Source organism: Larus michahellis, chromosome 7 (assembly GCF_964199755.1).
Source record: "Larus michahellis chromosome 7, bLarMic1.1, whole genome shotgun sequence".
In the NCBI taxonomy this organism is placed as follows: Eukaryota; Metazoa; Chordata; class Aves; order Charadriiformes; family Laridae; genus Larus; species Larus michahellis.
In genome coordinates this window covers 48,827,408-49,965,123 of record NC_133902.1, presented here as the reverse complement: position 1 = coordinate 49,965,123, position 1,137,716 = coordinate 48,827,408, and the positions used below count along the sequence as shown (strand labels likewise).

The window sequence follows — 1,137,716 nt, the reverse complement described above, 5'->3', positions numbered from 1 at the left end:
GCAAGGCCGGGAAGATCAAATCTCCCCAACTCCTTTCGGTCTCTCGTTTCACTTTCTGTCCCAATGAGCCAGTTCAGCGATGTCAGACCCCAACCTGATGGTTCACCCGTTCCCATTTCACCTGGGGCAGGGTTTTACAGGATGAGTTTTGCAGCAGAGCCCTGTTGACTGTCACGGGCTCCCAAAAGCCCGTGGATAAAAGCTCCCAAGCCTTTATCCTATAACCAGCTGCACAGGCCTTTGCTTTCTAACCACAGCTGTACGGTTTAAGAATAAATCCACCTGATTTGCAGTCAAAAGTCAGGAATTTTGCCTGGGTTACAGCAAGGGAGGAGAGCACGCCCCTTCGCCAACAGCGCATTAGGAAAAATAAGATTAATCACCCCTGACAAAAAAAGGCACCCGCATGGGTCCGCTCGTGACACCTATATTTAGCTGAAATCCACCCCTGCCCATCATATTTAATGACATTTGGTTGTTATCCCTCTCCTCGGTGAACTTTCAGTGAAGTTATGCTGTCCCTAAATAAGAGTTCTTCACCCAGTGCGCAAGGACCAACCAACACACTGAGTCGAGATATTTGTCAATATGTATGTCGCTATTTGTGGAGATATTTCAATTCTGCAGAATCGGGTGCCAGGCTTTTGACAACCGCCAGTACGCCTCAGGTTTCTGGCAATATTTATAGTGATAAGATACAGCAGGTGGGTGAGCTGCAGTTCCTTTGCCATCCCTCACCGTACATACACATCCAAGTTAATGTTTTAAACATTTTGAGAGATCTCCTTAATTGGCATGCTCATTATTTGCAAGAGGGTGTGTGTTTTAGTATTATAGTCCCCTAAAGCTCCTCTTGGACACGCTCTTTATCTAAACTCCATTCCAAAGATTGTACGTCTTGTCATCCCATACTTAGATCAGAGGCGGGGAACGCAGTCCCTCCATGGGCCCTCACTAAGCTCTGGGTACGGTAACCCGTCAACAGCTCTGTTTCTTTGATCTGAGTTTCAGTCAATTGTTTCTACATCCAGTCCAGGCGGATGTGCAAGGGTATAATTAAGTTTATTTGTTTCTACATCTAGTCCAGGTGCAAAAGGCCCAATTAAGTTTTAATTTCAGGAGTTCAGCTAAAGTTCAATCAAAGTTCCATTACAATTTCATACAATTTTCAACCATATTCTTTTAGCAGCGGGTAGGGGAGGAAAAAATTTCATTTAGCTGCTATTTTAGTGTCTCATATTTGGGCACATTAGTAAAATACACAGCAAGAAACAGCCACAAATACCGAGGGGACGCCCTGAGCCCTCAGCTGAGGAATGTCTCCGCTGGCTGGCACGATGTCCGAGGAGAATCCTCCTCCCTTGCAACCCTGTGCAGTCGTAGAAGTATTTTCTGAGGGAGAATGATGGAAACGGGCGATTTTACTTCGTGTCACGACTCTTTCTGGAAGCGTGGCGCGGGAAGAGCGAGGTCCGTGACATTCGGTCCTAAGCCTTTGAAGCTCGGGGCATGGAAAAACAGCCGAATTTGTAGAAAAAGGCTTCTCCTACCGCTCTGCGGAAGCTGCGCCGCGGGCCGTGTCCCCTGGGCCGTGTCCCCTGGGCTGGCCCCCGCCGGCGCGACCGGGACCGGGACCGGGGGCGGTCGCGGGGCGGGGCGGGGCTCTCCCCGCCGGGGAAATGAAACCGAAAGCGGCGGGGGTTGACGAGGGCCGGGGCAGCGGCCATGGCGGGGCAGCGGCTGGGTGCCTTCCCGCTGCTGGTGCGGGGCGACTGGGGCGCCGCCGAGCCCTCGCCCGCCCTGAGGAAGAAGCTGCTCTGCTACTTCCAGAGCCAGCGGCGCTCGGGCGGCGGCGAGTGCGAGCTGCGGACGGGGACCGGGGGCCTCCTCGTCTGCTTTGTCCAGCCTGAGGGTGAGCGGCCGGGGCGGGGGAGGTTAATGGCCGGTTTGGGGGGGGTGGTGGCCGCCCCCCCCCCCTCACCGGTGCCTGTCGTGTTGGCAGTGAGGCGGCGGGTGCTGGAGCGGCGGGTCCATGAGGTCGACTGCGGGCCCGGCGGGCGGCTGTCGCTGCTGGTCACCGAGGTGCCCGCGGACGGCGACCCCCCGCAGGTAAGGCGAGAGGGGAGGGCAAGGGAAGGGACGGGGGGGGGGGGCGAGCGGGGCCGTGGGTGACCACTCTCCTCTCGTTCCGCTTCCAGGAGCCGGGACGGGCCGGCGGGGCCGAGGCGCCAGGTAGGGTCTGCGAGGGGCGGGGGGGAGCGCTCGCCACAAGCCCCCGGAGCTGGCCCACCCCGTGGCTCGGAGCCAGCCACCGAGCCCTCTCCTTGTGCCGGCTGGCCTTGAGCTGTCCTTTTTCGTTTTCCGTTCCCCGTGCTCTCTTGCGGTTTTTTTTTTTGTGTGTCTTTGTTTTGTTTTTCTAACGCACACAATTAATTTAATTCGTAAAGAACAGCCCGTAAGCGAGCTCCAAGGCGCGCAGAAAAACTGAACGAACTAACTTTCCATGCGGTTCTTGTTACGGTTCTAGCTGACCTGTTCTCCCCGCGGGCCAGCGTTTGCTAATCATACATAACCCGCTGGTCTCTACGTGCAAATTACTTATTTATGCTAATGAGGGTGGAGCACAGGTGAAGACTGAGGGCATGGGCTAGAAAAACGGTCTGATGTTACTGTTGCCTTTTGTTTTCTAACTTAACTGTGTTCCTTGCTGTGCTAAACTAGCAGGTAGCGATGTCGTGCGGAGTCAGGATACGTCATGACAGATGTGCTCGGTATCTAAAGGCGCTTCCCTCCAGCAGAGGGGTGTCCTCAACAGAGCTCTTGTTCTGGGGCATGGTATTTGTATGAGGGCAGTGCTGTAATGCAGGGGAGAACCTGCTCCCAGTAGCTCACGCAGCACCGCTATGTGCCAGTTTGATTTTTGACGTTATGCCTGAAGCTTTTTTTGAGTTTAAAGGGTGTTTCTGTAACCACATTCAACATACAGTTTGAAGAAAAAAAAAAAGTGAAGTCTGTGATGCTGGCAATGGCACATGAAACTAAATCCAAGCTGTGTTAGCTCCTCAGTCTACCACCTTCTTCTTGAAGTACGCAGTAACTGAGAAAGCATTGTCATTTATCTCTAGTTAATGAACCCCAGGTGTCTCCTCCTACCTATCAGAATAAGGAGGCTCCTGTGCACGCTCAGCAGGAGAAGTCAGGTAAGTGTGCCACTTACTAAGCAAAGACCAGTGTATTTTTGCTTCATTGGTCTTCGTTGACCTTTATGCTGCAATAGTGCCCTGGTCACCTTGTGGTGTTTGTCTAATGTAGTGTAGAAGTCACTATCTCTGCACTAAAATAAAGAAATTGATTTTTTTTTTTTCCCCGCCTTTGTATGAGTCCCTTTAGGAAACTGCCCGCTTCACTGACTGCCTCAGACAGGTCATCTCCTTAGGGAGAATATGCAGTGAATGCTGGCCTTCCTTCTGGGCGAGGCTGTCCCCAGCCAGACCTTCCCAACTGCCACCAGGGCGACCTGTGGTAGAACATCAGTAGGTGTGTACCCCAGGTACAGCTGAGCTCCTGTGGCAGCCAGCATGTGTAGACCCACATGACCCACACAACGGCTGCAGCTGTGAATGGAGAGGGTGCGCAGGCAGAAGAGCAATGGTGGGTGTGTAAAAGAGTTGTCATCACCTTGCCTGGTGATGAATGGAGGCCTTTTCTCCTCACTTGTTGATCCAGCTCACACTAGTGATACCCTCAGCTTGTTTGGGATTTAATGGCTGTTCTGGGGGGAAAAAAAACCCAACCCACTGCCCGAATTACTGTTTATTTGCCTGTTCTCTTCCCTGATCTTATCTGTGATCTGAACAAAAACCTGTGGTGTAAAAGCTTAGAAGATAACGTTCTTGGGTTTTTTTTTCTTAACTTTTGCCTGAGGCATTAGGGTGTGATCTTTCATTTCAGAATCAAGTGAGAAACTGGAAGTGGAAAAAGCAACTTCTAGGAGATCTGCCATACTAGTAACCACTGCCTCTGGGGAGGAAATAGAAGATGAGATTGTGGAAATGTACTTTGAAAATAAAAAGAAGTCTGGTGGGGGGGCCATCGAGTCCTACATCAAAAAGGATCAGCAAATGATCATCACCTTTCAGGACGAGGAAGGTATGGTCATATCTTGAGTCTTATATTACCAAAACTCCCTCTTAAGACTGGCCTTTGCTGGTGCTGGATCTCTTTGCGAGCGTTGCTCCACCAGAGATGCCGTTTTATTCCCAAAGAGTGACAGGATGTAAAAAGAGCAAATGTGCCTGTCTGCCCAGTGCAGGTGTGGGTTTCTGACAGCGTTTATGATAACCCCAGGGGAATAAGTGGTTCTCTAGACCTGTCCCAAATGCTTGGTCAAGGCTCGCAGAGAATTATGCAGGAGAAGTGATGTCAGGAGCACTGCAGAATAAGGAGGCTTTAATCAGAGTTCAGGAGACTGGATAACGCATAGGACAGTATTAACTGCAGATCGTGGGTAAATATTATTGTGTTGTATTTTCTTTCATACTCATTTCCATTGCCAGGGTTTTGGAGATCGGGAGGAAAAGAGGTAGTAAATCTTATTTATTTTTAAGACAGAGAAGTGAATGCTCACCTCGGTGGAGAAAATGACTTTAAAGTAGCCTCAATTTATCTGCATTTTTTTCCTCTAAGCTAAATTGCTGTTGGCTACTTGTTAGTGTGTGAAGGATGTATGCAAAAAGAGGAAACTGTTTATGCAGGAGAAATAGTGAAATATAGTTTAACATAATCAAATGTAGTTAAATATTTGTTAAATACACAAGGTAAGCAGGATGGAAAACCCTCTATTTGCTATTTATCAGATGTTACTAATCCGGAGAACACTTTCTTGTACTTGAGGGCAGTAGAAAGGAGGTAGCACATACCTCAAAAAGTAACTGACTTTTTTTTTTTTCCTTTGGTGGAGACTGGGGACATCTGGATCAGGGAGCAGCTTTTATCCTGACCCTAACTTTTGATGTGGTTTTGCTTTATTTCTCTTTCTTCTGTGGCATGAGAAAATTGACAAGCAGCTGAACATGAGCCAGCAGTGTGCCCAGGTGGCCAAGAAAGCCAGTGCCATCCTGGCTTGTATTAGAAATAGTGTGACCAGCAGAATGAGGGAGGTGATTGTCTCTGGTGAGGCCACCCCTTGAGTATTGTGTCCAGTTCTGGGCACCTCAATACAAGAGAGATATCGAGGTGCTGGAGAGAGTGCAGAGGAGGGCAATGAAGCTGGTGAAGGGCCTGGAGAATTGAAGGAGCTGGGACTGTTTAGTTTGAGGCAGAGGAGGCTGAGGGGAGACCTCATCACTCTCTCCAACTACTTGAAAGGACATTGTAGAGAGGTTGGTGCTGGTCTCTTCTCACAGGCAATTAGCAATAGAACAAGAGGGAATGGGTTCAAGCTGCAGCAGGGTAGGTTTAGGCTGGACATTAAGAAAAAATTCTTCACAGAAAGAGTGGTCAGACCCTGGAATAGGCTGCCCAGGGAGGTGGTGGAGTCACCATCCCTGGATGTGTTTAAGACCCGTTCAGATGTGGTGTTAGGGGATATGGTGTAAGGGAGAACTTTGTAGAGTGGAGATGATGGTTGGACTCGATGATCCCAAGGGTCTTGTCCAACCTAAATGATTCTATGATTCTATGTCTGGCCAGATTTTTAAAGCGGAGTGTAGCTTAACATGTCTCTCTGCTGTGGTGGGAAGGGAAGATCAGAGATCACATCTTTCTATGTTTTTCCTGTGGAACTAGATGCCCAAGAAGTTTTGCAGAGGAAGCACCACTCGGTGAAGAAAATCGATCTGTTTGTGAAGCCGTGGCAAGCAGACACCCCCGAGGAGCCATGCCAAGTGGAGGACTTGCAACGATCCCAGCCTTCTGCCGTAGTTGTGCTTGAAAACGTGCGGGAGACAGTAAAAGACTGCATGTTAATTATGCTGGTAGAGAACATCAGTGGCTTGTCAGAGGATGACGGTGACTTCAGTGTGGAAATGGTACCTGAAATACGTGCTGCTGTAGTTACTTTTACTGGAAATATTGGTAAGAAGGAGTTGGAGATCTTTTTTTTTTTTTTATTAACTACTTGCGTGTGTGCGAGGGAGACTAAGCAGGAAATGAATGTTTTCTGTCATAGGTTTAAAGTTTCATCTGATACTATGTCATTTTAAATGAGGATTTACTCTATTAAAGTTAATGACATACCTTTTATCTGTACGGTGTAGAGGCCAGTGTGAGTCAGAAGAGGGTTGGCTCTGATTTGGATGGTAAAGAGAACAGACGGGACTAAAACCAAACTAAGTTTATACAAACAACATAAAGATGTACTCGGTCTTGGAACAGATCGATGGTAAAGGCTCTCCTTGCCAAGAGGTGTTAGGCGTGTAGTTAAGTTTGTATGGATTTGAGGGAAAATTGAACGAATACATGGAACAGAGCTTTTTAAGGCTATTAAATAGACAAGCATTAGGTTTAGGAAATCTGCTGTACTAGATTGGAGGCTGGGAGAGGATTAGGGAAGCAGCATCTTCTTGCAGCTGTTCTGTAGATCCCTGGTGTGGCTGGAGACAGGATGCTGGGCTGGATGGAGCCTGGGATGCTGGGGCAAGTCTAGCTGTCCTTACGCAGAGCGTCAGCTGTCAGTTATGCGAAGCGTGGAATTAACACCCCATATTTTTCTTGATGCTGCAGGACCAACTAGTTGTTAAGCTACTACATGCCCACTGTGGGTTTTTTAGTGCTTTCTCTTCTGCCTTATTAGTGATTGATGACAAAGGCATCTTCCAGGTGGCGGAGAGGTGTCAGCTCCCGCTTCTCACCAGCGAGAGGTTGGGGGGGAATTCCTGTTTCCTGCCAAGATTTATGTTTCATATTATTAACAAATTCCATCCCCAGCCATGTGCAACAGTAAGTGGTGTGATAAGACCAGGTTCGGCATTGGTGTAAGCCAATGCCGTCGCTGATGCTGTAGAGATAACAGCACTGCAGCTCCAGGAGAACTGAATTAAACTGACAGCAGCAAACTGGTTCCAGGACTCTTTGAGTGCCGCTGTGATTGAGGCCTTTAAGGGACAAGGGGATTTTATGTATGCTTGATTCTGGGTGAGGAGGTGGGACGGGAAAGAAGAGAGAATTCTGCCTGCTGTGTGGAAAAATTGTAAATCTCTTTAGAAGGTAGAACGTGGTGAAAACCACATATATGCCAGTTTGAATCAACTTAGTGGGAATAGTTGTATTACTGGTAATATGTAAGAATAAAGCTGCTCAGAAATCTTAAAACTGTGAAGGGATTAGTCCGTGGTATAACTAAACAAAAGAAGCTTTTAGTCTCTGAGAGGGTGTAGGGTTTTCTGCTTTACAAGTCAGAAATTATTTGCCTCTTGTATCGTGGTCCACTCCCAAATCTTTGGAAATCTAGGAAATAAGTAGATCCTTTAAAAACTTAATCGTGTGTTTGGCTGACAGACGTAAAAGTGACTTGACTATCTTTTACTGTGATGATGGCAGGGGGGGAAAATAGCCAAAAATATCATAAGTATCATAAAACTGAAAGAATCCAAATTTGAACTGTTGACTTGTGCCTGATTAGCTGTGTATAAAGCCATAGCCCCAAAATGAACCTGATCTTGTTTTCTTTTGGAGTTAGAGACCCAATGCTACTCCATAGGAAAACTAGTGATAAATTCTGGCCATGGTAGTTGTAGTTGACAATTGTGATCAACCACGTGGTCAATACTAGGTGACAGATCCTGAATATGTGGAAAGAAGTAGCTTTGTGGGCACTCCTGAGTTGATGCGTGCTCTGTAGTTCAGTGCTTTGGTCAGTGCACACAGCAACAGTCTGCTAACATCATAGTAGAAAAGCAAGCTACTAGTTTGATCTTGAATTTTTTTTTTTTGTTCTCCCTTCTCTTCCTAGCTGCAGGGGAATTCGCTAAAAAGCTTAACCAAAACCACAGAGCAAAGCAACAAAATATTACTGCACGGTGCCTTGAGCTAACAAGAAGCGTTAGGGCTGAAAATATACCACCGAACACAGCCAGTGACTATATAACTGTCTACTTTGAAAACAAGAAGAATGGAGGCGCGCAAGTGGTGGATGTTCAGCAGCTGCCTGATGAAGATGCAGCTATCATTACATTCGGTGATCATAAAGGTAATGCAGAGATATGAAGCCTTTATTTCTCTGAGATCCTTTCCTTTACAGATCAAAAAGTGGATTTTCTAGAGAAATGCCTACTTTGCCCTCATCAAACAGCAGAGCTGGCACTTTGTCAGCAGATCTGTGCTAACTGGAGTGCAAGCTTCAGTTATGGACCAGGTGGGCATGAGGCATAGAATTTTTCCCTTTTTATGCACAGTCTTTCACCCACAGGATCACAAAATGGTAGGGGTTGGAAGGGACCTTCAGAAGTCGTCTAGTACAACGCCCCCTGCCAAAGCAGGTTCACCTGGAGCAGGTTGGACAGGATCCTTACAGAGTTGAGGTTACAGTTTGAGGTCTGTAGAGAAAGCACAGCCCCATGCATGTAGTGCAGGAAACATCTCCCCTCCGTCCACCTTTGCCACCAGCTGCCTTGTGGCAATGTGTGCCGTCTGGCTCCTCTGAGGACAATTTCTTGGATGGCTTTTTGGCCGGAGAGCAGGTGCTGTGTCTCATCCAGCCAGTGACAGAAACATGAACATCTGTGGAAGGCAGAGGACAAGGGGGAAGCTGGAGGCGTTGCAGTGGAGGGGAGAGCTGAAGGGAAGTTCAAGAAAATAAATGCTCTTTGGGGGGCAAATAGAGGAGCTGTGATTTGATAGTGCTGAGTAACAGCCCAGGCAACTGCTGAGTTGGGCACTTCAAATATAGCATATAACAGAAGTAGGGGCAGAGACAGTGCTATACGTACCTCCTCCTGGAGGTGGTCAGTGTTGGTTCTTAACTGTCTCTCTCTAACTTAGTTTTTGGCATTTAAAACCAGTAACTCTTCAATAATTTGGAATTATTTCTATCTGGGAAGGGGGGAAAATGAATGTAAAACTATTCTTAGACATAACAAACATAATGCAGTAGAAAATAAAGTTTAAAACAAAAACCGAAACAACCACCCAACCAAAAGATCTTTGGTTTTAAGTGCTAGCATTGATTGTTTGGGGTTTTGTTTGTTCGTTTCAGATGTAACCAAGATCTTGGCAAAGCAGCATTCGCTCAACAAAATGCCAATCTCTGTCTATCCTTACTACATCTCGCTGGGAATAGCTCTATATGGAAAGGAAGGGCCACAAGTAAAGCAGCCAGATCCAATTACGGTGCCTCTGGATCCGTATATCTGGTACTACTTGCAGAGAAATAATAGTTTAACTAAGGCAATAACTTGTGAAATGGCAAAGTGTAATTGTGTGCTAACATGGCCTGAACCCAAGTGTAAAAACCCAGAAGTTACTTTGCATCCTTCAGCTGCTTTGTCTGAGCAGAAGAGATTAGTATTTCGATTGATCAAGACATGGAATGGAAATGTTTCCGTGGCATTTGCAAATAGTATATCGAAGTACAAAACAATTAAATGTCAAGTAAGCGCAGAGGTGTGGGAAGCCATTAGAAACGGCTTTACCCACGATGAAGTTACGATTATCCCATATATTTCCAAGAATTTACTTGTTCTAGTAGGTGAAGAAGAAGTTGTGAAGAATGTTGAACAAGAACTGAAGCTTCTGATAGAAGAGGCCACCAGAAAAATTGAAAGAGAAAAGCAAAAAACTGAAGAAGTGGTGCTAATGGGCCCAGGGGAATATGCAATTTTACAGAGTACTGGTCTTGAAGAAAAAATTTGTACAGAGTTCCCAGCCCTGCAGATAACTTATGATCATTTTCAGAAGGTAATTAACCTATGTGGAATGCCTGAGGAAGTTTATAAAGTAAAAGGGGAAATATTAGATAATGTACGCAACATGGCAAAGAAAACAGTTAATGTCCACCCCTATATTTTCAAGTTTTTAGAGCAAATTGATAATGAAACTCTGTCACAGAGCCTGTTTATGTCAAAACAAATTAGTGCCTTTTATGAGCTTGGCACAGAAGCTGTCATCTTGAAAGGGAGCACTCCTCAAGATCTCCTAAAAGCAGAAGAAGAAATAAAGAAGGAACTGGACTACAAAAGCATTGCTTTGGAGGATGAGTCAGTCCTCCAGAAGAAGGAATGGAGTACGCTCACGAAGCGAAACTGCACTAATGAAGATGTAACAGTCATTCATGCAAAGTCTCAGGTCATCATTACTGGTTGTTCTCAAGCAGTAGCAAAAGCCTTTGAGGAACTTTCCAACTTTATAGATGAAAACACAGAAGTAGAAAAGGTCATTGGAGGAAAGCCCATGGCAGTCATCATGTTTTTTGAGAAAGAGAAGAACAATGTTTGGGGTGGCTTACAGAATAAAGGTGTGAAAGTTGACTTTAGCACACAGAAGAAATGTAGAGTTATATCCTTGAGTGGGCCAAGAAGAGAAGTGCTGAAGGGAGCCACCTTAGTTGAGCAAATTCTATCCGGCCTGCATTATAAGCGTGTGGTAATTAGAGAGCCAGGAGCCAAGTCATATTTCAAAGAGCGAGAACACTTTTTTGCCGCCACTGCGAAACAGGACTTTAAGTGTCTAGTCAGGCTGGAAGAGCAGTCAGAAGAAGAGCTAGAAGAACAGCAAGAACATAGTAATATAGGCAAGCCCTATGGGCAGGTGACCATAGGTGGAGTGGTAATAGCTGTTTATAGAGCTGACTTGTGCACTTATCCTGTTGATGTTGTGGTAAGCGCGTCTAATGAAGACTTAAAACACATCGGTGGCCTTGCGGAAGCACTGTTCAAAGCGGCTGGTCCAGAGCTGCAACAGGAGTGTGATGAGCTGGTGAGGAGGAACGGGCGTTTGCAGCCTGGGTGCGCAGTTATTCTCGGCGCTGGGAAACTCCCCTGCAAGAATGTCATTCACGCCGTTGGGCCCAGGTGGAGGAAGGATGACCCAGAAAAGTGCGTGTTCTTGTTAAGAAAGACAGTGAAGAAGAGTCTACAACTAGCTGAAACATACAATCATCGTTCCATAGCTCTGCCTGCTATAAGTGGAGGGATTTTTGGCTTTCCAGTGGAACTGTGTACGTATTCGATTGTATCCTCCATCAAGGAGACCTTGGAAGAATCCATGGGGGCCAGCAGCTTGAAGGAGGTTCACCTTGTGGATATTGCACAAAACAACGTTCAGGCTTTCTGCAAGGCACTGGCAGAAGTGTTTCCAGATTCCTACGGGTCACTGCATCAGACCAGTACAGTTCCTCAGCCTAGGAAAAGAAAAATTACTGAAAATAGCAAGAGCTTCCCATTGGTAACAACTGTGGAAGGCCTTGACATCATACTGAGAAAAGGAAGCATTGAAGATGCTACGGTAAGTGTTTTAAATTACTTGCTTTCAAAAATCAGTGTGTGTTTTTGTTAAAAAACAAACAAACAAAAAAAGCCAAAGGAGAAATGACCAGCCTTAGACCATCATCTTTAATTAGCAATGTAACGTGTTTGATATGTTACTGAAAATAGTGGCTGTCAAATCCTTTCAGGAGTGGATGCCTCCCATAGCTTGTGCATGCAGCTCCTCCAGTTGGCCAGGGCAGAACACACATTAAAACATGTATCAAGGTCCTTCCTGAGGAATTTAGTGCATGACACAATGTTCGCAGCCCTTTGTATTTCTCTCCCTTATAAGTTACTGCTTGTCTTGCTTCTTTCTCCTTAGCTTTCCTCCAGTCTTGTCTGTTTTCAGCATCTCCTTTTTCTCTAGACTAGCCACACGCAGGAGGTCCTGCTTACCTCAGCAAACACAGATTTTTCCAGTCTGTGAGGCTCTCTTGGAGAGTGAACTTGCATAAACACTTTTCAAATGGAGGCAGAACAAGTAGGACAAGGATGCAGAATTTTAACTTTCTCCCATTGAATTGAAATGAATTTCACTCTTAACACAGCTTTTGTGTTGCTTCGGGCAGGCTCATGGCATTAGAATTGAGCATAACTTCTGGTTTATTCCAAAACTTGTTCCGTCTCAGATTGCTGTCCCAAAAACTTACTTTGTTAAATCAGCAGGCAGGCTGTATTTGATGAATCGGTGCAAAATTTAAATTTGATACTTAAAATCTAGAGTTCTTGCTTGTGTGTTTTTCAGACAGATGTTGTTGTCATCAGTGTTACCAGAGATCTCCAGCTTGATAAAGGGCTGCTCTCGAAAGCTTTGCTGGACAAGGCAGGGCTAATGCTTCAGATGGGCTTGAAAGAAGAAGGCCAAGGAAAAATACCTGCGGAAGGATCTGTGTTGAAAACAAAAGGTTACAATCTGGGTTGCAGTGTTGTGCTTCATGCTGTCGTACCTGCATGGTCCGAGAAACAAGCATCTACAAAGGTATAAGGGTTTTTATTTGCCTGAACTCTAATTTGACTGGGCTTCATAGTGGCTTTAATGCAACTTCTCCTTTGAGATGAGGGATGGTTTCGTAGGTGACGAGAGGTGATGTGTGGCGAATCCCTTGTTGACGAATATAACTGCATGCATCACAAGGAATATTGTATTTTAATACCAAGAGATAGCTAAAAGGGAAAGTGCTACATTGCACATAGTGCAAAAAATTATTTTGAGTAATTGAAAAAATAATTTTGCTTTGCAGGTCTTGGGCTACATCATCACAAAATGCCTGCAGATTGCTGAGGAACTGTCTTTAAAGTCAATTACTTTCCCAGCGATTGGGACAGGGAATTTAGGATTCCCAAGGTCTGTTGTTGCTAAATTACTGTTTGACAAAGTGTTTGAATTCAGTAATAAAAACGGAGTAAGTTCTCTTGAGGAAGTTCACATTCTGTTGCACCCGAAAGACACAGCAAATATTCAGGTGAGTTACTATGTTTTTCTGTCTCTATTACATGCTGGTTTATTTGGGTCCCTCTCGTGATACTTGGCTATCTTGTGATCTCCAAAGAATCCACAGGGTGCTTGTTCTTATCCTAAAGAAGTTTGCCGACAGTCTCTGTTGTCTGTACTGAAAGTTCTCTTTTTGGTTCTACCCCTCATGGTCACCTGCCTGTCCTGTACAGCTCTGCGCCCTTCCTGTCCTTTTCTGTTCCCTCGCAATAATACAGACAAAAGTGTAATTACTCTTTATCTCACGATGTCACCTAATTCTTCAGAATGTAGGACTTGCCTACAGATAAATTTGCTGCAGCTCCTGCATAGATGTCTTCAGTCTTGGAAAAAGGAGTGCTTTCAACGGAATGCTAATGTGTGGGGTTTTTTTTTTATGAAGAATAATTATGCTAGAATTGCTGTGCTGGTAAAATTCTAAATTAGAAAACGTATCAGTATTCCACATTCCCCTTTCTTCAGTACCATATTAGCACAAATTTTCTATATCCACGCTCAAGTTGCTCATTTCACACATGAATCTCTCAAAAGAGGAGCAGTCACGCTGTGAATTAATGTTCAAAGAAGTGTTCCTGCATCTGTTGACTCTTGCTATTTTGTGCAGTAGCTAATATGTTTTGAAGGGCCAAAAATGAAGGCTACTGCACCAAAGCCTGAGCTGTTGTGCTTCAAGAGGGGTGGTGTTAGCTGCAAGACTTGAGTTGGAGCGTAAACTACCCCCTCAGTGTAAGGATGCCATCTGTTAATGTGTCCCTCTGGAATGTAACTGGGGCTTTGACTTGGTTATTCATCAGGTCTGTCTGTTGCCAGCTTTGCTTTCTGAGAACAACAGTGTGTCAGGACGTGCCATCACCATTATGGCAGATGGTATGACATAACTTGCGTTAAGCTCTTTCTAAATGTGTTTTAGCTTCGTTTTTCAAACCTTTATTTCTACTGTGTAATCTAAAGACTTCTACGGGGGTTGATTTGTAATTTCCTTCTCTAGGAATTTTCAGATGAACTCAAAAGCAGATGTGGAACTACTGTAGATGTTAAAGTGCAAAAGAGTTCTCCAAATAAGGCTAGCGAAGACACAGGTAAGCCTGTTTCACAGAAGTTGTGTGCCTAGTGGATTTTTTTATTATTATTCTTTTAAATATTCCAGGGAATGCATTCCTTATGGATGTTTAGATATTTGTTTGGTGAGCATGTCATTCCCAAAGTCCAACAGTCGGAGTGGCTGCTGTAAAGGCAGCACATGGTGTTTTCAGGCTGAGTGTCTATAACATCTGCAACAGAAAAATGATGTACCTGTGATTTATTATCTGCATAGCGCCCCTACAAATCAGGACAGCAGAAAGTATCATGTGCCGAGAGCACAACTAGGGCTTTTCCTTCTATTGCTGCAGTACTTGATTAGGTTGTGAACGGGTTGGTGTCTTCCTGTGTCCTGGGAAGGCAGGATATAAGTTCCTGGTTATATGTCTTAAAGTGGCCTCTTTGGAATAACTCTTAAACTTTTGACATGTTCAGATGAATAGCAAAACCAAGCTGAAATATCTTTGGTGTTATCCAGCCTAATGGAACTGCAGAGTGTAGAAAATAAGTTACATGTTGAAAACTTTAATCAAGTTTTTATAAATAGCGCATAGGTAAGAAGTTCCTGCTGGGCAGCAGAGAACCTGCCTGAAAACTCGGTGAGACAGAGAGGCAAGGGAATGAGACTTGAAAAGTTTGCTGCTCTCTTACTTTGGAGTTTCACAAATGCATATGTAATAAAATGTCAGAAAGTAGCGTCTGTATACCAGATGTGCGGCAAAACAGGTTTTTTTTCTGCTATCTTGGCATGAATAGCAATGGTGGGAATAGGGGAAGGTTGATTAGAGACTCCCGCGAGAAGGAATTATTTTCCTTGTGGAAGGTAGTCTCCTCATGGGCTGAGTCTGGAGGCAAACTGTGGTCTCCCTAGGTGTTGTACCCATGAACAAGTCCCTTATCTCCTACCTCATTGCTGCCTTCTGCTCAGGGTCTGTATTTCTCTCCTGCAGCTCTCCCTGGTGCCTCTGCAGCCTCAGCACAGGATGTATGTGAAATGACGATTGGCTCCATTGTGTTCTGGGTGGCAGAAGGCGATATTACCAAGGAAGAGGCAGATGTCATTGTAAACATAACAAACCAAACCTTCAGCCTTAAAGCAGGTATTTTAGTTGGTATTAGGTGTGAAAATAGTACATGTGGTTGGAAGGGCTGGATAAGGAGTGTAGAAGTATTCTTTTCAATGTTTCAAACCCTTTTTGTTTCACAGTGTAGTTTCCGTTTTGCTTCTTAGGGTACAAAGTTTTAATTAGGAAGTGTCTGAAACTTTCTTTTTCTTGTTAGTCTATGTTACAGGATAGCATGCTTAAGACTCTTCTTAAAAAAACTAATCATTTTTTAAGTTGTTTTTTTTTATAGAACATCTCTTGGACTAGAGAAGACAAACCTCAATGAGGTTTTGACCTTGGTGAAACTTGTTAGATACTTTAGACATCACTTCAAATTGACAAGCATAAGCCTAAAATTTAGGCAACAGCGCTTTTCAACCATAACCTTTGCTGTTAGCAGGATTGAAATATTTTAGATATTATGTGAGTTCTGCCTCCGGTGTGACTTTAATGGCATTAACAGTGGATTCGTATGCCTCCTCTCATTTAAGGTGTCTCCAAAGCCATTCTGAACGGTGCTGGAAAAGCAGTTGAAGATGAATGTGCTCAACGAGGTATGGTACGACGTTTCCGTCCCCCTTTCTGAAGCTGTTCATGCATGGCGCAGAATCTGCTGAAATACTTTCTCGATGCCTGCTGTAGATCTGTCTGCATTATGCACTGTGTTATATCAGCTAGTTTTTAATCAGTTAATGTGATATTTGTAAAACATCTAATGAGAGGAGGAAAAGAAATATCTTCAAGAAGAGAGGGCTTCTAAGCATATCTAAAGAACTAAATTATTCATTATTGCATCTTCTTATTCCAGTAAAGCTTTTGATGGTAAAATCAAATCAAACAGAGCCATGAGCAAGGGATGATGTTTGCAGAAATGTATGCTACTTTGTCATTACAGAGTGAGGAAAATACATGTTTGCTGTTGGCTGAACTAGCAACCCACTACGACATCCTCTATGGGACCAGGAGGGAAAACTAGTGAAGTTGTGTTCCTGCCTCGGAAGAGGCATTTATTTGTAGACCAAATTCAGCTAGTGAACAGCAAATACAAGGAATGGGGAGTAGGGATGGACAAGTATGTGGCTTAAAACCCCACCAAATAAGGGAAGTGGGAAAGAGGCTGGTGTGGAGGTCAGCTTGGAAGACCAACTAAAGGAAAAGGACTATGTGGAGGAGATAAGAGGTAAACCTCTGTTGCGCAGGCCAAGAGAGTAATTCAGGCTAGGCACCTGAGGGTGGATGGCATGCTTGTGTGTGCGTGAAGACAGAGCGTAGTACTAGTCTGCATGAAGTTCTTTGAGTCTGCAGAGCAAACTTGACAAATAAAGGCCCACAAAACTTATTTGCCAAATGAGGCAAATATTTTACAAACATAAAATGAACGCTTGTGCCTTGAAACTGAAAATAGAGAGAAGGGGGTTGCACAATTTGTGGAAGGAGACTTGAAGCTTATCCTGGGGTATATTTGTCACCATTTACCTCCTAATGAGGATTAGGACACATCTGTATTGTGGATCATTGTTGATTATGTTCTCCTACTTATTGTTTCAGCCTCACAGCAGAATAAGAGCTATATCATCACCCAAGCAGGAAAGCTGCCGTGCAAAAATATAATTCATTGTGTTGCCCAAGATGATATCAAGATGCTCGTCACCGAAGTGCTTAAGGAGTGTGCCTTCCAGCAGTACACCTCTGTCATCTTCCCAGCAATTGGAACAGGTCTGCATCTCCCTTTTGAAATGTGCATGTGATTCTGCTGATCTCGGGGCTCAAGCGATGAGTTTGATCTATCTGGAGGGTTTATTCTTTGGTGAAAACATATTCAGAAACTGCAGACCTTAAAACTGTTATTAGAAGCTTATGAAGACCTAGAAAGCTTCACTCCTTGCAGTCAGCTAGCGTGTAAAGAGTAGGAGCGCTCTAGACCTGATGCCGCCTTGCTAACAGGGATTTGAAGGTATGTCTGTACTTCCTGGACAGCCGTAAATATTTGTCACAACAGCCTGATACATGTGGGCAGCTCACTAGAGAATATCTAGGGAGCTGCTACTCCATTGCTGAAATGGGTAAATGATGCAACTCTGGCTAGCAGCTGCACAAGTAGGGTTGATACAGATGGAATGTCAACCTGTCAAACAGGCCAGGTTGTCCCTTTTTTCTTCTCTTGTTATTTTCAGTTTGATCAGTAGAAATCCCTAGAGCCCGGGAATCCAGAACTGGGTCCCACGCATGCAGGGACCTCTTGCACAAATAAAACTAGGCTTGTTTTTTCAGTAAAGAGTTGGCTATTGTGCCATTGAGTGCCAGGCCTGTGGCCTATTAGCTAACCAAGCCGTATAATATACTTCATAACCTGATCAGTCACCATGTCAACAAAAGTAAACGTCTGTTTTTCCCTTGCTGGAAAGGTGGTCTCAAACCGCCTTTTCCTGATAAATAAAAACCTTTCTTGATTGCCAGCCTGAAGTTATTGCCAACTTGTTTGTGATCTCAGTGCTTGTAGGTATGTTCATAACTCTTCTTTTAAAGATCTTTTAACCATTTATAACAGTTGTTAACACTTTGAAGGCAAAAACATTTATAAATTTTTTTTCAGGTCAGGCAGGCCGTGATCCAGCTGTAGTGGCTGACAACATGATAGATGCAGTAACTGACTTTGCAAGGAGTAACTCTGCTCCATCTGTGAAAACTGTTAAAGTTGTCATCTTTCAGCCACATCTGCTGAGTGTGTTCCATAAAAGCATGCAGAAAAGGGAAAACCCTGCTAAAACAGCATCCAAGTCATTGATTTCCAAGTTAACGTGTAAGTAGATGTCGCTTAAATACATACCCCATCCCTGGAGGTGTTCAAGGCCAGGCTGGATGGGACTTTGAGCAGCCTGGTCTAGTGGGAGGTGTCCCTGCCCAGGGCAGGGGGTTGGAACTAGATGAGCTTTAAGGTCCCTTCCAACCCAAACCATTCTATGAGATACATGTTATAGATCAATCTGTTTAGCACCAGCTGACAGTGGTTAATATTAACTACAACATTTGTGTATTTCAATGTAGCATTCTGGAGCTCTGAGAAACCTTCCCCAAAGGTAAAAACCAAAGCGACTTTGGAGAAGAAAATTGATCTGGCTGTTGTGCAGATTTGTGGTGAAAACAAAAAGAAAGTGGAAGAAGCTGAAAACTGGTTGAAAAGTGCAATTTTAAAGGAACAGTTTCAAAGAGAAATCACAGACGAGTTTATCTCTCATTTCGGTGAAGCGGAGAGCGAGGAACTGCGTGACCTACAAAAGAAATTAAAAATTGCTCTTCATTTGGGTAGTAACTGTGTTCGAATTTCAGGTGTTGAGAAAGATGTCTGGATTGCTTATTCAAATGTCCAGGAAATGATCCACAGGGTAAAAGCTGCTAAACAGGAAGAGATCAGGGCAGAACTCTTTCAAAACCTCATTGAGTGGAAATATCTTGGAAAGGACTCCTATGTGCCCTTCGACAGCCTCACAAATATGCGCTTGGAAAGTGCTTTCATGGGGAAGCAGAAAAGTGTTTCGGTCGTCATTGATAAGAAAAAATACAGTGTGAATATAAATGATAAATATGCTGTGGATGACCAAGGAAACCGTACACCCATTGTACGTGTTGATAAATCTGAAGGTAAGTAAAAGCATCCTGACAGACTGACGTTCCCATGTTAAAACCAGGTTCACCCAGCCTACTAAGAGTAAGAAATGGTAAAAATATGCAAAATATTGTTAGGTGGTTTGCGCAGGTCCATTTCTGGAGAATGTAGAAAGAAACTGAATTGGGAAATGAAAATAAAAGAATCCTGCAATTATTTAAAATATTTGGAAAAGTAGATAATGTGTTCTGAGGTTCTTTACAAGCTTACTAGCAGTAATGAGATGTTTGTAGCAGTTGTCATTCTAGATCTCAGCTAATTTCTGTTCTTGCGATGTACCCTCTTCTGGTCCCTTACAATAGAAAGAGCTCCCATTTTCTTACTTGTCCATTAGGACTTTTCCCAGTGTATTATTTTTCTTTGTCCTGCTGTGACTCAGTTTTGCAGGGGCACATTTTATATCTTAATGAGGACAACTTTTGTGTCCACTTAACGCTTGAAAGTGGAAGTGGACAGGTTTAAGTAACTGTGCAGCTCCCAGTATCTTAGTAATGCCTCCTGAACGTACTTCCAGATTTTTATCTTTCGTTCTCTTACCAAAAAATGCCACTTCTAGTTGAGGGAACCTATAATGCTGGATGTCTGTAGCATGTGGATCACCGTTACTGTTTGACAATACAGCCTAGATACTAGGCCTCATGTGAAATAAGGGAAGAAAGGGAATACTTGGGCATTTCAGATAGAGAGGATATTCTTGAACTCTTTAATTTAAAGCCTTCTTGTTCAAATGCTTTGCTCCTAGCCTCCTAGTTGATGAGAACTAGCTACTCGGTAAATTTGCATTTGCCCCATGTCCTTGAAAACTTGATTTGCAGGGAAGGCTACTGGTAACAGATGTTGCAAAGGATCCCTTTTCAGCTATGAAGAACAGATTTGCCTACCAATTCGGGCACATCAATTTCCAGTGCAGTGGCAAACTGGAAACTACAACGTCCTAATCCTCCGGTAAAAGACCCGTAGAATGCTCTTAGCTGACAAAGACCAGTAGGCACTAGTGATGAGCTAGGTGTATGGGCTTTTAGAAGGCTTTGTGGCAGGGCATGTTTCACTTTAAGCGGAGGATTTGGGTAAATATGATAGATTATGTTTCTTCTGCAGATCAAGAGTCAACAGTGCCCCCTGCAACGTGGGATGATATGCAAAACCAGCGACTCAAGATAGTGGAACTAAAGCCAGAAACAAGAGAATATAGAGATGTGCAGGAAAGGTTTATGAAGACCTGTCAGTCATTGAAAATTGAAAAGGTAAAAGCATGTCATTGTTTCTGAGCATAAATACTGTAATAATAAGTAATGAAGAATGCTAATAACAATGGAAAAATAAATTCCACTGGGATTTCTGAAGTTGGACTAGTCTTTATAGCTGTCCACAACTTTAATCATCAGTTTAATGTTGCTGTTGAGGTATTTGGAATGACTTTTAAGCAGTTGCTTCTTCGGCATCCAGGGAGACTGCTCACTCTTTAAATTGTTTTTGTTATAGTAGGGCACAGCATTTGCTCGCTTAAGCCATGTGTGCTTTGCAGGTTGGCATGTTATCTATGCCCCAGAAACCTGTGAAACTGTCTTATATTGTTTCCCATGGAGTGTTTCTGTTGTGTTTTGGGCTGGGTTCTGCTGTCTGTCATGCCAAAGTTTGGAGTGATTTGATGAACTTAGTTCATAACCTGCTGTACATCCATTGGAGCTAGGAGGAGAATCTTGGAAGCAGATTGAATGGTTGATACACTATTGTTTTCATAACACAAGCTAAAGAAAATTGATGTGTCTTATTTTCAAACTTTGCAGATTGAGAGAGTACAGAACCAATTTCTTTGGAAGACCTACCAAATAAAAAAGCATGAAATGGATAACAAAAATGGCAACACAAATAATGAGAGGCTTTTGTTTCATGGGACAAGTAAGGAGTCGATAACCCTAATTAACAACCATGGCTTTAACCGGAGCTATGCTGGAATGCACGGTAACGTGAATTTCAAAACAACTCTTGTTTTTCTGAATAGGGCTAGGACTGATTTGCCATGCCATCTCTATAGTCCTGCCTTGTATGCAAAATTTGTTGTGTTAAATCTCCCTATTACAAATAAAAAGCAAACTTGTCAAGAGAGTCACAGGTTTTGAAGGTGGCAGACAAGCAATTGCTGCTACTGAAACACTCACAAACGCTTGTTTTTCTGACTACAGCTGCAGCCTTTGGAAATGGAACGTACTTTGCTGTTAACGCCAGCTATTCTGCCAGCGACACCTACTCTCAACCAGATATGAATGGGAAGAAGTACATGTACTTGGCTCGAGTCCTTGTTGGAGAATATTCTCAGGGGACAAAAGGATCAATTACTCCAGCACCAAAAAATACTAGTAACTCTATAGATCTGTTTGATAGTTCAACTGATAATGTGAAGAATCCATCCATGTTCATCATATTTAATGATATTCAAGCTTACCCAGAATACCTTATCACTTTCACTAAATAAGCATTTTGATTGCAGCCAAGATTGCATGTCTTTCAGCCTTTGTGTAACAAAATACACAGAACAATAAATATTTTTATCTAATTAAAAGCCTCTTTATATTTAAGCAATCTCTGGCAATGCTTGCTTACACTTGGAGTAGGTGAGCAGGTTTAACAGTTGAACTCAATATTCTACTGAAAACCGACGTTGGATTACAGATCAAGTCTTTTATATACTGTATTGGCCTTTCCACCTAGCCTTATGGACATCCTGCTTGCCTAAGGATTGGAAGGGATCTTCTTGCAGCCACTGCCCTCTTGATGTTGCATTTCTGATGGCTTCTTACACTCTGTAAGTGATAGTCTGCATCAAGATTTACAATACGGTGGTTTTCAATAAACAAATTTTAGTTAATGGCTTGTGTTTGTCTAAACCTCCTCCAAGGTTTAACATTGGTTGAAAACCAATGACCTTCAAAGAACTTGACATCTCAAATATGGATTTGCTTGGTTTTAATAGAATAACTCTCCCTGGCATGTTAATAAGAGGGTCTACAGCAGGTCATAGACGTTGCATGAGTTACTTATATATTGCCTAAGAGAGCTAGGAAAGGTGTTTCTGTTGTCATATACCAGCTGCAGTAACCTTCTTGTGCTCCTAATGCAAAATGAATAAAGAAAAGCATAGAGGAGTTTGGGGGGGTTGCTGAGGCTTAAATAGGTTATCTCAAAGGGGTGATCATTAACAAGCTGAAGTTCAGAGCTCCATGTTGGAGGGGGGAAGTAAAACAACATCATCTTTTTTGTAGCATGTTGACAGAAGAAAAAAAACATGCCCCCCTCAGCTTTAGGTATCATAAGATCTTCTACTGAGAAAGCAGAGTGGTGCGACACCTCCAAATTCTAAAAACCCTTGACTTCTCCAAATGTATCAGGTTTGACTTCTTATTTGGAAAATAATTAAGATAAAATCTTCCACTACTTTCTTTACAGAGTTAGTTAGGTTGCTATTACTTTAAAGTTTTACCGTGGGTTGGTGTGTCTGTACGAGCAATGACCATTGCAAGGTAAACATTGCCGAGGGCCACGTTTTCTAGGGAAGGTGGTGTGAAGTAATGTAAACCTGCAACTATCTCAGTAGAGCCATAAGCATCAGGTTGTTCATTTGTACACCATGCCATCACCCGTGATGGAACCACTCGCTTTGGGCTTTCATGCTTTTGATTACATCAAACATACAATGATGACTGTTGTATTCCAATCGCTTGAAATCAAGATATAGGCATGGAGGCCAAAAGTCTTAAGTTTTGCCTTTAAAATGAATAAACTTAATTGATCCCTGTAATAAATTAAGTCACTGTTTCACCAATGTGACAGGAGGCAGAGGTGATGGCTCGGGGTGCTTCACTGCAGCTGATGGGTCACTTGTACTATTCCTCTGACCTTTCTCTCCAGGAGACACTAATGCATCTGTTCTCAGCTTCTCCATCACCACAAGAGGCTGTGGAGAACACCGAGGTGTTTTTTCACCAGGGCTTGCACTACAGGTGCCTAGGGCATCAAGCCCAGCTGTCCTGATTTGAGACAGAACAAAACCACTTTTCAGCAAGTTTACTTCTCAGTTAAGTCTCTCCTAACTGACTGCGCTCTCTGAAATTAACGGCATATTTTTCAGAGAGTGCTTCTAGCAGTGATAACAGCTGATGTTTATAGTTACTTAGCAAGGAATGGTATGCAGAGACGCTCCTGCTTAGACTTATTTCTATAACAACCAAGGTCAGCCAACTTTGTTATGTGCCAGGCTCGGGGGCTGGAAGAACATAGAGGGGTTGCACCTGTGGGGAGGAGCGGACAGGACAGGTGACCCAAAACTGGCCAACGGGGTGTTCCATCCCGCCTGCATCATTCGCAGTATAAAGTTGAGGAATCAAAAGGATCAAGTCTTTTCTTCTTCAATGGCTGGCGTCCGAGGAGGACTCTGGCTGTTCTGCCTTTGATCCTGATCCGTGCATTCTTGAGTCCAGTTCCATCTATTGCTGAGTCCAGTTCCAGTGCCGGCCGGTGGCGTGATCATCGTCCCGCGAGCTCGACATTGGTTTTGTATATATTTGACTATATTTCATTACTTCCTTATTATTACTATTATCTTTTCTTTTTACTATTAATATTTCATTATAGCTGGCTTAGGGTTGTTTTTTTTCTCAACCCCTAAGTCTCTCTCCCTTCCCCTTCTGGCAAAGAGAAGTTAATGGAAGTCGATAGCATCTGTGGTTCGTCAGTGGCCGGCCCAGCCCCAACCTTGGCCCGTAGCACTGGGCTTTGTGCAGGTGGCGAGTAAGAGCCACCGCTTCTCTGAACCAGTTTGTTACCACCTAGAGGCCGGCGGGGAGGCGGCGGAGCGCAAGGGGACCATGTTCCTCCTCCCAGCACTAGGAGGGAGGGAGGGGACATTTTCCAAGCGACTGAGGCAGCTCTGGGTGTTTTAGGAAGCCTTGGCAGGGCGAGGAGCGCAGGTGTGACAGGGGGTCCGGAGGGAAGCCGTCCCGGGACTCGCTTGTGGCGACCAGAGGGCGGCGCTGGGTGGCACCCGCCTCGCCTCCCGCTCCCGGCCGCGGCCCTGCCTGAGGGCGAAGGCGGAGGGGCCGACCCTCCCCGCTCCGCCCCCTCCCTGCCCCGTCCCGCCCCTCCGCCAAACGGAAGCGAAAGGCGGCGCTGAGAGGAGCTGCGGGCCACCATGGCGAGCTGGGGGTCGAGCGCCTTCCCGCTGCTGGTGCGGGGCGACTGGGGCGCCGCCGAGCCCTCGCCCGCCCTGAGGAAGAAGCTGCTCTGCTACTTCAAGAGCCAGCGGCGCTCGGGCGGCGGCGAGTGCGAGCTGAGGGACGCCGCCGCCGCCGGGGACCTCCTCGTCTGCTTTGCCCAGCCCGAGGGTGAGCGGCCGCGGCGGGGTGAGGGGACCGGCGGGGACAGGCGGGTCCGGGGGCCGCCGTGGCCCAGGGCTGGACGCCTCCCCCCGGGCGGGGCGGCCGGGGAAGGGGGTCGGTGCCTCGGCCGCCTGTGGGGCTGAGCGCGGCCGGGTCGGTAACTCGCCAGCGGCAGCTTTCTGCCAGTTAAAATGTATATGTTGACTTGATTATCACATGTGATGCGATATATACGGTCTATCATGTAACGTACACATCTGTAGTATATAATACGTCGTGTACATCCCATAATAGGCAATATACGTATTGTGTAGTCGCTTATACATATGATTAAGTTCGGTGCTTAATACTAGCCTCTACATTGCATTTTGAACAACTCTGTAAGTTAACAAATACGCCCTACCAGGTATGTATGCATATATATTAATTTTGATGCACAGCAGTATTCTCTAGATTGCACTCAGAATAGAATCATAGAATGGTTCAGGTTGGAAGGGACCTTAAAGATCATCCAGTTCCACCCCCCTGCCCTGGGCAGGGACACCTCCCACTAGACCAGGCTGCTCAAAGCCCCATCCAGCCTGGCCTTGAACACCTCCAGGGATGGGGCAGCCACAGCTTCTCTGGGCAACCTGTGCCAGTGCCTCACCACCCTCATAGTGAAGAATTTCTTCCTGATATTTAATCTAAATCTACCCTCTTTCAGTTTAAAACCGTTACCCCTCGTCCTATCACTACTGTCCCTGATAAAGAGTCCCTCTCCATCTTTCTTGTAGGCCCCCTTTAATAATAAATAATAATAATGATAAAGCATATGTTAATGTAACTTAAATATATATTGTAGTTACAAACATATATATTAAAAACATGACATATATAATGTGCACATATTTATATAAAGTTGCAGCAAGGTGGACAGCATTCAGCTGCAGTTGGGTTAAATGTATACATATGCATGCATGTACATGTATGTGCGTAAAAGCATATATATGTACACTTTTTTTTTCTCTGCCTTGCCATGCTTCCCAGTTGCTGACTCGGCCAGCTGGTAAGTTCAGGACATGCAGCCCCGAGCTATTATTTTTTGACACTGGCTGTAAGCGGGTGTGCAAGGTGTGGGGCTGGTACTGGGACCCTCATGCTGCAGCCTCGGTGCAGGGCTGCCCGCCGGACACCGGCCACGAAATGTGTGGTGGAGCTGAGCTTTGCACCTCTGGTGGTGTTTTTTGCAGAAATAATATCTTCTGCTGTTCTTACGTTTCTTTTCGGGAGGAAAGCCTTGCGCACGCTGTGTTAACATTACGGGTTTAAAGCTCTTACATTTTGTGGGACAGTATATGTGTCCTAATGTAATGGTGGAAAAGCACTATGTAATTTGAAGCTGTATTTCTAATCGGATTGTCACTGGGTTTTTTTGGTTTTATTTAGTGAAGCAACAAGTTCTTGAGAGACAGTCTCATCAGCTGTATTTGGGAGAAAAAGGAGTATTGAAGTTTATTGTCACAGAGCCTGAAACAGCACTGGCTGCTGAAGGGGAGGCATTTGAAGAGGAATTAGTTCCCACAAAGGTGAATAAAAATTGTAATCCTAACCATAGATTTGAAATAGTGGTGGGAGTGTCAAATCAGTCACTGATATTTTGCTTTCATTTTATTTTAGACTCTGGATTCCATGGGCAACCTTCAAACAAAAGGTAAAATGTTATCCATCACGTTGTGTGCTGATTCTTCATAAAACGAAAATGGTGGTGCCTCTCTCCACATGTGGCTCCAGTTCTGTGGTGATTTGTGCTGACAGTTTCTGAGTTTGGCCGCCTGACTTGGGTGAGACAGGGAAAGGTGTCTGACCAGGGACACTGCAGACTTTGTCACCAAGGGTGGAGTTCACCTTGCCAGACTTAGACCACGCGCCTGGTTTTAGCTTCTAAAATAGCCTTTTTAATCAGAGGAGCATCTCCAGAGAAGGATTTAGTTCCCTTTTCATGCATAACTGCTCTAAGATAAGATCTACGTAGAAACACCTAGATTGAAGGTCTTGAGCCCAGGCCTGGTGCCTTTGTGCTCCTTGCAGTTAGGAGAGCCTGTAAAGGCAAGCGGTGCATCTCCCCAGCACCTCAGTGACTTCGGTTAGGTCCTCTTTCTGCAACATTCTGCTAAGCTTTATGATTTGGAAAGCAATCTAGAAAACAGTGCTGCACGCACAAATATCCCTGCATCTGTGAAGATTAAGGACTCTGCCCCAGGACAGACCAGTTAATCAGGAAGTTGTTCAGTAATTACCCCCTTATCTTTTCCTTTCTGTATGAAGTTTTGTTCGGTGCCGTTTTGGGTGGTTTTCCTTCTTTCAAAATTAGGTACTTATTAGTACCTAATTTTGAAGATGACTTAGTTATCATCTACTATTTTTTGGTTATACTAGAGAGGACCGTGAAAATCTCCAGATGCTGCTCTTAATTGCTTTGTTGGGTCAGCCTAGCTTTCGGTTTTGGCTTTCTTGTACTTTCTTCATTGGACATAGTGGAGCAGATGATTCGTGTCGGTGATGTAGAAATTATTAACGAGCGTCTGTAGAGCTGTTGCTTCTGCAGTTACTTCTTTTTTTTTCCTCTTGTCAGGCTTATGCTGGTGAGCCTCCAAAGGCAGCTGTCTTCTGAAAATGTTATGGGATTGGTATCAGTTGTTGTTGTTCCTCTGGAGACCTAAACCTGGTGAGCGGGCAGAGCCTCCCTGTTTGTGATTCCACCTGCTCAAGTCTTCCCACCTCACATCTGCCTCTTCTTGGGGCTGTCCCCCATGGCCAGCCTGTTGGGTGCTACCCCAGGATTTAGGGATTTTTGGGTGTTCTTGAGCGAAAACAAGCAGAAACATTATCCTGCCCCTTGCTACGCCCCTGGTCAGGTGTTCAACTGCTCCACCGAGCTCCTCTCCCCTCAGTCGTATGTGGCCTCTGCCACAGCCACCGATGGTGGCCCTGGAGGTTTACACTGAGGGTGGCGAGTGCCAGGGTTTCATTTGATGCTTGTCTCCTTGCCATGGTGCAGGGATGTGCTGATTTACCAAACTGAGAGGGGCTTACACTCCTGCTTGTGTGTGTTTGAGGCAACGAGTGGAGACCTGCCTTCGATAGCAAGTAATGACCATCTTGAGCACCCTGGTGTGCCCTTTGGCCTGTGCCAGTCCCCCACCATCGTGCAGTGCTCTCTGACCACTGTTTTTCATGACTTGGAGGACAATAGTGTCACCACACACCTGGGTGACACTCTGAGTTTACTCAGGCATGTGGAGGAGCACTTCATTCCCATTTGGAGGTTCTCTCTCGCCTCTGCCCTCGTCTGTCCATAAAGCTGGAGACATGCCTTCCTCCGGCAGCCGCTGGACTTCTGGGATACTCGGTCGGCAACCCCTGTTATATTTTCTATCTGTGAAATTTTGTGGCATCCCTGCCAGCTTTCTGTGCACATGGGTCCTTCAGTGCTGTCAGGCCACGGTGATGGTACAGCACAGTGGTCATCAGGAGGCTTTGCATTGGGTCATGCAGAGCTACTGGTGGCCTATGGTGCGTGTGGATATGCTGAGCCCATGTTAGGGCTTGTTATGCCTGCACCTGGGCCAAGAAACCAGTGCAGAGGCTGCAGGGTCTCTCACAACCCTTACAAGCGCCTGGGCAGCCGTGGCAAATTATCTCAATGGATTTTATTTTATTTTATTCATGTCTCCAACACAGAGGCATAACAGTGACCTTGGACCTGTTTACTCATGGCTATTTTTGTGCCATCAAAGGAGCTGCCTGCAGCCCTGCAGAATGTTTCATCTGAGGTGTTTTGGATCCCAAAACGTCCCAGGCTACCCTGCAGTATTTGATTGGTTAGATGATCTCTTTTCTTGGGAAAGGAAAGGAGAGAAAAAGGAAGTAAAATCTGCTTATTCCAGGAAATGTGTAGCAATATGTCAAGTGGCTTATTTCTCTTTCAGTTGAAGATGATGCAGAAGCCTTGCAGAAAGCAGAGAGTTCTGTTCCGAACAACGAACTCCAGGAGGAACCTGGCTCTGCGAAGAGCATTGCAGAAAAGTCCGCAGAGACCTCACCTTCGGTGGTGTTTGAAAACATACAAGGATGCAGTCTAAAACGCTTAAGTATGCTGTTGGAAAGCATCAGCGGCCTGGCAGTAGATGATGACTTCACTGTGGAAGTGATACCTGATATAAATGTTGCTGTAGCTACCTTTATAAAAAGTATCGGTAAGACAGGATGAACACAATCATTCATTTCCGTGTATATTGTCGTGGTTTTGGCTGGATTGGCCAATCAGAATGACAGATGCCCTCCCTCCCTGCCAAGAGAGGAGAGGAAGAGATAGAGAGATTTACAAGTTTAGAAAAAGAACTAAACAACATTAATGAAAATACTAATAAGTAATGAAAAAATAAATAATAATAATAACTGAAAAAGTATACAATATATACAAAACCATATCCAGCTCCCAGGATGACAATTGCGTCACCAGCAGGCACAGGGAAAGTCCCAGACTGGAGTCAGTGTCGGGGCAGGAGCAGGATTCCGGATCTGGAGACAGGAGTGCTCAGATCAGAATCAAAAGCAGGCAAATAGACACGGTTGTCCTCGGACATCAGCCATTGAAGAAAGAGTTGACCTTTTGACCCTGTAGCTTTTATACTGAGCATGATGCAGATGGGATGGAATACCCTGTTGGTCAGTTTTGGGTCACCTCTCCTGTCCACTCCTCCCTACAGGTGTGACCCCTCTATGCTTTTCTGCTTCTGACCCTTTAACGGGGCAAATAATGAAGTTAGCTGACTGTGTTTGTTATAGCAATAAGTATAAGCAGGAGCCTCTGTGCATACCATTCCTTGGTATAATCAGGTCTTATCACTCTAAGAGTGAACAGTTTCTGAACAATATGCAATTAATTTCAGAGTTTAGTCAGTTAGAAGAGGCCCAGCTAAAAAGTAAAATTACAAACCAGAAAATTGGTTCTGTTTTACCTCAAACCAGGCCATATATGTGTGAGTAATAGCTTTCAGAGCTTCATTCTTCTCCTGTTGGAGATTTAGACAGTTTTTAAAAAGTACCTGGACTGTAGTCTCTCAAGAAAGATTTAAATCTTAAATACAGCTCCATGAAAATATCCGTGATCCAAATCTTACACTAAAAAAAGAAAATTGTGGCATCTTCATTAATTGAAGTTGGATGAGAGTGTTTCATTGTCTCTGTCTTATTTTGGGTTAGGTGGAAAAGAATTAGAAGTGGACCGAGTGGAGATGAGTTCTGCAAGTTATTGAAGTATCAAGATGTGAATAAGGGGAACAGAGACATAGTGGTAGTGAATAGCAGAAAGTGACATGGCGCTGTGCATTTCCTTTTTTGTAACAACACAGAGTTATTTGGCACCAAGGACAGTTTTGCTCCAAGTACAGGGAGAAGTAGACTGATCTCATTTCTCTGCCAGGGCTGATGGTGACCCAGGAAAATATGGTCAGTTCATACTGTTCTTCTGTTTACAGACGCTGAAGAATTTGTCAAGAAGTGCTCACAAAACAAGAAAGTTAACGAATTGAAAATAACTGCCAGGCTTCTTGAATTGACCCGGAGCATCAAGGCTGAAAATGTACCGGCTAGCGTTTCCGCAGAGTGCATCTCAGTTTACTTTCAGAGTCCACAGAATGGAGGGGGGCCCGTGTCAGACGTCCAGCTCTTCCCTGAGAAGAATGCGGCCATCATTACTTTCTGTGATCACAAAGGTAACACTGTCCTTCGCCTGACCAGAGTGCTCCCGGGTGGTGGGCTTGAAAGAAAATTACTGCCAATTTGGGCATTAGGAGAAGCTTACTGTCACTAAAGCCAGTGTACGCTGTTCTGTTCTTGGGAAGTGCTCTGGATTTAGAAATACTGCTGCACGTCTAGGGTTTCAGAATTTTTTTTTTTCAATGCTACTGAAGATTCATTTTGACACCTGCTTTCTGCATGGGTTGTTCCTACTGATGTTTTCTCACCATTTACAGAGGTTTTAATTTGCAATATGACATTAAGTTGTACGTACAGGTAGGGGAAGCAGGATCTGCCAATGACTTCAGTTATCACAGTGAGCTTTCAGAAACTGGTTAAGGTCAGATATCTTGATTATCAAGGAAGAATAGAGCTAAAGAACAATCTTGTTGCTATTCCTTGTGTTGAATCACTGTCCTGTTCTTGTGCCAGCGCAACCTCTAGTAAGTATCTCTGTGTTAGGAGACTCCTGACTTAGTAAATTCCTTTAGTTTTAATTAAAGATATCTGCCAGGTGATTGTTTTTCTTCTGACTCTCAGAATTTGCTTAAGAATATTTTGTACATTAAGTTAATATGTAATTTGGATCATTGTAATGTGGTTTTAAGTCTGTGCCAATATTATAATTCCTTTTCTTTGTCCATTCCAACTGAAATGGAAAAAAAAAAAGTGAAAATGCACTGGCACAAAGGGTTTTGTTTTTAAGTTGGCAGTAAGGAGCATTTCATAGTAGTACGTTGATATGGCCCTGGTCTGTGGTGGGGTTTCCTTAGGAAATGAGGGCGAGGTGTAGCTGTACAGGTAAATACAGGCACAAGCATATTTACCAAAGTAGTTGGAGACGAGCCTTTTATCTTGTCCCCTCAGAGTGGTTTGGAAATAAGAAAGATGTAAAAACAGCTCTTTCAAATGGAAAAAAAAAATAATTATTTTATTCAATGTTAATAGTTCTAAGAACAGACTCATTTGCTTGATTTAAAGTTAATGGTATATGTGTGTTTGTATGTGTGTGTCCTAACTTTTAGATCTAAACACTGTCTTGGAAAAGCAGCATTTACTGGAACAGAAACCGATTTCTGTGCATCCATATTACCACTCCCTGGGAACAGCTCTCTATGGAGAAGGAAGACCAACTGTCAAGATGCCAGACCCCATTGGGGTGCCACTCGATCCGTATGTCTGGCAGTTTTTACAAAAGCAGGCTAAACTGATCCAAGACATAAACCAGGAAATGGCAATTTGCCATTGTGAGCTAAAATGGCCCCGGATAGTCTGTGCTAACCCAGAAATTATGTTGTGCCCATCATCATCTCTCTCCAAGCAGAAAAAAACAAAGATTAAGTTGGTCAAGACATGGAAGCAAGATGCTTTGGCTGAGTTCTCGCGTATCATGGCATCTTACATAGCTATCAAATGTAAAGTAAATTCAGTGGGTTGGAAAGATGTGAAAAACAGATTGGTGAAAGATGTTGCTTTGATCATAACTGATATTTCTGAGGAGATGGTGGTGATTGCAGGCAGCAAAGCAGCAGTGGACAGTGCAGAGAAGGAAGTGAGGAAATGCATGGAAAAACCCATGAATCAAAGCGAGAAGGATAAAGAAAGCATAGAAATTTATGTGTCTGTGAATCCAGGGAAGTATGCTGTTATGAAGAATGCTGGGCTAGAAAAGAATATTCACAAAGAATGTCCGTGCTTAAAGATTGTTTACGATGACACAAAAAAAACTGTTCAGTTGTGTGGATTACCTGTGGAAGTATATAAAGTCAAAGCTGACTTATTAGAAAAGGTATTAAATATGCCACACGCATCAGTCACCGTTGATCCTTATGTTTTCTGCTATCTACAGCATGTAGATAATAAACCAGTGTCGGAGATATTATTCACTAGGAAAAAAATTAATGCTTTTTATGAGCTTGAGGGTGATACTGTGTTGCTATTTGGAAATGCTGCCAAAGATCTTTTAGAAGCAGAAAAGCAACTAAAGACAGGCTTACAGCAAAAGTGCATCAACGTGGAGGATGGTGAGGTCATTAAAAAGCAGCAGTGGGGTAGTCTTCTTGCCTTCTTGCGTAAGAAGTACAGTTCTCCACAGGAAAATGTAGTCATTGATGAACCTGTTGGAAAAGAAAACAAAGTGATTATTGCTGGCTTTTCTAAGCCTGTAACAGAAGTTTATCAGAAACTTAATGATTTTATAGATAGAAACACACACATGGAAAAAGTAATCCTGGCTAAGTCACTGGCGGAAGTGCAGTTTGTAGAGAAGGAAAAATCCAGTGTTTATCTTGAATTGAAGAAGAAAGGTGTGACAGTATGTTTTGACACCAAGACACTGTGTATTTCCCTGAGTGGATCAAGAGCAGAAGTGCCAAAAGCAGTCGCCACATTTGAAAAAATTCTCTCATCCCTTTACTTAAAAAGCGTGCCAATTAATACACCAGGAGCCAGAGAGTTCTTCACTGAGAGGGAAGATTCGTGTGTATTTGAGGCAAAGCAGAAATTTAACTGTTTGATTAGGCTGGAAGAAGAACAAGAACAACAACAACAGATGGGTGAAAAAGTTGTCAACAATGAGCAAAGAAAGCTCTACTACAAGAAAGTGCTGCCAGATGGAGTTGTAGTAGCAGTGTATAAGGCTGACTTGTGCACTTATCCTGTTGATGTTGTGGTAAACGCATCTAATGAAGACTTAAAACACATCGGTGGCCTTGCAGAAGCACTGTTCAAAGCGGCTGGTCCAGAGCTGCAACAGGAGTGTGATGAGCTGGTGAGGAGGAACGGGCGTTTGCAGCCTGGGTGTGCAGTTATTCTCGGCGCTGGGAAACTCCCCTGCAAGAATGTCATTCACGCCGTTGGGCCCAGGTGGAGGAAGGATGACCCAGAAAAGTGCGTGTTCTTGTTAAGAAAGGCAGTGAAGAAGAGTCTACAACTAGCTGAAACATACAATCATCGTTCCATAGCTCTGCCTGCTATAAGTGGAGGGATTTTTGGCTTTCCAGTGGAACTGTGTACGTATTCGATTGTATCCTCCATCAAGGAGACCTTGGAAGAATCCATGGGGGCCAGCAGCTTGAAGGAGGTTCACCTTGTGGATGGTGCGGAAGAAACGGTTCAGGCTCTGAGTGAAACAGTAAAAACAGTGTTCACATCCTCAGTACTGCCAACACCGCATCTGGGAAACGGTAAGCTGAGAGAAAGCCAGGAGAAGAGAAAAGAGGATCTGCAGATGGTTATGACAAATGAAGGACTGCTCATCCGAGTGGAGAAGAAAAACATTCAGGAGGCCACGGTAGGTCTTTCATTTTCTGGTTCCTTTCTAACTTGATGTCATCTTTAAATTCAAATCAAAAAGGAATGACAGTAGGTTATATTGTTTTACAAGAAGATTGCTACGTAAGTAAACAGCAGCTATGTGCTACCTAAACATGGATGCAGGCTTGCAAAACTGCTGTATTTCAGGTTGGCATCTGTCACTCTGCAGCGGTTTCTAGCGGCCAGCTTTGAATTTTGGGGTGTTTTATTCCCAGCTAGGTTTTATTCATTCTCCAGATCTAAGGTCAACATGTAAAACAAGTTTGCTTTTTTTCTAAATGGGAAATATTAAAATATTTTCTAAAAGTATTTACGTGATCTGTGGCTGTCCTGGTTGGATATTACAGGAAATCATCACCTGTCTGGGCCGCTGTTGTGAGTCTTGCTAACAGGGAGGATGTACCTTGTGTTTCTCAGTTCCCTTCTCTTTGGACGGGTTAAAGACACAGTCTGTGAATAAGCTACTGGCCTCTAGAAAAGCAACACTGTAGAATGGTGCACGCTTAGATTGTTCTGCCAAAGTATAGACCTGATTCTACTTATTTTCCCCCCGTTTTTTTTCGTTCTTTTTGCTGACAAAGAGCTTAATTACTACTCATCTAGACCATCAAAACTCAATTTACACCTCTGTCTAGTTTCTTTCCCGTATGTTTTTTTCTTCAGTGACGCAAAGTGCATCTTGGTGAATTTGTCTCTCTCAACTGCCCCTGATTTTTCTGCTTTGGGAGTTTAAAATCTCCCTAAATTATTATTATTATTGTCCTCTTTTTTCAATATTGGTTGGTTCCGTTGCCATTTTGGTGTCTGTAAAAGCCTGTTCCAACAAAAGAGCAATAGTAGATGTGAAAAAGCTCAATGTGATGCATATTTAAAATATTTTGTAATTAAAAGACCTTCAGTGGAACTGCAAAGCAAACAGGCTTTGGGGCTTTGCCTGTTTTACTTCACGAAAGCACGACCATCTCCCTTCACTTCATTTTGCTGCAGGAGGTGCTGCTTTTCTGGTAAGGTGTAGACAGTCCCACTTCAGTGAAAAGAAGGAAAGGGGACATTAAACTTTGTACATTGGGTTTATTTCACCTGTGGGGTCTGCTCGGGATGAGGTGAGTCACAGCTTTGCCTCCCCTGAGGGCTTGGATGGATGATCTGCTCGCACGTAGATAACCGTGGGGCTGGTACTCAGACTGGGTCTGATGCTGCCTACTATAGGTTTCCCACAAGTCCAGGAATACTCAGTATGCAGAAGCTGTGCTGAAAACTAGGTAATTTCTCTGTTGGCATCTTGTTTTTTCTGCTGTGCATTGCTTTGGTAGTGCCATTAGTGTCGATGTGTATATTTACTTGAAGTCTGGCTATAGATATTTTCGTTGTAATTTTGTTGCAGACGGACGTTATTGTCAACAGCGTTGGCGTAGATCTGAATTTTGGCACGGGGCCTCTTTGCAAAGCCTTGCTGGCAAAGGCTGGACCAGCACTTGAAGAAGAGTTTGACAAAGAAATAGATAGAGTGTTTGCTGATGAAGGGAGTGTGCTCTGCACCAGTGGATGTGCTCTGGCCTGCAAGTACGTGTTTCATGCCATAGTTCCCTCATGGGATGGATTAACAGGAGAGACCCTGAAGGTACATTTTAATTATTTTAAAAAAAATAAAATTGATTTTGAAAACAGATTTATTTGGAATCCTATCATGAAGTTTCAGGATTTGAAATAATTAGTTTAGGTGACTCAACTCCATTTGCTTCTGTTTAAGTGACCTTAAAGATGCCTTGATATGCTGAGTGCTTTTTCTCATACCAACATAGTCTCAATGGAACTAATAATAGATGATGTCTTTTTTTTTTTTTTTAAAATAGAAATCTTTGCTGTGTTTTACAGATTCTAGAAGGTATAATCTACTCCTGCTTAAAGAAAACTGAAGAACTTGGACTGAATTCAATCACTTTCCCAGCTATTGGAACTGGAGGATTTGGATATCCTAAAACCCTTGTTTCTGAGTTAATGTTTGATAAGGTGTTCGAGTTCAGTAGTAGTCATGCTCGGAAGACTCTCCAGGAAGTTCATTTTCTCCTGAGTCCAAAAGATCTGGATAACATTCAGGTAGTTCTTCTCAGGACAAAGCTGCCTATCTTACATACTGTTCTAGTTATGCCCTAACAATATATTTCAGTTATATTGCTTTCTTAAGGGAATAATTTAGCACTTTCTTCCCGCTGTGGGCCAGTGAGAGTGTGATGTCTCTCCAGTGTTATCATTCGGTGTCTCTGAAATATAAACTGTCAGCAAGCATAAGCTGCAGACAAAATTGGTCTTGCTGCTGGCACTGTAAACACCTGTAGGTGCTCACTCATCTTCTGACAGAGGAGTTCTGGCAATGCAAAGGCAGTGTCTGTTATTACACTGTCCACACTGAGGCTTCTGCTGTTGTTAATGATACCTAAACATGTCTGTAAAACGTGTCAGATGGCTCAGCAAGAGCTACCTGACTCTTAATTATAGAAATATTCAGTATATGAACTCTGAAATACTATTTTTGGTACCTTTTTTCTCTTCTTAGGTGTTTACCACAGAACTGGAACGTAGGGTAGCTGAAAGTTGCAATGCTGCAGCCCCATGGGCAAGTAAGTTGTGTAGGGGCAGGAGGTGGGACACAAGGGAGAACGTAAAAACTGTAAAGTGGTTTTATACTTCTCGGGGAAACAGACGAAATGTCATCAAGACACAGAGTGCGGGTTTTTTCCTCTTAATGGACTGGCATTCTTAAACTCCATTTGTAGAAGCTTTAAAGGGGAATTTCTTTTGTTGAGAGCTTGCTTGTCTCCTTGTGAGGCCAGTCGTATCACGTGGGAGAGGATATCCTGGTAGGAGAACCATTAGTTTGCCCTACTCAAAGGGTGTAAGAACTTGGTATCACGTTGCCAAACAAGCCATAAATAACATGTATTTCTGTACTTTTAATCTCCTATATAGAGATAACACAGAATGGATAATTACCTTTACGTTTATTAACAGACTGTAGTGTGACACAGTAGCAAAAGCGTTTGAGTGAACTGCATCAACGGCAGAGGCTTGTTCATAAGAGCATATAGCTCTCTCTTCTCTGTTGCTGTCAGTATCAGTGAGGTGAAGTTAAGAGTGTGCAGATAAAATACGAATTAGATAAGTTTAGACTAGAAGTAAGGAACAGTTTTATATCTGTGAGGGTAAAGATGAAATAACTTAAGAAAGTAGTGTGATGGGATCTGTATTACTGGCAGTGCTTAAGCTGGATACTCCATTTCCTGTAAAAGCTGATTCGGGAAACTCTGAAACAGAGCTGGTCAGATCAGATAACCCCAGGAGTCCTTTCTGAATTTATATTGTGTGAATTTACAGAAATAGAAATGGTTTCACTTTCACTTTCACTATTTAAATGGAAAAAATACTGCACCTTCCTGCTTTCAGAAATGGAGTAAAGAGGAAGGCAGAGTCTCTGTAGGTCCATCAAACTGATCTAGAGCTTATTCCTTAAAAAGATAAGTTGAAGCTTCCATCAGTGGAACACAATAATACCCTAGACTAGAGGAGGAGTGTTTTGAGGTATTTTTCTTTTACTTGCAGGTTTTGTTAGGCCTGTTTCAACTGAAGTATTGGGAGTTCATGAAATGCAGGTCGGTTCCGTTACGCTGCAAGTGATTACTGGAGATATTACCAAGGAGGATACGGAGGTTATTGTAAATGTAACAAATTCAACATTTGATGCCACAACAGGTATTTTATTCAATATGTAGTTCTTTAGTGGTAAGTTTGGGCTAGTTTTTAGAAGGGGGAAAGGGAAAGATTTGTCCATATGTGAAACTTCTACGAAGTATTTTTCAGATGAGAGAGACTGAGGGTTGTGATTAGTCAGGAAATAGATCTTAAACGGGTTTTTTTATGTGTCCTGAATATTCCATTTAGTTTCCAAACTACTCAAACAGAAGGCATCTGACCAGATTTTTCTTGTTTAAAAACAAAAATGCTTGAATAAAAGGGATTTTTTTAGATAGAATGTAATTCTGAAAAACTGCTCTTGTTCTAACATGTTTCACTGTAAACTAAAGCCCTGGTTAAGTAAATTGACCTGTGACAAGCAGAGGATTCTTTGGTGACATTGTGCATTGCAAGCATGAAACATCAAATGATACAATGCAAAGCAATCGGAGAGTTTGGTGAGGGGCATACTACTGGCTGGTGAAACAATGAAATAGGAGTTATTCTTAATGATTTCTAATCAATAACAAAGGCGGCGTTCTCTTTACAGCCAGTACATGTGTCATGGAGGGTACTTAGGGGAACTGACAAGGTTTTGCACTTTGTGGGATCTTGCCATATGAGAATTTGGGGTATTTGTAGAGTACAGAAGTTGAGTAGAGTTTTGAGTTGAAATAGCTATCTTGACTTAATTGAATGTATATGATTTTCTTGTATAATTTAAGGGGTCTTCAGAGCAATTATGGATGCTGCTGGTTCCCAGGTAGAAAAAGAATGTGCTCAATATGGTACGTTAAAGCATACTATTTTGTTTGATTAAGGTTGGGGGGTTTTTTCCTCTCTTAAAATTTAAAGTTGTTTTATAATTCCTTACTCTGATGGTATAATTATTTTATCTGAAAAAATAGCTTTTACTTTTAGAAATTTTGAAAAGTTTTCACAACTACTTTGAGAATTTTTCGTTTCACAACTGAAGATGGATACAGTTTTCTGATGCTAATAAGTGCTGGGAAATTAGTGTAATTTAAGTTCTTTGCCCCTGAAATTACTCAAGCGTGTTCTTGACTTAAGAACAGAAACAGCCTCATTGACTTGAGCATAGTTTTTAAGATTATCTATTGTCAGCTACAGAAGTAGCTGAGGTTTTGAAACTGAACAAAGTGGTGGAAGACTGTCTTTCGGTGTAAGCATGCGCAGGGCTGGCTTTTAAAAGCTAATATTCACAAATGCATAATTACTCTGTATTGAAATAATGTAACTCTGCTCATCACCCTGATCGTGAGTTCTGTAGTCTGCATTCTGCCACTCTGGTAGAGCAGCAAAATCCCAACTCAGTGTGGTTGGCCTCCACGACTGCAGAAAGGAACACGTTCTGGTTGCATAAACAAAATGTTCCTGCTCTGAGTCCAGAAGTTAACTTTCAAGATGCAGTTTCCTGGATATTTTTCCCAGCCTTTAGCTCTGCAAGCTCTCCCTGTTTATCAGCCTGATCCCAGCACATGCAGAGCATCTTACAATCAGTCATTGCCTTTGTGCCCAGCAAAGTGGTATGTAACTCTGTCTTCATCAGTCCATTCATCCTCACAATATGACTCTATTTTGAGGTGTTTGTGATCAAACATGAGTGAGTGCTCTGAAAAAACATGAATGTCTTTTTAAAGATTCCTCACTACAGTTCTGAGATCAGTTGGTCGTTATCTTAATGGTATTATTTTAACCATTCAGCTCTTCTGCAGAATAAGAGTTTGAGCTTTCGAGGAATAAGTGGCATTAAGAAAGGATTTCTCATATAAATTAATTGTGCACATTCTATTTGCATGCTTTTAAATAAAAATGCACTATGTTTAATTTCAACATAAATTCTTAAGTTGTACTTAATAGGAAACTACTTTGTAGCAGAGATCTTGGGAAATTAGAAAACACACAATTACTTGAATTACTTTCTCAAAGCAATTCTGCAAAACCAGGATAATATAGCTCACAGTGGTTTGTTTTTTTTAACTTTTTCCACTTCTCTTGTAGCGTCAATATAACCAGCTGTCTTATCAGAAAGAGATAGCCACTTTGAAAATGTTATGTCTCCTCCTTTATCTTCTCCCTTCCAGCTGGGTTGTCTGAAAAAGGCATGGTTATTACACAAGGTGGAAAACTGTTGTGCAAGAAAATCATGCACTTGATTAATGCTAAGAACGTGAAGATTGAGGTCTCCATTGTGCTTGAAGAGTGTGAGCAAAGGAAGTACAAATCTGTCTCCTTCCCAGCAATTGGAACAGGTTTGTGTTTTCTTGGGAAACTGATGAAGGCTGTGATGGAGATAGTTCAAAAAGTGGGACAAAGCTAGTACCTCTGGTATGGCTAACAGTAGACTTGTACAAGAAACTCTGTAAACTTCATTGTAGTCGGTTCAAACACCACCTGCACACTCAAAAATGCTGCTTTTATAAAAGTATAAATACTGCAGTCAATACTGATTGACCAAGAGCACGTAAAGAAAAGGTATTGCTCCATAAAAGATTCTGCCCCAAAACAGACTCAGCTGGCCACCCTCCACCTTTCTTCAAACCTTAGACCTTCCCATAGACCTAGCTTTGGGATTTCAGTGCCACAGAAAGGTTGGCGTTGGGCTTTGTAGGCAAAGAAAGATGAAGTTGTCCTGAGATCAAAACCTTGCCTGTCCAACTATGGAAACTGTGGGCTGAGTACAAAATACCTGCACTTCACACCTTTTATAGGTCTTGTTTCAGCCTACCTGCTCCGGCAGAGGGCTAGAAGCAGGCCAGCTTATTTGGCTTAAGCTTCTGGTCAGCTAGGGAAGCAGGAGGAAAGCAGGGTATCCTTCTCAGACCAAGGCTCCCCTTGACTGGAAAAAGAAATTGTGAGCTGGTCCTTGCTCAGTGTGGCAGGTTTAGGGTCAGAGCTGGTGTGTGGGTCAGTGTTTGGAATCCACAGTGGTAGCTACAGCAGGTCCCCTGGATTGACAACATCGTCTGCCTGCTGCTGTCACGATGGCTGTCCAAGGGATGCTGTGGCTCAAATTGGCAGGGGTCCCACCAATGTTTTAGGATAAGCTTTAGGTTGCACTTCAGCCTTGTTGTAGGGGAATGAGAGCAGTTGTTTTGAGCTTGGTGTTCCTGTTTGTATCTCGAAATACGCTGCAGGCTTGTGCCAAAATTCTCCGCTGCTTTTGGTTTGGTTTTACTTTGGTACCCAGTTGAAAGATGGGGATAGAGTAGTGATGCCAAGGCTGAAGTGCTTGTTGGAGCCTCAAAGTAAATGGGGACGAATCCCAGAAGGGCTTCCCAGGTCTGTGTAGTGTGTCAGCTCCTGGAGCTCACAGGCTTAGCTGTAAAGCTGAGGTTAAGCCTGGGGCTTTATTAGAAAGCATAATGGGGGGAGGAGAGAGGGACACCAGTCTGTACGAGCTGGGGACACGGTCTCTGTTTTCTGGGTGCTGCCTTGATTTAAGTACTCCTCACTGATACGTGCCTTTTGTTTTTGTTTAGGTCAAGCAGGACAGAGTCCAGCAAAGGTCGCTGATGAGATGTTGGATGCTATAGTGGAATTTGCAAGCAAAACATCAGTACAGCATTTGAAAAAAATCAAAATTATCATCTTCCAGACAAATATGCTCAGATACTTTTATGAAAGCATGAAGAAAAAGGAAAGTTCAAATTCATCCATAACAGGTTCGTGGGCGTCTACGTTTAAATATAAGTAGGTGGGTTTTCCACGTGCATGGGCACATAAAACTAAAGATCTTTTATTTAAAACTAATAACTAACATGTATTTCTTCATAGTATTTTCAGGGAAAACTGACAAGAAAAAGCCCACAGTTTTGGAGAAGAAAGTTGATTTAGCCACATTTCAAATTTGTGGAGAAAGTAAAAAAAATGTGGATGCAACTGAATTGTGGATCAAGAACTTAATTTTAAAGGAACAGTTTGAAAACATTATTTCAGATGAGCTAATTGAAAATTTTGATGAGAGGCAAATTGACACTTTGGCAGATCTCCAGAGAAGAAAGCATGTTACCATTCATCTTGAGAATAAACATTCCCCCCATCACATTAAAATTTCTGGCATTAGCAGGGATGTCTGCTTTGTGTCTGTGGAAGTTCAAAAAATGATTCAAAAAATTAAGGATACTGAAGAAGAACGATCCAAGGCAGAGCTTGTTTATAATCTGGTAGAATGGAGGTATCCAGGAAGTAATGGTAACTTTGTTGCTTTTGATAAACTGACAAATATGCAGCTGGAGGATGCCCAAATAGCTAAAAAACCACATCTTACTGTCAAAATTAACAAGAAGAACTACAATGTGGATCTGAATACTCTACAGGCTAATGATGACCAAGGAAAAACTATAAACATTCAACGTGTGCCAAAGAATGAAGGTAAATTACAGCTTTGTTAATAAAAAAAACCTTTAATAGTGATTATAGAATGATAATTCTGATAAATGCAAACTCAGGCATTCCAAAGAAGTAATAATAGCTTTTTTATCCGTCCCCTCTCCCCAGCAGTTTTTGTTTCATAATTAGTGACAGGTATGACTGAAATCACATCTGTTTTAAATACAAATATTATCCGTGTGCACGTGACCAGTGAGCATAGATTTCATGCTTAAGTCTGACAAAGGAAGTGGTGTATGAAGAATGCGTAAAATTCTTCTGTGGTTTTCAAACTTGTTTTAGTTAGATATTGGAATGGGGATAATTTGACTAGAGAAATTATAAAGTCTTAGCAGTGAATTACAGAGCCAGTGATGTACTGAAGAGAGGGAGTATTCTTGGAATAAAGTATTGTGTAAGGTACCATCCTCTCAACCCTCTATATGCAGTTGGTTTGTAAGACGTGCCTACAAAACTGAGCTAGATATCTTGTGATAATAATGCAATCTCTGTTTTGCAGATAAGCAGTCAATAATGCTCCCTGCGCAGTGGGAAGACATGAAAGAGGAACGGGTCAAACTGGTGAATCTCGAGCCATCATGTCAGGAATACCTGAAAGTTCAGAACAAATTTAGGAAAACCTGTCCCAACTTTGTCATAGAGAAGGTGAAATCCTATGGGGGAAAATAAAGTGAATTCGTGGGCTGAAAACATTCAAATACTTTCTAAGTATTTGTTTGTAAGGTGTCTGCAACCTAATATGCCTTTCATATGTCAGTGTCTCCAGCGCTCTACAGGGTGGATATAAATCAAATCAAATTTCCTAAGAGTTGCCTTGCATTTCTGCCTTCTGATAATGCAAAACCAGTGGCCATCCGTCTTCAGGCTGGCTCTGTGTTCAGCTAATGTGGTTCTCACTAGTTAAGGTGGCATTTCCAGTTAGGAAATTCTATGTTGAAATGGAAGCGTGAGCAAACGCGTTCAGAATACAAAGAAAAATACGAAGTCCTTGCAGACTGGCCGTGAAGCTTTTTATGCTTTTACTACTCTTCCCTGTCAGTCCCAGAGCCTTTTAGGCTAGAGCGTTGGTTTTAACTAAAGTGTCGGGATTTGATTCTGCTTATTGAAAAGTCTGCAACGCAGTGCCCAGAGATTTGATTGCCAGGGAGAATACAGAATTATTCAGAATCAGGAGGAGCGATAAATAGGAGAAGATATAATGAAATTAAGAGTGAGAATATGTGTTTGAAAAATTTTCTTCCATTGTGAGATTTAATGACCGTGGTCAGTAAGACACAAATAAAACAAAATATTAGTGTACAATGGGAAAAAATAAGGTAATGACATGAAGTCTTTTTCCATTGCAAATGGAAAGCTGTTACAGCAATGCCTTTAAGGTTGTACTTTGATGCAGATAAGCTGTATTCACATTGTTGGCATAGGGAGCCAACAACATCTATCCTCCCACCAATTTATTTTTGTATAGGAGTTTCTCACGGGTTGCTAAGCTACACAGTAGAGGAAGTAATTTTGACTTCCAAGCTGAGATCTGGAAGAGAAACTTAAATTCAACAAAATGCTATTGCTACAGTCTACCTTTTAGTGAGAAAATAATAAGTAAAAATCATTAGGGTGTACAGAAGGCATCTTGTATCATTGCCTCTAGCAAATGTATGGCAAAAATTATCAACTTTGAAAATCTCCTGTAAGCTACTCTGGTTTCTGAATTTTCACAAGGCTCAGGTATTTGGTTCCCCAGCCCAAACCACACGCTAACGGGGCATGGTGAAAGTTCCTGTCATTCTTGCAGCTTGGTTTGGTTTTAATGCCATGATAAATATTGGTCCCTACCAGTATAAATATAGTTCTATTTTGTGACTTTGCAGATTGAAAGAATACAAAATCCCTTCCTCTGGCAGACATATCAAATAAAAAAAAAATCTCTCTGTAAAAAGAACAAGTATCAAAGTAATGAGAAGTGGCTATTCCACGGGACAGCTGCGTCCTCGTTGAGCACGATCAACTACAATGGATTTAATCGTGGGTTTGCTGGAAAGAATGGTGAGTCATTATCCAAAGCAGTTCATTTCCTAGACATGTATGAGGTGCTAGGCAATGTCAATGTTATAGTGCTGTTAGCACCACATGAAGATTGAATAAAGTTGGAGAATAAAATGATAAACAACTCCGGAGCATAATCTATACGAACAGAGAGGAATTAACCTGTTCAGTTAATCGCTTCTTGATGAATGCCACCATCTAAAGGGTACTAGAAAAAGCTCACCTACGCTGAAATCAAGCCTGGGCAGCTTTTGAGAAATGTTTTGTACGATCTGCCTACAGAAAGGAACAAGGACTGCTGTTCAGCATCCTCAGCTGAGATACCAAACACGAGCTGCCGCTATCTCCTCTCTTCTTATACAAAGGCTTGTAGCAAAGTAGAGGTGCCGGATACTTCTCCTGTTGCCTCCAAAGATCAGGACAGCACAATCAATCACAAGCATAACTAGAAAACTGTAATTATAATTATATAGTAATTTTAAGTTGAAAAGGCTCTGAAGGTTTGCAATTTGATGGATTGCAAGCTAAACAACAAGGCTAAACGGAGAGAGGAACCCTTTTCCCCATAGGAAAGAGCAATCAAAACCTGGGTGTTGATACTTACCTGACATCTAAGTGGCTTCATATTTGATTCTGGTGCAAAGGATTATTACTAGAATTTGCTGTGTAAACTCTAACCAAATTTATAACTTCTGCAGAGTTTAAAAAAAAAAAAAAAAAAAAAGTGGGGAGCTTTAGAGATTCTTGTGGGAGTAAGAACACTATTTGAAAATGTTGTCTTTCCAAACAGCTGCAGTCATTGGAAATGGAACGTACTTTGCCGTTGATGCAAGTTATTCTGCTCAGAATACTTATTCCAGACCGGATATGAATGGCAGAAGATACATGTACTTGGCTCGGGTCCTCACCGGGCAGTACTGTGCTGGGTGCAAAGGCCTCATCACCCCACCACCGAAAGACCCAGCAGATCCTACTGACCTGTATGACAGCGTGGTTGATGACGTGGATTCTCCAAAAATGTTTGTTATATTTAATGATATTCAGGCCTATCCTGAATACCTTATTACCTTCAGAAAATAGAATGTTCTTAGTAGTCTGGAAAAATTAAGTGCCTTTTACATGTGGGAGTTAACAGGGGAACTCTTGATTCTTGTTTACATCTAGGTTTCTTAAACTAAGTGATTTTTTTAATCTATCTGTGTGTTTAAGTATGCCTTCAAGTTATCAATGTAATGAGGCCGGGATAAGCAAATATTTTACAACGTGCTATTTCAATACTTGTGTTTTAAATTCAGTTATGTGGAGGTGTAGGCAAGAACTGTGAGAACACCCCTGACCTCTTCCTATGCGAGGCAGAGGGGACTGGTAGGAGAGGGAGCTGCTCTGCCTGACCTGTGGCCTGAAGTAAGAGGTGTTAGGGTGGGCCAGTGCATCCGTCCATGTTCCTGTTTCCAGTTACCACCATAAGGCACCAACTGTCTGCCTCCCCGTGGAGGATTTATTTAAAAACGCTCCATGTTGGAGGGATAACCTCTCTTGCCAGCAGAGTTTTCAGTCATTCTCAGGCATCCATTCGCCCTTGTTGGTGCTAAGAGTCCTGAAGAAAAATATCCAATATTGAACATACACTCTACCTTCATTGTTTCACCCCTCCTTATGCTGTTAGGGGATATTTTGTTACTTTCTAGGTATAAATTTCCTGTATTCATACACATTTCTTGGAGGGTTTTCTATGGTCCCCTGCATTGTGTACATCCAACTTTCACATACAAAGTCATTGCTTCTGGGATTTTAAGGGCAGTAAAGGGGGAGTTTTAATTTCTTCTGGAGATTACCAAAACGCTAACCCTTCTGTAGAATTACCAATTTGCAGAGAGTCAGCTATAGGGGCATAACTCAGTTACCATGTTTAAACCATTTGGAAAATTCTAAAAGTTCTGTAAAAGAAGCAAATAATGGCATTTGTACATCTTTGCAAGCTGTACACTTAATTTCAGTGATAATCTTATAACTGCCAGTCAAAAGCCATATACATGTGGTTTTAATAAAAGTAGTTTCAAACAGCCGTGTTGTGTTACTGACTCAGTTTTTACACAAAGGGACACACTTCAAGCACAAGTGTCACTTTACGTTTGAATATCTTTATGTTAGAGTGATGCTATAAATAGTGAGAAGCTGAATAGACTCAGAAGACAGAATTGTGTTCTTGTATTGCCTGTGTGACAGATGTGCGCGGGCAGGCTCCAAAGGACCCCGTGCTGCAAATAGCTGCCAGGGTCTCTGAAACCCTGCTGGGATGTTCCTGTTGCCTGCAAAGGGGAAAAGTGCTTATGGTATTTGTAGGTGGGCATATGAAAAAAATTTCTGCTCTTCACACAGATGCCGATGCAACGCTCCAGATGCACAGCCTGCATAAATTCCCAGTTAAAGCAAACTGCAGCTTAATAATAGATTTTTTTGTACAGAAGTTATATTTTTTTGCTATCTTATTTCTAAGTCAGCAGCTGCAAAAGAAGACGTAAGACATGCTGTTTTGCTTTGTTTCACATCCTGTTCGAGGTGAGGTACCTTCTGTGATGTCTCAGCAATGTCCCAGCTGAAGCTTCCTGAGAAGCCCGGAGAAGAGAAGGCTCCAGGGAGACCTTAGGATCATAGAATCATTTAGGTTGGAAAAGACCCTTGGGATCATCGAGTCCAACCATCAGCTCCACTCTACAAAGTTCTCCCCTACACCATATCCCCTAACACCACATCTAAAGCCCCTTAGAGCCCCTTCCAGTGCCTGAAGGGCTACAGGAAAGATGGGGAGGGACTCTTTATCAGGGAATGGAGTGGTAGGACGAGGGGTAGTGGTTTTAAACTGAAAGAGGGTAGATTTAGATTAGATATCATGAAGAAATTCTTTACTGTGAGGGTGGTGAGGCACTGGCACAGGTTGCCCAGGGAAGCTGTGGCTGCCCCATCCCTGGAGGTGCTCAGGGCCAGGCTGGATGGGGCTTTGAGCAGCCTGGTCTAGTGGGAAGTGTCCCTGCCCAGGGCCGGGGGGGTGGAACTACATGACCTTTAAGGTCCATGTCGCCGTATGTCGCCGCGCTCCCCTGCCCGTCGCCGCATTGCACTGCGGCGCTCCCGCCCGGCCCCGCTCCGCCGCGAGCCGCGCCCAATCAAGAGTTCCCGCCGCCTCCGCCCCACCCTTCCCCGCTCGCCCATTGGCTGGGGCCGCTGCCGAGGGCGCTGCCTCCATGGCGACGCGGCGGAAAGGCAGTCGAAGATGGCCGCCGAGCCGGGCGGCGGGCGTCCCTGGCCCTACTGCCGTTACCGGCCACTGCTCGCTGCTTTTGCCGCCGCGCTGCTGCTTCTTTCTCCCTCCTCTTCTTCCTCTTGTCACCACCGCGTGCCCAGCGGCGAGGAGGTGGGGCCGCCACGGGAGCCCCTTAGGCGGCGGGGGCTGAGGGGCGAGGGGTCCCCCGTTTCCCGCTCGCGTTGTGAGGGGAGCCCCGGTCTGTCCCCTCACGGCTGCCCCGGGCCGAGGCGTGCGGGGTGTCCCCCTCCCTCCTCAGCGGGTGTTTAGTGGCTGACCGGCGCGGCAGGGCGCGAGGAGAAGGGCGGGAAGGGTTTTTGCTTGAAAAACAGACAAAAAGCGGCTCCTCGAAACGAAAAGCAGCGAAGGGCCTGGGAGCGCTGGTTGTCGCGGCTGTCCGGGTGAGCTGCCTCATCCAGCATCTTGTTCGTCTCCCTGCCAGGTTGTCTATCGAGTTCCTCTTAAGGAAAATCATGTCTTGAAGAGAAATGTGGATCAACAGCTAAGAATCAAGATTATATACGACAGAAGTGTTGAGGAGTGAGTATGATGTTGTGCGTTTTTTTTTCTCTTCGTATCTGAGAATGAATTTCCTATTAACTACAGCTTGTTCAAACGTTTTCTTTTGTTTTAAATACAGTTTGCTACCTGAGAAAAGGCACCTTATAAAGGTATGTCATATTTGCTTCTCTCTTTTATTTGTACATATCTTATTATGTGGATGAAGTTAAGGCTTTGCCAGTCCAAAGCCTTTAATTAAAGGCTTTGAATACCAGCCAATTCGTATCCTCTAGCCAGGGAAACCAAGGCTTTGTGTACAGATTATGCCTCCGTACCAAATACTTCCAGTGTTCTGATTAACATTGTTTGGTAGGTGCTTGCTGTATCCCAATGTGCAGAGGTTTCAGTGAGCAATATGTATATAGTTTTTAAAGGTCTTTTGGCACCAGAAAGAATACTTCAAATATCTCTCATGGCTTCTTTTGAGATACTGTGCAAGTAAGGAGTAAAAGAGTGCAGCAATCAGGGTTGAGGATTGCAGAGAGAGAGGAGCTCCTAGAAATTTCTGATGGACTGTTCCCAGTGACCAGTAAGTTCAGGGCTGAAATGAATTCAGCCTCTTTGAAGCTGTACATTCAAATTAGTACTTCTCGTTTTGTTATTCCGATAACAAAATATGGGAATATTGAAACAAAATCTTTCTAAGATATATTGATAACAATTAAACTTCATAGGAAGACTATATTTCAGCTATTCTGCTATACTACAGCATCTGGCAAGTTTCATGTAACTTGGTAGTTAATGCTTGTGAGGTGAGTTATGTCTGCGCTGCTACTGGGTGACTTTTATTTTTGTTCTATTTAGAACAAGCTTTTTCCACAAGCTATATCTTATTTGGAGAAGACATTTCAAGTGCGCAAATCCTCGGGTACTATATTACTAAGCAGGTATGTGAAAGTTTGTTGAAAATCGCTTGTTATATTTGATGTTTAACATTGTGTTATATAGACTCTAAGATGTAAGAAATGCTCTCCTGAATCGGACCAGTGAGCCATCTGTCCCAGTGCTGGTAGCAGATCTTATTTAGGGAGAATATACAAATCTGCTGACCTTCCATGATCAACACATGTTAAAGGGTACACGTGCCCTTTATTTAGGCATCCTAAGGTTTAGGATGTATATTAGGAAACCTTTAGGCTTAGGATGGATATTAGGAAAAATTTCTTCACAGAAAGGGATATCAAAGATTGGAACAGGCTGCCCAGGGAAGTGGTGGAATCGCCATCCCTGGAGGTATTTAAAAGATGTGTAGACGTGGTGCTGAGGGACATGGTTTGGTGGTTAATGGTTGGACTTAATGATCTTAAAGGTCCCGTCCAACCTAGACAACTCTATGATTCTATGCTGCCTGTTTTCTTTTACATGTACCCCTATCTATGAACCTGTTTGTAATCTCTCTTTGAACCTGTGGATACTCCATTAACAACTGAAAGCATTAGATCTTCCAGAGCAGGGTAACTAACAATTCTCACTGTGGAAGTTACATTAAATACCTCTATTATAGTGTTGTTGGGTGCTGTAAGACTATTCTACAGTTTCTTTTTGATTATAAACCAGTGCTGACTGTCTTTCATGTTTGATTGAAGGCAGTGTGCGACAAACCAATATTTGAGGAGGAAAGCTGACCCTCACAGATACTGCCTAGGAGCCTGCGCACAGCATACGAGATGTGGGCCAGTTATAGTTCCTGAGAAACACCTCCAGGTAAGCTAAGCCATCCAGGTGCTTCTTAACCTTTGAAGTATTATTGTATGTAGAAATTACTAAAAAAGTTAATATTGCTAACAGTGACCTGTTTGCAGGAGATCGCTAAGTTTGAGTGACAGAATAGAGCAACTTTAGCGGTTGAACCAAAAGTTAAATAAAACTGGACCATTTACTGTTCTCTGAGCCTGTGTTATAATGAACTGTACAAAGAGGATGAGATTTAAAGCTTGTTAAATTGCAACTAATCAATTCATTATTTTCCATGGTCAATGAATCAGATTTTCACAGAATTAATGATACATGTTGATATTTTTTGAAGAGGTTATTCACTGAACCAGGAACACGGCGCTGGAAATGCTTCTGACTTGTTTTCTTGCATGAATGTTTGATTAAACTGTAGTATGTGATCAGCAGATTTCTTTCTTTCTCTTAGCTTCAAGTTTCAACTACAGTATTCAAAACATACAAGATCACATGTGAAATGCATTTGCTACTTATATATACTATTTCTGTGAGCCAATTTTTTTTTATGTTGTAGGAAATAAAGGGTGCTAATTTTGGGATATCTAGCTTGGCAGGCGCTTTTTTTTCAAAAGCTGCCACATTCCTAGTGTCTGATAAATCAAAAGAGCTAGTCGTTTGAAAGTTATTCCTTGGGCCTGACCTTGTTTACTGTCTTCATAGGGAGTTTTCCCGTCTTCTGCTGTCTTGCAGTGGGATTTATTGTTGGCTTCAGGCTAGTTGAATTTTGTCATGCAAAATTTCTGTCATAGCTAATGTATTTCAATTGTTCCATTTGAACATTGTCAAAGCAATGCAGGGTGTGCAATGGGAGTGAATGGCACTGCAGACCCACGGGTACACCTGACCAAGAAGGGGTTCGAGATGCTGACTTTGTACTTTACGTTAGTGCTCTCACTACTGAAAGATGTGGCCATGAAAATATCATCGCATATGCAGCCTACTGCCAACTGGAAGCTGAAATGGACAGGCAAGTATTTGCTCTGGTACAAACTCTTTTTTTAATTAAACTTTCAGGTTTTTAAATTGTTCGTATGTGGAGTATAATTGTTTGCCTGTGTTGTATAGTATAGCAAAGTAGAAGTCATTATTGAAATAAAGACAAGCACTACCTTCGTGTAAAACCACATAACAATCAAATAGTGCTTAACTTGCAAAGCTGAGGCATTTAAGTCAAAGCTAATCCTCCACTGTTATTGCCTAAACTTTCTCTCAAGATCCTGCTTCTGTTGAAGTAAATGTGATACTTTCACAAATTTAAAGAAGATTGCAAATAGGCCCTACTTAAGCGGCTTTTGTTTCTCTTTGGTTGTAGTCATTGTAACAGGCACTTTGTACCTCTGTAATATCTTACCTAAAATTCAGATCTCCTATACTGTTGTCACTAACACTTGTGCAGAATACTGAATATAGAGACTGATCCCATTCCATCCCTCCTTATTTCAACAGTAAACTAGTAACTGTATTATTAACAGACTATTCAGTAGTGACTGGGGAAGTTGTTTGGAAAAACTTTTTTTTACATTAGTATCTGTTTTCTTTTAAATATTCTGCCTCTTCAAGCGAATATGATTTGAATTTGCTAGTGTTTTACTGAAAACAACTTAATTTTAAAACTCTCTTCCAGGCCAATAGCAGGATATGCGAACTTGTGTCCAAATATGATTTCAACGCAAGCTCAGGAATTCGTTGGCATGTTGTCTACAGTGAAACATGAGATTATCCATGCACTGGTAAGGGTTGATGTTATAAAATGCTTTTCCCTGAAATTTGTGCCTGCTTCCTCACATACCTCCAGCTCGTTGCTAGAGAAGGATGTTTGGTGGATGTAATCTCTTGCTTTGTCTTCTTCAATTTGTGTGCTAATTGCCTTGAAGTGCGGTACTTCCAGAGTGTTTGCTGCAGGAGTGGTAACTCTTTCGTGGCACTTGACTTTGTATGTGAATGTCTCAGCAAAGGTTTCAGTGTGCTTGGTTTTTAACTTGAAGGGTTTCTCTGCTGGACTGTTTGCATTTTACCGTGATGATGACGGAAAACCTTTGACAACAAGATATGCAGATGGACTCCCTCCTTTTAATGAAAGGTATTTTATTCTTTTGTCCCTCTCAGTACTTCCATTGAAGGATGTTTTCACTTTGCCTTTTTAGGATGTATTCTTGCCTGTTGAAAATCCACCTTGATTCCATTATTAGAATGCTTTGCCTTTATTATGTTGAAACATTGGTGTGTGGCGTTTTTTTAGTCTTTCTTTACATTGGCATTAAGCACCTATATTATCCACGTATATTACAAACTAAGACAGGATTTCATTTATCAGGAGGCTTGAAGTTAAGCATTAAAATTGCCCATGCTTAAATTTCAATTTTTGCTGAACATCTGACTAAATCGGGACTGGTATTTTCTGTAGTCAGTGCAGTTCGTTTTTAAGATATATAATTCAAGGTTTATGGTTATGCAGAACTGGAAAAGTGTGTAGTCTGCTGCGTGATTTTTCTGACTTGTTATTGAAACAGTTTGCTTTGGGTTTTTTTTCTTCATTTAGTTGATATTGTAAAAATGTTCTTCAAGGGCTTTTTTGGAGGTGGAAGGGTAGAGAGCTTTTGGGTTTGTTCACCATTCTTTTTATAATAGCAATTCTGAGGATTTTTATTTCATTCCTTACACTTTTGGTAACTGTAGAAAATATGTCTTGAGCCTATAGGCATCTTTTTAATACTCTTACTTTGGCTTATTAAATTGGAGTTGTGTATATAATAAACACATATCTTACAAAGGAGAAATGTTGCCTAATAAATTTAAACCTCAGAAAGCAAGAGTAAGTATAGAGATTATTCATGATTCTGTTTCTTACAGAGGTAAATCCTTGCACAGTAGCGTGTATTTGTGGGAAAGATTTGTAACCAAAACGTTCTTCTTACAGTCTAGGTTTATATCAGTGGAGCAATAAAGTCGTTCATAAAGCAGTGAGGTTATGGGACATACGTGGTGGCAAAATGCTGCGCCATGCTGTGTATCTTCTGGTAACACCTCGTGTAGTTGTAAGTGTGGATTAACTTAAACTTTTACATTTTGTATGCCAAGGTTGCCGTCACATTCTCGGGTCATAAATATTTGTTATTCTTCTTTAAGAAGTAATAACCTAACATTGAGTACCTTTTTCCTGAAAGCGTGACCCAAAGACTATGCAATTAGGATGGTGTGATTAGTTGAGAGGGTGTATCCAAAGTAAAGTGGAAAATGGTTGATATCGTGTGAAATAAATAAATTGACATAGTAAGAGACAATGAAGGGACTGGGAAGTAAATTATAAAAAGGTTAAGCAAAAATGGTATGAATAGGTACCTTAATCCTACTCTTTAGATGTTTTCCTACAGACTTAGCCACTGAGTACTCCTGTTGCCTTAAGAGATAGTGTTGTCACTGCTTTTCTAATTTATAAGTTCATCCTATTTTCTACTTTTTTTCTTTAAAAACATCGTTTTTATCTTTTTTTCTAATTCTGTCAATTACAAAATAATGCAGTTAACATTTTGTCATGTTTAAAAATAAATTCCTCAAGTATTCTTGGAAATCTTTATCGCTTCCTACGCCTCTGACTCTCCTCCCTGCCCCAGACAGAACATATGCTTAAGTGTAATAAACAGGGATTGGAAATAAGTTACAGTGTTAATCCTATTTGGCCACAAATAATCTTTTTGTTTGATTTAAATCTGTAACACAGTATATAGAGTAAACTTGGTTTAATTACCCTTGTTTTGAAAATTGGCTGTGCTGGTCAAACCGTTCAGAGCGTTAAAGGTGCTCCTAGGTAGTGCTGCATGGCAAAGGCCGGGCTTCTGACTGTGAGACCACACCATTGTTGTGATGCCTCTTAAGATTTTCAGATATTTTGCAGAAAACATTTTCCTATGCAAAACCAGTTGATACTTTCAGCTTCTTAATAGAAAAGTGTTTTTTCTCTGAAACGTTTGACAGAAACAGGATTGTGGTGTTCCTACATTGTTTGGGTTTCTTGTTGCCTTTTTACATGGTCTTCAGTGTATACATGCTGTTCTCAGCTAATTCTGTTGCTGTTTTATTCTTGTAAACTTCCATGTTTTTATTTCCAGGAGATAAGTAGACAGATTGTTAGGGTTTGTGTGGGGGTACTTGCAGGCTTAGTCAGCCTCTGAGTAGGAGAAGTGTTTTGCATTCAGAAGAAAACAAGATTGTAGAAAAATAAATGCTGAATTACTTAAAAAAGATAATTCTAGAAGATTAGGACTGCATATGGGTATCCATCTCAATATTTTGAGAGTTGTATTGAAATGTTTTCTTTCTAGGAAGAAGCTCGAAAACATTTTAGTTGTCCAATTCTGGAGGGAATGGAGCTTGAAAATCAAGGAGGCATGGGTACTGAGCTCAATCACTGGGAGAAAAGATTGTTGGAGGTTAGTCCTGATATTAGGAATGCAGGGGGATGTGGGAATGTCTGCTCCCCTGCCTTTGTTTTTAGTGGTTTCTACTGGAGCCTTGAAAATGCAGGTGTATCAAACCTCAGCGAAATAAATCACAAACAGTACTACAAGTACTTAAATGTCCAATTTCTAGATAGATGTATCTTTTTTTCCTTATTGCTAAGTCTCAGAGTGTGAGTGTGAGAGAAGCTGATTACTGAAAAACTAAATGTCTCTTACTTTTGTCTGCCATTTACCCTTTTGAGAAGGTATATTCCTTTTTTAGGGGAAAGGGTGTATTCCTTTGAGTCAATTCAACTTTGTCACCCTCTGCCTCTTATACATCAGATATTTGATGGTTCTGTCTATTCATTATCTTGACCTCATCTTTATTCATTTGCCCTGGGGTTAGCTTTTGCCATCTTGACTCCAGAACCTCATCTGACCAAAGAAACACTTACTTTCCTCCTGACATTTAATCCAATTTTTATTTATAACTTTGTGTTGTGTAATATTTTTGGCAGAGATACACTTTGTACAGGGATACATTGTTATCTGCAGTGAGGTAAACAAGAAGGGAAATGCTTTGAGACCTTTTTGTGGAAATAATCTTGAAAAATGCATCTTTCTTGAGACTGAAATTGTTAGCTTTTCCTGCTTTTTAGCAACCTTTGATGTGGAACAGTAGTTTAAAGCCAACTGGAAAGACTGCCATTAGAATGAGGATACTTCTATGGATTGAATAGGATTAGCAAAAAGGAGACAATTACTTTTCTCCTTTACACCTTTCCAGGGAAAGTTTCTATCTGGAAAATAACCCACATGGTCTGATTTTGGTCTTGGTCCAACTCTCATTGAGTATTGTAGTGATAGCAAATTTGGCGCTAATAAGTCTTCTGGTGCTAACTCCACCTAAGTACACTAGTGGAGAGAGAAGGCTTGAAAACTATAAGTTTTGAAGAAATTCTAGAAATGAGATGAGGTTCAGTAATAGAAATCCTAGAGTTGTGTAATTAAGGGTGAGTGACTTTTGCTGTAAGCCTGAAGTTTCTCAGACAAAAATGAGTAGAAAAAAGACATGGGTCTTAAAATTGCTAGTTATAAGATGATTAGGAAACTCCAACGTGACTGGAGTCACTCTTTGAGGATGGTGTGAATTTATTTTTAAATGAGATGGAAAATTCCACTTCCACGCTAATAAAGGTTCCTTTGGAGTGCTGTGCTCCTTTAGACGTGTGTCCTGTGGACCTCGCTCCTGAAAAGAACTACTAGAAATTCCAGGTAAATTAAAAATCAGTCTTCCACAAGACAAGTAAATGAGCTTGGCTTTCAGCTTACCAAAAGGAGACAGAAGAAGGGGTGTGATAAATATGCTGGAAGAAGGAAGAGTTTTATTTTACCTAACGGAAAATGAGTACACGTTGGTGATAAGGTTTCACTGGAATTTGGAATGAGATTTCTGACTTCTAGAATTCTGAAGTTTGTATGGTGGAGCAGGGAAGGGGGCCGCACCTTTGATTCCTTCTGTGAGAGAGGTTGGGATTTGATTGTCAAGAGTAAGAAGGGACTGGAAATAAAATGCTTTTTCATAGGAAGCATTTTCGTACAACGACGATTTTCATGGCTTGCTAATAGTAACTGGTAACTTTCAGAATGAAGCGATGACTGGATCCCATACACAAAATCGAGTCTTTTCCAGGATCACCTTAGCATTAATGGAAGACACAGGGTAAGAATTCATAAGAATGGGGTTTTTTTTGGTTCATTGATGTTTGGTTTTCATTGTACTTGATTTTATTTGGAATTGATGCACTTGTGCTTATCTGTCTGCAACACAGTAGATAATTGGTATAATTAGCATTACATCAGACAAGGAGTTATACCTAGTATGTTAATTTTTCTTTTCATATTTCAAAATCCATACATTCTTAATCTAGCCTTAAAAAACCACGCTTTTCAATGCATAGTATTATTTGTAATGTCTGTTTACTTTTTTTTCTTACTGTAAGTCTTCTCTCAGTTGCATGCAGTAAACATCGATTATTTTTTCAGCTCTTCTTGCCTATAGAAAGCATACATAGAGGAAAAGCAAAATGGTCTAAAATTTCATCTTTCTGTATGCATCGTTCCTTTGCGGATCACGACACATTGCTGTTGAACAAACAAGCAATAAAATTTTCTTTTAGTTCATTGTGACTTGAAAAATAGTGGAATTGTAATATATTTTGTTGTAGGCAGAAAGGGATGCAGTTTCCCTTTTTCTTCATTTGAAGACCTTAAGGCATAGTATGAAGTTCTTTGAACTGCTGTCTTGTTAATCAGAACACGAATGTTTGAAGTAACTATATTCTCATTTCAAAATACCTTTACAGCTGGTATAAAGCAAATTACAGCATGGCAGAGAAATTAGATTGGGGACGCAATAAAGGCTGTGATTTCGTAATGAAGAGCTGTAAATTCTGGATTGACCAAAAGAGACAAAAGTAAGAATACAGTCTTTTTAAAAAATTAAGAGGAAACCCTGATGCTTTTTGATTTTTACATTTGTCCTTCAAATGCAACTCAGTAAAAAGAAATAGAGGTAGATACAGATTAACAAGTACCTTTGGAATGCACCTAAGAAGGAGCACACCAAATATATTAAGAACAGAAGAATCCCACTCAGTAAATACAGAGACAAACATCTTAGGGTGTAGAATGCATTTATGCTGTAAGAGGGCTATGTTTTGGGGGGTGGGGGGAATACTTAATCTAAAAGTGTTTGCTTTCTTATTTTGTCCCTTTTAATTGGAAATGCAACCGGTATCATTTTGCATTACTCAATTGTACTTAAAGCAACAGAAGGAGATGATAGCTATCTTCAAAACAAAGCCTGCCTTGTTTGTCTGTTACAATACTCATAAATTTCTAGGACACAGCTGCATAGTGGGTCTGTTTTGCTTGTATGTTTTTTCTTTAAAGTTTACAAAGCAATGTCATTAAAACTAAATACATGAGTGCATTGTAACTTTGTTTGCTGGCTTGATATTCTTTAAATTAGAAAGGTCATAACCAGACAAATAAGAATAATTAGCCTCCAGAGAAGAAGTTGGTGCTTCTTTGCGTGATTGACCGAGTGTGGGGGAGAGTGGGAACAGCCAGTCTTGACAGACTGCTTAGTTAAATTATGAAAAACAGTTAAAGTGATCTAATGTGACTCTTTTTTTTTTTTTTGAGGAGGCAATTAATCAGTCCATACTGCGACACTTTGAGGAGTAATCCTTTGCAGTTAACCTGCAGACAGGACCAAAGAGCAGTAGCAGTGTGCAACTTGCAGAAGTTTCCAAAGCAGTTACCTCAGGAATATCAGGTATAATGGATTTTGCTTTACCTAGTAACTAAGTGTTTTCGTTCTTGTGCTTTGCAGCCAGGTGACTATATGTGGTTGCATTTTATTTTTTTTCTTCTGAACTAGTAGACGAGAGTAGATATTGTGAAAAATTGTCTGCTTAATTTATTATAAGGAGTCTGGAGGCTGAAAAAACGCCTTGTGATCTTAGTAAAACAATAAAGATGTCACTTGGCCATTGGAAACACTGCTGTATAATACAAGTCCCCCAGAATGTTTTGTTTGATGTATTTCTTCACCCAGTCTGCCTCGTGTCATTGCACGCAGAGAAATTTGTTCTTTTTCATCCCAGAGAATGCTGATTGCAAAGCTGGGGGCGGGGGGTGGGGTGGGGTGGGGTGGGGGAGCGGTACATGTAAATGTGAATCTCTGTATTATTTAAGTATTCCTTCTGGCTCACCTCGTTCATGGATTGCCATTAATAGCATTCCTCAGTAGTAATAGCTGATATTCTTAGAGCTGTAGTGATTGGTTCTATTTAAAAACCAGTTGTGCACTTGGCTTTGCGCAAACTGCTTCACTGCTTGTTTTTGTTTTGCAGTATTTTGACAATCTTAGTGGAGTACCAGCAGAAGAATTGCCTTATTATGGTGGCTCAGTAGAAATTGCTGATTATTGTCCCTTTAGTCAAGAATTTAGTTGGCATTTAAGTGGTGAATTTCAACGCAGCTCAGACTGTAGAATAATTGAAAACCAACCAGGTCAGTTTTCAAGACTTCAGTATGGTATTTAAGAGACTACATTTACTAATCTGGAATGGGCTTGCTATGTATCCAAACTAACTGGATGTGAAATTAGTTTTATAGTACTAGCTGTGTAAAAGCTGTGCTGGGGTGAGAAGCACAGCACAACTACCTTGTACACCTAAGAAGCAAATGCTCACATCTAATACAAGAATTGCATAAGAGCTGAACAGAAATTAACCCTAAGTAATGCAAATGTAAGAGAAAGGGCAGGGAAGGGTGTTGGTTCATTGGTTGTTTTTTGAATCTCTGAAAAATAATTCCACTTCCCAGCTTTGTAGATTTTTGTTCAAGGCAAGGAGCTTTGCGAATTACTAGAAAAAGGGCTTGTCTCCTAGGGTAGTACATGAACTTTCAATATTGCGGAGCTCCAGAATGCTGTGCTGTAGGATATTACCTGTCTGTGCAGTTGTCTCAAAACAAACGAATAAACACCCTCTGCGCTCAAGTCAGCAATCACATCCTGGGGACAAACATATCCCCATAGTTGTAATGAAATGTGCGGCTTTTTTTTTTTTTTTTTTTTAAATCTTGGATTTCTTCCCACTTTATATTCAAGACAGTATAATTCCTAAATTGATAATGATTAACGGTCTGAAAGATTTCAGAAATAAACCTTGAATTGAGTGTGGAGACATTGACTAATTATAGCATATTAAGTTTCTGTTCCCCTAGGAAGTTGCAATTCAGTATATTCTTTCTACCTTAGATCCTACCAAAAACTACGGTGCAGAGAAATACGGACCAAACTCTGTATGTCTTATTCAGAAGTCTGCTTTTGTCATGGAACAGTGCAGGAGGAAACTCAGTTACCCTGACTGGGGTAGTGGATGTTACCAGGTAAGTATGTGTTGGGTTTTTATCTTTATTTTTTTAAATAACACCAAAGGAAAAAGTCAGCCATAAAATGTAGGCTGCTTGTTAGAGCTGTTAGAACTTTACATTGGACACTGCGCATGATCTTCTCTGCCTTAAATCATTAGATTATATGATATGCTTTGACAATAAATGTCTTCCGACCATAAGCCTGTAGTTTAGATCGCGCATCAAGTTAAGCGTGTGGCTACTGGGATGGCTGGTGTGTTACTTCCAGGCTTGCTAAGGACTTCATCTGTATTATTCCTGTGACAGTTTATCCACAGCCAAGTAGGAAAACTTATATAAGAATCTTCTGTTGTTGAAGCTTAATGTTAATTAGTCACTCTGATGTTTCAAAGGTGGAAAGCACAGTGCACATGTCACTTATTTTTTCATTATCCTCCGTCTCCTCAGGACTATCTCACTAAAGTCTTCACTTTCAACAACAGCACAACTCTAAAAAAAAAAGTAGTCATTAGCAGAAGCCAAATTTTACTTGTTCTCAATTGATGATCTGCATAATTGCACAAAAAGAGTATAGTCAATGCTTTAAAGCATTCCTGGACCAAATAGTTGCTCTGAGTGCGTTAAAATATTTGCAGTTAATGTGTGCTGCTATACTGGCTGCTTACTGCATGTAGGATTTACTTACTGTAAGAACCTCTAAACCCGAAAACATATTTCTGATAAATCATAATACAGACTTGTCTTTATTTTATTTTAAGGTTTCTTGTTCTCCACAAGGGCTGCACGTTTGGGTGAAGGACACAGCATACTTGTGCAGCCGCTCAGGTCAGGTATTAACTGTGAGCATTCAGATGAATGGCTGGATACACGTTGGGAATCTGATTTGCCCAGCCTGTTCGGACTTCTGTGACTCCTGTCCCCCAGAGCGGGATCCTCCAGCTTCTAACTTAACAAGAGCTGCACCAATCGGTAGGTTGCCTGATTTGCTGAAGTGAAACTTAATATTAAACATCTGAAAACTAAAGGTTTGTGTCAGCTCTGACTGTCGGGGAACAGGAAAGGAGTTAACTAGGTGTAGGAGTTAACGGAAGATGGCAAAGGTGCCCAGCTTTTTACTGTGCAGTCGTGCAGGATAGTGGCTGACATAGGAGAAATATGTCTGAAATGTAACTACTTCGTGTCATGTCTCCTGGTAATCATCCCAGAAATCTAGCTTTAGCCTAGCAGTTTACCAGAAAATCTGGTCTGTGTTTTGGAGGCCGTATCATTATAACCTTCAAAATTATCGCTTCGGCGGTGAGTTCTCACTTGTGTAACTTCCCGTTGACAATGTTAATGCTGTAATCCAGAACACGAAAGATAGGTGTCAGTTTGCTTTTTGAGGGACGAAAACTCAATTCACTGACTACCAGTTAATGTTTTGGTAAGAAGAGAATGGCATTCTAAAAAGCCACTTGAGGAAAGAGAACAGTCTTTACAGTATTTTGCACTAGTGGCTTATTTTTAAGCCCTTATCCAGTTCTTTAATTGCTGGACCTGCTCTGTCTACTGCAATTTTCAAGGAAAAAATAAACCTGTTCAGTTTACCTGCACACTCAACTTTTTTTTTTTTTTCTTTCAAAGAGGTGCACTTGGGTTTGTGTGTGCCATTTCAAATAGTTTCATTTTGTCTCAGAGATGGCAACATTTCAATGGTTGGTGGAATGAGTCCTATAGGTTAGATTTTTAGAATGAGAAAGCTGTAACCCAGGAGGTTCACATCTTCTAGCATCCATCTGAATTCGTGCTTGGGGTTTCTCTCACACATATATATGTGTGAGAGAATATATATATTCTCTATCTAGAGAGAGAGAGAGATATATATATCTATACACACACACAACTGTTTTTATTTGTGCAAGTTTACATTAGTGTCCATGGTTTTCTTAAGCCTCATGGCTGTGTGATTACCTACCATATGGACAAACTCCCTGATTCATGTATTTGGGGTGTGTGTGAAAAGTATTCATAAAACAATCTTTTGAGAGTCTATAGCTTCTCCACAGACATGACGTAGGGAACTTCTGCTCTTTTTGTGCAATACCAATAAATATTTCTTATTTGTTCTTCTAATTGCTATTAGCGAAGGAATGCAGAAATTTATTTAACTGTAAAGGGAATAATCACGTTATTTGGTTGGTTTGAATTCCTAGCCTTGAAAGCTAGAATAAATCGGTGCAGATTACTGCAAGTGTGTTTTGGGTCTTTGGTGTTTTCTAGTGTTCTCTTTGTTATTTTATCTTCTCTTTAAATATAAAATTTATAAGCTTTATGGTGTTTTGTTTTTTATTTTAGACTTATGCTCCTGCTCGTCTAGCCTGGTTGTAACCCTTTGGCTATTGATGGCTAATTTAATTCCCCTGCTAACAGGGTTATTTCTCTGCGCGTAGAGTTAAGCATGGGTCCAGAAGATGTTCCAAGGTGATACACCATCATGTTGCACTCCTTATTGTGGAGCACTGAGTTTTTGCCACTGCAGGCAGCTGTCTTCTGCTGAACCTCATCTCTCCTGGCAAGTATCGGTGCAGACAGTAGTCAGGGAGGTACTGACAAAAGCAGCCAGGGTTTGAGAGGAGGAAAATTTACCTTGTCATCTCAGTAAGTGCCAGTATTTTCCTGAATTGCAACCTTTTGATTTTTTTTGACACGTTAACAACATCTCATATGCCAACTGCATTAGACTACCTGGCAACTTGGTTGAGATTTGAAACAAGAACTCTTCTGTAATAGAACTGAGGGTTGTTTTTTTTATGTCATCGGTGTGACTGGTAGCAAAGCATCCTCAAACTGGAAATATACCTCAGTGGTTTAGTCAAAAGCCATGTAAAAATCAGTTACTATCACTACTAATAACCAGGCCTAAACAGGTGTGGGAATTGTTTGTTTGTTTTGTCAATTCTTACAACTTATGGAGGGAAGAAATAATTCAGTGGGATAGACCAGTGGTTGGCAGTTGTCTCCACAACTGGATTCTGCAGCTTTGAGGCTTCTCAGAATTCATACAAGTTTGTGGGATAGTGGCTAATTCTTGGGGTTCACTTAAACCTTCCTACATGCACAAAGTGGAATTTCAGACTGGTAACCAAGACAACTGTCTAGAAATCCCATTCTCGTTTAGCATGTGCCAGTTCTACTGTGAAATTCAATACGTGAAACGTTTGAATATTCTCGGAGTCATTTGCTAGGCAGATGCATTTCAGTACTGACACCCAGTCTGTAAAATTGGGATAGTTTTTCTCATTACTTTTAATTTTGTTGGCTTGTTTCTTAAATAATGGCATTATTATTTTTTTAAATAGTATGAACACAAACACAGCTGTTCTCACTTTGAAGGGCAAACCAGTAGCGATGGCAGCTATAATCTTACAGGACCACATTGACTTCTCTAGACCAAAAACTATACTGAATGTGTGAAGAAGTCTGAACTGTCTTTTTTCTTTTATTTTTTTTCTCCCTCCATTTTTTCTTGGATATATAGTTGATAATCCAAATACTATGGATTATTTGAGTATTTGTAATAAGTTAGAGAATCAGACAGTTTGAACCACACGAGGGCGCACTTTGGTGCAAGATTAATCACTTGAATGACAATATGTAAGAGGAAGGAAATGGGCAAAATCTGTCTTGCTAAGGACAGCTGTTCTATAGGACACTTTTAAGGATGTTTTTATTTGTTTCTGACTCTATATAATGTGTTACAAATAACCCTGTTCAGAGTAAAAGAAACTCTTATGTGGTGCAATCCATTGTCTGTCCTGTTAGGATAGTTTTCATTCTTGGAAAAGTGTTAAACTTGAGGGAGCAGATGTGCCCAGTGCACTAAAAAACTCAAATATAGGGAGAAAGGTGACGTTACTCTGCTTCTTAAATGTGCTGTGATGTTAGAATTGTCAGTGACTAGATCCCTTTCTAAAATGAAGGGTAGGGGGATGGAAGGGATAGGGAGTAAAATTGCTTTAGCTACAACTAAATTTGTTTAATAATAGGACTTCCATTGTAATTGTAAGAAAATCTTTGTGCCTACTGGACTTGGGGTTTTTTATTTATTTATTTATTTAAAGAAATTCTTACAACACTGCTGAGGCAAGGAAGCTGCAACCTACAACTGTCTGAAGGCATCGCAGTTGAGAGAGTACCTCGCACTGGGCTAGTTCCCCTTCTTAACTGCAGGTTAATTTTGCTTTGAATTATCCAAGGCCTAGGCTAGCCTTAAGTAGGTGTTTCTGAGAAGCAATATAAATTAGGAATCAAATGCTTTAAATGTGTAGAAATTCAAATTAAGAAACACTCAGATTAATAAGCAAATTATCTTAATATATGCACAATCAACAGTTGGTGTAAATTGATTCCTTGAGAAACACAAAGGTTTGAGAAGACATCTTAGGTCCCAGAGGTTGATATTGTATTTTTTGTCTGTTGTGCAATAATACAGTTTAAATGGTATCATTCAACAACAATGCTTTTGATACTTGAAAAGAAATTATTGGTTATTTTTTCTTACTGTGAAATATTTGCACTGTCTGAACTTTCTGGTTAACTTTATAACTGTTAAACTTTTTTACTGGTGTTAATTTATTGTGTGTGGTATTTGATATGCTAGTCTCCTGTCTGTGTAAGTGTGAACTTTGTCATATTTAATTGAGTACTTTTATTCTCTACACAGTTGTTTGTCTTGAGGGCTTTTCTTCTTTTATTCTCTCGACCAGAGAATTAACTGAAAGATGGCTTAAAAAGTCGATGCTTACCTACTTCTGAATTGTATGCATTAAATAAAGAAAGAGGCTGTAGTGCATTGTACCTACAGGGAAAAATGTATCTGCCTGTCGGAGCTCTTGTGCTCAGATTCACCAGTACCTGCATCAGTGAACCCAGTGAAGTAAAACCATTACTGCCTTAATAATCTGAGATTTCAGTCATAATTTCTTTGACATGCAGCCCTGCAGCTGGCTGTGCACTGCAGAACTGGCCGTGGCTTTGGGAAGTTGAGGGGAGGAAGGTACTTTAGCCAGCAAAATCCAACACGTTCTGACCCGTCAGTGCAGTAGCAGCTGTAGCCGTATTGGAACTGCCCAGAAATGTGTCGAGTTCAACTTAAAGTGAGAATGAATTGGTGGCTGTCAAAAAGAGTATTTGAGTAAAACTGACTACCTCAGTTCTGTTTGAGTCTTCTAACCTGCTGTGAACTTCCACATCTTAAGAGGAATTAAGTAAAAACATGTCTCAGGTTTTTAAGAGCATAACAAACACAGTAGGAAGCATAAGCCATTTTTGAGTGTAGAACACAGTAAAACTGTAGCTCAAACCAATCAGTTATGTAGCCTTAAGTGTAGTTTCCCCCGTAAAAGTCAGTATTGGTTTTAAATAAATAGAAAGTTTGCAGGTGCCTACTTTAGGTGTCCTGACTATATTGTGGCAAGTCCATCCTGCTGCATCTCTTGCGTGTGAAAACTTTGAAATATAGCCCAAATAAGCCTTTGTGTTTTCACCAGAGTAGACAGGGCAGCGGGAGCCCTGGAAATAGTGCTAAGAGGTAAACAAGTTAGCTTGTCTGTAGCAGAAACGTTTTCAGTATGTGATGTCGCAGTTTTAATCTTTTTAAAACATTCCATGTTTGATTATGGAAGTAAATTTATCTTGCGGTTTCTTTTTACCCTGGCGGTTCAAATCTCTAGCATTTCAGTTAGAAGTTGAGGCAAGTCATACTTTAGGAACACGTTTTTCTAGCGTTTCAAACAATTCCAAGGAGGAAGGATAGCTTTTGGCTGGAGGATGCAGCAAGTGAAATTCCACTGAAAAGCAGGCAATTCGTTCCTCTTGAAATGAGTTGAAGTCTTGGGGGGCTGTCACGGCCTTGGATGTAGGTTAATTACTGAAAGATAATTTTTGACCCCCATTAATTGACTGTCAGTGCAATGCAGCCCATTCTTTCTGCTACACAGTAGTAAATTAGGAAGACTGATGTCACTTAAGAGCAGACATACCCACACTCCCTTGCGAGGGACAGTTTTTAAATCTTCCTGTCCTGCAAATCTTTCTGCTTGAATATCTTTCATCCTGTTGTCCCCACATTTCCTACGCGTGACTTTCAGCCTGCTGAGCAGGTCACGGTCTTTCCCCTGCAAGCTTGAACAACCAGCTTTCGCTTGGCTGAATGTATCGCTCCTCGGGATTTGCGCCTATTTGTATATTAAATAATGGGATCTTACACTACCAGACTTCCAAAGTGCAAATATTGCCTTTTTTAATGTGAAGCTTACCTTGGAGATAAAACAACTGTTGTGAGGGAACTGGCTGACCTTGAACATGTGTTTCCTATTTTGGTACAGAATGTAAATATAGAACAAACTATTTTACATAGATTTTGACTGGATTGAGATATAAGGGCTAATTTTTGTTATTTATGGAGTAAAAATTTCCTTATTTTACCGTGTTAAAAAAAAAGTATGTCATACAAAAGAAGAAAAAATTGTTCATCAATAAAATGTCTGTAGAAAATTGAGTCGTCTTGTCCTTTTCTTGAGAGCTGACAATTATTAACTGCAAGTATAAGCATGATAAAGGACCACCATTACAACAGTCATTTATTTTGTGACAATTTTGAAAAATGAAATTACATCGAGTCTGCATATTGATCACTTTATTAAACTGTTATTGATACACTTTGAATGTAAAACATTTTATATTATTATTAGCTCATACCTGACTTATCAGAAGTTCAGCCTGACAGTGAGGTAAGGAGGTTCCTGAATTCTCTATCCTATCCTCATGTATGCAATACTTAAAAATTATGCCATATTTAAGTCTTTTTTTTTTTTTTTCCACATGAAATGGAAGATGATATTTCCCTGTTTTGTGTAAAGGATTTGGCCAGGCAATTCCCGTTTCAGCGGAAGGAATGTTGGCGTTGCCCTGCAGAGCCCTGGGCTGCTGGCTGGGACCGGACTCGGAGCTGGAGGAGCTGAGCCACCTTCGCTGCTCTTCGGCAGGGATCAGTGATGCTGCAGCTGCCCTTTCTGGTACCCAAGCCAGCTTTGCTACCTGTGAGACTGAGATTCTTACAATATATTTATAATTAAAAGTAATACTTTTTTTTAATATATATATATATAACTCTGATAAATGTGAAAGACATAAAAACGTTTCTCCAAAATGCAGATTGGAGACAATTTTATAATCTAGATTTTTTATTTTATTATTTTATCCCTAAGCAATTATGTCAGCAAATACATGGAGAGATTAAAAAACCCACTTGCCTTCCTTGCTGCTATTTTGGAAAATCAGACAAAGCAAAAGTAGGTTACTCTTCCTTTTCATTTGCCTTGTCTCAAAATAGGAGTGTTTCAAAAGGGTATTAAAGCTTATAAAATGTGCCACTGTTCGTTTCATAGATGGCTTTAACTCTGAAAAACATCAGGTATGTAAAGTTACCCAAGTACAGCTATAAGGTTTAAAAACTTTCATGTTTCCAAAATTAACGCCATTGGTAGCTAAAAAAAAAAACGAAAACAAACCCCAAAAACAACTGGTTTATGAACCAGTTTGTGTTTAAAATTTAGAAGTAGGTAGAGAGATCTCCCTTCTGGAGTGTAAGATGCGTTGCTTAAGCTACAGCAGGATCAGGGCATTGGTCTGCAGTCTGGAGAGATGGGGAAGTTGCATGGGCGTCAGTCCCGTGGAGTTAAAATGCAGCCCGGTTTCAAATGCAATTTTACAGAATTTCTGTGCGTCTACAGCGGTCGTTTCCATGCATGTATAAAAAGTCAAGTATTACAGAGGGTTTTTCACTGTTACGTCCTCAAAATAACAGCATTGCACAAGCTGGAGTTGTGCATATTCCCTCCTTGTCAACCTCCAGCTCTCCCCTCTCGGCTAGTACCAATTAATGACTTGCTGAGAAATCCTGACGCTAACATAAATGTATTTGGTTATTCCACATTTTTTTTTGTGTATTTCAACAGAATACAGTAAGTGTAATGAAGGTCAGATAGCTACTGAGGATTCCTAGTGTCCTAAATTTCAAACAAAAAAAAATAAATCCCCAATCCCCACCCCCTAAACTGTTTTATTTATACATCTACCGAATATTCATGTGTCTGAGCAGAGTAACGATACCTATTTTTCCAAAGAGCCTTATGCTGGGAAATGAAATCAAGGAAGGGCTAAATGTCACAAAATACAAAACGTTATTTGTGTTTGAGGGGAATTATGGAAACCCAACATTTGCCCACGTGATTGGATCTTGTTGCTGTCAACTTAGGTTTTTTTACTAGAATTTTTCTGTTTGAATGAGTTCTTCAATTTTTCAGCATCTCGTGCTGTTCTGTAAGTAATATTAGTAGGCAAAATGTTGAGGTTCACGTGAGCTGGATTGAGCTCTTGTTATGGAAATTACAAAGGGAACTGTTTCCAATCAACAAGAAAGTAGCTCTAGGCAAATGCCCACATTCAAATACTGTTAAATTGTACATTCATTTCCTGTTCCTTGGGTATAATATTGAAATTAAAGGCAGATTTTTACCCCCAGAATGAGGATACTGAAATACATTCTCTCTTGCCTTTACAGCAAGGGTTGTCACACCACCTGTTGCTCTACTTTATTTGCTGTGGAGGGGACAGGCGTCCTGGAAAGAGGAGAAGGTGACCAGGTGAGGAGAGCGGATCTCTACATGTGCTCCGGATGGTTCTGCAGGCACATGATGAAATCCTGGATCGATTCACCCTCGTAGCAGATCTTGTAGATGGTTGTAAATAACGGAAACCTAAAAGAAGCGCGTAGCAATGAAAATATAAACATTTCCATTCCATTTATAATGGAAAAAAACAAAATCTTTTTTTTTAATGTTATATTAGAAGAAAAGCGGAAAACTTTTCTTTCTCTTTACAATAGAATTTTAACTTGGAGGTACCTTTACTGTGGAAGACTATATAGTCGTCCAGTATAAAAAAAGAAAAACAGTATAAAAACAAAGCAGTAAGAATGAAATTAGGGCAATTAAGAAGAACGAGGGACAATTTTGGGGGGTGACAGCAGAGACGAGCTGTTTTGGGGCTAAAATTCCTATCCAATGTTTTCATTTACTGACAAAATCTTGAATTGAATATCCCTTTTTCCTCCTGTATGCAAAATGCATATATTATTTGTATTCATTACTGATATCTAAAAGACTAAAAAGAATTAAAATGTCTAATGATTTTTTTTTCTTCATGGCTTAAAGGGTTCTTTTCCTTTTGCAAGCTTTTTTAGTCATTATGTGGTAAAAAATGAGTCCACTGAATGATTTGGAGCTGAGTGTGTAACTAAGTGCAATTATAGCGATAGTTATTAGATCAAGTTTTGATTTAAAGTTCATGTCCTCTCAAAATGAGCTTTTCTCTCTCTCTCATTCTTTGAAAGATAATGCTACTTGAATCTTCTACATCTGTTACAATTCTAACAGGATTATTTTTAAAGTATTCATTTAGCAATGTTTGACCTCTAAGTCCTGCTAATGTATAAGAGGGAATGGGGTGGAGGGAAGTTCATCTCTTCTATTGTGTAAGCTGAGACAGAGGTTTCAAATTATAAATAACCTTATATTCCCCAAACAACTAGAAGTACTTTTTATCTCAGCATTATTTGTCGCGCTAAAGCATTGATATCAGCACGTATGACCTATTCAATATGTATAAAACTTTTTGATTAGGAGCATATTCCTGCATTTTATACTGAGATAACCTAGTTAAGGTTTGCGCTGAGAGCAGTATTGCTGCAAGCTGTAATGGTGACGTGCTGAGAACAAGAAACTCTTTGACCCATAGATCATGTTTGCAAGCTGACTGTGTGCGTGGCCTTCAGTCTTGTCTGGGGGCACAGGGATGTCTGGGTAGCTCCTTTGGATTATTTTGGTTTCCTATATGTCTGTGGTTTGTTTTTTCTGACACTGTTTAACCTTCATCCTATTCCACCGACCATGGCAATGAGGGGTCAGGCTAAGCTGAGCTCTAACTGTGACCCAAGATGTAGAAAGCAGTTGTTACGGAAACGAACGAGTACCATTAAGGAGGTTATGAATCACTCATCCTTTGTTGTCGATTCCCTTTTTTAAAATAAAAGCACTTACTTATCGAGCATATTTTTCTGTTTCAGAATCTTGTAGACTTCAGCTGAGGTCTGAGGACCTTGCAGCTTTTGTCCGTTCAGCATCTCATTTTCCAGTTCTTCGATGGACTAGAAGAGAGGAGACTGATTACTTGGGTCAGAGGGGATACTGCTGCCGTACCAGCAGTTATCACGAAGGTAAACAGCTAATGATGCCTTTGTAAAACACAGAAGGATTTCTTCACGTGTTAGTGTGAAATATTTCAAAATCCTTACTTTTCCTGTGCGAGCAAAGGCTTCTGCTACTTTTCTGTTCCGTCCTCCATAGCAGGTAGTGATAAGGTCAGCAACGCCGCAGCTTTCCAGGAAAGTGGCTATTGATACCGGTCCCCTGCAGAACATCTTGGCAAAGGCCACCATTTCCATAAGGCCCAAACGTATAACTGCTGCCTTCGTATTATCGCCAAAATCCAGTCCGTCGCAGAAACCAGCTCCCACTGCTACGATGTTCTACAAACAGTTTAGTGTGAAATATAGAGGAGGAAAGGAAACGGTCAGGCAAAACGTGAGGTTCATGAGCGTGCACTGAGCTTTACGAAAATCCCACAAATCTGTCTTCATCAGAACAAGGTTCAATTTCCAATAGCCGTGCTTATCTTATGAAGAAGGTGGACAGCTAGTTAGTGTTGAACAAAAGTAGCTGGACTTCTAGAAGATTTTTATTAAGTATGCACTGTTATTCCCATGAGGAAAAAATCAAAGCAGCTTGTTTTATACAGTAATATTGCAATCACGTAGCGTGTATGCAGTTAATGGTCTGGTTTTCTGCTAGTTCTAAGGTGAGACTCACTGACCTTTCTGTTTTAACTATTTAAAATACCTCACACCAAGTCATGCCTTCCTAGGTTTTCTCTGTGTGTCTCTAATTTAAACAGGCACGGGTTCTACATACAGGTGCTGCAGTCGATCAAATTTTGCTTTCTCCTGCAAAAACGGTCAGTAAAATAGCCCTTTTCTACAGCTCTAAACAAACCTCTCAGGATCTTAAACATCTTTACAACTCTTCACCATTGTCCTGCACACCTCCCTTCCCACCTCACAATTCCCAGCCCCTAAATAAATCCCTAAATGAGTGTAGTTCACTGTATTTGAGTAATATGTACTAGTACTTCCGTTGAAGTGTTTGCTCCAGGCATGCATGTGCCCCACTGCAGATATTTATTTTTTATTTTTTTTTAGCAAAGGCAATGCCAAAGCAATGATTTCAAGAAGACCAAAGATTTCCCACAGAGCAGAAAAAACCTCACTCCCCTCTGTGCCTTCCCCGAGTTCCAGTCTGTGGCCAAAAGTAAAATCTGGGTTTTTTTTTTTAAAAGAAACTTTTGGTGTTTTGGGGTTTTTTTTGTTTTTTTTTTTTTGTTTTTATGTAAAGAAACTTTTCTTTTTGTATGTTAGGTTGAACAGGACCAATTCTTTCCTAGCCAGTAATTCCCCACTCCTCCAAGAAAAGGTGAATTATTGAAGTACAAATGATTGAATGTATAAAAAAGTACAACGGATCACAGGCTGGAGTCTCTTTCAGTACGCTTAAAAGCAAACTCTGAATCTCACCCATTGGAAACTTGGTGATTTTGGTATTGTTTCTGCTCCAGCCTGGGATCTCGATCTGAATGCTGGATAGATGCGCTGCCAACACACAGCATCGCTTCTGATGCAAACTTTCTAGCAGGTTACTACTTGACCCATGGAAATAAGTTTTTAGTGGGAGCTACAATATGTAGTAAGAGTCTTTGTTCCATGTGCTTACAACATGCAGGCGAGAAAATACAGTGGACTAAATTCTGCCCTCGGAAGCAGAGGTGCCTCTGGCAAAATAAAGATAAAAATACAACTATTTTGAAATGCTGTGCCAACAGTTGTATTTTTAAGTAAATTTTCCCTTTTTTACAGGTTGGAAAACTGGCACATGAATTCATATCTTGTCCATGCTCACTCAATCACAAAGTGGCAGGACTCGTATTAGACCCTGTGGCTTACAGAAGACTCAGGTGACGGGAGAATTTGGCCCTAATAAAAACATTTTGGTTTGAAATTACTCACTTTTAAGGCTCCACAAATCTCCACTGTATCAGAGTCAAGCACCACGGTAATCCTGAAATTGGGGGTCTGCATTAATTCTTTAAAGATTTTCCCTTGTTTTTCATTTTTGCACCCTGTGGGAAGGAAGGAAGGATGAAAGAGAGTTTTTGCAACGTTTCAGAGTACACACAATTAACTGAAACCTGAAATAAGGGCCCAGGGAGCACTTTAGGTTTTGTGGTCCCAGTAACTGGGTGTTGCTAAACAAGAGATTTGTGTGAGCTCAGTCACGGCACCTGCTGGAAGCCAGTGTTAAATGTCTGCAAGTCCCAGGGCACTGACCAAGCATCGCTTAATAACACTTTAAAGAGCTTAAAAGTAGGTAGCGCCTAACGCAGCTTTCTGCCTGAGAAAGCTTGTATAACCACAAACCTTGCAAAAGATAACATTTACAAATCGCTTCGTACAGCACAATGGTATAATTGCTGCTTCGAAAATGTAAACTGGTATAATTGCTAAATGTTATTATGGGGTGCAAATGATTAATGCCCCATTAATTCCCAATTACAGGAAGATCCACAGATGATGAAGCTGAACAGTGGCACTGCTCGAACACTTTTGTTACCAATTTTATGGAGGTCATGTATCATGTCATTACAGTGCTCGCCCTACGTAATGAGAGGAAGGGCAGTGAGCTGGGCAAAGACTTTTCAATGGAGTGTCAATTCATTTTTATACGAGGCAACTTGGTTTCCTTCAGGGAGAGCTGGGCCAAGAGGACCTGTAGCGTTTTCTACCTGTTGCTCCTGGAGGGGTTCTGGGTACTCTGTTTTTGAGTATTAAAGAGCCTGGGTAATAGCACTCTGGTAGCTGTGGGGTTTCTACCCCATCTCACAAGAAACTTTGGGTTTGCTTCTCATCCTTCACGATAATTGATGTTGGGGAATACCCAGTCTCTTCAAGGTGGCGGTTTCTGGACTATAGGGCTTTCCACAAGGACAAAAGCGAGGGAGAAAGCTCTTTGCACAGCGTGGCTTCAAACTGGGCCAGCAGTAGTTAAATTACCGCCAAGAAAATGAATATTGCTCAACTCTCCTAGTCATGTCTAGTCCTATTTGTGCTTAGTTGCTCTGCCAGCAACAAATGCCCCACTGATATGGTTTTCACTATTACTGTAACACTTGCAAGGCAAAGGAACGGTATTGCAACAATTTTCTTTTTTTGCCTTCCCTAGCTATGGAAGGATGTAACTTTAATTTCGACTGACTTTAAAAATCAATGGATTTTAAAAACTACTGGATGAACTTTCCAAATGAGGTCAGACCCAGTTCTGGGAGGATCAGATGCTATGTTTTGGCAAGCAGTCTGAACGGGAGGGAAGAACGGAACGTTACTGGGTTGATTGTTTTGTTTTGTTTTGTTTTTGGGCTTTTTGTCAAACAAAGAAATTTGAAGATGGAGAAATACACCTTGGGGAGTATGAGCTCATATGAGCTTCTGATTACACTTCTCTATCGAGACTGTATAGCGTACCAACTGCCGACGTACTCAGCGTTGAGCTGTACAGACACAAAAGGTGGCCCTTGCCAACTCCTAGAGAAACATTAAACTGTAATTTTTTAATGGACTAAATTAGCTCCCAGCACTGAAACCGCTGTCGGTTTGGAACTGATCCTGCCAGCACTGAACTCCCTGGAAATCACGCTGGTTTCCTGAACGAGCTCAGTGGGCACCGCAGTACTTGGGAACCACATAGAACCCATCGCATCCCCCGGCTTCCTCCAGAGGTTCTCCTGTTGCCCAGCCACAGGTGAGGATAAACCACAGCTAGCGACTCTAGTTTGCTCTTTGCAATAGTTACCGATGGTGGTTTCACAGAACTTCTCATCAGCCACTTCTTTGGCGATGTTGGCCCCCATAAGCACACTGATTTCTATTTTCAGTTTCTCTTGAATGAGGTCAGATATGAGCTTCAGGCCTTCAGGACCCTCATCGATCCCCTGAATAAGAGACGATAGTCAAAGCCAAGCTAATAGAATAGGTAAGCGACAGCAGTAGAGCACTAGTAAAGCAGAAGGTGTCCTATTGCCTGCAGCACTCCAGTTTTAATTGGAAGGATTTGGGTCTTACATTCGCTAGCGTTAGCCATTAATACAAATGCTCTGGGTTTGTACTTTGATAACTGCAAATTCAAGGCAAGTTCGGGGAGAAGGTAGCGGCACTCCAGGTAACCCTACAAGAGGCCTCGTATCCAGAGCTGCTGTCCTGAGGCTTGCTTTAATGCTGTTTTTTGCCTTTGTGTTAAATTCCTGTAGTACAGAACCAGACTTTTAAATTAAGCCTCCAAGCAGTGACTTTTTTGCAAGAACTAAGTACTAATCTGAGTGCTTCATTGCTATTAAGGAGTATACTGAACTGTCTTGGTGGTTTTTTAAGCTAAAGAAAGAAGTAAATTTGCAGGAATTTCCTTCCTCTCACACCTTCCTCTCCTTGATGCACTGCTGCTTGTGAAATAATTTCGGGGGCAGGTGGGGAAGGGGGAAGAGCTGGTCTTGCAGTCTGAAAACTTGAATTACATTTCTTTCATTACAATTTTAAATTGGATATTTCCTGTAATGCAATCAAAAGAAGAAGCAGTAGACTATATTCCTATGCTTTGCCTCTGGCTTTTAGGCTGAGATTCTCTTAAAATGTTAATTCCTTCTAAGATTCTGATAATCTGGTATCTCTAACCTTAAAAAGAGATTCCTCAGTTCATGCCAGATTGAAATTGCTTCAGTTCTGCAAAATCATTAGTGTTATTGTGCTGTTTTGATGCTGCCAAGAACATCTTTAGCATGTACTTGGAAGAGGCACTTTGACCCAGCGCTCTTCCCAGCGCAGAGTTAATTGAGGCTGTAGTCTGATGAGTATTTTTTCTGGCAGCAGCACCAGCTTACGTAGCCCTCTCTCTGCCCATTTTCACCTCCCTGCTGGTCCAAGTAGGAACCGATCCAGGCTAAAGATGGCTGGCAAAGGCGGTCACTCTTAGCCCAGATGGGTTGCCCCATCCTTTGCTCTCCATGGTCACAGGAGCAGCAGTAGGGCTGGCAGAGGCTGGGTAAGTTTTAACTCTTGCAGGAAGAAAAGCTCGTGTTTATGCAGAGCCTACAGCTGAGGACTGGAGCTCCCACCCTCAAGTTGAAGGTAGTTATTTATTTACCCTGTACAGATCAACCTCAACTTACCTTGATCAGGGAAATCCCAAATGTCCCGGGTTTTATCTGGCATGCGATCTGCTCGCAGATTCGGCCAATGAATTGATGCGGCAGAACAAACACCAAAATGTCTGCCCCGTTTGCTGCTTCGACCACGTCCGGTACAGCCACCTGGGACAAGAGTGACAGCTGAAATGACCCCTAGGTAGGAATCCTCGCACCTTGCAAGATACCAATGGGCCAAAGCCATTGCAGATGCGTTGCAAATGTCCTTAATTTTAACGTGCGCTGTTGCAGAGCTGCTAGCTCTTCATGCGAGCAACTGCAGCTCTCTTCTGAAATATCTAAAGCAGCCTAGCTTTTATTAGGTTTGGGGTTTTTTTTTTATTATTTTAACTTGCCTCCCATCCCATCCCTTTGTGGACAATCTGGGGAAGATGATGATATACTTCCTCAACTTGCACTGGCCTGGGAAGCCCCTTCGCTGATTCTGCTTCTTCAGGTGGTTCCCGAAGATACTGAGCAACCCTGTGTGGTTCTGCTAGAATGAATGGGGAGCACGGGAATGAAGCAGGGTGGCGAGACAGAGCCTCTTCTGACAGTCTTTAGTTTCCATAGGTCACTAGCTGAGAGCTACTCAGGAATAAATTATATCAAAAGGCAGAGATTATTATCGTGTTTGGGGTGGGATGGGTAACGTGGCCAATAGTTAGAAAAATGTACCTAACACATTTAATAACTAACAAGCTCTATCTTCCTCCAAATGCTAGCATTACTCAGAACAACGACTCAGTCCAGGCTACAGAGGCAACGGCAGGTGAATTTGAGCCTGCTATCACAAGCAGTTTACAGTCAGAGCAAACGTTGCCCTTGGATGCAGCCTTGGAGCACACAGCCTTAGAGCAAGTGGGATTCCCACCGGGAGAACCAGAACTGCTGCCAGCAAGGCTGCTTCTCCGGGAAAAAGGCAAAGCGGGAGGAGGGCAGAAGCTGGCAGCACTGAACAGGGCTCCTGTCTCTCCAAAATATTGCAGGTTAGGGTGTTGGGGTTTTTTTTCTCAGTCGGAGATGAGGATGTGAGGGTGCCTCCAGGCTTTACTGCAACCAGCTGATTTCTGCCAGTAGAGCCTCGGACTTTGCTATAGAGAGGATGAGGCTGATCTCAGGTGCTGAGGACAAGCCTGTTGATCTGCTAGAGGGCTGTGAAAATAACGGGCGAGTAACCCAGGAGAACTGTGTGCCAAGTTCAAACCACGGGAGTGCAAATATGCAATCGCAGCACTAAACGGAGTACTAAATATAACCACTCTCCAAGCAAGGAGACCCACCACGTGCAACTTCTTAACTTCCTTTTACAACTGCAACTGTTCAAGAAACGCGGCGCTACTTACTTTAACTCACAAAACAGTGGCATTTGGGAAAACCTTGAACAGCCAAAAGCCCTCACCTTGCGTGCTTCGGTAGCGATAAATTATCTAAGCTAATTAATTTAAGTAGAGATGCATAACTTGGTGTTTTAAATGTACATGAAAATTAAACAGCTTATATCTTTGGTGGAATTTACAGCATTTATAGCAGTGTCTTGCTATCCTGAAATCACCCGTGAGCCGATAACTCATTGTTCATCTCCTTGTAAGCCACAGCTGTTAGCTGTGCCGTTGATTTCTTTTTTAGGAGAAGGGAGAGCAGCAGCTTTCCCTCTTTTTCCAGAAGATGTTGTGGGTTTGAAACAACCTCAGCTCTGTGTAGACAGATCTCTGCCTGCCATTTCTGGAGTTATGCTGATTCCTGCCGGAGAGGAGGATGGTGCGTTACCAGCACCTGACACAACTGGGTGTTTGAAGTTGTGTGTGACATGTGAGACAAGCAAGCGTCACAGAAATGAGTTCTGTTTCAGCACACTTAAAATATTTCAGTTAGGTGGCAAATCAGAATGAAGCAGTGAATTACTTCCTAATTTTAATTTTGCCAGATGTTGCCTCCCTTATAAAAAATAATAATATTTCAGTGATTTTTTTTTTTTTCCAACTTACCACATTTTTGGGTATTTTGTATCCAGGCAGATATTTAACATTTTCATGTTCCTGGTTGATTATTTCTGAGAGTTTTCTTCCATTGATGATCTCTTCAAATACCCACATCTTGACAATAGGATCAAATCTGTTGGATTTCTGGACATTTTTGCCAATGATTCTTGCTATGGCTGATCCCCTTTAAAAAAAAAAGAAAGAAATAACTAATAGGGAAAAAGGAGTTTTATTGCGAATTGGAAACACAAATTACTTTAAACATAATAATTCATAAAAGGCCTGCGCTATAAAGCTGTTCAGGTGCTTGCTACGTTTATCAGAAAGCTTTATTCCTCCTGTTCTCCATCCAAACCCCCTCAGTTTAAAAACAGAAAGTAGAGCCAGAGAAAACATAACTGTAATAAGGGATCTACGGTCCCATCAAAGACTACAGAGTGGCAATGTGGTGTACCATCAATTGCACTAAAAATACAGGAACTGGGATTAAAATCTCTCTTGCTCCTCGGATAATTCTTTTTTTCTGAAGACCAACAAATGTAAAATAATCCGGGTGGCAAAGCAGCGCTGAACGATCTTGCTGTGACAGCCTTTGTGCATCTCATCTAAAATAGATGCATCCCACTTTCCTACCAATAACCAAGCAGTTGCAATAAGGATTTTATGTAAGAGCTGAAATCCTCAGAAATTGTTCTTTTCTTGAAAAAAAATAAATAAATCTTCAACCTGATGGTTTCTCTTTATATATTGCTGTAATTATCACTGTAACAGGATCTGCAATAGTTGCAGCCTGAGGGTATTTTAACCATCCAGTTTACTCTTCTTCAGTTGTGCTGAGCATTTTTTACCCTCAGTTTAGACAATAATTTGATTTCCCCATCACCACTGCAGCCTTGCAAACGTTCGCTTATTGGCAAGAGAGAATTAAAAAACCCTGCAGAAAATATTGCAAGTGTTGCTTAAAGCTCTTTAAATTCTATGGGGAGGCGGGGCGATTATTTTTACTCCTCTGTTCCTCCTTTTCATTTTAATACTACTTTAATCTTTTGCGTACTGGCCGTTTTACTAACACAACTGAAAGGGGAGCTGCAGTTGCAACACTCCTGTCCTCTGACCCGCTTGTAAGACGCCTGCAGGAGCAGGGTTTAGCTGCGGTGTGTTTTCTGGAACTGACAAAGGTCTCAACTATACCCAAGTCGAAGTCCAGGTAGGTCTGTGCTGGCAGTGGTTCATCGGGAAACCGCGTTGTAGCTGGCTCTCCTTGGCTCGACTGTATTTTTGATGTAACAGGTTTGCACAAGGCTGAATTGCTCAATAAGTAATAAAAGGGCTTCATCTTAATCTTGAACGATAAGGAAATCCTACCGAGGTCAGGTTTCACTCTGCTTAGTGTTGACATATGCGTGTTGACTATATGCTGTATCCTGAGCTGCCGTAATGCTTTTTTTCTAAAAAGGGGTGATTGGGTTTTGTCCTTTAAAATACGTAGAGAAATATTTCAGGGGTGAACCTTTACTGTCAGAGAAGTATTATCTCTAAAATTACTTATAGTCTGGGTCTTTTGCCCTACTTATCAACAGGGAGGACAATCAAGGCCTGAGCTGAGGATGAATTGTGGCTCAGCACAAGAAACATGTTTTAAGAAGAAAAGTTGTTTTTATGGATGAATCTGAGATCTAAATGCAGAACTTAGACCTCAAGCCTATCCATAAAAATAACTTTTCTAGCTACGTACCAAGTTCATATGATTTTTCTGTTGAAAGATGCAGACTCCAGCTCTAACCTCTGAAATCCTGAATGGGACTCGCAACTCTCATCCGATAAATCTGATCTTACAGCAGAGCTGTCATTACCACCGCGCTTGGATGCTGCCACCCAAGTATTTTCCTATGGGCAAGGTACCTTCACCATCTCTGAAGGTTTCTCAGCCATAAGTGTAGCTCCATAAAAGACAGTATTTTTGTTTGGCTTCTCTTCAGATGAACGAGAAATTGGAGGAGAAAGGGTTTAATGTTTCAAAGACATTGAACAGACATCAGGGAAAACACCTCGCCACAAAACAAACAGTCCATAAACCTGATGTTTTACTAAGTTCATTTAAAATTCAGTCACCACTGATCAGCCGTGGGAAGAATTGCTTTGTCTGTGAAGGCGGTGGTCGGTAGGCTACACGGGCTTGGCGGAAAAGTCAAAAAACAAGAACGTTCACATATAAAGACTTTGCCACAGTTTTTTTCTCCAAAACCCAATTTAGTGAAAATTAATAGAAGACTGAGAACTCTGCTTAGATAATTTTTAAAAGTAAGTGGAAGCTACCAATCAGGTTTTTTTTTTTTCCACAGTTATGTTAATTCACGTTGGAACTGATTTACATATCGCTAAGAAAAAGAAAGCTTTTATCTGGAGATTTCCTATCAGTATAACGGGAAAGCTTTGATGTAGAATAACTCAAATAAGATCCATTATTTACATATATGAATACGAAAGCGTCTGTGGCATACATCAGATCTGGTGGAAATGAGAGCTGAAAGGACGCCATGAAGCAGCTCATCCCTTCCCTATACAAAAGGCAGTCAAATATACTTATGGTATTCCTAACAGTTTTTCCGAGGAGGTCTCAAAGACCTCAGCGATTGCAGGTCTCTTCCCTTTCCCAACCAGCCCATCCCACGATTTTGCAACCCTTAGCATTAGAAAGGTCATCCTCACATTTAACCTAAGTCTTTCTTACTGCAGTTCAAGCCCATTTCTATTCTAGAAGGATGGAATATTCTTGTTCTCCTTCAGACACTTGAAGATGATCATGTCTTCCTCCTGTCTCTTTCTTAGCAAACCACCCTAAATTTTTTAAATTCTAGTATCACTCATGTTGGAAGGGACTGTGAGAGGTCTCCAAAGTGGGAACAACATTGAGTCCAGATGGGTTGGTTACTCAGGGCTTTGTTCGGTTGAGTCTTGAAAGCTCTCCAAGGACCACCTCCTCTCTGGGCAACCTGCCCCAATGCTTTAGTATTCCTATAGGGTTTGGGGGTTTTTTTTCCCCCCCTGTCTTTATATATTGAGTCAGAACCTCCTTTGGTTCAATTTATGACCACTTCTATCATTTTCCTTCCATGCACCTCAGTAAAAAGCCTGGCCATCTGGCCATCTTGAAGACAAGACCCTAGTTCAAGCTGGATCTTTGCCGAGGACCCTGCAGTCCAAATGAATCTAAGAAGACTGGGAGAGCTTTTGGGTTCTGATGGGCCAGGCAGTGAATTAAACCTCTATTTTTAAAAACAGGTAACTGAGCCACGATTAACGTGAACACAAACCCTCCTGCACCTGACTGGCAACCGCAAAATGCTGTGCAGCACTTACTTCGCTTAACCACATCACTCGGGAGTCTGCTGGCGCTGTTGACTTACTAAGTCCCTGTGACCTGCTGAACTTCTGCAGCTGACACGAGCTATTGCGACACGCTGCGTCACGCGTCAGCCACGTTTCTGAGCCGCAGGAAAGACTGAAGAGCAGTGAGCTGAACTGTCACCCAAATATTCAGGAGGAACATAAGAAAAAAATGTTTGCCAAAGACAAACATTATATTCCTATGTTGTGCTAAGACAACCTGTTCTACCACAGAGGCTATGAATAGATGCGATTTAAACATCAGAGCGCAATGTTTATCTCCTCCCCAAAGATTTTAGAGTCTCTGTATCTGGTGGGAAGCAAGAGATGGGCCCAGGTGGACAGGCAGTACGAGTAAGTAGATAGTATTGAATGAGCTGGGGCCTCTGTATCTCTGCGGCATAACTCTTTCCGAGTTTGCAGGTATACGTGAAAGGAAGAGAACCTTCTCGAGCACAGATCTGAAGGAAGACAACTAAGCGGCTTTGGAGAATGTCTTATGGCAAGGGGACTGCTTGGGAAAGGCAGGAGGTGCTTGCCTGAGGATGCAGCCAGAGAATGATGAAGGCTGTGGGCCGACCAAAGGCAAAAGCTGACTCTCGGATGTGCAGCCGTGGCTGTTGAGGGGCTTGGAAGTGACACCGAGCTGCCTGCGCAGGCTTGGATGCCTGTGGTGAGGGAGAAGAGGGCAGCAGGGGAGGGACAGAAGCGAGGGATGACGTGGTGAAACTGGCAGTGGGTGAAATGCTGGTGAGAAATGATGGGGCAGAACTGCATCTGTCGGGACCAGAGAAAGCCAGGTGAGTTCCTGAAGAAAACGTAGCTTTGCAGTTACATGTGAAGGGCTGTGTCTGAGCGATGTCGTGCACAAAGAGCCTGTGATCTGGAAAAAGCATGCATGTGGGGGCTCAGAAAGCACTGGACTGGTTTTGCAAGGCAGGAAGGCAGAGAGTCGTGCTTTAACTGTGTCATGTTCTCAGCAGCTCACGAGCAACCACTCCCTCATCCATTGATTTTTTTTGGGCATTTGCTTCCACTTAGCTGTCAGATATTTTTAAAATCTTAAAGCATTTGCTTTCCTTGTACAAAAAGACTCCACTGAGCTACCTGGAGGCTGGGTTTGTTAATCCTAAGTGCATGTACATACGTGTTGTTCTGTTTGTGCTAAGCTTACATAAACCATAAGAAAAGTAAGATATGAAATCTAGTGAGACAGGGTTTACCAACTTCAGTGGGGTCTGTCAGACCCAAGGAGCACTGGAGAGCCGTGCTTTTGACCAGGCTAGAAAGGACTGAGCAGTAGCTGACGTATTCTTACGAGTGTGGGAAATCATAGAATGGTTTGGGTTGGAAGATCATCTAGTTCCAAACCCCCTGCAATGGGCAGGGACACCTCCCACTAGACCAGGTTGCCCAAAGCCCCATCCAGCCTGGCCTTGAACACCTCCAGGGATGGGGCAGCCACAGCTTCTCGGCCACCTGTGCCAGTGTCCCACCACCCTCATAGCGAAAAATTTCTTCTTGATATCTCATCGAAATCTCCCCTCTTCCAGCTTGAAGCCATTACCCCTCGTCCTATCACTACGTACCCTTGTAAAAAGTCCCTCTCCAGCTTTCTTGTAGCCCCCCTTCAGACACTGAAAGGTTGCTATTAAGGTCTTCCTGGAGCCTTCTCTTCTCCAGGCTGAACAACCCCAACTCTCCCAGCCTGTCCTCACAGCAGAGGTGCTCCAGCCCTCTCATCATGTTTGTAGACCCCCTCCAACAGCTCCATGTCCTTCTTGTCCTGAGGACTCCAAAGCTGGATGCAGTTCTCTAGGTGGGACCTCACCAGAGCGGAGTAGAGGGGCAGAAATCGCCTCCCTCGCCCTGCTGGCCACGCTTCTTTTGATGCAGCCCAGGATGCGGTTGGCTTTCTGTTTGAGCTGCCTGGGCCCTGCCACGGGCACACACAGCCGCAGGGGCGCAGCTCCCTCTGGGCTGTCGCCGTCCTGTCACCAGCCTTTAAACGCCTCACGCACCTCAGCGATGCAGGACCCTCATCTCTTCCCGGCCCCGCTGCCTCTCCCCTGGCCCCCGCCCGCCCAGCCCGCTCGGCCGAGGCAGGGGGCGATCGGGGCGGCGGGTTCGGGACCGCGGAGACGCTCCGCCGCCCGGCCCGGCGCCCCCCGGCCCCCGCTGCTCCCCGCACCGGACCTGTTGCGAAGCGCCCCCCGGGCGTGCCACCCGCTGCGGGGGGGCGGGCGGGGGAGAAAAACGAGGAAGGAAGGGGAAACGGGGAGCAAGAAGGAAAGAAACGGGGGGAAAGGGAGGAGTGGGGCAGGGGAGAGGCGGGGGGGGGACGGACGGGACAGGTGCCCCCCCCCGCGCTGCGGCACTCACCAGTTCCCCGAGCCGATGATGCAGACGCGGAGCGGCGACATGCTGCGGGCTGCCCTCGGCCCGGCGCTGCTGCCGGCGGAGTGGCTCGGCTCTCCCCGGCCCGGCTCGGCCCGCCTGCCAGCACCGCCCCCGCCGGCCCGGCCCCCGGCGCCTGCGGGAGGGACGGGCGTGAGCCCCGCTGGCAGTGCCGCCCCCCCCCCCCGCCCCGGGCTCCGCCCGCAGCCCCGGAGGGGTCCCTGCCCTGCCAGCGCCGGGGGAGAGCGGGGAGGGGGGACGCGCACTCAGTGCCCTGCAGGGGGAACGGGGAATACGGTGCCTTCTCCGGGAATTCGCGGGGATGAGGACCTGCGTGGGGACCTTCCTGCCCATCGGCGGCCCCGAGGATTTCTGCGGGGTGGGGTAAGGGATGGGAGGGGTGTAAACTTGGCCCTTAGGGGCAGTGGGAAACATCCCGAGGTCCCACCTGCCCTGCCAGCCAGACGCATCGTGGCTTAAATTCTCCCGACAGTTGAGGAGTGCACCCAGGGAAGGGTTATGAGTGCATTCGCAGGGCCAAATTCAGCTGATTAATCATGGAATATATCACAGTTCTTAATATGGGACATCAAATAAAAGTTATCTGCAAGGAAGGACGAAACGGAGCGTCGTTCCTTTTGCCCTACACGGTCTAATCATCCATAACGCCCTACAAATTACCACATTTTACCTCTCAGCCCTCCACTACACCCTGTCTCCTCTCCAAAGCAGCTTTCTCTCTCGTTTTTGAGGCAGAGAGCTGCGTTTTCTTCCTTCCCTGCTCTTGCTTGTCCTGCTTCCCCTCGTCCTGCTGTGCCCGGTCTCCCATCCCTGCTGGCGGCTGTAGGCTCAGTGGTGACCACCGTCTGCTACCCCTGTGCCAGGGGCCTGGCTCGGTGGGTTTCTGGCTCCGTGTGATGAGGACGCCTGACCCCGTGACTCACAGAGGGAAGGTGGTTGCCAGCGTTTCGGAAACCCGTGGGTGTTTCTGGAGGTGCACATATGCTCAGGTCACCTGCTGCCGGCTTCATCGGCTCAGCTATTTGGTGCGTCCTGATGGCAAGAGTGTTTGGGGACACAATAAATGAACTAGGGCAAAATCCTGCCATATAATACCTTGAGAAAATGTCCAGGACAGGTTGCTGAAAAGGAAGGTGTACCTGGGACCCTGGGCGCGTGTGGAGCCTGATGGGCAGCTCTGAGAGAAGACACATTACCCACATGCACAGTTTGAGCACAGCCAAAGCACAAGAGCCTTTCTCTGGTTCCAGGTGCATTTCCTCCAGTCTCCTGCTTGTTCACCACGATTTACTCTTTCCCTGGCTGTAGAGCTCCTCTGTGCCTCTTACCCCTCTTCTCCCTTTAACTCCTTCAACCACTGTGAAGGTATATCTACTGTGGAGGTGAGGAGAAGAGGAGGAGAGGAGGAGCCGTCATCCTCCTTGCCCTGTTCAGCCCTCAAGACTTCTCTGCTTGTTGGAAGCTCTTCTGCCCTGCTGAGTCCCCAGGCCCCAAGGGCAGGAGGACACTCTCACTGAAGCACTGGCTTCTGCAACAAATGCCTGCCACAGAAGATGTCCCTAGTCTAAGTAGTGCATAAGTATTGCAGACTGTAACGGTTTCATCTAAATGAATGTGGAAGCTTTTAATTACAAAGGGGAGCTGTATCAGTTTGGTGGCCTCTGGACTGATGGATTTATGTGCCCTCCACATTCTGGCTGCTCTGACCATTTGGTTGGTGCGCAGAAGCTGGCAGGGGATGAGCAGGCAGATGGATACGGCAGATCTTGTGAAGAGCAGAGGACGCAGCCTGGGACATTAGCTTATACATCTGTGACACTAATTGGCCGTGGAAGTAGATGACTTGTGCTGCTGCTGAACTGTCCTCTGGATTTGTGCTGTCACTGCTCTGTGGAGATGGATAGGAGAGCGTTCACGCACAAAGGACTGTTCCAGGCGGTCTGCGGGCAGTTTTACAGGGCAGGTTCGGATGCCAAGGCTGTCTCAGTGGCAGTGTGGTGTGGGGACACAGAATGGCCCTAGGAAATGGGTCCTTCTCAGATTCCAGAGCCCTGAAGCCATATAGCACACAGCAGCGGATGCTGACAACTGTTGTTTTATCAGACAAGGAGAAAGACCTGTTCTTTCCCACAAAGGCACAATGTTTGTTTTTCACATAAGCCTACGAGCTCTACCTCTCAAGTGTGAGTCATTAGTACATAACAGACATAAAAGCTCAGTCCACTTAATAGGGAGGGCAAAGACACCCCTCTCAAGGCCACCGCCACCCAAGCTCACCTGATCTGCACCTAATGGGTCATGCACATGTCAGCAGCTGGCGTTTACGCAACCGAACAGTTTTCCTCTACTTGGCAGGTGCTGCAAACAGAAAAACCTCTCTGTCAGTGCGGCAAAGCCAGGGCGGCCGGCGGGCATTTTTTTCTAAGCCGGGTGTGGCTCTTCCTATGGGGGCAAAGCCAAAAAATGTGACTGAGAAATATCAAACTTGTCAGGCAGAGCATGGGCAAGGAGGAGAGGTGGGGACGGGTGCTCTGTAGGGAGGGAGTTGAGGGGAAGGTAAAGGGCAGTATGCTCTGCCCTGTCATATAGATACAGCCGTTGCGTGCTTTGCTTCCTCGGCCACACGTTGGTGATGTTTGGGTGAACTGGGTGAGTATGGGATAGGGCCAGTCCTCTGTTCTCCTTCCCCAGGTGAGCTGGAGCTGGGCCTGGAAGGACACTCGCTGCCCAGTTCTTGCTGCCAGCTCACAGCTTTATCATGCTTCCTCTTAAAGCTACTTAGTATTTTTTTGCCCCCTCTTTCCTACGGAGAAGCTGTTTGAGACCGTTACTCCTCTCACAGCAAGAGCCTTTCTCCTCCTCCCCTATCCGATTTATGCCCATATCCACCTTATGGCTATCTGCTCTAGCACAAGCGCCGTCTATAAATGTGAATGATTCTTCTCCCCTGGTGCTTGTTCTCCCACTCTGCCCGCCTTAAACCCCAAATGTATTTACAGAGAAGAATTGGACCCCCCCCCTCGCCGTTCATTTTGCCAAGCTCAGCAAGACACGCTCTCTTATCTCCCTCTGATTACCCAGATGGAACTTCTCTGCACCTGTTCCAGCATGAATTCAGGTTTGCTGGACACTGATAACCTGAATGATGATGCCCTAAAATCTCAGCAGAATTTTACCTGGTGCCTTGTACATATTCACTTATTGTTCCCAGAAATATGTGGCTGGCTACATACAAGATTGTATTTATCTTTTTAATAACTACATCAGGCATGCTGCTCTTCCTCTTCCGTTGTTCATAGCAGATAAATTTTAATTTACACCAGAAATTTCATCAATCTCCCAGTGCACGGCCCTGCATTTTAAGCTGTTACATTTCATCCCATGTCTATAATGAGGGCGCAGCAATCATATAATTCTTCCTGTAGGATTTCCTCTCTACTGAAAAAGTCTCCCAACTTTGTCGTTAGCAAATTTCATTACCCCACTAGTCATTTCTTGCACCGAGCTATCTAATGAAATTATTCAGTAAGCCCCGTTCCTACAGTCCTATAATTTTGCTGTCGGTCCCATCAGCAGTTTTCACCCCCAATACTATTCCTTTGGCATTTTGTAGTGTTTATGTTAACCCTCATCTTCCTGAGTTTAACTAATAATTATCTAGATAATATCAAATCAAATGCCTTACCAAAGTCCAGGTTGATAGGAGTTATTAGTTTTCCTTTGTCTGCAAATGCAATTATCTTATCAAAGAAATATATTGGGTTAGTCTACATATAACACACCTAGCTTGCACTTTAACCTGGTTTCTGCATCTCTCCATGTCTGTTGTTACTCATGGCTAACATTTGCTCTAAAAGGCCTACAGATTTTGGGCTAAAATGCCTGCAGATTTCAGTGATGGAGGTTATTTGCTCTTCAGAAGTGAAGGGTAAAGAGCTCTTGAGTTTTGTGGTGATGTTGCACGTGGTAATTTCCATATCCCTGCCCTTTAGCCCATTAGACTCTGCTGCCTCTGCTCCCTGGGGTTACACGAGCTTCCTCGTGGAAATTGAAGCAACATATTCTTACAGCTCTTAGCTGTCTTCCCTGCTGTTATTGTTGGTGATCCTCTCCTTTGTTTTCTTTGTAGTCATGCAGCTAAAACCCTTCTGTTCTTGTTTTCCTTCCCTCTGCAGGTCTGATTTGTTTTGATTTTGAGCTGTAGCTTTAATTTTGTGTGTTTGAATGATAGTTTTCTCTGCAAATCACTTCCTTCTCCTTTTTTCACTAGGCTTTCTGCGTATTCCTAAGATGTCCTGTACTGTCTGCATCACAGTTTGCATCCTGTGTGGGCATATGGAGCAACGGGTAATAGTCTGCCTTAGTCTGATCTCTTTGGAGAGAAATAATGTTCAGGGAGCCTCTTCTGTCTTGTGACTTCTTGAAAGCAAAGCAGGATATGAATTTCTCCCTCCCTGGAGTGGTGACCAGACAGCATGGCTCCTCGGCATCTCTAGGAATGCAGGCTTCAGAGTTGAGGGAAAGAGGAGCTGAAAATTGCTCTTTTTTGTTGCTGAACTTCATGGGCCGCTGTCAGCAGGACTCAAGAGCAAACCTTGAGCTTTCTCACCTGCGGAGCCATGGGTCGCACTAAGGCTGGGGTAGGTCTGGAGTTTAGAACAAGGGTTTCCACGCTCAGCCTGGGTGTGCGAGAGGAGCCTGTCTGCAGTGAGCATCCTCAGAAGCCTCCCCTGGCTGAGGTCTGCAAACCATTCATAACCTACCGCTTCAGCTCTGCCCACACTGACCCTCTGCACCACCCCGGACCCTCACCTTACCCTGGGCAGCCTGGTGGACGCCATTAGCATCAAAATTACTCCTATATCACGGGCGTCTCTCTTTGCCACTGGAAAATTTTTGTGCATAAGCTTTCCCTGAATTACATTCTAAATGGAAGATTTGCATGCTTTTAAATGCGTATATATAAACACTAAATTATTGTATGCTTAATTGCTTTTAATTATAGGTAGTAAATAATAACCATTTATCCAGAGGCAGCATGTAATATCTCAAAGCAGTTCTTCCAGGTACAAATAAATAATGTCCGTTTATGTCCCTAAGAGCTGACAGTCCAAATTACTCACAGCTTTACAGCTTCCACACGGACTTCTTGCAGTCTGCTTTTACCGACTCGTGGGATCTAGAAAACAAATCAACAGTGAAGTTTTTACTCCACTTGTTTTATTTGCTTGGGTTCTCTGCTGCAACTTCTGATGGGATTATATAGGAAGAACAACTTTTTTTTCACATTTCCATTAGTTTTCCAAAATGGTACTTAGCAGAAAATGAGACTGGATTTTATCCTTATAGAAATCTACATAATTCCCAGTAATTTAAGGAATTCAAGCAGAACAGACTAAGAGGCCAATTGTAAATCATCTGTACTCTTTAGGGCTTTCTGTAATCCAATGGAGAAGGTTTTCAGGAGAAGCAACAGGACCATAGCAGAACTGAAAAATGCATTTGCCAGAAGAAAAACAGTTCTGATAACTTAGAGTTAATTTTTTATAAAATAGATGTCAAACCCCAGGCAACAGACCTACAGAGACTTTCCAGAATCCAAATATACCGACTCTGTAGGCAGCACAGGCTGCAACGAGAAGGAAGGGTGTCATTTGGAAATTATGAAGTGGATGCAGAACTGCTTGGAGTGTGCAGAAACAAGTAGGAGATCTGGTAATGGGAGTAACTCAGTATCAGTATCCCACAAGCAGAGCTTAGATAGAAACACAGCAGTCAAATTATGAAGGACAGGTTTGCCTACAAAAATTACCAAGTGCTTTGGCTTGGTTTCCAAACTGATCTTGTTGTCATGATACACCTGGAAATGGCATTTGACTGAGATAACAAGCAGCTAAACATGATAATGGGGATCTACAGCAGATGGAGAGATACTCAGGTTGCCATAGAAACTGTGCAGGAAAAGTGTGTAGGAGTAAAGCACGGCACAGAAAAGCTTCTAGGAGAAGGGGCCAGTGACTGAAGAACTAAATTCACTCAGCAGCTGTTAAGGTTAGTTGAGGCATTAAGAAAAACATATTAACTTTTCAGGAAATTGAGACTCATGGAGGAAAGGAGTTCTAATGGTGAGCTGCAGAACAGTTGAAGGCAGCAATGCCATCTTGTGCCATAGGGTAGGGCAGAAAAAATCTTTAGAGAAAGGCTGGAGATGGCCATGAGTTGGATGAAAAAGCTGGGAAGCTCCTCAACCACAACCACAACCACAGCGCATGCTCCCTTTGTGTCTGCCTAGCACACAGCGGACCCAGGCTGGTGGTAAGGGGATGACCTCTCCTTGGCCTCCTCTTCCCTCCCTGCAGCAGGTCCATACGTGCTCGGGAGGTGACCCAGCCCTGCTCGTTCCGTACCTGCTCAATTTCCCCATGCGGACAACCACTGTGGGGCGGTCCCACAGTGCTACAGGGCTGAGTCCTCTGACTGATGGACTCATATGTGGCTACACTTATTGAAGAAGTCAGGCCTTAAGCACACAAATGTGTGTTTTTGAATTCCCCACACAAAGGGCTTGAGTAGGGGGCTATCTATCTGGGGGAAATTTGTTTCACTCTCTGTTGGGAAGAGTAACACAGTGCAAAAGAACCCCTTGAGCTCAGGGAGTGGAGTCACCCGGGGGCTGTTGAGGCAAGGCAGAAGGTAAGCCTTCCCATGGTGCAGAAGGACCAGACGGAGGTGATGGGCTCCAGCCATCGCCCTTTGTGCTAGAGCAGCTTGTGCTCTGCCACAGTAGGTGGTGAGGCAGTACCCTGAGCTCTCTGCCTGTGTTGGAGAGCTGGAGAGAGAAGGACATCCCTGTGTGACTTGAGCAAGCAGAAGGTTGGCACTTGGAGAAGACCCAGGACACACATCCAGCTGTCAGCAGCAGCAGCTCCAGCAGGCTCCCAGATTAAAACCACGCGTGCTGGGCAGCTGTGCAAGGGCAGGCAAAGGGATTTAGATGAAGTGCTCATTGGTGCTGTGGCTACGGAAATGTCTCAAACATTGGTCACAGCACGGTTATCTCCTGCTGCTGCTGGTGAGCTGCCTCTCTAGGACAAGCTGTAGTCTGTGCAGGGAGTTGGAAGTCCTTGCCAAGGGTAAGTCCTTTAACTGTTCCCAGGTGAGCACACGTTCCCAACATGAGCGTGCGGATCACAATGTGCTGGTGTGGAGAGGGATGGGGCTGCTGTGGTCTTTGTTCTCATGGGATGACTGCAGAGCATTATCGCTTCTGCTACTTTTGCAGTCCCATGGCTGCATGATGAGGACAACAGCTCCAGGCTGTGGCAAGCCTCTCTCCACGCAGAAGCATTAAAGAAAAATGGCTGTACACAGGCAGCAACTCCAAAGAAGCTGCTCTGGAGGCAGATGTAAGGTCATAGAATCATAGACTCCTAGAATGGTTTAGGTTGGAAGGGACCTTAAAATCATCTAGCTCCAACTCCTGCCCTGGGCAGGGACACCTCCCACTAGACCAGGTTGCTCAAAGCCCCATCCAGCCTGGCCTTGAACATTTCCAGGGATGGGACAGTCACAGCTTCTCTGGGCAACCTGTGCCAGTGCCTCACCACCCTCATAGTGAAGAATTTCTTCCTGATATCTCATCGAAATCTCCCCTCTTCCAGTTCGCAGCCATTACTCCTCAGTCACGTTCTTCACTGAACTCCCAGGGCATGGTCCTTTCCTCAGAGGGTGCCTCACAGTGGGGAAGATACTGGGATTACACTCCCGGCTTCCAGCCAGACCAAACCTTTGCTCCTGCCCCGATTTACATTTCCACGTCTGCATCATGTTGGGATGATGTAATGCTGGAGCCCGGAGCATGACTGGATGCGAAGTCATACTGAGTGCAACTGGAAATGGTGCCAAATGTGAGTGTGAGGGACACAAATGGGTTGTGGACGGGGAGGGAAACTTTGTAGGCAATGTGAGCTGCTGCCACCTGTGAGTCTGGTGCTTTCAGCTGGACCTGCATTACAGCAGAATATGACACACAGGGATTAACAAAGAAGAACAAGGAAATTAGGAGATGACTGACAGTGGCTGAAAAGACCAAATGAAAAAAGGTTTTTGACTCATTAAGACTACAGAAGGAATGATGAATAACCACAAAAGCAAGCACCAGAGATCCTGCCTGTCAAACAGAGCAGTGTTTCATACTTATGTTAAGTTACATCAAAGCCACAGACTCAGTGACTCAGTGATACCTGTAAAGCTCCAAAATCAAGATGTTCTGTCAAATGATCACTACAGTGATCTGGAGGCTGAAATAACTTGTATTACATTTACCTGACCTTTCTAGCCATTTTTGCCTATGGTCAGGAGAATATAGTCGTGCGCTCAGTATGTTGCAGGAAAAAGGCTGTTCTTTTAATCGAATTTCCTTTCTTGCTCTTGTGTCACAGCGTTTAGAGTTTTAGCAGGCAGGTATCTTTTATTCTTAGTAAGAATTGGAAGTTCTTTCGTGTCATTATGTAAAAGAGCCCAGAAAACACTATATGTTTCCCAGACTATTAATAAACTCCAAGTATCCGTTGCCTTGAGAAATAATCTAACCCTAAGAACCATTGATTGTACAATTAAAAAATGCAGATGCGAAGCACTATTAGCAACGTTATTTTTCTGGCCATTTTCTCATTACCCAGCGGCTTTCCCAGTTCAGCAATGATTATGAAAAATGGCACTCCTCGTGCGATAAAGGCAGGCTGCAATTCTCTCTCTCCTTTCCCAGGTTTGATGTCGTTCCTCCACATGCCTGTAGAGGATGCAGTTCCCTCAGCAGACAGGAGCACTAAATGCTTATCTTCTGTGGACCAGCTGCCAGAGGAGGGCACAGGTTTAAAACTATGTTAAACTTGGGTCTCAAACAAAGATGCTTTTTAGGTCAGGAAAAAAAACCAACCAAACAACCCTGACTCAACTGACGAGTGGTAGAAAACTTGTATCATCATTTCTATTTCTAAATGTTTTTTTTTTTTTTTTTTTTTTAAGCTCCTAGGTGATGAAAAATATGCTGGATTTTAGAGATTTACTCTTTGAACAGCAATAGATCTCACTGCTCTGAAGAAATTATATTGCTCTGAAGAGATGCTAAGCGTGTATAGCCAGATTATAAGCTTTGGAAGAAATCAGCAAGAGTAGTACATGATTTTGATCAGATCTTGGACAGTTTCCTAAAATTAACAGAATGATAAATAATGGCAAATTTGGCAAATTTGCTTTAACGTGAGTTATAATAAAATACAATCCACTTCAGCTTGTAGCCATAATTGGGCCTACAAGGATTTGATCTGACAAATGTCGATAAATGTATGTCATCCTTTTCACACTTTCCTCCTCCAGATCTGTGGCTGTCCAGATCTGTTCCTGAGTTCTTCCTCCAGACCTAGAAATCACAGCCCGTGGCAAGGCTCGGGCAGGGCACTCCTGTGGGACCTCAATGCTCTCCCTCTGCCGCACTTGCAAGGGTGGGATTTTGGTCATTTTGAGACACTTAATTATAACCGTGAGACTGAGAGGAGTGAACCTGAACATAAGTGATAATTAGTAGCAATGGTAAACTAAAGAGAAAAGGCAGCTTGAACTGTAAATCCTTAGCAAATGTGGTTAAGCTATTAGCCTTTCTTTCCTATTAAGCACTTTGTCAATGCCATCTTACGACAGCCTCTGGTACTGCGAGTGCAACACCTCTTTGTAAGAGAAAAAAGCAAATGCATGGGGGAAGCAAATCTGAATTTACCGCCCTGTGCTCAGGGACCAGATGCTGAGGGGCTGCAGAACCATGCACAAAGGATCGCTGCCCTGTCTTCGGTATTGGAGAAGTTTGAGGTAGAGAAACATCCTACCGACCACCTGTGATCTCCTTGAGAGGTCTAGCACTGGTGAAGCTATGTCTCTGTTAGGACCGGTTGTCTTCAAGCAGGGGGTAAATAAAACACAAAAGTGGAATTCTTGCCTGAGTTGCTTTTGCTTCAAATTTTCCCAGGAAAATTTCAGTGGAAAATTTCAGTGGTGTTGGCTTGCATCACGATACCATGCAATTATATTATGTTTTCAATTAAAATGTCAAGTGATCAGTGGAGGATGAACTAATATGTTTGGAGGGCAAGAGGAGTGCAGTCCTGGCCAAAATTTTCTTCGATGGACGATGTGACTCTGCTGATCTCTTTGCCTGTGGTTCCACAGGAAAAAAATGCAGCTGAAAAAGCCCTTTTTTTCCCCTGCGGTGACAAGCGTGCTTCTAAAAAGGCAGAAGTGGGGAATTTTATGCCTGTGCAGTGGCAATATATTATGTCTCTGTCAGAGAGATTATAGGTGTAGGTGTAGGCAGTCCTTGCCTGGGGTCTGTTAGCTGAGATTACGTGTGTATGCACTTGGCAGGGAGGGATGGATACGGGCTAATTTAGAGCCAGATTAAAGCTTATAAATATATTTTAAAGACATGATGCTATCTTCATCTGATGGCCAAAGGCAAAGATATTTTGAATGCCACTGGAAAGTGGAAACATGCTGGTAAGAGATGGGAAAGCCAGGGCAGCCTTCATGGGGTTCGCAGCTGCTACCTGGGGGGATGCTGTGGGTAAATAAACTGTTTATCTGAAATATGTTCTCCTTTATGTTTTTGCTATGTAGATTCTTACATAGGGCATTTTTAGCATCTTTTGTATAATGGTTGTTCACAATATTGTAGGTGTATAATAAAAGAGCTGGAGAGAGGAGGAGAGAGTTTGGTTAAGACGGGATGTGGAGTAGAACCCTGACCTCGCTAATGATGCCCGTCTATGATTCTACCCTACTCTTCTACAGGTGCTGACTGATTAAGGCCAGAACTAGGATCCTCTGCCCCTCATTTTAAGAAATAAGGCAGCTGCAGTCAATTAAGTTGTCCAACTTTGGTTGTCCAAAAGCCAGGCCTGGCCTGAAAGATGACACACAACTGACCCCACCTCCCCTGGTCAGCTCTGCTGCTGTTCTCTGAAGGAAAAAAAACCTGCTTAGCTGTTGCTCATATGCAGTAATCGGAGGAAAAATTGGAAGAAAAATGTATTTCCTCTTGAGGCCTGGTGAATTTGCTCCTGTTTTATGGGTTTCTATGAACACTCAAGACCCCAAGCAAGGGCTTTCATGCCCCTGCTCGCAACAACACAGCTTGGATCCCTCGCTCTTCTTATTCCTCTCTTTTTTTTTTTTTTTTTTTTTGCGGGGGGAGAACGCTTGTAGCCAGGAGTTTAAAATGATTTTAAAGGGTCGCTGTGGCCTTAAGCACGGCAGTAGCGGGGAGCGGCCTAGCCCGGGCACTGCTGCCCGCACTAAAGATGGCGGCAGCGCTGACCCGGAAGGGGAGGCCGGGCCGGGCGGGGTGAGGGAGCGGGAGGGCGGGTTTCCCCAGCCCGCCGCGGCCGTGTGGGGAGCCCAGCCCAGCTCAGCGGGGCACGGGGGGTTGCCGGCAGCCGCCGCCATCGCAACCCGCATGGGGCGGGCGCGGACGGGCCCCGGCGCGGCCTGAGTGGGGGGGCGGCGGCGGCGGGGCCCCCTCCCCTGGGCCGGGGGCGCCCCTGAGGGGGGCGGGCAGGCGCGGCGCCATGCAGTGCGCCGACCCCGCGGCGGCCATGAAGGGGCCGGAGGGCGAGGGCAAGCCGGAGCAGCAGCCACCGCCACCGGCGACGGGACACAGCGGCGGCAAGAGCGGCGTCGGCCGCGGCACCAAGGGCTGGCAGTACAGGTGGGCGCGGCGGGCCGGGCCGGCAGGCTGAGGGGAGGGGGGGGCTGCGGGCCCGGGGCTGCTTAATGCCGGCCGTTGGCTTTCCCCTGGCAGTGCCCTTTCGGCGGGGCGGGCCGTCAGCCGGCTCCCCTGATGTTTTTGTGCCCGTGTACCGGCACAGAGCCCGGCGCCGCCTCGCCGGGGCGGGGTGTGTGTGTGTGTGTGCGTTGTGTGTCTTCCCTCCCTCCTTTCGGGTCTTCGTGTTTCCCTTGCAGACCGTGGAGACCGGCTTAAAGTTGCTGCTGGAGGCGCTGCCGTCGCTTTCCAGCCTTTCCGAAAAGCCAAACTTTGTGGCGAGTTTTAGCTCGGTGCGTCTTCTTTGTGAACTTAATGGCAGCCTGCTTATTTTGTTGATGCTGATAGCAAAACTCTGAGTGTGCCCGGAGTTTCTGTCTTATCTGGCTTATTTTAAGAATGGCTGCGCTTAACATAAATCGGGGTGATTACTCAGGTACAGCAAATACAGCAGAAGAGAGCGGAGAAAGTGGGAGAAGCTGCGCACACGGCACTAGTTTGAAATGGATTCAAACTAAAATGCTTCCTTAGAATGCCCTGCCTGTGTGTTTGAGGGGATTTGGGGGCTTTCATGTGCTTTTTTTTTTTTTTTTTTTTTTGTCTGATGTGCTTTCTGGTTGAAAGAATTTCCACTCGCGCGCTGGCAGTGGGCATCGCTTGAGAGGTTCCTGAATCTCTGCTTTTAGGTCTCTCATCCTTGACTGGAGTTCTGCCATGTTGCTGTTGAAAATACCGCTGTTATGTGGCGTTTGCACGCGTCTCCCTCAAATGGGTTTGGAGGTTTTCATGTACTTTTTTGTGATGTGCTTTCTGGTTGAAAGAGTTTCCACTCTCACACTGACAGTGGGCTCTCCAAGGCATCGCTCGAGAGATTTCCGGATCTCTGCTTTTAGGTCTCTCATCCTTGACTGGAGTTCTGCCATGTTGCTGTTGAAGATACCACTGTTATGTGAAGTTTGCACACTTCTCCCCCAAATGGAGAATCTCCAAAGCTGTCATCTGCTAGCCCAGATGGACTGGCTTTCTGTTTCCCTGCGTGCGGAGACAGGAAAAATGGAGTGTGGTACATGTGTGTGTGCTGTGCGGGACGGAGGGCCGTTGGATGGCAGAGGCAGAGGAGCACCCAGGCCCAGGCAGTGCCCGCACTGAGCGCCTGAGGATTTTAATAGCTCAGTCATCGCTGAGAATCTGGGTCACGAGTCATTTACCTTTCTGGTGACTAGTACCAGAAAGAAAAGTGGTGATTTTAGGGCTAATATTTCAGGCTGTTAAATAGGCAAGCTTCTTGTCTGACTTGGCTATTGGCTGTCTTGTCCATTGTTTCCAGTTACTTCTAAATTTTAAAAAAAACTCTGGATTCAGATATAAGTGTGAATTTTCTTATGAAAAGTCTTATTACTGTGACCAAGCATTTACTGTCCATGTATTTCACACATGAAACGCAAAAGTTGGTTTATGCGATCAAAATGGAAGTATTTTCTATTTTTATGTGGAATTGGAGGCAGCAGAAGGGATGAAATATTTGATTTGCCTGAACCCTTTTTTGGCATAGTGTGTTTGAGATGGTGGTCACAGGTCAGTGCTATCCAGTGAAATTCCAGTTTCTAAAATTATCCATCCAAGTGTTTTGTTTCTTCTTTCAGTGCTGTGGCTTGTCCCTGAGCGATAGGCAGTTTGGTGGCTCGGCAGCTGTGAGCACGAACTGTCCGCGTTATTCCTTGCAGCTGTCAATATCTGGTTTGATTTGCTCCAATAATCTAGTACAAATTGTTCTTTTTTTATTATTATTATTTTGTCTTTCTAGGTCATTGGGACAAGTTTAATGTACTAATTACATTATTGTGGACACTTAAGGTACCTCACTGTTAATCTCTGCTCTGTTGGGAATCAATTATTTGCCCCTGCGTTTGTCTCTATATCTAATTACCCACAAAATATCACCTTTTCCCCCCCACCTCCCTAGGAAGTTCTGGATGGGATGCTGTATCTTAGTTTTCACTTTGTGGAAAGTTTTTGCTTTCACTTCTGTTCTAAAATATACTTGACAAAAGAAAGACCCCTCTAATAATAAATCAGTGTCTAAAATATGGGGTTCAGAAACAGATTTGCTGGGAGCTTCTGGTGGAAGTTTGATCTTTAACTTTTACAGCATGGAGTGTGAGCAGTGTGTGGTGATGAAACTTGGCAGAAGTAAGGTCCTGAAGTACTCTCTCAGCATAGACTGCATCTGGTGCAGAAGTATAGCGCTCTATTTGGTGAAGCATCTTGTCAAAACAGCTGTAGCGTAGCTGTCAGACAAATAGGACAACAGGTACTTGATGCTTTAATGCTCCAAGTGTGGAATTATGACTATGGAAAAAAACAACCAACCTCCAGCACTGCTGGAACCTGAAATAATGAAATCTGAATCTCTCAAAGAGGTGGCAAGTCACACATTCTTGGGGTAGAGTGCATGTCTAGAAAATGGAAAATTAAGCAGAAAGTCTAACTTTATGTTTTTGTAGGGGAATAATAGGGAGATTTTTAAATAGCTGTGATAGAGTTAGACCAAATGTTTATCATAGTGGAGAAGAAGAGACAACTGGAGGCTGCCAGACACTTCAGATGTGGAGATACGTCTGAACCTCTCTGCAGACTTTCTGCCTGTAGCCCGTGTAGTGTGAGTTTAGGCAGGCAGTACAGCAGTGCCTCCTTTGAAACTTGTAATGGTTCAGTTTCTTCAGAGAGCAGGAAGAGACTTTTTTTTTTTTACTTAATAAAAATTAAGAGTTATGGAGAAACTGCTGTTTTAGACATCTGACAGGAAATGATCTTGTTTGCTTGTGAATACATGATCAGGGTCAGAGTGCATCTGAGCAACCAACCCTCAGCTGCATTTTGCAGGCTGGGGTCAGGAATTGTGTGAATGTTAACTTGCAATTAAGTAGATAAAGAGAGCCTGAGAGGCTGTGCTGCACGCTAAACTCTTTATCCCTATTTTAATTTAGAGAAATAATTACCATAGGGTGAGATTTCTGAATAACTTCAAGTTTTTAAAAGATTACTTGGTAAAGTAATTTAAGATTATAATGTTTTCTAAACAACTTCTTTACTTTCAGCAGTAACCAAGCTAGGAAGTAAGTGCAGTCTTGCCTATATAAAGAGTTATTTGCATTCAGCAATTCTGCTTTTACTCTTAACTGTCTTCATTTGGTTTTTGCCTTGCTCTAGGTTAAATGAGCAGAGTAGTTTCAAAGCAGTGAAAGGAGACAGCCTTGGCAGGTACTTCTGTGACATGTGAGTAGTAGTCATTCAAATAACATAAAAAATTTCATAACCAGAAAGCAGAGTCAGTGTCTATGAGCTTAATAGAGAGCTGGTCAGAATATGTGCCAGATAAGTCTAACAAGTCCTTTCAGCCTGGCTTGAGTGGCTTTCAGATAACTTTGGGCAAAATTACTTGCAATAACTGGTTCTCATTTATCTAGAAAATTGAAAGTTCAAAGTGCTGTGGTTGACTAGAGAAACAAGATTGTCTTTCCCAGTTGGAGGCGTGCTAATGTGCCATCCTCTTATGTTTTTCTTAGTGGTTCTGCTCTCAAATACATAAATCAATTCAGCTGCTATTAAAAGGATTCCCAGCATTTCTTCCCTTGCCGGTAGAAGTAAATGTAAAATGTTAATGAATTTCCCAAATGATTGCTGATTTTTAAGCTTATAAGTTATATTTCAAAACCTATGTCCTTTTTGGTTCTGTGTGTATTTTGGTAGGTATTTGCCTTTGTCCCTTATTTCTGAAATAGTTTTAGCATCAGCTCACAATGGCTTTAGCCATGTATATTTTTAAAATGGTACAGATTATGTCTTTTGCTCCTTTTTTTAAGGAAGCAAGTTAACTGTTAGCTGTTCGTTAAAGTTTACTTAAGTGCTGCAGGGTTATTCACAGTTGTGAGTTAGTATAGAAAGACATTTGGATGAAAGTAGCTTCTAAGGAAAGGAGTCAACTTGCTAGACTAAAATTACTTTTTAAATTTTTTTTTTTCTTGCTAGGGGGTGACAATGGCAGGTAAGGGGGTTTATGCTGGATGGCTTGTGCTTGTCATCAGTTATCAATTTAAGGCAGATTCTCTTGCAGAATTACTCTATGTGGCTTTGGGCTAGAGTGAGAGGCTTTTAGCAAAGAGAGTAACATTGTAATTTTTTTGGTATGGAAGACAAAAGGATAACAAGTTTAAAGCAACTGAAATGGTTGCCAGTCTTCTTTTAAGGGCTTTTTTCATTTTGCAGTTGACATTGTGTAAGCATTCTTCATAAATAGTAAAAAAAGGGAGTGAACAATTACTGACCTTAATTCAGTCTTCTGTGTTTGAGCAAGTCAGTGTGCAACAACATAACCGAAGAACTCATAGGTGAAACACATGAATATATTTTAATTCTGCATTTGGACATGATCATGAACTCTTCTTCATAAAGTGATCCCATAGCAAATGTGTTTTAAAGGAAATGCTTATTTCTGAGTTTGATCCCAGTTAACTTGGAGGGTGACCAACAACTCATTGCACTTCAAACACGTGGAAGCAACACGTGTGGGACTGAGCTAGGCTGGGGGAGTGTTTATGATTTTTATTCATGCTATCTTGCAAAAAGGATCTAATTAGTAGTAACAAAGGGAAGTGTCTGGAAACTGATACAATCTTCCTGAGTAGATGTTTATAAGAATCTTTTCTTTTGAGGTCATTGATGTCAGTCTTGGTTGCAAGAAAATGTATAGAGTCTTTCTAGTTTCTATGCATTTCTAGTGACATTCCAAAAATGTTTGATCTTGGGATGATAAATTTCATTTGTTTGGCCTTTAAAGCTGAAACCAGCTTGGTAGAAACAGATACAGGAGTTGTGGCGTAACAACACTTCATGTTGCAAACCTCTCCCTTGCCGGTCCTCCTTTCTTGTCTCTGAACTTAACATTTCTCATCGTAGTATTAATGTAAGCATCAAATTCTTGCTTAGGCTGCAGCAGAGCGTGTTAGCTGACCTAATTAACTCTGGACTCCTGAGAGCTGGCCAGAATTTAAGTTAAAGTCCCTAGCACTTGATAAGTAGAAGAAACTTCCCAAACCTTCACGTAACTGTTAGTGTCATCCTAGGACAGTTCTCTCCAACGCTGGTACTCCTTGTACTTCCTTTTTATTACCCATTTCCCTTGTCCTGGGTTTTCTCTCTGCACTGCTTAAAAGAAAATTCTTTGGGATCCTACGTGGAATTTTTCTGTGTTCCAAGTAATGGATGCCCCTTCTTTACGTGGAACCTCAAAGACAGAGAGAGGCTGTAATTTTGTGGTCTTACCTGAGAGGTCTGGCAAGGGCTGCTCCTGCTTCGACTTTCCCCTGCTCTTACAGGCCACCCCACTTCCTCAGTTTCCTGGTGGCATGAGAACCCGGTGGCATTGTGACATCAAGCTGCTGACCACCTGTGGGGATGGGGTTTCTGCTGCTCCTGCTGATACACTTCTGCTGACAGCTTTTGGGTTGGCTGATGGCGCTGATATCAAGCTTGTCTCAAAGGGAGAGCTGATCATCCTTACTTCTGGTGATCTGTGGAGATACCTCACCACTGCATGGCCTCCAGAAAGCCATCGCTGCTTGCTTTCTGACTTGATGCTGGCCTTTTGAGATGAGATGCTGGAAAAAAGAGTTTCTCAAGTGGTTGCTGTGACATTCAGAATTTATTTTTGCGATTTTGTGTGTTGTATTCTTATTCATTGCTAAAAATCAGATTAGGACAGCTGTCACATTTGTTTGGTATGCTGGAGGGAAAAGACAGAAAAACCTGGTGCCTGAATTTCTTTATCCTCATTTGAGTCTTTGCTTAAAAAGTATACCATATTCATAACACTTAATTTAGAAATGTTCCACTTCACATAATTTGCTCATTAGAATAGACAAGAAGCCCATATTTAAAATGGTCAGCTGGTTGTATCCACCTCAGGATCCATTCTGTGTTATTAAAATGTTAAGGTCATCTTTTATCAAGCTGATTTTACCACTTGCTGAAGCCCTGAGCAGTTCTGAAAAGGCAGGTGAGCCATTCATGTTCACACATGTTTTTAGGACCTGGGAGAATGGGGTTGGAGCAGATGGAAGCTCAGATGTGTTGTAAATCAAGAGAAGTAAATCAGTGTGTGAGGGTAACAAGTGGGTAGAGTTGGGGAAAGAAGTTTGGGCAGTTTAAACAGGAGCTTCATGATGGTTCATGTTCTAGTAGGGAACCTGAACCCAATTCCTGAACCAGGTCAGCAAGGTCTGGGTTCCCTTCTGCAGCCCTGTGTCCCTCTCTCCATTCCTGGAGCATCCCCATGTTGAATGGGCAGGCTGTAAAACTTGCTGGGGCAGGAGCGACAAATGTGGGAGTTGGTTCTGGCATACTTGTGTTAATACTGAGATATTAATTTGGAGTTCAAATTAAGCTAAACTGAAGAACCACAAACTTTTGAATAGCTTCTAAGTATCAAATAATTTGTGCTTTCCATGGAATAGATTTCTGCAGGAGTTAATGGCCATTATAAATCTCTATCCTTCTCTTAAGTGCAAAGGGTGTTTTTCAACTTCACCTTTTCTAATGTAATTATGTAGCAGCAAGTTAATTAAAATTGCCTACAACATTAACATCCTGCTCTGCCACACACGCTCTCCCCCCAGAGAGAAGAAAAACAAACTGCATGTGGCTCACCTAATCGTGTTGCTTAACACAGAAGCAGAAACTGCCAGCTGCTGCTGTTAGGTTATCCTAGGTGCGTTCTTGCACTGTATTCATCGTACCATGAAAATTAAGCCACGTGTGCAAGGACCCCTGTTTAATTAAGGACGTTGCCTTGACATGCACTGTGATCACCTGCCAGTGCTGATGAATTCTTCTTGCAGGGGATCACTGCCTGCTTGTAATGCTGCCAGACAACTTTCTTTTTAGGGTGCTTGCAAAGCTTGTACCATTTCAGATGTTCTGTATTCTGTGTCTGATGCTGAAATGAGAGGGGAGGGCAGGGTGGAGTGTGGTAGGAGAAATGCTGTTTCTTCGTGTGTTCAGCTGACAATCTTAGATTTAACAACCTGCTTTGGAGCAGGAATGTCAGTGTTAGAGGGAAGGCTTTTTGCTACAGGTATGCTTTTTTCTTTTTCTTCTAGGTGTAAATTCCTGAGTTTTTGATGAAGCTGGAAATCTTGAAAATCTTGATTAATGTTTAAGCATTGTTAAATAAGTTTCCTGAAGAGGCCAGTTTGCGTTGGGAAGCTGATTTCATTCATTGCAGTGGCGATGTAACAGAAAGCATGAGGTCTGCTGCGCAGAACTGCGGGATGCTATATTAAGGAGCTGGCTTCTGACCCTGGCTCTGACTTCCTCTGTGGCAATAGTCATATTGTTTAAACTAGTTTTCCCCTGTAATCACTAACTGTATGTTCCTCTTTCTTTCTCTCAGTTGGCTCTGATCTTTTGCAGGGTCACAGCTGCAGCTGAAATTAGCAGAAGCTGTGATTTGAATCTCTAAGTAAAATGGGGCCACAACTATCTCAAAGTTAGAGAGGCTGCAAATTCATTGTGCCTCAGTTCTCTGTAAGTCAAATGGAATGATAATGTGGCATCCTTGTATTGTTTGGTACATGGCTCCATAAATGTCAATAACAAGCACAAGAGATGAAAAACATAAAGAAACTCTTTATTAGCACATGGGTGCCACATGAATAATACCTGATGCTCATTGCATGATGAAGAGGAGCACTTTTGAATAATTCCTTATCTGGGAATCACTGTCCACTTAAAGCACTGAACAAGAAACTAGTCCTACTCTTCTTACGTATTGGCATAATCATAGCTGGTTAAGTTAATACATGTGCTTTCTTAATTAAAGTTTAAACCTTCTGGTACCTTCAATGCCTCAATTTTAATGTAAGAATATTTTTGTTCAATTTCTCTATATCCAGGAATTATAGAGTAATTTGGGACCTCTGGGAAATCTCTAGTCTAGCCTCTTGCTCAAAGCAGGGCCAGCTTTGAAGTTAGAAGAGGTCGTTCAGGGTTGCTGCTTGAGTTCTGGGTGTCTCCAAGGATGAAGATGCCACAGCCTATCTGGGTTCCTGGCCCAGAGTTTACCCCACCCTCATTTTGAAGAATTTTTCCTGGTGTCAAACAAGGAAATTTTTTTTTGCTACAACTTGAGACCATTGCTCTGCTGCTCTACATCTCTGAAAGGAGTCTGACTCCATCTTCCCCGTATGTATGGGGGACAGTGGTGAGATTCCCATTAAGCCTTCCCTGCTTCTGAAGGAGGCTGAATAGACCCAGGTCACTCAGCCTTTTCTTGTCTGGCACAACGTACCTTGCTTGCACTGATCCATGGGTTAGTCCAACCCAGGCACAAGGCATTGCATTGCTTTTGTCAAAGTTCAGGTGGTCTTGCTCAGCCCATTCCTCTGGACAGTTGGGATCCCCTGGAAAGGCTAGGATCTGCTGCTTTCTGAGGTGTTGAAGGTAGCGGATAGTCCAAAATTGCAAGGATGCTCACCCATAAGTGTGTTTGTCTTGCTTACTTGCCAGTACCGTTTGCTGAGCAGAGTAGCTTTAATTTGACTGCTTGAGCTTTCTGAAACTAGACTTCAGGGGAAAGTTTTGGGTTTTGATAACAATATGTGAAACTGCATTACGGTGTGCCAGTGTAAGCTGATAATGTAAATGGTAGCAAAGCTGCAGGCAGCAATCATTCTCCAGAGGTATCCAGTGTAGAGTTCAGATCTTTTGAGGTGCCTGTTTTTTGTGTGCTCCATCTCTAAAATGTTGTTGGCTAAATCTACAGCTATTTTTCCAGTGATAGCTTGAGTTGTAGTTATCATTGCAGAAAAACCTGCAGGATTGGCTACTGACTCTTGGGTCAAGCTTCAGTTGTGTTATGCTGATGCAAATCCACAAATAAATTGTATGTCAGTGGAGTTCTTGCTGACTTGAGGCGTTCATGTATGTGCAAGAGAAATTGCTTAGCTGAAACTCGCTGCAGTGTTTTTCCAGATGTACTTTGAGAGCGAAAGAGCTCTCTAAATGATAAAGTAGTTAAATAACCAGCTTTACAGTGGTCCAGTGAGAGCAGTGTTTTGCTACTTATTAATTAAATATTATGTCTTTCCTTTTTTTTCCTGTTGCTACCCTGCAAAAGCACTAAAATAGTTTCATTTGTGTATAACTGACCTCTGTCATTAATGCATAAAAGAGGAGAATCGGATGCAAGTTTAATTAGGATGGTTTTAAAACAAACAAACTGTAAGCCTGATTTATCGTTTCCCTGGAGCACTAGTATTGACAGAAACTTCTGGTGCAAACGGAACCGCAGTTTTGGTAGCAGGGGCTGGGAGAGCTGGGCAATGGGAGAGCCCCACACCCCTGGTGGGGAAGCCTGGGGTGCGTCACGCTGGGCTCAGGGACAGCCGACAGCTAATTTTGGCTCTGCCGCACCCTTCCTTCATGGCAACCCTCTCTTCCAACGCATGTCTGCTCTCTCAAGGGTTTACAAGAGTGCGTAATAAGAGATGTTTTTATATCTAATGAGAATGTGTGTGTTGCTAGCATGCTTGTGGCCAAGCAGTAGGTATTCTGAAGCATCCCCAGGGTCTGCTGTCAATGTTCTTGTCATGGCGTGGATCTTTTTTTTTTTTTTTTTTTTCTTGCACTTGTTGTTGGTTTCTAATCTTATAATTGAATAGTCAAAAGCACATGAGCTGAAGAGCAGGAACTTTGCTGCCACTTTACAGTTGACTGTAGGGCACTGCTGGTGAATTCCACAGCAAGGTTAGTTTGTTCTTTCTTCCCAAAGCTGTTTGGAAATGCAGAGCTAACTTACTGATGTAGATGCTCTGTAAGTAACACGGAGGCTTCTGCCTTACCTTGCTGGGTGTACTGGGGAACCCATGCTTATCAACAAGCCGTGGGACTGGAGTGTGCTTAACATGGTGGTGATTTCTTGGGAGCAAGTGATCTTTGCAGTTGCAGAAGATATGCCCAAAGTTTTTGTTGCTGACATTGGCTGGTTTTGGTTTTTTTTCCTTCTCCCTCACCCTTTCCCTCCATGTAGCAAAAAGGGGAATCAGTGTGTTGTAGATAAGCACTTTGCAGTATTCAATGAGGAAAAAGTAAGCTATTACAGACAGTGAGCCTATAGGCAGATAGAGATGAAGAAGTGAAAATGGTTACTGCATTTTTCAAACTACGTAGTCAAAACCACTCATTGGTTTGCAGTGTTACAATCCTGATTTGTTTCTTTCCTTTTCTTTGTGCCTTGCTAGCTTTTAATCTGAAGACGGTCTCTTTTACTGGGTTTTCGCATCTTGCTGTGAGCTCAGTAGAAAGGAGCCTCTTCCCTTGGTCAGGGCCTGAAGGCACTGTCATAACGGTGGTGAAGGCAGCTATGGAGGCTACCCTGCCTCCCCCCCCGCCCCCCGCTTCAGGAGTCTTCCGCAACATCTGCATGGGCTCCAGCTCCTGATCATCCTTCCTGCTGGAAGAAAATCCATGCATACTCAGTACTCAGCTGCTGCTTGAAGCCAGGCCTTATGCAAGTCTGTGGGGAAGCCTTTGGCTGCTGTGGTTGCTCTTCAAACAGCTGTTGGGTCTTCAGAGACCTGGCTGCTCTAAGTATCTCGTGCGGTGCAAAATTAAAATCATCAGAAGGGCAGTCTTGGAAGTTTTCTGTACTTGCTTTCAACATGGGTGTTATTTTTGTACCACTGCTAGCAATGGTTTGTTTAGGTGGGGCTTTTGGGGAGACCTGCACTGTGAGGGGTTGGAAAAAAGGGTGGAGATGCCTTCTGCAGCGGTGCTTCTTCTTGGAGAAAATGTTGGCCCAGCACTTGTCAGGTGTGAGCCTGGGTGTCTTGGCTGAAGCTCCTGAAGGACGTCATTCTGAGACTGCTGTTCCTCAGCATCTGCGTTCAAGACTCAGATGCTGCATGTAAACAGGATACAAGGGGAATTTTGGCCTGACTATCACTGTCTTATTCCTCCTCCAGGACACAAGACCAGCCTGTAAGACAGCTGCTGCAACTTAAGAGACAAACTAGAAAAGGACAAATAAAACTAAAAAAGGATAAATAAACTAACAGTAATCCTTTGTGAATGTTTTATTCCTATAGTATTTTATGTAGATATCTGGCTTGTGGTTAACATCTTTGAAGATGGTGAGGGATAGTTTTCTGGAAAGAACATGAACTGATTTCTGATTTTTTGTAGACTTCAGTCATTTGCTTACAGGGAAAGTTTCAGTCCATCTCACAATATTTATAAACTAAAAGAGTGTATATAATGGGCAGCCAAGTTCAGTGGTGTTCAGCCTTTTGGGGAAAAACCAAACCAAACCAACCCAGATTTTGAGGGTTGGTAAATGTGCTGGGCTGGAGTTAGGTTTTGTACCAAAAGTTCCTGAATTAATTTTTCATGGATTGTGATTTGCGCAGTATCCTCACTTAAAATAGCAAAAGTGAAAATTAAGGGTTTTTTTTACATCTTTAAGGCTGTGACAGGTCTGTTGCAACACTTAAACATGGGGTTTTTGTCATTCTTTGACAGAAGGGCTTGAGAATTCCTACAGAAATATGGACTTTAGAGGTTGTTGACTCGTTGTTATGGAGCTGTTGCTGTTTCTTTGACAATGGGAGACTGCTGTGAGCATTTTGAATAGCAACAGCAGCATCTTGGCTATCAAAAGGTACGTGTACCCATAGGTACGTGTACATGCACGTAGGCAGCAGTGTGAATGCAAAGGTATTCTTAAAATTGTGAAGGATCCCGGTGCAGCCAGGTCTCACTGTCAGTGCTGAGATAAGTTGTTGTTTTGTGTCAAATTCACTTCTGAAATCTGTTTTCTAGAAGTCAAAAGCCCCAATATGGGGGATTGAGGAGGCTTCCGAGGCACACAGGTGACTTTGAAACAGGTTTTGCTGTTGTTTCATTAGAAACATGCTGGTAAGGGCTTTAAGAAAGATCTTACTTATATTTTACAAACTGTGGTTTTCTGTGAGCAGAGCCAGTGCCTGAACCTCAACCTCTTGTTCTCAAAGACTGTCATCTTAAAAGCTTTCTGTAGTGCTCTGAAACGCTTTGCTGTTAATTCCATACTAGTGAAATATTACTGGGGTTTTGTGTTTGTTTTTCTTTCTACCATGTCAACTGCCTTGCAACACTGCTTTAGCAACAACAAATATTGTAGTTTAACTCTTGCTGTGGAGGCACTAATCTTAAAATCATTGAAGAAATGCTCTAGTTATGATTCCGTGGCCTTGTTGTTCATAAATGACACTAAGAATGTTTTTCTGTATTCATAGAAAAGTACTAGTGCTTACCGAGAAGAGTAGGAGGTTAACTGTAGTTCTGTAACGGGTTTGTGTACAGTTATAGGATCTGCCTTTTGTGAAGTACAATTTGCAGACTGGATTTAAATATCTTTTTAGTGTATAAAATTGTTACTTATTTAAAAATAAGCCTTAGTTCAAACACTGAGAATTCCCTGGCCCACGTGGTGTGGGAAGTTATGCTAGGGATAATATGATCAGTGCATGTAAGGTCTATGTTTTTACTCTTCTATTTGCTTATTTTTTTTTTGCCTCTAGGCCCTTATATTGTCAAGGGAAATGTTTTAAATATTAATCAAGTTTTTCATGCCCTTCAGGCAGGGACATGGTTTAATGATGGTTTTTGTAAGTGTTAGATTGATAGTTGGACTCGGTGATCTGAAAGGTCTCTTCCAACCTAGACAATTCTATGATTCTGTCTGTTACTCACATGGGTGCTAAAGGTTTGCGCCGCCTTTGACAGGGTGAAAACTAAATACAGTCTTTTGGGTTTGTGCAGTTCTATTGCAGATGCATGAACACAATTAAGAAGGAAAATAACTTAATTAATATTGTCCAAGAAGCGGCTCGTTTAGCAGGGTCCTCTGTTCATGCTTCATCTGTTTGGACTTTGGCTCTTCTAACATTCTCCGGCCTCTCAAAAAGCAAGCCACAGCTCAGTCTCTCATCCCTGGCAGTCAGCATGTTATATTCCGTATTCCTGCCCTGCTGCAGAGGTTAGTCTGTAAGGAATCTGTCCCCGCAGCTGACTGTCGTGTGTCCTAGGATCCACACCAGCCACCGCCGCTGCTTGTTGGGCTCTTCTGTATTGAGGTTTGGCCATCAGTGCTTAGCATGTTTCCATGATCTTGTGCAGGCGAATGAGGTCTTTTTGCATGTGAGTGGGAGATACCTGCTGAAGGTACTTCTCGGCTTTCCCTTGTACATTGAGTTATAGCTCTTTTGTGTGAGATATGGGGTTTGAGGACCACCTCTGTGCAAAGGTAGGGATTCTGAAAAACAGCTGATCAGTGTGTTTAACATCATGCACTTGTGCTTGCTGCAACATGCTCCTTCCAGATTGGCAGCGTCTACAATGCTGGAGGTGACTGGCTTGCTTGTTCTCAGGCACTTTCTCAAGACTTCCGGGGGGGGGCTGTTTTCGAAGTTTTTCGGATAAACCATCAACTTTTGGGACTGCTGAGGCTAGAGATAGGAATTTTTGAAGAGGAGGCATTTGGAGAAGTTTGGGTCTAGTCAAATTGAAAATCCAAGTGGAGAGGAACATGCTGGTGAAGGTAAAATGTAGTCAAGTGCTCATTCCATGTGGAAGTATGTCACCGAAAGGGCTGCATTACCTTCTATGGTGACTTTTTCTAAAGGCTGACAAAATCAGCTATCTTATCTGTTGCACTCAAAAAAGAAAAAAAAAAAAAGTTGTCAAATTATTTTAATCAAAGACTGTTTAATTTACCCATGTCAGATGAATGGAGTTCCAAGGCCATACATATAGTCCTGTTGTATTCACTGCAGTCTGAAGTTACTTTTCTGATTTTTCTTGGGTTCTGCTAAACATACCTCTGATTTAGGCACGTTAGTTAAGGGGAGAGTACAGCAGCTCTAGCCTGAGTGTGTGGGGCTATGTACGATGCCAAACTGAAAAGCAAGGCTGACACTTGCATGCACTAAAACTGAAAAACAATTAGCTGTGACTGGGGACAATTTTCAGGCAATTAAAAACCAAGCTCATACATTTTTATGGCTATGCAATCTCATAATTTTCAGCTAAATTAAGACAGCGAGCAAGTCTAAACGGTACTTCCCTTGTATGCCAATAATAACAAATGAGAGGCGTCTGCAGAGGATGAGTTTGGCTATGTCTCATGTAGCATTTTTGTACATTTAAAGTATATGATAGCCTGAATACCCTCTGCGCTCCTCGGTTTTATTTTTATCTGTAGTACCACTTAATGAGCTATTAGAAATTAAATTCCTAGACAGTCCCACTGGCTGCTCTCCATTGCAGGATATTACTGCAATACTGATTGCTGCAGAAATAGCTAGAACGCATATTTTTGGTTTTAAATGTTACATTTAAAAGATCAGGAACTTGGTTTTTCTTCAAAAACGTACATTCTTGCATCTCTTCTTTGAATAGTACTACTGAATGGCAGTGATACAGCGTTGATTCATATGGCAGTGTTTGCGGTTGTCTGCGTTAGTGGCATTCTAAATAGCATCCTTTAGGATGAAACTTACTGTGTTATATTTATTGAATTGTTAGGTATCTGACTAATCTGATGATACTGACACTGTTTAGAAATGAAGTGTAGAGAGCAGCTTCAGCCATTATATGAAACTTACACCAGTTACTTGGTCTGATTGTGTTTGCAAGCAAAATCCACCAGGGAAGGTGATCCCTTGGCTCTAGCAGTCCTATTTTTCCTCCCCTTTCCGCTTTTGCTGACATGGGGGTACTTCAGCTTCTTAACGACCAAGACAGGCTGCTGCTCCAATGGACTGAATAATTTTCATTTAATCCTCAACATACTATAAGCTACAGAAGTATTATGTTGAAATCTAAACAAGATGGGTTAAATACAAGCCTCTTTAAAAAGCAGGTAGTCAGTATGTGATATTTGGGGCATTGTTTCCATTATTCATTGGAATAATAGGAATTTTTCTTATGCTGGACCTGAATTGTCTGATAAGAGTGTGTTCTTCAATGTAAGGTTGTGCCCTGCTGTAAGAGACGAGGGCATTAAGGTAGCATTTCTAGAATTTTGGGAATGTACAGTATAAAATAGGTCTTTAAATTGTTATTTTAAGATGATTAGCTTGTAGCCATAGGACTTACAAATCTTATTTGGGACAACTGATTTTCAGAAGTGGCAATGTATTTTGCCTGTAGTGGTATTAAGCCTCCATGCTGAATGCTCTCGATGGGTTTTTGGTTTTGGTGGATGTTGCAAGTTGAAGCTTCAAAAAAGAAAGTACCTGATTTTCCTGCCAGGCCAGAGGAGGAGATGTTTTGGCTCTTGTTTTATGTTTCAGAGTATCTTGATGTGACCTGCACCCGCATGTTGTGTTCTGTAGAACATCTGTTCAAGAGCTTGATTGTTTGTGTAGTTGGGAAGGCTTCTCGATATTAAAAATAAATAAAACCACACTGGTGTAGGAGTACCTGGGGAGTGTTTTTAGTTAGTCTCCATGATCAAGTTTCTGTTAATAAACTAGTGAAAGTTAATTTTGTCCAGGGGTCCAAAAATATGAACCTTGCTTAGAAGAGGAAGCAGGAAAGAGAAGAAGCATGGATACTACATCTTTAATTACTCAAAACTAGTACAGATGTGTCCAGAAGTGCCTGCTGAATAAAACTCAAGTATTGGTGAAACTAATTATGCTTTGAAATTATTTGGAGTCCAGTAAATCTGGTTAAATTGTCTTATGAAATAATTTTAGACATGAATCCGAAAGATCTGTTAAGTGTTGATAGTTTTATTAAATCAGTAGTGCAATTCTAAAAATGACAGTGAAAATTCATTTTCTGAGAATAGATAATGATGATCAAAAGCTGGTAAGATCTAGAATTTGTTTGGTCTGATTGCTTTTCTCTTTTTTTTTTTTTTAATAATAGTGATCACATGGAAAATATTTGTGGCTACTTAATGAAATATACCAATCTCGTCACTGGTTGGCAATATCGGTAAGTCTTTTATGATGCTTTTTGGTAATGTTGGTCTTTGCAGTGTTTAAGTGAACATGTTTCAGATTTTTTTTTAAGAATACTTGTATTTCTCTTTTTCTATTAAGCAAACTTTATGGAAGATTCTTATGCTTTTTTTTAATATAGGTTAAACCAATGTGTAGATAAATTGTATTAAGGTGTGAATAAGAAAAAAATGGATAGGTAGCATGTAGCAGTTAACTCATTTGATGGTTTATAACTATGCTTGTATGTGTAAAAAGCATGTACAGCATTATTTTTTTCCTTTTCCATTAAAAATGTTATCTGTGTTTTTCCTCCTGAGTGTTCAGCTTTATGCTAAATCATGCCATCATTTAAAAAAAAAAAATAAATTAAGACTTCTTTACTGAAAATTCAGACTGAAGCAAGATTTTTCCCTTTAGTTCTCCAGGATGTCTGTTCCCCCTTGAATAATTTGCTTTTCTTTGACAGATAAACTCTCTGGTCAGGCTTCCTGATTGATGCTGTTCCTAGAGCAGTACAGTGCAACCAAATTACTATTGGAGAAACAAGTCCTTAGCATACCACAGTGGCCAAATTCCTGTGCTACTACTGGCATGTAGTGACTTGTGTCAATACACTTATCATTAAACTTGGCTGAATAGATGAAACATAATGTCTACTTAATTTTTTTTTAAATCTGGAATTGCTTCAGTTTCGCAGTTTTATATCTTGACTGTTTTGTATCTGGGGCTATCTTACCCTTAATTTATATAGTTTAAGGATGTAGTAAGCCTTAGAGGTTCAGGATATTCTTTTAATTCCCCAAATTTTGCAATAGCACTCTTCTGTGGGCACAGCTATTCTGTTGTGAAATAGCATCCCTGGTCTCTGAGGAAAAAATTGGTAAGAACTTAATTTTTGTGCAGTCTTGTTGGGGACATAATTCGTATGTTTTGGGGTTGTACTGACTCAAGTCTTAATGTGCCAACTTGAAATGAAAGTTCTTGACTTCTCCCTATGCTTGCCCTCCTCCCCACCAAAAAAACACCTGGAAAAGAATGAGGTGTTCTTATTTAATGTATTTGCTTTGTTATCATTGCAGATTTTTTGTTTTAAACAATGATGCTGGCCTGCTCGAGTACTTTGTGAATGAGCAGTCTAGACATCTAAAGCCCAGAGGTACCCTGCAGCTCGCTGGAGCTGTAATTTCACCCAGTGATGAAGACTCTCACACCTTTACAGTCAACGCTGCCAGTGGGGAGCAGTATAAACTAAGAGGTAGGACCTAGATTATTGGGCAGGGGATTCTTCCACTAGAGGACACTCCTGGCTCTCACCTGTGGCTGCTCTGCAGGGTTTGGCAGCAGGTCCAAAGCAAGAGAAATTGTTTGGCAGACTGCTGCACTGAGAGTTATACGTGAAACCTTCATCCCACTCTTCACTGAGGAACCGTCCTTCTTTATGAAGGGTTCCCTACTTTGGATTTGATGACTTTCAGAAAACCATTGAACTTAAGATGTCTAGAATGGAGTTTAACCTTCATGTATAGTGTCCTTAAACTGTATTGATTCAGTGCTTTCTGAATCATTGTATGTAACAGTACAGCGTTGATGCTTGCACAGAGCTACATTATTCCTGATGTTCAATATGTTAGCCTTCTTGTGATGGTTATAGAAGCCCATTGTCTGATTTTGCAGGCGATGGAAATCTGGGCTAATATCTCACAGTATTTCTTCCCTTGAAGACTTGCTGTCATTATCTAATTCAGGACATTAGTCAAATGTCCTCATGACTCATGTCATTAATTTGAGGAAAATGTGTCATGTTGTTAGATTAAAATGTGTGTAAGGGGAGTTATTGTTTGTTGAAGTTATTTCTGTGTTACAAAATAAAAAAAAAAAGTAGTACATGCCGTTTCTGTTGAACTTTATTTAAGGTTATAGCTAATTGCTGGTCAGCTGAGCAAATTTTAGGTAAAAAATACTTTGTACTGTTAAAGTCTTCTGTCTGTTTTAAAGAATTAAGCAGACTTTTGCCAATGCTTCAGAATGTCATAATCATTTTTGTTTGTTTTTATTAGCTACTGATGCTAAAGAACGGCAACACTGGGTTAGCAGGCTACAGATATGCACACAGCATCACACGGAAGCTATTGGAAAGGTATCGTATGACTGATACTTTCATGGGCAAAAGTAATTTAGGCCGATGGTAGAGGTAGTTCCAAATACAGCTATCCTGTTATCTAAGAGAGAGACTACAAAAGGGCCTGTGGTTGAGCTTGACAATTACATTAAGAAAGATTTTTGAATAATAGCTGACTTGTAATAGAAATATGCTTTAGGAATGACACAAAGTGAAGTCAGTTTGCTGCTGAACAGCTGAATGGTCTTCCTTTCCAGTGGTTTTGCATTATTTTTTTTTTTTTTAAATGGGCAAGGGTACAGGTCTTCAGTGTTAATTGAAGCCCTTCCATTTGTGAGCTTTCCAGGGTTTTTTGGCCTTTTTTAAAAAACCACTCAACATCCCACAAATACATTTAGGATGAATTCCTGTGTCTGAGAAGCAGCTCCTCAACACTATATCTTAGGGTTGTTGCTTCCATTTGCTAACCATGCGTTGGTTGCAAATATACTGTATTTTATAGAACCTCCTGATTACCATAACACCTGTTCTGATACCTGAATAAAACCTTGCTTTTAAGATAGGATCAACATTTTGTAGCTGGCTTTGTTGTAAGAGATAAGTTCAATTAATAGTTCTAAATGACATCCCATTCTCTTAAACGTGAGCTTGATCCTTGCAGGATCTGTTAGCAGTCAGCTTATAGTACTGTTGCAGATCAAGGACTAATTTTCAAATCGGAAGTGGTACATATTGATCAATCTCATTTCACAGATTGTTTGTAATTAGACTATAAAACAGGTCAACTGCTAGCAGATAGTGCAAAATATTTAGCAGTTGCTACTAATACGTTATTAAGGCTTTGTCATCTGTCCTTGCTCTATAAAAAAATCAAGGATTAAACTGTTCTGCTGTATCTTTCAAATTAGAATATTTGCTGGTTATTAGGAATTAATTGTAAATGTTTCTCAATATGCTTATTTATTCACTAGAACAACCCTCCTCTGAAATCTCGCAGCTTCTCTCTTGCATCCCAAGGAAGTGCCAGCTCTCCTGGTGTGCAAAGAAGACCCAGTCAAAATGCAGTTTCCTTTTTCAATGTTGGACATCACAGGTTATCAACTGGAAAAAGAGTTCCTATTATGCAGCCAGATCACCTTGTAGATGTTAGAGAGGTTTGTATGCCTTAAACTATCTAATAATCTTTTGAAAAAGCTGTCCTGTTGTTTGTAGGATTGTAGAGAAACCTGGTATTCTTGGTTGAACATATTGTCAATAATATGTCCGAAGCTATTATTGCTTAGTTGTGTGAGGATAAATTACTTGCCTTGGCTAATTGTGGAAGTACGTGATTTATATTCTAGACTTTTGTACTCCGCGATAATATTCTGATGCTCAAGGTAGAATTTTGCATGTTCTCACCCTTGCAAGTCCTAGCACTACACATGACAAGGGAATATCCTTAAGGCATTATAATACTACACATACTGTGATGCTATTATATCATACACTGTTTTATTCCTGTGTTAAGCTATAGAAGAATCAACTAAGCTGTACGTCTATCTCCTATGACTAAGGAGAAATTGGTCATGATTGATGCTTAAGTATCCTAATACCACTTTATAGCATGCTAATTTGTGTGGCCAAATTGTGTAGGGATGAATGTGATTTAAAAGAGAGCAAAATAAAATGAGCAATTTGGAACTATGCTTTTTTCACTATACATGCAGGTGTAGTATATATTGGATAAACCAGAAATAATTACCGTTTCATCTTGACTGCCAGAATGGACTGCCTGCTGGTTGATTTAACATGTGAATATTTACACTGTAGATCATGCAAATCGGAAGCTAATACTAAAGCAAAATTAACTGCTGAATTACGAACCTGTGTTACTTAGTAGTAATATTCATATTAATGAGTATTGTAATGTTAGTGTAATTCGTGCTGTGTAATACATTTCTTGGCAAAAATAAGTTTCTAATGGAGGGCTTTTAATCTAGGAAGCGTGACTAGTTGGAAATTGAACTTAGACAAACTGGGACAGAAGCGTGCTCTGTATTGTGGGTGTCATTAACCTTAAAATATGCAGCTGAGTACTATGGTAAATTCATCAGTGGGCAGCTGTAAATGGGTGTTGAAAATACTTTCCCTGGTATGGTATGCTGCCATTGTCATTGTTCTTTGATTTAAATCAAGTCCTATGGCATAATTATTCAGTAGGCTAGATGAGGTGACTTGCTTCTTTATACCTTAGAATCTGTGAGTCTCTGTCTGCAGCAGACCGTTCCTGCAGATGGCTTGCAAAAGGGTAGCTGCTGCCATCCTGTTTATATTCTCTAACAACAATAAAGTCTCCTATAGTGCTAATGCAAGGACATGTGAATTCCTGTCAGGTACCCAGGAAAACTTCATCCTGTGGCTTCTGTTTTTTATGAGCTGGTTCATCTGCTTTATCCTCCGAGAGAGGTTTTTCTTCCAAATTCACTTTAAAACTGAAGCTATACAGTCTTTTGGTTTGATTCGTCAAGTTATGTCTTACTTGTACCACACTAGTAAGAAGTTTATGACAACAATTACAACATATGGTAAACTTAAATATTATTGGCACTTCCCTACCTATTGCACGAAAATAGCAACAATACAGAATATGGCGTTAACATTTACAGAAGTCATGCTTGTAGCTCTCTTAGCAGTTTTTCTTTCTTTTATCTGTTATTGTATTTTGGTGTTTGAGAAGCTATCCTCTTTAAGTGAGGTAATGCTTCAGAAATGGTTTTTTAACTTTTTGACTTTTCAAATGGCAATGTGGCATTCAAAACTTGAGGGAGGAAAGCGGGGAGTGTGTGAGCTGGAGCACTGAAGCAGTGGCTTGCATCTTCTAATTGGGATTCTCACTGGGTGGGAAGTAAAGTGGAATGATTTTTCTTAGCATTGCAAAGAGCACAGAAAACTATTCAGGTTCTCTTTTGACTGTTGAGTTTGGTGACACAGCGTGATTATTTATCAACTTAAAATTTTTTTGGCCTGTACAGATGAAGGATCCTCGGTAATAGTAGCTTTTCTGAATGTCAAAGTCAGTTTGCTTACCTTTTTGAAGCTAAAGTGCTTGTTAGAGACAATGCCTACTTTTTATTTTTTATTTCTTTAGATATAGTTAAAAAAGGGCAGGTGCATGCCTGTTACACTTGAGCATGACACAGCTTCAGTACTTACAAATTCCATTTGAGAAGCTGAAGGTAGAACAGCTTTTCTTTCAAAGCACCTGCTGCACGGTGATCTTTTTTAATTTTCCCGTGAATTGCACTGTAGCTGCTGCTTCTGTCAGCCCCTTTCCCTTCTTCCCCTTGTTCTTGGCCGAATACATGTCATGCTGCTGACTCGGATGCGTTGTTAAACAGGAGATCTAAGAGGATCTTTATGTGACTTGCACTAAATGCAGGTGTGTGTGTTTGCAAAGTGAGAACTATGGCCTGTGTATTTCTGATAGATTTTGAGGTTTTAATCGCAGTGCTTTTTCCTCCCCAAGCACTATTTCCTTTTTTTTTTTCCTTTACAAATCCAAGTGTATAAGCAGGAAAAACTTAGGACTGTTCAAAGTATGTTATTTGAAAGGGGAGATGTGCCTATTTGATGTTCAATGCTCAGTGCAACGTGGCTTGTCCTGTTGTCTGGCCTGGTCCTGGAATGAGGTGCTTGGGTGCTACCACATAGTAAATTACTAAGAGTGAAGATCACCAGAAGTGTTGCAGTGATTTGTCGCCTAATTATCTGTGTCTTCTTTATAGTTTGGCTTTTTTTTTTTTTGTTCAAATCTAGCAGAGTTTTTCAAAGTATTGAAAAAAAACTTGCACTCAAAGACTCATATCACGTTCATGACTGAAAATAGGACACATGTTCTGCTAACAATTGATGTGTTTGCATAGGCAAGGCTATATAACCAAGTGTTTTACTGTCTTTCTGCCCTGTCACTCTTGGGACGTACTAAGGCTGAGTGTGCGTAGTTAATTCCGCTTCCAAAGAGCCAGTGCTCTGTAAATTCACACCATAGCATGCTATGTAGCCAAGCCCTAAAATGTTCCAAATACCACATACTGTGAACTTGATGAGTACATATTGCCTAAGTATTTATTGCATAAAACCTTAAAAGCGGTTCCTGGAAGGGATTGCAGGCAAAGGTACTTAAAAAAAAAAAAAAAAAAAAAAAAAAATCAGTAGGGTACTGCTAGGATTGGTGAATTAAAAAACTAAGTATTTAAACGTATGAATGCATTTTAGGTTCTTTAAAGAAATTCCTCTTCTGCTCTGCTGAATCAATCTGTTCTTACATTTAACTTAACTGCCAGAACATGTAATGATGGCAGAGTAGTGCTATCCAGTTACATTAACGCTGTTGTTGTACCTCCCCAGAAAAGGGACACTAGCATGTATAGAAGGTTTGCCTTATCCCCATGATTCAAAATCAGACAATATTTTGCTTTTGTGAGTGCAAGGAAGGAAGTATGTGGGTTTTTGAAGACCACAGTGTGCTGCTTGATGGCTGGTGTGCTTCAGCACTATATCTCTTGCAGGCAAATGTGCTGTTGCAAGTTCTGTGATGTAGGGGTGCTCTGTGCCAGTAGGAAGGAGGAAAGAAGCTTGGGGGAGAAGGAGAACAATGAAAAATCCTGCTGCTTTTTCTTCCCCTCCCGCAGAGTGAACAGTGAGATAGTGATCCTAAACGTGGTGGCAGTGCAGACAATAAATGAGAATCCTGTATGGTTTGAGCCAAACTGAGTGATACAGGTATTTTCCTTTCCTTCTTGTAGGGAGTGAAAAGCTCTTGATACCAGTGGATAGTACCTCATAGATCCTCTTCCAGGCTGTGCGGAGCACAGCTTAATTACTCCTCACACAGCGTGTGGGATGTTCCCCCCCCCCCCCCCCCCGCCCCGTCCCTATCAACCAAGCATGAAAGTGTTTGATATTTACTGTAGCAACTATCACATTCAAATTCCTCTTTGCTTCTTTTTTGAAGTCACTTTGATATTCTTTTGCTTGTTAATAAGGTGCCATGTATTGCTGTGGGAACTTCGTCATGCATTCAATGACTCTTCAGTAGCTGCATCAAGTTAAAAAAGAGTACAGTTAACTGTATACAATCTATTACCTTTTAGTTTTATTATTGTCATAAAATCATTTGGGATCCTCTGTGTGCACAGCTAAACATGTACCACACAACACGCTTTCATGACCTGATAAATGACTGTGTTGTTTGACAGATGATGTCTCAGGCTGAGGGCCAGCAGAGAGACTTGATCAGGAGCATAGAATGCCTTCCTGTCTCCGGTCACCTTACATCCTTGGATCAAGACCTATTAATGCTGAAAGCAACTTCCATGGCAACCATGAACTGCTTAAATGACTGTTTCCATATTCTCCAGTTACAACATGCTTCTCAACAAAAGGGATCCTTACCAGCAGGTGGGTATAGATGCTCACAAAGAGCAGAACCTTGTAACAAATGCGAATCCTTTCCTTCTTGCAAAAATACTAGTTGCAGTAAATGCAGTTTCACATGGGTAGAGAAAACTGCTGGCTGCCTGGTTTCTTGCTAGTTTTTCTGGAGTCTGACTTGCTGGCATTGGGTAGAACTCCCATGCGTATCGTATTATTTATTTATTTACTATTGTTTTCTCTTTTCTGTCAAGAAGTCTTGGCCAGCAGCTGTATAAATGTAACATGTACTTGTTGGGAGCCTCTCACAACAGAATAAAGTACAACAGGTACCCCAGCCAGAAGGCTGCCTTTGGGATGTAACTGGCGGCTCAGGAACAGTAATAGCGGAAGGTGACTCTTACGGCGTTGCAGATTCTAGGATACATAGCGTCCAGTACAGCTCTGTCAAATGTCATGGTTTTTTTTTTTACACACTAAATACCTATTATAAGCATTTACATGTGTGTAGCTTTCATTTCTAGTTGAGTGTTAAAATACAAAGCTTTACATATGCACAGGTTATTATTAAAACATAGGCTGATATATCAACAGTATTGGTATCCTTATTTTGAGTTAACCTCCTAGTCTAAGTATTGCATTCCATTCTGAGGCCAGAACGGACTTGTAGGCAAATGCAAATTGGTTAAAGGTCAAAAAAAAAAAAGATTTTTAAAAAAATCTCTTTTGATAAACAACCAACTGCTCCAACAAACACAAAAAACCAACCACAAACCCCACTGCTAATGGGCGTGGAACAACATGCATTCACAGACAGCAGATAAATATGTTGCTATGTCTGCAAAATTGATCCCTCCCTGGGAAGTAGGTGCTTACCGGTATCATTCCACCTAGTTTCTGTGCAGTGTATGGAACGCCATGTGTGCTTTCCTGTTTGTAAATTCTTTTGCATCTTATTGTGACTTTGTTTTTCATATATTTACTTTGCGGCTTTTTGTGAGCAAAAAGCTTCTGAGTGTTCTCTTATACAACAGATATGGTAAATATGGTAAGTATGTAACAAAGTACACTCATAAGTTTTCTCTTACCTTATCTTTCCCGTATTCCTATAGTATTTGTGGTACTTGCTTTGCCAGTGCATATTATTTCAGAACTGTAATTAGTTTAGCTTTTAAGATGAAAAAAGGTGTTGTATAGAAGTATTAAAACTATATAAAAATATTTAGTGATTTTTAAATCACTACAGGCATTAAAAGAAAATATGTGAATAGGATGAATTAATTCTTTTGCTGTATTTCAGTTCAAAATTTCATTTTAAAAATGAAAAACTGCATGGCACCTCTCCAAGTCTTTGAACTCCGAAGTTATTCACACTGAAAGAAATTTTCCTATTCCCTGTGGATGTTTTCAACTATTGACGTGTAACTTTGTGAGGCGCACATCAGAAGTCCTCTTGGCATTTCTGCGTGTGTGCTACTAAGGAGGATTTTTTGACCCATTACTGTATCTGGGGAGATAAGTAAGGCCTAATGAGCACCACTGTAATAATTTATGAAGATGATAGGGTTTTTTTAATGAGTGCTTTTGGTGTTTTTTAAATTTTTAAACTACACAGGGAAAAGCTCAATTCATCTGACTGCTATTCAGTTGATGTATCTGCCTGTTAATGGCCAAATCTAAACACGTGCTTGAAGATGTCCAAATCTTGAATATTTCTGGTGATATCGTAGAGAGAAGGATGGAGAGGGGAGGAGCAGCAGATGGGATGATGCGTTACTGGGACCAGAGTTAAAAACAGAGCATGAAAAGAAAGCGTAGGCCTTTCTGCAGCTTCCCACTGGCGTGGTTTTTCTAGAGATGCCATAATATGCTTGTTCCTTTCAAGGATTGTGAAGAATTATTTTCTTTTTTTTTTTAAGTCTGTTTAGCTTAGATTTCCCCCCGCCCCACTCAGGAGGGATACTTATCCTTCTGGTTCAACTGGTGGAGTCTTTTTGGTAGGCTTCAGAAGTTGATATAGGAGGGAAAAGGGTTGTGGCTTAATTCGAATGCTGCAGGAGACACTTTTATATTTATGTGTAGGAAAATGTAACATGATTCAGGCAAAAAATCTTGAACACAGATTGTTCTATCTAATAAAATATATACAAGCACTATTTAATATTCCTAGGATCACAACGGCAGGTCAGCATACTTCAGCTAGATGCGAGTGAGATGCAGCAAGGAGCGATGATGAAGATAAGACTTGTCTAACAGAACATGAATTTAAACGTGAAGTGGAAGAAAGTATTTTCAGGTCTGACAAAGTGGTACTTGACTGCTAAAAATGCATTGGGCAACTGCTTGTCAGACTTAAAAAAACAAGGATTAGAAACTATGTGAGAGTGACAGTTTGCTATAAATTTTTCAAAGAAAAAAAACACAGAAGAGAAAATACTGCCCAACTGCATCAAGATATACAATAAATCACAAACTTAAAGATGAACAGGAAAGTTGCAGCTATTGACTTGAATTTAGGAAAAGTGGTGAAATAATGTACTGAAATAAAAAAAAAGTATTTCGTTATCAAAAAGGTCAATTGCAGCAGTTAGCTCTTGAAGAAAAATGTTGAAAGTGAAGGCTATAGACTGAGAGGTCTGTGTTGAAGGAGAAGGAAAGTGCTGACAACTGTTTAAAAAACAAAAAGTGAAGACTTCTAGGGGAGGAGGAGATCACAAATAAAGAGAATAGTTTGTGCTACCTGAAATAGTTGAGAACAGTTTTGAATATGATCTTCTAGTTGAAGAGAAGTATTAGTGTGGTATCCTGTCCACTCATAAAGATTAAAACACAACTGGTAGCTCAAAACACTTTAAAAAAAACTCCTAGAATATAGCGGCAAAAATTAAAGAGAACTTAATAATAAATAAGGTTATTTTAGAAGTAGCTGATAGGGAGTATGAAAGGGAGGCTACTTGTCAAATTCAAGCTAATATAGAGGCAGTGAGTGTGGATTAAATACAGCCTAGAACATACAATTACAGATTACTGGGTTGAAATTACAGCTCGGAAAGCAGGTACTGTTCATGAAGAGGTTTTAAAGATGAGTAAAACCTTTTCAAAAAGGCGTGACACGACATTCTGAGCATCTTATTTTTTTACTTATTTGAAACTTCTGTTTAAATAGCTTAAATTTAAACTGCTGAGGCATTCTCATTTCTCACTATATGGATTAACGAGTAATAGACTTGATGACAATAAACTGCCTTGCTGGGGAAAAAGTTGTCTGGTCCCATTAGTAAAGCTGGAATTTGTTCCTGCCGCAGTATTTTCCTGGTGGAAATGCTGCTGTTTACCTGAATTAAGTTTACTCTGCCTGTTGTGGCTGAGGATGTGACCTAGTTCCAGGTAACAGATGTCTGGAAATAAAGGATTGTGTATTCTATAGGAAAAGGCAAGAGCCCCCTCGGTGTAGGTTCCTAAGCACAGGAAGCTGCTGTGTGGTGGGAGAAATTCAGACTGCCTAATAATTTCTGTGTTTGCAACCCAGCCAAGGTGGTTTGTCAGTTTGTGTATTCTTCAGTAAAAACTGATTGGAGTCACCTGAACCTTTATTAGCCTTTGAAAAAGAATGGAACATTTGTATTATTAATGAGGAACCCGATCTGTCCTGATAAATTAGCTGGGAGTAACTAGAGATGCTGGAATCGTTGAGTGGGTAATAGCTTTCCAAGCCCTGCAGCGTTTTGTTTTTTTTTTTCTTTTGAGCAATTATTTATTCAGCGGTGTGTGCTTGCCTTCTTTGCAGCAGAGAAAAGATGAGTACCCTCTCCAGAGAAAACAATGGCAACAAAACTTTTTCTGCTTTAGCTCTTTTTAGTCTAGAACTGAGCTGAGCTAGAAAAGCTGAGAAGTGGTGGGCTTTTTTTTTTTTACCGGTTAAAAAAAATTGTAAGGGTTACTTAACATTCTTGTGATACTGGGTTCTTCCTATAGTGTCTGGTTACACCTTTCATGACACCAACTAGTTTCTCCAGTCCAAGTTGCATGTATTACAGTTCGCCAATCGCAGTGTTTGTGCTAATGATCACTGAAGGTGGTGTCTCATTGCACCACCTTTGTTTAGTGGCTGCTGAAGGGATTGGCTGCAGGAGGAATTGGCTGCTTTCAGCTTATTCCTTAAAAAAACAAAAAAACAAAAAACAAACCTCTTGTGAAAATTGCTATTTACTGACCTTCCAGAGGATGAGCAAGTTTCAGCGCAAACTTTCTTTTGCTTCAGGAACGACGATCAATTGGTTGGAACCGAAGATATCTCTGGCAAACCACTTCAAAAATGGAGCAGCTCAGAATTTCCCAGCAGAGATAAACAAGCCAGCATCTGTCAGAGAAGAGCAGTCTGTTGCAGAGCCCTGCCAGCTAACAAGGGTAAGGTAATGTGAACATCCCATTTCTGTCAGGAATTATTTTGAGGAATATCTGTAAATGATTCAATCATAATATATGAAAATGATTTAATGACAGTTCTCACACTTTTTGATTAGCTGTGTTGGAGGAAGAGTGAGTGCAGTTGCAGTAAATGAAACTTCCTATCTTTTTCAATAATTTTTTTGCTATTTTCTGTAACTGGCTGTCAAGTGGAGAGAACTAATTGGGATGGCAATACAAGGTGGTGTCGCAGTAGTCCCTTGTATTTTGATCTAAAACAACTGGAAAATGGGGTGCAAAAAACCTAACTGGAATTCATGATGCTCTCAAAATGGGCCCAAGAAGTGCTGCCTAAGTAGATGAGAGAGAAGATTGCTTGTCTCCAGCTATTAAATCTGTCTGTCTTTTCTAGCTCCTGCTGTGTCTGTTTTTCTTAATCTGAGCAACTCTCATCACTTGACTTCAGGATGGCTTAATGTATTTGAAATATAGCTACAGTCTGTATCATTATAACTGTCAAAATTGATTTGAAGCACAAAATACTAAAGTAAAAAAACAGCAGGGATTATGAGAAAGAGCATGTTTTCCTAAGTAAGCTAGAAAATCATAATTACATTCTTTTTATACTAGTTGGTTTCACATGGTTGTTTGGATGAGACTTTATCACTGTGAAAAGATAATGTGCTGTTGTGTGTCTTCACAACAGCTCTGTGCTATCTTATAGCAAAATCAAAACAAAAGATTTTTTTAGTTGCTATAGCTTATAGATTTTTTTTTTTAAATGGATCTGAGTAGTTGCCACTAAGCTAGAAAAAGAAAAAATGAAACAAACCAGGAGCTTTCAAATGAATTACTTAATTCCTTCCTTCTAATAATTGAGTTACAGTTGAAGTGCTCAATGTATGTCACTTTATTTGGTACATAACTAGTCTTATCCTTTAGATATTTTCAGCTCCCTTATTTATGCTAGCAGAACAGCGTAGCATCCTTGGGAAGGAGTCACCTGTGTGATACTGCAGTTTTCATCAGGGTTTGAGCTCTGTGCGAGGGCTTGGCCCCTTGTGTTCGGTGGTTGAGTGTTCACAAATTTGCCTTGAGCTGGGGCAGCTGGTCCAGGATAAAGACCCCGACCCATGTGAGAGATGGTGAGAAATCTTAGCCTATATCCTCTAGATGAAGTCTGCACTGAGTTACCTCAAAATCCCTTTAAATTCTTCAACTGGTGTCTCTCTTGGGAGTAGATTCCATTGTATAGCTCTCTGCAGGGGTTTGTTTAGTTTTTTTTCGTACATGGACAGTTAAATATAATATGAAGTCCTCTTTTTGGATGTTGTCTGGCCAGTCACATCTTTGAGCTGATATTTATGGCTTTTATCTTAGGAACCTGAAGAAATAAATCCAGATGAGGAGCTGGAGGATATCTGTGATGATAAGGAAGATGATCTAGGAGCAGTGGAAGAACAGCGCAGTGTTATCTTGCATCTCTTGTCTCAGCTGAAACTTGGCATGGACTTAACAAGAGTAAGTAACTGAAGTGTGAAGACTGGCTGCAGTAAAAGTGAAGTGCTGTTTTAAACTCAACTCCTGTATTGAACTGTATTGAGCTTAATATGAAATTGTGGCCTGTAGTAATTTCAGGTCCCAAGTTCTGATGTCCCAGGTCACTGCAGGTTTTAAGTGGAATGTGCTGAGGGAGCGGATTTTCTTTAATGGAACTGACCATACCGTTTCTGTTAGAATCTCTTTTTGTTTTCTACTGTGTTATTGTTGGTTTCCTATAATGGCCTGTTTTCTTTCCTGTGTTTGCAGCTTACTCTTTCCATGCTGTTTTCTACAGCCTTCTCTTATTTTTGTCTTTCTGCTTTCCTTCCATGATCTTTTTTCTCACTTGATAATGCTTTTACACGCAACTTGCGTAACCCTACATCTGTATTCATGCTACTTCTGAAAAGTTTTCTTTTGGTTTCCATTATCTGTCGTCAGGTGTCTGTTTATGCCTTTCTTGTCCTATTCTTATTTCCGTGTTTGCTCACAGCTATAGCATGCAGGAAAAAAGTTATACTGGAGAGAAGTGGGTTTGTCACTTCAGTGCAGATCTTAAAAGCAAGCAGCCTTGAAAAATGAATGCTCAATTGCTACTGGACAATTTGGGTGTCAACTCTGGGAAAATGGGCCTGTTCCCAGCTTATGTTCGATTAACTCCTGTAAAGACGACTTACCACAAGCACTAGACAGTCTTAAAGCAAAAACGTATTTTACAGTGGCATGGAATGAGGAGAGCACTCTCTTGGAATTATGGATTATAATTTTTTTTCAAGCTGTGTTTTTTGAGCACTAGCTACTTGGCCACTAGGAACACTTGCACTTGCATTGTGGAGCTTACATTTCACAATTTGGAGAAAAAAAAAAAAGTAGTATAAACAGGTCCTGCTGCCTGTGAGCCAAACTTAAACCGCTGCTGCTTAATCAGGATTCGTTAACTCATTATTTCACTTATACTGAAGATTGGATTTGGTCTCTCTTTTTCCTCTTAGTTGGAATAAATTGTCAAGTCAGTCTCCCAGTTGTGACTTTTGGCTGTGTGTATAGAATTGTCTTTAGTTCAGAGCAGGGAAAGCACTGAAATGTGACAAGCCTGACTTCAAAACAGGTAATGAAGTTGTTAGAATCGCATTTAACATAAATATCAGGATACTGAAATGAAAAGCCACCTTAATATTCCAGGTTGGTGTTGCAACAACGTGGCAAGTGTATTCAGCCTAACTTTTGTGTATCTATTAAGAGTCTTTCATCTGTGCTCTACCTCTTTGAATGCAGCTGATTTAAATGGACTGTCTTAATCTCATTGTTGAGAAGCCCTGTGTTGCTCTTTACAACAGTTAGTAACATGGGGTTTGTTGCCACTACAGGGAAGGAAAAGACATGATACCCACAGCCTCTTACTCTACAGTATTGCTCTTGGCCCAGCAAAGGACAGGACTGCTGTTTTTCATAGTGGTAAACATAACTGGGAAGGTATAAGGTCCTCTGCTCAGAGGTACAGGATCAGCCCATACTATGTTATTTCTCATAGATGCTTGTCCTAGTTGCTGTGGTGAGAGAGGCTCTGCAGGCTCACAGGAGCATTGGCATAGCTTGCCTGCTTTTCTCTCCATTAGACAAAACCTTTCCTGACCTTCCTTGCTATACTTTGAGTTCCTTCCTGCTTGTTTTCTCCTCCACAGACATGTGGAACACATTATCTCTTTGCAGGTCTTTTTTGTTTTTTGAGGGATGCTTGGTCCCTTACAATCTCTTTAGTCCTAGTGGTACTTACTGGGCTTCTCTCCTCCTTATAAATTGCTTTTCTGGGACCTCTGATCACTGTATTTTGCTCACATCTTAGAAGAGGGACAGGAAGGTTCAGTCTCAAAGTGTGGTGTCCAAAACGAGACAGAAGCCTCCACCAGAGAACTTCTCTTATAAAAATGCTTGTTTCTTTGTTTTACTTACTAGAGCTTTCCGGGTTTTCTTTTATTTCAGGTGGTTCTTCCCACTTTTATTTTAGAGAAGCGATCGCTGTTGGAGATGTACGCGGACTTCATGTCCCACCCAGATCTCTTCATTGCAATCACAAATGGCACTACCCCTGAGGAGAGGATGATCCGCTTTGTTGAGTATTATCTCACTTCATTTCACGAAGGTCGCAAAGGAGCTATTGCAAAGAAACCGTACAATCCAATCATTGGGGAAACGTTTCACTGCTCCTGGAGGATGCCAAAGAGTGACGTAGCCACTGATGCTGGCAGTAACTCCTCTGCTCACTCTGCCTCAGAGTCAGTAACTCTTCCTAAAGATCTGGAAGGCCAAAAAGAGCTGGACTACTATACAGTAAAATTCGTAGCCGAGCAAGTGTCCCACCATCCTCCTGTCTCAGGGTTTTACGCTGAATGTGCAGAGAGAAAGATGTGCGTCAACGCCCATGTCTGGACAAAAAGTAAATTCTTAGGAATGTCAATAGGAGTGACAATGGTTGGTGAGGGTAAGTGTAACTTCGGTCCTTTATTAATTTTATAAAGCTATTCAAATACTTGTTTGAGAGGAAATTTGATGTTTTATGCCTCTGGCAGAAATACGAATGATTTCTGGTCACTAGTTTTCTTTCAAAGATTTTTCAAAAACATTTCCTTGCAGAGATGTCAGCCGCTGTTGTTCTTGTTTTCCCTCTAATCCTTGTGATCTGCAAGCCTTTATGTACACTCATTCAGTGATTTCTTACTTATTTTTACTGTTTATAAACTAGAAGATACTACAAGTCCTCATTATAAACAGCAAGTTTTCATGTGTGGAAAAATCTAGATAGATTTATGCTTTGCCAAAAATTGGGATTATATTTGGAAATAAAATTTTTACTTTTAAACCAAAGGGCAGTTACTGTAATGTAAGCTGTTCAGCAAATAGGCATTCCAGGTACTTACATGTAAACTGCGTATCTGACAGGGGAATGAACATGGCAGGGGATGTGGAAGGCACATCATGATGCTTTGTCTGTACCAGGTAATTTCTGAAGTCAGTATCTCCCTTAGGGCATTTCTTGAATCGTGTCGTGAGTGTGAAAGCCATAAGAATTTCTGAAAAGTGACACCAGATGCACGGAGATAATATGCTACAGAGGCATGGGTTGATGCAGGCACCAGTTAATTGTCATGCTATTCTCTTGTAATGGCAAGAGGTAGATCTTGTGTTTGGGGTTTTTAATAGGAATCAAACAAACCCACAGATCTTAAAACCCAAAGAAAAATTCTAGTTTTTATGAGATTCTTGACTTTAATTGCAAAAGCTACTGTCGGGAGGGAGTTGGGTTTATCTTGGCAGAAAGGTGGGGTAAGGAGCATTGTCTCTGCTGCCTGCCTCCAGGTGTATCACAGAGAGGGAAACCAGAACAGGAATATTGGCCTTCCTCAGGATCTGCGGTTCAGGGTATTCGTTCATTGTTTGCCTTTGGCAGCATAAGTCTTGTGTTGTCGTGCTCCAGAACCATCAATAAGAGAGTGACCAGCCCTTTTACATGTTACTGAAAAGTATGTCACCCAGCACAATATTGTACTTTATGGAGCAATATTATTAGGATGAACGTCTTTTCCCAAAAGAAACATAAATGCATGGTACTCAGGTTAGTATTTTCATGAAAATATTTATATCTAGAATCTGTAATGAATGTCACTTTTGTTGAGTGTAGTTTTTTTTTTTTAATTTTCCTTTTTGATGTGAGGGCCTGTGAGGAAAAGTAGTCAGATGTAGCATTGGATATCTGTTTCAATAATGTGTTTGGTCTTTTCTAAAATGGTCCTGATGTAGGGATTCTTGTTTTTCTTCACACAGGTCTCTTAAGTCTCTTGGAACATGGGGAAGAATACACCTTCTCTCTGCCCTGTGCATACGCTCGGTCAATTTTAACTGTTCCCTGGGTAGAACTAGGAGGCAAAGTCAACATTAACTGTGCAAAGACTGGGTATTCTGCAAGTATTAACTTTCACACCAAGCCCTTCTACGGTGGCAAATTACATCGGTGAGAACACTTTTTTTGTATTTTTCCATGTAATCCACACTCTAGAACTGCAGTAGCTGCGTAACTCCCCTCTTCTTTGTGCTAAATACTCACACTCACTTGACAGTCTGAGGAAAGGTAGCTTTTCCTGTTCATAAACACTTGAAGGTATTACTGTGCTCTTAAACAATATCATAGCTAAACAACTGCATCTTATGTGATCCTCAAGGAAAAATCAGGCTGCCTTTAAAGACAGTAAGGAAATTCCATGTTTGACTGTTTTCAAACCACTGGGAAGACAGAGCTTCTGGCTTTTATTCCTGGCTGCCGCAGATTCTCTTAGTTCTGTTAGAAGTTGGTTAGCATTTCTTATTTTTTGATTTTCTGTTTGAAATGAGGTTGAACTTGCTGTCTTAAAGGGTTGCATGTTGTTTGCAACATTCATTGTAGTTGCACTGCAAGGAACATGAGGAAATAAGTCTTCTGTTACTTATTTGTCTTAGGATTTCTGTATAATAAATATAAGATTATCAAGTTTAAGTAACTAGAAAATCTCTAAGTAAAACCACCTTTTTTTTTAAAGACAAAAATGGTAATTGTAGTGGTAATTTTTCATGTGTATGTGTGGTTAAAAACTAAGAGGTGAAAGAAAGAAGAGCCAGGAAAAGTTTGCTTGGGGTTACTTCTACCAGATTCTAAGAAGTGTCTGCACACTTGACGCAAAAGCTTTTAGAACTCATTAGCACTGATGTTTTTAGAGATTGTATAGTAAAACTGCTGCAGACTAGCTAATATATAGACTGCAGACTAGCTAATATATAGACAATTAATTAAGGTAGGAGAAAATTTAGTAGTCACACAAAGAATATCTAGTTCCAAAGCATTTTGCTGGACAGTGTTTAAACCTTTCTTAGATTAAATGTGTAACAGATGATAATGAAATGCGTAGCAGCCTAGAACATCAAAACTTAAACATGCATTGCTCTCACAGGTCACAAAAAATCATCAGTCTTCTATAAATCCCTTTTTTCTGAAACAGTAGGGTAAGGCTGTATTTATCGTTTCAAGGAAAACAAAAAAAAAAAAGCCCCACCACCAAAGCTTCTGTCTTGAAGCACTTTGCCCCGCAAATTCCCATGCATGCTTTGAATTTAACTTGGAACCATCGCTCCCCTGTCCCAATGGCGTCTGGAGAACTGAAGCTTACACGTAGCTCTCTTTCACTGGCAGCAATTTTACAGTGATGCATGGTTTGGGATTTTTGTTTCCAGTGCTTACAACGTATCTTCCACCTTGCAATAGCTCCTGTTGTGCCATAAAAAATAAGCGACAGGATGCAATTTTACTTCAATGATTCAATTTTGGAAATTGTTTTGTTATTTGTCTCTCTGAAATTAGTCACAGATGTAGAGGCATTTTAAAGACAGATCTGCTGAAGGTACTGTAGCTATTGAAAATTTGACATGGTGATGATTGGACATTGCCAAAAGACTCTCTTGATGGGGAAGCAGCAGTGTTGTCATGGTTACACAGAGCGCAAGTGAGTTACTATGGCAATGTTATAGATTTTTTTCCTTTTTGTAGAGTGACCCTTGCTGTTAGACCTCAGCTGGATGTTGGCTCCTTGGTCCTGTACCTCTTCAGTTTGATGAAACAGAGGATGTTGATAATGAACAGCTAGACATATATTAATCATGCCAACCTTACAAATAAGTGCTAGCAGATTTTTGTCACTAATACTAGTTTAAACAAATATTATGATCTGCAATGCTAGGAACGGTTGTGTGTCACTGAGCAATGCAACTTGAAGAAATATAGGCTGCAACGAGAGTTTAATGTAGCAGCTTGAAGCTGCACCCTAATAGTGAGTGATATAACTTCATTTACTTTAGGCTGAACGGAGGCAGTAATTTTGTGATTGATATCAAATACTGGATGTCAGTATTGTGTTGTAACCACACAGCACTTGGAAAAATTAAGCTCTTAAGGTTGTGCAAATGTAACTGTGAAGCCTGAACGGGCTGGTCTCTGGCATCCTGCGGAGTCAGTCTGTTCAGCGATCACTTTGGAGAAGGGCAGGGACTCCACCACGTGTGTAATAGCTTTTGTGAGGTGTGGAAGTCACAGGATGAAAAAGCAGGACAAAATGAAGGCTGCTTGCGTGTCAGCTACTCTTTTGGAAACTGTTAGTGCTTGTTAACTTTCACAAAAAAAAAAAAGCTTAATAGTTTAATGTAAACATGCTTTTGTTGCTCATGTTGATCCAACTCTGGCCTGTATTCTTCAATGAATCTTAAAAAACTTTTGTAATGAACTGTGCCTGGGCAACACATACTTACCAGTCTGGCTTTTGGGGGAGATCTTTCTGATGAAGTTAAATTAGGTTTGAGCTGCTGGAGGGTGATGTGGCTCAGCTGCCTCCCGCACGTCCAGGATGCGGCAGAAGCCCTGGCTGCTGCCTCCTGCTCTAAGGCAGCTGTGAGCTTTCTCCGCTTGCCCTGGCAATTCCCCACAGGTCTGATTGCACTGGCATCCAGTATCTCTGGGCTGGAAGGTCTGGCCTGTGATAGTTGTTTCATTAATTTCTCTGTTTTGATGCTGGGCTTGGGGGACAGGTGGGTGCAGACACAGCTGGAAGTTGCCGGTGCACGTGGAAGAGGGAACATGGCATCTACGCGTGCTGCGCTCCCTTCTGAGCATGGCAGCATGCAGCCAGCATGGGCAAGGTGGGAGCACAGAAGAGCTGCTTTCTGCTCCTCTGTGTGAAGCTGTTCAAAGGAAATAACAGCAAACCAGTGGTGTGCAAGTTACATTATGCGCAGCTAATAACAGCAAAGTGTGAAGGATGTAACATGTGCTTTGTGTGAACGCTGATGAAATCTGGGAAGGGGAGCTGGAGAGTGGTGTGTTGGAGAGAGCTTGTGTACAGGTAATTGCAGTTTAATTGAAGCTGGAGATAGTGAGTCCTTTGTGAATCCTGCAACACCTTTCAAGTGAGAATGTCTCCAGTCTTGTTTGCATAGTATGCAGACCCTTTTGTTCCTCTTGGGAGAAAAGTTCTGTTTGAGGGTGGTAATTTGCTTGCCTAGCAATGCTCAGTAAGCTCCTACTCCTTGGTTCAGGATGAAGTGAGTGCCCAAAGGTCTTTGGACAGGTCTTGACGTTGACAAGAAAAATACGCATCAGTGTGTGTAATTATGGTGAGACTTGAGAGTCTGTGTGACACTTGGAATGAAATACTACATATTAGAAAGACATTTTTAATATCTTGTTATTGGCAGAGGTTTCTGTGGAAGAGACAGGAAAGAAAAGCAGTTCTCCTGATTCCTAGTTTCCTACCTTGCTTTCTGCCTTTATGTATCTACTGCTTGTGAGCAACATAAAATGAGATCACGTACATATGGAGAGCACTGAGATGTAAAGATGTGAGAGAATGCACCAGCAGGTAGTGAGATACGTTCTTGCTAGAAAGTTGAATTTTTATTTTTTAAGTCTGAAGTATGTATCTGATGTGGTGTTTCAAGTGGAAATGATCAACTGCTTGTTATACATGAACCAGCCTGTGGTAGTTTCTTTTTCATTTTCTATTCCATTAAAAGGTTTGAAACCAGCTTAAGCTGAAGCCAAAAATGGAGTTTCCTGGGTAACACGAAGAGAACTAGAGCAACAAGAGAAAGTCACTTTGCTCTTTGAGCTTCTTCATGCAAATACAATTTAAGTAACTAACATTTTTCAAGACAGTGTGACAAGCTTGCAAACTCGTTCAGAATTAAGTTGAGTGATTATGCAAGGAATAGTCCTCAGGTGTCTTCAGCCATGGCCTTTAAAAAATAAATTGCTTTCCTAGAGTCACGGGTGAAGTGAAGCAGAACATGACGAACACAGTAGTGTGCAGAGTGCAAGGGGAATGGAACAGTGTGCTGGAGTTCACCTACAGCAATGGGGAGACTAAATACGTGGACTTGACAAAGCTGTCTGTGACAAGAAAACGAGTCCGGCCCCTTGAGAAACAAGGACCTTTTGAATCCAGGTAGAGTATATGTTCGCTATTGTCTGACCCTTTTTGTCCTAAGCAGTCAGGTGAATGCCTTAGGAAAACCTGCAAATGTACATGCTATTTGTGGATAGTGCTTAGCAGCAGTGATCTTTGTTTCAAAAAAATTTTAAAAAATAAAAACAAGTGCATAATGAGAAGTGCAAAAAAACCCAAGTGCAGGCACATGGTTGTTTATCTTGTCTCTTTTATTCATGGATAGAGTCATCTTATGCGTTAATAAAGTGCCTGCTAGAACAGAGCCTCCTTATTTGTTTTGGTTTTAACCATCAGCTACACAGCAGGGCAGCTCCTGACAAGGGAGGTCCTCACAAGAAACTGCCTGTTGAGTAACACTTCCATAGCCCTTCTGAAGGGTATACAAACAGGCATTTAGACTGGCACCGCAGAGCCGTTCCTATCAGCTCCTAATTACTAGCGTAGCTATAAGACTCGGCTGTGAGTCCTTCCACCTGTGCTGCACCATTGTGCTCTGACCTGGGTTTTGTCATACCTAAGTAGAGGGAGTGCTCCTGTTCTGAAATAACCGCATGCAGTGATCCTGTAAGTTCCAGGTGTCAGGCTGAGACAACTTTTGAAAACTGAAGCTAACAATTTGTTTTGTAGGAGGCTGTGGCAGCATGTAACAGAGTCTCTGCGGGATGGAGACATCGATAAGGCTACGGAGCACAAGCGAGCCCTTGAAGAACGACAGAGGAATGAAGAGAGGCTTCGTGCTGAAACAGAAACACCTTGGTGTACTAAATACTTCCTTAAAGAAGTAAGTTCCAAGCAGTTAGCTGTTGATGAGGCAGAGCTACAATGAAAGCAGGTGCACATAAGGGTCCATGTCCTGTCAGAATAGAGTATTTGGCATTGGATCATATAGTTTATCCCCATGGGATCCATAGGAGTAAGGTGACATAAGCACTCTCAAGCATTTAAAGGTGTGACTTTAGCCTTCACTTCCCAAACACTTTGGTTTGGCGATTTCCTTGCAAAATGTTGCCTGTTTTGTGGTTTGGTTGCTTTTACCAAACACTTCCTTGTGGTACATGGAAAACAGCTTTACATGTACACGTGTAAGTAGACTGTAACAGTAAATACCCAAAGAAAATAATCAGTAGTACTGATTTTCCTTATCTTGTGCACATATGAACCCGAGATATTACTGTTAGCAAGAAGGAACACGAGTTAATTCTCAACTTAGAACTTGTGTTTGTCTACGTTATGTTTTGGATGGACCTTATTTGTTCAGTGGCTTAACCTGTATTTCAATAATGGTAGTAACAATAATAATACAGTCAGACTCTTAATAAGGTGAACTGCAGCCTGCTTAGGAACCCTGGGGGCTGCTGGTGTGATAACTTTGAGACAGGCTTTCCTTGTCGTCCAGATGATGAGACCTTGCTTGCGCAGAGAGCTTTGCTGAGCCCCGTGCAAGAGGGGAGGACTCAACTAGAATTTACACTGTAGTAGTTTAGATTCTTCTTGTAGCGAAGGCGTTATCTGTGAAACTGAAGTAATATAATGCCCCCTTCTTCTTTTTCCTGTGTCTGTGGCTGCAAGGGTTTAAAACAACCTAAATTTTTTTTGTATGTTACTTTTCTGGTTTTATTTTTTAAAGTTCAGGACTATCTGTCAGCTCCAATAAAGCTTTTTGTTCTCTAAAGCTATGTTAGTATGACTAGCTGAGATTTAGATATTTGTATTATTAGTATCTAGATGTAGAAGAGGTGAAATTCCGTTGCTAATCTGAGACACAGATCTACTCAGAAAACATCTACATGTAATCCTGAGCTCCTTCATTTCCGGGTGAGCAGTTGGGCTGTGTTAGTTGTGCTGATAATCTTGGACAGCTGTGCCTCTGCTGGCTTCTTGTTTGGCTTTTTAAAGTAATCTGGATCAGGGAGTTGAGGAGAGTGGCTTTCCATCTGGGTTAATTACAAGTGCAGTCGATTCCCAGAGAGCGCTGTGGCTCGGCAAGAGTCCGACCGTGTTCTGAAGCAGTCTCAGAGCCTGCAGCATTGATCGCTGTGTCTTAATCTGTGGGAGTTAAAGGTGTAAACTGTGTCCCTCTGGTTTTCACAGCTATCGGTCTAATAGCTGTGTGAAGGGAGTCCTCCCGGGGCAACGTCTTTATAGTAACAGTATTTTCTCTTACAATTGCAGGGAGATGGCTGGGTGTACCATAAACCCCTCTGGAAAACAGTCTCTGCTGTGCAAACTCAGCAAACGGACACTAACTAGAAAAGCTGCTTTAAGATGAGTTTTCTGATTTTCCTCTCCTTTTCCCCTGTCTCTCAAAACACAGTAATCACACTGAGTGTCCCCTTTTTATGTTATCGTGAAAGTTTAAATGAGCATAAAGAAATAAGTATACTAGGGCACTTTAAAGCTACTTAAAAAAAAAAAGTTGTAGAGACAAACTTGCCAGGTACATCCAACCAACTTGTTTTTTGTACGATCCAAGAGATTTTATCTGAATTGTGTAAGATTCTTCTTAGTAGATCTGATTGCAAAAGCTGCCTAAGAGAAGAAGGAACCGTTGGATTTTGGAGTGACATGGGAACTTTTTTCAGAATCTGCGTCAAGCTCTTTAATAACTGAAACCTGCTCAGTACCCATGTAGACAACAGCAACAGAAAATTGCTGCTTTTATGCCCAGTGATTAACCTTTCTGGCGAAAACTGGAGGGATGTTTGGAAGATGTGCCTGAAATCAGTGTTAAGAAACAACTGGATCATGATGACTTTTTTTTCTTCAGAGAGGAGACGTGCATGCATCGGAGGAATATGGGATATATGTAGAGACTACCTTTCTTTTTTATGGATTTATAAAAGCAATTAAAGTTGTAACCATGGAGAAATTTTTCCTCTGAAATGTTTTAATATACTTGAAATAATTGACTTGAATTGGAAAAGTAATTTGAACACTTTTCAACTCCTAATTTTATTAAATCTCTTTGAGTGACTCTGATTTTTCTCATGTTATAATGTAATGAGACTTGGCCTTTTTTTTTTTTTTCCTCCTCCACCTTCCCTTCCCAAGGACTAAGGCGTTCAAAATGAACAGAAAGCGTACAGTTTTGTATTTAAATTTCTCTGCCCATCTAATCATCTAAGAGGGGAAGTATCAGTGTTAGAAACTGTCCTTTGGATTGTTTTGATTTTTCTCCTGTGGTGTTATTCAGAACAATGCAGTGAAATGTGACCTGTGAATACATGGACTCTAGGTCCTGTTTTTTCATCTTACCACAGAAAAAAAAGCTGATTATGCTGAGGACTGGGTATTGATTTGAAACACAATCAGATATCAGGAAACTGTATTCAGGTACAAACATCCTTTGGGTTTTTTTATAACTATTTTATTGAAGTCTAAGAATTGCTGGCAATTAAGAATAGTACTTATTATGGCTTTCGTTATTGTTGTAACTACAAGCTACCTTAATTTTTCCAACAGTGGTGCCTTACTCTGTTTTTTCTTCTGATGTAGTCTTCCAATCAGTGTATATAACATTATCTGCCACTTCCCAGCCATGGCAATGGCTGCACCTGATCCAGCATTATGAGAGCTCACAACTGTGTGATCCGGTAAGATGTTTTCCATGGAGAAGATACAAGTGTAAGAATGCATCAGAAGGTTTAAATAACCATGTTAACTTTCAACACAAACTGTAAATTGTGCAAAAAAAAAAAAAAAAAGAGTTGGGTTTATGCACAACTGTTTTGATCCTCTTGTACACTTTTTTTTTTTGCTGTGAAATGCACTGAGATCTCAATGCGAGTCATAGTCCGTTTGTGAGAAGTGGGGGTGGGGATAATAAAACTACAAAATGATTCATTTGTTCTGTGTGCTTTCCTAGAGATCAGGTGACCAGGAAGACTAGGCTGTTGTTATCTTTTATGCTGGAGATCCGTCTGTCTGGGCTTCCCTTGGCCCTTAAAGCGGGATATTTTGGCACTGTGCACTTGAGTAGTAACTATGTTCTCCAGCAGAAGAATATTTTAGGCCCTGCTGTCTTGTTTGTGCTATTCTGTACAACCATCCTGTTGTGTTAGTTTTAGATATCCATTGGGCATTTTCATGTTTAACCAGGAATAAAAATAAAAAAGAAAACAGTGGGATTAGTTCCTCCTTGTTTCTGGGTCTGCGGCACATTTGGGGTGTGCTCTTTGGCCGATTCCAGGATTTGGGGTAGGAATTATGGTGGCAATGCGTGAACTTCCATAGTTCATCGGTACCTGCACCAAACTGGGGGCGGTAGAAGGACAGAAAATAAATTGACAACATTGTGTGTGTTTCATAGTTGTTTCATTTGTGTCATGTGGCAGATTTGCTTTAAACAAACAGCAGGGGCTGTGGCGCGAGGTCCAGTTTTTAATATTGCTGTGATCAGAGCAGAAAGGGAGCCTTTACCAGCTGAGCATACTCCAGGGATCAACCTGTGCTTATTAAAATATAGACCCATGACTCAGTCGCTGAGCTCTGCTTAAAATTTTGATTTGGGAATTTGTCAAGGTGATAGCTGTAAAACCGATTGAAAAGCTCCCATGTTGACCATAAACCCATTTGTGTTCCTTGTATAATATTATTAGTCAAGTTATTTCTCTTCCACCCTCATCTGGTATGCTTGTGGTTTCACACCGAGAAAGCTGTTACTAATTTTGTTGTATAAAAATAGACCCAACGCTGAAGAAGTAGTCTTTTAAAATACATGAAACGATTTCTTTTAACATAGGGGTGCTGCTAGAAAAAAAGAAGGTAAAGCCTTCCTTTGCTCAGATGATCACAAGGACTGGAGCGGCTTTGTGATGTGGATTTAGTTATGATGTGAATTTCTAGTTACTTCTAGAAATAAAGGACGTAGTTGAAAACAGTTTAAAAAAAAAAAAATAATTCTAGCCACTGAATATCCAGCTTAAATTGTAAGACATTTATGTGATTCTTCTGAGAGTTGCAAGCACCCTACCGACTAATGTATGTATTTTTAACTCTGGCCAGATTTGATTCTCTTGCGTAACTGCTGTTGTTTCCATCTTATACCTTCTGGAGTGAAGGGAAGGGCTTGCTGCTGCTTCCTGTGTAGATATTTGCTGGAAACGCAATGTGTTCAATGGGGAGCATGGCAAAACGTAGGATTTCATCTCGCATTCCCTTCTGTCTTTTTGGCTCCATTGGGCTCCACTGAAGTTCAGAGCAAAATTTTTACTGATCTCAGTGGTTTTGGGCTCCCTGGGTTATAAACAGATCTTGGAGGTTAAATAAGCGGCTCTTTTCAGAGGTGCTGTGTACCCTGCTGCTCCTGGAAAACAGAGACTCCTATTTAAAACAAAGTCACTCCTAGTTAATGCAATCGCTCCTATTTAACACGGGCATTCAAGCGTATAATCCTGAAAGCTCTAGTCTGGACTTGGTTTTCATGGAGGTGAAAAATAGCAATATGTAAATTGGAGTGCTCAAGGCTTTAGGCGTGGGGAGGGGAATAGCTTTAGAAGTTTTTCAGCATATTTACAGTATAAGCTGTCAACTTTAGGATTAAGTCTCTCTCCCCAGGAGAATTTGGATTTCAGCCATCAGGATCAGAGATGCAGCCTTCAGTGTCTAGTTTGCATGGGCTGACCCCTCTCTGTCCCGGTCACCTGTGGAAGAACGGGTCAGCGTGTCTTTTAAGGCCTCTTGAACTGGACTTGGAAGAACAAGTAAACATATTCATCTGTGGTATATCCAAACAACTTGGTGCAAAACTTGGTAGGGGAAATTCTGCACTGAACATTATGAGAAGGAAAGATTGGAGAGCCTGGGGGGGGTTTGGCGTGTTCCTGTAACTTCTTATCTCCATGTCAGAAAAGCTGCCCCATGCTCGCTGTTCATCTCGAATATATGTACAGTAGAGCAGTGCTTAATCTATTAAAGAACTGAGGCTGAAGTCAGGTGGGTGGAAAGGTGTGTTTCTGGTGAACTGGGGAGGATACGCTTCAAGAGAAGGGGGATTAGCTTAAAAAAATCGTAAGGTGACAGGAGGTAGCAGCCAGGTGGGGGATTGGTGGCAATGAAAGGTATGGTCACAGTTGCAGGTGGAGACTTATACTTGGTAGCTGAAGTTAGTTTTTATTATTTAGATTTTCTGTGACCTAATTAATTTCCCTTCTGTCCTTCTTCAAAGGAATTAGAGACAATTTTGTTCTAGGGTTTTAATTTAGGAGCTGTGGAAACAGCCCGAAGAGGGTGGAAACAGACAGAGAGCATAGAAAAGGTTTGTGTATGGGCTGGTGCTGTCATAGCTGTGTGTTTTAGAAAACTGAAACAGCCCTGCAGATCCGCTTCCCTGCTCCAACACTGGGGAGCCTCGGCTGCAGAAAGCTCGTGGCTGTTGTATGGTTTTCTCCCTTTCTCTCGCAGGGGCTGATCCGTGCAGCCGCGTGCTGGCAAGCAAAGTATTCCTCTCCGATGCTATCCTGAAAGATACACCTCTGTGTAGGTGAGCGTCAGGTATGGGCTTGCAGGGCTTCTCGGCAGCAGCTAAGGTTTTTATTACCTTTTGCTCCCAAGGGTGGAGGGATTAAGATTTGCACAGCGCCAGGATTCGGAGCGAGGTATGACTTACCTTTCCTGAATTGCCTTCCCACTCCCCTGCCAGCCTGGCTTGGTCTGCTGGTTATGGGAATAAAGGTCCTGGTTCTGTCTGATCATGTTTCTTCAGGTTGAGTAACAGCAAAGGGTGCGAAAGAGTTGCCAGAAGAATTAGCCAACACGTTGGTGTTGATGGTATTCCTGTGGCACACACCTGTTGGCTAGAGGTGGCTGGAAACCGGACTGATATGGGAAAGAGTTGGCTGGGTATCCTGTATGGAGGCTTCTGAGAGTGAAACGGCGGTGTCTACGCTGGTGACTATTTTTTCTACTGAAGAAACTTCACGTGCCCACCTGCGCTATCAAGTACACCCAGGAGTTCCCCAGTGGAAAAAAAGGTGTGTTGGAGTTACGGTAAATCAGGCTTTTGCAAACTGGATTATCAGGTATCTTTACTAAGGACTGTCTGATTGATGAACAATTTTCTTGGGTGCCAGCATTTCTTCTACTGAGAGTGTGTCACATCTCAAGAGGTTTTTGTTTCTTTTTCCTGCTGCTACAACAGAATTTTTTTTTTTTTGGGGAGGGATGTGTATATGCGGAGGCCATTAAGAAAGGAAAATCGACAGTTGTCTTGATCTCTGCAGAATAAGCAGAAGAGAAACTCGTGATGGCAATGTGGAAGGACTTCAAAAGATAGACATGGAATTCAGGTGCTTATTAATAAAAGATTAAACATTATTATTTTAAAAAATAATAAAAGGAATGCTTTGCATCATTATACATTTAAAGTAAGTACAAAATCAGTTCATATATAATGTTGCACTTTAACCAAAGTATTGATTCCACAGTTCACCCTATCTGTGGGAGGAAACAGATCTCATAAATAAGTTATGTACTAGATCTTAGTTCCATTTTGAAAAACGAAGCTGGGTTTTTCCCCCATGAGCTAAACGCTTCTCGCTTATCTTCTCATCTCTCGCGATAAGGCTTTTTGCCAGCTGTGTCACTGCGTATTTCTGCTCCCATCACTGTCCTGCTGCTCCCCGCCTGGAGAAGCCGTTTTGCTGGCCTCGTTGTCCGTGTTGTTGTTGAGGATGTCGTCGCAATCCATCTGCGCCATCAGGTTGAAGCGCTCGGCCACGCAGTGGGCGGTGAGTCGAGCCTCGGGGTCGTGGTCCCAGCACTCCGTGATGGTGTCGCACAGAAAACGCATTCCCTGCAAGTCAGAAGGGCTGAAATTAAGATCTGAAGGCAGGAGGAAGAGGAGCTGGAAGCTGATCTAAAGCAACCACAATGTTTTACCATACTTGTGACAGCTTCCTGCAGAAATGCTTTTTTTTTTTTTTTTTTTGGCCAAGCTTAAGCCCAGGAGGAGCCTTGGAAGTTGTGGCAAGTGCCAACGCTCGCACTGTTACGGCACTGCTTGTGTTAGAGCAGCAGCCGCGGCTCACCTGGGATCCGGTCCCATTTTCCACACTCCCTGGAAATTGGTTTGTATCAACTGTGGGACTTGAATAGGGACCCAAGGGAATTAGGCCCTCCATCTCCTGTCTCAGCCCTGCCCATTCAGATCGGAACATCCTAAAACCGGGAAGGGCAGGAGAGGTGCAGATGGTGACCTGCAGGCTGGCAGCCAAGCCCAGGTCCCTGGGTTCCAAGCCTGTGCCCTGGCTGTTGCACCTGGATGGTGGGGAGGTTTCAAAGGCAAGTTTGGAATTAAACTTCTTAAATATGACTTCATGTTCTAGCAGCTTTCTGGAAGGGTGCGCCGTGTCAAACGGTCACTGCAGGGTGCAGCTCAGCTTTGCGTTCTCGCCACAAAATAGTGTCTTGCTTTGGGTGGGATTGGGAACTTCTCAGCGTGCTCAGTTCCTCTCGGTTGCAATGGTTATGCCTCCTAGTAATATAATCTTTTTCCCAACTGTTTAGTGCTCTGAAGAGAGTCCCAAAATTTTGGGTTTAGCAACGAAATGGCAGTTTTCAGCTGGTATTTTTCCCCCTCTTAAGCTAGCAACACTGCTAGCACCAGAAGCTATGTTGAACCTTCCTTTGCTTGTATAATTCCTGTCATGTGCTATTGCTTTCTGCATCATTGTCAACCCAGGTTGCAACACAGTGGAAAAATCATTATTCTAAATAAAGCTTTACGTTTTTCAGGGGTTTTTGTGTATTTCTTAATTTGCAATTAAGAGAACCCAAGCGTCTCGTATAGACCCAACACCAGAGGAAAATGCAGGTGCTACAGAGATGTACCGTCAGTGTCATCTGTCCTTCTGCACCTTCCTCTGAACTCGCCGCTCACCGATAAGGTTCCTCCTGCTAAATCTTCCGTACTGGACCCAGATTAGAGAGAACAGGACTGTGCAGTGTAAGGGACAGATGGTGCATTTCAGCACCTCTTACATCACTCATTTATTAGCTTAGTTGAAAGGATTTGAGGATAATTGATTAACATGCAAAAATGAGCTAGCTTAGCCGAAGCTTTTAAAATAAGCCTTTTCTCAAACAGAACACAGCGCTGCCGTATGGTTTAGTCACTAGATTTTCTGTGCTTAATTTTGCCCTGAAATCATGACATTTATTTGCAGCTTGCCTTGTAAGTAGCGATGATGCTCTTTTGAGCGGTACAACCGGAACATCTTGTTACGCTCCCAAAAGGGACTTAGTTTGGGTTTTATATTTGATATCTCAGGTTTCCAAAGGATGCTGAGTTTTACAAGTATATTTTTAGTGGCAATATTGAGACTTAAGCTCCCACTGCTCCTTCCTGTTCCACACCAGCCCTTTGGTTGTGCCAGTACAACAGTCTGTTCAGCTGCCTCGTGAACCACATCCAGGAATTTACCTGGTAAAATAAACACTTATTTTTTTGTATGTGATATATTTTTTAAATAAGCGAGGTGGAAGCTTGGGCTTAAGGTGTGTGTAAGTTATTTGGGAAACTTTGGGGATAAATTTCTTCAACGGGCTTTATTGTGCAGCCTTGAAAACAGTTGCCTTGGAGCTGCTGGTGGGCAGCCCGCTGGGCGAGTCAGCTCCGTCAGGGAAATCAGTGCTTATGTCTGCTGAAAATCTTAAACCGTGGCCAACAATGTAAGCCCCTGCTTGACTGAGAGGGATCCTGACGGTTGAAACGTGGAAGTATTGTTTGGAGCTCTGTATCAAACTTGTTTTCGTTGATGGGAACATCTGTGAGGGCTTCCTGTTCAGGTGAGCAATTTGTCACCCTTTTTTGGTGTCACCCAATGCTTCCTCCCGCAGGAAGCCCTTGATTCTTCTGCGGAAAGGCTGGGAGACCTGGGTCTGTTTGGCCTGGAGAAGAGAAGACTGAGAGGGGACCTCATCAATGCTTAGAAATATCTAAAGGGCAGGTGACTAGAGGATGGGGCCAGACTCTTCTCAGTGGTGCCCGGCGACAGGACAAGGGGCAACGGGCACAAGCTGGAACTCAGGAAATTCCATCTCAACATGAGGAAAAACTTCTTTACTTTGAGGGAGACAGGGCACTGGTACAGGCTGCCCAAAGAGGTGGTGGACTCTCCTTCTATGGAGACATTCAAAACCCGCCTGGATGTGTTCCAGTCCAACCTGCTTTGGTGACCCTGCTTTGGCAGGGGGTTGGACCAGATGATCTCCGAAGGCCCCTTCCGACCCCTACCGTTCTGTGACTCCTAAGGAAGCCCTTGGCACAAAGGGTGGCTTTCTGCTGCTTCCCAGCAGATGGTGCTGCCCTATGCCGCATCCCAGGGACTGGTTGCAAAATGCCCGGAAAATCCCGTGAAGCCGGGCTTGCCAGGAGACGTTTGTTAGATCAGCCGAAGTTAGTTGGAGGCAAACTTCCAGGAACACAACGTGGCTTTTCTGTTCCTCTTCCCCAGTGAATATCAGGTGGTCTAATCAAAGTTACTACCTTATAAACCTCGCTCTGTTTACGTGCTCGACCAACCCAACTACGGCAACGTTATTTCTCGGAGGCGATTGCAGTCAGCCCTCCTTCAGCTCAGCAAACAGCGCAGCCGTGGTCAGCCCCTATCAGAGGGTGATTTTTTCACAAGCTAAGCCTCAGTATATTTTCCCTGTGGTTTCCAAGTTTATCAGGGACCCTGGGAGGTTGAACGTCTGTGATGTATGTAGCAGCGCTGATTGAAGTTCCCGTATTTGCCTTCATCAAGGAAGAAGGCTGGGGGAACTTCAGAAAGGGACTTGCCGACTGATAAACTCACTGATGGCCCAGCAGAAGCCACGGACTCATTTGATGCTCTTTGCAGCTTTGGCGGGTCAGGTCGGTTGCGAGTCTTTGGACAAACACGGTTTAGAGAGGAGATATTGTAGGGAACACGTGGCCTCCTAAGATCATGAAGTTGTCTCTCTCCTTTTGAAAAGCCTGGCTTCATGTGCCACCCAGGCAGAGCGGAAGCGGGAGCGATGTGTTGTATGGGGGGAGCCAGCGGGCTCAGTGTTCCAGCTTGTTTTTCAGATGAACTGAATTGTTGATCAGCGGATGGTGTTTTTCCACAAGACGTGTGAAATTTAAGAAGTACGGGAAGTCAGGCAAGATTGAAAAATCACGGTCAGCGTGCCCGATACCCCTTGTGCCCTCAATGCATGGAAGAAAGTACTGGACCTGGGGGAGGGAGGACCACGTCAGGGCCAGGAGGTAGCTATGTTTCTGGAGCTGGTTGGTCTGGGCGTGCTTGGGACTGGTTTCAACAGAGCAGAGCTCGTCGTTGCTGCAGTACTTCTATTCTAGAGCGCTGGGTTATGCTTTCTGGGCTGAAACGCTGCGCTTTCAGACCCTCTGAGTGGAAGGCTGGTGAAAGACTTGCCCTTGACAAGACCTGAGCCTCGCAGGTTCCCGGCTCTCGGCTTCAGGCGTGGTTCCCGATTGTTTCGCTCCAGGAAGATGCTTTCCTCGCAGAAGTCCTCCTTCTCCCGTGCCAAGTCCTGACCTCTGGTGTTAAAGGTAATTTTGAGCTTGAAACATCCACAACCGTGCGGGCAGGAGGCTGGATGCACCTTTCTCTCCTGTCCCCGCTGTGAGATGGCTGCGTGCGAGGGACAGCGTGTTTCCTGAGCTAGAGGTTTCTCGATATGGGGGTTATGGGAGAAAGGGGGTAGACTCATAATTTACTGTTTCATGAGGATATCTTGGACTAAAATGCTCCATTTTGCTGTTTCCTGCAAGATAACTGAATACCATCGCTTGGCATTCCTAACGTTTCCTGATCAGGGCAATTTATTAATCATTAAATTTTGCTGTACGCCTGGCTGATGGTTTTTAAACACCAGGGAATTGTGTCTTGTGGGGCTTAGGTGGGCTCAGCCAGCCAAGGAGGAAGGAGCTGTGTGTCCAGGGATCTGCCCACTTTTGCTTTGATAACAGCTTTAATAATTTCTCAGGTGGATTACTGGGGTGGGACAATATGGGTTACTCTTTTCTGATCCAGCTACTCCCAGCTTACCTGATGCACCAGCCAGCTGCTCGGGATCTCAGGGCGTCCTCTGCCATGCAGCACGATGTCCCTCATGGTATCCACGCAGGGCTGCTCCTGGACTTTTGACCCAAAAGGCAGCTCATAATTCTTTACCTCTGCAAGGAAGCAACAGCAGTGTTTACGGGATGTTTTTCATGCGTTCGCTGCTTTGCTTTGGTATGGTCCACTGGATGAGAATAAACTTGTTTTTATCAGTCTGCAAAAATAGACGGATCTGGAAACAATTTAACACAGAAACATAGTGCTGGGTTTTCATATAGAGGTTGTCTTCAGAGACAAGACTGAGGAACCATCTGGCCACCTTCCTGAACCCAAGAGATGCACCACAAAGGACTTAGTCTTTGGGTGAGACATATTTTGAGCAGGTAAACTGTGTTGTGCTGGTGAAAGATGGGAGAAGCAACTACGGTACCAGCATCCAGATTCCTGCTGTGTGCATGGATCGGCTTAGAGGAGAAATGGCCCTTCCAGAAGGGCAACCCCATGTCGTGAGAGGCCAAGGAGAAACTCCCTGTTGCAGAGGTGAGAGGCCACCCTGGTTTCTGCCAGATCCTGCTCAGGTGCGAATGCAGGTGAGATGCGAGTCGGGAGGGATGGCTCGGGATGCTGGCTCGGGGGCAAAGGATGCACGGGGCATCTGAGCCAGCAAGGCTCTCCCACCGCCGAGCAGGGGGCACACGGGGGCAGCTGGGGCAGCTTTCTTGACGAGGATTGGAGCTTCTTGCATCTCCATGGGCTTGTATTGCAAGTAGGTGAGATAGGGAAGGAACCAGAGAGCGCTAAAAAGGGAAGAGAGGGGAGCAGGCAGAAGGTCAGGCAGGGGCTAACAGCTGGGCAGATAATGAAATGTTTTGTTACACGCAATTACAGATGCCAGGATGTGGCTCTGGGAACCGAGGGGGGACGTGGCTCTGTTGGAGGCTGGAGTTTGTGAGTCCCCGTTGCAAAATAAACCCTCTGCTGTTGTCTGAAAAAAAATAAAAGTGCTTGTGGCCAGGGAGGAGGAGGCAGCTTCGGCTCCTCATGCTCGGTTTGCTTTGCAGCGCCAGCGCTGACTCGGATGTGACTTGGCGGCTGGCCGGCTGTGAGCGGGGGCTGGACCAGGTCACCCCCTGGGGTCCCGTCCTGCTCCTCGGCCACTGAGCCAGCCCCCTCGAGCCGTGACACACAGGGCAGGATCTACCGCCACCTCTTAGCAGCCCTGCAGCCTCTTACCACCCCAAATCAGGTCCCGTGCCACCGCCAGGGACGTGAGGGTGAGCCACGTCCCCGTACGGGGAGGAAGGGAGCAAAAAGGCATGTGGCAACCCTGGTGCGATGCTCCTACCTCCTACCACTTCACATCTGGAGGCCATTTCCCACAAAACAAGGGCCATGGAGTAGACATCCATCTGCTTGAAAGACTCCAGGTCTTCCAGGTTCACCCTGGACTCCAGGACCTCTGGGGCCATGTATCTGGCGGTGCCCACCTGCCCACAAAGAGGAGAGAGGGGTTAGCAGAGGTGGGCGAGGGCTTCGGCCACGGGGCCACCAGGGGTGGTTTGCAAAGGGTTCCCTCTGAGGAGAGCTGGTTGGTCATACTTGCCTGCCCGCTGTTGGCAAAGTCATCCACCGTCAGGGAAGGGTCGAGACGTATGGCGATGCCGAAGTCGCAGAGCACACACTCCTGCTCGTTCTTCACCAGGACGTTGGTGCTTTTGATGTCCCGGTGGGCGATGGGGATTTTCGGCCTGCCGCAGGCGGTGTAGTCGCTATGGAGATGGGCCACCCCGCTCACCAGGGAGCCCGCCATCTTCTGCAGGTCCATCCAGCTCAGGACGTGGCGGGAGAGGTAGTCCTTGAGGTTGCCCCGGCTGTGGTAGGCAGTGATGAGCCAGTACTCCCGGCGGGGCCCCGCGCCCCGGTCCTCGGCGGTGAGGAACCGCAGGACGCTGTCGTGCTTCAGGCTGGCGTCGGTGAAGATCTGGCTCTCGTTCTTCCAGGAGGAGTACTCCTCGCAGGGGAAGATCTTCACGGCCACCGTCTCGTACTGCCCCGAGCGGCTGTGGCTCAGCTTGGCCCTCCACACCTCTGCAAACTGCCCTTTGCCCACCATCTCGTCCAGCTCGATGGGGAGCAGCTCAGCGGGGCGGCTGGTGGGGCTGGCGCCGGCCGGGCTCTCGTCCATCAGCACTGACAACTTCTCCTCCCGCTCGGCCGACTTCCCCGGTTCCGGCAGCGCCGGGGGCTGCCCCGTTTTCCCACCCCACGCCTTGGCTCTCTTGCGCCGCTTCTGCGTGCGGCAGAGGTAAAATATCACCGTGATCATCACCGCCACCAGCAGCGGGGGCAGGAGGCTGATGGCGGCCACCGGGATCACCTCTTTGCTCTGCAGCATGGAGTAGCCTGCGGGGAGGAAAGCAAAGGCGAGGGCGCTGCCGCCGCGGGCCTGCAACAGCTCGTTCTCGTCACGCGGAGGAGGAAAATATGCGAAGCCGTTAACGACGCGCAGCCCTTTGCGGGGCTGCAACGCAGGCAGCGCACAAACCCCGTCCCGGCAGAGAACCCAGATGCAGGCAGTTACTAAGGGATCTGCTCGGTTTAGGTCTCAAATTTAGCTCCATTTATCAAGCGAGGGCTCAGGGCCGGGCAGTGCAGCGTGTGAGATCCAGCCGCTGCCACCAAAATGGCTCGGCCGCCTTGTTGGTGGCTCCCAAGCACCACTTGTGCTCACGGCGAGGGGAGCCAGGGTGGAAATAAAGGAGATAAAAGCTGAGGCAAGGCTCGAACGGAGCAAATCTGGGGACACCCATGGCGCAGGGAGGGCCGGCAGGGATGCTGGATGGGGGGTGGGCTGGGTGCAGGACCGGTGTCCCCCCAGGATGCTGTGCACAATAATTAGCGTAAAGGAGCATCATTTCAGTGCTGTCTGCCAGCGTTGGCATCTCCTTCCTCGCCACATTACAACACCGACACCCGTCAACCGAGCAGGCATGGCTGCTTTTGTTTTATTTCTTTTAAACCCCTGTCAGCCTTCAGATCATCGCGGGGGGGTGGGGGGGGAGCACACAAAAAGCCCTAACCCTCGCACAACATATAATTGTCTGATCCTTTGATGTTCGCGATTCCTGGAATAAACATGCTGACTTCAGTAGAGATATTCAAGTAAAATCTTACTCAGAGGTTTTTCTGCCAAGTATAATAACCCAGGGGAAGAGGGATAAGAATCATTCCATAAGCAAAACTCTCGCTGCTTGACCTCAGTGTGTGCAGATCATAATTCAGGTTCTGGAAAAACAGAGCGTTTAGCTATTTTCCTTGGCAAATTTCAAAAAAATGTGCTGCAGCTAATTTTTGCAAGGCTGTGAAAGCGTTTCTAAAATAGGCATCAGGTTCAAACCACAAGATCAACCTAAACTGATATAAATCAATAACTAACTCGGGAATATGTTTATTTTGGAAAGCGCTAGGCCTGGATATCACCTACTGCTTTAATGGATTTACCCGATGCTTTAGATCCCATCTTTGAAACTCTGAAGAAAGAGAAGATATTTTTAAAGGAGTTGCACGCACGAGTCCTGAAAAGGGGAAGTTAACACAACTTCAGCAAATTCCTTCGCGAGGATGCCCCTTCCCGATGGAAGCCCGTGGATACCCCACGGCCATGGTGACCAAATGTGGCTGCGCTGGTGGTAACTGTGGGTCTGTAAACCCGCACCTTGTTGAGCATCGCTGCGTGGGGCTTTCCATCCCTGCCAGGGGGAGGTGGACCTCCAGGGCTGGGCTCCGATGGCGCAGGGCTGGAGAGGACTCTGCGTGCTCAACCCCACCCAGTGTCTTCCCAAGGTGTCTGCTGGGCTCCTGCTTGCGTGGCTTTAGGAAACGATGCTGCTGTGTGCTTTTAGGGTCATCTCTGAGCTCTGATGGGGTTTCCTGCTAGGGCAGTGCCACCCAGCAGCCCAGACCTGTGCTTTCAGGGCTTAAGAAATCAAGAAATGGGAAAAAAAAAATCTGCCTCCTTCAGCTGGTGAAGAAACACTCATCTCTGTTAGGTATTTCTGTGCTCAGTGTTTTGTCTATACCGCTGAAGATGATCATAAGTTAACGTTTAAAATGCAAAGGATCCTTTAAAGCAGAAGAAAAGGATGTAAACAATGGGGTCTCTGAGTCTGGGGCTTCCCAAGCTGGTCCCACAAACCAAACCAAACCAAAGAGGAGATAACTGCTTAAGGCCCGCGCTGCTCTTGCTCCGAGTTTCCGTGCCTTCGGTGCCGGCTGGCAGGAGGAGGCTGTTTGTGGAAGCCTTCGGTGGGGGTGGCATTTCCAATGAGCCAGTTGTCATTTTTGTGTGAAATTACATATCCCAGCATTGGCTTTGGGATTTGACTATCTCTCCCTAGAAGTCCGCGTACCTGTTATGTTTGGCTCGGGAAGCAGCAAAGAACTGCCAAATTTAGCATCGTTTGCCTTCATTAAAAGTGGCTTGTTTGTTCTGAGAATTTGCATTTTACGTTATTTCCTTTTTTTTCATTTTTCTTTGCGTTGCGGGAGAAGCCATGCCTCCCACTTGCAGGTTGTGCTTAGGCTCATTTTCAGCATCTCATTGCTCTGTAATTACAGAAAATCAGAGGGGTTTCGCTTTGCTTTTGTTATGGGTCAGACTCTCGATGGGCACTTGGATAAACCTGGTCCATCTGGAGTCAGGGAGGTTTGGACAAGCCCCCAAAGGCTCGGGATCTAGCTGGAAGCACGTCCAAAATACACGGCCCTCCCGAGGTTCAGAAATGAGCTGCCTCTTAGTTTTCCCTCCTGTGGCTTTACAGCTCCTGTTGGACCTCCAGCCATCTGCAGAAGCATCTACAGGGGTGCCAAGCTGTGCTCACATCTGTGTGCAGCACTGGGGTGGCTCTGGCCATCCCTGCCCAAGGAAAACGCTGCTGCAGAGACCCCCAGGAGAGTGGCAGGGGAGGCACGGCCGAGCGCCGAGCCCTGGCATCACCATCTTTTTGGGTTGGAGCCGTGGTGGATGCCAGCGGTTCCTGTGGGTGTGTCGGGGCGGGATTTGCTCCAGTGAGGTTTATTTAAAGCTTCCAGAGTATTGACTCACGCTGGGTTACATCAGCTTCTGGGTTCCCCGGTTGATTCGCCCTGCGCTGAAGGGCACAGCCTACCGAGAGATACGGTGGATTTTCCATCGCCTGATGTTTCCAGAGCAATGTCGGAGGCATCACTGGGCGGGATGGTTTAGCCACAGACAAAATACTGGACTCAGTAATGGGGTACAAATTTTACCTAGCTTTTACATAGCGAGATCAAACAAGATGCTGAAAGAGCTCCTTCTGGCATTGCATCTTCTACTCTACAAGTGGTGTTCCCCAGGGCTCAGTACTGGGGCCTGTTCTCTTTAATATCTTTATCAACGAGGGGATTGAGTGCACCCTCAGTAAGTTTGCAGATGACGCCAAATTATGTGGGAGTATTGATCTGCTTGAGGGCAGGATGGCTCTACAGAGGGATCTGGACAGGCTGGATCGATGGGCCGAGGCCAATGGTATGAGGTTCAACAAGGCCAAGTGCCGGGTCCTGCACTTGGGTCACAACAACCCCATACAGCGCTACAGGCTTGGGGAAGAGCTGGCTGGAGAGCTGCCCGGCAGAAAAGGCCCTGGGGATGTTGGTTGAATGCTGGCTGAATATGAGCCAGCAGTGTGCCCAAGTGGCCAAGAAGGCCAACAGCATATTGGCCTGTATCAGGAACAGTGTGGCCAGCAGGGCTAGGGAAGTGATTGTCCCCCTGTACTCGGCACTGGTGAGGCCCCACCTCCAATGCTGTGTCCAGTTTTGGGCCCCTCACTACAAGAAAGACATTGAGGTGCTGGAGCGGGTCCAGAGAAGGGCAACGGAGCTGGTGAGGGATCTGGAGAACAAGTCTTATGAGGAGCGGCTGAGGGAGCTGGGGTTGTTCAGCCTGGAGAAAAGGAGGCTGAGGGGAGACCTTCTCGCTCTCTACAACCCCCTGAAAGGAAGGGGTAGCCAGCTGGGGGTCGGTCTCTTCTCCCAAGTAACAAGTGATGGGACAAGAGGAAATGGCCCCAAGTTGTGCCGAGGGAGGTTTAGGATGGATATTAGGAAAAATTTCTTCACCAAAAGTGTTAGCAAACATTGGCACATGCTGCTCAGGGAAGTGGTTGAATCACCATCCCTGGAGATATTTAAAAGACATGTAGACGTCGTGCTTAGGGACATGGCTTAGTGGTGGACTTGGCCGTATTAGGTTAATGGTTGGATGTGATGACTTTAAAAGTCCCTTCCAACCTAGACAATTCTATGATTCTATTGGAAATACAAGTTATTTGTCATTGGCATTGTGTGCTTCTTCCCCCATAAATAACACCAACAAAAGTACTCACCATTGGTGTGGTTTTCAAAGATAAGTTTATCATTGCACTCCTGCTCGTCCACGCAGCCGCAGATGTAGATGATCCCCTCCTCGCTGGGCTGATGGGTCATGATGCAGCGCGAGGTGTTGTAGTTGGGGACCATGAGGTTTTCGATGGGGCGGTGGGGGTTGTGGCAGAGCGTGCTGATCCTGATGCTCTCGTTGTCCTGTCTCCTGCACATGCCAAATGAACCGACAAAATGTTAGTCTTGTGGCTCAGCCTTCACGTCACCTGCATGTTGTCTTAAACTTGGTTTTAAGATCATTCCATTTAAGCCATGTAGGAAATTACTTGTATGCAGCGGCTCTGGTATAATTATAAATATACATGCTTTGGAGGGGCTTTGTTAAAGCCCTTTATCTCTTCCAAATGGTGAAAAGACAAATGTTTAGCACATGCCAATAGTAGGATGTGAGCCAAGGACTCCGTTTTTTTCCAGTAGATAATTCACCAGTTCATAACAACACCTTGGATCAGGTAGTGCCAACCCTAAGGTTGAGTACCCCACACAGTGTTTGGGGAAAAATCCCTCCTTTACCAGTACCAGCTGCTAGGCCAGCAGGTTTTGGGGCTATATGGACCTAAGGAACCCCTCCAAAATGAGGGTCCCACCCCTTGTGTCACCTCTGCTGCAATACAAGTCGTAACATCTCTATCTCAGGAGGGGCTGGTGTCTCTGCTGCCCAAATTTCACCTGTGCAGGGTAAAAAGGTGAGAGGTGGGGACATGGTGGCCACTTGCCAGCGACCACTTAGCTCATGCTTCCCTCCTGCTCCTCTCAACCCCTGTGTGCAGGTGGGGCCCATAAGCACCATCTCAATCCCTGGGGTCTCTCTGGGCTAATTGCTGGTTGTCGTGCCCTGTCTTTGCAGGACCATTTGCTCTGGCCACCTGCAGGAGCAGAGCCCTTCAGTTGCTGGGTGGGGCTATTTCTAGAAATGGCTTGACCTTTGGAGATGCCAAATTATAACGTGAAGGCGATATGACTCCCGGACCGTGGGGCTGTGTCTGTGTTTATACCACGGCTTCAGACACCGAGCAACTACGAATTAAACCTGCTGTGTCACCTCGTGATGTCCCGGTCCTCACTGGGTCTGGGGCAGAGGAGCGCTGGGGCTCAGCACAGCCAGGGATGCGATGGCAAATAAGCCCTAGCTCTTCCTTATTTCCATTTAGATAATTAAGAGGCGGGTAAAAGTGAAATTTCTGGGCATTTCTAGAGAATTTGCTCTTTGTTTCAAAAAGAAAGGACAGTTCTGCTTTTTTTTTCTTTTCTTTTTTTTTTTTTCAATTGCTGTGTGTTTCTTCAGCTCCATGTAATAACCCATGTCAGAGTTGGTCCCAACATCATCCAGGGGAGACTGAGACTTCCCTCCCACCAGCTGAGAGACAGGAGCTGGGGGCGTGAAGGCTTCCCAAGAGATTTTTCCCTTTCTGGAGTGGAGATGCAAAATATCCCAGTGCCTGTGTTGCATTTAAGTGCACACAAGTGTTCAGCAAGTGCAGTGAGAACAGGTGAAATATTTCAAGGCCTGTTACCAAAAGGTGTCATTCATGAAAGTCCAGTTACTCGCTGAAATGTGGCTCATAGCACCAGATCCAGCTCCATAGTGATCTAGCACCATAGTGCTGACATCCTTACAGCTTTTCTAACCACCGATGCTCAGCAGCCAGGTTAGGTCCTTCTCATGTGCCACATTTTTTGTTCAGCCACACCTAGATTAGGCTCTTGTTAAAGCCGTGGAGATGTGTCACAGGTAGAGCAAAAGGATGGGTTTGGCTCTGGTTGTTATCCAAGAGCACAGGGCACTTGTTTTGCTGGAAAACTCCAGCTCTCCCAACAGATCTGAGCAGTGTTGGTTCAACATGAGGGAGCTCGGCAAGAGGGTCCAGCACAGCTGCAACCCGGCACGTGGGAGCTCCTTTTGGTGCATGGTGGAGTCATCCTTGTTGGACCCATGGCTTCATCTCCACCTGCCGTTTACCAAGTTGGGTGAGGGAAAAGCTTTGGGGAGCAAACTGTGGAGATGCTCAAAAACCAGGGTGCCCAGGTGGACGTAGGAGTGGTCAAGCAAGAATGAGGTTATGTCCCTCTGTGGGGTGGATAATGGCAGCTGAAAGGAGCTGGAGCTTGGAGATGGGATTAGGAGGCAGGTGTTGGTGTCACGATGGAGCCTCTTGCACTTGGAGAGCCGGAGCAGAGCTAACACCGGCTGATGGCAGGGCACATGAGACATGCCGAGCAGCTCGGGGCTGGATGGCTGGGGAAACACAACCTGGGATGCAGCCCTCTATGGGGAGGATCAGCACCTGCCTTGTAGAGCCGGTGGGTAATTAAGAGCTAATTAAGAGCTAAGAGCAGACCATCAGGGTTTGACCCTTGTTTCTGGAGCCTTCCCCAGAGCAGGCAGGGTAACCCAGCATGGGCTGGGTTTGCAGGGCAGCCCTCGGGTGAGTCCGAGCAGTGGGAGGTGACCAGCCCCACATGGGCTATGGGTGGCTGGCAAGCGTTGCAGCTACTCCTGGGGGCGTTCAAAGGAAGTTACAACCATTAACAACTTTTCCAGGGACAGGGTCTGCTTTCCAAATGAGCGGTGCAAAGTGGGAGGGTGAAGGTATGGAGAGGTTTCACAATGCCTTTGAGGTCAGCAGGGAAGTCAGGCATAAAAGCGTGGGAAAGAACCCAAATTTGTCATCCTCTCCCTGGTGAAGTCCCCTGGTTTCAGTGCTCCCCACATTTTCTTGGGGTTCCCAGGTAATTTGTTAGAGGAGCTTCCAGCTGAAGAGTCCCAAGAGGGTGCGATCCCTCCTCCATGGGCTGCCCAGGCTGGGCACGCTGGAGGACGTGAGCGTGTTGCTCATGAGCATGGGGCCAAAGCTGCTGCTGTGACTGTGATACCCACGTGGGACAAGTTCAGATGATCCAAATATGCCTCTGCAAGTGAGCAACGGGCAGCGAGGCTGGCTTGGAGGTGAGCCCTGCCTGCAGGGATCTCAATCTCGGGATGGGTCTTAGGATGGGGTGGGAGATGCTGGGAGGAGGCTGCGGGGCTGGCAGGTTATTTGTGACCCCGCAGCTATTTCACTCCATCTGATACATGGTGCGAGGTGCAGCCCTATCCCATGCTGTGGGATTGCTTTCCTGGCACGGGGATTTATGCTGTGGGGGTCTTGCTTTTTCCTGTATACGTAGGCGGTCAATGGGAAAACCCAGCAAGATGCTGGATTGCCTACCCAGGATTTAAGGTGGCTTCTCCATCTGCGTGTAGGGGAATTTGGGGCAGGGGGTGGATGTTGTTTGTTTGTTTGTTTGGGTTTCCTATTGGTTTTGTGTTTTGCTTTGTTTTTAAGTCCATAATGCGACAATTATGTTGAGGCAAACTCCTACTGAAAGCGGGGCATACTACGGCATTCACGCTAATTAGCAGGTTGAGATAAAGCCTAGTGATAAGTGCTTGGCTGGCTTTCACTTTGGCAGCCAAATTAAAAGGGAAAGAAGAGAAAATCACTCTGGGCAGACGCAAAATGGATGTTTTTTTAGTTTTGCTCGTGGGGGCCAAAAAGCTGGGGGAGGCACTCTTCCGGGCAAATGATGCAGCGTACGCTTGGCCTGAAGTGCAAGATTGCGTTTCCCTTCCAGGCATCTCCAAGAGAAGCAGAAAAGGGCTTTTCCTTGGGGATGGGAAGGAGGTGGGTTAAACCCATCAGGTTAAACCCCAGTTCGGCACCAGGTCAGACGTCCATGCGCCGGATGGGGACAGACGTCAGCTGTGCCCCTGCATGTGAACCGGGGTTTCACCAGCCTGATGCAGGAGGAGATCATGGGTTTGGGGGTCAAGGCTGCTGGTGTTGCCCAGTGGGTTCAGCCTGTAGAGCTAAATTCAGGGAGTTATGAGGGTTTAGAGGTCCCACAGCAAACTTGCCATACTTTTTGTTGGGCGCTTAAATGCTTAATTCATTTAGAAAATAAACTAATCATAGGGCAGGCCAAATAATTTTTTACTGCAAATTGCAATTTTGATTATAATGGAGTCAAAGAGGGAGGAAGAGAAAGTCCTGAATTATTTTAACAATTCAAGGGCAATAATTCAAGGGCAGGGCTAGATACGTGTGCGTTCCCGTGAGCTGCCGCCCCGCAAACGCCTTTTTCCCCTGTGCGCCCCCCTCGCCGAGGGGATTCCCGCTTACCATATGGCCACGCAGATCTCGTAGGGGTCCTCGCAGTAGGAGTTGAGGTTGCAGTTGCTGTAGCACACCTTCTCCTCGCAGGCCGGCGGCGTGGAGTCGCACCACTTGCACAGGTTGGTCTTCAGGCTGCGGCGGGCACCGGCACAGCAGGCTGCGGGGATGGGGAAAAATAACCAGCATTTTCATCGATTCACACAACCAGTGGAGAACCAGCCCGAATTGATCCTCTTTCTCCATGCATTTGTTTATAGCTTTCGTTTTGCTCCACAGCTTGGTGAAATGTGCTTTCGATTATGCCAAAGCCTAGAGGAGATGGAGGGATGCTTTGCAGAGCCTGGGAAGCTGCGAAGAATTGGTTTTTTTTCCCTCCATGTTTCCCGTACTGGATATCATCAAGGGGAAGTTTACTTCTTCCTCTACAACCTAGGCTCAAATCAGCGTCTCTCCTCATCCTGAGTGCGTGCAGTATCCGAAAAGGGACATCTCCGGGTCTCTGTGTGCCTGAAGATTTTATTTATTCCCCTCCCTGTGGGGGGAGAGGTGCTGGGGAGGGATGCTCGGTCTGGCCGGGGCAGCTCCCTCCTCTCCTGCTGCCTCCTCATCCTCCCTCTGCCTGTTCAAGGAGCCCAAGCCAGGGAATGTGTTTGCCACCCACGCCCCGAGCATCTGTGTTTTCGGCAATAAACGATGGGCTGAGACTTCCCGAGCTCTGGACTGCTCCTGCCCCAGCCCGGCACCAGCCGCTCTCCCGCCCTGGAGTGCCAGAGCCGGCCCCAATGGCAGGAACAACTGCCCCCCATGTGGAGCTGCTCTCTGTGTATCTCACGGGCATAAAATTATGTCTGTTTTTATACAAACGGTGAAGGAACTATGCTCAGTTAAGGGATAAATCCCAGCTAAATTTAAACTTCCTGTTTTAAGGCTGCTAAATGTCACTTTTAAAAAAAAAAAAAAAAAGCCACTTAAGTGGCTTATGTAGAAATACATATTTATAAATTTTTACCTAAATAAATACAGTCAGGAGCATTCAAGGTAGGAACCTGAACTACAGCAGCCAAGTTTTTGAAGGTTTGGGTCACCTGCGCTTCTCCGGCTGCCGTCTCCACGAGCGCAGGATGCTCCCAGCCCCTATGAAAAGGGCAGCGGTGGCTCGCTGTGCTGCCACTGCCACCACAGGGGTTTTCCATCACCGGCCCTTAGTTCGAACAAGAAACAAACTGCAAAATCCCTGACCATGGCTCGGAAAGCCTCAGCCCCTGCAAGCAAGGCCCTGCTGATAGAGGAGCATACCCACGGCCATACCCTGTGGGCAACCTGCAGAACCTCTTGCATTCTTGGTTGGTCACATCTGCGACCCGTCCATGGCAAACAGACGAACTTACGGTCCCCATCCTTTTTAATGCATGTATTGATTGTCCCAACAGCAAAAAGGGATTTTTAACTTCTCTGCTTCCTAAATCCGGGGCGCGCAGCCTGCTCCCACAGCATCTCCGCTTCCCTTGGCAGCTCAGACCCCCCTCCAAGAGACGGCCGTGAAAGAGCTGCTGGAAGGCTCCCACACAGAAATAAACCATTTACAAGCTCCCATGGCCTCGTACGTAGGGCCAAGGTTAACGGTGGAGGGGAAACCTGGCTGCAGAAGAAACGCCTATTGCATCTGAAGGCTGGAAGGAGGAAATTTTGGTTTCAATGACCCATGCGAGGCTTAAAACGTAACCCAGCAGGGATGGTGTCGTGCAAGGCGGTGGGGGAGCCGGGAGCAGAGCGGGTGAGGATGCTGCCCACAGCCTCTCGCTCAGCATCCTCCTCGTCCATGAGGATGCTCTGGCCTTGCCGAGGCACCCAGGGATTTTGTAGGTGACTTCAACAGACCCAATGCCCCACATCCATCCTAGGGTAAGCTAACAAAATCGTGATTCCAGATGGGATTTGAAGCACCTGCAGCCAGCACAAGCCACCCTCGTCTCCCCGCCTCACTCTGCCGGGGCAGGACGTGCAGGATCCTGGACAAAACTCTTTTTGAGGATGAGAGTTTTGGAGGTGGATCACTAATTAGGCCCAGCCTTTGCGTGGGGCTCCTGATCTACAGCAACAACCACAAACTTTCTACAACACTCTACAAACTCCATGGGTGTTGTTATGTGGCAACAGAGAATTGAAGGGACATTGGTTCCTGCCCCCCCCCCCCCCTCAAAACCCAGGCCTACCACACCCAGGGCTGTGCTCTGGTGGCGTTGCTGCCCTATTTCTTCTTCCAGACCTTCAGCTCAGCTCATCCATGCCCTGGCTTGTGCTGGGCTCGCAGCATGCTCCCGCAGGACCGCAGGCTCAGCACCCTCGTCCCAGGGATATTTGGGGGCACTGCGGAGGAGGAGCAAATGAACCAATCCAGGTTGTAGATGGCGCTGATGCAGAAGAGCGATGGAGTTTGTTATTTATGTATTTATACCTGCCGGGTATGTTATTTACTTATTTATATCAAGGGTTTGCTTGAGGTCTCAGAGCAAAACGCTGTCCCCGGCAGTTTTGTACTGGCGCGCGTGGTGGGGATCTTGACTTGGCAGTTGTTTGCGCTGTGGAGCGGAGAAGCCCAGGCAAATGAAAGAGTTAAATATGGAAACAAGATCCAGAAATATAGCGGTAACCGGACAAAATTCTTTGGAGACAAATTGTTCTAAACTAGCTCAGGCTGTGATTCTGTTATCTGCTCTGCAAGAAAGGTCAGAACAGGAATATCTCTTCCCCCCCCCCCCGCCCCTCTTTTCCTAGGAAGCTAAAAAGAAGAGCACAAAGCCCACTGCAAGTTTCTTTGGGACTTTGTGTCCTTGAACCATTAGCTCGTAGGTACAATTTAACTGCCACATCACTCATCTTGGCCCTGATTAGACCCAGATGAACACTTTCAATATTAATACTCGGATGATTTAATAAAGCTGCACGAGCAGTAAAAGTAACAATACACTTCCATAAAGGGGTTCCAGATGTTGCCAAGGCAAATGCTAAACATCAAAATACAAACTTCAAAAAAATAAAAAAAAAGACCAAAAAAAGCTGGATAAGCAAAACTTGGAACAAACTATAAACTAATTAAATGTGGGTTGAGTTTTCCAAAAATAAATTGAAGCCATAAGGATGTGATGTGAGCCAATAAATAGTACAGTTAGTCAAAGTTATTGTGGAACGACAGTTGGAAAGATGGTTTGAAGTCACCGATAGGTGGGCTCACAGTGAGCTTGGCTTCCTATCAATAGGAAGGCTTGTTCTCTTGTGCACGAGAACGGGATCAAGTCTTCTGGTATCTATAATCAAGACCCCAGAGAGGTTACTGAGAGAATATGAGCCGATTTTCAAGTAGAGGAATAAAGCAAAAAAATATGCCAAAAGTGCCTGGGTCTCTCCTGCAAGAGCAGCAGGGGTGATACCACCACCCCAGGACATCGGGATATTTTTCAATGTGGCTTAGGGCAGACCTCCAGCCTGCCGTTGCCCACAGGGCATCCATGATCTCCGCTTGGCCACCTGAAGGCCCATTGAAGCACCATCGCCGTAGTCAATAGCCCATCCTCTCTCCCCCATAAAAGAGTCATCTAAAACAGTTCTCCAAGAGAATTTCATACCAGTCCCATCACTGCAGCCACGGAAGCAGTCAGCTCCCAACAGATGAGCTTTTTGCTCGTGTGCCAGGTGCTCAGCTGCCAACAGTGACTGCAGCTGTAAGTACCCAGCGGGATCAACAGGGCTCTAATTAGCTTGTCCCTACCAATGCAGCCCCAGATAGCAGATAGGTCACCCACCACCTAACTTTGGCTCCGGTTCTCTGCACACTGTGGTCCCCAGGGAGGATGAATAAGGAGCAAACCTGGGCTGTGTGGAGCTGGAGGGATGGTGCAGGGAAGGAGAAGGCATTTTGTAGCCAAAGCAATGGCACATGCTTGCAACGCGTTTTCGCTGCAGGGCAGAATGAGTGGTTTTAGTTCTCAAATATTCTCCCTGGTGTACTGTTTTGTGACAACTAAACACCAGATGGGCTCAAGGAAAAGTAGTGCTTGTTGTGAGATGTTAAGGCGCTTACACCCCTCCAGCTCTCCCCCTCCCAAGGTGGAAGGGCACCTTCCACCATTTAAGGGCAATTTACCCTTGAATTGCTTTTATTTTTCAAGGACAAAGAAAAATGGATAATTTTTAGGTCAGAAATGCTTTACCGTGAGGTCTGTTCCCTTTTTTCTGTGTATGTCTAAGCACCTTGGGATGGGGCTGATAGCTAACTTAGCAATTGCAGAGGGTTTCCCAGCTTGCCGTCACTGCAGCAGCTCCAGGACCTCTCTGCATCATCTTTTCCACGCAGGTCAGTCAACCTGTAATCCCCAGGCTTTGCACTGGGAGGGACTAAAGCCTGGGAGATTAGCTGCTGTGCTGTGTGGCTTTCTCTGACCAGCAGCAGGCTTACATGCAGGACCGGGGAGCACCTGTATCTCAACCCTGCAGCCACGTTGCTCCTGGAAACCCCCAGGTAGGTGCCCTGATGGAAACCCAACCTGCACTGAGACCCGCTTTCCTACCTGGATGAGCCCAGGCTCAGTGGTGAGTCCTTTGTCTGCTGCCAAGTTCAGGATTAGGCTTTGCCTTGGGCTTTCATCCATGGCTAGTGACATGACTACACCATAACAGAGCCTCTCATAAAATTATTACGAGAACAAACAAATTCCTTCCCTATTATATACAGTACTTGTTTTTAAGATTAAAACAACAGCCGCGCTGATGGGCTCCGCTCTCTCACTGACCCACAGGAGAACACCAGACCTCGGTGTTCTTCATTGGCAGGCTACTCCTGAGCTGTCTCCTCCATGGAGCAACCACCAGTGCCATGGATGGGCTACATCAGGGTAATTACTATGTCCCTGATTTCCAAGAGATCCTATGTATGTTCAGAACTCCCCACTGCAATTGTCCAGTGTCACCTGTGTAACAGAGATCCCATATTTCCTGCAGTCAGCTCCAGCTTGAGCTAGATCTGATCTGTTGGGAAGCCTCTGGTCTCACTGCAGCATCTCCCCAGATGTTGCAGGATCTCCCAAGTTCTGCAGGATCTCCCTAGAGCTAGACCTCAAGCTGTTGTGCTTTTATTTTGGATGGAGCTCAGCTTCCTCCATCTCAGTTCTGTTCTCCGGTGGTGGAATCTGGTGCTACTTTCAGCTGCTGAATCAAAGAGTTTTTTAGTATCAGGCCACTCTTCTCCATCCATGTGTTTCACGAACACTGTATCTTCATCTGTGTAGGAGAGGAAGGGCAGACCAAATGGAGCTGAAAAAACTTATTATCCCATTTTTTCTCCCCTGCAAGGCACAAGCCGCTGGCTACCCCAGGAAACCCGGCAGCGCTCATGCTGCATTCCGTTCAGAGGACCAGGCTCTACCCTCAGGTATGTGGTCCCACATCGTCCTGCATAATAAATACTGTACTTGGCAGAGTACAGTATGGAGCAAGGAGTGAGCCAGTAATGTTTCCTGGTGAATAAAAAAAGGACTGATTTTGATTGTGTTAGACACCAGCACTTCTCGGTGCCAGAAAGACTTGCAGTATACATTTCTGGTTTGGTTGGACCTTCTTCAAACAGGCTGGTAACTGACTTATTCCACCACTTATTTTTCCTTTGTGAAAATATCCCTTTAAATTAAGTGTTTAGCAAATACTGCTTAGTCCCATTACAAAGTAAATTGGGTATGGATCGTACCAGCAGACTTCTCCAATCTCTTTCAGATGCTTAAATTACATCATGATCTAACTTGACCCCCGGGATAGACGAGCTCTGCACAATATTGTCCGTCCTTCTGCTTTGGTAATCTCCGGTATTTCTCAGGTACCTTTCTCAAGTCGTCTACGTGTCGACTCCGCTGTTGGGGTGTTGGGATGTTTCACACAGAGGTACCCCAGGGTCATGTCCCAGCAAAGCTGGCACCAGCTGGGTGAGCCGGAGTGCCAGGGCCAGCGAGGCGATGCCCGGTGGGGAGGATTTGGCCAGAGCGGTTTCTCTTTCATTTCGGTCAGTTGATGTCTGTGCCTGTGGGTGAGGACTGACCCCCACGGTCCTCCACCCGCCCTGGGAGCCGCTCGTCTCCTCCATCCACCACAACAGCCCATCTTGCCCAAAGCACTGAAATCAGGCAGCGCATGGGACCCCTTTCTTCCACCCGCGGCAAGACGCTTCCCCTCCGGGAGATCTCAAGTTTCCTGCCCCCAGATTTCACTTTCTGTGCCCCGAAAGCTGCTCCTGCTGGGATAACCCACTCTCCATTCCTCTGGGCCCTGGTTTGTCCCTAGATGTGGGTGCCGTGTGGAGTCCAGCCAGTGCCCACCGCTGGCGCAGGTAGCAGGGAGCCGGCGTGCTGCGACGGGAGGGCTGCACGGGCAATTATCTGCCATATTGTGCTCTCGCTTGTGTTTAAAAACAACAACAGCGCAACTGACTCATAGATCCTACGGCCTCTGAGTCATTTTTTATTTCTGGATTTCACTGCTCTGCCCTTTGCAATGAAGGGAGCTGCATGTGCGCGCACACACACACATACACATCAAGTTCACATTTGTTTTTCCCCTATAAAAACAAAACGATTTCCATACCATTAATGAAACAGAAATGATTTGACTTTGCGTACCCTGGCTTTTATTTTCCGTTGTATAAACTCTGCAGATGAAATAATGATGGTTGTAAAGTAAACCTCTCTTTTTTTTTCTTTTTTTTTTTTCCTTTCCCTTTCCAGGCAGCCTCTTTTCGAAATAGCAATAGGGAGTCACTTACAGACTTGGCTTGTGCTGAGCCTGTAGTAATTAACCCCTTCGTCCCCAGCTTTTCCTCTGTTGTTTTTAACCACAGCATGGCAGAGGTAGGGCCAACCGGGGCATCTCTCTGTGCGATGCCCACGGGATGAAGGAGGCAGCAGGTCCCCCCTGGGACTAGAAGCAAAGTAGGCAGGAGAATGTGGGAAAGGAGGAGAAAAGCTGATCCTCTGTGCAATGGAGCGGTGGAGGGTGCCCAGGTCAAGGTACCCCTGGGTCGGACAGCTTTCCTAGGAGAACCAGGGCGCTGGCACTGCAGAGCTGGAGCTACCCGCACTCTTCCTGCACACCCCATTTTTTGGGTGCAATTCAGCATCACTGGTTTCCATTTAGCTTGGCAGCCCCCTCCAGGGTCATCTCCCTTCCCTCTCAGTCCCTGGGGACCACCAGCCCTGGCATCTCAGCGAAATGTCCTCTCTCCTTCCCACCGCCACTGCGGAAATAATCTGTGGTAAATAACTTAACCAGCAAATCTTGCTCTTTCTGTTGACAGCGCCGTTACGATTCTACGAAGTACTCGAAGGAAGATTAATAGGGTGAAGTAATACCTTACACGAGCAGCAGATACAGCTGGAGCTGGGGGTGCGAGCACGTGCCTGCCTTGCCCTGTGGGACGGGGCGAGCTCCTCTCAAAGGAGCGTGAGCTCTGCTTTTCGATATACGCGTACCATTACACGCCGTCTGCCCAGGCAATCTGTCCGTCTTCAAGGCTTGTAAACATGTCACAAGCATTTTTCCTAATCGCATCTATCATGCAGCGGCGCAGCCCTGCATCCCCCCAGCATCGGATCAGATGCTTCGCTGATGCCAGGCCTGGGCGGGTTAGTGACACCGGCTGAGATACTGTTACTCTTCCCAGACTGGGCGATGTGTTTTATATTATTTCTCTTGGATTTATTAAGCATTATGTAACCGGCTAACCAATCCCGCATGCGACGCAATCGCAGCTGATTTCATGTCCGTGGAAAGTAAACAAAAAAAAAATAAATAATGGTCTGAAGTGGCTGAACTGAAATTCATTTCCACATGCAAAGCAATTCCTGGAGGATCCTCCCCCTCTCCACACAGCTACTTTGCATCCAGGCTCTCATGAAACCCATTAGAAAAGAACTATGGAAAAAGTGCATGTCATACATGACAGGGCGTTACAAGCAAATCCTCTCTGTTTACTCCCTGCATGAAACAATTAAGATAAAGTTTACTTAATTATTTTTAAGCATCTTTGTGGATTTCTGCTGCTCCTTGAAATGTGTTACACTGGCATATTCTTTGACTTTTAGCAGGAGAACTCCTTCAAATGTGAAAATTACTCGCCAATGAAGTTTGGGATTAAAATTTGAAAAGCAAAGCAAGCCAGCCCTGCAGCCCTGAGGTCCCGAAGCCCAGCAGGACCCGACCCAACGTGACGGGGAGAATGCTCTGCCTTTGCTCAGCTTTGGAAGGACTCTAAGTACCAGGTGAGGCAAAAACTATACCCTCATTAGACTCTGAACTCAAGCTCTTTCAGGAGCACTCTTCTTTCTGGTGTTACAGGCAGCGTACTTCCCATTAACACCAGTTTGCACCCTGAGAGGTTAAGCTGAGCACGGAGGTACACGGAATGGATAAAACACAGACCCTGTACCATTTTGTTCGTTTTCCTCAGTTGTCTTTGAAACATTCAGCAACGTCTGAAAATGTTGTGTGTGTTTCTGAATCCATACTGAAACACCAGTAAAGTCGGTGGCTGGGGGACAGCCCGTTGCATGTTATTTGTATTATTTGTCAGTAAGCCCCTAAGGCACCCAAGCATCTGCTTCACCCAATTACCTAGGTCCAAGTTAAGCTGAGCTGCTGAGTTAGGCCTGGCTGGGCTGATGGATCATGTAACAGCGTTTGCCACTTGCCAGGCTGCAGTTTGCACATAAAGGTGTCACCAAGCCGTGATCCCAGGGGCAGACGATGGGTGGTGAAGGGGCAGGACGGGACATCCCTGAAGACGATGCTGGTGAGCAAGTTCGCAGCTCCACGTGGGTGCCACCACCACCCCTAGCCTTGCGCCAACTCACTAGATGAGCAAAGTTGTCCTAAAAGCAGGAGGGAACCCACAAGTTAGGAGTTTGTCATCCATTTTGGAGGCTCACTTATGCCCTTAGGAGACGAGCAGGGATGGGTTCTGCAGGAACTTGCAGTGCTCAAAGCCCCACAGCCTTCTTCAAAAAGATGGCCCAAGGGAAGGTTGAAGATTAGCACAAGAGTCCCTCAAGTCACACAGAACAGCAGCTTAAAACAGGGTTTTTTCACTCCCTAAGTGCCCCGTGCATGCTGGCTGTCGCGGGTTGCTGTGTAATTACAGCCGGTACCTCCAAAGCCATTACCGCGCTGGGCAAAAACTGCCCTGGCAGGAAAAAGCAGCTGTGAGTTTGCCTGGTAATAACTGTACTTGTCCCATTAGGCATTTGGCAGCTGCTGGGTATGTACCGGGCTATGAAAGGCAAACGTGTGGAACTATGATGCAAACCAAGACTCAGGGCCATCCTGTGTCTAAAGGTGCAATAATTCCCTTTCGTTGCACCTATTGCCCCTATTCTTTTCTCTGTCTTATCTTTTGCTGTCATTCCCACCCATGTGTGACATTGGAAAAGCCCTGAGAGAGCAAGCCATGCTGGCAGCACAGCCTGAACAAAAGATGTGGGGTCTGGGAGGGGAAAAAACCCCCAGAGTTGGGGGTCATCCCAAGGAAAAACCATATATACACCCAGTCCCGTGCGGTTACCTCCACCAGCACCACACCATGGCCCCACCACCACAGCAACTCCTACCAGCCCAGATGGTGCACAAGGGGAAGGGCCTGAGGAGGGGGAAAACTGCTGAGGACAACGTTCATAAGTAATTTTAGCAGCTCTGCCAGCGCCTCTGCTTATCTGGGGCTTTGCAGGGTAAAGTAACGCATTAGCAAACGCCACGGCGTGGTGTGCGTAGGCTGCTGGTGGGGTTTGCAAAGGGCTAAGCTGACACGTCCTCCATGGAAAGTGCTTTCTCATGACTGGGGATTCACACGCCACGTTTTCAGAGGGCTCTGGCATTTCAGCCCTTTGAAGAGCGCTTTGCAGCGATCCGGTTTTGACTAAATCCCGGTCTTAAAAATGAGTCCCTTCTTTCCACCTCCCACGCTGGTTGAGAGAAGGAGCCACAGCCTGGCCACGCACGGGTGGTTTGAGCTCATCTTGTTGCAAGTCGTTGCAGAAATTGCTGAGGATTTACCAGCCCTTGCAGGTCTGGGAGCTGAAAGGCAGAAGGTAAGAGCCAACTGACTCCACAATGCTGGTGCCATCATTTCTGTTGATCTTGTTTCTCCAGAGCCACCAACAGTCTATCCTGTATCTGGTTTATTTAACTGCAGCTTCTGCATCTCCTTCTCAGGGAGATGCAGCGGAGATGAGTCCCTCTCTCAACACAGAAAAAGCAGCAGCAATGAACCTAGCAGCGCAGGAAAGCGAGCTGCAAGTCGGTTACAGATGTCGTTCTGTCTTGACTACTGCGATTCAAGCAAAACTACTGCTCAGCAGTTTTGTTTTGTTTTGGTTTTTTTTACTATTATCATCATATTATGCTCTGGAATTCAGATTTATGTATATTTTTCAGGCTCTGCAGGAATCCTGGATCTCTGTGAATATACAGAAGTGGAAATTTAAAGATATCGTCCAAATAGGTAAACACATCAGAAACATTATCTGGGTCACATTTGGGCAACAGGGTTTGCTCTGTTTTAAGTGCAAATGGTTTACTGATGATTTAGATGAACTTCCTGAGGAGTGTTTGAAATTCCTGGCACACGTTCGGTTTACCATCTGCTAGAAGGACTTTGATGAGCCCACAAAGAGACATCAGATTGGCGCTGCTCTTCATATCTGGGGTTGACTTTTTGTGATTGACTAGTTTGTATTTTTTTTTGTGTTTGTATTATTTTGATTCCTCGAGGAGAAGCGGGGCTTGCAAGGGACTGTGCGATGAGCTGCTGAGGCAGAGATGCTCTGTTAATTCTCCATCAATGTGCTGTCATCAAGTTGTTCCAGCACTGCCTGTTTTTTATGTCTGCTAAAATTATTACGTAGAGTTGAGTTTTGTCCTCATTTAGACCAGATCTAACTGTAATTAAGTAATTTGTGCTGTCAGAGGGAACTTGAACTTGAGGCTAGCCTGGATTACAGACGCTAAAAACTTTCTTGCTTTTCCTAAAGCGTCCCACATTTAGCGCATAAATAGATGGTATGTTCTTCTCTTTCATTTCTTTCTCAATCTCTTAAAAAAAAAAAATCTTTTAAGGAGCTTGTGTTGTAACCTACCAAAAAGCGCTGCCCAATAAGGTTGAATTCTTCTTGAATTTTTGGCATTTTTCTAAAGCAGGAGAGCGCTATGGCAGGAGGGCAGAGGTGGCAGGTCTTTGGAAGGGAATTTTTGCAGGGATGGGACAAAGAGTCCTGTTGACAGGGCCTGAAGTGCTTTTTCTCCGCACACAAAAGTACTGAGAGTTTGTGTGTCTGCATGATGCCTCTCCAGAGACCCCTCTTGCAGGAGAAGGTTCCCACAGGTCCCAGCCCCTGGGCAGAGCTGCAGCACAGCTCCAGGGAGCCTCGACGGATGGAGGGGACAAGGTGCATGGGGCAAAGCATGGAGGAACGGGCAAAGTGGGCAATGTTCTCCGTTCGCCATCTCCCACTCTGAGATCTCATAATTTCACAGTAGCACAGTGCCTTTGCAACCTAGCGCCCTGCCCCAGGGCACCTCCCGAAGCGTGCCGTGGTCTACATATCGTTGAGCAATACTTCTGCCCAAGAGCTGCCTGCCAAGCCACTGCCTGTCGCAGAGGAAATAGCCCCAGCGAGGGGGAGAGAAAAGCATGTGCCGCGCTTTTACAAACAGGTGAGCACAGGGCAAATACACAAAATGAGAGTAAACATGTGCTGGGGAGATCTCGCCCCCAAGCAAATACCCTGTGCCTCTGGTGGGAACGTCTGCGACCATTTTCTACCACCACCAAGTGCCTTTTGACATATAAAAGGCATGGCAGGAACTGAGCTCCCAAGGGATCCATTGGTCTTATTTCTGTGGACGCTTGTACCCTGGGTCTATTTGAAGAAGGATGATTCATTCAACTGCTCCTTGCTTATGGCTCTGTGTGTCACTTCCCATTGTAAGAAGAAGGGTCTTATTTGCTATCGTTGACTGGTTGGGGCTAATTTTGGGATAGATCTAGCATGGAAAAAATGCTTTACGCAGCAAGACAGCGGCTGATTCAGTTTCTTCCATGCTGGATGCTGGTGTTTAGAGTCTCCCAGGCAGGCAGTTTCATCAAGCAACATCAGACAGATGTTCTTCATCGTGTCTCAGCTGTGTTGACTGGCAACCTGCTCTGTCAAACACTTGTCAGGGCACAGGTAGCATTTTATTAACCGATCCACCTGAAAACACCAATGGATCTTTTAAAAGAAATGTCTTTAACAGTATTAATTGTAAAGACCCTAGCAGCGCTTGTACTCGTGTACTACCAAGAACCATTCCTGGGAAGGGGGCCAAGTTCCTGATTTTGCAGGAAAAGAGAAGAAAGTCTTCTCTGGATTTCCAGTGTCAGGCACAGTGTGAACTCATATTGGCTGTATCGTCTTTCTGATGGGGTGCACGGTGCCCCAAGGCAATGCTGGACACAGGCAAGCCTTCTGGTTTGAAGTGGATGAAGTGCGGAGGGATCAGTATCAAAATCTCAGGATATTGCATTGTTGATCTAAGGAAAGGGCCCCTCTTAGTGGTGTAACAACCAGAAGGGCAGGAACTTCCCAGGGGGGGAAATGTATTTTTCCCAGAGGGAACATCTTCACAGGGATGTTGGGGGAACTGAAAAGATTAGGAGATGCTCAGATATTGGGGCAAGGAGATGCCTTATCAATGATCAGATCACATCAGCTGGTGTCACCTCAGGTGACAGCTTCAGGGCTCAGCCCCACCTGGACACCAGACCAGGGCAACCAGCCAGCCCTCTTTGCTGACTGCCATGGTTGCCCTGGTTCCAGTTTCTGGCACAAGCTGGTTTGCATGCAGAGGATGTATTAGGGTGTGATGGTCCTGGAGGCACATGGTCACGTGTCATGTGACGCGCATGGTCAGAGGACTTGCCATCACATGCTGCAATGGGAGGAACCACAGCTCTTTGCAGGCTGAGTGAAGGTGGACAGGAGTTTCCTTCAGATACCTTTGGGCCTCATCACCACTGACTCTGGAGCTGGGGTGGAAGCTGCTGGGGATGGCTTTCTTTGGACCTCCACTTACCCAGAAGAGTTGGAGTTTCGGATCCAGCACAGAGTAAAGGACATGGAGCTAAAGGGAACATCTCCATCCATAGCCTGGCAAGGTGAGAGGTTTTGCCACAGGCAGAGTATGCCCAGTACCATGCTGCTTCAACCACTTCCAGAATCATGGCCAAGGCGTGGGTTGAACTGGAGCGTGAGACTCTGCAAAGTGACACCCAGCAGCTGCCACCACTGGAGCCGCACGTCAGCTCCCCATTACAGCTTGCTCCTGCTGATAGCTGCAAATTGCACAGCGGAAATGTTGAAAATGACTTTTTTAAAAAAAAAATTATTATTTTAATCTTGAGTCCAGCTGTAAATTATCCTGTCTAGTCAAGGGTAACGCTTAGGTTGGGTATATCCTCAGAGATGCTGGAATCCACGTGGGCGATAGCCCTCCATCCAGTGCAGCGCGGCAGGCTGCGGTGGACAGCTGGACACATTAATTGCCCCAATGCCGAGATGCATTTGCTGTGGTATAAATCAGCTGTCATTTGTCAGGCGTGTTCCTGGCTTATCAATGGGAAGCAAAACACTGCAGTGGAACGGCTCCATGAAAGGGTATGTCCTGGAGCAGCGTAATTGGTGGGAGCACGGGCTGCAGAGGGGACTGCACGATAAGCAGGCTCTCCCACTTCTCCTAAAAGCTTGACAGCTACCAGCAGCTGGCAGGAGAGCTTCAGCCCTGCATGGGCTGTAACAAAAAGATGAACCAACTGACGAACAAGAAATATGACTCTGATGGACCTTACAGATCCTTTCCGGAGGCAGGATCACAACCATCATCTCTGAATTCAGGGATATGCATGCGAGTGGGGCCAAGACAGCCTTCAGCCACCCCTTCATTTCCCCCTGAAGATCCCTAAGGAAATGTTATCCCACAGTTGGGGTCCTGCATGGAGATAATATAGCTGTAATCCACAGGTTTGATAAGGCCGGCAGCCATCTGTGGTGTTATCTCCCCTCTAGATGGAGGCCCCTTCCAGCGCGAGGCTTTCACTTGGCACACAGCGCTGAACGCTGGATGTGAGAAGAGCAAAGTGTGTGGGAGCTGCTGATTTTGTCTCCTTGGTGGGACTGGTTTTTTTGGTTTTTTTTTTTTGTTTTTTTTTTTTTTTTAATAAAAAGATCAGATGTTGCGCTTCCTTGAAAACACGACAATCTATGGGAGAGTTCATTAGTTTATGGCAAGTTGCAACACTATGGAGCCTGGCTGAAAGCAAATGTTATTGCAAAGAGTTATCACTAAGGGGAGAGGAAAATAACGTCCTGAGGAAATAAACTCGGCAGAGCAAAACATGGAACAATATAAGGCTGTGGAGGACAGGCAGTAGAGTTGAATACTTTCTCAGAATAAAAGCCCCCAGTCACCTGTTTTCAATGCCAATGTTTGCTTTCTGCGTATTCAGTGAATATGTGGGATACATCTGTTCAGGACTCCATCTCTAATGGGAGTTAACAAGTATCATGATTGCAGCTGGCTGAACTTTTTTACTACTAGTACACAAAAATGTCTTTGTGACCATTGTTAAATAGTGATAACACCAGTAAAAATCAGCTTTGGTTGTGGGTTTTTTTGAGAAAATGGTGTGTTTTAATTTCAAGTCCCATGGAATCATATTTCAGAAAGGACTTTCCTCCACAAAGCCCCCCACTAAAATACAGATTTGAGCAGCTTTAATGATGACCAGCCCGTCTCAAGTCTGAGCAAAGCTGGAGACGCAAGGGGAGAGGAAATGCCCGCTTTCATAAATCTGGCATAGCTGTACTGCCAGCTTCCTTAGCATGCAGTTAGTCTAATTTACACCAAGGGCTGAAACTGTAGTATCAGGTTTGGAGAAGTGTAAAGGTGAATTCAAAATAATCTATCACTTTGCTTCCTGAGTCTCATGCCACTTGCAACACTGCAAAGGACCCCAGTTTTGCATTGTCAAGGTTTTTCTTGTGCTTTTATTTCCTAACTGGGGAATTTGTTGCAACTTTGTTCTTATTTAGTCTCATGGTAGGATGCAGAAGCTTCTTCAGGCCATGGGATGCTGTGCCTGCTCCCAACACAGCTAATTGCACCCAGCCAACATGAGGCCCTTGCAGCCTCTTGCTTTGTTTTGAGGGTGATAATTTCTTCCTTGGTGTTTTGGCTGTCTTAAAACAACACCAAAGCATAATATGATGCTACCTGAGAAGGACTGTCATAACCAGCCCTGCGGCCATGTGTCCTGGAGCGGGCAGCACCCACCTCTGTGTGCAGCGTAGCCTGGGAGAAGAGGTCTGCTCCCTGCTCCGGCTCAGCCCTGGGCCTGCAAAGCCCCTTTCTGCAAATGGATGTATTTGCCTGTGAAACAGAGGGTGACTCTTCCTTCATCCCCTTCTTTCCCTCGTCCTCTCGCCAGCTCAGGTTTCACCTTGTGTTCCTGAACAGTGTGTGGGTTGGTGTTGGGGTGCAATCCCAATAGCTCCTCTGCCCGAGGAGTCACTACAGCCCCTGGATTTAGCTCTGGTGACCTTAGAAATAAGAGGCCAACTTCTTGAACGAGCTGCCTGAGGAGCCTGGGATAGGTCAGAGATTTCTTGAGCAGATCAAAAGCCGGAGATGTTTTTCTGACAGCCCCGGAGCTCCCTGTCATGATTTATGAATTATATACGCTCTATATGTTTAGCTGAAGAGGCTCAGTGGAGGAACAGGGGCTGGTTTGTGCAAGCAGGAAAGAGCATGTGGCTTCAGAGAGCCACCACCTACCAAGAGATACCCCCTCGAATGCGCTCTCTGCGGAGCCATCAAAGGGCCTTGAGGGACCATGGCAAAGGGACCCCAGGAGACTCACAGAAAAAAATGTCAGGATATTTTAGTGGGACAGTATTTTAATGGGGAAATGAGTTACGGGGAATTGGACCCAGGGCAGGATCTGGGAGCTCTGGACTTGGGGCAGCAGACCCACAGCCTTTTCTTGTTTCACAAATCCTCTTTCTCTTTCTTTGGAGCTTCAGCAGGTCCCATGGGGTACAGCTCTCCCTTGGTAAGTGCTACGTGCCCTGGCAGATTTTGAGTTTCATGTCCTCTTTTGGAGATTGGATGCCCAAAGGCACTCTGCCGGGCTCCTGGGGCTCTTCGTGCCCCAAGAGCTGTTGTCTCACCAGTGACACTTAGCTCACGTTTTCTGAGGTTGTCTCAACAGCTCAGAGAATTGTGGTGCTTTTCTCTCCTCTCCATGAGACGAGATTTTGCTCAGCCCCATGCGTGCGTGGCCTGACCTGAGCCCTATTCCTGACATGAGGGAGACTCCTGATTCTGATGCAAAACAGGGCAGGAAAACTAATTATTAACTTTAAGGCCAGAGTGTTTCCATGTGCACAATATAGTAATCCCTATAACACGTCTGTAGCTTCCAGGTTATAGTCCACCGAGCAGGTAGTCTTGTAGTCATTGAAGGCTTTGAGCAACAAAAATCCACCACATCCTGAGCCTGAGTAATTACCTGCTGGAACAACTTTACTGTGTTGTGCTCTAACACAAAAGTGCTCGGTTTCAGCTTCCAGCGTGTAAATCTTGTTTTTCCTCTGCCCCACAGAAGAGGAAGCCCTCTGCCAGAAAGCATCTCTCTGGGACTTGGTTACAGATGATGACTAGCACACCTCCCAACTCTCTCCTGGCCAAAATAAAGACACTGAAAGCCTTCATCCCCGCAGTGCAAGACAGGTTTTCTAATCCTGAATGATCCCTGTATTTTTTTGTCCTGCGCTAGGTAGATCCAGAACCGCTTCCCTGCGTGAGGGTTTGGGTTAGCAGTGGTCCAGCTACAGCTCCTGTCTGCACCTTCTGCTGAGAAAGACATGCAAAAATGCTGCCCTCAGCAGACAAAGCCACTGGGGAGAAATTTAAGGGTAGGTATTTTGAAGCCTTGCTAGAGGTGGCCAGGAAGAATTAGGGAAATCCAGTAGCTGAAATTTTAGTGGTCTGTCAGACTACAGTCCTTTTTTCCACCACCTTTTTCCATCCACGTACGGACAAAAGTGGTCAGATGTGCTGTCTGATGACCTCTTGACCATGTTGGTGATTAAAGGGATAGAGACAGGCAGCGTGGAGCACAAACTGGGGTCTCTGCTGCCCTGGTGTAAACTCTCAGGGAGAGCAGCAAAGTCCCTGAAGATGCTTGGCTGGCCTCAAGGGAGTTACTCTGGGACACCTAAGATGCGATCTACGCCATGTTCTCTATGGTAAGTCTTAAATCTCTCTGCTAAGAAGAGCAACTTTGCTGCTGTCCCCAGGCCAGCGCTGTCACTCTTTAAAGAGGGGCTGGACGAGCGGTGGGATTTTTTGCTTGAAGACCAGCTGAACGTGTACTTTCTGTCATTTTCGGGCACTTGCTGTTCCCTCCTCTCTTAATGTCAATGCAAAGTGGGCTCCCAGAATACTTTAACTGTCTCAGAATGACCGCAGGGTCGATCATAACACGATACGCAAGGGAAGTGGATGTAGCCCCAGAAAACCTATACCATTGTTGAGCTGAATCAGAGGGAGCAAGCCTTGGCTTATTTTTTTTTTCCCCATACGGAGGCAAATTTTGTCATCATATCACTCACATAACCTTTCAGATGAACTTAGTAATCATGATATGTTTTGGTTTGGCTTCTTTCAGATTAAAACCTTGCCTTTCAGAAAAAGGAAACCATAAGTTAAATAACTCCAAAATTAGGTATTTCTGAAGGATAATTAGTGGTCTTCTTTCTTACCAAAAACAACCAAAGACTGTGCATTAAATAATACCTTGTAGTAGTTCCTTCAGTACTGCTCCAAATGTGATTAATTTAGCAGGATGTTATCGGTATAGCATCCTACATTTCAAACCACACTTTAGGGTATTATCTACAATAATGAATACTACATACCTCTGCAACTTTTTGAAAAATCAACCAGACTTTATGTCCCAAATCCCCCATCTGGGTCTTCTATGCTTCACCAGTTGCACCAAGGCTTGTATTTGCCTACACCCAAATTACCGACCGATCATGTTCTTTCATTCCCTGTTGCTGTAGATAGGGGGACCCATGTAAAGTGAACGCAGATACAGATCCCTGCCCCCAGTTATTTCATTTGGTTGCAAAAATACTGGAATTATAAACATCCTATTTCATCGCTTTGAGCAAAAAGCAATTTTAGTTGCACTGAAATTTCTATAGCAAAGGGAACGGGTCTGTGTTTGTAAAAGAGTTCACTGCAAAAAGTGCCATTGTCCGTGCAAATACATAAATATATACTATATAGGGATATATGTATGTATACATACACATAGGCACTGTATATACAGAAAGATACACACACATACTTAGGAGATGTGTATATAACACTCACTTATATACAAATCTATTCCCTGTTATGAAACAATCGTCAAGATATAAACAAGAGAAGTTAAACCATGGATGGGCACATTTTCAAGTGCTGCTGGAGGGTTTTATCTACAGTATTGAAGAAGTGCTATCAAAACCTAAACAGGGCACTTATTACAAAGAAACCTTTACGTAAGTGCTGGAAAGGTTTGCCGAATAACCAGATGTTGTTGCAAAGACACTTCTCCTCCCCCTCTCCCCACTTCTTTCCTTCTTTAATAGTTCGATTAATTCTGTGCATAAACCGGGGCTGATAAAAGTTCTAAGCTGCAAACTTCACCACATCTGGACACTGTCGAAGCCAGATCGTTCAGCGGTGCACTTCAGTTGCTTTTAATCTCCCTCAATAAAATAAAAACTTCCAACAAGTAATGCTGACCTATATATATTTTTGCGCTGTAAACACTGACATCTGCGAGCTGCTCCAAGCGAGCACGCAGCGCTTTCCACCAAGGCAATCGCTCGCCCTTCGCCGAAAGAGAAATACACAGCTGATGCAGTCGTAGCAGCGTATTCTACTCAACTCTCTGCTATTTCCAATCCTCCAGCTAATTGCTGTCAGGGGAGAAATCAAAGATTAGCTATTTTGCTGGAGGAAGGAAAAATAAACAGCCTCTCTCGGAGTATGTTGCTTAACGTTGTCTAACCAGAAACATTTTTTTTCTACTTACAGAAGGAGAGCAGCAGTAAGGAAAGCAGACCCGGTCTCCTCCAGTAACCCATTTTCTGCATCCCGCCAGCGACCAGAAGCCCGGCTTCACGGCATTGACCAATTCATCCTCCCTCGGTGCAGCCAGTCTCCTGCCTTTCTGCTGTCAAGCCCAGAGCCCCGAGTTTGCGAGGCTCCCGGCCAGGCTTGCCGGGAAGGCGGATCCAGCCGCTAAAGCCCAGCTGTGTGTGGGGTCCGCCCAGGAACTGCAGTTTATGAACAAACTAAGCCTGACTCTCCTCTCGAAATATATACAAATATGGGAGGGGGGAGCCAGGGGAAGAAGCCTGGCTCCGAGAAAAAGAGTTTGATTTTTATTTTTTTTTTCCCCAATGACAACCCGGAGCTGCTCCCAGCTCCGTAACGACCCAAGGATCTTTGAAGGGGACCTAATGTCTACTGCATGTATCTAATCAAAAAGGCATGGGTAGTCCTGCACGCCTCTCTCCTCTGAATAAAACACAGAAGGTAATGCTTCAATATGCTGAGCTGCCATTAATTCACTACTTTCCCCCCTGCCCCTTTTAGAAATTAACTCTATCTTTTAAGTAAGCTTCAACGGGCTATATTTTTAATAGGGATAATTAGAAGTTTTAGGGCAGCTTTTTCAGAAAGACCACATCAATATGAGCTTAGCCTAAAGTGGGTGCTTTCGACCCATTAAAGCAGCAGGATTTAAACATATACTTATATGTTTTCCTGAATCAGGGCCTAAAATAATAACATAGAGCATTTAAATAGCTGCTTTCTCCCCAAGATCTCAAACTGCTTTACAAAAACTTGTAAGAAATATTATCCCACTTACAAAAGGGAAACTGTGAAACGTAACAGAAATCTGACTTGCCTTGGTTGTTAACGCTATCAATCAGTGGCAAAAGGAGGAGTAAAATCCTCAAACTCTTGCCCTATGATCTACCCCAACCCTTCCGATTGCATTAAAATAATGATCAATGTAATCCAGTGTGTCAGAGAAAGAGATGTTGTAATTGAGGCCTTTTGCAGTCAAAATGCCTGCCCTAAGGTGAGGCTAATTTTTTATAGTTATTGATATTGATATCGATTAATTTTTAATGCATACACAGCACTCTGATTCGGTGAATCTCCAGCTTTTTATTTACTCCTTTTACAATTCATCTTTTAGTTCATTAATGAGTATGTGGTGGATATGTAGTGTATCTGTATCTGCTTGTGTCTATATGTGAGCATTTTGCTCTGTTGAACTTGAAGATCCTTTCTTTGTATGAGTCTTTCCGATAAACCGCACCCACTTGCTTTGTAAATTATTTATATAGATTATTCTGTTAGGGAGCTAAATAATGGTATCTCTTTCCCCTTCTTTTGTATTTAAAAAGGAAAAAGGGGAGGTGTTAGACAAGGTTCAGACAGTTGATAAATACAAAGCATCTCTCCCATGCCATGGCTACACCAGCGTGACTCTGCAGAGACTTGCTTGGTCTGCTCCGACTTGCCTGTCCTCCGCAGAGAAACGGCCATGTGTCCCTGGGATAACAGAGCAGAAAGCTAGGTGAGTGTGCTAAGGGAAGGTACCACCTGGGGTACACAGAGGACATCTATCTCGAAGAAGGAGTCTAGAAAGGTCTCCCTGACAGGGAGAGCTGCCCCTTGCGCACAGCCCTGGAGGACATCGGCTCGAGTCCTAGGCAAGGTGCGACATTGCTCTCCCTTGCTTGGCCGTCTCTACATCAAACTGGGCATCTTTCTACGTGCTCTGTAGTATTAATCAAGAAGAGGTGTGTTGGCCTGAGTTACAACAGCTGAGGTATGGCATTTGAGGGCTAAGGACAAGCAAATGTTTAGCAAACTTTCAGAAAGACATTATTTTCCAACTGCCATGTGCACAGTGGTTTTTTTGGGTGACCTGCCAACTCTCCTCTTTCTGATCCAGCACATTTCAAAATGCCCGCAGATCGCTCAGGCTGTGGGTTGGATTTTCAGACGTGAGCCCTTCTGTTACAAGGCAGCTGGATAAGACTTGTGTTAGGAACATCGCAGATTACTCATGATCTATGGGAGCCCTCTTTAAAATCAGGAAGAATCCCCCGCTGCCTATGAAACTCGGAGAGAAATAATGTCCCCAGCAGGAGCCTGAAGGGGCTTTAAACAATGGTGGACATTGACAAAACACACTGTATTTGTTGGAAGTGCAAGGGAAGCAAGGAATATTATTTTTTTAGCAGCAGAACCTGGGAAGGCAGCAGGAAGCCTGCACAACATCCCTGCAGCCAGGCACCCTGAGCTGCGGGAGCTGCGTTTTCCAAAAACCTGGACAATCCCAAACAACTTCTGGGCCAAACTGAACCCTGTAAAATGCTTTGTCCTGTCTGCAGAATAATCATAGGGAGAGATTTGGGGCCAGAGCTCACTGAAATGAAAGGCAGTAGCTGTCCCATGCGATGGCATCTTTACAAGGCAGTTGGGTTTCTACAGGAAGTTCTGCAAGGGGAAGCTTTTAGGAAGTGCTCTTCTTAAACAGCTGTACTTACTTCTAGACGATGTTAGACCTGCTGCTTGGTAAAACATGGTGTTGTGGGCTCTGCAGGCTGCTTTCTGCCCAGAGGGAACCTGTCCCTTCAGCCATTGCTGCTGATGTACCCTCCCGTAACCTGCATTTTCGGTCCGCTGAGCACTATTGTAAGCAAACCTCATCTGCAAAATAGGAATAACATGAGGCTGGGAGTTTGTTTCTTTCCTAATGTTATGGTGTGAGTCACGCTGGGTCGAGTGGGGAGCCATGCCGCATGTGCCCCACTGACCTGGGCTTTCCTCTGACCAACAGTTCTGTTCTGGAGCCCCTGCTTATTTCTCAGACTTTATCCAAGTTAAAAATGCAAACTAAAAATCCACCAAAGATACTCAGGGAAAAGTGAGTAAGAACTCTGGGATTTAGCCTGAAGTGTCTAAATTCACATTATAAAGCTTTTCTTCCACGAGAGAGCACAGTGACCTTTGGAGTAAGACACTGGGGAGGAAGAAGAGATAAATGGTTATTTTTATTGTTGGCTTGTTTATTCCTTTTGGTGTAAATTCCCCTGCTCCTCTATTAGTGGTCTGGACAACCTCATAACTCAAGACACACTGAAGGCTGGATTTAGGCTGAGGAACGTAAGGTCTCTGCAGGGTGATTTTTAAGTTGCATTGTGGGAGCAGTTTTCCCAAAGTTCTCGTTCAGGAGCTGGAAGATATTTACTAGAGAAGTAAAATAAAACTTTGGACACCTGAAACAATATAGCCTATATTTAAATGAAGGTTTCAAACAGCCTGGGTTTCCACTGTGGGAGGCAAAGCTCTGCAATCAATCAATAGATATGAAGCTCCCAACGTAGGCACTAAACACCTTTGTGCAGGGTAACGTCACAATGGACGTGTGCCAGACCCAGGTGAGCCAAACCTCTCATTCTTCCCGGGGGCAACGATCACCTTCATGTGACAGAGGACGTGAGGGGAGAGAAGGGGGAGAAGGGAACCATGTAGCCGTGCCCTGGACAGTGCTAATGCAAGGGCAACGCTCCTCAGCTTCCCTGGACCTCCTCCATGCCCGCTAGACCTCAGAGATCATAACAGGGGCACTGGGCTTAAAATGACTGACTACAACAAAAGGTGTTTAGTTTACTTCTGCAATCAGAAGATGATTCCTTGGCCTTCTTGATTGCTTGCATGTTACATGTCTGAACGAATACCTATTGCTTTTTTAATCTGTTGATATCAGTAGTGATGTTGGGCTTCAGATAAGGTCCACGAGTCTTTCTGTTGTGAAGAGGATTTGTTTTCTACTTCGAAGTTTTAAAAGGCAGGTCTAAGGAAAATGGCTACCTGATAGAATCAGGATTTAGCCTCTATTAGTGAGCACAAATCCATACTCTTAATTTATGTGCATATATTGTGTGGTTGTATTGAATTACTCCCAAGTTGTCCTGGCAGTTAATTAAACACCAGGAATTTCAGTGTCATCACTTCTGCATCCTTTGAGCATGGCCTTGGTTTCCCCACGCCATCAGCGACTGTTGCCTGAGAAGGATGTGCACCCTGCGCTGCAGACCTGATCCAGCCGCCTCCGTCCTGCACTCACAAGGACACTGGCTCCAGTCCTGGGAGGGTCGAATAAATTCAAATGCCATTGCCTGGGGGGTGCTGAGCGTGCCGATAGCTCTCTTGGAAAAGTTCTCATTACCTTCCCGCTGTCACAGCTTCATAGTGTTTTAGCGTTTGTTTGAGCTTATGTATGTCGTACTATGGTTTGTGCTCCCTGCTGTCATCTAGGGGAAAATGCCATGACTTGACCTTCAGCATTTTCCATTCTCTTGCTGCAGCTTGTCCCATCGGTGGTGTGTAACCTTTGATAATCAGATAGCACGAGGAGCACAATCAAAGCCAGCAATGTGTCCTGAGGGACACGGCTATACCTCCTTCGGGCACAGGTGGCCCTGTCTGCATTGCCACAACCACTTCTCCTTAACCCTGCCAACTTTCCCATGCTCCAGTCTCTCAGCTAATGCTTGTTTTGGTATCCATGCAGAATAAATGCATTTTTAAGTGATGCCTGACTTCAACTGGAGTCTTTCCGTAGCCCAGAAACACTGGCCTAGCTCCTAACTTCTCTCAGACTGCATGCAACAGGCTTCTTGACTAAAGGTGCACCAAGATTAAGTAAAGGTCTAAGTTGCCCATTTCTACTATTTACAATGTTATTCAGTTTGTGGGGTTTTTTTTATTTTGTTTTGGTTTTTTTTCTGTTCAGTTCTGTGCTTAATCTTCTTGCTTTCTTCCGATTGAGTTTTTCCCATGGCTTGCTTTGATGCTGCTTGAAGCCACTTTCAGTAAATTTTCCTTCATGCTATTGATGTGCTCCTACAGATTCTTGTAAAAATGTGGATTAGTTGTGGCTTCCTTGTTTGCATTCTGTCCCGCTTTGGGGTGGGAGAGGCCCTTGCGCACACCCGTTGCCGTGGCAACCGGGGTCAGCTGACCTGGGTGTGTACCCTGTGGAGGGGTCACACCTGTGGGCAGGTCAGGTGACCCCAACGGACCAATGGGGTGTTCCATCCCATCCACCATGCTCAATATAAACCCTGAGGGACCAAAAGGGTCAGGGTGGGTTTTTTCTAAGGATTCTTTGTTGAGGCCTTTGTCTCTAGTGGGCTCTCCTTCAGTGGCTCTCTTTCTTCAATTGGGTTAGGAGGGACCTTAAAAATCACCCAGTTCCACGCCCCTGCCCTGGGCAGGGACACCTCCCACTAGACCAGGCTGCTCAAAGCCCCATCCAGCCTGGCCTTGAACACTTCCAGGGATGGGGCAGCCACAGCTTCTCTGGGCAACCTGTGCCAGTGCCTCACCACCCTCACAGTAAAGAATTTCTTCCTAATATTTAATCTAAATCTACCCTCTTTCAGTTTAAAACCGTTGCCCCTTGTCCTATTGCTCCACTCCCTGATAAAGAGTCCCTCCCCATCCTTCCTGTAGCCCCCTTTATGTACTGGAAGGCTGCTATAAGGTCTCGCCGGAGCATTCTCTTCTCCAGGCTGAACGACCCCAACTTTCCCAGCCTGTCTTCATAGCAGAGGTGTTCCAGCGTCTGATCATCTTTGTGGTCCTCAGCTGGACCCATTCCAACAGGCCTGTGTCCTTCTTGTGCTGAGGACTCCAGAGCTGCATGCAGTACTGCAGGTAGGGTCTCACCAGAGCAGAGGTGTAGAATCACCTCCCTCGCCCTGCTGGCCATGCTTCTTTTGATGCAGCCCAGGCTGCGGTTGGCTTCAATGACTTCAATGACTGACGTCTGAGGAGGACCCCATCAGCTTATCTGCGTTTCGATCCCGGTCAGTCTGTTCCAGTTCCCATTTGTCACTGAGTCCAGTCTGGAACTTTCCCAGTGCCTGCCAGTGACACCTTCCTAGGAACTTGATCTGGTTTTGTATATATTTATATTGTATCTATTTCTTTGTATCCTTTTATATTTTATTATTAATTTTTCATTAAAGTAGTTTAGTTTTTTCCTAAACTCGTAAGTCTCTTTATCTCTCCTTTTCCTCTCCTTGGAGTGAGAGGTGGGGGAGTGCATCTGTCATCTTGTCATTGGCCAACCCAGCCCAAACCACGACAAATTCATTGATCCAGATCTGCCATTGCTGAAATGGATGGGATGGAAACCACTGCTACCAATTTCAGACTGGGATCAGGTGATTTCCCCCAGCCCAGAAGACATCCATATCTCTTTTCCACTCTCCACTTATCTTTCCTTGAGTTTTTCTTTCTCTGAATAATTATCAAAATGTTGGTTTTTCTATTGTTTAGTGGCCATTTCACACAGCCATTTAGATGATAGAAATAGGTCTACGAGGAGCCTGAACTCATGTGTGGAGAGGATTTCCCACTTATTCTTTTTGCACCTACTTTTCCTCCTGCACTCTCCCATGCTGAAGCAGCTACTCATGCATTTTACGGATTGTTCCTTGACATTCATTCCTCCACTGTGTTTTCTTAGGGAACTTCAGCAAGCACTGTTTTCTGCTCCATCCATCATACCAATGACATCAGATGCAGACAGATGCCAGGGTCTTCAATGAGGATCAGCCTTTGAAGACCAAAAGCACAAGCTGGCATCGCTTCGGCTGCCGGATGCCTCTGGTTAGCAAGCACCTTTGGGTCTGAAGCAATTAGCCTGTAGAGGGAGGCATGAGCAGTTTGACAGCCTGACCCATGATCTTTGTCGTATTATTACTGATAGTGAAATTATGATAGGACCCAGGAGCCTGAACCATGGATCAGGAATGTGCTTTTGAAGGGAAACTCCCAGCCATCCCACTTTGGCTTGCACTACAAGGCAGTCTTAGGGTACACAAATGCTGGATTTTTTTTCACTAGCAACTAAACTGGAAGGTGTGAAGGAGCATCTGTGTTTGGCAAACTTGGGGTATTGCTTCCTCTCCTGTAAGATGTGTAACTCTCTGGTGAAGAAGTCAATAGTGTTTTGATGTGAAAAGGTTGTTTTTGAGAAAAATCTACCTCTCGTATGACAGCTTCAGAGACTGAAAGGACTTGTAGGTAGGAAGTTGAGTTGAGCTTGCCTTCTTATGGTTGAAGAAGAAGGGACGTGCTGCCTAGTGAAGATGCTGAAGAGCAGGAGAGTGTCCTGGTTTGAGGAACCTGCAGGAAATCAGACGGATGTTGTGACAAGAGAGCGTTCAAAGGGAGTGTGACTGCACTGGTGGTTGTGCCTAGCGAGGGGGGGAATCAAAGCTTATTTTGACTGAAGTAACACAAGTCCTGTAAGTACGGCTGAAAGCAGGACTCTGCTGGGACCATTCTTCTGTAAGAAAAGTACTGTTAGCCCACTTTGCAGGCTGAGGTGGGGAAATGGGGCTCAGGAAGAGCATTTTGTTGGAGACTTTGGTGCCTACTGAAGACCCCTTCATTGCACTAGTAGTTTGTCAGGACATTTCACGCTCTCCTCTAAAGCTGCCCAGGCTATGATGTCCGTGAGGGCTACCCAGGCTGTTGGTCATTTTGATCTGGGCACTTCTATCATTATCCTCCTCCTCCATAAGTAATGTTTTAACTCTTCTCCACATCTCTTAGTAGTATTAAGAAAATTCAAAGCTGAAAATAGTTTTTGAACTGACTGAATGGAAGACCTGCAAAATATTGCTGTACTTTATTGATAATTTTTTTCCACAATAAAAATATTTAATACAAAGTACGATATCCTGCATGAGCTTCACATAAATATTTCTATTATATCACTGATACAGATCAGAAAAATTTCAGTATGCACATCCTGCAAATGCAAGTGTAATTGATACAAGGTATGTATCTTAATGTACATCTTGAGTAAACATAAGAAAACCATACCCTAATGGAAAACAGACTTTGTCTTACAATGTGCAATCATGCTTTTACATCTAAACTGGACTTTGGGTTTAGAAAACAAATCTTAAATCAGTCCTATTCAGAGGACAAATCACAGTTCACATACTTGTAAAAAACTTTTGTTCTAGGAAAGCCTTTTGTGGAAAAGCTTGGGAAACTCCATCCAGCTACAGTGGTGGAGGGGTGGGAAAGGAGGGGTTGAGGTATCAGTTCAAACAATCTGAGGAAAAAGTTGAATAAACATTGAAGACAACAGAATAGAAACCAGACGCCAAATATTAATTCATGGGGTCTTCAAAGGGGATTTTGAGATTTATTTTAATTGTTGTTGAAAGAAAAAGATTAATTTTTTGGATGAAAAATGTATGCAAATTCAGCTGTGGTCAACACTAAAAAAAAATGTTTCCTACTCAAAGCAGAAAAAAGCAAAGAAACCTGTAATATCAACTTTTTAATCCCCTGAGGTGGCCTTTGACCAGGGTTTGAAAAGGGCAGGAAAACAAAAAAAAGCTATATGAGAATAATAAAAAAATTTAGTGCCTGAATCAAAGGACATGAATCTGGTGCAAAAATGGGAAATCTCAAGGGAGCGATGTGATATGTAAACCAGGGAATAATGGGGCTGCTCCCGACTGTCTGAAATGGTGGAATTGCCACCCCTGGAGGTATTTAAAGGACGTGTAAACATGATGCTGAGGGACATGGTTTAGTGGTGATTTTGGCAGTGTTAGGCTAATGGTTGGACTTGATGATCTTAAAGGTCCCTTCCAACCTAGACGATTCTATGATGTTTGGAGCACGAGGAATAAGTTGGAAGAACCCCTCTGTCCAGTTGGCCAACCCCACAAGGACTGCGTGGGCGCCATGGGGTCATGAGGGAATAAACCCAAGGGCTGCAATAATGAAGGTGTGTATATACATATATATATATCTATAGTGTGTGTAATATATTAACTGACTGATGTTCAGTAGAAGCTGCAGGGCAGACTTGCTGAACGTCTCTCCGAAAAGACAGAACAGGAATCACAGGAAAGCACAGTAAGGGTTTGTTCCTGCTCAATGAGAAGAATAGAGACAGCTGGGGCTTTTATTAAACAAACAACAGGGACTTCCCCAGAGCTGAACTCAGGGGATTTTAACTACTCAGGCAGCTCCTGGGGAAGCGTGGCAGGCTGGGACGCGCTGTGGTGTTGGCCAGCACAGATGGTGGGCAGGAGAAGACCGTTCTGGATGTCCTACCACCACTGGGAGGGAGTGGGTGGAGAAAGCAGGGTGGACAGGAGGGTAAGTAAAAGCAAACACAGCACAACCCAGTCCGTTGCTGCCTGCGAAGGAGTGAGATTGAAGAAATAATGGGCTGGTGGGCTTTAAAAAACAATAACCCGAGCTGCCTAACATTAACGAACATCCTGTGGGACAGTTAATAGCTGCTGAAAGAGAGTCTATAAAGCAAAATGACAAATTGTCCTGCCACGGAGGGCAGACAAGACGCAGCATGGCTGGATCAGAAACTCTTCAGTGACCTGAGAACTGAGAGGAACAACAGCAACAAAAATAAATCTTAGAAATAAACATTTACAACTGTATGGGCGAGGCTGAGCGCCCAGGGGAAGGTGGAAGGTCTGTCCCTCCCCTGGACAGGGAGCTCACGCTGCGGAGCTTGGGGCGAGGGGGGCTTTAGTGCAAGCAGGGGGTGCCTTCACCCCCCGCGTCCGCCAAGGGGTGCCCACCGCCGGGACAGCTTTTGGCCGAAAAGGCGGGCAGGAGGCTAGCAGCCGAGACAGGGCTTCCATCAAGTCCATCGAGCCGAGGCGGGCGGCGGCGGCGGCGGAAGGGCCGGGGAAGGAAGGCCGAGGGCCAGCGAGGCCCGCCTTGCCTCGCCCAGCGCCGCTCCCGGACGGGCACACACCCCCGCCCGGGCCCAGCCGCTCTCTCTAGGACCTGCGATGAGTTTGCCCGCCGGAGCCGTCCTCAGCGCCTGCGCGGAGGGAGGCGGCCGAGCCCCTTATAGCCATGGAGAGCGCCGAGGCCGAGCCGAGCGATAGCCGCCCGGAGGAAGACGGCGCCGTGCCCCGCAGCGGCTTCCCGCCTCCGGAGCAGCCCGTAGCCGCGGCGGCCACGGTGAGGGTGCGGGGGGTTGGCGGGGGTGGGGCGGCGTCCCTTCGGCGGGCCGCCGGCCTTGGCCCGGCCTACTCCGCCGGGGCCGAGCACCGGGCTTTCCTGAGCGCGTTGCCCGACCGCCGCGCCTCCGGCCCGGGGCGGGCGGGAAGGGACGCGGGGCTCGGCCGGCGAGGGAAGGCCGGGGCCGGGCTGTAGCGGGAAAAGGGGCTACAGGTGGGACGAGCCTTCCCTCTGCCTGCCCGGGGCCGGGCCCCCTGCCCAGGGGAGCCCGGGGCTGAGCTGTGGAGCTCGTCCCTCCGAGCAGTGGAGTTCTCTTCCTTCCAGCACCTCTCTGGCCGTTGTTGGAGGGTTTTGTGTGCCGTTTGCCCTCATCCTTTGTGCCAGTTTATTAGTAGTATGATTATTATATTTCTCCCCCATCCCCCATTTGATGTTCCCCCCCCTCCCCTCCGAGTTTCACAAGTAAATCCCTCTTCCTGCTGGATTTCAGCTGGAGGTTCCCAGAGCTCTGCGTTTCTGGGGAGGGCGTGTGGTCCTGACTGACTTCTGCCCGACAATGTGTAAAAGATGACGATCCTCCTCTGAGAGATTAAAAGAAAAACATCTCGGTCTGCATGTATTCTGTTTCCTGTGAAAGGGGAGAGGCGGTTATGCGTGTCCCAGGTGTCCTGAGGAGGAATTCACCACTAGTTGGGAAGTGTTTGGGTAGAAAGTGCAGGGCTTTGGGTGTTTGTTGTTTTTTTTTTAATAATAAAAGTTACTTTGTTACCTGTAAGGAAAAACATTTCTCCTTTCTGTATCTTCCATGATGGCTTTTGGTATCCAAAGTTGTCTGTTTGTGGACTTTGGGGTTTTTTTTTCCCCCAAAGCAGGTTTTCTGTTGTCATTTGCAAATGTGATATGGAACATGGGTATAAAATGAAGCCCTGCCAAAGCCTTTATCCTACAGAGACCTGTCTTATTTGAATAAATGTGATGTGAGAGAAGGGGAGGCAGGGTTAGTAGCCTTTGCCTTGCTTGGCTAATGTTACATGAATCTTTATTTTCCTCCTCTAAAAAGATGGAAGACTGTTTGGCAAAAAAAATGGAAATCACTGTTTCGGAAGCCGAAAAACGGACTGGGAGGAATGCCATGAACATGCAAGAAACATACACTGCTTACCTCATTGAGACAAGGTAGGTGATGAGAGCTTACTCTCAAAAGTATGTGGATATGCCATTCTAAACAGCTTTTCTCTCCTTCCCCCCAGAAATATTCAGGTACAGTTGATAAGAGGATTTAGTTTGTTTATGATTTGTTATGTGACTGTCAGCCTACTCTGGAGAATCTTTTCCTGTGGAAACTTGGCATCTGATCTCCAGTTCAGCATTAATGCTGGTGTTGTGTAACTGTGTGTCTATGTACTGTAATTCTTCATTTGGAGCTAGGTGGAAAAATGCATGCTTGAAAGATGTTGCTTTAATGTGGTGTCAACAACTGCTTGGTTATCCAACCCATATCTGAGAAATAAGCTTATATACTTATATATGAGCTTCTGTGTGAGAGGGGTGGTGCATTGTGGTCTACAGTAATGGTTAGGCTTGTTTGGGATCACAAGAAAATAAAGAAGTCTCATGACTTATGTCATGTGGTCAAAATTTACTGCTCTACTAATATGCGAACTGTTTTGCTTGATCTGATTGCCACATAGTCATTGTAGATGCTCTAAGGGTTAGGGTTAATTAACTATTTCCGTCCTTCATACTGGCTTGAACTTTCACTGGAGAACTTGCTCTTTCAGTCATTTTGTGTTAGCAAGATTAATAATACAAGTATCGTAAACACGCTTGGTACCACAAAGACAACTTGCAATTTTATGTATTGAGTAGTGAACAAAGCTTTAAAATCTCTTCTGACTTATATAGTCACTTCCCAAACAGTCACAGATGACTCCTATTATGCAGGATCATGTTACTCAGCTGAAGCAAGAATTTCAAAATTAGACTTTATTAGGAGTTTTGTCTCTCTCTATATTAACAGTTTTAACCTTTGGGCCTTGCCTTGGGAATGATCTGCTGTACAGATAAAACCTTCTGAAACAAAACAGTTGCATTTTTGCAAAAGCACTGAAAAGTTCAAATCGTAATACTATCACTTAAGTCTTCTAGATGCTAGTCAGAAGGCTTCTTAAGTTGCCTCACTGTTGAAGGGGCACACCAGTCACACTAACTGCAGACCTACTGGGATAAGTTTACTATATTTTGCCAAACTTTAAGAATAAAATCCAAAATAGATGTACATCATGCTTTTCAAATATTGTAGCTCTTTGGCAGTTGCTCAGATGTTTAAAAGAATACTTTTGCAGTGTATTGATATTAAAGATCACATCTTCTCACATAAGTAATGTTATTTTTCTTTTAATGGTATTTCTGAGGGAAAAGAGAAGAAAATTGGAATCATTGGTGTCTAACTGTGATGTGAAGTGTACTTTAGGGGCATCTTTATGCAGCCTCAGAACATGCTGACTGTGTTGCCTTTCCCAGTCTTCCTTATGTTACTTTAGACTCGCTCCTGCTGGTCTTTCCCAGTGGTTCCTTCGTACTGGTAAAAATGTATTTTGCTGCCTGAATTGCTTTCTCTTGTTAAGACTTACTTTATTCTGTGGTCAGCAAATACGAAGACCAATTACATGTTTGTCACAGAATTATTGAAAATGTGGGTTTGTCACATCTCTAATAAAATAGGTTCTCTATTTCTTTTGCTGAGAAAGCAAAATTTCTTGCATAAATATAATTGCTGGCTATTAAATGTGCTTCCTGCTGAGCCTGTAGCTGTAGGTGGGCTTCACAGCAATTTGTCTGTGGGTAATAGGATATTTTGTAGCTGAAGAATAGAACTCAGTTTATAGTAATATAAAAGGAAGACCACTTAATAATAGTTGCATTACAAATATGTGAATTGGGGTTCTGCCATTACTGCCATCTAGGATTTAATTTCAATTTGAATTGAGGAGTTGCACGCATCTGGGTGAATACGAGACAAGATGGATGCAATTACAACCACTGTATACTTGCTACAGAACAGGAGCTGGGTACCTAAACTTTTAACACCTTAGTTTCGCTGGTGCCGGATGAAACTGTTTTCAAAATGCAAGTGGCGGTGCTGCTTCCTTTTTCTTTTCAAAATGAAAAGATTTATTACTATTATCACACTTTCATGTGACTTCTATTTTTTTTTAAAAGTGATGTTATACCTCCACACAGATTTCTTTCTTTGAGACAAAATGAACTCTCCTGATGTAGGCTGCAGAGACTCGGCAAATTCCAAGGGTTGTGCTTCCTGAAAGCATCTCCTTTATTCTTGGTTTACACCTTTCTGCATTAGCTAAGTAGATTTTTTGTGGTGAACTATTTCCGTTCAATTAGTCTTGGAGTCAGTTTGTTTCACAGCTTCCATTAAGCTATACAGTTATTTAAAAATAACTTAGTTTTTATACTCTCCCTGTGAGAACAGATGAACACTTCCACCTCTTTGTGGGAAATGGCATTAAGGCAAATACAAAGTCTTATAATTAAGATGTGTAACTAAATATTCCTCCTTGAGATGGAGCTGCTCAGCATATCGCTTGCTTTCTATAAGGGAAATTGGAAATGTACAGGACCTCACTTAGATTCAGATTTGCGTGCTTTTTAGAAATTTAGACAGCTGTGTTTTGTACCAGAATCTGCATGAAACTACAAGAACTGAGACAGTATAAAACCCAGAATTTGACTCCTGGTCTTGTACGCTTTGTTTTCCATGGCAGAGCTGAAATTTAATCAGAATGCAGAGCACTTCTAAGTGCTCTGTGTTGATGGACTTTTAATTATAGTACGCGGAGGGATGTCTGTCTGCCTGTTCTCCTTCAAGGTAAACAATTTCTTCTGTAGTAGTGGGACAGTTCCATTTAGTTAACTTTTGCTTCTGTCCCTGCAGGCTTTGAGATCTCTATCCTGGTTCTCCTGGTCACACAGTATGATGACTAGATTGTGGGATTTTTTTGTTTAAACGTGGCTTTAGGAAAAAGTGACTTAACTTTGTGCAGCCTGGTAGCTGACTACTTAATAGCGGGATACCTGGTTTCCAGCCTTACTAGTCTTTACTTCATTTTGAAGTAATTTGACAGGGTGGCTCACTGCCTGTTCCCACAGCACGGCTGGGGAAGTTACTAATCTTATTTCTGCTTTCAGTATTTGGAAAGTTTTCTGTTAGTTAAATTGGGGACATGAGTGATACCTGCTTCTCCTTTAAGACCTTGGATTGCCCATCCGAAGTGTGAGGACTTCTAAACAAAGTTTCTGTGAGAGAAATGAACTTGGAAATCAGTAGCCAGCCAGGTCACAGTTCAGCAGTGGCAGTGCTGCACTATGGGACTTCAGGAGTTTTTCCTTTGTTATGTTTTGTTTGAATGCCTTTTCCAAAGTCTTCCGTTTCATGTTGGGCTAGGTGAGGAACCCAGGCATGCATTTACCGGGGAGAGGCACAGAACGAATGCCTGCAGAGGTATGCTGTCTTCCGATGAAACAACAAAATGCAGATTTTGGTCACTGAGGGTCAGGGAGACTTGTCTGCTCCTTCCAAAGGAGGTACTGGGGGAAAAAAGGAAAAGTCTGAATCCAGCGTGAGCTTTAAACAGCAGAATCAGGAGATGAAAGATGGAGGAGATGCTTTACTGCTGATTTGTACTTAATTGATACTCTGAGGGCTGGAGCACCTCTCCTATGAAGACAGTTGTTCAGCCTGGAGAAGAGAAGGCTTCCTAGATATTAGGAAGAAATTCTTTACTGTGAGGATGGTGAGGCACTGGCACAGGTTGCCCAGAGAAGCTGTGGCTGCCCCATCCCTGGAGGTGTTCAAGGCCAGGCTGGATGGGGCTTTGAGCAGCCTGGTCTAGTGGGAGGTGTCCCTGCCCAGGGCAGGGGAAGTAAAACTAGATCATCTTTAAGGCCTGTTCTCACCCAAACCATTCTATGATTCACCTGCCTAGTGGTTGTATGTTTTAGTTAAATACAGCGAACTGTTTAGGTGACAGCATTTAAAAATTAAAAAAAAAATTAAATCACCTGGCTCTGAAAATCTTCTGACAAAAGAACTGCCTCTTTGTCATAAGCTTGCCAGGTAACTTTTGGTGGTTTACAAAGTACGTAGTTGATCTGTAATGATTGCTCTCTATCTGTTGAGGCCTAAATACAGAGACTGTTTCTAAATAACTAATGGAAAAAGTTGCCCAGCCCCTCAAAACACTCCTCCTCTCCACAGAGAGTGAACCTTGTCCGCTGTAGGGGAGTGGAAGTGTCACTTCTCCTATAGTGGAAGGTCAAAGGCTGAAAGCAAAGTTACTGCTTATGTGATTGAAGAGGTGATTGCTTTTACAAGGAAATAAACCAATGTATTTCCTTCTCGTCTGATTTAATATTTTGCAGCCATCCATCTTATTATTGCATTCAGAATTGTTTAATGGCTCATTTAAGATAATTAGTTTTAAATGGGAAACGGGAAGAGGTTAATTAGATGGACTAAAGTTTTCACATTGGTACTTTGAATCAAGGCAAATGAACGTGACTTTTGGAGTAATGTAATCTTCTAATCACTTATGATAACATCAGTTATGAACGTAAAAGCTGAAGGTTTCAATTTTGTCTTTTAATTTTTTTTCAGGCAGGTTGGTTCACTCAATGAATAAAGTGCATTGTTAAAACTGTACTTAGAGGGGAAACATATGGTTTTGCTGCCTGAAGACTGTACAAGTATTATATTGTGTTTCTAAAACCAAAACAAATTGAGAAGTTTGACTGAATGTCAACAAGTGATTATAATCTTAATTGAAACTGGTCTGCAGTACTTGCATTTAATGCTGGAGTTCATAATGTGGTCTAAAAAATTAGATGGTAATGAAGGTATTAAATGTAATGAGTACCTTTGTGGATTTCTACTTCCTTTCTGGAACAGGGTTCCTGGGGAGAAATGCTCTTGTAATTGGTGATATTTTATGGTCTCATGTGTAACCAGGTGGAGACATTTTTGGTGTGATAAAAAAAATTATTTCTCTCATCTTACTTGCCTGTCCCAAATCCATCCATGCAGTTTCAGACACTTACTACCCCATTGAAAAGGCAGAGGTGTGGATGCAGGCTCATAATTGAGGGCTGTACAGTACTTTCCCACCACAGCTTTGCTCTCTCTGGAGGGCAGAATCTGGCTGCTTTTACTTTATCAAAGCCTGGGTGGAAGGGAGAATCTTAAGTTAGCATTAATAATTTCAAAATGTTTCTTAAATTTATTCAAATGGGTTAACTTGAAAAGCATTGCTTCTTTGTTAGGCCCTACTCAGCTGCCCTCCTCAAGTGTCGTCTTCCCCTTCCAGTCATAAAAGTCACTAAACAGATGCTTTGGAGCCTCTTGGGGGGAAAAAAAAAAAAAAAAAAAAAACGAAAAAACAAAAAAACAAAACCAACCAAAAACCCAACTGGAGCGGGTGCTGCTAGAGGCAGAGGCAGCAGGCATGTCCATCCTGCAGAGAAGAGGCGGTGTGGTGGCAGACTCTTGCTGAGGTGCAACTCTTACACTGCAGCTTTTTGCAGTGGCATGTTGGGCGAAGAACAACATCCAGATATTTCTCTGGACAAGTGTCTTTCTGCCTGTTTTCCTCCCACACTTGCTTGCTTTGCCTATTGTCTCTTACCAGCTTTTCACCCAAACCAAGAACTGTGTTATATAAAGATAAAAGCAACAACTGCAACTATAAAAGGCACCATTCACACTTCTAAGACAGTGAGAATAAATGCATGTTAGAATAAAGGAAGTAAGTATGATTTGAGAAGAGAAATAACATCAGGTTGCTTAACACAGAATGCGTTGAGGAAGCTACATCAGATGCTGTCTATTTAAAGAACAACAAACTACGCAGGCAGGTTTGACCTTCAGGGTTCTCTAGGAGTAATTTAACTTTTTTCTTCAGGGTATAATGTGAGGCTTGCACATCTCATAATCAAGCTTTACAATCCTTAACTTAGATTTAGGGAAGCCTTGTGTGCTGTCCACAGATCTGCTTTGTCAGAATAAATTGGCAGTAGGCTTTAGATCTAGTAAACTTCCTTAGTTTTTTCAGTGTGGGCAGGGAAGATGTGGTGAGTGGCATGATCTGGTCTGGCAGTCTTCTTCCTTCCTCCTTGAGTTGTTGAGGCCCCTTGTGGACAGAAAACTTCAAGTAACAGGGTTCCTGCACCTCCCTTTTGGGGTAGTAGTGGTTTGTTCTGAGGTAGGACTAGGCTTCTCTATAAAGCTGTGGTCCTTCCCGCTGAAGTACTACGCTCCTAGATGACCTTTTACAAATTTTGGTTCCTGTTTAATTTTCTGCTTGATATTTGTATGTGTGCATGGGCTGAGATGTAACTACTCTGATTGTGTTTTTTTTTTTTAAAATGTAATTATATATTTAAATATAATAATTCTGACAAATACAAAGCTGATACAGCAGGCATGTTGAGAAATTTTTAGTACAGTTAAGGCTCCATGTGGTCTTTGTTGCTTCTAGCTTATAAGAAACTGCAAAATAGTTGTGAAGTATTAAGAGCATAATTTACACTCGAACCTTCTCTTGTCAGAAGGCTGTGATCTCTTACAATGACAGCTTACTGATGGTGTGTTGACCTCAACCCTTTCAAATGATAAATGGACTGCTACACTACGAGAATATGTGATGATCCTATTGGTGTATTTGCTTCCTTCAATATTTGTAGGATAGGAATGTGAACTGGAAGTGCATTCTTTTCTAACCCATAATCTGTACTACAGGAGTAGAGTATATGTAGTTCCCCAAACAAACTTGAAGTTATGAAGTCACTCTTGATTTAATTTCTTTTTTTCTCTTGTTAGCTTGTAGCAGAGCACTATCCTTTAGTTCTTTTCTTACACTTGTTGTGTTACAACTATTGAAACTTATTAAATGATAATGTGACTCTTGAATGCAAGAATTGGGAGTTCTAAGAAAAATACAGATCGACTTCTACACGATGAAGCTGACTTGGGTGTGTGGAGGAATGGCAAAGCAGAGCAGGATGAGTTAAAGGCAGATCAACTATGGAGGACAAGCTACCTAACTTTATACTACTAATGTATATTACTGTAATTGCATTTGATATGAAAGTGCTATATTGAGGCCACTTACAAATGCATACTACCAAAATTTGGCGTAGTTCTTTTCTTACAGCTTGTGAAGTTTGTAGTTCTACAGAAGTGCACTTGAAAATGCAGTAGGAATGTCTGGACCAGAAAGTTCCTTGAAAGAATGAACTCCCGTTCATTCTTCTCTGTGCTGACCTCATTGATGTTATAGGTTATTCAGAAAGAGATAAATACAAGATCAGACTTGCACTGCATTGGGAATTGATTGAGTTAGGGGCAGAAGATAACACTAAGTACGCGCTGTGTTGAAATGAAACAGCCGAGTGAACTTTCCAAGTACTTTGTATTCAGGAGGTGGAAAACTTTATATTTGAAGTTGGCCATGGCAGTGTAAGCCCATAGAACAAGTTAAGTGGAGATGAAAAATAACTGTGGCTAGCAGTACTTTTTCCTTAGGGGCTCATATTGACAAGAAAAATAAGAATGATATTTAAAAAATAAAGTGAACTGTTCTTCTTGCAGTTTACCTTTGGTGGTAACTTTTTAAGCCTCTGTAACTCTACTGTATGTCTGAAATGTGTTAGGCTGCCATAAACTGTCAGTGGGGTGTGCACACCTAGCCTACCTCTAGTTACGAGGTGATGCAGTCAGTCTTAAACTTCAGTTAAATTTTAAAAAAAGATGAATAACGAAACTCCTATTACAGAAAAATCAGAATGAGAAAGAAGAGCTAGTTAAGCCAACTCCCGTGCCAGTCTCAGGGGCTGCCTTTGCTGCAGCCAGGAAATGGTTATGCATAGGAGTGACAGAGGCATTTAATAACAGTGGATCAAATGCATCCTGCAGGGTTGGTTTGTTGCTTTTTTTTTTTCCTCTTTCTTGTCTGATAGAACATTCATTATATTATGGAGAAGTTCTTGTTCCAGATCTGGGTCTGTAATGTTCCTGCCTTTAGAGTGAGGGTGGCCGCAGCCTGCTTCATTCTCTGCAATGTGTCTGCCTAGCTCTAGGTGAGTCTCTGATGCTTTACTGCTGACACAGCAGCTCTGTATCTGCAGCACAGATGGGTCCTCCTGGAATGTGGCCGGGTTCTCAGGGCAGTGCTGGCGTGTGCTTTTTCCCACCTCCCTATTCATGTTTGCTTGTGCAGTAAGTTCTGAGAGTCCACGTAATCCTGTGATGTATTGATGGTGTCAGTCTTGCTTAAGAGTTGAAAACAACCCATGCAGAAGTAGTGCTCTTGAAACCCGGGGTGTAAGTCAGTGCAACTGGTTGATAGCTGCTGAAGCTAGAGGTTAAAGGGATCCCTGGTTCTAAAATACTTTCATGTGAATGGCCAGATTGTTTACCAAACCCTGATGGAAGCTTCTCCTCTAGGAAAGTGAGGTTTGTGCCTTCAGCTTTCAACTAAACAAATAATTTTCCAGGGCATAATAGCTTAATTCTTTATCTGTTTAAGTTTACCTCCGACTCAGCAATGGTATAATCACTAGATACCTGCTTTTAGCTGAAGTGTTCTCGAAATGTTGAAGTTGTGCAATGTAGTGTAGGGAGGAATGCTGTGCAGCTTGTCAGCCTGGCACTAAGCTGAGCTTACTCTCTTCAAAACTCTGTGGTTGCAGTTGTAACTTTGTTGAATTGAAATACTCTAACAGGGAAGAATTCTGTGGGATGTTGGCCGTGCAATTTAGTGGCTGTCAGTGCTGTGCTCACCTTTTTTTCTGAAGTCAGCCTCAAACAGTTTTAATCTTCAGCAGTTTGCATTGAATGCTTATGAATGCATCCTTTTTTATTCCTCCTTGTGATTCCCACCCCCCCACCCAAATTTAATCACCTGGAATAAAAATCCTTTCCACAAAGCAATGATAGATATAAAGAAAATGTTCTGCCTTACTGATTTTAAAAAAAATCCTTTTGCATAATTCTGTATTACATTACTTCAACCTCAAGGTGTGACCATGCTTTTTTTTTTTTTAAAAACAAGAGGATCTAGCAAGGTTATTTCCCTTTAATGAGAGTTCAGAAGTGGATGACAAAGGCTTCTTGTATTTTGTTTAAGTGTATTAAACAATGAGGTTGCTCTTGAGAAGGATCGTTTGGTTTTCAGTAAGGTCATTAGAAATCCAACCTTGTAGCTTAAGAATAGCTTAAAAAAATAAATAAATTATGTGCTATTTAGGTGTGTTTAAAATTTTACTCCAGAAAGTTCTTATGAATTCAAGAACTGCATAGCCTGAATTCTGCTGGAAGAAACAAAGTAGTACCCTATTCTATTGAGTACCGTATGAGTAAGTACTTGTAGTTCACAATGTACTGTGCCCAGTTCTGGGCTCCCCAGTACAAGAAGGATGGGGTGATACTGAAGCCTTTCCTGACCCTGTGAGGGGCCACGAAGATGGTTACGGCCTTGGAGCATCTGGCGTGCAGGGAGAAACTGAGAGGTGGGGTTGTTCAGCCTCTGAAAGAGACAGCTTGAGGGATCTTGGCAACGTGTATCGATACCTGGTGGGGGAGGTAAAGAAAATGGAGTCACAGTCTTTCTGTGAGGCACCGAGAGAGGACAAGAGGCAGCAGCCACAAATTCAAATATAGGAAATGCCATTTAAGTGTAAGAAAACCTCTTTACTGTGGGAGTGGATCTCCCAGTATGGTGGTAGTCTCTGTCCTTGGAGATACACAAAATCCACCTGGATGTGGCTCTGAGCAACCTGCTTTGAGCAAGGGAGTTGGATTACAGACTTGCAGAGTTCCTTCCAACCTCAACTATTCTTTGACAATCTCTTAACATACTTAATATTGGTTCATGTAGGTTTTTGTCAGTACTTTGTATGCTAATTAGTCACTTTATGTAAGAACTAAGGTAGACATAGACATCACTGGTTTCTGTTAAGTGCCTTGTCTGAAGTCTCTATGTGTTTATTCTGGCCTGTGCTGACTGCCAAGAAGTGTTACTGACCTGATGCTTATTTTATGGTATTGCAAAGTATTTCTGTTGCTCTAAATGTCTTGTATGAAGGATGATTTTTTTAAGTTATGTTACTTTTCAATCCTATAATAGTCCATGATTTCTCCTTTTATAGTAACATAAGATCCTTTAAGCCCTTGCTAGATGATGTAGGCTTCAAGTTTTCAACAAATTTTTCAGATGATCAGTTTTGTACCTGCTTTACCCTATCTTTAGCTAGTTCGTTAGACTACATATCCTTAGTCCTTAAATATAAAAAGATACTATTTTGAACAACAAAAAAAAGTGCTTTGAAATTAGCTGAATTTTTCTAAAAATATCCTTTAAAAATTCTTAAAACTTTTATATTTTTAACTATTCTAGATGTTGCAGGCAAGACAATATTTATCCTCTGAAGTGAAGACTTTCCCATTGAATAGTAAATTCCTTCTTGTAATACTCTATCCTTCAGCTGCTCATGAAATCATGCTGGCTTGGAGCCTAACACTGTTCCAAGAGAAATATGTCTAATTCTGTAGTGATGTGAACTAAGTCACTTGTGTGACTGTTTACTTGACTGTGACCTACCTGTTTGTTTGTGGCGTGATGAAAAAGCATTGACTTTTCTTGTGTTCCTGGCATGCGCAGAAAATTTGCGTGCTGTCAGGCAGAAACTTATATTATTTTTAAATGAAGGATGTGGACATGAAATTAATTAGGGTTAGTTCAGATTCTGGGCGAGTTATGCAGTAATCATTACTGAGTAACTATTTTTAGGGCCTTTGCTATAATTGTGCTGATGGTATGAGAAGGTGATAGCTCAAATTTGCTATTTTATCTTTCAGAGCTGTTGAGTCCCAGAGTGAGGGACAGTGTGCCCCAGTGGACTCCCTGTGGCGACGTTACAGTGAATTTGAGTTGTTGAGGAATTACTTGTCAGTTACCTATCCACATATTGTTGTTCCACCTTTGCCAGAAAAAAGGGTAAGGAAGCTGAGGCTGTAGCTTGCTTTGTATTGTTTGTTATTTATTTACCATTAACACTCTTCTGTTTAAATAGGCTGACTTTGTTTGGCATAAACTGTCAGCAGATAATATGGATCCAGATTTTGTGGAAAGAAGAAGAATCGGTTTGGAAAACTTCTTGTTACGTGTGGCTTCACATCCTGTCCTTTGCCAAGACAAAATCTTCTATTCATTTTTAACACAGGTATAGTGAAATGATGTGCTTTCTAAATACATTCTTTAGTAATTATTTTTTAAGATGGTGTCCTTTGTTCTTTTTCCCTCCCATTGACTCCATGTCTAGGAGAAGGATAGACAACATGAATAAACTTAAGGTGGAAAAGACTTGTCCATGTAAAACCTTCTTAACAGCCCACTGCAGTTGTACAGTTGGCCTTTTAATGTACCTTATGACTTTTTTCCAGTCTAGTTTTAAGGCTCTTAAGAGAGAATTTCCACCTCTTTGGAACAGCATATTGGGAACTTAATGTGTGCTGGTTGGGAAAGCTTCCCTAGGACTAAACCTGAAATAGCTAGCATGCTATGCTGCTGGCTGCGGAGACAGTGCTGGCTTCCAATTTGCTTTTTGGATGGCCACAGTTTCTTTAGCGTTGTGGTTTGAATCATGATCCATTCACATGTTAACACAAAAGCTGTGATCCGATTGTCAGCTAAAGTGTCGCATTCTGCAGTTTTCAACTTCAGGAGATATTAGGCATTTCTCTGTTCTGTGCTTCGATCAGAGAATCCCAAGGAGTGGACTGAGCTGATATGTTTATTGCAGCACAGTACAGTATGTAGATGAACCGGCGTATGGGAATTGAAAGCAGTGGACAACCAGCCACTACACGTGAGCAAGGTGACTGTGTGCACTGTAAACTGATCCCATCAGTTGTCACCTGTACGTTCTCTGTGTGCACCCTGCCTCAAGCTGCACAGGTCCTTGGAGCTGCTGATGATCTAACAGGCAATAGATAGCTACCCTTCTTTCTAAAGAGCTGGGATACTTCCTTAAACAAAGCTGTGTGGCTCCTGCTGCCAGTTGATAGATAGAGGTAATTGAGCACACTGACACATAGTGAAGAGGAGAGAGTTTCCTGGGTAGGTTAGTTTGTAAACACAACATAATGACTTGTTATTCTTAATCCACATTCTTGAAATGAAATAGGGAGGGTAGCTGACGCAGAACCTAGCTTTACTGGAGAAGCTCTTCTCCTTTCAGCTCTAATGTGATTTGGATATAGGGACCTGCAAAAACTGTGACACTCTTAAGTCTCTCTAACAGAAGCTTCTTTTCTTGTATCTTTAGGAAGGTGGATGGAAAGAAATGGTGAATGAGACTGGATTTCAGTTAAAGGTAATTACTGTAATTGTTTGTCTCGTGACTGCTGTGACACAAAAATACTCCAACAAATGTGTTTTAGGCCATTTATGAAAGGCTGTTTGCTGTTAAAATGAACTAAAGGCTTTGATTTATGTATACTTGTAACTACAAAATACTGTGGCATTCTTAGCATGTAATAGGTAGGACTTAAGTTCTCTAGCAGGCTTGTTAGTATGTGCCTACGTTTGACGCTCAGCCTTGTAATTCTGCTAGTAGTATAAAATTATGATCCTTATAAGCTTTAAAACTAATGAACTTGAGTTCATAGCAGTGCTTTTGTATGTCATCAATTTAGTTTAGTATTGTTTTAAAGATGGGTGTCAGATTTAGCCTGGTAAGAGGTGTGAGATGTCAAAAAAAAAAAAGCAAGGGTTGCATGTCTGTACAGGAGGAGAATCTGTGAGAAGCTGATACAGATTGTTGGGCTGTGCCTGGAAAAGTTGCTATATGGGGACGAACACTGAGCTTCTGTTTCATTGTAACATGATCAACTCTTGTGAAATCACAGCTGAAAACTAGGTGGATTATGAAGAATTACTCTGAATAGTGAGAGCTGAAGGAAACCACTGGTGCTCTTATCCTCAATGTCCAAGGGGCTTTGATACTGACATTTAAGTTGGTAACTGAAGTTGACAATAATTATCCTCCATCATGGTAGGGCTTGTCTTTTGCTAGTATTCATAATGCAAAAAATGTAAAGCTTTCAAGCTGTGCTCTCCTAGTCAGTGCATCTTCATTTCAGTTTACGCTCGTAGGAGTTCAGAAAGTTTGTACTGGAAGAGTATGTTCAGGAGTGCACACAGTGGTGTGTGTATGAAAGAAAACTCATAGCAGAATGCTGAGAATATTTGCCTACCTGAAACCATATTGTCGATTAAATGAGAGATGAACAAGTCCTGTTTCCCTTCTGGATTTGATTGTGTGTATAGTTTCACTTTTACAGTTCCTGTTTCCTTAGGAAAGAAAAAGAACTTTTGGCAAAAGCCTGGGGAGAAGCATCCTTCCTTTGTTCAACATCTAAAGTATAAACCCCTCAAGATTGGAGGTTATTTAGCACTGCTCTGGAGAACAAATCTCTAGTCACTACATGTCTTAGACTAGAATCAGACCACTGGTTTACATGCTGCTGCTGTCTCTGCTGCTGATGCATTAAAGCAGGATGTGTCGTTTGTCCCGAAGGGTTTGAACCAGGCTAACTAAACTTTAAATTAGGCTTTAATGCAGCATAGCATGTTATAGTTGAATGATGATGTTGTAGACTTTGTTTACTCTGCCAACTGTATCATTAAATCATGCCTTTCCTCCCTTCCACCCCAAGCACTTAATTTTGTTCTTGAAGGGATTTGTTGTTTGGGATTTTAACCCTTCCTTTAGGAAGAAGAAAATTCCCCTCTCCCTTTAGTTTACTTAAATGATTATAGGATCATAGTAGGAATTAACTGTCTGAAAACTCCTCGACTATACCCCAACTGATGGGGAGTTCATCTCTGAAATGCTTGTACATATCAATCTTAAATTAAGACTGGACAGGCATTTTTCTAACAGCATAACTCTGTGTGGTGCAAATGCTCGAAAGTGGTGTGTGGGAGTTACTGTGCTGTTAATGGCAAGAAGGAAATAACCCTGCTTAGAGGGTTGAGCATTGGCAGGATCTTGGTTCCTGCCTGACAGTGCTTGTGTACTTACTGAACTCGTCCTTCAGAGCACTACATGTGTCTGTAGCAATAGGCAAAAACTTGCCCCGTAACTGTAAAATAGGAAGTGATCCTTTTCAAGTATAAGCCTGTTGATTGTACATGCTGTCCCAACAAACTTGAATGGCTTTGGTCCCTGCCGTTTGAACAGAAATGCAGTATTTTGTGAAATAGCTACTTAGAGGGAAGGATTCTGATTTAAGGTCAGTATATCTGGGTGGTGGTTGTGCTGTGAGAGAACGTGTGAGGGATACGTGTAGGTGCGTCTGAATGACCTGAAATCTAACTGACTTGTGTGATGACTTGTTGGGATAGAGCAGTGGAGGTCCAATGCTGTAGAAGCCCGTGGAGCACTCTGAATAAACATAAAGCCTGGGCTGGGAGTTGGACTTACTGCAGTGTTTTGTGTTCCTTGTGCTATCTTAGATGTGCTTCCCCATGCTGCTTTTGTCTTCCCTTCGCAAGATATTCTTAGAGGCGCATTGCGTGTAGTGGTGACAATGAACCTGTTTTCTTCCAATATCAGTCAGTCTTGGCCTTGCAGGTTTCCTTCACTTACCTGTTGGTTTGTGGACTATGTTTTGTATTGGTTGGTCAGTGGTTGGAAGAAGGACAGCTAAAGTTACCAAGATTTCCATCAGTACCTCTCATCCTAGTTTGAAGAAAGAAACTGATTTTTCCTCTACTTGGGTGCTGTCCTAAGTGTCCTCCTGATGTGGAGGTGGTTCTCGGTGAAAGGGCCTTGCAGTGACATTCAAATACAGATGTCTTCTCCTCCGCCCCAATATAGTGGGAGGTGGAACAATCTCAAACTGCACCTGTCTCGTTTGTAGAAGTTACTGAAGGGGCCCTAAAGGAATGACTCCGTTCTCAGTTTGGGAAAACACTGTTTTCCTTTTACTGTCAAATTCAGTATTGCTCTTCAAGCTCTGAGTTGAGCGTAACAGTGCACAAAATATTCCTGTGTCTCGTATACCAGCACTAACAAGTACTGCTGAAGTAACTTAACTGCTAGCAGTTGTGGCACAATCCGTTAGCTAAGGGTGCACTAAAGGAAACGTATACACCTCACAAATTGTGTTATTTATTGTTCTTTCAATGAGAAGAGGGATGTTTAGATGAAAAGTAAACTCCAGCCATTTTACCTGAGTTGGAGTTTTCATACAGCATAAATGAGCCCTGAGTGAGCTGTATGTAAAATGCCATATAGAAATGAAAAGCTGTGGTGATGTGGGACCTCTTTGGTTGAAGCTGGGATATCTCATCTGTATTGGTGTCTTATTGGGAGTAAATACCCATTGCATAGTTTAATGTTCAATTAAACTGGAAAACACTCCTTAGAGAGATTCCATATTGCTGTTGCACTCATTGGTAACCAACATCTCAAAGTAAAGTAGCCAATTACCTTTTTAGTTAGGTATTGAACTTTCTTATGTAGACTTTTATATATGCTCTATTTGGGAAAAGAACACTGCATTAAAAATGGCCCTATTCTGATATACAAATTACGTATTTTCTGTGAAGCTAGTCATAAGAGAACACTATATATAAGATTTTGATTTCACTGGGGAACTGTTCCTAGTAATAAAGAGCATATAGAGGTCACTCTACCACTGGTTTTATTTGGTTTGAAAAATATAAAATAGTTTGTCCATATGGTCTTATGTTACCTAATTGCTTCATCTAAAAAGAATGTAGGGTTGTGTATCTTAACTCCATGATTTGTGTAACATTTTAAGAAGGCACTATTTTTGTGGGATTTGGATTATAGCACCTTAATTTCAGTGGATACTGTGTGCATCCTAGTTGACAAAAATAGCTTAGTTTTTTGACTTTTTATTAAAAAAAATCTGACATATAGAGCAGCTAGTGTCAACTTATTCAATGTTTGAAGGTTTAAATATGCCAGAAGGCAGGCTTTTTTTCTAATGGTGCTGCCAGAAGGCTGAGACTTTTTTTTTGTCACTGGAATTTAATTGCATTAAATTAACAAAGCTTTCTTTCCCCTTTTTTCAGGCAGATTCCAGATTAAAAGCTCTTAATGCAACATTCAGAGTGAAAAACCCAGACAAGTAAGATTCCACATCCTTCCTCCCTCTCTTTCTTTTTCAGTTACAACTGTAACTTCAGAAGACAGAATATTCTGTCTCCTTAGAATAAATTCAGAAAAGAAAAATTATCTTTCTGTGCTTGAAATCTTAACAGAAGCCCAGTAAGGAGGTAGTGTGAAAAGGTTTGATAAATACAGTTTCTAGGAGCGGGAAACATTCAGAAAAACGCCATCATTTTATGCAAAATGAGTCTTTCCTTTTAGCTAGATTAAAAGGAAGGGACAAAAAAAGACTCAGAAAAAGAACCTCTTGATATTTGTTTGCAAAGAAATCTTTCCAAGCGTGAACAGAATACAGATTGATAGTAGGTCTTTCCAAAAATCTGCTGGTGTGCAATCCTGGATACATGCACCCTGGTGTTGCAGTTCATAGTTCTCTTCAAGCTGCCAATTTTCACAGATGCCTTTGGAAATCCGGAGGTCAGTTCAGCTCTGCAGTCCAGGAAGCTCTGGGACATGCAGTAGAGCAATCTGCTGGATCCAAAACTGGTCAGAATTGTCAGGGTATGTAGTGGGAGATTCATCACACCCTAGGTGATGTGAGAAGGGTAAAATGAGAGTTCCTACATCTGCAGTAGTTAGGAACGTTACTGTGCAGCAGTAGGGTCGAGATGTTGCTGTTTGCCATCAATAAACAATAGAGACCTGTACAAAGTGCCCTTCTGGGTTCATTTGCTGTCCAGTAGTGGACATGCTGTTTAGGGACGGACCATATGCCTGACTGCTTTCTGTTTGCTCCCTTAGTACTTCCCTGACATCTGTGGGTATTGTATTAAGGACGTTAGAGGGTTCATACTTTTCTGAACCTCTTTATAGACTTATCTATTGGATTGGTGCAGTCCCTCCTTTTTTTTTTTACCGTGTTTGCTTTTGCCGCCTTCTGTGCAGCAAGGAAGCTTTTAGCTAGGGTTTAGTATAAAAGATAACATTCATGCATGAGATTGAAAGACAGCAGTTCTCTCAGTAGCTACAGGTGAAATTGGCCCCTTGTTTGCATGCTTCATCCTCCATCATCTTTGTGTCTAGCAGGAGGTCGCTTTTCCTGCTTTCGTGGCAGGGAATCTTTGCCAGTGTCTCGCTATAGGCATAGGTGGGTAAGACTGGTTAAGGCTGAAATGAGGAATATACTGTTACCTTTTGGGGTAACTCAGTGTTTCAGAAAGCAAAGCTGTTGTGAGAAGTAGCTTGGTAAAAAGCAGGAAAAGAGTTAATGCAAGGAGAATGTGAGGAGGCGCTTGTAACAAAAACAGTCCCTGAGTATTTAACTCAATAGAGACTTCACAGCACTTAAGAGATATGGCATGTGCTTTCGGTTGTATGCTGCCAGCTACATAGCTTCCAAATTCAGCTCTTGTATCCAAGTTGTTTAATAAATAACTGATGAGCGTAACTTGTTTTTTTGTTCTTTTTAATTCAGGGAGAGCCTTTTAGTATAGTATGTGTGGCGCTATCGGGAAAAATAGTGCCTTGCTCAGCCTAGAACACTTAAACTTGAGCTGAATGGAATCTGACACCTTACCACTCTACCCTTACCTGTGGTGCTTGTGTGACTGGGTGGTAAAGTGGGTTCAGCAAGCTCACCATGCTGAAACAGAAGATCTGACTGCTGTGTGGAGTGTAGGCTTTCAGGTGCCTGGATCAGGAAGGATTTGGGTGAAGAATAGCTGCAACTCCCAGTCCAGATTGCTTTGTGGTGCTATGGAGCTGTAGCCTTCGGCTTAAAGACATGAGGAGCTTTAAACAGCTGAAATGATACTGCTTGAGGAGTTCAAATATAGACTGGAAACTAAACCTCGTCCTGTGGGAAGCAATTCATATCTTTAATGATGGAATTTTATGGTGATAAAAACATTCTGATATGCAGAGGTGAATTTGTATCTACTGCAGACCTCTCTAATTTGGCCTCATGGCACTCATCCTCTTGTTCTTTTTCTGTCCTTTAATCAAAACAATACCTTTCTTGGTGAAAGTTTTCTTTAGAATACACTAAATCCTTTCCTAAGGTGGATTATTTTTTTTTTTTTAAAGTAACTCCTTTTCTTGTCTGGGTAGTTGGACAATTGGCTGCTGCTTTTGTGAACAGTTCTGTTCTTGTAATGTCTTCCTTCACAAAGCAGGAAAATGGCACTGCCCTCCCTGATGTAGGGAGGAGCACTGCTGAGCAAAACGCACACAATAAATAACTTACATTGAAATGCTGTCTACTGCAAATGAAATTTTCTTCTTTGCCATTCCCATAAAAGATATTTCTGAGAAGAAACCTGGTGGTGTTCCTGCAGAAACGTGGCCTGATCTGTTCGTCATTTCTGTCTGAAGTTCTACTTGATAGCTCAATTAAATATCTAGACTGTTGGTAATGTTGCAGAACCAGTAAAACCAAGTGAAAGGCACTAGTTAAAAAAGCCTCAGTTACCGAGTGCCAAAACTGTGTCTTGTTTCACACTTCTACTGTTATGATGCAGTGGAAAGTAAACATCCCTTTGTGTACCTCACCACAGTCAGTTTGGAAATGACTTTATTATGTAATTTTTTTTACATGAGCAATGAGTAGAACTTAAGCAAATACTTGAGAAATAAACCTTTGATCTGCAACACCACCAGTCCCTTGAAAATAGGGTTTTTTTCCTGAAAAATCATATTTGTAAAATTTTCAACCTTTACAGACGATCGGGCAAAAAATAACATCACTTTGGTTTATGCTATTCTGAGACAATAAAAAGAAGACAACTTGGTTATGAAGTTGTAATTTTTTAATTAGTATCTTATTTTTTAATGGAGGAGGAGTTGGCATGGGAGAAGACGTATTACTGCTGGAGTCCGGGATACTGGAACTCCTTTTAGGTTCCTGACTTTTTGCCTTTAGGGAGTACGGCATTCCTAAAAGCTTTCTTGCCACAAAACTGGATAAATAAAACTTTTCATTATAAATTTCTGGAGTGGAAAGGGGAGTCTTCCTGAGCTGAAGGCATGCTTTTTAATCTTTTGTTTTTAGTTCAATTATTTCAAATATCTTCACCGTACGTGTCTGCAGCTGTCTGACATGCAGCCCTGGTGCATATTTTATAAAGTGTAAACTGAAAAGATTGCTCTCTAAACCCCACTGTGCAGATCAATGACTATATTTATTTTTCCCATATAGTTTCTCTACTGGGTTTTAAATCTTTTTATGTATTTTAACCCTCTGTGTGTCATAATCTTGTAAAAGATGCTCCTTGGAGATCAAAAAATATTAAAAATTGTAACAAAGCTCCTGCTTCCTGAATGTGAGGAGGAGAATATTTTAGGGGAGGACTTCCTGGCAGGGAAAGAAGAGGTGTTAAATGAAAAACCCTGGAATTTCATACTTGGTCACCCAAAAGGAGTGACCCGACTCATTTCAGGAAGATCTCTTGGGTATAAACTATTCTGAAATAAAGCCTGACTGTGTGCCTATGGTGGGAGGAGGGGTGAAGGTTTTAATGCTTGAACATCAACCTGCAAGGCTAATCTTAGTCTCCTGTTCCTTAATTCCGGTTGTGTTCTTCTGCGCTTGTTTATTTTCAGGTCGTTGTTTAGTAATTTACGTAAAGCTGTTTCTGTCTTCCCATCTGGATGAAATACATTCTTGTGTACCAAAGTAGGTCATGAGTTAGACTTGTGTGTAGTAGGGAGGGTTTATATGTACAGAAGTGGCTCTTGCTGTGGCTTAATTTGTTACCTGTCACTAGCAAAGCTGTGGCAACTGGTTCATCTCATTAGCGTAAGCTAAGTGAATCAATTTAAACTACCACCAAGGCTTAACTGGGGCAGCGGATGAAATGCCTGTGTCCTTCAGTGGTGGCAGGCCAGCACATGGTCACCTGCAATGGGTTACCTGACTGGTACCTCGCTAAGCTGTAATGACTTGATTGCTTTTAGCCTTGTGTGACTCCTGTGCGGGTGCAGGTCTCAGTAGGGTTTCATTTGTAACTAGTTATAGTTACCGTGTGGCTTAGCTTGGAGGAATTATGGTAACTGTGAATGCTTCCTTGAACTTCCGAAAGGCTATACTCAAAACTGGCTAGATGGCAGCTTGAAAGTAAAGTATCTTTGTCGGGTCAGGATTGTGAACACATTTTTATTAAGTAGTATGTATACTTTGGCAGATTTTGGCTTTGTGCTTACTTGGAGCTTTTCTATTCACTCATGCTTGCCTTGAAAAATCCCATTTTCAAACAAAAAACACAACACAATGATGTAGTAATTTCAGTTAACTACTTATATTTAATAGAAAACGATCTCTTACATTGTTCTGAACCTTCATCATTTACATCAATAAAAAAATAACAGTTATGCAAGCGTCAGGTTGTTCACTTTAGAGAAATTAAACTCTGCAGTCACTTCTTTAGGAGTCTTCAGCTAATTCCACCTCAACATAATCCAGGCTCCGTCCCACTGGCTGTAGCTTTGTGGCTCTATCTTGCATTCTGTGAAAGCTTGCTTTCATGATGGCTAATGATGTACTATCTGTTTCCTGCTCCCAGGAGATTTACTGAGCTAAAACACTATAGCGATGAACTGCAGTCTGTCATATCACACCTTCTGCGAGTCAGAGCTGTAAGTATTTCCCATGTGTGTCGTGACAAATAGTATAATTTATTTATAAGGCAGTATTTCTTCTTTAGTCAAGAGAACTGGTGCATGTGCTCTAGAATAAGGGCAATTTTGCCTGAGAGACTCTGGCTGTGGAGCATGGGGCGGGAGATGGCAAGGAGGGAGGCACTGACTTGGTACAGACTTGCGTGGGGAAGAGTTCTAAATGTGGTGGCTGAGTTTAGTGATCATTGGAGGAGCAAGCACATGCATGTTGCTGATCTGCTCTTTCCCCGATGGTCACGTATCAGGGGGAGGTGTTTTAAAGAGGATCGAGATGTCTGCTTCTCTCTACTCAGCAGACGAGTTGCTTTTGCTGAATGTCTGGGCTGGGAAGGGCCCCAAAACACTGTTTTCTGGTCAGACATAGAATACTTTGTTTTCCAGAGCTTGTACTATGAATCGTTTATGTTTCCCAGCACACTTTCTTTTTTTTTTTTTTGGCTTGTTCTTCCATCTGTAATGAATAATGTTCTTTCTAATTATGTCATGCATCAAGATACCCTATGGGTTGAGAATGGAAGATTTTTTTTTCCTAAAAAGTCAAAAAAAGGAAATAGGAAATTACAATTTCCATAATGAGGAGCATGATACTGCTTTTTAGTATGTTCAACAGGGATTTACTTTTTGATGGAAACTGTGCTGCAGAGAGGACAGTAATTGATTGCTCTGTTGAGTTGAGGTTCTTGAGAGGATTAATCACTGGTGTTCCACTGACAGTGCCTGTTTCTCTGGGCAAACACACATGAGATCTGTTGGGCAATTTGCTTGCATTTCCTTTTTACTGCTTGGGCAGACCGGTAACGGTAATTCTTACTGAACTTCAATCTCAGTCATTGGTACATCACAACTACAAGGCATTATGTGATCTTCTGAGGTTGTTGCCAGCACTGTAGTGCTGGCTGCAGCAGGTACTGACTCTCCAAGCAGCTGAGATGACATATCTGGCTTGAGCAATAAGTTCTGCCAGAGATAGCTCATTTCCTTCCCTTTGTTTCACTGAGCTGGATGGAAAAAACAAAAAAAATCAAGTCACTCGTTCAAATTTTGCTAAAGCTTTCCCTACAGTCTTGATGACAGGATGGACTTCTGTCTTGCCATCTTTATGTTAAATAAGCAAGTGTGTATATAAACTTGGCATTATTCAGGTAAAGGAGGCTATGCCTTATACCTGGTTATGAAAAAATAAAGGTCCTTGATTATTTGTGGCCTCCGTAGGCATATCCTATACACAGGCACTTCCAAAGAAATAATTGAAATGTTACTTTTCAATACAGCTTTGACTGTGACTTCAGCCTTCAAAGACTTAATGGTGTTGATTTTTCCTTTCGTAGTGGCTTAGATTAGATTTAGGCCTAATCTTGTTTACCTGTATAAAAACATTAAGGCTTTATCTTGAAGTTTGTGTAGGGGTTTTCACAAAGCAATTGCACTTGATGACCAAAAATTGACTCTAAATAATATTTTAGAGGGTAGCAGACCGGCTATATGGTGTCTATAAAGTCCATGGCAACTACGGAAGAGTATTCAGGTAAGAGCTCATTCATTTTTTAAATATGCACATAGAAAGAGAGGTGTGTGTGTGTATATATCTGGAGAGAATAGGGAATTTGTTGGTTGTGTTCTTATGTTTTTAACAAGTGTATCCTGAATGTATAAATGTCTGCTTTGAAAAACTTCATATTGCAGTTCTAATGAGGTTTCTGTGTTGGATATAGTGATCCCTGGATCTGCTGAGCTTAGTCTCAAGTGGAGGACTTTAGCTTCTTGTTTTGTGTTCCACACCTTTTGTTGTTGCGTTGGCATTCTCTTTCTTCAGAAACTAACTTACTACCTATTTTCATGCAGTTGTCCCTGAAAAGCTTCTTGGCCCTCGTAAGGGTTAAAAATCAACAACTATATCTATCCAATTTTAGTACCTCTAAGTGAATTTGCCAATCGGTTTTTGATTTATATGAGTGAATTGCATGCTCAAGTTCTCCATCTCACTGGAGAATTAAAGAATCTAAACTTCTGGTTAAGGGAAACCTCCTGCTTCTACACACTGTTCAAGTGCTAAATTTAATTCTCTGGGTTAATGGATTGCAGATGTCTTTCTCATTGGGGGTTTTAAAGTGAAATTAGGTGTAGTTCTGTAATAACACAAGACAAACAAATGTCAACATCAGCAGAGTGGAATGTTTATGAAAAAGTGAAGGACAGAATAGATGCATTAGACATAAATTAAGTGAAATATAAGGGGACCCCCTCCTTTTTTCTTGTAAAAAGAGTTGTGGATGTAGTTCTTGTAACTAAGAAATCTCATAAGGTTTTGCAAAGCTGAGAATACAATTAAAATCGCAGTGTACATACTTGGATGTCCAGAACAAGTCTCTTGCTATCTTTATTGATGGTCTGTTTCCTTCTTTATCTAAATGAACTCCCTAATGTGAGTAGGTAGTTGCAGTAATGAGGTGGTTGTAAGTTGATATTTTTTTTTAATGAATAGAACTAAACAGCAGTCTGTTATGAAAACAGAAAACAACATACAGCAAACACTTTCAGGAGCAGTAAAATGCTTGCAAATGTCGTATCCCACCTTCTGGGTTTTGGAATCAGAGGCTTCTATCTGATGTGTTGCAAGTCTGCAAAGCTTAGCTTCCTCTTGATGAGCATGTTAGACCAAATTCTCTTTTAGAAAATTGCCTCCCTTCCTCCCCCCGCCCCCCCCGGCCATTTCTTTTAATATTATCTTCTTTTTTTTTTTAATTGAGTTTTTAGCTATTTAAACAAGACTTTCTGTTCAAAACCAATCTCAAACTAAGCGTATTTGTGAGGATGAGTTTAGGTGGCAGGGACAATTGTTTAACAGAGTGCCATAAATCGCCTTGCCACATTGTCAGTGTCACTGCTTAGAGGAAGAAAAGTTTGGCCAAGTCTAACTTTGAGGCAGTTTCTATTCAGGTGTCACCTGGAAAGAAACTATACAGGATGCAGCTTATTAACTTCCCTTACCCTTCATGTGTGATGTTGTTTCTCGTTTGTTTTTCCTACAGTGAGTGGAGTGCAATAGAAAAGGAGATGGGGGATGGGTTGCAGAGTGCTGGCCACCACATGGATGTGTAAGTACTGACTGAATATCTGATAGTTTGATGTAAGCCAGATGTAGAACTCTCCCTCTTTCCTCTCTTTTCCCTCAACCCCAAAGTACGTACGAGTAGAGTACCGAGGCAGTTGGGGGTGCATTGTTTTTAGGTATACAGTGTTTCTGTGACTTGGATGCAGGCACAATTTTAGCATCCATGTACTGTATTAAGTAGCTCAAAAGGTCTCAGGAGAACCAGAGGGGTTTCTTTTTTTATTATTATTTTGAAATTGTAGAAGTGTTTGGAATTCTTCCAGTTTTTCTTTTAAGCTACTATGCCAGAAACTGGTGGAGTACAACTTTAATGTACTGCAGACCTGATGAGATCCATTTGGTTTTGATAGCAGCATTTTGTACCATGCAGTAGATGGTACACAGATTTGGACTTAATTACAGAAAGCTAAGAAATTTAATTAATCAGCACCAAAACTCTAATGGATTCTTGAAACAAATACTGACTGGATGTAATAAAGTAGAGAATCCTCCCTCTTCGCATCTTTGGAGTCAGTTGGCAGAGTATACAAAACGCAGTCTTCAAAATAAGAGCCTAGCACTTCAGAGTGCTCGCAAAAGTGGTATTCTAGGTTCATGCTTTCTGCTTTTCAGGTCGTCATATATAGTAGGTGAAACAGTATAATTTCTCATTGCTCTGATTCTTCTTCTGTAATCGCACAGTACAGAAAAGTAACAACTCCAGCAAGAGGTGGAAGCTGTTCAATACTTCTTCATACAGTAGTTTTACTGATAAAGTGTAATTTGTGCAGAAGTAATCAGTTTTAGTTTACAGTGCAGATTTGCATGTATACCACTGCCTGGTTGTAAGTGGTGTTATGCCTTGTCAAGCGGAAGGGTTTGAAGAGCTGTGCCACGCTCTGCCTTTGGCTTTTTCAGAATAATTCTGGTTTTATCAGTTCTTTAAGAATTTGAACGCCTCTGAATAATCTACTCATGCTTCTCTCTTTTGGCTAACATGGTGGCTTGCACCCGAAAACGCTGTAATATTTTTTTAGGCAGAGGGCTCTGGTGAGAATAAAGGAATGGAGAATGCATTCTGCTTTCAGAAGAAAATAATTGAAGTAGAGGTGGAATGCAATGTTAAGCACCTACTACAGTATGCAGAAATTGAAGAGATTAGAAAATATGGTATAATACAGAGGAGTTAAGGATGCACAAGTAGGTTTTCTTTAGTTCAGATACACCGTGCTAAGATGTCAAACACCTAGAAATATGTAACCAACTAAAAGAAATGGGTCTCATTTCTCAGTTGGGAGGCTTGAGCACTCTCCACACATCTGAGATGTTTAACCCTGACTGCGTCACAGACAGAAACATTAAAGATCTGGAGTAATGGCAGTGAGTTTCTGGGTAAATTTAATCACCGCTTGAAGTCTGAGGTAGCTTTCATTGTCTGTCATCTCTTCTGCTCTGCCACTCTGGTACAACAATCATCTCTTAGTGACAATCAAGCAAGAAGCAGCAGCTGTGAAATTCAGGAACTCATTCAGTGACCCATGTGGTCTCCTACCAGTAAGGATCATATCTATGATCTCTTGGAAGTATAATTTACCAGTCCAGTTACCATTCCCATAACATTAGACAAGAGTTTATTGCAACAGAAAGCAACTTCAAGAAGGTTGCCTGATATAGATGTTAAACTTCAAAGGTAATTTAATTATTCTCTATCTACCCCATATGCTGTTGTCTTTACTAGAAGTTTATTTAAACTTTTGAGCTGTTATTGTTTAGTAAGATCTAAAACTGCTTAATATTTGGAGAAGACATCCCAAAGCACCTCTGGGTGTGTGTTGTATAACCGGATGGGGCTTGCTAAAGTGATAGAAAACAAGAGAGTATGCTGAGAAAGCTTGAGTGAATGGCTGTAATTCTGCCATTTAAAAGATGAAAGGAAAAAAAAAATGCCAGACCTTTGACTTCTGTCCTTCATGCTATAAATGAGTGATCCTTTATCTCTGTATCAACTAGACTGTCATTACAGGTGGAAGCAGTCTAAATTAAAACAGGGGTTTAGTTGATGATTCCCATGAAAAGTGGGAACACAGTAGATACCTTTACTGGAGTGTTTCTCTTTAAGATTTTTCCCTGTTCTGCCTACCTGTTTAGGACTAACTAGTATTTAAACTTCAGCTTAAGCAGTCAGAAGTCAGCTTGTCTTACTACTTTTTCTTTTTTTTTCAAATCAAAGTTAAGTGTCATTATAAAAACCCTGTTTATGTAAGATGGGTTTTTGTTTGGTTTTTTGGAGAGTTGTTCTGCCACAGATGAGCTCGAGCAGCGCTCTAAACTTAGAACTTACTTGAAACTGAAATGTAGTCCATCTGCTGCCCTGAGAAATCTAACCACTATACTAAAATTAATGCACTTCAGAACTTAAAAATAGAGAGGGTAAGCCACTTATGACCTGTGTGGCTGCAGGATTTTTTCAGAACAAGTATAGTTTTCAACAGTTTGGACTTCTTCCTTACTTTGATTCATAATGTGAATTCTTGTTCTGCCTGTTCTTTTATCCCTTCTACTTAAACTGATCTGCTCTTGCTGGTCCCTTCATATGTTATGCTTATTTATCACCAATAGCCTTGGTAGGGCTTTTCCTGGGTGTGCCATGTCTTTGATTTTGCAGAGCATCAAAACAACTCCTCTTGCTTGCAAACTTACAAAATCCATACTTGAACAGATGGGCATGTCTACAGCTTTTCCTCAGGCTCCACATTCTTCCAGTTATTCTGCAAGTAGCTGCTCCCTCTTTGAAGAGCCTTAGTTTGCATGCCCTACTGCGCAGCCCTGAGGATGATGATAATTTTTCAGAAGGAGCGTCTCCATTATATTCCCAGGGTTGTTGTTTCTTTTAGAGCTTGCAGGAGGGATTTCTTGTTCCTTCCCAAGTCAACATTACCAGGTCCCTTTCAGCTTGATACTCTGCCTCTTCTTCCATAGAGCCAGTTACTGGAGAGGCACAGGAAGAAAGGAAAAAAAACCTCAGACTTTGCAAAAACTTTAAAGCCAAGAGGTGCTGTCGTTAACATTTGGGTTGCATTGTGCTGGTCACTAGACAAGCATGGACATATGCTTGCTTCAGAGAGCCCGCAGCTGTTCAAGGGATTGCCACATATGTGAGAATCCAGACTGAGATGGCAGAATAGATTTGTGATCATTCGAGAGCGTTTGTGATGGGATCTCATTCATTCTGTTTATCTCTGGTGGCACACACCCTGTATTGCTGGCCGAAGTGGCTTCCTATTTCTGTCACTGTGCCAAGCAAGATGTGCAGTTACCTCTTTGCTCTAGGCCTGTCCTTGCAAGTGTGTCCATAGGTTAGTGAGAACCTATTAAATACTGTGAGATTTAAGCGGTATAAACTAGAAAAAGAAAGTGCTTTTTTGACATTTTTAGGAGTTATCAGACTAAATGACAAAAATCTTGCTGAATGCAAGAGCTGCAGAGTTGGTCCAAGCTGTTGTACTTCACATTTCTCCCTAAAAGGCAGGTTTAAACTTCTTGTTGCTCTGCATTGATATGCCTGACTTCCAGAGCGGACAAAGCAACACGCTTTCAAGGAGCTGAAGGACTTGATGTCATGGTGTTCAGAGCACCACTGCGAGTTCTGTTGTACTCGGGCTGAATAACGAACAATAAAAGCAGCCTTTTAAATAGGGCCTCTTTGCTTTCAGAGGGTATGATATTCACATTCCTATGCTTTAATGCTTTAAGCCTTGCAGGATTTCTTCTGTGCCATGTCTCTGTGGTTTTTTTTTTGTCCTTTCCTGTAATAAAAACTGCCTCATCTTCAGCAGGAAACTTATGTTAGATCTTGTACATGTCAAAAGATTAATTGTAGTAGCAACCAAAGAAACAGGCCTGTAGGAGCGTTTATATTAGCTGATGCAGAGTTTAATTAAAAACAAAGGAAAAACCCCTTCTGGAAGTGCCTTTCACTGTTTTACTTTGTGATTGGTGTTTCTGTCAAACAGGTGTCCTCCTTCGTTACTGTATGTGTAGTCCTTAAAGGTTAAATGAAGGAACTTTATATTTAAGCATGGCTGTTTTCCACCAGATATGCTGCTTCTATTGATGACATACTGGAAGAGGAGGAACATTATGCAGATCAGCTGAAAGAATATCTCTTCTATGCAGAAGCACTACGGTATGTACAGAAGAGTATAGCTCAAATGGAAGCTATAGTCCGTTTGTCTAGCATTGTGTTGATGCTGAATTTAGTTTGGTATCCTCTTCCGTCCTCCGAGAAGTGGAAATTTCAATGTTGTGGGATTTCCATGTTATTACCTCTTACTTTGCTTATTCATTTTTGATTGCCATGTGGATGGCAATAAAAATTAGAGCTGAGCTGATCAATATGAAATGACAGAAACGTTAAACTGCATACTGTGGAAGGTTAATGCTTTTTATTCCTCTGGTTACTGTGTTTCCTTGGCTTTTGGTATAATAGTGTCCCAATGTGCTGAAAGCTTCAGCTTTCAAATGAGATAAGCCAACAGAGCTGCTACAGCCATTACAGATTCCAGGAAGTTTCAAAGTGCCCTATATAACTTTCATCTGATGTACAGTGTTGTGCATCTAAATACTGATTATTTTTTTTTTTGTGTGTGGTTGTTTGTTACGCTAGCCTTCATAGGGCAGTCCTCCCTTACAAGCGTGGATACAGAAGCAAATTGCTTTATGCTTAAGATTGTGCCTAAAGCTATTTTGCTCTCCATGGGCTGGCTCTGAACCTCTTGGAGAGGTTTGGTAGTGCTGTAGAGAATTGGGTTGGCGAGTGTGAGGGCGGCTGTGTGGGAACCCAGAGCACTAGTAGCCTCTCCTGGGAGATGATTGTGTATCCGGCAGTGGAGTACGGATGTAGCATCATCAGCCCACACAGGACTGGGACTTACTGCAGGTGGTCAGAGGAAACTTGCCTCTTTTCCAGATGAAAGGCTCTATATGAATCTAGGAACACAGTTTCTTGTTTCATTGCTTAAAAAATAAAATGAAGAATTTTGACTGATACGTTGCTGCTGTGACAGATACCATCTCCAGGTACCTTTTGTCATAGTTGTGATTTTTTTTTTTAAATAAAACTATTTCACAGTGGTGTCCTTAAGTAGGTGGTAGGGCTCGTGTTGCTGAGTGTCTCAGAATGAGTCTGAAAAAGAGGAGCAGAATGCTGCTTGTAATAAGAATTTTCTTTATTCTTTGATCCAAGCTTGCTTAACTACACCATTTGCAGAGTTATGCATTCTGTGATAAGGCGGCTGAATTCAAGCTAGATAAATAACTGAATGTGCTGCCTGTCAAAAAAAAAAGCATGGTGCCATTTGTAAAGTTTAAATGGAGGTGAACATAGCAAAACAAAGTATTACGTGACGGATCTTTCATTGCTTGCTTTTCAGGGCAGTTTGTAGGAAACACGAACTAATGCAATATGACTTGGAAATGGCTGCACAGGACCTAACATCTAAGAAACAGCAGTGTGAGGAGCTGGCAACAGGAGTGAGTCTTTCCACTTTCTTTTCCAAGATGCCTCTTATTTATTTATTTATTGAGCCAAGTTACTTAAAATGACATTTAAATGGCACTAACATGCTGGCTGCTGCTTATGAGAAGTGATATCATATGAGCTGTAGGTATCTGAGGCTTAAAGTAACTTGATTCTTGGTGATATAAATTGTTTGTACCAAACTTCTTTTATTGAATATTGAGCAAGTAAAGGGTTGCAGGAAATACAACGTGAGCAGAATAACACAAACAACTTTGTCCTAAAGATCAAAATTCTGAAAGGCTTCCTCTGCCTTTTGAAAGGTGGACGTTACTGATGTGTGGCTAGTCCCTTTTATATGGAAGATAATGTTACTTAAAACATTATCTTAAAGTGGTGACTTTGAAAAAAGTGTTTAGATTTCTTAATATTCCTGTTGGATCTATTGATGCTCTATATGCAATTACTTTATGGCTTTTCTTTCTCATGGAGGACAAAAGACCTAGGTTCTTTCCTACTTCAGTAAGAAAATTGCTCTGAAAGGTTACCCGTGTCAGTGGAATGACTGGCGTATGGTCCAATCCACAGACCAGCCTTAAGAGCTTGAACATGAAATTACTTCCCCTCCGCTTTGCTCAGTCTAACATGAGCCACCATACCTTCTATAGCTACTTATCAATGGGACATTAATAAAATGGAAGTTAAAGCCAAAAATAACTGAAGAATAATAATAATCCCAAATGCTGGTAAAAATCACATAATGACTTGTGGCTGTGCTCAAGAATCCCAAACCTAGAGTGTCTTTGTTTTTTGTAGACTGTGAGAACATTCTCCCTGAAAGGGATGACCAGCAAGCTCTTTGGGCAGGAAACTCCTGAGCAGAGGGAAGCCAAGATAAAAGTTCTAGAAGAGCAGATACAGGAAGGAGAAGAACAACTTAAGTCTAAAAATCTGGAGGGCAGGTAAATGGGCTTGACTTTTTCAAAGAAAACACAGGGCTTGTCTTAGCAAAAGTCCTTGACTGGATGCTCTTGAAGGTGTTTGCATTTTATAAGTGTTTTTAATATATTCTTGGTGTTTATGAGCTGTCTATAAAAGCTCCTGTCAGCTGCAAGTTGTGAAATAAAGTACAGTACATGCAGTTAGCTTCTGGTCTGAGTGTATGGCTTATGTAAAACCTGATGACTTTCCCAGTTACTGAGCCCACTCTAATGGCAGGCTTGCATGCTTTTATGTTCAGCTAGTAATATGTTTAGCAGGTGGGCTTTTAGGTCTGCAGCTGAATAGCCTAAGACTCAAAAGCTGATTTGCTTCAAATATAGTATGTAGTTTGGTTTATGTGTATGGGTCCTGAGCTCATATTCTGCAACTTCTCATATGGGGGACAACTGACTCCTGTTTGAAATAGATTAGAGGTTCTGGTGAGTTGTGTTTGAGTAACTGCTTCTTGGTGCTCTAATGAAATTTTCTTCAGGAGTGCAAACATGAAAAATAGGAACTAACATTCCTAAAGCAATGCAATTGTGTCAGAACACGTTCATCATATAACAAAAGGGGCAAACGTGGTATCTCCTGATAGGTTAGGATTAGAGCTGGAAAGATAAGACTAGTTCATGAATAGTTCAAAACAACAAGACGCTCAGCAAATGCAATTTCTTAATCATTTTGACAGAAGTACTGGAGATCTGCTTTTGTAGCTCTGGAAGGAATTTCCAAATGAATACTTGCCTTGTATGTATAGTCCAGCACAAATGAAAGCTATGAATTACAGAAATCTACCTCCATTTTAGTTAAGGAGACCTGAAGACACATCACCATACCAGCAAAATGAGTTCCTGAAGTTAATTGTCTAAGTCAAGCTTGCATTGTATATGTTTGAGGCACTTGTGTGTCTCAAATCCCGATGGCAAGTGAGTTTTCACATTGGAAACACCAAGATTTTGACTTGACAATTGATGAAGAAATGTGCGATGTTGTGTGCTGAATGTTAGCATAAAGATACTTAGTTACCCCAACAGAATCTGAGGAGAAAAGTATATTCTGAATTATGCTGGTTCTATGGCAATGATGCTTACTGGGAAAAAATACCCCAAAGCAAACAACCCAATACATCCTGTGAAACTGATCCTCTAGGTTAAAACCTCAAGAAGATGGAGAACTAGGTAGTAGTGCCAATTATAAAATGAGGACACGGTGAGATGCATAATAGCTACAGAACTTGGTTTACTGACTGAAAGATGGAACGCTTTGTCATACGTAGCTTCTCTGCTGAGGCTTCAGAGGGAGGAAGATCAGCTGAGGATGGAACATGTGAAACACTTACTAACAGAAATACTGCTTTTAATTCCAGAGACTTTGTGAAAAGTGCCTGGGCTGACATTGAACGGTTTAAAGAACAAAAGAATCACGATTTGAAGGAGGCACTTATAAGCTACGCTGTTATGCAGATTAGCATGTGCAAAAAGGTAAGTTTGTGGAAAGCCAGGCTAGTGTATACATCGTATCAGCAGGGGATCAGATGCAAACTTGCAGTAACGAGGAACGTTGCGGTCACAGAAGGTTGGAAGTCACTAGCGTAAAACCTCCCACATACTCTGTCCCACTCTGTCACGTGTTAATGTTGGTATATAATAGGCAGTGTGGTCCAGTTCCAGTGTGGTCTCTGCCTCATTCTCATGTGAAGTTCTGGGGGACTCTTTCGTAGAGTCTTCCGTGGAAGAAAGTCTGCTGATGGGGTTTGCAAACAAAGTATGCTTCCACCTATTGACTTAACTTTTTTTTTTAAAGGGAATTCAAGTTTGGACAAATGCAAAGGAATGCTTCAGCAAGATGTGATTATCTGGAAATGAATTCCTATCCAAGTGCCAGAGAACGGAAGCACAAATGTATAACACCAATGTTAAGTTGCTACATGACTTACATATAAATCATGAAATAAATGAGTTGAGTGAATAGTTTTTCTTTCTGCTGATTGTAATTGTTAATAAAGGACAAAAAGGACATGTTATTAAATGTTTAGCCCTGACTGCCACTTCTGTGGCGTGTTTTATATGTGGTAGCAAATAATTCAGGGGTAAAAGAGTTACTGAAAACTACAGCTCCGTATTGGGGCAAAGGTATAGGGAAAGTTATCCCAGAAAGTATGAACTGAACTGTTCTGAGACTTGTGAAACACCGTGCTCTGTAATGTGTAGATTACTTCCAGATGCCCTTCTTTTCAGCCCTTGCTGTTTAGAATTTGTAATGCTCAAGGGTGCTTTGGTTTTATAATGGGACACGCAGTTGTGTTCTTGAGGTCTACACCATAAGAGGACAAAAAAATGAAATATTGTAATGCCTAGGGTTCATGTTTAAATGCCTTTGCATGTCCATAGAGAACTGTGCTTTTCCAGGGTTCAGGTTAAGCGGTCTCAAGCTCCTGAGATGTTTGAAACTCTCTACAGTAGAGGTGGTGTACAATGGCTTGATCCGATATTCTGCATTTACTGGTTCCCACTTAAGTTTTGATATGGGCATTGATTTCTTATCAAACTTCTTCCTGCAAGTAAAGGAGACTGGTGATCCAGCTGAGCAGCAAAACCAAAGTCAAAGCTGGTAAGAAGTGGATGCAACTTCTGTTTGGTTGTTTGGAACCTGTTTACACTAGGTGTGAATCTGGCCTGTGGTATCTCTTCTTGTAACTGAAGTGGTTTGCTTCTTAAAAAGAATAGTTCTTAATGAAGACGCTGAAATAAAAAACCTGGTGCAACTTCTGTAGTACTTTAAGAGCAGTGATGTGCAGAATCCACAACGAACCAAGGTGTCTGTTTGGCTCTTGTAATGATGTTTCGGTGTGTGTATGTGTCTCTTTCAGCGTGTGTATATATATGTGTGTGTATATATATACACACCAGTATGACATGATTTGCAGTTACAGGTACTTGCATTAAATGTTTCCAATTATGAAAAACACTTACCACTGTCTAATATTGGGATTTTTCTACATACTTAAAGTTCCTGAAGTCTTGTGGAATTTGTCAGACTTGATTGCTAGTCCTGAAGGAAGCTTTGTAATATTCTGTTGAAAAGTGTATTTAATTGTTATGGATTATAACACTACTCAGATCTTGATTTTTTTTTTTTGTTGTTTTTAAGAGATACTCCAGGAAGTCCTTAAAATTTCCTTTGATAAATTATCAATAACGTAGTTACAGATATGTCCCATGTTACTTTTGTCTCTGCAGCATTTCTTTTCTATAAAACCATTGTAAAGAATTTGTAGGCCTGGTGTACGCTACAGTTTGAAACTCTGAAGTGAAATGCTGGTCACTCTGATAACCTTTGTTGGCTTTTTCGAAGCATGTGACAGTGACGCTCCTGGCTGAGAGATGATGTTGGGCAGAAAGAGGTCTCTCCATATAACATTTACAAGGAGAAGTGTTGTTCCGTTCAGAGGTTGCGGTATCCAGTTCCCATACAGGCTGAAGGACTCTTACATTCCAAACCGAGAAGTTGCACACTTGATGTATTCAGTAAACCTTCTAAAGGAGTGGTGCCTTAATACAATCCCGTGAGGCGCTCAGAGTAGGTATTTTTCATGCACTTTGATTTTTGGTAGATCTTTCTGGTGCCTCTTTCCACATTTCACTTGCTGTACAGCTTATTAAATGTATTAGTATGCCTTTTTTTCCTTGCTAGTTGTACTAACTTTAAGAAGGGAACAAAACGGTTCTTGTAAGTTTTGTGCCAAATAAGGTAAATAAAATTGCTCTTTGATATTTTTGTTATGTGGTTATTTTTTTTTGTAAAAAATGGTGTCTTCCCCATTCTGGCAACTGGTGTTTAATTTCTTGAAATAATTTCTTGTCCATCTTAGCTCTCAAATGGCCTCCAAACTTGGGTTTAAAATTTCAGTAAATTGCCCACAACTGGCTTATTTGCCTTTTGGGTGAAGAACATAGTGTTAAGGCCAAACTTAGATGCTTCTTACAAGCCAGCTTCGATCCCTGCTCTGTTTTTGCCCAAACAGAACTTGCTGTCTGAATTTCATACGTGTCTTCATCGAGGTAAGGGATGGATGCGTTTGAAAAGGGTTTGTGTTTTTGACAGGCACGGGGTGAAAGGTGGCTTAAGGATAATCTGCGATAACTTTCTCTTGTGTCTGTTTGCAAAAAAAGTATTGCGTGCGGTCTGTGTACTTGTGGATCTTAACAAACAGTGAAGGTTTCTCCCCCTTTTTAGCTAACTTTTCAAGGGGAAATCATCTAGTTAATGGCTGTTTCCGTGTGGTTAATAGAGTCCACATGACAAACGCATACTTGTGAAGCCTGTGTTTTTCCAGTTACAGTGCAGATTTAACTTCGGTAACTCAATCCACTTTGCCTCAACAAGCTTCCTTCCAATTATGCAGTAAACACCAAAAATGAGTGGAAGGCCTTGAGAATAATAGCAGGTAGGTAGACAATTTTAACTTAATCTCAAAAAAAAATTGCTTGTATATGAAAGAGTTTACCTACATGCATCACCTGAGTTGCTGATGGAGCTGTCGCTTCTGTCCCAGGCAGCTTTGCTGGGTGGATTATTGCTGTTCATGCTGTCCCTGACCACCGCCACTACTGCCAGGACCTTGACTTGTCAGTACATTTTAGTTGCTACTGTTGTCTGCACCTGAAATGGAGCTAGGGGAAGGGAGCCAGCTGAAATGGAAAGATAAAGTCTTTTTATTAATTCTCTTTATTTTTTTAAAATGTCTTATTATTTCAGTACCTGGCATGTCAGCCAGAGTTAACCTAGCGGCTGTGTGCAGGGGACTACCTTGGCAAGTGCAGAGTAGATCTTGGAGCTCAGGTCCACAGCGAGGAGCTCTCCTCATGCAGGTGAGCCCAGAGGAAAGCGGTGGCTGTGGCCAAAGACAGGGCAGAGCCAGCGGAGCGAGGCTGAGGTCCCAGAGCGGCTGGCTGGGCTGTGCACGCTGCATCCTGGGATAGGCCTGGTGTTCCTGCAGGATGGTGAGGCACTGGCACAGGCTGCCCAGAGAAGCTGTGGCTGCCCCATCCCTGGAGGTGTTCAAGGCCAGGCTGGATGGGGCTTTGAGCAGCCTGGTCTGGTGGGAGGTGTCCCTGCCCAGGGCAGGGGGGTGGAACTGGATGATCTCTAAGGTCCCTTCCAACCCAAACCATGCTATGACTCTCCCTACCACCAGAATTGTTTTGTCGACTTTAGTTGAAGAAATGAGAAACACTTTCTAATGCCCTCTGAAGGATTACAGGGAAGGAGGAACTTGTCTGAATTCCACACACCCCCATGCTTGCCGTGCAATGGCATGGCAGGGCTCTAATTCCTGTTCCCTTGCGTCCACCTGTTTGGTGCATCCCTGGTGCCAGCGTCTTGTATTTGCTCCTAGAGCTCCGTGGGGCAGTGCGATCTGTGTAATGACAATCCCCACAGAAATAATGCAAGCAAAGGAAGCGGGCGGAATGAGAGCTAGTAAGGTGGGAGCACAGGCTTCAGTGCCAAATCCAAGCAGAGCACACTTGTGTACCGCCAGCAAATGCAGTCACCTTCCGAAGCCATCACTTTTCTGCCGCTGCGGAGTTAAGCTCTGCTCCTTAAGCCCTGCAGTTGGAGTGCTCCTGCCTGGCGGGTCCTGGGGTTTCTCGGGGCAGGGGGTACCTCGCAGGGGATGCGCCTTCTTGATCCAGCTCCTGTGGAGACCTTGGCACTGCAGGAGAACAACTTGCGTGAGCCGCTTCCCTCTAGCGGGTGGCCACTGGGGAGGCTAGGACGCTCTCTGCCGCGGTGGGAGCCAGAGAAATATCTCTCTTTAAATAGCAGAGGTTTCGGCATCCCCCCCAGCTGAAACCGGGAGATTTTACATACATCCCTTTTACATGTACCCCCTCTGCGGGGTGGCTGTGGTGAGTATCTCCTCCTGCCTGGAGCAGTCTGGAGAGCCTGGAGTTCCTGCGTAAGCAAAGGGCTGTGACTTTGGCTGCCGTTTTCCAATGCTTCTTAGTACGATATGGTGTTATCAAAAGGATTTTGCAGTTATGACTTCTGTAAGGCCAGATGCAGAGGAGAAACCTTTTTTAAATTTTATTTTATTGTTTTATTGCTGTCTTTTAGTTGCTTTTGAATGACTGGCATAGAGTTGCCTTCCCCAATGTTGTATTTTTCCTTCCAAAAAAATAATTTTCCTTTGACTAGTTGTAGAAGGTGTCGAAACCACAGAACAAAGCCAAATTGGAAAGGATCTTGGGTGGATTTGGAGGAAAACATCTCCAGACAATGAAAGTTCAGAGCATTTGGAGGTAAGGGGAGATGGCACCATGCTGGGAGAGGCAAGGGGGGGGTTAAGCTGTATGCACGTGAGGGAAGATAGGGCTTTGAGGAGAGGTGCACAAGAGGGTGAGGAGGTAAGGAGGAGAGAAGAGAGATGGGATGAGCAGAGATGGGATGGGTGGAGGAACTGGAGAGGAGAATGGATGGAAAGCTTCCATACCTGTGGGCTGTGCTGTGCAGGAGAAGGGGAAAGCGGCACTGAGTGGCCCTTGTTTTGGAGGGGGAGGGACGAAGTGATGGAGGTGGAAACAGGAGATAGTGAAATTTCAAGAGCTGTCAAAGACGCAAGTATATAATATTAATGATGGTATCTAAGCCTGAATGAAACTCGTGGTGGTGACCATGGTTTTAAAGCAGAGTTCAACACTGATAATGGTGTAATGTTTCTCTTGAGCTCAGAAGGAGAGATTTGATTTTTTTGTCTAATATTTTATATCTATCTTCAATATGATCGCTTTGAATTTTCTGGATAAATAAAGCAGGAGAAGAAGCTGCAGTCTTCAAAAGCCCAGCATAAATGTTGCGGACACCCTGATCCTACGCACTCCAGGATGATCAGCCCTGGGATCTGGGGGCCTGCTGGCTGGTGCAGCTCTAAACCGGGCTGCCCCCGCATACCACGAGCGTCCCAGGGACCACGATTAATAAACAGCTGCTTCATCTGTAGTAAATGTTTTCTGTTACTTGTATATATCGTGGCATATGATAACACCAATTACGTTCTCTTCAGAAAGTAGCGGCAGGTGGCCGCAGGAGATGATGAGTGACTTTGTGGAGAGCCTCCCCAGGACGCTGAGGTGGAAAATGATGTAGTGGAAGGGAAAACGCAGCCCCGACCGCCCTCTTGTGGGTCCCCAGCTCGGGCTCGCAGGGGCCGGAATAAAACTCTGCGGCAGGAGGGGAGGCAAATGCCACCTACCCCCCTCCTGCCGCTCAGAGGTGTGAGGGCCATGGCGGTAGCCATAGCCTAACGGGTGGCTATACTGGAACAGGGTTTAGTGGTGTGTTCACCTGTATTAATAATACCGTGTATTTGCGCTGTGATTTGCAGCTTGTGTGCAGGTTCCTCAGGCACCATTCACACCGGAGCAACGCTGCTGTGAGTTGGACTTAAAACACAGGTTTCTGAGCTAGCAGGGGTTTTATTTATTTATTAATAACAGCTTGGAAGCAGTGCTGGTTGCATGGGCAGGAGCGACCTGTGACTCTGCAAGCTGCACTTCCATGTAGGAGATGGGAAAGTGACCCTTGCCCAGTGCTGCTTTGAATGAGGTTTTTCTGAAGCGTGTGCTCTCTGATCCCAGCTTTGAACCTCTCTGGTGGCAGAGAGGCCGAATCTCATGATGGTTGTTCCAGGGGCTAAAAGCATAGAGTTTATTTCCAGTCTCGTTTGTCTGCTTTATCTTCCAAGGGCAGTGTTGGTAGGCTCCTGCCTGCTCACCCCTGATGGCCCTGCAGACACTGGATGCTCAGAGGGCAGCGAGGAAGAGCCACAGGCTCCCTCCTTGTGCAGCAGCATGGTCCCTTCTGGGGCAGGTGGCAGAGCCACACGTCCCTCATCCTGTGTTTCATAGAATCACAGGATGGTTTGGGTTGGAAGGGATCTTAAAGATCATCTAGTTCCACCCCCTCTGCCATGGGCAGGGACACCTCCCACTAGACCAGGCTGCTCAAAGCCCCATCCAGCCTGGCCTTGAGCGCTTCCATTTCCCAAACTGGAGTGGGCGTTGCAATAGCCACAGCAGCGTTCCCGCTCCTGTGTGATGTTCCCTGCTCTCCTCCATGGATCATGTCAGCCCTCGAGGCTGTCACTGCTTTTTTCAAGCCACGTCTGGAGCTCCTGCTGTCTTTCAGAGCAGCTCTTCCCCCAGCCTGACCGCACTGGGGCTGCACCGAGCTGCTGCTTGTTTGCTTCCATCAGGTGACCCTCATCACCGCCCTCAGCAGCGCAGCCTCCTCTTCCTCTAGTGGCACCTTCATCTTTTCCTCTCCATCACCCATGGTCTCAGCAACGCTCTTACTGCCCGGACTGTTAGTAAAGACAGTAACGAGCACGGAGCCAACGCGAGACCCCAGTGGGACCCCAAAGAGTTCCCGTTTCCAGTGACAGCCTGCAGCTTTTCCCCAGATTTGAGTTTATTTTAAGGTGTGCTAGGCTGGCTCTCTGCTTTCTTATTCAGAGCAGGACTGGCCCAACCTGCGTGAGGAAAGCTGCGGCACGGTGGATTGCTGCGTTCATACTATCGCTCTATCAAGGAAACCACAATCTATTAAAACGAGAATTAATTTCACAAGATCTGTTTACCATGAACATGTTGTTTGGCATTAATTTCTTTTAACTCTGTATCAACTATTATTTTCCCAGGGGTTACTTTCAGATTGACAGGCCTATAATAATCTACTGTGTCTAATCATGTATATTTATAAATAGGCAAAATATTAGCCTTCTCCCACCCTTGTGGAATTTCTTCTGAAATTCAAGACTTGTTGAAAATCAGCATCGAGGGTTCAGAGATCTCTTACGGCGGGACTTCTATAAGCTTGAGAAGAGGCTCTATGGATCCGCAGATACAGGCATTAGTTTACGAAGCTGATGTCTAGTGCTGCACCCTGGGTGGGACTCGGGAGAAATCTCCTCGTGATGGAGCTAACGCACAGCTATGGCTGATGGAGAGAGTCCAAAGAGTATGATCCAGTTTTAGCATCCTCCTAAACCAAGTGAAAAGAATATCTTCACGCAGTTTACACGTTATTACGTTATAAATCTATGCTGTTGCTGAAGTTTGACCAAGTTCTCTGAGGACTCAGAACTGAAGTGCTTAATTAACCTTTGAACCGTGTAAAGCGTCAGGAATAGCCACTGGCGGAGGGGGTTTATTTGTGGACCAGGAGACCCCATTTGGTCTGGGAAAGAGATGAGGAAACCTCCCTTCAAAATCTAAAAATCCTTATCAGCGTTAAATGTTCCCCAAGTACATTTGCTTCCTTATAAATAATTAATCTTTCCTAACCTCTAAGTTCTCTTTATGGTTGACTTTACCCTTCCTCTCCCCTCCACGACTCTTTACCTGTTTCTATTTCCCTTCTAAGCTGGGATAGGGATTTTAACGTGTGCTGCCTTTTCCAATTCCAGGGCACTTAAAATATTCGGAAATAATTGCTGGTGGTCGTTCACTTTCTGTTCAAACTCCTTCTCCCTGCTGATGTAGTCACTGCTATTTTTAGCTTTAAAATGCTAAATACGTGGTGCTTAGCTGAGTCTTTTTCTGTTTCCTTCCAACAAATATAATGATTGCGATTACAAGGCAATTTAGTGGTTGCTCAGTTTCATGTTACTTTTAAATTTGAAAACGTTTCCTTTTCTCTCCCATGTCGATGTCCAACATGGAGCTTCCTGCGCTGAAGCTAAATGAAAGAGATGGTAAACCAGGGAGCGGGGCCGTATTGCCAGCAAACCTGTGAGCGGTGGGAGAGACACCTCAGTGGTGGTCCTCGGCAGATGGTCCTGGAGAATTTTTGACTTGATTCAGGTGAAGTTTCTCCTACCTCCCTATGTCCCCTAGCATGGGATGGTACCAGATATACCCATCAAACATGCAGGAATCAGGGAGCCGGGGCAAATGGAGATGTTCCCAGAGGGTTACGGAGCAGCAGGTTCCTGGTTGAGGGGTATTGGCAGGATTTGTCCAGTCTCACGTGAGTGGAGGGTGATGAGCTGCCGTAGGAGCCACCTTCGGGAGCTGATAACCTCTGCACTGCAAGATCCAACTTGGAAAAGGCAGATAAGGATATAGAGGGGAAATTAGCTGTTAATGGGAGCAGGGTTGGAGATAAGCACGGGGAAAGAAACCACAGAGCTCTGCAAGCCCAGCTGGAGGCATGGGTAAGGTCAGGTTCGGCAAACACAGGCTCAGCTGGTGGAAGAGTTTGTTTATAAATTTGGCTTCCGGGACTGCCTTTCACATGAACCTGCCATGGCTGGGAGAAGGCCCTGCTCGGGGGGCTGCGTTGGGGTTACCTTTTCCATCTGAGGAGAAACACGTGGGATGCAAGAGCCCTGGCCCTGAGGGACGGAGCTGAGAGTTGGCACCTCAGGTTGGAGGAGTCTATGTGGGGTGAGAAGGAACATTTTGATCATAGAATCATAGAATCTTCATGGTTGGAAAGGACCTTTGAGATCATCGAGTCCAACCATACACAGACACACACAAGAAAAAAAACAACAACCCAACTACCTATAATCTCTGCCCTTCAGAGCACGCCCTGAAGTGCCAAATCTAGACGTTACTTAAACACCTCTAGGGATGGTGACTCAATCACCTCCCTGGGCAGGCTGTTCCAGGGCCTGACCACTCTTTCAGTAAAGTAATTCTTCCCAATATCTAATCTAAACCTCCCCTGCTGCAACTTCAGACCATTTCCTCTGGTCCTGTCATTATTCACTTGGGAGAAGAGGCCAACACCCACCTCTCTACAACATCCTTTCAGGTAGTTGTAGAGGGCAATGAGGTCTCCCCTCAGCCTCCTCTTCTCCAAGCTAAACATGCCCAGCTCCCTCAGCCTCTCCTCATACGACCTGGTCTCCAGACCCCTCACCAGCCTGGTAGCTCTCCTCTGGACACGCTCCAGCACTTCAATGTCCCTCTTGTACAGAGGGGCCCAGAACTGAACACAGCACTCGAGGTGAGGCCTCACCAGTGCCGAGTATAGAGGCATGGTCACTTCCCTGCTCCTGCTGGCCACCCTATTCCTGATACAAGCCAGAATGTCCTGGGCAGATTGAGCTGCCTGGGTAGACACAGTTGTTGGCTCAAAAGGGGTTCCTACCATCTTTGCCAGAGGGTGCCCCTTCCCTTCCTCTCTTGCCACCTACCTTTCTGTTGTCCATTTGGTGTTTAATGCTTTGGCATGTGAACCTTTCCACCAGGTGTTGGTAATGCCCCTGTGCCAAGTTTGTGCCTGCAAATGCGTTGCAGCAGTTGATTTTGTGCGTTACCCACGCTGTGGGACTGCTGTGCGGGCAACCGACCCGTTCCCTTCATCACTTTTGTTCTGAACATCCTGGCTCAATGGCTGCTCCGTTTCATCCTCCCTTCATGCTAGTTCAGTGCCTTTCGAGTTGTTTAGTCTGCCAGAGCCTGCTGCTCAAAAAACTGGGGTGGCTTCTACTGATACGCTGGCCATCCACGGTAGACAGCCTCCCCTCACTCCACAAAACCTTCATCTCTCACTTTACAGTGCAGCTTCATTGGTTAAGGATGGGAAGGGTCAGCAAGAAAAGTGGCTGAGATGATGCACGCTTCTTCATGTTGTGCAGGGGCCTCTAAAGACCTCCTCAACACGCCCAGTCTCCTGGGATGTCCATTGGCATGGATGGCACTGCTTCTTTACAGGTGGCTCCATAACCAACTGTCCCTGGAAGTTTAAACTTAATTACATTTTACCTATCAGCTCTAGAGAAGCAGGAACTGTGTCCTTTGAAGGATGTTCTTCTGTTATTCAGAAAGAAGTGGGGTTTTGCAGTGACTGAAGATTAGTAGCATGGATTGCCTGTCAGGTTGGGTTGAGTAGCCACGTTCAGTAGTGCTTTTCCTCTCACCATTTGTCTTTCTGCTCTTTCCTCTTACATCTCCAGCCAATGGTGCTGTGTCCTTTTGTCTCATGTCTAAAAACCATGGAGACACCTGCTTAGCTGTGATATGAACTGTGTCCCTTGCAGACACTTTTTTCCCCACCTTTCTTGCAGAGTGGGTGGCAAGTCCTCTCCAGCTTGGTTGTCCAAGAATTCTCCAACTGCTGAGTCAACATTTGCCTTCCAAACCACTGATTTTCTTGTAGCATGGCGACAGGCGTACACTCCTCACGGAGGAAACCTCCTCTGCTGCAGGTCGGAGCCGTGGCACGCCGCAGCAGGCAAGAGGTGCACTTCCCCGTCCGGCCATTGAGAGCGTGTCGTATTCTCTTTATGTCTCAGCAGTTGTCCCTGAACAAGGGACACTCCTGGATCCAGCGAATGGAAAAACAAACTGCTGCGCGGCTGTATGGGAACACTAAATCCAGCTGTTAGATTGTAATAATCTGGGGGAAGAAGGAGAAAAACAAAGCGCAAACCGTGAAATTGCTTCCTCTCGCTGACTGATCTCACCATTGCTGCCAGTCCCTTGGGTCAACGCACGCCAAAGATATTTCTTCATCTCCAAGTGTTTGAAGTGGCTAATGTTTGGAAGGACAAGCTGCTCTGCAATGTGTGGAGGGACAGTCTGACCCACGCATCGCAGAAGATGGGATCTGGAGTTATTTCCGTGTAGCATCCCTGGGCGCTGGGTGCGAGAGAGAGTCAGTCACGTCCCAAGGTAGGTGTTTAAGGTACGTGGAAGGAATTGCTCCCTGGAGATCCCTCTCTGTCTGCCTCGACTGCACTGGGAGCTGGAGAGAGATAATTAGATTTCAGATGTAGTCTGCCCTAACTAAGAAACAGAAGCTGCAGTGGTTTGCTGTGGGTTTGCTTTTGAAGATTTTGACCTCTTTTTTTCACTGTAAAAATTAGAAACTGGGAATTTTACTGATCCGTCTTGGATTTGGTCCAGAAACACCAGCTTTGCCGTTCTCTAGGAAAGGGAAACCCTGTCTTAGAGATGTTTCTCTCTCTCTCTCTCCCCCTCAAAAATTGAAAAGAAGAAAAAAATTTAAAAATTGCAGGCCAGTGTGCCTCTGGCACCTGGGTTTATGTGCTTGATGCATAGGGCACCGATCCCCGAGGAACCAGACGCCGGCTGGTGAGCTGGGTGCCGTTGCCGTGTCGGTGTTTTGCCCAGCGGGACGGCCGCAGGCTGGCAGAGGAGAGTGAACCGGCGGTATCAGAACCGGTGTGCGCAGAGCAGCCGCTAATCTGCAGACGAATGTGTTCCAACAGGAAAAATAACTCTTGTCCGTACCTGCGCGCGTTTGCTCCCGCCCGAGCCAAGTTGAAGCTCTGCCCGTCAGCCTGGCCCCGGGGCCGGCTCCTGGGCACTGGCGTTGCCGGCCGCTTTTCTCACCTGGCCCCAAGTCAATGTTGCTCCTTGGGTCGGAGGATCTTGTGCAAGCGGGGTGCAGCCGGGGGGGTCAGCGAAGGCACCAGGGTAAAGCGGTTTTACAACGTGATCCCTCTCCACTCGCGCATTCGTTGGCACTCGCTTGCTTGCCCCATCACCTCTGCTAATCGCTGCTCTCCAGCTCTTCTCGCAGACACTTCGTTTGCACCCACGTCCTCGTTGGTTTGTCTTCCCGGGGTGTTTGCGAACGTATTTGTGAATGCTCTCAAATCTCAGCATTTCAGCACAAACGCTTACCCATGCCACCGCCGCGCTCCCGTCCCGCACCCAGGGTGGGCAAATCCCCAGCAGGGTTTCGGTGATGGTGCCCACGGCCCGGCGAGGGAGCGTGCGATGAAACCCATACCGCATACCTTGTTCAAACAAGTGCGTCTTTTGCGCCAGCAGGCTTCAGCGGAGAAACCCAAAACTAGACTAAACAAAGCCAAAAAAAAAAAAAAAAAGGAGAAAGATTTGAGGCATGCTTTTTACAAGGCGAATGGTTGTTTCTGGGTTTCTTCTTCTTTCTGGCTTTCTTAGTTTTTCTCTGAAAAGCAGACTATTCGTTATGAATCTCGGGAATTGAAATAAATCTGGAGACCTTCGCCCGCTGCGCAGCGGTCACCGTTACGGGATAAGCATTTGCAAATGGCAGCTGTTCCATTGCGATCGGTGCGGCAGGGCGGGCAGGGGAGGAGAAGCCACCTCTGCCACTCGCCAGCACTCACGGGGAAGCGATGTTTGCTGGACAGACTGGTTTATGACAGAAATGCAAAACAACAAGAAAAAAAAAACCCAAAAAATAATCTGAAAAAATGAAAAGTCATCTAAACCTCAACAAAAGCCATCTAATACACAGTCACTGTTGGCCTTGTCTTGCAAAGTGATATATTGTCTTTGCTATACTCATGAAAACAAACTCCTTCAGCTCAAGTTTTTCCTACTGGACAGTGTCTTTGAGAGACACCATTTCCATTTCTGGGCCTGGAGAGTTAAAATGAGAGAAATATCTTCTTTGCTTATGGCTAACCTGTCAGAGGAGAGGCAGATCTTGGCCATCACACTTCCACCCCCATCCAAACTTCTTCAACGCTTGGAGCAGACACATTCGAGCTTTTCTGTCGTACGTGGCTCCAGATGCAAAGCTTTGTTCCAGCTGCTCTGAGAGGTGTTTTGGATCTCCCACTTGGCTGGCGACCATCTCCAACAGGAACTTTGGGAGCAGAGCCTGGACTTGCACCTTCTGTTTAGTAAAAACAAACAAAACTCCTCAAGGCGGAGAGTGTGCAGTCAAGGTGCTCCTCTCTCCTGCAGCCCTCCTCTGTGCTGGCTTCTTCCAGCCTGGTTGGAGATGCTTCTTCCTCTCTCCTTCTTGCTTGAAGTCAGCAACAATCAGGTCCTTGTTTTCTTTAGTTTTGGGTTTGTTTTTTTTTCCCTCCAATTATTTGATAATTTATCTTTTTGTGACATGCTCCTTGCCTCATCCTTACTATTTCTGCCATTTTTCAGCACAGCTAAAGGAGCCAAGCTGCGGGTGAGCCCCTGACATCCTGGCCATGGCACTGGTGGCACGGTTGTGTCCGTAAATCCTGAGATTCAGAAGGAGCTCGTCCAGTGACACCCATGTACTCGCGGGGCTGCTCGATGCAAACTGTGCTGTATCACTAGGTTGGGCTGCCAAGATGCAGGTGAAGGGCAGATGAATCAGAAATCCTTGCAGAAAGACAAGGACCGCGCTAGTTAGCCACCTCCGTCCTCCACTTTGGGTGTCTGTAGCACAAAGGGGGAAAAGGAGAGAGATGGGCACGAGTGGTGCCGATGGTGGCTGTGCTGCCCATTGCTCCCATGTGCACCCAGGGCTGCCTCTGCTCTGCCCAACACTTGGGCAGGACACCGGAAGCCTCCGTGGGCTTTTGATTGCGTCCAGGTATTTTATGGCTGCAAGTTGGTGCCAGTACGAGATACACTAGGACTTGTCAGTGTCCTTCAACGCGCTGCCAACAAAATTGACTTACGCAAACTTTCCACCCCTTGGGGACAGTCTTTGTCCACAGGGTAAGGACTGTACCCAAAGGCTGGGGTGGCTGGTCTGTGGGCATCTTTCAGTGGGGGATGCGCTGGAGCATCCCTCGGAGCCGGGGAGGTGCAGACCTGCCGGTCCCTGCTGGGTGGTTGAATTTACGGGAGGAGGAAGGGGAAATGGAAAGATGAACTGCCTGGCACTGTGGCCGCCGCAGCCTCCCTGCTTTAGGAAATAAGCTGAAAGTAAGTTCCCTCTTCATCCCCTAAACTTGCATTTCATACCAGCTTAGTGCCTGGCGCCCGACGCTGTGAATCTGGAGGGAAAAACCTGCCGTGGGGTGCTACTTTAGGTTGTGCGACGAAGCATGTGACTAACTAGCAATTCATGAGATGGCAGGTAAGGCTCTTTTGGGCTGAGACTGCCTGTATTTTGCTCTCCGTGTGGATCGCCCTGCTCTGTGACTGCTGCCGGGCTGCGGATGGCAACTACTCATAACTACTCATAACCTCTAATAACCATTCCCAGAGCCCTCCAGCAGTTTAACCAGTGCTCTCCGGTAGCAGATATGGTAATTCCCAGGGTAAGTGTGCGAGGGATTGGAAAACAGACCAGCTGCCATGGGAGCCTCCTTTCCTGTGAGCGTGGTCCAGTGCAGCCATGGCCTCCCCCATCCCCCCATCTGGTGGCTCTCCTGCGCTGCTGGGGAGTGGGGACTGTCCCCAGCTGGGACAACGCTGTGCCCGGCTGGGGCTGGAGGGCAGCTGCTTGATGGAGGGAAGGCATCTCCAAAGAGGTCCCTGCTAGCTGGCCCCCCGCTTTGCTCTCCCTCGGTTCCTCTGCTTTTCTTACTGCCTCTTCTTGTTCCCTGCAAAACCACGCGTGCTTCGCTTCTCCGGGTGCAGCTCCTGGCTTGCAGCCTCCTCCTCTTCATGCTCAGCTGCAGAAATCCTTTATTTCTCACCACAAGGAGGGTGCTGCAGCCAGCGTGGCCCCATGTCCCTCGTGCTGTGTTTGCCGTACCCTGGCTCTTTGTATTCTTTGCTAATTGCAAAGCTAGGGAATCTTATAAGGGATCTAGAACAAAACCCAGCTGCAAGTTAGTGCGCTTTGTGCTGGAGGCGTTTAAAAGACGGGTAGACAGAGTGCTTAGAAATATGGTTCAGTGATGGGTTTTGTCAGAGTTAGGTTGATGGTTGGACTAGATGATCCGAAAGGTCCCTTCCTACAATTCTATGATTCCACCTTTCCCAGGTTGGAAGAAGTCCCCGGGGAATAAATCTGGGTCGCTGGTAGCTGCTGGTGGGCCGTGATGTGACCTGAAATGTCCCTGTGAGAGGAAGCAGTTTAAAGAGTGATTTAAGGGCTTTAAGGAGCGGAGGAGGAGGCTGGGGACATCTGCACAGGGCAGTGCCCGTCTGCGTGCACCTGTGGGGAAGTGCAGCATCGCAGGAGGCCAGTTCCTGTCTGCCGGGACCGCCGGTGAACTGGTGACCTGCGGGTGCGGGGCCAGCAGCGTACGGGGGGTAACGGTCACTGCGGGGTTTTGAAGCCGGCTCCAGGGGTGCATGGCTCCTCAAACTGGGCTTGAGAGCACGTTTGAAGGCTCGGCTGCTGCGTCCGTGGCTCTGGGATCAAACGGGGTCATGTTGTGTAGTTGGAGTATTTTGCAAACAATTAAACTGCAATTTGTGCCAGCACGACTGCTCTTACTCACAACGGGATGACGATTAAATGAAGTGCAGTGTTTAATGACCAGTATCTCATTTTCTAGGGGGCGACTGAGATTTATTTTTTTTTTTTCCTTCACACTCTGGTGAAAATTTGTTTAAACTTAAAGACCTACTAAGAGGAAAAAGGAAACGACTCATCTAAGACGAATCACAAAAACTTGCTCATTCATTCAGGTGTGTGCTCTGTTTTGCTGCTACAGGCTTTGCTATAGGTCTGAGAAAGTGTCCACCAGGCAAAGAAGTTTTGGGTTTTTTTTTCCCAGACACAGAAGCCATGACCCACACTAGAAACTATGCAAACACAAAGGGACGGCCTGACCGTGCAAGGTACTGCTTTTACCAGCAGCTGCTGGTCGGGGTCAGGCACATCAAGGGGAGGAACGCAGCAGCTCCCCGCTCTGCTTCTCTCCTCCCTGGATTCCCGAGCTGCAGTAGGTGATTTGAGGTTAATGTTCCTCCATTCCTTAATTTAGTTGTAGCTCTAAAAAAATAGACATCTTCCAGGGAATGTGCAAATTCAGCAACAAGAGGCTGAGGACATTGTATTCCTGGTGGTGGTGGTGTCTTTACGGGTTACAGCAGACCTGAGGATGGACAGACATCACTTTCTTTTGATGCTTGTGTCCAGCACAAGCAGGTCTTCAGTTCCAGCAGGACCTCTCGGGTGGCATGACGATACCAATTAGTTAGGAATGATTTCATGTATTAAAATATTTGATTTGGCTTATTTACCACTTCCAACAGTGTGCAGCATCCGTGGCTTCTCTGCTCTGTGTTGTTTTAAAGGGCTGTACCACCTCGAGCTGCTACCTGTAGGAATTTGGGTCTGGTGTGACTGTGAGCAGCTGGTGTTCCTCATCGGCCTCGGGGTACCGCTCCTGCGAGGACAAGTGAAATTATTATACCTTTGCCTTTTTCTGTTTTTAGCTTCAAAGGATACTTTCTTATAGCTCCAAAGTATTATGCAAACCATCTTTCGCTAGACTAAACTTTGAAGCTGCAATATTAACCATTTTGTATGCCTGTGATCAGCGTTTCTATGGTGAAGACCCAGCAACGTCCCCTTTCTGTTTTAACCCAGCCCATTTGCTATTTTCCCATTCAATATTTTAACGCTGTATCGCCCTGTGCTACCCCCTGCTCTTGTAGTTCTTTCATTTGTGATCTAGGTAACTTCTGTACTACCAACATAATCTACTTTGATAACACATTCTATTTAAAAGAAAAACAAGGTGTTTGAACTTGCTGTGTGTTTTTTCACCATCCTCCCCCCAGATGATTTTATTTCTCCGCTTCGGCACTAAATAAGACCTGGTTTTCTTCCTTTTTAAGGACATTGACTTACTAATTTCTACATGAAAAATTCACCAGCATTAAGACTACTCGTTAGTATGCACAGCTATAGCACAGGATGTTTTATTTTTTGACAGCTCCAGCTTTGTAAACTTCTCTGTAAACTGTGGGGGAAAAGCAGCCATTTTAGTACACAAGTGGGCTGTACTACAAACAGACACATTTCCCAGGCAGAAACCAATCTGCAAAATATTGCCACTTTGCATGCAATTAGGAATGAGATTGACTACTGTATCTTTAATTAAATACGTTAAGTGAGTGGATCAAAAATGGCCAAGCTGACGAAATGAAAGTATCCTTGATCGACATCTAAATATACATTTTTCAAAGGAAGACCTAGCTTTTTATCATGCTTTCATATTCCGATAGCTGGCATTGATTTCAGCCTGTCAGCTTGCATCTACTGGTGTTGATAAGGAGTCTTTGAGAATACGTTGACTATTTCTTTTTAAATAAAGCTATTTTCCCCCAAAGATGTATGGATTTTGGGTCACCTTGTTGAGTTTGCCCTTTTTGTATTCAAGGAGTGACACAGAATCTCTTGCCCCTATTTATTTATTTATTTTTGCCATTTTGGCAAGGTTATCAGCTAGATGGTTCATCGAGGTCTATTCTTCTCTGTGCCCCTGGCTTCTCTAAGTGGCGAGTTAACTTTTGCCTGGCAGTTAGGACCAACTGCACAACCGCCAGCAGCTCCGCAACGCTTGTCAGCCCACCGGAGGGGCTGCGGGAAAGGGAAACGCTGCCTCTTGTCTCGGGACAAGGCTTTGCCCAACAGCTTTGACCCAGGAAAAAAAAAATAAAATCCAGTGCATTACCTGACAGCCTAGTGCCACCATTTGTCCTCTCCAGTTAATGTACTTTCACCCCCAACCAGCTCCTCTTCCACCTGCCTTTTGAGGCACTGATGGGATATTTTCTTCCACCATTTACTGCAGCTCCGCTCGGGCTGGGCAAGGGTCCCTCCTTCCACCCAGGGACTGGCTGTTCTTCATCTGCTGGTCTGGTTTGGTGCGCACGCACCCAGCCAGCAAACAAGGCCGGTTCACTTTCCAAAGAAACATGGTTGTATTTATTACAAGCTATTTCAAATCATTCATTTGACTTTTAAATTATTCTCAGCACTGAACCCTCATCTGCTTTGCAGATGGAAAAGCAGCACTTACCAAACAGCTTTTATTGTCTGGGATATCCCCAGCCCACAGTCAAACTGTTTTGATGTTCTTCTGACCTCTTTCATTTTACGTTGTCCCTAAGGCTCAGCCAGGCTCTCTGGATTTCCCAAGCAGGCGGTAGCTGGTATTCCGGAGGCTTTCTGAGCTGGTGTTATATGGGACAGCCTCCTGACCGACACCCGAAGCTCTCTGAATCTGCCTGGGCAGGACATGTGAGGGTGTGCTGTCCTCCTTCAGGGTCTCGCCTGCAGGATGCAGTTGGTCCTCCTTATTCCTCAGCAAAGGTCCTCCAATTCCTCAACTGGCATATGTCAGTGTGAAAGGGACTTCACAAGCGCTGTGCCAGGTGTGATGCTCTAGAGCCTGTAAGCTCTAGGCCACCGGGAGAGGTGGTGCTCTTCCATCAAGCTAGTTGGAAGTCTTGTACAGTTTGAAAACCGCATCGGTGCTGTTAGCTGAAAATAGTCTGGTGTTGCTACATCACTAGCGCTAACGTTAAAAAACAACTGCTGCCACTAATGAGCTCATCTATGGAGAGATCATTTCATGTGCAGCATCCCTTCTTTACCAAAGTGGACCCAGGGAGAGAAGCTGAGGAGGGACCCCCTCCCAGCGTGAAATACTGCGATGTATCAGCATTACAAAGATCACGTTTTTCTTAATGCCCTCACACGGCACCACACCTCTTCCCAGAAATTGGTCTCTTCATGTTTGTTTTGTTTTAAACAAATTTCTGGCAAAATTTCTGCTACGTCTCTGAGATGTGTCCTTAAACTGATCCCCCTTCAAGTTCAGTTCTTCATAGGCACTAACTGAAATGGATAAATAATTGAAATTTTAATGGTTGGAGTTAGTAATAAATAGGTTTGTTAAGTTAACTTTGAGTTAGACTTTGCAAAGACGACCTTTGCCCTTCTATTTACAGGTACTGTCAACGCCGCCAGCCGGATTGGAGACCGTTGGTCGCTGTTTGTTCGTTATTGGATAAACTAGACACACAGAAACAGCCGGATACACCTCCTTGATACACACTCTCAGTTTTCTTTGGATGATAAGAAGGCCACAGCTTTGCAAAGTCTGTTCAAATTACTGCTTTTGGGGCAAAGCAGTCTCTTTGGCTCAAGACACATCACGTATCTCAGACAGAAAGTGCTTGGATCAGACCTGTCCTCCATTCCTTCAGCGATGCGCAAGGTACGGCCAGCCAGTCCTTGGCCTACTGGGATGAACAGTGTCCTCTTAAAAACAGGCAGTCCTTCTTTTTGGCCTTTTTGCTGTCTTTTAAAAGTGTAATATCTGAAATTTAGGCTTTTGGGCTGCTTTCCCCCATTGCACGCCTGTTCTGTGGCTGCCAGCAGCTGGCTGGGTTTTGGTGTGACTTCCCTGTGCTTTAGAGGGCTGTGGGCCATGGTGGGTTTGGTGGCTCTCGCCTCGGTCCTTGGGCTGGCGGTAGCACCGTGGCTGGTGGCAGAAGTCCGTACGTCCTTCCTTCAGTGACTTGTCTTGTTTCGCTAAGGAACAGCTCTGGAGGGATGGAGTGCAGCCGTAAAGGGTCCATGGGGGACAGCGGAGAGCGGTGCAAAGGGCTGATGTCAGGCAAGCTGAAGTAGACTTTTTTTCATAAAGTGTCTCATATACCTATGTTGGCGAGCCGTTTTCTTTCTGAATCATTTTGGTTTTAGCACCAATGCTTTGGATATGCTGTAGCCAAGAAGTTCCCCATTTTAATGTCTTGTTGTGTACTTCCTTTGTTTCTTTTTTGGTTTTTGTTTGTTTTGGGTTTTTTTTTTCAGTTTTGAATATCCCACATTTAGTTCGACAGTTCGGAGAAGGTCTATGAGACAGGAAGAACAGAAGTTCCTGATCAGTCCATACCAGACATTACTTCATGTAATTTTATTCTGTCTCCCTTGTTTTTCTCTGAAGATAATAATCCAAATCTTTTCAATCTTCCGTGAATTGCCATGCCCTTGATCCTACTTGTTGCTCTTCTTTGAATCCTCTGAAGTTCCCAGTCTCTTTGAGATGGCTGGACCAGAGTAGTCTGCTTGAGGTTCTACCACAGATCTGTGTCAAGATATTCTACCTTTTTATTGTTCTTCATCCTGTTTTATCTGCTTGCTTATTTTATCCGCACACTGAAAGGATGGAGTTGTTGAGCTTTCTGTTGCACAACAGAAAAGGCTGGGTGGCACTTCCGGCCAAGGCAACGATCCAGGTTACTTCCTGAAGCATTCCTTGTGTATATGTTCAATCTGTTCCTAAAGACCTCTGGTGACTCCACAGCCCTATAGGCCATCACAGTGTTTTGTGACCTTTGTTATTAGAAGATCAGAAAAATACCTAAACTAAAGCTTCTTTGCTGCAGTTTACATCTTGTATTCCTCCCGTGGGCAGGGAAAACAGCTTTTTCCGCTTGTCTGTGCAATGGCTTCTTACATATTTGAAGATTCTCATCATGTTTCCCCGTCACCATTCACCTCAGGAACAAGTGCGGTTCATTTAGGCCTTTTTGGTCACATTTTCTAGACCTCTTATCATTCTCACTGTCCTCTCTGACTGGGCCATGTCTTTCCCAAGCCAGACACAATACTTCTAGCCAAAATCTTAACAATGCTGTAGACTGAACAGAAACGGTTCCTTTGTGTCTTATAAGGCATAAGCCAGTTCATACATAGCAGCATGAGGTACACTTTTTTTTTTTGTAACTGCATGATATCAGTTCATGCCCAGCTTTTGTGCAACCGTACTGCCCTACTAAACCATCTCCTGAAACATTACTGTCCCGTAGCTCAGCCGTAGAGTCAGCACGTGTCCTTTTCTCTGTCCTTACCGAGCTGAGCTCCATCTCCAGCTCACTCGGAGATTATCAGGGGGAGGCTGAACCCGAACCCGGACCCCAGCCACTCTTGCAGCCATCTCCAGCTTGGTGCAATCTGAAAATTTAGCAGTCTTCATCCTCCAGCTGAAGCAGTGACTAGTCTGGTACTAGTCCTGAGCGGTTCCTTTCAATGCATCCTTATACTTTGAAAGAAAATCAGTTACAGCTGCTTTCAAGAAAGGTTTGCTAATTAGCTTTGCATTGGCCTTAGAGAAATTTCATCTAGTCCACTTCGCATTTTGTGAGAGAGCTGAGGCATGTGAGAAAATTACTTACCAACAGCTTTACCTTCTTGCCTTTCCCTGACAAGAAGAACCCCCCACCTGGAGCTGTACCTTAGCCATTTTTCATTTGTTAAAGTATTTTAGCAGTTTGCCTTTTCTCCTAAATGCATAACTTCATGCAGATACAATGATGTTCCTTGGCCATTATGCTGTCCATTCATCTACCTTTTTTGAAGGTCTCTGAAGTTGCCTTTAATCCTCTGTGTGGCCTGGTTAGCTTAAAAAATTCATACTTATTTTTTCTATTTATATCTGTCATATATCATATATTGAGTATTCATCTTTTCCTAATCTGCACTGTAAAAAAACAACACGAAATGGATTTAGGGTGGAAGGCCTTTGTTGTTAACCTGATGCCCTGATGAAAAGCAACCACCAAACCCTCCTCTCTGCTTTCTGTCTCCTGGGCAAATCCGGGTATCAGAAATCGTCAAATGTATTTTGGAAAAGAAAGTAAACCAATGTTTTTCCTTATTCCTTACTGATACAGTCAATAATTCTAAGAGATTAGTGAGATCTGATTTTCATTTACAAAACGTTACTTGCTGTAACACGGTCTTTCCGATGTTTTGAAAGACCATTCTGACGGGTTTGCAGCTAAAGCTGTGTGGCCGCACAGTTCTGCTGGCAGCCCGGTTCTTTCAGTTCCTGACAGTCATGGAGGCCCTCTATGTGATTTGGAGAAGGGTTAACAGCCTGTCTTGTTCCAAAATTTCCTTATTTTTCTGATGCAATTTTTGAGAGTACTACTAGAGGAGTACTGGGGGGGGCGGGGGGGGGCAACTCTATGATGTTTTTTATTATGAGACTGCAAAACCCTAAACAATTCCTTTTTTGCTGTGTTGAGCAATTAACTTCTAGAGTTCTAATTCCAGCCTTTTAAGTTTTTTTTTACATTTTCACCTCAAGAATGTCTCCCTGTTTGGTCTTCAAGGTCTGTTTGTGCACTTCTCGTTTTCCCTTTCTTCTCTGCCAACTGAAATTTGAGATTTTCCTTTTTACTGGCTTTCATAGATTCAGTTTTCTATACTCTGTTGGCTTTCCTATTGTCTCAAATAACATACGGAAATGTCCCATTTAGTGTAATGGCTTGATCCTCGTCACCCTGGGAATGTACATCCTCTTGGGCTTCGTTGTTCTCAGCAGTATCCATGTCCTCTCCAAAATGCTTCATTTTTTTTAATTTTTTTTTTTTTTAGTTTTCTTGTTTTAACTTTGAACTTCTGGTTAATAAGTGTCAATCTCCCATCATTGTCATGGCATCACAGTTTGGTATCCTACCTGCTCTTTGAAAGTTTAAGTCTCGCTTTTAATCCGGTAAACGTTACACCGGATTGAGGTCTAAAATGAAGAGGTATGAATCTGAATTTAAAATACGGTAGTTGCTTTGCACAAACTCTCAGTGCATGTTCGGTGGTGTGATGCAGCCTACAGCACTGTGATGGAAACTAGGAGTATTGACACAAAGTAGGTATGAATTAGCTCGTTACTCTGCACCGAGTAACCTCGCGGTACGGACAAGCCCATCATAGTCAAATCATAGCTAATGGTTCAGCTAATGTTATCTTTCAAATTAGATCCACTGTAATACTTCACGCTAAAGAACTCAGCTGCAGTGGGACACTTGGGAAAGATTAAGATGAATTAAGTAAAGGTGTGACATTAAAGTGCATTAGTTAAAGCCCACCAAATCCCTCTGTGGATGCTCTCTCTTTTACGGAGAAAATATCCCTAGTTTCCTTTACACGTAATTCTGAAAGGCTTAATTCTAAAATGTTCATGCTAGGGTTTAAAGCCCTCTTACATTCTCATCTGCAGTTAATTCAACTTAAATGTCTTAGGTAGACAGCCAATCTCAGTTAAGAGTGGATGGTTTTCTGCTCTGCTTATAACTTGTGGTTTAAGGTAGAGAATTGGTTCTCTAAATTCTGCCTCATTGTGTCATTTGACAATTTGTGTTAGACAGAGTACTACATTATCATCATTTTTGTTGCTTTTTCTGCCTATTAGGCATCTCAGCATGGGACATTAAACATCCTCCTCTCTTTTAATCTGGAGATTTATAATGCTAATTTTATAGGAATGCTGTGTGGGATCGAGTCAAACGTATTACAGATATCTGGATGTCTTGTGTCTACACAAAACCATCTTGACTGACACTGACTTGCTATCTTTTTTTTTTTTCCAGACAGGTGTATCTCTCATCAAGCCATTACTTTTCATTTTCTGTGGGATTTTTGTGATGTCTTCAGCTCAAGTTTTAAAGCACTTCAAGCTGCTGTGTTATTGTAAAATAAATGAATGAGTCAAGTCAGGCGTGTTTGTGGCATTAGAAACCAATCTGATATGAAGACTCCTTCAGGGCTCAGGTGGAAGCTGAACAGTGCTCTCCTCTAAATAGATTTGGGAGCAGAAAAGATTTTGGAATAGAGCCGGGTGACTCTCGCGCCACCATCTCCTTCTGGCCAATATTTTCCATAATTGATTATTTTGTATACAAGCATCAGATGGACGGGTATTTTGACACATACCATAACATCACATTTCCCTACACTAGTTAATGTCAGGACAAGCGTACCGTACAACAATGCGACTGATAGCTTTATGATTGATTCCTCATCTGCTGGTACTTCAGGGCAATGCAGACTCAACTGAGTAGGGCTTACGTGGGATCATGAATTGAAAGCCTGCTATAAAAAAAAAAAATTAATTAAAACACAAATTCAATCAGGGATGCTGAAATGAAGAGGAGCAATTTACAGACAATGTGAGTGGCTGCTCAGACAATGGACTCATTTAATTTTCTGCATTGAACATTTGTGCTTGTAAAAGCCCTGGTGAAATATTTGAATTGGGGAAAAAAAATGGATGAAAGGAGATTTTCTAACTTTCAATAGCAATCATTCCCCAATTACATCCACTGTTGAAATGTCAGACATTCATCTAGGCGTTTCTGAAGCATCATTTGTTGTATCACTGGCACACGTTAGTGTTAGCCAGGGCCACCATGATCTTAGTGGTCCAAGGAAGGAGCGGAGGAGAGAAATTGAAGGCAGCATTTAGGTTTTTTTCTGATTCAGCATGATAGTTCCATGTAATTCAATGGGATATTTGCATTTTTGAAGCTACAAATGTGTTTGGCTCTGTTGCTGAACAGGGAACGAGACATAAATCTGTGATGAGGACTAAGTGGTGTTTATCTCCACTTCTGTGGTGCCAAGCCTTTTACAATAAACCAGTTTATATTTACTTCTTGCTCTCCATCCTGGATTTAGTCCCAATGATGATTACCGTTCATTTATGCAGTTGTGATTTGGTACTCATTTTTGTCGAAGGGTTTCCAGGCAAAATTGCAGGTGATGCCCAGCATGTAGACTGGTGAGACACACACTGAAACTTAAACTAACTTTCACGTTAGAATAACTCAAGTGGCTGGGGGAGAACATATCTGTTATCTCTGAAAATCAAGTTAATCTCATCCTGCACCAAAGTTACTAACTTCAATTGTTTGATGATTCCGCAGGCACAGAAAAGGCTGGTTTAGCATTGTTTGGGGAGATGAATTGTGTATTTCCACACCGTAACGCCCCATGCTTTCTCTTGGATTTACCTTGGTTTTGAACTTTTTGTTTGCAAACACCTTTGTTGGAGAACATAAAGATTTTTCAGGCAGTGTTCTCTCTCTATAAATTACTGACAGGAATTTTTCACTGATAACCTTTATTTTTTTCGAGATGTAGCGTGGTTATAAAATACTCAGTAAAAATATTGATACTTGATGTGTTGATTGCTTTTCACGTTTCCTTTGGCCTGATCCTGTAACTGCATACAGACATGAACAGTTCAACACATTTATTTTTTTTTTTTTTAACTCTAGAAAAGCCAATTGTGCGTGTTTGAAGAAATAAGAGTATTGAGCTGAGGCTAGACAAATTCAGACAAATACAAAGGTGTAACTTTAAGAGTTAGGCTAAGTGGCCATCTCAAAAACCTACCTAACTCGTGCAATTCTTTCTCAAATTCCAAGACTGGATCTTTCCAGATGAAGCTGCTGCTTTGGTAGAGGTTACTGGCCTGATGCAGAAATCCTTCATGGTTTAGTGATGGTTTTTTTCAGCGTTAGGTTGATGGTTGGACTTGTTGATCTGAAAGGTCTTTTCCAACCCAGGCGATTCTATGATGGTTGTGCTACAGTTATTTCTGAAGCCACTTCCTGTTTAAGAACTTCTAAAACACACATATATTCTCCAACAATTCCCAAAAGCCACTCTTTTTAATATATATCTTACTTCTGCTTCCTATTTTTCTTGTTTCTGGATTTACACAGAAAAGGGAGGACGGAAAAAAAAAAAGGTGCCTTTTATTTTACATTATTTAGCCCTCCTGAAACAAGGAACCTGAAACGTACTCGGCTCCGTGCAGTGTACACACTGCCTTTTACAGGGTTTCTCATGGGTGGGCAACTTCTGGAATTCAGAAGGGAGACAGAAGACTATTAAATTTTTTCCCTAGGGAAAAGCAGAGTTTGTCTGCTATTTACAGAGCAGCATAAGAAAAAAAAAAATAGGTCAAAATGCAAGTGTTCTTTTAAGCTTCTCAAGCAACTGGCTTTAGATATTCCTTTTATATTTTGCTACGTCAAAGCACTAATATAAATAAATAAACACTGCAGTATTAAACGTGTGTCAAAACACTAATACAAACAACGATAGTGCTGTAGCTCTGTCACTTGGTGAGGAATTACCATGATTTGAAAATATAGGTGACAAAGAGGTAAAGGTCCAGGGTCTGACGTGTTCCTTTACGACTCCTGCCTCCGTGGGGGGAGACTTCCAGACGAACGAAGCACTGTTAAGATTCTCACGGAACTCGACAACTTGTAGGTGCTGAGTTCCTCTCGAAACAGCAACAGAAACCTCCACCCTAACCCAAACTGACATTTGAAAACTGGAGCATGTCTTGATTAAGGTCATAAAAGAATGGTAGGAGAGTAATGAACAAACCCCAAATATGCTGAGTCTTACTTCTTTGCTTTAAATACAAGACAATCTTTCTTCATATTACACTGTTAATTGCCAAACAAAAATTTTTTGAAAAGCAGGTTCCAATTGATGTGTCCTTGGAGAAAGACTTGTGCTCACCCTGCAGAAAGCTTTAATTCCTCAGTGTATTTTAAAATAAGGTTTTAGTGCTGAGCTTCCTGACTCAGACTTAATGAAATCCAAAAGATTTTTTTTTGACAGGTAAAAATGAATACAGTCACCAAATTAATTGTCTTTGAAGGGAAGAAAAAAAAATCAAAGCTGCATAAATGTACGCTTTCCTTCAGTTTCTAAAACTCTATTTTTGGAAAATAAAAGTTTCCCATTTTATTCAGCAAGCAGGTTAATGACACTTCTTGTATTTATGTAAAACTGTAGATGACTGTGTGAAACGTACCCACATTTTATTAACTCCTTCCTCTGTTCATACAGATCGAGTACTCAATGCAATTATTTTGAAATACATTGCACAATGCCAGGGCAGACCTTGAAACTGGGTCTTAATGTCATTAATATTTTCTTCTTAATGCAATTTATTACACTGTAACTGGATGGCACAATCTATGACCCGCGTAAGGATGCAGAACCTTATTATTGCATCTCATTAAAGGAACTAGAAACCCTACAAAAAGCTGACTCACCAGGCAGATGCATCTTACTTCTAACAGGACCCAAATGAAGGGCATAAGCCTCGTCGCAGAGACAGGGTGATCCTGTAGGACAACCTGGGAATAACCAAGCTTGTAGCAAAACGCTTTGGGCTGCTGCTGATTGACTGACTCACAAAGCTAAGCCTGGTGAAGCTGGTAAATTTTACCCAATAGACCTTATGCAGATTTTGGCTTCAATCCAACAGAGCACTTAAGCACATGCTTAATTATAAGCAAGTGACATAAAGCAATTTGGTTAAGCACGTGTTTTAAGCACGCTGCCGGGCGTAAGACTTTATTTAGAGAAATGTGGAGATGTTGGTAACCCCTCAAAGAAATGAAGTTGAGAGATGGAAGAGAGACCAAGGTGCAGCCAAAGCTGTAAAGGCGCAGTCTGGGCGGCGAGCTACTCCAAGGAACAACATCTGGCCTCGAGCAATTCTTCAAATCATGGGGTCATGGAGGACATCACGATCGTGGTAATCACAGGGCAGAAAACTCGTCTCGGGACTTCTGGATGGTTTTGGAGGCCCCAGGAGTCCCACAGCCACCATCTCCGTGGGCACACGGGTGGCCTGGGGCCTCCTGCGCCGGGCCCGCAGCCCTCTGCCCCAAGAGGCCCCGGCCTCACCCGGGACAGGCGAACCGGGCCCAGTGGGGGCTATCGAGGTTTCTTTCAGCCTCCTCCCTGGCACCCAGCGCTCAAGCTGGCGATAAAGCCGTCGGAACGACACCGAGGGGGGGCAGCGGCAACCTCTCACCCGAGGCCCGGCCGCCCCTCTCCAAGAGCCCTTCCCGCCCCACCTCCCCTCAACGCCGGCACGGGGCTGCGCTCGGCCGGGCCTCCCAGGGCCGCGCCGGCCTCCTGACCCCCGCGTAACCCGGCCCCGGCCCGGTTTCCATCTCCCCTTCTCCTGGCTTCGCCCGGCCTCGCCCGGCCGCGCCGCCGACCCGCCGCGCCCGGGCGCCCGCCGGTCCTCCGGGCGTGTTTCCCATGCTGCACCGCGGCGCGGCGGCGCTCTGGCCGGGCTGTCGCTGTCACCGCCAGCAGGAGGCTGAGGGAAGGCGCCGCTCGCCCCGCCGGAGCAGGAAGAAGCCGCCGCCGCCAACTTCCCCTCGGCCTCCCCTCCCCTCCCCCGCCGACCGCCGCCGCCTCCCCTCCCCCGCGCCCCGCCGCCGCCCCGCCATGCCCGGGGCCGCGGCACGGGCACTCTGAGCCGCCGCCGCCGCGCCCCGGCCCGGCCCGCCTTCTCTTCGCAGCTTTGCGGCCGGTAAGTGCCGGCGGGCGGGAGCGGGAGCTGGCCGGGTCCGGCCGGGCCCGCCCGCCCGCCGCCGCGGCGGGAGGTGCAGGGAGGGAGGAGGAGAGGGAAGGGAAAGGGAAAAGGGGGGGGCCGCGGCCCGGCGCGGCGCGTCCCGCCCGCATGGGCCGCGCTTGGCCCCGCCGGCGGAGATCTCGGCCGGCGAGCGGCGGATGAGGGGAGAGGCGGCGGGCGCCCTCCTCCCCTGCTCCCCGCCGAGCTGGGGGGGGACGCTGGGAGCTCCCTTCCGCTCCCCCTCGGCCGGCGGCGGGGCTTCCCCGGCGGAGCCGGTCCCCGGCGCGGCGGGCCGGCAGCCGCGGGGCCGCGGTGGGGCCGCGCAGGCCTCGGCGGGGAGGTGGGGAGGGGGCCGGCGCTGCCGGCGGGGCCGTCTGACAGACGGACAGACAAAGGGCCGGGGCAGCTGCGGACGGACGGACGGACCGGCGGACAGGCAGCCTGTACCCCCCCTCCTCGGCCCCGTCCTGCCGGGCGGCCGTATCCTGCCGCTGCCCGCCTTTCCATTGTTCGTGGTGTAAGAGAGGTGAAGTGTGCCGGCTTGTGAACGTTTGCTTCATTTAATTTTATTTTTTTTTGAATCGCCTTTGCCGGGTCTCCTCTCAGCTGCTCGGAGGAAGCTTTTGCAAGGGACCTCTCTCCAGCTGCTAACAAGTGCCAGGCTGGAGGTGGCTGGGAGGGCAGGGGGGACCAGTAGGAGTTGAGGAGAAATGAGTTGGGCTTTAAACACTTTCACTCTTCGTCGTCTTTCCTCCCCTAGTCCCTGCCAGACCTCTGCTGGGATGAGTGCAGCAATGTCTGTGTTAAGCTGGCTCATAAAAAGGGAAGACGTTTATGTTGCAAACGTAAATCATTCCTCTGATCACTTTGTTTTTGTAAATTGTTCAGAGCAGCTGTGAGGGCTTTTGCACAATGGTAAAACAAGTAGCGATGTAGAATCCAGTGATCACGGCTTTAGTCTTGCTTTGCAAGTCTGCCTGGAGCGTGACCTGTCTCTCTCTGCATACATGTGACAGTCTGGTCCAAGAAGTTGTAGATGGGAGAGTAGGTGTCTTATTTCTGATGAGCAGCATCTTCGCTGTTGGTACAAGACATAGGACGGAGGACTGTGACTTCTCTTGAATAGGATCTCAGCTGCTTTGTTTATTTGCTCTACTTATTCACAGATTTCAGTAGTACTTTACAAGCTTGCTAAGAATATGTACCTGGGCCTGTCAAGCTTAAACATTTTGGAGTCTCCATATCAGATTTCGTCCTTGTAAGTGATAGAACTTTTGCAGTCATTCTTCATGAGTTTGGTGATGCATGCCTCGTGAAGGAAAGGTGTAAAAATAGTGCTAATCCCTGGCAATTTTTGAAGGTGTTCTTATGGTGTACTGAAAACCAGACTAGATTAACCAATGATCCGATCTAGACGTAAAATCTATCCCGCCATGTAAAAAGTTTGCATACCTATGGTCAGTGTTAGTTTTTCAAGTGTTCCATTTCCAGTGTTTGGATTCCTGTGTGTGTCCAGTGACAGCTGTCATCTGCAGAAGCTTTGGCTGTGCTGGGAAGCTTCAGAGCTCAGGAGGGCTCCTTTCCTGTGGATCTCATGGGATCTGCAGGCTCTTGGTACAGGGCACAGTCAGATTTCATAGCAGATGCAGGAACACCCCTCTCTGGTTGCGGTGATTAAGGAAACCTCTACAAAATTAATTTTTCAATTGCATGATTTCCTGAAAACAGTTGTTATGGCCTTTCTTGATGAATACTCAGCTGAATGTACACATGTATTCAGTTTCCAAAAGTATTTTCTTCGGAGTTGTTTCTGTATGTCTCCATGCCCCTCTTCCCCAAATATCCATGTAGTTAGTCAGTGAGCTCATATAGCTGAATAAAGCTAAAAGACATGAGGCTGACCTCTCGTATTTAGCTGCCACGTGCACATGTACTTTTTCTGTCTTCGCTCCTCAGGCTAAGGCCTGAGAGGACATATGTATATGTAATCTATGTTTCCGTTACTGTCCTTCTTGTCCATATGTGTTTAATTTCTACTGTATTGCAAACATATTCTGTTTATGGAAAACCCCTAATATGATGGATTATGAAATCAAATCATAAGTAGGTAAGTAGCTACTTGAAGAACCACAATGGTTAAAAAAAATCAGAAGAAAAATTACTCAGAATGTGAAAAGTTATATTGCAGGCTGAATTCTTCACCTGAAGGAGCACGTGCTTCTGTAATATTACTATGGAGCTTCTCAAAATATGATTTTCCCTCTCAGTTTAGTGTATACGAGTTTATTGGTATTAGGATTTAAAGCCCTGTGGAGCATGCATATATTCGAGAGAGAGTTGGTGGTGTAAAACCGCTGAGATTGGAAGTTCTTACTTCCAGCTGAGAAATTCTGAGTACCGGTCATGTTAGGGTTGAACTACAAGAACACTAAGAATATATTACTCCAGTGAAATATGGTGACAGTACATCTAAAAGAATTTAGCTCACTTCTAGGTGGGTTCTTTGCACCACAGGTTTGATAATGTGAATTTGCAAATAGTGAAGTTCAGGGCATCGGTTGTTAGTGTATGGATTTAGGTAAAACACTTTCAAATTTACTAATGGGGAGGAAGGGTTTGTTCTATTCTAGTATTTTGGAGGAATGAAGAGTGGGATTGTCTTCTATATCTGTTGCTAGAAACTTGTGAAGTTTTTTGTGACTTGGATCTTTGTAGAGTCTTCCTCTGGTGTGGATCACTGTGTGGGCTGTTGTCCCGTTGTAAATATTACAAATGGAGAGCTGTCTGTATGGAGCAGTTTGGAGTGGGTGTTAATCTATGAAAACCACTTTAATTATTGAGCGTAATTTGGGATTAAGTTTGGGTCTAATATAAAATACATTTTTCCGTGTGAAGTAACAAAAGTTAAATGAGAAGTAGTAATGTTGGTATTACATCTTTGATAAATAAACATACTGCTATTGTTCTGGAGACCCTAAACACAAAACCGAGGGCCAACTTTCTTGCCCAAACTTAACAATGTTTTTTATATTAAATGAATGGGAGAAGAAGTGTAAAGTGAATGCCATTGGAAATATTTTTTACTTTGAAGACTCTTAAGTGGATCTAACAGAAAAATAGATAGATTTTATTTAAAATAGGTACTTTTTATGCCTTTGCCTGGCATTTTAATGATAGCTGCCTTTCAAACCAGCATCGTTTGTGATGAAATAGATTCAAGCCTTCAGCTTGCAGTCTGATCTGCATAACTGAACGTTTAAAACAAATCAAGTCCCACAAAGTCTCCATGGATGTAAGTAGACCTGCGTGTCTGCTTCTATTGGTTTGCAGGGCTTATGTGAAGAATCAGTACTGTAATTAACTTGCATTTTAATTTGTTTGGGTTTTTTGACAGAAATACATTTGGGAAAGTAGTATTTCCTGGAGTACTGAGATTTGTGAAGTTTTTTTTTTTCTTTTCACTCTGTGTGTTGAACTCTGTGCAGAAACTCTTGAACTAGTACTGGGTTTATACATATAACTTACTGTTTTTTAAGAGCGGAGACATAGCTATTGACAGGACACGTCATCAAAACACAGTCTTTGGCTATAATATATAGCTATATGCCAAGCACAAACTTCTGTGTAACGAAAGAAAATCCATTCAGATTTTCATGAGGTTTATTTTCATTTACACAAATGCTGTTAGTTACTTTATTTCAGTACTTCCCAGTGAACTTAAAAACACCACTCCATCTGTTTAGCTCATTAGTACTCTATATACATTTTAAATATGCAATTTTGTTCATCATCTACATAGAATATTTTATACGTCAGCAATAATGCCGTAAACTACGCAAGTGACATAGCTTTAACCTATTTAAATTACAAATTATCATACAAATTAAAATACAATAACATATGTGAGTATTTCAGTATTATAAGTGATTAAATCATCTTCCCTTGACCGCGTATAGAGATATTTTTCATATATCGTTCAGTTATTCAGCACGTTGGATAAAATATCTGGAAAAATCCATAACAGGTTCTTAAAGAAGTTGATTATAAGCATGTCCTAAGGGGAAATTCAGTGTCTTTTTAGAAAGACTGTGGAAAGCGCAACAAGCAGAAGATTTAGAATCTCCTGATAATTTCTTTCATACTGTCAGAATTTTATTTTGGGAGATAAAGTAGACACTGATACTGCTTTTCCTCTGAAATAATTTTTAGTGTGCTCTTACGATATTATCAGTGTGTTAAATGTAGTCAAGGCTATGATATCAAGAGGGAACAGTGTGAATACTGTAATATAGTTAATGTATTACTAATTTATATTACTTCATGATTTCATTTCACTTTCGAAAACAGCAAGACGTAGCTCTTTAACAGGTGGTGTATATATATATATTGGCCTGATCCTGCCACTGGTATACTCTTTTGGCATATTAGTATTACAGTACCTGCATCTTGTCACACTTAGTGCAGAAAACTTTAAGACAGTATGGTCTAATTCTTCCCTTATGACTAGGATGACATTTTTATAAGCACAGAATTAAACAGTCTGATGATAAAATGAAATCTGTGTGGGATGAAGTTCCAACCTGCAAACAGCAGTAGGGTATAGTTTATGAACAGCCTATCAAATGTAAACTTCTAGATCTCTTGTACTGGGGAAAAAAAAAACCACACACAAAAAAAATCACCAAAAATCAAGGTGCCTGTAAAATGTCTGTAAAATAATTTCTTGATATAACAAGTGGTATTACTAATGCGTAAAGCTGTTGTGATACCTGTAGAAGTGAACTCAGGCATGAGGCTGCTAAGTCTTCTGCTCTAAAATTGTTTCAAATGGCGGCTACATTCATAAAGTTAAAAAATGTCCATTCATAAAATTTTCAACAAGTATCTTAATGTTTTTGTAATAATTTCCCATAAAGTCTGTATTAACTTTTACTACTTACACACCCGAAAATGGATATAGAAGACATCATTAAAAGGGTTTACAATGCCAGTAACATCATGACCAGGTCATGTCACCTTAGTGCAAGAGGTGAAGTGAGAAATATTGATGCTGGGCAGATTTGACATAGTCCTATGTTCTCTAGCAGTGTTTAAGAAAGGGGAAACAAACGTCTTTTTACACTCTCTGAATTTTAACTTCCACATGATTACCCTGAAAATTTGTCAGAATTCTTTTTTTCTTTTGTTGGGATTAGATTAGAAACAAGAAAATGGTGGTATGCTCCTAAAAAGTATGCGTGTGTATGTATGTGTAAAACACTTGTAGCAGGGATTTGTGGTAATGTCTGGCCTAAAGCTCTAGTCATCGAGTATGGGAAATGTGAAGTTTGTGAAGTATGAGAAATGTGAAGTTTGCATAAAGTGAAGTTTGTTTTGCCAAACAGTGATCAGCATGTTATGTGAGTTAGCTGCCTGGGATGTAGCTGTGTTTTGTAGTTCACTGGGAAGGGGCAAAACAAGTTAGGAGCTTCTAAATTCACCGGCTTTCTGCAGGCTTCCTTTGGTAGCCAATGCTATTTAGTTTTGCTTTCCACAAGTGAATCTGTAATACTGCGTTGCAAACATTCTTCAGTTTTGTAGAAGGAGGGGAGAGCAAGCAAAATGAACATTAAAGCCAAGAAATGAGTACATTTCACGGGATCCATGGGTGATTATTTTAGTCTGTAAGCATTGTAACAGTATTTCCAGACACAGTGCATGATTTCAGAGTTTTTCAAGTAAGAGTACTCTAAAGTGAATTATCATCTCTGTTGCTAACCTCCTGAAGAATGATTCTCATGTTTTTGACCATGTATACAGTGATTCCTAACCTAGGTCACTGTTAAATGTGAGTCTCTGTCACACAAAGTCCACGTGAGATGGATGACAATTGTCAGGCCTTTAAGTTGGGTCATTTATAGCGCTGAGCATTTCTAGGTACAACAGTAACTGTATAAATAAAACTAAGAAATCTGGTCAGTTTGTGCCCTTAAAGTTCCTTTTAACAAAGGGGTTCCTCATGAAAGATTAGTAAACTCAACCAACTCCCTTTTTACTAAAGTAATCTTACACTTCTTACCTTGAAGAAAACTTTTATAATGACCATGGTAAGTCAAGTGTGGAGGGAGGTGGTCGGTCCTCAGGGTACCAAGATGCGATATGATTACTTTAGACCACAGTCACTTGCAGGTTTTCTAGAAGTGTCCATGGAATATTGGTTTTCAACTTATGTTTTGACTTTATAACCATTTTTTGGGGGGGTAAAATCTAGCGTGAAGGTGCCCTGCATGAATATTTCTTTAACAATATCAAGAAAAATGAATCATTCCTATGGGAGAAAGACTGCCGTCATCCCTCAAGGAGGAAAGCTTTACTAGGCTGCTGTTCTCAGGAGCTTCCTCTGTCACTGGTGAACCTGGCAGTTACACTCTGTGATGAATTTTCGTCAGAGTCAGCAACAAGATGTGAAAGTTTTCTGATTGTCCTCTGGGGATTGGGAAAGCTTGTACTGTTACGAGATGTAAGGAAGTAAGGGAAAGCTACTGGCTTTTATGTTGTTTTTTCCTTGTAGAAATCACGAAGTTTTCTTTTTCTTTGTAGGGAAAAATATTTATGTATTTAAAATGTATTTTTTATCATCACAAATTATTTATACCCAAGATGAAATTAAGGGATTGGGAGGGGTAATAAAAGAGAGTTGATAGGAGAGGAGCATGCAGAGGATGATCATCCAGTTGTCATGGTATATTGCTGGAATATGTAGAATAGGTGGCAATTTGTCGAAAAAAAACAGTGGGCTTGTTGTCTTAATGTGACAGTTAAAAGTAGATCATACAAACCAGGCGTGTTCGGGCTTTTCTGGTGCCATGTTATATACGCTGTCTTGGATCAAATATAAGGCAGTTTTAAGTGTGAGTTTACTGTCACTTTTCAAGGAACAGCAATGTAAAAGGACAAACCAACAGAAAACCTAATCTCTCCATTTTTTGCATGACCTTGCTGCAGTTTACTGTCTAGTGAGCCTTTGTGTCATCCCCGGCTTATGTTCATATAGGTAGGTCACAGGACAGGCGTGGGGCTTTCCATAGCTGTGGTCGTGATGGCTGCATATCCCGAAAGCATGACATCTGTTGTAATTATGTGTTACGTGCCTAAAATTTCCTGTAACACTGGGCAATGCTTCATTTCCCGTCTTTGGCGGAGCACAAGTTCAAGCAAAGCGGTCTCGGCTCAGGTGCTTGCATCTTGGGTGCCCAAAATTGTTGCCCTGTTACCTATAGATGGGACATATCTGTGCATTGAGGGAACCTGGGTGAGTGCAGCTGCGTCAGCGTGTTGAAGGCTTGAGGAGTTGAGACTCTTCACGTGGTTGGATGAGAAAATAGTATCTGGAAAGCAGTCCATAAACAGAGGACATGCTGGGTTTTTCTTTTACCAAAATCCTGTAAGAATATTTTCTTACTTTATAAATTGGTTTCCTGCTTGCTTAGTAGTATGGATTGTATTGAGCATATATCACTAAGACTTGGCTTCAACATGAAGTTACTTGGCTGTGGGTTCTCAGAAATTTCAGACCTGTTTGGGATGGTAGCTCTTAATTGTTGGCCTGTGAGTTAATGGCATTGAGAACCTTCAAGATTTTTTGTTCCTAATAATTATAGGAGTTGTTATAAACATGAATCATATCTTTTGATCAATCTGAATTTCTGTTTTAGTGTATTCTAGCACTTAATTAGCGAGAATTAGCTCCAGGGTATCAAAGTCATTGAGGTAGAATCCAATTTCCACAATCTTTTTATTCAAGAGGGCACAGTCCTGAGAAGTCTTGAGTTTTATTTTTTGGATTATTTTCAATGTTAGTTAATGGGCCAGGATATCTATGTTATTATTCTCTTATAAAATGGCTTCTAGACATCTCATGTTTCGGCTTGCCTTGATCTGAAAATGGGCTTAAGTGCTTTAAAATTGTTTGAGAAACATAAAACTGTAATGAGGAGTAATCACCTTGGGGTATGAGATAGAAGTCAGCGGGATTCCTTGTTCATACCGTTCTCAGAGTATCAAGGTGAAGAGTTACCTGGAAGTTCTTGTGGGGTTTGTGGATAGTCTTTTGAAGAGGATACACTGCAGAAGCACACTGGATGTAGTAGTTACTTAGTTTGACCTTTTTTTTTTTTTTTTTCTGCCTTTGGGGTGAGGCTCAGCTAGATTAAAAGAGGTTGATTTACAATTGTGGAATTTTATGTAAGTGGGATAGGAATAGTTCTTAATTGATTTAATCTGACCACAAATGTTGGTTATCAGTAGGGAGGTGGTGGATTTGTTGCAACAATGTGGAAAAAAAAAATAATCCTAACTGTACAGAAGTGTACTCTTAAAATAAAACTTCTTTGTTGTCTTGGCAAGTTCACATGTTCTGTAACATGTGTTTGTTCCAAGAGGGGGTTTTGAGAAAGTGACCTAGTTGCTCACTTCCATGAATTTAGAGTTTATTTCTACTCCTTCACTCTGGCTGATTTCATACTGTCTTTAAATACTAACATGTGTCCATTTATGTGCTGACTCTTCTGCTTATTCGTGATGAAGATGCTTGATACTGTTCTGATGCTGTTGTAACAGAGTGCTGGTTAGGCCACAATAATCCCCGATTCCACTGATGAAAATTGCTCCTTGGTGCCCAGTGCATAACTGGTTGAATACTTGGAAGAACAGTTATAGATTTTTTTTTTTTTTTTATTATTATTTTTTTTTTCACTGTTGGTCACTGGTCTCCGTAATGGAGCATTGCAAGATCCTCTGCTCCTTGTTTTTCATAGAATCATAGAATGGTTTGGGTCAGAAGGGACCTTAAAGATCATCCAGTTCCCACCCCCCTGCCCTGGGCAGGGACACCTCCCACTAGACCAGGCTGCTCAAAGCCCCATCCAGCCTGGCCTTGAACACCTCCAGGGATGGGGCAGCCACAGCTTCTCTGGGCAGCCTCATGCATTAAAGGGAAGAAAGGGCTACCATCAGAACACACTGTCCAACATGGTGCTTCTAATGATACCTAAATCCTTGTCACTTCACTGTTTTTATGTTCTTATGCAGCTGCCATCTCTGAAGGGTCCAAGCACCTTATGGAAATGTCTTGTGCATTATGATTGGTAACTGTCACCTGTGATTCTTTTTCTTTCCTCAGGGGAATATTATATAGGCTTATTTTTTCCATCGACTGTTATGTGTATGTGTGATCTTGTGGTTATGTTAGCAAGGTGAAGTAGATATTTATGTGCTTGAAGTAGTTTATTTTCTATGTTTCATGTTTAGTTTCCTAATTTTTAGTTGCAACGTGTATTAGTCTTGTGGGATAGGTTCCTGAAAGGCCTTTATTTTTATTGTAGGTAGGGTAGAGCTATGGCGTTTGAGGAGTGGAGTGAAGCAGTCAACAGAGCTCTATGTCTTTGAGCTTTAGGAAGGGCCCTTTCAGATCTTCTGGATCAGTGGTGGCTTTGAAAGATGGCCACTGAAGGTAACACTGTGGTGGTTGAAAAACAGCTTAGAAAGCATAGGATTTGCTTGGTCTGCCTGCAGTGAATCTTTTACTAAAGAGGTATTCAATCATGTTTCAGACTAATTGGATTTTTTGAGATTAGTGTTCCATGTGTAGGTGAAGGGTATGTTTAAAACACAGCTGACATGCAATAAATATACATTAAAAATAAAGTTACGCTGGGATGTGCCACTGCCTCCTCAGCAGGTTTAAATGGGAAAATGTTCTTTGCTAGTACTACCATGTGAAAACTTAGTCTACAGAGAGCCAAGGATATTTCTCAGAACTTGTTTCTAGATGTTACACAGAATGTAATCTTACCCTGAATAAGTTTACCGTAATGCAATTAGGGAAAAAAATGCTTACCTAGTTCATGCTGATGTCCTAAAATTGAAATTGCAATTTAGGAGAATGGTTCCTGTATTCTAAAATGCTTGCATTGCCCTCACAGCCTGAGAGTCTGTGTTGAAATATGCTTTCAAATACTGAAGTAAGATCTAGAAATATTGCCTGTGCTCTGTAAGATCTGTTTTGTATCCGTTATCCATGTCCGTCTCACCTATGGTTTAGATTACTGTTGGTATTTTCCTGAAAGTTTTCCTTATGCTGTCATTTGTGTAAATGAGGGATGTGTTCCAGAATCTCTGAGACCGGTTTTGCTGCTCATTTCAAATCTTTTGGAATGAAACCTTCTTGATTATACTTCTGTTAGCTTATTGTACAATGTTATTTAGTCTACGTGGACATATTAAGTAATTGTCTTCAATTTTTTTTTAATTACTATTTTTCTTTAATGCATGTACACGATGTTTTAGAAAACAATGAAGCTGAAGTAAAGACATTACAGGCAAGAAAAGCATGCTGTAAAAAGAACAGTTTTAGGTATAAGTCAAGCACGCAATCGTTAAAAGTGCTGCATTGAGCTTTACCTGTGCCACCTTAATTTTGCCATCCTGAGTGTGTACATCACTATATTACTAATATATTGTACCTTAATATTATATTGTAGTCTTCTGTGATACATGAACACAATATTCTCCCCACCACCACTTTTTTTGAACGTACAGGATACATGCTGCTCATTGAGTAAGCAGCTGCTCTGTAACTTGCTTTCTTCTCGTTGCATAACATGTTCTCTTACTGTGCTCTGCTTAATCCTCCTCTGAAGGCGGAATGGATGTATTTCTTTGTGAAATTTCTGTACCAGTTATGAGTAGGTTTGTGAGGCCCTCATAGATAGTTCTTACTGCTCTCTTCGCACCTAGGTGGGTCATTGCCGCTGTTTCGGAGACAGGGAAGTGGAAATACGGGGTGGGGAAGGATTTGCCAAGATAACAATGTGCCCAGCAGCAGTGGCAGAGCTGAGAAAAGAAGCCAAATCTCTTACAGTCCTGTTACAACATCATGGTGGTAACCAGTGGTTCTCTCTTCAGTCTTACCATTGTGCTTACCTTTTCTTGATGACAGTCGTCCATCTGTGTGCCCCCATTCCTCTAACGATTATCCACCAAAGTGGCTACTCTGTGTTAGTTGGAAACGTAGTGGTTGTGCTTTCCAATCAGTGATTACATCCCAGAAGAGACCAGACCCTTCTCACTCACCTTCTCCAAGTAGTTACCCAAGTTATCTATTGTGGGCTTACCTTTCCATCTTCTGCGTGCCACCTCCTGCCCTCAGGAGCTGTGCTGGCCGCAGGAACAAGAGTGCTGTAAACTGATGAGGTTACCCTTGTGGCCTGTATAGAATGTTGCTTATTCTTACAACTATTTCACTATGCCTCAGGGAAGGGCAATGGACGCTTCTTATTTTATGGTTGGAGAATTGATGCCTGGGGAGTAAGATGAAAATTTGTGTTCCGTGTGGATGTCCATTGAACTCTTTAAGAGTTTGTGTTGTTTTTTGGGTTTTGTTTTTTTAAAAAGAATATATAGCATTGCATCCATCTTTGTATTTTCAAAGTATTGCTGTCACTGATTTAATTCAGCCTTGAATACTCAACATTTAGGGTAAATCTGACCCAAATGTATCAGGGTAAGCACCCAGAAAATGAGGAAAGTGTAATTATTGATCTCCTATTTTTTTAAAAAAAAAAAAAGCTTGGTAGAAATGGCTTGTTTAGACTTGTGTAAGATCTCTGGCAGGACCAAGGATAGGATCCTGGTTTGCAAGATAGCATTCAGTTGCCCAAACGGTCACGACTTTCTTTTCGTGCTGTCTGTGTCTCGTTTACACACGTTTCAGCCCTTGCGACAAATGAAGCAAGGATATTATAAATTATCTCACTAGTTTCACCTATTTCTGTGGAGCAGTTCCACCCAGTGTGCTGAAGGAAATGATACTTTGTATAAAAAGATATGTATACACACACATATATAGATATGATCTTATAATTAAAAAAAAAATAAATAGTGGCAATAGGCCAGAGAGGTGAATTGCGATGAACCAAGGTACCTTAGTCGTGATAGTCCCTGAAACTTCTGTATGTTTGCTTGCAGCTTCTTGTATTCTCCCAGGGCTTTTAGTGTATAATGTTTCAAGGACTTTTAAAAAGCAGTCTGGAAAGAAACACCAGAAATTCTGTTGTACATACATATGTACAGACCTTTGCCATTTGGGCCAGCAGGGTAACTGATAGCAACAGCAGGCTATCATCTTCTGTAAGACAACGCTAACATAGTGCTAGTGATGAGAAGAGATGCTTCACAGATACTTACAGATAGTTGAGGAGTGTCGAGACCCAGGAATTTCTCCAAGAAATTTATGGGCCTGTCAAAAAAACCCAACTCACAGTTTTTAAAAAGCAACATATTTTTCTTTTCTGTTTATTTTCAAGGTGAAATTATCTGACGTGAGCTGAGACAGTTAGGCTGTGAATGTTGAACAGGGAAGAGCCCGCTCCTGCATCCTGTTTTGAGATGCTTCTGAGATGCTTTCTTTTTGGTGAATTGAGTCAGTGAGTTAACCTAGCAGAAAATTAATAACTGAAAAAATTTCCTTTTTTTTTTTTTGACAGGCTGGTGTACTCCATAAACCACTATGTCTTTATGTGAGTAGGCACAAAAGATAGGATGGACTTACAGTTAGAAGGAGGGAGCAGGATTGCGCCTTTCAATGACAGTTCACTGTTAATTGGTTCAGCTATGTCATGTAACTGCCCTCTTATCAAAATGAAATGAAAAAAACATTTGATACATGATCTGAAATATTTTTACAACGATTCAGCTTGAGGCATGCATGTGATACATGAAATGTCACAAAATTTTAAGTAGTTGGAGTGAAGTTATAAACTACTCAAAGTACTTAGAAGATGCTGGCTAGCCTTACTTATGTGTAGTGCTTCCTTTCCTGCATATAAATTTCATCTGAAGTCTCCAGAGTGAGCACTTTTGAGTGCCTGAGTTGCATAGTTTAAGGCCAGAAATTCTGCATTGTTCTTTTAGGGATAACAGTACAGTGGTGGAAATTCCTATGCAAAATTCTCAAAATTAACTGTTTTCTAGTAGTTTATAATTTAGTGCCACAAAATCAGTGGGCTTTTTTTCCACATAAAAAGTAACATTGCCTGTGATTTTTGGAATATTTAAAGTATGTTTGCTATGCTGGTGACACCCCTGTGGATTTTGACATGTAACTGTGGCTTGGTTAGTGTAGTATCGAAAGCTTTGCGATGCGCACGTTTGGTATTAGGTTATGGTTATGCTGGTGATGATCTAGTACTGATTTTAGGATAAGCAGAGTAGCAAAGATTTTCACGCATGGATAATTTTATGCACGATAAGTAGATTTTCTGTGAGTAATCCTGTTGATTGTAATAGGACTATTCACAGCTCAGTATGAGTGTAAATCTTTGTGGGATCAGGCCCTGTTACTGGCATGTGTTCAGCAACATGGGGCATTTAGAAATAACTGTGCAACAAGTCTTAAGAGTGTTTGTAACGTATGTTACATTTTAGAATGTGTTAATTTTATGATCTGTGAACCTTTTCACAATGATTTATGTTTGATTACTTTCTTTTTGCAAGTCAACACATTTCAATTAATTCCTACAATCATTAGTGTGTTAATTTGAAAATCATTCTTTTAGCTGTGAGTTATGACTTATTTTTTGAGCAGGGAGAAGAGATGATTTTATTTAATGTTCTTTATCTAGAACCATTAAGTAGGGTATTATTTTTTACTTTCCAGGCTGCTGCAGTATGTTAAAAATTGAACTTTTGGTATTGTGAAAGCTAGCTGTGTTTCCTTTTATTTTGGACTATATCCATATTTTAATAGTGCAAATAAATATATTTTCTGATGTTAAAAAACTCAACATGTTTCATGGTCTGATAGGGTTTTTAAGTGGACATTATGAACCTGTCAAGTTCCAATTTTTTCTTTCTTTTGGAGAAGATTGCATTGACAGTTTTATGCATGGCAATGCTTAAACATAAGCAGTTTTAAATATGCTGTTAGGCCTATTGCTATCTCTTTCTTCATTAGGGTTAGGAATTGCAGAATTATCTGTGACCGTTATACTTCCATTTAGGAAGAAAGCTTTGAGAATGTAGATATACGTTTTTCCTCTGGTCTAAATTTGGCATCGCTGTTAGGTGTGTCTGCGTGGCAGCTGTGACTTGTTCATTCATGTGTGTACATTGCATTTGTGGAGAAGTTTCACAATACGCTTTAATCTAATCTAACCACTGATGGCTGCTGAAGGAAGCGGTCCTTTTCCCTCCTCCCCGCTTCTTCCCTTTGTCCATCTGCTCTGCACCCTACCTGCACCGTCCCACTGATCCTAAGAAAAGCTAAAGGCTTTTCTGGGGGGTACGTTTTTGTCCAATGCTGTGCTCAACCCAGTGAGGGCAACAAGGTGGTCCAGCTGGGGCAGAGATGCAGGGCAGTACCCCTGTGGGCAGGTAGCCCATCTGTCAGATTGTTTCCTGCAGCTGTATTATTGGGAGTTGGGTTGACTTTTTCTAAATAAGAAAGTCCACCGTTTCATTGAAATAGTTTTTTGGTTGTTTGTTTCCCCGCTCTGAATTTCATAATGGATTTATTTTAATCTTCACTTTCTGATAGAAGAATGTGAACCTCTCTTGGCACGGTAGCAATCTAGCGAGGTCTCAGTTGTAGTTGCTTTTTATTGAAGTTTGTCTACTTAGAAAATATTTATCAGCAGCGCCAGTAAAACTGCTCTGATTACATAATGATGGGCGTTTTTTATTTAGCTTAAACCTTTCCAAAGTGAATTACGCTAAATAGGGAAGGAAAAATCCCAATCAATTCTGTACTAGAATAAGAATGTTCACTTAGAGAGTTTTGTGTATTTATATATGTTCTATTCATTGAAGTTTACAGTTTAGCAAAAAATCATTGTGTGACTGTAGAAAGAGATGAGCCCTAAGAAGCAAAATATGCTAAGGGGTTTCTATAGATTGCCATTTTTAAAATTTATTGTATGTGGATTTTGCACTAGTAGGCTTTATATAGTTTGTTGTTTGGGCCCAGCATGCGCTTGTTCTTCCAAAGGCTGTTGTGGAAGAATGGCCGTGGTAGGAAAGTGCTCAGATACATACGCTGTAGCTTCAGCTATTTCTTCCTTAGGAAGTTTGCCTTGTCTTACCTTAAACAAAAACACACTTCCAAAAATGTGGAACTAAAATAATGTCATCGGGCTGCCTCCAGTGGTAGGTTACCTTGAATTGAGCTCAGTCTCAGCTTTTGTGAGGGGAATCTCGGAGGTAGATGTTTTTATCAGAATGGTATTGAGTTGCTAAAGATGTGTTAAAATTGCTGTTGTGCATCCTGGCTGTTGTGTTTGGGTTGTTGAATCTTAAAAGATATGGTCAAAGGGAGTTTATGGCTATATATGGAAGTAATATTTCTATCTCAAGTCTTTGTTAGAATCCTTTAGAAAGACCTGAGGTTTTACCCAGACAAAGAATTGAATTTTAACAAACTTTATTTTCCTGTCTCCCTCAACCTTCCTTTATTCTATTTTGCCTTGGAAAAACAGGGAGAAGTTAATATGGGAAAGAAGTGGAGTGGGATATGGATATAGAAGTAGCAAATCCTGCTTTTAAATGCTTAAAAAAAAAAAAAGTAGAAGCCTTAAACCGACAAATGCTTTTGCAGGAAATTGTTTACAAATAGAAAAAGTCCATCTTTAAAAAACAGAGCAAAGGCATTAATTAGTTCTTTTCTACAAATAGATATTTTGTCTGTTATTAATCCTTAAGCATATTTTATTGTTCATCTCATGTAAATAATCTTTTAAACCCTAACTACAGAAACTCAACTCAGTGCTGTACGTATGAGTTTTATTTTTAAAGTGAAGCCAATTAGTATCTCTGCGTACTTGCTCTTTAAATTAAATAATGCTTTACTACTTGCTTAAGAAAAGAAGGGAGAAGACAGAAAAACCCTTACCCACCATCAGTCGAAGTGGAGAAGAGCTGGCCCGTGTGTTGTACTCTGGTTGCTAACAAGTTTTGCCACTTTCCTTCAGGCTCGCTGTTCAGCTTTACTTCATAGCAGTGCAGACTTTTAAAAATCCATTAATGTTTTCTTTTGATTGTATTTTAATTTTTGATTCTGAATTGGAAAGGTCGTCACGGTTTTCCTTTAGTGTGTTTTTGTTCAAACGGCTGTTTCTGTAATTAGGAATACTGTCTTTACCGCTTAGCTCTCCAACTTACTGCAGCAGTAATCTTTGGAAAAACTGATGTCAGGGTGACTGAAATGAATAGTTCTGAAGCACTGCCCCAGGGTTTGGCGGAGCAGCAGTTTTTGAAATGAAGCAATGCGGTTCGGTGGCTGTGGATGTTCTGCAAGCGGCTGCGGAGCACTGTGTGACCAGAGAAGGTGCTGGGATGATCCGGGAGACCTTTCCTGTGCGGTCCCTCCTCTTCCTCTTTCTCCTCCCCCAAAATGTGTGCACATCCAGGAAGCTTCACAAGATGTTTCTTGTGAAACTTTGCCTAAAGGTTTGCCTAGAGTAAAGGTTTGGAGAACTTCTACCACCTGATACTTTAAAGATTTTGTGGACAGTTTTCTTCCCCTCTCAGTATATATAGAAGCTATATATTCAAAGAAAAATCATGTGGTTATTTGGTGAAGCTTAACAAAAGTTCTGAAATTCCATGGAAAACATCTCTACAATGAGGATAACAACGTTCTATGCCAAGAAATGTGCTTGTGTGTGTTAGTACGTGGTTTGTATTATTGTAGCTTCCCTCAGGATAATCTCAAAGCAAGTTGATCTTTATTTCACAGATGCATCTTGCACTTAAATATTTATTTAATCTTTGCAGGCTTGATAAAGTGAGCTTGTTTGAATGCTTTTACCTTACGTTTTCTTTATCACACTGTCATTCTTCCATGAACGCTTTTCCTCATCTTCAGTTTAAATGATAGGATTCCTGTTATGTGAGTCAAAAGGTGTAAGTTGACAGATCACTCGTGTTTTGATTGCAATTGGGATACTTGTTGTTTGGATTAATAGCTTTTTTTTTTTTTGTGGTTCTTCATTTTAAAACAGTACCTGCGTGTCATATAACTTACGTTGCATTTCATCACTTAGAATATGCAGCCTAACACTATGAATTCTCTATTTTTCTATGAAAAAACAGATGTTTGGAAGCCTGGTTTAATAAGCAGTACACTCACTGTACCAGCTTCTGATATGACTCAAGATGATGACTGGAAAACAACTCGAGCGCTTTCGGTTGCATGACTCTACTAAGCCTACTAGTCAGGGTGAGAAAGAAAAAGTTTCCATATCCTTGACAATTGAGAGAACTAACAAGGCCATTAAGCATCAGTACACTGACAGCTTCTCTTCTGGGCAGCTGTTGTATCTTGCCAGCTGTCCTAGGATTCTGCATGTCACGAGTCTTCCTGCCTCTGCTGGTGAGAGGAGCAGGCTCTTCTGCACTCTTAAACACTCAGTCTCTCTGTTTGCATTTGCTTGCCTACCTTCCTGCCAGGAAATAGCTTTAAATCCAGGATTTCCGCAATTTCTACCTAATTTCAGAGTGATATGACAGTATCCTCCATGTGGAACAACCTTCTGTGTGGTTTTTGTCAGTGGCTTGAGCCGACAGATCAGGGCCACCGTGTTCTCACCCTCGATGCTTTTTGTTCTCCCTTGAACGTATTTCAGCATCTTGAGTTCTTGCATTCTGGTACCTGTCCACGTCATTCCTCTAAGGAATCTGCAGTGAGCTTATGCTGTCACATTTCTTAGTGTGGAACAAAAGCATAGTGAATGACGGTCTGTGTAAGATGTACCCTGAGTATGGATTGACATGGGATAAAGGCTGAAATGAATAACTCTATCTGTTTTTCTTGGAGCCTGTCTTTTGTGCTACATATTTAAAATGCCCTACCTAAGAAACTAGTCTCAAACTTAGATCTTTTGCACCATCTCTTATCAAGTCATGGCTCCATGGGAGACTGATTCTGAAGAACTTCAGTTCCTTCTCACATTTCTGACTTGGCACAGGATAATCCACGCTGATAAAATGATGGAAGAAAATGAGGATGAATTTTCTAGGAGCACTAAGGTCTGTTGTTGCGAGATCTCTCTGGGAGATCTGCGCTGCTGGAAAAAATACAGCCTTAGTGCTGTGCCAGGCTTGCTTTTTGTTTGTTTGTTTTTGTTATTGTTATCAGTATGGTTTCCCAGGTACCTCCAAAAAATACTTCATGGATTATATAAAGTCTGCAGGTGGCTGTGTCGGAAACCGGATGGGCATTTTCCCTTGGAGACATGTGAAATCTCATTCCCTTACTATAAAGTGGATTAACTTGGGAGTAAACTTGTCACCTAACACTACCTGAGCTCACTTAAGGCATTAAGGAATTGTTGTCTGTATTTGAAGACAGATGCTGTGAAAACCCAGAGTAAGATTTCAGACTTCTTTATGTTAGAATTGCAGAACAAAAAAGGACAAATTGCAAGCGTAAATGTTCTGAATAGAAATTTTCCCTGTGTGCTCCTCCTGTCAAAGGCTTTTTTGGTCCCTGGAACGTGCTTTTTACGTAGGAAGGAAGAACATTAAAAATTTTGATGACATTGTCATATATAAACAGATTTAGCTTGGTGACTGTGTCTTTCTGACTTCCAGCAGGGGAAGGCTTACTAAAAAAAAATCTAATTGACTGAAAAGCTTCTTTCTTTGGCGTGTGTCTTAAGCGTTTGAAACTCAGGGAAGTCAGACCCGTCCTGTCTGTCGGCCTTTCTGTGATATATTCAGAAGCTTAGAACCTCTCACAGTAGAGATTAGGGACAAATGTTCTTTCGCTTTCAAGTTACAAGATGTGAGTTGCTACCAGGAGGTGTTAACGGGCTTTTTTTTTAATTTATTGGGGTGGGTGGTGGGTTGGTTTGTTTCTTTGGGGTTTTTTTTGAGAAATTAACTGAATTTTACTTTCAGAAGGTTAAGAACTAATAGTAGTATTTGAAACAAAGTATAATGTAGCAGAACAGTGAGATCTTTTCAGTTGTTTCTGCTTTGGCTTGCATTCCTACCAAGTACTTTAGGATCTCAACTGAAGAAAGACCACTGTTTGTTTATAAACTCAGTGGTGTTTGGTATAAACAAACTTTCACAAATGTTTAAGATACATTGAAAATTTTCAAAAGATCGTCCGAGTAAAGAAAATGATTTGGAAAGTGATCAAATAGATCAAACTGAAAATTGGAATTTAAACATTTCATGCGCATTTGTTTGATCCAGTCTTTTTGCATGTTGGCAGGCTGTTAAACTGCCCTGGGAGTTATACTGGTGCCCGTCTGCAGGGTGATGCCCTGACAATTCGAGGCATGGAGATGTGATTTCTTTGGTTATGAGCTGTCGTCAAGAGCTGCAGGGAAAGAAGCGTAGCTTCCGACTTAAAACCTGAATGGAGATGGAGCCTTAAACCATGCTGCGCTCTTAGGGGGGGCAGAATTTGAAGCTGATGACTAGCAATATACCAACATCACGTTTATATCATAATTCTGAATGCATCAAAATCAAAGGTGCTGATGCCATTGTAATAGTCCCCAAGGTACCTGTCTTGTGCTTTGACTGGGCCTGCTGTGTGTTGTACAGCTCCACTGTCCCTCTGCTCCCGTCCCTGTGTCTGCTGTGGCCTTTGTATAGCCTTTGCCCTCCAGCTGTGGGAAGAGGGAGGGATGGAGGAAGGATCTCTGTCTGTCTGTCTGAAGGAGCAGACCAGAGCACTGTGGAACGGGTAGGAGTTATGGGCTTGGGGAATAGGGTGAAGGAGGCTGCTGCTGGGACTGGACATCCAGTGCGCCAAGGAGAAGAGGAGGCTTAGGACTGTCTTGAATATATAATAATAAGTACTATATGAAGATGTTGCTACTTCCAGCTTCACAAAAGCCTGCTGTCCTATGTTAAAAAACAACTAATAATGTCATGACACTTGTTGGAATATTATGATTTTATATCTATCTGTGTACCATAAGTCAATGTAATGATATTGCTATTCATGACTGGATTTAATATTTCCTGACTAATGCTCCTGCTGGTGTGAAAGTGAATGCCTTTTTTATAAACAGGTTTGACCTCTATATAGTCTTTATTTGACTTGTACCTTTAGCCGGAAAGTTGTGTTTTCATAGAATCATAGAATAGTTTGGGTTGGAAGGGACCTTTAAAGGTCATTTAGTCCAACCCCCCTGCAATGAGGAGGGACATCTTCAACGAGATCAGGTTTCTCAGAGCCCGGTCCAACCTGACCTTCAGTGTTTCCAGGGATGGGGCATCTACCACCCCTCTGGGCAACCTGTGCCAGTGTTTCACCACCCTCATTGTAAAAAATTTCTTCCTTCTATCTAGTATGAATCGTCTCTATTTTTGTTTAAAGCCATTACCCCTTATTCTATTGCAACAGGCTCGGCTAAAATGTTTGTTCCCCTCTTTCCTGTAGGCCCCCTTTAAGTATTGAAAGGTCGCAATAAGGTCTCCCTGGAGCCTTCTGTTCTCCAGGCTGAACAACCCCAACTCTCTCAGCCTGTCCGCATAGGAGAGGTGCTCCAGCCCTCTGATCGTTTTTGTGTCCCTCCTCTGGACGCCCTCCAACAGCTCCATGTCTTTCCTGTGCCGAGGGCTTCAGAGTTGGAGGCAGTACCCCAGGTGGGGTCTCACCAGAGCAGAGTAGAGGGGGAGAATCACCTCGACCTGCTGGCCACGCTTCTTTTGATGCAGCCCAGTCGTCTCTCACTTGTGAATATTACGATGTTCCAGCAGCTACAGAATGCCCTGGGGTAGCAGCAGTGAATGGGCACTTAAAGAACAAGGAATTAGGGAGAACAGGACCAATATGAAAGAGGCATTTGTAAAAGACAGTCAAAACAGAAAAGGAAACAGAATAAAAAGGGCACACGAAAAACCCCCCAGTATTCTAAGGAACGAGCAGGAAGAATTAGCTGTCATTTAACTACCAGGATTTTGCCAGTAATCAGAAGGCACTTCGATTTGAAACTTTTTGTTTGAAAGTGTTCAATTGTATACATGTGCACGTGTGTGAAAGGAGTATGTTGAACCAAGATATCCAAGTTTTTGTTTTTATTTGGATATCAGCTTTAGGAGTGAGTGCGTGTTGAGTACTGACTGAGTTCTTATAAAATGTTTATAAATAAAGAATTTTAAGCAAGAGATTGTAGATAATTGTAGATGTTTACTATTAAAACTTTCTTTGTAGGTTATTGCACTTAAGAATGAACATTGAAGACAAGCTGGGAGGATTATTTCTTAAATGTGGTGGCATAGACCAAATGCAGTCATCCAGGGCTATGGTAGGGATGGGTGCAGTATCTGACCAGTCTGGAGTATCGGGAGAACGGCAAGAGGCAGTGCTTCAAGATCGGACTATGGCACACCAAGAAATTCTCGCAACAGACGAAGTGTTACAGGAAAGTGAACTTCGACAGCAAGAGATGATTTCACATGATGAACTCATGGTCCATGAGGAGACGGTAAAAAATGATGATGACATGGATACGCAAGATAGACTTCCTCAAGGGCTGCAGTACGCTGTTAATGTCCCTGTAAGCAATTTCTTTGTGAAATATTGGAGAAATTACTAGGAAGCTTGATCTGGTAGTCTAATCCTACTCTGGCAAGAATCAATTAATTGCTTGTTTGGATTTTGATTATCAAAATATTTATGAATGGATGCTATTTATGAAAATGTCATTTGCCTCTGGCTGTGGATAAATTTTGCCAATTAAGTATAATCTTTAAGTATCTGTTTTATAAGTATCTTATAAGCAGGCTGTTACCATAGAATTAATGCCTTAAACTGTGCTCTTTTAAATATATTTAATGTTCAAGAGTAACTGCAAACCAGAATAAATAGCGTTATTAAAAGGTGCATACTGTTTATGCTGTTCATAGTGCTATTTAGTTTCTTTTGCTATAGGAAGCATCTTGTATGTTTTCAAAGTATGTGGACGCTTAGCAATTGCATTCACACTGCAGGTTGGACTGTGACACTTCATACATGACCATAAATATGCCCCTCCTCAATATCTCATAGAAGGTGTACCTCAGCTTTCCCAGAGAGAATATAGATGACTTCCTTTTTGCAAACAGAGCATCTATCTGTAACGCAGCACATCATCACTGTTACCCTTCAAACATAAAGGATAATTACCAGGACTTTAAAAGGAGGTAGCCTTACATACAAAGAATAATCTTTAGAAAGGTAGCATTGTTAAAACACTACTCTGCTAGCTGTAGATCAGGTGTTTCAGGCGTTAGAAAGATGTGAGAGTATCATGCTCTTTATTACATTAGATGATTTTTTGGAAAAGCTTCATTAGCACTATTTTTGTTTTCTTAAAAAAATACTTCTGTCTTAAATATATGATAAACTATTCCGTTTAAATCTTGCATTGACAACACATGGACTAAAGTAAAATAGGTATGAAAAACTGAATGGTTTTACAGATGGAAGTGATTTTAATATACGAACTGATCTCAAAATCACCACAGGTCAGAAGGAAAAAAGACTTTGGGAGATGAATGAAAGGATACATCAAAATGTCACTGTAGAAATTAACTATGCCCTTTTTATTTAAGAGACTTATTATTCCTTTCACTTAAATTTCTGAAAGAATGAAGCCACAAGATAATTCCCTTAGAAAAAGGTTTTCTGTTTCAGCAGTTTGTCATCTTCTAAAATTGAAAAATTGCTTTTCTGTAGTGAGAACCTTACCTGAAACTGGCACTTGGTATCTTAACAGATCAGTGTAAAGCAAGAAATTACCTTTACTGATGCATCTGAACAACAGAAACGAGACAAAAAACAAATACGAGAGCCAGTAGATTTGCAGAAAAAGAAGAAAAGAAAACAGCGTTCACCAGCAAAAGTAAGACATTGATTTGGCAAAACCAAGATTAAAAGAACCTGAAGATTTGGTTGACTATGACTAATTTCATTAGCACTTGAAGTAGTTAGGCTGGAAATTGTTTGTTTGCTCAGTAAAGATGGAGTTCTGAAGTTCACCAGAGACCCAAAACAAAACCTGATATAACAGTGTTTTTCTTTGAACTCTTTTTAGCAACATGAACCCTTGACATATTTTAACATCTGTCTCTCCAGGCAGTTCTTTCTCCAAATATTTTTTTTTTTTAAATTATGAGTCAGTAGCTTTGTAGACAATTTATAAATCATTACTCTGTATCTATCTAATAATAGTTGTGCTTTTCTGTGAGCCTGATAATTTTATATGCTTCATGCATAGTAGTGAAAAGTTTTTTAAAAAGAAATCTAAAATGGTAGCTTTGACAATTCTAAAAAGTTTACTAATATATAGAAAATAATTTACCGGTAGGGAATATTCCTGTGGTCATAATCATCTTCATATATGTATTTATTTATATCAAAAGATTCTTACCATAGCTGCTGGTTTGTTACTTCAAAATTTGTTTTGTAGATCCATTCATGAAGAGTATGTATCCCTGTATGTCTGAAAACAATTTTCTTCTATTGAGACGCACTTCAGATAAAACCAGACTCATTTCACCTCATGAGGTAGAAGTGTTATATCTTCTAGTAATTCCCCAAATTAGTATTAATCTTCAGACTTAAAATAGAACATGTACAGGCTGCTCTGATAGGCAAAAATCAGTTATATACGATCACGCAGCAGCATTAAAATCAGCCTACTCTGAAATCAGCCCAGACTGTGTATACGTTGAAGGAAAACTCACCCTATCACCAGGAAAAACTCCAAGATCTCCTTTTCATTGGCCTTTGAGTGGGACCCCTCAGTCCTCCCCAAAGCACTGTCAAATTAGGCTGCATCTGTAGTATTCTTGGAAAGTTGAGAAATTGTTTCAGATTGGGTGTGGAAGCAAGTTCCAAATCCTGTGCATCAAGATGCTTCTCTCTTGGATAGAAAAAGGAGATGTAGGTTGAGTACCTCCACAGATCACTTCCATGGAAACATGGCAAGGTAGGAGAGGCATGTGTCCCTCTTCCTGCAGACCTGTACTTGCATGCTTCCTTTTTATCTCCCAATCTGTCAGCATTAGTCTTTGGAGATGACAAAAGATTGAAAAAGGATCAGGAGGATCGTTAAACAGGTTCTTTTTCAGTCTTTCTTCCCCTTTTTTCAAGGTTGTCAGAGTAGAAAGGCAGAAAGAAGCTGAAGGACTGACATAGGTGAGAGCCTACTGCAGTTTAATTTAGTATTCCCAGACTAATGGGATTGATTTTCCATCCAAACGGTAGCTGGGACTTTTACAAATGGAAGTCAGTTAACATACTGAAACATTTTAAACTTTATTTTATATTAATATAGTCATCATATATCTAAAAAGTCAATAGCTTCTATGAATCCTGTCTACTTTTCCCTCTTCCATGCACACAAACACGTGCACACATACACACACTCGCACGCATACACACACATGTGCACGCATACGCTCAAGCTTTTTTTTTTTTGCTTTTATTAGGAAAAATGCACTGACAAAGTTAACTTTCTTTCTTTAAGAAGTGGTACAATGGATGGATGCAGTAGAAGAGCCCAGGCTTAGGATAACTGTGAAATTAAGTGTAATTTCTGCACAATTATTTTAAAATTTCAATATACTATGTGAAAAACATTTCATAACATGTATTTAAATTCATTTTAAATAACCAGTCAGTGTTTCATTAGCTGTATGTTGTTACAGAACAGAGTTTTTATAATTGTCTGTATCTGTGACTTACCGGAGCTGTAACATACCAATCTGACATACGTATGAATGTGCTTGTCCTTCAGAGTGAATGCACAAGAATTTGTTAGCTTGAGACTTTCACTCTTGCTGAGTTTTAATGGAGCAGAATTAAAAATCGTTTAAGTAGATCCCACAGAATTTGCTACTATTGCAGAGATGCTATTTCAGTTATTGACTCTCTTTCTCATCACTGTCATCACCATAAAACCTAAATCAACGTAGTTAATCAAATTGCAGATGTGTTTCCCCAGCAGACTTTTATTTTTTGTTAATAACAAGGGACTAAACTGTTTTATTAAGGTTACTTAAGCTCCTCTTTATAGTTCTGTTTCCAGTTAAGTAAGACTTTTAGAAATGTAATTTGTTTACTGGTTTTCTTATTCTCTTGCCAGAGATAGTAAAGAGCTTGGGGTTGTTACTTTTTTTTTCTTTTTGACAAATTAGAGAAAACCTGTGATGAGGTTTATTGAATAAGGTAGATATGGTGCTATTTTTTTTCATTTAAGTTTTTCAACTTTATATGAAAATAGCGGCTTTGTTTGACATCAAAGCAATCGAGTGCGGCAAGTTGAATTTGTCAAGGAGATGCTCTAATATGTATATTGAGTGAGCAGTATTTTATTGAGTGAAAAACTTGAAAGGGGAGAAGAATGATACTATTTTCTTGGTTGTTTGGCTTTGGGGTTTTGGTTCTTAAAATAGAATTTTGCTTCTGAGACTGTTGGTATTATGTAGGTGTAGATAATTTGTATGACTATCCTGGATAAGTTTTAATGCCTTTTAGCAAACATTTACAGTCGTGATTTGAAAAAAGAATATAACTTTTCGCTTTTGCTTTAAAATGTGATTATCCGTGGTTCAGCGCCCAGAGGTGGTTTGGTTACTTTGCATCCTTTCCAACAGGTGGACAGAGTAAACAGTAGCATATAAAGTGACTCAGCTGTGAATAGGGAAGCTCTAAGCTGATTTTCCATGAGCTGCTTTTGTCTCCGTCCTGTTGAAATATCTCTTAATACACAAGGAGACACAAGTTGGATTGGACTGCAATTGGAAATGTATACTAAAAGCCTAACACGTAGCTTTGTAGAAATTAGCATTGTTTTACCTGAAATATTTACATTTTCTGCATCGAAAAAAATTAATGTTTTTTTTTTTTTGTAGTTAATAAGACATCTTTAGAGGGTAGTGTGAGAACAAATTTTACTCTTTTTAAAATAGATCCTTACAATAAATGAGGATGGATCACTTGGTCTGAAAACCCACAAATCTCATGTTTGTGAGCATTGCAATGCTGCCTTTAGAACCAACTACCATTTACAGAGACATGTCTTCATTCATACAGGTACTGCTTGACTTCAAATTTGTCTTTTCTACTATATAAAGAGTTGTTTACTGATGTTAAAAATGTTTTCAGCTCTATGCGAATTTCAGTTTTAAGACTATAGCTAACTTGGCATCTAAGCTTAGAGATTCCATGCACCAAAGTGTCAAAAGAATACCAGAAAAAAAAAAAGCAAATCAACATATGTTTAATAAACTGAAGACCTAACTGTTTACAAGGTTTCTTTTCTTTCTTTATCAGAAAGTAATGGGTTGACTTGTAGCCTAAGTGCCAAAATTGACCCCTTTGTAAAATGTGCTCCGGCTGCTTATTTGCCTGATGAGGTATCTCTCTGGTTCGGAGAAGTGAAAAAGGTACTTACTATTATCATAGCTTGCCAGTATCCTGAATGCAGTCTTATGCCAGCATCATGATTGATCTTGTTCATGAGGAAATTACAGCCATTTCAGATCACTCTTCCGTTCTAGTCTTAATGTGACTCTTAGGATCATGGAAAGAATTCTGCAGTTCATATACTTAGTAAGGCTAATGTTTTTTTTGGTATTAGAGTATTTTTGGAATTCGCTCAGATGCTGGTTTTTTAATAGACATTTTAATATTCCTCAAAAAGTAGTTATCAAAACCAACAGTGTGTAGTTATTAACTTATGGATGTGGAATTATATTGTTCAAGGTGAAAAACCATTTCAGTGCAGTCAGTGCGACATGCGTTTCATACAGAAGTACCTGCTACAGAGGCATGAGAAGATTCATACTGGTGAGTATAGTGCCTTGAGTATCTTTACTGGCGTGCTTAAAAACTGTTTCCCCACTCAGGCAAGGTTTTTGGTAATAAGTATGCAGCCTAAAGCCCTGTTGTAGTTTGTTTTAACTTAACAGATGTTATAAAACTTTTAATAAGAAATTAGTTTTGTGCTTTCAACTTGCTCCACGTTTTTTTGGCTGTAAAGTGAGTGTAAAGTCTAGTAAGCAAATCGGAAAGTAGTATTCTATAAATAACCCCAGAGTAGCAAATCCTGAAGTTCGTGCATTCATAAAAGCCAAGGTTTGTTAAGCAGTTCTATCTTTTGTTGTACCAAGTTAATTCAGACAACAGGGACTTCCAAATTACATTTCAGTAGATTTATTTATTTATTTATTTATTTTGGAATTTGATGGAAAAGTGCCAGGACTAAAATGGCCAAAATGCCTAACCCCAAAGGTATTAGTATCGGCTTTACTTTTCACTTTTTTTTTTGTTTTTTCTTTTTTGGAAAGGTTTAATTCAGAACTGTTCTAAAAATAAGAGCCTTAGTTTAAAAATATGCCATATAGGTCAAATAAGGCCTGAAGTTTTAAGCCAAAGAGAGTTAAAATTTATATGTGTTTATTTTTTTTCATCTTCTTGCACCGCACAAAACCACATTCTTGAACAGGTTTGGCTTCGTTGGGTTTTTGGCATTTTGGTGCATGGCCTTTCAATCCCTCTTTAAATATTTTGTAATATGGTCCCTTTGGACGAGATGCCAGTTTCTCAGCCTCTTTTTCAGAAAAGCAGAGCTGGTGAATGTGCACAGTGTTTCTTGGCTGGAGCATTTAAATGGATATGAAAGCTACTAACACGCAGTGCAGTGTGTGCATGTGTCAGAGTTGAGAGGGAGAAAAAAAAACCTCCGCAAAATGAATTTTCAGAGCAGTGTACAGGGAGTTACATGCACAAATGCCCTGTTGTTTATGGGATTTTTGTATCCTAGGTTGCCATGAGTCCAGACTAAGTAGGTTTCCTTCAGCCAGTCAGCCACAGAAGAGTCCTCCATTCTTCTGTCCAGTGTCTTTGTTCTGTTCCTTGTCTTTCCTCTGGCTCTGAATTGGTGAACCATGCTGCCTTCACTTTGTGTAGATATTATTCTTGAAAAGAATGCTCATTCACTCTCTTCCATCTATCTGCCCACTCTTCCCCCCACCCCCCAAAAAAAAGGCAAAAATTTAAGTGCAGTCTCCACGTTTTTCAAAATTTTTCTTTTTAAACGAGGATTATTCCCTGTACGTGGCTTTGAAAATGAGAGTCTGGGCAATACAGTTAATTAACACTTGACTGCAAATATTTTATAAATGGATGTAATTATCTTTTTAAATTGAACTTGTAGCTTTAATGAGAATTCTGTGTTGATTCTCATTAATGGCTTTGGAGGGAGGGTGTGGTGGTGGTGGGGTTACAGGGTTTTTTGCCAGCTCTTACATATACTAGTCTTTGTTTAGCAGAGAATAAGCTGCCATTTAACAAATTAACATTATTGATACCTGACTTTTTAGATAACAGTGTTTTCCTCCTTTCCTGAGCATCCTGAGGTATAGTTTGGTTGTTTCTCAGAAAATTGAAGATGGTGATTGTGTTTAAATTGTTGAATTATGGGTGTTTTCCTAGGGGACAGCTGGTAGCTGGTTAGGAGAAAACATCTAAGACCCAGCTTCCAGGAGTGGAAAAAGCTTTCTTAAAGTCCATTTAGTTAGCGAGTATTTGACTACTGCTTAATTTTTCACTTGGCCCAGTTACAGTGTAGCTAATTGGCATTCTACATACCTGTGTGTGCTTTCACTTCTAGATGACGGTAGTCGCTACTGGCCCTTAGCTCTTCGTGTAGCGTTACTCCGTAGTTCAGGACTGCATAATTGAACCCATCCAGAAATGCTGAATTTTCAGCTTGCTTCGCTTACCAGAAGGGGAGCAGTGGGTCTGTATTTCACTTTCATAGAAGTAAAGGAAAGCTGTCCTTGTGTTATTCATATTCTTTTAAGAAATATTCCTTAAAAAGTCAATATTGGTGTTTTTTTTCTTCTTATTTTGCTTTTTTATCTCTCTGAATGACTGCTTTTAGCAGCAGCTTTTGTACAGTCTTCAAAACACTGATGAAGAACAGGATGTTTCTTACTCTTTTAAAGGTGTTTACCAAATTTTCCAGTTTATTTTATGCCAATTGAAGACAGTGGTAACACTTAGAAGCCCTATTTTATGCCTGTTACAAGCCCTGAACTTACGAGTGCTCCATGTAGTTCCAGCGTGATTTGAATTTGGTTCTCTGAACCACTCCTTCAAATGAAATGTTATGAGGGAGTTAGGAAGCAATCAATGAACAGCCTTATTTTCTGTAAATAATTAAATAGTTGCATCTAAAAGCAGACATTGCATTAATAGAAAATTCGCTTACTAGAAATAGTTGTATGTAGAGGAGGGCAGCGGTGCTAGAACCCTGCTGCTAAATTTGTCACTAATGGTCCAGATAATCACCATTTCGGTTGTAAGAGAAGGAAGACTCACTGGTACACGAATATTTTCATATTTTGAGTTTACTAGGCTCACAAAGATGCTGAATGTTTTTGGTTTTTTTCCCAAATACTTCTGCTTTCTTTTTTCTTAGAGATGTGTCTATACACCTTACCCACTCATGCATTCGTGTGTCCTAATTCCGTAACCCATCCTACTTACCATGCTAAACACAAAAAATGAGATTACATTTAAAAAAAAATAAATGCAACATTGGGGCTAACAATTCAAGTGCCTTATTATTCAGTCATGCTGCTTTTTTATTGCCTTCTTTGATATTTTAGAATTTGTATTTTGTCTGTTTAGATTTTAAAATGCCTGGGGGTTTATAATTCTTACAGCCTTCATACACATAGTATTTGTACTACACTTTGTAAATAATTCTGTTGTTCAGCTTTAATAGATTTCCAATACAAAACATAGGCTATTTTCATAAATAATGCAGATAATTATTGTATTGTATTTTTAAATTTTGACTTCTTTTTTTTTTTTTTCTCAACTGATTCTTGCCCACTCACCAAGATATTTCAGAAAAATATGTCCTGGATTCTCCCTACATTAGCAAAAGGTTATTAATGATCTCCTCCATTTGTGATAGATCCTGTTTGAAAAGTACAATAAGACTTCAGAAGGCATCTGAAGTTTCAGGCTTCTGCTAGAAAGAAATTATTGTAGGAAGCATATTTTCATATTAATTTTTAATCTTTTTCTAATATTATCTTCCTTATGAAGATTAAAGCAAGAAGTAAGTATAGTATCAGTTTCACAAAGGGTTTCTTATCTTACTTCCAGAGTGTTCTGGATTTCTACTGGAAAATATTATTTTCTGTGCTGGACTGAGTAATTCCAGGGCAGTGTCCCCAAGCTTTCCTTCCTGTTGAGGCATGGCCAGCAGTGCCTCCGTGTGTGCTCTCAAAGTCTCCAAAATTGCTGGTGGTGGTAGTAATCTACAACGAAAAACCTCGGAAGCCCTGTCTGGCCCTACGTAAGCTTTGAAAAGGGAATAGATAGCTGGGAGAGTCTGCTGCCAGTAAATAGCCAGCTCCAGTAGACAAACGTTAAGGAACTCTGTGACCATTGACTTGCAGGAGTGGGTGTAAGGCCGAAGGTAAGTGTCTCATGAAGTGTTCTGCATTCGAGCCTCCTTGGGATAGCGGGGTAGCTCCTCAGAGGGCTCTTCAAAGCTAGAAGAGGACTGAGCTCTCTTGCTTCTCTGACTTGGTTTGGCTTCTGTAAGGCTCAGGATAATTTTCATCCCAAACAGCAGCTCCTTTCTCTAAAAAAGTTTAAGATGTGAAAGCAAACTTCCAGACAACGTAAGGAGAGTAGTTCAAAGGGGAGACTTAAAAAGAACAGAGAGTAGTGGAGCAAAGGGAAAGAAAACAGTAAGTAACAAGGAATAAGCAGTTGTCTTTGGGAACAGAAGGGTTCCTGTGTATTAAACTAGGACAACCAGATGTAAACCTCTTGCCTCATCTTCTTTAAAAGCGAAGACAGGGATTGGAATTTGATTCAGAAAGTCTTAACAGGCTTGGTGCAGGTCAAACACCAGAGTAGTAAGGCTGCCTGATGAATAAAGAGAATATGAAGAATGGAACTGTAGTTTGAAAGTTAAGAAATAGGCCAGAGAGGAGAATTTGCTTATAGACAGTACTAGAGAGGATGATACGATAGGCGTTATACTTCATAAAGGGTGCCGAAAAAAGCAAAATGCTATGGTCATTATTAATAAGCAAGAAATGGTAAAAGTTAGTCTCTGTCTAAATGTGAACAAAGAGTTAGGATGCTGAGGTTGTGAGCTTGTAGAAGAACTGATGGAAGCTGAGAGATCTTAGGAGATAATTTGGTTTAGGAGAGAATAAATTGGAATAATTTCATCCAAGAAAGGGATTGGCTGAGAAGCCACGTGGAGAGGTAAGAATTAATAGTTGGAAATAGGGCATAGGCTTACAAAGAGAGAGATTTAGAAATTGCTTGGAATTAAGAAGGTTGAAACTCTGGGCATTAATAATCTGACTGGGAGCAAATTTGTGGATGATACAGATATTTTCCATTCTATAGATAGTGGCATCTTATTTTAAGGTACTGTATTTCCATTTGTAGAAGGATGTGGCTAAATATCTCGATTCTAAATGGAAAATATGCACCCTAACAACATTTTAAATAATAAAATGTATTAAAATTTTATTAATTAACTGTTAATAATAATTCAATAAAGTTAGTTAATAAAATAATTTTAAAGACTAAATCTACCTCAGGAAAATATAAATGGTCTGCATATTTCTGGAAACAAAAGATAGATGGTTTATATCCCAAAATCAGTGCAGAAGAGTATCCAGAACAAAGAGGATGTTGAGAGACAATCCCTGATCTCTATGTCAGTTCAAAAGATTTCATAGTAAATACTAAGGGGAAAAGTCACGTTGTTCAGGGCAAGTTCTATTAAATAATAGTGAACTTCCGTAAATGCAAACCTAACTTTCCAATGGACTTGGAATTTTTAGGTTTTGTCAGAGAAACCTAGAAAGTAAAACCTGCGGGAAGATGTAAGGCAAAAGTTAAAAGAAATATAGAGTTGCTACGTGTTCTGAAAGGATCATTGCGGGGCTTCTTTGTGAGGAAAAGTAAGGGGAGAACTGCAGATGAATTCAGGGCAGTGAATATTGTCTGAGCAAATCTTCCATGAAAGTAAAAACCAAACCAAACAAACAGCCAAACAGAAAAACTTGTGAGTTTGCCAGCATCAGTTCAGCTACAGAGGTTTCTTGTTTTCAGCTTATTTTTTTAAAGAAAATATTTTTAATTAATTATTTAATTTTTAAAAACTAAAATAAAATAAATAAATGTGGGTTCCAACCAAAATTTCAGGATTTTTTTCAGATTTATTTCAATTCTAAATACAGATAAGAGGCGGGGAAATATGGAAAATACAGAATAGCCCACAAAAATTTTAAATTAAAAGCTTGGAAAGGCATAATTCTCTTCTAGAAGGGATGGGTTTGAGTTAATGAGTTGGTGAGAGAGTTGAGGTATTTTTATACCATCTTCTGCCCTAAAAAAAATTATGTAGCAGCAGTTTAGGAAGGCTATCTTTGTAGTTCTTCATTTGCTAGGTTTAAGACAGATATCTGCACCTACATCAGAAGGAGGGGGAGTGAATCTAGTTTTAATGGTTTTTAGTGTAAAAGCTTAGAATAATTTTGAAGCATCAGGTACTGAGTCCTGGGAAAATAGTGATGTGAGCAAGCCCTGTGTTATTTTTCAATAGCAACAGACTTAAGTCCTCTTCTTTATTACTTCTCATAAAGAATGTAGTATTTGACCTGGTAATTGTATGGAAGAACATTGTTTTATTTTTTTTAGATTAATATTGCTACGTGTTTTTCATCAGGTGAGAAGCCATTTCGTTGTGATGAATGTGGTATGAGGTTTATTCAGAAATATCACATGGAAAGGCACAAAAGAACTCACAGTGGAGAGAAGCCTTACCAGTGTGAATATTGTTTGCAGGTAAGATGACTTAGTGAAATCTTTCTCAAATAAAAAACAAAACACCAGTCAATTCCCAAGTAGTACAGATAGGATTTTCTCCAGGTGCTGTAGTCACATGCATACACATAAACGTATAAAGGATGTTTTTTTCTGTTAAGGTGGGTGGTCTTGGTGCACAGGTAGAGCAGTCACAACTCTCTGCGCTTGATTTTATTGATTATATACTGCTGTTTGACACTTCTGACTTAGAAGTCATTAAAGCGGATGAATTGTTAAGTAAATTTGTTAGAATTAAAGGTTTCTTTTCTTTCTGCTAATATATTTATTATTTCTATAATAATAATAATAAAAATCTTTTGCAGTATTTCTCCAGGACTGATCGTGTGCTGAAACATAAACGTATGTGCCATGAGAACCGCGACAAGAAACCGAACAGAAGTGCCACCAAAGTTGGCTTTTTGCCATCGGAGGAAGATTCTGGTTTCTCTACGCCTATGAAAGACAGCTCCTTGCCAAAGAAGAAAAGGCAGAAAACAGAGAAGGCAAAGTCTGGGGATAAGGATAGTACGGATAAATCAGAACAGAAGAAGGACAAAAATGACTATTTGCCTTTGTACTCTTCTAGTACTAAAGTAAAAGATGAGTATATGGTAGCGGAATATGCTGTTGAGATGCCGCATTCTTCGGTCAGTGGGACGCACTTAGAAGAAGCAAATTCTGGAGAAATACACCCACCTAAGCTCGTTCTCAAAAAAGTTAACAGCAAGAGGAGTCTGAAACAGCCACTTGAGCAAAGTCAAACCATTTCACCTTTATCCACATATGAAGACAACAAGGTTTCCAAGTATGCCTTTGATCTTGTGGATAAGCAAAGTTTACTGGACTCTGAAGGTAATGCTGACATTGATCAAGTTGACACATTACAGGAGGGGCCCAGTAAACCTGTACACAGCAGCACTAATTATGATGATGCAATGCAGTTTTTAAAGAAAAAGAGGTATCTACAAGCAGCTAGTAATAACAGTAGAGAATATGCCTTGAATGTAAGTACCATAGCATCTCAACCTTCAGTAACACAGGCAGCTGTGGCCAGCGTCATTGATGAAACTGCTACAGCCTCAATATTGGACACACAGGCACTGAATGTTGAAATTAAGGGTAACCATGACAAAAATGTCATTCCAGATGAGGTACTGCAAACTCTGTTAGATCATTATTCGCACAAGGCTAATGGACAACATGAGATATCTTTCAGCGTGGCTGACACTGAGGTGACCTCCAGTATATCAATCAATTCTTCTGAAGTATCTGAGGTCACCCAGTCTGAGACAGTTGGCACAAGCTCTCAAGCTTCCTCATCAGATAAAGCTAGTATGTTACAAGAATATTCAAAGTTTTTACAACAAGCTTTGGACAGAACTAGCCAAAATGATGCCTATTTGAACAACCCGAGCCTTAATTTTGTGACTGATAACCAGACTCTTACAACCCAGCCAGCATTTCCTTCCATGGAGAAGGTCTACACGTCTATACCCGTCAATAGCTTTCGATCGGGAATGAACTCTCCATTAAGAACAACTCCAGACAAGTCTCATTTTGGACTAATGGTTACTGATGCGCAGCACCCTTTTCCCTTTTCAGGTGATGAGGCAAATCATTCTTCTTCCTCCTCTACACAGGACTTCTTGGATCAAGTAACTTCTCAGAAGAAAGCAGAGGCACAGCCGGTTCATCAAGCATATCAAATTAGCTCCTTTGAGCAGCCCTTTAGAGCTCAGTACCATGGGGCAAGAGCTGGAATGTCATCTCAGTTTAGCACTGCCAATGGACAGGTGAACCTTCGGGGACCAGGGACAAGTGCTGACTTCCCAGAATTTCCCTTGGTGAATGTAAATGATAGCAGAGCTGGGATGACTTCTTCACCTGATGCCACAACGGGCCAGACTTTTGGCTAAGAAATCTTTGTAAATAATACCGGCACTTTAGAACACATTTGTCAAAAGGGGGTTGCTCTGTATAAGATGGAGTTCTGTACAGCTTTTAAGAGCGCTATGTTAAAACAAAAGTAAGCTGATATTAGCAAGACCAATAACTGCTTTTCTTTTTTTTTTTTTTTTTGGGTTAGTCACCAGTCATTGCATTGAACTGCCTGATGTTGGTGCCCCTGTCAGAGGCAGTTTATTATTCACTTGTTTGAATCCAGAAAATATTTTACCTTCTATGAAATTTAAAATAAACAAAATCCCCAGGTAAGACTTTCCCCCATGATTGTTTCCTTACTGGTTTCCTTGTATGCTTCGGGAGGACAGTTTATTGTCTGATACTATTCATATTGTCATTTCTAAGCTTGTCAGCATAGTCATTGCTCTTCAGCAGGGAATCAACATGGAATAAACACATAGAATAAACAAGAAGTTTCAAGGTCAAGCAAATATGGCTTTAAAATACGGCATTTTCTAGGAAAATAATATTTCTTCCATCTCTCAAAAGTAATTTTAGACCATGTGCCCTTTGTTTCTGCTTTGCATCACCTTGAGTTGTGTTTGGAGGAAAAAATGAATTCTGATAGACTAACTCTACTATTTAAAAGTCCGATTAATTTAAAATACTTTAAACACTTTTTTAAGCAAAATGCCTAACTGCTAAAGCCTTTACTTCATTTCTGAAGTAATGTGTATTTCTTTGTACAGCTGAATCTAGATGTAACTTTTTAATGAATTTTTCATACGCAGATAACAAGATTTTGAAGTTTTAGTTAAAATACTCCGTAGATGACATTCCCAGTTGCATAATGCTTACACAAAATGTGTATTCCAAGATTTAAAAGCTTAATTGTACCTTACCCTCCATACTCATAATGATTAACGTAGAGCACTTAGTCAACTTGATAGTTTTTGATTTCTCAAAAAATAAAACCATTTTTAGGTTTGCTACGGTTGCATCATTTTCATCTCATCCAGCTCCAGTTAGTCTTTTTTTTTTGAGTATACATTGAGACTGGGTATTCTGAGCTTCTGTAAAAACTGTTTTAATTCTCTGTCTAGAATTTTGACAATTCGGATCATTAAATTTATTGAAGTATCCCCGAAAGCTGAAGAAGTGGGCATTCAGATTCCCGATCTTTTTAGTGTTTGCTTAATGAAAGTCATTACAATTTTACCAACCAAAACCGCTGAATAATGTTAGTGAACAGGATTTCTTTTTCCAGCCTAGGCAAGTGATCAGAAGTTTTCGTTGCATTTCACAGTATAAATAAACTACAAAGTTTATCCCTGTACCATGAATATGTTTTTTTGAATAGTACTTTGTCTTGAAGTATGCAGTATGGTACGATAAGTAGTTCTGTGTGCATTTTTAAGGTGGTAAGATTTGAGTAGCATAACTATTGTGTAGTTTAAGTTAACAAGTTACAGATTTTTGAACTGTATGTTCATTCTATTGCACCTTCCCCTAAAGGGACACTGTCTGGTAGTTTAAGGCAGTTTAAGCCTAATGTAGGCTGATTAACCAGGGAAAAACACACACACATACACACACACACACGCGTGCGTGTGTGTGTGTATATATGATGGATGTATGTATATGTTTTGTGTTGTTGGTTTTTTAAATAGGATTACATACATCTTCTACAGCGCTATTGCTAGCTCGTATCTCTCAGATGAAGCCATCAGCTAGGAGAAAAGACTGCATCTCGAGGAGCTAAAATAGATGCTGTCTTTTAACATAGGACTTGTGCAGGACGTAGAAAAGTTCCCGCCTCTTCCCAAAGCAGTAGCAATATTTTTTTTTTAATTTTCATTACTAGGAAGCCGATCCCACTCTGTATCTTTTTCCCTTACGCTATCACTATTACAGCACTAACTTTACTCGGTACAGTTGAGGGAGAAAGTGCATTTGTTATCCGTAGCTTGCTGCTTGCGTTGACAAGAAATAAAATTTATGTAAATTTCTTTCTTACTACTTTTGTATAAGGAAACAGGTTCTGTTCTGATTCATTGACCCTGTGTATAATACAGAAAGATGTTTCAGCGTGGTATGACTTACCAGTAATATTGTCCGAATACTTGGCCTTGAGTTAAGAAGAATGAACATCAAGGGAGAATAGTAAATTCTCCATGGATTATTAATAATTCATGTAAACAGATTTCTTTGAAAGAATGTTTCTAAACTGATTAATGTCTCTCTGTTTTTCTTCCTTTATAGCTGGTTTGGTTTGTTGACTTGGCATTCTAGTTTGCAGAGACATAATACTTAGGGCCCCTATATCCCAGGAAGCCGCCACCTCTTGTAGTGCATGGTTTGTTTTCAGTGTTTCATTTCCATGACATGCTGCCTTGTGCTGCCCAAATAATACTGTGTTGGCATCTTTGGTCTGACGTCCTGTTGTTGCAGGTAGATGGCCATTAATAGTACTATTTGTTAAACACAACAAGCAGCAAACTAAAATAAAAGGGCTAGATTCTTACTGCACTTCTCTGGCCCCATAGGGAGGTAAGAGGAATAAAGCCGCCCTCTCCCAGACGAGATTGACTCGGCTTTATTTTAAAAAGTTGTTGCATTGATACTCTGCGGTGAGAAAGTGATTGAGGAGTGGAAGGGAGTAGCTCTCGGTCCGTGCCATCTTCACACTCGGGAATCGCTGCTTGGGTGTGTGAGCGAGCAAGGTATTGCACAGAGGGAAGAAACTTTGCTCTTCCCCGAGGCAAAGTGGGAATCAGATAAGGAACTTTTATTCCTTATGTCTCAGCTTATTCCCTAGCCTCCTGCTGAGGCATCACAGCTGTTCTCTGTGCTTTAGGACAGGTTGTCAAGTCCACGGGGACTATCTTGTAGGGTTCTTCCACATGTACAATTAAAGCGGTGGTGGGAGTAATTCATCCACTGATGCTTAAAGCTTTCTGCACTGGAGGAGTTAATCAAATATACTACTATGATTTCCTGAGTACGTGCCCTTTTATTCTGGAATAAGTGCATATGTAGTTTTGAGAGGCTTCAGTATGTAAAAAGGTCCTGCTTTTTAATAATTACATTATTTAATAACATTTTCCACTGCTCATGTTTTGCCGCTTTTAATCTGCTGCAGATGCTTGCTCTTCGTTTTGGTCTGGTCATTGTTCGTTTTTGTTAGTTTTCCCTGTGTGTTTGGAAAAAGGCGACTTTGGGGTTCTGTTCTGTTCTTGTACGGATACAGTTCAGTCGGTCAGCATGAGGCTGGGGTGAGCATTTCTATTCCACAGAGCTGACAACAGACGTTCTCACTTAAAGGTCACGCAAGCACTGAATGGGGGGTCGGGGGGGGGGGAGCGGGGTGTGTAAGATGGAATTTTTGGGGATATCTCCTAGTGATAGAGCAATGATGTTTTTAAAACAGAGGAAATTGATAACATTTTATTACCAAACTATATATATATACACAATATGTGTATATATGTATATAAGCACATATTAATAGGCCATATTTTTGGTCCTAAATTACTTGACAGTGTCCCTTTTAGCATGAATCCTTTGATATGTTTTACCATTAATATAACAGACAATGAAGGAATCAGCTTGTAATGGTATACTAATAGGCATTTACATTTTCTTCATTTGATTTGAGAATGAATTAATCATAAATTACAAGGTTTGGGGAGAAGGATTAACCGTGTGTATCGCTGTATGTTGGTTTACGAATAACAAGATAAACAATTGAAATTGGATGATAAAAGAGCTATGTTTATGATCTCGTGTCTCCTAGTGTTGTCTTTAGGAAAATGGTGTTTCAAGAAGAAAATAGGACAAGAAAGTATTCATGTGAAATAACAGTTGTATTATTTTTATATTGTACTTGTCAATTTTTTCGGATGACGGGAGCTTGTTAATTGAGAAGTACAGTAAAATCTTGCTAATTCGCTGACGGCTAATCAGAGCATCCGATAGGTTTTTACCTCCCCGATGGTCTCTTCCCCACCTCTCTGCAATGGTCTAAAACGTACTGTAGCGAGGTCTCATATTAGCGATACTGTACTGCTTCGCCCAAGTATACTGCAGAATCTCTATCAGTATACTGGGAGGGAGAAGAAGTATTGAGAACTAAATTACAGTTGTCAAAATAAATGAACAAAGTACATTTTGTGATGTGACATCCTTGCTTTTATTGCCTGCTTCACTATTTTCGAAATTGTCATTTGTAAAGGGTTTCTAAGGCATTGCTGCGAATTATTGGGGTTCTACTGTAACTTTTGGAGTTTATTCTAAAGTATTCATGTTCTCCTATGGAAGCTTTCCACCTGGACAGATACCTTATATTCCATGCTTGTTCAGAATATTTTTATAGTATTTGTATCATATGTAGTAACTATTTGAAATGAACCAGAATATTTGGATGACACTCTGAATTTTGCAGCATTGGATTACTTTCTGTATGTATATTTGCTAACTAAATTTTCTTGGCTTTGAGAGCTTTGATTTTTATTCTTCTTTGCTCGCTTGTTTTAATACCATTACAAATCGCTGGGAAAATCCTAATACTCCTGGGAATCCGTTTGGAAATTTTAACAGGCAGAAATATGCTTATGCAGTCGGTACCAGTACACATGTGAACTTTCAAATTACGTGGTTGGTACTGAAGCAAATGAATAATGTTAGAGTTTCCTTGGGTTAAACGTTTTGCTAAAATGAAGCCTTGTAACTTTGAAAGTTCATTCAACTTTGGGAAATGCATGTTTATGTTAGGCATGTAATGCATTTAGCTGAAACTCACTTTGCAAAGGGCAAGTACTAGGAAAGTATTACTGCTAATGGAAAAACATGTCTTTAAGTTAAAATCTAAACTTTCGTTCAGTTTTAATTTGCTTTGTGTCAGGGAAATAAATTTATAGTCGCTTTTGCTCTACTCGGCATATGAAACCTTACGTTTCCTTTTTAAAATGACATCTTTTGGTAGGAAACACAAACTGAGGCAAGCAAACATTTCTAAGAGTTGTTTCTTGCTTTCCTTAATCCAATGGATGGAAAGGTAATATTGTGTAAACAACATTATTTTATTTTTTTATGCAATATCATGCTGTAAATATGATTTATCAAATAAGGATGTACCTATGATTGAATCTTTGATTCTGCACAGCTAGAGTTTATATATAAATATAAATGTGTCTTGACAATCAAGGACTTATGTCAGTCTTCCTTTATGACGTTTCTTATTGTTATGCATTCCATTTGTTTGACTTGAGTATTTGTATTGTCTGTAAAGTATGTAATGTTTTTATAGCTTGTTTAAAAAACAAAACAAAAAAAGCCTGTAAATACATACGGACTGATGACAGTACCGCTCTGTTGGGAGGCATATGATGATGTACTGTTTGTAAGCAATAATACACAACAGCCCTAACTTTACAAGTAGCATAAGGATAAGTTCCAAAAATACCTTTGGGAGTTAATAGCCTTGTTTGAGTTAATGAATATTCTCAATATTTTTTTTTTTATAAATAAATTCAAACGTCCTCCTGCTGGAGTATATAACGTTGTTTACACAGCACAATTTCAGTCACAGAGGGGACAGTCTTTAGACGTATGGCTTCATCCATACACACTTTGAGTAGGAACTGAATGGCTTGGCTGCACTTCTGCGAGACGAGGAAGCCTGCGAAAGTCGAATAGCTCTGTCTCTAAAGGATGAGAGATACTATTCTGCTCCTGTGCTGATTCCTGACAATTCCTCTACTTAAATTTGGAGTCTTTAAGTCTTGATGCTGGACTGCTGAGACTTGGGCCTCCAGTAGAAAGGAGTAGTTCTTATTTCATATGCAGATAAACAGGGAACTTACAAGTCACGTCTTCATTCGAGTTGCGTATTTTTTCAAATTATGAGCTATGAGGTGATGAGATGGGTTTATTCCGATAAACTAAACGTCAAACTTATAGTTTGAATTGAAAAGGTATTAGACTGTACAGAGCAGCATAACTATTTGAACAGTCATCACTGCTTTAGAAGCCCCCACCCCCAATTTATAAATGTATATGACCTACATTTTATAGGAAAAAAAATGTTTTTAAATGCTAGTCATTTATATAATACGTGCTTTGAAGGATTTGCTAGTCCACTTCTGTCACTTTTAGTACACTGGTATCTTTTATATGTAATGTATGCTTTTTATTATTATTATTATTATTATTACTATTATTATTATTATTGTAGTAAAGCATTTCAGTAGGAGGATTTTTGCAACAGTCTGAGGGGTTGAAATTTTCATTGTCAGAAATGAATTATACTGGACTTTGTCTGTCTGGTCTTGTCTTTCTTTTAATGCTGTCTGGAAGGGAACTTGGTATTCAATAAAGCAAGTGACCTCCTTTTATTTTGAAGGCATACTATGTAGTGCTGAATTGGATCTGGAGATACGATGAATTTGAAGACAGAGAAATTAGTACAAAATCTAGTGTACAGAAGAAATTGTGTTATGAAAAGCCTGATGATATATATATATATATAGTGGAACACTGTTACGGTGCGTTTTCTGATATAGTGTTATTTTCCTGAAGTCCATATGCCTTCTTTGTATTTCAATTAATAATAATAATAAAAAAAATTAATCCTTATAGATAAATTTAGGAGAATAGGTTTATTTCAATGATTATACAGTATTTCTTTATCCTACAACATCTATTCCGTCCCTTTATTACCAGACAAAAGACCATAACCTGAATTTCATGAGTAAAAGTATGTATATAGGTGAGAGATGGTTTTGTAGGAACCTGAAAAGTACGGATTTGTATATTCCTTACGTTTCTGACAGAAATCAGTACGTCAGTCTTTCTTTATTCCTGTGAAATGAGGAATTTCCTGATACCAAGAGTGTGTGGGTTTGTGTGTGTGTGAGTGGCTGGGGGGGGGGGGGCACGTGTAGGTACATGAAAGACGCTTAGGTCTCATGGCAAAAATGACGCAAGTATAAAAAGATTTAACGTAGTTCAACACATCACTTAACATTTAATGTGTAAAAGAAACATTTAAATTTCATAATTCAAAAAAAGACAAAAATAGTTTTGCAGGAAACAAAACTATTTGGATAGCAGGCTTGACCAAATGAAATTTTTCTTTTTGGTTAAACTTGATATATTTTAAATGATTCTATTTCTGCCTTTATTTCTGCCCTAAAAGCAACTTAAAATATTTTGGGAGTTACTCTTCCTGTTCATTTGACTGTGAGTGTAATTTATATCATGGTTTACAAAATGTGGCATGAAGGATTGGATTGTTTTATCTGTATAATACAATGAAAGATTGCTTTTTTTTTTTTTTTTTACATAATCATGGTGAATGGTATTGTATTCTTAGGATTGATTTATTCATTAAGTGACTTAATGAGTTTCATCACTTTTGACATTATTGTTTTCTTAATGGTTAACTTAGTCTTTTGGGGTTTATAACACCCTTCTATGTATTGTGATACTAAGGGAAGTTATGTTTCTGCTTTATTTTTAATTAAACTAATAGTTTGATAATTTATATTTGCAAATGATGCATTTTAAATGTGGTCACTTGCTGTTTGAAAAATAAAAATATAGAATACTGTTTTATGAATAGACTTAGCAGTATTTTTCATGTTAGATAATTTCAAACAAAATCTTTTTTTTAATGAGACAGATGAAGGCACGTAGAGATACGTATCGTTCTGCAAGAACTCAAGTGGATACCTCCGACAATTAAATGAAATATTTAAATATTTGATTTGAGACATATAAAACTTACTTGGGTTTTCTTCCCCTTTGGATATCCTTCTTGCCTCTGTTGATTATAGGAAAACAGAATCTCTGACCTTAATTTTAATCCTGGACTTCTTAGAAGATTGCACTGGAATCACTTTAATAGAAGCACCTAGCGTTAGACCAGCTTTCGTGATCTTGTTTACACTAGAGGGAATTTATTCAGTGCCAGCAACTCTTCGTGCAAATGAGAATCAGGACTTTGCTTTAATCTCAGTTGCAAGAAAAGTGAACTTTACTACTCAAATTTTCAGTCTATTGGCTAACAATGTGCCGTGTGTGCGCTATGGCGTTTCGTAGCCTGGGTAGTATGGAGTATTTAATATGTAACACAGATTTTTTTTTTTTTTAATCGTTGAAGCAAATATGTAAAAAACATTGAAGATCAAAGCATTTATGCACTTAACAAACCCAGAAATGTGCCCTGTAGCATTAATTACTGATAATTTAGTTTTCTCGCCTTTATTTATTCGTGTGTTAAACACGTTGTTTTCCCTGAATCTTTTGGTAGCATCGCTCCTGATAAAGGCTTGATTTTTGTGAAATGCGTGGCTCTCTTGATTTCACTTCGTGTAAGAACAAGCTTTGTGTAAGAAAATGTTGAAAGTCGCACGATGCCTTTTGAAGAGAAAAAAAATAGTCTGGTGAAATTCTGCGCTAAAACTCGAGCCGTGATGAGCTGAGCGCTGCAGCAAGCGCGGGCTGGGTCTGGGATGCCGGTGGCTCCTGCCTGGTGGGTGCAGCCCCCGTCCTGGAGCCCGCAGTGTCACTACTTGGGTGTTCTCCACCTCGGGGAGCCCCCTCTGGGCAACGGTGGCTGCAGGAGAGGAGCTTCTCGGCTGGCTTCAGCCTAAGCCCCTTCTGAAGATGCTGAAGGCAAGTTGAGTGATGCTGCGTGGTGGCAGAGAAAGGGCTCTCATGAGGTTTGCTCTAGCGTCCTCCCCAGGGGACGGCAGCCCCGCGGGGATGGCCAGGCGCAGCCGCAGGGCAGTGACATGGAAACGGCGCAGACGGTTCTGCAGGGACTCTCTGAAACTGTCCTTAGGAGGGCTGCCCGTCCTCGGTGCCTCTCAGCTGTGCGAGGCCACCGTCCCTGCTGTCCCTGGCGTACCGCTGACCTGTGGAGTGGATGCAGCTACATCACTTGATGTGACTTGGTTTCGCTGTTGCTCTCGTGTGTGTGTTTTGGTGTTGTTTTTCAAAATAGCCTATCAAGAACTTAACGTGGCGTGTTAACGTCCAGCCAGTATAGTAACTACCTTTAATGGTTTCATGTTTAATAGTTTTTAGAATGTGGGTGCGCTTTGCAGTATGCCTGAGTAAGCATTGTCTGCGTACTCGGCTGCTCTGCTTGTCTTTAGTTTTGTTATGTTTGCTTACATTAGTTATACTGATTTTTATTTGTTTTAATTATGGGGTGGAAATAAGAAATCAAAGCTGATAGTTTCTGCTTATTGACTTCACTATTTGACAATTTTAATCATGAAACTGATGCTGAAAATAAGACATTTTCCAATGTTATGATGTTAAAGCAATTGCCAGAACCTACATTTTGTGTTGAGTGAGAAAAATAATCCATTGAATTAGCCTTTGCTTTTTTTTTTTTTCCCCCCCTAGGAGAAGGAAATAGTTTTCTGTTAAATGATTGGTTATTTGTTTGTTTAGAGGGTTGGGAAAAAAATCTCTCTCTCTGAAATTAATATCTTTCTTGCGCTGCACAGGAGAAACTGTTTTGTAGCTCCAGAATGGGCAGCAGTTTATGAAAGCAGAGAGATTTGGAGGTGGGTTGGCTCAGGGAGGTGGTCTGGAGAAGTGTCGTGGTTCGGGCTTCTGCCTTGCGCTTGCCGAATCAACAGAAGATAGTTTCCTATAGAAAATTGTTTGCTCTTTTGTCTGCTTTAGTTGCCAAGATACGGAGTTTAAAGAAGAGAGCTTTCCACTGGAAGGGGGTTAGAAGGGAGCCGGCGTGTGCTGTCCTTTCAGGAGCCAGCAGCCCTGCCCTGGTGGCTCAGGTAAGTCGCCTCCTCCGTGGTGAAGTCGCCTCCTCCGTGGTGTCCTTCCCTTTCACGTCAGGGCTGGTCTCCGGGTTCCTAACAGCCCTGCTGCAGCAACTACTCTCCCTTCTCAATTTCAAAGGCATACACATACGAGTCACTGGCAGAAATGAAATACGATGATTTGGTGAGGTTCCATCTTAAAAAGTGCGTGCGTATCTTTTGCGGTCCAGCCAGCTACATCGCTTTTGCCGGTGTCTGCAGCCACGCGCGTCATGCAAAAAGCATGGGATCCTGTTCCTCCCCCCGTTATTTGTACTTACCTCTGGATGTTTGCGGGGTGCACAAGTCACTGCTGGTTTCTCCGCTTGGAGTCCATCTCCCTGGGCACCTTTTCCACTTGGAGTCCATCTCCTGTCTGACGCAGGAGAGGAAAGGCACGTTGCTGCCTGCTAAGTGTACGCTCCTGCCTGCTGGTAGCAAAGCGGCTTGGCTCATTTTTGGCCAGTGGCTGCACCTGTCAAGCCTCTCAGCTGGAAATGTGGGTGCTTAGTCCCAAACCGAGCTTTGTGCTGGTACCTTTGGCATAGGACGGTGCGTTGGCAGTAGCTGCCTTCGTTTAGAGGAGGTGATGCCTTCTCAGCTGCGCAGCCCGAGAGAGGTAAGCTGGCCCAGCTGTGCCACTGAATACAGGTTATTTTCACTCTTATTTGCGTATATGTGTTTTTTCTCATGGTCAGGTCTTATCGTTGGTGCCATTGCAGAGAGGCCGAAGTAACAGAGCTTTTGTAACTGCTGTTGGATTGAAAGCACTAGCCGGGCCTTAGTGAAACCAAGAGGATTCCGTTATTTTAGCAGTGTAACTCATAAAAACAAATACTTCTGTGTTGTAAGATGAGTAACGACTGTTGAAGATGTAGAATTTTTCCACTCTGAAAGCTCTTCAGGAGCTTTCTGTCTTGTCACAAGATAGACTGAGTCACGAGAGGTGATAAAGTGACGACTACAAGTGCTGGGAATATGTTCAGGGTAATCGCAAGGTAATCTTGACCCTGCAGTAATGCCCGAGAACACGGCAGAGGATCTCGTCGGAAGCTCAAAGGATGACTTGTTTGTTTTCTCTCAAGTCCTGTGTTTTCTTCCATTCGTCTTGCCAGTTCCTGAAATCGTCTTTGTTATAAAGCTAATTAGAGACAGAACAGCCTAAGAAAGTGACAGCTCGGAAAGACGGATAAGCGAGTGCAAGGGTACCACTGCACCAAAGCGATGTTTTCCTCCAAAACAGGAATTGGAAAGGAGGGGTTTCTTGAGGGCGGTATTTGTTAACTTAAAGGAAAGCGTCAGATCAAGGTAAGGAGGATGATCAGGCCCCTGGTCAAACGCGTAGCGAGAGTGGGGGATGTTGCAGCTGCTTGAAAATGAGCCCTGAGGACAGCGTGAGCCCCCCCGTCGGGTGCAGAAACGCGCTTTGGCAGCGCTGGCTCTCACGGAGCCCCTCTTCTTGCCTGAAACTCCATTTTCAGGGATTGAAACAAGGATGTTGTTTGTGGTGATGCTCAGATATCACACTGATAACTGCTGTTACCACGCACTGAACAAAATCGGGTAAAATGCACTTTAGAAGCAAAGTGTTTTGCAGTGTACAACTATGAGTGAACTTGAATAGAAAAAGGCTGGCTCTTCGTTTCGTCTGGGAACATACTCTTTACGTGTAATGGCCCGTCTTGCTGTTGATCTAGGGTTTGTCTGTAGGCCATTAAGCGATGTGAATAGCTAAATCGTGCAGCTTATTCACAGTTTGTGCTGTGCGCGTACACAGAAATCGGCTTGTGTATTGCTGTGTTAGGAAAGACGGGTATGTTTGGCAACTGAAGATGATCACGATGAGGTCTGTGTGATAATTAACATCCATTGTACTGAGAACCAGTCCTTCCCTTGCTCAGACCTGTGGATGTTCCAAATTCACATCTTCTCTTGCCGACCCACCTCTGTGCTGCTACTTTCCCTGTTTCTGGGGGCCACGTTTGTATCTTTGACACCCCTGTATTTTTCCCTTTACCTGTTTTTATCCCACGTAACCTTTTGTCACCTCCCTCACTCTCTTAAATCCATCTCCTGGAGCTGTTTCCTGGATCTCCAGACTCCATCCCCTGGAGAAGTTTCCACCGAGCGACACCATATGGATTATCGGAAGTCTTCTCAAATCACAGTTCAGGATGTCTGATATTCAGGTCTGTCAGGTTTCGGATGCTCCGACAGTCCTGAGGACCTACGTAGCTTGAGGGGAAGGATTCCTGCTGGTCTCTGGAACTCGCAGCATCCATTGCTAGCCCTAAAAGCCCTCAAGAATTGGACTTTGATACAAGAATTTTAGCTTTTAGTTGTATTTTCCCCCCCCTTTTCCTCCCAGCAGAGATAAGGTACTCAGCATAAAGAGAGAGAATTTTTAATTAGACCTTTTAAAAGACTTTCTCAAATGGTTTGCGATGGTTTTCCTTGAGGGTGGTGCAGACCTCGGAGCGGTGCGGAGGAAGGCTCATGTGAACACAGCGGTGGCTGAGCCAGCTGTGAGTCACGCAGCCCTCCCGAGCGCGCGCTGGGGGAATTTGTACCATTCCACATCATCGCATATTTGGTGTGAGTAATCTCAGTGAGAGCCGCTTCTCTTGCGTTCCGGGTACCTCTTTATTTCCAAAGCCTGTTCTTTACGGAAAGCGAGCCGCTTTGCACGTGACGGCCGCTTGCTGATTGCCCTTGGAGAAGCGACAGTGTGTGTCAGTCTACAGTTTCGCTCGCATGCTGAGTATGGAAAAGCCACGTGCTCCTCGGGAACACAGGCAGCCCCGCTGCCGGAGCGCTGCCGGCTGGATTCGTTTGCCAAGAAGGAAAATGTTCAAAATTGGCCATGACTTAAGTAGGAGCAGACGGAGGCCAACACCGAGCGCTCCTGAAAGGGCTTTTTAACAGCAGCGCTTGGTGATTTTAATGTGTCGGTGTGGTCCTTGAAAATACCTTTTGCTGGATTTCTGCGGTCCTTATTTCCAGCGGGGAGGCAGGATTTTTCCCACAGTCAGTGGGAAAATGGTCAGTGGGGGGGGGTGGTGGTGGCACCTGCCCTAGGGGACTCCTTCAGCGCTTGCTTAGCGTGCACACGCACGTGTAGGGGTGGACGTGGCCGCAGGCAAGGCACAGGGCTCGCTCCTCGGGCAATTAGTGACTCCTCACCAGTTCTGCAACAAATCAAAGCTATTATTTCAGATTTTGCCCCGGCCCTCAAGCTGAGAGAATCTGGCTCAACCTGTTCCCTGGTAGTCGTAAAGAGCGTCCTCTTCCAAGGGAGCCGGAGGAGAGCTGCTGAAATAGTCCAGGAATGGGATATCTCGGGGAGAAATTTCCTCAAGTTAGGCTTCATCCTCCTTGGAGAAGTCGCCTGTCTTCTCTGCGCTCTTGCTTTCCTTTTCTGCTGCTCGCCTGTCTTTGCTGTTTTAAGAGTAAAGGCTCATTTACACTTTGCCTCTGGAAAATCAAAGCGGGTTCTCTGGATTACATGGATGTCTTGTATGGATACTTTACTGAAAATTTAAAAGGCCCGAACTCATTCTGCCTTACTGGCAGTAATTTTGGAAGTTACAGAAGTCATGGAATGGTATTCAAGCTCCAAGGAAGGGTGTCTGGCTTTAGATTGAATCCTGTTTACATTGAGACTATCCAAAATTTCCTGCCTTTAATTCAGGTGGAGCTCTGCCTGGGCAGGGTCACGGGATGCCATGGCAGCCCTGTACAGGGAAGTTCCGCCGAAGTGAGTTCCTACTGAAACCAGGTTGTAACCGCTCCCGTCCGGAATTGACATCCTGTTTCCCTGTTGTTGGCAGCCTTCCCTCCAGTTATGAATTCTATTATTTAATAGTTTATTTTTTGTCAGGCTCCTGAGATTTTCAGACTCGGTGGAAGCCTGCTCCTAACCCCTCATTAGCTGGGTTTCCTCCGTTTAGCGCCGCGCGTGCCGCTGCCAATCCCTTTGGCACTGCCGCCTCGCAGAAAAGATGGAAGAAATCACCGTGGAAAAGTGGAAACTGGAAAAAAAAAAACAAAACCAAATACCCAAAACACCGAGTGGCTAGAAGGCGGCAGGTGGGCCGGGGGCTCCACTCGGGGGGGGGCCGGAACACCCTGTGGATGCCCGCCCGGGCGGGGGGGCGGCGGTGCCCGGGCAGACGTGGCAGCGCCGGGGCCGTCCCGCCGCGGGAGGCGGCGCCGCGGGGGAGCGGGACGGGGGCGGCGGGGACGGAGGGAGGGAGGGACCGGGAGCCGCAGGTGAGTCGGGACGGGGCGGAGGGGGTACCCGCAGCCCCCCGCCCCACACGACGGGGCCGGGCTGGGGAAGGGGGGGACGAGTCCGGGGGCAGCGCAGGTGGCACCTTGCTTTGCTTTGCTTTGCCCCCGGCTCCCTCCGCTGCGGTGGCTCGCTCGGCGGGGGGGGGGGGGGGGGGGGGGGAAAGGGGGGGAGAGGAACGAGGGAAAGTAAAGGTAGAACATTAAAACGGGGGAGGAAGAACAAAAAGAGGGGAAGAAAAAAAAAGAGGGGAAGAAAAAAAAAGAAGGTAAAAGAAAAAAGAAAGGCAAATAAAGGGCAGGGGGGCAAAAAAAAAAAAGGGCAGGGAAAAAGGCAAAAAGAAAAAAAAAAGGAAAAAGTAGCAAAAAAATGGGAAGCAAAAAAAGCAGGAAAAAAGAGACAAAAGTAAAGCAAAAAAGGCAAAAATAAGAATAGCAAAAAAAAAAAAAAGCAAGCAAAACAAGCAGGAAAAAAAAGACAAAGCAAAAAAGGGCAAAAATAAGAGTAGCAAAAAAGGGAAAGCAAAAAAAGCAGAAAAAAGGGCAAAAGTAAAGTTAAAAAAAGGGGGTGGGGGAAAATAGCAAAAGAAGGACAAAAAAAGTAAAAAAAATTTCAAAAAAAGAAGGAAAGCAAAAACAAAAAAAGAAAAAAGTCAAAAGAAAAGCCAAAATGGCATTTAAAAAAAAAGAAACAAAAAAAGGACAAAAGCACCAAAAAAAAAAAAAAAAAGGAGAAAGTGAAAAAAAGAGAGAGGAAGAAAATAAAAGGCAGAGGGAGCAGCTCTCAGGCTCTCGCAGCGCTTTCCGGGAAGGGGGGGGCGCAGCCCCGCGGTGGCGATGGGCCGGGCCGGGCCGGGAGCCCCCAGCGGGGCCGGTGCCCGATCCCGATGCCGGTGCCGGTGCCGGTCCCGCCGCCGCGGGCCCAGGCACGGAGGCGTCGGCAGCGCCGCGGCCTCTGCCAAACCGGAGCCGCCTGAGCGCACCGGGAAATGGAAGGTGCCGGGTGAGCCCGGGCTCGTTTGCGCCTCTCGCGTTCCGCGGCGGTGCTTTGGCTGCAGAGACACGTAAAAGCAAGAGGCGGGCGATCGTCCGGGCTGTGGCGGTAAAGGAATGCCTGGGAATAGCCGGGCGCGGCGTTACCGTCCTTGCGCGGATGGCTGCTTTATTTCCCTTTAACTCCCGCCTTCCTCGGGGTCCCCTAAATTAGGTGTTTTTAAGAACTTGACCTGGAGAGGAGTTGAGGGGATTTATTAAAACTAAAGCGCTGTTGGCTGCTGGATCCCTTGAGGGAGGGAGGCTTGGAAGTGCCTCCTCTGGCAGGGACCGAGGCTTCGGAGGTGGTGGGACCACACGCAGTTGCGCTGGGGAAGGCGTCCACCTCTCCTCTTTAAAGTCAGCCAGCTGTTGAGTAGCTCAGAGCAGCGGCGCTTAGCTCAGAAACGGCTTTAATGTGACGATTAATAAAATATTATTGCCTTGAAAGGATGCGGAGGGGGCGCGGAAATTTCATCTCTAGGAGCCTGGTTTTGTAATTAAATAAAGAAGTGTCGCAGGAAAAGGAGACGAGCCTTTGTAACGTTTCTGCGCGGAGGTGCGCTAATGCTGCTCTTCTGCTCTCTCGAGCGCTAAATGGTATGGGAAGATTAAAGCAACCATTCTTTAATTTATAGGCTGGTTAGTGTCTTTGGCAGAAACTTTAGGAAAAGTAATATCAATTAACTTTTGAGTTAGAGGCTCGCTTATATTAGAGGAAAACTGTGCTTGTTTGGTTTCTTTTGGTAGACTGGCGTGTATAGCAGAAAAAGCTTCTGCTGGGTTGGTGACCCAGATAGATAATACGTCCGCAAAATATCTCCGTGTTATGCAGCCACTTGGAAACCACGCTGCGCCGCTAACCTGCTGCCTGGGATGAGGGGAAGGCTCCCGCCCCCAGGAATTCCCATTTACGCACCCTAAATTGCAAAAAGACATGGGTCGGGAGGTGGCTGGGCGGGCAGCGTCCCTCCTGGCATGTGTTTGTTCAGCTCTGGCCTCGGCGCTGTGCACCCCTTGCGGTGTTTGCTTCGGTCACCTCGTAGGGCCCAATGCGTCCATACGTTGAGGAAGGATGTAAACAGTTGCAGGGTTGAGTAATGAGGTATGAGGCGGTTGGAGATGCCGCAGAGGAGCGATAGCGGAGAGGCAATTTCCTGCGATTGCGGAGGAGAAAGCTCTTACGCCGAGGCGAGCAGGAGCAGGGCTACGCGGGAAGAGGACAGGCCAGGAGAGGGGTTTTAACGCCGAGAAAAAGGAAGAAAAAATGTGAGATGAGGGGGTTGAAATGTCCAGGAGGGTAATGTTTCCTGCAAGGTGAGCTCCGGGTGTGAAATCCGTGCGTGGAGCCCTTCTCTCTGCGTTTCACAAGTTTCGGATTGATGATACGGGTGCGTCAAACCTGCCCGTGGTCACCGACCGGGCGGCTGTGGCCACCCTGAGCTGCGGCAGGGGGTCGGGGCCATCTCCTTCTGGGGTCCCTCGGTGGAGCCGTTTGGGTGAGCCGGGGGCTGCAGCCTCTTCCCACATCCAGCTGGAACCGCTGGTAAAGACAGGAGTTTGGATGGCAACAGCGAATCCTTTACTGAGTGAAATCTCTGGCAAGGGAGGAATCTTAGGAGAATATGGCTATTCAATTGCAATCTCGTTTCATGTCGTGTATTTTCTTCCCCCTTTTTTTTTATTATTACTATGGCTATTTCCATAAAAACATGAGCTTTGTTTCTTTAGAGTTCGTCTACTCCTGCTGCTTTTGCCCTGCTTGAAGCCCCAGTCTCCCCATTTGTGGTATTGCGGGGGGTTATTTGCTGCAAAAAGAGGGGAGGGAAGCAGCAGGGAATCAATGAACTCGTACGGCTTTGGTGCTGCTTAACCAGCCACGTGGAGGGGGCGAAGAAAAACCTCCCGTGCTGGGCATTGTACCCCAGCTGCAGGAGACCTGAAACACGGTGGTGGAGCCGCGGCAGCACTGGTTAGTTATTATTGGGTATTTAAAAGCAGAATAATGGAGGCAGAATGGTGAAAGGGCTGATCTGGGAGCTGGGGTTCAGGCCCTGATGGAGAAATTCTGAGTCACCCAAAGTGGTTTCTCTATGTCCCTGTGAAATAGGAAAAGCACACTTCTGATGGTTATCATGTCTTCGTAGCTTGCAAGCTTGAGGAGTCAAGAGATTCCTACACTGTGCCCATGGTAAATTTAGTCTGTGGTCTCAACTAAGGTTTCCAGCCACTGGTACAAGCCATGGGTGACCATGGTTGGTTCTTATAAGCATGTGAGGTTGCCTGGCTAGGAAACTATTAGACCCAGGAGAGCCAACGATGCAGCCAAACTGCCCTCTCCCCAGCTGTGGAGCACGTCTTGCTCCTCTCTGGCTGCAGCCCTCTTTGTCTTACCTGGGTATGATGTAGCTGTGCTGAGGAATGGCCAGAAAGGCTCTGTTGGCAGTTGGCGTAGGAGACTGTGGGCAACTGGTTGATGGCCATCACAAATGGCCACCAATGTGGCCACAATGTGGCTAAGAGCATCAGGAATGCAGAGTGTAGGTCTGTGGTGGTGGACACCTTCAACTGTTTCAGTTCCATCTCTGGGTTGTGATGGAAGAGGGACAGAGTGGGGTAACAGGTTGCTTGTTATGGAAAGTCTTACATTGTCAGGACTCCGGTCTGCAAAAGGTACATCTGAAGGGGGTATGGTCAAGGCTGTGATGTGATTAGTGGTGCTGGGAGCTAAATACTCCATACGTCCCATGTCACCGGAGCACGGAATGAAATTAACAGGTGCCAGATTTAAAACCAGCGAGAGGAAATACTTTCCCCAGAGAGCACACCATAAAGCTGTGGAGCTAGCACTGCAGGATGCTGGGGACAACAGGGGTGTGGATACCAGGTTTAGAAAAGGCCAAGAAGGGCCCTTAAATGTTGGGCTGTGTATTGGGTTTGCGTGTCAAGGTTTTGGTAGCAGGGAACTACAGGGGTGGCTTCTATGAGAAGCTGCTAGAAGCTTTCCCCATGTCCGATAGAGCCAGTGCCAGCCGGCTCCAAGATGGACCCACTGATGGCCAAGGCTGAGCCCGTCAGCGACAGTGGTAGTGCCTCTGGGATAACATAGTTAAGAAGGGAAAAAACCACCCTGCGTGACAGCAATTGCAGCTGGAGAGAGGAGTGAGAATATGTGAGAGCAACAACTCTGCAGACACCAAGGTCAGTGGAGAAGGAGGGGGAGGAGGTGCTCCAGGCACCAGAGCAGAGATTCCTCTGCAGCCCATGGTGAAGACTGTGCTGAAGACCATGGTGAGGCAGACTGTCCCCCTGCAGCCCAGGGAGGTTACAGGTGGAGCAGATATCCACTGTCAGCCTGTGGAGGACCCCACACCAGAGCAGGTGGATGCCCAAAGGAGGCTGGGACCCCATGGGAAGCCCACACTGGAGCAGGTTTACTGGCAGGACTTGTGACCCTGTGGGGCACCCACCCTGGAGCAGTCTTTCCTGAAGGACTGCACTCCATGGAAGGACTCGTGTTGGAGAAGTTCATGGAGAACTGTCTCCTGTGGGTGGGATCCCACCCTGGAGCAGGGAAGAATGTGAGGAATGCCCCCCCTCCGAGGAGAAGAAGCATCAGATGAACCCCCATTCCCCATCCCCCTGCGCCGCGCGGGGGGAGGAGGTAGAGAATTTGGGAGTGAAGTTGAGCCCGGGAAGAAGGAGGGGGTGGGGGGAAGGTGTTTTTAAGGTTTAGTTTTTATTTCTCATTACCCTACTCTGATTGGATTGGTAATTAATTACATTAATTTCACCAAGTCACGTCTGTTTTGCCCATGATGGTAATTGCTGAGGAATCTTCCTGTCCTTATCTCAACCCACGAGCCTTTCGTTACGTTTTCTCTCCCCGTCCAGCTGAGGAGAGGGGTGATAGAGTAGCTTTGGTGGGCACCTGGTGTCCAGCCAGGGTCACCCCACCACAGGCCGATGACAGAGCCTGTGCCGCGGGCAGGCTGGGGGCGGGCGCGGGGGGAGCATTGCTCTCTGCTTGCTCTGCTGTCGCTCTGTGGTTCAGCATCTGCTAAGAGCCGCTCTCGGCTCCGTCTAGGTAATAGCCTTCTGCTTCTGCAGACTATGAAAGCAACAGCAGTGTCTTCTGTCTTTCCTGCTTTCACAGTAAGCGCATTAAAATCATGAATCTTCTACAACGGAGGATCCAGCACCGCAGGAATTTGACCGAGGAGAACAGCTGACCTTCTGCTGGGATCAGCCTCGCCTGTTGCGGTGTTAGAGCGGTGCGTTGGGCAGGTGGAGGCAAGGCGAAGGATACGATGTTCAGCCTGAATGGTGCCAGAAGTGAGGGATATGTCCAAGAGCTGTTCCACGAGGAAGCACAGCAGGTATGTTGGAGAGCCATTTCCCTTCATAGCCAAAGTTTCCATCGCCAGTGGTCTCTGCACCTCCTCCTGGTCACCTCTGTGGCAGGTAAACAGGACTGGAGTAACAAGACCACCCTTCTTTCTGCTACTTAAACCTGAGGGACTTTATTTAGAAAGGGAAAGAGGGGACTTGGTTTCCAGAGTTGCAATGGGAAAGCTGCAGTTTCCCTGGAGTTTCAGCTCTCGGTTCCAGAAGCTCTGAAATTCACTGGAGCCCTGAGTACCAGAGTCCCGTGTCTCCTCTAGAAACATGCTGTCCTGATCCCCAGATCTGTGGAAGGTGACTGTGTGGGATGAGTAGGCCATCTTAACCTACTCTGTCAGTCCCAGCTGGTCCAGCCTGGTTTGTCATCCCATCTAAGAGACTTCTCCAGTGCACTGAGGATCCTGCTTGTCTCGGTGGGGTGCTTGGCAGGGACAGAAGGAGAAGCACAATGTATAGGTGCAGGCTCCGGAAAGGACCCCTTGAATGGTGTTTTTGGTTCATGTTACAACAACAACAATGGGGTTAATTTGCTGACCCTGAGTAGGATTCTGTTGTGCTTATCCTACAAGAATATAAACAGGGTATTACAGGGAACCCGCTCTTCCAGGGCTCAGGGATCCCAGCAGCTCTGCTGCCCCTTCATCTTAGAGACAACTTGCAGCAAAGTGATGTCAGCAGCTGTTGGTGGCCATCCCACTGTTGGTGGCGGGCTGCTGCACCACTTCTGCAGCCTGTTTGTGAAGCACAAGAGGTAAAACCAAAAGCTTTGCTTTCCTCTAGGTATCTCAAACGCAGACCAAGCCCTGGTGGAAGATCCAGCTGTTTGTGTGGGAGCCGGTGCTTTTTGGAACGTGGGATGGTGTCTTCACCTCCTGCATGATCAACATTTTTGGAGTGGTTCTTTTCCTGAGGACGGGATGGCTCGTGGTGAGTGAGCGCTGACTTGGTTGAATGTGTGAATAGGCATTTTTCTCCTCATCTCCTTACCTTGTGTCTCCCAGGTGGTTTTGGATTCTTTGCTGCTCATAGTAGGCAGTGAGCTGGTTATGTCCTCTGGTATTTTGTAGCATTTCAAAAAGTTTCACTAAAATGGAAAGCTGAAGTGGTCTTTGTAAGTGGTTTCCTATTTTAGCTTTAGGAAAGAAAAAGGAAAACACAACAACGGACCTTGACAATGACCAGGGACACCCGTGTGTGGTATTGTTGGGATGAAATAACTGTTTTTCAGGTAAAGCATATTGCCACAGTTACAGCTACTCAGCCATCTTCCCAACCCCACTGAAGAAGCAGGTCTCTTCCAAAATGTCAATATTGGAATCCCCGACGTCTTGAATGGCGATCCTTGGTCAGGCGAAAATGTCATTGCTATCAAAGGGACTTCCACTTGTGGATCCAGAATAGTATCTCACCCAGGGTCAGAGCCTGGAAGAGCGTCTCTGCTCCCCTCCCGATGCAAAATGTTGTATCGTCCCATAACATTTCCCCTTAGAAGAAGGAAAGCTCCAGCAGGGATGGGTGGGAATTTGAGCTTTGGGCAGAGTTCGTGTCACAGGCACGGTGGACGTCTTCCAAAAGGAGCAGGAAGCCACTTGCACTCTCTATTGAAAATGGCTTTGCTGGAGCCTTTGAGGGGAGCTGCAGTCGTGGTGGAGAAGTCGGGATGATTTTCCTAGCTCCCTTTTCCTCATGATCTTATTTCTTCCACGTCTCTTTTGAAAGCAAGTTACTGCTGGAGTGAACACAAATACAAATAAAGCCAGTAAATAAAAGAAAAACTGAAGCAGATGGGAGCGAGCATAAAAGGGAAGGGAGGAGAAGTCGGGGTTGGCAGAGAGCTCCCCTGGCAGAGGAGAGTCAAGTTGAGCCGTTCGCAGAGTCAGGCTTTAGCTATAGATTTCCAGAGCAGGGGCTGGTGGAGCTTTGCAATTCCAGGGGACCCTAATGTTGCTGAAAGGTTCAGGGCTGTGGTAAGGCTGCACTAACCCCCTCCAGCAGGAGCGCGTAGATAGGCATCAGTGTCTAATGGGGGCTTTTTCTTCCCACTTTCTCTCCTTCCTATTGCTGCTGTGAGTCCAGCCTTCCTCCCTGGTCTTCGTGTTAACCCTTTCTCCTGCGGGAACCACTGGATTGTGCATTAACTAGCTGCTGCCATAGCCTGGTGCCACCAGCAGATTCTGGGAAAGCCCAAAGCTGATGTGTATGTTTGTGTGTGTGTGTGCGCTTTTTTTCTTTTTTTTTTCCTTTTTTTTTTTTTTTTTAACTGAAGCGTGTCGTATTTATTAACCCTTTTAACCTGAGTGTAAGCTGCTGAAGAAAAAAACCAATTGTCCTTTTAAAGAAGGAGTGTGGGGTTGTAGCGGTCTGTGGTGCTGACCCAGCCAGCAGCTGCGTTCGTAGCAAACCTTGGCTCCGTTCCCTACTGACCAGATAAAGCCCCTGTCAAAGGCAGCGGGATGCTGAACCAAAATAGGATTTTATGATGATAGCAACATCCTGCGTATGTTTCTGTTGTTTCACAAAAAAAAGAGAGAAGGAAAAAAAATAAAAAATCTGGGATTTCAACCAACCCCAAAGCTGAGAAGCAGCCTTTTAGGGCTGGGGATAAACAAAGCCCATGAAGGCTAGCGCGACCTCAGCAATGAGCATTGCAGGAGCAAGGTTGGAGAGGAGGGATGTGGACATGGCCTGTAATCTGAGTCAGGGCAGGGGAAGGGAAGCCAGACGTTAACGAAGCGCTGGGCACCGGAGGAGATTTCTGGCCGTGCAGTCGGAATCGCTGCGTGCTGGGCTGAGCCAGTCGTCAGCAGGGGAAGGCGGACTGGAGCACGAGGGAAAACTTTTGACCCTGGAAAATAAATCACAGCCGCGCGCGAGAGGGTTGGAAGGTCCCGAGCTCAGAAGAGGTGCTTGAATGCTTTTGGAGGTACTGAGCGCCTTCGCTTTCTGAAAATCCGACCTAAATGGCAAACGGAACCCTCAAAAATAGGGGTGATGCTGGTCATTAAAGCTGCCAACAGGGACCTGCAGCTGGGTCTGTTCAAAGGGTTTTGCTCCTCATCCCCAGTGGGACCATGGCTGGTGCAGCAGCTCCTCCCAGGGCCCCCCCTCCTCCCTGAGCAGAAATGAGTTCTCTTCTCCTCGGGGCTGAATCCTCTGCACAAAACTCCCCCGAGTACAGGGAGGGCGAGAGCCGCCTGCCACGGGGCGTACGTGCCGCCGGTAAGGCCCAGCGTGTGCTGGCTTTTGAGAGCGTTATTTATCTTCCGCGCCGCGTTGCCTTTGGGGTTTTGTTCTTTGGCATCTCATTGTCTGGGAGGATCAGAGCTTTTAGAGGTAAATGTTCTGAAAAATTAAAATGTGAGCTTGATGCTGTTAATAAATCAGCTGTCGCAAATCCCAGAGGTTCAATTTTGAACCTACTTTTTGTTATGAAAGGTTTTTGTTTGTTTAGTTTGTTTGTTTTGTTTTTTTTTTTTAAAGCATTTCATTCTAAAACGTGCAGATAGGCAGTGATCCCCTGCCCACGGTGGCTGAATCATTGTTTGACATCATTCTTTTCAAACCAGAGGACAAAAAACAGTGATTCATGCAGGAGCCCAGTGACGGCGCAGAACCTGCTCATGCAAAGGTCTGTCCAGCCCCAGGACAAGGCAGGTCTTCAAAGAGGTGCTAACAGGAACTATAAATTAGGCAATCAGTTACATTAATTAGATAAGTAGGGATGTGCGTGTGTTTTAATCTGTAATGACTCCAGATTCTTTGATCACTAGTGACCAGAAAGTGGATACGTCCTTTTTCTGTCTCAATGGAGTTGGCATGATTTGATCTTTATTTGATTTATATTTTTTTTTTTCATTGCAGGGAAACACTGGCATTGTAGTGGGCATGTTTCTGGTGTCTTTTGTCATCCTGGTTGCCCTGGTGACAGTCTTATCTGGAATTGGGGTGTGTGAGAAGTGCAGCTTCGGAAGTGGAGGCGTTTACTTCATGATTTCTACTGTCCTTGGAGGTCGAGTAGGGGGGACCATTGGCCTCCTTTATATTTTTGGCCAGGTAATTAAAAAAAAAAAGAAGTTATTTAAAGAAAATTTAGAAAGTTTGCAATGCAGATATTAATCTTGTGCTTTCGTGCGGCCGGAGGTAATTCTCCAAGTAAAATCTGAGTGGTGCTCCGGTGTGCTGGGCAGCATGGGAGAGCATCATGGGCAGCATTCAGCCCCGCTCTGCTGCCCAAGAGCAAGCCTGTGCATGGCCATACGCCTCCTGGCATGGGTTACAACGGGGTGTCTCAACAAGTGAACCGTGCAGGACATGCCCTCCCATCCCAAATTATCCCCATTGCCAGGACATGCCCTTGCTGGTGAGAGATTTGACTTAAACCGGAGTGGGAGAGGCCGTGGTGGCCACCTGAAGCACAGCGAGTGGCTGTGGGCTGGCCGGTTGGCCTTGGCGTGCTCCCTGTGCCCTCGGGGACTGGGCAAGCCTTGGCTGCTTCTCCGGGGGAGCCAGCAGAAGTGGAGCTGGTATGGGAAGAGAGCTGGGCAGCGGTAAGGCCAACAGCTAATTGACTTCTTGAGATCCCAGAGTCTCAGTTCTGGGTTTTCTGAAAGGCCCCAAGGAGCTGTCGTGGTGGTGGAGCACCGAAATACGCAAGTAGTAAACATAAGGAACGGAAACTAATCTCTTAAACCTGCAGTAACTTAACCCCCTCCCCCCCATAAAGATGTTATGAACAGTATAAAATGTGGTGAGCAGAGAAACATTTTTATTGAGGTTTGTTTTTAACTGACTGGCTTGCAGCAATCTCCGAAAACCCTTAAAAACCCCCAAACCAAAAATAATCCCCTCTTCTCCTTTCACTCCAGATTAAAAGCAAGTGTCCATAAAATGCAAACTGAACACTGTTACAAGCCAAGATATGGAAATGGGCCACACATGAGAATCCTTCCTGTCATATTTTCCACTCTGGCTCTCCGAGCGGACCCCGTCTGGGAAAGCAATCAGGTTGCAGCCTGTCCTGAGGGTCGTAAAAGTCAGGCTGTGGCCCCCCCCCCGGCCCCTGCCTCGGCATCCTGTGGGGGCTGCGGGGTGGGAGCTGGCAGCTCGCTCAGGAACGCTTTGCCCGCTCCCGAAAGCTGATGCCTTTCCCTTCTCGTTGTCCGTGCTTTCTGCCCGACGTGCTTTGCGCCAGCTGCGGGCTGCTCCCCCGCTACGAGATGCTCGTGTAACCTCCGTCACGAGGCGAGTCCAGCCAGAAGTGGGGGTATTCCCCGTTCCCTGGTCTGACTGGGGCAAGTGGGGAATGACCGGCAACATGCTGCTGATGCCCTCAGAGATGAGAGGTGGCTCAGTGCCCTGGGGCTGCTGCAGAGATGGGCTCCTCCTGCATCAGCCAAGGTGAGCTGAGACCTGGTTGGGTTTTGGTGTCCTCCTGGGATGCTCCTGAGGAGAGGCTTAATCAAATTGCCCTAAATAATGCAGCACATGTCTGCTAGGTCCTACGGAGACCAACGGGTGTTTGGTCACCACAGCTCTAACCATGAGGCCAAGGTTTGGTGCTTTTCTCTGCAGTCTCCTTTCCTGGAGTGGTTTGCAGTAGGACCTGTCTGTGCAAGCAGAGGTTTTCCCGGGTCCAGCCCTAAAATCCCAAAAGCAAAGATAGTGGCAGCGCTTGTCTGGGTGTTGAGAATCAATTATGTTCCTTGCCCAGCAAAGTGTGTGGTTTACAAAGGCTCGTAAGGGACTGGTTTCTGCAAATTTCAGCCTAGAACTCAGTGCAGCTGTGTGCCCCGACCTGGTTTGCCAGGGATCACAGAGTCACAGAATGGTTGGGGCTGGAAGGGACCTCTGGAGATCAACTAGTCCAACCCCCCTGCCAGAGCAGGGTCACCCAGAGCAGGTTGCCCAGGAACGTGTCCAGGCGGGTTTTGAATGTCTCCATAGTTGGAGACGCCACCATCTCTCTGGGCAGCCTGTGCCAGTGCTCTGCCACCCTCAAAGTAAAGAAGTTCCTCCTCATGTTTAGGTAGAACTTCCTATGCTGAAGTTTGTGCCCGTTACCCCTTGTCCTGTTGCTGGGCATCACTGAAAAGAGCCTGGCCCCATCCTCCTGACACCCACCCTTTAAGTATTTATAAGTGTTGATAAGATCCCCCCTCAGTCGTCTTTTTTCCAGACTAAAAAGACCCAAATCCCTCAGCCTTTCTTCATAAGAGAGGTGTTCCAGTCCCCTCATCATCTTTGGAGCCCTAATGCCAGGCGCTGGAAAGGCTTGTTGCTGAAATGGCAGCTAGTGGGACCCTCTGGAGGGAAACGTGCTGGTATTTAGGCTTGCTGCCCGGCAGTGGGCTCGGGGGCTGCAGATGTCCCATCCTGTAGACTCCAGGCCACCCCAGGCAGAGTGTGTCCTGCCCTGCAGCGAGAGAAACCAGCGGCTTTCCCAGGAGCTCCGGGGCCACGGCTTGCACACTGCGCTCTCCTCAAAAGTGCAGGCTCCCTTTCAGCAACGGGATGGGGAGCCGGTGAGACACCAGACTTTATATCCAAACTAAACACCGAGTTAAAAATAACCCCTGGGAGGCAACAAAGGGGGAAGCAATCTGCTGTTCTTCAGGCAGGTGTTGAACGGGGACCCTTTCCTTCAGGGAAACAGAAGAAGGGAAGAAACTTAAGTGGTTGACTCATCCTTTTCTCCCGCAACGAAGCCAGTGTGGTTTCTCCTGGAGCGTTAATGGAGGGTAAATTTTAAAGCCAGTGAAGTGTTGCTGGGCTGCTGGCCCTCGTGCCCAGCCTTCTCTCTTTCCCCGGGCAGTAGGTATGCTGCCCTGGCAGCGTGCTGTCTTACAGCAGTAAGGCTCAGTCCCTCTAGGCCAGAGTAACATTAAAGATTGTAATGTGACAGCGAATGTCTGTCTGTCTGAACAGAAACACCCACCCCAGCCGGGCGTGGGGGGGCTGCAGATGGGCATCCCTTCTTCTCCTGCGGGGCTCTCACAGAGCTCTCTCCTTCAGTGCGTTGCAGGGGCCATGTACATCACTGGCTTTGCGGAGTCCATCGCGGATGTCCTGAGCCTCAGCAACATCTGGGTGGTGCGCGGGATCTCCCTGGCTGTCCTGCTGGGCCTGCTGGGCATCAACCTGGCGGGGGTGAAGTGGATCATCAGGCTTCAGCTCCTGCTGCTCTTCCTGCTGGCCGTCTCGACGCTGGACTTCGTCATCGGGTCCTTTACACACCTTGATCCCGGTAAAACTGGGGGTTCATCACGGTGGGGTCAGGAGGCGTTAATTCCTTGGGGTTTTCTCCTTAGGTGTACTTGTGAAGTTACACGTCTGGGCAGAGGTAGACTTCAGCGCTTCCAGACATGTCCTTGTCCTTTGCCTTTTAGAGGCAACCCGTAATTTTGCAAGGAGTAAGTGCTTCTGGAGCATGACTGAAGATGGCTCACTAATTTGGGTGTTTAACCTCAGGAATCGAGCTCTCGGTGTGTGCGCTTGTTATACTTGTCTTGCACTCGGAGGTTTTCTAACGAGAGCGGCTGCGTTTGTGGTTGCTATTTGTGGCCTTCTGCTGTCCAACTCTGCATTGAGCATTGCGCCCACGAAAACAGAGGATTGTGACTTGGCATTAAGGAGATCTTCTCCCCAGAGACCCCTGAGGTCACGCAGAGCCTGGCTGTGGTGAGAAGTGCCGCCAGCGCTGGCCCTGGGCTGCACACCCCTGGATTTGCTGCCCAGGGCCGTGTTGGGGAGCTGAGGAGGGAGGTGGGTGGGCTGGGGCAGGTGACTGCTGGGGTTTCAAGGAGCCGTGGGTGCAAGTCTGCCCCGTTAACCTTCCCCAGCCTTGACTTCAGCCTGCAGCAGCGGCTCCAGCTTGGGCAAAGCCAAGGTTCGGGGCTCCCACCTGCAGCCCTGTTTGCACCCCGAGTCCCCTTCCCGTCCCTCTGTCCTCATCCCAAGAGCGTTGGCAGGGAGACACATCTCAAGACACGTGGAGTTGCAGTGGAAGGGGTCCATGAGTGCTGCAGCCGCCGCTCCAGCAATAACGAAGTGTAATTAGCTGAGTAAACAGAAGGTGTCACCTTCTTCTTGGCTTCCCCTGTGTCCAGCAGCACCTTAGGGGGTTGCACGGGACCTGCTAAAGTTGATTTAAAGGAAAGATCTTCGGTTTTGATTTAGTCAGGATTCAGCTGCCAAGTCGGGCAGCAGGAGGTAAGTCGTGTAGGTGTTCGTAGTGCCGATGGCGCGCTGTCTTTTCACACTGCTGCTGCTTTGTGCTGCTGGTACGGTGTAGAAGGACGGTGGGGTCGGGGCAGAAGCTGCTCCTCTCTCGGAGAGAGCCTTGGGGAAAAGCGTTTGCATTTTCTGTTTAGCGTGTACAAAATGCCCCAAATGGAAACCAGCAAAAGTCTCAGCAGACACTTGGAAATGAGAACGAAGCGAGGACGGTTGTGCTCGGTGTGGCGTGTTTTGCGGAGAAAGCAACTGACCTGCTCCAAACAGCTGCGTTTCATAGGAAGTTGTTTTCTAAAGGAAATGGAGGGGGGGGGAGAGTTTGAATTTTGGTTGTGCTCTGAGGACACCTTTAACGTCGACCTAGAGACCTTTCTAGTAGTAGACAGAAAATGAATGCTTGGAGTGAGAGCTGGTGGTAGGAAAGTGAACATGGGACTGGGAGGAGAGAGTAAGAGGAATACGAACATCAGCAGAGGACATGCCCAAGTGGAGGTCAACATAGTCATCTTTGATTTCCTCCATTGCCAAGCACTATCTCATTTTCTTCTGACAGAAAATAGAGAAAGGAAGGGAAACAAGGCGACTGAGCACTGCAGATGCTGCAGGTTAGCTGTGCCTGGCTGAAGAGAGAAGGGTTTCCAATGGGTTGGGCTGATGGTGGCCAGATTGAAGCCCCAAACGCCAGTACCCCAGAGCAGCATTGCCCGTACTGTGGGACCTACGGTGGGGACCATACCCCGACCCTAAGGCTGGCTGGGGAGAGCTGTGGGTTTCTCTGCTTTTACAGACTGCTCTGTGTGAGAGAACTGTTTCAAGCCCAGGCTGAACGGTTGGTTCCTCCCAAGTCCTGCATTTCCCCAGAAGGCCTCTGAGTGGTGTGTCAGCACCAACGCTGAGCGCCGGGCTTCAAGAAGCCTCCTCGCTCTGTCTTGCACTGCTTTCTGCAGGGCATGGATCATGGATGGATGCCTGTCTCTTGGGTGGGATTGCATCCGTCAGCAAAGCATCCCTCCGGCAAGGCAAGCGCAGGAGGGTGCGGGTGGGACTTGCAGGTGTCGGTGACGCCCCATCCTTTGAGAGTCGGCTGGTGGCAGTGGTGGGGTGCTGTGAATCAGAGCCCAGCACCCGGGGAAGCATTTGAGACCGCTTTGAGATGGGCAGTCGACTGAGATATTAATTATCCTCAGCCTTGGGCAAAATACTGCATCTTCCATTCCGTTCTTCTGTTCTTGCCCGCTGTGCTTTAGCTGCATCCTTTCCCGCCCCGAGCACGGGTGATCCGCTCTCTGCAGCCATCGGAGCAGGCAGTTGCTTTGGGTCTGGTTCAGCGACTGAGATGCGAAGGGCAGTGTGCAGGGAGAAGTGATTTTTGGGGACAGACCTGTGAGCTGGGAAGATTTCGGTTGACATCTTGCCTGGGTTGCTGCCTTGTTTTATGAGAGGTTTATGGGGTTTCAGTTCACAGCCTTGGGTCTCCGTCTCCAAACCTGTAAAATGGCTTTGTGCGAACATCCTGCCTTTCCTGTTCCTACCATGGCAGCCTTTTCCCTCACTTAACATTTCCAAGTGCTGCGCACATACCAAAGGACTGTGCATCTGCCAAGCAGCAGTTATTTGGATTTAAATAATCTCCAGGAATGCCTGTCCATCTTGAAGGTCTTAAACGGCTGCCTTTGTGTGGTTGCGCTGGGTGGAGTCCCCTGCTCTTCTCCCCATTCCCTCAGCTCACACCCAGGCACACACCAAATCGGATATTGTCCAAGCACTCACTCCCTTCCTGTGGTTTGCCTTTATTTTTAGTTTGAGGACGGAGCGTGTTTACACAAAAGGGGGCTTCTCGGCAGGGCTTCCCGCTGCTTTTTCTCCTTTTCTCTCCATTGCGGTGGCTCGCTCCCGCTCCGAGAGCCGGCCGGGCTCCTGCAGCCCGGAGCTGGGGCTGGAGGATCTGAGCGGCTCCAGCGGACAGGGAATGCACTGGGTCCCTTGTCCAGATGCCGGTGACCCCGCTGAGAGTGCAGGCAGGGCTGCCTGCTGCTCCCTGCCAGGCTGCGGCGTCCCTCTGCCTGGCCCCGAGGGCTTTTGCTCCTTTCCGCAGGGTGTGTGTGGGGGATTTTTTTTGGAGTTAATCCCAAATCCTCCCCTTGGCTCTGGCTGGCGCTTCCCCCAGGGACGGGTCACGGTCCCAGGCTGGGATCTTGGCCAGGGGTGGGCAGCGAGGAGAAGGGCTCCCCGTGCTGCCTGAAAACCAGCCTCCTTGAGCTGTCTCTGGCCACTCACCTTAAAATTCAGTCCCACCTCCAGAAATGGAAACCCCCATGCTCCTTCCTTGGGATGGGAAACGTCCGTATTCTCTTTCTCCCCAGGCATAGCTTAGTGTTTTTACCAAACCTAACGCAGGTGAATTGAAATCAGGCAGCGCTTGACTTCTCAACCCATAACTAAGCCAGACCCGTGGTAGCAATACGGGGTTTTTCTGGCTTGTGTATGTTTGCATTTTAACTCTGGAGGTCCATGCCTCAAAATCAGCCTGAATTATCTTGGGGGGGTGGGGGCGGCGAATGTAAAGGAGAGGATGCTCCTTTCCGTGACCAGCTCCTCAGAACAGTATGTGAAACTTTTTGGCCTCTTCACGTCCCGAACGTTAGAGTCATGGAAAAAGAAGATAAGCCCGCCGTTAATGCCCACGTTTTTATTTTCCTAGCATATCTCTGCTAATTTTTGTGTAGGGTGACTCCCAAATACTCCCTTTCAATTAGGCGCCTGCTTTCCTGTTTTGGCAGCGGCTCTCAGGTGCCCTGTTGAAACAGAGCGGCTGCGGGAGCGCATCGGGGGGGGTGGTGGTGGTTGTTGGGAAGAGAGCTGGTGTTAATTTGGTCGCACTTTGTTGGGGAGATGAAAGGAATCGCCATGTGAGCGAAAGAGGCCTGACAACAGCATCTTAAGTGCCTGGGGGAAAAAAAAATAAAATTCTTTTGTTGGGAATGCAATAATTAGGTCCTCTTGGGCTGGGAACCCCCCCTTGCCCCATCCTGCAGCAGATGGTACCGTGGGGTTGGGGCGAGCGTGGAGCCCAGCTGGGAAACCCGGGTAGTTCATTTCCCAGGGACACGGGGAGGCTTGAAAGGCGCGTTGCTGTCAGGGTGCCCCTGCTTGGGATTATTTTCCATGCAAACCACATCCTTCATCGCACCCACTTGGGTTTTAGCTTCCCGAAGCTGCTCACACAGAGCGCAGAAAACATTTATTATTCTCGCTTCTCCCTCCGAGGATGAGTCCTTTGGACCATTCATCCCCCGCAGGCGTCCCGTGGCCGAGCCAGGGGAGCTGATGCTCTGCCGTGGGTACCACTGGTGAGGAGCTGCAGGAGAGGAGCTTCGCCTGGGGCCGCTCCAGCAGACGGGGAACCTGCAATTGTTAAGGTGATTTATGTATATAAACACTCCAGTGTTGTAAAGACCCCTCAAACGGTGCCTCGGGGGCTTTGATAGATTGAATTAATTAGGTATATTCTCACATATTTAATGTGAAAGTGATCAAAGCGTCCTAATCAGGGGCTTTTGCTTGGCTCTGGGTTGTTTTATTGTATTTTTGGGTACGAGGGGTGTGCCCCATTTTCATAAGAGAGGGTGCAGGAAGGATGTGTGTGTCAGAAGATGATCTGCAACGAATCCCAGAGGCTTTATCCAGGCTGATTGCTGACTTCCTGGCCTGAGACACATCTGGAAACTGGCATCAAGTTCCAAGTAGAAATCACCGAGCGAGCGTCAGCAGAAAAAAAAAAAAATAATCCCACTTTGCTACCGAACAAGGTAGACACCGTAGTGAATAAAAGCAGGAGGCTGCTAATACGCTCTTTATTTATTAAAAAACATGGGATTGCTTTCCCCAGGTTTTTCCAATTATAGCGCATTGAATGGCCCTGACATCACTCTTGAGCGGGGGCCAGCCTATTCAACAGTCTGGCGAAGACATTTATTAACTGGTTACCTGCCAATTGTCTGGGCTAGGAGCTGCGGGACAGATGTGTTTTGAAAAGTGATAACATTGTTAGGGGCCTTATTTAGATAGTGAGAGGAAAGCTACACCACTCTGTCCGGGCTCTCTGAAGTAGGTATTTAAAGCAGTTTATTTTTAAAAAAAAAAAAAAAGAAAAGAAAAAGTAGAAAAAATGAGGTTGGGATGTAACTTTCCGGCATGGTTCCACTCTGCTGCCCTGTTTGTAGGTAGGTTTTCACGGTGTTTCCTCGCTGGAGGACACCTGGCAGTAGGATGCTGTTGAGGAGCAGTGGTCTCGCCTGCCGATGGATGCTCGGAGTGTCGGAACAGCTGCTGCTCCTCGCCAGTGGCCGGGGCTGGCATCCCAGAGCCAGGCGGGATTTCTGAGCCCACCACCCTGAGCATCTCCGAGGAGGTGGGTAAGGAGGAGGGGAGGAGGTCTCAGAGCCTGCGGGTCCCTGCCCTCCTACGCCCGCCGGGCTGTGCTGGGGGTGCCATATGCATCTAACCTGCTCTTAAGTATTTCCGGCAATGGATCCTCCGCTGCATCCCTGGGGACCCGTCTCCAGTCGCAGCTATCCTGAGCTAAGCCCCGCTTCCTGCAGCCCAAACCCACCGCTTTGGGTCTCTCGAGGACTTGGGGACCAGCTGGGTGTCCTTCCTTTCTGCGTTAAACCACCTTGCTTGGAAGACTTCTTGTGCTCTGCTTTGGTCTTCTCTTCTCCAGGCTGAGCCGTCTGAGGGGGCACGTGGGGCCTGGGAGCGAGCAGCCCTCTGCCGCCTGTGCTGAGGAGGAGGAAGGTCCTGGCCTCCCTCGGCACCCCAAAATGTGCTGCGGCACAGTGCCATCCGGGCAGGGCTGGCCCAGGTCCATCCCTGGAGTGGGAGGGGGTTTGCTGAGGCTGTCACGGGTTTAAACTTGTTTAATGGGTAATACTGCTCCTGATTTATCCAGGAGATTTTGTAGGCGGTTGGTTTAACCTTTAATTTCTTTGCTGTTCCCCTGCGAGGCGACGCTAAGCTCGTCTTCCTAGAGCTTGTAAAGAAATCCTGAAATGCCTCGTCTGGCTTTGTCCCCCACTGGGCGCTGCCTTCACGTGGGCTTTCCCCACCCGCTCCCCCCATAAAACCTCCCATGCAGGCTCTCTGTTTAGCAGTGACTTGTTTAATGCTAGAGACCTAATAAATCTGACTGGCTCGAGGAAGATATATATCATCCCATAATCTCTCCATCTCTCCCCGTTGCTTTGTTTAAACAGGACAGCTTTATTTAATTGCATTGATTTTTTTTCTTTTTTTTTTTTTTTTTTTGGTGACACTACATAATTGTTTTCAAATGATGGAGGTATTTTACCTCCTCTTTTTTCATTCCCCTGGTGCTTAATTCCAGTCACAGTTCAGTTGTGCCCTGAATCAGCTTTCCTTATTTAAGGATTTAATTTATGAAGATAATTTCTAGATACTAGATTCTTTCTCCAGCCGCTTCACTTCTAGTTCGCATTCTTCCCCTAAGCTAAAGAGAAGACTTTGCGTGGGACACAGGTCCTTATCTACTGCTCATCATCTTCTCTGCTGGCTTGTGTTAACAATTTTTGGCCTTTTTTGCCTGCAGGTAAGAGATTTTAGCCTGGTTGTGCCTTTGCTGGCCTGGATGACGGCCTGGTGGTTCTTGCTGGTTTTCTTTTCTACTCAAAGGGGAAATGCATTTGTTGAAAAACGTGATTTTGGTAGGGAAAATGTATTCTCCGATTTAAACTGAATTCAATTAATAGTTTCAAACAAACAAAAAAAAAATCCTTTTAAGGGACAACATCTTGCTCAACCTTTCCACAATCAAACACTGTTTGATTTCCTGTTTGATTTGCAGTTTGAAACTAGCCTTGAAGCTGTAGCTGTGTGTGTGGTATAGAGGATAACGAGAACCTCCCCAAAATAAAATCAAAGTATTGTTTTGGACAGAGAATCAAAACATCAACAGACGGAGTAGTTTTCTTTTGAAAATACCATTGTCATCTGCATAATATATCCCTAACTTGGAAGTACGGGATGACCTCATCATGAGTATGGCAGAAGGCTCTGTAGACCATGGCAGAAGGCTCTGTAGACCATGGCAGAAGGCTCTGTAGACCGTGGCAGGGTCCGGTGGATTATGTTACACTTTGGTCAACTGCTTTCTTTTGAAAGATGGGGATTTGATTGACAGGGATTGGGCTTTGTCCCAAGCAATACACAGAGCGGCTCCGAGTTAGAAAGGAGGTCACTCCAACGAGCCCAAAGGATGTGTGTCATCGCTGCTGCTGCTCAAATACCCTCCATTTTCCTCCCATTGTTGCGCCTTGACTCAGCCTAAATTCTGATTTCTCAAGGCTGGGCTTTTTCATCGGAGAAGTTCTGCAGAGCCTCCCTCAACCAGGGACTCTGGGCCTGACTTCCAAGGAATACCACTCTATAATTAATAATAATATCCCATTGATGCAAACTATTTTCCTAGAAAAAGGGTGAAGCAAGGAACATTTTACTTCTCGTCCTCTTTGTAGTGAATAAAACCCATTTCCTCTGGCTGGTTGGAATACCGCTGAACAAGCCAGGTGGCGGATACCACATCAAAAAATAAAATAGCAGTGGAAGGATTTTATATATTACGGCAAGTCTGGTGCTTCGCATTAAATAATATAAAGCACAAGTGGACTTTATATAAAGTTGAAATACCCATGTTAAAGTCTCTTCCTTTTTTCTCCTAACCAAAATTTCAGATATTCCACCTACAGAAATTATACATTTTTTGGCTTTTTAAAAAAAAATAATTAAAACCCAACAACCTGTACAGACAGAATAAGTGTCAAAGGACTCTGCTAGCTACTGCCATGGGCACATTCCTGAGTTTTCCTTTATTTAAGCAGTGCTGAGGCACCGGAGTTCCGTGATGAGGAGCTGCCTGTGTGGGCGCTTTTGGGCTCTGTGTGTCCTCTTTTGTACACTGGTGGTTTTTCACTTCTCTGTCCTCTTGAGAAGCCGAGGTGGAGATAAAGCAGGCGCATGGGAGCTGGGCAGAAATTAGTGTTTCCCCCCACCCAGCCCAGTCCCACAGGAGCCACGACGTGGCTGGGGAGAGCTCAGGGGAAGTGTCAGCTGCTTCACGATTTGAGAGAGGTGACAGCATCCTGCAGATGAAAATTGCCCTGTTAGCTAAATATGAACATTGGAGACTGATTTAAGCAGCTCCCTTTGTTTATTTTGCCTTCTGTGCTATTTATAGCTGTTGGCCAGGACCCCTTATTGCAGGCCTGTTGGCTTTAGGGAGAGGAGGATGCTCGTGACCTGGTGGCTCTGATGGTCGGGATGCTCTGAGGTCCCCAGACCAGGAGAAGATTGGGGTGGCGTGCGAGTGCATTTACTGGGGGTCAGCCACCCCTAGGGCTTGAGTCCCCTTCTCGGGGTCTACAGAATCACAGAACAGTAGGGGTTGGAAGGGGACTTCTGAGATCATCCAGTCCAACCCCCTGCCAGGGCAGGGTCACGTAGAACAGTTGCACAGGAACACGTCCAGGTGGGTTTTGAATGTCTCCAGAGACAGAGACTCCACCACCTCTCTGGGCAGCCTGTGCCAGTGCCCTGTCTCCCTCAAAGTAAAGAAGTTTTTCCTCACGTTGAGATGGAATTTCCTGTGTTCCAGCTTGTGCCCGTTGCCCCTTGCCCTGTCGCCGGGCACCACTGAAAAGAGCCTGGCCCCATACTCTAGTCACCCGCCCTTGAGATCCTTATAAGCATCGATGAGATCCACTCTCAGTCTTCTCTCCTCCAGGCTAAACAGTCTCCAAGCCTGATGAGCTGGGCAGAGGGGGAGGATGCGAATACTTGGGTTCGCCAAGTATGCAAAGGACTGGTGGTCCCTGAGTGAGTTCTTTTGCAGGTTTCCTCAAACAGATCGCCCTCCAGCGCTTCTGCTCTAGGATTTCTTGCTCGCTCGAGGGTTTTCAGTGCACAAGTGCTTCTCCCTGCGTCCTGTAAGACAGCAGAACATTGCACCGGCTGGTGTTAAACCTCTCTCCAAGAGCATCCTGCGGCAGGCCATGCTGCTGAAACCCCAAGCAACCTGAGAAGAGGTCGCCCTTCTGCGTCCGGAGACTTCGGAGAGGAGCAAGACAGGAAAATAGACAGTGAGTGCTTCCCCTCGACAGCGCTGTCAGTCCCCACGCTTGCTAATTTGTCTGTTCAACCGAGAAATATTTATGCAGGGGGGTGATTCATCGCCCTGCAGCAAGGTTGCTGGCAGCCACCGGTGTGATGCCTGTCTCCATGCTGGTGATGGAAGCGTGACCAAAATACCCCATTTTTGTCCCTGTTTGCAGTGGCCGGGCCGGGCAGGTGCAGTGGAGGGTGGTTTTCGGGAGAGGGTTAATGGTGGGATCCCTCGGAGCCTGCGGCAGCAGGAAGCCGTTATTGTGTGTTGACTTTAAACAGGAGGTTTGGGAGATCAGCTCTGGAGCAGAAAACAGGGGCTCGGGAGGAACAAACACTCGCTGCTTCAGAAGGGCGGCGATTTCCTTTCGGGTAAACACGTCATTAATCTCAGGGAGCACATTCTTTTCCATCAAAAGATAAGGGATTTGAGTTGCCTTTCTCAGGGCTTGGCCTTTTTAGATTGTTTTAACTGTGGCTTTCACTCCTTCAATTACAGACTTTACATAATCTCTCATTTTGGGTTTGCCGGGCTTATTATGGGTGCAGAGAAAGTCTTGGGCAAGGGAACTCCTTTCCTTCTCTTTTTAAAATTGCTCTGATCCTTCTCCCCTCCACAATCGTCCTGCCAATTTTTTTTTTTTTCACTAAAACCTGTCTGGTTTTTGCTACTTGCAGCTCTGACGAATTTGAAACGTAAGTGTGCTGTTTGTCCTGATTTATGAAGCCATCTACCCTAGTGCTAGCGATAAAATAGGAGCTTATTTGTGCACCGCGAGTGGAAAAATAGCCATGGGCTCCTCTCCCCACCCTGGGCTGCCTCTTGCTGCTCAACTTGACTTTGGCATTTTTGAGGACACTGCTTGCCGTGGCCGGCGAGACACGGGGAGATGCTGGCTATGGCACCCAATGCTTAATTTTCAGCTGGCACCCTCCTGCTGGCATGGGGAGACAGCAGGCATTCCCGCTGCCTGTGGCAATCTGCAGTCGCTCTGAGCTCTTTTGATAGTCAATGTGTTTAACTGGGATTTAGGGAGGAAATTACAGAGGGAATTTAGTCCCTTCCCGTTCCTACCTCCTCTTCTTCCCAGCACTTTGTGCTGAGGGCTGCCAGCAGCTCCCGCATCCCCCGTCTCTTGGTGCCCTGGCAGCTCCAGCAGATGCTCTGCCGTCTTTCTGCGCTGATCTGGCAGTGTGGCCACGTGCCGTTGTGTTAATTGCGTAGTAGCTGCGTTTTTATCACTGCGTAATCACTGACCTGCCTGTATTCCAAAATTCCTCTCTATTTTTAAGACCACCTAGTTTAAGACTCCCAAAGCAGAAATGCTGAGGCTGTGGGAGCTGTCAGCAGGTAGGAGGTGGCCCTGAGGACTGAGGCGAACCCAAGGCATGACGTCATTTGTGACACGTGGAGGGCTAATCTGCAGGGACAGGTTTCAGAAGTCTTGTGTTTGCTCTTCTCTGTCTGGGCTGAGCTGCAGGTGCAGCATCTCCGGCTGCAGAGCTGTGCTGCTGCCCACAAGTCCTGCATGGAGCAGACGTGCTCCTGGCTCATCGGAAGCCTGTGCTGGTCCACGCTGACTCTCGTGGCACACTTGTTGCTCCAGAAAAGGGCAGCCTGGCTTTGATGAGTGTGGTCCCCTGGGTAGATGAGTCCACCGGTAGCTGTCAGGAGACAGCGGATTGATCTCTTCGGTCCATCCCATCCTCCTCCAGCTCACTCCCCTGCAGCTCTTCTCTTTTCCTTCTCTTTCTTCCCAGTCTTCCAGCCAGAACTTGTATATCCAAAGGTGAGGCAGGAGATGTCCTGGAAGATGTTAAAACATTTCTGTACCTCTGCACAAGTTCAGCAAAGGTTATGTTTATTCTCAGTACCTGCCAGCACGGCTCTGGCTCTTAATGCACTTTGCTTCCATGAGTCACCAGTTCTCCATCTTTTAGAGGACTGGGGATGTTCTGGTGAAAATCTGTTCATGCATCTCGCAGGCTGAGTGTCAGCCCACAGCAAGTTGGGCAGTGGAAGGGTGGCATGGAAAAACCACCGTACTGTCCTCTCTTCACCTCCAGCGCTGTTTCCCTCTCACCCTTTTGCTTCCCAACCTTTATACATGTTTCTTGTACATCTCCGCCTCTGTCTGCCCTGTACCGGGCTGGCAGCAGTAGGACAACACCTGGGAGCAGAGATGGTGGTGTAGGACTTGTCTGGGAAAAAAAAGATGGTGTGGTTTCTGCTGACTTGGCATTTTGTGTGCCACCCGCACGAGCGGGAGGTGGGAGGACCTAAGGAGCTGGAGCTGGGCGGTTGCGAAGGCACGGAAAGGCCTTGGAAGAGCATTGGAAATGTGATCGTTAATGCCGGTGCTAAACAAGCCCAAACACAGGAAGCCGAGCGTGTGCAGGGAGGGATGCGGAGAGGTGGGGCTTGCCACTGCACCGCTTTGATATGTTCATTTTTTATTCTGTTGGAAAAGGTGATTAAAGTGTTATTTATGACCCAGGTGACCTCTTCGTGCCTCTTTGATGATGCCGGTCTGCTGGGGAGGTGCACCGTGACCTTCCTTGGGTTGCGCTGCGTGGCGTTGCTGAGCTGGTTGCGGTCAGCCGAATCCGTGTCATTCTCCGGCGTGTGCGAGTAGCCCCTTCGCTGGGAAGGCGAGCTGTCGAGAGCAGGGTTGTGTCATTCAGAGCTGTTGTGACAGAGGATCCTGTGCTGCTTGTTGCCTCAAATTAAATTTAAGTATTTACACAGTGTTGGGAGAAGGCAAAGATAAAAAGGCTGTGGGGTTGGGATGGCATTCATGGCTTTGCATCCATCTCTGCACATCCACAGTTTCTATGAGGACGGCCAGTCCTGTGTATCTGCAAGTGCACTCTGAGGTGCTCTAAAAACTATTGCTGGTGGTGTTTTGGCATCAAAATACTGCTTCACTAAAGCCAGGCATACCTGATTTTCCCTTGGCGAGTGAAGATGCTGGTCTTGTGTGATAGGCTGTGCCTAGTAAGTACACTTCGATGAGTTTGGTGACCATCAGACCACCCGTGGATGACCTTCTTCTGCAGGCAGGGGCAGATTTAGTATTGCAAGGGCTTTTTGAGGGAAAAATGCAGTCCTCCCTCGCTGAAGCAGAAGGCCACCCAAGAGTCATCTGATAGACCACGTCTTCTGAGAGTTACCAACCTGACAGGGTTTGACTCACCCACCAGGGAGTTAATGGCTCAGAAGTACCCGGCTTGTACCTTGCCCTCGGCTAAGAGTTTGGAGGAAGAAAATGCAGGCATGTGGCTGGCGAGAAGGAGTGAAACTTCATCTTGCTGTGAAGGTATGTGTACAGGTGAGGATGGCAGCTGTGGTGGGACCAGGCTGTGGGGACCATTCCTGTTCCCTCCACGCTGGTGTGCCCAGGTACCTCCAGCACCTTCACTGGGACCTCACTCTGGGCATGCGCTTGGACTGGTGTCCAAGGGGAACGGCCGGATTTCAGAGCTTAAGCCAGAAGGGTTTTGAGGGTGGAGGAAGAAGAGGGGAAAGAGAGAGAAAGCAGATAATTATGCTAAGGATATGTAATTACTTTTTGGCTCTCCACCTCTTACATCACACAGGATCCTGAAAGTGCTGGGGTCAGACCTGGGAAATGTGCTGCAAGACAAACATTTCCAGCTGTTTCTCTGAAAGCAAATCTCAGCAAGTACCTTCCAGGCGCGAACGTGTGGGCTTACTTATTTAGGAAAAGAAAAAAATCTCACCACTTCAAGCCTTCAGCATCCACCTTCATAATTAAAATCTCTAATCACGAGCAGAGTGCTCTACATGACCGTCTTCTGGGAGTTGTTTCTTAAGGTGGTTTTCCATTTTTGCATTATTTAGCCCCTGCCTCGGTGCCAGGGTTTACTTAACCTTAAGCTTGTGAACAGGCTTATTGAATTTGGCCAAGACTTGACTAATCTGTAATGAGCTCCAGGTTGCCTGGAACTTGGCAGCACCCTCGTCCTCTGTGCCGTTGCATAATGGCCTGACCCCGCGTAACCATGGCTTCGCCTCGTGCCCCTTCTCCAGCCTCCTCGAGTGCCGCTCCAAAACCCCAGGCTTTGTGGAGGGGCTAAGGTGGGTCCCAAGTGCCGAAAACTGCCTCGGCTGCTTTCATCCTCTTCCACGGGGCGAGAGGTGGGGGAAAGTGGCAAGAAAAGCTTAAATGTGGAAACTAGCTGGGGCGGAGGGAGGGATGCAGTGATGGCAACCAGGTGAAGGTAGCCCCTCCCAGGCATCTGCGGTGGCCAGGGGGGTGTGAAAATCCCGGCCACCTTCCTCCTCCTCCTCCTCCACCTGCATCAGGCTGATGTGCAGCTCCCTGCGGTCCCCCTGCACTTGTGGATGGAGGATGCTCAGCCTGGAAGCTCTTCCATTTGAAGCTTGCTCAGTTGTTTCTATTGTTTATTACATAATTTTAATAAGGGCAACTCGAAGGACTTAATTTGTCAAAAATCACAGGAATAATTCAGATGTTGCTCTATGTCAATTTTCCCCCCCGTTGTTTATTTACTTCAACTCAACCACTTGAGAAATCCATTATTTGCCTGCTTCTTATTGAGTATCTAATGATGAAAATAAATTGTTACCACTCTTTATTGTGCATTTCCCATAAGGCTGACACGCACAGAGAAGGAACCAGATTCCTCTCCTTCTAGCGTGACACTGGGAAGTTTGTTTATAGCAGTTCAGCTCCAGCCCTCTGCAAGCCAACCGAGAGCGGGATCATTAAAGGCAGGATTTAGAGGCTGTGGGGTTGCATAAATGAATTGAGAGCAAAATTTGTCAGACAAACGTTTTGCAATGAGCGTGGAGGGAGGAATCTGGCTTGGGTTTCACGTACCCAGCAGTTAGCTGGAGGAAAAGATCCTCTTATAGAAAAAAAAAAATTAAAAAATGATCTTGCCTTGTTTGGAGATCAGAGAGCCAAATATAGACCCTATCGCGTTTCCTTCCCTCCTCCTTCCGAAGCTCGTCCTTTTGAAGTGCACTTTCAATGGGATGTGGATAATTGACTCTGAGAACAACCGACCGACTGCTCTGTTGGTTTAACCGATTGGTCTCAGTTGCTGATTCCTGTTTTGTTTTGGATGATTTTCAGCCCAATTGCCCCGTCAGCTACAATTAGTCCCATTAATATGACAGCTGAAAGGTCACAGATGACTCGCTCTGGTCGCAGGCACAAGGGCAGCCAGGAGATGCTCACAGGGAGTCGTTCTCAGCTCCGCGGTCGCGTGGCAATAGCTTGCTTAAATTCATGGCGACTGCAAATCCTGGCGTAAAACCCATCGAAAGGGACGTGAGATTGGCTTCATGGGAGGGTGATTGACTGAGAAATGAGGTTGCAATAACAAGTGACATTTGGATGAACTTTTCTTTAATTAGACAAGAAAGCTCCTGGTTCTGTTTAAAGGGGAAATGTGGAATGGCTGGGCTTCCTCTTGCCTGCCAGAGCGGCGAGGAAAGGAAGCAGAAGTGGGATGGAGATGTAGGCGCATCCTGTGGCTCTTTCAACAAATCCATGGCTGTCATTTTCTGTGGCTCTGGTGACATCTGCCATGGTTTCAGGCTTTGTCTCTTACACCCAGGATTTACACTTAGGGGAGTCAAGTGGGAAAGGGAACAGCAGACGGATGGATGGTGCATGAGAGATCGTTTGGCTTCTTAAGATTGGTAGAGGTCAGAGACACACAGGTGCAGGTCAGACGTTGGACTCATGGGTCTCACGGTCTCTATTTGGCCATGGTATGGCCAAAACGCTATCACAGAAAATGTTGTCTGGTTGTATACTTGGCCTTTTGTGTGACAAAGGAGACACAGGGCACTCAAAGTGCCTGGATCAGCCCATCGTTGAATTATATAGCCCCAAAACCTGGTTGGAAGACCATGGTGGGAGATGGTTCACTCGCAAAGCAGGCGGCTGCGTCTGGTGAGGTTCTGCCATGGTTTTGGTTGGGTGTTATTTGGTATTTTCCTTAACTGTTTGGGTGATGGAAAAGAGAATACGCAGATTCAATTTGCAGATGATGCCCAGCTGGGAAGGGCTTGCAGCAGCCTGGCTGAGAGGGTCAGACCTCAAGATGACCTTGCACAAGCTGGGGAAGTGGTTTGAAAAGGACGATTTGTGGTTTCATGAAGACAAGCACAAAGTTTTACAGCCTGGCAGAAACCGTCGATGGTGGCAGTGCAGGATGGGGACTGTTTACAGCAGGTGAAAGGACGGCATTAGAAAATGCAAATAACTTATGGGTCAGGCAAGAAATAGCATCATGAACTTCAAACAAGGTGATTTTGTTTAGACAGTAGGGTAAACCTGAATGATAAAGACAGGAAAATATGAGAGTAAACTGTCAAGAGATGCTAGAGTCTGCTTCACGGGAGATGTTTGAGAATCACTGGGGCAAACTTTTGTCAAGAGTGACATAGATACGTTTGGTGCCGCTGCTGTGAAGCACAGGCTGGAGAAGGTCTGCAGATCTCCTTGGGGCAAGATGAATATTTTGCCCACCCCTTTTGTTTTACTAATGAGACATGAACATTTCTATGAGGAGCACGTACTTTGTGAAAAATCCCTTGGCCAGGGACTGAAATTTTCCTCGAGCAGCTTGGTGGGAGTTTTGCAGCCAGCCCACGTGCCCTGCCGTCATGGGCATGAATTCCAGTTGAAGGAGCTCAGGTCTGGTCTTGCAGGAGCGTACAGCCTACACAAATCCCCCCTTTATTTCTCCAGAAGCTGTACTTTTCTGCAGACATCCATGGGGTTGAGAGGTCAGTGTGCTGTGCCGAGCTTATTCCCTTTAAATCTTGTCTGGGACTTGTTCCTAGGGAAGATAGCTGCTGGTTCTAAAAAGCCCAGCAGCAGGACACCTTTTCTATCAGTGTGTTTCCATCCATGTTTGGGCAACACAATGAACGCAGATGTAGTAGGAAACTTCTGATTATCTATAGGATTTTTCTGTGGCAACTTCAAAGCTCTGTGGTTAGTTATATTCAGGGACTTTAAATGGATATGTCTTGCGTTCAGAGCTCTGATTTAATTTTCCGGTTTAATCTATTGTCCAAATGTCATTAATGTTGTCTTTGAGGCATGAAACAGCTTTGATGGAGACTTTTTTTAATTTCTGGCCATCACCCTCTGCAGCCATAAACAACATCCTGCCTGCTAATGAGAAAATTCAAGTTATTACAGTCACATGTCTTCTGGAGATAGATTGTAGTGGCAGGAGGAAAAAAGGGAACGACTTTGCTCACCTCCCACCCCAGCTGGCATGAGCATTTGGATTACTGACAGGGAGGAGAAGTTTCCACAAATTAAGATACTCCATTAAAAAGCAGTCTTGCCTGTTGAAAATGAAATTATTAATTTCATAGACACATCATTAATTCCTTAACCTGTTCTTCATGAGTTACCTTTTCTATCTTTAAGCATCTTAAAACCTTTCCTAAGAAGTGCCCTGCCGACACATCAGCTGCTGGGCTCAACTATTCCTAACAAATCCAGGTTTGTGGAAGAGTTTGACCTGTCCTTCCGGCGTGAAGTGAGGGAGCAGGATCCTTCATTACATACCCAGTAAACCAGTTGCGTGACGTTGATATCCTACCCATTGCTTTCCCCTCTCTCCCACCTTCTGTAAAACTTTTTCTTTGGAAAGTAAAGCCCGTGTGTGTATGACCTTGGAAAAACTTGGCAGAAGTTGGTATGGGGAGCGGGGCACAGCCCATTTGTCTCCTTGTTGCACCGTGATAAACATCTGCAGAAGATTTGGGAGGGGGGTGGCTGGTCGTGATGTACAGCCCCGTGTTTAGCCTTGGTTTGGAGATGATAACACAGCAACCGGAGAGCGATGGCATCAGGAGGGTAAGTGCACAACACGCCATCAGAGCACTGGGAAATTTTAGAGCGCCTTATTCCTTCTCCACTCATCTTCTAGGGCAGAGCCCAGCCTGCAACAAACTGACTTGTTGGCTCCGGCCTCGTCGGCAACCAGCGTATAAGCTGGCTGTGTTGGTAGCAGCTTCAGAGCATGGGCACGTCTCAGGTCTTGTCCGTGCAGGAGCTCGACTGGCGGAAACACAGAATTGGGGTATGGCGTGAGGGCTTGCTCAGGGATGCAGTTGTCTTACGGCGGCATAATTTTGCTCTATTTGGAAAGAGGATTAAGTTGGCATGGATAAATAAGTATAAATATTGGCTGATCTCTGCAGCCGGTTTTCCTCCATGGACTGGTTTTACAGGAAGGTGTCCTGCTTTCTTGCAGACAGGACTCAATGTGATCCGTGTTCTGGCTTGGCAGGAGCTCCCCAGCCTGGTGGTGTCTCTCGACGTGCTGGCCTGCACCACTGCATCTTGTAACCACACTGACCTTTTCCCCCCACCAAATAAGTTCACGTTCACCCCTTCAAACTACCCCTGGAAACAGCTGCTGCTGTTACACGTGTTTAGAGGACGGTTGGTGGCTGAGAGCAGGCTGGAAGGTCTCCTGCAGTCCTTCTGGTTTCTGAGGTTCTCCTCTCCCTTTCTGTGTCTTCACAGAGCATGGCTTTGTCGGCTACTCCGAAGAGCTTATGTTCAACAACACGCTGCCAAACTACAGCCAGGGGGAGTCCTTCTTCACTGTTTTTGGAGTGTTTTTCCCAGCTGCCACAGGTACCGTAAGTTTTATCCTCCCCCTCTTTCCCTCCACAGTCACATCTCGGAGATGAGCAGAAGCAAGGGGAGTTCCTCTGGGCTGCTCGGCAAGGCGAGTGGGACTGTACTTGGCCATAACAGACTCATGTAGTCTATTCAAAATGTTCAGGCTTTTCTCCAGCATCTCAAATTTTGCATGCTCCTGTCCTGTTCACTTCAATGTGCTCTTCTGTCTCTTTGTGGTCAGAAATTGCTGGTCAACTCTATGGGTTGATGTGGTGGTGTAAATCCCTCCCTGCCAAAGACAAGGCTCAGGCACCAATCTTGGCCGACGCTGCTGGGCCACAAGATATCAAGCCTTTTTAAAAGGGCTGATCGTGATTTATCTCATTAGATAAGCCGTATGACTTGATGGCACTGGGAGGGCGGGAGGAGCACAGGAGGGCTTTCCCTCCAGCCTCACTGCAGGCAGGTGGCCGAGCTGGGTTGATGCCATCGCTCATGATGCTGACCCACCACGCTCTGCATGGCATCACGGATGCATCTTTGCACGTCAGCAGAGCTCACGCTTATGAGCTTAGCTGGGTGCTTTCATATCATTCATTCCCTTAAATTACCAGGAAGATCCATGTCCCCTTTCCAAAGCTGGCAATCTCCAGTGGGAATGAAATAACGATCAATTGGAGTTACAATACCTTTTGTTGACACTGGGTTTTTTAAGCTATAAAAAGTACCGATTATAAGCAGTTTCCATAGCGATGAATCCTTGGATTACAGAGTGAATTTTCAGAGGATTAGCTCTAAGCAACTTGCTGGAAGTTGTTCGCAGAATTGCTGCGGTACAGGGAGACAAACTAAATGGTTTTGTGAAACAGAGGGGACTGGAGGAATGGCCTGGTAGCAGAAGACGGTGCTTTGTCAAGTGCATCTAGTGCAGGACTTCGAATTTTCCTTTGAAATCCTCTCTCCCAGCTTATCAGGCTGTGTACGCTTCTGTGTACACTTCCTCCAGGAAAACTCACCTGCCTGAACTACCGGCACCATGGAGGAGTTGGCTTCTACCCTCTTTTTTGTCATTTCTGCCTGGCCCAAGCCAATTCCCCAGCCAAAGAAAGAGACCTTCCCCATGAGCCCTGCCTCTGACGCAGGAAAGCAGTTTTTTCCAGCTCCCTGGTTACAGAAGAGGGAATGGTTATGATAAAACTGTGCAGAAAATTACCATGATTAACCATATTAAATGGTTCTTCATCACTGCTAATGCTTGGCTGCTAGGAAGAATGCCAAAGCTAATAGATATAATTTATTTAAAGCCCTGGCAGCCTGTTGCTTTGTTAGTTAGCAGTAGTAATACCAGTAGTAATGTTAAACATTCTCTGAAAATGCAGTTTGGGCTGATGTGTAATTACTTTGGTTGCTGCACAGCTTTTTCATGCGTTCTTTTTAATTGCTTGGTTATTTACAGGATTTAAATTATTCCTTCGGAGTAGCAGTGCCAGTGGTACCATAAAACATCGCTATTGCTGCTGTTATTGCTGTTTGTAGTGCTGCGGAATTTGGGAGCCTCATAAAACGTAGGGTTGTGCTCGGTGCTCTTGGAAGAACTTGACATCTGATTAAGAAATTGTTAGGGCAGGAGTCAAGAATTCTCTGCTGCGGATCGCAAATGGGGAGCCCAGGGCACCTTCAGAACCGCTGGGAATAAAGCTCACATCTCTCGGAGCTGGGGCAAGGACTGAGGGCTGGTTGCTCCCCATCTCACCTGGCCCAGGCTGGCTTAGCTCGCCTCCTTCCCCGCGATGGGGGTGCCGTGCCAGGGCTGCAGAGGGGAACCCGGGTTTCTTGGGGTCGCAGTTGCCGGAGCAGAGCTGCTTCCCACCGCATTGCGGGCGCTGCCTGGACGCAGCCCGAGCCTGCCAGCAGGACAGGCGGTCGGCGAGATCGGAGATGACATTTCGGGGGTGGGTTTGGCAGCGGCATTAATAGGAGGCTGGAGAGATGGGATAGGATTGCCAGCGCCTCTGACGCAGGGCAGGCAGCGTGATGCAGATGGCGAGCGGGCGGCAGCGTCGGTCCCCAGCACCTCCGTGTGAAAAGGAATGGCAGGGGCACGTGAACATCACTCCCAGGCTGTCACCTCCAGCATGTCCTCCTGCTCCTGCCCAGCACCATCAAGGGGTGCCCATCTCTGCTGCGACCCCCTGTGCGACCCAGCCAAGCCACTGGAAGCAAAATCCTTTGTGTTAAGATGCAACAGAAATTTGCAGAGAGTTTCAGTGGAACAATAAGTTGTTTAGTTTTGAGGGGTTACTTCGAGCCAGTTTGAAACATTTCTTTGACCCAAAGCAATGTTCTGTTTATCTTTAATTTATTAAATGTTATGTTTACTCTTTCTAATTTTTAGCATATGCTAGTTCACAACCTAAGATGCTGTTCTGATAACAAATTTTTTTTTTTAAAAAAACATTTAGGAAATTGTGAAACAAGATGTTTGGGCCTTTCTGAGATGAAATGTTCCTCTTTGAAGTGAAACTATTTTGATCTCTTCAGGATAAGCTCTTTCCTCTCCCTCTGAAATGGTTGTCTGAATTCAACTGGTTTAAGGTTGGTCTCTGGGATGTACTGAAAAGCGGTTTGTAAGTTGCCTGTTTCCACCAGAAATAGCAGTGGAACGGGAACTTCAGAAATACAGGCTGGTAACTGTAAAAGTAGAGGTGCAGCCACTTCGGGAAAGGGGAGCAGGACCTTTTGGGAGACCCTTGCTTGGACCGTACAGGCAGGAGGAGGGCCGGGTTCATGCTTCAGCTGGAAGGGGTGGGATGGTCGTCCCAGCCTTCCGTAGACTGGTAGCGACATGCTGCCTCCTACAAGCATCCTGCTTGGTTCGTCTTACTCCAGGTCGGGTTGTTTTCTCTGTTTCTCTGTATTTTATTGGTAAGTCTCCAGCAATGTGAATGAAGTTATCCCGGTTTTACGGTCGAGCGGTGGTAAGCAGGGGCTGGTCCGTTTGCTTCCTGGGTAATAGCTGTTTAAACCATTTCAGCTGGAAGTGCAGTGCAGCTGGCTTTATTCCCCCAAGTTTGTCATTTAAGAATAGAGAAGTAGCAGAGCGATCCAAAACATACATCTAGAGCTGGCCTAAATGGGAGTGCATGGGCATGGAAGACAGATTTGCTGGCTTCAATCAAAAAGACTAACCTACTCGCTGTGGAAGATGTGAACATATCCCTATAGAGATTCTGTGCATTAACCAGATATTTTTCTGCGTGTTTGTAAATACCTTCTTCATGCACATGTTTTGCTGCCCTGCTGTGATACGCAAATGCCCAGAAACCCATCTAACCAGGGCTTTCCACGGGGAAGGAGTCTCGGGAGCTGCCTGCCCGCGTTCAGCTCCAGCAGCAGCTGCGCAACCGTCAATGTGTTTTAAAAATGAAGTTAAACATCAGTTCCATTGTGCAGAAAATGTTTTTCTTTTCCTACTAAATCCCCGAGGTTTTCTATCTAATGAAAGAAGTGTGTTGTCATGTGATACAAGAAAGTAAGATGACATTTGAAGCGGCGTTAGTGGAAAATATCATCGTACTGAAACCAGTTCTGAAATAAACCATATTTGGCACTTGCAAAATGACAGCAAATAGATTTAGAAGTTTTGGGCTAAGTTATCAGATGATGTAAACTGGCACAACTCCATTGAAGTCTATGGAGAGGTGCCAGCTTACATCAGTGGAGAATTTGGCCCTTTTAAAAAATTAGCTACAATTCTTATCTAAGATTTTCCATTCTTCATCTCCTGGGCGAAGGAAAAAAAAAAACCCAACCCTTTTATATTTTCTAGTAAATTCACTGGGAAATGCAATGGGTGTTTGCAAGCAGTCATATCTACAGCTACAAACCGTAGCTGGTGGAGTTAGGCGCCAGAGCTGGTGGAGCTGATGGTTGTGTCTAACGTACAATGTAGGTGGTCCCCTTGTGCACGTATCCACCGCCTGGATGATGCCCAGGACAGGATTACACTGGGAATAGCAGCAATGTACAGACTGTCTCAGCCATAATTTCCTGGCTGGGTTGACCGTGTTTTCATGCTTCCTTGTCCAGAAGCTTTGTCATTATCTTCTGCTCTCTGAGATAATAGCCAGTGTGGAAAATCCAGCCTGCTATCTCGCTGAAACAGAGAGGTGGATAATTTTCTCCATGGACAATCTGCAGATATGATTGCTTGAGTTCAGAAGGGATTGGCCATCTCCCTAGGGGACAGGTCTGTGTAAGGAGGAAGGAACGTCCCAACTTCTCTACATCGTTGAATTTTATACGCAAGTGTAGGGTTTTTCTTCTGTTGAGTAGCTAGAGTCTCTGGAAAGGCTACTAGCAAGTCAGAACAGTTTTCTGGCAGGGGGTGACCAAGGCTATGGGTGGTGGAGATTATTTAGGGTTTTTTTAAAATTAATCAGGTTTTCCTTTCATTGAAAAGTGGTGTGGTTAGTCTGCTGCTCGCAAAAGACCTTCTTAGTACTGCCTTTTGGTAGCTGACATCCTGTCTGGAAAATCACTTATTGGGTGGTGGTGGAGAGGTAGCTTTGGCTTCGTCCATACATCTGTACTCTACGAGATTGTCCATACCTTTTACTAGTCAGGTCAAAGGCATGGTTGCAGCATGGAGGAGATAGCTGTGGCCTGAGTGGCTGAGAATATCTGTGTTGGTTCCCTCTGTGGTGGCCTTGGCCTTTGGCAGTGGAAGCCATGAGACTCTGGTGACCTCCTCCTCCTGGGGATCCTGACAGAAGCTAATGGTGTGCACTGGCCTGGGTCTGACCCCTAGTTGCTGCTGGGCAGGAGGTCAATCATCAATCTCAAGATCCCATTTATGTGGGCTCTGGCAGGTCATCTCCTGGCTGCTCCTAAATACGCGTGGGTCTTGTCGCAGGGAGGCAGTGAGGCAGCCTGGGCTGTGCAGTCATCGCTGTGCCGATGACTCACATGTCTTCAGCTTTTTTCATATTCAGTCCAGAAAACGCCATTTTGGTGTTTCCCCAGTGCTTTGCTGAGGCAGGAGTTTGGATGAGGAAGAGGTGAGTCAAGCTCAAGCTGGAAGGTTTAGAGGTGGTGCCAGATGTTTGGGAAACTTGGCCAAGAGGCACATGAGATTAACAGCTGTCCTTCTGACAATGGTTTGCTCCCTTTGGAAGAAAAATTCAGAGTATTCTCAGCTTTCTGCTTTGCCCCTGAAGTGCAAAGTAGCATGTCACCAAAGACTACTTCATAGTGGCTTTATTTAGCACGATGTTTGTGACCATTTCCATGGACTTCTGCCTTCCTGACTTTTCTCACCTCCAGCTAAGCCTGTTGTGTAGATCTTTAAAAGCAGCAGTGCTTGGAAGCTTTATACGGGGAAAAGTGCACCAGTTGATGGGCTTTTAGCAGTGCTGTTCAGAAGTATGTCCATGAAACAGCCTTCCAGGAGAAAATTAAGAACTTATTTTGATTTGTAATGGCTTCGGTATGGTGTCAAGGATTCAAATCTGGTCTGAATCTGGAAGACAGCTCTTCCAGGAGCTGAGGAATACCAGGAGTCCATGGGGACAGAGGAGAGGCTATTGGGGCTCTGAATCTCTGGTGGAGAGGGTGGCAGAAAAAGATGGCTGCTGGGTGGGATGATCAAGGGGTAAGAAAAAGGCAATTGAGGAAAAAATATTAATAATAAATAAATAAAGCCCTGAATGCTTAGCTGATGTGTTTGGCAACGTGTGAGTGCCTTCTGCTCATTAACATGCTATCCTCATGGCAGCACGGCGAGGAGAGGAAGTGTTATGATTCCCATCTAGCAGATGGGGAGATGGAGCTATGAAGATGCACAGCAAAGCCTGGGACGCAGCTGGAGATCAGCCTCTGTCCCCCAATTAGCAACCCAACCGTTGCTCCCTGTTGGCAGTCTGCTGGTGGCCACAGGAGGTCTGTAGGGAAGGCACCCATCAGCTGCACTGGGTTTGTCCCCTTTATCGTGGGATTTGTCCCAGGGCTGCTGTCTATCCTTCATCTTGGGAGAAAACCCTCCCAAGTGGCAATCGGTGTTTGAGCTTTAAGATGCAATGAGTTGTTGCTGATTTAGAGCTGTAGTCAACTCAGATTTGCAGCCTCAGAGACTGGTTTGTCACTCTTGTGCCCTCTGAAAATGAGGAATGACTGCTGGACTTGGCAGCCGAGTGGCAGACCGACGCGCGGTCGGTTCCCCGCTGCCAGGGCTGGCAGATGCTGCAAGCACCGTGGCGTTGGCCTCCTCCTCCTCCTTGTTGTTCTGTGGTGATCTCACCCCAGCTCCCAGGGACCGTCCCATGAGCACTGCTGGCTGGCACCTGGCCCACGCGTCCTTATGAAGACATTAATCTCACATCTGAGGGTTGGGACAGTGATGGGCAGAAATTAGTGTCTTAAAGAGGTTCTTCTGTCCTGCCTTCAAATTGGCCAAATACTCATCAGGATTCTAAATCACAGATTATTTAATATTTTTTTTTTTTTTACAGTGGATATCTGAAGTCTTCTAGGAAAAGTTTTGGGATAATTTGACACGAAAAGTTGTGTTTGCTTGCCAAGTCTGGTGTGATTCCTTCTTCAATGATGGGCAAAGTCTCTTAACCCATTTCAATCTTGGGTTCCTAGCCTCAGCATGGAGACTGTGATCTTTTGCGTCGTCCTGTTTCCCTTTCTTGCGTCTTTAGATGGTAATTTTTTAGGCTAAGGACTGTCCCTAATTGTACAATACCCTGTAATCTGCCCTAAAATAACAGTTCAGTGCTTTATTCTTAGTCCTGCCACGTGTTTTCTCTGTGACGCTGGGACAATCACTTACTCTCTCAGAGCTTCTGTTTTCCTATCTGCAAAGCAGCGATAATGCCTACGGCCAAAGCAGATCGCTTGGCTGCAAGGTGCCACCTACGTGCTGAGCGCTGTTATTCCCTCTGCTCGATGTGCATGTGATCGTCATTAAACACGGACAGGACAGGCCGTTCTGTAGTGGCGGTTGTCCCCTATGGATGCAGGGACCTGTAATGGATCTGGTCTGGCGGGGTAGAACGCCCCGCTGAATGCGCTGCCCTGATGAACGGCAGCATTTTTCTTCTCAACAATTAGACAGTGCTGTCTTCTGTGAGGTTTGCATTAAGATAAGAAGGGTTTGTTCAGATTTCTGCTTTTTTTTTTTTTCCCTTTTTTCTTTTTCCCCAGCATTGTTCATACTGGACAAACGATTCTTTGTAGACGTGTTAGTGTTGGCTTGTTGCTGTTAAAGACATGAACAGTTTCTTACCAAGCAATCAGTGGGAGCCAATATTCATGTGTGTATGTTAATTACAATGAAATGATATAGTTAGTGTTCTGAAGCAATCGATTAACTGATTGATTAAATTATATTACGTATTATAATATGTATTATATACGCTATAACTTAGATTAACTCTAAATTACATTTATGTCTACACAATACAGGCGTGATGGCTGGGTTCAATATGAGCGGAGACCTCCAGAAGCCTGCTACCAACATCCCCCTGGGGTCTCTGGCTGCTATCGGCACCTCGTAAGTCATAAATTGGGGAAAATTTACTCTTTGGAGACTGACCTGGACGTGACCAATCCATTTCATATTCCCATCAACCTCTTATTACTCAGCCATCTGGAAAATTAAAGTCTGGCTCTCATTCAAATTATCATCCATTACCACCACCTACTCCGGGTGGGTGGGAGAAGAGGTTCATTAACGCGGATATAATCAGTCCTTCCTCTGCCGGGTGGGATGTGTGTTGGTGCGAGAGCAGTTGTGTTGCCGCAGCCCGGCTGTCCCAAGGCAGGGTGCAAAGCTCTCGAAGGCTGGGGGTGCACGATTTTGTCACTTGTTGCTGTTGATTTCAAAGTGCTCTCTTTTCCTATATAAATAGAAAATATAAAAAAAATTACAATTTGTATTATTGGGAAAATAGGGCCAAGACAGGTGATATGACCTACCCACCTGCAAGGCTAGGGGGAGGCAGGAGCCCTGCATCCCCAGGCAATGCTGTCCCCTGGGAAATGCTGCTTACCAGGGATAAAATACCCTTACATACTAAAAAAAACCCAAACCTCGGTAGATTTTCCTGTCTGTTTTCATTGCTGCCTAAGCTGTTTTTGAAATCATTATGTTTAACTGCGTACCAAGGTTCAGGCAGGAAGGATCTTCTGAATTTAGAGGGATTCCTGCTGAAAGCGGTGCTTGTTTTAAGTGAGGGATTCCACGGGACACAGAAATATCTCAGATGGATGGGCTGTGGCCATTCACGTCTCTGCTGTCTGCACTTTGCGGACGGATTTGCTTGTCCCTCCACCTGAGTCATGGAAACACCAGAGATACCAAAGGCTGACTGAGGTTGTAGAGCAAGCTGGCTGTGGTGTCTGTAATGTTACTGCCAGCTGAGGGGACCTGTGTACCTGCAGAATAATAGAATAGTTTGGGTTGGAAGAGACCTTTAAAGGCCATCTAGTCCAACCCCCCTCCAACAAGCAGGGACATCTTCAACTAGATCGGGTTGCTCAGAGCCCCGTCCAACCTGACCTTCAGTGTTTCCAGGGAAGGGGCATCTACCACCTCTCCGGGCAACCTGTGCCAGTGTTTCGCCACCCTCATGGTAGAAAATTTCTTCCTTATATCTATTTCATATCTACCCCCTTTTAATGTAAAACCGCTACCCCTTGACCTATCGCAACAGGCCCTGTTAAGAAGCCTGTCCTCAGGCCTGGGTTATGCCCCCCATGCACAGATCAAGAGTACAGGTGCCTTCCCCTCAGGGTACCATACGGTCACTCTGCGGCTGTCCCCAGTGCACTGGAGCAGGTGAGTAACATGGAATCAGTGTTAAATTTAGCCCTGAGGCTAAATCATGCAGGAACAGCCCATGCAGAGTGATTGAAGACACAACTTGCAGGTTGTTTTTTTGTTTTTTGGGTTTTTTTTGTGTGTGTGTGTATGGTTGGACTCGATGATCTCAAAGGTCCTTACCAACCATGAAGATTCTATACTTGACCTTCTCCTGGCTCGGCTAATGGGCAGAATTCTCAATGGTCTTCTCTTGCTGGAAAAAATTAGTTTATTTTTATTGTTTGCAGGTGGTTTCTGTACATGGTCTTTGTTTTTTTGCTGGGAGCCATTTGTACGCGTCAGTCACTCCGCTATGACTTCATGATGGCAGAGAAGGTAACTTGTTCGAATAACCCAGCGTGGTTTTATATAACGGTGCTTTCGGGTTGCCATCTGCCGTATCGAAGAATGCTTGAACTTTTTCAAAAGCCTAAGGAATTTGGGTGCCCATCCCTCATTGAAATTCGGGGGGATTTCCCCACTGCAAATGGCGGTGTACAATTGATTTGAATGGCTTTGCATTCACCGGCATATCCAGTAATGCTGAATCTTGGCATAATCACCCGGCAATAGCTTTAAGAGCTAAAATATGCTAATGTGGTCTAATGATAAATGCTGTATTTTATTCAATGTATCCTTTCTCGTTGGTGGAAGCTTAGACCAAATTGAAATCTCTAAAGAACCCCCCTGCTTATCTTTCCTAAGTCAAGCGAAGCTCACATTTCCATATCTAGCGGGCTGTAATTGCAGGGCGAGCAATAGGATTATTAAACTCGAGACGTTCCACATGGGGTGTATGTACGTGAGGGAGGTTTGTAGTGTTACAGGCAAGGAACCTGATCATTGCAGGCCTTGAAAAAGAGAGCAAAAGATTTTGGCCTGCGTCGCTGTCTTACTTTAAATGGGATATGGGACGTAATTTTCTATTATTCAGCATTCTCCAAAATCATGGGTTCGTCATACTTGACAGTATTTTTTGTGACTAATTTCAAATTGAGATGTTTGCCATTTCTTTGATTTGTAACATGGTTTTAATCTAAAATATCAATTTGCAACTCTGGCTTCGTTTTCTCCCTAAATAATTGTAGCTCTAGACTTCCTCCAGCCCCCCAGATAAATTCCAGGTTATCGGTGGGGCTCCTGTCACTTCCCGCCAAGGTAAAAAATCATCTCTGTTTCAGGGCAAAAAAAGAATTATCCTGCCTTCTTTAAGGCAACATCTTTCTGTGTCAGTGTGACAGACTTAGTGGGCGAAAAACACAGTAACTAGAAGAATCAGCTTTAAATGAATCAGCTGAAGAGAAAGAGATTGTTAAAGCTGTGTTTTAACTTCAAAACCCTCTGGGGTGGGGAGGGGAATGAAAAATCTCACTGTAAAGAATGTGAAGATATTTAATAATGTTAGATATAAAACCAAAACAAACCCAAACAAAAAAGCAAATTCAATTTTCTTTTCCTTGGTGTGGAACAACAAAAAAAAAAATGGTGCAATCCCCAGTATTCATGTTGTTTCTTTGAGTTATAACAAGCTGCTGTAGATTTTAATGACTTTGTTTGAGGGGCGGCGGAGGAGAGATCGTTACACATCCAACGTGCAAACTCTCCCTTTCTGTCGCTCACAGGTGAGCGAGCACTTGGCTGCTGTTCTCCCTTACAATACTTGTTTGGCTTTTCAAACACAAAAATGAGATTCAGTAATTTCACTTCTAATGAGCTCGAAGTGCCAATTTCTTCCAAAGTATTCACGCTCTCTGTGCTCAAAACCCGCAGCAAACCCTTTCATCAGCCTCGGTGAAAAGGACTCTTCCCCTCTAACCCTGATTTGAATGTCAAGTAGTGCGTTAAAATGCAAGCATTTTTGGCAGCTAAAATAATATACGATGTCTGGCACAAGTGATTGTTCCTTCCAAGGATTTCTCAGAGCAGGGCAGGATTAGAGGAGAGGGAAGGGAAGATTCCCCATCGAGTGTCTGCCCATTGGTCTAATGGAAGCTGGTATCTGCTTATCTTTCTCTCAAGTTTCTCTGTCCCACAAGATAAAATTCTCAAGGCCCAAGTGGATTTTCACAGGGAAAAGGAATGCTCTGGTAGGAATTTTGTATGGTTCTGGACCACAACATCAATTTTACATGCCTTCCCCAAAGGGCAGACATTTATGGCTTTTTACCCAATCTCCTCTTGGCTGTGTGTGGATTTCATAGATGAGGAAAAGGCAGATGTAGCTTAAATCATCTTTAGACAGGTAAATTTTTGTTATTCCTTCTAATAAAGCATGAGCCACCTGACTTGAACAGGGGCAGAAGCTGGGAGGACCCATGTTCATTTATACTTTGTTTTCCACGAGAGGAGGGGTGGGAGGGAAGGAGAGGTGGGACACGAGGGACCTGCATTTAGTGCTGTCCCCTGCCATGGATGCCTATGGGCACCTCCAGTGGCCTGCTTCAGTATGGGCAGGACAGATCTGGACCAAAATTTGGGGGGTTTCTCACTTCCTGGCCTTTGTGCTGGTGTTACCCGCTGTGATTTGCCTTTTTCTGTGGCCGGCTGCTGGCTGTCAGACTCGTGTGGTCTTGGAGGACTCGGGGATGATGACCCTAGACCTTAGTCTCCTCGCCGTGTCTGCCCATGTCCACGTGCCGTGGTACCAGAAGCACTCCCATTTCAAAGCTTTCTTGAGGTTTTGTGTATTTGGGTAGGTTTTTTTCTAGAGATGTTGCCTGTGCTGGCAGCGCTTCACAGTGGGGACTCGCGCAGGGGCACCTCAGTCCTTGCTTCTGTGTGATAAACCATGGTCTGCCCTCCTGTCCCTCCACACCTGCAGGAGATGCTCCGCATTTGAAAGGGTGCTCACTAGAAACCGGTAATAAACCCAGCCTTGTTAGCACTGTGGCTTTAAAGATTTATTTTTATTTTTTTTTAAAGTTTCATGTTGGCCAAAGGAAATTCTTTTCTCATTGAGGACAGGAAAATAAGGTCATTGTATTATATCCTTCGGAGCGTATTTTTTGAGATGCCATTTGTTTAAGTGGCAATTTTGATTTGGTTTTACTGTGGGTTTTCTCTCAGGATTGGTTTTCCCCTCTGGGACGCAGAGGTTTGTCTTCCTGTTTTGGATGGTTGGAAGCCTGGGCAGCTTTTCCTGTATGATGTGCTCTGTATATAAGTGATCTCTCCTGAAATAAACTCACTTCCAGTTACTTAAGGGGAATCTAATAGCTGCTGCTTTGCTGCAATTGCTCCAAGTGACAAAGAATTTCTTGGATATGAGCTTGTCAAATGGCTCTGTCGGTACAGGATGTTCAGTATTAAATTACTTTTATGGGATAATTTTCCTGTATTAATTGCTTGCACTTTATACCATAGACCAGTTAAATTGCTACTTTCCCAGGGCTCGCTCTGTTCATTTAGCCACGTTACAAAATATATGTGATCTCTTAAAATGCTTGTATTTGAGACTGCTCGGGGGTTTTTAAAGAACAATATAATCAACTTTACGTTCTCTCCGCTTCCTCCAGGTATCCTTGGTGGGTTTCTTGTTTTTGCTAGGGCTGTACATCTCGTCCCTGGCCTCCTGCATGGGAGGGCTCTACGGAGCACCCAGGATCCTGCAGCGCATCGCCCAGGAGAACGTCATCCCCACGCTCGCCTTCCTTGGACGTGGGGTTAGTCATCCTTCCTCCGAGATTGCTCTCAAACCTTTGCCTGAAGGAAAACTGGCGACTTAAGAAGCCAGGGCTTCTGTGTGTCTGTAGGGTGAGGTGGGGGATGTATGAAAATCAAGGAGGGGCAGGCTTGGGATCTGGTACCCTAGAGTAGGTGGAAAAGCTGAGAAGTGGGTGGTTTTATTAAAAACCCAAGAGCCCAGCTGCTTGCAGTCCTTTCCCTGCCTGTCCCCTGTGCTGCACCACCTCTGTCCCAAGCCCCAAACACCTTATCTTCATTGGTGCTTATCTTAACCGTGGCCAAGGGAGGTACCTAGCTCTTCTCTGCCCTCCCAGCAAGGGCAGAGACGTGAAGCTTTTGTCCAGGCACTTTGGTGAAATGAATGGTAATTGCTTCTTTATCTTTTTTCTTTTTCTTTTCTTTTTTTTCTTTTTAATTTTCTGCACTTTTTCTCTGAGCTCTTCCTATCCTCTCTGGTAACCTCATAGCTGAGTACGTGACTAGTCACGGTGCAGTGGACTCAGTCCGCATGCACCGGAGGAGAGCACACTTCTTTGTACGATAAGGTGCCTTTTGGACTCTGTAAAATAAAAAAACAAAGAATAGATTTGAAGGGTTAAGTTAGGGGGCTGCTAAGCTTTAGATGTGCTTTGAAACAAAGCCTTGCTTTGAATATGACAAGAGGCTTTTTCCTTGTCCTCACAAATAATCCGCATTCACGTGAGTCGTTCCGCTGAGATCAGTTGAAGTACCAGTCACTCAGGACTCTGTAGTCTTGGGCTATACGTTCACAGCAGACTATTTTTTATGGCTTTCTCTTCTTCTAAACAGGGAGAAAATAATTCCCTCGGTCTCGATAACCTGCAGCACCTAACTGTCTGTACCGAGGGCTGGAAAAGTCTTACAATGTTTTGCTCCTTCAGAGCAGCTTGTAAACATGGAAAGATATTTTACAATATTGGTATTTATGAATGTTTTAAAATATTCGACTGTTTTGTAGGTATAATAATTTGGTAGACTTTGTTTTATGTTTCTCAAAGTAATTTTCTAAAATTAAAGTCATAATAATAGCAATAATAATAATAGATAGTAATAATTATAAGTGAAGCAGGAACAATAATGACAGCAAAAACTTCCAACTCCTGGAGTCAGTTGTCAGGCAATCCCGGAGCAGGCTGTTCTCCACTTGGCAATCCTTTGCAAATTCTCAGTGATTTAGCAAATTTGCTTGCAAAGCTGATTCCCTCTCTTCTCTGGTAGTTTTCTGTCTTTCTGTCAAAATTTCTGCTCTGAACGCGGTCCAGGCAGAGAGCCACAATGGGAAGGGCTCAAAAAGAGGTGAGAAATCAAAGGCAGATCACTTTCCCCCCATCCTTCTCTCTGCCACCTTGAAAATTGTCTAGATTTGGTTTATGGAGAGTTACTGGATTTAGTTTGCCCTTACTAATCTGTTCCACATCAGTTCTTCTTTTCCATGGCTGAAAAAAGTGTTGTAGTCACCATAACCCCAGCTGATGGGAAGGACACAACTGTTTTCTGTAGCATTAAACCCAAGCCAGAGGCATCCTGAGATCATCCCATCTGTTCCCCATCTCAGTATGTTCTTCTGATACCAAAGATGCTTTCTGAGAACCGTGTTCCTTTATCCCCGAGATGTATTTCTATTTCATTGTGAAAAGGCGTAAGGTCCAGAATGGGTCCCCTTTTCTGTTAATGAATAAGGATGAAGGAACTAGAAATAGTTTCAGTTTGAGCTGTGTGTTTCTTAAAGAAGCACATGCAGTACGGAAAACCTAAGATATTTTGTAATATATCTTGTAAGATATTTTCCAGAGAGATCTTTACACAGCCTGCACGGGCTTTTTGGGTACTGAAATGGCGAGACAGTGCCTGGTCCAAGGAAGGACATGTTAGACCTGGGATTAAAGTTCATGAGCTGATGGTTCAAGTCTCTCCTGATGCCCTTTGCTTTAGAATCATAGAATGGTTTGGGTTGGAAGGGACCTTAAAGATCATTTAGGTCCAACCCCCCTGCCCTGGGCAGGGACACCTCCCACTAGACCAGGCTGCTCAAAGCCCCATCCAGCCTGGCCTTGAACACCTCCAGGGATGGGGCAGCCACAGCTTCTCTGGGCAACCTGTGCCAGTGTCTCACCACCCTCATAGTGAAAAATTTCTTCCTGATATCGAATCTAAATCTCCCCTCTTTCAGTTTAGAACTGTTACCCCTCAACCTATTGCTCCGCTCCCTGATAAAGAGTCCCTCCCCATCTTTGCTGTAACCTCCTTTATGTACTGGAAGGGGCTATAAGGTCTCCCTGGAGCCTTCTCTTCTCCAGGCTGAACAACCCCAGCTCTCTCAGCCTGTCTTCTAGGCTCTCTCTTTCACCTCCTCTCCCTGCCTTCACCGCACCCCAGGGGAGAGGAGCAGGCAGTGTTTCTCCTGGCTGCCTGCCTTCCCAGTGCTCACCCGGCATCGCTGGGGCTGCCTCCCGCCCTCCAGCATCCTCGGCTGCCCAACCTCTCTGCTGCTTCCCTCCCGCCGCTGGGCAGATGTGGCTTGGGTGGAAGAAAGGAGGGAAACCCCGAGTGCGGAGGCTCAGCCGGCCATGGATTAAGCTCAGCCTCGTGTCAGGGCAGGGCCACAAGCTGCTGCTGTGAAGATGGTACTGCTCCATGCAGGCATCGACTCTATCTGGCAGCCAATGCCTTTCCAATGGCAGTGTGTGGGAGCCTTTGTGGTAGTCAGCGATGCAGAGTCCTGTAGAGAAATTGGAGATGAACAGTTAACTCTAATTAACGCATTTTATTGCCAGACTTTCCATAAGCCCCACAAATCTCTCTGAAAGTTTATTGCTGCTTTAATGACCTTGTTTTACGGCAGAGATACGGAGTGAGAGTGGATGAGCTTTCCAAAGACAGAGCTTGAGTAAGGCTCAGAGGTGAGGTGGGAGATTGGCAGCTTCTGGCTTCCGTCCTGTTCTTTAATTTATTAAGCTGCTGAGCCTCTGGTTGTGCACACGTGAGTGTGTTTCATGACTAAGGGGGCACTGCAGACCGCCCAGGTAACTGCTCGTGGCAGCTGAGCACATGGCGAATCCTCACGGCGAGGCTCATGGTTATTAATTTAAATGTAAGTTTGTTTTATTTACAAAATAGAAAGGACCCAACAAGACTCCAGTGGCTGCAATTTGCTTAACAAGTCTCATCACCATGGCTTTCGTCTTCATTGGGCAAGTGAACGTTCTTGCTTCCATAGTCACCATCAACTTCATGTTAACGTATATTGCTGTAGACTATTCCTATTTCTCGATCTCCTTGAGCTACAACGTTCAGCAGAAACCTGATGAGACCCAGATGGAAAACGCTAGGCCCGCTCACTCTTCCCAGCCTTTAATTTTCAACAAGCCCTCCAGCCGTGTAGCAGATGGAGTAATTCAAAGCAGATCAAACGGCACCTTGCTGGAATTCACAAAAGACATGGACCAGCTTTTTAAACCATTTCGCAGTGAGCCCGGTACTTGCGAAAAAGGGGGAGCTAAGAATTTAACCCAAAAGGTAAAACAAAAGAAGGCGAAGAAGCCAGCCAAGCAGACACTACAAGACAGCTTTCTTCTGGATCTCCATCACGATGGTCCCCCGGCTCAGTACAGCTGGGATGAGACCACGGAGCCCCACAAGGAGAGCCGGCAGGACCTGGCTGAGCGGGGCTGTCGGCGTGACACGGGTCTGTGCTCATCACCCGCTGCGGATGCCCAGCGGACACCCGGGCTGCTGGCACCCGGGGAGCAGCTCTGCAGCGAGGCCCCCGCGCCCCCTGGCCAGAGGGGAGAAGGTAAGGGCTGTAGGAGATGGACATCTCCGTACTCACGGTGCTTTCCTGGAGGAAGGTGTGAGACTAGCGTTATACAGGGCTATCGCTCAATGATTCATAGCAATAGTAGCATTTATTGCAGGTGAGAGTAGGGTTCATTGCAGCGCATCACAGGAGCAGTTCAGTGCAATTTCCTATGGAAGATTAATGACAGGAAAGCAGGCAGACTATGTTTAGTGTGGGGTTGTTTACTATATACTCATTATTCTACACATGCACACTTAATGCTGTACATGAAAAAGGTTTTGATTGTTTCTTGGGGTTTCCTTTGCCCTGGGTGCAGGGGATGGAGGGATGGAGCCGTGCGAGTCTAAAACTCGGGCTGTCAAAATGCAGCGGTCCCCCTGCCACAGGTGGAGCCTGAAATTCAACATCAACTGCTCAGATGTTGATGGGTTGGTTTTTTTGTTTTGTTGGCGATGTGGGTATTTGATACCATGTGTTTGCTTGGAGTTGGTCATCTCAGTGCCGTAGTGTTTTATCAGCGTTATTCAATTAACCTTTGTAAACCCTTCCAAGGGAGAAAGGCCTTATTTCTCTTCTTTCACAAATAGGGAAACTGAAGCAGAGCTAGGCAGATGTGGTCTTCAAATGGACTCAGGACGAGAACTGGCAACTTTGGTTTTTCCTTGCACTTCTTTTTGCTTTCCTTTTAGAGGTTTTGGTTAAGTTCTGCCACACCCAGCTGTGGGCTAGAATTTCTGCTTTAGTTTTCTGCGATCTGGTAACGTAAAGTAGGCGGAAAAAACCCGACACTTTAGCCCCTTTCTAATGTCTCTTCTTTTTTTTTTTTCCCGTCTCTTTTTTTCATTAGAATCGTCTCTAAAGCAACAAAATCCAGATCTGGGAATTCAACAAATACCAAAATCCTTCTACTCCAAATTCTGCAACCACTGGGTTTCCTTTGCTGGTGTAAGTAATTTTCATTTATTTTGAGCACTGGTTTCTGATTGCAGGAAACGAATGGAAATTCATCACTTACTGCAGTGTAAATACACTTCAGTACTATAAAATGGCTTTTGTTTCTACTGTTTGAGGTCACCTGAATTTAAGTACTCAAGGTACCATGCATCCAGCAATTCAGATTTGCAGAAATCCAGGTGACATATTATTTCAGACAACAACAGCCCAAAAAGTTACAAATTCAAAGCCTGGCATCTTAGGGCTTTAGAGATGCATGACTGGCTGGGAAAAAAACAGTGTCCCTCTTTTCACAGTGCGCCAGCCTGCTTTTTCGTGCTGTGAGGTGGAGTGAGACATCAGCTTCAACGCTGCATTGCTTTTATTTATGAAACGGTTTCTGCATGCTCAGGGTGGGGTTTCATTGGTGTTGACCTGCTGATACCAGCAGACCAGTTGTAAAATTCAGCCTTTTGAGGGAGGAAAGTGGAGCATTCCTCCAGCGCGTTACTTTAAAGAATAAATAACTTTTAAACAGCTTCCGTCTGAAGCAGCTGAGGAGCTTAAGACATTTAAATTCATCTTGGGAAGATGGATTAATGGGCAGATGACAGGGAAAGGGTCAGATATGCATAATGAATGAACCATATGGCTTTGCTGCGTGGACGGGGATTTCATAGTTGTGTGTAAAATGTAACAAACCCACTCAAACAACGCACTGAACCCTTTTAGTTTAATCCTCAGGTGGAGTTTGACACTGCTGCAGCAGCCCACTCCTGGTGAGGGACCCTGCCTGGTTGCAATGCTAGGGGTGGGGTGGATGCTGGGGGCTCCTCTCTAGTGATGACATCTGTAGGAGGTGTCATCGCAGAGCGGTCAGTTCTCTGCCTTAGCGGGGGAATTTGCTTACAGAGGTGACTGACGTGTTCACTAAAGCAGGTTTGGTTTCCTGTCGATGGTCAGACTCGGGAGGAGGTTGCAGCAGAGCTGGGAAGGGATCAACAATGCAAAATAAAATCACAGAAGCAAAAATCAGACGCATTATTCATGCTGACTCCTTTCCCCTCTGCCCTCTCCCAGCTTCACCCATCGTGTCAGTCTGGACTCATGTAGCTCTTTCTTTGCATGCTGCCCCTTGCTGTTCCTGACCCGATCCATGAAGATGCTACCCCTGCCCCTGTTCCTATGCACCCTGAGCCAAATCTGCCTCCTGAGCTGGTGAGCCTCTGGATGCTCCTCTTGGAGTAGCCCAAGCAGAGACCTGAGGCCCATGCTGCCTCTAGGACTCAAGGTATCTCACTGAAAGCTACCTCCATGCTGCTGAAGATGACACTATAAACCTGTGCTGTCCCTCCTTTTAATGGCGAGACCAAATGAGGCTCCCTATAACATGGGAACCTCATTACTGAGAAACCTCAGCCATGCCATACCCAAATCTTTTCAGATAACACTGGATGGACGTGCTCTACGTGTGGCCAAAAGCCATGCAGCATGGAGTGTTCTGCAGGCAGGAGATGATGTGGCTCCCCAGGGGTCCTGCCATACCACCAGCCTCAGCCACTGATGCCCAGGAGCATCCATCCACCCATGTGGTTGCAGCTGGCACCATTCCTCCTATGGGCAGGACCCGGGCTGTGGCAGCAGGTCTTGTGCAAGAAGAGCCTCTCTTGATTCCCCATCCTGGGACATCGTTATGAGGGAGACACCTAAAAGGAAATGTTCTTCAGGTTAAAGCCGAGTGGCTGCATCCTGGGTCCTGACTGTGTGTGTCTTACGCAACGCTCCCAAGAAAACCCAGAGAAAGACCGAGGTGCAGAGATGCCATCAAAGCACTGGTTTTGCATGCATTTTAAACATTTTTAAGATGCAGAATTTCTGGCAAAAAAAGAAGAGCATTTACTGATGCTCTCGTAACAGCTTGAAAGCCTCAGCGCTGCCTCATTTATTGAAGAGTTTCCATTAGAGTTGCAATGCGTGATCATCTTGCGAGGCTGAGGAGCAAACGTCTGACCCAGTGTCAGGCTGTGTCAGAAGGTGAGCTGTCCTCCCCGGGCTCCGTGCTGCCGGCTCTCCCACAGGGCCAGAGCAGGAGGCCAATGGAGCTGCTGGGCTTTGCAGGGAAAGGACTGTCAGGTTGTCATCAACACGTTGTCTTACAGGCTCTGGGGTAACCCCCAACCATGTCTTCCCAACAGGCGATCGTGTCCCTCATCATAATGTTTGTCATTCAGTGGATCTACACCCTCGTCAGCCTGGGTGCAGCCGTTATTCTGTATTTCTACATCGGCCAAGTGAGCCCAGGACTCCCCCTTGGTGAGTATTTTTTTTCTGTATTATTAAGTCTGCTTAAAAAATTCATTAAGCTTTAATTTAACTTCATTAGGAATCGAGACTCGTGTGTTTAATATGCAGGTGACACAGTGAATGATGAGGTTTTATTTCATTGCTAGTTCTAATACATTTTCTCTCTGGCTCTTTGATTTTATATTGGATTCCAACTGCAACTAGCGTGAGTCTCAGAGTTTGAACATTGTGCTTACTGCTTTAATATATTGTACTTTAAATGGCAAAACCAGATACTAATACTAAGACTTAACAGGGATGGCAGATTGTAAATGTATCACAGCAATGAGAAAAATCTGCCATAAATACGTTTTAATGAACTTAATTAATCAACCTAAACCCACCTGAGAAAACTTTAATGAAAATGGGAATTATGACGAGTATCTCATTAAATCTCAGCATTCATAACTGCAGAACAAGAGGGCCTTTTGACTCCAGAACGAAACAGGTTGAATATGTTGGGAACGTAATCTGGGAAAATACTCTTAGGCGGAGGGCATTAGAAAGGTCTGCGCATGTGATCGGCTTAAACAAGTTCAAAATTGAACAGTGCAGCACATTCCGGAGGCAGCTCGCGAGAGCCTACGGCTCCTTGGCACGGCTGCGGGAGGGGTTTGCGTTGGTCCGTGGCTCTGAAGGGAGAAGGTGGTACACACACACAGTGTGCATGTACTCACGTACTTATGCGTACATACATGGGTAGGGTCATATGGACATACATAGGTGCCTGCATACATAAGTACCTGCACACCTAGACGTGCAATTTTTTTGTCCCAGATGAGAACAGTCAAAAGCACCTGAGTTCATATGTCTTCTAAGCAATGCAGGAATAGCTCCCTGGGTTTATTTAGATGGGGGTGCTGGTGGACGAGAAGCTCAGCATGAGCCGGCAATGCGCACTTGCAGCCCAGAAAGCCAACCGCATCCTGGGCTGCATCAAAAGAAGCATGGCCAGCAGGGCAAGGGAGGTGATTCTGCCCTTCTGCTCTGCTCTGGTGAGACCCCACCTGCAGTACTCTGTCCAGCTCTGGAGTCCTCAGCACAAGGAGGACATGGACCTGTTGGAGCGGGTCCAGCGGAGGGCCACGAAGGTGATCAGAGGGCTGGAGCACCTCTGCTATGAGGACAGGCTGAGGGAGTTGGGGTTGTTCAGCCTGGAGAAGAGAAGGCTCTGGGGAGACCTTATAGCGGCCTTCCAGTACCTAGAGGGGGCTACAGGAAGGATGGGGAGGGACTCTTTATCAGGGAGTGTAGTGATAGGACAAGGGGTAACAGTTTTAAACTGAAAGAGGGGAGATTTAGACTGGATATTAGGAAGAAATTTTTACTGTGAGGGTGGTGAGGCACTGGCACAGGTTGCCCAGAGAAGCTGTGGCTGCCCCATCCCTGGAGGTGTTCAAGGCCAGGCTGGATGGGGCTTTGAGCAGCCTGGTCTAGTGGGAGGTGTCCCTGCCCAGGGCAAGGGGGTGGAACTGGATGATCTTTAAGGTCCCTTCCAACCCAAACCATTCTATGACTCTATGAAACACTGTTAGACAGTAGGTAAGCAGTTACTAAGTTTCAGAAACCCAAACGATGAGAAACCAAAAAATAGTTGTCACTTGGTATCCATCACAACATCGCTCACCAGTGCTCCTCTTTCCACTCTGACTTCTTTTCTATTTATCTGCAGGGGACAGTAGAAAAGAGCTGAGATTGTGGACAGTACTTGCTAATTGGCATCTTTTGAAATATATCTAAGTTTTAACAAAGTTTTTTACAGCCCATATATATTAAAGAAAACACAATGTTTTCAGGCTTTGGAGTTTTCTTTGCCTTTGTGTATTCATTATGTTATATCTCTGTTATCTGCTTTTGAAATATTTACCAAAAATGACTTTAAAAAGAATTTCTCAGTCAGTGTGTAGAAGACTTTGGAAGATGTTCTAAGAAATAGCAGCATGATTAGACATCTTTTTCATGGTTTCTTTTGCACGAGCATTCCCATGCATGCAGTAAAACAACACACAGCAAAGAAAAAGTTAGAAATGAGCACTCAAAGTTCAGCCCAATTTTCATTTGGCTGTGAGGGAACGTTATTTTGTGGTCACATGGCATCCAATGAGCCGTGAGTTTGTTCTCCAAAAGGCTGAATGACCCTTCTGTCTAGGGGGACTGGGAGACGCTGGCTTGAGAGATGCTCTGGATTAAGGACTAGATGAAGAACTTGGGAGCAGTTGGTTCTGCTCCCAAAAACCCCAAAATGCTCTGGGATTTTGACATGTCCCTCTCCTCTCTCTTCCTCCCCAACAGGCTATGACAAACCCAGCAGGAGCTGCTGGGTCTCTGTTCTCTTCCCTGTTCCTCACCACAACCTTCTCCTGCTGCTTTTGCTGCCTGCTCCGGCACCTCCCTGCCCCTGCAATGAACCAGTGCAGGAAACTGTCTCTACAGAGAAATCACAAAAAATCAGTATTGGTGTAGTAAGCTAAGCCAGCTCTCCATGGGGTGAGAGAGGAGGGAATGAACAGCGAGACCACAGCCACCCTGGTTGAGGTCGGTTGAATGGCCCCTCCCGTCTCCCCATCCCTGCAGTGGGAATGAGCTTTGCAGTCCAGGGAGGAAAAGGTACGGCTGTGGGTGCCTGGTGCTTTGCTCACGGCTTTACTGGGGTTTTCACAAGCTGTCAGTCTAGGAAAGGAGAGCTGTTCTCTGTGGGAAATTTGAGTTAAGTTTCTTGACAATCGTTTAAAAGCTGCAGTGTGTGGGAAGACTGCAGGAGCGTTCTTACCGTGGCGGAATCTTTGTGTACTGCAGGCTAATAAGAAGCAGGCTGGTTTGAGATTTTATGCGAAAGTTCAATGGTGTAATGCTATTATGAGAGAATTAGCAGCGTACTGACTTCTCGTGCCTTTTCTCCGTAGGAGCAGCAGCAAATTTCAGTTTCTTCAGCTGGATTAAGTCGGTTTTGATCACCTCGTGCAGGTTGGTACCAGTGACTGAGGCGATGCTCGTTGTTCCTGGGAGCCAGTAATGTGCACAGCGAGGGGTGGCAGAGTTGACTTGCTTATTACCTTCAGTAGTCCCTTCTTGCATATTCAAAGTTATTCTTCATGGTAAAAGTAACTGCTTGCTCCTGTTAGCCTGGTATATGGTTGGCCATGTAAGTGGGAGAGCTGGAGTCTCCTCTGCCTTGTATGTGGACGTGTCAGCTGATAACCGTATCTCGGTGCCTGAAGCTTTATCTTACCCCAAAGGTCTGTGCTCGACCTCGGTGCCTCAGGTTGAACTGGAAAATCTGGTAGGAAATGAGGAACAGGAGACTCTGTCTCTTTCACCCAGCGTCCATTGAAAGCGAATTACTATGGTAGTGGTGGAACAGGCACACGTGGCAGCTGTGCTCGAGTTTCAGAGAGGAAATTTGGGGGCAAGCCGCAATAGCTACAGGGCAAATACAATAAACAAGGTCTGCAGTGAAGGAACCATTCAATATTGAATTTGCATGGGACTGCAGTCGCAATGTCTTGGGGTTTTCCTTCCCAGAAGACCTTAAGGGTTTTTCTTGGTTGGTTATTAACTGGTTTTGTTAATCTGTTTTGATCCTATTAATTATTAATTCCATCACTTTTGAGTTTCCCACAGAGGGTAGTGACCATCTCTGCCGCTGTATGATGCAGTGGGATTTTGAGGTTCTCAATCTGTTGGGTTGCTTTTTTGTTGCAGTGGGTGAACGTGCACAACATGAGCTGCCATGCATTACGTGGGCAAATCTGGTGGCTCCTTTAAAATAAATGAAAGTCCAGGCATTTAAGCACATTGGCACACATGCATGCCTGTCTTGCCAGCTCCTGCTTCTACCTGTAGTCCCTATAACGTGGCCACATTGTCCTTTGGCGCATCTCAGCCCTGTCTCCTGCCCATGGTCAGAGGTTCCCTGTGGGAGGCTGGTTGAGATGTGAGGCTTCATGGAGAGTTACCGTGTGCGGAAAGGAGAAGCTATTCCTCCCGGAGAGGCAGCACCTCTTCTCGTGGGTAGAGGTGCCGTTGTCTCTGGGGGATTTTCTCCTGCGGGTTACCAGACCGGCCCCGTCCTCAGTGCTTTGATCAGCGCAATCGATGAGCAGAGACCCTGCCGAGGAGGGATGAGTGGGGAGCTGGCGACTGCCCAAGGCAGAGACGGATCCTGTTTCTCTCTCCTCAAAAAGTGCAATCTCTGGGTCAGCCAGCCAGCTTGGTCACCTTATGCTGGTACCAGGGCTCCTGCTCGTGCTGTCACAAAGACAATTTTGGTCTGCTAGGGGGTCAGGGCATCATTTTGAAGCCCACCTTTGCCACACTGTGAGAAATTGCATTAAAGTCATTTGCTGTTTTTTCCTAAGCTTTGTTTTCTTGAAATCCAGGCAAGACATTTTAATGACTTGGAGGGGATAAAGAAATCCCATTAGAGTGCAAGAGAGCTGGAGGCAACCAAGGATCCTTGACACCTAAGGCTCTTGGGTGCTGAATGAGGTCCGGGTCGGTGCTATAAGCTCTTGCTGTTTTGATTTGCAGATGTGCAATAAGATTTTCTTAAAATCAGCCTCCGGGAATAAAGAGATTGCAGGAGTATCTTCACTTTCATTTAAAAGAGTTACAAAAATAATTGAAATGTACACTAAAGCTTAGGAAACTATAAGAAGGATATTTTTCATTAGAAATGGTTCAAGCTCCTTCTTTTCCTGCACGGTGTGGAAAGTGTTTGCCATAGCCAACGTCCAAAGAGGAAACTGATTTGTTAAGAAAATGTATGTTTTCCAGTGTTTGCTGGAGGAAGGGAGTATACTTTTTGTCTGCCTTCTAGGAAAAGTACTTTCAGATTAGCTCTGTGCCTCCCAAAGGCGATGAGAAGGGTTCAGCCTCTTCACAGCCGCAGTTCGGCTGATTTTCTTTGCGCAGCCGCTAATGGATGGCAAACAAGGGGTGATGCAGGTGCCTCTGCTGCTCTGTTTGCAGGAGGAGGCCATCTCCCAAGGAGCAGATCGTGGTGACACCGTCCTTTGCAACAGTTGGCATGGAGACCACGCAGCTCACCGAGGAGAACGCAGACTTCGCCTCGCGGGACCGCTATCACCAGTCCTCGCTTATCAGCAGAGAGGAGTTTGGGAATCAATTCCAGTAAAGGACACACAAAAAAAAATACCAAGCCGTGACTTCAAAAAGCATTTAGAAATGCTAATGGCTGCCATGGTGCCTTGTGAAATACTTGAATATATATGAAAAGGATGTGAATAGTTATTTATAGATTAGAGACTTGTTTGTTTATGCAAACTACAATATTGCTGAGTTTCAAATCTTACCCAAAATGGGGGAATAAATGCAAATGAAAGAGCTAGTCCAGGGAAGCGATGAGTTACTGAGGACAGTATAATCCTTTTAAAGAATTCAGTTATAAGCGCTGTTGAGCTCTAAAGACTGTCACTGCTGTAAAAGCTTACAACAACCCATTTCAAACGTCCTCTGGGTGACTAGGGACGCGTTGTGCCTGGGAGCGGTGACCTCGGCAGCGGGAGCCAGCGCCCGGCTCCCAGCTGTGCCACGGTGGGATGCGACCTTCCAGGTCAATTCACTTCTCCTGGCATGAATTTGCCTGCTTGTAATACAGTAATTTTCTACCTCAGCATTTCAATTTCCAAGGTCTTAGAAAGTACTTTAAGGCATTAGACAATAGGCCAGAATCAGTGGCAAGTGCAAGAAGATTATGAAATATATTCACAACTGGAATCGCGCATTTAAGTGCAGGAATGTGGTATAATGACCTCTGCTGTAAAACTGTGAAATGATGTCTTAAAAGCTGTTCATAGTGATTTCCCACATCCTTTCTGACATAACATCTGGGACCTGGCAACATAGCTGGGTCCCAATAGAGCATCTCCTGGCTGAAGGAAGATGATTGAGAAGTGCCTTAAACTATATGTTTAGCCTCATCTTTGCTAATTTTGCTTAAAGCCCATCCCATGGTGAGCTCCCACAAGGAGCCGTTTCTCCTGCTGCCATGATTTGGGATGTGGGAGGTTCAGCGGGGGATGCTGCAGGATTTCCTGCGCAGGCCTTAGGGTCGGTGGGCAGTGGCTGTGGGGTGGGGTGAGGTTTTGCACAGATGCCCCTGTCACCATCACTTCTGCTCCCCAGGGAAAAAGCCCTCCATTGAGCACTGTCCTGCCCGAGGCAGCGGTCCTGGCAGAGACCTGGGGAGGTGCGAGGGAGGGCTCTGGGTTGGGGCAAGCCCCAGCAGCACAAGCTGTTCTGATGCTAAAAGGAGGGGGAAATCGCTGCCTTTCACTTCCTTCATCTCCAAGTGTTTCAGCCTGCAGATTATTTATTTCTCCTTCTGTGCAATAAAATCTTGAGGCACCAGGAACTCCTCTCCATGCTTGTGTGGGCACGCTCAATGCCTTTAAGCACCATTTCACTTGCCAGCGCCCAGTGCCCTGGCGTTACCAACCGTGGGGGGCTCCTCATCCCATCTCATGGTCTGACCAGCTGCAGCTTTGGCTCTTCCAGTTTTCTTACAGAGGGAAGCAAAGGAGGCTTTCTACTAAGACGAAGAAGAGAGCAGTCCTGGCACACTGCAGAAAGCATATTAATTTTCCAAGATTGCAGGTCTCTTAGTAAGCGTTTTTAACCTTAATTATCTCAATAGAGGCAAGAGGGAAGTTATGCTTGTGTTGCTAACTCTGAGCCACCTCAAGTTGGTCGTTCTGTGTTGGAAACACTCCTTCCAGGGTTCTTTCCTTCCATTGCCTTTGGTTTCCAAAGAGTCTGGATCTGTTGTGGGGATGTGGCTCCATGCTGAAGCTTCCCCTGGGTTCCCTGGGACCAGCGGCTCCAGAGAGCCCTTCCTCTGCTCATAGCATCCTTGACGTTGGCAGCTACTGCTGCTGTGCAAACTTCAAACGCTCCTTGGTGCTGGTCTGGTGCTGGTCCACCGCTGGCAAGCTGCGTGGGGCTGTGTTATCCCTCATTACAGTTTGATACACAACCATAATGCCATTACTGTAAAATCTTGTATTTCATCAAGATATTACAGGGTGCCTTCCCTCCCCAGAGAGGCGTTGCCCAGCCCCATGTTGCTCTGTAGCTTGAACAAAAGAAAACCTTGGAGTGCGGCATGAAGTGAATGATGGACAGAAATTCTTGGGTTAACTTCTTTGTTAGCTCCTAAACAATTTAGTTCCCTTCTTAAAATAAGGCAGCAATCAGGAGATCCAGAGAGGGAGGATGGGGAAGGTCCCTTGGCCGTGTACCTCACTGGGCAGCTGCGCTGGGGGAAGCCAGATGACTTGGTAGTGGGGAGTGTTTCCCTCTCCGACACTGCAGTCCCCGCTCGTCCCCAAAACTGGGACATGATGGGCCAGAAATACAAGCAGCTTCTTCTCCCTTGGGCTAGCAGTGTTGGGAAGGTGCCTCACAGTTTACTTTTAGCTAAGTCCGCAGCATCTGTCCCCTTCCCCTGCCACCACCATCCTGCCCCTTTAGCTCCAGCAGCCCTTTGCGTCCCAATGTCCCTTGGAACAATTTCGGTTGTGTTTGTGGGCTGGTAAAGCCTCGTCCGGCTGCCAGAGGAAGGCACCGCGCTGGGCCAGGGACCCATTGAGAGGCTGTCCGGAGGGCTCGGGGTGCAGGGATGGTGCCTCCGTATTCCTGGGAAAAGGCGGCAGCAGGGCTGGCATCAGCGCTGGATGGCAATAGCTGCGATGGGGACCTGGCAGCAGAGGAGATGGTCTGCGGAGCACATCGTGATGGGGTATTTTGTTTTTTGGGCTCCATGTGCTGCTGGTGGAGGAACTTTTCCACCTCCTCCACTGGCACCACCAGCCCAGCAGGAACCAGCTCCCTCCATCACCTGGTGAGTACGGGCACCTGGTCCTTTCCTCCCCTCCTACCTGCAAGGGAGGGAGGCATCGCATAGGGCTGGTTTCCTTCCTGCTGTTACAGGTTATAAGTAGAGCAACTTTCACGTTTAATGCTTGAAAAGGGACGTGCTGACCTTTCCTGCAGCGTTAGCTTTGGCGTAGTTAACGGTAAGAGTGGAGGGAAGCCTTGTTTTAGCACCAATAACACCACAGATTGTGTGTCGGTGGAGACGCGATGAGTTCAGGCCATACGGGTACGCAGGACTTTGCACATCAAAGCTTTTCCAGCAAGAAAGAGCGAGCAGTTGCATTGCCAAAGATTGGGGTGTTGTGTCAAAAGTGTCTGTAGCTTCGGTAGCACTCTAAAAAAATGCGTGAAATGAGGGGTAGGGATTTATCAGCTTCACATTTAGTGGTTAATGGGAAGAAATGGGGGTGGGGATCGATGCCGTGAGTGGGAACGTGCTGCTTTCACCCCTCCCAGGAGCCAGGCTGTGACTCCAGGTGCTCTGGTTTTCATGAAGCTTCAGGTTCCCTGAAGGTGGGTTTGGGTCCCAGCTCTGAGCATCACAGAGGTTGCAGCTTGGTTAATGTCATTACGAAAAGGCCCTTGTATCTTCTGAACCACAGAAGCTTTGTTATAATCTGCAATTACTTTCAGTTGGAAATTTAATTTTTTTAATGATTATTATGTAAGAAATTAGAAGGTTTTGCAATGGGTCAGGGTGTAAAAACACTTGCTTTTGATAGAGATGTGGATGTAAAAGCTCTGGGTTTGTTTCTTTTTGAAGACTCCAGCTGCAAATTGGTGGCTCTAGTTTTGATGGCTTCCTTTGCAGAGCATACAAGCACAGAAGACAGTGGAGGATAAATATTTTATTACTTGCCTTGCAGTATTGCCTGGAAGCTCGTGCTGCTTTTGTGATCCTGCAGCACTAAAAAGGTCCGGGAATCAGGATCTTTTGCTTCAAAAAAAACTTGCATCGCAAACAGCCAAGACTAAGAATGGGCAGGAGAAAAAGTGAAGTTTTATTGTGATATTGGCATTAAGAGACAGCTCCTCGGTATAAATCATCGTAATCCCCCTGGATCTGCCTGTGCATCCCGTCAGGAGTCTGCACAGGGAAAACCAAGCCCCTTAAACCCATAGTTCAGTTCAAATCCATCCTTTTATTCCTGCACTCTTGGCTCTTTCTTGATTAGCTTTGAGTTTCCTTGGATGCACTTTGTTGTGCATGGTGGCCAAAAAAATCACGCACCTGCCACGGTCACTTATTCATTACAGGTAGTGGTGACCACAGTGTCGAAGTAGCAAAGAATGATGACAAAATATGAAATAATGCTTTTGTGCGTGGCTGAATTTAGGCACGAGGGGCCCTCTGTGCCCCAGGACCTGGAATGCTCTGGCCCACGCGCCTCTGGTTCAGACAGGCAGAGGTTCTTAAGCAGCGTCATACTCATACCTGCAAGGTTGGCAGAGATTTCCTGAATCCCAGGAGCCAGCCTAGGATGAACACTTAAGGCTAGTGGGAAACCGGGTTTATTTGAATTATTGCCCTTGCCTGGTGAATTTTAGAAAAGAAAATTGCTGCGATCAAAGAGAGAAAATTTTTTAGACAGCCTATAAAATCGGTAACCTTGTATAAATGAGGTATATAATGGACTTGCTTATATTCCTGACTTCACAGTGGTGTGTTGCCGAGACCCGGATTTGGCATAGCATCACTTAAACCTGAGACGAGGTGAGACCTCAGTGGTAACAGCCTTAAAAGCTACGGACGAGAGGCTCTAGCAGCAAACTGCAGGCTAGAAATAAATAGCTTTAAAGCCCGCATGGCACAAGAGAGGCTCCTTCCCTTCCTGCCTTCTGCTCCTCGTGGCTTTTTTCACATGGTTTTCATGCACATACCCCCCCAATACCTGGGATTTGCCCCCCTCGTGCGAGAGCGAATGGAAGCATGGGCACGCTCTTAGAAACGCAGCGGGCAAGGAGCGCACCTGTAACTTTATCGGATCCAAATGTTGCTCATAAACTTTGTCAGGGGCTTGGTTTTGGATTTTAAGGGCGCTGCTGTGCACTGTTTTTCTCAACTCTGAAATATCCAGGGTTTTCTTGACGCGCTCCAAACCAGAGCTTGGCTGAAAAGGGGCCTAAAAGAAATAAATCAGAAATTTAGAATTGGTTCTTTCCAGCACGATTTAAATGACAGGGTGGGGTTTTTTTGTTTCTCCCCCCCCAAGAAAATACGGGTTTTATTTCCAGGTCAGGATTCAAAATGCAACGTCATTTTAATTTGTTGTGCATTTTTCTGTGAGGGATGAGAAGAGATCACAAGACCCGTATCCATCCTGACCTCCAAATGTCAAGTATCTGGAACCAGCCGCTTCCAAGGGAGGTACAAGGCAAGCAGTTCTTGTGAAAATAAATCAATAAAATACCACCAACCCCAAAATTTCAAGAAAAATGGTCAGGTACTAAGTGCCTTTTGGATGATTGGGATCCATTAATGGATGGCTTTACGGCATGGAGAGGAGATGAGGAAGGTAATTAATTACTCAGTTAGGAACTATCTGTCCACTTTGGAAACTCAGGACTTTTAATAACAAATTCCAGGAGTAAAAAATACTCACTTTGTACCTTAATTCATCATCGGCTTAAAACTGGTCTGAGGTTTATGAGCCTGATCCAAGTTTTGGACAGATCTGGGCTGAGTTTCAAGGGAGCTGCAGGAGTTTCATGACATTGGCCGGGGCTGCGGAAGGCTCCTATAGAACCGGAGAGAAGGGACCAGTCACTAATCCTGACGAAGTGCTACAGAGATGCCTCTTCTGTAGAGGCCTTTGCGGGGGGGGTGGTCGGTGATTTCAGACTGAAAAAATGCAGAACTGGGCAAATTCGGTCATCTCTCTCCAGCCCCTGGATCTGGAAAGTGCAAATCAAGGTAAAATAAAAACAAACTATATTTTTCCTGCCCCAAAACACGGTGATGGGTGGGATTCAGTCGATCAATGTACGATATCAATCATGTTTTACACAGTTACGTTTTAAGGCTTCCTGGGTTGCTGTCATTTTGTTTGTTTTTAAGCTCCTTCGTGTATCGAACACGCTGGTTGGTCTCAGACGGAAGCATTAAATGCACTTTATATATAATTTGGGGAGAGTCTTGAGGTCACAGCCTCTTTCAGGGGGATGTGGTGGCATCGCTTTACGTCAGGGTTTGCCTGGTCCCTCCGACTCCTCAGGCACGATTTCATGCATTTAAATCCCCTATTAGTTTTGTGCTCTGAAGGAGGGAGGGGAGCAGCCCGCAGCCCGGAGCTGCCCGGAAACCATTATTAGCGGGATGCGGCAGCGGAGCGTGCAGTCGTGCCACGGTGATAAACAACTCCAGGACCACGTGAGGAAAAGCCAAGCGCCGGTGGCCTTCGCTGAGCTCTCCTGCTCCATGCAGCCACCTTCATCCCGCTGCAGCGCATCCTCCTCCTCCTCCTGCTGCCGATGCTTCCTCCCCAGCCTTGCAGGAGGGTGTTTAACATGGTATGCGGGTGGCAGGGGGGGTATCCCCAACACACTACCCTCTGCAGCCCCAGTGGATAAAAAAAAAGAATCCACTTTAAAAAAAAAAAAAGGGGAGATTTTTGATCTTTTCCATGTTTTCGTGTGGCTGTTGGAGCTGGAGCTCAAAAATATCAGTCATAAACTGCCTTCTTCAGTGCAGGGATATTCCTTACGAAGCAGCGAAGGTAGGAGTAAAACAACATGGCAGGAAAACACAGTCGCTTTAAATTTACAGCCACTAAACCTTGGCAAATTAAGCACTTGGGGGGCGGGGGGAGGCAGGGAGAGGGATGCATTTGGGAAGTCTGAAACTGCCTGAATATCGGTGTTTCCTTCCAGGTGCTTGTGAATAATGTGCTGCTCGTGACTGGAACCGTGGCGGAGAGAGGAGAGAGATTATTTTCTCATGGTAAACACTGGTTTAAACGCACGCGTTCACACTGCAGGGCTTTTGCCCCAGCAGGGGACGGTGAAGGCAGCAGCCTCCGCGCTGCCATCTGTGTCGGGCGCTGCAACGGGCCACCCCGGGTACCACCGGATAGATGGGCGGTCGGTTTTCCCACCTATGTGAAGCTGTGTTGGGAAGCGGACGGTTCACGGGCAGCGCAGGGCTCTTTGGTCGGCATTTCTTGGTGCTGGTGGTGTGTACGGGTGTACGGTCCTCATGGTCACCCTCCTGATGGTCACAAATGCCCCGTTTGGTTCAGAGATCCAGCGTTACAGCAGCTCGGGGGGGTTTAATGGCAATTTAGGAGAGGGTGCTATCTGCCCCCCCCCCCGGAGGGGGTTAATCCAGGTCTTCGCTGCTCACAGCTCCGTGGGTCATGCTATGGATGCACGGGGAGACAGAGCCATTCGGTACAGACACCGGTGTTTCTTTCGCCAACGTTTGTTTTGCGTTTTCCTGCTTCTGCTATTGCTCGCGATGCGCCCGTTGAGTAAAACAGTAGGAAGAATTTATTGACACTTTTTTTTTTTTTTTTTGGAAAAGCATTCGATACTGTGCTTCCTGCTGCTTGGATTTATAGCTTGGGAGGATGCAGTAGGAGCAGGGAGCTGCTATGTGGCTTAGAGGTTGGGGAATTCTCTTGGGAAAGGTGGGCGGAGAGGGATGAGAGCTCCAGGCTCGGTGTTACGGCCCTCAAGCTTGAGAATGAGCGGATGCAGGAGCATCCCTTTCACGTCAGGGCTGGGTTTAGCTTTGATTTACCCCACACAGCCCTGATGGCGTATTGCTGACCTCGGGGAGGTTTCTCTGCCCCCCTGCTGCCTCACCTGTATCATGAAGTTAAAGGATGTAGGAAAGTGGCAGACTTGTTTCTTGGCAAGACTTTTCGTTCCAGAGTCTAACAAAAGTTTCTGAAGAATTATAATTATTACTGATATTATCTTAGGAATTGATAACATGGAGTTCTGCATTTCATGTATAAAGGTATCCACAAGTATTTGAGCTGCTGCTCTATGCTCCCTGCTCCATCTCCCAAAGTATCAAAATTCTTCACCGATCTTCACCTGAGCTTTAACTCAACTCGGTCCCATGGTGGCACGTTACTTAGTTGTGTACTGGTCTCCCCATCTTAGCGATTAGGAAGCTTTTCTCACACAACTTATCCCACACAGAATGGATAAGTACATTGACATAGGCTGAAGGAGCCTAAAGATGTCCCTCTGTGGATCATGCATCTTGGCGGTAACTACCGGTGGCTTCTGGGTCACTCGGGTGTTCTCAGTTGCCAGGACTTGGATGTATAATTAGAAGTATCGTTGTGATTTGTTTGTGCTTCATTTCCTAACACATAGTACTTCCCCAACTGACACTAGCTCAGCTGGTTCCTTGAGTTTAAACAAATATGAAGCAAGATGATGCCAAAATTTGTAAGGAGTAGAATAGAGAACGGGTTGATAGAGGGGTGCCTCAAAGGGCTGCCTTTTCCAGGGCTTTCATCTATGATTCCACAAGCACCAGGGCGAAGGTTTGCAATGTGCTTCATTGCAAAGCTGGGTGGGAAGGTGCAGAAAGCACCAGGGGAGGCCAAGTCCCGTCGCTGGGTAAAGCCAAGGTCATTGACATGCCGGTGTGGGCTCATCAGTGCCACCTTTTGGCTGGAAAGAGGCTTTCAGGAGAGTGTGTTAGTCAGTCACTGACTTCGGCTTTTGCTGAGGGGAGAAATGAGGAGTGGGGGCCTGTGGACCAGATCTGGGGTTTGCCCGCGGCTGCAGCTATCTGGATGTGGTGGGTTGTCACTTGTCACCCCCCTCTGAAAGGTTGGATTCTGCTTGGCTTGTGGAAATTAAGCCTGATTCTGAAATAGCCCGAGGGAAAAGCAAAGGGCCCAGGAGGATCTCAGAGGGGAGAGGCTGCCCAGGATGAGTTTCTGTTCCCTGAGGAGGGACATTTTGGTCGTGATGCTAAACCCTGCGCGTGGGCATGCCAGCAGCCTCGGCAGGGCCCGACCTGCTGCTCCGGTGGCGTGCTGCTCTCTCGCAGAACCAGGAGCATGAAGTTATGAAGGGGAATTTCAGAACAATGAAGGGAAATCCTTTGCCTCCCGTACAGCCCAGCCTGGGAAATTCACCACCGCAAGAAGCTGCAGCCTCAAACGCTGCTGCTGCCATTTAAAAGTGAGAGGGTTAGCTTCATAACCAATACAAGTGTTGAAATTATTTGGCAAGGATTTGATTTTGATGGGAATTAAGTTTGGGGCTATCTAAAGCTCACCATACTCATCTGGAGAGAAACTTTTCAATCGAGCAGAGCGCCGCACAACGGCCAGGTTTTCATCTGGTTCAGAAGGTGTGTTGGTCACAGCCAGAGACATGATACTGGACTCGATCGATCGATCGATGGCTTTGTTTCCCCGTAGCTCAAACATGAGCACGGGAGTGTAACGGAGCAGACTTCCCCGGAGCCCTACGCGGGACCCCGGCAGCCGGGTTGTTTTGGCTCGCTCCTACGGCCTTCCATGTCACATAGGGCCTGGAAAACAAAGCAGGGTGGGGTGCCGGGAGCGGGACGGTGGCCATGCCCGGAATGGGACGGTGGCCATGCCCGGAGCTCTAGGGGGTGGCTGTGCCCGGAGCTGGGGGGTGGCGGCAGTCCCGGGAGCAGGATGGTGGCCGTGCCCGGAGCTGGGGGGGTGGTGGCCGTGGCCGTGTCCGGAGCCGGGGGGTGGTGGCAGTCCCGGGAGCGGGATGGTGGCCGTGCCCGGTGCCGGGGGGTGGCCATGCCGGGAGCGGGGCCGCCGCACCGCGGGTCGCGGGATTTACGCGCTCTCCGCATTTAAGCGCGGTAGAGATAACGCTGCGGCACCTCCTGGGCGGCTTGGGGAGAGGGGGGTGAACAAGGACGCGGGGGGACAAGGGGGTTTCCCGCTTGCCCCGGCGCGGCTGGGAGATGCATCAGGGCAAAGAAAGTAAAAATAAAATTAATTTAAAAAAATGACAATTAGTAATAATAATAATAACAACAACAATAGTGATGACGGTGATGCTGCCCGCAGCCGGGCGAGGGAGCGGGCGGCCCGACGGCTGCGCGGGGCGGGAGGGGGCGGCCGCTCGGGGCCGGGCCGGGGCGGGGTGGTGGTGGCGGGGGGGGGGGGGGGGCGTACGGAGCCGGGCCGTGCCGTGCCGAGCCGAGCCGCGGCTGGGTGATGTCAGGCCCGAGGAGGAGCCTCCGCCGCCTGCCCTTTTACTTTCGGGCGCCGGCACTTGGCCGCAGGCTGCTGCCGCTGCCGGCCGGGCCCCCCCCCCCCCGCCCCCGCCACCCTCCGCCGCCCCCTCTCACCCCCTCCGCTATGGGCACCCCGCACTTTTAAGGCCCGGGGCGGCCGCCCTCTGCGCCGCCCCGGGGGTGGGGGGGGTACCGTGAATTAATTAAAAAAAAAAAAAAAAAAAAATCGCTATTTACGTGGTTATTCATCGCCCCGCTCCGGGCATGTGAACAACCACCTCCTTCCCCTTACAATCTTCCCCCCACCCCCACCCCCCCGCCCCCTTCCCCCCTAATCCATCCACCCCTAGCGCCATGCCGGCAGCCTGCACCCTGCTGCTGCTGCTGGGGCTGGTCCCGCCGGCCGGGTCGTTGCCCCTCGCTTCCCAACGGCGTCTTCCTCCTCTTCCTCCACCTCCTCCTCCTCCTTCTTCTTCTTCTCCTCCGTCCCGAAGCCGTCTCGGCCGCCCTTGCTCGCCTCCCGCCGCGGGACACGCCGGCAGCCCGGGTGAGTGCCCCCCCCTCGGCCATAGGGATGGGGATGGGGATGAGGATGGGATTTGGTCCCCAAAGCGGTCGCGGTGCGGCGGAGAGCGTGCGGGGTCCCACCGCCGCACCGCGACCGAGCATCCCGGCGAAGTGCAACCCCGCTCCCCAACCCCCCCCCAAAAATAAAATAAAAAAAAAAAATCCCTCTCCCTTTTTAATCTTGCCCCAGCCCATCGTGGTATGGTTGGGTGAAGGTTTAGGCATGGTGGGGTGGGTGGGAAACCGTAAACACGTCCGTAGCTGGGTTGGACTGACTCGAAGGTGAGCGGTGGGAACTTCACGGAGGAATTTAAGTCAGGCTCTGGTGGGTACCAAGGGCATGCCCGACACGCGTCCAACCCGTCAAAATGTTCCCGGGTGGGAAACTGGTGGCTCTCGTAAGTGGTCTTCAGGGTTTGAGTTGCCTATTGCTCATCTCCAGACATGCCCTCACCTCACCTTAGGTGCTGACCCACATCCAGGTGTGGGGACAGATGCCATCAGCTCTATAAATACCCTCTCTCTCTCTGCATCGCCCACAGACTGTCAGATTAGTCATATATAAAGTCACATTTTTTTCTGGCATGTCACATCTACAGTGTCGTTATGAGGAGCAATGACTAGTTTGGTGCTTTACAAATGATGCTGGATTTGGTTTCAGCACAGGATGAACCATATTTTTCCCAGAAACAGCAGGGTTAATTTCAAGTGTCGCCCGGTAAACTGGTTCACTTACTTGCTGAAGAAGACACATAGCTCTAAGGATGACTAATTCTCAATGACTTTGGAAAGCGCTGGGTATCTGCAGGTGGTATAAGGAAATCCAGTATGTCAAATTAGTCCTGTGTAGGCTTTAAGTAGGTTTTAGGATTGATCGCCTGCCTGAGCGGGGCTGTGAGATTTCATCTTTTAATTTCTGACGTGGAGAGAATATCATGCTTTGGTACTTGAGGTTAAGTTTACTTTCATGGAGCTATACAATTTCAGGAAATGTGAGAAAACTACATTTATAACTTCTTAGTTTTCTGCACAATCCTAAGGCGTGCCTTTGTAAGATGTATCCACACTAGACCAAATGTACAGCTGGGGGTATCGACCGGAATGTACCCTGCAGTGGATTAGAAAGCTCCTAACTAACAGTGTTTGTGTGAGAGCAGCCTGGTGACTAGGATACTGCACTGAAATGAAGGCGATTTGGGTCTGTTCCCAGCTCAGCCACTCGCTTTGTGCCACTCCAAGTGTCAGTTTGTCCTCCAAACCAGGAGAGAATAACTCTGTCTTACCTGCTATCAACCTCACAGAGATAAAATCTGCAACTTGCCAGCAAAGTGCTCGCCTATTATTTGATGAGAGCTGCGCAAATTCCACAGTGGACAGAAAAAACTATTTAATTTCATCTCAGCTTTCAATCTGGCATCTTTTCCTGTGACCTTGATGACTCCTGAGAGTCAGCAGAGGAATGCGTTTCCTTTGTTAAGAGTCTGAAAAGCTCAAACTATCTGTCCGTGTGCTGGAAAAGCCATTTGTCTGGCTACCAGCATCTGGCCGCCCAGCTCAGCGGTGGAGGCTTTGCTCCGAGCTGCCCGGGCTCGGCAGCTACAGGTGCTCGTGAATCACGTCAGCCCCATCCAGAAGGAACGGGGGGGATGCATCGTGAAGGAGTGATAAATAACCCGGCAGTAGCTCGCTCCCTAGCAAACGGCATCATGAATTACGCTGGGTCCTGACAGCCGCGATTCACTCGCTGTTAGCTACAGCTCTACGCTTGTCAGTCAAGGGAATTGTTTGGTGTTATGGGAGCGGGCTGATGGGAGCTCCTAAATCACTCTCAGGTTGAGCTGTCGACGCTTTGAGAAATCCCTGTTGTCCGTCTCACCGCCGCTCCTGCCCCTCTGAGATCTGAGATGTTTTTCATATTTGAAAACTCTTGCTTGAAGCTGCTAGGGAGGGGGAGCATTTCTTGTGAACCCGTCACCCTGGCACTACGTGGAAATGAAGATTACATCTCCGTTTAAAAACTGAGTCTGAGGTTAGGCGGCAAAAGCCCTTTCTCAGGCAGGGCTTAGCGAGCAGATGGTGAGGCAGTGGGAGTAGAAATGGGGCTTTTGAGCCTCTCACAAAGTGTGGGGCGAGGGAGCGGGGAGGGAGCCGGGCTGCCCTGCGCAGCCTTCGCTGCCTTCCCTGGCCGGCCTGCGCCTCGGACCGCATCTGCCACCCCCCCGCCAGCCCCGCCGGGGGCTCCTCCGGTGAAGAAGTGAGGACAGATGGCTTTCGCGTGTTGTTTAAGGTACAGGCTGAATCCTGCGGGAGAGGAAGAGAGGAAAAAATAGGTGAAGTGGGAAGTGAGAAAGCTGGTGAGAGTGGAGTTAAAGCAGCGTCAAACCCCTCTGTGAAATTCCTCCTGGCAGCTGTTTTACACGGGTGCCAGGCGAGCCGAAAGGCACCGTCTGCTGGGGTCTGGTTCTGAGCTCTGTCCTCCTGCAGGTCTCCTTGTTTCAGGTTTCCCATCTGTAAAATGGGAATAATTCCAGTGGTGCCATGGGGACAGCAGAGATGGCATCGAGCCCTCGATAAAGTCACTGTGGCTGGGGTCTCCCCCTGCGGCTGCAATATCCCTTTTCCCTTTACTTCTGACCCACACCGGTGCCCTGCCATGCTGCCCGGCACAGCGCGGGGCCGCCAGCAATGGGCTCGCCCTGAGAAGTTGATCTGCTTTTCTGCCATCTGTGTCCGGCCTTCCGTCCTTTCTCCCTCTCTCCGGTGCCAGCTGCCACCTTTCTTTGCCGCTTCCCCAGTGGGAGCCCTGGAAATAAGGTGTGAAATCACCCGAGAAGGAATCGGCTTAGCTTGCAGCGGAGATTTTGGCTGGCTGCTAGGAGAAATGTCCCAACCCTCTGAGAAGGACAGAACAGTCTGCATTTATTTATGTATGTTTTCAGCTTTCTATCTCTGAAACTTTCTGTGTGCGGAAAAAACAAATTTAGGAGCGAGAGGAGAAGATGAGGAAGATGCCCGTTTGCACAAAGGTATGGTGTTACTTTCCAAATCTGCCTCAGTTTTCACAGTATGTATTTTTGCGGCTCCTGGGGGCAGAAGCCCGGCTCCCCATGCAGAGAGGTGTAAGAGGCTGCTGTGTGGCTTTGGGAGGATTTCAGGTGACCGCGGGTGGTGCAGGAAGGATGCTTCCTCCTCCTCCGGCGTGAGGACAGGGAAGGATCGCCTCCCACGCCTCCGCATTGCTATCAGAAGACCCGCAGGCTGAAGGGTTTTCTTTTCTTGGGCATCTTCGCTGCTCCTCTGTGTGAGCTGTAAGTGGATTTGGTTGGTGAAGTCCCTGGAGTTGTATAGATTTAGCTCTGCTCCTTTGGGGTGCATAATTAAAAGCTAAAAAGCAAAGACAAGGGGAAAAAAAAAAGTGTTTCAGAAGAGGAGGGAGATAAGAGATCAGCTTCTCTCTCCTTCCCCGTCCCGAGCCCCTGATGGTGCCGAGGGTTGTGTGCTGACCGGCTGGGTTCACATCTGTTTGTGAAAGCACTTTGCGTGATATTTGAGTGGTAAATGAATACAGCCCGAGAGATAATCGCGTAACCCGACTGGCAGGGGGCACGTAGTGATGCGTTTTGATTTACACCTCCAGACGTAGTGAACGCGAGTGCTAAGCTGTGACCGGGGACAGCAGGTGAGGGGACAACTGCTGCAGCTGAGGCCCGTTATTGGGCTCGCCACAAAGTTCCATTTCCCAGTAGCAAACCGGCAGAGCCAGCCCGCGCCCCTTCAGCAGGCGTTCACAGCGCGCTCTGCTCCAGCAGCCATCGCCACTTCAGAGGGATAATTTAATTAGCTTTAATTTTCGCTTGTGGCTGGGAAGACGAGGGAGACACACACTCGTTGCCATGTCTGCGGGGGCTGATGCCAGCCTTGCTGGTGCAGGGGTGCCTTCCTCAGGGAGTATTATTTTCAGTATCAAAAGTTGCAGATACTGATGAGTTCAGAGGAGTGTGGGATTTCTGGGACAACTTGCTTCCTCCACCTGCTTTTAGAGATCCTAATTTTTGGGCTGGCAGTCAGAAACCCTCCGTGACTGAGCTCCCAAGCTCTCTGCGTGCTGCCTCCATCCTCCCCATCCTGGTCATCTACTGGGGACATGTCACAGCAGCTGAGCGCCGTGAGGGTGCTGATGGCTCCATCACCATCATGTCTCTAGGAGGTGGCAGAGGATGATGCTCATTTAGCGGAGGCGGTGTGGTACCAGGTGAGAAAGGCAGTTGGTCTTGGTATGGTTGTAGTGCAGAGCTTGAGGGGATGCTGCCACGGCTGGGACTGAGCCTGTGCATCCGCAATGCAAAGCCGCTTCTTCAAACCCGCAGCGGTTCAGCCCATCCTGCAAATGGGATTTCGGGAGGTGTCTGGGCAACAGGAGCAGGGGATTGCTCTGTCCTGTGAGCTACAAAACCTGGGGCTGGGCTGTCCCTTGGGTGGAAGCGGAGACCAAAGCCCAGAGGGGAGACCAAAGACTGTAGGTCCGTGTTGGGGGCCAACAGCCAGCCCAAGCCCCAGGGCCGTGCACGGCTGCTGCAGGAGATGCTGCTGGTCCTGCTCACCGCTCTTACGGCTGTACAGAAGGGGACTGAGGCCTTAGTAGCATCAATCTGGTCATGATGGTTTTATTTATGAAGCATTCATCCACGCTAATAACTCCCCCCGCCCCCAAGAATAAAGAACTATTTCAATTAACAAGTTAATCAAGCCAATAACACCTGTCGGTGTAGCAATAGTGTTTCAGTGCTGTGGCGTTAGAGATTAAGGCACCCCCGAAATCTCCGGCTCTTCTGGAGTCACTGCTGGAAGGACCCACTGTCTGGCGCTGTGGCTTCCTCATCCATGGTAGCTGTGTACCAAACTAAGGACAGGTACGGAGCAGTAGGGCTCAGCTATGGGGTGCTCAGGGCAGGGCTGCAGCCTCCTAAATACCTCGGGGAAATGATCCGGAGCTGGATGGATCATGGATAGCCAGCATCAACCCTCTGGATTCTGGCTTTGCTCCCCCATGTAGATTCAAGAGAGTTTCTGGGGTATGGGGTGGGTGAGGAGGCTCTGGGTGGATTCGGGTGTCTCTGCGCAGACGAACAGTATCATTCATGCTTGGGCTGATCCACTCGGACGCGCACAGAGCTCCTCTGGAAAGAGGCATGGCCGGATCCTGGCACCTGTTGTGGTGTCTTTCTGCTGTTGCAATGGTGCAAAGAAGCTTTCAGGGCCGCTGGACCAGCCAGAGGGTCAGAAGTTGCTCCAAGCGAATGAAAGGTTGGTTGTTCGTAATATTCGCCTGATATGTCTGATACCAAATCCATAGTCTGTACCTCGTGAGCAAGCTCGTCGCGAGGCCTTATTAACCCAACCACAGGCCCTGTTATTTACATTCGATTGAAGATGTAGGTCATACGATACGGATTTTCTCTTTTCCTGATTGGCTGAGCATAAAAGGCAGAATCCAATTTTCAGCAGCAGTAGACCTAATTACAAATTCAGATTTTTATTTCTCTGAGCAGTTTTGTGACATTTGCATTGTAATTTGCTGTTTCCATAAATATTAGAGCTTCATTTGCTGGGATATTCATCCGGAGCAGATGCAAGAGGGCTACGAGCGCAGGCTCAGTGAAAGAATGGAGCCTGTGGATGCCTATCTAGGAGAAAATGGTTTTGTCGCATCTGGCCACCCTTCCCTCTCACCCTTTTCTGCCTACATACAGCTGATGTGTGTACACCCATCGCTATATATTTTTAACGCCCAGGTGTTGTACCGTAACATCCCGCTGCTTCAGCAAGGGGCACGGTTCACTTACGCCTCTTCGATTATGCAGAGAGTTCGTATTCATCCTTTCAGGCTGAAATCATTCGCGTCCGAGGACGAGGAGAGAACTTTCCCACCCAAAAGGGAAATGATGTTGCATTACTGAGCGACCAGCCCAAGTAATAATATAATCTTAGAAAAATGCAGTTCCCTCGAGTAAAGGAAGCTCTGTAAACTTCAGCTCCTCCAAGCTGTTAGCGTGGCTGTTGCCTGTGTTATAGTAATGCTGCTGTCAGACTCAGTCTACTGAAGTGCTCGGCAGAGCACTGGGGAAAACGGGAATAAGATCCAGTTCCTGCTTAAAATGAGGACCTCTTGTAGGATCTGAATACTGTGAGGTTTACAGTGCAGATTTTAGCACCTTGGGCCACATCCCTTCTTTGCTGTTAATTTGGGTTTTTTTATCTCAGCTGGGTGCTGGCTGTGGTGGGAGTCACCCCTGGTCCTGAGGAGCTTGGAGGAGGGGCAGGCAGAGCCAGGGTGAGCAGAGGGATCAGCTGGAGGAAGGTAAAACACCTGCAAGGTTTCCACTAACTGGGCTCAAAAGTCTGGTTGTGTAAAACTGGGGGAGAAAGAGGCTGATGTTTAGAGCTGCCAGCGTTTGGGCAAACCCATGCAAGGGTGATGAAGTTACTCTGTGAGCGGTGGTTTGCTCTCTTCTGCTCGCCATGGGGTGGGAGGCGTTAGTGTGTGCCATGGTTTATTTTGGGCTCTGTGGGTGCCGAGTGTGTTCGGGTCCCACGGCCAGGGCGTGAACCAAACCACAGGGACCTTCCTTGGTCTGGGTGCAGCAGCTCCCCAAGCTGGACACAGGAGTCTTCGCGAGCAAAGTGTCCCATCTTCATGAAACCTGTAGGAACTTGCTGTCCTGGAGGTCTCTGCCTTATCTCTGCCTCTTCCAGGCTTATTTTTTTCAGTGTACCACAGGACATAGATAGGAGGATAAGATTATGCAGTCTCAGGAGCTTCATCTCTTCAGAAACCGGTATAAAATGCACGAGATAGATAGATAAAAAAAATATCTTTTCAGAAGTGCCTGAAGTGCAATAAAAAACCCCAACCTATTTCCAATAAGCTGGGTGCTTATAGGAAATATCCTATAGTCTGTTGCTGCTCCCATCCTGATACCCCAGTCCCTCCCGTGGCTTTGGATAAAGGTATTCCCTGTTGCTTGTCCTCGGCACAGGCAGGGCTGTTGACGAGGGTTCTATCTGCTTCTGCATCTGCCGTGCCCTTGACTTTGAATCATTTGATAAATAGTTTTGCAGTTGGTTACTTAAGCATCTCCCGAGCTGCAGTCAGCATCTCAGCTGTGGGCGAGGGAGCGCTGCTGCCAGAAGTCAGGATCTGTGTCGAGAGCCTCCTAGGATTTGGCTGGCTTTCCTTAAAACCCCAACCCCTGGAGTTGTCATTACAGGAGGATCGCTTAGAGGGGGAGAAAAAGAGCTTCTGGATGGTGGGGTGGCAGATAAAAACCCCCTGAAAAGGTGAGCTGCAAATGCAGGAGACACACAAGAAGTCCAGGTTGGCTGTATTTAAAAATGCCGCCAGTTCAAAGCTGCTTTCCAGAGTTTTTTAGTCCCGATGGAGTGGCCGTTTCAGACACTCCAGCTTGGCAGGGCTCTGCCCGGGTGTCTGCAGAAGTGCAGCCCTCTTAAGCATCTTGCTCAGCTAGGAAAAGAGAGGGTGCACAAAGAAGTGCTGGGCAGTGCAGCAGGAAACCTGGGTGCGAACCCCGTTGTTTTCTGCCCAGCTGTCGGAATACCTTGTCTGAGTGCCTTGACCTTGGCAGATTGACTCTCCGCTGGGAGAAGCGAGCTCCATCTGCCTTTTCAATCTTGGCAAGGACGTGAAGCTAGGAGGACTTTTAAAACTGCCTTCTCAGCATCCCGACGGTGGTGTGGCCAGTTTAAGCTGTCTGAGGGTGACCGTGTCAATCGCGATGCGACCAGATGCTGCAGGTCCTTCCCTTGGCCCTTCTGCGTGAGCAGCCCATCTCGGGCTCCCCACTCAGCGCTGGCAGAAAGTCCTCTGGAAACGCCGTGACCTTTGCGGTTCCTTCACCAAGGCAAACACGGCGATGTCGGAGGGACCTTTTGCACAGTGGTTGGATGGCAACGAGGATCTTGCAGCTGAAGTTTGGGACAGAAAATATCCTTTTCTTTTTAACCCTGAGCTAATTTAGCTCTGGGATGAAACTGGCTGGGGAAGGACTGAGGAGGTATCTTAAATGGTCTGATAGATGAAGGGTTAACTGGGCAGAGTTAATGGTTGTCCCCGGGGTGTAGCCCAGGCTGCATCTCCCAGAGGACATTGTGTTGCACACACGCATTCAGGGCGTTTTTCTCAGCATTTTTCAGCATGGTGTTTAAAGAGGTTTTGAAGGCCATTACAGGAATAGGTCTGACCTCTTGCCTCTTTAACAAGGCGGACATCGTTGTCATTTCTGCTACCAGAACCACCCTCAGATTCCCTCAGGGATCTCCAGGCCATGGAAGAAACTCTGTGCAGGAGTTTTTGACTGATGGACAGGCTCCTTTGGGTTGACAGTAGCAAAGGAGGGCTCTTTCTTTTCCTGAAGAGCATACTAAAAGGCACTTCTGCATCTGGAGTGACAAGAGGAATTTGGATCTATAGAGCACAATTATCCACGTCACCGCTTGTTAGGATGCTGGCGTTAACACCCTTCCTCTTGTGGAAAATCTCTTAAGCCCCGAGGACTGCCGTGAAATGTCATGCTCTGTTGAATTTCACTGAAGCGGGGATGAATCACACTAAGTTGAAGATTTGGCTTCAATATATAATTGGAAAGATACCTTCTGTGATAGCCTAGCAGCAGGGTACTGCAGCCCACCCAGGGTGGCAGGACCTGTCTTGGGGGGAGGAGTGGGCATAAGTTGAGGGATGGAGGTTGGATATTTGAGGGGTTTTTGGTTTTGTTTGTTTTTTGACCACTCTATAAAAGCAAAAGGCATGTCTGGAAGGGATCTCAAGATAGCTCCCAAGGGATCTCGAGACATCTCCCCTTGCAGGATCACCTCAGAAGATGTTTATCTTACGGGTTTTCAAAAATTTACTCCAGAGAAAGGCTTCACAGCTTCTCTGAATAGCTGTCCCGCTGCACCCATGCCATTATAGGTAAGAAAACACTTTCTTATCAGAGAAACTGTAGCAGCTGGTAGTTAAACCTTCTGCAAAGAAAGATATCCCATACAAGTGGTGGCCAGGTTTGACCCTGCATAAGTTGGAAGATCTCATGAACTGACAAGCTAAGGTAATTTAGCAATCTGGGGAGGTAACGCAAGAGGTAACCCTGTGTATTGAACTAATAATTTCTACCCCTGTGATGGGAATGAATTTCCAGGAGTGGCAACATCAGCAAGCCAACTGCGCATGATTTGCTTTCCTTGTCAATTGGAATCAAGGACCCTGATTGTGGAGCATAATACTGCTCTTGTAATTCAGCCTTTATCTTTGTGCCGGAGCTGGGCATAATTGTATCTGTGTCTGGCGGGACAAGGAGAAGGGTTTCAGTAGCTGGTGCTCACAAAGGCATCTTTAGAAAGCTCCTCACCCCTGGTACAAGCTTGGAAGAGCTCAAAGCAAAATACCCCTGGGTAGCTTTAGGCATTTGAACAGTCATCATTGTTTGATTCAGATTCAGTTACCGGACTAACATCTAAATGTTAATTCTTTTTAGGATATTATCAGCTCTTTCAGCAAATACAGAATGGGGCTGCAGTATTAGACTGGCAGCCAACCCTGCAGATAAAAGCCCTTTGAAAGGATGTTTCTTAGGAGGGAAACTTGATCAGAGAGTGCAGAATAATTGCGAAGATGGTCTTTTCTGAGGGACGTGGAGCAAATCTGATGCATGAAGAAAGCCGGATGAGGACCAGGTGGCTTCTAACCTGGGGAATGGGAGCGCGAGCAATTTCGTGGCCCCTGAGAATGGTCCATACTGTGCAGACAGGGATCCTCATAATCCTGTTCTGCAAATTGCTGGCACGCCTGGAGATCGTACGGTGCTGGGTAAGCCGTGTCACATGCTGGGTTAACACCGAAGTTGACGGTCACTTGATGGCAAGAGCGTGCCAAGGCAGTTGGTGTGAGGTGGCTCTATGCTGGGTAACATGGGTCAGCCTGTGGGCAGATGGGGTTTGGGCACAGATTTCTGGCCTCTTGATGCTCTGCGCTGCCTGGCTCAGCACACAGCACCCAGCCACCTGACCCTGACTCCATTGACAGCTCGGAGGGTGACAGCCTGATCCTGCCCTTCTCCATCACCCATTTCCACCGCTGGCTGCAGGGCTCGGCCGCGGGGCTGCCGGCTGCAGAGCAGAGACCCACACGCAGCCAGACGAAAGCGTCTTGTTTTCAGCTTCCCCGAAACATGTGCAGAACGGGACTGGAAATGGTAAATCCCTTCCCCCACGGTTCTCAGAAAGGAAACGTGTGACTGCAGAGGCAGTGGGAGAGTGGTGGGGGACAGTGGGAGGGACACGTGCTCCAGCCAGCCCGGGGCACGCTGCTCCGCTGCGGTGGCAGTGGTGACCAGTCAGTGGGTGTCAGCAGGGAAGAACCTGGCTCATCCCCTGGAAGAAAGAGGTTCGGCGCCATCCTGAGCCCTGCCACCGCTGCTTCCGGCAGCAGATCGGTGCGGTGTCATCTAGGAAATGCGATTTAGATCATCATCCCTTCGCAGCAGATGGGGGAAGGGAAGTGGGGGCCCTTATCTCTTCTGGGGATTAATTTCTCTTTAAGCTGCTTTATATTTTTGCCTGCTTGCTTTTTTCTCCATCCCCTCCCGAGTCTCACCATCCCTTGGTGGAAGAGTAGGAGCCACGAGAGCATCCATGGTTCCCACTGCCACGACACCATGCCCTGCAACCCACCTTGAGCTGGGTGTAAGGCTTGGGCTGCCATCAGTTTTCCCCTGGGATGGGGTTGGATTTTGCTTGTCTACGTGGAGGGAAGAACCCCGTGAGCCTTGTATCTGTGGGTCACCAAAATGCATCCACCCCGTGGTGGCCTTGTGATCCTCCTGCATCCGACAGGGCCCTGCATCCTTCTTGTCCCCACCATGTCCTTGAGAAGTTGCTCGGTTCCCAGGTTGGTCATCATCCCTGGTGTGGCCACTGGCCAGCAAAGCTCTTTGGCGCGTGCTTAGCGTTAAGCACAGAGAATAGTTCCCTGGGGAGCTCTTCTTAAGTGCATTGCTGGAGCGAGGCTCCGGTCAGGACACCTGGACCAAAGCCCACCCTGCAGTGGTGGGCAGCATCACCCGGCTGCTGGAAGTCCGTGGCAGCTCCCGACGTGGTCTCTTGGCATGGCAGCATCCCTTTTCCTACTTCCTCCTCCATCTTCCCGGTATTTATTGTCCCTTCCTGGCTGTGGGAAGCAGCTCCTAGGCTCAGACCACTTTGGAGCAGGGACCTGCGGTTTTGTTTCGAGGGTCTGACATGAAAATATGGCCTTGTTTTCTCCTGGGATCGGCAAAGGGACGGAGTCCTCGGCTTCTGGGGTGGGTGGCTCCTGCTGCGCATACGCTTCACACCGCCGGGCATCGCTTTTTGATCGCGTTGAGGTTTTGTGCAGAAAAACCCGTGCTTCAGCCCATAGTTCTCGTGGTTTTAAGCACAATCCCAAATAATCACAAATACCGATAGTTTGGAGGTCTTTTTTTCCCTGCAAGATCCCTTTAAGTCAAACGCAAGTCACTGAGCTTATAGCGGGAGTAAATAAGCTACACGGAATGACTTTGGTTATACATGAGGTCAGACAGAATGAGCTAATGCTCCCTTCTGGCCTTGAAACTGAACTTTTCAGAAAGCAAAATTTCATCCTGCAGCTTGTAGGCTGCTAGCGCCTTTCCTTACGCAGGAGCCCGAGCCCCGGCGCTGCGCAGAGCTCTGCACCTTGTGTGGCTGCTCAGCCCCTTATTGCTGAAATAGGTCCCCGCTTGGAGGCAGTTTTCTTATCTTACCCAGTTTCAATGAACGCAGGCAGCTGCTGGGGGGGGTGTGATGGTGCGAGAAGGTCATACGCTGGGTTGTGATGCCCTGGTTAATAGGCGAAGGGTAATTAATCTCTGCGTAGCAGCAGCGGGCTAGCTTGCCTGGAAATATTGCCCCATGTGAGACTTTTACTAGTTGTAAACCTTGCAGACAAATTCCAGGTTTCTGGAATTATTCATGTGAGAGCTCTGGAGAAAGGTCCGTGTTAGAAATTAAGTCACGTGCTTACAAAAGCCAGCAGCGGCATCGTCCTGCTCCCTCCAGCCCCGTTTCTTTCCACTTAACCAGCACTGTACACACTGCCGTGGCTTTTTTTTTCCCTTTTTTTTTTTTTTCCCCTTTCTTTTTTGCAGCCAGGATGTTTTTTCTTGCCTTTTTATTGTTCCAGTGACCTAGCAACTCCACTTTGGTGGAGCCCTGCCAGGAGACTTCCTCCCCGAGCCGTCTGACAGTCTCCAGCAGCGCTGCCCTCGGATGGGAGCACAAGTTGAAATGACACAGGGCTGAGTCCCTGCACGGCTTTTGCTCTGCCCTGGCGAGTGCCGGCGAGGGTACCGCTGCCTTCCCGCTGAGCCAGGCTTCCAGGGGACTTCAAAAACCCTGGAAAGAGGAAGGAGAAACGCTGCGTGGGTGATATTTTTCTGTAACGTTTCTGCAGGACGTCGCAGAAAAGCCTGGAGGGTTTTAGAAGCGAATTAGGTGGTGCTGGGATTTAGCATTTGGGATCTGCGGTGCAGGCAGGGTGGCTGGAGACATTGCAGCATCGCAGGGCGGCGGGAGAGGGGACAGGAGAGGAGATGCAAGTCCACAGAGAGCTGTGCCATTCGAGAGATTTCTTTTGGTTTATTTTTATTAATGTTCAATGAAAACGCCGAGAAAGAAATCCCTTTGGTAAGTGCTCCTGGGCCCATCAGCTGGTGCTGGGGCAAAGCTGCCTTCGCACCCCCTGGGGCTGCAGGGGCTTTTCCTGCGTTAATGCCAGAAGGGACACTTCTGAGGTAGAAAATAAACGAGCCGGCAAGCAAAAGCACAGAGCTATTTTGGGCTTTCTGCTCAGGAAAGGCAGCAGGGACAGGGGTCCCGGGGCCTCTCTGGGGCTGGAGGCTTAGTCCCCCCTTCACTGGCTGTATGGACGGATGGATTGGGATTTTACTGGAGCCTTGGCATGGTTATGGGTTTTTTGGGAGTATGGGTAGTCGTGGGACCTCTTATCCCTGTTGGATAGTGGACTTGTATTTGAAAGTGTTTTCCAAAGACTCGACAATAAAACAGGACTTTTTTTTTTTTATTATTCAGTTGCCAAAAGCTATTCAAAAACAAAAGCTCATGAAAAGAGGTTTAAGGCGCTGCTCTGAGCCCTGGGCTGGTGGCTTTCAGGCAGCATGGGTCCGTGCGGTCCCAGGCATCTGCAGATAGAACCCAAAGATGAGTAAGAAGCTCAGGGTTTCATAGGCTTGAGCCGGTGATCCAGGGGCCTGCACCTCCCCAGGGAAATATTTAGGACACCAAAATTAAGAAGGTGGAAACCACTGGATAAGCAGGACAATATCCTGTCCCTGCATTGTGCAGGTTTTATCCCAGGTTGCAGGCGGGCTGTATGCATGCATCCCACGCATTTGGAAACGACCACAGGTTTCTGTGTGCTCTTTATTTTGGAGTACGTGTTTCTCTGCTTTAGGGTACTGCTCTTAAAAGCAATAATTGCATCCCTCTTTTCCTTATGGCATCTCAGAGCATCAGGCTCTGGGATCATTAAAAAAAGGGTCGGAAGCAAAAATGGCCTTTAGCATCCTTCATAGTTTTACATGTCCCAGAGGGGAGGTGGTGTGGAAGTGCGGTGTGTTTTTGTCTCACAAAGCGGCACTGCAAGCAAAGCGCCGTGGCCTGGCATAGGAGGGGCTGAGGACGATGCTGATGTCCCCAGCCCCATGGGTACCTGTCACACGGAGCAGCCAGGTAGGCATTAACCACCTGGACCTGGGCACTGGGAGCTTGCAGGGGCGGCTGCTGGCATTAAGCCCCCCATCACCTTTCTTGAGCTGATATATTAAAACTCCAGTCACCTTTGGTGGCTGGATAAATCCTTCGTGTTATGGTTAAAGTGATTTAAAGTCCTGCAAATTACTGTCCTGCTCTGCCTGGGACCTGGTGGGGAGAGGACGAGGAGCACAAGGACCGGAGCACGGCGCTACCAGGGGATGCGTCCGTAGGGTACCCCATCCAAACGGAGCCCCACAGCAGGGCAGGAGGTGCTGGTGGGGCTCCTGCACCTCTTCTCTTTCCCACCCACCCTCTCTCGCCACCTTTCTTCATCCGGCCTGAACAATTCCTTTCATTAATATCGAAAGAATTAGCAAAAAAAAAAGGGTTTGACCGCATGTGGTTAAAAACCTCTCACGTTCTTCCCGTGCTTAGTGCACACGAGGGACCTTCCCCAAGCAATATTATCAGCGTGTTTACGCTCAACTGACCCGTCTCCAGAATGAAATTTTTTTTTTTAAGCTCCATTTCAGCCCTCCTGTCCACCTCTTCCCGCCCCCCCCCCCCCCGCCTCGAACTGCTTCTTTCAGGGCAAGAACAAGGAAGGAAATTGAAAATCCCAGGGCGCCCTGGACGGTCCAGATTTAGGGCTGTAGCTTTTGTTCACACAAACTCGCTTGGCTCCCAACCGGCCTCCACCCATGATCCCGACATCCGCAGCAGCCGTTCAAAACACAGCCCAGAGCCCGGCCCCGCCGGGGACCGGCAGCCACCCGTGCCACCCGCTGTGGGGACGGCTCTGCACCCCACTTCTCCTCCCTCACAGCCTGCCTTTCTTCCTAACCTTTTCCTACAGCCGGCAAGGAGTTTTCTAAGTTGAGATGAAGGTTGTTTTTTTTTTTAGTGTTTTTTTTTTTTTTTTTCCCCGCCGCGAGCCTGGGATGATGTTCAGATTATGCAACGTTAACAGATGTGGGCTTTATAATTATAGCTGCCTGTCCTCGGGAGGAGCCTGCTTTAGCTTCACGTGCGCTCAGCTCAGCATGGGATGCTCCCGGGGTGGCCCGTAGCCCTGGCAAAACAGCCGCTGCATGGGCGGCCGTACCGGGAACGGTCCCTGGGGAATTGCCAGCCTCCCGAGGAGGGACTGCTTTGGGGTGAAGGGCTGCTCTGGGCAGCCGAGCAACTGCTCTTGGCTTTCCTTGTGTGCAAACACAGATTAACTTTGCGTTCCCCGATCAAGGGAATATTTTTCTGGCCTATGAGGAGAAAAATCCCTTCTGCAGGGCAGCGGCGGGGCTGGGATAGCTCATGGTGCGCCTCGGCTGGCTGCGGTTCTCCTGCCAAATGCTGGTTGCTGGGATCCCGCTCCCCTGGCATTAGCAAACACATCCCTCCGCACTCCCTGCCCTAAAATGTCACTGCAAGATCGCAGCCACTACTGAAAACTCACAGTATTGTGCTTTTCAATGGCGTGTTGTCCCATGGTTGAGCATTGAGCGTCACCATGACACTGCCCCAGCAGCAGCCACCTCCTGGCCAGGGCGATGCCCGTGCTGCACCCGGGGATGGAGGCAGAAAATTGCTGGTCCCAAAGGGATTTTTCAGGAGTCTCACAAGGTAGACATCCAGCCAGGCTGCCGGGGGCAAACCCAAAGCCTCCAGAAATCAGCTGGAACTCGATCTGTTTTTCCTGGCGGCTTTATAACTCGACTCCCAGCAAGCCCCAGACTTGTTATGCTTGTGAAGAAAAAGTAACTCCGAGCCTCGACCTGTCTGGTGAGCATCACTGCTAGTTTTAACTGGGAAGGAAAACACCGGTCCGGTGGGTGGCAGGAGGGTTTTGCGCTGGAAGTCAAATGTTTCTCTTGACAGCTACGGTTGCATGGAGTTAAACTGCGGAAAGCAGTTGGCAGCTTAGGATGTGACGAAATTGTTAGTGACAAATCGGTACCTGAGCTAAAGGGCCGCTCTGCGTTAAGCCCTTAGTCCATCGGGGAGGCCAGATGGTCCCGTGTGTATTTTTGTGGAAGAAGTTTGCATCTGGCCCATCCGCCGCAGCGGGGGTTCATCTTTGAAGGCTAACTTCTGCAGGCAAGTCAAAGAGGTGGTTGCGGTTGTCTCGCACTTCTGGCAGGCTTGGTGGCTCTGTGATGAGCAGAGATTTCACGTCTATTTTGTTGGACGGCCTGATTTTTTCTGGGTTTCCTCACTACATGCTGTGGGTTGGATTTTCCGGCGCGCTTCATGTCCTGCACCCACCAAACCGGGGAGCTGAGCCCCTGCTGGCACGAGGTTTTCCTCCCTGCACCAGGACCTGGCGTACTTTGCAGGGCAGAGTTAAAAATGCCAGTTGCGCCTAAAAAGCCTGTGTAAATAATACCTTCTTATTCAGCCCGCCTGCTCCCGGGCTGCACTCAAAGCCAGGTTTGCTGGCGCCCATGATAAGGGGAAGGGTTTTGCTTCGGTTTATTCCCAGCAGCTCTTCGGAGCTGAAAGAGGATAGACAAAACTCCGGGGTGGATTTGCAGGGCAAACAACAACCAGACAAGCAACCAGCAGCATTTTACTTTCAAAAAGGTTCGTAGCTGAAGGTACTGCTTGCTGGCTTTTCCGGGGATATTTTTAAGAAGTGGCAATTCAATGCCTGCTGCAGTGCCCCGCTATATATTTTAGCGTGCCTGGCTGGAGTCCTTGTTGACAAATGACTTGGCAACCTGAGAAAGCAAATTTCCCTCTGTCTATACTCATCCCCTAAGGGTTTCTTTAAGCATCTGCTGCTTTGCCTTTCTTCTGTGCAGCAAAGCACCGTAAGCATGGGTTGCACAGCTGAAAGCTTTTAGCGAGAGGGGAACGGAGGGAAATTCCGCGTGCCGCCCTCCAGCACACCCAAATTTTTCAGCGTCGGGGCAGCTATAAATGGACTTGCGGGCTACAATTACAGGCTGGGTATTGGCTTGCAAAGGAGCGTAGCGAGCATCCCCTGTGACTTTGCGTCCCCTTGTCCAAATGGTGACAAGCAGCTGGTTTATGGGACAGGAGGTGGCTCGCAGCCGGCTCCAGGCGGCAGCGGCTGGTGGGTGTGCTCGGCAAGGTGGGCATCACAGACATGTCTCGGGCTGTCAGTAGAGGCACACAAGGGGCTTTCTTCCACCCCAGCTCTTGTCTCCTTGGGCCTCGTGGTGCTCAGACGCCCAGGATGAAATGCAGACTGTCCTGTCTGCTTATCTCTGTTTTCTTGGCGAGTTCCCACTGAAGCTACTGCAGATGGGTAGAGGGGACGACTCCTGAAGTTGCCACTGCTGGTGTGGCAGGTTTGGCAACCCCAAAGGAGACATGCAAGGCAAGGAGGAGTAGGTGTCCCATGGGGGTTTCTCTGAGGCACAGCTTTTTTACAGAAAGTACTTGGAAGCCAAGGACAGATGTGCAAAGCTTAACCTTCAGCATCAGAGCTTTTGGGCAGAGACTGAGTGGTGCCTTTAGCTGCTGCCTGGGTGTCATCCGCAGCTCTATTTTGAGATGCCATGTGTGTGACAGGCAGGATATGTCCCATAGCCTGGCAGATCTCTGAAGTGCAAAGTGGGGAGAGTTCCCCTCCCAAAATACAGGACTTTTCTTGGTTTCTTGAGAGGCTTCAGACTCTTGTCACCCTACATTGCAGTTTCCCTAGCCGGGCTCCCATTCTGCCCACTCAGCAAGTGCAGAGTGCATTGGGCTATTCCAACCCGGAGATTGCATTTTGGCTATGAGGAAAATGGGCAAAACTGGGATCTTGCTGTTTCAGATGACACAGCTGTGATTTGGACTCACTTTGACTTCTTGTGGGCTTTGAAGAGCATCTGAGGCTGCAGTGCCAGCCAGCCCTCGGGGCTGCAACGTAGGGCAGCGATGGCTGCTGCTGGTTTTCACGTGAGCGATGTGCAGGGAAATCCTCACGCAGCCCTGGCTGGTACCACAGGCTGGAAATGCCGATTCCCCCAGCAAATCTCACTGGAATGGCTCATGGCAGCTGCCAGTAGATGCTTTGCTCCAGGAAATATCAGGCTGGATGGCAGACCCAAGGCTGAAGCTACAGCTGCCGCACCGAGTCCTGCTGCTGCTGCCGGCGGCGGTCAGCGTTAACGATTGAGCCGAGAAGTTGGCTACTGAGTAACATCCTTGCTTAGAGCCCCATTGGGGAACACGTTTATATTCTAGAGATGCACACAGCCATCTGTGTGCTTTTGGAGATCCCGTAAAGCCTGTTGACGTCCCTGGGAGAAGTCATGTTTAGGTCCATGAGATACACCAAATGGTAGAAATGCAGAAGAAACTTGTGCAAAGAGGGGATGAGACTGCTGCTGTTACACATCGGCACAGTGGGGAGGAAGGGGAAGAGGTAGCTAAGCTAAAGGGTAATGCTGGCTTGGGAACCAACATTTGTTCCATAAATGTGTTTACTCATTTTCTAACAAAATGAGAAAATAATTCTGGATGATGGGAGAGGTGGGAGTTTGGAGCGGCCTTCCAGCAGGAGCAAGAAAGCAGATCCCAACACTTTTAGGATGGAGTGTTGGGGCTGTCTTTTCTCACAGCAAATGGACCTGCAGATGCACAAACTTCTTCTTCATCTTGTTTCTCCTGTTCTGGTAGATGTGAAGGTCAGATCCGCCAAAATGTCTGTCACCCTGGGGTGCTTCAGCTCCTGGATGATCAGTGTAATCCACACCATATGTTGATATCTTCTGTCCCAGGACCTCGTGGTGGCTGGATGGGTTATGCCGACCCGCCGGTTTGTCCTGCAGCTCTCAGCCAGCTTCATGCCAGCTCTCTGAAAGTGGTGGGATTTGTGGTCAGGCAGCTGAGCAGAGAGAGGGGAAGAGCTGCGAGACCCCCCCAGCTCCCATCATGCCCTCGGGATGGGGCACATGGGCTGTGCTGGGCTCCAGCTGGAGCTCTGGAGACCTATACACTCTTCCCATGGACTCCACACTGCGCGTACCTCCATCGGTTATTTGTTTAAGACTTTCTTTTTGCTCCTTTAGAGATTTATTTCTCCTAAGACACAAAAAAAGCACAAGGGTGCTGAACTGAATTGAACTTGTGCACAAAGGTGGGTTTTGGCATTTGGCCCCACAGACCACTGTAATTTCCACTGGTGTGAATCCAAAAATAAATGTCATGTCTGTGTTTTGATTATGCAAAATTTTCTCTAGTCTAAATCAGATCAGAGCTTGGCCTTGGTGTTACTGCAACGAGCCGAGCCAGCGCTGATGGGATTTTAATTTTTTTCTTGTTTTTCCTTTCAGTCATTGAGAGCAGCCATCAGGCGAGAAGAAGTTTGGACACGGAGATAAGGACTTCTGGTGCTCTCATGGATAGCGTGGAGCTGGTGCCGATGCTGGCCGGGAGTGAGGAGCGGACATCGCTGCCTGCCAGGCATAGTGCGGTGCCGGCGGCGAGTGGGGTCACGGGGCACATTGGTCTCCCCGCCGGTGGTGGGGATGTCACCCTGCCAGGAGAAGGACCCCCGGACAGCCCTTCTGCTGGGACGGCGACCCACCTGCCCGCCCACAGCCGTCCTCCTGGTGAGTTTTATCGATGCAAAACTCCCTGTTTGCCTTTACCAACCCACGGACCGAGCATGGGTGGTGGGTTAGGAAGTATTCCCGCCCTGCTGCTAGAAATTCAGGTTTTTGGAAGAAATCCAATGCCAAGAAAGCTGATTTATTTTTTTTTTTTAACACTGCAATGAAGGTGATTCTTGGGACCTTCCGCTGTCGTTATTCACCACCCAGCAGCACCCCAGAGACTCCTGCCCCATCCACGGGGCTTGAAGGCTGCGTACAGAGCGGAGACCCCTGGCATCCCCACGCCTCCTCCGGGAGGAGGGGAACCCCATCGCAAACCCAACCTAGATTATAAGTGCCCGAGTTAAAAACATCTGACCAGCTGCATCGTGATTTGTAGCTGCGGTCCTCACGTGGAGGTTGTACAAGTGAACACTTACCTTTGGGCTTGTTCATAACCTTCACCGCATTTGGTGGGACTGTGGTCAAGAGTAAACCAATGTGCTTTTTTTAAGCATGCACTAAATCAAAGCCTGTTTCCCACACCAGCAGGACAAGGCTGTGCTGATTGCCCTGTCCCCACTTCAATTTTTTTCTTAATATCCCCAAATGTAATAAGTGTCTTGCTGAGATATGAGCATAGACGTTTTCTTTAGTTTTTTTAATTCCTCAATCTTTTTCCTGCTTAGGGACTAGAGTATGGATCTGGCATGCCCAGGCTGCCAGCCGCTCGCTGTCCTAGCATAAGCTATTTACTACCCTGTGCATTTTTAAAGTTTAAAAAAACCAAACTGTGTTTTTCTTGCCACGCACAAAAGAAGACAAATTTTGAAATACTGATATTTTTTGGTTACAGAAACCCTCTGATCCCAGCAGTCCCTCTTGCAGCATGCTCTGTGTGAAATAGAGAAAACACAGGGGATGCAGCTGTGACCCTGTCACAGTGTGTGAGACAGCTGGGTACCACTGCGGGTGATGCTGCTGCCATCCCAGCCGAGTCACGTTAACTTGTCCGAGGGGAACGTGACCCTTTCTATGTTGCTTTCCAGCTGATGGAAGCCATCACCGTGCTGCGGGCAGCCGGGAGAGAGGCGAGAGGTCTCTGGCTTCTGCCAACACCCCTGCAGCTGGCGAGAGGACGCCCCCGGTTTCGGCAGCCATCAGCACCGACTCGGCTGAGAGGACGCTGGGCGGGCACCGCGGGGCCTGGGACATGGCGGGGTTTGACAATGCGACGAGGATGGTGCTGCTGCCTTCATCTGCGGACACTCGTCGCCCAGGTGAGCCGTCCCAGTTCAGCCTGGGAACAAGGGAGATGCTGTTGCCCAGAGAAACTGGGCATCGGTTGCATTGCTAGAGCTTTGTGCGCTAGATCTTCCATCCTCACCATGTGCTCAGGGTAGTTTTCTGGCTTGCTTCATGCATGAGGGTGGAGAGAAGGATCCATGCAGCTTCTGCTGGCCTTGAAAATGATGAATTACTCGGTGCAGCTCCCAAACACGAAGTTGCTGTAGGCAGAGTAGAGGCAAGGGGACCGTGGGCTCATGGCGGGAGGTGGAAGGTGATGGTGGAGGATGCTGGGTGGGCAGCTCAGCCCGTCTCTGTGCTCTAATTTGCTTTCCCCCATTGCCTTGCAGGCACAGGTGGCCACTCTCAACCGGCGAGCGGCTGGGTGGGCACGGAGCTGCCTGGTAGCCCTCCTGCGGGCACTGCAACCACTTCACTTGGCCCCTCAGGGAGCAGCAGGGGGACGCTGTGGCCTCTCCCCAGCACCCCGCTCCCTGGCTCTCCAGGACAGCCCCAGTCCTCCCCCCGAGCCTCCAGTACCCAGACCAGTGCAAACCACATCATGCTACATCCCAGGGATGTCACGGGGGACTCCACAAGCCCTCCGCTCACAGCATCGCCTGCCATGGACAGTACTTTTGGAGGTGAGCTTTGCTGGCCCATGGATTTGTTTTATAGCTTTAATAAGCCTTTATATAGCTTTTGCTTTCTTGAAACAGAAAAGGTGCTGTGTTTTGCATGCACTCTTTTTGCTATTATTTGGGTGGTTAGCTGAAATTCCCTGCTGAAAGCAGGAAAAAGCAATGGAAAAAATGATTTGGTCCAAACCCCCCCAATATTTTCCACTTAAAAACCAAAATAATAAAAAGTCTTTGGACCTTATCGCTGTGTTTTCTGCAGGGTGGGCATCATATCTCAGCTGGTTCAGTGCCAGCTGCAGAGCGAAGGCCAGGTCCCAGCCCCAGCTGAGCTGTGTGTCCTACCCGAGTGATGCTGTAGTGGGGTGTGAGGTTGGTAGCCCACACTCATGGCCACGCCGGGTGGGGGTTGCTCGGGGCTAGACAGGGTGAGATGCCTGTGCTCTAACAGCCTGTACAGGACAACAAACCTGAGATCCCTGGGCTCGCTTCCCCTTGCTTGCTTTGCAAGCGGCTAGTTTCTGGAACTCTCCAAAACGGAGACTTTGCCCTACTCCACGTGAAGTTATTGAAAACCTTGGTGTTGCTGAGTCCTGTGCCCGGGATTGCCAGGAGCAAACACATCCCCAGGGTTCTCACGCGGACATGTCCCTTCCCTCTGTCACAGCTGCTGGGAACAGCATCAGGGATGCAGAAAACTCGAGATCTGGGTTTTCCTCCTTGGTAGCCCTGGCACAGGGACGTTTCCCCGGGCTCTCCACGGAGCACTGGCTTGCCTCTTCTCACCCGGCGTCAGAACGCCCTGCCACGGGTGAGCTCGGTTTGTAGTCTATGATTTGTCATTTTACCCTATTTTGTGCTTCCTTAAGCGGTTTTCCCTGTGTCCCGTTAAGCCCTGGGGTGTGTAGTGAGCTGCAGGCTCCTATGGGAATGAGGGTGTGCTCAGCTTTCCCCCCTTTGCTGTTTGATGCCGTGTTCAAGCTACGAAAAAATACTGAGCGAGCCTGGGCTGATTTCCACCAGTCTTAGAGCAAAGGTGGGATTTAAAAGACAAGTCTCCGCAGTCCTTGTCCCGGGGGGTTTCCTGCTGGCTGAGCCGTCCCGGCTCTTGTGAAGCCGTGCTGTCCTGGCGCGAGCCCCGGGTTTTGTTGCAAGGTCTTCCTGCGGCGAGGGGATTCATGCCTTTCCAAAAGAGCACTTTGTCCAGATTGAAAACTTCCTATGCTTAATGTCCGTATGTGTGCTGTAAGCATCTGGGAAGAAAATGGATCCATCTGTTTATAATTTCATACGTATAAATCCAGGGTTTTTTTATTGTGCCGTAGCCATTGGAAGCAGCTACCAGCCATCCAACGTCTCAGCCGTGGAGAGGAGAGTTTCGGATTTCCCCACCACCGGCACCTCCATTTCCACAACAGCCACCAAGGGTGGAGGGAGGACGTTAAGGTCTCTGCCAGCCAGCACCTGGCTGGCCCAAAGAACAGATAGTTCCACCTCTGGTACCAAAATCACCAGTTCCTCAGAGCAGACCCGGTCCCCTGGGATGTCTTTGGGAGCCCAGGGTGGTGGTGGCAGAGATGCCACGGATCCCTTGCTCACGAGCTCGCCCTCTGCTTCGGAAAGCCCTTCCACGGGTGAGTTTTGATAGCTAGCTGTGTAACCCACAGCATTATTTAAAGACTCTTTATAAACAAAATACATCCTTTTTATTTTAAAGAAAGGAGGAATAATATTGTATTTGGCACATTCTGTACGTTTAAAAACATTTCACAGAAAGGAAAGTATGGATAAATATTATTCTTGTTGGAAGAGGAGGATAGATTTTCCTTGAAAACTTTCAGTTGAATTTTGCAAGCAATAATTTCATGAGTTCCTATATAGAGACCATTTCTTCCCCCGTCTTAATGATTTCCCAGTATTAAATATTTCCGTATTGAATATTCACACATATGTTGTCTACATCAACTGATAGCGGGATGAAATCTACCCAGCTGTTTTCATTTACGTGTAGGCAGTTTTATATTTTTTTTTTCTCCTTTTTTTAGCCTTTACCAGCACTTACGAACCCAAGAGCATCCCAGCTGCAGAAGAGGCGACGCTGCACTCGGACGCCCGTGGTTCTGACATGCCCAGCGTGGCAGCGGGGGCAGCGGAGTCCCCCGCAAACGGCCGCACAGCCAGGGTGACAACGGGCTCCGCCACCAGCACTGACCCCACCAGCTCTTTAGCGGGGACCTTCTCCTCCTCGGGGGTGGGGACACACCGTCCTAACGGCTCTCGGGAAGCCACCGATCTCCCAGTGCCTCCTGGGGAGCCTTTGCTCACAAGCTCCCTCTCTGCCTCCCAAAGTACTTTCAGAGGTAAATTTGTTAGTCTGAAAGTTGGCTGTTTTGGGGCTGGATGAGATTTCGCATCCCCACGCTGTTTTTCTTTAGATATGGCCACCAGTCGCTATTGGATACGTGGATATTTTTATTACTGGCTGCATTGGGCTGTCAGCGAGGCTGGTGGGAAGGATGGGAGTGGATCTTGGCTTTTGGGTGAAAAAGTGAAAAACATCAGTGTCCTCACTGCTAATGAAACTCTGGTGCTGGGGAAAGCAGCCATCGGTTAGAAATACGTGCATGCGCTTTTTCCCTGCCGGAGACACTTTTGCTGGGGATTTGCAGCCGTCACCCAGCGCTGTGTCTGCCGTGCAGGATGGTCTGTAAGAGGCAGCGTTTTGGGAGGCCCCCACCACCACGACAGTGCTGACTCACCCCCTGCCCTTGGCGTGGTCCCAAGTGAGCTCTGCCCCACCGTTCACCGTTAATTCACAATTAAGCCCATCGCCCTGCGAGTCGTAGCGCAGCTCCTGCTCCTGGTGAGCTGGTGAGATAGCGGCATCCCCAGCGCCGCGGTTTGGGAGAGCCCTGGGGCAGCAACGCCTGCTAAATGTGGGGTAAGTCAGGCTGGGTCGAATGCCAGGCTGGGACGCTGAGGTGTTTCTGAGCATCTTCTGGGTGAGGCTGTGTCCAGCCCTGTGTAGCCCTCAGTAACTTGTGCTTTCGGGGGCTCAGCCCCACGGCTATGCCGACACCCAGGCACTGAGACCAGCTTGGCTCTCTGGACCGTGACTAGAAAAGCTAAAACAGGCCTTTTCTAGCTCATCCTCTAGATTTGCTTTGAAGTTAAAGGCCTGATTGAAACAGGCTCAAAGGCACCTTGAATGCATAAATCGAGTGTTGTGCAGAGCCTGCAGTTAAAGCCATGGTTTTAAGTTGAGTTTTTCCTGGCTTTCTGTAAGCCACATGTGCTTGAATGTAAGGGATTCACCTCTTCCCAGAGCAGCGCCTTTTCCAGGTTGAGAACTTGGTCTATTCAATATCTCAACAAACGGTGTACAAACATAGACTGTACAATCACAGAATCATAGAATGGTTGGGGTTGGAAGGCACCTTAAAGATCATCTCGTTCCAACTTCCCTGCCCTGAGCAGGGACACCTCCCACTAGACCAGTCCCTCAAACGTATAGCTATAATGCATAAATCAAACCTGGTTTTATTGTATCGTAGGTGTCAGAAGCAGCCACCGACCAGTTAACAGCTCAACGACAGAGAAAAAACCCCTTGCTTCCTCTCCCACCAACGCTTTCATTTCAGCCATGGCCACCAGCAGCGGCGGGAGGCCCCCGAGGTCTGCCACAAGCAGCCGATGGGCAGCAGAAGACTCCACATCCAGTAGTGGCATGTACAGGACTTTGGGCACGATCCGATCCTTGTCTGTGTCTTCTGTGAGAGACACCTACGGAGTTCGTGGGTCCAGAGAAATCACAGATTTCACCGAGCGGGTGGCAGACCCTTCGCTAACAGGCTCTCACTCTCCTTCGGAAGGTCATTCCCCAGGTGAGCTCAAGTTAGAAGTGAAATACTATTTTTCTTGTAAGTAAAAGGAGGACTGTTACCGTATCTTACACTTGCCTGACTCTTTTCTGCTATGTAGAATATATTGTTTGGAAGATGCAGTGTGATTTTGTGTCTGAAATATTTCAGCTCTTGCTTGACCAAAAAATGTGGTTTGGGTTTTTGACAGAAAGGGCACATGTATGGCAAGTTTCATCACGCCAAGAAAAATAGTTGACTTTCAAAACATGATTCTTTTTGTACTATCTCCAGTTGCTATCTCTATTTTATAGGCAAGAGAACTAAGCAAGCGAGGATTAGGTCATGTCCCTGCAGTCTCAAGGACTGGACTTCAGTTCCTGCCCTCTCTCCTACCCCTTGGACCATGCTGCTTCCCAGCAATTGAACCAGTTCAACAAATTTAAGGCAACTTTGAATGTGGTCTCTGAGGTCCTTCATGCTGCTGTTTGGTCCTAGACCACCCGTTGCGGTGCTGAAGGGGTCTGATCCCCCTGATCCCATTTCTTCAGACTTCTTCTCTAAGACCTTCACACTGCTCAGCGCTGTCTGAACTGATTTCCAGGCTTTTCTGGGTTGTTACGGTATTTGTGTGTTCTAGCAGCGTGGAATGCACTCAGGCACATAATGGTGAAATCAAGTGCACAGCATAGCAGTTCAACAGTTTTTATATAAGAGCTCTTTTCTTAGCATCAAACCACATTTTTTAGAAGACAAATCTCTGTAGGGAAGTTTCACGTCTTTGGAAATTTCCTGTTTTCTCTGGATTGACATCTCACACTTTCTACTTGTGCGTGTACTTGCCCTCTGGGTGTTACTGGAAGAACACCTGTTTATTTATAGTTTCACGTTTGTAAAAATGTAAATTGTTTCTTTCTTACATCTTAGCTACTGGAGACAGCCATGTGTCATTCAGCATCCTCTCAACAGAGAGAAGAACCGATTTCCCCACCACCAGCACCTCCGTTTCCACAACAGCCACCAAGGGTGGAGGGAGGACATTAAGGTCTCTGTCAGCCAGCACCAGACTGGCCCAAACAACAGAGATTTCCACCACTGGTACCGAAACCATCAGCTCTCCAGACCAGACCCGTTCCTCTTTGGGAGCCCAGGGCGGTGGTGGCAGAGGTGCCACCGTGTCATCCACAGACCCCTTCCTCGTGAGCTTGCCGTCTGCTTCGGAAAGCGCTTCCCCAGGTGAGCTGTGACTGTCCCTGTGGGGCTTCTTCCTGTAGACCTCAGACACCTGCACTGTGTGGAGGAGTGAGGGCATGCTGAAGGTGCTGGACGATGGCATTGGGCATTAGGGAGGAAAATTTCAACTTCCAGAGAAAAGTGCATTAGCTGTTTTTTGTATTTAGTCACCAGAAAAAAACCCAGCCTTACTGCAATAGCAGCCTGGCCCCGAGATTTGGTGTGTTTTCTGAGACAGCGCAATTTGAAGACCACCCCGTTGTCTGTGTTTATACAAGCAGGAGGCAACACCACTCATTCCTGACTCCCGCCCTGGGATGCAAATGCAGTATTTACTGATCCCATACAAGCCTGCCGTGCTTTGTTTCGAGTACCAGGGAGCTGGGTGCCGCTGTAACCCCACCTCGCTCACTGCAGGTGCTGCGGTAGTGGTGCGGGTGAGTGGTGCCCATGGCTGGACTGTGAGCGGTGCCCATGGCTGGACTGTGGCACCGGGAGCAGTGCCGAAGGGAAGTAAACCCAACGGTGCTCCCAGGACTTGTTCCTAGTGCCCTCTTCAGGGTGTCCTCCTGCGAGCAGCACTTTCTAGCACAGGAAAGGGTTGTGTCTTCACAGTGTTCTCTAGGTTTAGATCTTCTGCCCATGACGTATCTGTGCCATCCGCCTAAGGGTCGTGATGGAAGGGAGCGCGCCCACCTGTTTATAGCTTAGTGTCTATAAATCCGTTTTGCTTTGCCCTTTCTCAGCAGAAGGGACCTCAGCTATGGGAGGACGCCTACCCAGTGCTCCTCTCACCAGTACGCCCAGCTCAGTGACAGCCGCCAGTGGTGGGGAGAGGAGCACAGAGCCCGTGTCAGACACCCACACAGCATCCAGTGTGGCAGGGAGCTCCGCTCCCGCTCCGCCCCGCACCAGCTCCTTGGATGTGGTCCTTCTGCCATCCTCATCAGCAACAGAGCCTGGGAGGCAGGGTGATGTTTGGCAGAGCGATGCTGGACTCAGTGAGCTTCCAACGAAGGCTCTGCCTGCATTTCCTCCCGGCGTTTCAGTGCCTTCGCCTTCAGCAAGTGCTTCAGGTGGGTTTTGTGGTTTCCCGGTTTGCCATGGAGGCCATCCCTCCTACTCTCCCCCTCCTGAGGTCCCATCCTCCCTTTTCTAGCTTTAAACCAGATTCACCTTTTTAGCAACCTGGGTTTATAGCGAAGGGGTCTGAGCACTGCACGGCTGGCGAGTTATCCGTCTCACTGCCTCGGGGCAGTGCTTCTCATGTCAGGAACTAGATGGCCTGGCAGCTCTTCTGGGACGCATGTGCCCTTGTGCCATGGAGCCTTGACCTCAGCCCTCAAACCGAGGGAGTCTGGCACAAGATGTGGTGAGGGATCGGTAGAACTTGAACCCTTCCTTGTATCCCACCTATCGTGTGTTTCAGCCTCGACTCTGCTTCCAGGGTCCCACCAGAGCTGGTTTGAAACTCACTGGTCCTCCCAAGGGAACTTTCTGCAGGATGTCCAAGACCAGGTCTTACCTCCCTGCCACTGTTCTCCTTCAGAAATGCTATGCAACCCAATCTGTTTTATTTTTCTGGTGTAAAGAGGAAAAGTACAGATTGCCTGGGAACCACACTTAGTAAATAAGTGATGGTGGTAACTGAGCACCACCTCCACTATGGGAATTGAAATGTTCTGATTTTAGTCCCTGTAGAGGCCTCAAAGGTATTATTAATATACAAAATATATATTTTTATATATATCTATGTATATATCTGCTTTGCAATTCCAGAGAGAGGAAGAAGAGATTCTGGTGCTCCTACTGAGACGACATACATCTCAACCCCACTCTCCAGCCGTGGGGACAGGACATCTCAGCCTGCAGCTAACCATGGCACATGGAGCACAGCAGCAGCAAGGCCCACGTCTCACCCGGACTCAGCCGGGGAGCCCCACACCAGCCCCCTCCCGTCCTCCACGGAATGGCCTGGAGTGGGACACGTCTCATCTGTCCAAGCAGGGTACACAGAGCCCAAGGTCACCCTTTCATCCAGGGTCTCCACCTACTTCTCAGCCGCCGGAGAACCTTCCAGTGAGTTTTTCTGAACTCCAGGATGGCATTTGAATTAGGAAAAAACCCACGGCCTCTCCCTCCTCCTCTTGCATGGGGTTGATGTGGCCACCAACACATGTCAGAGCTGTTGCAGGTGTTGTGGGCAGGATTTACATGCAGTGGTGATTCTGCTCCTTGTTATTGTATATCTGCAGCTGTTGATCCTTAACAAAAAGTGTCTCAGGAGTGAGACGTGTAGCTTCTTGCTGTAGGACATATCTATTCCCTACCTGGGTTGGGGCGATAATTATAAATAACATAAATATGCCATTATGACTCTAACAGTACTGATCGTCCCTCTGTAATTGGGCAGTCCTGTTTCTTTGGAGTACACTTTGTTTGTTAGATCCACATTTAGGGTGATAGATAGGTGGGATCTACTTAATCTGTATTTAATCTGTGTTCATCTGTGCAATTTTATTAAACAGAATTATTGTAGAAACCACAGGTACTGTCTGCTCTCAGATAGTAAAATCAGATGCCTGCTTTTCGATCCTATTCCAGCTGTGGGCAGCAGCCATCGCTCACTAAGCAGCTCAAGTGCTGAGGAAAGGCTGTCCAGCCCCATCACAGATCCTGCACACAGTTCATCCATGTCTGCTGGTGGTGGAGATAGGACACTGCACTCGGTGACAGACGGGGTGCTGGCTGGTGGCACGGAGAGCTCTGTTTCTTACGCCGAAACCGCCAGCTCTCCAGGGCCGGCTCAGCCAACGTTGGTGGAACAGAGTGGGATGGCCAACGCCTCGGCCGGCAGCATGGCCTTCACAGACTTTGCAACGGAGACGCTCTTCCCACATTCTTCCAAGATGCCCACTTACTCTTTCCAAAATGACCTCACAAGTAAGTTAGTGTCTCCTGGTGGGGAAGTTCACACTGTGCCTTTGCCTACGTTGTATACAGGTTTTGTTCATTGGTACATGCAGTGCCACCTGTGAGTACACCTGGGGGGATGTTTTCATCCAGGGACTCAAAGCCAGATGCCGCCAGGCTGGAGAATCATTCCAGAAGTGAAACCATGAGCCTGAGCAGGGAAACTCTCCTGTTTTGATGGCTGCGTTATTTTTTTGTACCCTAACTGGTTTCTTGTGGGTGTTGCTTTCAGAACTGTTTCATGCTGACCTAAGTCATCTGTAGAATTAAACCAAATGTTCAGTACCCTTTTTTTTATTTGTAGAGATTGCTGAATTTATCTGTATATCCTGAAATTCGTATTATAAGATTGACTGCACCTTTTATGCTAAATAATCTGAATTTTTTGCAGACTGATGTGCTACTCATTTAGGGTTTCCTGACTGCAAAGTTTTCTATCAATGAGTTCATGATAAGCTGCAAATTAACATATTGTAATAATTTCATCCTGCAGAGGCATGAAGTTCACTGTGTCTAAAAACAAACTGACTGAAGAAGATGGATATTCTTTAGTTGGGAATGGAGGATAAGAGGGAGAGGATATGAGTTTTATAAATTATGGGTGATAAAGAGAACAGATAGGTTTTCCTGTTTAGCTTGCCACAAAATAGCATGGAACGATAAGCACTCTATCACATTAGAAAAGCAAAACTGGAAGAGTGTTTTAGAAACCTACACCTTTCACAGGAGCCTTGTGTCTGTCTGAGTTCACCATTTTGGAATGAATTAAGGAGCGCAGAAGACTCCCAATTTGATGCCCACGCTTGGGTGGTGTTGTAAATTTTTAGAAGAGCATGGGCCAGTTCACAGACAAAACCATTTTATATATTTAGCGAGTGATTTTAATATGACATCAAAATACTTTAATATTACTCGGTCTTTCTAATATATTTCATTCTTTTACTCCAGGCTTTTCAAGTAGCCATCAGCCAGTCAGTAGCATTGATGCTGAGAAACGGGCCTCAGTTTCTCATACAGATGGCACATACATTTCAACAACATATACCAGAGGAGGAGAAAGGACACTCCTGTCTATCTCGAATAGCAGCACCTCTGCTGACTCCTCAGAAAGTTCCACCTTTTTTTCTGAGATTTCCAACCCTTCTGATTCATCGAGGTCTTCTGTGGCACAGGACAGGAGGAACAACGTATCCAGCGATGGCAGTTTTGTCGAACCATCTACAGAACCATTGCTGGTACACTCGTCCAAACTGTTGACTTCTGCTTCTGCAGGCAGCGTACAAAATACAACTCTCTTCAACACTGACTCTCGGTTGTTGACCACTGGCAGATCATCTGTGTCTTCATCAGCATTTCCAGCCTCTTCCTCAGTGTCACCGCTGCATCACTCCCTGTCATCAACACCACCGCCAACTTATTTGTTTACCTCATCAGAGTCATCTGAACCACTTTCATCCTCTGTGATGACATCTTCACCCCCTCTGCAGGCTTTGTCGTCCTCATTGCCCACTTCCTCATTGCTTTCCCCATCTTATTCGTTAGCTTCTTTATTGCCTCTGTTTTCGTCACCATCATCCATCTCGCAGTCCAACGATAGTGGTCAAGCAAGCACCTCTGTAGCTACAACTGTGGCCAGGCGGGTGCCCTCCACAGCCGCCGTGGCTGAGACCTCACCCAGAGGGACCAACAAACACAATGTCACGCACCAACCCCAAAACAGCACCACCTTCACCCCCACCGGCTCTTCTCCTCTTCCCACGGCACCCATGGAGCAGCTTGGTGGACGCATCATGTCTGTGTCCATTCCTGTGACGGTAATGGAGACCACCTCGCCGAGAGCCACCACTGCCCAGGGAGGCAGCTTCGGGAAGGCAACATTGCTGCCCACCATGACTCATGATGCCCCACGGGCTGGGCCAACGGATGCACCCCTTAGTCCCTCACCAAGTGCAACAAACCACAGCGCCATCATCCCTGCGGTGGCACTGACAACGGTGAAACCTCCTGTGCTGACAACACCAGCCAGTCGCCAGCCAACCCCAGGTGATGCTCGCACCACGAAAGCCCACAGAGCTCAAACGCCTGCTGCCACTAAGCTTGTGTATACCACTGGTGAAAGCACAGAAGCTGTGGATCCCACCACTGCCAGGCCTGGTAAAGTCACCAAAGAAAACATCCCTGTTACAAGTCCTTCTGAAGCCCCTCCAACCAGCAAGACCACTGTGAGCATTGCAACTACTTTGGCTGCTACCAAACCAACCACTGTTCCCCTATCAAGTAGCACGACTGGGCTGAGGACATCGTCTCCGGCAACAGGTAATATGTCTAATGGTGCTCGCCAGTGGTGGGGCTAGGGACGAGGGGGCCAGCAATGCCTGGGTCCCCTTTTAAGGGTCTTCGAAAGTTTATACATGTATGTATGACAGTCGGTTATCAGAAGGGTTTGAGGATAAAAACTCGGTGTCCATGTTGGTATTTTTAAGCTGAAGGTTTAGCAATCAAGCTGAACTGCTGGAAAAGGGTGAGCATTTTGGTGAATGTTTCTGATAGAAGCATTAAGCTGAAAATGGAGAATTTCAAGAAAATAAAGCTGACTGGCCTTCCAGCTAAGCGTAGGATGCACTTTATATTTGTCGATGGATCAGCAATATTGATCGATACTGATCAAAGTCTATCTTATTAATGACAAAAGGCGATTGGCCAGCACTTGGTATTTGTGTTGGAACTTGTATTATTACAACCTATGGTCGTTTTCTCCCCAACTCACTAAAATAATCTCCTCCTCAAGGGCCTGTTGCTTCTCCTGCTAGGCTACGTACCGTAGTGTTGCTCGGTGCATTGTTGCAGTCATTTATTATCGCTGCCAGGCTCCTTATCTTCTCAAGTAAATACATTCAGCGAAGTTTCATATGAATGGAAATTGATTCCGTGTTTAAAGTTCAGGAGCCTGGCCCTTATGCCACTGTAGGATATTGTGTGTGCTAATTGCATTAATCACAATGAAATACTGGCAATAGTATATATTCCATACAATAATTAAGTATTTAAAGGTTATTTTTCAGGCTGATTGGTTTTAATTATAGCTGTGGCTTCATGCAAAAAAATTCACTGTAAGGGAATGGATTTTTTTTTATCCCAAACTAATGTAATGTATCCTTTTTACCAACTGATTCACACTTTAGCCAATGTACTCTTTCCTTTAAATACCGAGTTTTGCCATTTACCAGAATGAAAAGATCCTTCTGCTGCCTGAGACGTGGTGCTTTGTTTGTATGTTGGCACTCACTGCTGTGAGAGAAGAAACTGCCCTGGTCCATGCTCCACAAAGTGCAAACTGAAGGATGGCAAAGTGAAAGCCAACGTTTTAAAATGCACCCACTCATTTCTGGCTGCTTAGATCAAAGACACCAAATCTCCGTCTCGCTGATGCTGAGGTGGTCGTGCCAAGCTAGTTGAGACTCAGAGATCGTGTCAAATGGTGTGTCCCAGGTCAACTTGGGACTGTCTGGTCTGCAGAGCCAGCGTGAGGCCATGGAGCATTGCGGTGCTGTCAGAAATACACACACGGGTTTGACTCTCACACTTTGTGCTTTAACCACAAAGCCCATCCTTCCTGCCTCTGCTGCAGGGCTCGGCAGCAGCTGCAAAATAGGTACAAGGGGTGCGTAAGCTGTCTTGCTGATCTTGTAGCACCTTGTCACCAACAAGTCCACAGTCCTGCCTACAGTCTGCCTTTTCATGCGTGTGTGACGTGCATTTGTGCTCATGTGAGTGATACACATGCAAGAGGGGCATTTTTGACCAGGAGGTGGCTTTTTTCAAAGGGAGGTATTGGGTATCTTCTCCAGAACTTGCAGTTTGAGTTGTCGAATCTGTGAAGCACCTGAGACTAGCATCATTAATGCCCCGAAACACTGTATTTCACAGTTGGTGTCTGCTCCCCAAGCCCTTGCTCACCCAGTGGGACGTGCATTATGAGTGGTGGCACAGGCAGATATTACTGCTGTGAGCAACCCCAACCTGGCACGGAGGAGCCTGCAGCCCCGGTAAAGGAGGTGTCGGCAGCTGAGAATGCCTCCACCATTGCTGGGTAACCTACAGACTGCATCAGTGTTCAAGCAGTAGCTTTTGTTCATGGAAACAGGGCTTGGATGAAAAGGGCAGGACTTTGGTGAAGGAGCCCGTGCTCCTGTGTCTAGCTCTGGCTGCCAAGGTCCCTTCTTTGGTCTCTCCATCCATAACTGTAGGGTTGTTTGTCTTTGGAAAGCACCCAGAGATCTGCAGATGAGCAGTGCTGTAGACAAGCTGGGTGTTAATATTAACATGGATCAACACTGGATCCCAAGAGCTTCTGAATGAATATTCAAGAGCAAGTGGTTTGTATTTATTCTTTCAGCTCCGACAGAATAATTAAGAACCAGATAAATAGTAAGTGCAAATGATGCAATGAAGCATCTGGTAACGCTCAGGGAGTCACAGAAGAGGAGCCAAGTTGATCTTTTTTAGCCCAACAGTTGATGATTTTTGTGATTCTGTAACTATAGCCTGTTTTTTTTTCTGCTTTTGTAGATGTGGATAAATGTCTCTCCAACCCTTGTCCTGCGCTGGCCACCTGCAACAACACCCGTGGCTCCTATATCTGTCAGTGTCCTCTTGGATATGAGCTAGAAAAAGGAAAGTGCAATTTAGGTAAGAAAACAAAAGTGAAAAACCAGGGGAGAAAAAGATGGAAATAATTATCTGTAATCGTCTAAAACAAATTAACCTAGGCTCAGACTAGTTCAGGAACTTAATGTTCCTTCCAACCATCACTTTTGACAAGGGCCTTTTAGTGTTTGTACAAGTGCAGTGTCTAAAGCCTGTCGTGTTGGGGTGCCCTGGGGAGCAGGCACAGCGATAGCTGAGGGTTTCTTAAAAACACAGCAACAGAGCGGTGGGCTCGGGCTTGTTAGTGAGGACAGATGTGCCCCTTGTGTCCCTCATGCCTTTTACAACCCCCCAAAAAGCGTTCAGCAGCTTATCGTAGCTCCCAGCCCGGCAAACCCAGGCGGCAGCGCTTGGCTTGGGAGAAGTGAGTGGGGCTATTGTGTAACCTGGCTTCAGTGGGACCAGCCATGTGCGGAAAATTAAGCAGCCGTGAAAGTCTTTGCAGGCTCAAGGTCTTGTTTCATACCTTTAGCATTTTTCATGCAGCACAGTTATTAGTTCGAACTCAGGTCCTGACCCCCTCCTTTCTATTAGAGGGACTCTCAATCTCAAGGATTTACAATGTCCCATTGTAACGGGGAATTTGTTTTGCTAGAGTTTCTTCTGACCCTTAATCATCAAGGATTAGAGGCATGGAAATTTTGCTAAGGGAACATGGGTGAGGTGTCCCTGAAGGGTGTTTTGAAACATTTCTTCGAGTTGGAATGTGTCAGCTTCTAATTTAGAGAGTTGTTTTGATTATGCTTTGAACTGGGATATGGGCAGATTATGTAAATACTGAGAAGGTGATTATTTTTACCTGGAGTTGTTATATTAGAGCTGTCTGGTATAATATTTGTGATTAAGATAGGCTCTGCGGATGGGAAAAAACGGGAAAGAATTGGAGGCTTTATAATGTTATCTGCAACCGTATTTGCTTTTCTGGTGGAACATAAAACTGAAGCTCTGAGTTCTCATTTCCACCGAGTATCTCATGACACTTAATACAAGATTTAGGGATATTATCTCTCTGAGTCTGGACAACTCAGATTATTGCATTCTGCTGCCATGAATCAAATATTAATCTAAGCATGGAAAAATGCATCTTTTGGACCTCTTTTCAAATGTCATTGCTCATTCTGTCCAACAATTTGAAAAATGAAAATGTCCTTTCTACAGTGCTTTATTTTGACTTGCTGATTTGCTTTCCTTCCATGAGAGGGAGGGGTAAGAGATTTGAGAGGTTTAACCCAAGTTATTATAAATAGCTTTGGTACCTGAAACTATCTTGTTAATAAACTTAGCCAGCTCTTTTTGTGGTTTAGGGGTCTTTTTAAATTAGTCTGTGTTTCTGTAGGAAATGTATGAACTCTGCGGTGAAATGCTGGCTGTTCAGCAGCATTGAGCTGTGGAATTTGACTGGGGCTGTGGGAACATTGCAGCAACCCTCGGGAAAACTCCCAAGGCTAGGACTTTGCTTTTCGGGGGCAGTGACTGTCAGATTTGAGTTTTCTATCTGTTGCGTGAAGGGATTTTCCATGCAGACAGTCTCTGATGTAAGGCGGATGAAACCGCAGCTACACATGGCATGGAGACGTGTGTTCTGACTAACTTGTCTTATTCTCCTTTTTAGTAAGAATATTTATTGGCCAGGTCCCCCTGAAGCTTAATATTACCCATGGGAAGTATGCAGAGCTCCTACATGTTGAGGATGAAATCCTGTCGATGGTGAGTGTCGTTGCCAGGACTTTGGCAATGCTGACGGGACAGGTCCCCTTTGCTCCTTTTATGGTTGTCGTGGAAACCCATAAGAGTCTGTAGAGTGGATTTAGCCTTTTTAATCATTGAACAATCCTGGTCTGATGTAAAGGACTGGTGAGATGTACGTTTTTAAATCCCAGCACGCTTTTCTCCCCTGCCGTGCCCAGGCTCTCAAGACAGCAGCAGAGATAGGGCTCCTCACAGTAAATCTCACAGGCGCTGGGGCAGGTTGGACTGCAGCTGGTGACACCTTGCTCTTAGCCAGACCCCATGGGATGAAGCATAGCAGCAGCACTCACCCATACATACCTTCCTTTTGGTGGAGTTTCCCAGTCACGCTATTGCAACCATGTGTCCCCTGATCTGTTCAGAGCAAGCCCTGGGTGAGCCGGTGGCTTCCCAATATGCTGTGCTATCTGTTGCTCCAAAAAGACTTCTGGGCTGGGGATAGGTACATCTCTGCGCGTTATTTAGCCAGATCATAGCATGCATGAGTTTGTCCTGTTGGCAGTTCCTGGGCTGGCTATCCCAACTCTTTTTGGAGTAGGTGATTTGGAGATGCTGCCAAAGGAAGGGGGAGCTGGGGTGAGTCTCGTTGATGCTGCCTGCATGGCTTGTGCTGGGGAGTCAGCACAACCAACTGCATGGATCCAGGGAGAGGGAGGCTTTGAGCTCACCCTCTCTCCCAGGGATCTCTCCTCTCTGGCTTCTGGGTCGTCCTCTACCTTGGTGGTACAGTGGGACCCCAGGCAGGTGCTCAGGACAAAACCCCCAGGTCTTCATTCTTCTCCAAGGCTGTGCAACGGTGACTCCAGCTGTCCCATGCTGGCAACAGTACGGCGCATCTTTCTTATTGAGCAGATGAACTGCTGGGATCCTCAGAGCCCCCTTGAGCAGGCAGCTCTGGTGAACACGGGGGATGGTGTCGGTGACCGAGGAGGGCCATCCCGTGCTGCATCCCACTGGGCTGCTTCTCTCCATCATCCCCTGGGGCACTAACAGCTGCTTTCTCCTTCCTTGCAGCTTGATGCATCGCTGTCGGGCTTACCAGGGTACCACCACTCCACAGTTAAGGCGACCAGGTAAGGCTAAGGCTACCAGGGGAAGAGTGAGAAACTCAAGCGTTCGGCATGTTGAACTTGAGATCTGTGTTCTCCATTTTGAGTCGGTGCTGGGCTTGATGCAGTCTGGCTCAGCAGTAGTGCAGGGCATGGAGAACGCCTGGCCACCTTGCCTGGCTCTCCCGGTAGCATCCCCCTGGCCTGAGCAGCTTGGGGATGGGCTCGTGAGCTGCCCAGGAGGGATTTATGGCTGGTTTCAGTGAGCTACCAGCACCCCTTCCAGCCCCAAATTTATCTTTCTGTGTGTAAGTTTGTCCTGTTTTTGAGGTCTGTTACAATGCATGGCTGTTTCAGTACGTATGCAATATTGTGTCTGCAGTGCAAGCATTGCTTGCATTAATGAGTCCTATGTATAATGTGCATTAATAAGAGTCCTATGTATAAGGTGCTAACAATGATATCAGACTGACCCATGGTACTCAGGGCTGTTTTGTTTTGTTTTCTGTTAGGGAGGCAAATTTTGTGCATGTTTCAGTGCAATCCACGTTCTCTTTAGCATCCAACGTGACTTTCTACGATGTTGTCAGCAGCGTGAAAAGCTACATTCGAGCTTGCAAATCCCCCACCGAAGCCTGCCAGTTCATCTCCAGCCTGAAACCGCTCCACAGAGGTAAATAGCATCTGTAGGAACTGTGATGGGAAGGGAAAGGGATGTTTTATTTGGCTCCTTTTATAACAGGGGGAGAAAGATTTTGGTGTTTGGTAAAATCCCTCTGAATCTTTTTTTATCTTATATAAATGGGAGTCATCTTAAGAGCTCCGCAGTACAAAAGGGATGCAGATATCGAGCCTTATCTTTGCCACATGTGTGAGAAATCTGCCTCTCTGTGAAAATATTGTGCAGCACAGGATTAGAGGCATTGTAGGGCAGCCTTTCATCTCCGGGATGTGACACCGGGCCCCGGCCAGATCAAAAAACCATAAGTCTTAATTCCACCCGCCCAGCCAGGAGCCGGGAAATGGTGTGAAAACCGAGACAAATCCCCCCAGTGAAGTGGATTAGAGCCACTGGAGGCTACACGGGTGTCGTGGTTTAGCCCCATCCGGCAACTAGGACCATGCAGTGGTGGGACGTAGAAGAGAATCAGAAGAGTAAAAGCAAGAAAAGTCGTGGGTTGAGATAAAGATGGTTTAATAGGTAGAGCAAAAGCTGTGCATGCAAGCAAAGCAAAACAAGGAATTAATCCACCACTTCCCATCGGCAGGCAGGTGCTCAGCCATCTCCAGGGTAGCAGGGCTCCATTACGCATAATGGTTACTTGGGAAGACAAAACACCATAGCTCTGAATGACATCCCCTGCCCTTTCTTCTGCTTCCTCCAACTTTCTATACTGAGCATGATGACAAATGGTATGGAATATCCATTTGGGCAGTTGGGGTCATGTGTCCTGGCTGTGTCTCCTCCCAACTTTTTGTGCACCCCTGGCCTGCTCACTGGTGGGGCGGTGTGAGGAGCAAAAAAGGCCTGGTGTGCTCAGCAACAACGAAAACCACCAGTGCACTACCAACACTATTTCCCATCCCAAATCCAAAACATTGCACTACACCAGCTGCTAGTAAGAAAGTCACCTTCATCCCAACCAAAACCACAACAGCAGGGAGCTGCGCTCTCCGGCCTGCGCAATTTCAGTGTTGCAGGGTGTAAAAATGGTTCACAATTAAGAGCTTTCTATTTCTGTACCAAATCCTCTACCTGCCAAAGGGGAATGTGGGTCTGGCACAGAGAGACCTGGAGAAGCACGTCAGTGTTGTGCAGGACCTTCTCCAGGTGGACCCCAGGTGGTGGCCCTCTGCCCTGCACCTCCAGCTCCTTGCTTTATGAGTGTGCGATAGAGGAGATTTAGCCGTGAGACAGAGGAGATTTAGCCGTGAGACAGAGGAGATTTAGCCGTGAGAGGTACCAGCAGGATGCAGTGAGGGAATACCCTTGAAAATGGACTCCTGCAAGGAGCTCTACGACTTCAGAGTTTGAGGCTTTGAGGTTTGGCTTTGAGGATGAAGGGCGTCAGCACTTAGCCTGGGTCTAGCAGGAAACCCCTCGGATCGTTTTGGCAAAGTAAACACAAAGATGAGATATTTATTGTGTGCTTTTATTTTACGTGCCGTATTTTAAAGCCACACTCCACCATGGATTAAATTAAATTGTTTTGGTAGACCTGCTCAGATTATATCTAGCCGTTACCTCTGAAACAATGCTTCTTGTAAAGTCTATTTCTAACTTAAAATAAGCAGAATGAGAACCAAGTGATGTTCTTGTGTAAGTGCTTAAAAGAAAAGATGTCAGATCAAAAAAAAAATAATGATGATGGATCTAGCAGGGACAGGTTTATAAAAGGTGAGTGACAAATGAGTGACACGTTTTCCATAACATCCTATTTCTCATGAATATTTTTTCATTTGTTCATACCATTTAGTCTGACCTCTCAGTAAACAATGTAAATTCAGTGACACAGTTTCTGTCATTTACCCACAGTTTTCCTCAATGCTCATTGTAAAAAATCTGACTTTCTAAATTAAAACACTGCTTCAAAGTAATGTAAATGAAAGGACAAATTCTTCCTTTGAAAAATGAAAAAATCCAGTGCTTAATATTGAAATGGAAAAAAATTTTTTGGGCTGAGCAAAATGTTTTGCTTGATATAAACTTAAAAATTGATTTGTTGAACTGTCTCAGGGGGTGAATGTGTTTCAGCTCGAGCCAAACCAAATTTTTATTTTTCATTTCCCCTTCTGCCTCCGAGCTGAAACATTTATTATTCGCTCCCTCTATTTGCCTGTACAAACAATGGTAGATACGCAAGAAATGGTGACAGTGTAATGTTGACTGTCTCCTAATGGAACAAATGTTATTTAACAAAAAAAGAAAAGAGATTAAAGCAGGACATGAGCTGAATGTGATGCCTGGGGAAAGCAAATGTGCGTGACGGTGGGTTCAGAGAGAACCGCGCTGATGTTGGCCGCCTCTTCCCAACAGTCGGCAGCTTGTGCAAGCAGAAAGACCCCGAATGCGACAAGGAAACTTCTGAATGCACCGACTTCGATGGGGTCGCGCTCTGCCAATGCAAAAGCGGGTACTTCAAATACAACAAGATGGACCACTCCTGCAGAGGTATTGCTCTTTGTGTGGCATATTTTGCCTGAATTTTGCTTTAACTTTTTGTTCCAGTGGAAATGAGTGTGTGTCTGTATCACCGTGCATGCAAGAAGCTCAATATTATGAATAAATATTAGCAGCTCAAATTTCTTTTATATAGTTAGGGGACTTTTCAGCAGACGCTGAAGATACTGTCTCTCTCTAGGAATAATATTATCTCTTTCTGGAGCATGCTGTGAGTCACGGTGATCGAGAAGAGGGAGAAAGGGGCCCGGCTGCTTTGGGCTCCAGTTCAGTGGCACAGAGCAGAGATGACGTGCGGCTCTGCCTGTTTTGATTTTGTCTGAACTCTCAGCGAACTTAGGAGAAGTGCTTTAAACTCACAAGCTTATATTAATACCTCATCAATATTTTAAAAATAAGTATCTGAAAATAATTATGAATTTATGTGCTCCTAATAGAAATTTAAAACTTAAGAGTTATATTATTTTTTAGCTACTCGTCAGATCATGAAATCTGGTTGTGCTACATTTTAAATAAGGTCTTTGTCCCTGTGCCAGTGGTCAAAATTACTTCTGTAGGATCAGGGTGTACATTCCCTCGTTCCAGTGGTTGTTGTAGGGCTTCTGAAGAAATGGAGTTTTCTGATGACATATCAGTAAGAATTGCAATAGTGGTTATATATTGTTTCTGGCAGTGTCTGCTCAGGTGCTGTTGAAATAGGAGGAGATGCTTTGTCAATTCCAGATCTGATCAGAGAGTGATAAAAACGTGTCTGGAAATAACTCATGTGCTGCAGACTCTGGGACGGACATCTCAGAGATGGGCATCTCTGGGTCCCAGATCATGGTCCTGCCTCTCCTCTGCTCTGTGGCTCCAAGCGAAACCTTTTTCCTTTGTGTTTTCCTTCCCTCCCTTCATCTTGGGGGAAGGATTTTTATTAGGACATACTGTCTGTCTCCACCTACCCTTGAGAGAGAGAAGGGCTCATGGAGTGAGCAGGGAGTTGAGCTGAAACCTGGTAGGCTTTTGCCCAACTTCTGCTCCATCACCGATGGTGGGGACCCAGGATGAGTTACTCCATTTTTCTTGTCCATGTCCTTTGCCAAGCAGTGTTGTCAAGATAAATACCTGAAAGGCACTGGGGTGTGATGATAACAGAGGGCTAGGAGATCTAACGTCTTGTACATGTGGTTACTCCCTACTTATGGCTCTTGTTCGCTGTGCAAAATATAAAAAAAACCCTGCCTGCACACAGTGGGGCCTCAATTCCCTCTTCAGCTCTCTGCTGTCAGTAGGAAACATCTTATTGATGAGCTCGAGAGTGTCTGAGGAACAGGGTTGATGCAGGACTTAGGCTGCAGTGCAGTGGCATGACGATAGCACTGACTGCATGGTGCCACGTCCCAGCAAGATGCCAGATTTTCAGCATCACTTTGTTCCCATCTGGGTAATCCAGGTGGTTGGGATTTTTAAAGGCTTTTTCAAAAGAAAAGCTATGGCCTTCATTTGATATTTAGGGCTATTTTCTGATAAATATAGCATACAATATACCAGCCTCTTTGAAATCCTCTGCCCTTTCAGCGACTAAACAGGAACTGAGGTCTCCTGAGCATCTGACCCTCATTGTGGGTCATGAAAATGTGGTGCGGTAACTCCAATTATAGTATTTGCAAAGAGGGAAATGGCTATTGTGCTGCCCTGTCCGGTCTCCCCCGTGGGAAGGCGGGTACGGCTGGGAGAGCTGCCGGGGTGTGGGGGATCAGCCTCCCCAACCCTCAGGGATTGTTCTGTCCTGCCTTGTGGTGTCTGTCCCCTAGGGCATGCGCAAAAAAGCATCCCTTGGACCAAGGAAGGGTTGGGTCTCCGAGCCACGGGAGTTTGGACATGTTGGCCATGGTAGAGCTCGGCATGCAGTTGTGTCATCTCTGGGTTGTTGCTGGTTTTCAATCTTCCCAGTATCTTCAGGGCTGTTTTAGAAAGGGTGACAAACCCAATGTGCCAACTTTTCCAGGGCATGCTATTTTTAACAGTACAGAGGGTTTCTAGAGCTAAGCAAGGAGCAGCAAAGCATGTTTCCAAAGAGACCCCTGAGTCTCTTTCAGGAAGGTGAAAGCAAAGGAATCCCAAGTAGAAAAGCACGACTCAACAGCTTTGCTTGGCCCCTGACACTTAAGCCTTTCCTCTGTTCCCTGCTCATGTTCGAAAGCTTGCCGAGTGAGTGTGACAGCCTGAGCTCTCGTGGGAGCGTCTTCAAAGGAGCAGGAAAGATGCCAGAGGAGAAAGCAAAGTGGCAGGAAAAGGCTGGGTGAGGAGAGGAAAAGACATAAGCACCGAGCATTTAAATAAGACAGAGAGATGGATGTTTTCAGGATCTTGCTTTTCCTCTTTACCACCCCTAGAGCCTCCTGGCCCGACAGCTCTGTGCCAGCGGGGTCCCAGGGCTGCTCCTGCCCAAGACACGGCTCCAGCTTTGCGACCGCTCAAGGTGTACGTGTCCTGCACATGTTACGTGGCTAGGGCGGAGGGGGTGAGATTACGCTGGGCTCCATCATCTGCCTGCAGGCTCCTCTGGGCCTTCCCAACACGCACGCAGTGGGCTGGGGCTGGGGCTGACACTGGGGTACATGGGGCTGCTGCGCTCATTAGAGAAGGCAACTCCAACGAGCTGTTGAGGTGATGCCTCCCTCCGCTTTACTGAGGATTTCATTATTGCCTGATCTTGTGGTTCGCTTTGGTAGAGCGTTTACTCCATAATGTTTTCAGTCTGCTTTTGTTAGCAAGTGAAAGGAGCAACCCATCCAGTCCCATTTTGCTAATGCCTCGGTGTTATGGATGAGCCAGGCAAGGATCCTTTGGGATTTACTACTCTTGCCCAGGCTGTTTCATGATTGAGGCTCTTAACTCTTGTCCAGTGACATCTGGTCTCTTCCTTGACTTCAAAGAAACCATCTTAGAGAGAGAAAAATAAATCCAGTGCATCATGATGAGATGCAGCAGGGGGGGTATTTAAAGAGCCTCATCCTCCCCATCCACAGCTCAGGGGGGAGTAAAAGGAGTAAAAGAGGTGGTGGAGGAGTAGTGAGGGTATATAGGGCAGAGAAAGAGACGCAAGACCAGCTGTAATGGACATCAGCTTCCCCATCATCATTGGTGCCAGTTGCTACGCCCCACAGGGTAAATGACATACTTAGTGACACGAGATGCTTAGTAAATGGGATATAGGCCAATGGCATTTTGATATGACCACAAGCAAGGCCAGGCAGCCAAGAGCAGAGTGCCAGGCACATGGCAGAACACGTCTCCTGGAAAGCAGAGACTTGGGTAGAGCTGCGAAGAGGGCTTGGTGGGTAAAGAAGAGGTCCCCAGCTCTGGTTTCTAAGTCTAGTATGGTCCCTGGGTGCATTTAGGGGACATGGGCAGGCAGAAGAGGGGAACTTTGTGATATCTATTTCTGGGAACCAGAAATCAAAAGTGGCGAAGAGAACCTGTAAGCATCCAGAGCAAAGCTGCAATAACCATAGAGACTCAAAGATCTCAGTGCACTTGGCTTTGTTAAAGGCAAAGGAGTGATTTGGTGGTGAGGAGGAGAAATGTGATCATATAACCTTTCTCAGCCTAGCAAGAAAACATCCGAAGGCTGGAATTTGACACTGGGATAATTCAGACCAGAAAGAAGGTGAATGTTTTTAATGGCTGGGGAAATTAACTTTATGAGCATCTGACCCAGGGTTGTGGTTGATTGTCCGCCACTGAGAATATTAAAATCAATCTTGGATGGTTCTCTAAACTGTAGCTCCAGTTCAGCTATTTGATTTGAAACTGGAATTAAATTTAGGGAAGCTCTGTGACCTGTATTATGAGGGGGAGGTCACAGTCACATTGCTCCCTGCTGGCATCAATATCACTTGTTGGTGCTGGAAGAGCCATAAACTTCTGAATCCAGCCAGAAAACTAGTGCTCTCTGTTGGTTTACTATGATATTGCCAGCCCATCCTAATGGACAAAGTTGCACGTTTGTCTTTCTTTTCTTCCTTCCTCTCCTCCTTTGCTAAGCGCATCCAAAAATACAGTTGTTGGCTGTGCCAGATGTGTGAGGGGGAAAAAAATCCATGGGCATGTTTTATTTCTCTTAACAATCTAGTTTTATTCCCTGTGGAGTACGTTGCAGGGATTTCCCAGACCTCTGGGTGATGTTTTGCATGCAGACTCTGGAGGGTTGCTTCACGTGCTGCTCTGGCTTGTCCCTCTGCCCAAAGTGACTCCATCCATGTCACTCCTCCCCAGGTCTCTGTCTGAACTGTCTCAGGTGACCACCTTCACTGCCTCCGCAAAAGGCAGCGTGATTTTATCAGTAATCTGAAGTTTATAATTGTATGTCCAAAGTATCATCCGCTTTGCTGTTCATCAAAAGGGTAGTGTAATTTTCTCAGACAATGCAGGTGATGAGATAGCTGTCCATAAGCACAGAAATTATTTTATTTTGAAGCGATGGTTTCAGTATTTCACCAACATTTTGTACATAGCAGTTTTCTGGGTTATTTTGACCTAGTAAATTTAATTTCTATCATACGGCAAAAATATGATATTTCAAAATTTGATTTAGCTCCAAATTTGACAGAGAACAAAAAAAGGTGACATGAGGCAAAACATAACATACCGCTTTGCGTTACCCCGACTGCGTTTGCGTAACATTTTGTTGCAGTATTAACATTTAAAAGTAATGGATAATGTGCGTCAATGCTCAAGTAGCACCGTTCAAATGAGGTTTCAGAACAAAAAGTGCAGGCACTCGCAGACTTTTTTACACTGCTATTTTGTGGGAAGCAGTAAAAGTGTGCAGCGAGGTTCCATTTGGAGAAGATGATGTTCTGCTGGGAATTACATTACCATCTGCCCAGCCTGTGCCAGGCTCTGGGCTGGCTCTGCCGGGAAGCCCTGAAATGGTCCTGTCAAAGCCAGCGGGAGGTGAATTTACGTGCTCGGTATTTTGCCTAAACCAGAGAAGATATTGCATCACATGAGAGCCCATCGCGGTCCTGCTGTGCCAGCAGCGCAGACCGGCTTGTTGGTCCCCAAGGTTGTTTGGGGTGAGGCTGCCGTGGGAAGCGGGGATGGGAAATGCCTCCCCTGCACCACTACGCGGTGCTCACGGCCCTTCTCTCCTCTGTGTTTTTAGCCTGTGAAGATGGATATAAGCTGGAAAATGATACCTGTGTGAGGTATGGTGACTGTTCTGCCCTCCTCCTACCCCACCATCCTTCTTAATATTGCTTTCGTGACCTGTTGGCACAACTAAGCCGCTGAAACTCCCTGTTGTTTTCTGTTACCAGCTGCCCGTTTGGCTTAGGTGGATTCAACTGTGGAAACCGTAAGTACCGAGTTTTGCTTCTTTTAATATCCGCAGTGTCAGAAACGGGAAATTTGAAACAAGTAATTGCAAATGACTATCTCTAAAATGCAGTGGGTTCACACTACTCTTGTTTTTTGTTTCTTCATTTTCTGTTAAAAATTATTTTGTTGACCTTTGAGAAACTTGACTTAATGTTATGTCCTAAGGAAAGGAAATCTCCTTTCTCTGGATACTCTCATGACAGCACATATAATGGGCACCCTTGAAGCAAGATATTCAGAGGTGAATCCATGAAATGTTGTTTGAATGATTCTGATCTATCAGTGAAGGGAATCCATCCCACAGAGAAGCAAGAGCTTGTTCTTCCTTCAGCAGGAGATCCCAAACTCCATCCATTTCACTTGAAAATTTAAGGCGATATTGCTTAGAGAGGGAGGGAAGATGGGAAATAAACAGTTAATCCCTTTGCATGAGGACTGTGGATATGTTTAAATTAGTATTTGCAACTACATCGCTGTTTCTAAGTGAATCTCTGTCTTCCCTGTCTGCAGCGTATCAGCTCATCACTGTGGTGATCGCGGCTGCAGGAGGGGGACTTCTGCTTATCATGGGCATAGCACTGATTGTCACCTGCTGCCGGTAGGTACCACCGCCAGCCCCGGGTCATCTCTGGCATCCTCTCAGTGGGTTACACCACACTTAGTGCTTCACATGTGAACCCCGAAGGACCAAAACATAGGTGAAAACATAGGGTAGCTAATCAAGTGGATTAATCAGAGATACTGACGTATTACATTGTGCTTTCATTTGGGACGTATCTTTTTTTTTTCAAGAAACCAGGCTAAAAAATTCAACTCAGTGTCTCTTAAGGATGCACATGGCAATTGTGTCCTCTAAAGATGGGGAGGCAAAAGAGTCCTTCTGACTCAGAGCTGTAAGGCAGCCAGGGAGCAGTCTCCAAACAGCAAGCTAAGTAGAAAGGAGAAGTTTAGGCAACAGCAAAGGTTGCTGGCCATTGCTCAAGTGGTGTTTGAGTGTATTTGAGTCTGTTTTCATTTTTCTTTATGGACAAGTCTTGCACGTGCTCTCACTTTATGAGTCTCTCCCTGTCAGGTGCACACACACGTGTACACACATCGTTCCCATACCAGCAAGTAGCTTTCGGACTAGATGCGAGACATGCTGCCAAGGAAGGTCTGCTTCATGATTTTTATATCATGAAAAGGGCTGCCTTGCAGTAACACCCTCTCCCCTCCATTCCAGCCCCTAAATCCATGATTTCAAAGCCCTCTGGTTAAAGTGGCCAGATGGATTTATCAGTAACATAGATGTGGCAGTGGTTTGGTTGGCACAGTGGTGTGCGCTTGTTCCCACGTGTTTTGATCCAGGGGGATGCCCGCAAGCCCCAGCCAGGAGGGGTGATGGCCAGTACACCTCTAGGGCCCAGAGTGCAGATCTCCACAGGGATGGGCTGATCTTCTCATGAGTCCTGACTTTTGGCAGGTTATGTGACTTCCTGGAGGGTGCTCTGCCAAAGTCCACTCATACAACATGGTACTCATGTAGGGGCATTTGGTGCCATTCAGACTTGCAGCTTGCAGGCCTTCCCTCTCATGAGTTAACATTGTGCCTAGAGGTGCTATAGTTAAGCACTTGGAGACTTGAATAGCATAGGGGCTCCCATAGGTTTTTCTTTCGTCCTAGATTTCTGTGACTTTTTCATTGACTCAGGGGAGCACACACATTTTTAAGAGACGATGGGCATAAGTTGGAACAGGAGAGGTTCAAACTGAACGTAGGGAAAAACTCTTTCACCAAGAGGACAGTAAGGCAGTGGAACAGGTGGCTCAGAGAGGTTATGCCATCTTCATCCTTGGAGATTTCAAATCCCACCAGATAATGCCCTGAGTAGCATGAGCTGACCTCATATCTGATTTTGCCTTGGAGCAGAAGATTGGACTACAGCCCTTCTGAGGTCATCTTTGTTCCTAGCCAAGGTTCATAACATGAAGTAAATCTCCTGAGATCACATCAGAAATGCATACAAGATAGTAGGATAAGTTCTGTGTTTTCACTTTCCTTAATTGTTTTATAAACAGGAAGAATAAAAATGACATAAGTAAACTAATTTTCAAGAGTGGAGATTTCCAGATGTCACCATATGCTGAATATCCGAAGAACCCCCGGGGACAGGAGTGGGGCAGAGAGACCATCGAGATGCAAGAGAACGGAAGCACCAAGAACCTGTTGCAGATGACAGATGTGTATTATTCGGTATGTATCTATCCCTTTGTGCCTAATATAGCAAAGATATATTCCTTTGGTTTTGGAAGGTCAGATCCCTTTCCTGCAAAATAAAAAAGCAGATAAATAGCTTCCGTAGGCAGCAAGGTAGTCCTATGGACTCCAGCTGTTACACATGTGGTGTAGGAAGAGTGCTAGGGAAATGTCTAGGAACATTTTGGTAGATGCCTAAAAAGCCCAATCCTAGAGTAGAGAAGGAGAGTTAAAGATTTTGGACAGGCTGCTAGGAATTCCTGTGGGTAGTCTTCTCCCTTCCACGCTCACTGATGATGATGGAAGGTTGAGACCTCTGCCTGGGGAACTCTGTCTGTATCCAGAGCTGTGATGCTGTTGTATCATCTGTCACTAATCTACAGCAACATACTGGATGTACTTGAGGTGTGTGGAGGTTACTCATGATTGAAAGTTGCAGGATTTCACCCAAATCACACATTCTGGACTCGTACTTTCCAGAGCAGAGAGCAATAAGCAGTACTTTTTTTCTGGCTTGTATTTTAAGTTTTCCAGTAAGCAAGTTTATTGGGTTGCACAACATGAAGGGAAATAATCCTCCTTCCTGCTTCCAGTAAGAATGAGAGATTAGGAATTGAAAATGCATTTCCTAAACATTTTTTAAGACTTTTATTATGCTGGCGACTAGAAAGGGGAGCTTTTTAGCAGGGAGTAGGTGACGAGGGCTTTGCATGGATCTGCTCTGTAACAGATCAAACCAGGTGGCTTGATGTTATTTACTGGGTGAACGAATTGTACAGTCTTGGTCTTAGACGTTAAAGTTCATCAACCAAGTGTCCCCAGGAGATTTACTTAAGTAAGAGAAGGGAAAAGAAAGCAAGGTCATATCACTTTGTATTTGACATATAATTCAAGTGCCTGTGTTGGGAGAATAGGTACCTATGGTTAATGGGGAGAAAAGTGCTCCAAGGTAATACTCAAAGCAGGAGACTAACTTTGATTTTCCAGAAGCGTTTCCTTTCGGGATGGTTCTGAGACAATATCCTTTTCATGAGGGTTGTTTCAGTGCCTGAGCTCATCAGCACAATTCTCTTGGATTAAAAATTAACTGTGCGCTTAGACTGCACTTGGTGGAGTCAGGTAAACTTCAAGTGTCCTAATTGGCAAGATGTTGAAATTAGATTGCATCAGAATAATCCCTTCAGGCACTGCATAACTCCCACAGTAAAAATCATTCTAGGCTGTAGAGATCATTAGCGATCACATTGTTCCTTCTAGCTACTGAAATAACTGCTGGGAAAGGTGGTAAGGCTGTGCCTGAAGGAGGATTGAGTGTGAGAATAAGACCCTTTTTATTTAATTTTTTTGCTAATACAGCCAACTGGACTGAGAAATCCTGAACTGGAAAGAAACGGACTTTATCCTCCCTACACTGGTTTGCCTGGATCTCGACATTCATGCATCTACCCTGGACAGTACAATCCATCCTTCATTAGTGACGAAACCAGAAGAAGAGACTATTTTTAGCAGGGAGTGGAGAGGGAGTGGAAGATTGACACAGTTTTGTGGCCTTTGATCCCCAGGTACAGTCTGTCTCCTGGGCAGTTCAGCCCACATCAATCTTACTCTTCCCATTTAACAGGAAGGACTTTGAACTCCATGCCGAGCGTTGCTGCCCTGAGGAACGGTTACACTTGCTGAGCAGCAGAGAGAAGAAGGACGAGGATGGAATGGCTCCAGGTGCACATCACTAAAAGACCCAGATGGAAGCTAACACATATACTCTGAATTTGTTCTGTGCTGCTTCTTCACTCTTTACGCTAGATGGCAAGCATGGATCAGTACAGGCAGATGAACTATGCCCACCACTCTGCATTGAATACCACTAGGGAGTGTTTTGTTTACAGATCTTGTTCACTGTTGACTATGCTTGTCTTCTTAGACAACCTTCATGCAAAGATTCACTGTGCAACTCCTATTGGTAGGGCAAGTTTGTCCACTCCCTTTTCCATCGCTGCATTGCTTTCTGCTTCATCCATGACAGGGAAGCTGGCTGATCCTCTAGACCTCACCTTCTTAGTGGTAGAAGTTCTGCTGATGGCTGGGTCTTCGCTGAAGTCTGGTGCCTGGAAATGTTGGCTGAATTCATGGGTAGATTGTGTCTCCAAGGAGTACAGGAAAGTTAGTCTTACCACTGCAATTCTAACTGAAAAAAAGACACAGTTGGTCCTGCACACTGCTTTGAAAACTTCCTCTATATAGGGAAGAGTCTGAGCATCTTGGTGTTTTGTCAACCAGCATTGTTCAGAAGTGATGCCACTACACATCATCATAGTGTTTCCGTATAGGATCTTATGGGGCTCTGCTTCCCTGCAGGGATTTCAATGCCTGCAGAAACAGCAATATAATGTTAAATACTTGCTCATGGGGAAGAAAAACATAAGCTGGGAATTCAGCACGCTCCTTACAAGGAATCTGGGAAGATGCAATAATGCTATACCCCTCGTCGGGCAGGTGGAAGGTGAATTCTGGGCACTGCAGATGAGACACAGTTTTCAGGCCTCCACAGCCCACCTTGACTTCAGTAGGAGCTGTGGAGGCTTTCAGTACATTGGAAAATAAGGCTTACTGCAGTCAGTTGCATTTAAGGCAGAGAAAAACATGATGCTTTGAATTCCAGCAGAACAAAGATCACTGATGTTGAAGTGTTTTGCTTTCTTCCGTCCTAGTTTCAAGTGATTCAGATGAGGCAGGCTTCCTCACCTAGGTGTGTTAATTAATATTAATCACCTTTGCAAAAACTGGAGAATGTAAGTTATTACATTTCTCACCAAAGATCAGGTTGAAAACCATATTCTGACTTGAGAAGGGTGTTGAAAGAGATCTTATTAATGAAGTATATTTACCACTTAACTTTACTGCAGTGTTAACCTGAGTCATCCAAACCTTGACCGGATACAGGATACAGATGCGGATCCTTCCCCTGAATGTGACTTTGCTGTTAATTCAAGGTGATTGCTTGTATGAAGCCATCAAATAGCACAATTCTTCAGCCATTAACCCACCATCTCCCTGGTGCATACAGAAGCTAGTTTCACTGAAGTTCACATACCCTCTGACACTTCCCTCTACCCCCGCAGTGTTCAACTACAAGTAAGTTCATAAGGTAGCTCAGCTCACTGAAGCTGTAAGGACCATGGGATGTGTCCCCCAGAGTGCCTAACCCCAAGTGAGAATGGCAGTTCAGATGCTGATGTGTTGTGTAGTTGCTCACCAGGGGCAAACCTGGGGTGATGAGGAGCCCTCTGTCACGGAGCAGGTACTAGTACCTGCGTCCTATAGATGCTGTGAGCCCCCAGACCCTTTCCCAGCACTTTGAAGGCTGGTTGTATTCCCTATCAGAAGTGAGCAACAGCAACCCAGAGGAAGGGCAGCTAGTACTAGACAGTCATCAGGTGCATGGGCTTAGCAAATTGCGAATTGCAAAGGATTTGAGTGAAAATGAGCTAAGACCATTCCTAATTGAAATCACTAATTGCTAATTGAAATTTGCAAAAGTTTGCAAATAATTAATGATGTTCAAATTCTTCTTAATGCTGCATCTGGAGTGAAAGGGTCTCAGTAAACCCAGCAGGATTTTCTGACCGAGGACTTCAAAACTTGGCTTTTTCCAAAAGAGACAACTTTATTGCACTGAAATTTTCCCTCTGCCAGAGCAGGTAGATATTGGGAAATTTCGTATGGGAATGTATCTATTGTAGCCTGACCTTCCTTTTAGCTTTGGTAAGAAATGAGTCACAGAGCCAACACATAGTCCACAGGAGGAGGAAAAGGGTCTCTCCTGACCTGCAGCACCTTCTCTGGGTGTCCCAGGAGGCCCGGCACAGCGGCCAGGGGAGGATTTAGGAAGACGTCAGCACTGGGTGCGTGCAGGTGCTTTCCTGTGCGGTGCTCCAGGAAGTCTTTGCGGAGCTGGCAGATACAGCCCCAGGTGATTCAGTCCCCAGGTCTCCACCAGCCCGGCCGCTCCCTGTGCTGCGATGCTTCCATCTTCACCCGCGCCAGCCAGCTCCCAGCTCCACAAGGGCAGAAGGCGTGGGTGCCAGACAGTGTGTTTTGACAGTTTATGACAGTTATTTTACTGCAGCTTTTTACAACCACATCCCAGCAGCAATGGGCAACAAGCATGTGACCTGTTTCAGCGCAGCTTGCTTCCGTTAAAGCTGCCACCGGCATCATCTTTGGCTTTTCCATCTCTGCCATAAACCAAGCACCCCTGCCAGTGGAGTGGGGTTTGTTGCTCCTGTCAGATGGGAGAAGGGTCTTCACATGCCCTCACACCCACTTTCAAATACGAATTCCTCCCTGCTCAGCACCTAACTCCCTGTAGGACGTCTAAATAAAAGCAGCTGATTTCTCAGACTAAGATTACTTTTAGCTACTCCAAATTGCAAATTTTTGAGCACACTGGATGTTTTTGCCAAGGGAATTGCTCCCCGCTATCCAAGAAGATAAGATAGAAGTGGCATGTTTCTTGTAAGGAGGATGCAAGTGATTCAGCCAGATGTGGGGAAAGGAAGAAAAACTACGCCAACACTGCACAGAAATCTGTTCTTGCTCCTGGCTGCTGTGGAAAGCTAAGGCAGCAGTCAGCAAGGGCCCATGGGCAGTTGTGTGGGTGTGGTTTTGATTAAGTTTGGAAAAAACGCTAATTATGTTGCTTGACAGGAAAAGATGTGAGAGACACGCATTTGCTGCTGTGGTGCTCTGCCAGTTGCGCTGACAAAAGCCTCTCACCCACAGAAATACCCCCAGCACTCAGCCTAGGAAAGGCAGCCCCAGTGAACAGAGCAGCAATGCCCGGATTTGAGGGATCATTCAAAAGGGAGGCTTGTATGCTTAGCCTTCCTGTGTCCCTGCCATGCACCGCTGCCCGCCCTGGCCAGCCCTCCCAGCTGCCCTGGAAGAATCAGGGGCCTTTTGCATGCTATTGAAACCTCACAGCACTGAATTGGGCTATATGAGGAAAAAGCACGACAGGAGCATTTTGTGGCACTTTGCCCTCCACATTTAAAGCATTAGGTAATACAGCAACAATGAATCTTGTTGCTGTTGTGGCATTTCCTGCAAGTCCCACTGTCACGGTCATGTCCTGAGTCACCCCTTGTGACCGGCCTTTTAAGAGGTATTTGCCTCCACACTGAGCAGTAGTAAAAGGCTTTAAAAATAGCAATGAATTGCAGTCACAGAGAGGTGTTTGTCATCTTGTGGAATTGTTTATGCCAATACACATAAACATTGCTTGCCGGGACCTGAGTGAGCAGCAGAGCGGGTTTGGACATTGCTGCAGACATGCCAAGTGCTTCCCCAGGGCTTGTCTCTGATGCTGGTCAATGGCCATATCCGTTCCAAATCCAGCTGGACGTCTCATTTTCTCATAGCGATGTTTAATCTTTAGTTTTCTTCCTTAAATTAACAAGAACGGATGCATTTTACTTAAATGCTCTTCCTATGCTGACTAATGTTTTTTCCTCTTTACACACAAAGGATCTAACCGAGCATCCATTATAATGACTGGGGTAACTCTCCCATGGACTGTAATAAAGTTTTTTTTAGGCCTGAAGTATTCCACCACCAGGGTCACCTGTATGTAGTACATGCTTTCCTGTGGCTCTGTGTTCTGCCTATCTCTGTGATACTGTTGCTGCCTTTCCAGTTGTATTTATTTTTTTAAAGTATACTTACTACTGTAGCAGAACCTGTATTATGTGAGATTGAACAAAACAGGTTCAAGATCTGAAACACCTTCCTGAGAAGAGAGTGAACGTGAATTTAGTGTAGTTGTATTACTGATCAGCCAGCCTGTGTCCTATCGTGTAAGATCTTCTAGGGACATAGAGGTGCTTCCTGCAGTCACAGATAAGAACTCTTCCGTTCACTCTTACTTGTCCCTTCAGAAATGAAGGAAGATCTCCCAGTTTCCAAAGGAGCATGAGCTGTGTGTTTTGAAGATTTTGGGAGCCTTGCAATGTGTATTTAATTCTTTGTTCCCTTGAACTGCTGAAATTGAAAAGCAGGACAGAAATCCATGAAGGGGTAAGAAATAACATAACGAACAAAAAAAGAAAGGAATATGCTTACATGTTTTGGAGAAGTAAATGTCTAAAGCGAATGTGGCTTCTGTACTGTAGGGTCATATGTGGGATGACACCTTTCCTGTGTCTAGTTTGTGTTGCATGTGCATAATATCCTTCTTGAGGGAAAACCTAGAGAGGGTGCCTGGTGGTCCTCAGAAGTAGCATGTAAATGCTAAGTTCCCTGTTCTTTGTTTTGGCAAAATGCTAGAAGGGATGGGAGTCTTGCTTGAGTTAATGACTGCAGCAGGCATCCCCCACATCTGCAAAATCCTATGTGTAAAAGCCCTGTGGAATACAGTAAAAACTGATCACTTCTCTTGAACAATGCCATAGAATTCGCCTGACATAAAAGGTCTCCAATGAAATCTGCTAGGATAGGTTTACTTTAAAGAAGAAAACCTTAACTAATATTTAATAGTTTCCTTCTTTAAAGGAAATTGTGTTAAACTCAGTCATTTGTTTTAAGCCGTGTTAAATTCTACAAGACTTTCTCTCAACGGAAGGTCGAACTTGGCGTGTAAAATCATAATGGTTTATTTGAGCAGCTTTCAGAATTGCAGTAATAAAGCTTACCTTTCGTGAGCTCTGTTTCAACAGGTAAATTTTCAGCATTTGTTTGTGCTTCTTTTATCAACCTGAATGTAAACCTGCTTTATGTTCTTGACCTTGCCCTCTTTCCTTCCCTGTATCTCTGAATGTTTGCTTCCACGTTGCTGGGGTTCTAAGGACATTTTCGAAACCAGTATTATTTAAAGTTGTATCATATTTTCAGCCTCCACTAATTATACAGTACTGTAGTAGCAAAATATAATTTTTAAGGATTGGATTATTTTTATACCTGCATCCAATATTATTAAATCTGGCGTTCTAGTCAGTATTATAAAAGGATACAATAAAACTATGAATATTAGTATGTCTCAGCTTTTTTATTGTCTTTAGCTTTCCCTGTAGAGAGATGCATATGCAATTTTAGATGGTTTTAATTATAATTAGAAATCTAATCTACAAAATAAGAAATGTTATAGTTCTTTTGTTCCTCTGGTGGTGCTTGGTGGTTGAATAACTAAAATGAAAGCAAAGAGGAAAAGGGCACGTTCTGTTGGTTGTGCTAAATGAACTTCTGCTCAGCTAAAATACTGAGGAGGGGAGGAAAACCTCAGGAGAGGTTGATGCAGAAGAGCTGTTTGCAAGGGCAAGGGACTGGACCTGACCACAGTGAAATCAGCCCTACCTCACTGAGTGCCACTGAGGACCGTGAAGAATACACAGCTGAACGTCTCTCAGAGGAAGGAGGAGGGTACCTCGAATCCAGATGAACACAATGTCCAGCCCAGGCTGCTGGAAGAGGTGTGATGTGGAAGAGAATCTGGAATAAAGGCAGGTATGTTCATTTGGGACAATCTTTTCCTATATGGCTCCAGATGAGTACAACACTCAACCGCGATAGCAAGTGGATGGGACTAAGGTGGGATTCATCTGTTCTACCAAAAGTTAGGTGGCCAGTTTGAACCCACCATCTGGCACCTCCAGTAGCCATGAAAAGAGACAAGTGTCCGCAGAGGGTAGCTCACCCCATGGTAAGATATCCCTCACCCTTGGCAGCCGTGTCACAAGACCCCACACTAGACAGCTGCCCTAGATGAAGTGGGAGCCACTCGCAGAGAAATTCTGAGTCTAGAACATACTTCTTGCTACATCCTGAAACTACAGCCTACTTTCTACGGTGATATAGTACAGAACTGTACTATATGCGTGTTCCTTGTCTAGTGAGACGCCAGTGGGAAAATAAAGGAGGAAGTAACCCGATTAAATCCTGACATTCTGTTCACTTGCAAGAGAAGGACTGTTAACAGTGCCTCAGTTTTGTTACCAATGCTATTGCAAGTTGTTCTATTTTCTGTGTGACCTTGGTGTCTTTTAAGGAAATTGGCAGTGCAAAACGACTGGTAACAACATTACCGTGAGACTAGGTAAAAGACCTTTGCAGTTATGGACAAGCACATGATTTAACAGTCCTGCCCACTTCAGATTTTCATACCAGTGCCTCTGACACCATCAAATGCATCTACATTTTGTGCCCTCAACCATCTTGGGAACCATCTGAAAAGAAGTCAAAATGCATCTGCTTCCCCTGATTATGGGTGATTCTGTATGTATATAGCACTTTGATTTAGACTTCATGGACGGTTTTTTTGAACTTCTAGCTAATTACGATGTGTATTTCTACTTGTGTATGCAATATACAGTGGATGAACCAAATTTACAGGAGATACCAAAATGTACAGGAATCTAGTAAGGAAGAGGATTGAAAAAATGCACAGGAGGAAAGTACCTAGCTGAAGCACATGTAAGAGCTATAAAAGACACTTGCTCCTACTTTAATGTACGTCTTATGGCAGCGTGATTGCCCCTTGATTGCACGCAACTTAACAGGTAAATAATGAGGCTGCACAGGACTATGCAACTTCTAATAAACAAGGCCCTTTACCTTTCATACTTCTTTCTCTTGTCACAAACAAAGATCAAGACAAGAGAACAACTATTGTGTTTGTTACTAAATATAGAACACTTTTTATTCCATAATAATCATGTGTCAGTGTTCTTCATTGCTGTTTCCAAGCTTTACGCACAACAGTTTGGTTTTACAGCTTCTGGAAAGTTAAGTTAACTTTCTGTAAAGAAAGTTTTCTCTGTAATTCCTTAAAAGACATCACAACTGCTGTGTCTGTGTGAATCTGTCTGGAGTAACAGTCAACTATCGTCTAAATATGTGCTTAATAACTGTATCATCAGAGATGCCGATCTTTCCCTGACGTCACTTCTCCTGTTTTGGTAATTCTGTCTGTCTGTTCTCCTAAACCATTCAGTCTCTATTATAATTCCCCCAGGAACTGGCAAGCAAATAGGGCATATGCCACCCTTTCTCTGGGGGCGAACTGGTTGTGGCCACTGGTGTGTCACAAAGTGGACAGGGGAGGGCAAGCAGAGATGAAAAGATCTGGTAAGTGAAGGCGTATGTCTGTTCAGCACATTATTTCCTGGCGGAACTGATGCCTTTTGCATTGCGAATGATTCACACTTCCCAAACTCTGATGGTGATAAACAGGAACTACCAGGTAACAATTTTAATGTGCAGGACGACACACTGAACCAGTAGATACCAGTGTAGCCAGCAAAGCTGCACCATTTACACCTGCTGAAGACCTGACCCGTATTTTCAACAGTGCTCTGGGAAGTTCTCTTGGCCCAACACGCTCACTTCACAGCCAACACAGAGATTTTAAGATTAGTCTAGTTGCATCTTGAGGCATCCCTGGAAAATCGGGATGTGTTGTGATGACTGGAGAGTCTAGATATGCGGGATGGACATTGCCAGAGGTGTCCAACTTGCAGCTGAAACACATGCTGCAGTTCCCTGTCTTGGTTTCACTTGGGATAGAGTTAATTTTCCTCCTAGCAACTGCTGTGTTTTGGATTTAGTATGAGAATAATGTTGATAATACACACTGTTTTAATTGTTGCTAAGTAATGTTTATACTAAGTCAAGGACTTTTTCAGCTTCCCATAGAAGCTGAGAGGGAGCACAGACAGGACATGCTGGCCAAAGGAATATTCCATACCATAGACATCATCCTTGATATATAAATACCATAGACATCATGCTCAGTATATAAATGGGAGTTGGCTGGGGGGCAGGAATCCATGATCACTGCTCAGGATGGGCTGGGCAACTGATCATCAGGTCGTGAGAGCAATTGTATTGCATTACTTTATTTTGTATAGTCTTTTACCATTATTATTATTATTTTCCTCTTCCACTACTATTCTATTAAACTGGTTTTATCTCAACCCATGAGGTTTTTTCTCCCTCTTCTTCCTGCCCTACCAGGGATGGGAATGAGTAAGTGACTGTGTGGTCCTAGTTGCTTGCTGGGGTTAAACCACAACATTCCCCAGATGGCCGATGTCCCTGGGGGCTCACAGCAGCCTCTCCTCAGGAATGTTTCTAATGGGACTTCGGGGTAAGTTTTTGGGTGCCCCCTGAGGTGAAGCCGGGAGGGCGGTGGTGACCTGGAGTGGAGGTTGGGCGCTGCCTGAGCAGGGAGGCACAACGCTCTGGTGCCAGACACTTCCCAGGCATTTCCTTCCCTTTTTCTGTCAGCTCTGTGGCACAGGGGATTTTTACGGATAGGCCTGGAGGAACCAGATGGGATGGGATGGGATGGGATGGGATGGGATGGGATGGGATGGGATGGGATGGGATGGGATGGGATGGGATGGGATGGGATGGGTGGCTGGCATGGGAGCGAGCAGCAGCAAGGGCAGGAGCTGGATCCAGCATGGCCCAGAGTGAGATGGGAGCTGACTCTCACCCTGGCCACCCTCTCAGGCCAGCCTTCCTCGCTGGCTGGGGGTGGCGGGACAGGCCCTGGCTGCTCCTGCTCCCCCACTGCTCGCAGCCCCGCAGCTCCATAACAGCGAGCATGGGCCGCCTCGAGCTCAGGGCCCCCTCCAGCACCATCTCCTGAGGGATCCCCAGCCTGGCCTGGTCCCCCATGGGGCAGGCCCCCACCGCCCTGGGGAAGGCCGGGGCAGTCCCCATGACCAGGGCCAGGGCCTGGCACTGAACCCCCTGGGGGGAAGGGCATATTGAGACCCCAGTACCGGCCTCCTCTCTGAGCTTGGAATTTCCCCCACCCCACAAAACCACCCTGGGTGACCATGCAGGGCGTCTACCGTGGTGATCCCTCAGGAGCTGCCAGCCAGTCCCAGGCTGACATGGGGCAGCACAGGTGCTGCCAGGGGGTCACTGTGGGGACAGGTTGTAGGTGCGAGGAGCAGGCTGCACTGGAGGGGCTTCGGGGCCAGAGGGGTAAAGGAAGATGCAGGCAAAACACCCCACGGTTCGGGCTCAGCACCCTGAGGAGATCTGAGTGGCAGAGCACAGTGGCCAGGCCACTCGTTCCTCATGCCAGCAGGGAGGCATCCAGCCATTTTTGCTGTCCATAAGCCACCAATATTTCCTGTTTCAGTTCAAGATAAAAGTTTAGAATCATAGAGTCATAGGATAGTTAGGGTTGGAAGGTACCTTTAAAGGCCATCTAGTCCAACCCCCTTGCAATGAGCAGGGACATCTTCAACTAGACCAGGTTGCTCAGAGCTGCATCCATCCTGACCTTCAATGTTTCCAGGGATGGGGCATCTACCACCCCTCTGGGCAACCTGTGCCGGTGTTTCACCACCCTCATTGTAAAAAATTTCTTCCTTATATCTATCTAATCTAACCCTATCCTCTTTCACTTTAAAGCCATTACCCCTTGTCCTATCGCAAAAGGCCCTGCTAAAAAGTTTATCCCCATCTTTCTCATAAGCCCCACTTTAAGTACTGACAGGCTGCAATAAGGTCTCCCCGGAGCCTGCTCTTCTCCAGGCTGAACAACCACAACTCTCTCAGCCTGTCCCCACAGGAGAGGTGCTCCACCCCTCTGATCATTTTTGTGGCCCTCCTCTGGGCCCGCTCCAGTTTAGGAAAACCCTAAGCTTAGGAACGACTTCAGTAATACTTCTGTTTGCTCCCACCCTCCTACATACAAAAAGAGTCACTCTCTGAATATATGAGATCAGTACACGAGACTGCATGTCTTGTTCTTAAAACAGCAGACAAAACAAAGGTAGGTGAAGGAAGAGGAGAGGCATTTAACACACAGAGCTGTTACTTCTCTTTCAGAAACGTGTTCATAACCTGCCAGTGTTTCTGGCAGTGGAGTTTGCCAGAGGAGACCAGCTCCACAGCCTTTAGAGGTGGCTTTGCAGGGGATACACCACTGGGTTGCTCATCCTTCTTGTCTATGTCTGATAATAACAGGATAACCTGCGTTTATTTCACTAAAAGACTTCACTGGCAGTTGTGGCAGGATCCAGGGTCACCCAGATCTTTGAAGTGAGAGAAAAGACACCTTTGCCTGAAAAACAGGAAGTGGAAACTACTGTGGGCCATGTGATTTCTAATGGTTTCAAGCAGTGTAGTTTACTGGAGCACAAAGCGGAACAAACACACTGTTGAGCTAAAGAACTTGGGCAGGTGAGGTAGGTAAAAATAAGAGGGTTGACAAAAACCAGATCCTGCCCGCAGAGACCTTTTTTCCCATCTTGGTCTCTATCTAGCAATTTTCAGAGGCTTCCTGGGATGCAATGTCAAAAAGTCTCTGTCTCCCACCTATTTTCCGTGTGTCATAGCTATGTTGGCCTTCTGGGCTATTTCTCATTTCTAGATCTGCTGCAAACTCCAGCCTGACCATCCCTGCTTCCAAGTGTCTCCCTGGCACAAACACACTTCATCTCAAGAAAGGAGGGCTGCCACCCCTTGTCAAACACCTGCTGGTTGTCCCTGCCTGCTCCCCCTTCTCTTGCCACATTGCTGTAGTGAGCCCATAACACACGTAAGATGGCAGCAAACAAAAGACACATAATCACCGCCAGAAAGGCCAAGGTCAGTCCTATTTCTTTGATGTCAAAGATGCAAGTGTTTCCTGTTGCTTTTTAACATGCTGAGCAGTAGGAAGTGCTTTGGCATAAAATTTTGCTTACAAGGAAAGAACACTTGGGGTCTGAGGCATCTGGTCCGTACTGGTCTGTACTGGTAATTTATTGCAAAGGAAGTGAGCATGTGGATCCCAGGTACTCTGCTCCAAGTGTATCATGCCTTGGGATGGGATAGCTTCTTGCACTTTAAGAACAGATTATACGGCACCCTCTGTTTCATTTGGACTGAAGGTGTCAGTGTGGGTAGCTGATATGCTGTCAGGTCCCACAACAGTTTATTTAGCAGTAACTTCCTTGTGTCAACAGGTCTCAAGCATTTATGACTTAAAGAAAGAGCACTGCAGGTCCAGAAATCTCCCCCTAGCCTGAGGAGGAAGGAAAATACATCTTGGATCTATCATTTGCCGCTTGCCACCATGACGTCAGCTCGGGGCTGAACTCTCTACCTGTGGCTGGGACCTTAAATGAGCTAACGAGAGAATAGAAAAGCACTTTCTCTTAGGTTTAGCAGCAAGTGGCAGCAGCAACAGAAGCAGCAATGAGACGCCATGTATTCCTCGCTGTGTTGCTCAGCCTGGTGGTGAGCCTTTCAAAAGGTAAGAAACACTATCTTCTGTTTTGGTATTTATCAGGGCAGCTATTCTGTGGCAGTGAATGGATTGCTTAGTACTTTCAGCAGCTGCTGAGATGCTGGAGGTCAGTGATGCTACACAATTCAGCATGTCTAGATTTTGATTAAGTAACAATGAAAAATGTCACTGAAAGCCAACAGTTTTCCTTATTCGCAGAACAATGCAAAATCACTGGTGCTTGTGATTAACCTAATTTAGCCTATTCCAAGACCAGTTTTCAGGACCTGCACGCTAAACCCAGGTAATTCAAGCTCTATTACAGTCATAACAAAAGGTATGACTGTTCCACTCCAGTACCCGGGGAAAGGAGTGCTGCTGCTGGCCTTCTGGCCGGAGGCTGCTTAAACAATCAGTCTGGAAAGCAGCGCTGCCTGAGCTGGCTCACAGAGCATTCATTCCCTCCTGTTGAAATTAACTAACGGGAACTTCACCAACGACTCGGGTGGCGGACAGTTGCACTGTGGTCTGTTCAAACTGAAGGGCAGGTGTCATTCCTTAAGCCACTTACTACTTTTTCGGGCATCGTGGCAAACTTGGTAGTTGTGGGCCAGAGCCTCCACCCAAACTTGCCTGTCCCTGATATTCAGTGACAGATAGGAGGAAGAGAAGGGATTAGCAGAAGCAGAGTTCATGCAACTATATGGAGAGTTTTGTGGCGACTTGAAGCTGTGAGAGGACAGAAACTCCCAGCTAATATGGCGATAAAGTTACAGAGATATGAGACAAATTAAGACCTTCACTGATGCTGATAAGCTTGCAAGTGGTGAGAGATGGTTGTGGATCTCTGTTGTCTAGTGTGAGTGAACACATGTGTTTCCAGCAACATCTACAACACGCCATGGACCAATTTTTAGCTATAAATGACAAGCATAGAAATCTTCGAGACTGGTTTTCTGTTTGGAGGCTTGTGGGTAACAACAAAACGTGAAAAACCTTGACCCAAGAGATTACTTTTGCTTACTTGAACAGACTTTGTGTCAGGATGGGCCTGCCCAGAAACCTTTTTCGTTTTAAGCAGACAGTGTAAAAGCTTTGCAGGATGTGTCCGTTTGAATAGTACTGGCAAAGGCCCTGCCCTGCTCAGCAGCCAGATGTCTGTTATTCCGCTAAATGCCTAAGTCTATTAACACATCCTGTTTCCTTACACAGAAGGTGGGGTCTAGGCAGGCAGAGCCATAAAATAACCACCTTTGCTTAGGTTACCTTTGACAAGCCCATCAGCAAGGTTTAATTGCAGCTCATGTACTCTGCTGTTGCCACAGAAGTGATTCTTCTGGGATCCAAAGAGTAGTAGTCCTGGACAACTGTTAGCCAGAGCCTCTACAAGGCTAACAGTTGTTGTAGACTAAGGACTAGTGCTGTAAGAGGTTACTGCCCCAACATCCATTCTGAGAAGGCAATCTAAACAATGCTCCAAAACCAAGGCCTGTGGCCAGCATAGATTTATATTACCATGGTTATTGGAAAAATGTACATTTCTTAACATTGACCAGGGAACAAATAATGCTGCCTATAAGACGCAGTGACCAGTGGACGCAGATTCAGCAGAGAACTGGCACAATTGCTCTTGCTTCCCCTTCACCTAGAGAAGACTAATGAATTACTTCAGGCATTGACTTTTTGGTGTGCCTTTTCTACATGACCTTTATTGATCAGAAGAAAAAAGTTTATAAAGTTCGCCTCACTTTGGATTTTAAAAGACCTACAGAGCTCTTGAAAAGTGGGGTCTATTTTTCAAATGTCTGTTGAGTTTTGCAATATTTTTTTTAATATATCGGCTATAAGAGAGCATTACTGCCAAGGGTTTTAGGCAGAAATACATGTCTTCCAGCTGCATGCTGTTAATGACTAAGATTGCAGCAGCATTAACTGAGAGTAAATACCTTTATTCCTCACTGATATATTAACTAATTCATATTAAAGTTAGATCATATGATCCAGACTGGTCATTGTCAGTATCACACATTTATCAGCAAGGCTGTTTTATTTGTTCTCCTTATTTCTAGACAAAAAAAAAACCCCAAACATTCCTTATATCAAGAGATAAGAATGACTCAGTTTAAATATGAAATAAACATCCTAAAAATAAATAGATAAAATACTTCAGAAGAGTAAACACAGTAACAGGTAATGCTAAAACCAAATGCGAGGAAAATTTTCTTCAACCATTGTCTGGTATCAGCCAGGTTTCTCTTTATTTGGAAAGAATTACAACAAGAAAGGAGAAGAATGACAAAAAATTATAATGTCATAACTGCATGGAAGCGTAGTCCTGGAAATAGGGTCTTGATTACCACTGATGATAATTTAGCAGAATATGCATACTTTGAATAAAAGTGCTCTGCTTTCAATGTCCACTTGAATTTGTTACAGCATAGAAGGTGTTAGAAAAGGCAGTCATTATTTCACTGTTGCTCTGAAAGAGTCCATATAGTGTTTTTAATGATGCTTGTCTTGAGACCACCTTCCATAGTTGCAAAATATCCGTATATCTTGCAGCGAATGTATTTTTTGTGGATTTAGCTGAAGTCTAGAGCAGAATCTAGAGAGTCACTACAAACATGTTAACTGCAGAGTGCAATGTCATATAAATCTAATTAAAAACTGCAACTACTGAAGATGCATGATGGTAAAAATCACTGCTTGTTTCAGGAATGAGAAAAGCAAATTGGCATAGCAATAGAATGGGATGCCCCTAACCCTGCTCTAGCAGCCAGCATTGGTCGCGTGGTGCTGCCTTGGGAAGGCGGAGGGAGCTTTCCTGCAAGGAAACATGCGTGTGCCGGCAAATCAGCATGCCACAGTCACTTAGAGGAGAAAGGCAGGAAGGGTATAAAACTCCTAGTGCTGGGAAGGAGCCATATGCCAGGATGTGGGAGAAGGATAACAAGGGAAAGCATGACACCAATGAGGCATGGGGACAGCCCAAAGGCAGGGCAAGGCTGCCCAGGGCTGTGGCTGCTCAGCCCCATGCAGGTCCCCCACTTACCTACTCCGAGGTTGTCCTGCACACACAGAGCCGGGTGTGGTGGCCATGCTGGTAGTCCCAGTACGTTGCGAGGCTGAGCCCACCGGATCGCTGGTGCCCTGGGTTTTGGGCTACAGTCTGCCACGCTAAGCGCGCTTCCATGCTACGGACGGCATCACAGTGGCCAGGGCACCCTCGGTGGAGAGGGAGAGCTGCGGAGGTGCTAAGGGGAGGCCAGGCTGACCCCCGATCCGGAGCGGCTGGAGATTTGAGTTCCCCAAGATGCTTCCTCCACACAACACTAAGCACTGCTGACATCTCTCTTCTTTTTCCCTTCATCAGAAGACAACACTGGAACAGCTACTGCCACACCTGAGCCGACAACCCAAATAACTACAGGTAAGGACCAAAAATACCTCAGGTGGCCCATTATAAGGACAGGTTGGAGTAATTCATTCCCAGGGAGCTCTGCAGCCTGCACAGGCAAGCATGTATTCCCCTGCCTGGGTTTCCCTGTTTCTTTCTTGGCGGAGTTGCAGAGCCCAGATCAAGTCTGCATCTCCCTTCCTGCCTTCCTACCCTGACCCTCCTGCTCTTTGCTGCAAGAGGAAAGTGTTGATGATGATTTCAGGAACCCTGTCCCCTCCTGCATGGTGCCTCCTTGAACAGACCTCAGGACTCACATCAGTTTCTCACATCCTTGCCATGCAGGAACAGTTGCTCTTCACCGTATTCCCAAAATGGTGTGGCCAAGCAGGCCATCATGGGTAGCCTGTTCACGGGCTGGTGGGTGCCCTCAGCCTTCTCTGGCAGCTGGTGCTGTCTGTGTGGTGCTGCCTTGGGTGGGTGGAGGCAGCTTTGCCTCAAGGAGACGTGTGTGCTGGTGGCTGAGACAGCTGTGGCCAGAGAGTGCAGCCGAGCTGGGAGCAACACGCTGCCCCTGCGAGGCACACGCTGAAGCCCAGGGATTTGGAGGAGAGAGGCCACGGACATGTAAGACTGCACAGGCATCGCAGCCAGGGAGAGCCTAAAGACAGGGCAAGGCTGCCCTGGCTGTGGCTGCTCAGCTCCATGCAGGTCCCCTACTTCCTACTCAGAGGTTGTCCTCCATACACAGAGTTCCCCAAATCTTTTCCTCCACACAACACTAAGCACTGCTGACATCTCTCTTCTTTTTCCCTTCATCAGAAGACAACACTGGAACAGCTACTGCCACACCTGAGCCGACAACCCAAATAACTACAGGTAAGGACCAAAAATCCCCCAGGAAGCCTGTTATAAGGACAGGTTGGAATAACTCATTCCCAGGAAGCTCTGCAGCCTGCACAGGCAAGCATGTGTTCCCCTGCCCGGGTTTCCCCCAGTTTCTTTCCTGGCGGAGTTGCAGAGCCCAGATCAAGTCTGCATCTCCTTTCCTGCCTTCCTACCCTGACCCTCCTGCCTAAAGGCAGCGCAAGGCTGCCCAGGGCTGTGGCTGCTCAGCCCCATGCAGGTCCCCCACTTACCTACTCCGAGGTTGTCCTGCACACACAGAGCCGGGTGTGGTGGCCATGCTGGTAGTCCCAGTACGTTGCGAGGCTGAGCCCACCGGATCGCTGGTGCCCTGGGTTTTGGGCTACAGTCTGCCACGCTAAGCGCGCTTCCATGCTACGGACGGCATCACAGTGGCCAGGGCACCCTCGGTGGAGAGGGAGAGCTGCGGAGGTGCTAAGGGGAGGCCAGGCTGACCCCCGATCCGGAGCGGCTGGAGATTTGAGTTCCCCAAGATGCTTCCTCCACACAACACTAAGCACTGCTGACATCTCTCTTCTTTTTCCCTTCATCAGAAGACAACACTGGAACAGCTACTGCCACACCTGAGCCGACAACCCAAATAACTACAGGTAAGGACCAAAAATACCTCAGGTGGCCCATTATAAGGACAGGTTGGAGTAATTCATTCCCAGGGAGCTCTGCAGCCTGCACAGGCAAGCATGTATTCCCCTGCCTGGGTTTCCCTGTTTCTTTCTTGGCGGAGTTGCAGAGCCCAGATCAAGTCTGCATCTCCCTTCCTGCCTTCCTACCCTGACCCTCCTGCTCTTTGCTGCAAGAGGAAAGTGTTGATGATGATTTCAGGAACCCTGTCCCCTCCTGCATGGTGCCTCCTTGAACAGACCTCAGGACTCACATCAGTTTCTCACATCCTTGCCATGCAGGAACAGTTGCTCTTCACCGTATTCCCAAAATGGTGTGGCCAAGCAGGCCATCATGGGTAGCCTGTTCACGGGCTGGTGGGTGCCCTCAGCCTTCTCTGGCAGCTGGTGCTGTCTGTGTGGTGCTGCCTTGGGTGGGTGGAGGCAGCTTTGCCTCAAGGAGACGTGTGTGCTGGTGGCTGAGACAGCTGTGGCCAGAGAGTGCAGCCGAGCTGGGAGCAACACGCTGCCCCTGCGAGGCACACGCTGAAGCCCAGGGATTTGGAGGAGAGAGGCCACGGACATGTAAGACTGCACAGGCATCGCAGCCAGGGAGAGCCTAAAGACAGGGCAAGGCTGCCCTGGCTGTGGCTGCTCAGCTCCATGCAGGTCCCCTACTTCCTACTCAGAGGTTGTCCTCCATACACAGAGTTCCCCAAATCTTTTCCTCCACACAACACTAAGCACTGCTGACATCTCTCTTCTTTTTCCCTTCATCAGAAGACAACACTGGAACAGCTACTGCCACACCTGAGCCGACAACCCAAATAACTACAGGTAAGGACCAAAAATCCCCCAGGAAGCCTGTTATAAGGACAGGTTGGAGTAACTCATTCCCAGGAAGCTCTGCAGCCTGCACAGGCAAGCATGTGTTCCCCTGCCCGGGTTTCCCCCAGTTTCTTTCCTGGCAGAGTTGCAGAGCCCAAATCAAGTCTGCATCTCCTTTCCTGCCTTCCTACCCTGACCCTCCTGCCTAAAGGCAGCGCAAGGCTGCCCAGGGCTGTGGCTGCTCAGCCCCATGCAGGTCCCCCACTTACCTACTCCGAGGTTGTCCTGCACACACAGAGCCGGGTGTGGTGGCCATGCTGGTAGTCCCAGTACGTTGCGAGGCTGAGCCCACCGGATCGCTGGTGCCCTGGGTTTTGGGCTACAGTCTGCCACGCTAAGCGCGCTTCCATGCTACGGACGGCATCACAGTGGCCAGGGCACCCTCGGTGGAGAGGGAGAGCTGCGGAGGTGCTAAGGGGAGGCCAGGCTGACCCCCGATCCGGAGCGGCTGGAGATTTGAGTTCCCCAAGATGCTTCCTCCACACAACACTAAGCACTGCTGACATCTCTCTTCTTTTTCCCTTCATCAGAAGACAACACTGGAACAGCTACTGCCACACCTGAGCCGACAACCCAAATAACTACAGGTAAGGACCAAAAATCCCCCAGGAAGCCTGTTATAAGGACAGGTTGGAATAACTCATTCCCAGGAAGCTCTGCAGCCTGCACAGGCAAGGATGTGTTCCCCTGCCCGGGTTTCCCCCAGTTTCTTTCCTGGCGGAGTTGCAGAGCCGAGATCAAGTCTGCATCTCCTTTCCTGCCTTCCTACCCTGACCCTCCTGCTCTTTGCTGCAAGAGGAAAGTGTTGATGATGATTTCAGCAACCCTGTCCCCTCCTGCTTGGTGCCTCCTTGAACAGTCCCCAGGATCCACATCAGTTTCTCACATCCTTGCCATGCAGCAACAGTTGTTGTTTCACAGGTTTCTCCTCTCCACTCTTCCATCTTTTCCTGCTGGCCTTTGGTGCAAGAGGGAAAGTGTTGAGGGAAGATTTGAAGAGGCAGCTCTTTTCCTGCTTGGTTCCTTTGTCTCCCGCATCAGTCGTGGGTGCAAGAGGAGCTCTGGAGACAAGATGTCCAGGGCAACCCCGTTACCAGGCCCTGCAGTGAATTTTTCCTGTGCCTGCCTGGAGCACGGGCAGGGTGGGAGCCAGAGCATGCACCAGAGCATGGGGCTGAGTGTCTGGTTCTGTGACTGGTGGCCACAGAGTGGTCCCTCCCAGTAATAGCTCTGTGCCCCGCCAAGTCCCCATCCTAGTGAGACGTTCCGGGGGAGACAAAGAGCTCCCAGCCAATGCTGTGTCTCCCCTCCATTCTTTCCTGCTGGCCTTTGCTGTAGAGGAGAAAGTGTTGGGGATGATTTCACAAGTGTTGCATTCTGCTTGGGGTCTCTGCCTCCAGAAAAAGAATTTGGCTTCAGTAGGAGCTCTGGAAACACAATATCTGGAGATAAGCCCTCTAGACAGTGAAACATCATTAAGTGCTTTCCTTTCCGCTTTTTGGGGATGAAAGAAATGTACTTTATTTTCCCCAATTTGCACAGAAAGTGTCTCATCTCGTAGAACGTACCTGTGGAGTTAAGTGAAAGAAACCAGGCAGGGTGAAAACCAGAATTTGATGACTTGGAAGAGAACTGTAATTGCTATCCTACATATAACATATTGAAATATAACTTTTAATTACTTATATATGTATAGATTTGAAACATACTTTAAAATCCTTAGAGAATACATAATTACTTAGGAAAAATACAGCTGTGACCATTGTAGGCAAAAAGCGTACCCTATGAAAACTTAAATTTAAAATACATTTGAGATTATTCTAATGTCCTACTGCTCCCCAGATTTCTAACTTCTGGTGGACCTGCTATCACATCGTTCTAAGAACTTTCTCCTTTTTATTGCTGTGCGTATTTCCAGGCTAGCCTCTCACAGGATGATTTTCAAGGAAGGATTAGCTGGAAGTTTTCCTATAGCGCTATTAGTCTTCCAAGTGTTTACATGTGTTGGAGTTGAAGAGGATGTGGGTTGGCTCAGAACAGAGGCATAAGCCACAGGATGGTCTGGATACACTGAAAATGCTGTGAGGGTGAAAATAAGAACCTTGCCCGTGTCTTGGGGTGGCAATGACAAGCTTGGCGTTGGGGGAGAGGGAGAGATGTGTGGAGCCTGCAGAGCTTTTGGACAGAGAAAAATTGCAAGGATAGGGCAAATCAAGTGGAAAGAGAGGTTGCTAGAGAAGAGCTATCACAGGCGGGCGTGCAGAGTAAGTCACACTGAGCAACAGGTTGCAGGAAATAAGGGCAAGGCACTGGCTAGAGTACACAGCAAGGTAGAAGCAGGTTTGGGAAAGGTTTTGAGGCATCATACCATGCTGCCATCGGTGGCCTCAGTGTAACCAAGACACTGACAGGGCTGCCATATTAAGTTATTTTCCCTTTTCTGGGAACGAACACAACATCATCTTCAGCAGCAACTCCAGCAAGTAAGTAGAAGGCGGCAGTCAGCACAAATCCACAAAGTTTTGCTGCTGTAGAAGTACGGTATAGTGGCCAGTTAACATAGTTTGTCATATTATGACGACAGCTGTAAGCCCTGCAACAAATTCCTTAGCAGCATACTCTGATATCTGTTGAGGTATGTATACTATGATGATTAACTTGGGAGCCTTCATTTTATTAATGTGTCTGCAGTAAAGGACCCAATCATAACACTATATTATAATAAGGCAAGTACGTATCAGTGCAGTATTAAAGATGCACAGGCTATTGTAGTCTGCCTTTTTCTAACTTAGACACTGATTTTGGCAGCCCTCAATATACTTTTTTCTTTGTTTTGGTTTTAGTTGTGTTAAGTAGAGCTACATTGTGAATGCTCAATATGACAGACTATGAATTTCAGCCTTACTCTTTGTCCTTACTGCAATATCCTGCTGAACTGTGTAGGGAAAACATTTACTATATAGACATTAAACAAGCAAGACATAGCCATGTGCTCTTTAATTCCATCTATACTCTATAAAACATAGCTGGTAGTTTCTTTTAGTAGAAGCATATATGAATTATTTAATACATGAACTACTTTATATATGGACTAGCTATTGCAATTTCATAGTAATCCTGACGTTAATGTCTTTCATCTTTTTATCAGGGGGCTTGTGCAACTCAAACCCTTGTGGAACAGATTTGGCTAAATGTATTGCTTTATACAGCAATTTTACCTGCCAGTGCCAATATGGATTCTACTACAGAGAGAACAATTGTCACCCAGGTGAGTTGCAGAAAGGCAATCTATATTTTCTGTTATTTCACAGGTAACTGCTTAGGTGAATTTTTTCCCCCATATCCCTTGTTCTCCTGTTATAACTGAAAACAATCAGTCTGGGAAAGTGACTGCTGAATAATACCTTGCTTTGCAGACAGCCACAGCTACAATGACCTAGATTGTTATCTCACAAAACAGTAACAGCCAAAGAGGTCAACGTGCTAGGAGAAGAAGATGAGCTCTGTCAGGGGTGCTGGAGATTAAAATAAGTGAAAAGCAGGAAAAAATACAAGTGTAAACCTGACATCAATATTAATGGCCAGGATTTAAAAAGGCCCAAACCTATGAACACCTCTGAACAACCGGCTTGATTTTCCCTATTGCTAGACACTTCATCACAGTCCTGTTGAAATGCCTCTCTGAGATGCTGCTGAAGGCCAAGCGTGTGAGCAAATGGGGCTAATTAAGTGCCGGCAAGCACGATTCTCAAATTTACTTGTAAGCCTAAAGAAGCAGGTAGACACTGAATCACTTTCCCACTATGGTGAACCATGTTAGATACTTAATGGCTGCAAATTTGGAGTCCTTAATATAGGTATTTTCTCACTAAATGCTGTAATACCTTAGATGGAGTCTTTTGTTAGCTTCAGGCCACGCTTACAGTTTAATGCTATTCAGTTTCATAGTCTGGACAGCTTGATTGAGCCCAGGATCCTGCATGCTTCCCAGGTAGACAGAACACGTCCCCCATTATGGCTGAATTGATTAAGCAAACATTTGTCCCCTACTGATTCATCCAGTATATGAAAAATAGCACCGATTGATTTCTGCATTGAATTTCCCCATCTCTGGAGGCTGGAGAACTCTAAGGTGAAACCTGACTTACTTGAATGCTTTCTGATTAATTAATATTCTCTGTTCTCATTCCAGGGCAAATATTCCCATGGGTCATTACGCTGAATGAATCTTACAGTGATAGTTTTCCAAATGTAAATTCCAAGGAGTATGAAGAGATGTTCCAAAATATAACAATGTTTGTGAGTGTGACGATGGTTTTGTTTTGTTTTGTTTTTTCCCCCTGTATATTTAATGCTATCTTGAATGTCATGCAGACAGAGGGGATACACGCTGCCTAGAATAGGCTAGAATGTGTAGCCTAGAATAGTTTCACTCAAGAAACCTACTTCTTTCAAAGACTGATTCGCACTAGTTTAGACCTATTCATAAAAGACTTGAATTTTGCCCTCAGATGAGTACATGTGTGGCTCTTGTTGAAGTGAGGGGATGTACCTGAAATAAGTAATATCTTAATTTTCAGTGCCAATTCTACTTTGGGAAGTTCTCACATAAATTGCTCTGTATCTTTCACCATTCCCTCTCCAGAAACCATGGGGCTGAGCGAGGTTTTGCAACCCATTTAGTTTCTGATTAAATGTAAAAATGAACAATTTTTAATTATTTTTTTTTTAAAGAAAGCTATTGTTTCCACACTGCACAAACTTTTCAGAATGGCTGTCTAGCTGCATCTAAATACCTAAATAATAAGCCTCTTCCATAAGCATACCAGTATTAGTATTTTAATGCTATTAGAGAAATGGATATTACACATTTTGAACATTCTATGACTATAGATAAAATATGGTAATGGATTTCCTGGAGAAATAAGATGAACAGTTTGATTTATACTGCCATGTTGAAACAAGTGGATTTGCTTATGTTGTTTTCTGGAAGCAAGGAAGAAGTAGTATGCAATTCTACCAGACAGCTGATAAAAAAAAAATAAAATCACCAAATACTAATCAGAATTCATCAAAAAAGGTTATCACATTCTTCATGCTATTATGTCGCTTCCTATGAATGTTTTATTGGAAAGTAACAAAAAATTGTCCCTCCACAACGTTAAAAAATATTTTCCCCAATTTTTTTGTCCAATATTTTTTCATGACATGGCTACAGAATTGCACACTATGCAGCACTGGAATACATATGTAATAGTATGCAAAAGTGAAAATAGCATAGAAAATAATTTTTATTTTATTACAAAGAAGGATAGTTTATCTTTCATTGCAGCTGACCTAGACATCTTATCCTTTTCTCATGGTGCCTTCTGCTTGTGTGGCTGTTGGAGGCAGCTGCCTCCAGCAGTTGTTCCCTGCTTCACAGGGGATGAGGGAGGACGGTGACTTTCCAACTGACCCCATTCAACCTCCAGTGCTTTCATCAGCACTGTGCTTCTCCCCACAAGATCAACCCCTGATGATCCCACTTCACTGCATCTTAGGGACACATGGCATCTGTAAGGATGCCTACTTCTCCCTCTTCCCTCTACCTGTACATAGGTTGGTACTACAGAGACACCTTTCTAAGCGATGAGTCTGCAAGGGATTATCAGTAGGTATCCAGGCAACCAAACCTAATGCCCTGCCTGATGTTCATTGAGCTCATGTCTCTCCATCCCTCCACTGTTTTCCTATATTCCCTGTTCTACAGCACCACCCCACCGCTCCTCTTCTGCAATCCCTTGCATGATGGATATGACTGATCAGCTTGCTTTATTTGTACCTACTGTAGTGTGTTCTGGATTAAAACCACAGCTGACGCCTCAGCGCTTCCTCTGATTTTGGTCTATGTTTCTGCTTGCCTTTAACTCCAATTCATTTATCTTTTGCAGTTTAACGAAGCCTTCAGCAATTACAATTTAACAGGCTTTGAACAGACTGTCATCGTGAAAATTGAGTAAGTTTGACAGTTTGGATTTTGCACAGTGCGTGCTTCCCACACACCCCATTTTAAAGTGTTTTCCATGGAGTACTCAGTTCAAGACAGTATACGGGATGAGTTCAGTTCAGTACCCCTCCTGCTAAATGAGGCCATTCTTTTTGTATTTTTAAAGTTTCTGGGGTGCTGGCCCCATTTTTACCCCATGGATTTCCAATAAGTCTATGAAGTGGGCTGGCTGAGACAGCTCCACAGTGGATCTCCCACTTTTAGCACCATGTAGGATATAGCATTGTGCTACAACTAGCAATCCCTGATATCTGACATGCCTCTGAAATTGTAAGTTAACTCTGAGGTTCCTATGAACAGGTCCAACTTGGAGTCACAGTTTAAGAAACACCCTCATTGCAGCTCACTGCATCTCATCGTGCATTTGCTGGTCTCTCCTGACAGCAGGCTGGGCAAAGATGTTATTGAATGGGCTGTGGTAACTGTAGCTGTGGGCATAAGCCCTTTACTGATCTAGACGGACACTGTAAGATGTCCCCCTCTTCCCATTCCCATCTGTTACAAGTTACTGTCCCCAGACCTCTGCCAGCTTTTCTGTGAGTGCTAACCCACATCCAGCAGAACTTGACATGTTAGCACACACAGCAGTGTAAACCCTTCCTGTGACCCCCATGGATTAAGCAGTTAAGCAGACTGTTGCTCTAGCAGGGTTGTGAGGGCAGTAACTTCCAGTAGGGTGGTTGTGACAAACATGTGGGGCGCAGTAACATCTTAAGGAGCTTCAGCAATCTACCACTTAAATGTGTTTGTGTGCATATCCCAGCAGCACAAAGTTCAGCTGAAGAACAAGGTTCTCCACCTCACACCCCAGGCAGATTGCTGTCCAGCTGAACCCAACCCAACTAGCATGCAGTTAGCGTAGGTACCTCGACATTTCAAACAGACCCTTCTGAATTCATTGCGGTCATACCCTGAATTATTCTCACCGTGCTTCAGGATGGGTTTTCCACATCATGCCTGGATGACACCACAGGCTGATGCGAGCCTGTAAAGGTTAGGGTCTAACAGGTGAGTTCCTCCAGACTGCAGCTGGTTTGAGATTAGCCCAGTAAAAAAAGATCAGTTGTGTGCCAACAGCACACAAAGGAGTGTTGTTGTTAGTATTAAATCCAACAGCCTTTACTTACCAGCTACCTATTTACATCTGGATCTACTGGAAAGATGGATTCCTAAGCAAGACATGAACTCATTTTCAGGTGTCTTAGCAGCTACCTACATTGTGGGATGAAAGAAGCTGGGGGAGAGAGGGAGGTTTGGCAGAAATATTCTTTTGTCTTTGCATCTAGCTTGCTATCCATATGGATTACGTGAGAATTTAAAATGACTCTATCTGTACTTTTCAGATCTCCAAAAAAAGTCAGATCTTCTCTTTCAACGAATATAACAGTGATAAACCTGTTTATGGAGGATGCATCTGTAAGCAATGAGACAGTTAGTTTGGCAATAAAAAATGCAACAGAAAAATCAGCCTTTGTCTCTTACTCCAGAGGTATGTAATTCCTTACTGTGGAACCAAATAATCAGCAGAAACAGAGGTTCCTATCTTCAAAGCTGGTTAGAACATTTCTGTGTTCAGCAAAGCCCATCAGAGCATAAACCTTGTTGATTTTAAGGAGCTGAATGTTCAGTCTTGGGTAATTTTGAAGACTCAACCATTCAGTGCTGAGCCTTTTTGCCTTATTAAGGCTTTCTACTTCCTGTGTAAAGGAGAGAAGGAAAATACTTATTTCCAAGTAAGCAATGGCATGTTGACTTTAACTTGCTGAGTGTTAAGTGGCTGGAAAATCAGGACAAAATATATACAGACATATATTGTGCTTCTGAGAATAAGCAGGTATTTTACTGGCAAAACAGGATGAAACTCTCTTTAGACTTCTTCCATAATTAACCTTCGTAATTGAAATGAGGCCTCACTGATTAGTTACTGAGCTAAGTGATTCATTGGTCTAAATGAGTAAAGCCTTGTGTAACTAAAAGGGTGCTATTTGGAGAATGATTTTGTGAATAAAATATGGGGGTTTTCTCTTTCTTTTTTTTTCTTTTTTTTTTTTTTCTTTGTAATATGCTCCTATTTTGAAATCAACTTTCACAAAAAGTGTAGCTAATAATTAAGGGAGTGCATTTAATGGCTTATGGCCTGAGTTCGGTCTCTGAAGGTGACTGGTATCCACCTCAACCAGGGCATTTTCTGTGTGCTAGTCCTAAACATGAGGCGGAAATAGAAAAAAACCTGAGAGCTCACAAAGCACCAGTGCAATCACATCCCTCCACTGCATGCCACCCATTGAGCTTTGTAATGCGTCGCTGCCACTGGGTTGTGGATCTAAAGAGCAACATGCTGGGCAAACAGCATACTAATACTGCTCATTAAATGAGCTGCATGCTCATAAACCTTTATATCTATGTAGAACTGTATGGGATCTGGGCCTCACAGTTCAGCTGTAGAAAAAACCAAGGGAATAGTGCTGGGTTTTTCCTATAGTTTTTTTAAGGTGAGTCAGAAAGTCAGTGTTCTGTATACAAACTTATGGGTAGAATTTCTCCCTTCACGGACTTTGGGGCTGGAAGGTTTGCAGGCAGTGTAGGAGGTTGAGAAACAGAAGGTCAGAAGATGGAATGGGAACAGAACCTTAACTGGTAAAGAGCAAGGGAAAAGAAAGGGCTGGTCCATATGCCTGCAGTATAGATGACCCCCCAAAAAAGACTGGTTTTTTTCAGAATTGCTAAATAATTGGTTTATGATGTATGGAGCAAATGCACTGCTTTCTATGAAATTATATTATTAGAACTCAGTTTTCTTCCTGACTATTTCTCTTTTAAAGGTGCAAGCTATTGTGAGGGCTTTAACTGTGATACCAGAACCACAGAGTGCAAAGAAAAAATGTTTCCTACATGCGAATGCAAAAGTAATTTCTCACGTACAGAATGGGATGTTTTTTCTTGTTCAGGTAAGAACCTTGCTACTTTATCTATCCCTGATCTGATTATTCCCTGTCTCAGTTCCTTTTTGAAAAGGACGCTTTGCAAATGTGCCGACCTCTAAAAATCAGGGAATGTGTGTCTTATTAAGAAAGCCATAGAAACACATTCTCACGTTTCACTTAAAACACATCCATAACTCTATTCCAGTAGAATAAACTACTAAAGCCTGAGAAAATTATCACTGAAACCAGTGAGTAAGGAACTCTCTAAATGCATTGTTAAACTCTTGGTAAGAATTGAAACCTAAATAGGTAAAGGATGGAACAAATTGAATCCTATATTCACAGCCTTTTCTGCTAGGGCATATATTGGGAATAAATTCTACATGCTACCTGGAGGCAGCTATGGGGACACTGACACAACTGGAAATCTCACGATGCACTACAAGGATCTGTTAAGACTCCGTTCCTTGCTGGTAGTTCTAGGATTGCATTACCTGTGTCTAGAAAAGTTTTTGTGGGAAGAATGATTTATGTGATTTTTAGGAGCTGTTAGGTGTTGGGGTTTATTTACATGTTGGTTTTGAATCTTTTAATGAGTACTCTATTTATATTTTTAGTTATCCTCTCCAGCACTGAGATGTGCCTTATTTTCTTATGAAAACTAAAATTTTTATGCTACAGAAAAAAAAGTCTAAGATATGAGATTTTAAGAAAAACAACAAATATTACAAACACTCATGATAAAATCATGAAAGATGACTACAATAAAGGTCAGTGAGATGTGATCCAGTGTAGGCTTTTGTGGCCCTTAACCTGTCTAAATCTGACCCAGTTTTAGATCAGTTGCAATACAAATCATCTGCTGTGAAACCAAACTGCAGCGTAGACACATTTCCATTCTGATGAAGCTGGGTGGTTTAAACAAAGATCTTTTACTTTAAATTTTGTGCTTTTGTATTTCAGTTTCTGTTCTACATAGGTATAGACCTAAAGAAGCCATTCTGGTGCTTCGAAGCACTACAAAGTAGTGTGTTTTTACAGTGAAAAAAAAAAACAAAACCAAAACAAAACAAAAAAAGGAGACGGAATTTTCTCCAGTGTTGATTTTTTTGAGGTTATCTTCAATTCACTCTGTATTTTTTCCCTCTGAAAATACAGATTGCAGTAAAGACTGTTCTGGTGAAGAAAATAAGTACTGTGCAAAAGAAGAAGGGGTTCCAACATGCAAATGCATGCCTAACTTTGAAAAAAAGAATGAAAAATGTGTATTGTGAGTACTCAGATTTTTCTTGTGTTCCTATGTTCTAGGCAAAGAGAGGGGAGAAGAACATCTAACAGAGGGTCGCCCTCAATCTAGAACAGCCTGCAGCTATGTGAATCAGAGAGGTGCCTCAGGTGGTTAGCACAAGTTATAGCATTTTAACTGCTTGGTGTTAGCCATTGGTGTGCACTCATAACACCTCCGAGGAAAGTCAGGGAGATCCAAGATGATCTGTGAGTCAGTGAAGAGGGTAAACTAATTCACATTTATTTTGTGGATTGCCCACATAAACAGAAACTATTCCCTCAAAGTAACTGAGTCAGGAGAACTAGTATGTTTAAGCATTTAGTAAGCAACAAGCATTAGAGCAAGACTTGCCTTAAATCCCTGGAAAGTTGCCACTGAAATCAGTGGGGACTCTGTCTCCTGATAACTTTCAGACCTATGATATTTTGTCTTGGTTTTCTCTCTGCGGGTATTTCTGTCAATTCAGGATCAGAACAGAGCAGTGGTGTTAGCTGCTGAAGCTGAGTGAGTGACTGGTTGTGCTCTGCTCCCGTGGATAGGCAGAGGGACCTTACTACCCATATCCATGAATTCAGCTCTTTTTGTAGTTATTGCTGATACACACTGAACACTTCTTACCATAAAGTTGATGTATTTTAAATATAAGAAGATAATATGGGAGGGAGATAAAGAGCTGCCAGTCCTTTATAGACCTTATATTGAGGCTTTTGATAAAGACAATGGGTAGCAATTCCAAGGGGCTCAGAGGTGTAGGGCTTAGTTCTTTGGAGAAATTAGGCCGTTTTAACATTTTTCAGGCTGAGAACCTGAAACTTTGAGTGCCCACCTCACCAATCGTTCTGAAAATCTCAGATTGTTTTACTCAAAAACAATGAAACTAAAGAATTCAATATTAAGATAGCATTAAAGAAGAAACCTGTGATGAACACACCTTGTGGAGAAATTGCTGATAAAAAGTGGAAATATACTATTGTTTTGTGATCATCTGCTTTATCTTTCTTTTCTTTCTTTCCCCTTTTTTCTTTTTTCTGTCGTGTAGTTGTCCAGTGGGCTACTCTGGGGAGAACTGCAGTAACAGTAAGTACAAGAATTTCTGATTTTTAATTATAGCATGGAAAAATACCTGGTAATGTTTAATCTGCCTGAGATCAAAAAAATAACAAGTAGAAGCCTTTAGGGGTGCCACCATCCTGTATTGGTACTAGGAAAATGTTAGAAAAAACTAAGTGAAATTCCACTGTTGCGGGCAGGGAAAAATTCTTGTTGAAACTCATGCTCAGAGAGACAGTGTATTTCCTCTAATGACCTCTGCATTAAGCCCAGTAGTTTTTAGTCAAACACAGGTTATTTGACAAAAAAGCATATAGTCCTCATCTAAAGACATGCAATGCAGCACCATTAATGGATATTTTCTCCTGCAATTCATGACTCCCTCTATTAAATGTCAGTGGATTTACTCTCATTTGAAATGTTTCTGCTTTAATATCCAAACACTGGTTCTTGTTTGTGCTTTACCTTGCAAGCACTGCATAGTATCTAGTACTCTATACTCGTGAAGAGGTGATGGCCCCGATTGTGTTATCCCAGAATTGTAATCATGTGGACTAGCTAACCAGATGGGTCTTCCAAAGATTTTTCCTTTTTCCGAGTCAGTTTTGTGGCTGTTTGCTGCACCTTCTCCAGTTTCCTCCTTCATATAGATTAGGAGAGGATATTCTTCATACTTTCTAGTGTTTGCATGTGCCTAAATTCAGAACATCTAATACGGCCAAAAGCAAGTTGAAAACCAAATGTTTATGGTTCTTCACTTCTCATAACTCCTTTGGCTTTATTTGAGCAAAAGATATATCCTCCGCTGGTCCTTTGGAGTCTCACACTACTGCATTCTTAAACTTATACATGTTTAACATACCCATGTCTGCAGCTATGAGATCTTCAAGGGTTTTCTTCTGGTTTTGCCTAAAAGTTTTTGAAACTGGCTAATGGTTGTTGTAGTGCAGCATCCTGAATCTTGCCAGGTGTAAATGTTTTGCAGAAAGGATATTTTTCTTCACATGGGACATATTTTGCTAGAGAAAGTTTTGGGAATTTTAAGGCCTTTTATATAAAGCAAATGAAAACGCTAAATTGGCACAAAATCAACACATTGTGAATTTAAACATGAATTTGGGACCTGCTAATGATAAACTCCATTAATAGCCTTATCTTCATATGGCATTTGGTTGGTTCTGATGTAAAAAGTTTGTCACGCAATCACCAAGGGTAGTTTACACATGTGTTTGGTATAACAATCTTTCAAGAAATCATTTTCCCTGTTGTCTCGATGTATTCTCCTATGATTAAACGTGAGGCATCGTCTGCTGGTAATGGCACAGTTGGTGGTTTCATGTTGTGTATCTCCAGTATAGGCATTCAGTGTATTAAATGGCAAACTCATAAATCCAGACTGGAATCTTCAAGTAGGTTGGGTAGCTCACAAACTCCTCACACCCTTTTCTTGAAATTATGCCCCGCAGGACACAATTATTATTTTTTTTTCCCCTTACCATGGCTATGCAGAGATAAGACTAGGTTTTAATAGTAATTCCATTCACAGTTGAAGGAAGATATACAGAATACATGTCTTCCTCCCTTGGTCATGCTGGTTTTGCAGCAAGATCAGTGAAAATGAATTTTCCTTGCCAAACATTTATTCAGATAAGGGATATTTATACAGTGTTCATAGTGCCACATAAAAGACACCTCAAATCAGTGTGCTTTATGTGCCTACGCCATGGGAAGAGCCTATTTGACACCTAACTGCATATTTTAGCAGCAATACCAGCTTAAGCAACCCATGCACCCTCCCAGTTGTTCCTGTTCCTCAGCTGTATCTATGCGTGAAGCCATTCAATGCATGGGAATAGGAACTTGAGCTGGGATCAAAATAGACATGCAGAAGAGACAGTCTTTAATGCAGATCAGTTCCTTAATTTACACCTTTCTGTGTCCATAGACAGTTGTACTGAGACAGCACCAGGAGCTTGGGAAACTTCCATGTTTCTTTTCTCTCTTTCTCGCTCTCTCTCTTCTCTCTTCCTTTCTTTCTTTTTCTCTCTCTCTCTCTTCCTCCCTTCCTCCCTTTTTTTGCCTTTTCTCTTCTTCCTTCTCTTTTTCTTTCTCTTTTTCTTTTTTTCTTTCTCTTTTTCTTTTTTTCTGTCTTTAATAGTAAGAGGACAGGGACAGGACTTGGTTTTCAGTATTTACCGTGAGTTTTCAATTGACGTTTCTTGTTTGTTTTGTTTTGTTTTTTTTTCAGATCGTGAACTCATCCTTATAATAGTGGGTACAGTGTTTGGAGCCATTATCCTGAGTTTAGTGGTAGCACTGTCTATTGTTTCACTAAGGTAAGAGTATTTCTTACAGTTGAATAGAAGCTGCATTGCTGCATGTTTGTAGAGAACTAAGCAGAAATTTAGAGAGGGGCAGGGCTGTGAACGTGGTTGCATGCCTAGTTGGGCAGACAAGTTAATTTAAGTCATGTAGCCATTAGAATGTGGTTTTGCCTGTGTGCTCTTCCCAGAAGTATTTATTCTCTTGCTGTGAATTTGACTATGAAAGCTTCAGCCAAGTCTTGAAAATACATACCTGACCTAGAATCCAATCCAATCCTAATCCTGCCCTAGCCAGTACTCATATGGCATCTGGATGAGACTGAAGAAGAATGCTGATATCAGAAGACTGTGTGATCCAAATTCAGGCCCTCTGCAGTTTTCCCTGCTAGCACTTTGTCTCAAGGCCTGGCATGCCACTTTCAGCTCAATACAGGTGGCATTTCCAACCAAACACCTCTTTAAAGCTTGCTATTCCTGGTGTACTGGCAAATTCCCAATTGCAGTTGCACCTCTTCACTTCTCTCCACACAATAAATATAAAGCACTCAAGCAGCTCCTCTACCTTTGCTCTCAGTGCTGTCCTGGTAAAGATGCCTACAAGACCGCCCGCAGCAGGCGTAGCTCAGCAGTGGGTGCACAAGCTGGTGCTGAGTGTGTGTGCGATGTATGGACTTGTGGTCACAGACAATTCAAATGCATCATTTGAGTGTCCAGCTTTGGCTGCAGGCAGGAGGGCAACTTTTCTGAACTGGACGTAATGAATGCCTCGTTTCTTCCTCTGAATAGTCAGTTAGAGCTAGTGGTGGTTAAGGAAACCCCTTCACTGTAGGAACTAGTTGAAAGAAGTCCCCCTCTGTCTCTCCTAGCAGTTTAGCCCCATCTGTGATAAGAAACTCCAAACTTTGTAATATGTCATTGGTAACAAGGGTTTTGGAATAGGTATGCTAGAAAAATCCATTGCATGTTTCAGAACAGGAAATTCAAAACAAGCATTCAAAATAAGGTGGGAGTGGACAACTCAATAAATTTGACTTACTCAATAAGTGAGGCACACTCAAATTTCTTCTAAAACCCCTTTTGTTCTTTCATTTCTTCTGAAGAGCCAAACACAAACAAGGTCCAGAGAAGAGGAGCCTGATAAAGCAAGGATATTCCAACCCAAATGCCTCTGGTGATAGGCAGACCACAACGTTCCCCAGAGTCCAAACCACTTCTGGCCATGCGAACCCAGGATATCAGCCAAACAACCCTTATGAGAAGCATTCTGCAAATAGAGGTCATTTTCTGGAGAGGGATTATGATGATATGGTAAGTGTTTCACACAGGCCTACAGGAATTGTGTTCCTGAACTGTAGCGTTGTGGGCTACAGACATTGTTGGAACCTAAACTCCGCTCTGTCCATCCTCCCCTGATCTAGAAGGCCGAAGTAGTACAATGGCAACCAACCAACCAAGCCTCTGCATTGCAAAGGGGTGAAGTATATAGTGCCACGAAAAAGCTAGCACAGCTTTTGCATTGATATAGCCCAGGGGAGCCTGTTCAGCAGGGGAGTGTCATTAGCTGGAAGGTGTGTTCTGAAAAAAATGCCTGTTTTATCCCTGAGCTCTGCAAGGGAGCTGCAGAAGGAGCAGGGGCTTGATATGATTCATTTGCAGGGTTCTGCATGCATCAAGTAAATAGGAAGCACATTGTCCATTCAAATCTCATTTAAATGACATTTTAGTTCCACCTCTGTGGTGCAAGAAACTACCCCTGTTTAGCGAAGAAAAATCTGTTTAACTGTAATACATTTATGTGTTTTGCAGAACTGAGGCCTAAACTGTGATAGAAGCAACACAGAAACCTGACGTTTAAAAAAACCACCCACTTTTAAAAAGCTGACAATTAAGAGAAGAAAACCATCTATTTTGTTAGTTGATTGATCAGATTCACATGGATTTTGGCCTTTCTAACTTTCCAAAGAACTCAACTTTTCACTGATGAAAGTCTGCTTGTTTGGTTTTCCTTGGGGGCTGGTGAAGGGGCTATCACGTGCAGTGTGCTACATGCTGAGCAATTCTGAGATAGGAGCTTTCTGACCCAGAGCTGCTCTTTATTTCTTTTCTTCTCTTCTCTTTCCTCATCCAAATTCTCTGTAGTACGAAGCATCACGGGAGCCTGAGGGCTTTAGGATGCAGAGTAGATACTAAGAGACCAAAGCCGTAGAAGGATGGATGACCATTGCAACAACGGGTCAGACCAAGCACTTTCACAGCCTCTCACCAATACAATTACTTCAGCAGAAGAGACAACAAAGTCCATATCCCCATATTCTTTGAAGATTTTCTAAAGGAAGATGCCTGCTTGAAAGAGATCATGGACAATTCTCTAAAATAAGGGAAAAATGAAGCAGAAGGTAGGGAGAAGAAGAGGACTTTTAAAAGAACAGACAAAGAGGACATTTCAAAGAACTAACGGGCTCCAATAAACATTAGACTTCTTTCAGGAGGCCAGTAAATTGACAAGGAGTAAATGTAGACAAGGTACCAGGATTTTAACCCGGCTGATTTTCAGTTTTTCTGGAAGATGGTCCAGGCAATATGTGTGATGCTGAAAAATGTCAGCACCTAGAGCTTTGCCTGTATTTGTGCTCTCTCCATTTCAGCTACGGGCAGCCTGCGTGGCTTTGGGCAGATCAAAGCTGTTCTTCGTGAGAACCTAACCTGTTTCTCTTTACTACATCTGATACAGTCTTTTTTCCCTCCTCAACCCCCGCAATGTTTCCTATCTGAAAGCATTCGGTTCAGATCCATGCTGACATGCGTTGTATGAGACAATGGTGCTTATCTGACCTTTTACACAGCCTTCTTTCCCAGTACAATGACACAAAACATATCTTCAAACAAACACTATTCTCCATCTTGCACTACTACATTAATTATACATTTTCAGTTCCTGTGGCAAATGTTAGCATTTTTTTTTTGTCTTGCAGTGTTTATGTTGATTGAATGATCTTAAGGTTGGGGTTTTTTTTCATTTCTTACATACATTCAATAAATCTGTCTGTAAAAGAATCCATAATTTACTGTCCTTTAATAAGTATGCATTATCTATTGACTAGCATTAACATTTCATTATATGTGTGTAAAATATATATATATGCACAAATATGTTAATATATTTATAGGTTAAGCTCATCTAAAGCATCATTCAACTCTATGTTACATTTTGTGTTTTGTTTTTATATGTGCAGATTAACTTTTCCTATTAAACATTATTGTTTCTCAGTACCAAGGCTTTCTTATGTTGCTGCCCCATAGTGTAAGCGGTTTTTTTTACAACTCCAGAGACTATTTTATGTTAAAATATGTGCAGAGTTTAGACGCAAGTGTGCACAGACTGATTGCATCAGCACCCAGCTTTCACTCGGAGGTTCCAATCAGAAATACTTTTAAACCTAATGAAGCTCAAATATTTATTGTTCTAAGGCCGACACGAAGTTTCTGTGATGGCTTTCAGTGGGAACTGGGTAGTTAGTGCTGCTGGGTCTCCTTTGAAAATGCTGGACAAACTTCTCTCTGTGATGGCAGTTTTGTGCATATGGGTCTGTCAAAGTCACACAGCTGAAAAAAGGAAGTGTTTTTCAGCTTAAATGACAAGTTAGGGGGGCAGTGGTAGAGAAGACTGTATGTGGCTGTAGAGGTTACCAGCATGTGCATGCAGACGGGTTGTTCCAATGCTCTCAGTGATCAAAACCAGCTCCCACTTGCCAGTTATGTGGTTGAAATCGGGCAACTAAACTGTCCTGATCTTTCTCATGTGGCTTCTCTAGCAAAAGAAGATAGACCCTGCTTTCTCTGAGCTGCCTGCAACGAGCGGTAGTTCAGAAGTAGCCTGGTGAGAAAAGGTGCAATTTTCTCTTTTTCCTGGGTTTTCACTGTTTCTTTCTTCTAGTTGACTCCTGTCCCCTTTGCTGCACAGCGCCCGCCGTGGGCAGGTGTCTGTAGGAGGCCAGGTTCTGGTGGCCGTAGTCACCCTCCACTGGCTATGTGCATCTCAACAAGAGCAAGGTGACCTTTACTCCATGCGAGGAGGGCTAGCTGCATTTAGCTATTCACGATACCATATTCAAAGGATGGCAGAGATTTGGTTTTATCTTCTTGGCTTTTCCTCTGAGAGTACTCACCTGCGAAGAGCAAAGAAAGGCACAGTGGCTGCCCTTAGCACAAGGGGCAGAGAGGCCCTGTCCTTCCTCCGGCTAGAAAAGCCGTAAAAGGGGGACCAGCTCCCTTCCCCAGCAGTTTCATTAATGGATGGCCGCCCATGCCTGCTTCCCCCTTCTTTGTCTTTGAGCCCTGTGTGTCCCCACCATTCCCCAGGTGAAGGAGATGCTCCCTGCTTCTAATCCCTCTGCTAAGTCCTGTCCTTTCCCTCTTTTTCCTGATTTTTCAGCAGCAGGAAAAGGTTCTGCTGCCAGCAAAACAATCCAAGGAGTTTGCACAGGCTGAGACACTGAAAAATGGGTGGGATACGGGCAGAACAAATGGCAAACTGTCAGGAAGCTCAGCGTAGACTTCTTCGTTCAGCTTGCTGCTTCTGCTTGGATACCCCCTACTCCCCTTCTTTTTATGTCAGACTGAAATGTGGAGTCTAATAAAAAGATTTCTCTATATCAAGAGTAACAGCCCACGTATCATGGTCTTTCACTGAGAGGTAAATTGCCTGGTTCCATCAGCTTAGTGCAGAGGATCCTCAAAATACATGTAACAGGAGCCTGCCACAGAGGCACATGAAAAGGCTTTTAAGTGTTATCTCTTATTCTCTCTCAAAGCGATAGGGGCTGGAAATACAGCTGAAAGCTTAATGATAAACGAAACTTTAATGCAGTAAAACTTTATTGAGGGTGAGATATCTAGACATTGATAATGAAAGAAGCAAAAATAGTCAGGTGTTTGCATCATTTAACTACAGAGGAATTTTCATTGCTCTAGTTCAAAGCTAATTTCTGCAACTGCAACCAGTTCTCATTTAGCCTGTGCTGGGGAGGGGCTATCAGATACTACTGTAAGCCTGCTACTCTTTAGCATTTCAAAGGCTGCCGCAGCTTTTTTATCTGGACTGGAATTCTGCACCTAAAGGGCTAACTCTCAGATATTTCACTTCTCTTTGGCTATTAGCAATGTGTGAGACTTTTGGGAATTACTACCATGGAAAACAACTTTTTGGGGTGTTTTATGACTGCTGCCACCGCTTGGCTCACGCTTTGTTTCAGCTGCCCATCCTTCAAAATCCAACCGGGCAAGGGAAAGGGAGCTGAGTGCGACCATTCAGTGTGAGAGAGGACACGCCTGCAGGCAGGGTGAGAGGCTTCAGGGAACTGCCACAACTCGTTTCACACCCTGGGATCTCCTATCCGTCTGCTCCCCAGAGATACAGGCTGTCCTTGCTGGCACGATACCCGCAGAGGACCTGGGAGGATGGTGCCACTCGAGCCTGCCACATACGTTTGTCCTAGATCAAAAATAAAGCTGGAAACCGTAATTGCTTGGCACATCTGCACAGGGTGTGCTAAATAGTGCTAAAGGAGTTGGGACAGAGGTTTGCATGGTTATAACACATACTCGTATGGAGGTATTGGGATTGCTTAAGTCACGCACCTTTCTTCATTTATTTGGATACATCTGGGCATATTCAAGCGGTGCGGGGTGGCAGGAGAGGGGTACGGTGCTGTGGGTGGCTGTAGGGTAAGAGCCTGGGTCTGGGCAGCTGCTGTGAGGAGCTGTGCCACAGTAACATGACGGGACAGTGGGGTCAGGACAGGCTTAACCAGGCCTGAGGGATCTTGTGCTGTTTGCACTGCTCATGCCCGAAACTAACCTCAAAAATCAGTCATAAAACCCTGCATCCAAACACTCTCCAGCAAAGTCCAGCATCCAAAGGCACATGTGAAAGGCAGCGCCTTTCAGGCCTGAAAGCGGGAAGCGTTTTGCATTGTTCTGGTGACCTGCTGGTGAAACACACTCCGTGTTTCCTTTATGAGACTGTTTTTACATAGATCCTGCATGTGACGAGCCAGGCTGGAGGCATAAAAAGTAAGAGCAAGCAATGAAGGTAAGACACCACTGCAGACCCAAGGGCTTGACTTTTCACTTCCTTTGACTTTGATGGTTTGTTTTCCAGGTGAACGACAGCACTCCTTCCAACAGGAGGAACAGGGGTGAGGGAAAAGGAGCCTCCCCTCCAGCCAGAAGAGCTCCCCTCCTCGCTAGGAACGGCTTCCCCAGCAGAAACCCTGGTATGAAGAGATTTTAGGGAAACTCAGGGGAGGGCTGAAGGGATCCAGGCAGATGACCCAGTGAACATCACTGTTCCTAGCCGGTTTTGGTGACACCACCTCAGCTTCATCCCAGGCTCAGGAGGGTGACTGGACCCTGGGACAACCCAGGGATGGAGGATCCTGCTTGAAATTTGGGGTTTATGAGCCCAGGGCCACAAACCACAGAAAGGCAAGCAAGGAAAGCCTAGCGCTGCCTCATTCATCGGCCACCCCTGTGAGAGGAGGACCATCATTTGTCAAGCCTGGCAACTGCCAAGTCATCAATTGCTAATTTTTTCCCAGTTTCCCATCCTTCACCTTTTTTTTTTTTAGCCCAGTAATGTTCCCTGTTTCAAAGCCTTGTGTCTGGTGTTTGCGGATAGAGCAGCTTTGGTTATTAAGGGTTCCCAGGGGGATTAAACTGACTTCTCGCAGGTTTTGGGGGTGTGGGCTGAAGATACTGATTTTCAGAGCAACTGGTCAAAAAAACACCCAACCCAAAAATCCAAAGTGGTCTAAGAACAGGGAAACCTATAAAACTTGTTAGCTCACGATTAAGCAGGAAATAAATGGGGCTAAAAATAAGAATCCATAAATTGCCTTGCAAAGAATGCTCCAACCGCTGATAAAAGGCTCTTCAGATACATCAAAGCCACAAAGGCAGGTAGGAAATCAGCGGAAATGCTGATGACAAGGGTATAAAAGGGACAGATGGGGATGGCGAAGATGTAGCAGAGGAACTCAGGGATTTCTTTGTGGCTTTTTTTACAGATGAAACTGTTGGGGAGCTTCCCACACCCATCGCACTCTGCAATGGATCAGCTGGAGGAGCCAGGGCAGTCGCAAGTAAAAAAGGTAACACGGAGTAAAGAAATAAGTATGTGCGGTAACTGGGTAACAGCAGGTATAAGGTCAAATAGATAAGATGATTGTTAATAATTGACCAGGACCAGGTGGCTGACCCAAAGGACCCAAAAGAGCGATGCAGCCCAGGGAGGTCACGGTGCCCAGATGTGTTCCCGGGCACAGCCACCCCATTGCACCCCATAGACACACTGGGAAGCACTGAGCCATCGTTGATGGGTGTCTGAAGCCATTGACTCAGGGTGGCAGCCAAACACCCACCAGGATTAGGGGTTACGCAAAGATAAAGGAGGTCAGCATAAAGCAGACAGAAAAAAAAAACTTTTATAGGAGCAAGCGGAACTTGCTGCCACAGGGGGTTGTGGATGCTGTATCTGCAGGTTCAAGAAGAGATTTGGCAAATTCAAGGACGCAAATGCATGACAGAGATGTACCCTCTAAAAACAGGATAAGAAAGTGGGGGTGCTGGAGGAAGGGGCTGTAAAAGGATCCAGTCCCCCAGGTTAACGCCTCCTGTTGCAGCCCCCGGAGCAGAGCCTGGGGCTGGGTGGACAATCTGGACCAGGGGGACATTTCTCGCATTCTGCACTGATTGACCTGCTTTATTCAAAGGCAGCACGGGGCTGAAAGGTGTTGCCTGGGGTGTGTGTAGCTAGTGTGTCTTGTACGCCCGAATTGTGCCCAGGTTGGTCATAAACCGTGGAGAGGCATGGGAAGGTGCTGTACACCAGGCTCTTTACTGTTTATATAAACAGCCTCATAAAAGAAATAAGGGAAAATTTTTGCAAGCAGATTCCTCAAAAAATGCCAAATGCTTCCTGTTTCGAGCTGGAAAGGTGCTGCCTTTCACACGCAAGCTCTAAACAGAAGCCTCTGGAGAGCAAAGTCTATTCCTCTCCAGGAAAAGCAAACCAAGACCAAGAGCTCCCACCCTCCCTCTCCTGGTGGAAGCAAAACAGCTTACCAAGGACCCGTGCCTCACTTGCTTCTCTATGTCCCCAAACCCCGGGCAGTGTCCCCCATGGCACCCACCAAGGTGGGCAACGTGAAGGGAAGTGGAGAGAAAATACCTGCCCAGCTGCTGGCCCAAATAATGACTGGGATTTCCCCAGGGCACATGGGAGACTTGCAGGGCCAGATAAGGTGGAAAAGGGAAAAGAGGGAACTGAGAGGAATAAGAATTTTTGCACAGAACTCCAGAGGGGGCCGTGGAGGGACTAACATTGCTTTTGGCAGGCATCTATGGCAACCGAGCCTTTTCTTCCTTTTTTGCCTGTTCTGAAACACTAGCACCTTTGGTAGCACCCTGAGGGACATTTGTCCCAGCCTAATTTCCCAGTTTGGTCATTGCTTTGATAGTCAGTTTTCTGAAGGGACATTAACAGCTTCCCAGAGTAATGTCTGTCACATCTTGGTGGGGTGGGGAGGGCGAGGAAAGCTCTCAGCCCTCCTGAGATGGTTCCCCTAGACCCGCGCCCATGTCGTTGCTGCCTGCCCTGTGCCTGCTGACACGAGCCTGGTTAAACATTAGGGAATCTCTGCCTCTCCTTTAGTCCTGCACATCCAGCTGTTGCTGGGGAAAGAAAGTCTGCCGCGTAAATGAAACTTTGGAAAAAAGTCTTCTCTGAAGTAGTCTTTCTGCGTAGAGATTCTTTTATGTGGTAAATCAGCCGAAAGTGTTTAAAAAATGTTTCGTATCTGGGACAGTCAACAAATTCAAGAGGTTATTGTAGTGCTAAGGTACCTAATTCCCTCTCAAGTAGAGGAATGTTTAAATTGGTGGGAATCAGGGGTCAAGTCCAGGCAGGTATTTCAGCGCTTAACTTGTACTGACGTTAATGGGAATAACGGTCCCTGAGGAGGAATTGTGGACCGGGGCCTATATATCATTCCTATAAATGAAACAGGGCTTGTGTGCACATGTGTAACAGTACATTACTATTCTTCCCGAAGCAAGATCTTTCCTTGTAGACTTTTCATCATTTCTCCACTGTTTTGTCCTTCCAAGGTCAATGTGAACAGATTCTGCAGCAAGCTCACGCTGGGCAGAAACTGTTTGCCAGAAAAATAAGGAAAAAAAACAGAGTCCAATGATTTATTTCTGATAGTGATTAAATAGCCAAGTGTCAACTGAGATTTGAAAAAGCTGCATGAGGCATGAGGAGGCCCAAACCACACGGATCCAGGGTGAATTTCTTGGAAAGCCATTTGCACCTCTGGAGCACTCTGCTCACCCGGGTGCTTGGGACCTGGGCTTTTACTCCATTCAGTAGGAATTTTGCCAGAGATTCGAGTGGAGCCCAGCCTAGCTGGCTCTACCTGCCGACACATTAAATCATACTAAATGATGCTTCCCCCACATGAACGCATACAAAGGGAATCTCTTTGGGCTTTCTGTTCCACTTGGGTTTTATGAGAAACCCTCTGCTAGATGCACCCAGTAAACACTCCTGGCTTTTGTGGCTCTCCATCAGTCCTGATCAGAATGGGTCCAGTCTATTTGAGGCAAGATGTGCAGGAAGAGGGAATATTTCGTACTACACCATGCAAGGCAGCAGGGACAGAGGTTCAGGCTACCAAACCCTCCTCCTGCTCCCTCCTCTCTGCCACTTGGCAGAGTCCCTGGCCACAAGATGGAGCTGGCTCTTTGCAGTTGCAGGACAAGCCACACAAAAGGCAAAACCTTTTAACCAGCACATTTTAATTGGGGCTAACCATTAATAGAGACCACAGCCAGGTTTCCAGTCAGCTGCTAATTTTTAACGCTTTCCTGTGTTACAGCCTTGTGCATCCCTATGCCCATCCCTTCGATGGCACACTCCTTAGCTCTGGGGATCAGGGTGTATTTTTTGGGGTGGCCCATGGCTGGAGACATCCATCAGCCATTTCAGTTCAGCCCGTCAGTGAGTCCCTCCTGAAAACAGCCGCTCAGGCAGCCAAGTGTCCCCCACCTGCTCCGGGAGCTGTAGGAACACCAAAACCTGCAGGTTTGGTCTTGCTCCATCGCCGCTGTTTGAAGGACTCGTGTTCATGCACCTTAGGGATGCCAGGAAAATCTCCCCCATGTACCTCCCTTGCTTTCCAGCCCAGCAGCTCCAGGCATGGACTTCCACAGAGATTTACTGTGGACCCTGCCTTTTTTCATGCAGGAGAGGTACAAAACTCAGCAAGAGATCTTGAGAGATATCTTGAGAGATATCGAGGTGCTGGATCGAGTGCAGAGGAGGGCAACGAAGCTGGTGAAGGGCCTGGAGAATAAATCTTACAAGGAGCGATTGAAGGAGCTGGGACTGTTTAGTTTGAGGAAGAGGAGGCTGAGGGCAGACCTCATCACTCTCTACAACTACTTGAAAGGACATTGTAGAGAGGTTGGTGCTGGTCTCTTCTCACAGGCAATTAGTGGTAGAACAAGAGGGAAGCTAGTTCAGGCTGCAGCAGGGTAGGTTTAGGCTGGACATTAGGAAAAAATTCTTCACAGAAAGAGTGGTCAGACCCTGGAATAGGCCGCCCAGGGAGGTGGTGGAGTCACCATCCCTGAATGTGTTTAAGACCCGTTCAGATGTGATGTTAGGGGATATGGTGTAGGGGAGAACTTTGTAGAGTGGAGTTGATGGTTGGACTCAATGATCCCAAGGGTCTTTTCCAACCTAAGTGATTTTATGATTCTATGATTCTAAGACAACTTTAAGTGCAGTTCTCTGCAATGCTTCCCTTCAGCATGTCATCGGGAGTGGTAGCATCGCTCTTGAGTAGCTGTGAAGAGAGGCTGGTCCTCAGACGGTAAAACCAGATATTTTTATAACTATTTTTATAGCACACAGCAGCAACATGAGCAGCATCTTTAGCCAGGATAGCATGTACTGTTTAAGAAAGGATGAAATTATGATTGTCATTTTTTGGCATGCTATTATTGCCTTTTACTGACATGGGTTTTGTGTGAAATGGAATTTTTTTGTAGCTTTCATGGAAAAAGCAGGAGACAAACTTGTTGTGGAAACAACAAGTCCAACTGTTGTGGAAACTCCAGCAGCTGGGCTGTGGGCTGGCTCGTGGGGTGAGGCAGTGTGGGGACGGCAAAGCTGCACGGTGCCCATAGTGTGTGCCTTGGCGCCCCACTTCCCACTGCGATGCAGCCAGGAGCACCCGGCAAACGGCACGGTGAGGAACTGGAAAAGAAGAGAAAGTGTTTTCCTAATGCAAGAGCTGTTTGCTACGTGGTGGAGGTCCCCAAGGTTCAAATGAGTTTGTCTTTTATTTCATATCTCCGATCCTACCCCCAGCTCGATCCCAGCTGCCCCCAGAACTCCTTTTTATTAAAACCATAAATCAGCCCAGTTTGTTGATCACCTAGGTTCTCATTTTGCCCACCTATCATTGTATGAAGAGCTGCTTGGACCAAAGGACTGAGGGATGTTCAGGACCTGCTGCGCACCAGCGGTGCCCAAGACCAGGCTGCATCTGGGTTCCCCTTCCAGCCATCACTGGCTTCACTGGGACTTCTGGAAACAGGTAATCTCAGATCTCTTAGCTGATCTTCCCGACGCACTAGAGAGCTGTGCGTGAGATCCTATGGCTTCTGAACTTACCGCAGATATGGTAGTTGAATGAGTTACATCCAATAATGAGGTTATAGTTATATCCAGTCGGAAGATGTCTCTTCCGTCTAGTAAGTTGCAACCCTAAACTTATGCCACAGAGTCAAGAAATGGGGAAAAAGTCAGAGGTGACCCGAGGTTTTCCTGCAGGATGAAGGCAATAGTTTGTGAAATACTAATGCGGAAGTGGAGTGTCACCCTGGAACAGGCTGTGGCTGTGGGCTGAGGCTCTGGTACAGCATTGTGCTCAGACTGGTGCAGAAAGAGGAGTCATCACTGAAAATCTAGAACCTCTTCAGTGCCACGGCAGACATCTAGACATGACTCAGATGCTTTTATCCACCCTTCCTGCCACGAGGAAGATATGACAATGGAAACCTATCTTTAAAACACTCAAAGTATCTCTGATAGAGCATTCTATTTGTTTTGACTGATAATAAAAGAGCCAAAGAACTAACTTACAAATGCACCGCTTGCAAATGCCTGCCTTGGTCAGATACATTGGGTTTATGTCCTACTTTAACCATAGCTTTAAAATGCAAGCGATAAGAAAGCAAGAACAAAGATCAGGTCTTTCCAGCCCGGGGGTTTTCCTCTCTCTGTTCCAGCAGAACTGTGCAATGATACTCATAATCGAAGTTCAAAGGTCTCTGTGGCACCAAAATACTTGAAGGAACCCGAAGGATTTCAGTCCCATGGACTAAGTGATCCTTAAGAATGGCATTTTGTAGGCAGGAGACATGTTGGTCAAGATGGAAAATACACAGGCAGCAGCGATGGCTTATCCTGGAGATCAAGAGCAACTTGCTGCCCCAAACTCATCTTCTACCGGTTTGTATGATCCCATTGTCCTCAATAATCTTGTTAACACATGGGCACTAAAAGCTTTTTTTCTCCGTCCAGGGACTGAATCCCGGGAGGGTCTCATCTGGTTTCGTACATAGAGGCAATCTTTTCAGGCATCTACTGCCACCCTGTCCCTGACTCCAGAAAAGCAGCCAGGACACATTGGTCCAGCGGCCTTACCATGGGTGAACAGGAAAAATTACTACAAACACCTTCTCTGGGCACTTCACTTCAGGCCACACTTTGATGCTGATGCTTCTTTTCTTGGTCTGCAGCCGACCTCAGGGATGCAAGGCTGCCTGCTCGCTCCAGAGCTGAGCTGTCCGCCCCATGGTGGGTGCCTTCCTTGCGTTCAACCATGTTCAACCACTGCAAGTCCCCCTCTTGAGTTTACAGCTGCTCGCTGTAACTGCAATCGCATCCCCTTTTTTGCTGTGCGTGGGGGCAGGAGCACAGTGCTGGCTTTGGAGAAGGGTATTAATGTCATTCTCGTCAGGGAAGCTGCAGCACTTCCTCCCCTGCAGCACTGCAGGGTCTTTCCCTGTAGAGCTCTGGGCGCACGCTGTGGTCTATGGGTTGTTGGCGGTCTACTGGGAAGAGATATATGGCCTGTGAAACCGTGGGACTTTCACAGGGGTTTGGCTTGAAAAATATGGTGATAAGGGTACCTGACTGATAGATAGCGGATGCTGAGTGCTGACAACAGCCCCCGGCTCAAAAGATGTGTAGTAGCAGCTCCTGACCTTCCTTCTCTCTGGGGTTTCTTGTGGGGGCTGTGGGGCGAGATCAGCCCAGGCACAGCGGGCACTGGGTGCTCGTGGCAACACCGCAGGACCCACGGAAAGCGAGGGCAGGCGCTCGACCTCGGCTGAGCCCAGCTAAATATAACCGGTGACTGGTGAGCTCCTACGCTTCCCCTGGCTCTGGTCCTGCAGCAATACATTCCTTCCGAAAGTCATCCCCCTCTTCCTCAAATCCTCTTCTCTGCTACTTGAGATGCCACAGTCGAGTCTCACAAGGTGGATGGCTTCCCTCTGAGTAATTTCCTCCTCCCATGACCCTGCTTTTGCTTTCTCTTGCTTATTCACAACTTGCCCTTTTGCACCTGCTCCTTCTCTCCAGCAGCCCCCTGGGTGGCAAGGCAGAACACCGGGATGAGGGATGAGGGTCTTCCTGCTCCTACGACCAGGGTGATTAAAGCTCTGATACACAAGTCTGTCAAGGTATGTTTGTACATGAAGTTGTGTCTCAGGGTACTTGGGCATGGCCGAAAGGTCTGAGAAGGGACTTGTAGGTCTACACAAGGCTCCTCTGGGCACTAAGGCGCACATCAGTTATCTCATGCAAACGTAAGGTCTGCATCTCATTTTTCTTCACAGAAATACAAAAAACACGCCGCAGAGGAACGACCCCCTTTGACGTCCCTGCAAACCATGCCTTGCATTTCCAGATCAGTCACAACATGGCCGGTATTATTTTTATTATTAATAAAGGGTGGTGGGATCCACCTTATTGGGCTGTCGGGGTAGGAGGGAAAGCTGATGCTGCACCTTGCCCACGCAGAGCCGATGGCTGGAGGGCAGCCCGTAGGTCAGAGCCTGGCCCACGTGCCACCTTCCTACCACAGCAGGTGTTGTGGTGAGGCATTCGGTGATGGTTTTGCAGTGCTTACCAGTAATAACCCTTGTGATGCTCTAACCACCACACCAGGAGTTAGTCTGATTTAGCAGCACCAGGACAGTTAAAATGTTACAGCTTTTGTAGGCAGGTATTTCCTAAGACAACAAACCATTACTTTAAACCCAAGCCTGGTGTCTCCCAGGTTATGGAGAGGCTGCAGAAATCAGCGAGGTTTATGAAAGCAGAGCTGGAAATCAGTGCAAATAAGGGGAAATTTTGGCAGGCGGCGTTACAGTTAATCACTCCTTTCTGAGAACAGCAATGCGACGTATTGAATTGAGGGTGTGTGTTTTGAGTAAAACCTAATGGTGAGATCTAGTAGATAGTATGCTGAAGTGTCATGAAGGTCTGCAGGCCACAGGTAGTTAACTGTTACTATAAATTGCCTTTAAAATTAATGATCAGCCTTACGGTTGATTTATGATTTCTTTTAAAAACAGAAGAAAACAGAGAGCTCCCCAGCAACCCAAACACAATCATAAATCCACTGTTTCTTTTAGATCTGAAGTGTTGGATGTCCCATCATGCCAGGGACAGGCGGTGGGTGCGTGGGCAGCGCCAAAAAGCTGGCAGGCAGTGCAGCGCTGCCTGGGTGCCCTTGCCTAGGGAGCCCTTTAACCGTCGGATGCAGTTTGTTTGCACAGAGGAAAATCCCTGAAGCAGGAAAATGTCACATAAGGGCAGCCACTGACCCGTGGGGACATCAGCGCTGTGAGCCAGGAGAGGAGAGAGCGCGTTGTTTTTGTGCCTGTGGGTACATGAGTGGGTGTGTGTCTGCGCTCTGCACGTCTGCCTGTATGTACACGGACGTGTCTGGGGGTGCCTGTCTGTATCAGAGAATCGTAGGATTGTCTAGTTGGAAGGGACCTTTTAGGTCATGGAGTCCGACATGCGCCTCCGTGCGTGTCTGTGACAGCTGTGTGTGCCTGCATGCGTGCATCCCTGCGCAGGTATGTGCGTGTGTGTACGTGTGTGCGGGTGGGTGTACGCCTGTGCCTGTATGAAGCGTGCACGCGTGTACACATGCGATGTGGCCGTGCATGTACGCGCGTGTCTGTGTGTGTACGGACGTGGGCAGATGCAGAGTCTGTGTGTGGTGTGTGTGTGTGTGTGTGTGTGGTGTGGGGGGTGTGTGCGGGGTGTGTTGAGGGTGTGTGTGGGTCTGTGTGCGTACACACACATCCACGCGTGTCGTGGACCAGCCCGTGCCCGCTCCGCGCCCGCGGGGGGACGGGGGTTCCGCCTCCCTGGGCGGCGGGGCGGGGAGGTGGCAGCGCACCCTGGGGAGCGGGACAGACCGACCGACAGACACACCGACGCACCGGGGACACGCTCGCCCGTCCCGGCCCGTCCCGTCCCGGCCCGTCCCGCCCCATCCCGGCGGGGAGCGCGGCTCCCGCCGCCCCCGGGGCAGCTCCGCGGCGCCGCCCCCGCCTCCTCCTCCGCCGCCGCCGCCGCCGCCGCCGCGGCTGCACAAAAGGCGGCGGGGAGGGCCCGGCCGGGAAGGGCTGCCCGGCCGCCCCGCACCATGCCCCGCCGAGGGGGGCTGCCGGCCCCCGCCGCCGCCCGCCGGCCCCCCCCGCTCCTCCTCCTGCGCCTCCTCCTCCTGGCCGCCCCGCTGCAGCCCGGCAGAGGTAAGGGCCGCTCCGCTCCCCGCCGCCCCGGGCCCTGCAAACGCCGCCACGGAAGGCGGATTATCCCCCAAACCCGCTTCGGTCCACTTTTGTTACCATTTATATTTTTTTCCTCCTCTCTTCCCCCCCGCCCCCCCCCCCGCCCCCTACTTTCCGGCCGCCTCCCATCTCCCTGCGCTCTGTTTTGTGTCTGCGCCCGTTCCCCCTCCAGCCCCGCTGCCGGCGGGACGCGGCTCCCTGCCCCCGCTGCTCCTCACCCCCCCACCCCCGGTATGGGGCTCTCTGCCCTTCCCCCTCCGGCCCCGGGGGGGTCCCCGAGCCCCGCCGGGGTCCGCAGCCCGCGTCCCCCCCGCCCGCTGTGTCCCCGGTTGCGGGGCGGTGGGACCCGCGCTCCAGCAGCGCTGTTGGGCAGGGACCGCATCCCTGGGCTTGGCGGGGCGGGATCTTACACCTTCTCCTTAAAAAGCGTGGAGCCGCTATATATACACCTCTCTCTCTGTATATATACTTTAACGGAACCAGCTATAACCACTGCTATTCAGGGAGAAGCACTTCCCTGGGACGTTTGCCTGAGCAGCGTGTATTAATTGATCGGATGAAGAACAAGCAGGATGAACCCACAAGCGTTCGCTCTGCCGGTGACCGATCTCCACGCTCTCACCTTGTATCGTCCCCCCCATCTCAGCTTTGTGCACGGGGAGCGGTCCTTGTCCCCGGCGGGGATGCTCTCGGAGAGGGCAGCACAGTTTGTGGCTTTGCTCCAGTAGTGTTGGAAATGGGTTTTCTCTCCTCTCTGAGCGCTCTGGGAAACTTTTTTTTTTTACAGAAAAGGAGCCCACAGAATGCCTGAGTCCACCATTCCGGTACTTGCTCTCAGTCCTTAATGTTTTAATGAGTTATCTTAACAAGAGTCTCATCTTACAGAGTGCTGTGGCACGCGACTGCAAAAAAGCTGAAGAGGTTTTCTTAGCTTTATTTATTTATTTATTTTGAGCATCTGATCCTTAGAATTGATGATTCAATAGTGCAGCAGACTGTCGCAGGGACAAGGCTGTTAGAATGCTTATTGCAAGTGTGAATAAAATGATCTTTTTTCACCCGTAGCTGGAAAAAGAATAAAGTACATCATTTTTTTTTTATTTTTTTTTTTTTACTTTTTTTTTCCCCCAAGCAAGCCAGTACATTCGTCTCAGTCTGAGGAGCTCCCCAAACTAGGATTTCTTGCAGAACAGGTTTAAAATGAGGTCAGATTGCCTGGAGCATCTTTATGAGTAAATTTGTTGAGTACCTTTCATGAGAGTTTCCTATCTTGCTCTTGCATCGGTAGTTTGATGTACTAAAATCTCAGCTGTCTGGTGGGATGCCTTGTCTTCCTCTGCTTTTTTGGGCTCTCCTGTGGCTCAGCCCAAGGCAAGGATGCCTTTTGGAGATGCTCTTCATGCCTGCTGGACACTGCTTTGCAAAATGAAATAAGGTACAGGGTTTGGGAATCAGCGTGAAGGACCGTGTGTGGGGTGTGGAGCTCAGCGGTCCGGGGGGGTGGATTATTTTCCTCCAGAGTAATCCCAACTAAATCCTGCATGGAATTTTCCCCATTATAAGAAGTTTAGTTGAAGTTTACAAGTGGTTTCATTAAACATATCAGAATTAAGGAGCAGACCGAGTTCCTTCCAGTCTTACCTGGTGGCTCGCCTCAGCATCTGGAAGGATCTGGACTAGCGTGAGCATCTTCAGGTCCTTCCTTTGCCCGATTCAGGAAAGACTCTGTTGAATCAAGCGCAGCAAAGACTTGCATCTGGAAAATCCTGCGTGTTTTCACTCCAACTCAAAAAGCTCGGGTTTCGGTCCAAAATCAGAGGGCTTAACAAAGCTCCGTTTTCACAACAATGCTGGAAACGGTTTGGTTTTGCTCCAAAGTGGAAAGAAAAGCATACTTGGAAACTTCAAAAGCTGCCACTGGGAGGAATGTCACCCCATGGCCGGCCACAGGAGCGTGGGCTGCTTTGGTCATGGCAGCCGGTGGAAGGAGGAGACCTTGGTTTTCATTAAGATCTTACCATTACTAAGTAAACTCTCAAAAATGCAGTGGTCAGGAATGGAGGTAAATATTATCCTATTTCCATGCAGACAGGCAAGTGAAGCCATGGGGGAGCCAGGGCTGTGTAGCCCGTGTACGAACACAAGTGTTTGCTTTATAAAGCCTATTATTTTTGCTTGTTACCCAGCGCACCCAGAGCAGTGGCTCTTGAGGAAAAACTTTCAGCTGCGTTGTAGGGTTTGGAAACGCAAGCGTTAATCTCCGTGCAAACTGTAACTCAGTTGAACAAGTTACATTTCACTGTATTTTACATATGTTTTGAGCTCTTGCAAGGTCCAGGAGCTGGAATATAACTTGTGAACGTGAAGGAGGAATGAAACGCCTGGGTATGTGGTAACAGCCAGCAAAAAAAAAAACAAAACACCAACCCTAAGAAGGCTCTTGTTTGGTATGAATGAGCCCAAGCAGCCTGTCTGAATGAGAGCCATAGAGAAAGCCCAGGGCTTTGCGCCCCCGGGTTGGAGTTAACCACCTTGCGGGCAGAAGAGACCCGTCAGTGCAGGGCTCTGACACGGTCATGCCTCGGCGGTGGCCGAGAATTACTGACAGGACCTACTTATCCCCTTTGTGCTTTTAGCCTTGGGCACGCTAAGTTTTCCTCCAGCTGTCCGGCTTGATTCACTCCTTCCTGCGCTCACAGACCCGCCCTGTACGGGAGCAACCCGGGCAGCCGCTGCTTTTCATTTTTTTGGTGAAATGTTCACGTGGGGTGCAGCAAAAATGCCTTTTCCCAAGCTCCTAGGGCAGAAAGTTCTTGGGACAAGAGAAGACTCCGTGTGGCTCTTCAGCAGCCGTCGGCAAGTCTGTGCAATCTGCAGCTTATACCCAGCAGCGGCATGGTGCAATGGTATCTGCGGATGCAACTGGCTGAAAATAGAGGCCTGACAATGCTTTTATTGATGTTTGGGATAGAAAAAATCGCAGACTCAGAGTTTGAGCCCGCGGCATTTCATTTGGAGCGTGCAGCCTCTGTGCTGAACCCTCCGTTGAAGATTTGTTTAATCAGCTATTGACAGTAGAAGTTAATAGCTGTGCCCGGGGGAGCTGGGGCATCGGTGGTATCGAAGGGCGCATTCATAGCCACAGGCATGCTTAAACAAGCTGCTGCATTCACAGCCGATACCATTGATGTTTGCTTCGGCTTAACTTGTGTGGTTCCACTTTGTTTTTAAAGCCCAAAGCCCAGATGGTAGATTTTGCAAGCGAAACTGGCTTGGTACGCCAGCCATCCAGGAGGAAAGACCATCGCTGCTGCCCTGGTTGCTGCTGCCTCGGAGGGCGCAGAGCCCTTGCCGGTGTCACGGGCAGGGAGAGCCCTGGCTCACGGCGTGGGGTGGCATCTTCCACCCTGGCCAGCCTTGGATACATCCCAGTGCAAACATGCTGCCCAGCTTAACCTGGATATCCTGTGGAAATGACTCCCATAACAAATTAAAAGTAATTTACTGTAACATGAGTCCACTGTGAAAATCACCTGCGTGGAAGGGGGAGATGAGTATCTTCCAAGGCTGCTTTAAGATGAAAATTCTGGCGAGGGGACCTCCATATATTCAGCTGAAAAAATTCACAAGACGTGCCTAAAAGTCAGCATCTTGGGGGATTTGGACAGCCACTTCGGTATTTCAGGCTGGTCAAACAGCTGGTGCGTTCTGTCTACAGTGATGAAAGGATTTCATTAGGGAGATGGGTAGATGAACTCTTTGCTTAACCAGAAGCCACCAAAAAAAAGGGAAGAAAAATCACCAGAGTTGTAGTTTGGTGGTTCTCAGGCCCCCAAAACCAGTTTGTGCCCTTTTCATTTTTCTTGGGGAAGGAAAAGAAAATGAGAGCTCCTTACAGGTGAAGAGAGGTTTACTACTTCTCCAGCCTTTTAAGCTCCTGGGAGATTCTTTGCTCTTGCCCCTGTTTGAACTTACAGTATGTTTAACACTAAGAATACCTCAAAACTCCCCTGAGCGCTGTTTTGGAGTGAAGTAAGTGTTCAGCCCACCCCTCTCTCTCTTGTTCTCTCTTGCTGAAGGCCTCAATCTGTGCACCAGCGGAAGCGCCACATCCTGCGAAGAGTGTCTCCTCATCCATCCCAAGTGTGCCTGGTGCTCCAAGGAGGTAGGTGGACAGACCTCGTTTGTCTTCCATTCTTTTTGTAACGCAGGAAGGGAGCTATTCCCCACCCTGCCTGTTCCTGACACCGTCCCATGCCAGAAGGGTGGGCGAGGGCAGTGGGGACTCCCAGGCTGAGCATATTTTGTGTCTCTGTGTCTCACCAGCTCTTTGACACTGTAGGAAATAAGTCTCCGACCCCGCTGGCCCCTGTGCATCCTTGACAGAGCAGCACTGTTCCTTCCGTCCCTCTCTCCCTTCAATTACCTTCTTGTTTTCGGTGGGTACAGGGTCCCCGCATGGGCTCTGTGTTGCAGGGAGCCTTGCTCGAAAGCTCTCTCCCTTAGAAGCCCCAAGCCCCCAGCTGGTGTCCTGCTACGTGTCCCACGCTGCGTGGCCTGCTGTGGCACGGGCTCTTTGTAACAAAGATAATTCTCCTTTCTGAATCGATGGTGTCATTTTGGGAGCTGACCCATGCTTCTGGCATCTGCATTGTGCTGTGGCGATGAGTTACACGGCTTAGCTGCGCGGTTCGGGGTGGAAATGCATCCGTATGTCGGTGCTGAAGCTGCTCACCCAGAGTTTAATAGGGCCTGCTTGGTTTGTGAGAAATTGCAACTATCTTTCCCTGCTACCTAAGGACAGCTCTTGAGTTTAGTGGGAGATATATATATATAGAGAGAGAGAGAGAGAGAGATATTTTATCAAATATACATCTTGTCATGTAGACTTAACAATTTTTAGAGAACAAGCTGTGTGAAAGAGCTGATAACATCTGATGCATAGATAGCTGTTGTCTGCTTAGTGCCTGCATCTGTCCTAAATATTTAAAGAGAGAAATTGGGATGCTTACAGATGGAAAGACCCTGCCTACTTGCAGGCACAGCTGCTATGCCAGGAACCAGCTTTGGGCTGTGAGAAACCCCAGGGCGGTGGATGATCTTGAACCTCTCGATGGGCATGGCCAGGAGTGATGTTCTCGCGCTCCTGTTCCCTGCTGACCCTTTTTCCTCTGGTGTGGCCGTCCTGGTCCCGTTTTAGGGGAGGCAGGCTGTGGGGTTGAGATTGCACTTCACCTGCCAGCTGTAGCTGGTGATGCTGAGCTGAAGATGCAGGTGCTGCCTGTGTGCTCCTCTGCTGCTCCTGTCCGTCCTCCTGCCAGCCCCGTCTGGGGTGGCTCCAGCCCCTCGGGGCAGAGGATGGGGATGGAGATGGGATGAAGGATGCTCCGGAGCACCCCGGTTCGTCTGCGTCTCTGGAGGTACCTGGCCACTGGCTCTCCAGGTCTCTTTCCCTGGGTTTTCACTTACTTGTAGGCACAGCCACAGCTCTCCAAGGAACACCTCCTAACACTGCTAACACCATGCTACCTGGCAGCGTAATAGCTTTCATGGGATTTTTTTCCAGCAGGGCAAATGATGTGCAGAAGGGAAAGGGTAAAGCAGTAGATCCTGCGTTTGAGACATCTTGTAAACAGCTGTAAGAGCTCCTCTTCCAGCCAGCTGATCTGCGGTGGTGAGACTGGATCCAGGAACGCTGGCTACTAAGCTATGGGTACCCAATAGCTTGCGCTTTTTTAGTTGGTTTTTTATTTATTTTTAATTCTTGGACTCATAATACAGCTTTTTGCAAAACGCTGCCAGCGGCAATGTTTATCTGGTGGTCAGTGTGGCCACTAATTGTATGGCAGCCCATGGGACTGGCAGCCTGACTCTTATCTTGCAAACAGGAGAGTTACCAAAAAAAAATATTCCTAAATGGAACGGAGGGGCCAAGAAGGAAGACGCGTGTTTACAGGGAAGTGCTGTAATACTTCCTGACCTTTAGCCTGCAGCGGCTATTTAAAAATACATTTCAAGGTGTTTCGTGCCAAGAGCTACGCGTTTAAAAGCTGCTGTCCCCATTACATGCTGCATGCTAAAACATAGCGAGTTCTTATTCTAATTCTGTATTTATTTATTTTTTTTAGAATTTACTGCTTGAAACTCTAATTATTTCTCTTTAAGTGAGATCATCAGGTGAGGTAATGGGATTGTGAAAGATATCAAGAGATTTTTGACTTCAGAAGTTTTAAAGTAATGCTATAAACTCTTAATATCCGCTTTCTCTGCATAGTCCTTTCACCACCTTATTTCCCCTCCCCTCTGCCACAGCCTAGTCAGGTATGCTTATTAAATTCCTTTTAGTCTGTTTTCCTTCTCTATTTAATTTGCAGCAGTATGTTGCCCACGAGCATTTATGCTAGTCAAATTCTCCAGCCCTGCTGCTGTTTAAGTGTCAGGGCTAAGGTATTGGAGGGGTTTCCGCAGACACTAGTGCTGTGGTGGTGAGAACACGATCAGCTGATGAGTGTGTATTTTCTGCTCCCTTTGCATTTACTTAAGAGGTTTGGGAGGAAATTGGACCAGCTGTCGTCATCTTTGTAGGCAGCAATTAATAATTTTGTCAGGAAGTATATATAATAGAAGTCTGAAGTACATATAATTCTGTAAATAAGTATATGTATCATATATACAGGAAGTGTAGAGGTGTATATAATATATATACACACAAATTATTATACCTTCTTATATACTTTCTGTACCTTCTTCTGTACTTTCTTATATATAATATTCATTCCTATGGGGAATAACATCACCTGGCGGTGCCATCCTACCTGTTTGCTCTTTGTCCCCCTGGGTGGCCGGCATTGCCGGTGCTGTGAGGGACACCCCGGCTACGGCAGAGGAGCGTTACGAGCAGGAAAGCTGTGCCGTTTCCCAGAGATGACCATGTTTCGCGCAACCTCCTGCGGCGTTGCATCCTCCTCCATCACCCTCTGCGCGCCCAGATCCAGGCTCTGCGTGACCGCAGAGGAGCAGAGAGACTCGAGCGCTCACGGACTGTGAATAGGGGTTAAGAGTGCGCAAAAGCAATTCTGTGGACACAAGGAGCCCTGTCCCAATGGCTTTCCAGGTGGGATAAGGTTCCTTGTATTTACATTGCCTTGAATTGTGAGGGTAAGAGCATGTGTATAGATAGGTGCTTACAGCACAGTAATCAACGTGCTATGAATTTATAACTACGACCTCCTAACCTGTTTGTAGAGGGTGTGTCACGTCCCCTCGGCTTGAATCAGCCTGTCTTCACTTCTGCTTGCGTTCAGCATCTCTGCTCCCATCAAAGAGGGTGATGATGGATGAGTTGATGATAGCAGCTTCTGGTATCCGGCAGCCCCGGAGGCCACAGGGGCTGTTGGGCTAACCACAAGCCTTTGGGCTGTTGGAAATTTGGAAGCCGACATCAATTCTGTTGGCTCGTGCACGAATACCTGGAAAGGCAGGACTGAAATGGGATGATCTGTTTAAATGGCACTTAAAAGAGGAGGTGTGGATGCGTGACCTTTAATGTCGCCTGAGCATGCCTTGAAACAGGACTGTCTGGGGGAAATATGTGACTCTTGGGTGATGGAGGCTGCTTTGGCCTTTCTGTCCGTGCTGGAATCTGAGGAGATTCCTCAACTTCTGCTGCAAGCTCCAGAAGAAGCTGGCAACGACCAGAAATCGCTGACAAGCTGCTGGTGAAAGGCTCTGGCTGGAAACTGCCACGCTGGCCCGTGGGGGGGTTGTGATCCCTGCAGCAGCCTGGGGTTTGTGGGTGGGAGAGGAGGACGCTGGTTGATTTTCTGCGGTGCTGTCAGGCTGCCCAGGCTCACGGGGGCTGGTGGGGCTTGCTGGGGGGAGCAGGGAGCTCTGGAGGTGGCTTCAGCTCTGTCCTCTGAGCGGCCAGGTGGGGTTTGTGTTCATGATAAAGCTACCTGGAGTGGTTGCAGGGGAGATGCTCTCCAAAAGAGCATTCGAGAGTAGCGGTATGGGGGGGCGAGGAGGGGGAAATTATGTCATTACGGAGCTGTTATCTTCTGTTTGCTGCTTTGGGGAGCAGCGTACCAACAGGCAGAGGCCCCTCTTGTTCGTTAGGTGTGTGTACACCGTGTGTTCATCCATGCATTACCTGTGTGGATGCCTTTAGATGTCTACATGCAAGATAGAGACGATGCTCATTAATTGCACTAATTAAACCGAAGTTTCCTTTTTGATTAATTGAACTGAAATTTCCCCAACGGCACCCTCTGTTTTCCAGCAGATGGCTTGCACCCCATCCTCTCCCATCTCAGGAACGCGTGCCTGGAGAATGAGGAAGGAAAATCAAGGCGGGAACATGTCAATTTTTTTAAATGGAGAAAGAAAGCACGGTTCAGACTGAATTAATGCAGAACTGGATTGATTAAAGCGAAAAATGGTGGGGACATGTGTAGTCAGGAGTTAGATATAGTCAGTTAGATACAGTCAGTGCCATTCTCGGTTTTATGGCATGAACCAAGCAATTTGTCTTAAAGCTGTCAAAGTGATGAGCATGTAATTGTCACACTGTTGTCTCCATTCAGTCTGTCCACTTGCTTTTGTGCGTTTGCTTTTGTGAGCTTGCTAAGGCAGAGGCCGGCCCGCAAAGCGCCCACCGGGCTGCGGGCGGCCGGCGTTACTAACGAGGACGAGGTGGGATCTCCCTGAGCCGATGCTTCTCTGTGGCACGAAGCGATGCTTGGGGCAGTTCCTGCTTGCCGCGGGGCACCTGCTGCATTTCTCGCTGGAGCAGGGAGACGGTCGGCAGGTATTTGGGCACCCCGAATTGCTTAACTCACTGTGAGGTGTCCTCTGCTCAGGGGGAATCGGGGTTTGGACCAACGTGCCACGTCTGAGCTGGTGTGGGGCTGCCGTTCAGCTTAGTCGCTCCTGAATTATTTGGACCTGCACAATTCCCTTTACTCCTCAAAACTTCTCATCCTTTTTTGCCTTTTCTTTAACCTCCGGCGGCCTCGATTTTTCTGTGTTGCAGAAAACTTTGTGCTTGTGATGGTACCTGGTAGCCGCAGTTTTGCCTTTGGGTTTTGACCTGCGGGTGCTCACGAGGGGGATTTGCAGGGTGCTGTGGCCATTGCTGGGGCTTTCCCGAGGCCACCCTCACTCCCCTGCTTGGTGTCACCCTGCCTGGGTTGGAAACCGACGCAGGGGCTGGTCCTGCAGCCGCTGGGTGCTGAGCTGCACCCCCTGCCTGGTGGCGTTTGCACCCCTGAGGGGGGGTTATTTTCTTCCACCCCGGGTAATGCAGCATTTCACCGAAAAAGCAAGGGCCTGGCTTTGATATGAGCTGCAGCTTGTCCTGTGGCATGTCCTCTGGGCCCATTTTAGAAGGAAGTTTAAGAGAAAATAGCCGAGTCAAGCAAGGGGGACCCGTGCAGAGGTGCTGCTGCTTTGTGCAGCTCCCGGCAGGAGGGGCTGCGTGGGGGCTTTCCCCCGACCTCCTGGGCTTCCTTTGGAGAACTTCTGTCACGGAGGCTGCAGAAGAACACATTTGCAGCGGTAACCGTTTCTCAAACAGACAGGCTTGCACATGCACGGGCGCCCTGCCCCGAAAAACCTCCCGGCAGGTCCCACGCGGGTGTGCTCCTCGCCCCATCTGCCGGCGCCGATGCTGCTTTCCTGTACGCCCCTCGCTGGGATGATGAACATCGATATAAACAGTACCATACCCAGAGCCGTCTCTCGTGGCGTTCCGAGCTCGACTGCTAAGGAGTAGCAGCTGGGGGGAAGAAGCCGCCATCCTCCTCTCCCCAGGCTGCTGCCCCCTCCCCACCCCCCTCCTGGCTCTCGTTCTGCTCCCCCAGCCCCAGCCAGAAAATTGAGCCCTCATTCAAAGCCCTTTGAAGTCAAGTCTTTCCGTTCACATCAAGAGGCTTTGGAGCAGACCCCGGGGAGGGTTGGAAATGCCTGATGAAGGCTGCAGTTGCACGAGCAGCCCTAAATATCATAGAATCATAGAATTGCTGAGGTTGGAAGGGACCTTTAAGATCATCAAGACCAACCTTTAACCTACCCTGACAAAAGCCACTTCTAAACCATGTCCCTAAGTGCCCCATCTACCCTTTTTTTAAACACCTCCAGGGATGGTGAATCCACCACCTCCCTGGGCAGCCTATTCCAATGTTTAATAACCCTTGCAGTGAAAAAATGTCTCCTAATATCCAATCTAAACCTCCCCTGACATAACTTGAACCCGTTTCCCCTCGTCCTATCACTTGTCACCAGGGAGAAGAGGTCAGCCCCCATCTCTCTACAACCTCCTTTCAGGTAGTTGTAGAGGGTGATAAGGTCTCCCCTCAGCCTCCTCTTCTCCAGGCTAAACAACTCCAGCTCCCTCAGTCGTTCTTCATAAGGTTTGTCCTCCAGACCCCTCACCAGCTTTGTAGCCCTTCTCTGGACACGCTCCAACACCTCAATGTCCCTCTTGTAGCGAGGGGCACAAAACTGAACGCAGTACTCGAGGTGGGGCCTCACCAGTGCCGAGTACAGGGGGATGATCACTTCCCTAGTCCGGCTCACCACACTATTCCTGATACAGGCCAGGATGCTGTTGGCCTTCTTGGCCACCTGGGCACACTGCTGGCTCATATTCAGCCGGCAGTCAACCAACACCCCCAGGTCCTTTTCTGTCAAGCTGCTTTCGAGCCACTCCGCCCCAATCCTGTAGCACTGCGTGGGGTTGTTGTGACCCAAGTGCAGGACCCGGCACTTGGCCTTGTTGAACCTCATACCATTGGCCTCAGCCCATCGGTCCAGCCTGTCCAGGTCCCTCTGCAGAGCCAACCTACCCTCAAGCAGATCAACACGCCCGCCCAGTTTAGTGTCATCTGCGAACTTACTGAGGGTGCATTCGATCCCTTCATCCAGATCGTCCTATGTAGATACTTCTCTCCAGTGTTAATTCCTGGGGAATAACTAAAGGTTCCTGGCTGCACTCCTGGTGCTATTGGTGTTGCTTTTTGCACAACCAGAGTGTCCTTTCTAATAGGTGGCCAGCAGAAATGAGCTGGCGGAGGTGTTCACCTGGAGCAGTGGTCCAGGCACCGGGAGAGCAGGAGAGCATCTCCCCAGGGGTGCCCTGCTGCTGGATGGACCAGCCCAGGAGAACGCCTGGACCCCACTGGCTTTTCACTGACTTTGGGTCAAACCACATCCGAGATAAACTTTTCTCCAAGGCTGCCCTAAACGTGCTGCTCTGAAAGGCTGGGCATTGTTTTCGGTTTTGTGAGGGATTCTGATTTTTATTTTGTCATGCTGGAGATGATTTAAATAGTCCCAGTCCTCCTTTTTGGAAGAGCATCTGTTTACACGACGCATTCCAAGAAATTCGTGTTTGCATCCATCTGATATGCCGTCTCCTTGGCTGGGTCCCGCCGCTGGATGCTGGAATGCAAATCTCACATTTTTCAAATAGCGTTGGGACCTTGTAGTGAGAAAACGCTGCAGAGCCTCTGTCTGTGTCCTCGGGCCCCGTGGCCAAGGCTGTCCTCGGAGAACCCCCGGGGCACCCTGCAGGGTGTGAAGGCGAGGTGTGCTGGAAGACCTCTCCCTCCTCCATGTCTCCCCTGTCCTCTGCCATGCTGAAGCATCAGCAAAAAAGGGGGGTTTGTTCAGCCCCACACTGGTTTTTGGCTGTGCAGCTGAAGGAGGGGCTGGCATGGCTGCAGACATCTTCTCTGCATTATTTCATGTCATTTCAGTCCATCAGCCCCGGAGCAGAAGACGGTTGTCTCTATTGTTATGGTGCAGAAATAAGTAAGAATCGACTGCTGAAAATCCAATAAGTTTTGGGCATGAGGCTTGCTCCGTTTGGCCCTTTGGGGGACAAAAAAAAAAAAAAAAAAAAAAAAGGCATTCTAACAAATGGTCTCTTTGCAAAAGGCTGCATTGTGTGTCTGGCTGTTCCTCAGCGCTGCCGGCACAAGGCTGCATTGTGCGCCAGGCGCGGGGCTCACGGCGAGGGCTGGAGCGGTGGGGACGGGTGCTGGGATGCTCCCTGCCATGGCAGCCCCTCCTCCGGCAGCGAGCATGGGCTGCCTTCCGACCACCTCCCAGGCGGCATCTCCCACCTCCCCCATTCTCCAGCAGAGCTGCCCAGGACAGCCTGTCCACGTCAGACCGCCCCGGCTCTGCTCCGCTTCAGGAACGGCTGGATGTGGTCACTTTTCTTTATTTTCCATGTGATGGTGTGGTGCCAACGCCTGCAGTGCAGAGGTGGGAGGGAGTGGGGACACGCCGTGCTCACATGGGGACATGTGGCATCTCGCCCAGGGAAGAGGGCGCGGGTCCCCGGAGCCACCCAGCCTCCATCTCCAGCTTCACATCTTGACGTGGCTCTCGGGGTTGGTGGGTTTGTCCTGCTTCCCGCGATGCAACCTCCTTGTCCTCCGTTCTCTCTTTTGCAAAGTTCCTTCAAGGTGATGCGCGTGTGAAAAGTAACAACTTCTCACCTTTTCCCCTCAAAGAGATTTCCAGGTGGCAAAGCAAACACTTTGCCATGCTTTCAGAGGGCTGGGAGCAAGTGCTGCTGCTGTGGCTGGGGAGAAAACCCAGGCTTAGCTTTCTGCTGCGGTGGTCTGAGAGCAAATTCAAAGCCTCACAGGATTTCTTTTCCTGGTAGATCCCTTTGAGAGGCTCAGTGCAGGCTGCTTTTGAGTACAGCCACCACAAATGCCACCAGCTTCTCCTTGTCATCTCCTGTTTCCTACAGATACCAGTGTGTCCAAACAAAGCCCCTGCTGTGGGATTGATGTTTCTTCCTCCCCTTTCCTTTTGTCCCTTCTTCACCCCCCAGGAGTTCGGCAGCACAAAGTCCATCACGTCGCGGTGCGACTTCCTGCAGAACCTGATTGCAAACGGTTGTGACGGAGCCATCGAAAACCCCAGCAGCAGCATCAACGTGGTGAAGAACGTCCCTCTGAGCAGCAAGGGCTCCGGCCAGACCCACCTGGACGTCACGCAGATCATGCCTCAGAAGGTCGCCTTGAGTCTTCGTCCTGGTGAGTCCCCAAGGGCTGTGAGCGACGTGCTGGGCTGTGTTTGTGGGGGTGAGAAAGGGTGGCCAGGACATGCCAAGAGCGTTTTGTAGCCCCTGACCTTGTAGCCTGTGAACTTAGTGGTACATCACAAACAAGTTTGGGGCTGAGGCGTATGATCTCTATGAGATGGCACCACTGTCAGGCAATGTCAGTCAAACCCCACCCAAAACTTAACCTTTGCATGTGTTTAAAAGGAACCTGCTTGACTTACAGAACGTAATCACTGGGTGGAAGGAGTTAAAATAACTTTGGATCCTCCACCAAGCTGACAGTGCTTGACTCTAAACTGAGGCAGCTCCTTCTATAAATTGGAAACAAAAATGCGTATCTGTTTTCTGTCGGTATGCAAAAGAGCCGTGGGATCAAGGCTGAAGATGGAGATTTGAACTTGTGACTCAGGCCTTGGACTGTGGCCAGACCCCTGTTTCATTCCCCTGAGCCATCACTTTTCTTCAATCTCTTCCTTTTAATTAAAAATTAGAAGGGACCGGCTGGACTGAGCCATGCGAGCATGCTTGTTATCAAAAGTTTTTGCGTAGTGGGGGGAAGCTTTAATGTGGGTTCAGAATTCTTGCAAAAATTTGGCAGCCGATATTTCTGAAGGGGGGGTGGAAAAAAAAAGGTCTTTATTGCAAAGTTAAGAAGCAAATATAAAAGCTCAATTCATTATAAGCAATTGGTGTGGGTTTCTAAGGCTTACAGTTTTGTGACAGCTCTTATGAGCATACAGAAAAATGAAATACGATGTTTTGCCCAAGAAAAACAGGAGTTTGAGCTGGTGCTCACGCTACCAGTGCTCTCCCGGAGCCTATCAGTTGCTGCAGGATTTTTTGCTTTAATTCTAAGGGTTGGATAGTCCTCATGTCTCTTAATTAACTCTTCCTCAGCAGTGTGACTGCTGTCATCAGTCAGACCCTCAAACGTAAAGACATTTTGCTTCAAAGGCTTAAAAGCAGGTACCCGAGGGTGGCCACCACTGGATGTATGGCTAGATGCGTGGCTTCTGCAACGGAATGTTGCTGATGAAACAGGTTTGCTCCCATAAAAAAAAAAGGGAGTTGTTATTCCTCCTGTTTCTTGAGGTGGTTCCTGGCAGAAAGGGCTGTCTCAGCTTCCCCATCTCGCCTCCCGCAGACCCTCCTTCACTCCCAGTGCCCAGCAAATTCCCCTTTCCCAGTCCCCGGCAGTTTTGCCCAGCCAGAGGAGCGGATCCGCTCTGGTCTGGGGCAGGGCATGGGGGTCCCTGTGGCTTTCCGGGGGCTGCGCTGTCGGATGCTTCAGGCTGTACAGGGCTGGTGTGCCGTTCCTGCCAGCCCTCCCAGGGGACCACACTCGTGGCCACCTTCGGTTCTCCATGGGCAGCAGAGGAGCCCTCCAGGTCTGGGCTGAGCTGCAGGAATCACCCCCGGGCCCCCGCTGCTGAGCCGGGGACCTCCCCTCCCTGCACTCCTCTTGCCGAGCATCAGGGTCATCGCAGGAGCAGGGACATACCTGGATGTTTGTAATAGTATCTCCCGTATTTGCTCTCTTTTTGATGTTGGGCAGCACTCCCTCTTGGGGCTGATGACTTCCTAAACCCGTGTATTAGCATCCCCAGTTTAAATTATCCATTAATCCTTGAGCTTCAGAATGGGTTTCACCCTGTGAACCCAAGACAAAAAGGAGACAATGTTGATTTAATTTTGGGCATGAAGAGTGTCCTATTTCAAAGATGAATACACACGGCGGTCTGTGGCGATGGTGATCTTTTATTCTTAGACCACTAAGCAGAAGCAGAAGGGAGCGAATTGTCAATTGTTTGCCGTTCCCACCCAGGCAGTTTGATCTAATCGTCCCGTGGCAGAAGTCATATCCCCAAATCTCCATGCCCACAGCTGATTTCCAAAGGCTTTAAATTGACTTCCTTCACAGCGTAGCTTTCAAATCGAGCATTTAGTTTTTATAACACTGCTTTTTAATCCTATGTCCAGCTGTAAAGCAGTGTGTCCCGGTTAGATGAAAAATATGACGAGTGTAAAAGGAATTAAAAAAAATGAATAGATGCGAGCTGTGTTGTTCATCAAGCCTTAAGCCTCGCCAAGCAGAAAGAACAGCTTTTCATGGGTAAGTTTGCTTGTCGAGTTTGTGTTTGTAAATTGGCCAAGAGCAGTTTTTCCGGTTTCTGCGCTGCCTCTCTGTGACAGCATCCAAGAAACATTTCTGAATTCAGTTTTGCGTTTAAAACTTTTCAGTAAAAGCCCTAAGGAGAGGATGGTGGTGACAGTATGTGGGGAAACAGGGGACTGGATTATTCCTAGGAGTGTGAGAGTAATGCTGTGCACAGAGAGTAATAAATTCTTTTGACTTACATCTACATGTATTAGTGATATTTTCTCTGAGATAATCAATTTTTGCAGTTAGGAATGACAGAAGAACCCAGACCAGGATCCTGGTCCTCTCAGGAACTAATAAACTCATAACTATTAAAAGAAGATTGGATTAGAACAATCCAAATATGCTCTCTGGCACAGGAATTCCCACCTTAAGACCTGCTCAGGAAGAAGAGAGTTTTGGAAACTGAAATGTTGGGGACATCACATGCAGAAGGAAACATCCTCTTTTTCTGAAAGGGTTGGGTATTCCAGTGGGAAAAATATGTAGGAATGAAAAAGATAGTAATGGGAATTAATTTTCCTGGAGTTACGCACGTTCTTGCAGCACCGAATTGAAGCCAAGCTTGCCGTCATGGTTTCTTACCCTGCGGTCGGTGCTCACAGGTTTTGCACTATATAAATGATGTGCTCCTTTGTCCCCCCACAAAATACATGCCAGGTACAGCGTCAGGCCAGCTGATTTGGTTGAGCTGCCTCGGTCGCTTTGCTTACTGTAGATCTTGTGCTGAGTTGCATCCTGCGGCATGCCATGTCTCAGGCTGTGCCGGGAGAGTCCCGCTCCTGCAGGAAATGAAAGTTGGGGAGAATAAGGAGGAATATTTATGGCAAGAGTTTCCTGCATCCTACAGCTGGTGTCTGGGCAATACCTACGTGTGCAAGTTTGCGGACGGTGCCTCTTGCAAGCCCTGCCGGGTTGGAGGAGACTGCAGGGGGGAGCAATTAGCTGTGAGAAAGAAGCTTGGAAGCCACCCTTGATCTAAATGCACAGGGAAATCACTAAATAGAGGGAAGGTCTTGATTTAGGAGCTGCAGCTGACTCCCCTGGTACCCCAGCACCGAGCTGGTGAGATGCACAGAGAACTGGTGGAGCAAAGGACACGGACCCAGATCTAAACCCTTCACAGCTTTGTTTGCGAAAGAGGCAGGCTCTGGTCTTTGTGCACGTCCTCCTGGGTGCTGGGATCCCGGATCCTTTGCCAAGGGGGTGGATGCTGCTGGGTCGAAGCAGCTGCCGCCGAGGGCTGGGAGAAGGCATCCACTCGCTCCCCGCACGCGGGGACGGCTGTGGGAGTCACTACGAAGCAGATCCTGGAGGCAGGGAGGGTGTCTGGCCCTGCGTGTGGCTCGTCACACAGAGCGTGACCCCAGGAGCCACGCAGGGCTCCTGCCTGCCGGGCTGCAAAGCCCCTGGTGCCGTGTCTTGCCAGCACGGCAGTTCTGGGATGCTGCTGCTGCGTGTTGTTGGGCTGGAAGTAAGTGGGAGCAGCTGTGCTGCTGCGAACAATGAGGAGAACAATAAAACAGTTAGGGAAATGTTTTCACAATACTAAAAAATGTTTCGTTTCTGGGGAAGAGGAGGGGAAGCCATGAGTGTTTTGCAGAACCTGCCAGTGCCTGAAGTTCAGCCTCGACCGTGAAGAGCTGGGAGAGGTGGGCAGGAGAGGGAGCTTGGTCTTGAGAGGATCTGAGTCCCTGGGTCTGAGACCCCACTGAGCCGGAAAAGGGGCCGAGGTGGCAGCTGGGGACGTGGGATCTCCAAAGCAGCCTGGGGCTTGAGGGCACTGGAGTCTGGGGTTTCCATTTAGACCCCTCTCTCAGCAAAGCATAAATCAAACATTTGCTGCCTCCTCTTTGGCTCCACCGAGGTCCGCGTGGTTCACCAACTGGTGAAGTTGAGTTCACTTGGAAGCCACTTCACCTTTTTTGAGGTGTGGGCAGTGCCGGCGGTGGCCTCCCCTCCTGGGCCCCCCTTCTGGAGAGCATCTCTGGTGAAAGTGGTTTGGCAAAGGGGAAGGTCAGGGGAAAGGTTTTCCTCCGCTCTTCTTCGCATTTGCGCAGCCTGTGACTCAGCCCTGCCACCTCCTTCCCTTGTCTTCAGCACTTCGGGAAGCTTCATCTCTGCCTCAGTGCTTCCCTGGCTGACCCTAACAACCTTCTTTTTCCAGTTCACTTCCCTTTCGCTCCGCTTTCTCCAGCGTGATGGTGGCACGGCTCTGTTTTGGGGGAGGTATCCTTTTAAAAGATGTTTCTTCTGTGTCTGCTTTGACTTGACCTCCCTGCACAGCTCAGAGGACCTCTTGCATTCATCTCACACTGGCTGTTTTCTCCTGACCTCCTTCCTTCTCCTGCTCCCACTCCTCTCTTTTGTGCAGGACTCCTTGGACTGCTCCTGGTTTGCTTTGAGGACATGCCCAAGCAAGCGTGTGCAGGGTCCCTCTTTCAGTAGTCCATGAAACATCCATTTGAGGTTTACTCTGCTTGCTTTTCTTTACAGTTTTCTAGGAAAACACCTCTGGACTGTACACAGTCCAGGGCAGCAGCACTTTTCATGTGTCCCCCCTTAGACATGCTCTCAGCTGAGAGACGGAAAGACCCTTTCCCATATCTCCAAAGTAAAACAGAGACATGCAGTCTATAGATGTGTCTTTTTCTTGCAAGCCAGTGCTCTCCGTAGCTTAAAAGGACCCAAAGTCATTACCTGCTTTTCTGTTAGTCTCCTAAGGGAGGGATTTGGAAAAGCTTATTCCCCTCGCCCTCTTCTTTGGAAGTGATCTGTCTGCTCTGCAGGGGTCGGAGGGGAAGAAGCCCGCAGTCTGGATTTTATGTGTGCTAGGAGTTTCCTTTTCACCCCTCTCAACTCTTGTGTGTGTGCAGGTGACCGGACCTCCTTCCGAGTTCAGGTTCGGCAAGTGGAGGACTATCCCGTGGACCTCTACTACCTGATGGATCTCTCCCTGTCCATGAACGATGACCTAGATAATATTCGCAATCTGGGGACCAAGCTGGCTGAAGAGATGCGAAAGCTCACTAGCAATTTCCGGCTGGGATTTGGATCCTTTGTGGACAAAAACATTTCTCCTTTTTCCTACACGGCACCAAGATACCAAAACAATCCCTGCATTGGGTAAGTGGTGGGTGTACCTCGAAGGGACAAGCCCTGTGTTTGCACAGAGCCTGGCTGCAGTCTTCTCTTCTCATTCTTGCTTTAAATAATGAAGCAGACTTAAGCCCTGGCTTTTGGTAATGCTGATTAGCCACGGCTGTCGCTGTGATGCTCTAGAGCGATTCACAATAGGACAGCTTCCAATTTGCAGTGGCTGTTGGGAGATCTCTGCATCAAGAGATGGGAAACTGTTGTATCGGGAGCCTGAAGCTATTTTTAAGTACCTGACGAGGATGCAGACATAGCAGGCTTTTTTACAGGCGTTAAGAAATAGGAGCAAGAGCCAGAAATTCCTGATTTCTGATCCTAGTTCTGAGTCATAGTTTGGCCTTGAGTAAATCAATTAAGCTCTTTGTCTCCATTTCACAGATAAGGAGACCAAGGCAATGTAAGTCCTTCCAACAGAAGTGTTTGGGGGAAGTGAGATTTGTGAGGGCCTGTAGGACTGATTAATGAGTTTTTCCAGTGTTTTGAAGATGGCAGGCAGGTTTTTTCATCTTTATTGCTGTGTAAGGAAAGCAAACTGGCACTTGCAAAAGACAAATGATGTGGTTTGCTTTGTGGTGATATCGGAGCTTTCCTCCTTTTCTTTCTGTTTGCCTTTAACTGGTCGAGTTGGGATCAAGTCCATAGAATCAGGGATTATGCGAGAGTGAAAAGGGGTGCAGTGGAGGGTGCCCAGGCTCAGATGGGTTTGGATGTTGGTATAAAAGGATGGATACAGCAGCAAGTGCTCTCCTGGGAGAATGTCACCATTGACACTTACCTTGGGGTCTTCACCTTGGGGTGCTTCCTAGTCATGTAAGGGCAGTAAGGTTAGCACTTTTATTTGAGCCATTCGTGGACACTTACGTTGTAAGACCACAGCACAGATGGATGCCAAGCTCTGCATGCATGCATCCTTTAAGTTTTCCGTGTGAGAGGCAGATTAAAGGGAGCTTGCATCAGCTATGAGTTTCTAGGCACATTTTGGCATTGGCCAAGCATTTGGCATCTCATTGCACATTGACCATTGACCATACAAAATTATCCGTATTCTCTTTTCACCAGTTCCGTCCAGAGAGGAAAGTCAAATAGATTTTAACACTGAAAACTCGTGCTTTGTCCATGAAGCATAGCCACCTTTCACCTCTCTCTTTGTAGCTCTTCCCTCTGAAAATCTGGCACGGCCTCAGAGGGTTGTGCTCAGTCATCTCTATTGTTCTCAGTCTCCATCACCTGCTCACGTTGCTTGTGGGCTAGGGACTGGGTTTTGCTCCAGTGAAAACTTTGTTTGCCTGGTGTGTGATTTAATTGATGTGGCATGGCTTTTGCTGAGTGAAATAGGGTGAAAAGTGCGGGAGGGAAAGGGTGGGAGAAGAGGAGAGGGTGGAGCTGGACAACTCTGCAGCGAGGCATGCCTGAAACTGCTAATGCCCTTTTATTGAGGTCATCCAGAGATGTGGACTCATCCTCTCCCACCATGATCAGGCTGTCTGCACGTCCTTTTGGTTTTACCCAGGTGGTCGCTTTTCTGTTTATGGGTTACATTAAGCCAGCCTGGTCTTGGGAAACCATTTAGGAAGGATTGTCCAAGGCAGCTCGCCTGGTGGGCACTCCCTTCCAGTCGCCATCTGTCTCCTCTTCATCCAAGCCAGGGGTGCTGGCTCCTCGTTTTTCTCCAGCAGTGTCGCCCTCCCCTGCCTGCCCTGCAAACGGGCAGTCGCTGCTGCTAGGGGGCTCCCTGATGCAGCAGCGAGGTGGGTTGTCAGGTGGGGTTTTGTTTGCAGCTATTTCTAAGTGTCAAAGCAGACTTTGTCCGGTGGCCTGCTTGCATCTCCAAAAAGCTGCAAAGAAACATGAGCTGCGGTGGGTGTTTTTGCCCCCAGTCCAGGTTCTCTCCTCCTCACGGTGATGGCTGACCTGCAGGTTTGGGTGGGGTGCAGCCCTGTTTTCATGTGGGGTCTGGCCGGGATCCTTTGTGCCTCCTCCGTCTCACCCCATCTTGCTGCTCGCCCCTGCTCCTGGCCCAGCATCCTGGCTGGGACCTCCTGGGGAGCCAGGACGTGGCCTCAGGCAGCCATGGTGTCATTCAAGAAGAGGTAATACACAGGAAACAAACACTAAATTTAAAAAGCTAGATAAGGAAGGCAGAGGGTTTGACTGAACACCAAATTGCCCATCTATCTGTGATATGACCTGGGGAGGTTTCAGCCTGAGATAACCCACCCGCACTGCTGCGTAGTCGCTCAGCTATCCATCATCTGTCCTGCTGCTGCCTGCAGCTTCTGCCAGCAAACCTGGAGCGTAAAACAAAAAAGGATTAAATGATACATCTTCATGGGATGTGGGAGCCTATAGCGTGTCTGTGTTTTCTTCCTGGACCAGGACTCTGGCAAACTGAGCACCCAGAGGTATCGTATGGGTTCAGGTCTGCTTACTGAGTCCCTGCAGCACAGGGGTTTCACACATCACACGCTCCTCACCTTGGCCCTAGGTACGAGCAGGATGCAAGTCTGAACACGGGGCTGATCACGAGGGATGGCTCTAATTGCCAGCCGGGCCCAGGGCAGTGGGACCTGCCCCACGGTTAGGTATGTGCGAGACTGTGCGGGTGGAAATCCCTGCTCTGGGGTCCCTTGTGAGTGATTGGAGTTCCCAGAGGTGGTAAATCTTAAATACTCCTTTGTGTAAAAAGCCTCTTGCAACTTACCCATAGTGGGTCATGTGTCAGCAGAGGCCTTTAATTGTTCTCCTTGTTTTATCTTTGAAGATAAGAGTGAATTAGTGCCAGCCCAACTCCTTTTTAAACACATTTTCTTCTTAACCCTTCTCGTCCCTCTCCCCTGCACACACTCACTGATTTCCCACGCTGAGCTCTCCCGGACATGGGGTGAGCACCAAAGCTGCCTCCTGGTTTATATGGAAAAAAGTTTTGCTGGTAGCCTGCCGAGGCATTTCTCTGCCTTAGGGTGCCACTCCTACCTTTCTGCTCCAGCGGCGCCCTGGAAAGTGGAGATGGTGTTTGCTCACCGGCTTGCAGGGAGAGTGGGAGGATGCATGAGTTGGTTACTAATGCACCTTGTGGTGTGCAGTGGTGCAGGGTGGCATGTATTGACAAGAAAACTGGATGACAAAGTGAAAATGCATATTGAAAAATAGGGGGAAAGTAGCTGAATGGCAGTGATGTTCCTGCATGGTGCACTTTGACACCAGCACACCTTCCTGGGCTCCTGCGGAGGGCGGCTCTGGCCCTCTTGCCCCGACATGCCCTCTGCGTCACTGCTGGTCGCATCCTGCACTGCAGACTTCCAGTGTGAAAACCACTTTCTGGGTGCTGAAACACCAGAGCCTTGTGTCTCCACTCAGACCTTATGGGGAGAGAGACATTTGGCCCTGGTGAGATCTCTGGAAACTTCAGATGCTCAAAGCCACCAGAGGGAAACCAAAAAGATGGTCTCTACTGTGGAGTTTTGTAGATAAATAGCCAGAAATCGAAGTGTTCAAAACATGAAGCCTTGTGGAAGTGTTTCATCCCTCTGAACAGAGGTTTGGAGACCAGCCTGGGAGCTTCTGCAGCTCTTGGCTGCTGGTGATGTTCCTCCCAGCTGACTGTTCCTCTGTTCCTCCTACAGTTACAAGCTGTTCCCCAGCTGTGTCCCGTCCTTTGGCTTCCGCCACCTCTTGTCCCTAACGGATAAAGTCGACCGTTTCAATGAAGAAGTTCAGAAACAGAAGGTTTCCCGCAACCGAGATGCTCCAGAGGGTGGTTTCGATGCAATTTTGCAGGCTGCTGTGTGCAAGGTGAGTCGCTCTCATTTCTGGGGTTTTAAAGCAAAGGAAATTAGGAGGTTTCTTCTGCTGTGTTCTTGGACCGGGGTAAGGCTTCGGTATGCCATTTCTTGGAAGGAACTACTAAATTTTTCTTCAAGAATGCATGAAAGATGCCTTGAAAAGTAGAGGCTATTGTTTTTGTGTGCTTTTGTACGTGAACAGGCAAAGAAAAAGATGTTAATATCTTTTCTAGTTTAAAGGGGTAAAAATGGAGATTTGCAAATGCAAGTTTAGGGCTGAGATTTCATTGCATGATTAGACTTGTAGGTGCTGATCCCTAAGCAGCTGGGATGAAATCCTTTAAGATTCACGTCCATTTGTGTGCAACAGCACAGTGCGTTGGTTTAATGCGTTTCTTAAGTGTGTGTCAAACACATCTTGCAGCGGTTGACCCGTGTTGAGAGTTGGAGCTGGTTCCTACTGCTCGTACCTGCCCCCTTTGGTGTATGGGGCTGGATGGTCCCACCTCCAAGTGCTGATAGCCTGCTCTCCCTCTTTGTCAGCAGAACTGGAGCTGTGAGCAGTAATTAAAGACAGAGTTCATTAGCTTGGTGCCATGTTAGCCGTGTCCTTAGGGTTTTTGGAGATTTGCTTGAAGACCTTTCTGGAACAAGCAGTTGGGTTGCTCCGTATCCCTTTGTGCATCAGGGATGGAAGCATCTGTTCCATCTGCCACATGGCTGAGCTGCCCCACTCGCCAGGGACAGCTCTGCTTGCTTTTTTTCCCTCTTGACATACAGTTTGGGGTTTTTTTTTTGCTCCAGTCTTGCATAGTCCTTTTGGATGGGTGTGTTTTCTTCTGGGTCTGAATTTTGGGAGCCGGGAGATAGGCATCGTCTGTGGGAGTGATGTGACGTGGGCTCGTGGGAAACCACATCTTCCCTCGCCTGGCTTGGCTTCATTTACACTTCATGCTCATGACAGGATTGAACCTGCCCTGTTGGATCTGCTGCCACCCAACAGTCATCTTCCCTCTCCCAACCCATCACAGATAAAGTTGTTCGCACGTCTACAGTGCTGCTCCCGATACTCCTCTGAGCGTAAAGTGCTTCTCAGTTTTGGAGAAGTGGCTGTCATGGTTAGAGCAGAGACATCTCGGGGTGGTGACATCTCAGTTGTGCCACCCACAATGTGGTTTTCTGCAGTCCCTTCCACCATGTTATTGCAAAACTGGGACAACATTTCCCTACACTGCAGAAATACTGCGGTGTGTATCACAAGGGCTCATTTTGGAGGTGTTGCTGGAAGGCAGGAGACCTGCAAGATATTTCCTAGATGTTTGTGCCAGTCTCAAACTGTTGGTACGGACCAAAATCTTTGACTTGGTTCTTGAGTGCACAGCCTGGTCCCTTCTAAATCCAGAAGGTGACTTTAGATGCTGGTGCTGCCTAAATTCAGGACTGAGCAACCTCTAGGAAGGGTGAGCAGAGGTGAGCCTGTGCGCTTGCATGGCTCATGGCATGATATGGCAGGTCATGACGGAGGAGTTTCTGCAGCCGCAGTGGTTAATTAATTACTGGAGCTCGGGGGCGGGAAAGAAAGTCCATGGGACTGGTGTATGAGGCAGGAGAACCAGCTGCGTCATAACTCGTGCTGCCTTGGCAGCCCTTTGCTGTGGGTGGAGCAGCTGCCTGCTGATCACAGGCAGGAGCAGCAAAGGCTGTCTCTGTCCGCAGTTGGAATAGACAAAATTCCGGGCTAGCTGATTGACCTCCTAAGCCCCGTAGCCAAAACGGGAGCTTAGTGATTAATTTCCCTCACGGCGGCGGCCGAGTGATGGCCCATATTGGTCAGTGGCCGTGGGCTGTGGTGGGGCTCAGCACCGTTGAGGTGGGTGAAGGTGGCAGACATCTGGAGTGGCAGTGAGTGCCACTTGCTGGTGAGGATGCTCTTTGCTGCACTGAATGGTGCTTTGCATCCAGCGATGATTAATGAAGTATCATGGGGAATAAAACGTGCATGGACAGTAGCTTGTAGTAACTCAGGAGATATTTTCCCCCAGTACAGGGAGAGCGGCATACAGATACCTTGGTGGCTCCTGGGGTGGGTTTCCTCATCACTGCTGTGGTGCCCCATTGCATCTCTCTGGCCAGAGCTTTCAGCCTCTCTACCATATTCAAAACCCAAGATTTAAGGCAGTTATGACCTTAGAAAGTCCCCCACCTTCAGGGCGATGCAGCCTGTTGACCATGAAGTACTTTGTGCTCAGCAGCAGAGTCAAGGGGGATGTCCCGGGGAGAGCTGGTCACAGCATGGCAGAGCCTCACTGTTCCCAAGCTGCGGTGTCCCAAGCGTGGTCTTCTCTTCCCCTTTCAATCACTGAGGGGTCGGAAAGAATACCTACTCTGTTGACTAGGTATTTTTATAATGTAATTCATATCAAGCATTTCTTCTGCATGAGCTGTCTAAGAGCTCTGTAACGCTCAAGTCATTTTTTGGCCTGGTTTTCAACCCAAGGAGGGGGGAAAGTTTGCCCAGCTAATACAGACTAACGAGCGAGCCCAGGGTTTGGCTCCTTTCTGAAAGATGAAGATACGGTAAATGTTATTCTGGAGGCAGTGAAAGAGCCAGAGACAATAAGCCTTTATCCTGACGCTAAAATTGCTGGCCAGGAATATTAATCAACCTTCTGTAATTACATTTTCCATTTGCAGTGTTTTGGTTTTCTGCCATTCTTTAAGTGCAAGCACCGCATGGCTTGGTGGTATGTATAAGTTTCAGATCTTATATACAAAGATGCAGCACGGAGATAATGCTGGATTAGAAAATAAAGTGTCTTTTGAAATAGTTTCAATTGGTGCTTGCTAGCCACACTGGTACATGGAGATGGCCAAAACATCTGGGACACGCCAAGGTGCTTTTCAGAGGTAATGCAAAATGAAGCAGGTTTTGTTTTTTTAATCTCTAAGGCATACTTGTCTTGCACCTGTGTCTGTTTTTTTCTTCCCAAAGGATCTGCGCCTGGGAAAGTGGTGGGTTTTTAGACACATTGACAAACCTAGGGGTTCTCCTGGCAGTTTGTGTGCCCGGAGCATAAATTTAGGTATTTATTTCAGGCTTGGAAATACTGATGCTGAGTTTTTCAGCCTTTTCAATAGGATTTGGAGGGCTGTGCTGTGCTGGGACAGCTGTGGCAGTTTTGCCAGTCGCTGTTGGCTGTAGGGAGTGAGAAGCTGGTCTTTCGGGGGACGGGAGGCAACTGCAGCTGGTCACAGGAGCAGGGGCAGGATCCGTAGCATGCCCAGCCCTGCGGAGACACGTCTTCCCACTTCACTCTGCTTTGGGTCAGGTCCCACCCCTGCTTTCAAAATCCTCCCTATCCCATAGGGATCAAAAACCAGATGAGGGGGCAGATGTCAGTGCAGGTTTTTTTGTTCAACAATCCCAGTCCAGTAAAAATAAATGAAAGTCTCTTTGGTTATTTGTTTTAAGCAGAGCAGAGTGCTGCTCTGGGTTTCGCGGTGGAAACTCCGTGTCGAAGAGCTGTATTTTCCAGCGCCGGGAAGCTGTTGGCGGAGGCAGTGTGAGATGCGGCAGCTCCTCGGCGTGCCGACCTCTCCGGGTGCTTTTTCCATAGGTCTCCAGCTCTTTTGGCGTAGCATTGGCAACGGCTTGGCCACCCCATCTGAGGCACCCTGGTCCAATGCTCCAAGGCATCAAATGTTCTCAGTGCCTGGATATTGGCACTGACACTGTGGGTGCTCGTTGTTTTTTGGAAGCGAGTTGCTGAACTGAGCAACCAGAGTGTTTCTGGTGTTGTTTATGTGGGAAGGTGTGTGTCAGAGACACAGCGCTTGTCTGTAAAGGGGTGCTCAGCCCGTGATTTAAAGGATCACTTGAGGAGGCAGGTGAATGGAAGCATCATCCCTGAAGTGGCTTCATAACTGCTGCTTGAATGCAGCTCGTTTTCTTTGTGCGTACCACATTTCTAAGGAAATGAAACTCAAACTAATCCTTTTAATATCTTTTGGAGTTTCTTGGCCTCAATTGTTTAAAAAGAAAAGAAATCAGCTTTGGATACACAAAGGAAAGTGAACTGGATGGGCTTCTGTCTGGTGACTGAGTAGACCAACAACTGCTTCTTGCGTTGTTAGACGTAATCACTTTTGTGTTGAGTTCTTAAGAAATTACATTTTGGCATGAATGTTTTGCCTTTTGTCCAGTTGGGGTCACAGTGGGATGACTCCTGCTTCCCAGAGCAGAAAAGTCATCATTACATCCTGAGCTGGACTGTAACATGCTGGTGCACGGCAAAGGATGTGTGTTGCCGAAGATTTCTTCCTATGGCCTTATTTGTGGTGTGTGGGGGTCTTTAAAATACTGTTAAAGAAAAAATAATTTCTGCAATAGGGAGGAAAAAGCAATCTACTCTGGAATAGCGTCCCTGAAGCAAGAGTTATATTTATCGGAAAGATCAGCAGGCTTTAGGCTATGACTCACATTTGCAGGCGAAAATTGCGCTGGCAGCCGTGATTCCGCATCCTTCTGCCTGCTCTGCCCTCCTGCCCTGCCCACACCAGCTCTTTCCATAGCGAGCGTCTTTGCAGCCGGGCTGCAGCCGTTTGTGGGCTAGCGTGTTAATGTGAAACAAGGTAGATGTCAGATTTTGCTAAATAAGCTGAGCAGTAAGCTCTGGAGGAGTCGGGTGTATTCATCTGCACTGCCTTCCCATCAGAAAGCTTTTACCACCTTTTCCCTCATCCCTTCCCACGTTCTCAAGTGCTGTGTTGCTCTGAGCCGGGGGCTTGGGGAGGGGGATGCTGGATGCGTGTGGGGAGGGAAGGTGTGTGGCTGCATCTTTCCTGGCAGACGGGTAGGGTGGCCAGCCCAGGGGGAAGCTCTGGGAGATGGAGCTTTCTGGCTCCGGTCTCTGCCGCGGCAGGATCTCCCCACCGTGGTTGGCAGGCGGGACCTCAGCCTGCCCGGCTTGGCACGAGCTGGCAGTGGGAGCAGCCAGCCAGCGCAGGGGAGTGTGCCGCAGCTCCATGGTTTCCAAAAATTTCCTTTGGGCTTCTCTGTTTCCCTCCTCTTCCATTGCAACAAACAGCTTCAGTGTGCTGCTGTAGGCACGGATCTGCTGCTCAGGCTGATGAAAAGCCAGAAACCTGGGGAAGCTCCGTGGAAAGAGAAAGTTTATCAACTAAATGTTATCCCTTTATTTGAAAAAATAAAAAATAAATATCTATCCCTGCATCTCCCTCCAGGCAAAGATGGTGATAACGTCTGGTCCTTGCACAGAGCGCCTGTGCACGCATGTGGGTGCACCAAAGCCAAGCCCTTGTGCGGGGACATCACCGTGCTCAGAAACAGCCTTTAGGAGCGGGCAGTAATGAAACTGCTGAGCGGGGATATTGCAGCTCTTGCTGTTGCCTTGGCCTCTCCGCAGAGCTGAGGAAACAAGGTCAGATTAAATGTGTGTGGAGGAATTTGGCAGGTCTCCTTTGACTATAAAAGCAGCTGAAATTCTTATTCTTGGATCTGGGTAGAGATGGTCTGGTGGACAGTCCACATACCTCCTCATGCTTTTTTAAGTAAATGTGTTGGAAGGAGATGCTGGGAAATACTAGGTGGGCTCCTCACATTTTGTTTTCTTGCTAGAGATGGGTGGAAAGGAGCATGGTACTCTTCTAATTAGTGCTAACAGATCTAATTAGTGCTTTTGGTTGGATGCGTGGCTGGGACCACGTGCAGGGTGAGAGTGAAGCATGGGCTTGGCAGGGGCAGACCGGCTGTCTCACGGGGGTTTGTCTTCCCTCAGGAGAAGATCGGCTGGCGTAAGGAGGCATCTCACCTGCTGGTCTTCACAACGGATGACGTGCCCCACATAGCCCTGGATGGGAAGCTGGGGGGACTGGTGCAGCCCCACGACGGCCAGTGCCACCTGAATGAAGCCAACGAGTACAGCGCATCCAGCCAGCTGGTGAGGGGGGACACGGAGGGCCAGCACTTGGAGACCTTGGGGTGTTGGTGGACGTCTCTGGAGACCAGCCACTCCAAACTGCCTCAGTTTTTGGCACATGCAGCCCCTGACCAGCGTGGTTTCACCCCATCCTGCAGTTTGCAAATAAAATTTGGTGTTTCCCTTGGGCATCCCCCTGTAGTGAATGCTTCTGCGATGCACAAAAATGGGTTAGGAACTTAGCGAGTTCCTTCAGGGCTTATTGCAAGGGAGGGAAAAGTAACTTGGTGTCCTGAAGTGCGTTAGATTTGCCTGAAAAGTGTAGAGGAAACATCAAAGATGTCATCCATTTCCTAAAATGTCCAGTGGACTGTCAGCTTCTCCCTGAGTCTACCTTGATGTGGCTACACTAGCAAGCACGTCGGGACGCTCCTCTTATTCACAGCCTTTGAGCACAACACTAACAGAGGTCTTAGTAATAAATAGACAAACTGGCCCTTTTTTTTTTAATTTAAACTCAGTGGGGGAAACTTCTGGGGTGAACGAGCACTTGCCTGCTGTCTCATTATCACCTCCTTCTGCAGAAGGGTGCTCTCTTCAGCGCATCACCACCACTACTTATGATTTTTATTCCTGCATGGATGTCACCTCGTAACAGGTGTTTCTGCATGGAAGCTAGGATCTCTGGCCACCTGTGCAATCCTAGGAAGCATATGTGTACTGGCTACAACCCCGGAACTGATGTGGAGTTATGCCGGGGAGCTGACGTGGGAATGCTGCCTCGGTATTTCCATGTTTGGGTCTTGGAGGCTCTCAATCATCCGTCCAGTCTGCAAGTCAATGAGGTGTTTTTTTTCTGAGGACAGCACTTCAGAAGCAGCCAGGGGCTCTAAACTCAAGCTGGTCTCTTGCAAGTGAGCCCTGGTTCATTATTTTGTTGCGTGTGGGTAGCTAGAGCACTGTCGTCCTGCCGTCCTCTCTGTCTGGGAAGTCTGCAGAATGAAGGAGCTTCTAGTAATCACTTTATGGTTCCAGTATGTGAAAAGAGCAGGCAGTGGATGTCTCTGCTTTGGGAGAAAAATCATACATTTCCACTTAGTGCAGCTCTAGATCTCCCTGCCTTGCATCCCTGGGGATGGCAGCCAGCTTGTTACACACGTGTCTGCTGTTGGCAAAGCAGAAAGGGGAAGGAAAGAAATCCAGTGTTTAAGGTGTTGCTGTAACTAATGGTGTTGTCAGTCATATATTCTAGTGAAGGGTGTAGCAGAAATATTTAAGGGATGACAGAGTTTCTACTATTTGAGCTGGGATTGTGCTGGTACATCAGAGACTTCATCCCACAGCAAAACATGCCACGTTTCTGGAACGAATTTTGCTGTTGGGAAGAGAAGAGCAATGAAATTAGTCTTTGTTTCTGTGTTACCCAGCAGTCTTTCTGCCCTTTTTGCACCCCTAGGATTATCCTTCCCTGGCGCTTCTTGGGGAGAAACTTGCTGAAAACAACATCCACCTGATCTTCGCTGTTACGAAAAGTCATTACGTCCTGTACAAGGTAAGTGCTGCCGAGCCGCCCGGGCTGGGGGTGGGGGGTGGGCATTTAAATGTCTTGTGAAAGCATCTTCCTGGTGGCACCATGGGCAGCCACGAGCGTGTGTGTGCAGCTGCGGGCATGCATGCAGGCAGCCCCCCGCTGCCCGCGGGGCTGGCAGGGGCAGGCAGATGCAGGCAGGCGAGGCTCAGCCCGCCGTCCTTCCCTGCTTAGTCCTTTCAGCGAAAAGCACTAAAGCTCCTTAGAGCAAACATATATATGTTAGCGAGCATGTGAAGACCTAAAATAGACTCCAGCTTAATCTCGATGTTCGGAGGGCTGCCAGCCGTGCAGCATGCGAGAGCGCAGAAACCTGTTCAACCCATTCCGCAGTGACTTAATCCCATTACCTAATCGCACGCAGTGTTTCTGCCCAGCTGTGTTTTTCCATCCCGTAGTCCAGGGCCCCGATGTGGCACATACAATTCGAATTCCCTTGCCATCCCCGCTCTCCCCTCCCAAAGGAAAAGGTGACCTGAGCCACAAGGGCCGGCCTGGGTCTGGAGCTGCCCCGTGAGGTTTCGCTCCTCTGCGGATGCGGGGAGGTGTTTCAGGCGGGATCGCTTTCGGAGATCTCTGCTCCGGCTCTCGAGGCTGGAGCGAAACCAACAAGCAGCTGCGTTGCTACGGTGGAGAAGCTGCTGCTCGCCCACAGGGAGGGCTGAGCTCATTCTCCACCCCCTCTCCAGGGATGCTCGCCCGTCCTGCGGCGAGTCGGGGCAGCCGCACCTCCCGCCCCACCATGCCGGTGCCGGCTCTCCGAGTGCACGGCGGCTGGGTCTGGCCCCCTCCAGCAGCAGAGCCGCGTCCTTTAGTCCCCATCCCTTGGCCGCAAGCTTTGTTTAGTGTTCAATGTGCCGCATTAGCAATGCTTTGCTTCCAAAAGCTCCTCATCAGCGTGAGCCAAGCCATACCGTGTACACCACCAGAGGATGGGGCAGGGTGTGTGGCTGGTGTCCCTGGCACGGGGTCTGTTCCTCTTCACCCTCTGCTTTCCTCTCTGCATCTCAGCATTTTCTTTCATTTTCTTTTTTTTTTCCCCAAGAACTTTACGGCCTTGATCCCTGGGACAACGGTGGAGATTTTGCACAAAGACTCCAAGAACATCATCGAGCTGATCGTCAAGGCCTACAACGTAAGTGCATTTTAATCCACCAGCTGCTGTCGTGTGAAGCGCCAAGAGCTTGGCCGGCTCATCTCTCCCTGCCGTGCTCCACCCAGCTCATCCGCCTCCTTCCCGGTCCTCCGTGTACCGCCGAGGCTGGGGCATCCACCCCGGGGAGGGAAACAAGGTGTGTGAGGTGGAGAAGGAGCACAGGGATGCCCAAGGAAGCCTGCAGTGGAGCAAGGATTTCACCCCATGCCTCCCATGTGCAGAATTATCCTCTAAATACAGCCCTGATTTGTGGCAGGTGGCCTTCACATCAGACATCCCTGGAGCCACTGATGGTTCAGGATTTCCTTGTTTTTACAAAGAAACGATTCATCCTTTGAATTTTCCCTGGGCTACAGAAGACAGCTTTATTTCAGGGAGGGACGTTGCTCCACCTCAGGGCCAGGTTCTTCCTCTAGGTCTCTCCAGCAATCTCCACTCATCCCTGAAGGTGCAGCAGGCTTGGGGGCCACCAAACAACACAGCAGCAAAATCCCGCAGCAGCAAAATCCTGCAGTCGCCCTTAGTGGTGGCTGTGGTGATGTGAGGAGGTATCTCTGTGTAACAGCGCAAAATAATAGCTGTTAAATAATAACAGCTGTTAAATGATAATAGCTGTTAAATAATAAATGCTAATAATAATAGCATTACAATTAGGCTAATAGCATTACTATACAGGGCTAATAAGAAGTCTTGGCATCTGTATAGGAACATAGGAAGAGCCCAGACAAGGTTATACCTAGGTCTGGCCCAGTGTCCTGTCTTCTGCCATGCCCCAGGTGAGATGCTCTGGGCAGGAAGACACAGGAGAGCGTATCGGTATGACGGTGAACTTCTACACGATAATTTTGGGCAGAGCAGCGTGTTCAGCTTTACCGGCCTGTGTGGCATTCAGCCTGCAGGTGATGGATGCTCCGTACGGTCCCAACTGCCACCCCATGAATGTTACAGCAGAGAGATGGGAAATTATTTCTTCTTTCCCTCAAGGGCTGTTTAGATGCACCCGGCCAAAACTCAGTTATTTCCTGCCCATTTCCAAAAGCATTAGTTCTTTGCCAGCATGCGAACCCTGGTTTTGTTATCCCATGGACTGGCAAGGGGTCTGAATTAGCACTTTTCCTTAATCTGGCCACTTCGGTGAGTGCTGGGGACAAGGAGGGGAGGGATGGAGTTGCAAGCTGGCTTTGGAAAATAAATGTATTTGTATAAAAAGCTCCATTTCGGAAACCTTTGTCTTTTTTGGACACCACTAGTAAAAAAAAATCAGTTCCAGCCATTGGAAGAATGAAACAAAACAACCTCATTCCAAATTAATACTTAGAAACTTCATTTTCTTTTGACTTAAAAAGTCTGTGTGTGCAGCAGGGAGGAGGGATGAGGAGCAGAAGAAAGGGGGTAGGAGCATACCAAAACCTTGCTGATGGAAAATGTTTTTCACTTTGAAAAGTTTCGCAAAGAAAGAGATTTTTTTCATTTTTTTCCCCCCATGGTGGTGTTTCCAGCTGACACATCTGAAAGGGTACCCTCAGCAAGTTCGCTCATGACATAAAGCTGGGGGGGGTGGCTGACACACCGGAAGGCTGTGCCGCCATACAGAGAGACCTGGACAGGCTGGAGAGTTGGGCAAAGAAGAACCTTATGAAATTCAATAAGGGCAAGTGTAGGGTGCTGCACCTGGGGAGGAATAACCCTATGCACCAGGACAGGTTGGGGGCTGACCTGCTGGAGAGCAGCTCAGTGGAAAGAGACCTGGGAGTCCTGGTGGACAACAGGACGACCACGAGCCAGCAATGGGCCCTCGTGGCCAAAAAGGCCAATGGCATCCTGGGGTGCATCAAGAAGAGTGTGGCCAGCAGGTCGAGGGAGGTCATCCTCCCCCTCTGCTCTGCCTTGGTGAGGCTGCACCTGGAGTCCTGTGTCCAGTTCTGGGCTCCCCGGTTCAAGAAGGACAGGGAACTGCTGGAGAGGGTGCAGCAGAGAGCTACCGAGATGATTAGGGGACTCGAACACCTCTCTTGTGAAGAAAGACTGAGGGATTTGGGTCTCTTCAGTCTGGAAAAAAGACGACTAAGGGGGGATCTTATCAACACTTATAAATACTTGAAGGGTGGGTGTCAGGAGGATGGGGCCAGGCTCTTTTCAGTGGTGCCCGGGGACAGGACAAGAGGTAATGGGCACAAACTTGAGCATAGGAAGTTCCACCTAAACGTGAGGAGGAACTTCTTTACTTTGGGGGTGGCAGAGCACTGGCACAGGCTGCCCAGAGAGGTGGTGGAGTCTCCTTCTATGGAGACATTCAAAACCCTGGATGCGTTCCTGTGTAACCTGCTCTGGGTGACCCTGCTCTGGCAGGGGGGTTGGACCAGATGATCTCCAGAGGTCCCTTCCAACCCCATGATTCTATGAGTCTATTTGTCGTTTTCTCTAAAGAGGGTAAATACGTTTTTCTGACCAGTTGGGGGAAATCAAGAAAATAGGATGGAGATCGTGCAGTTTTACACCTTCTCTATGCTGTACAATGGATGTCACAGGATGACTGCCAGTGGAGAATCAAGCTTTGCGCTTCTCTAAGGGGCTGGTTTATGGGGAGCAGGAGGTGCAGGTACACACATGAAGCTCAGAGATGCTCTGTTCGTGGTCAAGAATGTTTTCTTCTTTCTTTTTCTTGTGCATCCGTATCTTATCAATGCTGGCTACAGTGGTCATCGCAGCTGTCCTAAAGGGCATAAGCCACCCGCAGGGGTTGTAGGCAGCTCCCCATGACTTTAGTTGTGTTCATCAGAAGTCTCCTGAGCTGGTTAAGTCAAGCACAAATGTCAATGTGTGTGCACGGGTGATTCTTTTTTTTCATATAGGTGCAGAGATGGCCTAGCTGCCCTCTGGGAACATCAGGAGAAGAGGCTAATGCAGAAGAAACCCACCTGCCTTTGGGAACCTGATGGTTTGCTTTCCCATTGTGTTTCTAGAGTATTCGGTCCAAGGTGGAGCTCACAGTCTGGGACAGCCCTGAGGACATTGGCTTGACCTTCACTGCCACATGCCAGGACGGGTTGTCCTATCCTGGGCTCAGGAAGTGCGGGGATCTCAAAATAGGAGATACGGTGAGTCTGCCTTTTGGTCCGTCCCCTGGAGAGGCTGTTTCACCCCCTGTGCAGCCTCTTACCTCTCTCGATGAGAGAGTCCCGGGCAATAAGATACAGGTTTGCTCATATTCCTCTGCTCGGCTCATGCTGTGGCGTGTTAATATGGAAACTCACAGAGAGCCGCTCTCCTGGAAGTGGCTCTGGGCGGTATAGATTAGCCCAAGTTCAGCTGTGAGGAAAGAAGGAATACAGGCGTCTTGTCTACAGCACCCTGAGCTCAAAGGTCTTGATCAGGCAGCAGGATGCAATAGTCAAGAATGGGCTTTTTTTGTGTAATCCCAGATATTCACGTCCCGCTCTCACCTGTGAAGTTTTTATTGCTGTGGTCTGATGGTCTCTTCTTGGTCTGTTAAGCATGCAAGGTTTTCCTGTTATTGTTTGAGAATCTAAACCCGTCTTTCCTGGATTTAAGAGGTCACGGTTAACCTTGGAGATTGCAAAAAACAATAGGATGCTCAGAAAGGCAGCAGCTCTCCTCTCCCGTGTTCCTAGAGTTATTGAAAGGCAGCACAGCATGAAAATATAGTTTGCCCCTTAATGTTAAAAGTATACATAGCGTAATCCATTCTGTGCTTTTTTATAAAAAGAATCAGGAAAGTTAAGTTTTGCTTGTTTAAATTGAGTATTGATACAGATAAATGAGTTGCTGGGCTGCAGGGCTGGGGCGGAAGGGCTCAGGCTGGCGGGGAGCTCCTTCCCTTTCTCCAGGCTTTTGCTGTCTGCGAGGACGCGGGCGCAGGTTCGTTAGCAGCCTGATTGCCTTATTTGAGAAGAGCGGCTCTGCAAACATACCAGAGCTCTAAGCGCCGAGGCGCATAAAAATAGTTTGAAAGAGTGGGCAGCAGCTGGATTTTTAGCCCGCCAAATAAGGATCATGCAAAGTGCTGAAAAGGGAGGTGGCCCCAGCTTTTTTAGCTGACTTTACTGGATCTCCGATGGGCGGGCGAAAGCAATCCCTGGAGCGTTGCCAACGCTAGGCACGTGCCCTCCTTGTTCCCACGGCAAAGCCAGAGCCCCGAGGTAGCAGAGTTAATCTGGTGGTTGATCCTGGCCTCCCGGCTTTGGCAGGAGCAGGGAGATTGCTCCAGCCGCTGCAGCTTGTGCTGTAAAGGGGTTTGGCAGCAGGTACGTGCGTGCCCGTATCCACAGAGGCTGATGACGTGAGCGGGAATGACTGGTTCTCCCAATCCGGATGAACTAGGGATACCTTCTGCCCCAGGCAGCAGAAGATTTGGGGTGCAGCAGGGAGCCAGCACTGGTGTGTCTCCCATTTTTGGTGCACTGGAGTGTTGAGGTGCCTGTACTGGCAGACAAGCCACGGGATCATGGGGGTCTCATCCCTCCATCCCCTCCCGTTCAGTGGCTCTCGGCCCCATTGCTTCCACATGGATCAAGATCCACTAAGGATTCCCCAAAGATAATAATGCTGGCACTGGGTCCTAATCCGCTGGGGTTTAGCCCCAGGGGCGTGGGTGTCAGCGGGTGAAAGGGAGCAGGATTACCCTGATCCCCTTAGCTTGCTTTCTGATCTCCTTCTCCTCTGTAATTTGAGCTTGTTTCCTAATTGCTTCAGGCCTTGGGAATGGGAGGGGGGGTCAAGGGAGGCTTCCTGGGGGTGCAGCTCTACCGGCTGGAGGCGGCTGCTGTGCCGCTGTCTGCACGTCACCCCTTGGCATGTGGGATGGAGCAGGCAGTGAGAGCGTGAGGTGACCCCAAATGTCTCCAGAGAAAAATCATTCCCTCCTGATGCTTAGGAGAGGGGCTTGTTTCCTTGGAATTAGGTTAATCCTCTTCGCAGCGCCAGGCAGCACCAGCCAGCCTGAGACCCCCACCAAACAGCAGGATTAATTCGGGGGCCAAGCAAGCGGCCATAGGATGGTCTTGGTTTTCTCAAGGAGAAAATCCCTGACACTGGATTGTAGCAACAGAAAATGAGTAGGGGGGTGATGTATAACCATATAATGATGTATAACCTTCTGAAGCCAGTCTTAGCAGAAGCATCCATCAAAAATGGCCCGTTAGCAGAGTGCTGGAAGCTTGGGACTGTGTGACTGGTGCACACCTCTCTGTACAGATCAGGATTCCCATAAAATCTTCTAAATCCGTGATCCTGTAGGCACCTCAGGTCCTTGAGCTGCATCGGTTAGATCCTTGCTAGTGCTTGGTTTCAACAAAGTTTCTTATTTATGCTTATTATGCTATATAGCATAAAAACTGGGGTTTTATGGGCTAGAGTTTTTCCCTATTTATTTCGTGGGAATAGGCTTCACAGAAGCCAACAACCCCCGATGGGGAAAATTGCTGCTGACGGCTGACGGTGAAGAGTTTTGAAATGTTAAGGATGCCAAACTCCTCGTGGGACGGGCAGATGAGCGTGCACTGAGCTGCAGATGCTCTCGCTAGACGTACAGTTGTTTTGGGTTTTTTTTTTTGCACACCTGAGAGTAAAGCTCAATGCACTGAGCACGGCCCCGCTCCAGAGAATGGCTTTTCCTCGGGACACTTGCCCTTCCCTCCTGCCTTCCTTCCCAGGATACCCTTGACAGCCGTTCTGGGGCCGTGTGTCTTAACTTACACCTAAACCTTTGTCCCCGCTCAGGTTTCCTTCGAGGTAGCCGTGGAGGCACGGAGCTGCCCGGCCGAGGACACCTCCCACACCTTCACCATCAAACCCGCCGGCTTTCGGGACACGCTGGAGGTGGCGGTGACCTACAACTGCCTCTGCGGCTGCACCGGCCGCGCCGCGCCGGCCAGCGGCAAGTGCAGCGGCAACGGGACCTACACCTGCGGGCTGTGCGAGTGCGACGCGGGCTACCTGGGGGCCAGGTGCGAGTGCGAGGAGGGTGCCAGCGGGGACATGCACCAGGCCATGTGCCGGGAGGCGGAGGGCAAACCCCTCTGCAGCGGGAGAGGGGAGTGCAGCTGCAACCAGTGCCTCTGCTACGAGAGCGAGTTCGGGAACATCTACGGGCCCTTCTGCGAGTGCGACGACTTCTCCTGCGCCAGGTACAAGGGAGTCCTCTGCTCAGGTAGGAGCTTGTCCTCCCTCGTGCCCTCCGCTTTGCAGGGATGCAGGGGGTGCAGGGGAAACCGCCCCAAAATGGGGAGGGTTGCTGGGCTGGGGTGTGCAGGGAGTGCGAGGGGCTGCGCCTGCCCAAATCTGCCCTGTTTCTGGAGGGATCTGCACTCCCTTTCTTTTCCTTCTGGAAAAAGGGAGGCAGAAGGTTCAGTGCATCCACGCTGATGAGCAAAAAGCGCATTATCCCCATCAGAATTGGGTTTCCAGCATTAGGGCGAAAGGCTCTCTCCTGGCAGGCTTGTCCTCTGCCCGGGTCCCTCGGAGGTGAGCAGAGTCTGGGCTTCGGTGTTGTTATTTTGACATAACATCCCCAGGAAAGAGTAAACCAGCACCGCCTTGAATCCTCTGAAGCTTTTTGGTGTCTTCATAGGCTGGATTTCTTCTGCTTGTGCCATCCTTCCCTGTGTAGGCAGAAACAATCTTTTTTCAAAGGTGAAGCATTTGAAGTGTTCCGCTGGTGCAGCGCAGGTGAAAGGAGAGGTTGTGTTTCAGTCTGTTATTTATTAGAGAAAATCTGTGTTGAAGATTCCTAAAGGTATTTTATGTATAGATTTTTCTGCCCACTGGGAAGACAAGCCATTCACTGGGAAAGATGGAGCCTGTCAGCTTTACTTAAGCAAAGGTAGAGGAATTATTTAGCTGTGTTTGCTAAAATGGCTTTAATTCCTTGTCAGTCCAAAGTCACATAATTTACCTTGCACGTAATTGCCTGGATTAACCCTCAAACATAATTCCCTCAGCTGGAGCTGGGCAAAAGGTTATTCTTTAAAACTTGCCTGCTTTCAAGCAAGTAAAATATTTCCTTAACTGAAAATCTTGGTCAAAATTTCCAAAACAAGCGTAAGCTTGGAAAAATAGGTTTTTTTCATGTTTCCTCCAGGGAAGTGGTGGGTTTTTTCCCTGCTGTTTATCTTGCCCTGAGCTGGGCCGTAAGTGATGGGGCACCTTTTGGTTGCAAGTTCCTGGCTTTTTGAGACGATCGTGTTGTTGGGCCGCTAGAGGATGTTCGTGCTTATTTTCCTGTAGCCTGGCTAGTGACATTTGGGCGCTGTTGAAGGTGAGGACGGCGATACCCCATTTTTTGGCATTGCCCTGAGGCTCCCTATTGCAGGGCAGGGAGAAGGCAGGTACCACCTCCCGCAGCGACTCTCCTGGGACCAGGAGGGTTGAGGCTCTCCCTGCTGATGCTGGACGGGAAACAGGGATGAGCAAGCAGGAAAAAGGTATATTTGAAAGTAGATGGGTGAAAAAATCAACTCAACTCTGAAGTAATTGAGAACAATACTGCCTGGGGGTTCTCCAAATGACCATGTTGCTGTGGTAGCATCATCCCTCCCAAAAGGAGTGTGTTTAATAGCAAGCAGGGCAGCGATGCTAAAGAGAGCTTGGAAGTTACCGGTGTAGCGGTTGGTACTGGAAGAGGAGGACATCCCTTTACTTGAATTTCCATTTCATCAGGAGAGGCAGAGCTCTGCCGCTCCGCAGGAGAACAAACTGTGTGTCTTCTGTTGCACTTGCTTTCTTCTGTCCCTGTGGAGGGCTTCTCGTGCTGGGAAGAGCAGCATAGCTGGTTTGGGATTTGCCAAAGTTTTCTAAAGTCATTTAAAAGTCCTTTTTATAGCTGTGAAAGAAAACAAAGGGTAGGCTGAGGCCAACTGGCCTCTTTGCTCCAGGGGTGGGATGGAGTCCGGCACAGCTGCGTGGGGTGGGTCTCCCTGTGCCTCCTGGTATTTCTATTGCCATTGGTTTGTTGACTCTTTTTAAAAAATTCCAGCAGTTGCGATGCTAAATCTGAGCTGTAGCAAGCGCCGTGCCAATGACATAACATTTTGAGGTGGTTTTGTCAGCCCAAGAGGCGTGGGGCTTCGCCAGCTCACGAAAAGTGTCTGGGCTTGCACAGAGGGCTGTGCCCAAAGCTGGCCCTAACGGACAGCCCTCTGCTACACAAGCATCTCTGGTGGCTTCCAGCAGATGCATGCTCTCTGCTCACTGCAAATGGGGCTTTCCTGGAAAAGACGGTGTATTTAACTCAGAACTGAATATCTCGGTCCACCAGCATGTGTGGACTTGGCAGCCAGAGGAGTTTGGGTCATGCCTTGGGTGCAGGAAGTGCTCCAGGGCAGTCATGCGGGGTCTGGTCACCGCTTTTGTTCCTGCAAGGGGGGGAAATAACATCCTGCCCCGCTCTGTCTTCCCCTGGGCACAACTTCTGTCCCTGAAAGGCCCTGCCATCCTGGTGCCCGCTGCTCCTGCAGGCTGAATCCCACCACGAGGGGAGACCACCCTCATTTTAACAAATGCAGAAACCAAAAAAGCAGCCTGGAGGGAACTGCTGCAGATTGTTGTTCTCCGTCCTCGCTCAGGAGTTGCTTGGCTTGGACCTGGGAGGGAAACTCATCGCTGTGGTCATTTGTACTGTACGAATCTGCTTCTAGCATAAAAGGTGCTTTATGCCTTGCAGTGAATTTCTGGTTACTGTATTTCGAACAGTGTTTTCACCCAAAGGAACCCAAGTTTTAGCACATGGGCTGCAGCGTCCCCTGTTAAATGCATTTACGCCTGCCTAATCTGTTGAACAAGATGGTATCATGAACCTCTGAGTGCCCATCCCGGCCGGAGCAGGTGGGAGAGCAGCCAGTCCAACCTGACCCAAGGAGGAAAGCACAGTTTTCCAAGCTAAGAAGTAAAAATCCATACATCCAAACTGCTTTGCATGTGTGTGGCCATGCTTTTTTGCATGCCTTGGCCTAGAGGCACCGTCAGCCCATCACCAACCAGCCTGGGCATTTCTTCCTTTTGCAATCTGGAGCAAAGCTGTCCCCATCAAGTCACTGCCATGACTAAGGTCTGGGTGGCAGATCGTGCTCAGGCATCCCGTATTCCCAGCAAAAGCCACAGCAGGTTTGAAATAACTCTGAAATGAACTTTGAGCTTGTCTCATGCTACTCAGTCCGTTGGCCAGCAAAAGCATTTTCATTCCTGGGTCCATTTATAAATATTGGCACCTCATTTTGTCAGTGTTTGAGAGCAGAGATGGCTACACCGAATGGCTCCTGTCCTTTCATAGCCCCCCATCAAGTGGAGAAGCAGATTTTGGCTGGGAGGTAATCTAAAGGAGAAGCAAGAATTTGATTCCTGTTAGTGGGAGGTTTAACGTCCTTCCTGCATCTGTGAGGCAGGCAGGAAAAAAAGAGTCATTTATTACACATCATGAATGTTCATTCAAGTTGCATCCAACTCTTGGGGCAATGCCACTCAGTCACTAATAAGTGGCGTTCGTTCTGCTGCTCCCCAAGTCCAGTTAACAGCTCCAGAGTAGCTGTTTGAAACCATTAACCCAGCTTCTGGAAGGGCCATCAGGGGTGGCTCAGTTCCTCCAAAAGAGATGCAACCAGGTTATCCACAGCATCACACTCCAGCAAAGCAGGCAGTCGCTTCCCGAAGCCCTGAACGCTTTGCTCCCAGTTTTTCTCTGGACAGTAGAGTTGCCCTCTTGCCCCTCTTCGGCACATCAGTCTGGGCTCTGCTCTGAAGTGTGGGTGGCTGCGGGAGAGGGGAAGAGAGCCCTCCCTCCCGCCTGCAGCCGGGCTCGGGAAGGGCAGCTGCCTGCGCGGCCCTTTGGCTTTTGAACCCCTTGGCTGCCTGCCAGGCAGTCTGACAAAGGAGGAAACATCTTGGCGCGCTAATTGCATTCCTGAAGGTCCCATAAAACTAGGTGGCGAGAGGGAGGAGAGGCCCCTGATGAAGGCATCACGCATTTGCCCCTAATGAAGAGCGACTGGCTCGCCGCCGGAGGCCAAGCTTCATTAGCGTTTCAGTGCTGCAGATGTGTTTTGGAGGGAGGGAGATGCAGGGCTGTATGGCATCGTCTTTGCTTTGGTGTCTCAAGAGAAATCTCCCCTTAACCATCACCACTGTTCCCCGGCTCCCCACGTGGGTGTCATTTGCGCGCCCTTCAGCCTGGGACTGTTTTTGTGCCCAGGAACATTGCTACCGAGGTGTAAGTAACGAGCACTCGCCATGCTGCAAGCTGATTCTCCCCCTAAAACACAAAGGATCTCATCCCGAAAATCCATACTGCCTGAGCAACACACAGACTGCTGATGTTCGCGGAATCAGGTCTTTTGTGGTTTTCTTCTCCATTTTTTTAAAACTAGACAATAAATCAGGTTTATAAACACTTTGCAATTGTTAATCAAGCTCTGCAACTTCTCTCTAGCTCTTAAGCAGCTGAGAGCATCTGAACTGGTTAAGATGGCTAAAGATCGTGGCTGGCAAAAGCAGGGTGAGAAGGCGATGCCTTGGAGCGCAGGAGCCGGGAGTCTGGCCTGGCTTGCCAGTACAGTGACACGAAAAGCTCGGGTCAGCAATAGAGCATCAGGTGTCGGATTTGCAAATACAGGCAAGTGCCAGAATCGCTTCTGAAATGGGATTTAGGAAGTGACAGCTCATTGAAAATCCGTGGGTTATTTCGCAGAGAATAGGCAAGCTGACGTGCACTGCAACTCCAGCTGCCCTGCAGAAACCACTTCAAAAACTGCTGAGGAGGTACAAGTCCTCATATTTATTTTTGAGTGCTTCCCTTTCTTGGTTTTATTAAATAAGGAAGCACTGTGAGGTTTTAGCCTGTGCTAAGGCACAGTGAGATAAGACTTTTTTGTTTCTTTTACCACAACCTCAAATTAGAAATCTCCCTCCTGCTTCTGCAATATTTTTTTTGGTGTTCCCCATCCCGGGCGCCGTAACGGCGTTTTAACAGCGCTGTGTCTGCGGGAGGTCTGGTGGGACGATGGCTCCGGTGCCAGCGCGACGGTTTCTGGTTGTGCAATGGAGCCCCGCGCTTTGAGAGCGGCGCTCAGGTTTGATGGCACGCTGGGGTTTCTGGTGGGGTCTGTCACCATGCAAATCACTGTGCCTGTGGACACATCTTATGGAAATAGACCTTTTTCCACGCTGTCTTTTGTAGCTATTATTCACCTGCCCCGTTGTAGGGCCTGGAGGGAGGGTGCTGGTGTGCATCTGAAGGCTCGGATGTGAAAATCACTGTGATCCAGCTTTGACCTCTTTTCTTATCTTAATTCTCTTCATTCCTAGTGTGTAAGCTTTTACCAGAAGCTGCTACTAAGAAAGAAATGGGTAGTATTCAATTTATTAACCTCTGAGGTGCAGGTGGTGGGTTGAGGGTGGTTTGGGGAGGAAGGGGAGCTTGCCTGTGCCCAGCGTCTGCGGCGGTGCCAAGGGCGGGGGGGGGCATTAAGCAAATGTAGCCCCTGACGGAGGGGAAGAGGGTGACCTGTGGCAGAAAGAGGACAGGGAACCGAGCCTAAACCACATCTGCAATTTTTTCTTTTAAGTCATGTCAAGTCTTGTTGTCTTTAGGTTTTTGATTTGGGGAACTCGGGGGTCTTTTTATTTAGTTTGTGTAAAAAGGTGGAATCTGAGCACCGCCTAGTAAAAAAGGACCTGAAGGGCAGAGACAAAAGGACCATATAAGATGTGGAAGTTAAAAATAATCCTTTGGTTGTTGCTAAGTGCTTGTGCAGCTGCGGAGGAGATGCGGCTCCGTCTCTGGGACGGCTGCCCTGCAGGTCCACGGCTCCTGCTCCGCTCCCCGGGCCAGAGGATGAGGAGCACACGTCTGCCAGCATTTTGGAGGCTTATTTTGGTGACAGAGGGTGCAGTGTCAGCTTGGGTCACCACGGTGCAACCTCACGATGCCGGTTGCTTCGTTAGTGGTCCCAGTCATTAGCAGCAGGTGGGGGGCTCGCGGAGGGACAGGCTGCGTGTGCTGTCGGGGCTGCGGGGCAGGGGAGGGTGGTTTGGGGTGAGTTGAACCTACTAAATTCTTCTGAGCTGAAAACCTTTTCCGTTAGGGTAGGTTATAGGATTGTTACCTGAAATAAAAGCTCTCGAAACCAAAAGTAGTTTAGCGAGGAGGTATTGCTTTATTTGACGTCGGGTGCTAGGGGGAAAACCCCACAAATCTAGCACACCTTACTGGGGATATTCACCCGTTATTTATACACAGAATAGTCTCATAATTCCACCTGCCTAATACATAACTCCACCTAGGCTTACGTATTCATTAGGATGACCGAATAGTCTTTTTGCACATGCGTATCAAATTTTGCTGCGTCAGCAGAACACTTCTGCGCAAGCGTGAGTGTCTCGGTGGTCGTTTGGGTAAGGAGACCCTTCCTCACGTTATCCTTTTAAGGTATTGAGTCATCTCAGGACAGGAAAAGTTTACTGTAAGTTTGCCAGCTTTTTGAGGATGATAACGATGTTCCTTGAAGTAGCCACAGCTCTGTCCTAATTGGTAAAAGAACCTTGAAGTGATTAACTACTTCTTGTTATCCCGTCCTTGGTGATTAGCTACTTCTGGCTGTCTCCTCATTATCACTGGCTGTAACATCAGCTCAGTGACTAACCATTTTCTCACACAGTAAGAAGGTCAGTAATTAGCTATTTTCTCACACAGTAAGAAGGTTAGTAGGAAACAAACAACATTTTAGTTAGCGTATGGTTATAAACAAAGCAGAAGTCTGTCTTTGGTAACAGGACTGCGAGGGTCTCTGTTCCCCACCGAAGAGCAGGGTAGAGGACAGGGAGCTGAAAGCCAGCTGAGGTTGGACTTAGAAAATAGAGAGATATGTAAGTGTCATCGCACTGTGTGGGGCACAAGGTGCCCATCGCTCCTTCTTAGCAGCCAACAAACCTGGTTTCAGGCATCTTGAGGTCTCCTACCTACAGAGCTGCTGCATAGCCCAGAGGGACCTTATGGCTGGAATAAGTAGTGAGGAGATGGCACTGTGGTAGCATCTCTCTTTTAAGATGTGGTCAAGACTCACTCAGGCTGCACGTTTATCCTAGAGCTTCCTAAAAGCCTTTTGCCTTGCCGCGTTCCCGTCCGGCCTTGGCTTTTATCACCTGCAGAAGCTGCTCAGCAGAAGCCCTTGCCCCGAGATGCCTGCATGCCTGAGAAGAAACGCATGAAACGAAAAAATCCTCCTGAATAAGAGGGAAAAATAAATCTCTGACTTGCTGTGTCCTGTAGCAGTGATGAACTGAGGGCAGAGTGCCCGTGCCTGGTGCCGCTGCTGGGTGAGCATCTCCTCTCCAGCTTACATCCACCCTCCACTTGTGAAAGGTTCTGGCTCGAACAAGAATTTATATAGACTGCAAATAATAATTAATTAATTTAATTAGAAATTAATAAGAAACAAATCAAATGGGGGACCTCCGCTGTCCTCTCCCTTTTTTGGGGTTCAGCTGCAAAGCTGGGCACGTTCCACTTACTCTCATCACGTGGATTAGTGTAAAGAAATGTAAGGCTTGGGTCAGCTCCCTTCACTCCCATCCTGTGGGTCAGCCAAAAACAATGTAAGCTCCAGGTCAGCTGGGGCAGGCAGGGCTGCGGGCTGTGATGGGGATTAACTGGAAGAGCAGTCAGCTGAATTCACCTTCATCCCGCTTGGACCGACGCCGCTCTCGCCCTGCGTACAGGCTCCCTGCAGATGCTGTGTGTCCGATGTCATTTGTCTGCACGACATCTGAGCCCCAAATCAGGAAAAACTTTTTTTTTTTTTCCCCCGGAGGCGTGTTAGTATAAACCGGATTTTTTCTGATGTCAGTTGTTGACATCCCTGCATTCCTGCCTGACCTCCTGCAGAGTGAGGGGGCTGCCGTGCCACTGCAGTATTTTGGGGAGGCAGAGCGTGATTGCTCAAGCAGTGATTTGGAAAACGTTTCCACAGGCAGGGAAGAAATTGTGGAGGAGCCCGCTGCTGCCATCACATGTGGGATGGGATGTTGACTTTTAGGTCTTGCTCTGGTGATGGGAGCTGGTGGCCAAGCCCTGGGGTCATCCCAGGCTGCTTCCCACAGTGCCTTCCCAAAGGGTCAGGTCTGTGCGTGCTTGGCCTGGGGGCAGGGAGCTCTGAGAGCAACACTCGAAACCTCTCAGCCTTTAATGGGGAATGTCATTGAGAAACTCTCTGCTCTTTACACAGTGTGAAGAGGATGAGAAGCCACAGGGGCACCTATGGGATGTGCTCACCTGCTGCGGGCAGCCCACCATGCCCCATGCTGGGGTGGCACCTTCTGCGATGGAAAGCAGGGCCAGATAATTTGAAAGGGTGGAGAGGAGCTCCCCAGGAGCTGTGCAAGCAGTTGGCTGGCATTAGCATCCCTCTTTAGCAGCGGTTGATTTTTTCCTTACAAGCAAGCGGTTCCTGAGCATCAATCACTATTATGTTGGAGGGCTGTGGTGAGGCAGGGAAATGGGGGCACTCACACCTCTTCAGTGTGTTACTGCTGACCATGGATATCTGTCACTGGGTGTTAGTGGACTGGCAGGGAGGATTTTTATTGAAAACACACCCTCTACCAGTGCAGGCTCTCTGGGTCGCGTGGATGGGCTTTGGCTCAGGCCCTGGCAGCCCTAAGTCGAGAGAGGTGGACACCCCATAAACCACTGCCTTGGACGGGACCCATCCTTAACACTGCCTTGCTGGTACAGCCAACCTCCCACTCCCGACAACTCCTTTGGTCTTCGCAGGTCTCTCTGCCTTAAGGTGCCAAATTCATGTCCCGTGTCGTTCCGGGTGTGCTCACCCCCAGAAGCCGTGGCTCGGAGCCCCGGTGCAGAGAGGGGCTGAGAGCCGGCTGGGAGGTGTTTGCATCCCACATTTCATCTTCATGAAGTCTCTGTTTCCCTGGCATGCAAATCTTCGGTGGCCTTTTGGAGGAGCATAGGGGTGACTCAGTGATTGTATTTCTTCACATTTCCAGTCTTGGGAGGCTTCTGGAACCTCCCAGCTGTTTGCCCCCAGGGCATCATTTCCACCCTTCCCCAATTTCTCTCTTCTGCTTCCTCTCTGAATTTATTTTTTTCCCCTTTAACCTGGTTTCTCTTCTCTTTCCAATTTAATCCTGAGACATGTGCTGCTCTCCCCCGAGACTGTGCGCCTCCCCATCCTGCTCTGTGCCCGTTCATAAGGCTGAACATCCCAAGAGGTTGAAATGGCCGCTGGGCTGGGACAAGCAGCATGGGGTGACTCTTGCCCAGCAGCTGTGACCTGCGAAAGCATGGCCAGTGCTTGTAGCTGTAGTGTGTTAAAAAAAAAAAAAAAAAAAAAAAAAAGCCTGGTTTCCCCTCTGATTGCGCTGCTAATGACCTCCCGTGTCGCCCGGTGCAGCTGCTGTGGTTCAGGTCAGAGGTGGCTGCGTTTCAGTGCAGGTAGGTGGTTCTTTGCTAGAGTACTCTGTGCTTCATGTACGTGCCCCTCTGGATTTCTTTCATAATAAATAAATGCAATATTAAGTATTACACTACCAGTCATTACCATTACATTGTCGCCTATTAAATATTATTGATTATTTTTGAGTTGGACTCAATGATCCTCATGGGTCCCTTCCAACTGAAGATATTTTAGGATCTTCGCATGGATTTCTCCCGGGAAAACAGATGATATTTCCATTTGTGTTTCTGCTTGGTGCTGTGCGTGTTCTTCATCTCACTTTATGTTTCTGGCAGCAGGTACACCCTGCCTGCCCTGCCTTGGTGATGCCAAGGGTTTGTGTTGGTTGTTCACACTGAAACAGCAATGGAGTTGGGCGCATTTTCCCCAGCGGATGGAGTACTGCTTCGCCAGAATTTCCTTTCCTGGCACGAAAGGGCAAGGCTGTCTTTTCTTACCCCTCCTTTCCCCCTGCCCGAGCCCTTGTTGCTGTCAAAGTCTTGCAGCTCTCCCCAAATCTGGCAGCAGCTCCTTGGAGGACCAAACCTCACAGAGCGCTGCTGTTCCCGCCTCTTTTCACTGGGGTTTCTCCTTGTCCTTGAGCGGACCTTTTGCAAGCATTAATGCATGCTAATGAGGCATTAAATGCCAGGGCAGAATTAAAAGAATAAAGAAGTGACGTCTTTGACATCTTTACAGGAGCCAGAGCTCTGTCTGTGGGTCTCTGCTCTTAAAGCGGCACAGGGTGCCGGTCGCAGCCGGAGGTGTCATCTGATGGTGCGTGCATGTACCCGGACCCCCCTGACCTGCCGCAGCCCCCCCCTTGCCCACTGCTGTGAACCTTCTATCTCAGAAAGTAGAAAGCTCCAAAAGAAAAACAAAATGAACTTTGGAAACACAGCACGTTGCCTATTTGCTCCCCAAAGAGAGAAGATGGTCTTAGAACAAACGCTCTTAAATGCTCTGCCCTTACAGGCAGCATCCCGACGGGTTTGGCGTTTGGTCCTTCTGATTATAGCAATTAACAGAAATAAGCATTTGGAAATGAATGCTGTGTTTGGGGTTTAGAGGCAGATGAAAGTCTCAGACTAGCAGGTGAGTGAAATCCTGTGTCTCTGCCTTTCTTGTTGACAGGCACTGACAACCCATGAATTTTGCTCAGTTTGGTTAAAAAAATTAAATTTAAACAGTTGACCTAAAAGGGAAGCACAGCACGGGTTGCAGATTCCTTCTTTCTCTTTTTTTTGGGCCTTATTTTGAATGCTATTCTGACTTCTTCCAGCTTCATTGGGAAGGGAGAAATGTGTTCCAAAACCATGGACCTTTGGTGAACTTGCACCAGATTATGTGTTTGCATCCAAGCACAGAACTGGGCAAGGCTCCCACGGCACTGGATTTTGTAGAGAAAGAATCTCTCTCTGCTCCAGAGCCCACTCCTCTTAACAAGGTCCAGCTGAAAGGACATTCAGCCCATTTGGGCTTTGGCAGGGTAGGAATTATCCTGCTTTTCATGTGAGGGATGGGCCTGAACCATAGAATTTGTCACTGGAGCTCAGGCATTTGGGATCGTGCAGCTTTGTTTTGGAGCCAAGTTTTATTTTAAGAATGAATCTGGAGTTTTTGGGTGGTAGGAGGTAGTAGGAGCCTGCTTGGGCAGCAGAGCAGGGAGACGCAGCTCAACCTTCCTGGAGGCACCATGCGTCGGTGGGAGGGTTGCACTATAGCTTTTCTCAACCCCTTTGTCTGTATTTCATCTAATGCATGGTCACTATATGTCCCCCTATATGACAAAAGCTGAAGGCTAAATGTAGAGTTGTATAAGAAGACATGGGCTAAGACATGGGCCAAGAACTATGTAAGTGTGGGAGAAGCTCCTGGTTCTGTACCCATCGATGTTGGTGGTATCTGGGCAAGGTTGGGAGAGCCATGTGGAAACGTCTCTTTGTCAAGCAATTTTCTTTGTGAGGCTTTTTGGGGAGTAAGGAAACAAATGGGGGGACCTGCATTGAGGGGGTTTTGTGGCGGGTCTTGTCTGTGAAAGGGCCAGAGAGTCGGCTGGAGAGAGGAGCACTGTGTTGGGAGAGGCATTGGTGAGTCCCAAGGGAGACCCAATAAACACCTGCATGAGAATGGATGGATGTCAGTGGAAAAGGCCAGTGGCACAGAGCCTACTGAGCCTACGGAGTTAGAGGATTGAGGGACAAAAAGACCCAGAGAATTCACACACACACATACGTTCCTATTTGTCTTAAGGAATAATTGGAATTACTAGCAGTTTCTGCAGTGCCTTCCATGTCGGGTGCTTAAGGGGTGATGAAGCCAAGGATGAGCATGTGCCCAGTTTGGTGGGACGGTATTTGGACCCATGGCTCGAAGGGAACCGTCACACTCATCCCAGTTGCCCCCGTTCAGAATGAAGGGCTGTGTCTCTGGGAGGGTCTGGCAGCTGCCCTCGCCCCGTATCGCTCCCTGCATCAGTAGCAGAGTCGGCAGCAGGACCTAAAAGCTCCAATTCCCAGATCTGGGTCTCCGTCCAAAAGGCCACGTGTGGCAGGCTCGGCTGAGGAGCTAACATAAGCAAAAGTCAAGAGATTTGTGGAGTGCTGAGCTTACTTTAAAAAAAAAAAAAAGGAAGGCTTTATTTTAAGAAATGCAGCTTTAGATCTCCTTCAGGAAATGACTCCTCGCTGCCCGTTTTGGCTTTCTGGTGGCTCATCAGCCGTATCTCGTGATTGCGTTTCGGCTCCCCTTCTGTAGCGGAGAGAAAGAAAATGAGGAAAGGCTGGCCAGGGCTGCCGCAGGAAATCCGCCTGCCCCGGATTGCTTTCAGCTGCCTTCATGAGACAGCAGTTTCCAAAGCCCTGTTTTCCCTGCCCAGTTCTCATTTAACCCAGAAGTTCCCAAGTGAATGAGAAATTGAGGAGCTGGGGGGTTGGTTTTTTTGTAATTGCAACGCTGCAACGTGGGGGGATGCTGGCAGTAATGTGGAGCTAGTGGTGGGACTTGTGGTACCCAGGACTGAATTAGCAGCTGAAACGTGTATTTATTCCTCTGGTTTGGTTTCATTAGTCTGTATCTCTGTGTTTGGTTTCATTAGTCTGTATCTCTGATGCTATTTTTGATGACTGGTGAGCTCAACCAGCACCAGGATTGAAATAAAGGCTTATTTAAAGCCATGTCGATTCTTGGCCAAATCCGTATGCTTTGGAATATAAATATCCATTGAAATTAATGCAATGGGAAGATGCACAGATCTGTGGTGTCTGGTATAAGTAACGTACAAAAAAGCACTGTTTACTTATTACTGGCCTCTTAGTGTTTTGTTATTTCAGTATTGCTTTGTGGATAAATGCGCGTGGGCGAGCTGTCTTCTGGTGTGAATGAAGGCAGTCGGTGGACGCGTTTCAGCTTATACAGAAACCTTGGACCCTTGACGTTTGTCTGTCTGTGTTTATGTAGTAACCTCCTCTGCGCAAGGAGGTGGTTGTTCTCCGTGGGCTCTAGCACTTGGGGGTGCTCCTGCCAACCTGCCACTCTTCCCTGCCATACTGGTGGGACCTGGGGAATGGATCCTAAGCCCATCCCCAGTATTTAAAATGCCCTGAGGCTCTCCCTGACTTCCTACTGGTGCCGACCATCTGGCAGCAGGACGATGCTGCGAAGCCGAGCCGTGCCGCGGGCAGGCTGCCTCGCCTTGCCTGGCCTCTGCGTGTGCAGCGCCGGCTCCTGTGAGTCATGGAAAGAGATTAGTGGGGAAGTCGATGATTTATTTGCCTAAGCAGGCACTGTGTCTTACCATAGCCCTTTCCCAAACGGAAAGGTCTACATTTTCCAAGCGCTCAAAACCTCTTCCGCTTCTTCCCACTCAAAATGTGCTCTTCCCAGAGCCTCTCCTGCAGACGTCGGGCGCTTTTGCCGGGAGATTGGCTGGTCTGGTACAAAAATGATGCTCAAGCGGTGCCCTGTGTCGGTAGGGTTTGACTTCCTCTGTCTCCCAGAAGCAGATGGCTTTGGTGCATCCACCCCCAGGGAATACAAACAACATGTGGCTTCTGCGTGGGGGCTCTCCGGAGTGATGGGGACAGTGGCCAGGGATCCTTAAAGGGGTGGCACCAGGGAATCTGGAAATTGCTTGCTGTGCCTTATTTCTCGTAATTGGTTTTCCTGTGGGGTTTTTCTGGGGTTTTTTTCAAACTGGTGGTTCAAGTAACCAAAAATGACAAAAGCACAGCATTTTGAAGGTCCCGACCCAAAGCCTAGATGTGAGCACAGAGACACAAAAATAAGTGGCTTGATTCAGTGGGAACAAAATGCAGTATGACCTTCCCCTCCAGAGTGCTCAGAAACCAAGAAACTGGCTTAAAAATCCTGAAGATTATTTTTTTCTTGTATAGTAGGCACATCAATTTAATTTTCTAGAAGGTAGGGAAAAAAATTAGTGTTGGAGGGGCTTGTTTTCAAACCCTTTCTCCCCCTCCAAAAAAGCTGGGATCATTTCTCACTTCTTTCAAAAGAGAGCTGGTATTTTTGCATAATTTTGCGGTCCCCAAAAGTAAGAGGCTTTAGGAAAACCACTTTCTGTGGAAAGACCTAGCGACAGAGCTTTTAGTGCCTCGAGTTTCAGACCTCTTGGTGCAGCAGCGGTCGGTGCAATTCCTCAAAGGCAAACCGGGTTATCGCGGAGGGCAGACGGGCTGTCTCGCCGAGCACTTGGCCACTGTGTGATTCCACTTTCCAGCCTGCTATCAAGAAGCCCGGGATGAAATCAGGGTCAGAGGCTGGAAGTTTCTGCCAGAAGCTGCTATCCTGATTCCTGCTCGGCGACGACGGCCCAGCTCGGGGACCAGAGCCCGCAGCGTTGGTGTCGGGCTGCCAAGCCAGGTTTGCGCGGTGCCGGCGTGAGGACAGATGGGATTTGGTCTGTGGCTGTCATCCCGGCGGGCAGCTGACGGGGGGAGGCAGAGGCGGCTGGGGTGAAACGAGGACGGCTGGACCTCCTGCCAAAAGCTGCCTGAGCGACAGCGAGATGTGCAGCCCAGCCGGGGCACAGCAGTGGGATGGGGATGTATTTCGGGATGGGAAGAGAGATGGAGGGACCAGCTGGGCTTGGTCCGCCTTGGTGGCCTCCTTGGCAAGAGGGTCCCTCCGAACAGCAGTGCGCCTCGCAACTCCCACCTCAACGGAGACCAGACTAGTCCAAACCTAGTCTGGGGACTGCTCTCCCCCCCCAGAAGCATTGCTTTCCTCTGCTGCACCCTCCCAGAGTGTTTCTGCAGCCTCCCTGACATGTGTTTCATGTTAGCGCCCCCCCGCCCCCCCAGAATCAAGAGCTGGCTGGAAAGTATGTTATCAAATTCAGAGGGAGCATTCAATTTCCCGACTAGATCTGGATCTTTTAAACATCTAAGTTCGTCTCATTTCAAGGATGGGAACAGAAGAAAACATCTCTTGTTATGTTTGGAGAACATAATTAATGTCTTTTGGCTTCATAAACCAGCTTTAATAGAGAACATACAAACTCAAAGGGCGCAGGGGGGTTAAAATCCAGGGTAATGTCCTGCACCATGAGACTTCTGCTGGTGCAGAGAGATGTCTTGAAACACCCCCTCCTCGAGGACGCATTTTCATCTTGGAAATGAAACTGGGAAGTGAAACTAGGTTCATCATCGGCATAGTGGTGGAAGGCTTCCTGCAGGCATGATCTCACATGCCACAGCAACTGCTTAGCCCCATCAGCACTGCATGTGACCATAGGATAGCTGAGACTGGAAACATGCAGCACATTTTTCTGTGAAATATGAGTACCAGGTAGCACTCTGCGTGCTGCAAACCTCAGCTCTGGGTCACCCTCACCAAAAGACTCACTGTAACCAGCATGCCATGTTGCCTTAGGGCTCCTCTTGTGTCCTGAGCAAGAGGACGGAGTGGATTCCCATCTCTGGTGCTCCAGGTGGATGTTGAGAAGTGGGACGACCCTTGTCACACCCATATGAGAAATAAATGTATCCCACTCACCCACGTTTCTCTGGTCTTCAGGCTGTGTGGGAGACGGATGGAGAGCGCTAGAAGGGGAGCTCATGGTGGCTGCAGGAGTGGCCACTCTTTCGAGCTCATGCAGGCAGTGAAGATTGTAACATCTTTGCCGTTAAAGGTCAACATGGAAATTCCCACTCTTGGCACATTCCCCATGATGAGCCTCAGGCAGTGACTTACTGCATGTTGAGCCAGTGTGGCCGAGGCAGAAAAAACATTTCAGCTTGTTTTTAAATTTCAAGCTCACACCCCACACTTAGTCACCCTCATATAGAAGGGCTCTTTCTTCATCCCCTTCAGTAAATGAAATGTTTGCTTTAAGATGCTATTTCTTAAATTTTCTGATGGCAGTGTTTTTGATAGGATGCGTTTCTCTTCCCCAGGGCAGTCCTTTCAGGCTCCATCCCCAGCCTGCCAGGGTCTGGAAGGGACGTGCAGGCTTCCTAGCCTCCTGTACTGGCCTGGCGCTGATGGCTTTAAAAAGTGAACTAAAACTGGAGCTTTGTAAGGAAGGGGCAAAACAAACCTGTATGGATGTGTCTGGGGAAAGGGTAAGGCTGTCGTTGCGAAGGCAAACAGAACGAGGGATTTTTAATCTCCATCAGATGTAGGCGGGGAAGGAGGTCACCTCTAGAGATCTTGTAAACATAACCTCCTCTGTCTAGTAATGTTTGAGTTTGCGGGCTGGATCCAAAGCAAACGGTGGGAGTGCAAAAGAGGCTGTAGGAGGGCATCTTGTGATGTGCTGGGACATATGAGATGCCTTGTAAAACAGAAGGTGTTCCCATGGCTGTTGGCAAGGGATATAGCCTGACAATCCACAGCCTCTCTGGTAATCTTGGAGCGATGGGAGAGGCAGGGAGATCAGCGGTTTTGTGCCGATGAAAGGAGCATGTATATAATTTATCTTGTCTGAGGCGCTTGAGGCTGTTACCAGTGGGAAAGCTGAGCTGTAATTAGGCTGCTGATGAGCGTCGTACGCAAACCCTTCAGCTATAAACTATGCCTTCAAAGGCATCCCTTCTCCTAGGGACCGACCAAGGAGGAATTTGAGCAGTATTTCCAGCAGGCTGATGGATGCCTTTCTGAAACCAGATGCTCGGCAGCCAGCCACTCCGCTTTCTGTCGCCGAACGCCTTGCAGCCTCTTGACTTTCTCAGTCCATCGCTAAACCCCATAGCTGCAAGGGGATGCTTCGGTAGAGGAGTGCCCTTACTGGGTCAGTTTCTTCATCCATCTCTGCTGTGAGCTGCCCCAAGCTGCTCCCTGGGGGAGGTTCAGGTGGTCCCAACAACCTTCATGGTACTGGCTGGGACGTAGAGGTCTCATTTGGACACAGGACACGGTGCTTGTTGATGTAGTATTTTTTTTAAGGAGTTTTAAGGTTTTCTTGAGAGTACTTCTTAAGCAAAACCGTTAGGAAAGCAGACCTTATGAAGTGGTCACCCTGCTAGGCTTTTTGCTGCTAAACCCTGGGTTCAAAACCAGCAAGGAAGCACTGCTCCATTCCTGTCTTCGCTTCTCTTGATGTAGACAAAGAAACAAGAGATTCACTCACGCAAAACACCAGCCAGCCCAGGAGACATGGAAGCCCTTGCAGGAGCCCCCTCTTTTACACCATTTTGAGGGCCCAGCAGTCACACTGATCTCTGGAGCTCAAGGCCCACAGTGGGCAGGGAAGCGTGGAGCAGGAGAAAACTTCTTGCTGAGTGGTGGGGCCTGGAGAAGACCAGGCTGGAAGCATGGCTTGGGCCTCCCATTTACCGCCACAGCGTCTCTGCTAGCAAAATTCGATGCTGTAGCAAGACCAAGCAGAAAACTGCCTGCAGTCTGGCTGTGCTGCCTCCTGTGCAGCTCATGCGCTGAGCAGCCACATCACATCGACTCTGCCGCAAACTCTGGTGCCCCAAAGTATTAGTCTGCCCAGTGCCGTGCCTCTGAGACGGACACATCTGGTTTGAGAAGCAGTACCTTGAAAGCTGCTGCCAGAGACCAGTAACAGTGGAAATCATGGTACTAAATTGCACATAACTCTCAAAGCTTAGCTGGGACCTTCAGGTGGGCACATGAGTGAAGTCGAGTGATGCTTAGGAAGCGTTGGGGACTGAGTGACAGAGACGCTGCTCACCTTCTGCCGAGATGGGAGGTGTACTGCTCTGCAAAGCCCAGTTACGTAGTGCTGGGCGCTGGGAGGCAGAGGTGGGGAATATTCCATCTGCGGGAAGAAAGGCTCATGACAACACATAGCTGAAACGTGCGGTCAGGAGTCAATGTTTGCTTGGTGGTGTCAAGCACCAAATGGGGACGAACCAGGAAGCTGCAAAAGGAAACCCTGAAAAGAGAGGGACACTTGGGAGCCCTCATCCAGAGAGCGAAGAATAAGAGAGTAACGCGTTTGACACCTGGCTGGGGCACACAGTCTCTGCCAGCTAATGGTGTTTGGGCTCTGCAATAGTAGGTGGTGGTTCCTCGTGTGTATCGGCTCATTTTGCTGCCCTCCACCCACAGAGGGATGACAGTGCTACCCTTACAGGGGTCCCAGGGGGACTTGGGGTGGAAGCCACCTCCCCCAGCTGCAGGCTGGTGTCTCAAGGTGTCTCCTTGAAGGGAGCTGCCTTGTTCTCTCCCCCTGGTCACCATCACTGCTGGTACCTCCCAAGGGCAGTTTGTTCCCCTGTCCTGGCCACCTGGTCCCACCTAGGAAGGGAGAGGTGCCCGTTTGTCTTGAGCGACTACAGAGGGAAGGTGGAAGAGCTGTGAGTGGGTATTTTTTGCTGCTAAATGTAGATAATAATTTGATATCTAGGTGTTGCCCATCGCCATCTGTTTGATGCTCTGCCGAGTAAGGTCTCTCTGGCAGCTTTTCCTGCTGGGCTGCTGGTCCCTCCTGCCCAAGGAATGCTGCTGATGCTTTCCCCCTGCTCTCGCCTTCAGGCCACGGAGAGTGTCACTGCGGGGAGTGTAAGTGCCACGCCGGTTACATCGGGGACAACTGCAACTGCTCCACCGAGACGGACAGCTGTGTTTCCAGTGACGGGCAGATGTGCAGCGGCAGGGGCACCTGCGTCTGCGGGAAGTGTCAGTGCACTGAGCCAGGGGCTTTTGGAGAGACGTGTGAGAAGTGTCCCACCTGCCCGGGCGTCTGTAGCACTAAAAGGTACCCACAGGGACGGGGGATGTTCAGGAGGGATGTCTCGCTGGTGAGAAGGGCGGCTCTTTGGTTCCTGGGAGACTTTTCAGCTAAGGAATTACTCCTGCTTCATTAAACAGGAGTGATTAGCCCCAGGCAAGCTTACCACTGCTCAGAGCCCACGCGAAGCAACCTGAGAGTATCCCAGGCAGAGAAGCACCAAGTGTTGCTGCCCAAGTCCTCATGGAGGTTCACGTCCCTGTTCGTTTCCAGTGCTGTCCCACTCTGCCAGAGAGGCTGGCAGCCCCACTTTTGCTGCCCCCTGAGCTGCAAACGTCTGGGCCCGGGGAGCTGCGAGATGCAGAGGAGGGGAGGATGGGGACGAGTGCCTGCCTCGCAGTGATGGAGGTGCCCTGGGCATCATCCCCAGGCTGGCGCCGAACAGCAATGCTGTCTGCCTTGATCTCAGGATGGATTTTGCAGTAGCTGATGTGCAGCTTGTGGCACCCAAAGGACAAACCATCCCCAAACCTACCAGCTGTTTTGCACCTTCATTGAACCCACTCCTAGAATAAATCCATCCTTGAGATGGAGATGCCTAGCCCTGAAGTTGCTCTTCCCTTGTGGTGCAGATGTGCAGCCTCCAGACCAGCACCCAGCGAGTCCCTTTCCGAGGGGTGAATCTCTGTGTTCATGAGGTTTCTGATGGGTGCTTGATCTTCCCCTCCATGTGTCTTTCTGCAGGGACTGCATTGAATGCAAGCTGTTTAACTCAGGAAGACTGGCTGATAACCAAACCTGCCAAAAGCACTGCAAGGATGAGATCATCACCACTGTGGATGTTCTCGGTGAGTCGGCAGCAGGAGGACTGCAGATGGTGGGAGCCAGTGACTGTGGTGTTGAACTCCTCTTAGTTCAGACCAAGACATATCTGTAAAGAAAGCCTCAGGGAAAACCTGGCATTTAGAAATCTATGTGTGTATGTAGTGTGTATAAGTGTACATGTGATATGTGTGACCCTCTCTCCAGGCTGTAATCTATATTGAAGTAAAAAAACCCTTTGAATTTAAATAACATTTTAAAATCAAGATGTGTAAGGACAGCTACTGACAATGCAAGGAGCATAGAGAGTAGGATGAGATCAGATGAGACAGAAGATTAGGCGAGCCGTGAGAGAGCACAAAAGGACAAAGTATCAACCAAAAAAAGGCATTCTCTAATGTTCTGAGAATCCGTTTTGGAAGAAGTGAGCTTGCAACAGAAAGCAAAGATGTTTTGGAGATGATGAGTTCTGCTTTGGTGGAACTGACTGCTAAAAGTTCCCCCAGTAAGCTCCTCTCCTGCCCTTTGTGTCCTCTTTTAGATGTCACCCCACACCTGCGTCCCTCAGCAGATGACTTTCTTGCCCTTCTTTTCAGCTCCATTCTGGGAGTCCCTGGTTGCTATTTGTGGGGGTAGAGGGAACCCAAACTGTGACAGATTTAATCACAATCCTGACCCTTGGGGGGAGGGACAGACATCAAGCAGGGATAAACTGCATTCCACATCTCTGACATTTCCTCCTTCTCTTCCCATAGTTTATAGAGGTAGGAGTGCTCTACTTCGCTCGCCCTTTCTCTCCCTTCCTCCTAAGGCAGTGTTTTTCCCATTGACTCCTCTCATATCCAGTGTCTAGCTTTTAAATTATGACCAGTGAGGTTTCCTGCCTTTCTCTTTGGGAGACTTGCTCTCATTCTCTGCACCTTCCCTGCAGTTTACTGGAGAGTGCACCTACACCAGCACACTGAGAGAGGTTCAAGGCACTTCCAAACCACATGAACCTCCTTCCTGATCCCTGGCTGGCCTGTGTTTCTTAGGAGCCAGCAAATACTGGGCATTAAAGCTCAACTCTCCTGCTTCAGTCACACCATGCCAAAGCCAGCTTTTGTGCTGACTGTGCCCTGGGAGGTGAGGCTGGGCTCTGGTTTGCCAGTCTCCCACATGGCTTTCAGAGAAAAACACAGCCAATTTTCTGTTTTAAGACATTTTGGGGAGTTACGCTTATTCTTCTGTTGATTGTGGGTGGCGCTGAGCTCTTGGTAGCTCAAGGCACTCTGCGGCTTGGAGATCTGGGCTACGAGAGAAAGATGTAAAGCGAAGTGTTCCTAGGGGAAGTGCCTGGGGACTGTGGACTTCTTTACAGGCAGACTCAGCCAAATCCTGGTGTACAAGTGCTTTCGTGTTATGTAGCACACGTTAAAAGTCCCTGCTGAAAGGCCAAATGCTGGTATTTGTCACAGAAGACATAGGTCTGCATTGTCCTGACAGTGGAGGATGGGACCTTCTTAAATACCGAGTTGCAATGAACACACCCGGGAAGATCCCATTTCTCTGCCTTTTCTCTGGGTACGAAGCAGCCAGTGCTTCAAAACTTCGTAGAGCGGAAGCATCTATAATTGGACTGACGAGCCAGACCTATGCCTTTTGGGAGGCTTTTATGACTTGCATTGTATTCTGCAGGATCACCTTTGCTTCTGCAAAATTTCCATTCCTGATGGTTCCAGAGAGGAGCTTTCAACATGAGGAGCACGACAGGTCCAGTGGTGAGATGAAGCTGCCAACGGCATACATCAGTGGACCTGAAAGCTCGACGGGGCCATCAAGCCTCTCTCAGTGGATGTGTGATCTCTGAAACCTAGTGAAGACCAGCAGAGATCATGACTACCAAGACTTTAATCAGTCTCTCTTGGCAGAATAATGGTGCAAGGATGAGATTGAAAGCAGCTGGGCCTGGAGGAACTAAGATTTGCTGCTCTAAATCAGAAGAGCGCTAGTCAAGAAACACAGAGGTTTTATCAATATAAATCTAATTAGAGTGCTGGTCTAACAATTAGCACTTCTCCAGACCTGCCTTAGATACCATTGTGTAGGTAGAGCACATTCTCCTGTCCTGGGCTAGGAACAGCTGAGGTTTGTCCACACCAGGAACCCTGTCAGGACTCACCAGGGGGCAGTTGCATCTGGGCTTAGAGCTGTTGAAACAGAGGGTATTAATCTTCTGACTGAAAGCGGGTCAAAGGCATTGAAAGGAAAGAAAAACAGACAGGAGAGAGATAAGGAGCTGGAGTAGCCATGGTCATGAATGCAATCATTTTTCAGCGTGACAGACGGGCAGGGATATGAGTGAGGAGGGGAGCCGTGGGAAGCATTTTCCAGGTGCCTAAGCCAAGGTCACTTCTTTGCCAGCCAGTAGCACTGGGTGCCCAGATCCCTTCCTCTCACTGGAAACTCTCAGCCCATGCAGAGAGATGTGCTCCTGCAGAGCTACCTGGCGTGGCCGGAGTTGTTCCCCCATCTCCCTCGGGACACTGTCCCTGCAGCGGGGTCACCCCGTGAGCTGTGGCTGGGCAGGCTGGTGGCTCTGCTGAAATCACCCCTGAGGCTAGAGCTGCAAACCTCAGACGATGGCTTTGCTGAAACTTTGTGATGGCTTTTGTGAAGCGGCCTTCCTCAGGAAGCATCTTATAGTGCCCAGAGCAGTGACAGGCTCTGCCTGGTGCGATGGTGTGTTAAACAGGCAAACAAAGAGCATCCGTATGGCCATGGGAATCAAGTAGTCTCATTTCTTGCAACTCCCCCATCTCTGCATCCTCCCCTCCAACCACCTCCTTCCTCTCTTCCCCCTCCCTCCCTCATTCCCTCCCCATTTTCCTCTTCTATCTCACCCTTTAAAAACAAACTTCTCAACTGTTTCCGGAGCTGGAGCCGTTCAGCACAGCTGGAGCTCGAGCCAGCCATGGGCTGCTGCTGCTGCTGGCCCCGTCCGTGTCCTCGCAGGCTCAGTCTGTGCCCCTTGCTTTCTCTTCAGCCTCCACTCTTCAAAAAATTCAGCAACTTAAGAAGAAAATGTCATTTTTTGCCAAAGCAGAGTTGTGCAAAGGAAGAGTGTGTGTATCTGTGAGGTTGCATCTGTTTGCCATGCAGTGTTTGCCGAGTGCCACGTTTTCTCGAGCAGTTAAGTCTGGATGCTGCTCAGTTACGATTTGCACAAATCATGATCAAATCGTGCTGCTTTGCAGGCTCAATCCCCATTCCTTTGCTCCCTGGCACCTGTGGAAAGCCCTGCTCAGCTTGCAGAGGAGAATTGTACTAATTCCTAATATTAAACCTGCCAGCTAAGTCAACCAAGTGCCATATTGCAGCTTTAGACATATCCCGTTAGAAAGGGGACTGGGTCAAAATCAGGGGAGCCTATGCCAGTGGAAGTTGTTGGGGACACTTAGCTTAAAAAAAGAGGGTGTTGTGAGCGTTTGTGTAAGAAATTAGGATACAAGAGTTCTGCAGTCTCTATGATTTTTTTTTAATATTAAAAAAAAATAAAAATCCTGCATCTCATTCCAGAAACGGATGACCCGAACGCGATCCTCTGTGCCTACCCAGTGAACAACTGCGTCATGAAGTTCACCTACTTGGAGCTTCCCAGTGGGAAATCCAACCTCACCGTCCTCAAAGAGCCAGGTTGGCCCTGCCTTGGGTTTCCTTTTAATAGTACAGGCTGTGTCAGGAGGGGTGATGGGCTGCTGGGGAGCCTGGCGGGTTGTGAAAGGCTGGTTTCACTGGCCGCACAAAGGCATGCGTGAGTGGACGAACCAGGATGATTTAAAATAAAGTGTTTTACAGCGCTGAAACGCAGCTCCAAATGCTCCCAACTTAGTAAAAAAGGACTCTGGGAGTGAAACATGCACCCGAGCTGCCAGCATTGCTAGCAAGCGGCTGAAGCGTTTTCTGCCAGCTTGGGATGCTGAAATTAAACACAGCCTATTTATGTAGCAAAAAGCATGCCATGTACCGATTTGGAGATACAGCCACTGGGAGCAAAAAATCAGGAGGGGACACCTGGTGCTTCTGCTGGTTACATCGGGATGTTAGCAAAACCCCACGCCACCTATGGATTTCTGCATTTCCAAAGAGCTAGCTCTGGTCCAGGCAGCACAGGGGCTGTGTGTCCCTGCTCCCCTCCCCAGGCTGCTGCGGACAGCTGTGCTTCCCAGCATTATCTTAATCACGTGCAAAGAAAACCCCATGTGGTGTTGCAGGACGAGCTGGCGAGCATCCAGCAGTAGCTTCTCGCAATCTGCTCTGGTCCTCTGAGGCACAGGCCAGTATGGAAAAGACTGAGATACCGCACGTTTTATTTTATTTGTGCTGTGGCTTGCGCGTAATTGAAAGACCAGTTGATTAGCTGACAGTTAATGTATTTATTTAAAGTGCCTAGTGATCACCTGCCTCCATGTGGGCCAGAAGCTGATCTGGCTTTTGCCAGAGGCACCTTAACCCTCCGTGTCCCACATGGGTCACCCGGCATTAAAACCAGGCGTCACCGTTGGGCAGTGGCACTGCAGCACTGCTCTTCCCCCGAAGCGCTATGTGACATCCCATCCCCAGTGACGTCCATGAGAGCTGTGCCTTTGACCTGCCTCTAGCCAGGAATTTATCTAATAAAAAAAAAAGAAAATCCCTTTGGTTTCAGAGAGGACTGTTGCTTTTTTTAATTTAGCCACCGCTGCTAGTGCTGCCCTGAGGTCACTTGCTCAGTGGCTGCGGTCCAGGTCGTTACATCCCGCTATCCCGATCGGGGATACGCTCACACCAGAGCTAATTACCTTCTGCCCCTCATTACCAGCGTGCAGCTCAGCCCCCAGTGCTGTGACGATCGTGCTGGCAGTGATCGGCACCGTGGTCCTGATCGGCATCATCCTGCTGGCGCTCTGGAAGCTGCTCGTCACCATTCACGACAGACGGGAGTTCGACCGGTTCCAGAGCGAACGCTCCCGGGCCAGATATGAAATGGTGAGCCCTGGGGCAGGGGTGCTGCTGGGGTACACGGGGGGCAGGGGGTCTGTCAGGATGCACCAGCAGCAGACAGCTCTGCAGCGATGGAGAAGGGTGGCAGGCATGAGGAATGCCTATGCCTTGTGGTGCCACGTAGCTGGGCTTCAGGATCCTGCACATTGTACCGGCCTTCCCCTTGGCAAATTACAAATATTCTGCGAAATTATGGCCAGCCTTTGGTTTCATCCTGCATTTTCCAGCAGTGCTGGAGGGCTGAAGGAGTCAGGGGAGCAGAGACCAAGCTCCGACTGTGGCAGCAGCCAGGTTGGTCAGGTCTGTGAGGAAGCCCTTCTGGGCAGCTTCCTGGTCAGGTGGGGTTGCCCAGCATTTGAGGGCATCGCCTGTGCCTGCAGACAGGACGGAAGGTGGGTCTGATGGACAAACAACATTGCTTTTGGATCTGAAAGCACATTTCAGTCAAAGCTACGTGCAGCGCTATGTCCAAATTAATTGGCACAGGAAGGGGGGATTGTACACATTTTTACCATGTCATGGATTTTGTTTCTCACCTTTGTTCTTTTTTTGTCCGCTCATTTCTCCAAAGGCATCCAATCCTCTCTACCGAAAGCCTATTTCCACACATAATGTAGAGTTCACGTTCAACAAGCTCAACAGGTCTTACAACGGTACAGTTGACTGATGGGGTCTCGGCACCTGGGACTGCTGTGGACAATTGCTTGACTGTATGTGCTGCTTCCCCACGTGAAGATGGGATCCTCTTCAGGGGCGAGAATCCCTTACGACAGGACTGGTCGATGACCAAAGCCTGTTATTTGCACAGTAAGGAGAAAAGTCTGGTTCATTCTGAAGGCACGGACGCGAAGGCAGGCTCCCCGCCTGTGCTGATGGACTCCGAGCCGTGTGCGACTCCATACCCCAGCTTTCTGGATATATTAAACCTGCCAACTACGTCAACCAAGTGCCATATTGCAGCTTTAGACATATCCCGTTAGAAAGGGTGACTAGGTCACAATCAGGGGAACCCACGCCATTGCAAGATGTTAGGGGGGAATTAGCTTAAAAAGAAGAGGGTGTTGGGAGCATTTGTGTAAGAAATTAGGATACAAGAGTTCTGCAGTCTTTAGGAATTTTTTTTTATATAAAAAAAACAAAATAAAAGTATTGTGCATATATGATGCTGTGAGTAGAGTTCATTGTTGCCTTGCAGAGCCCCCCACTGACAGACCGAACTGGGACCTGCTTCTGCAAGCACAAGTGGTGCTGCGTGATTGATTTATTAATAGAGCCTTATCGGTCAAAGCCTGGCTATAAAAATAGGAGCTGGAGCCGCAGTGACTGCCGCAGAAGGTATGTTGATTTAATACCCTGGTGTTGACCCAAGGCGGGAAGTGCCACAAGGAGCTCCTGCTCCATGCCGGCAGAGTTAAACAGACGGGAAACTGGTGGGAGCCCAGGGGAAATGGGAGTTCAATCTGAGGAAACTAAATTAAACACCCATTCCTTGAGGTGTGCAAGTAGGCATCCAGCCTGGGTGCCTGCCAGAGGACAGCTGGGAGCACACAGCAGCTCCCCCAGACCTCTGACTTTTTACCAGAAGACGAGAGCTGTGGGGTGCAGCAGAGCCCGGCTGGAAAAGCAGGGGAGCCCGGAGGCTTGTGGCTGGAAAGGCAGATGGATAGAACCCAGTGCTGTTGCTTCACAACACACATTTTGCTTTGGGTTTGTTTCCCCCGCCCCGAACTGCTCCCCCAGCCCCATCTGTTTTCCTCTGGAGCTGGGGTTTGGGTTACCCCTCCGGCAGCTGCAGCTTTAAACCCACACGGGCTGCAGCTGCCGGCAGGACGGAGAAGACGGAGCAATTGCTACTGCCTGCTTTTTTTTTTTCTTTTCTTTTTTTTTTTCTTTTTTCTTTCTTTTCTTGTCTCCTCAGCCTGAACAGACCATGCAATAGTCAGCTGAAGGAAGCTTGCCAGGGAAAAGCAAAAACAAATGGTGTTCATTGTTTTGACTTGCTCTTCTCATTGGAAAAGGGCCATGGGCCCATCCTTCCGGATTTTTTTTTTTTTTATTATTATTATTTGGTTTTGCCTCTATAAACAGAAGCTCTTACTTGTGCAGTATAAACAGCTCTCCTTCAAGAACTTTATGGTCCCTGCTCCTCCTACCAGCAGCACTGAAGAAATGCAGCAGACCACGCTAAAAATGGCTCGAAATGGGGATTTTTTTCAGAGTGCAGCAAGTGGCACATTGGCAGCGTTGGCACTGATCAGGGTGGGCGGAGGACCAAAACTCCAAATAAATGAAATCCATGCCCTGTCTTCCTGCTCGATTCCACCAAATCTGCCCTACCAGGGGAGGAGGGTGCATCCCTCCTGAAAACAAGTGCAAGGGCAGAGTCTGGCTAAATGCCGGTTCTGCCTTCGTGTAACCCACCCCTGTGTGGGCTGGGGGCTGCGCTTCCGCCTCCCCACAGCCCCACAAGCGACAGGGACAGGCCTGAGCACTGCAGAGGGGCAGCTCTTCAGAGTTCCACATTTCCTACACAATCTTGAAGCCCCGGCTGAAATTTGCAGGCTTGAGATGTTGCGTATTGAATACCTGGGACTAATGCTGCCGCCTGGGATGGAGCATCCGTGGGCAAAATTCAGTTTTCATGACCCTCCCCACTGCCTGGTGCCAGGCTGGCAAGACATCACTATCACAAAAGGAAAAATAGAAAACAGTCAAAAAGTAATCATCGCAAGTAGACAGAGCTAGTTTTGGCTTGGTTCATGTGACTCTCTCACGCAAGCCGTGCTGCCCCAGGCACGGAAAGGGGGAGCAGGAAGGAAAGTGGAGGGAAAGGAAGGGCAGGAATGTTTTAAACCAGCTTTGCCACCCAAAGCAGCAAACACTGGGAATACAGCTCTGCTGTGGTCCATTTGCAAGGGACCAAAGGGTTTTAAAAACAAACCCAACCCCTTTGCTTTCTTCCTTTCTTCCTTCTTCCCTGCTCCGAAAGGGAAGGCACAGGCAGTGCCCCGCTGCCACCCTTTCCCTTGCAGATTACCTTTACACCATGGCATTTCCCAGCAGGCTGGGTTAGAGCTGAGAGACCGGAAAATTTAGGGAGCTGAAGTTTGACTCACCGCGAAGGGACGGTTGGGGTTGGGAGAGTGCAGAGGGATGCAAGCAAGAGGCTGGGGACAGGACTGCAAAGTGCCCTCCCCCCCGGCAAGGGGAGACCCAGTTGTAAAGCAAACTGGTCTGTGGAGTAGCTAGGGAGCAACGCGGGGAGCGAGTGGGTGAGGGAAGGGTGCCACAGGCCAGCCTCCCAAGGCAGCATAGCAAAAAGAAGGAAAAAAATAGGGTTGATTGATTGCTGTCAGCAAAGAGCATCCTGCTGCTTACAGTGCTGGGCCAGGTAGTGCAGAGCAAACCCACCCCCCCCCACCTTACTTAGCTTCTCCACAAGGTTGCATCAAAAAAAAAAAAAAAAAAAAGGAGGAAGTGATGCTAAGAGCAAGAAGCTTTGCCTTACTGTGTAAGCAGATCTGCCTTTACCCGGGCAACCTTAGTGCCAAGCACAGTCATGGGAATGGTGTATTTCAGTCAGCAGCAGTTTATTTGTGTCTGTAAATACAGGCAGCCTGACCACAGCTAGCATTCCTGAATGAAAACTACAGCAGAAGGCACCAACGGGTCACATGTGATGGAAAAATATCAGCGCTTGTCTGGCCAAGCTGGAATCCGGATGCCATTGCAACATCAGCCCCTCCTGTTTTTCCCCCCCAGCCACAGCTGGAGGCTGCTGCTGCACGGCCACTGGGCCTGGGGCTCACCAGCACCTTTTCCTTCTGCTGCCGGGGAAAAGAGGATTGCATCATGCCTTGGGAAAAGTCAAGGCCGATGACAGCATTATGTGCTTTGTTAATTGTGGAGATGCACCGTAACCCTTTGCTCCAACACAAGCCCGAGTGAGGCATGCCCGCTGTGCATCCTCTTTGCCCTTTATGGCGGAGTGAGGAGGTGCTCAAGTAGCTGGAAGCTAAGCCCAAGCTCTGGAAGATGAATGCCCCACACTCTTGAACCTGTTTAACTGTGTGTTTCTCCAGCCACATGGAAAGCGAAGGAGCTAATGTATCGAGGAGAGAGTCACTAAGATGCTGGGCGGGAAATACCAAGGGGAGATAATGGATGACACCTGCAGCCCGGCAGCATCTCCGGGCCCTTATATCCCAGCATCATCTCCACTTCTGAACACATATTGCACTGGAATGAACTGTTGTTCCTCTGCCTCCTCTTCGCTATCAGCCTGCAAAAAGTCAAACCAATACAATACGACAGAGACACAGGGGTTTATTTCATCCTATCCCTTTCTCCGTGCCCACTAGTTAGTGCTGGTGTCCACTGGAGGCAGCCCAACAGAGACGTCTCCATTTGGCTCTCATGACCCAGAAGGGTTACCTGGCCTGCGGGTGAGCAAAGGTTGCAACTGTGGGTTCTCAGAACTTTGTCATGCACAAGAACATAGAGGATTAATTTCCTAAATTACTTTATTGCATTTTACTACAGGTCACCACTATCAAGGCAAGTACACTTAGGATTAGTATATCTATACTACAGATTATTACCAGAAAGCAAATATAAGTTCGAACAGGAGCACAATCAATATTAGGGGCAAGTCTATATTTCAATACTGTAAGCTACTGCAGAATTATGACTCATAAAGCAGCAAATACATTTATCAATAATTACTTATAAGCGTGCCTATATATATATACACACACACGTATATTTAATGTTACCAGTGCCAAGTGTTCATCAAACCCATCCCAGAAGTGGGGCAAATCAGACAAAGTCTCACTTGGATGATAATCCGCGTCACGGAGCCTGGAGTCAGCCAGGTGTCCCCAGCAAGGGTCCACTCTGCCAAGGAAATGTTGCGGGGAAAAGGTGTCCCTGCACAGGCACTTCTCAGAGAAAGAGGCTTCATTTTGGGTAAAAAGTACGTCCTTTTTATATCACAGAGACATAACAGGTTGAAGGATACCACCACCCGGAGCTGCCAATAGGTGCTGTGAATGTCTGTTTTTCAGCTGGCACAGCCAATAATAGATGACGTTTTCTGTTCTCTCAGACCAAGTTTTGTATTTCCAGACTGTTTTTCTGTTCCATCAGTTAGAATAGCCAATGGCAGTTACCACCACTTACTTTCTCAGGATGTTTTCCACCTTTTCCAGACTTTTTTTCACTTTTCCAGACGATAACGTGCTGCTACAGTTTCTTGTTTTTGCAGTTTTCATCGAAGGTACCTCTGGAGGTCTCTGGCTTTTCAGTACCCATCTGCACTTCAGAGGTGCCAGCTGCACTCCCCAGGGATGCTTCTGCTTCACAGTCTGGCCAGCATTTTCTCTGTCAGTATTTGAGCAGACATCTTCTGCGCAATATTTTCCCCCGTACAACCAGGCTGCTTTTATGGCCGCTCCGTCACTCCACCCCTTGGCGTACAACCACCGATGGGTCACTAGGAGTGAGACTACACCCCGCCTGGTGCGTCTCTCTTGCCTCCTAATGCGTGAGGCGGAGGAGACTCGTGGCCATGTCGGGCCCAATGTTGTTGCAACTTCTGAGAGGGTTTGTTGGTTGAGGCATGAGTGTATGGTACCGGTTTGGATAAAAGTGATACAGACAGTGCTTTGATATGAGACACACCACAGGAAATCACAAATCCTACAGCTAGGACGAGAGCTAATGTCACTGAGATGCCCCATGCCCATGCTCTGGGGTTCGGCAGTCAAGACGATGGCCATGGCCGGCCCTGGGCCGGGGCCGGGGCTGCTCTTGGGCTATTCGGTTGATGTGTTGCTGAATAACATTCCCTTCATATTCGATTTGTTTGACTTTGTTAGTGTAGAAGCAACAGGTACTATTCATTAAAACACAAATACGCCTTCAGGAGCCTAACAGATAATCCAAGGCCCAGCGAATGTGGACTAAGGAGTCTAGGCCACGTTCTATCTGGACTAACAGTACCAGCCTGAGCTGGGACTAGGCAAAACTAAAACTGCTACAGCTTCACACCTGCACATACACCAAGGCGGGGGGTGACGATGAGTCGGTCACTTTATGCTATAGGTATCTGTAGCCCCCAACGGCATTGAGCTCCCCTGCACAGCAGCAGCCTGCAGGGAGGGGATCTCCCCTGGAGCACAGACACCTCTCAAAGTTATTCCTCCAGGCTGAGAGACCCCTCGCCTGGCATCCGATGTCTATAACGAGGTAAGTGACATTTTACATTAGGCCTAAGGGTATATTGTATGCTAGTGACGTTTATATATCCAGCTATAACTTAATTATTAGAAGTATAGGAAGTACTAGAGTGTTTGACCGCTGTCTAAATCATAATCTAATCACCATCTTAATTATCATTTAAATCACCTATTAAATCATTGTCAGATCATTGTTAAATCACTGCTTAATTAACATTCCATTATGGCTTAATCACCATTTGATTACTATTTGATTTTCATTCAGTCATCGATTAATTACCAAGTGGTTGTCATTTGATTGTTAATAAAACTCTTTTAGTTAACCCCACAATGATGATTTCTCTCAATATTTCACCTGCAACAGTAGCCAACTGAGAGAGAGAGTTAATCTCTGTCTGTAGGTTCTTTAGAGCACCCATAGTAGCATTTTGAGTAATTTCACTTGTAGCAGAACATTAACAACAGCTTGTTCTAATTCAGTGACACCACAGTTTGGAAACAGCGCATGTACAAACTTAGGAAGCTTAGATGGTTTTGTTACAGTGGACTTAGACACTCTCTCCTGATTACCTACAGGTAATGGTTGTGTTGAAAGTTAAACATCAAATCGTAAGGCTGAAATGCCTAAGGAGCAAGACGTGCTGTGGTACAAGTGCCTGTCTGCTGCAGTGGTAGACTCTTAGAGGCGTTAGTGCCGCAAAGCCAGAACCATCCAGGTGTTAAAATGGAGGCCACCAGCTTCACCCGGAATCATTGCCATGTTTACAGAATGAATTAGAAAAACAATTCCATTTCATTAAGCACATCGATTGGAGTGTCCAAAAGGGGTTACAATCTATACAGCCAGCTATGTTGCTTGGGCCACATATGTCCCAATTATCGTTAGTACTAAGCCAACCATTACTCTGTAGACAACAGCATGTAGAATTAGGACCGGTGAGATTACGGTATCTTTGACAATTCGTGCTATTAATGTTCCATGTAAAATGCCAGAGTCCATTAAAAACCCCTTTGGTTTTAATTGCTGTTCCATTATTTCAGGTCCATGAGGTTTCCAGGGTCAGTACAAGCTTGTGTTCTGTCACACTGACATTGAAATCATGCTTGGGTGTGACTGTAGTAAAAAGTGTAATTACAATTGCTTGTCTTCCCCACCCAAATTGAATTTGTGTCCTGGAGCATCGTAATGCACCATGGAGCCTTATCATATAAATGTGTTTTGAAAGGCTATTGCTGATAATTTGGTGTATCGGGGAGTAAGCATGCCAAATTTGATTGGTGATAAGGTGCTTCAGAGACAGGTTCTGCTAACAACAAAAAAATATGGCATGTAATAATGGAGGGTGGTGTAAGCAATACCAATAATATAATTTGTTGACTGCTTGAGAAATTGTATTCATAAATTGAATGATGTGATTGCTATTCCACCCTTGAGATAAGGGGACAAGCAATAGCGTAATTACTAGATATGATCCAATCATTGTGTATATAATATAACAATTATAAGAAAGAAAAGTGCTCATGACATCATTTCATTTCATGCCACCTTGCCAAATCAGTACGATGACCAAAATCCAGGAAGAATAATCTGAGTTTCCAGTTGCTGATGTTGCAGTTAGGGTGACCTGAAAAAAAACCAAAATTGCTTCATTCCTTTTGGATATTAGGTAATTTGGGTCTCCATCACTTAGAAATGAGGTGCTCGTCACCCTGGTGATCAAGCACCTTCCTTTAATTTTCCAGCTTTTATTTTTCCAATCATTATATATATATATTGCATCAGCACTGAGCTCAGCAGCCCCTTGCCTTTGCATATTGTACTGTCAGTTCCCCCCCATCAGCCCAGGTGTCCCCTCGATCCCCTCCATGTGCTCTGTGCATCATCATCTCCTGGATTGCACTGAGCGTGCAACAGATGGCAGAGCAGTGTGAGGAGCACCAGCAGCAGAGCAGTCAGCAGAGGTGAGGGACATACGAGGACAAGGCGAGACTATGGCTGAACAGGGGCTGTTCCCCCAGCGACTGAGGGGAACTGGTTAAACAAGCTAAAATAATATTCCTGGAGATGGAGGGTGACAGCAAGCAAGCCTGTGGGAGGTGTGACCAGGTAGATGACCTGCTCTGCATGGTGGCCAAGCTACAGGAGGAGGTGAGCAGACTGAGGAACATCCAAGAGTCCGACAAGTAGAACCAATGGAGCTGTACTCTGCCATGTCTGATGCACGGAAGCCAGCTCAGTGTGGCCACTATGGAAGTAGGCCCGGGATTTGTTTTGTACCAGGAGAAAGGCAGCATTAAGAGTGTATTGGGTTTGCTTGGCAAGGTTTTGGTAGCGGGGGGGCTATAGCGGTGGCTTCTGTGAGAAGCTCATCACAGTGAGAGATTCTCATGCAGCTCATAGTGAAGACCATGGTGAGGCAGCCTGTTCCCCTGCAGCCCATGGAGGTTATGGGTGGAGCAGGTGGATGCCCAAAGTAGGTTGGGACCCCATGGAAAGCACGTGCTGAAGCAGCTTGTTCCTGAAGGACTGCACCCCATGGAAGGGACCCACGATGGAGTAGTTTGTGGAGAACTGTCTCCCGTGTGTGATGAGTCCTTCCCCTGAGGAAAAGCAACAGAAACGCGTGATGAACTGACTGCAATCCCCATTCCCAGTCCCTCTGTGGGGAGGAGGTAGAAAATTCAGGAGTAAATTTAAGCCGAGGAAGAAGGGAAGGATATGGGAAAGGTGTTTTTAAGATTTGGTTTTACTTCTCATTATTCTATTCTGATTTGGTTGGTAACAAATTAAATATTAATTTTTTTCACCCACATCAAATCTGTTTTGCCTGTGATGTAATTGGTGGATGTTGTTGTATTTTTTCTCTCCCCTGTCCCACAGAGGAAGGGGAGTGACAGAGCAGATTTGGTGGGCACCTGGCATCCAGCCAGGGTCAACCCACAACAACAAGGGATAGGGAGGGGTGGAAGAAGGTTACTGCATGGAGCTGTTAAGAGAAACCCCTCCTTACCCTCTCAGATACCCGTACAGAATAGGTACGAGGCCCTGGGTATGGTAGACAAAGCACACAATGAGACAGAAACAAGCACTCTCGCCAAGGTCAATTGACTAACCCCTCACAACAAGACCTGCATCAAGACCAGCATCAAGAAGATAACAGCAAGATGTGGTCATCAGTGACTCCCTCCTGCGCTGAGCTGATGAGGCCCTCTTTTCAGGGAAGTTTGCTGCCTCCCTGGGGCCAGAATCAGGGATGCCACCAGACAACTGAAGAGTTTAGTACAGCCTCCAGACCATCATCCGCTCCTGCTCTTTCATTTGGGTACCAATGATACTGCAACAAAAAGTCTAAGGTGAATCAAAACAGATTTCAGGGCCCTAGGAAGAATGCTTAAAAATCTCAGGAGCATGGGAAGTGGTTTCCTTGATCCTCCCAGTAATGGGAGAGACTTTGGAAGAAACAGGCAAGCCCAAGATATCAATACCTGGCCCCAGGACTGGTGCCTCCAACAAAACTTTGGGGTTTATAATCATAGAAGAGTATTCAAGGCACAAGGTATGCTGGGGCCTGATGGGATCCACCTGTCCCCATGGGGAAAATGCATCTTTGGTCATAAGCTGTCAGGATTGATTGAGAGGCCTTTAAACTAGAATCGACGGGGGAAGGGGATACCAACAGGAGAGCTGAAGGTAAGCCAAGGGTTGGCACAGCATCACCTGAGGGTGATGATGCCAGTGGGAACATTTATGCTGCTCCAGGGATCACAGAGGGCTCAGGAGCACATCTGAAATGCTTGCACACCAACGCACACAGTATGAGAAACAAACACGATGAACTGGAAGTGTTGGTCAGTCCCCAGAACTACAATATCGTTGGTGTTAGTCAGACTTGGTGGAATGAGTCCCGCGATTGGAATGCTGGGATGGAGGGCTACGGGCTGTTCAGGGAGAGCAGGCAAGGTGGCGGAGTTGCACTGTAGTAAGGGAGAGGGTTGATTGTAGAGCCTGTGAGGGTGTGCTCCCCCCGCCCCAACCTCACCTTTATCTCCCATAATCCTGCTCAAGTGATAACCACCCGTGGTGGCCGTAATGGGTACATCTAGTCATGGTCTGGCTCAAAGGGGATTTGGGGGTAACAGGTAAAAACACGATAGCCAAGGGGTAACTTGATCGATACGCATACCTAACCGCACCATTAGTACTGTAGGTGATATGCAAATATGACTACAAGTCAATCATCTTACCTCTATAAATAGCAGCCCGAAAGCCCTTTGAACTCTCCTGAATGACAGCGGGCTGCACGCCAGCATCGCCCCTTGGGTAAGGATGCCTCTCAAGGTTACTCCTCGAGGTTGAGAGATTCCTTGCCACACTGGGTCCGTGGTAAGTGACTAATAGGATGCTAAACTTCAAAGCTTCGCTAAAATTATACTTCAGAGTGATTGCGCACATATAATCCTTTAGACATAAACTGTTGACCAAATCTGGGACTAGGATTGGATCCAGCCGCACCTAGACTCCTCTCTGAGAAGGAGTTTAGGAATCAAGGGGGTCCCCTCTGAACCTCGTGACTCTCCCTGACAGTTCTGTCTGATGCTGTCCTCTATGCAGTAAAAAACCAGGTGTGCCTTGCCACAGAATCTTGCTAAACCTCTGTCGCATTTACTATCAACCTTTGGTAAATAGCTGTTTTATATCAATAAATATATTGCTGCTTCTCTCTTACAAGTGAAGCGCATCACTCCATCTGTGACAACGTGCTATATGCGGGCTCTTGGTATTGTGGGGCCCACAGCCTGAAATTCTGAAACACCGTACATTAATAAATGAAATGCTGTTTCATGAGTAACTGCCCATGCCCAGGTAGCACGGCTCTTTAACAGACCATGTAAGGGTCAAACCATTATACCTAACTCTGGAAAATGTGCTTGCCAGAGTCCTACAGTTCCCAGAGCAATCACACATCATTTGGACCATACTGGGGGAATCACCCCTGCGAATCACCTCCATTTAAGATGTCATCTCTGTATTGGTATACTGTCACCCCATGATCCTGTGGGACTGGTTCTGATTCTCCAGCTAAAGCCTGGTGTGGCAACGTAGGGCTATTTTTGAACCCTTGGGGTAATGGGGTAAAAGCAAGCCATATTCTGCCCCAGGTAAAAGCGAATCTCCTCAATCCTCAGACTGCAAAGGGACTGCTGAAAACATATTTTTTTATATCCACGGCAGCCATCCAAGGCTGGGCTGCTTGCTCTATAGAAAAAAATAACATTTGTAATAGAGGGGAGAGCAGCATGTAAGGGTCCAGTATTTTCACTTAATTTACAACAGTCTATCATCAAACACCAGGTGCTGTTAGACGTATGGACAGGCCATACGGGGGAGTTATATGGTGAATATATGGCTATATTCTCTGAATAATACCCCATTGTCCTAAATCCTGGATGAGAGCAGTTATGCCTCATGAGGCTCCCGGGCTAATACAGTACTGGCATACGTGGGTGAAGGGACTTTTAGGTAACTTGAGTGCTGTCCCTAACAGAAAAGCAATAGCCTCCCCAGCAGCTATTTAAATAGAAATTACAGAGTTCTGGGTCTGAAGGTTTGAGAGCCTAATGAAGTATTAATAGTCTGGGATTTTAATACATGCATTCTCAAAATACTTAAAAGTACTACTGCCACCGTGGGTCTCAGTGTCCTTCCACCAGGCAAAGCCAATTTTATCCTGACCATGGGGAGCTCTCATCTTTTCCTGGTAATCACTACTATAGAAATCCTTTCTTGAGATTTCTGAATTAACCTAAGGGCATCCTCAGCTTTAATCGTTGATATTGAGACTCTTGTACCCAAAAGAAAAGAGACGGAGTATTTGCCATTCACTATTAATGGTATACAAGGGTGTTAATATTCGTTCCAAACATTCTGGCCACCTGGGAGGGGTTGTGTCTCCCTGGGCCAACATTGGGAGCTCTTCTAGTTGCTTTCAGGGAGCGGGCTTGGGGGAGAGGACAGGAGGGGGCTGTTGCGGACGGGGGAGGCAGAGGGACTAACGCCCCCTGGCCCCTTCCCTGCCCCTGGGCTGCTGGTGCTGCCCCCATCGCGGTTGTCCCACAGTCTCTGCAAGACGAACATGGGCATCCCCTCTACCTGGCCTGCTGTGAACCCTATTCCTCGCAGGAGATCACATAAGCGCCTGTGTTCCAGATCACGCTCCTGTTTGTCACGGGGTCGTTTTGTGGGGGATTGATTAATTTCAGCATTTTGTCCCTTATTCTTATTCCTCTGACCTCCCTTTGGCGTCTGGATGACCCTGACCTGACCTTCCCTCTTAGGCCCTACCTTTTCAGGGACGCTTCCCCATCCTCTTTGCCTCCCCAGAAGGGCTGTCCAATTTTGCAGCCCTTGGGCCATTATGGTATTCCAGTCCCAGGTTTCATGGTGTAACATTAAGGCCAGGTTCTTTGGCCCTCCGGGTGCTGCATTTTGCAAGAGTTTTAGTTTCCCTGCTGCTGTTGCTGGCATAGCCATCATGTCCTGCGGTATCGCCCCTTGTCCCTTAAGGACATCCCGAGCAGCCAGTCTCATCGTCCAGCGAGAAAACCCAACAGGAGTGCTCCAGGGAGGGGGAGGGAGATATCCCCACGGTCCCGGCATCTTTCTAACAGCATGTATTATCGAAGCTAACAGGGAGAAGGTATTCACTCCGGCCTCTGCATCAGGGTTTAGGAGAAATATTCTTCCTCCCAGGAATATTCGTCCCGCCTCAGTCTGAGTAAGGATCACGGTTCCGGCTCCCAGCTGGTAGCACCGCGCCACCCAGCCCATCCAGTCCTCCTGGGGCTTTTTGCTGTACTGCAAGGACAGCTGCCTTAGCTGTTCTGCGTTAAAATTTGTAGCGGTCACCATGACCCCGGGCAGCGGGGGAGTACCCTCCTCTCCGGCAGGAGCCGGGAGTTGTACCGGGAAAGTTTTAATGCCAGGGTACAAGGAGACTGTGTTATCTGGGCGATGCTTGGGTAACAAGGTGGGGGTGGAAGACCCACTGCCAGAATCAAAGCCCTCCTCCTCGTTACCTATTTTCAGTACGTCTATCTTTTCAATGATCTCACTCTCTGACACCAGGCACGGAGGCTCCTGCTCTAGCTGTCCTACAGCCAGAGGACTGAGGTTTGTTTCTAATTGTCGAAGTAATTGGTTTGTAACAAAACTGTGGGATTCAAAGCCAACTGCCCCTGCCTCTGCGTCCTTAGCTCGCTGCAAAGCTTCCAGTTCCTGCCCAGCAGCGTTAAACAAAGCGCCCGCGGCCGCCAGCGCCTCCGTGAGAAGCCCGATGAAGGCCCCCTTTCCGTCCTCTGCTTTGCATTTGTGACTGTCCTGCCACTTATGAAACTCTGCTCGCAGCATTTCCCAGTTCAACCAGTTCTCAGACACCCAATCCCTGTCCCACCGAGGGGTTTTCCACCCCTTAGCCTCTTGCCATTTTCTCTGCTCCTCTACTGCTTTCTCCCAAGCATCCATGACCTGCGTCTATCACAGAACTCTGCTTCTGACACCAACTAATGCCACGACCCGGAGGGGTTACCCAGCCTGCAGGTGTGCAAAGATCACAGCCGCGGGTTTGCAGGACGCGGAGGATGTATTACCTTCTTCTCACTTACTTACTTCTTACTTACTTATCATTTTACTACTATCAAGGCAAGTATAGTTAAAATCAGCAAATATCTATAGTAGTATAGATATAAAACAAGTTACTACAAATTACTACCAGAAGACAAACCTATATTTCCACAGCAGCACAATCAATATGAGTAGCAAGTCTACGTTTCAATATTACAAGTTACTATAGAATTACCACTAGTAAAGCAGCAGATATACTTACCAGTAATTACTTATATGCCTGCCTATATATATATATACACAAAAATATTACCGGTAGCGAGTGCTCATCAAACCAATCCCAGCAGTGGGGCCACTCGACAGCAGACGAGGTCTCACTTGGGCGACGATCTACCTCACGGAGCCTGGGGTCAGCCCGGCGTCCCCAGCGATGGTCTTCTCTGCCCAGGAAATTTTGCAGGGAAAAGGGGGTTGTGTGCAGGAAAGAAGGTCCATTTTAAGTAAAAAGTAAGTCCTTTTTATATCGTAGGGACATAAAGGGGTGTAGGACACCACCACCCGAAGCAGCCAATAGATGCTGCTAGTTTCTGTTTTTCACCTGGCACAGCCAATAAAAGATGATGTTTTCTGTTCTCTCAGACTGATTTTTGTATTTCCAGACTGTTTTTCTGTTCTGTCAGTGAGAACTGCCGGTAGCAGTTATCACTGCTTACTTTCTCAGGATGTTTTCCCCCTTTTCCAGACTTTTCTTTCCACCTTTCCAGATGATAACATGCTGTTACAGTTCCTTGGTTTTGCACTTATCAATGTTATCTAGGGCTGTGTCTGGTTTCTCGGCACCCAGCTGCACTTCAAAGATGCCAGCTGCGCTCCTCAAGGATGCTTGTGGTTCCCAGGCCTGGTTCCCAGGCTGGCAGGCAGTTTCTCTGTCAGTGTTTGAGCAGAGGCCGCCTTCTATGCAATATTTTCCCCCCTTACAACCTGGTCGCCTTTATGGCTGCTCCCTCTCAGCAAAGCAGAAATGATCAGTCACAAGGGAACGCTGCAGAATTTCCCCGTCTAAATAGTCCTGTTTGTGAAAGTATCTTTTGTACAGCTACTGTTAGTTGTTCAGGAACAGACCAAAAGTGACTCTGCTAGCTTAGCGCTTGCAGCGCCTATTTGGCCTAGACACAACCTATGACGTACCATCACACTTCTGCTCAGGAGACCATGCTGCAAGCAAGAACTTCGCAGTGACAGCCTTGCTTGGGCTTCCTCCTCTTCTCCGTACTGGCCAGCCTCTACCTACGGCCCTGCATTTTCCCAGCCTGACTGTGGACAGCATCAACTTAAGAGAAAAAGTTCAGAGGAGGACAGAAGTCATGCAGAAACAGAGAACCAAGACGAACGACAAAGTCAACCCAGACACGCAGGCAGGGTCACCGCTCCCAGCCTGCACACGCCTGCCAAAAGGGCTTGAGGAAAGCCCGAAGCGGGAGCAGGCACCAGGCTGAGTTTTCACGTGCTGTAGCGTTCCGACATGGAGCTCTCCTTGTCACTGTGGCACACACCGGCCAAGAACCAACCGGGTGATTACAAACAAACAAAACATCCAGCCCGTCTAGCCCGCAGTCCAGTTACAAGTCTCCCAAAACAGACTATTTCCCCGAGTCAGTGACCTCCAAAACTCAGATCTGGAAACAAACTTCCTCTGGGTGTTTTGCATTCCTTTGGTCCCGTTCCCTACACACAATGTTTGTGTCACTTGCTAAAAAAATCCACAGCAACAGGCCTTCCAAATAAACTCACAGGGAAGCGATTCAGTTATTTTTCTGGGATTACATCTTAAATAAATTTTCATGAAATAGGCTTTGGAAACTATATTATGACCTGTCAATTAATAAAGCAATGCTGATACTGTGACAAACAAATAATTTTTTTTTATGGACGAAAATGTTAACTTGGCTGCTTTTAATTCAGTACTGGGTTTATCAAGGTTTTGCAAGAATTTTAAGTCCGAGTAAAGCACTGTACTTATGTACAGATTATACCGATTAAAGTGCCCAGGCTGAGTTCTCTTGACGCAGCACTCCTTGTGCTAAGCAGAGGTTGCCACAGCCTCAGTGAGACAGAGTGAACTTTATATACAAATATCAAAAGCTACGTAACAATTCCTTAATGGTTCTGGCTGGTGCTGGTGTCTCACGCAGTCCCCACTACGACTTGCTCAGAAACAGCAGCAAGTCAGCCCTCTTTCTGCTTGCAAGCACTGACAATGCTTGATCACACTCTTATTTCACGATGAAAAAGCGTGATATCCTTTCATTCCGTTATAAACCATACTCCAGAGTGGATTAAGGATCACAATTCCATATAAATGCCTACTTGCCAGATAATATAAATCATGCGATAACTCAGAAATTTAAGCATAGCCTTATGCCTCTACCCCAGACTCAATTAGATCAGAGAGTGAACTGCAAGACTTCCAGATTCATGTATTATGATGCAAATGAGTTTTGTAAATTGTGACCTAGTTCCCATGTTCGGAACAGTTGGGACCAACAGCAGAACTATGCGATGAATGTGAGCAGTGGGGGCAAGCAGGGAAATTAACATTTGTTCTTAATTTGAAATGGATTTTTAATCACTTCCAGGTGCCTCAAAGAAACTGCACACGCTTGTTTACTATAATCATTCTGACAGAAGAATGCATATAGGAGGGAACATGTTTTTGTTTTACTAATTGGAATGTTTAGGACATTGCTGTCAAATGAAGCGCCAAAATACAGCTCTTTCTGGATGATTTACCCAGTGCACAATCAAGAACTGTGAAATGAAGTTTTCCCATTGATCTGTTCCTCAGAACTTGTTTTATAAAGAAAATGAATTGCAAATATCCTCTAAAAGCGACTGAGTATTAGATCACATCAATCTCTCCAAATCCAGTTGCTATTTTTTCAGCTAGGGGCCTGCTAAACTGGCTCCGGGCTTTAGCTGCATAGATGTCAGCCACCCGCTTAATGCAGTTCGGCGTAGGTAGTGGAAAACACTAAACTCACAAAATCCTGCTTGCGCTCTAACAGTGAGCCTACAACAACATACAATGCTGAACTCCAGCCTGAGGCAGCTCTCTGGTAAACTCCACCGTTCTAAACAAGGGCATCAGCAAGGGTGTGACTTCTTGAAATCCAGACAGATTTTCATCCTCAGTATATCTAGAGTCGATATCATCATTGGAAACTATCAGCTGTAGAAGAGTTAGGGCGTCGACTATCCTGAAAAATAGACTCTCGGCTCCCTCTGGTGGAAAAAGTAATTTTCTGCAGAACAGTTTAAGTGAGAAAGCCTTGCTTCTGCTACAGGCCTCAAGGCCATGAGATAATTGAGACAGTGAACAAATCCCAAAACCCCCACTCACTTCGGACTGGAAGTTCTTAGAACCTGATGTGAAATTTTATGACTCACAGGGCAGCTGCACAAGACAGTGCACTCATCGAGTTCCAGCTGTGGAAGGTGGCCAGGGGAGCCCTTCATCTTTCCTGGATGGAGCTCTCCAGATATAAATTATGGTACATGAGAACACTCACGAACCATACGATAGCCCCAAGGACTAAAGAAAAAAAACAAACAAAAAACCCACAACACAAAAACCACACACCCCAAGTGAATTCGAATATTCTCCCCATAGTAACCAACTTCTAAGCCCCATAAGAAGACCCTTCACCAATGGGAGTGGAAGCACACTTCCAGGGCACGTGGAATGTGAAAGGGCAAGGTCATCACCCCCAACATGCCCAGACAGTGAGGAAGTCTTTCAGTCGTACTTTTCTGAATTCTTACTGCCAACAGAGCACAATGTCACAAACAGAAGCAGAGCACAAAGCCCTCAAATCCAAGCCTGCATATCTTGGTCTTAGACACTGCATAGATTAATCCAACCAACAGTAACGCTCTTTCTGAACTTCAGCATAACTCAAACCTCCTATTTTGAAAGCCCTAGTGAAGAGTCTAGTACTAACGCCAAAAAACTCTTCTCACTAGATATAGTTGTTCCCAGTCTACAGGTAAGTGTATTAACAAAGGGACCCAGCTTCCTCTGCGTGCTCTGCACCAGCACAGCAAGAGGTCTAGAACTGCGTCACCATTTGTCTTCACCTTCTTGACAGCAATGAAAATTCAAGCCAGTTTCCACCACACATACACTAGATATATTTAAGGTTATTCTATCCTTTCCAATCAAAAGAAGTGTATGACTCTAATCAATCATACAAGACATTTCTGCTTCTTCTCCTTCATCACAAAGAGTGGAAAGTAATTCCTGGAAGTATGCCAGCTACTGTCACAAAAAGTCAGTAGACAGAAAGTACATTTTTGTTTCTCAATAGAGAAATCAACAGCTTCACTGTAATTAAGCACACAACAACTAGTTGTTCTGACAAATTCTTTGTAGCTCTTGTAAACAGAAACATGAGTAATGATCGCTGCAATCACAAACACACTTTTTTATAAAAAGTCAGTATTTCACACTGCCACAGAAGGAAGACTTATAGATCCAATGAAAGACAGACAGTAGAAAAAAAGTATTTATTATAAAACACATTATTCAATTTCACAGCATGGGATTAAGACCCATACTTGCTCCTAGGAAATAGCAGAGCTGAGTAATCCTGTGAGAGCAGGGTAGCAGGCCAGGTCTGCAGGTGAAGTCTACTGAGAACAGTAAAACACTCCACAGCCAGAAGGAATTTGAAGGTGGGGAAACAAAACAAAAACAACAACCAATCAAACACCCTTGGAGTGTTTCGTGCAACATTTTTCAGCAGAGAAAAGCTATAAAGGCTAAAAACTGGGCATGAAGCTTTGGGGCCATGTATTCAAACATTAGAAAGACCAACTTGTACATGTACGACTTTATCTATGTGTGTACAATTAAAAATAACTTAATTACTAAAGATTTTTCTCCAAAAGGGCATTTTTCTACTGGCTGAAGTGTCTCACAATGACTGCAACTCCACCAGCTTGGCTTGTTGACTTGGAAATTGGCCTGCTTTCAATCTTCTGCAAGAACATCAAGTCTGCTTATGTAGCTCTCCCAAGCTGCCTTCCTGTACTTCTCTGCTTCTTGAAGACGGTCTGAAGCTGCCAAGATGCCACGTCCCACAATAATGATATCTGAACCTTTTTTGATAATAACTTCCTTGGGGCTTAGGTACTTCTGTCCAAGGTTATCACCTGAAATAGAGACACCATTTATTTGTTTTAGTTTGTACAAAACCGTATCTACTAAAAACCTTCAATGAGGTGCTGGAACAGAGAACAGGTACGCTGTTCCAGCTCTCACCCTAACAATCCACAGACATAACTAGAAACTGTGTCGCCAACTAATGAACAATGAAATTACACCCATCAAATTTGACAGGGAGCGTCCTCCTTTTTCATGATTTGTCAGTCACAATACATGGAACGGTTACACAAAGAAATACCTATCAGGATTATAGAACTAAGCCTCAGCCTTCTTAAAACAAGACAAATCCCCAAACATTCGTATAAAAACTTGTGATATCACTTCAGGTTTCATAAGAGAAACACATCTCCCCTACGTGGTTCAGTGATAACCTGTTTAGTCAGTGTAAGACTTCCAACTCATTTGATACTGCATCTGTATCAGTATCAACAGTTACAATTAGACTTATGTATTTATTTAAAATCTTTTTTTCTACTCCTCTGAGTAGTTGTACATCTAACCTAACGCCTATCTGAAGGCATTTCGTATGTACTAAGGACTGTGCTTTATGATATGCACAGACCTCAGCACAAAGCTGCACAGCCTGCTGGTTGCCTTTCAGAGCTCCCAGGGAAGGGATCAGCGTACCCAGAAATACAGAAGGCAGCCCGTAATGGCAAATACAGACTCCTCCCACCAGAGAAACAGCAACCAAACCCTTTCCAGAAGTCACATTTTCACTGAAGGCTAGATCACTTACTGTAGTTACAAACAGACTATAAGTAATTCAGAAAAAGTTACCTCCAGCTTGCAGCTGCACCCCTGGAGTTAAGTGAAGAAATTCCGGTTTATTACTAACTCTAGATCCAGATATGAATCCAAAAACAAAATCCGAGTTGTCTTCAGCCATCTGTACCTGAAAATCAGTAAACAGTTACAAATGATATACCTAAAGTTAAGCTTGACTAGCAGTCTGTTTCTCTTCCACCCTTTGACACATTAAGCTGTGCAGGGAAAGGGTATGAAACGCCTGTTCTTGCTTTACCAATGTAAAGTCACCCAGAGCTGACTCACCCCGCACTGGCCATGCTGCACTTGCAGCCAGGAACGTGAGTGTTATGTTTCTTTCTACATTACAAATAATACAATGAATGAACTTAAACTAATTGGAAATTCATTGCTTCAGAAAAAAGAAAAAAAAAAAAAGGAGGGGGGACAACTGGCATGTTTACTAGCATTCACAGTGTGAACTCTGACCACTTCACACCACCAGCCTACAGCTGCAACCTTTAAAGGCCACACTGTCAGATTCCTGAGTCTCCACAGGAAAAGAACCGCGCTGTAATACTTAGACCTGGAGAGACTTTTGGAAGTGCAAATATTGGAAGCACACAAAACCTTTGTGCCTTTAGCCTTAAACAAGTCTGCCTACTTACTGCAGCTTTTGTGTATTCACCCGTTGCAAGTGAGCCTTGGGAACTCATCTCGGCAATCAGGAGACAGCCGCGCTGGAGAGGAAGACCTACTTCCTTCAGACCTTTCACAACTCCAGAGCCTGGAACCACATGGGCATTAATGATATCTGACCAAGATGCAATTTTGAACACACCACCTGAGAACATGGATAGCACGACACAGAAAAAGTGTTATTAGAAACGTATTAAACAGGAAACACAAGTTAAACAGAACAAGCTGCAGGCTAAACCATTCCCATTTTAAAAGACAGTTTTACTATCGAAGCTTGACAGTTACAAGTTCAGTCTCATCAGACAGTCTAACCACAAAGCATGATCTCTCAGTTTTACTTTTCACAAACACTTTTTAGTATCTCACCTTTAACATTCATTGAGGCATTCATGGCAACCTAAAAATTTACCGTCACAGGTGTTACCTTTCAATACAGTATGCAGATCATATGGGATATATGGATCAGAAAAAAAACAGTTCTACAGTTGCAGATGCAATATCAAATGAAAGCCGCAGTGAGCACACAGCAGCAGGCTGCCTTAAGAGGCCACGCTGCATTCTTCTCATGGCAAACAATGACTCAGAAGTACTTGCTGAGCACAACCATAGATTCCTAAAAAGGTTTAGGTCGTAAGGGACCTCTAGAGGCCATACCCTCTCAGCAGGGTTAGCTTCAAAGCTACATCAGGTTGCTCAGGGCCTTGTCCCCTTGAATCTTCTCCAAGGCTGGAGATTCCACAATGTCTCCTGGCAACCTGTGTCAGTGCTGCAGTTACACACACCAGCAGCACAGTTACAGTAAATCGAGGTTGATGATAATCACCTTCATATTGATGTTTCACTGTGTTTCCAATGTCCGCGAATTTCCTGTCTTCAAAAATCAAGAATTCATGTTGATCTGCAAGCGTTCTCAACTCCTTTACTACCTCCTGGGTAAAATCATTCAGGATGTCTATATGAGTCTTCAGGACACAAATGCTGGGGCCCAGGGTGGCAGCTAACTGCAGCAGCTCTTTGGAGCTGGTGACATCAGCAGAAAGGCACAAGTTAGTTTGCTTCTTTTCCATGAGCGTGAGAAGCCTGGCTGCAACAGGGTGTACCCCCGGCAGCTCGGCACGAGCGCTGAAGCTCAGCTCTTTACACAGTCTCTTCACAGGAGCGGGGCCGTTCTGAGCCACTGGCTCAAACACATTTCCCTGAATGAACTTCTTCACCTTTTCAACCATCTCCACAGCCACTTCTCCCCGCTGCTGGAGAATTTCCAACACCCCAGACAATGTGCACACAGAGTGCAGGCGAATTCCACATTCCTCTAACCTGGCCTTCCCACCCTGCTCCCTGTCCAACAGCACTACGGCATCCGTGACTTTTAATCCTTCTTTCTGAAGGACTTCTGCAGTTTCCAGTACACTAGATCCACTTGTTACCACATCTTCAATGATCAAGCATGTTTCTCCTGGATTAACGGTGCCTTCCACCAGCCGTTTAGTACCTTAAAAATAAAAGGCAAACACTCCACTAAATTAAGAAAGTTTATAAGACCCCCCTTCAAAAACATTAAAATATCAAAAATTTAACTTGCTATGCTAATATAAAGGTCATATTTGTTCTACATACAAGCATAAGCTGCAGCATATCCTGAAGTCCAATGGAAATGGACTTCAAGAGAATAGGAATTTCACATTCACTGGCAGTACGGAGAGGTAATTTCTTTAGTTATTATCCGGTACCAGTTATCATAGTTCTTACCACAGCTCAGTCACTGTCTTGTAATTAAATTCATAAAGATTGTTACTTCTCCAAGTGAACAAAATACTCCTCTACATTTCCAGAAGTTGTTCCATTAACAAAACTGACATATTGTCAACTGCAAAAATTTTAATCTTTAGGTAAGATGACTACAGAAGTTTATTATTGCCATGAATTGAATGCTCAGAATTACAGTTTTCTCCACTTATTTAAAACACCTTTAAAGCAGCCAAGTTATTGGTACTCCTCAGCATACTTCCTGTTTTCCACAGGCATTATTCAGAGTTTAATATGCCTGTTAGAACAATTAGAAGGAGTAAAGCCCCAAATGCCTTTGCCCTAACCAACAGGCACACGTCCATGAAAGGCCTCCTGGGGAGCAACAACAAAGGGTGCCGAGCTTTCCCAGGAAGCAGCGAGCAGCAGGAGAACATTATGCAGCAAGTGCATCGTTTAGACCATGACAGCCTAGAGAAGGAGCATATGTACAGCTTTGCAATCCATGTGACACCGGAAACCTTGTGCCAGGCAGTTAATTGCCATCACAATTGACTTGTCCTTCACAAGAAGGAACAGCAAACATTTTCATTTCTGGCACACTGACTAACATAGGAGTAACATTCAGTTGTGACAAACATCCTTTCTAATTGAATACTGTTGGAAGAGGATAACTTTTATCATATGCTGAAATCCAGTCGCTACTATAGGTTACTATTTCAGCCTTCTCTCCTCCTTGCCTCCGCCAAAATCCAACTACTGGTTCAATGGGTAGAGAGCTGACTGCTTCTCACCTGGTCCACCTTGCCCACTGATTATAGGGCTACAGGATTAAGAAAGAAAAAGTGGTTTGAGAGGTAAATGAAGATGAGACTAGAAAGGTTCCTCTTCGAAGCGATATGCAAAAAGTCCTGTTTGGGGGTGAAATGTCACACAGGTCTCAGCATATCAGAGAAACGAAGTTATAAAGCTCAGTTTCTGAAAGAGGCCAATAACCATGAACCACAGTAATGGTGCCAAGGAAAAGAAACACTGCTGAATTCAAAAAATAAACAGAACTCTTCCCCCACCCCCCCACAACTCCAAACCTGCTACAGCAGGATTCAAGCTGCCCCTTAATCAGCAAGCAGCTGGGAGAGCCTGACCAGGCTGGGATGCTGTGAGACGTACATGTTTTAGGGGGAAAGGGTGCTGCTTTTCGATTGGGAATAGTAGCCTTAAACTGTAAAGGAGACACCACACATTACAGAACCACAAAATACAGTCATTTCAAAAATAAGACAACAAGTAGACATAAATTCTTGATTTGAAGTTTTTACCATAGTCTTTCGCTTCCTTCCTCCGTATAAGCATTGGAATCTGATTTTCAACGCAGATAATTGTGGCCAATGGCAGTGCTGTGTAAGGAACGCCGCACACGCAGTCATACTGGAGACCAGCACCTTTGGCTGCTTGGAAGAGAAGATCTGCAACCTGAAAAGGACAACCAGGTGTTTCTTAGGAGTCAGACCCGAGCGATCACGACTAAACACGCCTATTACCAAAGGAAGCAATACAAGCGCTTGAAAACCTCTCTCCTTTACACCATTCGCCAGTCGCTGTCCCTACAGCGAGCAGACGGCCCACCTCCACCCGGCGGGCTGCTGGCCAGACGGCCGCGGCCCCGGCCCCGGGACGGCCCCTCCCGAGAGGCGCTCCCGTACCTCCCCCTCCCCTCCTTCAGCTAAAAGGAGCTCAGAGAGACCCGAGACCTCCCGGATGTCGCATGGGCCCTGAGGCACGGATAAGCGCGGCCTGGCACCCTGAGCCCTCTCCGCCGGGCAGGACCCGGCCCGACCCCTCTCCCCCCACACTGCCGCCGCCCGGCCCCAGGTGTGTGGGGGAACCCCCCAGCCCCGCACCTGGCGGAGGAGGCGCGGGTGCGAGACGAGGCGGCGCAGGTCGATGTAGACGGGGGAGGCGCGGCCGCTCTTCAGCACGAAGTCGCCGAATCGCAGGGCGCCCGCCTCGCGCAGCGCCAGCGCCACGCTCCCCGCCGCCGCCATCCCGCCCCGGCGCCGGGAGATGACGCAGCAGCGCGGGAAGGGCTCGGCGCGCGCCGTGCGCGTGGGCGGGAGGAGGGCGGGGCGGGATGCGCTGAGGGGAGCGCGGTGGCGGGGGAGGCACAGGCCCCCGGCGGGACTTATCCCCGCTGTCCCCGGCCTCAGGTCCCCTCTTCCCGGGATATGGTGCCCAGCCCCGAACGGTAGAGAGCCCGGCTCCCCGCGGCCCGGCCCCACGCCGCAGGGGGAGGCGTTCAGGGTCTGCCCCGGCCTCCCCCCCGGCAGCATCCCTTTCTACAGGGAAGCAGAAACCGCTGCTGCAGGGGGGGATGTTGGTGTTGATAGTTATCATCGAAATTAAAGCTAACCATGGCTCTGTAGTTAAGTTTTATGTACTGGGTCCATAGTTAAAGATGATTGTAGATAGTTGCTAAGTAGTTGCTAAGGAGAGGATCAAAGGGAATTGTTTGAAGGAACACCAATAGTCTAATTATTCGGTCTGCCTGGGACACTTAATACCTTAAATGAACATCTAATCAAAGTGCTTCTACAAACAATGCCAATTTGGCAGTGAAAACCAGAGTCCAGGTGTCATTAACTGGACTGTCTTCATTATAACACTAAAACACACGCCCACAGGTCAAGAAGACCTTCGCCCAGGTGAAGACCCTTCCTCCCTGCAGATGCTATGATTGAAGAGAATGACACAGCAGATATTATAATTATATGTAAATGACTAACCAATTATTGTAACTGTGAGAGTACTGCCTTGTAGCTTTTCTGTGTAAATATAACAAGGAAACTGGCATGGGCTGTGTTTGATTTGTGGAAATCCACCGAGCACCCAGGCCTGAATAAAATGCGTTATCTCCCCTGTGTGCGAGAACTAGTTTATGGCACACTGGGCAACGACTCCACTTTTCGGACAACACTGTGACCAGAGACTTTGTGTTTTGGGGTGACTCCCGAGAGGCTGCTTTGTTTCTGGGTTGACCTGTGCAAGGCTCAGAGTTGGCCGATGCGGTGGTCCCTTGTGCTGGTTTCCTCTGAACATCCCTCCAGTAAATGTGAATAAAGTGATGAGCAAGCTCTGAGTCTTCAAGGCCTCGGGAAGAATGCCATACGAGTGAAATAAGACTGACCCGCTCTTCTCTGAACAATTGTATTTAATCGAAAAAGCCCAGAAACTGCATCATTAGTATACTCTATTTATAGGAATGCAAGGACAGAAGATGTACAGTTTGAAGATACATCCGTAGATGATCGTATATACTGCAGTATAGTAATAACAACATGGGACAGCAAGTAATCACCTCACAACAGTACACATGAGTGATTAGACTTACAAAGGAAATATTTACAAACTTACCTTTACAAAACAACATTGTGGGCATACAAAATGAAATCTGCAATAAAACTGAAGATACATTTAAGGCAGACCAGCAATACACTGAAATAATTAAGGCTGTGGAATTACTTTGCACCTTGAAAATGCTGAGCTGTTAGCAATACTGTTTCTTTTTTCCTCCTTCAGTTGATTGTTGCAAAGATTGAAAAGCTTCCAACTGTTTGCTCTCATCTCAGTGAATAAATCTGAGATTTTTATTTATTTTATTTTTTGCACTTTCTTTTGCATTTGCCTTCCAAAAGTGACCATCAAATTGACCTCAGTGGCAGAGCAACGCTGAACAGTTTAGTAGAAAGAGAGGTAAAAGCACCAGCATCAGAAGTTGGACATGAAGGTGAGATATGGCTTGAGTAGAGATGTTGGTTTTTCACTAGCTCCATAAGAAAGACTACAGTTACAGCGAATATTCAGCATCCTGACGCTATGGTAACACTCACCGCTATACAGATCCCAGAATGAGAATTCATCACTTGATGGCAGTGTGCAGTCAGCCTAGTAAAAATGGGATTTTATTTTGTTTCCTTGGGAAAGCACCATTTTCTGATGGGACATGAATGAATGAGCTGGAAATTAAATCCAAGCCCTGTGTTAGAGGAGAATCTACCTCTGCAGTGAAAGGAACTGAAACAAAACCAGGTGGTTAGCACCTGTGCGCGTTAATTATCTGTTAGACGTTTGTATATACAGACTAGCCTTTACATCTGTCTCAGAAGTTTATATTATCTCAGGTCACTTGATGCAGTCCCCTCATTGCAAGGGTATTAAAATATGGTTATATATAGTCAGGTCTTAATGTGCGGTTCTACATTTAGCCTTTATTCACGGTATCCATAACAAAGGCCTAATAGCATCATCAGAAATGCTAAGGAACTTCACCAAAGCCACAGAGCTTGTACAGGTCAGTTGAGGGCACAGACTTTGTCTCAGCATTAACTTAGTTTAAAAGCAAAATACTTTTAAAGATAAATGTTACTGAAAAAAATAGGGTCATCTAAAGTAAAAGGGCAGTAAGACTAAACAAGACGTGTTGGTACAAGTAGGAAGAGGGAAATTTTGTAAATTTTAAAGCCTGGGTTGCTTTAAGAAATTAAAGTCTGAAACCCTGGACTGGCTGCGTGTCATCCCCATAGTAACATGCATTAGGTGCTCGGCAGCTGGGTGGAAAGATGGGGATCACCCGCAGGGCAGCAAGTGCTTGGGGCACCCAATGGGAGATGACAATGTTACATGGGCAATCAGATTTCCTAGTCAATGACTAAGAGTGAAACTACCTGTCCTGGCTGCTCCAAGTGGAGTGGAGAGAGAGAGAGGCGAATTAGTTTCTCATTTCCATGTGCATTCTTTAATTGTGGCTGTCTTAAATAATGAGTGCCACATGTCACCATGCTCTCCGGGCTGTGTTTCGCTGGCCTTCTTGCTGCGGCCTGTCACCTACCCCAGTGCTGGGGTGATGCTGTGAGCAAGCGTACTTTGATGTCAGCCCAGGGCAAGACCACCATGAAGATGTCTGAAGGTGGTGGCTGTGTGCGTAGTGCCAGTCTGCACCAAGCTTGTGATGCTCCATGGCTAGTATTACTGTTGGTCATTCTAGCTGGTCTGAAGCTGCCACAGAAGCTAGGGGGTGCAGCTACCATCACACCTTCACTCTTGGGAGTGAAGTCTTGGGAATACCCTGAGTGGTAAAGCTGCAGGTGGAAACCTTCAGCTGCTCTCTGGGGAGCTTTGTAAGGGCCTAATGGAGATTTATGAGAAACTGTGTTTCCCCATGTTTGTTACAGGCAATATTTCATGCACCAGACAATCCAGTAGTTGGAGAATGCTGCAAAAGGGGTTGGCTGTGGTGCTTCTCGCCCAGTGGGCTCACTCCAGGCCTCCTTACTGAGCTTCTGTAATCTCTTTACAACAGAATTACAGTTGCACCTCCAGCCCTCCCTTGACAAGGAATCTCTTCTTTGAATCTGAGCACCAATTCCTAAACATGTATCCTCTTCCAGCCTTTTGGGTTTCGCTTTGGTTCCGCCCCCGCCCCCGGCCCCGTTATTTAGTAGCAATGAGAGGCTTAAATATCTCCTTAAACAATCCAGCTTTTCCCCCCTGTGCATCCAAAGTGTCTGCTGTTGCAGTTTGAGATGCGAATGCAGGAGGTAGGAAAATAAAATGATAAATAACTCCAGATTTCATGTGATACATGAGAATTTGTTTGTATTAATGCCAAGCAGAAAGACTGTGGCTTAAACTGTACCCACAGGCCTAATAAAAGCTGTGGGTTTTATAAACCACACTTCCATAAATATTTTTTTAAGGGCAGCGCTATCACAGCACAAAGAGCCAGCTTTGACAAACAGGAAGGAGTACAAACAGTCCTGTAGTGAGAAAGTACCTGAGGCTGGTGCTAATTAAAGACACCCCTTGATGACTGCTGTCTGAAGAAGTTTTGGTTGCTAAGAAATCACATACTTCACACTCTCGCTTAGGATGAGAGTCTGGTCTTTGTCTAAGAGGTGCTGCTGGATTGCTTAGAAAATGAGCTGCTGCACTACAGAGGGGAACTGAGATAGGTTTTAGCTGATCCAGAAGGCTTAGCCTTCTGTGAACACTGTCTCTTTCACACCTTTCCACAACTTCCCCTGTATTAGACCTCTCCACCAGCCACACAGCCTCGTACACCTCTTCTGGCTCTGCTGAGACACCCAGGCTCGCCCTCCTAACTGTGGCTCCCCGACCTCAAGGCCTGTTCTTGTATTGCACGTACGCGGTGCTGAATGTTGGGGTTTTTTTGCTGTGTCTCCTTTCTTCTCCACTATCAAAATACCGACCACTCCAGCGTACTGATAGAGAAGGGCCGGGTCTCCTGCCTACCCTGAAACTGAGCTTGGAGGTGGATCAAAGGGCTAGCAGAGCCCTGAGAGTTTAACAGTACTTGCAGAGCATCTCCACCACCTGCTGGCAGAGACAGCTTTTGCTCCTGCAGATGTATTGCAGGCTCACAGTGCAGCTATTTGGGTCTTACATTAAATGTGACTCTTGCCCTTACAAGAGACTCTATACTGAGCACACATGGTCAGATCAAGCCCTTTTCCTTAGGAAAACCTTTGGCAACAACTGACATTTCCCATTATAGGCACAGCAATGGCACTCAGCACGGAGACAAAGTCCTCGCATGCCAGGGGGAAAAAAAATATCTTTTTCATCGTCACCCTACAAGGCTGTAGAGTTTTGTGGTGCAGCAGCAGGATGGGGAAGCCCCAGCCGGGGAGGTGTTTCCCTTCCCAGTCCCACTGCTAGAGAGGAAGATTTGGCCAGTCTACAAACTGCTGATTTGTCGCTGCAGACTCCCTGCGTTGGTTATATTTAAGGCTGGCTCCATCACTGTAACATCAATATGGTGATGTTGCAACTTGGCTTGCAAGAGAGAAATGTTTTAATTGTGAATATTTTTTATTTTATTACAAATTAGGCTTCGGGCATAAAAATTTCCTCACGAATGCTTTAGTGATGAGGTGCTAACGGTGGCTGAGAGACGTTTACAAGTTTGGAAATGAAACAAATGACATACTTTAGACACTGAAAACGATTTTCAAGCTGTAAGCACACGGATGAACTCACCACTCCTACTGCACTCCAAAGGCTTAGATGGACTTTGGGCCAAGCAATTCTGAAGCTAGAAATGGAACAGGATCCTTTAAATATATATATATATATTTATATGTATGATACAATATATGTATACTGAAAACCTGTGATAGAAAAAATTGTCTTCATCATCATCTAGTTTACAGATACTGCAAAAATTGGACACAGCCTTTTCTCAATGCACAGGTTTTGCAAAAGATTTCTGTACAGTGTTTATAAAATGCTTTTAAAAAAACCCATCGTAGTCCCATTGTGCTTAGTCAAAATCAGCTGTATGCTCCAATGAATTCATTGCCTTAATCGTAGCTCTGAAAGGTACTGCATGTTGACTTGACACCGCAGAAAACCCAAGGATTAACATGGGATTTTGGTCTGAGCACTAACACAGCGAGAGTGTATCTAAGCCACGCCACCACAGAAGCCAACCCAGCAGTGACTAGGGCCTGATCTTGCATGTCCTACGCAGGCAAAGTCCCCACCGAAATCATGGCAGACCCAGGCATATGGGGCTTGGAAAATCCATCTGTTAACCTGGAGCAGGCTTCCAATGATATCAGCAAAAACTGACTTCAGTGCAGTTCTGCAGTACACGCTAAGGTCAGCCTAGTCTCACTCCCCCGACTATCCTACTCCTAATCTCTCGTACATTTTGAAATCAGTTCAGCAAGATCAAGAGGATTTCTTATAAGGCTGCCTCACAAAGATTAAGGCAACTACAATTTTGGCTCTCATTTCCAGTTGGTGTTTGCTTCCCATGGTCCTGTTTCGCGGTGGATGCGACAAGAGCACGTGTCCCAGGAGGAGCCCGCCAAGGGGAGGGAGCGGGTACCCCTTTGCTTTGGTCCCGAGGAACTGGGCAGGTACTGCCACGTCTGCAATGATTTGTACTCTGCAGTTAGGGAAGCCACGTGAAATGTAAACGCCGAGTACGGGACTATGTACAGACAGTTCTGCTTCGTGCCTGCTTGCTCCCTGCACCTTGCCTCAGCACCAGCCATGTAGGACCCCAGGGAGGGAGGCATTATGTGCCTGGGTTCAGCCTGCTCATCAGGAAACTCTTGACGCTGGGGACCGGGTGCACGTCGTACTGGTGCCTGCGGCGCTCAATGAAGGAAGCCAAGCGGGAGGTATCCAGTGGGATCTTGGAATAGCTGCTGTTGTGCGGTTGCAGCCACGGATGCTGTAAACAAGTGGCTGCCGTTGGCCGTCTCCTGAAGTCTTCCTGGAGAATTACATTGATGAAATCCCTGGCGGCATGACTCACATCGGAGAAGTACTCGGGTGGGAAGCTGAAATCTACTCTGCACACATTGATACAAGTCTCCTCTTTGCTTTCATCCAGGAATGGAGAGACACCACTTAACATGACGTAGGTGAGGACCCCAATGCTCCAGATATCTGTGCTCAGGGAGACAGGAAGGCCTTGGATAACTTCAGGAGCAGTGAACTCCGGGTTTCCAAGCAGGTGGTGGATGTGGTAATGACCTGTGATCTGAACCGCATCTTCCAAATCAATGATCTTGACACGAGGTACCGGGATTCTTAAATCAATGAGCAGATTTTCTGGCTGTTGAAAAGATAATAACAAAAACTTAATTATATTATATTTTTGCAAATAAAATGTGTAGATTTCATTTAGGTTTAATAGCCAATCAAAACTCGCATTTAATCAGATATGTGAGGTACAGATCAGGAGAATGAATGACAAGGAACCAGCTCAGCTGCTGTTTACACGGCTGTAAAGTCAGATCAATGCTGAAGATGAAATGACAACATCCTCTTTTGCACTAGGGCAACGCACTGGGATTTTGCACTTTGTCCCAAATAAACACAGTTTATTTTCCCAAACTAATCTGTACAGATTAAGAGCACTGACAGATTTTTAAATTTTGATAAGATTTGTGTGTGCCTGATACAAGTTTATTTAGATTCCATTTGCTCACATGACAACTGGCTACATAAATGTGCATAACTTGTAGCAGAAATGTTCTTCATGAAATAAATGTTCAACTTTGCTTCCGCTACCACGCACCCCGGGAGGACCTCTGGTGAGTGCCATTACTGTCGCTGACAGTTGACGTGGATGGAGCTTCCAGTGTTCCCATATGAACACCAGCACCAGTCACGACTTCCAAGCCAGTGTGCAATTATATTTCATCCCAGTTGTTTTCCCCTCTGTTTTACCAACTCTTTTGGGTATTTAAGATCTTTCTCAGTGGGAGATACTGAGCATTGCCTATACACTCCGCTCTGGGGACGTAACGTGGATTTTGCTTCCTTTATTTGCTCTGAGATGATTTTTTAATTTACTTCTTTCACCCTCTCTAGACTTACTTTTCTGTCCTATAGCCCCTCATCCTCATGCATATTTTACTGGTGCCTCATGGCTATATATATAAAGCAAAGTTCACTACTCTGCTGTTCCATTCTCTCTGCTTGCTCTTCTCTCGTGCAGTCTGCATTGACAAAATCAACATGTTCTTGAGCAGGATCCTGGGAGAAGACAGTTCATGGCGAGGTCTCCTGTCACTACCAGTGCATCTCCTGTTTCCCACTTAGCAACAGAAGGTGCTTTATTTAGCATCCCTCATTCAGGAGAACTGTAAATAGGTCACAGAAAATTGGCTTCCCACCTTGTTTCTGGGAAGTATCTTATGATCAAATAGAGAATTCAGTGCAGTTTCTTACCTCCAAGAGATACCTACTTTTTGACAGGTCCTATAAATACAGCAGAAAATACAAACAATCTTACTGAAAGAAGCCAGGTTGATTTAGCCTTTTGGGACTAATGCTCACATGAGGTACTGTACAAAAGGAATCTTTCTTTTTTTTTGTAGTGGTAGTAGGCAGCAGAAGAATGAAAGCGTCACTTCATCTGACATGCCTGGGGGTTGGAGAGTTGAGAAGAGACCTCCTTGGAGCCAGACTGTCCACTACACAAGAAAGTTAAACTCATCTCTCATTCTTCATTTTTAATTGGCATTTAAGTCTGAAAAAAATCATAGATTATCTGATGTCCCTGGCAACCAGAATCAATGCTGCAGATCACAAAACTCAAAATACTTGATCATAACTTCAATCGCTAATTCTTTGTCATCCAAGATAACTGGGATGTTGGTGAAGACAGCAGCACAATGCTGAATCCAGGACAGTACGGTGCCTCCTGCCATGTGCACTAACAAAAGGAGGTTCAAGCTGTGCTAATCTAACTGAGTGTGACATCAGGGAATGCCTGAATTTCTTGTCCACAATGCAGCTTGTTCTTCCTCTCTCTCAGTTCCCCTCTCAGGCTCTGCAGCACAACACAGCGTGCTGCTTTCCTTTGCCTCTGCAAGCCCTCCCCACCTCCTGCTCCCCTCCACACTCCTTTTCCCCTTGCTTTGGGCTCTCCAGGGAGAGAAGGAGACACGTGCTCCTTCTGGCCTGCCCTGAGCTGCCTGGGCACAAGCCAGCTCTGCTCAGGAAGCTTGGTAGCTAAGTCAGTACAGGTGTGAGCCTAAACCGTGACCTGTGGATTTATCTTATAATTCCTCTTCAGTCAGATGCTAGTGACATCTCGCTCGTGTCTCAGACATCCTCCTCCTCCATCATTAAATCCAGAAAGCTCTTGAGAACAAACCAGTGAATCAAGAAAATAGGTGCATCTCTTGTCTGAAGAAAGCAAAAAGACTTTGCGCTGCAGGCCAGCAAGTCCTTTCTCTGCTCAATAAGTCTGAAAGATAGTCCTTGTCCCTTTAGTGATCATCTCTTTGGGGTACAGACTGCACCTCCTCCCTGTCTGTGCAGCTGGGAACTCTGTGCCAGGGCACTGAATAATAGCATCACTCTCTTTTCTTCTTACCTTTATGTCTAAGTGAGCCACTCTGCAATTGTGAAGATACTGCAAGGCTTCCATTGTGTCTCTTATATAGAAAGCGACTTTTTCCTCCATAAGTTCATCGTGGTTCATTAGATAATCTAAGAGACGACCGTCATCCATCCTACAAACAAATCAAACCCTGCACATGAAAGATCACATGATATCTCTAGGAACAGTTAATATTTGAAAACAAAATTGCAATGGAAACTTTGTGACCTAAAAATGGAGGAAACTAAAATGCAAGACCTGATGAGTATTTAATGATATCTCAAGATACTGCAGGCCACGGAAGTGGTAGAATGATTAATCCTCAATTGTTATCTCCGGTCCTTGAAATATTTAGCAACAGTCTCAAAGTAAACTCATTTGCTTAAGGATGGATTCAATAGACGGAGGCAATTCCTTTGAAAACAGATCCTCTTAATTGTTTGGATTCATCTATTTATTTATAGAGCTAGTTGCATAATGCAGAAAAAAAATCACTGACATTTTCAGCTGGTAATATGTTCTGTGGGAAAACTAACCCAATAAAAGTTTTCCACCTAGTTTTATTTATCCATCTAAATAAACAAGCAAATAGCCCAAATATACTTTGTTGGATATACTGTAACAAAGAAGCATTTTGGATCTCAGTTGCTATTTCTCCTTATAGGGGCAAGCATAGTTGCTACACAGCTCTTTTCACCAAGAAGCATTAGAACAATGTAGGCTTCAATCTAGCTAAAACACATTTACTTGAATTTAAAAACTGGACAAAACTGCCCAAATTCATCTGATGCTATTCAGTGCGACAAACTAACTGGTGATGCAATTACGCAAGCTTCACCAGAGGAGAAAGCAGTTTTATTTGTCCCTCTGAATCTTATCTATCGTAAAGAAAAGGCAGTGGAAGCTCTGCAGAAAATGGGTATTGCATTTGACATCACAATCAATAAAAAACAGATGACAAAATTTTTGCCCCACTGAAGTCAGGGTGAATTTTGTCCTTGGCTTTAACAGGGCTGTGATTCCTACCCAGACACTTGAATTCAAGCTCCACGTACTTACAGTTCCAAAACTAGGATGTAGGAAGTAGGAGACTCGTAGGTATCATGGATAGTGATGTACTGAGGATGCTGTAGGTGCTGTAACAAAGCTGCTTCGTGTGCCGCCTGCTCTTTCTTTTTCATTTTTTTACTAATGAATTTTACAGCAACGTCTTTCCGGGTGGCTTTGTGAACGCATTTCTTTACTATGGAGAATCGTCCCCTGAAAAAAACCCAAAACCACAGAATAATGAAGGAGCCTCATGAATTAATCATGCTTGGTTTTCAATGCAATAACAGACTGATTTTCAAAGTGTTATTTGATTCGGCACATTAATATTTCACAAGGAATCAGACTTATTAGTTGTTCATAACCTTTTCCAACAAAAAGCCTCCACCTCTTACCCTGGGTGTAGAGATTCTTTGGGGATTAGCAAATACTGAGAGCAAACGGTGATGCTTTGCTTTGAACAGCCAAACTGATGTCCTCTAATAATCTCCCCTGGGTTCAATTTGCTGCCACTTTTACAGGTTCTATCTCTTTTTTTAGCTGTGGGTCTCCCTTCTCCAGTTGTTTTAATAGAGAGCCCAAACTTTCTCAGACAACTAAAAGAAAAGCTTTGTTAACTAATCCCTAACCTATCATTTTGTCTCACTGTTTCAGGCACACAGTAATAAATTAAGAAAAAAGCTGGTGCAAAAGTATTTAGGAAATTCATACAGACTAGTGCCTAGTACCCTTCCCAAAAGTAAAACTACTCAGTGAAATCATGTTCTGAACTTGACCTCTTATCAATACATCACTTTTCTTTCTATAGAACCAGAGAGATTCCTATCCTTTCAGCCCCAGAATTACTTGCCTCTGATCTCTGAGATGAAGAACTAACTGCATTAACCTGAATTGTTTGCGTGCCCCTTATCTGTTGTCTGCTCGGAGCACTGAGGGCTGACACCGTACGCAGCTCCTGCTTAGGCTCCTGTTCAATTGACCGTCCCAATCAGCAAAGCACTTCAGTGTGTGACTGAAGTCAGTCACATGCCTAAGTGCGCCGGCAAACTCAGCCTTTGGGGTTAAGCATATCCAGAACAAGCAAATTGCCGTGACTTCAAAAGCTCACAGCAAATCAAAGATGTCAGAGGAGATACCAGCGAGAGCTAGCAGTGGCTGTCAGAGTTTTGGCTGCCTAATTGTTCATGAGTTTGCCAAGTTGCAATCTTCAGATCGCAACTGATCTTGAAAGACAGGATTTAGTTCATATTTTACTCAGTCTGTATTTTAGTCAGTACTTAATGTGCAATGGTCTTTAAAGGAGCAGCAGTTTTCAAGTTAACTACAAAAAGCAACCTAAACTTTCTTCCAAGGAAAAAAGCTCCAAGCCATTGTTCCGGTGTTTTAGTGCAGCAATAAGCATGGTTAATATTACCTCCCAATCTCATGCAGCTCTGCATAAGCGAGGTCAAAGTTTTCCTTCCATGAAATAGTGGCACCATCAGCAGCAGAGTCTTTGGGAGAACAAAGCACATTCAAGAAAGCGTAAAGGTAATGACAGTTTCATGTAGACTATAAACTGCATATTTTAAAATTATATGAGACTATATTTCTCAAACAAGCAAACATTACAGCCAGGAGTCCAGTTTCATACTGCTGAGGCACAGCTCCAATGTGTTGCACCACTACAAGCCAGAGCTCCCCAGAGGAAGGTATGGATAAGGTGGATTCAAATCTGTCCTCACAATTTAGGGCTGATAAGGGCCACACGGACAGTCTAAGGCATGTCTGTGTGTAACTGGGAGGTAGAGCTATGCCGTGTGAGCTCTTGTTTCATCCAGCACAGGTTATCCAAGCCAGTCACAGTCCTAGTTACGTACTGAAGCTACAAAAACATGGGGAACATGGGCTCTGCTTACAGCACTACCGGGGGTGAGCTGTACCCCAAATTCCTGCAGCACCATGCGCTGGGGGCTCGCCTCCATCACAGCCTTCCTACGCAGGCTGCATTGCTTTGGGGGGTACATTTTCCAAGGTGACCTGCAGACCCCAGCTGGGCTGGCCAGCAGAAGCCCTTGGTGGTACCAGCAATGTGGAAAGGCAGGGGACACACTGGGCAGGATGTGGAGCCTGTTGCCCAGAGATGAAGAGAAGAAATGGTCTTGGGATAGAAAGAGGGACATGCTAGGAAACTGCAGTAGCTTCTGTGATGGAGGGAGGCTGTGAGCCCTGCTGGAGGAGCAGACATGAAAAGTCTTTCTAGTGGCAGGAGCTGGCTCTGAGCATCTCCCAGGCTATTTCTTGTATTCCTACCAGGTCCAGGATCAACGTTTTTATCAGGACCCATCAAAGCACACCATACAGGTGGACACCTGCAGACACCAGCCCCTCCTCGCTGTGTCCTACTCACCGTACTCCGGAAGCCTTACAAATTCGGATGGGTCACTGGGCAAGCTGATCCCCCAGGGATTGCTGGCACTCACTCGAAACTGATACTGGCAGCCTGGGGCCAGATCCTCAATGACGAGGTACGTGTCCAAAGTTGAGGCTACCGACTGCTGCCAGACTTGCGAGCCTGCATTTTACGGAGAAAGAAAAGGAGAGCTGAAGGAAACAGTCTCAATACGTGAACTCAGAGCAGAAGCTTTCTCTACCCAACTCATGCAGTACTCTGGGAGGTTAAAACCCCCTGGGTTTTCAAAAGGCAACATTACATCATACTGATGTAGTTCTGTTAAACCAGAACTGGACCATAGGAAGCTATTTTGTGTTGCAGACACTTTCCAGTCTGGCTACATGAGGGAAGAAGGAAATGTCCCTGACTTGACTGATAAACATGGAAAAATCACAGCCCAGGGACAAGTTGATCTCTCCAGCAGTGTAGCTGTGGCTGGGTACTACAAGTGATGTCTCAGGGCAGCGTGATAAGACAGGAATGGAAAGCTGATTTGATGACAGCTCTGCTGTGAGAGAATTGGTAGCAGAAATACTGAAAAAAAAAAATGGACAAGGGAGTCCTAGGTGAAGTTGAGACAGGGTGTCAGAGCAATCAAAATGCTTTTGCAGATGAAGTCTTTCAGCAGATGTGGTGGCTGCACCCGGAGGTGCAGGAGGAGAACCAGCTTTCTGAGGCTTAGTATGGGCTTTTTGCAGCTGAGCAGGATTGCAGCAAAGAAATGTGTGAGACTCATGTGTTTCTGCTCCTAACAGAAACCAAACCATTGCCTAACATTCGGCATCCAAAGGAGCAATACTTTATTCATCTGCACAGTGTCACAGAACAGAAAAGGTCTCCTAGGACACTGATCCCTGTCACAGCCTATGGTTTCTTTCAAGAATATATAAATTTTTATCTTATTTTAGTAAGTTCATTATTTACCATGGCCCATATATTTTGTGTGCGCTGTGGGCAAATTCTGATTGCCAGGTCTTGCAAGGTCAAGGCTGGTTTTACAGGGAAGAGACAGTGATTCCTTTGGAGTGGGAGGAATGCTGAAAACTGAAAACACTGCTGCTTTTTTTGCTGCTTGTTTTGGTGTCTGTTGTTAATAGAAGAGCTTTTATTCTTTCACAGAAATGCCAGTCACACTGAGGGCACTGTGAGGGTCAAGGCAGAGTATTTGCTAAGGGAAGGTATTAACATGATGGAGTGGTTAAGTTTGCACGTTTACTAACATGAGGTAGGATTTTTTGAAGGATGAAGGGGAAAAAAACAGAGACCACATACCTAAGGCAAGGTTTACTACCCAGGGACCCTCACACTTTTGCAGGAAGAATGCAAAAAGGGATGTGAATAATTTCAAATGCCCTTTTCAAGAGCACATGCCTGTGCTTATTGGGAAAACAGTGCATTTAATGCCTATTTAATTCTTCAGGGGAAAAGGATGGTTGGATTTAAGAACAAATGGATTTCAGAGGTGAGCTTGAAAAGTATGCAGGCACCTGCAACTCTACCCAGATCAAAAAAATAATGAGGCTGCTTTGTTTGTGCATTCCCAGGAAACATCCACCAGAAAGGATGGATACCATAGTGGCAGAATGCAAATGACGAAAGGATGCCTTAGTGTTGTTTTAGCTTTACTTTACTTGCCATAAGTGACTGGAGGGAACAGAAAGGTCTGTAATATATGAGAACTTGGACTGGATGATAGAAAGGCTTCTTGTGGCCTTAGACTCTGGGATCTGTGAGCAACAGCTAGTGGCACTCCAGTGTTGGCAAGGATGCTTTTGGGACCTGGTGTGCCATAAAGGAGACAGTTTGTTCTCATTCTCCCAGCCAGCGAGCACAGCTCAAACCTCTTACCTTCTTCTCTGTACTCCACAGTGTAGCCTGAAATGGTGCAATTGCCTGTACTGGATGGGGGTAGCCAGCGCAGGATCACAGAGGTGCAGCTTCTCTCCTGAGCAATGGGGCGATTTGGGGCAGCTGGGACGCCTTGGGAAGAGAAAACAAGCACCAAGTCTGGCATCACGTCAACGAGCGCTAATGCTTTATTCTGAAGATCAGGTGCATCAGGTACATGGTCTCACAGTACTACAGGGCAAGGGTAATATCTTCTTGCTCACGGCTGGTGGTCAACTGGACTGCAATGCCCCAGGGAGCTCCCTGTAAGACCGGCCAGGAGAATTGCCCTGCAGAGGATCTGTCTGGTGGTCAACTGGACTGCAATGCCCCAGGGAGCTCCCTGTAAGACCGGCCAGGAGAATTGCCCTGCAGAGGATCTGTCTGGTGGTCAACTGGACTGCAATGCCCCGGGGAGCTCCCTGTGAGACCGGCCAGGAGAATTGCCCCTTGGGTGCAGAGGATCTGTCTGAGCTCAGCTGCTGTAAAGGCAGAGGCTCTTTACCTCCCACCTTCTGCTGCTAATTTTTGCTTCAGTTCAAGACCTGATGCAAAGCCTGTGGAACTGAGGAAAACAAATATTCTTGTGGACTTCCCCAAGTAGTGAGTGAGGTGGGGAGTCACCTTAAAGTGTCCGAAAATGACACAAGAAAGCCACTCAGAGTGCTTCTGGGTGTATGGCGCTTAGTACGTTTGACAGATTAACAAATGACCAGTAATTCTTCACTGTTTTGCTCAGGGCTCCCTTCAGCACAGGAGTAGTTAGTAGTTAGTGCAGCCACTAACTTGCTTGGATAAATTCGGGAAATTATATCTCTAGGGAAGTTTGTGAGACCAAACAAATTGACTTCTAAATGCTTGTGACACTCCTACATCTGTAAGTCACCAGTTAGACATTTGTCTCTGTGCCATCCCCTTCAACGCAGCAGGCACCCCTCATCTCTCATGCTAACGGATCCCTTTCTGGAGCTGGAGGTCATGAGCGTCAACTCATCGTTTCATATTCATTACAATTAGATGGATCACTAATTACAGTGCTGAGAATTCAGACTCGGAGACATGTCTCTGAGTTGAGTGCCTGCAGAACAGTTCAACCAGGCCAAACCTTACTTGCCTCCTCCATACCCCACAGAGACAGGAAGGCTGAAAATCGGTGCCAGTGGATCCCAGGTCCCCCGGCTCCAGGCATAAACTAAAGCCCAGAGCTCCCTGTGGGCGGCCGGGACATTATCCCCCCTGGGGCCTGGCAGCCCGAGGGAGCTCAGCTTCCCCCAGCTGATCTTACCGAGCCCCTGGGTAGCAGTGCTGTGAGCAGGATGCAGGAGCTTAACCGGTGCCAAAGCATTTTCATTTCCCAGATGTGATGCTTATGATCAGACGACTTAATCAAGCGCAAAGAGTCTGTGATGCCTTCAGCCATCAGTGGGAGACTTGGCTGAGGAACAGTTGTATGATTGTAACGTCTCAATTCACCTGGCACAGCTCCATGTCTGGCTGCCTTTGCGCCAGCAATTCCTGTGTGCTCCCAGCCCCCACCAAGGGACCCCGCGCAGTGTTAAGGTCAGATGTGCTACCTTGAACTTTGACGGTTGCAGAGGTTGATGCGGTTCCGTGTTCATTGGTTGCCACGCAGGTGTAAATGCCGCTGTCCTGAGGCATCAGGTTGCAGATCTTCAAGGTGAGCTCCCCAGAGTCACTGTGGATGCAGGAAGCACCGATTATAAAACACTGCTTCACTCGCTAATGCTTTTTATCCTTGTTCCTGTCCTGCCTCATTACAAACACACATGCACACAAAACTGTTAACTCATTTGACGGAACATCCCCCCAGCAAGCTGGTATCCAAGTACAACCCCTCCATGTGTCAGGATTAGGCTGTTAATGAAACCTTCCAGCACAATGGTCCAAACTGGCTGCCAGGCAAATCTACTTGTCCTTCTCAGAGGAGGAGAGGATCACTCAAGTAGCAAGCAAAGTCCAAAAGCTGAACATTTACTGTGCCTGTCCAGAGCTGGATGCTTAGACCCCATATATCTGGAAAGATTTCCCCGGGCACGTAATTTCTGTCTCAGAAGATGCTGAGCTGCTGTGCCTCTGCAGTTAAGTCCAACACGTGCTGGACAGCTTGGGTTTCCCACAGATGCACAAGGCAGTCACACAGCGCAGGATGCCTGACATTTCTGGGAAGCTTCAGACCCCTGGAGCGTGTGCCATTGATCGAATGAGGCTGCCAGGTCCCTGGTCAGAAGGCTGGACATCTCACAACAGCTAAAGAACGCCGGTGCTGAGTTCATGAAGACTCTCAATCTTTGGGCCAATCTGAGCAGACAAACAGCTCTCTGGAGTCTAGTGAATTTATAGCAGGTCTGTACATAGTCACTTTGGTTTGCACATTGCAGTCTTCAATATGCAATTTAAGGGAGTTGGCCTGAATTAAAGCATTTTGCTTGTGTAACTGCTTTAGCTGGGAGACCCAGCTAGGAGCCAACAATAAATTCCCTTGATGGCAAAAGTAGACTAGTTCTTGAATGCATAATCTATCGGAAACTGCAGAAGGACATGGTTGCCGGTATAACTGCCTCGACGCTGCGGCTTTTGCTGGTCTGACTATGCTGATTTAAAACAAGACAGAAATATACCCTTCCCCCGCAAACTGGACACTATGCCAGCAAGATTTGTAAGACAGCCACTGATCTGCTGGGCCTCTCCTTGGCAGGCAGTGTCTTCACTGAAAAACAAATACGAGTAACAAGACAATACAAGTGCTGATAGTGCACAGACAGCCAATGCACAGGCGAAAGACTGTGATGGAAAACAGAACCCTGTACGGAAATATCCCCCCATCCCAGCCCTAGCCAGAAGGCTGAAGATAAGGGACTAGCGATCTACTGAGTAATGGCCAAAAAGACATTTTTGGGTGCTCTGGGGCAGCTGCACAAGCCAATGGTCTCTGAAGGAAGCTCTTGATCAGATGTAATTTTTATTATGGAACATATAACATCCCTTCTCTCCTAGTGTTCATTTTTCGCTTTCAGTGACTTTGTACTCCCTGGATTCATCTCAGCCTGCAGCAGAAGCGCTGAAAAGCTCGCATGAAAGATTGCCTCCCGGAGATTTCCACTGCAGTTTGGCCCAAATCGCTTATATAAGCTGCAGATGAGCATCCAGCAGCAGGCAGTTACCTGACCTGAATTCAACTCCAGATCTTTTCGGATTTTCCCAGTGCTTGTTGTAAAGATGGTTTTTCCCCCAACCTAGCCAGGCTGGAAACATCACAACAAGCATCTTTCTGTCCAAGCACAGCCAGATGTAGCCTTCCCAGAAGCACGTGTAGGTTTTTTAGGAACAGCTGAGGAAAGGCTCAGGAAAACTGCAGGAGTTACCACCTCTGCCCATGAAATAAGAAAACACCCAATGAGATATGGGTGTTGCAAGCTGGGGAGGGTTTGCTCTGCTCGGCTCCTGTTCCTACCAAAGATGAGCACGGCATCAAACTCAAGCAGAGAAGCCCCAGCAACGCAGAGGCAATATTAGCCAAACTAATATGTCGGAAACATGAGTTGCTTCTGGCTTGCAGCTGGCTCAGGAGGTCAATCAGAGCAAACTCATGTCTGCCAGTGACACGCTCTGTGGATATACCCTACATCAACTTGGGAAACTGTAGAGCTACCTGAGCCCCAAAATCTGACCCTTTCTAGCTGATGTGGGGTGCAGTGATGTGCCAATACACCATGCCAGCCTCGATTAACTGCATTTCTGAGGAGCCTTGTAGCCTGGCTGGTTCCGTATTTGAGGGCAACATGACCATCATGACCACCTATGCTGGGATCCAAAGGCAGGACCTTACCAGGATGACACGGTGTAAGTGGCTGTGCTGTTGTCATTGTCAAGAATGTTTTGATCCGGTCCTTTCCAGGTTATAGTTGGTTTGGGCCGTCCACAGACTTTGCACTGCAGCATCACTGTGTCACCGAGCAGGCAGGTGATGTCCACTAACGGCACAAGAAACTCTGGAGCCACTGGAAGAAAACATGGGGACAGACACATGACACCTTCTTTTAATCTACAGGTGAGGATGTTTCCCCACAGAAGTCTAGAGAATACATTATAGGACCAACTATGGGATCTGGGTCCCAAACAGCTGAGGGTCCTGGGATTATGTTACCAAAATTCCCCCATTACTAAAAGCCAGCTGTTGACAGCTCAGCAAAGGAGGTAGTGGGGACTGTCCACCCCCCAGGCCTGTGCTCTGGCAGGAGGGTGAGACTTCATGAAGGCAGGTTCGGGGGGTTCAGCCTCGCCTGCGGTCCTCAGGCTGTCTGAGCCGAGCAGCCAGCAGGAAGACCGCTTTCCCTGGGGACTGAGTAGTGGAGATCTGCCTTTGCTGTAACGCTGGTGGGTGCAGAGCTGTTGCACCGGAGTAAGTCACAGCTGCTGGCCTCCCCCTCTGTGCCACTCACTGCACAGCTGTCCTTAACTCACCTTCTTGAATGAAATTGGGGTTGATTATCTGAAAGATACAAAGAAATAAAAGCATTTATTTTTATGGGCAGTGACAGAGAGACATCTGGTTTCACAAGGTACTGTGGTGAACCTGACCAGAACCGCAGAAGCACCGACCAGTGACTACAAGCAACCAAACAACTGGCAGATGCAGCAAGCTCTAGTGACAACTGATCAAGCCTGTGCACAGCTGGGAAAGTAAATGAAAGCTATGGCTTCTTGAACTCCAATAAAGCATCACAGGTACCAGGCGCAACACTGAGGCTGAGATGGGTGGACTCTTTGCTTGGTGTGACAATGCTCAAGCCATTAACTCTTCTTCCCGGAGGTGGTTTGTGTCCCCCTGTGCACGGCTCCAGACCCACATCACACAGCACCTGCAGTCACCGCACACCTGGGGCATCTCACCAGCACTCTGGCCACTAACCAGCTTTGGGGGGGATGTCTTTTAACTTCTGCTTAGCTTCAGGGAAAAAAGGTAAAGCGCTAAAACAAAAAAAACTGCGTTCTTTTCACCTATCGACAAGTATCAGTCCTGCAACAACTCTTGGTCTATCACAATGAGTAAAATTTCACTCATTTCATTGGACTGCTGGAACCTTTCCAACTTGAAACTAGGTTTGGATAACTGAGAGTTATTTTATCTAACTAGTTTATTGATCAAGTTAGCAAAGACTTGAAAAACTACTGTCTCTCCCTGGCCTATATATGCCAATTACCTCACGTAACCCTGGAAGCAAAGTTGGGAATAGCAAAGACGCCAATAACTTCTCACATGTGGTATCAACCCTAACTACACACTGGTGTACGATAGTATAGAGGTTTTAGCCTCATTAACCGTTTCAATATTCTCATAAGGCCTTGTTATCCAAGTTCAAGCTAATAGTTTGATATCAAGCACCATAAACACCAGTGTGGTTTATCTTGCCTTAAATATCTTTGTTACTATCTATTTCGGAGCTATTTTGGAAGATGCCAGTGGAGAAGTGACCTAATTCGTGGTCTGCCAAAGCTGATTGGAGTTTCTGCAGTGGCTCAGAAACCAGGCCATGAAGTAGAAGCAATAACCCTTCAAAATAACATAGCTACATCTTCAAGATTTATATTTATATTTTGGCTTTATAAATAGTTTTCCAAGGTGAACGGCTCAGGGTGCCATTCAAGGAGGCACTGGAGCATATTCAAGTTCAGTTTGGTTTTATAACCCTTCTTCATAGGCCCAGGCAAACCTCTGGTACCCGCACTGAGACCTCGGGATCTGCTTTCTCCTGTCACCACCAGAAAGCCCAAATGGACCAGGCATAATGTGGACTCGCAACTCACAAAGGTTCATTTTTTCCCCATAGAAACACATCTTACATCAACAAATCCCTCACTACCTGAGACTGAGACTAGCCTTTGTCCTAGCAACAGGCAAAATTTGATCCTTTGGAACACATGTACAGAGAACACAACATCCACGGTACAGCTGAAACAACCGGTCAATGCCAGTGCTTTACACTCTGTGCTCCAGAAACGAGTAGGGGCTGCTGCTTGTGGGCAAAGCAGGTTTCAGCTCCTACCACACAGTCAGTCCTAAAAGTCTGTACCTGGTGGGCAAAAGTGTGATGGTTTGGACTCTCAGATGCTCCCAAGTGCTGAAATTTCAAACGTTTCACTCCCAGCATCCTGAAAGGAGCCAATCTCTGCCTACATCCTGGAGAGGACACTTCGAGGACTATTAGTATATTTAGGGCTGCTTTTTTTTTTTAAAGCCATGTTGGGAGGCACCTCTGTGGTGAGGAGGGGGCAGGAGATCGTGCCACCCCTGCAATGGGATCACAGAATGGTAGGGTTGTAAGAGACCTCTGGAGATCATCTAGTCCAACCCCCCTGCCAGAGCAGGGTCACCCAGAGCAGGTTGCACCCGAACGTGTGCGTCCAGGTGGGTTTTGAATGTCTCCATAGAAGGAGACTCCACCACCTCTCTGGGCAGCCTGTTCCAGCGCTCTGCCACCCCCAAAGTAAAGAAGTTCCTCCTCATGTTGAGATGGAACTTCCTATGCTCAAGTTTGTGCCCATTACCTCTTGTCCTGTCCCTGGGCACCGCTGAAAAGAGCCTGGCCCCATCCTCCTGACACCCACCCTTTAAGTATTTATAAGCATTGATAAGATCCCCCCTCAGCCATCTTTTTTCCAGACTGAAGTGACCCAAATCCTTCAGCCTTTCTTCATAAGAGAGGTGTTCCAGTCCCCTCATCATCTGGCTTGGCTCGGCAGCCAAGAGCCTGAGTGGGTGAGGGAGCCAGCAGGGCTCTTTGGGTCCTGTGTCAGGTCTTCCTCCTCCGGCTGCACCTCCTGGCCCTGGTTTCACTTGGGAAGCAGAAAGCCCCATCTGAAGTGTGCAGCTGGGCACTGACACCAGGATGTGGACCTCTGGCCAGCCACCCCACGAGCCTCCGAGAAGGTGAGGTGCTCAGAGGCAGCAATGACTGCTCCACAGGGTCCAGGACCCACATAGGGGCCCCCTGGACCCACGGGCAAGAAGAAATCAGGGCACAAGAGGGCACCGGATGAAGAAGAACATCTTCTCTCCCACCTGTGCATGTGGAAAATGAGAGATGCATCTTCGTGATTGAGTTGTATCGCTCACACAACACAGCAAGGGAAGAACAAGCTGTTCTGTGGATAATCGTTGCTTGCCACTTTTCCCTCAGAGAGACCATCTACTTATCAGCTGAGTAACCCCAGGCATCAGCTCATTTGCACATACATCTTCATTTTTGAAGCTTTTGGTGTAAGTGGAATACACATCTATCCTCTGAAGCTCTCCCCTTCCTTCCCTGCAGCATGCACTAAATTCCCTTATTATTCACTGATTTCCATCCTTGCAGGATTAGAGATCAGAAGATAGAGATGCTCTTAACACTTTATATTAATTTTATAACTCTAAAGGATTCATTAGAAGATGCAGCTACGATGATGAATGTAATGGATCTATCTATAAATAAATAATACTACATTTCTAATGACTTGCACGGCACAATCACTTATAATGATTGCCTTACCGATGTTTTTTCTCCCTTGCCTCACCATGGGAATATCAGAAAGAAAATTACTGCTGCTAGGTAATATTGGAAGAGTCTACAGGTAAAATTTACATTTCCTCTGCTAAAACTTCATCTGTTACTTAATAAAATGTTACCTAACACCACCCCCACAGCCACATCGCAGCTTTTGCCTGCTGTAAGCTTAGACAAAAATAAAAGCCTGTTTGCAAGAGAATACTTAAGTGCTAACAAAGTGATTTAATACATCACTTAATTAGGGAACAGGATTTGGTCTGCTTTGAAGAAGGGGGGTCTAATGATGGGATGAGAAGGGCAGAAATAGGAAAGCAAAGGTTCACAGTCAGATCCGTGGCCAGAAGCCAGCTCTGCTGGCTCACGCGTCCGCTCCCAGGCCCCGGGGTTCGCTGTCTCCCTCGGCAGGCCAGCCGGGTTTCAGGGCTATGGGTGGACGGCAGGAGATGACAGACTCCACAGAGTCCTTCTAGATTAAGTGCAAGACCTTTGGAGATGATTTCTTCATTTGCCACACAGGTTTTTAATCCCCGTGGGGGGAGAGGAGGGCTCCAGAGCATGGTCCCACTGCCCTAGGAGGACAGGAGCTCATGTTCCGCTTGTCCGCACAGTCTCCTGCTGGGGCCGGGGCTGGATTCCCTTATGGATGGGCTTGCCAAGCACCTCCCAGAGCCTTTTAAAAATGATGGTGTGTGCAAAAAGCTGGAAAAGCGTCAAGATCCATGCAAGTAACTGTTCCCGCTTCTCTTCCTCCTTCTCGGGGCTTTTACAGAGAGATGAAAGCCAGGCTGCCTTGCTCCAAAGGGCAGAAATCCCTGCCAGCGAGGGGCCTGGGGCGGGCTGCTGGTGAGCAGGGTGAGGTGCTGGGCGCTGAAATGGGGATTATGGGCAGGTGGGTGCAGCTCCCCCACGGTTGATGAGGAGGAGGAGGTGAAAGACCACCCTTTCCAGCTTGTTTTCCCCCTTTTTAAAGCCCCTGCTCACCCTAGGGATCTCCCACACAAGCCGAAGAGCAGCGGTGGAGTTTGCAGGGGTGATGCAGGAGCCCCAGCTTCAGTGCATCACTCCCTCAGGGAACGCTCTGCACTGCTTTGGGATTACCAGGTGGAAAAAAGCCCTGCTGGTTACATGGCTTTTGCGGGGTTTTACTGAAAAGCAACGTGAGGATCAGCCCTGAAACCCCGCTCAGTCGTTGCGGTTTGAAGGAGGGTCTCTCAGCCCAGCCCTCAGCCAAGCATCCCTTGCCGCGGCGGCCATGAGCCAGGGAAGGCGACCCAGGGCCTCGCGCTGACAAGGGCTCCCTGAAGAAATCCCCGCAAACACCTCCTGCACCAGGATGGCCGCCAGCCTGGCCTGCGAGCCAACAAACTCATGGAGGGGGGAGCTACCCAATGCCAAAACCTCACACCATCTTCAGTGTCGATCCACGCAAACCCTAAGGGAAGAAACCGAAACTCAGCTGGCAATGCTCTCACTCCTCAGGTGAGACACACAGGGGGCTCTTTCTTCTAGGAACATAAATATAGTTGAATTGAGATAGATTTTTTTTTTTTCTTTTTCCTATTGGATGAAATACCTGTAGTGTGGTCCAGGGTGGGCGAAAACTTGTAACACTCCCTCCGTGGCCAGGAGAGTGTCTGTTGCTGATACGATGACGGCTAAAAATGGGAACCCCGCACAAGGTGACAAAGGCAGCCCATGAAACGGCCTCTGCTCGAGTGATGTGGGGTCTGGCGCTGACAGGGAACCGGAGGGAGGGGGATGAGATAAAGAAATGAGAGGACAGGTCAGGGTTATTCAATAAAAAAGCCAGAAATAGACCTTGTTTCTCTCTTCTCCAGCCTCCATTATTTCAGGGATCATGCCAAGAAAGGCACATGAGGCAGGTACTGGAATGCCTTTGGGGACCTGCAGGGATCTAAGTGATTTAGATCTGAGTGATTTAACTTAGTGTAACAGTCAGGCTTTAGAAAAGCAGCACAGATGCTGCATCCAACAGCTCATTATTTTGCAGTACTGGGCCACGTTTCTCCTGGTTTGTCACTCTTGTGTTACAAAGATAGAAAGGCATCTGCTGCAGCAGCAGCAACGTCCACTTGCAAAGTGACTCCAACTGCCCTAATTCTTAGCGAGACCTTATCTTTCATTTGTACACACTCGCTGTGTCTGCTGGGGAGCGGGAAACCGTTCTGCAGTGCCAACGGCCAGCCCTGAGACGCTCTGCACGCGCAGCCCCGCTGCCTGCCAGGGCTCCTCGCTCTCGCCTGGGCCAGGGTTTGCTTCTCCATCGCCGTGCCCAACTCGCTTCCCTGCAGGAGGCGTGAGCCCAGCCCAGACACACATGGTGCACAGAAGGGCCCAGTGGATGCCCAGCGATTTCCAATGCCACATTTTCAGTCCCGTTTTAAGGGAGTGCATCAAAAACAGTAGGGAGAATATTCTTCTCCCCCTAGGCTGCAAACCCAGCCCTCTGTAATAAAATCCGTGCTTTATTTAGACAGTAGAGGGCATGTTTACTCCAAGACAAACAGCTCAGCACTTTGTAAACACTTCATGGCACTTGTTGTTCACCCAGTTAAAATAAAATATTGACGCATTTGCACATGCTGGTAGCAGAGTCAGCAGCATGCTCTTTGCTCCCTCACTCAAAAAAAAAAAAAAAAGAAAAATACCGATTCTCAGAAAAAAAATGAAATGACTTACAGAGGAATTAAGCCAACTGATTTGTAGGAAAAGATCTATCAATCCATCTCTAAGTCAACTTCTACTTTGAGACTTTTGGGGGGACAAGCTCTCAGTGTCACCAGCCTTCCCTCTCCAGAAAAAGAAACATATTAACATGAAAAATTTCGTGATAAAAGAAGCAAATAAGGATCCTAGATGGATGCTACCAAAGGGAAAATATAATTTAAAACGGGAGAACGGTATCTGATGAAATGTTCCCCGGCATCAGCCTTTTGGTGGGGATGGGGGATGATACCTTCCGGCGCCCCGCATGGATGGCCTCAGTTGCCTTTGAGACGGATGGAGAAGCCACAAGGGATGCTGACTGTCGTGCATGAATCCGTGCAAAGCAGAAGTCCTCTTCCGCTTGTCACGCTCTTGCTGCGAGGCCCTAATGGGGTGCTTCAATGGCTGTAGCTGCGGGATGTCTCCAGGCGCTGTGTTGCAGGACTCTACCTGCTTCCTGCAGACGAAGTAGGTCACTTCTCCTTCCCAAAGCTAAACCACTGCTCCTGCGCTGCCAGCTCAGGCAACGTCACACCTGATGAGCCACCTTCATGGTTGGTCTCAGCAACCCCTGCCCACTGCGGGCAGCAGGACAGCGGTGTCACCCATGGAGGCCACCCCAGGGAAACATGGGAGGTTCTCAGGATTGTACTCGTTCATACTGTGGTAACAGGCCAGGAAAGGCTTTCTTACCAGTATTGTACGAGATCTCGCCAAAAGAGTGTGTTAGATCTGCTCTGGAGAAGGACAATTCAAGGCAGGGGGTGAAGGAATTTGCTTAAAGCACTTGGGAATTCTTGGCCTGAGCTGAGTGTTGACTTAGAGCCAGTGCTGTATCCACCAAACCATTACTTACTCAACCACTTGGACTGTGGGGGTGCTAACACAATATTCTTCCCTGCAGGATATTTCCTAGTGCTTATCTTGCTCTAAGTGTCTCTGAGTAGTTCTTAACATGCTAAAATGTCATAACTGAACAAAACAGATTATGAAGCCCAATTTAAGTACCTCGGCAACAGCCCAGCTCACTAATCTAATGATGGCACTTCCGCTGACTTGGGGTGGGCCTGGACTTCATCTCTCCTTCGCACGGCTAAGAAAGTGGAACAAACGCTAGACACGTGGTGACAATTGTGTGTTGGTCAGGAGTACTTGTAACACACTGCAGTTGGAGTCACGCTGTGCCAAACAAGATGTCTGGAGCCATCTCAGATCCCTACATGTGAGGTCCACCCCAAAGCCTGAAGAGCTGCTGCTGAATTTAGTGAGGTTTAGATCAGTGAGGTCTTCTGACTGCTGGAAGGACATTCACTCAGACAAGAGCGGTAGCCCGACGGGATCTGCGCAGTTGACTTATGACCCCTTCAGCAATATCGAAACCCCCACAAGATGTTACGACAGAGACTTGTAGGACAATTAGTTGTGTCATTGTCCAGGACCCCAGACTTGGGTGTGGATGATATTTACTGATTCACACGGGCATACACCTTCTTCCCAGAAGTGGAGTTGCCCGTCCCTGTGCAATTAGCTACAGACATGTGGAAAGGGAGTCATCGATCTTCCTTAAATATAGGTTACTCCTATCCCTCACGTGGCTACACATGCTCTCTAAGTGCCTGCTTCTACCCTCACGTGCCAAACGAACAGGTGACTTTGCACCTTCTGTTTTGTGAAACAACAGCACAAAGCAGAAAACCAGGGGGAAAAAAAATATCAAATTTCATTTCCATCCTTATGCACTTTCATTACATATTAATAAACAAAGAGAAAAGAAACATCCAGCAAAAGGTATTATTTCTAGTCAAAGTTACAATGAATGGAAAGTTCTCCAGGGCCAGCACGTCCCTGTGTGGGCAAAACCACAGTAATGGCATTTTAGCTCTTTTAAACAGTCACCCAGAATTTCAGTTTCCTGCTCTCACTATATATGTTTTCCACATCTCTTCCTGTCTATGTTTCCCCTTGAAACAAAGGCAAAGTGCTTCGGAAATCTGGATTCTCCTGAACAGATATGTGGTAATTGATAAACAGCAAGCAAAGCTAGATCTGAAAGACCACACGGGATTTCATGGATGCAACAACCAGCTTACCGATGACTTGTGCGGTGAGTAGGCTGGAGGTAAATTGTCCCGACATTTCCAAGTAATTAATACTGCTGCTTTGCATTTCGAGACTGCTCTCTCTATTCCAGCACCAGATGCATGTTCTCATGCACGATGGGAGGAAGAGGGACGTCAGGAGTGACAGTCCTATAAGAGAAGCCAGGTGACTTCCCTGTTATTACCTGGCTGTAATTATAGCTACAGACGACTCCGCCTTAACAACACAGGTGAGGCATCATCACCTCTAAATGTTGATGGCCAGGTCACAGCTCTCCTACCAGCACTCCCAGGGCCTATAAAATCCATCATGAGCTGAGTTATGGGTGAGGGCAAGGTTTTCCTCCTCCTCGGGTGGCTAGTTGTCCTGCCCCCAGCTCACTTGGGAGCTCACCAGTGGCTCCGATGGGATGTGCCGTGTGGAGTAGGGAAAGGAAAACCAGGTGAGATGCTGATTTTCACCGCACAGACAGGCTGGGGCGGAGGGGTAGCGCAGCTGTTTAGCAATTATTTAAGCCTAGGGCACAATGCCTGAAGACCTGAGAAAGCCCTCAGCTAGGCTCTGGCGGTGGAAGTACCTTGCCTTGCCTCCGTTTTAATGAGAAAAGACTTTAGCTCTCAAGGCCTTAATACAGTTAATTTCTCATAACACGTTTGAAAAGGAGCACTAAAACACTCATAATGAAGGGAAAGAGAGAACAACTGTGGCTTCCAGTAGTGAATACCCCAGACCTCCTTTACAGACTAGTCTTCCTCATGGCTGCTTCTAGAGCTTCGTGAGCATTTGATGAGCCTGCCCTTGCTCTGCTCCCTCTGGATGATTTTGTTTAGTTTATACTGGGGATCAGCAATCCCTCCCCCCAGTACTTCTTAGCCAGACCAACAAGACTCACTCACTCCGGGCTGCAGATGTACTAAAACCAGCAGAAATGAAGGGCCATGCTGCTCCTTGCAGGGCAGGGTGACCTTAGTAAATCACATGCACAACTGTACTCTTATTTTCTGCCCCTTTGCCATTGCAAACATTTGCTCAGCCCCAAAGAGTTTTGCTCAGAAGCAGACTTGAGCTTCCCAAGCCATGAGGAACACTGTGACTCCTGGGGACTGCAGGGTGGTGCAGTGGCACTGTCACCTCCCGCCAGTAAGTGACTTGGGAGATGCAGGACAGGGTTTCTGAGTGTAAATCAAGTCTCATACCGGGCACATTGTTATTCCTCTAACAGGACATCCACACCATAGCTAAGACTTCAAATTTGTGTCTTTTGGTTTAAATAGGAAGGTTCTTACCTCCTGAACTGAGGAGCAGGCAAGAACAGTAGACTGTACCATGGTAAAAGACCCAAATCAAACAAAAAGGCCCATGTGGAGCATGCCAGAGATGACTAGAAATGCCGACAGGGTACGGACTCAGATACCTTCCACTGACAATTTTAAAACATCAGGTTTTCCTCCTATTGAGCAAAGTCAAAACCCAGAAATCCTGCGCAAAAAGGACGGCGATTCTCACCCAGCTCCGTACATTACACCTGTATCTCAGCGACGTTTTACTCCCCAGGGCAATTCCCAGTGATCTAAAGCTTGCACAGACTTATGTGCAACAACTTTCTAATTTGCCTTGTAACAAATACATCTCGTTGTCGCCTGTGATTGGCAAAATGCTCTTGGAAAATGCAAACGCGCTCCTGAGAATAACGCAGCTTCAGTGGTAAGCGCCACTCAATCTCCAGGATGTCGGCTGGGTCAAAAGCTTTCCTTTAGTACACATCCCCTTCTCAAAGATGGATTTATTTGTGCCAACACAATTAAAATAAAAGAGAGCCTTCAGGTTAATATATGAGGTGGTGCATTTCAATACACTTCTGCCTCTTTTTTTTTCCCTCCAGGAGGAAGATCATCTTTCTTTCAAGGGGTGTTTATAGTGCAGCCTGGCTAACAGCATCCCGGAGATCGAGGACACACAGATGTCCTCCAGTGACCCGCCTTGTCACCTCTGCAAAACAGCTTAGGTCTCTCTGAACCTTGTCCTTGCCTGTTTCAGCAGGAAACTCTTTCAGCCTTGGTACAATGTATACAAATGGTTGGTGTGGTCGCTATACACAGGAAAAAAATGGATCCTGCAAGATATTAATTGAGGAGAACTCGGTATATAACTCGGGATTTTAAGCTCCTTCGGGCTTTCTCAACAAGGCACATCCCAGTCACTCGCCTAGGATTGGTGGCTTCACGCTGCAAAAAGCGTAGTGTAAGGTATCACAATTTGGGTCCACCTATCTGCATCAGCCTTGCCTGTGATACGGGTACCTTCACGCAACCAGTTTTACCATTCTCCTTCAGTACCTTTATAGAAATGCAATTTCCCACTCTGCTAGGTAAAAAAAAAAAAGAAATATTGTCTTTTCTGATCTCCTGGATAATTTAAAGCACTAGTTGTGGCGCAACAGCATTTGCTCCAGCGATTTATAGCACAAGCCTGACGAGCAGCTCAGCACGTGTTGCCAGGGCACAAGGTGTTTTTAATACAGAAAGCTGCTATGTTTATGGGCAGCTGACACGCATGCGTTATCGGTTCACTGAATGAGGTCCCGGGTGGGAAACAGCGACTGAGGGTGGCTACGTCAGCCTGCGGCTCAGCAGGAGCTTGTTCCTCAGCTTCCTCCGCTGCTCCCATCACAAAGGCAGCCCAAACTCTGGTTCACCGCTTGGCAAAACCAGAATTGGCGCTTTGTGTGACGCACGCTTAATTGAAACTTATGTCCGTGAGCGATACAGACCCACCAGCTCCTGTTTCACCAAAGGCATTTCAAAACGGGCACATGTTATTGGAAAAAAAAATTAAAAAAATCACAAGGATGATTGTCTCTACCTCCATGCTAGTATTGGGGTCAAGGTCATCACACTCTGATTCCTCTGAGCTGTTTGTCTCCTTGTTTGGCAGCATGAAGAGGAAGAAAGAGAAAAAGAGATTAGAAGAGAGATTGGTTAGACAGGGCAGAGCAGCACAGGAGTTGTGAACAGCATGGAAATGGGTAACAGTACAGAAAACGCTCTAAAAAACCAAACAAAAACCAAACCAACAACAAAACAGGGGAAGCAAAGGCAAAGACATGCTTTTGCCAAAGAGGCAGTGATTCCGCAAGTCGTTCAGGTAATAAAAACAGCGAGGAAGCAACAGGAGGAAGAACTGAGGCCACCATGCTGGAGCAACTGCTTCCCCCGGGCCCCGTCCTTCCCCGGCTGGGTGCAGGGCGGCCGCGCAGTGGGTGCAGTGCCAGGGTTCCTCCCTTTGCACATGCCATGGCCGTTTCACTAGGCTTACAAGACGGAAAGCCTCTGCAAAGGAAAACACTTAATCGTGGGCTCTCCTGGAGAGGGGTGGATCCGAAGGACATGCTCAAGTGCTTTCCTGAATCAAGGCTGGGCTTTGGTTGTGTCAAAATCACAACAAGTGTTTGCTTGCCTCTGTCGGGAGGGAAAGCCCCAGGTTAGTCCTGAGCAGGCCTCATGGTCGGTTTATAGGGGTGGATCCTCCGAATTGGAGCAGAGCAGTCAGGCACCCAGAGCAGAAGATGGAGCTTAACCCCACTGTTCTCAACCTTTTCCATAGTGGGAGATCTCAGAGAGAGAGAGACAGACACAGACGCACAGACACACACACACACAGACACACACGAGACCCTCTCCTGGCAAGACAGACTCAGCATCTCCGCCCTGTCTGATAATAAGGAAAGAAAAAGGTCATTGAGACCATCTCCTCAGACCAAAAAACCTTAAGCGTCTCAAGGTTGAGAACCCCTGATCTTCAGATGTGAAATATTGGCCTAAAGAAAACTCCTTAGCTTCAGTAAGGCCATTGGTTCACCCAGTGGCTTTCTCACCGCTGCACCTGCTCTGAGGGAGCTGCAGGTTGGGTTAGGTCAGAGGTCAGGAAATCACTGTTGTCCCAATTTTAAGAACAATTACTTAACCATCTACAGAGTTGTTTTTTTTAATGAAGATTACTTACTTGCATGTGGGATGCCAGGAAAAAGAAAACGAAAAACAAAGGCTGCATGTTATCTTGCATGCAAAAATCCTGCTAAAATGGATACTACAAAAAAAAGAAAAAAAAAGATAACTAAAGTGGAAAAAAAGAAAACTGAACCAAAACAAAAACCAAACCCAAAGTCGCCGCCCCCTCCCTCTCTCAGGAGAGGATGCCATAGGGGGTGAAAAGGATGGGAAGCAGGAGAGCAGCACACAGCTTTCAGATGGCCTTACTCACTTTAACAGAGACTTTGTTCCCCAGAATATCCTTGGATTTACGTGGCCCATTGGCTTCATTTTTGCCACTGCTCTCCTTTTCCGCCCGCTTTCTCATGCGCAGGGTATGCCATGAACATGACTTCCTGTTGTACCAAAAAACGCAGCAATCAAACAGCAAATCATAGCAGGAAGGAAGGATTTGGAAAGGGGAACCAGCATCCACATTTGCGATTACTGCAATTCCCTACAAGGTGAAAGCCACTGGCGATATGCCTGTCTCCATCTGAGCAATGAGAGTTGAAGTTAAAACCCAAACCAAACAGTTCTGCGAAGCAGATGTTGCGCCACACTTGCTGTTTAAATGCATGGAGCAGGAAAAAAAATGCCCATGATGGAAGCAGGCAACTAGTCCTTGGTCACCTAGTTTCAGGGACTTTGTCTTGCATTGCCACAAATAGAAATTTATTTTATTTTTGTTACAGTTAAAAGGTCAATTCGGTCCTCAGTCTTGTTGGTTAAAAGCAGTGAAACAAATGTAAATACAGGAGAATGGCCTTAATAGATTACTCAGTAGAGCAAATAAAAAGAAAATAATTAAGAAATTCAAGGTGTTGCTCCCTACATGTTGCTCAGAATATGAACAGCTCAACAAATAGGAGCCACATCATTAACTTTCCAAGAGATAAGTCATTTTCTAGAATTCTGTGCCTCTCAAGACCAAGAATTTTCCATTTGATTTTGCCAATCCAGTTAGAGAGGACATCAGTCAGTCCGCGGGTTTTGGCTGGCATCACAGCAGCCACCATTTCCAGTACACTTTCCACCCCTCATTACTGCTCCTATGACCTTACTCTTGGAAAAAACCAATAACAGATCACGTCACCCTTTGTAAGAGCAATGCCACGTTGACAACAGAAATCGCATATCAAAGCAGACATAAAAAATTAAGAAAAAACCAAAACAGTTCTTAATATGGATTTCATTTGGTTTAAATAGTGGACAGGTTGGGGGGGAATCTGGGAAGGGGCATGTTGTCCAAAGCAGAAAGCTCTCAAAACAGCAGTGTGATGAGCTGGGATCCAGGTTCAAAGCATCTGCCCACCTTTAAGTCATGCAAATTTGATTTGCATGTTTAAGCCCAACGTTTGGCACATGTCATGTCTACAGTACCTTGACACATTTTACAAAGCAAGTTGCCTGTAATCCAACGATCACCTGCGATGCCAATAAAACGCAGTATGTTAGCGAGGTAGGACTCAAAGGACGCCCCACACAGCCGACGCTCCCCCATGAACACTACGTCTGATTCCTAAGCGTTTTTTAGTTCTACTTCAGCACCTGATGGGAGCTGTACAATAGCTCAAATTAAAAAAAAAAAAAGGCAAACTAACGGTCTCCCAACAGCTGGCTGCCACTGACACAAGAGTGAACTGGGTCATATCGACTGTTTTTGCAACCAGGATTAGTGTCTCCACGGCAAACAGCTGGCACGGGACTCATCTTTGAGCACAAGGAGCACCAGAGCACCTCGCACGTCTTGGCCAGGCCATAAGTGCTGTCTGATATTTGGGTGTTTCTGGAGGAGGTCCAGATTAGACGTGCAGAGCGGGGGAAGTTATCCAGCATTTCAGGACTGTTACGTTTTTCTTTAAGATATGGTAAGAGTCAAGGACGCAGCTGATGGACTCCCTGACCTGTCGGTGAACAATACACGGTGCCAACACTACTGGATTGACCACATATTTTTGTGTACAGTACTTGTCAACGGAAGAAACAGTTTTATTAATTATACTAATTAGTCAATATGATCTAGACTAGACAGGGCTGAAGATAACACCAGCTCCAGGTCATTTTTTACCCACAGGACTTCTATTATTCAAACATCTTTTTGTTTCGGGGTCGGGTTAGCTGTTTGAGTCTGAAAACATGATTTAAGACAGTAAATCTCACTGCAGTGACAAAGAGAGAAGTGCAATGCACGCGTCTTTCAGTTTTGTTACACCTTCCTGGCCACAATTCATCCGACTACATCATTTGATGCAGAATTTGACTGTACAGCTGCCGTGAAATCAGAGTCTTCACCAGGAGCCCGGTGCCGTGGATGCATGTAAGGGCAAGTGGTTGCGTATCGTGGTCGGAGAGGAACCCGGGAACAGCTGTGGTGGATGTGCAAGAGACATGCTAAGCAATTCCTTTGGCTTAACATGCAATTCATAGTAGCAGTCGGTACTGACTGACAGGTAAAGCCATCATTTCTCTTAACTGAAACCGCGGCAGAGATCAAATTATTATTTTTAGTGAATCTGTCACAAAATCTTTCCTCGTGTTCCATTCTGCGCCTCGAGGTACGCATGTAAGATAACACAATTTGTAGCATACATCATGCATTACCATCTAGTCATTTTAGATGTTAAAAGAAATCAACAGGTATTACTGAAAAGAGGGTTGTACCTTCTGTATTTAATACCAAAAAACCACTTTCTTGCATTAGTCATTTCAGACTGACAAATTTCTAAAAATCAGAAAAGAAAAATATATATCCACACATTTGTTAAATAAGCAACAAAATGTTATAAACAAAAAAACAAAACCAAACCAAACCAAACCAAAAAAGGGTCAAACTAGTTCTTTTACCTCTTTAAAACATGCTCATGGTGAAAATTTATTTTACATATTTAAAATAGTACATTTAAAATTAGTTACATTACAGGTACAATGATGAACATTGCGACTATCCATTATATTGCACAACCTGACTTCATCAATATGAGTTTGTTTCTTTTCTTTTTTTTTTTAAATAGTGCAAAATACTTTATACAGGAATGTACTTGGATGGGGGTCTTGCAAACCAAAAAAATATATTACAAAAGTTACTGCAAACAGAAAAAAAAACCCCAAAACAAAACAAAACAAAACAAAATAATAAAAAAAAAGATACAAGCTGTACAAGGAAATTGCCACAGACAACAAAATCTCTCCTCCTTGAGAAGCGAACCTCAGTCCAACACGGGGCCTGGATTTTTTTGTGGGGTTTTTTTTTGCTAGATGCTGTTATAACCAATATATAGATTAGTAACTTAATACAACATAAATATAAGTCCAGTCCAAGCAGGTCCATGTTGGTGTAAAATGGTGTAAAGTAAAACATATCTTTAACCGTCTATGGTTTTATTTCTCTCCAAAATATAAACAAAACCCCACAAAATTAAAATAAGCAAAACCCGAGCTATCCACCATGGCTGCCCGACGCTGTGGATTGACAACTCATCTTGTTCCAATGGCACTGTAGATAAAAATCAGCAGGAATTCCCTACCATTTGGGTTTGTTTATTTATTTTTTATTTATTTTTTCCTCAAAAAATCCACATAGTGCTCCCAGCGAAGCCAACATGGCACTTACTTGATGCTTCCGTCGCTATTATCTGTAGTGGATTTAGTGAGGGGAGCCAAGATATTGCCGGGGATCCATCCTTCAGCGGCCGGAGAGTGGTCGTTTGCAGGCTGGTACACCAGGAACATGTTCTGCTGGTTGATAGCAAGGATCTGAACCACCTCTCCTTGATTCACACAGATCTCATCCTCCTTCAGTGCATAGTAATCTTTAATCACCACCATGGAAGAGGTCCCATTGCACCCTCCCAAATCAGCCTGTGAAAACAGACACGACAGAAACTGGTGAGCAGGTGGCACTGAGGAACCTGCCTTTTCCAGCAGCAATCCCACCACTTCATTTCCAGCCTAACCGTACCAGGGGAAAAAGACACAAAACACGTCAAGTTCACATTGTTAGAAAAGGATTTAAAGGATCTGAAAGGTGGCAGTTATCTGATACAAACCAGCCTCCTATTTCCTATTAGATTTCACAGCTGCTAGCAACGGTGCCCCAGCCATGTTCTCATTTGTATGGTGTCACAGATGAACGATCTGCGCTGAGCCACGTGGGGGCAAAGACCAACAAAGGCTCAGCGTTAGAAGATGAATGAATACTCACACATCTCGTGATCTTAAATATAGGTCATATTGGAAAGTGGCTTTGGTCAACCACCACCAGCAGCAGGGTCCAAACACCGCTGATGGTTACTGACTCTTTGGTGGTTTGTGTGCAGTGCACAGGCACCCAAATTACAACCTGCAACTGGCACCCTGCGAGCTGTTATGTGGGAAAAGGTCTAAACTTTTCTATACCATCAGAGCGGACCTCTTCAGGAACGGGTGGTTAATGCATATTAGAGAAGCCTGACTATTGCTGCTGGCAGTGCAGCGAGTGGATATTCAGTTCACCAGGTCTGCAAACACAGTGCCCTGAAAAACACAGACCAGCGCTCCAGGGTCAGGCTCTGTCTCCATTTCCCAGCTGAAGCGCCACCCGCCTGGATGCCAGAGCTTTCGCAGTCTCTGTTTAATCCCAAATCACGTTTTACACCATTGCTTCAGTATGTTGACCTGCTTAGCTGATAATTAAAGGTAACTTCGCAGATCATCTCTGGTATAAGAAATGGGCTATGAGATCATGTTTTGTCAGATGAGCTCAGTACCTTGCTTTGTTCATACTTGTCTCCGGGCTGTGAGTGTTCATACCCTGTGCTGCCGTTGGAGGTAGATATCTTCAAGGGTGGGAGAGATGGGTTACGGCTTGTAGCCTTCAAAGGCTTCTCAGACCCTACTGGAACAGAAGAATAGGGTCTGCTGTTGGGCTGAGGGACCCTACCGGTCTGGGGCCTCAGCACGGCTGAGCTACTTTCTTTGCGTTGGTACTCTATGGGAGACTGTAGCGCTGCAAAAGAGGACAAGAATTAGCTATATGCTTTCAATGACATTGCAAAGGGCTGCAGAGGGTGTGCGGGGTGATTCAATCGGAACAGACACCTAAGTTGCAAACCAAACAGGAGCAGGAGATGCCACCCATGGAAGCACACAGCGTATTCACGGCTAAACAGGACACAAGCATTTTATGTTGTACTGCGCATGAACCAAACACAGCACTCCACGCTACTGCGAAGAACAGCTTCTCTAGCCACCACAGCGGGCTAAAATATTTGCCATTCAAAGCATACATAATTGCATTCATTTTCTTTGAAATCAGACAAATTAATCACCTCCCGTAGTCATAATAAATGAAAGCCTGAATAAGCAATGCACAGCTCGCTCACAGTGAATTTTGCTATCATCAGAAAACATAGGTCAAGACCCGTAAGTCTCATTTGTGTATTCCCAAGAGAGTGTGACTTCTAAATACTCTTCAGACACGATGCACTGCAACTTGGCTCTCTGTGTGCTTTCTACATTAACTACTTTGGTTCAAGGAAACTGCTGGAAATGACCAGCGAGTGAGGAGGTATAGATGGCATGAAGACATTAATCCCAGCAGTCCAGACCTCTCCAGAAAATACCCACAAGCAACATTAAACAGCTTCATAAGCCTTAAAAAAAGTCTGCTTGCGAGAGTGCACATTTCATAGTCACGGAGAGAGCTTACACTGGGAAAAGGAAGGTTAAAAATGCCAGATGGTAAAGAAATAAAGACTTTGTTATGTTTGGAGAAGGGATCAGGGCTAGGACTCACAGTGAGTGGGAAAGGAACAGATTTGCTAGGCTCAGACTACCATCCCCAGACCTATGGGTTTGGTTTTTGCATGTCATGTGGCTTTAATGGTTGATTTATAGTCAGTTAATACTGTGTACATGCACCAGACTAAACCTACTGGAATGCAGAGAGACTAGTCTAGCAAGAGGCAGACGGAGGACGTAAAGTCACAGCATCAGCCCAAACAGAGAACCACAACAGAAGGAATGTCTTTCCCAACAAGAGGAAAAGGAAAGACAAGCAGCACCGCACAGCATACTCTCCAGCATTCCCCTTCCTGAGAAAGGCAGGACTACTCCAACAAGAAATCACTTAATACTGAAGAATAAGACACTAATAAAAAAAGCAAGGAGGACGCCAGATCACCATTTTCTTCAAAAGGACACAAACATAGACCTGTAGCGATCTGGAAGATTACTTGGCTCCAAAACCTACGCAGTGACCCTTGTGACAGAAGTGATTCGTATTTATGCCACAGTAACTACCAGTTTCACTCGCTTACCTCAACTGCAGCTGAAAATGGTTTAGTCCTGCTGCAGATCGGCCACTGAGGAGAAGGAAGGTTGGGGAGAACTTTGACAGTGATTTTTGACAGTGACATTTTTCTAGTATAGACACTAGATTAAGCTGCAAGGTCTTTAGCAGTAAGACCTGAATGAATACTTATCTATCTTGAAACAATCTATCCCACTCCATGCTTTTAAAGGGTATTTAGTTGAGTGTCCACTTGTGACTACTAATTCCACCGTTAACTATCACAGCGATGCCTGGCTTCCAGCCTCCTGTTAAACACCTGTTAGTATTTGTATGGGCTTCTGCCAAAAATCAGTGTCCATGTATTTGTGTGCTCTCTCTTTCTCTCTCAAAAACCCCCACAAAACATGATTAAAAAAAAAAAAAGGTACAGATCAATGGCATTCTTCTTATGAAATATATCCATCAGTGACGTATTTTCTTTACAGCTCGCTTCTTAAAGCCAAACGAAAGAACAGTCACTATAGCCAATCATTTGGTGCACAGTCTGCTTCTCAAGCTTAGCAGCTTTTGCTTTTCCAAGGAAAAATATAAAAAGCTTGAATATTTCAATGTAACTGCACCTAGTTTTACATTTATGAACTGTGGATGCAAATACTATGCTTTGTACGTAGCCCTGTACACTTCAGGGCTTCTCGGCTGAAGAGAGAAAATCAGAGCAGCTTGGGCAAGAACTCACAGGGAATATTTTGTTATTAAGTTTACGCAGCATTGGCTCAGTGTGGATTTAATATGATTTTAAAGACAGAAAACATCCGCTTTAATGAAATGCAAAGCTAAAGAACGTATTTAAAGATTAGTCAGTCTCAATAAGATTACATCCTAAAAGCCACTTAAATTGTTCTGGACTGGACAGGCTCTACTGGATACAATATCATTTTCTTGGATCTTATTTATAGGTTTAAAGTAAATCCTTAAGCCTCTGTTTTAATATAAATCTATTTTTACTTCTAGCTTTAGAGATATGGACGATTATGTTCCTAACCCACCAAATTCCTTGCTGGCCTCACAGAAGACAGGATAAATAGGGGATCTGAAGATGCTTCAGTAGAAAAAGGGGCTCATGGGGCAGTAAGTCCTGGCAGGACAGGAGGGAATATATCAAAAATAAAACAAGAAAGAAAGATGTGGAAGGGACAGAAAACCCCTGCTGTAGTGTCTGCGGAGTTCTCACAAGGTTTAAAACAATTTCTGTAGCTAACCATTACTGAAGTTATTTTTATTCCAATAAGCCCTCATTCAAAGCCAACTGCACTGACACAAAACCGGCAAGCTTTGGTACCAACTGGTCAAACTGGAGAACTCAGACTGCTCATCCCACCAATCTCTTTAAGGAATCATTTTTACAGTGGTTGTATGAAGCCCTTTCAATTCCAAGTCATGAAAATCCAGTATCAAGTTTTGGAATCATGGGTTGAACACAATTTCCCTTCTCAGCTCAGCCATAGTTTTTGAATTGCCACAAATAGCTTTTGCTTGTAACCCTTTCCCAGTTAACTTTTCAAAAGTAAAACTAAACTAAATTAAAATTAATCTTGGTGTTGAAGAAAAGGAAACTTTTGTTTTGATGTGAACTGAAAGAGCCTCTTCAGATTTTGCAACAAAAAATCCACAAAACAGAACACCAAAACCCGAACTCAAACAAGCGAACAGGTTGTGCCAAGCCAAAGCATTTTGATTCAAGCAAATAAGATTCCTTATTGAACATGAATTAAGTTTTTAAATATAGACTTCTTTTCTAATATAAGCTTGATTAAAAATAAAAAAGCTGAAATTAATAGAACAAAACAATTGTGGAAGCTTCCAAAGTAATTATTCCCACTTTCTTGCTTACAAACAAAGAAACAAAAAGATACTATTTTAAAATTTTTCCTCCAGTCCTGGTTCCCCCTCTTGCCCTCACCCAATCACGAGCAAGAACAAGCTAAAATTGTTAACTGAATTTGATTCCTCTCTATTTTCAAAATCCACACTTCTGCTGATTACGTGTGACTTTTGGTTCTTTTTTTAGAAACACAGCTTTAATTTGAAATATTATTTCTAACCATCCCGAATCTGTTCCTAAAGCGAAGCCAACAGTTTGGAAAGGCCCCTGTTCATGCACAGCTCCCACGGTTCCTAAGAGAAACAAGCCCAGATATTTCCTTGCCCTCTCTTTACTTTTTTGTTGAAGGTAGCAGCTGCCCCACAGAGTTTGGACATGTAAGGGGGTGGATGGTGAGGCAGCCTTTGTCCCACCTCACGTCCTCAGCTTGTAGCGCATGGTGACGTTGAACAGGAGGTTCCTGGGGATATGTCTTGTTCTGGCTAAGTGACAGATACTGTGCGGATACAACGGCAACCTGGCTTCAACGTGGTTTTGGGAAGGGATTAGATTTAAAATCTCCCAGTAGAATGGAAAGCACCAGGTGATACCGCGCTGGAGACCCCAGCAACTTTAAAGGATCTTGCACAAAAGTACCACCAGAGACACGTCATTGACAAGAGGGACTTTAGACCTGAACATAAACCTGACTGATATATGCAGGGCAACTCCTCAGGGACCCACCACCTATTTAAGCAAGGAGCCGGGAGGCTGCCAAAACAATCCAGGAGATGCTGCTAATGGAGCCAGGCCAGAATGACTGGCAGTCTTTAATGCAAGACAGGGCTCCAGCAGCTTCTCAGGGTGGGCTCCAAGGCCACATAGCAGTTCAGATCAGGCTTGCCCAGCCCTTCTCCTATTCTTCACCTTCCCACCAGGCAGATCTGGCATGCAGGGCAGAGACCTCTGTACAGTGTCACTGAGGTGGTCTCTTTTCAAAGACCAGCTGTAAATTATGAGGACTCTTTCCCGTGTACTCTGTGGATATCAGTTGACCCAGTGCTTAATGACAGGCAGACTTGTTTTCTCCTTGGGATGTTCCTTATGAAAAGAAGTTGCTGAATGTTTTTCTTGTAGAGGGAGCAAAGACACAAAGATTCTAAATCCCATTTAGTGTCACAGTTTGGGAAACAGAGCAAAGACCACGTACATACCATTTAGGAAATCTCTTTGTGTGTCCAGGACCTGGTTGATGTCCTGTACCCAAGCTTGTTGAATTTCTGGATTAGCTGCCTGTAAAATGACTCTCTCTGATGTTTCCCGGCTCATTAGAGCAAACTTGCAGGGATCATTGTCCACATTTTCTTCAATGATAAGGTAGTTCATCTGAAACAAGCCAAGGTAAGCATGTGTTACATGGAGCATGAGTTAACATTACTCAAGAATCAGAATAAAATTGTTGTGAAAAGTTCCTGAAAATAATTGAGTCTGTCAGATCATAATCACAAGAATTTGCCTCATCTAGATTTAGGGAGATAAATCTTAGGCTTAAACATGATGCTTAATAAAGCTCTGACAGATGTACCAGACATCCGCCTGCCTTGTCTTGAATTACAACTTCTATTTTAAGGTAACAGAGACCTGACTGATGTGCTAAAAATTTACCATAACCTGTAAATAGAGTTAAGATGTTCCTATTAAGATGTTAATAAAGTCTATCATTCCTCCAGTTTAAATAAGTGTTTACATTTCTTATCCTCCATGGGAAAGAAAGTCTCAGTCAATTAGAGTATTTTAAAAATGGAATGAACTGTGCACAAGGATATACCAAAAAAAAGAGCAATTCTCTCCTGATGCTCCAACAAATCTTATTTCTAGCAGATTACACTGTGAGCGGTGTGCAATCACTTCACCTGACTGTAGTCACAGATATTTTTTCTGGAAATCTCATGGTTGTCAATTTTGGCTGCTGTGAGCCCTTGTGAGGCTTCTGTTTAGGTGTACCCATACCTTTAACTTTTCCTGAGCTACTTATATCTATGATAGTCAGCTAGAACTGGTTGGCATAGCCTTTCTGAAAAAGAGAGAGCATCTTCACATCGAAAGTAGACAGACCTGAACACTAAGGTAATGATGTCCCTCTAGAAGTCTATCTCAAATTGCTCTGAATATCTGTCAAGGTATGGAGAGATCCACTCCACATCTGAATACTGTCCAGCATTTAAACTTCAAGATGGTAGGAGCCTCTTCCTTCTCTTCTGGGGGTCCCTGTGAAGTTGGAGGGACAGGCAGGATCTCCTCTGACATGGGGACAAGGAAAGGGACAGACAGTGAGCCTGGACAGTGCTCTTCCTCTTGTTCTGAGCTCGTGCTCCTCTGGTTGATAGTCAAAGCAAGCAAGTCAATCCTTGTATGACTCCATGAAAAAGACTTGTAGGTCAGAGTCCCTAACCTGCTATTGGTGTCTCAGGGAGATGCATTTGCCAAGGCTACCCACTTACATATTTTGAGAGTCTGAAAGGTATCCAGCTGAGAAGTATTCAAGAAGGGATGTGCTATTTCTGAATGGTAACTACCTCACTGCATAAAGAAGGGTTCTTTGCTAATGAAGGTCATCAGGATGAAGCTTCTATCATAGTGCAAGTGTGACAGACCTTGGAGAACAATATTTGGGAGCCTCATCTCCTTGACAAACCAGAACAGCTGCATTTGAAGTCATACACTCTTCTTACTCTAACAGAGAGATGTCAGTGCTCAGCAGTGGCTGTGACACAGAGCAAAGAAATAGGATCTCCAGTGCTGGCTAGGTCCTTCTGCTGTGTGGGAGGATGTGACCAGCGGGGAAACTCCCTGTGTCTCCCAGAGAACTTCTCTCAGAGAACTGGACAACCATGACCGCAGATGGTATCAAAGCTAGCCAAAGATGGCTAGTCAGTCCTGATAACTGCTCTGAAGATGGGTTCAACCTGCTCAGCAGGACCTTGCCAGCACTTGAACCAAGGTCAAAGAAACTTGGTCCTAGCTGACGGTGTAAAGCCTCCTCAAACTCTGGCTCATGAGCTCAGACCAGATGCAATTTCTAGATGCCCGCTTTTAGGGCAGAGTTATGAAAGACATGTGATGAGGCAGCCTGTTTGTGTGACACCTTTGGACAAAGTGCCTCTCTCCAGGGAATGACCCAGCTCAGGTTGAGCTCCACTGCAAGGTGAGGACACAGAGAGGCGGGGAATGGTCCTGCTCTAGGGAACAGTCCTGCTCCATTGCAGGCCGCAAGCTCATCTCTGTGGGAAAGCACGAGAGAAATGCAAAAGCAGCCAGAAGCTGCAGCAGGGGCTGGGAGGCAGGGTGTGAGAGCTGCCGGCACACAGACTCCACGCTGCGGTGGGGGAGATGCACATGGAGCCACAGGGGATCCCACACTCGCTGCAGGCACTCAACAGAAGAACAAGCTGTTTGCCAAGTGGAAGAAAAGAGGGACTGGAAAATTATCACACAAATATTTTAAACTCAGGCAGTGGGAACAGCGTTACTTTCATAGGCTGTTTAACTAGAAAAGCAACTCATACCCTTGAGGCAAGCTAATTTTATTGACATTAGGAGAGATTTATTTTTCTCTCTTTATCTACAATATACAATTCAGGAATTGTTTCCTGCAGATAAAAGCCTCATTGTTATACATACAATAAACTGAAGTAAAAATGATTCATGTTATTTCCATCTCCAACTTTAATAATGATTTAAATCAGCAATAAGAAAAAAATCAAAACTGATCATTTAAATCAGGATGATTGTTTATTTGTATGCTTTAGGTTTTTCCTTATAGCTTATTATTTGGTCGGAAACTATGAAATACACTGACTGCAAATGGATATGGGCTTTTCAGTAAATGCTGCAGTTTCTGTCAGCCAAGAAGACACCTTCATTTCAGTAAAGAATCTATTTATCATAGATTAGTTTAGTTATATATGGTTAATATGCATCATTTCACCTGATATGGTTCTCTTCTATTTCATATTAATGTACTATTTAAAATTTAGAGCAAACACAATGCATTCTCCTGCATCTCTTTTTAACCTGTCTCTCTGAAAAGGAAATCAATCCCAGACTGGTTTCTCAGCTTTGAATGATCAAGAAATCAAAACGTGACAAAGCCAGTGACTTTGCTCTTTCTGCAGGCACAGCAAAGGCTGTTCTAGCAGGAGAGGTGTAGCATTCATTTACCTTCACTTACCATTTCAGAGGTTAACTTTGCATTTGTTAAACAAACATAAAACCCCTTAAACAAAAAAATAAATATTGTCCCTGGTTACTTTCAGTTTTTACTTTTAGTTCCAACCCCATAATCTGTAAAGAGGATTTAAATTCAAAATTATTTTCTTAAAACTTTCATTATAGTTTAGCTGGTTTTATAATTCCTCACAGCTGCATTTTTAGAACTGTGTGTGTTTTCGTTTGTTTTCAAAATAGTTCTGTCTTCTTGCAACGTTCACATTTGTACTACGAGCCTTCCCCCCCATAAAGGAGAGTATTTCCAGTAATGTCATATAGTGGCTTAATACTGACTTACAGTTTGGCCTAAGATGACTGGTCGTATACTACAACTTCCCCCACCTTTTATGATCGTGCTTAAAAGCAACTATTGTAGACTTGCTCTGCCTACTGCAGGCTTTGCAGCAATATTTGCTAACTCAGAGCTATGAATGACAGAGGACCTGCCCTGGCTCTGCTCCTTGTAAAAATTACCCAGTAAATTTAGACACCAGTGGTTTATTTAGAGATGGTCTTAAATGGCTTCTGATCCACTGAAAGGTAAATACAAATGTTTTCTGCAACTTACTGGCCACCTACGACAGGATGGACCAGTCTCACAGTATAGAAAATTGGTAACATTTCCTTACGCGACCATCAAACCGAGTATGTCTCTCCCTCTCTATTTCTTACCTTTATGCTCTTCTTGAACATGTAGCCTGGCGTTAAAGATCCTTTTCTAAGGAGTTCGCTAAAGATAACTATTTGCTCAAAGAGAAACACCCTACGCTCCTTCGGTCGAGACTGAACTCCAGAATCCTGCTCTGTCACGTAGAAGGTGTCCTGCTGCAGCAGCTTGCCTTGAGCTGTCAGCTTGCCCTGAGAAGCAGACAAGGCACCAACATTACAACATGACCCCATGAGACAATCTGCTATGTTTCATGCAGTCTAAGTTTTCCAAGCAGCACTGAATTCATATGAGACATACCCCCTCTAATTTATCAAAGCAGCAATCTCATAAATCAAGAGCTCAGTTTAAGGAAAATAACATAGGTTTTCTTTGTTCTCATTGCCACTGATTGTGCATATAAAACCAAAAGCAAGAGGTCTTAAGTAGACTGTTTTGTACTTAATTTCCAACACTGTTCCCATTATGTAGTTTGTTATTGTAGTGCCTTGGAGTCCCTCTAGTCATGAGCTCTCCATCACCCCGTAAGCCAGTAGGCAGTGACACGACACCTCTGAAGGTGCAAAAAACCCAGGACCTACCCGTTTGCAGGAACTCTACGATGCTTAAGATGGTAAGACAAACTTGACTTGATTTTGGAGATAAGACATCTCACCAGGACTGCCAAAGCCTACATTGGCTTAGTTACAAACCACAAGCTGTAACCTGTGGGGTTATAACTCACAAGTCCCCTCCTGGATGTTGCCAAACTCAGAGCTGCTAACATATTAATGCCAGGTGACCTTATTAACAGACAGAGCAGTGTGGTTCACCACTTATTTTGCTCTGGCAATAGATATAAGCGTAATTCAAGCTTGCAGAAACTGTTATAGACCTTGCATTTTGAAGAAACAATAGATAGACTGTCACAAGATTAGAGTGAGAGGTTACCAACCCCACCTTCGAAACCTCACCAAAGCATGCAGCTCAGCACTGGAGAAGAACAAGCCCTGGATAAACAGCCTGGAGTAGGGCAGATTGTAGAGACAGTCATAGAAAGAGAAAATACTTTTCCTTGTCTAGTTGTTATTACAAGCAGAATGCAAATGCATACCTCAAAGCCTTGGAGGCGACCCAGGTTCATCATATCATTGCAACGTTTTGGTACAAGGCACATTAATTCAACTGCTTTCTGTTAAGGAAAAAGGATGTTGTATTATTACAAGGGAATCAGAGGGCTCCTCAAAGCAAAGTGTCAAATAATGGACTTCAATAGCACGACCACTGCTAGCAGTTATTCATGGCGAGGCCCTCATGCACTGAAAACGTATGGTAATGTCTAAGAGGATGGTGCACCTACAATGCAGGACTGTGCCTTCAGCTTTTACTTCTGACTTAAGAGAAACGCCACGTTTAGAATACCAGCGGGATCTTCAGCTGTTGTCAAAGGCATACTGGGGTATTCATTCCTCCATATAAAGTGCCATTAGATAACGTAGCACTATTGTCCAGGACATGAAAACGTACCTCTATATCAGAGCACTCCAGACCAGCTTTTTCACTGTACCTCAGGAAGTCCTGGAGAGAGCAGAAAGGTTTGCATTAAGGCACTTCAGAAAGAGAAAACAAAAGATGCCAGTTTGAAAAAGAAAAAAAACATATTCAGCATGTGATTTTCTGAGAAGGAACTTGCTAATATTAGTAAATTCACCTTCAGAGGTTGCTGAACATTATAGATATGGGAAAGGGGTGTGGATGGTTGCTGAAAACATCACAGAAAAAAGACAAAGCTGGGATTAGCTCTTGGGAAGGCTTACTTGGTCCCTGTCTTAAGCCACAAGACCACACACACTTGAAGATTTCTTCTTTTCCTTTTTGGCAGTTCAGGGAACATGCCACTGTCTCTTTGCAAGTGTGCAATTATCAAACTGTGGGCCGATGGCAGCCTCCTTGAGGCTAGTTCAAAACAGAGAGGAAACCAGCTCAGAGCCCCGGTACCGCTGGAGATTACAGGGTATGGTTCAGACATGCCTAATTTTAGGTATTAGCTTGAGACCCCTAGGGATGAATTTTCAGAAATGCTGAGTAATTGGCATTGTGGATAAAGTCAGCAAAAGCCAGACTGGTCAGACTCCTCAGGAAAAAAATTATGGTGGGCCCCCCAAATTTGCAGACATCAGAATATTCTGGAAATATGTTTCTCAAGCGAATTTGAAGAGAGATATTCAGAAATGGAGGCTACAGTTTGTGTTAGAAACATACCATTCAGCACCAACGACAGGCTTTATTAACACCTCTCTGCATCTCTATTGCAATTTTAAAAAATTGAACGGAAGTTTGGTCTGTTACTTCAAAGGAAGAAAATTCCTATTTGAAGTTTACTCTTCTATAAAAAAATTCCAAGAGTAAGTTAAAAAAAAACAACCCTTTTGATTATCATTGAGTGCAAACTACTCCTACAGGTGTGGTCCTCCTGCTCTCTGGAAATTTTCCATGGGACTCTGTCATTGTATGCCCATGAAGAAGCAGACTCCTCCTTCCTCTTAATTTGGTGAAGTTATTCCTCAGTTAAAACTAAGGCTGATTTAAAATAACAGCATCTAATGCAAGATGCAGACCATAGTTTAGTCCTAACCGCATCTTTCCACTTACCTTGAGAAGAAGCTGATATTTAGTTATTCTTTGAATGGGTTTGATCAGAAAGTCACTGATGGTTAGCCGTTGGCTTATTTCTTGTTGAACCTCCTAAAAATCGAGGATTAAAAACAATTGCAAACAATCACAGAGTAAGACAGAGAACATGATAAAATGCCTCAGCAGAGGCTTATTTCCACAGAAAGTTGGTCTGTTCTTAATCTTTTGTTTGCAAGAGGGAATTTTAGAGGATTTAAAAATCTGGCATATCCTATTTAGGCAAGGACTGGGTAAAAGTCATGACCGAGCTGGAAGGCACTGGAAAGCACAGGATCCCTTCCCCCTTTGAGCTGACCGAGCAGGACTGCGAGGTCTGGAGATTGCTCTTTCCACTGCAGCAGGGATTAGCTCACAAACAAGTCCTGCAGAACATGCCTCATGCCCTTGGGTGAAATGAAACATCTTTCCCTTGTTAAACGAGCTTTTTTCGCATTAATATCTAAATGTGTCTAGTCCCAAAGATTTCTTGAAACAGACAAAGTTATCGGGAATTTATGAGAGGCACCACCCAGCTCCAACGACTTTTGCCCCCTCCCCTGTTTGTAGACTACAGATTAAAAAGTCTTATTTTATTTTGGACAGAAATCAATGCAGTGGGGGCACTCTGAGGGCCACAGACAGTTAGTACTGGATTAAATATTTATTAGAAATTAACAACATGAGAATTTGAAGTAAATGAAATAACTTTTTTTCCCTGTAGTGGAGACTTTAGCAGCACATATAGTACCAAAATCTTCTCGAATTTGTTTTAGACAAACCCCGAAGGTCACAGACCCCACAGGTCTACTTGAGTAGGACTCACAGCCGTATGTAGCAGTAATGTACAATGAGCCATGCTTACCTCAAAGTATGCCTCATACTCAGCTACTATATATTCAGATCGTGGCTTGTTTTGGCAATACACCACATACATGTGTAACCGCCGCTCCTGTGAAAGCAAGATGCACAGCAGCCTGGTGAGATATTGGCCACCACTCCATCCTGCTATTAAAAGCTGGAAGAAAGCTGCTAAGATGTTCTGCTTGGTCTTCCTTATTTTTGGTTTAATCAAAGACTTAGTTTGCTGAAGTAGGAAAGTAAATCGGTAACTGGTTCTGTGCTCCACTCCTGCACCTTAGGCAAGAGGAGGTTTCCATGGGGGTAACCAGTTAGAAATGTTGTCCCCAAACTGGTGGGTCTTAAATTTGCTATAGTGTTCTGCTCTAGCTAATATCACACGAACATGTCAATTGTAGTAGTTGGCAAGTACCTGCCATAATTATATTTTGGCAGATGTCCTTGGCCACACCAATTTTGCCCCCAAAATAAGAAGTCTGAAGAAGGCAATGATTAGTGCTTTAGTTCAATCCAGCTGCTCGCTGAAGATGCATAACTATAAGGCTACTTCACATTTAAATTAAGTTTAGACATCTAAAAGTATCAAGCTGACACAAACAGATGTTTTCGGAAAGGAGTCATCACACCCTAAGTGACAATTATACGAGAGATAGGTAACAAAATAAAACTTACATGCTTAATAAAGAGCTGTGCTAAACGATCAGGTTCTTGAAGACATTTCTCCAGTTCAGCCAGGAAAAAGCTGAAAGAAAGTGTATCAACATTTCAGAATATTTCTTTAGGTCATCCCAGCAGCAAACTAGTCATTCTGCAGATATATCGGTGCAATTTTAGCTATAGTATTCGATAATAAATGAAAAGCTAAGCTTGGCTTCAATCCTTAATGGTGGCATTTCTGAAACATTAGATGAGAGCTGTGAAATACGGAGGTCGTGTCTTGCAAACTATCTGCTCTTCTTTACTATTAATAGTGGTTTCAATTTTTTAAAAGCGAAAATTACAATCTAATTGCAAGAGTTGCTTTCCTTCACTGAGAACTCCCACAGTAGAACTTCTCCATATAACAAAACACTTGTGAAAACTCAACTGAAGCTTTACCAGGAGTTCTCAGTTGCATGTGCAGATTTGGAGTACTGGTCAACGTGAAAGAGATGCAGAAGTTTCCACTTGAATAAAGAAATCAACATGTTTTTGCTGGTGGAGTTTTGGTATGTTCTGTTTTTCACTGTTTTTCAGCATATATATGGTTAGTAATATACCATCATTCACAATAGTAATAGTAATTCATAAACACCGTCTCTATCTTGACCTGCAGCTTTCAGGAGGTCATTCTAGCTTGAATGCCCTTACCAAGAATATACTGGGATGCCTAAAAGTGAGGTAAAAGCAGCTAAACTAAGCTTCAGAAATACTGGTAGGCAAATCCTGACAACCTCCCTTTCCATGATCTTACTCTTTTTCACTGCAGGATTTCTGTCTCAAATGCCTCCGTGGATTTGCTACAGTAGCCGGATTTGGTGAGAGGACATGCCTGCAATGGTCTGGTCCCAAGAAATCACAGAACCTCAAAAAAAGATGCACGCTGGACCGCTGTCCCAACTAAACATCCCTATCGCTACCAGCAGATACAGCTGCTTCCGTAACTCGATCCTCTATAAATGTTAAATTGATCTGCATTTAAATAGACTTCTTGACCCAGATACACAGAACTAAAAATAGGGAATCCCTCCCTATGTGTTACAGAAAACTCCTATCGTCACACTTAAATGATGGCAGTGGTAAAAACATTCCATTGTTGGTATCAACTTAATATATGGTGAAGCTTTTTCTGACATTTTTTGTTTTGTGCTCACAAGGGCATCTGTCAGAACATAAGGACAGGCCCAAGCCATGAGATAAGCACCTGTAGGACACATGATGGGAAGGACAGCTTGTTTCCTGGGTGAGGGAAACGCCCAGAGCTGAAGGAAGATCCAGCCTGGTGGCCATTGCTCAAGACTACATGTGCACGCTCAAGTTCTAATTAGCCAGAGCTGTAGAGTATTTTTGAGTGGCAGAGTTGAAATGATGACCATATTGTCCATAAGCAAGACATTGCTGTTCATAAAGTTACAGGGGAAATGGCCCAGGGTTTGAAATAAGCCTCATGTTTCCAGCAGCTTTTCAAAAGCTACTTGTATGAGGACAGAGTAAGATTTTCACAGAACAGAGCTCCTAAATCAGAGTTAAAAGCATCAACCAGGCCAAAGCCTGTCACAGCTTTTACATGAGAAGTATCTTGAAAGTATTTGCATTTTATCACCCTACTAGCCAAATCCTGCTGGTTTGGTCAGCCTTCATGATCCTGTCAGCTGTGTGTGAAGACGTTCGTGCTGCTGAGAACCACAAGACATAGGAAGGAAACCATGACTTTCCAGCATTGCTATTGCTCACCATTGGGACGGATTGAGCCTACAGCTGTGACCCAAGAGACACAATTATGGCAGCCTCAATAGCTTTCCTCCAAGTACCCCACACGCAGCACCTCTCTGGGAGCCATGTTGGGACTGCTTATGAGCAGTAGCTCAGGAACTGTGGAGGGACCACAACGTTATCTCCCATGGAGCCTCTTGTTGTGACTCCCCAGCGAGGAACGGCAGAGCCGTTGGCAGCGCAGCACTGACACAGAGCAGACTCTCTTGCGTGCACCAACATTTCTGTCACACTGACCAGCGCTCCTGGCACGGTGTTTGACCCAGCATAAAGCTGGAGCTGTGAGAGATGGCACGACAAACACGCTCCCGTGAAGCCAGGCAGTGCAAAGCTATAGCCCATCAAAATTTTTTCACTGGGAAAAAGGAGTTTACGTAGGACCGCTGCTTTGTGTCATGCAGTTGTGCCATTTTTGATTAGGTAGACAAAGCCCTGTATCAGCACCGTGCATATCGTGAAACTGTGGCTAAAAGCACATGAATGAGAACACGTGCTTGGGATTCAGGGTAGCGATGATTTGTGAAGTTACTAAGCAGCACTTACAAACCAACAGAGACCATTTAAAGTGAGGCAATGTCCTTTGGAAGTTCAGCCCTGAATGACCTGCTGATGTTCAATTAAAAGCAGCTTAGGCATACAGACACCATATATCCCAACCCTTTACGGACAAGCCGTTAGAAAGGTGCTTAAAAAGGAACCAAAGCAAAAACTTACTCTTTGTGCCAGTCATAGATCTGGTGAATATTGCCAAATACTATCTTGTCTTTCCCTTTCATATCTTCAGAAACACCTTTTTCTTCTATCCTCTTCATGAAGCCCTTTAAGATTAATGATCGGCAATTAGCAAAGGGTTCATTTAAAAGGAAAGAATAATTACACTCTTTTTTTTTCAAAGAAGCAAAGTTTAGTGTCAGGATTTTTTACACTGAAAACACTTAAAATACCTTTTTTACAATTTAAAACCAGAAACCCATCTAGATACTTTAAATTACACAGTTTGCTTAAAAGAAAGCTTTAAAGGATTTATCTGGAGTATCTACCATAGTTACACAAACCGTTATTAGATGTCATTGAAGTGACAAGTGCAATTAGAAGATAAAAGTTAAACCAAAGTAGTTTATCAAGCTCTTTGCTTCTCTGGTAAGAGGAAGAAGGCAGATTGCACAGAGTTCTTCCATTCATCACCGTGACTATTTTGTGGGAGCACAAAGCCAAGCAGTAAGTTTAAAGAGTCACATGAATGGGATTTCTCACACCTCCTGAGTTTCTTTATAAAGCTGTGGAGCACTGCAACCCTGTCAGGTTTGCCAGTGGTGCATGATGTAAACAGAAGATAACACAAAGTTCATCAAGTTTGGAAGCTGTTGAAAATCACTGTTAGAATGGCTGATAATTCTCCTTGGACTAGCGAATGCCAAAAGCATTGCCGAAAACCCAGTTCAAACACGTGCCTCCAGTTCTGAGTCCTTGCTGGGAAAAAACCTGCACCCTGCATGTGAGATGGCTCTGCAGGTGATCCCCGAGGGATCCGCCAGGTCTTTTCAAGTTGAAGTTTAAAAAACAATGACTGTTTTTTAACAGAAAAAATCCAAAACACTATTTTATCTCAAGTGGTTTTTTGCAAAACAATAATCCACAGGCCACACACACACCTCAGCACAGATCCAAACCCAGCTTCTGGAAAGGTGCTCAGACACAGGACTTTAGTCCAGGTGCAAACTCAAGTAAAGTATGTGTTACCATTACTCAATATGACAACAAGAAAAGCATGAAAATAAGTGGAAGGAGCATAAGTTATCCTCCATCACTGCCCTCAAGGCTGCATTACAGCAGAAAGTGTTTGTCACAAGCAGGGTAGCCAAGAAAAACCTTTGTACACTGGATTTGAAACCTAAAATACAACAGTTGTTAGATGGAAATAAAAATAGTTTCCAAAGGCATTTCTTCTTGTTTCTGTCAACATGAGAAGGGGACCATGGAAGCAGAGTGCAAAATAAGGCAGTTTGTTTCTCATGATGTATTTTTTTGTTGTCACTTGTCAGCATGGTGCTTTTACAGGGAAAACATTTTGCATAGCAGGGTTTGCTTCAGCTCACCTCCACAACAGTTCCCAAGTCTTTGACGTAGTCTTTTTCAGTCTGTACCAGCTCGTTTAAGACAAACCTAAATTAAAACAGAACACACGCGTATTTGACCATATCCGTTGATGTTACGGCTTGCTCCTCTTACCGTATATTACTTCTCCGTAAAACCCCACCATTATCCAGGTCACGTAAAGCGACTCACTCTGCGCTCACTTATAGCTCAGTGGAATGTAAATGATAAAAATGTCACATTTCAGGTCAGGGTAGTTTGAATTGCCTCAACTACTCTTTCCTCCTATTCCTCTTCCCCCGACATCCCAGGATGGTGCAAGAGCAGCAGCACAACCAGCTGCCTGTACTTTGAATCACCCCTCCCTGCTCTCCTCTCCTCTCCTCCATCCCCCATGCAGCCCCCGACAGCTATGGAGACGTGTCCTGACCCACTTTGCAGCAAGCAGGAGAGGATTTCTTGCCCCAGTCCCTCTGGCTTTGCCCAAGATTCAGCAATTAAGTTTTAATTTGGAAGTTTGAAACACTTGGAAAACAAATCCCCACTCCTGTCATAACCAAGAGCTTAATCTTTCAGACTAAGTAATCTATGTGTGGGTGTCAACTGGTTTACACTGATTTCAGAGCTAATAATCCTGGGTAGGACAGTCATCTAATCAAGGCCTGATGCATGCAAACAACAGCAAGCTAAAAAAAGCCCCTCCTTTGTAAGTCAAACTGACTAATCACATAATGTTCTTTCGAGGACAATTTCAAAAAGTTACAGCTTGCTGCAGACAGTTTGCCTCTCAATTACGCCAATACATAGATTTGGCACATGACAAATAAACTCCATCTGCGCTACAGTTCGCTCCGGCAGTAACAAGGCTAACAAGATAGAGCAGTGCTTTCATGCCTAATATCACTCCGTTCACATCAATTGGCAGACTGACCCACTTGAAATGATAGGGCTGAGGGCAAACAGCGCTAAGATAAAAGCCTGGCGGAAAATATCTAGAGGAAAAAAAGAAGTAGAGCGGCATTGCAAGGGAAGACTCAGTTATGAGAGGTTACTGAGAAAATAAATCCTGCTCCTGCTGCACTCCCAACGTGTCCCTTGCTCAGGCAGAGCAGAGAAGATACTTAAGACACGTGGCAGGAAGAGGTCAAACAGCTTCTTGTTCATTTGAGAGTGGAATCCAGCCCCCTTGGCAGAAGGCTGTGCTGGCAGCGGCGATGCCAGATGCTTGTGCTCTCCGAAGCGCCCTGCCAAGTTGTGTGCCTGGGTAGTAAACACGCACGGGGCAAAAGGCAGCTCTTTTACAAAGCAGCAGCATGTGGCCTGAACAAGCGTATGTTGTACAGTCCCCTCTTGCTGGCTGACCTACCGTGCCCTTGCGAAAGGCTTGCCACATCTCCTCCACCCGGGGAGGCGTGCTGGGAGGTTACTTTTCAGCTCGCACCACCTCCGTCTGCATTGCTGCCCAGGAACACAGAGAGCTGCTGAGGGAATGGGGAGAACCTCTCCCTCCTGCCCACTGCCCCTCCTTCGGTTTGAGTTACTGCAAGGGTCCATCTGGCCAAATCCTGCTCTAGAAATGAAGCAGCGGGTACTTGTAGTATGTAATGCTGCAGCACATGCAGGCAGGTGGGTGTGAATTAAACACCAGTGCGGCGACCGGGTGTCTATCAGGTGAACAGACTAACCCTGCAAATTTACACCTCTATTAGGAACCAGGATCTGCACCTCCACTGCACCTCCACAACTCCGCACCAGCGTTCCCCCAGCTCCCCTCTTCCTAGGAAGCAGAAAAATCAGCCTTGGCCTGTCAGCCTACCTGACCCAGGAACTTACAGGTACTCCTGAATTTAAGGTTTCTAAGATGCATGCTGTCAAAAATTCAAGTTCACTCATCTCCTCACCTGGTAACATGTAGCAAGGGCAGGCAGTTGCCTGCAAAGTGCCTGCCCTGGTCACCAGCAGGTATTGACTACACAGCTGTATTTAAAATGGCATGAACTGGAACAAGGATAGAGCCTCCTCACTTCTGAATACATCTGAATATGCGGACATCTTCTTAAGTCTGTATTAAATCTATACTGAACAACGCTACCCAATGAGACTATAGAAATGCAGCAATCAGGCCTGGTAGAATAGAGGCTTCCTAACACCAGGGCCAACTGCCGGCATGCACATGCTGCCAGAGACACAGGAGATTACTGCCCGTGCCTGTGCAAGGATTCAGCTGTGGTTTTGTGGGGAACGGGAGGGTCACAGCTCAAGTTGGGAGCTCAGCTGCCTCATATGGTGATGGAATTAAACACAGAGAGCTGTAGAGATACAGAACACAGACACAACGGAGCTGGAGAGGAGACAGATGTCTTGTGCTGAAAGCCACCAGCAGGTGCTCCTAAACATCCTGGCGTTTAGGAAATCTGGACGGAGGCAGCCACTAATTACGTGGAACACGCTGCCAGTCCCCCTGCCAGAAGCGTCACACGCTAGAAAGCGTTACTGTACCTATGCCTACAATGGCAAAGGTCTCCGCACTAAAACTGCAACCTGCAGTTAGTTGCCAGTTATCTAATTAGCAAATTGCTACCAGAGAAACCCAAGAACTTGCAATAGCAAGGAGCTTTTAGGAGAGAGGCGTGGTCAGAGATGTTCCCTGCAGGAAGGCTGATGTCTGTCTAGGAGAAAACTTCTCCCATTCAGAAATGCATCCGGGAGTGTCACGTCCCTGCCTGCTGCTGGGAGTTGATCCAGTCCCTCACTGTATCGCTTCTCTGGCTTCCTACAACAAACTGCAGGAGCAAATGATGGCTTTCACAGACCTGTGACACTTTGCTCCTACTTCCGCTTCTACTTGTAAGTACCCCTTGTCCTCCCCTGACTCGGTTTCCTTCCCTCCTTGGCATCTTTCACAAATGGGCTGCTCTTCTCCCACCTCTCACCTTAGCACACTCCAATGAGACCTGTTATTTTTCCCCTCAGTCTACCATTTGATTAGATCATTGCGGTTACTGTTGTTAGTGCAAGAGGCAGTATAAAGAAAACAGCTCTCAGCTGTTTTCATCTAATTTTAATTCTGTTTCTCCAGTTCTCTGTGTCCTTCAGCTGAACCATGCATTTAAGAAACACTTTAATCATGAGAAGCTTTAAAGGCACAAGTGTTATTGTTGTTCCATTTAAGGGACTGTACAGATAATTTTAAAAAACAGCTTTCATGAGCTGTCACCATTTTTTTCCTCTCCCATTACTGTGAAGATGAGGGTTTCCCAAATGAAATTTTCTCTTCAGTGGCCTGTTTCCACCACAAATGCATCTGAATTCTGCCCCTTCCTTTGCTAATAACTAAGGCAAAAAAAATATTCTCACATTCAAAAAATCCCAGTGGGATTCTCTGTTCTTTTCCTTGAAGGTAACTAACAAGGTCAACCATATATGCCTCTTCGAGAGCTGATTTCACCTCTGGCGATGCAGGAATTACCGAGGCAAACAGTTCAGTAATACTTGTCTAGCTGTACAGAGGCTTTTACAGCAACAGATATTTGCTATGTGGGGTAAAAGCTGTACATTTTAAAGAATGATGATGAACTTCCTGGGTGTGCAACTGCTCTTATAAAGTCTTTTTACAGATTAAGAAAAAAAAGAAGGAAGCAGAACAGAGTTTTACTCCCAGTTCTGTGCTCATTCACTACTACAAAGTGTTCTTTCAGTGCAGCTATATGTCCTCCTTGGGTGCGTATTTCAGAAAGAAAAACCAGCAAGACAACTTACATCCTGCCTCTCATTGCTTTGGCTTTTTGTTCCTCTTCAAGGTTTCGTGGAGGAGTCGAAGGCGTCATTCCTTCATTTAGGCAGCCAGTGGCATCTTTTAAGCTTCCTCGGTAAGATCCTCCTTCAAGGGTCTAAAAAAGCCCCAAAGAATGATAGAATAAATGTTATCCTTGAACTTCAGCATCAGCGTTATCTCCTGTTTCAAGTCAGTTTTGCAATCAACACTGCAGTCTAAAACCAAGCAGAGTATTCAGCAATATTTTCCTGCAGGACTTAGTGAAACACGATCAAACTTGTTTTAAGTTGATATAAGACACCCCCCCCCCCCCAAAAAAAAAAAAGAAAGCACTAAACCAGAAGATGTCCTTTTGCTAGAAGGTGGAAAAAGATGTTCCAGTAGCCCCAGGATGAGAAAACTCTTCCAAATTATTTGAAAACAACCTGAAAATATCCTGGTGTCTCAATCAGAACCAGTGTTAGGCTACACCTGGTGAGTGTTTCTCTGCCAAAGACTGAATGGGGATTCTTGGTAGTAAAGTAAAACACAAAAATGAAACAGAAACAGATGGATACATGGTAACATTCCACAATAATTAAGTTTCCCCCAAATCCCTAGAAAGTAACTGCAATTGACCTAACAGCCTGCATGCGGGAAAGAGAAAATAAAATATCCTCTGAAAATACATCTAACTGGATTAATGAAATACTTCTCAATTTGTTAGTCCCTCGATGGAATAAAACTATTTTGAGTAAACTTTCTGGGAATGTCCTTCTCGGTTTCCCATGTCACAAAGAGCTCCTTCATCACTTTCTCCTTATCAAGCACTCTATGAACGCAGACTATCTTCACGTACCAACATCTCAAGTGGAGAAAATACCAAACCCCTCTGAAAAGATTGGCTAGATAAAGCTGCTTGCACAGAGTTACAGTAATTTGATGATCACTGTGGGGTTTTTTATTTTATTTACTCTCTTCAGCCTTCAAATATATACATAAGGAAATGAACCTTGGTAGGCTCATCATAACCCTGCTTTACTCCTAACTTGTTAATTAAGTTAAACTTGCTCAGAGAAAGCATTTACCTAATTTTAGAGGTCCTGGGACATGTAGAGAAAGGTTTATCTTTTATATTAACATTCTGAACTGTTCCATGGAAAACTTAAGCCAAGATTCGAAACAGGATTTACTCCTTGTCCAGCAGACGTGGGACCAGACAGGCAGAGCGCAGGATATCGAAATTTTAGAACAAATTAAACCCAGAGCATTTTTATTGCTTATTCCAGGCTCTGTCAGAAAGAGTTGACAAGGCAGATTAAGAGTGACACGTGAACCTTTGTAAAATTAAAGCACAGCTGTGACACTTCAAGCAGTTCTACTCTTTAGAGGGTCTTTTCAGGGAAGCCAGAATACCAAAAAAACTCACATGTTACGTAGTAAAACTCCTGTGCCTCAGAACAAGCTTTAAAACAAAACAAACAAAACATCCCACTGTGTAAAATATTTGAATGCCAACAAGACCCCAGAAAGAGTACAGCAGAGTAGCTCATGCTCTGCAAAGCCCCCTCCAAAAGGGCCATTTGACTATGCAGAGCAGAGCCTACACGGCAAGGTGAGATGTAGGCTTTGTCTCACACAGGGAGCAAAAATATCAGACACTCTACTGAAAAGTAGAGCACACAGCGTTAATAAAAGCAGAGCAGATGAAGGTGAAAAGCAAGGAAACCAGAAACAAGAGGAAGACTTTAAAGCCCTTCCCTAGAGTCACATTAGGCCTGTTGTGTACACAGTTTTCACAACACTAAACTTACCAGCTTACTTTTGACCAACTTTTCTATTGCACTGACAAGATCCGCAGCAGTTGGGACATCGGAGGAGCTCTGTCGAGCAGCTAGCAAAGAAGAGGACTGCAAGACACCAGGTTGCAAAGGAAAAGCAAGTTAGCAGGATGAGAAGGGAGTAGGAAACCAGCGGTCAGTGAAGCAGCTTCTGAGACAGAAGAAAAAAAGTGGAAGGGCAGCAGGAGGGTTAGAGGACCACATGCATGCTCAGGTGAGTGAGTGTCGCCGTATCAGACAAGCACAAAATTGCCATCCACTCCTGGCTGCACTTCTCCCTGCAGCAGTTGCAAGGCTGGGAACCAGGGAATAGCATCAAAGCACTGAAGTTCATTTGCAACCAGGCTGGGTTACTCTTAATGTCTGTAGGTTCCTCCTTCAAAGGACATCTATGGTCTTACAGACTCCAGAAAATTGATCTTCTTACTGCAGATGTAAGAAATTACCCCCTCCCCCATACATACATATTTAATAAATGCAGTTAAGTACAAAGTACACATGGAGTTACAGGCCGTAGGAGAGGGAGGCAAGGGGGAACTAATCATTCCCCCTCCCTTCCCCACAGATCAGTTGCAATTCCAAATGGAGCCAGATGACACCTCCCGATCATGCAACTTTAGCCACTTAAATGTGTATCTTTTCTGTCTCCTCTCTGCAATCAGTGGAGAAAAAATACCCCTACATATCTCATCTCTCCTAGGCACCTGGCACAGGAGGGCAGAAACACTCTTTGGAGATGCCCACCTTTCCCTATTGACATCGGTTAGAATGCATTCAGTCTTGCTTCTCTATGCCTGTCTGTTGGTCGCAGGTATTCAATTTTAGGTGCCTGACACCACGTAATGTCTTTTGACGTCTCCACATTCAGGTAGCCACAGCTAATAGCTGCTGGCTGTTACAAATCTCCAGAAACACTGAGATCTCTTCTATGTGCTACCCAAGCATCCCCCATGGTGCTGTGAAGACTGGCCTCTGCGTGAAATATTCAGTTTTAGTTTAAGGTTTTTGCTCTATACGGGCCTCTTCACCCCTTGGCCTTTGTCCTAGGAAACCTCACTTTGAAAACTCAAACTCATGCGATAGCTATGGGAATTGGTATTTATTAGCTCACCTGTATGCACATTTCTACTGAATAAAATACAAGCACTGACTGAAACTATAAGCCCTTTGATAACCTGCTTTTGGCAGGCTGACAGGGACTAAAGCATGGGTACATTTTAATAAATTCTGCATTAAAATTATTAAAAAGCTTATTCATCTCTCAGCTGCTTAATAAAGGTCTTCTGGAGAGCAGCTACTTCAGGGAAGTCACCGTGCAGGTGCCAACGAACACGCGTCTGAGATTAAATAGTGCTGGAGAGTGAGCCATGGAAATGTGATGGCAGGAATTAGGCAGCTGGCCACCTCTTTAAGTGGCCCTTTGGGGAGGTTGCTCATGTTGAGTGACACAGCCCCAGGGGGAGAAAAAAAAAAGGCAAAGGAGATCAATCCCAACCAGAAGCCTTGTGACAGAGCAGAAGCCTCAACAGCCTGCCACTTGTCATCTCATCTTTCACAAATAATACATCTAATCAACAGTTCTAATTAGAACAACAACAGAAACTACAGGTAATCAGGCTGGTAATTGAGGAATTACGCTGGTAATGCAGGAATCTCATACAAATGTAAAAGTTCAGACAGCCTGTTTCACCTGCAATGCGGACAGACGTGTCTAGGAACAAAAAAGACTGAAAATAGGGACTTTGAAGAGATACTGGACGAATACAGAGACGATAACCGTCAAACATAACCATTCTAGCAGGAGGAGTCCAATTTTTGGAGGCACTAAACAGCTGTTGCTCTCACTTCTTTTAACTGAAATTGCTCAATATCTCTGAAAAGTAAATAACTGCAGGATTTTGAAGGGAGCACGGAAACATTTGCTGCCTACAAGTCTTTCAGGGTAAAATAAAACTTTTCTGTGATTGAGGAGAGACTCTGGTTTGTATGGGGGGAATCGGAAAATGGCATTTCTGTGTTCCCGAAAGTAAATTCTGGATTTCTAATATGAAGATATCTTGCAATTTGTCTTTATAAGAGCCTCCAGGAGCAGCAAGGCACGATTATGGCTGCTCTGTAGATGGGTTCAAGGAAAGGTGCCACCTCCCACACTGTGCAGACATCTCCCACCTCCCACTGCTGCTTCCCCACGCTGCCGCTGGTCCAGCCTGAGCCCGTGCCTGTAAGCAGTAGTAGGACATGAGCAGGGAGCTGTGCCCAAATTAACACCGTTAAAGAGCTTTTGGCTCCAGCATGGCTCAAACATTGCTAAGGCAGTGCTCCTGTGCCAGAGAATTCAGGAGCCACGTTTGTGAGCTTGAGTTTTTTTCCCCTGTGATGCAAAGTGAGTAGGGGAAGAAAAAGGGAGAGAAAAAGGGTTTCAGATGCATCTTGCTCTATTTAATCTTCTCTTTTAGGAGCGGGTGAAGAAACAGCATGCCAAAACGCTCTATAAAGCTTAGACATCTGGAGCGGAAAACAGTTTAGTTCCACAACATCAGCGCTGTCAGAAATGTATTTACGAAACACTGAAATCACATGGCATGTTAAAAATCAAAAATAGTGACCTGAGCTAAAGCAGTTTTGTTTTTCTTTAAAAAAAAAACCAAAACACCCCCCCAAAAAAACCAAAAAGCAAACTAACCCCAAAACATTTAGCTAAACACCACGAAGAACAAGCCAGGAGCAACTGCTATTGTGCTGGGCATGGATCCACCACGGCTCTGCTTCGCCGACCTTTCGCCTCTGCCCCTCGCCAGGCAGCCAGCAGCACACGCAGCACTCAAAGGGCAAGAGTCCACGACTCCAGCTGTGTCCTTCTGGTCTTGCTGCCACCACAATGTCATAACATTTCCTGACAGATTAGCAGCAAGCCCCCGAATCCCTTCCTCCATCATTCTGCTCCTTGAGTCCCAAAAATATTTGCGCCCTTCTCGCTCTCTGTTTCCAAACTCCTGCCTGAAACTTCCCCAAGAACATTCTGGGTTGTTTTTCTTTCTGACAATTTATTAATCTCCCCTATCCTTGCTTCTTTGCATGCAGTAATTACAATCAGAGGATAGAGATACAGAAGTGGCAGTGCTAAAAACAGATGCCAGCAGGAAAGCAGGAAACAGCTAAACAGGAGGATGGATTTCTACAAGGGAGACGACAGCACCAGGAAAGGGTGGGGGAGGACACGTGCAGACAGGACCTGCAGTGACTGTGAATGCAAACCACTGTCATAGCCGTATGCCCAGATTCTCACCACAAGTCCAAGAGAGCAACTGAAGGACTCTGCAAGCCACTGCACCATCTGCCACAGCAAATTCTGATTCAACATCCAAGAGATCCTAGCTAGCAGCAGAGAACTACCATCACCAGCATCGTGGACAAAGATGGGCAGATCAAAGCCTTTTCCACCGTCCTGAGAGGGACTTCAGGTACCTTGTGGAATTCTGAACTAACTGAAGGCAATGGACCATTCAGTGATGATCAGCCACATAGGCCAAAAATGCCAAACGATAGCACTAGGTAGGCTTTTCCATCTGTGAGTTTTAAAGCACTTCATAATGGAGGATGGATGGTGAGGCACAGACTGACAATGTTCCCGGACCCCAACCACACACAATGCCCGAGTGGAGAGCCCAAGCTCTCCAACTCTTGGTGAAGGTGTTATTTCTGGATTCAAGCAGACTCCAGCATTACTGGCCTACTCCTCGGGCCCAGGCTGCCACCAAATACCATTTCTGCTGCTACTGCCAGACGCCAATGGCACTTTTAAAACAGACGTGGAGAATACGCGTTATCAGCCTGAGTGGAATTTCTGACCACACACAACACAAGCACACGACCTGTCATGAAATGTAACGACAGGGCTAAATTGCTTACCCAGCATTATTTGTAAATTCAGTTGGTGAAAGGTATTAGATTATGGTTTGCACACAGGTGTCTTATAACCACAAGCCTAGGCCCTGGATACTAGAAGACCACTATGAAACCACTGTGAGATGGCTATGTGAGAAACACAAACAGCAAACGGATACAGCAGGGGAGGCCTTACCATCTCATCTTGGGTAGGATCATTGTCAAAAATCTTCATAGGAGGAGGAAGAGGTGTGTGAGACTCTTCATCTGGCTCATCTTCTCCCCAACCCTTCTTGCTCTTCTGAAGAAAAGTTAAACATAATTAGAAGAAGGGACGGGTTTCTTTTATCTTTTCAGATATCTGAGCTCTACCACCAGGCTTTGAGTCTGTTAATACTAATACTGGCTCAATGTTGCATTGGGTGGAGAGAACTGTAGGTAATGCTAAGCATCATGGAAGAGAAGCAATAAAGATGTAAGGTTTTGCTGGTTAATCCTGATGCATTCTAAGAGCTACAGAAATACAGTTTATAGGTCACCCAAGCAGCTAAGGCAGTTACATTTGTGTGCTGATGGAAAAGAATTTTTTTAATTTAAATGAGAACAGCTCAATGCACAGTTTTTAAAATGTGTTCTTCTATTTGCGTTCAGTTAGTATCTTCTCCATTTTGGTTTGTAATTCCGTATTCACCTTCTTAGGAAACAGCCATTCTGTCAAAGAACGTGCCTGCAGAGAAACAGCGGCTGCAAATACGTAGCAGATTCAACAGAAACATGCCCGTTTCTCTGAGTGATTTAGTTCAACAAGGAATTACACTGCCACGGTAGGATAAAGGTGATATGAACGTCAGCAAAAAGTGATAACAGCTGCTCAAGAATAACTTCATTTCTATCCTTGGCAGCTTTCTAATAGGCTATTAAAAATCTCTAGTCAAAGGACAATAACATGCAGGCTCTGAAATGCCGTTCCCTATATATTCTATTGCTCTTTGGATGACAATGCTGCTGAAACACAACTTTAATCAATTCAGTTTTACACATGATTCGCTGCTCCCTCTAGACCCTAAGTTTTTACTCAAGCGTGAACCACGCACCACAGAAGAGACTATCAGAGCTGTGGTCTTTCCTGGAACAAACACTAACACACACCTCATCGGCGCTGTCTCCTTGAGGAGTGGTTTCATCTCCGGTCTTCGGTGAGCCGAGGTCAAAGCTCTTCCTGCCATCTCGCACCTTCTTTTGTTTCTTGATGTTGCTCTCGGTCTTCCCACTGTTCAGCCGGCGCACAGGACTAGTCAACCATTTCTTCAGTGTGTTGGTCGAGCGCTTGGGGCCAGGAGAGCTCTGGATGGAGTTGAGGGATGGCTGAGGTTGCAAGTTGGCCACTGAATCAGACTTGCCCCCATTGTCATTGGAAGAGACCGAATATGCATCTGGAAGAAAACAATGAGGTGAGAGATCATACCAGCACCTCCTCTATTTGCCAGCACCTATCAAGCGCTTGACAGTCCTAAGCATGAAATTACAAGCTGCCTCGATGAAAGGTTTTGTGACCTATGGACATTGTGTAAACTTTATTGCACCACCAGAGAGAGGAATATGCCCTGCAATGGGCATTTTTCACAATCTTGCACACCTCTCTCATTTCCTACCACACTATCTGTCCTTATGAAAGATCGCAGACAGCAAAGCTATCTAGTTTTCGATGAAAGCCTGAATTTCATGCTAAGTGCTGAATTTCTCAGCTTCTTCCCACAGATTTCATTGTGAATTGCCAGGAAGAAAATAAGCACAAAAAGCAGATTACTACAGGAAACTTGACAGTAACCAACACTTTGTCAGGTTCCAATTCCATAAATGTTGCTCAGCCATTTCCAGACCCCGATGACATTACTGTTAGTTCGACTACTTATTAACTTTTGAAGGTTATTTGAGGCACCTTAAAATTACCTCCTTTGCCCCTGAAAGCAATTTTTCAGAAGACTTCACACCTTCCCTAGAACTAAGAAATTGGAATGAACAATTACAAAAGGATGACAAATTGTTCAAACCAAAGGAAATTCCCAAGAAGGAGATACAAGGCAAGCTTAAAATTAAAAAAGATTTCCATTACATCCAAGCAGGAGATTCTGCTGGACTGTATCCAACCACAATTATGGATACGCATGTTTCAACTACCACTTTAGAAATGGGTGCAACCTCCCTTACTCCCCACAAAAGCAACAGACCAAAGATGTGCCAATGTCAATACGTCACCAAAGCAAACAAGTTGCTCGAAGATTTCTCAATTGCCCTTTAGGAACAAGTGCCCTGCTTTCACCTTTCTGAAGCCATGGCAAGGCAACTCCTTCCCCAGGGGCAACCAAGGACCGAGATGTTTAATCCCACACAGTTTCAGAGGAAATTTTTTTTTACAGAATTCAGAAACTGTCACGCTCCTGTAAGATACATCTCAGACCGTACATCAGAAAGCAGTTAGCTGATGTTATTAAACATTTTTAGATGGTTATCTATGAATCTTTTATCCGCCCCAGCAGGAAACAAAAATGTAAGTTACAACACGTGAAAATAGCCTGGTGCATCCAGATATTCTCAGTTCAGCAATAAATATCATTAGAGATACTGGTTAGTACACATGCTGAGGGAGAGCTACTCTCCCAGAGAATCGTTACCTATATTGTTTTAGAACCTGGTTCCTGCTACTTGCACGCAGAGCTCCTACCCCGCTGGGCAGCAGAGCTCGGCTACACACTGAGCAGAGATTGCAGCCTGCCTTCTCTGCCAGCTTGTAAAATGCAGACCGGGAGAGTTATAATATTTTAATAGTATTTTACAACCATAGACAGCCTGAGTCAGAAGTTGAACCAATAATTCATTTTACATACCTGAGGTTAAAAGTTAGGTTTTTAGAACATACGGAAATAATTGCAACAAGCTAGAGGAAGTCAAAGTTCATTTCCCAGACAGGAAGAACATCCAAATCATCTGTCTTCTGATGACAGGAGTGAGTGTGAGAGGGGCTGGGAGGAGGACAGATCCCAGGTGGAGCTGCTGGGGTTTTTCTGACATTCCTCCATAAGGGCAAAGTAGCAGCCTTATCTCAAAAAGGCCTGGGTTTAGCCAGCTCCCATTGATGTTACTTCATGCACACGAAGTGGTGTTAAATCAACTAGCGCAAGATAATATTTGTCAGTGGCCAGCTTATCTTCCACTCAGCAGGCTTTAGACAGTCTCCTCTCGCAGGCTCCACGTGATGCTCTGGGAGTTTATCAGCGCACCTTGCGTCAGCAACATTCAGGGTTTTGCGATGGTGATTTTGATTTTGCAAGCGCCCTGGCCCCTCCGTCCCCCCTGCAGCACCGAAATCCCCTGTGTCAAGCGAGGTGCCCTCCAGTGCCCGTCTTCCCACTGCCACTGCAGGAGGATTAACTTTGGGAATTACTGGCGGAAAGAGAGCTGGGCTGCAGTCACGGATGGGGAAATGCTGGAAGCAATCGCTCTGTGGAGGCTGCCACTGCCAGGGATGATTTGGGGCAAGCAGCCGTACCATGGACTCGCTGCCTTTGCTGGGGACTGGGCTTGTGGGGCGGATGAGGAGAAATGAGGACAAGCCGATCTTCCCACAGCTCAGTTGATTAACGTACAGAGAGGTTTTTACTACAGCTTGGAAGCAACACAATCAAACCCCTACCTTGCCAATTTAACTTTTAGTAAGGGAAGGGAGCTGATAGGAGGCTAAATGGAGCCTGGGACAACCCCATCCGCCCCAAGGATTTGTTACTGAGACACACAATCTCACCTCAGCCCAGCGGGCCTGAGGCAGGGCCAAACCCAGGAGCTCTGAAGTCCATGATGGAAGGGGCAGGGACGTCCCTTTCCACCAGGAAACACCCCTGGTTTTACGAGCAGGGCCAGGCCCCGGCCTTGCTGCCTCCCCCCACTTTCCCAGGCAGCACAGCCATGGCAGGGCACGGACAGACACACAGCACCTCTCACACCACAACACTCCTCACTTGTGGCCATCCTGGGAAAGCGACGGTCAGTCATTGTCCCCTGTCATCCCAGGGAAGGCAGCAGGCGGGGAGAAACAGGCCAAGTCCCGAGCTAGCCCACAGCCCACCCTGCCCGCTTGCAGGCATTTTGTCCAAAGTCTAACCTAGGAAACAAGAAAACCTCTGCAGACCAAACACCAGGCCTCCAGAGCCACAAGCCATGATGAAAGCCAACCCAAAGGTTTCCAGAGGGAGGCGTATTACACCGTGCAATGATTCTGCTTGAAGGAGGCTCTGGATTTCCCTGCTCAAGGTCATGCCCTTGGTGATGAAAAAGGCTATTTACCAAGGGGTTACTAAATCTCAGTCTTGCCATGCTGTACACAGCCTGGGCAGATACGAAGTCTCCTTCTTTCTCCTTGTCCACTGAAGTGCCCTGGCTGACCACTGTAACACAGCTGGGACAGAGCCCGGGCTTCACTTGGCCCATGCAGCCCAAAACTGGAAACATGGCCTTATCTCGCCTTTACATGGTCACTGGCTGGAGGATAGGCAGGGAGGTGGAAGAGAAAGGCTGGTATAAATCTCCCTGCTCCCCAGCCACCACGAGAGCCCCTCGAGGTGGGGTTTTTGCTCTACCCAGCACCCTACACATGGACAAAGCACTCCCGTCGCATCGTTCCACTTCCCACTGTTGCCAAACATGCACTATCCAAAACCCACACCGAGAGTCCACACGCAACATACACAACCTTTTTTCCTTTTCTTTATTAAAGGAATTGCAAATATAGACACATTCGTGAGCAAGTCACACTTGCTGTTTGCCAACCCTGCTGAGAATGGTTTCCTTTGCACATAAAGCAGGTCACCTCGACATGGTTGCAGAGGCAGGACTGGAGCTCAAGAAGAGCAGAGCTCGCGAAATGAGAGACAGAAACATGCAACATAAAAAATCTGCCAGAAAAGACTTTGGAGACAACCTCCTAAGCCGTGCTTGTGTGAGCTCCACTGCTTCCGCGGCACATACAGCTACAAACACATTAATCATGACACTTGATACTAGCCTGAGATCCAGACACCAGGTGGATGAAGCGGAAGAGGAGGACACGTTACTGTGCTCTTCTTGCAAAGCACTAGCACATATGTGTTTTGCGAACTGTATTGGCAGAGCTGTTCGGAAACACAGTTTGCTTAAGAAAAGCCAGAGAGCCCTTTGGAGAAGACGCAGCGGCACATTGCGTGGTAATCCAGGCAGCCCGCAAGGACCAGCAAAGCGGGGCCTGCCCTCGCACTGCAGCGGGTCTGCAGGAACGCCGCGGCCCGGCAGAGAGCTACAGAGAGCGGCTGTCCTGCCACCGATGTCCTGGGACACAGGCATCTAAAAAAGGTATTTGGTGAAGCGAAATGGGTGTAGGGAGGTCAGCAGACTAGTGTGGCTAGATTGATTTCCTGGCCAAACCATTCATTCAGACAGAAGAAATGACGGTTTCCAAAACACCCCTAAGCAAACCTCCAAGAAACTTCTGGCAATAGGACTGTGACAGATACTCAGCCAGACCAAAGTGCTTTAACATTCAGGGCTTTTGCACGGCCAGAGGCAGGAAATCTTTGTTGCTGTTGCTCAAATGAACAGACGTCTATAAAAGCACAGCTCTTTTACTTGAAAAATGGAAGGCTCCAGTTCTGTGCAACCTTGGGTGAAAGGAAAAATGAAAATCTCACAGACCCGTTTTAGAGGCACAGTTGCATTCCCATTTGAGTCAGTAGGAATTACTGCTGGAACATAAATACAAGGCATTTTATTTTTACCTCCCTGTTCCCCAGAGCACGCATGGGAGGGGAGGTCTGTCTGATCAGGCTCATGCAGCACTGGAATGATCTGCAGGAACTCAGATCTCTACTGGGAAAAAGGAAATATTTCTCAGAGCAACTCGGAAGAAAATAACAGGCTTCTCTTTTTGATCCATACTAACCGCAGATCAATTACGATAGGAAGGAAATACGCTTCCATAACCAGAAATTACTACAGAATATAGCTATGAAGACAGGTGACTATGGCAGGACACAATCTTGCTTTAGGTGAGAAGAGGTGAATCATCTTCTGATTTAGGTATGGCTCCATTTCTCACCCCAGAAAAACAGCCTGAGTGAAGAGGATTTTTCCACAGAAGTCAAAGAAGATGAGCCAGAATAGGAACTCTGTAATCCTATTAGCATGTGCATTTAAATCAATATTTTTTTGCAGAAATAATTCCACTCATGAATGAAAGCCAATAATGACAATCTGACCGATGAGCACATAAATTAGCTCTGCTGTGCTCAACAGAACCCATTTTCCATATTTAGTGATTCCCGTAAAATAACATTTCTGACAAAGACGGAATTGAATCAGATATGGATGGAAGACTAACTCGGTCTTCACTCAAGCTATTATTTCCTGGAGAACGGGAATCTCTGCCCCAGAAAATCTTGGAAAGCAGGAGTCATCTAGACCCGTCCTATGAACAAACAAAGCCTCTATGTTAGTATTTCACACTAAACAAACAAGAAATGTCTAAACCATCAAAATGCACCCTCTTCTGCCCTTTCCAAGAGCATCTCCTCCACCATACAGGCTGTACGCTCCGGTTCACAGCTCTCAGCCCCCTGAGGCTTTATACTCTCCCTCAGGAAATGCTGCTGTGAGAGCCACCTCGGATCTGCTCGAGGGCTTCAGGGCTAAAGCCCTACTCAATGGACAGAAAGATGGCAGAAGGAGGTATGAAAACTGCTTCTTTGGTCTCTTCTGTGCTTTTGTATTATATGTCCAAAACACGCTCAGTGAAACATTTTTATTGGCACGAGTCAGGGTTACAAAACTTTGTGGCTTAGGCGGATGACAGGACCAATCCCAGTTTTAGTGTCAGAGCCTATTCTGCCTGTAAAACCTGGCATGGATTTGCAAAAATTTGGGAGGTAACAACATTTGGATAACACAAAGTCACTTTACAGCTATTCCTCAAGTGAAAACACTAGTTCATAACAATGTAAATAATGAATCTGACAACTTTTAATGTCAATAGATAAACTGTCTCCTCGGGCATGCCTCCGAAAAAGGCTCCAGAGAGGAACGTAAGTGAACACAAGGAAATTTTCAGTGCCCATGTCAGACAAAGATAGAGGACAACTGGCTTGAAAAGCCCTTTAGATTAGAAGTACGTTAAACTTTAGCAATGCAATTGCGAAACTTGCCCTGGAGTCCTCCACAGCTCCCCATCCACCCCCAGCCCCGCTCAGCTGCTCTACACGTGTCCAACCACAGACCTGCCCCGTGCTTCGGCTCGACGGAAAAATGAGATGAGACCACATAGGACCTGGTTTCACACCAGAGTGTAAAGACATGTTCAAACTACGCCTTTGAAATCTAAATGCAAATTTTGGTCTGAGGTTCCAATGTTCTCCCTAACTTGATAATCTCCTGGAAATTATCAGAATTGAGAAGGTTCAACTGGATTTTCTGTTTGCGTCTTGGAGTATCATTTGATTGTTTGAGGCTTCAAGCTGGAAGTAACATCAAAAGGCACAAATCAATCTGGCAGGATTCTCACAATTCCACTTACATGGATGAAATGACTTCTGTCCAGAGTCAAGAAGAGTGGTATGGAGTTAAATATTTTATGCAAAAGTTTCTAGTCCAATAGAGAAAGTAGCCTACACTGCTAAAAGCAGACATACTTGACAAACTTTCCAATCACCGTAACGCGAAAACTCAAAATTTGACTTTTTGTTTCACTGCCACACATGCAAACAAGACTAACTTCCAAAACGAGTTGGGGAAAAAAAAATGACTGAGTACTGAATTAATCACACAACATTCAGAATGCACTGTTTCTTTATTGAATAGTTGATATTTCTTGGAAATGGGAAAGAAGAGCTGCTTTGAGATAGAGGACGATCTGCAGAGTTCCCTTTAGCTATACTGCAAAGCAGGGGATGCTCCTGGGGGATTTTGCATATGGGTTTTGCCTTTGGGAAATGGTCACCTATCTGTTGGTTTTCATATTCAACTTCCTGATCATTACTTCCAGGTAGAAACCTAAGCTGAGGAAAACAGGCACTCACCTAGCTGGGCTGGGCAAACACCGTCTCTCGGAGAAGCTCATTTTTGTGGCAGGCAGCAGCTCACCTCATGCTCTCGGCAGTCAAGAAGCTGCGGATGCTTCTGCCCAAGGGTGATGCAGAGCAGGAATCGCACCCTGTAGGAGCCTCTCTCTTTCCATTAACTACAGAGGGAGTCCGAGGAAATTACACCCTCAGCTAAATTTAGTTATTGCGAATCCCCTTCCCACATTTGAGTATGTTTCATACCAGGCTGATCTCGCAGCAGGAAATGATTAGCTGAAGTTAAGCATCTGACAATTCACTTTAATGAGCAATAACTCATGGCAACCCGCCATTAGCTCCAGTTGAATAGCTTTTATTTTTAGCTGGTGTTGCTCAGATGCAGCTTTCATCCAGCATGTGCTGGGAAAGCTGACATCCCAAAGTAGTCTCCAGGTCTTGGTTGTGCCAGTCGGAGTGTCAGGGCTCAAGAGCTCCAGTTCCTGGAGGTCAGAGAAAAGTCACTGCAGTTCTGGGAAAGTTTCAAAGACCGAGATAAAACCAAAAGCCTGGAGAAACAGCAGAGAGGCGCGCGGTCTCAAGAGACCTCGCAAGAAAAGTTACTGAAATCCTGAGGGCATGCTGAATGAGTGAGCTGGGTCTCCAGGGAGAGAAACAGCACAAGGGGAAGGCACAGAGAGAGCCTGCCGAAATGACTTTGTTACTGTCCAAGAGAGCCTAGTGAGAGAACCAGCTACAGAAGTCCTCTCTATTTCATCTGCTGCTTCGTGTGGACCTAGAGCTATTGTCAGAGGTGACTCTAGGGAGGACACGGGGAAGAGAGGAAGATGAGTCCTCAGATGAATACTGGGCAGGGTCTCGTTTCCTACAGACGAGCATTTAGCCGAGGAGCTGCTGAACATGAAGGCAGAGCATGCCCTTGTGCCTCTGAAGAGGCTCTCGGGAAAGTGTGCAACTCAACTCCACAGCACCAAGCACTTGCACAGCAGCCAGAACATCTGCGGTCCTCCTCTCTGGGTGCCCACTCAGAAACGTGTTCCCATATGACGGCTTACAACTGCGATGGGGATCTACGACTTCTCCAGCGTGAGGTTTGAGCCTTTTTCTCTCCATTTATTAGCCTGGCATATTTATCCTGCTTCAGCGTCCCATCTGACCACTCACATAAGCCACTGAGCTCATGACAGGAATAATAAAAGAACAAACATCCACAGAGTGAATCCACCAACTCGTTGGTAAGTGAGATACTCCTAACCAGCTCCTGTCCCAAAATACTATGAGCTAGGTACATTATTGACCTGCCTTGAGTCCCTCAAGGGAACCTTGCTTATCTCCCCAGCAAAGCAACAGTTTTTTAGAATAGGTTTTTACTGAATAAAAGGGTGTGGAAGAGCTCAGGAAAAGAGCAGTTGCTCCACACAGCAGAGTTTGAGGCCAGAGTTTGACGCGGTACTTCTATGCACTCCATTTCATTCACCCATTCTCTTGCGTCGGGTTTGTGCCCAGCACACATGGCCCAGACCAGCCCAGAGCACCGCGAGCGCAAGTCCAACACATCTGCTGGGAGCACACGTCGGAGCAGCCTTCCCATAATGCCTCACAGCTGGGACAGCAGATTTCTGAAGTCAAGAGGCACGCATTTTGCTTTAGCAAAGAAAGGAAATAAAAAGTCAAGACTAACAAGATCCAGAAAGGGCATGCTTTTTTTTTTTTTTTGAACAAATCAACATTTATTTCAATTTAGTCAAACAACTCGTTGAAGCACTTCTCTAAGTTCTACTTTACATTTTGTATTTACACTGTCCTCGTTCTGTGACAAAAAAAATCCCCAACCCTGAAGTTCCCAGAATAAGTGCCGCTAGCAGCAAAAAGAACAAAGCCCCAAACACAAAGCAAAAATCCCCATAGATATATTCTGATAGGAGACTTATGCGTGTTCCATAAAAAACTTTTAACCCTGAACCTTTATAGAAACCTATACAGGATGAAGAGGGGGAAAATGTCGTGTTTGAAGCTGAACAAGAAGAGCAGCATTTGCTGGCCTTTGCAAGTACACTGTTACTTTTAGCATAAGGAACTGTGAAATGCTTAGACACCCACATAGAAGCAGACTTTTAAACTTTGATCTAAGCAGTTTTGCTCTGCTGGGAGCGTAAGGGTACCAGAGTCGACGAATACAATCTTTTATCCTGGTGGTGGGCACAAAAACAAACTTTATTACACATGGTTTCCAAGCAGCTGTTAGTACAATACAAGCCTTATTCTTTTGCAAAGTGTCAAGGGTCGGCTTCGTTCAGCAGCTTCCAAATTGAACTACTGTAAGAATTTTGAAGTAATTTCTCAGTTAAATGCTAAGGTCAACTCTGCCTTATGCTTGAAGCCAGCATCCTCTACAACAAGGTGGACCGCTCTGCTGAATGGGGCGAGAGAAGGGAGGAGGACAACATTTCAATACTGTATTTATGTCTCCCTACCTCAAAGGAAACTGTGGCTATGTACCCAAACAATTCCTCATGGAAACAAGAGTATCGGTGACAAAATAAATTGGAATTGGGAAAAAAAAGCAAGAACAGAACCCAAAGCTGTTTGGGATAGGAAGAAAAACTGCATGTTGAGAAAGAAGGGACTGGTCATTAAACTTTCCAGGCACACACAGGGCTCAGAAAGCACAGAAAACAAGCAGAACAAACAAACACAACTGTGTGCATCTTAGCGTCAGCTTCTTTTGCCAAATGCAGTAGCTTCCAACATTCAGCAGCTGTCTCTTGCTTTCTAGTGCTGTGAAGTTCTCTTTGGTACTTGGAGGCTGTCAGGAGCTCCGGGCAAAGAGAAAGTCTTTGTCCATTTACCAACCAATTCCAAAGGCGCTGATCTTGAATAACTTTACTAAGCAAGAGTGACACAGATGTCTAGGAAAGGGGGCTTTTCTCTTAGTAAAGTTGTGGTAGGTGCAGTGGAAACCCAAGGCAATCTACATGCTTGTCAAATTGTGCCTAGGTAAGAACAGAGTCCTCCATGAACGTCTCTCATTTGTTCACTCTTAAATTATTCAGGCTCTGACAGCCCCTGAAAAGAAAAGAACGGAATAAGAATAAGTTGCAAGTGGTGCAGGGCGAGAGCGGACACCACGTAACCACCAAGAACAACGAGGTTGGGGTGTTTGACGACAGACACACTGCAGCCGGAGCCTCCAGAGCTGGTGCCCAAAGCAGCTTCCTCCACGCCCTTGTCTTCCAGAAATACTAGCGGAAAATACAAGCTCACAGCAAAGGTACTGGTTGGGATGAATTAAAAGAAGTAATGAATGAAGTAAATGCAAACAGCGGTTTGGAAATAAAACACACAAATAAGAACTGCTGGTGCTTGCGATGTTTTGCTTTTTGAACACGGCACAGGGAAATGGCTAAGCAACTCAGAGACTTTTAACTGCACACTCAAGACTATCAGTTAGACTTGCGAGAAGCTTTCATTCACTCAGTAGGAAAATGAGAACATCACTTGCCGCCCCATATAACAGGCTCACGCAATCTACGTCTGGTTTTTTGTTTGACAGCTCTCCAGGGCAGGGAGCAGTTCTGTGAGGAACCTTCACCGTTGCGCCGGTCAACAAGTTTATCAAATTTCAGGTGACGAAATCACTACTACACTCTATCTGCGTCAGCAAGAAAGATGGGATGGGAACTTGAAGTCTCAGAGAGCATCTGCTGCATGGGAACAGGAGCGCTCTCTGCAGCACCCTGCCGAGGTCTCAGCTCTCTGAAGCTGCGCAAGTGCCTTGACCCAGCCACCAGCCTTTACAATAAGGCTAGCTCCGAGAAACTCATTGATTTTGACTTCTGGAGGGCCACACGGAGCCTCCCATGGCTTTCATGGTGCCTACACCATCATTCCATACCAGCAGCCTCCTCATGGAAAAAGTTCTACGTCCAGCTTAGCACAGATGGGGAGAAGTGCACTACATAAACTGTACCACTTAGTTCCCAGCTGCGTCACTGCATCTAATCGCAAGTAGCTGTAAAAATGCTCTACTAAGCAACATGTCTAATAAGAGATTATCATTACAAAAGCTATCTTCACTACTGCTGAGTAATTGCTTTATTTGGGACATACCTTTCAAAGCAGCTAAGAAAAAGAAATGCTTATTTGAACACAACAGCAAGGGCTGGATCGACCTAGCAGCAGAGTCTCTTTGATTCTAGAAAGACTTTGTTGAATACGGGTAATCTCATGCCACAATGTACGATGTCTGGTCACAGACATCCACGTGCCTGATAGTTTAGTATCCCCAGGACAAGTGACTGCAGTGAATATTCAGTAAGCATTAGCCTTTAAAACGTTTTTCTGGAGCTTGCCTTGCTTGAGGCTTTTCTTAGACACGCTGCCAGGTCAAATTTTATGGCAGCACACCTCTGAGCAGCTACAGCCCACCCTGAGCAGCCCGGGATGTTCAAGCCTGAGTAATTTCTCTGCTACTAAGACAAAGTCAACTGAGATGCTGCTGTCTGCTCAGCACCTGTGCCCGGGCAGGACCTGTGCTCTGCTATTGTGGAGCTGAACTTACTACTGTAACATTCAAAGTGTTTGCTTCCTTCTTGCCTAAAGCTATGATTTTTCTTCTGCTGCCCTAGAAAGGATCCCTGTTGATAAATACTTATTCCATTTCCTAAAGAAGTCTATTCAGCCTCCACATGCTTCAGCTGAGAGCGATGTTTAAATATCGTGTTGATCCTCAGGGTTCAAACTACAGAAGGTACAAAGAACACCAGACTTGAGGCACTTCAATGGCATTAGCAGTGAATCATCTTTTTACATTGTACTGCTCAGATACATTTGGACCTAAAATACATTTGCATTTCTAATTAAAACAGATTACCATTAGTAACTAAAGAATGTCTTAAATCAGAATCCTTAGGCCATAAAAGCTAATTGCATGATGCTAAAACTGGATTTCAAAAATATACATATTATACCCCCTGCAGGATTAATTAGGCAACATCTCTTCAAAAGAGTTCTCAAAAGTGTATTTATTCAGCATGTGGTTAAATTATACTGGGTTGTGCAACACTTTTCATAGCCTGCCTGCCTTGGCGCACGCTTCTGCAGCAGCCGACAGCTGGGGCCTTGTTCGTCAGGGGTGCTCAACGTGGGCAAATCTAATTCGGGACCACAGCGAACCCCAGCCGACGAGAAGGAACACACATGCTGGTTCGTGCTCTCTGCCTCGCCACCATCTAGATACTGCCTTCCCCCCTAATGCCATCCTGCTGCTTCCCGCTGCGCAGCGGGCATTGCTTTGGCCACAGTTGACTGGTGCCGCTGAGCAAGATGATCTCGGGTACGTGTATGATGTGCTTTGTAGGACAGGCCTATAAAAAGGCTGAAATCAAGTGGTAGATATAAATCTGGAAGCTGTAAGTGCTGATTATTTGATGCTTACTTTGTCACCAATTTCCTACATGACCTCACGAGAGTTTCAGAGCGCTCACGGAACTGCAACGTCTTTTCAAATAGGTTGAGACTGTACTGCGTGTGCCGGGGATATAAGAAACCTCTGTTCACTAAAGCTGCATGTGCATTATGAAGGGAGGAGAAAAGAAAAAAACAACACGGCATAACAGGGCACATCCTCGGCTGCTACACTCTGTAGCTGTAATTGTCAGCAAGCCTAAACTGCATGAAAAAGTGTCCTCAGTGGATTTAGCTGTAGCTGGGGATGTGCCACTTCCAGCTCCCCTTGTGCGCTCAGAGCTGCTTGCTCCATGTGAAATCTGAACATTGAAAAATGCCTGGAAAACATAACAGTGGAGACACCTCCAGGGTCACTAAATCCAGTCCCTTCTTATCAGAGGTAAGAGTCCATCTCTTTCCTAAATGTTTAATTCAGTGCTAGTGAACAAGGGATCTTTGCTCAAAACTGACGTACAGACTGTACTTGTGCTTCCCTGTACACAGCAACATTAAATTTTCATGTTAATTTACAACTTTCCAACACAAAAGATAACAATCTCCACCAGAAACCACCTACTGGTTCCTCACGATCACATTTGCTAACGGGTTCCCAGCAGGTCTGGCTCCCGGGCTTTACCCCTTTATGCAACCTCATAGCCTTGCACAGCCTGGAAGATAATTTTGCAGGGATCCAAGATTTCAAAGTTGTTGAGCTGTAGCAGGACTAGCAATGGCTGTAACACAACCAAGTGCATCGGGCTGCACTAAGGGCAACAGAATAGCAAGTACTAACTTAACTCCTCCTACGAAAACACACAAAACAGGAGATGTATTTTTTCTGTTTTCCAAAAGTACTGAGCAACCACATTTCCCGTGCAGCAGAGGAGTGCCCATAAGCATTGGGAAGTGCTGAGAGGTGAGAGAGCAAGAAACCAGCCAGAGTTATAGTGGGCTTTCTGCAACGTGATGTTACACATGCTACATCAGAGAAAAGCAAACAACAAGTACGTAAACTGAAGCGTATATAACAGCTCTCTCCCCATCAAATTGAAGAAACCCCCTTGGCTCTTCTATTATTAACTGTTGTAATTCAGGTTTCAGATTCTATTTCTCCTCTCATTGGTACTTCACTGCTGAAATTTTCATGTTTTGTCCTAATTATCTGCAAGGAGCTCAGGCGACATGTGTGATTTCCATGTTCTCAGCCTGCTGGGGAGAGGACTGCGGGGCTGGTCCAGGACAGAGGCTGACAGATTGAGAGTCACGTCAAACACCACAGGAGACCCGATGGGACGCACTAACTACCTTTAATCCAAGGAGCGGTTTGTGTTTCAGCATAATCAGCCACATCAAACATTATGAACTAAAAGCAAACAGGTTAATTTTTGGTTTGTGGTTTTCTAATGGCAAAGAACATTAGCCAAGGGAGACATTTTCGAGCATATCTTGTTAGGTATTATTTTCTAATAATTCTTTACACGTGCTAAAGTCCTAATTATGATCGACAGATCTTTTTTAAGAAAACATCCAGATGTGCTTCTGCAGTTGTTTTAAAAAGTATCTTTACATGACATTGAATTGCGTGATGCAATATTAGCAATTGAACCATTCTGCAATAGCAACTGATACGCAGTGGCTAAACTGTCAGAGAACTGGATTTCCTTACTAAATTGAAAACCGCCTCTGGAGATCCCTCCTGTAATCACTATCCGCCCAACCACTTCTTCTCTTTTGAAAAGAAATTGCAACTTTTGCCCAAGATGAAAGTGTTTTCATAAAGCCTGTTAACAGACAAGAATTACATTGAAATCTAACAGTGTTCTAGTGTGTTTGAGACATTATCTTGATGCTATTTTTAGACTGAAACATTTTGAGGTTTGGGGGTTTTTTTAACTTTAAAACAATACATTAGTTTTCCTAATACATACATAAGTTTTAGCAAGGTGTATGCTGAAACATAACGGTTTGGAAATAAACCAAAATCCTTCTGGGGTCATGTGAAATAACTGCCCTTTTTGTTTCACTTCAAAATGGATAGATTTTACTTCAGCATCCACGCATTGAATTCCTAAACAATACATCTATCTGGCACTTATTTTATAGGAAAGCAGCATGTTTAGTTACCCTGTGTTCTTTGCAGTCAACAGAGAGTTACCCAAGCCATATTTTTCACAATTATCTGTTCTCTTTCCCTTAGAATAAAATCTCCCTTCTTCAGGCTTCTGACAAGATGAATAAAGCCTTGTGAATTCTTACATGCTTCTTAGAGCGAATAGGAAGTTTAGGAGCTTTGCCTGCACAAAAGCAAACCCCATGTTTCTTGAAAGCTGGATGAATTCGTGGAAGTTGAAAACAATGCAGCAATCTGGATAACAAGGATCCCCACCACGCATTCACCCCCAGACTAGTAACTGAAAGCTGATCTTTATAGAAGCTCTTGCTATCAATTTAACACATACGAATTAAGATTTGAAAGTCTATTTTCTGTAAAACTTTTGTCACATCCACATCTCAAAAGATAAGGCTGCAAGGTCAGTTGCGAGAGAGACACACGAAACCGGAGAATGAGGGGCTAGCTTGTGTAGAGAGAGTTAGAGTTGCCCAGCAGCGCGTGTAACTTTCAAAAAATGAAAAAAATTAAACTAGTATTACTTGGATCTTGGAAACTGAGAGAAAGTTGTTAAAGCATCCTGAACACTGGCACTGATATGATAAACATCAGATTTACAGAAAGTGGCTGGCGGAAGATGAGAGCGGTGAGCTGAGAGTCACGTGCAGCAACCAGCACTTCGAAAATCTCAAACCTCCTGTGCTCTTGGACATTTTATATTTTGTAGTAACACAGACCCACAGAAAACATGACCTGCTGTATCCAGGAACAAGGTTTCTACCCTCAAAAAACCCTCCTGCATACAGGTAAGACTTAACAACACTTAAAACTAAATGATCCTAAAAGAGCTGACCGTTCCCCCAGCCTGCAAACAGAGCAGTGGCCATGCTTCTCCTTCAGCTGTCTACACTCAGAGGCTGCTTATCAACCTCAGGACTTCTCCTGCTGAAATCCTCCCACGTCTCATTGCCACGTTCAAGGGAGGACATGCCCATGCACACAAATACTAACACGTTCAGACCAGAGAGTCTTTTTTTACCCCAAAAGACTGGCATGGGGACTGTCAGGCATGCTTTTGGGACACACTTAACTCAGGACCATCTGTCAGGAGGGTGTAGCGCAGGTGTGGGAAAGCACTTTTCCACACTAATAAAAGGAGTGATTTTTTTGCTAACAGTATTCACCTTGTCATGTTAAACCTGCTTGCTCAACTGAGCAGTGTTTTCATCAACTCTTTTGTCCCTTCCAATAAGTATCTGCCATGACCTACTCCGACTCCTGACTCAGCCTTCAGAGGTGAGAAAACACAGGACTTGGAAGAGACGCGCATGTCACGGGCTTACCAGTTTGCTCTTAATAGAACTGGAAGAAAATAACAGCTCTCCCAAACCTCACCACAGCCATTTGCTTGTGAATCTGCCAGGAGAAAGATCCGAGCACAACTCTGGCAGGAGAGAGGGACTGCCCACCCACAGAAGACCAGTACACTTGATCCTCTGGACTTTACTGAGATGCAACTAATGAGCAACAGATGGACTTCACCCAAGGAGTGTATTTGGGGAAGGTAACCGTTTCCTCATATTTCTCTTTCAGGAAGGACCAGGAAACTAAGCAAGCTTTGGTTGACACCCTTCATTTTACTATTGTTTTCTCCTCTGCCTCAATTTTGACGGAACTGCTTTGGCCATGCATTCCATTATGCTTTACACAGTGTAACCATGGCTCAGCCTGAAACACTAAATAAAATATGTTCAAATTAGGAAATGTTATGGGCTTGAATATATTACTGCAGATCACTCTCTTGCTACCACTCAGCACAAAGGTACCAGTTTCCTTAGCAAAGCTCTGCAGATCGCAGTAACACAGTGTCAGCACCTTCTATAAAAAGCACCATCAGATCTCACTTTTTACCTAATGAAGAAATAACTTTTATTAACATGCTGTTGACAGCCCTTGTAATGATGCTGGTGTGCCCAACTTCCAGTTAAGGCTCTGTTTCTGACCAGCTAGCAAAGATGTACAAGGTGGCTGGCTGAACTCCCTTCACTGCACATTAGTCACCGTCACTCTGCCAAGAGAAGCTTACTTTGTTAATCTTACAGCAAAGAGGTTCACCAGACTGAGCCAGTAACAAATCAAAGACTCAGGGAAGGCTAGCAAGAAGAGAAAAATGAAAGAAAGAAAGAAAGAAAAAGAGGACAGTAAAACAAAAAAATGCAGAAGGAAGAGCAAAACCGTAGAAGATAGGAAAGAGGAGAAGCCAGAGGGATAGGAAATTTAAATAAGAGCTTACCAGGAGCTTAGCACAAACCCACTCAGTCTCTCATTTTTAACACGCTGAGATTAAAGGTTTGACATTCAGATTAAGTTTCTTTTGTTCTGAAATAGAAAGTTTGGATACGACCAGCAGCCTTCTCAGAAGAGCAACTGTTCGAGGAGGCAGAGGGACATGTTCTTTACTGACGCCGATATGGCACATCCATTTAAATCCATCTTCCCTGTTTCTGTCTACCCTCAAGTAAAAAATGCTTTATATTCTCACCTGAAGCCATTCTGCAGCCACATAACATTATCTAGAACGGGGTGTAACATGTTGCACTGTAAAGTTATGCCGACAATAGGCTACTTTTAACCACAGACCCCTTTCTTTGGGCTGTACCTGATGCACTAATAGCTACCTTCTCAAGTTCAGTAGATCAGAACACCTCTCTCCTTGTGCTCAAAAAAGAGCATTTCCTACACCTTGTTAGTGCTTTCCACCCTTCTGGTGCTCTTTAGGGCAACGAGACCCCAGCGTGCTCCAGGCTGGGCTAGAACGGAATGAGTTCAACAACTGGAAAGAAATGTGCTCTAAATAAGGCCCTGGCTATAACACAGCACGCAGAATTTAACTTTGAGGTTAAATCTGAGTCACTGACTAGTCTTTACAGCCCCCAGCGCATCAGAGCCTGGAGTTCAGTCTCCACCTGAGCCAAGCTCCACGCACCCACTGCTGAGCTTCAGAGCTCTGCGCTGAAGGTAGCGCGGAGCGATGGCACTCACCCGCTAGACTTTGCTCTGTGTTTAAAGGCAATGAAGTTTTGACCTTGTCACATTTCAGGCACACAGCTGACCTTTTTTGCTTTAGAAAAGACGTTTCACAAAGCCTGAATCCCTCCAATTTCTTCGCTTTCCTTCATCACGACCCTTTTAACGAAGCCTCTAATCTGAACCACACAGATAACTGAGAAAATGGACTTCAAGTTGAAAGAAAATAAGCTATATTCAATTGCAAATCCTGGACTGATTTCTAACGAGAGTTCAATGACTTTCTAGTTATCAGAAGACCATCAGAATTTGAACCCTCTTATCAGTCTGCTTTCAGAGCCAGTTTTGCAGCACTAAGAAGCATCCCATTACACCAGGTCACTTTGCATTTGTGCATTTAGGAGATACCGCAAAGCAAAATGCCTCGCAAAGCAAAAAGCCTCGCTTGCCCACTCTTGGCTGATTAAGGCCATTGGCCTGAGGGCTGTGCAAGTATCATGCTCCTAACTACCCCTTTTTATGGGGACAGACTCTTGCTCTGAGGCACTCCTATATTAGGATTTGTATCTCTCCATACTTCAGAACAGACAACTAGTCCTTATTTAGTTCATGCAGGGAAATATCAGGGTCAGAGCAAAACTGCAAATGGTGCTCAGTGTCAGTTGCTTTCTCTGGATGGATCCCAATAGCTTTGTATATGGGCAAAGCTGACAAGATCAGAAACTCACCAAGAGAAACAAGCGAAAAAGCAGTATCAAGGTCTTTACCACTGCAAAAGATGGGTTAAGAGTGATGCGGAAGAGTAGTTTAAGTTATTAGTCAAAATCCTTCAGAGAAATGCCCGGTTACACAGAATTTACCTATTGCATGATACACCGGGGACCCAGGGTTTGTTTTTTTTCAGCTCTGCATTATTGTTGCTATTTAGGAGATCAAGCACCCATATCACTTCCAAGCTTCACCACGCAAAAAGCACTGACACAGCTTGTACCAACATAACCTCTGTCTGAGCATAGAACGCACGCTCATCTTCTCAAGTTCTCTCACCAGACAATTCTTATTGGCACCACAAAACCTACTCAGTTGTTGCAAAAGACCAAGATGCATCGAGCATCTGACACCAGGAAAAAGCAGAGCTGCATTTCCAAAGGCAAAGGGAAGGTCATTTATGGGGCAGCAATGAGAACAGCTCCAAAGTGCTTCATATCCATCTTAAAACCAAACTACTGTCACCTATTTGTACTGCAAGTCTGAGATCAGTGAGTCACGAAGAGTGTCCCCTGCCCCAGAAGCAAAGATGATCACTGAGAATGCACAATACATGAAGTTAGAGCTTCAAAGGTCTGGTGGCCACATTAAAGCATCTCCAAGCTTAATGGCGGAAGCTGCCAACAGCAGCACTGACGCTGTAGTCTGGGGCACCCAAATCCCTCATGGAACGTCAGGTTTGGTACCTGCTTATATTCAGGGAGTATTTCCACCATCTGACTAGATCTGGTTTTCTTTCATAAACACAGCATAACAGACAACCTTTTTAAACTTTTTGTCCAGAGTTTATTACCAAGGACAAGAAAGAAGTAAAGCAATCGGTCTCACAAAACACCTTTTGTTACTAACCCAGTAAACTAGAACTGCAAACACAGTTAACATTTCAAAAGGAGAGAGAGGAGACAGCTGTTTCCCCGACCCCCTTCTAGAGACAGTTTGCAGGCAGGACAGGCAGCAGGGAGATTTTAATCTGTTAGAATCAACATTTTAAAGACCAGAACCATCTCAGAGAGCTTGAATGCTGCTCCAACCTGCTGCATGGGCCAACACATTAAAGCATTGGCTGTCTGAGAGACTTGGCTTTGACAGTAATTTAGTACCACAACCTTTCTGTTAGCAGCCCTATCCCTACAACCAGGTTACATGTTCCTTCTTAAAGGCTGCAAAACAGTGGGGTTTTGTGCATTGACCTCAAGAGTCACTTCTTTGGCATGAAGCAGTGTGCCCTCCCGAGGCTGAAAAAGATCAACGTCTTATGAAATCACGGCAAACTCCATCACCAACTAGTTCTGCTTTGCTGCTGTCACCACACAAGCGTGACTCCAGTTCAATAACCGGGGAAACAGGGCGCCTGCATTGCGAATGTGTGCCTCATGAAATTAGTAAACCCACCCATCCTCAAATCATCTTTATCTGGGGATGTGCAAATGGGTTCCACAATTACCAAAAAAATGCATAAAAAAAGCTTTGGTCTTTAAAAAAAAGGACCCAAAACAAAAGAAAAGGCAAGCTTTGTTTGGGACATTTTTGCTTGGCCATTCAGAGAACAGGAAACACTGAAATGCCACACACATCTTCAAAAACCTCACATTATCCAGAACAAGTTCAAGGAGCCATATCACAGCATAAAGGCTGCGGGCTGGGAAATCTTCAGTCAATGCAGCTGAGCTGCACTGTTCCTTGTAAAAGCCAGCTTTTTATTTTATTTTTACAAGGCGCTCTAGCTGCCGCAGCTTTCCCACATCCCTCATAGCGTTTCAACTCAGCCAGCTTCCCCAGACCTTCCCACATCACCATTCAGAGATTTGTGAACTGTGAGAAACAGATGTTCTCAAAGCTTTTTGCTCCTATCCAAGCCCAAGAAAGAGTAGAAAGAGGGAGGGGAAAAAAAAAAAAAAAAAAAAAAAAAGAAGACATCTCATTTAAGCAAATATTTCTCCCCGCCCTATTGACCTTAGAGTCCCAGGGTGTTTCCTACCAGCAACGATAAAATGCATCCTGTCAACTTTAGCCCTCTCCCTCCCGATGCCCGGGGCCGGTTCGCCCGCCCACCCCCGGGGGAAAGGGCCCTGCGGCTCCCTGCGGAGGGGGCTGCGGGGCGCCGACCCCGGCTGCTCCCCGCCTTCACCTGCCCCTTCCCTCCGCTCGTCCCGGGGCAGAACGGGCGGGCGGCGGAGGGGGAAAGGGGGGATGCTGCGCCCGCGGAGCCCCCGGCCCACCGGCGCCTGACCCAGCCCCCGCGGGGGGACCCGTTCCCTGCACCCCGGACCCCACCGACCTTTGCAGGAGCAGCAGCAGCAGCACTTCGCCAAGAGCCATCCTACACCGGAGCGGGCGGGATAGGCGCGCCTGCCCGCTTTCATGCTGCCTTCGGGCTGCTCATGGCAAGGAGCCACCGGCCCGCTTGGGAAAAACAACAAATCACAATTAAAAAAAAAAAAAAAGCCCTAAAGCCAAAAAAATATGTAAAAATAGCCGTGATAAGCGGCCGAGCCGCTGGCGGCCGCGGCGCCCAGCAGCCGCTGTCCCCGCCGTGCGCGGCGCGCACCTCCGGGGGCGGAGCGGGGCGGAGCGCGGACCGCGGCCACCGCGCCGCCTCCTGCAACCGGGCGGAGCGCCCTGCGCGCCCGCGGCCCGGCGGGGAGGGGGGGGCTGCGCGGAGACGGGGCTCCCGCCTCTGTCTGGAAGGAAAAGGAGTTTTCGGGGGGAGGAAAATGGTGTGACCGCGCTCGGGCCGGCGGCCGCGAAGTCGGTAGCGAGACAAAAACTGCCTGGGAGGAAGTTTGCTGAAGCTGTGACATGTTGTGGAGGAGGGTTCCTCCAAAGTCTTTAAAAGGCAAAACCTGTGTTGCTGTGTTTTTTTTAAAGTTCACTACTCTTTTTTTTTTTTCCCCAGCACCATTCCTTGGCATATGCATCTGACAGCTAAAACTTTTCACAACTAGTTGAAAATATTAAATCCAGCCTGCTGTGATCCCAACTGCTCTGCCCGGCTGCTTTCTGCTGTAGGAAACCTGCCTGAAGCACTGTAGGGTAAATGACACATGGACCAACCCGCCTGAGATCCAGATGCACAGCTTGCTTTGGAAGGTGCCAACCTGTTGTGTTAGGATTTCCCACCTAAAGCATGGAAAACTGGAGGTGCCAAAAACATCCTGAACCTTGCTGGAGGCAGCTGGTAGGGGAGGTCAGGCAGGATTCCAGAGTGGCAGCATCATCGTTTTGCGCTCTGGTATCGAAAGCTGAACAAACCCAACAAGCTGCTTCTCCCAGGCATAAGCGTGTATGGAGAGGGAAGAGCAGAGTGTTGTGCTTTGTGTCCCTGTGCCAGGACTTCAGCCTGAGCGGGCATGGCTGTACCGGTGCCACAGACTGGGGAGCTGGACTAAGGCTTTTGGTTTGCTGCCTAATGGCTTTGAGTAAGCGACGCTCCTGTGGGGCCAAGGGCCGTTTCTAGACAGAAGGTGACAGCTGCAGCTTCAGCACAGAGTTCACAAACCCACCTCGGTTTGCACCTATGTAGTGGGTGCTGTTGGCCGGGGGAGGCCTGTGCTGGGTGACTTCATGTAGCTGCCAGGTGGGATCCTGCAGACCCTAGAGCCACCCTGGCAGAAGGACCCCAGTACCCGGTGCCAGGAGAGTCCCAGAGATCTTCTCTGAGAGACTCCCTCCACCACAACGGCAAATATGAAACCTTCCTGCTTCACTTCTGGCTGCGGGGTAGGAACTGTTCTTTGACTACAGCCTCACGGGAAGGACTGACAACCTCTTAAGAAGCCTGGAGTGTGCAAAATTTTCCTGTAAATTTCCCTTGAGCACCAAGGTGCTTTTCAATACATAAGAACATGTGTTGTGTCTTTCTTTGACTTGGGTCCTTGCCTATCTGGGAGATGCAAAAGAATGTCTCGGGGGTACACTCAGGGCTCTTGTGCCTGTAGGAGGGAGATAATAGGTCTCACTGGAAAAAGAAACCGCAGCTGCACCCAGAGAAGGAAGAGGTGGACTAGGAACCAGCTAGGACCCCCCCACCCATCTTGCCTCTCCCTTTCCCTATAGACTGTTTGTCTCTGCCATGGCACAACAGGCAGCAGCTCTCCAGGCAGCTGTTTTGGCTACCTAAAGCGCAAGGCAGTAAGAAGGCACCAGCTTTGGGCCTCTGAGTGATTCAGGAAACTTAGAGCGGGGCTCTTTCGGGAAGGCAGCTCTTCACTTCTCCTCTGCTTTCTGCTTCATACCATGTCTCTCTCTTTTCTAATCCACTCTGTCATACCACATCCACCTTCTGCCCTATGGGCTGGCTGCCTCCCACCTAAACTCAGCCTGCTTCATGCAAACAGAAAAAAGCGGTAAGGTGAACATTCTCGTCACTGGCATTTCTCTGTTCACGTAGTGTCTGCCCGGACTGGCGATATGGGCTCCGAGGCAGGAGCAGTCCCTATATAGTGCCTCGTATGCCGCAGCCCTGCTCTTGGTAGGTTTTAAAAGTCATCATAGGAAAATCTTATTAAATCTTATCAAATCCTCATTTAAGAAACTAGGAAACATCCTAAAAGTAGCGTTTCACCCCTAAATTCCCGAGATTCCCGGAAGAGCTGGCCGCTACGAGGTCCCGCCTCGGCGGCTGCAGCCCGGGCTGCGGGGCGTGCGGGGGCCCCCCCGCGCCGTCCCCCGGCGCCGGGCGGTGGCGGGGCTGGCGGGGACACCTAGCGGCAAAGCCCGGCATGGCCGAGGGCTGGGAGCGCGGGGGGCTCGGTTGGCCTCACTCGGGGGGCGTCTGAGCCACCGGGCCGAGGAAAGGCGCCCGAGAAACGCAGTGAAGCGGTGCTGGGGCTGGAGTTTCAGTAAAACAGCGCTAAGGCGGTGGAGTCCGAGACTCTCCGGAGGGTTTTGAGACAACTTTGTAGCTCTTGCAATTGCAGCTAAACTTAAAAACGTACTTAAGATGCAATCTCAGCTCTGAAAAACTGTTTGCTTAATTAAATCAGAATTGAAGTCATTATTGTGGGGGGAAGTAGGCTTCCTCCTCCCCTCCTCTTCCCCCCTTTACAGTTCTAGCGATATTGTGAAGGTTATATCTAAAAAGTTACTCTTTAAAAATACATCTATCTATGCATACTCACTGATGAATTATACACGCAATAAATATTTCACGAAATAAGACTGAAAGACATACTCTTAATAATCACATCATATCAATTAGCTCCTCTAAAGCAGAAGAGGACACATGCTGTTGGCACAGTCTAGCTCAGCTTCAGCCCTGGATGAGGAAGGCTTCTGCCATCAGCATCAGTGGGAACTACGAGGTCAGCAGCATTGAGCCTTTAGTGTCAAGTAGGGAGTTCGGCCTTTGGGAATTACAAGTGTTGCAGAGATCACGCAGGGGGAAAGAAAACCTGCACAGGCCACTTGCCCTACATGAGGGGTGAGGAGGCGTTTGCTTGGAACTAGAAAGGGTCCTTAACCTCACTTCCTACGTTCACATTATATTTTTCATGTCATTATTGGACGGGTGCGTTAATGTGTGACTCTCTAGTCCCTGAATAACCTGTATGTCCCCTGGCATAGAAAACATTCCTGCCCTTTCTCTAACCTATGTCTGAGTTACAGGGAATTCTTCAAGGAAAGATTTCCTGGCACGAAGACAATTGCTGTTATCTGCAGCAGAGTGGCCGAGGAAATTTTAGGGTCCTGACGTGCTGCACCTGAAGCTAAGGCTAATAGTGGTGTGCCTGCACCACAGGCCGAGCATGCTGCCCTATGCAACACAGACGATGGAAGAGAAGGCATCTCAGTCTAATGTCAGGATGACAAGGAAATTAGTTCTGCCTGCTCTTAAACACACCTTTAGAAAGTCCCCTGGCATATGAGTTGCTTTCATGTGAGATCTGAGAGAGTCTGTAGAAATGACTTATGCTGTAAAGGGGAAGTAAGTTCCAATACTTTTACCCAGTCCTCTTGTGCAAATTTTAGGGTGAAAGATGGAACATATACATTTTTACACTGTCTCCAGTGCTCCCTCATACCTGCAGCAGCCATTTCATTTCCTTAGGTTATAAACCGAGGGACCTAGCTGAGGGAAACACAGGACGAAACAACTAGAGAATGTAAACTGCCCTGGCTTCATCTGGGTCAACAGAAATGCAGTGAAATAAGCCTGGCCCAGATTGCCCTGGAGGTCTGTAATGCAGAACAGCAGCGACAACATTTCTCCCATAGTAACAGGTGCTGTTTCCGTCCCCCCATCACATACAGAGAGAGATGAATAATGTAATAGCCGTCAGGAGCACCTGTTCATTACTTATGCAAGTCAATCCTACAGTGTGCTTTAGGGTGTAAAGTGATCTCTGCAGAAAATCCATCCCTACGGGTACCACTATGACGAAGTAAGATGTATTATGACCAATTTATTTTTTTAATCCAATGAAGCTTAAGTATTAGCTACTCCTTTCTTATGAAGGAATAGGGAAACAGCTATCTATCAGAAATAACTCATAGATGGCAAAAAGAATACGGATTCATAAAGTTTTAAATACATCAGTTAACTATGTGATGTGACTTGCAGAGACATATTCACATAGTACAAGGACATGCATGAAATTTAAGCTTCATCAATAGGGAGAGTCATGTACCCCTGCAGAGCAATTCAGATGGTGCAGGCAGGACAGTAAACACGGACGTGTCGAGAACCAGCCAGGGAGAAACCCCAGGAGCAGAATTTGTTTTCTGACTATGGTCTAGTTTCAGCTCATGGAGAAGCCAAGAGTTACACAGCAGCTTAAGAAGCCCGGTAGATGCTAGCTGACTACTTTCTTTACTGATTCTCCCACTTGCTTTCTGGGTGACTTTAGGGGAAAAAAATGATCATTTCATGCCTCAATTTTCCTGCGTGCAATAAAAGGATATCAGCAGTTCACGTTCCCTTTAAAGTGGTCTGAAACAGAGATTAGACATCCTATACTGAACAACAAGAAGAGTCGTTATGTTCAATGTCTCTTGAAACGAGCGGGGCAAAATATGGCTCTGACATTACCAGTCTTTAGATTTGGTATTAAAAAGCACCTCGATCAATATGTCTTGCCTGCAAATGCTACTCGCAAAACCAGGTAAATGTGAACAATTGGAGGGAAAGCAGATTGGCAGAGCGAAGCAGTCCTTGCTCAACCAGCACATTTCAGTACATTATTCTTGGCTCTGGCTCCAGCTATTTTCAACAGCACTAAACATTCATTAGATTAAATCAAATGAACCATGTTCTTTAAAAATAGCCAGAGCCTTGTCATGCCAGTTGGAAAAAACAACAACTTTATTGGGTATTAAAACAGATCAAATAAATTAAAAATAAATAAATAAATAGAGTCATATTCCCTCCTGGCTCAAGGGAGCACAACTCCAAGGAGAGGTTTTTGGCTCCTCAGTTCAGCACAGTGGTAGGTTAAAAAAGAACATTCTCAACTAGCTAAAACAAACAAATTAAGATGAAATATAGACAGTCCAGCACAAACTCCACGCCGAAGTGCAATGTAGGCATATGTTCAGCAAATGTTAGAATATATCATTCCTGATCCCTCTGCTGTAAACATCAGCATGGGATGGGTTTACAGCAACTGAGAAGAGTTGCCATGACCAAAGAACATCCTGTTTGGTCCACCAACTCTACCGTAAAGCCTTAAAGGCCACAGCCAGATCGGTCTGCTCTGCTGAGATGGACCTCACCTTCATGTACTGCACAACCCACCTCTCCCAAACATCAGAAGTCCCCTACTGACGCTAGCCTAACTTTCTTTCCTAATTTACAACCCATCTTTTTTCTTTCTCTGCATCCTCTAAAGAAGAAAGAGCCTATGAAAAAAAGAGAAGTTGTTCGGAGACTTAACCCAAAAGTGTCTGAAAAAGATCACCTAATGAACAGCACAAGGTGGATGGCTGTAGAGCAGACTGCAGAATAAGATACACACACTTGCTTTCATGTGATTCCGTTTGTTTCAAGGGAACTTACAGTTGCCCCCAACTTATTAATGTAGGTATAGTCTAGGAGTTTCATCCACTCCCAGGAGCAGAACAGACCTGCAGAATGCATGTGCCCCTTCAACCTTTCAGGTATATCAGAACAGATTCCTACATTCTCCAGTTCCTCTGGTTTCCTGGGCACAGAACTGACTCCACTATATATGCAGCTACTTCCTGAGCAGAGTAGCCATTTTCTGATGGTGAGTTGCGTCAGAAAACAGTTAGAAAACTGGCGTACAGTCCTGCCCTGCTGCCTTCCTCCAAGACCTCAGCGCAGATTCACCTGCCCCTGGGCTGGCTCTACTGCTTCGGCAAGGTCTTGTGTGAGCAGAGAGGACTTGTCTGACTCACCAGCAGTACCACCAGATGAGTTACAGTCAGATGTGGCTGCAGCAAAGAGTCTCACCTCACAAACCAGTTTAACATATGAAGCTCAGTATGTGGAGCCACATACATTATGTTAGTACGGTATTAATTGGTTTCTGGGGAGCTACGATGGATGGTGGACACATCCTGAACAAGCTACTGATCAGAATAAAAAAAAAAGACATAACCAATTCTTCAGCAAAAAAGAGTGAAATAAAAATTTAAAGCAGGTTTTGTGTTCATTTCCTGAAGCACTTATCTCCATTAGAGCAGAGACTTATCTTTGGGAGTTACTGCAATACCCAATGATGGAAGACACGAAGCATTAAAGCGCTGCCTTTTGGACATGTTTTGGCTCCTGTCTCAGTGTGTTGGGTCTCAGTGGGGAAATCAGGAGCCTATCTCAGCCCATCATGGTCTGCTCTCCAAGACAAACTGGAGCCTCACCCGCTTGTGCCTGACAAAGGTGAGTTGTTTTAGCAACTACAGACTAACAGTGTCACAGAAGTATTCCTGACCTGCCTGTCTCAACTTGCCTGAGGTTCTTCTATTCGGATGGTAGAAACCACAGCTAATTTTCTCTTTAAATGGCATTTCTCCTTCCTTAGAGTAAGTTGTTACCTTTTTTGTTTGTTTGTTTTATTTTGGGTTTTTTTTTTGTTTTTTTGTTTGTTTTTGTTTCATTTTGCTTTGTTTTTTTGTTTGCTTCTTTGGGGCTTTTTTTTGTTGGTTTTTTTTTTGATGGAAGAGTATTCAGACTACTTTCCTGAGATGTTTTGCAGAAAACTGCAAGTTCTGTTCATCGACTATCCCCCCACCAACACAATTATGGTTCAAGGCAAGCTAAAAGAAAAATTAAAAAACTGGCACACACTGCTTGCCAGTTAGAAAATATTCTCTGTTTGGCCAGTCTGGAAGAATTGGACTGGAATTAAAATAAAATTCAATGTCAATATTGTAAAAGCCTTTATTTATTTGGGCCAAATTATTGCATTAATTGTATTTTCCACTTCCCTTTTTGTCTAGGGTAAAAAGAGAACGCAGAGGAATTATTACCAGGCAATGTTTAGGATGGCAAAGCTTTCTGATTCACAACACCACATCTAAGACACGCATAAAAGAATCTGTAAAGCTGTTACTGAAACTTATGGTGGGTATAAATAACAAGGGCACACGTTAACAGGCAGCCTGCTGTGTGGAGAGTTAAAAAAAAACAGTTTTTAAGCTATTTTGATCGGCTGGTGGAATGAGTGGCTAGAAAACAACCCCTCTGCTTCGATCAGTGTGGAGCACCTCTGCGCACCACTTTCATTCTTAAGTGTCCACAGATGAGCAATAATGGCATTTCTAGGATGGAGGCAGGCAGGCAAGATTTCTGCTCATGTCCTGTACAGAAATGCTGCTCCTGGAAACATCAGTGAGCGATTGCTAGTCCAGCACCAAATACTCTAGAAATCCCCCTTCTGCTGGGTAGCATCAGACATTGCCAAAAGCTGGACTTGTACACGTTGGCATTTCCAGTCACCTCAAGCAGAAAACCCTGTTGTCTTTCTGTGAAAGGGAAAAGTACATGATGTCATGGAGTATTTTTTAATTCCTATGTTCAGCTGATCTCTCGGTACGTAACAGCTCCACATTACACAATAGTTCCATGAGCACTTTGAGTTGTCAAGAGCCAACAGCCCTGCCAAAACCCTTTGTTGCCTTTTCTGTCTCTCCCAGGTGCCTGCTCCTTCCTGCGGCTTCCCCTGTGCCAACAGAAATGTTTGTGCAGCCTCACAGTGAATCTGATCCGCAAACGGATCCAGGTTAAAATTAACCGAGGGTGGAAAAAAAATGTTCATTTTAGCCTAGATTGGTTCCTTGATCTGCCCTGGTTCTCCTGTCATTATTGTTGAGATTTTACTGCAAAGCCTCGAGGTATATGAATGTTGCGTCACCTGTACTGTTGTACTATCTCCTGGTCTCAGTGATCCCACTCACTATGGTAGATCCTGCCTGCTCGGGTCGGCACAGGACACCTATTGGATGCTCAGAGAGGCTCAGCCTCCCTGTGCAGGTCAAAATGGGTTCTTCCATCTGGCTGACTACCTTTTACTCAGCAGAGAAAATCACCAGCCCCCAGGGCTGCTGAGATCAGGCCCGTCTTCGTTGTGCCTGCATGTCCTGTAGCAAGTTTTATGATGGCAATGACCAAGCTGATGGGGAGTGGAATGTGCATTTTCGCATCTTTACATGCAGAAAGTCACATCTTCGACATAAGGAAAGGCTGTAGCAGATTGAACATTGCAGAAGGTGTATAGCTCCCAGGTGAAAGCTACGTACAAAGCCGCCGTCCTGTGGAGCAGCACTGTGTATGCATAGCACAGCTACAGAAGATTTGTCTGAACAGATGTGCAATGGCCACGAAGACTACTGGGGTGTAAAGCCTGAACTACCTTCCCCTGCCATCCATGCAAAAAACTCTTTTTTTACTGAGCTTTTTCATGGGTTAGAACGGCCTTCCTTTGCAGCAAGAGCACCCTGATTTCTTCACGCTGCAGGAAACTTAATTTGACTTTTGCAGTCAGTAGAAGGAAAAATGTGCTTATCTCACTGAGTAAGAGTCCTGCGGAGTTAATAAATTCTTCAGTGCTTTTCTGAAGAACGTCATTTGGTTCTTAAGGCCAGAATCTGTTCTCTGATACCTAAATGCAATTCCCATAGATTTCCAGGGAAACTGGGTATATATTGCTTGGCAAAATGCAGCTGTTAAAATTCTGACAATACATGAAATTGCAGAGGAAATAAAGATCTGGGTACAGTCTGGAAAAAGTAAAACTGAAATGTATGAAGACCTAAAAATACTTTTTTAAAGTGTATCTTGAGTTGAAAGATTTCAATCTTCTTCCTTAGTCTAGAAAATAGAAAAATGCCCTTGAAATATGAACATTGGGTGCTACTACTAACTTGTAATGTCTTTGGCTTGCAAAAGCAAAGGGCAATAAAAAATTGTAGCTTGGCATCAGGCAGTTTAATGTTGTTGGTGAGAAACATGGAACCTTAGGTTCACTCCATGCAAACAGGACTCACCAACACGCGTGAGCTGCAAATTGTCTTGCTTAAGAGAAGTCAGGGCTGCTTTATTACGCGAAGTGTTGGATAGTTCATTACTATTGTTTCTGTTGGAAGGCACACCTTTAGAGAGACTGGAGGCCATCTCAACATTTACTGCAATATGCAAGCAATTATCTCTATTTTTACACTGCGTAAAATTTAATTTGTATTTTGCAACCTCTATGAAGAAAAAAATTACTTATTTCACTGCGTTACAGTTCTGCAAAATCAATAATTATTAAGTGCATTTATGAAGAATACATAGAATCATAGACTCATAGAATGGTTTGGGTTGGACGGGACCTTAAAGATCATCCAGTTCCACCCCCCTGCCCTGGGCAGGGACACCTCCCACTAGACCAGGCTGCTCAAAGCCCCATCCAGCCTGGCCTTGAACACCTCCAGGGATGGGGCAGCCACAGCTTCTCTGGGCAACCTGTGCCAGTGCCTCACCACCCCCACAGTAAAGAATTTCTTCCTAATATCTAATCTAAATCTACCTTTTCCAAGTTTAAAACCATTACCCCTCGTCCTATCTCTACGCTCCCTGATAAAGAGTCCTTCCCCATCTTTCCTGTAGGCCCTCTTTAGGTACTGGAAGGCTGCTATAAGGTCTCCCCAGAGCCTTCTCTTCTCCAGGCTGAACAACCCCAACTCTCTCAGCCTGACCTCATAGCAGAGGTGCTCCAGCCCTCTGATCACCTTCGTGGCCCTCCGCTGGACCCATTCCATTTACATGATAGTATGTAAAATAGCGCCTTTTAATAAATGCTTAGGACATCTAAAGACAAGAATGGTTTGACCTCATAATAAAAAAGGGAACAGTTCTTTAGCTGTTCTGAACTGTGAGAAACTTATTTAAACATATTGAAGGAAAATACAGTCAAATATGGACTCTTTCTTAAAGAAAAAAACCTCACCATTCTGGAGCTAAAAGCAGCATTTGTAAGAAGAGATAATATCTTTTGTGAGACCAGTTAATATGAATGGAAAAAAATACACTGACATTTATGTAAATAACCTCCTGCCCTAGATTTTTAGACCATCATAGTGACAATACCATTAACTCTGCTTTCTAGAATTTGGGATTAATTTGAACTAAGCAAAGTTGACACTGGTTCAGGCTCTTCTGCAAAGTGTGTAACCTGGGAATAACTGCTCTGACAAAGTGCTTGCATAAATGACAGGAAAATCAGGTGCCTTGTGTCAGGATCAATACATCAAATCTGTGCAGTGTGCTGAAGCAGATATACAGAAACATAATTTCAATTACTTGAAATATATTATTTAATACACATGTGCTTTGCATTGCAGTTTGCCTATCTCCAGCTCAGACTGGTCAGGGAAATGGGATTTTTAGCAGAGCTAGTTCATTTCAAAACATACTCATAAAATATTTGTTTAAGATTAGCAAGGGAAGGACCAGCCCAGCAGTGTACAGGCCTCGCAGGGTGCAAATACTGCATTTAGGATTAGTCCCTTTAACTGCTTGGAAGCTGAAAGAGTGAGGAAGCAACATTTTGGGGAAGCCAAAATCGTCAGTCATTAGTATTTGTGTTACTGCAATTCTTGCAAGTACCAGACATAGGTTCAACCTTTGTGATGATGCTATTAAAAGGGACATCCACGGTTTGATATTAAGTTAGTAGGGATGTCAGGCAGGAACCCAGAACCGGCGGTTTATTTTTCCTTCATGGTTAAACTTTCAACATTTCAGGGAAAAGGCAGTAAGGATCAGGCAGTAAGTTACAGCATATTGGGCAAGGCAGAGAACCATGAGGAACATAATAATGAATGGTAGCTCATTGAAGCTGGCTATAGAGCAAAAAGCCTAGGCAAACAACCCAGATCCCACTCTTTCCCCCGCAGTCCCAGATGGATTACGGTCCAATGTCCATCTGTGAATGTGCTAAATTTAGTCTGGCCTCAGAGGAAACACAAGACACAAGCCATCCACATGCTCCTGTTGCTCTTTCAGGATGACCTTCCCGTTAGCTTGACGGGCCAAACGCTACAGAACAACTCCCCCCTTCCCACCACACTACATGTATTTCAAGACACACGACTAAATACAGAGGAAATAGATTTTACTCAAGGAGCTATTTTTATACCCTTCCTCCTGGCTGCTTGTTTTTCACTAGTGGGGCAGAGGCGTGGAGATGTTATGGCTGCTGGCTTCGGGTCAGAGCGAATATAAAACCTCATGCTACAAACTGAACTCTCTACTCCACCTACTTGCCCTGGCGCCTGCAATCCACTGAGGTACCACAGCTCAAAGGAGGAGAAGAAACAGAAGGCATCTACAGGGTCCCTTAGCAGTTCATAAAAAGAAACAGGCATCATATTCAGACCATTTTCAGTAGGTGCCTCCCTTGGATAACTGTGCAGAGAGCCTTGGATAATACCTGGCCTGGCCTGGTCTCTTGAACCTCAGTGCCCCAGCAGGAGCCCGAGTCCTTTCTCAGAGGAATGACCGTTGCTCTGGCTCAATCAGCACTTTTCATGGAGTCCCTTCAGAGCCTCCCTCTCTGCTCTGACCCTGCTAACGCAAGGGCAGACTGTGAAAGGACATGTGCTGGGATCACTAGGAGAGCTGGGGACTGGGCAGGACAGGCCTTTCCTGGCTTAGCATCCTTTCGATGGGAGATGCCTCTGGTCTTCCCCAGGCAACATGGGATGCTGCACAGCCTGGATTATTCCAGGAAACAATCTCACTGAATGAATTAAAAGTATAGTATTTACTTAGTAAAACGGTCTTCAGCCTTTCTGATGTTGTGATGTCCCATTAGTTGGGACATCAATATGTGAGCAATAAAAATAAAAGACTCCTTTTCCAGCATGTCTTTGAAGAAACACGGGGAAAATAGGACCAGTGCAGTTTTGTTTGTTGAGGTATGCACAGCTGAGGTCCTCCCAGACTGCCCCCTCTCGAATGGCTCACAGGGCCAGGAGAAGGCTGTGTCCACCCACCCAGCCCTCACCTAAGCAGCTAGGTCCTGGCAGCAGGGACCAGCTGGGACCTTCCCTTTGTCTGTGAGCGAGCTGCAGCCAAGGAGGGAGGTTCCTGCTTCTCTGCAGAAATACGATAGGGAAAGGGGTGCTCTGGGGCTTATCAACACCTGTGCTGAGGAGCACAACCCCATGCCAAGCCCCAAATATCTGGGTTGGCTTAACCTGCCCCTGAAAAGCATACGTTGGCCCTAGGAAAGGGAGCTGGAAAGGCAGGCAGGAGAGCCAGCAAGGCATGGAGAATTTATAACCCTGGTCTTCCACAGAGGCTGTCGAGGAAATGCTGTCCTGAGCCTAATGCAGAGGGGAACTCTGAGTTACTTTTTTTTTTTTTTTCCTGTGGGGAAGCATGAAAATGCCTTCTAACAATGTCTTTACAAGCAAACTTCAGCAGGACGTGAGAGTCTTGGAGAAACATCAAGAGTTGGGAGGATGCATGGCTATGTCTTTGCAACTCCATGCTCCTTCTCTGCCTCATCTTAAAATGCTTAGCCATATCTCCCCGAGTGTTGCTCTCACCATCTCAGACAGACAGACAGCAAGCAAGTGAAGAGAGGAAACATGTCCAGGGCGGCCATAAGAGAAAGCCTCTTTAGAGCTGTGTTCCCTCTCTGCCTTCCCCTCACTCCTTACCGCTCCAGTCCCTGACAGGGAGACCCAGTCCACCCAGCCAGCTGTACGCTGAGCTCCACCACCCAACCCCGGACCCGCCAAACCACCATCTCTCCACAAAACAGAAACGCTGCAATAAGTAATCGTACCCGCTTCCAAAAACTGCCTCTCCAACAAAGCCACAAGCATATCTAGAGGAAACAAATGACTCTTTATCTCAAGAGAGAAGATTTTTCATTTTGGAAATAGACATCTCATGAGCAACACTCAGCGCAGTGTTGACAGGAGCCTGCATAGCAGCGATATACCATGGTCATTGCTTCCTTCCGCAGAGAGCAGCATTTAACCCTTCTGAAATGTGAATGTTTCTGCCCTCTTACAGATCCACACAGAGTTTGGAAACATCCTGCACTACATTTTTGCTGATGCCTTCCCATTTGACCACTATTGGGGTTTCTCTGCCAGTTTTCCTCTTTTTTTTACGTCCCCTTGACTAATCTGATGCTAAAACCAGAATGATTTATTATCTCAATAGGCAGCAATTCTACCCCATACTCAGTCAAAGCCTGGGATGGTGGTGCCAGTATGTTAATGACAAGATACAGGTGATCAATATGATATCTGCTACCAGGAAACCCTTTTCTCTGAAAGCCTCCCTGCCAAATTAAGCAAAGGTCCCAAAGGTGCTGTGAGCCATGCATTAGAAAACTGAGCATGAGTTGCAAAACAGTAAAGTTGTCAGAGACTGTAATGCCAGAAGGGACCTTTAGCTGAGGTGCCCTGACCTTTATGCAATATCAGCCACTGAATTCTGCCCAGTTTTATCCTGTGCTTTCCCTACTCGCTGTACTCCCCAAGTTGCTCCTGGTACACGTGTAGCAAGGGTGACCTATGACAAGGATGGAAGAAGCAGCGGGAAAAGCAGGTAGACGGGTCCAACACCGGGGAATCAGGTCCAACAAATGGTGATGTATCCATACATTACCGCATCAATGGCCTAACCCTGAGCGGACCATTTGTGATCGCGGCAGGGGTGGATTACAGCACCGTGTGTATCACTGCTGCGTTTCCCCCTAGCTTCCCTGCTGGATCAGGTGCTGAAACCTTTGGCATTCTTGATGAGCTCAGTTGGCCACAGCATTTTTAACTCCCTCCTTTTTTTTTTTTGTTTGCGTTGACAAAACCAGAATGGACATCGTACAGTGAAATTTGGGGTTAAGCTGACAGGGGACTAGGTGGATAAAGTTTTACCCCCTGTCAGAAGGGGAAGCAAAGGCAAAGTAAACAAGAAAATTTGCAGGCCTTCTCTCTTTTAAACAAAGACTCCTGTGTTTAAAATAATAAAAATCCACTGTACAAAAGCAAAGCAACTTCCCCCAAAATAGCCTTTCCTGTTTTATCAAAGCATTCATCAAAATTGTACTTCTCCACAAAAATAAAGTTCCAGGTAGAGCTCTGGAGGCCTTTTGCTTTGATTAGATAACAAAGCAGCTGAAGCAATAAATATAATTGACTTTACTGGTACCTGATATGTCCTGAACAAGCCCACATGGCTGAATCTAGCTTTAAATATCTATTGATGCCATACTGAAAATAAGAAAAAATAATGAAATAGAAATACCATGTCAGAGAAATTTGGGTATTCGCAAGCCATCCGAACATGGCTCCAACAGCCTGCACGCAACCTGTGACCACAACTTGTAGCTGCTGCGACTTACCATGGAGGACAAGCATTTATCATGCTTGGTCAGGCCGTGCCTAGCTTATCTAGTTACTCAGGACTGATGCTGCCTCTACGGCTTGACTATGCAAAGATTTATCAGTATATTTTTGTCTTCTTGATGTATTGATGTACCCAATAGGTAAAATCCCTGGTAAAGCTACATTCATAGTGATATGAATACCCCTAAAGAGGGATGGCTCATCCTCTCAGGCTTGACTTGGCCTACCTCTTAGAATCAATGAAAATCAGATCTCATCACCCATATTACCAACTGTTGCTAACTATTTGTTCATTTTGTATTATTTTGGAGAGAAAGGAGTCCACAAGAAGATGTAAGCATGGACAACACCAAGGATGGATGCTTTATCTGAGTTCTTCCACAGGGTGACTACGAAGTAGGAGAAAGCACAGAGGTCTGGGATCAAAAGATACTAGTAGGTGGGGAGTGAGGCATGACCAGCTCTCCAGCACCAGGGCTGACATTACGCACTGAGGTAGAAAGGAGCGATATGGTGGGGAGAAGCTGTGAAGGGCTGTGAAAGTGAAGACCAACAGCCATTGTTTGGCAAGAGAGGGGAGGGAGACACAGCAGAGAAAAAAACAAGGGAAAGAGTGACCGGATTGAAATAGCAAAGTGGTTTTGAGCTCTTTCATCTTTCTATTCCCATTCTTTTCATGCCTGCCTGGAGCCACACTTGTGTACTGGGGTAGAGCAGTAGTCCCAAGCTGGGCCCTGGCAGCCCTTGGTGCCAACCCACAGAGAGCTGCTGTGTTACACCATGCTGGTTACCGACTGGTTTCCAGCTGCTCTACCATAATTGAAAAGCAGTGAAAATGCAGAAAAAACTTTCCTGATGTGATTTTTCTACATAAACCATGTCCTGAACTTTTAACAAGGATGCCATGAGGCACTAAATGCCGGCAGGAGGAGTCCACATGTCCTCTCTTGAAAGACAGTCTATACTATGAAATTTTGACTCCGAACACCCTTGTTGGAATGGTATTAGGGACAGAGGTGAGGGTTTGTTTTTTTATTTAAATACTGCATATTTATATTGACAATAGGAGCCTGAACATTGTTTGCTTAATAGAAACCCCATGACCTGTTTATGTGCCAGTTAAATCAACTGTGTTACCTAATGAAATGTTTCCCTTAGTTCAGAGCCTTACAAACATTTTAATTGACTGCTCTTAATTAAGACTTTCAAAAACAAAAACAATTTCTCAGCCTCTACAAGGGCAACTGAAGGCTTAATGCAGTGCGCTAAAACTTCTGAATCGTCCTCACACAGCTCCCCCGGGACATCAGGAATCATTACCATCGAATATGTTTCACAACAGAGATTGTTTAAAACACAACAGAGAAAGTGCGTGAGCCAATGCAGATTGCAATTTAATACTCAACAGGAACAGGGACACAATAAAAGCCGCCTAGACTCTTTTCCCCCACTAAAATCCAAGATGTTCTTAACAACAGAGACGTGGGAAGAAACAATTATGCTTTTCCCTACATAGATAACTCTTCTGAGACCAGGAACTGGAGGAAAGAGACTTCCAACCCCAACAAGAGCCGGATTAGCCTCACTGGCTTTGCACACTAGTCCATTAAATGATGTGCTCTTTCCCACAAGGAGTGGTCACAAAAACACAGGTCTCAGAGTGACTTCTTCATTGATACCACTCTTCTTCTCACCAGCCTCCTTAAATCCTTATTCCGCTTCCTTCTTTCACAGCCCAGACTGACATCGCACCTACCAGCCACAGGCTCTCTGGCTGTAGGATCAGGTAGGCAACCCTCTAAATGTAGAAGCTGTCACTTAATCAGCACCGAAACTCCTGTCCCTCCTGTCCAAAGTCTGGTGCTCTCCCAACTGATGCACCAGGGCCAATGTGACCCATCTGGGAAGTGCAGGCGAGATGCTCACCCTGCTAACATACACCTTGCAAGACCCTTGTTCCCTCTTCAGTTGGAAGAGACCCACCTGTTTCTCAGTTTGCTCTGTTACAAGGACACGCCACTGCCACCAAAGCACTGCTGTTAAGTGGCCATCTGCCTGCACAGCAAGATGTTTGCATAGCATCTTAAAAAAATATATTCCTCATCTCCTCCAGAGATATGTACCAGACACAAGTACCCTGCAGGCAGGATCTGGTTTGGGGCCCTGAATGGGATCCTTTTACACATCATCAATCCAAAACAAGTGCCATAAAACCTTTTTTTTTTTTTTTTATTGCTTTCTTTTTCCTTTGCTTAAAATTACTGCAAAAACTAGCCTTTGTTACTCTTTGAATTACACTATGACTTTGATGCTACAAGAAAAATACTGGGTGAGGGGTCATAAAATAAGAGTTCTGAGATCATGATTTCATCTAAATGTTTCATGGGCCAAATTCAAATTTGGAATCACTCAGTCAAAGCTAACAGGCTGACACCAGGAATATGCTTGTCACAGTGTGCTTAATGAATATTGGCTAGGTCATTAAGTTGCTTTCTATCCATGTGGATTTCTCGCTTAATTTGAAATTTATAGCTCAATACCTTAGAGCTCAATTATCGGGTAAAAGAGACAGAAATAAAAGTCACAGCTTTCCTGTAATTAGCCACGTGGGATAGTTCAAACAGAGCTTCATTCCTAATGTCACAGGTCTTTCTTTTTCCTTCCTACGAATGCTAGTCAGAAAAAAACCCAAACATCCCACAAATTCTCAAGTACAGTAACAGAGACTGCAGACGAGTTTGTTTTACTCAGTCATGTGTAAATGACTTGCAAAAGGTGAATCCCAGAAACCTGTTTGCCTTTTTGTAGAGGGTAACTGCAAACACCGTCACATCATCGGAAAGGAAGGACAGGCAGGACTATACTTGGGCTCTGAGCTGTAGTCAAGTCATGAAAAAATCAAATGTGTATCCTCCAAAGGAACCCAGCCAGCAGTCAGACGGAAGCCTGGGAGACCAGTCCTTAAAGTCTCTGCACTTTTACTGATCAACACAACAAGAGAAACCTGTAAAGATATTTCATTACAAAAGGCAGGAAGTGTTTCTTTCAGGTTTGTTCTCTTATATTCTCACCACGTTTTCCCTTTTGCAATATTTTATGTTGATTCACTACCTATTTTCAAAGGAATAGTGTAAAAAAGTGAAGAACACCCAGAGCACATGTTCAGTTGTGAAGTTTGGTTTTACGCTTCCAGTGGCTTTCAGTAAGGCTGTTTAAAAACGGCTTATTTTTTTGTTTCATCAGGACTTGCATTGATGGTCTACAAAATGTTCTGGTGATCCCATCAAATCTTTCAAGCCTTCATCTGTTCAGGTGTTGGCTGACATATTACTTTCTTTACTCTTTCATTTGAAGGATGGTAGGAAGCTTCTTGAGCCACATGATTTACATTTATAGCCCACCATAAGTTATAATAGGGACAAACACAGTAATTAGGCGTTTCCCACTAAGCAGATGTAACCATGTTTTAATACTTGTCAAAACTCTGAATGTTTCTATCAGAGATGGCAAATTCTATTATTAGAAATGTTAAGTTTTGAGTACAGATGCTTTCTGTTCTTCGAATTACAGTGCTTGTAAAAGCAAAGAATTATGTGTCTTGGTAACTGCAAGCAAAATTCAGCTTTTAACCTGCTCTTTGCAACTGTGTATGTTTACATACTTGAAACAGACAGGGGACACCATTTGATGTTGATATAAAATGTGCCAACCTCTGTTCTGGGTTGCAGAGAAAGACCAGAACTTATGGAAGCCTGGACCAAGGGATTCTGAGTCCAACCCATGCCTAAAGTTACTGGAAGTAGAGAAGGGCAAGAATCTGAATAGTCAGAAACATTTATCATGCTGATCCTTCCAGCATCTCATGAGACCAGCAGGCTCTTCCAGTGGCTACTGCATTTTCCCCTTTAAACTTATTCCTCTTTCTTTATTCCCAGCATCTGTTCATTCAGTTTAAACAATTTCCTGTTTTCCTAATAGAGGGAGAACTGATTAGACACAGAACCTATTTGCTGTACTCTGGCCAAAATTGTGGGTTGGGTGGTTATTATTATTATTTCTAGCAGTGCTTCTGGAGATCCCATTAATACTGAGGCTCCCTGATACAGCTTTGGTATGTGCAGGAAAAAAACTGAGGTCGAGGGGGAAAGAGATGTAAGGAAATGAAGGCCATGAATATATGGCTGGAGCCAGCCGGACCCAGACTGACTCTGCACCTGCTTGGAGATGATGGGACAAGAGCCAGCTCCAACCTGGAAGCGGTCACAGCGTGTTACGTGAGATAGCCTGCCCCACAGGCAGGCAAAGCGTGCTAGCACAGGCTCGGTGCTGTGCTGACACAGCCTGGTGGCTTCCAGGCATCAGTCGGCTCTGGTCCATCAGCCGAAGCCTGGCACTATGTCCATCGCACTGTACCTGCGGTCCAATTGTGCCCTGAAGCTCACGCAATTGTGCCAGAAGTGGAGTCCCCCACCAGCCCTCAGCCCCTGCACCTCCCTGTCTCCATCCTCCTAGGGACTTCCTGCCTCCCTTTCCATGGCCTACTCCTGCAATTTTTGTTTTGTTTTGTTTTTTTTCATTTGAGGAAAGGCTCTACAACCTAGTGCACTTAAATGAAGTTTGAGTGGTGTCTCACAGCATCCTTCAGCAGAGGACCCAAGCCTGACTTCTGGACCATGCACCCAGCAGACACTTCTCCGGCTTCCTGTGAGTCATGCCAGTGACTGCTCTTACGCAGACCAAGCTGACTGTCAGCTTTACTTTTCTGCTTATTCACAGATTCAATTTGCACGTAAGCAACTGCAGTGCTTCTCAGGGCAGAGCTGGGGCCCAGGACAGCCTCCTGTGGTGACAGAAGCAGGGCAGGGCCCCGGGCGCGTGGCAGGGAGGAGACGTGGCAGCGGGTCTAAGAAACGCGTGAGGAGTTTGGAGTTTGCACCGCAGACAGAGCTGACAGCACTGACTTCACCTCCTCCCTTTTGCAAAGCAGGGCAAGGGGAAGCACCTAACCAAAAGAGACCTGCTGAGGGGATCAAATCTGGAAGGAAAAGCCACGCTCTCCTCCCCCAGGTGTGGATCAGACAGCTCTTTAAGGGAAACTCTGACTGCGGACCGCAGCCCTGCCACCCTGCTCTGTCCTGGGGGTGTGCCCCGCTCCCAGCCTCCGCAGTGGGAGGACAGGCAGGGAGCAAGGAGGGGCTACAGCTCGGTTTCAGTGCTTTTTCTCAAAACAAACAAAACCTCCAAGCTTAACTTGCTTAAACAAGAACGGATCAGATTCTATTTCCAGTAATGCAGAAGGAAAAAAACATTTTTAAAAAGCCAGTTCGGATTGCAGGCCTGAAGTCGGGAGTGGGATGACGAGTCTTTCCTCCCTGGACCTCACTTGCATTGCGCGTGGCCAAAAACAGGGGCACAGCCGAAAGGGGACCTTCTGTGGCCACGCTGAACTGAACCGGTTCTGGTCTTACCAGTCTGGAGCATCTCCTATGCCTGGTTGCGTGGATGCTGTACGCAGGACACACATTGCTCAGAACAGAACATCCACCAAATAGGCCACAGACACCACACAGACAAACGATATTTCACCATTCATTGCAGGTGAAGCCCAAGCTCTCAGGACAATACCAGGTATGTGTTTTGTTGCACGCTAATTGTAAAGGATTCATTCCCCACTGTACAGTGCCATTACACACAATGTCTCCAGTTCACGAGTCAATAGAGCATACCAGTCCTCACTGGTGGCTTGTTTGCAATAATAGACAGGCAGCAGGGATATACTAAAAGACCATGCACTAGTGTGCACCGTGGCACTCATAAAATAACATATCCACCATTTGGGGCATCCTGAGTGTATATACAACATGACTTTCCCTCCCTCTAGGCTTTCAGGCACTAAAACTAGTTCCTTTTTTTGTTAAAAGGTCTTATTTTTACCCAGAATCTCGAGACAATAATGATTGCCACACAGCAAAAGACGCACACGTACAAACATTGATTCATGGAAATGGAGTAAGGCTAGCGCTGTGCCGATTCACAGAGATCTGGTAACAAAACCCACTAACGACTAAACAGCCTTTTACCCACGCTGACTGCAAGAGCAGCCCAAGCAGCTTTGCACTTACATGATACAAAAGGGGAAATCCAAAACAGTCTTTAACCTGCCGGACTGTGTCCTACCTTTTCCTGAAGGGAAGAAGCAATCCATCTCCACGCTGCTGCGGGAATGGGAAATGCAGAGAGCGCTGCTGGGGACCAGACCCTCCTGAGGTGGGCTCCGCTCCGTCGTCCGGACCAAACACCAGCCTGGCCTTTCACTCGGCCTCTCCAGCAGCTCCACCGTCTGCCCCACCTGAATGCTCAGCTCGCTGCTGTGGCCCGCTGTGAAGTCCTGGAGCACCACGGTTAGTTCACACCCTCCAGACAACTGCCCAGGTTCAACAGGAAAAAAAAAAGAACAGGAATAGAAGTTAGAGAGGGCAGGATGAAGGCAATCATCTTTGCACCATATTTACACTGGCAAAGACAGGATTTGTACTCCTTACAAGCCAAGTTAATAATTTCTTTTGTCAAAGTTCAACATGTTGTGGCCCTGGTTTCCTTTACTTCTTATTGATTCTACCGCGCTGAAGTGAGAAGTCAAAGCTACCCACCCAGTAACCTTTTGAAAGCTAGCTGTGGGTGAATTTTCTAGCTGTGGGTGTCCATCAGAAACCTTGCTTTTTTTCTTGCTTGAGTTCCGGGGTGTCTCTCTAGACCGGCAATAGCCCAGGCTGCCTTGGCACTGTGCCCTTGTGGCAGGACAAATTCCAGCTCATCCCTTTACAGCATGAGCTAGACACAGTCTCACATGCCCCCAGTGCAGTGAGGAAACAGCTACAATTTTTTTGCAAGACAAGAAACATCCCCTCATCTTCCCAAACTTGCTCCAGGGACCTCTTGGGAGACTAGGGAATCCTGACTGGGCAGATGAGAAAAGCTCCTCCCATGCTCTCTGATAGAAAACAGAGGTGTAAATATATAAACGTAGAGTGACTGATTATATGCTGACTTCCAGGATTTGTATCTAAGAATAAATGTATCATCTTACTTCCGTACTGAGCACTGGTAACCTGCTGCTTTCCTTCAGCCTCACACCCTGCGGCTCTTGATGAACAATTCTGGTCTCTGTTTAATCATAAGCTCCATATAACCAGAGACTGGGTATATAAGCGCTTGTGTATACAGCAGAACAAAACAGAAGACGTGATTGCACCAGCAGCAGAGCTAATGAAGCTTGTTTTCTTACAGATTTGGATCTCAGAGATTGATTCTTGGTGTCTAAAAAAGTGTGAGCAAAAATCTAAGTTTTTCCAGTGTGAGGAATCTTTCTCAGTGCTCCTCTGCAGTGTGGATTTCTCGCTGTCTGCCTGTCATTAGGGGCCCTCTTTTGGGTCTTTCTCCTCTGCATGCTGCCTGCTCCCCCAGAGCATGCAGGAATCTTTGAGGTCCTTATTCCAGTGTCAAATTTGATAGAAATTAGCTAGTTCACGGATTCAAAAGTTATGAAGATGAGGATAGTAAACAAGCTGACTCAAAACAGTGTAATACTACAAACCTCCCAATTTCTCAGGATATAAAGCTAAACTCAAGCATATTATAGAATGTTTTCAAAAGAACAACTTCTAAATCAAACTGAATCGGGAGAAATCTTGTAACATGCTGAGTATCTCTGTGAAATGAATGAAAACTGGGATCTGCTTATCAGCTTGAATGGGGCGCCCTTGAGGAGAGCATGCTCATCTCTACAGACTTAACTCTTCAGCTGGTACAATCTCAAAATTCTTTATCTTAGCCCACGCAGCCCTGAATGCACATTCCCATGGGAACAGCCTGTCTCCCCACTGTGGCATAGTGGTTTGTGTGTCTAATGCAGATGTGAAAGAAATCCCATTCACAGAGGTGACATTTACAATTACAAAAAGGGGTCAGTGGACAAGGACTGGTTCTCACCTGTCCTGTGTCTCTGCCGTAGACGAAATGCTAGATTTGGGGAAGAAGAAGGAAATATTTTTCTGAAAGATTATTTGTAAATAAATAGAAAAAACAAACAAACCAAACCATGGCAGCTGTTTGAGGCCATTCAGACAGAGTGCTTGCATTAATCCTGGCAGAAAGAGCTCAGTGGTTGATGAAAGCGCACAAGAGATCAGTTTAGCACCCAGCTATGCAGTTCACCAGCAAACCCATCGTTCTTCACGCTGATATAATCTCCCCATAACTGGAGTACAAACACTCACAGGTGTGGTAAGAATGATATTGCTATACTATTTGCTGAGGTTTCTTTGCTATGGACTAATTTAGGGGCAGAAAATCTTTCTGGTCCAATATGGTATCTGATCTGGTATGGTCTGAGATATTTAAGACACATGAAAAAAACTGATTACTTCTTGGTAAATAGACTGACGAATCTTACCGAATGCCATGATTTTCCCCTAACTATTTCAATACTCCTTGCTAAATAAATTTTCTTTCCCCCATATTATGCTATCTATGATACTTTCTCTGAAAATAATCAAAACTCTCCTTCTTTTAGGGGAAAACATGTGAACAAACACTCTGCTGTATCTACTTCTCTTCCAGAGATAAATTTAAAGCATCTACATGCCCTGCACTTGAGTACCACTAGGTGTCCGTGTTTGCCGTCACACAGCCAGCTAATTTGCTATAAAGAATTAACTCTCGCTTGTCTTCAAAGCGCTTATCTAAATATGATGTGCGGTGTCTGGGCATGAAGGAGCTGGTTCAGACAGGATTCCAAGACCCACCGTTTCTAATGATATGGGCAGAGGATGCTCCAGAATATTAAAAAAAAGTCTTCATATGGTTCAGGTTGATTTTTGAAAAATAAGTCACTTTTGTTGCTTAAGCAGGGAAGGTGAAACAGCCCTGAAATATTCCAGGGAAAAAGGCCTGGTGAAGAGAGAACTTGGGAAAGTTTGGGACTAACAAGGCACTTCCCAGGGAGCATCAGCCTGGGGAATGCTACCCTGAGCAGGTCCCTGCTCCCTGCCTGCGATGCTGAGGGGCAGCTAGCCTAAACTCAGGCTATTGCAGGCCTTTGCCATTCCCTCCTCAAGTAACTATACATCTGTGATACAAACAGATGCTTCAATCAGGGCAACACCTGTAGACATTATCCCGTGGGAGGCAGGTGTGCTCCGTGACCCTCAGGTACCATCATCCCTGAGCTCCTGTTTTCTCTGATTCATTAAAAATAGCAATTTAATATAATGAGAACTGGAATAATCATCCCCTCCAGGAGCTGCTCAGCACCTGGTGTGATCAAGCTCCTCCTCAGCAGGGGAGATATTCACCCCCCTGGCTTTAGAAGCCTACCTTTGATGTGTGAGGGAGGCAGCCAGCCTCCCTCGGCTCCCTGGAAGCCGCATGAATTCATATCACCTGCCCCTCCAACATACTCTGGGTGGAAACACGGACCAGGGCTTCCCCGTGCTCCCACTCACCGGTCGGAGCCAGTGCTAAAATAATGCATTTTCAGGGAAAGATCCCCTCTTTGGCAGGAGGAATTAAGCAGGTTCCCTTTTACAGGTGCAGGTGTAGGTGCAAGCCCTTAGCTCAGGTAGGGGCCCACACATCATTTTTAGGTGCTGGCAACAAAGAATAGAAAAGGAGCTCCTCCCTTTTGCCAAGGACTTCCAGGTGCTTGCCATGCCTCTTCTGTGTCTTACATACCACCACACCACAAAGAACATTTACTTACCAAATTAACCCACAGCAAAGTAATGTCTCTAGAAAGCTTATATTATACAAATAAGTATACAAATTGTAAGCCACTGAGGAATAATGCAAATACATCTGGTTCCCAATGACAGAAATCCTTTCACCTATGAAGTGATCCCTCAAGCTATTGGTTACTTAATTTGTTTTTGGAGAGTAATTTTCCAATCTCAGAGAAGTACATCATGCTTCTCTCTACCTCAGAGCACACAAATTGGAATACGGATGGGCTGCTGGTTTCTCACACATATTGCATTTGGTTTGGAAAGAGAAGGAAAACAGAGAATACCCTTAAGGTTGAACTTCACAGGTAAATGGCTTCATATTTTAACATGTAATGTTCACTTTTATTATTTCTGTGATAAAAACCACCATTAAAACCACTGACTGAATATATTTAAAACCCAGACAGCAGTCTAATCTGTGTGTATGGTACAACAAGATCGGTGAGAGACATTAAAATAAAAATAACAATGCAACATGTCTTTGCAGAGCACAAGGCATAACTGAAAGATCTGACACACAGACAAATCTAATGAATTACACAGAAAGCAATAGCCTTAGGAAGAAAAGGAAATGGCAGAAGCAAGTAGCAAAATGAGGAAGCAAGAGGGCCCCAAGCAGTCCCGAGCGAACATGCCGTATGTCCTGAAAGCAGCCAGCAGGAGCCCCAGCCTGTCTCCACACTGCCTGCCACCAGCAAACCATCTCCCATCCTCTGCGATCACTTGTGCCTGGGCTAGAAAGCATCATGGTGCATTAAGAGTGTAAGTGTTTTCATCACGATGTTCTAAAACAGATCAAACTTGAGCTAGAATAGAGCCTTGCCCTGTGTCACCACTGCAGGCAGGGACCCAACCACACAGCGATTGAAAACTCCCCTCTCTACCACAGGCCATTGCTCACCAACCTCTGAGCGTCGATGCAAGGAGTTTATGTCAGACACTGACTCTGGTGAATGAGTTTTGTCACAACTTACGCGAGCCTTTTTGCTTCTGGGAATACCCAACTGAGTGCCCGTCAGCTATGGGAGGGCGAAGTGCAAGCCACCAAAATGATCCCAGGCATGGGGACATCCTGCTGTAGGGGCACGCAGGCTGCTCCAAGGGCAGGAGCCAGCTTGGCTCCAGGGACCGGCAGGTACCGGTTAGTGCAGGATTACCACGAGATGGTCTTTCCTGAATCACAGTGTGTGTGCATGGTCACTGCTGCATCTGTTTAGTTTCCAGCCACAAAGCAGCAGCCAGAGGAAGCCAGACTGAACTCCAGAGGCATATCTATCATTAGACTGCAGATGGAAAAGACCTACCAGGGCACAGGCTGTCCTTCCTTCCCTCTAAAATAGACCTTAACTAGTACTAAATCCACTTAAGTTGAAAGAAAATTGGGAATGAATAACTCTGTAACAGGGTGAGAAGGGATTTGGGAGATGGGTGTCTGGAGAAGGATTCCTCAGGGACTTCTTAAATGGTAACTAAATGGTTTATCCTGCAGACCACAATGGATCTCATGCTGGTTCTAAAAGACGGACGAAATCTCTGAGAGGCAGAGAACTGTGATTGTGATACTGTGATGGTTGTATCAGCGTAAGTGAATAAATACCAGCTGCCCCAGCAAATGTAGCAACATTTCAGCTGTCTGTTTCTACAAGCGTGCAAAGTATTGGTGTGCTTGGTCTTCCCTCCTGTGGCACGGTGCCGTAATTAAGGTTTTAGTCCTTTTGTAATTAAGGTCTTAAGTTTGCTGGAGGCTCATGAACCACACTGTGGTCTGTGAAATGTGAGAGCACATAACAGAGACGATCTGGCTACCTGTTCTCTCAGGGAACTACATTTGACACTTAGGGGAGACCACGTGAGCTGGACCACAGCCAGGGGTTTGATGCTGCTGCCTCCCGTCAGCCAGCCCCGGGCAGATGCTGCATGTACCCGAGCGGTTCCTTTGGCTCAGTGCTGCATTTGAATCCCTGGGCTGGGAGCTGAGGAATGACTACAGCTCAGGCCACCTCACTGCCAGTCAGCGCCGCTCACGGCCAAGTGAATTACAGGGATCAGTTATCCTGGAATTCCCCATTTCCAAATATGCCTATAGTTTGGTCAGACCCTTCTCACAACTGAGTAGTAACAGAGAACAGGAGAATAAATGTCAGTGCATTATGCCTATCTCTTACCTTTGCATCAACTCCTTTTGAATATCACGCTGCCTGAAAACACAGTAAGCTCAAGATGCCATACCTTTGCCAAAGCCTATATAGACTGTCATTTGTTTGGCCCAAGGGCTCGTGACTGTCAAAGATGCTCTGTCAGTACATAACACACAAGTATCCTCTCATGCAATATTAAGCTATTTAAAAATAGATTATCATGTAAAGAACCATGCCCAGCCCAACTCACTATACTAAATTATCCAGCATACTCTGTTATTAAAATTGCTGTATCACTTGTTCATATTTATCTCCTTTTCCTTTTTCTGCTCCTAAAATGCTTCAATTTCCCCTTCAGTATATTTTTCAATCATAAAATCATATTCAGAGGCAGAATCAGCAGTGCACAGCATCTGCAGATGTAGGTATGACCCAATATATTTCAGGTAGGTAAGAAGTTGTTTACTCTGCAGTACAAATCTTAAGCCAACATCTGATTTTCCATCAAAGAATCCGCAATGGAGAATGAATCTATCAGGGCCAGAAGAGCTGCTGAGAGTATGTAAGTATTTTGAAATATGCCAGCATTGTTGTAGAAATCCACACGAGCTGGTTATTGACATATATTCAATAGGATGCAGAGCTCTTGTTAGTTAAAACAAAGCATTCTGTGTGGTGCTGCACTGTGTCCTAATATAAATTATTAGTGTTCTGTTGCTCTTAGGCTTTCTGCCCATGTGGTTTTGGACGACAGCCAGTTTTGGATAGAAGCATTTAGTCACCATAAACAGCCTATTTCAAGAGGGTGAGAGAGGCAGTGGGAGCAAGAATGGCATTTGCATTCTTATCAAGAGATTAAAAAAAGTAAGACTGCTTAGACGTTGATTCTGTCTGCACTGAAATAGATCCAGGAGTTGTCGCTCTAGCTGGGGGACAGGCTTGAGAAATCTTATCCTCCTGTGGAGTTCTTTGTGAAAATTTCTGTAATTTTGTAGACATTTTCTTTTTATTGGGAGGTTAGAGAGAGAGAACAAATTCAGAAGAAGCCTTTGAGGAATTTCAGTACTAGAGAATTACTTTAGTTTTCTTACTTTGTAACAGGCTCTGTTTGGAGTGCAAACACTGAGTCACCCACGTTCCTCCCTCTAAAGCCTCTACAGCTCCAAAGGACGCTGAGCTGAGAGCTCTGGCAATTCCGGTGAACGCTTCGTTGCGTCGGTATGAAGGTGTTTCTATGGGGACAGGCTATATTTCAGGAGCTATGAGATGAACCAGAGATAACCTATTACGGTCAGCAGAATTGCTCCGGACTGAGTTCAGAATTGGAAATTCGGTGGAGAATACCTGGCTTTCTACGTCTTTCTTGGTCCTCAGGCCCTTCTACCCATCTTCCATTAAGATGGAATCGGTGCTTCCCACCCTTTCTGTTTTGTCTGTCCAAACAAAGAGGACCACTGCCTGAGCTTCACCAGGAGGTCTCTTTATATTTAAGCAATTAGTGAAACACATGGCTGGGATCGTGTTGACAGCCCTGTAGCCCAAATGTACCAGCTTTGCTCCTCTCAGAGAGGAGATAACAGAGGCATCTGGATGTGCAGCATTCTATAAATCAAGACACAGTAAGTTATTCCACAGCGGGAAGAAGAGTCAGGGACGGCACGTGGGACACATAAATATGCTAACAGAAAGGAAATCTGGTGTAACGGTCTGAAATAGCACATACCTTTGCCATCCAGCATCTCTTGCTGGAGTCCCTACTAGACGACCACATCCTGATTGTGCTGGATTTTTGGACATATGCTGACATCTGCAGAACAGCTTGAATGGAGCTGTCTGAAATATTTCTGGAGCCTTTTTTTCCAGAAAGTAAGGCTAAAGTTGGCCCAAATTGAACAGTGCATCCAACTATAAAAAATGCTTTTGAAGATAAAGATGACCAGACTCACTTTGTTTCACCCAACAAATTGAACCAGAGCATCAGTCTGTGTTTGATCCTATAAGATTGAAGGTTTTCTCATGGCATTTGGCTCAGAGAGATGGTACCCAAATTCCATTCCTTTCCCTTCCCTGGAGAAGCACAAAATGGAGCAGATACAATCCGTGTTTCCTCAGTGACACAGAGACAGCAAAACTGCCTCCAAACCCCTTTAATACCAGTGTTGCAGAAGGTGAGCAAGGCAGATGACTGAAGCCCTCCACGGTAATCCCCCACCTGCCACATTTCACAGCCATAAGATGTTTTAAACTCACCCAGGGTTAATAAAAGCACAAGGATAAACTGAAATCAGGGAGTACTGACTAGTTGCTTTCTTTTGTATGTCCAGCACAGTCTGAGCAAACCAGACAATCCTGTCCCGGGAGGTAAAGGGTTTCAGTCAACAGATGATTCATCGAACATCAATTCCCAAGACACTGGAACACAAAATCTGGTCATACTGGTACATACTGGTACTGGCAGGTACACAAAATCTGATCATGTATTCTGGCCAGGAACTTTGTGAAACAGCACAGGCAAAGTGTGCACAGTAAAAGGTCTACACAGCTGACGAGTTTAAAACAGAAACCCAGTTGCCTGCATCACATACCTGGTACCATTGGAGAAGGAGAACTCAAGTCCAACAGAAGCTTTAGAAAGACAAAGGATAATCGCGCTTTGCAAGGGCAAAGGGCGGGCATGGTGCACATCTGTCTTTATCAACCGAGGTGTTCTGCCTTGGCCAGAGTTTTGAGAAGGAAGGAATCAAATAATGTTCCAGCAGCCCTGTTCCCACCTCAGACAGTGTTCGCAGCTGATTATGACGCCCACTATTTGTTTATCAGCAGAAAACCTATGGTTTCCCTGATGTCAACATCAGGGAATGATTAGGACCTACAGGTACCCTCATTAGCCACCTCTGCTTTTAAATTACATACAGAAATAAAAATAGTTACCTGAAGAACTAGGAACAATGGCTCACAACAACCTGAGGAAACATCTCAAACTGATGTCCTCTTGAGAAGGAAGCAAATGATAGTCAGAGGAAAAGCACAATAAGATCACCCTTGGGATGCTTTAGAACAAAGCAAATCTCAGTTTGTGCACTGGATGAAATTTGCTCGATACACATATCCCCAGATTGTATTTCCTTTGTAATCTAGTTAATTACTTTAGACAGGTATGTTGCTATCTGCACAATTACACTTTTAATGTAGTTACGAAAAGAGATATAATTTCAAATAATACTTGCAACAGACCTCCCTCCCCTTGTCAAATGCAAACCAGACACTTCCAAAACAAGCAGTTGTGGATTGCTTCAAAGCTACATTTTCCTGTTATGGTCCTGCTGTGAGTGTGTGAAGGCAGAAAAGGGATAATCTTGTCGTGTCTTCGTGCAGGGATCAGGATTTAGTGGCTTCGTGTCTTCGTGCAGGGATCAGGATTTAGTGGCTAAGTACCACTGTGTTTTAGATACATACAAGCCCAATTACATCAGATGGATTCCCTCCCCAGTGGACAGCCATGCCCAGCTCCCAGCACTGTAACGAGACCAGCACACAGGGCTGATGGGGAGATTTGCCTTCCTGCGTCTCACCCCAGCCCAGCTCCAGCGCTGCCCGTTCACTGCAAACCCTCTGCTGATCTTTGCTGACCTGCCTCAGCTGCTCTGGGCTCTCCTAAAACACACCCACCTTTGCAATGAAGGCTGGAGAGCTGAAGGCAGCGTGGATGCCCAGCGTACAGAAATGCAAAAGCCCACACTGATGCTTGGTAGCATCATAGGAAACCACAACACTCCTCCTTCAGGGATATTAACTCCTCAAAATGGGTAAGGATCTGAACAGAGAAACCGAAAACATGATGAAGGACTTGAAGTATCCCCTGATGATTTTTTTGCCCAAATTGTTGAATTCATGGAACAGATGTTTTATATAAAACTGGCTTTATTTTTAATTGGAGGAGATTATTCAAACTATGTCTAAGCCATATGGTCCTGTAAGTCTGACTCCCTTCTGCCACTGCTGGAGAGGCTAGCTTGGCATCCCTCTCCTTTTCCAAGTCGTTTCCTTTTTACTGATTTAATAGCTACTATTTTTCTTTTTTATTGTTGGTCCCTAGGTCCCGTTACTATAAATCAGGGCCTTAGGCCCAAAATTAACTCAAAGGTGGATTTGGATAAGTTGCTTTTAATGATTTTCAGTAGTAGGCTGGTCTAATAGAACATAAAGGGAAATGCAGATTTGAGATGACAGAAAACACATCGGGAGGAATGACGACAGTGAGTGGCGTTCATCTCCAAGCTGCTGAAGGAAGACCTGGTCCTGGCTGGCACATTTTCCTGCCCCTTTTCCCCTTGCAGGTGTCACACTGCAGAGCGGGAATTTTCAAAGGGATTTATTACATACTGGAAAAACCGGGGCACATTACCGACATGACTGTTAGATGGCGCTGGGTGCCAGGCAGGCCTCAGGGCACGTGAACGTGTGATGGCCCAGGGCATCACCCTGCCCTGGCACCACACTGGGCACACGGCTGGGCTCGGCATAGCCTGGCCATCTAGTGCCTACTTCTATCATGCCCAATACAGCCCATGAATTCTCATCAGCTGAGAGCAATAATCCTTACGGTAAATTTTAATCACACTTTAGGAGACTGAGTTTGCAATACAAGCTCTGGACCTTGTTTGGGTGAGGTGGGTGCAGTTAGTCTGGTAGCAGTTGGAGGCAGCCATGCAATCCCACAGACCCTTCTCCCTCTGTCCCAAGCTGTTTTCTCTAATGCCTGTAGTGTGCTGCTTGTTATATATTAAAGTCTCAGCTTAACAATATGCTCCAGCTTAGTGAACCCCCCTGTGAATTAATCACCATGTGAAAATGCACTATTGCTGCTACAAATAGGCTGCATGGATGAACTCCATGTGAAGCAATGCCGACTCTGGGCAGGAGAGTTTGCACAATGGTCGCGTGCCCATGCCCTCAGTCAGTGTTTGGCACTGTGAAAAAGGATCTTGAGGGGCACAATTACTTGTGTTCGAGTCCTCCCTATTGCTTGCCTCATCCACTGCAGCCACTGAGCCTTTTCAGCATTGCTGCATCATTTTCAGCCATCACAATGGGTTGCAGCTCGAGTCCTAACAGTTAAATCGTGGGGCTTTCATTCTCCTCTCCATAATACTGCTATTTACTTGAGGTGACCTCATTTGCCAAGTGATGTAACAGGGTGCACAATCGAGCCTGGCACGTCTAAGCAGATGTTTTCAGTGGACACAGAAACAGCATTATGAAACGAAAATATCGCTTAAAACCTGAGCAGCACAAGAGATTACAATGGTCTTTATGCAGATCAGCTTACCTAAAATCGTGCTGACAGGCCTTTGGCTGCAGTCGTATGCTTCCCTTTTTTAGACGAAAGACTGTTGCTTGTACTACTGTAATGTGACTCCCAAAGGAACCACCAGCTGCAGGTTTTGAATTTTATCATTCTTGGCCTCTCTGTTTGATAGAGTTGACTGGAGCATGCCCAGAGGACACTCCTCCCATAAAATTGTTCTCCTTTAACTACAATAACAAAAAATGGTTGCACACTTTTTATTGTGTTTTGTTTTAGTTTCTAACAAGGTAATAGATTCTATTTCAAACAGGAATATAAATCCAAAGAGTTTGATAGTCAATCTGACTGGCTTTGTTTCAGCTGAAAGGAAATGCTCATTGACTTGGCCATTTACATGTGCTGTCATGTCACATTATCAGGGAGGGCTAAATATGGATCAATGAAGTCCAGCACCAACAAGTAGAAGATTGAGGGGAGCCTGAAGGAACTTGCTATGTTCATCTATCAAAGGATGAGCAGAATAAGGTCTATTGATAAGCACGTTCCCAGCTCCTGCTTAATTTCTTTCACTGAAGACACTTCAGATAAAATACTCTGCCCTGTGCAATCACCGTTAACATGCGAACGGTTCCCGGGCGAATATGTTCATCTCTGTTCTTGCTAGACTCAGTTTGATCAACACAGAGGCTTCAATTTTCAGAGAGAGATGTCTGTGTTTACCCATAATGCTCACGCATGTGTTCTTTTATTCCCCAAAACCACATTTCTCTTTTGCACACAACACATGGAGAGGAAGGTGATATTATTGAGCTTAAAACATCCTCAGGGTAATTGACAACGTGAAATGCAACAGTGTCCAGGATAAACAAAAGATTTTGATAGCCGAGTGTAAAATTTTCAGCATGAGATCCAAGTACACTTAAAGTTTGACATTACCATATTCAGTGAGTCTCTAAAGCCGTGTGGAGGATGTGTTCAGGACAGCTCAATTAGAGAGCTACTGCTGGGGATTTCAGAGGTACAGAGGAGGGATAGAGCCTGAAGTCAGTGAAGTTCAGTGTGAACTGAAAATTTACTTCCTTTGGGTTTCTTTTGAAAATCCTAGGCTAAATCTCTATCTTATCCTTAATTGGCAGATATAAAGATATGTGCTCAGGGGAACTACATTTGGTTTTTTGCTAGTAACTGGGAGATAAACTGTGTATGAAATTCTGTTGCAGAAAGACAGTGAATCCATACAGTTTGACAGTGCCTTTGGCTTGCTTTGTTTCATCTGGAATAGCAAGGGATTTTGTGGCTGCAGATGACAGGGACGAGCAGAGCCCATGCACGGAGTGGAGGCATGGGAGAAGCACGGGGCTGTGGCAGAACTGGGGAACTGGCGCCGCAGAGATGGAGGAGGCAGACGACCAAACGAGGGCCTGGGGGTGGGCAAAGGAAGATGGTGAATACCAGCAGTGGCGAATAACAGGTCAACGAACAGCCCTCAGTGCTGATCAGCACTTGTAATGAAACCAAGCAATTCCCACACAAAACCTGGATTCACTTTGAGATTAAGTTTCTCAAACTGCATATTGGGGAACCCTAGAACAAAGAAAGAAAGGATTAACCTTTTAACCTTTTCTCAAACTCCACTTACTATTACTCTTAACATCCATAGCCTATCCTCCATATATGTGATTGTACAGTATTAACATTTTATTAATTGTACTTACTTAACCTAAATAGTCAACAGGACACTTCCTTGGCTGAATATCTCCTTTTCCAGTCACAGAATTGAGCACCCTAAACAAACTTAATTTCACTAATTCATTATATCTTCATATACACTGTAAGATTTTTGGCATAAGCATCTGTTTCCTTTCATAAAATGTGAGTACAGTTTGGGCAAGATTGATAATGATAAATAGACAAACAATAAGTAAGCAATTTCCTCTATCCCAGCAGTACGGTAGCAGAACCGCCTGTCCAAACCTCATTAACCCCTACACAATCTCAGGAAAAAACTGCTGAAATGCTCTGGTTGCCAGAATGAGTCCTATGTGGAAGGAAAATGTGCTTGAACTAACAGAGAATGAGCTTAGCCTTTACTGCATGAAAAGGGATTTTACTGTTGCATCAGCACACATAACACTAGAATTATGAGCTAGTGGCTCCTTCAATGATAAATTTCTGCAAGAAAATGATGAAAACAGAATGGAAAACATCTTGCTTTCCTTCTCAGGGTTCACACACACAGCCTGAGCATGTAGTGACCCTATTAAGAGCATGTACATAATTTACCACAGCCTGCACTGCTTCCTTCGCTTCTTTCTGATTCCTCTTTCTGTCCCTCCAGCAAAAAAGGGAGTCTTTATCACACTGCTCCGTATTGTACCATAACTAATATCTGGATTGATCCAAGGTGCAGATAAATGAATTCACCTCTTTTCTATATCAAAGGTATTTTCGTTTGTAATATGCCCCATTGAGGCATGGGAAAAACGCAAAGAGAGTCTGAAAAGTCACAGCAGAAAACAGAGGAACTCGGGGAAAAGAATATTCAGAGGCAGGCCTGTTCTTGGCAGGCAGACAGAGGTTTTTGGCCACCACCATACCACTGCCCAGCTGCAGCAGCAAGCCATCTCCTCCCCTCCTGGGCTGAGAAGCTCCTGGGCTCCCCAGGGATGGCTGCCCCACTGCCCTGCTCCTGCCGGAGAAGCCGGGCTGCTCCCTAGGGAGCACAGGGGCAGCAGGGGACAGTTGTGGTTCCCATGCCCTGATGGCTGGGCTACGGCTACTGGGGACGGGCAGCAGGAGACATGGTGGTCCTCTTAGACAGGTCCCTTCCCTGGCATTGCAGGAAACCTAATGTCGGATCGGGTAAATATCAATCAAATGGCTAAATCCTGAAAGCTTTGAAAAACTCCTGGTCTCAAAAAGTGAAGAGTGCTCTGTCACCTGGAGCAGTACAGCCTTTCCATCCACTTTCCAGCCAAATGGGCTTTAAAGAAAAGGAGATGACTGAGAAAAAAAAAGAAATCAGGATACTGTTTTTTGCCAAAATTTTTCTGTTTTTAAAAAAGCCTAAATTGCAGGATTTGAAGAGATGGTTTGGCACAGAAAGCTTAAAAGAAAAGTGGAGGGGCAAATGAAAAGTAGAGGGGCAAATGGACATTTCAGTACCCTAACTAATGTCTCTTTCATGCTCCACCCGGAATTTACAGAATTTGATGCAAGAGGCACCCACTGTAGGTCTAATTCTGGAGAGCACCCACACGTATGCATAAGCTCAATAAAAATCAATAGGACTTAAATTGTGTTCTTTTGTGAGTCAGGACTGATGTGAGTACTTGCAATCAGGGCAAACCAAGAAGCAGTCCATAAAAATGGAGAAGGATTTAAGTATGTGGTGAGACCATTTGATCATACAATTCTGCAGTATTTGTATGGGGTGGGATATTATTTTATGTCTGGAGAGAGGGATGTGGGTCACTGAGAAAGAAGAGACTTCCCCAGTCTCTATTTATTCTCTCTGTGTTACACTGAGCACATGACAACTTCATCATAGTGACCACAGTCACGTCTCTTAGACACGGATGATGAAGGCAAAAGGAGCACCTTCAGGACTAGACCATACATTTTGCCATGTCTTGCTTTCCCTGTCAGTGGCAGTAAGAACTCTGAGTCTTGTTTCAAGAATGTCTATAAAGCCTTTTTCTTGTTTTCCAGCCACAAAGTCCCCAAATAAAAGTAAATGATGCTACAGAGACTTTAGATGACACAAAACATCTTTCTGTCAGGCTGAAATTACCAGTAAGGAGTTTAAAAGAAAAAAGTAGAGGAGTGTAGAATGTTTTCCAAACTGAAGCCAAAGACAATTATAGTTCTTCATAGATATTTCCAGAGTATTTACGCATACTCACCACAACAGCAATAGTACTAATGTAGATAAACCTTATTTCTTTCATATGAAGAAACAAAATGTTTATCGCTCAGATTTATTTTTTTTTACCTCCTTGAAACCTGACAGCCATTTGACATCATCCGTCTCTATTAGGATGCCACGGGTTATCAATTGAACACTTATCTTAATTCATGGGCTATTTGGAAAATTACAATCCCAGATGGTTCTCTCTTGCAAAGATTTCTACAACTCGCTGGCTCTGCTTCATACATGTGGTTTCTATTTGTATAGTAAATGTCATTTACATTGGCTGACTCCATTTTCCTTTTCTGATCACTGTATGTCATTCTATGCCATTCTTTTTCTCAGCCTTAATTCCACTTTGCAAACCAATATAATTTAAATCATCATCCCCATCATAGGCTTTTCTTCTCCTCTTACAAACTATGTGATAGGAAATATTTGGTTTCATGCATATTGTTTAGCAATGACAAGGGCACATTTTAATTTATTAGAATTATCCTGTGTTACCATAGACAAGAAATGCAACTAATGTAAATTCATGTTTTAGCCATGGCAACAGAAACGGCATCAACTGCAATTCTCTAACTGATTCAAAGTCCTCTGCAAACACATAATCTATCATTTTGCTAGTAAACATGGAGAATCCAGCAAAAATGAACTGCCTTCCCCGCTAACACGTTTTTCTTGTGAAAAGAAGTAAGTTTGTTTTTAATTACTAAAAACAGGAAGGTAGTCACAAAAGCAACACTGAATGAAGTGAAAAAGTGATCTAATCTCACTTTACAACAAGAACACGTAGCCAGTCAACAACATCAAACATGAAACTATTACAGTAAAAAATTGTCAGGAAAACAGTCCTTCCAAAAGTGGGCTACAGCTTATTGCTGTACGTCTACAGCTATAGATGTGGCGTAATAAATATAGGTTCGTTTTTCCCTTTTTAGAGAAGTGTTTCTAAAAAGCTCCTTTGGTAAACACTAGCAAAACACTTCACTCCCAAGCAAAGCAAACACACTGAAGGAATCGGGTGCTCTTCTTTTGAGATACAAGTCTGCTCTCACCACCCTCCGAAAGGATACCCCAAATACGAGGGTTTGTAGAATGGCATGGCTTGAGCAAATGCCTCTTAGCCGCATTTCTTCATGAGCGAAAGCTCCAGCACCACCTGCTCGCAGCATGAATCTGCTACAACCTGCCCTGGAACTTGAATAACACTTTCTCAACCTTCACCCAAAGTTGTTTAGAATTAGGGATGGAAAATGTAAAAGCCGACATACCTTCCCCTCTGGCAGTTCAACAGGTGTGTGCTATATTAACTAACCCTGTCTCCGTGGCACTGCCACCCTGACGTCATTGTTACTGGGTTGACAAAAGGTTTCCATGACAAACAAGAAAGCTGATCTGTTATCTCCCCTTTGGAGGAAACTGAAATGCCCTCTCTCCCATATTCTGCTAGAACCACCCATCTTGTTTTTGGCACGTAGCACGGAGGGTGCGTTTTTGTGATTGATTTCAATTTTTCTCTGCTCTGGAAAAGAGAAGCCAAGTTGTTTGTTGTTTTTCCCCTATCTTAAAATAGAGGGTGTCACCCTCATCCCACTGTGATCCCACCCACCTCACCCACAGCACAATGTTCTTTGCAGGCATGTTGACTACCATGCTAAAAAAGAGAACAGATAACACTGAAAGAGGACAAACTTTGAAGCAACGAACAAAAACACTATTAAGACACTCGATTCTCTTCTTGGCTATAATTTATTACCTCTGCTAGCAGGCATGGCCCCTAATAGTTAGCAGATGTTTGAAACATCTCGTTTTGAACTTTGCCTAAGATTAAAAAGAGATCTCGTTGTGTTTAAACAGCAGCTGCAGAATGAAATAAGGTTTCCTTCCTAATGTGACAGAAACGTTCATCCTAGCCTTAAACAAGGAGGACTCTTTTATATTCTGTAAATACTGAGGAAGCTAAATTTCTGTGCTCAGGCACCTACACATTATAAATTTTATATGTGTCTAATTTGCAGTAATTGACATGAAATAACCCCAACGGAAAAGGCTGGCCCAGGTGCCTGAATGCTTCTTAGGTTTTTGCTACGACTTACCCCAGGCCTACAGCTCACCACAGGCAGGAGAAGGCCGTAGTAATTCGGCCATGAACACCAGGTTGGCAAATGCGCAGGCCCAAATGTATTTATTATTATCATTGCTATTCTCACTGCATCAAGGGAACACTTAGCAGTCCTCAAAGAGGATCACATCCTGGATATGGAAACAAAACCAAAGAATCTTCCAGGAGCAATAAAATACGTTTCACTACAGCTGTGCATCCCCACCAGCCTTACTGCCATGCTGGCCCTGGCAGAGATTTCCCCGGTGCAGCAACGCAAATTCGCCCTTTATTTAAACGCTGGGGCCTGATGCTAAATTCAATCTCATGGGCATGGTCCCTGTGAACCCTCTAGGACTACTGATTCCCCCACCTCTTGTTCCAACAATGATTAAACCTCAGCCAAAGGCTAACTAATTAACTGAAACAGATGGCTAAGCTTCTGATTTGAGGAAGTTAACCTACAAGCAGCTAATTTAAAAACAAGTTTAGATCTCAAAATGAATTACAGTTCCCTTTCAGACTGCATGTATTTCTTCTTTGCTAGGCAGGGTGGACGCTTTCTGAGTTTTTCATTAATTCCTTGTACTTGCAGGTTTCTCGATGGCACAGAGATCTTATGTGGCAGAGAGCCCCGATGCAAAACAGATTTTGAAAGATCTGCTGTAGTGAACAAAAATGGCCCTAGCCCTTATGCATCTGGTTTGAGTTAATATTTTTATCCCCTTAGAATACACAAGATTTTTTCCTAAGCTAGGCTTTTCCTAGTACACGTTTCTTCTGATTTTAGTAACATAAGGTTGTAATATACTGCTCTCGAACAGATGTGATTTTGGAGCCTGTCCCGAGGAGTACAGCTCACCTTCAGAGGGAGGCAAACTCTAACCCAACTGTGTACCACTGTCTTTGGGGAAAGCAAAATGCCTGCCTTTGACTGCCGTTAAGATCATTTTAAACCCTGCTGCATGACAGCTGGTTACAACTAATGTGGCATGTAATACTAAAGATGTTATGACTGAATATGAAAATAGCTAACACTTTTGCAAATATAATCAACATATTTAATTCATTGTCCCAGAGAGGTTCACAACTCTTAAGACCTTCAAACCAGCACAGGACTTAAAAACATACACTTAACCTCAAGCCAGTGCTAACTCTATTCCACTTGAGCAGAGCACAACATATGCTTAACATTAGGGGCATATGCTTAATGGGCTCATGAAACAAGTCCTAGTTTATGATTCAGCGCAAGCAATTTGCAGCTCTGTATTCATCTTCCTTACAACCAGGAACATGCCCCTGAAATTACAACAGGCCGGTGGCAGAAAACGGAGCACCGGTCTCATCAAGGGGGCCATTAGGCTGGACCAGCACGACACACGGCACCAGCCCAGGACAAACCGACGCGCTCCAGCCCCCGGGGCAAGCCCTGGTCACTATGTTCAATTCACAGCCACAGAACAGGCGAAGGAAAAGCGCCACAGCTAATTAAACACCGTAGCTATTTAGCATAAGGAAACTATATGCAGGAATAATACCCACAGAGGTTTTTACTACAGATTTACAGTAACTCCACCACTCCCAGCAGGTATCAACACTCTTGACTTGGAGAACACATCGCCTGCTTATATTTTTTATTTAATTACCATGATTTTCAGAAATTTGCTTCGCGGCGCTCAGAGCAGAGTCATTAATCTTCAGTAATCTCTTTGAGCAACATTTTCAACTTTTATGAGCCTGGAGCCCCTCGCTAAAGCAGCGGCTGTATTGTCTGAGCACTGGATTTTATGCAAGGCAGTTGTCATGGCAACATGACGGGGAGGGGAGAACCCAAACAATAATTGAGCATCAAAGAATTATAAGTGCACGGAAAATTCAGAACTAGGTTCCATATTAGAGCTATGGGCTGTCCAAACTGCAGATTTTAAAGCTTAGGAAGACTGGATATTATTATAAGCTCTCTTGGGGATGGCTGTATTCCACTAATGCATTATCACTGATCTGTTCCCATTATAATCCATCCATTTCACTGAAAATGACATGTTTGTGGGGCAGTGGAAAAGCAATCTGAGAAGGAACAATTGCACATCTCTGCTTTTGGTAGAGAAAAGAGAAAGAGGGAGGCGGAAAAAAGGTTATAATCAAAACTATATTTCAATAGCAAGCCTGGCTGTTGTAAAAATAATAATGGTTTTGGCTAGCCGCTTGTTGTGAAATAATGAACCTTCTGCACCTTTATAATATTATTGCAGGCATTCTATAGAGCGCCCTAATAAAAATGGATGGCTAACTAAATGAGAAAAGGCTGCTGCGTTGTTTTATGAGGCAATAATCCAGTTCCAGAACACATAAATCGTAAACCCCAAACCAAAGAGTTTATACGAAGAACACAACACAACTTTATTGTTATTGTTACCCTGTTGCTCTTGTATATGCTGTTACAGATGTGTTTTCAAAATAATTAAAATCATAAAGAGTTAGCAACAGAGCAGAGCATAATCATGCCTCAAGAGTGCTGAGTGCCCCAAGCTGTTACAAACTTTCACATAAGGAAGGTGCTTTTTTATGTTCACATGGATTGGTTTGCTGCGTAAGATGGGAACATACAGATATGAAAGCTAAAATAGCCTAGCAGAAGGCCACTGCCTGGGACACAGAAGATCTTGGTTTTAACTCCAACTCTGCCTCTTGTCCAGTGTTTAACCCGGACCGCTTCACTCTCCTATATCCCTTCCATGTCTTGGAAACTGAGACAGCGATAGTCACATTTTCATGAGACTGGGTACAAGCTTGCATTTCAACTAATGGGCATTTTATTTTATTTAATTTTTTTTGCAAAAAACCATTCAGTTTGGATTAGCACACTTCTAGCAAGGCAAAAGCCATGACAACTTTGGTGAGATCACCAGTCTCCTCCACACCGTTGCTGACCCCTGCGCCCGCAAGCGTGGCTGATATTCTTCCCTCCATGACGATGAGACCTGTCTGTACTAGGGCTTGTCCAGTTTACCTACGCCAAGCTTACCAAGCTATTTGGATCAGCAGGCTGTTCTTTTTGCTCCTGACTGCTCAGCCAGCTGCATGCATTAGTGAAATACCTTTATTTTTTTAGCTTTGCACAGATGGCTAGTAGTCCCTGTGGAGCAGAACCAGTGCCGCCCAGCTCCCCACAGATCAGGGCTGTGGGGTCAGTCCCCAGCTACAGTGGAAGCTTTTTCCGAGGTTCAAGTATCTATGAGGTCTCTCAGCCATGTGGATTCTCTAGTAATGTGTCTGTCCATAAATATACGTGTTCATACTACTGCATTTCTCCTAATTAAGCAGCTTCTGTGTCTCTCTGCCTATCCTTATGCTGAGCTCCACAGAAATTATTTTTGAGATCAGAAGTTTCTGTCAATTTTCTTGAAATTTGTCCGATGGGTACAAAAGTTATTAGAGGGCAGAGCACAAACAGTTGTGGAAAACATAAAAGAAAACCTTGTTTCCTTAGAAAATGAAGTTAAAAACCTTCTCCTATCACAAGGGTAGGGACAAATCTCTTCAGGATTTCTCTACAAACTTGCCTGCCCTATAATAATTCTATTTATATCTATAGCTGTCAACTAGCCAGGTTTCAATCCATTTAATACATGCCATGTTTATTTTCTATTGTTCTGCTTTGTTAATAAAAATATCATGCAGCCCAAATCAAATGCCCACAGAAGTCTATCACTGAGACGTTATTTCCTCTATTCGCTGAATTATAGCCTCATAAAAAAATACCAAGCTAGTTTAATTTTATTTTCTATAAACAGGTGCTAACTGGCATTACTTACACGAACCTGATTTAATCCATTGTTAACTCACGTTCTTTATTTGTCATTTCATTGTTATTCCTGGAGTCAATATACCAGGTTTGCAATTCAGTTGTATTAACTAAAAATGAGACGTAGCAGATTTTGAAAACTGCAATGTCTTCATCAAGTCCCAGGTGAAGTGGAATGATCTGACACTTATGAATCCTCTTACTGTTTTCATTTTTAGGTCAAATACAATTTCTGAAGGTTTCTCAGGGCCTTTGTATTATTTATATCTCAAGCAGGTACACAGATGCCCATTACTATGTCCTTAGAAACCACATCAGTTTTGACTACTGTAAGTTAGACAATTCTCCTAGCAAAACAGACTCTGCTACGGGAACTTGAACAGAAACTGGAAAGCAACTCCCAAACGGAGGTGGTAATGCAGCCTATTTGTGACACAGATCCCTTGCCCCATTCCTTCTGGACAGGACCAAATGCTCCCATTACATTAACACCTTTAAAAGCTGTCTTGCCACAGAGGTCAGGCATCACCTGTGCCTGACAGCTGAACTGTACTTTAATGTTAGCCTTGAACCCTAGAGACGGAAAATGACTCACAACAGGTATAATCTGAAGTTGCTCAATACAAATACAGAAGTGCAAGCAGAGGTGCACGTTTGTTTGCTTGCACACTGAAGTCATGTTTTACTAATGCTTCCTTTTTCTGAGACATGCTAGAAGCAACCTGCACAGCTTACGGGATGGAACAGTACTATCAGTGATTGCTCAGTGCAAACCATTTAGGGCTCTTTTTATAGCTTCAGGATAAGCACCTTCCACTTAAACACTACTACAGCTCTCCCACTGCCTGTGAGGCAAGACAGTCTATAGTATGATGGCTTGTTTTTATTATACCAATTTCTGCTTCAGTATTCTTTGGCTTTACTGTAACCGATTGCATGTGCATTTAGACATTCAAGGATGCTTCTGTCCCAATCTACTCATAGCTGCCTCTGCAGTAATAACAAAGCATGATCTTGGACAGTTTGGCATGTGATTAATAGCTGTTCAGATTGCTTTGGCAGTTTTAGTGTATGCTAATTGGGTTAACAAGGTACTAAGTGCTCAAGGTGTTATGAATGTGTTGTAAAATCAAAAGCTCTGCTGTCAAATACATTCATGACTCATGGTCTGTAATTTGATTGCAACGAGCCTACTCCAAAAGACAGTATTCTGCCGTTTCTCCTACTCTTCTGCGAAAGACATTAGCACAACAGCACAAAATGCATCTTTAAGTGACACCGTCTCCTTTCTAGAGACAGAATCTCAGCCAACAGGCTCCCTGGTATCTTTGGACGGTGTCAGATTCCTCTTCAGCTGCAGCTGCACCATCAAGTCAGTGGGTCCTTTGCCATGGGTTGCTCTCACCAGGCTGCTCTCAGGCAAGCAACGCACATTTGGACACCTGGGCACAGCCAGCCTCCTGGAGGGCTGTGGACCTGGTGGGGCTTTGCCCATCTCTCTGCTCTGCAAGGGACTCAATCTACTGCTTGGGGCTGCTCCACATGCCCTCAATCCCTGCCCTTCTCCTTGTCTCAGCCTTTAGGCTTTATCACTGTTCCCATTCTCCTGCTCCCCACCTTTTGCTCTTTCCCACCTCTTGCTACGAAGTCACACCACCTGACAGTGTTTCTGATCTTTGCAAAACACCAACCACAACGGTCAGGCCAAAGAGCTGTCACAAGTACCCTGTGCTCTCCATTTTACAGGTAATGTCAGGCAAAACAGTCACGTTACTGTTCAAGTCTACAGAACAGACCAGAAAGTCACGGTATCACTTGTACCTTGTTTCCCATTTTGTTGAAACATGCCCAATTTATTCACCAATATAAGAGACAGGTTCACCTTATACTTTCTCCTCCTTCTGCTAGTTCTCTCATTAAAATTCACATCTCTTGTTGTAATTTTTGTGAACTGAGCAGCTCGTTCTTTACTGTCCTCCCTCTTCCTGTTCTTTTTCCTTTCCCATTAATGCAAAAGTCTTACTCAACAATCACACTTAAATTGACATTGATTTCTGCTGTATTTGAAGTCAATAAAATGAGATAAACCACATATATTTGCCTGATTACACTTCGTGACAAAAAAATCCCTGCCTGTAGGTACAACCAAGCCATACCAACCTGAGTAACCGTGCCAGTTATTTCATCCAGACAAAACACTGGATGAAATTAAAACTAGACGGTGGGACTAAAGCACTTCACTAACTGGCACCAATAAACAAAGTTCCTGGCAACAAAGAGGTTGAATCTTACATCCTAGATATATGAAGAAATGAAGTACAGGAAATGTCATTTGTTTCTTAAAAAAAAAAGATGGAGTGAACCACTCTACACTGTGCAGCAGATAGGAGAATAACACATGAATATGAGAGATCAGGTAAGGAAATGATCACCCAGTCATGAGTTTGTTTGCATAAGACTTAATCACCCCAGAATACACTTTAGCGGAAGCTGGAGAGGAGTATAAAGAGGATGACTTGTTCCAAGGAACAGCTTACTGTAAATGGTAGCAACTCTTTATGCAATTACACTCTTCAATGAAAACAGGTGTGACGGCAGGAAGGAAATGTTTAATCTTTGGTTCTAAAAACACGACTCTTCCTTGCTTGACTGAAAGATTACTGTTGGCTCAAAGGCAGTACGAGGTTCATAAAACTCACCCGTTTCAAGCGTAAAGGTCCAAAGCAATAACTGGCTTGAGAGGTGAGACAAATTCAGTCCCACTAAAATCAGTCCCCACATGCTTAAAAGTGACAGTGTTTGGTCTGGACTCATAACTGGTTTTCAAAAGTGGAGGTAGGATCACACAGGTGTGATGGGCAGCTGAATCCAAGACAAGTCATATGTGCACTTTTACACAACACTTTTACATCAGTATTTACTGTATTGCAATTGATGAAAAGAGAAAACATCTATTTTTCTAAACCAAAAAGATAACTGTGACCAGTCACACATGCTGCCCCTCCAACAGCTCCTGGAATAATCACTTGCGTTAGCCCGTGACACCAGCTCATAATGCTGGCTCTAACCTGGCGATGCAAAATTGAACGTCACACCCATCACAACTTAGCAAACAAAGCACGTAAGGTTCAAATCTCACCGACTTCAAAGGACAATAAATACATGCCCAGAACTGAGCTTACATTGTTCTGAATCAAGGCTACCATTCCCTCTCTCTGCCTGCTGCTCGTCAAACAGTTAGGCCACCTACCCTATGTGGCGAGGAGAGGATGTGCAATTCAAGCTCCACCTCCAATTGCTGCTTCCAGCGGCTTCTTCCCTCCTGCTCAGCCGCCGCTGCCCCTGTAACAGCCACCGGGCTATGCAGGGGGAACGGCTGCAGCTGGATAATCTAACACTCCTAACCCTTTTGGCTCCGGCAATTTAAAAGGAATGCACACAATTTATTTAATCCTAAAATCCATCTTGTTGTTAGAGTTAATAGATAATGCTCTGTGTAACATTCCGAGCATGGCGCCATAAATAAGAAAGCATTTAAATAGAAGAATTTACAGCAAACGTTCAAATCCAGTTCCAAGATTCACTTCATTAAAAAACAAACCAATGTATTAATCTCCACTGCTGTATATTTTAAAGACATGAAAAACACATTCTCAGCGCTTCTGAGTACCGCAAGCTGCTTCCGCATTTTGAAAAGAAAGAAGAAATAACATTAAATCGGCTTTTTAAAGGCTTCTCCTTCCTTTGCATGTTCTCATTCTTACAGTACATTTCATTTCTAACCTGGCATTCAGCCCTGGAGAGGTTTGTTTTTTTCCAACTCAGAAATGCTTCCAGGAACAAAACAAGATTGTTCCTACACTTATAGACTTCTGGTTAAATATACAAAGTGTCAAACCAAGTCTTGCCCTTGCTTAAGAACACAAAGTACCTGGAAAAAAAGGTAGGACATGGCAAGTGATTCTCTCTTAGCCCCTGTGGTGGAGCGATGGTGGTTGGCAGCCTCTACAAACCTGACGGCTAAAGTGATTTGCTCTTCACACAGGTAAATACAGGTAAGAGCAAGACTTCAGCTCTGTCTCAAGCAGTAAGGCAAGAAATTTCATCTGAAATTCTATCTTGATGAAAAACTTCAACACGGATTTGAAAAAAACCCCCTCACAGTTCATTGACCATCATTGGCTATATTAAACACAGTCTGATTCATTGTTCATTGCCCTTCCTCCAACAAAGCAAAATAGAAAATCTCTTTCTATATTTTGTTGTATGGATGGCATGTTGTGCTGCTGGCATGGGATGCCAAGCCTCGCATCAGTTGCTCAACATTCAGCAGGAACGCTCTCTTCTGCTGGCTTGTTAACCTTGCTGCTGGTTGCTTCCGTAGCTGCTCAGGCCCAGTTACAGAAAGCTGAATCACTCCTTAATAAAGTCAGCCTTTAAACTAAATTAATCTTATTTGCCACTAAAATAAGATGTTTACCAAAATTGCTGAATTGAAATTCCAGACTGGAATGACTGCGATCTTGGGAAAATAAGCATTTTGATCCAGAAATAATTTCATGGCTCACCTTTAGCTTTTAACAGATCCTCAATATGCAGACACTAACATTCCTTGAGCAGATAATTTGTTTCCAGATGGGGTGGCTATCTAATCTTTCCTGAAATAGGTCAGATTTCTCTCTCAAAACAGAAATGCAAACCCTGTCTGTGAAGGTTTAGCCTAACTAGAGTTTGAATAATGAAAACAGATAAATTTGGCTCACTAATTCAGATCAAGCTGAAGGCAGGGAAGACAAGATGCACACAAATGACATTTTGAATTGCACCACCATAGAGATGTCAGGAAAATCTCTGAACAAGTACTGTCCATTGATCTCCCATAAGAAAGGGTGCAAATTTGGTAGGAAGTGGGACTGAAACAGAACTTCTCTTCATGCTGGGGCAGCAGTGTGAGCTCTGGCAAACCGTATCACTGCTCTGTGACCTGGTTTCCTCAGCCATGAAATGACTCTGACTGGTTTGCAGTGGACTTTGAGATCTATGAATATAGAATTTAAGATAGACAATCCGTGCAATTGAAGTCAGTTGCTCTTTCACAGCTTCTTTGCAGGATTTACCATCAAAATAGAATGAAAAGCAAGTGAGACCTCTCCTGTTAGTGATGACAATGTGAAAAAGTTGAAAACTTCCTAATTCTGCCATCGTTCAGGACTCATTTAATACTCACTAAACTGCTAATAGCTGCCATGTTTTTATTTCATTTTCCTCAGTCATACAGATGCTGCCTTGGGACACTCAGAATCGCTCCTTTATTGTCCCTCATCCAGAGTTTATCTCAAGGTTTTAAAATCACTTCTCTTTGCTAGATTTATTTTCTCCTCTACAGCACAATGAAATTTAGCAAGAGAGACCCAATCTGTTGTGATTGAAAAGAAAAACTAGAAAAGTGTTCTAGCTTTTGCAATGGTATTTTATATTGTTTCCCATGAGAGGAATTATCTCCATTAATGGTGATTGCAAATCCCTGTGTACTGGGACATTAGCTTCCCTTATGCTTGTTAATGAAATGAAAGACAACTAAAATATTACAGATCTGCTTTATAAAGCACTTATCCTACTAAGTCACTTAGCCTTAGTCTTTACATAGGGATGGGATGCCCAGAAGAATTCTTTGCGGGAATTTAACAGATATAACATTAAGAAATGCAAAGGAAAGCCTGCATTCATTAGCATCAATTTTAGCTGTCACTATATTACTCCTATCAACAAAAATGCCAGGTTCATGGATGCAAGTGGCCACCTTTCAGGTCTGCACCCTGGGAGGCACGTCCTGCTTCTCCTGAAACACAGCATTGCTGCTCTTTCTCTCTCACAGCAACCAAGGGCTGGGAACCAGCAGACGGAAAATAAGTTGTATATTTGTTTAAAAGACATCCACTTTAGCCCAGCTCTTACTGAACTATTTTTATTCATTTATCCCACTCCCCCTTCCCCAAAGGGAAAGTGTTTTGTTCAAAGGCTGGAGACAAACCCTGCTACTACAGAAACAAGACCCTGAGCAGCCAATGGACTCCTGAAGGGCTGGATGTGCTGGCATGGAGCTATGAGACGCTCAGAGCCAGGTATTCACCTGGTCCACAGTGAGGTGGTTTCCTTGACCCGGTGAAGCAAAACTGACTTACATTTCATTCTGTTTTCTTTCCATTTTTTTAAAATGACTTATCTTTTCTGCCTCACATCTCTGACCCTAGCAGCTGCCTGAGTGCAACAGCTCTCATTGTCCCCTTTCACCCTCTTTGCAGTACCACATAGCTGATTGCATTTCAGCTTCAACAATGTTATCTTTTTTGTGTAAATGAGCAGCCAAGCGCTCATAAATAACACACAGGCATCACACAATGAGAGGGTCATAAAGGAGCAACTCCAAGAGCTTCAGAAAGGGTTGATTTTTGAATTCTGTTCTCAGTCCTCAAATTTCTCTCCTAGAAAGCTTTAAGGGCAGAGGTTTCATGAAGGGAAAAGGTACCAACGGTTCAGTTGCTGGGGGGCAGCACAACTTCAGGGTTGGAAAAGACCTTCTGCTAAATAACTGCATGTAGCATTGAGACCAGGACCTCTGGGAGAAGATGAAACCTCAGAGATTTCAAAAGACAACCCACAAAACCGACCCCTGAAGGCCTGGTTCACACCTCTGTTATACTCCAGCCGCAGAGGGAGGGGGGATGCAGCCACAGTCTGCTCAGCCGCTGCAACAAAAGCCAGAAGGTGATTCACGAATCACACAGCCCTCATCTCCTAACCTGTATCCTCCAGCCAGCAGCTGTTTAAGCCAGTACAAAGCTGGGGGAAGGTGCTCCCTGGCTGGGTCTGCTGCTGCTGGGGAGATGCGGGGTAGCTGAGATTGGGTGCTTCCAGCCTTCAAATTGCCCCAGTGTGCACTGGCAGCCTGCCGTGTGGAGCGGAGCATCCTCCGTGATGTGCAGTGCCCAGCTGCGAAGGCAAAGGCCAGCCAGCTGAACGCCACTTTTCCCATTTTATATGTAGCAACAGATACAGAACGTGTCCCTTTATCTGTCTAAAGAGAATCAGTTAAATTCATATGAAAATCAGCTCTCACTGCAGTATCTGGAGCAAGCCAGAAAGCTGAACTTTCTCTGTGTATGTCTCAATTTACTTCTCTCTCTATAAATGCCATGCTTCTAAGTGATGGTTTAACAACTTCAACTCCAGTTTTAAAGGAACATCACATGGTTTGGTAAAGGAAAGTGTTCCTTCCCTCGGGTGGACCCCCTGCTGTCCTTTTCTATTGACTCCTCAAGATCACGCAGTAAACATCAACACTGGAAAACTTTCAGAAGTAATAATGCCAAGTGAGGCCCGAGACCTGTGGGGCACAGCTGGTTCCCACCCTCAATTCTTCCCGCAGCCCCTGCAAGTTGAGAAGGCTCAGCACCTCGAGAGATGGTGCCCTAAAGACACAACGACAAACCCAATGGCCTCTTGTGCAAATAAATAACCAGCAGCCGACACGCAGCTTCCCTCCACAAGAGTGGAAAATAGGCATGTGTGGTCCAGTCATGTTCTTTCAATAATTGTTTATTTGCAAGTACGGTCAGGAAGTGATGCTGTGGTGTCAGGAAAAATGAACCAAGGAGAAAAGGGGCTATGGAGTTGCGCCATACGTTTCACACCCCTCTGTTTCTCGCCCACACACATTTGAGGAGGGTGAGTTTGATTTTGATTGTTGGTGGGTTTTAAATTAATCCAAGATCCAAACAGAAAAATAAAGCTGGTCTGGGGAGCAGCAGCCCTGTGATACTGGAAACCGAGGCTTGGGGGAAGCTTTGGATGTCTCTCAGCTGTAGGTTGCCAGTAGCAAGGCATGCATGCGGTTTACAAGGTGGGGAGAATGCTGACTCCAAGGCAGGGAAGTGCCTCCTGGGGCATCCTGCAGCAAAAATACTTGGCTCCAGAATAAATACTGCCTCAGATCACTGAAAAGACCGTGAGTTTGTGGAAAGCTCTCATCTCCCTCAGCTGCCTGCCCAGATCTGTGCTTCCCTGTGGTTTGCCCTCCATGTTCCTCTGCCTCCTTCTGTTGCCTCCCAGTCCAGTATCTATGTTCTTGTGATACTTCATGGTCCTCCATGCTCACAGCTGTACTCGACCACGCAGTGCACAAAGACTGAGGTAGATGTGGCCTTGCTCAAAGAGTTAAAATCAATTAACTCACTATTTGCTCCCTTTTTGCCCATAATCAGGCATTGCACCTTTTATGAGGCCATAGCATAAAGGCCTCTTCCACATGAGAATGTGTGAATGAATTTTATATAGCTTTTGTATTCAGGTTTGGATGGAGGAACAGTTACTAGCAGGCAGCAACCTGAAGAGAGGAAAAGTATGAGCTGAGAGGGTAGGTTGTGAAATTTTCCCAAGAACTGATCAGCTCTGGAGACAAGTTTCCCCAGGAACTGATAAATTCAGTGCACCAAGGGTCAGCCAAATCTGGACAAGGCCAGCAGCACACCCTAGCATCAACAACTGCTTGTATAACTCAGACTATAACCAAGAAGGCAGTGACTGCTGTTCACAAATATACACATACACTGGATGAAAGAAAGGACTCTCCAAGACTTTCTGAACACATAAGAGCTACTGCACACCAGTACAACCCTCCACTCCTGTGGAATTAAAGGTGTTAGGATAAATATTGTCTGTGATCTGTGTTTTTCTTACTCAATCCCCTATATGAAGAAAAAGGGAATTTGCAACTCTTTCCCCTTATCCCCCTCTTTCACACACACTTCTGTTTCCAATATCAAACCCCTTGCTAATATTAACTTTGAACTTGGGTGATCTCCAATGTCCTCTAACGTCCTTGATCAATAAACTCTAACAGTGTTGTTCAAAGACCTGTTTTTAACACTAATTTCTGATCACACTTAAACTTTTCTTCCTTTCTAGGCAGTTATTCTGTGTTATCCCTATATGCCCTTTATAGCTGGAACCATGCTGTTCCAAGGTTTTCTTAAGTTTCTTGAACAAACCTGGCACTTTACAGCTAATAAGCATTAACCACACAAAAATGATGAATTCTAAAAGGAAAAAAAAATCTTTGCCAACAAGAAAACATATTGTTCCTCCAGAGGGATATATTTAATATTGTACAGCCAAATCAAACAAACATGCTGTAATCACCAGAATGAAACCTCAGGAACAACTCAAAACAACAGCACAGGATAAATAAATATGAACTCAAGTTCTTTGAAGAACAGGAGGAGAAGAATCATCAGGTTTAGATGAGGAACAGCTTCTTGCTGAATAACAACTTGGAAGGTAGAACTTAAGATGAATTAAAAAAAATATAAAATACTTTTCTTTAAAACAAGTTCTGAATCCTGCTTGCTCCTTTCTTTCTAAGTCTAGCACTTCAGATGACCTAGTGCCTGGCCCAAGAACAGCTACAGGGACAACCCCGGAATACTGGCGGCCACTTCCTATTCCATTTATGTCCTCACTCTGGGGGGACTTTGGATATAATCTATCCACTTTTAATTAACCCTTTCATCCTTCTATCAACAGACAAATTTGCAAAACCAGCATGATGCTGCCCCGGGAGCATCTATTTCATGTCTTGAGCAGGCTTGTTTACAAAGTGGTGCTCGGACCTTGCGGACCGTAGGTCTCAGCAAGTGCCAGCGTACTCTCATTAGATGTGACAAGGCAAGCAAGTCTGAGGGCAGCCCCTGGAATCGCTTCACCAGTGTCATAGCTCAATACTGGCATTCTACGCTGTGCAAGAAGTGCAAGAACAGAAGCGAAAACGAATTGTTCATGAGGAGGAAGGGAAGGAATTAGTGAATAATTTACAGGTCACTGGATGTTAATTTTGATAAGCAATAATGAGGAAATGGCCTTTAATGACTTACGGTTCAGCTTGCACTCTCATTAGCACATATTTAGAGGAAAAAGGAACTCAGTCACTTGATCTCTTAATATATGTATTGTTGTCTAACCATTACAGATGGAATCTTGCTGGGAAAAAAAATACTATTTTTGATAACATGAATCAATTTAACTGTTTCCCATTCAGTCAAAGATCAATTTAGATCTAGAAGCTCCTCTGCCATTTGAAGTCCCACTCAGTTTCTAACTTAACATAAATGGCAACAAACCTTTGACATCTGATTCTTTGGAAATCACAGCACATTTATAAAAGTCAAACAACAGCTGGTCTCTCTTTAGAGCTGAAAACCAGAGTACCCTTTAATTCTTCTGTGCAAATCAATACTTTATTTGAATCCTTCTATTTTAAAATGTACTAAACTTGGGTTGGTGATATCTTTGAAAGACAGGGATTTTCCTGCACTTCCTTCCTTCCTACTCTGTTTTGATTGCATTAAACTGATTCACTTAACCATCCCCATAAATTAAACATCCTCTTTCTTCACAGCAGGCATCAAAACATTGTTTTTTGTTTGGTAATATAGATTTACTGATATGGAGCATGATTTATTTCCTGTCATTTAACACCATAGCGTAGTCCACAGCTGAGTTTCAACCATTTTTACATTCTGCACCTTATTCCTGTACACTTTAAAATTACAGCCATCCCATCTAAGTAGGATCACACGCTCTTCAGAAACGTCTTGTGATTGAGAGATACCACATTCGCTGGGAATTTAGGATACTGGTTATATCAACTAAGACAACCTTTAGCTGCATGCCTTGCGCCTGTAAGGGGAAGATGTTCATCAGCACATCAGTATAGAACTGGATTTTCACACTTCTTGCAGGAACAGAAAGGAGATATCAAGTGGGCTGCCACAGAAGTAAGTACCTACACAGAAGTAAGTACCCTGCATGTATGTGTTGACCCTTGGTATTCACAGCTACAATGTTCGCAGGAGAACTTCAGCCTGAAGGAGTTCCATGAACTTCACTTTACTGATATTTTCAAATGTTACCGATTTACTTATTTTCCACCAAAAGATGCATTAGATTGAAATAATCTGATGATATGACTGAAAGCAGACTGAATGATGACTCTTATTTCCTAAATGAAAAAGATAATCTATGAAAATCGGTAACAAATGATCTCTATGAAATGGATAGCAACAAAACCGAAACCTTACAAAAGAATGCACTTTATAAAAGAAGTGGAGTGGACATTATCTGCCCAGGGTGTAACTTCCAGTTATGCATGGAGCAAAATGCTGAAAAAGAAATCTTTGAAGAAACTTTTTCCCTGGGACTGCACTTTTCAGGGACGTTCAGTTGGATCTCTTCTCAGCATCTGAACACCCAGCTGAATCTAGATTCATATCTGCAGTTATTTATAGCTGCAAATAAAAAAGTGAGAGAGGTGTTAAGAAAATATCTGTGGCTTCTGCACTGGTCTGGAAATAAACCTGTGAGTGCTGACCAGTTACCCTTCCCCAGACCACCAGAGGAATGGATATCCTTTGGGGACAGAATTGTGTCCAAGCATTTTGAGAGCAGAGGTCCTACTAAAGTTCAATAGCGCTTTCACAAATCCCAGCTGAGATATTTAAGGTGTATGGCAAATTTCATGCATGCCTTTCATGAATTTATTTCCTAGAAATATTACCCAATGAACAATATGATTTCTACTCCCATGGCCACTACAGATGTTCCACATTTCCAGATATTCATTCATTTTTGTTCATGAAATGAAACCCCTGGCTGCTCCAGAGTCAGCAAACTCTCCATAGGTAGGAGCTCTCCATAGGCAACTCGTTATTTTTTTTTTGTTTGAGAGTGCATTAGGCACATTAGAAACAATTACACTGGGATTAATTTTTTTTATATCTTATAATTAAAAATCTGACACTAATCCTGTTATTTTAAATGCCCTTTGAGGTGAGAAAGAAAGAACCCCTTGTAAAGGTTGTGCCGCCTTTTTTCCTGTTTTGGCTTTGCTGTACTTTCACAGTGATGAGGCCAGGGTTGTGTGAAACACTCAGACCTCTGGGAAATTTCTTCCTAAAATTCAACTCTCGAATAAAAAAAGGGGGTCTTTGATGAAATTCATCCACTGTCATCTTCTGTCAGGTAGATGCGGGGGGAATTGTCCAGGCATGCAGTACAGTAAGAGATGGATCAGGCTCCACTACGTAGTTAGGACTTTAGACAAAGTTCCTGAGGAATTACTAGGAAGTTTGCAAGCGCTCGCAACAAGTGTGATATTTTAAAAGCAGCTGCTCATGTTTTACTTTGTTGTTCTAAAGAACATATACACCTTTTCTGAGAAAGCTCTTTGAAACAAGACAGCCTGCCTTTAGTGCTGCCTCCACCCACTGCTGCAACAAATACTTGCTGCCAACAACAGAAAACCAATGTCCCTACTCTCAGCAGCACTTGCACCCTTGACAGATCGCTTCTCGGAGGTAAACCTGCTGATCATCTCCTTGTTAGATTTAGAAATGGGCGACGGAAAAGACAGGTAACACGTAATTCAAGCCAGGATTAAACCTGGCTGAAAACCAAGGTTAGTAAGAATTACATTTTCCTTTGTTTTGAAACCTGGTTCCAATCCAGGGAAGACCAAAGTCCATTTTTTCAAAGTTCTCAGAGGAAAAAAGGGCCAAAGGTCCCAGAATTGTCCTGGGAGATTTGTGTTGTAGGCAGTGCTGGTATTAATACCTGTTCTGAGGAGCTGGAGATCCTGCACTACCTGCATTATAAATCCAAAAAAAGAGCCGTCGACTGACTCCATGCAGATGACAGGTGGATAAATTCCTGTAAAGCTGCCAGTCATAGTGACAAGTGTACAAAAAAAAGAAATGGCAATGTGAGACCTATCATCCAAGTCTCCAAAACAGAGCCTAAGTTACACCTAGGCAGAGCATAGGCCCGGCACTGACTCTCTGAGCGAGGGGCAGTTTTAACTATTTGGATCACATCTGGGGTTCAGAGTTTCCTGTGAGTGCCCATGCACCTTTGCATGACGAGTCAAATAAGGTGTGCGTAGCACTTCAGTCCTGGCATTGGAAATTTAAAGATGTCATTTAAATCTTGCCTGTTTGAGTCTGTTATATTTCACTCCAAGAGCCTCAGTTTTTTTTACCAAAAGACTGAAAAATCTCGAATGGAGACAGGCAAGTACAAGCCTGCAATTCAAACGCCGGAACATTTCATGATGCTGGCAGTGCTGCATTCCTGATAAGAAATGCAAGAAAGGGGAAGTCCTTATTTATACTTAGGAAAGAGAGGAAAAAAAAAAAAAAGTGCCACAGTAATATTACTGAACATGAATGACTAGAAAGGCAAGTTCACCTCAAAGAAGGTATTGCCAGCAGAGATAAAACAGTCTTATTTTATCAGCTCCAAGTGTCACTTCAATAACCTCAGTTTCAGGGTACTATTCAGAGTAAAAAAAAAAAAAAAAGATACATATATTTGTATATTTTTCCCAGGGAAGAGTTGAATTTGCAGGGGTCCTATCCAAGATTCAGAGCAAGAATTGAGAGGCAGTCTCCCAAAGCCCAAGGAAATGTGAAGACAGTACCATTAGAGAGAGAGAGAGGGAGAGATGTCGGCTCCTGGCTGAACAGTTTATTTCCTTGATAAAATAAACATTTTGCTGCTGCATGACAGTATCTAGAAAAGAGTTAACAACCTATAGCTAAAAAGCACTCAAGAAGGCTAATTAAAGTGCCAAAAATGTTTTATGTCAGGCTTTCCTTTGCCAGCTATCATGTTCTCGCTTTTCCACAGGTGAGGGCAGTAAGATCGCAGTGTGACAACTGCACTAATGCTAGGCAGCGTCCAAGCAATAGAAATATATCCTCTGGAGTCGTAATTCACTCCTCTCTTCTTTATCTTATCTTCACAGGAAAAATTCACTTAACAGTCAGAAGTCATTTTTATTACATAAATTTAATTTTTCTCATGGTATCATAATTCATCAGTCACTATAAGGGAGCAGCACTCCAGACACTACATTACTCAGTTCTGGCGCATCACTTGCCCGGACAGGATCGGTGCAGACTAACCACAACAATACTTACATAAATGAGACCAAATCAATCCCTTCCTTTGCCCTTTAGAAACTCATAGTTGCTAAACTGAATCTAATTTACTTAAAATATATAGGCTGGAGGAAGAAATCTCTTCAAGTCATTGCCCAGCCTCACCTGTCAGACAACTCCATATGCATCATGTTTCACAGGGCTCCAGAAAACATAAAGATTTCTAAAGGAATACTCCAGATTCCATATTTGAGTGACTACCTGCTTTATGACCCGCTCCATATTCCCATGATCATGCTCTCCCTTAGCTCTGCCATAGCCAGTTTACATCATACCTTCCACCTTCCTTCACATCAGCTACAACCTATAGCAGCCATTAACCACCAGCAGAGTGACTTTCTGCTGACGGGGGGTTTCTATTCAGTTCAGTCCCCCTGCTCAAGTACTGCCTCCAGTCCGCAGTGGTACACGTTTTGACCATGCACAAGCACTGCTGGGGGTCAACAGCTCTTGTGCCTTGAAATTCCTCCGGTGCTGCAGCAGAATGTGTCTCTTGCACACCACTCAATACAGAACTCTCTGGCAGAGGTGGAAAAGGCTGAAACTCAGATCATGGGATGCACACGTTGTGCCGTAATAATGCCAGAGGGATAGAGGGCTTGGGTCACTAGCTGTGTAAATACTTTGTAAAAGACTAGAGATGATTTAAAAAACCCTAGTACCAGGGGTTTTTCAAAGGAAAAAAATGCTTCAGGAAAGTAAAGTATATAACGGAGAGCTACAGAACACTTTAACAGCATTGAAGAGAGACAGAGATCTGCTATGTAGTTTTTAATTCTGTTTGGTACATCAGTTCCCTTGCTGAGAAACTAAGTAGAAATTAAATTGTCAGCTCAGTGTGAGAAAGAGCGCTCTCATTAGCAAAATTAATGTATGCGTTTGCCTTATGGCATTGTTTTTAATTTTTCTGTGCCTTTAATTCCCTCTCTGAAAATGGGGATATCTCTCATTTTTATCCAAGGTCTGCATTTTCTCTACTTGACAAAGTAATGTTTCATATCGACATCTGTTTTTTAAAACGTTTTTTCCTTATGTTGATGTTCTTATTTCAAGGGGATTTTCATTGGAAGATTATTATTATTTCATTGTTTTGTAGTAAATGCTTTCATTTCTTTAATTGAGTTTTCTAAGTCGTTGCACCTTTGAGAGGAGCCTTAGGCTGGCTGCTGATTCCAAGTCAGTCTGAGAGCACAGAAGAGAAGAATGTTCTTAGTCCCTGCCATGGTTTAACCCCAGCCAGCAGCTACGACCACACGGATGCTCACGCAGTTCTCCCTCTTCCCTCAGAAGGGCAGGGAGAAGAGGGAGAAAAGGAGGGGAAAGGGAAAGGAAAAGACTTCATGGGTTGAGATAAAGACAGTTTAATAGAACAATAACAGAAAAGGAAAATAACAGTGACACAAGTCACTCACCACCTGGCAAACTGGTACCTTCCAGAGCACTGATTGCGAGTTCCCACCCCCTGGCTAACCTTCCTTCATATACCGAGCATGACATCTATGGTACGGAATATTCCATTTGCCATTCTGTTGTTCTTCCTATGCTCCTTCTCAGCTTCTATGGGATGCTGAAAAGAGTCCTTGAAAAGTATAAACATCGCCTAGCAACAACTAAAACAATATGCATTATTGACATTTCTTTCAAAGCAATCACTAGAAAGAAAATGAACTCTTTCTCAGCTGGAACCAGGACGGTATCAAAACCAGAGAAATCTCTGGTGGAATCAGCTTTATAATCCAGGCAGAGCTGATGTGCAATGCTGGCAGCAGCAGCGATTCTGGTCCCAGTGCTAGCATGCTCCAAGGGGCTAGTTCCACTTTCAGCTAGAGAGCTGGACACATCTGCAAATACAAATTTGCAACTAGACCCTATGCCTTCACGCCAACGCAAACCACCTGGAAACCCACCCTCTATTCGCAGGATCCACATCCTGAGATGGGGAGAGCAGGGCACACACTGTGCTGGGCTGTTATGTCAGTTTTACACCAGTGTGAGGGAGAAGAGTTTTGCCTCAGTGACATTTAGGGGATGATGCCAGCTATCAGCAACCAGGAGCTCCCTACTTGCTGTAGTCAGGTTTGCAACTCCCACTGCTGGAAGCAAGTGGCTGAACTCCAGCTGATGGAATCAACAGTTTCAGAGAAGGGAGTATTTGTAAAATTCCTCCTCACCTTACATATTTCATTTCTTTACAAGCTGCCCGGTCAGAGTGGGATCTTTGGCTTTTCAAGTTTGGTTTTAGGCACTTTTATGTCAATAGTTAATTTGCAGATTGATTTATGCTGGGAAACAATGACTGACCACTTTGTATTGTACATGTTGATGGTGGCATCTAATAAACATACTGATTTTCCTTATATCCTCATTGTGAGGTATGTAACAGAACAAGTTTCCCTTACTATTGAGTGAGTGGGCGTTTCCATTTGGTAATTTTGTTGGGTTTTTTTTTTAATCAGCACAAATTAACACCAGGCAATAGTTCGAGGAAATACTACCTATTTAGAAAAACATGCAGCATGCTGGTGCACAACTTCATGGAGTTCAAGCCCCAAATGATTAGTAGCCTCCAGGAAGAAAGTGGGGGATCAAGGCACTTCTCATATCTGTGTTACTTGGAAAGGAAACTTCCAAGGAAATGAGAATTTTTCCTAACGAAGAATCTGAAGCAGTACTTCCTGCATCAGATCCTGACTTCTGCTTTAGTAGCAGCATCACAGGGAGAAAGCTATTTTGCCTTGATAAGACGCCTTTCAAGAAAAGAGAATCTGCCACTAGGTGACTTGTTCCAACAAGCCTTAATTCTAAAATCTCCCCTCTTACGCCAATTACCTTCAATTAGAAAAATTATTATTCCCAGATTTTATATAATACCACCAATGTGGAAGAGGTCAAGATCTCAGTCTCATGACTGCTGAAAGATGAGCTGAGTCCAGTATCTAACGGAAAAGATAAAAGTATATCATGTATATTTGTTTTTAGAGAGTAAAAACTTTTTGGTTCACATTTCAGAGCTTTTTTCGATATCCAAAAACAACAGGAGGAAATGAGAACTGCTCTCCTCAGCAGTCTGCAAAAGCCACACAAAAAAAAGCCATTAGAAGATGGACCAGTATCGCCAGAAACAGCTGTTTTACAAGCCAATAGATCAATGGGCTTAACAAATGAGAATGCCCTGCATTCTAGCATTTTCTTTAGGTAATTCCCCACTGCTTTGAATCCAAATACAAAAGCTGAAATCCTGTCCGCTGTGAATTGAATAGGGCAAGGATTTCTCCCTCAGGAGAGGGTTTTAGATAGCATGCTGAAGAGGGCTTACTGTATAGAACAAAAGCCGTCTAGTTTGCCTTTTGGAAAAGGATGAAGAAATTTTGCATAGTAGGTTACCTAGGACCTGACTTGGATGCTCAAAGGGAATTACACTTACCGTAGCAGTATTCATTATCTATTGATTCTTTAGCACTGAGCCCAGTGCATGAACCCTATTTTTCCCTCTATGTAATACTTTCCCCAATGACAATCCGAGTAATTATTTTTCAGTGTATGAAATATTTTAGATTACAGATTGCATACAGAAAAAGTTGTAGATTGCAAATGGAAAAATAAACAGTTTATACGTTCTCACTTTCTTTCCTTTTACGAAGGTGCAAACTTACAGACCTTACTTGAAGTCTGCATTTCTACTGTATAGTATTTAATGAAAATGAAATGTTTGAGCCCAGGGATAATGGCTTTATATGTTTTTTGAGAGAGAAAAATGCAAGAAAATTAAAGGACTAAGATAAAGATTTAAGAAGCTACTTAAACGGGTATTTGATTTAAAAGACAGGAGTGATCTCTTTTTCTTTTTTTAAATTTCTTTAACAGACTTGGAAATTTTATTTGTTTTTAATCTGAAGTGTCTCATATAACAACCTGACCACTTCCTGCAGCCAAGAAAGCCTGAATATTTAAAGACTTAGTAACACTTTTGGAGTCAGGCATATAATTAAGAATATTTTAAAAGGAGAGTCTGCTACCATAAAGATTGCTGTCAATGCTATGACTAATGTACAAATGTAACGTTTGCAAGAATTCCTGTCATCCCCTGTCCTCTGCCCCCACTCCCCCTGTGCATATTCCTAATACAAACAAGAAAAAGAAAGAGACAAGTGCAATGTGCCATCAGATGTCATTTGTGACGGCATCCAACGTGTGAGCGACAGAGCAGAACCAGGACTCAGCGCTTCTGGCCCCCAGCCAAGTGCTCTGTCCTCTGCCCCAAATGATCCCCCTGGTAAATGTTATGAGTAGGTTCAGCTGTTTTGAGAGAAAGCAAAATCCTTGCTGAATTTACAGTAATGTTATCACATTCCCACTTAACAACCTTCTGCCTTTTTACAAGTTTGAAATGCAAAGGTAAAGCTTTGCTCTGGGGCTGCGCCGTGATGAGAGAGGAGACAGCGATCGCTACTTGCAACCCAGAAGGAGTTGGCTCACAAATAGGCTGAAAGACAGACATATGACTTGGGGCATAGTAGGAGTGTTATTAAGCAGAAGTGCTACTTGAAATTGGGAATCTTTGAGAGGCTGTGTTTTTCTTAGTCTAAAATGTTGTTTGGCATTCTTGTCTGAACTTTTAACTAATGCATTAGGTAATCCTTGGGTGCAATAGCAAGGTTTAGGGAAAGGACAAAGTGTGTCAGCTAAATCTTTGAATTCTTTTGCCTTCAGAGAGCAGTATCAACTCTAAAATGTTACTTGAGAATTGTTTCTGGCACTGAGTTAATACATAGATGGTCCCAGTGCAGGATTAATTAGCTGCCACCCTGGCACACTGCTAGCACTGCAAAGCTCTTCACATGCGTTTGTAAACAGGGCTGCTGTGAACAGCCAGAGTTTTTAAAGGTTCCTCTGGATGGAGATCTCATTGGGGCACACAGGGAGGTCACCCATGGAGGCTACAGCTGCAAAATATCTCAGAGCCTTAATCTGAACTCCTGGGAAAAACTCTGCTGACTACGCTGAAGTCAAATACGCAGGGAAACCACTATTTGCTGAACACTTTCCCTATCGGTGCTGTTATCAGTACCACGCGAGTTAATTATAACACATATGTTACAGTGTTTACCAAGGAGTAGCAACTGTGCCAAGAAACCTCAGCCAGAGAGCACGATATGCTACAGTCTTCCAGTGCTGATAACTCAATACCAGTCTATGTGAGAAGATAAATCTTCCCAGTCCAGCGAGATTCACTCAGACCATCCTAGAAGATAAGCACAACTTTACAGTGAAGAAAAAAATCCCATTTCAAAGTTGGAGGGTAAAATAACTTGTAATGACAGTGAATTATTCCCACGTGGTGAAATGTCACCACTGGGAGTCTTGTGTCGTGTTAGGTCCTTGCACAGCTTTGGGATCTGGTAACACAGAGTCCCCTCACAGCAGGTACTAACACGTGCCAAGGGCTCCGTGCAAGCAGCATAAGAACCGATGTCTGAACTGAGACTGAACACAGGAGTGCCTCCATGCAGCTTCAACGGTAAGAAAGACAACTCAGCTCCATCTGTCATTAACTTGGGTAACATTGTGTAGAAAAACTGAGAAAGAACTATAAAGTGATACAGGGAGATCATTCTCCTTGGAGCAAAGACACTGTAATGCAGCACTCTGGGAGCTAAATTCTCCACAGTATTCTGGCATTAACATCAGTGACAGCAGGGAAACCGTTCAGCAGGAACTGCCTCTCTAAGGATGATAGACTAGTTGCTGAGATTCAACAAAGCACATACAAGTGTATTTAAGCTTTAGCTGTACGCTGGAATTTGTTTCTATTCATTAAATGTATATAAGGACACACAAACACACAGGTAGCCTTAAGTTAGCAAGTGACCCTACCCACCTTAAAAAGGTAAGAAACATGACACAACCCTAGAACTGATTTAGTCTTTCCCCAGTGGTAACAAATTTTTCTCTGTACGTTTTGGCGCTCAATTTACCTCACCATTCAGTTCAAACAAGGTTTTGGATAGAAATTCCTACAACCCTTTCCAGTCTTGCGTCCTTAAACCAACTGTTGCCATGATGGGCTGTCTTTCAGGGTACCGCCTGATCGTCTCCTGTGCTGTTGGCATTATAGATCTTCTCTGCAGCTACGGCATGCAATATGGAACACCTTACCCAGACCCTGCCTGTCTACCTAATTCATGCAACTGAGGCAATGCGCTTGAGGCAAATGAGCAAAGCTTATGCGAATACTTAAAATTAAGCATGAGCCCAAGTATTCTACTAAGTCAGTGCCTTTCTCAGGAATGATAAATGTGAAAAACATGGAAAAACAGGGTGAGTCCACATGGATTGAAGAAGACATAAGAAAGTACATCTTTGGCATCGGGCAAAGTATTTGCATACATTACAGTGGCCTTTGGATTGTGAGGACTGAGTTCATCTTTCAAGATAATCCCTGTACTGAACCTTACTTGTGAACTTTACAATGATAAACTTGAATTCTGGTTTTGTGAAGACACCCTTCTACCTTGTGTAAGTAGCAGAATAATTAAAGCCATGATAAACAGATAAATCCATAATGGTTCTGGAGAATTCATCCTTTCACAAGTTACACCTGATTTCAAAACAACACATGAAGAGAATATGCAGATTCTCTCGGTGGATATGACAAACTCCAACAGCGCAGCTAGGGTAAATTGTTACTAACAGCCCATTTACTCCTACCACCAACTGCTAATTCAGCTGAAGACCACAGTTGGAGGTATCAGGGTGACAAATTCAACTCAGCCATCCTAGTGGAGCTGGGAATCTGGACTCAGATCGTCTGATAAGTAAAACGATGAGTACATACGTGCCGACAGCATGCAGCATTCCAACAGAATCTAGTGCATCTCAGGGCCATCCATATGCTCCACCATATGTCCACGAGGAGAGGGGTCCAGAATCATAGTCACTGGAAAGGGTAGGTCTCCCAGGCTCTCAAGATACCAGCCAGGATCCCAGTTTTGCTGTATTAATTGGAGTGTAAGCACCTGTATTTCCTCCAACAAACTACTGATTTTAGCGCGGAGGGCAAATATGGAACATAGCCAACTGTCTGCTGATTCAGAAGCTGGCTCCCACAGGGCAAGTTCTACTAGGGAAGAAAAGGTTGCTCTGGGCTGTGTTTCTTCAGAGCCAATACAACCTGTGTGTATTAACCAAAAAGAAGCTGCAGCAACAGAGATGTTACCATGTAAAACAGCAGTACTGACAAGCACCTAGAAACAGACTGGATTTGAATAGCCTAGCATAGGGGAATACAAGTTTTGACTCACTCAGTGGAAGACAGGCTGCTTTATTTTTGCCTTCTATCCTGCTCTTCACTTACATTTTTCTGGGGGCGATTAGCTGCAGCGTATTTCCACATTTCAGTCCTACCTTATCGCTGTCCACTGTGTTCTGTGATGTCCTGGATGCAATGGAAATGGTGTCAGGTTGACTGCTGCCATCTCCTTGGCTGTCTGCGTCATCTACTCCGTCTCTGCAAAAGACATAATGGGGAAACAATGATGCTTACTTAACACACCACCTTGGAATGTGCACAACTTTATAGGTGGATTTGAGAAGTGCCGAGTCAGCATGCCAGAGCTGGCTTTGTGCTAAAATTACCTCACCGATGCAGCCCATGTTGCACCCTCAGCCATAGGGTTGGGATTAGCACATAATCACAACGTTTGTTGCTGGAAACAGGATGGCCGTTGCCTGCATATTTACAGCAGAGAAGACTCTGGCGTTCAGAAATAGCTCTGTAATGAGGGTGTCAGGCAGAAATTTTCCTACAATTAAATTTCTGCCTTAACCAAAACCATTCAGCCCAGGCCACATGTGACACTGAAGGAAGGGGTATTTCTCTTGTCTCACAGAAACCACATCTTCAGGAATTTAATACTAACCCATAAAAATTATATTCAAACAAACAGAAATAAAGACAATGTAGTGATCTACAAATTTACCTCTATGAGTCTGCTAACAGAGGGCATTTTCTTCTCTTTTGCTGTATAGATATAGTTCTCCTACATCTTAACTGGTCTTTCAAAATAAACATTTAAATAATACAAAATACATATTTAAGGACAAAGAAAAAAAAAATAAGATCCCTGTTCTGTACTAGAAAACTCTCGTATTGGTGCATGTCCCCAGGAAGAAATGTCTGGATCTCTGCTTTGCTACAGATCTCCTGGGTGACCATCTTTACTCGTTGATTTGGATGCCTCTATAATACAGCCTGAAGTAAGAGAGCAATAAAACTTGATGAGGAAATGGAGATGCTCAAATTACAGGTGGCTTTTGGGAATGCCAGCATGACAACAAAAGAACAATTCATTTTCTATAATTTGTATTTAATCCAGGATTCAAAGAAGTTGACAAAAAGAATTAATATAACTTCACAGGCTGAAATGAGTTTGTATTTGATGATGAAACACAGATTCTCTGCTGTAGTAATATATTATCATGACCAGATGTGATTTTCATCATCAAGCAATTCAGAATGCCAAATGTAAAAAAAAAACACAATCTTTTAATAGTCAAATGTGAAGAAGTAAATTCTACTTTGGGAAAGAAACATGATCTTGGACTCCGAAGAACTTTTACTGTTCATTTCTCTCCAATACTCTGGAGTACTAAAATAAAAGACCTTTGTATGTATATCATAGAAGTGCTTTCTTGCTACTTTTGCCAAGACAACATATAAAAATCAAAGATGATGAAAACTGCTTTTGACTATAGTAAGAAAAAGTAAGTGAATCCAGTCAAGAGCCCACAGACACTACACTGCTGTTGGTCGAGAAAACGTTAGTGATTTCATGTTGTATGGAATGACTGAGGTTACCTTCTACTGTTGTTTCGCTGCTTTGCTGGTGTCTTGGGGAGCTGAATTGGCTCTTTCAGAGCTCCTTTCAGATGGATAATCCTTTCTTGAATGACTTCCCGGATATTTTTGATCCATTCCTGTTTTGTTTCAATACTGGATGCCTAAAGTTCCACAAGGCAGAAAGACAGGCACTTTATCATATTCCCAGCATGTCACCTCCTATGTAGAAGAATTGTGGTTGGCTGATGAAAATGCATGATTAACTGTTTCTCCTCTCTGCTGTATTGTTTTAGCTGCTGGAGTACCCGGTAGCCTCAGGAGAACTGAGGTACTTTTACCAGACCTGCTTGGCAAGCAACAGTAAAGCAGCTAAGCTCTGGATAAATATATTTAATGCCAGCAATACAGCACGCTCTGTGGAGGGGAAATAGGTTATCAGTGCACAGCTGGGATTTCCTCAGACAAAATAACTATAACATGAATTCTTCATTAGAAACTCACTTGGCAGAAATGGCTGTCAGCTCTGGAGGTTTGAGGAACAGGTTGCCTGTCAATAAGCCCAGCGGCCAAGGACTAAGAGAATTACACCTCCCAGCCAAACACCCCGAGACCTGCCCTGAGTCAGTGTGCAGCTGCTCAACCCAGGTTGCAAGAGGAGATGCAATTTCAGCAAGGCTGCACAACTTCACTGTCTTGGTTCGTACTGAGGCCTTAGAGCTGAATTGCTCCCGATGCAGGCATGACCCTGCTGACAGACATGGAAGCCATGCGAATATGAGGAGGGAAAAAACTGACCTTTCATTCAGTGCTCCCAAGGCCTCAACTAGCAGCTCTAAAGGCAAAGGAAACAAGCAGAAAAGACTTACTTTCAGCACTGTTTTATTGTCTGAGGATGGTGTTCGTCCAGACCACAAAGCAAATTTACAGGGATCTCCTTCAACATGTTCAGTCACTCCCAGTTCTGAGGTCTAGTGTGGAGGAGAGATGATGAGAGATTTCATATATATGAAGACTCATGAGTCCAGAAAAGTTTACATTTGCAGGGAGAAGTGGGGAGGCAAGGATGGACAAGGGAGCGAGGTCTTGTCTCTGCTTTGCTACACACAGATAATCACGGGGATATGGCAAGGAAGTGAATGGCTTGAGTGATCCTCCTTGCATTTCCCACCCACCCTCCATATCTCACTCTCTTAAACCTCTCCAGACTCACTGCAAGCTTGGCTTCCAGGTGAGCCCTGCAGGGCCCAGAGCGAGCCCTTCCAGGTGGCATGAGTATCCCCAACACAGCATGGCGACATGTGAGCCAGCCCCCAAACGCCACCTCTACCTACAAGAAACACAACACACGGAATATTTTCTTTACAGCCACACCTACCAGTAACTTGTTCTTGTAAACATATTTTGTGTGTCCTGAAGAATCTTTGATCTCTTTGCTAAACACCAAAGAGATTTCAAAGAGAAACAAATGCCTCTCACGGCCTTTCCGAATTAGAGACTTGGGATCCCACACTTGGAAGGAATCCTGAAGAATCAGCTCTCCCTGGACGTCCAGGTTCTCATCAAACCCTAAAACCACAAAATACATTGGCTTGTATTTGTTCTTGGGACCACTAATGCCAAGAAACACCAGAGCAGTAAGGACTTGAAATAAAAGGGTCTTTCTCTTTTTTATGCATATTCTGAAAGGACATCTATGGGCATCCACTGCCCCCGTGAAAATGTTTTTCTTTTTTTTTTTTCCCCCTACTGCAATGATATAATTATTTCACCAGAGGCAAATACGTCATATGTGCTAAATGAGACTGCTGCTGAAGTGCAGTAGTAATTACTTCAAGATAAATATTATAAAGGTTTCAGTGGTGGTTACCATACACAGAACTGCAATGCAAAGAATCTTATGCATGTCAACACAAATTCAGGGAAATGTGACATGTGGTAGCTGGAAGTGCCCCATCATGCCATGATACCTTCAAGCACGCTAAGCCAGCCTTCAAGGGCCTGTGAGTCCACAGCAGTGGCACGGGGGAGCTACATCTATGAGAGCCAATTGGTATGGTGTCTGAAACAAGGTTTCCAGGAGGAGTTTCTCGTCTTCCAAGCTGCACGTCAAAATCCTTCACATGGCTGAGAATCACAGGACTCCCTCCACACAACTGGCAGGCCTGAGGGAAAAGGGAGTCCCTAGTGCAAGGTGCCCTCCAAGTTGCTGTCTCAGCAGCTTGTGAGTGACACTTCTCTCCAGAGCTGGGGACTGCTCCTCCATCAGCACAGCCTGCTGTTGCTCATGCCGGATAGCCCTAGGAGAGCTGCAAGCAGCCCTGGCCCCTGCTCTAAATATGCAGGAATAATGTTTTATTCAGAAGACAACTGTCCAAGTGCTTGTCTACCCTAACAAAGTCATCCCTGGCTCCTTTATTATTGTGTGTCGCTGGTAGTCTCATGGGGACAGATTATCCAGGCGTTATTTTGGGAAACCTTGCTTTTCACCAGACACCACAGTTAAACCACCTTTACAGTGTTTCTACCCATTCTGGGTCAGTTTTCCCCCTGCAATTTTAATCGCTTGGTCTTAATATGCTGCTTAGCTACTGATAGCATTTCCTTTTTCTTGCCTGTTTTAGTACTCTTCTCGTTTCCTGGTTCTAACTCAAGCCAGGCTAGAAATTATTTTCCCAGGCCAAGAAACTGTTTGAGAGACAATAAAGCACCTCCATCCAGAATAAAATTTTTAAATTTTAGAAATACTCCACACATCAAAAAGCCAATAAAATAATTAACTTTGGGGCAATCATAACATTTTTTCTGTATTTTTGAAATACTTTTTAATAATACTTTTTTCTTTTTTTTTTTTTTTTAATCTTTGGGATAATTATACTAACATTTTGAAACACAAGCTGTTTTGACTCAGAAAACCAGAACTTTTCCTTTTGAAATGTTGAGACAGTATTTAGAAGTGTTTTCATTCAATAAGCCTTACGGCTGCCAGCAGCTAAACTGATACTGTTTCAGGAGGGGTTTTTTTTTGTTTCATTAAGTAAGAATGTTTTAACCAAATATATATATACATTGTATATGTGTACACACACGTCTGTACATATATACATATATCTACATACACATATACATACATATATATACACACACATAAGATATAAATAAATAAAACCCCACGACTTCCTAGCCAGCTTTACTCAGATTCCAAGACTTTTAGAGAAATATCAGAAAGGAGTCAGGAATTACCTGAAAATTACAATCAATCAACAACATTGCTACAATCAGCCTGTACTAATTTTCTACACAAGTTACAAGAAGGCTTAATTTATCAGCAGGTCCCTCCCCTGCCCCTGCCACCTGCCCATCTGCTACCTTCCAGCATGCTGACGTGCATTGCATCGTTGGCCTTTTTTGGGACGCTGAGCATCACTTCCAGACCGTCTTTGAGTTCCCCTTTGCCCTCCTCACAGCAGGTTAGCAGTTCCTAAGAAGGAATACAGAGTATCTATAAACAAACTCTGATCAACATGCTGGCTTTATATCCGATTGTGTTACCTGGTACATGCAACTGCTTCACTGACAGCGACAGGAGAACGCTGAACTGCATCAAAACCCACCGTGGATGCTCACAGATAGTGGGGATCAAATGGGAATGACTGTGAAGCAACACAAAACAAGGTGCTCTTGAGTGAGACTGCACACTCAGAAGATTTCTGGGGACTTATGACTAACCAACAGACATCAGTCAGTCCAGCTGTGCCAGCTGGGTTGCAGGAACCCCTGCCCGATCCAGCAGTGCTGGTGAGCAGTGCAGCGCGGGCAGGGCTGGCACAGTGCTGGGCCCAGGGCAGGGAGGGCCCTTCAGGCAAGATTCACCTGAGGAGGAGACCAAAGGGGTGATGCCTGAAGGGGTGTTTTAGCCTTCCCATGAGCAGCTGGTTTGGGCAGTGTAGGCTCCTTGTCCCACAGCACTCACAAGACTATGGCAAACCTGTGCGTTGTTTCCGTAAACTGGTACAAAGCACAGATTTGTCAACACACTGAATGCACTCAGTAAGTACTTTCCTGGTACAGCATATCACTCATTTTATACATACACAGGAAGCTTTAAAGAGATGCAAGTATTATTATCAGGTCCCAGCTTTTCAAAGTCAGAATCTGTCTCTTTCCTTATCCCCCAGATATTTTTTCTTCTCTGGTTTACTAGCTTTGAAGTGAACAGTAGCTGGTTAAGTTAGATCTAAAATTCACCTCCTCACGAGATATTGCAAAAACCTGTAACCAATTTACAACAAACCAACAAGGATTTTTTTGTTATTTTGGGTTTTTTTGTTTGTTTGTTTGGGTTTTTTTGCTTTTTTAATGGGAAATGTTAATGTTTCACTTGGAAGTCCTTTGCTTTGTATATGAAGCTTTTCCTTGTTTTTCAAATACAAAAGTTTCAGCTCACAAACAGAATGTAACACTAGTGAAGGAGTCTTAGTCAAGAGTCAGTGAAGTTTACCAAAGTTTACTACTGCTATCACTGAAGCCTTTCACTAAATTATTCCATGTCACAAACTTAGCAAGAAGGAAAGTAAACAGCTCTGTCATCCCTTCAATTTCCCTTTCCCAGTTCTTGCTTTTTAGGGTTAAGTCCACTTGGGTACAAAAAACCCCAGTTAAAACAGGTGATCAGGTTTTCTTTTTTTTTTTTTTTGTCTTTCTGTGAGTCTTTTCCTTTAAAACACCCAACCCAACCTGATTTCACACCTTGTTGCCATGCTCAGGCCTGGGAATTAGGAGTAGCAGGTCAGCAGTAGCTGCTTACAGGTCACAAACAGGTGATGAAGCAGCTCCCTTAAGAATAAGTTAACTCATTACACCTGTGAACTGCTCTGCATGAGCTGATTTGGGCAGCTCACTAAGGTACCTTCAGTAAGAGTTGGTATTTTGTGATCCTCTGGACAGGCTTGATTAAATAAGAAGAGATGGAGTTGGCCAGACCGTGTCTTTGCTGAATTTCCTAGAAGAGATAAAAACAGCAGTCATTCATGGAAACTATTTACCCCCCTGCCAGACAGAACCACCCATAACTAATTATATCTCTGGATCTCTGTGTTTCTTTATTTTTTTAACTCTCTCTAAGCTCACATGCAAATAACCGTGGTTTCAGAGAGGCTGGCAATAAACTTCAGAGTCCCTCTAAGGCCATTTAAACTGCAGGGGCCCTGTGTAAGTCAAGCTAAGGCTATGTTGAGTAAACTACATGGGCTTCCATTTAAATATGACTTATCTGTCATGTTAACTGGCTTCTCCTAGCTATGAAAGCCGAAAGCAGTCTTAACATTCAATTAAAATGGAGTGACATTAAATTAAATTGCATGCGTAGGGTGTAATTTAGCTGTCTAAACATAAGTGCCATTTGAGAGTGCTGGGGTAGCTGAAATATCCACATGGGAGTAACAGGGCTGACACAGTGGTGACAGACCTATGCTATTCTGAGGTGGCACCTGGGGGCCAGGAGAGATATCCTTATGATACCTTTTACAGCACTGAATACTTCTGGTTTGTCATCTGAATCTCAACCCAAAACTTCTGTGCTGATCAGTGTGATGTGTTCATGAACCTCTGGAGACATTGCAGATAAGCACCTGGTGAGGTCTGCAGAGGGCCAGCTGCCTCACTCCAACTGGTTCCAGTGGGAGTTAGAAGTTCCTGAAAATCCTACAGGACCCTAATGCACATATTTAGCCATCTAAAAGACTTCAAACTCATGCCCTACAGGGGCAGATTCTCTGCTGAAATAAAGCAGGTTGGAATTCTTCTGGTGTCCACCAGGCCCTAGGCATGCCTCCCCTTACTCCCGGCCATCAGGAAATCCTCAGTTCCTAAAGAAGCAGATGGGGAGGGGGAATGGGACTTATCTCAAGCTACTGGAAGGTAAGTTTGAGGCTGTAAAGGGAAGAAGTTACAGAAGATGAAGGGGGAAGAGCTGCCAAGAAGAGAGATATTCTTTCTGTATACAGTCTGATTTTATGCTGACTACTAGGGAGGTTACTGGGATTTTTAGCTCCATCTTTATGCTGGGATGCAAAAATAGCCATTTTTCACACAATGTGCCAACAGAGGTTTTTTTTTTTTGGTTGTTTTGTACTAGGCAAGTTTGTTTTAGAAAAAAATATCTTGGGTGCCATGAGCAAGACCCAAAAGGGAAGGGGCTCTTTGTGGGGGTTAATGGAGTTTGCATGAAGCTGAGTCATGGCTGGCTCCAAACAGGGACAGTCCCTGCAGAGCACATGGCTGGGACTCTATTAGTAACTGCGGGAGCCAGCAAGACCTCAGCCACGTATGTGAACTTCCTGGAACTGGCTAAGTACGCTTGTTTTTGTAGGATCTAAGTAATGAATTTAGCGCTATTCCTTCCTCCCAGCTCTCTGAAGAGCAGGGCAAGCTCCCAGCAAGATGCCTCCCATTCAGGCATTCCTCGCTCTGCCAGGATGCTCCCGGGTCAGACTGTGTGGAGACAGAGTGGGCTGGTGGAGTGACAGCTGTCCCTGCTGCACAGGAACCTGTGGCAGGGAAGCAATAGCACTGCTACATGGCCATCAGACAAATACGCTGCTGGAAAGGAACCTTCTCCCTGCAGCTCCTACCTCTGGTCCCTGAAGTGTTGGAGTAAGACAGCAGCCTGCTGCAGCGTGTCTTGGGTTGGCTTTGTAACAACTGGAGAGGTCTGAACTTACTGTGGAGGGTGGAGGTGGAAATGGGAGAGGTCTGTGCAGGGTAGAGTACAGTAATACAGACATTTCTCGCACACCTTTAAGTAACACGAAGCAGAGAGGTATCTGAGCTATCTCAGAAGCAGCTGGCAGGTTTCAGAAGCAAGCCGGCCACAGGGCTCTGTGCTCTCTACTTTGCCCTGATTCTTATTTAAAGCGAGCTCGGTTCACGTTGTAGCGTGCCACGGCTCACCATTAGACACAACTTTAGTTCTTTCTTGGGAGGAAAAGTGTCCCAAGGGTCTGGAAGAAATTAAGGTGTCTGACAGGCACCACGTGCTAGCAATTGCGTGTTGCAAAGCAGATGAGCTGCACAACAGCATCAACGTGTAGTCTTACATGCAATGACAGAATCCCAGAAAAACACCAAAAATATCCTCTGTGTAGGGCAGTACAGGACCCTCAGAGGCCCTTGGATGGACAAAATGGAGACAGGAATACTTGAATACAATTTCATACTATAAGGATTGCTGAATTTACCATGAAGCAGTGATGAAGTGCCCAGATTTTGTTTCAAATGTCTAAAGAGATTCAAAAATTAAGATAAGTTATCCATTTGTGTACAGTTGTTTAGTAGGAAGACAAACTGCATCCTGAACTGGGTGTACAGACCAATGGCTATCTGAGTAGACTGATTCAACACTAAAAACCTCATGAAACATTTAGGTTTTGTAATGCATGACACAAATCCTTGGTGAGCAATTTAAAAAAAAATATTACTAAGAAGAAACTGAGACCCTGCTTGCACCTCTGCCTATTTCTTAAGGGACACTCTAGCTCAGCAGAGAAACTGTCCAAGAACCATCCTCCATGCAGAAACACAATGCTCCGCAATGCTACCAAAGTCAATGGGCTTTACCATATTCCATTCTAAATGCTGGTCACGCAAACTAAAGGTGCCCTGTGGCTCCTTGAATATAACAATTGATCTTTTCTGAGATTTAAAGGAAAAAAATATTCAAAATACCAGAAGCATACAGATGACTGAACCAAACTCTGTCTTTGTCCTGAGGGCCAAATAACAGACACTAAAATCAACACTACCACCTCAATAACATGCTGGTTTCCACCAGATGAAGCCCTTGCAATGAGCTCTGAAGCTGCAAATTTTCCCTGGACTTGAAGGGTTCGACAGATTACTGGGACTACTTTTTCTCATTTCAAAGGTGGCTTTCTATGATAGTTTATGCAATTTAAGGGATTGTACACTTGTGATCCTCAAGCAGGATTCTTACTAAGAAGTGTTATTCTAGATAACTCATCATTAGGGTGTTTTGGGAAATTGCAGATTCTTCCTGGAAGAAAAGAACCAGACATTTCCTTCATATTCCTTGAGCCAGACGGTCCTCTGTCCTGCCACTTAACCACTGCCAATCCAAGATCAAGACAAGAAGGATCTACAGGTACTTTGCACTACCTTAGTCAGATTGAGTAAATCCTAAAGGATTTTTCTGGGGGGCTAGCCATCTTTCTCTTTTTGCACATGCATCACTGGGTAGCCCAGCACAATTCCTACCAATGGAAGGAAAACGTCCCCTTCCAAAACAGCAGATGCTGACACATGAATATTCTCTATTAAACAACATCAGGCAGGTTTCCAGCTCATATACAGAGCTGAAGTGGAAAAGCTTAGGAGAGTAAATGCTTTTAACCTGTGCGAACAACACTGATAGACACCTAGGGCGGGTTAAACCCTCCACGAGTCGCCAACAAACCATTCAACAGGCTCAAGCGCCACCTCCTGGAAAATCCCCTTCAGTTCAATTCTACTTTTACACCATCCCGTAACAAGGCAAAAGAAAAAGGTGTTCATCACTTTTCTTCTGGCTGATGTGAGATCTTTCAGTGTTGAGTTTAATTGAAATGCTATACCCATTGGCACATATGAAACCCAGAGAAGCTGATTCACGTCAGGCAGGTTGGATCCTGCTGATCGGTTACGTTTGTAAAAAGATTGTCAATGCTTTCAAAAAGAGGTCTTAGCATTTATTTTTTTTTTTTAGAAAGGCAATTAATTAAAGCTATAGGCTAAGCAGAAAACCATGGCAAAATGGATGAGGTTCCAAAAATTGGAGGGAAAGCTTAGTTTAAAAGTGCTCTACAAAACTGGGTTTGGAGCCTGCAAATGGTTATCACCAGGTGTAGTACTTGTAAGGGAAATGGTCTAATTGCAGTCAATGGAGTCCCTTACTAGCATGATGAAGCAAACGCTTAGAATCATAGAAGAGACTGGAAGAGACCTTTACGATCAAGTCCAACCTAGTACTGCCAAGTACCACTAAACCATGTCCCTCAGCCCTACATCTACACATTTTATAAATACCTGCAGGGATGGCAACTCAAACACTTCCCTGGGCAGCCTGTTCCAATGCTTGATAACCCTTTCAATGAAGAAATTTTTCCTAATACCCAATCTAAATCTCCCCTGGCGCAACTTGAGGCCATCTCCTCTTGTCCTATTGCCTGTTACTTGAGAGAAGAGACTGACCGCCCACCTCGCTGCAATCTCCTTTCAGGTAGTTGTAGAGAGCGATTTAATAGGGTGGGTAAAATTTGCATACCAGGAGAACAGGATCTTGTTTTGGACTTCGGGATTTCACATCATAAAATATAATGGGATCTGCTTTTCATTTTACCACTAAACCCAGCAGTAGAGAGTACATCTAAACCAGATCTTTAGAAAGGACTGGGTCTGAAAAATGCACAAAGGTTCCCATAAGAATGTGTGTCTCCGTTAAAAACAACTTGCCACATTGATGAAGATCACACATCACACCACAGCCTATCAGTTTTCACAGCAGGTGATATCTGCGGTGGAATGAAAAACCCAAATGCCAAAGCACAAAAGGAACCTGTTACTCAGAGGTAAAGAGGAGGTGTTTTAGCTGCACTATGCGTGCAGAAGGAAAATGGCAATGGCTGCTCACATCAAAGAAAGTCCCTGCATGTTCCAGGATGAGCTGGCTGGAGTCAGGCTTGTTTTTGCAGTAGGTGACATACATCTGAAATTTATCTGCCTGTGAAAACAAACATCAAGGGAAAAGCAAGATAAGCTATTTCTCTGCTTGCACATTCTTTCATTAAGGCTTACCAGAATAAATACAGGTGATAAACCCCCACCATCTCAAAGTAACGTAAGAAATGCAAATTAAGAACAGAAGACTTATGGACAGTTCATACTTTACCTGAGCAATTCTGAGGGGAATGAGGTGCATCATGTAACAGCTATGGGAGGCTTTCTTTAACAAGTGTCACAGAGGGAAGGGCTAAAACCTTAATCCAGCTATAAAATAATTTCTAAGAGCTCTAATGTTGTTACACAGATTTTATCCAAAAGTCTGCAGGTCTCAAAATCCACTCATGAAATGTCGACTCTCTCACCTACTTGCAAATGAAGCCAGTGTGGAAACTCTGGGCAAAAGACTCGCCTGACTTAAACTGGCTCGAGTCAGCATTTTTGACTTGAGACTGGCTCAGATTTGTGATGCCTGGCCCAAACTTGCCTTTCCTACCTTGGTTCAGACTTTAATGGCTCAAACTTTATGTTGTGCTAGGAGTGTTTTGCATTTCATTTCACAATTTATTTATTTTTTAGAGGAAATTAAAAGCATCTGTGCGCTCCTGCCTTAGAGTAATTGCGTATTACTGAACTCTGGTCTCAGGGAGAGGCAGGCAAACAGAAGACGAGGATGGCCTCCTTTTATTACTATTGCGGTTTTTTATACCAGGTGTCTAAATAACAGGACACTGCAATTGGGCAGGCGGCTTTGTTTGTATGTCTGTAACCACACACACAGCTCTGGACACGTACCGTTGTTGAGATGATGGGGTAGTATCTTAAAAGTACCATGAAGATTTTGCACAGAATGATATATAAACGTGTCCAGGTTTCATAAATATGTAACCTCTTCTTTGGAAACAATATTTCTGAATCCATTTCATCAATATTTGTGTCATATTTTCAAATTAAAGCCCATTTGAAATCATCCAAACATGCTCATTATTTCGGTAAGTGAAAAGATTCCATAATGTCTTTAAAAATACTAATTCCCAGCTTTGAAATATGAATAAAACCATCAGAGAAAACATGAAGATGTCTGACTTGTGTGGTAAATATTTTGAAAAAAGAACAGCTTTCATACAGATAAATTGCTGTAGTCAATTCCTGGAGCCTCCTGTGCCCATGAAGACTCTTAGCATCAAGACTTCAAAGTCCTGTTGGAAATTATCCTGGCACTGGGTAATGGAATGAGAAAGTACAGTGGCTCAGCAATTTGACACAAATTTCTGAAGAAAAATGTTGATAAAATATGTTGTTCATGCCTTTATAGAGGTCTCATGGCATGACATAAATTCTCTAAGGAGAGCATATTAAGGTTTTAAATGTCCTTCCTCCCAGGGCCCTTCACAAAGAAATGAATGTCACCCCTAAATACAGGTTTGGGTTGACAAAGTCCTGTTAAACAGGAACCAGCAGAGGTAAAAGCTGTGCAGGTCAGTGCAGGACAAGGAGAGAGGCTCTGGAAAGCCTTCACACCACTGCTCAGGAGAAGAGTTACAGGAGGGAACCCTTCACCCTGCGAGAGGTGAAGAACAAAGCAGTCGTAGTTCCAGATTAGCTCCCTTATCACTAAGGACGTAACCCTTGCACCAATTCCCAGCTTGTTTCTGTCTGTGCTGGAGGAATTAAATTGAATAAATAATGAAAAGAAGAAGCCTCATTACCCAGGTGACGAAGCAGTGGCCCACATCCTCAGGCAGTTGTTCGTATTTCTCTAGTTCTTTCAGGAAAATGCTGAAAAAAGAAGACCCGGATCTAATTAGTTACAGTCAAATACCCAGGAGAAGCAGAATAACCAATGAGTTAATCAGTGCTAATGATCAATACTTGTATCTTGATTACAAGGCTAATCAAGTGTCTTGCCAGTGGAAGAAGTGTGTCCTTGCCAAGGTATGCTTTGGTTTTTGAGCACAGTCATGCCTGACTCAACTAGAAAGGAAAAGGTAGCAATCCCTTGTAGGGGTCAGTGTATTCAGGACTGCAAAGTGATATTCAAGAACCAGATTGTGAATCTGCAAAAAGATCTTGTGCAGTGCTTCAGACGAAGAGCAAAAAGAGAAGCCCAAAACTTCCAGCTTTCCATTACCAAACTCAGCACAGTGGGCAAAAGACAACAATTTAAAGAAGCTTGATACTTCATAGGTAAGTAGTAAGCTCACGAAATGCAGATTTTGTAATCAACTCTCTCTCAATACCTTGTATTATGAGTGACATCTCTGTTTGCAGACAGAGCCCTCTACAATGCCTGGGTGGAAAGAGCAATGTGAAACAGAAATTGCAGAAGCAACTGAATGTGCTGTTTTCCCCATCCCTGAATCAGGCTGGGGGATGCCTTAACATCACCAGCCAAAGGAGAGGATTTTGGAGGATGCTGGTAGAGGCAAGAGGGGGGACAATTTATTTTAGCGTTGCTAGAAGTTTTATCAGGAAATGCATTATGCAGAAGCAGCAGGCTGGAGGAGAATGGGTCAGAGAAAGGACAAATGACAGCAGCAGGGAGCTGAGGGGCACGACTGAGGGTTGAAGGGGTGTTAGCAGGGAGTAAGGGAAAGTCAAAAAGACGAGTAATCAGATGGCATCAGTCAGGGTGATATAGCACCACAAAGAGAGGGGGAGTGGGAAGGCAATTGAGTGATCCCAGCATGGTTTTAAATGGGAGAAGAATACTTACCCACATGACAGGGCAATTCTTGTGGGCTGGAAGTCAATTAATCTATTACTTAAAGGACTTTTTAATGAAATACGTTGTTTGAATCTACTATCCTGACATGCTTTGAAACTGCTTGCACAAAAGCACGCATATGGCAGCATCTGCTTGGCCATATTTATGTGTATGTGATGGTGCATTTATCTGTCTGAACCACTGAAAGTCTCCCAGAACTTCAACAGGGAAGGGTTTTATGGTTTGTTTTTCAAACTGCTTTGGTTTTGATGTGCAACTTAAAGGCAGACTTTGAAATTCAGACTGAACTTGTACGATTCAGCACCCCTAAATATTAAGTTTATAACTGCTATTGCATTCACATTATAGCAGGGAAACAATACCCTCTAAGCTGATCTGATACACAGTCTTGAAAAAAAAGGAGTACTGTTAGTTACAGGTTAAATACAGAGAATCTCCAAGAAGCGGCATGAAAGCTACTGGTTAACCCAACCATTCCTTTTTTTCCCCTTGTGTTTTCCGAGAGATCGCACTTTTGACAGGCAAGCTTCCAGACCAGATCTAGTGCTGTGAGACAGAAAGCATGCGCAAGACTACAAAGCATCAGTATAATATGACTTCAACATTGTTAATCAGCTGAAGGCAAAGTTTAAACTAAGATGAAATTAATTGTTGTAAAAGAAACAAAACAAGAAATCAAACATTATTTTGCAAACCTGGATCAATTACTTTACACTCCTGTGTGCATTCTACTGTAGGTGTTACACCACATAGATGTACAGGTCTACACATGCCGTTTGTTTCTTTAGTCAGTAAACATTAACAGAACAGTTAGGAAAACCTACTTGTTATGAAAGTCATATATCTCCTGAATATTGCCAAAGATGATGTGTTCTTTATTAAGGATCCCAGTGGGTATTTCTTCCACTCCACTCGTCATTTCCCAAAGGTAAGTCTGGAAGACACCAGCAATTCTTAGCTTTGTGAATAAATGCAGTGAAAAAGAATAGATCTCCCTGGTTTATTGCCAAAGGCACAGGCTGACAAGGGAACTATGTACTTTGAGATTAAACAAACAAGCTAAAAAAAAAAAAATGTTCCAGTGTCACAGTAAGCTCCCCAGAGAAATTCAAAGTGCTGACACTCAGAAGTTGTCTGAGGAAAAAGCAGAAACATGCCAACAACACCCGTCTTTGCTGTCTAACTGATGGCGTCCAAAAACTGCAGGCAGAAACAGTTGAAGACAAACTGGATTTGCCACTTCAGTAGCATTAGATACATAAAAATCTCTTTCAAACTGCAGGAATGTGAAAGCTGACAGATTTCACTGAAATACACTCTGCTTTTTGCCCTGAATATCACAGTGTGCTTCAGGAACACCCTGCTGTAGAGCTAGGCAAGGTATTTGACAGTGCAAATACAGCTCTTTCTCTAGCAGGAGGTGATCCAAAGGAACAGATTTGAATTCTTAAGAAAACGTTCCATGATTCAAAAAAGAGTAGAAACTAACAAATTTCAGGCCAACATGCAAATATAATGTTCTTTTCTGAGTCCCAGGACGTTGTTCTCACTCTGCAGGGGTCAGTGCAGCTTTGTAAATAAAGGCACACTCAGGTGTCCCTGGGGGTGCAGACATTTACAGCTACTGGTGGGGAGCACCGGGCGCGGCTCTGCCAGTGGGAGACAAGCTCCCTCTGCTGCCCACCCAGCTCCCCACCACCAGCAGGACATAGCTCTGCGGCTAGCCACAACGGTGGTACCCTCACACCGACTCTTGTCGAGGTCAGCCTTTGCAGTACAGTGAACATCACCACCACAAAGGATACCATGTCCTTCCTGAAAGTACTGGAGACTTCCCGGGCCTTAACTTACCTCTAAACATTCATGTAAGTCCCTGACATAAGCTTTTTCTGTCTGAAGCAGCTCAGCCATAATGAATCTGAAAGAAAGAAAGTCTTTCAGGTGTTTTGGACATGACTGGCATTTGTACAATGAACAGAAAACAAAACAGCCTTCTGTTGTCTTCATGAATCAGCGTACTTCCACTCTAAGCCTTCAGCTGCTACATTTTGCACCTTTCAGCTCCAGGAATGAAATATCTCTTCATTGTCTAGTCCTCTGTAGGGTTATTTTCTAAGTATCTTTTCTGTGACAAATTCTAGTTATGTTGTATTTCTGCAACCCTGAGGTATGATTTACTATCTACATGCCCATCCTTAACAGTCAACTGATTCTTAGAAAAGTTTTTTCCCCAGGAGCAAGGATTTGAGATTCACTGACAACACTCACAACTTCACTAACAGTCAACAGTAAGTCACCCTGAAACTTGACCTTCAGTGGCAATACAGGTGGATTTGGGAGACAGCAGGACTTTGAAGAGGCTTCAACAGCTTGGTATCCAACTGGAGAAAATCCAGACTGGTGGGAAGCCCAGAAACCGCATCTGTAGTGCCTGAGGCTGGGCATCTCAAAGTTGAAATGCCCAATGTTTTGAAAATGTGCCACAGGCAGACCAAGTGTAACCACTGTTTCCTAAAGTAGAAACGGTTTCTTATCAAGGTTATGCACCGTAGTGACAATTTTAGAGGGCTGAGAAGGATCCTGCATACAAATGCTTTCCAGAATATTCTCAACAAAAATTAAGAGAAAATACTGTGAAATTAGACTGTTTCTAGATTTAAGTACAACAAGAACTCTCCAAATATTTCCTCTAGTATAAAATATATCCAGTTCTCTCAGTTCTACACCCACTGAAATTTGAACGTACGCTTGAAGTGAACTCTTGTTAACCCAGTTAACTCCTCTGGATGTCACTGGAGTTTAAATGATACCAAGACATATAAAGATGGTTTTCATTTTTTTTTTTTGTTCATTTTACTTTTCACATACAGCTGGAAAGAAATCGTGGCAATGAATACCTCCATGACATCAGGGTCTAATCAAAATGCTTGACTCAGTCCTTTCCCTTTCCAAAAGTAACTTCTGATTAAAACCAAAAGAAATTCAACCTGTATTTCCTAAAATTCTCTAGCCTACAAGTCACAACTTCTGCCCTACGCCTGTAGACTTAGCTCAATAGCTCCACAGCTGGAAGGAGTTACAGGACTGTCAGTCAGTTCTGGTCATGCAAATATCATAGAATCATTCTTTGATAATGTGTCACGGCAGACTGTAAGCATTTGGGGACATACTCTTTCTTTCTGGCTGACTTTCTTTTTTCTTCATTGACTTCATGATTTGCATCTCGCAGCTTTACCTCCCGGTCTGAAAGACTTGCTGGAATAATATCTAGTTCTAGGTCCTTGTTATCCTAGAAAAAGTGACAGTACAGATTTTAAATTCATTGTAACCCAACTGCTGTGCAAAATGCAGCATGTTCATGAATAAGAAGGGACAAAAGTAAGATAAAGATACAATGTCAGAAAGCAGGAAATTCAAAGAGATTTAGAAAAAGTACAGTGAGAAGGGAGAAGGTGAGAGAAATCTTAAAAAAATACCAACTATAAGATTTATTATAGTCTTCACTGTTAGGCTTATCTAGAAACAGGTATTGACAACAAAAGTCTAAATTTTACTTTGCTCCTTCACATCTAAATGAGTTGCCTAGTATGGGACTTCATAAATAGCCTGATACAGTAGGGCCCTATACAGAGACAATCCCCACTTCCAATGGCCTTCTGCCATGGAAATACTTCCAGACTGTGGTTAGTAACTTTGTGTAAACTAGAGACCCTTACAAGGAACAGTAGATTTAAGGTAACTTGAAGGTGTGAGGGAATTTATTCCTCTTTGTTTGATACTCAGTTTTGAAGGACGGTTGACTGAAATGTTTTTAAGTATTTCTGTTTCTGGCACTCCCCCTTAATACTGCGGCCAGGCAATAGCAGAAGGTTCTAATTTTTGTTTCTCTTGTGTTGCTCTACTTCACCTAAAAGAGCTCAGAGATGAGGTTGGGGATCAATTTTTTGGTTAGTTAAAGGATGAGAGAATGGAAACTTACAGTCAAAGCCTGCGTTTGATTCAAAATAATGGTGTGGGAGCAGGATTTATGGCTTATGCTAAAATTAACACAGACTTTTATTCAAATAATGTGTTTCTCCTTCCCAGTAGCTGTATGGTCTCCTGGAGAATGATGCAAACATTTGTTTAGAAAGTCTCTCTGATATTCCTCCGCCTCCTCCTCATATCACCGATCTGCCATAAAAAAAACCTTTTTCTCTTCAGAAACAGTTCCGAGCTTGGCTAGGTGAGTTGGCTAGGTTTTAAAGTGCTTCTAATGGACACACAGTAACCTGGAGCATTCATACCATAACCTTCACTTCTCTTTGTGACTTTCAGCTTTGGTATAAAACCCCAGCAGGACACGGACTTACAGTACCTCTGTATTGATTCCAAGGGCTTTTTCCAGGGAGTAGCGGTATTTCCCCATCCTGAGAGAGAAGTCACGGTAGCGTTTGTCAACGGTGGTGACCCACTTTCTAATTTCAGTGGCGTGTATATGTCCTTTTTCTACAAAGCTGTCAGCCAGCTGGATGAGGAGCTTCACTTTCTCCTTTGTTTGCTGCCCAAAATACGGTCCTTGGTTACGTTGCATCATTATTGTTTCCATTGCTTTTAATTCACACAGCAGTCAGAAGCAGCTCACAATTTTTTATGCATCATTAAAGAGTGCCTGTACTTCATCTTATACAGAATCAGATGCTTTAAACTTTGACCAGTAAAATATGAAAGGAATGAAATTTTTACAAGGACACTTATGAAGCTGCAGGAGATAGAAAAAGTCAGGTTTTTGAAACCACACACACACACAAACACATAAGGAAAACATGCTGGAAGTTAGACATGCCTCCTTCCCATAACCAAAAACTTATTTTTTATGAGCCTTGGAGTAGAAGACAGGATTTAAAAAAAAAATCACACCTCATAAAATACACCAAGTTACTCTGAATCTATACCTAGGTGGTTCTGCAGACCGGTGTAGGCAGGTCATTAATGCACCACATATCAGCCCAGGAAGTGAGCTTGAGTCACTACTACTCTGTTTCAGAAGCAAACAGAATTTAAATCCAAATTTCTGGTCGTCTATAAAATCTCCCCTCAGTAGTTTAGTTCTAGTTAGAGCATTACAGACTAAAAGTTGCCTGAACTCCTGAAACATACCCTGAGACCCCAAACCTTCCAGAAATCTTTTCTATTCTACCTGGGCTCTGACTGCCCCGTAGTCACTATGGTTTTCCATGCTGAGGAAGTCTGTGCAAATCTGGCACAAAAGAGTTAGTTATAAATTTTAGCTTAGAGTCCAAATCTATCCTAGGAACTGAAGGCGCCTGGGCCCTATGTTTGACTCAAGTACAAAGTGCTTATAAAAACTGAGATATCAACTGTACAGGCTGCACTCCAGCTGTAACATACACGTTAATTCTCAAAAGCAAAAAGAGAATCAGTTGTATCCCCAGAAGTACTGGCAAGTTGCTTTTCAGAGATGAGGAGAAACTTCCACTCTGCCTGAAGCGAGACATACTTTCAGGTACTTGACGTTATTTGGCCACAAGCGGACAAATGCAAGTCAGACCAGAAAACATCTAGAAGATTTCAAACACCAAACTAAATTCAAGAAATTTCACCTGCAAAATAAATTAACAGCTGAATCAGAGGCCATCTTAACAAATTAATTGAGTACTTTAGCAACGCTTGGTACGGAGAAATAAAAATCCGACTTCCTGTTATATTTAAAGGGTGTTTCATTCCAAAAAGCTACTGGTGTTTTTGCTTTCCAAACGATTGGTTTGGCCAGAAAGTTATTTGGATCAGAAAGGCTTTTAGTTACAGTTTAATTCCAGAATAACATCAGTCTGGGAGTGACATACGTTTACCAGATTGCATGTGGCAGTGAAAATATTCTAGGTCAGCAGTAGGGAAGTGATTTACTAGAGCCCTAGGGAGCAAGATGCGTCAGTGTAAGAAATGGCCAGTAATGGTCAATAAGGAACAAAAACTCAATCCTAGGCTAAGTCAAGAGCAGAAATAGTTCAGAAACTTCAGGATGAATCAAGATTATTCTGATCAAAATTAAATTATAACCTGGAATACGATTTCAGGTGGATCGATTATGGATGGTTAGAGGCCAGGAGTACTATTAAAGGAATGTTCTACTGGTCCTGTCTCATTACATTAACTTCCACCCACTGCTAGTTATCTCCCGTTTTCATAAACATGCAAGCTAAGGAAAAAGGAAGGGGACAAGAACACCACAAAGCCTTTGAATCAAACCCATGCAAGTATGGACAGCCTAACGAGGAATTTGAGGATTACAGAAGACCAATTTCAGGACACAGTGAAACGAAGCTACGTAATACCAAAGCCATGGTCTTGCTGCAGTTCGACTTTGCAATTTAGATCTTTATCAGTGACTGTTAATACCCCTGTGGATTCAGTGTCTGTGAATTACCTATGGTTTGAATTAATTTGTCTGAAGCAGATCCAATCACCATTCCTCTGTAAACCCCACCAGATTTCTCAGAATTGCTCCAGATAAATTAATAGATTCTTGGTAATGCAGCTTTGCATTAAAAAACGTTCACCCCAGAGTTTACAAACCCATTTATTTAAAGTATTTTGTTGGGATCAGCAGATTTATTTCTAATGAGATAAATGATCAACTGTGATCAAACCAGCTGGAATTAACGAAAGAAATTGTGGTTGTAATGACAGAAGAAAGAGGCAGGGAATCCAAGATGACCTTGGATACGTTCAGATCAATTAGTTACTCTATACCATTATTGTAAGATTGTTCGAGAATTGAATTAGTGTCTCATTAGGTTGCTGTGAACTCTGTATGCAAATGGACTTTCTCTTCCTTCTGATCAGAATAAAAATGCTTCATATTCAGTACAGACCAAGGGGGACAAAACCTCCTTTTTGTGCCTATGCCTTGCTAAATGAAAGATCACAGTTCTCAAAAGACATTTATTGTCTGGGCTAGGAATGTCGGGAGGAAAACACAAAATCAAGAGAATATTATTACAGAGATTTAAGGCACTAAAACAGGATCATAAACACAGACTAAGGCAGATGCCGTAATTAGATTAAAGCCACTGTTTACCTTGGCAGGTACTCTGAATTCCCCGTATTCCTTCAGGAGTTCCTGAGTTTCTTCTGCTGATTCCCCTGTGGAGTTGTGAGTAGAGAGGTAATATTCGCCTGTTTCTTGGATCCAGTCTAAGGCCTGTGAATGTCAAAAAAAACAAAAGGAAAAACAAAACAGTCTTTGTATTTCAAGAACTAATCCTCTGACAAAAAAATCTGCCAAATAAAGGATATCAAATCCATTGGGACTTAATACAGTGTATACTAAAACACTTTCTAGGAACACAGAAAAAGAATACAGTAATCAAAGCAGGTAGAAGAGGATACAAAAGGTGCTGCGTGCTTCTGAGGAGAAAAAGGAATGTAGGGAATTCTACCTATATACAGATAAATCTGCATGCAGGGAAAGCAGTTTTCTCACTCAGTAATAGCTCAATAAAACAATTTTGCTCTTATACAATTTTCAAATGAATTAACAAAACCGGAAATTAATCTGACCTGTCAAAAATACTGAGTTTTGTTGTTGGGATTTTAAACTCTATTAAATTGTTTTAAAAATCTGCATTGTTTTCAAAAATCACAGTTTTTAAATACAACTTGAGATTGCAACAGGAACCCCACACAGAGGCATTACACGAATACAAGAAATATTTACGCTCTGCCAGGACAGAAAGACAAAGCGGGTTTTTTTACACTACCTGCTTGGCACTGCGCTCAAAGACAACATATTGTTGGCACTGATCTAATCTTCGTTTTTTCAGGGTCCAGAAGTGAAGGACCCGGTTCTCCCTCTGCAGCAGCTCACTCAGAATGGCTGTAGGGCAAAGGAAAACATCTGCATGATTAGTGATTCTGAGTGCATACAGAAATAAGCCATAAAAAGCTGAATTTACTCACTCTGCCTGGACTGCGACTGTACTTCTTAAAAACAAGCATTGATTCAAAGGGGCTGCTTTAAAAAACGAAACAAAACAAAACCAACAAAAAAGCGCAGTTGCAAAGTTATCTGGTAAAGGAGGAGATGCTAGAACAGAGTTTGGAATTTACCGCAGTAAATACACTGGGGTACCTGATTTACAGTTCTTTCATTCTCTTCTGTTGCATATTTCGGGGGTCTAGTACTGGCTGATGTAGGAGAAGTTGCCCTTTTACTGCCCCGTCTGTTGCTCTGGCCACAGGCTACGCAGCACTTGGCACTGAAGCCTACTGTCACGCATGAGCTCTGGTCATGATTGAATTTAATTCAGACCTGAGCCCCTAGTTGGAAATACCTGCTAAGGTTTCTCGTGCTGCTGTACTGCCTGATGACACTTGGTGTGCTGCTCCCTGTGCAGTTATTGCTGGGCTACAGTTTTGGGTTGAGCCCTGGTATTGGTCCTCTCAACTGTTTTCTGTGTGAGGGGGGTGTGACAGACACCCAGATTCAGGAAGAAACTGGCAGGAGACCTGCTACTCCTTGGAGCCTAGGACATACGCATTCTTCAAAACCCAAGTGCTCAGCCAGGCTGTATCAACTCGATAAAAGGGTGTGATTTAACCCTTTAAAAAGTATCATGAGTTTAACTGAAAAGACTACACGCAGAGACAGTGCAAGAGATCTACACTGTGTAAGTGACATAAGCCTTAGTTAAACCTGAGCTTTTCTAACTGAACCGAGCTAAGTCATGTGTAGCCGGCAGCAGCGTGGCTCACGCCAGCCATGGCTGGGTAGGGAGCGCTGGGAGCTACCTCGGCAGGTGAGGCACGGCAGCCCTCCCGCATCATCCTCAAAGCCGAGCATCCACTAGAGGGGGCTTAGGCACACGCAGCCCGGGCAGCAGCCACGCTCTTTTATATTAAAACACCGAGTGTAGCTTCTCAACCGCTTACGGTGACTTACGGTCATTTACAGTATCCATTAATAACCTTTTTCACCCCAAGCCCTTTCCGAATGTACCGATGTTTGTTGCTTATGTATCAAAACCGGTGGCAGCAAACAGATTTGGATGTATCCCTCCCCAGTGACAAGCGTGACACTGCTTATAGTCAAAAAATTTGTAATATTAAGTTAATTGCAAAACCTAGCCCAGTCCCTGCTGAGGGAACTTTGAATGACAAAATGAACTTGAAGCTCGACTTGGTGCCCCAGATCAGGTCTCTGCATAAACAGTTTATGCCAAATAAAACTTTGTTCTGTATCAATGACTTTGATTTGGAAGCACAATCAGTATCCTACTAAATAGTGCTTTTATTCTGAACTAAAGTGTCCACTTCAAAGATTTTCTGTAGGTAGACTCACCAAGTTTAAGAATTACATATTTGGCTTAGAAAAAGACTAATGTACAAGCTGATTTTTATACAAGTGAGTAATTTCAAACAAGCTCAGGGAGGAACACTCACAAATTTATATCAGGTGCATATTTAAAGGCTTGCTGAGTCAGGGTTTAATTAATTTTCCCGTGATTTTCAACTGTAGGGAACAAAAGTCCACAGCAACAACAAGCATTTGACACAGTAGCAGGGAAAAGTTGAACAAAGTCATGTTAACATTGAAGAAATAGTTTTGAAAGAAAGGAAGGAAAATAATCTTTTCAGTAGCACCATTTTCATCTTCTGTGCCTAACCAAAGTTCCCATCCCTCCCACATATGTAATAACTGCACTGCTTTTAAACCTGTATCTTTCTGCAGCTCGTAAGAAAGCCAATAATAATAATAATTAAAAAAATGATTTGTTTCTGCAGAATCACTTTGCTCATTCTTATCAGTACCTTGCAGCATTGCTAGGCACAGGTTAACGACTGTTTAATTAAGGAGAGGAGTGGAAATATTTCAAACATCTCAGATGTATCAGCTCATTGTAAATGGTGCTCTTTGACTAAAGGAAAGTAACTACAAATACTTTTTGTTTGATGTGGTAGGACATCAAATAGGATTCCAGGGACAAAAAGAAATAGCAGATCCATCCTAGGCACAAACAAGTTTGGGGTTAATTTTTTTCTAGTGCTCAGTAGCAACAGGATGCATCTAGACCTTGTATTTGATATATGCTTATTTGTTTATGCATTTTTAGATATTAAGGCAAAATAGTGCCTGATCATTTTGGCTGACAACCTACATGATGGGGGATGGCACAGTGTCACTCCCATGGACTCTCCTGCCAAGAGAAGCCAGGCAGAATGCGTGTTTCAAACCCCTTTCCTTTCCCCCCCCATCACCACTTGCAACAGCAGAGTTCTGTATAAGAACTCATGCCCAGCAGAGGAGGGATCACTTTCAGAGAGTGCTCACCGCCATTGCTAAAAGCGTCGGGCTTGTGTATCATTTTAGTAACAGCAGATGGCAAAACTTAAGGTGTCTTCTCAGCATGTTCACAAACATAAAGATAACCACACAGTAGAGGGGGAAGAAACCAAAACCTTCAATGCTGTCATTGCACCAGTGCACCAACCTTTCACTTGCTGCTCAGGCCCCCTTGTATGGCTTGCTACTCCGGGCATGCTGACATTGTTGCGGTGAATGTACTTGAGGAATACCTCAGCGTTCCTTCGTGCCAGTGTACAGGCCTAAGAAAAACAGCCCCCACCAAAATGAATCAGTGAAGATGAGCAAAGAGAGCAAAGGAGACCCAAGGGAGTTCTCCGCTTCTTTTGCAGGGAGGAGTTCTCTTTCATATGGGAACATGAGAGCTTCAGCTAAGAGGCAATAAACTCAAGTAATAAACTAGCAGCCTCATAAATGTATTAAAACACATAAGTCATTTTGAATATAGCGGCTGATACTTACATATTAAGGTAAATTAATGACAATAAGAAAGCAACTGGTTGTAAAGAGCTAGTACATCACACGTTTTCAATCTAACCAAAGCTAACCCATCTCTCAAGAAAAGTACTCATTGTTTCAAAAAACGTACAATCTAGCGGCATAATTTCTTAAGCCTTGCCTGCAAGCGTAGTTTCATGTTGTAATCAGTTTTAGTGGAAGGTGGGAGGCTGGCTGTCAGTTGACTTGTCAGCCTGTCAGCTCCACGGTTCTTACAAAGCAGCACCTGGAAGGCAGGAGGAAATCTCCGTCTCCATCCTGGTGCTGCCCTCCACAGACACAATTGCTTCAGTTTTTGTAGTTCTTCAGTTATTGGCTTGGAGGACAGAATTTGAAATGCTGGATGGCTTGTATAAGCCAGCCAACACCAAAATGCTGTATAATACCTGTCCTTTATAATGCTCATCATATGTAATCATGAGAATTTGAACTTTGAACCAGCACAACTAACATCCTTCAAGTGCAATGCAAATACCACCTAATTAGTCCTGATGACATCTGTCTGAGATATGCATTGATGATAATGCTTATTACCCCTACTATCACGGTGTGAAACTAGCCTAGGGCTTATACAGCCAGCCAGGAATTACACCTCAAACCCTCCTCTCAAACTCACCAACGTTGCTTTAAACTGACTACTTAATGGGGAGTTTTCCCGATTTATTAGAGAAATAAAATGAAACCTTGAGAAAAGCCTCTTTCTGCTCCAGGTGTTTGCTGATCAGAGGGATGACATGGTCTATCTCAGCTGCCGGTCCAAGTTTATCTCGACCCCCACACCAGTCTTCATCCCGTCTGTATTCTTGCTCCAAGCTCTCTAATACGCTGCACACCTGAAACATCCCATAAACAACAATTCAGTTATCTACAATCATAATCAGGAGAAACATATTCAGTAAAAGTCTACGACCAATGACATTTCAAATCTAAATGCTTTAGACTATGGGCCCTGGCACGGAGGATAAGCGGGTATGAAACAGGCCCTGGACAGAATGATCTAGCAGTTCTCTGACCCATAGGGATCTCTACTGTTTGGGATGCAATTCATCTGGTTTAAGGGTGATAAATCTTTCTTCTCTTCCAATGGATCATCAGGGGGAAGCTCAAAAGGTTGAATCAAGGCAGGGGTCGGTGTTGGTCCCAGTGGATCAGTCAGGAAACAATCCCTATTCCGGAAGGGTGCTTTAGATGTGTTTAAATCCCACTGAAGTCAAGGGACTTAGCACATACTTAAAGAAAAACACATGCTTAAATACTTTCCCGAAACAAAGTCTGAAGCTGGAACTAATTCTCTTCAGCTGCATGTTAGTTGCTCCCTACACGGCTTTTGTAAAGACTGATGGAAATCAATAGACATTAAATCAGTGTCGCAACACAGGTGGATGCAGGTGTTCCACTGTACAGGGCTTACACAAGTATCTTGAATCTTGGTACAATAATGGGAATGAGGTAAATAAATCAAAACAGTCTGGAAACTGTGTGTGCCATGGCCTCAGACAAGGCTGAGTCTTCTGTGTTGCAGATCCTGAGAATGACTCTTAGTGGCCTGTGCAGACATCAAAAAAAGTGCAAAAGTTTTCAGGACCATTTGGAACTTTCCTCTTCTCTCCCAGATGGCTCTTCCTACACCCTCCACTGCTGAGATTACTCAAGATCCAGTCAGTTACTGCTGGAGGTCCAGCAACCATGTCCACCCTTTCCTCGCTCACTCCTGCAACCTTTATATGAACACAGCTGTAATTCAGAGGACCCTACATGCTCAAGAGCATAGTCTGGAAGAGACTCCAGCGTCACCCACCAATCCTCCCCCCACCAATGCAGGCCATTTTCATGTAACTCCATTCATGAACACGCCAAACTCAGTTTTAAAACTGGTGAACTGACCAACTTACCCTGCTGCCAGGCTGCTCAAGGAGGTAATGCATTTGACAATCTGAAATCATCTTCTTGCTTGGTTGCAAACCAGCATTCACCCTCAAACATTTATCTGAGAGCAAGTGCCCCATGTGTTATTCAGGCACAGAAAAACATTTCCATTTTACTTCTTAGTTCTTGAAAACTTTTGTGACTTAAAAAATTAAAGCAGATGGACTGCCTGGGGTTCACATCTTTTCAGAAAAGATGGGTCCTGCACATGCAAATATCATCTCTCTTTTAAGACGATGACAGAAATTTATATAAAGTGGGCTGTCAATGAATGCAGAGAGAAACTGGGCTATTTGAAAACCAGGGCTCCACCAGTTATAGCAAGAACATAGTATACTTGGGAAAGAGAGGCATGAAAAAGTTCGGCTGGTTGTGACAGCCTCTACACCCTTTTATCTGCTTTTTCTAGATACTCAGAGAATTCAGGATCCAGTAAATTACTCAACCTACTGTTATCCAGTCAGGAAGCTGACCATTAAGGACCGTAGATCAGTCGTGCAGCCCAAGAGGAGACGACAGACTACCTGCAGCAGTGAGTTTATGAGGCATTCAAAGACTGAATGATCTTGGTCCTAAACATTTGCTGAATAGACACAACTAATGAATGAACTGGTGGGCACTGCAGTATGCTTGTCTATGACTTGGAAACAGGAAGAGAGACTGAAATGATAAATTACTGGCTATGCGTATTTTGGCCATTGTATTTGACTGTCTAAAGCACTAATGAATTCCTTAATGGTTTTCATTTCTCACTATCCTTTACCAGCAGTAATTCATTTCAATCTTGAATGCATCAGGAGCTGTAAATCTGTTTGAAACTCTTCACAGTGAAAGACATTCATTATACGGAATGAATTAATCTTAAATAATCTTAAAAATGCATTAAATAAATGACACCAAGAAGTGGCCCAAGGATCATCGACAGCGTCGATGTTAAGGATAAAATAATCACTTTCCATAATGATATGTTTAGTTGTGCTAAAAAAACCTTCCCATGTCTGGTTCTCTAATTGAGGAACTTACTGTGTGATAATAACAATAAAAAATTTAATGGAAATCACTGCTGCCTTTTGTATAAAACCACAGGTTCCTGCAATGTCCGTGCTAAGACGAACTGCCTGGCTGCAGTAAATTACATCAGGCAAGGCTACTCCAGTATCCACACTATGACATTAATTCTCACTGACTGCAGTATAAATGGCCCCTGTTTGTGCAAGGGATGAATAATCCCACCGTACCAGCACCAAGATGGAATGTGTTTTGCAATTCACGGACATCTGGAATTAAGTAAAGTTTTCTTAACGTATAATGGTTACTGCTGTAATTATCTGGGTTGCAGACAGATTTAGGAGAAATCCCTTCATATCTTGACATCTTTTTCACCATGGTGGTGTTTAACTACCAGCGAAAACACTGGCTAGTACTGCTCACAAAGTAACAGGTAATTAATTGCAAGCAGTTCTCAAGGAAAAGCAGATACTCTGGTATCATGAGAACTTGAAATAAAAATGGTGGGATTTCAGAAATTATTCCCCTTGGAAAGGGGACAACTAAAAAAAAATCAACTTCAAGAATTACACTGCTTCACTGAAAACTTTAAGGTGAAAGTTATTGCAAAGTGCTGCCTTTGTTTGGTTGGTTTTGTTACAATACTTGTCAAAGAAACGCTTTTGACTAGTTCAAACTTCGGTTTCCACTTGTGGCTTAGCATTTCTATACCAATGGAGCTAATGTCCTTTCAGTTAATTTTGCCAATGCTGTGAGATCCCTTGCTGGCAAAAGACCCTCTGCACTCAGGGTCAGAGTAGAAAATCCACACCTACCAGCGCTGCGACATCCTGGAGTGCACTCATATTGGTGTTTACCAGCTGAGAGTCACCAGAGGGCTCAACACTGGCCCTATTCAGGTGACAGAAAGGTTTGTACGCACCTAATGTGTGGATGTAGACATGCAAACATATGTAAAAAGACAAAGGGTGGCTTTTAAGGGCAAGCAGGGCTGACTGAAGCCACACTCTTCCTACTTTTGGGATTACTCAAGGAAAAGGGAGAAGAATGAGCACTGCTCCCTAGTGGTATTGGCAGAGCAGGTATTCGGAACAGTTCAAGATTTTGGAAATGTGGCAAGACTGCACCGCAGATCTTGGTGAGAGGCAAGACCTCCGAACTGTAGCCTGGGAGCTAAATCCCAGGCTGTAGCAATATGCAATGGCACAGATATGACACTGTTCAGCTCACCTGCTCAGAGGTTTTATAGAAGGCCACCGACGCATTGACAAGTTTGAGCCTGTCCTCCATCTTCAGCATAAGCTGCTGCCAGTGCAGGGCCACCTTTTCAGCACACTCTCTGATAGCATCGGCATCATAATGTCCAGCCTGTAGCAACACTTCGGCTTTCTGCTGGACCTGCAGGGCACTCTGGTGTGTCTTCTGTAAGGAAGTGGCATGAAAGAGGGACTGTGTATGAGGTGAGGAAAGAGAGGTTGTATAGATGTGCCAGATGTATGGTAGAAAGGTGAAGCGAGGTGTGAGCATGGAGATGCGAGAGAGTGAAACATTTTCAGAGAGTTATCTTCAGTTAACAGTTACTTTCTGCAAAGCATTTTAGTTTCAATTATTCACACACATTTGCAACATGTTATTAAAGCTTGGGACAAGCAAGCACTGGCTAAGATGGGTTAGCTCCACCGATCTGCTACTGCCCCTTGGGTAACAACCCGGGGTGGGGTTCCCAGTGGATCCATTTTGACAACCCCGATGCAGGCAGCTGCTGTGCTGAGCTCCCACCCAGCCCGTACTCAGTGCTGACTGCATCCCACACAATCTGCAGATACAAAAGCAAACACCAAAGAGTTGGCCAACTATGGGCCTAATCACCCTGACTTGACTCTTGCCAGGCAGTTTGCTGGCATCAACAGCTTTATTCATGTGTCTAATTGTCCTCTCCTGCCCCAGAAGACATGAAGATGTCTTATTAAATGTCATGAACTATATGAGAAATATCAGCCCCTACAAGACACATTTATGAAAGTCAGTTCACTCATATTAGAACTACAGTGTGCTACCTTTAAGGGCAGAGCTGGGGGAAGTCAAGCCATTTTCTCCAATGTTCCCCAATTTACTCAGTAGCCACTTCATAGGCAGGACCGAATTATCTTGTCCCATTCCCCAGCCTACACCAGCTCCTCTAGAGTAGCCAAGTGGCGGTTACACCTTCCTCTGTGGGTTGCTGAGAGGAAAATAGCCCCCGGCCCTTCACAGCCTCCTGGTAACTGTGTTCAGGCATGGTTTAGTCCAGTATTTGATTTTAATCTTCTGAACAGAAGCCCTGAAATCTCCCAAAGACTCCCCCTGTTCTGCATCCCATTTGTAACTGCTGCTGACAAATTCTCATGTGATACTTTTATGATCTAATCCTTGAACCTGGAAAGAAGCTTGAAATCATCTGGTAATACACTGATGAATAATGCAATGTAGAGAAAGCTATTAGCAAAAAAAAGGATTAATACTTGGCAGAAACATTTAGGAAGATGTTCAAGAACAACTGGTTAAATTTAATATCCAGCTGCTTTACTGATGTTAGAGTTGTAATACTTGTTTTAAATAGACTTTAAAGGATTTCAACTGAAAATCAATTCCACATCTAGAATGCCTTTAGAGAACAGTGTGCCCTGTGTGCCTTGCTGATCTCTTCCCCATATTGAGCTTTAAACACTTTAAATATTTAATCTAGTGTTTTCTCCCTTTGAAAACTTGCTTTCCCCTTACTGTGGCGTAACCCTCTTCTCCCTCTGTGATTTGCATTTACCACCAAATCCAAGCACTTCCCCAATGGCAGCAAGCTGGGATAACACAGCCAGTGGGTGTCTTGTTCCCCACCGCTGTCTGGTGACGGCTGCCAAGATGTGGTCAGCACAGCTTGGTACCAGCCAGCTCATACAGAATTGATGGAAAACTTCTTCCTTTTCCTTTAGGAGCTGCAACAGCTGCTCCTTCCTTAGTGTGAGTGGAGCTGAATCAAAATAGGTCATTAGCTGAGATTTAAACTCTATACTTACTAGCAACACTATAATGTATATTGACTTATTTAAAGTTTACCACAAGGCATAAAGACACTTCCCCCCCTGCCGCAAATCAGGCATCTCTTCAAATCTCCATTATGGAAATATTATTTTCATAGTTTAAAGTTTGGTTTGGTTTTGGTTATTTTCAATTAGTTTTCAAGGCCCAGGTCAAAGATGTGCTACTCCAGGGCAAGCAGGGGCAAAAGCTCAGTTTTGCAGGTAATTCTTAAAAATCGCCCCTCTTGCCTCTTCTTCAAAGTAAAGTTATTTGAGAATGTGGGTTTGAATGAACGTCTCTTCTGCTGTCAACAAAAGGAGAGCTGAATGAAACAAAGATTTCATGCGAAAGCACTACCCAATAACAAAGATATTCATAAATGAATGCTATGAAATGATCTGCAAATTCTGGATGTGGGGAGAAACCAACTTCACAGACTTTTCCCATTTTCAGATCACTTTGCGAATTTTAATCTTATTTTTTTACCAAAGAAATTATCAAGAGATGCGTGAGTGTCATTTTCATGAACGGGAAGGCTGATATCTGACAGCCAAAGAATTACCTGCAGATGATAAATAGTTTATTTCACTATTAACCTCTGGTTGCGTTACAAGTTTAATGATTAAGTTGATTTTTTAGTTTTTATTCCTTCCCTTCCTTCAAGCAAGCAGCAATTAATACCACAGAGATAACCTTTCGTATGATGTTCACCTGGGAAGGAGAAACAAAATTAACTTATTCATGTTACCTCTATGGCCAGCTGAAACTGCTCATGCTCTCGCTGGAGCTGCTCGGCTTCAGAGAGGGAGCTTGCATTGACAAGGCTTGCGTTCAGCATTGATTCACCATTCCTGATCCAGCCAAGCACCTGTAAAGAAAGGATGTACTTATGGAAAAGGTGCTTCAGTACGAAGGTTTGCGTAGTCACCGATCAGAAAATCTTTCAGCCTGGCTTAACAAAAACGTACTTTACCCAGTGTGGTCTCAAGCTGAATCAGTGAGCAGAAAGAAATCTAGGATAAGGTCTTAATGACATAAATTCTTAGAGGGCAAAGATCTTACTGAAGAAGTTATTCCTTGAAGAATTAAACTTCCAAAGTATTTATACTGATATTTGGATAGCAAAGAGCTTTCATTTCCCAAGTTTGATCACAAAAAAGAATGTTCCCCTACGCAAATACCCCAGGGCAAAACCACAAAGCGTAATGAGGGAGATTTGAAATCAAACATAAAGGTCTCTCTCTTTTTCAAAATTCCAACTGGAATCACGGACCCTGCAACTCCTTTCTGCTCCCCTTGCCTGTGTTTCTTTCACACAAAGGTCAGAGCTTAGGGGTGAGGAGGGAATAGACACAGTTTCTGTGGTTTCGTGGTTTCGTCTGACATGGGGTCAAGATGGAGTTTCCACCTGCACGCAGAGGTAGGAAGAAATCCCAGTCCTTGCATTTTATAGTTAGTCAAGAGGCTTTATTCAGGGATATTCAAATTATTTGTAGACATGCAATGCATGCTGTAACGACTGCAGAATCAAATCCTAAATATACATAATTAATCTATCAAGCTTATATTTATTCATTTAAGCAGCAACATTTTCTGCTATTTTAAGACATGTGTTTGGAAAATTAGCACCCAGAACACACGTGCTATTTCTTCGCTGTGTTGTCTCAAAGCCTATTTTCTACCTGTGTGGGTGTCAAGTTATTCCCATAAAGACAGAAAGTTGCCGAATTCAATTCACAGATGCACAGGAAATTCTGACTGCCCAATCACTGCCCTAAATTTAGCTTGTGATTTACAAAGCTCCAAAACTGATTTTGCTGCAACAGTCTATACGGTAATTTCCCTTTTGTGCCATCATTTTCACCAAGTGATCCATTAAATTGCCTGAAAGAAATTGGGATTTTCTGTTGTTTTGGTTTTTATCCCTACATCATGTATCACCCTAGTTATAGCCATTCAGTTCCCTGTAGGGTAGGAAAATGAGTTTTCCCTAGGAGAAAGAAAGGGGAACCATCTACACATGTAGCTGACCCTAATTTGTGGAAAATTACATTCTACTCAATACAACAGCGTGGAAGATTTCATTTGTCAGCTTTCTCTCTTTCATCAGCAGGTGTTATTGTTCCTGTGGGAAATGCAACAAAGATTTAAAGGAAAAGAAATCAGGTTATCATATGGCAATCTTTTTGGCTGGCATTTTCTATAATCCATCAGACAAGAAAGCTACATTATTACCGACTACGTGGTACCAAAAGCTGAAGTTAACCAAAGGATCACCGTGTCTGGGAAAGGCTGGAAGTGAGGACATCATAAAGCAAGACACGCTTTCACATTTTACATACTGTGATATATCCTGGCTTGGGCCATTTAGAGTGTAGAAAATACTGAGTATGTATGATAAAAATGCAGTAGCTTTTTTTTTTAAAAAAAAAAAAACCAACAAAAAACAATACAATCAGGGCATGACAGGGTCCTCTTGGGTACAGCTTTCATTTGAGCTGAAATTTTCAAAACCTGCCACAGAGGTTTTGATGGAGATTTCACATAAATAGCTGAGTCTCTAAATAGTAATAAAATCACTGGAAACCTCAGTCTTAAAACAAAGCAACTCGATTAGTGAAAAGCTAATAGGTTGAGTAAGGAGGATGGGGAACCATACAACCGAAAGCAGCCAGGTTTCTTCTAGTGTTAATGATACATGTGCATTCTTGTGTACAACTGTCTTGTTGACTAAAAAATATTCAGGGTAAAGCAGTTCAGGTCAGGCTCCGATGGACAACATCTTGTCAGCAATGCTGACAGCACTCTTCTTGACCAAGGCTGCTGCCACCCCTGAGCTGTGCTCCCCCCGCCTCCCCCCAGAGCGTGGGTTCAGGCGCTCGCTGTGGGGCTCCTGCACTCCCCCTTCCAGGCCCATGGAGCACCCAAGCACTAGCAAATTTGCTTGAAAGAATTTAAATAATGATTCCATTTTACTTCCAAAACTCTAACACTTAAACGTCAGGGCCTCATTTAGGATTGCATCATCTTTTTCCATAGTAATGTTTTTCTCTTAATTTTTTTTTTTCCCCCTCTTCTTTTGTGTGTGGATTGTTTACATACAGTAAGAAAAATTTCAGTTGCATACCCAACTCTTAAGAGTAAGTGCAAAACCCAGTCACCTGCAGAGCCTTTCATTGTGTCACTGGTTTGTAAGTAGACTGTGAAATGTCTGGAAGAGAGCATTTACGCATTCGTATCTGGTTTACAAGACCTGCTCACAAATTGACTCCTACTTATATAGCACCTAATACCTTTTCATTACAATATATATAGAAGCTGCTAATATAGCACCAAGACACTTCTCTGATCATTTCCTGTATTAATAGATTCACCATTATCTGCCAACGTGCAGACAGGCCAACAGCAAAAGAGTTTTAAACAGACATTTCCAACAAATTACAGATTTTATCAACTTTGTAGAAGGAGTGATTAAGTAATTCTGGAATTAAATACATCTCCAAAGACTCTTTTTAAAAGCCTGGCTTTTTTTTTTTTTTTAACAATCAAGAAGGAAAAGCGCATTGACAGCAACTTAGATTAAAGCCACTTGCCACCGGAGGGCAATTTCACTGCAAGGCATGGGTTGTCTAACACGGCAACCACCACAGTTCTGAAACAACTCCCACCTTTGACTCCAATTTGCTTAAAACAGGGTACTTCTGCATATGGCTCCTCTGAAATTAAATAATAGTACCAAGTTTTTCTACAATTCATACCCCAAAACTCTGCCACCTTCACTGAGCACCAAATCAGACCTTACAAGAAAAACAGAGCGCGAGGCACTTCTTGCGCAGACTTCCTTAAGAAATGAGAGCTCTGCGTCACACTGTTTCTGTCTGCTGGGTTAGTGTCGTCCAAACACCTGCCTTGATGTTTCTAAAAAAAAGACTTAAGGCATTGCTAATGATACCTGTCAAGTTACAGTGGAAAAGATTTTTAAGTTTAAAAAGCAAAATACTGTAAGTGAATCTTTTACAACTCTAGACCTTTTGCACCTTCTTTGAGAGGCTCTTACTACCCCAGACACAACCACCAGCAAGGACATCTTCTGCTAATTTTAGCCATGTTCAAAACTGCATCAGGTTTCCGGGAGCTCTGTGACATTACATTGGGAAAATACTCAAATATATTCAGTGTGTCTCGAATGACTACTTTGCATCATCCTTTGGGCATATTCATCTGGAAGCGAATCTAATGCCAAACAGCAAAAGTGGATGGGTAACAAGCACATGAAAAGGAATAAATACATTTCAAAACAACCTGGAAAATAAGTGTAGTGGGACACTGTGAGGATATCTGGGAGTAAATTAGGTCAAGTTCAACACTTATCAAAAAAAGAAATAAAACACACAAACACAAAATAAGGTGACAGGGAAGCCAAACAGCTGCAAGCGCAGCATTAGAGAGTTTGTTTTTTAAAGTGATCTCCACAACTCTATTCTGCTATTACTTTTATGTAAGCAATCCAAGCTCTGTAGTTTCTGTCGGAAATGAGTGGGATTCAAATGAGGGGAAATCAGTCTTGAGCAGGATCCTTCCTAATAACAAAGAGTTTGTGAATCACTGATCTATACTATTTCCCCTCTAAAGCAGTTCGCAGAACATCTCATTTGGAATTGTTCCGCTTTAATGGCCTCAAACTTTGATTCATTGTCTTGGCATTCGAACCCTTGGTGCATATGATATAAAGCAGAAATCCCTGGTAAATGAGACTTAAATAGATAGAGACAGTTAAAAGACTTTGTATTTCCATAAGCCATTATATCAAAATGCAAACACATGTACATGTAGCAGCCTTGACCAATTTTACTATGTCAGCAGAACTTAACCACGGCTACAGAAGGTGTCTTGCGGCAACCACATCTCAACTGATTCGCAAGAGTGAGAGCACTTCGGTAATGAGATCATCCATCGTCTCAGATGCACTGAAAAGAAAGTGAAGGAAATCTGGACCAGACTGGAGATGAACTACAAGCCAAAATCAATATATTTCCCAATTTCACTGAACGGTTGGGAATATGACTCATCAACAGGAAACCAAAGAGATAGGGCACAGATATATTAACTTGTCTCTTTCTAAGGGAAACTGTAGCTGTGGTAATTTATAGGTTAATAAGCAAAGAAGTCCTTAGTATTCAGCTGAAAAAATAAAATGACTCTTCACTATTGGTTTGCTGAAAGGTCCCACAGTAATGAAGGCTCTGATGGTCCTAAGCTCTGTTAAGGAAATACTAATTCAAGGCAGCTGTTTTCCTCTCACAAGCAAGTATTAGATAGTTCAGTCCTAAAACCATTTCCTTTGGTTAGATTTTGGGTTGTAAAATTGTTAAGGCCCAGCAGATAATTGATAATGAGACAAGTAACATCAGGTACCTGCAGAGAGTGCTAGACTGCCACTGTATGGCTCCAGGAGCAGCCACAGGGCTGACCTACTGGCACTTCATCCTGGTCAAGTGGGCTAGTGACACTTGGTCAGATAGCGATAACCTGCTACTCATATCACTCCTCTCTATTTTCCATCATAAGTTAAAATATCTCTACTTCATCATAAATCTACTGCACAAAACTCCAAGCTCAGCTACGTTGTGTGTAAAAAAACTTTGGGAACCTATGGAAAAAAGGGATACACTTCATAATCGTATTAAGGTGGAAAAAAGGGATATACTTCATAATCATATTAAGGTGGTGATTATGAATATCACAGAGTCTCCTTTTTTTTTTTCCCTTCCCAGAAGAAAGGTCAAAACACTTTATAGAGCTCTGGAGCTTCATGAGGAGTTGGCCTTCAATTATCACAAATGCAAAATGACTACATTTTCAAAAAAATTTAGTAGAGTTCTGTGCTACTTTCATTTAGGGTTGGCAAAATATTCACACCAAAGCGGACTTTGAAAGAAAATGTATGCACTGGTGTTGGTGCTGCCAGCTTCTAGCTTGAGAATCATCTGAGAATGAAGGGTTTTTTGCTAGCTATGTTAAAACAATTCAGACAAAGCGTCACTCAAATATTCACTTTTGAAGAAAGAATAACTACGATCATGGGTACTGAGCACTCAGTATTTGCCTATTTTTTATTTTTTTTAATAAACAACAAAGAAGCAAATCTTTTTCATGAACACCTTACAGTATTTGGAAAAAGACACCACAAAACCTCCTGCATTTGTACTGGTAAAATGGAAACCCGAATATTCCAGGTGTCTGGAAAAGGCTCCTGGTTTTCCTAACGAAACCAAGACCATTCTGTTGAAATCCAGACATACACTGAAGTGTGAAGCCACCTATGGATTAGGAAGCAGGAAGTATAACATTATCCTGTGTAGCAAAGGAAAACAAAGAAACGTGAGTCATCCAAATTAAACATCAGGGAAACCTAGGGAGGCAGAACACAACTGCCTACACTTGAATGAAATCCGGAAGAAAGGCAATGTAACAATACTAAAATGGCTAAAGAAGTCCAAGGATCTAGAAACCACAGACAGAATACTTTATCCCACCCAGATGATGTTAAAGATTCCTGCAGCTCAACAGATGTATAGCAATAAATGAAAAGGTGAAACTATTGTAATGTCATACTTCGATCTCACAACTCAGTTATCCTTTGCTTTGGGCCATTTCTCAACAACAGCTTAAGTCTGGATCCCAAATCATATCATTATATTCCCAGAACACATGGGAGTTTGAGGCAGCTTCTCCAGCTGAGAAGTTACGGGGTCAGTTTTGCGCAGACTTCCCATAACTATTCATGAAGCCAAATACATGCACACCAGAGGGAACAGAGCCCTTCGTTATTTGTAAAGGGTCATGCTGCAATCTGTCAGCAAATCAAGTACTGTTGAGGAAAGGGGGATTAAGATTGTTCACCTAAAGGTTTGTGACTCAGCAGAAGCTGGTTTAGCAGTTTGCATATATGTAATGGCTGAAAACCCATTTAAGGCCCTTAAGTGTGGTTAAAACCTCTCACCTGCTTGACTTCAGCCTGTAGGTGCCGGAGCTGTAGGCACTGCTCTAACCTCTTGTGAGTTTGGTCAGCATTAAGCTCCAGCTCATGCTGCTTCTCATGAAGGAATTCCAGCAGTTCTTGAACCTGTGTCGCAAGATCAATGTCTTTTTCACAGATCAGCTCAATGCCTGCAACATGCAGAGAGACAGGTCATTGCAATTATTTGAAATTTCAGTTGTTATAAATGCAACCTTCAAAATTTTTTGCCACCTAACATATTGATTTGCAACTCTCTGAATAATTCTTTCTCACTAAATTCTAACATGTAGTATTTGGCTTTCCCAGTTTCCTGTTCTGCATCACTACAAAGTAGTGGGTTTTTCTACAAAGTAGCGTTTCTCTGGTGATCATTGCCCACCTCACCCATCAGCATCTGGCTAGTAGGACATGATTTAACCACAGCCTTGCTTAAGAACTTGCATGAACATCAAATAAAAAAAGGAAGAAAACCTCTCCCTTTCTTACAGTAATTCATTAACTTATACTTTAGAAATGCATGTTGAAAAGAACTTAGAAGAGAAAAAAGATGAGGAAGAAAATAGAAAAGTGAAATAAAGGAAGCAAACTGTAGTCGCCAGATCTGCAGTAGTTCTACAAGTCCATGGAACTCCACAGTGCAAACTCTTTTTCCATCTGTGCACATTAGAGAATCATTAACAATTTGGTATAAACCAGCCTATAGTTCATTCAGAATTATTCCACAGCCTGACTTTCATCCAATCCTCACATACCAGAGAGAAAAAGTGGCTTAGTACCACATTCCCCATCCCCTGCATCCTGCATGAAATTGATAAACCCAGGAATGACCTGCTCTGATTTCATAGCTGACTCTGACTTGATCAGGAGGTTGAAATAGAGACCTCCCAAGTCCCTTCCTACCTCCTGAATTTTCTTATGACCCTACGAGCCTTGTGTGTAGTGGTTACATGAAATACAATGCAGAGCTTCACATCTTCCTTCTTTATTACACTGGTGCGATAGCATTACTGGGTACGTTATCAGCGTGATTGTGAAAGTTTGGCCTGGAGGAAATATGAGGTCATTCCACGTTACTGTAATCCCTGTGATTATAAACTAATAAAGACTCAACTCTTCCCTTATTGAAGTCTACTGGAATTTTGCCATTGGCCTCAATACAGGGAGGATCAGGAACCTAATATAAAAATAATGAGATTGTAGTAAAGTTGAGAAAACACTACACTTTTCTCCAAAGCCATTTGATTTCATGGAATAATAGGACATTTAAAAAGAAATGTGTTAATTAGAAGCTGTTGTACAAAAGCTTTGGACGCTATTTTAAAAACCCATTTAGAAAGATGCCTTTTCTTTCCCCTTTATCCTCCTCGGAGACTCATGATTTCCATTCTCTCACAGCGATATCTACGGAGGACAGCACACAAAATAAATATGACTTTATGATTGACCCTATCCCTTTTTTCCTGGTTTTATCAGAAAAAGCACATTGGTTTATTCCCTTTCCCAGCCAAAACAAAACCATTTCTTCATTACCAAACAAAGTGGAATGGCCCCTGGCTTCCCATTTAGAACTGGAAATTTAATATATGTTTCTATTCTTGGGAGTGAAGTTCCTTTCAATTGCCAGACACCAGGCATTGTTGCTACAATTAGCCTGCATATGGTTCCGTATCCTCAGGACATGATGGCTTTTTGTATGCTTGACTTCACCACACCTATTCAATATTAAATGCACAGTTTTCCTTCGTGCACACTCAGCTGGTATGGTTTGGATTGTGCTAACTCATCAGCAGCAACCAGTGAACTGCCTGGGATGCTATCCAAGGGCAGCCTGCGCTCCCCATGATGAATGATCTGCCCTTTCCTGCTTGTCATATGTCACGCAGATTTATTCTACGGTGCCAGCACACGCGGCGAGAGCACTTATTCTTCTCCAAGATTGGTTTGCAAAATAGAAAGCATCGTTTTCTGAACAATTTCAGACATTTCATACACATTATCTTTACATTGTGTTTTGAAAAGCACAGCTGATTTTCTGATAAACCAAACTTAGTTGCCATTTTCTTCTAACATCTCAACCTGTGCAGCAGATGCCAGGTGAAGGATAACAAATTGAAAATGTTCTAAAAAAATATTATGGAAAAGAGTACTGGGCCACACGAACTTCCATCCTACAAAGCCTGAACTATTTGCAATGTGAGATACTATTCAGTGTGAGGAAGGGGTATTGCTTTTTGACCTGCACAAAGCCGTTTTGAAACTGCTTTGAACATGTTCTTAGGCTGAACTATTAAAAGCCTGTGACAGGAAAATTTAGTATCCTCTTCCTTGCAATATAAACTATAGTTATAACTAACTATAAATGACATCACAAACAAAATAGATTTGCATTTCCCTTTTACACAATGCAATGGTGGGAAAAGACGTGAATGATGTTAGCTCGATAGCCAGGAAACAAAAGGACTTTGAATTTTCCCCATAACAAGTAGGGACTGCGTACATTTCCCCAGCATCAGCTTTGCAGTGTATTTCAGGCTTGACTTCGACAAATTGCTTCTAAGACACCAAAAGGTAGCTCTGTAAACCATGAGCAACTCCTAACTGTGGTGCTCATTATGACAATGATACTGGCAATGCAAATGGACTTTATAACCAAATAAATCTGTGCAATCAATTAATCAGCTATTAGAGTGTAACTACTTTTAGAATCTCGAAGCAGAATGACGAAGGTGCGTATGCTAATGAATGACATGAACGCATCATCACCGCAGCTCAGGTCGAGGCGTTAAATCGCTGCTGAATTATGATCCTAAAGTTTCCATAGGAAATGGATTTCTCAGAAATGTCCGAGCTGCCACTTTTGGAAACACCAGGCACTTTCAACATATCAAGTTAGACACTCAAAAAATTAATATTCATTTTTGTGAATGTTCGCCCACGTATTTAACTTTGTGATCAGCAGCAGAGCTACAATCCAACTGGAAAAATAGAAGATAGGTTCATTGAAATAAAAAGGCCTGGCTTATTAAAAAGTCCAGTCCTCTTGAGAACACTGTAATAATAGTCTCTAAATGGAAATGTTTCCTGAAGGACACGGATTTTAGTAAGACATGAAGACAATTTGAAAGTACTGCAAAATTTCAGAAAATACAACCTGACTTCCAGATTTACATATCCCCCAATAGAAACAAACATTTCATTGAACAATAATTATTCCGATGCTGAAAACAGGCTGATCCAAACCAGGCTCACCCACATGTGGTGGAGTAATGGAAGGAATTATGGGAACAGAACTCTAAGCTGTATGGAGCTTTGGAAATACTGGACTTGCATAGATGCCTCGCATGTAGGGATGCCCTGAATATCTGCACAGAGTCTGATCTGGTGCATCACGGGACCTCTGCATTGTACCAACACGACAACGTTCACAGGGATTTCCAGACACTCCATAGCCTGGTAAGAATCACCGTTCCAAATCTTCATCAGACACGCAAAAATCAGGGGCAAATGTTTAAAAAACTTCTCCTACCTCCACGAGATTTCCAAGTGAAAAAGGTATCATGCATGGAAAAACCTGGATGTAATTTTATCTGACAGACTTACTAGCTTAAAGACCTCCAAGCCAAATGCCAGAGTAATCAAAACTGAATCCGTTTCCTGTGTGACATGATAAAAAGAATAAAGCTCAGAGAGAATTATAGGAAAGGGGGGAAACTTGGTCAATTTAGAGTGCCTGGTTAGGTAGAATGTGCCTGAAAAATCACATTCTTTCTGGCTTTATCTTCCATGGCTTCAGTTGAGTTTTGATTGTAGCAGTGGTGACACTGTACAATAGGAAGCAGCAATAGCAGCTGATTTCCCAGAACCCCTGCAAGTTCGCAGCTCTGCCAGTAAGAACAATCATCACTTAACTTATGCACTGAACGACTATGATATAGGATTCAGGAAGAGGGAGTAAAACTAAATGAATTTTTTATGGAGTATAACTGTCCTTTATTGAAATAAGAAACAGTAGGCTCCCAAGAGCAATCTCTCTCCCTTATTTCGCCATTCTCCCAGCATTTAGCATTCCATGCACGGCAGACATGACCATTACCTTTGATTAACTACACTTACTCTACATCCCCATGAGGCTTCTGCTTCCTTGCCTTTGGGAGCAATGGATTTTTATTGGGTAGGTTTCATAGAAAGTGATCTTAGATAATCTTATAAAAACATTTTAAAAGTCACTTCATTTCGTTGCTAATCTTTTGTCTGCAATCCAAAAGAAGTTGTTTCTAACTTCTTGACAAATACAGAATATTTATTTTTTTCCCCAAAATCAGTCACTGCCACTCCCGACTCTGCTCTGTTATGGATCATATTCTTTACCCCCCATGGATTCCAACTCATATTAAGATTCTTTCAGGATTAAAAAAACCCCAAAACAACAACAACAAAAATAAAACACCAAAAAAATGCACAACCCCCCCATCTTAACTGATGTATTAGGACAAGTTTTCTACCCCAGAAAGCAAGGGAGCCGAAGCACAGGACCAGGCGTAGTGTGGGCAGATCTCACAGAAGATCACGCACATGGTTCATGCAATGCACGGATTGTCTAGTTCACAATATACTCTTGTGGCAATCCTTAAGCCTCTGCTGAGTGCAGCTTGTCAAATCAGGCTGAATACTGCCAGATTTTTTTAAAGGTGGGTGCCTAGAGGTAAAATGTTTGCTAAAGAATAAACCCATAAAAATCCTTTTTATTTTGAAAGTGCAAATTGGGAGGGAAAGAACAGGACTTGCTCTTGCTTTGCACTCTTTCCAGACGTTTAAGAAGGTTAAAGCACTTTACAAGTAACATTCACTTCTGGACTTTATGCAGTGATTAATCTGAATTATGATATTCCTTCTCCACACGCAAAATGCGAGGATGCAAAAATCCTGATTCATAGGATGTCTTAGAAATAGGATCCTACTGCTGAGAAGCAGCGTATAAGTATCAGACAGAGTCCCCATCAACATGAATCAATTCTGTCATTTAAGAGCACATGCCAAAGGGGTTTTTTTTACATCCAAGTTGCTACCTTTAACTTTCAAGTGCACACTGGAAAGGAAAATTCCTGTATGGTTCATCATATTCTCTTTCTATACAAAATAATTCCAATTAGAGCTGGCTGGAAACAAGATTTTCACTTCATGACTGCTTTCAGAGCTCTCATATTTGGATTCTTTCCCAGAGGGTTCTTGGATAACTAGCTTCTTTCTCCCCTCACTCCTCTCTCTCCCCTTCAGGCATGTCTGCACCTTGAAATGTGGCACAAGGAAAAGGTACTCAAGTCTGCGCAGAACGAAGCCAGAACAACTGGTCAGTTTGCCTCTCAATGAAGTCTGACTGCAGAAAGGTTGACAAGTTCTGGAGTCTAGAATGATTAGACTTCATCCAGACCTGAGGTCTGACCAGCCAGCTAAAGTATCTGTAACTCATGATTCCCTGCAGCTCCTGTTTCTGAGCTGGTGCAAGGACAAGCAGCTACCAGTGTAACTTGTCTTGCCCTCCCCTCTCCATCCGCTTTGGAATTGATCACAAATTCCACCCTGCAGTTTCTGAATGAACTTTGCAAGTCAGTTTTATTTCCTCAATGAGTTTCAGTCTCAAAGAAACAGCAATTTTTGACATGTAGTCCTGAATCAAAGAATTCCCAAAACTTGTGGGACAGTTCTGGGAGTGGACAGACAGGTATTGCCCATACTTACTTATGCTAAAAGCTGATGTATTTGGTATTTATTGGGGTATTTTTGCTTAATATACATTATTTTTTTGGTTTGATTTGGTTTTTTGTCTTTTTCTCATATGAAATAGAGATCAAATTGTTCTGCTCACCTGAAGCCTGGACTTCCATGATGTATTGGTGTAAATCTTGTCCTTGCTGGATGACTTCAAAGGTCATGTTGTTCATGGCCAACTTCCGCTCGGTGTGACGCTGCAAACGCTGCTCAGCAAGAGTGAGGTCTTCAGTGTTGAAATCATTCATTTGTCTCAGCAGATCTTCATTCCAGGCATCCAACTCTGCTGTAACCTTCATAGGCAGAAGACAGACAGTGTATTCACCCAAGACCAATGAAAAATCTTATTCTCAAACTGTGTTTGGATCACCAAAGTACTCCACATTTTGACTCTGATCCAGAAACCCCCAAACCACAGCCTCAGCGCACTCTGGATCCTGCCTACTTAATGGTCACGCTAAACATTTTGCTTAGGTGAGGATCCATGAAAAAATTATTGGTCCAACAAGAAATCCAACACCTTCCTTTTCCCTTACACACTCCGAAGAGCACTGTAAGAAGACCTGCTATATTCAATGGATGGTAGAGATAATGCTTCTGAATAAAGTCAAATTTAAATGAAGAAGTAATGCTTACAGAATTGCAAAACAATTTGTAACACCTGTGACCATATAATCCCCAAATGGCCTGAATGTTTCTAAAAACATTTTGCAACACGCTGTATGTTACATATTACAGATGGAAATATTATTTATTCTATCTTCATAGAATTGATATTATAAGCTGCTTCCATTAAGCCCTAAAACGGGGATAACTAACACATTTTCAGAATTATTATTATTGATAGAACTGATTGTAAACAGTATCTACCATTGTTCACAGAAAATACATCATGAGACTAAATATTTTGTTATAAATTTTGCGTTAATCCCCACAGCATTGATTGCAGTTGTACAATGAGTCTGATGTTGTGCTTTCACAATCTTTTATAAGGATCTTTCTATTGTTTTCAGTGGACTTGGGAGCGGGCCGTGTATAACTTTTTTCCCCCATGGATCTGAAAGCTTTTACATTGGGGAATGAATATAAATAATTCACTTTTACAGATGGGGAAAGTACAGCACAGAAACACCATACTCAAGGGCTAGGTGAATCACCAGTAGAATCATGAATGGTACCTGGCTCTAACCAAAGACCTGTATAACCTGCCAATAAGTCATGGGAACACGCAAAATCTTCTGTTGCTTTCTTTGCTTCCTAATTGAAACACACAATCTGATGATTTTAGTAGTCAATTTAGTATATCTTCTCTATTTTATATTTTAGGTCACAAGTAGTCAACTGGTATCAAAGTTCTTCTCTGCTTTTGCCTGTTCAGTTAAAGCAAAATCTATTGTCCACCCAAACAGCACAGTCTCACCTCAACCCAGATTCTGCTAGTAGAGACAAAAAAGAGGGAACGTGCTCGTCAAAATGAATGAGGGAGGGGGAAAAGGGGGAATGGGATGTATATAGGCTAGTACTGTGCAGAATACAATTTTTTAAAGTATTAAATAAATGCCTTAATTATGATTCATAGGTCAATTCCTCATAGCTAGATTCAGGAGAGCTAAAACTAGGTATCTAACCTCCCACTTGTGCATGTTATGATGTAGTGAAAACTTCTCTGTCTCCCACTAAAGGCGCTTTTCAGTGCCTGTGTGCAGTGAGATGCTTAACTTCCTAAGTAGCCAAGATTCAAAATTATCTATTCAGGTTTCCTTTCCATCAAGCATACACTGTATCCAACGCAGGCACAGGAAGGCAACCCAAACTGACCATCTCTCAGCCCTTCTCACGTTAGAGTAAACGGGAGCACACAGCTTTGCATTAGAAGGGAAAAAATAAGCAGTTTTTAGGCTCTTTTTTGAGAAAAGCAGAAAAGCAGATTTACTCAAGCAAGAACCTAGGCCCTCAGCTGCAGGGCGAAAGGCAGAGCGTGGACATCCTGAGGGGCTTCTATTTTTCTTCAGCTTGTTCCATTGCCCATTCCACTCAATTACCTTTAAATAATAGCTATCTCTACAGCCTCTCTGGCCCCATTCCTGGTTCTCGCAGCCTCCGATTCATTCACACGTCGCAGCTGGAGTTCCTGGACTGTGGAGGCTTATTGGCAGGTTTAACAGTTATGGAGAAATGGTCAAAGTAGAAGCTGGAGAAGGGTTTTATGAAATACATTTACATTTAGAGACAGATCCCCAGCTAACACTAATCAGAACTGAGGTGGTCTTGACCTTGTTTCAAACTACAAATAACGGAATGAATTTAGAGTGAGCACAGGTTCCTACAGTCATGACAATAACACCTAAAGTTCAATGCAATGCCCTTTCTGCTCTTTCTAACATAAGCGAATCAGAAGAATTTTATTTTCTATGAGCTATTAAAAATAACATCTGTTTGAATTCATTGCATTGATCTTCAGGTTGCTAAAACATAATTATTTGAAATTTGCAAGGATTCACAAAATACTTCCCAATTTCTGGTGAACGTTCCCAAGCATGTGCACTCAGGACGATGTCTAACAGCATTCATAAGTGACAGTAATAGAAAAGATTAAACCAATCAAAGAATATGGTACATTAGTTTGCTCTGACAGCCACGATGCTACAATTGTGGGATTTTGATCAAAACAAAATCCCTCCATCCTGTTTACATCAACGGATGTCATCCCCGGGACAGGAAAATGCAAATCTTTCAGAGGGCTGAACCATCAGGGGAGTTGACAATGGACATATGGAAGAATCAACAACTGTTTCCATAAGTGGGCTGAGATTCAGCACTTCTACAAAACTGCCCAAGTAAATCTCTCTGCTGGAGTGCTGTTTCTCTTAGCAACTTTTCCACTTGGCTGTGGAAGGGACACACTGAGCAGCATCGCTTTTATCATTAAATCTACAATAATTTCCACTCGAGCACAGGAAAATAGCTGTTCCTGACTGTACTGCCTTTTGCCCATTAAGCATGAGTGCCTCCCAGGCAACCAGTGCTCCTCATGCTCATATCGGCAGCCAGCTTTCACCAAACTCCCCACCTAAATATTTACCAGTCGTATTAGCCATTGCAAGGCACTGAAGGGTTTATGCTCCCTTATCTGCACCCCCCAGTTCAAATCAGTGGTTCCAATTAAAGAGGAAAGGATAGTACAAGCAGTCAGGACTTAAGCTGATAAACTCTTTGGGATGCAAAGCCAGTCCAGGTGGCTCCATCTCACATTGCCAGGACCAGGACCAGGGGCTAAGACTGCACCTGAGTGGCTCTGGACAGTCAGACAGGTTTAATGGGGCTTGTTAGCGCAGTGCCAGCTGTGCAGGGCCAGCAGCACAGCCACCAATGGAGGGGAGAAGGAAGGAGGGAAGTTGCCTCCAAGTGGGGGCTGATGAAGGAGTAACAATCATCCCATGTGCTGGGTTAGGGGAAGAGAGGAAGGACAGTGAGAGGTGGAACATCACCAAATTTGTCAGGCGAAGTGTGTACAGGAAGGCTGGGTACATTCCTCTGATTAACTGAGACAAACAGATGGCAAGAAGGGAATCTAAAGCACACGGAGGCAAAGAAGCAATAGCAGAGCTGTGATAACAACCTAGGTTTCCTAAATCCCAATCTGGTGCCCTATCCCAGAGACCATGCTGCTTTGCTCATTAAGACATTTCCTTTTCTGTCTGTACAGCCAATGCCACAAAATCCCAGTGTTTTCTGTACTTCCAACCTGACCATTTGGAAATGGTCCCAGAGTTTGAATTTGAGTCCCTAACTGGTTTGACTTGGGTATAGGGAAAATTATTTATTTTTCTTCAGGAAGAAGCTGTAATTAGGCAGCTCTGTTATCTACAGATGTATATTTTTCAAGTCTAAAAAAAGACTTCGGATGCTTTCACAGATTGGTCAGGCATTGACATCTATGGTGAAACTTGGACTGTATCAGATCAAAGTGATTGCACTGAGCCAATTGTGCTGGGCCTGTGTCAGGAATTGTCTCATAAATGAGGCTCACTTGGCCATGAACTTGTTTAATTCCATTTTGACCCAGAACCAGAAGAATGGCTGATTATAATTTACTTTGCTGATCTGCTAGATTTTTGGTGGGAAGAACCAACAGCACTTCTTTTGTTTATTCACTTTACATCCTACATCCTAGTGTTTGTGATTCTAAATAGACCTTAGCATCCCTCACATGCCCTGAGAAAAGAGAGGCCCCGCCACAAGAGCGGCCCTGAGCTCTGCTCTGTTCTGCTGTGGCATGAGAGAGAAATCATACCAAAGCAGAAGGGGCATGAGAGCAGCAGCAGCGGCAGCGCACAGCTCTGCATTAGCAAAAGCAGCAGACTTATCCCCAGGTGCCCACACTGTCCCAAGGAAAGCTGCACACATGCCTCATTGTCAGACACACTCTGGCTGAGTCCTTGGAAAAAGCCATGCACCTTCCTTGCAGGTCATATAAGATTGGTGGCCAATAAACAGCTCTCTGTTGCTACAGGAAGGTCAAGTGACCCCAGAGTACTAATGAGAGAGAAAGACACGACAAAGCTATTGATTGACAGTGAGCTAGAAAGCAAAATTCTTCACTCTGCCTGAAATAGATGCTCCTGCTGCCATGATAACGGGAGGGGAACTAACGCTGGTAGTGAACACAATCTAGTATTAAATGAGATACCTGGGACATCCTTATCAGAGCAGTGAAGGCAGCGCAAGAGTTAACTTCAGCACACGAGCAAATACTGCGTTTGTGCTGAGCTCCGTGCTGCTATCACAAGGCTATAACAGATACACAGATTGTCAGCCAGGTCTGTTTTTCATACAGACACAGCGGCCGCAGTCTAGACCACGTACTCTTTAGGCAGGAATCCTCCTAAAGCAGCAACTTTATATACCCAAATTCCCACTGCTGCAACACTGCTGCATTTGCTGCTTCCTGGTTTTATTGTGTTGCAATACCAGCAGATAGCATGACTGAAGGGAGAGAGACGTGTTCATCTTCAGTCCTGGAGAAAGAGGAGAGCTATAGAGAAGAGGCACACAGGTGAAAAGTAATAGCAGTAATAACAACAGTAGCAGTCTGGCCCTGCCCACATTGCAGCCTGCTTGTGATTTAGGCCAAAGAGCCTACCCAAGCTACGGCAGCTGCTGTACATCTGCAATAATTTCATATCTAAATCCTAGGTATCTTTTCTTTTGAGGCTGCTGCTGAGATTTTCTACAAAATGGTGCTGCTGAGCCTTGAATGCTGCTTGCTTGGCCTTAATTCAGTGTTTGACACCTAAAGTCATCTTGTTTAATGCCAACCAGAAAATTTTGTTTGCCAATTAAAGGAGGTGGAGAGGGGAAATGAGGAATCAAGCAAAGAAATTAAATGGTATATGGCAAATGAATCACACAGGAGCTGATATTTTAGAGTACGGGATGAGGAAGGGCATATGATGAGGAGGGAAAGAAAGTTCTATCCTGGGAGTAGAAGCTATCAACACAAAGAGAGTGGGCTCGCGAGAGGGATGTGAAAAAGAGTAAAGTCGCTTGGGAAGAACAAACAAATGTAGGAGGCAGGTTGCAAGAGAAACGATGGTGCAAGTAGGAGGAGGAGCAAGGGTGAGAAGAGTGGGTAGAGCATGGGGATGAGGTAGGAGAGGAAGAACAGTCGCTCAGGCGCAGGGCAGATCTGTACAGAGCTCAGAGTCAAGAAAAAGGAACATCTACCTCATCTCAAGAGAAAAAAAGGTGGCAGCTATACAGCTGGGATGAACAGAGAGTGGGGATGGATGAGACCAGAGGTCAGATATGACCCAGGAAGGAATCACAAAGAGGTAACTCTGACTCCTGGATGCTGAGGGAGTGTCTGTGAATGCAGAAAGAAAGGGGTTATAATGGAGTAGGGGAGACCAGATTTGTAAGGCACATCCTAGAGACTGGGCACCAGGGATCCTGGGGGCAACAGCACTTGACTCTGCTTCAGCATTCAGAGCAGGCTGGAAGAGCAGAGGACTGGATGTGACACTATAGGTGGATCTACGAGCAGACTAATATGAAGGTGTATGGTGGAGGAGATGTAGGCAGGAAAGGGTGAGTGAAACTGTCACTTCTACAGATCACGTAAGGAGAAAGTTTGCTGTTCCTTCTTCTCAGGCCTCAGTTTCAGCTGACGCTGTGCAGTGTGACAATACTGTCACCCATTTTTTTGACAACAGACAGAGAAGCCACACTGGCTTAGTGGGGACCTGAGCCATTGAAGCGTGAAAAGCCTGTCACAGTGATGATTCTGCTCTGGTGCTTTTGGCTCCTGAATCCCAAAAACCTCAAGAGAAACAATGGAATTCATCTCCAAAAGACGTGGTGCCCAGGACAGCTTGGGGCTTGCCTTTCCTTAAAATGAAGTGACATGCAGTTTGAAAACTAGGTATATATGGAAATGAAAAAACAAAAGCTCACTAAGCATGAGAAATTATATGATTCCAGTTTATGAACAGAAGAGGCTGATTTTTTTCTTACGGTTCCCTTTCTTTCAAATGTATCTCAAGATCGATGTAACTCTTATTTCTAATAAAGAAGCTCACATTTGAGTGTCAGCTATAAGTCAGTGAGGAGCTATAAAACATCTTGTACCTTCACACAGGCAGCTTATTCACTTGAAAGATTCTGATAGCATTATAAACCTGGAATGGGAACCTCAAGTGAGTTGTAAATAACAGCGAAGTAAACCACTGTGAAAGCTGACTCCTGTTCCCTTCTAAACTCATGCACAGGGATGGATGCAAACAGTCAGAAGAGCCAGCAAGTAAAATCAAGGCTGAAAAATTTAATTAGCAGGTGAAATGGAGCCAAAGAGATCGAATAGTGGAAAATTAGATGTCCAGGGGGTGAAGATTTTAGTGATCACAGGGCTTTTTGAAAGATAACAAACAGCATACAAGATCAAATTTATATTGTATAGTGGGAACCCCCACAAGCCCTTCCAGAAGTATGTGTTGGCCTAGGAACCACGCTGCTCTAAGACTACAGTACATAGGCTCTGTCTAGCATTGCACAGATCATATGCATTGCAGGAAACAAAACAACACACAAGGGAAGGAGCTGGGCAACTCTAGGAAAGGGAGAGGGAAGTTTCTTTGGAGGTAAGCAACAACTGTTAACAGACAGGTATCGTCTGAGATCATTCCTGTTCTCAGTCACAGAGTTTTATTAAAGCCTACAGGTGACTTTGATCATCTCTCTATAAAAGACAAAGAAAAAATATGCAGAAAGACTCTGGACGGCAGTAGTTTTGTTAGGGGTTGCAATTCAGTGCATACCATCATTTGCCTTTTGTGCATTTACTCAGCGTTTTACTGTATATTAGCATTCATTCAAATAATGGTTAATAAGCCTTTAAATGACTATTTCTGAAGCAAGGGAAAAAGCACACTTGCCAGATTTTACCAAGGACATAACTGTGGAATAAGACTGTGCTTCATACGTATAATGTACTCAGTGTGATACCAGCACTGCTGCTGATGTCTGCCAGCTATCGGCCCTCAAGTCTCACACCCTATTTCCTCGTAGTGGACCAGCTACCACATTCACACGGCATGAAATCTCCTGAGTTACTTGGTTGGCTGCACAAACTCAACTGAAGTCTGTATCATACAGAAAGACCAACCATATAATCCTAGTGATCCCATGTTGTCTTGGAATGCACAGTGACTTGGTAAAGGAATAAAACATACCAGGCAACAAAGTTAGACACATTTCCTAAATAAAGAATGGGTTGTCATTTTAGGGTTTTAAAACCTAAGGCAGAGTAGCCTCCCACAGGGATAGCCAGGCTCTCTCATGTTTCTGTTATGTCTGTTGCCAGGTGTTGTCATAGTTTGGATTTCATAATTTACCCCAAGAGCCCAGAGTGTAAACATCAGTCAATATAACGAGATTAAGGCAAGAAAGAACAGGCAGCACATCCTATGTGCCTGTGGATTCGTACCCAAATTCGTATCTGCCAAACCTGCTTTGACTCAAGTATAACACAAAACCTGCTTGTGAGGCTTAAAAGTCCTTAGAAGTCCTAAATGAAGGCAGCTGGTCTGCCCTGCCAAAGAAATAAGCAGGTGGCTTCTCTTTACATAAAATACTTTTCCTGAAGACAAAACGCAATAATAGTCGGCAGATTTCACTGAAGTACAAGAAAAGGTCCACTGATGCCTAAATAGACGGAACTAAGTGTTGCTCGTACAGTAATCATTAATTCTGACGTTTGTCTGGACTCCGAACCTTTGTCAAGAAGAGAAGATTACAGAAAAGCTCAAAAACCAGGAGGGCTCCAAAGCAGATGGGTACAGTGCAAGTTTAGGAAAGAGCGCCAAAGGAGAGGGTTATGTGATCTATGGCACAGGTTTTAATATCTGGGGAGAACAGTAAAAGCAGGAAAGTTTCCAAAGAAGAAATGACAGTCAGACACTTTCTAAATAAAACTAAAAGGTGAATCGCTCAATCACCATTTGTATGAAAAATTCCTAATACTTTCAGTTTACATTATTAATTAGAAAGGGGACAGAGAGAGAGAGGGTAGTAGGAAAAGCTAACAGAATCAAAAATGCTTGATGCCAAAACTGGATGGAAAGAGATGCGACTATTCTCTGAGACTGAGCTCTAACGTGGAGCATTCCCTAAAGCTGTTGGAAGCAGTTGGGCTCCCACAGCTGCATCCCTCTGGCTTTAACTAGAGAGATGCAAGCTTTTCCTCTCATCAGAGTTCCCAGGGAAGGGTCCTCATCCTAAGGGATTCCCTGGAGAACAAGAACCAAGGGTGAAACCACAGACCTGAGGGGCAAAAATGGGAATCTCAATGCTTGACAAGCCAGAAGCAGCAAAGAGGACAAAGGTGTTCAAGTCTGCGAGGTGGAGGGCTCACTTTTTGGAGACAGTTTGTGTGACTGCAGGAAGGAGAGAACGTGGTGGCAGCAGGTAAAGGGGTTTCATAAGGGCCGTGTTCAACATGGCACTGCTCTTTGGACAGATGGAAGGGGGCTTATCTAGGCTAGAAAAGAAGAAATTCATTTGACAATCATACTGGTACACATTATTTCGCTATTCTTAATCTACGCAGGATCTAGGCTATTATGGAAAATTAAAACCTAAATACATTTCCAGTCATAGCTCAAGCTTCTTTAGTAAAAAAAAATACTGAATTTCCTGTTTTAAATTTCATCATCTTCTTCCCTTAAAAGCTTGGAATACTCAACAATTAGAAGTACTACATGTTTTTTAATTATGGTGATGAAAAAATCTTTTTGCTTCTCAACAATGGCATGAGATAATTTTGTTAATTTTGATAACAGTTTCCTAGTGACTGGGAATCTTTATTATATGGCTGAGGCAACTGACTGCAATCTACTTTCTAAGGATCATTATTGTGTCAATTTGAGCCAATTCAGCTGTTGTTTGAAATGCATAGCATACGCGTGTCATTTAATGTTTTATTTCAAATTGCCTTTCTTTTTATTATCTATCAAACTGTTTTTCTTGTTTAAGCACTAAATGTACTTATAAAATTTAAGATACTGACCTAGATATATTTTTCATTGTGTGTTCAGTTATAAATTAAATGTCATAATTATTCTAAAATAAAAACTATTTTTCAGAAAGAGGGAGCTTTCTAAATAAAATCATCTGCCCATAGACTCCCTATGAAACACATTCTCAGATTTCCTTGTAATATAAATTTTGCCAAGGGAATTCAGATGTTCGTATGATAAAAAATAGCAAATGTACAGTGACAACTAAGTGGTGATTTTCTTTAAAATCCTTTCTAGCTAATCTGATTTTAGAAGACTCTGAAGCACATTTCCAGTTTTAAATATATTAACGTATCACAGCCACTCCAAATGTGTCTGTGAATACACAGACGTAGGATTCCTGCAGAAACAAAACAGAGGGATCCACATAGTATTCGCATTTCTACCCCCACATATGGAGGGGACTAGGGTAAGTCACATCATCTCATGGATGCCTCGCTTGCCCCATCAGTAAAGCAATCCATGGTGCTAATGGCCTTTGAGATCTTTGACTGAAAGACTATGTACAAAGAAAAAGAATTTGAAAACAGTGATTTATTTTAATTTTTTTTTTAGATCTTTACCTAAATCAGCATAATTTGCAGGTTCAGACCTAAAATTTGCAGGGAAACAGGCTGAGATCTTAATGAATGACTCCCATGGGTTCACCGCATACTGCCTACAGACACATTTGTGTGTTACAGAAACACATACTGTTTTTCATTTTTTTTGCTTCGTTTTTGAAAACACAGGTGCCACTTATAGGTATGTACAAGTATATGCATTAACACCCCATTTATATCTTTTAGATTAAGTCTAAATTATTCAACATTTGCCACACCATCGTATCAAAACATCTTGTATTTAAATATAGGAGATCCTACAGTTACTGCAGACTCCTGAATTTTGAATGTAGCATTCTTAAGGCAAAGTATGTTATCTGATGTGAAATACATACGTTTATACTTACACACACATACTCACAAAGACAACTGTCTCTCAATATCAAGGAGGCTGTCTATAACTGGTAAGTAAAATGAAACTACCCTAATTTACATCAATACCAAGCACCGTGGAACAGACTTCAGTACAATACCTAACTATGCAGTCACAACAGGAAAGCTCAGATACTCCTCACTGACTTCTATCTCTGGCATCCAATTATAGATCGAGACACCTAAAACCTTCTATTTCCAGCCTTTTATTCCACTATAATTCATCGTCCCATGTCTTAAAATAAACACTTACAAAGCATAACACAGCATTCTAAGGCTCCCATTAACTACTAGTACCTACCTTGAGATTACCTGCAGATTTACAAACAATACCTTCAGGAATATATCATCATAAAACACTTAAAGGTGCTTCATGAACTGAACAAGCACCAGTGGGATACATTCAGAGGAACACACCCTAGAAGGGACATAAGTGCTGACACATGACTTTCATGGATTTTGTGTACAAGTTAACTTATATGTTGTTCCGTTTGCATCATTTCCTATCAGCAAGTAATTAATGAGATTGAGGTATTCTTGGATAGAGAAACTTTGAAGAGACTCCAGCCAATCATTAATGTTTTGATGAGTTTTCCATCCAGTGCTTTTGATTTCAAAACAGAAGTACAAAAAACAAAACTGAAAGACCTTTTTTGCATAAGAACATAAAAAAATATATTTTAACTTCCCCCCACCCTTTTTTTTTTTTCTTTTTAAAAAAATCCAATGCGATGCTTAAAAAGCCCATCTTTTAAATACCCTTTCCTTTCATGCATAACAAGTTTTTTTCCCTCGGTGGTTTAAAGCCAAGCACATATCTGTTTGCATGCATCTATGTTTGTATCTGAAGAGACAAACCTCACTAATAAGTGACAGAGAACTTCCAAATCCCTGAATGACTAGCGTCAATAAAGAGTTATAACACGGGCATCTTCTAAAGCTCCCCTGCAAAGCAGGCAGATCCTCAGCACAGTCAGTTTAGCAGCCACGAATCTATTTCAGTGCATTCTAGCAGTATATCCTAAAGCATATTTTTAGCTTCAACGTGCCGAATTTAAAACCTGGTTGTAACTCTCTCTCCTGCTCACTGGACGGCTGAGCACAACCAAACAGCTCCAGGTGTATCCTAACAGAGTATGTTTACATACACTCCCTCTCCCACAGCTCTACCTTTCTCAGGTCACGCAGCCAGCTCTTACCTCAATGGTGTACTGTTCAAAAATCCGGAGCTGAAGGAAAATGTCTAGCTTAATCTTCCTCTCATGGAAGAGCTCTTCCATCTGTACCTGGGCCTCGTCGAGCTGCTGAAGGACAGATTCAATGTGGCTGATGGAACTATTGTGTGGAGTCTTATTGTTGGAAACGGCAGAGTCCCTGTAGCAAGGCAGAGAGCATGGTTAAAGCTGAGCTTTAAGGCAGGCAAAAGAGCAAGAACTACACGTTTGTGATTCTGTGTGCTGCTGAGACGCAAACCCAAGCACAAAGGGCTGAGGGAAGGTGTATGCAACACTCATCTATTCTACTTACTGAAATCCTGCAAAAATCCACAAAGTTTGAGCAAGGGGATCATCCTTTCTTCTGTCGTGACACTGCGACCTTACACACTTGGCAGGGAGGAGAATGACACATCAGTCTCCATGGCTCTCTTGAGGATACTGGCTGGCAGCCCCCTTTAATCCTACAGAGTGACCTACTCCAGCTGACACACCAAGCTCAGAGGTGCTATTTAGCCCCCTGGACCTTTACAAGTTAATTTTGTGCATTTGCTTTATTACTTACAGACTAATTGAATCAGAATTGCCAGCATTTTAGACCAAGGGGTAGGGATGCTTTGATTTCCTCTGGATTACGTAGTACACCAATAGAATACAGTGCAAAAAACTCCACTGAAGGAAGACACTTTTCAGACACTGTAAGATGGACTCTGACTTGTCTTTTCACTAGGGTAAGTGAAATGAGACATGCCTCTGACAGGTCAGATACTGGTGCATCTACACCTTTCATATACAGACAGCAGAAGGGGGCTAGGACCAAGGGGCAGCCCACTGTACCCGAAGAAGTCTTAGCATGGACACTGGATGGTCCTGACAGTTTCTCTTCTATTTATGCTCTGAGATATCTATTAACAGGCTCACCTACAGTCTGTTACGTCTTCAGTATTGTTTTTTTCAGTGAGTGCTTTATGGATAAAGAGCCTTTGCAGACATAAGAGCTGAAATTTATCCTCGAGTGTGGCACAAAACATCCCCAGTTTTAACAAGAATCAGAAAGGAAATTCTGAAGCCATAATTTAATCTTGGCTTTGGTACTTCAGCTACACCAAGATTTAGATGCAACCGTTTTCTCTGTCCATCTTGCTCAAAGGCATGTGACAGCAGCTGCATTATCTGGCATACTTAAACCAAGCCAGCTGAAAACCCTATCAAATACACTGTTGGAAAGACCTGTGCACTGGCAGGATAATATGATGGAGTGGGTAAGCCAGCAGGTTTTACCATCAGTATTTCCTGTCAATCACCAGTTCTGCCTTGGAGAAGATGGGAGGCACAATTACAAATCCAACAGCATATACTGGGCTATTTGTGCATCAATGAACTCTCTCATGTGCAGCAAACTGGCTGACAATACTGCAAGATAAACAAAACGTCAGGTAATGCTGCCAAGTCACTGCATTGTCCCACAAGGACCAAACACACCTGGGAGCCATTCTTCTGGCCAGCTAGCCTGTGCTGCTGAGTAGAGGTGCCCATGGAGTCTCCCCACTGGAAAAGAGTGTGAGGGTGTTCACGATTTTTAGGTTTTTATTGTTTTAATTTTCCTTTTCTGGGTTGAGTTTTCCCTCTATAAACACCTAGCAAAGCAGTCGTAATTTTCTACAGAACTTGACTGAAATGTTCACACTTTGCTTTTTGCAAATTATCATCACGTCAGATGATAGGGGTCAGATCAAAACAACTTACAACTCAACTGTCAGTGAGCATAATTGAGAAAAAAAAAAAGTACAACCTTTTACAGATGCCTTAAACTGAAACTAGGTGCTGACACACAGAGTCATTTTAGGTAAGTTTAAAACACACCTTTGAGGTTCTAAGGCAACAAAACACACGTGTTATTCTGTTTTCATTATGTGTCTTGAAGGAACAGAAAAAGCATTTGCCTGAATATCTGAAGCCTAAGAATAAAATTAAAAATACAGAATACTATTAACTGCATAGTAGTTTTCTCTTTGGATATATTTCACTTCTTTTTCCTCAAATACGTTATGTTTGATACACTGAACTTCAGATGCTCCAGCATCATTCCGCAGAAAGTACTACCAATTTATAAGGGAATATTGCACCAATATTACTCTCTCCAGGTGATAGGGTTTCTGCCCCACTCTGTCATCTTGTGTTTTCACCTTCTTGGTGACCACAAGGTCTCCCTCTGCCTCCACATTCGAGCTGTACAAAGGATGAATGAAGACAACAAGGTGAGATTCTGAAACTACAGCTTAATCTGAGCCCACATCCAATCAAGTTCTGTTTCCTTCAGTCAGAACCTGTCGTCTATAAAAGGACATGAAATATGTCTTCATTCAAATGCAGGATTATTACTATTCATATATTATCTAAATGATTCAATGAATTATTCAAGACTGGTGTTGAATAATCTCTCACAGGATCTAAAGGCGCACTTGGTTTTAGAAATTCTTTTCCATTAAACATTTCACTCTTCCAATCAAGCCACACTTGCATTTCAGTGGCTGATGCAATACAAAAAATTAAATGTTATAATCTGGTACTTTTTCACAGTCTCCTCGGAAAAGGCCTTGACAATCCCTCTGTAGTCTGGTTGGAGAAAGATCTCCTTCCAGAAAAAGAAATTTTTGAGACTGGATGCTTCCACCACAAGATTTCTTGCTCAGTCCGGCAATGAGAAATTCTGGGAAAGAATTCATAAAAGATCCTTAGTATTCTCTGAAAGGTTATGCATTAGAGCTATAAAATGCAGGGAAAATATTGAAAAAAAAAATTAGATAAACTTTGGGGAACATAAAACTGGGCTTAGTGCATTGCTGTTGAGTTTGTTCAGAACGAATGCCGTGCTCCTGAAACCATTTCCAGTGCCTTAACTGGGAGAGACCTTAGTGAAACGTACACATCATCAAAAGCTCATATGCTGAACTACTGTAAAGAAAGCAAGCAAGATCCATAACTCTTCACTGTCTTTCTTTTGCCCCTAACATTCCTGTTCTTTCACATCTCCCTGGAGCAAGTCATTGTTTTGCCTTTAACAGATGTGCAGAAATATTGTGCCCGGCAGCACTCCTGGAAACGCAGTTCAAAAGACTTGCTTCGTGTTGATTGCTGAGAACGATGATCACCTCACTAAAATATTGATAAGGAAGAGTGAAAAAAGTGTTTCCAATGCTAACCATGTACAGTGTTGCTAGCCAGGCCTGTTTTATTCCTGACAGGTATGGTCTCCTGATGCAGTCACTGAAGCCCCTGAAGACCTTCTGTGAAGTGCAGTCCCAGGCATCATATTTAACTAGTGCAGGCAGCTGAGCTTTTCCTAAGCAATCTGGAGGAGACAGAGCGCTATTACACAAATCATCTTCTCTAAAGCAATATCTGTTCTCTCAGAGGTAAGGAAAAGAAATGTAAAATTTTTCAAAGCCCCATTAATTATATTGGTTTTAAGCTGTGCTATGACATGCTTGATAAGAGCAGTGTATTTTATTCTCTTCATTGTTGTAGTGTTTGCAATCTTCAGCTATTCTTCACGGCAGGTACAAGGTGATCCACACTGTGAAATGCAATGCTTTGTTTAAGGAAGATTGCAGCAATTCTAATTTTTCCTCCTTTTCTTTATCTGTGTGTTCTTTACTTTTGCCAGCAGCCCCAAAAGCTGTCAGAGTGGGCACACACAGAAGTGGTTTCATGGTTTTTTTACACAGTTCTGCTTCACTTTTTGAAAGAGTCCAGGATCACATTACAGGCTTTGCAGTTCGTCAGAGTGCTCAAAACCAACACTTGAATCAGAGATTGTCTTGACAGGTCAGCTCTGCAAATCTTTGCGTGCATTCAGGGCTTCTGTCCTTCAGACAACTGTTCTCTGTGTTTGGTCTGAACTTTATCAAAAGCAGGGGATCACTTTGCACAAATATGTTCACCCTGTTCCACCTTGCTCACTGCCCAGAACACAAGCCAGACCCCCAAAACATTTCTTCGTTAAATACAGCTACCACAAACCCTGTCTTGGCATTTCACAAATGTTTAGGCATGACACCAACTCCAAAAAAAGTCTCAAACCCAAGGCCACCCTTACTTTCCAAAGACTGAAACTAAGAATTGACTAAGTTTACATTAAAGAAAACTTAAGTCCCACATGACATCTCCCAATTCACCTCTTCTCCTGCATGACCTTGCAGCCGCTACACCAGCCTTTCTCCAAAAGCTGCTATTCATACTGATGCTCCACTGACTTCTCAGCTCCAAATATTGCCCTGGCCAATCTCCAACCCCACATGCAGCTTTTGTACTGACTCAGGTGCAGGCAAAAAGCCTTCAGGCCAATACCTCCGCTTGCATGAGGACTCCTTCAACACAACACTTTCTGCAACCCCACAAATCACCCCACGGTCCACCTGATGGACTTACACAGGGTCCCTTTCAGGCTCTTCTCTGTGGGTGTTCACGCCAAGACGATGTTAGGCCAATAGGTGAGATGAGCAACAAAAAAATCTTTAGTCCAGAATTTCACTGCCATTTGTGTGATTTCATAGAAATGCCCTAAATTTTTCAAAAAGTTTATTTGCATAAAGGGAAATTGCCATGCAGACTGTTGACTGACCCATTATGGCTGGCCATACATACATTCTTATCTAAAACCCCCTTCTTCTGGCAGCTCACTTAGAGCTGCCAGAAACAGCATGTTTCCTTCCTACTTATCTCATCAGCAAAGATGAATGGATGGATGGAGCCTAGCTTCGTCTACTCCTGATCCCTCCTTTCCAACTCTGGTCTCAACAAGTGATACCACAGCTCAGGTCCTTCGCTCTCCCCCTGTTACACAAGCAAGCCACATACAGCAAGACTAGGCATTTACGCAGGCTCACCTGTGTGAAGGAGACTCCACACCCAGGGTGATAGGAATAAATATATAGGAAAGCCCAGCACATGGCTGCAGTAGAAGACTCAGGGACTCCAGGAGGGCTCTTAAGGGCAGAGCTCCACCAGGGACCTTCATTATCCACTCTGCTCCAGAGCACCTTAGGCTTTTCTTATCATGGCTCACAATTTCCTGCACTTCTCGTGTGAGAACTGAAGGCATCCGATTAGGAAAGCTCAGGGTAGGGAGGATGGCATAACTCTCTGGGACAGCCTCTGGTGAAATGCGTGAGACCTGTCAGGTTTGCATATTATATATGTATACAGAACATACACACTATGTATATGTAGATAAGGGCAATGTGTAACAATAAAAAGATCTAAAGGATAAGCGATGTATTGGTCTTGCTTTTGACTTCAGTAACATCACTAAAAGGCAAGAAAACTCCACTGCTGTCAACAAAGTTAAAGCCACAGAAAACCACTGTAAATAAGAACAAGTGAGAGGGATCTCAGAACTCCAAGTTTTGTGCAGGCTCACTGTACTCTGTGCAAACATTTGTTCTACTACGCTTACAAAGAAAGCAAAAAAAAAACCCCAACTTCTTGAAGGCAGCCTCTTCATGTATTTTAAATCAGGTAAAATGAGCTGGTTTAATTCATAATGCAAGCAGAACTGGCAGTGTAAGACCCTCTTTGACAGCATGAATAAACCCCACACAGACAAAGATAAATAGAAGGGTGCTGCATGCAAAATGAAAGTGAAGATTGTTAGACACATGTGTATTTTAAGAGGAATACACTTCTACGACAGGAATAACCATATAAATCACGAGGCCTCAGCTCACAACCATTTCACAATCTTCTATAAATACCAACTGAAAATATTCACCTGAAACGTATTTGTTTCAATTCACTTCACTGTGCCTATAAATAATCTCTCTGTCAAACAGGAACCCATGCTGACCCACAGACTACTCCAATCAGTCCACACAAATCACTCCTTGCAATTTCAATAAAATACTCAGAGAGTTTGAAGAATCATAAACAAGCAAAGAATTAATAAACTCCACCAATTAATCCTAACTTACAGCTCCCTATTTATGCACACCTAAACTGCAGCATACATCAGATTTCTCAACACCTGTCCTCCAGGTGGATGCTTACCTGAGCTGTTGGATTAGATCTTCCCCTTCTTTAATAACATTGAGGGTAGCATCCAAGGTGGCTGTTTGTTGCTGCTGAAACTGCTTGATAAGCTCCTGAACCGCATCCACAGAGTCAGCACAGACATCCTCTAAGAGCTCCTTCTGCAGATCTTCCATCCATGTCCACAGCTGGGAAGGAGGGGAGGGAAATATAAATCAGAGAGGGACTGAGATTTAACCCTTTTGCTTTCTAATTCCAGATCAGTAAGCATTAACTGCGGCTGCACGATTCACATGAAAACTGACCTGAAGTTTCTCAAAACAAAAAGATTCCATTTTAAGCAACAAAATAAAATAAATATAATTTCGGGTATTTTTTTTCCAAATTTAATTTACATTTCAGTTTATTATATGACAATAACTAATTATATTATTCTGATTAACTCTTTACACAAGTAACAAATTACAATACCCTACAGCTGTGATAACCTAGCCCTTTCAGGAGCTGCGTGCTATTAATCTCATATGCAGCTGAAGCCTGTTGCAGAACTGAGATCTAAAATCTTTGGTACGCGTGTACGGTACTGACTGTAGCCTAACTGTACCTGCTCAGCTATGCCTTCCCAAGCAGAAGCTTTTGTGGAGGTTTTTGGTTTTATGGATTTTTTGTTTATTTTCCAAAATGCACTTCAGACTCTGCTTTTTGACTTTTGGAAAATCCAAACATAGGAGACAGCAATATCACCAATCAAACCCATGCAGACCCATTAATTTTAAATAGTCTTGACTACCAATCTCAAAACAACAACAAATCATTTGAGTAAGCGCTTAGATGAGAATTTCCAGCCAGCTGTTCATCAGAGATCTGGACGGTGGCAGGCAAACCCCAGCAGCCTCTCGTGGGCTGTGAAGGCTTAAAGCGAATGGAGGTTTCCCCTTTAAGCTTGCTCTGAAGAGTGAGTGTAAAATTGCAACAACCGAGCTGGCAATCTGCCAGCAAATCCTAATGACTCCACCAGAGAGACGGATTTTCTATGCCATGCCTGCCCCATTAACCCACATTCTGCTGGTATATTCTGCAAGGTAGCAGAGAAGTACAGGAGCGGGGAACAACACGTTGCTGTGCTGCACTGGGAGATGTCAAAGGAGGCGGTGGTGGCGGCAGCGGGGCTGCGCTTCTGCCTGCTGTCCCAGGGAGCTGCAAAGCAGTTTGTCTCAAAGGGAGCTGGAGGTACACACAAAGCAGACGACAGACGTCGTGTGGGGGTGGCAAAAGAGCCGGTAAAACTGTTTCTGTTGAGAACGAGGCGCACCGGATCCCCATCCTGCAGTATTGCTTCTGAGGGCGCGAATTCTGCATGTCCACGGAAAATGAGAGGAGGAGAGGGACGTCTTAAGCACCAGCTGGCAAGGCTTCTCACCACCAGGGTCCAAACCTAAAGGCCGGTCATCGACTGTTACACTATACGCACACTACTGACTTCAAGGATATCACCCTGATCTAAACCAAAATAACCCAAATCACAAGCTGTGCCAGTACTGCTCATGATAGCAGAAAAGGGAGAGTGCAGCTGCCTGTGCTCTGTCCCCACCTCTGCTACTGCCTCCTTGCATGACAGACTTAGAAAAACAAACTTTAAAACATATGCTTAATTTGAAGGCTTTTCAGTTAGGCTTTCAGAGTCAGCTTTGGATATTTTGGGTAAACGCCTCTGTTTATTCATAAATAGCATAATCATAATGGCCTACCCGACTACTGGCTTAAAATGGAATGTCTTTGCTCAGGTTATTTACATACTTTCACGTTCTTGGGAGAAAGGCACAATATAAAAAGGTAACCATTAATAAAAGAAACAAATATAATTAAGTAGTTAGGCTTGTGAAATAAACGAAAGAATGAAACCATATTTAAAGAACCAAACAGAAAGCTTTTTCATTTGAGGCCTGAGGTCCTGGTGCTGAACTCTGCAAAGCCACCGTAAAGGAAAATGCATTGATGCCTTTATATATGAATTACATTCAGAATCTTCCTGGTTTTGATCTGATCCCTGCACCCACTCACACAGTAGGGACAGCTGGACTATAACAGGAAAGGACCGGGTTGTTCGGGAATATTACTTTCTTTGCTTATCAGATCTTCAAGTAATAGAGCACTTTGTAAATATAGAAGAGAAAAATGGCGATGCGTATAAATCATCCTGCTGTTTCGAGCTGGGAAAGCCAGTGGTTTTTAATTTCTTGCTGTTCTTTGTCATATTTCGTTTTCTCACTTAAGATAACAAAAAAAAGCTCAGGGAATTTCCTTTAGAAAATGAAAGTGAAATCAAGAACTTGCTTTGCTGTTAGGAATCTGCTGTTTTCTTGAAATTATCACGTAAAACAGGGCAGAGGAGAATGTTTCTAATGCCCCACTGCAACTTCAGAGGAAAACTGTTTTCAAAAGTGTCTCCAGAACCCAACTTTTCAGCAGCAGCCAAAAGGATTTAGACATTTGAGATCCTAAGTCACTTTTTGAGGAAGTTTCTAAAAACAAAGTAGTTTTGAAAAACTTAAACATTAACTGTACTGTACTCACCTGGAACTGAAATGCTCATTAATTTCAGAGAGCACTCAAATATATTAACTCATATTAGCTTCAGATGTTTCCATTAATGACCTCTGATTGTAAGGATTTGCATAATAAAATCTATCAGAATCTAGGTCATCCTTGACTCAGAGGCCTTTAATCCTTTAGATTCCACCAATCCCTGGGAAATCCTAATACAAAGAATCAGTCAATATTAATAAGATTAGGAAGATCTTTCAGGAACAATTTACAAGTGGAATCTGATTCAAAAACCTCCTAGGTTATGTGCTACTAACTAACAGCACCTGAAATAAATCACTACCAAGCTCCACTCGTGAATGCCACAGCAATGAAAAGATGAACTGCAGGTCACTGCAACACCAGAGTCAGAAGAGCTGTTAATCATAAAATAGAAATCATATGTCCAATTCCAATGCACCTATTCAACTGATTAAAAAAACCCTGAATACTAAAACCCCAAATTAACAGACACCTTGTGCATTTCCTAATTCATGCTGTGACCTACTCCTAAAGAGCTACCTAGCTTAGACTCAGTGAACCATTTCCATTTGTCATGGAAATCTGACATATTACACAGGACAACTTTTACCTCATATTTGTAGAAACTGACTTTTCTTCTTTTATTCCTAGCATGAGCAAAATTTGTGAGCACCTATCCCATTCACATAAAGACTCCAAACTACTGCTAATGTATCACCTGATCCTGTACAGGGGGTGTTATATAGATGCATGCAGACATTTCAAATACTAACACAGTATTTCCACACCCAGCTGTGGTGACTTTTACTAAGCTTGCCAGCAATGCACATGTCCAGAAAACGAGATAGTCTCTGCAGTGTGTTACTTAACATGTACTAAACCAAAGCTACAGAATCCTGGAAAACAATAAAGAAATAATAACAGAAAAATAATTTTTGTGCTTCCTTCAAATTGATCTATGCTTTGGTATGATTAATAGGATATAGAAATACTAATGGTATTAATGGTAAAACCCAAATGCAAACTACATCTAAAAATGTTATAGTTGTCAGCTACACAGAAGTCTAGGCAAAACCTAGCCCTAAACCATCCATGCTGAAGGTCCATAGAGGCTCCAGAATGGAGGCTTTGTTTAGCAAGGTAACCATGGCTTTAAACAAGAGAAACAAATCTCTTCTGATCATTAGACCAGGGGAAAAGAAGAATGACACTACCACCACCCCCCTTCTTTTTGGGGGGCATCTGGCACCTCTCATGCATTGTAACAACTTCTGTGTCTTTCTTGGATATAAAACACAGGCAGTTTCCCCTCCATCCAAGAGACAATACAGCTCTTTATTCCCAGCTATTTCATCTGATGCAATACCCTTCTTTTTACTCAAGCACTTAATGAGACCACTTACTGGAGGTCTGAAGGACATCTGTGCCTGTTACCTAGAAATTAATGCTTCTGATTTAGAGCAAGGGACCACTTTAAACAAAATCTAAAACCTAAGGAGATTGCTAAGAAAATCTTGCCTGCATGTTCAGAATAACTATTAAACACCCAGTGCTTATACACTGCTATTTGCAAATGCCAGAGATGAGTTTTAATCCCCTCAAAACCAGTTTAAAAACACTGAGTAATGAGACCAGAGAAAAGCAAAGAACCAGTCAGTTCAATCCATGAGAATTAGCGTTGCACAACATTTTTGCTAGTCAAAACAAAGATATTAATGGAAACAAGCAACTTTCCAGGGTATTTGTTCTACCCCTTTAACTATGGCAGAGAAACATCATGTTTTGTAGACCTGTCCCCAAAAGGATCCTCAAGCCAACTCTGTAATGTGAACATCCATCATGGCAATGAAGGCTACAGCAGAATGCATTGAAATATGGGGACCCTCTTTTCCCACCTGATCTGCACTGCTTCCACGCCATGAAGCGTAGCGTAAGTGGGCAGACAACTAAGTGCAGGTTGAGAAAAAGAACCAAACACAAACAGAATTGCTCCAGAGAGGGATGTCCATCAACCCGATTTTCCTCTGTTACCATGCTAGGCTTATACAAACCTGTTCTGAGCCATAACATCTAGCTTTTTCATAATATTCAGAAGGGAGTCACACAGACCCCAAGTTCAGGTTAAGTTATGGCAGGTCTTCAGCCTGTGCTTATGTTTAAGCACTTGTTAAGTGCTGTTGTGAATCTGGCTTCACTGCGCAGCCTTTAGGAAATTGCCTTTTCTGCCTTGATTTCCCTGCACCAACATGGTGGAGACAAGAAGACTTTTAAGCACAATTACCTTCATCAGCTAGTGTTACACTCAGAATTCACACTTAGAATGCATCCAGTACTGTTTCAGTTGAAAGAACTGACGGTTGTTATAAATAGCATATTTCAACAACATTTTCCAAAGTCACGTTCAAGGTCTCATGGAAACATCAACGGAAACATAGAAAACAATGTATGTAATGATGAGCTGTAATGTGACCATATGCCACCAGCGAAGTGTCATGCAGTGACAGCGTACCTAATAAAATGTGACAAGATGGGATACGACCAGACACTACATATGAAATGCCACGATATGCGACTTCCACAGTAAGATACAGCTGATGAGACACCCTGCTGCAAGAAGTAATGTTGTCAGATTCCACCAAACTGGTTGGGAAGGAACGACGAGTGGAAAGAAAGGGAACATTCTGTGAAAAAAACCCCATCTGATCTCTTCCTAACCTCTTTCTTGCTTTTTCCTTTTTCCTCGCCAATTTCTTGACATTCATCCTTGGTTGGGCTGCATCTGGTGCTTCTGTACGCTGTTGCTTTTTAATTAGTAACCTTGCCTATGGCAAAAGGATTTGCAATGCCTAAACATCTGATGCTTTTTCCAAGTCCTGCATGGACCAGATTGATATAGCACAAAATAATCTCCTCTCAAGGGAAACATGATTTGGGTAGCTGTGCTGACATCAGGGAGTGTGTAAATCCCCAGCCCAAGGTCATGTAAATTTAATTCAGGGACTATTCACTCTAGGAGGGAAAGTTGGCTTCTAACTGAAGAATCAGATGTACGTGTTCTGTGCTTCTTCTGCTACCATAATGAATTGCAAAAACATGTTTCTCTTCTGGTATAATTTTAATATAAGATACTTGTAGTTATGAATCTGGATGTAATTAACTGCCGTAATTGTACTAAGCAAATCAAATTCTGCGCTTGATCATACTGATAATAAGCTTGGAGAAGTTCTTCCTACATCAAAAGATTTACTCAGATTTACACCAGTGTAATACAGTACAATTTGGTGCAGGAAGAGCTTTCCATATCTGTAAACTATACACTAAAATTCAGTAATTTACTTAAATAAATGCAGGTACCATTAAATTTTCCTCTAAATTGTTCACTGATTCTAAACATTTCATTATTTCTCAAACAGGAGTTGCAGTACCCCTTCCTTCTATACTTTTTCCAATGACTTGCCATATTGCTTGCAGTCTCACCCTGATCTCCTGCTTTGAGCCTTTTGTGCGACTTTGTGCACTACGCCCCAGGAATCTCAGAAATAAATCACTTGTGGCAATTCTGAATTATTCTGAAACTTGCTAAGTGAGACCTTCCTCTAAGGAGTCTTACTAGGTCTTTTTAGATCCTTCAACTTGAACCGCTACGCTGACACTAACTGTTTAAAACTAGTTGTGTAGGCTCCATTGTGTACATGTACTTAAGGCGCAACAGAATGCGTCTTTTGAGTGATGAGTGAATTACAGGAGTATCCCTGTATGCTTTTACTTGGTACACGTGGATTTACTCAGCACGCAAACAGGCACAGCAATGTATCACAGGCACTGGCTGCCCACTCTGTTGCCTTTGTACACAGCAGTAAAAGCTGCAAGCCCAAATGCTGGAACTGGGAGAAGCTCATCTTCCTCAGCTTCAGGAAATCAGAAAAATGGGCTGTAATATGACTAACAAAAAGGGTACTTTATGAGAGTCGGCACATCCTATTTAAAGGTGCCCATAAAACACCCTTCTTGCTGCAGCATGAACCACTGTTCTTTGGAGAGCAAGGCATAGGGGCTGGAGACCCACCTCCGTAACACACAAAACACATGCAAGGGCCTTCAAAAGCCAGTGACAATATTTGAGTGAAGCCAGGCAGTCAGTAAAAATGCTGGTGAATGGCCTGACAAAGGCAGACAGCAAAGTGTGAACTTAAATGCAGTCTATAGGAGCCCTTTGGCTAGCACGTGGCAGAATGATGGAAAGAACTTCTCTTCCTTGCGCCTGCCCTTGCTCTGCTGCAGGTTTGACTTCCTGATATTTGGTTTATGTGGCTGCATTTACAAGCATTTAATTCTTATTACCTTGATTCTGTTTCACAATTTTTTTTCCATCACAGATGGCAGAATTTTATTCACTAGTGGTCTGGCTGTGCTTCAAGAGCGGGATGTGCTGCCAGGATTCCACAGCTCTCTCCATTCCCAGCTTCTTAATCCTTCATGAAAAAAAACTTGCTTCTAGACAACAAATGGACAGGAAAGAGGAGTACCTCGCACCACCCCAGCTGTCCTGGTTCCTTTGGTAGCTTTATAGACAAGATTTAACTCTGCAAAGAAACCACCAATGGGAATGACCGGTGAATGCATTTTGGTCACAGCCACAGCCTATGCTCTGGAATTGGAGAGGGATTTGCTCTTATTTTGCTGCTTCATGGTAATTGATTGCTGATAACCCAGAGTGAACTTTTACATAGCTCACACAAAAATAACACTTGTTAGACCAGCAGAGCCCTGTCTACAGCCCCAATTATCAGAATGATAACAGTAAGCTGGCAACTTATCTGTCTTCTCCAAGGAATCTGCCATCCAGGCAGAGGACTGCACACTCGTTACCTGTATGTACAGCTCTGGCACTTCACTCTCCCGTGTCCTCTGCTTTCTGCCTGCAAGTCCACCTCTCATGGGAATATCAGAATGTTTAGGAACTAAGCACTTCACTTATTTTAAAAAAAATAAATCAGCATTTACTTAATCCCTTATAAAAGCATTTGCTTTTTTCACCCCCTTGACCTGTGATTTCTCTGTTTATAATACTCCCCCCACCAAACCACACTGATTCAGCTCCCAGCAAAAACAACGTTCATACTTTTGAGCTCCATAAACGTAAGGTTTGATGTTTCACAGTCCTTCAGTGAAAGGAGGGGCAGGTATTTTCAAAGTCTGATTCTGTATGCTGCTTTGTATGTATCTCAGCTGTTAATTTTATCATATTGAAGGAACAAAATTTATAGCTTTTGAACAAGGCATGTGGTGCTTCATTCTAACCCTGAAAAGTGCTGGGATGTGAAATGGACAGTCAGCGAATATTTTATGTGCAGCAAGATAGTCTGAGTCATTTTGGTGTTTTATGGTTTCATTGTTTTTTAAATCTGACCATAATATGAGAAAAGGAATAAAGGCACTGCCCAGAACAGGACTAGCGTGTAAGACAAATACTTTGTGGCAGACATGTTCAGAGAACAAGACCTTTTCAGGACTTCTAGAAGTTGCCAGCAAGTGGAATTGCTAAACTGATTATCCCCTTCATCACAACTCTCAATAATCTAATAGTGATTGCTCTGAAATGTCAATATTAACAGTTAAAGTCAAACAACAAATTACTAAGTTCAGTAACATTAACTTTGAATCCTGGGTCAATTTACAGTGAATGACAGGATTATACAATATATCGCAGAACCACTGTCATGTTTGCTCCATGATTAACTTTGATACACACTGTCTACTTTTCTGACGAGAGTCAACAGCAGCCGACCTTAGCCCCATCAGCTTTCTGCTCCCTGCTTCCCAGCAACTTGCGAGGGCCAAGCCCTGTCAAAATCAGTGACCTGCACTGAAATAATCTCCTAATCACAATATTCAACCGAAGCAGAGAGAATTTAATTTCACATGTCTTGGTTATCAAGTAAAATTAAGTTAGCAGTGCCTGCAATAAAACACTGTTACTGTTCCTAACTGACAGGGTAAACCCACTCCCATTACTCACTTGAGTAACCCCACTGATATCTATGGGGTGACCAAGGTGACCGGCTGATCACAAATAATTTAGGCCTATGTAGGAAGTTGCCTGACACTTAATGGTCGAGGACTTTGCTCTCGGTTTCTCATGGCCTTATCGGACAAGCTGTTCAGAGTGAAACTTTCCATACCAGGTATCTGCCAAAGGCTGAACTTGATGAATTTTGAAGTAAAAGGTCCACAATGAGAGGAAGGGGAAAAAGGAGTTACTTCGCCTGTGTTAGAAAAGGAATCTTATTTCTGCTTACATGAGATGCTCCAGACCCTCCATGCTTTTAAGCAAGGGTTTGAAATTTTGCAGGGTTTAGCCTTGATGTCAAGAATATACATTATGTCATCCCTGTGAAAATTTGCCCAAATTTGGTTACTCAGAAGACTTCTGCCAAGTTCCAGTTTGCACATATTCAGTAAGGACATGTTAAGAGTTTGGCAGTTCATTTTTCTCAACATTAAATATTTCCTAAGCAGACTCATCCCCGCGTTCTGTGGGCCAGGTGGACCTGTCAGGCTCCACATGGAATTGCAAGAACTGAGCACCTCGTTCTATTGCTCTTCTGACCTACCAAGGGTCAAGAAAGCACAGGGCACATGGCCTGAAACCACACTACTGCCTCTCCTGCTTTTTGCGGCTGTCTTGCTGGACACAATGCAACATAAAAGCGGTAATATGAAACACACTGAGAAATGAGAAACCTAGAGCTGGTAAAACATGCTTTTCATGCCCCAAAGACCTATGAAGCAACTGCAGAACTGCTTTGTAGTTCAGGTAAGACCCATTTACTGTAAATGGATCTAAATTCAGTGAAGTTCACTGAATCACATCACATCTGGAACCTCTTCCTCAAGAGGCTCAAAAACTACTCTCTTTTAAACAAAATGAAATGACAGCCAAGAATCCTGTATCATCCTTTGATCCTTGCAGCTGAGAGCTCACAGAAAAACACCAACTATCATGAAATTTGTGATAAAACTGCAAGACCTGACAATCCTGCCAATAAGTGATTCAGATCTGAAGTAAGAACCTGAATTCAATCACACTTAATCCTGAGAAAAATGATTCGGGTACAAGTCCGTTGAATGCATTTATCCCACTGATAACAATTTATAACTTTACCCTGCTGTATCCTACCAGAGAATTAGATTTGATTCCCAAGATACCAGGTTTCTGCTCACACCATCAAGAATATCTTGGCCTAAAAGGGTAGGAAATATTGACGATAAAGTAAGAGAGCATTATGAATACTGTAGGACAGTGGGACACACAACATCTCTCTTATAGGCATGGGAATAGGACAACTACCTTACTCATGAGTTATGACACTATCAATCATTTAGGTGACTGCTCTAAATTTATGCCTCTAAAATCTTTTTACCATATCAGAAAGTCATCATTTCAGCCTATTGCATGTATTGTTAAGAAAAGCCATTTAAAGAAATTTCAAAATTATTGTTATGCTTAATTGACAGTCTTTTTCATATTCCTTCAACTGTATAAGTCAGCGTTCAGCAGAAAGAATCCTCTTATTATGCTTTCACGTGAAATGAGCAGTGATTCAAGTCTACTGTAGTATAAAAAAGCCACTCTTAACTTTCATTGCTCATGGGATATCTGGACTTAAGTGACTCCTTAATTCAACACTATATATTGTCCTGAAGAAATTCTGGCAAGGGAGATGACAAAAGGAAACATTTCTTTGACAAGATCACTTTTTAAAAATGGGAGCTGTTAAAAGCTTCTCAGGTGCTGGGAATCTGAGTAGTCACACGTGGAGATGAAGAGGTACGCAGAGTGCAGGTGAAGCAGTGGGAAGTTCACAGTCAATGTACTCATCCATGCCTGGGAATTATCACATCAGAAATGCAGTCCATCTCTGCTAGAAAGACTGTCAGAAGCTACAAGTTCATTGCAGGAAGGTATTCAGAATATTTCCAGAAAAACCATGTCAGTAAGACCGATTCTTTCTACTTAATTCTCCCTTTCACCAGTTCTGTCTCTGTAGATTAATATATCAAGAATAATGAGAATTTGGAAAACTTGGATGAAAAATACATCTCACCCATAGTTTCCTGCCTTCTTGCCAAGAAAACATGAAGGGAACTGTTTATTCATTTCCAAGGACATAAGAGAAACAGTTGTTAATAGTTTAAGAAACAGTTTTAAGAACTACAAAGGATGAAATGAATAATGATGCTTATTACTCAGTAACTAATAATGCCTTCCAGGATAATGCAAAATATGTCAGGTATCAAACACATTAACATGCCAGGCAAACTGCTTTCTCCTCGCCCCAAAACACTGCCAGGTGATGAGTTTGGATGGGCATAGTACAGGCCAGCACAGCATGGCCGGTAGGAGGGGCAAGGTTAATCAGGGAGGCATGTTTCGGCACTGTAACTGGAACGCGTCCTGCTAAAACAGCAGCAATGGATCTCAGATCTCCCTGTATTTAACTGCTGCAGCAAAAGAATTTTTTGCCTTGACATCTGCTATAATTTACATCTGACTCCAAACTCCTCAACTCAACTAAAACTGCTACCGACTCAAAGCGAATTTTGCTGACTTTAATCCTGACTTTAAAATTGGAGTCTAAGGTTATCGTTGTTGTTTGGGGCTGAAATCCCAGAAAATAGACTGAATGTATTTTTAAGTAGTTTCATAAAATGGTGCAGATCTGACCTGGACAAGTGGGCAAGTGGCTAGAGCAAGAAACTGCATTCGGTTTACCCCAGCTCTGTAGGACGGGAGGTCTCACCGGGGCTGGGCGCATTTCCTAGTCCGAGCCCAGGGAGGAACCAACTGAGAGCAGTTGGTATGAAACAGGGAAAGGACATAATACTATCATACACATGGTGACAAAGGAAGGACATCTGTGTTTCTTCATTTTTGAGGAATCCGCCTATCTGTTTTATATTCATATTGCAGAATGACAATTACATTGGTTAACTCGTCATTTTACAATATACGTGACGGGCCAAGCAAGGCAAAGCAATGAGTCATTTCTACTTGAGCCAATCTATTTATAACATTAAAAGGCAAATACAGATCCAAACATGTGCTAAGGCTCTCCTGCTGTAATGCATTGCCCTTTGCACCAGTTCCCCCCTGGCAGTCTTTGGCTACTTCACTGTGTCTGCGGGGATCCCCACAGCTGGCAGACAAATACTATAACCACAGCGATTTCCTCACTTATTATTTTTGGCAAAAAAATGAGGTATTGGGCTGTGTGACTCCCACCAGTGCAGAACCGTGTCACTGAAGGAGTCAGGTAGTGGCACACAATGAAACTTGGTGAACCTGCAGAAAATGAGAGTGTTTAGCCCCTACAGAAGTGAATTAGCAGAGGGGTAAGTGAAAAATTCCTTTCTTTTGCAGAGCTACTGTTCATCCTCCAACACTGGGGAACTGCTGAAGACTGCAATAACTTTAGCAGCCTCTTTGCACCCAACCCAACGTCTGCTGTCATTCATTCTGATGAATGTGGATTCCTGGGTCCACCCGGACTTTGCCAATGTCCCAGCTTTATGCTACAGCTCCCTTGACTGTCCCTCTGGAGAGAGAGGCACCCGGAGTCTGTACATTCTGGATCTCCCTAAAACTGATAGCAAGTACTTACTGAGCTTTCCAAAAAGCCATCGCAGCATTAATCTGTCCCGTGGCTAAACGTCAATGAGGCAGAGATTCAGTGTTTATTTGCAGTATCTGGTAAACAGCATTTTGCTGTCACAAAAGACACAAATGTGCATTTTTATACATCTGCATTTCTATACACCAAAGCAGGGCTCATGAAAACCAGGTGAGTGGAGCAGGCAAATTCCCTTCTTGTTGAAGAAGGGTAGAAGTGAGTATACTGAGTATATAGCACTGCAATCCAAAACCCTTCACACAGGGAAGCTCTAGTTCCCAACCCCAAATTAGGCTGCACAGTACCAGTAATCATCAGAAGAAATTTGGATGATAGAAAACATATTATACTGATAACTTCCTGGAGTCATGCCTATCTTTGTGTTACTAGTCACCACCTGCATAGGTGAAGTGAGGTTAATCACAGTAGGAAACTGTTATGAAATAATTTTGACTGAGGAAATAACTAATTAAGTTTCCCCTGCAGCAAACCAGCATAGCTGCAAGCGTTTCAGCTACTCTGGAAACAATAGTACTATTCACAACCTTAAAGTAACTAGATTTTAGTATATGCAGGATCCAAAAGGAAAACCTTCATGTATCAACAGCTGTAACAGACACATTGTAACTCCATCTTCCATATATATATATATATATATATGTACACACACACATATGAAGGTGTGCATACACCTTCTATTTAAGGAGGCTCCCCAACACACTGATGTCTGTGATACATAACTTGTTTGCAACGTGTAAATCAGCAAACACAGGCAAAGCTTTCACCTTCTAAGAACACCTTTCTGATCAAGTGTGCTTTTGCAAACAGATGCTGCAGAGCATGAAAACAACCCTTCTGACTAATTCCATCTCTCAGCAGAAACCCTATCTTTAAAAGTCACTCATCACTGAATGGCCTTTGGTTTGCAGAAAAATGTGAAGTATGCTTTAATTACATCCCCAGTGGCCTCTCATTTGATGTCGTGTCCACTGTATCTCTGGCAAGACAGCCTTATCTCTGGATATTTTTCAATTACACTGAACAGCATTTATTCAGGTCCTCACTGATTCACTGTATCAGTATGTGGCTATTTGCTCTTTAACCGTAATTTTGAAAAGTGAAGTCTGCCTCATTAAAGAGTGCAGCATTTCCAGTAACACTTAATAATAATGGCTACATTAATTAATGTTACATTCAAATGGAATCCCTTTGAGGATACGTATCACCCTGCTATCACGTTTATACCTAATGCATTAATATCAACTCACGTTCTTACAAGAGAATTCTCGCTCTATAACAATTCATTCTAGTTGTGAATTAAGCAACGCTTGATGTTAGATATGCTGCCTCTATATTTTAGTATACTATAGTGTACTATATCACACATATGCTCCATTCACAGTATATTTCCTCTTTACAACAGTTAGTCATACGCATCAAATGAACTGGTTATGAGCCCTGTGCAGTGAAGATGCCTTTTCTATGTCATCCGAGTTTTCAGTCAGCCTCTTGCAGCCCTCTGCAATACACAAATTCCCTCACGCACATCTTACCTCTTTGGTGTGGGTATGGAAGGAGACTGACATGTCCAAGAGAAGTTTCCTCTGTTCCACCCTCCGGACAAAGTCCTGAATCCGTACTTCCAGATGGCGGGCTGCTTTATAGATCTCTTCAGGGTCACATTCCCCAGTCTGAGCCAACTGCTCCGCAGCCTCCAAAAGCTTGTCTGCATTGGTGTACGTGTTCTACCATCAAACAAAGCAAGAAACGGAGTATGAGTAATACAACTGTGGCAAGTAAACCCCTGAAACAGGCTGTTTATACTTTCAAAGGCATGAAAGCAAGTGATTACCAGAGTTTTAAAACAATAGTAATAATTCCTACTGGCATTGCCATCTGTGAAAGGAGAATGTATAAAGCCACATAGACTAATCCCTGAGTACACGTGAAATAATTTCTTATTTGAAACACACCAGCCCAGCCCAATCCTGCCAGGCGCAGCAAAATGACTGCGCACTTGTTTATTTCCAAGTCCCCTGGAATTTCTCAAAGATAATGTAATGAAGCAAGTGGGACGAACCACCTCAGAAGCCCACGGTGCCTCACGTGACACTCGACTACAAGCTTGTTGCAAAGGCCTCCCAACGGCTATCGCATTACAGCATGTAATCATGGTAGCCAGAGAAAAATTTGCCTTTCACTGGCTTTTGTGAGGTAACTTGAGAAGACTGTGTCTTCAAGTTCCTTCCACATTTTTTCCTCTTGTCTACTGTTCTGCATCCTATTTCTAAATGGAGTAAGTCCATTTGATTAGAGTGCAGCTGCCAATATGTAATGCTCAGATTGCTTTGGAGGGGTATCATTTCCAGTTTGTCCAGGGCACGTACCTGCCCTCCATTAAATAAGAATTTGAACACTTCACCATCCTGAGTAGATTTGCCCCATAGCCACAGCCTTTGCCCTATGAGATGTATTACCCCTACTTTACAGAGAGGGAACTGAAGAACGCAGAAGCTAAGCGACGTACCCAAGACGTACCAGACTGTAAAAGAACAGAGGTGAATTCCAACAAATTTACCTCAGCTTTCAAACTACCTGCCCATCCTTTCTCTCCCTCGTTCATGTTTCTGGAAAGCACCACTGAACTAATATACCAGAATGTCTCATAAATAACAGCAGAAATGGAAAGGGAGTGCAGTCATCTCCATGGCCATGGAGCTATGGTTTTGTCAGCTCTGTTTAGCTAACTAAACATAGCCAGCCCTTGCTATCACAGAAAAGCTTCTTCACTGAAGTTAAGGACAATAGCTCTGTGGTGTTTAACACTTAACAAAAATAAGGAGAAACAAAGATATCAGGTGTTTCCAGTACTGGGTAAGATCTTCAGAAATGCTTGGTGTTGGCCTAAGACTGCTCCCACTGGGAATTTTAACTTCCCCATCAACAGAAGTGGAATTTTAACACTCCTTTCCAAAATCCTACTGAGAATCCTCCTCAGTTCAAAAATGCATTAATTTGACGCATATACACAAAATACCTTTGAACACTGCGGACACACATGTACTTCTGAGCATTAAAGGAACGCTGTCAAACATAAAAGCCATGAATCAAGTCATGTTGTTCTTACTTAGATAATATCCTGCTGCAGAGTCAATAGTTGTTGCTTGAGAAAATATTCAATACAAAGATGGAGCACTGGCCTCCAAGTGTTTAATGGGGGAAATATTTCCAGTTATTAAAAAGAAGAAAGAAAACAGCTCATTCACTGTTCATTTTCCCAGTTTCTGAAGGCTGACTATAAATACATACTATTTGCATTTCTCCTTTTGGACTGTGAAGAACATATTCTAGACAGTTTTGTTACCAATAGTAAATTTTTATTCCCTTACTTTCAGGCCACTGCTGTAATAGTTAGGTTGTTAACAGCAGCAAAATGTTATGTTTTAATAATCATTTTTTGGAAACGTCTTTAGCTGAGAATTTGTAAAAAACGTTCCATACAATATGATCTGAATTAGGGTCCAGTTTCACTTAACAGCATCCTTTCTGAATGATCCTCTTCCAATAGTATTTGGAGCAAATGCCAAAGCTAGCACTATTTTTCAAAGTCTGCTCTACTCTAGGGTTTTTCACACATTACCACTACAACAGCTCAAACACCAGTCCAGCTCCCTGGGGAGAAGGCTGTCCCCTGCTTTTATTTATGATATTTAGTATACTTTTAAAAGCATTCAATCTCTGTTTATGGCACTGATTCGAGACACAAACACCTTTGCTGAAATACAGTATGGATGCAGCTTTGCTGCATTTGTCCCTAACGCGCTTATGTTCAACACTGCTGAAAACCATTATAAGTTTACCTACTTCAACATATGCTATGCCTAATTACACCTAGATGAGGTGAATTCACCAATGTGGTATCAGATATAAATATACTGCATGGTGAAAAGGGTGTAGGCTGAGCCCTAGACTTCAGGGGAAAAAAGAGTGCAGATCGGCCTCAACAGAGGCTCCGGCCACGCTGCCCAGGCAGTAAAGGATGCAGTGGTCCTGCACCACCTTTGTGGTGCACAAGGTTTTCCAAAGGCAAAGGGGATTTTCTGCAAGGAAGGTGACTGGGTGTGGAAGGAGAGACATGCAGTGTTTCACCTGGGCTGTGCCAGGTACCGTCACCCTACAGTGATGCTTCCCCGAAGCATTCAAACATAATTTTGGACACGTTTGCATAAATGTGTCGTGCACAAGAAGCCTGAACACAGCACATTTTAAGTATGGTGAAATTTTTGTTCACCTCTTTTTCTATCTTCATCCACTGAGTTCCTGGCTAAGTGTTTGGGTTCTTTAAAACAGGTGCAGTTTATGATAGGAAAAATACTAAGGGCTTTATCCCTGCCATTCTAGAAGGAAGACCTGGTGCTGAGAGATTTCCAGTTCACCGTTGCAGATTTCAGAGGTTTAGATACATTTCAGATAAGCAACCACATTTGGGAGTTAACCACACTCGCCTTGAACTCCAGAGCTTGATGTATCATGAAAGTATTGTCATCTACTGTCAGACGAGATATAAACACAGCACAGGCCAAATAAGCTGGAGGTCAGTTATTTGGTAAGGGCCTGCTCTCCTTTCATTCTGCTGATTTGCTTCAAGTGCACATAAATCATATCAGAACTTGTTACGCCTATCAAATATTTTCATGTACATCTATTTCTCTGAAGTGCTGAACTAAAGCTATATTGAACCTGAGAGTTTCACCCTGGCTGGTACTGTAAGGCTGCATTGCTTGCCTGTTTTGTACATTTTGATCCTGAGCTCGCTCTCTTGTTAGTATGCTCTTCACAGTACCGACCCTTATTCCGTTTCTTTGAAGCACTTCATACTTTTTTGGTGTGACATAACCCTGGATCAGGCAGGGTGGGACTCCAAGAGAGAATTAAGCCTCATGATGAAAAAAGCGTATAATGCTTCCTTGTCCTGTTACTGCCAGCTAGAAGAGAATACCTCAGACTGCCAGTCCTTCTTACATCTGGAAGCACATACCAGGAGCACAACATGTAGGTACGTTTCCGAACTGGCATCAATATTTAAAACTTTGGAAGAAGGTAAGAGCTAATCCAACCACAGAATGAAATTCTTGCTACTAGAAGGACAATTATGGCTGTCCCCTTTTCTGCAAACCACAGACCCATGGAAGGTTTTCTGTGGCATCCTGAGGAAGGTGACACCAGAAATAGCTAATCCCTCCAGAGGGAAGATCCCATGAAGAATCTCTTTTGCATCTGCGAAAATTAGTTCCTGTGAAACAATAATAGCATGAGTTCCACAGAAAAATAGTCTATGACTTATAAAATGATATGCTCTCTGAAACTTCAGGGGTGTGTAGTACTTTTTCTTAATGTTGCATTAACCCCTGAGAGAACTGTCATATGCAAACCCTTGAAATTCTCAGTGATCTGCTAACGGGCGTTACATACTTCTGCACCATTTCAAGCACAAAAGCAACTTCCATCTCAAATCTCTTAATAATTTTTTTATACTAATCTTGGCATAATCACCTATTTCAATCTTGAAATCTGCAATCACAAAGAAATGAAACTGCACCCTTCACGTTTCAGAGTGAAAATGGCCGTAACATATGCTTTTGGAATTCATTTTAGATGGAACCAAGAGGCTATATGAAAGCCTCTCGTCTGTTTCTTGCAAATAACAAAAAAGAAACACAATTATGGAAAAGAAATAGACTAACAAAACCTATACAACAATCCCTACCACAATTCAGAATCAGAGGCAATGGCAATGTTTACTAACAGGATTGCCATACTTTTGGTTCATTAATTGTTACCAGTTTGATATTCTGTAGCAAGTGGAAAAAATGGTTTATGAAAAAGCTGATGTGAAATTTGCCTGTTACATTTATCACGATTTCTTTTGCATTTCAGACAAAGAAGTGCCAAAATGTCAGGATCCATTTCAATCTCTGACCTAGGTAGCAGATCTCAGCCAAGATTCCACTGTGAATCCAGGTTAACGCATGTGAAGCCATCGCTGCATCGGAAATGCACTATCCAAGCACAGCTCTTTCAGCTTACTGCCTAAGAGATTTCCTTAAAGTTGAAACAGACATTATTTTGTCCATAATTTTTGTGTCAGGGAGGTGTTTCATCAACTGTTCTCTCCAAATCTTTTTAACCCAGAGTAGGAGTCGCACTGATTCTCAACATCAGAGAGATTTGGCTGCATGCAGTTTGTGCTTGTCCTCATCTGTTACACAGAAAATAGCATTGCAGTGCTCAGTACAAACCAACAAAAGGGCTCCAATTCTGGTTTGAAAGTATTAGGCATTTTTTCCTAATTAGAAATAAACACATAATTGCATGAAAAAATACTGAATAATGCATCAGTTATTTCTTGGACCAATGTAATGTTAGAGGCAGCAGAACAGAAATATTTTGCCTTTCTTATTTGTGATATGTATTGCAAGCTAAAGAAATCTAATATCTTAGTCACTTAGAAACAAATTAGAATGGAATGGAATAGACTATTGCTGTTGGAAGGGACTTACAACGATCATCTAGTCCAACTGCCTGACCAATTCAGGGCTGACCAAAAGTTAAAGCGTGTTGTTAAGGGTTTTGTCCAAATGCCTCTTAAACACTGACAGGCTTGGGGCATCACCACGTCCCTGTGAAGCCTGTTTCAGTGTGTGACCACCCTCCTGGTATAGAAATGCTTCCTAATGTCCAGTCTAAACCTTCCCTGGCGCAGCTTTGAACCATTCCCATGCCTCCCATCACTGGGTACCAGAGAGGAGAGCTCAGCACCTCCCTCTCCCCTTCCCCTCCCCAGGAAGCTGCAGAGAACAATGAGGTCACCCCTCAGCCTTCTTTTCTCCAAACTAGACAAACCCAGAGTCCTCAGCCACTCCTCACAGCACATTCACACAGAATCACAGAATGGTAGGGGTTGGAGGGGACCTCTGGAGATCAACTAGTCCAACCCCCCTGCCAGAGCAGGGTCACCTAGAGCAGGTTGCCCAGGAACGCGTCCAGGTGGGTTTTGAATGTCTCCATAGAAGGAGACTCCACCACCTCTCCGGGCAGCCTGTTCCAGTGCTCTGCCACCCCCAAAGTAAAGAAGTTCCTCCTCATGTTGAGATGGAACTTCCTATGCTCAAGTTTGTGCCCATTACCTCTTGTCCTGTCCCTGGGCACCGCTGAAAAGAGCCTGGCCCCATCCTCCTGACACCCACCCTTTAAGTATTTATAAGCATTGATAAGATCCCCCCTCAGCCATCTTTCTTCCAGACTAAAAAGACCCAAATCCCTCAATCCTTTCACCAGCTTTGTTGTCCTCCTCTAGATGCATTCAAGTATCTTAACATTCTTTTTAAATTAAAAAAGAAAATAAAAGGAAATGTACCAATCATATAATTTGTGTTTTCACTGACCCTTCCCCACATTTTTAAGGCATCAATCAATTTAGTGCAGCATTCTGGTTTCGACCCAAGCACATTTTCGGAAAATGATTCCATGTAGTTTTCCCTCTACTCCTAACAACTACACTTGCAACTAGTTTATTGCTGCATGTTTCTAGGCAGATTACATTGAAAATACCTGTGTCTAATAGTCGTCCAGGGCAGAGTTCGTGGCCCAAACCTGGGCAATTTTTTTCCAGAACAATCTCCCCTTGCACAGCATTTTACAGCTGTTTATTATATTTGAGAGGTTTTCATGGTAACTGCCTTCAAGATCTCTGATGTCTTGTGAACCATGTTGATCAGCCAGGGAAAGATGTTTAGTTGTATGCTTCAGGAGAAACATGAGGGAGGGGAATGGGGCAGGTGATCAGATACACTATCCCATTAAACACAAACACCTGAGACACTGCACTTCCTAAGTAGATGTTTAATTATGCTGAAGGGGAATGAGATAGCACTGGTTTGACTTATTCTGTGTTATCAAGTTCTGGGGCTGTGAAAGGCAGTTCCAGGCAAAGTTCCTCGTATTGATTCAGAGAGTTTGTCACCTAGGTTTTACCATGTAAAAGGCACAGAAGAGATGGCATCTCTAGAGGCCAGTAAGTACTGACTAGAGACAGAACTTAGATGACTAGCTTGGATCTGATCTTCTTGACTAAAGACTAGTGATGCAAATCCCATCTTACGCCTGCAGGCTGAAGCTTAGGAGACTTATTAGGCTTTCTCTGATGTGATATCTCCTTTACGTTCTTCAGAGTCATGACTCGACTCTTCAACACCAAAGATGAAATCACAGTATTACTACTCCTGCTGTGAAGATGGGATGTAGAGACAAAGTTCAAAGTCTCATCCATCTCTCACTGAAAACAGTAAAAAGGATCTTACTGACTTCAGTGAGAACTGGGTCAGCCTCCTAGCCATTTATTCAAGATCGCAGGAGGAGACAAAAAACGGCAAAAGGCTAAAAATAGAGCTCCGGAGGCCTCGTACCCCTGTTCTGCACATAGACAGAGGGCAGCACTCCTCCCCGCAGAAACTACAGCACGATTCACATTCACAAAATGATAACTATGGAGCTGATTCTGCATTTCTTCTCAATCCCTATAAACTATTGTTATCCTTAATCATGAAGCGGTGTTACTGCTATCAGATTCTTTGCTCAAGCCACTTCATTAAAATTAGCTCCAATTTTTGTTTAGGTTAAGTGATCTCACAGTCAGGCTTTTGTGGAGAATTATATCTTTAGTAATTTGATATTCTAAAGCTAAAATGGGTGACCACAATGAAGCATTTCTTTGATAAATAAATCTGGAGTTTAAGGAAGCATCCATCTTTGTCAAAATTCCTCCTCCCTTAAGAAGGGCAAAGGCTAAGTGCATATGATGATCTAATGCAAGATGTGATTTTATTCAGTTTGAATTTCACATAATCAAATCAAGACCTGTATTCTTACTTGTGCTCTATTGCTCTGATTCAAAACAGACTTACCAGGAATTGCAGTTACAGAAGTTAAAGGCAGAACATCTCTCTGAGGTCATGCAGCCGCTTGCTCTATCAGTACAGGATTGTTCCCTACTGTACATGAGAACGGAAACTTCTTCAGACATTTTTTAAAAACATCCGGGTTAATAAAGTTTCCTTCAGCTTCTTTTGCAGACTGTTCTCCCCTTAGATATGGCAATTCATCTTAAGTTTTTCTTGTCATAATTTTGCCCCAGTTCTCCTTGCGCTGTCCTTGAAGTTTGAGCTCTTCAAGTACTACAGCCTGTTATATTAAGCTTTTGATGGACACGTAAGAACATGCCTACCTTTAAATGAGTGAATCACATCTGTTTAAGTAGTTTAACAAATGAGGGTCTCAGGTAAGTTTGTGAGTGCAAACATATGTGAGTGTGCATTCAAGGATCAACCACTTGACAATTTCAATGAAATTACTACTTTTCTCAGAACTACATCTATTTGCGAAGGCAGTCTAGCAACCAGAGTGCCTGGAATGTCACCTACGCTTCAGCAGACTAGCACTGCATAGAAAACATCTCTCCCAGCTCCTGGAAAAGTTATTTCTGCAGCTGGTACATGGGTTTGAAAGGTCCTTACACCTCTCATCTCTCATTGTGGGACTATGGCTCATTCACAATGTTTTAAATGATTTTTCAGACATTTTCTGTCTGAGCATCTGTATTTACTGATCCATTGTTACTTCTTCCCTCACTGACATTTGAAGCTTAGCTCAGTTCAGGAACATCCACAGATTTGGGGAATGTGAAGTTTGCTCCCATTTCAGATGGCTAAGAGGCCAGATATAATATCATGCTGGTACTAATTACTACTTTACACCTCCAGTAATTCCATTATTTCAGTAGATTATCTAAGCATAAGGTATTTTTCAGCATGAATAAGAAATAAACAGTTCCCAGGAACGATGAGGTGGATAACACACAGCATCCTCGCTAACCATCGCCAAGAACCAGATATTTTTCCACGTATCGTTATCTTTTATTTATGATTTTTCCCCAGGTTTCACATACAAACTGAGATTAATTTATTATTCAAATTTAAAAGAATGACACTTACACATTACATCAAACACTGAAACCCCAGATAAATTGTTTAAAAGCTACCTTAGACCTTCAAACTAATAAATAAGCAAGATCAGAATTAACAGCTGGAAATACATTAGCTAAAAGAATTCTTTGTGCTATTTCATATTGAGTGTTTAGAGTAAAAAATTTTTTGCCTATGGTATATTTTATCACATCAACTGTTCACCTCAATCAGGAGAGCAGTCATACATCAAGTAGAGAATACTTTTATTACCCCAATCATGCTAATTAACTCCAGTGCGATCACAGCCATTATTCAATGAAAAGCCAGTGAAACATAGAGTGAAATAATGTTTTAAATGCCATCTAATATCTCACATCATATCTGGTATTAATAAGTATGCAAAGACACATAGATAGAATCCTAGAATCATTTAGGTTGGAAAAGACCCTTGGGATCATCAAGTCCAACCATCAGCTCCACTCTACAAAGTTCTCCCTTACACCATATCCCCTAACACCACATCTGAACGGGTCTTAAACACATCCAGGGATGGTGACTCCACCACCTCCCTGGGCAGCCTATTCCAGGGTCTGACCACTCTTTCTGTGAAGAATTTTTTCCTAATGTCCAGCCTAAACCTACCCTGCTGCAGCTTGAACCCACTCCCTCTTGTTCTATCGCTAATTGCCTGTGAGAAGAGACCAGCACCAACCTCTCTACAGTGTCCTTTCAAGTAGTTGTAGAGAGTGATGAGGTCTCCCCTCAGCCTCCTCTTCCTCAAGCTAAACAGTCCCAGCTCCTTCAATCGCTCCTCGTAAGATTTATTCTCCAGGCCCTTCACCAGCTTCATTGCCCTCCTCTGCACTCGATCCAGCACCTCGATATCTCTCTCATATTGAGGTGCCCAAAACTGGACACAATACTCAAGGGGTGGCCTCACCAGTGCTGAGTACAGGGGGACAATCACCTCCCTCCTTCTGCTGGTCACACTATTTCTAATACAAGCCAGGATGCCATTGGCCCTCTTGGCCACCTGGGCACGCTGCTGGCTCATGTTCAGCCGCTTGTCTGGAACATGCGTGCACATGCCACGTACACACAAAGAACAAGTGAACTTCTCAGCTCAGTGTGGTCAGCTTCACCACCACTCAATTTTCCTGTCACCACTGAAAAATACCATCTATGCCAGGACTTTACCCTGAATGCCTCCACAGCTATTTTCCTCTTCTAAATCAGAATGCTCAAAAGCATTTTTGGCAAAGACCTAGACTTTTCAAACTTCTGCTTATATATATATTCTTTAAATGTTGCAAGATTAATTTTTATTTTTGTTGTAAAGGGGAAGACAAGGGATTTCATTCTTTTTGCAGGCAGAACGACTACACCCACCAATAGCTTCACCTGGAGCCTGGCAAACTTCCTCTTTGCTCCCTATTTTAATGAGTATATATGTGCAATCTCCTTTATTAAATAAACCACCAAGCACTTGCTTCCCGGGGAAGCAATCTGCACACTTTGTGTTATAAGGAGGGCATATCATTGCAGGATTACCCTGGAGTCTGATACACGTCCTTGAAGAAGGTGCAGTTTAAAGTACCAGAAATACACGTGCCTTTACACATGTGATTTTAGAAGTTTTGATCTACATAACTCCACAGAGGAGCTGGAAGAACACCCCTTTGGCACAAGAATGAATTTTTAATCCCACAAAGCCATCTTTGGCATCTTTCCTGAGGCAAGAGATGTTGCCAGCTGAGACAGCAGTGCTGCCCCAGGAAGGCTCAGCCACTGGGTCTAACACATAAACAACTCTGTAAAACTAAAGAACCATCAGAGGAAACAATTTTCAGAGGCTGCACTGAAAAAACTTCACAGTTTTAACTGAGGTGGTCTCACAGCCCTCCAGAGCCAACAATTATACCTCACTTTGGCACCTTAAGGCACCCTAAATAAAAAGAGTATCTACTTAATATGGAGGCTCATTTCTCCTCATAGGGAAAGGATTAGGAAATATGATGATAGGCTTATGCAGACAAAGGTCAATTAATACTCTTTGCAATATTTTTTTTCCCTGTCACCCTACTGCTCTTCTGGGAGATATTAAAATGAGATTAAATACTCCTGTTGCTGTTAAATAATTTCAATATTTTATAGACTCTACAAGGATGTACAAGAATTAGGGGAGATACCTGAAATTGATTATTATTGGCCAAGTTTTATCCTGGCATTTGATTCTTGGTAATATCCATAAAACGAGCGTGATCCCTTCTCTTTGAGAAAATCCTTGCACAGTAACAGGCACTGTGGAAGTACGCAACAGCAAGGACAGCGGAACAATGAAGACAACATAATTGACTGAGATACCATTATACAGTGGTTCTGGTATCAGACATGAAACAGAACTGGTTTTAAGGCCAAAAAATACCATCTGATACTGGTTAGTGTTATGCAGCACAGTGAGTGTACCAGTAAAACCGTATTATCACTGCACAGTGACTTGATAATTGGGTGATTAGCAGAGTGTATGAATGAGGGCTGCTCAAAGACCATAAGGTAACTGAGCCTTTGAAACTCAGCAAAGGTAAGGACGGGATTTTTTTTTTTTTTTTTCAGAGATGACAAGGGAGCACAAGGCAGCAAACTGTCAGGAGTGAAATGCAGTGTTTTGAAAGCTTCTCAAATGATAAATATCATCAACAAGCCCAGACAGTTCACAGCAAAGCCCCACAACTTCCCTATGATAGGGGGAAAAGGGAAGGCGAGTGGAGAAACAAAGAAATGTGTGGCAGCTCAGAGGTGAGCAGCAATCTAGGAGGGCACAGTATTGTTTTCTGTCCCAAAGGGTCAGCTCGCATCTCTGAGCCCTGCAGACATGAGTACAATCATGACAGCTTTATCAAGTCCTACCGGTCTCCTGAATTGAAATAACTTCAGGCATTCTGTGTTTAATATCACTCTCACAGTTTGGAGACTTCAAAGACACAGCAACGACAGTATTAAAAGGCTTTGGACTGTCAGCAGCACTGGGAAAAAGTCAGTACCAGCTACAAGTGGCAGCACTGCTGTTTTGAAAACAGAGGGAGAAATAAACCTACAAGGATGTGAATTCTGTAAACTGCCTGGCTTTATTTCTAGTGTCTAGGTTTATATGAAACCTGCTTTAAATAAGACAGCAAGGCTTTTCCTCTTCCTGTTTCCCCCCCAGCCACTACCCCGACTCAGCTGTGTCTTTATTTCTGTTAACATAGAGACAGGTTATAACATCTTTCCTGAAGCAGATTTTGAGCTACATGGGACTGTTTGTAGAATGAGATAATGTTTAACAGAAGAAAATTCAGCAAAACTTTGTCCCAAATTCTCCAAAGCTTAAGAATTCCTGCACAGCCAAATATACAGACTAGGCAGTCTGGAGCACAACACAATATTGCACATACATCACATAACAATCATACTTTCTTTCTGTCAGGTAATATGTGACAAAAAAAAATACTATATGCAACACAGGCTGCTGCAAAAAGGTAAGTTTACCAGGAATGCATCACAGGACCTCAAGATTTGCAGTGAACTCTGTTTTGCCATAAATTAAAGGCCCCCTCTGACAAGCAAACTGATGTTTGACAGAAAAAATACGGAGGAAAATATACCACAGCCTTTTAGCAGGGTCAGCGCACTGCTGCAGCCTCAGGAAGGATATAGAGATTTAGCGAATTTTTTGCTGCTGCTCCTCTGAAACACAGATTACCACCCCGACACATCGCATTGCTTCAGCTCCCGTGCACCGACCCAGGTGGGAGTGGTGCAGGAAATGGGCATCATGTCTTGTGGCGCAGCTGAGCTGGTGCCATGCGCTAGCACTGTCTATATTCCCTCTAGACTCAGAGGGAATCGGGGAGTCCTTGGCATTCTCCTGAATCCCTTCAATTTGCCCAGGTAACTTTAACTTGTAGCAAAGATTCACTTAAAAATTGGCCTTTCCATCCAGAGTAAACCTCACGTTTTAGTACACTCCCTGCTGGAGACGCACCACATAATGAGAATAAAACACCGACACCTCTGTTTTGTTGACAATTTGGATACTTCCATTTGGAAGAAGGAGGTCTCTCAACATACCCTGTGATCAGGAATGGTAACAGACCACCTGCCCACCAGTCATATAACCTCCCTCCCTATCCCCCTACTCTCTGGACCTCAGATAATTTGATGGGTAATGCCCCTCTGCTATCTACAAGAGTAAAGCAGCCTCCCCAGCTTCAACTGAAGTAACTTTTTACTTCATCTCCTTGTTCCAGATCGGCGTCCTTAGGAGCAGGTCAGCAAGATGGTCCCTTTGGATGCAGAATCTCTTCACTGTCAACATTAATTCAGCTCTCCGTCATGGTTTACACATTGGAATTTGTTTCAAATGAGTAGAAACCATTCTCTGTATCTTATTAGATTTATAAACCAATTTTTCACCACTGTTATTTCCCTGACATGTGAACTGTCCGAACAGCTTACCCATCAAATTAGTTCTTCAGAGATGCCACCAAAGGAAAATGGGCTAAGGGCTTAGTCTTCCCTAAAACTTAAAAAGATTAAAATCTTCTGTAACAGCTAGTGAGACTGCATATTTATAACGAAGAAAAATAATAAAAGGGGTTTTCACTACTCTGGAAGTAATAACCCATTTCATTTATTTAGATTACACCAGACTTAACTCATATACTTTAGAAAAGTTCCAGACAGGAACTAAAATTTTTCAATGTTGGTCAGAAAGCATTCATATGGGCCGCATTTTAAAAATGTACTCTACTGTGTGAAATTCAATTCAGGTTATCCAAAATCACAACAAAGATTTAGAAAGATAACTTTTTTTTTATTTCTGTCTCTTATTAGGCGGCCACACATGATCTGAGACAAATGTATCTTAATAATGACTTACAATGAGAGATCTGGTACAGAACAGTATTCCCACCAGAAACCTTCATGCTATAAAATGTATTGATTTTTGGTATGTGGTAGATCTCCAAGAATATTGCAGGCATATGAGATACTGCCTCTATAGTCAACTTCTGCCAAATTTTTTACTATAAAAAATCCTGAGAGATTTCTAGTGTATTCTTTATTAAATGTTGCCAAATCCTTCCCTCTCTCTATCCAATCCCCCTTCCCCCAAAAATCCCAAATCAGGGCCCCAAAGGACAAGACTGGACATAATATGAGACAAAAAACAAAGATCAGAGAAATTCTCTTTGAGTTGTCGTTTGATCTCTCTTTGCCTGCTATCCTGGAGCCCCAGTTTTGTGCCAAAGCTCAAGCAGCAGGATCTGGGCACGTCCCCCACCCCTGGAGGCATGCCCAGCAGGTCCAAGCAGCAATTCACACTCCACTCACTATTCTCATCCCCAAATAATCTCCCTATTTTGCATCCCTATCCTAGCATACAAATCGGATTCTGCTCTGTGCTCTGAAGTATCTTTTTTTTCTGTCCCACATATACAAGTGACTACAAGAAAACTAAATTTACAATGGTTAAATGACCTAGTGACCCAATTACCAATCCCAAGGGGGAGCACACACGCTGGTGAGTTGACTGATATTTCAGCGTGGCTGCACAGCCCTGGCTGTGCTGCAAGGCTGCTTCTCTCCTGTTTAGTTTTCAATGGATGACAGAGGAGCGGAGCGGATCACGCAGTGTGTACTGAGGAACTGTGATTTGGCACAGATAAAACTACGAATCCTTTGGGAAAGGGCCTGGTACTGGGAAGGACAGCTTGCCACCCTGTGAAACAGGTCAGCAATGGTTACTTTTTACAAAGGAGGAACAGTGCAAAGCATTCCTAGATGGGCAGTATTTATTTGAGCCACTTCTGCGGTCAGAAAAAACACCTATCCTTGATTTTAAAAAGGATTCAACTAGGTCCATTTTGAGTCTAAAACAAACCCCAGAAGACAACAGAAACTAACAGTGAAATTGCACTAGACCTCTCTTTCCCCCTTAATATCATCTATTTCAAAGTAAAACTATGGAGCACTGCACATTTCAGGTCCTTCCTGCGCTCAGCTTTGATGTGCAGGCATTGACAAATCCACGTTCTGGTTGTCAGTATAAATCCTGGCCACAGATAAAACGACGAGGAACCAGTCGCCAAAAACTAGCACTCTCAGCCATCTCCCCTCTCCGTGCAGAAACACCCTTCATTTCACCCAACACGCAATGCATTTGCTCCAGCTCTCAAGTTGACACATTTAACGTGACAGCTGCACTTTCCATTCCCTGATATTAATGAGTCACAAACGCCCTTTTACGCTGTGCACTTTTGCAGAGAGCCCTAACATTACTCCGGGGGAGGCAAAAGCAGGCTCTGTTCTCCGTTTGCTGCATAGCTGTGGATCTCACTAATGTCAGGAGGAGTTACCTACACTGTGCAGAAAAAACAACCCTTATGCATTGAACAAACCACTAATAATAATGAAGGTTGCATGTTAATAGGTCATGGTGTCATTCTTTTGGAACACGTATTGGTTTCTATTGTGTGAGCTGCATACTAACATAGGCAACCATGCTAGACAAACACGTGCACATACTCACTGACAGTTCAGAAACACCTCCTGTCTCAGTCCCTGACTTCTTGCAAATTCTGAAATTTCTTTCTCCCCAAACAAGCTTCATTTTAAGCATAGTGACATGAGAAGGCTGATTCTGTTTGCTTTTCTCATTTTAGAATTTCTCTCCCTAGCTCAGCAAAGGCAGTACAGGGAGAGGAGCCTGCGCTTTTGCATGTAACAGTGCTCTAAACCAGACACTAAACAAAGATGCTGAAATTCCTCAAACCATATGCCATTTCCATAGTGACACAAACCAGTGCTTTCTGGGGGCTTGGTTATGCAAAACCAGACCTCACAGACCACAGTCACAGAGGGCAATATTAATGGCTGGACTACACGCACTGAATCAACAAGTGAATTATTTATACACGCATTAAGATTTTTGTCCCTGTTCACACACATGTAATTCCAAAAGACCTCTATAAATCCACTGATGTTGTCCTGTTTCTATACAAGGGAAACTGAGATCTGAACTCTGTCCCAGGGAAATAAATTTTAAAAATATGTTTATATGCAATAAAATGTTGGTTGAATACTTTCTATTTATACATAATCAGTATAAAACATTTGCAATAGTCTCACAATGCAAGTGTAGTTTTTAGACAATACAAATGCCTGATGTGAGAATAAAAGGACATCCTTCATCTAGACAATTAGGGACCTGTGATAGAAAAAGAAGAGAGGGACAACCACGCTGCCAAGCAGCCTCTCTGCCATGTAGATACAGACATTGAACTGGATCCTTTACTCTTTAGAACAAGTTAATGATAAGCAATGTCTCTGAATCTGGAAGTGTGATTTTGCTCTAACTCTTGCGCAGCAAAGTGATCAATTGGACCCAGTCAGTCTATTCCCAGAACATTTGCACAATGATAATGAATACCTAAAACCTGTCTTTGAAAATTATTTTGTTCTGTTACTGAATACAAATCTCTTTAATATTGGCTTAATCTTCATGAAATTTCCTTTACCAAGTGTCTGCAAAGCAGCGTATTTGTGATTTGTAGCAATGTCATAATACGGTTGCTGTGGGTAACGTTGTGCCGTTCTCCTAAAGACACCAGTGGCTGGCCCGGAGGAAGCAGCACAGCCACGGGCAGCCCCTTCGACTGCCTGCCCCATGACAAAATCAGAAAGTAAAAACACCGATCAGGTGCAGTGTGTCACTTTTCCCCCCGATAAGGCCCACCGCTCTAAATAGCTACAAGAAGTTGAACTGAAAAGCACTAGTCCACCATCATTACAAATGAGATTTGGACATTGCTGCCATTAATCTTGCTGAATCAATAGGTACATTTTGATAACCCACTGGCATGCCAATAAGAAAAGCACAAAGAAAAATGATGAGAGGCGATCAAAAGCCTTTAGATGACAATGGTTTTCACCAACATACACAGGTCAGTCAAAACAGCAGCGGTTCGTCTAAGTGTGTATATTTTACAGAAATTGTCAATGGTAAACATCGTTTGTTTCAGCTGTATCTTTATTCAGTTGAGACATCAGTACCATATTGAATATATTTTTAGTATGTATCTTGTATAATGCAACAGAGTATAATTTTCCAATGTTCTCTCTAAGAAATTTGTGGCCTTGAAAAAGCAAATTACAGGTTTTTTCACTGTTAGGAAATTTTGGCTTTCTTTTCTGATGCAAAATGAAACAAATTCAAAAACTCAGAATTCCCCACACAATAGAAATTCCATTTTCCAGAACCTCTAGAATTAAAAATACGTATTTCTTAAATAGCCTCATTGTTCTCCCAGTCTGCCTTAGGAACAGAATTTCACATTTATAGGCAAATTAAAGGAACATGTTTTAAAGACACAAAAATAAACCTACCCAAATAAAACAGTAATAGGAAGCTAGCTCCTGGCAATTGTCAAAAATATATTGTGTTGCCAAGCCTTGAGATTTTATAGGGAGTATTTAGATTGTGAATCATGCTGCACGCAGTTTAATGAAAAGATCCAGCTGTCACATGATTTTGGAAGAGAAGAAATAGGAAAGACAACCATCTCTAGCTTGAGGAGAAATACACTGAAATACAAACCCAGAGACATGGCATAACAGGCACAGCTCTTCAAGTCACTGCCCCAAAGATTTCTGGCCTCTCTAAAACCAGGTTCTCCACGATTGTGGAGTACCAAAAGCCACCAATTCAATTACATTGCTTCCAAACTTTCAGAAGATCAGCCAAGACACTCTTTCAGCAGCCCCTGCTAATGAAGTCTCTTGTGGGCATGTCTAGATCATGCAATGGAGTACGGTACAGATATCCACAGCGTACTCACACTTCCTCAGGGAAAACATGTCTTACATGACCTGCTCCTGACTTCACTCTGGCGGTCGAGTCCCCATAGCATTACATCTAACACCGCTATACTGCTCAGCCCTTCTGCTTCCTGGCTCGGGCTGTGCAGAACAGTTTCAGTATCTCTACGCTTTCAATGCAGATTTGTCCTGAGTCACCCAGAAACTGCTAGACTTCATGCAAAAAGTTATACTATTGCTTCCATGATAAACTATCTAGCTCTTCAGCTATGCTGTTAGAAGTTTATATATCCAGAAGTCCCAAGATAACCTTCACAGACAACCCCTATGTAAGGAGTTTCATTTTTCTCTGTCGCCTGTGAGTGCCAGATGCAGCCTGCTGCCAGCCAGGAGAAGAAACCAAGAGTTCTGGAGCCCAGAGCTCCTGCACCACAGTGCAAAGGCCTGTGTACTCTGCTGCCAGGAGGCATTTTTTCCTCCTTGTGTGGAAGTGAATACATTTACATAATTGAAGCGAACAGGAAACTGCAGATTATAGCTTCAGAACTTGCTAATGACCATGCAAAGGATGATGAAAATAAGAATAGGGGTGATTTTTTGTTGCCAGTATCGTGTTTTTGTTATTTTTAAAAAGATTTGGCGTTACTGAAATGACAGTTATTATTGCTAACTTCGAGCATAGTTCTTACCAGGTTTAATTGTCTGCTTTCTCCCTGTTTTGGCCTAGTATTTCATCCTCCATAGGACTTTAGTCACCCAACCCAAAGGGAAAAATCCAGTATGCTCAGTGAGCTATTCCTTTCAACAACCAGGTAGGTCACAAATTTGTTAAAAAGTAATAATAATAATTTAAAAAAAAAATCACCCTGGGACAATGCTCCCTAAGTGCTCGTTATCAACCTGGGCTCCTAATTTATGCCTAGCTGGTTTACATCAGTACTGAACTTCATGCCAAACTTTAGAACAATGACATCCAACAGAGCTGGAATTTGTATGGGAAAGCACTAGGTTTTTATCCTGAAGGCCAAACAAGTAGCTGTTTGCAATTCAGCTTTGGCCTGACTATTCCATTACCTCACTTAATTTTAAAGCCGTTCAAGTAAAACAATGTGGGACTGAGAGATCACGGAATACCATTTTTACCTGCAGGATTTCTTACCAAATCCACTGGATAGTTCACATGACAAACAATTTAATCACATTTTTCAACATTTTTACACTTAAAGTTCTTTTTATCTCCAAGGGCTTTTTGACAGCTATGAACTGACTGTGTCTTACGAACAGTACAATGGGGGAAGGGAATACTCTAGACAGGAACACTGGTGCACAAATTGCTTCTCAGATGAAGAATATCACGTGATCTTTGATTTCTCATAGAGGATACAGGCCCTTGGCTTTCAAGGTGTCCTCTGAAAGCCTTCCCTTGCAGGAAATACATTTACTTCCCTGAGAAGAATAAACGGAAGAGCTGAATCTTAAAGGAACTATATCCGTACACATAAGGTTAACTTTGACGCTTCAGGTGTTTAACCACCAACTTCCAAAAGTTCTCTTAGAGGAAAGCAAGCATAGATACCTAAGAACAGGAAAACTGAATAGCTTCCCAAATGGCACATTGCAAGCTCAGCATTTTTGCCATTTTTGCTCACATTTTGTCTGGCTCTCCTTCTTTGTAAGAATTCAAGAATAGGCCACTGCACTGCGTGTGTACCTTGGCAAAACACAGCCCGTAAAACTTTGAGAGTCAGGAATACAGGACCCAGCCACGCACCCAAATCAAAACTGTTTTAGTCAAAAGGCCTGAACCAAGAGCCGCCGCGCTGCAGATAGATACAGACACGGCCCATGAACTTTGATGGCCACAGCCCCGCCTCCAGTCAACCTTCTTACTGTGTTTGATGAGGGACAACTCCATGCGTTTTTGAACTAAGGCTGTTCAGAACATGTTCTTTGTTGCAGGCTGGAGTTGTGATATTTTACCTTATAAACATCATGCCTTTGGATTTCCGTGAAAAACAAATCAACCACTGCCTGCAACGTGCACGCAGGTACTGAACACAAAAGCCAGCCATAGCTGTGAGCATAATGTGGCCCAAGAGCCTCGAAAACAGCTCCATAGATGAGAGCAGCTTATCCCATAAACACAGATGATAAGCACCACCTTGCATTAAAGCATGGACCTCCCAGCTTTGCGTTTAAAAGAAAAACTAGGAAGGTTGTTTTTCTGGGTGACCTTGAACAACTCAGGTTTTGGCAGGGGTGGGAGAACACCAAGGGGACAGCGTGTGAGCCAGCTTCCACTTCTGCTTCATTTCACTTCGAGACAATGTTTGGTTAGTTTGGATTAGAAACATCAGCTCTGTTTACCGTTAGCGGAGCTCAAGGCTTTTACAGTGCATTGCGAGTGCCATCTGCAGGTTGAAATACGTACTGGAGGGCGTTCGCATGCCAAAATTGCGGCTAAACCCGCTCGATAGGAAATCTTCACAGCACATCTGATGGAAAAGCTCAGAAATGCAGAAACACCACAGAAATGCTTGTTTGGGATCATTCAAAGCACAAAAGCACTTAGTCCTGGGGCAGCAGAGCGCGAGGGAGTTAACAGAGCAGTTTCCCCGGTATCTTTCCTAATTCTGCACCAGCACAAATGCAGCGATGCTCTTTGTGACCAGAGGAGGAGGTTGAAAAGGCCACTTTAACCTCCAATTGCCGGCAATCGCAGAAAGGAGAATGATCTCTGGCCCTTGTCTTCATATACAAATAACGGGAGAAGGGTTTCCGAATGTGCAGCTCAACTCGATAGTGCTGAAGTGTTGGGAGATTTTGGGAACACAAGCCAGTTAACAGAATTTTCCAACTGGAAGGCACAGTGGTTTTCAGGATGAAAGTCCTGAATAAGGAAAATCAGAAAGTCTAAAAATGAAATTATCTTTGGTTTTACAATCATAACTGGCTGAACTATGGTTATTTATTCACACAAAGCAATTCCAGACAAGGAAAGAGGCTGTCATTGCAGGAACATTGCAACTACATCCACTGAGTGGTATTTCTTTGATGATATTGTGGTACCTACCTCATCAGTAATGCCTGACTACTAAATTTCACTGTGTGGTAGGCACTGTGCCTAAAGTTGGCATTTTCAGGGTGGCAGCCTGTGAACAGTATCAGCAGCGGCTGAGAATCCATCGCAGGTATATACAAAACAACAATCTCCCTCTCAGGAGGTCAGGTTTTTTAATTCACATTCAAACATTTGCCATCTGTGTGTTCCATGTAGAATAAATACAGCCAGAAAAATTGCCAGAGCATTGTCTAAACAGCAATTATGAGAGAAAGGGACCCCAGATTATATTTCCTATTGCCCACAATGCAGCACTCTAAAATCACTGACATTTTCCAAGCCCAGCTGTATTCAGGAATGTGATCTATTTGGACCATGCCTGATTGGATCATTACATCTAGATTTATGAATCTGTGGAGTTTCTAATCAGACACAGAGGGAGCACGTTCTACCTCTCAATCTAGTGCCTTGGCAGGTCAGTCAATCAGAGCATTTCTCAGCACAGCAGTCCCAGATATGCTGCTCTTCTTTACATGCAGTTAGACAGCGTTCAAAACCATGAATGCTTCACCCACTATTGAAAATACCAAGAAAATTCATGAAAATTGCTTCTAGTCTGACCTTTGCAAATGCCTTCCTGAAACAGTAAGAGATAAGAACAAATATATCAGAGCCAAAAGAAAGTAGATTTTGGAGAATAAATTTATCCTGTATGTCAGGCTAAGTGGTTTTTTGTCAGAGAACTGCCAATAGAAATACTATTGCTAATGCTGTCAGTCTCACCAGGCCTGATCAGTACTGCACTTTTTACCTTATTTTTTAAGAAAAAAACCCACAACTCTTTATTCTTCTTAACATCAGTAATTGACATCCTGATGAGGGGAATGGGCAAACTCATCAGTCTGTTTCACGATCTTAGAACATGTGTTTTATTATATGGCTATATTGGGAATAAACAATGCCAGTTATCCACCCTAGCCATGGCAAAGTTATTCGCTATCTTGAGGAAAATGACAAATAATTAAACTTACGTTAGAATTAATTAATTACCAACCAACTCTAAAGAGTTAAGCATCAAGAAGGGAATTAGGAAGAATAAAAAATGCTAATAATCAGAGTGGGGAGGAGATTTATTCCCCAACCACAAAATCGACCTCACTAGAAGCTTCTGCAGGAGAACTCCAGGTGTGATAAATTTATGGCCTCCCCTCTTACCCTCGGCTATTACTCTTTCTAAAGCAGAGTATTATATTCTCAAGTCCTTGACCTCAGATAAAGCCTGAGATTCCTTTCACTTCCCCTCAGCACATGTCCCCGTGTCCATTTGCCAACACCACATTCCAGTGTCACACTGCAGACAGGCCTCATAAATTAGCAATGGTATTCTGGTGTGAATGCACCAGAGGAAATTATTCCTACCAAAGCCAGGGAGGAATTAACCAGGTTTGGCTTGTGTCAGTTATTTCTAATTAGGAGGCACCATAAACTTCATACCCAGAGTGCAGAACTGATCGTGACTGTTCACAGTTGTCCAGGCACAGCAATGAGATGCTCATTGATGATATCACATAAGATGTAAAAGAATTAGATTCAGAGGAACTTAAGAAATTCTATACCCAAGCAAACTGTACTTTTCTCTTTCCTCTCCATCCTCCTCCCAAACACCCATCTTCATTGAACAGATGTGGTCATCCAGTGAACTAGATATATACACCCTTTGCTCTAAATTTGGTCTTGTGAAGTGAATGGAAAAGTGTCTAAAGTTATTCACAGATAGACATGCTGAAATAGCATAGAAGGAGGACTAACAGAGGGGTTAGAAAAGTCTTAAGTATTTCTATTTTGATTTACCCTAGTACCTACCCATGCAAGCTGCACATCTGTAAGCTTCCTAAACCCTGGTGATGGGATGTATCTCTAAATTACATCCTCCGGTGGAACAAGCCTTAAGTGAGTTGCTGTTTCCATGTGCAGACAGTTACTCAGCTCGCTCTCATCTCTATTGTCAAGACCATGTTATTTTTCTGTCTTTTCTCACCTGTTATTAATTTGTTTCCTACCTCTCTAGTGAGGTACTACTCAAAGAAGAGGGAAAAAAGAGGGGGGAAAAAAAAGGTAACTGTGATCCAGAAATGTGAGATGTAACTGGAATTATGAAGCTAGTTATCACAGAGAAGGGAGATTTAGAAAATATTAGTGCCATAAAGGACACTAAATCACCTAGTTCCAGCTCCTGTATATTACATGATCTTCATTTTCATTCATTGCATCAAGTATTGCATCCAACAACACCAAGGCACCTAATGTTGATTAGGCACACTAACTTGTGCTTTTGGATGAGGTCTTGTAGGACGGTGGTTTGCAACCTCCAGCGTAAGGTCCATTTTACTAAAATCACAAAAAGTAATTCTAGAAATTCAAGCCTATTACCAGAAAGCTTAAATCCAGGGGAAATCCCATCAAATTTTAGACTCACCAATCTAGAACTGCTGCTTTCAGACTGTGTGATTTGTCAGTAGTAGGCAAAGACATCCCATCACAGCTGAAAGGTAACACTGAAGTTCATTAGCAAGACAAGCAATAGAATATTCCATCAAGAGCTGAACATCTAATTAAAAGAAGGATGTTGGCAAACTGAATGGATCCAAAGAAATAGGTAACAAAAGATATTTAAGGGATTGGCTAATAAGAACATGCTAGCAGCATTAAATATGTTTAACATGGTTAAGAGGCATTTAAGACATGCTAACATTCTACAGATATTTCAGGGCTGTTAATTCATCTCCTTCCCTGGCATCTATCTCCTTAAGAGAGATAAATAAGACTAAAGGGATATAAACAAGGCGGAAGGGGGTAAGATTGAGAGAAATATAAATTGAATATGAGGGAGAGCAAAAAAAAAAAATCTAGCCAGTAGCTGCCATCAGGCAGTGAAATAGTTTCCCTGAGGGCACGGTGAAAGAGGTACATCCCTGTTGCTAGAAGCATCTTAAACTGAACTAGGTGAGCGCGTGGGAAGAAAAACAAAACTAAAGTCTAATCCATTTTTTTCTTATGCCACAGTGAAATATTTGAGCAATAACCTGCCTTGTGTGCATCAGGAATACAAAGCATTTGATACATTCTGCTTTATAAAGATTAATCAAGATTTTATCTGAAATACGCAAAGCAGAAGTACCTTTACGGAAGATCAATTTCTGATAGAGGATGCTTCAAATCTAAAACAAAAAACTGTAACATGAGACTGGATAATTTCTGGCCATAAGATACTTTTTTTTTTTTTTTAAAAAAAAGGTATTCAGTCCCTGGAAGAACTTATCAAAGGTCCTCTTTCTTTTAAATTCCATAAATAAAGATGGGATACATGTTTAAACATCTACTATGACCATGCTTTGAAGAAAAGTTACAAGCTTTTAGGTGGAAGCTTTTGGCTTCATACCAAAAATTCCTGTACAAGCCTTGCTTACACTGTGCTACAAGGAAAATAAATACTACTACTACTACTAATAATAATGTCTACCTGTAATGATTGCCTTTCATTCCAAACCAAAGAAAAAACCCTTCTATGTAACACACTGTACTCTGGAAAGAGTAGAAGGGTAGTCGCCCTTACTACAAACGCGCTCTGGTGTTTCCCCTGTTTCTTTACTAGCTGCTGCTTTCCACCTTATTCTTGAGGTCCTTAGTTGTCACTGTAGGAGTTACAGTTGATTTTTCTATTGGTCTCACTCTCTATTTCTATAACCATCCTTCTCTATGTCCCAACACTTTTCATTACTGTCCCATAAACTGCTTGCACTTTCTTACACACGCTGAGACCTCCCATCAACCCACTGTGGTGATTTTCTGACGATAAGTCCTGCTGCTATCATGCTCTGCAGTGCATGCTAACTTTCAAACCCGGGAGGCAGGATCCTAGTCAGCTCCAAATGTTTCAAGAGAGCAGTGCGACTCAAAACAGCAATAGTTTTTTTTTCTCAATACACAAAAGAAGTAACAAAAATCAATCCAGAAAGCAGTAATCTCTGATTCAGACTCTTACCTGTGCTACCTCTTCAAAATCATCGTGTCTTTTCTGCAGCGCGCGTGCTCTGTGTAGAGACTTCCCCACTCCTGTATGTTTACTCAGAAAGGCTTCCCCGTGATTTTCAATCCAGTCCAGTACCTGCCAGAAAAGAAGAACATCCAATTACCTCTCCTGTCTCAGCAGCACAGAGGAATTCTCAGGGTGAGGATAAAAGAGCTGCAGAGCTATTGCTTTGTGCTTGCTATGGCTGAACACATGCAGATCTGTCAAAGTCCACTGCAACTGGATAGAAGATAAATGTTTATAGATGTTACTGGTAAATTAGGATTATTGGATTTTTACTATTCAATTTATTTTGAAGTGTAGCTTAGTTATTTGAGCTTAGAAGATAAATGAATTTTGAGGAACAGGAATCAGAAATCTGGAATCTTTTCCAGCAAGCACCCTCCTCTTAAGAGCTTGTGTGTGTAAACTGAAAAACAGTGATATACGATTTCACACAAACAGCAGATCTCAATGGGAAGCATCTTACGTAAGTCCAAAAGCATGATGGAGGGATCAATTAAAATGTATTTTGATGTGGGGAGAAAGCATTATCAGAGTAACCAGAAGGAAAAGGTGAAGAATCCTTCATTTCAGGCCATAAAATATTGATGGTGTGCACCCTCCGAGACTTTCAGGTTTTCAGTTCCAAATGTAACTGATCCTTACAGAAAAGTAGAGTAGCAAATTTGATATTCTGAGAGTTAAAGAGGATTTTCATTTAAAAAACAGATCAACTGTATGAGCACCATCCATTCTGAGCTCCTCACAATAACACTGGCACAAAAATTTAGATCAAATCTGTTTTGGGTCTACTACAAACTGGAAAAAAATTAACTTGACAATATGAGCTTGGGATCCCCACCCTTTCTACATCTCTGTCTCAATACACAGAGGCTAAGAGAATAAATGGAACAAGATCAGTACCGGGATTTGTGTAAGTAGGTAGGACTTCATTCAGCAAGGAGCCTGGCACTTGCAGTGAGTTGATCCTGGCTGCTACTGATGCTAATGGATAGTCTGTCACACTGACGGGAGAAGACACCCCAAGTGTCCCCAGGATGGTGATGCTACCACAGGGTGCTGCACCTGCAAACGGCCCCAGAGCTGCGTCCTTCCTTTGTGCAGCGCTGGGGAGAAAGCAGCAAGCGTGGGCCCCTGCAATGCTGGGCAGGGGCTGCAGGACACTTCACAGCTCTGGACAGCTTGGCCTGAGAAGGGCTCTGGTACCAGGGTGTAGGACCAGGGAGGGTGAGAGCTGTTGTGCGAGGAGCCACTTGGCTTGTGTGGGGCAGACAAATGAGCAGGTATTATTGACTAAGCTTAGAAACCTACGACTGGAAAAATGGAAGACGTGATTATTTTTTATTTCAGGCAAGTAAAGCTATTTCATGTCTTCGTTGTACAGATTCTAAACCACCTGGGCTTTGAGTCTTTTCTGTACTGTAGATCCCAAGCATATATATAAGAAGTTCCAGGTACAAACAAAGCTTTATACATATATACTTGTTTTCCCACCCGATTTCTTTGCTGGAAAAAGCAAAGAATTTAATTTAATATTTTGTGCTCACAAGGTATTTTTAATGCACAGAGTACAAATAATTTCACAAAATGGGGTATGAAAGCACTTTATGTCCAGCAGGGACAACACATATTTGGCATAAGTGTCACTGTGAGATGAGGAAGCGGGACCAGGTGTGTTGGCAGTTCAGTCGCTGCTTCCTGCTTCCCTTTCTGTGATCAGTTTGTCTCCAATTTGCTCTGGATAGAGAATCCCAAATACATTCCTCCAAACTGTTTGACAGCCATGTGCCAGCTGGTCTGCGAAGAGCTTCTCTGCAATATATTCTTGACCAGCAGTCTGCATATAAATTGTAGTAAAATTTATTATTGGAGGGTAGCCTTCTAGCATTTGTGTCATTAATAGTCTGAAAATAATTCCATTAATATCCTCTTTCCTCTTGTCAGTTTTCAATTTATCTATTAAAAATGGAACCAGATCAAAACTCAATTTTGAAAAAATCTCATCTGAGGCCTCATTTTTAAAATATTATTTTTGAAATGGCAAATGGCTTTAATTCAAACAATGTTTCATATGAAGTTAGTAAGCAGTATGTGCTTTCTATCTATTAATATTTGATAGCCACTCACTGTAATTCTACAGCAAATTATTCTAGTAACTTTTTAATGCTTATATCATTAAAGTAGTAATCACCTAATAATAAAATTTTTATCCTAACCGATGTTATATTGGGCTACTTTAGTCACTGTTAGATGAGTGTTGACAGAGATTGCCACTTTTATTTTATAAATGGATGTTTTGTTACATGCCTCAATTGAAAACAAGAAATACAACGTATGATGCCCACTTTAGGCAAAGATGAAAACAAAGGCCAAGAATATAGGCCAGACTTGTGGTCAAAATTTGGATACTTTACTCTCAACAAAAAAAACCAACCAGCCAACCAAAGTGCTAGAACATTAATCCATAGGGAATAAACCTCCGTTCCAGGACTCATCCAAGAGCTGGCAACTCCTGTAGCAAAGTTTCATGTTGCATTTGGGCAGTTGTTCCATACGGCCTGCCACAGAAGGGCACCATCTGATGATTCACTATATCCTTCCTGCAACATGAAAGCTTCCCTCTGAAGTCATCTATGCAGGTATTGATTAGGCTTCCAAATCCTTTAGTTTATAAGATTAGATATAAAATACCCCTTGAGGTGACAAAATTGTATATCTACTTAATAAATCAAAATTATGTGAGCAGACAAGATTAAAAAAATGAATCTATAAACCATGAACTAATGACACTGGCTGTAACATCTATTTGACCACCTCTTTCCTATGCTGTTTCTCTGCTTAGATTGCCATGTCTCAGATTTCACAGACCCTATCTGCTCTTTAAAAAGTTCTTGTTCAAATTGTTCCATAAACTCTATTTCTGCCACGATTCCCACAAGAAACAAATCACGACTTTTTAAAGAACAACTTGCTTCACAGCGTTTTCTGTGGTTCTGAAACCCATGTTAACATATTTGACCACGGCAGTCTTCAGTGCATTTGTTTTCACAACTTTTCTGTGAAATACATAAATGCTGTATTTTCATTTTGAATAGAAGGGGAAAAAATTATATATATATGTATTTAGAGACTAAGTGAATTGCTGAGGAAGTTGGCAGAAGAAAGGATTTTAGCACGAGGCTCTGATAATCTGATAGCCCTAACTATCAAAAGAATCCCCGGCATTTATACGAGCAGTTAATATCTTTTCCCTTATATAAAGAATTCTGTCTAATAAGCTCACAAAAATTTTCAAACATGAAGAAATATCACATCTTTATTTCCATCATACAAGACACAGAAATTTGCGCTAAATGAGGAGCTGAGGTATGGACTAACTGAGTGAGCAAAGCAACAGCAAGAACATAAATCTGGATGGATACAAAGCACTTACTCCCTGGTGAAAACAATGAGAAATGTTAAGCAATTAGTCTGCGGCAAATGCAGGAACAACTCTGAAAGGTCACAATAAAACCTGAAATCACCAGCACTTGTAAACATCTACCTGTCAGCATGTTTGGAGACATTCTCCCTTACCCTGAAGAAAGGAAATGTCTTTAGAACTAGCATAACTGTGTAATAATTCAAGATAAACATTAACATTTTAATTGAGAGCATGGACTGTAGAACATGCTCTACTGCTGAAAATTACCAACCTGAGATATAGTTAACCATTGAAGTTGCACTGACTTAGTTCAAATAATTTAATTATTCCTTAAAAACCTAAACAGCTTGAAGATGCTGTTAAAATGCAGTTAAGAGCATTTTCCAAATTACATATTCAAATTTCCTAATTGTCCTTTATTTTTTCTTAAAAACAGTTAGAAAAAGGCTTTAAATCATGAATTCTTTGAAATGAAAATACTGTGCTTCAGATTGATCCATCATCTGAGGTGTTTCTTGAAATAAATAATATATTTTGTAACTATATGCCAATCCTCCTTCCATCACGTATTTGCTACCCTACTTCCTCTAGTTTGAAAGCTGCCTGGGACAAGGGCCAGGACCCCGCTCCTGCTTTGCAGCTCCTAGCACAGTAAAGCCCGACCCTGCATAACTGCACTGTAAATGCAGGCTATCACTGTGTGGATACACTTCCCACATAGGACAGTATTTTCCAATCCAGGCTGCTATCCATTAGATAATAATAAATTAATAAAAACATTCCCGAGTTCAAACTTCAAGGCACATCTCCAAGCACGAGTGAACCTACCCCTGGACTTGCCTGTGAACCTTTATAACTCACAGACATCTCCTGAAAGGACTGGAGGATAATAAAGTCTTGGTATTTTACCTTCACCTGTGTCAAATTCCCATCCATACCTTACTGACCCAATCGCTCTTGGTGAGTTGATTGGGGTGGCTGTTTCTGCTGTTCCATTGCCCACTCCCATAAGATGTCCATGGGAGGAAGTAAATGAGCTGCTCTGTTTACTCTGATGGTAGCTTGCACGGGACTCCAGAAAGCGTGCATGTGAAGCTAGGAGGTGAGAAGGAGGTTCCCTTTCTTTTCTGAATGGAGATTCATAATTCCGTGTTTAATTCCCAGCTAGTAACAGTTTATACAGCATCAGGCTCAAATGCATGAAATGTGTGCTAGGAGCCTATTAACAGAAGGAGAACATAAACCAAATGCTCAAGAAGCACATCTGATGCCAGCAACGTTTATTGGTGGGAATGCTGCAGGATATACACATGTTAAGATATTAATATCTCTTTTTTAATTTCACCTAGTTTAAAATCAGAAGGGGTAACAGCATTATTTTCTTTCTATCATGATGTGCATGTCCTGTCTCCCTATCTCCTCAGGGGCACAATTACACACCCAACAAAATAAGCAGCAAACTGAGGTCACCAAGAAAATTAAATAAAACTCCCGTACAATTACAGCAGACTGACTGCGCTAGCTATTACAGTCATTATATGGCTGGATAACCACCAGATTCAAAATGCTACCTGGAGGAAGAATAGCCATAACTGTCCCTTTTGAACGATCTGTGTAACTGCAAAAAAAATAATAGTGGCAATTCAGACAGGTTTCATCTGAGCGCAGCATCAGAAAGCAGGTGCTTAGAAGAGAAACACTTCCAGAGGCCTCTCCACACTCCTTTTTGCTGATGATCAAACTCTTGCCTGCGGGAAGTCTAAGACCTATGGCACACCTAAACCGGCAAAATACATACTGCCCGGGTGATGTCAGAGAAGAAAGAGAGTGTTTGCAGAGAATGGTGATGGTTTGTACAGGACAAGGTAGGAAAACATGGCAAGTAAGGAATGGAAGAATGGTTTTAAAGGAAAAAGGTTGAAGAAGCTCATCAGGCAATAATTAAGCAAAGTTCTGGGATGATAATTGCTCTTCCTTTAGGCTAATTTGTATGATGGGAATATGGCAAGATGATTGCATAGAGCAGTTAAGGTCAATTCTTTTAATAGCTTACAAAGTTAATTTGATTTTTAAATTTCAAAAAAAAAGTGATGGGCACTATTTTAAAAGGGCAGATTTCTTAATGTAGTTCTTTGAAAATGAAGTCTCTTTCTGTAGGTATCTTTCCTAATCAGTAAATGTGAAAACTAAGAAGCACTTCATAACTTTGTCTGACTTTAATTTAAAATCTCCTCGGGAACCAGCTCTTTCCTAGCAAGTCCCCATGCTCTGCTCCCATTTTACAAGAATACAAAATATGAAAGGAGTAGTAAATCCACTACTTCAAGGAAATATATCTGTCGTTGCAGTTAGATGAAAAATTTCTGCAATTTTCCGTCTTTTAAATTGTATTTCTTTTAGCAGCAATGAACGAAGATGAAATAAGAATGAATTGGAGAAGAACACAGAGGCTCAAATATACCAGTCACTGAATCCTGTCCTGGTCCTAAAGGAAGGAGCCAAGAAGCGTGAGCTGGTGATTAAGCCAGCATTAATAGGATACAGCGTGTTGCTCTTGCAGTGCGGGGCACCCCGACTTCTGCATTTGACCCAGGCCCACGTTGAACACTTTCATTGCTCCTGAGTGAGATGACCCATTGAAGAAGTGCTTTGGCTGAGGGAATAATTAATCTTTGTTACTCTAAGACCCACTGCTGTTGCCATAGTGACTCTTAAAACGAGGTTGCTCTGAAAACTGAAAATACATTATACCATTTTACACTTTAAGCAGTTAAGAGTTAGATCTTGATCTTAAAACAGTACAAACCTGGCATAACTCAAAGGGGTTAGATTAACTCTTCAGTAACTCTAGCAGAGCTGTAATAAATTCCAGAGCAATTCCAGGGAATACACCCAATTTATTCAGCTTTAAATGACGTCCCATTTCAAATAGGTTCATAAGTGTTGCCTAACTTTAAACACATGGATAGAGCCTCCAAAATCTGCTAGGCTTATGGAGGTGAAAGGAAGCCAAACAGTATCAAGTTCATAGAATCATAGAATTGTTAGGGTTGGAAGGGACCTTAAGGATCAGCTAGTTCCAACCCCCCTGCCATGGGCAGGGACACCTCCCACTAGATCAGGGTGCTCAGAGCCCCGTCCAGTCTGGCCTTAAAAACTTCCAGGGATGGGTGTCCTGGTTCCGGTGGGGATAGGGTTAACTTTTCCTGGTATTCCATGCCATGTGAGCCACGCCCACCCTGAGCTGCCGGGGGAGGGGGCAGGAAGTTGCTGCTTAAAAGCGGGCTGGGGCATCCCGGGTCCGGCCGGCCGAGCGGTGGGGAGCGGCGGTTCCGTAATCGCGTTTGTATATTCCCCTGTCCGTGTTGTTGTTGTTGTTTGCATGTTCCCTTTGCTGTTCTGTTAAACTGCCTTTGTCCCAACCCAAGAGTCTTGCCTTTTCTTACGATCCTTCCTGTGTTAGGAAGGCACGTGCGAGCGGCACGTGGTTCTTTGTTGCCATCTGAGGCTAAACCACGACAATGGGGCATCCACCACCTCTCTGGGAAACCTGTTCCAGTGTCTCACCACCCTCATGGTGAAGAACTTCTTCCTAATGTCCAGTCTGAATCGACCCATCTCTAGTTTTAATCCATTCCCTCTAGCCCTACCATTAACCGACATCCTAAAAAATTCCCTCACCAGCTTTCTTGTAGGCCCCCTTAAGATACTGGTAGGCCACTATAAGGTCTCCTCGGAGCCTTCTTTTCTCCAGACTGAACAACCCCAACTCTCTCAGTCTGTTGCCACTACATGCTTTTGTTGCTTGCTCTTGAGATACCATGGGCTAACTAGAGTTCTGTTGTGATACCAGGAATTCGTATGGCACTTCAAAACTTGTGGTTTTATAGTCTCATCACCATTTCCACTCACAAGAATCAAATCTTCACCTTTTCTGTAGCTGCTATTATGAATGCTCAGTAACTCCAAGGCCTTGCATGCCTGAAAGCCCTGTTCCAGAAACTCTGCCTTGCCAACCATGCTTTTTGTAACCAGGAAGCATAGTTAAAAGGTTCATGTTTCAGATTGTGCTTTCATAGATACTTTACATCCGAAGTTTATTTTAAATGTTTTGTTATACTGCACAGCAACAAAATCCAATCTTTTCTGTCAAAGCCCTTCAAAATTGTACAAGCCTAGTTAGTAACACACACTGGCTGAACTAGAATTTGCAGATACAAGACAGAGAATCTCTTGGCAGAAGGTAAATAATTAATTTTCTTACAATAGAATTAGAAGCTACACATCATAAATGCATTTATGAGCTACACAATTCAAAGCAGGCGTGCTCTCAGAGTACCCAGAAACCATTCCCTTCCTGGGACGTAAAAGGAAAGGGCCTCTAATCGATAAAGAGTGCACATTTGCCAGGGAGACCGCTGAATCTCTGTGTGGATGCAGTAACCAGCGTGGAATTGTCAACTTCTAGCCATTGCAATTACATCTGCTCCTGGATAACGTTGTTCTGCGCAGGCTGGCATGGGCAGCCCAACCCCTGGCCTGCTACCAGGCCCTGCAGGAGAATTTGGTGTTAGCAGCAGCACCACAGAAGACAGAACAAACACCGAGAATAAGAAGAAAAACAAAACAAAAAATCCTCCAAAACCTACAACAACTCAGGGAGATTTAATAAATCCTAATCCTCTTTAATGAATAAAGCGCACACCAAGTCTGATTTAAATTAAAATATAGTTTCTTTGTTGTATTCCAAATCATTGCTGAAAATAGATTTCTTTTCCCTCCTACCCCTGGCCCTGTCACAGCAGAGTAATGTCAAGTAAAGGTCTAGCTGAGAAAATACACCAAAATACAAAGGAACTTTTCCTGCTATTATTAATGGTTTAAAATAGAACCCAAAACAAAACTCAGCCGTTCTCATTTGTGGTTTTTACCTCCTAATAAAAAATTAGCTCCCTTTTTCAATTCTTTCCTCATTATAATTTTAAGTTGGTGGCACAGTAAAGTATTTTAAAAAACAAGGTTTTTAAGAAGGCAATCACACCTCATGTTTAAACCAGAAACATCATCTTTGGCTCCCATGACGTTATTTTTAATTTCAGTGACATCTATATCTGACTCCAAAACTCAGATCTTGTTCCCACCAAAATCCACAGTAAGGTTTCAACTGACTTGTGTAAACATGGATCAAAGGCTCCACGTTTGTAAAGTTAATAGGCAGGGGCTAGTTATGCAACCAGTAGAATCAGAGCCTCCAGATACACACTTGGACACCATGTTCTATTTTCCATTTAGAAACTTCTGAACAAATGTAGTTCATATGACAGCATGTTACAAGCTGCATAGGTTAATGCAGGTAAGCGTACTCCTAATGTACAGATACAGCTCTGCTAACGCAGTCCAGCAGCAGTAGAAGGCAACAGTGCCTTTCTCTGTTCACTCTCTTCGGTTAAGCGTGTCAAATTATGCAAGAGTTTTAAGAAATAAGAAAAAAGCAGCAAGAATTTCATATCAAAAGTAGACTGGAATTGGAGTGATTTGGTTCAATGCCCAGCTCTGCAGTTCAGCAAATGAGTCAACTTCCCTGCCTCCATTCTCATTTCTAAAATGACATTAACTACACTTAGAGTGAAAACAAGCAGGGCTGACAAAGAAAAGAAAGCGTTTGGAGTGAAAGCTGCCTTTTATTTTAAGTTTTTACAGCCTCTAGCAATATGTGGCTCCAAATGCAGCTGGGAATTCCAGGAACCTTTTCCAATACAGGAACATACTGAAAGATCATAAATAGTAAACAACATCATGGCAGCTGTACAAAAGTGAGCAGGGAATCCACGGGGGACAAACTTTTTGGCAGGGCCTGTTGCAATGGGACAACAGGTAATGGTTTTAAAGTAAAAGAAGGTGGATTTAGACTAGATATAAGGAAGAAATTTTTTACAATGAGGGTGGTGAAACACTGGCACAGGTTGCCCAGAGGGGTGGTAGATGCCCCTTCCGTGGAAACATTGAAGGTCAGGTTGGATGGGGCTCTGAGGAGCCTGGTCTAGTTGAAGATGTCCCTGCTCATTGCAGGGGGGTTGGACTAGATGGCCTTTAAAGGTCCCTTCCAACCCAAACTATTCTATGATTCTATGAAAGGTAGGGATTTAAAATCACATGTAAGCTGCTCCAAATTCACTGCAGTATAAATGCCTAATTTCTGAGCGTATAGCTATAAATCCTGAAATACCATAGCTTGATCTATCTGTGTGGTGATGACTAATTTATCTTCAGAAAATAATATAGCCAGGCAACCAAGTTCTTCTTTATTTAATTCAGCTCAGATGGTCAGTCATAAGAGTCAAGAGTCACTTCTTTCAAACTGGCTTGAGACCTAATAGTCTATCCCTCTGTCACGAACCAAGCAATCTAAGGTTTTGGGGTTCGTTCATTGGGTTTATTTTGTTTTTTGGGTTTTTTTTTTAAAGAAGAGGTGGAATTGAGTGAACAGAGCTACACTCATTAACACAGTCTGAGGACTGGACAAGAAAGTTGAATTTTGATACTTCTTCGATCTTTCTCAAGGAAGATCTCTCTTAAAATGCTACAATAGACAACCTTCTCTGGAGTGAGTCAAAAGCTTGTCACCTCCGTTTTGCCCTTCCTTTTCACCAGAACTCCTCTGTGTGGTATGTTTGTACTCAGCTGTGCCTGTGTCTCTTTCAAAAGCCAGAGAACTAATGCAGCTGCTATTAAGTATGATTTTTTAATCACTCCCTGCTTTTCCCCTCTAATTGTAGCTATTCCAAATACCACCACATTAATTAAAGAGGTCTTTTCAAAAAGAAAAATAACATGCAGTCCCTTTTACCCTTGGAGGGAAAAGCAACCTTACAGACATATCAGTATTTTGCTGCACTGTGCAACTAAATTAATGTGGAGAATTAAATGCAGAGCCAATTACAATATTTAAAAAACTTCCTTTATTCCTTTGTCTACATTGAACCAAAAAAAAAAGTCCCCATGAAATTAGACTGTAGGTGTTTTTATGAGCTTTCTGGACATTATGTGAATGTTTCACCTCTGCACAATTTCTCATTTTAACAACAAAAATCTAACCTCTGTAGTTAAAAAAACTCACTAGTTTGCCAAAAGCAGAACATCCACATTCTTTGCAGCAGGGACAGCCTTGCAAAGCACAGTTGATACTAATGAATACATCTGATTAAATTATACAAGTCCTGAGATATGTGGGCCCACCAATTTAGAAGAGTGTCAGAAAAGTCCTCAATATCAAAAATACATGCACATAGTCATCTTCAGACTCATCAATGCTTCTAGCACCCACAGATATCCTACAAGCCCATCTGGAAACAGGATTGTAGGTGTTTGTCCAGACAAGACAGTCCCTGCAGCAGGTTCCTTGTTCATCAACAGCTTCTGCAGTGGCAATCACTGCAGAGTAACAACTCCCCCTGGCTACCTCCTTCTTAGTAGCTTATATTGCAAAAGTCTGCAAAAACAGTTAGTTGTGAAAGGCCTCCAAAATTAACAGTATGACTAAGTGAAAACATACAAAATATCTTCCATGGCAATGGCCTGAGCAACAACAAGACTGTTCTCAAGTTTTGTGGCAGAGTCTCAGAAGTTGATGGTGACTTGATGATTCAGGGCTTAGCTTGCAGTAGCATTGCTCTTCCATTCCCCACCCCCTCCAAGAGCTTTCACATTACTGTAGACCTACAGACCTGTACAATACTCACCAATACTCTTGCCTGCTCCCAGATATGTCACCCACCCTCCCAACATGGCCGCTCACTTCATGCCATGATGAGGTGTGCACAGTCTCCCACACAGTCATCATGCCATGATGAGGTGTGCACAGTCTCCCACACTTAACTCCTGACCTTTTCACAAGCTTAAATGGAAAAATAACCTCTTTTCTCCTTTCTGCAGATGGCTATTATGTACTTGTACAGTTTTTCACATCTATAAACATATTATGATGGCTTAAAACTGACATACATTTGGAGAAGAGTGAGAATATGATGTGTTCTGGTCCATCCACCTTCACGTAAAGAAAAGAGCTGATCCCAGCCCTAGTAATTAGGAAGATGGAGGATTTAGTCATGTCTCTCTCTTGGGAACAGCATGTTCAATTCAGGGCTCTGGAGGAGTTGGCCAAGTGTGGGCTGGGCATTATGAGAGCAGTATTTGCCCATTTCCCCTGGGCAGTGGCTGAGGCCACGCAGCCCCAACCTGCTCCTTCACTAAATGCTGTCATCTAGGATGCAAGCTCCGCAAGAGGGAGTGGGAATACACCCGCCTCTCGCCCTGAGAAAAAACTTATTTCAACTTAACATTGCTTTTCTTTGGTAAAGTTCCCATTCATCAAATGTATCCCACTTATCTTTCATTTTCTTGATTAAATGTTTAACTCGATAAAATTTGGCAACTGCCTCTCTAAAAACATTCCAAGTAAGAGAACAATAGACAGACAAATGAAGAACTAATGTTTCTTCCTTAATGCTTGGATTGTTACTAATGTTCCCAGAATATTGTTTTTAAAGGAAATCAAAAAAAGAAAAAAAAAAATCTTCAGGTTAAAAAAACTGTTGTATTCTTTAAATGCTGAACTTCTTTTAGAGCAAGTTTCAAATCTGTGTGTGGGTGGAGAAGCTATAAATAACCACATTTGTGCATGTTCCTTCTGTACAAGGCATAGAAAATGTGCTCTGCATCAGCACAGAAAGATGCTGCTGTGCTCTGCATGAGGCTTCTCGACGCTGGCAGGTAGATTATTTCTGTTGCAGTTATGCTGCTGGCATTGCTGGCTGCGAGTCTTTTCTCCTGCAGTCAGGAATCATACCTACACTTGGCTGTCATGCTGTAATGTGATGAATTAGCAATACAACTAATCAGATCTGTCAGTCTCTTATCAATTATATATTCAGAAATACAGAAATATTTTCTTACTTTGGGCATATGGAAGATTTTGGTTGTTGCTGTCCACAGCACTAGTTAGAACAGTGATTTTGCTCCTTCTGAGTCTAATACACTTTCCCCAGCTCTCCATTTCTTGTCCCGTTTTTGTCCTTCCAGCTCAGTTTTACAGGGCCCAGCTACCGGGTCAGTCAGGGCTGGGGCCAGCTCCAGCCTTAGGTCTGGCTCCCCCCTATTCTGGGCTGTTTGCTTGGACGTAATCAGAGTTTTCTGAAAGAATATCCCAGGTCTCTCACAGCTCTCACTGGATGGGAAGAGCATTGTCCCAGGCAGACTGGGCGTTGAAGAAAGGCAACCTGAAAAGCTCTTAATTTTTTGCTCAAGCAAACCTCGCTTTCATTTTCCTCTATGGTTGTTTCCACCATTTTAGCTTACGCTCTGGAGCTCCCAGGAAGAGAAATACCTGAGCATGCTCAATGTTTGGCCCAACTTCTTCCTCGTCTGCACTGAAGGAGGGGATCTCTACAGCTCCTAAGCACCAACAGATGAAACCTAATTATTAGAGACCTCTTGTATGCTGAGTTAACAGTGCTCAGACGGTGCTGTGACCATGTGTACTAGGGACTTTTTTAATTCCTGAAATAATTATTTAGCATCTTGTGTTTCCTCCTACCTCTAGTAACTCTATTTTGCTTCTTGCATCAAACCAACAGAAAAACAGCATTTGCAGACCTGATAGTAAGTAGAGACACCTGCAGGACCCAGCTGATTTAGATTTCTGATTGGAAGCTCTGATTTAGACTTACAAGGTGTTGACCTCCAAGTTGTTGTTACTATAATCACAGCTAATTTTCATGTTTGTGAACACAGCATCACAGTGCTGATTTTCATGTTTGTGAGGAAAGGCATTCTGATCCTATAACGCGTTTGAAAATGTGGCTTTTCTGGCCTGTGAAGTGTTTTCCTTGCATATATTTCCTTCATTTTTTTCCTAAGTGAGAACGTCCAATATGTAAAAGGGTCCCCAAGAAATACAGCAAGTTTGCAGGAGGGAAAAAAGAAGCCATGTGAATTCTTTAGAAAAGTACGCTATCCTGAAGTATTTAAATAGAGCAATTGGTTTTAACTCTGCCAGTGACAGGCGTGCCTATGGGCTTCAAGAGAAGAAACAAAACAAAACTAATAGGGAGTGGATAAAGATTCAGGAAAAAAAAAAATCACATCAGGACCCTGATCTGCTCTATGGCCCCTTTTAGTGCCTCAGTTTCCCTGCCTGTAAAACAAAGAAAGAAATCCACTGATAGATAAATGTCAGACTAATATAGTGATATCATTACTGCTACCCTTAAACAGTCGTAACCACTAAACACTCAGGAAAAAAATACGAATAATACATTTATTACATGTTTTTTCAGCTCCAGCTGTAAGCACAGCATAACTGTGCTAGTGTAGGCAGAAGAATAATAGTACAATAGTCAAGTAGGCACCTACCTTGCGAAACACACTCCTTGTCTACTCAATAGGAAAAGAGCAACCTACATGGCTGGCTCCTAATTTCGGTGCTCTGGAGCTCTGTCTGGAACTTCTACCACTGTACTAAACTGAGATTGCTCTCCTAATTTAGACATTAATTAAGACAGCACCATCTACATTTTGATAGTATCAACCCACCTAAACTGTTACTAGTCTAAACAAGATGTTTAAAGACAATTAACAATTAGAAAGGACTGATAAAGCAAGGATGAGCTTTACAACAGAGTAGTCTTTAATGCAAGCCCTATGCTCCAGGCCCCATATAGGCACTCCCCACTGTGCTTGAGTTGTCTGCTTCACCACAGAGAAAATGCCTGATTGACCAGGATATTAAATAAAGTGCTGCTTTAGGTTACTGTTGGGAGCAGATGATTTAATCATCTCAGTTTAACAAGGCTTATAATCATAGCACACAGCAAAGACAGGTTTAGTAAGAGAACAAATCCCAACTGGGACAAATGGGTCTCGGTACACAGTCTCATCCCAGTAACAAAAAAACCTCACCGGGATGGTACAACGCTGCAGTAGTCTTAAACACCCCTGCCTGGGTCAGAGCCCCTTGGGGCTGAGCATCATGCCAACACCCAGGAAAACATAATCTTTCCCCCACGGGGCTCTGACCTGATTTGAGATTTGAGGCAAAATATGAAAGCGTAAACCATGTGGTGAAGAAGTAGGATAACAAGGATGAAAGAAGTGCCCTGAATGCCAGGAGTGCCTATTCTCCATCAGGGACTTTTCTAGCATCTCTTCTTTGTCTTTTAAATAAATACCCTGATCTCTGGCAGGGCTCCTCTGCCACTGGGTCCTGCCCAGAGATTCAAACCTGTACCACAGCATTTCTCCTGCTGTAGGGCCACTGCAGCATCTCTTCTGCTTGCGCTGCCTGTCTATCAATCATTGCTCACGCAAACCAGCTGCACTTGACATATGTGTCCCAGGGCAGAGAAGTCATAGCTTAGTACTGCAAGTAAGCGGGGAAAGGGCTAAGCTGCTGTGTTGTGTGAGAAGCTTTGCATGCAGCACACAGACCCCATGCTGAGCTAGGCACTCACTATGCAAGATACAGCACAGCTGAAATAAAAAGCCCAAGACGTTTGCATCACTGTGTAATCTACCCATAACCGTATGGCTGATTTCTTCTAGATGTCACAGCAGAAATGGATCCTGTGAGGGTTTTGAAGGGTGAAAAGCCAATGACCTTACAGATTCACCAAAGGAGGCCACGGATAATGGCAATGAGAAGCTGTTTGTGGGGAAGCAAACAAACGGATGCTGAGCCCCAAGTCCCCTGGTAGACTGGTAGAGACAATGCAGTAATAAACTAGGATATATGCACAAGCAGGACCAGACTTCTGAAAAACCCTTTCAGCAAGGAACAACCTTGAGCTGTTCAAGAGAGAAGAATAGCCACCTAAAAGACTCCAGGAGTGAGAGTCACGGGCAGAGTGAGGGGCAGAAGTTGTTGGGGACTTCCCCTAAGATCACCTTTTTAATTAAAAGTTGTGTTTCCCCAAAACTGAAGTTTTCTGTGAAAAACTGCTTGCGTTCTTATGTTTTACTTCCAGCTTGGTGGCCCCAGAATACATCATACCCTCACCCTGAACTTCCTTCACTTCTGGTTTCCTGACACCTCATGCACTTTGAAAACCTGAGGAGGTAAAAAAGCAGAAACAATACCCCAAAATACATTTTGATTGTTTAAAGTTACTTTTTTCTGGAGGGAGAGGGAAATTACAAAAAAACTATTTTCATTTTGTGGTTCCCTCCCCCCACCAACTTTTCCTCCTTATTTGGGAAGGGAACTGTCTCAAGGTCAGAATGTTTTGTATGTTGCTGAAGCCAAAAATAAAAGTAATTTTCTCCATCCCTCAACACGTGTCCCATCCAAAAAAATCCAAAAGGCAGGAAAGAAACAACAAGTGAAGAACTATCAAAACAAAGGGAGGAGAAAGGTAAAAGACCAATGGACAGGCCTGAAATATGTTTGTTTTGCATGTTTTTACATTTGAAGGACATTTTTGTTAAAAGAGAACCATAGCGTAACATAAAAGAAAGTTTATAGCTGTAATAGTATGCAGAAGTTTGAGCCAGCCAGCTCTGTCTAAATGTGCCTGAAGGGTCACCAGAGCCTAGGCAATAACTTCCAGAACTACAATCCAAAGATTACAACTTTAAAAAACAAGCAAGAAGCTTTGTGTAAGAGTTCCCTATGAGGAATATGAAACAAAAGAAGTTGCTTAAAAGTCTCCTGTGAGCTAAAACACTGTATTTAGTCCTAAATAGTGCATAACCTCTCTTCCAAGGACAGAAACACCAGAACTCTTCAGTCAAGTTGGTTAGGTAGGGCAGCTACTGAAACAAGGCAGCTACTGAAACAAAGCACAGCCAACAGGAGATGCTAAGAGAGCAAAGAGCTGCTGCAGAGCCCAGCCATACGGAGCAGAGCTAGTAAAAGTAGCTTGTGGCATAGAGCAAGGTAGAGCCACTAGAAGGAGAAAAGCTAGTGGGAATGACTGACATGGAAAGGAGCAGGAAGCAGAAACAGGTCATGATGCCAGATCATCTTAACCTAAACTGGGCCTTGCTACCCAGCAAGACATAATAATCTCAAATAATGAGTGCAATTCATTACTAGAGGGGGAAAAGTAACCAGCTGGATGAACAGCTGCTCCGTGGGGGAAAACACAATGAAATTGTTATAGTTATACTTCAGGAACTAGCTATCATTACCCTCTTTGTTGCCTGGCGAGGTTTTTTCTCACTTTAATGAAAATACCTTTTGTTGGCCATCAGTCAAAAGCAATATGAAAGAGGATTGATCACTCTGAGTGACAGGCAGGATCATGAAAAAGCTGGGAGGCCATGTGAGGAGATAATTGGGAGGAAAGATCAAGGGAAACAAATGGGCTAGAGAAGAATGACTATTTTGGACTGCTAAACCAATGCCTAAAATAGCATATTTATTTCTTAGCATAACAGACCCCTATTTCATTTTTAGATAGTCCCAATAAATCCTATAAGACCTTTTCATAAGGGGTAAAACTGGAGTAGCAATGACTTTGAGGGTTTAGAGCAGGGATTTGTGAATCAGACACCCTGACACGCAGAGTTCTAGTCATGAAGCTTTCAGTGACCTTTGGCAAGTCACTCAACATCAACCTTTTAGAAAACCCATAATCCTGAGATGAAAGAAACTACAATAAGCAAGAAGTAGTACTGTTATTGTTACTGCTTAAAGTTACAGGGGAGAAAGCCTGGCATTCCAGCCTACGTTTATTCAAAGACCTTATTTTTCTCCACGTCCTTGGTGACGATTACTCATGCTAGCAACTGCTTTCAAAAATACACATATTTCTGGAGAAAACTCTACTTTATTTCTCTTCGTTCACCACTGTAGCCCTACTATTTTTGTAGGCCTAATCAGTAACAGACAAGCCTGATTCTTTTTCCTCCTTTGCCACGACAATGAGAGCCAACGACTCCTTTCAGAAACAATAAACCGCACATCATATTTTCAGGGATGCTGACATGCAAGCAGTCTTGGGATAGAAATAGACAACGAGGATATGCTATATAAGGAGGACGATTCTGCTTAAGCATAACAGCAAATTTTAGCAGTTTGCCGAGGACTGACTTGTAGTTTGCTGCAAAGCACATGCTGGCACAGAAAGGCACTGAGTGGCCCGGCATGATGGCTAGAGGTGCTCTGCGCCACACAGAATTGGGCTCTTGCATCCTAATACATCTCACCCAACATTAGATAATAAACTGAAGGTCTTGTCTGAAGACACTACCTTATATTTCCCTAACAGTCAACAGTTAAGACAGGGAAGTATCTAGGGTAGAATTCAGACCTTAGACAGACTGAATCATTCTCTGATGATGCCAGTGTCTCTCCGTTGACTATAAAAGGAGACTATGCATTAGGCTCCTGACTTGGATGATTCAATTACACCCCTAAAGACAGGCAGGATAAATCCAGACCATGGATAGTTGCATCTACCTATGGAGACCTAACTGTATCTTTATATCAACTTCTCCATTTCTTCATACTATGAATTATGTCCTCTTCATCCACTATGAGGTATATCCAAAACCTCAGAGTCAGTAGGATTTCAGAGGGTTTTCAGAAGGCATTCTTAGAGGTTCCTAAGCTCTCAGTAAGAATCCGAACATTTGCAGTTCAGGAAATAGCAAAACAGACCATCTGAAAAGACTAGGTCTTGAAGGACAGACAGTGCTCTAAACAAGAAAAACACTTTTTGGGGCACCAAGGATTTTTTTTTGTTTTTTAAGTTCCTCTTCTCACTTCAATAGGTTCAGAGATCAAGCTGTCTGGTTCGGATTTCTTCAGATCCTATTTCCCAAGACAGCTGTGGAGCTCATCAAAGCGTTCTCGCACTGCTCATACATCAATGCTAAGTAAACTTCAGCTGGTAACTGAAGCTGGCCCCTGAAGTTTGATATCCCTAGCACTACTGCTCTGTGTGTAAATTAAAAAGTGATCATTATTATTTTTTAATCAGTGACTCTTTAAAAGCACAAAGAACAATTGTCTGCTTGGTGTAATAACTATATAGAGGAAGAAAGACACAAAGGCTGTTTCCAGATAATTTCTAGTTACACTTTGAATCAAATTATGAAGAGGATAGAGTACTGTTAATCAGAAACCCTTAAAGAATTTCCAGAATAAATATCATTAAATGAAAACGTAATAATTTAAACCTCTAGTTCTTTGTGAAGAGTTCTGGCACAAAAAATCCAAGATAATACGAAAGAGCATTGTTGGAAGTTTAGAACAGAGCTCCCTCTCTCTCACATGAGTTTGAAGTATTTAAAGCAATTAACTTCTTAGGCTGATAGCCTGAGACATCTCTGAGGTGTTCTTATACTATACACTGATCACTGGTTACAAGGTGAAATTGATTGCCTGGACAGAAACACAGAGCCTAGCTCTATACCAACAGCCATTGTTTGAACAAGCTCAAATACCAAAGCGCCACGTATTTGCACTCCTCGCTTGGGAAGCTATGTGCTGTGGCCCTTTGACGGGCAGGTTTCTATGCCAGAGTCACTGGTAAAGAGGAAAAATCCATGTTCTTTCTTTCAGCTATGTTTTTTTTTTTTCAAAGAACCCCATCCTGTTTGGTTTGGACAACCCAAAGCACACTGTCCACAGATACTCCATGTCTTTGCAAGCTAAAGGAACTAGAGAAACAGCCATATGAAATCACCAGACACTAAAGAAATATGTATGCAATATTCTCCTTCCTAACACGGCTGCCTTGAAGGCAAATCCAACACAACTTGGTTATTGAGTAATAGGGATTGTATAGCTGTGCAGGCTGCTTTTATTCTGCTACTCTCTCTGCTGACACCAGAGCTTAGAGATACATACGTAGCCAGTATAAATCATCTGAAATTCCTGCACAATCCCATGCCACTGTGGGTTCAAATTAAGGAATGACAGTCCTTTTTTTAACAGTTCAAAATAAGCAACTAAGTCAGCAACCCTTGTGTTATTTAGATGGCTATGTCGTTATTAATTCATTTTATAATATCTGCAGGATACTAATCAGCACAAATATACAACCACTTTACTTTCAAATCAGTGTCAGCGTTGGTTAGTTGTTATTCCTCTTCAGAAGATGAGTGGGGCCACAAATCTCTTCTTTGCCTAGACTTGCACTCACATTGTCTGAAAATGTGCCAGTTCCTTTGGCAGGAACAAAAGGAATGGAATGAAAATTGCTCTAAAGAAGCAGTTGCCAAGATGTTTTATTGGCATCGTCTATGACAAAGAGTGGATGGAAACAAACAAACAAAAAATCCTTTCACTACAAACGTACCATCCTTTACTGCATAAATAATAAAGCAGACAAGTACTAAATAAGAGGCCGTTAGGGACATAATGTGGGTTTGGAAACACATGCACATCTTATTAAGTTAGTCATTTAGAGCTATGTTGGTAAAAGTTGTATGGTCACTACAGAAAAAAGTGGTATGGTCAATCAGAATTGTGTGGTGAGATATTTGTATCAGATAATAAACCAGGTGTGGACACTCTGGCCTCAACAATTGCTGGAAGGAAGGGGTTACTGAAAACAGAGGTATTTATCTCTCAGTCACAGATAATAAAAGGTTGTTTTCTCTCCTGTTACATCCCATTGGGAGAAGGTTGCCAAGTAGTTTCACCACTATTGACTCCTGCGTTCCTTTTTCATTCATTTTTGGGGACAATGCAACTATAGTTAGAACCTCTACTCACTATCAAGTAATATTTCAACCTTATGGCTGGTAAGGTCACATATACCTTCTAAACTCAAAGAAAGTACAGCAGTAGTACTTTGAAAATGTAAACATGCAAGTGACAAACATTAAGTGCATCTCATTACTTGAGAAATTTACCAAAAGGGCTGTGAAAATTCTCTAGGATACTTTGAATTGTAATGTTTCCTACTGGTAGCTATTTACAGGCTAAATCTGCTCCGATGGCACACAGATCATGTGATGTATTTCTGCAGGGTGCTGTGGCTGAAGTCCTATGGTAGTAAATATAATCTTGACTTGATTATAAATTTATTTTTTCTTAGCTATTGTTTAGAAATAAATCTCTTCTTTTACAAGACCCAGTGAAGGTATTATTGTAAACAAAGCTTAAAAGGAAATATATCTTCTGATTTCTTCTGTCTTTGAAACAAACTATGACAAATGGGAAAACTACAGAATTTTGGAGAACTCTTCATTGCCTTGAACTGATCATAACAACGGCACGTATGCGCGCATGTGTGTGTGGATGTACAGACCTAATCCTCTAAAATGTTGTGTGAGAGCTAAATGAATCACGAACTGCCTCGAATATCCTAGCATTCTCCTGCAAATGGACTATGTAGATCACATGAATCACATGAAGTGTTCAGTATTCTCAGATAGTGTATGGAGACAGATAGATGTTGCCAGGACATTTTTCCATACAAGTGATGTCAGGATCATGCCCTGATCTGTTTTCTCGGCCAGTAAAAACCAGACACATTGCAAGTTAAAGTGTTTGGTTATGAAGAGAGACAGCCTTTCCTCTGCAATACTTTGCAGTCTCCCACAACAACGGCAGCTGGTAAATGTAATGATATCAGTATGGCCACATGGCCTTTTTATACATCACCAGAGGCAGATAACCACACACGGAAACCAAAGCTATGTCCATTAATGTATCTGGGCATGAAGCCAACAGAATGCAGATCCACAAATTTAGAGAAATCCAGGTGAACTTGACACTGGTCTAGCTGGACTCTTTCAATAACAAAGAGGATTTGAGACATCACTACAGCTGGTATGGCAACAGTCCTAGCTTCCTGAGTACGTGCTGGTTACCACTGGTCTTCATCTGGCATGAGGGGCCTGTTTCATTTTGCCATGCAGAGTCACCCCAGATAACTCAAGGCTTTGTACATAGCCAAGAAACTCCACCAGCACACACAGTACTTCTACATCCACCTATTTTCCAGCTCTTCCTTTACAGGCAACTATCACAAAGTAAAGCAAGAAGGAATCATGTGAATCTGTGGAAAAAAAAGGCTGCCTATGTCAGGCTAAGTGTTGGTGTGTGTGTATGGAAATGATGGAAACACTGAGAATTTCCATGAGAAGGAATAAAGCCTGCAGAATAAGAGTAGCAGTTTGCTTGTTCTGACACAAAAGTCCTTAAAAATACCAAGTTCTAGGCTTGCATAGACCATTTCAATAATGCATCTGATGGGTCTCCATTTTCCTTCTACTTTAATAGGTATTTTTCAGGCTTTAGAGCTTCACTTGAACGAGTTCATGAGTGAGAAAATTCGGGCAAAATTCTTGCCCATATGAAACAAAGGGGATGGGAGAGGAAATAGGGCGAAGAACAGCATTATAAAATTACTTCAGCTATTTCTAAGGCTGCTGGGTAACATCTGCTTATGGTACAACCCTTATGTTACCCTTGCTGTTTCACAGTGTTGCTGTTCAGGATGTAACAGTGGAAAACAGTGGAAATTGGAGACAACAAGAGAACAATTTAAAATCTCAACACAAATGGAAATGGTGTTAATTTGCTGGTAAATAGTCTGCAGAAGGAGGAGAGACAGAGACAGGAGGGGCAAAAAGGAAAAGCTACCAAAAATGGGCTAGAGCATCTGCAGCAATTACAGAATATCAATATGAATGTCAAAGGGATCTTTTTTTTCTTTCTTGCAGGACACAATCTCAGCACCTCCTCCCACAGCTGTGTTCTAAAAGGGTCAAACAGCGCAGCTCTTCCCTATCTGAACTGATAGAGAGCTTCTAAAAAACAACTGAAGCAATGAAGTATTTTACACTTGGCAACCCAACATTTTTATAATGATGCTAAATACTTTCGGTGTTAAAAGAGTTCCTTGTCAGTTCCTGCCTGCGTAGAGCCTCATAACAGCTCACAAATTGCCTTATCTGTTATCCCTTCTGTGTGAATGGCGCTCCATTTCCTGTGAAGGCTGCAAATGCAGTTTCACGCCATGAATTTTCTTTCCTTCTTTAAAATGCTATATATTCATAACTCACTGTCCTTAGCACACCATTATTTACCTTGGTTCATATGTGCAAATTGAGCTAATTGTATTAATACATAGACGTAATAGCACATATCTTGTAAAATGCCTGGTGGTGTGAGGTAGTGATTACCTATAATGACATTTTATAGCATAACATTTCTTACATTAATATTTTAACTTGGCAATCCACAGTGTTTATTTAATTTTTTTTTTCTATAGCACAACTTGTGTTTTGGTTATGCCACAACTGTAAGGATGGCTGACTTTCTATCTCAGAATAAAAATTACTTTTATGTTTTCAGGTTTTGTACGGTTCAAACTGAAACACAGCTAGAATCAAAAGCATCTCGTTGACAGTGGGAAGCTATCTGAGAACATAGTCCTCACCTGCCAGTAATGTATACAGTGTGTACTCTGACCTTGCAAATGGTACAGAATACACAGGCAATGATATGAACAAGCCCTGTTTAACTCAACTCTTAAATCCAGTCCAAAAGGCACACACTTGGCCTGCATAAAGCCTTCATCCAGCTAACCGGTTTTGCAAGACTTCCCTATGAACACTTGATATTGTATACCTAGATACTTCATCCCTGTGGCAAGACTAACCGGAGTGAGGTGAGGTATTTCTAGGTGAGGAATAATTGGTCTCCCAAGATTCATAAGAATCTCTTCTTGGAGATGACCCTTTACCAAAAGCTACTAATGCCATTAATGGCAAAATAATCCTGGAGTCTGTATTAAGAACATGCAACACAACAAAACCTGTCCCTATTCATGTCTGCTTTTAAGAGAAGATTGATGTAGAACAGCTGACATGAAGAGAGAGGTATAGATGAACAAATGAGGGAGTGTAAATTTTGACGCAGTGATCATCTTTCATCAGAATTTTTACTGCACTGGCTAGCAGCTGGAGAGGGTGAGCCATGGCACATCCTGACAGAGAAAACCGTATCTGTGAGAATATGCTTAATATTGAGCGGGGTGGAAAGGGAAGAGGAGCATCTTTATTAGAGAAACTACACTGTATCGTTACTCGCCTAGAAGACAGTGATGTCTAGTAAACTCGGGGCTCTTCTGTCAGGATTTCTTCTCCCACATCTTTTCTTTTTAGACTTAAACAAGGAGGAACTTACTTAAAGGTTATTAAATTTTGACAAGGCAAAAAATTATTATAGATAAATGTTACTTATGACGAGTGACAACATACAGGTAGACAGCTTCACCTGCCAACTGATGGGCATTTAACAGAATAAGCATAATAGGAACTGCACGACACATATCTAGGAGGTGATTATTTTTAAAAAAACCCTATCAACATACTCAGATATCTTCCTTCTCCTCGTGGAATCTACACTTCATATTTCTGTTCAGCTTATAATTTCAGTTATGAGTTACAAAGCATGCATCTTGAATAGTACAGATGTTTAGTGAACAGAATGATTCATCTCTTCCTTTCCACTTTCCAAGTAGGACAAAGAGATGCCTCCAGGAAGTATGTGCTAGGACAGAAACATGTCTGTCATTAAGTTGTTGCTTCACAAATAACTACCCATTAAGAGAAAAATTTTGAAAGACTGCTGCCAACAGAACTCGCACAGAGTGATGCTGTCTAAAGTGACTGTACTCCAGCAACTCTTACAGCTTCTTTCTTTTCCTCTCACCAAAAGTCACAGTACATACAAAAGATCTGTTCCTTTTGAAAACCAGTAACACAGCCTCATTGCCTTGCATGTGTGGGAAGTAAAAGTCTGAATGGGTTTCATGAATGAACCTCATAAACACTTCTACTGATTTCAGAAGATGTAAGAGAGAAAGTTTTGGGTTGGAAGGATTGAACAAAAGTATAAATCACCCTAGGGGATGAAGAATACCTAAAATAATATGGATTCTTATTGACATTACATACCACAAATGGAAAAAGCATAATAACATCAGAATTTACAACCCTTGATTTTTGAGATTTTAACCCCAAAATTGTATTAAGATAATATGTCAACCTTCATATAGTTTGCAGAGAGCGTTCTAACTGAATTCCAAGTACATGCTCTATTTAATATATAGCTTATGAATTTCATTACCATGCAGTATGTTTGCTGACACGTAACGAAAATGAAGTTGCTTAAATTAAACATCTGTTACATATGGCATGAATATTTGTGTGGTTTCATAGGAAAAATTGAGCAGGTAGAATTTCTGGCAAAGTTTTCAAAACTGCCAAAGAAATGGTCATACATATTTGCAAAGGACATCTACAGCTGCGGTTCTGTCTGTGCTGGTACACTTCAACTATGGCACTAACAGGACCACAAATTTGCATGTTGAATAAAAGTTGCCTGTCTCTTGTCCTTGCTGGTTCATGTCTATTTCACATGTGACAGCTTTGGCGCTCCGTCTCCACCTCATTTTTCACTTGGAGGAAGGCAATGACAAAGAACCCCAGGGACATTAGAATGCTCCATAAACATGATTAGAGCATTCAGCCTCTTCATTTAAAGCAAGTACCATATTGCTACCAACATCTGCTTCGGGCTGTAATGGGGCCCTTAAACAAACCACACCATCCTGAATGAGCAGAGTCCTGTAACATCTGTTGATTGTGCTTGCATATTTGGCAGCTACAAACATGGCATCTCATACTTACTGTCAGTTACACTGTTGTGCTGATATTCAAATGGATTCCTTTGGGAGAGAAAAGTTATTCACCTGGAGCCTGAGTTCTCAGAGGTGAGCCTGGGCTGTATAAGCTGTATTTCTGTGAGGTGGGCTCTGCACGTTGGGGTGTGCAGTTCATTTGAGCCAGCAAACTCATAGCACAGGTATGTGGAGTACATAAATGGCAATGATGTAAAAATCATCTAAACGCCACCACTAAAGGGTCTGTATCTGTATTGTTTCCGCATAGAAAGGTGAAATACCTCACAGTTCAATTGCTTTTTACACTTGAAATACTTTTTTCTGTTAAACATAATTTTCTCAAGAACAGTAGAGTACCCACAGCTAATTGCTCACTTGAGAAAAATTAACCACTGACAACATTGTCACATTCTTGTGGGGAATGGACTGACCAATATCAATGTACTGACTGACGTTTTCCAACATGAAACCAAGAGGTACTAAAGGCACATTAGGACTGCAGCATATTTCTAGCATAAAGCTACCTGTGAAATCTTGGTTATGGCAATATCCTCTAGATGCGTCACCAAACAATCTTTATGGCTGCAAAGAAAGGACCATTCTTTATCTCCCTTAGTAATGATGTTACCTGTTGAACATCCTGCTGGAAAACGCAGAGCTGCAGCCTTTGATGTAGCCGGACCTTTCTGTGTTGCCAGATACTCTCTAGGCGCCGCTGGTGATGCAGGACTTCATGTACCACATCCAACACCTGGTGAACAGCCTTGGAGTAGTTTGCAGTAGCAGTGAGGGATTCGGAATTCCCAGGGCTCAAGGGACGCTGTAGGACGTCCAGCAGGGCTTTTCCATCTTGGCTCACCTGAGTGAAGAAACAGGTCGACTTCACTGCACTGATACTTAAACATCCAATAGCTGACCGAGAACAGTCTAGCTGATTCATTTTCCCCTGTGTGTTTTCGTTATTTTAGTCAAAAAGGAAGAAAGACCTCATAACATCTCTTTTTGACTTGTACTTACACATTCAGCACTTGCCTTCGCTTCCAAGAGGGCCTGCTGTGTCACTCAGCAGGAGCACAGATACTGCACTGCTGGGACTGCATACATAAAGACCGAGATCCCAAGACTATATTACATTCTGACACTCGGGCACTGAAAAGCCTTGACATACACTAGTTGATGACAGGCGGCATTTGCTAAAGCGGGCCTATTTTTGTGAGGAGGTGGCATTTTAAGAAAACCACAGATGGCAGAGTCATTCATATTCCGTAGGATAAGGGAGAGTCCTTTCTTCGTAGGATTACTAAGTATGTATATACGTTGAGAAGTGTGACATTCCAATTCTGTATTTCATTCAGTGGCAGTGAAAAATAAATTAGTATATGATAGTGATTCTCTTCTTCCCCAGGAACAGCTCAGAGACACCTATAGTCTCCATTTTCAACAGGCTACAAAGTTTGTTGGCAAAGGCAAAGCCCTTTGCACATGTGTAACCTTCTTTTGAGCATATTAAAACACATTCACAGATGCAGAGGCATTTGGGCATTAAAAAACCCCAGAATGCCAGATTTTTTAATGCCAGATTTTTTTCCTGGACCATTCCTAGAGCATTTTCATATTGCAGGGGCAAAATGAAAAATGGAACCATAAAAACCAAACTGCTATTAACAAGCACATGCATGCACTGGTTCTCTAAAAATGGCTTATTGAAACATTTTTCAGATGCAGATTGCAAAGTTAAAATATTTTGTTCAACAGAAATGGTAAATGAGGACACTATTGGAATCCCTCTCCTGTTCCCAGCCCACTTTTCTCTTTTCCTTCTGAAACAAACTGCAGTGAAAATGACAAGATTTTCTGAAAAGTCGTTTTATTTCTATGCAATCACAATCACCAACCTTGCTAGAGAATGGCTTAATGAATGTTTTTGATCTAGTTTAAACTTTGAACATTATCAGTCAAAGTTAAAACACACCTCAAGGATTTCCAAGTCTCATTTATTTCTGTATTATAAGTTGCTTGTTCAAATCTAGCAAATATCCTTTAATACCCAAACCTGTGTCTTTTGGCAAGCCACGCCACGACCCAGACTGTTGTAGCAGTGTGTATCTGGTGCGTTTTCTGAGAAATCAAGAGTCTTTGAGATTTATACTGGCAAAAGTGGGAGTCAAATCTCATCATCCTGTGTGACTATTAGGTGGGCTTAGGCAGATCCTTGGAGATTTTCTATTAAATATTCAGGGCAATTTGGAATTAAATCAGGAAATAACTGGAGAGTCCCTAGGGAGCGGCTTTCCATACTCAAATTCAGTTGCTGCTCAAGACCAGCTGGAACAATTTGCACATGCTGGAGCCTGCTGGGGTCACAGAGGGAACGACTGTACTCGCCAACAGCAGTAGATAGCGGTGGTACGGGGGAGATTTTAGGAGGAAACACAGAGGCACAGGTGTTACCTTGGCAACATGATGGAGGTGGCAATAGCTGCTAGGTAGGAAGATGCAGCTTCTAGACAGGGAAGGAGACATGGCATACTACATCCTATTTTATCTGTGGGAAGATAATCAGCAACAATTTAATTACTGGGAACAGGAAATCAAGGCTACGCACACACTTGGGAGCAGTTTATTAGACTAGAAACTCACTCTTTGTGCTGGCTAAATTCAATGTGAATTCACTATGGTCCTGTTACTGGCCCTTGGGCTTACAGTTGGTCTGAATCTCTCCCTGGGTCGTGGTACAATGCTTTAAGTATAGTCCCTGCTGATTTACGCTGATAGCAATCGCAGCAGAATTGGGACTAGCAATAAAGGTTCAAAAGTTTACCAGTAAGAGATATGTGATTGCACAGACAACATGACAGACATGCTTTACTCAGGACAACTTTCCTGGAAACTGTGCCACAACACAGACCTATTCATACCTACACCACCCTCCCAACTCCGGGCCCCGCTTGTCAGTTTTTTGTCTCCCAGATGTATAATCCTGCAGTTCCTCCATTTTGAAGGGTCAGATCCTTGGGTGAAATATTCTGTTTACTAGTCATGACTGATCAAAACACCAGACTAAATTCAATTGTTTTACAAAAAAAGTGCTCTTCCAGAGCTGACTAGTGGGTGAATATGGCCAACAAGGCCTTTATAATAAAAAGTCGTCTCAGTGGCAAGAGTAATGCAGAACAAAAAGATTGTTTCAAAGGCAACAGCTTATACATCCCTGCTTCATCTGAAGCTGAGACAGGACAACATTATCCCAGATTTGTGGTGTGAGGTAAAGAGCAAATACACTTCTGCATTCTCTCTTACACCTTTTCCTTCTATTAGGATTTAGGCTGTTATCTGTTGTACAATAATTTGTTCCTGTTGTCTGTCTAAAAAGCCTCAGAGATTACAAGCTGTGATTTTTCCCTGATGGGCACAGACTTCCAGCTATTTTCTGTGCAGCCAGAAATAAACGCCAGACTTCAAGTGCTTGTGTTGTCCTGCTAATAATCATTAACACAAATCAGAAGCTATTAGAAGTGTTCTCCCGCTCTCCAATTTACATGCTTGTCTGGTCATGCTGGAGTAAATATATGGCAAACAGCACAGTGACATTCAGGTAACCAATGGTACTCAGTAGTCACAAGAATTACATATACATTCCAGGATTTCATATATTCTGCAGCTCTGAAGTTCTTTGGCTTCAGGGTTTCTTTTCTGAAAGTATTTTTGTTGTGAATATTACTGCATTCCCAATCAATGGGCACAAAAGGTTTGTGCTCTCAGAGTTCACCCATGGACAGATTTCAGAAAGGAAGGGAACAGCTTCACAAGTGGATAAGTGACCTACTGTGCTCTTTCATTCATTTCCATGTTCTCCTTATAACTGCAAAAACAAATCATCAAATGTCTTTTCATATGAATCTTTTGAATATTTCAAGGACTGCACAAGGAGACAAGCATCAACAATCCAGCTTAGTTGCACCACTTCACTTATGTCTCATTTACAATGTATTTTTAAGAAGTATTGCAAAAGTCATAAACTGAATGGACCTGCACCCAGCATGACTTGCAGTCCCTGCAAGATGTAAGTGCCAGTGCTGCATTTGTCAAAGCAAATTTGACCATATCTCACTTATTTTGAAAAGTACAGAATTACTGCTGGACTCTCTGGGAAGGTTTAACTCACCACCTGAGACAATACACATATACACTCCTGTCATATGGGGATTTTCCTGCGTTTTGGCTTCATGGTAGGAGAAGGACTAGGATAGACAGTACGCAAATGCCTCTATGAAGAAGTTATGCTACCTTGGGTGAATCAAAAAATAGATTTTTTTGTGCTAGTGGAATAATCTTCCCAGTTGCTGTATACATAGCTAGGGAGTAAGTTAAAATCTGTAGATATCCTATGTAGTGGTTCAGAAACACCTCCAAAGCCTTGCAAGTGAATAGACTAATGGTGCCATCTGTGAAACAGCTACAATTTGCACTAGGAAAAAAAAATTGCTCTTTAGAGCAAATATATCATGCCTTTGGGAAGAGACAGTAAAGTGCAGTTAATTAAGTCACACTGAACAAGATGCTCTTACCATCAACCAGGCTCAAGCCTGACTGCAGTTATTTGGAGAAAACCTCTCTCTCTCTCTCTCCCTCGTTGTCTTTACCAAACCAGTCCAGTCCTCAGTAGAGGTGTCCCAAGTTTGTCTCCTGCTGTTCATCCACTAGAAACACTGGCAGAGCAACATAAACACACCCTGGCTGGAGACATCCAGAGGAACTCTTTTTGCAAGATGGAAATCCGTCAAAGGCATACATCTCGTGTATCTCCTCCCTCCACCACTGTTCTACCCAAAGTAAAAGCACAAGGACCCCTTGATTCTCAGAGGAAAGAGAAAGGCCTGTTCCGCCAGCAGCTCAGCTTAGTGCAGGAGAGGATTGCTTAGCTGTGGATTGCATATCAGGCCCATGATCCCTGCCTCCACTATTTCTGAGCTTCACTCAAGTGCAATAAAGGAAAGAAGGACAATAATTATGCCTACAGCCACGGCAAGATGGAAAAAAAAGAGTCTCCCTAAGATTCTTTGGTTCCTGCAGTGAATCGGAACTGCTTTGTTATACTCTGTAACAAAATAGGCCCATATATCCTACCAATGCTAATTAATACCCTATTAAATATTGATATTAAATGGCTATTCCAAGGAATGTTCATTCTGTTCCAAATCTCTTACAATTATAGAAATAGAAACAGAGATTTTCAGTGACTGTGAAGGAAAAGAAAGGAAGGAAAGAAAAAGCTACAATTTTCATCCCACCATAGAATGCTCTGAGGGAAGAAACATTATTTTCTATGAGCAAGGGGCATTATCTAGACTGGAGAACTAGGCCTGTGGATAGGAGGCAGGACTCCTAAGTCTAATCCAGGCTTTTCATCTCACCATGTAGCTGTGGGAAAAGGGATGAACATTTGTGAAATAACAGACTGTAACCTTTCTGGCAATTCTACATAGCGTTTAAAAATGTACTTATTAGTAAAAGAATATAGAAATGTTTTGAACAGCTACGTCTGCAAGAAGTTATAGCTTTCTGAGGAAGCATCAGCAAAAGCAATATGCATGTTAAAGGTTGCTTTTGGTAATGAGTTTTAAATGAATTGTCATTTCACGAAAATTAAGCACTAAGACTGGGGCTCATAAACAAAATGCCAGTTCCAAACATTATTATTTTTTATTTAATCCAAATTTTACTTAATTTTTAGAAATAGTTTTTAAATGCAGTAAAGAAACTTTACTTTCACCTGACTAGGCACTTGTATAAAATTCACAGTTGCAAGTAGAGATCAACAGGAATGTTCTGTGTTTGCTCACACAACCTGCCGTTCCTGAGAATCCTGAATATTGAATAAGGAATTGCTCTTTGTGACTGCAACCCAAATTTCCTCATTCTAACTAACTCTCAAAATCTTGTAGGTGTTCAGAAAACAGGAGATTTCTATCTAACATTCCTTACATTCACCATCAAGGTATCTGCACAACTTCCCTGTGTATGAGTGAGCGCCTACCACCACACCTAGATTACCAAATCCTTTCCTCTTCTATTTTATGCTATAGATTCTTCCAAGAACATGATGACCAGAGCAAGGGCTGAGCATGGAGGAGAGTTGCTATGTTCTGGAGTCTTCACTTGGTAACTTGTTAAATATAGCAAGCACAAGTCCTCCTGTCCAGCTTGGAAAGCCCTGCGAGGAGCAAAATGCCTTTGTACCCAGCAAGACAAGTCAAGCACAGCAGAGTACAGGAAAGTGAAAAATATAACTAAACCCAACATTCAGATGATCTGTGGAGTACTTTTTAACAAGCTTGAGTTGGAGACACGAATAACAGAATAGAACGGATAACGTACATGGCTTCCCACCCCTGGGTGATCTGTAGGTCGGCCCATGCCTGGGGTGAACATCTAGACTAGCCTCATTCCTAACAGGACTCCTCCCAGATGGCAGGGAAGTCCTGCAGCCCTCTTGCAAAATAAAGTGGACTGAACACAGACCCTGGCCTGCACAGTCAGATGAAGTGAATGTTGGCTCTTTGTTGGTATCTGGGTGAAAAAGCAAGTGAAGAATTTTAGGGTTTTTTTGACAGAATGCCAGAGAATATGCTTTAGTCTTAGCATCCTTGACACCCTCTTTTGAAGGAAAAAACCATATACCCTATTTAGGTCTGAGATATCTGACAATAGTATATACAAACATATCTGACGTGGCACTTAGGGACATAGTTAAGTGATGGACTTGGTAGTGGTTAGGTCAGCAGTTGGACTCAATGATCTCAAGGGTCTTTTCCAACCTAAATGATTCTAGATTCTATGATTTTATATAAAGCACAGTCTTTTGCAGCATTCATTGTAATAACAACCTGACATCTTTGTGACTTTGTATATGCCTTTGGCATTCTCTGTTCTCATTGGCATACCTATGCTAGAGCCAGGACTTATTCACAGAATAAGCAAGAGGAGTAAAGCTACTCAGGGCTTAAAGGAGTTCCCTGTTCAGCAAAGGCAGTGAAGTGGCTCTTCTTTGGGGTGCCAACGCTGGGTCTAGATTTCATTTCTGTATGGGGTTTGCCCCCTAGATTGTCCTTTTGTGCCCTCACAAGCAAATTGCTAGGAGTCACCTCCTACAACTCTGGGATTAGATCTGACTCCTTCTTTGAAAAAGTTGCAGAAACAGAAAGCAGAACCTGTCTCATTTAGAAAAGCTAAGCTCCAAAATGCAGTCAAATATCTGTTATCGCTTAGCAGATACTCACATTCTTGTCTGGGAAGCACATACCTCTGTGTAGGCCTGTGTTACTTGTTCATACAGGGTCTGATGATGATGGATGGCCAGTTCCAGGTCTTGCATTTCTGATGGGAGACCTCCTTCACTGCACATTTTGCACCAGGCATCCACACCTGAAAGAAACTAAAACAATTCCGGGAACAATGAGCAACAGTGACATAAAACAACATCTCATCAATGTTAGAAAACTTTGTAGAGCACCACAGACGACTGCAGCATGGACTGAGGAAAATGTAATCGTTATAAAGAAGTTCTTTTGGGCTCCCTTGAACAGCACATTCCTGTCATTTCCTCAGTACTTGAAGAACACCCAGATCCAAAGGAATGTTTTCTGTTTCTTCTGGATTAAAAACAACTTCTCCTTTAACCAGGCTCAGAAAACACCCATTCTAAGAGTCTTTGCATACCACGGAGGGAGGCTACAACATTGCATTCCCAAAAGGTAGGCTGCAACACATTTAGAAAAAAACATCAGTGTGAAGCGCAAAAGGACAGTTACAGCTCCAGCTGTATTTGGCATTGTCTCAGCTGTCAATCTTCCCCCAGTCGCTTACCTGTCCTTAATACTACTAATTTGGGCATTGGAAAACTCCCATTAAAATCAATGCTGACATTCATTTTGGTGAAAGGCAGCCAGTCTGTATTCAAGCAGTTCCCAATCCAGGGCCAGCTCAGTGGGATTGCTAATAGGATACCAAGGCTTTAAACCCCTGGGTCACACATTTGATTCTGGCCCAGGTCAGCAGTGATCAGATACCATTACCATCTGATGGCTGCTAAGCAGCCAAGGCAAAATGAGCTGCTGGTCTCAGTCCAGTTCCTGGTGGGCAGACATCCATGAAAGGGAGAAAAAAAATCATTGCCATTGCAACTGATACGGTTTAGCACCTTGGTTGGAAGCCTTAATAAATAGCCAGAAACTGAATGGCTTTGGGGAGCAGAGGGATGGAAAAAAATATTTTTCCACTCTTAAAGGCCTCCAGAGCAGTGCTGATGCACTTTGGCAGAACAAATTGGGGAAGCTCTCCTGGGTGCTCCCTGTTCTATAAAAGAAAAGAGGAATTTAGTCTCTAAGGTTCCCATTCTGTTTTTCTTTTAAGGAGGGCTTACTTCAATGACACAGCTCGCATGTTCAAATTTCGTCCATACTAACTGCCTAATGCCACCTTATCACTTCTCATTAATATTTTCTCTTCCTCCATCTTTCTGTTAAACCAGCCTGCTATACTTTAGGGCTATTTATAAGAAAAGAACAGCTAATTATACAACAGATGCAGTGCCCTGTAGGGTGAATGTATAATGCCACAAAACCACCCCCAGGATCACAGCTTTATCCACTCCTGAAGTGTTCACCTGTGGCTTGTTAGTAAAGCTCTCATTCACAGCATGAAGGGCTGTGAGATGCAAAGCAAAGAATTTCAATTCAGCTCTGGCATCAGCATCCTTTTTTATTAGCAGTGTAAAGCTATTCACCATGCTGCTGTGTAATCAAGACTATAAAGTGTTTGCATTGTAAACACTTCTTTTCAGTACACAAGGATTCAGTGACAAAGATGAATTCCTAAATGTTCATTTCTACAAAGTACAAATCTACCAGTGAAAAACGTGCTTTCTAGAAGACCGGAGGCAAGGATGGCAGGTTCTCTTGTGTTGGTTTGACTCCAAATCTTCAGATAAAATCCCCAAACACCTTGCATAAAGCTGAAGTCATCATATTTTGTGCCAAGGCAGTGGAATTCACATCATTTCCTATGCTGTTTTAAGAGCACAGAGCTGAGTTCGATCCCTTTTGGGGCTGTTACATGCATCTCTTGGTCAAAACAGTGAACAAAAGACCTTTACACCTTATAGACTAGTGTTTCTGCTGCTAGAATCACAGTTATGGCTCTTATCAAAACTGTTGAATTCTACCAATTTTAGTACAAGCTTTTATAGCGTTGTTACTCATATACTGCCATATCCCCAAACTATGATTTGCACAGTAGGTGGGAGCAGTCTCAAGAAGATCCTATGCACATAACTACAGTTCCACCTTGTTTTCTCACATCTATCTTTCTTCTGTATATCTATTGTATACAGATAATATCACATCAACAATTACATCAGTAATTTCACTAAGGCCACTAGCAGGAGCAGTTGACATCACCTGTTTTAAAATGTTTTAAGAAATGCAGCCTGCCAGTGTTTTGCTATGATACCCTGAAACACCGCATAGTGATCCGGTCTGTGTGTGTAGCTTCAGGTAGGGAAAGCAAAGGTTTTTCTATGGATTTTTGCAAATGTTAGTTCATACCATAGGACTATTGATTTTGGGTATTTTGAAAAAATCAAGTATATTAATTTTTATTATTTGTCACACATTGTGGCAGACATGCAAAACTTTAATAAATGTAACCCTTCATGCTGAAAATATAATCATGCCACAAAAATCACCATTTGACTGAGTTAAAAAAACATGCATTTAAAATTGTAAATTCCTAACTGTTAGGTTGGAACAGGAGCTGTTATTGTCCACTGGATATTCAATACCATTTAAATTAATTGTTTAAATTTCTAGTTAGCCCATAGACTAGAACACCTCCTATTGGGAACATAAAAGCTGCTTAAATATGATTTGAAACGACAGGCTCCAATAATTATCTATGTTTTTCAAGACTTCTGGAAAGACTAAGAAAAATCTCTCCTAAAAAATAAAAAAGTCCCTAAGGTACCTTTGCGCCTCCGATCCAATCCAAAAGTAACTTTAAAGTGATGATCTATGCTTACTCCTGACTCACAACCTATTCACCTAAGTTGCAAATTCTGTATTAGGTCAGCTAATAATATATTCTCAGACTGCTTATTAGCTTTCCTCAGGGACTGCGATGCTGTATCACATGGTTGCTCCAAAACCCAGATAAGACGTTTTCTAGTCCATATTTCTCCACATTTTTTGCGCAGTCCTTGCTTACAGCTTGCTAGGCCCCTGCGTGGAAGCTGCAGGCTAACCAGGGTGGTTCCCCTAGACCCCAGGGAAATTAAAACCAAACTCTAGCGTACTTTCATGTTCCAGAATGGCTGTGGGGAAAGATGGGAAAAAGGCCATGAAATTGTTTTCCTCAGTGAGCTATAATATCTTTTGATGCCCTGAATTTTTTGTATGAGGCTAATTGTATATTTCCTGTTGTTTCTGGAATTTTCCTTTCTAAAGTAGAAGTTATCTTAGTCTTATCCCTGCATTTTATAGCTATCAGCTGGCTTTTCCTTTCCTCCCTTTCCTCAAATTCTTCCTCTGTTTTTTCTTTTCCTCTCTTTTTCATTTCCTTTCCTCAAATAGGGGAGTTCAGGATGTGGTTAGAGAGATCCAGGCAGAGCTGAGAACAGTAGACTTCCTGGTCGGGGAGTAAGGTAATATGAAACAAACGGTCAGGGGTCAGTCTTCAGAGAATCAGCATAAATGTTCAGCATGTGCACCTAACACCTACTACCTTAAATAGTAATTCTGCTTGTGCGCTTCTGAGGGTAGACTCTGACACAGAAGTAATTGTTTGAGATCTCTTGGCTGATTCAAGACATTAATTTGTTCATTCTGACAGGATCTGTAAAGTGAGCATCTTATGAATACTCTAGTGCTCCTTCAGAGATTATATCCAAGAAAGGGAGGATACCTGGTATGTCTGCTTCCCCCATCTGGCAGTTAGTGGGCCAGAATCTCATCTGGTGTAAATCAGCACAGTTCTCTCAAAATCACAGTGAGATAAGGCATGTTCTTCTACATTTTCTTGCAACTTTGAATAACATCAGACATACCTAAAGATATAGAAGGATGTTTTCTTTTGCGCTAGAATATCTCGATGCTAGCATGAGAAAAGGAAAGGGGAAAAAAAACACCAAAAAAAGGGAAAAGAAGAAAAAAAACTCCAACAAATGAGATTTGTAGCAGGTTGAATTAAGGGACATTTGGGAAACACCTCCACTGAATATCCTTAGTCGCACCTTGACTTGGACATAGTAGTTGTTTGGAGTTTAGTTTACTGGCTTTTGATCAAATACATGTGCTGAAGGAAGCCTGGCTGGAGGCTAAATTGGCAAGATTTGCCTCTCTTCTTTCCTTTTTTTCTTTTCTTTTATTTGCTCTTTTCTTGAAGATGGTATAGTATGTAGAAATTGTGTTTAAAAAATTAAGGAAGACACATGCCTGCACACACACACACACACAAAAAGAAGCAGCAGAAAGAAACAAAGGGGAAAAAAAAAGAAAAAAGCTTTGATCCAGGAATTCATTCAGCCAAGTTCCATTCAACATGCCACATGTATCTGCTGTAAGAGCCAGGAAAGCACTGTGATTTTCAGGCACGTGAAGACAGATGTGAGGTTCAATTCCCAGCAGGGTTGACTCAGCTTTTCATCCTTCCAAGCCAGACAAATTGTATTCTGTGCAGTTTTCTGTGTGGGGTCTTTAGGAAGAGACCTTGAAAAAGAAGTTGCTTCCTGCTCAGCTTGCATATTAGAGAGACCGTAGGGCTTTTCATAAATCTCTGTCCCAAGCCAACAACTTCCTTGCGGGCTGGGGTGTGCCAAAGGCTGAAAGATTATGGTCCTAATAGACTTGCTTCCTGTTGGCATCAGAGAGAACTTCAATCAATAGGAAGGCATGAACAAACAGACTGTAGCAGCTTATCGCACTGGAGAGGGAAGGACAATCTGCATATCAGATTGGTATGAGGGAAGCAGGGGTACACTGTGGGAGAAATGCTTGGATCTGCAGCAAAACTACCTTTACTGACAGAACAAAGGGAGCAAAAAAAGATCTGATCTGGGAAAGAGGAAATAGTGGGTTTATCTGCATCTTTGCTTCAGAGATTTAAGCCTTATTTATTACAAAATGATGAAGCCCTGATTTGAGTAAAAAAACCAAAACACTCTGGGTGATGCCAAATAATAAAGTCACATTTGGAATGAATGTTTGATAGACAACAGACTGAGTTATAGACCAAATCCAAACCACTTCATTTTTTATACTATACAGAGGTCAAACAACTAAATTATTAGCATTCAAGTCATTGGTTTATCCTACCAGAGTTACTAAAGCAAGACTGAAATTTTAGTCCTGGCAAATGGACACACTGGCTCCCACATTTCTGTTCTGCAGCAGTCTGAGGTCACAGGCTTCACATCAGCACTCATCTTCCACTGAGTTGTCTCTTTTCGCAAGTGAAAAACTGCTATTTACAATTAGCAAATTCTCTTGTCTGCTTAGTAACGAGAAACTAGCTTCTGTCAGGCAGCACAAACTTCAGCTCCTTATGAAGAGGTGGCCAAGGCAGGACTGGGTTTTTTCAGACCCATCCATACAATTGTAAAAAAAAAAAAAAAACAAACAAAAAACCAAAAAAAACCCCCCAAAACAAACAAAAAAAAAACCCAAAAACAAAAACACAAGACCCAAAGCTGAAAGTGACATTAGTGTAGCTTGTTTTCAAGTTAAGGCTGAGGCAAATACCCACTTTCACAGGGTTCAAAAGGTAGGAAGACAAAAACAAACAAACAAAAAAGAATCACCTCTAGCTTGACAGACAATTCAGGAGAGCTTTCTGTTTTATTGCTTTCATGCTATACAATCCCTCAGCAGCTCCTCATAAATTGCAAAGATGAATAAGACTTCAGAAAAAATTGGGAATTGCTCATAAAAAAAAAAAAGGAAAAATCCTGCAAACCCAAACACTAAACAAACAAGAAAGACCTAATTCACTAATAAACCTTAAGCATTCTCTTTGTGTCTATAGGCTGGATATAAACTATTTTTTGATTTTTTCTTTCTGAACACATGATGACTGACAGTTATCATCGTGACGGCTACACCTAAACACTGCAATGCCCGTCGTACAGAGATGAAAGTACTTGTACTGGGCGTCTTAGTGTATCAATCCCATCGGAGTCACTGAGTGTGCTTACATGAGTAAGTGCCCAGTAGGGTGAGTAATTGCTCTATGCTATGGCCTGTTGTCAAGAGGAAACACAAAATAAAGAAAAATCTATTATAATTCCACGGTCAGAAACAAACAATAAAGAAAACCTTTACTCTTTGAGCTAAACTTTTCCATACATATATTCTGGTTTACGAGGCACAGTTCCTGGCTTATCAGTTATAATTTCTTCTTCAAACACTTGAAGTATGGGTCATTTTGTAAACATCAAGCTCACTCACTTAGTAGCTTTGATATTAACTACTTGGAAAAACAAGCACACAACAATACTGAAGAGAGCCCCAAAGCAGTGCTTTTCACTGGAAAATGAATGTAATCAACATATGAACAAAGTTGAACCATCACTGTTAAGTGGACTTGGTTTAAGTGTAAAAAAAGCAGAGTTTTATTCACTGACATATTTTAAATCTTTTGTAGCCATAAAATTATGGAACAATTTTGGTAGTTATTAAAGACACAAACCAGAGTTCAGGGACATGGAAAATTTTCTTGGATGTTCCTAGCTGTCTCTGAAGTCTCTGCTTAGTGAGGTCTAACAAAGTTTGGGGCTATGGAGAGCACTGCAGGAGTAGGGAGTGGAATGAATTCCGTAAGTTTCATTAACATTAGTGTGCTTTGGCTCCTAGAAATTGTCTGCTGGTATGGGTCTATGTCATATGTGTGCATATTCCTATGCACATAGCACGTACCATATATACATATCAGTGCAGATATATATTGTTTTCCTGACCATAATAATCCTGAATTTATCCACAGCACTGATGAACTATTAGGGAATAGAAATAAGACAGAACATTACTGTACCAGAGCACTTCACTTATGATCAGATTCTTTCTCATCACTAAGGCACAAACATATTTTCTTACCCACTCAGGAAACACGGGCCAGTTTTTTGGGGGAAATTATACTTTTTAAGACACTGATCCACAAGAACAAGGCTCTTAGCCTCACTGCATACAAGCCAAATGCCATCAGGTGATAATTGCAGCATCGTCGTTATCAAAGTAGCAGTGGATGATTTTGCCAGTCACGAAAGGAGCTCACCTGTTCAGCTTTCTGGTGAAAGACAGCAGACATGGCTAAGATGGTGCTGCGCTCATCCAGAGCAGCAGCAAAACTCTTCCACTCTTGATCCAGCTGGCTAGATATTTGTTTGATTTGCTGGGAAGCATAATGGCCTGCCTCGGAAAGCCTTGACGCAACAGACATGATCCGATTGATGTTGACATAAGCATTCTGAAAATTAAAAAGCACACATAAATAAAGAGAAGGAAGAACCGTGACCACCCTCTGCCTTCATTACACATTCCAAACACCATCGCTGGGAGTAAAGCCGAGCAGTTCAGTGAGAGCAATCAACCACCCACTTAAATATACATGAATAGCAGGCATTCTACCTTCCACTCTAAAAATACATCCCTCGGGAATCTTTTCGCACATCTATGCCATTACCCAACACTGTTATCTACCCCCTCCCCTTGAATTTATTTATGTAAAACTAATTTGCCATACTTTAGCTATTTACTCACCTTTTAGGGTCTACTTATTGCTTCTATTTTATTCTTGATATTTCTGTGGCATTACTTCATATTTATGGATGCTATATCCACATATTCAGAAGTGGAATGTTTGCTTTCTGTCCTTTGAGAACACTCTGACAATCCTTTATAGACGTGCAGTGTCAACAAATGGAAAAGTCTTACAGAATTTAAAAGAGCTCATAAGGATATTCTATAGAAATATAAGAGTTTCCATAGAAATGTCTATTAAATTATATTCTTCAGTTAAAATGTTATCTTTTCTGCAAGTTATTTTAAGCTGTTCTCCAGCAGAGATATCATTTAACTACATTCTGAATTTAGAAGGATTCAAAAAGCCTGCTAAAAGGGTAATATTTTCTGTTCTTTCATAAGAATTTTCCATGATAGTTTTTATTCAGCCTTGAAGCAGTGGAAGGATCGCTTTTTCTCAAACTGACTTGTGGACAGCAATGTAATTGCATTACAATACCCCCGTTCTGCATAGGAATGTAAACCTGAAAACAAATAGCCATCATGACAATGTCTTATAAAGAGGCACCATCAAAAGACAAGTGACAGCTGTCTTGCAGATTTCTGGAATGTCATTTGATGTAAGCACTTCTCCTTTCTCTTTCCTTCTCACCAGAGGAAAGGAACATCCCAGAATGTGAGATATTTTGCTAATGTTAACTCATTGCTTTCTTCTCTCCCAAAGTATTTCAAAAAGGCTTTAGTAATTTCAGAGAGTAGAATCTGTAAGACCCTTATGCACAAGGACAGACACAGCTCTGATGATTTTAACAGTATTACTCATGGGCAAATAATAAATCAGAGGTGGAAATGTTTGTTGGAGCAGGATCTCATCATAGTGAGTGGGATCACAATGTGGAAAGATATCTGCCAATCCAAACACGAAACACAACAGAGCACTGCCAAGGCAGGCACAGGTCCAAACTAAGTTGTGAAGCAGAGCAAAGTGTGTCTGCAAAGTGTGTGGGATAGCTACGAAGTACACTCATCATACCTGTAGGTGCTAAAGGAAAGAAGGATGGGGCCACAGCCCTTACAGCCTCTCTGTTCTCCCTGGTAGAACCATGACTGTGACAGCTGTCACATAAATAACACAGATATAAAGAAACACTCAGCCTGCAGTTTTATTCCCCCCACACCCCATATAGCCTTTTCTTAAAAACTGGATTTCTCTCAAAATCATCACATTAATTTTAAAGAACTAAAAATATTTTTTTTTTCAGTACAATTAGAAAAACCGATCAAAATTGTTCTGGAGTTTTAAGTATGCTAAAAAAGATAGTATGATTTGGAACTCTGACCACCAGCCACAGTCAAACACTTCTTTGTGTCCCTCTAGGTTAGAGACTGAAATTTAGACTAAATATTTAAGCCTTTCTCCCAGAAAGTCTTCGTGACTAAGCCTCAGCCAAGATCATTTTGCAATATTTCAGGTCAGCTCGTCTGGTGGAAAGAGTGTAGCATCACTACAGTTGCTAGAGCTTGCTGAGTTGCACCAAATGAAGACATGGAACTTCGCTGTGTTTGAAGGAAAAGCAAAGATCCTGAAGAAGTTTTGATTTAATGTAAAAAATAGTTGCTTTCATCTTGCTTTTATTTATCTATTTATTTTCCTGCAGAATTATCTCAGCCCTTGTAATGCAATGAGCATAGGGGAAAACAACTTTGAATTCCTTCCTTCCCTATAGCTACAGTATATAGATATATTAACTAGTAGAATAGTAAAAGTAAGATTAGTTGAAATACAGAAGATGTTCTTAGAGTCTGTTTTATAAGTTAGGGAGATTTATATATTATTATGTCTATTTGTTATATTTTTATACAGAGATGAGGCTTTTCATTGATGAAATTTCACTTTCCTAGCTGAGAATTTTTCACGGAAGAGTACCTGTCCTTTAGCCAGTCCACTAACTCCATACCTTTTCCAGCACAAAGCAAGGAGCAGTTTGGGAGTCACCTGCTCACACCTCCATTCTTAGTGCACCAAGTGGAACTGGCTCAGGAAAAAGACTCCTGAGCTTCCCCTGTTGCTTTCTGAGCAATAAATAGATTCAAGTGCAATATAACATGTGACACGGTCTTCCGTATAGCTCCAACAGGTATTGCAATGGGGATACCTCCTACTTCCGGATGCGTGCACACTTCATCTCTGCTTTATCTGTCCCACCTCAACGAAGCAGAGGCACTGAAGTGTGGCTTCAACATATAAGACTTGTCCAAGGTCTCATAGAAAAGCAAGACAGAGCAAACACTTGGCTAAAGGTCTGGAACTCGGGATAGCACATCCTACCAGACATAACATATTTTACAGTCTCAGGACCATTACCCAGTGTCACTATTACTGGGAAAGATGGGAGCTCAGGAAAAAACTGGGTAAGATGGGATCTCTGTTGTGGATTGAGGTAAAATGCAATATGGCGTTACGGCGCTTCAGAATTTAGTTTCAGGAGAAAAACATTTAATTGATCACAATCCAAGAAATGCAAGACATTTCATTTCTACCTTGAAGAAGAATAAAATTGTAAGCAACTTTCTCATCTTTATCTGCCAATATGTGATGTTCTGAGTAAAACTGAACAAAAATCCGCGTTGCCAAGAGTCAACTGTTGACATTTCACAAAGTTAAACCTTCCTTTCTCTCTGATTTGTTCATCTCTAAAAATTGAGGTTTTTAAAAACTGAGATATTTCTATCTCACTACTTTATAGATCTTTTTATCCTAATAGGAAATAGATTAAATAGAGAAATCAATGTCTGTGACTATTTTTCCTTAAGGCTGGAAAATCCAATACTAGCAGGTTCATAGAGAGTCTCACTTTAAATACAACCTAAGGCCTCTTTTTTTTTTTTTTTTTTTTTCCCAAAACAGGGAGGTGTCCCCAAAGAGGATTGCAAGGGATCACTGATGTATGGCTATATAGGACTACAGTAGGTCAAACAATGACAAAACAATATATTAATGCCTAGAAGTAAGGGTAAAAACACTTCAATTGACATTCTGTTGTAGTGACACTAGGATACACCCAAGTTTTGGATAATATATTTAATTTATCATTGAAATACCTTTATTCTACATGTATTTCCAGACTTTCTAAAAAACACTCCCCATGCTGGAGTTAATTTTTCATTGACTTTATTTCAGCTTTGAAACTTTAGTCATAAAAGGGGATTTTTGCCTTCTAAAGATCACTTGACTAGCAAACAAAAGAAACATTTCCCCACAGGTACATCAGCATCATGATATGTAAGAGTTTCTTTTACAGTTTAGGAAAGCCTTGTGCAATGCCTTGCAAGTGCACATACCCCTCTTTGTCCACCAATTCTTAATCTGTTTCTGTCACCTAAACAAAGCTTTGATTCTGGTCATCAATGTCAAGAACACAGCTGTTCCTCCCAGCGCAAGCGATCACTGCTAAGGTCCCTAACACTTGGTAGGATAACAGCCCCCAGTCTCAGCAATGAGCACTGACAGTAGCGGAGTTTCAATTGTGGAATGATCTCCCATAGGGAAATACAGTAATTCAGCCCTGATCATCTAGTGAGCATGCTGGGAGACCTTCCCTCCTAATTAAACCCTCCAACTCTAGCTGGAACAATACTTTCTTCTAATACACGTATAAAAAGAATACCTCACACTCACAAAAGAAAAATGAGCAGTGAGAAGCATTAAATCTGCAAGGAACTTGGCTGTGTTCATCTCATTTCCTAGAGAACTAGTTGAGATATTGTGACGGCAAGCAACAAAGGTGGGCTTCAAGAGAAGGGTCTTGCAGATTAATTGAAGGTGAAATTTGATTGTTGAAGGGTTCTTCTTTAAAATAAAATAAAAAAAAATAGCCAGCTTGCACGGTGTTCCTGTGAGTTTATAAACCATCTGTGAAACGAACCTAACATATAAATCCAAAGCAGAATGTTTCAGCGACAAAATAAACTCATGAGATATCTTTAAGACCTTTAAGTTTCTATAACAAGGCAAATTATATGTAGCCTGTTGCAGAATAATATTGGATGGCATTTTAGCTCAGCCTACGTACAGAAAAATATCGTTCATTTTAGATAAATGAAGGGAATTTTCAACAGACATCATTAGCCTTTACATGATCATTGTAACGTGTTTGAAAGATATTGTGACTTTCTTAGGGCAACATGTATCTCCGTCTAGTGTCAGACAGCTAACTCCCTGACAGCAGGATAGGCAGCAACGCTAGCTCTGAACACTGCCATTTTTATCCATGTCCCACACAAAATGATAACTCATTCTTTAAGGAGGTTAACAGATCCACGCATAAAAAAAGTCTGGCCAAAGGAGATATGAATAAGTTCAGTCGGAACAAATGGCACGTATACCATGTATCCAAGTGCAGAGCTACAACCAGTATGCTTTGTGTCATATTGAAACACTGCTTTTTTTCTCTAGTGAATTTACTAGATTATTGAGATCACTCACAAAGTGTTGCAGCTAAATATTCATCTTCGTGAAAAGTATTATTGCTTCAGCATAAACATTATACAGCTGTGATAAAAGATTAACACAATTTATTTGCAACCTGAAATGAAAACAAGCACTGCCTTGAATGACAGAAAAAAAATATCTGTGGTCCTTGTTTGAGAGAAAAACACCACACTACAGTTTATTACCTCAAATACATGACTTCTCCACCTCCCACATTGTTAATTTAAAAGGAAGAATTATTATTGTAAAAAACAGAGTAACAAATTGTTTTTCTAAGAAGGAGCTTTGGTCACAGCATGCCTATAGAGATGTACAGGAAGAGCCTGTGGCAAAAGGCATGATCCAATAAAAATTTAGAGTGCACTTTCTAGAGGAACTGAAGAGAATATTTTAACTATTATTAGTTATGGCAGGCTCAAAGGACACTAGGCATAGTGTAAAGAAGAAAAAAAAAATCAAAACAAAACACCTTAGAGATCCAAGATCTGATCCAACTTCCACTGAAGTCTGTAGGGTTTTTCCCTGCAAAATACATAGCCATCCTCAGCTACATTGTCCTCCTCCATATATTCTCTCAATACTAAATTTTAATGTATTGACAAAACAAAACAAACTCCAAAAGGCATGAACAACCTCAAGCCCCATAACCAATAAGAGTGCTTGAAGTTTTTGTTATTTTGTTACTCAGATTCATGATAGCAGAACTACTCTCAATCCAACTGTTGCTGGGACTAATATATTGCATTAAAAAAGACATAGCTAAATTACAAAGCAGATTTCTAGAAAATCACAACTATAAAGCAAATTCCCAGAGTAAACGTTTATAGTGTGCTCTAGTTCACCCTTGAGACTCGGAAAACAGAAGATTTATATATATATAAAAAAAAATGCAGCACCATTTTACTGGGTTTGAAGAGTCATTCTTCTTGAACCAACCTCATGTCTTGAGCCCAAACCATGGTAGCTAAATATTAGCAGCTAATGTTAGCCAATTAACATTAGAGAGCTTGAAGGCTAATCAGATACAAATCTGATGTGAACGTTTTAATTTATTAAAATTCACCAGAATCTCGTGTTTTCAGACTTGGGTGGGTCACAATACTCTACCTGGGAATGCAAATAGATGTGATGGTAATAACCTCCCATTCTCTGGTATAGAAACAGGAGAGGCTTCCTGTCATTTTCTGTTTGCAGCCAAGGTTATTCCATGAAGACATGAAGTAATACTGGATTATAAACACAAATGAGTATATACCTAATAGTAAATTCACCAGAGCTATAGTTTTCTCTCTAACACCTTCTGCATTATGTTACTTAATCCTTAACTTCACAAATATTTATCAGTGGGTAACTTAATGGAAGAAAATTCTTGACGTGCAGAAGTAATTTAAGTATATAAATATTGTAGGAGTAGAGTCTTTGGCAACAGACTGCAAGGCAAAGATCATTTCTTCCTTTGAAAGTGTATAACACCTAGAACAGTGACCTAAATCTCCTATTCTTACTGCAGTATAAATATTACCAAATAACATGTACTAGCCATTTTCCAACAGTCTCCAACAGAAATCAAATGGTAGCATGAACAACTGAGTGAAGATGTTGCCATAGAAGTAAGACAGTTGAATGAAGGCAGTTGTGTAGTAGCAATAGCACATTATGTATTTCTAACATCAGTGACTGTAGTTTTTGTAGAGACTGTATTAGAGAAAAAAACCAACAAACCCACATAATCATACTGTGCATCAGAGAACCTGGCACAACATACAGACCTTGTATATCTCGCCTCAAGAAGTTACAGTTAGCCGTGGTGGTTCTTTCCCACTAGTTTCTCAATTATCAGCAAGACCCACCTGCACTGAAGTGTTGCTATGCATGAAACAGACCTGATTCGTATTTCTAGCCCCACTTCTCTGTCAACCAAAGTATGGCTCAGATTGCTGTGTAGGCTTGTGGTATGTCCTACCACTATGTTCACGGTCATCATCACCCAGCTTTCTCTGGTTTTGCTTCATTCAGGTAAGTCGATCTGTTCCGAGTTCATTGCCAACCATCACTGGCTCTTGCCTTGAACAAATGCAGGGGCTTCATCCTTGCTACAGAGCCTCTTCACCCAGGCTTGCATAGAGTTCTTGTGCGTGCCAAGAGACAAAACTACCATCTACCACAGGAGCTGGGCTGTGGCCAGGAAGGGGTCATTTTCGTTTCAGTCTCCTCTTGCTCTTCCTGCATGCTTTACCACAAATGGAGTGACTAGTATGCAGCAAGCTGATGTCTCCTGCACACTAACACCCTCATATTCACAATACTGACTTCTGGGGACACTAGAGTCACTTCCTGTTTTTCTAGCAAAGAGTATGCTCCATCTGAAAAAGAGCATCACTGCCAACAGCAGCACTATACGGACATAAGAACAGCAGCTCCGGGTTAGTCAAGTAGCATGCAGCTTAAGGTTATTACCTTTTTCCCACTATTTTCAAATGTCCTTTCAGCTCGATATAGCCCCATGTCGCTATTCTGAAAATAGGATGCCCAGCCCTGTGCAAGAGAGTGGCCGCATTTAATTCCACAAGCTGACCTCACCATGCTGTACAACTCACCTCATTTGCCAGCTTGTGCAACCCTTGCATTGAAATCCCTGCTAGAAAGGCCATTGTGCAGACACATAACCCAAACACAGTCCTTTCAGCAATATGGAAAGCTTGAAAAAGATCATGAGGAATTTCAGTCACTGAGTAAAACTATGATATTTCCGATAAATACCATGAAGGCCTCATTTAGATTTAATAAAAAAAAATAAAAAAGAAAAAGAAAAGTGTAGTCCTGAGTTGCATCTGTATCCTGTAATATTTATATAGTCTTTTTTATCCTGACTTTGCCATACTGTCAATAATAAAACCATAATTTGTTACGTAACCTCTGTTCAACAACTGAAATCTGCTGAAGAATTTTTTGAAAAAGTTCCAACTGAACAAGTATAGCACAAGAATTTTTTAAAATAGAAATCAAAGTTGAATGAACTGTGCCTGTTTGCTGTATGAATCGATGTTGATCCAAAACCACAAGGAAGACATCACCCCATCATCAGAAGGGATTCTAGCTCTAAAATTCAACTAAAGCTAAAAGAAAAGTAGCAAATGGAAAGTGACATACAGGCGTACTGCTCTCTGAATTATATTCCTATAAGGAGGATTATCTGAGAACATATATATACCCTTTGGCATATCTGTTATATTGTGGGGTTCCTCCATAATCATTTCTTTCAGTCCAATGACTTAGAGTAGAGTTGAGTGCCATCTCTCACCATACTTAAAGGTTGAAAGTAAAAGGTACCCAGTATTCATGCCGTTCTCCATAGATCCTCTATGCTAAAGAGATGGAGTAGACAATCTTCTTTGTAAACTGATTCATGATGACTGTATGGGCTTCCGTACGACTATACATGTGCGTGGGTTATACTGGAGACAGTACAAAATGGGAGGCACGTCATCTGTTGCACTCTTTCCCCTTGGCCAAAGAGGTCTCTCTCCTGGGCAGCTCTATTAGACAGGGGTTTGGCAGCACTGAGATGGTGAGATGGCACAGCCGCGAGCCACAGTACAGCCAATGAGAGGCTGCCCCCAGAAGCTCCCCCAAGGTCTTTGCAAATGTCTCATTTCCTTGCATTCCTCATTCCCAAAAGTTCACTTGGGGACAGATGGAAGAAGAACAGAGGAAAATAATTTTTCTTCCATTAGGTGGCACCCTCCTTGTTACTCGTTAATTTACTATTAACAACAATTATCTCTTTCCAAGTTTAGCTCCCAGTTAGTTTAAGAAAATATTACCAGACAGTACCACAAAAAGAATAAAGGGAGGTCCTCCAGCTTGACTCTTCTAATGGTGTTTTCTGAAGAATTATGACTGACTTTGCATCTTTCATATGTCAAATGACTTAATGCACTAACCTCCAGGACCCATTTATTTGTTAGGATTCTGTGAGCACCTGTGTTATATGGAGGCCATGCTATCCTGTATTTTGCTAGATGGCATTGTGATGGCAAGCTTAACTCTCAGGTGCCTGGAGCCTGTTTTTCAGTGGTTCTTTCAATTATAATCACAATACATACATTAATAGACATTACAAACATTTCTCATCTTCCACTGTTATGCAATGCCCTAGCGAGGCACAGTGCTTTAGTGAGGAATAGCTAGGTAGGTGGAAATGGTGAGTGGAATTTAGGTCAGAGAAGTTAATTACCTGATCTGGAATTTGGCCAGAACACCAGAGTTAACACCTGTGATCTTATGAAAGTGGTGTACAGTCTTTAATGACCTCAGGTAGTTGGGACCTCTTTTTCACATTTCAGGCAGCTGCTCTCCAGTCCCTTGCCCTTTGGTGGCTTAGAAGGGTGTGGCTCTCTAGTGACTTCCACCACCAACTTAAATGTCTACCACCACCTCTGAGGTCTCAGCCCCAGTGCAACAGCGGCCTGACCATGCACAGCACGAAGAGGTTCACCTGCAGGAGTCGGTTTACTCAGGGCGAGCTTTTGTGTAGTTGACAGGGAGCATTCAGGGAGGGCTCATTGCTGCATTGTACAATGGCAGCAGGGGGTATGCACACGTTTTTCTAACCCAGTGCAACAATCAAAACATCAATACATTCTGTCCTCATTTGTGCGCTGAAAGCAGAGCAGTTTCCAGAACAAATACATTATGCCTGGAAAGAATACGAAAGTGAACAAAGCACTTATAAACGTATAATGATGCTTTTTTTGGGTTTTGGATTTTTTTAAACCTAAGGTAAGTTGACTTGCATTCAAAAAGACTGACCGATTAACTACTGAAAAAGCCAAAAAATCCCACTGTGGCCACAACTGACAGCTTGATTAACATCTCTTGTTCAAGGTTTTGAGAAGTACCTTAGCAGGGTGTGGGGGTAGAAACATAAATTATTAAGGTGCCACCTACAGCTCTCATTAATTCCCAGTCAAAGAAATGTCAAAAACTTTAAAAATATTGTATTTGCTCTTCAAAACGTAAACAGACTCCACAGGACTGTGCTGCTCTTTAGTCAAGGAAATAATCATATATCAGTGTCCGGGTGGACAGAGCAACACTCTGCTTCCCAGGAAGAGGGCTGCTGCCACAGCCCAGCCTGACCTCCCTCTCTTCACCTCTCACAGGTCCACAGTGCTCTCTGAACTGGAGGTGGCCTCACGTGCCAGCCCCTTCCTCACTCACGTGCGCACAGACCCATCGTTCACAGCATGCCCTCAACTCACCATGGAATTCATGGCAAAGTGATTGTGCTGCGTCTGTAGGTCCAGGGCATGTTGGTAGCTCACGCCAATCTCTGTGTGACTCTGCAGGAACAATTCTTTGTTGTGGCTGATCCAGTCGAACATCTAGAAGTATTCACACAGGAAAAAACCAAACAAGTGTTAGACAGGGAGGAAAAAAAATAAAAGACAGTGCAAAATATAAAGATACACAGTTCTCAGACAGATGCATATGCAACACACACCAAAGACCTCATCTATGTTCCTCACCAAAATAAGCTGTTGTCGAGCAATGGAAGCATTTAAGTTATCACCATATTTCATTACTAACAGAATGATAGGTCAGGAAACATAATTCATGAAGCATGTTCCTCAGTAAGCTGATCCCATAATCTTTTCCTGTAAGTAATGGCAATTTCATATATAGAAAGATGGCAGCAGAGGGGTTGCTTCACTGACTGAAGATCTAGCAGTTCATAAAGTAACCTTCATCCAGAAATGGACCAAAAATTCCATAAATATTATTGATGGGATTTTCTCGCCCCTCTTTTTTGTCTACACATAAAATTTCCAAATGTTACATCCAAAGAGCCAGTTGACTTTCTACACTTATATTTCCTAGATCTTTCCAATTCCAAAGCCAGAAGCCAGTCTATCTTCTACTTATTATTTTTGGGATGCAGAGAGAAAAAGAAAAAAAGTATTTTATTAATATCTATAAAGAGTACACCATTTCAACTTCTCCCACTTCTAAATGGATTTCCAAGCAAAATGGATAATTTAGCACTTCAGACACAGACAGAACTATATTGAATAAAGCTGATGAAACTCATTCCTTATTTCATAGCACGTTAACGTGACACATTAATCTTCAGCACGTTCACGCATTATAAGCCGTCACAAGTCAGCTAGGAGATAGCGTGTTTACGTTTTGGCTTGTTCTGCGTTGTGCTATAGATTAAATGCATTTAAAGTGAGAACCTTTCATTCTTTACTCCTGTCTACAGCTCTGCAGGCATTACACTCTCAGTTTTCTTCTTTTCTTCAAACATTTTTGTTACAGAATCTTTTCAAGCCATGTTCCCTCAGCTCTACCTCAGCAAGCTGGGGAACTGTCCATTAATAAGGACTCTTTCATAATAAAAGACCCAACTGCTTAATTCATTATAAGGAAAGAAAAACTAGTTAACAGAGGAAGTGGAGGTCAGGTCAATACAGTTCATGGTGCTCAAGAAAGTGGTTTAGGGTGAACAGGCAAGTGATGCAGCTTCTAAGCAACCAACTTACAGTCAAAGGATCAGCCCACATCTTTGTTATAACATTTGTGTGTCCTCCAGTCAAGAGCTGTTTGTTCTTTAGCACTGAATAACATTTTTTGACCTATGACAGCTGAAGAACACTCAGAGCCCACTGCTCAGGTACTGTATGTTGCTGTAGTTTCTCAGGGGCAGTTACCTATTCCCTGTAGAGATGGTGCTCCTAAGAGCAGAGAAAAGGCCCTGTATGGGTCACCTGAGATTCCTGCAATAAACTCAGCATTTCATGCAAAGCACTCGATTCAGCATGGGAGTGAGCTGCTTTATGCAGGGGATTTGCAGAAATAACACTGAATATCCCTTTCATCAAAAGGCAAAACATTGCAAGTGCTCCAAAGCCACCAGACACACTACACCGACCCGGTCCCATAAATGTCACATATGCCTGACCTCACAATCTTTTATTTGTGAAAATACACTTGCAACTATAGAGTCTACAGTAGCTTGTATTTTGTGTTGATGAATAATTTTAAAGCCCCAATTTGGTTCAAGTTACAATGATGCAAGTCCAAAATAATATCATTGACACAGTTATTTTCTCATTCGTACACATGGAACTGATCAAAATCCTGACTCTCTCATTTTTTCAGAAAGTATAAATAACAAGATTTTTGCAAGGATGAGGTCAGGGGTTTCAAACATTACTGCCAATTAAACAGAATGAAACAGCCTACTATAACCTGAAAAGACACCTAAAGCTTTCTCATTGGATTCCTTTTCCTCACTTTCTTTAAGTTTAATAAGCAACATAAGCACAAAATAATTTGCCACACTTGTCATAAAGCCAATAAAGAAAGAAAAATTCCATAACAGCGAAGTTCATGTCCCAACAACAAGATTTTACATCTCTGCTGAGAAACCAACACAGATTTCTTCTAAGTAGATATATGTTTGTTGTTAACATTTTTTTAATGTTTTAAACAATCTAAAGACATTCAGGGAGAAGAAAACTGGCAGCAATCCACTAAAAATAAACAGTAAATCTAATATTTTATGCTCAGCAAAGCCGAATCAGGATCTTTTTAAGACAAGTAATTTAAACTAGTAATTATTCCGTGGACAGGGAGCATTTCCTCCATCTAATCTGTACACATATTATTGGATGAGAATCTAGGTTAAGTTGAACTATGCTTCTGCCTTTTAAAATACAATATAAACTATCAAGGAAAAAAAAGGAAATTTAAAAGATGATTAATCATTTTGTTTTGTTTAATCAACTGAAATACACAATAGCAGTTGAAAGGATGACCTTAGGAATTTTGAGCAACAGACCTCAATGATGAGATCTGTACCAACTTCCAAAACAGTATGTTTTTTAAACTTCTACTCATGGACAATAGCAGATTTTGGAAGAGACTCAATTTCAGTTTAAATTTTGAATCTTACTATTATACTCTTCATAAAAAATTACTTTGGTTTCAGCTGGCCTATGCCTGTAGCAAATTATCCCCCATCAATATGGTCTGGAGTCTCTTCCCAACCCTCTCAAGTCTCACTTGAAACCCCAGAAAATGAAGAGTTGAGTTTCACGTGGTTTGGAGCAGGGAGAAAATAAAGCAAGATGCCTAGGAATAAGTGCAGAGTAAAAAGATGCAGATACACTATGGTCTAAGGTAGAGTTTTGCACTTTGTAATGCAAAAGTAATGCACTTTGCTCTGTGAAAAATTTCATTGCTCTTGAGTCTTAATGAATAATAAGCAGGAGTTACAATCACTCTTGCTTTACACAGCAACCAGGGCTTTGCAAGACCGCAAACACGTCAACCTTACGTGATGCATTGCTGTATCCGAGATACCCAAGTTCCAGATTAATTGGTACCTCCGCACGGCCCAGTCCAGTGCTATGTGGAATCACTAACTTGACCCCCCAAAACAGCACAGCCTGGGAACAGCACTGCTTGGATTTGTCTACATTGCTTTTGTTTCCAGGGATAGTTCATTCAAAGACTTCTCAAGCATTTCTGCTTAATGCTTACTTAACTGGAGACATTTCCCCAAGTACCCAGAAAATAATACTGGGTTTTCTTTATTGCACAGGTCTGGCTGGCATCATGGAAAACTTAGTATTTTCACCCTCCTAATCAAGGATGCACGGAAATAAGTATCACACAGTCCCACAGATCACGAGATTTGCTTAACAATAATGGGATTTAAATAAATAAATACATAAAAATGTGGTCTTATTTGCTTTTGAGATCTAACGGATTACATTTTCAAACTTTTCTCCTCAACCACAAAGTCTACAAATGGACTTAAACAACTTTCTCATAGCAATATGACTGGAAGTTGAGGGGCTAAAAATACCAAATGTTGATGACTTGTGATGATGCTGTGAGAGTTTGCAATGTGTAGCCAGGAGGTTTCAATATGAAGGCCTGTCAACATTGTCTGGCCCGGCCCATATTACTAGCAGTATCTCCTGAAAACTTTCATGTTAAACTTTTTTTACACATGAGAAACACTGATGCTTCCTGTGTTCCTGAAGCGAGTGTGCTGCTGAGTTTGCTTAATTAAAGCACACGATCTATGATTAAGGATGTGAGCATCGCAATGACCTGGCAATTGCTATTTTACTCAATCCTGCAAGGACCAGCCTAGTTTCAAGGGGTAATTTGGGCTCCTGGAAAAGCATTCAACATCCTGTGATAGTTTCCCTGACAAAGGAATGAGTTTTTAATGCAGTAAATAGCAGAGTCTCGAGAATGTACCCTGTGAGATCAGCTTAAACCAAATACCGCGTCTCAGCTAACTGAGACTTTCCGTGTCATTATAATATTGCTATACAGCACCGTATCAATTGACCTCACCCCATTCATGAAAAAGCCTGCCCTAACAAACCTAGCCTAGTGATTATCATAAAATTAATGAATCTTTAATTATTCGTTTGACTTACTGCTTAGTTGGAGCCATGCTGACTGCCAGTGTGTTAAGTCTGATAATCATTCCTGCGGTTCTAAAGTCACACTAAACAGGAGCACAGAATAGCTAAGATTGGACATTATATCACTTAAAACATGTGAACCAGCTGTCCTCAGTGTCTCCCAGACTGGCTCTTCTCCACCTTGCTCTAGATAATCTGGAACCAAGTAAGTAGTTAAGAGTTTTCCAGTGACTGAGTAGCTGGGAGGAGGGGTTAAGCATATTTAAAGAGAAGATAAACTTTCAGTGTTATTATTCTTGTAGCCCCTGTTTCTATCAATACATAAAGGAAAGTGAATGCATATGCTGAAGAATGTTAATTGCTATATTTAATTAAGAAAATTAGTCTCTTATGAGAGAGTCAGAAAAAGTAAGAATGATCCAAAGGGTCTCCGCCCAACACTTTGCTAAAGCATCTACCCTAACTGTCATTAATGATCATATATGTGCCAGTAATTACTACACATGTGGTCCTGAGGCCGCTTCACTTGAGAGTAAGGGTATGAGATCACATCTCCAGTGTCAGTCGTGCTGGCAACAGTGAGTTCTTAACCTCATGTTTTGTCATCATAGTTGATGAGTTACTAGAAAATCCAGGTTAAGTGTTAGACCAAACAGCAGGTCTCAAGCTGGTCATGAATAAGTCCTATGGAGGGAGAATGCAACTCTGTACTTTCCCTGGATTTGTAACATCTGGCAGACTAGTGAGTACATGGCGAGAACAGCTGTTTGAGAACAGAGAAGAAACACACGGATATGGAACAGCATGTATGCAGATTGTGTGCAGTCCAGCTCTACCTCAGATAAAATGAGATTTATAACATCATTTCAAATAATAACCTCTACTCTCTGGCTTTTGTCAGAGCTCACTGAGGAGCATTAGCACTGGATTCTGAAACAGTGGTGCAGAGCACCACAGGATGATGTTCCCATCCCACGGCTGGCAGCACACCCTTTGCCAAGTGGTACTGATGGGAGGATTACAGCCCTCATGGTTTTGGCAGCCAGTGAACTGAATATATTTATTAATGAAATTGTTTATACGTGCTAAAAATAATAAATCTCAAATCTATCTAACACTATACTAGGGCTGGAATTAATTATGAACCTGCTTGTAGCAAATCATCTTCTCTGTAAGTTTGGAGCCATAAATATCCAACTCATGTGGGTAAGTAAGGGTAGAATGATAACGATTATAAACACACCATCTCGAAGAACAATATAGGATACATATCAAGAAAACGGCCCCAAAGGGACATTCAGGTCAAGTCCAATCACTGCTTTTGGCAGCTAACCACAGTATAGAATTTCCTTTCATAAAGGGATGAAGCTCCACCTGAAAACTAGTTAAATGCCACAGCTCCGCTCCTCCTATGAGAAGCGGTTCCAGAAACTTTCTGCTCCTGTTACTGAACTCTTCATATACTCTCTGACCTAAATCACACTCAAGGCCAGTCTATATACATTTGTTCTTAGGTCAACACTGTCCTTTAAGTAAAAGATGTTCTTCTCTCAGGTGTGGACATTTCCATATAACCACATTTCCAGTGTGGTTCATTGTCTCTCCTGCTGTTTGTTTTTTAGAGCCCAGCTCTTTTATTTTTTTCATAAGATACACAGCCTCTCTCTGCACTTGTTCAAGTTCATAGTTATTTTTCTATCCAAACTAAGGTCCCAATAAGGCTTTGTGGAATGTTGATTTTTTGCTGGAAATACTTCAGCCGACATCATCTAGAATCACCTGTGCAGTGCTTCTGGCATCAATTTTAGAAAAGAAGATACAAAAATGGGAGAGCAGCAGCTACTGAATCAACATTAGTACCTTCTGCATTACCTCGCTATCTTTTCTCTTGGTAGCCTCCTGCATAAATATTGACAAAGGACAGTAGTGTTTACTGGATTTTCCCTGACAAGCACAACCCATCTGATGTTCCAAATAAGAAGAGCAAGTTCAAGAGCACTTAGAAAAAATAAAAGGCAGGGTTTTGTAATAAACTCCAGTCAGTCTCACACATAATGCACCAGGCATAAATGTATTCTCCCACTACGCTTCCATATGCTTCTAACAAAGAGAAAAAAAAGCCACATTAATCTAAAAAGAATGTCTTGCCTGTAGTTGAGTAGATGAGTAATTATATGCCAGATGAAATCCCCATTAGATCAGTACTTTCCAATCTTTTCCAATTTGTGGACTCCATAAAAATTTTCAAGGCAAGTGCTATAGCAAATTAAAGTCTATAGACAATAAATCTGTTTTATCAAATACCTTTACCAACCACTAAGGAATTTAACATATATGATCCACAGGTTGGAAAACACTGCAGATAACCACCCACTGCTTATTAAGGAGAGGTCTATCTAAGAGTGCACGTGCAATTTGGATTTTCAAAACTAACCAGCCAGTGTTAAATTGACTAATCTACAACCGAAAGTAGAAAGTTCCACTCTGAAGGCATCTACAGCTAAGCAAGTTCATTTTCATATATTTCCACAATATAAACAAAACAGTAACGCACGTAGAAGAGTAACTGCCAGAGCCCCCTCTCTTGAGGGACTAAGTTTCCAGCTACAAGGTCTATTCCTATCTCATTAAGCGAGTTGAAGTATTCACAACAATTAAATTAAACTAAGCCATATTCTTTACATCTCTTGCAATTTACATTTAGCCAGTATTTGAACAAGAAGAATACCACACAACAGATTTGTGTTACATACACAGTCTATAATAACATGTGAGGGCCTGATCCTGGAAAGATCTGCATATGAACTACCTTTATAAAAGGCAATCAGTCAAGACGGTCCTCTAGTACCTTCAGACAAGAATCATAACTACAGTTTCATTTGAACTAGCCATACCTAGGTCACCTGTATATCTGGAAAAGACTAACAGAAGTGCAACACCTCCACAAAGGAGAAGAGCCAACAACCTAAAGAATCAGGACATTTACCTGGAATACAGAAGAATCCCTCCGCCCAAGCCCCTGAGCAAAATTCAGCAGAACAGAGGACTGATACTGGCTGTCCAGGCTGGCTGCTCCCTAAGGCAGGAGGAGCCAGAAACGAAGACCCAGCAGGCAGGACAGGGACCTCATTAGTCAGAGCCTGGCCCACAGCCTCTGAGGGCTGATAGCAACCAGGTTTAATCAATAAATCATCAGGCAAGTTGTGGTGACAAGACAAGTCCAAGCTTAAGCTAGGAAGTCCATCAGCAGGTCAGGATCAGGTCCAGTGAGCGTAGTGAGTGTGACCAGGCTTAGACACAGCCTCATGATTGCAGCACAGGTCCACAGGGACAAGACAGGTCCTAGATCATGCAACAAAATCAGTTGATGGATCAGTGCCACCTCAGCAGGGCGGCCCATGGCCAGGTGGGAAAGGCTGTGGCAAAGCTGGAGGCTGATCTCCCACAGCTGAGCTGCAATGAGGCTCCTGGCCCATGGGTGAGGCTGGTCAGGGCCATCAACGCCCAGCAGTGCTCACAGGGTCCTGACACTGGGCTGGTTACATAAAGGGTCACTAGGAAAACTGGCCCCAGAATAAATTTTGGATTTAAAGAAAACTTTGATAGCGCATTTCATTTTTTTCATTAATCAACACATTTCATCAATACTGCTTCAACAGAAAAAAATCCCAATCTGCTGTAATTCCTATCGCCACTCTATAAACACAGCCTTAATTAAATCAAAGTACTTGTAGGTTTAAAATAGAACTCAGTGTACATCTAAATGCTTTGCTAAGCCAGGGCCTAAATACAAATTTGTGCTTGTTTTTGTGTTTGTCTCTTGTTTACAGATGGTGACGGACAAGCTAATACTTCTGCCAGATCTTTCCTTTTCACATGTGTTTAGTGCAGTCCACAGCCAGGGTAAATTGGTGTTGTTCCAATGAGGCCAATTTACACCAGCTGAAGATTCAGACCCACAGCTGTATTTGTGTAACCTCAATCCTGCACGAACACAGTTTTTCCGTTATAAATATCTGTGTATATGATTCATAGAGTACAGTAAGTTTAAGCTACAGCACATTAAATTATTCCAGACAATGGGCCCAACTGTCAACCCACTAGAAAATTAGCTAGATGTGTGATGTGACAAATAGCTCTGTATTAATATCAGAGCACCATTTCCAACATACACTGAATGTTCCTACTAAATGCCAGAGTAAGAGATCTGTGTTTTTTTCCTGACAGATATCAAGCCACAGCCATGCACAAAGTAAGGCATGTGATTCCTATAACGCTGAACAGAGAAGCAATAGTTTTATTGTTGAAGGTGGGAGAAAATTACAGATACTGAACACATAAATATGACTAATGATATCTGGGGGTATTTTATGTATCCGTGTGTTTGCTTCGCTTTTTTGAAATATTGTACCTTTCTACCGCACTCAGTGACATCAAACACTCAGGCATTCCTGGAAAGGATTTTCTGTTCCTTATAACGGAAACGGCCTTTCCTGGGCACAGATCATCTACAGAGAACTGCTTGCTTTCTAAGTGCAAATCAATTCATTGGCTGGATAGGCAATGTAATACTGAAAGAGATAGACAACAGTTTTGTGAATGGAGGAAACTGTAAATTATAAAAAGATCAGAGCGTCCCCCCAGATCAGGGATTTCCCTCTCAGCTTTCAGAATGTGTGAGATGCAATTTCATTCAGCTGAAAATGCTGTACGAGTTTGGTGACTTTACTGTAGACCCTGGTTCTATTCCTGGCTTAATGGGCGACATTCCTGTGACTCCAAATAGCTGCCATTAGAAACAAATCATCCAGATGCATGTTTACTGTTTTGTGTCAGAAGTGTGGCATTTCCGCTACCAAAATCACCTGTGTCTGAGACCCAGAGATACAGCTGTGGAGTAACCATAGGTTTAAACTCCCAACATGTGATGATGCTTCGGGGCTGAAGCCAGCATCTCTGTACAGACGGCAAGCAAAGGACATCACCTTTCTGCTGGATTTTGGGGTGTCGAGCACTCCCTACCCCTGTGCTCCGGCTAGTTTCCCATCCCATGAATCAACCAGTTCAATGTTTTCCCTTGACACTGGCAAACCTGACAAGCTGTGAGGGTGGATGGTCTCCCCACCTGGGGACATGCGCTCCACAGGTGGCACCAGGCCTCGCCGCCCCCTCAGCAGTGTCCCAGGTTTTCATGGGGCTGCCTTAGGGCCTACCTCAGTCAACAGACTTGTTGGTAAAAAACTTAAAATCCAACTTACCCCTCCACGGTGACTTCTTATTCCCCAGGGCTGAAAGGACTGTAAGAGCTAATTTGGCAGGGTGTTAAGGGTGCTTGCACATTCCCCTGGGCAACAACCGTGAGTGACAGGCTGCAGAGCAGGGCGGCCTGTCAGGAGGCCAAGAGCCGCCCTGAGCCGGTCCTGGCCGATTCCCTCTGGCTCTGGCTCTGAGGGGGCCCCAGCGAGGAAAACCAGCAAGTACAAGAGCCTGGCCATCACCCCAAAACATCCCTCAACCAGAGAAACGCCTGGATACAAGGTGTCAGCGACAGAAAATGGTGGCTGCTGAGGGCTGGAGACACTCTGTGGGGTCCTCCACCCCTGAGGGTGACCCACGCCAGGGCAGGGACACTAAGGAACATCGGCAGAAAAAATGTAAGACTCAGAGAATAGCTGTAAGAGCAGAAGAAAGAAACTCATGCAAATATTGTCCTCGATAGCCCCTGCTGCCTGTCACCCCACCAGAAGAATTTTGATGGACTGGGTATACACCATGACAAAAAACAGGGAAAATGAGTCTGGGGAAGAATAGGTGTTTATTGGGAGTGTGTCCTACATTTTCCTCTCAACACCCTAATTGAGATCAGAAGTTTGTGTTGATTAGCAATAAATTGAGCAAAATTCTTCAACTCAAGACTGTTTCACTTGCAACACCTTTTCAGCACCTGTGTCGGACATAAGGCATCCAGGATTTTGAAGCCAAGAAATATGGAGGGGCCTTGCAATACATGAAGGTCCAAGAAAACATTTATGAATTAATTTTCATAACATGCATGATATGTAAGAAGAAAAGCCAGAGTGACCTGGTTTAAAATGACACTGATACTCCTGGAAACGATCCACAGACCATGCTCCTGGCTTCACCTCTTAAACCATCAGCAGCTACTGAGGAGGCGACCTCTCAACTGCACACCCACCCTCATGTGTTACCTATAAATAGATATGAAGGCTAATTTAAGATATACTTGTAAGACCCCAAGCTCTACCAAGTATGGGCCATTTAAAGCATTTCAGCCAGGCCAGGAAGATATTCATTGAGGAATAATCACATAGCTGCATCTGAAAGATCCCACACAATAAGTCTGTGAACCTCATGCACAGTTTAATTACATTATTTCCTGACAGCTAGGTTCTTGTCACCTAACCTTCTTGAGGATCAAAGCAATAAATCAAAAAAACAGCTTTCTTCTCTTTTTCTATGTGTGCGGGCCTCTTTCTTCTCTTCTTCTAGACGTGTGGGCTTTGTTGCCCTTTAGAGCATTTTGGGTCTTCTTGTCTTCATTAGTTAAAGCAGAACTTTGTGGTTATAATATGCTATATTCATCCTTAAAAATGAGGTTTAAGTCTGTATTCAGATGCCAAAACACTTTCTCTTGCCATACTGATGAGGGGAGCATTCCTGTGCCTCACAGCGGTGCCAAGTTGGAGAAGCTGAACCAGCCTCAAAATGCTCTCTATCAAAATTGGCAAGCGAAATAAAGAGGAAATTTGTGCAAATGCAAAAATATTCCATTGGAACATACTGCCTTCAATTATTTTTGGACCATTCTAATGTTCATGGAGGAAGCAAAAAGGAATAGTAACTGCGTATCCAGTGTCGGCAGCAGGAAACTACAAATAGCACGGCACACCATGTTCCAGTTTCAGCAGTGGCAGGCTTCAGAGACGTTTCCTTACAGTCAGGAGCGGACAGGCTGCAAGGCAACTGCTGCCAGAGTCTGGAAACATAAAGCAGGAACTACGCCATCACTCGGTTAATGTTCTGCCCTCTTGCACTGAAAGGTCACAAGGGTGTTGGATGATCCAGTGCAAATCGGATAGAAAGTGGCCCCAGACTGCTCTAACTATGCTATAGGGCGCACTTAGCATGAAGGAAATGCGCAAGTCTTCCTCATCCCTAGCTGCAGCAGCGGAGCAAGGAATTGCTATTGTTTTTACATTCCCATCAAAAAGATCAGGTTCAATTCCAAGTGCTGTGGAGGCAACATATTTAGCTGCCTGGAAAAAAAAAAAAAAAAGGCAAAAAGCAGATTTTGCAGCACAGGGCAGGATGAATTGATAAAGAAATATGGAAAGCACTGAGATATCTATTTTAACACATCAGATCAGGACTCCCACTGCAGGACAGGCTTCCTGTGTGACAGGAGGCAAGGCAGTTAAGCCCTGTGGTTTTCAATTTCCAATTTTTAGCTTTGAACTTTGCATCCTTTGTACTTTCATTTTGTTCCTCCAAAGCCAATCCAGCTCAACAGCAATCAGCCTCTGACAGATGGTTACCCTTCCCAATGGACAGCTGTCCACATATGAAAAATCAGCACCACAAATGCCTTCAGAAGATTCTTACATGCTTTGCTTGTAGAGTCTGAGCTCCGGTCATGGAAGTGTTACGGGAGGAAGTTTGTACCCCCAGAGCTGTCAAACCAGCGGAAACAGAAATGTCAATGGTAGGCTCCAAAAGGAATCCTGCCCCCTCCTCCACAGGGAAAGAAATGATGGTTGCAACAAGGGCAGGTGACATTCACCATAGAATAACATCTAGCAGGAAGAGGATTTGTGATATATATTTATCTAGTTCTGTGTACTGCTCTGCTCAGCAGGCAAGGCAATCCCACACTTCCTCAAACCAGATGGCAAAACTGGGTTTGTAGCTGCTTTCAGTTGCAGGAGCAGCACAAAGCAGTTGGTGTGTACTTGTGAATTTGTCCTGTTGTTATTAGATTTGTCCCCAAACTTTCTGCTGGTGGATGTAAAGGCAGAAAAGCTATTGGTACGTAGGGGAAGAACACCCCATGGCCTTGACTGATAAATAAGAATGTAGCGGGATACAAGCTTGACACTGTGAAGAAGCTGCAAGCTCCTTTGGAACATCACTAATAATGAAGACATTTTGATTTTACAATCCAATTAGCAGAAATGAGCTCTGTTTGTGCTTTGAGGAAAGTTAAAAACTTCTATAATGATCTCCTGGTCTTCCAAAAATCTGTTTTTTCCTACAGCTACCAAGAAGAGCATCTTATTAAGTGTGACCAGCAGTGGTCAAAGTAATGAACAGCTCCCACAGAGCCCCCCATGATTATTTCCCACTCTGGCAACTCTTCACTTTAGATTGGGGGCAAGAAATTGTGGATGGCATTAGCAACCTGGCAGAAGCCTACTTCATATTAAACAGAGCAGATGTCAGCTAGCTGCACCTTTACTTCAGAGCTAGAGCCTGCAAAGTCTGCAAGTCCCACCATACAGGTTCCTGCAGGATTCATCTTCCAGTTAAAGATGAAGGTTTTTGCAAGTAATTTATCCTTATAGATGCTGAAGAGGATTTACTCCACAGTTCTGCAATAATTCTTCCGTGTCCATGACTAGGTGAGGGGGATTGTAGATTTGACACAGTTTAGCTGCCACTCTCAAAGCCTTCCAAAGTGGAATATGCTGATCCCACTCTGATATCTCTTTATCACATGACATCTACACTCACAGCATCACAGGGAACCATCACAGAATCACAGAATCTTCATGGTTGGAGAGGACCTTTGAGATCATCAAGTCCAACCAAACAACCTACAATCTCTGCCACTAGAGCATGCCCTGAAGTGCCACATCTAGACATTTCTTAAACACCTCTAGGGATGGTGACTCAGCCACCTCCCTGGGCAGGCTGTTCCAGGGCCTGACCACTCTTTCAGTAAAGTAACTCTTCATAATATCTAATCTAAACCTCCCCTGCTGCAACTTCAGACCATTTCCTCTGGTCCTGTCATTATTCACCTGGGAGAAGAGGCCAACACCCACCTCTCTACAACATCCTTTCAGGTAGTTGTAGAGGGCAATGAGGTCTCCCCTCAGCCTCCTCTTCTCCAAGCTAAACATGCCCAGCTCCCTCAGCCTCTCCTCATATGACCTGGTCTCCAGACCCCTCACCAGCCTGGGAGGTCTCCTCTGGACACGCTCCAGCACTTCTATGTCCCTCTTGTACAGCAGGGCCCAGAACTGAACACAGTACTCGAGGTGAGGCCTCACCAGTGCCGAGTACAGAGGCATGGTCACTTCCCTGCTCCTGCTGGCCATGCTATTCCTGATACAAGCCAGAATGCTGTTGGCCTTCTTGGCCCCCTGGGAACACTGCTGGCTCATGTTAAGCTGGCCGTCCACCAGCACCCCCAGGTCCTTTTCTGCTAGGCAGCTTTCCAGCCACTCTTCCCCAAGCCTGTAGCGTTGCTTGGGGTTGTTGTGACCGAAATGCAGGACCCGGCACTTGGCCTTATTAAACCTCATACAGTTGGCCTTGTCCCATTGATCCAGCCCATCCGGGTCCTTCTGTAGAGCCTTCCTACCCTCAAGCAGATCAACACTCCCACCTAGTTTGGTGTCATCTGCAAACTTACTGAGGGTGCACTCAATCCCCTCATCCAGACCACTGATAAAGATATTAAACAAAACTGGCCCCAAAACTGAGCCCTGAGGGACACCACTGGTGACCGGCCGCCAAGAGGATTTCACCCCATTAATCACAACTCTCTGGGCACGGCCATCCAGCCAGTTTTTAACCCAGCGAAGAGTACACTTGTCTATGCCATGATTCGCCAGCTTCTCCAGGAGAATGCTGCGGGGGACGGTGTCAAAGGCCTTACCAAAGTCCAGATAGACAACGTCCACCACCTTCCCCGTATCCAGAAGGCTGGTCACATCGTCATAGAAAGAGATCAGGTTGTGTCAACACACGCTCTGGGCACAACTACCCCTTGTTACAACACTTTTTCTGCTCCTAGGCAGACTTTGTTCTTTTGTTTTTTTAAAAAAAAGGGGGGAGGGGGAGGGATAAATCTGAGACCAGGTAAACTCAGTAATTTGAGGAATCCATGAGCCTAAACCCTGTTTTGCTACTACTGAGCTTCAGGAAAAAAAAATCAGTAAAGATGCATTCAGAACATTATACTGTTTATTCAGCTGCATCAGAACACCTCATAGTTGCTTATGCATGACAGAAAGCACCTATGTGCATCAAGACAAAGCAGGAGCAGTACTCAATAGCAAGAATTCGATTATTTTAAAATGCAAAAAAAAAAAAAAAGAAAGATGACAGAGAACACATTTGAAAATTAATGAAAAACTGCTGCTACAATAGAGTTATTGCTACATGCTTTCAATTCTCACCTGTTTTATTAGAGCCTCCTTTGTTCTAAGATGTGTGAAGTAATTAAATAAAAGTGATTAGAGCTGGCATAGGTTCATTTGGGGAAATACACAGATTTTAAGGAATGGGTATACAGTTTCTCCCTTTGATATGAATTTCCTGTGTTGGTCCTTTGTCCTTGATTGATGCTATGAGAAAGGTCTTACACAAAACATCTTAAGTGAAACAGACTATTCCCAGTACTATACTAAAGCGACCCAAGTCATGTATGAAAAGATACCTGTATTCAGTAGGAATGTTTCCATACCCTTTCATCTCCAAGAGCATTTTCCAACTGCAAATCCGCATGTCTTTGTTGGAAACGGCCAATGCCCCAGCTAGACTCAGTATCTTACTGTGCTAGGTGCCATTCGAACACGCACTTAACTATTGTTTATGCACTCAGCTCAGTCTCAATTTAAGCCTCCTTTCCATATCATCTATATAATTAGTTTCTGACATTTTACGATCTGATATTGTAAGATGGTGTCTGCCAATTCAACAATTTAGGGACCTGTCTGCATCCATTTGCTGCGTTCTGCCTGGTATTACAAATTCTGTGTCAGAGCAAACACTTCGTGTTGAACACAGGGCTTGTCCTCTCTGTTGTCGTTTTAGTTTCAGAGTGGGCTTAAGCACACAGGATGGCACAAGATGATGATCTTCTACTCATGGCAGCTTACTTAGACTGACAGCTGACTCTCCTTCCCAACATTGCCATCCCAAGTCTGATTTTATTAATGGGGAAGAACAGTCGTCTAGTGAGAATCTCTATACCAAAAAAGGCACCATATGCCAAGGGAAACTTCCGATTATAAAAGAAAGCATTTTTCACTGGCAGTATGAGAGAGTAGATGCCAGAAATGGAAACAGGGTTTCATGAGAGAACAGACACTATGTGCTCTCTCTGTGCAAGGGTCCATATGCATGAGAAAAGACAGAGAAAAAGACACTAAAGCAACTTAAAGTACTATGACTAAATGTTGCTCTTGAGCAATGTCTATTCCAGATCCATAAATGTAGAGATCTGTATATTTCTTCTAGAGCTCAAAAATAAGAACCAATTGTGTCAGGAACATTTTCAAAGCTTGTTTCTCTTATATTAGGACTATTGCAAGCCCTGGCAAATGAGGCTGCCCATAATGTTGCAAACGTGTACTAACATAACTGGACTACTTGGGGTGAGGGAAAAAGGGGGGCAGCAGCACAGACAGCTGGAAATAAGGTCCCATTTCTGTAAGTGGGTGGCAAAGCTGCTAACCCTGCTATCTGTAAGGCTGGAGCCAGAGACAATAGCTAGAGGTGGTGGCTGCACAGCTCCCAGCTGTAGGGCTCTAACAGCACTGGCTCACTGAATACCTGTCAGTGGGAACTCCTACAGAGACCGTGACTCTTTCACTAATTTTAACAGAAGTTGAGATTCACTTTGCTTTACAGGATCAGGCCCCTGTCTTTTTAGCAGACACCTCAGGGAGACCTCGAGCACCAAAATGCAATCAGGTCAGGGGTTGCAGATAAAAGTAGTCTGAGTTGTTTCACCTGATGAAGAGAGAAGCCGCTGCTTTGGGCTGAGAGGGCAAAGTACCAATAACAAATTGAGCCCTTGTGATCTCTGAGAACCCTTTTTCTGGGACTGTGGGTAAGGGATTTCATTTATGCTTAGCAGTAAATTCTTGGTTACTCTTATAAAGATCTCTACAAACACATGCATTTCACAAACGCAGACCCCAGTTCAGAGTCTTTTCCAGTCCTGTGTCCTTCTTCGCCCAGGCATTTGGGATGGGCTAAGGACAAAAGTAACATGCTTAAATGAGCCTCTCTTAGACCTTCAGTCATATGTCTCTGCAGAAGACACTAAGCTTATTGACTCCTTTTATTGTGGAAGTCTTATGGAGCTTACCTCAGGTCTAACAACACCCCCCGTGTTCAAAATCTCCAGGAAAGCTCCTTACTGTGATGCTCACTTACTGTGCTGTTGTGATATCCATGGTGTAAGTACTTAGATGAAAAATCCAGGGCATGCTGAGTTCTGTAAGCCAACGTGGTGTTCATGTAACTTAAATGAAATCTAAATCCTATGCAAAAATCCATGTCTAATCCATGCTTATTATGCCTGTATGATTATTACTGTTAACTGTTAAATACCATTCATTCAGTAACAAATCCTTTCGCAGTGAAACAGCACAGGGGGCATATATACTTCTCCTTGGTGCAAGACACGAAGGACATGCTCTCGTTATTAATCCTGATTCTGGTTCTTTCCCCTCTTAATATGCTTCCTGCCTCCTCCCCAGTCCTAATTAACCACCTCCCCAGAACTCATTGGCTTTGTATTCGTTTCACGTAGGACAGCTCCCACCGTCAGCTTCTCAGTACTTTCCTCATTTGTTTCCCAGCCTTATTCCCTGGGACACATACCCCTTACGGTAATTTCTAAGCCAGCATTTTACGCAAAATCTTGGAGGCAATTGTATAGATGGCACATAGAACAGATCAAAGAAAGCAAGTGCTTCCAGCAGTGAAATAAGAGAGGGGAAATGGCCCTTCACTGAGTGGATTTTATCTCAGTCAGAGGAGTCTCTCCCAGGTGCTATGCCTTCTGGCATTGCACAGATCCTTAAGGGTTAATATTACATGTTGTAAATGGGAAAACTCTGTCATCTGCTTATGTATCACTTCCAGGGTCTTTTGACACTGCTAGCAGAAGAAAGTGTAGAGGTGATGGAAAATAACGAAGGAAGTGAAGATGTTACTGATCTTTTTGATCTTTCTTATGCTGCTTTTCCAGAAAGTCAGCTAATACCCATTTCTAGGAAATGCTTCCCCACACAGCATCACTTGACTAAAGGAACAGCTACAATTGCTCTACTTAATGGACTGTAATAAAATAAACTGCCTCCTATTAGCAAGAAGGATCATATCATCAGATTTGTAATGCATTTTATTACAGAATATACGGCATCAGAATTTTTAAGTGCAATATAAGGGGTAGTAATGTATGAAACGGTTAAAGTGCATATCTATTACACAATCACAAATGCACTTCTAATTTCCCTTCTCTCAAACAGCAAGGTATCAATGTTTCTTTCTTAAAATCATCTTTTCCCCCCCTAAACCACAGGGTAAATTTCCACATTTTGCATTCCATTATTCCATCAAAGTTATCCTGCATCTTTTTAGGCAAATTGTAGCTTGCAGAGTATTCCTTCCTTCTGATGAACATACATTTTTGGCAGGTGTTAATACTCCAGTAATGGTGTAAGCATGGTTCAAATACTCAGATTATATACTTCTTGGCTAATCTTCTTTCCCATTGACTTTGCTGTGGAGCTAGAGCTCCTTTGTATTTTTCTAGGCTGTTAAGTCTAGTGGTGTAAATTGGACTCTAAATCAGGAATTCCTACATTTCATCTGGCACTTCAGAATAAGTGTTAATGGGTATTGTGCTTCTGCTGAAAATTAGTAGGAGTCTTCCCAATATTTTCATTAGGAATGGGAATAGGACACCGGACAGGAGTCTAGTACAGCTGGTATATCTGAGATTTTCCTCCTTCAGAAACCAAATGCCCCATTATTTATCTCACTAAATGGAGGCCGAGTCTCATAGCACTTATCCAGAAGAGTAACACATCAGTTCCCTTATTTAAGGAGACCAGACCGAGGAAGAGGCCTGAAGCAGCGTTGTGTGTGAGAGGGATGCAGTGTGTGCTTCTTGGCGCCATGGTCTCACTGCCCACAGCCGCATAGGGAGTGGGATGCAGGAGAATTGCTGCAACTGTTATACCACCCTATTTCCCTTCAACCTTTTTTTTACCTCCCCCCCCCCCCAGTTTGTCTTCTATCATACAAACTTTGCATTGTTGTCATATCCCAATCACTCTTCCACTGAAATCGTTCTGTCGTTCCAGGCTGGTCACATCACCTGGGAAATGGGGGGAACAGCTGCTGTGGAGTGGGAGCTGCAGGCCATGTCCTCCCCTCCCTTTCGCTGCAGCCACCCGCAGAGCAGCTGCACCACGGCAGCCCCCCACAGCCAGCACAGCTTCCCATAGCCTGCTCCGCAGGGAAAATCACAGGCAGACCTGTGTTTTTGAAGGAGAAGCTTTAGTATGGATGAGGCAGATGGTTTGGACTGCAAACCCGCTACTTCACTGCTCCTTGAAGACGAGATGTGGCCTGTGGTTCGCCACTAGACTTTCTACAAAGCTGGCCCTATCCATATAAAATGTTTTTCCCACCGCAAACTTCCAGTGAAATTCGCTCGTGGCATTTTCTAACTACCATTGCCATCTTTTGGAGTTTTCCTTTGTGTAGTGGACTCTGTGGAAAGTCAGGAAGGAGAAGGGGAGGTGAGGACAAAGTGAACATGCAAAGTCTCCTCTGCCTCTCCTTAGAGGCTGATATGACAGCAGCCTGCTCTTTCTTTGCTCTGGTGTTACAAGTTTACAGTAGAGATCCTTGGTTCAGTCCAGCTGATGACTATATTGTTTATACTTAATGTGGACAACGCTGACTACATCGTGATAGCTGTTTTTCATTCACATACATGCCAGGGTAGTAAAATTGATATGGAACAAACCCAGAATGATGGGGAAATTCCTGCACAAGTCAAGTTGGGTGCCAGTTACAAATGATTTCCAGAAGAGCTGGAAAGTGCAGAGTGTAAGGATAATTTTTTGTCTTTTTTGGTATTTATTCAAGTGCAAACATGTGGACTCTTGCCTGAATTCTTCTCCCTGTCCAGATTTCAACCAACCAATTAACATTTCTCAGATAGTTTTAATAGTTGGATCTCTGCTGATTGTGGGTTTTTTGTTTTAAGCAATGTTCAATTTAGACTGGACTACATTTTTTCATGTTATTGATGGCTAAAAATATGTCCCCTGTTACCCAGTAAAACCACAGCGAAGCCTCAGTTCTAGGCACAAAATTATACATATATGTACATATGTGTGTATATATTAGTTGGTAAGGAATGAATTAGTTGAACAGTGAGGGTCAGGGCTACACCGGCAGCTGAAATGCGTTCTTTATCAGCAGATCGTTACAGTCAGCACTGCACAGCATGTGAACTTCCTCACGCCACTCTGCCAGAGCTCCCCGCGTGGCTGACCTGCCCGCTGACTTCAGCTTCAAGGACCTTCCAGTCTCCATCTGGGGGTTCAATCTCACTGCACTGCTTGTGCCTATGGGATAGCCCAACTTTTCCTCTCTCTCGGCCCCAGCCTGGGAAAATAAAAACCAAAAAGCCTGACTTGGAGACAAAGTTTCTCCACAGACAGCTCTGCTCTCTCCTGCTGATTTGAGTGGGAGAAGCCCAGGGTGAGACTGCCATCCCCTTCTTTTATTTTGACAGTAATATGAGTTGCTCGGCACACAACTACACAGACCTTCTGTAAGTTGTAATACCTGTAATTTGAATAATTCATGTGTCCAGGCAGTGACTGTCATGTATAAATATTCCAATAGAGAGGATCTATAGGAGGGAAAAAAGTGAATTGATTTGCTTTGAACATCTGGGGTATTTTAATACCAAGGGTTTCAAAAATTAACCTACCTTGAAATACAGTGTGTTTTTCCATCTTGTGTCCCTCTTTTTTTTTTTTTTCCTATCCCATCTTTAAGAAGTTTTCAAGCAATGAGGACATCTGAAATTTTTCCTAAAATATCACCCAATGAGTATACGAAGACATTTTAAAAGGCCCTAAAACCTTATTTATACTCAGAATCTTATGTTGGAGTTTGAGCTTTCACAGGGTATTACAGTTGTCATTTGATTAGCACTAAATGACATATCCAGATTAGACGGAAAGAGCTGTGCCTCTCCCCAGGAGACGAAGACTGTCCTGGCTCTGCTACCGTACCTAATTGTAGAGGGTAGAGTTCAACTGAGCAAATGGAGGTACCAGGAAACTTTAAAATTCAATACACAGACACACTGTGGTGACTATTTATACAGTGGAGACAGCGCTCAGACTGGATTTAGCTCTGAACATTTTATGAGACAAGTACTTTCCAGTCTGAGATGGTCAGACTACTTCAAAGAGATCTGCAAAAGGCAGCTAAGGAGAATAAGCACATCAATATTTTACATCAGATTACATGTGCAAAATGTGAAGTAAAAGGGTCTGCAACCTTCTCTGGAAGAATTTTAGGGGTTCCCAAACTGAAAAGATTAAAACCACTGATTCGAGAGTATGAAACAACAAAATATTTTCTATTCTTAGGGAAAATGTAGTAGTCAAGGAAAGTCAAGCAGAGCTACTCACAGAAGCCAAAGCAAGCCTGTGTGTTTAGTTAATGTGAGGTAGATGAACGAGAGATACCAAGAAGATCAAAATGCCAGTGCTGTCAATCAGGAATTGCTCGAGACAGCCAGTGTTAAAAAGGCAGGAACCATGTTCTCACTGCTTCTTCCGTCACCTCAAAAGTTTAATTGATCTGCGGACTTGCCTAAAACTTACACTTAACAACCTTAGAATAACACGTGCAAAGAACCCAGCTGTCACAATGCTCAGACTTGTATCACACCATCCTTTTATGCCTGTTCAGGAGATAGAAAGAAAAAATATATTGGAGAATTCCTTCAACAGTACAGAATGGTGCTTGGCAACAAGAACATCTCAGACACTGACTTGATCCGAGAGCCTTTCAGCTTATAACATTATTAATAATAGTATTTTGCCAAATAACAATAATTTGCTAATAGCATTAGCAAATAATAATCATAAATAAAAATGAAAATCTATGTTAGTAAGTAGTCGTCATCTGAACAATGCCAAAGAAACTGAAAATCCAAACCGAAGCACTAACTGAAATGCAGCCACCACTGGGAAGGACAGCAGTGAGTCATCTCCTTATAGCATGTGACACGCAAGGGAAGTGCAGAAGAAGAAGAAATTGTAGCATTTGGAAGAAAAACTCTGCTCTTATGCATTCTTGAGTGATGCTGCAGTGACTCTGATTTTAGAGGGACTCATCTGAATTCAAGGTTTTCCCAATAGGGGGATTGATTATACAATGATAGAGTCTTTTCAGTCCTAGCATCCCTTAGAGATATTCAGTACATGCATTGAAAACCAATGCCTTGTGTCTCGCTCCGCACCACTGATGATTAGATTTGTTTCAGCAGTGTGCTACTCCCTGATGTTTTAAAAATAATATTAATTTGCAGCTGATTAAAAAAATCATCTTCAGTGAGATGCCCCTGCAGATGAGGTCTGTATTTCTTTTCCTATTCCTCCTGGGTCCAGAAGCACACATTAGTGAAACAACTGGATCATACATTAAGTGGAGAAGATTCAGAGATTGGTGCTTTTGATGGATATACAGACTAGATAAATGTGAGTCCAAGAGCTCAGTACCTTCCACTGAGAATACCCTACTTCTGTGGCCTAGAATTTTAAATGTGCAGCAAAGACTTCTCACAAAACCACCTAACAAGATGTCAAGAACTTCTGTGTTAAGAAAGTGAGACTGCCAAGACACTATCACAGCACTGTTTTCTAAAATAAATTCACCGAAACCAGTACCTGCATATGCTTCCAGAGACAAACAGCAGATGAATACTTGAAGTAGTAAGAAGCCTGCTTTATTGGGTATTACTGAAAATTGCAGGTGGTGGCGTGTATGAGATGTGGTTAGGGAACTCTGGTTGGTTTTTAGCCAGTCTTTTCAACAAAGGTGACAAGCTGCTATGCTTTGCTTGCTGGGGGCTTCCCTATCTATTACAGGTTCCTCAATGAGTATCTCCTGAAGAGGCAGGGAATGGGGATGTAACTCCGCAGCGGTACTGCATACCTGTGAAACTGCAGCCTCCTAAAGCCGTGTTACTTACCTGGGCTCTGCTGCTCTAACTACTTTTGTACACTGTATTTCATTTTGAGACATGCTACGTGTTTTTCAGGCTGATACGCTACATTGCAGACATCTAAGGAATATGAAGCTGCAATGCAATCTATATGGAATAATTTAATGTTAAATGTTTCTCAAATAAGGTCTTGCGCTGGTGAGCAGGAATCTTGGCCACTGCCTCAGTGTCAGGTATGAATTCAAATGCCATCCTTATGTGCTTTTTAATGCAAAACAGCCACACTGAGTTTTGCATGCTGCTGTCTTTTCAGAATAGTTTCTCTTGGTCTGTTTATATGTTTAACCTAAACACAGTCTCAGGTCTCATGCTGTGGGAGCTAAGTGGCCATGCCCTTGGTACAAAGATTTTACCAGTTGCAAATCCTGTTGTGATTTCTTAGGAAAGGGAAATTGAAAACGTTGTTTGAGATAACAGTTAGGAGGATTTAAACTACAAAATTCCCATAGACTTGCAAGAAATGCAAACAATAAATATAGTGAATGAAACCCTAAAATCATTATTCTTTAGGTGCTGTGACATGTAGATAAATATATTCATAAGCTTAGTAAAAGAAACTTGAAAAAAAAGTCGGATTCTTGTGCTAATGTCTACCAACTGTACCCATTGTGACATAAAAAAAAAGCAGATTAGCTTTCATCAGAAGTGACACAGACAAGTTATTTTTGGATATCATTATGCCTTCTACATCCAACAATTAGTTCAGCGAATTTGGTTTACGAGTCACGTAAAGTACATCTGCTGGCAACATGAGATTTACACCTGTGATGAATACCTCATGTTGCCAAGTATAGAAAAAATGGTCACAGTGTCCTTGCAATAAAGTCTTGGTTAAAGTATGAAAGGAACAGATTATTCCCTACCTTCTCAGCATCTTGCTCAAAAAGCCGGAGTTGAAAGCACTGGTCCAGTTTCAACTTGCGGACATGCCACATCTGATGCAGGTGTTGCCGGGTAGAATGCAGCTTGTCTAAAAGGCTGGTGATCTTTGGCACAAGACTTTGAAAATCTGCACTTCCAGGAATGCAGTTCCTACCAGAAAAACCATCACTGCATCTTATGCATTGTAATAACCTCTGACCCTCACGATCCAGTTCTTCCACAGGAGCTTTAATCACTTTTTTCTTAAGCTGTGTGTGCTCATCAATCAGCCTTCTTGAGCCCTCAACGTCAACTGGAAACTCCTTCCTAGCCAACATTTCCTGGAGATCCTCCAGCCTTGATAATAAATGGATGGCACTGTTGAAAAACTCTTCCAGGGAAACGCGCAACTCTATCCATTCATCGTGGTTGTAATCCAAGGAACCTTCAAACTCATCCGTCAGTTGAGAGGGATCTACGAGTTTTGCCAGGCCTTCAACAGATACCATACTTGTCTAAGGAAGGGAAAATGACAGCATTTGAATCAGTGACTGTCTAATCAGAAATAACAGTGCAATCCATAAATAGCATGAAGGGATTATTTTCCTCATCAATACGTAATTGAATGAACATTGTAAAAGATGCCAAGGATTATATTTGATTTTGATGAATTAATTGAATTGAAAACTCTTCTATCAATGCCACTGATTTCTTTATTTATTTATTAAAAGACATGATATTTACTGGAATCATGTCAATCTTTTTCAACCAGCCTGACTATCAAAAACATGTAATGAGAATGCTTCTGCCATAGATTACTTCAACGCAATTGGACACTGAAGATTTCTCACTGCAGCTGTTGGATATCTGGACATGATTGCTCACTAAACGGGTATATGATATTACAGGGATTCTGCTACTTGTGTTACACTCAGGGTGGCGGCTACACAGCAGCAAAAGTTCTAGGCATGTGAACTGAAGCAGGTGTTGTCACCTGCCAAAACACTGAATATGCTTGTTTTTAATTCCAGATTATTCCAGTTGGCTTTTGCCACAGGCACATCTCTTTCACGTTAGTAATTTCTAACGTAATTAAGACAAAATTAATGTAAAAGTGAAATGTCATTAGAGTATTAACAATTAGAATTTATTGCTAATAGAAAGTACTGCTCATGAATCATACACAATCAATGAGAGATGGTTTTAATTCATTCAGACTCAGTAATCAGTGATAGAGAAATGCACTGGGTGCCTGGAAAGCAGATTAAAAATTAGGGACACAACAACTGATGGCTATTATCATTTATTTTAGACAGATTATTTTTTTCCGAAATATGAGCATAAGGTTTCATACTAGAGATTTTCAGTGCTGTCATGTTAACACCCAAGTTGGCAGCCCTTAAAGGCTTGCGATGTTCATCAGTGACTGCACATCTATCCCCTAAAGACCAGGTCTCTAAAGAATGTCAGAGTTTGTGCTCTTCAGAAGTGGAGGCACCCAATAATCACAGCAATCTTGTAAAAGTCATCTACAAAGAAAAATACCTCAAGTCCTGCCCATTATCCTGAATTATGTCAAAAATAGCAGGCTGCCCACTGATTTAAAGTTAATAATAGTCTTTTCTTCCAATTTGTATCCATCTAAAAATATCAGGCATTCTGCAATGTATTAAAATTGGGATTGTACTGAATTTATGCTCAGCAGAAAGATTATTTTAAAACTTCCTTGCAAAGTTCCTTGCTTTAGGGAAGAGGGAGGACAGAGGGAAAAGCCAACAAGCAATGGGAAAGTAAGTATGTAGCTTCAGAGGGATTTCAAATTTCTAAACCTCTTGACCTGGACACTGACCCCTTGAAGATAATTCAATTTAGAGTTTAACTGCCTGTGAAGAAAAGATTTCTCTTCATGGCTAATACCTGGGCGTTTCCCCTGCAGTGTGTCAAGCTAATGCAAGCACTGCTTTTATCATGAACAGAATTTGACATGATGATATAGCAGAAAGGCTTTTCATTTCATGAATTCTGCAGCAAATGTCTTCATTCAGATTTCTTTCTTTAAGGAGTCCTTGAAACTCTCATGAAAACAACCTTAGTTAGGCAGGTAGGTGGTAAGATAAAGTAACTGTCTCTCAGGCATCACCCGTCTTTCTTTTACAAATCACTTCAAAAAGTGCTGCCCACTATTTAAACCCTTTCGGCAGGAGAAAGGAAATAATCTTGAAGGCACCTCTGAATTAACGCTAACTAAGCTGCCTGGCCCATTCCTCAAAGTGACAGGAAGCTTGGGAGTCCACATACGTCAACCAGCCCCTTTTTTTTTCTCTCTTCTTTGTGTGATCATCTGTGGGCATGTTTCACTCTCTGGACTGTGACACAGAATCATTGTGCCAGAGTCTCACAACACAAAATCCAGATCATTAGCCTCCACTAAGGGTCATACGCGGCCCTGGCACATGCATAATGCTTTCATTAAGCTCAAAAGCAGAATCTGGCCTTAAAACTGATGCTGGTTACTGCTGAGTTTGTAGATGCGGTAATTCAACAGAGACTTCCATTGCCTTCCACTGCACTCTGTTCCTGACAAGGACCTCGTGTTTGATTACAGCTGTGGGAAATCACCATGATGGTTCAGTGCAGAGAGGATACCTGCATGCTGCCCCACATAAATCAAATAAATGCGAGTCATATTGACCTGTGATGCTTATTTGATATTCACAATTCTTCTTATGAGAGAGCATAAGCTGCCCCAGAGCCTGAGCCTACCCATAAGCAGCAGCATCCACAAGAATCCTTTAAAGCAGAAGTTCCTGGATTGTGGTGTGTATATTGCAGGAGGTCTACTGTACAGTGGACCACAGCTTAAGAAATCTTTTTAAAATCGTTGAATTGAAGGACTCGTCAATTCTGGGTGTCTGCAGGGGGTCCAACAGACAGCAAAAGCACTGATTCTCCTCCTCCAGTCCAAAAATTTGTGAACCATTACAGACACCCATGTGAAGAGCCCAGCAGACAGACTAAAGCTCAAAGGCATGCACACAAAATGAAAATTTCCTCAACGTGTCCCAGCATGTACAGCAAATGAGCCCAGGACTTCTAACACAATACAGACCCAGAGCTGTAACTACAAAGAATAGCTTGACCACAGCTTCCTCTTCACTATCATCACACCAATAAAAAAGATAAGTCAAGCCTCCAGAAAGTGTTAATTTTAAAAACAAACAAATGTTCCAAAATTCTGTTACTTTACTTCTTGGTTTGAAGCTTTAGGAAGACATTGCTCTTTTGTTTACTAAAGCAGTGGAGGATTGAAAGTCAGTGTCGGATACACATGCATAAGCTGCCTTTTCTTGAGCTGCTATGGGACTGCCCCTTAGTGCCCATATATATTTTAAACAGAAGCTCCCCATCCTCAAAAGCTATTCTATTACTAGTCTGTGCTCAGGCACCCTCCTGCTTCACGTTCTTCTGTTTCCATACATCTCCTTTCTCTTTCCCACTGCCCTGATCCCCCTCATTCCCCGCGGGCAGTGTTGCCAATCTCACTGCACTGCAATGGAAGCCACTTCTGCCAGGAGTGGTGATTTCACTGAGGAATCTCTGGAGGTGACATAAAGCTATACCGAAGGCAGCCTTGCTTTTAAAGGTACATAGGGGATAGCAAGTGGAAGTTATTTTGATGTCTGAGTCCTCATAGGCAGCCAAGGAAGGTAAAGATCCATTTAAACAAAGAAAAATTTATGACTTGACTGGTTTTTGTGAGCCAGGGGAAAAATGTGCAAATACTTAAATTGTGATAATAAGGTAAAAGTTTGTTAATGCTTAACACCAATCTAGTTGCCCATTGCAATTCAAGAGTGCTTTTAAGAAGAGGTTGAAAATAAGGACATATTTATATCACACTGACTTCAACAGATCATAAATGTATACTTAAATATAGTCTTCCATTGCAGTCAACATTAAGAACTACAGCCAAATTCTCTTCTGAGTTCCAGAGATGCAAAAGCTGAGCGTCTCTCTGAAATTAACGGACTGGTAAATAAGACGGCCAATGATAGAATTGTTTCTCAGCCAAGTTATAAAAAACAACACATGACTAACTCATGGCTGGGCACGATTGATGCCTGAGCACTTCATGCACCTGAGCTTGGCTTCTCTTTGGGTAAGAAGCTGAAATTCGCAGAAAACCAAAGTTCACTTAGAGAGCACAGCTGGTTTGTCTTCACCAATGACAAAGTTAGTAAAATTCCTTTTAATTATACAATTTAACTGTATATTCGTTACTTCTCAAAGAACCTGCCTGAAGCACCTTATCATTAACGTGAGTTGTTAATGTTACCCCTGAATTGTAGATCTCAATTAAATGAAAGCGGTGACAATATACAGATAAATTCAGTATAAATGTCTTTTATTAAAAAAAAGCCACTACCTTAAGTTCAGTAGAGATCAACCAGCAAACTCATAAATTAGCACCTAGAGAACTTCGTCTTTTGTATATTGACTGGTTTGGTGGTGTTTTTTTTTCAAGAGAAATAAAGGAAAGACTGAATGCAACACCACCAAAAATAAATACCACTAAGAAACCCTCACCAAAGTGAAATATGTATGTGAACCTCTGAGATGAAATGTGCATCCTGTTCCACCAGTGTGCTCAGAAGGCAACTTGATGCCAGAACATCAGCCTGCTCCTGCAAACAGCCCTCAGGTGTCTTTTTTTCTCTCAAGTACAAGGCTTGGGAATTTCTTTTCCATCTAAAGAAAACTTCTTATCACAGGTAATGCTTTACCATACATCCCTCATGTGGTTCTCACCTCAAAGATGAACTTGGAACTGCCAAAGTTTGTTTTCTGCTTCTGCCAGAAATTATCAGGTTTTATAATCAGGGCAACATGAATTTCGGCAGGAAAGGCTTCTTGAAGGGTCTTTAGGAGAGGCTTGATCAAATCCCATTTGGATCCCCGCATATCGATAATAACAGTGAATCCTCGTTTACAAACATCTTCGCTGTAGGAATAAAAGTATATCAAGATAATTAATATTGTGGTCAGTCACGCTGAGACTTTTGTTGCTAGCACTTGGTCTTTAGAGCAAAGCAAAGAATTATATACTTCAAAATAAAAGGCAAAAGATGCTATAACGTAAAGGCTATATGGAAGGCTAGATGAGTTTTATCATAGTCTAATTTACATGAATACTCAAGTATATACATTACAGTTTAATCTCTAACTTCCCAAATACACGTAATTGAACTTTTCACTGAAAACATACATATTTTCACACAACTGAAAACAGAATCAAATATATTTGTTAGATTCTATATATGTGTACATACATCAGATTCTGCTTTCAACATATTGAATTCAATCCACAACCAAAGCCAACAAGCAGGGTACTGTACCTTCACATTGCTGGCCACTCATAAATTTGGGTGCCTTCATTTTTAGAGGCCCCTTTAAGGGCTTTTAAAAAAGTGTCATTTCCAGAACAGTGCCTGGCAATCATTCCCTGAAAGGAAGGTCCTTGTGACTCAGCATGTGCACTGTTCAGATTTGGGCCATTCTCCCTCCTGACTGATCTTCCAAATGTTGCAGGATCTTTTTAAATCTGCAGTCATACTTTTTCTGCCAGCCTGTGCTCCTCCCTTCTCAAAAGTTCAAGACGGTTATGTGGCCTGGTTGTTGGCAATGTGTGGGAACCAAGAGCACCACAGCATTAGCTTGCAAACGTGCCTTCCCTTTTTTATCAGGAGAAGTAAAGAGAAAGAATAAAAGGACATGTTGATTCAAGTCAACTCGAGGCAGCTTTCGGCATAGCTTTTCCAGGGACGTAGTACTGCTCCTCAGAAAAAGGTGCATGGCTCAAAAGTGTCATCCTCCATCTGCGGCGTCCAAACATTTGATGTGATCTGGGAAGCGTCTGCTCCTCTGACTGATGGGCTAATATATCTGCCATGCATGGCGCTGAACTCTGAGAGCTATGTTGTCTGCTTTAGGCCCCAAGCACTTGCATAAAGTGTGAAATTCCCCATCCCCAGTAATATTATAGGTATGGTAATGAGTAAAATTCATTGATGGTGCTCTAAAAATGCCAGAATGGCCTACCTGCTGATCTAACATATATTTTTTTTTTAAAGTGGAATGGAGGTCACAACCTTCTTCACAGAAGGTGAAGCTGTTGGAAGAAAGAAAGTATAGAAAGAAGAAAGGAAGATGAAAACAGAAAGAACAGTTGAGAAACAAGAGAAACACGGCAGAACGGCAGAACATGAATGTATTATGTATAATGAACACAACAGTGAGGTACAGAGCAAGAAATCCTCTTTAATACATGAATATAGTCCCTTGGCCTTTCTGCAAACTGACCATCAACTTAAATAGGATCAATATTATCATATGTAAGATAATTTAAAATAGAAAGTTTTGATATCACTGGAATGAATCTGAAATATACTGATGACAGATTTTATTTAGTATGGTAAAGTTAACTGTAAGATTCTGTTTAGCTTCCACACGAAGACTCTCACTACACAAACATGCAGGATGATTTTCACTATACCACTCTAAATCCTTAAAGCACTTTCTACTAATGAGATCCATGTCCTACATCTATCACTGAAAACAACTCTGTAAAGCTTACAAGTAGGTTTCTGGGCTAGAACAAGGACAGGGGTATCCTTCATAGGAGGCACACTGGATAAACATATGTAACTTAAAAATAAAAGTCCTTGGTGACCTTACCAGTATCTAGGAAGATTTGCGCACAGATGGACCACCCTATGGCAAAGGGGACTTTGCCATGTTAAGAGAGAGTGCACTGACTTGAACTGTCTCAACTTAGTGCCAGGAAGGAGCCGTCAAAGCCAACAGGCTTGGTCCTCTGCCTTAACATTATTGGCACATCCAGAGCATGCTGCATACAACAGTCAGTGCAAAGAAAAACTAAGGAGACCAGGCACTTCCAAACACTGTCACGAATATAGATCTTTTTATTCTCCTTTTACCTACTGCTGAAAGGTCAGACATCTGATCCTTCCATAACTAATGCCAAAAAAGGCTGTAAAAGAAGCTTTGTTGGTGGTGCTACTGCCTCCTGCCCTTTGGAACGAGAGCTGAGACAAAGAATCAAATCCCAAAGGGATGAATAGAAGGGGGTTTGTGTTTTGTTTTTTTCTTGTTGCAAAGCTTTATGGAGTCTTCAGTAACTTCTGCCAAGTCACCAATTCCTGTTACACTGAACTGACTTTTCCAAGGATTGATTTTTTTCTTCAAACACTTGACAAAGAGATCCAGGAGCCATACGGGCGTACGGAGACCCCAGCAGCAGACATAGTAACAGGTAAATACAAGCTATCTTTTCTTCTATAAATAAATAATTAACACACACACACAACACACAGACACACACACCCCCCTGCAACCACAGCAAGGCATAACCAATATTAACTTCATTCAAGCTCCCCATAGCTGCTGCCAACCTGACAACTTACCAAATCTGATCTAAAACAATAACTTAATTTAATACTTACTGATGAACAACAGAAAACTGAACTGTTTCAGTAAGCATAACAGGAATGTCCTGAGGGACTGAAGTCTTCCATTTATGAACCTGAACTAAAGTCTTAGACCCAAACAGCCCCAAAATTTGACCCAGTGCCCAAGTTCAGAGCACAGGCAATGTGATATCATGTTGACACCCATGACTACATACCACCATGACTGGAAGTTCAGCCTGTAGTAAGATAGATATTCCAGATAGGGAACCAAGAGATGTAACTCCGTGATGGGCCCTCTGTTTCCTGTTTACTGTTTATAGCCTCCCTGGACCTTGGAGGTGCACAGAAGCAGTGGCGAGAGCAGATGGTACTGCCATCCATTTCCATCAGCACTCCATGCCTAAGCATGCATGTGTGAAAAATACTCTGTAACACACTAAATCCCTACTTTCAGTGTTTTTGAGACTTCACGGTATGTTTTCAGGAGAAGAAGAAAGCGTTAAGGATCCCCAGCTTTTCCTGGTGGACACAGGAGAACAGTCACAGACCCTGCAGGCCAGGCTGGGACTTCAGCCCATGAGTAGGGGTCAGGATGCTTCCTGATTCTTATCCTGGGGGAGGCAATAGGCAGTCATTCCCTACCAGCACTATCCACACCTCTTGTAACTAGACCAAATTTTTAACAAGCTTATTATATTTTCAAGTATGAAACTGATAGGGTGCAGGGATGGAGACAGAGGAAAAGAAGAACAATATTCATAGATTTCTTAGGTTCAAAAGACATCAACAAGTAACAACTATTTCACTAAAAATACAAAACTCAATACAATGCTCTTAATTACAAAGAGGATTTCCCTACTTGAATCATAGAATAGTTTGGGTTGGAGGGGACTTTTAAAGGCCATCTAGTCCAACTCCCCTGCAATGAGCAGGGACATCTTCAACTAGACCAGGCTGCTCAGAGCCCCGTCCGACCTGACCTTCAGTGTTTCCGGGGATGGGGCATCTACCAGCTCTCTGGGCAACCTGTGCCGGTGTTTCACCACCCTCATTGTAAAAAATTTCTTTGTTATCTCTAGTCTGAATCTACCCTCTTTTAGTTTAAATCCATTAGTCCTTGTCCTGTCGCAACAGGTCCTGCTAAAAAGTTTGTCCCCATCTTTCCTGTAGGCCCCCTTTAAGTACTGAAAGGCCGAAATAAGGTCTCCCCTTGACTGGTTACATAGACATGTAAATTCCTGTATGAAGTAAAATGAGTGAAAAGATGGGTACCCCTTTTCAAATATAGTGCAGATAATGTACCTATGGATGGTATTTCTCATTTTGAGAAAATCTAACTCTCTTTCAAGAACCTTGCTCACAGTCTTGCAGAAGTGTCTCTGCTTGCAATTTTTTCTTTAATGAGATGAATGGTACTAACCTGTAACAAGACCTGTGGGTCTGTAGTCTCATCTACAGCATTTGATCTCCTCAGCACAGTGATAATTCCACAGGCCCTTCTCTGACTCTTTGCAGAAAATTAGCACCTGATTTCGAAACCCGCTTGTCAAAAACTATTATTTAACAGTGTTCAAGATGTTGCAAGCCAGAAAGCTGCCTGGTCATTATTTCTACTTTCAGTTGCCAAGCATGTTGTGGAGAGACGTGCCTTTGAGAGCACTTATAGTATACAAGCAGGCAGCCAGATACTAATCAAATAGTAATAACTCAGAGAAAGAAGAGGGAGATAAGAAAATTATTTAGATTGTAAGCTCTTCAGGGCAGGGACCATCTGCCATGCTGTGCTTGTTCAAGGAGCCTGCCTTGATGGAAGTCTCCAGGTACCTATGTTCATACTACAGTCTTCAGCTGTCTAGAACGACTTCCAAAAAATTACTCTTCAGGAAATTGTAGATGCAAATCCAAAGAATTAAAAATAATGAGTAATAACAGTCTGCAAAAACACAACTGAACAGGTATGTGAAAGTACAAAAGGATTACATAAACATGGGGACAACTCATAGGCAATTTAGTTAAGAAAAAACCTTAAAAGGGCCAAAATTTGCAATATCCAAATACTTACAGCTATTGGCAGGGTCCTAAAAAAGTTGGTCTTGTGTAGACATAATGAAGCACACATAAACTCTGGTGAGTCAGAGCAATTTGTGAACATTTGTCATCTTTGACAGTCAGTCATTTTTCTTCAGTCACCTCAACATGCATTGAGGAAATGACCCTAGGTTCCTTTGAATAGTCTAGCCATGCTTATTAAATTTATTGTTTAAAAGCAACAACTCAAACCCTTCCCAGTTTAGCAATTGATCGGGAAAAGCATCAGTAGCAATCAAGCTTCTTCCACACCGTCTGAGCAAGACATGCCTTACCCCTGGCTCCCAAGACACTGCATCAATCCACATATCTATTATGCACAAGTAATCATTTTAGGATGGCAGTTAAGGTTGACTGTGGTGCTTATTTTTTTCCGGTATTGATATTTGACCAGAAACTGGAGAAAACACTCAGATCAAGGTATTTGGACAATCGGTCAGCCTTTTGGCTGTGCTCATCTGGACCAGATTTGCAATGGTGAGCACAAAATATTTGATAGTTGATATGTCATTTCAGTTGCTACACTGCTTTTAAGCAAAGACAAAGACCAGCTTCTAAGCTCAATAAAAATACTCTAGAATATTTGTAAAAAAAATACTTATGATCTGGATTTTTTTTTTTTTAAAAAAGCATAAAATTGAAACTCAGAAGCAGATGTGATAATTTTGTCAAAATAAATGCCTCTATTTTGGTTTCTAGGGTACTTTCATAAGGTTATTTTCTCAAATTTCCTCTTTAATTCAGGCACATTCTAAATTGTATTTTCTTTGGCAAGTGCTGGCTTGCTGGGTACCAAATGAGTTTAAGGACTTCATGCTTTCTGATTAATCTTTCAAATACCTATCATTGATTACGGGTATTTTTCATCTTTACGGTTTGGCCAAAGCTTCTGGCATTTAGAAGCTTCAGTACTTGATTAGCTGAAATAACATAATATCTCCATTCCCATTTTGCAGTCATAAGTTAATGACACAGAAGCACATTTAGCACGCCTGTTGGACCACTGAAAGCACAGATTTGACATGTATGGCATCTCATTCAAAATATGATTTGTTAACAGTGAGAGCAAGATCTCCTTTAAGGAAGGTCAGTGTAACCTTGTCAGAAGACACTCTCAGCATAACAAGTAGCTCTACAAGCATCAATTTGTAAGCACAAAATCTGCAGGAACTTAATTATTTTTGAGCTCACCATTCCTTTGACAAATGTGGCTGTAGTCAGCCAATTGATTCACAAGCTGAGGGTGGAAAAGAGAGAGGAAAAGGAGAAAAATGGGTATGTGAAAGCCTGCAAGCACAGACTGTTATCCCAAAGGCCTCATTTCATCTTGAGGCCAAACTAACTCCCCTGCCTAGTTTCCATATCAAAATGTGCCAAGGACCACTTCAATAACTTACGTGTTGATATTTTTTTTATCTATTGCAATTTTTTATTCATCTTGTCTGTGGTTTGTTTACTCAGCTTCAAAATGAAGCTAGATGGGAAGGTTTATAATAAGCATCACTTACTGACGTTCCTGCTTTGGCACTGGCCAGTCATCCATATTCATAATATACTTTCCAATACACGTAGACGACCAGATAAAGTCCTTTCTAATAGACCTGTTTGTCAAGCACTCTTGAATTATTTATTAAAATATTTTACTCCATTTAAAACTTCTCAGCAAAATGTATCTTGCTCATTATCCTAATTACCAGGTATGTTCCTGAACTACACCGTCAGTCTGAGCTGTCACCACATCTCCTAGTGACTGGAGCTGTTGGTCATGATGGGGTAGTTGGTCTTCTCAAAGGTCCCACGATACCTGTGACTGCTAATCCCCACATCTCCCTCACTGGTGTAGCATGACCAGCGGAGGAAGTTCGTGATGCACACCCAAGAGCACCATTACTCTGGAATAACAATTCACAGAAAGTTCCCACCAGAGAACTTCAGCTGCCTAAAAGACTGTAGGTAGTCAGATTTTATCCTAGATTTTCCTTCTCATGTTTTCTAACTTGGTTTCACAATGTTTTTTGTAATTAGAGGAGAAACAGTCATCCAGCTTCCATTTTCAATTAATTCTTTCTTCCTTACTGTGACCTAAATTTGTTTCTTCTCTTTCAGTGCTTTAAGGGAATTACTCATTCTCACTTTTCTTTTTTAGAAAGAGAAAGAAGAAAATGTAAGCCAGTTTCACGCTGGCTGGAGCTGGACATAAAGCAGTGATCTAGAGAAATTTCAGTGACATGCTGTAAAAAGACTTGGAGCCAGTGAGGTCCGGTCAGAGACAAACCTCCTGTCTCTGGTTTCCAGCCACTGCTCTTAGGGGACATGAGGTGTGATTGCGAACGGCACAAGAATGCAGATGTGTGGGCTGCACAATGTCCACATTCAACCCCCGCCTCTGGCCCCGTGTCAAAAGGAGGGAACAGAAAGACAGAAAAAAATCCAAATATTTTTGGCAGAAGCTAACTGGTGCCAAACGGTTCTCCTGCTATTCTCAAGCAACTAACTTATTTGGGTATTCAATTTTAACTCTAAGAAAAATGGCTCTGATGTCAAAGCAATGCTGTTGTAAAATGATGTGAGCCAGGAAGAACTTAGACACCAGCTAGGTGCAAGAAAACCCTTTCCCAATATATATCCATGATCCTGTGAACTCCTGAGAGTTGTTGTGAGAGGTGCAGGTCCCAGATGGTATCCCTGTCAGGATTCAGCAGGGTTGTGTTTGCTGTCTTCTACCCAGGTAAAAATTCTGATCTACATCATTACACCCTGGACCAGAACAGGGACCCAGAGCTCTGCAGACATTCATCCCCCTATTTAATTGAGCAAATAAACACTATTTGAGAAGCTTCCTTCTTCGTTCAAATAGCAAAGATATAAAACACAGCTGTGTCCAAGAATGCATGATTGCAGCTGTTAAAGCGAAATCTGGAGGACGAATATTATAATTTTTCACATTCCTATTAAGTTTTTGCTGGTAAATGATGCTTTCATATAAACCCATTTACCCTCTTCCCCTCTTGTTGTTGCACGTCTACTATCTTTAGATCAATATCTGGCAGGTCTTCCTTGAAACAGCTGCTGAGATAAATATGAAATTAATCAGGGCTTTGTTTTTGTTGAAGCAGGGCTACATTTAAAGATTTGTTACTACAACAAAGAAATATTTGAACAGTAAGTACCATTCAACTATCTCTTGAGCATTTAAAGTCTTGTATTTGAGATGATTTAGCAGAAACAAAACAAAAACGCTTTACTAAATGAAAATTATACGTTATTGACATTTGCTGGAAAAAAATAAATATTAGAGTTGTGCTAAAGTATAAACACACCATTCTTCAAAAGGTTTGGATAAGCAGAGGCTATTGAGAATATGTTTGGAGGTTCAAATCCATTGGATTCCAGGTGAGAAATAAACATATATGGTTGTGCTTAGCACAGCCAAACTAGTAAGATTTGAAAAATAAATATATCTCTTTGCCTGCACAGCATTTTTTGTAGTTCAGGCACGGAGACCATGAAGTCCATTGCACGTGCAGTCACTATAAAGTTTAGTCTACAGTCAACACTGCCAGATTTTCACCTGGGCAATGCCTGCTTGGGCCTCTGAGACCCAGGATCCTGACATACCAATTCAAGGCACCGGTGACTTAAAAAGTGAGTGAATGGAGCATAGTGAACAGCTCCAGGAATTCCAGTCATCGTAGTAAAACACAGTCACTCCAGAACAGAAAGTCTCCAGATTGCACATAAATAAATTTCGTTAAAATGCGTGGCGGGAGGCAGAGTTACTCATAGTGGAAAGACCTTTTATAGCATAACTAAGCCTGCAAACATGTTCGGCTCATGCAAAGGATGATTAATGTAGGTGTAGACAATAGACACCTGGTGAAATCCAATATATGTCCAGAGGCAGACACCATGCCAAATTCAGTCCTGCTGTAAGCAGGTATAACCACTCTGGGACTAGCACGCTTGATCCAGGGCTCAACTGGGCTCATAGATGAGGATAGGAAAAATACTCTTCAGAGATGCTAAAATCACTTTTTCTAAGTAGTATTGACATTTCTTGCAGTAAGCACTCATCAGTTCTCATCCTGTACTGGCAGTACAGGAGAGCAATGTACACCCATGTACAGAAGAGCTGTAATTAAAATAAGGAACTGAGAGAAGATGAGAAATTACACATTAATTCAAAATAAGATGTTTCATGATGAATGCAAGTTCTCATTAAAAATGGAATTAAAAACTGAAAAAAGGCCTTTATAACAGCAAAATGCTCTGCTTAGGCCTTTCCAGATGAAATGTCTTTATTTGTTTTGTTCCTATTTTTTTCTTTTGATCACACAGCATCAAAAAAAAGAAAGAACAAAAACTTTGAATTTTATCAAAGCAAAATATTTTGATCGACATAGTATTTTAGAGGTATCTTTGGTGAGAAATTTCTAAAGTTTTTGGATTTTTCCTTATTTAAATACCTGCACTTGACAACAGCAGATTCTTCCACAAATAAGTAACTTAGCTTCTGCCAATTTGCAGTGCAGAGTTCAGCATGAGATTTGCTTTGCACTTTTTATCTCCTAAGCAGCAGTGATGTAACCATTCTTTGAAGCTTACAAGATTTTGGCCAGAGTCCACACTCTTTTTTTATTTAAGGGCACACACTGGAGTCAAGTGCATCTGTGCAAAGGTTGAGTGCTACACCCCAGAAACACTCTGCGGTCCCTGCAAGGAGTCTGTTTTACTAAGACACTACGTGAGAATTTGAGTTCTCTTTAGAAGAGTACGATTTAAAAGCTGATGCCTCCATTTTCCCCAGGTTGGACAATGGGGACTGGCCATGACTAATACATCAGTGGTACTAATTTTTTTTCGACCTCCACCCGTATAGAAACAAAGCTGGTCTTTGTAGGCACAATGACTTACCCAAAATAGTTCACTTATCAGTGAGATACTTCCTGCCATGCCAGGCTGGGCAAAGGACTGCTGGTGGTATTACATCTGGAAGGGGTTGCTCTGAACCTACAGAATTAACCTACGTTTTAAGATACACTTGAAAAATCGATTTTTGTGTATTCCTTTGCACAGTAGACTTTACTCATTCTTTACTCAATAACTACTGTGATGGCATTGAGAGGAGAAAAAGTCCTTTCTACCGAGTCCCCAGGAGACGGTGGATATTGATATTGTTCACAATCCAGCTTCTCATCTAGCTCATGTCCAATTTTTCTGAATCTGTCTCCTAGCAAGGCCACTCTTACTCTGTCTAGCAAGGGGGACTAAGACTTGCCAATGAAGCTAGTTGAAGTGAGGTATCCCTTATTATTTGTATGGAGAGATAAATGTGTGATAGATCAAAATCACTGATGCTGACTGAGCACAAACAAGTCGATAGGGGATATTCAAAGAGAATAGGAAGCCCAAAATATACCATTGACCCCCTGAGTGAGAAAGCTGGATCCAAAAAGCTTCTGGAGAGCAAAGATGAATCCACCACTCGAATAATGGAACCAAAAATTGGCAATAACCATTCAGACCTCAACAAAATCTCTGAGCTCACACTCTGGTCTTCCAAAGAGCACTTAAGGTTTTTCTTCAGCCTCAGATGCTCCCACCTTTGTAGGAGATTGAGCTCCTTAGATGCCTGCGTGTGGTCCCCTCAGTTTTACAGTCCATCGTGCGAAGGCACTTTCCCACCTTGATGGGAACTCACTTATTGGTGTCACGCCAACACAGTTTTAAGGTCGCTTCTCTTCTGAACCTGAATTCCCATCACAACCAATAATAATTTCAGTTCTTCATCGTTACCTCTCCCCGTCAATCACCGCTAATTGGAATAACCCAGAACAACTGTTTCATCAACTAAACCAGGTTCAGATAAACGCTCTGAAAAGTAATTGCCTGGTTTGAACTGCCTCCTCCCTTTCCCCTATTAGCTGTATTGCTGCTCTATCAAAAGCACAATAAAACTTCACAGGCAAGTCCATCTACGAGTGCCACATGTGAACGTGCATCATCCTATCCACATCAAGAACTGCGTACCCCACAGGGTGCTTTTCCTGCTGCCAGACCTGAGAACTGTATTGACAAATTAATGTACGCCAGGATAGGAACGACAGGAATCTGCCAGACAGAAAACTCTTCAAATTTTCTGTAGATGTCAGACAGCCCATGGTAATAAAATTCACAGAGCAGATTCATGGAGCACCACACCTAAGGATATTTGTCCTAATATTCAGTGGCTCATTTGGTCTGGAAGAGACACATCAAAGACACGTCACAGGCCACAACTACTCCACCAGACTAAAGGGCTTCCTACCTGTGAGTTAACCTAATGCAATATAACATTCTGTGAAGATATGGGCCTAATGTGGTGGGTTTCTATAGCAAGATGAACCACCATAGTCACCCCCCTGGGCAACAACTGGCAAGAAACAGCACAAACCTCTAGCCAATGCTCACATTGGACACATCACCCGGTATAAGAAAAGCCTACTACGTATAACTCGCTGATACTGATACCAGAAATAACTGTAAGTGGCTTCCTTTTAATTATATCTTCACAATTTATTCATTTTCTAAATCTGGCTGGAGCACTGCAGTCCAGGGGATGAGACTGAGTCAGGCAGTCCTAGTCAGGTTGCTTGCCTCCTTGTTGTGTTTCTGTGTTATAGCTCAACTCTACCTCCGTTTGGTTTTTTTCATCTGTAAAATGGGTGTTACAGTACTTTTCTTTATCGAGGCTAATGCATTCTTCCAAAGAATGCATTATATTTACCACATTTTCAGATACAGGTAGGATACATAATTGCAGGAGAATTACAAATTGCAAATAGTCATGTCCACTTCATGGTTAATTCACAAAAGCTTAAGAGAGATCACTTAATAATCTAAGCATGTGCTTATTTATCTGTGCTGGGCTATATTCTCTGTTACACGTGTGCTGATTTTATATAGGGAGCATTTATTGCTCTATACATACGCTTATCTAATTGTACTGAATACACATGCTTTATTAAACTCATAAATGAGCACATTTATGGGTCTATGTGAAAGTAGAGCCCTTCATATTTTATTTATAAAGTGGGACAATAGAACTGCATTGACATAGAACATCCATTTAATTCAGAGGATTTAGGGTCGTCCCACAGATTTTACTATTTTTTGCCAGAATCAAAGCTTTTGGTTTTTTTAATTAGATTTCCAGCCCATCTGCTTGCAAAGATAGCCTTGACAATATAAACTAATGCACATTTGTCTTGCTGAGTCTGCAGCCAGTGGAAAGAAACAATGAGACTAGGAGAACGGTGAACTTGCACCCTCCATCTTATTGGGGTGTTAACTAAAAAGCCAATTCTGACTGCCTAAATACCAGGATTCTTAACTATTTCATTGCTTTTAATTTTGCTACCAAATCTCGAGATAAAATGTTTGTCAGTGCTCTGAATTATTCATTTTGATGACTGTGCTGTACAATTCAGGCTGTCAATTAGCACCAGGCAAGTACCTGGCCAAATATATAAGCCTTCAATTATAATCAAAGCTTTTGCTCCTTTTTTAATGTGTGGAGTAAAAGCATTGATTACAGCATAATCAGACACCTAGTACCAGAAGCCTGTAGTGGAAAAGATTGCAAAATGACAATTATTTTGGATTTGATATAGAACTCACAGGAGCACTAGCCTAATACATAATTTTAAGTGCTTTATGATATCAAACTAAGGAAAACAGATTAAAGTCTCTGTTACTATGACATGCTTCACAAAAAGCACACAAACCAGCTCAAATAGACACAGACTTTTTCCTATCACTTGAAAAGAATACTACTACTGTATGGGTCTCTTCGGAGAGTGACACTATACCAATTCACAGTACTTCAATGCTAAAATCACCCACAAAACTCGTGACTCTAAAAAGAACTAACTATTGCTGCATTTTCTGTAATTACTGATTCTAAACTTGAATAACTGTTATAACCATCTTTGATATAAGCTCTCCTAAAATCATTAACAATGTGTGCTTACATCCACCAAGCAAGCTCGCACAGGTTGTTGATACCAGAAAATGAAGAGGTAAGACCAAGTCTATGACAGTGGTTGCTGCCTGAATTCACATTGTGGGGATGCTGCATGGATGCAGGCATATCTGATAGTGGGTTTTCAAAGGACAGCAATGTTCAATGACCATGCTTCTTTAATCCGATGGACTATCTGATAAAAATATCTTCCATCTGGTTCCTCTTTGTATGGCTGTGCCTCACAATATAGGCAGCTTGATTAAGCAATTAAGACGGTGCATGAAGCACATGTTTACACTTGCTGGATATGGATGGACTTACGCATGCGCTTGACTGCTTTGCTGCGGGAGGATCACCGTACTTAAGAATTAGTACAGGACATAGGAAGCAGAAGCCTGCAGGCCAAGCAGGCCTTTTACTGCTTTGGTTGACCTCTTGCATCAACAGCCAAGTTTATTTTAGTAAATTAATGTGTTAGCCTAAAAAAGCATTGATATCCTTCTTTCATTTGTGACTAACAGCAGATATGGTGAATGCATATTTCCACCTTGATGATTTCCTTCTTATGTCCCCAGCAATTTACATGATGAATAAATATATTCATTGTGTCCTAAGATGTAAGAGAGTTGTGGAAAAGTCCTAGGCTCAGTGAATGGCTGCCTAGACACATCCTCTCTAGTCTGTTAATTTGAAATACATTTCTTGCTTGATTCTGTTTGCAGAGCAGATATATATATTTCCAGTACGTTCATATTCTGTTGAAGTCATCTGTAGCCTAGAAGAACCAACAGATGAATCTTGTGATTTTCACAGGAGGCACCTACCAAAGGTAGGAAGAACTAATGGTTTAATAAACCAATCCAGACCCACTCATAAAATTACCTGATATATTAATTTGTTTACAACTACTTTAAAATCCATCCCAAAAAATCCTGTTACATCATCTGGTGATAATGACTTCTCTGCTCTTCTCTCTGCCCCATCTAACTAAAACAGTGCATCATTAGTTTTTTTAGAACCTGACCAATATTTGAATCTATGTGATGGCAAACATAAAGTGGCCTGTACATTACTTTCAGCATTGGAAGAACAAACCTATATTATAAAAATACTGTCATAACCTGTTGTATCATCTTTCGTCCTGAAGGATCTTAAAGGGCTTTGCCACGAGTAATCAAGTGTTAAATAAAACAGGGTCTAACATTATGCTTTAGAGTATTTCAGTCAACAACAAAAACAGAGGGAACTGCCTTTTTGTATTGGACTTAGACAAAGAACCAAATACACCCCAGAAGATCTTTGACAGTTTCCTTTGAAAAGGAACTTAATTCTTGGCCAAGAAAATGAGAAACATGAGAGAAAAGCAAGGACTTAAAAGGCTATGTGCCAAAAAATGTTCACAGGTGCAGGAATTAGACTTTTAACAGAATCCCTAATTACACATGTGACTTTTGGCATCTTTTCAAAGCAGCATGAACACAGTTAAAGTTCTTTTCTGCATTTGTGTCCTCCCACAAAAAAGGCAAAAATGTGTTTTCATTTGTAAAAACAATTATAAGTCAATTACGTCTAAGTGGGCAAACTGAGCACAATATTGGAAAGATGGACTTCAGCTTCTGGAAAAATTGACTTGTCACCAATTTTTAGAGCCCAGAAATGGAGATCAACACAATTTTGGACTGGTACTGCATCTGATACATTTATTTGATTTATTTTGCTCCACTCTCTGTACCTTATTCAAACATGTCTGCTTTAATTTTCCAAGGGCCACTGGGAATGTACAAAATATATAATACATATTTTAACATGAGGACAATTAGCATCTTATTCACTAAGGCAAATATTTCTAAACCTAGTGTCAAACTTAGAGCAGGTGGATCCTCAAGTGGCCTCTTTCTCAAAGGTACTGAGTTGATTTTACCTAACAAAAATGCATGCCTTATTCATGAAATTAGTAGTGCCCAACAATTCATCAGAAAAGTGCTGCCGATGCTAATATACCACAGACGCAATTTAACAGTCCATAAAACTACAGAGATGAAGCGTCCTACAGAATTCATTCCTAAATGAAAATCACAGGAAACCATTTTAGCTGATCCTATTTTCCTGTCACCTACCATATACCATCTGACACTGCAAAATCATTGGGGTGGCTGTTCTGTAAATTAAGGAGAAACTGAGATTTCCAGTAAGCCTGGTAAGTGTGGAATGATATAACAGTTGAGTTCTGCCTTGTGAACGGAGAAGAAAGAAACCCTAAAAACCCGCACATGTTGCTGGTGTATTTGATTCCTAGTCTAACAGTTCATTAACAAAGCAGAGCTTCCAGACATTCTTCCTATGGGTAAGATTGTCCGCTACTTTCCTATGTACCTGCTTTTTAATTAGATTTTGGAATGGAATCGTAGCTCCTACCCACAAACCTCCAGTGGGAAGCAAAATCTAAATTAATCTGTGAACCCAGAGATGTTAGCTTCTCCAGATGCAGTTTCTGAACTAAATTATAAATGTTGTAGAACAGAAGAATGGAGAAATAAGAGGACATAACCACAAAATTGGATGTGATTAATCAGTGTTGTAAGAGTTCAGTCCTGTCTTGAGAATGGAGGAAAAAAAGGTCTTAAAGAAAAAGAACATATTGCCTATTTGATTAATTCTTAGACTAATAGTTTGTTAACAAGGCAACATTGCCAGCCATTTCTCCTATGCGTAAGATCACCTATTAGTTTATCAGGTACCTGTTTTTTTTTATTTAGATTGTGTTTTGGAATTACAGTTCTTCTGTAAGTTCTTCTTCTACTCCCTAGACTCACTGCATGGCAAAATGATACATTTGTAATGAGACGCTTTTATCAAGTGCTTTTTCTAAGGTCAGGAGGTGACACAGTACACAGCCAATTTCTTACGCAGTGCTCCCAAGATAGTATGGGGAAATGCAACTTTAAAGATCCTGCTTCCCAGAAATGAGAGGGCTAATCAGTGCGTACTGTTAAAGGGACCTGTATTTCCACCTCATGCAGCATAACTAGGATAAAACCACTTAGGGTTTTCTGTCTTCAAGATGTAAAAATATAAGCTAGTTTGGTTTCCCAAACCTTTGTGAAGTGTCTCCTGTATGAACCGGTAAATTCAGATTATACAGTTAAACCAAGGGAGAAGAGAACTAAATGTTTAGTCCAGAACTAAAATTCAGGAAGTTCAGACTGTGTGTCTTCCCTGATGTTCCAGGATGGCACCTACTGTAGGGCAAATGTGACCTAAATGGGTGGCCGAAATTAAACCTGAGGCTGCCATCCAATTACCGTCTACAAAGATCACAAAAGCCACAAGCAGAGCTACTAATAAACGCAGCCCTTAGTTGGTGGTCTAAGCAGAGCTGCTAAGGCTACTGAAAAGGAAACACAATTTTAGTCTCCAGTTAGGACTGACTTACAACAGAAAAACAATGGAAGGAAAAATTTGCATTGCTGCATTAGCATAGGACTTTGGCCTCTAGAATGGTCAACTGCTGCATCACAGAAGACTGAGATAGAAGAGACCTATTAAATCATCCCAGCCAGGGATGTTGTTGGTACTTTGACAAGAAAGAATAGTAATCACCACCATTAAGCCTAACTTTCTTGCAGCTAATCTTTCACTAGCATTAAATTGACACGCAAATAAAGAGGAATGGTAGGAAACTATTTTAGAGGTATAGATTATACTAATATAATTTAAAGAATATTTCAAAATATGGAATACTAAAGTCTCCATCCACTATTACTGATGGTGTGCCTTTGTCATGTGACATACCAAGTGTAGGTGCACAGTAGATGAAATGTGTACAGGAAGCCCATTTGGAGTTCTCTAAGGGGAAAAACTTTTATTCCTAGCGGGGCGTGATGTTTACCCGTGGAGCTGTGTAATAACATGCGACTGCACTTCAGAACACAGCATTCATTCTTGACGTGAAACAAAGTATATTGCTGATCCTCCCTGAGGATCACCAAAGCCATTTACCACGCTTTGCAGAATGTTAACCTGCAGAGAAAACTTGAAATCACCCCCTGGAGTTCCAAAGTATCACAGCCGCAAGTGTGGGTACAATGTGTACTTTAACATGCCATAAAGTTCCTGCTAAGGATCCCACCCATCTCTATTTTAATGCTGCGTTGGTATCCTTATTATTTGTATTCCTTAAATGGATATATTCAATAACTTCTTGGATGCTGGACCCTGGTTGAGGACTGGGGGTTGAATTTTACCAAGCAAAGGTTTTTAATGAGTAGTTCTTTCAAACTAAATTTCAAAAAGTAGCATTTATTTGATCCTCAACGACAACATCAATAGCAGAAGCATCTGGCTTGCCAGATGCTCAAATAAATAAATTAACAAGCAAACTTAACTCACCCTCCTAGTAAAAGACTAAGTGCTAATATCACTGCATAGATATTAGAGATTGTCAATTCTTCTTGCATTCCCATGGGAAACAGGGTGACAGAGGAGAGCTACATCATATGAACATCACATGCACACTTGAGTAGTACACAGGAAAGGTGTATGAAAGCAGACTGAATTTGGCTGGAGATGAACTGCTGCTGCTGTTACAATTTTCAGGGAGAGATGCAATTACTGTACAAAGCCAATGCTCTACTACAATTTCTATTCAATGACTTTAACCAAAAGAACCATTCAGCAAAGGTGTCCCATATAAATATTGCATTGAGCCTACAGCAGGTTCCTACTTTCTCTTGTTTCCACTGTAGCGGGGCTATGTGGAAGAGGTGCAGGATATTTCCCTGAGAGCAGTTGCAGGATGCGGGAAGGCTGGTTTGGTGCTTTGGCTTTTTGGTGAAGTACCAGAAAGGAACTTTCTAAAATATTACATCACTGGAAAATTCCCCAGAGACTAAGGTTTCCCTTTAATTTTTAGACATAAAATAAAGCCCCGTGTACACAGGCAGGGAAACCAATGCTCCCTTGTTAACAGCAGAAAAGTACACTGTGGCACACGTTGCAGACCAGACAATATCTGCCAAGCCAAAAGTATATTTGAGTTGCTCTTTTCTGCCTATTCTTGCGGGGGGAAGGAGTGATTCTAGAGTTATTTTTCTTATTATGATTTTATTTTGTGTTAAGGTATTTCTCTCTCTCTTTTTTTTTTTTCCCCTTAATCTAAGTAGCCCAACAGCCTCACACCACATAGTTACAATTACGTTTTGCTGCACACAGCATTACAGGATCCACAGGGAACTCTGCTGCAGTGCCAGGATCCAGAAAAAAAAACATAAAATACCACAGACTGACTTGGTTAGGAGCACCTTGTGGAAAATTAGAAGAAACCATTGATGAGATTTACAACTGCCTACCAAACTTGGATACCAATTCCCTTTGCAAACAGCAGGGAATCGAGCATCCCAACCTCTGAGACAAATTTTACCAGTCCTAACCCATACTTTCCATGCTATAAGAGCATCAGCCTGCTCAATACCATATGTTACCATGAATTGGTCATTGTTCTATTTTAGTATGATCCAATTTTCTAATACCATAAACTAGCCTGCACTTTCATGAGCATGGGAACTGCCGAATCCTTGATAGTGGCTTGCATATTGATTCTCTAACGTTTAATAACAAATTTGCCTCTTATATGGTCTGGAGATATCCCCTTTACCTCCAGTCTCTAAGAAGGGGTGAGTTCAGATCACCTTTCCCTTTTCGTGGACTCTAATTAGGTCTCTTTCCTTGACGTAGCTGTCTATTCTCATTAAATTTGTAGGAATTTAATATCCTTGAGTCTTCTCTGACAGATTTGGTTTAAACAGTGGCTGACGGACAGCACAACTGCGTAAGCTTTTTATCATTTGGAGACAAGGTTAAAAATATATTCCTGGAGACACAATTTCAGTCCTATCCAAGCTGCGCACTGGGGAATCCAGACTTTGGAGCAGCATCCACAACACCTCCATCCATCCAATGAGGATAAGGACCAGGCAGTCTAGACTGAGGCAACTCAACTTCTGTGTCTCCCATTATTTGCTCCATATTGGCACACAGTAAAGGTCTCATCCGTTCTCCATGGAAGTTTAGAAGAGCTTTCCATTGACATTAAGATACCTCTGACAATATTCCCATTACAAAGCAGACTGCAAAGCACAGCAGCAGTTTTCCTGCTTCTAATGACATCCATGAAGAGGGTGGCACAAGACACTTCCAAATTATAATAATTTCTAAGAGTGGAAAGGATGTAGCACGTACTGGAATTACTGATGAGGAACACAAGCACCCATGCTGGAATGAGACAAAAACCATTTTACAGCCTCTGCAAAAACCGTAGGAAAGAGATTGCCGAAAAGAAAAGTTAGGATTGGCTGAACCGCTGCATATTCTGCTGTCGGCTGCTGACAGCTTCAGGAGGGAACCACACGTGGCCGGTGCCGGCTCTGCTGCCAGCGCCTCGCTCCCACAAAAGGTCTCTGTTTGCTAATTTTAGCTCTTCTGAATTACTGCTCACATTAGCGCAAACCTGCCTTCTCCACGGAAGTCTCCAGGTCGCTGCTGCCTGGACCTCTCGGAGTACTGTGGAGCCACTAATCTGGTGGTTAAAAAGCCCGTGAGGAGCGGGCAACAGCTTTAAATCAGCACTAGCATGGAAAAGGCCAGAGAGGGCAGCACGGCGAAGTGTGCTGCAGAGACTCACAAACCACTTGTCAGACAGCCACTGAGGAAGAGGATGAAGAAAATGATGCTCTGCATAAAATTTATAGCAGGCTGCGGTGCCCACTGGCTCCCTCACCAGTGAGTGGGTGCAGGATATATCCTAGTTTACAAGTTTTTGCCTTTTCTCCATCGCCTCAGCTGCTTCTTCCAGGCAGCAAACGCCGGTACAATCAACATGCAAAAGCCATTTAGCAAGGAGGAACAATGTTGATCTAATCCCCAGAACAAGGGCTTGGACACAGCTCAAAAAGCAGAGTGCAGGAGTGCAGCTCTACGTGAGATGCTTCAGGGGATGGGTTCAGGCCTCAGACCCTGCCAGCGCCACCGGGTGTCACTCAGTCATGGTGGCCTGGGCATCCCAGCAGTGGTGGGTGCGCGTGGTGAGGGGGTTTGTTTTCCTGTTTGCTCCAAATTTGGAGAAGTCTGAGCAGAATCCTTCCCAGCCCCAACCCCCCTGTTGGAAATGCAGTCAGACACTACCTACAACATCGCTAACAGAAATACAGTGACACGGGGAGCGGCTGCACAGGACAGGCACCCATCTTGCATGGGACAGCCAGAGATAAGCAGCCCCCGGCCCATGCCTGCGAGCTGAGACTCCCCCGAGAAGACAGCTGGGGTTTTCTCAGTGCCTCGGCAAAGCTCAGACCCCTGTGCCATCAACCCCTCAGGACGCCTTGAGGAGGCTCAGCTGATGCTGCTGCGTTGGGAAACCATCCTCACAGGAGGTTGGTATTTCCTGGTCAACACCCGTTGTCCATACCTTTGGTGGGAAGCGCTGTGACAGACATTTCTATCTCTGCTCAGAGGGTTTTAGGAGCCCTTCCGTCCCTCCTCTGTCAGTGAGACAGAGACAAGCAGCCAGGTGTGGCAAAGCTGTGCGGCTACAGCTTGGCAGTAGCAGCCTGGTTTTTGTGCAGCAGACCTGGAAAGATGGGGGCTGCGGAGAAGGACTCCACTCACTGCAGTCCTTCTGGCTGCTCTGAACTTGCAGCCTGATTGCGGCGCCTGCAGCGAGGAGAAACAGCCTGCAAATGGGAGGGTAGGCCTGGACCAAAAAAGGCCAGACCAGTAAAACCAAAAGGCAGTGGACCCAAACCAGGTAGAGACATTTGCTTTGCTGTTTGGAAGAGCACAAAATAAAAGTGACCTTTTATTCCATCAGATTTGTCCCCCTGTCAAGCTTTATCTGCTGACTCTACTGAAGAAGGCATGACTGAGCTCTCACTGGGCTGGAAAAGCAGCACAGCGCCAGGAAAAGGAACTTCTCTTCCAGACCTGTGCATTTTCTTTGTACGTTAAACTTGGCCTGTAGGGTTACCTCTGCAATCCTAAATCTTCAAATGAGTAACTCACTGGAGAATCTTTATGTTGGAGACGTTAGATGAACCAGAAAGAACCCAATATGACTTTGAAATCTCAGCATGAGTCTGCATGGTTGGCAGTAAGAGAAAACTGGACCCCTTCCCCCACCCTGTAAAAAAGAACAATTGCCTTGGAAATAATTCAGACACAATAAATGAGGGATTCCTTCATATTAACCATTTTCAATTGCAGATTTATAATCTAAAATTAAGCAGATGTTGAGTGTTGAATAGAATGCTTAAAAACATAATGGCAAGTTAAAATCCTAGTTTCTCTGCATGTGGCAATCAGTAATTTCAATTATTTATTGGAATACAATTAATATATAATAAAAAGGAGCAAGCTACTAAAGAATATAGAAATATTGAAGAAGTTAGTGTAAAAAAAAACAGTAACAGATTTTCAGGTCTTCCAAAATGGTGCAAATATTTTTGGATACAAAATAGACAATTTAAAGGGATCTGCGAAGTATTTTCTATGTCCTTTAAGGAATTTATTTCAAATAAGGAATTAAATCTTGAAATAACATCAACCTTTATTTTATTTATTTGAGTCCCTGAAGTCATGTTCGGAAACAAGACAATCAGATATCCATGAGTTTGTCTCAATATTAACACTACATTACTCTCATCTGCCTCTATTTCACAACAGAGAGATGAGAGATACTTCTGCTACACCAAAAAGAAGATATTGATGATCACTGGTAGAAGTGATATGCAGAGCCCAGCTTACCCTGCCTTTTATTAGTTTTCAGAAGAAAAAGGCTACGTGAGCTGTGCAGTTCGCAGTACATTAACTACAAAGCTCTGAATCATGCTATTTGTGTTGTTCATCACAAAACCAGACTGAAAACACTTGCACTGTTATCCAGCTGGAAGGCAGAGCAGGGCTCAGCAGCTCACCAAGCTGGAACCAGTCTGAGCGCGCTCTCAGCTCCCACAGAGGGCAGAGGAAAAGAGGACACTTGCCTTAGGTCCAGAGCTGTGCAAGATCCGTCCTTACACTATCCAGGAAAACAGCAACAGGCAAGGAAAGCAGGAATTAATTTGGAAACTGATACAGAAAGCCCCCGTTTACCTTAGGTTTGGACTAATTTTCAAAAAAAATCCAGGGATTAAAATTAAACAAACATGGGAAATGAAAATCTTGTACCTATTTAAAAAAAACCCAAACCGCAGACTTACACAAACAGTGTCATGAGAGCTGGAGAGGCTGATGTTTTCATCTCTCTGCTGCAAGACGGGAGCGACACCACCAGGGTCATTCCCGATGCACCTTCTAAACAGGGTCTCCAAGATGAAGATGCTACAGAAACCTGCTGCATTTCTTCAATCTATGATTTTAATCCATTTCTTTTTGTCCTGTTTGCTATGTTACACTGGGCCAAGTTGTTTCCTTTAGCTCAGCCTTGCATACTGGATTGTAACCACATAATTTTGACTTTCACCCTCTTTAACCTAAGCATCCCCAACACCTTCAGTCTTTTCTCATAACTCCTGCTCCTCAGGCTCTGATGGCTCTTTTTCCCTCTGCACTTCTAGGAAGTCCACATTTTCTAGCAGCTTCTGGTAAACAGAGGAGCTTGCCGGGCTGGCAGCTACAGACACTTACTGCAGAATTTCAACATCAATTATATCCACTGTCCGCTTATCTAGGAATAAAATATCTCAACAGGTCATTACCGCAGCTGATCTCCAACAGGAGGCGAACATGTACCTTCGTCCTGAGGTGGTCAGTAAAGGGACACAGGAAACAAAACAGAGTGATGTGGTCAGAAGCCTTTTAAGAGGACAAGGTGAGACCAACAACTGTTTCCACCGAAGTCCCCCAGTCCCTAACTGATGGTGATAACAACATCATGTACCAATGCCACGTACAATGGAGGCTGGATTTGAACTGGCTAGCAAGTGGCAAACGGCTCTCAAATTCACTAGCATTCCTGTCAGTTATATACTAATGGGCTTCTTTCTCCAAAATACACTTACAATTTTTTTTAAAAAAATCAAATGATATCTGAAGAAAATACTAAACCTCCATTAGCCTCATTAGCCTCACTTCATTTTTTACTGTGGTATTTTCATACAAGCGTGTGGTGGAATAATTATCTTGTAGATGGCACCAGATATTTAGTTACTAAAATTAGTATGAAGTCCCTGGTGTTATTTTTAAAACACATGGCTATTTTTGTAGATCTACAATAGCCTCCAGAAAAAAATGATCCTCAAAAGCTTCTTTTGTGCTAGGATCATGTAACAGAAAGTAGAGCTCCAGGGTTTAATTCCTATCAGTCAACAAAATGAGTTTCACACTACTCCCGCCAGAGGAGCTAACATACACAGTACCACAGGTCATCAGAGAAGAGCTTAAAATAAATCCAAGAGTGGGTGAGTATTGCTACATTTTGCCATCCCCTGTATTGCTCTTCTAATTTTATAATGCTCCAATCACTGAAGTAATTATTAGAGACACTTAAGTTGTTTTACTGATCCTAGCACCTTTCATCAAACTCAGGCGGCTCTGAGGAGCTCTTCAAACACACAGGCTGTCCCTTGGAAACATTTTGCTGCTGTTACGAGCCCTGGATGTCCCCCAGAACAAGGAAATATTTGAGCAGGTTTTTAAACGGAGGACAAATAAAAAGTAGATGTCTTTAAAAATACAGGCCTCCGAGGCATCTCGGGTTTCCCCCTCTGCAGCGAGCACAGAAGACTGCTTATCTTGGCTCCAAAACAGATTGATGTGTTCAGCCGGAAGATTCACTATAGCTGACAGAGAACATTTCCTTCATCGTATTGCTTCACCATGCGAGGAGATAACTCAAGCTAATAATATTCTGTCTCCTTTTTATCCTCCTATAGCCTACGCATAACTTAATTCTTAATTCCAAAGAGCTCGCAGAGGAGATTGGCCTGGTGCTAGTTTCATTTACACACATATAAATCAAAACTCAGTCTACCGGAATAGATGGCACTGCACTGGTGTTAAAAAATATAATCCTCAGCGAGGCCAGAAAATTCCCCCTCAGCTCCCTCGATCATAAACACCATGTTATCCTAGAGTCAGTCACGCCCTCCAAATTTTTAAACATCACATCCCATTTAAATTTGCATGTAAATAGGAGCTATCCTGATTCACAAGAAATACAGCTTTGCCTATCCAGAAAGCCTTAGCGCAAATGTAAAACAAGCAGAAAATGGCAGAGCGGTAGAAACCTGGCATCCGTGGCAATTATCTTTACTTCTAATAAATAGCGTCTTCGTTTCTTAGTAACTAATTATAGTGGAACTGTTTGGAGAAAACGGCCTCGTGATATGCCTTGAAAGACCCAGTGTACAGCACCCAACCAGGACCGCATTTGTCTACGGTGTCAGATACCCACTTTGCAACCTCCTCCTAGTACCCAAGACTGCAGGATCAGGCTTTGGAATCTTCCAGAACCCCTAAGTCACCCCAGATACTATGGACTGCAAGGCTACCGTTTTGGAATATGAACAAACCACGTTCCTAGACCTGAAGTTTCAAGCCCCAAGCAGTAACCCTCAGGCACACGGGAAACCCCCCGGACTGCAGGAACCTGCCTGGCCATGACTCGCAGCTGCATGAAAGCCCTCACTATTCTGCTCTAACTCAAACACACATTGCTGCTTTCAGAAAACCCACATTATTATTCCAGTTTTGAAGAAGGACTTGTGGAAAGCTAAAGCAGAAACTTTGAAAACTGCTAGCAAGACCCTGGTTTCACTTACCCTAATCTATCATCGTATTTCATCACCACTCTCATACCTGCTCAAAGCTCCCAGCAATGCGCCACCTCTGCCCCCTCCATTAAGATATAAAACAAGGGTTAAGTGACAGATAGTATCAATGTGGATAGCAATCTGTCTCACTCAGAAAACATTGCACCGGGAATAAAGAAAGAATTATTATACTGGTGTCAATATGATAAATTACACCCTCTTTTTTTCCTAAAGAATTTCTAGTTTTTCAACTAGCACAGAAAACTCTCCCCCTTTCAGCACTCTGAACATCAGAGCAGTTTCTCCTGACATCCTGTTCAGAGTCTCTGCTAATGAAACTGTTTATTTTGGTGGATGGCTGACACAGTTATTCATTACAGCACTCATCTTGGAATAAATATGAACTAGGAGCCAGTGATATGAATTCAAACTGTTCCTTCCATATATTTGTTTCTAAAAAGTAAAAAAGTTTGAAGGCTCTGCTGATTGCCCTTGTTATAGTGAACAAAACGTTTAGAGAAAATGAATTTTCAGTGTTTTCTCACACCACACAGGTTACACAATCCCACGTGCCAAACCCACAAAGTTTGTGGTCACGTATCCCTCCTACAGCTGTGAGATCACCACTGCGACACCAGACAAAACAGAACGAGGAGGAACCTAAAGAAGTCACCTCCTGATTTATCATCCCCTCTCCCTAACATTTATATCCATGCCAGAAATTTGCCTATAGAGTTATGGAGGAATTTAAGAAGAAATTAGATGACTTATTCTAGTGCAAATGCAAATCCATTAGAAACCCTTTCCTCACGTCCAGCCTAAGCTTCCCTTGCTTTGGTGTAACGCTTTCATTTCTTCTCCTAGCCCTACAAACCCTCTCCTTTTGCAGCATCACAACATGCTTTTAAAGACCGTTCTCGCTCTCTTCTGTTCTCCAGGCTGAGCAACCTCTACCCTTTTAATCCTTCCTTGACAGGCCACCTTTTCTAAGACCTCTGACCACTCTTGCTGCTTTCTGCTCCACACCTTCTAGTGTGCAATATCCCAAACAAGAGACAGAACTCTGGTCATTGTCTCCACAGAACCAATCCGCAGGGATCCTTGGGAAATTGGTGAAAGTGCTTCATGACTAGCCAGTCCCCCACCGCTGAGCACATTTTCATGACGGGAGGTTGTACTGCAGAGGAAGAAATATTCTCTGGTATAGCTAGAGAGATGTCCTTCAAAGGCTTCAAACAGCAGGGCAGAACAAGGCTTTGCCATGGGGACCAGGAGGGAAAAAGATTTTTTTAGTGTTTCCAGAGAGATAAACAGATGGGTTGTGTATTAGCTCCTTCAGCATTCACCTCTGTCCCCCAGCTTCTGCATCACCAGAGAAGAATCATTGCTGGACTGATTCAGAGGGAGGCAACCAAAAGCAGCATCTCAGATTGCGCTAATCCATTTAGTTGCATGAGAGTGGGGAACAGAAGCGATGTGTCTTGCTATTACTGCCACCTCCATGAGGAAAGGGCAATTAATAGAAAAGGTTGACATGTTAGAAGTTAATTTTTGCTGTGCAATTGCTTGCAACCCCAAGCAATGTCATATTTTTGTTACTTGCGACCATGCAAAAAATGATAAGATGTAAGGCAGCAGTTTCATTACTGCAGCAGCTGGAGGGGGATTGCCAAGCCCTGGGACATGCACTCCCAGGGAGTGACCTCCTGCTCTCCCAGCCCCACAGCAGTCTGTAATCTCTCTCACAATATGGTTGAAAATAGAGCTGGCTAGAGGAAAAAAGGGGAGGGGGTGGGGAGAAAAACAAACCAATTCCGTTTATTACTGAAACCTTGATGAGCAAAAGTCCAACACAGCAAAAAATACATCGCCAGAGGACTTGTGGAGTCCAGGAAATGAGCACTGGCAGATCTGGCACATGTGGCTGCGTTTGCCCCTCGCCCTCTGCAGCCGAGTGATGAGTCTCCAAACAGCCCTCAACTCTCTTCCATACCAAACACGGGACATTTGTTCTCTGCGCATCATGTATTTGAGGAACTGAGTGCATTTCTGAGACCCTTACCTCTTGGTTTTCTGATGCAGCCAACCCCTCTGCCCTTCAGGTGTTAACTTCACACTCTTTGCAAAAATATGAGCACTCTTTAACGGGTCATACCCTGGGTTTAAAAAGAAGGAGCTCCTGGGTGGCACAGGGTGTGTTATTGCAACCCTGAACATCCCTTCTCAGCCCCTCACTTGCCCTGGGATAACCTAACCTTCACCTCGATAACCAGCGCAGTGGTTCTTGGGTAAAGATGTTTGTCAAGCTTGAAAATAGGGAAAGGAAGCTGGATGAGGGTGTACATAGTCTCAGACTCTCGGAGGCATTAAACATTGACTCAGAAATACCTACCTGGGCACTGAGCCCTATAAACTGTCTCCCACACCTTACAAAGATAAATATGCACTGGCAACAGACCTTTCCTCCGGGACCCCTGGGAAAGGGATGGGAACCTGCGTGTTGAGGAGGGACACAGGGACTAATGCGGGGAAAGGTGCTGGTTCACATGCAGAACCATCTGAAATGCCTTTCTTTGAAAGCTTCCGCCTTAGTCCACCCATGTTCCTTCCTCAGCCTGAAGAAAGCTCTGGGAAGTGCTGGAGCAGGAAGATCTGCCTCCTCGCATGGGGCAGGCTCTCCTCCCCAGCAACTACAGTCCCCTACACCAGCTCTCCTGAACCTCCCACAAGGTATTAAAAAGCAACAGCAGACAACAGGCTCTCTCCAGCTTGCTATATTTAACTGCACTAAGCACTCTCCTCCCTTTCCGTTCCTCTAGAAGAGCCACGCAGAAACATGGGGAATGGGAGCTTCTCCTCGTAGCTGTTGTGAGCCTGAAGCCTGGGTTTGCTCGCACTGCCTCCACTCTGGGCTCCTGCATTGCCGCATGTGCGATAAAACCCATCAGAGCATACACAGGAGGAGGAAGGGAACACTTTTGTTTCTCCGTCCCAAGAACTGAAGGTACTAAACGTTAATACTTGGAAATCAGCAACTGCCAAGAACAAGTTCCCCACCCATCCATCCACCCTGAGCTTTGAAGTGTTTTCTTTCTAGCTTTACCTTGGCACGCTGGCCAAATAAGTCACAAGTTTCCGAAGGTCTTCCTGCCTTATTCTGTCGTGATTGCTGCGGGCTGGGAAGGTCAAGACAGGACCACCTCGTTTATCACGGCCACCTGCGGAAAATAAAGGATTGTTAGAAAATCAGGCAGGAAGCACACGTCAAAATAACTATGTGCACTGAATTGATAAACATAAATTACAGCACATTCAAGAGCCCATGCACTCTTTGTAGCTTTCAGGCTTGCCTAATTGAGGAAGACGTGCTTGCATTTGCTGGAGCTCCAAGGCGGGAAATAAAAAAAAAATAATTAAAAAAAAAAAAAACACAACACAAGGAAAATTGCTACTAGCATTTCTTCTGACTTTCACCTAATCCCATCAAATCTAATATAACTGCCAATCCAAGCAGGCAATGCTAATGAAATCCTACTGTGGGGATAGTTTTAAACTGGTCAGCACCAAGAAAGTGAAAGTATTTTTCACTGTTACTCAGCGTGTTGCGTCGTTCATTGCCAGACAGTTTACAATGTCCTGCCAGTTAAAAGCGATGTATCCCAGCGATGCTTATGCAGTAAAACATTCTAATCTATCTGGCAATTCATTAGAAATTGAAATTTTGATTACAAGTTCATGCCTCCTATGCCTTCTATTTAGAGATTGTTGTTGGCAATTGGATGATTTTTGGTTTGGTTTTATTTTTTTTTTTTCCCCCATGTAGCTTTCCTGTCTTAAAATCCACTCCTTTTAAACTGCCAGTGTCTGGCGCTTCATTCATTACAGCAATTGTCAAAAGGCTTAGCCATAAAGGAAGGACTCTACCCTGAATTATACAATCACAAATATAGGGGTGAATACAATCTATTCTATAGCACCTTATTTTATTCTCTGCTGTGAATAAAGTTTAATAAGCTTGAAACTGAAATCTCGTGTCTTACTCAATGTTTAGTTCTTACTTCACATATCACAGGATTTTTTTCAGGAATTGTGTTTTGCTAGATACATGTTTGCATTGTTATCTAGGAAAAAAAAGTCATAGCAAAACTACAGTTCAAAAAGCTAGCGCAGAACTGCAAGGACCTTGCAAATAAGCTGTAAAAATGCAGATGAGTTTGCACTTTTCAATGGGAAGTATAATCCCTTTAACAGAAATATCACTTCTGAGAAAGGAAAATCACATGCTTCTCTGAAATAATTTACCTGTCCAACAAGGATTAAAAGCTACGCAACAACATGCTCATCTCCGGCATCAATCCATGCTGTGTTCTCTCGTGCAGAACACAGGATGCCCACATTCTGTGGAGTCATGACTTCTGTAGGGGTCCTAAACACCCTAATTCAGTGGGAAGAGTCCTAAGAGGCTCTGCTGTAAGCGTGTGAGAGCACACGTGCACTTGGAAAAACAGTATCCTGGATCACTACAGGACAAAGAATTGTTCTGGCCAGAATTCAGATCAGGAATCAAGGAGGTGCCTCATATGGCAGAATTTCCTGGACAAACCAGAAACCAAACTGTGAGATACATGCATGTACCTCCAAGGTACAGGTTTTCCAGCCAGCCCTGCTTCCAGATCAGAGAAGTCACTTGTAGATCCAGCTCCCATCTGACAACACATCCCCTGTCCATTTTATTCTAAAACTGTCCATTCAGTTGATGCCATGACAGGTACAAGCTCACCTTCTAGCACAAAGTGTCTCTCTACATGACCAGAGTTACACAGAAGCAGATAAAAATAGCAATGTTGTTACTATACATACATTTTTTAAAATATATTTTTTTAAATTGCTACATCCTGTCTAAAGAGTTTTCTACAGTGCTGCAGATGGTACAAGTCAAAGTCCGCTACATAAACTTCATCCATACAGCTTGAGATGCCAGTGTTACCCTTTGTTACGGTTCGCCAGCATTGAAACTCCCAGAGTTTTCAATGGGTGCTATAAACCTGAAGGGCTGCATTGTGCAACTCTCCAGTGGGGCCAGGTCATGTCTCATTTCTCCAGGGGTACAAATGGAGAGGCAAACAAGAGATGCTATCTTCATTTTGAGCCCTGATGCAGCCAGGGGTACATATGGAGCACAAAAACTGTCCTGCCTAATCTCCACGCAAACCTCTGTGCCTGATGTTCGCCTTTGGCTTCACACCCTGAAGATGAGGAAGATCCATGGGAATTTGGTCTCACCTTGGCTGATCCACACCTCTGCCCCATAGCATGAGAAAGGAGGTGTAACGTGACGAGGATTCAATTTACAAGGAAATAAGCTCATTTTTATTTTCAGACCTATATACATATATATGTATTAAAAAAGATCCTTATTTTAAGCACATTCTCCCTTTGTTGAGATTATTTCACACACCGTAACAATGCCAAAACTATTATATCATGCATGATGTGTCCAACAGAAAAGAAAGCCAGCCTATAGAATGGCAAACCAATGTAGTAACTAAAGCTGGAGGGAAATATTTTTTCAACACAGGAAGCTTTTCAAGGTTTTGAAAAATTTCCTGTCATATCAAGATGTAACCAAGGCTTTCAAAAGCTTCCAGATATTCACTGAAGCAGAGACCTGAACTTGAATTGCATCCCAGAAGAACATGCTACCCGCTACTCAGTAAGGGTCCCTCTCGTCCTCCATTCCCATTTATTTAAATATTTCTACAGAGTGGAAAAGCACTAAAAGATGAGATCAGGAGACATCCAAGTCCCCAGTTATAAACCTCTCCCAGGATATGAAACACCTGGGAAGGGCCATGAGCTTCCCACAGCCCAGCAGCCCTGATTGCTTTGATGCTACCCGTTCACCTCAGCGTGGTAAACCAAAAATTGCGTTTCTGGCCATGGACCCCTTTCCCACCTAAAGATTCATCAAAGTGAGCTCTGAAAAAAAAAAAAAAAAAAAAAAATCTAAATTCTGGTAGGCTGAAAAAGCTAAATCAGAAAATTCTTGACCCTCTTACTAACAGTAACACAAGCATTTCAGCTGCAGAAAAGGAAACAGGGTCCAGAACATTCCTGTCCTGTCTTTGCTTCAGGATGAAAAAATTGTCCCTCAACAGTTCATCTAAACTGTCCTCAGGGGAGCAGGATAAATACGGCTCTAGCGCAGAGTCAGAAGTTACCAGGACAGACCAGAGAAAATGGGTTAATTCTCATTGGAGGAGGATGGCTACATGATGACCCAGTTGGAGGATTCTGGATGACAGAAGGACAAATAAGTGCCTGGACTGACTCCTTCTAGTCCTATGGCACAGAAGAACAAGGAGACATGGGGCAAATCTCAAGAAATGTGAGGGTTAGAAACAAATGTTTCTCATTTATGATAAAAGTACTGCTCTATGCTTTGAGCAATAGGGTGAAATTATTATTACAAGTGAATTGTACATATTAAAATCCTTCACTTGTTTCCAAATTATTCATGAGCAATCCCTAATTTTTATGAATATCTGCATAATTTACCATTTTGTGAAGGGCCTGTATGAAGAAATGTCAGGTTTCTTCCAGAGAAAACCATGGTATGTTTAATTCACCATAAGACTCACAGAGTTCAGTAACTGTGGTTTACTCTCTTAAATACTAATAATACATAGCTTTTCCATTGCACTTTATAACCACAGATCTCAGGTTTTCTAGGCAGACTAAATGGGATATTACCACCATCGAACTTCAGACACCTAACATGCCTATATTAGGTTCCTCATCTCCTCTAACAGAGCCTCCAGACAGGTAGCCACTATAAGAGAAGAAAATCTGGCATTGGCTGTACAGGGAGACTATACCTTTCTTCTTCTTTATTATTATCTCCTTTTTCACTGAGGGGAGTAGAGAGGTACAGAGAGGGGAAGAAAATCAGCCCAGATCCCACAGCAAGTCACTTGAAGAACCAGGAGCAGAAATGAGGTTTTCTGACTCTTAGTCAGCCTAGTGTTAGAGCTTCATAGGCTAAAAGTCAGCAACTAAGAACACAGAAACTCTCTCTCTGCTGGTTATTAATCCACCCAAGGAGGCTAATCTTGCCCCAAGTCAGCCATGATCTCAACACCAATTTTACATGCACAGCCTTCAGAGAACTACCCAGCATATTGTTTTAAAAGAAAATAAAAAATGGAAGGAAGACTCTCAATTGCTCTAATCAGTGTGTCCCATCTCCTGCCTCCCACTGGGCTCACAGACATGGGATGCAATAATCAAACATGTCATTAGGTTTGCTAATTACAGTTATTAAATGCTAAAACAAAGAGCTGATAATTTCTAATTTTTTTCAAGGTGGGTTTTCACGGGCTCTTCTCTGATTTAGAGAGGCAAACAGATGGTCTAGTTATTAGTGCTCTGGAAAAAGGAGTCAGAAAAACACATGTTCTTCAGGGCACAAAGTACACTGAGAACAAATATTTAGCCATATATGTCTTGCATTCCTCCTACAGAATCCTTTGTTGATGGCCTTGCCTGTCAGTCGTTTGTTTGCCGGTTCTTCCCATCTCCCTTTCTTCCAGGCCATACAGAAACCATTGCTAAATTCAGCAATTGTTCCCAGAACTAGGATTACATCATTTTTCCTCTACAAATCATACAGGGAATATTGCAGTGATGGCACAAGGCATCGTGATGCATACCACATTAAAAGAAAACATTAAAGAAACCTCAAAAAACTTGCACGGAAGCAGACAGCAGTGTCAGTGACTTTCTGCTGACCACTTTTCTGGTCAAGCCTGCAGCCAAGAGGAAAGGGACTCCAGCCACAAGATCTCTGTCCTGGCAGCTGCCTGAACTGGCATCTTAATCCTCTCAATGGTGGGCCCAAATGCTTCTGCCTACAGTGGCTCCAACTGCCCGCAGGTAAGTCAAGATGTTGGCCAACCCAGAGCATTATTAACGTGAACTCTGTGTACAGGCCTTCCCAATTTCAAGTCCTGAGGCACATCCACCCCTGATAATACACAAAAAGCTAAAATTCCAGCTTTGCATAGTCCTGTTGAGGACAGGAAATTATCAGTTTCCTTTAATGCAGATTTCTTGTATACAACAGATAGTAATTTTATCAAGCTCTGTTTTCAAGCTGCATCTCTCCAGTTCTATCAGCCATTCCACCACGATACTTACCCGCTTGCATTTATCTAATTTAAGGGATTCAAGCACTCTGCTTCCTTTGGCACTGTCTTCATAAGCATGAATTCATTAGAATTAACCATAGACACAGACAAGTGTCCATACATGGAAAGACACAAGTATCTTGTCTAACGTCCTGCAACACATCAGCAATGGAGACAGGAGTAGTACACAATGTCTCTGGCCTCCGTTCGGAAGTCTACTGCAGTTCAAATGAATACGCTGCTTCATCTGACCCCTGCAGATCATAAGCTGATCAATCTTAATGTTGCAGACTCTGCTGAGATCGTAAGTGAGCTTCCAGAGGAGCTGAAATACTCCTCAAAAGGTATTTCCGTCCAAAATATGGTGAAAAAAAATGAGTGATAATGAAGACAACTAGGAGACAGAAGGAGCTCAGCTAATGTCAGACGCCTCGATAAAATGACAAACAATACGCTCTGGATTTCTAAATCTAATTGACAGACTTCCTAGGAAAGCAAAGTACCAAGGAATTAGCATCCAGAGTCTTAAAATAATATTCCTTTCCCTGCCACAGTTGAGCCCTGTGAGAGCCTGCTTGCTACCAGATTTCCTAGGAACAGATTTCTGTAGTAAAACTCCTCCAGCCTCAAGAGGGACTAATGTGTTGTAAGGTTCAGGTATAGGATTATCTGTATGACCACCCTCAAATTCATTTGGTTCCAACGCAGGTGATTCTAGTGCAATAGAGATGGAAATTTAAGCTCACACAAGAAGCCCACCTGCAAATTAACACAGCTGCAACGCAGTCACCAGCGCCTGATCCTCCAGAGTGCTGCTATTTGCAGCGTCCCATATCCCAGAGTCAAGTGCCTGAATCAAAACCTAATGGCCAACATTTGCAACATTACATTTAGGGTTAATGACTCCAAAACCAAGGCTGTATGTTCCCACCAGAAGATCTCTTGGCAGATCAGAGCAGCGGGTGTAGACGGGATGCTCAGTGCAGTGGTTGGAGGATCCTGTTTCACACCTGGTGAATTTGTTCTACAACTGCCCAGAGCCACTGCATGGGTTTGAATAGACTGTCTGTTGTGGACTGTAATACACCTTCATGGATTTATGCAAGTATTTTGAGGTAATTCTTTGATTTTGAATGTTTACTTGCCAACAAGCCACTGGGAAAATTGTCTTATTTACCACAGAGACAGTTATTCCCCAGCAAAACAAAACTAAGGACAAATGAGACTCATTAAAACAAAGGAAGAGCTGCTTTGTGTGGAAAGCTAAACTTCCACAGAGATTCAGAGGAGACCATTTCTTCCTCTGGAATGAGCTGGTTTGCTGTGAAGTATCAAGGGAGCACCAGAACCATCCTCTTCAATGCTATCACTTACACCTGTGCAAACCTCGCTGCCTTTTGCTCCAGCTGCAAAGTAATTTTTTTTTAATCTTGCTTTCTCTATCACAGGTGTATGGGAATAGCTGTATATATTAAAAAAAAAATATAGAGAAACTGAAAAAAACCAAACCCCAAATCTTCCAAAACGAAATACCCCACTGCACACCCTCCTGCCTCTGGAGAACAGAAGGGAACAAAACAGCATGTGGCGATGCCAGTCACGCTGCTGATGGTGGCACCGGCAGGCGCTCCAAACTCATACCAGTGGCCATAATGTTGGAAGCTGTACAGAATAAGGAGAAACAAAGAGAGGCCATATTCATCCTGACCACACACTGTTTGTCTTGATTTGAGATGAGCCCAGAGAAACAGCAATGGCAAAATTTCTAATGTTCATCAGCAAAGTGAAATACGTGATAAACTGCTTTAATATAACTGGCTGCTCAGGTTTGCCACATCCCCAGCAGGTAAGTCCCTGACAGCTATAGCCAAGTAGAGGATCCTGCCAATTAATGAAAGTTCAGGGGAGAGTTCAAGCTATTGGACTTACATAATTGCTATCAGGAAGTCTTTTTCCTCTCTGGTTTTAAAAAGAAATTCAGCCTAGAGCTGGAAAACACCATCGAATGAAAATCTTTCTGAAATCGCACATTCCAGCCAAGTATTTCCATTTCAAATAGCCTGTATTTTCCCAGCAAAAAATATTAAAAACCCCAAGCCATGCTAATACAGAGAGGATGTCCAGTTGTGAGTTTCAGTGCTGCTTGTCAGTTAAATTGATTCCTTAGGAAAAAAACATAAGCCTATGAACCAAAACACTTTCACAGAAATAAGGATGTTTTTAGAGGTGACGAGTCTCATCAGCAGGACAAAAGAACACACCTTACTGCAAAATGACCAAAATAGTTGGTTGTTATCATATTCATTATCTCAGGTGCTCCAGTCACCTCCCTGGATCCTTATATTGATTTATAAGCTCCTGGCCTTGATTTCTACATAAGGACAACTCTCAACTACCTGCATAAATGAAGACAAGACCTTTACCGAGATACATATGGAGCTCACTGTGTCTTTAAGGACATGAAAACCCTGTGAGCCGGAACAGGATGGGATGTATACAGGCCTTCTTACTTCACAGGCTCAGTTCCTTCCTCTCATTGTTATTTTGAAAGTCCCTATCATTAATTGAGAAGCTATACCTATGTGACAGGATGCAGGGACCCATCAACCAGGAGGTAGTCAGAGTCCGGTGTGTTTGGATGATATCCAATCAATGACTTGTGATCCCAGGAGTTCTTGTGAGTCTTTTGGGATAGAAGTTTTGATTGGGTTGACTTTTTGCCCAGTTTTGTAAGGCGCTTGAACCTTTCTGCCTCTCTACAAGACAGCACAGGTTGCATCACTACTCTCACACATAAAGAAATACAACTGATTCTTCACACTACATTTAAAACCTGTAAATGAAATCAGAAATCCCAGGAAACGCTTTGATTTCTGTTTTAACCTTAGAGTCCTGATGAGGATATCTAAAGGCTCTTCTCTACCCTCAAAAATGACCTAACAGTTGATAAACAAAAGGAAAAAAAAACAAACAAACAAACAAAAAATCCCAGCAGGCTCAATCCTCATCAAAAGACCTGGAAACTTTACAGTCTAAACTTCCTTGTTTTCTTCTTCAAAGAAAAATCTGCATCGATGCAGCAGCAAATTCTAGATGAAAGCATGATGGCCCAAAACCACTAGGAAAATTCAATAGCCAAGCAATGCTATGTTTTTCTAATAGCATATTTCCTCTTTTTGGAATTTCCATTGATTTCAAACTACATTAGGGAATTATAAAATGGAAGACATTTTTCTGTAACAATGTATAGAAGAATTGTTGATGTTTCATTTGAAATTGCCATTCCAGAAGAAGAGAAGAATTGAAACTTTTAATTTAAATCGGAACTTTTTGTGCAAATACAAAACATTTTCACCACTCAAAAATTAAATATTTTGGGTAGTTCTAATCCCAAACCAATACAGACTCCAGTGTTCACAAGTGTTTGAGACACCCTGAAACCTGACCTGAACTCTTCCAGTGCCCAGAGGGTCCTGGGGTCTCATTTCAACCCTTTCTCTGTAGAGTGAAGTGCATCCATCACAGAAAGAGAAAAAACATGGCCCTCCACATGTGGTCCCGTGTGCCTCTGGCACTAAGTGACCTGTGGTTTCTTCCAACAAGTTTTTAGGAAGGTCAGCGTCTTCCCCTCTGAGACTTCCTCTTTGATTCATCCTGCTGGCCTAAATTTAGTGAAACCTAATTGCAAAGTTGTCCTTTCATCTGATCTATTTACACTGAAATTCCTCCTCTGAAAGACGTTTCAGGAAATCTCTCTGGTTTTCCTTCAGGCTCTCAGCCAGGAACAGGCATCGCTGTGACCCAGCTCCCGAGGCTGCTCCTGAGACACGTAGGGTAGGGGACCGTGGGCTTTTGAAGGATGGAGAGGGCTGAACTGTTACCTCATCCACTTCTCCCTGCTTTGTGCCTTTTATTGCCCATAGTCCACAGAAAAACCTCCTGCTTTGCTGAACACGCGTTGGGAGCTCGGCTTGTCACAGCTGCAGCAGCTCACCGGCTTATTACTCCCTTCTGCCTTTTGCTGTTGATTCCTCCGTGCTCAACCACCCTCTCAGAAACCTGCCCAGCCTCCTCCTTTGTACTGCTGCCTCGGCAGACGAGCAGACAGTACCTGGGTGACAGGCGGGAGCCCACGCGTTGCCGCTCTTCTGAGCCCTCCGGGGAATGGGAAGTGCCGGGAAGGATCCTGAGAAACTCTTTTGGGTGGGACGTGGGGAAAGGGCAAATGCTTTCAGCAAGACCCGCAGCATTAGTCAACTAACAAGCTTTTCATAGCCTAAGCATATGAAAAGGTCCATGTGCGGGAAGGGAACACGGTAACACGCTCCCCTCCCTCTCCTGAGAGCCTCATACGCTTCCTCCCGTATTGCACTGATCAATAGAAAATCTCCTATAAACGTAGTCAAGCAGCTGAACAACATCCCAAGTTAAACTACCCTTCTAAAACAGCATCTGTGTTTCCTAGGAAAGACTATAAGCCCAGCTTCCAAAATATTTCACCACCTCTCACTGAAAAAAAACACCTAAAATAATCTACAACCTGTTTTATTTCCTCTCCTCTGCGCTCATCTCCTTCTCAGAACACAAAAATCAGTCTCTGGCCTGTAACTCGCTCCCTAATGGCTCCCAAAGCCATTCCGTTGCTGGAAGCAACACAGTGAACCACCCAGGCAAAGCCAAGATTTTATTAGGGTTTAGGCAACAAGCAGGCAGCCAAAGCCTCCCCCCTGCCAACCTCCTGCTTAATCTGCTTCACGAGGTCAGCGATAGAAGCAATCAGACGGCGACGTCCGGGATGCACCGTGCTCCTGACTGCTCAGGCCATCTCCCTGCTTATGAGTGCCGGAATGGGATTTTCAGGTGCTGTTTAGACACACGCTCACATGAACTTTGCTCGGGTTCAATCTAGCTCATACATGAGATCACTGGAAGAAATCACGAACTAGTTCCAAGAAAAAAATCCCTGTATTATCCGCCCCTCAATTCTCCCACGGCACAGGGATGCGGATGCAGAGCCCTGCGCCTGCTGCTCGCTGCCGCCTGAGCCAACCGCGGCGAAGCGCCAGGCACAGCGCCCCAGACGGCATTTAGACTGGATGAATCCGCGCCCAGCTAGTTAGAGCTGTATTTCAACTCTGAAATTAAGTGCACTTCTGAAAGCTTGAGTGCTCCTCTGAGATTCCAGGGCTGTGCAGGCAGGTCCTGTTGTGCCTGCTCTGGAGCAGGCGGCAGCCGGAGTCACTTCCCTGCCTGTTCTGCCCTGCTGCTCTGCATGGTCCAGGTGTGGAGCATCCACCACGCTGAAACACAAAGCATGGTGAAGACCCTGCCTGAAGGAGCTTGTTTGTTCTCTGCAGCTTTCCTGTGGAATCATGGCCTGAGAAACAAGCTGATGGGCCACAGCAGATGAGAATAGAAATAACCTATGTAACTGTGATGTTCAGCTGAGGTTTCTTTGTGTGTGCCGATAAATTCTGCTGGTGTAAGGAGAACCCCCTTGACAACTTTACTGTACTGTTATCATTAAAATTAACCGTAGTATAAAACTCTGAAGACTCAATAAAACTCTCCTTTTCCTCGAGGAAGCCTGACTACAAATGCAATGTGCTTCCACAGTCTGTACTAACTACAGAACAAGGGCTTTTTTCAATCTTGCAAAATCCAGCTATTTGATTTTTCTATTTTGGCAAACATTTTCACTTCCGTGCTCAAAGCATACTCTAGGAAGTTATTCCATTTTAATTAAAAAGAACCCAGCCATCAGTTGAAGTGCTCAAATTCTTCTTTTAACCTGCTTTATTACAACAACCCAGGGGAAGACTGGGCAGTTCTTAAACTCTGGGCTGGAGGCTGAAGCTGGGGCTATCGCTATAAGACACTAGCAGCTCAGAGCATTCTATCTGCACAGGCCCCTGACAATTGTTGCCCATAGTCATTGTGTTTGGAGATCATGGAGAGGAGGTGTAAATCCTAGGACTGCTATCTAGCTAGCTGTGTTGGGAACAGGCACATTTTGAGCAGATACAAGTCTGGAGGCTGGTGAGTCTATGAGGAGCGAGCTGACCCTTGCCTGCAGCGGATCATGGCACGAAACCCATCGCACTATGGGGATCGTGTTGGCCCTGCTTGTTTAACGCCCCCCCACAAGGAAAGCTTGGCCCGTGACAGCATCTAACGAGCTGATGATTTGGTGTGAGACCCTCTGGCTCAGAGCTAAACGCAGGCACCGTCAGTGGAAGGGGCTATATAAATGATCCAGACAGGTTGTCATTATTAAATATTCCATGAATTACCAAATGATCCTGCAGTCATTTCAATGTGAAGCAACAGCCAAGAACTAAATTCCAGTACAGTCCCTGCATAAATTCCTCCCTTTCACTTGCCCAGAGCACCCGGTTCAGCTTTGTGTCGCAACCAAGTCCGCAGGTACGCTGTGTTTTTATGACTACGTTGGCCTCTTCGGAGCAGTGAAAGACAACAAGCACGTAAAACATTTCAGGACAGTCATAATGAGACACCAGTGCGACGTGAAGTAGTCCTGCACGCGAGTACTGTTGGGATAGTCTTGGGTTTTCATACGAGGCTTTTGGTGTCCACAAACTTCCCTCAAATTCCTGGATTTTGACATCATCGGTCAGAAAGTTTAGGGTTTATAGAGCCACAAATCGTTTGTCCAAGTGACTCCTGGACTCGTGGTCCCTGGACCATTTAACTGTTGCTACATGGGAAAACACCTGACACCAACCATTTGTCGAGGCAGAAGCTTTTCCTGCCTGCCCAGGCATCTCCGTGGCTCGGCAGGGTGACGAGCCCCATCCTCAGGAGCCCCACTCCAGCACCCGGGGGCAAAGCCAGGGAGGAAGAGTCCGGGCACCCAACGGCCTCGCTGCTACTCTCCTCCCCTCTGCAGTCAGCATTACTGCGGAGATGAAGGAAACAAAAAGCAAAGACTGCAAACAAAGGGGATGGCAATTTTTGATGCAGGTTTTCTCATTGCAACAGGGAAAATCACCAAAAGCAGCCTGACTGGTTTGCAATCATCAGAAACACTGTCACGGGAAATACCCCGCTTTTATGCTGCCAGTTTGAGTGACTTCACGCAAGATTGTGATTGCTTCAGACTTTCTCTTCCCCCTCCCCCTGACAAGTTGTAATTCACGCCAGAAACAATATCATCCAAGCCATTCTCAGAGCCTTTTCCATATTGTCTAGTCCCCATCCACCCCCAGGTCCTCGAGATTTGTCTCCTGAATGAAGGCTGTAAATCTTTGTACAGGATGGCAGGAGATCTTTGAGCATCTGAGTTATTATGTAAATGAAGCATCAATGGTACTTTTAACCGCAAGTTGATTGGCTTTGCAAATGAAACGCCAGTGATTTATGGGTCTGAGCGCTTCCTACAAACAGGAATTAATGCTATTCACTGACCTTGAACCCAAAGCAGGATCCCTGAATTGTTCTGCTGAATGCTGGCACAGCACAGGTCTGGGGTGGAGCTGAGAAGCTGCATTTCATCCCACCTGTGCTGTCCATTTACCTGTTTCTCAGAACATGAAGAAAATAACATGGGCCAGTTTCCAACACTCAGAGTATTACTGGATATCCCCATTCCACATACAGCCCTTTTCTTAGCAGAAAAGCCAATTTAAATACTACCAAGACCAAACATGAAACTAATCCCTTGTGACTCTGCAGCACCACAATGACCAGGATGCGGCAGGCAGTGTTCATGCTGGGCTGGAGGGATCCAGAAAAGATGTGCTCACCTGACACGAAGGCCACTTTCTCCTTCAGTATAGGAAGGACATCAGCAGCTTTTAAACCATCATTTCGAAAAGAACCTGCAAAACAGAGGAAAACAGGAAATCCACATTAGAAGAGAGAATGTCCTTGCTCCCAGCTTCCATATTTCTCAAAATCAGACTGGAAAAAGTCTATAAATTACATAAAAGCTTCAAGAAATAGACCCTAATGGCTGATACATAAACAGCATTAGCATCAATAGAGATGTCTGTAAAAAGAAAATACAGAGAATCAGCTCATCACTTTATCCTTCAGAAGTTCTGAAAGGTTAACAAATTTCCCACCAAGTAACCAGATTTATGCCCACAGATTTATGCCTTTTTCACAGACCACACTATCGAGCCTGGGAAATGCCCAGCTTGCACAGCGGGTCAGGACCTCTTGTTCCTTCACTGCCCAGCCAAAATTGCAGGGAACATTATAGCACACACACATCCACTTAGCACCAGCCTTTGAGACAGATTTGCACAGGGGCTGGCTTAAAAAAGGCTTTTCCTCTTTCCCCCTTTCTGCTCTACACAGCACAGCAGGAGAAGGAACGGCTCAAGGTGGGGACTGTACTCAGAAGGAAGACACGCTCCTTAGAAGCCAGCCAAAGTTCTCCCTGGGTACGGAGTGGTTTGAAGCCACAGCGTATCCTCATATATTCGTGCTGTTTGATTACATGTTAAATATACCTGCACGGGCCATTTGCCTTCCCTGCTGTGCCAAATTATTTCATGTCTCCTGAAAGTTGACCAAAGAAATCCAAAAGAGATTTTTACTCTCCTGGAAGCCTTAGGAAAGAATTGCTGATGGTTTCAGCCACCAGCAGCATCTTTCTGCTTTGCAAAAGACCAGCAGTAATGGATCACCCCACAACAGGCCAGACACAGCTATTCCATCAGCGCTATCACAAAACAAAAGGTAGGTTTGAAGGACATCTTTGCAGTTGCTCTGAAAAATAACTCATCCATCACTGGGTAGTGAATACCCATCACAAGTGATCTTCAATATGGCCTTAAACCTATTCCAGCTCATCAAAGAGTACAACACATTTGAAACACTGTTATTTTTACTTTCTGCCTTTCACAGGCAGGCAGCAACCACCTTTTTCTGATATGGTGCCAGGGCAAGAGAGTCTTCTCACTAAGCAGCTTTCGTGACTGGCTAGAAACAGGGCAACATTGCTCCAGCCATCACACCTTCCTTGCTGAACACAGCAGATGACACCTGATCATCTGGATCTGAAAGTGGGAATGGGGATAAAAGCCCCTTCTATAAATTGTTATCTACTTCTTGCATCATGCAGCCTTCAAAGGTACAGTGGTTTGATCCACACAGACATATGGAACAGACAGGATGAAGACCACAACAGCCATTTCCACCTGCAGCTGAATCTGCATACCTACGAGTAGTGGTATAATTATGGTTGACTTACTGTTAATGGCAAATGAGGTAGCATTTGCCGTTCACAGTCACCTGGTGCAATAAGACTATCTTGTACATGCACATACGTCCCTCACCGGTGATCAACGGCTACAACTACCTCTATATGTCCCCACATGCTCTCAGGTGTCACCTCTGCGACACTCAGCTCAAGAAGACGAGCCAGCTCACCAGCTGAGCCTACGCTCGTGAGAATCAGCACACAAAGGAGTGAGGTAATTCAACGCAAGGCCAAGACCAGTGTAACTGCATTTTGAACAGGCATTGGAGCACGGTCCTGAGAGATCCCTAAAGAGTGCATCGTGTCGGTAAAGTGTTTTTGGGACCAGGGAAACTAGTCATGGTTGCTGAACTCTTTCTGTGTTTAAGTAAGCAGGACTATGTGCGCTCTGTGTTAAATATATGAGGCTTTGCTATTAACTTATCCTCTTAACAAGAATAACCTCTCCGATCCCAGGCCGTGGTTAGCTCTCACATCAAAGGTAGGAACTGTTCAGCCACAGGCAACGTTTGGAATTTAAATAGCTTTGTATATAAGCATCTCATCCAACCGTGAAGCAAACACGGACAGCCAATGTGGCAGACACATCACAATGGCTCGAAGACACTGAAGCAGAGTACTGGGCCAAATTTCTCCAGCTGCGAGATCAGCAGTGTCAGTGAAAGTTGAGTTTTGGCCAATATTTGTTAAATTTGTCAGGGAAACAGCAAATTCTTAGGCATTTAGCTGTGCAGTAGACATTATATAACTTAAGACTTCGTGAATATTACCAAAAAAATGTCAGTGAGTGCGGTATTCATATATGTAAAACACATGTTAAGTACTTCTTAGCAAGAGCCTACTATACTGAGGGCTGAAGGACAATTTAAAATACCCTCCCACAAGGAAGGACTGCATCTCACAGAAGTAATACGCATGGAGACCAGGAGGAAAATGTATGACTTTTAAAGGTGGTCACCTCCTGAACTGCAGCAGGGCAGGCTGCAGGCAAGGAGCTTACTGTTAACAGCCCCGATGTCCTGACTGTGCACAGGAGCGGCAAGAAAAGACACGAAAGGGGACGGTGCTTCCAGCAGGTGTTTTCACCTTTCTCACTATCCCTCAGGACAGATAAGTCACGCTCCAAAATGATGAATGAATTAGAAAACTGTGAGCACATCCTACAGCCAGGGAATCAACAAAAACTCCCAAGAGCTGCAAAACTTCTCTTGGGATAAGGGAGGAAACTCCTGAAGGTAAATCACTGCCTAAAGCAATGCCCTCGCTCTGGGTGATGTATGTGGTCACCCAAGTGGTAGCTCGTGACCCACAAATGAGGCCATGGCCACTGCTTTCAGAGGTCACTCCAGCTCCTGACAAAATCCTCGTGTTAGCAGCTACATCTCAGAGCATGCTGACAGGCTTTCCAGCAAGGGCTGGGGGAAGGGATGCATAAATGGGAAAACCAATGGCTGTAATAAGGGCTCCAAAAGCAACAGCAAATCTGTCTCCAGGAGGGCCCAGCGCAGCAATGATGCATTCCCCAGTTCATAAGTTATTACAAGCATACCCCTAATAATGCTTATTTTCATCCTATTCCCCAGCTGTTTCTAATACATTTGTTTTGTTTATTTGCGTGCTGGATCTGAAGACATGTCTGCAGAGCACCGTCTAATTTTTGCTGCAGACCCCCGGGTATACAACCATCTAGCCAGTTCATTACTAGACGATGCCAAAGGCTGCACTTTGTATCCTGTCCCACGCCTCTCTCCTGCCCCTGCAAGACCTGAGACCTCCTGTGGCAGAAGGACAGAGAAGGACAGAGGGGTGAAGGAAGGGCAGGCTGAGCACTGAGCCATCCTGCCCACTGGTTTGCTGGTTCACCATCATCCTAAGCGTGGGACTACACAATGATGGTAGTCTCTCGCCCTTCTACCTGCAAGTCTCACCATGGTCTGCAAAGAAGCCTGAGCACTACAATAGCCCCTTTACCAAAAAAGAGGCACAGGAGCACAGTGCCATGTCCCAGTCACCCTGCAGCCCCTCACACCTGGCTTAGCGTGGTGTGCGCGGACACTATGACTATCCCCAAACTTTTATTACTCCAGTGACACAAGAAAAAAACACAGCATGCCGCAGGAGCAGCTGACAGAATAATGTATTGTTGTAAAGTTGGAGGGACTAAAAAATTTAAAAAGTGGATCCTCGGCATGGCTGAGACACGTTTCAGGACAGACCAGCATCGCACATGCACAGCCTGTCTCCTAGCAGGGATTCCCTGTGCAGCAGAAGCAGCTCACAGTTTTAGGTGAGATGCTGTAATGAGAAGCCAGCTGGGTGAGACGGGAAGCCTAAGGCATGCTTCCACATTAAATGCAGCAAACCTGAAATTGAGAAAAGAAAATTCTTTTTTCCCCACACAAATGCCCCGGTTGGCTGGGGGAACTTGCTGCCGCAGGACGTGGAGGTCAGCAGCTCAAGGGGCTTCCCAAACGGGATAGAGATCTGCAAACAACAAACGCCTCCAGGGAACTGTAAAGATTAATAAAATAAGCAAGAGTTTTGGAAAGAATATAAGCCTACAGACTCTGGCCTGAAAGCCAAACTCTAACTCTTGGAGTGAAATATAAATTATCCCTAGAGAGAGCCCTGCAGGTTTTAAGACTTCTTTCTCTAAGCAGAGTGCAGGGCCTCTGTTGGAGACACCGTCTTGGGCTAGATGGTCTACTCCCGAGTGGCTTTTCCTAGAAAAGCTTCAGTTCTAATCTGAAAAATGCAGCTCTTGGCTTCAAATAAAAATCAGCTGCTGGAAATATGGAAATACTTTCTATACTGAAAAAAAAGTATGCGTAGGCAAGAAGGCGGCCTCCTGTCAGAGCACTGCATGGGGCTTAATCACTTGGCTCCTGATGCCTTCAGCAGGAGTTGTTCATCCCAAGTCCCATGCAATGTTTGAGGAAAGGCAGCCCACATTCTCATAGTTCTCAGAACAGATTTGACTATTTAAAAACTTTGGCATGAAGTTTCTTTAACCAAACAAAACCGAACTCCTTGGGCTAAACCCATCCCTCGAGGAACTCTACTGGAGTCCAGGAGGCAACAGTAGAATTAATCTGGTCCATATTGTTTCTTTCTTCTTCCCTCAGTAAAGCCCTCTCCTGTATTTCTTCTCCCACTCCCACCCCTGGTTCTTGGAGCACTTATCTCCTAGGTTTATCATCACCTATTTGCCTTCCTACCTATTTATTTGCCTTCCTATCTCTTCCCCCCCGCCTCATCCCCCCAGGCCTCAGTGGATTTTATTTGTGTTTGCAGTAAGGTAGCATCTTGGCTTTCTACAACATACAAACAGAAGGGACGTTTGATGTGAGCAGAGAGAGGCAGAACAAAGGAGACGCTATTATTCCCATTGGAGCCTTTGCAAGTTGAGACACAGAGAGATTGACTTGTCCAGTGTCAGACAGAGAGTTTGTGCAGAGCTGAACCCTCATTTCCCCAATGCTTTTCTCATACAACCATCCCTTTGTTTTCTGGCAGAATATAATCCTCCTTTTTTTTCTCTTTACACTTCTTGCTTCCTCCTCCTGCCCTTCTCTCTCCATTATTCTTTCTTGCTGTATTTTTGCCTCAAATATTTACTTTCTGTGTGTGCTAAATCCTTTTTAACCCCTTCCTCCCTTCCCTGCATGCTATTGTCTGTCCCGGCAGGGCTGTGAGCCTTCCTAGTTTGATTTCTCTGATTTTCTACAAGCCATGGAGAGCGGCTTAGCCGAGGGCTGCCGGGGCCTTTGCCGCTGGGATTTTGCTGGCCGAGGCTCATTGGTTCAGAGGCAGAGAGGCCACAGCATGGCACAAGCATTTGGTTGAATAGAAGCAACATGTGCTCCAGACTAGTATTTTAGCACCATCTGGCAGAGATAAATAGGGCTGGACACTCTGCATCTGCCGATCACTCCTCTGTGGACAACAGCCTGATCCCTGATGCAAAGAAAGAACATTTTAGTACCCTGAGCCCCCCGGGAGCCCGTGAGGCTCTCCTGCCACGCTTCCCCGCTGCAGGCAGCAGAAGAGCAGCTTTTGACTTCACAGAGGAAGGAAGGAAGGGAGGAAGGGAGGAAGGGAGGAAGGGAGGAAGGGAGGAAGGGAGGAAGGAAGGAAGGAAGGAAGGAAGGAAGGAAGGAAGGAAGGAAGGAAGGAAGGAAGGAAGGAAGGAAGGAATGATTGAATTGAATTGAATCTAAAGGCAGCACCAGCGACAAAAAATACAAAATTAATCTGTAAACATTACCAACAATTATTGAAGATTAACCCAGAGCTATCTACTTCCCTAACAAAGGTTATTATTCTCCTTAATAACCAATAAAAAGTAATACCTGGTCTCACATTTATAGTGCTAGGACTGCAGGTCAGAGTGTGGCAGGGACAAGGTGGAAGGCAGGTTGGACTAGCACCATAGTCCTGGGGCAAGGATGGCAGCTGTCCCCCTCCATGCTCAGTTCGCTTTCTCGAGCAAGAACTTCTCACCTGGTGCTCCTGACACGTCTGCCCTTCCTAAACAAACAGATGCAGTAAACAGACTGTCTGCGTCCAACATACCTTGAGCAGTAAGCACGGCCAAAGCATCCAACACTCATCTGGGGAGACCAGCAGAAGCTGGTCAGACATTGCTGCTATTTTCCGTGGAAGCACAGCTGGCATTGGCTGTGTTTCTCGCCTCATGCAGAGCCAGGGCTAGAGCTTGCTTTCAGCTCTGCAATGGAAATGTAAATAATCCCCGGGACCTTCGTAGACTCGTGATGGCTTTCCTGCTATATAACCGAAGACCCACACAGCATATAAGCTTGTGGTTGAAGTCCACTTATTTCTGCACGTGTAAGTGTACATAAACATAGGATTTAGACATATAGGTATGCAAAGTGGGTTACAGGTACCTCATAGAGGATCCAAACATAAATCTGCTGTGAATCTGACATCTAGTACTCCTGACAGTCTTGTATGTAATAAATGTTTTTATACCACCAGACCTAGTGTGCAGACTGACTCACAGACCCACGCCATAGCCTCAAAAGCTGCAAGAACCATGGACACAAAATAGATGCACATGAGATTAATCCCACCGCAGCACATGCCAAGCACTTTATCCCAGCTGAGACAAAAGTTATACTCATTACATTGCTGCATTTATTCTAAAATGAAATGACGAATGTTGTTTTTATATGTAATACTTAGGCTCATTCCAAGACTAATATTATTTTCTCTCTGTTTCCTTATTCTGTCCTTCCTTTTATTAATTATACACCACTACTGCTGGCTGGAACATCCTTCTGGTCACAGCTATTGAGTGGCAATACTACAGAGTACCTCTGCTTCCAAATTTTACCAGTGCTTGTCAGAGGTCCAGCTGCTTTTCTGCCCCCTCTACACTGACAGGCCGGTCCCTCTGATTTCTCCCTGCTTGAATCCCTGCAAAGGGGTGGCCAGTGCCAGCACAGCCCCCTTCCCTCCCCTGCCTCTAACACCCAGTGAGGCAGGGCTGGGGTTTGGGGGAGCTTGCTAATTGCTGAGATTGTTATTCCCTCCACGAGGTACTTGGCAGCATCGAGCCTCCCAGCACAGCCTTTGAATGTCCACACATTTAAACAGTAGCCCCGGCTTGAAAGCATGCCAAAGAATAGGCCAGGCTTCAAGAAAGATACAGCCGCTTGCAGCAAGCATGCAAATTCATTAGCCTCTGCGCACATGTGGCCTCTAATAAGCTGCGTTCAGCATCTGAAGCCTAAAACATCACACCCTGTGCATCCCACCTAAGCCAACAGCCAGGCTTTGCCTTTTCAAACGTGGCACAAAACCATTCAAAGCATCAGAAGGATACCGAATGAAAGCACAACCTGCGGCAAAGCCTCTGCTTCATCTCCATCCATGGGGGATTTTATTAATTTCATTTTAAACACACACTAATAGAGATGCTAAGAGAATGCAATGACTGTGAGTCAGTCGTTTACGTGTTTCCTTTTTATTTTCATCAGGACTTTGGAACCAGACTGAGATCTTTCAGTTCTTACCCTTAGAAAAATAATTAGACATTGTAAGTAGCCCCGTGGATAGCACATCTGACTGCTAGTCAAAAGACTTGGCTCTATTTGTGGTTCTGCTCCTAAATTGCTTTGTGATCCTGAACAAGCTGTTTCAACTGTGCTAGATCTTGGTTTTCCTTTCTACAGAAGGGAAATAATGACTGCCCACATTACTAAAGCACAGTCAGGTCCACAGACCTCAAAAGCACCTTACAAACATGAATTAATTTTGTCTCAAAAAACCTTTCTGAGGCAGGGAACTGCTGCAGTGTACTTTTATAGACAGGCAAAAATGAAGCATCGACAGTAGGAAAGACTTGCTCTGGTGTCTACAGAAAGGACTTTTGGGGCAGGAAAGGGAGTCATTAAGAAAGTTGGAAAAATCAGGTCATCTGACACAAAATCCTGTGTTTTATTTCTCAGTGTGCAAGGGATGGATGTGCTGTCCCAGAGGGAAATGAGTGTATTCAGCACCTTGAGCTTTTAGTCATTAAGTGTCTTGCTGTAGATTGCACTACACACCAGTGACCACCCAGATGTCTTTTATGGCGTTAATAAAGAGCTACGGGCCATTTGTAATCTGACGTCACATTTTAAGCATGGCCACGGTTTCTACCCAAGCCTAGTGTGCATGAATATTTTCTTTTCATTTTGTTCCCCTCTCAATTCCAATTGGATTCCTTATGGAAACATTCCTCTGAATTATATAAACCTGTAAAAAATTTAGACCTGCTGATGGATTCCTGTAGGAAGGATGCAAGTTCTCTGTGAAGTTGTAGAGGTTGGGTACCCAGGGTCTCCTCCTCTATTAAATTCTGTAGGTTAGAATAATTTCCTTTAACTGGCATTGGTTTATTCGACAGGCTTTTTCCAAAAAGCCGCAGCAGGGCATCTGCCAGCACCTGTCACATATCAGTGATGTGCTTAGGGCTTCCCATCCATCTCTCAGAAAGCCGCCCTCTCGGATCCTGGAGGTCCCCCACCGCCAGTAACTTCTCCAGGACAAAAAAATAAAATAAAATATCTAATTATGTACAACATTCAGGAGGCACTTTGCTGAAACGCCAGCCTTACAAAGGAACCATATGCCAGTGCCTCAAGTGTGCTTTGCAAACATCTGCCTCTCAGGGGGATTTCATGCCAGACAGTAAGAAAGCAACTTTAATTAGAGGCCAATTGAGATCCTCGTCCCAAGGCCTGTGACTTCCCTAAAAAAGAAAGAAAAATCCCAAGCAAACAAAGCAATCGCGTTTGCCCCTGTGTTTAAAAACAATCTGTACATTTTCTCTTTTAATGCATTTTCTCTTCTTAATTTTTCTGACAGGGTTCAATGTGCCCTGTCTGAACGGGCGCACAGGCTGACAAAGTTCCCATTGCCTTCAGAAAGATCCCTGCCCGGGAAGGATGGCTGTGCCTAGTGCCAGTGTCACCGTAGGTTTTAAATTAGTCATTCTTGATTGTGGTTCGTCCAACATTCACAAACTAGCACCTCACTATTAATTAGGCTTACATTTCCCTCTGTCTCACCTCGCCTCACATCCCAACAGATCAGATATATTTCTTCCTTTGCTCATCCCCTTCAGTCCCTCTTTCTTTCTGCTAGGGTTTTTGATTGCAGCTTGCAGCTACTGTGTCATCCCGTGAAGCTGATTTTTTTAAAAAAATAACAAAATGAAAACCCAAACTTGCAACACAAAGCGGAGTTTTCCCTTCCCGTGCATGAACTCCCTGGTTAGGGATAAAGCAAGATCCATGCCCTAAGCTCTTGAAACAGGGCAGGCAAGTAGAAACCACCCCTGCAGAGGGGTACGTGGGAGAGCAGCCCAAGCCCTGCCGGGAGCGCAGAGGCTGAGCAGGACACACCTGAGTAGGACACAGTTCAGCCAGACCAGGCGGCGGCAGGTCTCTGGGTGATGCACCCCCGGGCAAAACCAGCAAAACCAGGACAGCAAGAACAGCAGAAGGCGGCACGCCAGCTAATGTCAGGTGCAGCACGTCCCCGTGGGGGCACAGGGAAGGCTCAGGGGCTACGCTGTGATGCTGGGCTGCTCCGACAGCAGCTCCCCACAGCCCTTACCTGGAGAGCAGGACCTCCCTTCACACCCCGTTCTTCTGTCTTTATGTCAGTTTCCCAGGATCTACGCCTCTGCAAACCAACCCAAAAATGACCCCAGCCCACCGACAGGGACTGTGCGTAAACCACTTGCAGCTGACTTCAGATTGCCCACACCTCTCTAACGAAGCACCGAACTGTAAAGCGGCGGCGGCAGCAGCTCCTCCAAGGGTCTCGCAAGGAAACTCTCTGGGTGTAACAGCAATCGGTTTAACTTCCCTGACAACATCCTAAATCTAAACAAAACCAGGGCAAACATTTTACATACATCAGCGGGAGGGGGAAGGCAAGACACTGACAGAACTAAATAATTTATCTGCCTCTCTTACGGATGCTGACATTTTTGACACACATTAAACATTAATGAAAATCATTTTATGGATGGCTGAGTCATGCCAGTCAATGCATAATCTCCTGCCTCTCCACCTGCCCCTTTCACCCTCATCTGGCTCCTATCGTGGAGAGCAGCCACTTGTAACTCTGTCCCCTGAAAGAGGCCGGGCTGCCCCAGATGCCAAAGAGCAGCGCGAAAGCACCGAGGGGGCTGAACAGACCCTAACGAACACATGGACAAGAACCGAGCCCACCGAGTCCTAACCCCGCTGCTGTTACATTCACAAACCTGCTGTTTTGTTAATTAGCTAACACGAGATGCTGTGAATCATTTTGGAAAGCAAATTACCTCTCTGATTTCTAAAAGCTTCCTAGCTGCATTTTTTTTTAAACTTACTATTTTTTTCCTTCTCTCAATGTATAAATGCCAATTAAATTACTGCCTGCCTCTGTTTAATCTAATGTTAGCTTTCTCATATTTTCAGCCTCTCCCTAATGCCAGTACGGCCCCTTATGCCCAAATCTCTTTAGCATGCTAGTATAAATGTTTATAGCCCTAAGACTTACGGTTGTAAGAAGCTTGACATTTTTGTGGTAAAAACCTGCAATGTTATTGTAATGTTGAATAGAAGAGGATCACCAAAGTGTTGAAAATGCAGTTTTCCTTTAGTTTGTTCCAGCCAAGGACACATATAAAGAGATGACTGGGATTAAAACCTCACTAGCTGTCTGGATCTCTTCCTGGACAAGCAGTCCTTAAATTTGCTGAAATGATACTCAACAGAAGGTAAAGTTACACAAAGCCACTGGGCAGCCTTCAAAGACAGAGGATACACATTTAATCTCATCTTACATATCCCATTAGACTGTGAGACTAGGCGCCAGAGTTACCAGAAATATGTTCTTCATCCCAAACGTACCTTTTTTTTATGGAAGGGGCTAAAATATATCTAACGAGATTATCGCCTAAACTCAGTAAATTGGCTTCTTTTCACTAAGGGGGAGCTCAGAGCTGCACAAATAACTGGCTACAGGTTAATGAGATCTGACTGATCTCCAGAGGGTGCAAGCTGCTGCTCTATAGATCCCCGACAGCTGGAGTCAAATGACCATCCAACTCATCCCTAAAACACAGCGAAATGGTTTGGGGCCCCTCTTTCCAGCCCACTGCCAGGTTGCAAATGCAAAAGCCACAGACCTGACCTTGTCTCCTTATTTTTTAATTTCAACAGAGGTGACAGAAGTGCAATAAATCGGCAATGATTTTTTAATTTCGCAGATTGCACTGTAAAATCCTTTTCCCACGCACATCTTCCATTCTTCTGAAGGGATTTTGCTGGTTGGTGGTTTCCCAGATTTCAGTTTCACTGAGCAGCATGCTCTGCAAAAACAGCAGTTCCAGGAAGGAGGAAACTGTCACACACAAAGTGTCCGTAATAGTCCACAAAGTTCATTAGAAAGGTCTCCTAGAGATAGTGAAATTATACATTGATCACAGATGACCTACTGCAGCCTGCGGTGTCTTACCAGGATCTTGCTACAGGCGGCTGCCGAGCCGCATTTGAGTACAATACTGCTGAGTAGACCCCAATCTAAACCCAGCTAAGTCAACAAAAGGACGTTTATTACCTTCAGTAAATTAGAGATGAGGGAAAAACAAAGCTTCTCCTTTCCCCCACATCTCCTACTGCAGGTGAGATTTCACTCCCCCAGCTGCAGCAGTTTTAATAACTCATTTTTATGTTTTTCCCCAGCCAGGAATCCATCCTGCGTACACATCTCATGCGAGGCATCCCTACTCTGCAACACAAACATGCAACCACATGCACCTTCTCATATTTTCGTTGTAGCTTTGCTGATAAAAGGACAGACCACATCCACGTTTCCAGCCTACGACACAGCCTGGGGTTTCCATGACCTTTTCCTCCAAACTCCAGCTCTGCTGCTGGAATGACTTGTCCATTATGTTAGTTGTTCAATAACTCTTAGGCGCTAATACAGCTTTGAATAAATGACAAATCACAGTCAGAAGCCAATGAAACATTAGGAGCAATGACAAAACAAAAACGGCAAATTAACTGCACAAAGAAAAGAAAGAAATGCACTGATATTTTTCTGCCTGCTTCCAGAGCAAAGGCAGAATGAAAGGCGGGCTGGAGATAACAGATTCATCACGCTTTGGCTTCATTACTATAATAATTAATTTATATTAGCAGGTGCACATTAAGAAGATCTGTTTCCACCCCTCTGCCACCACCAGCTGGTGCAACATGCGTGTGTCAGTCACGGGAAATAGTAGTTGTGCTGATGCTCCTCACCATCCATCTTACGTCTGCATCCTGCCCTGCCCACAGCTTTGTTATGGGGTCCAGTCAGCAGCACTGGTACAGGGCTGCACAAACACATCGTGGAGAGCAGTTTCTACCCAGAAGTGCCTAAAACGGCCAAAGTCAGATATGGTTGGAGACAACCAAACACGTAATGGCATTTCCCACGTTTCATGGCAGCTGACTGATGGCAGCTGACTGATGGCAGAGCGCAGGTGTTATGGCCAGGGCTTTGAGGCAGGACATTTATAATAACTTTTCCTAAACCTGAAATTTATAAACCTGCACTGGAAAAGTAGCTAGGATCTTGTTCCTGAAGAACATATCATGGAAATGGTCATGCGTCCACAGATCTCTGTTTTATACCTCATCCAGTGTATCCCACCGCAGGATTTAGCCCAGTGCCCACCAGCAGGGTTCAGGGATACTACATGGGACTGAGAGGGCCAGAAAAATATCCTCTTGGTAATGCCTACTTAAATTTTGTGGTCTGATGAAAATGCAGCCTGTGGAAATGCATCGACACTCTCTACCACTTCCCTGAGAAGCCCTATCAAATATTGGCAATATCCATTTATAGTGAGGTGTACATTAACTGCAGAAAGCTGAGATACATGACAGTGACTACTAATGAAAGCTGCAAGATAAAACAACAATGACATGCTTGTGAATAAAAAAAATGCATATTGAAATATTATGGAAAGAAAGTTACCATGCAGGAGAGGTACCAAATCCAATTTTCCGAGTTGTATACTGGCTTAAATGATACAGACAAACAACCTCTTCACAGCCATGAAATGCTTCTTTGGAAATGTTTTGTGAACTCACACACACAGAGAAAGACAAAGAGATAAATAGTCTCTTCTTCCCCTGCACTGAAGAGCTACAGTACTAAGCACACTGCCTGCTATAAGACTACTGACAATTAAGGATGTGTCACTCTGAGCAGTATCTCTGTCTGCACGTATCTAATCTGCCCATTACCATCATCCTCAGCCGCTGCAAGACGACGGTGCACAGAAATCCTACGTTATGGGAATAAATACCCATTGAAGCCAAAATGGCAAGTCAGCTGAGCACATAAATTGCCCAGATTCTACCCGAGGAAAAGAATAATTATTTTTCCAAATCCACTTTAAAACCCTCACTAAAGAATACTTTCTGAAGAGGTCAAGCCCTGATGACAGCTAATACTTTCAAATGAATCTTTGTTATTGCCCAAATACAAAGAGCTGTTTTAAGGCATCACGACAGAAGAATGCCTCCTCCAGGAGCGAGCCTGCCCGCATTTGTATAGATCATCACTTAAGTGTTGGGTAAGTCATGTGACTTGCTGGCTTTGAAAGGTTGCACTTTGATGTCCAATGGACAGACGTCAGCATAAAAAGGTAGGGGGGAAAAAAATCCAAGCTTTACAATTGACAAAATAACAAGAGAGCTTGTGTGTGGAGACCAAATAAGCAACAGCAACCCAGCTACCTCCTCACCCCTTTGCTTCCAAAAATTGTTTAGCAATAGTGTAGCTACAAAAGTGCCAGTCATGTGAAGAGCCCTCAGTCAGCGCTACCTGCTCAGCAACGTGGCTCTTCAACTACTCACGCTACCCCTCACTCGGGAGCACCCACCACTGCTAGGAAACAGGTCCCCGGCGAAATAGTGCACTTGAAGCTGTAACACCATTTAGTGCCTTGGGTGTCAATTGTTTGAGGAATAGTGTGTTGTAGCTTACGCTACCACTGTCACTGCTGTTCCAGGGATAAACAGAAGGCTTCTGTCATCAGTGTTTTCAATCCAGCCCTTTTCACAAGCGCTGCTATTCAATTATAATGATTGTTTTGTTAAGTGTGGTTCTACTCGGAAAACTGACTCCATAAAAATAGGATCATGGAGTTCATGTTTATTGCATCTCAATGATTTCCAGATCAAACGCAGTCAGTTTACAAGTAAAAAAGATGTTTAGTTTGTTTTTCCAACTACCAGGTCTACAAACTCATGCTGGGATCTAGAAGTTAAGTTGTCATCTTTTTGGCTTGTACGATTGCAAAAGGAACGAAAAAGAATTCTGCTCGCCCACTCCCGGAGCGGCTGCATATTTCCAGCTTCAACAGAGACAATAAGGAATAAAAATGAAGACAATATTTTCAAACCCACTTATCTAATTCTGCGCTTCAGGGCTCCAGAAAGGTAATCTGATTTTAAAAGCTACTCCAAGGGCAGCTTAAAGTGACAAGACTTAAGTACCACTTAAAATCTTACTGCATATTTAGGTACCTAAATAGTATGTACCTAACTTTAGGCATCCATTTTTCAAAACTGTTCCCCTTAATTTAGTCAGCAAATTAATCAGATTTGCATGTGATTACACATAGATAGCAGATCATTTCAGTAGGAAGGTGCTATTTTTATATAGACACTTGTCAGAGCAGAACTGCACGTTAAACTAAAATTTATGAGTCTGCAAGCTGTGTCTGTATTAACTATTTGACAGCTGTAAATTACTGCATTACAGACATCACCAACTTTCTTACACAGACACACGTGTGTACATGTAACTTCACTGTTTCCCAGCTGTCTGCCTGTAAAACCTCAGCGTTGCAGGGTTTAGCAGGTTTCTCTCATGGCAACTCCTACAGGTCGTAATCAGGTATCTGAGCCCCACTATCATGCACATGAAAGGAACAAACTGTTCTAGGGACAGAGGAACCCATGAAACCTGGTTTGATGTGGATTAGCTTCCTACCACACCAACAGACAGATACTCCAACTCTTTGTCATGATCCCTACGAGTTCCCTACAGCAAAGCCTCCACTTTTCAGTCATGCCTTTGCTTTTCTCCATTTCATCCCTCCTTTTTCCTTCTGGGATCCTGTGCCAACTGGTTTTGGATGCCACCGGTCAAACATATCCCAGTGCTACTCTGTAGAACCCAGAATGATGGTTGCCTTGAGCCTTGCAAAGATTTGCAGAAGTCTTAGCTAACAGCTGTATGTGAAACATGGATTTATTGAGGGTAAACCAAGGAAACCCATTAACCAGTTGTCAAGAAATGTTCCTCCATGACCCATGGCACAGCTGCACTAATGCTGATTATCCCATCTAGTTCTGGGCTTTGCCTCCTCCAGCCTTGCACCACTGGGAGTTAATGTTAGTGTCTGATGGCAACCAAAGAGATAATGCAGAAGAGCTTACAGGAAAAGTGGGCTGAAAATAAAGGCTGGGAACATGGCCAGCGTTTACAGATGTACTGAGTTAACGAGTTTGGAGGAATTTTCCAAAATACTATCCAGTTTTACACACCCAGCCTTTCCACACTGGTTTCACCAACCAGAGGTGCTTGCTTTTCAGGGGCAGTCCTTCCAGACCATTCCTGACCGTTACTGTGGCTCTCTCTCCTTCTCCATCCCCCTCCAACAAGGAGAGGCAAAGGTGTTTAATTAAATCCAAATGTTATCATTTTCAGCTATGTGTAAAATTGTTGATTTGGAAAGCACCGTGCCTGGCTTTCATCATTAAGGAGCGCTGTGATGAATGTCACATCAGGCCAATTACGGCAGTTATGGCGCTGAGAGATGTATTTCTGTTCTCTGGTTCTCTTTATATATTCAAGTGTAAAGCAAAGGAAAGTGCAGCAGCAAATGCTAATTGCACTGCTTAGGACGTGCTCGCTCCCAAGGAGCTCCTCCCAGGGCCCCTTCAATCACAGAACTACTTAGTGCCAGGCAATTGCCAATCCTTTCCCACTCCAGCCCCAGCCAAGGTCTTGCCTGTGATGATGAAACCTGCCTGGAGATTTTAGAAACCTATAGTCACGCAAGACAAGTTTGTTGCTCCTGCAAACGAGACACTGCTGACTTGTCTTCATAAACTGTCAGGGGGATGCTGAAACCAGCAGAGTGAGAAGGAATGGGTGTACTTGTGGCTCACTCCGTCCTCCAGATGATATTTTCCCATCACGTAGTCACAGCTCGTGCTATTTGAGTCATCCTCATCTGAGAATGCAAATAGTTCCCAACCGGTAATACAGCATTTCTGCTTGCAGGCTTAGAGCTCGGCTTCTCTCAAGATGCTTCAAGCTGAGTGGGGTCCTGGCGAGCCAGGGGCTGTTTGCTGTCGGCGGAAGGGGTCCATGTACACCCTTGTCCATGTACTCCATGTATACCATGTACACCATGTGCTTTGCAGAGAGGGAGCCCGCAGGACAAAGATGGACGTCAGCAGCAGATCCTGATGCAGGGGCTGAAAGAGCTGTGGTCTGATGGTTGGGCAACGTTGCCCTGAAGAACAAATTTCTGCTCTGTAAAAGCTGATCCTCATGTCCTGCTGCAGGAAGGGTGTTGTTCCAAACCCTGGTCTTGTAGCAATGCGATAAGCCTTGAACAACCCCTAATTTTCCTCCACATTGGGCTCAGTATGGGAAAGCCTGTGTTATAAAATCTAGCCAGTGCAGCTGCCTGATGGTAGGCAATGAAATGATTTAGGTTGGAGGGAAAAGGGAGCCCTCACAATACCACTGGCTTTAGCCTTTGCATTAAACCCTGTCCTTAGTCATGCCGATGCCAAGAAGAGCAGCTATACGCAGTTTTCAGAGAACTGCAGATTTATCCCGCTGAAATCATCCTTCAGTTCCACACTTCCGTATGATTTTCTTCACGGCTTCTCTGTGAATTATTCTAGTTCCATCTAAGAAGAAATGGATATGCCTCGCTGTTTACAGCACAGGAGTTTGCACAGCTACTGACTCAGAACTGAATGCTTACTGCTGGATTCCCAAGAAAAATAACACTAAATTGGAGTTTAGGTTGTGTAAATTCAGATATCTAAAAGCAGAAGTAGCATTTTCTGGGAAGTTGTAATTATTCCAGACAACCAAGAGAAATCCAGAAAATTCGGAGCTGAGTTAACTGTAAAAGATGGCTAAAGTATGTAAAGCAGTCTTAGGGCATACCAACAAAGTTGCAGAGAGCCTTCAGGGATGCCAGGAAACAAGTGTACAGCTATGGCTAGTGTGCAGTACTACTGATAGCTACAGATTAACTCGATATTGAAAGCCCATTTCATTTTTTTATCTTTCCCTTATTAAATTATTTTAGTATGAGAAAAAGGAGACCATCTGTCTGCTGAGAGTAACATGCAGGTATACCACATTAATCTGGCAATAAAGCCATCATGGACAATCCCTTGGCTCAAAGCCTTGGCGTGTGTATCTTACTCAAAAGTTGTCTATAGATTAATTTAGCCCAGGGAACAGTTATTGCCTCATAAATATGGGATGTTTCTAACCTTTCATTTACCTATCCTCCCACAAAAATAAGAGACGGTGGAGATGCCCAGGCATCAGTGCAAGTCCTGACTCCTTTTCGTGGCTCGTTTAAGAGAGCTCTCCAGAAATTAACATTGAACCCACACTTGCATTTTATTCCTTGGAAGGAAATGGCCTTCTCTTCCTTGGTGTACCCTCTCCAAATGCCTGTGAAGGAAGTAACTCATGTCACAGCAATGATAATAAAAGCTGCAGGTGGCCCAATATGTGAGACCTTCTCCCAGCTCCATGTGGCTCTGCCTGAGGTCTTGCTGTGCCCGCTCTGGTCTCCAGGAAGCTCTGACATTTTCCTTGGTCGTCCCAAGATATGGAAGGATAATGGTTACGGGGGTTAGCCTGCAAGATTTGCTTTTGAATCCCAGCCACAGACGTAATGTGTGATCACACGCAAATCCTTTGCTCTTCCTGCATCTTGCTTCACCCATATGCTGGGGACAGCATGTTTCTTTACCTCCCGAGAGCAGCCACAGAGCCTGGAAGCAGCATCTTGTCTTTTCACTGGCCAAGAAAATTTCTTACCATCAGTGGTAAGTGGGTGTTTTCTCTGTACAGTTTGCTCAAAGGGAAATTAAAAGGCAGAAAGAAAAGATGTAAAGCTGTTCTTGAAAGAAAACATGTCCATCTCTAGAAAACTGAGAAAATATTCAAGTGCCACTCATTTAGCAATGCTGACAAGTAAAGTCTCGAGCAATTAGTCTGATGACTGCTTGAACTTCACTGGGCATAATCTAACTTGCTGTCAGTCCAGGCCACAGGCCATTTCCAGCACATGGTGGTTGCAGAGAGCTATTCTCAGCTGCCCCACTGTTTTGACCCAGTGAAGACATTCAGGTGCAACCCACCATCCAGTACCAATTTTTAGTAGAGTAAATGAGAAACAGGAGTGGAGAATATTACATTCAGAAAGAAAACCAGCTTGTCTGAGTAATCCCTCAGCTTTCAGCACACGCATCCTTAAGCAGGATCGCTCGTATCCCAGAGCAGCTGCCATGGAGAACGACGTGCTTGGAGGCAAAGTCCACGTACCGTGTGGGTGAAGGAAGAGTGTCATGGGAAAGCCAGGTCCCTCATTGAGGTCATGCATGGGGTTATCCCAGGCTCAGGATAAGCCCCTTGCGTAGAGCCCTGTGCCATGCACCACACTGCCTCCCCTGACAAAGCCCAGGACTGAATTAGTCACTTGATTATCCTCCATGTTGCAGATATTTACAGGCATTTTTACTAAACACTTCAAAAAGGTGCTTGTCTCAGGAGTCTGTTTACACATTCTCAATCTTCTGAGCTTTCAAACATTTCATTAGATCTTCAGAAGGTATGGAGTGGTACCGCCTGTAGTCTGGGTGGTGGAAGAGGCATTTAAGCACAGAGTGGGTGTCAGTCTTCCTCCTCAAGCCTTCCTTACATCTGACAATGACTGCACCACATTTCCAAGCAATAATAGTTCCAAAAGTTGGCAGACTTGAAAATAAAACATGGAGCCACGTACTTAATTGCCTGGGTACTGAAGCATATAATTTCTCTATATACAAGGCTCAAAGCTGCCAACACAGTTGCAAAAAGGAGCTTTGGTGTGGGGCAACAAGCACAAGTCTTTTGTAAACTGTTTTTTGCAGGAGAAGCAAGAACATCTGGTCACCAAAACTATCACCTTCAAGTTTTAAGACACATTCCCCAACTCTGTGTAGAATTTTCAGTGAAATGAGGTTGAAGATACTGGCCTCAATAGGAAAACCTACAGATTGAAATCTGGAGTAATCAGCTGTTGGTCTCTACTCAGGTGAGACTCAGGTGAAGCAGAATTGGTACCAAATTACCTCTCATGTTTAAAGTTCTTGTCCTGTACAGCTGCATGTGAGGCGCTAAGCAGGGCATAGAGAGAAAGCTGGCAGCCAGTGGTGTTTGACGTGTGGCTAAAAACAAAGACGGCTTCAGAAAAGAAGAGAAAGGTTCACCCTGCTCCCAGGCCTCCAGTGTCAGAGTCGCGTTTAGACCAAACCCAATATTGTTAAAGAGGAGACTCATCAGTGGCACTATAGCTTTCCACTCTGGAAATACTGGGTTTGATGGAGTCTGTGATTTCAAATTGGGTCAGCAAACCAATAATAATGTAGCCAAAGAAATTCTAAAGAAGTTAATATAAAAAGCGGGGAAAAAATAGCAATGGGTAGCAGAGAAATGTTATATGAAGATATTAATGACTAGGCGATCTTTGTCCTTAATCCCACTTTTCTGCAACGGAAACCACAGGACTTGTAGCTATGAGTCAAATTGGTTCCTCCAGACAGGAGAAGCATCCAAGATCTCAAATGCATCTCCACCACAATAGGTCCCGGCCCCATGCTCTTCTGGCACATAAGGCCAATTTCCAAGGCATTTCCAAGGCCTTCTTTAGGCCGAAACCCAGATTTTATTGTGAGGGGACTTGTGCTGAAAGCCACTCAGCAAGTCACAAAGAGACATGCTCACCTCCGAGCTATCCAAGCTGGAGACGTATCTGCCTATAGGAAGTTCCCGTTAGAGAACTTGTGTAATCTGGGAGTCAATGCGTATCACTTATTCAGGCTGCATACTTTTTAATTCAAGCCACAGATACACATTATTGCTTTAAAACAGGGTAATCCAACTACCCCATGTCCTTCCTTTAACCCAACTGGAATTTATAGGAATTTAATGGAATATATAGGACTTTCCCAAAAGAACAAGATTGTGTGATAGCTGAGAACTGCCAGGCCTTTCCAGCTGAAAGTGCAATGGGGTGAAAACAGACAGTTAATCAGTGAAAATGAGGACAATGAGTCAAAAGAGAAAGTGAGAATGGAAGAATCTCATGCTTTTTAATGAAAATATTATCTCGCTACATTGCATGATTTAAAGTCAAAAGAAGAAAATTTGAACGTGGCACAAGTTAAAAGAATTACATTTTCATACAGATTTTTTTAATCCTGTCTTCTAAATAGTCAATAATCTGTTGCACATAAAACTGTAGGATGGTAATTGGAAACAGAGTCTGGTCCCATGACAGGAAATAAACTCTTATCAATGGCTTTTGCAGATCTCAGTCAAAAGGTTGGGAAATTGGTAGTCCTGGAAATTAATATGTAAGATCACGATCTTGGAGAAGGATATAGCAAATACACTTATCTATAATGAGTCCATACTGGTTTTTTTGCCACAAAGATAACCCTTGAATAAGAAATCCAGCCATTTCCTGGTTTGGATTTTGTCAGCATTCCTGGTAATAGCATTGAGGAGAAAACACACGTAATTTGCTTGGCAAACTGAGACAGACTCCAGCTTTCAAGCAAGCGCAAACAAGAGGTTTTCTAGCATCTCATGAGCTGAGCTAAAGACAATAACAGAGCATTATATAATGTGACAGAAACCCATTTTCCCCACAATCCATTAGTGCAGCTGAATCACTCAATCCTGCAAACTGCACTGATCATTCAACGTTAATTGGGGCAAATTAAGTCATAATTTATGACTTCTCTCCTTCATAATTACTTATGGAAGGAAATCGTGAGGAACCAACAATTAAGATGATGGGGAAAAGCTTCAGAATAATTTGTTGAAAATGAGTGTCCTTTCTTTTCTTTTCTCTCTCTCTCTGCTTACAAACAGACTAGTAAATTACCTCTCGGTTACCTGGGTCATCATTTACAGCTATGCCCCAATAGCCAACTCACTGGAGACAGAAAATTCACAGCCCACTTTCTCTACATGCATGGATAGGACTTATGTCCATATTTGTATGAGAGACACCTGACGGCCAGTGGACACCCTAGCATGATACTACAGTGGAAAGTATTTTTAGCAAAAAAAAAAAAAAAGAATAAAAAGGTGAAAAAAAGGGGGAGGATTAAAGAGAAGAAACCAGTATAGCAAGGAGATCTGGAAACCAAGGGAGGAATCCACAAGTCCGAGGCCAACGCATCATTAGACTGTCAGTTCTGGAACAGCGTGACTTGTGCACAGGGCCTGTGCCTCTCTTTTTCCAGAACGAAGATTTGGACCCTTAATGAAATCAAGGAACTGTTTCAATCAAGACCAATAACTACTGCTTATCTTATATGCACAGAAAAGGAAATTTAACTTAGGCTCAAAGGCAAATTACAAAGAAAAAGGAAACTTCTAGCAATGTAACCTCATAACCAATTATTCCTTTCACAGCCTATTATTCCTTGCATATTGCCAGTCCTCTTCAGTTAAATGCCCAGTGCTATTTTAAACACTATAAATCAGTGCCAGTTCAAATGGATGTTGTAAATTCACACAGATGAGGAAGACATACATCCAAGCCATAATTCTTTATTCCAGGCTAACTTGCTCAAGTTATAAACTGCCTTTTTGGACACCAAACAGGCCCGACTGATGCATTTTTCCACAGTGATCAGAAGACAGGGTGCGGAGTTGATAAGAACGTGATGATATTTGGCAGTAAAACCTCATCAAAACTTTCCAGACAAGATAATATTCAAATCCAGAATCTGGAATAAAAGCAGTATGCACTTTCTTGCCCAAGCTGAAAATACACGATCACTTTGTTCCCGTTTTACTCCTGTCACACACTGTTTTCTTAAACAGAAGGTATTTGTTGTAGAAAAAACCTAAAGGAGTTGATGTGAATAAAAAAGCTTTGGTTCCTACCCTGCCTTCCTGTTTATCACGTAGCAAATCTTGTCTGAATTTCTCTACATATGCAAAGATAACTAGCAGCTAAATAACATACTTCAAGCAAACATATCATTACAAGGCCAAGTCAATACATACAATCCATGCATGAAACGCCCTCTCAAAGAGAAGGGAAATCTTGACACGGAGTGATTACAGATTCAGAACCAGGTGGTAGCGTGGAGTGTATAAATCAGTGAAGAAGTTAGCCCTCCATTTGTGTTTTTGAAGATAATGTGTGTTTAAACAAAAAAATGGAGCAAGATAGAGACTAGACAGCTCAAATGATGGCTGTTGTCTCAGGGAAGAACAAAAACCCACGTTAGTGCAAAGGGTGACGATGCCTTCCCACTTCTGTGGGTGCAGAGCGGAGAAGCAGAGAAGAATTTTGGGGACAGCTCACATGAGGAAGTCTTCACGTCAAACAGCAGTGGAGCGTACAGGTAGCAGCTGTAAATACACTTGAGAAGCTACCACAGTGAAAAATTTGGCAGAGCAATTGCCCATCTTCGAGGCAAGAGAGATCACTGCCCCAGCCTGCTGTGTCACTAGTGCTCAAGTTAGCCCCGTTTGAGCCAACCTCTCATCCATTTTGCCACTGGCAGCATAGGTGTAACGACAAGAGCAACTCTCCCACCTGGAAATTATTCCTTGAACCTCTCTGTTCACTGCAGGAGTTTGGGTCTGGAATGGAGATATTCAGGGCAGTGAAAAAGCAGAGCCTCAGCAGCAACAGCTGGATATGGCTTCAGGACGGAGATGCTCCTTGCTCTGTCCCCACAGTCTCCCCTCACCAGTATTAGCTATGCAGGCTTGGAAAAGAGACCTGAGTGAGGTGGGGTTGTGTTATGTTGGCCCCGTGTACATGGACCAATTTCCTTGTATTATGAGAGAAGCACCATCCTACTAAGCTCAGCGATGATGGACATCATTTTCTCTGCCAAATTTCTCATCTCTCAGGTGTCTCTATGAGAATCGATGGTTCTTTTTGGTTTTGCCCGTAGCAGCAAACCAAAAATAACAAAAAGCACTACTAAGCATTTTGTGGCTGTTTTGAAATACCACAAACTCTTCTGACAATAGACCAGGATTTTCAGAGGGATGTCCATTTGGGGAACCTAGTTCCTTAGCAACTGCAGGAGTCCTCTAAAGGAGTAGAGAGTCCAAGAACACAAGTGATGAGCATGGTCTAAACCTAACTTCTTGTCAAAAGGCTCCAGTAGGGTAACTTGAAAATATAAACCCTCAAAACCTTTGCTTCCACTGGCAAAATCTCATCCCCAGTGTCATATCAGGCACAGCCTTCTGTATCTGACCCCCTTTGCACGCTCCTCCTGCTCCCACTAAAGCAAATAGGTGTTTTGTCAGTGCTGCAAGCAGGTCCTGTTTCCATTAAAATCAATCTTTCAGCATGCTTAGGAAGTTCAAGCAAGCACTTGGCTGTAAATCTGAGGGTTTTATCCAGACAATGCTGTTAGCTGTTGCTGAATGTAGGAAACGCTGCAGATTGACCTAACACTTCTTCTAAACAGGAGTTTTACTACATCTCCTGTGTCAGTCACAGAAGTGATGGGCGGAAAAAATGTTCATTGTTATTAAAAAGGAAAGTCAGTTCCCAAAATAAGATCTATCACACTCCATCATTTCTCTGCCAAACATTGCCGTGTACTTAATGCCTCCACTAGGAAAAGAGATTAAAGAGAATTGTATAGATCGGATTATTGAATGACAAACTCTTTCAACCTGCAATTCTGAAAGCATAAAGTTCTGCCGTCCCACCCCACACTTCAGCAGCTGGAATATCAGATCCATCCAAGGCTCGCTGAATCCACTGCTAGAGAGAATGAGGCTTTACCCTGTGATGCGAGTTTCCTTTTACTGTTGGAGGGGAGTTTTTCTATTAGTCCGAAACAGAGAGCAGCGCAGCTGAGCAGAACACAGAGCAGTTTTGTCCTTTTCACTTGCCCTGCTGAATGGCCTGTCAGCAGTTCAGTCTATGTATCATGAATGCTAAAGTACTGGTTCAGACTGGTGTCCTCAATAGACCTGCTGTGGTACCAGGCAGCCTCCTAATTCCCAGCGCTGCAAGAGCAGCACAGCAGAACAGATGAAAAAATCCTCTCCCCCCAAAAAACCCAAACATCCTCCTTTCTCCCACATTTAACAACATTTCTGCTCTCCATTTCTGCGTTGCTGAATATATATCTGGGACCTGCTCAATTGCATTTCAGTGCTACACACTTTATCCCAGCCCTCCACTGGGAAACAGGAATCACTTCAGGTGCCTCTTCAAGCAAATTTCTTTGGTGGCCTCCTGTTTCCCCTCTCTCCTCCTCCCCCAGACTTTTTCTGATCTCTGAATAATTTGTTCACACAGTATTGCTTCCTTCACCATTAGAAGCCATAAATCAAAACACAAGCACTGCAAGGCCTTACATTTTCAGAATCTATTACTTTTTTGGTTTCTTTGGAAAAAAAAATCTATGTGACAAGTATGAAGGAGTCACAATTGATCTTTTAACACAGGCTGATGGAAACTGAGTTTAACCCAAATTTGTGCCAAAAAAAGAACCCTTTTTTTTTTCCCCTATTACTTTAAAAACATAAGAGTTCCCCAAATCTTGACTTGTTTTCTGCCAGCAACCACCAGGTTGCTGTTTGCAGGCTGCTGCCCAGTACAACGTGCCTGTCTGCTGGGCTCTCTCCCTCCATGCTCCCACCCCAGCCTCTGGCATCGCTTGACCCCAGGACAGCGGTTCAAGGAGGGCTCGCTGCTGAGTCCAGGCATCTCCCTGGGTCCAGGCATCTCCTGTCAGCTTTGCTATTTGTCACCACAGAGCAGCATGGAGTGATGCTGTGGACAGGGAAATCCCCATTACAAGCCTGGCTCAGGGGACCTTACAGTCGGGTTCAATACGGCAGAACAAAATTACCAAAGGTGGGAAAGTGCTGAACCAGGCAGCAGAGGGATTCGCTCTAGTAGCTACTCAGCAAGAGAAATGCTTTCTGTCCCCTAAGTTGTTTTTCCTGCCCTTCTGGTCCAAATCCCCTTTCGCCATTTAATTACTCTCATAAGATCTTTACACTGACAGGTCCAGAGTAACGGCACAGCCTATGAAGCTGAAAATCCCCTATCAGCTGCACTCAAGAAATGAGAGAGCTGGTCAGCACATTTTTATCTGTTAATGGCTCTACCATCCTGGGTCATCTCTACGATCTTCCTATGGATAAATTCTGCCTGTGATTCAAGGACAAATGGTCACACTTCACCAGTGCACCTCACGAACACTTCCATCTGGTTTTGGATCCTACCAACCTAAAATCTGCAGTAATAAGTTCAAAGAAGTGACCTGAACACACAGAGGTTTGTTTAATTACCACCAGCCCTCAGAAGCTGTTTGATAATAGTGAGTGCTCTTCAGAGGGATCAACACCTCCTATATGAGTCCCTGAAGTGCGTAATTCTGCCCCCAAAAAACATCTGAAAGCCAACAGCAATTGCCTGAGTCTTGCCGATGACCAAAAAACATGCACATACAGTAGCACCCAACTATCACAGTAACTTGAAGTCAACACAGCCAGCAAACCCCAGAGGTGAAGCTCAGAGTCACACTGAAATAGGTTTTTCATCATGGCCCTCATCCCGAAACTGCAAAAATGCATCTTGCAGAGTCAGATCAGCATCCAGTATTTTGGCTTTCTACATCCTGTATCTCTGAGAAGAAAACAGGAAAGAGCTGCAAGTAACCAGAAATTTGCAAGTCACATTACTTTGAAGATGGCTGTTATTCTGCGTTGCTTTACAGATATCAAAATTATTTACTACAGAATTTCCTTTCATTAAGAAAAGAATTCTTACAGCTGGATTTCACCAGCTGCAAATAGCTGAGACATCATTTAAAGCACCAAAGAAGGGCTTTCACCACTTCAGAACATTGGTTTTTGTAACCACTTTTACAAATCTGCAGAATTTACGGCTGAAGTGTGTTTGTAGAACATGATCCCGGATTCCAAGAAACAAGATTCCCAAATAATTCAAAGCTAAACAAGGGCTCACACAACTGCTAAACTGTGAGGTCCTGCAGTGTCTTTTTTTTTAGAGGAGCTTCTGAGCACAGAGAGGGTGCAGCCAAAGTAAAGTTATCATCTGTCTGTCTCTTCCCAGGAACTCACTGGCAGCAACCGCTAAGGTCTGTAGTCCCTGTTAGAGAATGCTTGCACAGCTGAATGCTCTATTAATGATCTATATGCCATCAGCAAAGATTATATACACACACACAAACTTCAAAAGGCCAACATTTTTTACCCGATCTGTGAAAATTGTGCAATTAGTGCAACTTCTCCTGTTAAGAGCTAGCGTCCTCACTTAACAATTCACGACAGATCACTGAAAACAATTAAGGTTGTTAACATACAAGGCACTAATGACATTTACTGTGGGAAGTCATGTGGCACCCCGGCATGATGTAGAGATTTTATACCAGAGGATACATATGCTCGCGCATGTTATAAACCTGCTCATTAGAGACTACCAGAAATGTCACCTTAGCACCCCAATTGCTTTGAATAAAAATGTAAAAGGAGTCATATATTTTCTTCCGGTGATGCATACTACAGCTCACTGGAGTTGTCCATTTAAAAACAAGAAAAAGAGAGTGAGAGAGGAGGCAAAAAGACAAACCCTTGTCCCCTTGGGACGTCTACTGTCTGGACAGGTCCTCCAGAAAGGTGCTTTTAGCTCCTGCCTAATTGGTGCTCTGCTCAGAGTCCTGCTGTTCTCCAGGTCCCCGTTCCCATCTGTCACTTTTGCGAGGACAGGAGTGTGCCTTCATGGCACTGAAGCTAAATGCAACAAAGCAAGGGCAATAATGGGCGCGCACCATGGAGATGGAATTAAAATTCAGGTCTCCTGTGCAATCCTTCTGCTTCTCTTGTCTTTGAGAAAGCAGTGGAGCTCCCTCTGTGCTGCCAATAGGTGGGGTTTGATTCCCGTAGCCTTTTTTAGCCCTCTGCCAGTTTTAGTTATGGTGGAAGGAGTGGTATTTCACCCCTAGCTTTACAAATTCTATTCCAAAGGGAAATTCAAACAAGGTTGGTTTTATTCTAATTTTGAAAGAAAACAAATTTGGTAATGTCAAAACTTATCATAAAACAGACTTCCAAATGTTGACCAACTGTCATCCTGATGCTTTAGTGGGCATTTAAAAGAGCAAATTTGAAACAGATGAAATATCTGTAAAAATTAAACAGCAACTCTTGATTTAAGAAAAATATAAATCGATGGAGTAACTTGCATTAGATGCAGAATTAAAATGCACATGGGAAATAAACTGGAATACGTCACTCAATTTTTGTTCATCGCAGGTCATCAAGCTAAAATGAGAAAAGCAAACCTACAGCGTTTTACTAACCTGAGTTACGGAATAGAAAGTGGTCTAGGATTGCTCCCATAGCAGTTTGGGAAAATACACATTTTTAAAAAGACTGACTCTTCTGGTAATTTTGTAACAGAGTATGGCCACAAACTGTAAAGGACAGACCACACACATGCTTTCTGGACAATCAGTGACCGGACACAAGTCTTTCATCTGACTTCATGACATAAACTTGATACAAACCAATATTTACTTAGTCTGTAAACAAAGGTCATGATTTGGTAATACTTCTCTGCTCCACATGGTTATTTGAGCATATGGTTAAACCATATGGAAAGCAATGGACTATAAGGACGTGGTCATGGCCTTTTCTCAATTGGGAAAAGTTCCTTGTCACATATTAAAAGATAAAATCCCAACCCAGAGAAGCACAGAGGAGAAAACCTTCGAAGAGTTCAAACTGAACCACAGCTCGAACACAAAACACAAAGATATTTGCTGTCAAGGCTTGAAAAAAATACATTTTCCCCATTTGCTAGGGGTGACTCAGTGGCTCTGGCCAGTACTAACACATCACGAAGCCATCACAGACTTCTACACTTTTTGGATTCCACCTTTAAAATAATTACCAAAATTACCAGAAGCCCAAAGTAGTACTGTCAAAACTGACACAAAATTAGAGGTATTTCCTCCCTTTTTTCCTGTATCCTATGAAATGTATCCACTGACTTGCACAGAGTGGCTTTGTCAGAAGCTTTATTCTGCAATCACTCTAGGAAAGCAGAAGATGTGCTGCAACCCCCATCCCCCACAGCCTTTTCTTTATTTATTTGTTTCCTTCAATGGCAATAGCAGGAAAGAACCTCATACAGCACTGAGAATGAACAATCCAGTTAATAACATTGCTGGAAATTCACACATCTGGGATAAAAGCAAGCTTCAGCCTGACAGCTGTTTGAAACATATCAAATAGTCTAATTCTGTTGAACAAAATCTCCCCAGTACACATTTTAGAAGACTCAGTCAACTTTTTGTTCAAATTTACAAATTTATGACATAACACTTGCTTGTGAAAAACCTGCAAGTTAATTTTCAGGGACATGAAGATCTCTGAAGATTTAAAGACATTCAACTGATTCCCAGTTAGAAGAAAGCACAGCTGCGCTATGCGGGTTGCAATCCGCTGTAACTCCCCCCAGACCTCTGGGGTTGCACCCACCCAACAGCAGGCAGAGCCTGACCCAGGCGCGCTCCTCCCACACCCGGCTCCAGAGGACCTGCAGCACACCACGTTTAACAACTGCTTTCCCAAGATCCAGAAGGTAAAACAGAGGAAGCCGTCAGTCATTCACTACATACACCTCACCCATGTAGACCATCCAAACGAGTTTCTGCACCCATAGACAGTAGGTACATTTTCCACTTAGAAATCATAGAATGGTTCAGGTTGGAAGGGACCTTAAAGATCATCTAGGTCCAACCTCCCTGCCCTGGGCAGGGACACCTCCCCCTAGACCAGGCTGCTCAAAGCCCCATCCAGCCTGGCCTTGAACACCTCCAGGGATGGGGCAGCCACAGCTTCTCTGGGCAACCTGTGCCAGTGCCTCACCATCCCCACAGCAAAGAATTTCTTCCTAGTATCTAATCTAAATCTCCTCTCTTTAAGTTTAAAACCATTATCCCTTGTCTTATTGCTAAATTATCTCATAAAGAGTCCCTCCCCATCTGTCCTATAGGCCACCTTTATGTACTGGAAGGCTGCTATAAGGTTTCCCCAGAGCCTTCTCTTCTCCAGGCTGAACAACCCCAACTCCCTCCACCTGTCTTCATAGCAGAGGTGCTCCAGCCCTCTGATCCTCTTTGTGGCCCTCCTCGGGACTCGCTCCAACAGGTCCATGTCCTCAAATGGACAGGTGCATGTGCTCTAAATCCTCATCCTCAGCACTAATGCTGTGCTGTGTACCATCTGCTGGACAAGAAAACCACTTTCATTTACAGTATGAACAACAATAAAACACAAATTTCCTCTTTTTCCACTAAGCAGCCCCACTTCTTGTTCCTCCTTACTTCTGCCTTTATCTGCCCAATGTTTTGAGCATTACCTGCATGCTTGAGAAGGCAAAGGCATTGCTGCCCATTCCCACTCACAACCATCCCAATGATATTTCTAGTGCTACAAACCACTCCAAACTTCCTTTTAATCATAGTCAACAGAGATGCATCCCCAAAAAAGCCTTTCAGCTGCCCCATCAGCAAAAACGATGCTTTCAGGAGAGATTTCTACCCAATTCTCCAGACAAGAAAGATGGATCAGATGAAACCAAGCTGTTTCAGCACAGAGGAGGGAGTGGGCAGGAGGCAAATGTGAAGGCATACGGGGAAAATACACACGCAACCAGTATTTGACTGCTGGGACCTACAATCTGGCAGTTGGAGACATCCAGCTTTTTTTTAACCTTTTGTTCATTGTTTTAGTAATTTTATCTCTCGATGACAGATGAGGCGGATATTGCTAGGAAACTAAATGATTTCTTTGACTCAGTGTTCTGCAGGGAGAATGAGGGAAACATGCCAGAAATGGAGAGAAATTTCCCGGGGGCAGAAAATGAAAAATTAATGAAATGCTAGGCAACACTCGAGTATGTCAAATGAAAGAAAAAAGGGATAAAAACAATTAAAATCAGACAATGCTCTGAAGGGGTCGAGAGGATCAGCAAGGCAGAGCAATAGTCTGAAGAAGAACTTGTATGGTGGAAGCCCTTTAACTCCCCATGAGGAGCAGAAGAAAGACCGGGCGAGCCCAGGTCCTCTCAGGTGCCATGAGCCTGGCCTTAGCACCGGGAGAAGTTACTGGCAGTAACTTGAATAAAGAGTGACACACATTCACAGGAGGGATGTCAAGGTGGACAGACCTGTTTTTTTTCCTGTAGGGAGATGACAATGAAGACAGACCCAGGATGAATAAGCCGATCTCGTTGAATTGGTTTTCAGCAGGGAAGTACCATCTCTACAATCAATGACAGCAAGTGGAGAAGACAGTGAAGATATGTAGTAACTTATCAGGCAGGGGAAAAAGTAACTTATGTGGGCTAATTTATAAAGCTGTATATATATTATTGTATACAGAGATGTTCTGTACCCACAATATCTGGTTATTGAAAGGCTGTGTCAGCACCAAGCCCGAATTTGCTGCTCCCATCTTGCAGCCGCCCAGCTGTCTCTGAGCTGTTTAGCAGGGTAGTTAACAGCTCCGAATCCCAGTCTCTAACCTAATCACGGCTTGGGGCTGCCAAACCGACTCTGCATACTGATCCTGCAGCAGCCCCAGGTTTGCGACGTGAGTCCTACTTTGGAAACCGCTCTCTCTCAGCAGGGGACAGCAGGAGAAGGCCATGGATTTAGGTCTAAACTCAAGACAGCACTTAGGCATATGGCTATGCCTCTTTGGGACAGGGCTGTTTTCCTAGATTAGTGAGCGTCGCTTCAGTTTGCTATTAATAACATAGGGGAAGACTAGATGCAGAGACACAAAAAAATGAGAAAATAGGTCAATTACTCAGTTCTAAGAACAGAAGAGATGGATGATAATGTTGGAAAACAAATAGCTGAAAGGACTACACCCAGCTACCTTGATGATGGTGCAGGAGGTTGACCAAGAAAGCGCCACTGGTGACAGCAAAAGAAAAATAAACCATCCCAATGATGGAGAACAGACAGCACCTCCTTTATAAAAAGCAGAAAAAGGCTTTCTGTGGACCGTATCCCAGGGACCAATATGTTTTGCAGGGCACAGTGGTAGCCTCCAGTTTCCTTAATTCTCTTTTAAAAGGATTAATTTTCTAATGAGGATACTTGCCAACAGGTCACATGGTAAGCACAGCATGTCTGCTGGTATCAGCTAGATTGTGCTCCCCTACCAAAGCAGCCAGCATTTCTGTTTTACAGAAGCAGGGTGAGGGCAACTGTCAGATGGAGAGAGAGGTGCCAAGACTTCCTTGATGGAAGGTGACAGACAGGTCTCACACTTCTATATCAACTGTTTCAAAGCCTGATTTTTCAATCACTTTTAATAATTTCTTCTGGATCCAAAATAAATGTGGACAGATGACATGATACCCAGACAAAACCTGACTCTCCCAGTGGGAGGAGGAATATTCCTGAGGTTAGTAGGAACTCAACTTTTAAAGCCAAAGTAAGTAACATTTTTCCTATATGCAGCCATTACATTTCCTTTCTGTGCATCTCCTCCTTCCTGTAAAAGAAAAACACTCACGACTAAGTGAGATCCAATATATATATTTATGTATATATATAAAGTGTGATGCTGGAAGTAGCCTCCTGCCAGAAACCTTGGATGCTTTGGGACCAAAGCCGTGCTGAAATCAACCGGAGTCCTTCATTCACAGCTCAGTGCGCATCTTCCAAAACCCTGCAAGGAGCTGTACCCCAGAGCCTCTCCTGCAGGTGTGAGGGGACTCGTGGATTTTACATCAGAAATGGCACAACATAAGAAACAATCCCATTCCTACCCAATTGACTGGTAGACTTTTCTCCCAACTGAGTATTTCAGCAGTTCGATAAGAATAAACATGTCATAACTGGCGGTCCACCTACAGCATGGGGATAAAGTGTTGCTCACCAAAACCAAGGCAGACAAAAGGCAAAGGGCCAGCTGGCGCCTGTCAGAGGAAGCCAACAGTAGGCAGCAAAGGCACGAGGTGGAAAGCCGAGCACCAAATTTGACTTCAGGTATGTCTGCACAGACTTGCGAGGCCCTGGGCTTGGAAGGGGATTTGTGCAGGCGTAGCCAGCACTTTTACTGCATTTATCACAACAGCAGGTTTTAAAGCGCTGGTACAATGGTACAATGGTGAGCAATGAAATCACAGCCCGGATTTGCTTTTGGATCTACAGCTGTTTATCTGAATTTTTGGCAGCCATCTCCATGAGCTAAGGTTTTCATTGGGCTCTTTGTTTGGTACCGGTCGGATCCTCAGCAGCTGGAGTCAGCAGTTGTAATTTCACATTGCTTCAGTGAAACCCAGGGAGCTGTTATGATTTCTCCCAGCTGAAGATCTGGCCCACAATACGAGAGAGATCACATCATAAGGGAAACAGCTTCACCGGGGAGCAAGGCTGCGGAGCCATCGAGTCTGCCATCTGGCTTTGCAGCACAAGGGGTTGACACTTTAAAGGGAGGAGAGGAAGGAGAGACTCCACTGAGCTGCTACCTGCCTGTGCAACCCTGCACCACGTTTGGGCGGGGAGATAAACCCCTGTGTGGGATCCTTTCATACTTTGAAGCACCAGTCTTTGCACTGGATAATGCTATGCATTTTTCTATATTACAGAATCTAATGCATGTAAATCAGCTGCATCACTGTGACTCTAATTCATTCACTGGCACAAGTAAGTCCTAAATAAAATTCATCACTTTGCAGATTTGAATCCCCTACATACAAAAAGGAGAGAAAGCAGCCTTTTCACTTTTCTCCAAAATGCAACACAAAGTATGACCAGAGGAGGCTGTGAGCTACTTGGGAAGTAACATCACAGGCAGAGATAAACCTCAAGGCACTTTGTGTAAGACTAGCCTAGACAGCCATCAAGACACCTCTCATGTATATTTTCACAGACCAGTCCTCACACTTCGGTGGTTTTCCCTTGGTCTCATTCTGTTACTTTTCCGATGCGTACCCTTCAGATGCCTGGGGGGAGCACTTGCATGGCAGTGCATGTGCTGCAGCAGAGAAGAGGGCATTTGCAGGATGCTCAGGGCCAGCTCCTGTGCTGAGCTGTGGAGCTGAAACAGTCACGTAGGGAGAGGAAGGGTTGTGCAAGTGTCTCCAACATCCATGCATGAACCCATTCCTTTGCATAAGACAGGGAGAAAAGCTCTTGCTACTCATGGCTCTTCAGCATGGGGAGAAGGGTGTGCAACCCACAACGGTTTATCCCTGGCCCCTTTTCTGCACTTACAGGTTGGGTATCACATCACTCTGTGATGCATCCCAGCCCCAGGGAGTCCCACGGCCTCTGTGTGGTCCTGACTTCGCTTGCAGAGTAACGTTAAAGAAAAGCCTCTGAAAAAACCTGAGCAAGAGGGTTGTTCATCAACAGGCATGTCCCCAAGCAAGCCCCCAACCCTTGCTGTGCAGCTTGCGGGCCTCTCCATCCCAACGCATAGTGACAGAGGAAGATGAAAAGATTTATTTTTGATAAGCAGGTGTGTGTGGCAGGCAATCACTGAAATAATATTTCAGCTTGTCAGAGCATGTCCTTGTGAGAAGATCACGATATTATGAGGTTAAGAAAATCTGAATGTGAAGCTGAGCCACAACATAAAAGCCATGCGATCTGTCAAAGTCATCAACAACCTTGTCGGTGGGATTTAACAGTCAAACTCCCAGCCCGGAGCCTGTCAGCTCTGTCTCCCGCAGCAGATAACGCATTTAGCAGCAAAACTCTTCCACATGAGACAAAAAAATTATTTGACCACAGAAGTGAACTTTGGATTTTAGATTCTCCTTTTTTTCTGTGATGAACATGTAATAAAGAGGGAAAAAGAAAGTTGTAGAATGACTGAAAAACAGATGTAAGTATTTCTGAGTTAGACTGGAAGCTGCTTCTGCCAGAGGACTGTACACACCTGATCTGCAGCACTTCCAGGATTGCATGCCTAGAATATTTCCTAATTTAACAAATAGATCTGAAGCTTCCACAGAGAAGCTGTCCTTGATAGCTGTTGATCAGAAAGCACTTTAGTGTGGAGCAATCCTCTTATAATCTATGTGTAAAAGCTTTTATGGAGCTCCTGCCATTGCTGAAACGGTGGGGCTGGAATGGCTAGACGAAAACGGCGCTTCTGCTCAGCCTTCAGGTACCCCTCGAGGAGCCAACAGCAGAATACAAAATCAAAAATCTAAATTAACCAAGGACCAGCTTAATTCAGGGAAAACCGAAACTGGGGAACGTAAAATGTGCAAAAATGAGTGCAGAACTCCTTCCTAAGCAGGTGCATTCACTGCTGTGCCCTAAGCCACAGGGTAGCTCCATCCTGAGCTGAGGGTGGGCGAGCAACTCTAAAGAGGGTCACAGGGATGATATGGCGCTAATAGTGCTTGGGTTGCATTGTGACCTACCACGCTTTACTGAGAGCATATGGTCACCACGAGCTGACAGAGAGCTGAGCCTGAAATCTCCCCCCTGCCCACTGAAGCCCCACACATCACACGCAGTTTCACAGAGCCGCACAACAGTTCCTACAGGAGCTGGGGTCCTGCCTCGCCACCCTGCGCACGCTCCCAGTGCTGAATGAACCAGCCGAACCGCTCCAAGGGTTTCTGTGCTCGCTGAGGACTCACTTGCTACGAACAAAGGAATATTTGACCTTTCTATCCAAAGGAGCTTGCAAATTAGCCCTCCGAACCTGCATCAGTCGGGCTGTGTTAAATGGGGGAGCCTTCATTCTCTGCAGTAAATCTGTAATTCAGTCAACGTGCTGAGCAGCAAGATAAGGAGGGCATCTGACACAGAACAGATGTCATGTCAGATTTTAATCCTTTTTTTTTTTAATTCTCCTCCAAGTCTAGACAGCAGGTCTCACGTGCTCCCACCTGGGGAAACAGCCACTTGATTGGGCTCATGGAAATGAGCAGAGATGCACCTTGTGTGGATCACTTGGAGGGACCCAACCTCTCAGGGGAAAGCCAACATCATCACTTAGTGACAATGACAGCCCATCACGGGCTGGAAGCAGGTTGCTGAGGGCAAGGGTAAGCTAGTCTGCTACACCATTCAAACCAAACCCGGATGAAACCAGTGGCAAAACACAGTAATGTTCAGTGGAGGAGGAGAAGCACTTGCCCCCACACCACTATACAGGCAGTGGAATGCATCCTGCACCAGCAGCCCAAACCAGCAGCTGGGAGCCCATTAGTGAGGACAGGGAGAAAACAAGTCATGAATCTCCCCCACCTGCTCAGTCTTTGAGACATTTGAAACACTGTCCTAAAATTCTTTGTTATTCAGCATTAGCAGGTCACCTCTTCCATAAACCAGTTTCCAGCTAAACTTTTAATGACAAGCGAGGCACTCGCATGCTCCCAGGGCAGGGCAAGCCCCTGGGCCTGGCGTGATGCTGAAGGGGAGGCTGCTGGGCTGGGTGCCCCAGATCTCCACCAGTACCACCCTGCTCAGCAGGCTGAGAGCACAAACCATGCACCCTCAAGCCAAACGGTAGCAAAGAAGTTTCAGGTAAGTGGGTCAGCTATGCAAAGACACGAATGGCATTCCCAGAAGCATGTTGTTATTTATATAGCACCATAAGGGACTTTGGAGATTCAAAGGCAAATAAATCATAACAGAGTCCCTCCCTGAGGGGCTTTGTAGCGTACAACTCAAACCCTCCAGGATGTTAAATGCCTCTTATGGGGTGCTAAGCACTATCAACTCTCACTGACTTTAATGGATGTAAGGATGCTCAACACCTTGAAAGACGGCATTTTCATATTACTTACACCTCCAGCAGTGTCTCCACTTACACGGTTTTAACATAATGAAGTAGCAAATTATAACTATAGCAAAGAACAATACTCTGCAAGGGACAGATGGAGGACGGGACTACCTAGATTTTCACCTCTAGCTTCTACGCTACAGAAGTTTGCTGGGAGGAGATGGACATTTCTGAGAGGTTGAACAGAAGAGCGTGTAGCAAGACACAAGTGAAAACATCACAACCAAAGCTGACCTTCAGCAAGCGCTGGGGCAAGACACCTCGATGCCCTAAACTGTTTTTGGCGTATTGCTTTGTTTGGTTTTGTTTTGTTTTTTTCTTTTCGCATTGACATTACAGTTGCTTCGTGAATGTTAGCTGTGTCTTTAGTAATAGTAAACCATCTACAGCACAAAAATTCCTTTCCAAACAGGCAAGTGATCCAGATTGAAAAGATACAGGGGTGTCCTAGATCTTCAGACTATAAATCTGATTCAGCCACTGCCTCCAAGCCCAATCTTTTAATTAAATTTTTGTCTTTTATAAAGTTCCTTCCCCCCCACCCACCCCCGGATATTGTGGCAATAGGTTTGGCTTTTCTTGGGGTTTTTTTTTTGGTTGTTTTTTTTTTTTAAATCTTTAAATCTCCAGGTACTTCAAGCTGCTTCCCCCATGTAATCCTTGCATTACTACAATTCCATAAAAATTTCAACACACAGAGAGGCAGGTCAATCCTTATAATGAAGCTTATCTTGCAGGACCTGTAACATGTAAGACACATAGTCAATGTAATATATTTATGTGCGCTATTTATTATCACCTTTGATGACTAATAGTGAAGGTTATTTGTGTTTGCTGTGGTTTTTTTTTATCAAAATACCTATAATTCTGTATAGACAGGAACTGACTGATGCTCTTCTACCAAGTGTTACAGAACCAATCCTTCAAATCACTACACAGAAAAACAAGGTCATTCTAGTATGCGCTAGTATGTTCACCCTTTTAGCACTTTTCATTTGAAGATCTCAAAGTGTTTTGAAGAAATCAAGGATGAAGAGCCAGTGTCCACTAAAATCAATGAAGTTACAGTTTAAACTTCAACGCGATCTGTGTCCATGCCTAAGCCTTACAAGCAGAGTGCTGGAAAAGTACCACTGCCAGTCTTTTGCCATCAGACAAAAACGCAGGAGAACCTCACTGTGAGCCAAGCTCCTCCACACAGGTGGAGAAGTGAATACAGTCCCTGCAGCCCCCACACCTCAGGAGCAAGATCCACATCCCAGTGCTTCCAGCTCTCAGCTGCAAAACTCCCTTCAGCACACATACACACATCGTACGCACCACCCTGCTCTTGGAGCTGTGAAATACACTGGGACTTCTACATCCAAGTAACTCTAAAAAGGGACAGGGCAACTCTAATTTATGTCCACGGTTTCAAAAGTAAATCCTGTAAATACAACTGCTTCCAGTTTCAGAGACAGTAATATAAATATAGGTAGTGTCCTAAAAATAAACCTCTTCCCGAGTGGATAGAGACATGAAGAGTCAGAAGAGAGATATGAGCTTATTTACAGACCGGCGTGAAACAGCAGAAGGCTTTCCAGCCCCGTCATCCTCTGCTTCCCAAAGGACTCCTTAAACATGTTATTGTTTTCACTGGGATTTCATTCCAATGGGGGAAAACAATCCATCAAAGATATTCACTTACTCCGCTCTAAAATGCTGCTTGGCTTTATGAGGTAATAATAAACATATTCATATTAAATTTTATTCCCGTGAAAGACGAACAGCAGCAGCACATATAAGAGCAGTTGCTCTAACTTAAGTCCCACATTTTCCTAATTCACTAACAAAACCAGATTTCCTTTCCATCTTGCATTTCACACAGGGCTAGATTTCAAATGAGGACTGCCTTTTGCAGGTGCATTTTTGCTTCCTGCATAATTAGGGCACCCCTATTTGTGTGCCAGCCTTTGAGAAGGAAGAGCCGGGCTGAATACTTGTGCTGCTTTCTGCTTCAGTGTGGCTGCAAATCAAAGATCTAGGGAATATTCTGATTTGCACCCTAAATTCATTTACAAGCTTTAAAACCACAAGAAAGGCTGAGGGCTTCAAAAGCCATACCCGAGTGCTCTGCATTAGCCATCACCATGCAATAATCTCAAATTGCTTTAACTACTTCCTACATAGATTAAACTCAGGTTTCTGCTCCTATCTTGTTAAAGCAAGCTCCTAGTCACCAGCACGGCTTAGAGAAGGCATTGAGAGCACCACTTAGAAACTCATCCAGATAAAAAGAAAAAAAAAATTATCAAAGAACGTAACTTGTGTTATAAATGTGGTGTACAGGTCGCTTGCAAAAGTCAAGGGTTGTGAAAAACAGCCAGAGAAAACTGAGCATGTGTGCGAGTATATACATGTGTGTATAGCATGCATACCCATATATATATGGATGGATGGACATGCATATGCATGTGTACATGCACACACCCCTATATATGCGTACACACATCCACATATCCATATATACAGGTATGTATAGTATGAACATGTCAGATTACCAGACTGTATAAAAGTGCAACGCTGCTAGGAGTTGAGAGGGACAATTTTTGAGATGCTCTTGCATGGAAGGGGCTTTTTGCTTTGCCATCCATATCTGTGAGACATCTGGCTTTCTACAGTCTGTGGACTCACTGCGTGTTGTTGTGGCTCCCCAGATGGCATATGCTGTATGTGCAGCAGCAGGTCACATTTCATCCATGGCATGACTCTTTTCAGCTGCCAGCCGATTATGTTGTGAGGGACACAGTTTATTCCAGGGGCTAACACTGTACTCTTACATAGAAATTAATTGTCCTTTCCACTGTAACTCCTGATAACTTCAAAGTCCCTAATGCACTTTCACTTAACGTCTCCGCAGAGAATGGAAATACCATCCCAATTTTAGAACAGATTTGTTCATGCTACGTACCTGAATACAAGACCTTACTGTCAACTTGTTCCTCAGTATGTGACAAGCAACTGAGCAACAAACACCTTTTTGCCACGTAAATGCCTTTGTATGCTTGGAGAGTGGCTCCACCACTGTTTCACAGCACCTGAACTGGGAAAAATGGCCGTTGGTCTTAGAATAACGGGGACAATAACATTTTTATGTAACAGCACTTGAATTTGTTTCTATTACATACAGTAATAATGTTCCATAATACAGGCAGTTGTATGCATGCTGTGCCCCTCTGAATAACCCAGTTTAAATTTCTATGAACAGGCATAATATATCCCATCTCCCTCTCCACAGAATTATTCCTTTGTCCATAATATGCTTTCTAGCAGTTTTCATTTGGAAATAAAAATGCTTGTGAGGCATCATCTCATTTAATTAGGCCCTGAGAAAGGCAGATATGGCTCGAGCACTGGCAGATAGTCATCTGTCTTCCAAATAAAAACTGCTTGCAGATATAGGAAAGCTGTTTAAGTGGCTTTGGCAAGACACTCGAGGTAATGTTTACACTTCTTCGTACACAGATCTGTTCTTAGATGTATTTAGGATTTTTTTTCAAGTCTAGGGGTCTGCTATTGTTTTGGATACTCAAAGGGCTCCTCTGCTATTGAACAGGTTTAAAAAACACCATCCTGAAGGCTGTGCTGTTGGGTCACCAGTGTCCAAATACCACTGTCAGCATCTGCAACTATTTGTTGGGTGCTCCGTTTTGAGGTGGAGAAAGAAAGAGGTGCTTGCAGAGCCCTCATCTGCAAAGAGTGAGGTGGAGGCCCTTCTTGGCTGAAAGCAGCGCCAAGAATTGAAAGATGCCGTACATCAACTCATTCTGCACACAAGAGGAAAACGTTGAGGAATTAGCTATTTCCTATTGTCCTACGTTGATGGTCAAATCTGGCAATAGGAGGTGCTTTCAAGCTTCCAGCTAGCAGCTACTCTTATTTCTGAAACTATATAGTTCTACAATGGATTATTCCAGACACAATTTTCTGAAAAAGAAACAAATCAGAAAATATAAAAAGACACAAAGGTCAATAAAACCTCATTTAGAGTATCCATCAAGTGTTGTTTACTGTCATCAAAAGGTTATATTTCTCTAAGACCATTACAAACTGAAGCAGTTTGTGCTGTGATGCATGGGAAGCAACAGGGATGCCGCAAACAATCTGGAGAACAGCACTCCACCTTGGGCCATCCAGGGTAGGAGGACAATAAATCCTCCTTCAATCCCATTCACAAGTCTTTGCACATCAGACTAAATTTAACCGATGAGATTGCCAGGAGCAATATCTTATAAACCTCATCTGCTGTCCAGCTTTTCAACACCCTCAGCAGGAGACTCTGCACGTCCACCTGGGCAACAGCCAGTGACTCTCATTGTCCTAAATGATCCTTTAAATTTTGGTAGCTGAACCACAGGACAGGAAATGGGATAAACCTCATGAATCAAATGGTGTAACTCTGAATGGTTGGGTCACTTCTAAGACATTCTTAGCAAAATCAAAACACAGGACCTCAAGACATCCTTTGGTCTACGCCACCCCCACAAGTGGCAAAAACCTACTCTTCTCACTTAAAAATCCAAATGGAAATAGCTCTCTTTTTAGAATGGAGTTGACAAAAATCAGAAGACCCCTCCTTGCCTTATTGTCGTCTAGAAGAAAAAAATTCCCTCAACTTCAACAGAAAAAAGTTACATCAACATCACACATGTGTAGAAATGCCAAAGTCAACATTTAAGTACCACACTGTATGAGGTCAAAAAATGAGAAATAACTGTGCAAAAACATCTCCAAACACATGTACGAAAACTATACTAAATAGGTTCATTGTGACTGTTGACGGAGAGAATCAGTTTTCAGTGAGGTGTACAATTGTCCTTCTGCCGCAAACTTGCCTTGTCGCTGACTCTTGACTTTCACAAGATTGTATGTGGGTTTGGCTTGCTCTGCTCAGGGAAAGAATCATTTCTATTTAAACTGCAGAAATGGAATTTTAAAGAAAAACTAAGGTGGCACTTAGGCTCCTAATCCTTACCAACATTTAGGGCTCGTTTGCATTGAGCCAAGTGCCCTTAGTTTCCCTTGACTTCAGTGATGATTGCAGGCATGCAGCGCATCGCCAGGAGATGTCTTTTATTGTCCATTACCATTACCTTGAATTCATAATTCTTCAAAAGCCCAGTGCAAAACAAGAAGGCACGGGTGTAGTTTGTCCTAAATGACATTACAAAGAGATACAAGACAACTATAACTTGGACCCAATAAACTTCCACAAAACCCAAATGTGGTTGTGTATCGATAGCCACCTCCCATGTAGCAGCAGAAAGAAAGGAGAGCAGGCAGCAGAGAAGCGGGAGAGAGATCAGAATACCTGAATGCATCCCTTGAAAGAAGGGAGGACAAGTGAGTCTCTTGGGCATATGCAAATCCTGGATTGGTGCAGCTACAGTCTAACCACAATAAACACCGTCTAACCAGAATAAACACAATTTCCAGAATCTCTGACAACTGAGCCCAAGGCATAGGAGCAAAATCCTTGCATTTAAATTAAGCATGAACATGCAAAACTACAGATCTATTCTGCCATAATGCACAGGAGCACAAAATATCTGAACACCCAAGCATCAGTTAAAAACCAGACATTTCTAAGCGTATCAGCCAGGTAGAAAATACGCCTGGATTGTCTGTGCTCCTCTGAAAAGAACACCCTGTCCATCCTCAGTAAGGCTCATTTATTCATTTAAAAAAAATATAATATTAAAAAACTTGCTCTAGCCTTTGATCTCGTCATCAGTACAAAAGGCATTTGGAGTACTACTCAGACTTAATTAGCTTGCTCCTTTTTTATACATGACCTCAGTCACACTCTAATTAATCCATTTATAGTTAAAAATCTATCAGTCAAATCCCACACTTCATTCTTAAGACAACTTCAGAAATGGATCCACTCCTCCTCCTAATTTGTTTCACTACTAGCAACATCCACCCCTCCTTTGGGGGTCCCCCTTTCCCACCCAAGAAAAAAAAAAACAAAAAAACATACACCTCCAAGGAGTAACTGGACTTGGATCACCCAGAAATGGGGCTCCTTAGTACACAGAATAAAAGAGGAAATATAAGCCTTATTTAGTAGAAAAGGAGAACCACGAAAAGCTGAACTCCACCTCCTGTATTGCACTGAGCCACTGCTGCACATAATGTGGAGAGCTGTCAAGAGATTTAATTAGGATACAAAATCCAGCGATTTAAGAATTCTCTCTCCTTAGAACATTCTTAGGGATTTGCTCAGAATTAGAGGATGGTTTAAACATTAAAGGGGTTCTTTTCCCCCTTTAATGAGATCAGCTGCATAGTGGAAAATGAGACTTTATTTATCTAAATATCACATGAAGAACTGAATAATTTAATAAACTCTCTCAACTAAATCCAACCCGATATATTTACATGTCTTTTTTTTTTTGCATATGAAATACTTAGTTTGTATTTGACTTCCAATGTATAAACAATTCTTAGCTTTACAAACCTTAAAGACAAATAATTATAATTCTGTATTAAAAATCAACCGTTATCTTTGCTAGCAATAAAAAGTCTTTCAGTTTATACTTATATTCAACTCTGAAATCATATGATGATTATTCACTTAGGCTAGATCTCTTAGTCAATATTTCTGGACACAAAAAAACTTTCATCTCATTTAAAAGTGTTATGTACCATTCTAAAATCAATCCTTGTCCATTTTAGATCCAAAATAGCACTGGGAATCAATAAGAAATAACACCCAACTGATCATTAGGGACCTAAGAACGACTGCTATGCATTCAGTTAAATACAGTTTTCCAGAAAACTTTAACACTTCAAGGTTGAAATAATAGTCAAGTACTGGAAATGTTTAAATCTAGCACATCTGTTTCCTTTTGATACTGCTTTATCTATCACTAGGGCCAGATTCTGCCACCCTTGCAAACATTTACTGTCTCAATGGAATGATCCACTTAGTTTAGGCTAATTTAGTTCAATAAAGTCAGTGTAAACAGTTCATCCAGGATTAAGAAAAGGACCGACTGTTGGAAAAAAGAAAAAAACAGGAAGATTTTTTTTCTCCTGATACATGAAAAACAAATGGGTGTGGAAAAATGGGATCTAAACATTTGGAAGGACAGGTTGACTAAAAAGAATCAGTCTAGTTTATTACCAAGAAACAATATTTTAAACATTATAAGACACAAGTATACTTGGATTAGTAAAAAATAAATTAAAAAATCTCCTGCATCCAGCAAAAGTAGGTTTACCTAACTAATACTAAAGCAATTTTACAGTGTAGGCTTTCTGCATTTTAACTGAAATCCAATTTGCATCCTTAGCAAGTTTGTTATAAATCATAAATGAAAAGAAAGTTGGTAAATAAAAATAAAGTTGTTCACTGTTTTCTAAGTGATTAAAGCCTAAAAATTAAAAATATGAAAAAGAAATCTGAAGCTATATAATTACTTACATTTGTCTACAATGTATTCTATTGCTGGCAAAACCTGCCGTATTTGGTGTAAATTATGTACTTTGACAAATCATCATGTCCTAAAGTTTACTAAATAATATCAGACCAAGTCTCATTCATAAAAAGATCAAAAAGTAAAACTGAAAACCAAAGACACTTCTCATGTTAATTATAGAGCCTGGATGGACTCCTTGGTGTGATGACGTTAAGGGTGCCCACTTTGGTGCATCTCCTCTCGTGGCATTCTGTGGCCACGCATGAGCTCAGCAAATGGAAAAGCTTAATTTGTGCACAGCTGCCAGCGCGCACTCTGCTCACCAGTCACTCTTTCTTAGCAGGAAAACACGTGCTTATATTAATATTTATTAAGGCCCTCTAATGGCGCTGGCCTATTTCTGCACTTCCACCTCAATCCATGGTTGCCTCACAAGAGCATGGTATGAAATAAATCAGAGGCCCATTTGCAATATCTGCTTCCCTGACTGTAACATATGGCTGCGCGTTGTGGCAAAATGCAAGCTAGGAGGTTTCCACCTCAAGTAGCTTTTCCCCTTCAGCTGCAAATAGCACATAGAGTGGAGAGCGCAGATCGCTGTGGTCTCTCACTGCTTCCTTCCAAGTCAAAGATGCTCCTTGATCAAGTAAAGCAGGCTTGGGAATACATTCAGCTGTGGGTTTCGATCACTGTTTTTTCAGTTAAGAACACTTTGGAGCATTCCCAACTCCTCAGTTCCTGATGAGCCCTCACTCTGCATAGGGCTGTGGGGGACGCAAGCTCTCCCTTTGCAGCGGGGTGCTGGAAGTCAGCTGGAGAGGCAAATATTCAATGGTTTTCCTTCATTGGCTGCAAATGGCTTACAACAGAATCAAAGGAGAGAACAGAGAAATGGGGTGATACAGGGGGCAATTATCTTATTTGAAGGAGATGTCTAAAAAAATCAGATGCATCACTCTCTAAGAGTGTCTATATCTCATAATTAACAACAAAGAGATTCCTGATTAGCCCAGATGAAGGTGCAAATGCTGTAAACTTCTGAAGTAGGATCCATCAATCCCACCCGCAGCACCTTTAGAGAGCTGAGCTTCTTGGGTGCCTTTGAGTTTCCTCCGCCCAGAGTTTTGCCATTAGTAGCAAACCAACATGTTTATGCCCAATAGCACAGCACACACTGATTTAGAGGGTAAACACTTTGGAAAACAGCACAGGTTTTGAACGGTGGCATGAAGGAAGATTTACAACAGTTCAGGCAAAAGCTGATGGTGTAACGACCATCCGTGTATTTCAAACCTCTCCACTGGCTAACCTAAGCCACCAAACTTTGGGTATCTAACACATGGTAGACACCCAAGTGCACCGCGCATTGCCTGACCAGCAGCCTCGCATCTATAGTTTGTCTGCAGGTGAGCAAAGTCAGGCTGCACTTGGGATGAGGGTCTGGACCCCTCCCCTTTGGCAACTTCTACTTGCATTAGCTGGGAACCTCAGGAGTTAACACTTCCCAAGGACAAGGCAATCTCTAAAGGCAGTACACACAGAGTAGGAGAAGGGAAGGACCACAATCCTATTTTATGCCATAATCAAACTGCAATATCAGAGAGATGAAAAGCTGGGAATGAAACCATCTCAATACAGCATAGTCAAGTGTTCAAGTAAAGGACCATCCTTCTTTTCCAAAAGAAAAGAAAAAAAATGAAAATTCTAATAAATGTTTTCTTTGAAAAGAAAGTACTTGTTTATAAGAGTATAAGTACTGAGATCACAGCATCAGTACTGGTGTACAGATCTTTAAAAGATTTATGTTCTCAGGATACAGTAAGGAGCTGACACTTTCCCAGCACTAGCACAGCTCAGTCTCAGGATGAACTGAAAATGAGACCATGTTATCAGTAGTTCACTACTGATGCCGGGTTCTCGTAGTCTGCTTTTCATTTTCATCAAGCCTACTTCATTACCATGGCCTTGATGCAAATTAAAATAAAGTCATCAGTCTCTAGACAGATACACAATTTTTGTTAGAAAGGCAATGAAGCCAGTTCCTGTTCCTGCAAACAATTATGCAGTAAGCAGTCTAATTTTCTACAGATGGCTTAATGAGGTTGCATATGCGCAAAAAGTTACCCATAGGCATATTTGCAGTAGAAAGGCCATGGTTATCTCTTAGCTGCAGGGTCTTCCAGAGACCCAAGCAATTACCATAGTTCAGAACAACAAAAGCAATGCTATGAATTCATCATTAGAACAAATATTTCATAATTGTGCTTTAATAGTTACACCTGGTGCTAATATCCTTGTGACGGAGCATCATTCAGGGGAAAACTTCCTGCACTGTGTGGTGACGGGTACACCAGCATGGACATGGCCAATGCATGCCTCTGTGGTGGCTGCAAAGTTCAGAGAGAGCTCAGATGTCAGGATGGCATCGGTGGCTGAGCTGCAACCACACAGCGGTAGCCAGAGCACCTTAAATCCTCTCTGTGGGACTGAGGGAGGGATGGAGGGAATTAGGTGGGGCTGTGGAGGCCAATATTCACAGCAGAGACAGGGACCCCATCACCTGCCCACGCAATGCCATCCCCTTCAGGGAGAGACCAAGCTGCAGCCTGCCCTTCCTCAGCTTCAAACACATCTCAAGGCTTTTGGCTGAATGAAGATTTTGGCACTGAGCCAGTAGGGAAGGATGGCTACCTCTGTGGGAACAATCACTCCAGGATGGTGGGCTGTGTCCAGGCAAGGGCAGCGTCAATTCAGTGGGGACACCAGACGTGTCTTTGCCACTAGAGTAGGAGTAGTGCTCATGGGGGAAGCTCCAGCATGCCAGTAATGACCCCAAATGCAGGGCACACCAGCAATGTGACAGGGGCCTGTCAGGACATTATCCTGACAACCATCTACAGTCTTCCTGTGGCTGCAGTGGGATGTTTCCAGGAGCAAGTCTGGCATTACTATTCCTACATTTCCTCAATTGCTGCTCTCAGCAGGTGTCTTTAGATTTTTTGAAGGCTGAGAACATTTTATCTGCTCTAGCCCTTCATTCTTTAGGACAGGCCAGCTATGATAATTTCCACCCCTCCTATATAACTTTTTTCCAAATTCTGACTGCAAATTGCATAGGAATGCACTTTCTCACTGTCGATAAATGTTTTGCCTTGCTGCTCTTTAGCATGAAGGCAAGGCTCACAGGGCACAAGAAAACAGGAAATTTTATCAATGACAGTCATACGTATGTTACTTGCTTCCACCACAGTGGGACCAGGATGACTGAGTTGTCACAAGTCGCAGACAAGGCAGCCCCAGGTACCCTTGGGTGAGGCTGAGAGGCTGGAAATCTTCCTGGCAGTCCGCATGGAGCATGGACCCTGCAGCTACCCGGGAGCTGAGTAAGGAGTACATGGCCCAGGGACCTTCAAAGAGATTTTGAAAGGAAACAGCTGGTGTTTCAAACTCCCCTGCGTGTTTCTGAAAAGCTGCATGAAGCATGTAAAAGGAAAGGAAATATTTGTCTTTGAAAAGAAAACAAAAAGTCGTTAAAATCTTGGAAGATGTGACACCATACAGGAAAGTAGATAGAAGTAGTTCTTAGAAAATACATAACTTAATATTTGTCCCATCTAGGTGTCTACTATTCCTAGGCTCCCACATTAGACCAGGAGCCAGGAAGACTCCCTGCTTTGCTCAGACACAGACCAAAGACCCTGTAAGGGTGAAGGGGATGAAGTGGTGACTGTGAGCTGGAACATACTTGTGTAGGGAGGGATAACAAAACCCACCCAACATCTTGGGGAACACCACACAGAAGACAGTAGAGGTATGAGAAATACTGCCATATTGGTATCTGCAATACAGTTGTACTGCAAATACCTATAGAAATTGGAACTGGAAGAGACTGATTGGGTAATTCAGTGTTAACCAAAATAGCAACGTAAAACACATACACAAATCGGAAAGTTGTTCTGCTATGTAGAACAAATAGATCTCCTGGCTCTGGACCCAGCACTCTTGTCAAAATAATTATCAGTGAGTGAGGCAGAATCTATGGTCCGTTACGGAGATGAGAAGAAACCTCTCAGGGACCATTACCAGCCCAGGGTTAGACCTCGTTAACCCTGGTTAAGCCAAGGGGGATTTTATGCTGCAAACCAGATCTGAATTTGGCTTTAGATTTACCACTTGTTTACACAAGTGGATCAAACAGAGGCCATTTCTGCTTCCAGACACCCTCACTATCCGCTCCCTGCTTCCCTGGGAAAATTCTAATAAAATAGCCTCGCTATTCTTCACTGGCACAGCACTTTTCAATCCCAGTCAGACCGGTCAAAACCCAGGTCTCATGCTTCTCTTCAGACAACTCTGGTCTCCCTGATCACTTCGCAGGACATGCTGGGGAATTTGGCCTCCTGAAGCCTGCAAGAGCTGGGGAGTAGCCAGTTCCTCTCACCTCCTCCAGAGGCTGGAGTAGATGGATTGCCCATGACACGGCCATTTGTTTGAACTCAGACTACACAGGTTGCATCTGACGAGTAAACTAAATGCAGTTTGGAAGTCAATGCTCTCTGCTGCTGAATAAATGGTGCCTGGCAGGATTTTGGCTTGGGATGAGTAGCACTTTACTAAACAGTTTCCAAGCAGGGCAGCACAGGTCATGGATCATTCCCCATGAGCAATTTGCGTGCGGCCACCCTGCTTTGGAGACTAAACCATGGCATCAGCACAGACCTGCACGGCCCCATGCCAGACTCCCTCACTGATAGAGGACAGTCTCAACCACATTCAACTTGTTGGTCCAGATGTACTCCCAAGCCTAAGTTCAGTGGCTTTCTCAATAATATGGTGATTAATTACCCTTATGCTGCAGTATGGGAATTACTTCTCCTTGCCACATCATGCCTGTGAGCACGCACAGAGCTATGCTGGCTTCTGCTGGTGGCTCTCCTTCCCCATCAAGAGATCACACACAGAAACCTGTGGGTGTTAGGATGGAGAGGGCAGCCTAGCATACACGGCATGTCCTTCTGGTGAGTAAGCCAAAGTCCTGCTGCCCCCACTGCTTTACAAACACAAACCCTGTAGCCCTCCGGACCAGCTGAGACAAAGCAAAGGTGCAGAGGGGACAGGTAGGATGATGAGAGCAGGAAAGGTTCAGGTACAAACCAGATCTGCACTTAAGCATCCTCCAGTCTCTATTGCTCCCACATTTCTAAGGTGTAGTGTGATGTATATCCATCCCTACGTGCTATGCAAACAGGCAGTGACTCAGAGGGTAGCGCACGGGGCCAGCCGAGGCGATCAGTCTGCCACGGCTGGGCGGCACGTCCAAGTCCGCTGTTGTTGCTGGGGGATTGGTAACAGTTGTGCTTTGGGAAACAAAACAAACAGCAGCATGCTTCTGTATGCACCAGCTCAGGCAGCTCACCAAAATCAAACCAGACGAGTGAGGACTGCTTGACCTGGAGGATTTAATTAGGGCTCCCCGCGCCTCCCCAAACCATCTGAAGGTTTAGAGTTTTATTCTTACTAACTTGCAAATTTACTGCTCTTATTCGAAAGGAAAATTCACAATCTCAAATGTCAAGAAGTTATGTTCAATTTCCTCCTGGTGTTTTGACCTTCTCAACATGAGGGAAGTAACCCTTAAAGAGCCGGTGAAGCAGGGCTGCAGAGTGTATTTACGCTGAAGGGCTCCTGTACGCCTGTCAGGACAAGGCTCCATGCTGGGGACCTCTCATCCATCTCAGACCCTGGAGATACCTCCTCATTTCAGTGGACAAGTGTAGAACAAATACCAACATTTTTCAAAGAATTTGCCAAAACAGTGAATAATCTAACCAAGTCCAGTTTAGATTCCAGTATGGAAACTCACATTTCTTTTCTAATTTAAATGATCTTTTTAATTCATATATAAATCAGGAATTGGATCCTCGGTTTCCCTAATTTTAGTGAATTGGCATCTCATGCAGCCGAGCAGGATCATAACAGGATTCAGTGAAAAGCATTCTGACATTCCAGAATTTTGGATGGTTAGCAATTTCCAGCTAAAATTTCCAGAAGTAATTAAATCAGTGAGTTTCATTTTGGGCACTGCTGAAAATGTCACCCAAGCGGAAAGCGAGTTCATATTCATTAAATATTACTTTGATTTCCGGAAAGAAAGGAAGAGAAGGGGGATTTCACCATATTATTTGCAGAGAGCCAGAAAACGTGAAAATCTCATCTGTCATGTCAATTATGAATACACCTTAAAACAACAAGGAAAATTCAGTGCAATTTCATCTAAAAACGCATTTACTTGGCTGGTGGAAGGTAGGAGCCAACTAGAACAGCACCCCTTCCGCAGTGGTCTCGTTCCAATCCAGCCTTTGAGAGTTATTCTCCACATGCAATATCTGCCTTCCATGAAAGGATTTCCATCCATCCACAGGCTTTGGAAGGGACAGGTGCCCATGGACCAAAAGCCTCTATCACAACCTGCATCTTTGCTGGCAGCCTCCTCTGCAAGGCTGAGGAAGCAAATGTGCAGGAAGATGAGCACGCTTCCCCCTCCGTTTGCTCCCAACAGGCTCAGTCAGGGCCACGTCTGTGCTTTGAAACAGGGATAACACTGGAAAATACCCCCATACTTCTTGAGGAGGAATGTGAAACTGCAGACATTGCAGGCCGACAACTTTCAGCAAGTCAATTCCAAACTGTTTGGGGATTTCCACACGTAGCATGAGCTTCTCCACTCAGTGTTGTGCAAAGACTTATTTCAAGAATTGTCACCATCTTTGCACGCTCAGCCACACCAGCTGTTCAGCTGGTACAGACACATAGGACATGCTATGTGGACATAGGACCTTAATGTCAAGGAAAACCCCTCCTTCCTGTTACAGCAGCATTGCTGCTGCTGCAGTACAAAGAAAGGGACATCAAACTCAACTCCTACAAGAGATCTGTGGCATCGATTTGTGTTGTTTTTCACCCATTGCAAGAGATCAATGAGGTGTACAAGCAAAAGAAAGATGGCCCTCACTGGCATGAAGTTTTACAAGCGTCCTCCCACTGCTTCAGCCAGCTTGCACATTTCATAGCATTATGAAGTTTAAATGCCATGGGATAGATCTGTCTGGCAATAAATTCAGCCAAAGGCAATCTCTTAAAAAGCCATCATTATGTAAGGGTGTGCTTGCTCATTATAATGAAGGATGGAAAATACAGTATGCGTCACATAGTGTAATTCAAAATTGATTTCCTATCATGACACATTTTACAGAGGCTATTCTGCACAGTGCCTTTGCCATGGTCTAAACTGGGACTGTTTTCCCACTTCCCTTTCATCTTCTCCTGTCTCTGCCCAGTGCAGGAGACTTTTTCAAGGCAATGCCTTCATCTTTGCTGCACATCAAAAGCAAAGCAAGGGAGGAGTGCTGCTCCTATCCTGGCAGCTCTCCATCACATTTTAAAACTCTTTCCTTGAACCAAAAAAGCACATCACTCATTTTATTTTGCTACTCGTCAAAGACGAGCTGGTTGCTAACAGCAAAAAGAGCCACTTGTGAAACATGCCAGCTCCTGGTCTCATCCTGCCAGAAGCTCCATCATCTCAGTTCCCACTGACGCACTGCTTCCTACAAGAATCTGGACCATGCAGGACTGGCCTCTCCCAGAGACTCAGATGGTGCTAGAGTTATGTTTCTATTTTGAAGACTATATAGAAACCCTGACACAACACCCTCAATTTTTCAGCTGAGCTTTTCTTTCTGTTTATTTAGATTTTACCTCTTTAGCCACTTAAAATTTGTTATCTTTTTGTGCTGATGTTTCTAAATAGGTCTTATATCCCAAAAATCGCTTTACCACCAGCACTGCCTGACAACCTTGTCTGCAAACTCAACAGAGATGTCAAGGGCTATAGTGTAAACTACACTTCCCACCTTTGACCTTCTGTTGGATGGTGCCCTTGACATGACTGGTACCGTACCTGTACCCCCTTCACAGGCTTGTCAAGTTGGTGTTACAGGCACACACAGCCATGTTCACACCCACATAAGCAGCTAACTTCAGCCAGTGTCATAGTGGAAAACACCCAGAAGACTGCAGTCCCTATGTAAATAAAATGAAATGAGCTGCACGTGAAAAGTCACTCCAATAAGGCGACCTGTCATAACACCATGCTAGGATCTGGAGCATAAAGCAAACAGACAATGGGGCAGAGGAACCTTGGGTGGCTCAAAGCCCTCTTTGCTCACCTCAGTTCCCACCACCCTGGGGCTGGAAAGGCCACGAGCATAATTCAATGACAATTTCTCAATATTACAGCCTTTTCTCTAACCTCACTAGAGAGAGTCACTGTCTCCATAACTCTCCTTGCTAAATCCGCGTCCCTTATATGCCCTTGCCTCCTATCCAACACGCTTCACACCCTTCCCACAGGACCCTGGGGACGCAGCTGGGTTCCCAGGTAGGGAAGAGCCGCCCCAGTGGGGATCAGGCACTGCCCCACTCCTTGCACTGGGAATGGGGCTGCCAGGGCAGGAGTAAGGAGCTCATACAGACACTTATTTGTGCTTCACATGGTATAAAGAAGCTGCAATTCCCCACCTTCAAAACTTGAAGAAATCATTAAAAGATTATTAAATGCCTAGGGTCCAATGAAAATTGGGCTTTCTATTATTTCTATTTTTAGAAATAATAATTGAACTGTTATTATTTCTATTCTGTAAGACGGAAAGCTCACAAACTCAGCGTTTGGACCGGAGCAGCTCAGGAAAACAAGGCAGCCTGAGAGCCATACAAAGCCCGTCGGGGTTCAGCTCTTGAAATCCTGCCCTACACTTGAGCTACAGCACCATACTTGGTCCCTTTTGTCTTCCCAAAATAGCAGCTAGCAGGGCTGGAGAAGAATCAATTCCCAAGTAAATCTCATGCAAATTGGAACCGCACAAAAGAGGCTATTAAACTGCAATGGACATCAGCAGCACCAATCTCGGACCCGCATGACATGTTTCAAAAGAGGCTGCTACTAATTAAAAATTGGTCTCGATTTATTTATGTTTCTTTCCACTCTGTTTTGTTATTTTAATCACTGAAATACTGGACACTCACGACCCATTGCACTGTACAGTTTAATTCCTAATTAATACATGCATATAATCTTTATTAAGTTACATAAAAAATAATAATGGATTTTTACCATCAATATAAAACAAATTAAGCTTGTCTCTAGTTTCAATTTGTCCAGTAATGATATTTAAGCATATTTGAAATTAAACAGCACAGATGTTAACCAGGCAGAAGTAGGTCTGCAGTACCTTTGTATGAAATAATTAAAAATTCACATTTATGTAACACTTTCCATCTCCAAGGGATCCCAGAACCTATTAACAAGTACAGCAGAACAGACATATTTTGTAATATTTTGCCTTCCTGTGACAATTTCCTTCCATGGATTTCAAATCATTTCACAAACACTAACCAAACCTTCAACACCCTGTGAAGCTGCCACACAGCGAAGGGTATCAGCTCCGCTGAGGGCACGCAGTCCTGAGGATGGGGTGAATCGCAGCACACCAGAAAAAAGGCTGACTTGGTATTGACCACCTCAATTCAGCCAAGGTTTCTGTTTAATAACATACTTAATCATATGTTTAAGTGCACTTTAATGGATGTAAGCATGGCCTCAAGCATCTTGCTGAATGGGAGAGTGTGGTGAAAAAGGACCAGGGAAAGGTGTGGTGCAGAGGAGAGTGTAACCACTACTGGCCCATAAATGCAGCTCCTCCCTGCCACCTATTTGTCATAACTTATTAGGTTATTTCATGTCTAACCTGAAGTAATTATTTTAGTTGCATTTTACATGTGATGAAAATAACTAAATACCCTCAGACCCATCACCGTTTTTTCTATTTCATCTTTACCAGATCTTGAAAGTCAGCTTTCTTTCCCTGCATAGTTTTCAGTTTTCCAACTAACAAATTTTTCAGCTGAGATTTTCTAGAAGAGACTACATTTTAAATCAAGGATAGTTCTCCAAAATTTTCTGAGCCGAATCTTCTTACTTGAGTAGCACCCCATGTAACGGAGGGGTACCGCTGAGTGAAGCAAGGGGAGAACCTCCCACCCAAGCGCTCTCTAAGGGAAGCAGAAGGTTGTTCCCAACCCGAGCTTTGCTGCGTTGAGCTAAGCCTACTGAGCACGGCAAGCTGTGTACTCAGCTTTGGCAGCTTGCCGAGGCAACCTCTCTTTTAGGCTTGAGGAAGAACTGACTAAATGCAATGCACTTTAATGTCTTAAAACTTCCTGTATCTGTAATAACAATTTTGTTTAAAAGAATGCGATTTGGGGATCATGGAAAAAACACATATATACAGGAAAATATTTTCACATAAACTGTTCATTACAACACCCAAACGTTTCCAAGCTCTGTTCAGAAGCCTGAAAATCGTATTGATTTGTGGACAACATAGACGCTATTGAATTTCTCTTTCTGAGGCATTAACGTAACACTGGACTTTTTCAGCATCATGTTGCAGAGGACACAGAGGATTCTGCCTAAGGCTTTAGCTGGAACACACTTTTTTTTCCTTTTTTTTTTCTTCTGTATTAGCACCAAAGGATCATATTCAGAGGTCTAGGAGATTGCAGCAGACTGAAAAATGATCATCCTTGTTTTTTAAGAAAATGAGAGCAGGGCCTGGGAAGAAATGCCCGATAAATGTCCATAAATGTCCATCAAATGCTAAGCCAAGGACCATAAAACCTTCCTTCTCTTTAAGCTCTGTACTGACAGCAAACCATGTTATGAAGTATAATGATTATTTCAGCCTAAGGTCTTCTTTGTTTTTTACTTTTTCTTAACAAAAGATGGAAGTCTGTGGTTAATTCTTCACCCACAACCAGACTTAACTGAATTCAGAAGAGGAACAATGATATTCTGTATTTTTACTGCCTATTATTAACTGCTGGTTTCCCATTTTGTTTAAATGCCAGTTATCAGGATTCAATTTACCCCCTCCGAGGGGGATGTCTGGTATCATTCTGAGAATAATAACTGCAATATATTATGTTAATTGAGCACTAATAAGCTTGGTGCTTTTGCTTCCAAACAGGAATGGAAATGTCATTTTTTTAAATAGAGTGCATTAAGCACCTGTCTCTACCTGCATCACCTCATTTCTGAATCGAAGAACATGAGGCAGCAGCAGAGATTTCCTGGGGATTACAGAGACCATACGGAAAACCCAAAAGATCTAACTTCTATTAACACGCTGTTCTTTAAAGCCAAAGCCTGGTTTGGGAAACTAGGAAATCCCACATGAAGAGTGCATTTCATCGAGATGGCCTCCCCTGTCAGCAGCCTCCAATGAACTTTAAGTAATGAACTTTAGGGCTGTTGTCCCACATATCATCAATCTTGAAGACGAGGAGTCTCCAGCAGTGATTTTCTCTTCTGTTTAATTCTCAATAGAACTGTATTTCATGCAATTAATGTCAGACGCTCCTTGTGCATTTTGATCATTTCATTTACTTACAGCATAAGAAACGATCACAACCACAAATCCAAGGCTTCTTTTGCACTCACTAAAAATTTGGCAGTAAGCTTACAAGGTTATGCAGGCTTGAGAAGAATCTCAGGGATAAGAGAGGATTGTATTAGTTATACTAATTAATATTTTGTTATTAGGTAGACTAGGGACAATGACCTTTGAAGATGAGCAAGAAGAATTCCCTCATGTGTCCAAAAGAGATGAATATATGCGATTACATGCATTTGTATCAGTATAGATTTTGAATGTAAGACATCATGGCCATCTTGTATTTCTCATTTTGTCAAGAAAAAAATAAATAGGAAAGTTTTAACGCTGCTTCAGTTTGAAACTTTGCAATAAAACCGAAACCCCTCAATCTTGATTATTTGCACTGTTTTAATAAAGACAATGATAAGTGACAGGGCTGCCTTCCTTCTTCTACCACTGACTGTGCTCCTCAGTACCAATCAGAAGGCCCAGGGGAGGCACAGTCCCATGTGCACACTGGAATCCCAGCTGCAGGGACATCAGGGGAACGGCTGCTGGAGGTCTGGGGGGCTGACAGACTCAAGCCTCCCACCACATCTCCCTGGGTGCCCATCCTGCTGCCTCACCAGCTGGTGAGGATTAGCAGAGCCATGCCACACCCCCGAGCCCTTTCAATTTTGAATTTTCCATTTACAGTGATCTTTTATTGGTGCAAGGCCAGCTTCCACGGGCACACAAACACTCCTCTGCTACTGCTCATCCATGCAGACCTTTTTCCAAAACCTGCCTTCTTCCTTCCTCCACCACCATTAAGCCTACATGCAGCTCTTCCACAAAATCCTCTTCCTCGGTCATGGCACTAATATCTTAAACTGTCACCAGAAACCTGGCTCAGCACGACCTCCCCAGACAGTGCTCACGCTGCTTGTCCATGGTGAAAATACACTTTTCCAGGTGTTTTCTCACCACATCACTTGAGAAAGCTTCCCAGAAGTTTCCTGTTCTAACAGCAGATATTAAGTAAACTAGCCTACAGTTTTCTAGTTTATCTCTTGAACCATTAAAAAGTAATAAAAAATATGTTGTCTCGTACTTCACAGTCCTCAGAAACCTTTCTGGGGAAAGAGCTCTTTCCAACAGGTCCTTTCATGGTTCATCAACCCTCTTGCATATTCATGCCAAACAATGAAAGGAGGTTTCCTGTCGAGGCAGAAGTTATTTAAAAAGATAAAGATAAAAATATTGCTATACCAGTAATACAGCTTTTAGAAAAGTGGAAACATTACATCTTTCCCCATGAAGACCCTAGGCCAAAACCTCTGCTGGTACAAACTGGCACACCTCTATTAATTTAAGGGTTCTTATCACAGCGTTACTATCAAAAAAGGTCTCATTTTTTCCTTTGTTGTTCTTCCTCTTATATTTTAGATATCAGTGTATTCTTTTAAAGAAATTATTTTATGTTAGATTAACACCAAGGCTCTGGCAGAGGCCACAAACCTAGAGGTTTCGGATACATGATAAATCCAAGCATCTCCCCACGTGTCCCACATGAATGGGCACCATCCCATGCGAACTTGCATATGGAAGCACCGCAGGTCCCAAACCACACATACTCAAACCCGTGCAGGTTACTCTGGATCCTTCCCTGGTGGCCTAATCTTTCCCTCATACAAGTTTCACAAAACCCAACTACACTGACTTGTTGAAGCTATCTCAGATGTACATTAGGAGGACAGTCTAAAGGATCAGACTTGACACATTAATGTATCACACTGACACCCTTTACAAAATACCAGCAGCTCTATAGGACAGATGCCCCATAGAAGGGTTGGATGCTTTAGAATGCTGTTTCTAACATTTGTTAAATGCTATAAGGACTTTGGTTAGTGGTCTTTTTCAGCTACCTGATGACTAACACAATTTTATATGACACTAATAAAAACTGACCAGTCCTTGATGCAAATTTAACACGTTCACTCTCAGTGACAGGTGTGCTGCCAGTTCATACCTACCATCTAATGCTTAGGCCAAAGTCTCCTTCCTCTGTGACTGATATAAATATTAAAGGGGGGCTACCAACAGTGAGATCTAAGACACCATGCTTTCTCATCCTCTCTTACAGGACCTACCGCCATTCACTTGGAGATCAGAAATTTCAACAGTTGAGTTTTATGCATCTAACACTCCTGTGTGGGTTTTCTAGGACAGAAAACTACCAGGAGGTGTTTTGGACACGCCAGATTTGCTGCTCACATGCAGCACAACTTGGTAGCAGATGCTGAGCAGGTCCCCCTACACTGCCTGGAAGTGTCAGACCTGGACACATCCGAAGCATGGTAGCTCTAGTCCTGCTTCAGCAATAGCTTTATGTTGCTTCAAGTCAGAGTGGCAGGTAGGACAGCGATGAACCCACAAGCATCAAAGCCTGCTCATTAACTTCACACTGAAGTTAAGAACACGCTTAAAAGCTTTGCTGAAGTAAGTCTGAAATGATGAGCCCAATCTAAATAGGGAAAGTGCACACCTCATGCAAGGGGGAAGCTGGTGTTAACTGTGAAGAAAAGTGTATGAAAAATCTCCTCAAAATCCTCCCTTGCTCCAGTAAAGCCATGCTCGTGCAACATTTGAGCAAAGCCAGGATGTTTTCTGCTGAGCTGGGACTGTATGGTAGCATCTTGTTTGCAAAAATACATGGTCCTTCTCTAATGCATAAATGTAACTGCTTTTTCACTGTCAAAAGTATACCGGACACTGGGAATGATGCATCTTCTTTTACACATCATGCCCAATCGTTAACGCCTCTGATCTTGTAGCCAGATATTAAAGATACAAGCTGACATGAAAATAACCTAATTTATTATATACCACACTCATTTATAAATCACCATTGATTTTTAAAAACTGCAGGGGGAAGTAATTAGATTTAGTAGGTAGCAAAGCTTCTAACTGATGGTGGTGTGGAGTCCTTTTTTTCAACACTCCTTACACAGAAAGTTGCAGAAAAATTAAATAAAAAAGCTGTTCCTTCTCACCACGCACAAAAAAATATAAAACAAAATCAACATTTCACCAAATGCATGAAATTAAATACGTGTTTGCTGGCATGTGCTGTGAGGGTGTCACTCAGGAGAGCATTTAAACGCACATGCTTGTATTTCATGAGTTATACAAGACTTAGGAGTAGGTTTAACATCAGGCGTGTGTGTCTGTGTTTTGCTGCACAGGGGAGATGTGGTAAACCAAGGTCTCAGGAGCTGAAGCACCCTGGGGCTACGGGGCTCGGCAGCGAGGAAAGCCAAGAGTCTCTTGCCCCTGCAGAGCTGCTCAGCATTTTTCATGGCCGATCCCCTGTGTTTCATAGGAAACATACACATTATTGCACTTCGGATGTGCTTGCCAGAAACAGTCAACTGCAACCATGTGGTGGTTCTCCCTCTACAAGGAAGAACAGCTGATACCTCCTTGTCTCACAATAACTCTTACCCCTTTAAATCAAGTTGACTAAATACATAAATCCCCCCTTTTTTTTTCATGCCTGTGGACAGGTTAGCAGATGTTTTCAACATCCAGACTGAAACCATAAATGATGAGACAAACTTGGACCTCTGGAGGTTTGTGTGAGGCTTGATGCGAGAGAAAAGCTGCCTTCACCCGTGCCTGCACTGCTGCTCCCATGCAGGCAACTGGGCCACTCGACTGCAGGCGGGAGGAGGAGGATGCCTGAACCTCAGGAGGGTGATGTGCCAGACAGGACAAACCCCCCAACTCCCCTGCACCCACTCCTGACTTCTGGGCTGTCTCCTCGAACACAGAGGGTGGCGGGGGGGGGAAGTGTCCTTAGTTTCAGCTATGAAATTAACTGAAAAACTATTTATTTTTTTTTAAAGGATGATCCATGTAAATAAAAAGATTAAATGCCTGAGTGATTATTCCAGCTTTCTGTCTAGTCAGCTTCTACTGCATGATCCCAGCATAAAGTAAAAACGTCACACTGGATGGATCCCTCCCAGTGAACCTCCTGTTTCAGGTGAAGCTTTTTACTCAGGTGTACAAAATTCTTATTCACAGACCAGTTGCACTTGGAGGCCCAGACAGGTATCAGAAGCCAGGACGCACATTACTGTGCAAACACACAGTAAAAGGCTGAAAAGAGTTAGCAACTGTAAATACACAGAACTAGAGAAAGACACGACTGGAGGGGGCCCGCAGCAGTGACGCCAACTGCCTGCCGCTCAGAGATGTGGGGGCTCAGGAGGATCGAGGCATCCGCCTCCTGCCTCCAGATGGAAACATCCCCCTCACCCCTCTTGATTTTTTCCTCTCAGTTATTTTTCCACATGAGTTTTGTCCTACTAAAAGTTGTTTGATCTGGACGCCTAGAGAATTAAGCCCCCACAAGGGCACCAGAGAGATGGTCCTTGCAACCCCCGGCGGGGGACCAGCAGCACCATCTCTGCAGCCATTATTTAGAGACTGGTGATGAAGTAGGGGGATGTTCTGTGCTCATTAAGAAGCAGAGGGAGCAGGACCACCACTGTACTCCTTCCACGCAGACACGGCACTGGGCAGCTACTGAATGAGACAATGCTCCCTCATTAGGGAGAGGGGCGACAAATGCGTCTGTCATCCTTCTGTTACTATTTCCAAAGGAACTCAATTAAGTTAATTAATTTTTTCAGTGCAATAAAAATCTGCAGGAAGAGGCTGGAACACTAAATGAGATTAAAAATAAAACATCGCTCCTCCTTCTCCAACTCAGATCTCAAGATTGTTTGCTTTCAAATTAAAATAATTTTCAAAACATTAGCTTACTTGAAGAAAATCACTAAGTGTTTTTCTCTGTGGCTGCTTAATTTGAAAAGTCGCACCCACTCTTCTCCCTGCAACCAAGTATGATTAATGCAAAGCAACATACTTTCCTAAAAGAGGAATTGCTGTCACACTTCTGTAATCTCAATCAATTATGGATACTTCAAAAAATACAAAGAGCTTACATTTAATCACTATAAAAGTTTAAAGGAAAGGTTATGTTATGTCCTTTGGATAATACAAGGATAAGGGCACATAATTTTCATTGGGATGAAACATCCTTTTGAGGGAATCTGGTAGGTAAATTACATATAAAGACACAATTTCATAATTGACTATTTCTGGTTTGTCTCCTGATGGAGCCTTTAAAATCAAATAGGACGCTAATTCATTAACAGTTTTTGTGCATGTGCCTATATGTTTTGCCTACCATACAGATTTCTAGAAGGTGTAGAAAGAAGAAAAGCTTTCCATTTTTGAAACTGCCATAGATTGGAGTTAGAAAAGAAAAAGACAGACAAACAGTAATAAGGCAGATATATGATAAATCTTTAAATATGATTCATGTAAATTATTTCCATTTCATTACTGTTTTATCCTTTTTTATGTTCATGATTTGATGATTGCACCCAGCAAAACCAAAATTTTTTTTTCCTTTTGAAGAAATGACAGTATGAGTGAACTTCAGTGCATGAAAAACATGTTCTCTTGAAAAAATTTCTATCATCTTTTATTGATGCATTAAAAAGAATCATGACAACAGGAGAGGACGCCTTCTGTTTGTAAACTGCTTTTAGGTCTCTTACTAACAAAATCATGGATGCATCTGTAACTTCTACATGAAGTTCAATGGAATGCAAACAAACCCACGAAGTTTTAGCCAAGAAGCGCATGTATTACATGCACAGTGACAATGCAAAATCCATTTCCAGACCAGGGTTTCACTGTCCTATGCCCTGTATGAGACCCGGGCTGAAAAGATTCAATGCTTCAAGATACTTTTCAGGCTGGTCAGAAGTTGCGTAAGTTTTCATCTCTTAATGCAGAAACTGAGTGACTTCAACTAGACAGGAGGCCTCACTTCCACCTCCTAACAAAGCTTTATGCAACCGCTAGAAAAATATCATCATCTCTACTCTGTTGCGCATGTTCAAAGTCAACATCCTCATCATCTCTGGTACTGACTTCACCATGTGCTTTGCTCCCTCTAATGCCAAACCACCTAGGAACCTGATACTCTTGTTGAGAAACAGTTAACTGGAATTACCCTCCATCCGGCTGCAATACAGTCAGCCACAGTAAGAGTGAAGATGTTTTTTATCTTTTTGTTCCAGGCCTCTCATAACGGTCACTAAATGGGTTCTTGTAAGACTTCTACAATGCAGTTAAGCAGCATTATTGCATTGTTTCAGATTTAGAAAAAGGCATGTAAAAAAACTGTACTCTTTAGAAAAGGCTTCTATTTTGATGCTTAGAGGCTCTGATTTGCCTCTGGAGACTCCAGAGAATTTATGCAGATCACCTAAGTTGCTCATTGAAGTACTCAGATCAAATCCTAAAATTGGGATGCGAGTATTCCCTGTTGGAGATTGAGTTTCAAAGGTACTGCCTAGCATTGTAGAAGTTTATCCAGGTGACACCATCAAATAAATCAGGAAAAGCAGACAGTGTTTACATGGGCACATCTAAACTATGGTGTCCGGGAAATTTTCCCAGCTCCTACTCTGGATGTATACTCTGGCCACATCCCAACTTAACGTCAGGGCAAGTGCTAAGTCCCACTGTCTCCCCTCCAGGTCCTGTTTTCAACTGGAGGAAAACCTTGGTAACACAGGAAACCCAAGTTACGCTCTACCACATTGAATGACCAAGACTGCAGCACAGCCCTGCCTGCTTTGGCACCAATCACAGCATTTGGAAATCCAGAATCCAGTCGAGAAAGTTGAAAAAACTCAGCACCCAGGAAGCTTATAAAGGTCTTCAATAAATCAGCCACATCTGCTCTGTCATTTTGCAACCTTATCCTCCAGAATGCACATTATTACTTTTTAATTAGTAATACCTGTCACCCTTATTTAAGGATAAAACTTTTGGGGTCTGGTGAAGGTTGCAGCTCCTTCTCTTTACACACAGAAGCTCCCAGGCAATCTCCACAAGTGACCCTGCCCTGTGCCGGGAACAACCCGGGGGCTGAGGCTGGCTCTGGTTCTCAGGCACTTTTGTTTCTAGTGTCGACGGGGGATGAGACCGGTGCCAAAGTGCCTGAGTCATGTAGGAAATGGTCCATAACAAGTCCCTAAACCTGCCCGTTACAAGGTCAGCCATTTGTCTCACCGTTCAATACTTTCCTGGCAATTGATGCCACCATTCACGGTGTGTCTGGTAATAAGCAAAGCATCCTGCTAGCAGCTCTTTCATGCTGCCTACCTACAGCCTGATACTCATTCACAAAAGCATTCCTGTATGTAAGCTTAATGGATAAAGCAATCAATACAAACAAAATCAGATGCTTTCCAACTTTTTTCGTTCACTAAGTAGAGTCTGAATCTTAGGTTTTTGTCTGAGCTGCTCCCTAGGTCCAAAATAACTAAAGACAATATAGATAGTTACAATCTACCACAACACTTCTAATATAATTATGGCATGTGGGTAATTTCCTCAACTCAGTTTATTGCTTGGCAAAAAGAATCTCACTGATGAAAACCAACATGGTTCTGTAGTGCTGCAGACCATCAGAGGAACACGGGAAACCAGTATTTCAGGTGTCAGATCTCACTTTATACCAAACTGGTGAAGCACAGATCAAGAATTCAGAGCTTTAGTAAAACTGCCTTTCAGTATCTGTTAAGAAAGAGATGAAGACCAACAGCTACGTGCACTTGCTTTCTATCAGGGTTCTCATTAGGCTTTCATGCCACCAGTGAAAATAGAAAAGGAGCTGAAAGCCAGGCTTTTGTTGCAGGTTTTGGCTTGTTTTGATCTACCTGTTGCAGAGAAGTACAGTATATTCCCAGTTATTCATGTTTTAATGTACTGCCTCCCATGCTCTATTTCACTATAAACACATTCCCTATAAAGGAAAAAATGGTGAAAACATGAGGTGAGCTAGAGAAGCTCATGAGCATCAGATTCCTAAATGCCTGTACGAGCCACCACAACAGTATGTGACTAGGGACTGCTTTCTTTTTCATATTTCTCTGGAAGCACCCAGGATGTCATCGAAACCTGGAACAAGGCTCCGGGGAGACCTTATAGCAGCTTTCCAGTATCTGAAGGGGGCCTACAAGAAAGCTGGAGAGGGAGTTTTTACAAGGGCATGCAGTGATAGGACAAGTGGTAATGGCTTCAAACTAGAAGAGGGTAGATTTAGATCAGAGATCAGGAAGAAATTTTTCACTATGAGGGCAGTGAGGCAGTGGAACAAGTTGCCCAGAGAAGCTGTGGCTGCCCCATCCCTGGAGGTGTTCAAGGCCAGGCTGGATGGGGCTTTGAGCAACCTGGTCTAGCGGGAGGTGTCCCTGCCCAGGGCAGGGGGTTTGGAACTAGATGATCTTTAAGGTCCCTTCCAACCCGAACCATTCTATGAGTCTATGAAACCATTTCATATTTTTTCACTCAGAAGACTCTTACTCCATAGTTTTCAGCCTGCTTCACCCTGCAACATACATCAATGTTACAATCACTAGGAGACACTGAGAAGTTCAAGCTTCTGTCTCATGCAAAACCATGAACGTGTATGGAATCCTGCACTGAGGACAAACCTGGGGGATGCCTCACAGCCAGACAGACCCAGGGCTCAGTTCCCCACTGCTCCCCACTACGTTGCTGCACCGCTCTGTGCTCTTTGGCAACCTCTGTGTCCATCGTCTCCCCCCCGCCCCGTATGTCTACCTTTACCCTCAAAGCTTTTGTTTGCTGCCTCCACTTGGTCTGGAAGTTTTTCAAGACAGAAACTGCTTATGCCAGAATGGTGGTCCACTCTCAATAACAAAAAAGACCAAGAGATGTTTGCCAGTTACGATACGTGGTTCTCTGCATTTTAGTGCTTTTCCTTGCTAGAATTTAGACACTGACAACAAATTACATACTGAACAGGTCTGAAAAACTTAGCAGAAAATCTGCTGCTGCAGTAGGAGATTACCCCATAACCAGCATCATCCCCATCACAAACATGCCTGGCAGGGCAACCAAGGAGGCAGGAGCTGAGTTTTGTGGAAAGCATGGGAGTTATAATCTTACTGATTTATGGGACACTAACTGCCTTGCGAGGCACTAATGATTTCCCACAGAGGTCATCACAAACACTGTTTATCAGTCTGCTTTGAGCAATTCCCCTTAATAAATAGGTGGCTGCAATGTTTATTAAGAAAACCATGAGCCACATAGCAGAGCCATAACATTACAATTTCAGCTCTACTGGATGGCCTACGAATACGGGGAAGTCAATGAAGCAGATATTCCCAAGAGAAGAATATTAATTAAATAAAACGGAGATACGCACAGAGAGATTGGCACAGTTTGTGGGCTCTGCACTTTTTGAATTACTTCCACATGACCACACTTTATACTTACCTTTCTATACATTGATCTCTAAGCCTAGATTTTACCTCCTTATCTTCTCTTTGTCCATCTAGCACATAAGAAAGATTTATAGCACGTTACACAGGGTGAACCTGTGAAAAGGCAGTTACCATGGCAACCCAGTATTTCTTTTCTGTATAAACTTGAAATACTGAAGCAGAGGAAGGCCAGAACTCCACACCAACTTCAAAGTTGCTCTTTGTTCCTATTACAATGTTTTAAAGCAATCAAAATATTTTACTGCCATCAAGCAAACATATTAAATATGTCTTTTTAAACCCTTTAAGAAAGCACAGCCCTCTTGGTCGGTCATTGCAAAGCACCACTACGGATGTAGTTTGCCACACGTTGAACACGTTATCACAAAAGAAGTAGCATAAGAGATGCCCTGACCATGCATACCTGTGAAGAAGCACGTGAAACCGCAATTTGCCACTGCACGCCACCACAGGAATTCAGTATTACAGGTCAATATTGCAATATTAAGATACTTCACGGTCAGATTGCTACACATTCTTCTACTGGATCACAAACCTTGACCCACAAAGATGAATCATAGCTGTATTTTCTAAAGGTATAAAAACAGAGGCTCCATGTCAGTGAACCAGCACTGTGCCTTTGCCCTGCCATTTATCACAGAATACTTTATGTTCACATACATAGTCTCCTCTGCCCCTAAGTTTATTATTTCCCAGCAAATTGCATCTTAATTCAAGGCATCCTCCCATTTGTATTGACATCAGGCAGCTTTACTGCAGAAGTCACCACCTTGGGGTCAGGCTGCTTGACACAAACCCTCGATCCCCTTCATGCCTCTACAATTAGCCATTGGCTACACACAGGGAAAAGGGGAGCAGAACTGGGGAGTCTGCACCATGGAGCAAAGACTTGCTGTTCTCTGTAAGCAAAACTTTTTTGCCTAGGGTGGGCTGGATCTGTGGCCCACACACCGCACAGAGCCCAACAGGTCCAACAGAAATAAACAGATGTGCACCAAGGTGGCCTAAACATCTGCTAGGGCCATTTGTCCAGACCTTTTGATATAAAGTATTTCTTGAGGGGAAAACAAAAAATAAAAATCCAGGAGGAACAAAGAGTGTATTTCCAGGGAAACTCAGATAAACGGTAGACCTACAAATAGTGAAACAGTAACCTCTTCCTCTGTCTGTTATTTTCATATAGGAAACACTAGCATAAATAGTTTTGTCTACAGGATACATCACTTAACTTGGAGTATGGAGGCCCAAATTTATAATTTTCACTGGGGGACTTACAAGCTCTGTGTCCTTCAGCAACACGACCCTGGCACCTCCATTTCTCCGTGAAGCATTACCATACAGCAGCAACATTGTGCCAACTGAGTATTTGAGCAGATCAACTAGGACAGGCCTAAGCAGCCATCCCAACTGCTTCCTACCCTGATACTGCTTTTTCTGTTCCCTCTTGCGGTGTATCTTCCACATGGCTGAAGCCCTTGCCAATGGCCATCGCTGCCCAGCTCCCACAACCCCACATCCCCGCAGTGGGACACCAGATTAGCTCCTGTGCACGCTGCACTTGTCCTGAACTTCCTTCCAAGTGAAATCACTAAGTCTTTTTTTATTAGTAGTAAGGGCTGAATTTCCTGTGGCGCTAGAAACGCAATTCCTGTGCGTGGAAACGCAATCTCTGTTTCACAATATTAAAAACACATTTTACAATCAGAATGGCATAGAAAGAGAGGGAGAGAGGTAGTGGGGTACACTTGCATCCCCCCTGAAGACAACTGTGCCTTTCTGAGGCACAGATAAATATGGGGGCACTGACATCTTAGGGGGAGAAAAAAATGGGGTTTTTGGGCCACGATATAAATTGGATGGATATAGTAAATACTATGTAAACTGTGAGGTGACCGACTGTTTTTTCACCTAATGAAGTGCTCCTGCTGCGATGTGCTACAGCATTTTGTGTACAGATGGGAACCAAAACTCAGGCACTTTCTTCTCCAGTTATTGAGGGAGTCTAATAGCGTTCCCAGTGAACCCAGCAGTAATGTGGTGTTATTAAGTGGAGGCCCACAGCTGATCTCACTAGGACTGGTATCAGAGCAGAGTCATTCCTTTTTACTGCAGAACTCCATTTTAATTTTATTTAGGGAGGCAGCATGATCTCATAGGCAAGGCATCAGGAGATCTGGGTTGTGTTCCCCGCCATGCCATGTGATCACAGGCAAAACATGCAACTGCTCTGTGCTTTCCTTTTTTTTTTTAATCATCTGCCACATGCTGGAAATGATCATTATTTACTGCTACAGAATGCTCTGTGATCAATGAATGATAAACCCTAAAGAAATGCTAAGTGTTACCAATGAAGTGTGTGATTTTTATATGACTAGAACGATATAAATCAGGACTAACCCCAGCGTCACCGACGTAATGCAAAATCAAGCCTCAAGATGATCTGAAATGGTAGTAAAGATCCTGGGAACAACATACAACACAGTGAAAGCAGAGTTTAGTACTCAGCACATGAATGATGTAATGCTATAATAGGCTTTGACGTGGAAGACAAAGTGCCATAGAACAAAAAAAGCGAGTTCATCTTATTTTGTTCATATTGTGTCAATTTTCCTTTCCTTTTACGATTGCATTCTCTTGCAGACATATTCTACCTCTTTCTCTTCCTGCTAAGCTTTGCCTTATGGCCTCCTCCCTTTCTCCCCTTTTTAAATTCATGCTGTGCGTAAAATTGTCTCTTAGAGTAAGATTTACTCTTTTTGGCCCAGTGCTCTGCTCCATTGTAGGCCACCGGTGCTAAAACAGGGAGATTTAGCATGTGTTTCATAAAATATTTCAAGTTTTAGTTCATGTTTTTATTCTTTTTCATTTCTTTTATTTTTCCTTTTTACGGAATTTCTTCAACACCACAGGATTGGTACTTGGGCTCTAAAAACAGCTGATTCAACAATGTGGTACCCCATCATGCTCAAGACAGTACATACAAATGAAAATTCTAAATCAAGTTTGTTCCTCATTAGTCTGAATTCTATAAGAAAGTCAGAAACTGAACAAGCATTGTTGGCTGTACCTTGAATCTAATTTAATCCTCACAGTAGCACCGCTATATCTATTATTAATAACCAAACTCCCAGCGTTGTGTCACATTGGTGTTCTAAACACTTAAAATACAAATAAAACCCAAACATTTAAGTATCAGACATTTACAGATCTTGGACATTTAAGCCAAGTCTGTCACAAGAAATGCCTACTGCAACAAATAAACCTCATAATTCTAGGGGAAATCAGTTTTTTAAAAAAAAGAAGCCACTGCTTAGAACTAATACTGTTTGTAAGATGGGAAATAAGGTAGCATGAGGTGCATCTCTGGGCTTCCAGTCACTGGTAGGTACCTACTCTCCCCCCAGGAGACAAGAAACTTGAATATTAGGGAATATTAGGTAAAAGAGATTATGGCAATTCTAACTGTTATTATTCTTAAATACCTCAAGCCACGCTGACTGTTGCAAACATGCTGGAAATTGTTATTATTAGGATTGCAGCTATGATGGGGGGACTCCAGATGCAGTTCTTTACTTTCATTAAATGCAAAAGGCTTTTTGAAAGCCACAGTTTTCTGTTAAAACTTGATGGCAAGGTAGATACTTCAATACCTGTAAGTTAGCTGAGTTCTATTCTGTATTTCCCTTTATCATCTGTAGAGCTTTGTGGGATCAAAGATAGCTCTTCCTGTCTTTCTGGAGAGGGAAAGATAATTGAGAGCTACAGAACAGACACATCTTCCATTGGCGGTAACCTCCAACAGGATGGTGGGACGTGATCTCTGCAAGTGAACTGCCAGGTCCACAGCGGGATTCAACACAAGCTCTACAAGCCAGACCACTTAAATGCATTAATAGACCCAGCTTAGAGGAAAAAAAAAAAAAAACAAATGGGTCTTTAACTCTCAGGTGTGTATCTCACTTAGTGCCAGGCTAAACATAGGAGAGACTGAAATACCCTCTTAGTGAAAAGGGGTTTTAAATCCTCCTGGTTTTCTATTTTGGGTAGCAAGTTCATTCGCCCAGATGGAACAAATGAGCCCCTAGAAGGCTCTGCTTATATAGCCAGGTAGCACTAGTGACAACGAATATAAAACACTTTTAAATATTGCAAGTGAATTTGTTCTGCTTGATTTTGAAAAAAAATCAAAAGCATTTCCAGCTTCCCATCGCCAAGTCAAATTTGGCCTATAACAAAAAATCAAACTCTTAATAAAACCAGAAAGCGTAGGTATGTTCCCATAACCAAAACTGATTGAGCTGTTACAGCTCAGCAATTTACTGCCCATCCACTGAGTTGCAATAACTATACGTGCGCTTTAAGCCCACTTCAGTACTGAAATAAAATACATTTGCTGAAAACATGCTTCAGGGGATATCTGCAGCTGTTTCATGGAGGTTTAAACCCACCATGTTAGTGACTGGAGTAAGCTAAGAGCACACTAACAGTAGATTAGCATGTTTTGCCTGATAAACTCGAATTTGTTAAGCCACAGCTATTTCACTGCTTCCCACCACGCAAATCCACCATTGCTCCATTAGCTGAAAGACCAGGTGCTCACAGTGACATCAGCTCAAATTAAAACTGCTGCTGATTCAGAAACAGTCGAGATTGACAGTCATAGATAGACCCAAAGCTTTTGAGACATCTGCCCTACAGGATATGTAGCATAATCAGACATTGAAGCCAGTAGAATTACAGGATCATGTCAATCACAGTTCTTTAGGTCTCTTTTAAACACATATATCTGAAAATCTGAAAACAAAACATGTTTCCGCATATATTTTTAGAAGCGAATGGTCCACTTTGTGGGGTTTCTTAATGCTCCTGTATGCAAATCTACATGTTAATAATTTCTGAATCACTCCCTGGAATACTATACATATGATAAATATTTAATTCCTTGCACTGACATTACAGGTTGAACACTTTTATATTCCTAGCACATTATTAAAGCCACAAACTGTGGGGAACTGACTGAAATAATCAATTATATTGAATCATTCTCGGCCATAGCCACTGCAAGGATAAATCTGCCAAAGGAAAGGAAAATATGACAATGCAAGAAGGTGACAAAATGCTGGAGAAACTTGTTCCTTTGGCATCATTGACATGTGCCGCCTCCTGACTACATGGAGAAAGAGCTTCCAACAGACTTTAGAAAACTTTTCTATGGTCTCAAAGCACGTAAATGGAGAAGCATAGACACTAGATGACACATCCATTTTTTCAACACTAATAACCTTAAGGGAAATAATTAAGCCATGGGCATTTGCCCAATTATCACTGGGCATTTGAAGCGTAATTATGGCTTTTTCCAGTGAATTCACAGGGATAAAGTCAGGAGCAGGCAAGAGAAGCCCACTGCACAGGCAGGGATAAGAGACTTGGGGACAGGTGGGTTTCTTTTCCATCAAACCTCCAGGAGCTCTGACAGCAAAGCTCTCCTTCTCCTGCTGTGCAGAGATCCCATCCCTACAAGGGAAGTCTTTGCAGAAATGTGGTCCCATGGGAATTTCGCACAATTCCCCTCCCTCCCAGCCCTGTCATCAAGAGTTTGGACTGGCTGAAAAGTCCCAGACATCAACTTCTTCAAATTCTCTCTTTCCCATGCTGCCCCAGGGTCCCACCACCACCGCTCTACCACCTGCCACTCTGCCACCCGGAGTAGCAAACTGGCAATTTCTCTTCCAGGTCTTTTCAGTCCAGAGAGCCAGAACTGTACTCACAGTCATTTTTCCATCATTGTTAATTTGCAGATTATCCAACTGCATTTGATCAAGACCGAGAGAAGAAACTAATAATATAGCACAGCACTTAGGAACACTAATTGCAAATTACTCTTAAATAATACATCAGCCCTCTCTTAATTATGGCATCTTTCACTCTCCTCAGAAAAGTGCAGCATCTGCTAATGTATTTTTCCAATTATTAGTATGAAGTTGCAGGGAAAGGGTAGAGTAGTGGCTCCTTTGTATCTTGACCTGCTCTCAGTCTAAGTTTCCCTTAATGTTCATAAAGCTTTTTTCTTTTTCCTTTCTGACTTAAAAAAATCCACTTTTAAGATATATGTATTGAACCAAGGCTCACTCACTAACAGCCCTTTCTGAAGGAAAGGGTACACAAGGAACCTGGTTTGCCTGAATATGTAACTAAATCTTGTATTTCCCATTCATTTCCAAAGGCTTTCAAGGCTGAACCGCTGTAAATTCTGTAAATTTGATCTTTCTCCTTGCTTTACTGTACCAATATCCTTGCTGCCATTTTCTCCATTTAGTCTGCCATTTTCCTCAGTACTTTTATGAGGGATTGAAAGACGCTGAAGCATTTGCTGCCACCTCAGTTCTCCCCATGCCTATCACCAGAGTTTTCAAAAGTAATCCATGATTCTGAGATCTTTAATGTCCTCTTGTCAAATATGAGGATGGCCACAACAAATTCTCAGCCATGGAGAGCCTTAAGCATTTGCACAGGTTCCTGGCTCTAGCATTGAAAACCAAGCACACGACACATTACCATCTGCACCCAAAACAAACAGCCACCTTTTAAAAACATTAAGGAAAATTATTTTCCCAGCACTATCCACTATGGCAGTGGTGGAGCTGGAACCTGAGCTCAGCTCTTCTTGATTTAATCCCTTGGATGTTACGGCTTCTTGGGAGCACTGCAATCTAAGACCTCTAATTTGAATTTTTAAATAACTCAGAACATTGGCAACTAGATCTGTTCATTTTATTCGATTGTCTAATATTTCCATCAGGCTCCAAATAAACCATGTTTAGTGCATAGACCTGACATGAAAATAAAAGTGCAGTGCAGCTCCAGACCTACTGCTACCTATAAGCAACACACTCTTGCTATGGGCTCTTCAGGCAGCTGTATTTAGTCGGTCAGCTGTCTCACTTGTAGCCCCATGACAGTATCACCACACTAATAATCTAAATGGGACACCCTTTTCGCTCCATCCAACTAATCACATATCTTCATCTGACAGGTGCAGGCTTGAGATTATTGGTCTGAGCGACCAGTTTTCCTCACCTCAGAGAAAACCAACAATTAATAATCAAAGGAAAAGAAAAGAACAAAACAACCTCAACCTCAGTGAAAATCAGCATGGGTCTTTAAAGAGATTTTTCAGCCTGTACTTCACAGGACATGCATCCTCTTACCGACAAAAAAAAAAATGAGCTTTTAGGTTCTCAGATGTGTTGTGAATCTCTTTGCCCTAACATAACCTAGAGATGAACAAAGGATAATTTCTTTTCTTTTGTTTGAGTTCATCATTGGACTGAAAACCTTTTCAAATTTTACAGGGAAACCAGTACAGTCAAAATATTAAAGGTAGAAAACGTGAGAGGTTTGATGGAGACCTCCTTTCTCCTCCTTTTCAGAAGCAATCAGGGTCTATATTGGTTCCCATATCCTTCCTTTAGAAAACGTCCCTGAGACCAGCACGTTACCACAAAATATTTCAACTTCAATGCACAGCGTGTGGACTCTGCCAAAATTTTTCTGACCATCCCTAACAGAGCTGCAGCCCCAGCAAAGCCACTCTTTCTGGGCATCCTCGAATTTCCCTGTCACTGGCAGAGGGAGCCTGTTCTTGTGTTTCCTCCAAGAATGCAAAATAGGAAACAGCCCTAATGGTGAAACAGCCCTCATAGATAATTAAATAGAAAATCTGGCAGATTTTCAGACACGCTGCTACCTGCCTGCGAATACGAAGCAGTTTTGTTCGACAGTCAGCTAAAGCACCGGGACCCCTGCCTGGGTTTAGGTTAGTCTCCTGGAAGACTTTAACCAAATGTCTGCGATAGATCAGCATTACACTGCTCAGTTAGTCACATCCAAGAGACATGACACCTACATCAGTCTTTGATGACTCAAGTGAAAATCCCACCCCTTCCCCAGCATACTCCTACTAGGTTTTTCATCTAAGCAGTGCCCAGCCCATTTCTGGGTATTTTCTCTGGCAGTCCCATAGAGCCGGGTACTAACAGCCAGGCTATTAGCCAGGGCTGCTCAGCTTCATTCGTAGCTGCTTCCACAGGATTTCCACTTGTTCCAGACAACGATTTTAACATTGACAGACCTAGCGTGGGGTCTGTTAACCCCACAGTATCCAGGCAGATAAAAATCAACAACTTTCCTCTCTTCCCGGCAGCCGTAACAGCTGAAGCGTTAAGAGCGTACTGAGGGCAATGCTCTTTTTAACAGCACTTGGCACAATTACGCTTTATTAATTGAGAGCTGTTATTTTACAGCTTCATTTGTTTCTGACAATTTTATGTTTTGAAGGGTGGGGAAAGCATGAAGGAATAACAATTTAAGTGGAGCTCAGCAGATGGAGAACGAGTACCTCTTATTCTCTCCATCACTGCTGAAAACAGAAGTTTTCCACCTCACAGGGATCCATTGCTAAAAAGACGAAAAAAGAAACACCTCATAGTTACTGGAGCATTTGAACCATCACAGACAAGTATGCTTCTTTGCAACGTTGCATGGAGAGATGTAGCTGGGAAGATCATTGGCACCTCAGCAGGACCATGAATGGTGGTGGGGAGTCGACGTAGTGAACTGCATCTTCTGGAGACCCAGGCTCCAAGCTAAACAGGCACTTTTCAGCCTCTCTTTTTTTCCTTTATTCTGGATGTAATAGGGGGAAAGCTGCAGGAAAATGTGACCCTTACATGCCAAGCTGCCACCAACTGTGTGAGCTGGTTGTGTTTCTAGTTTTCTGTGCATGACTCTTCTCCACTCTGCATATCTGGCAGCAATTCGTCTCTGCACCAAGGAACAGGACAAAACCCACTCTCCTCCAGGTATTAAGCATACAAAGCAAATGCATGCTCAGGCCTCATGACTAAACCTTGGCACAGACAGACCACACTGCAATTAAAGGATCATCTAGGCTCATGAGAGAGGAAAGATAAAGACCTGTTTGTAAGGGAAGTGTCACAGGTCACGGGAAGGTATGTTGCTGTCCAAGCTGGAGAAGGAGGGTGAATCAGTAGTTCAAAGCACAAGAAACAAGAAAGACTTTAAAAATCACATCCTTTTGAAATGGTCCAAAGGAGGAAACATGCTGCTGCTAATGGGGGATATCGTCCGTTTGCAACTCAAGGGTACTATTTGTGCAGAGCTGGCGTAGCCCCATCACAGTCACTGTCCTTACAGAGTGTTGGATCCATGGGTTCTGGCAGAAATGCCCATATAGGACGTCCTCCAGCACACGACTGTGGGACAGGAAACACAGCAAGCAAGAACCATCCTGGGGCCAGATACAGAAGGGATGGCAAATTCAACAGTCTCCCACCCACCACCTTCCTAAAAAGAGAGAAGCAGAAGCAGAACACGGTGCGGGATCCTGCCCAGGGGATTTTTGTTTTCCACTCTGCTCTTCAGCTCACTGCCCAAAGTGCTCACATACCACAGTAATGAGAGCAGTATAGAAATGCCTCCAGAGGTAGATTAGATTAGAGACAGCCAAACAAGAATGCCGCAGCTGAAGGGATAATCAGACCTCCTCTCTGTCAGGGAAAGGGCAAGTCTTGGCACTTCTCTCTCTGTCAAATTGCTTCTAAATATAAACTCAGGAGCCAGATCCAGGCCTGACGGCATGACAAGAGTTAAATTGCAGCACTGGGGGCCCTTTGTGCCTCCTGCAGCTACAGAATTGATCTGCTCAGAGGACAGGTATGCCCGTAAGGATTTCTCTGGCATCCTCCACTATGGGCAGTGGTCAGGTCCTGGCCAGGATATCGTATCAGCTCACACTACCACCCTCCATTTCAGAGCCCAACTATTACTTTTTCCTGGGGAAGGCCAACTTTTTTTTTCCCATTCCAGTTTCCATTAGAACAAGGCAGCATCAGCTCACTAAGTTTCACTCAGAGTTCATTATTCCATGACTTAAAAATCTATCTTTTCTTGCGCCTACCACCTTAGTATCACCTAGGAAGACAGGACCCAAACTTTCCTGTCAGCTGAGGCTAGGAGCGTGCCAAAAACTTGTTTTACTCCCCTTCAAATGAATTGTAGCAAACACATTTTTTCCTACCTATGTAAGGGCACAAGAAAAATCAATGTTAGAACTAATACACCCTTTCATGGGACCAGAGTAATCAGTACTACATGTCTGAGCGGCAAAATAATACTTGGCAAACCCACAATGCTTTAAGGTCACCAGAGAGATGTCATTCCTTCCTACATAAAATCATTAACACTGACGCCACAGATATGCTACTCGTAATGCTAGGTAAATATCCCAGAAAGATTAATAATATTTTCATTGAACTCTCCGTTTAAAGGAATATAGAAGCACCATTTCATCCCTAAGCTGATAATAGGGTCCACGTGTGAAAACAATAAAATAATAAAAGCGACATGAATAAGATTTCAATGGAAAAAGCTTTACCCAAGGAAAAGTTTCTACATCAAAGCAGGGAGATAATCTGACAGTATTTTCTTCTACAAAACTAGATAAAGTTACTTAATGATTTAAACAAGATACAGTATTATAATTTTTATTAGTCCCTAAGGAGCTACAACTAAGCTGCAGGGGAAAATTGCCTGCCTTATCCTGGTAGGAAATCTAAAATAATTGTTATTTTTTTCTGTTTTGCATTATCGTGACCAAAAATGCAAACAAATAATTGATTTTCAAAAATCACAACTGTGAACATTAGTGAGTTTGCTGTGAAAGTACTCAGGAGTTAAAGAATGAAAGGATCTGACCAGTTTTCCAAATCAATGGGAGTAGGAGGCTCCATCCTCTCTCATGCTTCTTGCGTTCCTGTTGTGTTCCTTGACCAGCATCTCATACCAGGGGTATTGCTAAGAGGCACAGGACATCAGGGAGAGCAAGATAATTCTCTGTCAGGATATGTCTGGACTCCCGAAGTCAGGATGCTCCTTTCTAACAGGAAGAGTTCCAAGCTGGCCACCTCTCCCAACAGCAACTAAGCGCTAACTGAATTCTTCTATTCCAAGAGGCAGCAGAGAAAACTAATGGACTTTCACTGCCTGCTTAAACAAGTGATATACATGGCTTTTAAGAGATAAGTATCAGTAATAGCATGTGCAATAAGCAGCTCAGCTGCTATCAAGTGAGAGGCATTCCTTGTCTCTCTGTTGGGCTGTTGGATGTTCTTCACTGCGTCTGCCAGTAGCGGAGATGTGAGAGCAGTACAGGTGTTGCCATTTTAATAACAGTGAACTATGTAGTAATTTGGTCAAAAGTGAAGAAACTACTGACAAAACTGACCATGAATTTGTTCCCATTTTGTTTACATTCTCAGCCAGTTTTCTTCTCTCCCATTTTTTCATTCGCTCAATACTTGCCACAGTCAGTATTTTGTTCAGCAGGGTACCTACGCGCGTGTCGTCTGAGGACAACCTGGCCTTGAAGTTTAGCCCTTCATCTATCTCCTGAGTTTTCCAGGTGTCTCAGATAATGTAACTAAGGATTTCCAGGTTAAACATCTGTCAAGAAGAGAGGTAAGACAATAGTAACTCAACAGGAACAGAAATTGGTTTATTAGGACCACAAACATATTTGCAAAGTGAACATGCTGTCATATAATCCCTACAGAACCAGAAAGATCTTGCTAGCTCTTTAAGCATAGATGTTACAGCTCTCCCTTGGCTCTCTGTATATATGTAATCCTGGTCATAATTACATGCATATGTTAGATATTATTTATAATTCAATGACAAGAGATAGATTTCAGTTTTGTTTGGTCACTGCTGCTCTGTATGTTTATGCTGCATAAAGCACAGATTTACTTTGCCAATCAAAATCTGGTATCTGAGATCCCTATGGTCAAAAACACTCCATTTTTTTTTTAATCCTTCAAAAGCTTTTTCTTTATCCACAGTGCTCAAAATTCCTTCTTCTGCTTCTTTTTCTTTCCTAACTGTCTAACTTCTTGATCCTAATACTTATACTATGCTTATCACTAAAGTATCCGAGTAGCAAAGGAGCCAGGGCAACTTACAGAAAAACCGCTCCACTCCAGAGCTCAAACACACTCACCAGATCAGTTAAGAGTCTTCTACACAAGGCTCAGTTTCTCACACCTAAAATCAGGGTTCACCCCAGGGTGACACTAAGCACAAGGGTGACAGCACTGAATAGGAAGTGCAGGAAAGTTTGGTTTAGAAGCTCCATGAAATGTTTATTTGTGAGCAGCACATCAGGAAAGCAGCTCTGTATCCTCTCAGTATTGGGGCCATCTGCCTGGTTACTGAGTGAGGGACCAAACCAGGAGTACTTTGGACATAGATCGAAACATCTCCTCTGCAAGAAACCGACTAGAAGCAATCACTCTAGTTTCAAATTATAGATATTTAGTAGCAAAAAAAAAAAAAACCTAATTAAAAAAAATGCTGTATTGCCACAAGGCCAGTAGACAACTGGGAACTTTGTGTGTCCAAAAAGAGAGCTAAGACACCAGGCGACAGAAACGTCTTCAGGTATCAGAGAGTTGGGAGGAAGAAGAGGCACTTGTCTGTAGATTTATGAAAGAGTTTAGAGTGTATCACATCTGCAGATACCACTTTAAGCAGATGCTTAAACTGTCCTACTTTCTCTAACAGGCGGCTTGGGGACAGCCCAGTCTCCCTAAACACTCATTTTGAAAGTCCCTTCTCGTCTAATAACAACGCAGGTTTGCACTGGTTTATACCATTATGCTGTTCATAGAGCAACCAGCCTATAAAACTAGAACCAACCTGCTGAAGAGATACTTGAGACAAAAAAATATGTCAGTGAATTACAGCTGGGTTTGCTTTCTTCCCCTTTTGTTACTGAGCGACCTATTGACTGACACTGCCTCTAGTTTTAGTTTTACTCATTGTAAGCTCACGATGCAGAAATCAAAAATACTGGGAGATTTATTATTTCATTTGTTTCTGAATGAAAGACAGCAAACAAGGCATGTCCATAGGTGGATTGCTGGGTAAATGACAGGCAGAGTACATATAACTGGGAAATCCAGCCATGCTAGCCAAAATGATTTAACTTGATCTTAATAAATATTGCATCGAAATTCAGAACAAGAAGTAGAAAGTTTGTACATAAGATTTATGTTTCATTCTATGATTCACGTTATAAGTGGTTTGATTAAATATTTATTCTAATATCCACTTGGGTTAAGAATTACACCAATCTGTCTGTACACATCCATGCAGATGCTCTTAGAAAATCTTATTAATGCACCAGAAATGCAATATCAACCTTCTAGTTTTATTCTAAAACCATACTTTATTTTCCTTTCTTGCTAAAAAAATCTGCCAATATAATTTATTCCTTGCCATCAGTGGGCTATTGATCTTCTCAGCTGTTGTTCACAGGCTAAATCAAGAGAAGTTTCCATAAAAATGCAGCTTCTCAGACTTCTCAAATATCTTCAGAAGCAGAAGTTCAGTAAAGTGAACATTAAAGGAGAACTTTTAGAAGGTTGTAGGTAAGCTCTACTGATTCACCCTGCTCTTTGATACATTTCAAGATTTAGATTAAATCCTTCAAAAAACTAAACTTCATCCCTCTTATAGTTCAGTTAACAACATATTCTTCTTCCAGAGGGAATGATTATGATAGCTTGGCTTTTCATAGATTGAAATCAGCCCAAAAGTACATGTTATTTTCCTCAGAAGACAAAGAGATGAGCAACGTTTACATGAAAACAGATCTGACTATTCAAAAATGGCAGGTGATGTTGAGGGACGTTTAAGAAGGCTTGTTCTTAAAGTTGTTTATGGCTCAGACTCTGAAAATGAGCTCAAGTTATGCATTCCACTGTCATTAGTCATATCATAAAACAGAAGCCACGAGTCATGATTGAATGGGTTAATTATTGGTAGCTGACAGCCACTTGTAAATGGAGCTGAACTTGAGGAACCTCGTCAGCTCTAGCGCGGTTTGATTCACTGAGTTACATGGTCCTCACCTTTATTTTTCTCCCTCTGAATGAATTTAGAAGGTTATCTACCTCTGTTAAGTATTGTAAGGTTGAGAGACAAAAGACATTAAATGGGTGCTGTTTATTAATTAATATAGCAAAGAGGCACAATTGTGCATTTTTTTTGTTTAGGAACACAAAGGGCAGCCTGTGAAAGAGCTTCAAACTTTACCTCTGCTGATTTGACAGAGAAAATATCATATTATTAAATAAAAAAATGGCAAGCACGTAGTGATTCTGTTGGTCTGCCTTTGCCAGAATCTATCATTAGACTTGCATAGATGGTCAAAAGTTATATGTAGTAAAAAATATTCAACATCTCTCACCTGCTTTTACTACAACCTCTGACAAGGTTCTTTCAGCCAGACAGCTAAGACTATCTGCTAACAGTGATTTAAATTCACAAACTAAACCCTTCTTTCAGCCCAGGAATGAGATGCAAAATTAATGAGGCTTGTCTTGCCTTTTTTCACCATTAATTCTTAGCAATGGGCAGAGGACTCTCATTCTCCAGATCACCAGATCAGGTATAAGTATTACCAAGCTAATTTAACTGGAGAGGATATATCTGTACAGATGCTACGGGCTTTCCTCAGTGCTAAAAAAGAAAAAAAAAAATCCAGAAAAATCAAGTCTTATTTATGTCACAGCCCTCCTGTGTGACTTAGGCAAGGCACCTCACTTCAGCATGCTTATTCTTTTTCTTTTCATCAGTAAGACTAAATATATATAATATATATATAAAATAAATATGCCCAAGTCAAAAAGCCTTTTGAAACTCAGAACATTAGGTCTACAAGTACGAAGTCCAGAAATTGGTGTCAATCAATTGCTTTATCAACCCCTTCAATTTTGCTACTCAGGTATCCACAGAAATAATCAAAACACAGTCACCTATGTTCTGAAGCAAGAAGAGATTACCACAAGTAAAGAAACTGAGATAAATCAGAAATGAAGTTACATGCCGTAGTCATATTCTATCATTTACTTCAGAAAGATACTTAATCTTTATTGAAATATTCCAGGTAATTAATAACTTCCCACATCCGCTGGTAAGCTACTGCAGATGCTATAACCCTGATTGCTAAAGTGTTACCCATCTTTCCTGTTTCAATTTATCTGACTTCAGCTTCCAGATAGGGGATCTCAATATGCCTGTTCCTCCTAATTAAACAGCTCTTTAATACAGTATACTTTCTTGTAAGTACTCATGGGCCATTTCTGAGCCTTGTTTTCATAAAAGGTCTTAAAGGTCACTAGAATAGCTGTCTCAAGGGCTGTGCTGCCTAGAAGCTCTTGAAGCTCCTTCTTGCACATTTGTACATGCAAAGCCATGGTTGCTTTTGTCTGGCAAGCCAGAGTAACACAACCTGGCACAACCCCATTGCATTACTGATAGGGCACAAATTGCCTTAACCTGCCTTTCAAGTACTGGATGGCATCCAGTCCTTGATGCCCTTGTCCAAGCAAACCTTTCTGCTGCGAAACACAGGTGATATGGCTGTAACCTCTGTTCCCAAAGAAAGAGATGCTGTTAAGGGAGAAGTCCAGGTGGCTCTCCAGCCTGCTTAGGACTATTATCTGTTATGATCCATTGTTCAGAAGAAGAAAATCTGGCTATACAATCCAGATTCTGTTTTTCCCTACTTCTCTGCTTCTGTATTTTATCAAGCAAAGAAACTATAAAAATAATAGAAGATTATTTTACAGAAAATGTACTCGGATACTTCTCTCTCTCAATTCATCATGTCAGACCCTCCCAAATTTGGCCGCTCCTGAAAGTTGGCAAAACCATAATTATGCAGCTGTATGCTCAATAGCTCAATGCGTCAGTATTCGCAATACATAGTTTCTTTACTCTGCATTGATTAAAAGCAAGGTTGAATGGACAATGGCACTACAGAGAAAATGCTGCCCCCAACTTCCTTCTACTCAGGCAAGGTGTGCTGGTCAGACGCAAGCAGGACAACCCCATCTGTTGTCGGTTGTGGACAGGATAGCCAGGATACTAAACACATACCCAGGTGAGTACTGTCACCACTTCCTTTTCAGCTTGATTTGATCAACTCATCAAGTACTGTCAGATCAGCATTTTCCCCTCAGCAAGGAACAGACATGACAAGCTGTCCCAAAGAACTAGGACTGTGTAGGATTTACCACTGTTTTCCCTTGATTGCCTTTCCTTACTGTGAATCATGCAAGTGCCTGTGCAAAGTACTAAGGTTTCTCCATTGCTATGGGAACACAGTACTCTGCAGCTACTGAAATATTCATCCCACCTCCATACAACACCAGGATTCACAGATGCCAGCCAAATACCTGAGCAAATAAAGGTTTTTAAAAGCCAATGTGGTATTGCCATGTAGTAAGGAGAAAGGAAGGTTATTCTCTCTGAACAGCTTGAGACTACTCCAAATGATGAAATTGCTGCCGACCTGCTGCACTCAACAACTCTGCCTCCCCCTCACTGGAGATGTTCATAAAAAGGCCAAGCCCTAAGGCAAAAAGAAACACCTACCTCCAGAATAACACAAACATCGGTCACCCAAACATGGCTGAATACTTGTGGTCAGTATCCAGCTATCTGGCACCCAACAATTTGGATCATCTCTGCCCTGAAATTACCCTCCCACAGACCCCCAGGATGGGCACACAGACAGCATCCAGACATCTGGCTTCTACCTCAGGGTTGGGGTTAGATGGCATTCCTGTTCAAAGAGCTGAATATTTCCTCTTTTCTTTTAACCGCAAACTCAAATATCAGAAGACAAATAAGAGTTTATTTCCCATCACTGGCTGGCACAACTTTTATGTAATCTGGAACAATAAACAAGGACACTTGCATGGGATTTGGCTTTTGTTAGGCAAGGATATTACTGGGATTCAATGGGTTTACTTCTGGTTTATTGGGCTATCCCACTTTAATAAGCCAGTTCTTACGCAAACATATTTGCCTGTCAAGTGGTAAGATGAGGCATAAAAACTCAGTTGCAGCAGAATTGAATTCAGCAGGAGGGGAATTAATTATTTCTCTTTGAACAAAACAAAAAAAGACAAAAAAGTCTTCCATCCAGGATCATCCTGAGTCTATCCAATTACCAATCAGTCAGAAAACATTGCGAGGGAAGGCAGATGATCTAATGGATGGCAATTAAAAGCACTGTATAGCTGCTCTCACCTAAACTTTTGTGCCCAGTTTTGCGCGTTCCCAGCAGCGGTAGGAGCCGTAGGGATTTAGGGAGTACAGGAGGACCAGCCATAACTGCAGCCTTTGCTGAGCAACACCAGCCACGGTTTCTGAAGACCGAGCTCTTGGGCCAAGGGTCCATCAGTGTAGCAAGGGGAGGACCAGTCCATGATGACTGGACACAGCCCAGGATTTGCTTCTCACTTAGGTAATAACCACCCATGGTTCCCACAGTCTCACGCTTTCTGTGCAGGCTGATTGAAACAAGAGTCATGTTTGTGCACCATTCAAGCCATGCAGTACATGTGCCTGGTGCTTGGTAGGTCACAGGATCCTCCGTCTTCTTCTTTTGCCTATCATTAAAAGTATTTACAGGATGCTTGCAAGTCAGGGGAAACTAAGTTACCCCAAGAAGTCTGATCCAGCCCAGCAGACACTGGCCATTATTTGAGAGGATACATCTGGACCTTTGAAGAACTTCACAACGTTCTCACAAATGATGACCAAGTTCAAGCTTCCTGTTTCCTAGAAAACTCATAGAAAAGTTCAAAGACCAGCTACTAACCCAATGTAACTTGACCTGCTAGTCTGGGACAATCTGGATTAGACAAGAACATGGAGTTCAGTCTCTTGGTGGCGGAGTAATACATTATCTCCTCTTGTATTTACAGGAAAACAAACCTTATATACCATCAGTCTTCACTCTTCCAGATAAATAAACAAGCCACATCTTTAGTATCTTTTCAATAAGATTCCCATCTATATCTTTTCCAGTTTTCTGATCATCCTAGTAGTGCTTCTTGGAATGATTCTTGAATAGAGATCACAGAATCTTCATGGTTGGAAAGGACCCTTAAGATCATCGAGTCCAACCAAACAACCTACAATCTCTGCCACTGGAGCATGCCCTGAAGCGCCACATCTAGACGTTTCTTAAATACCTCTAGGGACGGTGACTCAACCACCTCCCTGGGCAGGCTGTTCCAGTGGTATGTCCAGGTTTCTGTGTGTATTCTGTTAATAGCATCTTAAAATGAGGTTGGAAGTACTGTGTATTTGTAGTAGTCAGTTATTTATTAAATCATAATAATTCATGAAGCTGCAGTAATGCTGTCACGTGTTTCAGCTCTTCAGATTGTCTAACGCATCACTCGAAGACAGTCAGCTCTGGATATGATGAGCACAGTACATAAATGTTGGGTAGGACAGAACAGAACAGGACAGGACAGGACACAAGGAAACATGAGTTACTGGCACCTGCTGTTACAGATCACAGTAACATCAAAGGCTAAAAGTTCAAACATCAAAAAAGCAAATATAATACAAGCCACAATAATACAGGTCTTTATAATGAACAAGTAGATAACTTTGGTTTAGGCCGTGCACAAGTACATGAAATAATAGTGATTTATGTTTTTTAAACAAAAGTATTTTAATTAGGCTCGTGGGGGTGGGAGTACGGGGCTTTATATTCAAAGCTTCATTTTAACCAGGGAAAATTACTGACTGCTGCATGAGGCTTCATTCAGCTTCCTTCCTTTCCTTGAGCCGGGCACCTGCCTTGTCTTGGGAATCCAAACCCGGCAGGACGCCTTTCTGACATCTACCTCCTGACTAGCCGTGGGTGTATCTACTGACATTAAGCAGCATGAGATCTTCTCAAGGAAGCAAAGCCCTACATGAAAAGATTTCACTGCAAAAGCAGGAAAAGTCTTTAAAGGGAAAACTACCTAGCATGCTGCTCCAGAAGCCAAGCTGAACTTTCATTCTAGAATCGAGCACTCTGTAAGAACAGAGTGAGTGCTCATCTACGTCCTACAGTAAATTATTCTTCCTCAGCTGCATTTCTGTGCACTTTAAATTTTGATATAAACTCCTACAGAAAAATAAATCTCAGCAATTATAATCCTAGCAATTAAGTAGGCACTTTTTGCTAGACACCAGAAGTTGAATTGTTAGCAGTGACAAAAGCACTGTGCCCTGAAAGAAGTAGGACAATGAATTCCCATCATGTACAGATGAGGAAAACCTCTCCAGGTAATGAAAAACTGAAAACATCGTCAGGCAGCATCTATGGGAAAGAAATAAAAACATAAAGCAGCAAGACCCAAAGGTCTTAAAGCCTAGCTAAGAAGTTTGGCCTGCAAATTACACCAGGAAAAAATCTTTAGCAGAGAATTAATGATGTACCAACATTGAAAAAGTACAAGCAGACAGTGGGACAGCTATAGAATCTGACATCAACCTCAGGCAGATGAATGTAAAAGTTAATACAAAATGCAATTGATAAAGATGAATCCAGTCAATACCTCAAAGCGTACTTCAATCGCTGAAATATCTTGTCAAACAAACCTGACTTCATTCTTTAATGAGGTTGCAAGTTTGGTTACTGAAGTCTGGTTGTATTGATATAGTGCACTTATCTTTTTATAAAATGTTTGATTTAGTGTGGTGCAACACTCGTATTAAAAATTAGCATGATAGAGTACCAATAAAGTGTGCATTAAATTAATTCAGACCTGTCTGACTGACTTATCTCAAAAATATTTGTCAGTCGGGAATCAGAAATAAGGGATGGGGTGTTTGCAGAGGTTTCTTCAGGAGTTATTATGCTTGAAGCCACTGAACATTTTAACAGTGTTCAGGAAGTAAAAGCAACTTTGCTGCTAATATAATGCCTGACTGATACAGACTGGTAAAGCGGCACGCAGTGATGAAGGCAGGATAGTCTAATACAGCAGCAATCTAGGTTGCTTGGGAATCCATTCCAAACCCATGTATTTTTACAAAGCAAGGTGAAAAATGATACAAGAAACAAGGTGCGCAGGAAAGTGGGACTTGTCTCCGGAAGGCAGAAGCTCTGAACAAATTTAGGTTAATGAGTTACAGCAGCCGAACCCAAGTACTTTATGCAATGATGTTGCAAAAGAAATCTGCAAACAGAGGTCTGCAAAAGTAGAACTGGAAGAAGAAATGGAAAACTACTTCAGATTATAATCGTTATTGGTACAGTGAGGTTGAAATTTTGGAAGTGATGCAGAAAACTGTCATAAAAATATAAATCAGGGCATAGAAAAAAATATTTGAAAATGAGACTTTAAAAGCTTAGTTTACATAGTTTACCAGCAATAAAACATCTCACTGCATTACAGGCAATAACTACCACCACATATAAGAAAAAAAACTTCACTTGGGAAAGATTAAGAAAGAACATGGCTGGACATAGGATTGACTATAAGAAGCCCTACGTGAATACTCCAGTTCTCGCTATCTTTGTATCAAATGGGATTTAGTTCCAGAAAAAAAAAAAAAAGCCAGTTGAATTGAACTGCTAAGTTTCAAAGATGAGTTTTTAAGCTCATCTTTAATGACCCTGGCTGACTAAAATATATTCCTTTAAAAAGTTGTGCAATCAGAGTCAAAGTCAATAGAAGCATCTTGACCCACAGACTCCAACTAAATCCAGCCCACAGCAGCAAAACTCAATGGTTTGATCTTTTGTTTGTCACGCAACAGACTCCTTGATGACTTAGTGGGGACTTGAACTTGCTGCAATTCAGGTCTGAACCCTTTACCTGGGCAGCATCCTGCTGCCCTTCAGATGGTGTAGGCTCAATTAATTCGAACCATTCAATTTGAAAGACAAAAAGAGGAAAAGGAGTAAAGATTTGCAGACAGGGATACTCATAATGAAAGACTAAGAAAAGTGGAAAGTACAAAGTTTTCAAATTAATAATATTTTCCATCTAAAATAAAGAGTTCATGGTATTTGGATAGGTAGAATTAATATCTCCACAAATAGGACAAGGGGGTCACTGAGGAGTTAGGACACGCTATTCTCTGACCGCTCTGTCAAGTGCCTTAACTACCTGTTACGACTAAAATGGATTATAAGACCTAGAAATAAATCCGTATTTGTGGATACCAGACCATGGCGTCTCAGACAGACAATGGAGACAGTTCGTGGGTCTGTTCCATATTATCTTCAATTAATTTCATGTGTAGCTTAATAGCATTTTTGTGTAGTTATTGCATAATAATAACGGAGGGCAACGAAGCTGCATGCTCAGTATCATTCAAACATAATGTCTCGGGTGTCACTAAGTTTGCAGCCCAACCCCGAGACATGTGAACAAGTTGTCTCTGAGCCCTGTCCCAGGGAGGGCAGCACCTCATTCGCAGCTGCTGGCCCCCCATCGCACCTCCGGTCCCACCACAACCACCACTGGACAGCAAGGCTCTAAAAACCAGACCTCCTGGCTCCTATCCTGATCTTCTCACAACCAGCCCAAAGTGACACTTTGTATATATACATAGCTGAAAAATCTGCACACATTTAAGCTGCTAAGTACTATATATGTTGTTACACCAAATATTCAGTGACCTCTTGCTGAATGCATTTTAATTGAAGTAATTATTCACTCAGCTCCAGCTGCTAGAACTCCATCCTGATATGTCTGAAAGCAAATGGCTTTTCAGATTGGTTGCTCAGGAGGCTGGGAAGTATCTGCAGATTGATATGCAGCTGGGAAGGGAGACTTCCCAGGCCTGTCTGGTTTTCACGACTTCTCCCATCAATTTATCAATACGTTTTTAATGCTCTTATCAATGAGTTCCTATTAGGTTAACAGCCTGAAGTATGGATGAAAGGCACAGTCAGGGAGAGACTTAGGTCTGTTGATTTCCAAGGGGTATTTCCAAACTTTTTAACATTCTCTTGTTTTCATCAAAGTGTAAATAGAGCTTGAACTTTCAAGGTAGCAAATGTGCTTCTTGAGTTTCTTTGTGAGGATCTTATCTCGTTAATTAATCAATATGTTAAAAGCTTGGGTTTACCAAAGCAATTGGGAAAGCTTCTACTGATTCGACTCAGAAAGATTTCACTCTAACCTTAACACTGCTTAGTGTTTGTGCTTCCCTAGAAATAAAATGATGGTACACATTTTCCAGCCTCTGAAAGGGCCTTATGCTAATGCTAGATCAAGCTTCCTGTAGGGTGAAATAAGTTGTAAGTATCCAAGTTCAGTAACACTGCTCTTCTCATCTGGCTGAATAAGACAGTCTCCAGGAATATCCCCGTTAATGAGAATATCACAATCGTAGGATTGAAAAGTGGATCTGGATGACACAAAGGCTAAATGCCATTTCTCTAGGTAAAGCATAATTTATTGCCATGAGTAGGACAGACAGCAAAACTTTTTAATCCTTTTAAAGATTATCCAAAAGGGTAAAAAAAAATTACCCAAGTAGTTGAAGCAAGTCAAGGTCATAGTCAGGAAAAAAAACCCCAAGCAACAAACAGATTTACTGCTTCCCCAGCCTCATGCTCTAATTAAATACAATCAACACTAGCATTAACAATGCCCATTTCTTATGGGTTTCTGTCTTGTGGAGGGGTTCCCTGGGGTGTAAGACACATTTCGATCCAAAGCCTTCTCTACAGCTCAGGCTTTCAGAACCACCCTTTACAATAGGGCTTCTCTGTGGTTTAATAATGATATAACTCGATTCATACTCAGCCTTTTCCCACTGGGCTCAAAAATTATTATCCAGAGAGCTGGCAGTATCTCTCAACCACCAGAATGGCATTGGTCTTTCAGAAACAGGCCTAAGAAACAAACCAGATTTGTTCAATTGCTTATCAATAAATTTTGTAAAGCCTTTTCTACATCTTCTCCCGCTCTGTGTAGAGGTGGCACAGCTTGCACATCCCAGGTATTTCTAAACACGCCTGAGGTTTATCTGAGCTGATTATGCTTTGTGAATAGCTAACTAGGACTATATAAACAACTGAAAATTTAGGCTTTAAGAAGATTTTTGTCTAGCAATTTGTATCAGATCCATCACTAGGGATGACGGTGTTAAAATTCTTGACAGTGTTTGGTAGTCTAGTAACAACAGAAGAATTAAAAGATCTGTTTAGTTACTCAGCCAGGATTCCTAGCATTGTTTACAACACAAAGGGACTTATGTATACATTAATTACATTCAATTTTAAAAATTTAAACCCATGGCATAGCAGGAAAGATTTATAATGCAAATGACCAAGGCAAAAAGACTGTTAGGAGAAGGCAGAAAATTAATTACAAAGACTTACGCAGTTAATAATGGCTTTGCACATAATACTATCATGTTTCTTTTTCATAAGTTAAAGCTGGAAACTGATTGTAATTATTAGGGAGGCCTCAGCAATGCTGACTTTGTTAGACCTCTGGCAATTGCACTTTTACAGGTTAATGAAAGGAGCAAATTACTCAGTTTCACATTGTAAATAAAAATCTGACACTTTTTAACGCACAGTGAACTCCTCTAGCAGAGCCTTTGTCATGATGCAATCTCCTCTACTAAGACAACACCCCAAAATCGCTCCCTGTGCATAGAGTACATGTTGACTCCCCCTTGGTTAAGCAATTGCTTTTTGTTCATCTCCTGAAGGATCTGCTAAGACAGTGACTCCCACATTGTCCCTACAGGCACCAGGAATAATTCTAAACATTATTTCCCCTTTGGAAGCAGACTAATAAGAAAAAGAATTTAAAAAGTAAGTAAGAAGAGAGAGATTTGAAGCTCAAGTAAAGAAAAGAGAGAGTTGAGGCAAGCTATAAGAGGGGCAGAATATAAAAGTTTGTTTAAGTAAACATAACTAGCGTCACTTGGATGCTGTAGATTGCAGGAAATGGTACAAAAGAGAGGACAGAGATAGGAGAGAGTTTATGTATCGGTAGTGTAAACAACAGTCAAAAAGTCATCATCAAAATAAACTGCTTGCTGGTTTATGATCCTCTCCAATCCAGCCTTTCTCCATTCACAAGACAGGGCCTCTTACTGGAAGGTGCAAGGCTGCAAATCCCCTCAGAGGACCTTTGAGCTAAACACAATGGCTAGGGTGGTGCCTAAGCAGACACCCAATGCTGACCACGGCCATGTTCTCGAGCTGAGCCATGGCCTCCCCACCACCCACCATCTCAAGGACAGTTCATCCTTGAGCATCACAAGAAGGTACTCCCACCAGTCCACTTACTGCAGGTAACAACCTTTGCTTTCACTTTACGTGCTCGAGAAACTGCACCGTATACAGGTCCCTCCTCTCCCGTCTCAGTCTGCCTCCCTGCCGCATGCTCCACAGCTACTACCCAAAAATAATACCACAGTTCCCCCCTCACCCAAACACTGGTACCGAGAGTTCATGTTCCGCATTTATACTGACCTCTCCAAAAGGCTCATTTCTTTTCCAAGATCAGAATATACATTTCGCATACAAATGTAAATTTTCTATATTTCTGTAAACAGAGCAGGGCTGCTCTGTTCCCTTGAGTTAGGTTGGGCAACCTATCTATGTACTGACTAAGGTGCTTCCCCCCCCCCCCCCCATTTTCTAGGCTGTGAAATCCCCGAGGAATGGTTTACTGTGGTATTTGCATCTCATACAGTGTTGTGACGGTTACAAGCACTTAACAAATACACAGCAACATCCACATACATCAGACAACCTAAACAGAAGAACAAAGATAGAAATGTTGCTTCTAATAAGCAAATGAGAAATAGTAGAGCAGAGCAATGCATTTCTCATGCTCTGCCCCCTGTATATCTCCAAGCTTACTTTGGCAGAGAAGCATTACTTTTTAGGGGTTCTTTGCTGGCACTAGCAGCGTTTAAATGAATATGAAATTAGTGAAAAATATTCCACATTGAAATAGTATGTGGCACTGTACTGAGATGTCAAATTTTAAGAGACATCTTGTCAATGGTATTGGATGTAAATCTAAAGGTATCTCCATCTAAGAGACAGTACAGCATTTCCAGAGGGCAAGAATTAAAACATATATAAACCTATTCTAAACATTCATTTCACCCCTTTGATTTCAAGAGTTCAGATTTCCCAAAACAAAGAAATTCTGCAAGATCTGTTTTGTGTACACCAGTGGAAGCAACACATCTGTTAATGCCAAGAGGTTTAGTTAAGCACATTCAGAACAGATTTGCTGCACAATGTTAGTGGCGCTGAACCTGAAAGCAATCGTTAGAGAAGGAATTTCTTCTTTTGCTAACCCCAAGCAAGAGTCACCATCCAGCCAATTTAATATCAACAGCAGTAATTTCAACAATATGATATTTAACCACAATCCTAAAATGGCTCAGTCTGGAAGCAACGCAATATCAGTGTTTGAAAGAATGTGTCCCCAGCAACATCTGAAGAGAGAGGAAAGATTCAAGGCCACAGTGGCTTTTCATGGGGTTGCGTACACAGCTTTTGCTTGAACTTTTTCTTAATTGAGGTTGCAAAAGAGCATGCTGAGGAATGAACCCAAATACCATTTCAGTCGGCAGCAAAGTCTTCAGAGAACAGTAATGAAGGAGAAGTTCTTTGCTCTGAGAGTGTCTGGATACAGTGCTACACCACAACCTGGCTATATGCCAAGGGACTCTCAGGTACCCACCAACCCTTTACAGCTTTTACAGTGGTGAACCCTTAAATGCATCATCAAAGGAGATCAAAAGGCCCACAGAGTAACCCTTTTTTCCTCCTGTAATTCCTTCATTTGCTCCCCTCCTCTCTTCTCCAGCAAATTCCCCCTCCCCAGTGACAAATTCCCTTCTGCTCCCGCTCCCCTGGCAGTGTCCAACAATAGAGGATATTTTCTTTTTTCTGTTGTGGCCCCTTAAGCAACCCTGGCTGAGGGAAGCCCAGACAGCAGTCCCTGAGCCAGATGCAGTTTTCCATGACAAATCATTTGGCCTTGAAAACTTTCTTGTGGTTTTTGGGAGGGAGGAGGTCAGTTCAAAAAAAGATCAAATTGTTCAAATTCTGACCCAAATCAACAATGCCTTTGTGAGACTTTCCTTATGAATCCTAACCTTGTGTCAATGTATTCATTGTGTGTCTTATCACGCTAGATGATTAGATCTTTCTATATGCACAAACATTAGATGAAATCCCATTTCCACTAAGATTAAGTTAGTTTTACAATGAATTTCAATGGCAGAAGATTGCAATCATTAAGGAAAGGAAGTGGAGATACAAGCTGATCGAAACCCCCATTTCCCAATAGCTGCTGCAAACAAAGCGTGCTATGAAACTGTTCCATGGAATAGATGGATAATTATATGACAAATGTAAGACCCTGAAATGAAATAGCACCGCTGCTTTTGTAACACGTTTTACAAGCACTTCCTTCTCAATAAGCAGAGGTGAAATAAATAAAAAAGACACAGAAAAAGCAAAAGAATATTAAAAGCACAGAAAAAGACACCCAGAAATTTGCACTGAAGGGATTATTGGTCTGATCTAGCATTGCATTGTAGTCTCCATGCTCTTACAATATTATCCTCACCATAACACTGAAGAAACACTGTATTTCATAACTGAAATTTCCTTGTAGTGTTCTTTCCCTCCTGAAGTTCATTGTACTTTGGGAAAGGATATTCTCAAGATGCCACAGACAAAAGAACTGGAAGAATTCCTGCTGATAGCTCCTTGACTAATTGCCATGAATGCATCTAGCATACCAGTGGGGTTTTCTCTCAGTGTCAGCATCTATTTCTCCTCCAAGCCTCAGTAAAATATGAAAATTTTTACCGCTGAAGGAGACATTTATATCAGCTTTTTATCAGTCCTTCTGTACTACCGGTGAATAACTTGAATGGCTTAAAGTATTCCATTAAATTAAACAGGGTAAGTAGAAACAAGTTATTACGAAGGATCAGATGAACTTTAAGGCATTAGGAGAGAAAATAATACCTAATCAATGCTTCTTTAGAGTGTCTCTTGTTCCCTTATCATTTGTAAGAAAACAAATATACTTGTACTGATAGATCAGAGACTTGCAGCCTCCACAAGCACCTGGTTGTGACTAAGCATTCCCATCTGTCGGCACAGTTGCCTTGATTTAGCATTATCTAACCTATGATGACACAAATTAAATATCCCCATTTATTCAAACAACGAGCCAAGTTGTTATCAGACAACTCACTCTAAGCAAACTGATTTAGGGAAATGCATCACCATGAACACAGAAGTTACCCACTTGCTGGATGATTTCAATTTACTTAAGTGTCTTTTTCTTCAATCAACTACTCTTTACCAGTCTCTGCCACTTCTGTCTGAACCAAAAGGGTTACTGGATTGTAGCCAACATAGCTCCCAGCTCCCCACTCATTTAGTCCTTCTCTTAAAATTTCCTCTTTCTTTCACTTTCTCATGCACATACACACACATTGTTGAAGTTTACCATAGCTGATCCTGAAATGGAAGTCTTCATTTTTATCGCATATTATAGTTGAAATGCACCAAGCAAGTATACTCTTCTGATAGGCTGCTTGAGTAAAAAGAAAAGAAAAAAACAAAAAAAACAAACCCAAAAAAAACCCCACGCCAACTGCCCCACAAACTCATAACTAACTGTTAATTTGAACCATCACAAAGGCATATTTTAACTTTTAACAATTCTTGTTTTCATTTCTTCGCAGTTGCCAGCAAAAGAGGACACTGAGGAATGAACACTTGAAATAAATTAGATTGTGGGACAATTTCAATACCATGATCTATAGATCAGAAGAAGAATAAGTCGACATAGTAGTGAATAGTTTAGATCAGTTTAGTCATGACTCATACACTCCACAAACAGAAAATGATGAAACTGGTAACTTACCAAAGTAAATCTAAATGGTTATTTACCTGCATACTTGCTATGGCTCATCAGGATTGCATTTGCTTCTGTGTCTGATTATTACAAACTTGTATCCAGCCTAAAGAAGTCACAGAATATTTCTGCAGTCCAAATAAGATAGCATGAGTACCAGAACCACTAAAACTGTGACTGCTCAGAACTCACCTACACTCTTCTGAGAATCGAGCCTGCGGGGATCTCCACCCTGCTGCAGTGAGGCTGCTTTGGTACCCACGTTAGCTCAGGTATTTCTAACACAGCCCAAGGGCTTTGCAGCCACGAGCACCGCTGGAGTAGAAGACATGCATCCTGGGAAGTGTTGGTCCTCTGAGCAGCCTGTGCAGACCTCTATATGTGCCACAAGCTGTCTGATGAAGAGGATGGCTCCAAGATGCAAGCTGAGCTCGGTTTAGTTTACCTTATGCTGATACAGACAGGCTTTTTTGTTAATTACTATTATTTTTGCAGAAGGTGCAAAAAGCTGTAGAGTAGATCTAAAATATATGTCTGTCTAAAGTTCACTGTACCTAAATGTCCTATAAGCTCAGCTTTTCCATGTTTCTTCAAGTTCTGGAAAGAATATTGATGGATATATTGGCCAGTTTGGATGGAATTCTAAGATCACTTTTGATAGATACCTGCGAGGCCTCTATGCGATGTGTGTGTATAAAAGACTGGAAAGGAGCCCTGCTGTTAAAACTTTGTAGCTCTCCCATTCACCTACAAGTGGAATGGAAAAAATGAGGACAGCTATTGCAAAATTTGTCTCAGAAGCCCCATCAAGACTCAGTTATGGGCCCTAGAAGATGCATGTTTCTTTCTTAAATATTTCAAACTCTTATCTTTGCAGGAGGCAAAACCAGACCATTTCTAAAATAGAACTTCTGGTGATCTTGTTGGGGGGCCTGGCTTCTTCAGCACTGGCAGGCCCAAAATACCTTGGCTCTGTGCTTTGGACAAAGACAGAAGCTGGCAATGAGTCAAACCGAAATCCTTTCCTACCTTGCCAGGCCAGTGTTTCTAATCGAGCCTTTTCTGCTGCTGGTGAGGATGTCTTGAATATTTATGTGAGCTCCCTCTTTCAAATAGCCATTCAACATCCATTTGGTAAGATGGAGGGTGCAGAGCCTGGCCTTGTCTCTGAGAGATTATATTCAGGAGTAAGAGTATGATTGTAAGAAACTGTAGAGTGCAAATACCGAAGGCCGAAGAACCAAATTGCCTTAACTGTGTTAGGGCTGTTAAATCCATTTTAGCCAGAGCTTTCTGATTTTCTTGGAGATCCCTGGGCTGGGGTGGTGCGCACATAGGAGCTCCGAGTCCCAAATTGGCCCTAGCCATCCCAGAACAGAATAACATTTTTTGTTTCCTTGCTCGTAGATGGGTCTAAAGTAGGAATATTGCCTGTATTACTTAGCGTTGATTCATATTTGCCAATAAACTTCCTTCTCAGATAGCTGGCCAGGTTGTCTTGCCCTCTGGAAAGCTATGTCTTAAAGACTGCCTTCAGGGAACCAATCCTTGTTGATGATCTGGAAATTGTGAAGAAAGAAACCAGGATCCAGCGCAATGGATTAGGTCTTGTGCAGTCAAAATCATGGTCATGCTAACACCAATCACTGGATCAGTACGTACTTTATCAGATAGTAGAAAGAGATCTTCACTGGCTTGGAAATAGCAAGATGGACACAGAAAGGCCGTGTGAAGAGAGAGTTTTCAGCTGGACACCAGACCTTGAGTTTGTGTACAGTTGTCTGCGCTCCCCATCCCAGAGCAGATGTGTGTCATGGAAACTAAGGAGAGATTAATTTGTCATTTGATAATGATACACAAAGAGGATGTGAATGAATATAATCAGGCAAGGTTTGTTTGGTAAATACACAATCATCAACCTGCTCCAATGACACTGCTCAAGAGTTTGGCATGCTGAACTACACGCATGCAAGGTGGTGTGGATCCCAGCCAACCTTGGCAAGATCTGGCTATTGAGGCTGTGTGAACTTGTGAAGTGTTTCACAGGTTTCAGAGGGGACTAAAATTCTTCTTGAGGAGCCAGCTGGCTGGTGATGCAGAGTCAGCACAGACACAGTGAGCACAGTATTTTGCATGGTAGTACCAGTTTTTCTTTTTTTTTTTTTTTTTTTCTTCTTACCATACACCTAACGGAGCAAGGAAGAATGGTCCAGAGGGATTCCTGACTTTATATTTTGAATGAATTGATGCACTTGTACACTGGGAGCAATGAACCAAGAGGAAACTCAGAGCAACCTTGTGCTTTACAGCATTGGAAGGAGGCAAAAGGAGGGCATGCATGGTAGCAGCCCCTGGATGCAAACACAGGTATCTAAGCTATTCCTTTTCTTAAAATCCCAGCTAGCTCAGCACTCGGAGCTCTGAGTTTTCTCCTGATGGGGTCAACCATGACCACGGCTCCTCTCCTCTCACAGAGGCAGAAAAAGATGCAAGGGGACAAGCTGGTAACAGCCCAGTACTCTCTCCTGTGCAGGGCAGCCTTGGATGCATGGGGATGGACTCTGTCATGTCAACATCGGCTCTTAGGGTCAAGGCAAACTTCATTTGCATTCAGACAGACACAGAGGTACGGCATTTCCACATCTTATTTACCATTTAGTCTCATGAGCAGCAGCTTTGAAGCTTAACCCATTTCATGCCTTCCCACCCCAACTGTGCCTTCATTTGTGTCCCTTCTGCTCACCAGCGCTTGCTCTCAGCTCCTTCATCTGACACTGTAGGTTTGGCCTGACAATTACACAGCCAGCTTGTCCCAAGTTTTCTTTTCCTACAGGCAAACTAACTTTAAAATGTTATTTATAATTTTAGGCCACCAAAGACCGTAAAAGAGATATATGGATTTAGGATGAAGCTGTACTAATAAAAAGAATGTCATTGCTCATTTCTTTAAACAAACTACATGAAGAAAATTGGTGTGTTTTTTTTCTTTTGAAACTCTTAACCATCAAAAACAATGATCTCATGCTTCTGAAAACAAAAAGAAGTACTGAGAAATTTATTTTAAAAGGACAAAGACAGATACGCTGCAAATAGATTTAAAGGAAAAATAATAAAGGTAGAAGGTACTGGATGGCAGAACTTTAAATGACTTCAGTGGGAGTTATAAATATCCTAAATGGCTCAGAGCCTGGTCCTCACTGAATGCTGGTGTGGGGAGCCTGAAATGTTTGCATGTGGTGCTTGGCTCCGCCAACATTATCCTGCACCCCCATAAACACTAAGTACACCAACATAAAAAATAAGTTAATTTAAGTGAATACGAGGAAAAACTTTTCCTACTAGAAATAAACAAAATGGGTTGAGTAAGATAAAACTGATATGGTTTAATAGCATCATGAAATTTTAAAATTTTTTTTAAATTCAAAAGCAAACAGAAAATTACTTTATCTTCCTTTCTGGTTTGGGGGTTGTTTGTTGTTTTGGGGTTTTTTTTTGTTTTGGTTTGGGTTTTGGGTTTGTTTTTTTTTTTTTATGTGCTGCATTTGGCTTTTTTTTCTTTTGGTTTTGTTGTTGTTTCTTGGTGAGGTTTTTTCCCCTCAACTCTAAATCAAACCATAACTGCTTGGAACAGCTGTATTTTTTTCCCTCCTGTAGATTTCCCCCTCTGTACTTCCAGGTTTGGGGACAGGGCAGAAGCTGAAGTGACAAAATACTTAAATGGAAAAGTTGAACTCAAGTGATGAACATTGCTGCAGAAAGCCTACAAATCTCTCTATAACATATTCTATTATTACCTATGTCAGCAACATTTTAGCCAGGTCTGGAGCAGACAGACATTGGGGTAGCAGTGCGGAGCAACGCTCTGCTACCCAAAGCTTTTCAAGGGCATCTAAACCCAGAGATGAAGCTTGGATGGCTCCCAGTACCCACACCAGCTTCCCCAACCACCACCTGCTCCCCACAACCTGGGGACAGCAACAAGCGGGCAAAGTCTTGATTTGCACCATGGATAAGAAAAATAAGGATTCACTTTTTCTTTCAAGATTCTTCTTTTTTTGTGCCCCTCTAAGCTCAGGGCAGCGTGGCTCTGAAGTAAGAGGGAATCACCCTGTGGCAAAAGTCATGTTTGTCTGGAGATGAGGAGATGAGCGTGCTCCAGGGCCAGAAGGAATAACCTAGAAGTGTTAGTGGAGGCACTGCTCACGGATAGGGATTCCAACAAAAACTTCAGCCTCAGACTTAAACAGAAATAAGATGGACTTAAGACTCTTAAAGCAAATAACCAGGGAGGATACACCGTGACAGGCATCATGCAGGAGGTTTAGCATCCATCGGTACTTAAAGAATTTCTCTGTTCACAGTTAATACACGTTGCACCACGAACAGGCAGTTAACCTTAAACTATCTCGGTGTGCAGTCCTACCTGGCTTTCACACACATGCACAACTTCTGCTCCCCTGAGAGTTCAGGGCCAGCCAGGTTATGGGATCAGACCCATATAATCTAAAACTCTTGCAACCACCCGCTGCTGATGTACCCCCCCAAACTACCATTGGCAACTCTGCTCTCAACAAGAAAAATAGCTCCTTCCCACCCTCATGTCAAGACGGCTCCTAGTTCAAACGTTCAAGCTCTAGTGGGCTGGCTGAGGCAATGTTTATAGTTCAGTGGTACGGATGAAAACTTACACAACGCTTTACGCTGTCAAAGCAAAATGTGATCATTCCAGACTGTACTGACATTAGTAAAAATATCAATTAAGGCCAAAAATGCACTTTTACACTGAGCTGCTTGGATTAGAGTGTAACCAGCTCAAGGATAAGAAACACTGCTTGTTTATCTTAATCACATTCAAAAATCCAGGCCTTTGTATTATCCTCCCCCACAACAGCCATTGCAAGTGACAGTAGGAATTCCCCAGTGGCTTCAAATGGATTTTTTTTCTGCCAACATATTCCCTCTTTGGTTTTAAATTTTTCTTTTTCCTGTTTTTGTAACTTTTAGGCAAATACTACCAACTCATGATTCCCCAAAACCAAAGAAACAAAGAAAGCGGAAAGAATAAAAGGTTCAATGTACAACAAGAAACACGCGGGACAATTTGCAACACAGTGCCAAATAAACGCTTATTTGCCTTCATTGGAGGTCAGTGGGGCAAATCGGTGGGAACTATTTGTAATTACAGGTTGGTGAGAGACAATTGTGGCAGTTGTATGGCCTTTTAACGATGCGTTTTGCTCTAATTTGGCCTTGGAGATCTTACAAGAAATTGAAAACACCCAGAGCTCTGCAGGTTCCCAAAGTGTCTATTTGAATGTGTTCAAATAAGCCAGACGAATTTGTTTCCAAACTCCAAAATTTTATCTCAATAAAATCTGTGAAATATTACTGTATATGATTAAATTATGATCGGTGTTGGATGAATATCAACAAGTCCCATTTGTGTCTCATCTGGAACTACATATATTACACATAAGAGCAAATGATGTAAAACTTCAGTTCTGTATTACTATTCATACTGGACTCAACGTACTATAAAACAGAGATTGTATCGCTCATGATTTTACCACAAAGCTCCTCAAACTTTCTTTGAAACTTGGTTATCACTGTAAACTTTAAAAGGACAGATCCTAGAAGTTTAAAGTCCAGAATACATATACAAAGAGCAAGGAAACATACACTGTTTGCACATTTAATTTTTAAGGCATTGGTGAACCCAGCCCACAATTTTTTAAAGTCTGAGATCCACAGTACTGCTTAAGGCTTAAGGCTAACTACGTTTATTAAATGATCCCTATCATATGCCAGAAAGGAAGGTGAAACCTTGCACACCTAAACAACCTCGTGTCCGGTGTTATCTTTTTACTGATAGGAAGATGAGAAACACAGGTTCAATTTAGATATGTTTACAACTGTAAGCACAGAACACCCAAGATATTTTTTAAGTTTTCCATTATTGAACACCTTATTCTGTTACCATTACTGCTTTTATCCTGGTACCAAGACACTACTGATGCTTATCAAATTTATGCTTAACCAAACTGATTGCCTGAAGCCCACTTGTAACACTTCCACTTCATTTCACCAATGAAGAGTACGAACTGCAAAAGATTTAGATTTTGAATTCCTTTAAAATTCAATTTTTCTTTTGCTCTCTGACACTTACATTATACATGTTTCAAAACATACACCTCTACATTTACCAAATTTCAGGTCGATGATTTTTGTTCATGTTTCCTCCTACGCATCACTGACCAAAAGATCTGTTGCTACCTTCCTGTTTCTGAGAGATGAGGGGTTTTGGCCTGGTTAGGAATTTTTACAATAATGATTTAAAAAAGCAGACCAGAAGAATGGGGCTACACATGAAGAATGCCTGCCTCTGTGACAGAAGGAAATCTGGACTTCTCTGTGTTATCAAGTCACATGTTTCATTAAAAAATTACCTTCTAACATAGAGAAAACAGCACTGTCACGCTGCAAGCAACCACTAGCCCCAAGCAGGTACAGAAAACGCAAACTCTTTCCTCTCTGCGCCTCTGACTTCTCACACCAACCAACTCCTGCAATGGGCACTGGGAGGGCAATTTCAGGGTGGGATGCAAAAACCAGAAAGCATGATTTCTGTGCCTTTTTAATAACAGCTTTGTCCACAGCAACAGTCTCTATGTACATACAGACTGCAGAGTAGTCGGGCTCTTGGCAGACATAATCTGGTGGAGCGGCTGAGTGTATGGCTGTTACCAGCAAGAACAGCTCTGCGGCAATAACTCCACCAAGATCTAATGTTATTTTTACCGCACACTGACTGTTTAATATTAGTAATTATGCACATTTCTGAGGTTTCTTTTTTGCATGCAAAAAACCCACAACAAACAAGGCAAACACTCAAGCATCCCACAGCTTTAAATCCCACGACACGGACCGTCAGGGCTTTTACGACATCCTGGGTGAGATCCATTGCGTAACACTGAGATGCTATTTGAAAGTGAAGGACACGACTCTCCTGCAGGCCTGGTGAGACCATCAGACTCAAGGATGCAAACCAGAAGGGCTATTAAAAATAATAATAACTTTTTTTTTATTACATTGTCTTTGATTCTTTCCTCCATTTTGCTGACAGCCTGGCACCTCATGAATGCCAATGTTCCTTGGCCCTACAACTTCCTTTAATCAAGCAGAGGTTAGCTACTGAGCCTGTGATTTAACTTTTAATGAGCAAAATAGGGAAAATTTTCCGACATATATCCACATTAGTTTAAACCTATACATCTGCACTCACTTAGACCCAGGCCATGCTGGTAGAGCTTCCTCCTCAAACCAGTGTTTCTCCTGAACAAGTCTCTTTGCCTATAATATATGCCAAAAGCTTCTTAAATTAAAGACATAAATTAAAACAGAAGAAAAATGAATTCAACAAAAATCTTTTGCAGTTTTAAAAAGTAAACATAATCTTTATAATCTACTGAGCTTTAAGTCAGGACGCCAGTGTCATGGGGAGGAGGAACTACACGAGAAGCAACCAGCTTCTCCCCACCGTGATGCTGTCCCAGTGCCTCTCAAAAGCTTATTCTTGGAGGGTTAATTCTGTCTTGTAGCAACTGACTCTATTTGTCCTAAATACTCAGCTGAAAATATGGTCTACATTACAGTATTACACAGAGAGTCTTTTAAAAGCCTTGTGATCATTAAAGTTAAAAGTCTGATGAGTAATGTTGTTCTGTCTAAAGTATATGTCGTTCCCTTTGCCTCCTTGCTTTATTTTGAGACAGATATACTTAAAATAGTTTCTAAAAAATATGGAGATTATTATCCAATCTAAAAGATTTAATTTAGCATTTATATGGGTTTTAAATGCATGCCAACACTTTCCTTCATTTCAGCGTTTGGCAACTGTTCACTATTCACAATTCCAAAGGCTGCAGACACATGTCTGATCATTTTAGGATATTTACAGTTGTAGCCAATAAAGACAGTGCTGATTTTAATTAAACTTTTAATTGCTTTCTGAGACAACAACAAGAAGCCACGATTGCATGAAATTGTGACTGGCTCCTTTAAATAATAGTGGGTGCGGATTGCCAGAAGCATCACTGTCCATCACTTCCTAATGGGTGGGTATAAATAAATGCTAAATCATCACTCCTGATAACATCAGTGGCAGTTTGGTAATCCAGCCCGACTGTAAACATCTTTGTTTCCAGTGAGAAGCGGAATATGGACTGGACAAAGAGAAAAAGCAACCCATAAATTAACGGTTCTGCCAGTCCGTCCCTGCCTTAGGAAACTGTACCAGCAGCCACGGCAAACACCAATATATATTACAGCAGTTCCTCAGGCGGAGTGAGTGCAGTACACAGCCACTTCCACACCACCGGTTCAACTCTATCTCAGGTCTTCCAAGAGCAAAATCCCTATGCTGTCTTAACGTTGTACTATAACATTGATGTTTACTGGATGTAAATCCTCTTACTTTTTGCTCTCATTTGGGAGATACCTCCCCTGCCATTCACATACATTACTTACATGGAAAACTCCAGCATTTCTGCAGCCACCCTAACAAGGCACTTTGGCAGCCAGAAGCATGGCCGTGGCTTGGGGCTGCATGAGTCACCCATCCTGAGGGATCACCAGTAAGTGTCCTCCCAGCTCAGCCCGGGAACCACAGGTGGATGCAAGAAGCGTTAGTGGCCTTTGGCCAGTTCCTCCAGGCACACATCCATGTCAGAGAGTCGCCAGGATGCCTAGGACCACTGGGTCCCATGCAGGCAGCCTTGGGTGCTTCCTTGTGCAGGGCCGGACACTGCACTGCTGTCTGCAGGATGGCTCCATGCATAAATAAATGACTTCAGCCTCCAGGGCTCTCACCAGCACTTAACTGCCATTTAATAACATAAATCACCCACTCAGCCAGCCTGTGGATGATGGAGACTCAAGAGCCATCAGCTGGCTCAGCGTAACCTTCTGAAAAATGGAGAGGAGCACTATGCACCAGCCAGGGATGTCCTACAGGCACTGGTGACCACCCCTAGCACACCAAAATGCTGGCCATTACCCTCACTGTACAGCAAGCAAGGGTAATATTCGATTTCTTTCTCTCCTTCAAATCATTCGGAGAGCCACTTACACAGTTTACATATTTAAACATATTACATCATTCTGCAAGATTCTGGGAAGATTTGATTCCTTGTTCGTTATTGCTGCTGTATTTTGGAAAACACTAGCAACTTGGATATATCATTAGTATTTTGTGACAATTAGACAAAACATTGCAAGTTCTCTGCATACAAAACATTTCCAGGTCCATCAAACATAACTGTGTGGGCCATGTCAAGAAACAGCCTTTTTATGTGGTTCTTTATGGCATGGGAGCTGTTAGCCTATCTATAAATGCCTACCAAAGCAACCCAATATAATCGCCTCTGTGCTGTAATGTAAACACATTTGATCTCATCTGTGGACAGGCAACACGAGATATAAGCTCCTGACCACCAGCTAATAATGTTTAGTTATTGGGAGCTCAAAGATGCTTACATAGTTATAACCAAAAGCTGCTTTGTGAAATGACCTGCCAGACATTAACACCGATGAGACGTTTTAGGTGTGATTATAAAATTATTTCAGGCAAGGAAAGCCTTGCCTAAGGGCTGCAGGAATGGGCTTTTATGGTGGCTGGTGATGACAGTCCCACCCGCATTTCTAAATGATTAAAACCTCCCAACTTCTTCAATTGCTAACCACCTCCTTCGTTCCTCTAAAGCACCTTAAAGCTGTTTGACTGCATTTCCCACAGACTTTTCTGTTATTCAACACCGACTCTTTGCTCAAGACCTCTCGTATCTTATTTCATGTAAATCATGGAAAATTTTGCCACTGATAATGTCTTTACTCAATGGCAGAAAGGAGCGCCGGTCTGCTGAAAGACAGGAAGACCCCTGGGGAGCAGCACGGCGGACCCTGCGCTTGTTCTGCCCATGAAACGTTGTTGATTTCAGTGACTGCTTCATGGGTGGGACATACCACGTGTTGGCCACAGGAATCCAGGAAAAAGACCAGAGGGTAACATTGCTCTCCATCTTCAAATCGAATACATCAAATCAATATTGCATTGTTACATTCCAGAACATTTAAATTAGTATTCTTCAGAAGCCGTTGAGCTGCATAGGGCACATAATAAAATCTGGGCTAAGTGATTGATAATCTACCATGCAGACCTCAAACTTTCGAGCATTAAATTGAAAAGCCCTTTAATTATACCTCACCTACTATTATCTCCAAACTCCCAGCACCGTAACACAAAAGAGGGAATTTGTGGAAGATCCCCTTACTTAATTTGTTCATCATCTTTTTAGACTGTTTGCTGTATTCTCATATGCTGCTTTGACAATTATTCATATTTTACGCTTATAAACTATTGGTGTTCACTTGCTTTCAAATGCAAGTCCTAAGTAATGCATTGAGAATCCCCCCATCAAGTTCAATGGACTTTTAGGCAAACCTTGAAGACCTACAATTTCAAGCTGTATTACCTAGGCATCCTTTTTATTCCTATATTATCATGGAATATTGCTAAGTACCTTTTTACACCTGCAACTTTTTCTGGAGAGATTATTTATCTGTCTCTGAATTAACTCACAAATAAGGTATTTACATATTTCAGATTAATGTACAGGTCTAAAAGCCAGAAACTAATTTTTGCAATTCTAGCTGCAAATCACACTTTAGGTTCTGCATTAGTGCAAGTGCACTCTTCTGGCTAAATAACTACAGCCCCAATGTTGCAACCCCTGTAAATGTCTATTCATGTACTAGTAAAAAAATAATCTAGTGCTTAAACTGGCATTCAAGAGTCATACTGATGTGGAGCCTTAGGCATTATTCAATGCTTTTTCTGTGTACATTCCTGAGGCTGAATATATATTTATGACCCAATAGCACTGGGATCATCTATAGGTTGGCTGTATAAGATGAAAAGGAAGCATTCAGAGCTCTTTGTTGTCAGGCTTCCCTACAGATAAGCGTTGGTAAAACTTCAACAATCGGAGAGGCTGAGGCAGGCTGACAATGAGAATATTTGGAAATTCCTTCTCTATATCTTAGCAATGCTTAATATGACAGCTTGAAAAGTGGTGCAAGATTTGCAATACATTTTTATACTTCTTGCCATAAAGAGATTTCCTGAATAGTCTGGGACAGTTCCAGAACTATTTTGCAAGGACTCTAGGAAAAAAAAATAGTCCATCTATTGCAGTTTCTGACTATCAGTGATGGGTGACTGTCATTTTACATATACTAAGAACATTTTTCTCTCTGCCTTAAATAAATTTTTGTATTTAATTCCATCGGGTTCCTTTCACTTAACCTTAGTAATGCCATGTATCTGCGTCAAAAATGCAAACAACTTCGGCAGGTCATAAAATGTCATCTTACTGCACCATAGATAACTACTGTTAACACAGAGATCTAAAACATCTACACAGACTTCTATTAGACTTCAAATTAATAGATGAATTCTACCCAGTGAGTAAATTTTTCCGTAATTCTTAATTGATTTGGAAGTTACATCACATTGAAATTGAAACCCTATGTGATAAAGATGAATTTTAAATACATCCTCATGCTTTCAGAGCTGATGCACAACAGTATTATGTCAGCACCAACACCGAGCAAACAAATACAATTTTACTATTATATCAAAAATATTAAAATTATGTCAAGATGGCATTCATTCTTTAACCATTTCATCTGAGTTTAGTCTGTGGTGCTTCTAAAGTGTAATTGGGATTATTTAGTTTCATAGGGTAGGTCTCCTTCAAGCAACCAATTTGAAAGAAAATGGAGATGTGCAATCTTACAAATGGCAAGGTGCCATTTTTCTTTCCATTTCAAGATAAGACCAAACAACAGTCCATTGGTTCAATCCTGCTACACAGAGACCGGGAAGAAGATGTGCAAGTCAAATGTCCTATCGCAGCTCACTACCATGGTTTCTCCAGAAGTATGTTTTGTTGAAGCTGTATGAGTTTCAACGCTGCTTCTGGTATTTCCATATCCCAAGATCTAAACACATATTTTCCATCTAAACAAGCTTATTTTAGATATAAAGAACCGTGGCAATGGACAACCATGAATCCTAAGAACAAATCTTCCCTAAAGGCAGAACTTTTAGAAATGTAACGATGCTGTCCAATGCATACACAAAAGAAAAACCATCTGTTTCACAGCTCCACACATGATAGTAATTACTTCTACTACGTAATATTCACCTTAAATAATAGTGGAACTTAATGTTTAAAAGCATTTTGAACAAGACAAAATGGTATATTGAACACGCCAAATACCATAAAGCAAAATACACAGTTTGGGCTGTAATCTAGATTACGCTCATGGTGAGGTAAAACAACGGAGCACTGCGCCGGAGGTCGCAACCCTGAAAACTGCAGGACATCATAGTGGCAACAGGGGTGAGCTGGGAGAACTTCACCATATCTCTCAGGGAAACAACATCGCTTCTTGGAGGATGACACTATCACAAAAGAAATGAAGCTAGGAGGGTAATTTTTATTTTTCCAAAAAAAATAAAAGTGACAGAACACTGTAGTTTATATCATGCAATGGTCTGATTATTGTAAGTTGCATGTTATTATTTGTATTTCAGAAACACCTATGTATATTAATCAGATGTAGTGCCCGTTGTGCTAAAATTGTATATGCACACTGGGCTCTGTTCTGGAAAGCCCATGCTCTGGATATGGAACCAAAGGATAAATGAAACGAAGCAGAAGACAGAGAGCTGAGGCACACAAAGCTTAAGAGATTTGCCCACAGCCCAACAGGACATTTATAGCAAGGACAAGAACTGAACACAGACTTTCTGTCACGTAGTAGAAACACATTACCACTCTTTCTCCATCATCTTACGCCTCTACTTTAACTGACAAATTAACCTTAAATTTAAGCCAAGTTACAACAGCTGGAGAAAAATACTGGTCCCTAGTAACTACAAAACTGTGTGTCACAAATCTGACAGAAATAAGTGGTTTATTCTTTAATATGTCAATATCTTTCTTGCTTATTCCCTCTTCTTCCTGATCTTTAATGTCTCCTAAATTATACGCACGGGATGGTTCAGTTCTTTAATATTATTTGGATTCAATACTACTTATCTAAACAGTATTTTTAGCTAACATGCAATTTGGATAGGACTAGCATTCCAAATCTAAGATTTATCTTCATTACTTTAAGCTAACTGTACCCACAGGCTCTAAAATGCCAGTTTGGAAACTGCCCTGGGCACAAGATAATATGAGATCGCTAATTAACTAGGAAGTTTTAAAAGAAGATCTGATTTAGGCCCTGATTCAGCAAACAAATAACATTAAGTGTGAGTAACCCTGTGGAAAACATGTGAAGTCGTTGCATAAATCACACAGCATTAAGTGCACACTGAAAGCACCTTGCTGAAATAGGGCCTAATTTAAAAGTCTCATGTTCTCTTTAATGGAGTGTACTCCAAGTGCCTGGTGTGTTGTGGTTTCCTCTTCTCCGTTAGGGCAAACGGTCTGAACGCAGGGCCAAGAGCCAGGAATTCCTTCTCGCTTAATCTCCTTCTGAAACTGTCTGTCTGCGTTTTGGACGAGTCCGCTAACATGACTGCATCCCAGATTATCACTTGAAAAATGCAAAAAAAGTTTCTACTCAGTAACTTCCCCCACAAAACTATGGTTAGGATCAATTATTTTTTTAAGGTCTGGGTGATTCACTTTTAAGGTCTCCTAATATAATAGATTTTCTACTGTCCCTAATCAACTTTCCAAAGTTATGCACTCTGTGTGTGCATCTGTTACTCTATTGGGTTTTTGTTTTCTAATTAATAAAAGTCATTTAAGGATCTTTTTAGTACTGACATCCAGAGGAACAACAATGGAGAAGTTTCTTTCCCACTGCAAAGATCCTGCACAAAAGATTGATGAGACCCTGAACTGGGGGAGCACCGTCAAGAGAGACAGGCTTGTGGCTGACAGTCCTTTCAGGCAGACCTTGGCACACACACAGCACCAGCTCCATCATATCACCTCCGTGTTCTGCTGCCGGCCACCACAAATTCAGCACTCGCATTTGCTTGGAAGTGTTGTCTCCTCACTTCATCTGCCTGATATCACCAACATTCATTATGCCTTACAAAATTAAGAAAATAGAAATAAAAGCCAATAGGTCCCTAAAGAGATCTAACTTGCAAATCCAGTGTAAAGCTTTAGATCTTCCACGGGTGGGTAGTTCTTCCTGACACCACTCACCCCACCAATTGTAATGGAAATGCTCAGGTACAGGCTTAACTGGACACTACTGGACACATGGCACAGTGTGAAAAATCAAGAAAAGTAGAATGGAGGGGAAGAACTAAAGATCACAATACAGGTTTCTCTCTTTTTACATATCCCATTGCTCCCAGTGATGCAGTACGCCTGTAACTAGTGGTCATTACTGAGACTTGTAACTTCAGGGAACAGTCAGAAAAAAGGAGGCAACAAGATTAGATGAAGAAGAGAGATTTCTGAAGAAGGATCTGATGTGAAGGAAGAAGGCTAGAAAAAGAAGAGAATACCATTGTTTTTCTCCTTCACAAAAGAGCTGAGACCTTACTGCTCACATGAGTTCATGGCATGGACTGTGCGCCAAAAGGAAGGGAACTTTGGGCAAATAAGGGCCAAGCTGGAAAAAGCAAGTGTGGCTCACACTAAACTGAGACACCTCTCTCATTTAAGTCCTTTCCTGGTCTCTCATATTCTCCAGACAACAACACACTGAAAGCATTCAACAAGTACCCATTACTTCTCATAGCAGAAATCGGCATTCCTTATATGACCCTCTGCAGCATTATCTGATAATGAGTATGTTAAGAAAATTCAAAAATATAATCACAGGCTTTGAGACAAGACACTGCTCTCTTCTTAAGCATGACTTACACATTTTCAAACAGTATTTCTCATGCTGTTGTATGAGAGTTCACCTGATGCGTTTTTTTTCTTATGCGTTCTTCCCTTGAAAATAATGGATGGTCTCTGAACAGTGTAAGAACAAGTACCACTGGTAGTGGTATTACCAAAAAACTCATTCCCACTATTACAGGTGGGAGAGAAGATTTATTTTTTTTTCAATTGAGTTCCTGGGAGAATATTTTTCAAAAGCACAAAAATGCTCACACAACTATAACCCGCATATTTTAATTTCGAGCTTTAGCAAGGCCTAATACTTGCACTAGGGAAGAGGGGGAGAGAGAGAGGCAGACTTCCCTCCCATCACTGCCTTTGAGGCTGACTCGAATTTATTTTGAATTCAGAAATCTGTCAGCTCGCTGTCTCACCCTGAGCCACTGGGAGCACAGGCGTGTGTGAGCTCCTCTGTGTGAAGGCAGCCGGGTGAAAATATTTTGCCTGATCACCATATTTAGGGGGTCTGTCATATTCCCTGAACAAGCTACAATTTCACTCATGACTGAAGAAAGCAGGTAGAGCCAGGCAAATGTGAGCAGCTACATAATGGCTGCATCTGTTTTAATTTTTAGTGGCTTGTCAAATAATGATTGTTATTAAAACAAAGTGTATTTTGTCACAGATGCTCGCAACAAAGACTAATTGGCTGCACAATTACCAGGCTGCGGCTGAACGGGCACTGGTGCAGAAAGCTGGGTCTGCTCAGGGTCAGCGCCCCTGCGGCCTGCTCAGGATGGGGAAAGCCCAAGGGCCATGACGCGCTCCTGGTTTAAGCCCCAAAAAACAGAGTCAGAAAACCACCCTGCATAACCAGGGTTTAGCACCACCAAGGAAAAAATGCTTTTATTTGGCTCATTTCTGAGTTCAGATTTCAAGCTTTGTGAGTGTGATAGAAAACATCCTCCGAATTCATAAAGTTTTGGGAAGTGTGGTGCCAGAGGAGGCTTGCCTCGTGAGCCCACACTGTACACAGCCCCATAAAGCAACAAAAGCCAAGGGATGCCACAGCTCACTTTGCCTTGATCCTAAGGAGAAGAAAGGATGAAGCTGTGACCCTCCGAGCCACTCTTCAGTCGCAGATCTACTCTGCCCAGAGCTTAGCATGAAGGTTTTTATTCAAGCAAGGCTTTCTTTGCTTGACTTGCTTTTAAATAGTGATACCAAGACTTGTGCTCATCCACTCAGGTTGCATGCGGTCTACATAACTGGAAGCCGATACTTTTAAGACAAATATTGATCTCTGAAAGCCTCTCATTACTTCAATGAATCAGACCCAAACCCAACATTCTTCATTAAAGTGAGTGTTTAAAAAGAAATTTTTAAGTCAGCGTGATTTGTCCTCCTTTAAAAGAAATTTTAATTACATTTCAGTTTTGAATTTATTTCCACAAGATGCGTAAGATGTTAGTCTTCATTTAGACTGTGGCACTGGAAGCATTTCATTACACGATAAAAATCCCCACAAGCCTATCTGGCCTCAGGGTAGAAGTGACTGGAATGACATCTCTGTATTTTTAGTTCGAGAATTAAATGTGTATGGGCTGTAGCTCCTGTCCCTTGTGGCAGGCATCCTCCAGGAGGAGATGGCACAGCAGGCATCATGACAAAGGAAAGGAAAGTTGGTGACGGAAGGCAGGCAAGTGGCTAACGACAGCCAAACTTCCTCTGAATTTTATAGACACATGGAAAAGCCCAAAGTAAAACCATGTTGAGTCTAAAAAGAAAAGGAGGAGCAACCACCTGGTACCTCTGATGGAATTGCATACAAGAGTCAATAATCCACGGGAATATACAGTGTCAGAGAAATTGCTAAGCATTTCTGCAACATAACCTGCTTCAGGAAGAACGGGTGAGGCAATTGCAGTAAACAGACTGACTGTGGGTGCACAGTACTAACAATCTTTAGCTACCAGATCTGCTGGGCTGTATCCTCTGCTTTAAGATATACATATTCAGGCATGAAATAAGCCTCCTTCACTCTGCACTGATACTACATTTGAGTGAGATTATTCAGCATCCAAATTATACGCTCAGCAAGATCACCTCCATTTTGATAATTGCCTTATGAATGCATAACATGGCAGCGTGGGGATTTGTATTCCCAGGAACGTCTGCTATCAGGCATCAATCGTTAGTCTGCCGAGGCCGCGGCGCACCAGTTGATAAAGAGGAGGCACACAGCACTCTTGGAAGATTATCAGCAAGAATCTGATCCTCCCCAGTTTCACTGGGCTCTCGCTCCATAGATGCTAACCCAGAGATAAATTTTAGGCATGGCCCTATGTTGTATGTGATACAAAAATCACACTTCCCAGGGGCTATGCAGGAAAAAGTCAGGAAAATTGTCTCAGGACAATTTTTGCAGGCCTGGTAGAGAGCACAGCCCCACACCCCTCTCATAGAGGATGCAGCATGCAACCCTCTCTGCCCTTGCTAACACCTGCTAGTCTTACTGGGGGGTGGGGGGGGGTGCAATCCACCTACAATAAGTTCTTTACTTAAGGCTTGCGAGTTACTTCTCTCCATAGAGTGCACAAGGACAGGATCTGGCATCCCTGAAGTGAAAAAGACCTCAATTACTCATCACTTCCTTAACCTCAGATACCCCAGTAATTGCTGTGAGTCAGTGAGGCACTTCCAGTAAGCGCTCTACACAGGGGCCGATATCCTCTCTGCTCTTTTCCAAAATAGCAACCACTTGAGTGGGAGCAGTGCTGATGTGCGCGTGGATGTCCCTGGGAGAGACGGAGGTGGAGGGGCTGGGCGGGGGAAGCTGGGCGCCTGCTCTTCGCCTGGCTGAGGGGGCAGAGCACAGCCCACACGGCGGACAGAAGGGGCTGCACTGCAAGGTGGGGCTTTACAGATAAAGCCAGAGGCAAATGTGTTACACGGAGGAAGGGGAAGATAAAGGAGAGTTTCAGAGTTGCATTCATCCCTCAGAGCCACAATAATAATTATTGCTGGTTAGAGGAACAGAAGTGATAAACTGCCTAAGCAGACAGTGGCCCCTCACCTCACAAGGGTGAGAACAGACGCAGCTACTTTAGGATCGCAGCACAGGTCGGGAACGTGCTTTTGAAGAAGTCTGCCGACTGCTCTCACTTACTGTGCTTTCATTTGTGCTGCTGTGAGGTCTTACAGGCACGCAAAGTGCATCCTTTTGGATGATGCTCAAATGGCTGATCCACACACACCACAAATGGGTGATCCGGGCACCCACGGGACCAGTCCAAAGTGCAACAGCTGAAATGCACGACATGCAAGCATTGGCTCCTCCACACCAGATCCACTCCCTCTTGCACACTGTTTACTACCATACATGTACCACTTAGGGATTCCTCACCATTTCTGAGTGTCCTGAGCTCCAAAAGCAGAAACAGCACGTGGTCCCTTCCACAAGATGCATTTTTCAAGACTGAAAGTCCAATCTAACTATTCTCTATCACTTAGTTGACTGTGGATTGGAAAGTGCTGAGCAAGCTAGTAAGTGAACAAAATGATTGGTCAGATAGATGGTTTTCTTCAGCTATAAAAAGAGGACATTCAGATCTTATCGTATTCTAGGGATGGAAAATATTCTACTCTAAAAATTACAGGCCCAGCCAGGAAATGCCTGTTGTCACCACATTGCATCCTGTGGCTACTAAACATGCAGAAGAGGGAACAGTGATACATAGGTCTCCATCATCCATTTCATCATCCCTAGACCCCCCCACCCCCACTCTGAGGTTTGGGAAAGTTCAGTGCTTTTTCTTCTTTCCTCTTTTTTTCTGCACACAGATATGACAGAAATTTATTCTACAATATTAGATTAATGAGAATTTCTCTCACATTTTTCTACAAAACCAAGAATACTTGAAGAAGACATGCAGCCATCACAGGAGATTGTTTCATTCAGAGGCTTGTAAGGGTTGCTACCCCTCTTTCATAAAGGGCTGTGCTCTTTGAGATGGGTTTTTCATGGTCTTGTTGCCAACTTAGGTAAGAGCCATTCTTCCAAGTCATCTCAGCATCACTGCAACTGGAGCATTTTCACTGCAGAACACAAACTTCTAGCTTCCAAGAGACTCTGTCCTGTTTGGTATGTTTCCCCTGACAGAAATGTGCCTTCAATCCCTACTCCTGCAAATATTAAGTCTATACATGTGGCCCTGAATTGCACCCTCTCTGCAACTCCACTTCTGAATCTGGTCCATTTGTTCAGTGGAAAGGGCCGAAGTTAGTACTCCAGGTAACCACAGCTCAGAGCTGCAAATCAGCACAGAAGCGATAAGCCAGTAGAAGCAGTAACAGTCAAGAACCCAGATATAGATCCCAGAAACCCAGCACTTTGCCAAATTGCTTAGGCCAAAAATCCTTCAGCAGATGCATTATGAGTAACTTTTTAGAAATCATAATTTGAAAACTATTGGACAGATCAGCAACCAAAAGATAACATCACTGAAAGCCCAAATCATGTGGGTTTCCTTTCCTTCTATAAACAAGCAGGACCAGATTCTGTTCTCATTTATAGCCATAAGGATCGCTGGTCTCAGCAAACAGCCATCCAAGATTTACATTCACAAAACAGAAAAATTAAGTTCAGGTTATTTCTGTGGCTGAAAATTTTGTTCTTGGACAGAAAGGAAAAGCTATGATACAACCTCAACAGTCTTAGGATAGCAAGGAAACACAAGAGAAGTTTTCTTATGTCCCACACTACTGCAACAATAGCAAGGAGGACCGAATCAGAGTTGGAAAGTAGAGAGGGCAGCTGGTTTGCAGATGAAGATAGAGATAAATCACCATGCAGATGGGATGGAACACAGCAGCCAGTAAATTTCCACTTTCTTGTGCTGCATCTCTTCGTTCCATTCTCAGTTGCTCAAAAATCCCATCTGAAAACTAAAAGCAATTAAATACTATAGAATGAAGCAGGAAAGGATGAAGACACAATAAGTGAATTACAACACTCAGGAAATTAAGGCATCCCAATCACTTGCATCAGAATTACAAGAAATTCATTAAATTGGCACTAGGCCACCTGGAACAATCTGAATTAGCTGAATAATGAAATGTTAATTCTTCAGTTTTGCCTTCTATTTTACCCAATCAACTGTTTGCAAACACTTTCTAACTTCCCCACTCACCAAAAAAAAAAAAAAAAAGAGAGAGAGAGAAAAAATTAAAAAGAGATATGTCCATATTGGAGAGAGGCACGAAGAGAAGAGTGCAAACATGCAGAGATCCAGAGCACATGAGCTCCTGGGAAAGGCTGAGAGAGATGGGGTTATTTCATTGGAGAGGACTACAAAAAAACATGCTAAGGGTTTTCAAACAAATTTGTGAAAAGACATCTTCAAACTTGCAGATTCCTGTTTAAATTTCTGTAAATGAGATAAAGTTTTAGGAAAAACATTTGAAAATGGGGCATAGTGAAGTGCCCCATTGCAAACGCTGTGGCCATCTCCTTGCTGGCGTTGCCAGATATAACACAAGAGTCACTGTCCCCACCATGAAGTAGGGGATAGACTAGACAACCTCTTGAGGTCCATATTTTCTATGATTTGCTTTGCAAACAACCTGTCACTAACTTTGGTAAGCAACTTTTCTAAAGGTGATATGCTGATGATGAACAATAGGCCACACCAGCGTCCCCTATCTGGGGGGACGTATGTGGAGCTTTCAAATGCCTCTGGTGACATAGAACACGGGTGTCACCCTATGCAACATCCAGTTGTGAAACATCAGACACCTGACAGCATCATCGTTGTGACAAATCTGAACCACAGCTAAAAGAGCCCAGGAGTCTTTTAATCAATACATGTTTCCTTGAAAATATCCTTATAATTCGTTTTGCAGTGATGGTAGCAAATGGTTTAAACATGGAAAGGGTCATTTTAGGTAACTCTCCAAAGGGTAGCCTCTATTACCTGCAAGTTTGAGAAATATCCATTACAGATATCCTTTAAACTTGGTAATGAGCCATATTTAATAGGTTGGGGGTTTTTTTATAAGTAAATTTGAAACAGATTCTCCAAGTAATGAAACAAAGTTGGCGAGCTAGAATTTCACCATGTGGCTGAGCGCCGGCATCACAAGTACGTGGGGGTGCTCAGGGCCCTGCGTCTGTCCCAGGCATTTGGCAAAAAGCCGCTATTCTGTTTCTACTGCCACATGAGGCTTTTATGTTCATAGGATTTAAATGTTTCCTGTTCCTGCCCATCCATTTATCATTTTCTGAATGAAAACCTGACAAAGATTTTAACAAGCACGTAGTTACTTCAGGCACCTCAGTTTTAGGCACCAGCTAGAAACAACAGATACAAGAACTTGAAATGTATGTTACTCGTTCTGCATTTGAATCTCAAATTAAATCTGTCTAACCAAAGGGCAAGTTAACTACATACCTGAATAAAAACATCGGAAAGAATTCTGGACAGGACTGTATCTCATTGTCTTCACCGTGATGTATCTATAATCTGCTTTTCCCCTAGGTATCCCTTGGGCATAGTAAAAACCTAATAGTATTTTACCGAATTTTGCAGCTCCAATTATCCTGTGCTTAATCAACCTTTGCTTTCTAGATTTCCCAGTTTGCAAAACTAATTATAATGAATTGGACAGCATATATACGCACTACTGCCCTTCACCTTATGAAAAAGGACTGCCCAAATATGTACTACAGGTCAGCTATAAGTTAATAAACACAAACAAATTTGAACAGATGTTGCTAGCAAAGAGCTTGTGGTTTTGGAACTGGAGGACAATGCTCCATCCTTGCTACCCTTTTGGAATTAGACTTATCTTCTATTGCAGATAAGATAGATCTCCTATCTATGTATCTATCTAAATATCTTCTAGATATCTATGGACTGGTTTTTTTTAAATTATTATCATCATTAATCACATCTGATCTGCTGTATTTGTTCACATTATTGTTGCAGGAATATAACAAACACCACCAAGCACGTAATAAATACATGCCTCCCACCATCTGATTGGTAGGAAGAAACAAAACTACAGTTAGTCTCAAAACAGATCTGCATAGACTTTATACACTGATCCTAACAGGCAAATTTGAAAGCAAAAATCTATGGTGAAAAATTACACCGCTATATGACTGAATACAGTAAAGCACTTGAGTGAAAAAGACTTGCATTCAGCCTTGCAGCAACACTTAACATTTTTACTCTAGAGCCAGATATCTGTCCCCAAGTATTTTTGCCTCTCTCATCTAGCTTATAAATCCTGCAGAATAAAAACCGTCACCATCAACATAAAAAGATCCCTTGACTGCTGACCTGATTCTTTTTTTTGTCCCCTAGAAAACAACCATTTGAAACTCTGATTGAACGGGATGCACAGGAACCTACTCTCTCTTCCCCAGTGGTGACAAAAATAGCTTTTCTGAGCAAGCACATCAAGAGTAAACACAAGCTGCTACAATAAAAGAGAAAGTTTGATTTCATAATTCTTCCTTGTGCAAGGAAGCCTTTTAAAGAGAGTATTAGGTTAGGCAGGACCCTAGACAAAGCAGGGGAAGTCCCATGGCAGCCACACAATAAGTGGCAGCACTATTAACATTAGGTCATAACCTCTGTGTCGCCGAGCCTTTGTGTGCACTGAGCCTGGTGCGCTCAGAGCTGCCAACAGCTGTTCCAGGCCAACACATGGCGAAAGAGAAAAGCAGCAGCCAGCAAGGGGTTAAAAATGTTGCTTTGGGGTTTTTTTGCTGTAAGCAGCACCCCTTGAACTTGCTATTATCTTCCTGCCATCTCCTCCAGACCTGTCCAAAAATACAGAAAAGTGATGTAGGTCTCTGAAATAAATGTAAATATGCCAGGTGCTTTCCTTTCCAGTATAAAATAGCTGTGTCTTTCCTGCGTTTCTTTTAAAATGGTCACTAGTTTCTAGCACTTGTCAGAAACCCATGATTCAGACTTATTCAAAGACACCATGAGTTTGGCATGCAGATTATCTGCTCGTGTATTCTGACTTCTGGAGATTCTCTTTTTCAGTTAAGAAAAAAAATGTATCTGTAAACCCAGAACTTTTAATTCCTCCATTCAAAACAGCAAGTAAACCAGCATGCTGCTTCACACCCTAATAACGAGTTTATCTTAAACATCAGATGTGTCATAAACATTATCCTTACAACCTTTTTTAAGCAACAAAAACAAGCATTCTTTAGTCTCATGGCTTTTTTCAAGGCACTGGCAATATATTATTTACGAATATAAACTATTGCCAAAGTCCAAACATTGCATATAATAAAAAAATGCAGCTTTTTTGGACCATCTTGTGGCTTATTGCCAAAAAGCATAAAACTATCTTACTCTCAGGAGTTCATATTTATTCCTGAGGAGTAACATGCACTGGATGGGGCTGATAAATAATTCAAAAGGGAAATACTCTTTTACTATGACTAGGAAAGTGCTCAATCAGAATGGGAAGAACAAGAAAACCAGGGGAAAGGACAAAGTTGTGCTAGAAACTAATTATTTGGGATGTCGCGATGGCATTGCATAGGGAAAAACAGCTTATTTCATAATACACTGTTACATCTGCATGGACTGGAGGGGAGCTTAGTGAGGCTTATGCCAAGGGGCCTTGGTAAACAGGAGTGACATAGAACAAAATGTAAAATTGCATGGATTTCTCTAATTACCAAAGTCAGGTCCGCACACCGTTTTCCTCCACGTGTGCCTGCTGGCCAGGGATGTGCTTTTATACCGATATAGTTATAAATACACTGTCTCAGTGTAAGCCCTGTTGTGGGCATCATGGGATGATTGCAGTGCTCACCTCTGTCCATGCAGGTAGACCTTGCCCTGGGGAACAGCCTTTTCTGTGAAAAGCACCTTTAACTATCCAAACTGTGGTTACATTAGGGAGTGATGTATTGCTTTAGTAGCATTGGTGGTGCTACTAGTGATACAACTCCCCAAGAGACAAGGCCTTAGTAAACTACTGTGAGGATCTGGCAAACTCAGGAGATGATGTGTCCCACACCATGAAAGAGCCTGTAATCGTAGTTTGTTGCTGAAAAGCTACAGACTGAGGTCATGGTTGCTCTGCAGAGCGTAATGTCAACAGCAAACACAGCCAGCAAAGAGACTGCTGTGGGCTTGAGACAAAACAGAAACTTTTTTAAAATAAAAAATAGAAAAAAAAAAAGGGCAAGAAAAAAGCAACTCCCATCACCCTTGCATTCATCAGACAAAACCTTGTTTGTTTTCTATTAAGATCTTGCCTTAATCTGGTAAAATCAGACGCTTTGCTTTATGAAACAGGCCTGGCACTAGCCTTCCCCCGCCCCCCCATGCATAGGACAGGACGAGGTTCAAGACCTTGTAGCTCTTCAGTCATTCACAGCTTTCCAAATAAGCTTGCCATTAATTGCCCCATTCTCTCCCTTGAGTCACACATAAAAGCTGCACACCCATTAGTAACTATTAACCGAGCCTAATCAAATACTCTAGCTGAGCTTGAATGTTACTATTCAGTTTGGGATGTTTAAATGTAATTACAGGCAGCAAGACTTTTTGACATGACAAATATTTTTTAATAACATTACCAGAATTGTTAGTTCTGTTTTCGCTGTGAAAGCAAACAGAGCAATTCCAGCTGGAAAGTTAACGTTTATCCTTGCAGTAGGCTAAAAAAGACAGACTCTGGCAGCCATGCAGCCAAGGAAACTGCTTCCACTAACCAAGAAGCGCTGGTGCTTCCAGGAAGACTCTCCTACAGCCAACATTTCTGCAGTTCAGAGTAGCGAACCAATACAAAACTTCATGTAACAATAGTCCATTCCCTTCTTTCATTGTTTTTTTCCCCCAGTACCTTCATAATATCCCTCTTCACACACACACCCTTTGACTTGCACCAGGTTGAGCCTTGATGAAAACTGTTATTTCTTCAGTAAAGGAAACACTGAGTTACTCAACAAGGAAAATCTTCCAACACTAAGAGGAGAGCCTAACACTGGGCGCAGTGGGATCGGAAGGGGGAAGGTGCATGCTAAAAACCCTTGCGATCAGAGCTGACAACAATAGATTTTTGTTCACTTACGCTCATTGTTTAAATTGTGTTCTACTGCAAGGAGTCTGGGCGCCTTTCAAATGTAAATATTTTACAAGAGAATACCATATGGGAGACACAGCTGTTTGTTTTTATTAGGAAAAAAAATTGAATCCTTTCATTTTGCAAAGATTTTTTTTTTTTTTAAAGCACAACTTGTAGTTATATGCCAACACTTGAATTATCTTAATTCAAATTAATCCCTAAGTAGTTGCAGGAAATGTTTGAAGTTGGGTTTTTGCAGTTGTTAAGCGCTTAAAGAAGCTGTAAAGGAAATCAAGATTGCAAGATGTTTATACATCAGTGTTTTCCCATGCTTGATAAAAAAAAACAAAACACACTGACTCCTTACACATTACTACAGGTGCCATATTTAGAGTTTAAGAAGGCATGATGACATTTAAATAGGTACATAAGCAATATCACCTACAAAAATAATACTGCCTGGCCTAAAATCAGAGACCAGCAAAAGCTTCGGAGTAACTACTTTGCTTGCCAAATTAAGCCTCTAATTTTGTTTACAGATTACTCAAACAAAACCTTGCAGATTTTCTCAAATGTGTTGCTGTTTAAAATAATTTGCCAAATAATACATGTACAGTGAGTTAAGGCAGGAAAAAAAAAATGTTTCTATGCTGTCTTTAAAGCTCAGTTTGCAGAGGACACACAAAGAGCCGTGAGCAGGAACGGAGCATCCACATCCTCAAGACTCACGTGCCCACGGGTCTTAAGAAGCTGCTTCTGTTTTTCAGGAGAGTGCCCACTGTGCTGGTCTCTTGAGACCAGAGAGAATATACATGCGCATGTCTCACCTTTAATTATCCTACTAACTCTTTTTAACCTCATGCTTTGCACAGCAAAAAAAAAAAAAATAACTCACCAAGAAACAGGCATCATACTGGAGAACATCAGCGCCAAGGAAGGACCAATGTAACTAGAGGAACCTCACAAAGGGAGTATAAGACCCAGACACCTGACGAGTGACCTTTCTCCAGAATGCTCTTCCAGCAAACAGTGATTTAAGAGTTTACTCTGAAAAAAATTCTAATTAGACTGTTTTGTAAGCTTTTTTGCTGGACTTCTCTTTCATGAATTCATTTAATGCTTTTCTGAATCCATTTATAATTTTGATCCCTACAACCTCCTATGACAATGAATTTTCTAGTTTAATTATGTGCTGGGCAGAAAAACTATTGCCTTCATTTCAATACTTCCCTGTCATGCCCTCAGACTTGTAAAATGTGCTGCACCCTACACAGTCCCCCAAAAGTAAAGGTTTTAATGTGAGGTCCAAAAGTGCAGAAGCTGAGAAGTGCTGAGAGCTTCGTCTCTACAGCTCTGGGATTCAATCGCTGCCTGGGGCTGGGCACTAAACAGAGGTGGATGGTGGAAAAAGAAAGGAAGCATGTTTTTGGAGGAAACATGCATTAGTTAAAAATTACACCTGAGAAAACATTGAATTTTTTATTAGCTAGAGCAGCTAGGTAAGCAGGTCTGAACAGCCGAAACTATCCACTGAATCATTTAACCCTCCAGCTCGCCAGCACCCAAAGCCCTCCACTTTGCAGCACTTGCTGCACTGCAACCTTCCTCACGTGCTATCGAAGGCAATGTAAATCCCTCTTGTACACCACCCAAATGTTTCCTGCGCCTCCTCATGCTCCCGCTGCGGCTTCTCTCATCCCAGCCACCCCGGGGTTTATTTGATTCCCGGAAAGCAAAGGCCAGCGCTATGGTGTTGGTGAGGAAGGCTGCTCTCCTCTGAGGGTCCAACAATCTGTGCAGAGGGTGGGAGAGCAGCTCCCCCATCCCTGCTGCTCCTGGTCAGTGGCACAGGCTGCCTTCCTCCCAGCAGCAGCTATTTGCCTTTTCACTGTTGTTTGTGTTAAGGCAGCAGCTAAAGCTTTCAATCAAAATTAAGCTGGCCACCACACACACGGTAACATTCAGTCCATAGAGCTTGACATCTGAAATAAGATGGCAAGCAACAACTGAGAGAATTCAGGTCAGCATCTCCGTGTCCCAAGCAGGGCGCATTATGGGGCAACCCAAGCTGCTGCAGGTGGGCAGGCCCCGTGTTTCCTAGGGATGTTATTATTTCTACGAGTTACGCCCATTTGGCTTTCCCTGTGGGAGGCTGTAATTCATCATAGCACTTCTGCGCTGGCCTGAAGGTAAGGTATGTTATGGACTGACCACATACTAAAAATTAATTCTATCTCTCAATATAGCTGGCACACGTGGGTCAAGACAGGAAGTCCTTGTCCCAAAATAAACAGGCCTTGGCGTAGCCCCTGAAGGACAGCAGAAACTACAGAGCAATGACAGTTTGCTTAGTATATATTTACATAAGGTAAATCTCACTGATGCTAATTTATCTCTCCACATGGTCTCTGGGATTGTGGTTTCTCCCTGATGCAGGCAAATTGTTCCTATAGTACCAACACAGTACACACTTCTCCGAAGTAAAGTCCCTTCTTGGGGGAAGGCTGAAACCCAAAGCCATTTGTGCAGTATCTTTTCACCTCCCCACGCCGCCAGTGCCACAAACCACTGTTACAGCCCACCTTGTGTGCTTCTCTCTAACATAGCACCCTCCCAAAGAGCGCCTGCAGGCTTTCCTGAAGCAAGTGACAGTCGCACTTTTGGTTGCAACCTGGTAAGACCTATTCACACTACAAACACTGATGCCTAATGTTCATTTACACTAACAAGAAGCAATCCACGTTGGTTACAGCCTGTTTAGCAATGCCACTGAAAAGCCAGTCCACATGAGGCCATTTCCCTTTTCAGTGGGTTTGTGTTTGAAATTCAGTGGTAGAATCCAGAAAGGGAGAAAGAAAGTTTTGAGAGATATGGAAACAGGATTTCTCTGGACAATTGGCAACAGAGGGGTTACTAACGTTCAAAACCGTGCTCCAGGCAAGAGCTGACTTTCTGACACTGTGCCCCAAACCATGTTGTTCTTATAATAAAATCATTCAGGCATCAGTTGTGAGGTGGAAGATTACACTGAAATAGTACTCCCCACACTGTGTCTTTTTCATTTGCATCATTTACTGCTGGGCATCTGAAAAGAAAGGACGGCTTATGTAAGAGCCTTACCCGGGTCTGGGAATGTTTTTCATTTCTCCTTCGACACAAAATCTTTCTTCTTACAAAGAGAAAGCCCATGTTTTTTCAAAGATGGACTATACAAATTCAGACATTTCCTCTTTCTGGATGAAGTATTTTGTAAGAGTAAGAGTAGTTATCACTTTGGCCCCATGTTCGGGTTAAGAAGCACAAATAGTTTCTTTGATATTAATGAAAAACTAACTCTGTGGAAAGGGGAGGTCTCCAGAATGACCTCTTTTGCCTACAAACAACAAACCTATCTGTAATGACACAGCGACCCCCTAAAATTAGTGTTCGCAGGAGTGATGCAGGACCTCACAAGCCCATTTCTCCTGCCAGTACGAATGGGCTGCGTGTTTTGAGGCTGCTTGAAGAGGCTGCCCTAGATGTTCACCGCTGGTGTGGGTACCACAGCCCTGCTGTGATGGCATCAAAGCTAGCACTAGGCTTTGAGAGGCACCTGATGGCACAGGAACTTAACTGTGAGCTAATGTAGATGAATTTACACCTCACAGCACAGAGAAGATTCGGTATGTAACTAAACAGCACTTCTTAACCACTGAACCGACTGCATTTGGCTGTCAGTCTACTTCATTGAGCACAGTTACTTATTATTTCCCTTCAAAGGTGTAAGACTGTAGGCTAGCTCCATCTCAGTGTCTTCCTCCAGCAGCCTGAGAGATGATATGAAAAGTGTTTATTAGGACTGAAAAACATCAATGGAGGTTTGCTAAGGTTTCTTAACTCGGTTTGTACCTCAGCCCTTCTTGCCGATATGAAACATCAGTTTTGCACGCAGAGCACAGCTCCACTACCCAGCTCAGGAAGGAGTCAGGCTGAAATTTCCAAGAGAGCCAGGGGAAGGAAAAACAGCATTGAGATCATACTGAAAATAAAGGGAGATGGATAACCAGTGCCTTGCAAGTCCCAGTGAGGATCTATGCCATGTAAGATGGGTCACAGGGCCTTCACGAAGGCCAGCCGAGGGCAGCCACTGCTGATGGGGCATAGGTACCCATCCACATGATGTGCTACACTGCCCTGACTCTGGTCTCACAGAAATTGGAGCAGCAACTCCAAGACTGCGGCAAGACAAATTTAAAAGAATAGATTCAGGCAGGGGCAGAGGGATACCATATGTTCCCTTCTTAAATAAAAACCTGCTGAGAAGCAGCATGCAGATGTACAGCACAGTGAGTAAACAAGCACTTTGTCCTTCAAGGGTTATTTTCTCCCCTCGAAGGTTAGCTGGTAACCAAAATCTCCTGATCCTGCCCTTACGTCACCCTTAGTCCTAAAAAAAAAAAAAAAAAAAAAAAAAAAAAAAAATCTTTAGAGAGGTACAGACAGCAGGAGTGTCACCTGCCAGCTTTTAGGGCTGTATAATAGAATCTCTCTTCTCCACGATTTGTATGCCTTGTATATTAAGACATGAAGTTCCTTCTAGTAGGTGAGGGTTACACCTCTTATCCCAGGCATGAATGAGCTGCCGCTAATGTAACAGGATCCTGAATGCGGCTGTTCATACGTACCATAATACCAGCAACACAACTGTGTGTGACAATGTGGTCTCTACCCCCACTGCTGTCCATGGGTTTTGGACAGGACTCCCTCCCTGCCAAATTTAGCTATTGGTTACAGTACCTTTGAGAAACATTTGTTGAATATCTACAAGTTACAGTTCAGATTTACATTAATAATAATGACAAAATGAAACCAGTAAGTTTCCAATGTAATCGCTTCAAAGTCAGCAGAGAAGAAATTGTTACCACAAATCCAAGTTTCTACATAGACCATTGCCCCCATATCCATCAGTATGCAACAAGCAATCAGAGAAGCTATTCCGAAAAAAGAAAAATACACTTTGCATTAGCAATAAATTTGCTACAAAAGATTTTCAGTAAGTCATTAATAATAGCATATTCCCCACTTAGGACTCAAGTGCCATCGAATAAAAATAAGCTGCTGTTGCCAATTGGAAAACTAGCTCCATATGGGTCTGCTGGCATTACAACAGGACGAGTGTCCAGGTGTAGAGGTTAGAATTTTGGCAAGGAGAGGAACTATCACTTCTGGAGGTACCTAATCAACATGAACACAACTTGGTGTGCTGTCCCCCCTCCTGCCAGGACACATCAGGATGGTCGTGTGCCTCAGCTGCAGCAGTTAATGCAGCAAAGCACAGATTTCAAAAGGCATTTTAACATGTGAGTCATTAATTTAAGAGCTTACTTATGGACTGTTATCAAGATACTTAAGAGGCTACAGCGCTCACTCCATAACCTGCAGCCACGCAACCCACTTCATGTTCACTGCCTAAGTCTCTATATGTAAAGACTCTAGCTACTGAAATCAATGGAAAATAAATGTCTAAATCTGATGAATCTGGACCCTAAATTCTTACTCATTTCAGTAGGGACCTAAGAGCCTAAAATAAAAGTTAGGCATTTAAATACATTATCAAATATGGATGCCAGGCAGCAGGCATGTGTACAGGACCTGGGAAAGACCTTAGACCCTCCTTGAGGCTTTTGGTGTCATCAAATGATAAATAAATAAAGTGACCAGAATTATAACTTTGCCTGCTATCATTAGCTCATATGGGATCGACCTGAAAGACCAGGAATGCAACAGCACTGAAACCATCAAGGAGGGGGGAAAGAAAGATCAAGTCAACACTTCAAAATACAACATGAACACAAGGAGTATATTATGATAACACATGACATGTTTGTGTCAAAGGCACAGCGTTATTCAAACAAAGGACAGAAAGAAGTGAAGCTGGAAAGAGCTGTTCCCCAGTGTGCAATACTTTTTTGGTTAGTTCAAACTACAGCTGAGATAGCAAACAGTTATTTCTTCGGGAAAAGAGATGCCATAAAGCCAGTCTCTCATGAGCTCGTTCAGTACCAAGTCTTCCCCTACTGATAACTAAAGAGATCATGAAGGCTTTCTTCCAAATCCCCAACGACCTTTTTTTAAAATAAAAACTTTAAAAAAAACTTAAATCACAGGTTTACAGATCCTCTCTATCTGTTTAATCACTGTAAATGTCACTGAAATATCAGACAAGATACCTGCATGAGAAGGGGGAATCAGTTTCGCCTCTTTCTCCAGACTGTTTGCTTTTCAGTTCCAGGTGTCACACTGGTATCAACTCTCTCCTGGCCAGGTGATGATATAATTAAATACTCTGTGATTCCCACAGCAAAACTCTCTCTCCTTCCCATCCAGCATCTCAAGGACAGGCCTGGCATTGGCGAAGGATGCGTGGCTGATGCTGGGAACCGGGCACAGGCGTGAGGCACGTGCCTTTCCTGCCACGCAACCAGACGGGTGCACGTCTCCTCCCGAAATATCCACTTCATCAGAACACATTCATGATGGTAATAACTAGGACACAATCTGGTTCAGTGTTTAATAACTCCGTCATTATGCTGTGAATTTGCTCTGGTCATTTACATCTAACATGAGTAGGAGCAGGATTTGGGCACTGCAGCTATAACGACGCCAATTTATAATATTCTCTTGACACCAATAGTTGATGGTAAAGTTCTTGAGAAAAGTTTCCTTACTATACAATATAAGATCTGCACAGAGTTGTTATTCTGCCTTTAGTAATATGCCCTTTGACAGTTTCAGTTTACTAACAATAGCTTCAGAGTCGACATTTTGATTGATATTTTGTCATGCTTTTATCCTCACAAGGTGTAAGACATATAATTCAGATCTGGCAGCTACAGGTAATCATTCAGCAAATCATACCGCTTAGCCAAGGTACAAGGAACATTATGCCAGTGAATCTCATCCATTACAAGAAGGAAGCAAGGATGTGTTATACTGGATAGTTTTTACAATAAATTTGCAGGAGTGGAAGTGAAGAATTTGACTCCCATCAGGAGAGGCCCTTGTGACAGAGAACTGAAACATCCAAAAGATCATCATGCCTCATGCACACAGCTCCACCAAAATCATACAGATCCTTGATCAGAAATGCAAATTTGGCAAGCAAGCTGAAAAGCCCACGCGTGAGACAAGCCACAAACTGTTACTCGTTAAATGGACAATTACTGGACTTGTTCATTTCTAAAAGAGATGAAAGGGGCCTCATCTTCAAATGAACCTCTTTATCCACAATTTAACAAGCAAAACAAAAATCTGACCATTACAGCACTAGGTATAATCAACCCATCAGACAGCATTAAGTTAAAACAATGGCTCAGATATCACTAAGCCTCTTATGGGAATTCGGTCAAATCCAGACCTATTTGGATTACATGGCAGTTTGGGAAATCCAGTAGTAGAGGATCGTTTTCCTTCCTATCAAGCTCTCAAAGAATCAGAATTTTTTCTTCTCTTATAAGCAAAAAAAGAAAAGAAATGAAAAAAAAAAAAGAATAATTGCATTGGCCTTGTATAAAATTGCTCAACTGAACCAACTTGTAGCCAGCCTGGAAGCTTAGCAACTGCGTTTCTGTGCCAAGCCACGTCTGAATAATGGTCCTTGTCTGCTGCTCCCAAGGCTGAGAGCACTCAAGAGGCAACAGAAGCAGCTTATTTCAGAAACGGGTAAATCTCACGTTGTTCAGCAATAGCCCACTTTGGCCCCAATCTCACACTCTGGAAGCTAGAAACTAGATGGTAAGGAAAAGCACTAATGAGACTTAAAGAAAGTCTTGTCATGGTCTTCTGTGCTTTCAAGCTCCTTTATTTGCTCACAAATTTTCAGGGCTGGTCCAGGAAGTCAATCAAAAAGGAAGAGAGAGTGGCAAACCCACCCAGCCCAGAGAGCAGGGAGCTCAGCATCTGGCTCAAAGTCCTGGATGCTCCAGTACCAGGCATGCACATGTGTAAAGCAGACTCAAAGCCTTACATGAGCACAAGCAAAAAACATCTCGATTTCCATTTATGTCAACAAGGGCTGCAGAGATTCAGTATGTCTGAAAGTAGGCATGTGTTAACATGTCCATATATGGATTTAAAAGTCTAAGTTTTTTAGGATGCTGCATTGAAAATATTGGCCCTTTCTCCTCATAACTGTTAGCACCCGGTAACTCTTTAGATTAAAGTGAGAGATTTCTCTTTTACTTCATTCTTATGACAATGTAGCATCACTGGCTTCAAATTAATTATAACAGTATAAGCCCAAGTGTTAACAGTGAAAATTCAGGCCCTAAAATTACATTTAGTAACTAAACAATGCTGAAGTAAATAAACTAGAAGACTTGACTAAGAGAACAACTTAACCAGCACTGTCTGTGCTTTTGCTAGACTATAAAGGAGAACTTGTGGATGTTGTGACAAAACTCAGCTTGAAGCTATTAATTTTCCAAACCATGACATCTCCTGATGTTGATCTGAAAGTTGTGAATTAGGAGATGGAAAGAATTCCTGACTTTCAGATTCCATCACATATTTTCATGGTTAAAAAAAAAAAAGTTTTAAGTTTTGTTTTCCTCATCAGAGGACTGTTGCGTCTTTAGGAAGAGCTTTCCTTTTGTTCAGCGTTGCTGTCTTCCTGTGCGGTGTCGTTCAGCCCCACGCTGTGACTCTGCACAACACATCTACATGGCTTGTACAGCTATTAAGAACTACTATGACAAGATGCTGAGACTGAAAGTAATACAACATGGCAGCAAACTTCACCTTGAGTTGGAAGTTCAACTTTTTTCTGGCTCGTGCCTCATCAGTAATAACGCAAATCCTTTCAGGTCCAGTGCTGTGTAAACCCACTACTTGTGAATTATGTCTCCTGTGTCATCTGGCCAACCCTATTTCCTTCTTTGGGGTTGTACACGTGTCACTGGGAGCGTAATTTGAAGACAATGAGTTTGCAAATTTGAAGACAATAAGTTTATACAGGTGGCTTTGCAAGATAAATGCAGATAACAGCAGTTCTGATAGTGTATAAACTCGGAAGGGTTTCAGGTTTTTTGGTCAGAGTTGTGGTGGCTCTGTAGAGCAGAGTAACAAACTCCACAACCTGACTTTCACTGTGTACAGCAAGCAGATCTCTGGAGCAAGACCAGTTTATGTCATTTCTTTAAAAAGAACTGTGTTTTAATCACTGGGGACGTCATAGTCTGGCGAAAAGGAAATAGGAAAGTGAAAGCTAAAAGCAGCACAATGCAGGTGTCGAAATGCACACATATTTTTGCCCGCACACTGTGTCCATCAGGGATGCGCTGAGGTCTTTGCTCCATCTCACAGAGCTGTGCCAGCGCAAGTTTCACATCAATGCAATTAAACCAGGACAACTGTGCTGATGGGGCTGTGGACGCAGCATTTATAAGTAAAGAAAATGGTAAAATTGCTTGTCAGATTTATTCTAGTCTTTTCCAGGGCAGGATGAGCGCAGCTGTGCTGTTAGAGGTGCATCTGTGCAAGGGCCTTTGGCCAGAAGAGCTGTGATGGATACAGGAGCTCAGCGGTGACAAACATGTGGTGCTGAGGCTACAACTGGTCTGGGAAGTGACTGAAAACTTCACATCAAAAAATCGACATCTCTCCTGCTGGCTTTCTGAGCAATGAGCCATCACCTCCAAGACCAGTTTGTCCTCAGGCCCTGGTAAGTGGGAGCACCAGTGCTACAATTACACGAGAATAGCCCAAAGTTGCTCCCAAGGAAGTCGGTGACAAAGTTGCCAGTGATCTTGATGGAAACAGAAGCTGGCACAAAATGCTGCAAGCCATTGCATGATCTTACTATGACAGTACTCTGAGGAAATCAATACTTAGGCTGAATTTCATTTTGCAAATTAAATCAAGGATTCAATTCCTCTGTCTTGCAGGAAATGTCTCTGCCTTACAAGATACCACAAGGAGAAGAAGTATTAACTCAAACATGTCTTATAATCAGTTGCATCTATTCTAGGACCACAACCACTAAAATGCCTTAATCACGTATTTAACATTATTGCAGGGCATTAGTACAAAACAGATTATTTGATTGACTTAATTGTGCATTTCTTATAATATCAGAGTGATTTATTTTAAATGTCTCCTTAACATCAAACTCCCTGTGCTTGCAGTGTTTAGATTTGGGGAAATTACAATACAATACTCCCCACCCTCCCCCAGCCCCCATGGGGAGGAAGACCTGTCTGGGATTGTATAAACTGGAATGGCACTCTGGCTGTTTACTTCAGCAGACAATTTGGCCCAACGAATGCTGTAAAGCTCAGGATGGGAGAAAGGAACACCATGTTCCAGCCTAGAAAGCAGGTCTGAAGGACATCGAACCCCTCCTTAGTCGTACTTAGATTAAAACAGCTGATACAGGGAGTGTCCTGAACACTTACTCACTCTACCCCTGCTCGAAAATCATATGATGTGCCGAGGTGGAATGCTAATTTTAAATCACAGTACAAGCAAACATTTTTAGAAAGAGGTCACATCTAGTGGGTTGAACACAGGGCTGCTGAAAGCCATGAACTTGTGGATGGAGCTGCTACCCCAACACTGCACCCCTCCACACCTTTAGGAAGGTGTTTACCCACCCTCAACACTCATGTTCAAAAGGGCAATGAGATTTACTGAGCTTGGAAGTCAAGATGAATTAAATACTGACTTGGTTCTTCCCTTAGTTATCTTGCAAGTCTGATTTCACCATCAGTCATGGCTGCGAACATTTGGTTCACTGTTCAATCATCAGGCCTTGGGAAATTAAAATACTTTCCCCAACATTAGAAGAAATAGTGGCATAATATTTGAAATAACCTAGACCATATTTACAACTATCTGGTTTCGAGCAAGCTCTACCCACCAGCCTCCTTCCCGCTCCAATAAAACGCATTGCATTCGTCTTTGCTTCATGAGTTCCCCATACATCATGGGTTATGCTGCAGTCCTTGTTTCCTCAGTTCGATTTTTAAGATTACCTATCAGCCACATTTGGAGATGATTCAGTGAACTTCACTGTTCTGACTTTTTAGAAATTGATGAGGGTTAAAATAACTTTTTCTATTAAAAGCACAGCCAAAAAAAGACCATTCAACTTTGGAGAAGATCCATTTGGATGCATTTGCTCCCTTCTAGAAGCCCTAAACAGCTTGATCCAGGAGACCTGCTAAAAAGAAACGTAATTTCTACTTATAGCAGGCTGAAGAAACTTTTCCCTTGGCGATTACATCACTTTGATTGGATGTTATGTTTTCCACCCTGATCTCTCTAGTAAAGTAAAACTGTAGGAGAAACTTATTGCTCATTGCACTTCTGCAAAACAGGGAGTAAAATACCAAAGGAAACAGAAATCACTTGAGCCAAATTCTTTCCTGATTTACCCCTGGATAACCAGGTTCAATTGAAAAGAGCTGTCTTCAGTACAGGAAGGACAAAATCGGTAAGATTTTTCTTTTGAATATTAACTGTTAAAAATGTTCAAAAACAAACCCAAAAGACAAAACAACTCCAGAATGCAATGGAGAACAAATAGCTAACTGAAATCCAACACTAACATTACAAAACATTTATTTTAGTTTATACTGCGTGCATATAAATAGAACACAGTGCAAGCACCACTCTGAAGCAATGAGAAGGTTGCACAAAATAGCATTCAAAAATCAGGAAATGCCAGAATTAAGGTTTCCCAGGCAACCTTAATTTTACCCCCCGTGCATATGCATTTTACAACACAGCCTTTAAATACACCATAGCATTCCATTTCTCAAATAGTATCACATACTGAAGAAAGCTCCTAACAGCAATACCAACTTGTCGTATACATGTTTGCAACTTTTGCTACAGGGAGGAAGCAAATCGGTTTGTAATCTGTTTTATTGCAAGAGTGAATTAATTTCACTCAAAATTTAGCACAAAAACGTCCCCCACCATCAACTTGGGAAGTGAGTTTTCTAAACCTTGTAAAGCAGAAAGTGATTTTCATCCTGGAATAAAGTCTGGTACCAACATATTTAAAATAAATGTACCTGTATGGGCAATGTAGTCTTTGCTCACAGTTGAAATTTGTGTTCTCCTGTGCTAAATAGATACCATGTTCACCCTATAGTCAGAAAAAGTCTGGGATATTGCCCTGAAAAAAACAGATTAATTAGTTGAGGCAAACCCAGAACTTGTTAAGCTTTGCTGATTCATTTCTGCTACAGGTGAAAACTGGTCCAGGGAATAAACCAGCCCCTGTGAAACAACAGAAAAGAAATCTTCTTTCCTGAAGGAGCTGTGGATATGTAAAGCCATAGAGCTTTAGAGAAAATAAATACAAGTACAGGAATCAAAGTAATACACTTCACAGTAGTTGATGAAGTTAAGGAACTTTCACTAATAATAGAACCAAATGAAAATATATATTTCCTCCTCTCCAACACAAGGTAATGAATAAAGAAACCCAAATGACAGCCACTTCGAAAACATCTAAGACTAATTATAACGGTGCATTTTGTTTCCAGGAGCCTTACTTCCCTCCTGTTTTAACAAGGATCTTCGGCATTTCTGAAAAGCCAATAGGAAAAACTTCAATTTATTTGTGTTTATCTTATTGGCACCCTACCACATGGCACATTGAATCATTCAACATCAGGATAACTTTCGTGAGAAGGCAAATGGTTACTCACAGAACCAGATAAACGAAAGAGAAATGGCATAAGCAGCTTCTATTCCCTGTGACAACAGGCACTGTAACTCCCTATTAGACAAGAGTCTGTCCCTTCTGCTGCCCTCGGACAGCAAAGGCCAGATAGTGCTCCGGCTGAAATCAGTTTAAAAACTCCCCCAATTCCATCAGAATAGATCCAAAATTAGGCCAGCACAAAACAGAGTAGTGCGCTTGGGAGCACTGAACCTGGACTAAAGAGACTTGGCTGCACTTCTCCTCCTTGCCTGCCACTCCAAGCAAGCTGTGTCCCTTCTGCACACCCTTCTTCCTTCACCTGCCAGCTTTCCCTTATCTTCCTGTTTACATTACAAGCTCTTTGGGGCAGGTTTCCCCTCCAAGTACCTGTTTGTACAGTGCACAGCACAGTAAAGTTGTGATCTCAGGGTCTCTAGGTACATTTGGAATACAAATAATAACGAAAAAAAATAGCAATGAGAAAAAGAGCAACTAAAGCAAAGATCTTGACTTGGATAGGCACGGCTTGTGCCAGATTCTTTCCTACTCCCATTAAGTTGATGGCAAAGCTCCCATTAGCCTTAATGAGAGCAGGATCAGACCCGGCCTGTGTAGACTGAAAACTTTCAAAAGGCAAAAAAATGCCTAGCTTGAATGACATACAGCATTTCAGTTCTTACGGAAATTTCAAATTCCTGTTGAGTGTGTGATGCAGTCAGTCCTGAGCCACAAATTCCATCCATTTCCAAGCACAGAGCCTCCTCAGGGACACAGGCACCTCAGAAGCACTAGATGCTTTTTGAGAAACTTCAGTCGCTCAGCCAATAATACTTACAACAAAAATAATATTTTCCATTCTCACATATTGCTAAGTTGTAAACTGTTCCTTAGATACCTGGACATGGAGTTTATGAGAAACATATGTAAAATCCCGACAAGCAAACCTTGTTTATACCTTTACACGAAATAACTACTGAAAGGACCAATTTTTAGAAGATGCCTATTGGGACCTTTCAAGTATGCCGTATGCCAAAGACATCGTCAAACAATGCACTTCAGATGCTGCTCTGCTTTCCCTGAGATGCATGCCACCCCCTGAAAATTCCCTCGCTTTTTTCCCAGGGCAGATATCACCCTGATGGTTGCCTTCAAATGTCACCAGTGACACGATAAGAGCTTACTGAGCTTTCCCAGTAAAAGGAGGAAAAATTCTCATGTTTGAGATAATTCTTCATAGTATCCACTGTCTGGTTTAAATCATTACTGGGTGAACACCACATCTTTGCGATGTTCCCTGAGACTTGATAAAGTCCTTCCTACTCAGCTCAGAAGATGCAAGACCTGATAAGCAGCTCTACACTTGCAAATCAGCCAGAGATTCTGTCATATCCTTCTTGGGGGCTACACAACATATCTAGTTTTACTTGTAACACCAAAATAAGGAAAAGTCACCACAGTAAGGACTTGCTGTTGCTAAAAACTGTAATTCCCAAACACTTAATACAAATTCATCTGCATTAACCTTCTGCAAAGTTGTTGGGGGCTTGTTGTTGTTTTGATTTGGTTTTTAGCCTACATGTTTCAACATGACAGTGTATGGAAGGATCTGAGTCGCAGCTACAGTGACTGTGCACTAATGACATTACTTCTTCCCTCTCTTACCATTTACGAAGCAGATGGGAACAAGTAATTCAGTACTCGTTTTCAGTTCTTTTCTTCCACTGTATTTTTTCTGTATCATCTCATGACGTCCTTTGGTTAACTTGACCTTTATACTTTCCAACAGAGCAAACAAAGAAGTGCATTCAAAATTGGTTTTGAACTTCTTGCAGTGATACCTCAATGTGACTAAGCTGTTTTATATGAATTCTAGGATGACAGAAAGCTGTTTTTCTCTACTTACATGCACATACTCATTGAAAGTACAACAGGCAAATACTCCTTTCAGCTTTGCACTGTTATGTCATTTTAATCCCCAGAGCAGTAAATTTGGCTCTAATATATCACTCAGTACCTTAACTGATAAAAATGGATTCATTGCAGATGAGCAGTGCTGTAACAGAATAAAATGTGGTGCCAGAGAGCCTGAGTTTACTCAGCAAGAAATCTCCATCTTCTAAATTCACCAAAATGTGTCCCCTTCTCCAAAATTAGACCAGAACGTTAGAGTTTCGCTTCCAGTCTTTATATCTCTCTCTTAGCTACAGCTTCCTAAAAAGTGTGTCACAGACCAAAGCAACCACTGAAGAAGTGCTGTGAAACTTATACTCTGGGCAATACGATCTGTCCAAAATTATGATCAGAAGAGTAGCTTTGTTTCACATCATTTTAGAGTATTTGGTATGCTACCATTTAGTCCTCTGCACCACCTGGTATCACCATCTAGCCCACACACAAGCTGGCTTGGCATTCCCTGCATTTTTAGAGAAATCCTATTTCTCAGCCCATTTTACAAGTTTTGTTTGTTCATTTATTTATTTATTAGTGTTCAGGTAAGAAATATCCTGAGAAAACAACCGTGCTCTGTAAGAAGCGATAGATGTGCAAATTAGAAGTGTCTCTTTTGTTGAATACAAATAATATTTTTAGCATGAAACCAGCAGCATAATGTCCCTACTGAATTTAGGATACAATTAGAAGAACTTTGTTGTCTTGGACCTTTGGTAAATATCCTTTGAAGATTTCTGAGGCCCTTTGCAAGATGAATCTGTTTAAATCAGCAGTTAAAAATATAAATACCTAATGAGGGTGCTGAACAAACTGTACTTTGACTAACTCCAAGTTATAAAATTGAAGCTGGGAGCTGACAAACTGGGGATTAACTTTATCATACACATAGAAAAACAGCAAAGTGGGTACCTCCCTCACCTTGTTATTATGCACCAGTGCAACGGTGAACAAGAAATCTCATCCATCACTGTTTGTCTAAAAGAGAAATCTGAAACAAGAACTTGGAGAATTTCAGCCCTTCTAAAAGATTTTGAAAAACTCTTAATCCACCAGTTCTTTAGACATGAAGATGATCTTCAACTGTTAAAAATCACCCTCCAAAACTGTCAGTGGTAGAAAGGACAGATGTGCCCAGGATACAGAGAAATACACTACAAGACTAAAAAGAAAAGGAAAGAAAAAGAGAGCAATCCCAGTGGTCCCATCACTGAGGGATGGATGAAGACAACAGCTTTAAGTGGAATCTCAGAACTTCACTCATATGTGCCAAATGCTCCAATCGGACAAGTTTAGAGGGACATCCAACATGTTATTCCCTAAAAATTAAGTTGTTATTTCTTAAGATTAGCATGTCGCTCTGGAGATCACTGCCTCCTATTTATATGACAGCTGTTTAGAACCATGTGTTCCTAATGCCAGCACTCAGGAAACACAGACACCACCCAAAGAGTTTGGTTTTTATTGAGAAAAGAAAGATGCAACCACAGAGCACAGCTTATCCTAGTGATGCCAGGCAGTCACGTAAACTCATGGAGCAAACTGTGCATTCCCAGAGATTAAGAGCTTTTTAAATTACCCTTATTTACAAGTTGTCATTCATTTAGACAACCAGTGTGTGCACCATTTCATGAATCCACCATTGGTATCCCCAACTTCTCTTCCCTCCATACTTATCTCAACTGTTCACCTTTATCTGTCCCACCTCATGCATTTAGCAAGCTCAACACTTGCTGGTGTATACTGTCACATGCCACCTGAATAACCAATACAGCCAAATCTGACTGAGGCCACAAATTATTTGCCATAAACAAACAAGTCAAGTACCTGTTCTTGCCATCGAATCACAAGGGTCACAACTTCACCATCAGCGAGGGTATCCGTCAAGGAGTTCTGCCTCCTTTTACAGGAAAAAGAGGCAAGCAAGCTCATAGAGGAGTCTGGGCAGTGCACTTACCTTAATGGGGCAGTGGGAAGGCTTGGTGTTGAAAACCTGGTTTTCTTGACTGCCTGTCAGATGCCTGTAAGGGTAGCTATTATTACTGTAGTGTTTTTGCTCTTTTCTTTGAAATCCAACAAAGCAGGCTCAGGCTGTTACGATCTGCACCAGTGTATTACATATGAGAAATCATCTTTCTGGTGGAAATGTGCATGTAAGACTGCCAAAATAGGCAGATACACTCCCTTCACTTCTCACTTCCATCAAATGCAGACAGCTTTTCCAACCGTTACTCTCCCAGAGCCTGTCTGAGGTTACTACATGGGTGACAGAGGGGTTACTTCACGTAACAAAGCCAACAGCTTTCTGCTTGCTTGGGGCAACAGGAGGAGGAAGCTTAAGGGAGCCAGGTTGACCAGCTTCTCACTGGTTTCTTGGTTGTAATCCAACCCATTAACAGGCCAGCAATCCCTCTGAGGCTCCAGCTCCGCGAAAGCCTTTCCCTATCCTTCTTTACTACTAACTCCAAGAGCATCAGACTAAATGCTCAAGCAAAACTTGGACCATGTCAGAGCTAAGCTTTACTTTCTATTACAAGAGGTGGCAGTGGGAGAAAAGAGGTCCTGCAGTTAAGCAAGAGAAAATTGGATCTATTTCTGTTCCCCCACCACTGACAAATCCTAGCATTTCATCCACCTCTCCATGCTTCACTACCATCTGTAAAACAGAGATGCTAATAATCCCCTACGTCTCACAGCTGTTCTATGAATTAACTCACCAGGGTTTAGCAGTGTTTCAGTACTGGTGACAGGAGCTAACAGGACATACACAATGTCACCTCTTTTCTTTGACAGCTTATTAATTACTACACATATTCTCCAGGTCTTGCACTGAGTGTGTTTTAATGGCTGAAATAAATAAATAAATGAGAGCAAATAACATTTCCCTGCCTATAAATCAACCATCTGTCACATTCTTGGGTATGACAAAACTTCTAATCAATACATAATTTTCACCCTGTTTTAATGAGTGTTGCTGTATTGCTACCTGCTGCTGATTGTGATTATGTCTCCTGTTGGACTGGTATTAAACAGTTCTGTAACAGGAGATGATGCCAGCCCAAAGCCTTCATCCTTCGGTTGTACCGGATAAGCCTGCACACATAAAGTGCATGTTTATATTACATATTTCATTCAGGTCCCTAAACAGAAGACAGCAACAGTTTTATAACCATAGCAGATCCTAAAAATTAAAAAGCAGTCCTGGTAGATTTTGCAGAACTTTTTCATGGAATAACCAAGGAAGTTGTCATACAGTTTGCTTCAGACTAAACGGAAGTCTCTCACTCTGGGCTGTATCTTCTTCTGTTGGGATTTAAGGAGTATATCAAACAAATACTTAAATAGAAAACATCCAAGGAAGAGCTAACTGTTGAGAGAAGCGGATTTGGGATGGTACTCTTCCTTCTGGGTCAGGAGTAACTAGAGCTGGGAAGAGAAAGGCTGTTGCCTAATGCAGGATTTTAGTATTTAAAAACCTAGTTTTCTTCCAAAAGAAAAACAGGGCCCTAGTGGCTTGGCAGCCTGCTCCTGAGCCACAGATCCTGTGATGCCAGGATCCTCAGCCCCACGGCGGTTTGCATGCCTGGCTGCCCCGGCACCACGTACCCTTCCCAAGAGGGCATCACCTGCCCCACAGCGCCTCACACAGCTGGCTGGCTCTGCACCAGGGACCCTGGAAAATGTCCAACTTCTGTCACAATTTCAGCAAAATCAAACCACATCAGCGAAATATACAACTCCTTTTCAAGCAGGAAATCCAGTGAAATTAATTTCTCTTATCAGTTTTTATGTAAATCTGGCAGCTCCGGATGTTGTGGGGTAAAGTGAGATCTCAAATGATCTTGAGTAAGATCAAGTTTGTGACCACATGTGGTTTCCTTGCAACTCGTGCAAGAAGGCAAAATCACAGACGGGAGCAGTTCTTCAGCTCACGTAAACTGTCATAGGCTATTTTGTAGGAGGACAATTGTGAATCAGCTACAATGGATAGAACTGGAGGAAAGATGGAGTAGATCTAGACTCACTGGAGCAGAAAACACCGAATAAAAACTCAAACATTTCAGCTGCCTTCCCAACATCACCAAACTCTTCATACCGCATCCTCGAGATTGGGAAGATTCAGGTCTGGAGGGCAGCTCAGTGCCAGCTGAGGCTGGTGCTGGTCCTAGATGAAGCCAAATCCTGTGGGCACATGCTGAGCCTTCACTTTCCTGGTGAAAGCCTTTGTGCTGAGGAGCTGTGACTCAGAACACCCAGCTTATTTCATGTGCAAGTTAACTGAGTCCATATGCACTAGGACGACACAGCAACAAGGGACACCGAGCCTGGAGACTTGGGTTTCAACCCAGATTACACCTTGAACTCACTGCATCACTGTAAATTAGATCCTTGCTTTTCCAGGATGTAATGCTCCCTCAGTCACAGGCAATGGAAACTCAGGGGGAGAAATAAAATAAAGTTAAATGAAAATAAAAAAAACAAGATCACGATCTCTGGTGCCTCCATTGCAGGATGCAAAAGCCACTTCTTTCACCAGGCTACCCACAAGGCCGCCACATAAAATCCCCCACTTCACATACAGATAAACAAAGCCCAGATGGCACTGGGGAGAGGCAGAGGGAAACCTCTCTGGATGTGCATGCTTTATAATTTGGGGAAAACTTACAGATACCAGGGCACAGAGCTTTGATACATCAGCAGACAGATGTGAATTTGAGCAAGTCTCCAATATTGCTGCTACACTACTGCTTTTAATCTCTGCTAGAACAGCCATGAAAGAAAGGATCAGGCGGCTACAGGAAAGGGAATTTTTGGTAGTTGGAGCAGATCTGCCTGGCTCAGTAAATCACTGCTCTTTCTGTTCGTCTCTGATACAGAATGATCTAACCTTACTGAAGGCAGTGGTAAAGCTTTCATTGACTTCACTGGAAGGAGGATTACCGAAAACAGCCGCACTAGAGGTGTTAGGAACCCAGATTCTAACTAACATTCAAATAACCTACAAAGGCCTTGATTCTTGCTTCTTTAAAGGGTGTTAACCTTTACAACATTGACATTTTAGCCAGTTATGAACTCACCCCCATAAAGAGCAAACTAGGGCAGAAAAGGGTCTGAGACACCGTTTAATACTTGCCAGAGCTGCATTTGTCATTCTAAGCTCCTAATTGCACTGTTTAGAGAAAACATATTTTTCCTTCTTAAGTTTTCTCTGCGCTAGGCTCTAGACCACCTGTCTGAGACATTAAGTGAATGGTTCTATCACAGCACCCGATCACCAAACTAAGCAGTAACAGCAACCATGGGCAGCAAAAGTCACAGAAAATTGACCTTTTGTTGCTACCACAGCCTTATTTGGTGTGGAAGCTCAAACACACCATTGTTAATGAATCAGACCAGAAGTATTTCTGTCTCTCGGCTTGTTCAGAACAGACAAAACTATCTCTTCGTTTGTGCTGCGTGAGCATTCGGCACCACAGGCTGCTCTTCAAAAGTCCTGCCCCCATGGTGGGCATAGGGATACTCCAGCTAACCACCAGTATAAGTTATCCTGCATCTCACACTCTGAAAGCTACAGCCAACATCTTGGCTACTCTCCATTGGACACCTATTTCACATTCTTGAACAAGTGACTTCATTTACAGAAGCCAGAGAGCATTATGTTCTCACTCTTTTCCAAAATGCAGTCTCAACTCATATACAAGTTCAAAATGTACTGCTATGTCTGTTATTAGGAACTGCAATCTGAATCTTTTAGCCTAAGCATCCACAGGGCTCTGGTATCAAAACTCATTTTCACAATGATGGAGAAGAAGAGACCTTTATGTGTTGCTTACAAATTGCAGTATTTGGTGCTTATAGCAACTGGGTTACTTCAGGTAATAGGGCTGGTTTGGGGGTTTTGTTTGCTTGATTGTGGTTTTGTTTAATGAGCAGGTGATACATAGCATATTAGTTACTAAAGGCTCACAGCAATATAACAAATTTGGCAGCATACATACACTTCAGCAGCTTAGCGAATGAAGCAATGAGGTTTGATATTTTACTTAAAGGTGAGATGTCAACAATTCCTGTTGGTATAAAGAAAAAAAGGATAGATAACCATAAACCGCTGCAATAGCTGAGGGAATACTCCAGAACCTTCAGAAAGCTAAGAACAAAATGTTTCACCCAAGGCACAATATGAATTGATGTCGATTCGCAACCAAAGGCACCAGAAGATGTTCAACATATTTTAATATCAGGTTTTAAACAACAGAGCTTGACAATTTCAGAGGTGAACAGAAAAACATCTCGGGCTTTTTCTTCCCCCCAATACCAGAATTTCCTCCTGAAGTACCAAAAATATACAAATAATAAAAAGAAGCAAATATTGCAGACATTCAGTTTCTGGTTCCTCTATGAGCACAGGCATCTAAGAAATCCATTCACTAAAAAAATGGCAGACAATGTCAAGATTTTCAAAGAAATCACAAAGGTTATACTTTTCCTTTTTGGGACATTTATCTTGGACAAGAATACAGTGGTCTCCTTTTCAGAGGGCTGAGTAACAGTATCAGAAAAGCACTAGTTACGATCTATACATAGAGAGGGTTTTCTGTTGGGATACAGAGAGATATGCAAGACAAGGGGGGAGAAAAATACATTTGGCAGAGGTCCTACAGAATGTAGGAATACAACGTGCCACCCTAGCGCTGTGGTAAATGCAGAACTTCCACTAATGCCAAGGCACTCCAATGTGCACATGTTAAGTCATGTCCAGGGTAGATGAGGCTATAACTATTGCCAGCTCTTCTAAGCAATCCCAAAGAAATCATCCCTGCCTGAGGGATGCAGCACATTTTCTAATGCTTTAAGCCACAACGAGTTCACCCTTCTCTTTTTGGTCATGCCAGTGTGACATGTTAAAAAAAAAAAGGTACATCTGAATTTATTATTTTTTTTTAATGCAAAACTAAAAATCCTAGGATGAGTAAGATTCATATTCCACATCTTCTGCAAGCCATGCAAATATACATATTACTGTTCTCCTACTCCAGACTGCTCCTTTTTCATAGTACGACATTCAGTATTTGTCTTAATTCTTTCCGTTCACTCTCCCAGGTCAAGGCCAGTAATTGCCCATGCTTTTACGCTGTGCTATCCAGACCAGCCCTGCTGTGTGAATACTGAAACACGTGAAGAAGCACTGCGGAGCGTAACACAATCCACCCCACAGAAACAAAGAGGACGTGAAGACAAGTTAAAAAGCTGGAACTATCCAAATAGAAGCAAAGTTGAATGATACCCCAAACTAGGCACAGAGTAAATAAACCCAGCTTTCCTAGATTCATTTATTTTTCTAAAAAGCTAGACAATAAATTAGGCAAGAAAGTATGGCCATGATATAGGAAGAAAAAGAAAAGGAAAAAAAAGACATTTGCCAAGAAGTCTCTAGAAACTGATTTTCCACTAAGGAAGTAATAAGTATTTGGAATCACCTGTAAGATTTTTAAAACAAATTCACTGTAACATCCAAGTGTCATATGGATTACATTTTTCAAAGGAAATACAATAAGTGGGAGAGGAAATTACATAATGAATGGATTTTTTCCTTTTAATTCTTCACATTTTACTTCAGAGACAAAAACTCACTCATATATACAGGAAAATATCCTTTTCCTCTTAGACATCCTAAATCACATTCAGTGGACAGATTATGGGCATACGGACCTACTGTGAAGGTACAGAAAAGGAGAAGGAAACTCTGACCTTTATTTCACTACTTGGCTTGCTTCAGACAAGAGCTTCTGACACAGAGTCACATATATGGCCTCAGAATGTAAATACTAACCAAAAACCATCACAAAAGATGCTGCAGCATGGGCTAGCTGTGGTTTCTAAACACTTTTTTTTAGGAACTACCAGCTGGCCCCAGAAAATTTAAGAAGTTAGTAGCAACTACTCCAAATCCTGATTTAAAGCTTAATTTCCACGTTTTTTTCCTAATTGTTTCATTTAAATGTGGCGTAGCACATCTTTCCATGTGATCAGCCACATGTAACAAACTCTCAGGGCGACTGGGCTCGGGTGGCCTCCTGCAACAGGATCAGACCACCTGGAGATGTTTTCCAAGGCAGGATTTTGACAGCTGCTGGAAGGAAGACAACAATTCACACGTGAAAACAATTTCAATAAAGTTACCATAACCCCATTGCACTTGAGTGCTGCTTGCGTTGTCCCAAGTGATGGTTAGGACGCCATCCCCAGCATGCTGGAGGTTGTGCTTATCACTGCCTTGTACCTCATCTCCTTCCTCTGAGTCGCTTAGGTGAGCTTTAATTTTTTTTAATCATCCGTAATCAGTAGGGAAATTCCAAATTCACACCAACAGGAAAATCAGGCTCCATTGACTTGTTAAACATCCTTTATTTCTGCTCAAGTTTTGCACTCCATGACAAAATAAAATAAATAAAAAACAGCTTTATCTCACCTAAACTGCTATGAGACATCACAGAAAATCTGTCAGTCTCATAACCCAACACCGCATGTATCTGTCTTTCCTTGCCATAAATTTCTGCTCAAGCAGCAGGAATATGACAGCTGTACCATGCACTGGCATATTCACAATACTAAACCTCTCCAGAGTAGCTTGATGAAGGGATGAAAGCTCCATTCTCCTTAGTGAAACAAAGCAAGCAAGGGAGATAAATCCCAAACTGCCTTGGTGAGTAACAGCACTTTGCATGGTTTGGTGAATAAATACTGCAGGAGAGCAGGAGGGAGCAGAGTTTGCAAACTGAAGCCTCTGTTGTCCTTCTGGAACCGTGATACTTTATGACTTCCAAATAGCTAAAAAATTGACTGCAGCTACGTGGTAAATTGCTGCTTTCACCCCATACACACGCTATATATATTTATGCTATATTCTGCAATATTTGTCAATGGGAGCAGAGGATTTTCTTTTATTTCAAGACTTATTTTTGAAGAAAATAAGGGAGGGAGGGGAGAATTGCCATCTTGAAAGAATTACTTATCCTTAGGTCTACTAACTTCCAAGTATCCTACACAGATTGCTAGCAGCCCCAGGACCTCTTTGACCCACCAGATTCCCAAAATAAATTTTTATAAAAAGATGGAGGGAACTATGTTTTGTTAGTGAGAATCTTGCTTTTCCTTCTACTTCTCATATATCGTCCTCCCATATTGTAATCATACAGGCAGTAGTTGGTCCAAATATCTTAAGGGCTTTCTGCAGTCTTTGAAACAGTCCCATATTCACTGGTGGCATAGGTCCCTGAAGCCCCCTTCCTCCTACGTTGTTAAATATCTAGTCTTCGTATGTGCTATTCAGAGTGCCAATTGCCTTTGCTGCTTAAATTGCTACACCTAATCCAGGATCTCTAAATTGCCCTTGTCTTTTAAAATATTTATTCTTACTAATGATGTAACCAAGGGCTTGTAAATTTAATAACACACTGAGATGGCCCTACCATAAATAACTACACTAGAGAAAGTAATATCAAGTAGGAAAAACTGGAGGTCAATTGCATCAGGGAGACTATCTGCCCTCATCCTACAGAGAAGTGAATAAATAGTGATCTGGAACATCTTTGTGACAAGGAAAAGCTCTGAGCTCTTTTGAAGGCATTATAAACATCTTTCTACAAGGAGTCATGTCCACAGAGAAGAACTTTGCTTCTGAAGGTTTACATGAGCTTTGGATGTACATGAAGTGTAAAAGCCAAGTGCATTCATAACGTAAGGTATAGCTCAGCCAGTGCATCCACAAGGGAATCATGTAGAACTCCACTGGTTGTGTCCACACCGGTCCTCACAAGTTGGCTCAGGAGCAGACACAAGTATAACAGGCATAGTCCTGCCTGTCTGTTCTCTATGCAGGGGGTCCCCTGCAAGCTGCCTGGGGAAACTCCTGCAGGAAGCCCACCAACATCCTGTTGTGTGCTCCTCAGAGGCCTTAATCCACATCTCTCTCACGCTGAAACCACACCAAAATGCCAGGGATACCCACGCACATCCATGCAATCCCATATGCTCCGAGATGTGGACCTTACCCCTAGCACTAAATCTGCAGATTCACTGAAATACAACATGGCAACTGGTTTCACTGGTTGGTGCTCCCATAAGGCAGAGGCATACTCATCCCCAGGTAAAATTCTTCCTGCTGAATTATTCCAACTGACCAGAAGCATGTCAGGTGCTTCAGAGAAACACAGACATAACTTCAGCCCTGCCAGTGCTCAGAGACAAAAAATAAGACAAATCTGTATTAAAGTGCATCATTATTCAAGGAGTGGAGGCATTGACAGGCAGACAAGATAGAGAGAGAAGGAAGATGCAACTCCATCAGAACGCCCATCAATCACTATGGCACGAACAGAGCCAACAGCTCCATTAACTCTGACACGTGCAGGTCACAAGCTTGCTTGCTTGTTTGGTTTTTACTATATTATCAGCCTCATTTTGAATGTAAATATTAAAGCATAGTAATTTACTGGTCACGCAAGCAGAACAGTTTTTTAGGAGATGCTTAACCAGCTAGTTGGAGGAGCAGGGATGAACAAAGAGTCTCCAGCAAAATTTTCCCTTCGCTATGAAATATGACTTTGACTCAGCAGAATAATCAGAAGAAAGTGCCCCTTGTTCTCAAAAAAACCTTAACTGTTTTTGTTGGAAAATGCAAACCTCTCATGAACTGACAATTTCTATTCTAACTTTCTAGGAAGTTTTCAAACAAAAATTTTCAGTTATTAGTGTTTTTGTCCAACATGTCAAATCACCCCTTTTTCTTTTTTCAGCTGAAGAGGTTTCTCCTGAAACTATCAATAAACTTGGACGTTTTTATTGTCACCACCAAAATTTTCAGGATGAGATGCTGTGGAGACCATTGCGCTGCTGGGATGCAGAGAGAGCGTAAAAAAGGCATGAGAAATGGTAAGTGAAACAGCCTGAATACCATGAAATTGGACTGAAATTCTACAAATAAAATACAGTTGTTGCAGAAAAGTAGTGTTTAAGGTTGGAGGTAGCCAATTCTAGCTCACAGAGTCCAGGCCTCCAGGCAGGTATATGATTTGGAGACCAGACAGTGCTACAAATGTCAAGTATTCCCAGAAAATACAACCAAATCACAGCAAAAGCATCTGGGATGCAGCTTTTCCTGTGTTTTTGTGTCAATCAAGCTCGTTTCCAGAAATTCAGACAAATCATCATACACAGAGATTTCCAGAATGCTGAAGACAGCCTGTAGGCTGCATATGGACTTGTCTCCGCATATAACACAGCAAGCAAGAGGACCTGGACCGGAAGGGCATGCTTGTAACACAGGAAAAATTGTAGATTTGCCAAATGCAACTAGGTGAGGCCAGGCTCCGCTCTGGGACTGCTCAGTCCCACTGGTGTGTGAGCATTAGCGTGGGATTTTGCATCCCATCCCCACAGGTGTACCTGAGTCCAAAAGGCTGCACAGTCAGCCCTTTGTGTTGCACTCGTGGTTGTTGTCTTGTGCTACAACCCTGTAAGAGTTCGTGCACAAGGGAGCGTGTTTCAAGTATGAATCAATTTATTTCTCCCCATATGAATAATGCCTATTGACAAAATGACTGGGTTTAAACAACTACAACAAAATTAAAATCAACAAAAACTAGCCGATGGGCTGAGATGAAAGATATTGTATTTCTTCTGTGAAGAACAAGCATATAACGCATTCAGTGACCCAGAAAAACATACTGCAACATCTAGGTCTGTTCGTTACAAGTAAATGTCAAGAGAGCTGAAAGGAGGAGAGTTCAAGCCTTTGCCTCAGACAGCCAGAGGAAGCACCAAGTCGCACTGTGAATGCATTTGGAAATAAACACCAACAAGGGAAAGTCATTTCTCTTTGGTTGTCATCAGCTTCAGGGCTAGAAGACACAAAGCTGTCGCACACTATCACCAACACCCCAGCAACATGCACCAAATGGGACTATTGAAGGCAAAGAGATTGGGCCCCAGCGTTTGGGGGGCACCCCATCCAATGGCCCGGTCATTTCCCCTCCCCACCATGCACCATAAACCGCACTGCAGCAGGGCTTCCTCCATTTATTTATATAGATACTCAATTCTCCCGAACAAGCCTATTGTTCCTCCACCAGAAACCAAAGGAGATCCCATGTAGGCAAGAACAATTTGCCCTAGTGAGGAGCCAGATAACAGCATCCAGTGTGTGCGCTATGGGAACAAGGAGACTGTATTTCCTGGGGAGGGGAGACAGGGTGAGAAGATGGTCTTTTATAGCTGAGGGTATCTTGGAAACGTCTGCTAGCACGTGACACAGAGTGGTGGCTTTTTGCGTGGACAGGTCACAGTGTGTGGACATGACCTGCATAACCACTGCCAACAGGTTCCCCGAGGGGAAAGAAGAAGCATCCATCCTTTCAGAAGGCCTAACTCTGCTCTCATGCACACTGATGTTAAACCAGAGTAATTGAGTCTCAGCACAGCAGAAATCAATGAGATCACTGTCAAGTCCAGTGTCAAACACACACATACTTACAAACTTGCCCAAGATAGCATTACAGGGATTTTTATACTATCCTCTGTGAACAAATATCTTTAATGTTTCCATTCAGTTTTTGCAGAATGCCTTGCTATATTTATCTCTTATCAGCATGTTTAGAAGGTTGTGAAAACCCACAGAGTCAGGACTACATACATGTTAGTCATGTGCATAAACATCTGAAAATCACTGCCATTATTCAGGAAATATTGCCTGGGTAGCAGCTTCCTTACAGCCCATGAAAGCAAGAGCAGTTTAGAAGAACCTTGAAGTTGCTCTGAATTGCCTGTAAGGGAAAAAACAGCCACTACCAGACCCTTGGTCTGGAACATACAAGTATATTTCTGGCATCAGACTGCAAATTGATAGTCAGAGGCCAAACTTGGGAACCATCAGGTGTGTTTCTAGCCCTCAGTCTATTTCATTATTTGCTGTAAAACAAGAGTATTGTATAGGACGAAAGTCAGGGCAGCTTACTGAACTCACCCGCAATTAGTGTTACTCAGCCTGTGGTCCAACTCATAGCTCAGCTGCAGCAGAGCTGGGTTACAGCCCCCTCCAATCTGTCGCTCTATCTGTACGCAGTCACTCCCTAACCCGGTTGTGTCAAAATGATCCAGGTTGGCTTACTATTTAAAAGCATGGAGGGTTTTCTTTAACCCAGATCATTTTGACTGATTTGGGTTAGAGAAGGGCTGCACACGCAGCTCCGCCTGCAGATACCGACCCCGCAGCAGTGGGGACAGTGCCCAGCCACTTTGAGCCTGGCTCGGGTTCAAAGCCTTTGAACCCAACTCAGCTGCAAGCCAAGCAGCACATCTGGACACAGCTGTAGATACTTTTCAGGCAAAAAAAGAAAGGCATACGAGGTTGCATTCAGTGTCACAGATGAACTATGGAGTGTAAAAAGTTAGAGTATGATTCACGGGAAACACCACTCAGCTTCAGATTCCATTATCACAATTAAAAAAAAAATGCTGGTACTAATGGTCTTCATTTTTCAACTAAATTCTTCATTTTAGGGTAACTGGGATTGCTTGTTAATACTACCATAGCCACACACAGAAATAGGCATCTCAGTAGAGGGCATGGCTTCAATCACCTCTTGAACCGGAGCTAAGTGTGTATTTGTTTCAGCCAACCCAACTCCAGAAAGATGAATTTTAAAACGGAAGCACACTGGAAAAGCTGAGAAGCTTCTCTCCCATAAGCAAAACGCCATCTGTTACCTCTACAGTAGCAAAGCAGTTCAGCTTTTTCTCTCCCCCTACACTGGCCACTGTCTTGCCCACAAGAGCCCTTGCTTGGCTTCCCAGGCATGGAAGAGCAGAGCTTGCCGAGAGCTCCATGCAAATATAATGTGCAACTCAGAATGGGAGGGAGACAGTTTTGCGCCCTCCTTTTGTTCACCTGCAAGAGGCATCAGACCCATGTCCAGGATCACATTCGAGTCAGTGTCAAAAATAGCGAGACTCCAAGAATCTGTTCCCCAAATTTCTTACCTAGGCATTCCATCTCATATCATCTTCCAGCAATCTCTGCTACCAGCCTCAAGTGAAAGCCAGATCATGTTCTCCTGCTGGCTAACATAGCTGTAAAATGGGAAATGATATTTTCTTGTTTCACAGAAGTTTGGTTAGATTGAACATATTTGGCTTTGCAAAACACATCAAGATCCTGGATCAAAGTTGTTCCTTAGGTGCAAAATACTAAATGACTGTCTTCACTTAAGAACACAGGATCTAGTAATCCAGAATTTGTTTGGGGATATTCTGAAGGATTAGATCTTTCAGATTCATTCAAAAAAAGGAGAAAAACTGGTTGCACATATGTTTCAGCATAAAAGTATTTATCTGACATCCAGCCAAAACCATTTTATCTCTGTAAGCAATCCTTAAACACTGCAGAATGCATTCACTGCTTTCATTACCAAATTACTTTTTAAGAGTTCAGCAGGTAATTGAAGTTCCAAACGTCTTAAACTGGTTTGGCAACACTGATATTTCTTAATGGACTTGCTATCCAAGAACTTTCGAGAGAAAAAAATCAGTTGGATACTAAATATATACCCTAAAATAAGATGGATTCAAATTACACTAAGAAGCTAGCTTTTAAAGAGGGAGACCATTTTAAATTAAGAGTAAAGCTCTGCTCAGAGGAGGTTCCATGATGTTGAAGCTTCAGCTCATATTCAAAATCACGAGGCAAAAAGTCCTGTGAATTTTTCAAAGACACTGTGTTGGCCTAAATCTGTTCCTATTGAACTGAAAGGCTGTTAATTTTGACAGAAAACTAATTAGGACAATGTTGTCCCATATACTTTGTACTATTAACATATGCTTGTTAAAAATGGAGGGCTCTAAAACCTTTTTCCTAGATAAAAACCATTTTGTTTATTACTTTTCCAATTCACTCAGCAGGAACAGTGAAACGAATGAGCCTAAATCTGTTCCACAGACCAAAGTCCTCTGCATTTAACCGGCGCTGCAGTACTCAAAGGCAGGGACAGGAGGGTGACGGGCAGCACGAAGCATGCAGGCTGGCCAGGCAGCCGCCAGCTCCCGAGGTCTAATGAGGACTCTTGCCCCAACTACATCAATAGCTTTTGGCAAATCATTTTCTGCCTCAGTTCCTCACATTTATAAAGTGGAGATGATGACAGTGTTCTGTGTTAATAACTGCTTTAAGTGTTATTATTTTATAGGGCTTTTCATCCACTGCCAATCACCCAATTCTCAGAGGGAAACTGAGGCACAGAGCAATGCTAATTGCTTAGTGTCATCCAGCGGGCCACAGCAGAATTAGAACCTGCATCTCCAGCATTTTACATTTTCCACTAAATTTATCTACCACCTTGGTACTACAAGATAAAAATTAGCTGTCTGTTTGTCCAGCACTGTTAGGGGATGGGATGCTTGCTTACTTCTGCTATCATTGCTATTTGCAGCCTATCTTGTTGTTGCTGTTGTTCCTGCAGAGAAAGCACAATATTAGATTTGTAAAATCACACTACATGGGAAGACACCATGATGGCAAACACAGGATTATGGCCTCACTACAGGCACCAGCAGCAGGGAAAGGCAGTGATGATGTGGGCTGCTCACGGTCTAACACAAAGAGCTTTAATGATGACAAGAGGAACACAGAACAAGACAACCAAGGGTTTTGCTTTTCACAGCACCAATCTTTTCTCTAGGATTACTCCAATGCAAAAAAAAAAAAAAAAAAAAAAAAAAAAAATCTTTGTTCTGCGATGGATCAGTTTTCACAGCAAGGAGATAACTGATGTTTAAGATGAACAAGAATAACAGGGGAAATTTCTGGCCTGACACAGACCAGAAAAGATGAGATGCATAAAATTAAGAGCCCAGCAAAAGATGCTGTTCTAGGACATAAGATTCCTGTAATTTGGGTGGTTCCCACCCAAAAACGCACAACTGTTTCATCTTACAGGGATGCAACACTCATTCCTGTATCACTCCTTGCTGCTGAGGCATTTCTATTGCAACATTTCCACTTGTAAATGTAACCTGGGGACACCTACAACTTTTGGATGAAAGGTTCTGGTTGAACCTCGGCACACCAACACCAGCAGAGTAAGCCGTTAGAAATATCAACCGAGCAGTCAGATAAAGCATGCCAGGCTTTACCTAAGAGAGCCTCAGGAAAGTTATGGATGCAGAAGGTCAAGAGCTCCAATCAGAAAAGCTTGCAGTTCAGCTGCTGCACCCTAATTTAATCCTATATGAACACTACACACCAAAAAGCAGAAGAGGGCTGCGACATTGGGAACTCAGCTCCAGCCAGACCCAGGAAAAGCACCCATTGATTTGGAATGCTGGAGACAACTAGAGCCTGCCTTTCCCCTTCTTTGCATACAGCAGGTGGTCACTCACAAGCCTCTTATCAAGCAGTGGAAATAGGAAAACTCTGCCTGACCAACAGGTGGTATTTAACAGCTTATAAACTTCCTTAACAACACTAACATCATTTCACATTTTACAGCCCCTCTCGTGCTGCAGGACTGCAACACACTTTGCCATCTTAAACAATGAGCTGTGACGTGCTGAACGCGTGTGCAGCTGGGCAGGAAAAGCTGAAGACACGAGGAGGTTTCCTTCAGGCGCACAGGCTGGGGCGTGACGCAGGGGAAGCCCTTGTCTTCCCGGACGGCTTCAGTAGCAGCCGGGAAGGATGGGGTGCCTGGACATGGTGTCTGTATGTGCTGTTCCTGACACAGAGCTGCCAGAGGCTGTGTTTGTTTTACCTTACCTAGAACAAGAGAGATTATGCAAAGACAGTGGAGGCGCTAAGAATAACAGGATCTTCACCCTGAAGCCCTATGAAAGAGTCACAGACACAAATTACCTCTCAACACTAAAATGCAGCAATCGATACAGTCAAATTCAGCAACTATTCATGCACACCAGCATTGCAAAGCATAACCTCAGAGTAGAACTGTAGAAAAGCAAGAGAAGAATATAGCTATCCGAAGAGGAATCTGGCCAGGATATTAGGAATGCAGCCTTCCTTTACAGAAATTGCTCAGGGGGGTTCCTTAGTTGCACCAACAGCTTCAAAACTATAACCTCAAGTCTTAAGTTCAAAAAAAGTGCAGTTTTAATATCTAAGTGCCTCTTAGAGGTTCAAATAGATGGGTGCCAACAACAGAGCCATCAGCACCTACTCAACCACAGAGGCTTTCTATCTAAAAATCCCATTTAACAACAGAGTCCCAGCAGGACTACAGTATGATAGACACCTCCACAAGTCCTAAACTTCCAAACGAACACGTTCTTTTACTTAACCGTGTGTAAAAGTGTGACACTGAAACAGACAGCTTTCTTGAGCATCAATACCTAATTGAAAGCAATCCATTACAGCTTTACCATTTATTTCTGGATTGATAATAAACTTAAGTTCCTTCAGCACAATAGAAATATTGTGTAGAATTGCACAACAGAAATATTGAGACAGTTGCAAGAGACTGAATACAAGATTTATATTCACTCCTACATGCTGAAAGCCTCCTATAAAGACGCACAAACCCAGACCAGTGCCCGTCAAAGTCCCACTGTAAAGCTCCTGCACCACTGATGTTAAGAGGACCTGTGCAAGGATGTGTTCAGATGAGGCATCAGAGACTGATGCTGCAACAGCCCGTGGCTTTCTGGATCAAGGCTGTTCAAGTTTCATTTACTGTAGCTGAGAGGTGTGGGTGTTTGTAACTCTGCTGTTTTAAGGTCTTACATAGTACCCATATCTGTAACTCTTAGCAAGGTTAAGGCTGAAACTTACGTGAACTCCTGCACAAGATCTTTGGTCATGGAGGATTTTTAAATCATTTCTTGCAATATAGTTAAAATAAAAAAATGTAACAGTATTTCATAGAAGATGACAGTCCAACCCCAGACTCCCACCGCTTGAAGGGAAACAGGACTGCAATATGACAAGTATAGTTTTACTTTCCCCAGCAAAAGATCTGCAACTCTCCACTATCAACACACAGGACAAGCAGGATTGAGGATGGAGAGAATAATTTGTTGCTATATGATACAGAAACCATTCTATGATTCCATAGGATTTGCAATGGCAAAACAGCAAACAGTGACACTCCTGTGGGTTCAGGCTGTGGCAGCATAACACGTGGGTACCCAAGACCAGTTCAAATCAGGTCATAAAATCCAATTCATCAAAATAACCTTTCAAAAATAGATTGCTACAGTTGGCTTCCTCTGAAACCTAACTGCTTCAGGCTTCTGCCCGAGCCACTGTTTGCAGAGTGTCTGCACACCAAAAGGAAAAGTAATGACTAGGGAGGTTTTAATTCAGTTCCTGGAACAGAAAGGGGAAATACATACAAAGATTGGAAGAGCAAAAAGGGAGCCAGGAGAGGAGATCCCTTAAGAAGTCATTAGCTGCAGCTAGCTACGTTAGATGAAAAATAAAAGAAACAATGGAGCTTAGTCCCGCTTTGTTCACCTGTGCACTTTGCATGTCTGCTAGTTAGGCACCCTAAGTCTGCCTTCCGGGCTATCCTATTAGTTGCAAGATTTTTCAGTTTAATCTGTATAAAGTTTATCTTGTCCATTTGACATTCAGCTACTCTGTGTGGAAACAGAGGTCACTGCGCACCGCAGGAGCAGGACAAGAGCAAAAGGAGTGACAGGCTCCTCCCATAGCACCCTCTCGTTCAGTTCAATGGAACAGAGGGCCATTTGGACTAGGGACATCTAGAAAATGGAGCCAGGGAGCAGATTTGCTCCTTCTTAAGTCTTCCAGGTATACATGACCCAAAGGAAGCCTTTACTGGGGAACTGCAGCCAGCAGGGCTGTGCTCTGGACTGGGGAGTGATGGAGGGGCAGCAGCATTTAGAGGGGGAGAAAGCTCCCTCACCAATCTCTGCGGTCCACAGACTGGTGACCACTGCCTGTGCTATATCTCCCACAGCTTCTGTCTCTAAAGAAAAAATATGCAAAGATAACTTCCAAAGAGGAATCTTTCTTTTGTCTACATATTCCCATAGGAAGATGCAACATGACTTTCTGTTTCTTGTCAGTATAAAAATTACTCTTTGGAGTAGCACTTAATTACAACTCTTTGCAGTTCTCTCACTTGTTACATGGGGAACGTTACTGGTAAATACAGGTGGTATGTGCAATCAATTCAGCGTTCTTCAGAAGGCCATGGGTATTTATTCTACCCTGGACAATGCCACATTAAGTGAATGGCCCCATTTGGAATAGCGACACACAGGTTTTACATTTGCTAGATATATTCCAAGAGGAAAAAGTATGAGGAAAAATGAGACCAAGAAAAGGAAATCATATACTATAGTTATAGTTCCATTAAACTCTGCTGTATGGAACCAGTCACGAAGTACCTTCCGATGCTCCGAGTAACTAACGCACCCACGGGAGACATCCAAGGATAAGCTTTGTGGCAGAGTGGTTGGCTCTGCAGCAAGAGGGAATCTGACACTTGTAAAAGATGACAAAAGCAGGATCAGAGCTGTAAATGGCTCCTGACAGCATTCTCTTCATGAAGCAATCTCTGTGAAATATGGAATATATTAGCAAACCTGGGCTAGAAAGCAAAGTGATTTTAGGTAGGTGGAACTTTTTAATAGCATGTCATTAAATCCCTCTTACATTTAGCATTTAATAGATGTAACTTTCACAGCAATACACTCATTACAAAAAAGGCATGGGGGACCCTACCAAATAGTGAGCAGAATGGACCCAGAGCCCAAGTGCCTCATTTTGTCAGCATTCAGGTACCATGGTGATGAATAAAATCATCTGGATATCTTAACACATTAAATTAGAAATATCCTTATTCTGCTACTAGTCCTCTTTGGCCCCATCCCCACACAAGTCTGTCAGCTGAATACAGCCCAAAATTTCTGCCTGTGTAAATTACTGTAGCTCCTCTGCTGCCACTGGCATCAGGCCATTTTTTTACACCAGATGTGGCTCTGACCTATGTATGTTCAAAAATAGGGTCAGTGTAATAAAAACCTTAAGACTGTTTGACTGGTTGGTGTGGACATAAGCAAGGTGTGTTAATCCCATTTCCAGGACAAAGGCCAAGATGTACAACCTGTCTGAAGTAGGTCACCTGCATCCATATATAGGCACCCATATCAAGTCCTTTAAGAAGAGCCAAGTGTTTGCACATCTCTCTGATTTCACCTGTCACTTCAGCCGTGACTTTTGACAATCCTACTGTTACAAAGGGATTGGCGTGCTTTTCCTGGCCCACGCCCTGCCAACAGAAGATAAAGCCATGCAGCACTTTGTGAGGGTTTGCGCCGCACTAGGATGTGGGTTTTTCAAGAACACGTGCATAGAATTCATACAGCCTCAAGAAAACCACTTACTACAGCTTTGTCCCTGATTATCCCGTTTTTATAGATGGGTTTGATGAGACTTCCCTATTCTACTCAAAGACTGACTATTTAAGTGTTCTGAAACGCTATATTAATTCTGTGTATTATTTCTAATTACTATTATCTCCATTACTACTGCACAGCAAGGGGAGCTGAGGATGGCTGAGCCAAGCAAAGCAATTACTGTTCATCCTGCACATCTCGAGCACTGCTCGACTTCTGAGGTGGATGCTGTAGAAACCTCTCCTTTGACTACCCAAGTAAGAACCTACCAGCCATTGGTTTTGAACTATTGCATACGAGCATCATAAGGCACCCAGGCACAAACATCACAACAGAGCTGAAGCTGGATCAAGCACTGAAATCAATCCCAATCCCAACAGCCAGATCCAAGCTGCCAGTTACACCTTACTGCACAACTCAATGATGAAGACAGGCAGTGCTTTTTTTCTGGGGGGGGGAACACTTTTCCATGATAAGGGCTTACATGCTGACAAGTGTCATTTTTACAAACTCCCATTACTACACAGATCAGTTTTAACTGAATCAGATCTGAACTCATCTAACCAACAGGGTTTTCCCTCTGTTCAGTTTTAGCACCAGAGGTGTTTTAAACTGAACTACTGTTAACAACTTTCTCCTGCCTCAAATAGTTCAAGACCATCTCATTAGGAATTTGATAAATAACCTGAAGCAGCAGACAGATGACAGACTAACAGGAATCTGTAACAGATAGCTGACCTATTTAACAGCCCAGCTAACTTTCGAGCAGGACTGAGTTGAATAGGAGCAAGCTGTTAACAGGAGATTCGCGCACCATAGATCTAAGTCCTCAAAGCTCGCAAGATCATTACTATTTACCTGGTAGGCTTGACTTGCTCCTTCAGACTAAATTTATCTGAATGCTTCAGACTGACTCTATTAGCATCACTCCTGAACTCTCTGCCTCAGCACAGAAAAGCAGAGCAGGAAAGCTAAATGGCTGCGAACACAGTGGCAGTCAGATCCAAGGAGGCTGGCTCTTCATGACATATTTCTGTGAATAAGAGGCATTAAACGAAGCAGAACACCCAAGGATTTGGGGTCTGTGTCTTGGTTTCATAGGGAAATGCCTTCTCTCCGCAGCTTCAAAGCAAGACAGACGTTTGGTGCAGTCACCATTACAGACTGCAGCGTGATAACAATGGTCTTCGATGGTGAGGGGCATGTCCTAGAAGAGAAAACCTTGCTATTTTTCCTGTGCTTTGCATCCTATGGGTGCCTTCCCCATTCTGAGCATGGTACATGTATAGGCTTTGCCTGTTCCCTACTTTCACGATGTACCCAGCCAAAGTCTACCAATTTTTTTCTCTAATGTGTGAGAAAATATACCTTTGGCTTTCCATCTTAAAAGCTACAACCCCAATCAAACCTCTTATTGTCTCATTTCTGTGATTTCCTTTGGCTTCTGACCTTCCCTACACTGACATCATCTGTTTCCCTTTCACGAAGGATGCAGGCTGTGATCCTGTTCTCAGCCAAACGCCCTCCAGCTCTGAAGCGCTCTGCTAGATAACTTTGTTGCATTCTTCCATGGGTTTTTAGGTTTCCCTACTGTTTTCTCATTTCTTTCTTGTTTTTCCTGCTTGTACCTTATTCTCTGCTCCACACTGAATAACTCCTCTGGCTGGTCCTTCAGACATCTTTAAAAGTAAAAAAGACAAGTATTCAGTTAAATGAATTCACAATCCACTTGACAGCTTTTATCGTAAGAACTTGGTGGCAGAGATCATCTTTTTGTTTAGTGTTCACGCAGCACCTGCTTCAGAAGGAACTAATCAGTGGCTGAGACAATAATACCAATAATAAACTCTGGTAGAGAGCATCGTAACATAATGACAATATCGTGGGTCCTATAAGAGGATAGCCCTATTGGAAGTTTTATTGCATTCGCTCACAATCGTTCAAATGGTCTCCTGCACCTACAGCTTCAAAAGCTACACAGACTGACAGGTACAGCATTTGAAGCGTCTGCTGAAAGAAAAGGCAACCCGCTGAAACTTTTCATCTGGAGTTTCCACTAAACTTGTCCCGTGGGAAAAGACAGTAGTAAACAGTGGAAGAGAAACACAGTCCAGACATTTCCCCAGAAAGTAAATCTGCTTCCACAGAGTACTGCATATTTCTTGCTAGCTATTATTTTTAACCTCTTGCAGATTTATTTTTACTACAATTTAAACGTATCTGTTATATGCCATAACATTATTATTATAAGAGACACTAAAATAGCAAAGTATTCTAGGCACTTGATACCATTTTACAAAACAGGGAATTAAAGCCAGCGATGACTGCAGATCACTGCAGCAGCAACCGATGCACATGACCCCCCTTTCAGCCTTACTTCTTATACCTCCTCTGTCGATGGAGGGGAGATGAAAAAAAATTGTGGAATTACTCCCAAAATTGTGGTATGCTTTCTCTTTATGTTTAACTGGGGGGACAGGGCAAAAAAGGAATTAAAATGGATCTAATGGGATGGACTTCTGTCTGCTGCTACTGGGCTGCGGGCACAGCCTTGGGCTCACAGCCACTGAAGCCACCAGCTAAGCCTACACATCCCATACCAAAAACTACATGGGATCGACATGCACCTCAGAATAGTTAGGTTCAGAAGAGACCTCTAAAGGTTATCTAGTCAGACTCCCCTGCAACGAGCAGGGATCTTTTCAACTAAATCAGGTTGCTCAGAGGCCTGTCCAACCTGGTCTTCAATGTTTCCAGGGATGGGGCATCTACCACCTCTCTGGGCAACCTGTGCCAGTGTTTCACTACCCTTACAGTAAAAAAATTTCTTCCTTATCTCTAGTCTGAATCTACTGTCTTTTAGTTTAAAGCCACTACCCCTTGTTCTATCGCTACAGGCCCAACTAAAAAGTCTCTCCCCACCTTTTTTATAAGCCCCCTTTAGGTATTGAAAGGCTGCAATAAGGTCTCCTCAGAGCCTTCTCTTCTCCAGGCTGAACAACCCCAACTATCTCAGCCTGTCCTCATAGGAGAGGTGTTTCATCCCTCTGAACATTTTTTTGTCCTAACCTTGAGGCTTTCATTCCATTTTTCACTAAGCTGTTTTAAGCAAACAAAAGTTTGTTTCCACAAGGGCCTCAGGTTTTGGCTTCATAGTGTATACTCTATTAAGTCTAATAAAATACAGCTAAATAAATAAATTTTGTCTTCGTTAATCATAGCTTTTTGGTGCTCCAACACTGATGGACATCTATTCATATCACGAATGGTAGAGCGTAACTTTTCACTCCTGAAAAGCATTACTGCAATGCTCTTTGTTTTCAGCTTGGATACTGTTTGGCACAACAGTTTGACGTTCACTTACAAGACTGGTGAAAAATATGCACTGCTAATTTTCTTAAGTGCCATGCCAGCGTCTCTGGGGGCCATGTGTTTCCCTGCCCTCCCATACAGTAATATGATTTGCTCCCAGTTAATAAAATGGACTTCACATCAGCTAAGGAAAGACTTTAGTTAGGACGTCCCCCTTCTTCATTCTTGAATAATATATTCATGGCAAAGAGCTAAAGTTGATAACATCTTTAAAATACATATTATTTTCCCTAATGTGAGGGATACAAGCCGATAATCCCGGCAGATCTCCTTTTTCTCCCCCATTGCCCCCGTGGTTTATCATGTCCAATTAGCCATCTGCCATGCCTGCACTGCCATACAAAGGGAGCCTGCTCTCCTCCACCGAAGCCCATCAGCAGGGCTATTGTCCCAGCTGACAAACAAGAATCAGACACTATTGTTTCCAGCTGATGATGCTGCTCCCAATGTAGGCTGCCAGTTGCCATTAAAACAGCGGGAGTGCCAGGGTACACTCCAGGAGTCAGGAACCATGCCAGCAGTGCCCATATTACTGGGGAACCTTTACAAAGCTCTTTTTGCTCTATATGCATATATTTTCTAATTTCAGGTAACCAACCTGGTCCAACTACCACTATTCATATCCCAGCTGCACTGGAGCGCATCTGACCTACTGCCTTTGCTGTTTTACCAAACACTCACTTCACAAAGAAAGGCTCACAATCCCCAGAAGAAAGCAACATCTTGGAGTCAAATCTTTCCCTCTAGTGATTTTTTTATTTTAAAGGTAAGGCATGTCTTCTGCCACTTCAGCACAGCTTATTCCACACACACACACAAAAAAAAAAAGTAGTTAAAAAACCTGAAAAGTCCACTAAGTCTACATGGGTACCAATTATGTGATGAGGTTAATTTAATTTCTCTCACGAACAACACACACTCACCCTTTTTCCCAAGGCCACTTCACTAAAAGAAATGACCAGAGCAGCTGGGCTGCCAGTCACCGAGATGTTAAATTGAAGATCATTTCCTCTTATTATTCTCAGCAAAGCATGATGTGACCTTACACTAAAAACTACAGTCTGCCTAATTATGGTAGTTTTGTTCCATCAGTGAAACTGAAATGCTGGTTCATATAATTAAGGTTACAAAAAAAAGAAATTTCGTTTTTAGTTTTAAAGGCAATTTGTTGCCTTGAAGTGGGAGTGCAACAAATTAGGCCTATGTACCTATATGTTCTCAATCATTATACTGTGTAATTTGGAAGAAACAGAACACACTCCTAGAGTTTAGTAACAAAGCCACACATGTTAATATGGGAAAAAGAACCTCAATAAACCACAATTTATTCTGGGCACTAGTTAATGAAAACGAGCAAACAAAATGAATATTTATATTTAAAAGTAGAAACAGAATTATCTCCTAAGACCTTGATTAGGAAACAGGAATTATTGAAACTTCAATAAATGTTTTAACGTGGCATTTCACACTCCAGCATTCAACATACATAATTTTAATATACCACTTTGAATCTTCACTGAATAGTTCAAAATGAAATAAATGAAAAGCAACTGAAACTAATGTTATTCCACAGTAATCACATATGTAACAACTTTCACAATGACTTACAATGAAGTCTTTGCCCTGGATTCAAATATTGGTCTCATTCTGAACCAAATCTGAAATACAAGATGAAAACAGAAATATTTTGCTGTATATTACCCCATTCTTAGCACAAAATGCTCTAAATCCCATTTCAACACACTGCAGTCCACATACCACACAGGTGACTGACGAACCTAGATTTACGATTGCCATTGCTGTGCCTGGGCCAAGTTCTGTTTTCAGTTACATCCACGAAAACTCACGAACAATTCCTCTGAAGTCCTCTGGATGTGTGCAACAGTAACACAATCTGTCCCAGAACTGAATGGAAAAAAATAATTCAAAATATTACGACTTCTTTCTTTTACAGCCCTCCATGCTTTAGGGTTCTCCATTCAGACAATCATATCTGACTTCTCTTTTCATATCCAGCTTTCTTTTGCAACACGTATATTGTAATATTCACTGTTATTCTTGCCAGATTTGCTAGGCAAAATTCCCCAAGTGGCAGAGTCCCTTCAGTTAAACATGGGGTGCGTGTGCCATTCAAGCCTGTAGAACGGGAGTTGTTTATCCAAAGAAATATTAAAAGCAGGACGCCAGTCCAAATCAAACAAAAGCACAAATAGTTGTTTCATGACTGACTTTAAGTTCCAGCCATAAAATGCACAGCGCTATGGGTTTATAAGGCCTAATACTCCATAAGTATTTTCTTTGATATAACTATGAAGCACTTAAAACACCACTGGGTACTGTACACTACATGTCGCCATGGAGCAATAAACTGCTATACATCCATAATCAACCTTCCTAGGGACCGTAAGGTCACAGCAGCTGAAACAACAGAATACTTCATCCCCAACCTTCAAAGGGCCCAGAGCACCTGTCCAGCCGGAGGGCTCCCCCAGCGGGCTCTTAAGGTGAGGGTGTGCTTGGAAATTAAACCCAAAAAAAACCAACCACCAAACCCATCAAAGTTGCTCCCATTTTTAAACCCTCAATGTTTCCCCGGCAGGTTATTATTATGAGACTTGATAAAATACACTATGGGAGGCAGGCGGTGGGAAACAGCACTAGTTATACTTGCCTGGCTAAGTTTGATGCTCACTTGTATCCATGCAGCTCACCATCCCAAGACACGCATGGCCAGCTAAGGCCACATGGAAAATAGTCTACACAAGCACTAGGAAGGCTGCCCAGGGCTCCTCTTTGATGACTTTGGGATGCACTTTTCTTCTTTCAGACTTTCAATCCCAAAACACAGCATAGGCAACAGGTTTACCCCACCCATAACTTCTGCAGGTGCCATACCAAGCCTTATTGCATTGCCTCCACAATTTACTATTGTCTGTGCTATAAGCTTATGTTCTCTATTGCACCCTGTCCTGGAAATCAAATTCAGTACGTACCAGCTCTGAACAGAAGCTGGGCTTGAAAGGCCTTTTCCTCTGGAAGTAATTCTCTTCAGTGTTAATTGAATTAATATCAAATAGAATAAATATCTTCCTACTGGCCTATAACACAATGCAATCTCATCCAGAAGAAACACATTGTAAATGACTATCAGATGTCACCCCTGTTGCCCTGTATGTACTTCTGAGGGAGGAGGAAAGAAGTATGTGAAAGAAATGCTTTTCTGAACATAAATTCCCAATTTAAATTACTCCCTTCCAGGATCAGACAGAAAGAGATCCTTCCCTTTTGTCACAAGACCCCACAAATCAGCCCCATTTCTGAGCAGCATCTGCAGGGCGAGAGGGGGAAGAGGACAGTCATTCCCACCAAGACCTCTTGATTCACCTACACATCCTTTGTCATGTCTACATGCCAATTCCCGGACTAGCAGAGCTCCCTCTGAGAACCTGGAGGAGAAGATGGGACAACAGCAGGGCATAGCGACATGGACTTCCCCATGCACTGGGAGGATCTGGGTACCCACATGTAGCAAGATAACTGTCCTCCTCCCCCATGTCAGTCATATGAAAAAACAGCTACAGTAGACAACGAGGAGAGAAAGGAGCAAAACTCATATTCCTGACAGGGTCAGAGGTCAAAGCCTCCAGAGAGTGGTACAGATTTTAATTAACAGCATCACCTTAAAGAATACAGGAGCTTTCCAAGTGGTAGGCAGAACCTGACAGTCTTTTCTACGACAGAGCCTCCTTTACCAGCACACATTACCAGACCGGACCTTATAAATTATAAAGTCTCAAGGTGAGGAAGCCAGGCAGCACACAAACCCCTCACCCCAGTGACAACTCAGTTGAATTAATTTATCTGTTCTACGAGGAGACACTTGATTCCATCAACCTCGAGGAGCACTTCTCTGCAGACATCGTTTCAAGCACATCTATTGATCAAGCAGCCTGGCCACTGCCAATCATTTTAAAGTTATTTAGTAGCAGAGCTGCCAGTCACTCATGCACAAATGAACAACATTGGAAGTATAACCGGCTGGTGGAAAGCAGAAAGCAAACAGAATAATTCATTGCAGTCAAAGGAGATGGAACAATATCAATTTTCAACTCACTCACAGGAAGTATCGATGACAAAGTCGGCATCTTTGTACCAGACATAATCAATGTTATACTTAAGTGCCAGAAAAATAAATTAGAAAATAAAACTGTATCTGCTAGTGGATAAGAAATATTGATGAGTATCCTTGCCAGTAATTGGTAATTTGCTAAACTGTTCTGTCACTGACCTCTATAAATATTTAAAATTTTGGTACATACAGGTTTTCCTTATATGTTTCACTTCTGTTTCCAAAACACACTGCAGAGATTCCTGCAGCTTAGGCACAAAGGCAAAGCTTTCCCTCTGTGTCTATATCCAAGGGATATCTGTCATTCATATGTTTTACAAAGTGCTTATGTTATGTTGAAACAACAAGTATTTGGATGCAGTTCCACACAATATAAAAACGTCTTGGTACACACTTAATATAGACCATTGAGAGTTCCACAGAACTTGCTCATATTTTATTATGTCACACAAATAGACATAAGAAACTTAGTAAGGCATACCTAGGCATAGATTTGGTTTCTTACTCAAACATAAGCTCAAATAGAAGCCATAGACATTGTGCAGAAATTACTGCCTCAATTCAGCAGCCGCTGTTATCCCAGAAATCAGAGCTGGAGACTGCAATAGTCATTTCTGCCCTTAAAGTCCCTCTGCCTGTTAATTTTTATCCCAGTTACATGGGAGTGATTGCCTAAAAAAAAAAAAAAAAAAAAAAAGAGACTGAATTACTCTCGGCATATATCTGATGGTGAAAATTAGAATAGTCCCTACCCTGCCTGCCTCCGTGGAGGTTTAACTGACTGCCAGCATCAATCACACAGGTGTTAAATCCACCCTTTTCTTAAAAGTCATTTCTAGTTCTCATCAGTGTAAGCACCAGAACAGACCCTCCTTTATTACCTCATGTTAATTCCTTCAGTTTTACTTTCCAGGTACAGCTCAGAAAGCTACTATCTCAGTTGTCATCGCTGACAAGGGACTGCCACCTCCGAGTGTTTGGGTGCTGCTGGGGGAGCCACTCAGTGCGCAGCACCATTCCCAGCATCAGCCTCCTCTGCTGGTACCAGGGAGCAGCCTATCGATCCTCCCGGCTCAGTGCAAAGCCCAGCTGGTTGCTAAAAGCCTATGAGTGAGATATTAGTTGTTTGGACTCCATTTTTTTTTTCACTGAGAATAATGAGTTCATGCTTTTCCATGCAGTAGCTGTGAATTTGGGAAGAGTTTGGGCAGTTTAGTGTATGCTTGTGCTATTGAAGCAACTGATCTTTAAACCACACTGATTCATTTTTTATTTGATGTGAACGTACAAGGGCATGTAAGCCACAATGGTTATGCTTTTATGCTTTACAAATCCAGAATACAAGTCAAGAGAGAAGGAATAAAAGAAAAAAGCTAAAATGAAGACGAAAAGGATGCTAAGACAATGCAGCTCTCTGCAGCTATTACAAATCAGACTCCATCTCAGAGTTCTCACTCAGGCAAGATTGCCATTGATAGCCAAAGAGAAGAGTGTGAGTGTCAGTTGTGTCCTGTCTACAGCTGTCCTCCCAAGGTCCATATCAGCTGTTCTCTCTGCCATCCATTAAAATCAACTTCAGACAGGCACAACAGCAGCGCACAAACCCCAGAAGTGAATAGCGCACAAACAATGCAGGAAACCAACAGTACAATTTCATGCAAGTCGAACCTACTCTCATGTGCATTTTCCCCATTTCTCAGTGATGTTGCCTGGCCATTGTAATAGCTGACAATAAAAATGAATTACTAACAAGTTGGGGTTTTTTTCATGTAATCTTTTTGGACACAAGATACTACATAACAGCACAGAAACAAGAATTTTTCCATATCTTTTCACGAAGCTTAAGGTAGAAGAGACGACCATCAGGAATGGCGTATGCATATATGCTTCGGTTCAAGGATGTGGCCTAGGAATCCCTTTCAGGCCCAGGTTCTGTGATTTTGTTTCCTCAAGAACAGAAACATTAGGAGACTTCACAAAATCTCCACGATAAATGTATAACGCAGGTTACAAGTGTATTCATGGCTCTACAGGTGAATCTTCAGGTGAAGGAGGCAGTCTGGGAGAACCGTCTAGTCATGTGGCTCCCTGCACTTTTTCCTCATTTAGGAATACTTTTTTCACACCAGCTAGACAGATTCTCTCCAAATTCAATTCTGCTAACATGCTTAGGTTGAGAATGCAGTGTCACTGCGAAATTGTTCAGCTTTGAATCTGAAGGGAGAGAGGAAAAATGGGGGGAACCTTAATTAACAGGTTCCTTTTAAAAGGAAAATTGGTGGGTTATTTTTCTTTTTAAACTAATCTGTCATTGTTGAGACCTCAGAAATTAGCTTGTAACCAGGTAGGCTATCAACAGGCAAATATCCTATGGCTTAATGGCTTGTGGATCACAAGATACACACAGCCAGACCTTATTATACTTATCCCCTAGATCAAAGGGCTTTCACATAAATGGGGTGCAGTCTACCATAGCAGAGAGCTGCTGCAGGCCTTCAGGATTTTACTACTTTAAAGTTTTCATGATTACATAATTGTTTTTTTGTAACAGGAGCTCAAAGCACTGCATACAGCTAATGAGCAGGTAGAAGGAAGAAAACAGCTGAAAAGCAGTCTTGACAAACAGCTGTGGCAGTAAGTGTCAGTTCCAGCCTAAAAGGGTCAATCCCCTTATGAAACAAGCATTTAATCCTTTACAATTTTTAATTAAAAATCTACCAAGAAGCCTATAACACTTTCTTAAGAATTTTGTCTATGGAAAGGGGGAAGGAGGGCAGACCACAAGTTGTTTCAGTTGAGACACTGATCCCGTGCAAAGCCATGTTTCAGAGCTGAGGGCTCCCACACAGACACTACCTCATGAACTGGTGGTGCAGTGGGGACCCCAGCACATACCCATTGCCTAGAGAATTTACTTAACCGCTGCATCATCAGCGAAGGCGCCACACCACACTCTGCTGTAGCCCAGCTACCCCTCCGCTCCACTTCAGCATCCTCTGAAACCGGAGAGCGAAACACAGAGCTCTCGCCCAGCCCTGAGACACTTTGCGAGCCCGTCCCCGCGAGGTCAGCACCCCCAGCCAGCAGCGGGGCTGCGGGCGAGCGCTGCCCGGGGCGCCCCAGCCCTCCCTGCCCACCCGAGAGCGGCAGGGATAGCGTCGGGCGCTTCGCCCGGGCAGAGCGGATCGGGGCGGGCAGGGCAGGCAGGCGGCTCCGCTTCCAAAAGCCGTCCAGCCGCCGCTGCCCGGGGCGGGGACCCGGCGGGACGCGGCCGGCGCAACCGCCCGCGGGATCGACAACACGGCGGCTCTTCCCGAGCATCCCCGCGGGGCTTTTGTGCCTGCCCGGGGCGGTGGCCCGGCCGGTCCTCTCCCAAGGCAGTCAGCGGCGGGAGCGTAGCCCCGCGGTAGCATCCTCCGGGGGCGGGAGGGAGGACCGGAGCGCAGACGAGCCGAGGGATTGCGACGGACAAAGCAAGAAGGCAGGCGGGGACCCCCTCCATTCCCCTCCTTTCCCCTCCCCGCGGCTCCGCCGCCGGCGGTGCCCGCGCCGCCGCCGCCAGCCCCGCATCCCGCGGCGGAGGCAGGGCCCGGCGCTGCTCCGGCCCCTTCCCCGCGGCTCCCCTACCTGTTCGGAAGAAAGCATCCACCTCGGAGTCGGGGACAGCGCCTTCCTCCGCCGCCCCTTCGGCGGGATTCATGGCTGGGGGAGAGGCGGCGGCGAGCCCGGCGGCTGGTAATATCCAGTGAGTTAGGGAGGAGGAGAGCCGAGAGAGAGAGAGAAAGAGAGAGGGAGGAGAGGAGGGAGGGATGGAGGCGCGTTTAGCAGCGAGCCCAGCCGAGCGCCGCCCGGATCATCCCTTCCGCGGTGCCTGCGGGGCGGCTGCCCCGGGGCTGGGCTGCGCTGCCCCCGGGCTGCGCTGGGCTTCGCTGGGCGGCGCGGCCCCGGGGCGGAGTGCCGGTGCCGAGCCCCGCCGCCGCCGCCGCCGGCCCCCTCCCCTCCACCCGCTATTGTTCCGACCTGCTCCGCTCCGCTCCCCCCCGCCGCCGCTGCCCCTCGCCGCGCTGACAGCCCGGCCCGTCCCCCGGCGGCCGCCCCCGCCGCTTTCCTACCGGCACTTCCTGAGGCAGGCCGGGGCGGCCGCGGCGCCCCCCGCTGCCGGGGCAGCCCCTCCGCGGGCGCGGCCGCTCCGCGCAGCAGCACAGCTCGGGCGGGGCGGGCCGGGCACAGGTGCGAGCAGGGGCGCCCTGGCGGGGGGGGAATTTTTTATTTCCTACGCCTGTGCGCTCCACAGCCGCGTTGCTGAGCATCAGCGGGCTGCACCGCTGCCATGTCTCCCCTCTGATGAATAACCGCGGGGGCACGGCGCAGCGCCCGGCTGTCAGCTGGGCAGGTACTCGGGGGGAGAAAGTGAACGCCGCTGTAGTTACAGGGAAAAACATTTTTCTTTGTTTGGGGGTTTCGTGGTGTGGTGGTTTTTTTGGGTTTTGGTTTGGTTTTTTTTTTTTTTTGTTCATGGGCTGTAGGGCATTATTGCTTTGGAAGCGATCAGTGAAACTGCATGTTGTTGCAGGTATGCCTTCGTATTTTATTCTTTACCATCCTAGGTGACTAGAGAGCCAAAAGGGAGTTTGAAAAGCCAAGATCCTGGTCCCAGCTCAGACATTGATTCAGCTAGCTAAATGATTTTTATTTCTCTCCTGTAGCTCCAATATTTGTGATTTGTGACAATAATTGTTGTCTCAAAAGGAGTGCTGTGAGGAATACTTGTTTGTACTTTGTTAGCAGCTGTGTTAAATATTATTCCCTGAGCCCAGCTACCAAGACTTCAAGCACAGACAGGCAGAGATAGACAGAAAGACAGATGTTTGCCATTTGGGCACTTTCCTTTCTTTTCCTGTTCACCTATTTGAAGTCTCACCAGCTCCTCATTCCTCTATAATCGCGTAACAGCTCTAAAACCAGCAGCCTGCTTAAGAAGAAATGTTGCTGTTCCACGTATTCAAAACACCATTGTAAAACAGGAGTGTTACTCTCACACCTCACAGTTGTTCATCTTTGTTACCTCTACCATGGGAAAGTAAAAGCAACTGTTGGAGTAACCCCCCCTCTGGCTGTATTACCCTTGGATAACCCGTCCTTGCTGCAAAATAGCACCTCCCACTCTCAAGACCAACATGTCCCCATGCCCTCGGTGTCATTATCCTGTAGGGGTAATGCCAAATCACCATTCCTTTGGCACTGAAAAACTCTGACGTTTAAGGGACTCTATAGGTGCACAGGGGAAAGTCATCTGTAGAAGATAAGGACAAAACATCTCTGATAACCTGGTTACCCCAGAGGAACTCACTGGAGCACTTCAAAAGAGCTAAGTATCAGTTTAGTGCATTTCAAGAAAGAAAATACTCCAAGTAACAGAAATCTCAGATACAACTGGTTTTAAGTGACACTGTTTGGATCAGATCTCAATCTGTCAGGTAGGTTAGCAGCTGAGGCTGGCAGAACCTTTCCCATTTCAGCCCAGAATATTTTAGACAACAGAGGAACATGGGTTTCCTCCATCTGATCTCTTCTCAATAGAGCGTAGAGGAAGGCTGGATTTGGATGTATGCTCACGGACTAGATATATTCCACTTAATAAAAGGGCTGAAACTTTCCCAGCAGAAACTTAACTGTCAAAATGGCATTGACCAGGCAGGCCGAGCACAGAGATCCCAGTCACATCTTCTCTGCCCTTACTGTTTACTACTGGAATTGAAACAGAATTGAGAAGCAAATCATATGCCGTGCCTGGGGACTGAAGAAATAAGAGCAAACATCCTATAGAGATCTCTCAAGCATTTAGTTTCCCTCCGGTTGCCTTATTCCCTTCTGATCTCTGATCTACTGCCCATTTCCCAAGCCTAACACCAGCTGGTTTTAACTGAAGCCATTTACCTTTTTATGCTTATAGATAAAAAAGGTCATTTCACAACTATCCACAGAAAATGTCAACACAAAAGCTATGTCCAAGATGCCGAAGTTTATTGCAGACCTCAGTGCTACCTCTGAGCTCACCTCCCTAGGACAAGCAGGATGCCAGGACCATCTCTGTATCAGGAATGCCAGCAGTAGGGCATTACCACAGTACAAGCACCTGATTACAATCAGTCTTTCAAAGCACCAGACTTTCTTCAGTGACCACTCACCCCTTCTTCCACATCACACCATGATGCAGAAAAGCCCTCAATCTTCCAGGCTTAAGCAAGCTGCATCATCTCAAATCCCATCTCAAGATCTCATCTCCAAATATTCACTATCCACAACCCAGATTCCCTGCTTAACCCTCATTCTTCCCCAGACTTGTACACGCAGATTGATTTTGAGTGTGGGCTAAAACTTTGGTAGCTGGGAAGAATGTTGCTTCCTTGTGAAGCACTATGAATCAGCTTGGATTTGGTACAAACTGATGTTTTTTCTAGTCAAAGCATTCCTCCTTCAGGAGCATCCTTAGAAGCTAGGCAGAAGTTACCCATAAGCAGGGAAGGTTTAGCATCATCCAAAGGGAATTAATGTTGTCAATGACAGAGAAATTTATATTCCTCTTTCATTATGAGACCTTCAGGCGTGGCCTACAGCATCAGTTGTAGAAATCACATAGGCTACAGAATACATCTTTGTCTGTATAACCTGCAGTTAGAAAATGCTGAGGGAGGCAGAGCAGTTCATTTAACTGACCTGCCATCCTGATACCTACACGGATTCCTGGTTAATGATTAAACCAGTTTAGACACTTATATTTAACCATATAAAATACTGATATGTTCTGAAAACAAACAAATTTTCTTCACAGAACAACTTCATTAGAACAAGAATGGTCCCAGATCTCTCATACTGTGGAACAAATGGGGATTTCTACTTTTTAAATAATGTTTGGAGTTCTTTTTATTCAGTTTCAGTAAAGTATATCAAGACTTAGCTGTGCATTTTTATTGCCCATCTCTGCTGTGCAATGCACAGCAAGTTTGTTCTTCTGTGCTTGCAGGTCCACTGGCCAGGGAAGCTGTGCACAATATATTCACTGTTTTCATGGCATTATCATTAAAGCAACAGTCCTGCTGTCACATTTTGCGCTCACCTCCTATGTGTACACACCATGGCAATGCAGGATGGGGAGTACCATATTCAGATATCAGTACATTTTAGTGCAACCTCAGACATTAAGTGAGCTACTATTTTTATTAACATTGCAAGCAGAACAGGGCTGTCACTGTAAAATATCATTAACAACTAGGAACCACCATGACTTCAGTTCAAATGTCGGCAACAAGTTTATCGTTTTTGTTGTTCAAAGAAGAGCTGTTAAATATAGAATGAAATACTTTCTGCAGTGTATAATTCACTTTTTAGATATAATGCTGAAGGCACCTACAGTTTCCTTGAAAAACAAAACACAAAAAAAACCCCCTTTAGAATTACATAAGCCAAAATACACTAATTTCACTGACAGATACTGCTTTGATCTTTTGCATAGCTCTAACATGACAAATACCTCAATCCACACCAAACAACTTAGTTTAACTAGGTATGAATGTTTTTATTTGTGACAGCCCCTAAAGGTGCTCAAAGATCAGAAACTGTCACACAGGTTTTTGATTTAAGGCCTCTGCTACGGTCAAGTTTTCCAATGAGATGGCAATAGGTGGCATCTGGGATGAAACCTTTTTTATCTAAATCTCATGAGCTTGCAAACTATAGGATAGGAGGAGGGAGAAAAATTTGAACAAGAAATCAGTAAAACTCATCTTTCCAAGACAGCAGATCCGAGACAGGAGAAATGTATTTGGAGGCTCTAGGACAGTTGCACTGCTGGAAACAGTACAGCACTCCAAGAAAGCACATGTAATGTGGGTGTCCTGCACAAAGGATCAGGAGTCAAGTGCTGCAAAACACAGTACACATGCCAATGGTTCTCATTCAAAAAGGGACAGGGAGAAAAACCATCCTGCCAAGCTCAGCAGACGAGCTGCAATCTGCAAGGTGCTGCAGAGGCCGTTATTTGTGCAGAAAGTCCCTTGCTTTCAGTGTCACAGCAACGTCTAAATACAGGGTGTTAATAGGTAGGATCAAAGAGAAAACCTGAACAGCAGAGCAGGAAAACATAAGTCTTAAAAGTACCTAAGGCTGCCTGTTAATAAGTTATTTGCAGCTACATTCCGGGGTATGTGAGAAGAACTTCTCACACCCAGAGACCTGTTCAGACCTATGTCTAGGTATTAGAGTTGAAATTACTATGCTCTTAAATTGGACCAGGCACAGGGGGTGGAAGTTTCCATCCATATTCTAGACTACCAGGAATGCTGCAAGGGAAAATCTGCAAGTCCCCAGAAACACAGTGTGCAGGGAAGCCTCTAGGGCAGGATGGAGGAGGCAGAAGGCGTGTTTCATATGTTTAGACTCAAATGCCCACATATGCCAAACATTATTTCTGCGCTCAGTAGACAGCACAAGCACATCAAGGTTGGCTTTGCAGCACCCTCATATATATTTACACACGTAGCTCTACCCTTTGCTCAGATGTGGAACAGCTGTATGGGCAGGCATAGAGCAAGCTCTAATCCCATGCCAAAGCCCTTGTCCCAGCATCTTCCCTGCTATTGTTACCCTCCCCATGTGGATCAAAGCTGAAGTGGGAATGTCTACTCAGTGTTCATCTCCTGCTTCCAGACTCAACATTAGTTCCAATTTCCCCATACTTGGACAGAAAGCTGAGCAATAATCACTCTTCCCCAGAAACACCACCCCATCCAGAAGAAAGTGATAACAATTAGCAAAACAATTTAAAAAATATAGAGTAGTTTTACCACTGTGGCAATGCAGAGCTTTGCTTGCATCAGCAGACAGACAAATGTGCCTCTTCTGTAAGATACAGAACTGCATTTGCCACTCTGGCCACAGAACCTTAAACTGAATTAGCAGAGAGCAGAACAGCTGATGCATCCAAGAAGAAGATACAAGTCTTTCTCTAAGTTTACAGATATGAATCTGGAAAGAGTCAATAGTAACTGAAAATCCTTTTCTCCCCAGTAACTATTTGGACATTGTTTGTTAAATAAGCTGCTAGTGCTAACAGATCACAGATTCTGTTAACTAATAGGAAATAAAATGTCTAATCACAAAGGTGTTATCCCTCAGCCAGGCTCCGTGTGCTACAGCAGGATAGAGAAGAGAAGCTTGTGATGAACAAGTTTACACTGTACTTTTATATACATAAAGAACACCAGTCTTAAGCACTGTTAAACTGGAACATTTTATTCTAACTAAGTTTCCTGCAAACATTTAATCCCGATTCTGAAATTTTGCCAGATTCTTAGTGATACTGAGCAGTATTTATTTACCAGGAGCTCCTAAACTCCATGCAGCAAGTTCTAAACTCCTCCCAGGCAAGTTCTGTCCAGTGCAGAAAGAGTTACGGAACTAGACCAGAAAAAGGAAGTATTAAATATTGAAGTGTTTTGGGAAGAATGTAAATGTACATAGTGGCTATTCAGAAAACCAATTTTAAGGTGAAGCACGCATTAAAATTAAACAGTGACTACTACTTTATTACCACAAGCATTCATTTCTGTGCACTTGCAGGATACTAATTTCACACATGGTTGGACATAAATACTAACCTGTTTTCCATTTCACCAGTATAAATTAGTGTGAGAAAGAAGTTTCTTCCTGGGATAAAAGAAAAGTTGTGGTGTTGTATGCAAAAACAAAACCAATGTGAGTTCAGGGTGGCTTTTTCATAAAAAGTTAGAAAACTAAATTATTTGATCTCTAAATTTGTTAAAGTTTTTAGGAACTACTTCTCTCCAGAGACCTTTAAGACTCTTGCTGAGCAGATCTCAACTTCTGCCACCTTCCCCAGATATCTTTTCAGCCTGGCTTACATCTATGGCTGGAGAGTTTGCAGATGTTCTCCTTCATTTATTGTTGTTTTGGCTTTTTCTTATCCACCTAATAACAGGTCTCCTGTCCTCGCTGACTACAAACAGAGGTTCACAAGGACAGAGAGTAGCTCCAGCTTCCTCCCAGTATTGCTTGCTACAGGCAAGCATGAAGGAGGGAAGGTGTTGGGATACTGGGAGTACAAGAGAAACATATGTGACTACAACCAGAGACTCCTTGCCTGGTTAGGCACGGAGGAAGATGTGTCCAACCAGACACATCCTTGTGCTTCCCAGCCACCCTGGGCTGAGGGCCAGCCTTCCACTCCACTCCCAATGATTACAGACCTGGCGCTTAGCTGCTTGCAGTTGTACTTCAAATCTCACACAAACCCAGCTCAGCTCTGAACTTTAAAAGTAGGTCTCTACTGCCACCACATCTTGCTTGGGGTGTCTTACACTTTCCACGCATTAAAATGTCAGGGATAGACTCCCGTGGTTCACAAGGAGACCTAGACAGACAGACAAGGATGATAATGTGCATAACGGTATATTAGAGATTTCTGATGAGGTTTGTGCCAATTCCAACAACTGCAGATATTAATGTTTTTCACTCTACAAGAGATGCTTCAGTGGCAGAACATTCAGGGAAGAACCTTGGTACCACAGAGAGGCCCAAAAGCCTCTGTATAATTTGGATTTTCAGTACAAATTGGCACTTTGATATTTTTATTTTAAGTTCCAGTGCTGAGGGGACCAAGATTCAGGCAGAAGTGCAGATCATGTGTGCTGAGAGCTTAGAAGGAAATAAAATTAGGAACCAGATGGGAAGTCACAGATGATACTGTTCCACAGAAGGGGCAAGACAGTATCTTCAAAACAATATTGTTCCTAGCTACTGTGACACTTGCTCTGAGGGGGGGGTTATTTATATGACAGCAGGTAAGGCTGACAGACTTTCTGCAGTAGAAGAGCAGAAAGGTAGGTATTTCTACAGCCCGGTCTGTCGGTCTAATAGAGGCTGGTATCAGAGTTGCCCTCCAGGGAAGCTGCGCTATAAATTCTTAAGGACCACACATGATTCTGAATATCTTTGAAAACATAATGCCTCACAGCTGCTGGAGCTGAAGTATTCCCTTCCTTCAAAGGGTAAACCTTCAGTGGTCATCTGGATTTGTTTAGAAACATTGATATCTGCTAAAGCAAAGCTTTCCGTATCATTATGACTGATATAACAAATCTAGAAACTGACACAAGTACCAACCATCTTCCTTTCTTTGACTGTGTCATGTCAGCTCTTCCCAGTACTCTGGTGAACATCTGGAAGAGACCAAACCCATGCTATGCTATATTAACACACTTTATTTCACAGACAGCACTAGACAGCTCACACTCCAGAGCTGCAAGAAGTCCGTGCTATAGGCCACAGGCCATCTGGCTACCAAGATCCAGCATCTTTGGACCAAGCCTCTTTGATCCTGGTAGAAGAGGATTTTTTACCAGTAGAACTGTTTGTACAACACAGACAGAAGTCTGCAGAGGCCTTCATACACTATCTTGTCAGTGACTAGAGAAAGCATAACTCGTTTTATCAGGACTTCATTTCTTGGGTAAAACTGTCTGGGGCAGCATCAGGAAGATCAGAATACCAAAAAAACACCCAGAAAGAGAAGGCTGGGCAACATTTCTTGTTTCAGTACAAGGCAGAGTTGGGCTAGTACAAGTTTTTAACATCTAATAGATTTGCAGTAACACACAGCTTTCGTAAAGCTTAGAGAAATAATTCTGTTAGAAATACTGAGAATGAATGTTTTGCTTTTGAAAACTGACATTTTGACTCTCTATCTGAAAATGATTTTTTTTCTTCAGAGACTTTTGTTTTAAATGGTTGGTGGTTAAAGACAAGCCATGTATCCTGAAAGTGAAACAAATACAAGGTGTCTGTGCAGCTCGAGCAGTTGCTGCTGCTGGAAAACTCTGAACCTGCATACATGCAGTACATGCTCAGTGATATTCAGTCTGGTATGTAGCCAAAGAAAAAATACTTGTATTCCAGTGCCAAAGCCAGAACAACAATATATATTAGGTAGAAACAAATATTGGGAGTAAGGATTCTTAGATTCAAATCCAAGGTTTCTTTGTGCTGTGAACCATGACCTTCCAGAGAACAATTACCCCTCTAAATAATAATTAACCTATCTGCAACAGGGCTATAGTGTATTCTTACCTTCAGGGAAAGGCTAATTTCATTATGGTTCAGGGAAATAGTCTTAGATCTACAGCTGAATGACACACTACTTCAGGTGAATGTTACTCCTATGAGAAGCATTGGCAGATTCTTTGCCCAGAACTGAATTCCACATTCCCATTTATGGTGGGTGGTATAGAGTGATAGCAAGATATTTTGGTGTCCAAAAGACACACATTCCCCTTCCAGCTTCTGTTTACTCCTCCCAGCCAGCACTGCAGGCTCAGTCTGGGCCACAGCCACATTGGTCCCCATTTGCTCACAGGCATGACACCCAAAAACCAGCCACCCCTGCTCCAAGTGTGGTGTTCTGGAAGTGCAAAATAATATCTGATTGCAAATTCTGCCAGGAGAAGCTTTTATCTCAAAGATGAATCTCTTCATCAGTTATAAAATGGAACAGCACAACATGACAAATGAATTTAAGATTCAAATGTCAATATTGTAAACATACGCAGCTTTCCTAGGCAACAGAAGTAAACACTGCAGTCATTATTATCATTCACGAAGTCAAATATCATTTCAAATCCATGAATTCGTATTTTTTTATACGTAATGGCATTTTAATCCTGTTATTTTAATCTCTTGCCAGGGCCATCCTTCCCGCTCCCTTTAGATACATGTGTATATACATGCATATTTGGGCTGATTCTCTCCCAGTTCATGGAAAGGAGAGTTTCACACACTGCTTTTGATATTTTTTTTTTTTTTTCTGAAGTGTGGTAACCAATTTAAAATTAATTTTGACAATGAAGACTGAAGTTCTCTACTAAATATTTTTCTTTACCAATAGCTATTATCTTGTCTAACTTACTAGACTACAGAGGTTTTCTATGCCTTGTATCTGCTACATTAGCACAAGAAAAGCATTTAGTTTTACTCAGTAGTATACATAAGGGTCACAAGTCTACTATTGACTTTAACTGTGGAACTGGAGTAAAATCCCAGGCCTGGTGAAATTAAAAGCAAAAGTATCTCTAACATGAAGGAGACCAGATTTCATCCAAATGCTTTTCAGTCTGATCAGTATAAGATGTTTTTATTGCTGAAAATCTCAGGTTCAAATACTACTATCAACACAACTCACCATCTATCATTAAAACTGGAACTAATTTTAGTAAGTTTAGTCAGGAGCAATTTCTTGTACTTGAGTTAAAATCAACATTTCTTGCATTCCATACGTTTTCAGTAAAGGGTGTTGTTCAGAAAATTATCCTTCCACCCTGTAATAATGTGCTCCAGGGTCTCCCCCACTACTTTCTTCTGCATCAGTTATTAGACCTTGCACTACCCATGATAACACCAAGTTCTTACACTTGAGAAGCTGCAGCTAATTCAGAATTCATGAGTGCACAAAAGCAGCTTAAATTATTTCCCCCAACACATTATCATGTGTTCATCTACACCGAGTTTCATTTGTCATGATATTGGCCAATCATCCAGTTTTATTAAATCCTTCTGGACATCCTCCCAGTCCTCCATACTTTCACCACCTCATTATTCAATTAATCTTCTAGATCATTATGAATTGTACGGAAAGGTATATTCTCTACACTACAAAGTGATTATTCTTAAGATTGAATTGGATTTTGCTGTGATACATTTAGTGGTGAAAGAAACACAAGCATGAAAGCATTAGAAAAATACTCTCACATATCTCCCTAAAGAAAACAAAAGTTAGACAGACTTCCCATCATCACCAGGGGCTCAGAGGTTTGTTGTTCCAGGCCCAGTATCACTTTCTGTGGGTTACAGTATGCTAACAAAACAGCACACACTTAAAATAGAGCCTGATGCTTCCAACTCCTCCAGTGCAAGGGAGTTGAATAACCCCTCTGCATCAATGGTTCTTACGTTTGCTTTCATCTTCCTTGTACCTGGGAAGAGCACATAAGCCTGATACTGCACACTGACACGTTCTCCTTCCTTCTAGCAGCTCTTGCCATCTCCTGCAGACCCAGGTGAGGAGAGGGAGATAAGCGAGAAGGAAAAGAGAAGGGAAGGAAAGCATCACCACGCTGGGATTATGTCAAGAGCCTGGTAGACTTAGGTTCTCCACTCCCATTACAGTTCTGTAGAAGTTAAGTGCCAAAGACCATTAAAATAATTTCAAAAATCCCTAAAGAAATTACTGTATCTGCCACACTTTGCCAAGGCGTGGAGCTGCCTCCTTGCTATGTTATAGTTTTGTCCGTAACAGTGTGGGTGGACATTTTTAGACACTAACATCAGGCACAGGAGCTACTGACTCAGAATCTGCTATGAACTTTTAACGAACAGGAATCAGCTCCAAAGTCTCCCTCTGGAAAAAAGTTTTCCACAGCCTCCAAGAAATTGATCCATGAAATGGTTTCAGAAGCCTCCAGCTGAGCCTACCCAACAGATGTTGCTTTCTGTCCACCCCTCAACCAAAGACACACAGTTCTTCAGAGCCTAGTATAATTTTCATAGAAGTCAACAGAAAGACAGTTCAAACTCCAGGGCAGTCACTTCCTTAGTCATTTTGGAAATCCTCTCAGCTAAAGCAAAATTGCCATTGGCCTTCTTCCAGATTTCAAACAGAGGAGAACTGCAGGGTTTGACTTTTATTTGTAGTTTGTGATTCTGTAAGGCAATGCTTTCTGTTTCTCTGCAAGTGGAATTTTTCTACCCATGTTTTTAGAAATCTCATTTTCCCATCTTCTTCTCCATTATATTAATGAAAGACAAACTATCTAAACAAAAAATGAAGTTGGGGGTTGATCAGTAAAACTGAACAACTGTGTGACATAGTTGTCAGCAGTAGGTGGAAGGGCTTGATAACCCAGAAGTTCTGTCCCAGTCCTGTGCCATTCTCTGCCTTCCAGTTACACTGTCCACAAAGAAGAAACAGGATAGCTCTGGTCAGGAGGAATGACTAAACATGAACACAAAGATTTGGACTTTATTTTGCCTTAAAGGTATTTTGACACTTATAAAATTTTTAAATACTACTGTATTTTCATACATAAAGCCTACAGGTGATTTGCATGTATATGAGTGACCATGTGCATGCACACACATTCTTACACACACAGAGGAATCTCTGGATCTTGTAACAATTCTGCTATGGATTTGCAAAACAACCTTAAGCAATTCACAGTTCTATGCCTTTCTTTTACACTTCTGTAAAATGGTTATAGTGATACTTCTTTGCCTCACAGGAGTGGCAAGGAGCCCTCATTCCAGTCTATAGTGTTCTGAGATGCTCAAGGAGTGCTGAAGAAAAGTGGAGAGTCAATTGGTTCATAAATTGTCAACCTCGCGGTCATCCTCTAGGTTAAAAATAGCTTTAATAAGTCAGTTCTTTTTGAGTTAACACAAAAAAAGGCAATTACTCATGACAAGGTAGGAAGCTGGGGTTTTTTTTTGCTGAAATGTACCCAAACGCTAATTAGTGTGTAAACATTTATTACAAACTACCACTCTTTAGAGACCTGCAAACAAACTTCAGTACAATCCTAACAAACACAACAGCACAGTCCGCTATGCACAGATCACATACACTTTTTGTAACATGTTATTATTATACTAATTGCTTCAAGACATTATGATGTAATTATAACACCATTCTGGAGACAAAAGAATGTTTCCATGGTTCTATCAAGATGATGTTATGATACCAGAATGAAACAATGTCAAGTGTGCACGTATGGAGGCAATGCTGTATTGTCAAAGTGAAATGAAAGGATGATGCTGTGAATCATTGATGAGCAAGCTTTAACAGGAAAATGGAAGTGAACACCAACATGATTCTGCAAAGATGGTATGATGTCCAAATTAAATAAAACAAAATCAGAGGCATTCCATTTAAATCATGTTATAAGCAAGAGCCATTTATGCATTTGTGATTTCGCTTTTTAAATGAGTCAGTTACAATAAATGACAATGTTTTGACAGTTCATCTTGAATGGCAAGAGGATCATCTGAGCCATGAGCCTTTTTTTTTTCTTTCCCTCCTCTAATCACCTTCCAAAGAGACTATAAAGTGCATTTCTGGTAAGAAGAGTGGTTTCATAAAGACAGCACTCTGGAGATCAATATTTATTCATTGTCAGTGATGACCAGAGAAAAGCTTTATTCCTACATTTTTTTGCCTGTAATGTCTCATTTTACTGAAACATCTAGAGACTGAGCTAAGATCAGAGGCTTATCTTGCCACGTACTATCTAGCCTGCATGTGTAGACAGCCCCTGTTTTGGAAGAGTTTGCAGCCTGAACAGCAGAACTCACTGGGAAGTTTCAATTTAAGTACTAGATTTTAAGGAAAAATACTCTTCCAAAATTTAAAATTTCCCCATAGGAAAATTCCAGATTTGCCTACTTTCTTTTTTTTTTTTTCATTTTATGGTGGAAAAATCAAAATTTGTTTGTCTGTTTCTTTCTTTCTTTCTGGCCAAATTCCTCACCCCTCCATTTTCACCTAAGATTAGTCCTCCATCCTGAACTGCTTCCCATGATGTGTCACATCTCTGCCCTAAATAAGCCACCACATGTTCCAGGAGTCAATCTGTTCAGTAATCTCAACTCATGTAGGAGAAATATCCTTCCTGTAATTGCACTGAAGTGAAGATGGTGCAGAAGCTGCAATTCAGACCAGCATTTAGGTACATTTTTGTCCTCAGCTGCATCGTCCAGACCTGTGCCTCTGGAAAGGCACCAGCTCAAACCCGATGCTGGTGGGCAGCCACTGCAACCTCCCACAGAAACTTCAGCTGACACATCAGTGCCAAACGCATCATCCTCCTCCTTTTCAAGAGGCTTTTTCATGTAAGGAAATATATTCTATGACACAGAAATCTTTCTCAAGTGGCCACCCAAAGGATTAGTGAAAACGGGTTGCCCAGTAATGGCATTGATTTTTATTTGACCTGCAGTTAAAAGTCCAATCTGGGAAGGCTGATGTACGTATTACAAATAGCCTGTAAGGCACATTGCACTGAATAGAATGCTTAAGACACATCCTGTATTAAGATGACTTTTCCAAAATCATTTCCTAATTTTTCTGACTGCCTCCCACTTAAGGGTCATGTGGCTGAACAAAGAGACCCTGAACTGCCATCACCTCTCCCACTCCCACTTGAGAATGCAGAGGATCCAGCGAGTGCATACTGGAACCTCACAATTTCCATAGCAACGCCACAAGGGTCTTGTTAACCACAGGTGGCAAAAACACTCACAAAGGTTTCAAACCATTCTGCAAACCTGGCAAGGAAGGTGTCAAATATGCCGATTATAATATAAAATTCTGGATAAGAGCGTAATTTTAAGGTAGCAACTAAAAAAGGAAATCTCTTTGAGGTGGAAACAGTATAGCTGTTCATCTCATCCGGCTGTATTGTAAGGCGACTCCATAAGCAAAATTTTCTGCTTCTTATAAAATAAAGTATTATTTTAACAGTTAATATGAATCATGAGGGAAACTCTTCTACAGAGAAGACCACATCATTTCACCCAGATAATTGTTTTTCTATATGTCTGCTATATAAAGCTATAACACAACTGACAGATAGCCAGAGAAACAGAGCAGCAGTGGTGCTATTGCTCCCTCTACTGTAAATACTCATTATTTCTTACTACAGGTGATACAATCCAAGTCATTAAAAATAATTGAACTAATAAAAAAAAAAATAATGTTTTCAGAATGGCATAAACAAATTACGTTTTTCCCTAGCAATGCAGTGGAAAGAATATCCAATGAAATAAGATGCTTTTTTTTTTAATATGTTAAAAAAAAGCAAAGTATATATATTAATATATTTAAAAATAGCAAATATTTTAATTCCAGCTGTAGTCATAGGTAAGCATTAAATGGATAGTTGCATCTATTACCTTAAAAAATAAATACATGAGCAAACATTTCTGCCACTGATCACACTCTCGCTTCCTAGTGGCAAAGGGAAAACAGAAATAATAAGTGCCCAGTAAGAGGTATTTTGACCTTCTGAACAGCCTCCCATTATGAACATCGGCACTGAGGAATTCAGGGAATTAATCAGGGAGAGTGGAAAATAAACAAGAAGGTGACTCATGAGGAGATTTACAGGACTGAACTCTACGTGCATGGGAAAGCAGATTATTGAATAACACAGAGCCATCCGTTACCAGAACCACCTTATTTCTCACTGAGGCTCATGAACCAAACACACTCATTGCTGAGGTGCTGGGCTGACATGGAAAGTCTTCAAACAAACTCTGATCCTCTGTTAAAGACCACAGAGACTGAACATAATTTTATCCAAACCATCTAAAAATAGATTGCTATTGCGCAGAGGACAGAAAAAAGTTGCCTCAGCACCAAATTGCTCTCTTCAGAGGCTTTATTCCTTTGCAACTAGAGATTTCTAATTTAAGAAAAAAGCCTCTTCCATCTTTTCTGCAATATTATAGTAATGGAGAATGAGAATGTAGTTGCTGGATTTTCAGTACAAAATTCCTTCTGGGAGGCAATTTAAAATTGCCTTTCCTCTTTCTCAGTCCCTGCTATGGCTCAAAGCAATCAGCAGCAGGGGGAGTCCAGCAAAGGAGGGGCAGAGGGCATGTGGGAACATCACCCCTGGCTGGCATTTGCACAGGCAGCTTCATCTTTGTCAAAGATCCCCGAGATCCACAGAACAGAGAAGATTCACACACCTCCAAATTTCTCAGCTATTTAGGCAGCAATTTGAAAGTTAATTGCCCTTTTATCCCTTCTCTAAAATATTTCTTTACAGGAAGGAATGAGATAACTTTCATTTTCTACTAATTTTAATTACACAGGATAAGGCTCCTCAACCGTTTTGTTTTAACACGTTCTCCACTCCTCAGTTTGGACAAAGCTCCTCTTCTCATTTTACCACCAATTGAAATCAACAGAAAAATCCTCGCCGATTTCACTGAGCTATGGATCAGATCTTTGTGCTCTGCAGCCTTTACGGATCTGAAATTGTGATGGTATTTTAACACATAAAAATTTTTTTTTTGTGCAAGAAAGCATGTGTCAGGCGCTTTGGGGAGTGTGTTTCAAGTGTCTTATTCACTCTGTGCTCTGCTGCTTGAGAAAGCATATGGCTCATTGTGTTTGAAGTCCCATAAATCTGCATTAGTTTAAAATATATGAATGTGAATCATTAGCCTAAGATTTCAGAGCTAGTAAAAGAGAACACAAGTTCAATGTCACTTCTAAGCCCTTCTGAATTTGACATTATCATGATTGAGAATAAGAAACACCATAGCTGCATATTTAGTGTCTGTCACTGACCACTCTTAGGACAGCTTTTGCTAGGGATAAAAACTTCTTTTAAAGTTCAAAACCATATTTTTTTTCTTTTAAATCTTCATGGACAAATAGCTTGTGAAGATTATATACCCAAAATAGCAGCACCATCACTTGAATCTAATTAAAACCATTTGTCAGAAACATATTTTAAAATTCAATAAGACCTGTACAGCCAGCCTTGAGTTCAAACTACAATTATCCTGCCTTGCGTATAATTAGAATCACAGGGATTAATGAGCACATACAATTACACATTTTTTTCCTCCACCCAAGTTTTTCATTTTAGAGGATGAAGGAAATAAGCCATTGAGGAATAAAGTAAAAAAATTAAATAAAAGGAAAAAAGTTGTGTATTTCAGACCACGCTAAAGTGAAAAGTATCTGCAGAGAATAAAGGGCGTTTTGGTGTGAAAGTAAGACATGGCAAAGTTTGGAAATATTTCCAAAACTTTTACTTCTAAACTGCCTTCATGACACGTCCAGAAAGATTTGGGGGTTGGGTGTGCTTGTCTTTAGACACGAGAATTATTGTCTTAAGTTAACCTTGAAAGTTCTAGATGTTTAACCACTGACTGAAATAACAAAGGCTATTTATTTCAAATAAAGAGAAAACACACATTAAAATACAAGGAGGCAAGATAAAATTCCTTGTTTACATGCACCTCCTTTCCACTTTGTTTATTCCTTATCTAAAGGCAAGAAAAAAATGAAAGTAAGTTGTAATGCCAAGGTGGTTTTTCACTACCTTAATGGCAGGACCACATCTCAGACCTGTGAGGGCGGACTCACATGAAGGGGCTTTGTGCAGGCACATTCGATTCCTTCCCAGTGCCAGAAGAGAAATCAGGCTCTCATTTTCAAATGATCCAAAAGAGAAAAGTGACAAAAAGCACAGGGCAGATAAAAGAAGGGCTGAGCTCTGTAATGACATGATTACATGATTCTCTAGTTTCACTGTGTGTTCAAATACATCACCTCTTTTTCTACATTAAAGCTATGATTTAGTAGCCTTCCTGACTAGAAAACAACTGCTAGATAGCAAGATTTGTCTGTGATTTAAGTATCAGTATTAGATTCTATCCTTTTCCCTTGTTAGCAATTGAAGGCAATTGCTAAAATTTCTGGCTCCTTGCTTTTAAGCAGAAGTTGTTTTTTTCAATACTTCTCTGCTGGCGGGGATCACCTGAGGCAGGACTCCAGCTTGTGCCCCTTTGACCACTTCATCTTCAAAGCAAAGGATTTGCCCCACTGGGGTGGTCTTTCTCTCCGCCACCATGTGCCTCTGCATCAGGACACCACAGGGCCCCTCTCCCACCATCTCCGCAGCAACCTGCTGCGTCCCCTGCACCACACTGGTCTACCTCTTCCCCTGTGCCCCATTTCAAGCCCTAATCTTTCTTCCAGGGAACTCTAATTTAGCTTTAATATGAAACTTTTAAAAGAACCTTATTTGATTTCACCTTGTTTAGGCGAAGGTAGGAGACAGACTTTGTGGACTTAAAGGATTTATTACCCTAAGTATCTGAGTTGGTAAAGACTTTCATTAAAGTACTCTTCAAGGTCATGAAAAGGCAAGGTTTCACTTTATTTTCACTACTAAGTTTGCAGTCATGTTGTGTTTCTCCATGCTTATCTAAGAGAAGCTCCAGAGTCTTTCTGAACCTTAATTACTTTAAAATAACATGGTAAGAATTAAGTCATTCTAATTTGACCATTTAAAATGCTACTTACTGAAATGAGCCTTGTGGCTAATTTGGAAAATAAACTAAGTGGCACTTTAAACCCAGTCATCTTCTCCACTGTCACAGAACATCTTTCCTCCTCCAGCAGGGTACAGTAAGAAACTTCTGTCTTGGCTGCAGAACTCTAAGAGTTTTGAAACCGGGCAAGAAAATCATACTGGGAAAATGTGGGACAGTAGGGACACCTAAACTTCAGAAAAACATATTGTAGAGCATCCTACTTACAGGCTGTGAGGCACAGTATACAAAACCCATGGATAAGGTACTAGGCTTAAGCCCTGATCACAAGAAGAGGACAGCACAAAGCAGCCACTGATGCCTATATGCAGCAGGATTGAAGCCCAGATTACTCTTACAGAGCACTACCATTTGGTTGCAACTTCCATTTGGGAAGCCCTTACTAAAACTCTCCAGCTACTGGTGCTTTCTGGGCAGAAAGTGGCCAGGAGCCTTGGCTTTTTCATGCTCAACCTCAGTTGCCACATGCCCATCTCTGTGTGTTATAGAAACTTGCTACCACATGCAATAGCTCACTAGAACACATGACAAGTTTCCCTATGCTTCTTTTTCCCTAATGCTGTTTAAGCAGGGCCCATTTCTGAGTTCTTGTACATTCATGCATTTACACAGTAGACCTCACGATTTGAGACAGGCACATAACAACTGGAGGTGACACTAAAAGGGGTCAAATGGAGAAAATTAACAGATTCTTTGCAACGCAGTGGCCATTTTCCAGTCTGGCAATGCATATCTGTTAAATGCTTTGTCTGCTTATTCTTTTTGTGATAGTGAATAACCAGTTCTGTTCTTGATTTTTGTGATATTGTTCTCTTCAACTTCCTTTGTGCTACATGAACGCACACACGTACAAGTTTTCTAAAAAATACTCCGCTGAGATGCCCACCAGGTAAAAATCACCAGTCATCACTGGAGGGGAATAACACCTCCTGCACAAGCACATTATGTCCTCCCGTTTTATTTCCCATATTTACCATCAGAATAGCATGAGAGTTTTTAGAGGCACAAGGAGTCAGACTATTATTTCCATCTCCCTTTCAGGATGCATGATTCTTCACCATTTTTTCCACTTTAATCAGTTTTCTTTTAAGTATCTCAAGCAACTAGTTTTTCCCATGAAGCACATTCTGCTGACATTTCATTACATTGGGTTATGTTCAAAACTGAGTCACGCCCTTAGAAGAAAGTCCTGTGGAGATGCTAAAGGATCTGGTTCAAAATTTAACAATACCACTGACTTTTTTTTACTACCTCTGAGGCCTTTCTGCAGTCTGCGTGCCAGATAATTTATTCCACCAAATTTTCAATCTTTTGTGACTGAGGCTGATTTCAGTATTTCTCTGCTGATGTATCATCCCTTACATATTTCCCTTGCTAGTGGACAAAACACTGTTGGGAGGAAGGGTGAACTGCAGGTCTTCTGCCATTTACATTAATGGCACTATAACTGCAAATATTAATATTATTATTCAGTACATTGAAAATAGGCTGGAATCTCATCAGTAATTATGATTTAGTGAACAGAGCCTATTTTAAAACAATACATTTTCGCTCTTGGCACCCTCTTTCTTTTCTCCAAAAAAAACACTGTGCCTATGCCTAATTTTTCTGGATTTTTTTTCTTACTTTCATCACAGAAATTAGAGGGAGGACAACCCTATTTTGCTCTGCTATGTTCTTGGATTGGACTAAATCTAGAACAGGTGCTAAGAATCTTGATCATTTGTTGAGATAATATGGAGATAAAACCCTCACAAAAGATTGTCACCCAGTAGCGAATGCAGAAATAACTCTGCAAAATACAGTAGGGAAAAAAAATTGTAAGCAAAAGAAAACTTATGCACAGAAAGTGTTTTCACTTCTCATTTTCAGCACAAAAATGCAAGGAATGTAAGGAAATTAGGGATTCTGCTGCAGGATCCCATGATGAAAAGCCCAAATCTTTCCACTACCTACAGAAAAAGACTGCAACAAAAACCAACACAGGAAAAAAAAGTCAGAAAATAAGAAGTCATTCTGATTCTCTCCCATTCCCACCTGATGACCTTCTTGAAGGTAGACCCATTCCCACCTGAAGATGATCATTCAGTCCCTGCCACCAATCTCAAGTCCTTAAAAGCAGGATCATATTTACCAGGAGTTTCTCATTAATTTCTTGATTTGTAACTAAATGGTTTGAAAAAAATGTTTGTAAATATCATGTTAGGCAAAAAGAGGTCCAGCAGACCAGTATTCAAAGAATGCTAAACTGATCAGCTGTGCTAATTGCTTCCACCAGTTTGCTGAAGAGCCTCAGCTGAACATAATATTGAAAGCATATTTCTCTTTGCACCACTGTGAAAGGATTTCCAACACCTCTCACAGAACAACTGAAGCCAAAGCTATTACTGTTTTTATGCCACCATCCCTTGATAAAAATGACAGTATGCTCCTCCATTTAGCAGCCACTTTTCTTTGCTCTTATCTGCTGTTTCCCCCACAAGTTCTGTTTTACTATCAGTTTTTGATTTAGTACCTTTCAGTTTCCCTTTCCAACTGTGCACCATTAAGACTCCTCTATTCTAGTCTTCTCTCCAGCTGCTGAAAATTATAATTCTTTCTTCTAGTACTGGGCTTCCTACCTTTTGATCCTTTTTTTGGCTTCCTAGTATGCCACCTGACCCTTTCATACTTCCTCCACCCCTTTTTCCCTTATTCACCTCCTCCTCTTCTTTCTCAACTGCTTTCATCTTTCTTCATCTTTGTGCTCTGGCTTCCCAGTTTCTCTCCTCTTCAGCTGACAATGTAAAATTTTTCCTAGAACCTGATAAAGCCCAAAGTGAAAAACATCATCTTTAATTGTATTTTCTGATTTTCAGCACAGATTCTATTAAAATGGAGTTGTTGGAGTTTTCCACTTCACAGTACACTGATGCAGCATTATCAGAGTTTCAGTTACATGCTAAAGAACTGAAAGGAACTAAAAGCCAAACTAAAATATAGATTCTTTAGATATTTTGCTAACTTAGATATTAGCTAAAATTATGTATAGATGTAGATGTACAAACAGGTACACACAGCATCTCCATCTTTCCTTACGTACCATTCTTTGTAATTCTCTGGTCTCTTTACATTAGCAATTTAAAAAAAAAAAGCTAAAGCAGACCAAACCAGGAGATGATGGTGGGCAGGGGACTGCCCAAGCTGCACAATGGGAGAGTAAGAGTCAGGAATGTAATGTTTGCCAATGGCCTTTTGTCACGCAGCACGCACGTGGGTGGATGATGCACTCAGCTCACAGGTTTCTCAGTGTGGGCCGCCCAAACCACTCAGTGCAATCCCACAGAGGGATCTACAAGAACAGAAGAGGAATTTACCTCACCATCATGTTTCTTTTCAAATTTCTGAGTGGGTTAGATAAAAAATCAGCTGAAAACTTTTCCTACAAAAGAAAGCAAGCAGACCAGGTTCTCCAAACTTGTGTTCCCTCCAACCTACTGGTAACAAAGGATGTATAAAACTATCCTGTTCTTCTTAAAGATTTTCCTAACTAGCAAGTTCCCAGTTGAAACACAAGAAATCATGACTGGAACAGGTAAATTAGCTTTACCAAAGCCACATCATGGAGAGAAGAAAAACTCTAAAGCTTTTAGCAAAGAAAAAGTAGCTGTACTCCCATCCTCCCTGCCTCAGTTTTACCCCTATTTAACCTTCTTTAGCTCACTGAAATTGCACAAAGGCATCTTTCTGTGTGAGATTCCTGGCTCAGCACACGTACTTTGCTGGGCCAGTTTCAAGGTGCACTTTGCAGTGAGGCCTCTGCACAAGGCAGTGCTCAGACGGACCTCATCATAAACCAAGGTTCAACCCCTTGTCAGGGCACCGATTGCATGCTTGGACCTTACAAGGCTTACACAAAGGCTCGGATACATGTGAGAAATGTTTTTAGGTTTCCATCAAATAGTAAACGCTCTAAGGTAATTGTAGCAGCACCTCTAACCTGCTGGGAAGCCTTGGAGAGGTTTCACAGAAGTTCTTAGTTGCTGAGCTGTGTCAAGGCACAGCCTCGGCAAATTCACATGCTCCACATTCCTCACTGTCTGAGCCAGTCTCTGAGCACCCCGTTCACAGGCTTTCTGGTTCATACTGTGTGTCTACAGTCAGGATACCGGTCTCAGAAAGATTATGTGCTCAGCAACATTTAAAATGGCCTCTTTTTCTTTTTTAACAGAGTGGAAGTTCTGCTAGCTATTTCTTTTCATTATTAAATTACTAATCCCTGGATTTGACTGATTGCTCTAAAATCTAGTGTCAACTGCAACTGGATGTACATTACCATCTACCTTAAGATTCATGGCTGAATTGCTGTGATTTAATAAGTTGCAGCACAACAACCACACCAAAGTAATTCTTCATGTTTGCACTTAACCTGTGGAAAACATGAAAGGAATCATGTTAGCTTAAACCTCTGTGAAAGAGAACACACAGATGTATGTCTGAGTTCTACTTCTAATGTTGAGGCCTCCTCTGTTGTACTTGCTGAACTTCTGACACCAGAGGATCAGCAATCCATTGGCACTACTGTAATACCATGAGTAAATAATCTCTTAATGTGAGCTGTGGAGAGGGAAGAGGACTGGAGTGGGGGTGGGGGGCAACCAGAACAAATACATGCAGACTGATACCACATGGGCACACAGCTGATTTTCGAAGACCAATATGTTTTCACCTGCTGTGACTCAGTGCATGGCAGCACTCCTACCAGTTGTGTCAGTGGTTGTGGAGGCTTCACTGAACTCATGGTTTGGGCTTTTGCACTTCCCAATCATGTGCCAAATAGCCCAAGAATAAACTACAGCAGAGACTTTGGTGGCTAAGTCTCTGTGGATTCTTTGAGGGGTGATATATGGTCCACAGATGTCCTCAAAGTGAATTTTGCCCCAGGAATGTGCTCTCCCAAGCTGCCATATAACCTTGTAACTCTGCAATGTAGCACCATCACACACAGACCCTCCTATGGAAAAATGTTCTAGAGGGCTGTTTTGCTCTTTTCTGTGCCCAGAAAGACCTGGGCAGGTGCAGTAGGATGCTGCAGTCTCCTTCCTGACACAGAGGGATACAGATAAGGGGAGTGAGGACTCCACAGAGGGCAGAACGGAGAGACTGAAAGGCAGGGAGAAGCTGTGAGTGTGAAGTGGGTGGACAGAACTGGTGTGAATATCCAGAAAGTCATCTTTTATCCACAGCTTATCCACTGAATCTCCTTCCTCCATCTCATGTTGAACTCCATTCTTTGCTCCCCAGCTTCCAAAGCCAAGGCCAGAAAGGAAATGTGTTTGTACACCAGCACGTCAGAGGTGCTGTGCTTTTACCTTGCTGGTGACTTGTAGTCAGTGTGGTGCCAATTTGACTTAAGAAAAATTTGTATTTGATAATGAGTTGAAAACATGGAAGCTTTTGATAAGACCAGACGTTATCGCTGTAGCTGGCAACCCCTCACACAATACCTCTTCTGCCTCCTCCCCAGCTACCTGGGAAGTAGCTGCAAGGTACACAAGGCTCTCTGAGCCAATGTCCCTTCCCTGCTGTAGGTGTACAGCAGCTTCTGTGATGGATGCTGGCTGGGTCACTGAGAGGGGAGAGAGAAAACTACTCACTCTGGCTGCTTTATTATCGGTTTCTCTTTGAAGCATGGAGTTTTCAGAAGAACTGGAGGGGAGGAACGACTGATGGCATCCAAATGAACTGTGATAAACAGGCTCCCTCCTGCCACTCAGGTAAGCCTAGGGGCCATGAAATAAGAAAATCCAGCAACCAGGCCATGACTGTCATTTTTTAGTTTTCCTGCCAAGTGTCAGAGCAGCCAGCGTTGCAGCAGGTGACTAGAAAGGCTCAGGGGTCATTTAGGATGAGTGAGAGCACACTTTGTTTCAGCCATGGCCACATGCGACCCCTGTGTCATACCACTTGCACCAGAGAATTAGTGAATGAAAAATTTACAGCCTGAAGGAGATGCCCTAGTGAATTTTGCTGCCCTTGGATTGTCAGATTGGATGGCAAAAAACCAAGATCAGCTAGGGAACTTAGAGTAAATAATTGATTTAGACCTCCCAGGCTTGCTGAAAGGTGTACCCCTGGGACGAAGATGGGAACATCTGAGTTTCAAAAATGTATTCAGTATTCAAACCCCTCCACCTACATACATATTGCACCCTGTAAGGTCCAAGAGCAGACAATGTATGCAAGGCTGTATGTGCAAGGCTATTGTTTCCCTTGGCTAAGGCTACAAATGGGGAAATAATAAGTATTCAAGTCTCCCCTCTCTATTAAAGGATATGGTGATACAAAACCAGCAAGCTCCTCTGCGTTGTCGCTCTCCCATATTTCTCACAGACTATTTGTTCTTTCCAAAAGACAGGATGCAAACACAGCATGCCTCCACTGCCTGGGCAGTTTGCTTTTATTTTGTTTCTGTCAAATGATCCCAGTACTCCAACCCACGAAGGAGTGATCAGCCCCTCTTCTCTGCTCGCCTTCTTATCAAAACATGGATTAAAGAAGGGTGAACCACTAGGAGCAAACTGGGGGAGGAAGGAGCCTAAGCAGAGTTTTCCTAATGCTAGCAGCGTGCATGTCCATAGCAACCTCCTGCCTACTTACTTCCATTAGTGGTAATGTGGACCACACAGCAGCTTTCTGAGAGATACTTCCTTTGCACACCTTGTCCCACTCATCATTATTAAGCTTTTGTTTTTATCATAACATTACCAGTGCTATGCTAAATCAAGAATTCATGTTTCTCTGTAGATTAATTAAATACATTCCTATTAAATAAGGTTTATGAACTATTCTGCATAGTAAGAAATTATGCCAAAGAATAATAAAATATAAACATGAATCATAACAAAATTCATGTGGCTTATTTAATCAAATCTCAATAAAGCTTGTTTAATTTAATTTTCTCAAGGAATAAGCATCTTTATTTGCAGTTTCTCAGATTGATTTAACGCATTCTCCATAAGCTTTGTTTCTGTTCTTAGCAGTCCGCAGAACAAAAGTTACTGTGCCCATGTTCTATTGCATTTTCACCTTCTGAGCAGTGATATAAATGCTATTAAGCTCCCTTGACAGTTTTTCCAATACTTACAGATTATTATTGTGTGTTTTTTTTAACCCTGGGCCAATACCATATCACAAAATGTCTTAAAGGAAAAACAGAATGAAACATGATGTTTTTGTCATTATATTCTGCCTTATTACAGCACACAAAACATGATTTTAAATTACCTGCCTGTTAAAGCCAGCATAGATAGCAGTAAGTTTAAAAATAAATATGTATATCCAGATAAAAATAATTATGTGTATGCAGTCAGGATGAATATTTTCAGATGACTGTCAAATAGTTTCTGAGAATCCTGAAGGTGAGGAAGCCCAGAGATAGCTGTTCATTTCCCAGGTGCTATGGGTAGTCTACAAAGAAGGTAAAGCCAATCTTCTGTTTTTAATTTATACCAAGCTCCTATGCCCTTTTATTTAAGCAGTGCTTCATGAACCTGAAGAGAACAAAGTCCAACTGCTGCTGCGGCCAGTGTCTCTTTCTGATTATTTAGAAGTGTTAGAGACAGCGTTCCCTGCACCGTTTTTGCAGCGGGGAAGGAGAAGTTGGTCTTCTACTACTTCTTTTCCGATGGAGGAATCTCGCTTTCTCTTGTATACCTCCCACAGAGTTTCCTACAAGGCAGCATGATCCAGCCCTCAGTAATTAAGATGCCCATCCTCTTCCCACCACATTCAAGTACAAAAGCCCACTCTGACAGCAATAGGAAACAGAAAGTAATATTATTAGTGCTCACTGGTTAGCAACAAATCTCTCTGGGATGTGTAAAGCCTATTCATGACTTGAAACAGTTACATAGGGGAACATATGAGCATGAGAACTCCATCAAGGATCCTCAGCAAGCCTGCAACCAGTTCAGCACAGATTTCAGCTAGCTAAAACCAAATAACCCCTACGCTTTGGTGAATGACAATTTAGCAACATTATTTAGCTTTTTATATCTGTGAAAAAAAAGAACTGCTTGAAAGAAGAGAGCTGTATATTCACGTTGTTTCACTTCCATAAGCAGCAGGCTATCTCCACTGCACTTCCTGACCTTCAAAGATATGCCAAGAAGCAATTTTAGACAAAAGGATCAGGAAGGGAGAAAAACTTTGTATACGGAAATAAAATAACCATTTCTATTGTAGACTAAAGCCACATTAAAGAAGTATTGCCAACTTCTGCTGGAAGTTATTTAGGATTCACCTCTGGACCATCCTCACTGGAGTCTACATACAGCACAGTTCCTGTCACCTAAAACGAAGGCACCAACCTTTCATTAGCTTGAAGGAAGATTGCAGGAATAATAATATTCTGATATAAAAGCCTTTGAGTTTTTCTACTGTAATGATTACAGAAATGTACCATTTCTGTAGTTGTTCTGCTCTAATTACTGAATGAATCTTTTTTCATAGTACATTATTATTTACAGCTCGCTTTTGCCAGGTATCTAGTTTATAGCAACATCAATATATTTGTATCTACTGTGTTGTATACTGACAGCACATAATTCAGAAGGTATGACTGTACTTCTTGAGTCTAACTCTTCATCCTTTAAGGTGTTTTGTATTTGCAGGTTTTTGACTGAAACATCCAAACAATTTACCAAGGCAATACCGTAGCATACTTGTTTGTTAGTTTGTGACTAATGTTCTGTATCATTTCAGGGTAAACGGATAGGAATCAGGCCTTACCATGACCCTGCCTTCCCTTGGAGAGCTTTTACATTTCAAAGCTCAGATGACCTCCTGGAGTTATTGCTTTTAGGCTCTCTGCCTAAAATCATTCCACTTGAATCATGATTTTAAACAGGGGATTTGGGGGATATACAAATAGAGGGAATATATATTTTAACATAAAACAGGCCCTAATTTGAATATACAATTCTAGAAGCTGACAACTCATTTCGACATTCAAATCATATTGCGCTGCTGTCCCCTCAGAGAGTCACACACAGGTTCACATCCTTGCTGAGAAATACACTTGCAGGCTGTTCTCACTTTTTTCCCAATCCCCTTGATCCCAGTGGAGCCCTTGTCTCTCAGACACAGAACTCCCCAAACCAAGGGCCACTCTATTTGTGTGCAAGTTCCCTGAAAAACTGCATGCAGTATCCCTGTCACTGCACTGCATTTATACACCTCATGCTACCTTTAGGCATTCTGCAGCATAGACTGCATATAACCAGTACTTTGCCTATCCCCAGAGCCACAACAATTTGTTTCGAGGAGACCACCCTGAAGGGTTCAAACATTCTCTTCTTTGCTGTTCTCTAGCACGATTACAAACAGTTTTTTTCTGGAGCCCCAGTGACCTGTTCAAGCCCCGCAGCCTCACTCTTCCTTGGGCAACACACAACTTGGGATCAGGCTGTTTGTGATTCACACAGGGATGCAGGGAAAGAGAAGCCTCGCTCTTGCCAGTAGATTACAGCTGGGATCACAGAGATGCTTTTGGAACCAAGTCCCCTCCTTAAGACTGGTCAAGCTCCTCAGCATCTGGTAATGATGAAAAATGGGGAAGAGCTTGGAAATGGGGAGAGAGGGCCAGTGGATGGGCAGGCAGGTGGGCAGGGAGATAACTGGAGTAAGGATGAGCATGGAGCAGGAACATCTTAATATGCAGAGGACGGTGGCAGAAAGCATGGTTTTAAGGTGGGAAAATTATGAAGAGGTGGGATATCTGCATGGACATTGGTCATGGAACGGGAGGAAATTATCTGCTACAGGACAGTTTTGCGGTGAACTGTATGTTTAAGAGTTTAGGGAGGTATTTCAGGATGAAGACTTGCAAACGGTTGGGAAGTGAAAGAAGAATAGGTGCGTGGAACACCAGAGGAAAAGGAGCTAATTGACTTGAGAACAGCAAGGTGGAAATTACCGGACTGAGAAACTTCCACAAGGCAGAGCAAAGAATATAGGCAGTAATGTCACATGGGATGGTAATTTTTCAAGTGTAGAAACATAAATGTTCAAGGCATGGAGAAGCTCAAGCTTTTGGGAGGTCAGCTTTTCTTTTGTCATTTTTCACTGTGACTTACAAATCTTTAGGAAGTTAATACAATTTTCTTGGCATGATTTCTTGATCCAGCAGTTTCATTAGCATTCTGCACAGTAGGAATTCAACTCCAGAAGTGTTTTTTCTTTTACTGTTTTTGAGGTAACACTTTCGAACTCCTATTTTGTCTGTTAGTAATCACTTGGGAGATTATTATAACAAATTTTTTTTGATGGCAATTTCACTTTTAATCGCATTGAACAGCAAAAGTAGATTAATAAGTTTCAAGACTGTAAACAGTTGTTTTCAGTTTCATCCTCTGGTTCTCACGGAGAGACATAATCCAAATACTAAATCAAATATTTAAAATCAGATCTGCCCTCATTATTTTTTTGTTAAAGAAATAAGACATTTCTTTAATATCAGGCTCTGGAAATCTTTAGAAAAGCCTGCATTTTGTGCCTGAAGTGCCTAATATCAATTGAAGCAAATTTAGAAGACAGTCTTTTTAAAGGTCTAGCCCATAAATACTGAATACTCACTAAGCTCACAACATGATAGCGTAGGTCATGCTCCTCTCCAGAGGAGAACAGATGGGACAGGAAGCAAGAAGCCAGCCCTGAACCTTGTAAAGGTAGGTTCACCATAAGGGCTGACACTTTTGGTGCAAGAAAAAGGCACCAAAAGAAAAGGAAATAAACTAAGGGAGATGACAACTATTGGACTCAGAATGGGGATTAGAGTTATGAGTGAAAGTGAGGGATTCAGTGAGAGACACTGGCCACAGAAACAGCTTATTTTAGGTCAGCAAGCTTCTTTCATGTGTTCTGACACAGGTGCTAAGATTAAACTAGAATGAAGCTGTGAATATGTTATAGCTTTGGAAATCAAACTGAAGAGAAGGAAAGGGAGAAAATCCAACATCTGGACAGAAACCAAATAGGGTAAAAAAAAAAAATGGAATAGGTTTTACTTAAAAGCCAGGACAATCTCTGGATATCAGGTCATCCTCTGTATGACCATGATATCAGGTCGCCTTAGCCTGTGAGAAGGAGACCCTTGTCCACCTGAGGCAGGACTCAGAGAGCCCACGTGACAGTCAGTCCCATGATATAACAAGTGTCCCAACATGTCTGAGTTTAAAGTCAATATTGGTAATTTAAGCTGTTGGAGAACAGCAGAGGATGTAGCAATTGCCTTAGAGAAATTCTCCTATATAGCTTTATGTCTCTTCATGTGGAGAAGCACAGACACCAAGAGTTCAAGCTTCCCTGGCCTAAGCCAGGCAACGTCCCTCAGCAGTAATTTGAGGTGACTCATATTATAAAAAGAAAAATTTGTTTTTAAGTCTTCATATTTTTAGCCTTCTCTGCTGTGGGAGTCATATATTATGCTAACTTATTCACTAGAAAACAGAGTGAGATCACTACATTCATTTCTCATAACAGTCATGAGACAGGAAAAGATCTCCAGTCACTTTCAGTACAAGGATGGGCAAAATTGAAGGCAGTGATTTTTAGGTGATTTATTTATAATTTTTTCCATAAAAGAGATATGACGCAGATCCTGAGAAAGGTTTTATAAGCATTTGCCCAAAAGTTTAAGGAAATACGAGGAAGAGGATATCACTGAAGGATTTACATGGCTATTCCATAAGTAGAAGTAAAAAAGATTACTTGAGAACTTCAGCTGAGAAATACTGAAATGAAATGGAAGACCAAAAGCAGAATTTCCAAGTAAAGACTGTGTTGGAGCTAGATAAGAAAAAGCGAAGCATACATTACATCCTACAAAACAGGTTATGAGAAATTTGGTTTAGAGTATAAATGCTCTTCCATGACTAAGGTCTAGTTTTCATCAATAATTGTTTTTCTCAGATAAGATAATTAAGATGAAGGTGACCATATCAATGTTTTAATGCTCTTTACTTCTACTGAATAATTTAAAATGAAGACAACATTTTACCCTCAAGCCGTTACTTGCATCCTTTGATGTAGTCCCAGGCCTAAGGAGACATATCTAAGTCTTGTTTATTTTCAGTCATTTCCTATATTGTTTCAAGGAACAGAAAATGATACATTTTCAGCACTATTATTTTGTTTTTAAAGAAAATAATCCCAAGCCTACTATTAAATAAATAGTAATTTTCCTAATTTTTTCAAATGCTTTAGGTTAAAGTCTAAAAAGTGTAAAAAATACTTAAACCTCTGATAAGATCAGATTCAGAAAGTTCCCATTGGCTAAACCGGGAATACAAGTCAGCTTCCTAGCTAGGGTAAATGCAATCGTACTGATTTACATCAATTGTGTATCTGGCCCAGCTGAAATTCCACTTTAAATGGTTTGTAGTATCAGGCCCACGTTTTACCTAATTCACCAGAAAGATAGGAAATGCCATTTAAGTAAAGCTCATCATTTTCACAAGTAGAGGATTCTGGAATTTTTTAATATATAGGGAATACCTCAAATTGACAAAAATAATGTTCAATAATAATATAAGTAAAAATTACATAAGCACTGTATGTACAATTACAAGTTTTGTTGTGAACCTCTTTCTCCATCACCCCACTGCCACGTTCTGAAGCCAATGCCCTGCAGCAGTGGGGGATATAAACTGGAATAACCAAGCAGTATACCAGATGTAATACACTGACTTCTTCCTAAAATGTCTTCTGACAAAACTTATTCATCATATATGGTGTTAACATTGAATGAAAATGATAACTGAAACGTCTGTGTTATTAATTACTTTGCTGACAGGAAGGGAAAGTATTTAATATAAGAAGTGGGAAAAGGCAACTACATGTGGGTAGATTAAAGGGAGCAAATTCTAATCCCAGCAACCTAGAGGATGAAAACTAGATTAAAAATTCCCTTAATGTATTTTAACAAATTAGAGAAATCTTGTGGAAAACAGATACCCATTCAATAATTCTACAGCGAGTCAGGATTCAGCAACAATATACACAACATAGGGAATAACTAGATAGTTCATACTGTTGCAGAAAGTTTCGAGGACTATTGTGAAATTCAAGTTAAACATCAGTTAACAACACTGTGCTGTTGCAAAAAAGAAAACATTGTACTGAGAAATATAAACAAGGGTATCATTTATACACAGATGATGTAATCCTTCTGTTATTCTTAGCATTGGTAAGGTCTCAGCTGGAGTGTTTCGTCCAGTTTTGGGCATCATGTTTCAAGAAAGATATGTATCAGCTGAAGACTCCAGATGAGATTAGCTAAAATTTTATGAACACAACTCACAGGCAGGATTGAGCAATTTCAAGCTGTTCACCACTGGAAAGAGTATATTAAAGACGACATGGTAATTATCTTCAAATCTTTAAAGCAGTACTGCAAAGAAGAAAGGGAAGTGATGCTCTCCAAGTTCAGGGAGAATAGAAAATAAAACAGTAGGTTAAAATGCAACAGTGAAGATTTAAGATGGGAGCAGCACAAACTTTTTCACAGTGAAGCACTGCAACAGATTGCTCAGAGGGATATCAGCATCAGAGCGCAGCAGGGGCCAGCTGCGCCCTCAGGGATGGGAAGCCAGGAGCCACATGCAATGCTGGCAGGGCAGGGACACGCTAACCAGGGCCCATCCCATTGCGCCCCAGGGATTAGGGGGGGCCAGGGAAGGAAGCCCTGAGCCCAGGTCATCAGGCAAGTTCCTGGTGATGAGGCATGTCCAAGGTCCAGCCAAGGAATCAGCCATCAGACTGGAATCAGGAGGGCCCATGCCCAAGCAAAACAGGGCTCTGGTGGAGATAAAGCCTGGGATACTATGTCATTGGTGAGGCAGGGACTGACGGCGCTGGGCTGGGTTGAAACAAGGGTCCTGGGCCCCAGGGCAGGCATGGGGGTTATTCCAGGGGAGGCTGGTCAGGGCTATGCAGGCCATTGACGCCCTCAGGGCTGCGGAAGGCAGAATGCCACATGGAAAGGCTGGAGGTCTTCAAAAGAAGGCTACATATACTCCTGGAAGGATGGGCACGGACATCTGTGATCCAGCCTTGGGGTAGAAGACCAGGTGACCCCTATGTTTGCCTTCTTTATTTTGACATTTTAAATTTGATGCCATAGGTCTGAATTATTGTACACCTCCTGTGGCCCGTGGTGATGTTCCCCCAGACGCAGGGAAGGGCTGCCTTGGACAGAATGGAAAGACGTCACATCAGAGCTCTTAAAGGTCCTGGATCAAAGAGCAAGAAATACCTTCCCCATTTCTGGGACAAATATATAAGACATTGATAACTTATATCCATAGGCTTGTTATTATATTTCTTATTCCAGTAATATTGTTACGCTGACTACATTTTCAGCTTGGATAATCTGCTTTGACCTCTATGTCCAGCAATATTCTATAAGGTTAATATAAATATCATGGATGTTGAATATTAATGTATTAGCTGTTTCTATATAGTAGAAAGTAGAATATTTCTTCAGCTGTGCTTCCTTTGGCCCAACGTTTTATGGTTTTCATACTCAGATCACTTTCTCACCCACCATACCACTGTTGCCAAAGAGAGAATATGCATGAATTAATATCCACTAATGAATTTAAAATTATAGTCAGGCCACACTTCTGTAAAATTAACATCCTTCCAGATGTTACAAAAGTAATTATTTCCTGTGCTCACACTGTTATTTTTACCTATATTTTTATAACTTGTCATCATTATGTGCTTCCAGTTTTTTCTCCCATTTTACTTATGGAGTGTTTTTGCTATAATCTTTCTTAACTGTACCTATCAAATGCGTGCTTCAGGCATCCAGTTAGTCTCTAATATCACTGATGGTCTTTATATGTCTATCCGCTAATAACCACAGCACACTTCAAAAAGAAAAGCCTAGGTCAAGTCCAATTCAAGTATTTTGGGTGTGATATTGGATTCAGAAAACTTTGTCTTCCTCTGAATAGGAGCAAAATAGCATGTATTTTCCTGTGATGCATTTTTAATTTGTGCTTATCTCCAGGTGGAAGGGAGAGCTATAATGCTTGTAGGTGGACTGGCTCACACGTAGAAGGCACTGAATCTCCCAGGAGACTTATTTGCGACTGTAATGAATACTGGACATTTTACTGAAAAACTGAGTGCCTGAAGTTTTTAGCCCTGGCATGTAAACTGATTGGAGTTGTAAATGTATTCATATTTTCATGTTATCCTGGATGAATATACTGTATATTGTGATTTGGAGTTAATTTTTATGTTGAAAAAGAAGACCAAGTAATCACATTTTATAACTAGCTAGCTGCTAACCCAGCTGCTGTTTTTAAAGTCAGGAGGAAATCTTTTTAGGAATACAGGAATTACTTCAACTATATTCTTTCAGGGATCAATGAAGCAAGAATATTTGTAGTAAGTTATTTTCCAGCTTTTGCCTTTCCAGACAATTAGCAACAGATTAAGAACTGGGGAAGCTAGCCGGAGAGACAGGGACAAAGCTTGTAAGCTTCACCTAACAATTTGCTAAAGCTGTTTCTGCAGCATTATGCTGTAGCTGTGAGGGTAAGCCCAAAAGAGTTCCATTATTTCCAGCATCACTGAACAGATATGACTGGTTCTGTCTTGGTATTCCCCATTCACTCTGATTTTTTATAGTTAATGTAGATGACTGGAGCAAACTTCTTGTGTCAAAGGAAACAGATCAGCATCTTTTCACCACTACCTAATATTCAGACAATCTCTGTCAAAGAAACCCAACAATAGGAGGGAAACTTAGTACCATAACATGTCTTTTCAGTTATTAAGAAAACCAAAGGGCAGGTAGTGGATTTGAATCTAATGGCAATTGATAGTCAATTTGTATGGGAAGCAGATTGCAGTCTTCTCAGATAAACCTCAAGAAACCAGAACGTAAAAGCCTATCAGTTAATGCTGACAACCCAGAAAAAAACAGTCACAGATTTCACTGTGGATTCAGTAAAGTACCTAGATTTTATATTTAGTAGAGCAATAAATAAATAATGCCATGAAATTTTAGCCAAAAATTACTATTTTCATACATACACTTTCACTAATAAAATATTATTCCTGTCAGCAGGATTGCCTGAAAAAAGGAAATATATAGACAAAGATTCTAAGAAATACCAGTGGAATTGTCCTAATGTTACTTAAACAAAAATGTGCATCGATTTATCTTAAGTAACAAGGGGTCACTTTTTTGGTTTACATGCAGTTATTATTTTATGTTCACGTGGCGCCATCTTGTGGGACTCAAAACTCATGCACAAGTACTTTGTGCAGCGTAATGTCACCGGCTTTCTGAAAAAAAAATGGATTGTTACTTAAACTGGCATCAGCTCAGAAAGGTCAAAACAGCTTGAATCTAAGTGATGTTTCTTACAAGTCATAACTCAATACCCTTATGATCTTGTCCTTGTGAGACCTTCTTGAGGTGAAGAGCATTTAACGTGCTTTACTGTACTGTATGTAAGATGCTTTACTTAAATGTGACAGGCCAAAGCTAAGTTCTTTAGATTTTTCTCACTATATTTACATATTAGGAAGAAGACATTCATGGCTTATACACCCACTCATTCCAAATACATCACAAATCAAAATTTGATGATAGGCCTTCTGAACCACACAGATCATGGGTCTTCCATGCCGTGGGTTCTGCTGCAGCTTTCAATATGTGTGATTGAACTAAAGCATATCTTTCACTGACACAATGAAAATCTAGAACACCTGTAGATTATTTTCAAACCCATTTTAAAATTGCACCACATTTCTAGGGTCCATAAAATCCAGATTAATCTCCTCATTATATTTTTACCTATCAAACAGAAAAGTTCTCTACTAAATTTTTGCTTCCTCTAATAGTATTTTTCTGTGACCAATGACATCCCTTAAGCCTGTCTTTGACCAATGAAGTACCTGTTTTCTGTAGGTTGTATTCTTAACTACATATTCGTTGCTATTCTTCTCTCCTTTTCTGTTTGTTATTCATAGACTGAAGGATAGGCAAATAAACAAAGAAACTGTTAATTCTCTTTCCATGAGCGAGTTGTAGCTTTACTCCTTAATTGTCGATTTATGGGGGTTTAGGCACCTACCGAAATATTCTTAAACAATAACCAGTTATCACTGATATTCTTGGCCTACTTGTTTCATAAAAACCTCCTAATTTTGTGAAATACTCCCTTGCTAAGTCCACACAATTTTTTGATTGTAACCCATTCAGAGGAAAGCTTAGTATCACTTTGTGCAACTGCTTGATCATGCTTAGGTTAGTACTTAATTAGATCACTAGATGTTGTTAGTATTGGTAGCAGGAGACTTCCAGAACTTACACTGAATAACATGACTTGGTTTTCCTAGGTAGATACTGAAAAAGCTCCATTTTTCTGATGACACTGGATTGTTTGACAAATGTCTTCTCTTGCTTTTATTAGCTTCATTTTGTTTGCTTTCTCACCTTCCTGAAACAAAAGAGCTTTGTTTTACTTTATCTGAGAACCATCCCCTCAAAAATCTTAGGTCTCCAAAAGCTATGTTGTAAGTATATTTATTTCTTCATCATTATTAAACCATCAATCTTGTATACCATTTGCTGTATCACCTGGGTATTTCAACTTAAATTGTAAATTACTTAGGGTAAGAATAAGCTTTTTATTATTTTCAGTGATGCTTCATGCAACATGGACAGCACCTCAAGCATTAAAATTGCAAATACAACCACATAGCTGTTTTAATTATTCATAATTCAGACAGCTTTTCCCTGGTTAATGATTTGAGTCTTTTCCTCCACATGTATTTTTGTCCTGGATTACATTGTTTTGTCCTGGATTACATTGTTTATGTCACTATTCTCTAAGTTATGTCCAATTTGTCAACCACTTTCTGGTAAGGAAAGCATGTTCTGTCCCAGTAGAGTTAATATTCAGCTAGCTTGTAACATGTTTTTTTCTGCGTAGATCGCCCAATGCATGATGACCTGTGTTACGTTGTCATATCCCACTTCACAATTCGTTCTCTTTCACTACTTGGACATCATTGTACAGTATCTGTAAAAATAAGTTATTATTCTTCCTCACTAACAACAACATAACACTTATTTCTTTACATAAACTAATTCTTTAGATACAGCACAACATCAAATTCAAGATAAATCATGTAAATTTGAGAAGTCCCCTTCATCTATTCAGGACAATGCTGCTCATCATTGTACTTTTATTTATGTTGCTTTTGCCAGATTTATGTTTTTCAATTGCCTTTAGCATTATTTCTACACCAAATAGTGTTGGAACCTGGAAGATTGCCACAGTCTGCTTTCCCAAAGACTGAGCAAACCTGGCCTCAGCCACATCCCAAAATCATGCCCCTGGAAATGTTAGGGGAATGTTAGTTATCTGTCAAACAGGAAGAAAAGATGAAATTGGTTTAATGAAATGCAATGGACTTAAATGGAATTTAATTTTCTGTCTGAAACATAGCCTGATCATGAGTATGAATAACAATATAATATTATGTATGAATGCAGCATATGATATTGCAGAGTAAGACTAGGTAAAGTAAAGAATAAGGGTTTTTTTAATTGCAATTTTAACATAAATCAAGCAGAGAGGTCCAGAAATATTCAGTGATTCCCCAAACTGTTTCAATGAAGAAAGCCACTGTCAGTCAGAAAAAATATCTACTTCTTCTGACAGCTACCTCTACGCTCAGAATACACTGCTGCTAACCCTTGTAGTTTTGTCACAAGTGTCGTGACAACTTATGCTTTTCTTTAAAGACTGACCACTTGGAGGTCTCTGACTTCATGAGAATTTTATTTCTTTATGCAATTTTTTCATCTTTACAGTTGGTTTTTTAAAATTATTTATAAGACAATCTTGCTATTTCATCGTTTCAAAATGGTTCAGCTGACAAGAATGGAACTTGATAGCCTCCTGTATTAATTTTCCTTTTGATGAAAAAATGAAGTGTTGATCTATGTGTCTTGAAATAATCCATGAAATCAAAGGATGAGATTGGGGGGTGGGGTTATTTTTTTTCTAGCTGTTACTTGTTGCTAAACAACTTGGTATAATTCTTCCTTAATTATTTAAATTGCTGCACTCACATCTATCAGTTCAATGAGAATGTAGTCATAAACTTCCATAATACCCGTTAAGAAAAAAGTATACTAACTGTTCTGGCACTGGTTTGGTAGTTCCCATATATCTTTTTGAGCTCTTTTCATTTTCTCCCATTTTTCTAGTTTGTATTCCTTCCTTCAGCTGTTCTATTACAGTGATTTTCCTATTTAAAATTTTTCAAAGAGATAAACTGAAGCAGTCTCCAAATTTCTGTCAGAAAACCATTCTGGCTTTTTTGACAAGATGATAAATGTCTTTACAATATAGTTTTACTTCACGTTCAGCATAGTTTCAGTGCAAATGTTAACGCAGTAATACCTAATAACAACACAATTTGGGAGAACACAGATGTTGAATATTTATATGCACTTCTGCCAGAGTACTCTTAATGACATAGTAACGCAATCACATTTTCAGCCTGAGTAAATGTAATTGCTTTTGATGCTATGTTTTCAGAAGGTCTGTTTATTCAGCTAATAAAAGTGATGACATGCAGAATACTAATACGCCAGTGCCTGTGTGTGAAACCTGAGGCATCATACTGTATGATCCATATACACGGGTGTTTTTAGGGTGTTTTAGAGATTTAACACTAGCTGAAAGCCAGCGTGGAGAGCAATGAACTGCTGGTTTTAGCCTGAACACAAAAGCACCAACCCTTTGACTTGCTATAAGCCTGCTTTTTACCTTTTGTGCCCCTGAGGGCTTGCAGGACATGCACTGCACAGGCAAGCTGAAGCCATGAGGTAGTTTTATGAGCAGCCCCCCACACAGATGTCCTAGTTTTACTTCAGGGTGGCCACCCATCTGCAAGGCCCATTTTCCCATGTATTTTAGGAGTGCTTGGAGCCCCTGCGCCACAGGGCCTGCTGCTGCCGAAGGATCCCTGAGGCACCAAACAACCCGCCGCAGGAAGACAGCATTGAGATGGGAAAACCCAGCTATGTGAGGTGATTTTTATCTTATTAAGCGGAGAGGCAGATGCTGGGTACGGGTTCAGCAAGCGCTACGCCCTGAGGGGAACGGTCACTCCTTCACAGACCAACGGCCACAAGCTCCAACGGCCGCACAGCCTGCCTTAGCCCCGCCCATTCCCCTTCTCTCCTCCCATTGGCTCCTCGGCTGCCATTGCCCGCCAATCCCCGACCGCGCTCCGCAACGCCGCTCCGTCCCCTTCCCGCGCCCGCTGCCGCCGGCGCGCAGCGAGGCGCCGCCAGGCGGGGGCGGGTCAGGGCGGTGTTAGCCCCGCCCCTCCCCTACCGGCCGTCCCGTCCGTCAGCCAAGCGGGGTGGCGATTGGCCGGCGCGGGCGGTGTGGGGCGGTGTGGGGCGGTGTGGGGCGGTGTGGCCCCGCCCCCGCGTGGGCCGGGGCTGAGGCAATGGCCGGCACGGCGGCACCGCGGTCCCGCAAGGTGCGTGTGGGGCGAGGGGTACCGAGGGGAGCAGGAGGTTACCGCCGGTCTGCAGTCGGGTCTTAGCCCTCTCTTGGGGCACCTCATTAGACCCTGGGTGCGCTGGGAGGGGGGTGAGGGGGTGTCCCCGCCGGGCGCGGGGCTGGGCCGTGGGGTAACGGCTCCTGAGGGGGAGTCGGGCCTTCCGGCTCTGGACGCCTTTGCTTTCCTGGGCTTAAGCTCGGCCGCCCTTCCTCAGGGCTCGTCGGGCTGATGTGCGTCGGTAAGGGGCGCCGCAGTGAGCTCTGTGTTCACATCCGTGTTTTGTGCTGTAACTGTAGTTTATTCTTAATATCCCCAAAGCTCAGGTGTCCGTTTATCGAGCTTGGTTTCATTCTACAACATATGTTCGTTCGTGTCTCAGCCCTTGTCCGTGCTGTTCAGTGAATTAATGAATGCTGCGGAAATTAATGAAGCTTCCTGCAGTAAAGGCATGTTTTGTGACATGAAAACTGCAAGACTCATTCCCTAATGGCAGCAGTGTCCCCCGCCCTCCTCCCCCCCTTCCAACCCGCCGTTGGTCAGAGAGTTGTAAATTACCTTTAAGTGATCTGCCTCAGCAAAATTTCTTGGAATTAGTGAGCAATGGCAGACTTCAATCATGCTGTGAAAGTACTTAATGAAGATCAAAGTATATTTCTGTAATCAACAGGCACTGTCTTCTGGAAGACTAACAGGAGCAGCTAAATTAACAAATGGAAGAAAACAGTAAGACCTTAATCATTAATACCGTCTAAGATTGAGCGTATGTGTGAGTGTTTGGGAACCTTATACTTGTCATACCTCACAACTAGCCAAAAATTCTTTTTATGTATAAGAAAACATTTTTAGCTGAAAGGCAGTACGGACAGGTTCTAAGCAGCCCATGAATAGACAAACACAAACTGAATAGAAATTTTGCCTGTAGAAATACAGGGTTCACTCTCTCTGCATGTTTTTATTTATAAAAGATTGAATTTGTATAGTTGCTGGCCGTACACAAGACTGCTGAGTAAAGACTGAATTCTCCTTTGACATAAGATGTTAACATCTGCTAAGCGTGTTTGTTGCAGCAATGTAAAGTTTTCAGAATGAGAAAGATACTTTGTTTTTTGTTAAAATTAATTTACTTTACTTTGCTATTATTGAACTAAAGTACAGTTTTTTAGTTTGCAGCATATTAAGGAGGTAGTATAAACATTGAGTTTGACTTTTTCAGATTTGGCTTAAGAAAAGGATGTCATTCTGATGTGGAGTCTGGATATTCTCTCTATTCAACTGACTCTGACGATCAGGTAATTAAACTACTTTATTTGTTTATCATCTCTGTTATCTAAAGAAAATGGAAATTGGAATACCTTGAATAGTAGAAGAAAAACACATTAATTTGCATCTGGACTAGAAATAACTCCTGCAAAACTTAGCAAGAGTGTTTATACTGCATCTTGCAGATACCCGCAGGTTGGCTTTGTGTGCAGTGGGTTTGGCTCTGAGAAATCTCATTAAGGCAGAGGATATCTTTTGCAAACACAACTATGCTGTTTATGGACTAGAGCTGGCCCTGGCAGAACCCTAGCCATATCTATTAGGTTTGGTGCTGAAAAGATTGAGTTGTATGGAGTCAGTGCTGTTTTCTGTGTAGTGCTGAGTCAGTTATCTCCAAAATAGAAATAGGCTGTAGATAATAGCTTAACTGTGCATGTAAATAAGAATAAAAACCACACGCATGCAATTACCAAAATGTAAAATCCAGCAAGTGGACACGTGTGCAAGAACACAGTTCAGGGTTTTTTGTAAAATTTGCATGTTTGCAAACTTTCATGTAATTGCAAAGTAATACATGGAAAATGACATGGGTTTGCAGGCTATCCGTTGTTCTTTTTCAGATGACAGAGTGGGGAACACTCACCTCTAAAATAGCATCTTGGTTTATTGAAAGAAAACAGTGCTACTCATTTTCTGACTGCAGTATTCTTTGTGCAGGTTGATAGTGTTCATAATGGACTTGACCGTTGTGCAGCTTTACTGAAGAATATCTTACAAAATGAGGCTACAGGTTGTACCTATTGAAAATTGAAGTTATGTCTTTAGTTTTTGTTAGACTGTTTTGATTTGTTTGGTTGACTAGTTTTTCTTTCAAGTAATGCTAGGAAAGGACACTATCCATAAACGACCTGGGAAAACAACTTCCGTTAAAATTACGTCCAAGCCTTTGCTAACCAAAGGAAATACTTCCAAGAAGAAAGGGTTGAAAAGAACCACTACTCTTGCCCACGTCCAAAAAGAAATTGGTAAGTGGGCTTTCTTGGGCTTGCTTTTTTCTCAGACAAAATTGAGAGACTCCTCAATTTACTGAGATATAACAAGGCTTCAGATAATTGTTGTCGTTTGTTATAGGTTGATCCGGGCTGGACCCACAAAAGGATGTAGACATTACTCATTGCCTTTTAGAAACCTTAAATGTTTACTAAACAGTTACTAAAACTCACGAATGTTTGAGCTTTGTGTACAAGGAAGAAAGTTGAGTGCATTTACATCACCAAGTTCAGCTGGCAGGAAGTGTGGAGGAGAATGATAATATCCATGCCCTGTTTCTCTTGGACAGTGAAGCATTACAGTGCTTGATCTCTGTTTGGGATATGCAGCTATAAGCTGTCCTGGAGTTAGGTGTCTAGCCAGGCTTTTCTCAAAGATCAGTTTCTGGAAAATGTTGCAATAAATAATAAGAACTCAAATGGTTTAGTGGCCAGAGCACTTGAACGGAAAGGTAGATGGACTGCTCCAGGCTGAGTTGGTCCCAGTTGAAATACTTCACTTTTATTAGTGTTTCTCCCTCTATCCACTCTGTGTCTTTTGCGTGATTTCTAATCTAGTAGACAGGTGGGGGCTGTAGACTAGGTATGTAGCAGAATGCCTTTTTTGTTAATTGTACAAGGTGAGCACATAGCTGATATCTTTCTGGCACTGTAAAATATGGAGTTTTAATTATACCTCGCATAAGAAGATGAGATTTGGAGAGTGCTTTGGTATGGGTTGTTTCAAATAGCCTAAAAGCTTAGGAAGCAGCTAAGCAGAGACTTGCATTTTAGAACTGGCCTTCTGCAGGATTAGATCTCTCTGCTTCCCTCAAGGACAGCAGTCAGTCCAACTGGCTTGGGTTGCTCTGTCTGGAAAAAAAAAAAAGATGGATTAATTTACTAGTGAGTTAAAATCTGACTGTAATTTTAGGCTGTAGGATGTTTTGGTTTTCTTTTTCAAAGGAACCTGCCAGAGTCTGCCTGGAAACACGTGGGTTTGCGTAGATTGAGAAGACAGACAACTTCAGCTGTTTTGTTGGGTTTTTTTCCCTCTATAGTGCCAATATCAAATAGAAAACTTGCCTTGTTCACCACACCTTCTACTGAGAAAGAATTTTCCAGTGCAGCACAGAATCAGATGGTTCAACCGATTCATGTGCCTTCCAGTCAACACTCTCCTGTGTCGCATCAGAAACTGTGCGAGCATGTGCAAACTCAGATGTCTCTGATAACTGGCCAACCACCACAGAACAGTGATGAAATTCCTACTCTGACTCCTCTTCCTACCTCAAATCATGGTTAGTGAAACTATTAATGTAGAGCCTGCTATTTTACTGTATGAGTTTTGCCTAAAATTGCCCTGATCTATGAGTGTTGTTTCATTTTAGGATGTCAAAATGTTACAGCGTCTAATTATCGATTACCTACCTCCACGTCAACTCTGTCCCTGCAGCATTCAGCTAATCCCTTATCTACTCAGTCAGTAAGTAAAAGTTTGATTCTGACTATTAATAAACGTTTTAAATTTGCACTGCCTATTTATTTATACATTTATGCAGGTGGGCAGGTTTTCTTGAGTTTATGTAATAATTTTCCTTAAAGGAAAAAAATTGCGTATTTCAACCCATAGTGATGAACAGAATAAATAGTGAGAGAAAACACTGGTCTTTAAAATACATTTTATATAGACACCAAAAAATGAAATTAGAAGCATTTCAACTGGCGGCTTGTTTCTGCACGGTGAATTCTGTAATGGAGAGCAAACATGGAAGGTGCAGGAAATTATTCATTACTGTTAATAATTATGTTCTCAGTAACACACATTAGGATTATTAACCAACTCCTAATAAAAGAAATCATATCTCATATGTAGCTTTTCCCTGCCAATGATCAAGCTGATTATTTCTTCAGACACTGTATATTATCTTAGAGCCACATTTTAAAATACTTGTGTATTTCAGGGTATAGAGTAGAACTAACTAGAGAGTACCAACTGCCACGTTGGTAAATGTGGTAAAGGGCTTGCACCTTCAAATTGTAAGATTGTAGACTTACCTTCCATCTGCTGGCAGTCCATGTATAGCTAGTGCTGTCCTTCACTTTTAAGAAATTCATCTACATAAAATACTGAAAGGTAACACTATTGTCTTATTTCTTTCTTCCCTGTTCTGGTCTTATTCAAGGAATGAGTGTTCATAAAGCAAAAAAACAAAAAAAAATGCTGTTGGGTTGTCTTTACAGAACAGCTGAAAAAGAACTGTGCTTTAATATTGCCAATAACACTTAAGAGAAAGGTGATCTAAACTAGATTTACATTTTAATTACTCCGTAACACACTGGAAAATTATGCGATCAATGAACTGTTTTTGCTTTTACGATTTGCAAAGAATGATCAATATTACATTGAGTAAGAGAAGGGGTTTTTGGTTTGTTTTTTTTAAGATTTAAAAAAATATCCATGTTAATTTTTTGTTTAATATCAATATTCTTTATGCAGGATGTTCCTGTAGATGTTGGCAATGAATGTGTGCCAGAGATGGGAGGACCTGTGGTTTGCCCAGTAGTTTCCACTGCTTCTACTACTGCTGCACAAATGCAATCTGCCACTGCTCTTCCTAGTGTGATCCCTTGTACAGCATCAGGTACAGCAAGTAGCTCTACAGTGCCACCACTCATCCCATCATCTGGCAGAGAGATGACTCCAAACCATGATCAACAGATAAAAGAAGCAGATTTGATAAGATGCATACAAGCCCACCTGACCCTGTTACAATCACATGAAATGATGAACGGCAGGACTGAACAGAAGCACCATCATCATTGTCCAGCAAAACATGCTGCTTCAAGTAACAAGGAGGAGGATACTTCAGAAGAACACAGTGAGGACACTGTCAGCGAAGAAGACGAATTAAATGTACTTGATACAGCCCCAGTGAGAGATACAAGCTGTAATAAGAGTTTTGGGAAGAAAGTTCTAAAATCTAGAAAAGAAAGCCCAGAAGAAACGGCCCATAAAGTTAAGACTGTAAAATATCTTCTGGGAGAGCTCAGAGCACTAATAACGGATCAAGGTGAGGACATTTTCATTGTGCAGTAGAGTGATTGCATACAAGTAACATAAGAGCCGCATTAAATGAGCGAGCACTTCAGTTTCTGGAAGTTGTATGTGTCAGATGATATTTGACATCTTAGGGTGGTTTTTCCACAACTGCAATAGCTTCATGGGTCACTCTGGATAAGTATTAAATTATTTTTTGGAGTATTTTAACATTATTGTAACAGCTAGGATAAAGATTGTTCTCATTTCGCATACAGTGTTTTCCCCTGAGAAAGGAAAGGCAACAGGGTAGACAGATCACAAGAGCAGTCCCACCAAGGCTGGTCGGAGAGATGGTGGGTTGTGATTTATCAAGAACCTAAAGCATGGTTTTCATAGTCAAGCTTAAAAATTTTAAATAAGTAGTTAAATTAAAGGTGAGGTTTTCTTGGGGAAAAAAGGACAGATACTATTGGATCACTTTGTAGATTGCTTAATCACATATAAAATATTACTGTCATGTTACAGGCTTATATGTTTATGAGGTCTTTTTTTCCCCTCACCTCTTGCAGATGATTCAGAAATGTTGAGGCTGATGAATGAAGTAGAAGACTGCATATCATTGCTCCCAGCTGTAGTGGGAAGTACGAATATACAAGCTGAAATAGCACTAGCTTTACAGCCTCTCCGAAGTGAAAATGCACAGCTGCGTAGGTTAGTAACTCGTCAGTGATACTGTATTTACTGCAAATGTGCCTAAAGTGTCTTTAACTGTTCTGTTCTAAATTGCTTATTTTAGAATTATTATGGTGTAAGTGTTGTGGCCCTTCCATTCTTGCCTATGCAGTTTTTATATATTAGAAAGTGTGTTGGTAAAGCTATGTAGTTTAAAAATAAATAATTAACACATAGCAAGACTTCAGGTAATGCTGATGTTTTAGTAGCAGCAGGTACATCATGATTGGATCTTTTTCTAGGGGCATCAATGTATCATTCTCTCTGAAAACTGCAGTATTGAGATAGTTAGCCTGCTAATATTCTTTTGAAGTATATTCTGAAATGCAAAAATGTCTCTCATTTCAGGGAAGCTCTCAAATACACAAGTGGGTAGCACTTTACTTCAGAACAGAGGGAAAGATATTTATCAGAACTTGCAAAGGGGCTTTTTTTGTTGAAGAAATATAGGAATGTAAGAAAAATGCATTATTAAAATGTTTTTGTATTTCTGAAATGTTCTGTAACATTTAATTCTCAGTAGCAACTTCTTACCAAACTAATTTAAAATGCAGTGATTTTGAACTTACTCTGAACTTTCTGAATTTGTGCTTTTCCACAATTCACCTTTAGGAGACTAAGAATATTAAACCAGCAACTTGGGGAACGAGAAAGAAGTGAGAAGGCATCTGGACAGAGCTGCAACTATGAATGTAAAGTACTGCGAGAATGATGCTTGTTAGGGACTTTTTGTTAAAGCTTTGTTTAAATAGATAGACACATAAAGATATAGATGGATATATAAATAATAACAGTATCTGTTGTGGCCTTTAGTGGCAGCTGAACCAAGTGTTGTGGGTCTATTTGTGCAACTGCATCTGCATAGATAGTTGTGCCTGTTTAGACTCCACTTAGTGAGACTCAGCTCTTCAGCTGCCGAGCAGATTATTTTTCCTTATGTGCCTCTTAAAATGACATATTGGATAATTAAGAAGAAAGCTTGAGTTTTGTCTTGCTGCCTCAAAAAAACCCTTCTTCTATCTAAGCAAAATTCATATTACCAATATTATTTAAAAACTTAGTTTGATTTAGAAATTCAAACTGTACCACACAAAACACTTAAACTTTTTATGTTTTATTTTTGGTAGTAGTTTCTTTGCAGTCCTTGAATATGATGCTCCAAAGTCAATTGAAAGAATCACTGAAAGGCCTCGAGTCACTACAGGCTAAAAATGAAGAACTACTTAAAATAATAGAAAGTCAGAAAGAAGAAAATAAACATCTTGCAAAAGATATTCAAAATAAAGAAGAAGAATTGCTTGAAAACAAACAGCATTATGATATTCATTCCACCAAGCTCAAGATTGGTATGTGTTTTGATCTTGTTTATTCTTCATTTAGTATTTTAAAACTTAAAATAAATAATTAGGTAAATTCTTCCTGGCATTTTAGAAGTGGAAGAGGCACTAGGAAATGTGAAAAACCTTCAGTTTAAGCTGGAAGCTTCAGAGAAAGAAAATAAGATTTTGGGCATAACGTTACGTCAGCGTGATGCAGAAGTTAACAGACTGCGTGAATTAACCAGGTACTACTGGCTAAGCTATTGTTTTGCCTCTAGATACCACTTTTTGTTTGTTTGTTTCATACTTTGGGTTATTGTAATCTTAGTATCTTGGTGGTAGGAGGTCATGCAGGCTAAAATCTCTCTTTATAGCTAGTTCTGCTACAGTGGTGCTATAACTTTGTTAAAACAGAGTTGTCGTGCTCCATGACTTGAGTTCTGTTGTAAAGCAAAATGCTATCTGCTGTAACTCGTGCAAAGTTTTAACTCTTAGTTGCAGACCTGTCGATAAGGAGCTCCATGTGGTGTGCATGACCTGAAAACGTACTGATATTTCCCTTGAAGCTGTAGAATTTGGAAACTAACTCTTAACCTGAATTAAGGAGGGATTATCTTTTTTCTTTCTTTCTTTACACTGGTTCAGAAATTGGTCTGTTTCGAGACGAACTTGCAGAAAGATCTGTCTTCAGGACCCATAGCAAGCTCTTCCTGTGGGAATGAGTAGTCCTTTCTTTAATTCTACCCACATTTGAAGTAGATTATGCCCAGATGTTAATTATTCGTAAGGGTGGGAGTTCTTGGATCACTGAATGAAGGTGATGTTACTTGTAATTTTTTAGAACTATTACTGTGAATTTGTTTCATCATGGCCTTTTATGATGAACATGGTGGCAAGCTGGGATACTTCAGTACCTTTTTGCACATGCAGAGGATATGTACATAAAATTTGTTTGGACATGATGTGCACAGGAAGTTAAACTGTTGTCTGTCTTGTTCATAGTTGATACTGATTGGAATGACAGAGTATTTTTAATCAGTGCTTCAGATTCTTTAGTACAAGTTCAGATACGTGACATGCTTCTACGACTATTATACTGACCACCAGATGGTAGTATAATGATGTCTGTTTACACGTGTATAGGTATATGCTATATACATAAGCATTTAAGCATTCATTTCTTTTGATGTAGCAGGCAGAAAATGAGAGAGTTATTTCTTTTATTGTATTTTTTTATTTAGATGCAATGAGAAGAATAATTCGGGAAAAATGTCACTGATTTTGATAACTTTCTATATGCTTTGTAACAGTTTTTTGACATTAATTTATTTTATTTTGCAGTATTTAAAGCAGGTGAATCGTGAATAACCTTGAACTTCAGTGGGTTGTGCTATTTTAGTTGTTTTATAGGCACATTTCTCTGAGCTGAAGAAAAAATTCAAGAAACTTGGAACTGGTTCACATTTATACTACATCCTATGACAACACATAGAAGGAGAATAGGAACTTTGCTGCAGTCTGATAGATCTAATGTTCTGGTTTTATATAAAAGTTTTTTTTTTTAAATAGGTGCTAAAAAACAGCTAATCTGATTAATTGATCTTATCTTAACAGAACCTTGCAGGGCAGTATGGCCAAGCTTCTGTCTGACCTCACAGTAGACAACATTAGGCCCAAACCTGAAAAAGGTCTCTCGAAGTCTCTTTTGGAAGACCATGAAAAGCAAATGCAACCTGATCCATTTCCTGGGAGTACTTCAGTAATGACGTACCTTAAAAAATTAGAAATGGATCATATTTTGACAGATACAGAACTTCAATTCTCAAATAAAAGTGGAGAATTAGAAATGGGAAATCTAGCCTATGAAAAGTTGGCTGCTGAAGGACGTAAAATAAACAGTACATTCTCAGAAGGAGGAACGTCAACTCCCAGAATACTACGAACCTCACTGAAGCAAGATGGAGAAACAATTAGGGATTCTGTGACTTTACTAGATGACCAAAGCAAGTTGGATGAGACTGTTTATATTCCACTGACTAGCAGCGCCTCTAAAAAACAGTTGCCAGCCTCTGAAAGAACTGGTGTGCTACCCCAAAGTAGAGGGGCTTGTAAGATGTTGGACTACCACTGTGAGCTCTCAGACTCCGTGCAGCAGAATGGATGTGATATTGCAAAGGATCCAACTACTCTGGGTAAATTGAGTGCTGGGTACAGTGTGAAAAAGACTCTGGAACACACACTTGAAGTTACAGGGGATAAAGTGAAGCCAGAAGGAGACAAAGTCCAAATGAGGCCAAAAGGCACTCCAAGTGGAGCTGCAAAAGACTTCACAGACAAACCAGATCAGCTTCAGCCTGGCACACACCCTCGCATACCAAAGCAATTTACAAAAGAGATTTCTCAGAAAAAAGGCACTGAAATACCTGATTTTAGTTCCATTTTATTTGATGATATATCAGGGAAGTCTGAGTGGAGTGCATCTTCTTTCTCAACTTTTACTTCTCGAGATGAAGAGGACTTTAAGAATAGCTTAGCAGCCTTGGATGCCAACATAGCTAGGTTACAAAGAACTCTGCAAAATAGCATTATGAAACAATGAGTACAAGGAAACAAAATGGGGTGCGCTTATTTGGATTATTTAGGTTTTTCTGAAGTAATGAGTATGGCACTAAGGAATATCTGTATTTTTTGGTATGAAATTATTTGTTCTTAATTGTTTAAATTATGGATGGGATTTGTTCGTCATTAAGCTATGGTGCTGGTTCCCTTGATGTGTACAACTTGAAATAACTGGTATAAATGTCTTTTTTTTTTTTTTTTTAAATTATGACTTAGGTTTATACTCTTTAATTGCAAAATTAATTCTTAGAACAGCGCTTGATAATTCTTTAAGAAATCAGTGTGCTGTTAGTAATACAGTTTTTCTATTAAATGATAAAATACACTTGCATGTTTTTACTGTGTGCTTTTTCAAAGTAGTAGGAACAGCATTGAGAGAGGTGCATTTTAAGTCACAGAGGTGATAAAGAGAAATTTTTATTTCATTATAACTTGACTGTTGTAAAATCAGATGCATAGTTATATTCCTTGGTTATGACCATATATCTCAAGAAATTAGCTCCTTGTTCTGGTTCACCATGAAGGTGTGCAAAAAGTAGTGTCAATATCAAAGAAACAGGCGGGCAGGACTTCTTATTCAGCTGCGTTGCTTCTTAATCCAAGTGGAGTTTAATCGCGAAGTGGGAGTTTAACTGATGAAAGTGGAGCTGCCTTGAACTTAAAAAGTGTTCTGCCTTGACTAGTGGTTGGTTGTTTTTTTAAGAAGAAATTAGGTGCAGAAGACTAAATTAAATGTCCTTGTTCATTTTTTCTTTTTTTTCCTTCCCCAAAGAACAGTTGCAGGTACCATACATGGGCAGGAGGTTCCACAATTGGTAAGTCAGGATCATGCTGTAAAAAAAAAAAAAAAAAAAAAAAAAAAAAAAAAAAAAGTATATATATATATGCAGCCATCATACAGGATTTATAGTGTATGTTAGATTCTATAAAATACATTAAGTAATCCTTTTTCACCCGTTACGTCAATTTTCAGTTTTGAGTATTGTACTTGAAGAAAGAAGTTGATTAAGCGGAGAGCGCAAATGAGAGCGAGAGAAAAAAAACATCAAAAGTTCTGTTCTTTTCTACAATTCTGTTTTAGGTCATAGTTTTTACAGATGCTTGATTTTATCTAGAGTAAAAGAGAATATAGTACCAGTAGATAAACACAGAATAGTCTGATGCTGAGAAACAGAAGCAGTAACAGGCTGCAGCTGACACAGAGGAGACAAATTAGGCATTAGTGAAAGCTGGCAGCCCAGTACAGCCAGTGAAGCACCAGAATATACAGTGTGAGGAAGTCATGGAAATACCACAGTTGTTGAGGTGTCAAACATCTATTGAGCATAAACACAGAGAGTCTGGGCTGAGTCACCCAAACTGGCTCTCACAGGAGTAGGAGGGGGAATTATTGCAGTCTCTTGTTCTCCTTGACAGGGCTTTCCAGATTCCAGTGTCAAGAATGTGCATCACACAAGTTTTTAAGTCACAGGTACAGAAAGGTGGTGTTATTGCTACCATTCTGTTCCTCTTACACTCTTAGTAGTGCTCGAATGCTGTTTTTTATGACTCATGGTTTTGCCAGGAAAGTATCTTGGGAAAGGGAACGGCAGTATAAGGACCTGAATTTAAGACACTTTTCTTCTGACTGTTGCATTTTTTTTTTTCCCCCCCTAGAAAACATTCCTGTGCTTCCTGGTGCTGTCCTTTTCCCTTATGTTTCCATGTAGGACAAAGGCCTGAACTTTTACCACTTTGAAAAATTTTAATTTTTTTTCTGTGGTTAGTTTCTTGAAGTTAGGGCACTATCCATACATTGTGCTGTGGAGCAGTTCCGTGATTATTTTAGTTACTGAGCAATAAAAAGGTATGGAGACAACACGTACTACAGAAGATGCCAACTGGCACTCCTGCTTTGAAAAAAGAAAGTTAGACTAAATAGTGACTTCAGTGATTTAGAATGCTTTTAAGGCTTGGCTTGCATTTATTACTCTCCACACTATTCGTGCTCAAATTCAAAATAAGGTCGATGGTATCAAAATGAACGTGTTTTAATTAAATATTTACAAGCAGCTTCAGTCTAGAAACAAAGCAAGATTTAAATGATAATTGTGGCGTGGATTAAAGACAAGCTACAGTAAATTCTAGTGTTTAAAACTCTTGAGAAGGCAAAGAAAAGGTTGGAAGAATATTCATTAGTAGACAAACTAATTAGTTTTCTTCTTGCAGCTAGGACTGTTACTGCGTTTGAAGGAGGATATTTGTCCTGGCCAAAGCTAGTTCCAGGCTGTGTAAAGCAGATGTAGTGTCAAGATGCCTGAGCATGTTCTTCTCCCGTCGAGAGCATTTACGTTCACTTTTATCGCAACGGGGGAAAATGTTACACCATCTTACTTGTGTCCTATTCATCATTACAAATTAATTCTATCCAAGCATGAGTTGACTACTGGAAAACCTCTTTGGGGATAATGAGATGAGAGCAGGTTTGTAATGTGTATGCTTTTAGAAGGAGAAGAAGGTAAGAAGAAATAGGAAGAGGGAGTCTTTAACATAATTCTTCATTTTGTACTCAGATATGTCAATCAGAGCTATAGCAACTTTAAATGAAATATGAAATTTCCCATATATGGGCATTGTGAATGTGCACGGTTGTGGAAGCAAAAGGCAGCAAGATCAAATATATAAGTCTTTAAAAGGTGAGAAGGGCTTCCAGGATTTAACTCAAGATAAAAATACTGAAACTGTGGAAGTCAACATAGCTCTAGCGTTCAGTAAGGCTTAATAGAAGATAAATAATGATAACATCTCTTACAAACTCATTCTTTTAATGTGTCGTATGTTATAAATAAAGGAAATTCCAGAGTCTGCACATTTTGACCACTCAAACTGGCATATTCCTCAGAAATACAGAGCAAGTAAGATCCCAGGTGACAGAGTAAAAAGAAATATTTATCTTTGGTGCCTAAAACAGCTTAAAAGTTATTTCTTCTTATTCTAGCAGTAACAAGGTAGAAATCCCTGTGGAGCAAAGGCATCACCTCTTGGAATATTGGAGCAGCTCATACAGCAGCCTGTATTGCTGTTCTTTACCAGCCAGGATAAGACAAGTGCTTGTCCTTGCATAAATTGGGAGTTATTAGGATTTGTCCTTGTTGCAACCAAGTAGACATCAGGCCTGTATCTTTCATGAACACTTCATGAACATATATCGCTATCCACACTACTTTTAAGAACTTTTCAGTCTCAGCTAACCCAGTGAGCTACCTGGCTAGATTCCAACACCAAACTTTGTTTCCCTACCAGCCCTGGTTACGCTTGCTAAAACTGGTACTTCTGTTTGGAAGCAGGGTAGAATTTTTACCTGCATAAATCCAGCACTGGTGCCAATGACTCCAATTAGAGCAATACAATCTTCAGTTGTCTTCTGGTTTTAGCTATATCCCTACAATCATAGATAGAGAAGTTGAAGTGTATTTGCAGCAGAATTGAAGCTCTATTTCTGTTCCAGGTTTAAGGATACTTCAGGATAGCCTGAAAGAGGCAAGAGAATACAGTAATACATTGGGCCACAGTGTCAACTGTGCAACTCATCTTTGCGTTGCACATGGAATTTTGCTGTTGTTTCTAAGGGAAAAAAAAAAAAAGGTAATATTTAAATTTAGGTAGCTACCTTGTCTTATAAAAACATGGACATCAGAGCTGAAGGATCAGACAAAGGGCAACCAGCTGTGGTGCCTCAGTTTCTGTAGCCAGGCAGTGATGATTGAATGAGCAAGGCTGGCAATAGCACAAACAGCCATGAGATAACAGAGACAGTTCAAAAAGGAACCTTCTCCTCCATGCCTGAAGGCCTGTTCTTCCACACCTGTGGCCATGGGGAAAAAAAAAAAAAACTTAAGATTTTTTTCCACTGTATTGTACGTAGTCATAAGTTATTTTATACTATGTCTTCAGTATTTACAAAGATTTAAAGTTGACTCTTAAGATGCCAAGTTGAGAAAAGCACAACTAGTTGGGCTGAGGAGTTTTTATCACAGGTAGCTAGTGATCATACACCTGAAGAAGCTGGTTCAGGTTCTGTCCATCACTGTATCAGTCTCCAAATACACTGGATATATGCAATTTGTATATTCCACACAAAATCATTGTTCTATGTTCAGTAATAGCTGCTGTGAAACATCTCTCCTGTTCCAAGGATTAACTTATAAATAATAGCTCAGCAGCTGCAACTTCAGTGATTGTGCAGTCGCATTTAGGCTCTTCTTGTAGCCACAGAGAGAAGACACTCTCTGTTTACACTCTCTGTAAAATGAGAGTTTCATTTTACAAAGCGTATTCTGTGAAGTTGACATCTGCACTTTCCAGTGCTGGGGAAAGGAGGAGAATTCTTAAAACACATTTCATCAAGCTCTTTTTCCCTTAATAAACCCTTTTCCTTATGGAAAAGGGAAAAGATTGGGCAATACTGCAGAATCCAGGATACCCAAGTTTAACCCATATATAATTCCCTGCTCTGACTTCTTAAGCAATGAATGTCTATAATCCAGTGTCTCGTTCGGAGAACCGGGGAACGGTGGTAGCTCCCTGCAGCCACAAAGGATTGCTGAGTGACTACTGTGTCTCAGCTGATCAAAGACTTCCTGAGGAGCAAAGATGCCTTATTTGATGAAGTGAAGCCAGTGCTGCATCTGTGTTTGTAAATAAGGTACCCAGGCCACCACTTGTGGTCAAGTGACAAGATCATTCAGGTCTCTATGGAGGGAAGGTTTTACAGCTCATGGTGCAATTGGCAAAATAACAAGTGATTGCTACTGGTACCTCAAGTACCTTTCTAAAGTCACTGACTTACGCAGGCATCCTTAACAAGGGTGAATTTTTTCTCCTTAGAAGGGAAAGAAACATTTCCCTGGTTAGATCAGAGAAACAGATTACGGGGAAAAAAATAAGAATCATAGATTTAGTCACTTCAATGATCTCCCCAAATAAGGCAGAGGAATATTCAGGTTTGAATGGGCCAGCCAGGACAGGTCTGCACACCTACGGCTGCACCAGAACCTGCGAGAGGAGTTGAGAATAGCAAGTCAGCTTTGGGGTATTAAGACGGGTAATGAGAGACAATTCAGTCCAAACGCAGATATAGCTCTAAACCCTCCTAGGTAGATCGGACTACCCACATCAATGACCTGCTTCTGATGAAGCTCAGGCAGGCCACCTCAAGTGGTTCTTGATCAAGAATAATGCAATAGTGTCAGAGCCTAGTGTCCGTCTGCCCCAAAATTCAGGGAATTCCTTTAGTAACTTCTTTGCGCAACAAAGTCCTAGAGGCAGTTCTTCAGTCAGATTCAGGGATATTGAGTAGTCTTTAGTTATATGAGTCAGTCGGGGGTTTTGCCTGCAGAGCCTTAGGTACAGGGGAGTCAAACAAATAGCAGTTGAGGTCTTATTGCTGATCTTTACTTGAGCCTGTCTGCTTTTAAGGTGAAATCAAGAGTGACAGTAACTTCCATGACTGTTCTTACAATTTGACCTGTAAACAGCCAGGAGTCTGAACAGAACAACCTGTCCTTTCCCTCAGCCTTCAATCAATATTACATGTGATCAGGTCTTTCTTCAGCATAAGAATAGTTTATGCTTTTTTTTTTAAAAAAAAAAGTGCCCACTTGTGCATATATGTTATATACACACACATAGTGCATAAGCAGAGAAATCTTTTTGGTAGAGAAGAAAATAGTTTTCTCAGGTTTTAGTCTCCAGATTTCTCTTAGTCTGTGAAAATGGGCTGTTTCTGCAATCTTTAACAGTCTTTACAAGTGTATTCACTTTAGCTTTTTTCATCTGTTCCTGCAGCGTAGGCAAGCGCAATGTACCTCTCTGTAAGCAGTCAACACCTCCAGCTGGTGGTATTCCCCCGTTCCACTTGTCAGCAGTCCTTAAAGGCTTCCCAGGGAACTGTGGTGCAGCTGTAAGGAGGGCAGTATTCATCGGGTTATCTTTGGGCAGACGTGGGTTAGTCAATCCCCATGGTCATGCACTGCTTCCCCTTCCAGCGCTGGACAGAAGTGCCGCAGTCACGTGGTGATCTTTTTCAGGAGTGAAATGGCATGCAAAACAAGATGCGTTTGCTGTGAACTTCAGATCTACACAGATCAGATGCTGTGGTCATACCTCAGTGCATCTTCAGTGAATGATTTCACATGCTGTTGGAGGAGTAAGCACCAACGTGAACTGAAAACCAAATGCTTTTGCAGACGTGTGTATCAGGACACAGAGTGGAGAGAATATTATCCCATAGGTTCTCCAGTTTTACTCTTAAATGTTTGTCCTGGCCACACACAAGACTTCAGTCGTGAAGACCCCCAGTCATGAAGTGACACCAGTAGTCACCAGCAATGGCACATGCTGGGAAAAAAAAATAATCTCCAAAGAGAGTGTGAAAATGGTGCATTACTGACTGGAAAAAGAGCAGATTAAACTAGCTAAAGTGCAGTGGCCATCTGTGCTCCAGTTAACATCATGTGGTTTATAGGCCCTTTAAGCATTTGCGTGTCTAAAGACTACTTAGAAGCACTATTTCTCTTAAGACTCCTGGTTTTGTCCAAGCCCATGATGAATTCTGGCTACTTCTCCGCTGCAATCATACAGCCAAAACATATATTTTCTTACTGCCTCCTCCCAGATTCTGTTCTGTATTTAGAAGCTAGCAGTGATGGTTTTGGACTTGCAATTATGACATTAAGCTAAGTGTAAAATATTTTTTTTGGCATAGTCTAGACTATAAATAGCTTTAATATCAGTTTCAGGTTCTCTTGATTCCCCTAGGGAATGCCAGTTCTCTTTCATAGTTAGTCTCAGAACTAAGATCATCCCAACATCACCCTTGCCCAAGCGCCCCCTTTCCAAGAAACACAAGTGAATCAGGGCCAAGAACTCTTTTCTGCCCCCCAAGATTTCAGACAGACAACACATGTTCCCTCAGCCTTCAACCCCCTTCCCTCCCGATCTGCAGAGATGCCGCAGTTCACCGTGACATTGGGCTCTCTCCAGCACCAGTGTTGTCTCCAACCAAAGTTTGCGTTTCTGTTCAAAGAATTGTCACCGTGGCATTCTTATGTCTCTCACTGAAATTTAAGGGCTACTGATTTCCACCTTTCCTCTGTAACACCAAGCACACAGGAATGTTGCCACCAAGTCCAGCTTTTAAATCATGACCCTCTGTGCGCGAGGGCGGTGGAGCCTCCCCGTGAGTAGTGAAGCTGGAGTTTTAAGTATAGCAGCCATTGACAAAGGAATGACAAGCTCAGATCAGAGTTTGAAGTGAGTTCTTTCAAAAGGATTTACTATTTTTATTTAAAAAAGACTATCCATTGTCACTCAATCCGATTTGCTCTGTGTATCATATAGTGAGCAAATATTTGCCTGTTCAAGCTTCCCAGGCGAATTAATCCCAGGAGCATTCCTGAACAGGGTCCTGCAACCACTGCTATGCTCTTAAGAAGTCTTTGAAGGAGTCACAAACACCTACATTCCCTCTGCAACACCGACCATGATGCCGACCAAGACAATAGCCAGCAGCGTACGTACGGACCGAGGGGTCACAGCCCAGCCCTGCTCATTCGCTGTGTTTGGGGAATGCACCCTAAACACTCCCTCACACACCATCACTGTCTTTACTCCACCATCTCATAGACCGACCCTCATCCTTACAAAAGGGTTAAGACCATTCCCTGAGAAAGCACCGCTTTGGGAGCCAGGCTCAGAGCGCATCCGCTCCAGCAGAGCCTCCCTCCACCAGCTGGCTGTGGAAACAAGAGCAGGAGTCGTCACCACAAACCCGCCGAGGAGCCTCAGACACCGTTCATGCAGACTGTCTCGGGCCATGTACGGAAGAGCTGCTATTGTTAGTGCCACTCAGGAAATATTCTAGGCAGTGTGTAATTGTTTATGCTCAGATTCTTTTATCAATGCTTAATTAACTGCAGTTACAACACATGTTCACCATTAATATTTTAAATTACTGAGATGTTTTTTAAATCTATTCTGTCGGCCTTCTTAGAAACATCCACCAAAGGCTCCAAAACTGATAGGACGTAGTCCTGTGCTTGCAGTGCAGACCCTTCTTGCTTAAGGGTCTTCAGGTACGGTCTTGCATGTCTTCTACATTTCATGCCCATGACGGTACAAAGGGGACTGTTTGTAAAAGTTATCTGATGCTGATTTAATTTTCTTCCTTTGTAAACAGCTCTGGGCATTTCTAAAACACGGTTTTACCCAGCTACAACAAAAGCTGTTGTCATCCAGCCATGCTGCAGAAAGTGGTTACTTTGGATTTGGCCACATCTTCCAAATACACTGTTTCATCAGTCATTTCATCCCACAGAAGAAGCCACAATGAGAAACATTTTGCTTCTAAAATCCAGAGACCACTTCTAAAAGTCTAGAAATTTTTACCCCAGTCGGCTTCTTCAGCTTCATCTCCTCTGCTGAAGTAACTGAGCAGCAGCTTCTTCATTTTCAAAAGGAACATACATACCTAGCCTAAATGTACCAAAAGACTAGTATTCCTTTTGCAGAGACCTGAGAGGCCTGCAAAGGAAAGTCATTTTACAGTGCCTGGGTTTTGTTGAAAAATCAGCCAAGGCTCCAAAAATTAGCCAAAAAAACCTTCGCCTTTTTGAAGATTACAGGCTTGCAAGAAGATTCATTACTTGGGTCACAAGGCTTGAAGTTGATCATTCTCAGCCCATGCTCTAGACAGTCTGGCTGTGCAGTGCGCCTGGTCATTAAAGACTTCATGTTTGTGGTTTTGCAAGATTTTAGTTTCCAAAGGAGTTACTCTGACAGTTTAAGGGGACATTAACAGTAGTCTTGTTGTTCCTGCCCGCCTCCTGCAAATATTGACAATCAAATCAAGATTACAATTAATGCATTCTTTCTGTGCATCATTGCGCTTACGGTTGAAAAACCTGGCATCATCGTCCCATTAATGTTGAGAAGACTGCACTTTTTTTCTGGAGCAGTTGTGCATTTTTTTGTCTAATCTGTGTGGTTTTATGCTTATATATTAAAGCCTCTCCCTTTCCTTCCTGCCATACTTCTCTCCTTGAAGATATCATGTTGTACATGGTTCTGCTCCCATGTTCCTTCCAGTGCAACCCATACTGGGATAACAGTCTTCCTCGGTTACCCACTGGAGGAAACAAATTCTTACCATAATGGCATCTGAATGTCTGTGGGTAGTTCATTATAAATCACGGCTCTCACTTCCAGGGACACTCTATTTCCAAGCCAAGTTCCCCAAAGAATGCTCATAGTGAGATGAGTGTAAGTATCTGGGCTCCAAGCCTGTGAAAGAACGCTGCATCTCAGTTTTAGATCAGGACCTGTATTTGTCAGATTATTCAGTGCTTACACTATTTAATAGAGACGCCAATAGCTGAAGGGATGCTGTATCTAAACTTGCAGTTATTCTTGTTCTTCCTACTCCATCCATAATTGATAATAAACTGTAATATTCTAATGCCTCACTCCCAATATATTTACTGAAGGCTTCCATTGATCTAGAGAATATTAGGACTACTACTAGAGGGGTATCCAGATTTTAATGAAAAGTGATTTTTCCACAGGCAGGAAAGGACTTAAAGGGTCATCCCAGAATAGTTTAGGAGAAAGGTTTAACCCCATACTCTTTATCTTTCTTTGCTGAGGGCAGCAAATATTTTATCTACAGATAGAGCACCAGCGATAATCACTATACTGGTCCGTGCAACCCTTATATGTGTGTTCTGTGGGTTAATTCAGAATTGCTGTGTTATTCTTTTATCATCACACCCTCAAGGGATCAGTACCAAGATGACATCTTCTGATCCATTTCTTACAAGACAGAGCTTTCCCATACACTAAAAATGTTAACACAAATGAACAAAGACTGGAGACTGTGATAAATGCAGATTTTAGCATCTGGTGCTTCTGGAAAAAAAAAAAAAAGTAAGAAATGTACGCCAGTCAGTCATTTATTATAACATTAAAGGGCTGCCTTTGCACAGCCAGTTTGAATCTGCTTCCAGTCAGATCAAGGGGTGATACTTTTTCGTGAAGCTACTCACAATCCAAAAAGATGGGACTGAGGCATGGTTTTCAAATCAAAAAGAAAGTCCTTCTTACCCTTTCCAGTTACACACTAGCTACAATCCATATCTAGTAATAGAAACCCATATTACTTGTACTGAGGAGTTCCTTGAATATTCCCACTTTTCCTAACTAGGCTGAGCAAGGAATTGTTGTTATACTTCTTGCTAAACTGCAGTTTTCAGCAGGATTTTTCATAAGCATTTTTTTCCTGTGTGATTGAATGGTTTGTCTGACAGTGAGTGGGACTCTGCCAGCAATTTTTGACCTGAGAACTGGATATACCAAACACATTTGTAGGAAATAATGCTTCATTAGTTCTACTACTGACAGAGATGTCTGAGGTTTGTCCTATTTATTTTCTTTTCAACTTCTTTATATGTTTTGGGGAAAGACAAGATGCTTAAAACATGCCCTAGGCATCTGGAGAAGGTGGGAGTTGGTGACTGTGACAGTCCTGGTCCCTCAGGAGAAATGCCCGTGTAGAGCCGGGGCTGCCCTGGGAAAGATCTTTATCCTGCACCGCTGAGCTCTAACGCTGGACCTGCCGCCTGCATCACTAGATTTCAAATGCAATTTTCCTGAAGAGCTCAAAGCAAAGTGTAAGTTTTGTAAGACGTACATACAGTAAAAGCTTGCTATGTTATATGGCTTTTGAAACTTTGTAGCTGTCCCAGAATCATTCTGATCATCTGAGAAGTCATTTAAGCAAGAATGAGTGCCCTAAAGATTGCAAGGTAAGGTAGCACTGCCTATCTCATTAGGCATACCTATCTAGGAATACCATCTCTTCCCTCGTTACTGGAGGAAAGGGCTCGGGCCCAACTTATTACAGTGACAGTAAGTGGCAGTGAAAGTCAAGCTGGGACTAAAAACAGATGAGAGAGAGAGAATCAGATGAGATAGATAGGGAGAAAATTTCTTTTGTAGATAAAGGAGGAAAAAACATTCCGCACAACCGACAGCAGCAGACAGCTGGCGGGTTAGCTTGTCTGTCTTTCCATTTCCAGGACGGTCGAGTCACTGAACCACCCGAGGGACAACTTCATGGTTAGGTGTCATCACAATATATATTCTATTACTTTTAGGCTTCTTCTCTGTAATTTCATTTTCAAAGAATTGTTGCTAGAATGCCTTTGTTTTCTGTTTAAGCATGCCTGGTCCTACGAAGGATTCCAGTTAGGTCTAGCAAGCATGAGGTATGCTGTTTCTTTGGAAACATCAAATCTAATTAAAACGGTAGTGCAGATATAATGCCCTTGGGTGCCTGCAATCTAGGCCTCTCTGGGATGCTGGGAGATGGGATAATTTCTCATCAATCTGTAAAGGTCATTCTGGGGACTAGTGGCATCACCTTCCAAGACACAGAGAAGCCAGATGTTAATAATGCCCTTGAGCAAGGGACAGAAAGTGGAGAGATAACCAGCGACATCAGGAAGCCCCACATTGTCATCATCTAACAGTATTTAAATATTAACTGTTAGTGACTGTTTGACTGCTCCAGTAGGCATAATTTACCCAAACTGTTGAGTAACTTACTCCCTTTGCTCACAAATCAGGTTCCAGCCCCTACACAGTTTCCTCCGATGTGCTTTCAGGATCTCAGCCCCGTAGTGGTGAAAAAAGTGCCCAGACCTGGACACAGCGCTCCGGAGACAACTGTCCCAGAGGCACGCAGGCAACCCCCCTCCCTTGGCAGTGACACCCTACCTGCACGGTCGGTACCTCTCCGGACTACTTTTATTTTGTGTTTTTATTTTCTGTTGCCACGCCACATTGCTGTTCATTACATCGTTCAGCAAAATTTTAAGCTTTTTTTTTTTCACTAGTGGAGTTTCCCAGGCTCCTTCCTACCTCTTAACAAGAGTATTCTCTCTTAGATCTATTAATTTATATTTTCCAAAACAACATTTTCCTTTTTTTATTGTTTTTTATACCTGCTTTAAGTTACTTTGCAACAATTCCAAATGTACTGTAAATCTAAGATTTAATTATTTTTCTGGTTTCACTCCCTCTAAATATTTTTTTAAAGTTTTGGCTCTGCATCACAGCCTCTATGTTTCCTATCTTTTAGAGAATTTTCAGTCTGCCTATAGATCTCCTGTGCAACTAGTGGTAAATCCTGAAGCATGAGATTATATTCTGTATGCCCTCATGTAATCTATAACAAAATTAGAGAAGTTCTTAATACCCAAACAGGTAGCTAATTGCTGTTTTGTTTTTTTTAATTCTCGTTGCCTTTTGGCTCCAATGATATCATAGAATCATAGAATGGTTTGGGTTGGAAGGGACCTGAAAGCTCATCTAGTTCCACCCCCCTGCCCTGGGCAGGGACACCTCCCACTAGACCAGGCTGCTCAAAGCCCCATCCAGCCTGGCCTTGAACACCTCCAGGGATGGGGCAGCCACAGCTTCTCTGGGCAACCTGTGCCAGTGCCTCGCCACTCTCAGAGTGAAGAATTTCTTCCTAATATCCAGTCTAAATCTCCCCCTTTTCAGTCTAAAACTGTTACTCCTCACCTTATCACTACACTCCCTGTTAAGGAGTCCCTCCCCATCTTTCCTGTAGGCCCCATGACACGAGACAGAACGCTTTGGAAGCTATTTATATTCTGTGATAATAATTGGTATTTCATTCAGTTGTAAATATGTTGCCTTGAAGTTTCAGTTGATATTCCTTAGTCCTGTACTGGCAGGCAAGATAATGCTTTGACATGCTTGCTTTGGTATCGTACATAATTTCACCATCCTACTGTCCCTTCTTAATTACCTTCTCTCTAGACTGCGCACATGCGGAGCCACATTAAAAGCAGATGATGTTACTTGCATAAAAAAATAAATTGTTATTCAGCTTTATTGAAGGCAAATGAGCTCTGGACAAAGCTGATGCCTCAAATAAAGATTGTGTGTAAAGAGGAAACGCGCTTTCCAATAGCAGCTGTAGCACCTAAAGCCTCAGGTAGAGTTGTGTTAACAGTCTATCTGTTGGTACTTAGGCAGTTTTCAATATATAATGAAAGTATGTAATTTTTTTTTGGTTAGCATGTATTTTTAGATCTATTTGTTGTTTTTAACCTATCATTACATTCGCCTTAATGAGATTAACTTATTAAAAGCCATGGTTTCATCAATAAATTCATTCATTCATGTGCTCAGTTCTTTAGACGTGTAACAAGTTATTTTGAAATGTTCTCAGAGAAAAAAAAAGTATTGCACTGGAGAAACTGTTGAAGTTTTTATTACAAGATTTGTTGCAAATCATTTAGCACTTGAGTGCCTCTACCGATGAATAGGAGTCTGATCTGAGTCTGCATCTCTAGCTTATTCTGCTAATTAATTAAGGCCATTTTTCTGTGAAGTCAACATAATTATTTGTATTGTTGTGAGGATAAAAGACTGCAAACTAGACTCTGTTTTAGAAGATACATACAGAGAAAAAGCATACATCTTGTAGTCCTGAAAGTCCAGTACAAATAGGCAAAGAATATGTCTAATTAATTATTATTAGAACCTCCTTTAAAAGCGGGGAAGCTGAGATATAGAAAGCTGCCCAAATCAAATTACATTGTAAATCTGCAGTAAAGAAATTAAAATGTTTCTTGACCTGCATAGATGTGGTGAAAACATTTCACTTTGATGTGACTAGGCTACCTCTAATTTCCAGTTTTCAGTGAACATGAGAGACACAGTTACCTCACTAACGAACTCGTACTCCAGGATAAAAGCAATACGTGCAACATATAAAGATGTCAAACAGTTCCAGTTGTAAATGAAACTCTGGCAGCAAAACATAAAGGATGAGTGGTTTTTTTTCCTGCAGTTTATTTTGGGGTTGATTTTGGAGTCTTTTTTGGTTGTTCCTAATCCTGGCCTTTTGGATGTTTCAGGGTGAAATGAATGCAGTGTTCCATTGCATTGTTTTCCAACTTCTATGTATTCAGAGAAAGACAGCTGGTAGGAAGCCTCTCTCTTTTTCATGAAGGGGTAAAATAGTAACTAGGTTTCTTTCTTTAATGTCTACAAAAGTATTGGGAATTGGCAAGTCTGGAGACTGACACTTTCTATTCACATATGGAAAGGTCCGTTCCTCTTCTGTGCTTCTCACCCCTATCTAGAAACTGTAGTTGGTCAGCAAAATTGCTCCTTCTGTCGAAACACTCGTCTCGTCAATTCTGAGAAGGTGGCCCGTGAGGGTGCTAAGTCACCCTAGTGAGATAAGTAGTCTGAGCAATTATCTGATTTAAGGATAATTAAGATGTACCAGAAATACTTCTAGATCTTAAAAAAACCCACACCCCACTTCATAAAACTATCAAGGTACCTTCCAAGAGACATTTTCTATGTAGAAGTAGGTTACTGAGTGTGGGAGAAATACTGCATCTCATTTGTTCGAGCGAGCATACTGATGACAGCCATATATTACCATAATTCATCGGGATCTCACACCTTTGCTATTGTCTTATTTTGGGCCTGGTTTTATTTCTGCATCTTTTATGGTAGGCATTTTGCAACACTCCAGTAGAAACATCTATCCAGATGAAACGACACCAGAGGTCTGGGGGTGTAAACAAGCTGTGGTTAGTTCATATCTGAAAATTTGGGAAAAGCTTGAAAATAGTGTTCGTTGGAAGAATCTGCTGGTTACGATATTTCTGCTCCACTCCTTTATTTCTGTAGTTCACCAAAAACGTATTTAGCCCTTTGAGCTGTCACAGCCATCGATCTTCAAATACTTCAAGCTCATTCAAAAGAATTGTTTTTTAAAATAATAGTCAGAGTTGACACCTGCATTGCAATGACATCTTAGTCTGTTTTGGAGGACAGAGAGGCAAACTGGCAGCCTTTTTCCAGATTAAGTCTTGGAAAGATCTGAGTCCTCTGCTTAATGACTAAACATTGCCTTCGTGCTAAAGACAGTCACACACATATAGATATGTATATTTATACATGTACGCATCTAGAGGCAAAAAAAAATCCTACACCTACAAAAAACAATCCTACATTGTTTTTAAAAGACTCTAATATTTTGTTAATCCTTATGGTGAAATAACGGAGCATTAGTCACAATTTTCTGTACCAGAAGCACTCCAGAAACAAAATCCACAAAGTACACGCTTTCACCAGAGTCAAATTCCAGCTCCTCCGGCAAGGATATATACTGGATGTCTTAATGAATGCCAGGTACAAAATACCTACCCACAGCTGCCTTCCTTTCCCAGCTAACAGCTTGTGTTGGAGCAGCATCAAAGCTGGCTACAGGCACAGCAAATGCACACACCTGCACAGAGTAATTACCGAAGCTAATGCCAGTATGTATTAGCTTCAGTGCTCTTGTGAAAAAAGTACGGATTAACTCACAGCATTCAGCTTATTATAGCTGTCTCACTGCACAACCAGTTTTTATGAGCGCTTATAAAACAATATCCATCTATGTTCCTTTTTTATTTCTGATGATGGAGTCCTTCAGCTGTGACACTGGGGTGTACTTCAAAGCTACTCCTTTGTCTGCTTTTCTCCCTCTTTGTTTTTCCCCATCTCAAACTCAGCATTAGTTTGCAGGTTATTGCTTGCGTCCTGCCACCACACATACACCTACTGATCTATTTGCAACTTTTATAAAATATTTACTTTTTAGTGGCTTAGTACTGGTTTCTTTTTCGTCATTATGAGCCCCAAAAGACAAATTAGAAATAGCTTCTAAAACTCAAAATGGATCAAAATCAAAACGGATCAAAATCAAAACCAATCAATCAGTGCTGTCTGCAGTGGGTGTCCGTCTAATGAGAACTGCATTTAGACACTCTTGACTTTTGATCAGTGTTGTCCTGGGCCGGAATAAATCTGGAAACATAGAAATGAAAAGCTGCTATTTCTGTAACCATTCTCTTGAGCCATCCCCAAAACCACTGAAAATTATTTTTATTGTGAAGTTACAATTTCTTTTCTGTGAAAATGGAGTAAAGATAAAAATAAGTTTGAGGCTTTAATACCCTGCCTGCCCTGTGTATGCCTGTTTTGTCTAGACCGTGAGCAATGAGAACCAGACACCATCTGAAATGTTAATTTAGTTTGTTAAGGAAATGAGGCTTATACGATTCTGGTATCTGTCTGTGTCCCCTTAATGACTTTTGAACTCATTGTCTGATTTCAAGCTAATATGACAGAAGTGGGAGAACTACAAGATAATTAAGGTACGACAAGTTTTGTGAAAATTAGCAGTTGGATAGAAGAGAGGGAGCTATAAACGCCCTGAAAGCTTGGTGCAAGAGTGCACATGTAGTCTAAGATTAAAGAATCCATACAGTCAAGACGTCTTTTAAATTTCCCCTCTGCAGGAAAAAAAAAAAACCAAACCAAACCAAAACAACAAAAAACCTAGAATCTGAAATTGCAGTTGGTCAAGAAATACAAATAAACAGCAACCCAAGCTTTATTAGTCTGGTGCCCAGAGAATTAGTCTGCTTTTCTGCCAAAAACCAGCAACGCATCCTGCGACGTGGGGGAGGAACTAACGCTAGAGCGTGACAGGGATCAGGTTGTCCTGATGCCGGGCTGGGCAGCAGCCGCAGAGGCTGGGGTTGGCAGCCTGCAGAGCCGGCGTAGCTTGGAACAGACACCAAGCTGCATAAATGCTGTGTGGAAACAGTGTTTACTGTAAGTGTACTCACTTGGATTTGGCTGCCAAAATTTTAGGAACTACAAGGACATAAAGCAGCCTGTGACAAAAGCAGTGCTTCTGATCAGAGGTGACTTTGAATACCCAACGTTTCACTGCGGGGCTGCAGAGAAAAGGGATGCCAACTTTGATGTCTGCAGATTCTCTGCTGCAAGGAAGACAAGCGATTTTTAAAAGGCTCTTTTCCTAGCACGGGTGAAAGGAAGAGCATAACTGGTATTAAGAAGCTGCCCCTGGAACTGTAATTCATAGTGACACTGTGCTAGAAGAGCAGTGCTGCCAGCAAGTGCAAGCAGATATGGTATATTTTACACAGAGGGTGTGGGATGGGACCAGGAAGACGAACAGAGAAAGAACTGAGAAAAAAGTAGTCGCATTTCTTTTTGGTACTATGCATACCTCTGGGCTGTTGCACATTTTTGTGCTCAGTCTCTCCCTGTTTTCAGCCCAAAAGTTCAGGGACACTCTGAAGTCATTCTGTACTTAGCTTAAGGGTGAACACGTGGCAGAGTCAGCTGCTTTTCATCTACTTTCCTTCTCCTGGGGGAGCCCTGTTCCGCCTCTAGCAGAGAAGGGAGCCCTTCCTCTGAAGATGGAGGAGAAGGTCTGACTCCAGGAATGAAAATTCAGCTGTGCAGATGCTGATGGTGGTGTGCCAGGCTTGCAGGCACACGGAATAGCTCATTAGCCCCAAAAAAAGGTGTTTCCTAGGTGTTCACTTGAAAAATGCAACTGTGTCCTCTGCAGCTGCTAACAGTATAACAATAAGTGTCACGTAACAAGCTCTGATCCTTGTTATTTTCTGGTAGATGGAGCTCACTGATCCCTTCTGTCAGCCAGTTGCTGCTTTGGAAGTTGTCTAGACAGGGAGTGATTTTACTTACAGTATAGTTAATTCGTTTGCTATGCATAATGAAAACTAACTCACCTGCACGCTGCCATACATATTCTCCTTCAAAGCACTCTGCCAATGTAAGACACCACATCCAGCGGACCACCTGGTTTGGAACCAGGGTTTTTTATTCCATCAGTCACGAGAGGGCACTGTTAAACATGGTCTCCCTCTCCTCTACACGAGGAATATTATAGACTTTGTAATATCTTAATGCCCTGTAGCTACGGCACACAGTTATACTTTTTTAAATTATACTTTAGACCTGCCTCCTCTGGTGGTGTAAGATGCCAACAGCAGAAAGATATATTAATTGTGTATTTACTAATAATAAATGTGACCATTGTAATTTACTTACTGTTTTGGAATTGCAAAAAAAAAAAAGGAACAAGAACTTGTCTCGTGTAGCTCTCAGCCCTGCACCCAGATTCTAGGCATCCCTTAACCTTCCCTGGGGAGGGGATGGAAGAAGTGGGTAGGGTGTTTTTGTAAGAAACAAAGTTTAAGCCAGCACAAATTACTCTTCTGTTTCTTTTTCTTATAAGTTTTATGAGACAGGCAGTAGCCAATATTTGTTTAAAATATATTTTCTCAACACAAGGCTAGATTATGGAACTCCTTGCCACAGGACACATTGGGATCAAAGAACTAGGGACTCTTTATCAGGGATTGTAGTGATAGGACAAGGGGTAACAGTTTTAAACTGAAAGAGGGGAGATTTAGACTGGATATTAGGAAGAAATTTTTACTGTGAGGGTGGTGAGGCACTGGCACAGGTTGCCCAGAGAAGCTGTGGCTGCCCCATCCCTGGAGGTGTTCAAGGCCAGGCTGGATGGGGCTTTGAGCAGCCTGGTCTAGGGGGAGGTGTCCCTGCCCAGGGCAGGGAGTTGGAACTAGATGATCTTCAAGGTCCCTTCCAACCCGAACCTTTCTATGATTCTATGAACTATCATGACTTGAAAGAATCTGAATGTGTCCATGGACACTGGCAAACACCGAGTCTACAAAATTAACACAATTAATTTTAAAAGGGTGTTGGTAAATACCTTGTAACTTAAGTCACCTCTTTAGAGAAGCCATGTAGGGGCGTGCTGTTATGCGTTGTGTACTGCATGGTGGTTGTGCTACTCTGGAAAGTACCAGGTAGGTGGCACAGTGCTGTGCTAACGTGGCTGCACCATCATCAGCACCAAGCTGCGCTGGCAGTCTCTCTGCCCAGCTCCTTCTTCATAGTGCCAGGTAGGTGAACACTATATCCTACAGTATCCCTCTGTTAGAGCTTGTACCTGGAGCACTACCGCAAAGGCTGTGAGGGTAACAAATACTGATTTGGCACCCCCAGGTTTCTAAGGAATCATAGATTTGTTTCCTAATTGGTAAAATTTACTTTGTGGTGACTAAACTTCTCGTCATGCAAAATAAGATCACGTGAGTTCTAGATTTCAAGCAAAGAGAAGCAAGGACAAAAATGTTCTCTATTGCTTTTACTTATTATTATTACTGTTCCTCATTTTAAGCATCTGAAATGCTATTTATATCAATGCCCACGTGCCAAAGTTCTTAAATAGCTGCTTGTTTGTCCTGTGAGCAAATGGAGGCCTTCACACTTATTTCTCTAAGTGCTTTCTCCTCCCTCATTCCCAATAGGTTAAGATGCATATGAATAAAACACACAAATGTGTAACATAAAAATGCTTTGGAGAAGGTTGTGTTTAGTAAAGCAAATGGCCTGACTTTGGGCAATTAATTAGTTATTTTTACTGCAGGAGGCCTGTGAAGCCCCACTGGGCGAGGTATTTTCATAGGTCTATAAAAGAAAAGACTTTGCTTCGGAAGGAGCTGGGGAACACCTTGTGTCCTCCTTGTGTTACAGCCTGGAAGTGGAGTTTGACTGTGAATCACCTCTTTTATCTGGAGTCAATGAGCTCAGATAAGTGGCCGGACTGTAACTTTCTTTGGTCTCCTAAAACTTTCATGTAGTTACTTCCTTGGTTAATTTCTCCAAAGACTATATTGACACTTACAAATAGGATTAATTTTTGGCTTCTGCTGGTAGAGCTGAGAATTGCATATACTGCCTTTAAGGGTACTATGATGGTCTTATTCTTCCTATGAATGATATTGTTTACTGTGTTTGGACAGGTGAGTGCCATTCACTGTAGGAGGACAGGTACAGTAAGAATACAGTAAGAAGGCATATCTTGGCTTAAAGTAAATGAAGCTTCATCTTCTAGCTATAGGAAGGAAAGCTGAAAATGTTTTAAAATATCTTTTAAGGAAAATGTTGATCCTGCAAAAGGAAACTGGAGTCCAAAATATAAAGTCAGTGGGAATTTTGCAGGGGGAGGAGTCTCCAGATGAACTGTAAACTTCCAACCTGCTCTCTGGGTTTGAGAACTTATTGTGTCTATGGTAAGTACTTGCTCACTGGCTACAGGCTTTTAAATGCTGTGGTGGGAGAAGTGTATTTGAAGCAAATATATGAAATGTTCATGGTCTTGTGTAATTCTTGGTATGTTGACAGAGCAGTAATGAAAGGCTGTTTCAGCTGACCAGTTGGAATATAGATAGAGAATGTGCATGCGGTAAGGAGATCTGCATTCAATTACCATCCTACCACAGACTAGCTGCAGACAAGACAATTATTCTGTGCCTCAGTTCCCTAATTCTAAAACAATGATATTCCTTTGTCTGACTTGTCTACTTAGATGAGATGCTCCTTAGGGCACTGATTGTCTCTTAAAATGTTTTTTGTTTTATCAGTTAATACAAAGCAGCTCTGATTGCCTGAGTGCTACTGGAATTCTATTGCTCCTAATCAGAAGAAGTGGTTAATTAGTCATTTGTTATCTTGGGGTTTCATTTTTGTTTCCTTTATCTTATCTTGGCAAAAATGCTTTATTCTTGGAAAAAACATCGCATGGTACTTTTGGAAAACTGTCTTACACAATGTCTTCATTTCTCTTTAATCCCATTCCATCAAAATTCAAGAATGTCAGCAATGGTAATCCAAATTCCCATACTAGACCATGCAGACAATTTTTTTCTTAGACTAAAAAATTTTGTTATAAACAAACACATATGATTACCCCTGCAGAGCTGTTTCATCGCCAGTTAGCCCCTTGTACATAATGATAGGCTGATGCTTTCAGATGAAATTTGAGACGCCAAAATGTCACTAGTCCAGGTGAA

At 43.8% G+C, this 1,137,716-nt stretch overlaps 15 protein-coding genes and 1 long non-coding RNA gene across 43 annotated transcripts; 11 read left to right on the top strand and 5 right to left on the bottom strand.

Annotated features, from left to right (window-relative positions):
- The first annotated feature begins 1,693 nt into the window (after nucleotides 1–1,693).
- Nucleotides 1,694–21,670, top strand: LOC141746155 (protein mono-ADP-ribosyltransferase PARP14-like). 3 transcript variants are annotated; one of them, XM_074594046.1, is made up of 19 exons: nucleotides 1,694–1,912; nucleotides 2,003–2,109; nucleotides 2,199–2,232; nucleotides 3,126–3,200; nucleotides 3,952–4,149; nucleotides 5,788–6,075; nucleotides 7,952–8,188; nucleotides 9,194–11,439; nucleotides 12,208–12,441; nucleotides 12,704–12,925; nucleotides 13,943–14,033; nucleotides 14,985–15,134; nucleotides 15,632–15,694; nucleotides 16,689–16,856; nucleotides 17,734–17,940; nucleotides 18,186–18,779; nucleotides 19,903–20,048; nucleotides 20,592–20,766; nucleotides 20,988–21,670. In XM_074594046.1, exons 1-19 carry the CDS (start codon nucleotides 1,726–1,728, stop codon nucleotides 21,275–21,277), a joined length of 5,712 nt encoding a protein of 1,903 aa, XP_074450147.1. In that variant the 5' UTR covers nucleotides 1,694–1,725; the 3' UTR covers nucleotides 21,278–21,670. The 3 variants fall into 3 exon arrangements, with proteins under 3 accessions (XP_074450147.1, XP_074450148.1, XP_074450149.1); XM_074594047.1 differs by lacking the exon at nucleotides 3,126–3,200 and having other exon boundaries at nucleotides 1,707–1,912; XM_074594048.1 differs by lacking the exons at nucleotides 1,694–1,912; nucleotides 2,003–2,109; nucleotides 2,199–2,232; nucleotides 3,126–3,200 and adding an exon at nucleotides 3,391–3,651.
- A 2,231-nt stretch (nucleotides 21,671–23,901) lies between these two features.
- LOC141746308 (protein mono-ADP-ribosyltransferase PARP14-like) lies at nucleotides 23,902–45,520 on the top strand. Of its 3 annotated transcripts, none has more exons than XM_074594571.1 (17): nucleotides 23,902–24,182; nucleotides 25,605–25,744; nucleotides 25,836–25,869; nucleotides 28,148–28,414; nucleotides 29,699–29,935; nucleotides 30,986–33,252; nucleotides 34,660–34,896; nucleotides 35,151–35,372; nucleotides 35,830–35,893; nucleotides 36,873–37,022; nucleotides 37,730–37,792; nucleotides 39,110–39,277; nucleotides 40,508–40,690; nucleotides 40,803–41,399; nucleotides 41,917–42,062; nucleotides 43,283–43,457; nucleotides 44,248–45,520. In XM_074594571.1, the coding sequence occupies exons 1-17, from the start codon at nucleotides 23,990–23,992 to the stop codon at nucleotides 44,535–44,537; spliced, it is 5,433 nt and encodes a 1,810-aa protein (XP_074450672.1). In that variant the 5' UTR covers nucleotides 23,902–23,989; the 3' UTR covers nucleotides 44,538–45,520. The 3 variants fall into 3 exon arrangements, with proteins under 3 accessions (XP_074450672.1, XP_074450673.1, XP_074450675.1); XM_074594572.1 differs by lacking the exon at nucleotides 23,902–24,182 and adding an exon at nucleotides 26,791–26,883 and having other exon boundaries at nucleotides 25,646–25,744; XM_074594574.1 differs by lacking the exons at nucleotides 23,902–24,182; nucleotides 25,605–25,744; nucleotides 25,836–25,869 and adding an exon at nucleotides 26,701–26,883.
- Nucleotides 45,521–46,705: 1,185 nt separating this feature from the next.
- On the top strand, nucleotides 46,706–61,204 carry LMLN (leishmanolysin like peptidase). Its single transcript, XM_074594144.1, has 17 exons — nucleotides 46,706–46,869; nucleotides 47,201–47,298; nucleotides 47,399–47,429; nucleotides 48,124–48,206; nucleotides 48,906–49,023; nucleotides 49,839–50,017; nucleotides 50,675–50,780; nucleotides 51,036–51,130; nucleotides 51,968–52,085; nucleotides 53,370–53,477; nucleotides 55,136–55,212; nucleotides 55,856–55,966; nucleotides 56,700–56,832; nucleotides 57,413–57,572; nucleotides 58,324–58,454; nucleotides 59,198–59,408; nucleotides 60,774–61,204. Exons 1-17 carry the CDS (start codon nucleotides 46,729–46,731, stop codon nucleotides 60,866–60,868), a joined length of 1,995 nt encoding a protein of 664 aa, XP_074450245.1. The 5' UTR covers nucleotides 46,706–46,728; the 3' UTR covers nucleotides 60,869–61,204.
- A 3,829-nt stretch (nucleotides 61,205–65,033) lies between these two features.
- Nucleotides 65,034–81,785, bottom strand: LOC141746176 (glycerol-3-phosphate dehydrogenase [NAD(+)], cytoplasmic-like). Its single transcript, XM_074594145.1, has 8 exons — nucleotides 81,629–81,785; nucleotides 75,866–76,043; nucleotides 73,863–74,003; nucleotides 72,497–72,635; nucleotides 70,657–70,769; nucleotides 68,833–69,066; nucleotides 68,579–68,685; nucleotides 65,034–67,237 (listed from the first exon to the last, which is right to left on the bottom strand). The coding sequence occupies exons 1-8, from the start codon at nucleotides 81,667–81,669 to the stop codon at nucleotides 67,141–67,143; spliced, it is 1,050 nt and encodes a 349-aa protein (XP_074450246.1). The 5' UTR covers nucleotides 81,670–81,785; the 3' UTR covers nucleotides 65,034–67,140.
- An 11,288-nt stretch (nucleotides 81,786–93,073) lies between these two features.
- Nucleotides 93,074–134,868, top strand: OSBPL11 (oxysterol binding protein like 11). 2 transcript variants are annotated; one of them, XR_012588517.1, is made up of 14 exons: nucleotides 93,074–93,422; nucleotides 109,452–109,520; nucleotides 110,608–110,783; nucleotides 111,586–111,665; nucleotides 112,619–112,801; nucleotides 116,888–117,089; nucleotides 121,324–121,469; nucleotides 122,850–122,990; nucleotides 124,992–125,490; nucleotides 126,831–127,017; nucleotides 130,844–131,026; nucleotides 131,657–131,810; nucleotides 133,202–134,362; nucleotides 134,525–134,868. XR_012588517.1 is itself a non-coding variant. In XM_074596146.1 (13 exons), exons 1-13 carry the CDS (start codon nucleotides 93,283–93,285, stop codon nucleotides 133,277–133,279), a joined length of 2,238 nt encoding a protein of 745 aa, XP_074452247.1. In that variant the 5' UTR covers nucleotides 93,074–93,282; the 3' UTR covers nucleotides 133,280–134,868. The 2 variants fall into 2 exon arrangements, 1 of the variants encoding a protein (XP_074452247.1); XM_074596146.1 differs by having other exon boundaries at nucleotides 133,202–134,868.
- A 3,431-nt stretch (nucleotides 134,869–138,299) lies between these two features.
- LOC141746859 (TGF-beta receptor type-2-like) lies at nucleotides 138,300–173,069 on the bottom strand. The gene is made up of 7 exons (XM_074596147.1): nucleotides 172,918–173,069; nucleotides 153,708–153,858; nucleotides 149,490–149,692; nucleotides 144,686–145,485; nucleotides 144,428–144,569; nucleotides 143,068–143,195; nucleotides 138,300–138,821 (listed from the first exon to the last, which is right to left on the bottom strand). Exons 1-7 carry the CDS (start codon nucleotides 172,976–172,978, stop codon nucleotides 138,609–138,611), a joined length of 1,698 nt encoding a protein of 565 aa, XP_074452248.1. The 5' UTR covers nucleotides 172,979–173,069; the 3' UTR covers nucleotides 138,300–138,608.
- A 9,226-nt stretch (nucleotides 173,070–182,295) lies between these two features.
- Nucleotides 182,296–218,221, top strand: SNX4 (sorting nexin 4). The gene is made up of 14 exons (XM_074594868.1): nucleotides 182,296–182,960; nucleotides 184,021–184,136; nucleotides 194,893–195,031; nucleotides 195,108–195,257; nucleotides 196,362–196,409; nucleotides 200,147–200,202; nucleotides 204,743–204,815; nucleotides 206,321–206,382; nucleotides 207,887–207,952; nucleotides 212,045–212,134; nucleotides 213,381–213,480; nucleotides 214,283–214,428; nucleotides 215,817–215,931; nucleotides 216,254–218,221. Exons 1-14 carry the CDS (start codon nucleotides 182,853–182,855, stop codon nucleotides 216,299–216,301), a joined length of 1,317 nt encoding a protein of 438 aa, XP_074450969.1. The 5' UTR covers nucleotides 182,296–182,852; the 3' UTR covers nucleotides 216,302–218,221.
- Nucleotides 218,222–244,001: 25,780 nt separating this feature from the next.
- ZNF148 (zinc finger protein 148) lies at nucleotides 244,002–284,674 on the top strand. 5 transcript variants are annotated; one of them, XM_074594627.1, is made up of 7 exons: nucleotides 244,002–244,268; nucleotides 265,525–265,870; nucleotides 267,071–267,196; nucleotides 270,270–270,393; nucleotides 271,066–271,149; nucleotides 277,085–277,203; nucleotides 277,548–284,674. In XM_074594627.1, exons 2-7 carry the CDS (start codon nucleotides 265,541–265,543, stop codon nucleotides 279,138–279,140), a joined length of 2,376 nt encoding a protein of 791 aa, XP_074450728.1. In that variant the 5' UTR covers nucleotides 244,002–244,268; nucleotides 265,525–265,540; the 3' UTR covers nucleotides 279,141–284,674. The 5 variants fall into 5 exon arrangements, with proteins under 5 accessions (XP_074450728.1, XP_074450732.1, XP_074450730.1 ...); XM_074594628.1 differs by lacking the exon at nucleotides 244,002–244,268 and adding an exon at nucleotides 244,680–244,836; XM_074594631.1 differs by lacking the exons at nucleotides 277,085–277,203; nucleotides 277,548–284,674 and adding an exon at nucleotides 274,486–274,801.
- A 13,911-nt stretch (nucleotides 284,675–298,585) lies between these two features.
- On the top strand, nucleotides 298,586–349,782 carry SLC12A8 (solute carrier family 12 member 8). The gene is made up of 13 exons (XM_074595649.1): nucleotides 298,586–298,666; nucleotides 299,472–299,618; nucleotides 302,553–302,744; nucleotides 305,703–305,934; nucleotides 323,657–323,770; nucleotides 331,229–331,316; nucleotides 332,876–332,963; nucleotides 336,143–336,289; nucleotides 339,450–340,125; nucleotides 340,979–341,076; nucleotides 343,260–343,377; nucleotides 346,311–346,371; nucleotides 348,379–349,782. Exons 1-13 carry the CDS (start codon nucleotides 298,598–298,600, stop codon nucleotides 348,542–348,544), a joined length of 2,196 nt encoding a protein of 731 aa, XP_074451750.1. The 5' UTR covers nucleotides 298,586–298,597; the 3' UTR covers nucleotides 348,545–349,782.
- An 8,649-nt stretch (nucleotides 349,783–358,431) lies between these two features.
- HEG1 (heart development protein with EGF like domains 1) lies at nucleotides 358,432–416,712 on the top strand. Of its 4 annotated transcripts, none has more exons than XM_074594735.1 (23): nucleotides 358,432–359,054; nucleotides 378,211–378,489; nucleotides 379,521–379,751; nucleotides 380,109–380,402; nucleotides 381,064–381,207; nucleotides 381,722–382,030; nucleotides 382,442–382,756; nucleotides 383,951–384,280; nucleotides 385,184–385,492; nucleotides 386,236–386,565; nucleotides 387,269–387,568; nucleotides 388,094–388,432; nucleotides 389,411–390,778; nucleotides 393,032–393,151; nucleotides 394,782–394,876; nucleotides 395,933–395,991; nucleotides 396,480–396,640; nucleotides 399,005–399,139; nucleotides 404,304–404,346; nucleotides 404,458–404,495; nucleotides 405,029–405,116; nucleotides 406,577–406,751; nucleotides 408,376–416,712. In XM_074594735.1, the coding sequence occupies exons 1-23, from the start codon at nucleotides 358,862–358,864 to the stop codon at nucleotides 408,385–408,387; spliced, it is 5,667 nt and encodes a 1,888-aa protein (XP_074450836.1). In that variant the 5' UTR covers nucleotides 358,432–358,861; the 3' UTR covers nucleotides 408,388–416,712. The 4 variants fall into 4 exon arrangements, with proteins under 4 accessions (XP_074450836.1, XP_074450835.1, XP_074450834.1 ...); XM_074594734.1 differs by having other exon boundaries at nucleotides 358,433–359,054; nucleotides 386,239–386,565; nucleotides 408,111–416,712; XM_074594733.1 differs by having other exon boundaries at nucleotides 358,434–359,054; nucleotides 408,111–416,712.
- Nucleotides 416,713–419,951: 3,239 nt separating this feature from the next.
- MUC13 (mucin 13, cell surface associated) lies at nucleotides 419,952–441,618 on the top strand. Its single transcript, XM_074593523.1, has 16 exons — nucleotides 419,952–420,009; nucleotides 423,356–423,412; nucleotides 424,202–424,258; nucleotides 424,840–424,896; nucleotides 425,686–425,742; nucleotides 426,324–426,380; nucleotides 428,942–429,061; nucleotides 429,986–430,092; nucleotides 431,727–431,791; nucleotides 433,186–433,331; nucleotides 434,665–434,790; nucleotides 435,925–436,036; nucleotides 437,094–437,131; nucleotides 439,353–439,440; nucleotides 440,529–440,736; nucleotides 441,568–441,618. The coding sequence occupies exons 1-16, from the start codon at nucleotides 419,952–419,954 to the stop codon at nucleotides 441,616–441,618; spliced, it is 1,404 nt and encodes a 467-aa protein (XP_074449624.1).
- Nucleotides 441,619–454,883: 13,265 nt separating this feature from the next.
- On the top strand, nucleotides 454,884–517,874 carry ITGB5 (integrin subunit beta 5). The gene is made up of 15 exons (XM_074594565.1): nucleotides 454,884–455,343; nucleotides 459,462–459,547; nucleotides 468,233–468,437; nucleotides 473,504–473,753; nucleotides 477,407–477,575; nucleotides 483,364–483,525; nucleotides 484,961–485,056; nucleotides 486,138–486,227; nucleotides 489,212–489,346; nucleotides 491,988–492,417; nucleotides 510,677–510,899; nucleotides 511,617–511,720; nucleotides 515,253–515,369; nucleotides 516,535–516,701; nucleotides 517,288–517,874. The coding sequence occupies exons 1-15, from the start codon at nucleotides 455,238–455,240 to the stop codon at nucleotides 517,381–517,383; spliced, it is 2,436 nt and encodes an 811-aa protein (XP_074450666.1). The 5' UTR covers nucleotides 454,884–455,237; the 3' UTR covers nucleotides 517,384–517,874.
- Nucleotides 517,875–521,214: 3,340 nt separating this feature from the next.
- Nucleotides 521,215–531,046, bottom strand: LOC141746728 (uncharacterized). The gene is made up of 2 exons (XR_012588472.1): nucleotides 530,890–531,046; nucleotides 521,215–525,556 (listed from the first exon to the last, which is right to left on the bottom strand). It is a non-coding gene; the product is annotated as an uncharacterized LOC141746728 (long non-coding RNA).
- Nucleotides 531,047–535,123: 4,077 nt separating this feature from the next.
- On the bottom strand, nucleotides 535,124–541,096 carry UMPS (uridine monophosphate synthetase). Its single transcript, XM_074595690.1, has 6 exons — nucleotides 540,897–541,096; nucleotides 540,315–540,468; nucleotides 538,073–538,741; nucleotides 537,219–537,394; nucleotides 536,584–536,698; nucleotides 535,124–535,790 (listed from the first exon to the last, which is right to left on the bottom strand). Exons 1-6 carry the CDS (start codon nucleotides 541,038–541,040, stop codon nucleotides 535,609–535,611), a joined length of 1,440 nt encoding a protein of 479 aa, XP_074451791.1. The 5' UTR covers nucleotides 541,041–541,096; the 3' UTR covers nucleotides 535,124–535,608.
- A 5,875-nt stretch (nucleotides 541,097–546,971) lies between these two features.
- Nucleotides 546,972–1,069,291, bottom strand: KALRN (kalirin RhoGEF kinase). Of its 15 annotated transcripts, XM_074595384.1 has the most exons (62): nucleotides 1,069,162–1,069,291; nucleotides 1,068,677–1,068,781; nucleotides 905,079–905,153; nucleotides 892,227–892,341; nucleotides 864,549–864,741; nucleotides 859,742–860,254; nucleotides 836,369–836,491; nucleotides 826,146–826,337; nucleotides 819,127–819,258; nucleotides 812,452–812,682; nucleotides 786,699–786,821; nucleotides 762,268–762,459; nucleotides 748,494–748,663; nucleotides 742,431–742,605; nucleotides 730,780–730,975; nucleotides 724,899–725,065; nucleotides 718,644–718,763; nucleotides 716,072–716,290; nucleotides 712,591–712,740; nucleotides 711,537–711,651; nucleotides 708,807–708,922; nucleotides 708,125–708,247; nucleotides 705,401–705,583; nucleotides 704,214–704,332; nucleotides 702,895–702,961; nucleotides 701,868–701,977; nucleotides 700,025–700,094; nucleotides 698,227–698,316; nucleotides 693,451–693,543; nucleotides 691,911–692,022; nucleotides 689,920–690,110; nucleotides 689,411–689,512; nucleotides 688,563–688,705; nucleotides 687,110–687,212; nucleotides 646,591–646,620; nucleotides 644,779–645,025; nucleotides 603,493–603,776; nucleotides 602,540–602,644; nucleotides 598,432–598,527; nucleotides 596,623–596,753; nucleotides 592,866–592,932; nucleotides 591,484–591,587; nucleotides 588,970–589,039; nucleotides 588,302–588,388; nucleotides 587,419–587,511; nucleotides 586,294–586,344; nucleotides 585,881–585,958; nucleotides 584,793–584,978; nucleotides 581,066–581,237; nucleotides 576,465–576,703; nucleotides 575,330–575,577; nucleotides 571,949–572,072; nucleotides 570,551–570,610; nucleotides 559,776–559,803; nucleotides 559,141–559,312; nucleotides 556,868–556,989; nucleotides 555,255–555,386; nucleotides 553,362–553,526; nucleotides 552,387–552,465; nucleotides 550,985–551,185; nucleotides 549,920–550,058; nucleotides 546,972–547,645 (listed from the first exon to the last, which is right to left on the bottom strand). In XM_074595384.1, the coding sequence occupies exons 2-62, from the start codon at nucleotides 1,068,747–1,068,749 to the stop codon at nucleotides 547,100–547,102; spliced, it is 8,952 nt and encodes a 2,983-aa protein (XP_074451485.1). In that variant the 5' UTR covers nucleotides 1,068,750–1,068,781; nucleotides 1,069,162–1,069,291; the 3' UTR covers nucleotides 546,972–547,099. The 15 variants fall into 15 exon arrangements, with proteins under 15 accessions (XP_074451485.1, XP_074451492.1, XP_074451486.1 ...); XM_074595391.1 differs by lacking the exon at nucleotides 1,069,162–1,069,291 and having other exon boundaries at nucleotides 576,465–576,592; nucleotides 1,068,677–1,068,992; XM_074595385.1 differs by lacking the exon at nucleotides 1,069,162–1,069,291 and having other exon boundaries at nucleotides 602,540–602,641; nucleotides 1,068,677–1,068,992.
- Nucleotides 1,069,292–1,106,758: 37,467 nt separating this feature from the next.
- Nucleotides 1,106,759–1,117,681, top strand: CCDC14 (coiled-coil domain containing 14). 2 transcript variants are annotated; one of them, XM_074595576.1, is made up of 13 exons: nucleotides 1,106,759–1,106,827; nucleotides 1,107,519–1,107,574; nucleotides 1,108,065–1,108,140; nucleotides 1,108,829–1,108,901; nucleotides 1,108,987–1,109,136; nucleotides 1,110,201–1,110,440; nucleotides 1,110,531–1,110,625; nucleotides 1,111,640–1,112,213; nucleotides 1,112,752–1,112,893; nucleotides 1,113,527–1,113,606; nucleotides 1,114,045–1,114,260; nucleotides 1,114,346–1,114,478; nucleotides 1,115,848–1,117,681. In XM_074595576.1, exons 1-13 carry the CDS (start codon nucleotides 1,106,795–1,106,797, stop codon nucleotides 1,116,830–1,116,832), a joined length of 2,853 nt encoding a protein of 950 aa, XP_074451677.1. In that variant the 5' UTR covers nucleotides 1,106,759–1,106,794; the 3' UTR covers nucleotides 1,116,833–1,117,681. The 2 variants fall into 2 exon arrangements, with proteins under 2 accessions (XP_074451677.1, XP_074451676.1); XM_074595575.1 differs by having other exon boundaries at nucleotides 1,114,042–1,114,260.
- The last annotated feature ends 20,035 nt before the right edge of the window (nucleotides 1,117,682–1,137,716 follow it).

Coding starts and splice junctions, on each gene's coding strand:
- ITGB5 (XM_074594565.1), top strand. CDS start 455,238: ATGCCCCGCCGAGGGGGGCTGCCGGCCCCCGCCGCCGCCCGCCGGCCC. Junction 455,344..459,461: donor CCCGCTGCAGCCCGGCAGAG/GTAAGGGCCGCT, acceptor CTCTTGCTGAAG/GCCTCAATCTGTGCACCAGC. Junction 468,438..473,503: donor CGCCTTGAGTCTTCGTCCTG/GTGAGTCCCCAA, acceptor GTGTGTGTGCAG/GTGACCGGACCTCCTTCCGA.
- SNX4 (XM_074594868.1), top strand. CDS start 182,853: ATGGAGAGCGCCGAGGCCGAGCCGAGCGATAGCCGCCCGGAGGAAGAC. Junction 182,961..184,020: donor CCGTAGCCGCGGCGGCCACG/GTGAGGGTGCGG, acceptor TCCTCTAAAAAG/ATGGAAGACTGTTTGGCAAA. Junction 213,481..214,282: donor GTGAGGAGCTGGCAACAGGA/GTGAGTCTTTCC, acceptor TGTTTTTTGTAG/ACTGTGAGAACATTCTCCCT.
- OSBPL11 (XM_074596146.1), top strand. CDS start 93,283: ATGCAGTGCGCCGACCCCGCGGCGGCCATGAAGGGGCCGGAGGGCGAG. Junction 93,423..109,451: donor ACCAAGGGCTGGCAGTACAG/GTGGGCGCGGCG, acceptor TTTTAATAATAG/TGATCACATGGAAAATATTT. Junction 110,784..111,585: donor GGAGCAGTATAAACTAAGAG/GTAGGACCTAGA, acceptor TGTTTTTATTAG/CTACTGATGCTAAAGAACGG.
- UMPS (XM_074595690.1), bottom strand. CDS start 541,040: ATGGCGGCGGCGGGGAGCGTGGCGCTGGCGCTGCGCGAGGCGGGCGCC. Junction 540,469..540,896: donor ACCCGCGCCTCCTCCGCCAG/GTGCGGGGCTGG, acceptor TGTCCTTTTCAG/GTTGCAGATCTTCTCTTCCA. Junction 536,699..537,218: donor GTGAATACACAAAAGCTGCA/GTAAGTAGGCAG, acceptor ACTGATTTTCAG/GTACAGATGGCTGAAGACAA.
- LMLN (XM_074594144.1), top strand. CDS start 46,729: ATGGCCGCCGAGCCGGGCGGCGGGCGTCCCTGGCCCTACTGCCGTTAC. Junction 48,207..48,905: donor GGTACTATATTACTAAGCAG/GTATGTGAAAGT, acceptor GTTTGATTGAAG/GCAGTGTGCGACAAACCAAT. Junction 50,781..51,035: donor ATGAGATTATCCATGCACTG/GTAAGGGTTGAT, acceptor TTTAACTTGAAG/GGTTTCTCTGCTGGACTGTT.
- SLC12A8 (XM_074595649.1), top strand. CDS start 298,598: ATGTTCAGCCTGAATGGTGCCAGAAGTGAGGGATATGTCCAAGAGCTG. Junction 341,077..343,259: donor ACTGGGTTTCCTTTGCTGGT/GTAAGTAATTTT, acceptor TCTTCCCAACAG/GCGATCGTGTCCCTCATCAT. Junction 346,372..348,378: donor GTTTTGATCACCTCGTGCAG/GTTGGTACCAGT, acceptor CTCTGTTTGCAG/GAGGAGGCCATCTCCCAAGG.
- CCDC14 (XM_074595575.1), top strand. CDS start 1,106,795: ATGGCCGGCACGGCGGCACCGCGGTCCCGCAAG. Junction 1,112,214..1,112,751: donor AGCACTAATAACGGATCAAG/GTGAGGACATTT, acceptor CACCTCTTGCAG/ATGATTCAGAAATGTTGAGG. Junction 1,114,261..1,114,345: donor TTCCACCAAGCTCAAGATTG/GTATGTGTTTTG, acceptor CTGGCATTTTAG/AAGTGGAAGAGGCACTAGGA.
- MUC13 (XM_074593523.1), top strand. CDS start 419,952: ATGAGACGCCATGTATTCCTCGCTGTGTTGCTCAGCCTGGTGGTGAGC. Junction 425,743..426,323: donor GACAACCCAAATAACTACAG/GTAAGGACCAAA, acceptor TCCCTTCATCAG/AAGACAACACTGGAACAGCT. Junction 429,062..429,985: donor AGAGAACAATTGTCACCCAG/GTGAGTTGCAGA, acceptor TTCTCATTCCAG/GGCAAATATTCCCATGGGTC.
- ZNF148 (XM_074594627.1), top strand. CDS start 265,541: ATGAACATTGAAGACAAGCTGGGAGGATTATTTCTTAAATGTGGTGGC. Junction 267,197..270,269: donor AACAGCGTTCACCAGCAAAA/GTAAGACATTGA, acceptor TTTTTAAAATAG/ATCCTTACAATAAATGAGGA. Junction 270,394..271,065: donor ACATGTCTTCATTCATACAG/GTACTGCTTGAC, acceptor ATATTGTTCAAG/GTGAAAAACCATTTCAGTGC.
- HEG1 (XM_074594733.1), top strand. CDS start 358,862: ATGCCGGCAGCCTGCACCCTGCTGCTGCTGCTGGGGCTGGTCCCGCCG. Junction 386,566..387,268: donor GCCTTCAGCAAGTGCTTCAG/GTGGGTTTTGTG, acceptor TTGCAATTCCAG/AGAGAGGAAGAAGAGATTCT. Junction 399,140..404,303: donor GATGGACCACTCCTGCAGAG/GTATTGCTCTTT, acceptor CTGTGTTTTTAG/CCTGTGAAGATGGATATAAG.
- LOC141746176 (XM_074594145.1), bottom strand. CDS start 81,669: ATGTCGCCGCTCCGCGTCTGCATCATCGGCTCGGGGAACTG. Junction 69,067..70,656: donor AGATTTGTGGAGCCTTAAAA/GTGAGTAATTTC, acceptor AACTGTTTGTAG/AACATCGTAGCAGTGGGAGC. Junction 67,238..68,578: donor CAGAAAAATATGCTCGATAA/GTAAGTGCTTTT, acceptor CGCTTCTTTTAG/GTTTCCGTTATTTACAACCA.
- LOC141746859 (XM_074596147.1), bottom strand. CDS start 172,978: ATGCAGAAAATGGGTTACTGGAGGAGACCGGGTCTGCTTTCCTTACTG. Junction 143,196..144,427: donor CAGATGTGAAGTGGTAGGAG/GTAGGAGCATCG, acceptor GCTTCCTTGCAG/AGGTAAAGAATTATGAGCTG. Junction 138,822..143,067: donor GCAGCTGGCTGGTGCATCAG/GTAAGCTGGGAG, acceptor TCTGACTTGCAG/GGAATGCGTTTTCTGTGCGA.
- LOC141746155 (XM_074594046.1), top strand. CDS start 1,726: ATGGCGGGGCAGCGGCTGGGTGCCTTCCCGCTGCTGGTGCGGGGCGAC. Junction 14,034..14,984: donor TAAGGCTAGCGAAGACACAG/GTAAGCCTGTTT, acceptor TCTCTCCTGCAG/CTCTCCCTGGTGCCTCTGCA. Junction 18,780..19,902: donor ACGTGTTGATAAATCTGAAG/GTAAGTAAAAGC, acceptor TTTCTTCTGCAG/ATCAAGAGTCAACAGTGCCC.
- KALRN (XM_074595384.1), bottom strand. CDS start 1,068,749: ATGAATCCCGCCGAAGGGGCGGCGGAGGAAGGCGCTGTCCCCGACTCC. Junction 742,606..748,493: donor GATCTAATCCAACAGCTCAG/GTAAGCATCCAC, acceptor GCCTTGCTACAG/GGACTCTGCCGTTTCCAACA. Junction 552,466..553,361: donor TGTAAGGCTTCCGGAGTACG/GTGAGTAGGACA, acceptor GTTCTCCCAAAG/ACTCTGCTGCTGATGGTGCC.
- LOC141746308 (XM_074594571.1), top strand. CDS start 23,990: ATGGCGAGCTGGGGGTCGAGCGCCTTCCCGCTGCTGGTGCGGGGCGAC. Junction 35,373..35,829: donor AAGATCTGGATAACATTCAG/GTAGTTCTTCTC, acceptor TTCTCTTCTTAG/GTGTTTACCACAGAACTGGA. Junction 41,400..41,916: donor ACGTGTGCCAAAGAATGAAG/GTAAATTACAGC, acceptor TCTGTTTTGCAG/ATAAGCAGTCAATAATGCTC.